The sequence below is a fragment of the Mesoplodon densirostris genome, chromosome X (genome assembly GCF_025265405.1).
Source record: "Mesoplodon densirostris isolate mMesDen1 chromosome X, mMesDen1 primary haplotype, whole genome shotgun sequence".
Taxonomy (NCBI): Eukaryota; Metazoa; Chordata; class Mammalia; order Artiodactyla; family Ziphiidae; genus Mesoplodon; species Mesoplodon densirostris.
In genome coordinates, this window is record NC_082681.1 from 6817263 (window position 1) to 7970695 (window position 1153433).

Genomic DNA, 1153433 nt, shown 5'->3' on the forward strand with positions numbered 1-1153433 from the left:
TAGTGAGGAGGTTCTCCTACCATCACCACAAACAAAAACAATGGAGCTCTGTGGAAGGCAGAATAATGGACCCCAAAGTTATCTATGTCCTAAATCCAGAACCTGTGAATATGTTACCTTACATGGCTAAAGGGAATTTGCAAATATGATTAAGGTTAAAGACCTTGAGATGGGAAGATGATCCCAGACTGACTTGACTCAAATCACGAGTCTTTAAAAGCAGGGAACCTTTCCTGACTGTAGTCAGAAAGAGATGTCACAATGGAAGAAGGGTCAGAGAGATGCAATGTTGTTGGCTTTGAAGATGGAGGAATGGGCCATAAGCCAAGGAATGCAGACAGTCTCTAGAAGCTAAAAAGAGCAAGGAAACAGATTCTCCCCTAGAGCCTCTGGAGAGGAGCACAGCCTTGCTAACACCTTGATCTCAGCCCAAAGAGACCCAAGTCAGACTTCTGACCTCCAGAACTGGAGGATAATAAATTTCTGTTGGTTTAAGCCACTATGCTTGTGCTAATTTATTATAGCAGCCATATAAACCAGTACAAGCTCAGATATTGATCAACAAGGACCTGGTCAGGAAGGTTATTTTCCCTACTAGAGGACAACAACTGCAGCATCAAGGGGTATAGTTGGTATAACCAACTATAACCAGTAGAAATCAATTCTGGATTGAGTAAAGTGGAGTTCAGTCCAACCACCAGGATTTTGTGGTTGGGATAATGCCAAAGAAGGGCTCTGAATAAACAGGCGCACATCCAGTTGGTTGCTTGGGCATTGGACCATCAGAGCCTGCACAACTTTCCAAGGCTCACTGGTACCTTGCCCAGGCAGTTTCTGAGGCAGATATACTTCCAAGAAAAGGAAAGGAAGGCTCACACAGAGCAGGAGAGGGTGCTTCCAAATGTCTTTGGCTCAATTCAGACTATCTGAGCTTGAAAACCCCTTTAAACATACATTTTGAGTTTTAATGGCTTCATCTTAAAGAATAGTCTCATAATATACATCATTTATGCTCCTTGAGCATGTTTTCTAATGTCTTCATTTCAAACTACTGCCCAAAGTGGTTGATGTGTATACACATGTACACACACACACACACACAATCACACACACACATGCTGACATGTCAGATTGGGTAAAAGTGATCTTGAGCTTCATTCTGTGAAGAACAGAATACAAATGAAAGAAGTCACCTAGAGCGTGGGCTTAATGGACTCTGTCATTTTCTCCAGTTTTGCCCAAATGAGGTTTCCCTTTTAAAAAAATCACATTAGAAGCTCTTTCTTAAGATGTTTGTATGTGTGGTTGGACTATTCATTCTCTATTCACAGAGCCATGCTAATCTAATATGTAACAAGAGTCTAAAAGCTAATCAATAATGAAACACAGCTCTGCCTATGGAAGTACCCAGGGCTCCTCGGAGAGGAAGCGACACCAGAGAGCAAGCCTCCAAGGGCAGTTCCAACTTTATGTTTATTTTATGATGACTCAACTCCATGTGTAATTCTTTGTATTGTCACTTCCAATTATTTTTGGAACAAAAGTGCCAGGGAAATGAGTTACTCATTTCAAAAAGCACATTCATATTTGATAACTAGCTTACAGATTAGAGAGAAGATGTTTACTGAAAGCAGGATTCAAAGCTCTTTCCTGGGGATCAGGCTAACTTGCTAGATGAAGGATGACAAAGCTGCATTGCCCAGATCGTCTGAAGCTAATAGTGCAGGGCTGGGCTGACTTGCCCGTGAAGGCTCTTCCCTGGGAAATAGCATTAAAGATGAGGCTTTCAAGGGAGTTCTGGCCAGAGGCGAGATCCTGGGAGGCCTGCAGCCATCTCCCAACTTCATGTTCAATAGCTCTGGCGACAGACAGAGGGGTCAAGACCTCTTCTGGCTTGAGAGGTGAGAGCGAACTTCCACCCCACTGTCCCATCATGAGTGGCTGGCTGCCCCAAGCATCGTTCTCCTCTGTTCCTGAGTCCTCAGTTACTCTCCCATTTCCATTTCAGGCCACAGCAGAGGTTTGGGAACCAAAAGAATTATTTCTCTGTGCCCTGGGCTCTGGGCCCTAAAAAGCAGAAATGAAAAGTCTCTTCTTACTTATGTGCTTCTATTTGTTTATTTTGCTATTGGATTGTCTTAGTCCATTCAGGCTGCTATAGCCAAATACCACAGACTGAGTGCTTTATAAACAGCAGAACTTTATTACTCAAGGTTCCAGAGACTGGAAGTCCGAGATCAGTGTGCCATGTGGTCACGTTCTGGTGAGAGCCTGCTTCTGAATTACAGACATCCGATTTGCTATTCCTCATGTGATGGAAGGGGTGAGGGATCTCTGTGCAGCCTCTTTTTATAAGGGTACTAATCTCATTCATGAGGGCTCCACCCTCATGACCTAATCGCTTCCCAAGGGCCCCACCTCTTAATACCATTACATTGGGGGTTAGGATTTCAACATATGAATTTTGGGAAGACACAAACATTTGGACCATTGCATGAATTATTTAACATAAATCTTTGCTGAAAAAAATTAGTATGCTTCATTCATTCACTTATTCACCTAGCCCACATATACTTTCTGTGTTATATTCTATGCTGGGAGATACACAAGGTGCTGGGGCTCCACATCATTTCCATAACTCATTGAAAAAATAATGCTTCTCCTGATTCTTTTTTTGTACTTTAACCTCAGCTGACCTCAGTTCACAAGCAGAAGGCAGTTTGTCTGGACTGGGAAGATGACTTAGCAGCATCTCCTGCATCAGGGTTATTTGGCTGTTTGAGGAACTAAGCAGCTACAGGAAACTTATTCCAGCTGAGGTTCAGGAAAGGTAGCTGGAAGACTTGACCCCTTTGAGCATCTACTTCATAGGGTTGTTTGTGAGCATTAAGTGAGTTCTAAGCACATTAAGTGCTTAGAACTATGCCCGAATTGGGATAAATGCTTTGGGCATGAAAGATACCATTGGGTTGGCCAAAAAGTTCCTTCGGGTTTTTCTGTAACATCTTACAGAAAAACCCGAAGGAACTTTTTGACCTACCCAATATCTAAAATTATGAGAAATTGGGACTTCCCTGGCGGTCCAGTGGTTAAGCCTCCACGCTTCCACTTCAAGGGCCCCGGGTTCAATCCCTGGTGGGGGGAACTAAGATCCTGTAAGCCGCATGGCCAAAAAAATTATGAGAAATAATTAAGACCTGGTTTATTCCAGGTGCAGCCTGGAGCCAAACAACTGCCCAACTGGCCTGGGGAAGCCTTAGTAATTCTTTGAGGAGGGATTAAGCTCTAGCTGGTAAGGAAGGCATTCCCTCTTCGGTGGTCCGACCATTCAAGGCTGATCTAGAAACACTTGCATTGGCTCTAGGAGAGAGACTTTGGCTTTTGGTCCTTTCTACTGCTGACTCCAAGCCCAGAAGCTTGGCAAATGCTGTGGTGGTGGTGAGGAGGTGCCGTGGTCGAGGCCTCAACTGATGGGGTGGAAATCTCTGGACTAAGCCCTGGCAGTGCTTGCTCAGCCACATTTATTGAGGCCCTAAGTTCAGAGCAGCATGGCTGATGGGAAGACCAAGGGGTAGATTCAGCAGAGTTCCTGGAAATACTGGACTATAGCCCCTTGAGGCCCGGGATCTACTTGTTGACTGACTTAACCATGTCCAAGCATAACAATTAATGAAGACACCTTTTTCCCTTCCAGGAAGTCTAAGCTACAAAAATACTTCAGGAAGGTCGTTGAGTAATCCCTTTTTTGAGCACCATATTAAAATGACAACAACAATAACAGTAGCAAAAATGTATTAAGGCTGTAATGGTACTATGCTAAGTGCTTCACGTGTATTATCCCATCAATCTCCACAGCAATTCTATGAGCCCAGTTCTGTTATTCTTCATATTTTACTGATGAGGAGATTGAAACACAGAGGAAAATGATTTTTCTAATAGCACGCTACCACTAGGTGGAAGGGCTGAAATTTGAATCCAAGGTTTTTGGACTCCAGAAGCCATACCATCACCGTCTTTCCCAACGGGACTACACCCATGCTCCGTTAATCCCCAAGATCTGTTTTTTTAAAAAATATTTATTTATTTGGCTGCACCGGATCTTAGTTGGGGCATGCGGGATCTTTAGTTGCAGCATGTGGGATCTAGTTCCCTGACCAGGGATCGAACCCGGGCCCCCTGCATTGGGGGCACGGACCCTTAGCCACTGGACCACCAGGGAAGTCCCCCGCCAAGACCTCTTCACTGGACGCTGGTAGTGATAGAGGTTTGCTGGAGCCAAGCACTGGGGTGTCCCGGTCTTCACTCCATGGGGCCATTATTTGCCTTTTTAAGGGCTTTGATTGTTTAACATGCAGCACAGATTGTAGATTCCTCTTTTCAATTGAAACGGGAAGACAATCGCTTCCATGTTTGAGGTCTGTTACAAGACTCTGGTGATCTTTATCTTGAGCAGAATAAATACTGTTAGGGTTATTGAACCCATCAATCATTATGCTGTGGCTGAGTCTTCCTGACTGAGCAGGTGGCATGTTATGTTGCTAATAATGTGTTAATATGGGAAAAAAAGCTTTTAGAAACAAAAAAAGGGGCAAAGAGGGAGTCATTAGTGGATTCTAGGTGCATCTGGCTGCCATTTCATGTTAAGCTTAGAAATCAAGGTAGCATCAGTATGAACAAAGGTCCATTAGGAATCAGCAATACTGTGGACATCACTTCAAAATTATGGCTTTGTATTCGATCAAGATTACAGCACAGCTGCCATGGTTTATATGTGTACTTTTAAAAAAATGTGGTAAGAAACACACTAGCATAGACTTTACTATCTTAACTATTTCAAAGTATACAGTTCAGTAGTGCTAAGCATATTCACATTATCCATAAGCAATCTCCAGAACTTTTGCATCTTGCAAAGCTGAAACTCTATTCCCATAATGCAGCCACTCCCCATTTCCCCTCCCCCAGACCCTGGCAACCACCGTGCTACTTTCCATCTTCGTGAATTTGACTGAGTACCTCAAGTAAGTGGAATCATACAATATTCATCTGTGACTGGATTAATTCACTTAGCATAGTGTCCTCAAGGTTCACCCATGTTGTACCACGTGACAGAATTTCCTCCTTTTTTAAGGCTGAATCATAGTACATTGTACACATATACCACATTTTGTGTATCCATTCATCCACTGATGCACACTTGTGTTGCTTCCACCTCTTGGGTATTGTAAATAATTCTCCCATGAACACAGATGGGCAAATACCTCTTTGAGATCTTGCTTTCAGTTCTTTTGGATATATACCTAGATGTGTATTTCTGGATTATAGGGGAATTCTATGTTTAATTTTTTGAGGAACTGCCACACCGTTTTCCATAGTGGCTGCACTATTTTACATTCCCACCCACAGGGGTTTCATTTTCTCCACATCCTCACCAACATGTGTTATTTTCTGTTTTTTCATAGTGGCCATCCTAATGGGTATGAAGATATTTATATATTTTAAAATTCTGTTTTTGCTCTGCAATAATTTCTTAACATATCAAATGTGACCTACTTTACAGAATTTCACCAAAATAATGAGGGACAATATACTCTCTGTATGCATGGCAGCAGTGTGCTCTGGGAGACTTGGTCTGCTTACTCTGGACGAAGGCCCTAGTAGTTGTTTCTTTTAAGCTTTACATCTAATGCAAAAGCCTCTTCTTCTTTTTTTAAAAAAATATTTATTTATGTATTTTTTTATTTATTTATTGGAGTCTAGTTGATTTACAATGTTGTGTTAGTTTCTGCTGCACAGCGAAGTGAATCAATTATACATATATCTGTATCCATTCTTTTCCAGATTCTTTTCCATTATGATTTATTACAGCATATTGAATATAGTTCCCTGTGCTGTACAATAGGACCTTGTTGTTTATCTATTTTGTATATATTGCTTGTATCTGTTCATCCCAAACTCCTAATGTATCCCCCACCCCTTTCCCATTTGGTAACCATCAGTTTGTTTTCTGTCTGTGGGTCTGTTTTATAAATAAGTGCATTTGTGTCATATTTTAGATTCCACATATAAGCAATATCACATAATACTTGTCATTGTCTGACTTACCTCACTTAAATGATAATCTCTAGGTCCATCCATGTTGCTGCAAATGACATTATTTCATTCTTTGTAATGGCTGAGTAATATTCCATTGTATATATGCACCATATCTTCTTTATCCATTCATCTGTTGATGGACATAAAAGTCTACTCTTCCTTGATGCTTTCTCTAAACCCTCCAGGGGGCAACAGTAACTGGCCCTTGGGCTGCATGGTATTATATTGTTGTCAGTTGTCTACATGTCTGTCTCTCTCCTCTAGCCTCTGAGCAGTGTGAGGCAAGGTGGCCATTTTTCTAGCACCTACTAGCTCTGAGCCCAGTGCTCTAACTCACTCAGGGCCTGCTTAGCTCTGCGCTGTTTCTGGGTGTGTGTCTGCGCAGTGTAGCAGTTATACGTGTGGGCTCTGGAGCCAGACTGCCTGGGCTTGAATGCCAGCTCTGTTACGATCTGCTTTGTGACCTTGGGCAAGCTACTTCCACTCTCTGGACCTCAATTTTCTCAGCTGTTAAATGAGGATAATAGTAGCAACCTCATAGGCTTATTGTGAGAAGTACATTAGCTGACATGTGTAACATGCTTAGAACAGTGCCAGGACATCATAGGCACTCACATTTGTCAGCTCTTAGTGTAGCTGTAAGGGTTGCCCTTACTATGTTCCATTCCAATCCAGTTGTCAGGGTGGTTCCTGGTAGCTGTGCTCTACCCTGATTTCCTGGGTCTATCCCTAGAAAAGGTGGATTCTTAGACAATTATAACTAGGTAGGTCGCCTTGAGGAGGACAGGAGAGGGGAAGAGGGACCTGAGTTCTCTTTAAACTGACATTTTTGAGTCTGCTTCTTAGGGAGTCAGCTCTCTGAGCTAGTACTCCTGGGTGCTTGCCAGGATTGCTTTTGGGAGATTGTAGGTGGGCCGGGAGTTAGGAAGGGACAGGGTTGAGACACTCTCCAGAGAAATAAAATTGTGTTGTTTAAGCCCACCCAGGGTATGATATTTTTGTTAAAGCAGCCTCATACCAGAGGGAGACCCTTCAAGTGAGAACATTGACCTGAAACCAAAAAGCCCCATTCATCATCTGACCTCCTCACTGATTCCTGACGTGGCTCATACACTGGCCTTGCTGGAAGCTGGATATCCAAGATCAGGGTGCCATTATGGTTGGGTTCTGGTGCAGGCCTTCTTCTTGGTTTATAGATGGCTGTTTTCTTGTTGTATCTTCACAGGGAAAAAAGAGGGATTATGTCTTTAGTGTCTCTCCTTGTAAGGGCACTAATCTAATCATGAGGGCTCCACCCTCATGACCTAATTGCCTTCCAAAGGCCCCACCTCCAAATACCATTATGTTGGGGATTAGGGCTTCAAATTATGAATTTGGGAGGGATACAAACACTCAGTTCATAACAGGAATTGCCAGCCTTGAAGGATGTACATTTTATTTTGTTAAAGAAGGTAGTAATTTCCTTAAAGTAGTCAGAGCCGTCAATACAAGTTTATGGATAAAATTTCATTTAGAACTATTTAATCTTATGGTGGAAGGACTGATAATACTGCCTGGGCTGCCTCCTCATTTTTTAGCCAGAGAAACCAAGGTTCAGAGAAGAGAAGCCTTCCTCCCAGGCCCAAAGCTAGAGACTTGTAGAGCTAGGATGAGGACTCAGGCCTCTTACTTGCTTTCTTTTCTACACAGATTTGTCCCAGGCTCCCCAAAGAAGCTACAGCAGGAAAGTCAACTGACATCATCTTGGTCAGCTATTCCCAACTGGGGAGACATGCACCTCAGTGGCTGTGGTTCCCAGAATTTTCGTGAAGACACTGTCACTTCTCGTTGACATTTATGTTTGAGTGTAGATTAAATAATAAAGACAATTAAATTGTTTAGTTAAAAATCCTGGTTTTTAATTAAAATATCCTTTTTTTTGCGCTGATTCTGTTCCCCTGCAGGCAGCCTATTTCCCCACCTCCAGATTCACTAATTTGAGTAGTGATTTTTGCATTAGGGGAAGAGGCATAGGCAGCCTACATTTGCATGAAATACCTCACATAATATCCAGGACAGCATAATAATGAACATGATAACATTTCTTGAGGCTTTCTGATGTGGCAGGCACATAGGATTTTACATGGATTCACTCATTTAATTCTCCTGACAACTCCATGTGGGAGGTGAGCCCTGTTTCCCCATTTTGCAGATGGAGAAACTGAGGCACAAAGAGCTTAAGTAACGCCCTAAATTCACACAGCTGCTAAGTGACATCGCACATGATAAATTCTTAATAACACGTAGTATTCTTTTATGGCTGTTATGAATATTATTGTCGCTGAAAGTTTTGAAGTAAGATGTTGAATCTGAAGGATTCCTTAGACCCTGCATCCAAGCCCTCACTTTCCTGATGGAGAAACAGACCCAGAAAAAGGAATGACTGGGGCAAGGACATGAAAGCAGGGCTCCTGACTCTCAGGTGGTACTGTGAGCTTTCCCACCCATGACTGCCTTGGGTGAAAGGACAGAATTCAACATGAAGCATTTCAAAGTCACTTTACCTACCTTCTCTCTTGCTTGTCAGGGGCAGTGTCATCTTAGGACTGAGGCTGGATCACAATGCGCTTTTCAAAATTCTTCCACGAGACTGCTGTGATGACTGGGTCAGGAAATTCTTGGAAATGAGAGTGGAAAAGATGTTTTTGTTCACTCTTCCATGAGTCAGAGATACGGTGACCATAATTCAGGTCGTACCAGGAAGACTTAGTACCACATTCATTTTCAAAAGGCTTTACATTTTAAAAATCTCCTTAATTTCAGGACTTTCCCCCCACTGACCCCTGCCCATCAGCTCTGTGATTTGAATGAAGCCACTCTGAGGCCTGGCACCCTCAGGCAAGAGCAGTTTCCTCTTCGAAAATGTGGATCATCACACAGAATGCAAAGCTGGCGAGAGATTAAGAAAGTTCAACGGGAGTCTGGGAGCTTTCCGAACTTTTGAGGGTTTATCCAGCATGCACCTTTACCCTTTTTTCAGTTCATCCTCAGCTAATAAAAAGAAATCAATTGTAGTGGTAATCCTGATGAGTCCTCCAAGAAGGAAACTGTCACAGAGGACAAATCTTGAGATGTGTCTGTCCTTGGAAAACTGGATCTAAATAGAGGAAAACACTCATTCTCTTTTGAAAATACCTTTCTGGCAAGCTGCCCTCCCTCCCTTGATGCATGCAAACACACTGCATTTGCAGGTCGGAGAAATTTCTCTCTTTTAGAGATGAGGAAACAGCAATGCTACATGTGTTTTGAAGGACAGTGTGAAGGTTGGATTCTAAACTCTCGGTCAGCCTCAGAGACAGGATACATTTCAGCTCAGGACACACTTCCCTAGGCCACACCAGGACGGGAAGAGTCCTGTGCTTTCTCCAAACAGCCCACGGGAGCAAGGTGCTGCCGCTTGAGTAGTAAAGGCCTGGATTCCCATTTCAGACCTATCACTTTCTGACTGCATCACTTAACTTTAGGAGTCCCAGTTTTATATAAAAAGAAGATTCTTACACTACTAATAAGATGATCACTATTAATAAAAGCCCAATAGTGAATATTAGTTGAGTTCTTATTCTGAGTTGGGCATTTTTCTCAGTACTTTCCCTGTGCTGTATCATTGAATCCTCCCTGCACTCCAATGAGGAAGGTAACATTAAGTTGAATCATACAGAGTTACCATTATATGACCATTTCTGACCTACAAAAGTGCAATTTCATATAGTTAATCTAATACGGCCTATTTTACAGGTGAGAAAACTGAGGCATATATTGATAAAAGCTAAGAAACTTGGACCCCAAACTCATGCATCATAGAGCTAGTAAGAAGTGATATCTACCTCCTAAGGCTGTCTGAAGGATTAGATGAGATGATGCCTAGCCAGAGTAATTGCTCAATAAACAATAGCTACTATTACTGATAAATCTTTGCTGAGGACAGGGCCAGCTACATAACTTGCAAGACCCAGAGCAAAATTAAAACATGAGACCCCTTGTTCAAAAGTCAGGGTAAAGGTGCCATTAAAGTTACAAAAATATAAAAGTTGTTTCCTTTCTCCCACCACCTCTTTCTGGACCTATCCTGGTGATTTTTATTTGCTATTTAATATCACATTCACTTGATACTTGTGAGGCAAGTATAGACCCTCAAAGGTGCCCAGAGGGTCCCACGAGGCCCACAAGCTGCCAGATTCCTCCTCCCACCAGCTGCCAGATGGCCACACAGGGTCCCGGCTGAGGGCTTGAGGGCAGGGAAGTCAAGCTGGGCATTTGTCTTTGCCACCAGTCCACCACCCCAACCCATGGCGTACAGGAGACTCCCACTCCAGGACAGACGTGATACCTGGATCAGGGCAGATAGAGGCTCACCTCTGCCTAATTTCTGAATGCATGGTGATGCTGCCACATACCCAACTCTGCCTCTCCTCATGCTGGGGACAGGGGGCAGCAGTGGTCTCTGGGAGGGCATGGAGGGAGAGGCCAGGTGGTGCTCAGGGGTACCAGGGCCCGGGGAGCAGGTAGCCGAGAGACTGTCCCAGGGAGGTGAGTGGGAGGGGAGGCGAGCTGAGGCTCCCGGGATTACTATCCCACCAGACTTCACTTGTCAAACATAAAGTCAAAGCTAAACTGATTTAGAATTTCAAGCCAGTGGCCGGAGAGCCTTAAACCAAGCCCGGAGGCCTTCTGTGCTCAGAGGCCCAGGCAGCAACCCTGACGACTCGCCCACAAAGCTGAACACCTCCTCAGTCCCAGGCTGCGTGCCAGTTGCTGAAGAGACCACAGAGGGGAATCAGCCCTCCCAGAGCAGAGATGGCACATTTGGGCTGTGATGCTCACGGTGTAGGCCTCTGGCCAGGAAGGGATCCACTGCTGAAAGGGGGCAGAGAGGCACGCACATCAGAGGCAAGAGCAGGGCATCCATCCCCGCCCCCCCCCACCCCGGCCGGGCTCCAGGGCATGAGGCTGGATTCCAGGCCAAACTCCCTCCCCCAATGCCTCTACCTGGCTGCTCCAGGCTTCTCACATCTCCTCACACTCTTCTCAGGAACATACAAAAAAGATGCTGTGAATTCTGGTGTGAGGTAAACTCTTCTTTCTTCTATCATTCCTGTGACAAATAATAAAATTCTCTACCTTGGATTTCCAAACCATAGGAAAGGGCGCCATTCCCCTCTCTGGGAATGACTCCCGGGCCCCTCGGCAGGCCTCATCGCGGCTCCTTATTCAAAAGATGGGCGAGACAGAGGCTCACAAAAGACACTGTGGAGTTTCACTGGTTAAAATAGTTAAAGCACTTTGAAGATCTAATGTGCTACATTAATTCTACATTCCATTATTACTAATAAATGCTCAACCTTCGAGCATCGGAATATCCGGAAAGGGACATTTGATTCATGATGAGTCAAGAGTGATTTAAAATGTTGACCCTAGCTCTAAGCATAGCCAGAGTTTTATGTGCATCATATAATGCAATAATTGCTATGGTAACTGCTCATTTATATTAATTAGAGGAGTAAATAGAGTTCCGTAATATATATTCCAGACTAATGCCGAGAGCATAAGTAAGATCTCCCCATTGAAAGGTTTAATTGATGCACTTGCCTTGTAGGAAAATTTGCTTTTTTTTTTCTTCATAGGTATATTTAGCCCATTTAAAGCAATTTTCTTTTATTCTCCATCTCCCTTTTGCCTTGCACTGCCTCTGGGATTCCGAGGCAATTAGCCATTTGTGTGGAGGAAAAGGAGGCCTTAATGTGCAGCAATCCTGAGAATCTTTTTTTTCTTTTTTTTGCTCTGTGAGTACTGGAGACATTTCACGAGTAAATCATAGGAACAGATCCTTCTGAAGCGCTGGCCATTGGAGTAAATCTTCTAAGCACGAAGTGTTTAAAAGTTTATGGCGAAGTCATCAGGTGATCTTAAGCCTGAAGTTTGAAAGATGTTAGGAGAGGCCTATTCTCTGCTCCAGTTCGTTTGGTTCTCAAATTTATCAGGAGGAAAATGAGAAACCCGAACCAGAACAGGACATCACCTGCGTGGATATCTCAGGAGGATCTCTGGATGGCTGTGATGAGCAGAGTTCCCCAGTCTGAGTGGTGTAACATAACAAAGGTGTGCGTTTTGCTCCTGCTATGTGTTTGACAGGCGTCAGCAGAGTCCCTCTGCTGGTCTCAGCCCTTCTGAGACTCAGAATGATGGAGGTCCCACCTCAGCACGTGATCTCGTCGTTACCTCAGTAAGAGGAAGACAACTCAGTGAATCACATCCAGAAGTGACAAGGTAACTTGCCCTCATATTTCATGGGCCAATCAAGTCACATAAGCAAACGTAACTTCAAAGGATAGGGAAGTTGGGGAAGGGTAAGAAGGGACCATACCGTTTTCAACAGCTCTATCCCTTAGGTCTCTGGAAAGATAAAGGTGGTTTTTTAAATTGACTGTTCTCTCAGTTTTGAAGAGATATCTTTTTTTTATTATTACCAAAAAATAGCATTACTGTCGAAAATTATGAAAATACATAAAAAGAAAGAAAATAAAAATCACCAATAATCACATGATCCAGAGATAAGCATTTGTAGGCATTTGGAAGTCTCTCTTTATTCTCTTGTCTTGTCTTGTTTTGTCCTGTTTTTCTTTTCCTAAGTCTAAAACTACATGATCTGGACTGAGCATTCTCACTTCCCTACTTTTTGGTCTTAGTTTTGTTTCTCCTCTGGACTCTCCATAGCCCTCTCTCACTCAGATCATGTTGATATTTTCCTGTTCTCCTCTTGATGGAGCTATGAGGGAAAGCCCATAGTGAAATATCTATAAGCAAAACTTTCTCTGGCTGATATTTACCAACGTTTATGGAATAATTCCAGTGAGATTTTATATCAACAGCCTCCAACTCTTTCTTATGACTTCCCGAAGGCACCTTCCAGGAAGGGAATGAAGAAGGGAGAAGCTCTGCCCTGCATAGTGGTGGACACCTCTCATTTCTTATATGAAAAAAAAACACGTTTTATCTTACCTTTAGTCTTGAATGCTATACCAGTTTATCTTGATATAAAACTCTAGATATACTGAATGGTTTTGCTTACTCCCAAGCTATGATCATTAAGAAAATATATTAACTTCTCATTGACTTTTGAAGAAACATCTCTTTTATTATACCGTGTTTAGCTTGGAATAAAATTCTAGATTGGCAGCTATTTTTCTTTGGACATTTTGGAAGATATTCCCCCATTATCTTTTAGAATCCATTATTGCTGATGAAAAATCTGCCAATCTAATTTTTGTTTCTTTATCAGTAATCTGCCAGTGGTAGGCTACTTCTAAAATGAATGGTGCTTCATGATCTCAGCCTACTGGTATGTGTCCCCTGTGTAGCCCCCTGCCCTTTAGTGTGGGCTGCGCCTAGTGACTTTCTTCTAATGAATAGAATATGAGTGACGACATGTCACTTCCAAGATTAGGTTACAGAAAAACTGGTTTCCATCTTGGATGGCCTCTATTCCTCTCCTACTTGGTTGTTCAAATGAAGTCAGCCACCATGCTGTGAACTTCCCTATGGAGAGGCATACGTGGCAAGGAACTGAGGAAGACCTCCAGCCAACAGCTAGAAAAGAACTGAGGCTCAGTCCAATAACCAGTGAGAAACTGAATCCTGTTAAGCTCACAAGTGAGCTCATGTTGAGCCTTTGATGACACTGCTGTCCCAGCTGACACCTTGATGGGAGCCTTGTGAAAGACACTGAGGCAGAGTCAGCCAGCTAAGCTGCACCCAAATTCCAGATCCAATGAAACTGAGATAATAAATGTTTGTTGTTTTAAGCCACTAAACTTTGGGTAATTTGTTATGCAGCAATAGCTAACTACTACACTGCCTTTATGGTAGTATTTAAGATTTTCTCTTTTTCCTCCATATCAGAATATGAGACTTATTATGATGTGTATAGGTATGGAGGGTGAGGACTTAGTTTTATTTATTCTGTGTGGCATTTTAAATGCACTTTTATTTATTTACTTATTTTTATTGAATTATAGTTAATTTACGATGTTGTGTTAGTTTTAGGTGTACAGCAAAGTGATTCAGTTATACATATACATATATCTATTCTTTTTCAGATTCTTTTCCATTATAGGTGATTATAAGATATTCAGTATAGTTCCCTGTGCTATACAGCAGGTCCTTGTTGTTTATCTATTTTATACATAGCGGTGTGTATACGTTAATCCCAAACTCCTAATTTATCCCTCCTCCCACCTTTGCTATCTCCTGTGGTAACCATAAGTTTGTTTTCTATGTCTGTGAATCTGTTTCTGTTTTGTAAACCAGTTCATCTGTATCGTTTTCTTAAGATTCCACATGTAAGTGATATCATATGATATTTGTCTGTGTCTGGTTTACTTCACTTAGTATGATAAACTCTAGGTCCATCCATGTTACTGCAAATGGCATTATTTCATTCTTTTTTATGGCTGAGTAATATTTCGTTTTGCCCATGCGTGTGCACGTGTGCGTGTGTGTGTATACACCACATCTTCTTTATCCATTCATCTGTCAATGGACATTTAGGTTGCTTCCACGTCTTGACTATTGTGAATAGCACTGCGATGAACATTGGGGTGCATGTATCCTTTCAAACCATTTTTTTTTTCCTCCAGATATATGCCCAGGAGTGGGATTGCAGGATCATATGGTAGCTCTATTTTTAGCTTTTTAAGGAACCTCCATACTGCTCTCGGTACCGGCTGCACCAATTTACATTCTCACCAACAGTGTAGAAGGGTACCCTTTTGTCCACACCCTCTCCAGCATTTATTTGTAGACTTTTTAATGATAGCCATTCTGACTGCTGTGAGGTGAGACCTCATTGTAGTTTTGATTTTTTAAGTGCACTTTTAAAAACTTTTATTACAGAATATTTCACACCTAAAATAATTCCTTAATACCATCAAATATTGTCGTGTTTCACATTTATTTTCAGATTGTCTTATAATATTTTACACTTGGTTTATTCAAATCAGGATCCACATACATTATAAATTTATACTATTATTTCCAATTCAAAATCAGGATTGTAGATTTTATAGTTTATTTATCTCTTGTGCAGAAAATCCTAATTGCTAATGACATCTACATAATTCTTTACTTGCTTTATATGTCTATGGATTGATTGATAGGTCGATTGATAGATATATAGATTCAGGATAATAATACCAAATTTAAATTACCAATATGATTACTGAAGACAGTGTAAGAGGGTTTTTTTTTGCTTGTTTGTTTTGTTTTGTTGTTCTGGGGTTTGGGGTTTGGTTGTGTTTTTGTTTGTTTGTTTGTTTGTTTGTTTTTGCAGTACATGGGCCTCTTACTGTTGTGACCTCTCCCGTTGCGGAGCACAGGCTCCGGACGCACAGGCTCAACGGCCATGGCTCATGGGCCCAGCCGTTCCGCAGCATGTGGGATCTTCCCAGCCCGGGGCACAAACCCGTATCCCCTGCATCGGCAGGTGGACTCTCAACCACTGTGCCACCAGGGAAGCCCTGTGGTTTTTTAATTGTTCTTGTTTGTTTGGCTTTTTTTTCTCCTAGGGTATATCCCACTAGGGATGAACAGTCAAATTACCGCCACTTGGAGTAATTCCTTTCTGTTTGGTTCTGCCATCAACTCAATAACACAGTTCATTTCATTTATTAAATTTCATTTTCACTTTGTAGGAATGGCTTTTGTTTTCAGTTTCATTTAATTTTGCATTATAATTATGCAAAACATTTATATCATTCCAAAGTCCAATATACAATCCAAATATACTCCAAGATGTATGGCTTTTATCCCTTTACTCTCATCCCGTGTCTCCTCTTTCCCTATAAGTGGCCATTTGAAAAATGCTATGGCTATTGTTTTTTTTAAATTAAGGTATAGTTGATGTACAATATTATATAAGTTACAGGTATACAACATAGTGATTCACAGTTTTTAAATGTTATACATCATTTATAGTTATTATAAACCATTGGCTGTGTTGTACAAATATATCCTTATAGGTTATGTATTTTATACACAGTAGTTTATACCTCTTAATCCCCTACCCCTATCTTGCCCCTCCCCCATTCCCTCTCCCCATGGGTAACCACTAGTTTGTTCTCTATATCTGTGAGTCTGTTTTTTTGTTGTATTCACTAGTTTGTTTTAGTTTTTAGATTCCACATATAAGTGACATCATACAATATTTATCTTTCTGCCTCACTTATTTCACTTAGCATAATACCCTCCAAATCCATCCATGTTGTTGCAAATGACAAATTTTCACTCTTTTTTATGGCTGAGTAGTATTCCATTGTATATATGTACCACATCTTCTTTATCCATTCATCTGTTGATGGACACTTAGGTTGCTTCCATATCTTGGTAATTGTAAATAGTGCTGCAATGAACATTGTGGTGCATGTATCTTTTCAATTAGTGTTTTTGATTTTTTTCAGATATACCCAGGAGAGGAACTGCTGGGTCATATGGTAATTATATTTTTAGTTTTTTGAGAAACCACCATGCTGTTTTCCTCAATGGCTACACCAATTTACATTCCCACCAACAGTGTACTAGGGTTCCCTCTTCTCCACATCCTCACCAACATTTGTTATCTGTGGTCTTTTTTTATGATATGGCTATCCTTTTGGGGGGCACGGGGAGGAGAGTATAGCAAAGACACACAGAGTTGTGTGTGTGTGTGTGTGTGTGTATTCATATCTTTCCCTTTTTTAGATAAATGAGAACATAAAAACTCTTTTTCCAACCTTGTTTTTTTCCCCATATCAGTATAGCTTGAGATTTTAGATATCTTTTGTCCATTGCAAATTTTTATATGCAGAAACATGCACAAATCTTAAGGGTATGGTTTGAAGAATTCTCACAAAGTGAATACATCCGTGTGAACCCCATCTAGATCAAGAAAGACAGCATGCATGATCAGCACTCAGAAGCCCTTCTCTTGCATCCTCCCACTTTCCATACCCTCTTCCTCAAGGTAACCATGAGTCTCTAACTTTTACTACCCTAGACTCATTTGCCTGTTTTTCGACGTTTCTATACATGGAATCACACATTATCTACTGATTCTTGTGTAGACAGATGCTTCTGTTCACCATTGTTTGTGAGATTCATCCATGTTGCTGCATGTGGAAGCAGACCATGTATTCTTATTGCTGGATAGTGTTCTATTATATAAATAGAGCATGATTCATTGATATGTACTGTTGATGGACATTTGGGCTTTTTTCAGTTTGAGGCTTTAAAAATAGTGCTGCTATGAACATTCTGGTTTGTGTCTTTTGGTGCACCATATATCATTTTCTGGTGGTTTTACCTAAGAGTATAATTGTTGGGTCATAAAGTCTGCATATATTCAGCTTTAGTAGATCTTGAAGATTTTCCAATATAGCTGGACCAATTTTTATTCCTCCCACTGGTGTTTGAGAGTTCTGGTTGTTTCACATGCTCACCAACACGTGATATTGTTGTCAATCTTCCTTTCATTAACCAGTTTGCCAGGGGTGTGGTAATATCTAACTGTGGTTTAATATCTTTTCCCTGATGACAAATGAGGATGAACACCTTTTATGTTTGTTGGCCATTTGGATAACTTCTCTTAGGAAGTGTATGCTCAAGTCCTTTTCCCATTTTTCTGAAAATATCTTTTTCTTATTGAATTGCAGGAATTCTTGAAGTATTATAGATAGGTTTTTTATCACTTACACTTATCACAATATATTTTCTACTTCATCTCTTGCTTTTCTGATTTCTTAATAGTGTCATTGGATGAACAGAAGTTTTTAATTTTAATGTAGTCCAAATTGCAATCTTTCCCTTTAGGGTTACTGAGTTTTTCTTTGGTTTAAGTCATCTTTGCCTACTCCAAGGTCATGGAGATTCTCTCTTATGTTATCCTACTATTTTATTTATTTTACTTTATTTTTTTAAAGAATTTATAAGCTTTTTTTTTTTTTTGGCTGCATTGGGTCTTCATTGCTGTGTGTGGGCTTTCTGTAGTTGCAGCGAAGGGGGTTACTCTTCACTGCGGTGCACGGGCTTCTCACTGTGGTGGCTTCTCTTGTTGCGGAGCATGGGCTTCAGTAGTTGTGGCTCACAGGCTCTAGAGCGCAGGCTCAGTAGTTGTGGGGCACGGGCTTAGTTGTGGCACACTGGCTTAGTTGCTCAGCGGCATATGGGATCTTCCCGGACAAGGGCTCGAACCCGTGTCCCCTGCATTGGCAGGCAGATTCCCAACCTCTGTGCCACCAGGGAAGCCCTATTCTACTATTTTATTTTCTACAACTTCTATCGTTTTTCCTTTAACATTTAAATCAGAAATCCATGTGAAGTTGATTTGGTGTACTTTCATATTCTTCTTTAGTTCTGGAAAACTCTCAGCCATTAACTCTTCAAATATTCCTTCAAATATGCCATTTCTTTACTTCTGTAACTCTTAAGACATGTATGTTGGCATTTCCCAATCTATCCTTTATGTCTCTTTTTTCCTTACTTTTTTCATATACTTTCATGTACTTTTTAATATCTCCATCTCTCTGTGCTGACTTTTAGATGAGTTCTTCAGTATTATCCTCCAGTTTACTAATTTGCTCTTTGATCCTTGACTCTTTCCCATCTATTGAGTTTTATCTCAATCTCTGTGTACGTGTTTCTCTGTCTCTTTCTGTGTTTCTTTGTCTCTCTGCCTCTGTATCTCTCTGACTCTCTCTTTCTATATGTATTTTCCTATATATATTTATATATAATTTCCACTCATTCAAATTTATAATGATTTTATTTCTCCATATATCTTTTTCATAATTTATTGTTCATCTTATCAGTTACTCTTCCCTTTCTCTCTTGGAGGATTATAAACATTCTTATTTGTAAGTCTCTATCTCACAATTTTGCACTTGCCTTCATCCAGCCTCCCAGGCCCAACGTCCAGCATAGGGCTCCCCTGTCCTCAGTGATACTGGGACTATCACAGGTCCAACCATAAGACCATCAGCAGCTTGGCCCAAGGCTTAGATGAGCAGCTTGCTCTGCTTCCCGCATGTGCCTGGATGTTCAGTGGAACTTTATATAAGCCGTAGCCCCAGGTACAGTGAGTCACAGCTGGTTTCAGCCTCCTTTCTCAGTGGGGGAGCCCTGTTCTTCACCATCATTCCAAGCAGAAGGCCTTGCCTCTGTTTCCATATTGTGTGGTGTATTCCTATATCCATTACCCTTCAAGTAGTGAACTTTTAGACACTTCTGGTTATTTTAAAAACCTGTGCCCTGCAGACCCTTCTGGACATTTCTTCCCTGTTCGCTACTTTTTCTATACCATTTTAAGTCCAGAGATATTATTTTGTTTTGGAGTGTGGCTATATTTTCTTTTTAATTTTCTCTCTACGTGTCATTTCACATTGGTGTGTGTGTGGAGAATGGGAAGGGAAGGGGTTATGTGGCAGGACAAGACTCACAGTATGAACCTACAATGCCCTCTGGAGTAGAAGTCTCCAATTTTTTCTTCGCAAAAATATTCTTGCATTATTATTTTTTGTATAACAGTGAATCATTGCTATCTATTCTTTTTTATAATCTGCTATATCTTGAATATTTCCACATGCCACTAAATATTATTCTACAACAGCACTCTTCTATTCATGCCGCTCGAACTAGATTGTGGTTATTTACATGCATGTCCCCTGTTAGACTGTGACACTGGAGGCTTAGAGTAGGCTTCGTTCATCTCTTTCTCTAACCCCAGGGCCTAGCACAGAGCAGGCTTCAGGGAATATGTATTGAATGAATGAATGAGTCGATGAATAAGTGACCTTCGCTTCCTACTATGTGCACATCATTGAGTTAGACTTACTGTGTGATTGTTTGAAGGAATGTACAATGATGGGTGGCTGACAATATCCCAGGTCCAAGGGACTAGTGATATCTTTAGAAGCTGACGACCCAGTTGATGATAAAGATGTTGCTTTTCATGCTATCTCTAGCTCTCTGTCTCGCTCATATAACTGCATCATTTAGCTCTGCAGTGTTTCTTGAGCTCTGATAGCTGGATAACCACAAAAGAAGCAATCACATTTGCTGGAAACTCCCAGGGTTGGAGTAAAGCCAAGACATTTCTTATTGGGATGAGTTCCTGTATTAAAACAGCCAACAATGAATTTGTCCTTTCTTTTGTTTTCTAAGGCATGATTGCTGTGACTGGAAATCCTAGCGTTCATACCTGGGGCCCTCTTGACAGCTACTTTCTGACTAAAACTTTACAGTTCTTAAAGATTCCCAATTTAATTTAGGATTCTTAATGATTTTCGTTGTCTTTTTTCCTATTACAAGCTTGCATCCTTGTCAATCTGGAAGCCGCTCAGCATGGGTGCTGTCAACCACTAGAAATGTCAATATGTTTCAAATAAGTACTGTTGCATCTCATAAAAATCTGTTCCTCATGAAAATCCCCCATTAACTCAATATCATCCATTATTAGTGTTCTATATGCTATATTTTACAGAAAAATGGAGACTATGAAGGGCCAGGAAATCATGTCATCAATCAAAGCTTTGCCTAAGAAAATCAGGGAATGCAAATCAAGCTCAGTACCTCTCTCCATCTGTTTCTTTGGCCCCAGAGTTAACCACCGTTGTCCTAGATCCCTTATCTCTAAAACGGTTCCCTAACTTTGGGGGAATTTTGTGGAGAACTCAGACTCAGCTGTCTGAACCTAGAAGAGCAGAGTCAGCTTTGCAAAGTACAACTACAGATGCAAACATTCTAAAAAGACAGACCTACCCCTCTTGCTAATCCTTCTTCCCTGAGCTGTGACCTCTAGGGATTTGGTATCTTCACCCACTGCAGTCCTGTTGAAGCTCAAGCTGTGTCAGCCTTAACGAGGTCGCTGGTAATCAAGATGCTAGAAGACACCTTTAGAGGGCTTTAACACTGTATCGTGCCCATTTTAAAGGCAAGCTCGTGTAAACTTGGGCTGTACATTTTGGATAACGCTTGGTTCTCTAACAAATAAACCTCCCCAAATGTCAACAGTTTAACCCAGTAGACGTTTGTTTCTCAGTCCAGTAGCAGTGCACCATGGACATTGCTGGCTGACAGCCTTTCCTCCACCCAGGGACCCAGAGTCTTTCCATCTTGTGGCTAGGCTACGGCTAAGACCTCAGAGAACTCTGCTTCCAGCTGGCAGAACTGGAAATAAAAGCCACAAAAGTCATACCTGCTCTTTAGCTAGCTTGGTCTGGAAGCAGCCAACTCCCTTTCTACTCATTCCATTGCTGGGAACTGGTTTCCTAACTCCACCTAGATGTAAGGAGAGCTTGGGAATCCAGTCTCGCACTGTACTACCTCCCTCAGACATGAACAAGCACGTCATCTGTGCCAATGCCCATCCTTCAGGAGGTCATCTCATTTGGAATGCTTTCCAATAATTTCAAAGATGCCCCTCTGGTGCCTGAGACCAGCCAAGGCCAGAAGTGCCCCCCAGGCCTAGGAGAGGTCCTGGGAGGGTTCTGATCAGTACAGAGGACTTCCTTGAAAATGTCTAAGTCCTCTTCCATGACAGGGACTGGCAAAACTGGCAGTGTGATTTGAACAGGGCACCCTGAGCCTGGACACAGACCCACGTTAGTCCCAGTCCCCATTTCTTCTCTCCAGGTACCCTTCAACTATTTTGCTGTTGTGCCCTCACTCCTGATCATGGAGTCAACCAGATGCCCCAAGAAGCTCCTGGACTCATATCTATGGGTTGTTCCAGCGAGTTGTGTGGCATTTCTTTCATGATATTGTGCAAGATTGGGTTGTGAGAACAGTGTGACATGCTGACTTGATGTGACTCTCATTCGTGACTGACACGAGTCCAGGGCTCTGGGCTCCTATCGGTTCACCACCAACCCCTGGACTTGAGTTGAATGTGTGAGTCCATGCATGGGCCCTTGCTCACCTCCAGTCTACATACAGCACATGAGGTGGTGTAGTGGCAGGAGTCCTTTACATGGTGTGTCCCCCTGTCACCAGCACCCAGGATACCATCCCTTCTGTGGGTCTGTGCCATTTGTCAAGAAGTCATATGGGGGTGACTGATGCCTCATTTCTCCATGGACTCTTCTGATAAATGTCCTCTTTTGTTTTCAGTCATGTGGGGAAGTCATGTTCATTCCTTACGTGAATGGCACCACTCTTCTTGCTCTAAAGATGGCACCCTCACCTATCTTCCCTTCTGGTGGCCGTGGTGGTGTGTGGAATGCAGAGTGTCATCAACATGGAAAAAGGTCCCATTCTAGGAAAGCAGTGATTACATCCTAGGGAGCTCAAGAGAGGACATGGTTGGAAGATGTGCTGTTCTTCACCTACACTGCAAAATGTGAAGAGCGAATTGAACGTGACCAGAAAATGACTTATCATTCACACTTCACTGCATACTCTGGGGAAGGCTTGCATTTGAGATCATCATCCACGAATCACAGTCACCATGTCTGAGAAGCTCAGAGCCAGTGTCCACAGGTGGCCCAATGGATCATGGCAGCATCATGAGTAATGGTGTAGCCAGTGTTGAGCTAATGACATCAGGGACCTGCAGAGCCAAGAAGATCTAGATTGTTCCAATACAAGCAGGTTCTGAAGAGCCATGGCATGTGAGTAACAACAGCAATACTTCCTTTTCTTCTCGGTGAGAGATGTTTAATTATCCATGCTCCATGCACCAGATCATAAGGAACAGGAAGAGATGGTTCCTGGACGTGAACAGGAAGACATGGAACCCGAATCCTACATGGATCCCCCCCCCACATGTATTGATGGGACAAAGAAGCAGACAGGGAGCTCCCTCTTCTTTCCCTATTGTCCTAAATCTTAGGCACTGAATCACTATAGCTTGAACAGTGATTCAAGGGCCCATGACTTCTGTGGTACATGTTTTCATTAAGCTGTTTGTGTAGACAGGGGTCCAGCATTGGCCAGGCATGTGCCAGGCTGTAGTGGATGGGAGAGAAGGTCTCCTACACCAGCAGATGGGACCCGTGCATTCCCCAACAGCCGTGATGGCTGCAAACGCTTCCATGCAGCTCAGAACAGGAGGAAACCCCCTTGTGGGTCACCATCTCTCCTGCTCACGGCTCCTGCTTCTTCTGTGATCTCTGTGATCTCCCTTTGAGATGTGGGATTTGTTCTCATGTGCGGCTCTTCTGTCTGAGACTCTGGAGAGTGGCTCGTTGTTGTTCCCTCCAACCCGCCCTTTAGGCACGGCCTTCTCTGCCCGAGGAGACCGCCCCCACCTTGCCTTCTCCTCTGTCAATCAGACCTCATTGGGCTGGCGTCATCAGTATGTGCACACGAGAAATGAAATGACTTTTGCAAGAGAAAAGAGTGGACTTTTCATTTTCCCCGCCAAGTTCCCATTTAGCAAGTGATTTTAGGACAGCTGCAAACATCTCCTGCAGAGGGGGCCTGGGAGCCTGCAGACATATAGCCCCCTGTGGACAAAGCCTCGGTTCATCTCAGGCAGAATGCGTCACTCCTCCATGTGCACAAAGCACACCAGGGGAGAAACAGCTGGAGAGCAGAGTGGCTGCCCCTTGGTGAACCTTTCATAGTGCCCTGTATTCAGCCCTGCTCCAGGCAACTCACTCATTCATTCATTCATTAATCCCTTCATTTAGCAAATAGTACACAGGTAGCAGACCCTGTGCCAGGGGATAGGGAGACGGAGCAGAACCCCATCCTCACAAAATTTGCAGACACAGTGACACTGGTCCCAGAGGCTGGGAGGCCTAGTTACCCATTTTCAAGGGAGAGGCATGAAAATGAAGCCAAACAGGGATTTTTGAAACGTGCTCCATGCACCCACTGGAGCCCTGAGACCCTTTGGGGGGGATCCTGTGAGGTCAAACATACCTGCATTATTATTTGTCCTTTTCACCGATAGTGCAAAAGCAACAGTGAGTCCAAGCGAGTGGCCCCAAAACATACTAGGAGTTTTTGTATTCTTTGCTGCCATGCGCTTGCAGTTAGTTAGGAAAAAAAAAAAGGCAGTTTCACTTAAGAATATCCTTGATAAAGTAGAAAAACAATGACTAATCTTATGAAAGCTCAACCCTTGAGTCCGTGTCTGTTCACTGTTCTGTGTGATGAGGCTGGAACTCTGTAAAGCCATCGTTAAACAGCGTGGTACCATGGTTGACTCAAAGACAAGTACTTGTGCAGTTGAGCTGTGAACCGAACAGGCTGGCTTTTTTTCATAGAACTCCATTATTTTCCTTCACAAACAGAGGGACAAACCATGGTTATGTAGAGTTGGGCATTTAGTAGACATTTTCCTGGAAATGAACAAAGTGAGCCTGTCACTTCAAGGAAAACAACTGGCACCCACTTTTTTCCAATGATAATATCTGAGCTTTCCAGCAAAAGTTAGAAGTTTGGAAAACTTGGATCCACCACTGTGAGCTTGACGGCTTCCCAGTACTTAGACTCTCCCCATCAGATCGGTGGTGCTATTAACTAAGGTGACTTGTAGGTATTGCGTGGCAGAAGGTGTCATCATCTGGAAGACTGGCTTAAGTTGGGGCACCAGTGTTTTCCACAATGCTTAGTGCATGACATTACAACATCAAGATGGCTCAAATGATCCATTCAAAGTGAAAGAGAGACCAGTGGGTTTTAACATTGCAGAGTGCAAATTTTGCATTGCTATGGTTTCAGATCTTTCTTGTTACTAACCTTTCCAAAAAACTTCCTCTTGTTGAGATTTTCATGTCATAGCAGAGAAGAATATCCACAATTATCTGAAAGTCTATGAAAACAGCCTTAGCTTTTCCGAATGCATATCTATGTGTATTGTCCTCATAGATCTCAACTAAAACAACATATTGCAACAGATTCAGTGCACAAGCAGATGTGAGGATCGATCTTTCATTAAGATCATATTAAAAGTTTGCAAGAATGTAAAACAAACTCTTCTCTTGTCACTAAATTGTTTCTATTTTGGAAAATATATATTTAGTTAGTTTTCTTAAAAATATGTTATTTATGTTACCAGGTACAAGGTTTCTTTTATTTTAAAATGAATTAACACATTCATATTTTTTAATTAAAATTTTAAATTAATTTTTAATTTAATTAGTTTTCATTTCTAAGATGATAGATGATTCTTGACATAATGTACATAAATACAAGCTCTTTGGGGGTCCTCAATAATTTTGAAGAATAGAAAGAGTTCCCATGACCAAAAAAGCTTGCGATCTACTGATGGAGAGAAAGGAGTGAGGCGTTAAAACCCACAGATTGCTTAGCACAGGCTGTGTGGGAACTTCTTGTCTGCCTCCGCTTGAGGAGGGGAGCCTGTCGCATTCATTTTTGTATCCTCTACACTTGGCATGGTGCCTGGCACATAGCGGGCATCCAGTGACTATAGAGGTCATGGAGAAATGAGTGGATAAGACACTGGAGAGCTTCAGAGAAGATGGGGACTGGGAAGTCAGGCAGAGCATTTCAATTCAGCATGAAAGGGGCTGGGTGGTACTCGCCAAAGAGCATGTACCTGAAGCCCCAGTCCAGCTCCTTGACAAGTGCAACTTATGCCCCTGGCTTCTCTCAGGCTGATTCAGTTGGCCAGCCTGAGTCCTGGGTCCCCTGGGGAAGGACTGTTACAGGACGAAGAAACCTCAACTGATGTGTTTTGCTTGGCTCCGTAGCAATGACCCAATTCCAAGGGAAATGAGCATCGTCCTGTCTGCTGCCACCATACTAACCTGGCTCACATAGAATCCGCGTGGACACACACCTCTGAGTGGAACCCACTTGGCGACAGACAGGGCTTGACACCGTGCCAATATGGCCTACTTCATCCCATCTCGCCTGAATTTACGTGAGTCACGCACGCTCTGTAATGGCCACTGTCATATGCAACTGGCCAAATATGTTGGTCAAGGTCCCGCATAGACAAGCCAAGGAAACTGGCCATGCCTGCCACGCAGGTGGAGATAGGCCACCACCATGGAAAGGTCCTTCGTGGTTCAGCCGGGCCAGAGCCTGGCACACCAGATGATGGGAATTTTCTAATTAGAGAGACATGAACATCTCAGTGGACTTTAAAATGTTAATGCAGAGCCATAAATGCTTTGGTGCATTTGGAATTCAGGCTGTTGTTTGATGGGGCAGCAGCTGAAGTCTGTCCGACGCCCATAGGAATTTGATCAATTGAGAAATACGCTCCCAGATTTCTAGGCCAGAGAGCGGCTGCCAGATCTGCCCCATTCCTGCACATTCTTCCAGTTGACTGCTTCCAAATTAGCCCAAGTGTGTGCTTTTTAATATCCTCCCCACCATGAACTTCCTGCTTTACAATCTTAATGTCTTCCATATGAGGGCGACCTTCATTTTTCCACCCCTTACCTTGGATTAACTGGGTCCTAACAAGTTCCCAGAAATCCTCCTGGGGATCAACTTTCTGTCTGGCCCTTCTGTGGTCCCCAAACCCCTCTCTTGGCCTGAGCTAGCCCCTTATGGCCATTGTCTTATATGCCTCGGGAAGGACCTTGATTGCTTTCACATGCCCCTTTGTAGTAACCCAGGCCTGAGCAGAAAGAACCAGAGATTCGGATGTGCCGGTCTTGGCTGGGCCCTCGCTCTCGGGACTTGTCGGGGAGAGGGGGCAGAGCAACTCTGAGCGTCCCGTGCCTCATACAGACCCTCTTCCCAGGGAGATTTGGGGCCCTGCATGGCTGGGGCCTTAAGATACCATTTGGTGTTGGCCTGGGCGACCTTCTGGGGAAGCTTAGGTTTCTCCTTTTGAAAAATAGGGTAAGTAGTGTGGCTCTGGGAAGGGAAGCATTGACTCGACAAAGGAAACGGTAGGAGATTTCCCGTTAACAGTCCATTTCAGAGCATCAGCTCTGGGCAAGGCCTTGTGCTAACCACCAGGAAGGAGGAGAAGGGGGACACAAAAGTGAACCTGATTTTGCCAGGCAGAGATGGAGGGCCGGGCATTTCAGGTCAGGACAATGGCAAAGAAGGTCACAGGGTATTTTCTTTGGAAGTTGGAAAGTGGTTGGGTGTGGCTGGAGTGGAATGCATGTCGGAGGGGCGGATGGGGGCAGTGGGTGGTGAGAGCCGAGATCAATGGGAGACTTAGCTGGAATGCTGGAACTATGCTGTGTGGGCCCATGTACACTGCCTTCCCTTCTGGTACAATGGCTGGGCCATCAGCGCTCCCATCCAGAACACAGCCCCTGCTTTTCTGGTCCATGCCCTCCCCCCGTCATCCTCATGCCCTGCTTTAGCAGCAAAGAAGCTCCATGAGCTTCACTTTGTCTTTTTGTTTGCAGTGATGTATTCTCAGCACCTTGACAACTCACAGGGCAAAGAAAGCACTCAATTAATAGCTGCTGAATGAAGTTAATAGTCGTTAAACAAAAGCCATTGTCAAATACCTCTGAGAACTTGAGGGTTAACCATAAACAGCTTTCCTTTTCCAGAGATTTCGAAGAGCACTTAATATGCTAACATGTAAGTGAGAGATGATGGTGGCTTGGACCGGGGTGGAGACAGTGGATGTGGAGAGAAGGAGATGGCTTATGGCTCTGCATTGGAGGTAGGTTTGATAGGACTTCTTGATGAAATGGACATCAATGTTTATGGAAAGGGAAAAATGAAAGATAACCTGTGTGTGTGTGTGTGTGTGTGTGTGTGTGTGTGTGTCTGAGAGTACCTGAGTTGATCGCTGCCCCATTCACCAAAGCTCTAAAGGAGTTGGTAACTGGTTGGACAAAAGGGGAGAAAACAGTTGGAGAGCCAAGCAGGGACCAGGTCCTCTGGGCCTTGTCAAGTCACACTAAGGCTTCTGGACCTGATCCTGGGGTGATGGGGAGTCTGTGAAGGATTTGAAAGGGGGAATGGCATAATCAGATTTGCATGTTAGAAAGATGGCTCTGTTGTAATTCTGCAAATCACAGCCTCTGCACTGTGCCAAGCCCACTCCATTGGGAGAGAAAACGTAGCCATGACACAGCAGACGGCGTGAGTCTGGACCACTGGGGAGTGTGGGTATTGAACTTACGGGGTTGAATGGTTCAGGGAGATGGGGGTTCAGCCTTACTAATGGCCGGGTGGTGGGGGTGAGGCTGGCCAGATGTGCACACGTCTTCCAGCTGCAGACTGTCCGAGCTGGGTGAGCACTTAAGGTGCATCTACTCCAACCCCCTTCATCTGTCGACAGAGAAACTGAAGTACAGAGAGGGGCGAGGGGTTGCCGGGAACCACGCGTAGTTGGACTGTATGACCAAGTGAGGGGAAGGGGCAGCCCGGGAAGCAGGAAGATGGGAAAGTCGGCCCCGAGCGTCTGGAGATCTGCTTTTAAACCTCTCTCTGCTCTGAACTCCCTGGGCCTCAGTTTCCCCATCTGAGCAATGAGACACTCAGGCTGGAATTCAAACACAGCATGTGGTCCTTCGCTCCTCATCCAGATTCATCTGAGAAGCCTGCGGGCACCTCCCCCAATCCCTACTTGCCACCCCGTCCACGATGATGGGCAAGGGTGAGGTTTCCAAGACAACAGTTTCAGACCCGCTCCTGTGGGGTCCTGGGGGCCACCAAGAGCATCTGAGGAAACCATCCAGACCCAGGCCCTGGGAATTCAACGAGGTGAAAAGAAACCAAAACCCCTACCTGCTCCAAAATTTACACCTGAGCAAAAGGAAAATTTTATCCAAACAGCAAATCTGCTAGACTGCAAGTTTAATAAGCTATTAAACGGCACCATGTGAAACCTGCAATCAAAGCAAAAACACTGTAAAATAAATCAAGAGAGATAAGAAAAGATTTCACATTGTTAAAAGTTTATGCTATTTCTGACTTCCCGAAATGTTACCATTAACCTGGGAGTTAATCAGAGTTTTTCATTTACCCGTTGTTCAGACATAATGAGCACTTTAACAGGGTAAATAAAAAGATCTAAAGAAGCAATAAACGCGAATGTCACAAGTGGCAATCATCTACCTTGCGAGGCTCGTGTGGTACAAAGCGACGCACAGCTGGAAACAAATGGTTCCTCAGAACACTGTAAATAACCTCCAAGCCCACTCCTAATTAAAGTGAAGCCCCGCTTTCTCATGGGTATTGAATCTATGAACCAATTAAGGAAATATCATTTCTTTCCTGAAACGGCTGTGTTTCTCTCCCTCCCTCCCCCGCCACCCCGCCTGGTCTCTCCCTCTTTCTCTCCTCTCTGTCACTTGCTCTTTCTGTCTCTAAAGACTTTCCACCAAAGAGCTGGCCACCCTGCCCCTGCCGATGTTCCCGAGCTGCCATAATGAGACATCCGTGCTTTAAGCAAATTTTGCACCTGTAACCTGCAGAAATATAGCCGTAGCATTTGAAAAATTACCTCCGTGCTGCACAATGCCATGAAAATTTATCTTTGAGATGATTTTATTGCATGGTTACCCTAGGCAATTAAATCAATAAATCTTAACTGTCAGGAAGGTTGGCCCCATGCCAGAAATAAATGAAATGCGTGAAATCAGTAAATAAAAGGTTCCTGACAACTCATTCCAGAAATTATTTAGCAGTTGGGGTGGTGGGAACGGTTTCTGTTTCACTCCCCAGCCTTTATTGACGGGCTTTCTGAGAAATGATTATGCTAACATACAGCAATGGCTCCACTACAAAGAAGTCAGAGTCTACCGGGCGGTACATTACAGGCCTTGAAAGACAGGAGGGAGATATAGCCACACGACCAGAGGTGGTAGCCCAGGCCCAGTCTGGGCTGGGGAAAGGTCTAGGGAGCAGCTGGCTCCCTGATGCCCCAGGGAGGGCCCCGGCCCTGTCTCTTCCCCTTGGCCACTATATCCTCCTCCCTGTGGCCTTTGACCTGATGGGAGGTACCTTCTCCTCAGGGGACTGACTTGCTTGGCCTGCCTTGTCACCCTGCACCACCTGTGGTCTGTTATCAATCTATCAATCTAAGGAAGTTTATTCCTGTGGGTAAGGTCTGTCTGCCATTCTCCATTTCTAGAACCAACACCAATGCCAGCTGGGAGTGTGTGTGGGGTAGGATTGCTCTGTTAATAATAACCGTACTTATGAGTGACTATTTATCCTGTGCTATACCCTTTAAATGGGTTTGATACTGGGAGGTATTTTTTTGATGCCCCTTTTACAGATGAGAAAATTGAGACTCGGAAAGCTTAAATGACGTGTCTGAGATGACTTGGCAAGCAGATGAGTGGCGATTCAGGTCAATGCTGACCTCACAGCTCCGCCTCACGACACCTCTGCTGTCTATAAAGGCAGGTCTTGTGGACCCAAGTTACTAAGAACAGAAGCCAGTGTTTGGACATGTCCATTCTTGCCTTAGCTGGCTTTTTTCTCATCTGAATTTCCCTCCCCTGGCGATAGGTACACCCAAAGAAGGTCCTTTGAGGGTGCCTTCACAGATGTGACGAGGGCTAAATGGCACTGTTGCGTGGGCTGTGAAGCTGATGTGCATGTTTGAGGGCCATCTGAGAGCCTGAGCAGGGCCCATGGCAAGTCCTACCACAGGGCCTTTGCACCTGCTGCTCCCTAGGCCTGAACTGCTCTTTCCTCTCTGCCTTGTCTACTTTCATATTTCAGCTCAGTTGGCACCTTCTCGGTGAAGCCTTCCTTGACTTGTCACATGCCCCTTTACAGGCTCTTAGAGCTCTGGGCAATTCTTCCTGACAGTATTCACCTTTGTTGTAATTTCACATTTATTTGTGTGATTAACCGCTAAATGGCTCTCTGTCCCACTGGCCCATGATCTCCATGAGGGCAAGGGAGGGCCTGGTTTTGCTCCCCCATGAGGTCCCAGAACCTTATCCTGTGCATATAGTGACTATTTACCGAATAAACGGACGAGGACAGGTATACTCATTGGCTCGGGCAGCCATAACAAAGTCCCACAGTCTGGGGGGCTGAAACAGCAGAAATGCATTGTCCCCCAGTTCTGGAGGCTGGAAGTCTGAGACCAGGGTGTGGGCAGAATTGGTTCCTTCTGAGAGCAGAGAGGGAAGGATCTGTTCTGGGTCTCTCTCCTTGGCATGTAGATGCTGTCTTCATGTTCACATAGCATTCTCCCTGTGTGCAAGTCTGCTTCCAAATTTCCCTTTCTGTAGGGACACCAGTCAGATTGGATTGGGATCCACCCTGATGACCCCATTTTAATTTGTTTAAAGACTCTGTCTCCAAATAAGTTCACATTCTGAGGTACTGGGGGTTAGGACTCCCACATGGGAATTTTGGGGGGGGGTGAGGAACACAATTCAATCCATAACTAGAGGCCACTGACCCAGGGGCAGAAATTCCTTAGATGCCTCAACGGCAAACACTTTAGAATTGTTCTCCAGGTCAGAGCTAAGGAGAATAAGAGGTCTCCCCAGCTTGCTCCTGCCACCCTGCGCATTTAAGTCCAGTCACCCGTCCCTGGTGGGACTGCAACTGAGCCTCACAGCCATGTTGCCAGGGCTGCACAGGGCTCTCCTGCAGCTAAGTGGAGGGCGGGACTAACCCAAGGGTATGGACCCAGACAAGAGGCCTCAGGCTTGGGTGTCTTTTGGTCAAGGCCTGTTTTCTTTTCGCTCTCCACCCGCCCCCCCACCGGGTCCTCTGTCCTGCAGTTGACAATTAGCTCCTACTGTGATCTAGGGAGGCAGGAGCTGGGCCCTGGGGAGCACTCTTGAGGAGGAGAATGGACTCAGGAGGATTATGTTGGGCTGGAAATGAGGTGGGCGCTTCCCGAACGGAGGAGGGCTGAGCCCACAGAAGAGAAATCCCATACGACCCACATGGGAGGCAGTGCTGCAAGGAAACAGCTCAGGAGGGGATGCACAGCCCAAGGGAAAGGGATGGAAGTGTGCAGGGACTCAAGAGGGAGGCTCGGAGGAATACAGCTTGGCCCCTTGGTGAATCTAATGCTCTCTGGGGAGCAGAGCTTGGCTCTTCTGGGAGGGCCTGGGAAGTGGAGGCCCGGAAGGGAAGCTGTCCCTGGTGAGTTCCCGGGGCAGGAAACTCCAAATTATCTTAGGGAGGCTTCAGCTGTAGTCAAAAGGAAAGAGCCCTTGGGCTGCACTCCACCCATCAAGACACCGGGGGCCCCTCCAGGTGGTGGGAGACCCTGGAAGGGAAGGGAGGCATCTGATGGGGATATTTTCCTCCTGCTTTCGGGTTGGTTCTCCTCTTTGAGCTTCAGCTAATGCAAATCTCTTTTTTTTTTCTTGCTGGCAAGTTCCCAGGGCAGATAATTCCCCATCAGCACATCATGAGCACCAAGGTGGTTATTTTCAAATTAATGGTTTGAGGCAAAATACGAGCATTGTTTTTGAACTGGGGGCTGAGAGATGGCAAAGGCACAGTGTTTAATAACTAAGGGCAAACTTTGCAATGACAGCCACCGGATTTCAAAATAATAATAATTTGCATTTGATAGCACCTTTCTTCCAACTAACAAGCTTAACACAATTAATTCATTAATGTGTTATGCTCCTCTAAGTAGCACAGAAGTAAGGTTTGCTTGTATAGTTTTCTGCTTGGAGAAACTAAGGCAGAGAGAAAAATGGATGGATGGCAGGGGTCACAGTTCCAGAAGCTCTAGGTCCACGGCTCCAGGTGTTGTGGAGAGGGCGAAGAGTCCACTGGACAGGAGGTGAAGTCTTCTGGGGCCGAAGAGGCTTGTGGAGGGTGGAAGTGTAAGATGGCCCCCAAGACCCCCTTCTCCAGTGGATGCATGTACACTACATGCCCTGTGTAAGCTCCCTTGAGGGTGGGCCCAAATCGATCATCAGAATTTCTGGGGGTGGGCTCCAGGAATTGGTGAGCTGTCCAGCTCAGCCAAGGATGAGGCGCCCCGGCTCAGAGGGCAAGAGATGAGCTACGCCCCAAGTCCAGAGCCAGCGCAGAGGCCAAGGAAACAGCCAGTAGGGAAGGAGCTGGGCCTGAGTGCCAAGGGGCCCTGGGGGTATCTGGGCCACCCCTCGGGGGATCGGCTGTTTCCCAGTGAGGGCTGTGCTTCAGGATGTGCTTGGTGGCTGGCACAGGACATGTTCAGTGAGTCGAGGCCAAGACTTGGCTGGTTTAGGGGGTGTCTGGGGCGCTTGGGGGGTGCCAGAGGGGACCCCACATGGAGCCTGCCACCACTCCCTGTCACTTGACCCTTCAGGGCTCTTTTTGACACCTGGGTATAGTGAGTTCCAGGGGTTGATGGAGGGATGGGGGTGGGGTGTGAACGAGGAGAAAGACATGACCACAAGGTGTCAGTAGCTTGCAGCAGGCTTCATTTGGGGGACACTATGGCAGGTTTGCATGGGGGTGGGGATGTCCCTCACAGGATGAGACCTTCCAGAGGCCTCCACCCAGGAGAGGAAGAGAGAAGGGAATTCCCAGGAGGGGGTCAGAGCGTGGGGGAAGTGTCTAGGTGATGTGTTCAGTGCCTTGGGGTCTTTATAGCCCCAGGGTTTCCCTTATCTATGGTGAACAGATGTCGGGCAAAGTTTCTGGGTTCTGTAAAGCAAGCAGCCTCTAGATGGGTAAAAATCTGCTTCTTTGGGCTCTGTTTGAAACCAATGAATGTGTAAAATTTTTGAGCTTTTTGCCAGCGGGCTTTTGAGCTAACCAGTTTCAGCCGACTGTGAAGAAGTCATTGGCGCAGAGGCCACCCTTACCTCATTCAGTACCTGGAGACTCTTGGGAAGCTCTGCCCTTTCTGCTTAGTCTGGAGTTTTCTGTCCTGCAAATGCTTCAGCCCAACTAAAGTTTGCGGTGGGGTTGGGGGCTGGGGTGGGGAGGATGCTTTTCTAAGTGAACCTCTGTGATGGAAGCTCCCTTCCTGCTCCCTGGGTTATGCTGTGTCCTCAGAGTTGGGAATTCTGGGAGAATCTCAGCTCGCCACCATCATCATCTGCCCAGGTCCAGCCCTGCCCAAGGTAATGTTTCCACAGAGGTGCAGCCGCGCCCCTCTTGGGGGTTAACCTCACATCTCTGGGCCACTGCAGGGCCTGTCTTATTTGGGAAATGAGAATATGTTCAAGTGAACTGTGGTTGGAACCACCTGGGCAATTTCTGGAGAGTTACAAAAGCGCGAGAGGAAATCTCTTCCTTGGAGAAGAGTACTCTGAGCTTGGATTCCTGAGGGGTGTTTTCTCTAGATCACTAGAAGCACCGTTATCTCCTGTTCTCTCTCCACTCTCAAAATCTTTCCCCTACCCCCCTCAAGAAGGGGGGTAGGATGAAGCGTGGAGAGTCACCGGGCTAGAAAGACAGGGCTTGAGGGTCAATTCCTGCCTCCGACTTGCCTCCTGAACTCACACGCTAGGTCCTGTGACTGTCGGGCCCAGTAGACCCCCAGCTCATGATCCACCCATCACCATTGCCGAGGCCCTGGAGAACGCATGTCAAATTCCAAAGACCGTACATGAAACTTATGAGCAAGATCCCCCTTAACAAATAACCTAGATCTCGCTTCTATTACAGCTAAATGTCTTAGATTTTATTTCCTTTACTAAAAAAAAGGGGGAAAGGGGACAAAATTGCCTAGCTAGCCCGAAAAGTGTTTCCTGGAGAAACTCACAAAGCTCAACATATTCTTTGTCCAAAGCATGAGGCTCAGTGTGCTCCCAGCCTCCCCTCCGCCCGGCCCATGTGGTACTTTCTGCCACAGCCTACCCACTTGTGGCCCAGCCCCTGCCAGCAAGGCGACCGTGTGCAGTTACCTCACTAACACCCTCAGAGGGTGAACACTGCTGACCTTGATAATGGCGGCGTGTTGGGGGAAACTCTTTGGGGCAACACGTTCCTCAGAGTTGCCAAGAGGGGCTGTAGAATGAGAAAGACCTGTCTCTATGATACCTTGCTCATCTCTGGGAAGCTGGCAGAAGGCTGATATCATCAACTCCGTTTTGTAGAGGAAGGAAGTGGGGCATGGAAAGGTTGTTTCCTTTAAGCCAGGCAGCAAGAGCCTGAGCTCAAGTCCTACTTCAAAGCCCGGGGCACTTGCTCCCCGGTGATGCTCTGCCTCCTTTCTGCACTGGTGCCCACGTGTCATCAACAAGGAGTTAAGCCACACCAAGCCTGTCTTTGAAGTGGACTGATTTAAAGCTCAGCCAGTCCAAGGCCTGACCTTGACCTCAGCCAGAGTGTCTGGCCTGCTGAGAAGGTGGTGCTTTCTCTTCTCTTTGCTACTTCCAAGCATAAGGGGTCCCATCTCACCACATCTTTCCTGAGTTGCTGACTCCAGTCAGGTCCTGATCTCAGTCTTCATGGAAGGAGGCGTTTCTGGAAGGCTAGCCCAAGGCCTTTCCTTTAGAGTCCGCTGGAAGGACCAAGAGGACATCCCCCCACCCCGAGGGCTCATGGCCCTTCTTTACTTTTGTTTCTAGAATGAAATGATGCTCTAGCAGCAATAGTATTCTGCATGACAGTGAGAAGTGGCAATGTAGGTGGCAATGGTTAAGATCAACAGCTTTGGGGCCACACTGTCCAAATTCTGGCTGTGTGACCTTAGGCAAGCTGCTTAATCTCTCTGTGCCTCTGTCTTGTCATCTATAGAACAGGAATATAATGGTACCTATCTCATAGGGTCATTAGGAAGATTATATAAGTTAATATATAAGAAAGTGCTAGAACAGTGCCTGGCACACAGTAACTGCTGCATAAACTGATCAGTTAGCATATCCCAGCCCTCCAATTTTGAAAAATGTCATTCTGCGTTTTTCCTCCCAGCTCTTTTCTGCACGCAGGCTCACGTTTACCTAGGCATGATTATAATTTATGACATCTGTTTTTTTTTTTTTTTGAGTGAAGGAGAAAACTTGTTTGCTTGAGAACAAATTTATAATCTGTTTAGCTCTATTTACTCAGATTAAATATTTCTTTATTATCTCCTAAGAAAAATGTTCATATTTACCCATACCGTAGGCTTCAGATTTTGGAAAGGATTTGGAATTCTTGGTGATAGTGTCACAATCTTCAGTTTCAGCCACAGTTAGCTACATCAGTGTTCATACCTGGCCTATGATCACAGCAGCGTCAGAATATCCGGCCACACCAAGTGCCGTTTGCTTGTTCATAGGAAATTCAGCTCAGCTGATTGTTAATGTCATGTTCACGTACAAGTGCTTTGTGCCATGTAGTGTCTTAGTATTGCAATTTCTCACTTTGCATGCCCAGGAAAGAGACTCAGTATAAATGAAATTTCTAGGTAACTGAAACTCCCTTGGCGCCGCCTGGAAAATGTTAAACATTTTGAAGGAAATAGTTCTAAAATATATGGCTCTTCTGCCTTAGTATATCCTTTTTACTATATAACTGAAGATAACAACCTTTTCCTGATGACGTCATTATTGTGACCTAAAATGATTGCTTACGCTTCTCTCCCACGCCAGTGGCTGCATGCCCCTGCCAGAAATGGCCATAGTTAAAAACTTTTAAGTTTTTAGTCTAGTTTTACAATTCAACGGCCACTGCAGTTGCAATTTCATACTTTGCAAGCCTTTTTGTGCTGTGTACTAGGAACCCAGATAACTAAACATTCGATCATTTTCTCTTCAGTGGGCTTTGAATGCTAGTCCAAGGGTCTCTCATCAAATCAATTGGCTTCGTGAGAGTATTTTCTTCCTGGCCCTCAGCTGTAAAGCCGTTGAGGTAAGTGGGAGGGTTGACTATACCTTAGAAGGAAAAAGGGGTGGTAACTTGGTACTTATGGCTGGAGAGTCTGTAAGCAGAATCATCTACCTGTCTGAAATGAGATTTTCATAAAAATTTTATTTTGCATTTTTCAATAATTCAATGCACTGGCAGTATAGTTAATGCCTCTATGAGAGAGACCCACGCACCAGCTCATCCAATATCATTTTTACAGAGACACCATGTTGGAAAACAACAAAACTACATGAAAACGTTTGTATACAGAGTTACCATACTGAGAACAAAGCACCAACAAAACGCTTGTGTGCCACACATTTGAAATGCAAAGCAACACAGGCAGATACAGTTTTCTTCGCATAAAGCACACGAAACCAATTTTTAGGAACCAGGTACCATTTCATTCATTCCTTGATGTTTGAACAGTTACCTTGGTCGATACAGAGCATTGGAACTTAGTGAAATTTTGACAAGACAAGCATGCTTGTTAAGAACAGTGACAAGCAATGGTGAATCTGCAATGAGTGTGAATATTGGAAATCTGCACCCAAGAAAAAGTGGTTCAAAAGCTGAATTGGGTTATGGTAAAACAAAGGGGGCGCTTTATGAATGACCACCGCATTTTCATGGCCACCTAGGGTGCCCTTGGTGTGAAAAGGGTCTTCCACTAGGGGCAAGGCCTCTCGGGAACCAGGCCAGGCTGTTTCTCACGGTTCTGCTCATCTACCGACATGGAGGGAGCCCAAGCCAGGACACTGGCCCCAGGGATCTGAGCTGTGGCTCAGGGGCAAGTTCACTCCAACCCTAAGGGCTCAACTGAGCTCAAATGCTGCGGTTGAAGTGGCCTCTATCTTTTCCCCCTCCCTGTGCATTTCAGCCTATGGTTTTCTCTTGGAAACTCAGTTGGATTTGAACAGAGCCTCTTCCCTCACAAAATCCAGTGGAATTCATGTAGCTGAACCATAACACATGATAATGGCTTCCAAGGGAAGAGGAGTTTCCATTTCAAATCACTGCTTTCATATAGCAATGTAGCCATGGCCTTCCTGGAACCGTACAAGAATGTTTTTCAAGAAGGAAAAGCTAAAATCCCATGAAGGACAGCAAGCCAGACATGTTGCACACATGCACACACACACACACAGATGACATGTTCTACGTGGGCAGTGACATGGTGTTGGCAAGCACCCCCTACACAAAGCACATGATGACAATTAAATTCCCATTTGTATCCTGGTTACTCAATAAATATTTCCTTGACACTTAAATATACAAACTTTCTGTTTAAAATATGCATGAAAATGTCTTTTATTTTCAAGAATGAGAGAAAGGTTTATAGAGTCACATCTTCATTTACAACATGTTGCGGTGATCTTTCTGGTTCTTATATACAGGCTAATGCGAATGTGAGCGCACAAGACAGGAATATGCCTCTTAGATACAAAGCAAACACACACGCTGCAGACCAGGCAGAAGACACCCCTGGCAAGTCTCAGGGGTATTTTTCAAGTCTCAGTCAAATGACTTTACTGGAAAAACATGTGGAGTCATTTGTTAAACTGCATTAGGTCTCAGACGATGTTAGAAAAGTGCCCTTCTGTCCTTCGTACCATTCGTCAGTGTGGGGCGTGGAAGGGCCCAGTGAACAGGGAGTGTTCCTCTTTGAAAACCCATCAGTGTTTGCTTAGATTTAGACTTCATTCCTGGCCTGATCTAATGCAGACTTGCCAAAGACTCCAGATTTCAATATTTTAACGAGGGAGGGAGGGGGAGAGAGGAGAAATACACATTTTGCAATCGATCAAAATATTTCTTCAGTCAATAATAAGAAACCCCTTCAAAATAAAAAAAGGAAAAAGAGAAAAAGAAAGAAAAAGAAAAAGATGAACCTAAAAATAACCACCTTGACTGAAGTGTTATGGGAAATTTCTGGAACAGAAATTTTTGCTTCACATCTATCATGGTACAGCAACATCTGAAGATGTGTGCCATTGCCAGGCCTCCAACTAAAGTTCGTTGAAAAATCCTGATGTAAACTGTCTCATCTGCCTGCAACCACTGCACTTACTCCAAAATGAAGTCATGAAGGTCAAAACACTGCTCCACAAAGTTCTACAATTGGACAAGTGAATTCAACAGATGAGTATTTACACTGCCACATGATAATGCAGTTGTTATAATATCATGGTTTCATAATATGGCATGCCTCTCCAGGTGGCATGTTTGAAATCAGAACACACCTATTTTTATTAATCTGTTAGGCCTGAAAAGCATGAACAAGTTACGATTCAGAAGCTCACATTGAATCCAACTATTCTTTTGTTTAGAGACAGAAAGAGCCCGAGCAGGAAAGCGAAAGCCAGAGCCAGACAGAAAGAGAGAGAGAGACAAGGAACAGACCCAGCCACCACGATCACCATCACAGAACAGAACAGAAACCAGTCTCTTCTTGGAGGAGCCTAAGGATATGGCAGTCAACTCACCAAGTGAGCCAAGGCGAAGAATCTCAGGGATCTTTTGATCCCCAGGGGCATTCTGAGCACGGTAGCTCTACCGGCCTCACGTTTAAAGGATTCATTTTATCCGAAGACAACACTACACCAAACCATCTTCAAAAGTGCTATTCCGAGGAAAATAGGAATAAAAACAACCATTTGTGGAATTCAATAAATGTGAGGGATTTCATCTCAAACGTTTCGCTTTCTAAAATACCCAGGGAGTAGAGTCATCCAGGAAGAAATCTACTTGACAAATTGTCTTGAGACAGAATCAATCTCATTTGTAATATCTGTGGGTGAATATGATTGATTCATGAGGATGGTTTTGAAACAGAAAATCACCGGATGATGATGAACACATTTCTAGCTCTCTGTATCCATGCAAACCTGTCCATTGCCTTGGGGGACACCAAGTCCCCATGTGACTGTGATGGCAATTAAACCAGACCCAGATGGGACCATACCCAGTCAGGATGAATGTTGCAGGAAAACCACGAGGGGCTGGAAGACCACCCCCCCCGCCCCTTGCACCAACCATGTTACTGTGCTGGTCATAGAAAGAACCTCGGAGGCAAAAGAGAGAGAGGCTGGAAGGAAAGAGTAAAGGACACAGGTGTCCTTCATGGCTAACACTTGACTGTGGACACAGCCTCGGACAGAATGTGGAAATGTTTAAAGAAAAACAGGACTTTAGGGAAAGTTCTTCAACCTTTCCAGATACAAACCTCATATTAACTGTAGAAGATGCATGGGACCAGGAGAACGGGTCCTTTGAGACTTCCTGTTCTACTCTCAGGATAATTTATGATGAGGAGGTCTAATAAAAAAACATTGTGTGTGTGTGTTTAACGAAAACCTCATTCTCTTAGAAAAATATACTGAACTTTATGCCTACTTGTTAGTGACCTTGGTTTTCTTTATATTGGGTGGAACAGGGAATTGTTTTGCTTTGTATGATAATTTCTGAATATTAATCATGGAATTGATCCAGGAGACATTCTGGTTTGAATTCAGAACAAGGACAGTAAGTAGGTACTTTCAACTAAAAACACATGTTAAATAACTTCCATCCCTAATAGCGAAAGTGAAAACCTTCTGAACAGCAACGGGGAGATGGGAGAATTACTGTTTCCATATTATGAGAAAACAACACACTGCATTTTGGATTGTGCTGTTCTCCATAGAGGCCCTAATGCTTCCTAACTAGGCAAAGGCTGCCATTAGTAGGAAAATAGTAAATCAGTTATCCAAGTTACATTTACAAGTTTGAAGTACTACTTGGATGTTTTAATAATAAAAAACCAATACTCACCTATCCTTATTTTTAACCAACGAGGGTTTTTTAAACACTTATGTCACTTCCATTTTACCTTGGAGATATGGAGATGACCCACTCACCCCCGCTGATGCATCTATGCTTTGGGCTCAAGAGGGCCTCATCCCTTCCAGCTTAAAACCCACACCTCCAGGGCCTCATCATAAACTATCTACATTTCCCAGAGGATTGACTCATATTTGAAAATGATGTAATAGTTTGTCATTAAAGTGTGTGTGTGTGTGTGTGTGTGTGTCCACAGAACATAAATGTGAAATCCGAGCCCTCTTTGACTGGCTGCAATCAGTACTGTGTACTCCCAACTTTGCGTACATCTCTTCCCAACTCTGTGTTCAGTGACATCCTAGTAGCTGGAAATTAGCCATGGTGGAAGCAGTTACACCATGGAGACTGGCAAATGCGACAAATCAAGTGCTTTCTGTTCTCAGAGAGCTTGTTAAACGTTTTAGCAATAGACCAGCAGTAGCATGCCGGGCAGATCAAAGGAGAAGCTAGCTCTGTATCTGAGCAACATGGCACCAACTCAGTCTCTTTGGGGGTTTCCCCAAGGCTGCTTCCTGCCCTGGGACTCCTCTTCCACTGATGTCACAAGTACCGCAGAACCACAGAAGGGCATGTGCTTCTGGGGTGCATTTGGCTAGCCTTCCGCGCCCTGCTGGGTTCTAGGCTCTGAGATGTTTCCCCTATTTGGTAGCTACGAGAGCGATGCAGGCCAGAACCAAACAGGTAAAGTGCCTGCAATTCCGATTAAGGTCCTCATCTGGCAGCTGGCTTCATGCTGCAGAGGCTGGAGAATAATGATTCCCTCGGTAGGAACAGGCTACCTGCAGCTGCAAGCATCCATGGGGGCATTCTTTCTTCAGGAGGGTTCCCAGCCAGTCTGCATGCAGCAGCTCACCAGCAAGTGCTGGTGGGCCCTGGGGGTGCTCCCCACAGCATCCTGCCAGGGGCCTGGTAGCAGGCTTCCTGGGTCTCCCCCTTCCCTCCGCAGAGTCTGGTATGAATCAAAGAGCCAACAAAATTGAGGTCACTGGCAAAAGAGTTTGAAATTTTGAATGATTTTTATTAAACACCATTAGTCTACACTGCACAGTTAATGAAACAGCAAAGCTCCAATCTCTTAGAAGAACGATGATTGATCATGGATCGGAACAGCAGTTCCGTGTCCCCTAAACCCATTGTGAGCCTGATGAAGGAGTTATTACCATCTCAGGTCAGAAGCAGAAAGGCGCGAGAACTGCAGCCTGGACTGGAAGGGCTTCCCTACCCGCTACCCCCGGCCCCACCTGCCTCGGCCCTCCCCACAATGCAATTTGCTTTGAGTTGATGGATTACAGAGGGAAACGTGATGCTCTTGGGAAAGGGGGTTTCTAGACTTGTGAGGAGGAGAACGGAAAGGGAATTCATACTTTTTCTTTCCCCGAAAATATTAGATGGTAGGATTAATGTCTGAGACCAGCCTATCCGATTAGCCTCCTGCCAGGGTCAATGCTGATCATCAATACACAGATGCCAGTTCTGTCGCTGGAGTTTGCAAACACTGAAGAGCAAATGAATCAGAGTTCCATTATGAGAATAAGGCTGTGCAAGTGGGAATGAGAACAACAACAACGACAACGACAACGACAACCAGGAAGAATTTAGTCCGCCAGTCGCATAATAGAGCAAGCGACAACGGGCGCCATATTTGTTCCCCAGAGAACTGAATTTGGGGGCACGGAATCGACCCATCCATTCAATGTTGTGTAGCTCTAGTGTCTCGCCACACATTTTCTCCATGGGGAGAGTGATGCCTCTCTAAGCAAGCAGTTCATTGCCTTACTGAGTAGTCCTACCCAGTGATCCAGTTTGCTGTCTCCCACCTGCCACTCACGCAGGTGAAATTTTATCACGTCTGTTGAGAAGTACGTGAGGGCTCCTCCCTCACAGCTAGATCAGTTCTGCCCTCAGAAATGCTTTCCAACTTCATTTTCCAACTTCAACCTCCGGGATGCGAATTTGAATAAAACACAATCCAAATTAGATAGCTTTGGGAAAGATACCGAGAGGACAAGTATCTTCCCACTGAATACCCAATCGAATGCATCTAGCAAGGTGATGTCCAAAGGAAAACCCACCATTTGGAAACTCAACAAAACACATTTTAGCCAATGGTTTTGAATCAAGCAACTTGGTTATTGATTGGAGATTTGAATCGTTTGATGTCATTACGTGGAAAAAAGGCATCCCAATCTCAAGTCTTTGAAAAGTTATCAGCAGCTAATCTGCTTTTCCAATTCTGTCATCCAAATAGAAAACTACTAGTATTCTCCCAATGACATTATTAAGTCATTAACAGTCTACAGGCTGGCTAACAACATGCTGACGGCTAAATTCTACCCCGAGGACCACACTAGTATACTCTTTTCAAATTAATCCTACCTACCAAACTCAGACAGTAATATGACAAAACCACTAAAAAACTCAAGGTTAATTAAAATACAAAGCCAAGCCAACATCGTAACACAAACTTGTCAAACTCTCTGTGGTTGGAGCTTGGGTGACAAGTGAAGGCATAGTGGTGGCCCTACGGGGGTCCCGTTTGCAGGGCTGAGATCCTTCTGTGTACTTGCTCACTCAGGTGGAGCTGCCCGTTTCTCTGCCCATTACCCTAACTCCATGTGCTTATTGTGAGATGCGTCTCACCAAGCCTCCATCAAAGTCTCGAGGCAGGATCTCTCACCGCCATCCACATGTCTTGTATCCCTCCCACAAACTGGTACACCCAAGAGATTTACTTGACAAAATCCCTCAACCCCTCAAATAGCTGCACACCTACGACACACATCACCATTTACAATGTGATGAATAGAGTGCCTAGAAAACAGCAACAATCCTTAATCAGGAAACCGAAAGACGTCTCACCTCCAGGGAGAGGAAGGCAATTCATCCTCCATGTTTAATTGGTTTCTAAGCTGCTTTACAAACGGGTCTGCTAAATCATCAGGTGGTGATCCTGAGCTCGCCTGTCAGATTTGATCTTTGTGCCACTGAGTCGGCACACACTTTACGTTTAGCCACCAGAGGTGACACATCAGGCAGCAAGCAGGATGCTCTGCTGCTTCCATGCTGTGTGCCATGTAGATATGACGACTCACTGAAACTAGAGCTACGAGTCTTTCATTCATGAGGCAATATGCTAGCTTCCCCGGGAAACTGCCCCTAGCATTCTAATGTCTACTTTCCAGAGGTTGAATTTCAAGAAGAATCTACTCCTAAATCCATGATGGTCTAGGATCGTGGTCTAGGTTGAACTTGCAAGGCAAGCCAGTGGGCTTCATCACATAGTCACAGTCAGGCACTCTACCTGATAAGCCGTGGAAGACACACAGAGACCTTGAGTCACTGCAGAGCCATCAGCTTCATTTGTATAGGTGGCACCCACCTTGGGTGTCTGGAGTCGTTCATAGGATCATTTTCCTCATTTAAGAGGCTCAGAAAAGATTCTCTCGGGTTTCATTGGTCTGTGTGTGTGTCTGCGTGTGTGAGGGTTGATGCTGAGACTGCCAACATCCAGCTCTACCACACCGGGAGCATGAAAAGTGCTGGTTCAGCTGCTGGGACACTCCCAGCTGTCAACTTTTCACAACGTGGCCTCAGCCATTGGAGGACAACTTCCACAGCCCTTATGATACAACAAAGGGCCTTCAACTCAAAGATGACCAGAGCGGAGCTCAAGTCTGGCTCTTTTGCAACTGGGGATACAGCTAACCTTGACAATGAGAGTGTGGAGTGATCCCTTGCCATTCTTATCACAGACTTGTGTGACTTGCTTTCAAAATCATACAAGTTTGCATCTTTCATGTGTGTGTATATCTATTATTTATCTGGTCATAACTCAGTGAAGAGAATCCAATAACTCAGCAGATGAAGGGCTATGTGGAATTAGATACCGGCAGGTAATTACAAGGAACTAACGTATGGATAGTTTTTACAACGTGTGGGGAATTCTTCTAGTGAGCTGGAATACCAAAGATGATATTTACATTGTGATGTTTAGGGACATAAAATGAACACAGAGGATCATAAAGGGGTGGGGATAGTCACAACTGATGCAGAAATATCTCCAAATCAAGGGAACTGTTCCCAATGTTCAGGGGTCTTTCAAAACCACCCTAGGGTGAAGCATTACCCCGAGACTCATTTTTTTGTTAAAAAATTAGCTACTACTTAGAGAGTTTGAAGTTTTCTTCGGGATTTTCATGGAAATGATTCAAGCTAATATAGACTTGAATAAAACCAGTGATTGTATTTCCGTCAAAAGCTAATGAGCCCCCCCCAAAAAAAAGAAAAGAAAAAGGAAAAGAAAGGTAGAAGAAAACAGAAAGAAGTGAAAAAGAAATCCTGTAAAATAGAAAATGGGGATAATAATTGGGGAAGTCCAGATTTTAAAGCCACTAGGAAGCAAACTGTATATGATTACTTCTAGGTAGTGATAACTTGACTTTTGTTTCCAGAGGTTTGAGCAAAACACAATAAAAAAAAAAAAACTCCTGCCAGTTGTGGATCCCGCCAACCAACTGCAAAAGAGGCAGAGGTGTGCATTCCCTGGACGGTTTCCAGACCCCTCCCGTCTCTCATCTCTAAAACTGGAGTGTAGCGTTTTGGCTACTAGGGCGTGCACTGAATGAACTGCCCTCCAAAGGAGAGCTTTACACAAAGAGAATGCTGGGTGAGGATTTACACTTCAAATCATGGAGTTCAAAAATATTTATGCCAGCTGATGCCTTAAAGTTGTCGACATCAATGTTGCCACTCCTTCTCATCCTTGAAGTTTTTCAAATAGGGAATCAGGAAAGGGATACTAACTAAAAAGTCCTCTGGCTGCATTTCAGAGTGGCATTGCCGTGCTCATTAATTTTCTTAAATTTGACTTTCTGATGTTGCTACATCTAACCAGTGGGTTTCGACAATGAAAATTCTCATCTGAAAACTGAGTCTGTGGGAACCACAAAAGTTTAACAAAGGATTCTGAAATATGTTCTTGTCTGGACAGAACAGTGCAGTTTGGGGAATGGCTATTGCTGAAAATTTGAATCTTTGCAGGTCCTCTGTGTCTGCGTTCATATATAGACACACACACACATACATATATATGTCTATATATGACATTCCATTTCACTTCTCAGGAACCTGTTCTCACAATTGCTTTCCATTCTTTGTTGTGGGTAGTGTGGACTTAAAACAATACTGTAGGGACTGTGTCATTCCATCAAGCACAAAAGGATGGTGGGATCTGTGAAATGCATATAAACTACTGAAAAATGACTAAGTGATAAAAGATACACTGCTCAAGGTGTAGTGTCCACTTACAATGACTTCTGTTTTTCACAGATATCAAAAGAAGCATAAAAACAAACATAATCAAAGAGAATTTTCCCAAATGAGTGGAGTTCCACCAGTGCTGGAGATGGGGGCACACCCCACTACAACAAATGGGCGTCGATGCGCAGCCAGCACAGTCCCTGGCGAACGTAGCGGACGAGATTGGTCATGCTGCTGTGCTGGGTCAGGGGCCCCATCAACGTGTCCAGATCGCCAAAGAATTCTGAAAATCAGAGCAGACCTCAGTCAGGCCTTTGAACGATAGCAGGACCACAACCACACGGGCGTTGGACAAGTTATCCGTTGTTCATTCATTCATTCATTCGACACAAATGTCCAGAGTACCTACTAGGTGACCCAAACTCCATATGGATAACAAGCTCCATTATTTAAATCATTTGTTAGCGCCCCAAGCTCCACAGCATAAATCAAGTCTGTATTACTGTGGTTAAGAAAAGAGAAATTCATTCAAATCTGTTAATTCATAGTAAGTTTTTTCAAATCACCATATATTTTCTCAGATGACAGATTCTAAAAGTACATTACAATCCTGTGGAGGTTTGTGAGACACATACACACACATATCACAGTATGCATATATTACCTATAAAATATATTTGTCTATATATTTATATATGTTTATAGAAACATATATTTATGTATTGAAAATATACACATAAAATTACATATCTAAAATAAAATGTATCTAAATATATTTTATATAAAATATGGAATTTATATTTTTATATATTATAAATTTATAGTTAGAAAGGGGTCTTTATACACAAAATGGTAGGGAGCCATGGTCTATATGATACCAAGCTGTTTTTCATTCTATGCGTTATGGAATTGAAAATATTCTCTTTTCCTTTTGTCTAAATGAACTGAGTATCGATGTTTCTTTTTTTTTTTTTTTTTTTTTTTGCGGTATGCGGGCCTCTCACTGTTGTGGCCTCCCCCGCTGCGGAGCACAGGCTCCGGACGCGCAGGCTCAGCAGCCATGGCTCACGGGCCCAGCCGCTCCGCGGCACATGGGATCCTCCCAGACCGGGGCACGAACCCGTATCCCCTGCATCGGCAGGCGGACTCTCAACCACTTGCGCCACCAGGGAGGCCCTCGATGTTTCTTGGCTTGACGTAGATACAGCTGGTGAGCTTAGATAGCCATTAGCGCCATCGGCCTCTAAGGCCAGATAAATGTCTAGGAGGCATCTGATTTGTTAAGTCTTATTCCTTTAGGGAAGGAAAATGACCTGTAAGGATCTGTCACATAGCACTTCCCCCTGCCCCCCGGCACACGGATGGTAAGACTGCCTGGCCGATTCCCTTCCAGCTGACTCGAGGAAGGAATGGTACTGAGGCCCTACTACTAAGCAGTGGGACCAGAGTCTTAGACTGTCTGCTTTGGGGCGGGGTGGGAGGTCTGTGGGAAAAACTCCATGATGTCTAGAAACCAGCTAGGCTTCCCCCTTGTACGTCTGTCTGGCACTGCGTTGATCTCGGTGAGGAGGAAGCTCTTGGGCGTCCTCTTCCCTCAGCCACGAGGAAATCACTCCTGTGCTGGCTTTGTGGGAGGAATCGTGCTGGGGGGAGGGGCAGGCACTGGAGACTACCTTCAAGTGGTTGGGATGCTCTCCTGCCTTCTTGGAAAGCAATTGCCATGCGTGGGTTATGTGTGCTTGATTGCCCAGCAGATGGCATTTCACTAAACAATGCATTGATTCTTCACGTTATGTAGAACATATGGGCTCCTTCTCCGCCTATCAGCTTCATTTGATTATATGATACTTTTTAACCTGTGCTATGCAATAAAAGTAATTTCTGCTGATAAAGGAGTAAATTACTTTGGGCATTGAAAACACTTTCTTCCGTAATACAATATTAAGGGAGATGTTAAAGGACCCAGTTGTTGTCGAGTGAATGTGAGTGGGATGTCCCCTGGATATTCTGTACAAAGTCTGCGGTGGCATTCTTTTTTTTTTTTTTTTTTTTTGTGGTACGCGGGCCTCTCACTGTTGTGGCCTCTCCCGTTGAGGAGCACAGGCTTCGGACGCGCAGGCTCAGCGGCCATGGCTCACAGGCCCAGCCGCTGCGCGGCATGTGGGATCTTCCCAGACCGGGGCATGAACCCGTGTCCCCTGCATCGGCAGGCGGACTCTCAACCACTGTGCCACCAGGGAAGCCCCTGCAGTGGCACTCTTCATTGGGTACCCAAGTCACCATTTTAATAAGTGTTTCAAGTCAGCAGCTGGGAAGGTAAGGAACTGGGCTTCTAGAACAAAGGCCAGAGGGCAGAATCAGCCCTATTGGCCCATTAGAGCACCAGAATCTTCTGCAATGAGCCATCTGCAGCTATACAGGTGGGCAGACATGGGGCAGGGGTGGAGACTTTCCACTGGGACAGCCAACCTCCGCCACCTCCATTGCATGATTGGGTGGAAAAAGATGCAGGTACATGGTGGTCTCCAGTGGGAGGCAGAGTACCCATCAAAAAGGAAGTGCCTCAGTTTCCCCATGTCTATGTAGACAAGATGGATGTGGGAAGAATCCCCCACTTTAAGCAGCTCAGAAATGACAAAGTGTGTGAAACTCAGGGCAGTAAACAGAAGATTCCAAACTAGGTCCTCTCCCCGGCCCCTGGTACAGCCCTAGGACCACACCAGTGGGATGCAGCATCTTTCTGCTGGTAGAGTGACAGAGTCATTTTGATTCAATATTTGTCAGGGAATTGAACAACTCCTTGACACACTGTGCTAAGGCCAAGATGAGCACCATCTGAGCCAAACATCAGCCCAGCCACTACATTGCTCCTGGAAAGTTCTGTGGTTAATTTAGAAGGAATTACTTTAACAGATTTTGAAAATGGATGCAATTATGAAGGAAATCCATAAATATTGAACAGCTGTCCAGTTACCAGTACAAAATAAGACAGAGGAGAGTGGAGGCTGACAAGCTAGGCAAGACTTAAGATGCTTATGCCTTCATGAGCAATCTAGAACCCTTGGATTGGCCTGGTTGTCTGGGTTAGTTGTCTTTGGATTTCCAGAAGCCTAGGGAAGTGGACAAGTTAAGAACTGCCCATTACTCAGATAACTGAGGACAGGAGCTCACTGAAGGTTTCCAAGGACCCGTTGTTAATCTTGCCCTCTAGATGGGCAGTGCATCCTCTAGGATAAAAGTTCACACTCTGAAACCAGACATTTCTCGATTCAATTTCTGCTTCCAATATGATGAGCTGTGATATCATGGGTGAATTTCTGCATCTCACTGAGCCTCCGTTTCTACAGCTAGGAAATGGGGCTAAATGATGCAACAAATGATAAAACAAATAGTACAGCGCCTGGCGTATAGAAATTACTGCATGAACACACAGAACCAACACATGCAAATAGCCCTAGGAGTCAGTGCAAATTTAGAGCTGGGTCAAGGTGTCAGAGTCCCAAATTATGGAATATGCTTTGATAGCCACAGAATCTTTCAATTATATAGATATATCATCATATGGAGTAAGGAAAGAGAAAGAAATATTTGTAGGATTTCTACCTTGCACCTGATATTTTATGCTAGGTGATTTACACATCTTATTTTATTCCACCCATGTCTACCATCCTTCTGGGTAGTTTCATCATCATCCTATTATATCCATTCTAGAGATGGAAGCTAGGGAGTAGCTCACAGATTTCAGTAACTTGCCTGAGGTCACCCAGCCAGTGCCTGACAGGATTCAAGCTTAAATGATTAGGCTTCAAAATCTGCACCCTCCCTAGTTCCGTGGGACAGTTTCCCCGCCTGCTTAGCGATGCTGCAATAGAGATGCAGCCAGGAGGAGGGGCCGGTAACCCACGGGAACTCCCCTCTGCATCTAGGTAGCCTGCAGCCCCAGCCTGATTCCAAAAAAGTCCTGTCACTGTCTGGGACCCAAGCCCACTCCATGCAACTTACCATACCATGTCTCAGCAGGAGCCACCGGCCCATGCGAGATGCTAATTCTTGCCTGTACCTAGCCAGATGTTTCTACAGCTCTAAACCACAGATCACCTCTTTGCAGTCTGATTCAGAAAGACCCACATCTGTCCTCACTTAGACTAGAGTGGGTCTGCCGCTGACTGCTGGGCCAGAATCACTGAAGTCAACTGAACGGCCAGGGCAAAAGTATGGTTTCTTTGAACTTCCCATCTTCATTAGGATAGGAGGCTTTGGGGTGAACCTGTGTGACAGTTAGGGTCACAGATGGCAGCATGAGTGGCTGAGGACCACTGACTCACCCTCTGGTGAAGCAGGGTCCTCCTCACATTTGTTTTGTAGCCAACCTCATGTGTTGCCATGAATAGGGCTCTGATCCTTCATCCCAGGTGTCAGTGGGTGAAAAACACTAGCTGAGCCTTGGCCCTGGATTCTGATTGAAAGCCACACTGTTATGTACTCACTGGAGGTGACGATTATAACGAAGGTAAAAGGCCTTGGTTCAACCTCACCTCTCCAAAAAAAAAAAAAAAAAAAAAAAAGCCAAGTGCCTTAATCCCAATTAACTTGCAAATCATTCTTTTCTCCTTTGCTCTGTTTCTCTGTATTGATCCTTACCATTGAGTGAAAATGTGAAACAGACATTTGCCAACACATCATAGTTCAAGTTAGTTTAAACTTTAAAGGAGAACTCAATCCTAGGCCTTTTTCACTCTCTCAGCAAAAACTGGTCACCACGTCAGCCCTGAGCTAATGCCCTCTTCCCTCATGTAGCCCTAGAAATCAGACAGAAAGAGAAGGCCACTATGGAAAACTCAAGCCATTGAAAGCAAGTTGACTCCACCATGGCCCGTGAGCAATGGGTCGAGCAGAGCAGCATACCTTTATTCTCTCTTGTCAGTTTGTCGGCTATGTCCCAGTGTTCGTAGCCCCGTAACACGTTGCTAGTGATGTTGACGTGGCTGGCGGCCATGTGGTGAATGCGCTGGGGGATGGTGACTGGGCCGTTGTTACAGTTCCCCATTGCGTTGATCGGAGACACATTGTTGAGAGACACTGGGGATGGAGTGTTTCTGGGGGATGGGAAGAGACAGGCTTTGTTAGGCTGCTCGGGAAGAGTGACAGCGGCGTTCTAGGGCTCCCTCATCACACTGGGACCTCATGAGGACGTGATTTACCACAGTGAGTCTTAGCATGGTGAACATATATGAAGCTTGCCCTTGCATCCCACCGACTCCTCTCAGAGGACATCCTATAGCTTTTGCCAGCACAGTAGCTTTCTCTAGAGGCCCCAGCCTAGAGAGAACTTATTATCACCCTGTTCCTGCCTCATTAGACCAACCCACACAGGGCCACAGGGCCAGGCTGTAGAATGAGCCATCCTTCTCCTTTTCTAACTTTAAACACTGAAGTCTGACTGCCTTTGGCAACCATTGATGACTCCATGCACATCGCTACTTTGTTTTAAAATACCACAGAGAGAGCTGGGTGAATCTTTCTCTGGCATTAATTCTACCCACAAATGTAGCGCTTACTTTGAATACATCTAACAAGTCTTCTGATGTTCCAGAGAAAGCATCAGCTCAGAGCTATGATGATTTCTCTACCTGCTGCCAGAATGGATATTGGCACTTAGAAAAGACTTGATGTGCAATACTGGTCTCTTATCAAAGTGTTTTGTGGAAACCATGGTGACAGTTTGCTCCAAATACAGTCGCTACAATAAGCAAAGTGCAATCCTGAAAAGCCCCCCAAGGAGCAATACTAAGGAAGCTGGAAAAAGTAAGATTATGAATATCTCTTTAGGATTCTTTAAGAAGTGGCTACCTGATGGCTGTTAATGGCTTGACAGTTTACCTGCACACGGGGTTATAAAGAGAAGTTTTGCGAGTTCCTACTTTGGGCAGTACCAATGTTCGGAGGTAGATTTTTGTTTAATTCTTTAATACCAGCAACAAGAAGTCGCCGGCTGGCTGCACATCGCATGGAGGGTCAGGGACAGTCCCAAAGGCTGGGTGGCTGCCTGTGCCCAGGAGCAAGACCTATACACACCCCCAGCCTCCGTGTCCTCATTCAGCCAGCCTTCGAACGACTGCCCATCATGAGGCGCCCTTGTCTCCCTCCCTCCCCTGTACCAGCCACCTGTTGGCAACTACCTTTCCAGGGTGGCTGTATTTCTCAGAGCCAATCCCTGCTCCCAGAACAGACGCGCACCCTGACAGGCTGCATACACAGAGGATTTGGGGGAATGGCAGTCACCACGTACCAAAATGCCAAAGCGGGGCTGACTCGGTCTGGGAGCAACTCAACTGATGCACTCGCATGAGACTCACGCAGGCTGTGCCTACAGCCACGGGAGGGCATTGGTCCATTTCCGCAAACAGAGTATGTCTTCTGGTATGTTCTGGTATGTTCTGGTATGAGGGGGAAAGTGGATCCTCTGCGCAAGTGCTCTGCACTCGTGTGATGGAAGAGGGTGTGAAGGTTTTCCTGCTCTGTGTATAATTTCTGAGATGTTTGATACTTCTTGATGGAAAGATTTACTTTCAAGGCGGGCTGTGGTCAGGGCAATGGTTAAACTCAGGGACCTGGGCACAGAAGTATTAGCAAAAAAGCAGTGAATGATGGAGTTTTTTGTCATGGCAGGTTGCAAATGCCATTTTCTAGTCTCTTCCCCCCAAGTGGTGGTCATTAACCCGTAAATGTCAATTTACGGCCAGAAAGGAAGAAGTCCTCATTTGTAACCTCTAGAGAAGATTGCAAAGGTGTCAGTGTCACGAATGTTGAGAGGGGGACCGTGTGGTGCTGGGAAAGTTCTGGAATCCCAGGGACTGGGACTCTAGCCTGGCCCTGCCTTACGTACAATTGCCGTGTGCTCCCGAGCCCCCTCCCCTCGCTGGACCTTCCCTGGACTGCAAGAAAAGGCTGGATTTAGTGATTTCCAATCATGTCCAGAAGTCATAAGGGGAAACAAATCACCTCTGTTTATCTCCTACATCCTGAAAAGGCCTTTTCAGTTTATAATGCTGAAGAGCCATTGAGGGGCTTTCTTTCCCTTCCACTCGGCGCTTTCTTTTAAATAATCAGCAGTGGAGGCGAGGAGAGCGAGGGCATGCGCTTGGTTTTGGTCACGACTGACCTGACACGAGGCTCTGTGAGCTGACCTTGCGTGGAGCACGGCTGCATACCCTGCGCACAGCATCAGATGCGTGAAATCCACAAATCCAAACCTGCCTAAGACACTGTGCCTCTGGCTAAAAGAGGGCTGTTGCCGCGCTCATCTTGGTGTGCCTCCAACTCCAGCTTGGCTCTCCCCACAGCTTGGGCTTCGTCGTTCAGTTCTCCCTCTGTGCATCTGCTTCAGATCTGGTGCTTTTCTTCACACGTCCATGGCACGTGGCCATGAGCGTGTACACACCAGCACAGGCTTCGGACCACTCACAGCATAAGCGCGCTGGGCCTCCACCATGTTCCCTTGCCTCCTAACCACACTCACCCCCTGCTGTTCCTGGTAATCACTAGTCATGTCCCCATTGGAGGTGGTGGCGGTGCCTGCGCGTGGAATGCACTTCCCCAGGGATCTGCATGGCTCGCTCTCCCATCATCCTTCCCTAATGTCCCTATTCAGGATCTTCCTCCCCCATGCCAAGCAGCCCTTTCTATCCCCCCTCCTTGTTTCGCCTTCCTCTATGATGTTTATTATCTAGCATATGCACTCTTTTTGTACTGTCTTTCTCTTCCAAAAGAATGTGACCTTGAGGAGGGCAGGAATCCTTGTCTATTTCATCCAGCGTCATTCCCAGCATCTACAACAGTGCCTGGTGCACATACTATGTACTTAATACCAGTTAGATAAATGAATGGATTACCTTCCAGCCATCCCTCTGTTATTATGTAGTATCCACTACATATGAGGTGCTCTGGGGAGGGAAGAAGAACAACGTACAGCAGCACATGGAGGGGGTATACGTTTGTAAAGTGCCTGGCAGAGTGTCTCATACACAGTAGGCATGCAATAAATATCTGGTGAATAAAAGAATGAACAGCCCCTTATTGAAACGGGCAAATAGTCTAATGGGGAGGAAAATCCATTGAATTCTGGCAATCTAGGCTAAGTGCCAAAAGTGAAGTGTAGACCAAGAGCTGTAGGAGTTCTGGGGGCGAGATCACTTACGTTTTCCAACTCAAAAAGGTAACAATGACAACAAAACATGGCAGTGGCAGTAGCCACTATTTGTTAAAGTTGCTGTGCACCAAGCACAGTGCTCTGGGCTTCCCCAATATTATCTCTAAGCCTTGTGACAACTCTGTGGGTGAGTTTCTGCCACCACTGTTTCACAGATGGCAAAAGGGCTCAGAGAAATTCAGCTCCTTTTTGAGGGTCATATAGCAAATCGGCCGAAGGGCCAGGATTTGAAAGCAGGTCTGTTTTCCTCCAAAGTCCACTCTCCTTCCATTCCATCAAGTTACCTCAAAGTCCTACAGTCCCTCTACTAAAGGATTCACCTGACTTGGGTGTCCATCTTGACCCTCACCCTTGAGTCCACATTGGCTTGTTTCTACCACTCTCCCCAAGCTCGTGCCGTGTTCACGCAGGCACAGCCCTCCCTAATCTTGGGGAGAAGTTTTGCTTGATGGGAATGTTCCCTGCAGTGACCACCAAACTCCTCACATCTTTTTATTGGCCAATGTCCCAAACATGTGGAGATATCTCTTCTCTTCCAACTCTTTCAATATGGTACCCACAGCCACCTGTCTACTGAAAGAGTTCTTCTAAAGGCCTCAGATGGCCTCGTTCTTTCCTCCTTCCATAGCCTTCCCAGCCTTCTTTCTTTTTATTCTCTCTGGGTGACATCTGAGACTGCTGCCCTGCCCTTTTAGACTCTCCATAACATGGTTTCCATGACTCTCTGTGGAGGTCAAAAAAGCTGGTGCACCACCTGTTTATGGCCTGTGAGCTATGAATGGTGTGAAAAGATGGACATTTGCAATCAATTGGATGAGCGAGAATGCTACCTTTGAACCCCAGTGACGCAAAATGTTATTTTTTTCAAAATTCCATTCCTCTCCTGAACAGACTTGTATTATAAAACTTGTGCTTAACTGCTATTATATTCTGAATTTCATCAGTAAGATGTTTGTGGAAACTTGTTTTCTCTTATATTCTCTTTACATGACACCCTCGGTTTTGCCTCTGGGCTGGCAAAGCCCCAAATATGTACTATCTGGCCCTTTGTAGAAAAGGTTTGCCGACCCCTGCTCTATATCAAGCGGATTTTTCTTCTCCTTCTTCCAACTGCTTCTTCACGGTCAGGGTCAGAGAAGGTTGCTTCTGGAAGGCATCGTGAGAGGTCTGGTGCGGGGCCGGCTGTCATCATTCGCTGGGGGAAGCAGGCTATAGTGTTGCTGGCAGACAAAGAAGCCCTCCCTGACCACCCACGGAGGCCCGCACTCTCTTTTTCTTGGGTGTCTGCAGAACTTTGTTCATACCTGTCACCCCCCTCCACTGGACTGCGTGCTTCTCGAGTGCAGGGAGCCCTTGGAAGTCCGCTGCATCCCAGGTCTCTTGTAGGGAAATGTACCCAAAGTATTTGCTGAATGAATGGGCTGTAACCCCTGGGTGGCGGTTTTGAGTTGCCTCATTCAAAAGCTCTCTGGACTACCAAAGGGAGTGTGCTTTCTTCAGACAGAAGCTGCTTTAAAAATCATTTCGGGAGGCTTTTAATGTGACTTCACAAGCTTAGAATGTGTTTGAGTTCTTTCGTTGCAGAATTTAAAAAAATTTTTTCCCAATGATCCTTTAATGGCTGCTTACCTGAATTTGCCCTTGCTTTACTCCGTGCTCAGTGAAAATAGCTTTCTCTGGGCCTTTCAACAGTTATTTTTATTTTCTGAGCTTCCAGAGAGAAGCGTTCTTTCACTTTTGTCCGTCAGTATAAGAGTGAGACCTAATTCAACAGTTTGAACGGTACTTCCTTTCAATACAGTAATTGAGTTAACATGTAGTTTTTAATGGATCTGTTCCCTCACTCTGAATGTTTTTATGATCTTAGAGTTCACAGTCCCACTGCTTCGGGAGTGTGCTTTAAACTATAAAGTGGCAAAGGAGACTATTTCACTGTTCAAGAAAGTGTTTTGATCAGAGACGTAAGAATTTTGAAATGATGAAAAATGGGGAAAACCCCCCAGCTCTTTGTTAAGGTATACATCCACTGTTGGGAAGTGGGCTTGGGGTGGTGAGGGAGGTATTGGAATCACAGGAGAAACGGATGCTCAAGCAGTTAAGTGTGGGCATGTAGTCAGTTCAGGGCTGAGACAGAACTAGGATTCCAAGTCGCCCCCTGAAAAGGAACCTGTCTTCAGATGAGCCTCCGATGTCACTGGGTCCGGCCCTTTCATTGTAGAGAGAGGAAGGGGCTCTCTTAGTTTACCCTGGGAGCTAAGGGCAGCTTCTGGCCCACGTCAGCTGGTTTCCCAGCTCCTGCCCTACTGCTGGAGGGCTGAGTTGCCCCGAGCAGATAGGGCTCTAAGGACGGCCGCAGAGTGGGTGAGTTCACTGAGCCTCAGACCAGCAGTAGAGTAGCTGCTTTTACATTTTAGGTCAGGGTATTTTAGTATTAATATAAAAATCATCATGAAGGCTCAGATAATTGGCTGACGAAGTGCCTTCACATTTTCAGCGCTATTATGCCTCTGGTTTTATTAAAGCACTTACCATATATCAATGAATATTTCATTGGTCTTTCATTACTGAGTGAATCATTGAAAAATCACTGCAGTGGAGGTAACTTTACCCTCCCCGAGATGGCATGGTGCTTGCCATCTCATTAACTGATATTTTTATGGCCGTCATTTGGCTTAAAGATCAAATAGTGAAAGAAATTTGGAATCACATCATGTTAAACTTTTCTGTCCTGCTATTAGCTGAAACCTGACTAGAATTCTGTGTGCACCAAAATTACTGTAGATTCAGAACTGACCTTTCCACCTGGGGTTGTCAATACCCAATATTTGGGGTCTATTCAATCGCTGATTTTCATGAAAAAATAATTTTCTGAAGATACTTACTTTCCATTGCCTACCCATGGAGATGGTATCTGAGCGACTTTTGAAGCATTTTGCTAAAAGAGAGAAAGAGAGAGGGAAATGAGGACATCTATCTTGTGTTTTATTAATTCAGAAACAGATGGAAGTGTGATTTCGAGTACATTAATATTGATTGCAGCATTTCGGGATGCCTCCTGTTTCCTTACCAGAGCTGGAATGTATGTGTACGTCAGCACACCACGATGCGCACTCGATGAAAATAGCTGGTTGGGATAATTAGTGGGCTCCAATCAGGACCATGAAAGTCACTTGATGAAAGATCTTATATACTAAAAGGCCCAGTGAAATCAGACTCAGTTCTCCAAGAAGTGGTTTAATTATCCTCATCTGAAATTTATTCTGCAAAACAAGCTCTTCAGAGTACAGACAAGCTTTTCACCTTTAGCTCCAGTTACAAACTTTTTCCCTGGGATGCAAGGTAGGATGTCATTTCTGAAATCCCAGGAACTCTCCAGGACCAAGCAGCATTTGTGTGTGTGTGTGTGTGTGTGTGTGTGTGTCTGTGTGTGTGTGGTGGTGGTTTTCCTTGTTTAGCAGTGCAACTGGCCCAGGGCTGCAGTGCAGTGGAGCACTAAACAATCTTTTCCCTCTGATGGGCTGGTTTAAAGAATGGGCCTCCTCAAAAAGGGAACCCCCCTACACTGTTGGTGGGAATGTAAATTGGTGCAGCCACTATGGAAGACAGTATGGAGGTTCCTCAAAAAACTAAAAATAGAACTACCATATGATCCAGCAATCCAACTCCTGGGCGTATATTTGGAGAAAACCATACTTTGAAAAGATACATGCATCCCAATGTTCATCACAACACTATTTACAATATCGAAGATATGGAAGCAACCTATGTCCATAAACAGATGAGTAGATAAAGAAGATGTGCTCTATATATACAATGGAATATTATTCAGCCATAAAAAAGAATGAAATAATGCCATTTGCAGCAACATGGATGGACCTAGAGATGATCATACTAAGTGAAGTAAGTCAGAAAGAGAAAGACAAATACCAAATGATATCACTTATATATGGAATCTAAAATATGACACAAATGAACTTATCTATGAAACAGAAACGGACTCACAGACATAGAGAGCAGACTTGTGGTTGCCAAGGGGGAGGGGTGTGTTGGGAGTTTGGGGTCAGCAGATGCAAACTAGTATGTATAGGATGGATAAACAACAAGGTCCTACTGTAGAGCACAGGGAACTCTATTTGATATGCTGGGATAAACCACAATGGAAAAGAATATGAAAAAGAATGTATATATGTATATAACTGAATCCCTTTGCTGTACAGCAGAAGTTAACACAACATTGTAAATCAGCTATACTTCAATCAAATACATTTAAAAAAAAGAATGGGTCTCCTCTGTTTTAGTGGTGGTACACTTGTGGAGCACAGGAAAACCTGATACTCAGCACCACCCCATGTGGACAGTGATGCACTCGTTATAATGGCCTCACCAGGTGGGAGCCTCCAGTTTTGAACCTCAAAGAAGCTCAACGCACTGCCAGAGGAGTGAGTTACTTAACGTCTGTTTGGTGTCTTGCAATGCCTTGAAAGCTACACAGGACAGGCCGCAGAGGACAGATGCTGGGGCTGGGGCTCAAAGCGCGACCACAGGATCAGCATCCGCATCAGCATTGCCTGGGAACTTGTTAGAAATGCCCATTCTTAGGACCTGCCCCAGAACTACAGCATCAAGACGCCTTTCCAGAGCCCAGGCTGACACTGTAGACATACGGTCGTGGGCAGCTGCTGCATTTGACCATGTTCACCTCCACAAGCACTGGCTTTATTATGGCCACACCACATGAGAGCTGGGGAACGTGCTCCTTTTCCCGAGTCGGTGTCCTCACACAGCTGTGCACCCTCTCTCACCGGGTTCTGATGTTTGAGGTAAGGTCAGGATTTGATTCATTTCAAACAATTGCCTTGGTGCAACTGAGCCAAGTGGTCTGATGAACTTGGCAAAAAAATACTACTGTTAAATAAATCAATAAAATTGTCCTTTTCCTTTCAAGACCTACCCAACAGGAGCCTTGAGCCCCTCAACTCTAAAACATGACCAGTGTTATGGGGGTAGAAGCCACAGAAGCTCCAAGGACCCTCAAGCCAGTGATACCCGGCACAGTGGCCAGGCCTAGCTCCAGGCTTGGAGTTTTCATTCGGGCTCATTCCCGCATTTCGGCATTGCATCTCATGGTTGAAATATCATGTTTTGCTTGCAGATTAAAAACTTCAGGGCTTCCCTGGTGGCGCAGTGGTTGAGAGTCCACCTGCCCATGCAGGGGATGCGGGTTCGTGCCCCGGTCCGGGAGGATCCCACATGCCGCGGAGCGGCTGGGCCTGTGAGCCATGGCTGCTGAGCCTGCGCGTCCAGAGCTTGTGCTCCACAACGGGAGAGGCCACAACAGTGAGAGGCCCGTGTACCGCAAAAAAAAAAGAAAAAAAAAGAGAAAAAAAAAAAAAAACTTCAGCTCCCTAGACGATGCATTTGTTTATTTATTGTTTGTTTATTTTGGCAGCCAAAGCAATCAGCTGTCTTCAAGTTCAACCACTGTCCTCCAAGACTCCCCATGGTCAAAGGGGGTGTGGCTATCCCCGCAGAGCCCAGGGTGGCTACAGTGACTTCTCTCACTGCCGAGAAATTTCTAGGCTGGCATCTCATGTAACACGAGACCGGCCATAGCCATGGCCACAGCTCCAGCCGCCTCCTCTGGCGGGTCCGCTGTGCAGGGTGGGCAGAAGGCATAGCCCCCCCGACTGCAGCTGGGAAGCTGCCCAGGGCCATTTGTTCAGTCCAGAGAATCATCAGGGGATTGAACTATTGTACCTTCTCTCTCTGGAATCAAATCAAACCTAAGCTCTCTGCTGAGCCCCAAAGGAGAGGTGGGAGGAGCCAGGACGAGGAAGGTTAAGCCTTTGGCAGAAGCAACCTTGACATTTAATAACATGCCTGCCATGTCTCATTAGTGATTTAATCACCCGGGGCCTATAAATTATACCAAATAAGGATTACCTTAAAATATTCCATCAGTGATCTGGAGTACTTCATGGCGTGGTCCTTCTTCAGTTTGAACATCCTCAGGTAGAGAAGTGATAAGCATCGGTAGCTGTGGTGATGAGGAAAGGACCATGTTAATGCCAATGCTTAATCAAACCTATAAAACTAAAAAATGATTCCTATTTTGCAGTTACTCTCCTACGGTTACTGAGGAATATAAGTGAAAAAAGAAAAAAAAATTAAAAAGAAGGAGTAAGCATAGCACAGGGAACTATACTCAACATCCAGTGATAAAGCATAATGGAAACCAATATGAAAAAGAATATACATAGATGTATAACTGAGTCACTGTGCTGCACAGCGGAAATTAACACAACATCGTAAATCAATTACACTTCAATAAAATTTTAAAAAAAGAAAAAAAGAGTTCACAATAGATGGAAGAAGGAGGCCGAATGTCAAAGTCGGGGAGCTATTTTAAGAAGCTACTCTGATGACTTTGAGGATGGACGAAGGGGCCATGAGCCAAGGAGTGCAGGTGGCTTCTAAAAGCTGGAAAAGCCCAGGAAGTTGATTCTCCCCTAGAGCCTCTGGAAGGAATGCAGCCTCACTGACACTCTGATTATAAGCTCGTGAAACACATTTCAGACTTCTGACCTTCAGAACTGTAAGATAATAAATTTGTGTCGTTTTTAAAAAAACAGAAGGGGGGGCTTCCCTGGTGGCACAGTGGTTGAGAGTCCACCTGCCGATGCAGGGGATACGGGTTCGTGCCCCAGTCCAGGAGGATCCTGCATGCCATGGGGCGGCTGGGCCCGTGAGCTATGGCCGCTGGGCCTGCGCGTCTGGAGCCTGTGCTCCGCAACGGGAGAGGCCACAACAATGAGAGGCCCATGTACGGCAAAAAAAAAAAATAAATCAAAAAAAATAATAAAAAAATAAAAAATAAAAAAAGAAGGGGTAAGCATTAAAATCCCATCTTGCTAAGGGTATAAATTCGGAGAGTAAATGTTTAGTCAGCGACTGAAGAAATCCACCAGTTAGCCTTCCAGAGTTTAATGGGAAACAAGAAAAATGATCTGGGGGTAAGCAGCTTAAGTTGACTTTTCAAATCCTTCTGCAACATTTCAGCTGTTTCCTGGTGGTTCTCCAGGAGGCTTACCATAGTACGGCCAGCTTTTTGTCCCCATCCGAAGCCAGGGGGCTTGCAAAGTTCTTCAGCCTCATTGCATACCTTTGAAGAGAAAGGACAAGCTCAAGTCTGACCCTTCAGAAAGTCCCAAAGTCATTGGTGTTCTCGTCACCTAAATGCGCTAGCCCCACATTTGCTCTGGGCGTTAGGACTGAGAAGGGCATGTGGGCAAAAGTGTGCTTTCCTGAAAACATATACAAGATGATGACCACAGGAGTGTCACAATGGCACTGCTGTGACAGTGGAAGCTAGCTCTGGAGAAGCCAGCTATATCTGGAGCCCACGTTCCAGAACAGTGCTGTGGAACTACTGTGGGTCTGGCGTGTGTATAAATGCTGGCAAAATACTGTTTCTAAGAACATTCTACTTAAACAATATTATTGGCTTTCAATGAGACGTGGACACAAAAGTCAGTTTCAGTTGAGTTTTTGACAGATGAGGTAAATAATAACACAGCTGTGTCTGACCTGAGTGTACGGAGGCCTCCATCACACAGTTACAATAGCTGTGTGTTTCTAATGGCTCAGGTATGAAACATATTCCTCTAGGAAGTGTTTTTTTTGTTGTTTTTTAAGGAAGGTACATTTCATAGCAGGTAAAGGTCTGAGCGCCCCTAATTTATGGTGCTTGTATATTTTGTCTTTCTATTCTCTTTACTCGTTACTGTTCCACACCGGGGAGATCAAAGGTTGAGTAGTTCCCATTATTCTTCTTCGAGCTGAGCAGATTCCATTCTGGGCACTTAGACTCTTGAAAATCAATTCATTGCATAAAATCATTGTCTGAAAATCAATTCATTGCATAAAATCATTGTCTGAGCTTTAATGCAATTTCACAGGCACTCGTGGTGGGATAAGTAACAGAGTTCACTGTTGCAGAGGGAAGTTGAAGATGTGCAGGCAGCCCCGACTAGCTCTCGATTACGAGAAGGCAAGGGCGAGCCCGCACCTTCAGCAGGCTCCCCAGAACACCGGTGCCCCCATCGCTCTGCTCTCCCCAGTTACTGCCCCAGTTGTGTCCAGTGAACATTTTCCAGCAAAAGGACCCACGCAGTTGATGTGGGTCCCTCCTGTTGTTGCAATATTAAGCAAAAAGGCTTCTTATGATGTCATAAATCTGTCTTTGACAGATGGATCACTGAAATGTCAAGTCATTGTGATGCCCCACTTGTCTTCCCAAGTATATGTCTATTGCAGATTCCCAAGGCTCAGAGCAACCATAATTACTTGAATGAAAAAAATGAGGTCCTCCCTCTGCAGCCAGCATACCGTCAGGGAGAGGGTAATAAAAATCTCTTCAACATAAAATTACGCTACTAAAAACCATGTTCCTATTACAGTTACCCTCTAATTGCAGCCACAGTTGAAGTGCCTTGATAGTGGAGTTCCAATGGCTTACATGGGCCAGAAGACTTAGTTGCTTTAGCCCATTTTATTCCCAACTGAAATTTCTCTCCAAAAAAAAATTATACACACACATATACTAGAAAATGTAAAGTTCTACATATATAGAGGACATACAAAGTAGTGCGTGTAGAACTGGTAAAATCTGGGAGAAAAAAGACCTGATGACATTTGAGTAAGGCAGGTGGACTGTAGCAATGTCCTTGTCCTGGCTGTGATCTTGGACTAGACCTACGTTAGATGGGGGGAAACGGGGGGTGGGGGAGAGGTACACAGGAACTTTCTGTGTCATTTCTTATAACTGCATGTGAATATCCAATTACCTCAAAATAAAGGTTCAAAATAGTGACTTAAAAGTGAATGGCTATAAATTCTCCATTGACTTTCACCAGGTTCCACTGAAAATATACTCCTATGGGGAGTAAACTATCACATCATGTAAAAAAGCAACTGTGCTTAGACAAAAAGAAAAATATTGTAAATAATAAAGGAAAAAGAAGTGTTTTCTAATGGAAATAAATATCACTCAGCGATTCACATGGCATTTTTACCAAAAGTGAAATTTGATGTTTTGCTTTTCTATTTAGAGAGCATGTGTTTTCCTAAAAGAAAAAAATATATATAGAGAGAGTGAAAACACCCATAATTTCACCCCCAATTACAGATATGACCTTATTTCCCTTCCAGATTGGTCCACATGCAGAAACATGCTTTTCGTGGTCAGAAATGAAATGTGTCTATAATTCTGTGGCTTGCTTTTACTTTAACATCATATTATAAACATTTTCGTGCAGCTACATAGTCTCCATCATTGTTGCATTTCAATGGCTGCAAATCATTCTGTTGAGTGTACTGCGATGTAATCAATTACCCTTCTACTGTTGATGATTTGGTTTGCTTCTAATTGGGTGCTATAATATAGGCCAAACTGAACACTGTACAGATAACTCGTTCTCCTCTTACAAGTCTTTTCTTCAGTACAGAAAATTCAAATTTCTGGAAGTTGAATTACTGGCTCAAAAGATATGAATGCTCACTTGTATAGGTTTTCCTACACAATACCAAATTGCCCTCAATTTACAAGGATCAATTTCCATTCCCATCAACAGCATGGAGGCCCAGTTCACCATTATTTTGCGTATGTGCTAACACTAGGTATTAACATTTTTACATTTTCTTGTCAATTTAAAAAGTGCCTTGTTTTAATTTGCATTTGGGGATGAATAGAAGGCATGGCTTTTCTGCAGGTTTGTTCATTAAAGTTTCCCCTCCATTTTGAATCCTTATCGTTTCTGCCAGGATTTTCATCTTGTGCATCTTTGAAAACTGCAGGCAGCCTCGTATAGACACTGAGAAATCAATTTCCCCTTGAAAGCTACAAATGGCAGTGGTGGCTTTCACAGAGCATAAAGTAAGTCTGAGAAATACTTTATATACTTCTCAGAGCAGCGAAAAGCCAAAGATGGCTGCCTGGCCTGTCAAGGTAAGGCTGGAACTTTCCTCATAATCTCCCTACTTTGGTGGCTTTAACTAAATCTTCTGATTCTATATAACCATAGTTTTTTTTTTCTTCTTCTTCTTCTTTATAATGGCTCCCATTCTTCTGATCTTTTCAAATGCTTTCTTGGGAAAATATGCATGCTAAATCTGTCCTATGTCTGTCTGAAGGTTTAGGTACAAGAGTCCTCAGATTTGTAACACTTTATTGCAGATGCAAGAACACAATAAAAAGCAGGCCTGGCATTATCGATTAATCAAGCCAGAGGTGGCTGGGATACAAGGACCTATCAGGTGAAGAACTGCTCACTCAATCAAAAGCCATGATGTAGTCCATCCTGCAAATGAGAGTGCTTATCCACTATTCAGAGGTAGAGGAAATTCTTGTACAAATACCTGCAGATTACTGGAAAGCACTAGAATGAATATCATTTCTTCTCTTTCCCCTTCTTACAAAAAATTTTTGATTAGCCACAAACTCCACTGCACCAAGAGCAACAGGCCAGAAAATTTCATTCAAAATGCAAATGAAACCAATAATCTGTGCCGTTAATACACTCTTCTCTATTATCAACCTCATCTCTCCCCTCCCCCTGCTACCACCTTGACTGTCCCTCAAATTCCAGATGCATGGAACGTCTACTCCACAGCTGCGGCCTCCAAAGCTGGCTTTGTGTTGGAACAGTGCCCCTCCATTTTTAATAACTGAGGCAGAAATTTTTAGAAAACATGGTTTATAACAGAAATCCCAATAGCACCGCTTTTTGTGAATTATAGAACTGCGCTTTGAAAAGACAAGTGTCCACGCCAAGCAGTGAAATGATGATACTTTACTCACATCCACTACCTTTCCATTTTAATTTTATGAATATTGCAGATTGTAACACTCACGTTATAACCTCTGAAGGGAATAATTGATACAAGAAGTGTCCATCAGTTATAAATTTTCCATGACATGAATAAAATGGCAAGAACGAATTATAATGACTGCTAAGAAGAAGATGCCTTGGATGAGTCATTATTATGTGGAAGTGATAGTTCTCAAACATAGCAAGCAGCTTCTAATTATGACTGGAAAGAGCTAAGGAAGAAGGTAGCAGAAAGGCACGAACCTGAGAAGCTCCACTGTCTCAGAGTACATGGTGTACGGAGACTTGGCTTCCAGAGGGTTGCGCTCCATCGCGTTGCCACATTCGGTGAAGGACAGGGCTGCATCGGCATAATTCACGGCTTTGCCAAATTTATCAAACTGAAACAGGAAGAAGACTTGTCAACATGACGGTTCCTCTTCTCTCCTTCATCTAAAGCAGTGGTGTTCAACCCGGGGCAACTTTGCACTCCTCCCCCAGGGAACATTTGGCAATGTCTGGACACCTTTTTGGTTGTCACCACTAGGGATGGGGGGCATCTAGTGGACACAGGCTGGAGATGCTGTTCAACACCCCTCAATGCACAGGACAGCTCCCACAGTGGAGAACTGCCCAGCCCAACAGTGCCAAGGTTGACCTACGGAGGGGAACAATTAGGAATTTGTCTAGACAAGGATGTAACTGATTTCAGGTTCTATTGCCATGACATGGGGGCTGGTTGAGAAGAGAAAACTGCAGCCAAGGTATCATGTCTTTGTGGTATTCCTGTTGTTGTTATCTTTTTGGTGGACCGGGATCCAAATCACTGCCTCGACTAGTTTCTCTTGACTACATTTACTAGACTGGTCATCATAATGTCCTCTAGACAGAGCCGGCAATGAAACCTTGCTTTTTACAAGCCTCCTGGACAACTAACTCATTTAGTCTTTGCTTGGAACTCTAGATAAGCACATCATCCCCACCCCCGGGAGAAGAGTAACAAATGGATGCTATTGCCATGAAAAAGGGGAAGTTGCAGTGTGACTGTTGACGATAATCACATCACTTTCACTGTAAATGATGGTCTGAAATAGTGTGTCAAAAAGCCCCCAAATATAGCACTACTAAATATTTTAGTTTAGTAAAATTTTATTGCAAAAGGTTTTAGCCCCGATAATGGTCACGATTAAACTGACTTAGACATACTGATTTCTTTTTTATGTGTAATGAATATTATATATGACACTTTTATAGTGAGTATTTTCTAACAGTATTTAACATTTTCAATTTTTGATAGCTGGATAGGAGAATTCCACTAATACAGAATTTTATGTGAAAGAACCAATAGAATGCAGATTGAGCTATTTTAATTTTCTTGTATACCTTTTATCAAAATATTTTCTATGCAACCGTGAAGGTTTCAATTCTCAAAACGGCAGAGTAGCTGTCTCTAGCAAAGGATTAAGTACATCTATAAAATGATGAGTTACAGGTCCTGCAGAATCTCTTGCTGTAAATGACTCTCTTTGCAATAAATGTTCTCCAGCTTTTATGTACTGCAGGAATTCTGTGGTTTCCTTTCTGTAAGCTGTTGTGGAAAAAGATCGGTTTCTGCCCCATTCAAAGCGATTTTATGAAAGCGTCCTTCTTCTCTTGCCTTACAAGATAATTTCCTTAGGTCATCTGACTCTGATTGGCTCTCCCCTGTGGAAATTAAGCTTTACATCCTGATTTTTGAAACTGACTTTTCATTTGCAAGCCCACAGCTGGAAGGATCCTTAAAGATCACCTGGCCCAAATCTCTCTTTTTGCAAAAGGAATAACTGAAGTCCAGAGAGAAGACTACATGGGCCACAGGGCCAGTTAGGGGCTTGAACTCCAAAGGAGTGCCTAGCTCTGGTGTAGAAGTAAGCCAAGCAAAGACATCTTCCTCTAAATGAGTATTTCTCAACCTTTTCTTTTTTTCTTATCATTCCTTCCCACCCCCACCCCCCACCGAGGGAGATTTTTTAGATTTTTTTTTCACACACCCCATGGAAATTTTAATACTAAAGACATACCGATTATCTCCTTATGTACCGTGGCCCTTTGGAGGGCAGTGGATGGTGGCCACGTGCAAGTCACAGCACAGAGACCGTCGTGGTCCTCCATTATAGCCCACCCAGTGGCAAACAGCACAGGGCAGCTAAGTCCTGACTGGACACAATGTGATGATGGAGGGTGTGATTTTTTTTTTAACCCAGCGGAGTTGAACTGACACCTCTAATTATGCTGGGCTTTAGTCAAAGGTGAGGACCCTGAATTGAGGGCAGTGGTTCTCAACCTCGGCTGCACTTGGGAATCACCCAGGGGGAGCTTAAACACCCATTCCTGGGTCCCAGTGTCGGAAATTCTGATTCCATTTCTCTGGGGTGCAGCTTGGGCATCAGGGCTAGTTTAAAGCTCCCCAAGTGATCGTACCACACGATTGAGACCCCCTGTTAGGTGGCTCAGTCAATCAGACGACTCCCCATGCTCTCACAACCCTTGGAGGCAGTGAGGCCAAGTGTTGGGGGAAATCCAGAGAACAGAACTTCCTTTCTGTGTGCGGGGACCTAGGCTGGCTGTGGGCCTCACTCTGGAAACATGTCATCAAATGCAGCGAGGAGCTGAGATTTTTCTACAGACCTGAGTTTCCCAGAGCCAATGACTGAGGCCACTTAACTGGCTCTCAGCAGCCCTCTCCCTGCCCACACCAGTTCGGGTTTACTGGAACCTATGGGAGCTCCCACCTTCCCCAGGGCAGTTTCAAAGGTCATTTCAAAATCACTTGAAAGACAGTACAAGCCATTGAGCTTCTGAAGTTGGACCAAGGGGAAGAAGAATGGGAAAACCAAGAATGGGAAAACCAAGAATGGCAGGGCAACATGGCACCAAGACCTTGGGGAACCCCACTGCTAAGGAATTAACCAGCTCCAATCTCTCTATGTCACAGCAGCAATGAAAAGGTTTGACTCGTTTGTAAAGTGCCTTGTTTGTTTTCCTTCAAAGCCTAATACCTGAATGGGAGGAGAGCAATGGGAGAAAGGAAACCTACCAGTGCATCAGCTTTGTGCTTCAGCTTCTTCGCCTCTTGCATGTAATAATCAGCGTTGTGAACCCTAAACAAACAAAACGAGCACGTTCAGAAAGCAATGTTTCATCGTTTCATTAAAAGACCGAATAGTCACAATTTTGGGGGGCTATAAATCCATTCCTATACAATGCCTTGAACAGGGAGGATGAATGCTTGTCATGCATCTAATAACCAAGCTTGAAATAGTCCAGTGAATGAAATCGGAAGTGCATAATGGCCCATTAGGATAAATACCCACATCCTCCAACCCCAACCATTCCAGCTGCCCAAACAGATCCAAGAGAACCTAGCTATAATTCTCTTTGCTGGCACACAGTTCTATCTGAGGACATGGGTAAGCAAGGAGGACCAAGCAAGCTGGGATTCAGCACCTGCCTTCGGAAACAGTAACAGAGCTCCACAATTAAAATGGGCCAGCGATGTTTCTCGATTGGGATAGAGGTGTGTGTGAGGAGGGGAGGAATCTACTTTCAAGGCTATAGGAGCTGCACTGCTGCCTCTGAGGCCTTATTTCGGGTGACACATGCACGGTGCTCAAAAAGCCATACTGCCCCCACCCCCGTTCACCACTCCAGAGAATCTGGGGACAACATACGAGTCATCAAAAGTGAGCTTGGGTCTCCGGACACTGGTAGTGCTGCTGGAAAGAACGGGCAGGGCCGCCCAGGATGTCATCTCCAGGTGACTGCTGTCCATGAGGCCAGTAGTGATGGTGGAGGTGATGGTGGAAATGGTAGTGGTAGTGGTGGTGGTAGTGGCAGTGGCCGTGGCAGTGGCCATGGCAGTGGCAGTGACAATGGCAGTAGCACTGACAGTGGCAATAGCAGTGTTGGTGACAGTGGCGGTGGCAGAGGGTGCCTTTTTTGGAGTGTCTCCCTCCTGGGAAAAAGGAGGACAAAGAATTTCCATTAGGTCCAGATTTTTAGAGCATCTTTTCATAAATGCTTTGCATGTCAAGCACACTAGAAAACGAGACGAGAGAAAAGAAAACAATGTACACAGCTGGGGGATACACAGGTGACCCTGCTGTATGTCATGAACTCTGGGAATCACCAGCTTTTGTTCTATGATGACACCAAACCCCAAGCTAGTCACGTGATGTGACTACATAGCTCCATCATCCCAGTGAGACAGTCATTGGTGAAGGTCTAAATCCAGTCGGGGATGTGAGGGGGGAGGGGAAGAATGGGAAAGGGAGGGAAGGCTAGAGAGAGGGAGAGAGAGAGAGATTATCATCACCCTGACGTGTATATTTTTGATAAGGGAACCAGCCCAGAAACTTTCTCTAGGGTAAGAAAAGTAGTTACTCTGCAAAATGCCAGATCCAGGGCAGCAAAATGCCAGCACACCAGGCATCGCACTGCAACAGTCAGTACCCTGGGACCGAGGCTGAGGCTGCCTTTCCGTTCACGCGAGGGCTTGACTGCTTTCCTGCTAGGGGATGCCACAGGAGCACCTCTTCATTCCCAGGCCTTAGGAGAGTGAAAGCTCATCTGTACCAGGTCAAAAATCAAAGGAGTCAGAGACTGCTGAGTTCCACCCTGAACTGTCATTGCCATAGAAAGAATGGGATCCAGATGAATGAAGTAGGTGGGAAGATTTGCAACGATGTGACACTCTGTGTCACGAGACCACCTGCCGTGTTCACACTGCTGACTCTGCCCCCATGCCCCACCCTGGCAACCGCGGGACGATCCTGACTGTTCTACCTCTGATGGTACTTGCCGTGGTGCCTCTTCCTCCTTCTCCTCTTCTGAGCTGGGATCCCTCTAAGGCTGACATCCCCCAACGTTCATTCCTCAGCCCTTCTCTCTTGACCTTGACAGGATTTGCCAGTCTTGTGTGCACTGGCACAGATCTGACAATAAGCAGATAACTCCCCAAGGGAAACCTCCACCTGACCCTCTCTCTGATGCTCCTGCAGTGATCATTTCTGGAAAGTTCCACCAAGATGGCCCATCAGCACCTCAGACTGCTCTGAAACCAAACTTTCATCCAAACCAGTCCCCTTTTTCTGTGAATGGCAGGATGGTCTCCCCTGTCACCAAGGCTGGATTTCTCCAGGCTGGTAAGGGCATGGTGGTCACCCCTGGGCTAGGAGCATCAGAACCGGTGTCCTCCCTGCCTTGCCTTCCATCTGAGCTGCTCTGCTTTAACCAGTTTTAGATATTGAAGTTCTGGAAATTATTTCATTTCAAAACATGATCATGCTCCTGAAACTCTTTTTGAAAACCACTGCTCTACTTCATCCCTTATTTCTCCTTCTCCATCCCCCCCATCCGCTCCATTATAAAGTCCTGTTTGCTCCCTCCCCGCAGTGTCTCACAACCTGTCCCTTCCTCCTCTGAAGCCTCAAAGTGCAGGCTCTCGTGGCTTCAGCCAGAGTCGATCACACAGCCTCCTGGCCGAATGGCCGACCTCTGAGATAGCTTTTCCAATCACCCTCCATCTGCTGCCTGCCAGCCTGAGCTTCCTGAACGGAGCTCCCTGCATGTCACTGCCTTGCGGCTGAGTGCAAACCCCAGGCTGAGCTCCTCTGCTGGTGTGTAAGGCCCTTCCTGACCTGGCTTCACCCTTCCCGACTTCCTCCAACGAACCTGCCACCAAACTGAACTCATCAGGCTTTCTCCACTTTCCAGCTTTGGGTCCTTTGCAGTCTTAGGGTTGAAGAAGCCTCCTCTTCGTTACTTTTTTCACCTTGAGATAATGTACTGTATTTTTTTAGTTTTTAAATTGAGGTAAAATACACATGACATCCAATTTACCATCTCAACCATGTTTAAATGTCCAGTGCGCTAGTGTTAAGCACATTTACATCATCGTGCAACCAATCTCCAGGGCTCTTCGATCTTGCAAAGCTGAAACTCTGTGCCCATTAGACCATAACTCTCCATCCCCTTACTACCCCCAGCCCCTGGAAATCACCCTTCTAGTTTCTGTCTTTGCAAATCTGACTCCTCGAGGCACCATGTGTAAGTGGAATCATACACTCTTCGTCTGTTTAGGCCTGGCTGATCTCATTTAGCATAATGTCCTCAAGGCTCACCCAAGTTGTAGCACATGTCAGAATTTCCTTCCTGGACAACGTGGAAGAAATGGACAAATTCTTAGAAATGCACAACCTGCCAAGACTGACTCAGGAAGAAATAGAAAATATGAATAGACCAATCACAAGCACTGAAATTGAAACTGTGATTAAAAATCTTCCAACAGGGGCTTCCCTGGTGGCGCAGTGGTTGAGAGTCCACCTGCCAATGCAGGGGACATAGGTTTGAGCCCTGGTCTGGGAAGATCCCACACGCTGTGGAGCAACTAAGCGTGTGCGCCACAACTACTGAGCCTGAGCTTTAGAAGCCTGTGTGCCTAGGGGCCATGCTCCGCAACAAGAGAAGCCACCGCAATGAGAAGCCTGTGCACCGCAATGAAGAGCAGCCCCCGTTCGCTGCAACTAGAGAAAACCCATGTGCAACAATGAAGAACCAACACAGCCAACAAACAAACAAACAAAAATCTTCCAACAAACAAAAGCCCAGGACCAGATGGCTTCACAGGCGAATTCTATCAAACATTTAGAGAAGAGCTAACACCTATCCTTCTCAAACTCTTCCAAAATATAGCAGAGGGAGGAACACTCCCAAACTCATTCTATGAGGCCACTATCACCTTGATACCAAAACCAGACAAGGATGTCACAAAGAAAGAAAACTACAGGCCTATATCTCTTATGAACATAGACGCAAAAATCCTCAACAAAATACTAGCAAACAGAATCCAACAGCACATTAAAAGGATCATACACCATGATCCAGTGGGGTTTATTCCAGGAATGCAAGGATTCTTCAATATATGCAAATCAATCAATGTGATACACCATATTAACAAATTGAAGGAGACAAACCATGTGATCATCTCAATAGATGCAGAGAAAGCTTTTGACAAAATTCAACACCCATTTATGATAAAAACTCTGCAGAAAGTAGGCATAGAGGGAACTTTCCGCAGCATAATAAAGGCCATATATGACAAACCCACAGCCAACATCGTCCACAATGGTGAAAAACTGAAACCATTTCCACTAAGATCAGGAACAAGACAAGGCTGCCCACTCTCACCACTCTTATTCAACATAGTTTTGGAAGTTTTAGCCACAGCAATCAGAGAAGAAAAGGAAATAAAAGGAATCCAAATCGGAAAAGAAGAAGTAAAGCTGTCACTGTTTGCAGATGACATGATACTATACATAGAGAATCCTAAAGATTCTACCAGAAAACTACTAGAGCTAATCAATGAATTTGGTAAAGTAGCAGGATACAAAATTAATGCACAGAAATCTCTGGCATTCCTATACACTAATGATGAAAAATCTGAAAGTGAAATCAAGAAAACACTCCCATTTACCACTGCAACAAAAAGAATAAAATACCTAGGAATAAACCTACCTAAGGAGACAAAAGACCTGTATGCAGAAAATTATAAGACACTGATGAAAGAAATTAAAGATGATACAAATAGATGGAGAGATGTACCATGCTCCTGGATTGGAAGAATCAACATTGTGAAAATGACTCTACTACCCAAAGCAATCTACAGATTCAATGCAATCCCTATCAAACTACCACTGGCATTTTTCACAGAACTAGAACAAAAAATCTCAAAATTTGTTTGGAAAAACAAAAGACCCCGAATAGCCAAAGCAATCTTGAGAACGAAAAACGGAGCTGGAGGAATCAGGCTCCCTGACTTCAGACTATACTACAAAGGTACAGTAATCAAGACAGTGTGGTACTGGCACAAAAACAGAAAGATAGATCAATGGAACAGGATAGAAAGCCCAGAGATAAACCCATGCACATATGGTCAGCTTATCTTTGATAAAGGAGGCAGGAATGTACAGTGGAGAAAGGACAGTCTCTTCAATAAGTGGTGCTGGGAAAACTGGACAGGGACATGTAAAAGTATGAGATTAGATCATTCCCTAACACCATACACAAAAATAAGCTCAAAATGGATTAAAGACCTAAATGTAAGGCCAGAAACTATCAAACTCTTAGAGGAAAATATAGGCAGAACACTCTATGACATAAATCACAGCAAGATCCTTTTGCACCCACCTCCTAGAGAAATGGAAATAAAAACAAAGATAAACAAATGGGACCTAATGAAACTTCAAAGCTTTTGCACAGCAAAGGAAACCATAAAGAAAACCAAAAGACAACCCTCAGAATGGGAGAAAATATTTGCATATGAAGCAACTGACAAAGGATTAATCTCCAAAATTTACCAGCAGCACATGCAGCTCAATATCAAAAAAACAAACAACCCAATCCAAAAATGGGCAGAAGACCTAAATAGACACTTCTCCAAAGAAGATATACAGACTGCCAACAAACACATGAAAGAATGCTCAACATCATTAATCATTAGAGAAATGCAAATCAAAACTACAATGAGATATCATCTCACACCAGTCAGAATGGCCATCATCAAAAAATCTAGAAACAATAAATGCTGGAGAGGGTGTGGAGAAAAGGGAACACTCTTGCACTGCTGGTGGGAATGTGAATTGGTACAGCCACTATGGAGAACAGTATGGAGGCTCCTTAAAAAACTAAAAATAGAACTACCATATGACCCAGCAATCCCACTACTGGGCATATACCCTGAGAAAACCATAATTCAAAAAGAGACATGTACCAAAATATTCATTGCAGCTCTATTCACAATAGCCTGGAGCTGGAAACAACCTAAGTGTCCATCATCGGATGAATGGATAAAGAAGATGTGGCACATATATACAATGGAATATTACTCAGCCATAAAAAGAAATGAAACTGAGCTATTTGTAATGAGGTGGATAAACCTGGAGTCTGTCATACAGAGTGAAGTAAGTCTGAAAGAGAAAGACAAATACCGTATGCTAACACATATATATGGAATTTAAGGGAAAAAAAATGTCATGAAGAACCTAGGGGTAAAACGGGAATAAAGACACAGACCTACTAGAGAATGGAGTTGAGGATATGGGGAGGGGGAAGGGTAAGCTTTGACAAAGCGAGAGAGAGGCATGGACATATATACACTACCAAACGTAAGGTAGATAGATAGTGGGAAGCAGCCGCATAGCACAGGGAGATCAGCTCAGTGCTTTGTGACCGCCTGGAGGGGTGGGATAGGGAGGGTGTGAGGGAGGGAGATGCAAGAGGGAAGGGATGTGGGAACAGATGTATATGTATGACTGATTCACTTTGTTATAAAGCAGAAACTAATAAAATTAAAAAAAAAGAATTTCCTTCCTTTTGAAGACTGAATAATATTCCACTGTGTGTAGAGACCACACTCTTGTTTAATCATTTACCCTCATTACTAAACCCTACTTGGCACTCTCAGCTCAACCCAGCTCAACAAATGCCTTCCCAGGAAAACTGCCTCATGTATAGGGCCAGAAGTGCTTTAAACCTTTTCGGTCCCTTTAGAGATGGGAAGGGTGTGTCTCAAGCCCTCCCCTAAAACACCAATCAGCAGCTATTTCGTATCCGAGTTTATCGAGCACATGTCTCATTGCTCACCTTAGACTGGGAGCCCTTTAGGTGCCGGGGCCGTCTCTGTTTTATGACACTCCCACCCCAGCCCCGGCCCACTACCCCACCACCCAGTGCACTCAGTGATTTGCTGAACGCAGGCCTGCCTGCCTTAATCAAAAGGGTCACTTTACAGTGAAAAGTCAAACGTGAACATTTCTTATATCCATGAAAGTCTTATCTTTTCCACTTCATCCTGGACCTTCCGATTATCAAAAATTCTTACCATCAAGAGCTCATTGCGATAACTGTGCTGAGAGACTGCACATCTAAAAAAAAATCCGCCATAAGGTGGATACGGAGAAAAGCATTTAAAGTTCATCACAGATTTTATTCAACCCAAACACATAAATAACTCAGAGGCTTCTGATCTCCTAAGCCAGCTCCACGCTTCTACCACTAAAGCCAGATGACCCAGACCAAACAGCTGAGTCAGCCCGAGAGAGAGCCACGTGTCTCTATGGCCAAGATAGGTAACAAGAACCCTGAAACACCACGTCCACCACGCACATGGAGGTGATGTCGGTCCTGGCACATCTGACTGGAAACGGCTGCGTTCAGCCATGATCACGTAAGTCATATAAACACGTCCCCTGTTGACCCTCACTCATCCATTGAGTCAATAAACAGGACTTCGTGCATACATGGGACAGAGAAGACTCTGAGAGCAGAAAATGGAAAGCGCTTTTGGAGCTGGAAGAACCTGTATAGATCATCTGGTCAAATTTACTCATTTCATGGACTCAAAGAGGTTTCATAATTTGCCCAAGGTCACAGAACAGATTTGTTGCAGTGTCAGCACTATGTGTCAAGTAAGTCTCTTAACTTCCACAAAGTCTCTCAGATTTCAAGGCATTAATAGAAAAAACTAATGGACAAAGAAGAGGCAACAGGTACTCAATCCATCATGCGGACCCCGGGGATTTCCTTAAGAAGAATGATCCATTTCTAGGTGAAAATGTAATCATGTTTCCTCAGTAGTTTTCAGCTCTTGTGGAAACGCCTTTGCAGGATCCTCTTGTTATCATTGTCATAATAACATCTCTATTAAGCATCTAATTATTTGTGACCACGTACTAGGCGCTTTATGAAGAGAATTGCCTAGATATGGCGCATGCCCTCCAAAAGCTTGCAGTAGAAGAAAGCCTCCGTTGGAGTTTATAACATTAATTACATTCAGTATGAAAAATAGGATTGATAGTGTAATTACTGTTTAGAATAGACAGTTTCATTCCTAGCATTATAAGTCAGCATCTTTAAACGTGAATGCAAATATAATGTGGGCACACACACATACAAATTTCATTTGGAAAATGAGAACTTTGTAATAGAGCAATTTCTTTCTGTCACCAATAAAATTTACCTAGATATGTATGTCATCTAGTCATCTAAGATGATGGAGGACTTTAAATTGTGGTCCTTAAAGCTCAGAGGCCTCGTGGCTTTTCATGAAGTGTTAAATGGGCGCTTTTGGTTCAGGGGCCACCAGGTTGGCGCTAGACATTTGAAAACCCATTGATTTTCATGCATTTGCTTTTTATACTACACTTAAAGGAGATCAGATGCATATGGATGCTGTATCTCCACATATGTGCATTTACCCAAAAAGGCAGGTACATGTGCCATTAACATTCACTAGCGACACTATCGCTCATGGTTTTCACGGTTCAGGTACCTATACCTGGGGCAGATAAAAAGATGTGTATAGATGAGAAAAGTGAAACAACTTCTCAATTATTTATGCTAATCGAGCAGCAGTGCAGAAAATCGAAAGGATGGGATAATCCTTTAGTTTGGCTTAGAGAACCACAATTGTGTGATTTTAGCAACAGATTCACCTTTTAAACTCCATCCTTTTGAGTCACTATTTTAAAACACAATTCACACCTGCTAAGCTGGGTGGTGGAAAGATGTAACTTGGAGTCCCGGCCCCAGTTCCATGACCTTGGGCAATTCCGTCCATTTGTTCTCTCCCTTTCAGTAAATGATCAGTGCCTCCCATGTGCCAGATGCTGTGCTCAGTATTGTGGAAGTGTCCCCCACCCACAAGATCTGAAGGGATTGGACCAAAGGACGTCCAAGGCCCTGAATGCCTGCATAATAATCTGTTTGGAGAAGTAAGACTGGAATGAAAAATGCATCCTGAGTTCAGTTAGATAAGCTGGGTCAACTTGTTTCCACCTGAAAATGATAAGATTTCTTCTAAGATGCTTACATTTACAGATATCCCTTTGAAAGTCGGACAGAATTTGCCTTCACTCCTCTTAGGTTTGGTCGAGGTGATCTGTCCAATCATAGGGACGGTCTTGTCTTGACTGAAGGGACCATTATTGCCGCTGATGTTCCTGCAGCGTGGAGGATCCTCTGGCAGTGGGGAAAGTGGAGGGGGAAACAGCTTTTCTTCTTTTCTTCTGTTTGCTCTCCTGGATGAATTATTTCTGTGTAAACAAAAAGTATAGGGTGTCAGAAAATTTTGTCTCTCTTTATTCTGATCTTTCCCATGATGCTGACACTTTCAGCTAAAGTAATATGTTGGTTGATGGTCCTTTACTTGTGGTGAAGAGTATACATTAAAACGCATAGAGACATAGATATCTATAGAGAGGGAGCCCTCCCTATAGACTGAGTTATAGATAAATGCAACCATATGTATCTAAGAATAAACACGGGTCTTTGAAACAGAACTCCCATGATAAATGGAAACGTCTAATGGAGTGTTGCCCCAGTGTGATATTTGTAACCTTTTAAGATTACTGTTAAGTAGATTTTTATGGAAAATCCAATGCAGACTTTAATCCCATCATTTTTTAGGATGGTTCCTACTTATTCTGCCCTACGACTTAACTGCATAGTCACACAATAAACAGTACAATAAACAATTAGTGGAAGGATACTTTCTTAAGAAATACTACGTGCATACATTACACAGAAATAAATAGTGCACTAAATACTTTTGGGTTACATTGCAAATTGTATGTTCCAACTGTTCTACCCAGGCATAATGAGTCCCTGATCTTAAGTTGTTACACTAATGTACTCTGGTTTACAACAGTCCATTTGAAAAATATTTTGTCATCTTTCCATAAGACATCTGCAGTCCTAGAAGTGCTCCTGTGCTTTCAAACTGATTTATCTGCCCACTAAGTGGGCATCATCCAATAGACTGAGACTTCAAATAAAACAGAACAACTAAAACCTTATGCTAGCTGCTTAACATGGTAATTGGGCCATGGATTTTTATTTTAGTTACTGTCTCCGACTAATCAATGAAGATTACTTGAATTTTAATCTTTTCATAGACAACTAATACTGTACTGTGCAGCCATTTACTTTTCATGATTATTGACTACAATTTTCAACAGCAAATTAAGTCAACAAGAATTTATGTTTTCCTCTTGATCAATTTCAGTCAGTGTCTAGAAATATAGATTTACAATATCTCAAAGCAACAAATCAAAGATGAACAAGCACTCAAGTAGTTTGATTTCCTGAAATGGTAGAAGTCAATGCAGTCCCATCATTCCACTTCTGCTGCCCAGATTTGCCACTTGTAATAATATTTGTCATCTTCTGTTTCATAAATGCAGTCCTATGTCAATTTTTGTCAGGCAGCCAAATTTTCAGAAAATTCACTGTTTCTGCCATTACCTTAATGGATTTAAATTAATTACAAAATATTTGCCAGTGGATTTTTAAAATTGCTTGGGCATGAAGAATCATTTTAAGAGAGTGGTGATGCCTGATGAAAATAATGGTGAAAATCTGGATTAGGATGCACGTCCACGAGGAGGCTCCACCAACATCAGCCCACACTGAGTATAATCATTACAGAGGAATCGGACTTTGGAGAATTTACATAGAAAGGAGTCAAGCATTGCTGTGGCATCTATAGGAGTGAATGGTTTCCTTACCTATGACCACTCCTGCACTACCTGAGCTGCTGGAGAAGAGGGTGGGCTGCAAGGGGAAGAGCTGTTCCCTAGAGGCCGTCCATTTGCCATTGGCAACTATCATTGTGCTAGGCCTCCCCATCTGCCATTGTACACAGTACATCGTTCCCAGTACAGTACATTCAGTGCAATGGGCACAGTCATCTGGCTCCCTTTCCATCTGTATGATAGTGACCTGGAACCCTGTGGCCTTTAGTGACTTCCTGGGTGAAGACACCCAGGGAGCACTTTCTAGAGACCACTCTGTCACCATTATGGCTTCTTACTATAAGGACACCGCTTGTATAGGCTCTGGCTCTTGTATAGGAGGACAGCAGGTAAGAGAGTCCCCCATTTAATGCCTCAGAGGCCCTTCTGATGGTTCAAGCTCCAAAGAAGGGGCAAGGAACTCATCAGGGCCCTTCTGGTGGACGATGGGAAACTCCAGCTGTCATAGTCTGCTGTGGCATCCTTTGCTAGGTTTAGAATATTCATTGAGAAAAGTGAATGTTGTCTTATAGAAATTTCCAAGGATTTAGTCTGAAGAGTCAACAAAGCACAAAGGAGCAGACAAAGCTTGAGGAGAGGGCTTCCAGAAGAAGACCTCCGAGAGATCTGTCTTGCTTTCTTCTCCCTCAACTCCTGAGACTTTCCCGCAGACATGGATTTGCTGGCCAAGTGTTAAGAACCCGATCCAGGGACTTACTTCCGGGGAAGATGGCGGAAGAGTAAGACACGAAGATCACTTTCCTCCCCACAGATACACCAGAAATACAGCTACACATGGAACAACTCCTACAGAACACCTACTGAACGCTGGCAGAAGACCTCAGACCTCCCAAAAGGCAAGATACTCCCCACGTACCTGGGTAGGACAAAGCGGAGAGATTCCCGCATAGAGGATCAGTGCCAACCGGCACTCACCAGCCCGAGAGGCTTGTCTGCTCGCCCGCCGGGGTGGGCGGCGCTGGGAGCTGAGGCTCGGGCTTCAGTCAGAGCGCAGGGAGAGGACTGGGGCTGGCGGCGTGAACACAGACTGAAGGGGCTAATGCACCACAGCTAGCCAGTAGGGAGTCCGGGAAAAAGTCTGGACCTGCCGAAGAGGCAAGAGACTTCTTCTTCCCTCTTTGTTTCCTGGTGCGCGAGGAGAGGGGATTAAGAGCGCTGCTTAAAGGAGCTCCAGAGACGGGCGCGAGCCATGGCTGAAAGCGCGGATGCCAGAGACGGGCGTGGGACGCTGGGGCTGCTGCCTCCGCCATGAGGCCTGTGTGCGAGCGCAGGTCACTGTCCACGCCCCCTTCTGGGGAGAACGCACGGCGCGCCCTGGGCTGGTGCAACGTCATGCCGGGCTCTGCCACTGCAGGCTCAACCCGCACTCCGTGCCCCTCCCTCCCCCCCAGCCTGAGTGAGCCAGAGTACCCGAAGCGGCTGCTCCTTTAACCCTGTCCTGTCTGAGCGAAGAACAGACACCCTCCAGTGACCTACATGGAGAGGCGGGGCCAAATCCAAAGCTGAGAACCGGGAGCTGTGAGAACAAAGAAGAGAAAGGGAAATCTCTCCCAGCAGCCTCAGAAGCAGTGGATTAAAGCTCCACAATCAACTTGATGTACCCTGCATCTGTGGAATACATGAATAGACAATGAATCATCCCAAATTGAGGAGCCAGGAGTCAGTGCTGTGCCTCTGAGGTGGGAGAGCCAACTTCAGGACACTGGTCCACAAGACACCTCCCAGCTCCACATAATATCAAATGGCGAAAATCTTCCAGAGATCTCCATCTCAACACCAGCACCCAGCTTCAGTCAACGACTAGCAAGCTACAGTGCTGGACACCCTATGCCAAACAACTAGCAAGACAGGAACACAACACCACCCATTAGCAGAGAGGCTGCCTAAAATCATAAAAAGTCCGCAGACACCCCAAAACACACCACCAGACGTGGACCTGCCCACCAGAAAGACAAGATCCAGCCTCATCCACCAGAACACAGGCACTAGTCCCCTCCACCAGGAAGCCTACACAACCCACTGAACCAACCTTAGCCACTGGGGACAGGCACCAAAAACAACGGAAACTACAAACCTGCAGCCGGCAAAAAGGAGACCCCAAACACAGTAACATAAGCAAAATGAGAAGACAGAAAAACACACAGCAGGAGAAGGAGCAAGATAAAAACCCACCAGACCTAACAAATGAAGAGGAAATAGGCAGTCTACCTGAAAAAGAATTCAGAATAATGATAGTAAAGATGATCCAAAATCTTGGAAATAGAATAGACAAAATGCAAGAAACAGTTAACAAGGACCTAGAATAAATAAAGATGAATCAAGCAATGATTAAAAACACAATAAATGAAATGAAAAATATTCTACATGGGATCAATAGCAGAATAACTGAGGCAGAAGAACGGATAAGTGAGGTGGAAGATAAAATAGTGGAAATAACTACTGCAGAGCAGAAGAAAGAAAAAAGAATGAAAACAACTGAGGACAGTCTCAGAGACCTCTGGGACAACATTAAACGCACCAACATTCTCGAATTATAGGGATCCCAGAAGAAGAAGAGAAAAAGAAAGGGACTGAGAAAATATTTGAAGAGATTATAGTTGAAAACTTCCCAAATATGGGAAAGGAAATAGTTAATCAAGTCCAGGAAGCACAGAGAGTCACATACAGGATAAATCTAAGGAGAAATACGCCAAGACACATATTAATCAAACTGTCAAAAATTAAATACAAAGAAAACATATTAAAAGCAGCAAGGGGAAAACAACAAATAACACACAAGGGAATCCCCATCAGGTTAACAGCTGATCTCTCAGCAGAAACTCTACAAGCCAGAAGGGAGTGGCAGGACATATTTAAAGTGATGAAGGAGAAAACCCTGCAACCAAGATTACTCTACCCAGCAGGATCTCATTCAGATTTGATGGAGAAATTAAAACCTTTACAGACAAGCAAAAGCTGAGAGAGTTCAGCACCACCAAACCAGCTTTACAACAAATGCTAAAGGAAATTCTCTAGGCAAGAAACACAACAGAAGGAAAAGACCTACAATAACGAACCCAAAACAATTAAGAAAATGGGAATAGGAATATACATATCAATAATTACCTTAAATGTAAATGGACTAAATGCTCCCACCAAAAGACACAGATTGGCTGAATGGATACAAAAACAAGACACATATATATCCTGTCTACAAGAGACCCACTTCAGACCTAGAGACACATAAAGACTGAAAGTAAGGGGATGGAAAAAGATATTCCATGCAAATGGAAACCAAAAGAAAGCTGCAGTAGCAATTCTCATATCAGACAAAATAGACTTTAAAATAAAGACTACTAGAGGAGACAAAGAAGGACACTACATAATGATCAAGGGATTGATCCAAGAAGAAGATATAACAACTGTAAATATTTATGCACCCAACAGAGGAGCACCTCAATACATAAGGCAAATAGTAACAGCCATAAAAGGGGAAATTGACAGTAACACATTCATAGTAGGGGACTTTAACACCCCACTTTCACCAATGGACATATCATCCAAAATGAAAATAAATAAGGAAACACAAACTTTAAATGATACATTAAAAAAGATGGACTTAATTGATATTTATAGGACATTCCATCCAAAAACAACAGAATACACATTTTTCTCAAGTGCTCATGGAACATTCTCCAGGATAGATCATATCTTGGGTCACAAATCAAGCCTTGGTAAATTTAAGAAAATTGAAATTGTATCAAGTATCTTTTCTGACCACAATGCTGTGAGACTAGATATCAATTACAGGAAAAGATCTGTAAAAAATACAAACACATGGAGGCTAAACAATACACTACTTAATAACGAAGTGATCACTGAAGAAATCAAAGAGGAAATTAAAAAATACCTAGAAACAAATGACAATGGAGACACGACGACCCAAAACCTATGGGACGCAGCAAAAGCAGTTCTTAGGGGGAAGTTTATAGCAATACAATCCCACCTTAAGAAACAGGAAATATCTTGAATAAACAACCTAACCTTGAACCTAAAGCAATTAGAGAAAGAAGAACAAAAACACCCCAAAGTTAGCAGAAGGAAAGAAATTATAAAAATCAGATCAGAAATAAATGAAAAAGAAATGAAGGAAACGATAGCAAAGATCAATAAAACTAAAAGCTGGTTCTTTGAGAAGATAAACAAAATTGATAAACCATTAGTCAGACTCATCAAGAAAAAAAGGCAGAAGACTCAAATCAATAGAATTAGAAATGAAAAAGGAGAAGTAACAACTGACACTGCAGAAATACAAAAGATCATGAGAGACTACTACAAGCAACTCTATGCCAATAAAATGGACAACCTGGAAGAAATGGACAAATTCTTAGAAATCCACAACCTGCCAAGACTGAATCAGGAAGAAATAGAAAATATGAATAGACCAATCACAAGCACTGAAATTGAAACTGTGATTAAAAATCTTCCAACAAACAAAAGCCCAGGACCAGATGGCTTCACAGGCGAATTCTATCAAACATTTAGAGAAGAGCTAACACCTATCCTTCTCAAACTCTTCCAAAATATAGCAGAGGGAGGAACACTCCCAAACTCATTCTACGGGGCCACCATCACCCTGACACCAAAACCAGACAAGGATGTCACAAAGAAAGAAAACTACAGGCCAATATCACTGATGAACATAGATGCAAACATCCTCCACAAAATACTAGCAAACAGTATCCAACAGCACATTAAAAGGATCATACACCATGATCCAGTGGGGTTTATTCCAGGAATGCAAGGATTCTTCAATATATGCAAATCAATCAACGTGATACACCATATTAACAAATTGAAGGAGACAAACCATGTGATCATCTCAATAGATGCAGACAAAGCTTTTGACAAAATTCAACACCCATTTATGATAAAAACCCTGCAGAAAGTAGGCATAGAGGGAACTTTCCTCAACATCATAAAGGCCATATATGACAACCCCACAGCCAACATCGTCCTCAATGGTGAAAAACTGAAACCATTTCCACTAAGATCAGGAACAAGACAAGGCTGCCCACTCTCACCACTCTTATTCAACATAGTTTTGGAAGTTTTAGCCACAGCAATCAGAGAAGAAAAGGAAACAAAAGGAATCCAAATCAGAAAAGAAGAAGTAAAGCTGTCACTGTTTGCAGATGACATGATACTATACATAGAGAATCCTAATGATGCTACCAGAAAACTACTAGAGCTAATCAATGAATTTGGTAAAGTAGCAGGATACAAAATTAATGCACAGAAATCTCTTGCATTCCTATACACTAATGATGAAAAATCTGAAAGTGAAATCAAGAAAACACTCCATTTTACCATTGCAACAAAAAGAATAAAATACCTAGGAATAAACCTACCTAAGGAGACAAAAGACCTGTATGCAGAAAATTATAAGACACTGATGAAAGAAATTAAAGATGATACAAATAGATGGAGAGATATACCATGCTCCTGGATTGGAAGAATCAACATTGTGAAAATGACTCTACTACCCAAAGCAATCTACAGATTCAATGTAATCCCTATCAAACTACCACTGGCATTTTTCACAGAACTAGAACAAAAAATTTCACAATTGTATGGAAGCACAAAAGACCCCGAATAGCCAAAGCAATCTTGAGAACGAAAAACGGAGCTGGAGGAATCAGGCTCCCTGACTTCAGACTATACTACAAAGGTATAGTAATCAAGACAGTATGGTATACGCACAAAAACAGAAAGATCAATGGAACAGGATAGAAAGCCCAGAGATAAACCCACGCACATATGGTCAACTTATCTTTGATAAAGGAGGCAGGAATGTACAGTGGAGAAAGGACAGTCTCTTCAATAAGTGGTGCTGGGAAAACTGGACAGGGAAATGTAAAAGTATGAGATTAGATCACTCCCTAACACCATACACAAAAATAAGCTCAAAATGGATTAAAGACCTAAATGTAAGGCCAGAAACTATCAAACTCTTAGAGGAAAACATAGGCAGAACACTCTATGACATAAATCACAGCAAGATCCTTTTTGACCCACCTCCTAGAGAAATGGGAATAAAAAAAAGATAAACAAATGGGACCTAATGAAACTTAAAAGCTTTTGCACAGCAAAGGAAACCATAAAGAAAACCAAAAGACAACCCTCAGAATGGGAGAAAATATTTGCATATGAAGCAACTGATAAAGGATTAATCTCCAAAATTTACCAGCAGCTCATGCAGCTCAATATCAAAAAAACAAACAACCCAATCCAAAAATGGGCAGAAGACCTAAATAGACACTTCTCCAAAGAAGATATACAGACTGCCAACAAACACATGAAAGAATGCTCAACATCATTAATCATTAGAGAAATGCAAATCAAAACTACAATGAGATATCATCTCACACCAGTCAGAATGGCCATCATCAAGAAATCTAGAAACAATAAATGCTGGAGAGGGTGTGGAGAAAAGGGAACACTCTTGCACTGCTGGTGGGAATGTGAATTGGTACAGCCACTATGGAGAACAGTATGGAGGTTCCTTAAAAAACTAAAAATAGAACTACCATATGACCCAGCAATCCCACTACTAGGCATATACCCTGAGAAAACCATAATTCAAAAAGAGACATGTACCAAAATGTTCATTGCAGCTCTATTCACAATAGCCCGGAGCTGGAAACAACCTAAGTGTCCATCATCGGATGAATGGATAAAGAAGATGTGGTACATATATACAATGGAATATTACTCAGCCATAAAAAGAAACGAAACTGAGCTATTTGTAATGAGGTGGATAGACCTAGAGTCTGTCATACAGAGTGAAGTAAGTCAGAAAGAGAAAGACAAATACCATATGCTAACACATATATATGGAATATAAGAAAAAAAAATGTCATGAAGAACCTAGGGGTAAAACGGGAATAAAGACACAGACCTACTTGAGAATGGAGTTGAGGATATGGGGAGGGGGAAGGGTAAGCTGTGACAAAGCGAAAGAGAGGCATGGACATATATACACTACCAAACGTAGGGTAGATAGATAGTGGGAAGCAGCCGCAGAGCACAGGGAGATCAGCTGGGTGCTTTGTGACTGCCTGGAGGGGAGGGATGGGGAGGGTGGGAGGGAGGGAGATGCATGAGGGAGGGGATGTGGGAACAGATATATATGTATGACTGATTCACTTTGTTATAAAGCAGAAAGTAATAAAAAAAAATAGAAAAAAAAAAAACTAGGGAACAGTAAACTAAAAAAAAAAAAAAAAAAAAAAAAAGAAGTGTTTCCATCGGCCTGGATTGTCATGAAAATCGTATTGCAAATGACATGCGTATCAAATGCAGGGTCCATGTTTTATTTAGGTGTATTTTGTTGCTAAGCTATATTTATTCCACTTCAGTTAGGTGCAATGTTCCCAAAAGAAGAGGACTGTCCTCTGCTTTGGCCTACACCTACTATAACGTCAGAGCCACACAGGCACAAAAACACCCTTCTTCCAGAAACAATGTGCATCCAAAGTAATTTCCTTTTTTTTAAGCAGTGATTTCAATCTTGTTTTTGCACCTTTAAATACAAGTGAATTTCACCCACAGCCTTTCCAATTTTTTTTAAGTTTTATTTCTTAAAGTGAATGATAGGTACATGTGTCACTTTCCATATCCGTCTGTATTGTAAACATTGCATAATACAATTTTAATCTGAAGTACACTTAATTAAAATATAAATTGCTAAAGCATAAAAAAAAAAAAAAAAAACAACCCAATCCAAATATGGGCAGAAGACCTAAATAGACACTTCTCCAAAGAAGATATACAGACTGCCAACAAACACATGAAAGAATGCTCAACATCATTAATCATTAGAGAAATGCAAATCAAAACTACAATGAGATATCATCTCACACCAGTCAGAATGGCCATCATCAAAAAATCTAGAAACAATAAATGCTGGAGAGGGTGTGGAGAAAAGGGAACACTCTTGCACTGCTGGTGGGAATGTGAATTGGTACAGCCACTATGGAGAACAGTATGGAGGCTCCTTAAAAAACTACAAATAGAACTACCATATGACCCAGCAATCCCACTACTGGGCATATACCCTGAGAAAACCATAATTCAAAAAGCGTCATGTACCAAAATGTTCATAGCAGCCCTATTTACAATAGCCCGGAGATAGAAACAACCTAAGTGTCCATCATCGGATGAATGGATAAAGAAGATGTGGCACATATATACAATGGAATATTACTCAGCCATAAAAAGAAACGAAACTGAGCTATTTGTAATGAGGTGGATGGACCTAGAGTCTGTCATACAGAGTGAAGTAAGTCAGAAAGAGAAAGACAAATACTGTATGCTGACACATATATATGGAATTTAAGAAAAAATAAATGTCATGAAGAACATAGGGGTAAGACAGGAATAAAGACACAGACCTACTAGAGAATGGACTTGAGGATATGGGGAGGGGGAAGGGTAAGCTGTGACAAAGCAGAAGAGAGGCATGGACATATATACACTACCGAACGTAAGGTAGATAGCTAGTGGGAAGCAGCCACATAGCACAGGGAGATCAGCTCAGTGCTTTGTGACCACCTGGAGGGGTGGGATAGGGCGGGTGGGAGGGAGACGCAAGAGGGAGGGGATATGGAAACATATGTATATGTATAACTGATTCATTTTGTTATAAAGCAGAAACTAACACACCATTGTTAAGCAATTATACTCCAATAAAGATGTAAAAAAAAAAAAAAGACCTAATGACATGATATATGGGGTGAGTTGAGGGCTAGGGCCATGCACCTCTTCCAGGGCATCTAAAAAAAAAAGAACCCGATCCAGGCCCTTCCTGAATGATAAGTGCTACTAGGTAAACACTGCTCTCCGAACTACGACAAGAGCAGGAATATCGTAAGGACCATGAGGTAAAACACCATTTTATGAGAACGAATTCGAATTATTAGACATTGATTTAATATTTGATCATCTCTCTTCCACGAAATGGGGACCAGTGACAGATCACTGGGTCGCTGAAGGAGGCTCGCAATGGGGACTGATGGTGTCGCAATGCCCCACAGTTCCCTGGGTCTTCCTCGTGCCCTCAGGTGGCCCGGCCCGAATAGATTGAATCTGGGACCTGGGGCAGTACCGCCACTACAGGGACACCACTTTAGCCCCTCCTCCTTGGAAAGTAGGAGGGCCCTGGAATGACAGTGTTTGACCACTGGGAAAGAAGTCTGTTTCCCCACATTCCTGGCCCACCCTGGGGTAAAAAGGGCTGGTTTGCTCCACTGGAAGAGTTACTAATTCTGAGAACTCCAAGTATGTGAAGGGATATTTCCAATCAAATTATGCCAGGGAACACAGATGCCTGTCACAAAAAGCTTTGGGTGCACAGGGAGATGGGCAGCCTAGGGCCAAGTCTCCTTATTATACTGAGCGGATCTAGCAGTCATTGGTCTTTTCCTACCTTTCATCTCTAAACAACAAGGATCCAAACAAATGTAAGCTGATAACTTATTTCCGACATCTTATCTGTGGCAGATTGATGCCCTATCACTGATGTTAAACAGTAATCTGTGAAATCAATTGTGAGCAGCAGTTAGCCATATTGCCTCTCTGCTCTGGGCTGCTAATAGGCTCCAAAACTGGTCTTTGATGGAAGTAATCTCTAATTTTGAATGAATTTATGGCAATAATTATCCAGATGGAATGGTTCCAGTAGCTGACACGATTGTTGGGGAAATGATATGTATAAGACAGAAGGACTCCATCACAATGTTTGGTAGGGAAGGCTGGGGTCGTGTGAGTGAGGACGGGACAAGGAGGCCTCCTGCCCGACTCCGGCACCTTCTGCAAAGAGGGAGATGGGAGAAGAGGTGCCAGCCGATCGGCATTAACGCGTCCATCCCTAGCCGGCTTTTCCCAGCACAGAACTGCCTGGGGCTGGGGGGCACTCCCAGACAGCTCATCTCTCTGGCCTTCCCTTGGCCTCTGAGAAGTTCAGCATGGAGCTGCTAGCCCTCAAGCTTCATATTAGCGTTGAGAAATGACACCAAAGAGGAAGCGGCTGCTGAGTCATCCTGTTGAGGCCAAGGGGTTGCTTTCCAGGGAAATCTTTTTAGTTATCACCATCAGAACTGGAAGTTGCCCAGAAGGAGGTGATTTGGCTCAAGGGATAGGTGTCCCTTGATGCTGCCCCTTTTAAATTCATTTACTTCCTCTTACCCTTCACTCAGTGCTAAAAGTTCACTTTTGCCGATTTTGGTCATCAATCTAAGTTGGAATAAAGAAACGTTGCTAAAAAGCTCAAGGAGTCACCCCAAATCTGAGCACCACCCTTTATCCCACCCTTGTTAGACTGGTGGTCAGAGACTGCTGTCAGGACAGGACTGAGAGACTCCTGTTTCTTACCTAACATTCCTCTGGGACAGGACCCCCTGCCCCCGGCCAAGGGTTCATTTGGGATTTCTTAAGAGTCTGAACAAAGCAAAGTATCATACAGCCCAGGGCAAACTCACTCTTTAGTGCTGGGAGGTTTCTGGTGGGGAGCTGGTGAGATGCAAGGTGGTAGCAGGCAGATGGTGGCCGCCTCCTCCAGGCGTTGCTTCTTCTCAGGGATTTTCTCCACAACTTCTGTTGGCTTTAACAGGAAGAAAAAATACACAGAGTTTGAAATCCATGGCACATGCAGACATTTAAAAACAACGAGCAAGGGAGACAGCTGGCTTCTATTTTAAGTCCTAGACTAGGTAGGGGAGTTAAAAGTGCACCTCTGATCAGACAGAAGAGCGATCAGTCTTGCCTCGCCTACTCCAACCAAGAAGCTGGCATCTGAGAGGGTGAAGCTGTGATGTGAGCCTCTGATCGGTGGCACAGGGATATCATACCAAAAGTAAAGAGCATCTATAATTTTCAGACACTTCTCCCAGCAACAACGCCTCCACAAATGAGTAGTTTAGAAACTAACACTGCAATTCTAACACGGCATAAATCCTGTCCAAGCACCCTGGGGGTTTACGGTAACATATAAAGGTCACTTCTACAACCAAAAATATGCAAGGAAATTAACCATATGCAAGGCACACCTTTGGCCCTTCAGGTACTGGTTCTGAAGGTCCACTTTTACTGCTGGTTGTACTGCTGTCATCACTAAGAGCATGGAAACAGTGATAGGGCAATGTCCCTTGCCCTATCAGACTTTTTGGTCCTCCTATTTGGACCAGACTTTTGTCCCTATTTTGGAATCCTCTCATTGAATAAGTTGGTGCACAGCTCAGAGATAAAACCGTCTGTGAATTCTCTAAAGCTGAATGATGACTTAAATCACCCTTGCAGGATTCCCCATGACAGCCATTCAAAATAATAGTACTCAAATATCACCATGAGATGATGTTACACTGAAAGACTACTGTGAGATCCAGAGATGCAACACAACGCTTACTGGACACAAACTCACTTCCCCAGATGTACGTGAAATGGAAGAGGCCATTCTGGGTTTCACCTTATGATTATATCTGTAGCCCTGGAATCCAACCCTAATGTCTTGCAGGTGAGATTTTCACGAGTCAGGCCGACCACACAGGTCAGGGGGCCAAGCAGGCTGGACAGAACGCATGTCTAGTAGGAGCCAGGATAATTAAAATATAACTGGGTTGCAGGGATCCTGATGTTTGGATGGAGAAATTAACAAGACCTCGAGGATGCATGTTGACCTTAGGAATCCTTGGTGCCCTGCTGCTGCTGCTGTGGTGGGGGACTATAGAATAATGACCCACGAATCTGGGAAGCAGCTAAAGGAGCCAACCTGGGGGGCTGGCTGCCTTGGGAAGGAGCCTCTTCATATTCTTCATTGCTACACATCACGTGCCATATTGGATACTCTTGACATTGGTTGTCAAACCTCGATTACCCCTAACACTTCCTCCCTGGTCATGTCAAATACTGCATGTCCCACGGAAAGCATCATTGCCTTCCCCAAAGATTGCAATCCACTGCCACCAGCCTGCTGTAAAAGGAGACTCGAGACCAAAGTAGCTCCCAGACAGCCGCTGCTCCCGATCATGTGGCAGGCCACACCTGACGGCTTACCTTGTGCTTACGCTTGCCCTTGGGGGCGGCTTTATCCACAGCCGTGGCAGCTGCCTGCCGCCTGGGCTTTGAGGCTGTGTCCTTGTGGTCTGGCTTGGCCGGCGCCGCCTGCAGTGAGTTGTGGCCAGGCACTCGAGACAGTAGGTCGAGGTCAAGCTTCACCCAGAGATTTTTCAGATTCTCGTGATCTCGGAGAGGAAACAGAAGCTCGGTTTGCATGACAGGGATGGGTGAAAAAGCAGCCTCCTCATTGGGGACGGGCGGGTTGCTGCTGCTGCTACTGCTAAAGGTGCTGAGGGTCAGGCTGGCCCCGCAGGTGTCCTTGGACTTGGCAGTGTTGCCCCCAGGAGCCATGCAAGGAGGCAGGGCTTTGATCTGCAGGGTCTCTTCCTGATCTGTGTTGGAATCAGACGTAGACGAATCGCTTTCAATGAATTCCCGGGACTTCGGCACGATCTTGCCAGGCCCTCGGTACTTCTTCTTCTCGGCAGCCAAGGGGATGCTGGGCCTCGGTTCTTTCCTAGGGACCGGCTTGTGGGCAGTGGCTTTGTTGCGGCCTCTCGGGGGGTCAGGAAGCTCCATGCTTTCCTTTTCTTTGGGAGTGCTGCTGGTGATATTTGGTTTGGGCCAGGTAAATTCCTCAATGCTGGGGTTCTTCTCGACCCTTTTGGGCTGTTTTTTCCCAATTGTCCTTTGAGATGCTGTCTCGAGAGTTGTCGACAATTTATGCTTCAGAGCCTTTGTTTCTGGAATTTTGGGGGTGGGCCGTGGACGGGCTTTCTCCCTGATAAGACTGAGGACAGGCCTCTCTTTGGGTTCAGCCAGGACCTGGCTGGGGTTTGCCTTCACCTTGACCTGGACTTCCATTGGCTGTATGATTGGAGGAGGTACAGAAATCGTCTCCATGGGTGTTTCATTTTGGCCGCAAATAAACGACTTGTTCTGAGATGTCACTTTGTTAAGCCATTTGTCCAGCTGCCACTTGTTGGTGGAGGGCGGCTCAGGCTGCAGATTGAGAAACAGCAGCAAGAATGAATTTCACCTTTGGGAAGAAGTCAGGAGGACCCTCAGTGCACTGACTGTTGGGTGATAAAAGCTTGGGCTGTTAAGTGACCATTCACACATTTAGAAACATACATGGAATTCACATTCATCACGTTCCCTAGATAGCCAAATACTCCACAAACCAGCTCCAATCTACTTATTTAAACTAAGTTCCACTGCTCTTCTGAAACTATCCCCTACTTTGGCCAGCAAGGAAGGAATTATTCACAGAGAGTTTTTCCAGAGAGTGGGCAGGGAGGCCTGGGACTGAATCTGGTTCCCAAAGTCCTTTGGTGAGACTCATTACTCAGCCTCTTACCAGGAGGCCGGGGTAGTGATCTCTGGTCCTGAAAAGAAATGTAAGCGTGCCTCAAGTGTAATTCAAAAGGAAAGGCTTTCTCTCTGCCAAACTGCCAGGGCCTCCTATACAATGCTGTAATTCACTGCAAAAAGAGGCCTTTTGTATTTTCACTGAAGGATGAAAAGATTTGACTTCCAAAAAACCACTGCACTTTCCTCGGTGTATGGGCAATGACCAATTTATGGGGACACGCATGCGGACATTAGCGTCCGCCATTAAGCCATGGAAATGATGCGTACAATTCGGGTGCTTGATTCCCAAGTCTGAATTCTGCCTGTTGAGCTAAAAGAGCCATCATTTTTATTAGAACTCCTCTTTTTTGAAAGGCATCATCTGAGGCTTATGGCACCAGCCAATAGAGGGTGACAGAATTCAAAAGACTCTGAGTAGCCGTGATTCCAACCGGCACAGAGCAATGGCAGGTAAGGGTCAAGGCAATTGGTGTGGCTGCTACTGTCGGCGGCAGAACGCGAGGTTAAGGGCCCCAGCTCTGGTAGCACACGGACCCTGGTTTCAGTCCTGCCCGTGAGATCTTGGGAAAGTTCTTTCTTATCCTCTCAGAACCTTATTTTCTCACCTGTAAAATGGGATAATAATAGCAAGGACCCCATAGAGCTGTTATGAGGATGAAAGGAGAAAATCCAAGTCATGAGCTTCTCATGGTGCCCGGCGTGTGATCTACATTCAAGAAGTGTGAGCTACTATGATTAGCGGTAGTGTTACTATGGCATCTTCTTCTGTTATTCTTTTCTGATTATTGACAAACAAGCATGTCCAGAGCCATGGAGGGATCTGCTTGCTGTACAAGGTGCAGGCTCAGGGGAACTGGGAGGCTGGCACTCAGAGAGGATGAGAGGGGAAGGACAGGGTTTTTAACTCCAAATGATAATTCTGGTATTTTGTGGGGCTGTGTGAAATGTTTTCATGAATTACCATCAAGTACACTTGAAGAATATTAATTGAAATTTTAAAAAAATACCTGTGACCTTTCAACCATCACGCTTCTTGGGTCTTACTTGCCGAGGGACTTTCATCACTTCAACCTAGAGGAAGGGGTGGCATCCCCAGAGCTAGAAGTGGGTCTGGACTGGCTTTGCTGATTCTCTGGAAAGTGAAGTTGCGAGCCCAGTGATTACTAGTCCAGTGTAATAGTGATGGGGAGGCTCAAGGCTCAGAGTAGCTGAGTGAGTCACACAGCGAATCAGTCACACGGCAAAGAAACGTCTGTTACAGACCACGCGAGTGCATGTGTTAGAAGAAAAAAATGCTATCGAACACCTGAGTACTTTTCTGATGTGTATACTGTGCTGAAGCCCTCATCGCGCTGGAATACTGTGATTGTTGTATTGTTGTGTGTGTGCAGGTTGGAGGTGCTGCCTCAGGGCAGGTAAGCTGTGGCTGGGGCCCCGGCCCGTCACCCACCTCTGGCGTGGCCACACGCGGCGCCTCATTGGCTTCACTGTCAGTGGTGCTGCTTTCAGTGTCTGAGTCTGACTCTGAGCTGCTCTCAGAGTCACTGGAGCTGCCGGATCCCCCGCTGGCTGGCGCTGCAGGTGTGGGCTGAGGCATGGCCAAGAGCGGGCTGAAAGGAAAACGACACCACTCGGTCTCAGACCAGCTGGAAAAGAGCCCAGGTCAGCATAAAGGCTGATGATTTGTGAGGGGCAGGTGAGTGGAGCTTGCCATCCCATTTCACAGGTGGGCAACGTGAGGCTCAGGAGGCCCCGTGAGTGACCGACAGGTCTGTCAAGGGGCTCTGATCTTAGCTATATGCACAGTACTGTCCTCTCAGCAAGAAGTGAGACTGGGACCGTGGCCTCTCAGGTCCCTCAGAGGGCAGTGCTGTGTAAAGATATTCACGGCCAGGTGTCCAGCACCCGGCCCCAAGGTGAACAGAGCTGACCATGTGAATTAGGGGATGATAGGATGCACTTCTCGGCCTCCTCCAGCAGAATTTCTGTAAACCCTTCTTAAAACTCTTACCAGGAGGTATGATCATAAAGGACCAACCATCTCTAATGACTGACCAAGCAAAGCACTGGGAAACTGACACCACTTGCCACTGTCTCTATTGATAATCCATACTCTTCCTTACTAATCGTTTGCCCTCTGTGCCCCGTAACAAATCAACCTCAGCTGCCTCTTGGCACTCTGGGGTATGTCATAGCCTTTCTGTCCTTTTGCTCATCATCTCTTTGGACTAGTTTTGCTCTGCTTTCACTCCAAAATGGGGCTCTAAATTCGAGGGAGGGGGAGGGGTCTTGTCTGTCTCTGTCTCATCAGCCCAGGCCCCTCTTTGGAGAGAAGTTTAATCACGGACAGGGATGGGCTGGGGGCCACAGCGTATTCGCTGCTGTGCTGGGCTGGTCCTCCTATCTGCCTGGCTGGCCATCCAAACCTCACTGCCTCTCAGACTCCCAGCTCCTTGCCCAGCTCTCCCTGGAAAACCCAGTCCTGGCCCTGGAGGGCACCTTGTCCTGTGGCTCCACCTTCAAACTGGACAGAGAGGGACTCTAAGCCCCCCCTCTGCCTGAGACCATTATTCCTCGCCTGCCCCAACCCCGCACCCTCACTGGAGCCTAGTTTTCAACATTACAGCTCTTGCCCGCTGAGCTGGAGCCATGCTCGACTGCTGCCTGGGAAGGCATAGGATCTCTTTCAAACCAGCATGGGTGTCTCATCCGTCACCATCCAATGCGTAGAGCCTTTGCATTATGTGTGCCTCGTGTCCCTGAAGATGGCCCCTTTAATTTCCCAGGTAGCTCTTTTCTTTCATATAGCCGAAGCTCATTTTAAAATGCTATCTGCTAAGTAAATGCTATCTGCAAGTACATTCGTCTGCCAAATACACCAAGAGATTAGGGGAAGCAGAAGAAATAGGGGACTCTATCCCCTGGGAAAGTGTGTGTGTGTGTGTGTGTGTGTGTGTGAGAGAGAGAGAGAGAGAGAGAGAGAGAGAGAGAGAGAGAGAGAGAGAGAGAGAGAGAGGAGCCAGGGATCTACATACAGCTCAGTGTGCCTCTTTCCCTGCATTCCTTTTTAGTATTTATGCATAAAGTACCCTTGCATATTTATGCAAAGTACCCTCTAAATCTAATCAATTGTTTTTGTCTTTGGTTACTAAATAAACACTGAGGGAACAGCTTTAAGTGCAACTAATCCAGAGGCTATGCTTGCTTGGCCTCAATTCCCCCCCAAGCAAAGTTTCAGATACAGCACAGAGCAGCAGCAATACTCAGACCATTGCCTGGTGGACTGAGAGTTAAGATCTAACTTGTACTCCCATGTTTACGATTTTCAGGCGAAAAGGCTGTTTCCTGCTTTTCTTTCCTATCTATACATTAACTTCTGGTTTGTGTGTGTATGTGTTTGTATACAGGTGTTCCTTATCCAAAGCCTTTGGAAGGGAGATGAATTTTTATATTCACATTTTTTTAAATTAAAAAAGTAATATGGTAGCTATACCATATCTGTAATACCCCCTAGTGGGATCTGGGAAGCGCCCTTTAATAAAACTCATTACTATTACTGCAGTTAACAGTCACAATGAGAAAAATAAAGACTTGAAATTAATACGTGTGCATCAGTTTAGGTCAGGTTTTGTCATCAAATGAGTCTGTCTGAAAATAACAGTTCTCAAAACTTTTTGAATTTCAGAATTGTGATGAAGAGATTGTAGATGTGGACAGAAACCACATATGAAAAATTGACTGTAAATATATGTATAGACGCAGATACAAAATAAAGATGATTTGAAACCTAAGAGTAACCTTGACTGAGATCCAGTGAAATGAGAACTGAAGTTACTTTCCCTAAATCTTCCTACAGCTAAACCTATTGCTGTGTTCTCAGGAAGGATCTCACAGCCAGGCAACGTTGACAATGACCACTTAGGGGAAACAAGTATAGAAAGAACAGGGAGAGGTACATCAACTTTTCATGCTCACACTGATGGACAGAAATACTTGGGGATGAGCGGGACGGTGGACTTGAATTCAAAGAGGACACCATGAGAACTCAGACGGGGGGGTGAAGGACTTCAACATCTTTATGAGAAAGAATTGCTTTCTCAGAGCAGTTGCACAGTTGGAAACAGAGAAGAGCCAGCATTGGTGGGAGGGAAACCCGTTAGCTGTTCAGCTAGTTAAATTCCCACTTCTGCTACATTTATTTTCATATGTCGCTAGTTTATTTTTCAAATGTATATTAAAGTGGCTATGAGGGATGCTAGCCCACGCAATACTTGATTCCGCCTAGGAGATGAAGGACGAATGTGCAATTTCCACATTCTTCATTCCCCAGCTGCATCAGAATTATTTCCCATGCACCATTTACTTTCATATTTTAATAAATTGCTTTTAAAAAGAATGCTAGTGGTTACAACAAAGATAATAGGTGATACTAAAAATCATTAACATTTAATATATTAAACCACCTACTCCACAGTCTGTAAATATTAAAAGTGTACTCTGTGACTTCACCCCGCATGTAATAAAAGTTCTCAAAGGACCTACGTTTGTGAACAACTTCAAAGTGAACTGCTCAACCTTTTCAAAGATCAGATTTTGCCACTGTGTTCATCGGGGTGAGCAGTCTCTACTGAGTGGAGTGAAGCCTCATTTTAATCCTAATCCCATTTAGTAGGTCTTCATGGTCACGGGCCAGACTGAGGGCAAAGAAGCTGCCTTAGCAAGTCAATGACCCTAGTGGGGAAATCCAGGGCTAGAGAAGGGGATCAAAGAGCAGGCCAGTGGGTGAGAAGTTTGGGGGGTCTTTAAGATGCCTTCTGCAGACAGCACTGGCCCTAGTGTGGAAGCTTGAGAGTACTACGGGGAAAAGATGGGGTTTTTTTGCGTGTTTTTTTATGGTAAAATTTAAGTTCTTAAATGTTCCATTGCCATATACATAAACCAAAATTAAAATTAATTGCTTAATTATATTTACATAATATGCACAAAAGTATTCTTATGATGGTTTTGACTGTCAAACTTTTCTGTATTTAATTTCAAATATTCCCATTTTTGAAAGATGTTTTCTACCTGTGAAATAATTATGTGATTCCACACAGTTTGTGGAGTTCCCTCCCCATGTAAATTCTGCAGTTGTCTTCTTGGCTTGGTTAAGGTTGCATAAACTCCAGTGCTTTTAGCTGGGACAGAGATTGGATTCTTGTTGGAAGTATAGGTCAGTTCCACGGAATCCTATTTCTGTCTGTGATTCTATTACTTCAAGAATGGGAGTAATCACGTAAAAGATGGGTTTTAAGAGGTAGTTCAGGCACCTTAATCTCTAGACATGACAGTCTCTCTATGCTTATACTGACCAGGCCTCTTGTGCAGTCAAGGGCTCAATATGTATGTGACACCATTAGATAGACAGTCCAGAAGCCATATGAAAGAACTGGGACTACTTTGCCTAGAGGAGATTCTGGGGCAGGGAGGAGGGCAGTTCATGTGATGACAGTACTCAAAAACCGGAAGGTTTGTCCTATGGGAAAGGGAGTGGGCTAGTTCTGAGAGTCTTCCAAGGTAAAATTAGGACCAATGAATTAGAGATCTAGCCAGGAAAGATCTCACTTCAACATCAGAAAAGACTTAAAAATCTACAGCTGGCCACACAAAGAAGCCACTGCTTTGTAGGCCAGGGAGCTTGATACCCTTAGGTGACCAGATAGCCGGCAATAAAGGTTCCTATTATTGATCCACAGAGGGGTTGGATGATCTTTAAGGTGTCTTCCAGCTCAAAGATTATGATCCTCATGAAATGAAAGTGCATAGGGGATTTTAAGGGAGATGGTTTGGACCTTAGAGAAAATGTGTGAGGAGACCTTTGCCCAATCCAATCTGCTGCTTAAGGCAGGTCTGAAATGACCTACTCTTGGCAGCACAGTCACAGAGCTCTTGTATGAACCTCAGAGGATTACAGCTGCCTTTCTGTACAGCTACTTCATAAATCAGAGTTTTCACTAATTCAGATTAACGGTCTCCGGAAAACCAAACATCTGCATCAGTGCTATCTGACTCGAATCCTAATTTAACTGTAAATTCCTCTCTCAGGAGATAAACAGGGATGATGAATTGGCCATTCTGCCCAATCAAGCTGTGTGGGCATCAGAAAGGAAAGGCTCCAGAAGAGGTAATGACTTTGTAGTGGGAAACATATATGGGAAGGATTTGACAAGCAAGCCCACAGGGTATTGATCTTGGCAGCATATTTCACAAGGCCCAGACCTTGCCAGAGACATAGTATGAGATGCTTGATGGGGGAGTCTATCAAGGATGTTGTTAAACCCTCGTCTTTAGTTGAGACTTATACGAATTTCATCAATATGACCCTCTTCCGGTTTTATAGAGATCAAATGTCTGTCTACCAGATAATTTGAAATGCTTCTATACTTGATTCCATCATCAAGTTGTAAAGGGATGGCCCTGGGGCAAAGGAATCAACATTTATAGCTGATCTTTCCTCTCTTCCTCCTTTTCCTCTCTGAACTCTGGGTTCCAAAACTGGAACAATCTATGTGCCTCACCATACTAGGCCCCTAGAGGCAGACACTCTGAGCCCTGAGCCTATTCCAGCCCGGGGATGGGAGGAATCCATTTTTGTCTGAGTCAGTAGTTTTGAAATCTACCCCAACCCTCCCCCAGGAAATCCATTTAGCCAAACTGTCCAATAGAAAGTGTAGGCAGAAGCATAATACATAAGACAGATAAAAACACAGTTGCTCTGGTGGAAACAAGGGATTGGGCAGAATGTAGGGGAGGAAGTCCCCAGCAAATTTTCCTCCGCCCTGGGATGGCCCCTGAGCACAGTTTGAAAATAAAAGACTGCATATCCCAATATTATCACAAGCAACTCAGAATCAAGTATGTTCTGTGTTAATGCACTGGTGCCACTGACAAGCAGATAGCGAATAGCCATCCACTTGTAATTCGGGCTACACCCTGGCATGGCTCTGAGGAGATAATCTTTGTCTAATGTGTGTGTACACTGGAATTTTGTCCTTTTGTCTGATTCTGGTGTTTGAAATGGAGTCTGCTCAATTTATTTGCAAAGCATAAGAAGGAGATGCACACCTATTCACTCACATTCATTTTCATGGGCAAGTTACCATATATGACATAGTTTAATGGGCAAGTTACCATATATGACATAGCTTAAAGCCCTGACTGACTGAAGAGATATGTGGTTGGTGAAATAATGACTCCCCCAATAATGTCCAAATAGTAATCCCTGGAACCTGTGAATATGGTACCTCATGTGGATAAACGGGTTTTGCAGGTATGAATAAATTCAGGATCTTGAGATGGGGAGATGGTTCTGGATCATCTAGGTGGGCCCTGTGTCATCCCAGGGTCTCTGGGAGCCAGAGCTTGGTGTCAGGAAGGCTCTAGTAGATTACTGCCACAGCAATGGGCAATCAAAGAGGTTATATCTTCCCAAGAAGCTGCAAGTTGACCATTTGGGACTTTCATGAAAACTTGAAATGAACGGCTCCTCACATTTTTGGGTCACCAGCAGTTAGTTCTATTTATCCTAACTTATGTGGCATCTTACTTCTTTTCTGAGGCCATAATGTTGAGTGATTTTGGCAATGGCTTTTCAGAGTTACATTTGACTCACAGTCCATCACAGCTTGGCTACCCTTTTGGTGGACTGACCAGACCCAGGCCCTTGTCATCTTTTCCTGCCTGTGCCCATTCTCCCATTTTCAGTCTATTTCACATAGCTAAACAGCTACATTTCCCCTACTGATTTTAAAGAGGTAGTTTTAGTACAGTGAGAGGAGCATGCTTGGATACTTTATTTTTGTGTGACCTTAGGCTAAGCACTTAACGGAAGGTTTTCAGTTTCCTCATCTGTAAAATGGGGTAATACATCACATAGGCTTTAAGGGGACTGATTTAAGAAATTGAGGCAAGAGAACTCTGCTAACCAGTACTTCTCAACTTTATCGTGCTTACGAATCACCTGGAGATCTTTGGAACATGCAGATTCTAATTAGGTAGGCCTGGAATGGGTCCTGAGTTCTGCATTCCCAGGCGCTACAGATGCTCCTGGTCAGTGAACCACACTGAGAGGACCAAGGCTACAGAGGCTATTCAGATACAAACTGCTGGGGAAAAAAATAAGTTGGTGAACTGGAAACTAATGCCTAAAACATAGTTTTGAGATCAACTGTGGATTTTATTTTTCCATAATTATTCTGTATTCCTTTAGCAACAAAGAAAGTTGACTGCCTTATGTCATTTTGAATCTAACCTGGTCAAGTTGAAGCTTTCTTTGGGCAATTATTCCTGAAGAGGTTTTATCCGGTTCCTTCTGATAAGCACCAGCTTCAGCTTACAACTTTCCTGAGGCTACCTGCCTGCAGTGGTAGTTGACTAAATGCATAATTCTTTCCTCCAAATGTGCCCCATGGATCACCACGAGGGTCTAAGGCAGCCTGCCACTATCACCGCCAAGGGACAGGGTAGTATTAGACTGCATCCATGGTCATGGCTGGGACCCTGAGCATGATTCATAATGGCTAACTAGAGATGGAGCACGCGAGGTGCGCCAGGAACCAGGTTCAGCACCTTCCCTGAATCTTCTCTTTTAATCCTCACAATAGTCCCGTAAGTCAGACACTCTTAATACTCCCATTTTACAGCTGAGAATACCGAGACTTAGCACCAAACAATATCAAGTTGAAAAATAGTTTTAAGGATACTATGGGGCAAAGTTCAACATGCAGTTTCAAAGGAATGGAAAAAAACAAGGCATCTGGATCCCGCCTCACTGCAGTATGAAGTGAGGTGGCGCTACAGAGGGTGCCAGCGTGTTGCCAGCAAGCCTGGTCAATGGTGGCTAATGGGCCACTTATGTCTTGAGAACATCACAGTTTGCATTAGGGAGAATAAACCGGTATTCAAATTTTTTCTGGAAATAATTAAAAGCCACAGTGACTTTTCTGCTATTGGTCAGAACTGTTTCAACAAGCAGGTAAACAGGTGAGAAAAACTGTATACAGCCAAGTATTTTTGTCCGTTTTGCCTTTAAAGTTTACTTTTTAAAATGGGGGCAAGGGAGAGAATGAAGGTAAGCAAGTGGACAGAACTCCGACTCCCGTGACCCCGTCTCTAGCAAAGCAGAGAATGAATGGTTGGCAGCTCACATTCATAAGGAACCCAGAGAGGGCCGGATGTCAGGAATCCATAACAAGGTCAAAGCGTTCCCATAAAGAATTCCATCAGTCACAAATCCTAGGGGAAGCAGTGGATGACTTTGACTGGGTGATTTAAACCCAGAGGCTGCTCCCCTGCAGGAATCTTGCCATTGTGTCTATAGGACTGGTCTGGAGATGGGGCCCAACTCCCCGTCAGGAGAGCCCCAGCCATGGGCAGCCTGAGTTCCCTAGGAGAGTACAAAACAGGCTGCTGATAGGCTCAGAGCCGTCAGCACAAGCCTCTGCCTTTTCCCTTACTTGAGGAATTCTTTCTGTCACCCATCATGCTCAGAGCTGCCTCTCGACTGGAAAAGTGGGCATCCCTCTTCCAATCTCTGCCTAGACTACATTTCTTCTTTGCTGTCTCCCAACGCCAATCTCCTTATCAGTAATGTCTGCTCCCCTTCATGTTTGATTTATTACCTGATGTATTAGAGACACTTGATTTGGAGGGTGAGCTTTTAAGGCCAGAGGCTTTATCAACCACACACACACGCTGTACAATGTTTGGTACGCTTAAGACACCCTAGAGTAAAGCCATATAGAGGTCTTCTCTGTAAGATCTCTAGGAGAATTGTCCCTGGGTGCACCCACTGCCTATGGTTTCAATAGGAGATCGTCATCATTGGAGCAACACGACCAAATACTTTTTAAGTGCAGAGCACTTGATAATGTTCCAGTATTTTCACTCCCATGACCTCACGTGATTGCTACAAGAACACTGGGTGGGGGGCGGGGGAGAGATGGAACGGGTATCCTCCCACTTTACCCATGATGCTCCAGGACCTCTTAGCCATGAAATGCAGCTGGGCTCTGAGGCAGAGTGAGTGGTGGTGGGTTTCACCAGGCTACTGGGACGCTTTCTTAAACTGCAAGTCTAGCTTGAGGAAAGGAAAAGAATCCAGGATCCACTACAAAATCCACCCTGTAATCATACCAAAAAGCAACAGGAACACAGAATTAATCCCAAATGTTTTCTTCAAGTGACCTAATGAGATGGATTGCAAGAATTCAGTGTTCAAAACACTGAAGGCAATCTGCCCCTTAGGCTAAGAAAAGCCTGTTGCATTTGACTCCTGCAAAGGACAAAACTCACGGAGGCTAGAAGAAAAGATTTCCAGTTTACAGCTGATAACGCTTTCCACACAGAGTAGAAGTTTGTAAAGATGAAATAGGGGAAATTTAAATGTCCTTTATGTTTCATGTCATTGTGTTTCTTCAAATATTGTATTTGTCTTTAAACAGGTAATAAACATGGTACTGAATTCAAAAGCTACAGTAAGGGATACAATGAAAAGTACATCTTCTGCCCCTCTACTGTCACGTCACCCAATTTTCCAAAGTTTTCCACTATTATCAGTTTCTTATGGTTCCTCCAATGGTACTTCATATATTTATGAATATTGATAGGTGTGCTTTTCAATGAAAAGCTTTTAAGTTATAAAAGTAATACCTACAAAATAAAATTCCTGTATATGGGATGACAGGGCATCCAATGAATGGCATTCCAAGTCATATAGACAATTTCTAAACTAAAACCCATATAGTTTCCTTAGTGAATGTGCCCTCATAATTATGCCTGAAATATAAATAAAAGCATTAGAATACCTAAGTGAATGGCAAAAATTGCACCTTGCAAAACTGCAGTGTCTAACCCTAACACGAGGAAGAGGCAGTAACGTTAACAGAGCCACGAGGGGCAGAAGCTGCCCAGACAGCCCTTCTGGGTGAGACCAGGCTGCAGGTTCCCCATCGAGAAACAGTGGCTGACTGTCCTCCACCATGACACTTCTTTTTTTTTTTTTTCGGTACGTGGGCCTCTCACCACTGTGGCCTCTCCCGTTGCGGAGCACAGGCTCCGAACGCACAGGCTCAGTGGCCATGGCTCACGGGCCCAGCCGCTCCACGGCATGTGGGATCTTCCCGGACCGGGACACAAACCCGTGTCTCCTGCATCGGCAGGCGGACTCTCAACCACTGCGCCACCAGGGAAGCCCTGTGACACTTCTTAAAAGATGTGCTCAACACAGGATGGTTTCACTTCCTCACCACTACAAACTGCTACAGGCCCAGTAATCAGGCTTTGTAACTCTTTGGCCTACTGAAACTGCTTTATTTTGTTGTGTGTGGTGTATGTTTGTGTGTGTGTGTGTGTGTGTGTGTGTGTGTGTGTCTTGCAGGTACTTTGTATAATGGAAAGTTTAATGTCAGGAGGTACGTGGTGCAAGAAGAAAAACCAAGAACAGAAGTCATCGTACATTCAGGCCTCCAGGAACTGGGGTTGCGTGCAAACCAGACCTGGGACCAACGGCAGCCAGACAGACCACTCTCGTGCTCCAGAAATGTGACTCGGCTATTCTGACGTCACCAACACACTTATTCTTTCTATTATTTTTTCTCTACCTTATAGTTTCTCTTCCCTCATAGTACCGGCTTCCTTCTGACTTTGACCTCATACAGTCCCAACCCCAACTTATTCTTTTCCACCGTTAATCCTTTCTAATTCAGTTTTTTTATTATGATTTATTTTTCTTATTAGTCATCCATTTTATCCCCATCAGTGTACACACGTCAATCCCAATCTCCCAATTCATCACAGCACCACCGCCCCACCGCTTTCCCCCCTTGGTGTCCATACATTTGTGCTCTACATCTGTGTCTCTATTTCTGCCCTGCAAACCGGTTCATGTGTACCATTTTTCTAGGTTCCACATATATGCGTTAATATACGGTCTTTGTTTCTCTCTCTCTGACTTCCTTCACTCTGTATGACAGTCTCAAGATCCATCCACGTCTCTACAAATGACCCAATTTCATGAAACTGCTTTCTTAATTGCTACCAACAGCCCCTGTCCTGCCCACTCCATGTTGCAAATCAGATGTTCTTACTTTCCTCGGCCTCACTCCGTATTAGACTAGAAGCCTTGAGTTATTTTGTACTTGGCCCCAGTGACCATATACGGCACGAGATCTCTTGGTTTCAGAATTTACCATGACTTCCTCACGGAGAGATGCAGTTTTTTTCTACAGGATGTTCAGAGATCTTTTTCCATTACCCCTCTATTTTAGGGCCAGTCTTTATTTCCCTCTCTTCCCATGCCTTTGCTTACCCTGTTTTTTCGGTCTAGAATGACACTTTTTCCTTCTCTTCTGCTTCCTTAAATCTTTATCTTTTAAGCTCAAATTCCAATAACCTGAGGTCTTCTCCATGACTTTAATTCTCCCAGATACTATTTCCCTGTTCTGATTTCTTTTCACTAACTTCATCACAGTTTATCACTTCATTATTCTCAAATTATGACAGTGTGCTAACCTTTCGCCTGCTCACCTACATTGTAAATTCCTTGATGGCAGGGGCCAGACTGTACCGTCACTTTCTATATCGCTGGCACGATAACTTGTATATAATCTTCTTGTTATGAAAACACACTCCAAATGGCCTCACAATGAACAGAAAATCAGCACAAACAAGGCCACCTGGTAAAGATCAAAACTTAACTATGAAATGTCTATGTATTGCTGACTCTCAACAGAAGTCATACTTGGGCCAGCCTACCCAACCCCAAAACATCCTGAGTCAGGCGTTCATTTGATAATTAAGCAAATAGGTTGTCTGATGATGGATTTGTAACCTTTCAACTGGTTGGATGGCTGTTGGCCCGTCACAGTGCCTGACTTTTTCTTCAGCTTCAGTTCTACTGACAAAACGTAACCTATTTGGATGGACAGTTTTAATGTAATTGGTATTTTGAGCAACAGCTGTCCATGGGTCACAGGGTGCAATGTACATGCATGAACATAAGAAATAAATGGTGTGGCTCTTACTGAAAATGAATGCCATCTATACACAGACTTCCCCATTTTTAATTAAAATGATGATTCCATTATTTCGATTTGTGTGAAACATGAGCTACCCTCGTCATATCATTTTGATACATTAACCAGCCCAGTCTACACTGTGCCTGATATTAACTCCCTTTCTAGCTGATGATTTTTCTAGTGGCATAATTAATTTCCTCATGGAAGAGAAAGTATTCAATCAATTTGGGATTAAATTTGAGGTTGAAGGACTTTCACAAAAGACAGAACTAAATCTCCTAGCCCACATGCATTGCTAATTATGACACACTCACATTAAGAACAAGAAGGTGTTCCCTTACCATGATAAATGGGCCTGAAAATCCTCCCCAGCATTTATAATAAATCACAAAGACCATTAATAAACAGGCAAGGCAAGAAAAGACAGATTCTACAAGAATTCACTCCCATTCTTTGCCTAAGACTATCAATGTCATATTTAAAGCTGACATCTTAAGTCTTCTATACAGAAGCCCTCTAAGTCAAAAGCCCAGCTATTTTAAACAGAATTTCCTACGCCTGTTATTTTGAATGACAGCAAAGGAAATACTGGATCTTTAATCCTGTAATGCTATCTGCCTGAAAATCTTGCCTTCCAGCTAACAGTCTCCCTTCTCATCAAGGCTAAATGAAAGGAGGTCAAGTGTAAATGAGAGAAGAAGAGGGGACCACACTTTCCTCATACTTGGGGAGCCCCTTTGATCTTGAGCCCAACACACTTTTGACGTCAAGAGGAAAAGTCTGATCATGGCCACCGGTAATAAGATAGCTAAGTACAGCCAGCCTCATTCAACATTGACTCCTGTATGTGGAACAGCAGGGCTTACACTCAAATCTAGATCAGTAGCAACAAGAATGGCAATCCCGTATTACAAACGAACACAGAGCTGCTTAAAAGCTGATCCAGAAAGAAATGGAAACAAACTTAGGCATTTCTCCAAGAACTTGCAGGATCTGTAATAATGACAAACAGGCTAGTAATAACAAGGTCAAGGTGTTTGGTTTTGTCATTAAGAGGAATTTGTCATGTGGAGGAATTTGTCATGCAGAGGAATTTGGGACATTTAGAAATTCCAAAGAAGGCAGAATTTAGAATAAAAAAGGATTAAACAGACAATGAAAAAGACCTTCCGAAGTTAAGCAAATTACATCTGTGGTCATCTGAAAATCTGGGAATCGGCCTATCCTGAGAGTATGTCAATAGCAAGTCACAATTATACAGGGTGCCCATCAGCTAAGCCCAAACAAATGTACACCTTAGGAGTTATGGTGAAGAAAGGCATTCACAACTTGCGGGTGGGGCGGGGATTTTAAATGTCCCAAACGAGAAAAATACGCTCACTTGCAAAACACATGAGACGTGTACTGTTAGTGAGATGTATTTTCTAGCCTGATGTTATCAATGTCACAAATTCCCATGCACTTTCCACCAGCCTACACTACTCTAGCTTCATAATGACAAGACCGAGGTACATTACTCTGCCGGTTGGAAACTTGGGCAAAAAATTGGTGGGGAAGTATTTTCCAGAAAGGTTACACGCTAAAAATGTTCCCTTTGAGTACAACTATATTTCACTACGTATTTCAGACAACTATGCCTAAGTTCAAGGTATTTGAATGATAGAGAATGCGTGGGTCCATGTGTGAGTGCGTGCACATGCCTGTCAGTGTATGTGTGTGCATGTGCATGTGACTGAGTGGATGCATCTATTGGTTAAAATCCAAGATGGCTAATACCAAGAGAAGTAAAATAATTTCAGCATTAATTAAGATGGTTGCCTAAGAAGTAAAACACTATTGAGAGAAGTACCATCCCTCAAATGAGGTGCACAATATTGATTTTAAATTTTAAAAATAATGTTGCTACTAGCTGGCTAAGAACAGAAATGTTGACTTCAGTGGTACACATTGGACATTAAGTCATTGAATAAAGAAGATATTGTTGTTGGTCAATGTTTACATTAACGCTCATTTGGTTTCTAGCCGTGCTTTGACAGCACACACATATGTACATTTACATGTATGAGAGTCAAATGTTACTCAAGTTCTCATCATATACGTGAAAGTTAGTTGCAGAAATAAGAATGTATAAGGCAAAAAGTCTAAAAGAACTGAAATGGTGGTTATTTTTCTATCTGTTGAACATGACTCATTAAATATTCAAGGTAAATGTCAACTCTCTTTCAGCTGGCCATGAAACTCATGAAAATTGATATGCTTCCAGTATATGGAAACAACTGAAGTGGTCATTGACAGATGAATGGTTAAAGAAAATGCGGTATCTGTCTATCTACCTATCTATCTGTCTATCTATCTATCTATCAATCGATCGATCTATCTATAGGAAATAAATATTATGCAGCCTTAAAAAAGAAGGAAATCCTGCCACTTCCAATAACATGGATGAACCTGGAGGATATTATCCAAGTGAAATAAACCAGACACAAACAAAAATACTACATATTCTCACTTATACGTGGAATCTAAAGAAAAAAGTCCGATTCATAGTAACAGAGCATAGAATGGTAGTTTCCAGGGGCTGGGAGGTGGGGGGAAAATTGGTCAAAAGGTACAAACCTTCAGTTATAAGATGAATAAGTTCTGGAGACCTAATGTGTAGCATGGTGACTCTAGTTCATAATACTGTATTGTATACTTGGAATTTGCCAAGAGAGTAGATCGCAAGCGTTTTCACAGCAAAAAAGGGGTAATTACATGAGGTGACAGATGTGTTTGTTAGCTTGATTGTGCTAATCACTTCACAATGTACGTGTATATTCAAACAACACACTGTGCACCTTAAACATGTACAATTTTTATTTGTCCATCATAGCTCAGTGAAGCTGGGGAAAAAACTGATAGGCTTCCAGTTGGTCACAGAACAATGATAAATTCCTGGTTTGGAGCCATGGTTTATGTAGAACCAACCTACTCTTCTAGCAGTATAAATGAACCAGTACAGATCTAGTACTGATGACATCTTTGATATTTTCAGTAATTAAAAAAAATCTTGTCAGGAAAAATAACAAAGCATAGCATTACTTTTTTTCCTCTTTCTTCTTTCCCCTCCTCCTCTCTTTCTGGCATCTTACCTGTAAAAGACTCAGTATTCATAATACTGCCCATTTTTAATGGTCCTTTATTTCTGAATTGTATTACAAAGGGACTTGACCAAGTTCACTTATAGAAATGTTTCCAGTATATGTTTTTTAATTATTTGAGTCATTAGAATGGGAGCATTTTTCCCCAATCCCCTCTAAATATCTTGTCTGCCTATAACAGGATACTGATATGCAAAAGAACAAGTCAAATATTTAAAAGTTCTTAAGATTTAGATTTCAAATAGTTCTCAGTTAACTCCAATCTAGAATGAGCAGGCAGAAAGAACCCAACCTCCTGTAATTTGCATGTTATAAATGCCGTTAGAGAAGGGCAAGAAAGGACACCGGCGTCAACTGAAACATGAAGAGATTTTAATCAATGCTTCCTCTGCTGTGCTTTTTCTTTAAAGATTGCATCTTTGGGAGCCCATCCTGTGCTAATCGTGTTTCCAAATTATATACAGATCTGCAAGAGGAGACCAAAGCCACTTTTGCTCTGTGATTTTCCTTTCCTTTAATATGATGGTTTATACAGTGTGGTTTATTCATTTATTGCCCTGATGGTTTTTATGAGTTGTGCTTCAACATAGGTTCTTTACGAGTATCATGTTTTATAAAGATATGGAGAATGTAATATAAGTCTGATACAATTATGGTTATGTGCCACGCAAGATAATACTGTAAATATGAGGAGAGTCTGAAAAGCTGCTTAGCAAAATGATCTTAATATACAAGGCAGTGTGAAAATGTACGAGGAATCTATAATGACAACGAAGATTAGCCATTTGCTCTCTAACCTTATTTACAGAAGCAATCAGAGGTATTCAGGTCGAGTTAATGACCCTGTCTCCAATTAATTCAATTGTCTACAAACAGCACTGGTGCAGTGGCTGTCTTCAAGTCTGCCGCAGAGTCTCAGAGGGAATACATAAGACTCCATTAAAAGTGACAATAATAATGCATTTATTACTGAAACACTATTGTATTATAAATAAATTCCTCATGTTAAATTATGCTCCACGCTTTAACAGAAATTCAATTACTGAAATAATAAAAAGATGGTGTATTTGCCAAGTGCTTGGACTATAATTTGGCTGCTTTAGTTACGAGCGGTTGGCTGTTTTGCAATTTTTCCTTCATAGACTATTTCCTTTGAATAAATGCCAGACTTTTTCATACACATTTTATGAACAAGTTGCAAAATGAAATTTTGAGCTTTTGAATCCAATTATGAAAGACATAACTAAATCTATTATTGAAAAAAAATTCTAGTAAGCCCTTTCTGCCGTTGTTCAGAACTGTCTGGTAATTGAGGTAAGCACAGGTGGTGCTCATTATGGACCATTGTGCACCATCTGAATTCTGGGAACTGTGGAATTCAGATGGTTTCAACTCTGTTTGTGTGAATAACAAACAGGCCTGATTCTGCACTTGTTTGTACAAGCTTGTACACAGCTCATTTGGGACTTCGAAGACACCTGCTTACCCTTTTGAAGCCAAAACAGTATCATTTATGTTCTGGCTATCCTTTCGATGACAATTTTGCAAAAGCAACAGATTTTGTGCGCTCCCTTCCTTCTCACCATCCCCTCCATCGTGCAGTAACTTCAACACATCCTTGTCTTCAGTGATAGGAAAATGAGTTGAGTAAAGCTATGGTAATTATCCAATGACAAGAGAAGACACAGAACTGTACAACACAGACAGAGAGAAACGAAGAACCATCTCTTCTCGTGGAAGAGCTTTGACAAATCAATTATCTCAGGTGGACAGGGGATATGGTTTGTTTGCGCTTAGAACCAGGAGATCTTTTTCCCTTTCTTTCCTTTCTTTTGCCCTTCTTCTGGGTTCTCACATTTGTCTTTCGAATGTCCAGTCTTCTTGTCTTTTTTTTCAGCTTTATTGAGATATAAGTGACATATAATAACACTGTGTAAGTTTGAGGTGTATAACATGGTGATTTGGTGTATGTATATATTGTGAAGTGATGACCACACTAAGGTTAGTTAACACCTCCATCACTCCATCACCTGAGAGAATTACAATGTATGTGTGTCTGTGTCTCTGTGTGTGTTTGTGTGTGTGTTTGTGTGTGTGTGTGTGTGTGTGCTGAGAACATTTAAGATCTACTCTCCTCATTGTCTTCAGATGAGTCATCTGAAAGCAGAGAACCTTATAATCACAGAGACTTGTTTCCTGCTTTCAGAATGCAAAGGGAAAACGAGTTTTACCTTCGGTCTCCTCTCCTGCCCCACAGGGCCACAGGCCAGCAGCCATCAGTTGAGTTGGCTCGCCTGAGGACGATGGAGCCTGCACTGCGGTCCTGAGCTCCTGAGTGACATCACACGCCAACCTGAATATTCCAGCCCTACAGTAGCTTCTTGGTGCTATGACTAACTTTAATTATTTAATGACTTGGCATTTTCTCGTTTCACTGAGGTCTTACCTGACGTAAAGATAACTCCATAGTAACAAAGCGGTAGTACAGCAGAAAACAAATCTAGATTACCCTTATCTCCAACTGGCACTCCACCCACAGTGACTACCCATAAAAGGTGACATTCTAAGATCCCATGTTGGAATGTCCCAAATTGGGTGAAAGACATAAACTTAAAGATCTCAGGAAACCCTAAATAGGGCCTACTCATCCAGACTGTTGCAGGCCTGCAGGGGAATGAACAGAAAGTTCCAGAATGGTTCTTGTTCCCCCAGGCTCGTCATCAGCATCCTGTACATGGCCCCTTTTCCATGGCTGCCTTAGAAAGGGGAGGGAATGGAGAAGTAGGGGGTGGGGGAGACCAGCACAGCAGAAGAACAAATTCAACAGTCTTAATTCATTGTAGACTCTTTTCTCATTTCTGTTGTAATTCCAGTGTTGTGAACATTAATAAATACATATTTGCTCAAAAAATCTCATTTTCGCGAGTCCTCATGCTGGGGGTTTGATTTCACATACATGCAGGAAATAGTTGAAGATGGAGGGAATGAAAAATAAAATCAAGAGAAGAAATTATAGATGCAATGTTTTAAGTTCGAAAGCTCTACTAGGAGACGTCCCAATTCACCCACAGTGTTTATAGAATCTGCAAGATAATTCTTCCACTTTAGCAAACACACTCCAAGGTCCTAGAGAAGCCAAATGGTGAAGCAGAGTAGGCAACCCGTGTCCATTTGCAAAGCCATGACTTCTATTTACCTTGTCCATCAGGCGAAGTTTCAGTCATGACCATGCTTAATAAAGCCAATCAAGGTAGCGATCAGCCAAAGTAAGTTCCTGCATGTCAGATATGAAATATGCCTAACGTGGTTTGACAGTGGGTCACAGAAGGACTTTGGAACTTTACCTTTTCCCTTATCATTATCACAGAAAGTGCAACAGAAAGCTCTGCAGGAATATAAATAATTTGGAAACCCTCATAGACAATATTCTACTGTGTGTCTCATTTGCACTTCAAGAAAGCTGCCCTCCAGACCTTATGTACTTTTAAGATTTATCTGAAAGATACATGAAGAAGACTTCCAGCCCAAAAAAATGTACATATTTAATAGAATTAGATCTCTAGGCAAGAAAATGTCAAAAGAAAAGGCAAAATATTAAAGCGAATGCGAGGTGCTCCTCTCCACAGCTTTCCCGCTTTGATAAATATCTTCTGGGATGTCATTTACTAGAAAGTCATGATTTTACAAAACGGGAAAAAAAAAACCTGGAGTATAAAATATACTCTCTTTATTGCTGAAGTAAGTTGCTATTTTCACATTTCTCTCTGAAATCTGCTTTTGTCAGCCAGAGGCCTTGATATTTGCCTTTATATCCGCCTTTTTTACCATTCGTATTGAAAACATGGCAATTATAGTGAAATACTCAAACTGCAGGCAAGCTTCTGATTACATGGCAGGGACATGGGACGCTGTGCTTACTCCAAGTCCTCCTCTCCTTTCCAGCCTCAAGGGGGAGGCGAATTGGCCTGCGACTGAAGATCAGAGTTGGGGGGTGTCTGCTGAGTGAGCTGCGGAAAGGTCCGGGATGAGGTGACCCTTAATTTGTCCCTGAGAACAGAGATCACCAATGGCGTCACCCCTGAAAATGGGCTTAGAACTGTATAAAAACACACAGATTCCTAATATACATATAATTTCAAATGAGAAAAAAATGAAGCTCATTGTTAGCCTATCAACAATCTGCAGCTTATGAAGAGAAAGCCTCAAATAAATCTAGTTTCTGAATAGGTGACGTTCCTCTCTCCTCCGAGTTTGGTGCCTGAGTGCAAGACCTACACATGTTGTTAGGATCTGATGCATGCACATTTTCTTTTGTCCAACATTCTTTTACTACCAAAATCTCCTTTTGCCACTATTACCACCCACATTATGTGTAATTATGATAATACTCATAATATTTCACTTTATCCAGTTCTTAATATGTGCCATGACTTGTCTGAGGTCTCACAGCCAGTAAGTGGCTAGAAGGCAACAATCCCACTTTTTCGCTGTTTTTCTGTTTGTTTGGCCGAAACACAGTTTGAAAAGTTTTGCTCTATTTTAGCCAATCTCCCATCCATATGTGTACTTTCAGACAGATCTATTGGAGAACAAGCACTAAATTCTTTAAATATATGCTTTCATAAAATTATCTGCAGCCTTCTCTAATGACAATTGAAAAGGCATAATGTTTACGAGTAGCAATGATGAAGATGATGATGGTGGTGGTGATGATGACTATTTATTAAAGCACATACTGTGTTCCAGGTCCCCTGCCAAGCACTTTTCATGAAATCTCACTTAATCCTCACAATAGCTCTATGGTGTATACACTGTTTTTATCTTCATTTTACAGGTGAGAAAAGTGAGGCTTAGAGAGGTGAAGCAGCTTGCTCCAAGATTTGAATGAGGGTCCTTCTGATTCTAAAGGCTGTGATCTTTGCTACTACACTACATTGAATTAACTTGGGGTTAATTCCAACATGCAATTTAAGTAAAATGTCCACCACCATCATTTAGATTTCTGGTTTTGTAAATACCCATTTTTAAGAGGCAAATGGCCTTCTAAAATAACAATTTCAAAATAGCAGAGCAGAAACATAGTATCACAGAATCATATAGCTGTAGAGGATCTTGGGAATTCGAATCCACCTCTCTCTGAATTGTCAGAAGAGGAACTGAGGCCAATCAGCAGTATGTATGTTCAGTGAGCTAAAGGTCACATGAGTGAGTCAAACAACGTCCCAAGGCCCCATCTTGATAGGATCAGCTGAGGCCATTTTGCTTTGGTGGTAGACAGGAGCTGATGGCTACAGACAACCCAGAGAGGGGAAAATATTTTATTTAAAATAACCAGCTATCGTATTTTGAAAGCTGGTTAGTGATCAGCCACAAACCAGGCATTTGACTGACTCAGTGGTATAAAAACATACAAGTGACAACATGGTGTGTGTAGCTGTATATGCGTGTATGTGCTTAAATCAGAGAATCTGATTCCATAGATTTCTTAACAAGCTTCAAAGGTAATTCTGATGTACATCCAAATTGGAGAGCCTCTGGCTTAGGAGAAACGTCCTTATTTCTTTTGGACATTTCCCCTTTAATGTTGGCATTAGAAAGATGATAAGCAACTAACATTCTCCCAGTCCATGTGTTAGAAAAATTATTCAGATATTTCCATATGGTCCATTGTTATCATGCTGTTGCTAATGATTATACTGAATTATAAAGTTAATAGCAATAGCATTTTTTGTAAGTGCTCAGGCTAAAAATATTGGAATCATTCTTGACTTGTATATTTTTTTCATAGCTCTATTCAATCAACCCATCAGCAAATCTTATCTGTTCTGCCTTCAAAATATATCTCCAAATCCATCCACTCTTCACCACCCTCACCACTACTACCCTGGTCCAAGCCACCACCATTCTCACCTAGGTTATGGCAATAGTCTCCTTACAGAAAGTTCCCTCTGCTTCCATCCCTGACTTCCATAGTCACTTCTCAATAGCCACAGTGATCCTGTTATGACATAAATCAGATCAAGTCTCTCCTCAACTCAAAATCCTCCAGTGGCTCCCAAGTCAGACTCAAAGCCAAGGTCTTTCCGGCTCTTGTACAATGATTCCCAGTGAACACTCTGACCTCCTCTTCTACCATTCTCTTTCTCATTTACCCTGCTTCAAATGAACTATCTTCTTTACTGTTTCTAGCCACACCAGATACCCCCCTGCCTCAGGGCCTTTGCATGTGCCATTCCTCTTTTCCCCAAATCTCTGTGGGGCGCATTTTCTTGTTTCCTTTAGATCTTTGTTCAGATGTCAGCTCTCACTGAGGCATTCCCTGACCACTCTGTTTAAACCTGCAACTCTACTCCATCCCTCTTGAGAGCACTCTCCCCTGATTTCTCTTTATAGCACTTATCACCTTCCAACATATTTTATCATGGTAGATTGATGTTATTTCTTGTCTGTCTCCACCCAATAGAATATAAACTCCACTAGGGCAGAGCTTTGGATTGTTTTGTTTTCTGCTATATCTCTAGCAGGAAACAAAACAGAAGGTAGTTCCATACATATTTGATGCACGAATGTATGAATGAATGTGAATCAATGTAAGTGTGTGTTTTGTGAATTAGGTAAGGCTGGTGGATTCAATGACTGACAAAGGAAAACACTAACAACAGATCATAGGAATAAGAGTGCCTGCTTATTGAGCAACTACTCTGTGCCAGGGGCTGAGTACTTGACACGGTTACCGTAATCCTCACAGTAATTCTCTGAACAGATGGGACCCAGTTGAACCCAACTGGAGGGAGGGAATGTATGAGTTTGATGTCGCACAGTGGGTGTGGAAGGTTCCTCAGAGGGTATGCAGATGGATCCAGCTTCCAAGACACTGAAGCTCAGGTAACTTGAGTAAGCTTGCCTAAGATCACGCAGCTGGAAAATTCTCAGGAGATGAAGTGGCCCCAGGCCATACCCAATCTCGAACTACGCTACCTTCAGTCCCATGGCATTCTTCCTCAGAAGAAAATCCAAACTCATAGCATGCACATGGAAGTTTCGAGAGTTGCACTTGGAGAATGTGTCATCCGTTCCTCTGGCTTGACAGCAGAATAAACTGGGGACCAGAGAGGGGAAGGGTGGGGGGCAGATTCGGTGGGAGACTGCTAGTCTCTTGGTTTCCAGTGGTGTCTATTACATACTTGCCATACTGAGGCTGACACTGGCCCGAGTCGTGTTTGCTGACATCAGCCATAGCAGCAACAGCAGCAAAGAAGACAGAAATAAAGCCCCACTTGCACATAAATAGCAAATGAGTGACATGAATGATTGGCTTTAAGGGTGAACACACTGTGATCGCCTCTCCTTTCCTTTTGAAGTGGATCCTTCCCATAATGGTGTTCTGAGCTAGTCCTCAGACGCTCAGCCAGTGCAAAGACTCGACTCTCTAATGCACTTTCAGAAAGAGAACCCCACCTCCACTCTGAGGATGATATAGTACTGGGAGCAGGATAAAAAGATGCATTTCAGCCTTCTTCTTAACGAGCACAAGGGAAAATAAGATAATTTACCTTCGTCTTTCTGAGTCATGTTAACAAATTTATTTCAACAAAATCGGTCATTTATAGATGATAAAAGTGGTGTGAGACATGGAAATTAGAAGATGCTAGCATGGTGTGATTTGTGTTTCTCTAATGACTAAGGCCACCAATTAATTGGAGAAGTACTATTTATAACTGTACCACTCTGATAAATGGGTTATAATGGCAATTAAAACCTTCACATTTTTTTTTCCTTTTTACTCTAAGAAGCAGAGATTATTGTTTAAAACATCAATGCACTGCAATAGGCATGGACCGTGAAATAACTCGGTGTTGAGAATGCAAATCACAACCATGGTTTGCTTATGAATTTTCAAATTCTCATATTAGCACAACCACTTGGAAAATGCATGTAGTCTTTGAGGAAATGAATGAAACCCATTACTCAGAGGCATTTGCAGTTTGCAAAAATTTCACTCAATCCCTAGAGTTCCCACGTGAAGTCAGCCGGCAGCAGCTGCCGAAATAGCGCTGCCCTAGTGGCCAGGGAACTGGAAGCACTGGGTTATTTAAAGCCCCACCAGTCGCAGGTAAGTGATTCATGAGATGCCAAGCATTTCTCCAGTTCCACTAGCCAGAGGCCTCAAAGGGTCCTTGCTTTATCTGTGACGTATGTATGTGGGTTGGGACCAATGCAATTGAAATTTGCAGGTTACAACGCCAGGGGCGAATGGGGATGGAGGACAGATCGCGTGACTGGCAGGCATGGTACAGATTGGCCCTGGCTACTTGAGGCGAACCAGTTCCCAGCTGCGGAAGGAATGTCAGGACAGTGGACTCCACACAGGTCACAATGGTCCAGGCTGGCTCATGGGCACAGAGCTCTCCCCCTAGCCCCTGAGAAGCTCCTTTCCGGCACAGAAATGGCAAGTGCCCTGCATGACCCCCATCTCCACCAGGACCTCCACTTTTGCTTTTGTTCCCCCATTGCTGAGAGTTGCTGGTGTGGTTCAAGGTGAGAGGTTTCCAGAAGATTCAGAGAACCCTCTCTAATGTCTCTTGGAGGCCAGGACACGTTGAGGCATGATGTTTTATCCACCCCTCTGGCCAATGTATGATGAGAATAATCTCATGTTAGTTTATAGCTTCTTAGAGTTTACACATCATTTGGACAAAGAATATTATCTCTTGCTCCTTGAAGTAACCTTGTGAGGGAACCAGTGCAGAGATTATTACCCCCTTTGACCAATGAAGAAACTGATGGCCTTGAAGGAAACTAGACTAGTTCAAGGCCACAGAGCTAGTACGCAGAAGTGTGAGGATGGCTGGGTCTGTCTGACACCTGGCTTCTCGTGGCAGAGCTCTGATGGAGGCTGTGATGCTGGGTGGCACACCCAGGCAACATGTGCTGGCTTTGTGCCTTTCAGTGGTCCAGGTAGTGGATGCCTACCCACTTCACGCACTTGGGCTTGACCCATTTGGTAGGGCCTGTCAGAAACTGGCTGTGAGCCCCGGCTGGGAACTCCCAGAATGCTTCCCGACTACCTAAGAATCTGGGTCTCTTTTCATCTTTGGTTTTGTAGGCGAGGAAAGGGGATAACACCCACTGGGCCCTGGATCTGGGACTGGCCTTCAGTCAAGTGCAGACTAGCGAGCTGTCTGCAGAGAGCACCCTTCAGTCATGGGATCAGGATGACAGGGGACTCTACAAAACACAGAAACAGACATTTCCGTCTGGTCTCAGAAAGGCTACTTTAGATAGAGACAGATGACAAGGGTGCCCGGGGAATCTGTTTCTCCATTTGAATAAAGTACTTCAGTGAATCACAAGTGGTACAAAAGTACTAGGACTCTTGCCTTGGCCACACTATAACCTAAAGATAATTATAGGATGTCAGTTTTTTAAAATGATATTAAAAAATGCAGCATCGCTTTATATTTGTTTGAAGAAATCTGGCTGAGCACAGCAAGATGCAATTTCATTTCATGTATCTTCCTTACGGAGTGCTGCTCTTTAAAGAGAAGGGATACCAGAAACTACTTTTATTGCTCAGATGAAAATAAAGACCCGGGTAAACTGGTGATGCATTAGCTTATACTTGACAGTGAATCATAAAGATTCATGCTAAAAGACATGCAATTGTAATCTAATTAGTTTTCTTTATTGTTTGGAGACATTAATTTAGAGCCAGCCCAAGAAATGCAGAATAGTACATAACCAGGAGATCTGTCGGCTCCTGTCTCCAGTCCAGGAGGACTTGAAGATTAAATCTCAGTGTGGCAATATCAAGAGTGACCCAAGTAGAAAGATGTGTAAAGTGTGTGGCACTGGCCATCAAGGGGGGAGGAGCCTGGCGTCCTGGCAAGATTCCAAGTGGGGAACCCAAGCAAGTCTGGGTTGGATTCTCAACTACTATTAATTACCCTTCTAAACCTCAGTTTCCTCATCTGTAGGAAGAGGACAAGGCCTTGCAGAGTTGCTGAACTAATGAGAGATGATGCATATAGAATGTGCCATGCACAACAGGTGCTGAGCATAGACAGCAATTATTGCTGCGACTGCTTTCAGAAGGCAAGCTGGGTCTGCAGAGCTCGACACAATGGACAAGGCCGGCCGTCTGACAGTAGGAAATACCCAGCACGGCCTGCCTCTGCACGCCATCTTGCAATCTCGGAGTCTCTACGGGCTCCCAAAGGCAGGCCCACACTTTCATCTACTCTATTTCACAACTACTCATCCATCATTTGCAAAACTGTTTTTGAAAAATGTAAATGAAACCTCCTGGGATGAGTCCCAAATTTGTTCCTAACAAATGATCTTGGGTGGCAACTTCCCATTCTGGGGCTAAATGAACCCAAGGAGCACTAATTGCTTTGAAGTTAATAAAGACTTTATTGGCTTCAAATAAGTGGTGTTTGTTTGGCTGCTATGATTATAGTCACACACTCTCTCTCCATAATGTAAGCTGGCAGAAGTTTCTACCTTTTACAAGTTTTAAATCCCAATAGAATTGACAGAAAAGGCTATAACCACAAATTGGTTTGCAATTTTCCTCTTTCTTCCCAGCAAGTCCTGTACGGTGATATTATGATCCTTGCTTCACACAAACTGCTTGTGACTTTTATGGCCCTTTTGTGATCTAAATGGCTATCTCATAAGATATTCCATTGCCGCTTCTTTTTCAATTGCTTTCACTGTGAAATGCCCTTGTGGAGAGTGCTGGGGACCATTTCATACTCTTATGGTATTGATTTGCTAAACCTGATGATAGGTTTACATTTAAGATACAGTATTGTATATGAACAGAGTGGGAAGCTTATGAAAAACAGACCCAAAGTTTCCATGGAGGAGACGTTGGATACCATTTGTATGTTCTGGAATACAAGGAAAATCCCTAATCATCTTGGCATTCATCTCATAAACTCAGCACGTGGCAATACCGCCAGAAACATGACAATTTGGTCTACTTAGTCCTTCTTTCTCCAATACTTTTACATTCAAATGAGGTGCAATTTAACTGAGAATACATAAAAACATTATAACATCATTTGTTCAGTCTACTCAAGTAGAGACTTTGGCAGTGCTTTTGTTATAAACATTTCTCATGACCCTCCACAAAAGAAGCCAACATCTGGCTGGGATGTTGAATGCGAGGTTGACTGAATGGCTGTTTAGTGCTCAAAATAATAACCAAATGCAAGAAACTAGTTGGAAGCCCCTCACCTCTAGTCCAGCCTTCAGTTATCTTTGCCTTTGTGCTATAGACAGTGTGATGAGAATGAGGCCGAGTTTCAGTCCTGGAGGAAAAGGAAAGGAAAAGAGAAGAGGAGATTCTGAGGAAATGGATAAGAGCAGGAAGGCAGGCATAGAGGAAAAAGAAAGAGAAAACATAATACAAGAGAGAAAGGGGAGAGAAGAAAGTAGAAAGGGAAGAATGATTTGTGGTAATAGAGTCCTTCATTTAAATAGGAAAATAAAAAAAACCCCTCAACATTACTCAAAGTGGCACTGAAAGGTAAACCGATGACTAGAATTCATTAAAAAAAATCAAACACAATCACTAGAAAAAAATGAAACCTTAGGTGTCTCAGGGTTGGAGAATCTTAAATTATCTGGGAAGAAACAGAACTGTGAGGAGGGCACCAGCTGAATGCTTTGTACACTTTTCAAGTAGAGCAGCAGGGGAGGACACACAAGCTGCATTTTCCTTTTTCTTAAAAATTAATTTATTAATTTATTTAATTTTGGCTGCACTGGGTCTTTGTTCCTGCACTTGGGCTTTCTCTAGTTGCGGTGAGCGGGGGCTACTCTTCGTTGTGATGCACGGGCTTCTCATTGCAGTGGCTTCTCTTGTTGCAGAGCACGGGCTCTAGGCACGCAGGCTTCAGTAGTTGTGGTGCGCGGGCTCAGTAGTTGTGGCTCGCGGGCTCTAGAGTGCAGGCTCAGTAGTTGTGGTGCATGGGCTTAGTTGCTCCACGGCATGTGGGATCGTCCTGGACCAGGGCTCGAACCCGTGTCCCCTGCATTGGCAGGCGGACTCCCAACCACTGAGCCACCAGGGAAGTCCCAAGCTGCACTTTCCATGTGACATCAAGGCTTTTATTCTAAGAGGTCAGCCCAACAGATCCACCAATAAGCTTCCATTTGAGCAACAAAAATCAATGAATATGGATTGAAGTGGTATGCAAGATTCAATCACTGGGAAAATGGTGAGGAGGTCATGGCAATTTGGCAAAGCTTTGATGTGGACTGCTGCAAACACCAGCAAGATGGACTCTACCCCGTATTGTCTATAATTATGAGCTATAAATTCCACTCTGTGTTCTCCATATGCTACATCTTCATTTAGAAACCACGGCATTCACAGCTACTTCCATCTCAGCTCTGCAATGAAATTGATTTCCCCATAGATCCTCAAGAAGAGTGACTCATATGAACTTGAATGACTTAACTTTCTGCTTTGCATAGGAAAGGTGATGTGACTTGAAGGGGTGTCTCTTTCCTGAATTATACCATTATTTGGCTGGTGCCAGTAGTGGGGACCTCATGCAACCAGTGTGAAGCAGAGTGGGAGAATTTCTACTCACCCTTTTCATCTCAGAAGAGACCAAATAAATAGACTTGTCAGGCTTTGATGTGGCGAGGCTGCTTTTGGCAAAGGACATCAACACATACTTTGTTATTTTCTTTTATGACATAGAAAGTTTAGAACTAAAACAGAACTTCCAGTCCAGCCTTGATGCTTCCCCAGCCATGGACTTACTCTTTACGTAAAGGCACAGTACATGGGAAGCAGGAGAGCTGCAAGACAAGGCAAGGAAAATACTAGAAATATCTGATCCGCTGAATTGTGGCTTCTTTTGTGGCAAGTGCACTAAGAACCCACATCCAGCAGATTCAGCAGATGTTTAGCCAGCACTTACCATATGCCAGGGATTTTTATCCACATGATAAGAGGCCTTATCTCATTTTAGAAATAAGGAAACGAAGGCTGAGAAAAGTTAAGAAAATTGCTCAAGGCCAAGTAAGGAGCTCTTGCCACTGAACCCAGATGGTAGGCTTTCCAATACAGGGACGAACATCATAGCAAACCCTTGCATAGCTACACTATTCCATGTATGCATATCAACTCACTTAAGCTGCATCACAGCCTATGAAGCAGGTGATATCATTATCCACTTTTTACAGATGCAGAAAGGGAGGCAAAGAGAGGTGAAGCAAATTTGCTCAAAACTACCCAGTTTTGAAGCAGCAGAGCTAAGATTTGAACCCAGACTCTTCATTTCTCCAGACTATGCCTTGGGTTCTTCAAAAGCCTTGCAGACAGCCTGGACTCCCGAGGCCAGTGCCAGCGGCCAGCATTTTGCCATGGAGGTGACCTAGTAGCATCCCTTGGGACAAGTGTGTGCGTGTGTGTTTGTGTGTGTGTGTGTGTGTCCTAAAGGCTGAGATTAACTTCACTATTTCTTTCATCCATTCATCTAAACAAACATTAAATGCCTACTGTGCACTAGGCACTTACTCTTCATAAATTGGTTAAAAAGCTCAAATTATTTTTCCAATTTTTCTAATTTTCTCTAAAATGTAGAGATGATGACATTGTGTCCTTAGGATGGTATCTTTAAAATTTGGGATGAAACAACTGGATATCCTCAAGTATATCCCTATGGCTGTCCACTGACAGGAAGCTATACATTAGCAGAAAGGATCCATAGATTAGACAGGGTGAGAGCCGCCTGGAGCCTTAGAGCCCAGCAGGCCCCTCTTTCATTGGATTCAGGAGAAAATGGAGGCAAACCAGACAGCTACTCTTAAAAGCCAATTGTTAAAATAATTCCATCTAATAGCACGTGGATCTACTCTTTATCACTGTCTGTGGAATGGTTAGATCTGGATGTGTGTGCAAGTGTCTTGTTATATGCATCTCTTATTCAATAGACCTTGCTGGGTTGTTTGTTGATATTCAGCCTATGAATAACTTTCTGGTAAAATCTGAGAGGGGTGAAGAGCACAGAAATTAGAACTCAACAGAAGCAACGGAACCCCATGTTACCCAAAGGTTGTTGGAACCAGCAGGATTTGTGGGGGAGGTTTGGTTTCATTCTAACATAAAAAAAAATTATTCTGATGAATGGATAAAGAAGATGTGACACATATATACAATGGAATATTACTCAGCCATAAAAAGGAATGAAATTGAGTTGTTTGTAGTGAGGTGGATGGACCTAGAGTCTGTCATACAGAGTGAAGTAAGTCAGAGAGAGAAAAACAAATATCGTATGCTAACACATATATATGGAATCTAAAAAAAAAAAAGGTCATGAAGAACCTAGGGGCAAGACGGGAATGGAGACACAGACCTGCTAGAGAATGGACTTGAGGATGTGGAGAGGGGGAAGGGTAGGCTGTGACAAAGTGGGAGAGTGGCATGGACATATATACACTACCAAACGTAAAATAGATAGCTAGTGGGAAGCAGCCACATAGCACAGGGAGATCAGCTCTGTGCTTTGTGACCACCTAGAGGGGTGGGATAGGGAGGGTGGGAGGGAGGGAGATGCAAGAGGGAAGAGATATGGGGACATATGTATATGTATAGCTGATTCACTTTGTTATACAGCAGAAACTAACACACCATTGTAAAGCAATTATACTCCAATAAAGATGTTAAAAAAAAGAGAAGGATCAAAAAAATATTTATTCTGTATCACACTTGGGTTGACCTCTATCCAGAAGCGGAAGCTTCTGTGTATCTGAACTCTCCTCCTCCACTCCCACAACTGAACTCCACTGCCCCTGTGGGCAGAGGTTGGTGGCCTCATTTTGGAATCCCCTTAGCATCTAGGAGAGCAGAGTTGCAACACATTTCCATTCAAGTCCAAGAATCATGCAGAATGCTTTCCCTGGGAGAGGTACTATTTGTCCAAGTTATCTCCATTTTCATAATCCCACAAAAATCAAGCATTGTTTATCTAGATGGAATTCATCAGATGCAGGTAAGAACCCCGAAGCTAAACAGCTTTGCCTTCAGTGACAGAAAATTGATGTTTGCTAAAAGTATGTACACATACATACACACACATACACACATGATGGATTCTTTTTACCAGCCCCACTAGTCTCTTTTCACTAGCTGGAAGGTTTAATCACTATCTTTGTTCATTAATTATGTCCCTGAGACAAATCAAAGTGCAGACAGTAAAAGAGTGTCACATTTTGAGTTTCCATAGTTGCCCTGCCACCCTACCAAGAGGATTTGAGACTCATCCATCTATATAAAGGTGAGATTCAATTCACTTTTTATAGAAAAATCTAAAATCTGGTGGTCATGTCTAATGTTATTATCTCTGTCAATAGAACTGAAGTCTTAAATATAATTAGGCCCTATGTATCTGCTGGCAACTGCCCAAGTCTCAGCTGTGGCTCCATTTTGACATACTCTACTTTTTCACGAAAGAAAAACAGCCCTGGAGAATCGCCCCTAACTTCCTTCTCTGTAACAAACACTACACACAAACTGTCCTCTTCCTTCTAAGGTCTAGATACTCACCAGCCTCATAAACACGTATAATCAGATAAGCTTTTGGTTGGATTTAGAACATGATTTGGGACGCTGTGAGAGTTGGTACACTGTGGATTTCCCGGCAGAGAAGAAAACCCTTCTAGGCAAAGGGTATGCGTGTCCTTCAAAGCAAACTATCATGCATTTTCTTAGGAGTTGAAAGATTTTTTGATTCCCTAGGCTCTGTCTGTGGGACCCTGTTCAACTCTGCTAATGCACACTGCGATTTTTAACACATGCCCATATTTTATCTATCACACATGCTTTGTTTTTACTTACTAGTGAGTTAGATATGGTTTGCTATGTTTCAGATTCCAAATTTTAGTGCACAGTAGTAGAGTTTACTATTCATGCACTTAGATCTCACATCGTAAAGCTGACCCTAAAGGGAATACTGAAGAATGGCATCTTTAGGGAAATCACCTTTTAACAAGGTGCTTTTGGTAATTCAGGGACAAAACCCCTCGTGCCAAGCATATGAGGTACAAAAGTAAACCCTTTTAATCCCCAAATCGACAAAGTCTGATGAAAGCAAACTCTAATTGCATCAAACTAGAATTTAGTCAATTACATATGGGCCATCATGGTATAGACTTGGTTTTGAGGCATCAACTCCCTATAGGTGCTGGTATGTGAAAGGTATTACTTGTTTTATTATCTGAAAAATGTCTGTGTACTTTATAAGGGGCTCCTGTGTAACAATGAGCATGGTGAAGGCCAAAGGACATTCATGCATGGGGAGTGCCAGCCAATTTCTTGCTCTGGCTTCAGAATCTGCCAGTGAAATCTGGCAGAGCCATGTGCTTTCCATAATAAACTTGTCCTTCTGCCAGTGGCTGCTGGATCCCCGCAAGCCAATGAGCTGTTTCGAGTCTGAAGCAAGAGAATATACCTTGGCAAAGAGGAAGCATCGCAATGAATAATGAATGACCTCTCCCCCTTGCTGGTGTGGAGGGAGGGGGATGGGAGGGGTTCCTTGTAGATGACCGACTTTGAGTGGCAGGCAGAAGGTTGGAGAACAGGAATGGTAAGTGGGAAATGATTTAGACCCAAGTGCTGGTGTTTTGCTGAGAACATCCTAATCACTGGGAAGAGAGCAGGGATGTCTGAGTGCCCATTAATAAGTACCAGCAAGGTATCTAAACCCCCTGGGCAAAGTCATTCCAGTATATGAAAAGACAAAGGGAGGAAAAAGAGGGTCTGTAGATATGAACTACTTTCTACTTTTTCTTCTTTTTCCAGAAAATATAAGAAAGATGAAACGGATTCATTGAATTCCCCCAAACTGAAACTATATTCCAGGAGTACCAAATGGTGTGGCATTTGAATTATTCTTTAGCCACAAATTAGCACCTCTTAAGAGCTTCATGCTTTTCAGCCATTGATTTTTGATAAATCCTGATTGGCAAATGTGAGAACAGATGTAGGTGTGCCAGATGGTTTTCCCAGACTTACTCAGGTCTAACTGCCAGACTTTGGGCCAACGAAAGCTTAGAAAATTAAAGAAATAATTTATTCTCTTTTTCCTGACTCTGGGGACGGTTCTCTCTGTGCCCACTAGTTTATGCACTGCATGCAATGCCATTCATTTGGAAGAGCTCACTTATGCAACTTCCAGGCCAAAAGAAATATACCAAGGGACGGAAAACAGAAAATAGTTTCAAAAAATTAAAATATGCTGGAAAACAGGGAAAATGCCAATTATCAGCTCTCCAAGATTTTATGAGAAAATGCTTGATTCCTTTGAGCCAAACAGTGTTTACAGTTGCAGCAATGAAAATTCTAATTTTGTGCTCTAATGAACACAAAACGATCCACACTCAACCTTGGCAAAACTTATAATGACTGTGTAATTGAAGTGACTTTGTCATATTAAAATATTTCATAAAATTATAGAAAAATGCCAAGAAGTAAGAACATGGATTGGGAAGCCTTGGATATGTGATACAATAGCCATACCCTCCCACCCCCCATTTTATAAGTAGAATGAATAGTTTACAGAATTGAAGAACACCATTCATACTTAACACCAGTTTACCAATCCATAAGATGTTAGATGCTTCTGAGAAAGAGCCACATAATTTTATTCTAAGCATTAAACATATCAAGTAATAATTTTCTTTTGTTGTGAAATCTCTCAATACACTTAAAATGCTATTAATTCCTCCTCACTATACATTTGGAATGTAGAAAAGGGAAGACTTTTTAAAATTTTCTGTTGACATTCCCTAGTTAGAGTCAGCTAGTGGTTCTCGTCCACAATGGAGGCTATGGGGACTCTCAGTCTCCAGCATAGTTGTAAGAGAAATCCAGACCACAGTGATTCATGAGTGTAAACACACAGATTTGGAGAGGACGTTGATTACACCCTAGTTCACAGACTATTGAATAGATTTGAGGCCTGATTCCCAATCCCATTCTCTTGGGGCTCTTGGATTCAGAATTGGAAATACCCACTTCTGTATTGCTAAGGCTTTTGTCTTTGTGTCACATATGCAAAGTCTAAATACCTACTCTTTGGTTTAGCCTTCTAAACCAAAAGACAGTGTCTATACAAGTAAAATGGGGTTAAACAATGTGTAATTGGGACCCAGAATAGCCAAAAAAAAAAAAAAAAAAACCCAAAACTTGAAAAAGAACAAATTGGGAGGAATCACACTTCCCCATTTCAAAACCTATTACAAGGCTATAGTAATCAAAGCCATTTCAAAACCTACTACAAAGCTATAGTAATCAAGACAATCAAGACAGTGTGGTACTGGAATAAGGATAGATATATAGATCAATGGACCAGAAGTAAGCATGCAGAAATAAACTCTCACATTTATGTCTTTTCAACAAATAGGGCTGGGACAATTGGATTTCTAAATGCAAAAGAATGAAGTTGGACCTCTACCTCACACCATATATAAAAATCAAGTCAAAATGGATCAAAGACATAAAAATAAGACCTAAGACCTAAAACCGTTAGAAGAAATCATAGGTGCAAACCTTCATGACCTGGGGTTAGACAATGGGTTCTCAGATATGACACCAAAAGCACAATCAACAGAAGAGAAAAAATAGATAAGTTGGATTTCTTCAAAATTAGAAACTTTTGTGCTTTAAAGGACATCATCACAGGGAGATCAGCTTGGTGCTTTGTGATCGCCTGGAGGGGTGGGATAGGGAGGGTGGGAGGGAGGGAGACGCAAGAGGGAAGGGATATGGGAACAGATGTATTTGTATAACTGACTCACTTTGTTATAAAGCAGAAACTAACACACCATTGTGAAGCAATTATACTCCAATAAAGTTGTAAAAAAAAAAGTTAAAAGACAACGCACAGAATAGAAGAAAACTTTTGCAAATCATATATGATAAGGGACTTGTATTGAGAATATATAAAGAATTATTACAACTCAATAATAAAAAGACACAGGATCTGAATAGGTATTTCTCCAAAGAAAATATAGAATTGGCCAATAAGCACATGAAAAAATGCTTAACACCATTAGCCATCAGGTGAATGCAAATCCAAACCGTAATGAGATTTCACTTCACACCCGCTAAGATGACATTAACAAAAAGACGGATAATAACAAATGTTGGTGATAGTGCCAAGAAAGTGAAAGCCTCATACGCTTCTGGTGAGAATGTAAATGAGGCAGTCACTGTAGAAAATAATCTGGCAGGTTCTCAAAAGGCTAAACATAGAATTACCATATGATCCAGCATTTCCACTACTAGGTATATACCTAAAAGAATGACTACACAAAAACTTGTGCATCAATGTTCATAGCAGCACTATTCATAACAGTCAAAAAGGTGACAACAACCCAAATGTCCCTTGTTGATTAATGGATAAACATGATGTGGTCTATCCTTAAAATGGAATATTATACAGCCATAAAAAGGAATGAAGTACTGATTCATGCTACAGTATCGATGAACCTTGAAAACATCATGCTAAGTGAAGGAAGCCAGACACATAAGACCACATGTTGTATTATTCCACTTATATGAAATGTCCAGAATAGACAAATCCATAGATACAGAAAGCAGATTAGTGGTATGGGCTGGGAGGAGGGAAGAATGGCGAGTGGCTGCTTAATGGGCACAGGGTTTCATTTTGGGATGGTGGAAATGTCCTAAAATTGATTGTGGTGACTGTTGTACAAATCTGTGAATATACTATGTGAATTATATCTTAAAATAGCTATTTTAAAAATTGTGTCATCATCTCGAAAACACCAATGTATATGTCTAAAATAGACAGTTTTAAGAGAGGGATAGACATTACAGGAGATGCTGATCTGGACAGTATGGGTATTCATATTTATGTAATTCATCAGATCATTACTCCAATTTTCCAGTTCACTTTATCTGCTTACAATGGGGCTGTGGCTTGAAGACTGCATAGGACCACTGTCTAGTTGATTCAGACTAGTGGCCCCCTTAGTGGCCCCCTTGGTAAGCTGGTGAACCTTCCAGGTTGTGCCCCAGTGGCTCCATATATCAACAGTAGGTTGGCTAAAGAAACTTGTTTCTGGCTCACTGAGGTATCCTCAAATGAGAATGACTTTGCTTAACTTACTGAGCTGACATCATTAATGCAACCCAGCTTTACTGATCCCAGCATGTCTCTAAGTAGATTTTGATATTCCATAGACAAAAGGCTTCTAGGTCAAACATGCTAGGAAACCACTGCAATAACCTATATTCCCCCTCTGAGAGATGCACAATGTCCATTAGAACGCTAAGGGCTCAAAATTCATCTTAGAAGAAAACTTTTAAACCCAGCATTTCCTGTATTTATTTGACCACTTTGTACCAAACACACACACCCACACATGCACCTGTTTGTTTCCTGCATAACACCTATTAACATCCTTCAAAACACGATCCACGGACCACACTTTGGGAAACGTTAACTTAGCCCATCAACAATTGGTGGAAGGAAGAGAGAACTATGACCTTGAAGCTTTCACTATCTGAGGACGGTATCTTGCCTTGAAAAACGTTAATATGATAAAAAATGAATATGGATGCATAATGCTCAGATCCCTAGAACAGTGTTTTCTAACCTTTTCCACATGTTGGTCCATGTAGGAAAGGACTGGAATAGTATGGTTTGTAGTCAAGAGACTCCAGGGCTCCTGGGTCCTGCCACCCTAAGTGTCACAAGGACCAGTAGACCTGCATTTCTGCAATCTATGCCACTAAAAAACTGTGGGGAAGTTCTGTTCGCAATAATCCATCACCAAACCACCCTAATTCAACTATTTTCATGTCGGAGAATTAGTAGACAAGCTGTCTAGGTGATACTTGACTTACCTGGACGTTGGAGAATTTGTGCGGACACTAGATTAATGTTTTTCACATCACTGTGAGATGGACTATAGCTCTGTCGAGGCGATAGGAAGCGGGTGGAGCATAGGGGTGATTTAACACCAAACTGCCAAATCCAGGAGCAGAACTGGATTCTCTGAGGAGTGAGACTGAGCATAGTTGCATCTACCCACCTAGCTCTTTTTTTCCCCATCTTTAGCGAGATATAATTGACATATAACATTGTGTAAGTTTAAGGTGTATAATGTGATGATCTGATATACTGTATTGCAAAACAAGTACCACAATCAGGTTAGGTAACACACCCATCACCTCAATTGGTTACATTTTTTTTTGTCTGTGTGGTGAGAACTTTTAAGATCAACTCTCTTAGCAACTTTCAAGTAGACGATACAGTATTGTTAACGATAGTCACCAGAACTTACTCATCTTAAAACTGGAAGTTTGTACCCTCTGACCACCTTCACCCATGTCCCCCCACCTCTGGCAACTACTAATCTACTCTCTTTCTATGAGTTTGGTTTTCTTTTTAGATTCCACATATCAGTGAGATCATACAGTATTTGACTTTCTCTGTCTTATTTCACTTAGCATAATGACCTCAAGGTTCACCCATACTGTCACAAATGACAGGATTTCCTTCCTTTTTGTGTGGCTGAGTAAGATTCCATCAGATATAAAGTTGACCCTTGAACAACATGGGTTTGAACTGCATGGGGCCACTTATACGTGGATTTTTTTTCACTAAATATGTACTATGGTACTACATGATCCAGTTTGTTGAATCTGACTGTGGAGTTATACCTGGATTTTTGAGTACGTGCAGGAGTTGGTGCCCCTAACCCCTGTGTTGTTCAGGGTCAACTGTACATACAGCACATCTTCTTTATCCATTCATCTGTCGATGGACACTTAGGTTGCTTCCATGTCCTGGCTATTGTGAATAGTACTGCTATGCGCACTGGGATGCATGTGTCTTTTCAAATTAGAGTTTTCATCTTTTCTGGGTATATGCCCAGTAGTGGGATGGCTGGATCATATGGTACCTCTATTTTTAGTTTTTTAAGGAACCTCCATACTGTTTTCCATAGTGGCTGCACCAATTTACATTCCTACCAACAGTAAACACCGAGAACTTTTGAGCAACCATGATTCCTGTGCAAATGGCACGATGAGAATTGTTCATTGTGATAATCTTGGATGGTCTTCCTAAATCATTGACGAAGGATTAGATTATGTGTGGGATGGTCTCTGGATCAGACACTCTTGTAACTCCTTCAAAATCATTCTCTCTACACGTGGTAGTTCCATTAACCAAATTATTTTGATGAACCAGAGCACTTCTTTCCCCAGGCCTCTCAAATAGCAAAAGAAGAAATATAACTTTTTTTTTCAAACATAGCAATTTTGTTTTTATTATTCATTTGCTTCCTTATTCTTGTTTTGGGGAATTTGAGGTATACTAAAGGTTTTTGTAGCAGTAAAAATTCTTTCAAGGATCAGATTTCAGAAGGCTTCACCATGTGCTTTCACTTGAAAGACAAATCCAATTCGACATGAAGTTTCATTATGAAGAAACTGTTACATGTGATGACACTGGTTATTGAAAATTGAAATGAAGTGAGAGGAAGCTAACACCGACGTGTATGAGATTCTGCTTTCTTTGAATGACACAAAGAACTCAATATATCTAATCAGCTCCGTTATGCCCACTGGGAACTGAGCTCCGGTGCTATTGCACAGGGCTGCTTCTTGATTGCTGGAAACCCAAGTATTAAGGCTTATGTCAGGTACATCAGTAGTTAAAGAGCTTTGTGGGGCTGCTGGATCCTGGGAATTGTTTTACTTTCCCTCTCTCAGTTAAAGTAATGATAGTAATAATCTGGGCACAAAATTCATAAAAGAAGGGTCCCAACAAGTCAGCACAGACCGACATTTTGGCTTTTACACTTAACGTCTGAATTATTTTAAACCTAGAGGTAGGCATCGAGCCCATCACCTCTGATCAAGTTTTCTTGTGCTCTGATGAGCGGCCATAAGCAGAGAGACTTTTAACAGCAACACAACAGGGGAATCTTCTCTCTCCTTCCTAGTGTAGGTTTTGCCTAAGAAGTTCAAGGGCTAAGATGCAGTATATACTTTGATGAGGGTCCACTCTGCTCCGTCTCCCACTCTTGTTCATAAAACTATCCTTTCTGTCTTTCCGTCCCCGCCAACTCTCCCATAACCATGAATCAAATAAGCTTTTGAGTACCTTTTCTTCAGTCTCCAGAATCAATGTCACCCCAAGGTTACCAGAGCCCCCCGATGTGTGGCTTCTACATCAGTTTTCTCCTTCCCTTCCTCTGTCCTGGAGGCTCAATGTATTCTGTCTACAATATTCTCAGTTTGCACTTGATGGAGTTTGGGAGCTGGGGTACATTTCTGAATTGGGGTCTCCTGTTTAGCTGTGCTGTCAAGATAACTCTGGATTCTTTTCATAATTAAAAAAGTCAACAAGCAGGCAATGACTGATGGATGAGCTATGCCTGCAAAGGTAGTATGAGGGCTTCACTACTCAGTGTCACCACTCTCCCTCCATAATTCTGCCCTGTCATCCATCCAAGAGCTTCAACGTCCCAGATTTTTGTGCCAAATTGTTTTATTTTTTAAATTTTTTTATTAGTTTCTGCTTTATAACAAAGTGAATCAGTCATACATATACATCTGTTCCCACATCCCTTCCCTCCTGTGTCTCCAAATGTTTTATGATCAGCACTTGAAGTACAAACTACAGGGAGTCCTGCCATGACGAGTAAAATATTTAATGCGTATGTTAAAAGCTAGAATTTGATTACTGACCTGTTAGTCAATAAGTCCCCCAAACAATTCAAAGTAAATCTCCCTAATCTGTCTTGTTCTTTCACCCTGCCTGAAGGATCGCTAATGAACGTGCTGGCTGAATGAACAGAAAGATTGGGAACACACACAGCATCGGCCTGGATCACATGCCATGGGCACCAGAAACCTGTTCGTCCCATGCAAAGGTTCCTCTGGAGTACGTTCCTCATCCAGAGATGATTTTCCAATAAAATCAGCCTCGATTTTTGCAAGCCTAAGAGCAATCCCCGAGGGAGGAGATCAGGCAATTCAATTCTAGGAAGTGCTGTATGAGGCAAAATGAACCTTGAAGCAGTGTTATTTCCTGAAACACGGTCTTGTTTTTTAGTTTCTTTCAGACACATCGATATCCAGTGAGAAATTTGTTTTTTAAACTCCGTCTACTGAGATGTGACCAAAGGATTTAATTACTTACATATTCATGAAAATAACATGAGATGAAAGAAGGTTTGTTTCATTTTACTGCTGCTCAGGGTTACTGCCTGAACCCTTGTGGCTTAAAGACCAGCTCCCTTAAAGAGAGAGCCGGGCTACTGGTCAATGCGGACACTGACCAAAGGCTTCTTCATGCTGTGACGGTGAAGTATTGGGGGAGGAGGAACCGGCGATCAGGAGCTTCTCAGACTCCCCAGCACTGAGGAAGAGGGCAAGTGTGCATGTTTCGGCATTGGCTGCTGTGTGTTCTATCCTGCTAGTTTCTGAGCATCAAGATGGCCTTTCCACAAAATAGGAACTATCACGTGTTGTCACCTGTTAACTGAATGCTCTGTTTCCTTGTCCTAGAGTGACAAAAATGTGCGTTCTGTCATTCTTGAGAATGCTTAATCACATCAAATGCAACTGCCCACGCCAAAGCCCTACCCACAGGGATGCTGACATCTTCCCCCCTGCCCCACCCCCCGCACCTTCCCTTCAAAATCAAGAGCAGGACTATATCCTGGGTAGGAAGGTGGCTATAGACCGGAGGCATCAACTGAGACCGAAAATTCTAGCTCTATATAGACAGGACAGGTCACTTTAAAATGCCTCAGAGTTAAGCCCATATGGAATATTGACTCCTTTAAAGGAAAGCTTGGTTCCTTTCTAGGAAAAGTTATAACTCAGACGAGGGCTAACAAGGAGAGTGCAAAATCAGGCTTCCTCTAAGATTAAACTCATAGTCATGCTGAACTATGACAGTGGAACTTCAAAGTCATATCCTTAGACACCTGCACTCATTCATTCAACAAATACTGAGCTCCTACTGTATGCCAGGGACTGTTTGAGGTACTAAGGTTATAGCAGTGAATAACAAGGTTCTCCCTCATATGGACCTGACATTCTCATGGAAGGTGATGCTTCAAACCTTAGATAGATAATAGCTAAATAGATCGATCTGACAGAGAGACAGACAGATGGATAGATACGGTATGCTAACAATTGCTAAAGAGGAAAAATAAAGTAGGGTAAAGGGGATGGGGAGTGTATATGCGGGACAGGTTGCTATTTTGCATGGGGTGGTTGTCCAATGCTGTTGCTCTTGTTTTACAAAGCCTTTGTAAATTTCCTCCTCAGGTCATTCACTATCCACAGAGAAACTCACTAATATTTTGAAACAATGTTACATTGATTGTCTTGATTACCCACTTTTTCAACATCCCTGACTCTAAATAACTGTCCTGGACTAGTTAGTTTTCAAAAGTTAAACCCCAATTCAAAGGTCTACCACCCATCACTAAGGACCAGCAGAAGAACCTCACACATGCGTGATGGAACTTCCCAAGAGGATCTCCCAAAAGCCTCGGCACCACCATGACGTCCCTGCAGATGGGGCCAGCAATGCTCAGCTCCGTTATTGCAGGGCAGCCCTCATTTGGGTAGATTTAAAAACACACAGCATTTTCTAGTTGCATCATATGTGAAAACAGATGTTTCTGTAGTGCTAGGAAATAGTAGGGTCTCCTGTTTCTTTTAAACATCCTCCTCTACAGTCTTGTTTCAATCACATCAAATCTATTTTTGGAAGTAGGTGGGGTTTAAATTATATATGAATGCATATACTTGTGTAGAGAGAGTAAATACACGTCTAAGCAGATCTTCAAAGCAAGTTTACCAGCTTGTCGAATTTGCTTAGTAAACCCTGGTATCATGATTTGAGGCCAGTTAACCTTTCACTTAGCCGATGTGGGTAGTAATACACATCTCCAGCTGGTGGTAGAGAAATGAATAAGGTGTGCTTCTCCATGGAGATGCTATTATTAGCAGATTCCTGGCCACTCCCACATATAGGGTTTGATAATGCGGTGTGGATGAGCCTCTTGGCTGCCCTGGGCTTGCCCTGACAGTAACTCACAGGGCTGCCATGGAGGTAGACAGCCATTCATTCCCTAAAGCTGCTAACAAAATAAGCAAAAATCCAGACTTTTCTGAAATATTTTTCCTAAGTATGTGGACCCCGCTTGTGGGAACATGGGGGTTAAGAGAAGAAGGAAAGCAGTCAAAATAGTAGGATGTGGCGAGGACAGGGAAATGGACACTGAGGAAAAGATCTGCAACGTCATCAGCAACAATTCTATCTTGGATTTAAATTACCTCGGAGCATGAGGGTAGATGGATGCACAGAGTATACAAATGTGTGTGCATGTAAAAACTGGATTATAACGAAACATGATCTACCGCCATGCTACAAATTCTACAAATGGAAACATTTTCCTGTGGAAGAATGATTTACCCTTTTTTTTTTTGTCTTTTTTTAAATGTTGACTCTCCAGATAACTGCTGTTGGTTTAGGCAAAAGCTTTAATAAAGCAGAAACTATTTGTTTCCTATTTCAGTCCCTGGCCAAAGTAAGTCATTCCTCCTGTTCTCAGTCTCTCTAAACTAGTGGTGAACAAAATAACTTATGGCCCCAGGTTTCTGACTTTGAACATCTTCTGTGGTAGCTGGAGGATGGATTTAGCATTTTGGAGCCCTGCACATAGTTACCAGGGGGGCCGCGCATCATTTCTCTAGAAATAAAAATAGCCCTATTGTGCTTACATTTGTGGATGATAAAAATACATTCAGAAAGAATTTGTATGTCTGTGGAACGAATTCAGGAAACGAAGCTAGAATAATAGTGTTATGTGTCATGCCTACCGAAAATAGTATGTCTTAGTGTAGCCTAGATATTTGAATAACGTGAAAGGTACTGTATGAAAATTAAATTTTTTCAAATGTAAGAAACAATCAAGGGTTGGTAAAGCCACAAGGGAACAGCTGGAGGCTCGGAGGCGCCCTGCAGGAGCGAGTTACATAAAAGTCCACAGAGGTGGATTAGCCAGATGTAATCAGAAAGGATTTGATGTCTATTTCCCCACAAACCTTTTTTAAAGGGTGCCTTATAATCCATCCCTACATCACACCTTTAACATTCTGGAACAAAAGAATCCTGTTTAGCGTTTTCTTAGTTGTGTCTACACTGTACTACTCTCCTCTTCATGCTAAAAGTGGGGCCCGAGTCTTTGGCGGTGTTGCTTCCAGTAGGCTTGGTATTTCCTGCTCCTGTGAAAAACGCCTCTTCTCCTGAGCTGCCCCGACCTCCCAGATATTGCTCACAACACGCATGTGCTTTCCTCGCGTCGTGCCTTTTGAAAGTGTTGTTCTCTTTTGAATGGCTTCATCCCCACTGTTCACCGGGGCCCCTGCTGAGCTAAGGAGAACCCCCTCCAAGCAGTTGCTCGATCCCTCATCCCAGCCACGGAAGATGCTGCATACGCTTCAATCGCAGAGCCTGTAGGGCATGATGTGTCCGTTTCCTCCCAGAGTGTGCCAACTTTCGGGGCAGAAGCTTTCCCTAACTCCTCTCCCTTTCAATGGAGCCTTGCACACAGTAGGTGCACAAATCATGTTGGTTAAAGGAACACATGACATGACTTCTTGGAATTTCGAGCAGATCAGCCATGTGATTCTGAGTTTTCAACAGTTTTCTGAAAGATCGCTGAATGGTAATGTTAAAATAAAGTTCTAGGTGTAACTCATGTATCAAAAACTGAGTTGACTTGTGTGCATGGATTAAACAAAATCGTCCATTTTTGTTTAAGCAGCAAATGCTAATACGAAGAACAGAGTTAGAAAGTAACATGCTACTTAATGAAGTCCAGGATAAAAAGAAGTGTTTTCAAAATGTTGCTTAAAAAGTGGCTGAATTCCCTTTAAAATGGTTTAACTGCACCTTTGCTGGCTTGCTTGAGGCTGCTCTGCTGCATCAATAACTGGGTGCTTTCTATTTCCATTTTACCATCATGGTCCTTAGTGTTAATTGACCACCTAAAGAAGAAAGGTTCTCATCAAGCTTTTAGAAAGATGAGTGGTGATAATGAGACCAACCAACATGCTTGAAGCTTTGAAGAAACTCTTCCTTAAAAAGTTAACATAATCGAAGTTGGCATAATTGTTAAAGTGCCTGCAAATGTGTGGATTCATTAATGTCTGAAGCATTTGTTGTCATATTCTCAGAAACCAAACTGTTACCAAGGTTAGGTAATAAGACTTTTAAAGCCAACAACAAATTTATAGGCACTGAAAGTGACCATGTGTGTCCTAAGAGGTGATGAGAACAAGGCAGCAGGTTCAAAGTGGAAAAAGAGTTGCTGGAATCTCGGGGTTCTGGGCAGTCCACTCTCCAGGTCTCAGTTGTCTCCTCTGAGATTCCCTAGATGATGCTACTCCAATTACCAAGGAAAAGGAGGGTGTCCAGAAATGTGTGCAAGTTTCATTAGCTATGAAGATGACTGCTAGGACCTTCTGCCTCCAATTATAGCTATCTGGACGACATAGAGAGCACATTTTATTTTATGTAGCTGTTTAAAAAGAGGTTTTATTGTTATCTTTCCTTTAACTACCTTTAGAATGGCCAGAGCCGATTAGAGGTCCCCTCCCCTCATTGAGAACTGCTCCACAGGACACCCACAACTGATAAAAATCATTGACAGTGTGACACAGTAAAAGACACAGGAGAGAGTCTATCATTTCAGACCTGGGGGATTTCTTTCCTTCCCGTGGTGGACTTTTTCAATCATCTGCTCACCACCTCGAATACTCTTGTTCGAGGCTGGACACCAATGAATAGGTCCTAGGTTTCTCAAACCACCTATGGAGGCCAGGCCTCCATGTGGTCCTTTTATTTTGCATAGACCGGAGCATCCGATTCTGTATCCCATGAACCACTGTGCTGGATAAAGGTGCCCTCTGGTCCGACACATTTGGGAAACTTTGGGTAAGACAAAGATAAGTTGGTCTCTTTCTACAGGACCTCTCTGAGCCTGCATTATTCACAGGGTGCCCCAGGAAAGGGCTGGCACAGTGTCTGCCAAAGCTCCGTGGTGCTGGAGCCTTTTGTTCCAAAAGGAGACAGTCCCACAAGACTCGGCAGAACACAGTACAGAATCCACGGCCTTATCATTCTGAGAGGACCTGGAGATTGCACGGATGTGCTGCGTGTCTGTGACGCACATGTGTCCAACCACAAATCACCTTTGGTCACAGGGGTCATCTAAAAGGCTCAACCCAACATCCTTGGAGCCATGCTAATCTATCTAACATATTCCTTTAAAACTTTAGTGATGTGGCTTGTCCCTCATTTCATGAATGCATGAGGCAGAAATGACGGGAAAAGGCATTGGGTGTGTGTGTGTGCCCATGTGCATGTGTGTGTATAAACGTATATATCATATATGCAATGTTTATAATGTATGGGCTGGTACGCATCTACATCAAACTTTAACATCAAGTATTTCCTCAAATAAGCATCACTATAAAACAAAATTTGAAGCTTTGGTTTACGTTTAGGAGGTGGAAGAACCATATACATAATCTAGCCGAGGTGTGTAGCAAGGAAGGAACATATCCGATTTCACACCACAAGCTAGTGTTAGATACAGGACTAGACCCCAGGTCCATGGGCTCTTTGTTTATGTTTAATAACTAGTGGACTCACTGATGATTCACAGTAACAAGGTAGAGGTCTTCAATGTTATCCAACTCTGCCAAGCTCATTTCTTTTATGTGGATAAGCTCCGAGGGCCCTAGGCAATCATTTCTTCGAAGCCTCAGTTTCCAGCCGGTCCTTTCACTGTCTGCCACCTCAGCACCAGTGTCTCAAGCCAGCTGTCTCTGAAGTCCTGGTCCTAACATCTCTTCCTCCGCTCCCCCTCCCCCATCTTCTCCTATAGTGGTAACTAGAAGCACTTTCCATCCCGAGAGCTTCCCTTGTACCTTATCTGTCCCCACTCAACAAACGTATGTCTCTCTATCTTGTATTTAGTTCTTTACAAACTGATTTGATCTCTCCTCCTGGACTCTAAACTCCTCGAGGGTAAGACCTGTGTCAGATTTATTTTTAATTCCCTCAACATCTATCACAGTTCCTGGAATGCTGGAGATCCTCAATAAATATTCATTGGATGAATAAATGAATAATGCACAAACATCGTGGTCAGGAAAATCTTTGTGGCTATTTGTCATTTTCAATAATGAAACCACCATATCTATAAAAGGGATCAGCGCCTAAATCAAGCGGTAATTTCCTAAGCAGAGGGGATTCAGATCCCGATTTGTGAAAGACAACCACCACGTTGCTTAACGTTGTTAATGTGTAAACGCAGGAAGAATTTTATGCTTGATAACTGCTTGCTGCCCACCCTTTTGGTAACAGATGTCAACCTCGGTTAGATTCAACTCAACTTATTAGTGCATGGCTTTTAGCCAAAAGCAATTCACATTTGCAGAAGTGTACTATCACATATGTCTTAATAACAGAAATGTGTTTTTTTTTTTTAAATGTATGTGATAAGTCACATATGGTAAAAGAAATCTGTACATCTCTCAGGCCTTGTTGCCACAATGAAACTTGCAGATAATTGCTGCAGAACGTTCATATACAAGCGAAAGTCTCTCTGACACATTAAAGAGGCACGGTTTGAACATACTAATCAAGCTTTGATACGGGCATGGTTCCAACTGACTGCTAGGTACACCAGTGTCTCTTGTCCTGATCACTGATCTTAAGAACGTACAATTTTGATTCTTATCCGCAGAGGTAATATTGAATGTTTCAAGGTAAAGTCCTTAGTGTATCCAGGTACATTATGTGCTTACATTCACTAAGCATATATTTAATTTCTCCTTTGTATGGAGTGTAATTAATGTGTGCCACCGTCTCCCTACGGTGATGAAAGAAGCTTACAACCATGAAGGTATTAAAAATAAATTAAACAAGTGGTTGAGAAATAGGGAGGGGGGAGGCGAACCTTTAGAGAAGAAAATAAAGTAAATAACATTGTGAATCATTTAACCTCACTTGAATTGAAAGCTTAATTAGCCTTAGTTAGATCTTGGGAAGTAATAGAATTTTAGAAAATGTATATGCCATTTGCAATATAGCCATCTACACACAACTTGGAAGACTACCAACATGCTCTAGTTATGTGTTTACGGGTTTCTGAGGCATCACTGTCCCGTCAATGGACCTCATATCCATAACGATTTTCAATGATCCTGAATTCGGAATGGTCTCTGTGCGCCGAATAAGGATTAGGTGATACCTCAGCCCCAGAAAGTCCTGAACACAAGATATAGGGCTCAGTAAATACCTACTCAGTGTTTTAGAGGACAAAACGAGAAAGGGTTGATAGTTTAACCTTCACTGTCATGGAAAAGTTTACATCTGCACCTTTTCCTACCTGACCAACCAGAGCAGGGTTCAGCAAACTTTTTCTGTAAGGGGCCAGATAGTAAATATTTTTGGTTTGGTGGTTGGTACAGTCTCAACTCTGCCACTGTAGCACAGAAGGAGCCACAGGCGATACTGAAACAAATGAGTGTAGCTGTATGCCAATAAAACTTCTTTTATGGACACTGAAATTTGAATTTCATATAATTTTCACATGTCATGTAATAGTCTTCTTTTGATTTTTTTCCCCAACCATTTGCCAAACTCTGCACCAGAGGATGACATCCAATCACACAGAATGATCATCTTCACCAATCTGTGTTCATACTTGAGTTGTAAATGATGCCTCCAGACCTCTACTTTTCCAGCAAGGCTGTACACACTTTTCATTGTACGCCCAAACAATCACATGGTAATTCTCATATACAAGATCAAGCCAATAACTGGTCAGAAGCAAAGCAGTTAGTATGAACCAGGGCAACGTAGGAACATTTTACACGTGGCATGAATCAGAAGAAGAGAATGGACGCCTTGGTCAGTTACAACACACGAACCCTTTGGCCCTGACACTCTACTAGGGTAGGTACCAGTCTTATTAAGTCTCCAGGCCAGGTTCCTGAAAGGACTGTTTTCTGGGATGTGTCCAATTTGTTTACTTGTTCACTCATTCAGAAAACATGTAACAAACGCTGACTCTACTTGGGATCGCAGTGCACTGTGTGTAACTGAAATTCTCTGGCAGACATCAGAAACGGAAAGAGGACCACTATACACAAATCTTTTAAAAACTTCACTTCTGCTCTGCTGTCAGGCAGTTTAATTGAGCCATGCTCTGAAATTCCTGTCCCTGAGCTGAGATCTTGAAGAAGGCTGTCTTCTCAAAGTACCCAGATGGCTGTGGCTGGGCAACTGAGTTAGGTATCAGGCATTAGGTACCAAATGCAACAGGACACTCAAACTCACGCTGACAGCGGTATCTTATTTAATTAGAAGACAATTCTAAACACCTACCAGTTGGTTGTGACTTAGGTTTGTTACTGGGCAGATCTTCAAATATATTTAAGAGTAAAACATTGTTCCACATTCTATTAGTAACCCTTTGGCTCTTCTAGTTTTTCTGTTTTCTCATTACAACATTCCTTAAAGTGCTAGACATTCGATACAGTCTGTACTGTGAATTAGCCAAAGCTCATAAAAAATATAATTATCTGTAGGGTCGAATTCTCATAAGGAGCAGACAGAAAACTGGTCCCACTTCCAGGCCATCAGTACGATTTAACGAAGCCCCGCACACTGCCAATAGGCTGTCTTGTGCATGCAAAGATGGAGCTTGGGACTCACTTCCTATCGGGAGGGCTTGAACTTGGAGATGTCTGTCCCACTGAGGGCCAGATTTACACTCCGCCAGCCTCTGCCCCATCCCTTGTGACCCGGGGCATGCATCTGCCCGCGGGTGGACTGGAGGGAGGGGCGCAGTCGAATTATGGGAAAGAAGATCACTAATGGCCCACCCAGGGACTCAAGGCCTGGCCTTGGCCTCATTAGCACCATCCTCTAATCCATGGAGCTTGCCTGCCACGGGCTCGCAGTAGAGAAGCCTTCTGGGCAAAGACAGAAAAGAAATCAGGCTGCAGAGAAGATTTCAACCCCAACCAAACAACCAGACCAAAATTCAGCTACTAAAAATGCTCCCATAGGACGACGATAGCATAATACATCTCCAGACCACAGATAGCCCTCCAGAGGCTACAGAAGGCTGATAAGGAATATTCCATGGCCTAAGAAAATTAAATTTAGAAACAAAGTACACAAAACCTTTTGGAAAAATGAATTGGAGCTTGCATTTAATGGTGTGCTAAACACTACCCTGGTGACTTGGAAAAGTTAATTATTTTATAAAACACAAGCAGCCTTCTTGTCACTGGCATTAGCTGAACCATTCTCCCAGAAACTATTAAAAATCAATGCAGTCCCAACTAGATAACTGTATAATTAACTATATATATCCAACTCTATCAATAATAACATTAAAAGTGAATGGATTTAACAATCCAGTCAAAAGGCAGAGACTGTAAGACTGGGGGGAAAAAAACAAGATTTGACTATATGCCATCTACAGGAGACACACTTTATATTAAAAGATACAGATTAAAAAACAAATCAATGCACTCCCCATTTCTGAATTTGTTATCCACTCTAATGGAAGTCGGCTGACATAAGTTAACACATAGTTCCTAGAGATGTGATATTACCAGACCTGTAGTAACCCGGCAAATAGAGCAGATCTTCCCCAGGCCACATGGCTGGTGGAACTGGTATGCATCACAACACTGCAATCACATGTCACAAACCCAAATGACAAGACAGCCATCTTTAATTTGAAAGTCTCCCTTCTGGAAGAGACAGGCTGTCTAAGATGTACTATATTTAAAAGAGTGCTGTGCGGCTTGTTTATAATTTAAGAGTGTCTCATAAAATGCCTTGGAAATAGCTCTCTGTTAGCTAGAAAAACCTTCAGTTAAATATATTTGGATGAGCTTTTCATTAACAGAGTAGCGAGGCCTTGATGCTGAGGTGCCAAACCTCCCCACGTGGCTGGAAATCACTTGGCACATTTTCAGCCATTTATGTCTCTGTCATAGGTCCAAGGTTTGCAATTAAAAATGTAATCTTTTTAGCATGTGCAAAACCCAAAGGCTTGAAGTACTCTGCATTGAATATGATTATAATAGTATTTGGCAGCTATTCATGGACGGCACATATTAATTTATGTAAACTGGGCATAACTTGGAGCACTTCCTCATCAGGACCACAGGAAAAATCAAAAAGCTGGTCCCTGCTCATTGGAGGTTTTTTTTTTCTGCTTGTTTTGTTTTTGTTTTTGTTTTTAAATTGTCACGAATAGAGATGAACTCAAAATCAAGGTCTCTTTTATGACCTTCTTTTTTCACATGCCTGGAGTACATTCAAATGAACATTTCCAACTAATAAAAAAATAACTTACTTTACAGGATTATTCTTAGATTTTGCCTTTTCAACATCCTGTGAACAGAAGAAAAAAATGCAATTAGACAACATTAGCAGGCATAATCTTTGCAACTAGTTACCAAAACAATAAGCAATATAAAATGCTCTTCAGAAACATGAGGAGCTAACCAAGGCAGGCTGCTGGAGATAAGCAGACCGGAGACCCAGAAAGCAATTTTCCTCTCCCAGGGAGCATGGTTACAGGTCCAAGCGCAGCTTTCAGACACAGGCGGGCACTGCCAGGGCTGCCTGGGAAATTCAGCAGTGCCTGTGAGAGTGGGCCCTTAGGTTCATAACTCCATCCGCCTCTCTCCACTTTTCCTCCAATTTTTTTTTTTAACCTGAGCCCTGTGCTTGTGGAAAACAGCGATCCTTAAGAACTCCCCCACTCCCACTCCATCCTTTCACGTTCTGGAAAATGGCTAATTTCAAAGGACCACACTGCCATCCACATTCTGAGATAAGACTCAACTCCGTCCTTCCTCATGACTCCCCTAAGTTTCCTGGATGGCTCTCCTTTCTATTTGGGCTGACCATCTGTTGATCACTAGAAAGGGACTGATGATTTATTGAGACCTTGTCTCTGTTGGGTGAAAGAGGACAGAGAATCTGGTTTACTGTTCTTTTTTGTGAGTGTATTTTGAGCTCAAATAAATTGAGAATGTATACCCACTGAGAAGAGACCAGGTCTTTAAAATGGACGTGTGAACTTTGTATATGCTTGACTTATGTCTGAAATTTTAGAATTAAAACTATAAGCTCTCTGTATCTGTCTGTATGTTTATATGTCTGTGATTCAGAAAAGTCTTTCCCTCTAATTATGTGAATATGTAATATTTTCCTACCTCCAGATAATACCAACCAACTAGATTTTAAATCCCTTACACTAAAGGAGCTCATTGTGATTGGCTTAGAGATAAGTAAGTATTCATATAATTGGACATTCAATATTTCAGAAATATCTCATCTCCCTCCTCCGTGTGCACCTGCTTGGCTTATGACAGGGTGTGGAGGCAGACACAGAGGGAATGGTCATGGGCACATCTGGGGAATTTTAGATCTCTGGTGGGAGACCGTTTACCCTGCATTGCTCTGGCCCCCTGGCTGCACCTGCCCAGTGATAGAAAGGCCAAAGTATCCATTTCTAAAATCATTTTTATTAGCAGATACCACAAAAGGGCAAGGGCTGACCGATGGCTTGGATCAATTTCCTCCCGTGGAACCCTTAAGAAAACACACACCAAATCATCGAGATGAGGAAGTCTCTGGGCCTCTCGGCCTGTGTGCCTTAGATATGGAGCCTGGTCCCAGTTTATTGCTGAGCCCATTGATCTGTGTACAGTCCATTTATCATTCATGAAAAGAGCTAGTGATCTTCACAGTATATTAGAAGAAACAACTCAGATCATCTGTCAACAGCCCTCTTATTTCTGTTTCCCTCTCCACAGGGACTGCATCTCCTTCGATTCTTCTGGAATTAAAATGTTGCTAAGCAACACAGCTGGGGGCGCTGATGGCAGAATGGCTACAGTCTATCAAACTGTTTAAGCACCTGGAGGGTTATAGTGATGATTTTTTTCATACTTCTGTAGCATAATTATGTAATCAGAACCAAACTTGTACCCTGCCAAACTCTTTCAGGCTGTAGAAATAACATTCAGTTTGGGGAGCATTGAAGCAGCGGTTTGCCAACCTCAGGGCTCTTCAGACTCTTTTAAAAGGTATCCATTTGGAGAGCTTTTTATCTGTGAATCCTGGAGGTGGGTGAGGGCTAAGAGATGAAGAGAATACTGCTATAAATCAGAAGGCAGAGGCAACCACTTGTAACAGAGACTATTTATAATCTAACATTGGACTTGACATTCTGAATGACCAAGGCATAAGCATACTGAACCTTTCTATGCATAACAACAACTCAGTGCACTTCGAAGCAATTTGTTTTAAATCAATGAAATACTTCCCCAGTTTAGACATTAGTGTTGGAAATCCAAGTCCTTCTCTTCTATTAAGTCTCAGGTTCTGTTTCTAGATAAATACCCATTAATATTTGGGCACTTTCTTTGGCTCGGTAGGCAAAAATCATTTTCTCACCATCTGTGCCTGAGGTTGAATTTTGGCAAGTATAGTGAGAAAGAGAGGGAATGAGGTAACAGGTGAAAATGAGAAAACAAGGACTATGCATCTGGCTGGCCCAGTCATCTCTCACAGGTGTTCAGGGTATGAATGCCTGTCTCTGAGCAGTCCCTTAAAGGATGCTGAAAGGAAGAGCCAGATGCTGGCAACGAGTGGGGGAGTGACCTTGACCTTCACTACAGAAGCGCAGCCAGTCTGAACGCCCACGCTGGCCTTTTCTACCACCTTTTCTCCCCCAGTCCTGGCGGGTGGAATAGGATATGGCACCGGGCTGAAGACAGGCCATTGTGGAAATCACGTGAATACACTTTTCCCAATCCCTTAAAATCCAAACAAATCTGTTCTTAAAGGAGACATAGATTATCACAAAGTAATGGACATGGTGTTCCAGTGGTTTCCTTTTAAAGCTAGATGTGATGGGCTGAGCATGCCACTGGCAGAAGACGGGGAGGAGAGAAATCAAAGTGACATTGCTTAACCTAGCTTTGATTCAGCGACATGTTTTCTGAAAAGTCTTCTCTGTGTGTCGGGACTGTCACTTAGACCCGGTTATTTTTCTCTAATCAGGAGGCATATAATCATGTTCAAGGCCAGTTTCTTTGAAACACATGTCTTTTTAATACAGTCATTATAGGAAAATAACTTCATTCAAATTAATTTTTTCCGGGTTGCTTGGATAGTGATGGAAAATAGGCTGAGAGGTTTTCTTTGGAGATTAACCCAAGATCATTCCAGAGTCCTCAGAGCTCTAGTGAGATGCTCTCATGTCACCCTCCTGTGCACTCATCTCCAAATGAAATGGTTGCAGGGGGTGTCCGCCAGGCATGAGAAACGGCTCACCATTTGTGATCTCCACTTCCACTGTAATTTGACTTTTTTTTTTTGCGGTACGCGGGCCTCTCACTGTTGTAGCCTCTCCCATTGCGGAGCACAGGCTCCGGATGTGCAGGCTCAGGGGCCATGGCTCACGGGCCCAGCCGCTCCGCGGCACGTGGGATCTTCCCGGACCAGGGCACGAACCCGTGTCCCCTGCATCGGCAGGCGGACTCTCAACCACTGCACCACCAGGGAAGCCCTGACTTTGTTTTAAGCACGCTATAAGGAATTATTAAGAGACTTTGAAGAAAAGTTAAGTGAATTATTTGCATGCAAAATATATATGGCTTTAAGGTAAAAGAACTAGTCTAGAAAATATACAAGGAGAAAATTCCTCTTTTCCTTTTATACAAGTTCCAGATACATGTTCAAGAATGTGATATACCCTGCAAAAGGAGGGAAATCAAAATGAAATGATACAGTGTGATTCACCAAGCATTAAGAGGGTTACATATTGGGATTACAGCTAATTTTGAGTTTAAAACATACATTAAAGTAATTTAAACTGATTGGAAAATGGAGGCTAGATAGTTAACACTTATGCTGCTTTAATTTGTAATGTCTATATGCTTTTTAAAACCTATATTCTACTTATTTCGTGCCACGTTTCCCTGACATGATACTTATCTTGCCATCAAGGAAGTTCCAACATAAGATAGGAGGATAAAGGGACTTCCCTGGTGGCACAGTGGTTAAGAATCCACCTGCCAATGCAGGGGACACGGGTTCGAGCCCTGGTCCGGGAAGATCCCACATGCCGTGGAGCAGCTAAGCCCGTGTGCCACAACTACTGAGCCTGCGCTCTAGAGCCGGCGAGCCACAACTACTGAGCCCGCGTGCCTAGAGCCGGTGCTCTGCAACAAGAGAAGCCACTGTGATGAGAAGCCCACGCACTGCAACGAAGATGCAACACAGCCAAAAATAAATAAATAAATAAATATTTAAAAAGATAAGATGATAAAATAAATTAAGATGTTAAAAAACATACTCCAATATGGTGCAACAAGATGCAATGGGCTATAAGTGGAAAGAGTGCTGTGCTAGAAATCCACAGACCTGGGTTCTGCTACCAGCTTTGCCATTTCCTATCATCATGATGTTAGCGATGCGGCTAACACCTGTGAGCCTCAGTTTCCTCATTTTAAAAATGAAGACCATCATTCCTGCCTTGTCTACATCAAGGGTGGTTGTGAGTAGCCAACATCGATGACAGTGCTCTAGAAACCACAGCATGCTAAGCAAAAAAGTGCATCTTGATTGCGACCGCATTCCACATAGGCGTCAGTGCATACATTTTTATTTTTACTGGACTGCAGTTGATTTAGAATGTTGTGTTAGTTTCAGGTGTACAGCAAGGTGATTCAGATACATATCATTTTCAAATTTTTCCATTATAGTTTATTATGGGATATTGAATATACTTCCCTGTGCTATACAGTAGGTCCTTGTTGGTTATCTGTTTTATACATAGTAGTGTGTATCTGTTAATCCTGAACTCCTAATTTATCCCTCCCCCAGCCCTTTTCCCCTTTGGTAACTAGAACTTATGGTGCATACATTTTTATAGCCAGAGAGTTGATGGGCTTTCTGACCAGTGACCAGGTTGTAGTATCAATCTGTAGTATCAAATCTATGCAACGAGGATTACAGAAGCCATTCAGTTTCTCTCTCCATATCAGAAGCAGTTCTGGGGTGAACAGAATGCTCCTGTCTGTAAAGTCCTACTCGATGAAGACTCTGATGTGTTTAGATCCTGCCAGGCCTAGCCCGGCAGGAGAGAGGGCCCTCTACCCTCACACAGGCCTCTGCCCTGAACCTTCTTGGGATTGGTGTTGGTGGTAGAGATGTCAGGACACCCGAGACTGTGGAGGCGCAAGTGCACATGCTATTGCCCCTCACACTCTCTCCTCCTGCAAGGAAGCCTAGGAAGCATCGTTCTTTTCGCAGTGACTTCTTCATCAGCCATCCCTCCTCTCACACCCACTCCAGCAGGGCTCTTTGCTTTTTCATTAACATTTGACCCGGAAGTTGGGAAGCCCTGAGGATGCTACCCTCAGTGAACCTCCTCCATGATATGGCAGCTTGAGAAATTATATTCCCAGGGAGAAGACACTCAACTCGTTCCAAGGGGTATTTATGAGCCAATTCTTGTCTCATTACCAGCATTGTATTCTTCTTGGTATCCTGCTAAGCGGCAAATTTACTTCCTCAGGAGGGATGATGTGGCTAAGGACGTGCTTAGAGTTGCTCACTCATTAAATCTAGCTTCCTAAAAAGAAGAAGGACCTTGTCTTTCTGTTACATGGAGAATCCTTTTGCTGCACCAAAGCTGAAGTGACTCGAGGGCCACAGTGAATTACATGAACCATCAAATGTAGTTATCGTGAAAGAATAGAAAGAAGGAAGGGAGGAAGGAAGGAAGGAAAGTGGCTCTCTATTGAGCCCCATCCTCCAGGGCAGACAGAACATCATATTTCTTTAGGGAGAAAATACTACGTATAAAGCACTTAGGAAACTTGCTAGTCATCTTCTATATACTGACTGAACTTTTACAAAATTCTTCGGTAAGTAATTCTGCCCCAGTGATTACATGTCATGAACTGTTACTTTAGTCCAATAGACAAGTATGCTATATTCATAAAAATATTTGGAGAATATTTTTGGGCTTTTAAGAAGCATTCCCTGAACATTTATATCCAGACTTATTACGTTACACCCCCTGAGACTGACAGAAAACAAACTCAGTGTAATATGTTTCCTGTCTGTTGAGACCATCAAAGTGAGCACTTAGGAGGCCTAGAGAGATTGGTGCTATGGACTCATTTTACAAGGCTACGTAGTCAGGGACTGCTTTCCTCCGTAATCAATAATCATACCGTTGGTCAAGCATAAAATGTGATTCTATTACCATTGTTTTGCACGCCTGTTACATTTCCTGTTTATATGTTTTTTCCTGGCATTCTACTAGCAGACACACCCAAACTGCATCTATACAATACATTTCTTGATAAAAAGTGAAAAGTCCATCATTCAGATAGTTTCAAATAACTGGATACTGTGCATTATGGAAAGAAGACAGAAGAGCAATTGATTGCACTGGTTTTGTATTTCTATGTTTTACATTTAATTTTTCATGGGGCAACTCTGTGAGACACAGCCATACCTTCATTTAGTGGCATGTACTGGTAAACTGCATTGATTGCTAAGTTCAGAAGAGAAGCTCCTCTATTAACAAATGAACTCATCATTAGGGTATTCAGATGGTCGAAAATCAATACCTACCGAATTGGTTAAATCAATTAAAGAGACATATCCTGAGAGAACTTGCACAAATATAAAAATGAATTGCTTAATTGCAGCATTTAAAAAGATTTCACCGGGATGAGTAAAACATCAAGAGGCTTATATTATATCCTATGGGCTGAGGTATCAGCTGGCAGCACGCACACACACCCAGGATTGCAGCTTAACAGGAGAAAATGTCACTCAGCATTTTGCAACACCTGGATGCCTGCCTGGATTTCCGACTTTACAGCCAGGGATGACAATCTCTAGGAAGACACTCCCCACTATATTTAATCCTCTGGATGAGTGCCCAGGAGGGAACATGGAAACATCCTGTATTTGAATCTTGAACCTGAAAGAAGCAAAAACATCTTCCCTAGCTTTAGAGCATTGGGCTTCTCCGATTTTAATTTAATTCATTGTTTTTCAATGCATACACGATGTAGGCCTGTGCTAGACACCATGGGGGCAGGATTAAAATTTTGACAGGCAGAGATTGGAGGAAATCTGTTCCAGGTGTCCGGCACCTGATAGTCACTTCATAAACATGGGCTGGGTAAAAGAATCGGGGCTGATTGTGGAGTCTGAGAGGCCTGAGCACTGCTCCGGGCATGAGAGAGTGCCGGTGGGTCCCCAGCTCTGTGAAGAGAAGAGAAGAGGCCTCTGGAGGAAGAGCTAGGCTCCAGGACCGTGTGCATCTGGATCCATCCTGCAACTGCCCACGAGGCTCGAATTCATGCCCCAACGAGGAGGGAGTACAGAGCGGTCCAGACAGGGTACATTTCCATAGTGCTTTCCGGCAGAAGCTTGTGCCCTCCTCACTTTTCCTGCAGCTATGGTCCTGCTGGAGACTTACTACTTGTCACTGGGACCACAGCCACTGCCTCTCCTTTGGGCCGCTGGTCTCTCCAGTGTTACCCCCCATTTTATGCTCCCTTTGATCATGAATCCTCCATAGCTTCCCCAGGGTCATCGAATTCCTGATCAACTTCACCCAACCTGCCACTCAAGACCCTGCCAAGGCCAGTTGAACACAGGCCTCGTAGCGGGTCCTACTTGTCCCTGCATGTGTAGGAGTTCTCTGAGGGTCTGGCCCCAAGATGATGGGATAACAGGATTCAGAAGTGCCTGCATTCCAGTAAGGCTTGCTCCCTCTAGGCTGACTCTTTTGCTGGATACAAAACCCTTTAGCAAGATGCATTTGTCAACTGGTGATTTTGTTTATAACTAAGGTTTTGATGTATTGTAACTTAATGAAAATGAACTGTCTTTGGTGAAGAAGCACGTTTCACTCCTAAGACTCATCTGTCGACACTAATCATTCTCTAAGTGGAGTGAATATGGAGACACGAGGCAGAGCAGCTCAGCATTGGCTTATTTATTCTGCCCATTAGAAGGGCCAAGGTAAGTGGCACTCAGTTATTCTGTTGCCCTGGGGTTTGTGGATTTGAAAATTCAATTTTCTTTCCCCCAGCCAATCCGAGCCCTCTTGCCCCTGATACTAGGGAGGCACCCCTCACAGAATGACATGTGTCCTTTGCTGGGAGATGATAAATACCTAATAGAGGCTCTCTCTCTACTATGTGTGACCAGGAGAATGAGAAGCGTATTCTTAGTGCATAGTAGGTACCCGATAATATAAGTATGCCAAAACCTACATGGGAGCGAGTACTGATGATATACCTTCAGTACTAGCATACTAGTGTGTTCAGGCTTTCTGTCCCTTTAGAGCATATTATACTCTGGCCAAGGATGCTACAACCATTTTTATCATCAATCTGTATTAGAAAACCCAGTAATCCTTCCACCCTCGTTTCTCCTTTATTCTCACACTACGACTACACTCACAACACTCCCCTCGTTTCTCCTTTATTCTCACACTATGACTACACTCACAACACTCTGACACCAGATGTGTGTGGGGTTTTCCCACACCAGGCAAAGTTCTGCAACGCCAGCTAGGTGTCCCGCTATTTAACTCAATTCTGACACTGTCTACCTGGAGAGAGCATCACATCCCACTGGTTAAGGGCTCCGTCCCACAGGACTGCCTCTGCCCACTTCAGATGCCAGTCTCAAGCCCAAGTTGTCACCTATGCTTCTGATTAATCGGCTTATACATCAGAGGTTCCAATAACCCCCCCCCGGAAGCTCCACGAACCCCATACATTCTCCGTAAAGAATGGGAGGGTGGGCTTGGGAATGCCAAGCTTCCACTCATGGCTTGGTCTTTCTGGTGGCCAGCTGGCCCACATCCAGGAGCCTACCAAGAGTCACCTCATTAGAACAAAAGACACTCCTATCACCCAGGAAATTCCAGGGGATGTAGGACCCTGGGTCAGGAACCAGGGTCAGAGACCAAATACTAGAACAAAAGATGCTCCTAATGCTCTTATGACTTAGGAAATTATGGAGGATTTAGGAGCTCTGTGCTGGGAACCAGGGGCAGAGACCAATGTGTATATTCTCTGTTATTTCACAATACAACTGACTTCTCTGTGCCTCGGTGTCCTTGTTGGCAAAATTAGGCAGCTGGAGTAAAGACTCTCTGTGGTCATTTTAAGGTCTGGTAGTCTATGTTTTAATACACACACAAGTATTTCAGCATATATATATATATATATATATATATATATACACACACACACACACATAATATATATACATATACGATTCATGGATAAATATGGAACCTCCATTGTGGAGTCAAGCTCCATTAGCAAGAAATAAGATCTATGAGCAAGTTTATAAATGTTTATATCTAATGTTCCAAAGACTCCTATGAGATACTTCATGATACGTGCGTTATGCCATGCCATATGCTTTGGAAAGGTCTGCTGCTTTTATCTGCCCACCCACTTGAATTTTGAATCTTTAACCTAGGATTGCTAGCTAATCTCAAATTTGGATACCTGTTCTGTGTGCTTACAATGCTTCTGCTCTTTGCTCTTGCTAAATAAATAGAAATAAATAAATACATCTGCTTAAGAAGAAGACAGATTCTGCTTTCCATTCATGACAAGATTCCTGGGTGTCTGTAGCCTACCTGATAGATTTTCCAGCAGATGGCAGATATTTGGGGAACAGAATAAAGCATTCCTAGGCCCTAAACCAAAGCCCCAGAACATTTTTCCAAGCCAGCATCTAAATTTCAAAATCTTACATTTTCAGTTTGGCAAAGAGTTTTTATTACTGGAGACATTCGTACTGCTCTAACAGATGCTAGAACCCTGATTGAACTCAAAACGTGGACACCTCCAATAAACTTAGGTACACGTGGTACACTGCCTGGGGGTTGTTAGCTGATGACTAAGCCAGAACCCTCCAGGCTGCAGCCATGGATTTGGGACCGAAACTGGGGCAATGAAGGGGCTTAAGGAAAAGAGCAAGCTTGGACCAAAGAAAGAGTGGGGATGAGAGGGGCGAGAGGAACGATGCTGGCCAGCCATTTCCTGCAGCCCAGAGGTAGTGACAAGGGTAACATGGTGACACCTGTTCTTTCCAGCACTTTGATTCCAATTGACTTAATGATTCCCTGCTTCCCAGAGGTGGCTGCTACTCCCCCTACCACCCTCTGTACAGCGCCAGATATGTGCCGTGTGCTCTCTGTAGACAAAAGGCTGTGGTCATCCCTGTCCTACTGGAGAGTTATCGTTTCTGAAAGAACAAATTGTACACATTTTTGTGTCCACTTGGACCTTGGGGCAAGCAGCACATCCTCGCCAATGTGTGATTTAAGGCCATGATGAGAAAGTGTTACGCTAAGCAAAACAGCCATTGGGTTTGCGATGGAAATGCTCATAGATGGACACTTCCTAAGTGGTAGTGGATGTTAGTATCTGGTCATCAGCAGTGACGGACATGACACGTGTGCAGACGTTGTGCTCCTCTGCATCTGTGTGCTCAAAGCATTTTATGAAGATTACAATAAAAAGGCAATCTATGGAGATTACGAGTCAAAATATTTGGCACTAAAAGAAGACCTAATTACAATGAAAAAATTCAGCAAGCAGGTTTCTAAACAGTCATAGACTTGCCTGGAGCATATTAAAAATCACATCATACAAGCCCTAAGCAATTTCTTATAATCTAGTCTCTATGCTAATACAGCCAAATGGAAAACACAATCTTGGGAATATGAAGGCCAATGTTATCCTATTAACCTTATATGTTATCCTATTTACTTTCCTGTCTTTAATGAATAAATTAAAATATCCGTACAGATTTTATTCTGCTACCTTCTGCAGCCTTCACAGCCCAAACGCCATCATTTTGTGGGGCATTTCAATGAAAGGCAATGACAGATAAACTGTTTACATTAAAAGACTCTATCAAAGTTATTTTGCACCCGGTTTCATCCTAATCCACCCGCTTTTTTTATAGCCCTGACGGGCTGACCTCTCTTGCTGTGGGTGCTATTTTGATATCATTATGGAAGAGGCCTTCCCCAGCCTTTCTGCTGATAACAAAGTAAATGGAAATGTAGAGAAACCTTGGGGAGGCGACAACTTGTTCAGCGTGATGAGAGAAGAACTGTGGCCAAAAAATACGAAGCATTACAGCAGGGAAAAGTATCTGTTGTCACAACGAATGAATTCACTGCAGTGCATCAGGGGCCAGCTGAGAGCAGCAGTAAAATGTATTGCCCCCCTTTTCATTAGCAAACTTTAAACAGAAAAGTGGGCTTGAATTTCACTTAGCCACTAGGTTTGGAAAGTTCAGTATGCATCCCAGGTACAAGGAACACATCCCAAAGCTGCCAGAATGTTCAGATTTTCTGCTACCGTGTAATTCACTTCCTATGCAATGATCAGATAACAACCTAGCCAGTGAGCTTGTCCCACAATAAGAACAAAAACAAATAAACAAAAATGAATCAAGTATAAAAACCAAATCAAGAACCTGGATTAAAAGCAAGCTGTTTCATGTGTGAGGTAATTAGTGATCTTCAGACAAAAAGTAAAATTATGAAGTGGAGGAAAAGAGCTCGAAGACAATATTTTTCTGTAAATGTTCACAGGCTTGAGGTGCAGCTCTGCTACTAGCGTCTAGTTGAAAAGTCCACACGTACCCAGTAACATGCTTTGAATTAAGTACCACATTGCTAAGGGCAATCCCTTGGCAGAAAAAGAAAGAAGACTGGGTTAAATAAAATTGGGTACATCGGAGCTACTTACGATAATGTGTCCAGACACAACTCATTAGAATGTCTTTGTGCTCAAAGCAAATTGAAATTGTTCAGCTCTGTTTTTAAAGCACCATCACACAACTCCAAGCTTTATCTATAGAGTCCTTTAGCTGAGCCTGGTCACTAATTGAACATTTCCAGCCATAGTGCCCGTTTTCGGAATTTCTAACTGGGCTAAATGAAGTCACCTAAGGTTTCAGTTTCATTCACATTAATCATAAGATGGTATTAATATTAGAATTCCCTAAAGGTCATTTCTAACAATACCTATTTCTTTTATGGCCTTTATAATGCTAAAGTCTGACGCTGCTAAAGCCAGGCCGAGATGATTAGGGCATGGGAGGGCCGTGCCCAGATCTAACCCAGCTTCAAAACCCAGGCATCACAGACCATCCTGCTGCCAGAGCATAACAGACATTACATGCTTCAAGCTGCGTAAATCAAACATCAGGATAACATGCAAGGAAACATCAAGAAGATGTTTACCTGGCTCTATGAATATGTACTGGAGGGGGCTCTGGAGTTGGGCCACCACACATTCTAGAAGCCTTTGGAATAGGTCAAATTGTGGATAGGTTAAAACTTCAAAAATGGCAATTTTAATAAACCTGTCAATACAATTTCTTTGTTAAAAAAACATTTGTGACTGACTAGGCTACTCATATTGAAAGAGAAGCACCAGGTCTATATCTTTAGATCTTTCACTGAACTGCAAACACAGCATCAATAACTGCTTCTCAGTTGTAAATGAGAATTGATTCCAGGTTTAACCCCTCATTTTCAGGAGTTCTTTTAATCCCGAGAAACATAAGAAGAAAAATGGACCAAAAGGAAAACTGAAGGTTCAGTGGTATGAGGGGAGAGGGTGTGCAGAGAACCCCACACCGATGCACATGCAGGAAGCCTGTCCTACTGGATCGTGCTGTGCTCAAGCCAAACCCCAGGGGACTCATCACAGCATCACTGCCTGCTGTGCATGACTGGCTTGAAAATGGCAATTCAGTAACTGTTGTATGGAGAAGGCCAGGGTTGGGTTTCATATTTATGATGCCAAGAGTGGCAGCTGAGAAGGAAAATGCAGTCAGCTGGCTAATGGACATCATGGAGCCCCCCATATCCCAACCATGTTATTGTTTTAAATTTTTATTGAAATATAGTTCATTTACAAAAAAGAATGTGTGTGTGTGTGTGTGTGTGTGTGTATAACTGAATCACTTTGCTCTACATCCAACCCTGTTATTGATAGCTGACTTCAAAAACAAAACAGAACATACTGCAACTCGTATGTTCATGCAGACTAAGTTCAAAACACTGCATCCAATTCAAACACTGTTCTGGAACATTCCAATGTCCGATGTCAACTTTAAGTAATTATTTATTTTCCATTCAGGGGAAGTTCCTGAGAGAAAACCAAGGTGAGAGTAGAGTGTCACAGCAGACCCTTATAGCCTTTCTCCAGGGCCCAGTGAGAACTCAGAAAGAGAAATAAGAACTGTGATCTGAAGGTATGACTCAGCTCTCCACCCATGTCAGTCCTTTGAAGAAAAACTCTTTTTCAGAGACACATAATTTTCCTGGAGGACTTGGTGCAGTGTCATTGGCAACCTGGCCTTTCTTCCTGGGATGTCTAGGTTAAAACTTGTCAGAGCTCAGAGGGGAGGAACGTCATTCATACCCAATGGATGTCTTTTGGGTGCAGTTAGGACATTCAACCCAGTTCCTAGCAGATCCCTCTGGGCACCAAGGCCAAAATGAAGGGCAAGATCTATTTACCAATGGACCCCAAAGAGGGGGCTTCCAGTTAATGTTTAAAAGGGCCATAAGGAAGAACAACCTCCGATCTGCGTAGCGTTTGTGGTTTTCAAAGCATTTTCTTATACACGATCTTCGTCTCGTCCTCATAATACTCCAATGAGTTAGGCGACAGTGGTTTATTCTAGTGTACTGGTGAGAGATCTGAGACTTTTGAGATGTTAGGTGACTTGCCCGATGTCATGCAGCTATTACGTGACAGAGCTGGGATTGAAGTCCAGGCTTTTCTAGTCCAAAAACCATGCTCTTTTTAAACCATTTTAAAAATCTGAAGTATAGTTCATTTACAGTTTGTATTAGTTTCAGGTGTACAGCAAAGTGATTCAATTATACTTACATATATTGTTTTCTAGATTCTTTTCCATGATAGGTTATTACAAGATATTGAGTAGAGTTACAGTAGGTCCTTGTTGTTTATCTATTTTATACATAGTAGCGTGTATCTGTTAATCCCAAACTCCTAATTTATCCCTCCCCATCCCCTTTGGTAACCATAAGTTTGCAAAAGCCATATGCACTCAATGACTACACTTAGAGTTCCTCATGCCTAGGTGCACACAGCTAATACATGTTAGGACAAGACAGAATCTTTTCATTCAAGTTTGCCACATACTGGCTGTTTACCAGGTAGTTAATTTAGCAGCTCTCTTTAACATCCCATACCTTACAAGAAAAGGGAAAGTAATGGATCTAGTCTCTCAAATATGAGGCATTTTAGATTGTTCCTAGTAGTAGTAACGATGATGATGATGATCTTGATGATGGTGATGATGTAAAGTAGTGAGTACTTACTATGTGCTAACCATAGTGTCAAATGATTTGGCCTGTATTCATTCACTTAATCACTGAATCCTCACTATGACCCAATGAAGTAGGTGCTATTGCTACCTCTGTTACCCCCGTTTTACAGATACTTAGGTCTTCAGCCCAAGGTCAACCAACAAGTGACAGAGCCAGGATTCAAACCCATTCGACTACACACCTATGCTCTCTCGCTCACTCTCCTCCATGGCGCCAGTACTGCCACACTACTGATGTCCAAACCACATGGACACAGCTGCTTCCCAAATAGTCCCAACCGAGGGAGCAAAACGCAATGGGGAATGCGGAGAGAGCACGCAAACTTTTAACAAATATTTTCAGGGTAAAATCACCATGGCTTTTCCACTGAAACTATGTGCATATGTGATTGTGCATCTCTGACATTAAAGAGTCACCAGAAGGTAAAATATCTGGTTAAAAATATACTTTACATCCCCGACTCTCTATGGCCGACCGTTTGGCATCTTTAGTTTGTATATTACGCTTCTCCCCTTCAGGCTTCCTCCTGTATTTTCCCATTTGCAGGAATAATACTTAGCATTTAAACACATCCTAATTGTTCTATTTGTGTCTGTGCACAGGACCGGCTCAGTATGGCCAATACTGCCGTCGGGGGTGCTCGTGGTGGGGCAGGGAGAGGGGAGGGTGTTCTGATTGCAAGAGACTTGGGACTGAAATGTCAAATTAGAAACTGACACATCTCGACCCCGTGTTTCATTTTCATAGTTGCATTTGCAATGCATTCTCTTGGGATTCTTTATGTTGTAAACCATAGCATTAGGTCTTAAGAGCTTTGGGGGAAAGATTGGTGTGTACTCACCAAATCTGGGCAATTTGGGTTCAACGATTATGCATGAGATGATCTGAGGATGTCTCCAGAAAGCTAATGGCTTTTTTATTGAACCACATGTGCCTGAATGTAGCTACCAGGTTCTGAGAACATTTCTAAGTATAATGACGGCTCAAACCAATGGTGTGATCTGGTCCCTTGGACACATCATTTATTGTACCAATGCATTTGTTCGGACGCTTTTCCCTCCAATCATCCTGCCACAAATAGATGTGGCTGGAGATATGATGGTCCCAATTACAAGATGAGAGAATAGTACCATATGACCTATGTGGCACCATGTTATCTCACCTGAAAAGAAAAGGATTTTGGTGGTTCCTCAGTAAGTTAAACATAAATTACCATAGGACTCAACCATTCCACTTCTAGGGGGAAGAATCAAAAGAACTGGAAAAAATTAAAAGATTCAATGCAAAAGAACTGAAAACAGGTGTTCAACAAAAATATATACTGTATACACAAAGGCTCATAGGAACTCTATTTGCAAAGCCAAAAGGTGGACCCAAATGTCCATCAACTGATGAATGGATGAACAAAAGGCAGTATATATCCATGTGACAGAATAGTATTTAGCCATAAAAAAGGAATGCAGTACTGATCCAGGCTACAAGATGGATGCACCTAAAAAACATGATGCTAAGTGAAAGAAGCCAGACACAAAAGGTCACAATATTGTATGATTTCATTCAAACGAAAAAGGCAAATCCATAGAGACAGAAAGTAGATTAGTGGTTGTCAAGGGCTGGGGAGTAACTGCTTAATGTACGATTTCCTTTTGGGGTGATGAAAATATTCTGGAACTGGTGTTGGATCCGCAACCTTGTGAATGGACTAAATGCCACTGAATTGTAGACTTTAAAATGGTGAATTTTATGTTATGTGGATTTTACCACCACAACAACAAAAAAAGGAAAATGATGTCAATCCACACGTATTTGAAAAAGAATACTGGGCCTCAGAAAGCCAGAACTCACCAAAACTTGCTGTCACTGTGGCTTGTGCTACTGCAAAAGCATTCTCTCCTGGCCTTTAGCCTTTGGGCTTTGTAACTAGTCCTCGAACTCGAGGGCTCATTTGCGAATGTTTATAACCTTGCTCCCTGGACCCAGCTAGGGGGGAGTAAGCTGTCATTTTGCCTTACCTCAGATATCCCAGTTCAACCTCCCCTTCAAATGAGAAGCTCTGTGGGGAAGGCATGGCAGGCTAAGGGCAGCGGGCCACAGAGAGCTTCCCACTCACCGACCGGGATTACCTGAGGGCCTCGGCATTGACACGGTCACCGCATACATCCTAAAACCCCAGATGATTCAGGCCAGTGACCTGATGCCACTTTTTCAGGTAAATACAGAAATTAACAACTCGAGAAGCCAAAAAAGGAGACTGCACTTGTGTAATCACATAGAGAAGACGTCAACATGCAAACTCTACCTTCACTTACTGTTGATGACTTGCTTGAAGCATTTTCATTAAAATGTCATCTTGCATCTGTCAAAATCAATGACCTAGGACTGGGGGGGAGGGGTTATTTACCATTATAATGTCCTTTTTTTTTTTTTTTTTTTTGCGGTACGCGGGCCTCTCACTGTTGTGGCCTCTCCCGTTGCAGAGCACAGTCTCCGGACGCGCAGGCTCAGCGGCCATGGCTGACGGGCCCAGCCGCTCCGTGGTATGTGGGATCCTCCCGGACAGGGGCACGAATCCGTGTCCCCTGCATCGGCAGGTGGACTCTCAACCACTGCGCCACAAGGGAAGCCCCATTATAATGTTTTTGTCACTGGCATATTAAATGCAGAAAACAGGAATGGCAGACACGTGAATTTAAGTGTGCATTTTACATTTGCTCTGGAGTCCATGACCCAGGTAGGAAAGGGATTGCTTGCATTCAGTAAACGTACCACAAGCACCCTGGGAGGTGACTGTGTTTGTTCTTGATAAAGTACCAAAGTTGCAAAGATGCAATTTTTACATATTATCCAAAACGCAAGCAGAATAAAGCAGAGAAAGTAAGGGAGAGGGAAGTTTTGGCTACATAACATTGAAGAAGTACTCAATTTTAAAGTTACGCGGAATGGTAGGAGTTCTCGTGCGGTCAACAACTGTAGATGAAAATGGAGTAGATAAGCCTTGAAGAGTTTTCCCTAAGATTTTTTCTTTGCAGGCTCCTCAGAAAATATTTAGTGAATAAGGAATTCTGTATTTGTTAACTATCTTGAAACACTAGTGCATGAGCATTCCTTGAAACACCCTGGTTTCAGTTTTATAACTTAGATTTCATGGTAGAAAGAACATGGTCCGGTATTGGCTTTAAAAAAAAGATGATGTGGCACATATATACAATGGAATAATACTCAGCCATAAAAAGAAACGAAATTGAGCTATTTGTAATGAGGTGGATGGACCTAGAGTCTGTCATACAGAGTGAAGTAAGTCAGAAAGAGAAAGACAAATACCGTATGCTAACACATATATATGGAATTTAAGAAAAAAATGTCATGAAGAACCTAGGGGTAAGACAGGAATAAAGACACAGACCTACTAGAGAATGGACTTGAGAATACAGGGAGGGGGAAGGGTAAGCTGTGACAAAGTGAGAGAGTGGCATGGACATATACACACTACCAAACGTAAAATAGATAGCTAGTGGGAAGCAGCCACATGGCACAGGGAGATCAGCTCGGTGCTTTGTGACAGCCTGGAGGGGTGGGATAGGGAGGGTGGGAGGGAGGGAGATGCAAGAGGGAGGAGATATGGGGATGTATGTATATGTATGTCTGATTCACTTTGTTATAGAGCAGAAACTAACACACCATTGTAAAGCAATTATACTCCAATAAAGATGTAAAAAAAATAAAAATAAAAAAATTTAAAAAGGCGATCCTTCTGTGTTCCTTATTTGAGGCTCTCAGCACACCCAGGAGGACCCCACATGTGAGACAGTTTTCTGTCCCAAAGAAGACACATCAGCATCACTGATATCACACCCTACACTGCCATTCTCATGATTCATACATGATACCTGGCTTTTTCAAATCAAGATGTGCAGGCTCATTGGAAATGCTAAAAACACACATTCCTGCCACCTAATTTGGTGGTAAGTACTGTAAATACTTGTGATGCAGAATGGAAGGAAACAGGGCAGCAGCAAGTTTTTGCCAAATGCCTTTTGCCTGAAGGTTCACGTGAGCCACAAGCTGCTGGGCACTGATTGTCAGCTGTGTCCTGAAGTGTCACCCCTGGGAAAGGTGAACGGAGCAGTCATGTTTATACCCTAAGGAATGAATGAATGAGTGGGGGGGCTAGGCCTCATGGTGGAGTCACTACAGGAAAGTTACACCGCACTCAAGACCATACTTAGTCCAGGAGAGGGAAAGACGTGAAAGTGTGAGCTAATTCGACCTGTTCCAGAGCACTATGCCTGCCCTTGCTCCTTTCCCTCTCTCCAAAGTTCACAGATGAAGCGGGTAGGCTTCTGGATGGCAAAACCATTCCAGTTCCTTTAGCTCCGTCCCCGTGGGTCCCAAACCGAGCCCTAAACTGTTCCTACCTGGTAGAGCTCAGTGGCAGTGCACTGAGTGGTCAAGGTCTTCACGGGCTCAAGGTCGTCTTCATCACTGCTCAGCTTCAGGTCGTCTTCAAGTGTCCTACAAAAAAAGCCGAGTGGCATTGACGTTAAAAAGCGTCTTTTCTAAATCATCCTCAGATACATCTTGGGACGAGGATAAAGTATTGGAGCTCCAATCTGACAGCTGCAATTCTGTCAAAGGTGCAGAGGGAACCAAGATTCTTTCAGCTAATTAGATATTTGAGCTCTTATATTTCTGTCAGACTCGGCACACATCCTGCCTCTCTACCTTCCCCTAAATCAAGGGGGGAAAAAGCACTATTTCAGCATCTCCAGAGATGACTGGAGTCTATATATTTTTACTACTGAAAGTGTAATAAATGTACAGATCAATCACTGTGGAGGTGGAACGTGCCGCTGGATCTCTACAGGAAAAGATGCTCCAAGTCTCCCATGAAAGAATAGGGTCACGACGGCAGCCCCTAGCTCTAGAGGCTGACGTCAAGGCCTGCGGGGGCTCTCCGGATGGCAGAAGCAAAAGCCCCAGTGAATCTCCACTGCCTTTCCATGCCTTCTAAACAGTGGCAGCTCGGTGGCCACAAAATAGCTGGGCGAGAAATGGCTAGTCATTAACCTTTTGATATATGACCCATCTCTTCCCGTAAAATTTGATCCCAGAGACATAAGCCCATGATGTGGATAAGAAATCTTTCTCTCCTAAGGCAAGGTACCTGAAAAATACGAGTGGTCTGAATTTGGGTGATGAACTAGCACTTTCAAAATTGTTTACCGAGCACACAGAGCTTTCTGTTTCTATAGGGATATTAATTCCAGTGCCACCCGCTCTCCAGCTCCAAATCTGAGCTACAGCAGGAAGAGTGACTTATTTCCTTAAAATTCCAGTTACACTCCTTTCAAAGACCAACTGGTGTCAATATTTTTTATTTCTTAAACGCAGGTTTAGACCTCATCCCCAGCCTCTCTGGACTGATTACTAGTTTCTGAGCATGCTTTGCTCTTTCTTGCTTCCAGACTCTGTGTCAGGCTCAGCTCCAAGGCTAGAAGTCCTTTCTTCAAATCTGGAAGTCCTATTTTTTCCTCCATGGCTCAGTCAGATCCCACCTCCGCCACAAAAGCTTTTGAGGAAGAATCCCTCTTCCCTCTCCCCACCCCAGCTCCGGCTGATGCCAGCTCCGGCTGGCCCCCGAGCACCGCCCCCAGCCCCCAGTTCCCACGTGCACAGGCGCGGTAACTTATCTACCTCTGCCTTCCACATAGCGTCTTCCCAGAAACGATACAGTCCACCAGCCTAATTTTGCAGACAAGCAAAGAAAGGTTCCGAGAGGCCAAGTGCTTTGCTCAAGGTCACACAGCTAGAGCACGTCCTAAAACTCCCACCTCCTGATTCCCACCTATGTGTTATTTCCAGAAGGGAAGCTGGAAAGTGAAAGGCAGCTTCTAATTTGATAAATAGGGGAGCGTGTTATGTCAGAGGTTATGTCCAAATGTTAGAAAGAGCTTCAGGTCAGAGTGGGTTCCAGAAACCCTCCAAAGAAAGCCCAGCTCCTCCACTTTCATGCTCAGCCACATAAGACCAGGATGTGTTCACTAAGGTCTGAAACCCGAAGACGGATATAAAGGATGATTGGTGGGAAGGACAGTTGTTAGAGTTGGTTTCAGATAAACGAAATTTGCAGGATTTATGACTGTCCTTCAAGAGACTAATGGATGTTTAGAAGATCTTAGAGGAGACAAAATGTATCTTGGCATTGCTTTTGCAGCTGCAGGCTTATAACTCTGAACAAATAATTCTTTACAGCACATTGTGCTACATGAAGACAGTATCATTCTCACAAGCTTAGAACTCAAACATTTAAAAACAACCTATGCTGGACTTCATTTTCTGTGTGTGTACGTGTATGTGTGTGTGTGAACACAGTGTTAATTTACACCTAAGTGTTCAGCAAAATAAATGATAAATGATTCTTACCCTTTAGAGGATCCATTTCTGTGTCAGGGAAGGTGCTAAGTATTTGACCAGCAGCATGTAATTCGTGATTTGGACCTTATGAAGGAAGTTCCCATAGTAATAATAATGATTAGTCCCATTTTCCAGATGGAAACACTGAGGCCTAGGGAGGTTAGGGAACTTGTTCATGGTCACACAGCTTGGAAATCATGGTGGCAAACATGGAACCCAGACCATCTCCAGCCAGAACTTGAGAGTATATAATGTATTCCTAGAGGATGTAACTTACAAAGGACAGAATATGAAATAAAATCAACAGCAACAACAAAACCCCCACAAAACAAAACATATTGACATGGGATCAAGATGTTTGGGTTCAATTGTGGGCTAATCATAAACTCTGATATCTTGGGTAAGTCATTTGCTGTCTCTGCGCCTCATCTGTGTCCCCCATCCGTTAAATGGGATAATAATTAAACTTTTTCATATGGTGGTGGTGGTGAGCATAACATGAATTAATGCATGTGAAATGCTTTATAAAAACGCAAAATAATGCAGGGTATCTTTTATTAGTTTAGAAACATCACCACAGTCAGAAATAATGTACAGCATTAATACTGTTAGCAAGTAATCACAAGCCAACTCTTAGTGACATTTTGTTCCTCTCATTATAGTTTGCCAAGCAACCTGAAGGTAAGCTGTGGTGACTCGGGAAATGTGTCAGTGTCTCAAAGCTGGATCCACAAATGGGCTCAGGGTCTTCAGCCTACCCTCCTTCAGTTAGAACCAGAGCGCGGAGACAGGAACTCAGCACTTATTTGACTCTCCGATCAACTCTGTATGATCTTAATATGGAAATGAAAGACCCTCCAATGTACAGTTCTGGAAATAGGCAGCCAATCTGTACAGTGATTGCATTAAACATCTCCCATGCAAGAAGCTTGGTATGGATCTGGTTGTTAATAAAGGACAATCTGATGCATAGATTCAAGTCCCGGCAAACACAAGTCAAGGAAGTCACTGGGAAGGCAAACTAATGCATTCTCTCTGGAGGTGTTAAGCATTCATTTCATTCCACCCCTTCCCTGACCTGTTAAGCTTTATTATTGAATCTACATGGACTTGTTTGCGTTTCCATTCATAGCTAATGCTGAACATTACTCTAGGGAAAGTGGAGGATTATGAAAGATTTGGGATTTAATTATTATAGCAGCACCATTCATGCCCATTGAAGTTGAGGTGGTCTCAGCAGAAAAATGGTAATCTCTTTTCATGAGGTTATAATTCCATAGATTCAGCACACACTGGACAGCCCCAAATGTGAACAGACCACGCTGACGTGAATGTCTGCCTACGCGTGTGGTCGTCAACAACAACAATGACTGCTGTTCTTCCACTTTTCAATTAGATGAAAACAGAACAAAGCAGCCCTCCTTAGTGACTTCAGATGTCTGTTCCGGATCTAGTGGTTCACGAGGTCTGCCTTTGTGTGAAAACTCTGTTTTTATTTTTACTATGACTTATCATTTCTTGAGTATTAAGAAGTAAAATAGTCCATAAAAACTGTGTCAACCAAACAAAGTCCTGGTCCTAGAAAAGCTCAAATACCGAAAGTTGGGGCAGATGAGATGGAATGAACAAAAAGAAGACTGGGGAGGGCTTGGAGGAGAAGGGAGAGCCATGTTCAGGGGCTTCTCTGCTCCTAAGGCTCTGGGCCTCGAGCTGATCCTGGTGGCCTCAGAGGGCTCTTGGCACTGGGACATCCTAGGACACTACAGTGTGACAGGCCCCATATTACTTATAACTGTAACATCTGCTCTCCAGAAACCTTGCTACTTCACAGAGTGGAAAGCTCGGGTGATTTTGAAGAGGAAAAAATAGAGAGCTAGAAACATTATTCCAGAAGGTTCTATGGAAATGAAGACTTTAGTTGTGGCAGCATGAACCTCAGAGCAAGGGCTTGAGAGCCAGACAGACCTGAGTTCAAATACGGGATTTTCTAATGAGTTTGCTCTCTTGAACTAGTTAATAAAACTCTTTGAATCTCAATTTTCTCACATGTTAAAATCAGTAACAATAATACCTACTTTGGAGAATTTTTGGAAGGATTAGAAAAAGAAAGTTTATACAAATTGCCTAGGAGTCAATACAGGTAGCTATTGCTTTCATCTTGGTTATTATTGCTATTGTTGTTATTATTACCTGAGCAATGGTGCTGTAGAGTTTGGAACAATTTTTTTAAAAAGCTCTGGTGGTGACCCAAAGACTGGCAGAGGCACCAGCTAGCAGGCATCATTGGAAGCCCCTGACCAGATGAGGAGAGGTTCAGAGATCCTTAAGGAGTTTGGAAAGTTTCTGGGCTTGGATTTATTCTCTAGAATGTTCTAAACACATGATGGCTGTTTGGGGTTTCCTGAGACCCTCCCAGAGTGCCTAAGATCCCCTGTATATCTGAAGGCCAGTTGCAAGAGGAAACACCCAGTTTCAAGCGAGTTTAAAAAAAAAAAAGAGTGGCTCTGACGTCCTGCTCCTTATAGCTGTGGAGCGACCTGCAGATTCAGAGAAAGGGGCCAAGGAGGGCCCCCACTGGATGCTGTGCTCACCTTGGGCACTGTCTTTGGGCCTGCCACCCTCAGGAGGCTGTTCCAAGACACACGTGACTTTAACCTTTGTATGTAAGACTGGGCTTCGTAGGCTGTTAGTTGATATGGAATCCTTGCTCAGAAGCAACCTTCCAAACCCTGAGTGGTTCTCCGGGCTTGCAAGCCTACACAGTGCCTCTCTGTGAATTTCAAAATGGTGCCCTCTGGGCAGACAGCCCATCAAGTGCATTACTTATTATGGGCTGGATTCCAGCTTCCAGGTGTCAGTGGAAGTAGCTGCCATGTTGGCGGCTGATGCGCAGATGGACTACGGCTCTTACCGTTGGAAGTGCCTAGAGTGCTACTTGTCTCACCCGTCACCAGGTGCAGATACCTACTACACCCCCAAAGTACGGCCACAGCCTTTGTCTGATGCTTTTAGGCATTTGTTTCTACTGTTCAGTAGCTTTAATCGTTTTGAGTTCTGCCAGTTAGGAGTTGCCCTGTGCTGTCTTGTAGCTTCCATCTCGTGGCCTGAGCCCTGTTCTCAACAAGCCACACTGGGAGACTGGACGTGGAATGGGGATGGGAGGTAGAGCCAGTGCTGCTATTTCCATCGTGCAGGGGAGGGAAGGAGGCTGTTCCAGTCAGGTTCTAGGCTCTCAAAACTTGAGAACCATAGCTTTTGTCCCAACTATTTTGGGGCTTTCAGAGGACAAGCTTAAATTACCATTGTCCTCATAAGTATTCAGAGCTGATAGCAATCAAGTGTTTTGTTGTTGCTTTTGGCTCCAAATGAATAACACAGCTGAGGTGGGCTGGACATCCCAGAGAGTCTGGGGAATGCCTGAAGACCTGAGCCTTCTTGTCAGGCAGCCTCTTACCGTGGGCCCTTTTCTAGAATAGTATCTTAGTCCTATTGACTCCTTAAAGGACACTTCCTCTTCATAAAGTAGGCTGGGAGGAATGAAACAGGACCTGATTAGAATTACTCACGGAATTCTATATTTCCCTACCTAGTGCTTTGTAGTCTCTGCAGCACTGAATCATTTGTGGGTAGTAAGGCAGGTGATGAGGAAGAGGCTGTGATATTTTTCAAAGTATTCATTCTGTTTCCCTGAGGTAAAGGTGTTCAGGCTCTTTTCTTGGGAGAAGCTGCATTTAATTTTCTCAAGGCTTTAACTTAAAAGTCAGATTCCATGACCACCCCACTGGGGATCCTGGAAATTCCGAGTCTGAGGGCTGAGGCAGTGACAAATAGTTTGAAGATTCAGACTATATTCTATGGAGATAAATCTCCAAGATCTATCAGGTGGGACCTCTAGCCTGGTGTCACCCAGTGGGCCCACAGCCTGGGTCCAAACTAGATCATGCACCCTGCCATGGGCATACAGACCAGAGAAGGAGTATCTTCTGTAGCTGATGGCGTTCTCAGGGTTTCAGAAAGTGGGCATCTCATATGCTTACTGTGGTTCCTGAACAAGAGAACTGAGAGTTCCCTTAGGGACCATCTAGTCCAGGTTTTGGCAAACTGAGGCCTTCAGTCCAAACTAGCCTTCCCTCTGTTCTTGTACTGCCTGTGAGTTAAGATTGGTTTTCACATTTTTAAATGGTTGAGAAAAAATCAAAAGAAGAAGAATATTTCATGAGATATGAAAATTATATGGCATTCAAATTTCCTTATCCGTTAACAAAGTCAAATTGGAACATACCACACCCATTCATGTACATATTGCCTGTGCTCTTGTGCTGCGATGGCCGAGTTCTGTAGCCATAACAGAGAACATAGGGCCCCAAAAGCCTGAAATATTTGCTATCTGAGCCTTTACGTAAAAACGTTTGCCGACCCCTGCTGTAAACCAATGGTTTTCAAACTTTCCTACACACACGAATCCTCCCCTGCCAGGTGAAATCTTATAAGAAACCCATGCTTAAAGATTAAAGCCATGGTGCTTTGCTCACAGCCAGGTTGGGCGACCTCTGGGGTACCCCAGGGATTAGATGAACGTAGTGCGAAAACAATCATCTGGTCAAGTCTTATTTGTTGGAGGTAATTATGGCTCCATGGATATTGCCCAGGATTTAGTTAGAGAACGTGAGTTACTTAACCTCTCTGAACCTCAGTTTATTCCTCTGTGCAATAGGAATAAAGAGAATATCTATCTCAGAGATTCAGGGAATGCCGAATAGTCTGTTTGGCTCGAGTCCTGAGTACAGACAAGGCAACAGTAGGAAATAAAAGAGTAAATATCCTGTTTCTAGCTGCACATGTGGTAAATATGGATTTATATCTATATCGCATACATAAGCCAAAGTTAATAGTGTGAGCCTTGATGTATATGACTATTGACTTGTATCAGACTGTCACCTCTTCATCCTTGGACTTCCTTAGAATTGATCACATAAATTCAGCACAATACCAATTTTCTGCTCCATGGGCATTATCTTGAATTTGATTTTCATTTTCTTGGTATATTTCTCTGGGTTATGTAATTTTCTCTGAATGTGGGAACTCAAGTTATCATGCAAATGACAAACTGCCTAATAGAATTCAGTTGGCTTTCAAGAATGTTACACACACCAAAACACTATTGTATCATTTTTTAGGGGTGTGTGTAAAAACATCTAAGAGTGGATTTCCCTGGAGAAGATCATAAACCAGTGAACCAACCTAGACCTGAAAACAGCTGCTGGGATAATTCCAAAGGGGAAAAGACAATCTTTTGTTTTAAAAACTATCCCAAGGATGCATCTTGATAGTAGATGGTGCAACTCTTCAGTAGGACTGTATGCATCATCTTGAATGAATTTCCTTTTAGTCATATTAGGTGATATGGAAAGTCATCCATGCGGAGTAATAAGGATTCATTCAAGACCATTTCCTGGGCCTGGTATTTGTGGGTGAGACAATGTTGCAGTTTTTGGAGTTGGGCTGTGCTGAATTTAAGCCCCAGCTCTAAAACATACTGAGTATGGAGTGGGGCAAGTTACCTACCATAGCTTCAGTTTCCTAATCTGTACCATGGAAACAATAATAGTACCTATTTCAGAAGGCTGGTATGAGGATTAGATGAGATTATGTAGGTAAGGTGGTTGGTAAACACTCAGTTACTTGCCATGACTGTGCTTGGCCCTGGGGTGGCAATTATGTGGATGACATGGTCCTTTCCCCTAATAAACTCGAACTTTAAGAAGGACAAAGACTTGATAAACAAACAATAACAATGTAATGTTGTACGTTCAATGTCAGAGGCATGTAAGAAGGGACTCAAAGAAGGAATGTCGAAGTCTACCCAGAGAGTCTGGCGAAGGCTACCCAGAAGCAGTGGCCTTCGAGCAATGCCTCCAAGGCAGAATGAGCTGCCAGGGAAGGAAGAAGGAAAGAGCAGCCTAAGGAGAACAAGCAGAGGTACCAAGAGACCTGAGGTTTGGGGAAGAGTGGGGTGCTTGGTCTGGCTGGAATATACCACATGTTGGCACTAGTGAACAGGGCTGAGTCTAAGGAGGTAGCTGGGGTGAGACCGGACCTTGCCTTGCTCTAAAGAATTACGGGGAGGGGAAAGAACCACAGTTTTTAAGCAGAGGAGGGACATGGAGAGCCAGAGGTAGAGATCTCTGAGAGCAAAGAACCTAGATCGACTGGAAGAAGGAGGTAGCCCGGACACCTGTTGGACCACCATTGTCATTGTCCAGGGAACAGAGGGCGGTGGCCTGGGCCAGGGCACTGACAGTCAGGTTGGGGGAGAGAAGGGTCCAGATTCTACAGACATGTTGGCATTAGAATCAATGGAATTGGGACACTGACGATCCTCTCGTCCAATGTCTTCCCAGCCACTCTGAGGGCACTGAACGTATGTCATGAACTCTGCCCATCTCCAAAGCACACACACACTCCCTCACACTGGGCTGTCCCTCTCTCTTGATGAGTGTCCCCTCCTTGTCCCACGGCTTGGCTACCTACACTAGGACCTTGGCTACCAGGGCAGAAGGAGTGTCTCTCATACTCAACCTTTCTTTCTGGAGACACATCTCGCAAGTGCCATTCCCAACTGATGAAGCAAGGCAGATTCGTTCCATGAAGGCTTCTTAGAGCAACCATAGCTGATTAGAGAGTATAAACCCCTGTGGTTCCTTCCAAAGTACCTCCCAATCACACAGGGTACTTCATTACTTGTCTCTCTACATCAGCTCCTAATTGTTAAAGGATTAAGTAAAGAACTCCTTTATCAAGCTGGTCCATTAATCTCCATCTAAGGAAACTCTTCAAAACAACTGAAATATTAAGTTGCTATTAAGCACCCTACAACCCGTGCCTGCTGACAGCCCCTGTGTCTTTCATTAAACTCGATGGGATCTGGGACCAATTCTTAGTTATATCTGAGGAACTGCAAATCCTCAGCCGCTGATAACACAACACTTTAGCTTGGAGTGCATTAAACTGTTTCTCAAACCCCTTTCTAGAGAAAGGTTGTCGAGAAGGGATGTTTACCTGAATTGACACAGCAGATGGGATTTCCTGGAGGCTGATGCATAAAGAATTCACATTTTCTTTCACATTGTTTAAGCACAATAGTCAAACCTGACAATTTAGGCCCATCTAAAATCTTGACAGCAATGTTGACCAGTTGTTTATGAAAATCCCAACTGGTTTATATGCTCAGCTCTTTCTGTTTCATCTAAAGGACACCCCTCTCCCAACACTCACACACACACACACACACACACACACACACACACACACTTTTGTTTAGAGTAAAAGGAGGCAGACTCTCTTATAACCCATACTGACAGTGTTTCAACCCTATAAAATCCTACAGCTGGACTTTCTTGGGGCATGTGGAGCCCAGGGCCCCCGTGAGCATCCCATCAGGTGAGCATAGGTGAGCACCTGTCATATACACACATACAAGACAGGGTGAGGCCTGAGTGATTTGACTGCTAAAGATCCAGCCAGTCACTCTTCGAGTCAGGCAGTTGCGTACTTACATAACAAAAGTAAGGAAGGTGTGCCAGCTCCCGTGGTCCTTGTCCCACACACCAAAAAGGACACCACTAAAACCAATGGGACCCGATGACGGCAGAGTAAGCTGTACGATGTTCTGTCATTGAGGAGCCAATTCTAGACTTCCATTAAGAGATTTTATAGGCTGCTATTCTCTTCTGTGAGGGAGTGGGACAGAATGCTCCATACCTCATCAAAACCTGGGAGGCATTGGGAAATTTCGATATCACAGGCTCCCAGAGGAGATGGGGGGTGAGTGGGAGATGGTCTTGGAGTACATCCTCAAGATCTTCTTGTGCCCTCCTGTCCTGGGATGATCGCTAGGTGTTCTGCCAACACTCAGATTATCTGTGGCTCAAGCCTCGTCCTATGTGGCCTATTGGAATACCTGCGGGGTGTCCACAGCGTGACAGCAGAGCACTGCCAGACTTAGGGGACCTGCTTTTCAGATCTGGGACCATGATGAACATGCTCATTTACTAAGGTTTCATGTCAAACGTGCTGCCCACATTGAAGTTCTAACAAATGCTAGGAAGGAGCATCATTACCAGAAGCAGAACAATAGCTACTGGACTTGTTTCTCTGCTAGGAGTGATGAATGTGGGCTGAGCTAGCCATAGCTCCAGTCCAAGGACACACATCTTCAAGAACTAGCCAGTGTTCAGAATCCTTGGAGACCAGTGACTTGCCTCTTTGCACAGCCAGCTGAGTTGCATGTGGCTTCTCAGCACAGGGCAGGGCTCGTTGTAGAGCCTGAGCCTGCTCTGTAGTCAGAGAGGCCCAGGTTCAAACCCCCACTAGCTGTGTCACCTTGGATCAAATCCGTTGAACTTCCATGAGTCCCTTGGTGAAAGAGGGATCCTAACAGCACCACCATATAGGATTGTTCTAACTATTAAATGAGATAACCCTAACACATCGGAATCACCCCCCCAACACATAGGAATCACCCCCCCAACACATCGGAATCACCCCCATCTTTATCATTTATTGTGATTCTTGGACCAAGATAGTTCAGCCTGGATTATCCTGAACACATCAGATGTCACTTTTATTCGGAAACAAGTAAAATTAGAGAAGTGTTCTCACATTAAAGCAAAAGTTGCAGGAAGGAAAAGAACTGTACCTCAGCCACAAATAGCTTTTGCATGTCAGAGGTAGAAGTAGATCAATTTTTTGAGTACAAAGAGAGTCTATTAATATTATTATATACACTTTTTCAAATCTGTAAAATTCAAATCTACATAAAATACAACTGAACTGCATATCATAAAATATTAATCTACCAGATTCCAGGAGTGCATAAACAGTTTGATATCAAGATGTCTATTTGTATGCTACATCACGTCATCAACAAATAAAATGATAAAAAACATATAATCATCTCAATAGATGCCAAACACACACCAGATGAAATTTCATACCTATTCCTGATTCAGAGCTTTAAAAACTAGGTAGAGAAGGATACATCCTTTCTGGATAAGGACTATGTAATGGAAACTGTCAATCTAAAGGTATGTTTTAGTAGGTAAAAAGGTTTAATCAATTTTTAAACATGTATTTTAAAACAAAAATGGGATTGCAGATGACTGGTTCAAGTGTTTCTAAAAATCTGTATTAATGTTGATTCATTGGGTAGGCAGAAGGAACACAAACAGACTAATATCATCCAATGACACCATTTGTTCTGATAATTAGTCCAATTTAAACAGTTTTGAGGCATCACATATGGCTTCCACGAGGAATTCTTTCCATGTAGGTAAAGACAAAAATAGAACGTCACATGAAAACCCTCAGTTTCCACTTCCACATTTCGTAAAGTATTAATCGTTTAAAAACACATCCCCAATTTATTGACATTTGTATCTGCCTACAAGCTTCATAAATGCAGAGAAGCTGGGTAACACGATTGAAAATTTGATCCTATTGTTTTAACAAAATGAGAATTGTTTTAGAAGGGGCTCCACAATGTCTGGGCATATATTTCTCTAAGTAACAGTATGAGGCAAGCATTTCCCCCAGGAATTCAACATTTATGTTGATGCACTTGGCTGCAGAGCCAATCCTGCACTGGCTTTAATACAGAGGAATTTTCTGAACATTTTGAGTAATGGGACTGAAATAATTTAACGGCTCCTTCTGTGCATGTTAAATTAGTTGCATGATATATTTAGCTTTTGCAGAAAACTTGTTTACACTATAAATTACAGCACATGGCATAATCACACTGATGCGGAAAGCCAGCCATGTTGAATCATTTTGGCCATCTCTCTCCAAACTTCAACTTGGTGCAAATGAATTCTCTGTGGCTCACCAACACAGTGTGGGTGTTTCTTAACACTGGGACCCTGATGAATCCATGTAAGGCCATCATCTTAGCACTGCCACTGTCTCCATAAGAAGAGCTGAATTTCTGAGATGGGAAGATTTTCAAGATAAGTGAGTAGCATACAGATCTAAATCATTATGTACTACCACTTATCAATGGATTAGGAGAGACTGTCTTTCTGATTCTGAAACCCAGAAATAACCCAGGTGCCTAATGATTAAGAACACTAGTAAATCTAATCTCCTAAGAGGGTGACACTATATAAAGGCAAGAGTAAAGATTTGGGAGTTGCATGGACTAGGGGTCCAGACTGGGCTCTTGCATTGACTAGCTGTGCAAAGGTAGGCAAACTGATTGACCTCTCTGAGCCTCCATAGTTTGGTCTCGAAAACAAGGCCCCTGATATCTACTTTGCATGGATTTTGTGAAGAGTAATGTGAAAAGGTTGTGAGTGCTTAATAAACGTTACCACTTCTATTATTCCCAGCATTAGGACAAATTGGATCCTGGTTCTTATACCAATGCATTCAGAAGCAGCATTAAAAGAATTCCTGCAGACGAAATCACCAGCTCTCTTGCTGAAGAAAGCAGTTTCGGCCGCAACAGAGAGCCATCAGTAGGTTTTACATATAGTAGGTAAACATCTTAAAGAACTGGAGATCTATTCCTTCATGATGTGGCTTTAGGTAAGAAAGTGCCAATTCTGAATACTTGCCTCAACACTAGGCTATTTCTATCCTGTTATTCACAGACTCACATTCGCGATAGATGGGTAACTAGCTGTTTAGATAGAGAGACAAACAGAGAGGTATAAATGTAGATATATGGAGAGTGGCAGATCCTAATACCGGCCGGGAGTTATCAGCTAATTTCTAAAACTTTAAAGTGTATTCAGAACAAAAGTATAATCAACCGAAATAAAACAGCTCCAATCATTCAAGGAATAACATGTTAGTCAATTCAAAGCTCTTTGAATGTCACCCAGTTTACACCCATCAGATGTAAACTGATGCCTCCAGGGCTCCCACCTTGCCTCTGTTTCACGATGAATCTAAGTTGGCCAACTGTAGCTGATGATCACAAGACTTATTCAGGTAAGCTCAGAGTGTGCCAGACATTCACTTTGCCACATGTGCCCATGGATCACTTCGCCACGTGTGCCCATGGATCACTTCATTGACTCTTTCCAAGAAATCTGGGAGGCTGCACTTGTATTTTCCGTTTTTAGGCAAGGAAACTCAGAAAAGTTAAGTCTCCACAGGATGGGAGAATATAGTTGTGGGTCATATATCTGATAAGAGTCTAGTATCCAGGGCTTCCCTGGTGGCGCAGTGGTTGAGAGTCCACCTGCCGATGCAGGGGACACGGGTTCGTGCCCTGGTCCGGGAAGATCCCATATGCCACGGAGCGGCTGGGCCCGTGAGCCATGGCCGCTGAGCCTGCGCGTCCGGAGCCTGTGCTCCGCAACGGGAGCGGCCACAACAGTGAGAGGCCCGCTTACCGCAAAAAAAAAAAAAAAAAAAAAAGAGTCTAGTATCCAGAATATATAAAGAAGCCAGGAAACTAAATCATAAAATGATAGATAACACAATTAAAGAATGGGCAAAGGATCTGAATGGACGTTTCTCCAAGGAAGACATACAAATGGTCAACATACAGATGAAAAGATGCTCAACATCATTAGCCATCAGGAAATAGACATAAAGTGAAAACAACCAAAATGCCCATAAAGTGATGAATGGACAAACAGGATGTGGTCTAGCCAGAGAATGGAATACTATTCAGCCATAAAAAGGAAGAAAGTACTGGTACATGCTACGACATGGAGGAACCTTGAAAACACTATGCTGAGTGAAAGAAGCCAGACACAAAAGACCGCATATTGAATGATTCCATTTATATGAAATGTACATAATAGGCAAATCCATAGAGATAGAAAGTAGATTACTAGTTGCCAAGGGCTAGGGGGAGGGGGAGTGAGGAATGTGCTCATGGCACAAGGATTCTTTTTGGGGTGATGGACACGCCCTGGAATTAGAGAGTGGTGATGGTTGCACAGCTCTGTGACTACCACAAACCACTGAACTGTACACTAAAATGTGAATTTTACGGGACCTGAATCTCAATAAAGCTATTATTTTTAAAAAGTCACACGGCTGGGCAAGTGGGGGGATGGAGAGCTGGGATGACAGCCGCCCCGCACCTGCCTGATGCCAAAGCCCACGTCCCTAACCACTCCACTCACTGCCCTGCTTGATGGAGATTGATGGGAGGTCTTAGATGCATTTCTACTCGCATCTATGGAGAAACCGCCATGAGAAAAAGGGCTATTTTTCCCCCACATAATCCCTTTCTCCTTCCATTTTTCCTGTGTTAAAACTGCAATTGAAACAGCCAGCAGAAGGTTCACCAGGGGAAAAGGGCTTTCTGTTTTCCAGGAGAGACAAAGCATTACATTAAAGAGACAGCTGTCTGGATGGGGCGGGGACCAAGCCCAGAAACCTTTAGCAAAGATGCTCTATCCCTCTTTGACTTCAGAATTTTCAAACCTGAGGCTAGTAAAGAAAGGAATCCATCTGCACAGAGGTCCCTCTCAACAGGACAAATCACCTGTCCCCCCTCAATAAACCCATGGGCAGGCATGTGTATCATGTGGCCTGACAATCTGGATGAGTTGATCTAATCGGACATCAGGACCGATGTCTGGTCTGCTACACACTTTCCGTAGCAAAGTAACTGTGTAACGAGGCCATCGGTCCTCAACTAATCATTGTATACAGCAATTCATTAAGTACAGGGAAAATGGGGCTGTGAAACTCCTTTTCCGTATTTCGAGGTGGGGAAAAGGTGTTAGTTCTCGCTGGGCTGATGTGCAGTCTGCCCAGGACTGCGGCGGTTTCTCCTCTGTTGAGGCCTCTCCAGGTCCGGGGCTCTGCTACCTAATGGGTTTTCCAGATGCTCACATGTGGGATTAGGTAGCCGGGTTCCTAACAGGGCCCAGCGCTGGTGGTGTGGCTCCTACACTCATGCAAATGTTAGATCACAAAGCCAATTTAACCCGGGGCTCCCTTGAGCTGAGAGATAATTTGCCTTTAATCCTCTTCTGCTTGTCTATGGTCTAACTTCCCCATCTGAGATATGACACTGTAAAATATGTCCACGCGGCTCCTGTTCACGCAGAGGGAGTCCCCGGCACACACACACACACACACCCCACCAGTAACACTCTGTTTCCAATCATCGACTTTCAGAACTTGACCCAGACCTTGAACCCGACCCAGACCTTGCTGCCATCTCCGCCATCCTCTTGCATCTCCCCCAACTCTTGCATCCCCGGACATGGCCAAGGAAAACATCCAGGGCTGCTTCGGGGAAGATGCCCCGCCCCCTCATCCGCCACCCTAAGCGGGGGCTCTATCTATATGTGGAGTCTTTGGCTGCCCCCTCGGTTTGGGGACCACAAGGTATTAGGGCTTCTCCCCTCTCATTCTTCTTGCCTTTTGCCTTTTTAATCACCCACCTATCAGGGCCAAATTGCCTTGTCACTGGCTGCAGAGCTTGCCTCTGATAGAAATAGCTGCTACTGTTAATAGGCGCCTTCACTCGGGCCCATTTCACTTGCCTCACTCTGACAGCCTCACAATAGCCACCTTCCCTGGAAAGAAAACTGTGATTTAGTGGAGATAGAATGTGGGACAACAGCTTGATCTGCCTCTGGGTCTCCAGTGGGTTTTCTTGACAGACTCCCGCTGCAGAGCCAAAGATGGAACAGCCACAGGGAAACAGGCCAGTCAGGAGCTGGGTTTGGTTCAGGACGCCGGCAAAACCAGTGGTCCAGAGCCCTGGCTAAGAAGGTGAGGGCTGCTTCCTCTGAAGGCTCTGTCTCCACAGGAAAAAGTAAATCTGTTTGTTTTTTCCATTACTTTCTATATTGCCCAAGTAGCGGGCTGAGCAGCCTTTTCTTAACTTGGTAATTGCAGTAACAATGTTATCTGGAAATTACTGCTTGCAGATGCGGCCTGAGTCAGCTCCCTAAACCCGTGTCATTCTGAGAGGGTGGAGGAGAAGGGAGCCCAGAGGTGGCTTTCCTGCGGGGGGGGGGCAGATTTCACACTCCCGGGGGTTCCCATTGGCTGGGATGGGATAGAACCCAGCAGCCCATCACTACGTCCTGCCATCTGAAGGAGCCCGTTTAACAAAGGTCACGAGAACTGCTGCCATTCACAAAAGGCAAATTCAGGAAACAGGCTGGTTATGCGTTGAACTGGGTTCCCCCCACCCCAAGTTCATATGTTGAAGTCCTAACCACCAGTACCTCTGAATGTGACCTTGTTTGGAGATAGGGTCTTTACAGAAGTAATCAAATTAAAGTGAGGTCATGAAGGTGGACCCTCATCCGACATGACTGGTGTCCTTACAAGAAGAGGAAATCTGGACACAGAGATAACTATAGGTGGAAGGTGATGTGAAGAGATATAAGGATGAGATGGCCGTCTACAAGCCCAGGAGAGAGGCCCAGAACGTATCCTGCCCTCACAGCCTTCAAAAGGAACCAACTCTACCCACACATTGATCTGGGGCTTCTAGCCTCCAGAACCGGGCGACGATGCATTTCTGTGGTTTCAGACCCCCAGTCTGTGTGACTTTGTTACGGCAGCCCCAGCAAACGAATACAGGATTATACCCCAGTTCCCAGGGCCCCCAAATATGTGCATTGGGGGCAATGCATTCATACCCCAAATAGCTGTCTCTTCATGTACTCACCTCACCACCTAATGACATGGGGAAAGAAGCAGCTGGGCGGGCGTGACACAAACATGTTTGCTAAGAGAAAGTAGCAACCAAGGTGAGCAGGGAAGGGAGGGAAATCCCAGGGACCAATTTTCTCAAGTGGAAAATAAGTGAAACTTGGGTCATCTGAGCCTCTTGAGTTGACAGAGCATCTCCAAAGCTAAAATTTAACCAAACTCCAGGTAACTCTCCACCTTGTTTAGGAGGTTGTCTTCTCCTGAAGTAAGAGTATTCATTGTTATTTTGCTTGGTAAGGCTCACTGATTTCGCTTCTATTCTTGCCAGTTGTAAGGCTGAATTTTGCTTTCAGTGACTTCTGACAGTGCCACCTGAGGGCAGATTCATACTCTTTAAATGAGTAGTAGTTTAGAACTGAAAGCATTCCTACGCCATGATTTTTGTCCCCTAGAGAGCTTAAAATGTCATCCTTTTGGCACACACTTGGCAGAAGACCTCAGAGTAAGAGGTGAATCACACAGCACAAGAGGTCAAATGCCAGAGGGTATGACATAAATGAAAAGCCCAGAACAGAATGCAAGATAATCACTGATGCCGGAGGCACAACCAGCAATGGGGCTTATTGTTTCCCAGCCAGGAGTAAGCGAGCACGGGGCTGCAGACACGGGGCTGCAGACAGGGCTCTGAGCTCCCCTGCTTGGGCTGCTCCGAGCCGGCCATCCCGCCTGCCTTCCCCTCCTGTGCCCGCCCCCCTGCAGTGGCACTCTTCCTCCTGAGCTGCCTGCTTTTCTGCTCTTCCCGGGGAACGTCATCCACTGCCCTGTATCTCACATTTCCATCTTCAGCCCAGACATTTTCCTGAGCTCTGGACTCACAAATCCAGCTCACTGCTGGACAGTTCTACCAGCATGGCCTGCAAACGCCTTGAGTCCAAGAAAGCTGAAACTGAACCCATCATCTCTAGCCTGCTCCTCCCCCTGGTTTGTTTCATTTAAGTATTCATTCATTCATTCATTCATTCAGTGTGTTTCATCTACCTGCCTTCCCATCTACTATTGTGGTAAAATACACACAACATAAAATTTACCCTTTTAAAATGTACTATTCAGTGCATTTTAGTACATTCACGATGTTGTGAGGCCACTGCCATTATCTTGTTCCAGGATATTTTGAACACTCCAAAAGGAAATCCCGTACCCTTTTCTTATCACCCCCATTCCCCCACTCGCCAGCCCCTCCATCCCTCCCTCCAGGTTGCCTCTCGGCAACCTCTAACCTGCGCTCTGCCGCTACAGATTTGCCTAGTCTGGACAATACGTATAAATGGGATCACACAGTAGGTGGACTTTTGTGTCTGGTCTCTTTCACTGAGCACGAAGTTTCCGAGGTTCACCCGTGTTGTCGCATGGATCAACACTTCATTCTCATGCTTCGTTTTTGCCTTTCTCCTTAAGTGTCACCATCCACTCACATTTCCAAGCAAGAAAGCTGGCAGTCACTTAAGAATGTCTACTCTATCCCTCAGCTCACATACCTTATCAATCACTCGCTCCTCCTGATGGGACCCCAGACCATCCTTTTCTGGTGTGTCTGCTCTTCCCGATCGCTACCTTGTTGCAAGCCTTCAGCATCTCTCGTCTGGGCCACAGCGATCTTTCTACAGCATGACTCTGGCCATGTCACTCTCCTGATTGAGATCCTTTGAGGGCAACGGAGACCACAGTCTCGGGAAATCAGTGCTGGGATGTCTGGAATCTGTAAGGTGGTGTGGCCTTGAGGGAAGTGGGGCCTGGGGCCTCTGGAGGAGGTTGTTTTAAAGGGTCTGGCAGGGGCTGGTGGTCGGTGGTGCTGGCACCCGGACATATCGAATGAGGTCTGGGGTCAGCATCACAGCATGCTGACTAGGAAGGGCTGCCCGGTGTGCTTCGTGAGAAAGTGAGAGGAACCTCGGAGCATCGCTTGGGCCTGATGGCACCTACTTCTCCACTCCGGATAGGTGTTTGGTGAGAAAGGAGATGCCTTGAGGGGCACAGGGCTTGGGAGGAGTTGAGGTCCTTGGCTCTAGGGCTTTGCCTGGGGAACAAGGGGTAATTATACAGCATCTGGAGTGCCTTCCAGCTGGGATGGTCAGCTGTTCGTGTGCCACCCTGAGGGATGAATACGAGACAAGGACTCGTAGAGACAAGGTGTGCCACACGAGGCACAGGCCAGGATGAAAGAGCAGAGTTTGTCTGCAGAACTGCCAGTTCCTCCGTTTCTATAGCATGTGAACACATCAGAACCCCACATAACCTCTCGGTCGCCATCTGGTACTTAAAACAGGACTGTTCACATGAAAGAAAATACTGTTGGGCTCATCTATGCGCAGACTTGGCTGATCATGAAAGGCTATTTTAATTGTGTTAGTCGGGGATGGACTTCGTTCTGCTGATACAATCTGGCTCTTCTGAAAGTTGCTCAGTAACCAAAAGGCCCTGCTTGGGGAGAAAGCTACCTGGCTCTACCAGCCTGAGGCCCCGAGCCTGCCCACATTCCTGTCACCAGGCTGGTGCCTCTTGCCGCTGTGGGTCTTCCCCAGATGGGCTCTTCCCCAGAGAACTGCCCTTGGCAGACACAGCCACCTGGGTCTGGGATAGGAATCCCCCATCCAATGACTAAGGGACGAAGAACTCCCCGTGGGTTCGGGCTGAAGCCAGGCTCCATGCTCGGCTGTCTTGCCCCGCTCATCTTCACTTTCTTCAAGGTTCCTCCCTCACCACACGTTCTCAGGAAAGGCCATCATGCTACAAGCATACGAAAAATCTGTCATGTTACTAAAAACGGCTTTAATCCATTCTTTGAGTTCCTTATTAGCACTAAATTGAGTACATGCAAAAATACCTACTTTTGCATCATTCCCAAGCTTGCAATTATACAGCGAGGAGCATTTGCAGAAACGTAAAGCATCTTTCCACAGAGCTTCGCTTAAGATTTATTAGAGCACAGTCACAGGCTCCTTCATCCCACACTGACTCTCCGCCATCACTCGTTCTCGCGATACTTCAGCCGTCTTACAAGGCTGGCGGTCCCTCCCATTTTACAGATGCAAGTGATTAGAAACAGAGCATTGAAAAGATGTCTCACACAGCACATCACAGAGGTCTGTGCCAGTACAAAACATCTTCTATGTTCTACACTACTGTGAACATCTAGAATGTGCTCAGATTTTTTTTCTCATCCTTAATACAGCCTCTTTTTTTTTCTTTTTGCTTCTGCTCCTTTAAGCAGGGACAAACAAACCAACAAAAAAGTGCCTGTCACTCTATCGTATTGTTTTTCTACTAATTACACTTTATTTAATTAAAAATAAAAGCGAATGTATATCCTAGGCAAAGAATCTTACTAAGTTGACAGCTTAGAAATGTGAAGCCTCTCTTTGTTTAGGGGCACAAATACTCCTTGAAGGCTAAGAACATAAGTTTACCTACATTGCCCTCCCCTTGTCCTGGAAAGAACAGCTCTGGGAGTCGGCGGGGGGTGGCATAGAAATAACCTTGTCAATCCCTCCCTGCCAAGAAGGGTGCTAATTAGTGCCAATTAAGAGCCTCATTTTTTTGTCTGTGGAACATCTGTCCATAGGCATTGAACTCAAAGCCCCAACTCGTTTTATCAAGCCCCAAAATATCAGACAGCAATTCATTTTGGTCCCTGCTAACGCAGCTTGATTTTAAACTCATAAGAAGTTCCAAATCCTGTTCTTCTTAGTCAGGATCAGCTACTATATTCCTGTACACTCGCACTGTCATTCATATTTACCTTATTTTGACAAAGATGAGTCTTCGTGAGGTGTGAGATGCCCTGGTCAAGAAGAGAAGTGGCAAAGATAAAACCATGGGAGACCCACGTTTCTGGCTTACCCTATAGTCTGCCTCATTTTTTTTTTTTTGCCTCATTTTTTTTAAAGCAATGTATTGTTACCTAGATAAATGGTCTTTGTTTTGTCGTTTTTTTTTTTAATCCCGGTGGGGTAAAGGCCAGTGTAAAATAGCTTCTTTTTAATTGAACCTATTCTGTGTACACAGTGTGTCCATAAAGGCGCCTCCATCATTAGCGTTTGGTCATGCAAATGAAGGTGCCCCGCTGTTTCTTTCTCCCTTTATAAAGTGCCCTTTCAATCAATGTTTGGGACAGGACAGGACCCTTGTGACTTGCAGCTTGTTTTATTCTGTGTGGCCACGAGAGGACTTTCATTCATTGCAGGGTAGCTTTATAATGACACGTTATCACGGACAGTACCTAAGCTATTTCTTCCTACTGCAAAGAACATGGTATATTTTCTGAATTCACCGCAGACTAGGAAAGCTGTTCATTTCATCTGGCAAAGATTCCTTTAATTCTGGTGTTTTTCTGGATTCTATTATGAAGCCTTTGTCCTTTCACTTCAAAGTAAACAAACACACTCATTGATCTTTAGAGGACTATCAAATTTTACTGTAAAACGCATTATTGCCATATCATTTTCTTCAGTTCTCTAATAATGTTATTTCACATTATTCAATTTGTGACCCGCCTCGTGCAGTGAAATGTCATGAGTCTTCTCAGAGTGAGTTAGAGTCTCACAAGAAGTAGAAAAATAAATGTATTTAAAACAAGATGGAGTTCTGGCTGCTAACACATTATAAATTGCTCTATTTTAAATGTCTGAACCGGGCACACTTAAAATACAAGGGCATATTTCATTAGCGTTTATGCAATTTTTCAGGCGACTCTTCCCAATGTTACACTCATCATCAGATGAGAGAGCTTGTCAGGAAAAATTACAGTTAATGGTAGTTAATGGTGGCAAAATTCAATGGACTTGTTTCTATTTTGTTTTACTCTTGCTGGAAATAATGAAAGTATTACATGAACAACCCTTATGTTGCTTGCAAAACGTGTCCAGTTCCAACGGTAGGTAACATAAAGCTTTATTTGATTTATAAAACAATCTATGTAAACCTATTTTTATGTCTTATTTGATTCTCGCCATTAGCCTGAGCTAGGAAGTAATTCTGAAATATATCTCCCAGCAGCAATTTGCTGCACTATTCCAAATTAATCTGCATCAATCTATACCTGTTTCTAGGACACTGGAATGCACGTTCGTGAAAAAGAAATACATTCAGACTGCTGTATTGGTGGAATTTGGGGGAAAGTCAAACCACTGGGCTTCACCTCAAATAGCAATGCTTACATCCCCAGAGGCAGCACCCGCTGTCTCTACACCCCATCAGTGAGATGCCTAGTTCTCCATTGCTAAATCAGAAGTTACAGACTCACGTCGCTGAGTTGGATCCCCAACCAGTTGGAGTTGGACATCCTTTTGAAAAACCATATTGGTTACCCATCTGAAGCCAATCCACTCGGGTCTTTCAAGGTAGGCCAACTGGCAGAGTGACATTCGATCAGTATTCTGCCTGCTCCTCTCTGAGTTAAATGTCCCTCATCGCCATGCACCAAATGATGAAGATGTGGTCGGAGGGCACTGGACCTTAACGAAGGACACACAGTGCAGCATCAGCGAACCTCTGAGCCCTGGTTTGATACTTTTCAATTTGCTTCTGCCTTGGCTTTCATCGGAACTCAGTTTCAGTGAAAGAAAAGCAAAATAAGGATCTTCTACCCCAAGGCCAGATCCACCCTGGGCTTGATTTGCTGGCAGAATTTTATCTTATGGCAAACATAAGAATCTTCTGACTTCGAAGAACTGAATTTCTACTGCTCTTTGTAATTGAAAATATGCATTCCTTCTCACATGGCCACCTGGATTTCCAGCATCATTCCCACCCTATCCCCTTTCTCCCTGTAGACAAAGCAAATACAAGCATAGCATGAGAAGGCTCAACTCGTAGTAAGGAGCATCCCTACAAAATGATAACTTTACAACTTGACAAGATAAGCTGGGCATCTGCATCTACGCTTGGTATTTCCTCAAAGAATAACCGTGAATCTAGATTGGAAGTTTACTGGTGTGCCTTTGAATGCCCTTGAAAAAGGAACGTGTTACTCAGATGATGTTTCAATCTGAGATCACGACCTCAGTGGATAAGCCATCAGTCCACAGATTTTTGTAAACACTAAAGGCAGTTAGATGGCCACTTCCTAGTCCAGTAACCAAGATAATACAAAGAAGAGCTCTGATGTTTGGACAGTGAGTTTAACGAGATTAGGTGTGTGATTGTCATCATCTTCCCCCAGCCACTTCCAACCTCAAGGAGGGCACAGTCTTACAAACAGTACTACTGCACCATCGTCTCGCAACATTTTATATTTTCATCCTTGTTATTTTGAGTGTGTGAGTGTGTGTGTGTGTGTGTCTCATTCTTCCATTGCTGAATTTCTTAATTTAACCCTGCTAGTTTGCTGAGAAACATGATATTTACAAAAATGCGTCTGACACACGTGCATAAAATCAGTAGTAATAAGGACGCATGAGAAAATCTAAAGGCAGAGAGTTAATCCCAGAAATAAAAATGTCAATATTTGAGTTCCTCCATATTATAAAGTAGGTGTTATAATATATGCCAAAATACTATCACTGATCCATGTCTCTCTACAAATTGTACAAGCTGCATATTACTAATATTGAGCATCCATCAGGAATAAATACAAAGAACAATATATAATTGGTGAAGGCAGAAAGAGCCGACTAATCAGAGCTCATCTCTGCTACCCATCAGTATTTTGGGTGCTTTCATATCCAATCAACTAATTATCTACCATCAAGCCTCACACAATGTGAATGAGATGACATAATGAAAATTATAAATTGCTTCTATGTTATATTCATTATTGTAAAATGTGTTCAAAACTAATGTTTATGTCAATAAAGTAATTAAAAATGATAATTAAATGGAGTACTGTGTACACAGAAACATCTTGTTTTAAGTGGGTAGCTCAGAAGACCAGAAATACCAGTGTAGGGGGTTATGATCCCAGTTTAACTACATGGTAAATGTTCCTCATCATAAGAGATCTGTTATCAAGGAAGTACTTAAGGACACATTCTTGGCCTCACTGAAAATATGATTTGACTGTTTGGGAGGGAATACATCAGCTCTAGATTACTCGTGCTTTTAGAGCCAAGTAGCACACAGAAAACCAGGGCAAAATGGGAAATTCTTTCCCTTAGACTCTGGCTTGATGTGATGCAACCTCCCTCCCCAAATTGAAAAATAAATTATCTTATAATTGTGTTTTTTCTCAACCTAAGGTTATGCAAGTTTGCATTCCAAAAACGCATTCCCACAGAGGGTGGAGGGAAGACAGCCCAGAGAAGACAGCCAGCTGGGGAAGACAGTTTGAAGTGGACAATCCACACTCTTAGATTTGAGAGGTGACTTCATTACTGCATTTTCATATTGAAAATATCAGCATTCAGAATGGTCTCAAAAGTCACCAGGATAATAGGACTATTATCTTTCTCGGCAATATCTAATAAAAAGCTCTTAAGCACATCCCAGTCCCTGGTTTTATAAAACATGGCAATAAATTATCTCCTAAGAATGCTCAGTGAGTCTGCAGCGTTTCTTTCTCTATTCAGACAGCTTTTCTCCCCACAGTGAGGGAAGATGATGGGGATCACTGGAGTCAACCACCCAGGAGACAACTTCTAGCTGCAGGTGGTCTGGAGAGAAAGAAAAGAAACCTGAGCAAAGGCTCTCACAAAAGAAACCTTCCAGAAGCCAGTTGGTGAGATTTCAGAACACCCTCCATATCATGAATTCAAAAATAAAGCCTCCATGATTTCTGAATACAAATTGTAATTTCACTAAGCTGCCTAAAAAGGACATTTGATTTAAAACATACTCTCTGATCTGATGGCACAACTAGAGGAAAAGGGGTGTGAGGGTGGTAAGATAGAAAAGAATGAGCATCTCCACTCCAGGTAGATACTGAAGCTGTGTCTATATATATATATATATATATATATATATATATATATATATATATATATATATATATATACACACACACACACACACACACACACACACACAAAGACAATTCGGTAATGATGTCGTTATCTAGATGGGCACAAGCCCGAATTATTCTGGGAAAAATATTCTGTGGCCAAGTCAGTTTGGGAAACACTTCCTATTCTACACCCCTCCAGTAGAAACGCAGGGAACATTAGCATATTAAAAGCTCAAAGAATTCCTACAATGAAAAGACTTGTTAGGCTTTTTTTAACCCACTGTTTCCCAAATATATTGGATCATAAAAGTCCCTTTTTTTCTGAATAACAACTAATATTCCATGGTAACCCTTTCATACTAATATTTTACGCTAAAGCACTTAGGAAAGGTGAAATCTAGACATTTCATATCTAAAATAATTTTGCCTTACACGTCCACATAATTTACAGAAAAGTGAGGTTATTTTCTTTCCCTCTGAATTGATTTGCCTCAAATATTCACATCATTTGCATGGCATAAATAAGGCCATACAGCCAAAGCTTCCAAGGGAAGTTGTTTGACACTAATAAGATTTTTCTAAAAGCCACAGTAATAATCCCGATTTTCAATTAGGAGATGAGAGTCAATATACTAAAATTCTCAAAATAATCACCCAGCATTACATTCATGACTCTCCCGCGGACCTGCCTGGCGGTCACAATTGAACGCAGAAATGGATCTTTTTTTTTTAAAGTGGAAAAGTTCAATGAGTTCTTTGAAATTATCTGAGACAACTGCATCTGAAAATAAGTCTGAAATTAGTGCTCTACAAATCAAAGACCCAGGATTAATCCTGTATAATCAGCTCAGAAAAACCTTTGGTAAAACTGTTCAAGCTGAATTCCATACGGAAGTTCAAAACTGTTTGGTCAAGTGATTGGGTGACGGCTTCAAAGGCTTGCATTTGTTTCAGAGGCTGCTTAGTTTCATGCAGAGGGAGATAAGTTTCCCAGAGAAATCACCTCAGAGGACTAGTGAATCCACAGTACGTCAATCTCTGTATTGCTGTAAATGTTCCTGCATGGTTTGACCCTCTCTCCAACAGAGACTAAACACCTTTGTTTTAAAAAGCCAAGCTGTCAGCACCTTATTGAAAGCACTCCAGTGAAAGCACGGAGCTCTGTCTTCTTCATCTGAGATGCACTTAGAGTTCCTGGGTGCAGATATCTCAAACGATGATGCACAGCTCAGCCCCGGCCGGCTCTCCTTTTGGGGCATTTTGCTCTATTCGAAATGATGATTCCAGGTAATATTTCCACATTGGCTGCTAGGGTACTTTATTTTTTATATCTTTATGTATTTTTAACATCTTTATTGTAGTATAATTGCTTTACAATGGTGTGTTAGTTTCTGCTGTATAACAAAGTGAATCAGCTATACATATACAGATGTTTCCATATTCCCTCCCTCTTGCATCTCCCTCCCACCCTCCCTATCCCACCCATCTAGATGATCACAAAGCACCGAGCTGATCTCCCTGTGCTAGGCTGCTGCTTCCCACTAGCTATCAGTTTTACATTTAGTAGTGTATATATGTCCATGACACTCTCTCATTTTGTCCCAACTTACCCTTCCCCCTCCCCATATCCTCAAATCCATTCTCTACGTCTGCATCTTTATTCCTGTCCTGCCCCTAGGTTCCTCAGAACCATTTTTTTAGATTCCATATTTACGTGTTAGCATACGGTATTTATTTTTCTCTTTCTGACTTACTTCACTCTGTATGACAGACTCTAGGTCCACCCACCTCACTACAAATAACTCAATTTCGTTTCTTTTTATGGCTGAGTAATATTCCATTGTATATATGTGCCACATCTTCTTTATCCATTCATCTGTCGATGGACACTTAGGTTGCTTCCATGTCCTGGCTATTGTAAATAGAGCTGCAATGAACATTGTGGTACATGACTCTTCTCGAATTAGGGTTTTCTCAGGGTATACAGTCAGTAGTGGGATTGCTGGGTCGTATGGTAGCTCTATTTTTACTTTTTTAAGGAACCTCCATACTGTTCTCCATGGTGGCTCTATCAATTTACATTCCCACCAACAATGTAGGAGGATTCCCTTTTCTCCACACCCTCTCCAGCATTTACTGTTTGTAGATTTTTTGATGATAGCCATTCTGACCGGTGTGAGGTGATACCTCATTGTAGCTTTGATTTGCACTTCTCTAATGATTAGTGATGTTGAGCATCCTTTCATGTGTTTGTTGGCAATCTGTATATCTTCTTTGGAGGAATGTCTATTTAGGTATTCTGCCCACTTTTGGATTGGGTTCTTTGTTTTTTTGATATTGAGTTGCATGAGCTGCTTGTAAATTGTGGAGATTAATCCTCTGTCAGTTGCTTCATTTGCAAATATTTTCTCCTATTCTGAGGGTTGTCTTTTTGTCTTGTTTATGGATTCCTTTGCTGTGCAAAAGCTTTTAAGTTTCATTAGGTCCATTTGTTTATTTTTGTTTTTATTTCCATTTCTCTAGGTAGTGGGTCAAAAAAGATCTTACTGTGATTTATGTCAGAGTGTTCTGCCTATGTTTTCCTCTAAGAGTTTGATAGTGTCTGGCCTTACATTTAGGTCTTTAATCCATTTTGAGTTTATTTTTGTGTATGGTGTTACGGAGGGTTCTAATTTCATTCTTTTACATGTAGATGTCCAGTGTTCCCAGCACCACTTATTGAAGAGGCTGTCTTTTCTCCGTTGTATATTCTTGCCTCCTTTATCAAAGATAAGGTGACCATATGTGCGTGGGTTTATCTCTGGGCTTTCTATCCTGTTCCATTGATCTATATTTCTGTTTTTGTGCCAGTACCATACTGTCTTGATTACTCTAGCTTTGTAGTATAGTCTGAAGGCCAGGAGCCTGAGTCCTCCAGCTCCGTTTTTCTTTCTCAAGATTGCTTTGGCTATTTGGGGTCTTTTGTATTTCCGTACAAATTGTGAATTTTTTTGTTCTAGTTCTGTGAAAAATGCCATTGGTAGTTTGATAGGGATTGCATTGAATCTGTAGGTTGTTTTGGGTAGTACAGACATTTTCAAAATGTTGATTCTTCCAATCCAACAACATGGTATATCTCTCCATCTATTTGTATCATCTTTAATTTCTTTCATCAGTGTCTTATGGTTTTCTGCATACAGGTCTTTTGTCTCCTTAGGTAGGTTTATTCCTAGGTATTTTATTCTTTTTGTTGCAATGGTAAATGGGAGAGTTTCCTTAATTTCTCTTTCAGATTTTTCATCATTAGTGTATAGGAATGCAAGAGATTTCTGTGCATTCATTTTTTATCCTGCTACTTTACCAAAGTCATTGATTAGCTCTAGTAGTTTTCTGGTGGCATCTTTAGGATTCTCCCTGTATAGTATCATGTCATCTGCAAACAGTGACAGCTTTACTTCTTCTTTTCTGATTTGGATTCCTTTTATTTCTTTTTCTTCTCTGATTGCTGTGGCTAAAACTTCCAAAACTATGTTGAATACTAGTGGTGAGAGTAGACAGCCTTGTCTTGTTCCTGATCTTAGAGGAAATGCTTTCAGTTATTCACCACTGAGAATGATGTTGGCTGTGGGTTTGTCATATATGGCCTTTATTATGTTGAGGTAAGTTCCCTCTATGCCTACTTTCTGGAGGGTTCTTATCATAAATGGGTGTTGAATTTTGTCGAAAGCTTTCTCTGCATCTGTTGAGATGATCATATGGTTTTCCTCCTTCAATTTGTTAATATGGTGTATCACATTGATTGATTTGCATATGTTGAAGAATTCTTGCATTCCTGGGATAAATCCCACTTGATTATGGTGTATGATCCTTTTAATGTGCTGCTGGATTCTGTTTGCTAGTATTTTGTTGAGGATTTTTGCATCTATGTTTATCAGTGATATTGTCCTATAGTTTTCTTTCTTTGTGACATCTTTGTCTGGTTTTGGTATCAGGGTGATGGTGGCCTCATAGAATGAGTTTGGGAGTGTTCCTCCCTCTACTATGTTTTGGAAGAGTTTCAGAAGGATAGGTGTTAGCTCTTCTCTAAATGTTTGATAGAATTCTCCTGTGAAGCCAGCTGGTCCTGGGCTTTTGTTTGTTGGAAGATTTTTAATCACAGTCTCAATTTTAGTGCTTGTGATTGGTCTGTTTATAGTTTCTATTTCTTCCTGGTTCAGTCTCAGAAGGTTGTGCTTTTCTAAGAATTTGTCCATTTCTTCCAGGTTGTCCATTTTATTGGCATATAGTTGTTTGTAGTAATCTCTCATGATCCTTTGCATTTCTGCTGTGTCAGTTGTTACTTCTTTTTCATTCCTAATTCTATTGATTTGAGTCTTCTCCCTTTTTTCCTTGATGAGTCTGGCTAATGGTTTATCAATGTTGTTTATCTTCTCAAAGAACCAGCTTTTAGTTTTATTGATCTTTGCTATCATTTCCTTCATTTCTTTTTCATTTATTTCTGATCTGATCTTTATGATTTCTTTCCTTCTGCTAACTTTGGGGTTTCTTTTGTTCTTCTTTCTCTAATTGCTTTAGGTGTAAGGTTAGGTTGTTTATTTGAGATGTTTCTTGTTTCTTGAGGTAGGATTGTATTGCTATAAACTTCCCTCTTTGAACTGATTTTGCTGCATCCCTAGGTTTTGGGTCATCGTGTTTTCACTGTCATTTGTTTCTAGTTATTTTGTGATTTCCCATTTGATTTCTTCAGTGATCTCTTGGTTATTAAGTAGTGTATTGTTTAGCCTCCGTGTGTTCGTATTTTTTACAGCCTTTTTTCCTGTAATTTATATCTAGTCTCATAGTATTGTGGTTGGAAAAGATACTTGATATGATTTCAATTTTCTTCAATTTACCAGGCTTGATTTGTGACCCAAGATATGATCTATCCTGGAGAATGTTCCATGGGCGCTTGAGAAGAAAGTGTATTCTGCTGTTTTTGGATGGAATGTCCTATAAATAACAATTAAGTCCATCTTTATTGATGTATCATTTAAAGCTTGTGTTTCCTTATTTATTTTCATCTTGGATGATCTGTCCATTGGTGAAAGTGGGGTGTTAAAGTCCCCTACTATGACTGTGTTACTGTCGATTTCCCCTTTTATGGCTGTGAGCATTTGCTTCATGTATTGAGGTGCTCCTATGTTGGGTGCATAAATATTTACAATTGTCATATCTTCTTCTTGGATCGATCCCATGATCATTATGTAGTGTCCTACTTTGTCTCTTGTAATAGTCTTTATTTTAAGGTCTATTTTGTGTGATATGAGAATTGCTACTCCAGCTTTCTTTTGATTTCCATTTGCATGGAATATTTTTTTCCATCCCCTCACTTTCAGTCTATAGGTGTCCCTAGGTCTGAAGTGGGTCTCTTGTAGACAGCATATATATTGGTTTTGTTTTTGTATCCATTCAGCCAGTTCTATGTCTTTTGGTGGGAGCATTTAATCCATTTACATTTAAGGTAATTATCAATATGTATGTTCCTATTACCATTTTCTTAACTGTTTTGGGTTTGTTATTGTAGGTCTTTTCCTTCTCTTGTGTTTCCTTCCTAGAGAAGTTTCTTTAGTATTTGTTGTAAAGCTGGTTTGGTGGTGCTGAATTCTCTTAGCTTTTGCTTGTCTGTAAAGGTTTTAATTTGTCCATCAAATCTGAATGAGATCCTTGCTGGGTAGAGTAATTTTGGTTGTAGGTTTTTCCCTTTCATCACTTTCAATATATCTTGCCACTCCTTTGTGGCTTGCAGAGTTTCTGCTGAAAGATCAGCTGTTAACCTTATGGGGATTCCCTTGTACGTTATTTGTTGTTTTGCCCTTTCTGCTCTTAATATTTTTTCTTTGTATTTAATTTTTGTCTGTTTGATTAACATGTGTCTTGGTGTGTTTCTCCTTGGATTTATCCTGTATGGGGCTCTCTGCACTTCCTGGACTTGATTGACTATTTCGTTTCCCATGTTAGGGAAGTTTTCAATGATAATCTCTTCAAATATTTTCTCAGTCCCTTTCTTCTTCTCTTCTTCTTCTGGGACCCCTATAATTCAAATGCTAGTGCATTTAATGTTGTCCCGGAGGTCTCTGAGACTGTCCTCAATTCTTTTCATTCTTTTTTCTTTATTCTGCTCTCCAGTAGTTATTTCCACTATTTTATCTTCCAGGTCACTTATCCGTCCTTCTGTCTCAGTTATTCTGCTATTGATTCCTTCTTAGAGAATTTTTAGTTTCGTTTATTGTGTTGTTCATCATTGTTTTGTTTGCTCTTTCGTTCTTCTAGGTCCTTGTTAAACGTTTCTTGTATTTTCTCCATTCTGTTTCCAAGATCTTGGATCATCTTTACTATCAATACTCTGAATTCTTTTTCAGGTAGACTGCCTACTTCCTCATTTGTTTGGTCTGGTGGGCTTTTACCTTGCTCCTTCATCTGCTGTGTGTTTCTCTGTCTTCCCATTTTGCTTATCTTACTGTGTTTGGGATCTCCTTTTTGTAGGCTGCAGGTTCTTAGTTCCCATTGTTTTTTGGTGTCTGCCCCCAGTGGGTGAGTTTGGCTCAGTGTGTTGTGTAGGTTTCCTGGTGGAGGGGACTAGTGCCTGTATTCTGGTGGATGAGGCTGGATCTTGTCTTTCTGATGGGCAGGACCGCATCTGGTGTGTGTTTTGGGGTGTCTGTGGACTTATTATGATTTTAGGCAGGCTCTCTGCTAATGGGTGGGGCTGTGTTCCTGTCTTGCTAGTTTTTTGGCATAGGGTGTCCAGCACTGTAGCTTGCTGGTCATGAGTGGAGCTGGGTCTTAGCGCTGAGATGGAGATCTCTGGGAGAGCTTTCACCATTTAATATTACATGGAGCCAGTAGGTTTCTGGTGGGCCATGTCCTGAACTCGGCTCTCCCACCTCAGAGGCACAGGCCTGACACCCGTCTGGAGCACCAAGACCCTGGCAACCACACGGCTCTAAACTCCAGGACTACACACTCCGGAGGCACTCCTCTGGACGTGCTGTCTCTCCCCTTCTGTCCAGGGTTCTTTAGAGAATTCATGTTCCGAGCGACACTACGGCACGTCTCTAGTTACCGATCTGTCCATTTCACTTTGGCTGTGAATATTCTGCACTCCAAGGATTACATTCCGTTTCCAATGTTAGTTGTGAAAATGGCTCTAATTTTCTCCCTAATTTATTGTTAGATTTTCAGCTCATGTAATGTGTCTGTGAATCAGGCAAACTGAAGGGGGAAGAAGGGACTGATGGATTAGGCTCCCATGAGAACAAGAACAAGGCCGTGTTTGATTGACTGCTGCCGAAATATGGCATTTTGCTAATTATGAATGATCATTATGGAACCACCTCTGAGGCAGCCTGTGGCATCTCCATCTCTGCTTGTGCTAGCAAAAGCTGCTGGACTATACATAATTAATATTAATGATGAACACACTCTATAAACCATGGACGCCAATTTTTAAAACATATTTTTACCTTTTTATGCTATACAAGTAAGCATCACTTTGCACAATAGATTTGTTTCTGGATAGTGCATGTAAATTGATGTTTTGAAAATCAAATCATATTGTGAATGCATGGCGTGAGCTTACTATTTAGAGGAAATCTGCGGTGAATCATTTTCAAAGTGAAGGATTCTTTTTTAAGGGTGAAAAATTACCTTTTTATCTGTTTGGAAATATATGAGAGAATTTTTGTGACAGGTTTGTTTCAAGTGGAAAAACATCTCTATATGGCTTTTCTTCTTCTCTCCCACATAAAATTGTGAGTTCCAATCATTCAGTGATAGCCATCATGTGGCCAAACTACACTGGGAAGGAGTGGGCATGTGGATGTGCATTTTCTCAGTGTTTTCATTATGAGAGACCATCATGATTAGTCTGCTTTGTCCCTTCCTTTTTTTTGCAAAGGAGGAGCTATTTAAATGCTATTTATGAGAAACACTGCTTTGAAACCTTTGTACACGTGCACCATTCACATTATTGGAATTAAACTAAGAAAATAGTTTTATACCATAGGTTCAAATGGGGGAAATTATCTGATGACTTTAAACTGGACATGGTTTGACATGCTCTGGTGTGCATAACGAACTGTCTCATCATAGCTCATCAAACTTCTTCTTACATGGAATTAAAGACAACAGATCTAAACTGAACCATGACTTTAAAAGACAAGTTAGTTTAGTTTAGATCTAAAAGTTTTAGCAAGAGTAATAGAGGGATATATTCTAAGGAATAACTCCTAATATTGTATAATTTTGGAACAGGGCTTCTAGGAATTTAACATAAAACTTTATGCAAAAGAATGGTCTTCGGAAGCCCTGTTCTTCCACAGAGGTGGTCTCTTAACCAGGATAATTCAGGCTATCCAGAGAAAAGATCACTTTCCAGAACATGGAAATTCATTTACTTGTACTGATATATTTATTTTACCTACAGTTTCATGTTCTTATAATAATAGTGGTGCCAGTAGAAAATACAAGTGGTGTCAGATTCTAAATTAGGTGACAGATTGGAAAGATTTCATTGAACCTCCTTTGACCGTATTTTATACTTAATTTATGTCACATTGAGAATCAATTTGCTAAAGACAGTTTTTTGCTCAGAGTTGTTATCTTCTAAAACTGTTTTAGACCTTCACTTAATATACGACTTAACTAAATCCCTGATAGTATACTTTTCCTAGCAAGGCAAGAAGAAAGATTAGTCTGTTGGGCCTGAAAGAGATATTTTTAAAAAACACACACACACAAATATTTTTACACAGTGCATGTCTACTTTATGGAGATACTTTCTTAACCCAGTGCTAAGGAGTGAGGGAAATAGCACCTCAGTGGATTATTTTTCATACTTCAGTCAGCAATGTGTTTACTAAGTCACTGTTACAACTACGTGCTGATATATTTTGATATACAGTATGTTCTACAATAGTGTGTCTTCTGAGATTTCATTCTTATTTTTAAAACCTATTTAAATGTTATTTTACCATCCCTCCCAGCAAAAACAAGCTTATTTCTCAAGGGATTCAGAGTCAAACCTGATCATAATTAAAGGCAGAGTCTGAAATGTCTTTTTAGACCAAGGAAACAGAAGCAGGTTTGCAGCATCAGGAATGATTTGCCCAGGCAAGGGAACAGAGTGTTTGTTTCACAGAATGGCAGGGTCTAGTCCATGAAATTTTATTCACGTTTTTTTGTTATTCAGACACATCCCCTTATGCATGCAAAAAATGGGAATTTAGAAAAGGATTCTGTGCTACTTGATTAGAAAACTGCCAACGTGCTTGTTATAATATTTCAGAAATAGTTATTCATACAGATGTGAACCAAGCAATCCACAATTATGACTCCACAATTATGAAATTACCCCAGTGATGATTTTACCAAAGGTGAGAGGCTATCCAGGGAATCAGGGGCAGAGAACGTCTTTGGTCAAGTTCTGGTCCTCTGTTATCTCTGAGGAGGTATTGCCATTTCCCAAGACAATGGAGTCCGGGTGGATTCCAGGACTGGCCATTTCACGGGTAGGCAGGAAGGCTGCGGTTCAGGGCTCTCTGACCAGAGCCAGCCCGACACAGAGCCCACCATTACTGGCTGCAAGAACTTAGTTTCCATTCATGAACCTCAGTTTCTTTTGTGTAAAATGTGTAAGAGTGGTGCCAGCATCTAATTGGGTTGTGAATATTCAATTAGCTAGTGGACATAAAACACTCAGCATAGTACCTGGACTTCATAAGTTCTAGCTTTGATTTTTAAAAGTAATCACAGAATTAAAAGCACAAGTGTGGCTGTGATAAGATGCTGTGATGAGCTCCCAAGAAGAAGAAAGTGCCTAGTACTCAAAGTGCATGCATTTAAGACATATCTGCCATTCTTCATTTTTATCCTCGGGTCCTGGGGTAGCTGGGTCAACAGAGGAAAGACTCAAGGTAGTCCAGGTTTGCTCATTCTGGAGACATCTTCCTCCAACTGGGAGCCTCTGGGATAAGTCAGGGAAGGGAGGGAAAGGTTCCCCAAGTGACTGAAGATTGGAATGTAGTGCAAATGTCACTGATTCAGAGCACTGAGTGACAACGACAGTACTACCCCTAAGCATAATGAAGAACAACAGTTAACGTGTATTGAGAGCTTCCTAGATATCAAGCACTGCGAGAGGCACTTCAATCATTTAGTCCTACCATGCAGGTGCTATTACCATCCCCATTTTACAGATGAGGAAACTGAGTGACAGAGAGGTTAACTAACTTGGCCAAGGTCACATGACTCAAAGATGGAGAAGGTGGAATTTGAACCCAGGCAACATGGCTCTGGAGCCTGTCCACTTCAATCTCTACATTCCATGGCTTTCCATGACTAAACTACTCACACATGCACGTGCACACACTCAAGCATTTTTATTTCTTCTTATGATACTACCTTTTCAATATGGATTGAGGAATCTAAGAATAAAAGATCTCAAAAATGTTATTATTGGGCCTCCCTGGTGGCGCAGTGGTTGAGAGTCCGCCTGCCGATGCAGGGGACACGGGTTCGTGCCCCGATCCCGGAGGATCCCACATGCCGCGGAGCGGCTGGGCCCGCGAGCCATGGCCGCGGGGCCTGTGTGTCCGGAGCCTGTGCTCCGCAACGGGAGAGGCCACAGCAGTGAGAGGCCCGCGTACAGCAAAAAAAAAAAAAAAAAAAAAAAAAAAAAAAAAAAAAAAAAAAATGTTATTATTGGGCTTCCCTGGTGGTGCAGTGGTTGAGAGTCTGCTTGCCGATGCAGGGGACACGGGTTCGTGCCCCGGTCTGGGAAGATCCCATATGCCGCGGAGCGGCTGGGCCCGTGAGCCATGGCCAATGGGCCTGCGTGTCCGGAGCCTGAGCTCTGCAATGGGAGAGGCCACAACAGTGAGAGGCCCACATACCACACAAAAAAAAATGTTATTATTTGGCTTCCCTGGTGGCGCAGTGGTTAAGAATCTGCTTGCCAATGCCAGGGACATGGGTTCGAACCCTGGTCCGGGAAGATCCCACATGCTGCGGAGCGGCTAGGCCCATGAGCCATGGCCGCTGAGCCTGAGCATCCGGAGCCTGTGCTCCACAACGAGAGAGGCCACAACAGTGAGAGGCCCACATACCGATATACATATACATGGTGAAATAATTACCATAGCCAAGCTAGTAAGAGGGCTTCCTTGCTGGCACAGTGGTTAATAATCCACCTGCCAATGCAGGGGACACGGGTTCGAGCACTGGTCCGGGAAGATCCCACATGCCGCAGAGCCACTAAGCTCATCTGCCACAACTACTGAGCCTGTGCTCTAGAGCCTGTGAGCCACAACTACTGAAGCCCATGTTCCGCAAGAAGAGAAGCCACCATCATGAGAAGCCTGCGCACCACAATGAAGAGTAGCCCCTGCTCACCGTAACCAGAGAAAAGCTTGCGCACAGCAACAAAGACCCAATGCAGCCAAAATAAATAAACAAAATAAACATTTTAAAAAATGCTATTATTATTAATTCAGAATAACCGACACCTTCTGGATCCTTATTTTACTACGTATCATTCACTCGATAACGATTTCTGGTTATCTACTGTGTAGCAGGTCCTGTACTAGTTGCTAAGGAAACACAGGCGAATCCATACCACACTTCTCCCTAAGGAGCTCTCAGATTTGTGAACCTATTATGTCAGTAGAGCCAAAGGTGCTACCTGAGGTTCTAGAACCCTCTGGAGTATAATACTGGTGGTATTTGTTGGGCTTTCCCAAGCATTCCTTGGGTTTGGAGGAATATCGCAATTTGGTCATCACTGTCCCAGTCTCCTCGGCACACAGACTGACCAAAGCAGACTGAAGAGACCCTCAAGTGACACGAGAGGCAAGCTCCCCTCAGGTCCTCAGGCAGAGCTGCCCCTCTGTGCAGGCTGAGCGTTCCTGTTGCTCCGCATCCCTCCCTCCTATAAGTACCTGATATTGTCCAACTGGTTTAATATTTGCTCTCTGTTGCATGGGAAAGAGTCTGCCAGCTTTCTCAGAGTGAGATCATCACTTCTGGTGTGAAACTGCTCCTTTCAGAGAGTTACAGAGGTATTTTTTAATGTGCTGCCTAAGAAACACACATTCCAATCCTGTTGCAGCATGTCAAAAAACAAAACAAAAAAAAGCCCAATCAAATTTTTAAAAATCCTGGAACCACAGGCATAGCTCACAACTAATTATAAAGCCAGACTCACCATGAACTGCTGTCTTGAGAGAGAAATACAAAAGGAAGGAAGGATGGAGAATCCCTGGAATTTCAAATGCCTCAATCCCTCATCTTTTTCAGAGGTGAGATGCCCTCTATTGCTTGGTTCCTATTGCCCCGGCTTTAGGAGCATGAATATGACTTCCAGCTCTTTATGCCACTGGGCAAATCAGTGGCTGCCTGCCCTCTCGATCTGCAAGCCTGACGTGTGCCTGCTCTGCATTTCCCTCCTGAGCAGAACCTGGGCCCAGCAATCTGTGGTTTCAAAGTGGCTGCCATTTGGACCATGGGTCACTGAGGTTTGTCTGGGAAGGACCCCCAGAAGTATCTTCTCTGAGTGTCTTTACATCTTTTCTGTCTCTTGGCTTCCTGCCACCCTGAATATCACAGCTCTCTCTGAATACTATAAATTGAGCTGAAGTTGATTTAAATTTCATGCAGAAAACCACTTTGCTTCAAACCACAACCATTTTTTTATGTTTAAAAAATCCATCAAGATATAATCTTTTAGCACCGCCCCCCAAAACACACACACACACACACACATACAAACTCTTTCTAGCAGACAGAAAGGCGGATTATTTTAATCAAGAGGCTGTCACTGAAATTGTAAGCAACGTATCTTCAAAGTTCATGGCAGCGGTGAACTTTTAGATTTCTCAGTGAGTGTCAGGATCTAATTTTCAAGGTGTGCTTACCACAGTAGCAACCTGGAATTTTAATCCCGTTGTAAAGGTCAAGACAGGTCACTGGCTTCAGGTCCTCTTCAACCTCAGAGTAAGAGAGACAGCTCCCCCCCCAAAAGCATGAAGATAAAGGGTGGACCTAACCCCCAAATTCCATTCTCTAAGACAGTGAGATTGTAAAACATATTTGATTTTTTTTAACTGTTCAAATTCTTCTGCAAATGCTCAAACTATCACTGAATCAAATAGTGATCCCTTGTGGGTGGGTAGATGGGTAGGAGAATGGACTCACTCTTCTCAACACGGTGGAACATCCAGAAGCATGCTGGGGATGTCTAATCTAAGCAGGAGAGGAGTGGCCCCCATAGCAACTGGCTTTCATTCCACTGATCTCGGCATTGGGAGTTGATCCTTTGATTCAAACCACATCGACACAACACTTGTGAGAAGTAATGGCAGATACTAGCAAAAAGAGCACTTAACTGGGAGTCAAGAAGTGGAACTGAGCCTTGCAACAGTGAGTTGTGTGAGCCTGGGGCCCACGCTTAAGCCACCTGAGCACGACTTTCCTCACTGCTAACATGGGGAGAGAACAATGCAAATGATGGATGTCCAAGCCCATTCAGGAGCCCATCCGATGGCGGCACATTTCACAACAGAGTCTGAGCGATAGCGCTTCTCCATGTTATATCTGTTGAAACAAAGGCTCAGAAAACGCCAGGTGACTTCATCAAGTCACACAGCAGGAAGTGAGGGAGCTGGGATTGGAGCCACCTGGCAGCTGAGGTCCCTCCCCTCTCCTGGCTCCCAGAACTGAGTCAAGCCTGAATGTAATGAAGATAACGCTCACTGTGGAAATGGAAAACGTCATAGAACTAGAAGAGGATTATCTGTCTCTGTACTTAATTCATAATTGTTCAGTTGAAACTTTATAGGGGTGTGGCAGATAAGGTATCAGAAAGAAAAGTTCAAGTTTTGTAATCCAAGAATCCTAGAGTGAAAGTCCGTCTCCTTCCATAACTGGCTGTGTAATCCTGAGCCACTCATTGAAAGGCTCTGAGATGCCATTTCCTTCTCCATAAGACCAGTTTCATCCTACAGAGGGGTTGTGAGGATGGCAGGTGAGGAAATGAGTGAAGCAGAGCAAAGGCACAGTGCAGAGAACTCCAGGCAGGCCCGGTTCCTGCATCATCAGTGGCATTGGCTGTCCGGCCATGGGTGTTTGGGGTATTTGCTAGGTGCCCTCTCTGAGCCTTTCAGAGGACAATCCTGGGACTGGTGATGATGAGGACATCCCGCCTCAGAGATGCTACGAGGATGAAACAGCTAATGCTTGTGAAATGTTTGCCCCTGTGCCTGGCCCCCAGACGGTCCCTGTAAGTGGTGACTGTAATGACCCAGGCACATAGCTCACATGCAGTTAGTCTGCTACCCTTCTGTCTCTACTACATGATATATGAAAATGACTTTGGAGAGATATAGAATGACCCTCTCAATTTCTAGATATACTAGACAATTTCTAGATACTATAAGCATTAGGTACTTTTTTGGATTTTTCTCTTGAAAATCTAGAAATATCCCACAGAGTTATAACATTGAGCTATCTATCTGGGAGTTTTAAAAAGTGGGCAACTTATGCAGAAATGAGGTCACTCCTGAAATTAGGCAGTGGTGGTGGCAGAATTGTAAGTTGGTGGCTCGGTAAATCATGACCTTCTATGCCCTCTTCCCCCTCATCGCTCTCTCGGGCACCCTGGAAACTTTGCCAAGGACCAAGTAGTGTATTACAGGTTGTACTTGGATGCCAAGATCTCACAGGGTAGCAAAGAAAAACAGTTTTGTTCCTTTGGGTTTTAGAAGGCATACTCCAACCCCACCCTGCTCCATCCCAATATAGGCAGCATATTTGAAGATGTCAACCAAATAGCTTTGAGACCTTTTCCTTTCCTGGTCCTCATATTACAGTGGACAGATGAACCACAAAGAAAGGCATCTGTCAAATTTTTCAACTGACTTTACTACTGTAATCGTGCAAGCATCTGCCATGTTCTACCAACACTGCTCCCCACTCATCAGCAAAATGGAAGGGCTTTTCGCAGCTCTGAGAAGGTATCAAGAGCAGACCATTTAAACACAACGTTCCCAATAACGTAACTGGGGCAAAGTATCTGGCTATTTGTGAAATGCTTGATAGGATGGAAAAGCAGAATGAATAGCTCAGAAGCTAAGTGGTGAATATTCCTTCTCATCTATTCCAGGTTCAGTTGGGTGGGTTTTTTTGGGGGGAGGTGTTTGTTTCTTTTTAATTTCTAGGAATGATCCATGGGGCTTTCTGCACTGCTGCTATATTTTCTTCATCTGGGCCTGGAAGACTTGTCAGGGCTCTGATTGATGAGTTCTGGCCCTGCAGCCATCTAGGGAACATGGGGACAAGGCAGCACGTTCTGATGGAAGTGCAGAGTCCTCGCTTCCAGGCCCAGCTCCGCCACTCCCTAGCTGGGGGACTTTGGTAAATATCTTCCCCCCCCACAAGCCTGGCTTCTTTGCACCTGGCTATCTAACAGGATTGCTGCGACACTCACATGAGGCTAATACATTGTGTGAAAGTGCTATAAGATTATAAGTTGCTGGGCACATGAAAAGTAGCCCTGGTCATAGCATTATAGAATCTAGTGACTGAAAAAAGAGTGTGCATCTCATTAGATCAGATGCGTTAGAGGGGTCTGATATTCTGGGAGACAGAGGATGTGCACGCATGTGTGTGTCTGATCAAAACATTATGCTCAATTATACAGCTGGAATTATTTTTACTTTGGTCTCTTGCTTATTAACTTCAGCAACTTCCACCAGCATTATTTGCTTCAGTACCATTTACTGTTCAAAATCTCGAGGAGAACTTAGAAATAAGGCCACTGGTTGATAACGTTGGGAATAATTTTTAAAAATTATTCTGCCATGAGGATATATCAATAAAATAAAGCAACTTTCCAATAATATAAAGCAATTTCCACATTGGTAAGCATGAAAAGTAATGGACAAACCTGTCCTAAAAACAGACCCAAATACCAGTTCTCTTCTTTTTACTTTAATATGGCAAAATGGAGATTTCTGGATGCTGCTCCCATCACAGGCCACCAAACTCACCCTCAAGGGGATTTTGAGGGGTGGTAAAGTCCCTTACAGGCTTGGATCTTTGCACCTCACCAAAGGAAGCATCTTACAGGCATGGTTACACCATCTGGCTGCAGGCCCTGAGCTGAGGCTGGATCAGTGGCTGCCTACAGAGTACCTATCAGTGCCCATCAGCGCGTGCTGTGTACGAGAGGCCTGACTCAAGACAGTGTTCAGATCCAATCCTTTCCCTGATCAAAACCAAAATGACAGGGACCGTTTGGGCCTCCCCTGGGGTCAGTCTACTTTGGTCTGATACCAGGGCAAGATCACACCTGAATTCAAATTGGGAAGGCCCTCTCCAAACGGCCCATGGGATGGCTTTAAGGCGGGTTAAGAGCATGTGCTCTGGAGTCTATCCGGCTGTGGTTTTGTTACTGTGGCCCTTTGGGTGACTCACTCAGTATCTCTGAGTTTTGGTTTCTGCTGCTGTAGAATATAATACGGCTGACTCCTTTGGGCCTGTAAAGAAAGAAAGCGCCTGGCACGCCATAGGCACTCAGTAGTTATGAGTTAGTTGAGGTATTGGCGTTATCCGTGCAAGTCTAATCCTCAGTAACCTGTGAGTTCCCTGAGGGGAGGATGTGCAGTGTTCCACCCTGAGGTACCACCCTGCCTCGCTCAGAGATATATACACAGTAGGGGCTCAACCCCTTTCTGCTGAAAGGAATGAAATCGTGAATGAATGAATATAAACATGGATGCAAATCAGGTAGAAAAGAGGAGATACTTGACTTTTCCCTGAGAGAAAGGGAGAGAGATGTTTGTTTCTAATTACAGACGTGTCTCATAATCCACCTGAAACATACAAATCTTGGGCACATGAACAAAGACACAAAAATCAAACCTTATCTTTCAAGATTTATGCTCCCTGAGCACAAACGCTATGTTTGCAGCTTTTGTAATGAAAGCGAAAATCCAAAGCTCCCGTCAAAGGAGGCCCAGTTTTCAGTCTTGGTGCCCGTCAAGCACCAGCAGCTTCAGTGCTTCTTGACACGAACATTCTAAATGCCAATATTGCTTGTTGTCACATTAGCCAATATACAGTCCTCAAAATAAAATCCTCTTGATGTCTGATTACTCTTCTTAAGGACCTCATGCTGATTCATTTCAAACTGTGAATTACCTTTAATTCACAGCTTGAACAGGCTGCCAAATTTTGTTTTCTCTGCTCCCAGGTGGCTGTCCCTGATGCAGTGGAGAACTTCCAAAAATATATTAAGTCCTTAGGAAAAGTTGGCAAGCTCTATGATGCAGGGCATACAAGACAGGTTAAAAGCAAGAGTTGGCATACGTCTCAGTTTGAAAGCCGGAATGGCTGCAACCAGTGACAGTCACCAAGATTCTCAGTTTATTGGGAGAGTTTAGTTTGGCTTTTGTAAGCCTCAAACTGATTAGTAGTATTTCTGAGTTCCAAGTACCAAATCATGTATTCTGATTAAGAATTAATCTGATTATGAAAATAACAGTCATTTTTTCCCCTGCCTCATTACACAGTTACTTTGCTACGGAAAGTGTGTAGCAGACCAGACATCTACTTAGGAAAGAATATATGAAATTGCTAGAGGTGGGAGTTCTTTCTCAAATCTCAAATCAGATTCTCAAAGCAAATATTTTCAATGATGAAAATTTTGGTAGAAAGATAGTCAGGATTTTCATGAATGTGTTTTTCGTTTCTTGGGGTTTTTTGGTAAAAAAAATTGTTTCAAAATTCGTCTAAGAAATGATGTAACGCTTGTTACTCGTCATAGCAAACCAGAAAACATTCTCATACTCTTTCTATTCCCTGTGGTAATGAAATCTTCATATCACATCAATACAAGTTTAGAGATAATGATCTTTCAGTTAAATCAAGCAATTTTGACCAGGTTTTGAATCATCTAAAACAGAGAGGTATAATTTCTTGTGGGACTGCTTCCCATCAACTTCAGTTCTTCAAGTCTATTTGAAGGCTGTGCCCCGAACCCATCAGATACCGTGAGAAGGGACAGCCCGGTGGGAAAAGAGAGGGCTTTGTGCATTCAAGCTTTCCCATGAAGAGCAGTGTAACTGACTCGGCCCTTCTGTGTACTCATAGCCAACATGTCCATTCGAGATAAACAGTCAATTTGTCCTCCCACTGGACTGTGTATACTTCATAAGGAGGGACAATATTCTAGCTCTGCTTTTCTCATCTGTAAAATGGGAATAATTTTGAGCCCCTCCAGGGTGGCTGCTAAGTATAATGGGGTGATGTATATGAGTACCTGGCACGGGACCTGGCACCTAGCCTTGCGCACGACCCAACAGCACAATGATTATTGTCACAGGTGTCTGCCATTACTGTGAGAGTATAATGTCCTTTCCTCCTAACTAGTGCTACATTCAAGCATTTGTCCGTGTGGCATGACTACCTGTCGCCCACAGGTAAACTGGCCACAACTAGACTGTCTTTGTCAGGCCTTTTGTCAACTCTCTGGGTCCACGGCTGTGATGGTTTCAGACCCGCACCTAATACCGTAGGTGGAGGAACGGGTATTATGGCAAGGAAAGAACAGCCTATAGCTACATCTGCCTTTATGTTGAGCTTTTATGGAAATTATCCAGGAATTTTCAACAGCATGCCCTAAAACACAGGAGCTACTTGATTAAAAGGGGGTCTGGATGATTTCTAGCCGGACAGAGTCTAAATGCAAACAGCCGAGGATGACAAAGGAACTGCATATCTGGAACTGCCATTTTCTCAATTGTCCTCACAAAACTAGCTAGGACTAGCTAGCAAGGACTGACTCGATGGAAACCCTTGAGCTCATGGTTGCTGTCTGAAAATGCTTCTCAGGAAGCATCTGATCTGTCCCTATTCAGGAAAGCTCATAAAAGACCAACAGAGTCATGTATTTTGGTAAAGCCACTGTATTGACAAGTAATGGACAAGATGTCATAACCAGCTAGATGAAGCCATCCGACCCAATGAGGAAAATCCAAGTTCTTTGGATTTAGTTTCTGTTTTCTCCTCCATTGTTCCTTAATGATTTCATGAAGAAACTAGAAGGTAACCCAATGTCTGGGGTGTCCATTCAATCCCTGAATCTTCCAATTGAAATAAATGGGTGCTTTAGAGGCAGAACGAACATGATATTACTGTACAAATACACAACTGCACAGCATGAGAAATACAACTTGACCTTCGACAGCCCATGCCCCACTCTCTTTTTGGGGAGAGAGACCTTTTTTTTTTTTTTTTTTTTTGCGGTACGCAGGCCTCTCACTGTTGTGGCCTCTCCCGCTGCGGAGCACAGGCTCCGGACACGCAGGCTCAGCAGCCATGGCTCACGGGCCCAGCCGCTGCGCGGCATGTGGGATCTTCCCGGACCGGGGCATGAACCCGTGTCCCCTGCATCGGCAGGCGGACCCTCAACCACTGCGCCACCAGGGAAGCCCAGAGAGAGACCTTTTTTGAAGGAGGCTTGAAACTCCATTGCATTTAGAAGACCTGGGTAAGGCCTGTTCCAAGACTATAATACAACTCAGACTCATGCAGGCTGAGGGAAACAACATGTGCCAGGTCTTCTTTCCTCCAGAAATTATTAAGGGTTAAAGTCAAATGCACTTTGACCTTGAGTTTAATTACTAAAGAGTATAGCTATTTACATTTTAATTGTGACAAGTGTTTGCATATATACCTGTATGCGTATACAATCTGCTCATTACTTTGCTTCATTTCCCTCAAGGGACTCTATCTCTATACTCTGAAATAAAAATAAATTCCCCCATGATTTAAACTCACACCCTCTGAATCCTAGGTCAGTGCTTTCCCCCAATACCATCACTGTCATGGAGCAGAGGCTCAAGCCCAGATCTTGAAATTCCCGCAGTCCCATGCTCTGGCCTCCCGGGCAGTCAGCTGGAGCAGGTAGGATGTCACCATTTAGATGGACACCCCATAAAAAGCACTGTGTGTCAATGGAGTATATGCTGAGCGAGAAAAGCTCCCATTCTCCAAAGGTCAGTGATCCTGCTGAGCCAGGAGCACAGAGCCTGGCTGGTTCCCAGCTTGCACTCAGGGACTCCTGCACCAGTGTTTTTCAGACCTGGTGCCTGGGCGTGCAGTTCTTATAAACAATCCAGGCCCAAATGGAAGATCTGCATTTTGTTATCCAGGGAAACGAGGCCAAGATGAGGCAAACAAATAAAGTGGCCCAGTAATTAAGGGATTCTGATTTACAAGACTCCCGTCTCTCTCTACTGCAGTGAGGGTTAGGAGCTTGCCCAGGACATTCAAAAGCATTGGAAGGGTGTCTCTCCTGCAGCAGGGCTGACTTGGGGCTGCTTCCCACCAAGCTCTAGCCACCAGCAGTCTGTCTACACTCAGGATGTTCTTAGTTGCCTAGAGGATTGCCCTGCCAGATGGAAAATCCTAGAAGCTGACTTAAAAAGCACACCATAGTGAAATATGCGAGAATGACTGGAATGGCTAAGCTGATAATAATTTGGAAGCTAAAAGTAAAAATAATTATTATAACTCTGACCTGCCCTGTGTTAAACCTATACCCTACCACAAGAAGGGAATTTATTCCAGCTGAAGTCTGATGAACAATGCCTGGACTTTGGATCAGGCAGCTAAAAAGAGAGCAGTTCACTCATAAAACAGACTCAGTATCTTCCAGGTTTACGGATGCCTCCTATAGAGAACCTCAGTCCTACTGAATGCACTATATACCCTGTGCTATGAAGTGCTGTTCTCTAGAAATGCAGCCTCTAGCTATAAACCACAATTGACAAGTTTATTTCTGTTAGTTACAAACTATTGAAATATTGCATTTTACGGTCTATATGGAAATCAGCATATTTCACAGCAGGAGCCTGATACTCTTGCTTTAGGAGATCATTTTGCAATGGAAAAATATTTTTATGTGTTTTCATATTTGGAAACCTGCACTGATTTCCTGAATGCTCAACTGTGTGTGTGTATGTGTGTGAAGTTTACTGGCTTAGTAATAAGAGTGGGGCAAGTTAGGAGTGGAGGTAAGGAGAATAAGGTCTATTGTTACTAGGGTAACAAGGCGGAGGGCAATTCAAAATGATTCCTGGAAAAGGTGAAATGAACAATATCAAAGATGATTTTGCTTTCCACGTTTCCATATAATTTGGTCCTTAAATCAAGGTTATAGTTTTATTTTCCTCTTGTCTCTTTTTTTTTTCCTCGATTCTTTAAATGGAGGATTCTTGGCTGTTGAAATGGAACCTTGAATTAGAAGGCACAGATTAGGCCAGAAAACCAAATAAAAGGTCTGGTGATGGGGTCAGGGCTTTGGGGGCTTTGCCACTAAACAGAACCAAGAATGTGGAAATACCATTGACTTTCCCAGAGCCTCGGTCTCTTTGGGAGTCATTCCCAGTTGTTTTATGCAATTATTCGTGATCTTCCAAAAGGTGAGCAATTCACTTCAAGTGTGCCATGAGGCCACTCGAATGTCATAAATTATTTCATTTTGAAAAATTTCAAGTATGTGACTATTACTCACACAGAAAAGTCAGCTTCCATTTTCTATTATTAAGAATGAAAGAAGTTGTGAGAGAACTACTCCCTTGATACTCTCTTGGACAAATGGCTATTACAAAATCTACAACGGTTAATCTGAGGAAATTGGTTTCTCCATACCCCTCCTTCAGTGAACATTAATAAAAAAGGAAGAGAGTGAGGAGTGAATTGCAGGGCCCTGGCTTCTGAACTTCAACCTAGTGTCACGTAATCACTTATTCCACCTCTTTCTGGGTGCTCTTATCTTTAATATACAGTCAACAAATGACCTGCAAACAGCAAGGTCCCGGGCTGACTGGCCAGAGCAATCCATCCAACCTCTCATGTCCGAGCACGGCTGCTTAGGCGGGTCCTTTCTCCATACTAATTGGTGGTGGCTGAATATTACATATAACGATGTCTGTGGCTGAAGTTACACAATGCTCCAACAACTACTCAAGAATCACAGTTGTTTTGGTGTCCCAGGTATTGACCCAGCCTGTATCTTCTACACCATTAGAGAGCCTAGTGGTGATTCACTCATTTTGACTGTAACTTGCCTATCGTGGGAAATCTCATTCTCCCCTCTAACCACACCCCATGTTATCATGAGGCAAGATTCCTGTTTTCAAGGAGCAGGAGAGAGAACAAGATTCGCTCAGCACTGAAGCACCTTTTCCTTGCGAAATGCCCCCAAAGAAGTGTGTTTCAGAAACCTGAGTACTTACGACTTGAACGGTACTCACTTTGTAGAAGCTCTGCTGGTCGGGTCGCTCCACTCTGAAAAGAAAATGCACAGACATTTACCATCCATGTTTTCTACTGTCAAATGATCTTTCTGAATGAAACGGGTCTTGAACATGCAGCCCTTCCAGTTATACTCGTTCACAGAATCCTGCCATGAATAACAGATGGGAGAAAAAAGAAACCAATTGGATGCATCACAATGTGACTTTTTATTATTGTTGTTATTCTGTTTTCATGACATTAGGTAGGAAGGAGAAGGAAGTGGGGGAGGAGAGGAGATGCTTGGATCAAGAAGGATTTTTTCAGGGCCTCCCTGGTGGCGCAGTGGTTGAGAGTCCGCCTGCCGATGCAGGGGATACGGGTTCGTGCCCCGATCTGGGAGGATCCCATATGCCGTGGAGCGGCTGGGCCCGTGAGCCATGGCCGCTGGGCCTGCGCATCCGGAGCCTGTGCTCCGCAACGGGAGAGGCCACGACAGTGAGAGGCCCGCATACCGCAAAAAAAAAAAAAAAAAAAAAAAAAGAAGGATTTTTTCAAAACACCTACTTTGTAAGGCGAATCCTGGGGTCAGATGCTGGGATTCCTATAAGGAAGAACACATACAATACAAACATTAGTTAAATGATACAAGAGAAACAAAAGATCTATTTGTTATTGCTGAAGATATAACTTGACTAGTGTTGGCCAATGGGAAACCACTGTTAAGAATTCCATTAATTAGGCTACTGTCTGCAGCTCTGTTTGAAGGATAAACATTTGCCAGCCAAACCAGCTACAACACGGCCATAATTGCCATTTTATCAGAATTACACGTAAGACTGGTACCTATCTGGAAATGTGTGCAACATGGGAACAAATGACCCATATGTGAGAGATTCAAGTGTATAATTTGTCACTTAGCTAGGCAATGACACCCCTGTGGAAGTAAAGGGGACTCGGTTCAAACAAACAAGCAACTGTGATTTTTGTAGAAGTGTAAATAACACGGTAATTAATAGATTTGCTCAGTTCTATTTTATAGAAACAACTCCAATTTTCTACCTTGATGGTGACACATATGCAATAGATGTATCTTATTTTCACAAGAGACATGCTCTTAAAACTTCATCACAAATTTGGTGAAGTACAGGAAGCAATTTGAACTATGCAAGTGGAACAAATTATCTAAAGGGATTTAAATTTTATTTGAAAGTCACCCTCAAGACAATTCATTCAGTGTTTTGAGAAATCCGGATTTGAACACATCAGGCTCTCTGGGAGTGTGGACACCTGTGTGGATCCTGACACAACTTGCAGGCAGAAGCTCTGCCTTGATGTACAGGGCATGCACAGCTCCTCGCAGATGGAGGAGAAAACTTCAATGGCAAAGCAAGTGTTCCAAAACTGGAGACAATGAATTCAAGTAAATACAAGAATTCATTATATCAAGAACATATATATATATATATATATATATATATATATATATACACACACACACACACACACACACACACACATACACACACACATACACACACACATGTATGTATAACTGAATCACTTTGCTATACACCTGAAACTAACACAACATTGTAAATCAACTACAGTTCAATAAAAAAAATTTGAAAAAGAAGAATTAGTTATATCAATCTGCTGCAAGTAATCTACTCTTTAAGGCTAATCTTGCCACCGTATGGAATAAAAATAACATCACAGCATAATTTATCTTTAAGAGAAGTTAAGCAAGAACAATGATGCTGTGTTTGAATCAAAAGTGAACTTTCCAATCGATTTAGCATGATTCTGTTGCCCAAGAGACTTATCTTCTGTCATGATTACTACTCCAGAAGACGACCATAAACTCCACAAGAGATGGAAAAGGCCTCTCAACTAAAGGGCTGTCACCAAGCCCACGCAGTTTGCTGCTCAAAGCCTTCTTCCCCTCGCTGCTAGACAACTGACTTTTGACATTAGACCCTAACAAGCTTGGCCATTTGATTCCCACCCGTTAGCAAATCACAGATGGTGAGAAAGTGGAAACACTTCTAGAGGCACAGCCACTAGGAAAATTGAGACGTGAAAACCGACAGCACAGGGTGCCAAAGAAAATGACACAGCAAAGTCAGAACTTAAAAAGCACAAGAGTCTATGGCCATTCAATAGAGAGGCAAGCATTCCTAGCCATCTCAATAGCTCCCGAGGACACAATTACAGCATGGTATAATATTACAGCACTCTACAATAACTGATACTCACAATAATGTCTAAGTGATCAAGAAAGGCTAAAGCATGTTCAGGATAATTTTTATAGGAAGTCAGGAAAATATTAATTATATTTCAAAATGATTCCTATTACATGATTCCTATGGCAGGATAACCTTTGGCTATCCAAGAATTTCAATTATCCAGATCACCTCATTTTCCCAAGTGCCAAATAAATGAGGAGTTAACCATTTGCAGGTCCTTAATGATATACCAATATTTCTACTTGTTATTATTTTAAAGAGATTGCATTACAATTGTATAGGGCAAGTTTGGGCTTGTATACCTGGGGTGCTGGCCCTCTCCGCCATGCAAGCTCTCTCGTGAATGGAAGAAACGGATGCTTTCTGAGAGGGTGGTGTCACCTAGTCCTGGTGCAAGCACTGAGGAAAGGGCCAGCACCCCAGGTACATGTATTCGCTGGAGACACCCACATTTTGGAAGATGGAATTTGAACTGGAGCATCTGCAAATCGGTGTGACAAAACATCACCAGAACACCTGGATCTGAAGACTGGTTCACTCGTTTATTAGCTGAGTGATTCTGAGCATATTACTTGACTCTGCACCTTAGTTTCCTCCTCTGTAAGTTAGGGATAGTCAAATTACCGACCTCTTGGAGTGGTAGTGAGGATTCAATTATTTACTATGTATTAAGTGCTTAGAACCTGGCGAGGCACATGGAAGCATTATATGCATTGTTAATATTATTGTTATTTAAAATGTACTTTTCTTTCAAACCAACATTTTGGCAGGAATCAAGCAAAACAAAAGAGTGGGTGGGTAGCCATCCTGGTTTCACCATTTTATCCCACTTGCTTCTACCTTTATCATGTGGCTGATGGTAGCACAGATAATTGGCAGAAAATGCAAATCAGGCCTGATTCCAAATTGTGCACTTACTACAAAAGCCGATTTCAACAACCAGTTCTATTGTAAACACTTGCAAATATCAAAATTGCGACTTGCACGAATTGTCTCCGAAATTGGAGAACACAGCTAAAAGCACTGCAATCGCTGTACAAGTGCTGGATTCAGTGCCCAAAACAGATGAATTGATCCCTTGGCTGAGATGCCAGGGAGAAGGATACCAAGCCCAGGGATGTCTGACAAGGGAGAGTGGGGCTCCAGGAAGGAAGGACACAGCCCATGACAGGGACAGAGGGGGTGGCTGCTCATAGTTCTGACCCCTTTCAAAGGTGGGAAGGGATAATTAAACACAGTTTAGGCCAGTGTTACTCTCAAAACGATGACTCTGAAAACTAAAGGATGTGATTGGGTTTCTCTTACAAATAAAGTCCAAACTCCTTGGCTGGCATTCAAGGCCGTTCCCAGAGATGCACTTATTTGCCTGGGGTTTGTGTCTCTCTGCTCCCCATCACACAAACCAGGATCCAGCCACTCGAGACCGTAATAGTCTACATCCCTCATATCCATCTGGGTGCCTTTGCCACCCTGTTCTGCATGGAGTGTTCTTCTCTGGTGCCCTTCTCCACCTGTCAAAGTTGTAAGCAGCCTCCAGATGCTGCCACCTCTGAGCACTTCGTCAATGCCCCCAGGGAGTGTTAGATCCTTCTTGGGCCTTTTATTCTCTATGAAGACATGTGCTACATTGTTCTGTCGTTTTGTGTTTTTCTTCATCCCTAATTTTAAGACTATCATATGTCCTCAGTAAGTAGTTTTTGAATAAATGGACGAATGGGTGGACGGATGGATGGATGGGTGGATGGATGGGTGGATGGATGGGTGGATGGATGGGTGGATGGATGGGTGAGTGGATGGATGGGTGGATAGATGGATGGATGGATGGATGGATGGATGGATGGGTGGATGGATGGGTGGATGGATGGATGGATGAATGGATGGATGGATGGGTAGATGGATGGATGGATGGATGGATGGATGGATGGATGGATGAGTAGGTGGGTGGATGAATGGATGGATGGGTGGATGAATGGATGGATGGGTGGATGAATGGGTGGATGGATGGATGGATGGATGGGTGGATGGATGGATGGATGGATGGATGGATGGGTGGATGGATGGATGGATGGATGAATGGATGGATGGATGGGTGGATGGATGGATGGATGGATGGATGGATGGATGGATGAGTAGATGGGTGGATGAATGGATGGATGGGTGGATGAATGGGTGGATGGATGGATGGATGGATGGGTGGATGGATAGGTGGATGGATGGGTGGATGGGTGGATGGATGGTTAATTGGATGGAAGGAAGGAAGAAAAGAAGGAAGACATTATTTTTTTCTTTTAAAGTGTGTTATTAGAATATCCATGTTTACTCAGGCATTTTAAAAAACTGATGGTGAGAAACAATTCTTACTGAGAGCAAGTGAGGAAAAAAATTATATGAAACAGTTGATTAGAACTGTAAGAGAAAAAGTTCTGTCAATATGGCGTGTTGGAGTGTGAAGATCTGCCTGCTTGTGAACGAGGACTACAAGTGATACACAAAAGGGAAAACTGATTCATTAGACTGAAGAGTACAGGGTTTTTTAATTAAAAACAATCTTGGATGTTGTTCCACCATCTACTGGATCTTTCTTAAGGGATGAGTTCACTTCTCTCTCCAGTCCACGAGCTCTGGGCACAGTAGCTTGGCCAGTGGCGGTGCTCTAGGCATTAGGATTCGCATGCCAGAGTCTGGTGGACATTCTCTTAAAGATTCTCTTTCAATAAAATGCTATTTGTATTAACATCCCGAGGGACATGAGAGAGTCTACATTTTATGGTGCTTAGAACACCAAGGCCATTCCTATTTTTAAGAATCCAACGGGAAGATTGGTATAACAGACATCAGATCAAGGAAAATGGAGCAAGGAAGATAACTGACCTGTCCTGGGATGGAAAATGTGCTCTGCTCAGAGTTTCCAGAAGTCTGCATGGCAGTGAGAGGAGTAGGCCAGGGATGGGTCATCTCCTGGTGAGGAAAAACAAAGCAACTTTATTTGCGGGCACTTTGAAAAATGAAACACCTTCTTGGCACTAAACATGGTAGGCCCTTTCTAAATACTTACTGACTTAATTGGCCTACTCTTTTTCAGGGGAACATTCAGTCCATTCCCCTGCTCCACACTGGTGCTTGAAGCCTATCTGCGAGACAAAGGGCCATCCCACATCCAATTGCACATTGCCGGTGGCAGTGAGCTCACTACCGCTCAAAGCAGCCTGTCCCATGTTGAGACAGCCTGATCACACTATTCTTCCTGGCTGTGAGCTAAAAGCCTCTCTCCCGGGAGTTTCTATCTCTGGATCGTATTTTGAAGCTGCACAGAACTCATCACCTCTTCTTTCGCCTGAGAAGCTGTTGGGAGACAGCAGCCATATCCCCTGGTGCTGTCTTTTCACCAGGAGGACACATTGGTGGCTTGTTCACTCATTGATCAAGAACCTTCTACTTTTCTTCTAATGCTTGAGTTCTGCGTTCTGTCAACTATCTCAGGTGATCCCAGGAGGGACTCCACATTGCCTGGGGCTCCTCTAACTCGTGGTATCCTGTTTCAGGTGTGATCTGCCAGCTCAGGGGATGGCAGCACCATCACCACCCCCGTTCTGGATGCTCTGATAGTCATTTCTCTTGATGTAGCCTAACAGTTAGTGACAAGACTGCAGCCGCGCTGTTGACACAGTGTGTTTGTGAGTTCAAGTCTTAACGTTGGAAAAGCCCCTCTGGCGCCCACTCTCTGCTATCAGCGGGGGCACCTTCTCAGGTCTTTCAAACGCTCCTTTTGAAAAGAGGTGCTGTTCAAATCTTGCTTGAGTCTTAGGGCTCGTGGCCAATGTGCTTTACCTGAAGAGTGAGGATAATTAAATCACATGCTCAACATCCCAGCCTCAGAGAGATGACAAAGTTTGTGAAGCAGGAGGGTGCCAGCCTGTGCTGGATTCATCAAACATTTTGGTATATAAATATTAAACCTAAAAATCAGTGTAATGATGGAAATGAAGGAGAGCTTGGAGGGTGGGGTGGGGGGGATCAAAGTTTATGAAAGGCCTTTTTAATGAGCCAGTTACATAATACTTTTTCCCAGTCTTTATGGGTAACATAATTAGTCATTTCAAAGGTAATATTAATAACTCTCAGGTAGCACTGAAACATGTTTTTTTTTCCCCTTCTATAATTATCCAGTTCAGAAAGAGTCTTTGATGTATGCAGAGCTGTAATGCAACGAGATACTTCACAGATTCATTCACAGTGGCACTGCTGCAGCAGAATTTGTAAGTACGGTTCAGAGGAGCCCTGACACAGATTATTCTACTTGGCGCTATTTAAAAAGAGGCTGTAAGTACATTAAAAATGCATACAAGATTTAGAGGGGATGCTTAACCTACTTAAGAGATAGACTATTTCCAAGTGTTTTCGAGTTGTGCATTTGTACGCAGTTGATAACGTTTGTGACAAATGCTACTTATGTCTTCATCAAAACTGGCCCAAAGTAACTCTATGCAACAACAGTTTAAAGCTGAATTTCCAGATACTCTGTGTCTTTAAAATACTCAATGATTTCTTTTAAATTTCATATAGTTTTTCCTGAGTAAGGCTGGTCTTCTCCAATATTAGTCCCATCATTTAAAACCGCGGTCTCCAACCCCTGGCCCGCAGACTGGTACTTGTCCGTGGCCTGTTAGGAACCGGGCCGCCCAGCAGGAGGGGAGCGGCAGGTGAGTGAGCAAAGCTTCACCTGCCGCTCCCCATCGCTCGCAGTATCACCTGAACCATCCCCCACATCCCATCCGTGGAAAAATTGTCTTCCAGGAAACCGGTCCCTGGTGCCAAAAAGTTGGGGACCACTGACTTAAAAGACACGGGTCCTATTGAGCCAGAGTCAACCAAAGGGCAGTAAGCCCCAGCCTGGGATAGGCGTACTGTCTCTTCAGCAACCAAGGAGCATGCCTCGATCAATGAGAGGCTTCATTATCCATCCCTTTCCATCACTGGCTTTTAGAGGTGTGCCTCTGGGTTTACTCAAAGGTGTTTCAGACACCTGGATGGATGAATCGCTTCTCGAAAGTGTACCTTCTCCCCCAGGCCTGCTGTATTTATTGGGCGGCAGAATGGGATGATCTTGAGTTACTGTCGGAGTGCGCTGCCCCGCTGGCCAATCCACAGGAAGCTATTGATTCGTACACTGTCACATTTTCAATGACAGCTGAGTCTCTGTATTTGAGAACGTGAGATTTCATGAAGCAGCAAGCTGGCTCCGCGGCACCACCAATGCATTTGATTAAGATAGGGAGGGGGCAGCTGAAAGGAAGATAATTTCCTGCAAGACTGTCTTCAGCAAAGAACCTGGGTGCAAGCTCTTCCACTTCTCAAAATGAGTTAGACCTGGAACGTGCACAAAGCTCACAGCGGGTTTTTGACTGTTATTCTTTTCACTCACACTTGAAAGATATTAATATGTTTTTATGTTCTTTCTACTCCCAAGATAAGAACATGCACACACCCTGATCCACCTGTACTAATCCTCTTCCTGTTCATCAGGTGGGGATGAGCACCTGCTCCAAAATGTTGCCAAGACTTTGGCAACAGGCTCCAGGGCTGAACACCTGTACTCAACACAAGCATCACTGCTCTGCTAACCCCCAAAATTACACACACACACACACACACACACACACACACACACACACGATATTGGTCTGAAACTCCTTCATCTCTGGGCTCCTTTGATCCTCCCCAAGAGAGACAAAGCAGGGATTCATCTCCCCACTGGGCAGTCGACGTAGTGGAGGCTGCAAGAGGTAGGGCCTCACACTGGCCGTAAGCGATCACTGGGGATCGGGTCCACGGTGCACACTCATTCCACGACACTAGATGTGTCCCCCCTTCGTGAGGCTGACTAATGTGTTTTGTGGAGAAAGGACCAAGTTAGCAATGCTGTTTTATTTTGCAGTATTTCACAAGCAATAGAGCATTCGACACAATTTCTGACAATGGGGCAGATGCTTACACTCCTGTGATCTGAAGACTCCCTAAGTCAAACCCAGAAAAATCAGAAAAGGCCCTTTTCCACCAGCGATTATTTTCCAAGCATATCCTCCAGGACTAGGACTTGAGCAAAGCCAAAAGAACCTGTGGGCAGCCCTGCTTTGCCCAACTGAGAAACAGAAATGGGGTGCCCCACATGCTGAGGGGCAGAACACAGTCTGAATTCCAGATTCTGCTGATCTCAAATGCATCCCATACTCATCGAACACAGAGCTGGCTGTTATTTCAAGTATCTAGTATGTTGTCCCAAGCCTTGTCTTATTCACCTGTCTCCAGTGCCTAGTCCGTCATAACTGGCTAATATGAGATATTATCATTAGTTTCTGAAGTTTCTATGTGTGAATTATCATATTATGAATAAGAATAATATCAAGATTTACCAACTGATTACAGTCTGTCAGGAACTTAGTCAGGCACTCTTGGACTTTCTGTACCACAAACTAAAGAGGCAGGGATTAGCATCATACTTGTTGGACAGATGAGGAAACAGGTACAAAGAGGTGAAGTCCCTTTGATGGATTCCCTGCATTTTGTTCTACTAACTTGTACTATTATGTACCAGTCACCAGGATCCAGAAAGCATAAAAAGTCAAGTTCCTTCCAGTGAAGAGCTCGCTCTGCTTGACACACTAAGGTGTCAGGGAGGAGTTCTCTGTGTGAGGCGTTGGGAAAGGCTTCATGGTGAAGGCAAGGGGAGCAGTGTCTGTGCATGTACGTGTGTGTCTGTGTGTGTCTGTGTGTGAATAATAATAATAATAATGGCTCACGTTTTATTGAGCCCCCTGGTTGAAACAAATGCTTTCAGAAACATGTCATTCAATCAATAACTTAAGAACAAACATATAGAATGTCTGCATATCAAAATTGCAGGTGACACTAAACTGTGAGCATTCAAAACTCAGAAAGATCTTGCAAAACTGGCCTGAAGCCAATAAGATGAATTTTAACAGAGGTAAATGAAAACTGCAATTATATTCTACAAACCAAGTGTGAAATTGCAAAATGAGAAAGACCACCTGACTTAGCTGTAATTCATGGGCTACAAACCCAAAGATTTTAGTTGACCCCTAAGTAAATTTGAGGGATTTGGCAGCCAAAAGAACCAATGTCAGCTCAGGTGATATTTAGGTAAGCATGATGCCCAGAATGTGGAAGGCAACAGTTGGCTGTACAATAACAGTACATTGAATGAGACAGACCACATCTGAGACAGAGTGTGCCACCTGGATGCCCCATTTCAGCAGGGGCACTGGAATCTCTTAAAAGGGACGGTTACCACAACATTTATAAATGCCCTTTAAGAGAACGGGGAAAGTTTAGTCTATGGAAAAGGGAGGCTCAGGGAAGGTCTGAGAGGTGCATTCAGATACCCGAAGGGTTGTCACACGGAAGAGATTTGGGACCTGCTTTGTAGACCAAGAGGTTAGGACTAGCCCTATGGGTAGATGCTATTAGGGAACCAATTTTAGCTCAAACTAAGAAAGAATTTCCAGTTGTGTGAGCTTTCTAACCACAGAGCCTACTGCTTTAGAAGGCAGTGAGTGGCCCATATCTAAAAGGCGAGATAGCCCCTGGCTAGGGTACTGGGAAAGGTATTCCTAGAAAGGCAGGGGTAGGGGTGGGGTAGTGGACCAAATGCACTGCCTTACACAATCATGTGATTATATTCTTTATCTCTGTAAAGTCAGTGATATTGATGAGAAGATGCAAAACTGAAAATGGAGCAGTGGGTTTTTTTACGTGACATATAAACATGGCTGACCAAACTGGTTAAGGAAATTGATCCTGTTCTCAGGGACGGTGGGGAAGTGCTGGGCACGAGGGGAGCCTGCTGTCTCACAGTGAGGTGGCTAACAGCCCAATTTGTCTGATTGTTTGCTCAGCTCTTGGGAAGTCCAACAACAGAGGAACCATAGACTTTCCTGGGTTTGATCACTAACACTCCTCCCAAACCTCTCTAGCGGTCTCAAAACCCTGTATCATTTAATTGAATGAATATTCTTCTGTTTGGAATGCTCTTAAGACAGTCTCCCGAGCTTGTATCTCTGATTTCTATGAAAGTGCTGATAGGGAAGAAGAATAAAATCAACTGTTACATTAGACAAGACTTCCCAACAATGAGCCAACACAAAATGCAATCCACCAGGAAAACAAACAAACAAAAAAGTCTAAATATTTTAAAAGTTTCTAACAGCAAGTTATGATTTCACTGACGTGGTGTAAAACCCTGGCATTATTCCTTCAAATAAATAAATGACTGCTTTATTCAAAACTCTTTAGTGTTGGCAGTTGTTTCAGGGAATCTGGAAATTTTCTCCATTGGCCCCTGGACTGTACACACAAAAAGTCCAGCTCACACTGGCTGCCTTTTTCCTGGCAGCCCCCCAAACCAGGGTTCCACTAAAAAAGAGCCTAATTCTAATTTAGAATCGGGGAGCACAGAGATCAGTGACCCCGCAGCTTCAGCATGTGCTCATTCAATCTATTCATCTTCTTGCCATGGCCAGATGCAATCAATTCCACTTCATCCACTGAATGTAATGGGATGTGGATGGCCATATGCAGGACCTAGCCATGCAACTTCTTCTGGACTAGTTACTCCAAAGGCTGCGAAAGGGGGACAGACCACCACACTGATATACTGGGCAGAATTCAACCAGATCCATCGAGTTCTGCAAATTTCGGCAACAGCAACCTGAGGCCACAGCCCATGCAACTAATGGAATTTGACTCCCCAACAGATGATTGCCTTATAAATATCGATCCTTATCAGGGCATTTGTCTCAATTAGTTGAACCAATCAGAACAGAAAACTGGCCATCCCACTAGAAAATGCTGTTAGACTGAAATTGCCTTCTTTGGTAAAGGCAATATTCATACCAGTTCAAGGGTAAGAAATGTAAGAACTTGTCATCGAGAAATGTTTTGCAAAGATCAGGGGCAGAAAGGAAACCTAGGTGGAGGGCTTCTGCTCAAGAGTCCAGATCAGGCATCAGAGGAATCTGAGGTTTCTCAAAGGCCATTTCTTACCTTTTTCAACTTTCTAGCTCTTCTGTTTCAAACTAGTTTACCATTAAGTACATCCAAATGACCATCATTTAAAATATACTGGCTTGATTGTGTGTGTGTGTGTGTGTGTGTGTGTGTGTGTGAATATATATATATATATATATATCATCCATGTTGCTGCAAATGGCATTATTTCATTCTTTTTATGGCTGAATACTATTCCATTATATATAATTCCATTAAATATAATACTATTCCTATATACACACACACACACACACACACACACACACACACACACACACCCCACATCTTCTTTATCCATTCATCTGTTGATGGACATTTAGGTTGCTTCCATGTCTTGGTTATTGTAAACAGTGCTGCAATGAACATTGGGGTGCATGTTTTCTCCAGGTATATGCCCAGTAGTTGGATTGCTGGATCAAATGTTAGCTATATTTCTGGTTTTTTAAGGAACCTCCATACTGTTCTCCATAGTGGCTGCACCAATTTTCAGTACATTCCCACCAACAGTGCAGGAGGGTTCCCTTTTCTGAACACCCCCTCCAGCATTTATTGTTTGTAGATTTTTTCAAGATGGCCATTCTGACTGGTGTGAGGTGATACCTCACTGTAGTTTTGATTTGCATTTCTCTAATAATTAGCAATGCTGAGCATCTTTTCATGTGCCTGTTGGCCATCTGTATGTCTTCTTTGGAGAAATGTCTATTTAGATCTTCTGCCCATTTTTTGATTGGGTTATTTGTTTTTTTGATATTGAGCTGTGTGAGCAGCTGTTTGTATACTTTAGAGATTAATCCACTGTCGGTTGCATCATTTGCAAATATTTTCTCCCATTCAGTAGGTTGTCTTTTTGTTTTGTTTATGGAATACTACTCAGCCATAAAAAAGAATGAAATAGGGGCTTCCCTGGTGGCGCAGTGGTTGGGGGTCTGCCTGCCGATGCAGGGGACACAGGTTCGTGCCCCGGTCCGGGAGGATCCCGCATGCAGCGGAGCCGCTGGGCCCGTGAGCCATGGCTGCTGGGCCTGCACATCTGGAGCCTGTGCTCCGCAACGGGAGAGGCCACAGCAGTGAGAGGCCCGTGTACCGAAAAAAAAAAAAAAATGAATGAAATAATGCCATTTGCAGCAACATGGATGGACCTAGAAATTATCATGCTAAGTGAAGTAAGTCAGACAGAGAAAGACAAATATCATATGATATTAACTTACATGTGGAGTCTAAAAAAATGATACAAATGAACTTATTTACAAAACAGAAACAGACTCACAGACATAGAAAACAAACTGACAGTTACCAAAGGGCAAAGGTGGGGGGAGGGATAAATTAGGAATTTGGGAATAACATATACACACTATTATATATATAAAATAGATAACGAACAAGGACCTACTGTATAGCACAGGGAACTATACTCAATAGTTTGTAATAACCTATATGGGGAAAGAATCTGAAAAAGAATATATACATATATATATACACACACACACAAACACATATATATGAATATATATATTCAGTTTTATATATGTATAACTGAATCATTTTGCTGTACACCTGAAAATAATACAGCATTGTAAATCAACTATGATTCAATAAAGACAAATAAATAAATAAAAATAAAATATACTGGCTTGAAACAATTCTCCTGGCTTTCATAATGTTACAGCCATGTTTTTTTTGTTTGTTTGTTTGTTTTTGTCTTTTCTTTTTCAGAGCCATTTTACTGGATGGAATGACATGCTATATCCTCCTAGCATGAGATATTGCTTTATGGTTAACCTCCAGTTTGCTGCTTCAGCTCCAGGTCAGCTAAACCAACGTGATAAAACTTACACACCTTCACTGGCTTCTCCCCCCAGCAACATCTTGAATGATCTACTTTTAATTTCATTCATTCTAAAAACATTTATTGAGCATCTACTCTCTGCAAGGCATCTAAGAGGTGGGCCGTTAGACCAGGTCCAGGCTCAGGGTGTGGCCGGATTCTAGGTAGCTAGAGTCTTCATAATAAGAATGAGTGTATGATAATGACACTTATTAGTTATTATTCAAAAGTAGGACTAAAATAAACTTGGCAGAGTTGGCTTTTTTTTAAGAATAACATGCAATTCGTTATCATTTTCCCAGAATCACCAGAGATCTGTTGATCTCTCACTGCTGGACAGATACACAGTGTATATGCAGCAACACAGCAGTCATTTAGAAAGCCAGCTTATACTATAAGTGAAAGGCACTGGAGAATGACAACTTCAGGCAAAGGGAGACAGAAGGATAAATTTCTCTCAATCCCAGTCTAAGCCTTTTCAAAGACTTACACAAGATGTTAGTATTCCATTTCTAAGGGCTGCTGTAGCTTTTCAAACATGATAGTTTTCTTTTTTTTTAATTTATTTATTTAATTAATTTATTTTTGTCTGCGTTGGGTCTTCGTTGCTGCGCACGGGCTTTCTCTAGCTGCAGTGAGCGGGGGCTACTCTTCATTCCAGGGTGCGGGCTTCTCACTGCGGTGGCTTCTCTTGCAGACCGCAGGCTCTAGGCGCACGGGCTTCAGTAGTTGTGGTGCACAGGCTTAGTTGCTCCACGGCACGTGGGATCTTCCTGGACCAGGCCTCGAACCCGTGTCCCCTGCATTGGCAGGTGGATTCTTAACCCCTGCACCACCAGGGAAGTCCCCAGGTTCTGGGTTTTGAGAGTACTGTTATGGGGGGAGGGCCCTTCCAGAGCCTCCTGTGCCCTTTCCTCCCCAGAGCCTGAGGATGAAGGCATAATCACGCTCACTGAACTTGCCGGAGGTACTGCCCACAGAGCCAGGTGTATATGCCTTAAATTTTCTCATCTCTCTTTTGCAGGAACATACACCTTATCTCTTTCTACCTACTTAGACTGATTTTTGGTTCTTTTTTATGTAGTAAGGGCACTGCTCAGAACCAGAATCTCATTTGACCAATATATTCTACAGAAGCCTCAGGATGGAAATAAGTTATTCAGATATACTCTAAACATGGTCAAGGGTACTAGTCGAAAACGTAAAACTATACTTGGTTTTATTTAATGATAAGACTCAGAATGAAGACCTAGAGCAGATCTTAACAGATAATCTATGTGGCTGCTTCCTACTAGCTATCTATTTTATGTTTGGTAGTGTATATATGTCCATGCCACTCTCTCACTTCGTCCCAGCTTACCCTTCCCCCTCCCCATGTCCTCAAGTCCATTCTCTACGTCCGCATCTTTATTCCTGTCCTGCCCCTAGTTTCTTCAGAACCATTTTTTTTTAGATTCCATATATACGTGTCGGCATATGGTATTTGTTTTTCTCTTTCTGACCTACTTCTCTCTGTATGACAGACTCTAGGTCCACCCACCTCAATACAAATAACTCAATTTGGTTTCTTTTTGTTTTTAATTTAATTTAATTTATTTTTTATACAGCAGGTTCTTATTAGTCAGCCATTTTATACACATAAGTGTATACATGTCAAACCCAGTCTCCCAATTCATCACACCACCACCACCACCCCCTGCCGCTTTCCCCACCTTGGTGCCCATACGTTTGTGCTCTACGTCTGTGTCTCTATTTCTGCCCTGCAAACTGGCTCATCTGTACAATTTTTCTAGGTTCCACATATATGCGTTAATATGTGATATTTGTTTTTCTCTTTCTGACTTACTTCACTCTGTATGACAGTCTCTAGATCCATCCACGTCTCTACAAATGACCCAATTTCATTACTTTTTACGGCTGAGCAATATTCCATTGTATATATGTAACAACATCTTCTTTATCCATTTGTCTGTCGATGGGCATTCAGGTTGCTTCCATGACCCAGCTACTGAAAATAGTGCAGCAATGAACACTGGGGTGCATGTGTCTTTTTGAATTATGGTTTTCTCTGGGTATATGCCCAGTAGTGGGATTGCTGGGTCATATGGTAATTCTATTTTTAGTTTTTTAAGGAACCTCCATTCTGTTCTCCATAGTGGCTATATCAATTTACATTCCCACTGACAGTGCAAGAGGGTTCCCTTTTCTCCACACCCTCTCCAGCATTTGTTGTTTATAGATTTTCTGATGATGCCCATTCTAACTGGTGTGAGAGGCCCGCGTACCGAAGTACGCAAATGCAAATGCAAATGTACCTCACTGTACTTCTGATTTGCATTTCTCTAATAATAAGTAATGTTGGGCAGCTTTTCATGTGCTTCTTGGCCATCTGTAGGTCTTCTTTGGAGAAGTGTCTATTTAGGTCTTCTGCCCATTTTTTGGATAGCGTTGTTTGTTTTTTTAATATTGAACTGCATGATCTGTTTATATATTTTGGAGATTAATCCTTTGTCTGTTGATTCGCTGGTAAATATTTTTTTCCCATTCTGAGGGGTGTCTTTCCATCTTCTTTGTAGTTTCCTTTGCTTTGCAAAAGCTTTTAAGTTTCATTAGGTCCCATTTGTGTATTTTTGTTTTTATTTCTGTTAATCAAGGAGGTGGATCAAAAAAGATCTTGCTGTGATTTATGTCAAAGAGTGTTCTTCCTATGTTTTCCTCTAAGAGTTTTATAGTTTTATAGTGTCCGGTCTTACATTTAGGTCTCTAACCCATTTTGAGTTTATTTTTGTGTATGGTGCTAGGGAGTGTTCTAATTTCATTCTTTTACGTGTAGCTGACCAGTTTTCCCAGCACCACTTATTGAACAGACTCTCTTTCCTCCATTGTATATCCTTGCCTCCTTTGTCACATAGATTTGTTGAACACAGGTGCGTGGGTTTATCTCTGGGCTTTCTATCCTGTTCCATTGATCTATATTTCTGTTTTTGTGCCAGTACCATATTGTCTTGATTACTGTAGCTCTGTAGTATAGTCTGAAGTCAGCGAGTCTGATTCCTTCGGCTCTGGTTTTTACCCTCAAGACTGCTTTGGCTATTCGGTGTCTTTTGTGTCTCCATACAAATTTTAAGATTTTTTGTTCTAGTTCCATAAAAAATGCCATTGGTAGTTTGATAGGGATTGCATTGAATCTGTAGGTTGATTTGGGTAGTACAGTCATTTTCACAATATTGATTCTTCCAATCCGAGAACATGGTATATCTCTCCATCTGTTGGTATCATCTTTAATTTCTTTCAACAGTGTCTTACAGTTTTCTGCATACAGGTCTTTTGTCTCCCTAGGTAGGTTTATTCCTAGGTATTTTATTCTTTTTCTTGCAATGGTAAATGGGAGTGTTTCCTTAATTTCTCTTTCAGATTTTTCATCATTAGTGTATAGGAATGCAAGAGATTTCTGTGCATTAATTTTGTATCCTGCTACATTACCAAAGTCATTGATTACCTCTAGTAGTCTTCTGGTGACATCTTTAGGATTCTCCCTGTATAGTATCATGTCATCTGCAAACACTGACAGTTTTAATTCTTCTTTTCTGATTTGGATTCCTTTTATTTCTTTTTCTTCTCTGATTGTTGTGGCTGGGACTTCCAAAACTATGTTGAATAATAGTGGTGAGAGTGGACATCCTTGTCTTGTTCCTGATCTTAGAGGAAATGCTTTCAGTTTTTCACCATTGAGAATGATGTTTGCTGTGGGTTTGTCATATGTGGCCTTTATTATGTTGAGGTAGGTTCCCTCTATGCCCACTTTCTGGAGAGTTTTTATCATAAATGGGTGTTGAATTTTGTCAAAAGCTTTTTCTGCATCTATTGAGATGATCATATGGTTTTTATTCTTCAATTTGTTAATATGGTGTATCACATTGTTTGACTTGCATATACTGAAGAATCCTTGCATCCCTGGGATAAATCCCACTTGATCATGGTGTATGATCCTTTCAATGTGTTGTTGGATTCTGTTTGCTAGTATTTTGTTGAGGAGTTTTGCATCTATATTCATCAATGATATTGGTCGGTAATTTTCTTTGTTTGTAGTATCTTTGTCTGGTTTTGATATCAGGGTGATGGTGGCCTCATAGAATGAGTTTGGGAGTGCTCCTTCCTCTGCAATTTTTTGGGAAGAGTTTGAGAAGGATGGTGTTAGCTCTTCTCTAAATATTTGATAGAATTCACCTGTGAAGCCATCTGGTCCTGGACTTTGGTTTGTTGGAAGATTTTTCATCACAGTTTCAATTTCATTACTTGTGACTGGTCTGTTCATATTTTGTATTTCTTCCTGGTTCAGTCTTGGAAGGTTATACCTTTCTAAGAATTTGTCCATTTCTTCCAGGTTGTCCATTTTATTGGCATAGAGTTGCTTGTAGTAGTCTCTTAGGATGCTCTGTATTTCTGTGGTGTCTGTTGTAACTTCTCCTTTTTCATTTCTAACTTTATTGATCTGAGTCCTTTCCCTCTTTTTCGTGATGAGTCTGGCTAATGGTTTATCAATGTTGTTTATCTTCTCAAAGAACCACCTTTTAGTTTTACTGATCTTTGCTACTGTTTTCTTTGTTTCCATTTCATTTATTTCTGCTCTGATCTTTATGATTTCTTTCCTTCTGCTAACTTTAGGTTTTGTTTGTTCTTCTTTCTTTAGTTCCTTTAGGTGTAAGGTTAGGTTGTTTATTTGAGGTTTTTCTTGTTTCTTCAGGTGGGCTTGTACAGCTATAAACTTCCCTCTTTGAACTGCTTTCGCTACATCCCATAGGTTTTGGATCATCATGTTTTCATTGTCATTTGTCTCTAGGTACTTTTTGATTTCCTCTTTGATTTCTTCAGTGATCTCTTCTCAGTTATTTAGTAATGTATTGTTTAGCCTCCATGTGTTTGTGGTTTTTACTTTTTATTCCCTGTAATTAATTTCTAATCTCATAGCACTGTGGTAAGAAAAGATGCTTGATATGATTTCAATTTTCTTAAATTTACTGAGGCTTGAGTTGTGACCCAAGATGTGATCTATCCTGGAGAATGTTCCGGGCGTACTTGAGAAGAAAGTGTAATCTGCTGTTTTTGGATGGAATATCCTATAAATATAAATTAAATCTATCTGGTCTATTGTGTCATTTAAAGCTTGTGTTTCCTTGTTAATTTTCTGTTTGGATGATCTTTCCATTGGTGTAAGTGAGGTGTTAAGGTCCCCCACTACTATTGTGTTACTGTCGATTTCCTCTTTTATAGCTGTTAGCAGTTGCCTTATGTACTGAGGTACTCCTATGTTGGGTGCCTATATGTTTATAATTGTTATATCTTCTTCTTGGATTGATCCCTTGATCATTCTGTAGTGTCCTTCCTTGTCTCTTGTAACATTCTTTATTTTAAAGTCTATTTTATGTGATATGAGTATTGCTACTCCAGCATTCTTTTGATTTCCATTTACATGGAATATCTTTTTCCATCCCCTCAAATTCAGTCTGTATGTGTCCCTAGGTCTGAAGTGGGTCTCTTGTAAACAGCATATATATGGGCCTTGTTTTTGTATCCATTCCGCGAGCCTGTGTCTTTTGGTTGGAGCATTTAATCCATTCACGTTTAAGGTAATTATCAATATGTATGTTCCTGTTACCATTTTCTTAATTGTTATGGGTTTGTTTTTGTAGGTCCTTTCCTTCTCTTGTGTTTCCCACTTAGAGAAGTTCCTTTAGCATTTGTAGTAGGGCTGGTTTGGTGGTGGTGAATTCTCTTGGCTTTTGCTTGTCTATAAAGCTTTTGATTTCTCCATTGAATGTGAATGAGATCCTTGCCGGATAGAGTAACCTTGGTTGTAGGTTCTTCCCTTTCATCACTTTAAGTATATTATGCCACGCTCTTCTGGCTTGTAGAGGTTCTGCTGAGAAATCAGCTGTTAACCTTATGGGAGTTCCCTTGCATGTTATTTGTCGTTTTTCCCTTGCTGCTTTCAATAATTTTTCTTTATCTTTAATTTTTGCCAATTTGATTACTATGTGACTCGGCATGTTTCTCCTTGGGTTTATCCTGCCTGGGACTCTCTGCGCTTCCTTGACTTGGGTGGCTATTTCCTTTCCCATGTTAGGGAAGTTTTCGACTATAATCCCTCCAAATATTTTCTCAGGTATTTTCTCTCTCTCGTCTCCTTCTGGGACTCCTATAATGCGAATGTTGTTGCATTTAATGTTGTCCCAGAGGTCTGTTAGGCTGCCTTCATTTCTTTTCACTCTTTTTTCTTTATTCTGTTCTGCAGCAGTGAATTCCACCATTCTGTCTTCCAGGTCACTTATCTGTTATCCAGTCTCAGTTATTCTGCTACTGATTCCTTCTAGTGTATTTTTCATTTCATTTATTGTGTTGTTCATCTCTGTTTGTTCTTTAGATCTTCTAGATCTTTGTTACACATTTCTTGCATCTTCTCGATCTTTGCCTCCATTCTTTGTCCGAGGTCCTGGATAATCTTCACTATCTTTATTCTGAATTCTTTTCCTGGAAGGTTGCCTATCTCCACTTCATTTAGTTGTTTTTCTGGGGTTTTATCTTGTTCCTTCATCTGGTACATAGCCCTCTGCCTTTTCATCTTGTCTATCTTTCTGTGAATGTGGTTTTTGTTCCACAGGCTGCAGGATTGTAGTTCTTCCTGCTTCTGCTGTCTGCCCTCTGGTGGATGAGTCTATCTAAGAGGCTTGTGCAAGTTTCCTGATGGGAGGGATTGGTGGTGGGTAGAGCTGGCTGTTGCTTTGGTGGGCAGAACTCAGTAAATCTTTAATCTGCTTGTCTGCTGATGGGTGGGGCTGGGTTCCATCCCTGTTGGTTGTTTGGCCTGAGGCGACCCAACACTGGAGCCTACCCAGGCTCTTTGTTGGGGCTAATGGCAGACTCTGGGAGGGCTCACGCCAAGGAGTACTTCCCAGAACTTCTGCTGCCAGTGTCCTTGTCCCCACGGTGACAGACAACCAACCCCCGCCTCTGCAGGAGACCTCCAACACTAGCAGGTAGGTCTGGTTCAGTCTCCTTTGGGGTCACTGCTCCTTTCTCTGGGTCTCGATGAGCACACTACTTTGGGTGTGCCCTCCATGAGTGGAGTCTCTGTTTCCCCCAGTCCTGTCAAAGTCCTGCAATCAAATCCCACTAGCCTTCAAAGTCTGATTCTCTAGGAATTCCTCCTCCCGTTGCCGGACCCCCAGATTGGGAAGCCTGACATGGGGCTCAGAACTTTCACTCCAGTGGGTGGAATTCTGTGGTATAAGTGTTCTCCAGTTTGTGAGTCACCCACCCAGCAGCTATTGGATTTGATTTTATTGTGATTGTGCCCCTCCTACCGTCTCATTGTGGCTTCTCCTTTGTCTCTGGATGTGGGGTATCTTTTTTGGTGAGTTCCAGTGTCTTCCTGTCTATGACTGTTCAGCAGTTAGTTGTGATTCTGGTGTTCTTGCAAGAGGGAGTGAGAGCACGTCCTTCTACTCTGCCATCTTGAACCAATCTTCTCTCTCTCTTTTTTTTTATTGGAGTATAATTTCTCTACAATGGTGTGTTAGTTTCTGCTTTCTAAGAATGTGAATCAGCTATACACATACATATATCTCCAAATCTCCTCCCGCTTGCATCTCACTCCTCCCCTTCCTATCCCACCCCTCTAGGCGGTCACAAAGCACCAAGCTGGTCTCCCTGTGCTATGTGGCTGCTTCCCACTAGCTATCTATTTTACATTTGGTAGTGTATATAAATCCATGCCACTCTCTCACTTCGTCCCAGCTTACCCTTCCCCCTCCCCATGTCCTCAAGTCCATTCTCTATGTCTGCATCTTTATTGCTGTCCTGCCACTAGGTTCATTGGAACAGGTAAAAAAGGGAGAGAGAGAGAGAGAGAGAATCTAGAGTTAGAAAAAAAGAGATAATGTAGGGGCAACTCTGTTCACTAGAACTTTCTGTAATTATGCAAATGTTGTATTTTATACTGTCCAATAATAGCCACTGGCCACATGTGGCTACTGAGCACTTGCAATGTGCCTAATGGACAGAGAAAGCAAGCTTATATTAAACTGTAATTAAGTTTAAACAAGCAGCTATATTGAGCACCTCGGAACAGTCAACACTTCAACTTTACAGATGGAAATTGCAAAGTACATAATGCTTAAGTGACTTGCTGAGCGTCATAAAATAAGGTAGTGGAAGGTTGAAGACTAGCTTTAAGGTCCCTCGATGCCCAGTCCAGTGTCATTGCCACATTGCTTTCTTCTTAATCCCAGTTGTCCCAAAGGCTGGCGCTGGGTGGGCTTTACTCTGTAACACAGACCAGACTCTGACAGAATCAGGGTAGATCCTCCGTAGCACACCACTATTCACTTTTGTATCATAAGTGCTGGGTGTGTGAGGCTGTGATGGGGACCTTGCATCAAAGAGCAGGAAAGAAACTGCAGAGTGTGAGGTAGACAAGGTTCTCAGGTTTCCTCCAGTGACAACAGGTCCTGAGAAGTTGAGAGCAAACTGAACAAAAATGATCGGAGGCCCAGACAGCCATGATGTTTTCATCTGCCTTAGTTTTAGATGGGCCTTCTTTCTTTATTTTGTGATTCGGCCATTGCTTTTTCTTTTTCTTTTTCTTTTTTTTTTTAAACCAGGTCAAGAAGCTCCTTTCTTTATTTCTCCCCCTTTTCTTTTTTTTCCTTCAATATTTTGTTCTCTGCTCATCCTTGATTTCTACACAACTAGTGTCATTTTCTTTCTACCTTTCTTCCTCTGCCCACTTCTAACCTTTCCAATCATGCAGGGCTCTGTGAGCAAGAGAACCCTCAGAAGTTAGGACAGGTAGGAGCAGGGCTGCCATGGCTTCAGGAATCCTCATGAACATACAGGAGGAGGTGACCTGCCCCATTTGCTTGGAGCTTCTGACAGAACCCCTGAGCCTTTACTGTGACCCCAGCTTCTGCCAAGCCTGATCACTGGAAATAACAAGGAGTCCATGATTGGCCAAAAGGAGGATAACAGCTGCCCTGTGTGCCGTGATTCGGCCATTTCTAATTAACCTAGTGCCAGGGGAGAGCTGGGTGAGTCTGTTGATATTAGCATGTTCATCCCAGGGATGAAGGACCTTGGGGGTGTGCTGTGTTTTGACACCACTTTTGCTGTGAGGCTGAGAGCGTTTGACGGCAGCAACATACAGGCTTCCAGCAACAAAAGGTCTGGGAAAATCACTCTGGAGGAAACAACACATCTCATGGAAGCTTCTTTCTTGTGAGCACAATAATAATAAGCATAGTGAATGGTACCATCTCTCCTCTCTCCGGTTATAGGCGCATATGGGTGTCCCACCTTGTCTTTTCATCAATGCTTTGTTTAAAGTGATAATGCCAACATTATTGTACTTTGAGGACCAATAGTAAAAATAGGCTCCAGCACGGAGCTCTGAGCTCTTCCAGGGTCTCTCCACTCAGAAAGGAAATTCAAGGGCAACAGCTGAGTGCTGGGTCACGGGCACTGCCCCTGGGGTGTCATTGCAGCTCCAGCAGTGGGGGACAGGCCTCGGTTTATGGATGCTGTGTTCCAGGTTCAGAGATACATGATGCAGTGTAAAAAGTGTACTGTATAGCTACGGGGGTTAGTTTAACATGTTTTGTATATACGACTTTTATAAATCTATTAAAATTTGCCGTAAATTACAAAAAAAAAAATAGGCTCCAGCAATGGTATTAAATAATAATTGGCAATGGAAAAACTTAGCACAAAAAACAGCGCTAAATATATTATTCAGAGAAATAAGTAATGGAGTCATTATAATGCCTAATATTTGTATGAATATTCTACTCACTAAACACTATTATCTGCTTATTAACTTACAATATCTTCATGGCAAATCAAATAATAATTTTACTGTCGGTGGGTGGAAATAACACTATGAGGTGGTTTTCTCTAACCATTCCTCTACAAAGTTAAGTCATTCAACAAACACAGTGTACCTGTTTTATGCACTTTTTATACACCTACACTTGTTACCTTTGTGTGCATACGTGTGTGTGTGTAGGAGGAGATGCTGGGCTAGGGCAAAGGGACAGAGAGATGAGTTTGACACCGACCTCTAGGCACTGGGGAAGCACAACACCTCTGCTTGAATACCTTTGGTGACAGAGATCTCACCTCCCTTTAGTCCTTAGATCCACCAGTTGGATCAGAGAGAGAGGGAGGAGGTAACATTGGGTGTTCCAAGCACTATTCTACAGGCTTCACATACATCACCTCATTCAACCCTCCCACTAATCCTGAAAATTAGGCAGTAGTATCTCAATTTTGTAAAGGAGATCCAAAATGGTTAAGTTACCCAAGAATGTTTAGCCGGTGAGAAGAGCCAAGCACTACTTTCTTAACCATGATGTCTCCCTAGAACATTTTTCCTTTTATTGCTCAAATACTATCCCCCTGTAACTGCCCCTCAGGGATTCCACCATTTGAGGCTTCCTAGCCTAAATCCGGCCTCTGAGTCTCACTTCCACATGATAATTCCCTCAGGCAGCTTCGGCCTGCTCCCTCTTCTAGTTCAATTTTCTTCTGGTTAGCTTATCCCTTCAGCCATTCTGATTGTGAATCCACTCACTATCCTGCTTACTCTTTGCTAAATGTATTTCAGTTTAGCAGCATCCCTCTTAAAACACTTTTTATGAAAGTAATGTAGATTATAGAAATTGAGAAAATTTAGAAAACAAAACACTCACCCATAATCCTATCACTCTAACACAATAAGGACTATTATTTCAGAGTATTTTCCTTTAGCTTCTTTTATTCATATTTTTACATAGCTACAAAATTTAAGCACATAAAATGTTATATTCTGGTTATTTCATTTAACATTATATTATAAGTTTTCTTCCCATGTCGCTATATCATCCTCAAAGCCACCTTTTTATGGTCAAATATTTTTTTGAGTGTATAACTCAGAATTTGCTTAACTATTCCCCTATTGTTGGATATATAGTAGCATTTTTATTTCGGCTATTACAAATAATGTTGTAATGATGTTCATATAGGTTTTTAGGGATTTGGATTTTCCCCAAGCATACATTCCCCAAAATAGAATGATAGATTATCTATGTCCCTCTAAAAACAGGGTGGCCAACCTAAATAAATGGGGAAGAATACCATATTCGTGAATTAAAAGATACAACAAGGTAGAGATGTCAATTCTTCCCAAATTGATCTATAGATGTAATGCAGTGCTAACAGGCATTCAAGCAGGATTCTTTGTAAATGTAGACAACATCTCTCTAAAATTCATATGGAAAGGAAAGGGAACTAGAATAGCCAAACCATTTTAGAAAAAGAGCAAAGTTGGAGGATTCACACTATCCTATTTTAAGACTTACTATAAAGCTACAACATTCAAAACATTATGTTATTGGTGAAAGGCCAGGGACATGGGCCAATGGAAGAGACTACAGAGTCCAGAAATAGACCCATATAAATAAGGTCAATCTACTTTTTACAAAAATGCAAAATCAATTCAATAGTGAACGATAGTCTTTTCAACAAATAGTGCTTCAACACAATGAACAAAACAAGCTTCAACCTACACCTCACAGCACAGCACATACCAACGTTAATTCAAAACAGATGAAAGACATAAATGTAAAAAATTAAACTATAAAATTCTTAGAACAAAACATGGAAGAAAAATTTTATGACTTTGTGTTAAACAACAAATTTATCATCTTGACACCAAAAATCACAATCCATTAAAGAAAAAAATGATAAATTTGGCTTCATCAAATTAAGAAATTTTGCTCTTAGAAAGGCCTCATCAAGGGAATGAAAAGACAAGCCACAGACTGGGAGACAATATTTTCAAATAACATATTTGACCAAAAATTTATATCCAGAATACAAAAAGAACTCCCCAAATTCAACAATAAGATAAAAAACAACCTGATTTTTTAAATGAGCAAAAAAGAGAAGAGGAAAAGGATGGAAAGTGTACAGGCAAATGAAGATAAGATGCTATCAGCAGAAAAAGGACTATTCCGTTTATCAGATGTTTTATACAAACCTCATGGTAACCACAAAACATAAATGTACAGCAGAGACATGAAGCAAAAAAAAAGAGGAAACTGAGAAAAACGTCATAGAAAACCACCAAACCAAAATGGCAGACAGAAACACAAGGAAAAAGAAAAAATGGACATATAGAACAACCAGAAAACATAAGATAAAATGGCAGTACTAAGTCCTTATCTATCATTCATCACCATAAATGTAAATGAATTGAATTAACCAATCAAAAGACACAGCGTGGCTGAATGGATTAAAATACAAAACCCACATGTTATATGCTGCTTCCAGGAGACTCACCTCAGTTGTAAAGGCTGTTTGTGAAGGGATGGAAGATGATATTCCAAGCAAATTGCAGCCAAAAGAAAGTGGGTGTAACCATACTCATATCAGACAAAACAGACTTCAAGCCAAAAAAAAAGTAGCAAGAGATGAAGATGGACATTATATAATGCTAAAGTGAACAATTCATCAAGAAGACATAACAGTTATTAATATATATGCACCCAAGATAGGAATACCAAAATATATAAAGCAATTATTAACAGACCTAAAGGAAGAAATTGACAGCAACACAGTATTAGTAGGGAATGTTAACACCCACTGACATCAATGTATAGATCACCCAGATAGAAAGTCAACAAGGAAAATGGAGGCCACAAATGAAAACATCAGACCACATGGATTTGAAAGATTTGTACAGGACATTCCATCCAAATGCAGCAGAATACACATTCTTCTCAAGTGCACATGGAAGTTTCTCAAGGACAGACCGTATGTTGGGACGCAAAACACATCTCAATACATTTAAGAAGACTGAAATCATATCAAGCGTATTTTCTGATCACAGTGGTATGATACTAGAAGCCAACTACAAGAAGAAAGATGGAAAAATCACAGATATGTTGAGATTGAAAAACACACTACTAAGAAACTACTGGATCAATGAAGAAATCAGAGGAGAAACTTAAAAATACCTGAAGGCAAATGAAAATGAAAATATGACATACCACAATCTATAGGATGCAGCAAAAGGAGTAGTAAGAGGGTAGTTTATAGCAATACAGGCCTACCTCAATAAACAAAGAAAATCTCAAATAAACAATCTAACCTAGAGGAATTAAACAAATAACAAATGAGCTCACTGTCAGTAGGAAGGAAATAATAAAGATCAGGGCAGAAGTAAATGAAATAAAGACTGAAAAGATAATAGAAAAGATCAATGAAACTAAGAGCTGGTTCTTTGAAAAGATAAACTAAATTGGCAAGCTTTTAGCCAGACTCATTAAGAAAAAAGAGAAAAGGCTCTGATAAATAAAATCAGAAATGAAAGAGGAGAAATAACAATGGATACCCTAGAAATACAAAGGATTATAAGAGAATATTATGAGCTGCTATACACCAACAAATTGCACAACCTAGAAGAAATGGACAAATTGTTAGAATCATACAACCTTCCAAGACTGAATCATGAAGAAATAGAAAACGTGAATATAGACTAATTGTTAGAAAAGAGATTGAAACAGTAATCAAAAACTTCTCACAAAAACAAAAGTCCAGGACCAGACAGTTTGGTAGAATTTGGCCAATTCTACCAAACATTCAAAAAAGTTTTAATACCTATCCTTTTCAAACTCTTACAAAATACTGAAGAGAAGGGAATGCTTCCTAACTGATCTTATGGGGTCCACATTACCTTGATGCCAAAACCAGACAAATACAACACAAAAAAGAAAACTACAGGCCAATATCTCTGATGAGCATAGATGCAAAAATCCTCAACAAAATATTAGCAAACAGAATCCAACAATACATTGAAAAGGATCATACACCATGATCAAGTGGGATTTATTCCAGGGGTGCAAGGATGCTTCAACATCCATAAATCAATCCATATGATACTCACATTAAAAAAAAATGAAGGATAAAAATCATATGATCATCTCAATAGATCTAGAAGAAGCATTTAACCAGATTCAACACATATTTGTGACAAAAAAAAAACCTCTCAATAAAACGAGTATAGAATGAATGTGCCTCAACATAATAAAAGCCATATATGACAAACCCACAGCTAACATCATACTCAGTGGTGGAAAACTGAAAGCTATCCCTCTAAAATCAGGAAGAAGTCAAGGATGCCCACTCTGGCCACTGTTATTGAAAGTCCTAGCCAGAGCAATTAGTCAAGAAAAAGAAATAAAGGGCATTCAAATTGGAAAGGAAGAAGTAAAACTCATTATTTGCAAGTGGCAAGTTTTTACATATAGAAAACCCTAAATACTCCATCAGAAACCTATTAGAAATAGTAAATGAATACAGTAAAGTTGGAGAGTATAAAATCAACATACAAAAATCTGTTGCCTTTCTATATGTTAACAATGAGATAGCAGAAAGAGAAATTAAGAAAACCATTCCATTTACAATCACAGCGAAAAGAATAAAATACCCAGGAATAAATTTAACCAAGGAGGTGAAAAACCTGTACACTGAAAATTTTAAGAAATGTTGAAAGCAAATGAAGACACAAAGAAATGGAAAGATATTCCATGCTCAAGCATTGAAAGAATTAACATGGTTAAAATTTTCATATTACCTAAAGCAATCTATAGATTCAGTGCAATCCCTATCAAAATCCCAAGGACATTTTTCACAGAAACAGAAGAAAAAAATCTAAAATTTATATGGAACCATAAAAGACACCAAATAGCCAAAGCAATGTTTTTTTAAAAAAAGAACAAAGCTGGAGGTATCACCCCCTGGTTTCAAACTATATTACAAAGCTACAGTAATCAAAACAGCATGGTTCTAGCAGAAAAACAGATACATAGATCAATGGAACAGAATTGAGAGCCCAGAAATAAACCCTACATATATGGACAATTAATTTACAACAAAAGAGCAAAGAACACACAATGGGAAAAGGATAGTCTCTTCAATAAATCATGTTGGGAAAACTGGACAGCAACATGCAAAAAAAGTAACTAGACCACTGTCTCACACCACATACAAAAATCAACTCAAAATGGATTAAAGACTTGAATGTAAGACCTGAAATCATAAAAATCCAAGAAGAAAACATAGGCAATACACTCTTTGATATTGGTCTTAGCAATATCTTTCTGGATATGTCTCCTCAGGCAAGGGAAACAAAAGCAAAAATAAACAAATGGGACTATATCATAACAAAAAGCTTCTGCCCAGCAAAAGAAACCATCAACAAAATGAAAAGACAACCTATTGAATGGGAAAAGATATTTGCAACTCACATATCTGATAAGGGGTTAGTATACGAAATACATAAAGAACTCACGCAACTCAACAACAAAAAACCAAACAACCGATTAAAATGGGTAGAGGAGTCGAATAGGTGTTTTTCCAAAGACATACAGATGGCCAACAGGCACTTGAAAAAAGTTCAACATCACTAATTATTAGGGAAATGCAAATCAAAACCACAATGAGATATCACCTCATGCCTGTTAGAATGGCTACTATCAAAAAGGCAAGAAATAACAAGTGTCGGCAAGGATGTGGAGAAGAGGGAACACTTATGTGCTGTTGGTGGGAATGTAAATTAGTGTAGCCACTACGGAAAACAGCATGGAGATTCCTCAAAAAATGAAGACTAGAACTACCATATGATCCAGAATCCCACTTCTGGATGTTTATCCAAAGAATATGAAAACACTAATTTGAAAAGATATATGCACCCCTATGTTCACTCCCACATTATTATATAGCCAATACATGGAAGCAACCTAAGTGTCCATCAACAGAGGAATAGATAAAGATGTGGAACATATATACAATGGAATATGACTCAGCCATGAGATGAAATCTCATCATTTGTGAAAACATGGATGGACCTTGAAGGTATTATGCTCAGTGAAATAAGTCAGATGGAGAAAGACGAATACCATATGATTTCACTCATGTGGAATATTAAAAAATCAACAACAAAATGAATTTTAAAAACCAAACCAAACAAAAACAAATATATAGATACAGAGAACAGAGTAGTGGTTACCAGAGGGGAAGGGGCGGGGCACGGGGATGGCAAAATGGGTAAAGGGAATTGACTGTATGGTGATGGATGGAAATGAAATATTTAGTGGTGAGCATGCTGTCATGTATACAGAAGTAGAAATATAATATGGTACACATGAAACTTATATAGTGTTATAAACCAGTGTTTCCACAACAAAAATAAATTTTAAAAAATGGGCAAAAGATCTGAATGGCCACTTCATCAAAGAAGATATACAAAAATGAAAAAAGATGCTCAACATCATTTGTCATTTGTGAAATGCAATGTAAAGCCACAATGATATACCACTATACACCTATTAGAAAGGTTAAGATTAAAAAATAACAATAAGATCAAGGGCTAGCAAGGATGTGAACAACTGAGTCTCATATATCCAGCCACTCTGGAAATGGTACAGCCACACTGGAAAACAATTCAGCACTTTTTTATAAGTTTAAACATACACTTGACCCAGCAGTCCCACTCCTAGGTGTATACCCAAGATAAATGAAAACGTATGTCCAGTGCTTCCCTGGTGGCACAGTGGTTGAGAGTCTGCCTGCCAATGCAGGGGGCACGGGTTCGTGCCCCGGTCCGGGAAGATCCCACATGCCGTGGAGCGGCTGGGCCCGTGAGCCATGGCCGCTAAGCCTGCGCGTCCAGAGCCTGTGCTCCACAATGGGAGAGGCCGCAACAGTGAGAGGCCTGCATACCGCAAAAAAAAAAAAAAAAGAAAAAGAAAAAAAAAGAAAACATACGTCCACACAAAATTCTGTACTTGATTATTGATAGCAACATTATTAATAATCATAAAAAACCTAGAAACAACCCAAATATTCTTCAATAGGTGAATGGATAAACAAACTGTGGTCTATCTATGTAAAGGATTGTTACTCAGAAAGTAATGAACTATTGCTGCATGCAACCACCTGAATGAATTTCAAAGTCATATGCTGAGTGAAAGACTCACTATGGAAAGTTTACATTACTGTATGATTCTGTTTATATGACACTCTGGCAAGGGCAACACTATAGGGACAGAGAAGAGGTCAGTGGTTGCTAGAGTTTGGGGGCGGGGAGAAGAGTCTGACTGCCTAAGGGTAATGTGAAGGAATTCTTTGGGATATTGGAATTGTTCTGTATTCTGTTAAAGGTAGTGATTACAGGAATCTGTGCATATGTTAAAACTCAAAGGATGGTAACTAAAAAATAAAAGCTAAATTTTACTGAATGTAAGTTTTTTATTAATGTGCTGGCCAGAAATCAATACCACATGCCAAGTGTGGTCTAAGTAGAATGAAGCAGAGGGGATCTATCCCCCTCTTATTTCTAGGTGTTCTAGATTAGGGGTCAGCCAACTACCTCTCACAGGCCAAATCTGGCCCACTGACTGTTTTTGTCGATAAAGTTTTATTGCAACACAGTCACCAGCATTCTTTTCCATATTGTCTATGGATGTTTTCATGCTAAAACAACAGAGTTGAGTAGTTGAGACTGAGAACATATGCTCTAAAAAGCCAAATATATTTATAATCTGGCTCTTTGCAGGAAAAGTTTTCCTTTACAGGAAAAGCTCTGCTCTGGATACTTGTCTTTAATTAATACAGTTTTAGGCAGCAATATATGTCTACTCTAAACACTGGTGGACTCAAGTGAATTACCATATACTTATACTCCTATGAAACTTCATTTTATCAGATTTAGTCCATCTGGTAAGCTGTTTTCCTGATTCTGACCCATGGCATTATTAGCAATCTCACCTAGCTTTATTGTTATCCAGTGAGTCAGGGTCTGAGTTCTGTAATAATCACTTAAAACCTACTCTTTCATCCCTGTATCCTCATGGTGAAAAGCAGAATGCGTAACGGTTAACAGCATGGATTCTGAAGCCAGACTGCCTGGGTTGAGATCTTGGCTGTGCCACTGGTTAGCTGTTGAACTTGGAAAGTCACTTAAGCCCAAAGTCCTTCCATTTCATTATCTGTATCAGGGGGGTGATAATAGTATTTGTTCCCTGGCATTGGTATGATGATTATATGAGTTACTATATGTGAAATCCTTAGAACAGTGCCAGGTACAAAAAACTGCTATGTAATTGTTTGATATTATTATCAGTGTGTACATTCAGTTCAGGCCAACCTGAGTTCCAATCCTGTTTCATCTGCTTAGTAGCTGTGTGATTATGTGACTTGAAGGAATTTATTCAACCTCTCTGAGCCCTCCAGGTTGCCCTTGACCCATTAATCAGTGGTCTCTGTATAATGAGCTAAGCACTGCTGAAGAAAATCACACAATCTACAGACTGGAACCTATGCAAACTTCAGGTCTTCAGGATCACCCGATCCTTGACATCACTTCATAATCTTACTGTATCCCTTAGATTGCTCCCTCTCTCCCTTTCAATGACTATTTCAAACCTTCTCCAATCTCCTCAAACGTCTGAACTTTCCCCTGACTGCCTCCTACCCCTGCCAGCTTATCAGGAGACAGGCAGGAAATGAAAAATGTAGAAATTCTCCCATATTTACTTCTAATCTTTTATGAGTTTGTTTTTAATCTTTCATACATCTGGAACTAATATTGTTGTGTGGTGTGAGGTAAAGATTCAAGATTAACTTAGGGAGAATAGAAATGTTTGAAATATAATTTTCCTATCTCAGAATGGTATGACTTTACATTTGTTTAAATATGCTTTGGTATCTCTTGTAGTGACTTAGTGTGTTCATATAGCTCTGGCACATTTCTTGTAAATGAACACATAAGATATAAATGGAGTCTTTTTGCCCATTATATCTTTTAGTTGATTGCTTTACATATAAAGCCAATTTCTATATATTTATCTTGCATACTGAAACTTTGCAGAATTGTATTGTTCATAATAATCATTTTGGTTATTTCTCTTGGGGTTTTCAGGAAAACAATATATATAATCTCAAATAATAATCATTTTACACAATCTCTCCCATTTTAATACCTCTTATTTCTTTAGTTTGTTTAATCACCTTGGCCAGCCTCCAGAACAATATTAAATAATAAGGATGATAAAGAATATCCAATCTTTTTTCTCGACTGTAATGGAAATGTCTCTAGAGTTTCTCTGTGAAATGTGACACTAGCTTTTGGGTTGAGATGGATATACTTTATCACATTAAGGATGTTTCCATCTTCTTTTGTCTTATCAAGAGTAAGTGTTGAGTTTTGTCAAGTATATTTTAGCATTTACAAAGACGATCATGTAGTTTTTTTCTTTCTTATTCTATTCATAAAAGACATTACATTAATGAACCAGCTTTACATCCCTGGAACAAAACCCACTAAGTCATGCTGCATATCCTTTAAAATACTATCTGATTCTCTTTGTTAGTATTTCATTAAGGAAATTTGCATCAATATTCACAAGTGATATTATTCTGTAATCTTCTTTTTTATATACTGTTTTTGTAAGATTTTGGTATCAATATTAGGTACTAGTTTAGCTTTTCTAAAAAAATACTTTGCAAATGTTTCTTGTTCTATGTTCTGGAACAGCTGAGCTATATTATACCTTAATGGTTTGGTTTAATTTTCCTATGAAACCCCTTCTGGGAGTGATGACTTCAGTAATGGGTGGGACCAGTCTCCATTTCATTGATGGTGATAAATCTGTTTAGATTTTCTCTCTTCTGGAGTCAGTCTCAGTCAAATTATATTTCACTAGAAAAATTGTCCACCTCATCTAGATGCTTATATTTATTTGTACAGAGGTGAGTAAATTGCCACTTGTGATTATTTTATTTTCTCTGTATCTGAGAGGTTATTTCTCTTTATCATTCCTTGTTTTATGTATTTGTGTTTTTGCCCTTTTTTTCTTGATGAGGATAACTAACAAATTATTTATTGCTGTTACTCCTTCATTTAGGAAAAAAACAGATCCTAAATGTGCTAATTCTGATGATTTTCTGTTCATAATCTATTACTTTGCAGTTCTTTATTTATGTACTTTTTAAATAGCATCTTTAAGTTCTTGTATCACTGCTTTGGCTCTTGTTTTTTAGATAAAACTGCTTTTTTAAATTTTTGTCTGCATTGGGTCTTCGTTGTTGCACACAAGCTTTTCTCTAGTTGTGGTGAGCAGGGGCTGCTCTTTGTTGCAGTGCACAGGCTTCTCATTGCGGTGCCTTCTCTTGTTGCAGAGCACGGGCTCTAGGCACGTGGGCTTCAGTAGTTGTGGCTTGTGGGCTCTAGAGTGCAGGCTCAGTAGTTGTGGCTCACGGGCTTAGTTGTTCCGCAGCATGTGTGATCTTCCCAGACCGGGGCACGAACCCGTGTCCCCTGCATTGGCAGGCGGACTCTCAACCACTGCACCACCAGGGAAGCCCTCATTTTTAAACAATTCATGCCACTACGTTGGTCATAGCTTTAACTTGTTCCCTAGCAACATTTCTTCTGCTACATTTTTTCATATGCTATTTTTTAAAAGTTTTGCATAGCTCTCATAGTGATTCCTTTTTTGATTATTACTAATTTTTTAGGGACAGGCATTCTTCCTGGATCAGTTATTTCCAGGATATGTTTGTGGCAGTGGTGGCCATGGCTTAATATTACCAGACTAGCAGGAATTCTCTTCTGAACACCAGGGTGTGCCACCCAGTGTTTCGGCCTTTACTTCTGCCTTATCAAGAGACATCAGCTCTGCAAGCTGCTCTCAAAGCAGCCTCTGGCTCTTCCACCTTGCCTCAGCAACAACGTGCTTTCCACAAATGTGGATTAGTTATGTAATTTCTCATCCAGTTCTGCCTTTCCTACTTCTCAGAATACGCATGTCTCAGAGCTGGTCCACGGAAGCTCCCATCACAAACCTTCACACCCATGCCCATTATTGCAATATCTTTTTTGCCTTTTGTGGTGTGCCTCTTATCCTGAAAATCAGTGCTTCATCATCTATGCCCCAGGTCCATGACCATGGGAATCATCTCTTGGATTCTTCCCTGTTTGATCTTTACAAAATAGTGATGTAGGCTTACGGATGTCTTCTGGTTAGAGCAATTACGGAGTTTACATTTCTTTTTCTCATTCTCCATAATGCTTTTGGTGAGTAACAAGAGAATGGGGCAAGCCTTGCTTTGTGCTTTCATCTCAAAACTGGAAGATGCCTACCAAATTGATTCTGAGAGGCTACTTTGTCCATGCATTTTCCAGAGACACTGGTTTTACCTTTACACAGATGCACATAGAGTGGTTAACCTCCTTGCATTAGACATTTTTTTCCCAACCCAATCCAACTAGCACAGCTAGGACAAAAAAAACTGGTTCTTAAACAACAGGTGGAAGCCATTACTTCTTCCAGATATGCGTAGACTGCTTTTTGGCAAACTAATACATTGTTTCATTACCCTCCCTGTACATCCAAGATACAGAAAGCAGGTGTAAGTTCTACACGTGGCTTAAATTCTCACGTGCTTTCATTCAACTCAGTAGAAAATAATAAATCACCATATTCGCAAAAAGAAACAAGTTGACAGAAAACAGGCTTATTTTTATAGCACACCCAAGATATATAGGGACTCATATATTTACTCAGCTATTTTAAAGGGCTTACTCTTGCTTGCTCCCTGGACAGCTAAATGCTGAGTTGCTAAGTTACTGGTATTTGACATCATCTCTTCCCTGACATGTCACAGGTTTGACAGGTTCCCATGATTCACTGGGCCAGTCACCTCATTACCCACGTTACTCATTGACCCAATGACGTCTGGATAATCATTTAAAATTCACATCATACACTAGCTGCAAACCCCCAGATTCCACATGAAAATATTTAAACTGCTTTACAGGCTCTAAGTGCATTTGGAAGCCCACTGGATGGCTTACCTACATTGTTCACATAATAGTTGTTATAATTAAATTTAGCATCTTTCTTCTGGGTTGGTTTGTGTGTGAGAAAAGAGGAAGTGATTACTGGGAGGCGAATAATGGGTAATATCTCTTATGGGCTAATTTGGTTCCATGAATAGCTCACCTCACACATGCATGCTATGTATTAAGTCCATTAGTGCTTTGAGTTAGCTTCAGAAAAGGTAATACTCCACATAATTTACCCAGTCAAGGGCATTTTCACCTGCTGGCAAATTTACATATTTCCCAGTGTCATTAGGTAGGAACTAGTCATCAGAATAGCAGAGGGTGCAATCATTAGTTAGTCCGTTTATTTGACTCCATCAGTGTTAATGTTAATTATAGTCTAAATTATATTTAGCAGTTGTTGTCTTTCTTGGATGGAACACTATATTACTATTTCAAGAAACTATAATTTTCAAAGTCCACACCAGAATAGGATAGATGCTTTCTGAATCATCCTGGGAGGATTAGTATTTAAGACGGCTATGTAGAAAATCGTTTGCATGATTCCAATTTGAACATTATTTATACATTAATTTGACAGGATATAAAATCAATTGCCTAATTATTGGTTAAATTTATCAAAGAAATTCTACTGAAAGGTGCTTGATTATGCTGCATAGTTATGATAATATAATCAAAATTCCTTTCAGACGTAATTGTCTGATCAATTTTGCTCCCCAATCCTTTTTTTTTATTCTTTTTTTTTTTTTTTTTGCAGTATGCGGGCCTCTCACTGTTGTGGCCTCTCCCATTGCAGAGCGCAGGCTCAGCGGCCATGGCTCACGGGCCCAGCCACTCCGCAGCATGTGGGATCTTCCCGGACCGGGGCACGAATCCGTGTCCCCTGCATCGGCAGGTGGACTCTTAACCACTGTGCCACCAGGGAAGCCCCCCAATCAATTTTTTTTCTCACCCTTAAGATGGGCTTTTTCATTCATTTCCCCTTTAAAAGTAAAAACTAGCAAGTACTGTACCTGGTCATCCTCTAATTATTTGGTAAGTTCTTTCCACACTAAAACTGTGCACTTAAACATAGACCTAATAAGCAGAATTGCCATAATTTAGAATGCTGTAAACACAGATCACGCTGCAATCAAAAGAGGTGCCCATGCCGGTGTTTACAAACCTGATCCATATGGCAGGGAGAAATCTGTAAGACGATAGGTTATCAAATCAAGTTCCCTAAATCCTAGCTAGCAAATTCAGCATCCCTCATAAACAGTGAATTACCCATACAGATGTTTGCTTATGAAATTATCAACTACGGAAGGTACTTAGCTAGGAAACACAATCTGTTCAGCGTCAAATCTAAGAGAAGTGCTGTATCTGCATTTGTGACTCTAGAAAGGATTTAATTGATAGTTTGTTGATATTTTTAAGTCAATTCTTGCTAAGAACAAATAAATCAAACCACTGCAGAAGAAATAATCATTGAACATCCATCCTCAGCTAGTAGCATTTAGTGCAGACTGCTCTCCTTGGCTTAACTCTTCCAGAAATGATTACTCTAGGACCCATAAAACCCTGCAGAGCTAGAAAAGAAGCCGCCACTGCGGCCCAGATTATTACATATGAGCAGCTTAGGAATCCTCATATGACAGATGAATTGTAACTGCAGAACGCCATCACTAGGGCCAGAGTTATTATTATTTTTCATTTCTGTTTGTACTCGAGGGTAGCTTGAGTCTAAAGAGAAAATGGCATGCTGATGGAAACAGGTACGCAGGCTGGGCTGCGCTGCACAGATTGCTGCCTTTAAGTTTCTGATCTGTAAAATTTATAATAAGCAAGAATATACTTGACAAGGAGCAATGCCATCTGAATTTCCACAGCTTGTTTTGTGCAAGAAGGGCAGGTGCCAGGAAAGGTGTCGTGGGCTGATGAATTCTGGTTTGTTGGAAAAACTATGTGGAATTATTTTGGCATAACTGAGTGTGTACGAATTAAGGAAACAACAGAAGCTGAAGTGAACTGTTGGTTGATGCCACTGTAATGTTAATCATAAAAGAGACCAGAGCTTGTGAAATAAGGATGGATTCAGGTAAGCCAACAGGAGCAGAGAACAGAAGGAGGGCGCAGCATGAGGATCGTTAGAGCCAGTTGTTTGCCCTGAGGGCGAATTACTCAACCTCTCTGGGTTTCCGTAACTAGTAACTAATAATAAAATCTTTTAGTTCTGTTGTGAAAATTAATTAACATAATGTACTTAAGTACTCTGCCTGCATAAAGTGGCACGTTACTACTATTATTTTTTAGTAGTAGCAGTAATTTGTTATTGTTATTATTTTATTCTTTGAAATGAGATTTGAAAATATTCAAGATGTCCGGAAGAAAGAATTAATTCCTAACTAAGACCGGCTCAAATTGTGTTGGTTTGCTGGTATTCCCAGTTAGGGTTGCTAGAAGTAAGTCTGCCAAGCCTCTGAGGCAATTTTTTTTGAATCCAGAGATTTTCACTGTAGGTTTGTGACAGGGTGGTTGACAGGTGTAGTGCAAAGCGAAGACCAGACTCTCCTTGTGCCTCTGCCATATACAAGCCTCACCCAGGGTGGCAGGTCATGTATAACCTCTCTGGGCCCCGATTTCCTGAAACACTGAGTTGGCCAAAAAGCTCATCTTCCGGAAAACCCGAACGAACTTTTTGGCCAAGCCCATAACAAGGGATTCCCATGGTTCCTATGATCCAAAGAAGATAATGAGGTTCAAGTACGCTGAAAGGCAGTCACGTGCTAGAGGAACATACGTTCGTCATATCAGGTCAAGTCAGCCCCGGAAGACCAGACAAGGTGGGCTCCCGGGTAGAATGAGAACCAGGAGCGTGTGGAAAGAGAAGTGGGTCTGAAGGGGAAAAATGGTGAGAGGAACTTTCGAAGGAAGCCAACTGGTTTGAACTTGACCAGCGTTTTGAAAAGGGGGCCCAAATCCAGTGCGTTAGGCCAAAGTACTTCCACCGCCTGGGGACTGAGGGGCTGAGAGCGGGGAGAGGCCAGTCGTGTCCTACTTCGTCTGTACCAATGTGCGATGAAGTGGCTTTGCCTGCTGGGCTGTAGAGGAAAAAAAGGGGGACTCGGGGAGGTGGGAAAGTTGGGCGAGCCGACAGACGGAGCTGTCTCCCCGTTACACATGCCAGCGGTGTGTACACATTACAGGCTCGTTCATGGCGGAGGAGGGAGATGCAAGGGTGCAGAATGACCCCCTGTTCTCCAGACGAGGAAATGGAAAAGCCACACAGCTAGGAAGTGATGGAACATCAGGACCAACTGGCGGCCAGCTTTTCCCACCCCTGGGCCAGAGCACCTTCCTCTGCAGAGTCCCCTCCAGTGAGGGAGAGAAGATGACCTTGCTCTGGGCTCTGCTTAGTTGGAAAAGCACTGAGGGGGTCAGAGAGAGGAGGAGAGAAAGAGGAAAGGTATCTCCCCCCTCCGCCCCCTCAAGAAGGAGGCAGATGGGGAGCAAGGTGATCCACAGACTTACTGTGGGATCGTCTGCAGGGCTCCAAGGCCCTCAAACAAACGGGAACGGGAACGGGCCATAACACAAATGTCCAGCAAGCACTCTGATATGCCGTGTAATGCGGTCTATCAAATTTTAAGAAGTAGTCATAAAATCTGAGGCATAGACTTCAGAAAGCTGATTTTTATGCCAAGCATGGAGACTGAAACATGTCACTCTTCAATAAAGGAAAGCCCACTCATTAATGGTATTGTCGAGAAAACAAAACAAAACAAAAAACCCAGAATTCTATACAATGTATAGCCCTTCAAAAGAGAAAAAAAAAAAGCCCATTCCCCTAGATTCTCTTTCAAGAACAACAGAAAGACTTTTGTTACTTTCTCAAAGGGAGCTACCTTTTACGAGCTTATTAAGGCAACTACTTCTTTTCTTTCCGTGTTTAAGTGACATTCTGTTGTTTCTCTAAGTGGCTTCTCCAGCAGCCTGGAGTCGCCAGCCTCTGCCAGGTGTCCAGCCAGCTCCCCTCGCTCGGTCACTGTGTGGGCCACCTAGGCTCCAGGGCCAGGCTGCTCTGAAGTGGAGAATTCCAACTGTCACAAATGAGGTGGTGATTCTGAAACAGGTCTGGCATTCCTTTGGGGTTCAGAAAAGACCACTGACTTCATTTGGAAAAGCCAGACTACTGTGGGGACTAGAGGAAGAGGTTTCTTTCAGCATCGCCTTTCTTTCAAAGGCAGGTGGCCAAGACCCTCACAGTATTTGGTGTATTTGGTGCATCTGCACCGTCTCCACCCGATGCAAGATGCAGGGAGCAAGCGGCTGGGTTCCGAGGGTGCATCACGTTGTGGATTTCATGGCGGCCACCAACACTCCCCACCCCCCACCCCCGGCCCTTGGATCCCAGGGAGAGATGATGGAGGGGTTCCTGGACTCTTACCAAAGTAACCAGTACTCCCCTAACTCAGATCTCTTTAACAGTCAGTAACAATGTTCTTGGGCTGGAAAAGGTGCACGAATATCCACAGTGGGGGAAATCACGTGCCCGGTCAGCTCGATGGTAAACAGGTTTCTACTCCTTTTTATTCCTTTGGCTGCATTTTCACAGGGTTTGCTTCCAACACTTACCAGGGAGAGTGTCGGGGAAGTTGAGGTGACTTGGGGAGGTGAGGAAAGGGGATGAAGAACCTTCCCTGGCACAGAGATGGATTTCTTTCCCCAGTGGAAAGCCAGCATGTTTTTCTCCTGGCCCCACTGATCATTTCTCATAGTAAATAGCATTTATATACCACTCGGCAGCTTATAAGGGAATTAGGACGGGCATTATTGTCCTCTTTTACAGACAAGGAAGGGAGATTCAGAAAGATGAAGTTATCTGTCCAAATTACAGAAGTGACAAATGGTGGAGAGAGAACTCACTCCCATGACTCCTATTCTTCATATACCGCAACACCTTAGGATGCCAACAGGCGGAGATGGGAGATACATTTCTCTGCCTTGGCTTTGGTTTCTCCTTTTGGTTTAATCGTATACTTTGGGAGAGGTCATTGCCACCTTTTGCAGCTCTGTGCCGTCTCCGTGCCATTCTCATGCACCAGTTCACCCCCATTAGTACCATCTCCCACAACTTGCCATCATTCTCAAGCCTCTCCTCATCTCCTCCCCTCCACCCTGCCACTTCTCATCCCCTTGTTTTAGGCCACAATCTCCATGACCATGTCCCATCAGCAACGTAGCAGGAGGCAGCAATGAGGCTGACCTGAGATCCCAGAGAACAGAAAGGCAAAGATTGCAGGTAGGATGCTTGAACAGGAAATGTTTCCTAAAGGAGGTGGTGAGTCTCTGTTCAGCCCTGGAAAGAAAGACTCAGAAGGATGCGAGAAGGCGACAGAAGCTTGGTGAGATCAGGAGACTAGCTTGATTAGTGAGGAAGAAGACGAGGTAAGAAATGAGACTCCCGGAAACAGAAGAGGAATGACTTTAAACAGCTTAAGCAGATTGACTGCTTCATGATTAAAAGGCAGAGAGATAAAGGTTTAAACTCACCCGCAAGATTTCTTCAACACAGCTTGGGTCACTGGGAAGGCTCACCTAAAACAAAATAAACAAAAAAAGAAAATTAACCATCATCTAGTTATTCTCAGAAAAGCATATTGTATAATAATTTACCCTGTAGGAAAAATTGTAAAGGAAGTAAGTATAGCTATACATGTGGGTTTTTTCCCCTATTAAATACAAAGCAGTAAATATCTGCAAATGGCCAATTTTGTTTTCTTTTACTGAAGCAGTAAGACCACAGTACAAGATGCAGAGAGGCCCTGGCTCTGTCACTGATTTGCTCTGGGACACAGAGCCATCCTCCCCTGTCCCCCGAGCTTCACTTTGCTCATCCATCCAAAGAAGGGGCTCGCCTTCCTGATCTTTGAGGCCTCTTCCACTCACTGACGTACTTTACCATGTTATTCATAATCACAGATTTGTAAAAGAGGACCCCTATATGAAACACTTCTGTGATTAATTGAAGTCCCCTTTTAACTCAGGAGTCTGATCAGATGCCTACAGAGAGAATCTCACAAATATACAAGGTGAATGCCCTGAGCTTTTTTCCTCAGTGTGACACCTTCCTAATCAATCACAATTCAAGCAACTAGCAGAACTGTACTGAGTACTGACTGCATCTGGCACATGCCCTTTTCTTCAGGAGCTCCATAGTCAGTGAAAGCAAGAAGCCAAATGCCAAAGTGAAACACCAGCTCTAAAGCTGTGCTTCATGAGGGACCTGAGGGTGGGACCACCAGCTGGAGGAAGGTCTACCAGGTGTGATGTCACCTGTGCAGGTACGGGCATCCCCCAAACCTTCCAAACTCTCTCCTTCACACCTTCACCTGCTCCACAGTAGCAATTTGATCACCTCCATTTCCCTCCAGTTCCAGTAGGGAGACCATTTGGTCTCTTTCACTCACTGCCTTGGGAGGTAAAAGGCCCGTTCTGTAAAGAAAGTACTGCTACAGAGGCTATAGGTTCCAGGCCTCTTGCAAGGGCAATTAAGTCCTAATCCCCTAGTTACTCTGATAGATTAAGGTATAAACACAGCTATATTTGAGGAAATGGGGAAGAGAATATGGCCCCAGTTTCCCTCAATCTTAAAAAATACATGTTACAATCATCAGTAAATCTTAAATGAGCATAACAGTCACTACTGTACATACATTAATTTCAGACAATATTTATTGACTACCTTGACTACCTACTCCATGTAAAAGTCCCTGCTCCAAGCAGCATAAAAACCCTAGTGGGGATTAGAGAGTCAACAACAATGAGGGGGCCATCCAGCCTGGGTTATCCAGTGTGGTTCCAGTGTACACATGTTATTCTGCTGTCATTATGACAGTGTCCCTTTTCACCCTCAAAAATGTCCTGATTCGGACGACAAATTATACAGACACCCTTCCAAGAACACGAATAGTCTAATACTGAGCGGAAAGAACAGTAGAAGGAAAGGCTGACAAACTGCCTGGGCAGACGTGGTAAAGAACCTTAAATACAGGCTCCTGACAGGGAACCACACGTGGTTTGGTCTAGCAGAGATCATTCATCATTCATTCAACAAATATTCTTTGAGGGCCAGGGACTGTGCCACCAGGCTTGTGGTCGGCAAAGACACAACGGAAAGAAGCAAAAGGAGACACAGTTTCCTCCCTCATGGAGTTGGTAGACTCAGGAAGAAGGCGGGTGTGAAGAATCACATAGGTAATGGACGACTGTTACCATGGTAAATACTGTAAAGCAGAACATCCCATGGACACCAGTCCTGCAAAATGAAAGGTCCCGTGTCCAAAAAAGTATGGGAAATGCTGCCATCCATCCTCCTCTTGGCAACCCATGATGCAACTTAAAGGCTCTGAGACACCTATGTAATTGGTTTAAAGCAGCATGTTCCCAACTTTCTTGACTATTGATTGTTGGGTTTTTAGTTTTCATGTGTTTTTTTTTTTTTTTTCCAATGAACAATGATCACCATTCTATAGAATGGGTGTTTGCAGAATATACACTAGGAGAGGCTGGTCTAACATATTACAAGATTACAGAACTCAACTGATTATTCTTAACAGCAAATAAAGTCTCATTCCAAGGACTTCCCTGGTGCTGCAGTGGTTAAGAATCTGCCTGCCAATGCAGGGGACATGGGTTCGAGCCCTGATCCAGAAAGATCCCACATGCCACAGAGCAACTAACTCTGCAAGCCACAACTACTGAGCTCCTGTGCCACAACTACTGAAGCCTGCGTGCCTAGAGCCCGTGCTCCGCAACAAGAGAAGCCACCACAATGAAGAGCAGCCCCCACTCGCTGCAACTAGAGAAAGCCCGCACGCAGCAACGAAGACCCAACGCAGCCAAAACTAACTAACTAAATAAAATTTTTTAAAAATCTCATTCCATTGCTCAAGGCTCTAGCAACCGTATTTTCCAAGACAGTTGTTGGACTTCTAACATATACCTTCCCCAAACACAAAGGTCAAAATGATTACAGCCAAGACTTAAATCTTCAGTGTGCTTGTCGCATTGTATCTGTTGGGCTGCCCAACTCTCACGAAAAGGTCTTTGTTTTCCCTTTGCCACACAAACACACAAATGTTAATTTTGAAATAAAAGTGGGAAAAAAGTATCAGCCACATGCAGACACAGCGAGAACATCTGCCTATGAGTCTCAAGAGTTGGGTGGGAGGCTGATCCTACCCCTTGGAAAAAGGACTTCACAACCTTACCCCTCTGAGTTCCAGTTTGCCCAACTATAAAATAAAATCGAGTAAAATAAAAGGACGATAATAGTAATACCCGCTCCTTTCAAAGCTCACAAGGGTTTCTGCGAGCAGCAAATGAAATAAGGTATGTGAACACACTTTGTAACCCGCAAAGCCCCTCATGGTGTGTTGGGTTATTAGCCCCTGCCCTGCTGGTCTCCTCACTGCTTTATTACGAAGCCCAGTCTTCTCGTCTGCACAAGGTAAGATCTGACTCACTCTTGCCAACCGCAAATATCATCTCTACACCTGGTATTATAAATATCCGTTTCCTTATGGGGAAATGCTGTCAAAATAGAAAGAGTTGTGGACTCTGGGGAAGAACTCTGCTGACACGGACAGTCAAATAAATATGCATCCATACCGAGCGTTCAGATTTTTTTTTTCTTTTTTAGAAAATACTGGAATCCAGCATTGACATGGAGTCACCAGTCCCGCAAAGTCATCTAGCCCTGCCCCGCTGCTCTTTTCACCGCAAGACAACTCATTTGAGCCGCAAGTGGTTTCCCACCCCCCCCGCAAGTGCTTTTGAATTAACCAGCGAGCATCTCCTCTGTGCCTAGAACAGTGCTGGGCGAGGGGGGTCGGTGACACAAAGAACCATCAGACTTGGCCTCTTTTCTCTCGGAGTTAAATGTCTAGATGGGACGGGAAAACAAACAATTGAGACCCACTGGGACATACATTGTAAGGTGGTGACAAGGGTAATAGGATCGCATTCATTCGCCCGTCCGCCTATTCATCAGTTCTCCCATTTACTTCTTTAGACAACAAATCCTGATTGAGCTCACACTGTGCTCAGGATGGTGCCAAGGGGAGGATTTAAAGACACCGAAGACAACATAATTTCTGCCTTCGAGACTCCACGCAAATTGGGGAAGACAAACATTTACAGGGGAAACAGACAATACGGAACAGGAGGTCTGACTTGGGTGTCGGGGGTACCTACCGGGTTCACGGACAGAGCCATGTCCGACAGGAGGTCCCAGCCGCCGAGGTCCCCATCGCAGTCCTCGCCCCATAAGGGGGTGAGAGGCCAAGGATCTGACATGGCCGAGCAGTGCCAGGGCCACCTGAGGCCACTTCAGGCTCAGAGCCCCCTGAGGAACGGCACCCAGGTCACTCACTCTGTGCTCTGGACAGAAGCCGGGCTCAGGCTGGGGCTCAGCCCCCGCTGCCTGGTTGCTCTGTCTGTCTGTCTGTCAGTCTGTCAGTCTGTCTCTCACAGCCACGTCCTCTCCCAGGAACTGTGGAGGAGTCACTCGGACAGGTGTGACAGGAGACAGGAGGAGAACTAGTGGTGACACTGGGATTAGAACTGCCGCCTGACGAGTTGCCAAGCTGCTGCTTAATTCCGGAGCCACCTTCGCCTCCCTTTTAATGCACTCTTGAGTATTCAGAGAGTCCACAAAGCGCAAGTTAGCCACTCAGAGCCGGCGATCTCGTGCATCCCCCTCTCCACCCCCTCCTCCGGGAGCAGAAAGCGAGCTGCACGCCGCCTGGGGAGGCTGTGCTCTCACTCCTGGCCCCAGACAACCCTCTCGGGCTGGGCACAGACGGGGTCCTCTAAGGGCCAGGGAAGGCAGGCGCCCAACGGGCAGGTGCTGAGTTGACTGAGAGCCCTCCCAAGTGCCTACCCTCTCGGCGTGTGACAGTGCAGGCTGCCACCCCATGTAGCCACACGGGGACCACGCACAGATCATCTGCCTGGTGATATAGACATATCTTAGGAAATAATCAGGGTACCTTTAAATCATCAAATATTCAATTAACTGCAGCAACAATAAATGAATTGCATAGGATGTTTTAATCATTCTGGAATTAATCAGTTTGGAGCATACTTCTTGGCGATTAGGGTAATAATACAGGATATCAAAAATATCCTGATTGTGGCATTGAGAGACAATGATAGAAAACACAAAGATTCATGTAAAACATTAAAAGAATCATGATCATCACATGGTTAACCCAGTACAGCGAGATGCGTGTCTCTGAGTACATTTTTATTAAGTGATTGCGAGGGAAAAGAGGTCATTTTTTTTTCTAAAATCACCCTGAAGTTTTCCCACAAAACCTGGCCATCTAAGTCCACTATTCTAGGCATGTTTCACCTTGACAAAGACTTCGCCCAGTAAAATTCACAAATTGCAAGTTTAATTGCCAGTGAACGCTTGGATTCTCCTAACAAGTGCAAGTGACACTGAGTGACACATCACTAACACCAAAATCCATGATACTGGCCCAGTGAAACAATATCCACGACTGACACTGCTGGCAGCTTCCGAACTAATTCCATTTGTATTTTCATTAACAAATTGCCCCATTCATCCCCATGACTGACTGACGAGACAGAGATCCCCTGACACGGCATTACTAACAAAATGAAAACTCAGGTTATGATATTCTAGTAGCAAATGAGTTTTCTGGCTTTTTAAAATGTTTAGTTCCCATCATCGGTCATTTGTCCAAACAAGGGGCAGCAGCCTCTGAAGTTCCTATTTGCACTCGCTTTGAGATCTCTTTATTGCCCCTCCCCATGCAGGGAGTCCCAAGTTCAGGTTAAGATCTTTCTGTCCCTTGCTTCCTGCCTCACCTTAACCTGTCCCTATTCTAGTTTGTATTTGTGAGTCTACGGTTAAATGGGAACAGTTAACAAACTGCAGACAGAAATCCTCAGGTGATAAAACTTTAATCAAAACAAAGAAGATTTCACAACAGTTACATGGTACAGCCAAGCAGCTCAACTTCCCATTTCATTTTAATACAGCAAAAGTCCTGGGTGTCCAAGGAGTTGGTATTTAAAATACTGCTTACGGCTAACTTTTAAGGGTGTCACATGGTCAAAATTCCCCACGTAAAACAAGCTAATATTCACCATTCACTCTAAGAAAAGAAGCAATAAAAAGTAGAGCATGATAGTCCCCGCTCACTGCAACTAGAGAAAGCCTGTGCGCAGCAACGGAGACCCAACACAGCCAAAAATAAATAAATAAAATAAATAATTTTTTTAAAAGTAGAGCATGAAGATCAAAGGAATATACCACTTGCCATTTTAAGCCAGGTACAGAAAGTGACCCTGTGTCTAGAAGCTTACGTGGAACTAAAACTAAAAAGGAAGACTCAGCGATCACATTTTATTTATTTGAGCAAATCAGTGAGATAATTTACTGTGTTTTCTGGGGGCATAAAGGGGTAGGGGAAAGAGCATGGGCTTTGAAGCTGGAGAGACTTGGATTTTAATCCCAGCTCTGATACTTAACTTGCTTTGTGAACTTGGGCAAGACACTTGAACTTCTCTGAGCCTCTGTTTCTCTATCTGTATAAGGGGAATAAAATTCCACTTCGAGGATTGTCGTGAGGTCGAGACGAAGTGAGTCATATAAAAGTACCTTAGCCTGGCAGTGGGTGCATCTGAAGTCTCCATCATCACCTTTTATTCTAAATTCCCTCTAAGCCTCTTGGAAAGTTGTCAGCACCCTGAACCTTGGAAGCACTGAGTACGTAGTTTAGTCGCCTTGGAAATTGGCCCCCATGACATCTTGTGAATGTTGCTAATTATGAAATCCTATTCAGGGGCCCAGTGCATAAGGAGTCTCAGGCTGCGGCTCCATCTGGTAGCTCTCACTGAAGGTGACAAAGGAGGCTGGAGATGGGACTTGAGGGGGTAAGACAACAGAGAGCGAAGGGGGGCTGAAGGGGAAGGGTGGGCGATGTGCTTCATTATGGGGACAGCTCTCTGCTGATTACATTAGGTATGGGCAACGGCGGAATGCATATGCAGAAAGGCCCATCATCAGCGGAGAGGACCTAATGGCAGATGGAATTTGAAGTGAAGAGTACTTAATTCAGTGGGCTCTGAATAGCCATTAGCTCACTGTTCATTTATTTGGTCTAATAACTAGTTTCTATAGAAGAGTGAGCTATAAACGGGGGGGGGAGGGTGAAAGTCTTAAAGAAAAGTAAGGTACACATCTAGAAAGATTACCCTAAGAAACCAAGAGCCCTTCTGGAAGAGGCTGGCTGCCTGACCCACATTCCCCCAGGACGCCCTGCCTCTGGTCACCCAAGCTGCGCCTCCTCTGCCGGCGAGGCTCCCCAGGGCCAGAGCCCCTCCTCCCACATTCTCCAGGCTTCTCGCCCAGATGCCTTAATCCCACTGCTTTCATTCAAGCTGCATCCTCCTCCTTCACTTTGCCGGCCTCACAGACTCCAACCCTACTTGCTTGCCCCTTCCTGCCTGTGCTCTTCTCAGCCTCCTGTCTGCTCTCCGTGTCTGCCCTACAACCCAGAGACCTTCCAGCCACGGTCCCTGACTTTTGAAATTCCTAGGCATGCCTACGACTCCTCAGGGCCCACGGGATACCCACTTCTGTCCCATCCAAGTCCTAGCACAGAAACCAAGGACCATTTAAGATTAAAGTCTTCATTCCACGAAATCCCTACTTACTGCACTCCCATTAACATTAATGGCTATCTTGTGTGCAGGTCCATATGTAGTATCCACATCTCAACTTCAATTCTCTACCTCCTATACATGGACCATTTTCTCACTGATGCTAACTGTCAAATCCCGGGTACATTTCCTCTTCTTCTGCTGATGGTTTTGAAATACATGGGAAACGCAAACTGATTTTTGTACTAACTAATACAAACATGAGGAAAAGAGTTATTTCATGGAGAACTATATTCAATATCCTATGATAAACCATAATGGAAAAGAATATATATTAAGAAAGAATGTATTGATATGTATGACCAAATCACTTTGCTGTACAGCAGAAATTAACACAACATTGTAAATCAACTAGGCTTCAATAGAAAGAAAACATGAGGAAGCAGGCAACTCATATACAACATGTAGCAGACATGTACTATAGGCCTCAGCTATAAAACTAATTTCACACCTTAGTCATCCTAAAATGAAACTGAACCAAAACACCATTTACAGTTTCTTCTGTGAGGAGTCCACATTCCAGATAGCATGGTATATGATGTATCACACATCAGGTATTCTAAAGCCACCCCTGAATCCTTAGGAGTGGCTAGGGGGACAGGAGGAAAATCAGGCATGCATGGTGTCCCAGAAACCCAGAGAAGAAAGTGTTTCAAGGAGAAAGCAGCCATTCAGTAAGATAAGGATGCAGAATCGGTTGGGTTCGGCTTGATCCTAGGCCATCTGGGCCATTGGCCACCTTGGACAGAGCTGTCTCAGCGGCATGCTGTGGATGCGAACCTCACCTCACCGGAGTGTGCTGAGGAGACAGTGGGAGGGGCGGATGCAGGAGGAAATAAACAATTCCCGCTGTGACAGGGAGCAGAGAGTTGGGGTGCTAGGATGTGGGGATGCGGTGTCGAGGTTTTTCTTTGTATTTTAAGAGGGATGGTACTAAGGCATATTTATATACCAATGGGTATAACTCAGTGGAGAGGGGAAAAAACGTATCGCAAAAGAAAAAATGGATGATTGTAAAAGCAAAGTCCTTGAGCAGGAGCGAACAGATTAGGACACAATTGGAGAGGCTGGCCTGAAAGAGGAGCATGGACCCTTCTGGACACTTCTTCCATTGTAACGGGAGGGAAGGCAGAGTGCCTGAGGTACATAAGCAATTGGGTTGGAGAAATTAAAGACGAGAAGATGAGGGGGTACTTGTCTGACTGTATCTATTTTTCTCTATGAAGTATGTGGCAAGGTCATCCGTGGAGAATGGGGCTGGTTATTGAAAACATGCAGAGAAAGGAAAGGTGGAAAAGGTTCTGTTGGAGAACAGGAACAGGGGCAGGCTAGGAAAGTATAATAGAACTCTCTGGCAATATTTAAGGGCGAGAAAGAGCGAGCTACCATGTGAAACACTGAAGGAGATGCTGTCTACGCCCGCAGTGTGGAGATAAAGGAAGGAAGAGGTAGGGGAAAGGAGACAATCGGAGGCCAAGTAGCCTCTGGCGATTTAGAAGGAGGTGGCACTCTGCCCCCCACTATTAGCTACTGCACTTTCCAACACTGATTAGCTAATTAACCACAGCTCACAGTTCTCCAACTGCTCTAATCTATAAGGGACTTCATTCTGAATGGAACAAGCAGAGCGCCCAGGAGCACAAGTAATGATTTGCTGGGATCCCACAGTGGTGAATCTACTCACATTACCCACAAGTCCGGATGAAGTGAAGCGCGGGGCCTGAGGACGCCTCTCTGGGGGCTAAATGAATTCAACTTTGTCCCTCGGGAAGTAGAGAGCTCCATTAACCCATATCCTCCTGAGAGAGATCATTCCTACAGAGCACTGGAAGGAGTTTCCAAATTGTTTAAAGAAGAGCTGTTTTTAATCACTTAACTATTTTGTCCTTAAGAAAAGTTTTACACATCTACTATGGTAGCAGGAGACATTTTAAAATACGATTATCTTTTATAATACATCTTGGATTGACAACTTCTTCTAAGCATTTATGGTTTCTAAAGATACAAGACTTCCTCACCAGGGGGACAAAAATGAAGTGGGAGTTCAGATTTTTCCGGTAGCTTCTGAAGACACTACCACAGGCATATGATGGGGTCTTACATTACGTGCTGTAACCCCATTTAGAAAAGAACCTTTTAAATATGTATCTTTGGCTCCTATGTTCTGAAAATCTTTCAGAAAGGAAAGGTCTTCCCTTGACATTCGCAATCCCTCACCCCAAAGAAACTCCTTCCGTCTTCTTCTAAATACATAGCTAATGATTTAAATGTCTGCTTTAAAACAAGAAACCCAGATTTCAGTTTGATTTTGCTCTATAGCTACATTTTCCCTAAAGCAACGTCAGTGGAATAGACTTTACAAATTGTACCCATACATGTCCTCAATAAAAAAGTGACAACAGAATACACTTGATAGAAAGTGTCTCCTCTTCAGACTAACCTCTAATGAACTTGGCGCCTTCTTGACTCTCTAAATCCTGCACTTAGGATTGTCTTAATTGCCAGTGGTTGACACTGCGATGCCACAGAAAGAGACCTACAGTTGCTCTTCTCTGACGGTGATGATCTGAGAGAACAAGCCCTGTGCACGGGAAGTGAATCCTCGCCAGCTCCCCTATTATTTATAACTCTAATTAAAACACTTTTATCTATTAATGCCAAGTGACACTACTAAATATATTCAGGGAAGTTCACATTTTTTCTAGACTTCTGGAATCTCTCAGATCTGCGCCCACTTACATGTGGTTTAACTGCTCACTAAAATGAAACGATAGCTAAGAATAACTCCCTTCCATTAGATTTATAAATCTCATTAATTAATTCTACATCTCCAATGGTGGAGAGACCAAACTCAACTGCAAGATCTAATTAAAGAGAAGTAAAAAAAAAATGTTAAGAAACAACACTGAGATTGAAACAGAGAAGTAACTGTTTAGCCTCAAATTAATGAGGCGCTATGCTAAGCAAGCATGTCCATTAATCCCTAATGAGGATTTTAAACACATTAAAACTTCCTAATACAAAATGTTTGCCTTCCTTTTATCCAATAACAAATAAGCCAATAATTTTCTGGCTCTAAATGACACTGTTAACTGTCACGGCATGTTTTATTTGACAAACCCTCCATTCAAATACTGTAAAACCAATTAATTTGCCTGCTGTGAAATGTGTTTCTTGCTAGCTTTTATGTGATTTTTTTTCTTCTCAAAGGAATGTAAATAGGAGGTCAATGTAGGTGCCTGGTTTTGCTTAAAAAATATGCCACAGTAACTATAGGTTGTCTCTTCTGTTTGCAATTCAAATGAGTTGAAAGACAACCTTCATTTTCAGGTCACAATCACAGACTGGTTTCCTGATAAGGAAACCGTGTCAGAGTAATAGTTTGATTACCATGAAGAGGATGTCATATGTGAGAATGGAGAGTTGGCAAAATTACCACTTTGTTCGATTATAAATAATGCTTCACAACCCTGGCCCTTACCGACCTAGCACGGTTACCTATCTCCTGCTTCATTCAGCCCTCCCCCAAATGCACCTGCGTGTGTGCCCAGGAAATCGCTCTCTAAAATTGGAGTGTATTCCTGATGCTTTTATTTGAAAACACCACAATTTGTTACACTTTTTTGTTGGCAGAAAAATCAATAGAACAAACACAAGAAGTTCCTGTTTCTTAAACTTCCCCTGGGCCTTACTTACTATCTCCAGTTAGCTTGAGAGATGGCCCGAGGACCCTTTCTGCCCAGCATTTATGGAACACTCTGAAACATTTGGCTCATAGAAGGGTATGGCACTTTTCCAGAAAATCACTCCACAAACACAGACCCTTGACATCGTGTCATAAAGAAAGGGTCTGTGACATTATGTGTGGGCCCGTTCTGTGGAGCGTCTCGAGCCCACTGCCTCATACACTGAAGACCAGAGAGGGAAGGATACATGGTGTCCCATGGTTTATGGAACCTAACAGTTTATGCCAATTAACATGAAGAGCGTATGCAGGACACCAACGATCCTAGCTTGTCTCTCATCCACATGAAAACCAGGGACTGATTATTTCTTAGCTTTGAAAGTAAGCAAGATAAACAGACACCTGGCAGGTGCTTATAATTCCAGGTACAATGACAACACCTTACTGATACAAATAAAATACATCCAGGGAAATAACCACACTTACTCCTGACCGGGATCAATGTCTTGGGGTATTTCCAAACTTGGTGCTTGGAAAATCTGTTCACGTTAAGAAACTTGTCCCAAATGGAAAATATACATTGCACCCCTATGCACAGTACAGTGCACTAGGCATTATGGGAAATTCAGTAGATGATAAACAATAAATGTGCACAAGGGACATCTACTTAAGAGTAGACAGGACCTATATACCAAAAATGAGTAATGACAGTACAAGTTAGCACATATTTTCTGATCCCTGAATCAGGCACATGGACAGAAGGAGGATTTTACTTTGGGGACGACATGACTTAAATGGCCAAATATGGGAATGTCCAGACTATCTAATATGGGGAGAATGAAAGTGATTATTTCAAATCAGCACTCTCCTAGAAATCCCAGACTGTGTAGTGACACTACTTTTAAGAGACAGATGAATGGCTTTCACAATAACTGTAATAGGAAGTCACAGATGAAAAAAACTGTCCATGGCTCTGGAGTGATCATGCAAGGAAGTGGGACTTGACCTTAATTTTGAATAAGAGAAAAGATTCATATAGGTAGTGACTATGGCACTGTATGACTTTGGGCAAATCACAGTTTCTCTAGCTATAAAACCAACAGGTTGTCCTAGGATCTAGTCTCTAAAGCAACTCCAGTCTGTTAAAATGAGTTTATCAATCTGTGGTCCAAAGCAAATTAATTTCAAAACTTGAACTTGTGTTCACCAGCTGATCTCTAATGAAAAGAAGTCTCCAATCAAAAATGAAAAGCTATAAATTTCACAGGTACAGAGCCTGCATGATCTACAGAAGTAAAAATGTCAAGCCATCCTGGCAAATATTTTCAAAATGGCAGCAGGCAACATGCTTTAGGACTTCAGTGGAAACATTAAAATGTGCACAGTTCCATTTTTCATATTAGGGAGACCACTATGACAATTAGATGTCATTCTCAAAAATAACAAGTTGGCCACAAAGACAGAGTGCCTCAATCATGTGAGGGCTTCTCGTTAAGTTAGAAGTTCTCGCTAAATGGTAGTGAAAATATAATCGGTACTTGGCTAAAAGTCCATACGCTTGAAGCCAAAGCATGTAGGAATGGCTCTGTTTGAAAAGATTTTGAAAAAACCCATAATAGCTCCTACATCTTCCATTTTTAATCAAGATTTGGGAATGTACTGAGACCACCAGACATCAAGTGTGCTTGCGACCTTTTCAACTGTCAGACCAGATAGATTTTTATCTTATGTGAATCAACCCAAATCCTCAAAGGTGCAGTGCCAGAGCATGAATCCATTTCACTAGACAGTCATTGAAAGTATAATTCAAAGTTCAACTTACTTTCGCATTTTCTACCACAATACTTTTGGCAGCCCAGGGCAGAAAGTCAAAACCTGGTTTCCAATGGAGACCACTTCCAGTGGTTTCTAAATGTTGGCAGCAAGAATTCCTTCTTGTCAAAGAGATCAGCAGTCACTGGCTTTCGTTAATTTAGTTTCAATGACTGCTGCTCGCTCTCAGGAAGCCTTTCTTTACCTAAGGATGTTGACCTGCTGTTGGACCCCATCAGAAACAGACACAAAGAGACACTGATATATTAGGAGATTGGGAGATTCCCTCCAGTGGCCTTCATAGACTCCACAGCTTCCATTTATTCTCACAGAGGCCATGAGCACAAAAATCAAGATTTGTGGCGAAGACATAGAGCTGGAATCTATAAAAGCTCCCAACACAAGATGAATAAACCCAGCGATATATATTACACTATAAAGTGTTATCTGAAGATCTTTAGAATCAGTCTGAAGGTCTTTCTTCATTCAAATGAATTATCATAAAGAAGAGGGACTTTTATATTTATAGGACATTCCATCCAAAAACAACAGAATACACATTTTTCTCAAGTGCTCATGGAACATTCTCCAGGATAGATCATATCTTGGGTCACAAATCAAGCCTTGGTAAATTTAAGAAAATTGAAATTGTATCAAGTATCTTTTCCGACCACAATGCTATGAGACTAGATATCAATTACAGGAAAAGAGCTGTAAAAAATACAAACACATGGAGGCTAAACAATACACTACTTAATAACGAAGTGATCACTGAAGAAATCAAAGAGGAAATTAAAAAATACCTAGAAACAAATGACAATGGAGACACGACGACCCAAAACCTATGAGATGCAGCAAAAGCAGTTAAAAGAGGGAAGTTTATAGCAATACAATCCCACATTAAGAAACAGGAAACATCTCGAATAAACAACCTTACCTTGCACCTAAAGCAATTAGAGAAAGAAGAACAAAAACATCCCAAAGTTAGCAGAAGGAAAGAAATCATAAAAATCAGATCAGAAATAAATGAAAAAGAAATGAAGGAAACGATAGCAAAGATCAATAAAACTAAAAGCTGGTTCTTTGAGAAGATAAACAAAATTGATAAACCATTAGCCAGACTCATCAAGAAAAAAAGGGAGAAGACTCAAATCAATAGAATTAGAAATGAAAAAGGAGAAGTAACAACTGACACTGCAGAAATACAAAAGATCATGAGAGATTACTATAAGCGACTCTATGCCAATAAAATGGACAACCTGGAAGAAATGGACAAATTCTTAGAAATGCACAACCTGCCAAGACTGAATCAGGAAGAAATAGAAAATATGAACAGACCAATCACAAGCACTGAAATTGAAACTGTGATAAAAAATCTTCCAACAAACAAAAGCCCAGGACCAGATGGCTTCACAGGCGAATTCTATCAAGCATTTAGAGAAGAGCTAACACCTATCCTTCTGAAACTCTTCCAAAATATAGCAGAGGGAGGAAGACTCCCAAACTCATTCTATGAGGCCACCATCACCTTGATACCAAAACCAGACAAAGATGTCACAAAGAAAGAAAACTACAGGCCAATATCACTGATGAACATAGATGCAAACATCCTCAACAAAATACTAGCAAACAGAATCCAACAGCACATTAAAAGGATCATACACCATGATCAAGTGGGGTTTATTCCAGGAATGCAAGGATTCTTCAGTATACGCAAATCAATCAACGTGATACACCATATTAACAAATTGAAGGAGAAAAACCATATGATCATCTCAATAGATGCAGAGAAAGCTTTCGACAAAATTCAACACCCATTTATGATAAAAACCCTGCAGAAAGTAGGCATAGAGGGAACTTTCCTCAACATAATAAAGGCCATGTATGACAAACCCACAGCCAGCATCATCCTCAATGGTGAAAAACTGAAACCATTTCCACTAAGATCAGGAACAAGACAAGGTTGCCCACTCTCAGCACTCTTATTCAACCTAGTTTTGGAAGTTTTAGCCACAGCAATCAGAGAAGAAAAGGAAATAAAAGGAATCCAAATCGGAAAAGAAGAAGTAAAGCTGTCACTGTTTGCAGATGACATGATACTATACATACAGAATCCTAAAGATGCTACCAGAAAACTACTAGAGTTAATCAATGAATTTGGTAAAGTTGCAGGATACAAAATTAATGCACAGAAATCTCTGGCATTCCTATATACTAATGATGAAAAATCTGAAAGTGAAATCAAGGAAACACTCCCATTTACCATTGCAACAAAAAGAATAAAATATCTAGGAATAAACCTACCTAAGGAGACAAAAGACCTGTATGCAGAAAATTATAAGACACTGATGAAAGAAATTAAAGATGATACAAATAGATGGAGAGATGTACCATGTTCTTGGATTGGAAGAATCAACATTGTGAAAATGACTCTACTACCCAAAGCAATCTACAGATTCAATGCAATCCCTATCAAACTACCACTGGCATTTTTCAAAGAACTAGAACAAAAAATTTCACAATTTGTATGGAAACACAAAAGACCCCAAATAGCCAAAGCAATCTTGAGAACGAAAAATGGAGCTGGAGGAATCAGGCTCCCTGACTTCAGACTATACTACAAAGCTACAGTAATCAAGACAGTATGGTACTGGCACAAAAACAGAAAGATTGATCAATGGAACAGGATAGAAAGCCCAGAGTTAAACCCACGGACATATGGTCACCTTATCTTTGATAAAGGAGGCAGGAATGTACAGTGGAGAAAGGACAGTCTCTTCAATAATTGGTGCTGGGAAAACTGGATAGGGACATGTAAAAGTATGAGATTAGATCACTCCCTAACACCATACACAAAAATAAGCTCAAAATGGATTAAAGACCTAAATGTAAGGCCAGAAACTATCAAACTCTTAGAGAAAAACATAGGCAGAACACTCTATGACATAAATCAGAGCAAGATCCTTTTTGACCCACCTCCTAGAGAAATGGAAATAAAGACAAAAATAAACACATGGGACCTAATGAAACTTAAAAGCTTTTGCACAGCAAAGGAAACCATAAACAAGACCAAAAGACAACCCTCAGAATGGGAGAAAATATTTGCAAATGAAGCAACTGACAAAGGATTAATCTCCAAAATTTATAAGCAGCTCATGCAGCTCAATAACAAAAAAACAAACAACCCAATCCAAAAATGGGCAGAAGACCTAAATAGACATTTCTCCACAGAAGATATACAGACTGCCAACAAACACATGAAAGGATGCTCAACATCTTTACTCATTAGAGAAATGCAAATCAAAACTACAATGAGATATCATCTCACACCAGTCAGAATGGCCATCATCAAAAAATCTACAAACAATAAATGCTGGAGAGGGTGTGGAAAAAAGGGAACACTCTTGCACTGCTGGTGGGAATATGAATTGGTACAGCCGCTATGGAGAACGGTATGGAGGTCCCTTAAAAAACTACAAATAGAACTACCATATGACCCAGCAGTCCCACTACTGGGCATATACCCTGAGAAAACCATAATTCAAAAAGAGACATGTACCAAAATGTTCATAGCAGCCCTATTTACAATAGCCCGGAGATGGAAACAACCTAAGTGTCCATCATCGGATGAATGGATAAAGAAGATGTGGCACATATATACAATGGAATATTACTCAGCCATAAAAAGAAATGAAATTGAGCTATTTGTAATGAGGTGGATAGACCTAGAGTCTGTCATACAGAGTGAAGTAAGTCAGAAAGAGAAAGACAAATACTGTATGCTAACACATATATATGGAATTTAAGAAAAAAAAATGTCATGAAGAACATAGGGGTAAGACAGGAATAAAGACACAGACCTCCTCGAGAATGGACTTGAGGATATGGGGAGGGGGAAGGGTAAGCTGTGACAAAGTGAAAGAGCGGCATGGACATATATACACTACCAAACGTAAGGTAGATAGCTAGTGGGAAGCAGCCGCATAGCACAGGGAGATCAGCTCGGTGCTTTGTGACCGCCTGGAGGGGTGGGATAGGGAGGGTGGGAGGGAGACGCAAAAGGGAGGGGATATGGAAACATATGTATATGTATAACTGATTAAATTTGTTATAAAAAAAAAGAAGAGGGACTTTTTACATCTAAAATGATATACCAATTTAAATGATGTGATTACACATACTTAGTGTGCCTTTAGTTGGGTACCCAAAAGGCTCTGGGCTGAGGGCTGGCTGTAAATAAACATTTATTATGATCACACTGATCTTGAAATTATCTAGCTGAGCACTTAGGTATACTCCTAAAATGCATTTCATTAATTTCTAAATGTTTTGTCTTTGTTTTACAATATGTGCTCAAAAGGAAAGCAAGACACCTTATCAGGGTGCTACAAGGCTTTTAGGCAGCATCTAACATCTATTTTGTCAAGATAAGCTTTGCAATTAGCATTTTCAAGATTCTCAGTTTCTCATCTCTATAAATGATAATCTAACCCCCAGGGACATCTCCTTAATCCTTAATGTGAAGATATTAACCCCTTAATTCAAAACTCTAAGAACAGCACCCTGGTGGCATATGAAAACAAAAGGGGATGAGGCCATTTATATGAGGGCAATATTAAGAATATGGTCTCCTGTTATCGCTACTAAGACCAAGGCTCAGATACATAAATCCTCAGAAGTTTCGTCCTTGCTGGGCTACAAAGTGCTTTCAAATCCTCTCTGCTCCCCACCTGCCACCCTGTATCATTTGTTCCTCATGACTGCCCTGTAAAGTAGGCAAAGAAGATACAATAAGCTTCATTATAAAGATGAAAAAAATCTGGGCCTTCAACAGGTTACATGACTTGTCTGAGGTTTTATGGCCACTTAGCGGTGAAGACTAGCCCCTAGGTTTTCGGCTACCCAATCCAGTGTGTCTTTTGCTATTTCATGCTCCTGGTCTATAAACATGGACTTAAGAGTGCCCACTAAGGCCTGAGGAATTCAGAAGCCAAGTTCATGAACTGCAGTGAAGGTTCCCCCCTAAGATGAGAGGATACTTATCTCTGTTATAGGGCAAATAATGTTATCCCCAATTCCAAACTGACTACCAACCGACAAGGCCAAAAAACCCTGATGGCCTATAATGAGACCTATAAAATCGCACACTGAAAAGTTAAGGGAAGAAGAAGAGCATCTTGAAGGAACGTCACCTGTAGCATCATGACTCAGAGTCTGGGCACTGAAGACCACCTGCTATGTCACTGGTAGACCAGCTCCTTCCTCCGGCCAGGCCTCCACAGATGCTAAGCACTGAGAACTCAGGTTCAACACCGAGGTCAGCACCTTGCTACTCAGATATTTGACTGTCCTTTAGCTTTAGTTCTTGGCCATTTTAAAGCCAACTGAAGGAACTTCCTACAGGTTCGTTGGCTGTCCAAATATGCCATGAAAACTGGCCTCCCACGAACACCTGAAGTAAGTGTTGATTTGAGGAGTCATGAATCGGTGGGGAAATGACCTACCAGCGCCAGCCTCTCCAGTTGTGTCCTAATCTGTTCGCTCCTGCTCAAGGACTTTGCTTTTACAATCATCCATTTTTTCTTTTGTGATACGTATTTTTTTTCCCTCCCCACTGAGTTATACCCATTGGTATATGGATATGCCTTAGTACCATCCCTCTTAAAATACAAAGAAAAGCCTCGACAACACATCACTACATCTTATCACCCCATCTCTCTGCTCCGTCACAGCGGGAATTGTTTATTCCCTCCTGCATCCGCCTCTCCCACTGTCTCCTCAGCACACTCCGGTGAAGTGAGGTTCACATCCATGGCATGCCGCTGAAACAGCTCTGTCCAAGGTGGCCGATGGCCCAGATGGCCTAGGATCAAGCCGAACCCAACCGATTCTGCATCATTATCTTACTGAATGGCTGCTTTCTCCTTGAAGCCCAACATACTCTTCCCCTTTTATTGTTCCATTCAAGGAATGGGGAAACAGCCAAATCGAGCTGGCAAGGGCAACCCTTCCATCCTGAGAAATCTGGTTACTGAGAGTAAGATGGGCACTCTGAAAAAGGACTGCCCCTGACAGCCATTACAGGTAGATAGAAACCTTTGGCCCAGAGCATTAAAGCTCTGACCGTGATCTATTAAAATTGCTGAAGGGCAGAGAGGAGAGGGACCAGGTAAGAAATGAAATAACTCTATGATAAATGTGTCATCTGTTCCATGCAAAGCTAATGCTACTGGTTCCTTCTCAATGGAACACTTTTCAGTTGCTTGTCCAGTAATGGATACATTCATCTCCTGATAGACTCTTGACAGAGAAAGGGCCCTAGAGGCTATATACTCCAACTTCTAACGTGCAGCCCATTTTAAAGGAAGAGGACAAAAGAAGTGCAGAGAGGTGAAATGATTTGCCCAAGGTCACAAAGCCATGTGAATGGAGGGCCGGACGAAACTCTGGTCCATCGGGCTGAAAAAGCCAAGTTTTTGCAGCCTTGGCTTTACCACTGCTTACATAGCTCCTATGACAGGGGACTCATTATTTCCTGATTCCATTTCATTTAAATCAATTTATTTCAATTTAATGAAGCAACTCAAGAAACTCTGAGTTCCTTCTACTGGAAGATCAAATAGATCTATCCACACGGTACCCTCTATATTCTGTTGGGCAGTGAGGACAGGGCAATTGGGCCTTACCTTACCTCTGAAAACAGTATCCAAGTGGAGCAGCTCTTCAAAGAAGTTTAAATAGTGTGAAGACATGGTGATTATTAAGACTGTGATGAAAATATTATATGTCCAAGAAAGCAGTGGGCAACAAGAAGAGAAGACACAGGGCTTCCCTGGTGGCGCAGTGGTTGAGAGTCTGCCTGCCGATGCAGGGGACACGGGTTCGTGCCTCAGTCCGGGAAGATCCCACATGCCGCGGAGCAGCTGGGCCCGTGAGCCATGGCCGCTGAGCCTGTGTGTCCGGACCCTGTGCTCCACAACAGGAGAGGCCACAGCAGTGAGAGGCCCACATACCACAAAAAAAAAAAAAGGAAGAGAAGACACAGAAAAGGGAAGTGAAGTCTGGCACTTTTTGATATGCTTGCTCTGCAGGCATCCAGCAGTGCAGACCCCACCCTCCCCTACCATCATCACCAAAGGCTGGATCATCAGAAAGTCAGAATCCATCTTTGCCTTGAGCCAGTTATGGTAGGCAATAGACTGGATGGAGCTCCTACTTAGATCCTTTGGTTGTAGAGCACAGTGAGGTTCCCTGGGGTTATGGGTCATGGTCATTGCCTTGGCTGCCATAGCACCATGTTCAGTCTAAACAACTGAGCCAGTCAAAGCAAGGAGACAAGGAAATACAAAACTAGCAAATAGGAAGCATTGAGAAGACAAGGTTGGATGAACAAACCCGTTTTGTAAATTATTATTTAAGTGCAGAAAATAACAGTAATTGTTCATTTCTGGAGAGACATGCATTGGAGCAGCTGCAAGTGCCCCCACTATCGTAAATGATCCATCCCTGACTCCTCTCTAAGGATGTTTATTTCAAAAGTGAAATTTGCCACACTGAGTGGTATTTCTGGAAGGTTAGTCAGTCTCTTGTCTCCTTCCTTCCTTTTCCTTGTCTACCCACTTTCACTAATGCAGTCCTGACACCCAGCCCTTAAATGGAAGAGCCACCCCAAAGGGGAAATGATCGGTTTTAATGGGGCTCCCTAATTATGTATTGTGGTATATGCCATCATCCAAACCCTGACCTAATAGCAACCTCCAGGCCTAGTCCATCTAGATTCTAGAATGAACACTTGGTGGCAGCTGCCCCCAAGGCACACTGACTACCACCAGCAGACCATTGGCGTTTTACGTAATTCTTTTCACAATGCTTACTATACTAAGTTCAAGGTAAGGTGCAAAAATGAAAACTATGTGTCAACAAAGCCTTTTGTTGTTATAGCTTTAGTGTTAAAATGGTCATATAAATGGCTATTGTTCACAGAAATGTTAGTTGAGCACTTAACAATGGGCCACTTAATCTCCATGACAACACTATGATGTAGGAATTATTATCCCCATTTTATAAATGATGAAAGTGAGGTTCAGAGAGGTTAAGCAATTTGCCAAAGGTCACACAGTTCAGATGTGATGAAGCCAAGGTAGAAAACCCTGTCTTTCTGACTTCAGACCACTGTATAAGAAGATTGACTCCCAATTGTATTATCAAAAAGTAAGGGATGTAGTACCCCCTGTTAAAAATATGTGTTATGCTATATTATTTTCACTTTGCAAAAGTCTTTTGTTGTGCCAATGTAACATAATGTAGTGAACATGAAAATACAAGTTGGAATTCAGTGAGCCTAACTTTCCCATTGTTCTGATGAGCATAAGGTTATATATACCTGACTCTGTAGGATAAACAAGCTATCGTGATTATTTCTTTACACTCACAACTACTATGGCCAATACAATCACTTCAAATTAATCTATACAAAGTACAGTGTGTAGCTCAATGAGCTATTTCATAAGCTCTCAAAGAGAAACTGATTAAAATGGCCATGAGAGAATTTGGTGCCATTTTTCTTTCTATATAACAAATTAAATCAAACCAGAAGGTAAGATTCTGTTGAGACTGTTGAATAAAGACAAGTAATTCAGGAGGGAAAGTTTAAAAAAAGATTTAATTGACTTGCTGTGGGTTTCTGTATTTGAAACTTTGGTGTGTGTAAATGTGAAATATGTATGTAACAGTGTATCTAGAATAAATATATATCAGCCCACAAATGGTATCTAACTTTTCAAAGCCTGCCTTTCTCACACGTTCCCTCTAATGGGTTCACTACTAGTTTGTTTAATCTATTTGACTCTAATCAGAGAAAACCTACTCTTTTCAGTATTATCATCACTCATAGCTTTCAAAGTGAAGATATCTTGTAGTCCAATCATGTTTGAAATGCTTCTTTGACCTTGATCGTGGCCAAGCTGACCCTCTGACAACCAGTTCCACTCTTTGGTCAATTCAAAATACCAATAGACTTGTATTTCCATCTCTGTTTCTGGAGCTCTAGGTTGGACAATAAATATGTCTCATAATGGTCCTGTCTAATTCTATCCATAAGAGGGGATTTTTTTTAATGTATGGTTTACCGTGGGAAGAGAGGGGTGGCCAACGGGAAAGAACCCTGCAGCTGAGGTCAGAGGGACCTGGTCCTATTTTTCTCTCTAGATCTCTCTCAAGTTCTCCACTTATGAAATGAACAGACTGGAAGAGCAGGTATCCCCGATTTTGCAGAGCTTCCCAAAGTAAGATTGCTGATCAAATAGATTGATGATACTGATAATCAGTAAGACTGCAAGTCATTTCATAATAATTTACAAGTAATGATTCCTTTTAGGAGGGTATGTTATGCTTTCATCCAGAACAGTCCATAAAGGCTAGACTATTAGGCCTTCATTTTGTCAAGGCAACTTTTGAGAGCCTCAAGATACATCATTTGAACCATCCCTCACTATTTTTATTCTGGTAGTTGGAGGCCATTTTTCACACATCTGGCTGTGTGTCTTGGGTGAATCACCTCTGTTCTCTGGGCCAAAGTCTCCTCACTATGAAATAAAGGGGTCTGATTCTCTCTGTGGTCTATTCTGGCTCCTATATTATATAGGAGCCTATATAACTAGGATTCTTAAGGACTCATGAAGTTTTATGGTGAAATCATCACCTTTGGCCATAACCAGTATTTCTGTCCTAATTCAGGGGACACAGATCCTGTTAGAATGGTGGTATGATCAGCCAGTGGGAAAACAAATGGGGCCACAGAAAAGTTAAACCCACCATCCTTTTACTTCATCGAGTTCCTACTCCTTTTCTGGGGTCTAGATAAGGCCTGCAGGAGTAGATTCGTAATTGTCTGAGATAAGGCACATGTACATATTTTATGAAGTTGACATACTGCATCTCTGTAGAGGCAACATGTTCTTAGGATACACTTCAAAGCAATTTAAAAGCAAATAACAATCATTTCAAGAGAAGACAGAAAATCATATTCTTCGGTAGTTCTGCTGGGAAATATACCATCACAGCTCCTAAATTCATCAAGAAATTAATGCCTTCCAGGAGTGTCATTTCCCTCTCTAGAACATATTCAAGTGGGTGTCACTGAGTTCAGCCTCTTTTGTAAATATGCAGGAAGTTGTATACATGGGCACAATAATCTGGGCAAACACACACATGCCACACAGGCAAGGCTCGCAATGCTCATAAATTGTTTTAATACGTTGAAAAAAGAAACAGAATAAACATTGCAGCTTAAAACCTGAAATAGATGTAAATCAGTTTTTAAAAACCAACTGAGTAATAGGTGAGTTGTTTACTCTGAGAGGCCCTCCAGGGCTGTGCCGTCACATCCCCAGCCCCCAGACTGCAGGAGCTGATGGGGGACACAGAGCAGAGCAGCCGCTGAAACAAAGAGGGCCTCATTACCATGCCAAGCACAACATCCTTCAGATGTGATGAGAAACGTGACTGAATGACAAACTGGGCCTGGGGAAATTTCAAAATATGACCACCCAAGCATACAGAAGAGGCGGGTGAGGACAGGGGCAGGACAGTGGGAAGGTGAGCCGACTCTGTACAAAGAATGCCGGTTTAGGCCCCAAATAGAAATAGCGAGATGGCCCCTGGGACCTGCCATCACGCAGATTTTATATGAACAGGAATCCACACAGACACAGTTCTTGAGATGTGGCTTTGTGGAATTACTGAAAACAGAAAACCTAATGGGAGGACGGTGTTCATGCTTCATTTTTATTGCATTAGGCCATTTAAGTATGCAGTTTTACACACCATTCAATACTGCTTTCGAGTGAGAATAAAAGCAATTGCCACCTGTGGATAATTCTAACAAAAGAGAAACAATCACTGAAGTCTCCCTCCCACCCCACCCCTCCCAAAATGATTTTTCTGTTATGTCTAAGCCAGGTAGAATGTGCTGCCAGAGTTACCTGAGCTGTGCTTAGTAGGGAGAGATAGATCCACTTTTAGATAACACAGTTGATGATTTAGCCATCCACTAAGAAGCCTCACATTAGGACTGAGAAGCTGAAAATGAACAAAGTCCCCTTAACTGAAATGTGGACTTTCTTCTTCCACCAAATGTGCTACTATACCTTTAAAGGTGTCTGCTTCAGTTGCAGAAGGACAAGATAACTGAGAAGGAGAGTTTGCAAATTCCTCTGCTCAGATCAATAAGACTCCCCAGCTCTGGAGTCTCTTTATTGATGACAACCTTTTTCATTGTAGTGATTAGAGACTCAGCAGCTTTTAATCACCTTCAACATGACAACTACACATAGCTATATCTCTGTGATTTACAGCAATTGACAAAGTGTTAAAATCAGTGATTATGAGGTTGGCTTTTTGGTGTTAGTGATTTTCTGATCTATTTCAACCAAACAGCAAATAAGACACATGAAGCCACTATTGCAATGTTGAGACAATGCTAATGAATTGAGACTATAAATGAAGAACAATGTCAAGTGTGAACTTTCAACTTTCCTAGTCTCAAAACAAGTGCCTATTTTCTGCTTCATCACTATTGGATGTTGTGGCCAATCGATGCTACATTATTGTTATTGGAAGTTTTTTTGTTACAAAATGACACAAATTTACGAAATTTAGTAGACATATTTCAGTTTGCAGTGATAAGGAAACTGGCTTTTCCTGTCTACAAATTAAGTATCACATCTCAAGGAGGCCACAGTGTTGACTGTTGTTCAAAAAATCAGTTCAGAAAGCTGACTAACTTTTCACACCATTCTAAACCACTGCCCAAATTCCTTGCCGTTACACAAGTACTGGGCACAAAACCAAGAAATGTGATGAAAAAGAGACCACCTTAACCAAGAAGTTAAAAACCTAATTCTGGCCCACAGTTGTGACTAGACACCTAGGTTTTAGTCATCCATACATTTTTTCCATTCATTTATTCAGTAAACTTTTGTGAGTAATAGCTACCCTTTACTGAGCATATATTATTGAGCATCTATTATGTGGAGGTACTTGGTATATATGTGTGTGTGCATGTGCGTGTCTGTGTGTGTGTGTGCGTGTCTGTGTGTGTGTGCTATGACGCTCATAATGCCTATGATATAGGAATTTAGAGAGAGAATTAGACTCGGACCGGCTAACTGGCCCATGAATAGAAAGACATGAGATTAGAACCCAGGCTTGTTGGTCTCCACTACATCAGGCCCATTGCTTCCCCTACTGCTTCTCCTACTGTCCAAGCGTGGCACTAGACAATGCTGTAGGACCTTCAAAGACATATAAAACACAGGCCATATCATTAATGGTCATTGTTATGGGTTGAATTGACCACCCCCAAATTCATGTTGAAGTTTTAACCCCCAGGACCTCAGAATGTGACCTTATTTGGTGATAGGGCCTTTTCAGATATAATCAAGTTACAATCGGGTCAAGTACAGTGGGCTCTGATCCAATATGACTGGCATCCTTATAAAAGGAATATTTGGACAAAGACACCCACAGAGGGAAGACCATGTAAGATGCAGGGAGAAGACAGCCATCCACATACCAAAGAGAGAGGCAAGCAACAGATCCCGCCCTCATGGCCCCCAGAAAGAACCAACCCTGCCCACACCTTGATCTCAGACTTCCAGCCTCCAGAATTGGGAGACGAACATTTCTGTTGTTTAAGCCGCCCAGTCTGTGGGACTGTTACAGCAGCCTGAGCAAATTAATTCAGTCATACAGCCTAGTTGGTGGGATGAGACCAAGTATGTGAATGCCTGAGCTACAAGGCAGTCCACAGAAAATGACAAAAGGAAGGTATGAACAGTATTTAATGGGGGGGGGGGCGGGGGGATGAAGTTAACGGATGGGGGAGGCGGAAGGGAGCAACTGCACTGCCGGGTTAATTTCCCATATTTACAGACTAAAACAACAATAGAAATAAAAACAGCAATAACAATAATGATAATAATGATACAAATTGTAGCCACATTTACTAAGTCCTTAATATGTGCTAGGCGCTGTGCTAAATGCCCCACGAGGATTATCTCATTTAATCCTCACAGCAACCTGTGACGTGAGTTCTAGCATTATCCCTACATGCCACTGGGCACCTGTGGAGCCAGAAACCTGGGTATGAGGGGGGCCGATCCTGTTCCCCACACAGCAGTGATGCACAGAGCATCTCTTCTTCCAGATCAAGCCCACACTCAGGGGATTCCCTTGCCCCTAACCTCTATGTCCCCTAAAAAGTTTCTGCTGTACTGCTCACAGACTGATTTGTCTTGTGTAGTCCATGTTCCTTTTGGCATTGGGCTCACAAAGCAGTGTTAATCAATTTTTTACAGCTGACCTGCCTTCGTTATAGCAGGGAGGGTATGTAAAGGTTCTCCTAAGAGAGCCAATTCCTTAGAGCTAGGCTTACAGACAACAAAGTCCAAACAACAAATAGATGTTGATTGCTAGACGGGCCTGAAGTACAGTGGGCATGTGGCACGTGCAGCCCGGGAGTCCACGTTCTGTGTACAAGTGGGTCTCTGGTTACACAAGTCCATGAACGTCTCCCCTGCAACACCTCCCCACACAACTCATCCTCTCCCTGCCCCCCTTCCAAGCACACGAACTACAGATCATCAAATGCGTACTTGGCTGTGAATACTCGTTTTTAAATTTACCAACTGTGTTATGATACTAACAGATGGTCGTGACAATAACAGAAACCTATAGCTATGCTGACCATATCTTTCCAAACAAAAAAGTAGAAATTATCATCTCAAAGTTTTGTTGTGTGTCTGTGTGTGTGTGTGTCTGTGTGTGTGTATCTGTGAGAGAGTGGGGGGCAGGAAGAGAGGGAGAGAGAGAGAGGTGGGGTTGGAAGGAGGGAGTTGAGTATATTTGCTTTGTAATTCTTACCCACTTCATTCACTTATCATATACCTAAAATCGGAGTTCCTTCATGTATTTCATTCAATCAAAGCTCTTCTATAAACGGGGCACTTTGCTAGGTGCTAAAACTTGGAGTGTTTGTGGAATGGGTTTGTAACCTGGGATCCATGAATGGGCTTAAGGGGGTCTGAAATCGTATGCAAAATTATATACGTGCATGTGTGTGTGCATTTTCTGGCAAGAGGCTCTGTCTGATCACTTTCAAAATATACTGTAATTCATCAAAAGTTAAACACTTCTGGTTTATGGGGACTACTGGGCAGAATATCTGAAATTAGGTCAGTTTTGAAAAATCGAGGGCATATCTATTGTATAACTTCCACAGCGTGAGACACGCGCTTGGTTCCTGACTACAGACACAGACGACTTCAGCATTTATCAGTCCTGTCTTGTGGCCAGGGAGGCTCTTACCAGTGCCTTGCACCCAGGACACAAGTGAAATGAGGCTGAACCAGGTGGAGACAGGAGCGAAAAGGTGGAGCACGGATGTGACAGGAGTTCCTCTTTTAGTCCTATTGACATAAACCATCAGAATGTCCCAGAAATCACCTACATTTCACCTCCCAGGCCGCATCTTACCCTAGAAGTGGCATAAATATTCGGGTATTGACTTCAGATAAATAAGATTCCTGAAACCATATGGGTGACTATAAACCCCTGACTAAAAGCTAATCTCACCAGGCAGGGGAACCATCAGTGAAAAGATGAGTAGGGCCAGCGCCACAAACTAGTTTGTGTGTGACTGTGCGTGTGCTTCTGTCTGCTGCAGTGCCGGGCCCAAGAGAAGCCAGAGCATAAACAGCTGAATTCAGTCAAAGACCTGATTGTTTCTCAAATATATATGTTGAGGCTCCCCAGCGAAAGCCACACCAGATCGACCTCTGCTGATGGCCTGTGGCTTTGTGTGTCACCCACTTCTGCCTGTCTAGGAGCAGGGCGGCCCAGGCCTGGAGACAGTGGGCTGCTCGGAGCGCTTCTGTATGTGTAATTAGTCACGGTGCACCTGTACCTAACTGCATTAACAATTAACACAATTACACACACAATTGTGGAATTGCCCCCACTATTTGAATAATTAGTGAGCCAACAACATGATTTGCAGGTGCAATTGAGCAATTATGTACGGTTCCAAAGTGGAATATGCATATTTAGAGGCCTGGATGAGGCCCATTACTAAATCTTCTTCCAAATGGTCAGATTAATTTTATTACTAGAAGGAACGGTACTCCTCGAGGGCTATCTAATCCTTAGCACTCTGAGGTACCTGGGAAGGGGGCACCTCCTCAAGGTATTCAGCTGGGGGGTTCAGCAAACACAGGCGGCCCTGCTGGCCTGCACACTATCCCCCAACCCCTGCCTTCCTCAGCGGGGGATGCCTTTCCCAACTTGGCTTATTTTTTTATGTTTAATGTTACTTAAAATAGTAACCTTTATTTCATCTTAGCATATCATAAGCTTTTTTTTACAACTTTATTGGAATATAATTGCTTCACAATGGTGTATTAGTTTCTGCTTTATAACAAAGTGAATCAGCTATACATATACATATGTCCCCATATCTCTTCCCTCTTGCATCTCCCTCTCTCCCACTCTCCCTATCCCACCCCTCTAGGTGGTCACAAAGCACGGAGCTGATCTCCCTGTGCTATGCGGCTGCTTCCCACTAGCTATGTATTTTACGTTTGGTAGTGTATATATGTCCATGCCACTCTCTTACTTTGTCCCAGCTTACCCTTCCCCCTCCCCATATCCTCAAGTCCATTCTCTAGTAGGTCTGTGTCTTTATTCCTGTTTTACCCCTAGGCTCTTCATGATATTTTTTTTCTTAAATTCCATATATATGTGTTAGCATACGGTATTTGTTTTTCTCTTTCTGACATACTTCACTCTGTATGACACACTCTAGGTCTATCCACCTCATTACAAATAGCTCAATTTCGTTTCTTTTTATGGCTGAGTAATATTCCACTGTATATATGCACCACACCTTCTTTATCCATTCATCTGATGATGGACACTTAGGTTGTTTCCAGCTCCGAGCTATTGTGAATAGAGCTGCAATGAACATTTTGGTACATGTCTCTTTTTGAATTATGGTTTTCTCAGGGTATATGCCCAGTAGTGGGATTGCTGGGTCATATGGTAGTTCTATTTGTAGTTTTTTAATTAACTCTCCTTTAAAATGGTGCTACCAATTCACTTGCTCCCGGGGGCTTTTCTTAATGGAGCTCTCTCTCTCTTGAGTCTTAGCTTGGGGGATCCAAGAGCCCAGCACTAGAGGCCAAACAGAAGCATCACTCCAGCTGCCTCCTGCCAGGCAAAGACCCGGAAATGCCATGCAAGTGCCCAGGTGAGCAGGGCGAAGCCAGGAGTGACAGCGCTGTCAGATGCTGACAGTCAGGGCTGGGACACCTTCCTAGTTCTCCGGCATTAGGTAAAATTTCCTCTGTCTATTCTGCTCTCTGGTCACTCCCAGGCTGGGGGTCCCTCTAGCCACTGAAAAGGACATTCACTAAAGGCGCGGGTTTCAGATGTGGACCACAGCAAAACAATTGGGCCCATTACTGTGGACCACTCAGGAAGAGAGGCAGAAGCTAGACTGTGCTGGAAACCCATGCAGAGACCGGGGTGGCTGCAGCCACTGCCACCACTTCGTGGTGTCCCCTCTGTTCACAAGTGGCCCAGTGCTTGATTCTCCTGTGACCTCACAGATTGCTTTGGGAGAAGCTACAAATCCCTGTCAAATCTGTATATAGTTCATCAACTCTGCTCAGTGTTTTGCTATCTTCAAAGAAACAGAAGGAAAAGCCATCTATGGGGTCTAATTTGAATTATCGGAGATCCTCCGCAAACCAAGGCAATTCTTCCTTCTAGAGACAGTTAGTTAAAAAGTCACATCTGGAGATGGTTATTATGTTCTAGAATGAGCTTTAGTCATCTATGGGAGATGTGTGGTACGTGCTATAAGTGGCAGAGGTCAGAGGAAACCAGAGGCACAGGCCTGCTTTTCATCCTCTGTTTAACCACCAAGAGGATGGGGGTCATGTTTTGGTTTTGTGTTTATGTTTTCTGAATGCCAAGTGTTGTTTTTAATACCACTGAGGGGGAAATGTCAGTAACTTCATACTTCTGTCATCTAGCCAATAAGATTCAAATAGAAAGACATTCAGATCAAAGATGGGAAGAACTTTTTTTTCCTCCCCCCAATGTTCTTTGCTCCTTAGCATGGCGAATCAGAAATGAAGGCTGGAACAAGGATCATGTGTAAAGATTCTGGTATGCTTAAAAGCGTCACTCCACTTTTCCTCATTTGTGCTTTGGCTAATTTTTACAGACTGGGAAAATGAGTGGAGATGGAAGATAAGCTCTGTGTGCTAAGCTCTTTCCAACAAGACTCCAGGAAAATGATTATTTGGGAATATTGCATTTTTCAGCCACATCAATGCCATTTTTTAAACTGTTCAGCTGCATGAAAAATTACCTAACTGGTTGGAATAGATCTCTTGACCCACGTATAGCTACATTAAATGGTATAATTTAATGCAATCTAACTAAATTAGCACCAATTAGACAGGCTAAATTAAAGGGCATGTCACTAATAAATTTTATGCTAAACATATTACTGATGATAAGCTCACTAAAATGCATAAGGAAATAAAATATTCTTTTTAGCCTAGTTTAGTCCCAATAATATCCAAAAGTCTTTAGTATGAAATATATCAAGCAAAACCCTTACTTCCTTATAGAGGAATGGGAAAATAAAGTTCTGCTGTATTAACTGTGGCTCTGATTTGTTTTTATGTTTGTTACTATGACTTTAAAACAATATTTCCAAAACATTTCTCCTCAGGCGGACTCAGTGTCCTAACTTCTAAAAGTCGGTAACGTTGATTGATCTCCAATTTTATTCTAGGACAGAGATAAGGTGTTGTTTCAGACAGTATTAGAAAAAACACAGGCTTTGGTATTAAGATACTAGATTCTAGCTTGGCTCAGTTCTGCCGTTTATCAGTTGGATCTGCTTCATGGTAGACTCAAAACTGGTCTCCAAAAGGTATGTCCCTGTCCAGCCCCTGGTATCTGTGAACATTACCTTCTATGGCAAAAGATGTGATTAGGCTAAGGATCCTGACAGGAGGAGCTTATCCTAGATTATCTGGGTGGGCCCTAAACACAACCACACGTATCCTTACAAGAGAGAGGTGGAAGGATTTGGGGGACAGACACAGACAGAAGAGTAGAAGACACACAGACACAGAGGAGAAGTTGTTATGAAGAGATTGGAGTGATGGGGCCATAAGCCAAGGGCTGCAGGCAGCCACCAGAAGCTGCAAGAGGCCAGGGATGGATTCTCCCCTGGAGCCTCCAGAAGGTCCTGCAGACACCTTCCGGTTGTGCTCCTAGCCTCTAGAACTATCCAAGAATAAATTTCTGTTGTTTTAAGCCACTCAGTTTGGGGTAACTTGTTACAGCAGCCATCGGAAACGAATACAACGTTGGACCTCAGTTTGCTCAGCTAGAAAATGGGGCTAACCTCACAGATTCAATGTGATAAGCTTCCAAATAAGTAAAAATAACAAAGGCTAGTACTTACATAGCACTTAGCATGTGCTATTGAGGAAAGCAACATGCATGCTAGCACAGGGGTCACTATTATTCCAGTGTGTCAGTTGCAGTAGTTCTAATTTTATAAGCTATTTTCAGATACCACAATAGAAAAGCATCTCATATAGAAGTTCTAGGTATAACTTGCAGGAACTTGTGAACCAAAAGAAATGGACAGCTCTTTCCTGGCCACCTAATCAACTTTTGTAACAAATGTCCTCCTTGACATCAACTGTATCTAAATGAACAAAGAAGCCTCCACTAGGCTGTAGAGCTTTTCACTAAAGGCAGATTCATTTGCATGAATAATCATTCAAAATAAGGATGTGTTGATTGTGCATAATTACAATGAATCAAGCAAAAGAGCTGAACTACCCAATCAATAAAATTTACTCTGCAGGTTCTAGTCCAATAAAGTCCAACTCACTCTTTCTGATAGCTCAAAAGGCCCCCAAAGTTTGTTATAGGATGAAACAGTTACTGATTTGTATTTTTTCTGCCATTTGGCTTAAGAACAAGGAACAGCACTGGGCAATGCTCTGCAGAGAGCAGCCTGTCCAGTTAGTTATAAACTGTACTCCCAACCCCCTGGTCTGAGGCCAAAGAAATGAAATTTCCCCCTAAGCAAAAGCAGTATGTTCCCATAAACATGACGGAGAAGGAGAGAGGAATTCCAGAATTGTACAGGTTGCTCTTTGACTGTCTGGTTGTTCTTTTTCTAGCAGTGGCCATGAGTATTCCGATAGCAGTTGCCAACTATATAGTATACCTGTATTTGCATAGATGTAAATCTGATGGGAAACACAAGAAAGGTTAATGAATAAGGGAGGATATGAAGTCAGCAGAGTGGGAAGGAAGAGGGAGAATTGGAGGAAGAGATAAGACCATTAAAGGGTTTGTCATTAAGTGCAGGAAAACTGTATGGGTCAACAGGGCATTAGACACAAACTGCTCCAGACTCTTTTATTTTCTTCCATATCAGCCTGTGCTCATACAAGGAGGATATAACGTCTATCTCATGTGAAAAAGACAATAATTAGAGCTCAAATAAGTGCTCAGTCCTGGCTGGTGATTATATGTGAGGTTCCTGGTATGTCTCTTCCTCCTTCTAAATAATTTTTATAACTTTTTAATCATTATTTGAATTGTCTTTGCTAATATTCATCTTAAGTTTTTTGACTGCCTTGATTCATTTTTGGAGAAAGTTGGGACATAAACCACTAACGGTAAGTGAGTTAAAAAATGATAGGATATAGGCAGTCATCCTGACTCACCATTTCTGACCAGTATATGCTGCTAGTTGTATCTGCAACAACTCAAGATGAGTCCAGCATCTTCATTTGAAGAGCAATCTCTCTGAAATGGAAGCTTTCCCCTAAAAGCTCAACACTGTGTATGTGAAAGAACTTACTGAAGCATGATGGTCACTCATCTCCCGCGTTCTAACCTTTTGCAAGATGAATGGCTTCTAACTCTTATTTCCTGAGAGAAGCCTAGTTTCCTGTGAATTTGGGGGCCTCCTTCTTCCTGTTTTCTATATATTTCTAATATGGAGGAACTCTGGAGACCCAACATCCTTCCCTAGATGGTTTCCACCCCGCACAAAGAGAAAAACTACCTTCTGTCCTATTTTCCACCAGAAAATCTCCCTGCGCCTGAAATGTGAGGTAATTTCACTAACCCTTTGACAACGCTCATTTTTCAACAGCAGCTTTACACCTCTATAGCATACTCGTCATTTGCATTTGTCATTCTGATTAATTCTCTCCCCAATTTTGCATATTTCCAGGATGAATCTCATTTACTACTCAGGACGCTACCCTCTTCATAAATGCTTGTGAAATTGCCCTGGTCCTCAATTTGGTTATAAGAGGCTGCTTAGTAAGAGCTGGAAATGGCCTTCATCGGAGGGTCACTTTCTCCTCATAAAGATTTGAAAAAAAAAATGTAACCACAACCAATGTACAGTTACTATTACTTTTATAGTTTCCCACACTAATTACTTCTTTTCTTTAAAAGATACATAATCTTATTTTATCTCATGACAAAAAAGGGCATGGTATTTATATAAAATTTAGGAAATGCAGGTAATGAAAAAGGAGACTCTATAGCCCCCCACCTAGAAATGACTAGAGTTAACATCTCAGCATATGGTCTTCTAGTGCTTCTTTTTTTTAAACATACATATTTTTTTAAACAAAAATAATTATACCACACATAACCAACTGCTCCTTGATCAATGGATGGATGATTAGTTATTATACTTTGTCTCCTTATGTTGGTTTGGAATCCATGGTACTTTTAACTCTGTGACAAACGAATGTAAACTAAAATGTATAAGGCATCTGTTTTCTCAATCCCAATTCTAAGCTTAAATATCTCCTATTTCTTCATTGCCTTCAACTATTTGGAAATTCCTAATAATGAAATCGTCACACAGCTGTTATTAGAGGATAAAAAGATTACATCCAAAACAGACTTTTGGAACGGTGTCTGATGAAAATTTTAAAGTAACCAAATATTATACCTGAAATTCTTTGGGTGCTCAGGTGAAAAAAAAAAACACACCTTGAAAATGAAAACCACTCTTCTATAATAATCACATGGTATTTTAAACAGCCAACGTTAAACTCATCAAAAACAACAGTTTGCCATTCTTTCCTCTTGGATTCTACATTTCAAACATCCAAGCTGCTTTCAGATGCCTCTATAATCCTTTCTTCATGGCTACACACTGTGATGCATAAAGGAGGAGAAATCAAAGTTGTCACCATTTGAGAATTTTTAATGTATCAAGCATCGCCTTCTAAATACATTTGTATTTCATTTCAAAAACAAAACATGAGTGATTTAGTCTAAAAAAGTTAGTCTGCTTCATTAACCTATAACTGTACCAAAGCGAGTCAATTACATTGCCACATCAGATGTGTGTTGAGATAATTACCCTGAAAAGAAGATGTAAGGATGCCCATAAAAGCAGTGAAATGTGACCTATTAAATCAGGCTGTAACTTATTATGGGTCAAAAAACACATTTGTAGGGCCAGCAGTCCCCTGCCTACATCCAGTCTTGCATGAATTCTGCAGGTGTCTTCTGCAAGTAAACTTTCGATCTGTCCTTTCATTTCAATTGGGGTCGTCTTCCTACCTTCAGGACTCCCGGATATCTAGGATGCATGTACACACCTCAGAGAACTAATTGCCTACTTAAAACTACATCCCTTGAAATCTACTGGCAAAACCCAGCACAACAACAGGCCAAGATCCTGCTGTATTAAATAAGCAGGGAGTCGTTTGGGTTCACTTTCCTGTAAGTTCTCCCCTTGTTAATATTTTGTAACATTGATTTCCACCTCCAAATGCAACATCTGTTAGAGCTAGAGAGCAAATGAGTTAGCAATCAGATTGACTGAGGATCACGTGGTGTGAGAGGAGAAAAAATATTTACTACTGTCTTTACTTGGGTCACTGCCAGTCGTAACACAGAGAAGATGGTAATGGGGCTCAAAGGGGGCTTCTATTCTGGGAATACAATGGACTGGAGGAACGTTCATTAGAAGGCAGTACAATATGGAAATCAGGAGTCATCTTCTTGCAATTACAGATGGAAAAGAGGAGAAAGTGGTTATAAGGAAGAAATGCAGGTCTTGGTCCTGTTTGTGGCAAATCATCAGGTCCTTCTATAACCTGATACATTGTATTTGAGAACTGATATTTTCTTCTCTTAGATGACACAAAGAAGCCAATTAGTCCCAGTCACACTGTAATCCTGTTCTGCGGTGCCCATAAAATCACCCACACTGTCGGAGAACTCAGCATATAGTTGTAGTTCACAGCTAAGGTTTCTGACAGTATAATAAGGAGAGAAGACACAGGTGACCTCTGGAGAAATCCATGTGCAGGCCTCCTTATATGCTGTCCCTTCTGCGAAGGGCCATACAGAGCAAGTTCTGCCCCAACTGTGAAAATGTGGTCACATGCCCATGATGCCTCTGCAGCCAGTTGGAGACTTGGCATTCATGGTTTGGGGACTGGCCACGTGGGCCCTCTCTGCCTAAATTCCAGACTCCCAGAAAGAAAGCAGGTGTTCAGCATAAATCACATTGTTTGTAGGAACAGCCTAGGCCCAATGAGCCAACTTTTTCAGTTAGGGAATGTCTTCAAAGCCAAGTTCCCAGAGGCCAGCCAAGGGCCAACCTTGCAGGCAGGCCCTTCTAAAGATTCTGGTTTCAATACTTCAATGTTAAGTCTTTTCTGCACGAATACACTTGCAATGAAATGCATTTATACTGTATGAACTGCAAATAATTGCAGTATGTACCCAAAAAGTCATGACAAGCAGCTCAAAGGAGTCTCTGTGTTAAAATATGTTTTATGGGCTTCCCTGGTGGCGCAGTGGTTGAGAGTCCGCCTGCTGATGCAGGGGACACGGGTTCGTGCCCCGGTCCGGGAAGATCCTACATGCCGTGGAGCGGCTGGGCCCGTGAGCCATGGCCGCTGAGCCTGTGCGTCCGGAGCCTGTGCTCCACAATGGGAGAGGCCACAACAGTGAGAGGCCTGCATACCGCAAAATAAATAAATAAATGAATAAAATAAAATAAAATATGTTTTATGATCGATCCTCATGAAGGAGTGAGAGATCTGCCCCATTCAGGCTCCTCAAATGTTCTATCCAAGGCTTCCGCGAGGCCTTTCCAGACTACAGGAGCCGTGGTCATCCCTTCTACTTCTCACTGGATCACGGACGACCTTACCATATCACTTATGATGCAGTTGAAATTTGCATGAGATTCCACCCATTCATCCTTGTCTCCTGCCCTTGAAACCACATACTTCCCTCCAACTGCACAATTACAAACGCCACTGATATTTCAAAGTTCAGATCAAATATCATTTCCTGCTTCTGAGGCCTTCCCCAAAAACCCTGGCTGGTGCTAATCTGCACCTCTCATAGCAGTTTCTATCTTGAATTATAGTTATTTGTGTGCATATCTTGCCACGGACAATCGTGATAAGTTTCTGTTCTCTCCAGGCTTTCCCCCAACACACACCGCTCATGTCTAACCCAGTACTTGCACGTAGTAGGCACTGCCCAAGTGTATGTCAGATGGATGGATGGCTGAATAGTCTGGAAAGGCTCTGAACTGGCCCAGATGAATTTCGATGATAACTGGACTCAAAGAGAAGGCACACATTCGCAGGGAACGCGCTGCCTTCAGCAGCAGAAATGACAACGTTGTATAACCGTTTTTACTGGAATGCAAACTGTACTTCTTTGAAATGAACTTCCCATTTGGAGAGCTGAAAGTCTGGGGATCTTTCCTGGGAATCGGCCCAAAATTGCATAACAGGGCAATGACAAGGGGCCTGGGTTTGGAAGGTGTTCAATCAATTTCGAGTCCTGAGTCGGGGGAGCGTCGTTTTCCACAAGATTCCAACAAGCCTGGCGCGCTCCCCAAACGGTCAGAGCGTCTGTTCTGGATTCCTACTGAAACAACAGCCCCAGAGGGGAATGGGAGCCACGTCCAGGGTGCAAGGGCAGGACCAAAGTCTTTGTCGCCTGTGTACTAAGAAATGGCTCTATGTTTCTGACTGAGCTACCCAGGGACACACTTGGACATAAAGTACCAGGCATTTAAAATGTTTAAAGTTTATCGATAGGGAACAAGAATACATCACTGTCAGCACTGCCTGCCACCCTGTCACCTTAGTCTCTTCTGCTACAGGTTTGTGTTCTGGCCATTCGTGAAAACCAGCCACCATCGCTGCCTTTTCCTCCCCACGTATTCAAAAGAGCCCCTGCGTAAGGATGGCGCATCTTGCTTTCCACAAAGGAAGTCAGCATTGTCAAGGTTTTTATGGCATGCCTTTTTATGATAAAAAAAACCTAATTTATCTGTTTTGGCATATGATTTTTCATCCATCAAGTTTCCCTCCAGCAGGGTCCCCGCTGCACTTTGTTGGGAGAGATGAGAGGCAGCCAGCGTGCCCAGTCACGTACACGTGCCCAGCAATGTACACTCTGGCTGCACGCACGCCCAGCTTCCTCAGCCTCTCGGAATCTTAACCTTCTCATCTGTAAGTGGGAGAGCACAGCACCCCCTTCAAAGGGCCGTAGAGGGGAATTCAAGAAGAAACGTTGGAATAAAAAAGAAGTCAGATGGTGGCAAGATCTGATTCCTAAGTCCGTGGTGTCTGGGAGGAACCACACTCCACGGAAAGGATCGGTTGTACGACAACCAAAAAGAAACCAAAACACATCCTCATGACTTTCTGCCAAGGCAAAAAAAAACACATTTTGGTCAGCGTACCCAGAATGCTGTGCTTTTGTTTTCTCCAAATCTCTACCTGAGGCAGCAACTTTTCTTTTGAATGTATTCTCCATGTGATGTCTATGGGAAAGCCTTATCTGTAGCCTAAGCCATTAGTCCTCTGAAAATGAAAGCTCCTACAGACCACAGTGACTTAGAAATTGTGTGCACGTGCATGCACACGCGAGCACATACACATTTTTGTTCCATTTGAAATGAGAACCCCCTAACCCCAACCAAGACACTATAAAATTGTCAGGGCAGCAGGGTGGGACCAGCAGGCTTGCACCACTGAGGACCTGGGAGTGCGGTTCTGGAGGTATGAACTGCATTTAATGAAGGCCTCTTAATCTCAGCTCTGAGTTCTTGAGGAGGAGGGACAGTTGCCGGTACCTGGGACACATGTCCCAGATGCAGGGGCCACAGGGGTTCATATGTTTATTCTGGGCAACCTAGGTGACGAGATCGCTGTAGTCTGCATGATGGATGCTATAACCTTCATAGGAATAGAGGGAGGCAGGGCCAGGGAAGGCTGGGAAGGAAGCAGAGCAAACTGCAGGAGGGAGACCAGGAGAAGGCTCTTGTGGGGTGAATAAGAGTTCACCAGGCAGGGAAATTGGGGCCAGTCCAAGCCCCATGCTCCAAGCAAGAAGGAACAACCCAAAGGAGGCGTGTGGCCTGAGTTAGGCACCAGCCAGTGCATTTATAGCCAGCTTCCCAGGGACCCTGGCCGTTAGGAGATAAGCATTCAGATTACATTGTCAAGTCTCATTATATCGGAGCCACACTTTACAATCATTCTTTCTATACAATGGGCATGGTTATCATGACCTAATTCACAGAAGCCTTAGAAAGAAAATGAAATACAATTGCCTTCCATGATGTCTGCAAATGTAAAAGGCTATCTAGCTGCGTGGTATTGCTCATTAAAAAAGCGTTCAATATCCTTCATCAATATTACAAGCCAAGTTGTGAAAATAAAGCTGTCTTATTTCATTAAGAATAAGCAACTGAGTCGGTAATGCCAATAATCACCCTCTATCAAGATGGTTGTAATTTGTTTGTCAGCCTTTTTAAGTTCTTAGCAAATTCGCTTGTTCAGTGTGTAGTTGCACGGGTATTAGGAAATCACAGTCTTTGGAATGCCTTTCTCCCTTAAGACAGGCAGGGCTTTAGGATGCTGGAGGCCTTTGTTGGTGAGCCTTGCCATCAATCGGCCTGTATGTCTAAATCTCTCAATTGAAAACTCTGTTCTGAGTCCAGCATTGGAGGTGTTTTTTTGTTTGTTTGTTTCTTCACAGTAGAAATCTTTCTGGGATGGTCACATTGATGCCATTTGTTACATCACAGTCATGCTTTCTTCCATGATGTTGTTTTCTCAAATAAAGTCCTTTTACTTAAGAAGTTATTAATGCTTAGTTTGTACAACTACCTCTTAACCTACTGTGATCATTTAACCTACATCATCTAACTATGTGAATAATACAACTTGGACCCTATGATAAATCATCATTTTTTTATTTTGGCCTTGAAAATCCTGTCTCCCTTCCAATTGCCTTTTTTAAACACCGTGTACAATGAGGAATCACTTCTATAATTCATGTTGGCAAAAACTGTATCACCTGTATAACAGTCATCTGAGAAGTTATATTCAGTTGGCATTTTGGGTTTCTATTGTTGTGGTCCTTAAAATCAGAACTAGTTACTTTCTCTTCTGCTCTTTGCCCTTTGGCCAAAACCAACCAAATAAACAAAAACGCAACCTAAACAAAAATGTGATGGCCAAGGAAAGATAATGCTACCCATAATCAAGGGAGAAACCACCCTTCAGTACTTCTTCTGGCATTTCTGAGCACTGGAAAATTCTGAGAGAACACTAAGCCAAGAAGAAAGCTGACAAGGATCAGGATCATAGAATTAGAGAAACCTCAGGCAGCATCACCCTCAATAAGTAACCCTTGACAGATCAGAATCCTCCTTGCTTCTTAGGAAGGAAATCTACAACCTCATATAGCAACCCTCTACAACGCTGTAAAGGGCCCTAGATAGTAAGGCATTCAATGTTACCCTAAACAGAAATCCTGTATGCTATGCAAAAAGGGGTTCTGTAAACCCTGATCCATCTACTTTCAGAAAGCAACTAAGGTACACTTTGTTTAGGCAGAGGTAAAACTCTTTACCACAATCAGGAAGTAAGGGGCTTTGAAAAAAATTTCCTTTGGTGTGTCCGGGTTCACCTCTCTTGCCAGGAACTGATACATTTCCAACAAAGATAGAATCAGGAGTTTCACAATTCACAGTAATGTGTATCATGATATGATAGAGTGAATCTAATGGAAAAGAATGAAATTACCCCCAAAGGGCCCGGGAGATTTAGCTAGGCAGCTAAGCCCACAGTTTCTACTGAACAGACCAGAAGCTTCATCTTGGAAGAAGGAAAAGGTAAGAAGAAAAAAGAAAATAAGAGAAACAGGACAAGAGATCAAGAAAAGCAAAGAATACCGAGTAGTAAAGCAATACCATAGAGTAAAGACACCTGGGGCCCCATTAGAAACCCCAGAACTCTGGCCAGCACCTCACCCTGCTTCTCCCAACTGCCAGGACCACTGGAGATGTCACTCAGTCAAAGAGATTGATTCTAGTGAGGAATTCAGGAACAAATATTTCAAAAGGATCTGTCAATGGGAAGCAAATTTTCCCTTTGAGTACAATCATTCAGAAATAGCAAATTTGAACTTCAAGATGAAATAACGGGACTGTATCACAAGGTCTTTTGACATCTGCATTTCTGAAACTGTCACAAACACTTTTTGTACATGCCAAGTGAATGACTGGATCCTCTGTTTTTATAAGGCATGTGTGTATGTAGGTACACATACAAAAAGAGACTTTGCAAAAGGAGATGAAAGGCAGATTTTAACAATAAAAGCAGAGTCTCAAAAAAAAAAGAAACAAAACAAAGCCAACACAATTATAATATGCCATTGACAGAAAAAAAGGAACATAATTCTTATCACTGCTACTATTAAGGTTGTATTCCTGAACTCACTTCCTGTTCTGATCTTGAACAGGCAAATAAATTTGCATGTCCAGAGTTCAACTATTTCAACAACTTATTTTATGGCAAAACCCAGAATTCATCCAAACTGGCATCCTCTAATGGTAATTCTAATTAGAACAAGCATTGCATTTTGTATGCTTTCCAATTATGCATGAGAAAAGTCAGCATAAGTGTCTTCTCTTATCATAATTATCTGTTTCTAATTTCAATTTTGGCTATGACTTTGCAGTCAATGATGTAAATGTAACTGTTCCTGTCAGATGAAGATTAATTTGATTTAAGTCCTCTTTGTTCTAATTATATACTCTATTTCTGCTCACTATGCAACTTTTTTTCTAAGCCACATCTGTATTTTATCACAACAATGGGGAATTTCTTTGGTATTTAAAAGGCGACCATAAGATTTCTTTTTGGCACCGTTATGACAATTTTCATTAAGCTTGTGCCAAAGGATTTAATATTTCAGCTGACTAATCTACAGATTAATGTAATAATTATTTGAATATTAAAGCATGAACTTTTCTGAAATGAAGTCTCTAAAAGTTATTGCTTTAATTACTCCCTCTGCTCCCAGGAAAACCTTATGGTTGTTAGTTTATTCCCTGAGCAAATTCCTTTATTGGGTGATACCTTACATGCCACGCTTCCAACCGGCTCCACTAGAGAGGGGGGTGGTAAAAATAAAAAGTTAATCACTTGTGTATCAAAGCTATGTATCCGGAGGTCCAGAACCTGACATCCTTGTATTCGTCCTCAATTTCTCTTACTAATTTCCTACCTTGGTCTCTCATAAACACAATCAGGTGAAAAGAAGTAGAAAATAGCAAATTAGACCTGTCCTAAGGTCTTCTCATTTGTTCTATGAAGAAAATGTTTGGGGTGTGGCATCATAAAAGAAATACTGGTTCTAGGATCCAGTGCCAAACTTGAAGTTTAACCCTCCACAAACATGTTCTACACTTATCTCAGAGATCAGGATTTCAGGTTTTGGTTTTTACTCCCCTAGAAAAGCCCAGGAGGTAAAATATGCAGTACAATTCAATTCAGCAAATATTTTTTTGACTGTCTAGCACACTCACTACCAAGTACCAGAAAAGTTTTTACCAGGAGAATATGGGCAAATCTAGATGCCTTGAGCCTATAAAATGCTTTGAGATTCTCAATACTCAAAAAGATTTTTGAAAATCAATATCTGTCGTTTTGAGAATGGCCATGGTACAGTCATTTGAAGATATAAAGTAATTCAGCAAAGCACAGCCAGAGTTCAAGAAGTAAGTTATGCAGAAAAAGCTTCACCAGCTTGGCCAGTGAAGGTCAGTGACTTCATGCCGCCTGCACTTTTATGTTATATTTTACAAGTTCAATCCTGTTCTGTCACAAAATGTGAGGCTGCTTATGGAGATAAACATAATACAATGATATAAAAAATGGAAGGAATAAAGACAGTGGGATCGGGTCAAGATTAAGTAGCCCAAATGTTTTCTACAAAAGCCCGGATACTTACTCCAGGTGGGTCAAAAAGGAGGAGGTGTTTCCTGGCGGCCAGAGTAAAGAGGTGCTCCCAAGAGGCTGGGAGATTCAGAAGGTGCCTGACATGAGAACCAACCAATTAGATGCTAAGGAAGAGCCCTTTTTCTCGCACAGAGATCAGAGGAAACTTGTTCTTCTGACTCTCCCTGATGAGATGTTGAATGACACTACGGCTCATGCCTAAGTAGCACCATGAGATTCGTAATTGGAGACAAAGGTGCCGGGAGCTAACAAGGTCTAAACTTGCTGACCACTGTATCACTCACTTTCTCAGTCATATACTAATTCATTCAGTGATTTGTCATCTATTCACCAAACATCACTAAGTCCTCCTGTGCAGTAGACACTCTGCTGGGCATTGGGGCAAACACAATGGAAGACACAGGCTTTGTTCCCAGTCCATGAGGACAGTGACAGCATCGGCTGTGTTCACTGCAACACTCCTGGCACCTGGCACAGAGCCTGGCATAGAATTAGGGCTCCATAAACATGTGTGGAATAAATCAATGAATGAGTCTAAAGACCTAGTGAATCACAGGGAGTTGACCTAACATCAGGGCTTGAACGGAACAGGAAATAGCAGGAGATTGGCTAGCGAATGCTTTCCATTGAGGAAATAATGGAAGAGGCTTTGGGACTTGATTTTGACACACAGTTGAGTGGTGCCGTCACAATCATTCACTTTCTTTATAACTCTGTGTCCCCACTCCCACCCAATATAGACACAGCAGACAAAGCTGTAAGTACAGTGACTTTTTCCTCAACCTGCAAAATACCAAAAAATAGTTTAAAATAATTTTTAAAATACTACAATCTCTAAAAGTTTCCAAATAGCTAAATATTTCAACTGTAGTTGGAGCTTCTTTCTTACTAAAAATTTATTTATTTCTGTGACTTAAAAAATAATAATCAAAGCTAATTTATTTGAAAGTACAGGAGCAATAAAACATTTTTCAAATTTCTTATGGTCACCTGCAACGGGCTTGATCCTGAGGATACAAGAGGGAACACAGCAGATACCACCCATGCTTTTGTCCATAACATCGTTCTTGATTGTCACCATGAAGCCGAATCCGGCCTGAGCTTTCGGTGTCAATGGCAAATCCATGAAGTGGTAGGGAGCTATAAAGCTATCTTCAGATCATGGAACTGAGGCCAGAACACATAGAGACAATGTTATTCAAATGTAAGACTATGCTTTACATTTTCCTTCTAAGGCTGCACGGATGGATGAAGTAACATGGAAAGAGCCGGAAGCAGAAGAGTTACACTGAAATCCTCTATTGGCAAATACAGGTGCTTAGGTTCCATAACTGTAGGCTTGGCACCGAGTATCAGTTTAATATAGCCATATTGAAAAATCCTGAATATTTATATTTGGAAGAAATGATTTCAAGCTTTTTTTTAACATCTTTATTGGAGTATAATTGCTTTACAATGGTTACTTTCTGCTTTATAACAAAGTGAATCAGCTCTACATACACATATGTTCCCATATCTCCTCCCTCTTGCGTCTCCCTCCCTCCCACCCTCCCTATCCCACCCCTCAGGGTGGACACAAAGCACCGAGCTGATCTCCCTGTGGGATGCAGCTGCTTCCCACTAGCTATCTATTTTATGTTTGGTAGTGTACATATGTCCATGCCACTCTCTTACTTCGTCCCAGCTTACCCTTCCCCCTCCCCGTGTCCTCAAGTCCATTCTCTACGTCTGCATCTTTATTCCTGTCCTGCTCCTAGGTTCTTCAGAACCATTTTTTTAGATTACATATATATGTGTTAGCATAAGAGCTGCATATGCTATTTACTGTATTGACAAACTCGCAGACAATGCCGTGCTTAAGGCACTTTGAAAATGCTTTAAGTGTTCAAGTCGATGAAGGATATGAACTCTCAGTGTGCACCCTACACATCAGAGTATTTCACTCTTTGACACACAGAAAATTTCCAATTTCTTTTCAGTGATTTTGCTTCTTCTCGACAATACTAACAGCCAGCCCTTCCACTGAGCGGTAATTCACTGAGTCCATCCAGTCGTGAGTATGCAGTTGGCACTTAAAGTCTCTCTCCCTGTAGACACGTGACAATGACTGAAGGCCATCTTTCTTCCTGAGGAGACACTGAGAGACACTGTTGAATGCTGGGGGAAATGTGTGTGAATTCTGTCAGAAAAGAAGGAAGAAAGGTAGCATCTCTGATTCGCTCTTTATGCTGCTTTCTGTAATCAGGTAGTAGAGGCAGGAGTTAGAATCCTTTGAAAGGAGGCCCATCAAAACTCCACTTTGGCTTTTCAAGCAGCTCTATTCAATGCCGCTTCAAAGTCTTCAAGAGGTGTGTCACTGTTTTCATTCTAAATCCTGGTTTGGGGAGGTCCTGGTTTGCTTATTAAACCTGGCATATTAGGTCTCAGCTTGGGAGTGACTTATTTTTCCAATCAGGTGAAAATTCCAACTATGGCACACTGGAACGAAGAAAATCACAAATGGCCTAGTTTCCATGTTTTGTTTTTAACTGAAAAATGCTATTTATTATTAAGAAAAGGGTAAAATTGGTTTTTGGGCAGATCAGTTTGTTAGAAAAACGAATAAGCTCTTTCTGGTGAATTTTCCACTCTCTGTGCTCTCTACCTGTGGCTCAAAGCAAAAGGCATCAAGAAATCCTCTTTCATCAATATGGGGGAGCTCTGCAACTTTCATCAGTCAGCTGCTTCATGGGTTCTTTCACGAGGCACCGCAGAATTGATGAAATTACTGGATTCACCTGGTGGGACAATGATTTCTCATCCCAGATGGAGTGTGGCTTGGGTTTCTCATAATCACAGGACATAGGGGAAGTGAAGTGAAACACAGGATCAATGTCCCTGAAGTGATTTGAATCTATTTATGATGGATATATGGAGGATCGGAGGCATTTCCATTAACAAAACTATCCCTAGGATAACATAATGCTCCTTCCAGCCTCAAAGTATAATGAAAAATATCTCCACCCTCAATTTCCCCTACTGTGATTTGGAATCAACACTGCACACACTGCATTCTGTGATTATAATAATGTCAGTTGAGAACGATGTCAGAAAATGTCACTTTCAGAACCACTTTGCTTCTCTGAATACATTGTGCCCTCATTGTCACGCTGCATTCATTCCTCCTTATCTCAGTAACAATCCTTGAACTCCGTCCACATATTTCTTGAGGAGCAAAATTGTTCATTCTTTCTGGTTTGGGTTTAAAAGTGGCTTTAGGTCATAGTTCAAAAGAGATAAAATAGGCCCCAGAACCCATAAAGTCATGCAAATAATGAAGTCCAGTACGAAAACTTTTCAAAGCTCCCAAAGGAGAATGGTTTATAATTTTGTAAATATCTTCAAGGATCATGTGAACCGAAGGAAAGACTCTTTTTTTTTTTTGCGGTATGCGGGCCTCTCACTGTTGTGGCCTCCCCCGTTGCGGAGCACAGGCTCCGGACGCGCAGGCCCAGCGGCCATGGCTCACGGGCCCAGCCGCTCCGCGGCATATGGGATCCTCCCAGACCGGGGCACGAACCCGTATCCCCTGCATCGGCAGGCAGACTCTCAACCACTTGCGCCACCAGGGAGGCCCAAGGAAAGACTCTTGCATAGAAATGTAGCTTTCTGAAAGGTCTCCCTCACATGAGAAACCCGCTCTCTGACATTTCCAGGATTTAAGACCAGCGACCCGGTGACACCGAGCAAAACAAAGCAAACGACTGTCCTCGTTTGTCCAGGACTGCGTAGATTAGCACTGAAAATGTGGGACTGCTGGTCTTCCTACCCAGGACATACCCACCTTCCCTGGCAGCAGGGGCTGAATCACTACCTGGGCCTGGGCTCAGGGGGTAAAAATAAAAAGTGATAGTGTGTTCCTATTTTTGACAGACACCTTTTCCACAAAGCTTCCTGAGTGGCAAAGACTCAGCCTTAGACATTGGATCATCTACAAATGCATCAGTAATAACTAACAGAGAGGTAAGGGAAAATATTTTGGAATAAACATTTAGAAACTTTTGATATGCTTAAACTTTCAAAATAACAAAACTTTCCAAGTGATGCTAAAAGTCTACAAATAACAAATGCTGGAGGGGGTGTGGAGAAAAGGGAACCCTCTTATACTGTTGGTGGGAATGTAAATTGGTTCAGCCACTATGGAGAACAGTATGGAGGTTCTTTAAAAAACTAAAAATAGAGCTACCATATGATCCTGCAATCCCACTCCTAGGCATATATCCGGAGAAAAACATGGTCCAAAAGGATACATGCACCCCTATGTTCATAGCAGCACTATTTACAATAACCAAGACATGGAAACAACCTAAATGTCCGTCAACGGATGAATGGATAAAGAACATGTGGAACATATATACAGTGGAATACTACTCAGCCATGAAAATGAATAAAAGAAGGCCATTTGCAGCAACATGGATGGACCTAGAGATTATCATACTAAGTGAAGTAGGTCAGAAAGAGAAAGACAAATACCATAGGATATCACTTATATGTGGAATCTAAAATATGACACAAATGAACTTTTATGAAACAGAAAGAGACTCTCACAGACAGAGAGAACAGACTTGTGGTTGCCAAGGAGGAGAGGAGTGGGGGAGGGAAGGATTGGGAGTTTGGGATTAGCAGATGCAAACTATTATATATAGGATGGATAAACAACAAGGTCCTATTGTAGAGCACAGGGAACTATATTCAATATCCTGTGATAAACCACAATGGAAAAGAATATGAAAAAGAATATATATATATATATATATATATATATATATATATATATATATATATATATATATATATATAATATACATATAAAACTGCATCACTTTGCTGTACCACAAAAATCAACACAACACTGTAAATCAACTACACTTCAATAATTTTTTTTAAAAAAAGGAAGAGTAGGGGATAATGGCATTTTCTCATCCCGCCGGAGGATGTTTGACAAGTATCAACGGCCTTAAAAATGTTCATACCCCCCGATCCAATAATTCCACTTCTAGAATTTTATCCTAAGGGAAAAAAAGCCAGACATGCATAATGCTGTTTACTGAAGTTTTCTATTTACAGTGCTGAATAATGGAAACAGTCTTAAATATTCAACAAAGGGGGTGGTTAAATCAAATATGATGTAATCATGTTCCATAATATTATATAATGAAGCCTTAAAATAAAGTTTTAAAAATTAATGATATGTGAGAATGCTCAAAAAAGCATGACAGAAAACTGTAACACAGTACAATTCTGTTTGGGGGAGACTAATAATCAGATGGAGAAAGCCATCTCACTGAGATATCTACAGTGGTCATTGCTGGTTGGTAAGATTACGGGTAATTTTTATTCTATTCTTTCCGTTTTTCTGCAGTTTCCCAATTTTCCACAGTCAACTTCTATCACTTTTATTAAACCAAGTCATTGGAAATGTCTGCCAAAGAATCACCCCAAAAAACAAACAAGCAAAACCACAAAATCAGCTGTCAAATATTTGAGGAATATCTCTATGTCTTAGAATCTACTAATAACTCTCATTTTGGGGGCACCTAATAGGAGCCAAATACCATGTTAGAAGCACAGCATAGTAATCTATATTGTTTTCTAATTAATATTGTATGTATGGTGCTCTGAAATTTAAATATTTATATATGTATATATTACACGCATATTATATATACACATATATGTATACATGCATATACACATAAACATGTATGTGTGTCTATACACACACACACACACACACACACACACACACACATATACAAATCAGCAAACCACTCCTGTAAATGACCAAATAGTATATACTTTCAGCTTTTCAGGCCCTATGGTCTCTGTCACAACTACTTAACACTACCCTTGTAGAACAAAAGCAAACACAGACAATAAATAAATGAATGGGCAGGGTTGTGTGCTAATACATCTTTATTTACAAAACCAGGTGCCTGTAGTTGCAGGTGTCTGCTCTATACCAAATGAAATTGAATAGAGTTCACACCAATGAACTATATTATATGAATTATATGAAATGTAGGTATTTGTTTAAAATTTAAACAGGATGCAAAAATTGTTTTTAGAGGGGGCAGGAGGAAACTGGGAAGTGATGGATATGTTTATGGCATAGATTGTTGTCATGGTTCCATGGGTGTATACTTATCCCTAAACTCATCAAGTTGTATACATTAAATATGTACAGCTTTTAATATGCCAATAATACCTCAATAAAATGGTTTAAAATTAAAAAAAAAAAAGAAATCACATATAGTACTGGCCACAGCCAGAAAGTTGTATTCTGAGGCAAGATTTTATAGAATAAAATTCCCTACGCACATCAGAATGGAATTGGATGGGACAGACTTCTACAGTTTGATCTCCTCATATTATTTTCCCCTTTGGAGGACAAGAATTCAGGTCTTCTGACCCTTTCGTTGGACACTATGTACTCTTGTCATGTGATGGCTCCCCGACATTTCTGAACATTCACTGCGACCAGGGTCACTGGGTCAAAAGTAATGACGAGACATCAAGAGTTCATTTCTTACATTTACACGTCTCAGTTTCATATATGCTACTTGCTTTCCAAAACTATAACTTCCAAGAACAGACATTGTGCAAAGCTGTCACATGAGCCCTCAAAATATTCATTCTCAACCATCTAGATGTAATCAGCCAGAGAGGGGGGAAGCTTTCACTGCAAAATATTTGCTTCATGGATTTTATTTTTAAAATTCAAAATTATGCTTTTGGTCATCATGCCCAGGCAGGTTTCAATACTATTCAGACATGGTGAGTAAATACCCAGATTCACTAATAGGGAAAGAAATCCAAGAAAGAGGGAATATATGTATACATGTGGCTGATTCACTTTGTTGTATAGCAGAAACTAACACAACATTGTAGAGCAAATATACCCCAATAAAAAAATAAAAGATAAAAAAGATAACATAAGGAAATAAGTCAATTTTTGATTTGTCTTTTTTTTTTTTTTTTTTTTGCAGTACACGGGCCTCTCACTGTTGTGGCCTCTCCCGTTGCGGAGCACAGGCTCCGGATGTGCAGGCTCAGCAGCCATGGCTCACGGGCCCAGCCGCTCCACGGCATGTGGGATCCTCCCAGACCGGGGCACAAACCTGTGTCCCCTGCATCGGCAGGCAGACTCTCAACCACTGAGCCACCAGGGAAGCCCCAGGCCCACTCTCTTTAAATATTTTGTTGGTCAAGCCCAGTCCATCAAACTTGTAAATAATCACTAATCATAAACATTAAAACTAGCCAATGTTCCAACTTAAGCTGTTCTGCTTCACTAATTTTCCTTGAAGGGGCAAAGGGCTCAGATGACCAATGGCATGTTTGTTGCAGGGAAGGTATTCGGGAGTTCCAAGCAAAATTTAGGAAACATCACATAAGATGGCTTGGTAGACAGAAGCGGAGAAATGGATACACACACACACACACACACACACACACACAAACTGTGTGTATAATATTATATATTATTATATAATACATACACAATCTGTGTGTATATTATATATTATTATATATCATATATTATTAATTATATATAAAACATTAATCATGTAATATACTGTAATATATGGTTAATTAATATTTTATATTATATAATAATATATGATATATATATTTTATATATACATATACCCATGAGTATAAACATATACATGGATATTTTACTATATGATAGTTTTGACAATGTTTAGATATTTGGATTTTGTTGTTAGAACACTCTAAATACTTCCTTTACCTAATGAATAAGATGCTGTCACCGTGGTGCTGTGACCTCATTTCAGACTATCTGCACATGTGCAATGACCTCCTCTGTCTTTTTTGTTTTCTGTCGAGAAATTTGGCCCAGAGAGGCAAAAATCAAGCAACAGGAGGTTTCAGCTAACTGCAGAACCTATCACCCCCCACCATCAGTTTGTGATTTAGTGTAACTTGAACAGGAACCCCTCTGCTATTTTGTTGAGGAACAAATACACTGTGATCCAGAGCTAGGAGGTCAGACCCGAGGCTCTGATTAAGGTAGATTGGGAAAAATGAAAACGTTTTTCTGTAACTAAATATCATAATTAAGCACAGACAAAGCCTTGAACTGCCTCAGCATCACAGTGATTTGAAAACAGAAGTGACAAAAGCAGTTTCAGTCATGATCAAGACAGAGGTAAATCTATAACATGGAAAGAATTGATTGAACATGGGAGTTTCTGGTGTGAGCGCAGGTAAAACGAGAACCTGATGCCAAGATGGAAAGGGATCAGGAAGTTTCAAGTATTTCAAGCTATTCCCTTAACTCCTCAACTTGTTTTGACAATTGCAAAAATGTAATCATCACTACAAGGAACATGAAAAACCCCATCTACCAGCGTGAACCCCATCAGCATGTCCATGTGTTCATCAGATTTAGCCACAGCCCACAAAGATGCTATGGGAACAGCCCTGTTATTTATTTCATTGTAATTCTTTGTATATTTCTCTTGGCCCTCTTCTAATAGATCATGAGCTTCTGGGGTGGGGGCAAGGGTTACATATTATTCCTCTTGTATTCCTTAATGGTACATTTAAATTGAACAGTCTCTCATTGGAAAGAAAAGTGCCTCTACTCATGAGAAGTTACCACTTTTCAGCACTTTACACACCCGCTTCAACAATGGCTAATTGTTCCTTCAACAATGTGTAATCAATACACTAAGGCTGAATAGATTCTCTAACAGGGCTCAATCCTGCGGGTGCTGGGAAAGGAAATGGGGGAGGGGCAGAGCAGAAAGAAGGGTCAAAGATGATTCATTGCATTAGTTGGCATTAAGAAAGGGCAGATGTTTGGATCCATACAAGGAGCCCATAAACAGCCCTGGGATCCCCAAGGCAAACAAGTAAATCTTCTTCCCCGTTTTCTTACCTTTTTCCACCACCACAAGCATTGACATTTTGTGATTTCTGGTCACTTCAGAGATAAATCTGAATTTTTTAGGGAGTTTTTTTGAGGGGGAAGAAAGGTTCAAAACCCAGAAAATAAGAAGACCAAGAGTATTCTGGTCCGGGGGCTTCCCTGGCGATCCAGTGGTTAAGGCTTTGCCTTCCAATGCAAGGGATGTGGGTTCGATCCCTGGTCTGGGAGCTAAGATCCCACATGCCTCAAGGCCAAAAAAACACAACACAAAACGGAAGCACTATTGTAACGAACTCAACAAAGACTTTAAAAAAATGGCTCACATCAAAAAAAAAGTCTTAAAATAAAAGAGTATTCTGGTCCCCAGACTGTTATCATGAAACTCCTTCTGAGGCCTCCAGGGGGTTTGATATTACAATGGCTAGTTCTGAAGAATGGGTACACATATGAGGGCAATTCTAAGGTCAAGTGCATGATCCTGATGGTCTTTGCTACAGGGAAATTTATTAAGAGGAAAAAAAACTATTTTCAGCTAATATTTCCCAGAAAAAAAATACTTTTTAGCGATGTGGAAAACCAAGTCAATCCCCCGAAGTTCCTTAGGATTCAAAGATGCCAACCACAATTATTGGTAATTAAATGTTGAATTAAAGCTTATTAGAGTTAGCTTATTAGATTAGTAAAGATAAAAAGTCAACGGTATGGTTGCTCGTGTGTGTTGCATATTATATGTAGCAAAATGCGGTCTCATATAATCAATGTGCATTGTACATTAGTGCCCTTTTAACAGAATTTGGAACATCATTTTACTAGGTTCAGTGATTTTGGAAGCTTATAGTTGTGTTTTCTGCTTTCCTGGTCTACTCTTTTTTTTTTTTTTGCGGTATGCGGGCCTCACTTTTGTGGCCTCTCCCGTTGCGGAGCACAGGCTCCAGATGCGCAGGCTCAGTGGCCATGACTCACGGGCCCAGCCGCTCCGCGGCATGTGTGATCCTCCCAGACCGGGGCACGAATCCGTGTCCCCTGCATCAGCAGGCGGACTCTCAACCACTGCCCCACCAGGGAAGCCCTCCTGGTCTACTCTTGATCAGAGCCCTGACTGAATGAATGGGAAGATCTTGATCAGAAACAAAAGGCCCACTATCACATTGTTCCTTCATGAGCAAAACCAGATTTTGCTTAAATATAGGGAAATTTTTGAGTTTGCACTATGTACATCTCAGCTAGAAACAGCTAGGAAGATTGGGAACCAATGATTTTTTCAGAAAGAGTGGGAGAGATGTTTGGAAGTCTAAGTCGCAGACCAGGTAGGAATGGCTTCCGTGGAATTTAGAACAAAACATCGACATTGCGTCAGTGATCTAGGAAAAAATTTCAGTCCAGGGAATTGGATAGACTCTCAGAGTCCACAAGTTATCCCAGCCATAATCAACCATGACAAGAGGCCCTTCTGCCACTCAGTAAAATGCAGAATAAACATCAGAGCTCCAGGAGACCAAAACAGAGACAGCACTATCTTCCCTCAAAAGACACAATGTTGATGTTTTGCCAAGCAAAGAAATCAGAAAAGCTATCACAGGGAAAAAACATGTCAGACTAAGTTTAATGAGATAAATGAAGATCTGCCAAAGCATATAAGACCAGATGCATGTGTGACAAAATCAGCTGGGCCCTGTGACTGGGAGGTGGCCTCCTAACTCCATTTGCGCTATTGCCTCAAAAGATTCCTCCAGCGATATATAATTGTGCATACAATTTACGCCACAGTGTATAATTTTCTAAGCAAACACACAAACTTAAAAATAGCCTCAGAACAATCAGAGCACTTACAATTCACGGATTCTCTTGAAGAATATAAACTAGCATTATCAACACCCAGGGGCAGCTATTTTTGTAAAACAAGAAATAAAGAACATCTTTCATGACTTCCAGAAAAAAAAGTAGATTATGCATACTATAAAACTGTGGGCTTGAATGATTCTGGTATGGCTTCATCTCATTTCATCCTATTTCCTCCCCCACAGACACAGCTATGGCACCACATCACCCCCCAGGTCTGAGCACTGCAAAAGGAGAAGTGAGCCTTACAAATGGCTGCTCAAGCTCTCCTGATTCTGGCCTTTGCATCTGGGCACAGGCGGTGAGGTGTCCGGGGAAAACGAGGAGCATCAGCTGTAACGTGACTGAGAGGAAAGAGGGGATTTGAATGTTGTTAAAATGCACAGTTGTTTTTTTTTAACATCTTTATTGGAGTATAATTGCTTTACAGTGGTGTGTTAGTTTCTGCTTTATAACAAAGTGAATCAGCTATACATATACGTATATCCCCCATCCCCTCCCTCTTGCGTTTCCCTCCCACCCTCCCTATCCCACCCCTCTAGGTGGTCACAAAGCACCGAGCTGATCTCCCTGTGCTATGCGCCGGCTTCCCACTAGCTATCTGTTTTACATTTGGTAGTGTATATATGTCCATGCCACTCTCTCACTTCATCCCATCTTACCCTTCCCCCTCCCCGTGTCCTCAAGTCCATTCTCTACATCTGCGTCTTTATTCCTGTCCTGCACCTACGTTCTTCAGAACCTTAAAATGTACAGTTTTTAAGAAACGGAGTCGATGTCTACAAATCCTCTTCTCAATGGAGAAATCATTGAGAAGTTCTTGGCAGGATGTCAAATCCTGCATTTAAGAAGACAATTAAAACAGTTTAATGCAAAAGCTATAATTAGAAACATATCTGTGCAACTAACATACTATTTTTCTTCTCTGCCATTAAAAGAAAAAGAGGATTTTTTGCCAACGTTCATTAGGGTCTTCACCAGATAATGTTGCCTTATTGAGGAGATGGCTTCAGCTGCCACAAAGGTTAAATTAAAAAACAGCAAATGCCCAAAAAGAGGTACGTTCTTACATCACTGCTTAGCTTTTCACATAACATAATTAAATCAGGGGCGTGCTGTGGCTCGTTCAATACTAATGTGACCATGACATTCTCTTACTTGAAATCCAATTTTTTTTAATTGGAATGCTATTCAGGAATAAAACTAGATGTGCAAACTCCATAGGTGGATTATTAACGAGTTGTTTGACTCCCCAGTGGTTTGACTAAATTGCCCCCTTTAGCCTCCCTCCCTCCCATCCCCACTCTCTCCCTTCCATCTGTAAACATTACGAGAGCTCATCCTTGGTTCAAGGCAGCGTGCTGAATACTGGACATACAGAGCCGGTGGACAGTCTAGCAGTAGATAAAGGCGAGGAGTCACAAAGTTCGTATAATAACTTGTTGGCTCTGTTGTATATGGAAGGTGGCTATGAATTAGCAGAGAAGAAGGAGTGGGAGAAGCGCACGCAAGGGCTTGGAGAATGAACAAACAGGTCATGGCAGAATCCAAGAGGCCTAGTTAAGAAGGCGAGGGCTGTCTATACCACAATTATTTAGGCACGTGGCCACCCAACACAAGATGGATTCTGTACTGAGAAGCTTCTATATCCACTGGTACCCACACACATACAATGATGCTCAGGCCACATGCCCTGTTCTCACAGCCTGCTCCGCACCTTCTCGTGCTCTAATGTGCTTTCTCCTACAGGAAAGCCGAGCCAGCCACACGCTGTCCTCCACGGTCAGGAGGGCACCTCAGAGCTGTGCATAAATGCATCACGAATCTAGGAATCCCAGTACCACACCCCGACACTCTCAAGGCAATTCTCTCACTTGGCGAACACTACAGATAGCATAGAGGGAAGGATCTCACTTTCACGTACAGCAGAATGCAGCTAATGAATTAGCTGAATAGCCCTTTTGGTCCTTTCCCCTTGTCCATAGCAGTTCAAATCCAGCATTGTAAACTGGCCCCATGTGAACAAACCAAGTTGGTAACCTCATCCAAAATGTTGGTGAGACTAACAGTTCTGTACAGAAACTGGTTCTTTCCTTGAAATATTAGACAATATTGCTAGCACAGAATTTTAAACGTATCTGTGTTGTAAACATGATATCTTTACGTAGTGTCAATTATAATCCGTAAACACTGGAGAATTGGGAAGTAAGCATGAATTGTTCTATTCGGCTCATAGAATGAAAACGCACTCTGGTAAATGCTTGCCGCCAAAAGAGGAGTCAAGGGTATGCCGTTTTATGGAGGCAGACTGATAGACTGATATCTCTAGTTCAAGTTGCTCATGGTCTCTCAGGGAGACGAGACATGGACATTAAGAATCTAAAAAAGAATATATATAGGTATGTATGCGTGTGTATACATATATATAGCATAACTGAATTACTTTGTTGTACACCTGAAACTAACATAACATTGTCAATCAACTAGACTTCAAATCAATCAATCAATCAATAAATAAGTGACAATGCAAGACAGGTTGTGACTTGTGACCTAACAGTGAGTGCTAATAACAGAAACAGCAGCTACCATTTGCTAAGTGCTTATTATGTGCCAGGCACTGTGCTCAGTCCTCTACCTCCATTATCTCATTTTTAATACTTGCAAAACCTCTACGAGGCACTATCATTATTCCCAGTTTGCAACTGAGGAAAGTAAGACTTAGAAATATTCATTGCCTTTCCCAAGGTTACACAGTAAGTACTTTGCACAATCCAGATTTAAATCCTAATCTGGTGCAAGCAGAGGACAGCTAGAGGTGCACGAAGGGAGTCTGGGAGAGATGGCACAGGTAGAAATAATGGGTTAAGAGAATCGACACACTGGGAATAAATAAATCTGATGACTGAGTTTGCTCGAGGTCAGAACACTGAAATGATACCCCAGGCTGGGGCATGGAAGGGAAAGACATCCAATGATAGATGGGGAGGTGCGATGAGAACCAGAAGCATACAATGTCATGGAAAGAGTTTTCGAAAGAAGGCTGGGGAACACTGGCAAATGCTTTCCCCCAAAAAAACAAAATCAAGAAAGATGAGGTCTGAGAAGGCATCACTCTGAATGAATATTAGGGGTGCAGGCATCCAGCGTTGTGGTGGAGAAAGTGCTCGCTGTGAAACAAGGGGAGGAGATGGGAGTGAAGGGAGGAAATGGAAAGACCTTGGTTCAAATTCCACATCAGCGTCTTAGTTGCTACGCCATTAATGACTTAACCTTCCCGAGCCTTGGTTTCCTCATCTGTAAAATGGGCTTCATGCCAGCTACCTTGCAGGCGGAGATGAGGGAAGAAAGTGTGCTGCATGGTGGTGCAGCGCATTGGGTCTGGGCTCAGTGCAAGTGGGGTCGCAGTGCCAGCTTGGTCACTTCTAGCCATGTAGCCTTGGGCCATTCCTCAGGCGCTCCAGATTTTATAAAGTGACTAGCCTGCCCAAAGGAGGTGCTCAAGGAACGTGGAGCAGATGTCAGTATTATCATTAATGAAATTAAAATCTGGCAATTAAACTGAAGTCTACTCTCAAAAAAGGTCAACAAAATACGCAATAAAAACAGACTATCTAGTCAGGCAACATAAATTTCACTACCTTGAACAATTCTCAAGCAGCAAAATGATTACTTTGTGCGTAATCTCAAACATGGAAGGCCAATACAGATGCAATTCTATTTAGGGCAACAGGAAAACTAAGACGTATTTGTGGTTGAGCTCTGGGCTAGGGTTTCCCTTTTTAAAATCCTATGAAGCACAGCTTTTACAGTTCCTCTGAAAATTAGAACAAAAATGGGAGAAACTTTTCCCAAGCCTAAAGGATATTGTTCTTGGCAATAAAGAACCATGAAATTAATGAGCTGTCTACTAAAGATCTACCATTAAAAATGTATATGAAAAAACTGGTCTATGCACACTCCATTCCCTCTGCGTGTAAACGCTATCCTGGGAGTTAACTCAGCACTTAACGAAAGTTCCATTAACTCTTGCAAACCACCGCGATCTCAGTCAGCTGTGAAAGAGGCATTTTGTTCTACCCTCCCCCCACCAATGGCCTCCAATGGGAAACGCGCTTTTCCAGAAACGTCCACGGCTGTCCCCAGACAGGGCCCCGAGTGCTCCCGTTTGCTGACCGGGATGCTGTCCGAACCCCCCTGCGTTGACAGCCCCTCCCTCTACAGATCACAGCACCCATCCTTGGCAAAGGATGGATGAGGGCCCATATTATTAGGCCACACTCACTGCTTATATTGGAAAATGAGGCAATGCTAATGAAATTGCTCTTATGGGCTGACATTCATGGATGGCAGAAAGGGACGTTCCAGAAGGAGTCCAGGATTTGCTCTTCGGGAGTATTTCAGCTCCCGGCCAAAGCTCGGTAGCCAAGTGCACACGTGGGCACACCCATGCCCGCACGCAGTCTGTAAAGGTCACTGAGCACTTGTTAACCTTGAAGGGGAAAGAGAAACCTCAGGATTTTCGCCCAGCAACACTCCAAGCCTCTTGTATATCATATTCATATTCATATACTTAAGCATTAATTTACATACTTAATTTCTGACAGGCTGACAACTGCAGCCCTTCTCCCCCTCAGTGTAAAGTGAGAAGTGAATTGTTATTCAGTGTATCCGTTACAGTGGTAGTGGCACTAACTGTATTTTATATAATGTGCTATCTGCAGAAAGGCAGATAAGAATTTGATTTAACATCCAATTAAAAGCCGTCATTGAAAAATTACTTCAAATAAGCCCTTTATTTTCTTTAATCAGTCTTCAATTCAAGCCTTCCTTGGACCTACTGAACCAAGCATCAGGACTCATGAATTTTGATTAAAAAATTTGAGCCCATTTCTAACTTAAGCAGATTTTTTTTTGTTGCACTGTTTGATAGAAATTTAATAAATCTATGAATCCTAGCCAGCATCATTTATCATCTTTTTTTCCACAAGACTGGCCTATTATACCTAGGCAGTAAATTATGAGGGAACCAGCAAACCAAAACTTTTCAGCCCGTTACTGAAGAAGAGATATAATCACTTGCATTGAACCATATAATTATAGTAGAATATGAAGCTCTGAAACATTAGGTCCTGTTTTGAATATGTAATGCCCATGCTTTGAGAGCCTAAAAGATTTCTAGCTGATCTGATATAGCTCAGTTTAGCATCATATTAAAGTATTGGCTGTTGATGAAAATAACAGCAAGAAAAAAAAAGAAACCTACAAACAACAAAATATTCCCAGGCAGAAATATTTGGGAAGCGACCCTGGGCTATAAAAGGCAAGTGGAAAACCAAAACCCTTCAACCTGGCGCTTTACAGTTCATGTCTTGTGATAAAGGTTCAAACTGTGTCCATTGGCTCTCTTAAGGTAAAAGATTTGGTTTTTTGCATATATGTTCAAGGCTGTACCTATATCCTTCATAGAGTTTTAGTGGACTTAATGTATATTCAAAAATTACTAAAAAAATTGTTTTTAAAATTATTTACTAAGCTCCTTCTGGGGACCAGGCACTATGTTGGGCCTTGAGATACAGCAGTGAGCAAGACAGGCAATTCAAAAAAGTGACACCCATAACGTGTGATAAGTGCTTTGTGAGGATACCAGCAGTCAGGGATCAAGGGAGAGTTCCTTGCAAAAGTGTGATTTCAGCTAGGTTTTGAAGGGTGTGTAGGAGTCCGTGAGGAATAGTCTACTTTACTGACAACAATAAGTTTTTTTGATACCTCTGTCTCTGCATGTGTGAGTCAGGAAGGCTTCACGTAGCATCAAAGGGTAACAGTGAAAAATGTACTTGAAAGAGATTTGTATTTTTCTAAGAGAATTAATCAAATGTCTAAAGCTTCTCGTGTGTCCAGGAAGCCCGCCCCACACTGTCTGCCTCTCTGCCACCATGCAAATGACTAACACAGGCTGAATTTCTTTCTTTCCAAACTCAGCCAGACCCTTTCACATTTCTGTGCTTTGCTACAATCTGCTTCTGCCTCCTGGGAGGCAACCAAAATCTACCAGTGAATTGGCCCTCAGACTTCAAGAAACAAATCCACTCTGAGAAGCCATTCCTGATGGCAGTGAATCCCTCCTTGCTCGAGTTCCCACAGCGTCCTGGCCATTTCTCTGTTAGAGGGGATGGTATGGCCATGGCTCATTTACTTGTCTCTCTTCTATATGAGACAGAAGGTAGCAGGGAATGCAGAATGAATGAAGGAAGGAAGGAAGGAAGGAAGGAATGAAGTAATAAATCGATAAAATGCCTTTAACCTCTTACTACGCTGATTTGTATGGCTGTTGTAATTCCTTTGTAGAAGAGAAAACACTAGCCTAAATCCTTTAGACAGGGGTTTAATGTGTGCTCCAACAGATAAATGGCATTGATCCTTTTAGCAAAACCAACACTTGGATTGATACAATGAAAGTAAGAGAAGGGATTCTGCCTGGCTTTGCAACCTGTGTTCTCTTATTTGTCTTCCAAAACACTCTGAGTATAAAGGAAGGCGAAGGATGCTATGAAATATTCATTTTTTTAAAGGCTTGAGAGAGAAAAGGTTAGTCCATAGCTGAGCGAAAACTAAGTGGCATCTTATAAACAAGGGCCGGAATCCAAAGGAGGAGAAGAGAATTTTCAGCTAAAAGCCTATCAGGGATTCAAGATGAATCAAGAACACACGTAGGTAGAAGACTATAGCTCCTTGTCTGCCTATAGCACCATCACACACTACTAACAAAGTACCCATTTCTACTGATATTTCTTCATTTTTAGCTTTGGCTATTAATGTTTTAAATTGACAAGCTACACGGTGCATGCTTTTTTCCCTTCCAATAATACAGTCTGACTGTCAGCTTATACCTACTGGTTCTTAGTGCACATATAATTGTCACAGACACTGCAGGCCTCAGGATTTAAAGAATTGGCAACAATAATCATCACATTCATATAAAGGCACAGGCGCAGGAAATCTGGGTTAAGTTTCAAAATACTTTTAAAAACATTTGCCAAAGTCTCTGTTTGTTTCATTTTTAAATCAATGGACATTTCAAGTAAAATAAAGTCCATATGTTGCTGATCCATTTTAAATTAACTCATCAAAACGTTGTTTTGCAAGAAGCCAAGAAGCACTTGACTTCTAAAAGAAATCCGGGGTTGCGGGGTGGCACATGGGGGAAGTGGTGAATGGAAATTAGAAAATGTCTTCCACCTCCGCATCCCTGCCTATGGAGCATCAGAGAGCTCACATGTGGTCAGCCATTCACTGTCCGGAATATGATAGATGTATAACAATTTTAGAACTTGTAGGCGTGGGGAGATCAGTTAGTCCAATCTTTAGACAGTCCAACATTTTACAGAGGAAGCCACAGGGAGCAAATGATTGGTTCAAGGTTATACAGCAATTAGAAACACGACAACATGCAAACCTAGGAGTGCTGATCATTAGTTGATGTACAAAAGGACATTGATAAAGGGATATTTATAAGAGCGACAATCTGCCAACAGTCCATCTAAGGAAAGCAGGTAGCCAGGCACAAAGGTCACCCCCTGCCATGCCATATAGAGACAGCTTGGGAGATCCAAGCCTATCCTTTATTTCCTTAGCCAAAGTCCTACATGTTAAAGGATCCTGAATCTTCACTGAATCCTCCCTTCACCAGTGAGGGGCACTCCTACTTTATAGATAAGAAATCAGAAGGTGATCATGACAAGTCTAGGGGTAAAAAGGGAAGCCCAGTCAGCTTAAAACCTGACAGCTGCAGAGGCTTCTCTCTCCATGCCTTCCTTCTTTGGACCTGATGCAGAAACAAAACAAAAAAGGAACAAAAACAAAACATTAAGGTGACTCTTCCACACAACAATACCATTGTAAATATTCAAAGGCACTTAGAACATCAGCAAACGCCATGTTTCCATTGGGGCACTGTAACCCTGAAAAGGGGCATCACATGCCAGGAGAAAGGCACTAAGAGTTTAAAATTATAATTCTGAAGACAATCAAATGACATGGGAAAATGCTCATGATATTACTTTAAGAGGAGTAAAACAAGGTGCAAAACCGATTGCAATGGAAATCTCAATTCTTATTTCCCATATGCACATACATGCACAAATAAGCCACCTGGTCAATATTTCTGGGTGGTGATATTATGCTTTAACTTTGTTTTCGTCTGTATACTTTTATATACATGCAAAGTTCTTAACATTCTACAAGAATAAAATTTTATCAGAAAAAACAGAAAACACCCTTGGTTATGAGCTGGATTCAAGCCCTAGTCCCACCTCTTACAAGGATTTCTTAGGCTGTTTCTATACAGAAATACCCGTAAAGTGAAAAGAATATAATAGAAGCACACATTTACCCATTTCTTCCTATACATGTCTTATGAACACATTTATTTATGCTTCTATCCCCTCTTTTAAAAGCCTTTCGAACAAATCCATTCTATAGTTAGCAGTTTTTTTTCCCATTATTTGCCGGGATGCCACACCCCTAATCACTTAGGAATCTATTTGTGATAGAAGCTATTAAGGACTCCATTTTTAATCATATAACTAGTATGCCCTCCCCTGATGTCCAAAGTCCTTTTTATAGATCACATTAGAGCTTTTGCCTTTTCTACCCAAGTACATCCTCAGTCAATGTTCTTTGTTGTTGGGTGAGTAGACACGTTCAAGAGAAGAAAGAATTCAGGGCCCTCCAGTAAAATGCAAAGAGCAGAAAGAGGAAGAAAATAGGAAATTCATCACGTGCACCCCCGCCACCGTTATATACACATATACACACACTTACAAACACACCCATCCTTCACCCACAGTTCAAAGGTTCATTACTGAATGTTAGTTTTTATTGTTTAACAAGACATGAAGAGCAAAATATCCATACACAGGAAAATACTGCCAGGTATTCATTTGTATTTTAACCTATTAAAGACTTATCACAGACGTCTTGAATTTAATAGATTGAAACATACAGAGCTACAATCCTGATTTTAACTCATGTGCACTAAGAGAAATGTATCTGTGCTGCTCACTTATTTTTCCAATAAAAATGTCTCTGATGAATTGCATTCATTTCTTTAAATAAGCAGGAAAAAGGTGGAGATACTGGAAAAACAAATTGTAATATTCTAATATGATTCAACCCTTTGACCTGTTTCAAAATTATAAACTACATGATAGAGCCATTATATGATTCAGCCGTGTTCTACACCCCCAGCATAGTCTTAATGTGACTTAACAAAATGCAAAACAGAATGAAATAAAAAACACAGACTGTGTTTAAATTCCTAACAGCTAAATGTAGGACTGAAAGACAGAATAACTAAGGAAAGGGTGGGTATGTACATAAATATCCACAGAACCTCAAATAGAATTGGGCATCAGAGAATCTTAGATAATATTTTTGTACTCATTCTTGGATGAATAATTATTTTTACCAGGTCTTTGGTTTTTCTACCATCAAAGATAACATGCTGTCTCTTGCTTTAATGCCTAAGATGTATGTGATTCCCACACAAGTCACTTGCTCCTGTCACTACAAACTCAACAGTCTATTCTTATCTGAACCTCCGCCTAAAGAGTTTGGGTGATCTAATTTATAGCTGTAGGCACACACTGACATTTTCTTCAGAGTCAGGTCCTAATGCCGCCACTTGCTTGCTGTGTGACTTTGGAAGAAATAACAGTTTCCTTCTCTGGATCCAAGTTGACTCACCTATCAGACACACTAGGTGATCTCAGAGGGTCTTCCAGTTCTCACACCTGTTTCTCTGTACATATTCAAACCGGTTGAAGGCATACAAAAAATATGAAGGCGCAAAACTTACAGAAAACCAAGTTTACAATGGACTATTTTGGTAGACAGGTTTCATGACCTCCATTATTCGGTGGAAGTAGTGGGGAAGGGGGCCTCCTCTCATTGGTAAATACTGAGCTGGACTTTTAAAATCGTCTCAATTCTTAAAATGGTTTTGGTGAACATCTTCAGCATTGACACTGGTCAGCCTAAGCCAACCAAGAGGATGGCCTGTCTTCAGTAGTTATCATCTATGTCATTTGTGGATTCAAGAGGGAAAGATGCCGTGGGAGCCAGTTTTGATGGAGTAAAAAGATCACAAGGTGGGGGGTCCACATGGACTTGGGTTTGAATTCTGGATCCATGCTTACTTAATGCTTTGGGAAGACTGGCCGATCACGCAGTGGAGATATAATACTTGCTCTTACTTCCTAGGGTGTTGGGAGGTTCAAATGAGATGATGTGCATGAAGGCCTAGCAGAGTGCCAAGCACATAGTTGATGCTCAGTAACTTACTTCCTTCTCTTTTCCATTTTTTTGTGTTTTTTTTTTTTATGCGGTACGCGGGCCTCTCACTGTTGTGGCCTCCCATTGCAGAGCACAGGCTCCGGACGCACAGGCTCAGCGGCCATGGCTCACGGGCCCAGCCACTCTGCGGCAAGTGGGATCTTCCTGGACCATGGCACGAACCCACGTCCCCTGCATCGGCAGGCGGACTCTCAACCACTGCGCCATCAGGGAAGCCCCCCTTTTCCATTTTTGATGGCCAGTCTCAAAGTACCACCATCCCCACCGTCCGTCCTCCAAACCTGGGTGGAACTTCTGAGCTGAGAAGAGATAAGACCTCAAGGCCAAGAGCCAAAGAAGGGCCTATTACAGGAAAGGAATCCATAGACAACATCTGAAGGCAGAGAGAGTGCAGAGCAAATGCTTGCTTCTCCACCACCCTCCCTGTGTGAGCCTCATGTGGCCTGGGAGGTCCCTGCAGGGGAGATAGATGGCCAGGGTACACAGTTCTACCCCCAGGCTTCTGGTCCCACACCATTATATTTATATAAGCTGATGCCATGCAAGGATATTTAATAGTCTTACTGAGAATGGCACTGTTGTTGGAACTGAGACCACCATATGGAAATAGCTGGGTAGGTGTTGGTCTCCTTCCGTTGAGATTACAGACTATACTCACATAGCTACGTAACAGGCTACTTTTGTCTCCCTGAACAAATTAGCATTTGGTCAGGCCCACTGTCAAATTAAGACATTTTCCTGTGCTTGGTGAGACTGAAAGCCACAATTTCCAAGCATTAATTATATCCACTGGTGGGTTGTGTATCTATTGATACGTTAACGCAATGACAGCACTCCAAAGGGGAAAAAAAACAACCTACAGGCGGAAAAACACAAATCATGGTGTTTCAGGAAGTGTGACTTCTGCTTTAATCAAATTGTATTTTTGCTCATCAGTAGTGTTTTAATTTTTTCATTTTCAGAAAAGTCACTTTATGGGGGTTTCCCTGGTGGCGCAGTGGTTGAGAGTCCACCTGCTGATGCAGGGGACACAGGTTCGTGCCCCGGTCCAGAAAGATCCCACATGCCGCGGAGCCATGGCCGCTGAGCCTGCACGTCCGGAGCCTGTGCTCTGCGACGGGAGAGGCCACGGCAGTGGGAGGCCCACATATGGCAAAAAAAAACGACTAAAAAATACAACTTAGCATTCAACATTCATTAGCTGTGTTAACTTTCAGTCTGTAAATAACATTAGCATGCTTTTCAATGATATTAATTAAACACCCCTTCCAAGCACTTTACAGTTAACAGTGTTCAGGAAAGTGATAAAAAGTAAATATTAAGTGTATTCTATAGATACACATATACTGTGGCCCGCGTACCGCAAAAGAAAAGTCACTTTATGGACTCTACCGTGTCAGAGACCATAGATAAACCTACTGAACGCCCACCTGCAGAGCACTAGCCCAGTTCCTTAGATGGAATAAATGTTCGTTTGAATGTTTATGCAAAAAGAAACAAAAGTATAGTAGGCTTCAGAAACATAACATTTTATGGCAGAAAAATCCTACAGTATGTAGTACATAAGGTGACAGTGCTGGAGACACGAGTGTTGTGTCACAAATAACCTATTGACTAAATGCATGACCATTTCACCCATCCATCATCAAATGTCCTTAACAGATAACATAAAGCATATGGGCAGTATGTTGCATGAGTGCTGAAAATAAGCTAATATTTGATTATTTTCTTCTTGCCAGTTCATTGATGGGGAAAAATAGTGAACCCCACCTCCAGACAAAACCTTGCCGGGAAAGAATAATTATTATAATTGTTTGAGGTCGACCACTGTCACTGATGGAAAGTTAACTGCATCTCTAAATCAGAGTCAGTGATAACCTCTTGACCAAAGATCAAATCATTTCTAAGCTGGTGCTATTTATACACAAGGAGAAAGGAAGCCACAAATATGTCATTCAGTACTGTTTGAATACAAGAGTGGTCTGCTGGGTTATTGGTTTATTCCTGCCTCTAGTGACAGGTAATTAACCTGCACAATCACGCGCTCTTTGCTCCAAGTACATTCCTCATCTCAAACAGAAACTTCCAAGTAAATAAGCCTTAATAGTTTTCAAAAAATGAGTACAGGGGGCATCTTCTTTAGCCCTCCAACTAATGCTAAGAGGCCAGTGGAGCAGGTACTAGACATTCCCATTTCACATTGAGTCCGAAGATCAGAATGCTGAAGTGATGTACCCCAAATCACAGTAATAAAAAAAAAGAAAAACGGCAGAATTTCCCCTTGTACTCTGGGCCTTTTGAATCTGTATCCAAACTGCTTTCTAAACTCTTCCTCTCTAAAATGAAACAGGGCTTTCTGTCCTGTTCAGAAGTGAGTGCTATGTCCCAAATGTTTCCTTTCTTCTGTTACTTCGAAGAAAAGGTGGAGGTTGCACTCTTCAGGAAAATTCTACTTCTTAGATGCTTGGGGGTGGGGTATAAAAAGTAAACCTGGGACTTCCCTGGCGGTCCAGTGGTTAAGACTCCACGCTCCCAATGCAGGGGGCATGGGTTCGATCCCAGGTTGGGGAACTAAGATCCCGCATGCCGTGGCCCCCCAAAAAAAGTGAACCAGTCGTCCGATATCAAGTCAAGGCCAGGCCCACACTCTCACAGACTAAATCTTCCCATTCCTATTAAAGCAACCCATTTAGATGGATTCAAATGTCACCACCTTGGTTTAGGTTCTTTGGAACTGGTCCTTCACCAAAAACCAGCTGGGAAGGCATATATGCAACTTGGCTTAGCGCTGCCGAGTCCTGACGTGTGCACACATGCAGAGGAATGTTTCTCTCGAAGTTGGCCTAAGGCACCTGGAGAAGCACAGAGACAAATCCTTTGGGGTCTTTTCGGGGTAGAGGAGCATCAGGGAAATTTGGGCCACTCAGGGAACTGGATGCCACACCTGGAGGTGACTGTTTGGCTGAAATGACTTGTCCGGAAGAGCTGATCTCAGAGAGTGGCCTCTGGGATCTTGCCCATATGTACACAGAGAAGCCTCTCGGCTCCTAAACTCCTCATCCTGGACTCAGGTGATTCAACATCATCTGGGTTGCCAGTGGCTCAAATGGAGTTTCCATAGCTTGCCGTCCTGAGGCCACACCACCATCAGAAAGTCACATTTTTTGGCAGTGCGGAGCTCAGCTCTCACTTGACTGAATTTCCTGGTCAACTGTTTTTTTTTTTTGCTTTTTTTTTTTCTATAGTTTTTTTTTTTTGGAAGTATAGTTGATTTACAATGTTGTGCTAGCTTAAGGTGTACAGCGAAGTGATTCAGTTACACACACACACACACACATATGTATCTCTTCTTTTTCAGATTCTTTTCCCTTATAGACTATTACAAAATACTGAGTACAGTTCCCTGTGCTATACAGTAGGACCTTGTTGGTTATCTGTTTTACATATAGTAGTGTATATCTGTTAATCCCAAACTCCTAAAACCTGAACTGGTTTTAAGTCTCAAGAATAGTTTCACTTGTTTGTTTGCTGGTGGTAAAACTGACATGCATCATTGGCTTTAGATGTTTTTTTCTTTCAGCCCTAATACTGGCCAACCAAACCCAGATGTTTTGAAAAACGCAATTCTGACGTCAACATACCACAACACATGTGCATCTCATGAATGTGCACTTTTGCCTTTTGCAGGGAGGGCACGGGGGAGTAGGCTGGCTTCCTGAAAGAAAATGTAATCTAAATCTTCCCTTAATTCGGCCTATTTATTTCCCTAACCAACTATCATAGCCTGAGGTCAGTTAACAGAGGCATTTTGTTCTTAAAGTTGCCATCAACATTTCAAAAAATAGCAAAGCATCTTTCAGTCACTCGGTCCTTGGGCCACAGGCAAAGGTGTCTGCCAAACTCTGAGATACTCCTGCACTTCAACTGAGACCCGCAGACAAACAGGGAAGCTCACCACCCAGCAGTCTAAGGGGTTTGGAGCATCCTGTGAGCTGGTGGTAGGCAGCCTCCAATCTGTTGCAAACACCCTAGAGAGGTTCTCAAGACAACTTTGGAGGTTGCATTTGTTTTATAAAATGAAGTTCTGTGAATTAAATGAAAATGGATCCGAGAGGATTTGCAAATGAAAGGGAAACCATCAGGGATTATTGCTTAACAGAATGGTGTCACCCTTTTATTACTTCCGAATGTTTCCTCATATTTAAAATATTCAGTACTGGGGGCGGGGGGGGGGGGGTGTTGACTTTTCTGAAGATCTCGAAGCCCGTTAGCAGAAGTATTAGCCATGTTATTAACGATGATTTCATGCCAAGAATATGCTAGCACTCACACAAATGCGTAGAGCATTCCTACAAGGCAATTACCATTGGTGGCAAGAATTATTATCCCTATTTTACAGCTGGTGAAAAGGAAACCTAGAGATACCAAGTAATTTGTCCAACCATACAATGGAGGGTTGAGATGATTATGCGGCCAAGTCAAGCCAATAAAAACAAGTGATTGAGAGGAAACCGTCTCCCTCCCCGCCATCACCCTGGAATTAGCCAGATCACTCTCTGCGTAGATTAAATTCACTGGATAATTGTTCTAATTCCCCCTTCCAGCCCTCATCACTCCTCCCCTGAACCAGTGCAATAGCATGCTGGTCTGTCTCCCCATCTCCAGGCCCCTCCAGTCCATGCTCCACCCTCCACCAGAATCCAAACAAGCCTGAGCACCCTGGTCCCCTTCTCACAAACCTCTATAGAAAAGACTATAAGCTCTGGAGGGGACATTTAGACCTTCACCATCCGCTCCATCCTGCCTCATCTCCTTTCACATGGTCCCGTGGACACCATGCCCGTCCACTCCTTCGTGCTTTGTTTTTGTTCCTTCAATAAGAAATGGCCTTTCTCCATATTCTACTCATCAGCAGGAATCACATCCTTCAAGGCCTCGCTCCAATGGTCTTCCTTGCTGCCTTCAGTCAGAAAGGCTCTGTTTCCCCAGACTCTGCTGGCCCAAGTTTTCCCTTCAACCTCTATTTTACACACACATCATCCTGGCTTGTTTACATTTCTGGTCTCACCCCTCTTCGGATCCACCCCACGGAGCCACAAAGACAATGTCTAATTCATCTCCGTGTTTCAGTGGTTAGTTCAGAGCCTAGAACACGGGAAACGCACAATAACCCTGTGTGTGGACACAGCCAAAGATACAGAGGTGTCCCCAGTAATGAAACACAAAACCAGGTATACTCAGAATAACCCAAACCTTCCCAAGTCATTAGATCCTGATTCCTTCTAAAAGCTTAAAACTTTTAAGCTCAATGAACAAAATCTACATTTATTTTGTCTGTCTTAGCTCCTAAAGAAAAAACATTGTAAGTTGTGTATTGAATTTTACAATCTTTTCCCAATCCCCAAATATTTGATTTACTCAATGAGTGGATATTTTTCCCATTTATCAGATTTCTTGAGCTGCATGGAACTAGGCTTAGAGGCACCTTGCAATAAAGTGCTTATAAGTTACTGTCCAAAAGGATTTCACAATTGGATCTGCAATTGTAAGCACACTATTAAAATATGCTTTAACGTGACCAGAACATTTTCAAACAGCTGGCATATTCATCTAAAAACATAATTACTTTTCAGGAAAAGTTGCTTTTTATTACTCAGGGGCCAAGGGGAATGAAACGCAAACACCCGAATTCGTGCCAAGTCCTAGACGCGCTGCACCAAAGCAAAGTGGGTAAGTGCCCACCTGGGTGTAATGTTACAGAAACTTGCCCATCGCCCTCCCCAGCTCCCCAGCCAAGTGTCCACTTGGGGCCTCTGGCCTGTGGACTGTGCTAGTTTTATCCCCTCTCTTCTTGAGCCAGGAAATGGGTTCAGAAGACGGCAGAGATTCCTTTAACAAGAAGCCAGGTCTGGGGAGGGCTAAAGTCTGCAGATCTGTTGTTCAATAGCCTAAAACAAAGGAAAATGGCCGGTCAACCTGGTGATGTGGTGAGGGCAGAGGATTTTACTAGTGAGGCAAACAGACCCAAGAGCCTTATAGGTGAGCATCTCTGTGGGCAGAGATGACATCCAGAGGTCTGTTTTCATAAACACCTAGTTCTGCTCCCTGGACAGTATTTGGTAAGTCTTCCCTGTTCCAACAGCTCTTCTATAGCACTCGTCTTCCCAAAACATCGACACCATCAACTACCAAAAACACACAAAACACAACCTCTTCCTATAGGAACTCTGTTGATCCTCGAATTGAAAAAGTGAGGAATGTCTGCAACAGAAACTTCAGCCTTGAGACACTAGGGGACTATAAACAGTGCTAGCAAAGAGCCACCTAGGTTTTCTCTAATGGAAGCTATTCCCATGCTGAAGCAAGGTGAGGGGCTGAGGGTGCAAAAGCTGGCCTTGTGGGCAGAGTGAAAAGAGTACATAGAGTTGGAAATTAAAATATTTGTGTTTGGATCTGGACTTCGTTACTTGTTTCTTCGGAGTGATTTTCAGTATGTACCAAGCTCCATTTTTTTTTTTGACCTATAAAGAGGGAACGAAGATGCCAACCTCAGGGGACAGTTGTGAGAATCCATGGGACGACGTTTTGTAAACTATAAAGCGCTGTGTCATTATTGACCCATTTTTCACTCTGTCCATTCAACTTCATCTCCAAATGTTCTAATGCCAAAGCCAATTTCCCATTTAAGAGACTGCAATTTAGCATTCATTGTCATTTGGAGCAGAAACCACCAATTCTTCAAAACGTTATGGTTGCAAACGTAATGCGCGCAACTGGCAAACAAAGGCTTATCTGGAACCTCTGACCTGATTCCCAGATGTTGAGAGGGTCCTTTTTTTTTTTTTAACGTTACGTGGGCCTCTCACTGTTGTGGCCTCTCCCGTTGCGGAGCAAAGGCTCCAGACGCGCAGGCTCAGTGGCCATGGCTCACGGGCCCAGCCGCCCCGTGGCACGTGGGATCCTCCCGGACCGGGGCGCGAACCTGTGTCCCCTACATCGGCAGGCGGACTCCCAACCACTGCACCACCAGGGAAGCCCTGAGAGGGTCATTTTTATAGGGCCATTTGTTTACTGATATATTTCTATTGTTAAATGGATCTTAAAATTTGCTAAATATGCGTCTTTGAAGTGTTGGGCAAAATAGCTCAATTCCTATCGGTCAGATTTAATAAACTGAGAACAAAATGCTTCCTTCTCTGCCTCAGTTTACAAACGCTTAGCAGTCAGGTAATTCCAGACAGATAATTCCAAGGAGAAAGGAGCAGATTTCCATTTTATTATGCTTAAGTAGGGTTCATGACCTAGTGGTCATTATAAATTTAAAATAAATTATAGATTAACAAACATCTAAATCTGACTGTAAAGCCCGACTCCTACTATTTAGGCCTGCCACTTCCTCTTCCAGTGGGAGGCCACACTGGGAGCTCCGCTAACATGTACCACCTGGGGGGACCTCATACTTGTCAACTCTGTTTGCAGGGGGACCACGTGCGCCCTCAGATACTGTACTTCCTGTGTGTCCCCGATCACGACACCACCTCAGCCGTGGATGGTGTTCAGGTCAGCTCAAACGTCTGGCCAGAGTTGTGCTGTACCTGAAGCAATGCCCCAGGCCAGGTCAAAAAGGTTCCTGGAGAAACTTAAGGAAGCCAGCCAGCTTTCTAAGGTAGGCCGTTATGATTCCCTACGCTGATAGGAAACTTTTGCTGTTTTGCCTGCTTGGGGTACTGAACACCCTCAGATTCTGGGAATCTGAAAATTTGGTAGAGTTGCTAAGTAGAATGGGCCTACGAGACCAGACCCCAGGAAAAACCTTGGGCACTCAGTCTCAAAAGGGCTCCCCTGGGCACATCTCACATGTGTTGTTGCATTTTTGCCGCTAGGGATAGAGCATTTTGTGTACCCCTCATGGGAGGAACACAGCATAGGAAGCCTGCATATGGATTCCTCCAGAGTCCTCCTGGTACCTTTTCCCTTACAAACCTGCCTGTATATCCTGGCTGTGTCTCTAGAATAAACCTGGGCCATGAGTATGACTATATGTTAAGTCCCAAGAGCCCTTCAAGCAAGTCAGTGGCCCCTGGGTGATCTCGAAAACCCCTGAAACCCACGTGGACGTCACTGAGGACAACTGGCCTGCTGCCCTTCAGGCACTGGATTATTTTTATTTAAAATTCCTCAAAAACATATTTGCTGCTAGTTCTTCAACACAGTCTAGAGGATACCCTTGGCCATCTTGAAAAGCCAGGAAGACAAATTAAAGTAACCCAGTTTTCTTTCCACAAAGGTTTCAATATGACAAATAAAATAACTTGGGAGTTGCTTAAATTCTTATAACTAATTACCTTTTGGGGGAAAATAATCATTTAGAAATTACAGATGTCTAGACTAATTCTATTAACTATCAGAAAGAGAAAGAAATCATTCAGTAAGTGATCATTTATGTTGAATAAGAAAAAACATAGAAAAGAAAAAAGTATGGACATATACACACTACTATATATAAAATAGATAACTAATAAGGACCTAGTGTATAGCAGAGGGAGCTCTACTCAATACTCTGTAATGACCTGTATGGGAAAAGACTCTAAAAAATGAGCTGATATAGGTATATGTATAACGGATTCACTTTGCTGTACAGCAGAAACCAACACAACATTGTAAATCAACTATACTCCAATAAAAATTTTTTTAAAAAAGAAGAAAGTAGGAAAAGGGAGAAATATGTTGAAAGTTTATCAAAGATGAACATTATATCAGAAAAGTGAAAATGTCCTAAAGATACCAACCCTTTTTTTTTTTAACATCTTTATTGGAGTATAATTGCTTTACAATGGTGTGTTAGTTTCTGCTGTATGACAAAGTGAATCAGTTATACGTATACATACATCCCCATATCTCCCCCCTCTTGTGTCTCCCTCCCTCCCACCCTCCCTATCCCACCCCTCTAGATGGTCACAAAGCACAGAGCTGATCTCCCTGTGCTATGCGGCTGCTTCCCACTAGCTATCTATTTTACATTTGGTAGTGTATATATCTCAATGCCACTCTCTCACTTCGTCTGTCATACAGAGTGAAGTCAGAAAGAGAAAAACAAATACCGTATGCTAACACATATATATGGAATCTAAAAAAAAAAAATGCTTCTGAAGAACCTAGGGGCAGGACAGGAATAAAGACGCAGACATAGAGCATGGACCAACCCTTGCTTAGTGAGCCAAGTTTTCTTAGGCCTCAAGCTCCATCTTTGCTTGCCCACAAAGGGGGAGAGAACACCCTTTAAAACGCTGTGTTACGTTTCTGAGGCTTTCCCAGAGGTCATCGAAAGCTCTCAATCAATGAGAGTGACTACAAGTAATGTTCTTGATGTTATTATTTTTGGAAATTTTTATTATTGTTCCACTTATGATGAAGCAATCTATGCCAAGATATCACCCTTGGTCACTGCCTCCATAGTATGAATGCAAAGAACTCTCTCAGAGGCGGGGAAAACTCGTGGGCCTTTGGGTGCTAGACCCCAAATCTGCTGCACCGCAGGCTCATCTGTTACCATGATCTAAACATGGGAAGAGCATAGCTCTGAAATCTGCCATACGACAGAAGCACAGCGGTCCTTCCAACAAGGGCACCCTAATCAAACAATGCACTAGACGATGCTGGTGTGTATAAAGTCCCATGGAAAGCTCGAGGATGTGGGATATTTTCATTTGCCTTTGTCCGTATTCCAGGATGATTTACAGTTAGTCTTTTGTTTCCTGGGAATGGGGTAGGAAGAAGCAGCTGACCTTGACCTTGGTAGTGACTTGCCCCACCCTTCTCAGGCATTTGCTTGGCAATTAACATGGCTGTGTAGTTAACACGAGGCAATGGGCCCCTTTCCTCCTGCCCCACCATCACCAAAAAAAAAAAGTGTTCACACCTGAATACAATTTTGGTTACAGAACAATAAAGGACAGGTGACAGGCCCAGCTGGAAGGCCTCTTTTTCATTTTCCTGTGGCCACAAATCAGACATCTCGGGCTCACAGCAGGACAGGCTCCACCGGCAGTAATTGGCACCATCTGTAGCTGTCAGAGCACTGGCTGGCATTCCAGCATTCCATCTTTCCAGTCAAGGCATTCATCACTCGTCCAAAACTCAGCCAGCTGACACTGAAAGATTAACTTGCATTGATTTGCTTGGCTAAACTCGCCTGAGCTTCAGTTGGTACTGAGCGTTCCTGTTTAATAGCCATCCCCATCACAAGATGTTTACAAGGTGATTGTCTACTGAAGGTTTTTTTTTTTTTCACTCCGCATCTTCTGCCTAATGTGCTCTCAATAATTAGACTTTGGAAAATGGTGAATTAAAACCGAGAAAAGTGAGCACCGCATACAATCCCTGCCAAGTGCCAGGGCCCCTGGACTGTATAATTAGAAAGATTCTCCCCTTTATCTCTCAGTTGCATTAAATTCCTCCCTTGTCCCAGTGTTTGTAGGTGGTGTAGAAGATGTTTCTACCTGCAATTCTGCCAGAGGACATGAAGGGATCAGTCCTCTCAGGGGTAACTCATGGGCCGTGAGGTTGGCCTGCCTCTGCCTTCCCACTCCCCAGCCCGTGGACATTTCCTGGCTGCCTTCCCTGGGCTGTGCCCAGCACTAGGCGTGGGGACTACAGATAGGCATGAACCTTGGGCCCTTCTCAAGCTTGGAGTGGAAACCCAAGTCAATCAGTGCTGCGGCACACTGTGCTGTGTGACATGGCAGGGAAGTGACAAGAGCTCTCTAGTCCTGAAGTTTGAGAAGAAGGCACACTTATCTCAGACCAGAAAGGGGGCCAGAGAATGCTACCTGGATGTGAGACTTGAGTGCTGAAGGTTGAGAGAAGGAATTAACAAGACCATGAAACTCAACAAAGGAAGGGGAGTTCCTCAGAGGGACAGGGTGTAAGAAGGCATTGAACATGACACAGTATGGGGGCTTTGAAGCTCCACAGGACGTAGCTCAGCACCATGGGAATGAAGGGTGCTTCTGGGGAAATGGTGCCCGGTAGTGAAAGGGCGGGCATGTGTGGCCTTTGTGTTAAATCAAAGAGTCTGAACTGTATCATATCAAGTGTTGGAGAATCTCTGAAGGGATTTTCAACGGGGGACAGGGTGCAGGGTCAACAAGGGAGAATAGGCTGGAGGCGGAGGACCAAGTGAGAAAGAAGTAGCCATGTTCCAGGCGGGAAGGGTGCGAGGAGATGAAGGTCAGCTTGACAGCCTGTAATGACTGACCCTTTAAAGAGGAGCAAGTGGAGGTGGGAAGACGTAGGAGGCTCTAGAACCTCTTGCAGGTTTTGGGGGGGGGGGGTTAAGGTTTTTTTTTTTATGTGGGCTCTTTTTAAGGTCTTTATTGTTACAATATTGCTTCTGTTTTATGTTTTGCTTTTTTGGCCACGAGGCACGTGGGATCTTAGCTCCCCGACCAGGAATCGAACCTGCACCCCCTGCATTGGAAGGTGAAGTCTTAGCCACTGGACCGCCAGGGAAGTCCCCCTCTTGCAGGTTTTGTTCTTGCGAGCCTGAATGGAGGCAAGGCCCGTCTGCCAGGTGGGGAGTAAGGTGCAAGGTGTCAGCCAGTGGAGCCCCATCATCACAAGGCCTGGCTGTGACTGTGACTCTGCCATCATCTTGATTTTGGACATCCAGCCTCCAGAACTGTGAGATGATACATTTTTGGTTTTGATGCCACTTGGTTTGTGGTACATTTTTACAGCAGCCCTAGCAAATGAATAAACTTGTGAACTGATACAATCAAATAGAATCACGCCTGCTCCATGAAGCTTAACTTGTCTCTTCAAGCCTGAAATCACCCATTCTTTTTTTTTTTTAATTTATTTTTGGCTGCATTGGGTCTTCGTTGCTGCGCACGGGTTTTCTCTAGTTGCGGCGAGCAGGGGCTACTCTTTGTTGTGATGCATGGGCTTCTCACTGCGGTGGCTTCTCTTGTTGCGGAGCACAGGCTCTAGGTGTGCGGGCTTCAGTAGTTGTGGCATGCGGGCTCAGTAGTTGAAGCTAGCGGGCTCTAGAGTGCAGGCTCAGTAGTTGTGGTGCACGGACTTAGTTGCTCCGTGGCATGTGGGATCTTCCCGGACCAGGGCTCGAACCCGTGTCCCCTGCACTGGCAGGCAGATTCTTAGCCACTGCACCACCAGGGAAGTCCATCCATTCTTAAAAGTTAGAAAACAATCATCAGTCCACAGTCCTTCCTTGCTCTCCATTGCTAGGTGGGTGGTACCATCCCCATAGGGGGCTGACATAGACAACCTATCTCCTAGGACAGTAATAATAATGGCTCTCAAATATTAGTGGGTTTCCTGTGATAACCCTGTGATGAATAGTCTCTTGTGTGATCCTCACAAGTGATTTTAAATGCATTCGTCTTATTCAAACCAAACGATGACACCATGAGGCAGTGTCCATTATCCCCATTTTACAGGTGAACAAACAGTGGCCCAGAGAAGGGCTTTCCCCAATGCCACGTAGCAAATAAGTGGTAGAGCTAGTTATATCCCACTCCACAGCCTGAGCTCTTCACTGCCATGTTCAAGTTTCCATTTGTCCATATGTAATTATTTTTCGCCTTGCTCAATTTTGTTCAGTTTCGTGCTATTTCCTGTGTGTGAAATATTCCTTCACATTGTGGAACATCTTGCTTTGACTGTAAAATATACACTCAAAAGAAAGTGAGATGAACTCTCTGTGCATACGTTTTAAGCCTATAATGTCAAGAGGCAATTCGACGTGTTGTAAGCCTGGCGATTGGAACCAACTCAGCTTCCTGAAGCAGGGAAAGTACCCCAGGGTCCTGAGAGAGGTTATATAGATATGGATATAAATATAAATATATCAATATAGATATCTTTTGTTTTCCCTTCTGAGCATCCCAGAAAACATACATTTCAAAAGAATAATCCTAGATCCATTTCAGGAAAAAAAAAAAAAAAAACACCCCACAATTCCCAGGACCTTCCTTGGAAAGCAAAGCAAGTGATAAATTGCAAGTCTCACTTAAATTTGCCACCCTCTTACTTGACAATGTAAATAAAGTGTTCTGTGAATGAAAATATAGGAGTCAGAATAGCATGACAAATATCTGTTTATATAGTTATTATCAAAATATTGCTAACAAATATGCTGCCGCCATCTTTTGGGGAATAATTGATGGCAACATGAATGTTTAATTTGGTACATCAGATAAAAAGCAATGAGGAATAGTGCATGTGTTGCTCTTTCTACCTCTATTATCACAGTTACTCGTAATAAACATTTATGGAGCATTGACCATAGATACTTACTAAGCTCAAAGGGGAAAAAAACAAAGAACTGACAAGATTTACAGGCAAAAGATTAAATATATGTGTACGTAGGTTTATGGATAGATGACTGATGAAAAGAAAGGAGGAAAGAAGCAAGGAGATGGTGCCCACAGTTATGGGTTTGAGGCCTCTCTAGAAATTCCCAGGAACGAGAGCTACGTTTCCATGAGCTGTCCAGCAACAATCTCTCCCCACCAAAAAGAAATAAATACATTTCCTTCAAAACACAACTCAGCAGCCACTTGGGGCAGGAGGATTATTGTGGTTGGGGTATATGGTGTCCATCACTGTCACTGGGGAAACAAGCCAAAGATGGCATGGGGAGAGAAAGTGGAGTTGAAGGGAAGGATTAGAGAAGAAGACTCCAGAGAAGATGGCAAGTGCAGGAGGGAAACAGGATGAGAAGAGAAGAGGCAGGGAGAGCACACGGAGGCAATGGTCTAAGTCATCTAACTGGGCAAAATGAGCGTTCTGTAGCATTCCAGGTGGTCACTGCCATGCATCACTCCTTGCAGCTCGTCTGTATTTCTTAACCAATGAGCATCTACTATGTGCCAGGAACTCAGCTAGGTGCTCTCATAGGCTGTTTTGTTGCTATTGTGATTGTTGGTATTGAGAAAATAACAAATCCAGGCGATAATAAAGAAGCTAATTATGATCTCAACCCCAACCCCGTGATGTTGGCTGGCGCCATCACTCTCAGACGCACGGGTGCTTAAAAAGCAGATAAATGGGTGGTTTGGTTTGGGTCCCCACAACCACTTGGGGGGCAAGGATTCTGCAGGATCATGTCTCAGGATGATAGTCACTTTGTTTCTTCTGTCCACTGTTAACAACTTGAGGATCTCAGATGCAATCCATTAAGCCCTGGTTTTCTTTAGTTCCATAAGGGACAGCCAGCCAGGTCTCACCATCCCCACTCCTTTAGTGCTTGTCTGAGTTTCCCTGCTTAGTGAGCAGAGGATCCACAAAATTTTACCTACAAGGAACTGAACTTAAGCCAGTGTTTAGGATACTCTTAAGCCAAAGGAATCATCTCACTATGACCAACGACTCATGATTTTAAATGTAAAGAGGGAAGAAAGCTCATTGTCAAGGCATCGGCTGATGACAGACCTTCTACTGCCTACTCATACTTCCCACCTTCCTCTTAAAGAAGGGTTGGAATGAATGGAGCCACCTTCAGAACTTCAGGGACCAACCGAGAGAGGTGAAGCCACTCTTCCATTTGGGACACACAGATGTGACACTGTGACTTTCCCCTGGGTCAACCACAACCAAAACTCACGTATACTGCTCCAAGCAGCCTAGGTTTACTGGCCCCAAGAACTGCTGTGGACTCACCCATGTTCTTCATTTTTGGTGATAATAAAGAAGCCAATCATGACATCACCTCAACCTCAACTCTGGATTGTCAACATGCCCCATCCATTCTTGGACATGTGAGTGCCAAATTTCTCAATCAGACAGGGACCCTGGTCAATCCTAGGACCCTGTATGCAATTACTTGATTAGTGTAACTGAAAATACAGTTAGTTTATTCATCCATTTACTCAACGGAGCCTAACTGCACCCCTACTGTGCTCACTCCCTTTGCTAGGTGCCCGGGGAACAGAGATGAATAAGACATGTTTCTCTGTTCTCAAGGGGTCAGAGTCTCCACACATGTGCTGTCACAAAATAAAAAATTCTTTTCAACATGTAAACACCAGTAGATGTTCTATAGACAAAGGATATAGGATTTTAAGTTTTCTGAATAACAGCTTTTATATTTGATGACTAATAATAATACTTTTCATTTATGTAAGCAAATTATACTTTTCAATGCATTTTCACATCTTTGATTCATATGAGCTTTGCCATGACCCCATGAGCTAGGGAGGGATGGTATCTTCACCTCTAGATGAAGATGCAGAATGTGTAGCTCTGAGGTTAAGTGCCTTGTCCAAGGCTGTCCAGCTGACAGACACAAGGGCTGGGTCTCAAACCCATACTTCTCTTCTTCAATCTCCTGCTCTTCACAGGTCACCTGATTGCCTCACTTAAGTTTAATCACCCTGAAAAGAAACCCTGTAGCTTTTAAGCAATCATTCCACATTTTCCCTACTCCCAGCCTCTGGCAACCACTAATCTGTTTTCTGTCTCCATGGATCTGTCTATTCTGGACAATTCATATAAATGACATCATACAATATGTGACCTTTTGTGTCTGGCTCCTTTCACCTAGCATAATGTTGTCAAGTTTCATCCACGTTATAGCAGGTATCAGTACTCTGTTCCTTTTCATGGCTGAATAATAGTCCGTTGTATGGATAAAGCACATTTTCTTTATCCATTCATTCATTGATGACATCTGGGTTGCTTCCAGTGTTTGGCTATCGTGAATAATGCTGTTATGAACATTTACATACAAGTTTCTGTGTGGACATATGTTTTCAGTTCTCTTGGATACATACCTAGGAATGGAATTTGTGGGTCAAATGGTAAGTTTATGTTTAACTCTTTGCAAAACTGCCAGACTGTTTCCCCCACTCCATTTTTTTCTTGCCTAGTACTTAGTATGTTCCAACATATTATATACTTTTCTTATTAATTATATGGTAACAAAGTGTTTCATCTTGTAATCAAAGGATGCATGCTGCAAAAGACTTTCACAGTTCGGGCAACATCTAAAGTATATGTAGACCGTCTAAGATGAAAGCCTTCCACAGACAACTTCAGTGGTGAGACCTGGGCAGTCAAGGGGAATCTATCCAGAAGATGAGCCCTTGAAGAGGTGATGTAGCCACATTTTGAATCTTGATTCATGGGAAGCTGATTCAACAATTTCACGCCTAGGCTATCAACCAGTGAATTCATCTATCTAGATTCCAAAGTCTATATGTGGATAGCTACTGACCACAACTGAAATCTCACAGATTCTCTTTGGACATAAGTGTTTACATGATCCCTGTCATCTTCAAACACATACATACAGACTGTGTTGGGAGATGTGCAAGAACCTTCCCTGTGGTCTGCTCTCCATCATTAGAAGAAGAGGCCAAGTCTGGCAGCATCAGGGAAAAGCTGTACTTAAAAGCAGCTAGTGTGTGTGTGTGCATGTGTGCGCTCATACACATGCATAAGCCTGCAGGGGTTGGGGAGATGCACATATACATGCTGACCTTAGGCTTTCTTGGTGGAATGCCTACTGAGCTTGTTCCCCTTTGTTTGTATGTCTAACCAAAAGCTGAATTCAATGATATGAAAGGTACTAGAAGAACATGCTAATTGAAATCCATTTTTACACATCGCCTGATAAGTAACCCAGATTCCCCTGCTGCTTGGCAAACATAACATGTCCTTTCCCATCTCAGCACTTCTATCAGTGCCACTCTCCTAGCACAGACTGGCCTTCTCCACCCTCTACTGCTCAAGGTGACTGAGAAGTCTCCTGAAGGCCACCACCACGGTGAAGGCATTCCTGGTTTCTGCTGGCAGACTTCTTCATTCATTACCCTTGTGCTCATGCTACTCTTCCCTTATCTTCCTCTGATTCCTATCTTCATCTTCAGCCTCCTTCCTCACTCCACCAAGACTCTGAACTACTTGAAGGCAGGAACTCTGACTTACCTCAGAGCCCAGCCTGCAGCTATTCAGTAATATTCGCTCTTGCATGTATTCATTCTTTCAAGCACTTACTGTGCGTCAAGCATTGGGATGGTTAATTTTATGTGTCAACTTGGCTGGGGACATGGTGGTGAACAAGACACAGGAGGCTCTTGAATATATATGTCCGAAGAAGATCTATGGGGTTTCAATCGGGGTCAGTGGCTGTCCACGTATAGACTTTGTTTTTGTTTTTGTTTCACATATAGACTTTGGACCTAGAAGGTGACATTCTAAGAGGGAAGGAGACTGTAAACCGATCATTGCCATAAAATTTGGGTTCTCAGTAACCTTCTTATATTAGGGCCATGGTATATACCGGTTCATTTCGAAGAGTCTGCATGAAGCTGTGCCATGAACACCAAATTGCACATAGTAGGCACTCCAGTCACTGAATCCATCCGACAGAACCGAACTGAACTAGCATTATTTTAAAATCAAACCCAACTATGTCAAAGCAATAAAAATCAACATGATGACCATACTCTAGTTCAAACTTGAGTTTCAGAGTTTTCTATCTTAAAAAAAATGCACCATAACTAAAGCCACAAAATAGAGATGCAGATATTAGTCTGAGAAGGAAGACACAGTCTAAGGGAGCATGTTTTAAATAATTAGGGAGCAATTATATATAGACATATATATTATAGCAATTATATAAAGACACATACCCTGAATCTTCCTTTAAAAAACAGTGTTCTATATATTTTATCTGCCTAGTACCACAGCAATTAATCAAAAGTTTACATATTTCTTCAATCCAGATACAACATGTCAACAACTGCCGTTAAATGCATCACAGAAATGGAATGTTCCTGCAGAAGGTTTCATTAAGTCTAACATGATTTACAGGACTTAAGACACATTGCTGGGACATTTTCTATCACTGCAGCAATACTCCCGGGATAGCTTGACCCACCTGAAATTGTTTTAGCTCCACTATTACCTGGGTCACAACTGATAGCAGCATATATCAATTACATTGTAGTCATTTAAAACATGCTTCCGTGCATCTGGTCACCCAAGGAGTCACTTCTTTGCATTTTCATACCCCGAAAGTGCCATTATAACAGAACTTCTTGAGCAGGCTAAGATTAACTCATTTACCGAAATAAGGCTCCTATAAGACAGGCTACTAGGAAATATGTCCCCCAAAGACTGCAAATATCTTCTTCCTGCATTTCTGTAGAGGCAAATTTTTCAATCTTCTTCCTGCTTTCTTCTCAGCCCCTTCTATTTGAGAACTGACTATCTCACATTGATTTCTGGACTAGCATCAATAACTGGGCCGCCTTTTCAAGTTTATTTCTGCAGATGGATAGAAGGGATTGCTTAGATGTCTATAATTAATTAGGCTGACTGCTAGTGGTTTGGGGAATGTAATTTCTTGGCAGAAATTTTGCATAACCAGTGGAATAGGAAGCACTGGAAATTCTATACTGGAGGCATTTCCTGTGAAATCTACTGCTAATTATTTAAGATCATTGCAAACTGTGCATCCTTCACTGCAAGGCTGACCTCCTCCGCCACTGACGGTGCTGGTTCTAGGACACATGGGTTTTAGAAAATTCTCTTACCAAGAAAAAGGAATAACTTGATGCATTTCTTTTTTTTTTTTTTTTTTTTTTGCGGTACGCAGGCCTCTCACTGTTGTGGCCTCTCCCATTGCGGAGCGCAGGCTCCGGACGCACAGGCCCAGCGGCCACGGCTCACGGGCCCAGCCGCTCCGCGGTACGTGGGATCTTCCCGGACCAGGGCTCAAACCCGTGTCCCCTGCATCGGCAGGCGGACTCTCAACCACTGCGCCACCAGGGAAGCCCTCTTTTTTTTCTTTTAATTTTATTTATTTATTTATTTTTATTTTTTTTGCGGTACACGGGCCTCTCACTGTTGTGGCCTCTCCCGTTGTGGAGCACAGGTTCCAGATGCGCAGGCTCAGCGGCCACGGCTCACGGGCCCAGCCGCTCCGCGGCATGTGGGATCCTCCCGGACCGGGGCACGAACCTGCGTCCCCTGCATCCGCAGGCGGACTCTCAACCACTGCACCACCAGGGAAGCTCTAATTTTTATTTATTTATTTTTATTTGGGTATAGGAAACAAAGGGCGGAAAGGGGAGTGGGGTGAATGGGGAGATTGGGATTGACATATATACACTAATATGCATTTCTTTATTCACGAAAATGCTACGCCTAGCTCACATCACTCAGAACTCTCCATGCTACTTAGAGTAAAATCCAGGGCCCTTACAAATGGCCGGCAAGATGCTCCAGGACCTGCTGTCAACCCACCCCAAACACAACCTCCACCTTACTGCTTCACCTCCTGCCACGCGCCCCTTTGTGTGCTCTGCTCCAGCCCCAGTGGACTGCTTCATATTTCTTGGACATAGCTTTGCACTTGCTGTTCCCCTTGTCTGGAAGGCTCTTCCCACACAGAGTCCCATGTGCTCAAGTGTCATCTTCCTAATGGGGCCTCTACTAACCACTCTTAAACATTAGGCTCTGGAGCCACACCCCAATCCCCTCCCTGCTTTCCTGTTTTCCATTGCATCCCAAATAGTCTACATTTTACATACTTAGATTATTTTCTTCTCCCACCCACACCCCTTTGTAGAATGTAAGGTGGATGGAGGCAGGAACTTGGCTGGTTTTATTCATTATCACATTTCTAGTGCCTAGAAAAGTAACGGGCCCATAGTAGGTCCACAATAAACACTGCTGAATGAATGAATAGATGAATAAGAATGCACAACAGCTCCTCTCTTCAAATGAGACCAATCATTATCTATTAAATTTCTGATTATATTTATTAAAAACTACATTTAACAGCTGATTTTACTTTTTTTTTTAATTGAGAGGGGGGCTGCCCATTCCATTCTGACCACTGTTCATCTTGCAGGGAAGGATTCCAAACCAAAGAGGCTGTCTAGACAGAGAAACACGTGATCTTTCAAGTTTTGCGTTGGTTGTCCTTGTCCCTAGGGATAAGGGACCTCCTTCACTGTCTTGAGGAGGAGTGAACTCCAGATTTTTTTAAATACGGAATTCTACTTAAAACCTTTTCATATGCAATATAATGGTGTGCTTTCAAAATCAGAGTTATTTTTGTGAACTTAATCTTTAGATGTAACTCCATGGGTTTGGCATACAGCAACATTCCCAAGTCACAAGGATTCTTGGTCTTAATGATAAACACAGACTCTATTCTTCCAAATCCTATGATTACCTCTTACAACTGTGAGTTGAAAAAAAAATGTCATGAAGAACCTAGGGGTAAGACAGGAATAAAGACACAGACCTACTAGAGAATGGACTTGAGGATATGGGGAGGGGGACGGATAAGCTGGGACAAAGTGAGAGAGTGGCATGGCCATATATACACTACCAAATGTAAAATAGATAGCTAGTGGGAAGCAGCCGCATAGCACAAGGAGATCAGCTCAGCGCTTTTGTGAGCACCTAGAGGGGTGGGATAGGGAGGGTGGGAGGGAGGGAGACGCAAGAGGGAAGAGATATGGGGACATATGTATATGTATAACTGATTCACTTTGTTATAAAGGTGAAACTAACACACCATTGTAAAGCAATTACACTCCAATAAAGATGCAAAAAAAAAGACTAGAATAAAATCCCTGGTGAAGTAATCTGAGCCCACTCTTCTAGGTGAGAATGAGACAGGTGTAACCAAGTGCTTGAAAACCATTACACTTATTCATGTCCGTTTACTGTATGTGGATCACAGCAGGGAGATGCTTCTTAGTAACGCCCACGGACTCTAGTTCAGTGGACAGCTGAGTATCTGCCACCACAAAAATCTAGAAGTGTAGATGGGGCAGGGAGGGGGTGAGGGGAGAAGGACGGGTATGAGACCGAATGGCAAAGAGCTCTTGAACTAGTACCACACAAGGCATTCAGAAGGCAATGTAGAGAGTATCTCTCTAGCAAGAGGCATGTGTTAAATGACACAAAATGGGCCTAGCGCACACTACTCTCTTAGCAGTGGCAGTGGCTCAATCCAAGTGATGAAGTGCTTCCATCTGAAGTTATTAATTGCCATAATGGCTTGAACTCAGTAAAAGGGATATACTGGATAAAAAGGAAAGCCCGACAATACTGTCTTCATTAGCATAAAATCTTCCAGGTTCCCCACTACACTTTCCAAGGGGAATGGAGAGACGCCTCAAATTTAACCAAATTTTTATGATTTTACAGCAGCCGTGGTTATGCATGAATTTCAGAATACATTTACTTGAAAATTCATTATATGAAACATTTATCCCATGAATAAATTAGAGACTCTGAAATACAGTGCAATAAAACTTTTGCTGCTAGAAGAATTTTTATGGGTGAAATAATGTGAAAATTAGTAATATCAAATATGATTCCCCTTAACCCAGACTAGTCCCACACACAATTATTTTGACATGGTCTGTCATACATAATAACGTAGATTTTCAAATAATGCTACAGAAAGACTTGTAACAATTCTTATCAGAATTTAGAAATACATGATGAATCACCGGGTAAGGAAAACGGCAGTTTATCCATTTTACAGAAAGATTTTTTTTCCCCAGAGCCAAATTGGATTGAAGACTTTTTGTTCTCTTTTAGAGATTTTGTTAACTATGATACATTCAAGCAAGGGTAAAACTATTCTACCTAGAGCCAACGTCTTCATTCCTTGTTTACTCAGTTGCTCTTGACTTTGCTGTCTAAACTCAGCATATTAAGCATTTTAACGATTATATTTGACTATGGTTGGCACATTTAAACACACGTTAATGCTTGTAACTTCACCAGGTTTAATTCGTTACTGAAAAAGGAGGTTTCTAAATAATTAAGCAACATATAAAAACAGCAATCAGTACGAAGAATACTAAAATGAGCCCTGTCATTATTTTCAAGGTAGATAATAATTATAGGTCAGCCAGCCAATTGACCTAAAACCAGTGGCTCTTCCCACCCTATGGAACTGTGAAGATTTCACAGATGTAAAAACGTGAAAATTCCCTCTGAGGAATATGGCATATGCCTAGAAGATAAAACCGATTGTTTAAATAGAATTTAGCAGGGGGAAAAAACACATAAAATAAACCCACTGTGCAAATTAGCTATGTGGAGATAATGCACTATCCCAACACAGTTTTCTAAAAATCAGGATGTATTTTATTTCCCAAAATACTATATTGCAGCATTTCTGCTGGATAATGAAAGTTTTGGAAATGATAGCAGTGCTGGTTACATAACACTGCAAATGTACTTAATGCCATGGAACTATGTATCAAAAAATGGTTAAAACGGTAAACTTGATGTTATATACATACATATAGCCACAATGAAAAAGTTTTAAATGCTATGTGATTTACAAAATCGTAAGAATTTAAATGTTTCCATTCATCTAAGCAGGAAGATAGAACAGAACCCTGGAAAAATGATAAATGTTGCTCTCAGATCTATATTGCCTGTATGATGGATGGAAAGTTCTATCGAGGGAGGCAGAGAGGAAGGGTACAGGGAATCATCCATTTTCAAAGAGATCCATTTTATCACTGCATATGTTTTAAGAGCCTTATTTGTCTTCAGTTCTGTTGTGCCATTTTTTTCATCCAAGTCACTGATGCAACGAGAATAACTCGATCAAGCTCATCACCAGGTGAATGCCTGATTTCTAACCTAGAATCTCCCCTTTAGAAATTGTGAACTGGCCTTGGAGAATTTATTTAACTGGGTCTCCATTTCCAAATCTGTTGTTTGAGGAATGCTTTCAGTTCAAATAATCTATGACTGTTCTAGAGTCTCTGATCATCACCACAATGACATATTTTAGATTAAGTATTTATAGATCATCAATCCAGTCTCGCATCAGGCTTTCACAATTTATATTAAGCTTATCATTGACTCATGGCCATTAAGTATCTTAGAAAAGCCCTCTAGAGAGGGTCTGTCTTAAAAGCTTGCCTTCAAGCAGTTCAAGTATTGTAATTCCCACTTTGCAGGAAAGGCAATTGAAGCGATATAGGTAATGATGCTTTCTGAGGTCAGGGAACATGCAAACTGTGGAATGGGTATCAGAATCCAGTTCTTCAGGCCACTAGTATGTTACCCTTTCATTATAAGAAGCTGTTACTCTACTATATACTTTATACTTCAATATTTATTGAGTGATTACAATATGCTATATACTATCCAAGCGACTTTACATGATGATACAATTTTAGCCTTACACCAAATCTATGAGATAGCTACGGTATAGTTTTGCAGAGGTGGTACATAACATATTGTGTTTTTCCCTGGGTAGGTGCTCAACGTTGAAAGCACTAATGCATACAGTCAGAAAATAGACATTTATTGAGTGCCAGCCACTGTTCTAGGTGCCAAGGATATATGAAGGCATGTTTGAAAATAGTCGTTGTACTCATTCGAATCCTATCTTTTCACATTCAGGTTAACAGTTGTCAGTTAAATGACTCCAGCACATTTGGCTAAAGGCCCACTTGACCCAAAATTTGATTAACCAAAAAAGCTGACTCATAAAATCTTGGTCTGAAGTGGTCTGGTTTGCATCATATTTCTAGACCTCTCTTTCAAGCCAAAGTAGCTGTAATATATTCATTTAGATTAGAAGAAAGGCAAAGAGTTAACCTGCTGGAGAGTTCTTTATTGCTTGTGCATCTCCAACTGAGTTTACTTGATCAAAGAATATAAGTAGAAAGTGATTACTTGTAAAACTCACTTTTCACCTGGACTATAATGGTGCATGTGAGTAGCTGTCTCTAATAGAGTGATGTGAGGCAACATAAATCTTCAATTTAATTCATTTTTATTCCATGGTATGACTTTATAGGATTCTGTAAATATCTCCAGGCTAAAATACACAGTTCAGGGCTTCCCTGGTGGCACAGTGGTTGGGAGTCCACCTGCCGATACAGGGGACGCAGGTTCGCATCCCGGTCCGGGAGGATCCCACATGCCACAGAGCGGCTGGGCCCGTGAGCCATGGCCGCTGAGCCTGCACATCCAGAGCCTGTGCTCCGCAACGGGAGAGGCCACAACAGTGAGAGGCCCGCATACCACAAAAAAAAAAAGAAAAAAAAAAAAAAACACAGTTCAGGCTCTAATCCATGCAAATTTACAGACAAGCTCATCTATAATACAGGAGTCCCCCCCTTATCCATGATTTTGCTTTCTGGGGTTTCACTTACCCTCAGTCAACCATGGCCCGAAAATATTAAACAGAAAATTCCAGAAATAAATTCATTCGTTTTAAATTGTGCACCATTCTGAGTAGCGTGATGAAATCTCGCGCCATGCTGCTCCATCCTGCCCAGGACGGGAAGCATTCCTTTGGCCAGTGTCTGCCTGCAGTTAGTCCCTTAGTAGCCAGCTTGGGTATCAGATTGACTGTCATGGTATTGCAGTGCTTGTGTTCAAGTAACCCTTATTTTGCTTAATTATGGCCCCAAAGAGCAAGAAGAGTGATGCTGGCAATTCGGATATTCTGTCACTGTGCCTCATCCATAAACTAAACTTTGTCATAGGTACATATGCAGAGGAACAGTACTATCTACAATTTTCAGGCATTCAATGTGGGTCTTGGATTGTATCCCCCTGTAGATAAGGGAGGGGGCTACTGTATTCTGAGGATTTTGAAAAGCTCTAATTATACTAGAACATTTTGCAATGAGTAGGCATGCACAAAAAACAAAAACCGAAATATTGGAGTGGCAACAATGATAAGCCAACACATGCAGCTATAAGTTAATACGGCTTAAAGGATCTGGGGTGCTGCACAGTAATTCTGACAGCAATTTTTTTTTTTTTTTTTTTGCGGTACATGGGCCTCTCACTGTTGTGGCCTCTCCCGTTGCGGAGCACAGGCTCCGGACGCGCAGGCTCAGCGGCCATGGCTCACGGGCCCAGCCGCTCCACGGCATGCGGGATCTCCCCAGACTGAGGCACGAACCTGTGTCCCCTGCATGGGCAGGTGGACTCTCAACCGCTGCGCCACCAGGGAAGCCCCAATTGTTATTATTTTTAAAGTTTATTTCATGTTCCTAATCATTTGAAATCCCAGCCCCTGACACTGTCACCACTAAAATTTTAGAGACCATCCTTTCTGCATCTCTTTTTATCTTAGCTATTCTTGGAATAAATGACAGGCATTGCAAAGTCCTAATGGTGACATTGGATCAAAACTGAAACACAGTGAAAACACCATGCCATAGGCCAGTTGGGTTCAATGGATATATTGCAGTATATGAAAGAAACATTCATATTGAACCTGGATAGATTTGGGTTCAAATCCTTTATTCTGTGACCTCAGGCCAAATAACTTAATCCCTTGCAGCCTTGGTTTCGACATTAATAAAATTAGGATGCAGATAGCGCCTGCTTCAAAGAATCACAAAAATTAAATGAAATGATGCATGCAAGAACCTACCACACCTTTTGGCACATACGACATACTCAGTAAATGTAATTCACCTTCCTTTCCACAAATGACAAAGAAAAAGAAAAAATGTCTATTATTTAAAATTCTGTAATGGTATACTCCTTATAAAGTGATAAATATGCCCAATTATGTGATAGAATTTCCAAACACAAAAGTGCTAAAGAGATTCTACTTTGGAGAACTAAAACAGATTAATATGTTAATGATTACAATACACAGATTCTAGTCTCTACAATGAATAGATAAAACTTTAATAAAAGATATCTTTGTACAAATACGGAAAGCAGAGACACTTTAACTCCTCAAATAGATGTACTGAGAGGAATGTCAGAGGTCACCTTATTATCGTCCCTAGAAATAAGAAGTAGATTGTCTCTCTGTATATTTGTAATGCATGTTGAGATTCTTCTAACAGTCTAGGTTCTTCCAATTTGCAAATCAGACCTATTGGTATGAAACTAAAGCTGAATTAAAAGCTAGAAGCTAGATCAAAACTTTCCAAATTCAATTAAAACAATTCACTCCAGCCAACAACTCCAAAGCCCTCACTGTGGGTACAAGTGACTCTCACAGGCTCTGTGGACACAAGGAGAGACAAGACATAATCTCTGCCCTCAAGGAGGTGACAGACTACTGAGAGAGGCAGCTTGGCTCTAAAACCAGACAGACGAAAGAATGTTATCTATCCTAAAATAAGAATCTTCTGTCTACGCGTAAATCAGACATCATATTTGTAGACAGTTACTGTTTAAATTGGCTGATGATTTTTCCCCACTACACTCAAAAGTGAGTTTCACTCATGGACTATGGAAGAGCCTTGCAAACGGGCAGTGAAGCAGAAATAGAAATGCAGAAAGCCATATTCTTTTCAAATGAGCTCTCCCATTTTATTCTTTCTATGTATAAAGAAAAGGCATCCTTGGGTTGCAGGCTAGATCCGACATCAACACACCCCATGGTCCTAACCTGAACATCCTCATTCTGGAAAATGAAACACACAGGTATGTAAACGTATCTGGGGCAACTCAGTTCAAGTGCAGGCATTACAGTCCTGGGAGTTCTCATCTCATGGGCACCATTAATGCGTGACGGCGTGCAGGTTTTCTCAAAGTTTTCAATAGCTGAGCTTACTGTGATAGGGAGTTTTTATGCTAAGAGGAATGCCGGTGGACCCGAAAGTGGGAGATCCTTTACAGAAACCATAAACAGTTCCTTCTCACCTATGATTCTATCACTCCATGTGCCAAGGTTAAGCACTTGTTTCCTTGTTGGATGGACAGGGTCCAAAACAATATCCTGTCCATATGGTTTCCGAGGAAGAACTATAGCTCCGATAGCCACAAGGAGCGCTCACCTCTGAAACTGCAACTGTGGTGCAAGGCTCAGAGAAACAAGGTCTCCGAGTTCTCTGGAGGGCGCAGGTGCTTCTTACACTGACGTTAAAAGAGTGACATCAGAGGCTAGATACTTTATAAACCAAATGAACCAATTAAGGAGTTGGAGAAACCCAGTTGCTTGATGGAGGATTAAAATGTACACTGACAACTTGAGTCCATAAATATTGTATGAGTTGATAAGGAGGGCCCCTCCAAAACATAGGGAGCCATGGGATCACAGGGCCGGAAGGACCTTTTAATTGTGGTCATCTAGCTGAAATCCTCATCCGATACTTAACTCTTCTGAGCAGCCTCTCTCATCAAAGGGTTCTCTAGCGAATCTTCACGTTCCTTCTGTGATAGGGAACTCAGGCTTCCTATGCCTCAGGATGAGGCATACATTATCGAACACTCAGCCAAAATTGGCCTCCCTGAAGCTTTCCTCAGATGATTCCGATTCCATCCCTTAGAGCCACCCAGAACAAGCTTAATTCCTCTTTCCTTCCATTTGACAGGCTGTCAGCTATCCGAGGAAAGCTCTTGTGTTCCCCTCAATTCTCCGACTCTGCTTCACATGACAAAGCTTGGAGCCCTCCCCTCTCCTTCCTTCTCATTCCAGTTTCTGGTCCCTTTAAATGTGGGGCACCCAGGCCTCAATGAAACTCTCATGTCACAGTTCGAAAAGTACAGAGTCAATTGCAATCATCACTGCCCTTCTGCGAGATACTATGCTTCCTACTCGCCAACTAAGACACTGCTGTTTTGATCACAATAAAACATGATATCCCGTAAAAACAACTAAGCAGCTTACTGCCTCTGCCAGGAAGTCATGCCTGTTACACCTTGACCTTCTGCTAGTTCCCTGGATCTCATGTAATTCTAGTAGATTTAATTTACAAACATTTATGAAGCACCTACTGTGCGAAGGAAGGATATTGTTAGGGATTGGGGATACCTTGATGAATACGACAAAGGACCTACTCAGGAAACCCGCACTCTAGATAGAGGTGTTACCATAAAAAAATTAAGGTGTGATATATGTTATGAGTAACATATTCAAGAAGGTCTAAAGAATAAGGCATCAGGGCTTCCCTGGAGGCGCAGTGGTTGAAAGTCCGCCTGCCGATGCAGGGGACACGGGTTCTTGCCCCAGTCTGGGAAGATCCCACATGCTGCAGAGCGGCTAGGCCCGTGAGCCATGGCCGCTGAGCCTGCGCGTCCAGAGCCTGTGCTCCGCAACGGGAGAGGCCACAACAGTGAGAGGCCCGCGTACCGCAAAAAAAAAAAAAAAAAAAAAAAAGAAGAAGAAGGCATCATCAATTCTGCTTAGGAGATACGGGGACACTAAAAATGCCCCAGAAAAAGGAGGAACTTTGTAGATGACTTTAAAAGGTGAATAGGATTTTGATAGGAAGTTATTCCAATGAAAGCAAATTCGTGCCAAAGCACAGAGATGTGAAAGCATTTTGTGCACCCAAGGACACTGCAGGTGGGAGCAAAGGTTCATGGGTCGATGGAGCTAAGGAGGGGTGGTGGGTAATGGGCTGATGGTGGAGGGTTTGGATGAGTTTGGACTTCATTCTGCTGGCAATGCCATTCCATCCAGGTTTTTGAGCAGAGAAATAAACGATGAGACATGTTTTTGAAAAAAATCAATTAAAGAATATGGAAAATGACTCAGATGGAAGAGAAAGTAGAAAATTGTTAGCAGGACCACCGGTTAGACAGGCTGTTGAAGTCATTCAGAGAAGAGACGAGGAGGCCTGAGGTGAAGAACGGAGGTGAGGGTGGCTGGAGGTGGAGCCATGGGGGTAAAATAACAGGCATGAAATGACTGGGTGTTGGGGGCAGGGTTTGAGCCTGGAAGCCTGTGGAGATGGTGGTCCTCCAGCAGACAGAAATGGGAAAAATGACATTATAAGAGAAGATGGAGCCATATTTTTTCCAACTTATATAAGGTTCATTAAAAATTATAACTCATTTCCAAAGTGTAACTCTTAAGAATAGAATAGTTGGTTTTTTTGAGATAGTTACAAATACAGAAAACAAACTTACAGTTACCAGGGGATAAGGGGGGGAGGGATAAATGGGGAGATTGGGATTGACATATACACACGACTGTATATAAAGTAGATAACTAATAAGGACCTACTGTATAGCCCAGGGAACTCTACTCAATACTCTGTAATGGCCTATATGGGAAAAGAATCTAAAAAAGAGTGGATATATGTATATGTATAACTGATTCACTTTGCTGTATACCTGAAACTAATACAACATTGTACATCAACTATGCTCCAATAAAACTTAAAAATAAGTAAATAAATAAAATAGCTGGGTTTTTTAGTATGTGCAAAGCATCCAGGTGAAAATATAACATGCAGTTGGAAAGTTGAGTGTGGACAGGAGATCTGAGTGGAGCATCAGCAGCATGGGTGGCAGGGAGAGGACCATACAGTTCACCCTGTTGAATTCTATCACCTGAGACTCCCCACTGACACCCCGCCTGTCCCCCTGTATCAGTTATGACAAAGCAAGGGATTCACCCTCAAACAGCTATGAAACAAAAACTAAATGTCAAAATCCACGACTCACCTAGAATAAACCTACGGTTTCACCTTCCAGGTTGAATGTACCTCGAAGGCTGCATACAAGTCATGAGAATCATTTTCCCTGGGACCCGCACCCAGCCATAATATCGGAAACAGGTATCATTTTAAAGGAACCATTTTGCATGGCACATGTTCTCTGTTTAAGAATGGGAGGAGCCGTTCCTGTTTAGTGATGACTGCAGGGCAAAAAAGCAAATCATTCCCTAAAATAGCTTGGTCGAGGCTTGGCATTACTTTGTCTTCACAGTCCTGTGATACGAAAAGAACTCTGGTATATCATTTGCTCCTGAACTAGGAGATTACAGTAGATATTAGAGTAGAAAAATAGCACATTGTTAAAGGCAACAAGAAATGCTGACAGCAGGATAGAGAGGTCTCAACGCCTTGACACCACACCTTGATTAAATACTTTTATATGTACTTTTGTTTGTTCTGGTTCTCAAAGTCTCTATCTCCCCCTGACTGGTTTTACCATAAGATAAAGCAACCGAATCAAATACAATATATAAATATTGGCAGCTCTCAGCCTCACTTTTCATCCTGAGCCTAATAGGCAGACAGTTTCAGTGAGTTTGCTGGGTTTTCCGAGTGAGTCTAGAGGGGCTTGTTTACCTAAGATCGAATCTTGGGCAAACAGTTCACTACAGCTCGACAAACAAGCTAAAATTATGACCTTATGCCATCGTGTCTCACAATCCAAGGCTTTGATGCAGGCTGTCTGCCCTTTCCGGTATAATTGGATATGAAGCCACTTTTGTTTAAAATGAGTTGAGAAGATTCGTCATTCATTGTGTGGGTTTGGATAATTCTGCTGTTTAGGTTTCACTGTGTCCAAGTGACTCAGAAGAATCCTCTGCAAGGGAATGGCAAATCAGCCTGATTTAGAGACTCCAGGAAGGGCTTTCATGGGACACTCCTGACAGAGCTAAGTATTCCTTCATCAGGTGAAATGAACCACCTGTACCCCTACTGAAGCACTGAAGTGACAGAGCATTAAGATAGGGGGGAAAAAGAACAAATGAGGGATTGGTACTGCAGCATTGAAAGGAAAAAATATTGATTATGGAGAAACATGCTTGGAAATGGTGCTTCTTTCTTTTCTCCCCCCACCAATGCTTCTTTAACACCATTTCTACGTTTACACCACATTGTGCCCAGTTTTCAACAATGCGCACCATTCTAATGGAGCTACTGTGGCTCAATAGTTCTGACAAGGATCAAGTAAAATTTCCTATTCCCGAGCAACATAGTTCAACAGCTTTAAGTATGAGAAAATTTAGTTAGGAGGTTTGGCTTTTTAAAAATGAACTATAGTTATGATAGAGTCCATTAACCAATTCTAAATTAAAGTGGAATTGAAATAAAATTATAGTAGAACATGTATAAAAGAACATGTGACATCCACATGGATACCAAGTGAATCCATTATACTAAGTACTTTTCCAGTAATAGCAAATGAATTCATAATGATGGCACACTTAAGATCAAATGAAACCTAAAAATATAAATGTCAAAATATCTATACATGGTTCGTTCTCATAATTTACCTTTTCACTGCACACCAAATACAAAGTCAAAATGCTTCCATGTTGAGGAGTTTAGTCTAACACTTTTCACTTGTGAATTGGGTTTGATGATTGTAAATGGAGTTTTATGTAAATCAGAAAGACAGATGATAAATTTCATGGGTTGGTCATGGCAAAGATGGCAAATTTCACAGTAAGTCACAGGCTAATGTACAGACACACAACCACAAATAAAATCAATTTAACTGCTAAGCAAATTACTCTTCGGGGTTAAAAATGAGTGCATGAGTGTGCCACAAGGTAATTCCACACGGTGCGCTGGAAACTACATTCTAAAGCAACGAGTGTAGAAAAATTCTTCTTTGGGAAAATAGCGCTCTCCTCTGGGTAAGTATACCGATCATTTCAAAATATTGTTGCTATTTTTGAAAATCCAAAATCATGGATAATTATTGCAAATGATCAGTGTGCTACATTTTCAATGCAGAGTCCCTTTGGATTAGCTTTCATCATTTGGGCTTTATATGTATTCCCTTGAAGCTCTGTCATTTATCACGGCAATAAATAATAGACCAATGGACATATTTTTCTTTTCCTTGAAGGAGTGGATGTCATAACAGATGGAGGGACCTACACACTTTTTAAAGTCTCATGCAGAAAAGAGCATGTGAAATGCTAAAGCTGGCCAGTGTGCACCCAGACATTGAGAGACAGGTCAAACATTTTCCACATGTAAGCTCAGGCTCATCAAAATGCCTACTAGCCCATCACTTAAAACACAATTTTGTCTGCCCATTCAAACACCACTTTTTTCTAAACCTACGAGGTCCATTTCAATATTATGGACATGGTATAATTGTTCCTGCCAGCATTACAGATTTTTGCACAGCTGAGTGGAATCCACAGAGGCAATTTACCATAATGCTGTGGGCACACGAGCACAAAACACACACACACACACACACACACACACACACACACACACTCCCTCTCTATCATCATATCTGCAAAAGAAAGGTTTTCACAGAATACAAAGGACAAAGGTCCTGAACGACAAGCTGAAATTTTATTAGGGGAATTCTAGTTAATTTTGAGCCTTCTAATCTCTAAGAGCTAGAAAGATTTCCAGCCACAGAAAATATTTTTGACAAGACATTTGCTTGCCAATTAAATCCTCAGGAGTACAGTAACAGAGTAGGGCTAAATACAGATAATATAATTTGGCCTGTTGTTTGCACAGCAGTAAATTAGAATCTTGAAAAATAATTGAGTCCACAGATGTTCTTTCTAAACAACAACAGAAAAAAGTTCCAATGCTTTACTGCACTTATATTCCAAAACGCCCCTTGTGAGCGTCTGCCTGGCAGCATCGGCAAAAGGCCAAGGTCAGAATAGCTTAGGGGAAGAATGGATCAGGGGAGGGGAGTTTGTGGAGGCTGAGGGGGCTTAAGTGGCAAGACAGGGGCTGGTTGAGGAACATGGCGGGCCCTAAGAATGGCACCTCTCCACTTCCACAGCACACCCCTCTTTGGATCAATATGGGGCTCAAATACTCCCTTGGGGAACTCCATCACTTCAGGTGCCTGGTACATTTAATTAAGCTAAGTAGAACGAGCGCCTACCCGGGAAGTCGGCCTGCTAGCCTGGCCCCGCTGCAGAGAAGGCTGCTTTGAACAGAGCATCAGGAAGTAGAGATTTGGCAATTTTGCAGTTCATCTGTTCAATCAAAGTGGCCAAGGTAGATTATTTTTTTGTCTAAATTATCAAGTTTGGCTGTCTCTGTTGATGAAATGACCCAGATAATTGCCAAATCTCCACTTCACCAGTCTCCACGACCCAAATATGTCACCGATCTTTTGAGGATCACATCACTTACCCTGACAGTTCCCCCATTTGTTAAATAAGATGAACAGCACCTGACATCACATCTCATTTAGAAAGCAATATGTAACCTTCAGGTGAAATGCATAGATTACTGTGTGTTTAAGCTTTAACAGAAAATACAATGACAAAGACCAATACAAATAAAATTTGATATTAAAATCTTGAGATGCAATTGGATATATCTAGTCTTTATTTTGCCCTTCCTTAGAAATACTGTCTGATTTTGAAGCACTCTTGGTGTGTATGTTGCTTTCCAAAGGAAACATATGGCAAGCGAAAATGCAAAGGCAGGGACCCACCAGCTTCCTAGCAGTAGTGTCTATTCTGGCAGCTTGTCTAAGGACAAATGTGGCTTTCACTGAGTTAAATTTCTAAAACTGATTCTTCCCCTGAAAGACCTAAACACAGACCCAGTGTGAAAGTTCATCATAATCTACCAAGAGTCGTGACTTCCCCTATCACTTGGACTTGGTTCTGACTTTGTTGTGATAGCACTTGGCCTCCAGATACTGCCTTCCAAACTCTTCCAAGTATCAGCGCCACCCAGATGGCATTATAGATGCCTTTTTCAAATCCCGCTCCTACATTTTCCTTGACTGCTCTACACACGATTAGTCATTATTGTAGCAGCTTACTCTAAGCCAAAGGATATAAAAGTGTCTAGAATCTGACTGGCAGGGGTGTCATAAAACAGTGCAGACTGAGTGTGTGTGTGTGTGTGTGTGTGTGTGCTTGTGCATGCACTCACACATATGCATGTGTGCACACACACTGCATATACACAAATGCATTAGCTCGCTTTCTACCTCTCCCTAGGGAGAAGCAGAAATATATTTTTCTCATGATAAAAAGCTAGGATTGATTCCCATCAATCAATCAAGCCCTGTCTTCCCCTATCCATCTCTGCCCACAGCACCAGTCAGCAAACTCCTGAAATGTTTCCTCGAATTATGGCCTAGCTACTCCATCAGAAGTCGTAGCATTATATCGATTCGAATAGTGGCATATCAAAAGTCGAGGCCCATATAACATTATGCGTTCCAAAACCACCTGGGAAAAAGATTTTCTCACTCTCATCAATTGCTGTCAATTGATCTCTCATTGCAAAATAAACTGCAAGACTCCATAAGATACATATCTGCTTACCTTGGTATTAAAGGAATTCAGTCTTATATCAAGTATACAATCTAGGCTAACATACTAGGTAGAGGAAATACTGGAATTCAAAGGGCATCCACTGCTTCAGCTAAACATTTCATTTTATTTATATCCTAAGAGGGAGGCACACATCTGTAAACATTTTCAAAGTTTCAAGCACAGTGAAGAGGCACTGCCTGCATTATCATCTATGCAGAGCATGCAGTTTAACATTTGTTTATGCAAAAACCATATAATTGGAAACTCTGTCCATTTTCTGCTTGTGCTAAGTATTCTGTGTATAAATACTTTTTCATAGTAGATAAATAAGGTTTTTATTTAGGCCTTATCACCTTCATATTACATATTCATTGAGTTCTAAACTGCCTTAAACAGCTCTGAGGCTGGGAAACATTATGAATTCAGCTTTGGCACCTTGGTATTAAATTTGCATAGCAGGTCACGCGTCGCTTGACATACATGCAAAATTGCACTGCGGCTATTTTATTACAAGCCACAAAAGATATTCAGAAACTGCATACAGCATCAAAAATAAATTAAAATGGATCAAAGACCCAATAGGAAGCCCATTTTTTTCATTGTTTTGTGATGTCTAAAGCCATTTAGATGTTCTAGTCAGTAAACAAAAGTTAGACTAACAATTTTTAGTCTTCCTGGTTTTATATTCTAATTACCAAAGGTTAACACATTTTTTTTAAATCACATCAGGACCGACTTTAGCTGTAGTTAAGAGTTAACTATTAAATCCCCTGTACTATGATGCCTGCAATTACTTGTCTACTCTAGACACACACGTGTGTGTTTGTTGCCATAATAAAATTATGTTTTGTTGCAACAAATTCAGCATTTGCACTTCTGAGGAGATTTGACACTTATTAAAAGTGTATCAACATCCCTCTGCAAATTACCTGTCCTGGTATTTTATGTTCAAATACACTAGCAAAACATTTTTCTAGGCTAAAGCTCTGATACGTGTTACAAACCAGCTGCAGCTGTATCATTCCTAGATGCTCACAGACACAACACGCCCACTGGGTCCTTGCAGACCCAATGATCTCAGCTACTCAGGTATGAAGACTATTCATCAAATTCCCAAAGTTCATAATTGTAAATATACTTAAATTGACTCCTTTTTAAAGGGAACTATAGATAAGATAAATGTCTCCTGTTGGAGAGGGAGGAGAGAGACCGAAAAAATGGGGAGAGAAGAGGGCTTTGCAAGCGAGGGAAAGTGGTACGGACAATGGCAGAGAGAAAGAAATGTGCCTGAGGAGTTTGGGGGCTGGTGAACGCCCGATCTGGCAGCTGCAGAAAATGTAGTGGCCAGACATAAAGACAAGGGCCATAATTCCCAACTTTGTTTATTCATCTGGGACAGTAGCTCGCAGTCTAGAATGATGACACTCTATGGTTAGACACGCTCTTTCAGCTGAACTTGATTACAACCCTTAGTTGGCCATTGAATCAAAGGATTTCATTCAAATGGGGTATCACAAATTTCGGTACATCAAAATCTATGTTATAATTTCACCCATAAAATTGTTCATTCATTCACAAATCTTTTAATCTAAGGCCAAGACCTTTGAGCACAGATTGTGGACTGGATTTCCACCACTTACTTTTCACCTAAGCCACACCTATAATGCATCCTCAAGGATTGCTCCTTTGAGATTCTTAAGAGTGGAGTAGGAACTTAAAGACACATAAAAAGCAATCTGAGTGCAGAATCTTTTAGATTTTTATCATTTTTCCTGACTCTTTAATGGTTGTCTCATCAACACCTATTTTGATTGCATTTTTTAAATCAACGGAACTTGACTGATGTGACAGGTTGAGACTGGTGGGTATGCTGGGATGGAGGGAATGTATTTTGCATGTGGGATGGATGTGAATCTTTGGGGGCCAGAGATTGGACTGTGGTAAAGAATATAATGCTCCCCAAAAGATGTCTACCTCGATCCCCAGAACCTTTGAATATGGTACCCTACATGGCCAAAGGGACTTTGCAGATGTGATTAACGATCTTGAAATGGGGAGACTGTCCTGGAGTATCCCAGGCCAATATAATCACAGGTCCTCCAAAGTGGAAGAGGGAGGTAGAAGACTCAGTGCCAGAGAAGAAGGCAATGTGACAACAAGAGCAGAGGCAGAATGGGGTATGAAAGGATGGAAGCAGAGGTCAGCCTCTAGAAGCCAAGAAAGGCAAGAACCAAAATTTCCCCTAAAGCCTCCAGAAGGAACACAGCCCTGCTGGCATGTTTATTTTAGCCCAATGATTCCCATCTCAGATTTCTGATCTCTAAAATGTCAGAGAATAAATTTGTTGTTCTAAGCCACTAAGTTTGTGGTCATTTGTGACACCAGCAATAAGAAACTAATAGAACTGAGTTTTTCCAGAACATTCAACTTCATTTCACATTCATTTTTCTTTGGTTTATGCAATACCAAATTAAATGACAGAATTACAATACTAAGTACAGCTGGCATTAACAGCACTGGGGACAACAAACACAGCTAACCCCCGCTCACCATAGGATTCAACTGGTGGGAGATGAAGCAGCAGGTGTACCCCAAGGTTGCCTCAGGCCATTAGTGCAGACGTCAGGCGCTGCAGCCAGTAGACTTCCCACAGGGCTTAGGGAATACTGGCTAATCATGCAAGTTCTCAACTGGGTGGAGGTAAGTGAAGGGAGCTGCTTCACCGGTATTTAGTATTAGAGCAAAGGTTCTCACCACTCCCACACCTTGCCCTGTTCTTAAAAGCACAGCATTGCCGTATGACACAAATACCTTTTGAGTAGTAAAGTGAACTTGTAAAACTATGTTTAAATTTTGAATTTAGAATGAGAAATTCTGATGGATTCTCTAGCCTGCTTGTAGATCACTTTGAGAATGGTGCACCTTTGGAGTTATCTGGAGCTGTGCCTATGAAGATATACAGAGAGACACATTCAAAGCTCATCTGAAAGTCTTCACAAATCCTAGTCCCTGGCCCTGGGACAGAAACAGAGGTCAGCATGATTGCATCATTCCAAAATAATGTGGATGTTTCCTGGAGTTTATTCTCATGAGATGTGGTTGAAGATTTGGCATTATAAGACTGCTAAGCCACAACAGAGGCGTCTGGTCAAGAAAGTACCGCTTCTTCTTCTAAACATCCATCAACAGATGAATGGATAAAGAAGATGTGGTGCATATATACAATGGAATATTACTCAGTCATTAGAAAGAATGAAATAATGCCATTTGCATTAACATGGATGGATCTGGAGATTATCATACTAAGTGAAGTAAGTCAGAGAAAGACAAATATCATTTGATATCGCCTACATGAGGAATCTAAAAAAAATGATACAAATGAACCTATTTAGAAAACAGAAACAGACTCACTGACTTAGAGAATGAATTTATGGTTACCAGGGGGGAAGGGATAGATTGGAAGTTTGGGATTGCCATGTTCACACTGCTTATTTAAAATGGATAACCAACAAGGACCTACAGTATAACAGCAGGGAACTCTGCTCAATATTCTGTAATAACCTAAATGGGAAGAGAACTTGAACAAGAATAGATACATGTATATGTATAACCGAATCACTTTGCTGTACATTTGAAACTAACACAACATTGTTAGTCAACTATACTCCAATATAAAATAAAAATTTAAAAAAAGAAGTGAGATAAAAAGAGAGAGATTTGTTTCTTTGTCTTGTAAAATGAGTCTCTTTCTAAGTCTCATTAAGGTGCTTACCTTAGGAACCTACTGTGTGGTCAAATAATGCCAGGATGTTAGACTTGGCTTTTGTTTTACATCAGAAGGCTCTACTTTTAGGTAAATTCTGCTGGCTGATGGGATGGCTTACCTCTGGCCTTGCCTTGGCTTTCTGAGAGATCACCCAAGATAATAATACCTAACCAGAAGCACTTTCTCTGGAGTACACTTTTTTAAAAAGGAACAAATTAGTTCAAAGCATTATTACAGACCACCGTGTGAAATTCCCACATTCTTAGCAGTCTGAAAAATGTTTAATTTATGTTTATGTATTCTTATTCAAAATGTTAGTTAACAGCCTGTAGGGACCCAGTAATAGGACCTTTTTTCTTTTTTATGTTTATTAGCTACATTAATGACTGTTTCTGCAATTCCACTGCAAAGACTTTTGTTAATGAACACCAATTAATTCTGAAATGATTTTAAACAAAGGGTGATGAGAATAACCAATCAACCATGACAGTGTAAAGAGCAAGCAAGCTGCTGTGGCCTAAATTTCCTGCGTTGATTACTTGCTGTCAGATGGTACTGTTATTCATCAGGCCTGTCTTCCGACTCTATATACGTGTGTTATACTAGAGGATCATGATCTCAGACAGAGTTGGAGCCCTGTCTCCAATGGCACAGGTTCCATCATGACCAGGTGTCAGTACCATCCAAATGCCAAGCTTCACCACCTGTTACCAAATGGGGTATTATTGTACGAATACTGCTTTCTACTTAGTAGGCACTCAAGAGGTATCTGTGAACTTGAAATGAGGCTAGAAGTAAAACCTAGTCCACATAAACAGCAATTGAGTGGACACGCTGCACGGTCATTACTAATGTGCCTATGATGCTCCATTCATAGTTCGAAATATTCTCTTTTCAAATGTAAAAACTAAACAGAAATTCTCAAAACCCTTACTAGAAATGGTTAATCAAGTAATTTTCCTAAACCCATTCATTATAATTACATGACAATTGCAGTATAAATGCAAAATGCTTATGTGCATGTATCTCTCCTCCGGTGTTAGAGCATCAAAACATTCAAACAAACCCCAGGTGATCCGAGCCAGCAAAGCCAATATTTTCTTTCAAGATTGAATATACCCAAACATTTTGCTCAAGCGTAGCTTTGGAACTTTAAGAACTTCAGTCCCACCCCTGCTCACTCCTCCTTCCTTTACCTGACAAGGTTGATGGACACTAGACTATATGCAATGATCCCTTCAAATTTAAAAAGAGTAGGGCCCTAGAGCACTGACCTTGAGTTAAGGGTCTTCGCCAGCTAACAGAGACTTCCTCATAAGGCACTGTCAATAGGCTGGTCTTAGCCAATTGGATAGCTCTCTGTCCTTGGATATTTCATTTTTAAATGGGACTCTGATTTTACTTTCATTTTGAAGGGGTGGCACGAGGAAAGGGACATGAATTCAATGTAAGTTGACACAAAATGACAATTTATCGCCAGGCGAGGCCAGAAACACTCATTCAGTTGAAAGAACGGATTCTTTCTGGGAAATCCAACAGTTTCGTCTCCTTTGAAAGGCACAACCAATGGGCTTTGGTTCTCACATGTGTACAAATGAAAGAATTATGTCAATATATAGCAAATGATGGCCTTTCCTCAAGTGGCTTGGTCCAGGAGGCCAGAAAACAATATCAGTTTGAGTCAATTGAAGAAGACATAAGGAAAAGATACTTCAGGCTACTCCAGAAAGGAATGGTGGAAGAACTAAAAATAGGCATGAAAAGTCACAAGCGAAATATCTATTAAATGTACCACCATCAGTGTAAAGACCACTCTCCATGAGATGCAAGGGATATGCATATTTGTGTAGGTGCATGTGTCCATGTAGTACCCCCAGTGTCCCAGATCCCTGCCCCTATTGCAGACAGAAGCACTCACCAGCAGCTGGGAGAGTTGGCTGCTGACTGCTCTTAACTGAGTCATCTTTCTGGGAATGGCTCTTACTCTAAGAAAGCACCTCACCCAAAGACGCGCCCACTCCCTGGGGACAGCCAACATCCAGTAACTGGTTGATGCAGGGGTTTAACGGCCTGGCACCTGACCTCAATTCAGGACAGCTCTGAAGGGCTATTTCACTTTCTTGTACTCTTTCCTAAGTATTGATCCTAAAAACACTCCTCAAAAAACTTCCCATGTACAAATCTCCATCTCAGAGTTGACTTCCTGGGGAAACTGACCTGTGATAGCATCACTGTAGGTTAACAGCATCCTTTGTCTCTGCATACATATATAGCGTAACTTAAGAATGTAAATAGAATATGCAACTATATCTTAGGTTTTATATGTTTACATATAATATATGCATAGCACCAAAATAAATGTGACTTTATGTTGCTAGAAATTAATAGTACATGATTTTTAAAAATTACACAAAACTCAGCAAAACCAAAAGTGGTCATTTAATGTACCTTAATAAAAACGTCTTCTTTTCTGAGCAAAAACATGAGTATTGAAGCAGCACATAGAAAAACAGGCCAAATTTTCCAAAATATCATGTGCAGCCCATGGGCCTTTTGAAACAAATTGGCAACACTGACCAATATACTGTGTTCTAAATGCTTACCTTATTACAATAGAGGGTAATCACAGGGACTTTGTTTTGTTTGATTTTGTGAGGAAAATCATTTATCCCTTAGACTAAAAGCAAAAATACTAAGATGAATCATTCTTTGAAACTTTACAATGCTGAGTTTTAGGCCAAATTCCCATGGCCACAAGATCATGATGTTATCTGAACATTTCATTGAACTTTAAGAACCTTATAGGGCTTCCCTGGTGGCGCGGTGGTTGAGAGTCCGCCTGCCGATGCAGGGGACGCGGGTTTGTGCCCTGGTCCGGGAAGATCCCATGTGCCGTGGAGTGGCTGGGCCCGTGAACCATGGCCGCTGAGCCTGCGCATCCGGAGCCTGTGCTCCGCAATGGGAGAGGCCACAACAGTAAGAGGCCCGTGTACCACACACAAAAAAGAACCTTATAAATTCAGATGAACATGTGGGGACAGTTTTATCTTTACTTTTTCTTAGGAAACCCCTGTAAACAAAATTGCTATATCTGATCTAATTCCAGTTCTTCTGAGGAACACTTGTATTACATCTACAAATAAGGCAAGGAAGAACATTTTGGAAAGTAAAAAATTATCCAGACTATGATTCCCAAGACTAATTGTTTTTAGGTAAAGCAAATGTTTCTGACTTAACTTTACTCATTAACAATTGCCATTGACTACAGCTCGGATAGACGGCACCTCCAGTTGATTAGTAATGGCTGTGTTGCCATGGGCTCTAAGGCCTCATTCAGGCTCCCAGGGATTCAATGCTCCTATCAGTCACATCGGTCATCACCGCCAGCCAACTCCTACAGGATATGTCTACCCTCCTGAGGACGACACAAAATGTTCAGTCTCATTGCACTCCATTTTGCCCAGCACATCTGATGATCCAGCCATAGCAAACTACAGTGGCTCCACTCACTGACATGCTTTTTCTGATTCCCTAGCCTTTATGCATACGGTGCCCCTCATTTCTCCTCCTCACTGGGCTTCCTGGCCAATTCCCACGCATAGTTCATGATTTAGCTCTTCACTCACATCCTCTGGGAATCTGGCTCTTTTAGGCCGAATTACTTCTTCTCAGTTAGTGGTTCCCTGCTCACATCTCTTTCATTTCACTCACTTCTATTGCAAGCAGGTGTCTCCCCTCTATGAGTTTCTGGAGGAGATGGCACCCGCCACAATATAAGATACACAGACATAGAAGAAACATTTGTTGAATGAATGAATTAAAATAGGACAATGTATTTACATTTTAAGTTTGCTTTTCATATGTTTCCTCCACCAGGGTCCTAGGCCCAAAATATATTTCCAGTGCTAGTCAACTAATCAAGAAGGAAGGTTTTATTAAATAATAGCCCACGGGACCAGAAGCACAAACAGAATGACAATTCCTTCCTTTGTTAATTATTTTTACCTTTCTGGGACATTATCTAGGATTGTCTCTTTAAATATACATACTATGTTTCCAACTCTCAGAACCCTCTGTATGAAAGTTCCAATTATACTGATCCATTTGGAACGGTCTTATTTAACAAAGGGCTTTAGATCCTGTTTTTGTCAGTTTCTGAATTAAAGATCCATTGGAAGTGAGGAATGTACTATTGCTGTGTCTATAGAGTCAATAGCAAAACAGCTTCAAAACTATTCTGAACCTAACTTTCCAGAATATTAGCTAAGGGTTGTGAGGGCTTACCACACACTAGGTGCTGTTCTAAGCATACTACATTGAACCAACTCATTTAATCCCCATACCTTTTGGGGGTAGAATCTATTATCATTCCAGTTTTGTAGATAAGATAACCAAGGCTGGGCTTCCCTGGTGGCGCAGTGGTTGAGAGTCCACCTGCCGATGCAGGGGACACGGGTTCATGCCCCGGTTTGGGAGGATCCCACATGCCGTGGAGCGGCTGGGTCCGTGCGCCATGGCCGCTGAGCCTGCGCATCCGGAGCCTGTGCTCCGCAACGGGAGAGGCCACAGCAGTGAGAAGCCCGCGTACCACAAAAAAAAAAAAAAAAAAAAAAGATAACCAAGGCCTAGAGTCACAGGCCGTAGGCCTAGTTCTAGTCATCTATGAGCTAGAAAGAGAGACTCACTGCCCAGCACTGGTCTTGGAGAGCACACACACTTAAAACCTGGGGCCTTGAGACTTCCCTGGTGGTCCAGTGGTTAAGAACCCGTCTTACAATGAAGGGGACGCCAGTTCAATACCTGGTCAGGGAACTAAGATCTCACATGCCACGGGGCAACTAAGCCTGCGTGTCGCAACTAGAGAGCCCGAATGCCACAACTACAGAGCCCACCCGCTCTGGAACCCGCATGCCACAACTAGAGAGAGAAAACCCACATGCCACAACTAGAGAGAAGCCTACACACTGCAATAAAGGGCAACTAAGACCTGAAGCAGCCAATAAATAAATAAATATTTTTTAAAAAACCTGGGGCCTCCCCAACACCCCAGGAGCCCACTGTGAGAATCCCGCTCCCCAAATGACTTTGCGTACGTATGAAGATAGGCCTTAGGCTGAATTGTGTCCCCCAAAATTCATATGTTGACATCCTAACCTCCAGTATCTCAAAATGTGACTATATTTGGAAACAAGGTCTTTAAAGAAGTAATTAAGGTAAGGTAAGGTCATTGGGATGGGCCTTAACCCAATATGAGTGGTGTCTTTATAAGAAGAGGAGATTAGGACACAGACATGCAGAGAGGGAGGACCATGTGAAAACCCCAGAACAAAACCGCCATCTACAAGCCAAGGAGCCTTCAGAAGAAACCAAGTCTGCCAACACCTTGATCTTGGACTTTTAGCCTCCAGAACTGTAAGGAAATAAATTACTGCTGTTTAAGCCACCCAGTCTATAGCCCTAGCAAACCAATGCAGACATGAAGTACCTTGTCAAAGGTCACAGCGCTAGTATGAGATTCAAACCCAGGCAGTTTGGTTCTTGAGTGAATGCTCTTAACCACCAAGCTCTACTGCCTCTCAGCTGAGATGGTCAGCCACACCCCCTCTAGTGAGGGGCCTGGCAGGGGTCTAATCACTCTGATATGATGAAGAAAGATGGCTGGACTGAGGGTCACAAGACCTAAATCCAGGTCCCCGCCCCGTCACTGGCACAACATATTGCCCCAAGTAAGTCCCTGCTGTCCTTTGGGCCTCATTTTCCCCAAATGTCTAAATGAGAGGTTTGGACTAGATGGTTCCTTCCTTTATTCTATGTGGTTCAGTGAGTCTACGGTCCACATCGCCAGAGAGCTGGCTGTAAGGATAGGTCCAGTGGGAAACCCAAAGCTTTTACCCAGGGTACTGAGTTATCCTTGATTTACCATCAAATGATGATATATTCTGACAGTTTGAGGCATCCTCTTTCCCAAATATTTGATTACTACTGCTGAATTGACCAGGTTCCCTCTTGCCAACAACCCCTCACTGCAAAGTGCAGTCAGTGCAGGCAAGCAGCTCCTTTCCTCTGGAAGATCTATGATCCTAGATACTTCCTCGCCTCCCATCTGGGTCACATGACATCAGGGGCCCATGGATTCAAACCGGCTTTCCATTAGACAAGATGTCAGGTCTGGCTGAGAAAGCCTGAGTCTTTCAGTAACATTTTAATTTCATATTTCATCTGCACATGGGTCTGGAATTTTATGCACACAAAGAATACTTTAGAGACTGCAAACAATGCCGGTCAATCGAACACGCCAGAGAGAGAACAGGTTACTGATAATTTATATGTTTCACAATGAGCAAATATAACCAATAGATTCCATTCACCTATAATGTGACCAATTTTCCAAGGCCAGCCAACTTCTTTCTGAGCATCCAAGTGTGCTTTACAGCAGCAAGTCAATTCAGAGAAGCTAAGGATAAAGTTTTCCAAATATGCTTGCAAAAAATGAATGAGAAGATATGATCATGTAATTATGGCATTCTGAGAATGGACATGGATGAAATAGTTAAAATAGCTTTGGGTACTGAGGGTAAGGGCAAAGCCCTCCAGATCTGGCAGTTTTGCCGACATCACCAAAGGACATCCGTGGTTCACCTCTGGTCTCGCCAACAGCCTAGCGGCATTGCTGCTCAAGCCAACTCAGCTGAATCTATGAACTAGGAAAAGAGAGACTCACTGCTCAGCAGTGGTCTCGGAGAGCACATACACTTAAGACCTGGGGCCTCCCCAACACCCCAGGAGCCCACTGTGAGAATTCCACTCCCCAAATGTCTCTCCATACATACGAAGATAGGCCTTAGGCAGGACAATTGTCTGCTAGACTGTCCGTATCTGAGAGGCAAGTGTTAATTGACTGAACTGTGTCCACTCAAAATTCCTACGTTGAAGCCCTAACCCCCAGTACCACAGAATGTCACTGTATTTGGAGATGGGGTCTTTAAGGAGATCATTAAGTTAAATAAGGTCAACAAGGCAGGACCTAATCCACTGTAAGCGGTGTCCTTATAGGAAGAGGAGATTAGGACACAAAGACACATGGTGGGAGACCCTGTGAAGACACAGTGAGAAGGTGGCCATCTCCACGCCAAGGAGAGAAGACCCAGAAGAAATCAACCCTGCCTACTCCTTGATCTTGGATCTCTAGCCTTGAGAATTGCAAGAAAATAAAGGTCAGTTGTTTAAGCCCCCCAGTCAACAGTACTTTGTCATGGCAGCCCAAGCAGACTAATACAGCAAGAACACTACGGCCAGCATTGACTGGGCCCCTACTAAGTGCTACGCACTGTGCTAGGTGCTGGGGATACAATGATCAATAAGCTTACCTATACTCCCTGCCCTCAGGAGTTTACAGGATATTGGAAAAGAAACGTATATAAAAAGGCAATCAGAATGTGAACACATACACTACCAAATGTAAAATAGATAGCTAGTGGGAAGCAGCTGCATAGCACAGGGAGATCAGCTCGGTGCTTTGTGCCCACCTAGAGGGGTGGGATAGGGAGGGTGGGAGGGAGACGCAAGAGGGAGGGGATATGGGGATATATGTATATGTATAGCTGATTCACTTCGTTATACAGCAGAAACCAACACACCATTGTAAAGCAATTATACTCCAATAAAGATGTTAAAAAAAATAGAATGTGAGATGCAATTCCACTGGAGTGAGGACAGGGTGCCCCAGCGATGGAGAAGAGGGGCACCTGGCTTGGGAAGTCTTCATAGAGCGTGTGAAGTGTAAAGTGAGGGCAGAAGGCAGTGTGTGAGGACGTGCCAAGAGAAGAAGCTAGCCGGTGCAGAAGGGCCAGGTAAAGGAATTTCCAGACGTTTCATCTATATCTTTAGGTAGTGGGAGGCACTAAAAGCTCAGCCTGGCCGCAAGGTGGAGAAGGCACAGTGGGGAGGGGCAGGACAAGAGGCAAGGAAACCAGGCACAGAAATCAGGTGAGACATGATGTTCATCTGGCGTAAAGTGATGGCCAAAGGGTTGGAGCTGCAGTTCTAAATTAAACGAGGGAGGGAGGACTTGACGGTTGGTAGGTGAGCAAGCAGGAGGGAGTGGGAGTGATGCTGTCAGGTTTCCGGGATCCACCAATTGTTCAGTGCTGGTTGTGCTGCATTTGGGGTGCCCATGGGAAAATCCAAGTCCAGGTGTCTAGATAGAAGCTGCATATGCATATCTGATGTCTAGTGCATAGCAGGTATTCAGTACAGAGGAAAGGGAAGGAGACAGGGGAGAGGAGGAGAAAGGCAGGTGGTCATGAGATGTATCCTACGTAAGTCCGAAATCATCACCCAGCTGGTTTTCTTCAACAACTTTCAATGTTTCAACATCAGTGTCTATTAAACCTATTGGCATACCTCCCTACATCCTGGGCTGTACCACAAAGAGAAAACCTTGAATAGGAAGAGCCCAGAAAGTTAGAGACACAAGCCTCTGGTTTCACAGCAGGATCAAGTGGAAGGAAAATCAGTCTCCAGATAATGAGCTCTTACCTGAGTACCAATAAGGAGCAAACTAAATATGTAGAAAACTCTAAATCTCATCAACTAAATGACATTTGAAGACATGCTTTTCAACATTTTTTTCTAGTATGAAAGGCATGACTAAATTTTCTGTGGCTCCCAAATCAACACATTGATGTGCACCTAATTGACTTTAATTAAAAATAAAGAAACAAGGCTACCACCATGAGAAAACTTTCGATTTTTGTAATCTCCATTATTTTTAAACATCTAAAAAAATTCAAATGCATCCAAAAATGGACAAAATTACAGGCTTTAAAACAAGCTCTTGGGGGCCTCCCTGGTGGCGCAGTGGTTGAGAGTCCGCCTGCCGATGCAGGGGATACGGGTTCGTGCCCCGGTCTGGGAGGATCCCATATGCCGCGGAGCGGCTGGGCCCGTGAGCCATGGCCGCTGGGCCTGCGCGTCCGGAGCCTGTGCTCCGCAACGGGAGAGGCCACAACAGTGAGAGGCCCACATACCGCAAAAAGGAAAAAAAAATAAAAATAAAAAAAAACAAGCTCTTGGCAAGATTTTTTTTTAAAGAGTTGCAACTGAAACCTGATCATTTGTTCTGTCTTTAAGAAATGGCAACCCTGTGATATAGAGACGGTTACTTACTTACGCCCTCCCTGTTCTGATGAAAATGCCAATACATGTTTTATGAAAACAAAACTGATGATTCCTACATCTGAATGAAGTCAGGAAAATTCCCCTAGTCATAAGTCACTGCTTGAGCATTAGACTAAAGTGTCTTTAGAGACCACATCAGCTCTTAAGTTCCCCAGGTTCTTGTGTATTCCTTCGGTGCAGGCATGCTTTATTTTACCTGCCTATGTAGCTATACCTATCTTGTTTTTCAAATATTTTTGCTCATTAAAGGAAGGTGTTCAATCAGTAGCTATCTAATGAATTAATTAACTAATGGTTTTATAGGAAACACAAAGATAAATAAGGCACAGGCCCAGCTCTCCCACGAATTATGATCCAAACAGCATTAGAAGACACATATGAACCCTAAGTACCCCAACAGAAGGAGCATTTGGTAAATGTCATTAAGCACTGGACAAAAATGTACAGGATTCCAGGGGTGGGAATTCTTCCAGGGAAGAGGATGAAATGAACTCTTTTAGGAGGCCATACCGTGCACCACACACTGTTAGGCACGATTCACATACCAGGTGTTATTCTCATCCCCAGTTGGAGAAACTGAGGTTCGGAGAGGCTAAGTCACTTGCCTAAATGTCCCTCAGCTGAGGTCAAATGCCTGTTGCACTGGTTCATGTCCCCTTTTGCTTTAAAGAGTGTCCCACTGAGAACAATAACTCATATGGTCCTATGAGCCATATGCTCTCAATATTTAGCACAGAGTAGGTGCTCAGTCCTGCTGGATTCACTGATTCCAAAGAGAGAGCAAAGAGAAGGGCCTGCTGCTGCTGTAAACTGTGCTACATCTCTCTGCCTGGGCCTATTATGCATTATATGGAAAATGAGATCGATGATTTCGCCTCATTCCTCAATTTTGGCATGGCTTCAAATATATATGAAATTGTCAGGAGTTTGTCAGGATGGAAACCATCACAGAAACCTACCATTTCATTATCATTTTTATTAGTTATCACAGAATCATTTAGACGTTTGCCAAAAATTATAGACTTGAAAACTTCCACCACTAATAGTCTACTGAGTTCCACGTCAGCAATTTCTGAAACTGAAAAAATGCACAGGCCTTTGGGCTTCAAAGAAAAAAATAGAAGTACATATCTGTGTGTGAGTGTGTGTGAGTGTGTGTGAGTGCAAGTGTGGGGGGCAGGGGGAAGAGAGGAATGGAGGGTGAGAATCATAGATTTTCTTACCTGGACACATTGTATATTAAAGTTCTAAAAGTTTACAAAAGAGTTAAATAGAACTGTAATTTTCAAGTGAAAGATAGTCATATTTTGGTAGGGGTCTGGGAGTGAGCTATGAAGTAAACAGGAGATATCTGGGAATTTTGAGCATTAAATTCCAAAACCATACACATGAACATGAGGTCAGAAATGGCTCACACTTACAATGGTATTTCACCAGAATTGCTGTTATTCATTATAAAAAAGAATAGCTATTTGTCCAATGGGATTTTATTCTCCCATCCTAGAGCTTGGGCCTTTTACTTAGGTATTCAGAATTCTGAACACCTTATCCAATACTAAAAAAAATTCAAACTCATAGGAAAACAGTCACCACTTGTAGTAATTTGTGCTAATCAGGAATGAAACCTTACAGCTCTAGGAAAATGCTTTAGGTGACCCTTCAACATCCTCTGATAATTCCTGCCACGGGACAGGCATAACTCACTGGGTTGAGAACGTTCCTAGTTTTGTTTAAATAATGCAAGAAGTAACTAGTGTGAGAGGGTAATTATTAAATTCCTTTTGGCCACTGGTCACGACTCTTGCACCTCTCCTCCCCTCCCTCCCGGAGTCAACGCTGGGACCTGAGCTCACCGTGACCTAGCAGATCCCTCCTCACTGCCCACGACTGTGGCTCAGAGTCAATTGGCTCACATCGGATTTGACTCTAATTTGGGTTTTAACACGTTTAATTTGAACTTAAGCACCTCCAGAAGTGCCTTTAGTTGGAAATGTCTAACCTGGAATCCTGTTCTACGTTATGCTACTTAAATCAGAAAAGCTTTTTTTTTTTTTTTTCAAGTACACATTTACCTCCACTTAGCCGTGGGCGCCTAAGAACTGCTTTGGTTTCGAAACATGTATAATATAGATAATGCCCGCAGAAAAACAGGTTCTAACAAACCCGAGGTTAAAAGAGGGCAATGTTAGTCAAAATGAAGACATTTCCCTTTTGAGTTTATTGTAGGACAATGTGCAGCTGCAGTGAGCTGATTTCTATGTCACCAAATAATTACAATTGCATTTCTCAATTTAGCTACTGGGGTGTTCACTCTGGAAATTGATACTTTCTTACTGAGGTACACTTTCAAACTCAGGAGCTCTGCTCTGACATTTAGAAAACCAAATAGGTGTGTAGGTGGCCAGGTATATATTTGTTCTAAATGCCTAAGTGCTATTCTGAGCAGTTATAGGAATTTGTGCTCTGAATAGAGGGCCCAGGTTAGGAAATTGGACTCTGCCTCTTTAACAATGTACTTGCAGGTGATCCCTTTATCAATCAGACTTGCTATATCACCTTCTAAAAATGTTTTGCAGAAATGTATTACATTTCTCAGAAAAGGCTGTTTGGACTCCCATGTAACATGGCAGGAATATGCTGCATTTGAAGCTAAACATACAAATCTAAAGGCCAACCAAAAGCTTCCTTCAAAATCAAAACTATTGGACATGGCTGAATTCAAAGAAACCATAATTCTAAGGGCCGACTCTTACCAATTCAAAAAGCCTTCTGATTAGTAAGGGTCAGTTATATTCATGAATTATTTTAGAACAATAATGATTCTAAAATAGCCTCCATCACTTCCTTTCCAATGATGATGCTTTTACAGTTTTTAATGCTTTTCAGATCTAGATTGTACATCAGCCTATCTTCATTTAAAATGTTTGCATAGGCTTATACACAGGGTAACTTCTGGGCAATTAGGTATGGGTGAAATTAATGTATGTCAGGCACAAATTCATTTTAATGATGAAAAGTCAACAGAAAGCAAGTTTCTCTTGGGCAATGTTGCCTCATAAGGAGATACGCTCTAAATAGTTCCCCAAGTCTCAGCAGCCAACAAAAGTCAGTGATGCCGGAAAAGTCTTTTACCCCTCGGAAGAGCTCAAGTCTAAACCTTGACCAGGAATAGGCAAAGCATCTGGTGCTGGTGTTTTGTCAAGACAAAGGTTGAGTGGAATAAAGGACAGCCAGGTTTGGAAAGTTTCCAGACAAGAATTGCAGTTACAACTTATCAATGCAGAGGGGAGAAATAGGCCCTCAATATAAACTCTATGCTTAAAAAGACATATCTCCCAAATTAACACAGCAGTAATCCAGTGCCACTCCAGACACCCCCCCATCCACAAAGAAGTAAAGTGGAAAAGAATAATTCTACATGGGAAACTCTTGAAGTTCATATACATCCAATGTTAGAGCTCAATACATGATATTTTAACCTCAAACGTCAACCCATTCAGTTATGGGGTATTTGGTAGACTGATACGCTCCTGCTTACAACCACAGTGATCGAGTACACATATGTCACTCCGCTTGGACAGATAAAAGGATCTGGGAAGCTCTCACCATGCATGCACAATGCACTTTACAGTTTACACAGAACTTGAACATCCATAACCTCAGTATGTTTTCATACAGCCTTTTAAGGAAAGTAAATCAGGGCTTACTCTTCCCTCTGATAGGGCTGAGAATGTTCGGCTCAGAGAAGAGATATGACTTGCTCAATGTATGTATGGCCAATACAAGAAGACCCCCAACCACAACTTAGATCAGCTGGATGATGGATGGTCAAGTTCTCTTCTGATCTCTCCACTCATTTCACCTCAGGCAAGGGTTTGGTGTGGCAAAACGCATATCCACTGTCATTCTTGATCCTCCAGAACTACTGTCCTTCTAATAATAATAACAAAAATGGAAATAATAATATCTGAGGTTTAGGAATTACTACCTATCCAAATCATCAACTTTTTGGAGTTTCTCAGTACAAGAAAACGCGCCGAAATAATACAGGTTAGGATCATTTAATATAAATTTTTGATTTAAAAACACAGTGTTAACTATTGTAAAGCAAATCACAAGAATTTTGTTTTGAAAAAGAGTTTCCTTTTTCATGGAAGTGAATAAGCATGCCCTGATCTATTATGAAGATTCGAATCTTGCTATATCACTAGGCTTGCTTGAAACACGCACCATCCATCCATCCATCCATCCACACCCATCCAGCCATCCATTTACCCACCCACCCACCTGTCCACCCATCCACCCAGTCACCAACACACAGGTATGAAATACCTATTCAGTGTCTAGTCTCGGACAAGACCTCATCGCTCTTCTCTAGTGCTTGCATTTTGCATCTTTCCCAGGAGAAGGCTGGTCCGGCAGTCTTTTCTTGCTCATGTAACCTGTGAGACTCAGATTCACATGACACTTGGCTGTGGCCCATGGTGGCAGGGGGCCTTTGGCACTTCCATTCAAAGGATTGTAGATGTCAGGAACAAGCGTAGCCCACATGGTGCGTGTGCTAAAAGTACTTTCAAATAATTATTCATTTTACTTTGGACAAAATAACTGCAAAGCAATGAAAAGCTGAATGGAAGGGCTTTTGTTTGTGTAATGAGTATTTATTCCACCAGTTTTCTTAAAATTAGGATTACATATGTTTAAGCCCTGCAATCAAAACGTTCACTGTACACAAAGGCAACGTGAGTCACCTGTATGATGACCAGCTGAGTAACTTTTGATTTTAAACCCAACCACCCATTGCCACCCTCCTTTTATTCCTTCAGTAAATATCATGTTTGTAAAGCTACAGAATGTTTGTACAACAACTACTGTATGTATTTGTCACCTGCTGCTTTTGTTCTGTTGTTGTACAGGCTTTTGTGTGTATGTGTGTATACATTTGTCTTTGTGGGTGTGATTGTATCTGTGCGTGAGCATGCATGCTCCTACCCAAATCTTGAGGCATCCCTCAGAACATGAAAACAAACCATGCGAAACACATGATGATGGTTACAGGTGTCCCTGAGAAGTACAAAAGCACAAAGCCCTCAGGAGAGGGGGAGACAGAGAGACCATGAAACCCCATTTTAACATTCTGTTGTTCACACACATACGTACATACACAAACACACATACACGCCCCTTTTAGTGCATGATGATCAACATCCAAATAGAACATAAGGCTCATTTTTGAATTTGCTTATTATCCTAGGAATCCAGTGTGGGATTATATTTCTCAGTTAATTTTGCCCCATAGGCTCATTCGCTTTTACATACTGGGGATTACTTTAAAGCACAAATAGTTTGTTGATTGGTGGGACTAGAAAGAAGAGAGACAGCACTCGATAAAATTACCTAGCTGAGCACCAAGCCCCCTGCTCTCAGGGGGACACACACACCCGCATGGTGAAAAGTACTACGTGCCTGGCACCTGGCCATGTAATCATGTGACTTCAATTAACTCATCTGATGCCTCAATACTATGAAGTAGGGGTTACTGTCCTTGTTTTATAGATGAGGAAACTGACACTCTGAGGGCTTGAGAAACTCACCCCAGTCACATAGCTAGAGGCGATGGAGCTGCAGTTCAAATATGGCTCTACCCTCTACCCCTTTCCAAAGCCAATTTTCCCCCCACTATACCAAAGTTCTCAATTGTGGGTACATGGATTCCCCGGAGGGTCCAGAGATTGCTTTCAGGAAGTCTAAGCAACTGTACACAAAATTGTTTGGGTGTATCCACTAGCAGATTTTTCTGGGGGGAGGAGCTAGAGATTTCATCAGCACCTCAAAAAAGTCTAAGGCCACACAAGACAGCGCACTACCACGATTTCATCCTAGTGCTTTATAGGACCTGGTGCAGATGGCAATACTTCCCCAGACCCATCCTAGATCTGCCCGCCAGCATGCACCTTGGCCTACTGTGGCCTCGCATAGCACTCTGGCAACCCTGACATTTTACCTTGCTTTGTTGTTATTCGAATACATATCTCAATTGCCCTGCTAGAAGTAAGTTTCTTGAATGCAGGGCACAAGCTTGTCCAACTCTGTCTCCCTCAAAGCCCCAGCACAGTCCTCTGCACGTAAGAGTTACTTGTCAAAGGTCAAATGAGGTTCATTTAGTGACTGGTTTGTTACTTGTCAAAACTGTTCTTACTTCTCTTCTTGGTCTTTGGTCATCCAATTCCCCTCACCCCCAAGCCTCACCTCCCTAAATCCTAGCCTGCTTTGCTGGCCAGTCTCAGGGCCTTCATCTTCAAGAAAGGCCTACACTTAAAATACACTTATATCTGTACTTCGTTATCACACAACTGAATATACTTGTTCTTGTGACTACTGTCTAATTGCCTCAAATATGCTATGGCCTCTTCTGTTCTTCAGAGGCTTCATTAACTTATTCAGCACATGTTTAATGACCACCTACTCTTTGCCGAGAACTCTGACTGGAATTGGCAAAAATCCAGTCATCTCTTCTTCTAATATCTTCAGGTCCCTGATAAAGATTGAAACTACATTATGCGTGTAGATGTGCCTGATACATAATAAATGAATGAATAAGTATCAACCTTACCCTGAGATTGCCTTTGTTCTTCATAATAGCTCAGAACAGGCTCGCTTTATTCCTTCCATCTTTAGAAACACTGATTTGCTCCGAAACTGGTATGCTTATTCAGAATTATAGGGTTTATTAAGCTTAAAAATACATTCTAATTAATTTATATAGTTAAAAAAGTAATCACCTTCATATTTATATTTGAAATCCAGAGCCACATAAATGGCACTGAGAATCTTCAAATAAGCTGCAGTCATTGCCTCCATGCCTTGGGAATGGAGGTGTCAAAGCTGATAATTCAGTGACCTACAACCTTGGGATTTTACATACCCAGGAAGGGAGGAGAGCAGGGGTAATGATGGAAACTTATTTTAAGGAGAATCAGAACGAGAAAAAGCGGCGTGGGCTGTTCTAACGGAAATGTGTTTAGATTGGCAAGGTGAAGGGGTAGTGGAGCTTCCACTCGGCAATTACTAACGTCTTAGCTGTCCAGGATGTTACCCAACCAACTGAAAAACCAAAGCCGTTCATCTGGGACATATTCTGTCTGTGGCCTTCTGTTTCTCAAGATTCTTCTTTTTCAAATACTACACAAATGAATAATTAAAGAGCCAACTGAAAATAAATATTAAGAGTTTTCCTAAAGCATGTTCTCAAGGCATTTTTATCCCATTTAAATTTTAAAGGTAATTATATTGCCTACTGCCAAGAAAGTTAACACTAATTATTGGAATAAATAATGCTGTACAGATTAAACAGAAATGCAAAGACAAAAATGCCTAATGGCTTATTCAAAACAGGAAGCACAACACTGTTCTTTCTAGCTTGAAGTGCTATATCCTCTTGATTTAGGAAGATGCAATTTTTTAAAAACGTCTCTTAGTGAAGCCTCTTTTTCCCTATGCCATGTGACTTTACTATAAGATTGCCATTAAAAAAATTAACAGTCATCTTTTCTCAGCAGTGATTAAGTACAATTTTTGCTTGTTTTATTATATGGCCTTTATGTGTATATTGTCAATATGGTTTGGAGAGAAATATATTTATGTCTACCTATGTAAATCACATAAGGAATGATGTTGCAATTAAAATCCACAAACTAAATCTAATATTAATTTCGTTCGCAATTTATCCCCAACCCAATATGTATTTTAACATGCTAAAGCACTGCTATGTCACACATGGTGATTTTTAACAACGATTTGGACTAATTCTATGTTAAGAGTTGAAACAGTGAGGAAACAAACGTATAAGGTGCCTTTTTTGGTTCTGCCTGTGTAGAAAACATTGGCATTCAATCTTTCAATCTTCCAAACTCTAAAGGTGAATTTCAGGACGATTCAATAACACACTGCAGCTGCAATTTCATTTCTTTTCTTCCCAGAAGGTGAAATGAACATATTTATGTGTTAGGGATGCCTTTTCCTTCATAAGTCAAAATTTAGAAGAAGCTAGATGCTGTTTTTTCCCTATGGCTAATATATTTGCTGGAGTGCCCCAACTAAGGAACTTTTATCTGTAACTTTGAGTTGTGAAAAGTGGCCAAGTGCCACGCTGCACTTGATTATTTTTGATGCAAGCGCTCTCACATGGTTTCAGCTGTGGCTTTTAAGGACTTTCCCATTCCTGGGTGAAAAATGTGCAGCCTAATAGCCGACTAATGCATTTCTATTAAGCCAGCTGGACTTATTGGTTTTGCAGAGTCCTTCCATCAGGAACCTCTAATTCTATAACTTGTACAGCTGTTCTTTAGGATGCTGATTGCTTTGTTCTTTTAACTTAATGTACTGAGTTACCAGTCTAGAGTTCAAGGCTCAGCTCTATAACTAGTCATGGTGAGGCCTTTGGTGAGACCTCCTGGCATCTGGTTTCCATGTTCTTCACTGCAAACAGTGAGGCTCTCAGCTCCCAACCTCTCTGTGTTCAGAATAATTTCAAAGTAAGAAAGTATAGAGAAGTTACAGAGATAATTTCAAACAGTTGAGAACAGGAGTGGATAAGTAAAATAAGGTAAATATATTATTATGATTAATTCTCCTATCATTGAAAAACGCCATTTTAATCCTAGAAACTATGGAGTGCAAATTCTAGTTTGCACTAGTTTCAATTAGTTTAGTTTGCACTAGTTTCCATTAGTTTCAATTCTAGTCCTTTCTTCTGCCTCCACACCAGAAATTCATGACCTTAACTGAATGGCAATCAACATGTCCACCAAACAAAGGCAAGGAAGTAGAGCTGAACAGTTTTCGAGGTAACAATTTATATAGATGGTCAGTCATCATAACCCTACACCAAGTCTACCAAAAACAAAAGATGTGCTTTCTCACTAAAGATTGTATCTTGAGGAGATGGGGGAGGAGGATGGTGTGGAATGGAAAGTTAACCACAGCTCTCCATTGTAAGCAGGTGCCCTGTGTAGACAGCTTGAGTCTAAAGGAAAAAAAAAAATCGGGGAAGATCATAGCAAAGTCCACAGCTATCACTACAAGAGAAATGTAACTGGTAATGTGCGCATTTGACTTCCAAAAATTACAAAATACAAAACATGATTTAATATTTAATGTACTCCATAACTTATAGGAAATTCCATTTCCACTTCTATGATTTCTAAGAAAGTATTCAGCATATTTTCCCATGTTCTCTAAAGTACTAATAAAATCTTTCTGAGTTAACATATTAATTTTAAGTGGTGAATCAAAAAAGGCCATTTATAGGAAATAAATCCTTCATTGGAGCATAAGAAAATAATCATGATTTTTCATACAAAGCTTTGCGAGAAGCACTGTGCGAACATTAATCAAATATCATGACATTCAAAGCCTATAATATCATGACAGCATGACAATAAAAGAGATAAAAGAAAGAAACTTATCTGCTTTGTGAAGACTTGGGTGTCCAAGAAAAGAATCTTGGGTAATGGTGTCACCAGCCAGAAACCTCAGAGTCGTTTTAGATCCTCTCCGCGGGCTTCCTCTCAATGGCCCATCTAATTAATCACCAAATCTCATCTAATCAACCTAAACATCTATCTCAAAATCGGCCCTAATTCAAACTGCTAGCACTTCTGACCTGGAATATTTCAACAGCCCGCTCAGTACTCTTTCTGCCTCAAACCTTACCAGCCCTATGACGACATCAACTCCCTTTCCCCTACTCTCCTGCCAATCCCCCACCCCCCCGCCAACGTGACTTTTCTAAAACATTATCTGCTGTACTTACAGCATTAAAAGTCTCCCCCCTCGGGGCCTTCCCCGGGTTTCCCCGGTGGCGCAGTGGTTAAGAATCCGCCTGCCAATGCAGCGGACGCGGGCTTGAGCCCTGGTCTGGGAAGATCCCAGATCCCACATGCCGCGGAGCAATTCAGCTCCTGTGCACAACTACTGAGCCTGCGCTCTAGAGCCCACGTGCCACGAGTACTAAAGCCCACGCGCCTAGAGCCCGTGCTCCGCAACAAGAGAAACCACCGCAATGAGAAGCCCGCCCGCGCCGCTACGGAAGAGTAGCCCCCACTCACCGCAACTAGAGGGAGCCCGCGCGCAGCAACGAAGACCCAGCACAGCCAAAAATAAAGAGATTAATTTTAAAAAGTCTCCTCCTAACTCCCCAAACACATCTGATTCTTTTGTGTCTCATGAATCCCAGGAGTCAACGGGCTCAGTTACAACTTGATGTGGGCTTACATGGTAGAATGCCTATACGGCCACTTCTTCACCAAGAAAACTTCTAATCACACTTCAAGAGCTAGCACTCAAGTTACTACTTCCTTCAAGAAGCTTTCCTGAACATTTCAGACACCCTTAGTCATTCTCTCGGTTCCCACAGAATACTGAACAACCATCTATTATATTTCACTGTGATTTTTCTGCTTTTGTGTCCATATGCCCTGACTTAAGCTACTTAAGATCAGGCAACATGTCTTCATTATCTCAGTCTTCCAGATCCTAGCACAATGGTTGCTCAATAAAGTTTGTTGAATGAATAAATAAGGTCAATCAATAAAAGAAGATATGAGATCTTATACGCATTCTCTTCTAATGGATCTTCCCAACAATGCACATGATAATATTTTCAGATTTAAATCATTCCAATTCATAATATCAGACTCAATGTGAACAACTCAGAATGTTACACTGTTGTTTATACGTTTGGCCTTGGGCCAGATGTTGCACTCAAATATCCAACAGAACTATTTTCTTTGAGATTTATTTTAGGTGGATTGTGGATTCAGACTTAACTCTCTGATGTGGGTCCTTTTTACCCATCAGTCTTGCCTGGGAAGGGATGTTAGATCTTCCCATCTCCCCAGTGATCTGAAGGCCACATTTGTTCAAGTAAACAGAGTAGAGCTGCAGAGAGATAGTTTGGGTGCCTCAGTACAAAGGAGAGACCAAGTGGTGAGACTCCACTCAGGGTGAGCATCTTGATCTCCATTTCCAGCAGGTGCCTGGGAGGGCATTTCTGGATGTCCCTTGGGAAGCTGGCTTCCCTGGTAAGTTTACATGAAGACCTGGATGAACAGGAGATGCTGAGAGGCAGAGGAAGGTCAAAGAACAGGTTTGCTCTAAAACCAGGGTCATCTCCTTAACCAGCTTCAGGGGTCATCAGTCCCATTGTAGTCTATGTGAATGGTGACCCCTGAAACTGCAAGATGGCAGCTACTTCTCCCATCACCAACATATTTAATGAAATTGCAGCATAGTTGTAGCATTCTTCAATGGTACATACTTGAAGGAGTGAGCTATCACTGCTTATATCATAAAAAGCACAGCCCTTGAAACTCCAACCAACTGCCAAGGCTTTACACAGTCCATTTCATTTTGACATCCTTTTTTCCATCAACCCACGGCATTTCAACTTGAATCTTCAGCTCAACCTCATCTCACCTATAAAACCTCAACAAAATAGATCCTTTCTCCTATCACTCTTTCATTCTAAGTCACCTCAGAACCTAGTACTACCCTGGAGGCTGGGCAAAAACTTCATGGAGTACCAAGAAAGCCATCATTCTCTAGCCTTCTCCTCCCAGAATTCCACTGCTTTCACAGGTTCCCCCAGAGAGACACACGGACAACAGCACAGGCATACGTACACATGCGTACACAAACACCCCACACGCCGGCTATGAAGAGCCTATAGGGGTTTCCACAGACCATCAGCCCTTTCACCCCACTTAACCCAAAGTCACAGTCTATGCCAGAGGACATGCTATTCCTAGAATCTTAGAAATCCCTTCCACCCCACACCCAAGTCAAATACACACTTTAGTCCTCCCAGTCCATAAGGGATTCCAGAATCCTAATTGGGTTTAGACTAGGTTCTTCTCCCTCAATAAAATGATAGGACCAGAAACTAACACAACATTGTAAAGCAACTATAGTCCAATTAAAAAAAAATGTCCCTACAGGGACTCCCACAAAAAAAAAAAAAAAAGATAGGACCAGCTTCCTTTTACTGGTTATCTCTGAGATCATCTCTTTGCATCTGTGATTCTGAGCCCAGACTGGGCACGAAGATGGTCCCCTGTCCTAGGAGCTTAGGCACTCCAATTCTAAGAAAGCAAAAGAGAAAATGACCTTCACCCCATGAGTCACTAAGGAAAGAGAACCCTCTTGAGCAGAGATGTGATTTGTGGTGTGAAGACTATTTCTAATCCTGGGTACTAAGCCTTCTTATCTATCTGCCTGCAGGCCTGGAGGAGCCTCTCCCCCACTGGCCAGCTCTACCTTCACTACCAGCACCTTTCCTGATCCAGGATTCTGCTCTCTGCAGGTTTCAGAGCTGACCTTCCTCCCCTCTCTTCTCAAAGCCATCTTCCTATTGATGACAGGTAGAGCAAGCCGATGTTTTTTGCTGTCTGAAGCTTTGTCTAGATCTAGCCCAGGGGTCAGCACACTGTTTTGCAAGTCAAATGCAGCCAACGGCCTGTTTTGGTACAGCTCACAGGCTGAGAATGGTTTCTACACTGTCAGATGGTTGAAAGAAATCAAAAGAATATTTGGTGAAACATGGAAATAGGGGATATTTGAGTTTTGGTATTCACATATAAAATTTTATTGGCATACAGCCATGCCCCTTCACTTACGTATTGTCTATGGCTGTTCCCATGCTACAGTGACAGAGTTGAGGATTTGCCAGACTGCGTGTCCCACAAAGCTGAAAATATTTACTTCATGGAAAAAATTGCCCACCTAAGCTCTAGTTCATAATCAAGTCAACTGTGTTAACAAATTCTTTTTTCTCTATTACTTAATTAGGAAGAAACTTTATAGCTACTATCTAAAGGATTTTTAAAAATCACTTCTCCACAACTGTATTTAACAGTTTATCCACAGTCAAATTGAAGAGCTTAAAGAGAAGTTGGCTCAGAACCTTTGCGGGCTAAACCTGAATTCAGTTCTGAGATGCAGAAGCCCACCTCCCTCTTGTAGACTGGCTTGGGTTTTTCATAATGAACACTACTGGCCTCCGTCCATTCCCAGTCTGGGATGTGTGAAGAAGTGACACTTCTCATAGTGGGTTGACTCGTGTCCCCCCAAAACTCCTATCTACCTAGAACCTCAGAATGTAACTATTTGGAAATATGGTCTTTGCAGATGTAACTAGTTAAGGATCTAGAAATGAAATCATCTTGGATATAGAGTGAGCCCTAAATCCAATTACTGATGTCCTTATAAGAAGAGGAGAGGATACAGAGAGACATACAGAGGAGAAGGCCACGTGAAGACGAATGCAGAGAGTGGAGTGATGTGTCTACAAGCCAAGTAATGTCTGGGGCCACAAGAAGCTAGAAGAAGCCAGGAAGGATCCTGTTCTAGAGCCTTTGGAGGGAGCTCAACCCTGCCAATACCTTTTTGGATTTCTAGCCTCCATAACTGTGAGAGAATAAATTTCTGGTGTTTTAAGCCACCCAGTTTATGATACTTTGTTATGGCCATCTATGGAAAACTAATATACCTCCCATTTCCAGACCCTGGTAAATTTTTCAAAGAACTTTCACAGCTAGTTAGTCCACGGATTCTCACAGTGATTTTCTGAGTAGGCAGTCCATGGATTCCCTGCTTTCTTTTGCTAAGGTACAGGGAGGCTCACCCATTCAGCATCTACGGATAAAAGCCAGGGATCCTTCCTGCTCCTTGCTAAGTACTCTTGAAATTTGATGATCTGTAAGTTTTTTCTATTACTATACTTGGGGGGCTCAAACATTTGAGAGACATCTTACTCCTTCTATAACAATTATTTACATGCAAACTTTTAATTGACCCCACATTCACACCTAAGGTTTATCTAAAGGATGGTTGTGTTTCAGCCACAGAAATCCAGATTTTAGCTCTGTTGTCTGAGCATTCTGCTAAAGTCATCCTACCAAATAGACAAAAACTCAGAAACTTCATGAACAAAGAAGAGGTCCTCTAACAAGTTGTGTCATATGTTACTCATTTAGGAATATTGCAAAAACACTACTTCTCACCATATTTGTAAATGAAAAACACATGAGTGTAACCTGTAATACCATAGGAAAAATTGCTCTTTTGGTAGGTTTGGCCCTTGACTTTTGAAATATGAACCCATCAGGAGAATTTCAACTTACGCTGGATTCAGCTCATTATTCTCTTGCCCCTTACATGCCAGTAGAGAAACTAATTTTAGACAACTGAATTTCCATGGCATCATGGAAATGCCACTGATGACCTGGGTTCTAGTCCCAGCATTGCCATTTGCTGGCTGTGTGACTTTAGGCAAGTAACCCTTGGTCTCTCCCAGACTACATTTCTGCATCTGTGGAAAGAGAATGATAATAATCCCAGGCCCCGTGAGAATCAAATCAAAATAAGATGGCTGGCGATTTGGGGGAAATGGGGAGATATTGGTCAAGGGGTACAAAGTTTCAGTTATGCAGGATGAATAAGTTCTGGGGGCCTAATATACAGCATGGTGGCTATAGTTAATAATACCATACTATACACTTGAAATTTGCTAAGAGGGTAGATTTTGTGTTCTCACCACATACACAATCATTAGCATGATTGTGGAGGTTATTTCCCAATGTTTATGTATATCAAAACATCAAGGTGTACAACATCAAGCTGTACACCTTGAACATACACAATTGTTATTTGTCAATTACACCTCAAAGCTGGAAAAAAATAAGATAATGTATATGAAAGCAATTGTAAACCATAAGTATAAAGGTAATAGGTTTTTGTTACTGTCACCTATATTATAAACTCTATTCGGTAACCAAAGCACAGCACTTTTTTTTTTTTTTTCTTTTTGCGGTATGCGGGCCTCTCACTGTTGTGGCCTCTCCCGCTGCGGAGCACAGGCTCCGGACGCGCAGGCCCAGCGGCCATGGCTCACGGGCCCAGCCGCTCCGCGGCATATGGGATCCTCCCAGATCGGGGCACGAACCCGTATCCCCTGCATCGGCAGGCGGACTCTCAACCACTGCGCCACCAGGGAGGCCCTAGCACAGCACTTTTTAAAAAGATAGTCAATTAAAGATCGCTTGCTTTCACGTCAATTAAAAAAATACTTAAGAGACTTACAACAGCCATAAAGAGTTTTATAATTCCTTTCTAAAGCCCTTCGCATTCACTATTTGGCTTGAATCAATATGGTTATCTATCTGTCAATTTTTCTTATTCTTTAGCACAGAATGTGAACAGTCTGTTTTTTATGACTGGCTCAGAATGTACTAAGCTAATCGATATATCCAGTGATAACAGGATGATTTGGAACACACATAACAAAAGCTTTATGCTTTACTGCATACTGAATCTGTCAAAATATTTTCCTAGAAGTAATGTGAAAATAGAAGTTCTCCATCTTTCATTATGTTAGTGGGTGGTGACAAAAGGATTAGGAGGCTATTTCCTGAGTTCACAGCTTGGTGTTTTTCAGTGAAATGCAGCCTATAGCTGTTTATCTTTCTTTAAAAAATGAGTTGAAATATAATAATACTCCACGCTGAATTGGTATCCAATCCCAAAAGAAGATCCAATTCTAGTTTGCCCATATTGGCCGAGTCTTCAAAATTCCCCAACTGTTCTGAAGGTTGGGACCGAGAGGTGGGCAGACAAGGCTCACACACTCCAGGCTGTCGAGGCCCACACTCTTGGAGGGAGGCAACAGCTGAAGGATCTTTACAAACAAGGTAGGTTTGGGCTTAACCACAAAGGAGAAGCATGCCCAGAGAGATTTACGGCTGGAAGAAACCTCACTGATGAGCTAATCTAAACTCTCCATCTAACGAGAGGCCTAGAGAGGTAAAATCACTCTCTCAAGTTCACGGAGCAAGTCCAGGCCAAAAGTGAAACCCACATCTCAGTAGACCTTGTTCAAACTGTACTTTGTAATATACCACACATCCCCTCACAAAGAATTACTAAAGTGATGAATAAATAGCAATGTTTTAAAATGTATCATTATTAATGATGATTTTAATTGGCATAGTGTAAAAATTAAAGGTTTTCTTTCAGAATAAGAATAAATCAATCTTTCCAACCAGAAAAAAAAAAAGTGTTAAAAGTGACAAGGGATTTAAAAGCACAGAGCACCAAGACTGTTGCACTGAAACCAAACAGTCTAATTAATTTTTAAAATGGAGTGTTGAAATAGCTGACATGGTTCCAGGATGCTGATGGCTGAATCACTTACATGCAGCCTTAGAAAAGAGATATATATGCTAGAGAAGAGGACTTGAGGAGATGAGAGAGGGAAAAAGAAAAGACCCAGGCATTTGCACAATCTTTACTAGGCCAAAGTTGAGCTCTCTTCCCGAGTTTGACTAGAGAAAATGGAGGGAGAGGGGCTAAGGAAGGACAGGGGAGGAGAGCATCGTTTGCAACAACCATCCCATCATTCATATCCGTTCCGTTCAACTTTTCGAAGAGGCTCCTAATTTCGAGGCAACTGGAACCTTAGTCTTAGGTCACAGCCAAGAGCACCTTGGAAAGGAAATGACCCTTTATGGTGATGACACTCCACACATTCGTACTGTACTTATGAAAGCTTATTGGAATGAAAGCTTATTGGATGGAAACGCTGAATACATGATGTGAATGATGGGATTTGGCTTTAGCTTATTTTAGTGGCTAGCTTTGTCAACCAGCTGAAAAGTTATTGCTCACATTTGTGACTGTGCCTGCCTTGTTTTATACCCTATGCAGGGAACACTGTGGGTGTAATTAGCTTTATTTATTATACGTGGATAGGAAGCTCGGGTCCCTTGTGTGAGAACTGTAGAGAACGGTGGGAACTTAACATTCGTGAGCTGGATGCACCCGGGCAGCTACACAGAAACCGTAGAGGCAGATTTTTTTTATCCTAATGAAAAAATAAGCAAAAACATCTGTAAGGAAATCATGTATAAAGCTACATTTATTAACAAATTTGTTTCCTAATGAAACACCATCTGCAAGCAACCCTGTTTCCACTTGATATAAATAGGTCTTTTACTGTTTTCAGATGCAGTTCACAGAAATGTCTTCTAAGTGCAACTGCAGAACACATCAGTCTTTTGTTTGTTTGTTTGTTTGTTTGCTGGAAAAATAGTGAATTAAGCTTTTAAACAAATCATTTGTTTAAAAAGCGTGCTCCCATTGAAAAGCTGACCTTTGGCAATAAAGCTGGATTTTATTAGTATCCTTTTTAGTTAGTATTTATTAGTAGCCTTATTATCGGTACAGAAATTCTAAGAAGCAAGGAAAGTTTCAAGGATGGGAAGTAATTAAAATGTCTCCACTATGTGCACAAGTGTAGGCACAGAAACAAATATGGGAGCCCACACACATGCACATTTCATTCCAATAATAAATAGTTTATGATCTCTCAACTCACTAATATCTTCATATCTGCTTATTCGTGTATCTTAGAATGTGTCTTTTTCCTGGTCATTCAACGCCCCACTCCGCCCAAATGCACTTCATGAACACACATCAGTCTCCTGTCACTTGAGTCAGGGAAAGAGCTGGGAAAACTCAAAGAAATCCTATGACTGCTCTATGGACGAGCCTTTTCAGTAATAACTCAAAATAATGCTACCACTCATTGTAGATGTTTACTTTGACCAGGGACCCAGAACCCCAGGCCTGGAACTCTTGGCGCCAGGGACTGGGGCTGAATTCTAATGCTAAGTGCTTTTGAAAAGTACATCAAGATTTAATAGGGTGAATTTCCAGACTCGTCAGAGTTTCAGCCACATGAATTCCATTAGGTTCAAAGTTCCATAAGGCCCCACCCTGTCTATATTTCTGCTCACGTTGTAATCTATACCCTTCTAAGTTCTCTCTTAGGCTGGCTAACTTCTCATTCCCTTTCCACTTATTTCTGGTTTTCACATTGCCCTTGAAACCTGTATATTCTCCTGACCTTAGGGCCCTAAGCTTCTCTCTACCCCTCTCTCAAATCCTTCCTTGAGACCTATAGTTTAAAATAAGTACTTTCTTCACTGATCTCTTATCATGACTTCATTGCACCTGACCCATTTTTCAGACAAGGCTCTACCAAAGTCTATTTGTACCATCACTAAAGGCTGCGTACACATAGGCTGCTCCTTGGAGCATCATAACCAGAGCTGATGACAGCTCAGACTCTCTTTGGAAATGTACCTCTCATTGCTGTGCCCGAGCATTGAGTGAAAGCATGGAGTCGTTTCTGAATCTGGGTCAGCCATGTTGAGAATGTATAAGAGAGAGGATTACAGTGAAGTGGATCTCAGTGGGTCTGTGACCTGTCACTCTGCCAATGAGGTGTTGATACAGGAAAACAGCCTTCTCGATGGGCCAATGCTATTTCCAGACCAGTCCTGAGTTAACAGCACTGCTGTGTAAAGAAAGAAGAGCAGAAGAGACCAGAGCAAGAGAAGGGGCAAGAATGATGTCCCACCTCCCACTAGGCTCCCCCTCTTTCAAAGTAGGTTGCTTTCTGGTTTTTAAGTATCACACTCCTGTATTAAGTCATCAGGTGGAAATTAGGATTAGGATTTCCAAATGACCATGCAGGACAAGAATAGAGTAAGACACAGGCAGACAGAGTACAATTAAGGAACTATAACTGAGGATGGATCTTCTAGCAATTGTTTACCTTTGTTCGTGTTACTTGATTAACATTATAGCTTAGAAAATGTAATCAAGTAACCATTTTTGAAGTTCATTCATTCAACAAACATTTATTGAGTATCTACTATGTGCCAGGCGATTGCTAGGCACTTGGGATACAGAGAAGAACGAGACAGTCCTTGCTCTCAGGGAGCTCACAGTCTAATAGAGGAGACAGACACATAAACGAGTAACTACCATACAATGACGTCAGTGCCAGCCAAGGTGTATATAAGGCGCTCGGCAAGCCCAGAGAAAGGATTTTGTCATTAAGCCTCATGGAATCAGGGAAGCTTTCATGGAGAAAAGTGACAACCGAGTAGACTTGAAGGAGAAACAGGACTTCACCAGGAAGACAAGGGAGGGTAGGGAGAGACATTCTAGGCTGAGGAGACAGCAGGCACAAAAGCAAGGAAGCGTGACAAGGCAGGACATGATGGGGAACCACAGGTAGCTCTGTGTAGCTGAGATCTCATCTGCCTGTGAAGAAGTCGTGAAGTATGAGATTGGGAAGGGAGTATGAAATCAGAGAGTGAAGAGCTTTGTATGTGGGACTAAGAAATTTGGACTGTTTCCTGGAAGCAATGAGAAGGCATTGAAGAATCCAAAGCAGAGAATGACATGGTCAGATCTGCCCACTGGATCAGCCTGGATGGAAGATGGTTTGAAAGAGAGGTGAGCCTAGAGGGAGGGACACCAGACAGGAGGCGGCCCAGGCAAGAGATGCTCACGGGCACTTCGAAGGCGGTGAGGGTGAAGAGGTGACAGACTGGAGAGATACTTGGGAGGAAGCTTGCCAAGACCCGATGAATGATGATGATACAAACAGCAAAACCACCTGAGAAATGAAACAATACTCGAAACATGCATTCAGAAAATCCAAACCAAGGGCCGCCGTCCTCCCTTCCTTTGTGTTCCCATCGTCCTCTGAAATCAGCGCATCTGTTGAGTGTGAATAAAAGAAGAAGAGCCAGAGGGCACATATGGTCAGACTTCTCTAATTCAGACACCACTAACATGGACTCTGAAATAGTTCAGACAGACTGTCTGTGAGTTCTATTGAGTAAGAATTTCAACCTACGTTCTTCCTCCGAGTCTTTTCAAGCTTTTAGTCACCAGTAAAAGCAGTGGTTTCTTCTGCAATCAAGCGCTGGAGGTGCAGTAGACAGCCGCTGACATGGTGGCATCTGAGAGGCACCCAATATATGCCCCCCACCCAGGGGCCACAAGGCCTGAGATCCAATCATTAGCGATTCATTCCTTTGGGAGAGGCTTTGGTCCCTGGGAATTCTCTTTTATAAGGCAATGCTTCCTGAGATAGTTAAAACATTTAGTCATTCTAAACCCAGTGGGATTTTGGTTGAGCATAATGCTTTTGGCTTTGACAGAAGGGATCAAGGTAGTACAAGAGGGTTAGGTAGGCATCTGTAGAAGAAGGTGATGCAGAAGGGAAGATTGAGGGATACGGAAGGGAATGTTACGATCTTGCCAAGGAACAGCCCTGCAAGCACTCAAGAAACTACGATTCTTAAAGAATGCCTTCCACTTCCGGTTCCAGCAAATCACACTGTACATCCTTTTACCTTAAGGAACTTCTGTGTTTTATGTTTATGATACACTATCAGTTAATGAAGGCCTAGGATGACTCACAGTCTTTTCATGTACCTCATCCTGCTTAGGACCAATGAAAATCTCCAATGTGATTGATTTGTACAGAATATTACTACAAATGCATTCTCTGAAACTATTTTATAACTCCAACTTTTCATTCACTCAGACTGACCTTGTCTTTTGTCATTCCAAATTATGGAGATTTAACTGTATCTGCAGAGTGTTAATCAGTCAAGTCACAAGTGACAGAAGATCAAGACTCAGACTCTGACCTTGAAGAGTCTCATCTACAGCTCAAGAAGGTAAATAAGAGCTGCTTGGGAATACCTGATTATAGAGATTAGAGCAGTGAACTTAAAAAAAAAAGGAAACAAAACAAAACTTTAAAAATTACTTACTTCACTTGTTTGGAGAATCGTGAACTTTGGCAGTTTAGTCTTTGAACTGGGTGCACTGGGTTTGCCATCCAAGAGTGATCCAAATGACAGATTCCCAAAGCTGTTCTCGAATTCAATTGAAGGTTTCAGCGTGGGAGAGACGTCTGGGGCTTGGTCCTGACCATCCATGGGTCTGACATATGCGGTTGGTTTTTGCTGCCCCATGCTTGTTTTGCAGTAAACCCCTGGTGGGAAGTTTTGAACCACAAGGCCACTGCTGGGAGCTAATAAAGAGGAGGCAACTAGGGGAGACCCAGGCGCCTGCAGTGTAAATTCAGATTCTTCTGGTGAGTTGGACTGAAATATTTCTTTGAAAGTATCCCCTCCACTGGACTTGAGATTATTGTCTTCCTTTGCAGATGGGTTTGACTCTTCAACTGCTCCAACTTGAGGCTGTTCAGCTGGGTAGACAAAGAAGTCTTCCAGTCTGGCAGGGGGCTGGTCCTGTGTTGATGGCTGCATCTTGTTGGGCTGACTACCAGCCTGGCTGGCCGGTACCATGCTAGTGTTCTGACTATCTCGTGGCCAGTCAGGTTTTGACTTCCGGTTGCTGTGTATTAGAGTTGAATTCAGTATCACAACAGAAGGTGGAGGCATTGGTGCCGAGGAGTGAGTGCTATCCTGATGAGATTGGATCATTCGGTTCTTTTGTTCTGGAAAAAAGCTTGGTTCAGTTTTGTTGATGGGAGTCTGGGGCACGGAACTCTTTGGGATTCCCACTAGATGATTCTGATTAGAATGGTTAGTTAGCAAATCCTTCATTTCGTCATAGTTTCCCAGCGTGTTCTGGACTCGGTTGGCAAGTGCATCACCTTTGTTTGTCTAAAATAACAAAAAGATGGGGGCGGGAGGAGAGAGAATGAATAGGTTTGTGTTTCCTAATGTTAATGTTTCATACAGATGTCCTAAGTAGACTAGCATATAGGGTTCTTTAAAATTCTATGCTGCCATATAATTTCATACATTTCATGCGCCATGTAAGAGAAAAAAAATCAATAACACTATTGAAAGAGCCTCTTGGAATGAGCTGTGTGATGAACGTCTGTATACTCCCTGGCCTGTTCTTAAACACGCTCATTGGGAGAAAGTTTTAAATTACGTTGCTTACGAATTTTATTAGTAAAATAACTTATTTTAGGTCCGGTGAGTTGAACTGTACATTCTACACTGTGATAAACAACTTCTGCTTACTGATCATTGGAATTATAATAGAATGTTCGACTTATATTTGTTCTTGACATGTCAGCCCTTTGTGCTATATTATATCATGAAAAAGCCTTAGCCCCTTGGATAAGGAAGTCAGTTACACTGTGCTGTCATGACTACATTCAGTTTAGAAAAGGCAATGGGCTTAAACAACATTGAATTGAGCTAACTTATGACTAAAGTGAATCCAATTCCTTTTAATCAAAGACTGCATAAATTACTGGTGTCTGCCTACATATTCTGGGGGCAACTGTGTTTGCATATTGATGATTCATACTCGTTTACTTTGAAATGGTGCAAACTGTTCATCAACAGTGACTCAAGCTCTCCTCTGTCTTTTCAAGGGTTTAGAAAAATGTATTCAAGAATTTAAACTGTTGGTTAAGTGAATCAAAACAAAGTCCGATTTTCAAAGTTGGCAACTACATCATTCTATGGAGAATCAACACAAGGACTTTTTAGTATTCTCTTTACCTGCTAAAGGTGTTATCAAAACCAGCTGCTGAATTCAGAAGGGCAAAGGGCTGCTTTGTGTCTAGGCTGTGCTATCCTGGCCCAAGATGTTGCAATGAAAGAAGGCTACCAGCATCCATGGAGCCATCTGGCAGCAGAGCCAGCACCTGGGGAAGACAGCCACCCTGTGTAGCCTCCATGTCCCACGAGTCATAGGCAAGCTCTCCATGCACAGGAGGGGGTGACCACCTCCCCACTGGTACAACCTCCACTGAAGACAGATGTTTAACATCTAAGGTTGCTCACACGCCCTTAACACCTGGTGTGGAGCCCAGGCTCCTGGGGTACACAGGGTGTGTGCCTATTCAAGCCTGGCATCTCAGGCTAAACCTAGGATGTATGGCTGCGTGCTGCTCTCTGTATGTCAAGATGGGAGAGTGTGTGGATGAATGGAGGGTGAAGTGCTGGAAATGGATGAAATCACCCAGGGAAAGGAAATGAAGGATGAGAAGATCAGGCTCAGGAGAGAGCCCTGTGGAACATCAACCTTTAAGGGACTAGGAGAAGAGGAGGACCCAGCAAAGGATACAGAGAAGGAGCAACCAGAGGGAATCGAGCTGGGAACCTTGGCCTTGTCATTACCATAATCCCCACATACTGTGTATAGCATTCAACTCGGGTCACGGGGCAAATCATATTCAAAGGCTAAGGAAAAGCATGCTAATGATATGCTAAGAGGGCTCCATGGGGGATGGGGAGTTTTAGAAATCAAATAAATATATGTCAGTTTTAGTTTTCTTATCCTCAGGAACATCTTATATTGCATCACATGCAACCTTGGTGCTGAAGGAGTGATTAAACAATTACAGTTCCATATAATCCTTAGCTGAATAATCACTCCATTTTCAGAGGTACATTTGAAAGGCATAATTGAATAGGTAGAGAAGGGTAGAAATCACTTTTATTCCCTGAAAGTCCCTAGGTTTGTCAGTTTTCATGGCAGAAATTACTTTTCAGCTAAGGCAAGAATAAACTCTTTGAATAAAGCAGTCTCCTTCAACGGAGGTGCCCAAGGAACCGTTTGGGCAGCAGCCAAAACCGGCCTCTCTTCAATCCCTAAATTAAAAAACAAAGAGATTTCATTGTGGTCAGGGCCCAGTAGAATTTGATGCAAGTTGTAAATACTTGCAGGGTTGTTCTGGTCCCTCAAATAGTTTACCTCTTGGACCACATGATGGCCTGATAAAAACTAATACCTGCTATCTTCAGGATCTGACCCAACAAGGGGAAACAACACCATTTCATTTCCTATTTTTAAATGCCTCAATTTATATTGTCCCCTTTAATGAATTAAGACATGCTTCCTTCCATTAGACAAAGAGAATTCTATAACCTTTCCCTTTTTGCCTTAGCTACCAGGAAGCTCAAAGTTATTGACCTTTCATTGACAGTTCATTGATCTTTACCGAAAATTCTTTGAACTTTCATTGAAAGACAGTTCTAGAGAATCAGAAGTTTGCCCCCAGATGTCACAGAGAACACCACAATACCTCAAAGTTCTGAGAAGTCATTCACTCTCTCTGGGCCAACATCATCAGGACCCAAGAACCTCAAGGCGCATTTGTTTTCAAGCAAGCTAGTCACATCCCTGTTCATATTTCAGCAGTAAATAAAAGGGACATGTTCATCTTATCTTCAGTGGAGAGACCCTGCTTAGGTTTTAACGTCTCTTCATTTCGGTTTACTGTTTTAATGATCTAGGTTTCTGATGCATGCTTAGAATTTTTTTCCACCTCTAGGTTTTAAAATATGCTTGAAATTAGGAGAATTTCTAAGCTGGCCAATGTCTAAAACTGTTGTCTACATGACTAAAATTAGACGAAAATTGAAAGCTCTCCAAATAAGTCTAGAAAATCCACCTCCTACTACATAGGGTCTACTACAGTTATGATTTCTTTTCCAGCACAAAACTATGAGCTTTTCTTCAAGGTCAGAGACTACCTTTTATTCATCTTCATGTCCTCAACACTTAGTGCCATGTCTGATGCATCCCAGGTACTCAGCAAATTGTTGCTGAATTGAACAGAATCAAATTATAATTCATACCCTGTCTATATCAATAAAGGATTTTCAGTGGCTTGGAGTAAAGGGTACATAACCAGAAAAGCAAAGGTTAAGCTAACTTGGTTACTGTGACTGAACGTCAAATTGAACTTTGAGCTTCTTGGTAGCTAAAGGCCAAAAGAAAAAGCTCATAGCTTATAGAATTCTCTTGTCTGATGGCAGGAAGCACATCCTAATTCATTAGATGAGATAAACGTTTGCCGGATACTGAAATGTGAAAAGGAATTCTTCTCATTGGTTCGGTTACCAGGTTACAAGAACCTCTGAACAGTAAAACAAGTCGTTTTTTCAGCACCAATTTTACAGAAGATGCAAAGACGTTCTTCACGTGGCTTTTCCTTATGATGACTAAAAAGCAGGAGCACTGTGTTAAAGTCTAACTCGGTGAAGGCACGTCTGCACGTGGAGTTAGGGGCCAAGTTAATAGGTGCAACCGTAGGGCCTTCCTGTATGCTAATGGCATATGGGGTGGAGCTGGGATAACCTGGGGGGATGAAGGGAGGTCAATTCCCTTCAACTGGCTTCCTCACACAGCAATTGTCAAAGAGGGACTTGTGACCAGAATGACATAGCAGATAGTTCAAGGCTCAGTTCACTGGTGACACTTTCTGAGTGCTGATTGAAGGAAGATCCGTAACAGACGTGCTGTGGCTACAAGTAGCAATTACCATGGTCATTCTAAAACACACACTGGTAAATTCAAAACACTCATGAGGCTGGGTTAGGCACAGAGGACACACAGACACACAGCCTCAAGAAGCCCACCACTCAACAATCTCAAAATAATTAACAGGGCTTCCCGGGTGGCGCAGTGGTTGAGAGTCCGCCTGCCAATGCAGGGGACACAGGTTTGTGCCCCGGTCCGGGAGGATCCCACATGCCGCGCAGTGGCTGGGCCCGTGAGCCATGGCTGCTGAGCCTGCACGTCCAGAGCCTGTGCTCCGCAACGGGAGAGGCCACAACAGTGAGAGGCCCGCATACCGCAAAAAAAACAAACAAACAAAATTAATAATACAGACCAGGTCGTCAGAGTCAACTCTCTGCCTTCCCAAAACTGGAGGTGGGTAACTGTCAACCAGTTTTTAAATTTCTCAAGATGTCGATATAAGATCCACTGGCTAGAAAACCCAACAGGGCCTTAAATACATTTATGTACACCTACATGCTGGATGCTCATCATACACCATAGCAACTTCTGGTTCACACTAGATCATCTTCTTCATCCTCCCGAGTCTTAAAAACCTTTTTAAGGAGCAAGGGATTCTTAGCAGTCCTGATTGCACATTATAAACATGGCAAAAATGGAAATTTAGCCATTTCAATCAACGATAGGCTTCTTTCAATTTGGCCAATTCTTTACTTCCCGTTCTTGATAATTGGTTGATTCCTTAAAGGTAACCTCACAGCCATTATTTTCCAAGTAATCACAATTTCTCCATCATCAAGGACATGCATTTTCCAACTATTTTCAGGCATAAATTACATGTCTGGTTTGTGGCTTATGACTAACGGCACTCCTTCACTTAAGCTTTTGGCCTCTTATTACTTCGGGAAATGCAGAGCTGCCTCAGTTTGCTTCTCATGTTATCTACAAATCAGTAATATAATTTCATTGCAAGACCATTGTGCTAGGAGACTATTGTACCATGGTACTTCTTTTTAATAAAAGTAGCAAAATAATTTAAGTTTTGAGGTTCATTTTTTTCTTTTATTTCATTGTGGCTAATATATGTGATTTAGTAATTCCTTTTTTTTATTTCGAATATTTTTACAGTTAATCTCGCTAAGCTGTAAGTTGTTATTTCTTTCTCTAATTATAATAATGCTAATACCTTGAATTTGTATAGCACATTATGGATTTTAAAGCAAGGTTTCCGCGGATTGTTTGACTTGACCCTCACAATCACCGTGTGAGTCAGCACAGCCGTTCTGGTCTCCTCTGGCTTCTACCGGCCCTGACCCAAATGACCTTGGATAAGCAACTTAATGTCTCTGCGCCTTGGTTTCCTCATTCTTGTTGAGCTGTGAAGAGCTATAAAATGTCAGTTGCTGTTGTTGTTATTATCAGTTATTTTTTCTATCAGCTACTATTATTCACTTCAGAGAAAAGGAAACTCTAGGTCAGAGAAATAAAGTTTCTTCCCCAAAGTCACACAGGAGGTAAGCTTATCGGGTCTTTTGACTTCTTGCCGAGGATAAACAGCTTCCTGTTACAGATACGGAATCACACTTATGAGGATATGAAGCTGCAGAGAAGCTCACCTCAAATTCCTCATGGGAAACACCGGGAAAATGCATACCCATTTGCTGTAAGGACTAAACAAGAACATGAAGAAAGCTCTAGCACGGCTCCTGGCACACAGGAGGCACTTGGCACATGCCAGTTCCTCATCCCTCCCCATCTTTCCACACTAATCTAGACATGTCCAATGGCTTCACATTTTTCATGCACTTCTGAACACATCCTTTTCAGCAGCACAGCACAAACTCAGATTTCAAAGCGACAAAAGCAGCCACAAAGGGATGTTACCCACCAGCACCCCAATCTAGGGGTGGTCAACATTCTTTCCATTCTGGGAGTGGTAGATATGAAGCCAAGAAGGAAAAGAAATCAGCCAGGACCATGAGAGATCACCATTTCTTCTCTCTGCCAAGAAAGGGCAGTGGGTCCTAGGGACTCATGCTCATTGGCTAGTTTCTGAACTACCAAAGCCATCGGATAGGCGATCAGGCCTTGTTTTAGGATTTGGAGCGGCAAGAAGTTTCCTTAAAGTCCTGATCAACCACCAGCAATTTTGATTTCTAATTTGGTAGGCATTCCTACCACAACCCTCAGGAAGAGCTGTGGTAGGAATGTCCTCATTTCTACCGGTGGACCACAGGCCAGCTCTAGAATTCCCATTGCCACTGGCATGTCCAGATACGCCAAGGGTGTCCACACCAGTCCAGGTCTAGGGAGCTTTTAGAGGTGTCCATCTGTTCTAGTATCATGCTATGGGGGAAAGGAGAAGCATACTGCCCAGTGATCTCCCAGGAAACCCTGAACATGTACACAGCACAAGATGGCAGTCAGTCATCAAAGCAGCAGTGAAAGAAAATTACCAGGTCATCAACTGTTAGCATTATTCCTTTCCTTCATAGTCTTGACTCCAAAACAAAGCCTCTTCCCCATCAAGTAGCATAAAGGCACCAGGCTACTAACCACACACAGACCTGGCCCTGCCCTAGACTAATGCTCCCGTCTGTGTCTGTACCTGATGTACTCTTGTCCTATCAAGACAGATGACTTTTGAAAATGACAATGTTGATAACAGGTTCTTTAACTGCCTACTCAAAACTACACTACTCACATCTAAAAATAGATACACATCTATATTACAGGCTTGTTAACGAGAAATGGCATTTACCTTAAAGGTACAAGACCATTCATTCAATAAGACTTAAAATTATAAAGGGGGAAATAAGCCAAGGGTTCTACACCTCATTATAGTGTTAAGCATGGAGTAGATATTGGATTTTCAGAATGAGCCCTTTGAGTAAAGCTCATTTTTCTAACCCCTCCGAAGATAAGAGGTAAAACTCATCTGCTCATTCCTCTTTCTCAAGAAGGGATGAGGCATCTATCATCCTTTGACCTCTCTTCCACTTTCTAGAAAATATGGAGGCCACAGCTTCTTATCGTGCCCCCAATCTTCCTTCCACTCTCCTGCTTTCTCCTCATCCTAACATTCCATTCCCATCTTCCTCCCCAAGGCTCATCACTCTTCACGTGTTCTCAGTTTTGTATTTTCTCATCTCCTCTGGGACCCTGCTCTGCTCACCATCACCTCTCCCTCCTGTGTTTCACCCTCGCCTTCCCCACTGACACTGGTTCCTTCCCATCAATCTCTAAACATGTTCACGTTTCTCTCCCCTTAAAAAAAGCTTCCTTCCAAATAATTGTTCCCCTTTCGTTCTAATGTATCTTCCTCCCTCCATACAAAGACTCCCTGCAAGATCAAGTCTACATTCACTGCCTCTCTTTCTTTATTTCACCTTTTCCCATTTACTCCCCAACCCACAATGACTACCACCATCACCAAAGAAAACGACTCTCCCTTTCACCCCTTAAATGTTGCTGCTCCTCAAGGTTCTCTCTTTGTTCTTCTCACCCAGCCATCTGGCTTAGTGATAATACCCATTCTCACAGCTTCCACTGCCACCTACATACTAACACCTAACTCTCTCTCCTGACCACTCTCTTTAGCTCCAGATCCACACACCCCAAGCCTACTGGATATCTCTCCCTTGACATCCACTGGCATCTTAAACCCATCATGCTCAAAGCAGAATTCATTACCTTTTCTCTATAAGCACCAACCGTGTTGTCCTCCTGAACAACCTGTTATAACACCAGGCTCCTCAAGTCTAAAAGATCGGAATCGTTCATTCCTATCGCACACACCCCACCTCCAGGCAGACACCTGTCCTATCACTTCAACTTCCTGGCTCTACTCTAAATCCAGCCTGCCATGAACCCCCCTCAGCCAACGACAATAGCTTCTTTATCTGCCTCTAGTTTCCTTTCCCTCCAACCCACCACTCTCCACACTTCCAACATCATCTTTACAATTCTTCATCTGTCCCAACCGCGTCCTAACTTTAAAACTTGCGATGACCTCTCTTCGTGTACAGACTCATGTCCAAACTCCTTGGTACGAGGTAGGAAGTCTTCGGGCATCTTTCCCCTGCCTACCTCTTCAGCAGTTACCATGAGGTCATGCCCTCACTCATTCGTGATGATCTCTGCCACTGGACAAGGAATTCCTTGAAGGCAGGGACTATGTCTTATTTCCCTTTGGACACTAGTCTAAGACGTGGCTGGCACATAGTGGGCCTTCAATAAATGCTTGTCAAGCTAACCATATCTCTACATGCACACATTCAAAGGCAGTATAGAAATTAAATCAATTGAGATAGGAAAAATGAATTATTAAGGATTATACTATTATTGACAACTTGAAAACTAATAGTCTCTTTGTCAGACTTACCAAATTTGGAAGGCACCTGAGTGTCTCAATCAAGAGCTGCTTGCTTAGTCTGAACAAGGCACCAGGACTCTGGTCTCACTAGTCACCAATCCAGACAGCGTACTGTCTACCCCAGTCACTGTCTCCTAAACGGTGCTCTTCTAAGATCACAACTCTTGAACATTTCCTCTATTGTTGTTTTACCTCTTACATCATTTGTGTTTCATTACAGAAAATTATACTGCTAGTAAATTTCAATAAAAACCAACCAGCTGCCAGCAATTCACCAAGATTCTTCTCGCAACCCCACCCAAAATAGAAAGTTCAGAGGCAGTCACTGTGAAATCAATACTTGTAGACATAGAAGTATGATCATTATTGGAGCTACACACTAGCCAGAATACCACTAGAAAATCAACCTAGCTACACTACCTCTTCTGGCTGAGGCAATCTGCTAACCCGTGATTATTAATCACCGGGAAAAAATGACTGGCTATTCCCTTTCTCCTAGAACAGTGATTTTCAAAGAGCACTCAAACCACTGAACAGCTGCTAACAACCTAAAATGGAAACAGAAAGCAGTGGCCTTGCCATGGATGGCACTGACTGGGAGGAAAACAGACATATCCGTTGACATTCTGATGAAGGCTTCAGGGGCTGCCACGCTGATAATCAAAGTGAGACCAAGTGTCAGGGGGCACTCCTTGCTGTAGGTAGTGCTGGACAGGAAAGAATTCTTTGGAGACAGGAAGTCTCATAAGTCCCTTGCAAATCCTACTGTGTTCCCCCAAGAAGGTGGACTTTGTCTCTGAAGACTTCCTCAGAAACTTGTCATTGCCCCCAATACAACATTATGTATATATTTCATTTGTAAGATATATTCTCCTGGAGATGATTTGGGTGTTTTGAAAATAGATTAAATGTTGATTAGTGCATTCAAAAATATAACAAGCAACCATTTTCCAGAAAGATAAATTACATACATATTCAGCTACCTTGTAGGGCTCCCCAAAAAGATCAAAGCCTGAAGAAAAGAGATCGTCTTCTTGCTGGACTTCTTGATTCCTCCGCTCCCATTCCCTTTTCTTAAGGGCACTACGGTCTTGTTCATAGTGACTGACATGCAAAGAAAAAGACAAAAGGAGACAAAGATGAATTAGTCATGTAAGTTATTTAGATCTCCCTTGTTATCAATAAGGAGAAAAAACATAAAACAAGCCGAGGCTACCCAAACTGATACTGCATAGAGAGCAGGCCTCCTTTTCTTTATTCTCAATGGGTTTACGACCCTGACCAGTTCTTCAGAATACAGAAGAAAACAGAAACTTGCTTATTAGAAACTGTACTCATGACCACTTAAGTATGACATAATCCTCTTCCCTTGTCCTTGCTTGATTACTACAGGCAATTACTGCAGAGTCCCACAAAGTCAGTCCACTGCGCAAAAAAGTACTGAATTCAGGTTGCACTGTGTTGCCAACTGCCTAGGGCTCAGAATTCACAGTTGTCACGAAGTCCTAAGGGAAAGGAATTATCAAATATGTTATTGTGGATAAACTGGAATTCTGTCCTGGGCCCACAGCCAGTGTTAGCCTGTGGTGATGAAATCAAAGGAGAGGGAATTCCCTGGCGGTCCACTGGTTAGGACTCCGAGCTTTCACTGCAGGGGTCCTGGGTTTGATCCCTGGTCTGGGAACTAAGAATCCCGCATGCCATGTGGGGCGACCAAAAAAAAAAAAAAGAAAAGAAAAATCAAAGGAGAGTTTAAGAACATCTTCAGAAGTCTACAAAAATCCAAGTCACCCAATCAATCACACTCTTTTTTGTTTTGTGGGAAACTGTTCACAAAGAAAGGGGTCTGGCTTGACCAACAAACTATGAACAATGAAAAGAGGTGTAAAAACCTTTGAAGGACCTTAGGGCACAAATGTTTTATAAACACTGTGTAACCCTGACTCTCATGACATTTCAGGCTTTCCCATTGGAGGATCAGTACAAAAGCTTCCAGGCTATATCTAAGATATATTCTGGGTCCTTGGATTTTATAGAATGGAATGCTTCCTTATTAAGAAAACAATTATTTTCTTCATCATGCAAGACTATGCATACTAAACCATAATCTATAAGTCTACAGTAGTGGATTTTATTTTGTTCATTGGGTTCCCCCCTGCTTTTGATTGTAATTCCACTCAAAGTGAGTACATATATACTGGGAAAATTTCAAATATAAATGTACATAAAACGCCTAGCAGGTGCTGTATACATGTTGCTTTCCTTCCCCATGTTAATACAGGTATCCCCTGCTTTCCAAATGTTTGCAGTAAGCCACTTTTACGAGAGACCTGTGTTAGTACCTTTTTTCGCTAACGACAAAAAGAATCCAAAGAGGATTTTCTCTTTTACAAAAAACGTCATTCCCTTACTAACACAGGCCTTTCTTAAAAGCAAAGTGGCATAATGAGAACTTTCAGAAATTGGGGGGATACTCTTCACTTTTACACCATTTTGCTTATGAAAGTTTTCACAGGAACGCTCTACTTTCGGCTAGCAGATGAAACCTGTAATGTCATGTGAAGACTTAATTAGGTAATTGACATGCAAACGAACATAATAGCTAAAGGAACTATAAGAGATATACTGATATAATATATAAGCACAGTTGACAGGTTTTGAATACATTCCAAACCTTAATACCTATCATTGGTAGCCTAGTTTGCTCATGAGTCTCATAATGTTAATTTACAAAATAAGAGCCCAGAGCATGCGATATCCATGGCAGCTTAACTTGATATTGATATAGATGGAGTGTAACAGGTCAATACACCTAACCATCCACCTTTTTCCACAGGAATACGTGAACTGACAAATTCTAAGTGACCTTGATAGCCTTACCTCCTGGATAAACAGCACTTCATTTCCCCATCTAAAAATCGTGGCAACATTTATAGGATGTTTACATGGCCATTATCCTTTCATAATGCAAACCATGCCAGATACAGAAGAGCTCACCGGATCACTCATAGGTATGCCCAGCAGATGTTAGCACCGTCTGGGAAAATCAAAGACACGCCAGAGCTCCACCCAAAGCCCAGGCCTCACATCTGGGCCCCGCCTGGTCAACAAAGATGCCGAGTCCAGGTGCTACTGAAAGCCAGCCCATCATTCATAGTCCCAGATGCCATCCACAGGTGTTACGTTTGTTGGCATCATCTGTCATTCCCATTCACGAGTTGAGATCAGAACCCCAAACAGCTGCTACGTGACTCAATGTCTCTGTGTTGGAGGCTGATGTGGAGTCAACAGTAACATCTGGGGTCCATGAAGCGTGGAGCACAAGACTCACCCTCAGCATCATACACCGGCCCTGTGTAACCTGAGCCCATCGTCAGTTTGCTGAAATGTAAGAACGATGGGGTGTCAGGAGTGGGAAGAGGGGACAAGCTAAAGCAATATTTAGTGGGGGTGGGAAGCTGGGAAGCGGGTTTGCTGCAGCCATGATGCGCCATACAAACATGAGAGCAGAAGCCTCATGCTTGCAAGGAATGCGAGCAAGATGTCAGTTTTCCAGCTCTCTGTTCATGCCTTGTACCTGACACCCCAGAAGGACAGTCCCGGGGATCCCATTTCATTGTCCCATGAGGAGAACCAAAGGACTTTGGTCTCCTGGCTTTGCAAACTACCTTCCTCCTCCTCTGAGGGCAAGATAATTAAAACCCGAAAGGAAAGAAAGGAAGAGAAGAAAGGAAACGTGCTTCAACACACATGAGAACCCTTCAAGCAGCCGGCAGTCAGGGCGCTTGGGGCTTTCGACCCAGGTTGGATTTGTGAGAAGGCTCTTGGCTGCGTTTTGCATCAGTTCATTAAGCTACCAAATTCCAGACGAAAAATCGGAAGAGCAGATTGAGCGTGCACATGGGTGTTATCTGCTGCGTTTTTTAACACATATAACAAAGAACAGTTAATTCTCGTATCTCTGGTGAGAATGAACTTAATCTCCATAGAGTTTCACTGCTCTTGGAAGGCAACCAAATCTCTCCCGTTTTTTCCTTTTTCGCTCAGCAGGGCGTTGCACTGAAAGCTTCACTGGGCGAAGTATAATGAGGAACGAACTACAGGGTGATGAGGTTTTCACAGTGCAGCACGTCACTGATTTCTGACTGAAACCAAAATGACTAATTTGGAGCACCAGCTAATTAAAACCCCAGCTAGGTATTTAGCCTCTTGTTATACCTACTGCTGTTTATAATTATGAGGACCTCTTTACCTACTCAATTAAAGTTCTTTGGTTTCAGGGAGGTTGTGTTTGAACCTGCGAGCCCTGCAGAGGCCACAGGAAAGCCTCTGTCTGTCCCCTGATGATCTGATGCCCCTTTACACTCCCGGGCTGGTTTTCCAACGAAAAAAAAAAGGGGTCCATGGCCCACGAGGAAATGCTCAAGCCAGAAATCGGAATTCATCACCATATTACTGGTCTGAACAATTCAAGTTTCTTCACACTGATGAGGACACTAGCCCTCTTGGTGTGAAAACTCACTCATATTAGGAAGTTGAGCCCCAAAGTGCAACTCGAGGACTCTGCACTCTTAGCAAGTGATAATGTTCTTCCAACTGTTTCCTATAGGATAGAAGGAAATTTGGCATGTTATGGTGACACTGAACACTCAAAACCCAGGGGGAGGGGCAAATCAGGGATATGGGACTAAGAGGTACAAACTACTACGTATAAAATAGATAAGCTGCAAGGATATATTATAGAGCACAGGGACTAGAGCCAATATTTTATAATAACTATAAATGGAGTATAATCTATTAAATATTTTTCGCCTCCGTTGGGTCTTCGTTGCTGTGCGCGGGCTTTCTCTAGTTGCAGCAAGAAGGGGCTGCTCTTTATTGTGGCGTGCAGGCTTCTCATTGCGGTGGCTTCTCTTGCCACAGAGCATGGGCTCTAGGAGCATGGGCTTCAGTAGTTGTGGCTCGCAGGCTCTAGGCACGCAGGTTTCAGTAGTTGTGGCTCACGGGCTTAGTTGCTCCGCAGCATGTGGGATCTTCCCGGACCAGGGATCGAACCCGTGTCCCCTGCATTGGCAGGCGGATTCTTAACCACTGCGCCACCAGGGAAGCCCTCTATTAAAATTTTGAGTCACTATGTTTTACACCTGAAAGTAATATAATATTGTAAATCAACTATATCTCAATTAAAAAATGCATTTACCCTTCAACCTAAAAAAAAAAACACCTCAATTTACGCTTCATTGACCAAAGGCCTTTGTTTTCTGTCTGTACAGCCTATCTTTTGGGGTTTTAAAAAATATTTATTTATTTATTTGTTTGTTTATTTATTTTTGGCTGCACCGGGTCTTAGTTGCGGCATGCAGGCTTCTTAACTGCAGCATGCATGCGGGATCTAGTTCCCCGACTAGGGACTGAACCCGGGCTCACTGCATTGGGAGTGCAGAGCCTTACCCACTGGACCACCAGGGAAGTCCCTCAGCCTATCTTTTTGGAATCCCTGCTTCACTGACATCTCCACTAGCTGATAGAAAAAGGACAGAAAGAAGAACAAGTTCCATTTAACTATACATTTAACTCACCAAGGCCTTGAGTCACGTTTGGTTTGAGGTACGTGGGTCCACTTACACGTGGATTTTTTCAATAGTAAATAGTACAGTGCCACGCAATCCACAGGTAGTTGAAACCGAGGTTGGTTGAATCCACGGGTGCAGAATCACAGATACTGAGGAACCCGTGGGTACAAAGGGCTGGCACCCCTAAGCCCACGTTATTCAAGGGCCAACTATACCCTGTTACTCCAATGCAAGGCAGTGACGGTGAGAAGCTACTCTCTAGAATGGGTCTTTTATATTAGCTCTGATTTCACCCACCCATCGGTCTCCCTGGCCTCCAATAACAGAGAGCCTGCCCTCTTAACACAGGAGGAATCTACGGCCCTCTGGGGATGAAGGGAGCCATCCCAAGGCCTCATCAAGGTAGTGGCAAAGGAAGATGCCAACCTGTGTCTCTTCCATCTTCAAGTTCAAGTGATTTCTTCTCCTCCTCTTCTCTTTCTCTCAGATATTCTCCCACCCTCATCCTTAAACTTGATCTTAGACTCAAGCAACTCCCATTTTCATCATTAGAAGCCACAGGTACATTCATGGGGAGATAAAAACCCAGGACACATGTAGCTTCACTGAGATTGAGGAAGCTGAATTATGCCGTCTTCATTAGCTCACAGCGGCAGGACACCAGGCTGATCATGCTGGCTAGTCTTTTAGAAGAGACACTGTCGCCATCATCTAGTTCTGGTCCCTTCATTTTCCAGATGAGGAAATTGAGCTCAGAAAGGCAATGGGCCTCGCAGCAGGTTTGTGGCAGAACTAGGAGATGGGAACTCGGGTATTCTGCTTCCCGAACTAGTTCTCTTCCTAATACCCCATGGTTTGTCCCTTCTGACTCTCATGCTTCCATCACACTCAAGAATAAATATTAGTCTCATTTGCACTCCGTTGGTCAACTTTCCTTAGGATTGTATTTTATTAGAAATTGTCAGTAGGGAAAAACTTTAGGAACTTCATTTGGTTGCGAGTATAGAAAAACCATTAGTTTCCTTACACCAAAATGTACAGACCCTAAAGGGATTGTAAAAATTAACTACATATGTGGGAAGAAGCTGAGCAAATGAGAGTAAAAACCAGTCTAAGTCCATTTGGTTTGTATATTTCATGAAGTATAATCATCATTGCTTACCTAATTTGGTTATTGTACAAAGCTAGTTGGGGGCACACTAAAAAAAAAACACTGATATTTTAAAATGACACATTTGTTTAAAAATACTGCTAACTAATACAGGATTTACGGTAGTAACAACGTAAATGAAAGTAAATAACTCAGTCTCACTTGTTTTCTAATCCAACTGGCACTAAAACACCTTTATTTTGGCTACTATCTCTGTAAAAGCATAAAAATACATATTTAATTCACCCAAGGGACAAACATAAGCTATAACTCACTCCTTCTGGTTCTCCTGAATGAATTTTTGCCTTCTATAAAATGTGTAGATATTTATACTTACTACATGTTCCAGAATTCCAAGTGGTACTTTTTTTTTAAATATCTAGCCCTGTTTTGAATTTCACACTGACCTAATGTCTGTATAGCTTCTGTTCGTTAAAAAAAAGAAAACCTCTGCTATTCAATACCTTCAAAATCCCCCCCAAGTTAAATCCTTATTTTATCTGCTAATAGCCATGAGCACTGCAGTGTAAAGTGCTAACTCCCAAACTATTCTAAGAAGCTAAAACCAGGCCATACTTATTTTGCACATATAGGGAAGACACACGAGAACCTTGGATCTGGGGATGTGAGTATGGCCTTGGAAAGGAGTTTCTGTACATCAGTAGAACCTCTACTGATACATACAACCATACATACAACTCTGCATACAACCACTGTCTTCAACAAATGAATTCTCTCCCCACAGACACTGGCTCTCGTTAAAAAGAAAAAAATCAAGATAGGAATGAAAGCACAGAAAACACACAAGACATTTACTTTCCACATCTGTCAGCTGTCCAGCCAGTCATGCCAATTTCTTTAGGTCTTAGGGAAATGGGCCAGTGCTCATTCTGAGAGCTCCCTTAAATCTGTGCTTTTGAAAACTATGTATTACCAACAGGGGAATATTAAACCTGTTTCCCTCCAGGGCACCTTGGGGATATCCCATTCCCTCTACTTCTGAAAATGGAAGCAGATTCAGCTCATCCAGGAGGCTTGTCAAATCATCCTCCAGTGGGGTCAGGCAGACATTCCAAGAACCACTCCTCTTGTTTTGTTTTTGTCTCACCTCCTCTCCTTCTCTTCTGCTCCCCACCCTGTTTTAAAAATTATTATAACACCTCTATTGAGATATAATTCACAAACCATTCAATTCACCCATTTCAAGTATACAGTCAGTGGTTTTCAGTATATTCACAGAGTTTTGCAACTATCACCATGATATAATTTTAGAATATTTTCATAACCCCCAAAAGCAGCCCTGTACCTTTTAGGAATTACCCCTGCCCTGAATCCTCCCTTCCAGCCCAGCCCTAAGCAACGGCCACTAATCTATTTTCTCTCTGAATGAATTTGCTTATCCTGGATATCTTATACACATGAAATGATACAATATGTGGTCCTTTGCGTCTGACTTCTTTCACTTATCAAAATGTTTTCAAGGTTCATCCACGTTGTAGCAATGGATCAATACTTCACTCCTTTTTTTAGTATCTGAATAATATTCCACTGTATGGATATTCCTGGTCCTAAGTTACACCATGCTCATTAAAAGGGTTCAATCTCGTGAGTTGATAATGATTTAACTGGGGTTCTCTATGTCTCCCATTAGACTTTTTACTCCTTAAGGGAAAGGTCCATGGCTCCTAAGTCACTGACAGCACGCTACAGGTGATCACAGCAAACCTTCTTGTATATAAATAAGCAATGTCAAATACAGATATTGAGAGGAAGACACTTTTAAAAAGTGTTTGACTGAAGTTTAGGGCAAAACTATTTTGGCTAGCCTACCAAATTCCCCAAATGATGCAATACCTCTAAGAAATACCAAATACTCAAGCTGCAAAGATAATTGAATATATCTAGGAATGGTAAAACAAAAACAAAAACCTAGTGAAAACCAAACCTGACACCAACCAAAGAAACAGGTTCTGTTATTTCTAAAGAATTTCATAGTGTGTCCAGAAATGATAGTAGCCAGATTCTTTGTAACTCTTTCACTTACAAGTCTCTTGATCATTAATAACTCATTTTATATTTCTAAGCCTCAGTTTTGTCATGTGTAAAATGGGAGTTCCTCTTCATGTGGTTGATACCAAGGTTAAGTGTGATAGTGAACAAGGAAGGCTTCCGTAAGCTGGTAATGGCTGCTCACATGAGATCGTTGACACCATGGTCAGGGTCAACATGATCAGGATCTACTTTCATCCCACAAAGCTCCACTCTGCACATTAACTCGTGTGCTCCTCAGACACCCCTGATAAATTAGCAAGACAGGTATTAGTATTCCATCTAAAGATGGAAAACTGACGCTCAGAAAATTGTTCCAGCCTATGAGAACTGCATCCAGGACACCGCTCACCTGATTTCCCAACCCAGAGCTCTTTCAAAAAGTCTAAGATGGGCTTCCCTGGTGGCGCAATGGTTGAGAGTCTGCCTGCCGATGCAGGGGACACGGGTTCGTGCCCCAGTCCGGGAAGATCCCACATGCCGCGGAGTGGCTGGGCCCGTGAGCCATGGCCGCTGGGCCTGCATGTCCGGAGCCTGTGCTCCACAATGGGAGAGGCCACAACAGTGAGAGGCCCACGTACCACACACACAAAAAAAGAAAAAGTCTGAGATACAAGACCTGCATATGCCAAAGATATTTATGTGTAGCTTTCATGAGTTCTCTTCATTCCACAAAAACTAGAGCAAAATTTCCTAATTTTTGAGGTCTAATGTCTTTCTAGTAACAGACCAGGACGAAGTATATCTCATTAGATAGCCTTTACAATTTTTTCTCTATAGGCTCAAAAATGATCATTGAGATAGCGACAGGAAATTGATCAATATATGGAATTAATACACAAATTGATATTGACATGAGGTTTAAAATAATAATTTTTTTAGGGCTTCCCTGGTGGTGCAGTGGTTGAGAGTCCGCCTGCCGATGCAGGGCACACGGGTTTGAGCCCCGGTCCAGGAGGATCCCACGTGCCGTGGAGCAGCTGGGCCCGTGAGCCATGGCCACTAAGCCTGCACGTCCGGCGCCTGTGCTCCGCAACGGGAGGGGCCACAGCAGTGACAGGCCCGCGTACCGCAAAAAAAAAAAAAAAAAAAAAAAATAATAATTTTTTTAAATTTAAAACATTTCTAAATATTACCGATCTTCTATAATCTGCTTCTCAATTTTGGCTGCACATGGGAATCACCCAGTGAAGATCTTATAAATCCCTGGGCCCAAGTCACACGCCAGACCAACTGCATGCGAATCTCCTGGTGCGGGGAACAGGGCGGGGCGGGGTTCCCAGGCATCCAATATAAAACAACTTCTAGTCTTTGCACATGATAGGATCCTTCGCATATAAACGTCTTTATTAAACCCATTTGGGCGTGCCTAAATCGGATGGACTTCACATGGAGGTAAATCAAGAACCAGGGCTCGTTACGGAACAGATGTATTCTACGAAGCAGAACCCTGCCTTGTTGGTCTGTGCTGGCAGAAATGCCTCAAGGTAAAGAGCAGTTATTACAAGAGTGGGCTGTCATGCAGAACAATCACAATAACACTAATAGGCACTCTTTGTTCATTCCTTGCCCAATGCCAGGAACAAGTGTAGCCATTTTCGGAGGACTATCTTATTTAATCCTCACAAAAACTCTGATGAGGCAGCGTCATCCTCACTTTGTAGATGAGGTGACAGGCGCATGGGACCCAGAGAGGTTGACATGCCCAAAAAATGACACAATGAGTAAGTAAAACGAGCGGAAGAGGGGCTGAGGCTGCCCTATCCAGAGGCCACCCTCTTAGCCTTTTTTTTTTATTCACACATTTTTCATTTTCTAATTTATACATAATATACAAAGAAGTGAAGATAACATTATTTCATATGAACCAATAAGAGCCAGGACTTAAGACAAACTGGTCCAGAAACAATCCATATCAAGACACCCAAGAGTAAAGCCTAAGTGGTTCTGCCCAATTAAGTTTATTCTGAAATGTCATTTTCAGATTATACCAAAACTCCATGCCAATTTATTAAAAGGTGGAATTAGAGAGGTGGGCACCAAAAATAGCAGACCACAAAATTTCTAGAAAATAAAATAAACCCTAAAATACTGGGAAGGTTGGTTGTCAACACTGGGATACATGGGAACATCAGGAACCCAAGACAATTGTTCAGTTTCCCAATGTGCCATTCTCTAGGACTTTCTAAATTTGCAGAAATAATTTGCCTGTGTGAACAGAAAATAAGGATAAAGGAAAACCAGGAATTCAACTGTGCAAATCCAGGAAAGTCACCACCACCAAAAAGAAGATGCTAGTAGATAGGAAAGAAGGCCCCTGCCAGAGAGGCACATCCACACATTTGAGCTCTGCTCACAGGACAGCACAGCACAGTGGATCCAGGGGGGACATCAAAAATCTGAACTCCCTGCTTCAGATTATCTAAGCAGAATATCTCAGCTTAGAGGGGGCTCGTGCAGCATGGTATAGATTCTTCTCCAAACAGCATGCACACGTAGACACTCAGACGGATAATGACTGGCAACAATGTTGTAAGAGCACACGAAAATTCCATTTTTTAGAGGATTCCCTTTTAGTGGAAATGCCACGCTTTTATAGAACGACCAAGACTCTGGCCACCTAAAGGTATGCCTACAGTAGTACTCGACTCAACTTTCTAGAAGCCTGTTAAAATGTACTTTAAAAACAATTGTTCCAGTGAAATTAAATTCTTTTGTCCTTGGACAATGTGACTGTTGGCTAAAAGACGTGGTCCAATATCCCTGTCTGCTTGAGAGATGACTGTCTCCCCAACAAGTGTTCCTTCCCTCCTTTCCCAGCAGCCCAGATTGCACCTCCATCTCCTTTAATCTTCCTTCAAGCATCCCCTCCTCCTCCATACTCAGGTACCCCGCTACAAGAAGATTCCATTGTGCCATAGATATCTAAGCACGCGGAAGTTTCTTTTCTGCTTCTGTAATATTTTCTTAGGTTAGGTGTCTGATTTCCATTTTTATAGAAAATCATTTAAAAATAACTCGAGTTCTGACCCATTCATCAGAAATGAGACTTCTCCGTCACTCCTTCTGGCTCACTGACCCACTGGTAACACAAACCGATGCCTTACAAGCATCTCACATTCGATGTTGGCCACACAGAGAGAGCTGCAAACAATTGCATGACTCAGAAGTTTTCAAAGACACTTCCTGAAGACGAGTAGGGGCCTGGAATGGATAACACAAGCCAAGAAATACACACTCTGAGAGTGAATACAGTTAAGTGTATTTATTTATACGTTCAGGTTTGAATCGGTGAAACTATTGAAAAATCGAAATGATAGAAAACATCCTCGCTTGCCCTCTTGTCAGCATCTTCCCTGTTCTCCACTGACAATCAGAAGTAACAATTTTTATTATTTTCCTGTTTATTCTTTCAGTGCTTCTTCATGTACTTTTTAGTGTCACCTTGAAATTACCCCATTTCTAATTCTCTCTTTAAACGAATCAGAGTCAACGCTAATGCTGAGTTTTAAAGAGCTGCTAGATCTAAATTTTGATCCGCTTCCAGGAAGGACATGCGAGGATGCTTCTCATAGTCAGAAACGGAGCCACGCAAGAGGAGGTGGTGTCCAGCTTTGATTATTCTTTGTGGTTGGTTTGAATTCTGCCTCACGGCAGGCAGGGTGCCTGGCTTGGCCCTCTGCTCCTGAGGACACCTGGTCCAGCCCCCGTGGATCCTGGCCCCATCCCGCGGGCCCCATCCCACGGGCCACATCCCCCACTCCATACCTGTTGCTTCTGCCGCCAACCTACACAGAACAACTCTGTTTTTCAAGTTAGGAAAAAGCTGCCTGAAGTATTTCCTCCCCATGCCCACTAAATATCAGGAATATTTTGCCAAGTCAAAGTTTTAATATAAACCTGGCTTCTCATAAATGACACTTTTCAAAGGTGTTTTATTTTCAGTTAGCTATGAGCAAGAAAATTTCAATAACTACTTAATTTAAAACAATATTTTCTCAGAAATCACATTCTTAATTACTTTTAAACTAAGGAAATGAATGCCCTTAACAAGCAGTTTATAATTGACAGTCTTAAAGCAGACTCTATTTTCAAGTCTCACCAAACCCTTTGAGCCACATATACTCATTAAACTTTGCCTGGGTAAATTCTACCCCCTTAAGGCTTCCTCTTCAGGCCCCTGCCCCTCCATGGCACATGCACCCCACAGGGCTCCGGCCTGAACACACAGCCGGGGCATGAGATCAGGCCCACGGCAAACAGCCACTGGGCACTGCTTGCTTCTGCCCTCTGCATCGTCACAGAGATCGGGGTGATGCTTCTACAAGCCAAGGAACACTCAAGATGGCCAGTAAATCACCAGAAGCTGGGAAACAGGCCTGGAACACATGCTCCCTCGTGGCCCTTAGAAGGAACAAACCCTGCTCATACCTTGATCTCAGACTTCGAGCTTCCAGAACCAGGGGACAATAAATCTGTTGTTTAAGCCTCCCAGTTTGTGGGACTTGGTTATGGCAGCACTGGCAGACCCCTGCACCCCCGGATGGCATTTCTGAGTCAGTTCACAGTGAAAACTTTGGGCCTCATCACAGTCAGTGTGGATAATCGAGACCTTAGGAATGATCTTTTTTACTCCAGTGACATGATATCCACCCTTCTTGCTTCTATCCCAGCTGAACTCTCCTTAGGCTTTCCTACTTGGTCTCCTTCCCCCTTTCCTGCTCTGAGAGAACCGTGGGTGCTAAATGAAACTGTCCACCAGAAAGGAATCACGCATTTCTGCTTCCCATTTATCTGGAAAAGTGCCAACCTCAGTGTTCCACTCTCAATAAATATTTTTTGACTGAATGAACGAACAAATGACAGGTAAACGTTTTTTCTGCCCAAGTTCGGTGACAAATATTGACCAAGATATTAAGATATTAATTAGTTTGTCTACTTAATCAACAAACATTTACTGGGTGCCTAGGTCACACAAGGGACCATGTTTGGTGCTCAGAAAAAAATAAGAAACAGTATGAGTCTTTGAGAAATTCACAGCTCAGGAGGGGAGGTAAATCCACTTTAAAATCATCACCCTGCAGGGTAACATACACTATGGCCATAGGAACAAAGTGCCCTGGGAACATTCTCAGGTTGGCGTGGGGTGGGAAGCAAAACCAGGGAGCTGTGTTCCAGCTGGGTCTTGAATGGAAGTGTTCCCAGTCTGCACATCAGCTCGTTCAAGTACACACTAACCAAGTGGCACTAAAGATGGTCCCGTGGGACAAACACGGGTGAGTGAACAAGAGATGAAAGACGCGGCCAAGCTCAGGCCCTCGGACTGTCCATGTCCGGCAAAATTGGTCTACAACAGTGGTGGGAAAACAGCAAGATTTCCTGCTCTTCGGGGAAGCCGGACAATGAGAGTTTGGTCTTTGCAAATGCTTGGATTCAGGGGTCAAACCCGAACTGCACTTGTGATACCGAGTGAGAGGAAGAGCCTCAGAGAAATGGATGACTGAGATAAGCACGTGAATGGTGCGCTCATAAAGAATGGATGAGATTTCAAAGGGAAGCATTTATTGTTTCCTGTATTCGAGCACATTGTCTCTCAATACGATGAGTTATCAGTCTCAGTTATCCAAAACCGGTATGAAATAAAGCGTTTACGCAGTTATGCTTCATTGATGTCAGCTAGGGGAGCATGAAAATCTCCATGAAGGTGGGTAATTGATGCGTAAATCAGAGCTCAATCACTCTGTAATAGCAATGGCCCCACTGAAAATATGCTTGTTGAACACAATCACCGAGAAGCCAGAGGGAGGGAGAGGAGGGCGGGAGAAGATAGAAGGCTTATTTATTAAAAATGATAATAACTGGCAATTTGTGCAATTTTCTCTTCAACGGAGGGCTGCTGTCAGAAACGCTTGCAAGCAACTTGTGACCAATGCATCCAGGTAGTTTCCTTCTGTTCTAATGAACTGTTGCTGTTTTATTGAACTGCTCAGAGACCCTGTTGTGGATGCTTCCTCTTTTGAAACATGACACATGTTAATGACATCTGTGATAATAATTTGGCTAACAATGCTCATTCTAGGTATGCTTGCTATTGTTATTAAAATCCTTCCGTCACTTTGCATTTGCTCTCCGAAGAGCAGTGAATACAAATGGACAATGCCTTGCAATTTAATATTTTAATATCTCACACTGAGACAAAAACGACGTCTTACTGTTGATCAAATAGCAGCTCCCATTTCTATCATTCTGACCATCATTATCATTATTATCACTTACGCTGCCATGATAGCAGCTAGTGGCAGATTTTTCTTCCCCTCTACTGTCCTCACTGAATAAAGAGAAAATTCTCCACAGGAAATACTGCCACAGTAGGTTTAACAGCCAACATTCCTGCCAATTAATATGAGAAAGAAAGCGCCGGCTTTTCGGTTTTTTTTCCAGCTTTTATGAAAAATGCTTGAGTCAATAGGAGAGGCAGGTTTGTCCTCGGCATCACGTGTGGATCCAGGGGATTTACCCACCGGTGCATAATGCATTCTTGAGTCTCAGCACAGCGCATGCGCAAACCCCCCTCCCGTACAGAGTAAGCAGGGTCCATGCGGCAGCACAGAGCCGCAGCATCGGTACAGATGTGCCCTGCTGTGGAGGTGAGGGCCCTCCGCTCGCCTGAGGTCACCAGCTCAGGCCAGTTCAAAAGCACGCGTGTGCTGATGGCCTGTCTCCTATCTAGTGCTGGGCCTTCATCCAAATGTCCGCGCCTTGACAAAATGCCTGTGTAAAGATGGACTGGCCGCGGGTGCTCAGGGGTAGGAGGAGAGAGTGGGGTCTGACTGAGGAAGACTTAGCCTTATCGGGAGTGTGGTGTAATTTTTTGTAGGTGAGTGGATTCATATATTATCAACGTCCTTACAAAATAATGAAATGCATGCATCTGGTGCATAGCAGGATTTTCAAATTTTGCTTCTCTTTTGAAAAGCAACACTCTCACATTTGCATGGTACTTGTCACTTCCAAAAGCACTTCCACAAGTCTGATCTGGTATGAGACTCCCAACAACCCTGGAAAATAGGCCAGATGGGCACTCTGACCTCCCATTTCAGAGATGAAGACACTGAGACCCAGAAGGGCTAACTGCCCAATGTTCACATTGTCGCTCGGCTAATGAAGGGCAGGAACAGATACGAAGGCAAGCTGTCTGCAACCAGGAGCAGTTGTTTGGTTTGTTTTTTTCGTTTTTTTTTTCCTACTATAGGACTCTGTGCTCTAATTGTAAAATGCTTGCTAATCCTATTCTTCCAGAACACGGGAAAAGTAGCTAAGTGGTAGAGCAAAGGGCCATTATTTTAAGGTTTTTAGAAAATGGCTTTTGATGGGCTATCATTATTAATGGACTAATAATCCATAAGTGTGTCTTTGTAGAAAAACAATGAAATGGGGAGACACATAGCAGGTGGACTTTTGGAAGGAGGAGAGCATCTAGTGGAAAGACCTCAGAGAGTGATGTTGCCACTTCAAGCTTGAGTGACCTTGAGCCAGTCACTGGGCTGCTCACAGCCTTCCAAGACCCTCTGATCCAGAAGAGCAAACAGTATACGAGGAGGAGATAAACTATAATGGCAAATGGAAAACTGCTGTAACACGGTAACCGCTAGCCAAGCCGAGCATGGGCAACGTGGCTAGTCTGAACTGAGGTGTGCTATAAGTATGAAATACACACCAGATTTCAGACTTGGTATGAAAATAGTATTAAATATAGAATTAATAATTTTTAACAGATTGCATGGTGAAATGGTATTTGGCGTACACTGAGTTCAATCAAGTGTCAAGAAAAGCAATTTCACCTGTTTCTTCTCACTTTTTTAAAAATGTGGCTACTAGAAAATTGAAACTAAACAAAGTAGAATTGTGTTTGTGGCTCCACTTATATTTCTATTGGGCAGCACTGGCCTAAAAAGAGAGATTTTCTAGGTCTACTTAATAATGCTTAATAACAGAAGACTCTGTGCCTTTGGGTTCGTTGTAATGATCTAACCTATGCGGTCCTGTTCTGTTATCCCCCTTTCTCTATTCTCATTTGTTCCCTCCATCTCATTTTCATTTAGACCTTGGGCACATATGCCAGTGTTTATTTTCATGACTGCTGTATTGTCTAATTGGCGCATTGTTGATCAATAATATGTGAGGTGTTGAGCTCTGTTTGTGTAATATGTTTAATATGCTTCTACCCAATGCGCCATATGGAGGCACTGCACTGTATATTACGAGCGTATTAATGCTAAGACTCAATTGAGTATCACTGGTGCATAGTAAACAAGTAAAACAAAATTATGCTAAAGTAGTTACTGAACATCGTGGTCCTTAATATCTGTAACGAGCATCACAAGCACTGTGCTAGTGTGTGGGTGCCAGCGCCCGCCCTTCTCTGAAACCTCAAATGAGCCTAAGCACTATTCCAGGCTCAATGTAAATGTCATTTTACAAGGTGAAGGCATTTTTTTCAGGTAGAGAAACTAGAGAGAATAAATAATAGAGTGGAACTTAATCTACCAATAACTGTGCCTTTAAATCGAAACTCTGTGCGGTCGTGAAGCCGTTTATGCTTGTTTTCTTTCCCAGGTGCCTGGAGGAGCTGGGAAGAATTTTGATTAGCAGAAGCCACCAGCAGTTTCTTTCTACCTGTTTCACATACATTTCTCACATTACTTTCAGGACTCCTCAGTTTACTGATATTTTCTTGGGGAACTGCCAACCAATCTGTAGCAAAATTAAACTGTGCCTTTTAATATAAAACAATCATTGATTAGCACATACTGTTCAAGCCAGATGAATCAGCAGCCTGCAAGGATGAAGCGTTTTATCACAGTAACACGCCATTCGAACACACTGATAGATACATTCATTTTGCTGCTGGGCACCACAACAGGCAGGAGCACAGGCCCACACTCTGTGGCACTTCACACTCCTGTTCCCCAGCACACAGTGTGCTTGACAACAAGAATGTCTTCAGATGAACAATTTACTATGATTAGTTGAGTTTCATTTGTTAATTACAGATTCAACAAGAACAGAATGCCGAAGCTTTTCAAGTCTCAGATACCCATTGATCTGTAGCCCCCTACATGCTCAAGTAATACTGGAAGTCTAATATAATTTATTGTTACTTAGAGCACTGATTGGCTAGAGGAATTATACTCCAATAAATGATGGCACTGCCATTGAATCCATCTATAATTGCTTCCATTCATCGCAATGCACGCTCGAATGCAAACTGGAAAGAAAGGAGATGATCAACTTCAAGCTTCAGCTGTTTCGAATTCCACAGTGTGTCCGTAAGTTAATGGATGTTGAATATTATGCTGATCTATATGCTATGTTGCACTAGATGGATCTTAAGAGACTTACATATACGCACACTCATATATATTGCACGTCCGTAGATTTCACACAGATCTATAATTGATGACCACCCGGTGGGCTTGCTTGCCTCCGAGAAAGCGGATACAATGACTCTGGCAAGACGGGGCCAGGGTACAGATTCTTCAGGAACGCTGGGTCCTCTACTGCTCTGTCCCCCACCCCTCAGGACAAGTGGAATCCTCAGGCTACTCATTTCCCTCTAGAGTGGCTCTACCTGGGGCACAGTGACACACAGAAAAATTGTGCCCAGACGTTTGGGACTCATCTTCCTTGTTGCCTCCTTGAGCAATCCTTGCCTGACACCGCACCTTCCATCCAGGCTGAGTACAGAGCCCCTCGGCTCCACTGCCAGCACTCCGAGGCTCCTCCACCTCAGGGAACTGTTTACTGCCAAACAGAAGGGGAGTTCCTGTCTCAAGGACAATTCGCCACAAACGTGACGGCTTCAAACAACACAAATGTATCCTCTTTCAGTTCTGGGGGTCAGAAGTCGGCAGGGCTGTGTTCCTTCTAAGGGTTCTGAGGGAGAATCTGTTTTCTTGCCTTTTCCAGCATCTAAGGGTTGCCTTCATTCCTTGGCTTGTGGCCCCTTCCTGCACCTGCAAGTCCAACAGCAGACCATCTTCAGATCTCTTCTCTAACCTCTGCTTCCGGCGTCACGTCTCCTCCGACTCTGACCCTCCCTCCTGCCTCCCCCTCTTATGCAGACCCTTTTGATTACATTTACGGCCCAAGCATACGATGCAGAATCATCTCCCCAGCTCAAGACCCTTCACTTAATCACACCTGCCAAGTCCCTCTTTTCAGCCACATATTCACAGGCGTGGGGGGTTAGGACGTGGACCTCTTTGGGGGCGCATTATTCTGCCTACCACGGGTAAACACTTTAATCACTCTCGTCTTCCCAGTGCCTAAGGCCATTACATGACAGACAGTAGGGCTGCGATATCCTTAGCAGAGGTGAATGAATGCATAAGAATGATTCATTAGAGCTTTCAAATGTCTCTTCTGAAAAGTATCTCATACATGAAGAGAGCCCAATGGGCGAGGCCCCTGTTCATCCACACCTGCTCTGTCATTTACTGCCACTTCGGCTCTCCAAGGCTTGACTTTTCTCACCAGTAAGTGTCTCTGGGAATTGCTGTGACCCTCAAATAAGAGAATGTCCGTGAAAACGCCTGTAAAGGTAAATGGCTTTCTCCATGTTATTTAGCATCATCCTTGCATCGCTAAGAGAAGAGACACTAGACCCTGGAGAGAGGGAGATAAGGGGGAAAAGGTCTCACTTGTACAGAGATGTAAGGTATTATTACACAGTAAAACTAAATAGAAATAACCATCTGAACGTGACCTGAAACTATGTTTCTTATTCATATGCAAGTAGCTTATGAGACTGACACAAGACATTTAAATTAATTCAAATAACTAGATGCTCAATTGCTCAAGGTAAGTGGGACCACACTTGCCCTCTTACGTGGTAGTTGAGCACAACAGTCCAAGATGGATTCGTCATGTTTACATAGTCCAGCAGGACGAAATCTGTGCTTATGCATTTATAAAACCCTACACATTAACCCATCAATTTTATTGATTAATAAGAGGGTTCCGTGACATTACAACAACAGACATGACAATACATCTTCCCACAGGAGCAAAATGATCCTGAAAGGCACCACACACCTGCAAAACACTTCACTGTGTTTCAACCAGGAACGTGAAAACAGGAGAAAATTGAGCATGAAAACAACCTTCAATCAAAGGGTCTTTCGGAGGGGATGGAGACCAAAGCTGTCATTTTCCATTATGGGGAAGATCAATTACAAAGAGGGCAAGCGGGTCAGTCAATGTCATCCACCTGGTCAGAGCCTGGACTTGGACGGGAGCCCCAGTCTCCTGACTCTTCATTGAGGGCCCTCTTCTCTGGACCACCCTTCGGGTTTCCTGACCCCTATGCAGTGCTCTCAGCTCGCTGCTTTGGAAGAGAAAGGGAAGGCAGAAGAGGAAGCGAAAGGAACATTCCCCTTCTCCTGTGATTTCTAAAGAGGAGGTTGAATAGATCAAATGACCTTGGGAAGTTTCCTTTAAAATGTTCACAAATCACTACACACTAAACAGGATTCGATGTCTGCAAGCAACCCACTCCATGTGAAAAGGCTGTCATATTCCAGACTGTGTGGGACTCCTTCCGGAGAGAAGGAACTTGGAAGCTCTCCAGGAAAGCCCATGGTTTGACACAAGGCAGACAGAGTTAGTAAAGAAAGGAGGTGCGGACTCTCCGGCCAAGCAAGGGACCGAGTGCTGCCTTTCAGACTGGTTGTCTCAAAGTCATGTTGTAGGCACAGCCTGAGGCTAGGAGGCCGCTGACCTGGCTGAACATTGGGCTGCATCTCTCCGATACCCGGCCTGAGTGTGTGTGCACACATGCATCCACATCCGAGAGATGAGGCCGATTTATATGAGAGCCTCTCAGAACAGAAGAGTCCACAGAAGTCAATTCCCAAAATCCCCCTCTGCCAAGAGGTAAGTTCATTTTCACGGTGCTCAGGAACCTCACAGGTTGACCCAGTGATCCATGTGTACGTGCTTGTGACTGGGTGAGAAAGGGCGTTGTGTTGAACCCTCCCCTCTGGACCTCACACCCGAGGGTATGAAACTACACCACTGAGCCTTTGCTGCTATTGTTTCAGCACTCCTGGAACCCTGACTTTTTTTTAACACCTTTATTGGAGTATAATTGCTTTACAATGGTGTGTTAGTTTCTGCTGTATAACAAAGTGAATCAGCTATACATATATATATATCCCCATATCCCCTCCCTCTTGCGTCTCCCTCCCACGCTCCCTAACCCACCCCTCTAGGTAGTCACAAAGCACTGAGCTGATCTCCCTGTGCTATGCAGCTGCTTCCCACTAGCTGTCTGTTTTACATTTGGTAGTGCATATATGTCCATGCCACTCTCTCCCTTTGTCCCAGCTTACCCTTCCCCCTCCCCGTGTCCTCAAGTCCATTCTCTATGTCTGTGTCTTGATTCCTGCTGGAACCCTGACTTTGAGGGTTTTGAAAGGAATAGATGTAACAGCCGGGTGCACTCCACCCCGGCCAACTGACTCTGGAATGCCCTTTACAGCATCGTTGCCAAGGAATCTAGGGATGTCTGCCCCAGTTATTTATTTATACGGCTGCAAATTGATAAACCTCTGGGAAGTGCGTGTGGGCTTCTATCTGTACTGGAGTCTGGAGACCTGGGTTTCCATCTCAGACCTATCACAAAGTAGCATGGTGACCTCAAGCAAATTATTTAACCCTTTGGGGCCTCAGTGTCCTCACATGTAAAACACAGCATTTGTACTGGATAATTTCCAGGGTCCTTCTCTGACTGCATTCACCTTTTGGTAACTTCCCCTACCTTCTCCAATTGTAAGCTCATCCCTTTTGTATCACCCCTGAGCTAGCCCAGCTCCTGGCAGGCTCAGGACAGGCAACCAAGGGCTTCACTCACTCCATTACCACCCAAGCTAGTGGATGGTGTTGTGTATGTGCCTAAGTATCGCAGTAAGAGTGAGAGCAGACATATAGATGGCCAAGAGGCACGTGAGAAGATGCTCGACATCGCTCATCGTTAGAGAAATGCAAATCAAAACTGCAATGAGTTATCAACTCACAACGGTCAGAATGGCCATCATCAAAAAATCTACAAACAGTAAATGCTGGAGAGGGTGTGGAGAAAAGGGAACCCTCCTACACTGTTGGTGGGAATGTAAATTGGTGCAGCCACTATGGAGAACAGCATGGAAGTTCCTTAAAAAACTAAGAATAGAACTACCTTATGACCCAGCAATCCCACTCCTGGGCATATATCCGGAGAAAACCATAAATCAAAAAGATACACGCATCCCAATGTTCATAGCAGCACTATTTACAATGACCAAGACATGGAAGCAACCTAAATGTCCATCAGCAGAGGAATGGATAAAGAAGATGTGGTATATATACACAATGGAATATTACTCAGCCATGAAAAAGAATGAAATAATGCCATTTTTAGTAACATGGATGGACCTAGAGATTACCATACTAAGTGAAATAAGCCAGAAAGAGAAAGACAAACATCATATGATACCACTTATATGTGGAATCTAAAATATGATACAAATGAATTTTTTAAAAAACAGAAACAGGGCTTCCCTGGTGGCACAGTGGTTGGGAGTCCGCCTGCCAATGCAGGGGACACGGGTTCGAGCACTGGTCTGGAAGGATCCCACATGCCGCGTAGCGGCTGGGCCCGTGAGCCACAACTACTGAGCCTGCGCATCCGGAGCCTGTGCTCCACAACAAGAGAGGCCGTGATAGTGAGAGGCCCGTGCACCGCAATGAAGAGTGGCCCCCGCTTACCACAACTGGAGAAAGCCCTTGCACAGAAACGAAGATCCAACATAGCCATAGATAAATAAATAAATAAATAAATAAAGCAAACTGTCAACAAGTAAAAATGAATAAACACTATTTAAAAAAAAAAACAGAAACAGACTCACAGACTTTGAAAACAAACTTATGGTTACCACAGGGGAAAGGGATGGGGGAGGGATAAATTAGGAGCTTTGGATTAACAGATACAGACCACTATACATAAAATAGATAACCAACAAGGACCCACTGTATAGCACAGGGAACTCTATTCAATATCTTGTAACAACCTATAAGGGAGAAGACCCTGAAAAAGAATACATACATACATATGTATAGCTGAATCACCTTGCTGTACACCTGAAACTAACACTACATTGTAAATCAACTATACTTCAATTTTAAAAAAAAAGAGTGAAATCAGTGATCAGCCAGTATACAAAGCACAAATGACCATACAACCCAACGCATGAGTACGAGCTAGAACTGCCTACTTTAGCAGTGTTTATATATCACGTTCCTTTGCTCGAGCTGCCCCAGTCTCGGTACTAGATAACCCCCAATTCCCTTGGTGTAATGACTACCATACTGCAATTCCAAGTCAAAGTGTATCCTATTTTGAATTCTACACTCCCAATCTGTTGCCTAGTATAAATATTATACTATGTAATGTGTAAATATTAAAATTTAACTTTAACAAGTTGAGTCACAGTCACTGGAATTCGGCCAAGACTCTAACACTTTTTCATTATTTCCAAAGAAAGACCAATTTAAGAAATGCAAGCCAGTTCCAATTCAGTTCAAAATTTGGCTTAACGTCAAAGAAATTTTAATGAAATTCTGCTTAAGCATTAAACGTGAAGGTAGTTATATGATTATTAAGTTAGCATTTAAGTTACATAGAAATTAGTTTGGGGTTTGTCATGACTGGGCTCCTAGGGCAGTGATACCCAAAATGATAGGTGCGTTTCAACACAACTCCGCATCTCACAGAGACAAGCTTTTAAACAGACACTAAGACATAACATAATTATCAGTGCCTTATCGGCTCCTTCACTGCTGTAGGGACACGGCTCTGCCATGGCACGCTGGCAACCTTGCATGTAAGCAAGAGCTTGACCCACAGCTGATATGAGCCTTGGAGGAAGCCTTTGGGATCCTCCCTGAATCTGAGAGGGCGTGAGGCCTGTGAGAAGTCAGCTTCTCGTCAACTCTTGGGTCCTGGCCAATCCCCTCCCACTCCCCACCCTGCTTCAAATGGAGCTGTAGAGCAAAAAACCCCTTAGCTGCATCTAGAACGAACTCTTCAGCCAAGAGGTATCTGACGACAGCTCACTGTGTTCCCCTTTTTAGAGCCCCTTTGGGTCTTCCTCCTTCCTGCTGTCTATGGATGGACTAAACTGGCTCAGTCCAAACGGGTCTTGCTGTATCTTTTCCAGTCAGATCACTCAGGCTTTTGCCTTGTCCTTGTCGTGTGTGTGTGTGTGTGTGTGTGTGTGTGTGTGTGTGTGTGTGTGTGTGTGTGTGTGTGTGTGTGTGTGCTTGACAACCACATCTATTTTATTCCTCTCTGAAAACTTCCTTCAAGCAACCTTATGCAAAGCAGGAATTTCCTTTCTCTTTCCTTCATGGGTAAAAGCAGAAACAGTTTATCAATATAATCTCACTATATATTCTTTGACTGAGAAGGGCTTTATTCATTCAGGATGGAGCTTTTATGGTGGTCAGCCTTCAGGCAAATTGAATCTTCTAGAAGCCTGAACCCTAACAAAAGGGGAAACCAAAACCCAGCACTCGTCCAGGGGAGGGTCAGTTGGAGAAAGTGGCAGGATCCTTCTCCTGAGGTAGAAAGTGAGAAGGCAGCCCAGGGGCCAGAGCTGCTTGGCAGCAGGGCGAGGCACTGTGGTGGGTGGAGGCGAAGAAAGATTAGGAAACCCCTGCTAAATGGCCAAACGGCTTTGATCTCCTGAGAGCAAGAGAAGATGAGTTCATGGTAAGGGCTGCAGCGAGAGCGCGAAGGGCCTTGGTTCTCGGGCAGAGGAAAGCTCTGGAATGGCAGCTGTGAAGACGACCTCAGGCTGAACCAGAGACTTGCCAAGCAGCAGCCAGAAGAGTTAGCGAGGATGAATCTACCCGGACTCTGCCAGCACGTTTTCTTGTCTTTCTGCCCAGAAACCTGAGTGAAAAAAAAAAGCGGGGCAGGCTGTCTGGGGACAAGAAGGTTCCAGAAGGGGCAGGAGAGGTCACTGTCTGCAAGTCCCACCCCAGACTCCGGTAGGAATGGGGGCCGCTGAAGTAAAGGCAGGTGCCCAAGGGAAACTTTCTACACCTTGACCTAGACCGGGGTGGGGAGAGGAAAGGAATGGCTGGGGGGCAGCTGTCCCCCATTTTGGCCACATCCATCATGAGAGCTGGCACCCAGGTGGCCACCGGTGTTTCCCACCTGCAAGAATGAGGGAGGGACGCCCTTGAGGACAACAAAGAGAAATATTTACCCCACTCCCCTATAATTACACTGAAAAGGAAGTGCAAATGTGAGTTGTATCTCTCCAACCACTGCTCCCCTCATTTACTCAGAAAATCAAGACCAAAGCAAGCCCCAGGTCTCCAGTGCATCTCGAAGCCCAGTGAGGGACAACCACCTCCCGGGAAATGCTTACCTATGGGTGCTTCGCAGGAAATCTGTCCCCTCTTCGGGGAGCTGCACAGGTCTGCATGCAGGCCCCTAGGAAAGTAAGTCTAATGTGTCACCCCGACTGGCCCCAGGGAGCATTTCTGTGGGGGAACTAGCACATTCTCGGGATGTGCTCAGCCCCCAGGGAGAGGCGCAGCTCACAACGCTGGCCTGTGGACATTGGTTGAAATAGCTGGAGATGTTTTGCCCTAAGAAAGACAAGACTTGGGGCACAGATGGGCTCTTCGTTTCCATCTCTGAAGGGCGGGGAGAGGGGACAGAGGCGACAGCTGGGCTCCTCCAGAGGTTGCAGGACTGCTAGTCTGGGAGGGGTTGACAAACAACAGGACAAGAGCCTGAGAGTCCTGGGAAGGCTCCTGGCTTCTGAAATTTTAATTTTCAGATTCTCTGAGGACAGCGTGAGCCATACTCCCTGGTCAGTGTCAGGTGGAACTCATATTCATTAAAAAGCCAGCTTTGTCACAATTCTAGGAGTTGCTTGGCCCAGCTCCACCTCTGCAAAGAACCTGGGAAGGGATCATCATTCTGGCACCTGAGCTGATTCCTCAGCATTTGCTATGCTTCACTCATCAAACTATACATCAATGTGCCTTTGGTCTTAAGAAAATACATAATGGGATTTTAATTAAATTACAAATTTACACATTACCAACTGGAAATTAACTTAATAAACAATTTATTTCAATCGACTTACAGGAACAGATTAATGGTGCAATTAATCAAATATTTGACTTTTTAAAGTTTTGATTCATTAAACTAAAGTAACAATTTGCCACTTCAAAGCCCATAAAGCTTTATCTCAAACTCTGAGGCATATCTGTGGCTGTTCTAGTCGCGATATCAGGAGCACACCATATTTACAGTTGAAAGTACCGTCAGAGGTCAACTAGTCCTGTCCCCTCATTTACGGATGAGAACAAACTGAGACCCAGAAAGGTTTTCACCACTTATTCCTCCAATCCGCCCCCATGCCACACACTCCCACACACTCTTGCCATACACTTGTAAACCACATGAGGGCAATTAATATTCTTTACGAGGTTTCTATTGGCCTTGGATAATTGTTTTAAAACAGGATATATTTTGTGAAACGCATATTTTATTTCAATGTATCTAATAGGACTATGATAATAACTTTAAAAGTACATTTATGTATGGTGCGAATGCTCGTTCCTATGGGCGATGCCAAGCAACACATCAAAAAGAAGTTCAAGTACAACTGGCATCTTAACACACCAAGAGGTGCTTGCTGGAGGTCACCACAGTTCATCTGCCAAGGCAGAATTGAGTTTTCCATTACAGTGCAGCTGTTACATCAATCCAGAGAAGGTGGCGAATTCTTGAAGAAACTGTCACTCTATCTTTACAGCAATTAGCATCTCATTATCTATAAGCCATGTGGCTTTGCTCTGAAGGCCTATCTCCCAACTACCTTCTCTTGCTCTGAAGTTTAAACACGGACGTGACCACTTTGGCTCTAAGGAGGCTGGGCATTCACAGCCCTGGGAATTTTCGTATAACTCCAAGCAAGATATGCAACAGAGGAGGCAACCCGTTATGCAAATAAGTTTCCCAAACGGCCAAAGAAAGCAGGCCAAGTGGGGGCAACTAAACAACCCTTCTAATCTTGGTTCTCTCAGGCAAATATTGTAAAGGTACTTTGGTTCCTCTTCCCAATTCTCATTCCCTTAGACTCATCCACAGTATGTGACATTGCTGAGCAGTTCCACTTTGGGGGGAAGGGGGGTATAGTACATGATTAATTTTTTCTAATTGTGGAGATGATTGACAGATAGATGATAGATAGATACATAGATAGAACTTAAATAGAAATTTTACCATTTTAGCCATTTTCAAGTGTACAATTCACTGGCCTCAAGTACACTTATAAGGTCGAGCAGCCATCACCACTGTCTGTTTCCAGAACTGTCCTCCCCCACTTTCTTGACACCCTCTTGCCTGCTTCAGGAAAGTAGAGCTCAGCAGCTCTGCCTCCTGCTGCCTTGCCCTCTCTGTCACTGTCTCCTTTCCTGACACCTCCCACCCCTCCCGCCCCCCAAGTGACAAAGCCCCCACGGCTCTCTCTCCAGCCCCGTACACTTTCCCACCTCGGCCAATCTCAGGGCTCGGAAGAGGATTCCACATAAAAGACCCCCAAATCTCCAGGCCATGACACCCTCCTGAACTGAAGCCCCCAAATCTCACCGGGTTGAGGGTCCTATCTGCCTGGCCTTCCAATGTCTCAAAGTTTCTATTATCCACCTTTCCGCCATGCTTGGTCCTCTTCCTGTGCTGCTCATTTCTTTCATTGATTTCACCAAACTCCCAGTCACCCAGGCCTCATCTCTGCCTCCTCCCCCTCATTTGCTCTTGCCCAGGCCACCCCCTCCTCCCTCTGGGACATGTGTGTGTTTCCAGGCCATTTCACCTTCAGAAGCCAAGTCTCCCCATCAGTTCTTACTGCTACTGCCCTCACTCAAGTTTCTGCTACCTTTCTCTTCCAAGTACTTGCACAGTCTCCTGTCTGATTTGACAGTGTTCAGTCTTTCCCAGGCCAGTGGTTATGACATGGGTCCAGTCTGTCTTCCTCAACTTGTCCTTCACCTCTGTTCTCTCTATCCTGTGCCCAGAAAACCGGAGCCCCATCCAGTCCTTCTCAGCCCCAACCCTGCCCCAGTCCCTCCACTGTCCTGTCTCTGTACTCACACACTCCCGCCTGGAAAGACCCTTCTTCTGCATGCCTGAACAGAAGGCTACCTCTTCCATTAAGTCTTCTCTGATGTCCATGCCTAGAGTTTGCTCCTTGTAGTATGTTGAATGGCAACCTCCAAAAGATCTGGCCCCTCAGAACCTGTGAACGGGACCTTATTTGGAAATAAGGTCTTTTCAGTATAGATGTAATCAGTTAAGGATCTCCGGACGAAATCATCCTGCATTTAGGGTGGGCCCTAAATCCAAGTACATGTGAATGCTCTTGATGCCAGTGAATTCTACACTTGAAAACGGTTAAAATGGTGTCCTTATCAGAGGGAGATTGGAGACACAGAGGAGAAGGCCATGTGAAAACAGAGGCAGAGATTAGGGTCATGTGGCCACAAGTCAAGGAACACCTGGGGCCACCAGAAGCAGGAAGAGGCAGGGAAGGCTTCTCTCCTAGGGCCTTCACCGGATGTGTGGCCATGCCAATCCCTTCCTGGCCTCCATAACTGTGAAAGAAAAACATATCTGTTGTTTAAGACACCAAGTTTGTGGCCATTTGTTATGGCAGTCCTCGGAAACTAATAAACCCCTCCATCTCAGAAATCCTAGCCCCTAACTTCCTTTTCCTAACTTCCTTTTCCTTTATATCAGTTATGCAATTTTATCATCTGCCCTGTTCCACAGACCACAGCATCTGGCACATAGTAGATGCTCACTTAATATCGCTGACCAAAAGTGAGAAGGCAGGAAGGAGGGAAGAAGAGGCCTCAACCCACCGCAGTAGGGGGAAGAGACTTGTGTGTAGGCTGGAAAGCAGAAGGCTCGTCTGGATTAACACTCCTCAGCCCTACTCTTAACCCAAATAAGCCACCAAAAGTAAACGGTACAGAGATGATGTTCTAGAGCAACACAAGCTGAAGTCTCTGTGGTCCACGATGTCTGGGATTAGGTACTGAACAGAGAATAGGAAAGGGAGTGGCCAAACTTTTCGGCTTGTCTCGGGACCACCAAATTTTCCAGAGGAGTATTTCCTGCCAAATTAAAAAGGGAAACTCACAGTTTTAAATCCATTTACTTTTGTCTTGAGCTAACATTATAAAAGACAATGATCGAGGCTTATTTATATAATTCATGAACCTCTGGGTTGTTTATTTTTTCAGGTTATAACAGCAATAATTACCTCTGAATGGGTTTTCCCCAGGAATTAAATGACTGATGGGGGTTAATGGCCCTTTGGTTTTGCCGTGGGTCATCGGCTCCCCTGAGTCTGTCATTAATCCCCACGATCTGCCCTGCTGAAACAGGTCATCGCTGATAACGGGCTTTCGGGCTTAAATTGAACTAATGCATTTTACCTTCTCCTTCTAAGTCAGAATGGCTGAAGGATCCTCTATCTTTAGGAACAAAGACATTTTTCCAACGGTGGAAAGAAAGTGTGATTTTTTTTCTGCAGCACATTAATAAGACTAGAGAAATGAAAGAATCTGAAGTCTTTGATGTCCAGTCCAGAGGAAGAAGGGACACATAGCACTAGATCACTAAATAAAGTGTACTCCGATTAGCACAAGGCAAGATGTAACTGAGAATGAAGCTGACCACACTCCTGTGCTTTGAAGTTTCCTTTTGCTCCTTTGACCTTTTTCGGGGCGGGAGGGGGTCAAAAGTCACCACCACTAAGCGTATCTGTCACTGACAAAATAACAATTCCACAAGTCACGTCAGTTTCAGGAGTGGCACGCGCGTTCAACCGGTGACGGACACATCCATCTTGCAGATCAATGCCTAGAGGTCCGAATTCACAGCTAATGACCAGACCCGGCTGCTGGGCTGAGAGCCTCAAGAGAGACCTCCCTTCTTTGGAGTAGCTCATCCCTGTGGACAAGCAAAGACTGCACAGGAAGCAAATTGGTAGGACAAAGTCAGTGAAGAGTGGCAGGTCCCTCCTAGTCTCAAGGAAATTGCTCAGAAGCCTTGCAGAGATGGATACCCCACAAGGGGACGTCATCTGATTAGCATGGGAAGGGTGAGCACAGTTGAGAAAATGGAGCTCCTAATCAGAGATTCAAAGTGTTGGGAGTGGTTTCCTTCGGTTCACTTGTATTGTGCTATCAGCCGAGTACAAACGAAATTTAAGACATCCTTGGGCAGTTTTTATAACTCTGTTCTTAGGCGCCTCAATGTTTCTGAATACGATTTTAAGATGCCGATAATTTCCAAATATAAAAAGGACTGTCATCGGATGGGGGAAATTAGACACGTGACAGAAAGTTTAGTTCCCCTCTGGATTTTGGGTGCCCTAGTGTCTGCTTTCAGCAGCAGTCATTGTTCTCATATTGAAAGTGACTGTTAATATTATTTTGGCATTATAAATTCTACTGATAGGTAAGCAAAGCGAAATGTAAAGAAAAATGAAGATTAAGTACATTTATTTTGAACCATCTAGTCTTATTTCCTTCTGGTCATTATTGTTCTATAAAAAGTAGACCTATACATAAAGGCAAAAATGTAAAAATCAGCTAAAACATCCTCTTATGGTCCGCAAATGAAATATGATCAGAACAGGCAATGTGAGAGGTGTATTGATGCAGGTATAGAAAGTAAAATAATGCTGATAATATGGCTACATTACCTTTAAAAGGTGGAAGCAACTTCAGTGCTGTTGCATCCAGAGAAAGCCTTTTTTTAAAAAAATCGTGTTGGAACCAAAAACAGAGCTAGGTCACTATAGTTTGTGTGCACAAGATTTGCCGGGGGGAAGTACGTGGTAAAGGAGAGAAATCCAAAAGAAAGAGTAGCTGGTGACAAGTTTAGAGGTGGTGATGGGGGAAGGACTGCGGACTTCAAAATTGCCCAATAAAACACAAATTTTAAAGACTTGGCCCTTAAAAAAAAAGCCTATGCTATGTCTAGAGCTACTGGTTTAGAAACAACTTCAGAACTAAATTAAATGTGTGGCATTTATCAAATTGTACTTACAAAATCACAATCTGAATATAAAACTGCCAGCTTGTGGCAGACCTTCCACCGACGCTGGATGCTCTAAAGGGCACACGTGTTGGTCAAATTATGAAACCTCGTGTTAAAAAAGGCAGGGTTTCCAAAGGAGCTGGGAGAGGAGATGCTTACACCACAGACTGTGGATCTGGTGTGGCCTTTCCTGCTTGAGGCAGTTTGAAAAGCTGCAGCTTCTTTTATGCTCATGACTAACCCCTACATAGGTCTTCCCTACAAAGAGGTTATCTGTTTTATTATTTTACTTACCTTTATAGTCATAACTTTCCTTGATCCTCAAATTATTTGAGGTGGTTTAAAACATGTGATCATTCATTTTAGACCAAGTGGAAAAGGACATCTTTATTCAAATGTTTGAGCAGGAGATATATACATACACTACCTAATGGAAGTGATAATACACTCATAAAACATTAGGACTAAAGGATAGCTTTAGTCCTAATGTTTCTAGGCTCTTCCTTCAGTTGGTTTCTGCAAACATTAACATCTGCCTCCCCTGTGCCAGGAACTAAGGTAGGCATAATGGAATGGGGGCGATGCAAAGACAGCATTTCACCTTTTCAAGGAACACCCATTCCTACAGATCTTAAGCAAAACAATTTCTTTCTCTAAGCCTCTGAAATGTTTAGAAAAACAAGTTTTTGTGATTCTTTTAATATTAAATAAGACCATTCATGGTCTTCAGCATGGAAGTCAACTCAAATCACTGGCAGTTAGAGCTAAGAGAACACTTCATCTGGCCCCTTCATTTTACATGTGAGAAAACTAAGGGCCAGAGAGGGGCACTGATTTGCCCAGAAAGAGTGCAGATCGCCTGAGACCCACTGTTCTTTATAGAATATGGGGCTATCATAAGCCTTTAGGGCTAACTTGAAAGCTTTTTATTATTATTTTTTTAATCTCCAGGCAATTCCTACTAGAATCAGTGGTTACACAATGCATCTCATTATTACCACCAAGCCCGTATTTCATCCATCCGCTTACCAGGATGCCAACTCACAATGTCCTTGAGGCGCTTAGAGTGTAGTTGGAAGGAAAGGTTAGTGACGACGGAGCTGAAACACTGCACTGAGCGTGGCTGCCAAACAGTGTGCTGCGTGCAAGGATCAAGAAATGAGGATGAGACCTGGAGAGGAGGAGGAGGTCAGGAGCAGGCAAACCCAGGCCAGGTCACAGCTGGCTGGGGACCGCATCAGCACAGGTCACGGGTAATGGACTCCCTTCTACACGGAAGGGTTCTGGTACTCGAGGCAGAGAGCCCCGACTTACAAGACCTCAAACCCTTGAGGGCAGACACTGAGCCTGTCTTCTGTGTGCTCCCAGCACTGAGCACTGCACCTTCAGGGAGAAGGTGCAAATTTTGTGTGTCCATTTGGCTACACTATGGCGCCCAGTTGTTTGGTCAAAGGCCAGTCTAGATGTTGCCGTGAAGGTATTTTGTAGATGTGATTACCATTTACAACCAATGGACTTTAAGTAAAGGAGATCACCCTCCATAAAGTGGGTGAGCCTCAGCCAATCTGCTGATGGCCTGAAGAGCAAAGACAGAGATTTCCAGAGTAGAAGGAATTCTGCCTCTGGACTGCAATACACGAAGTCTAAGTTTGCAACCTTCGGACCCAAGACTGTAACATCAAGTCTCATCTAAATTTCCAGCCTGCTGGCCTGCCATACAAATTTCAGACTTACCAGCCCTCACAATTCTGTGAGCCAATTCCTTCAATCTCTCTCTCTCCCTGTCTCTCACTATTTATATATATAATATCTCCTGTTGGTTGTTTCTCTGGATGACCCTGACTAATACACTGCTCAGCCTGTGTGCGCTGAAAGAACAGAAACCACTGACAGAGCTCTCAGAAGGGCCCACCTCATCTTGACTTTTTCAGGTGTGAGAATACATAATTTTTAAGTCACCCAGGAGCTAGATTTCAAGTAAACAACTGACGATATTAAAGTAACTAAAGGCAAGTTAGTGGTCCAGTCCATTGCTCTCAATGTTTGAACATCATAAAATAGTAATTAAAAGGCATGCAACATGGACCCAAGTAAATAAGATAAATCTCTGTATCTATATTGACTTGTTTATTTTCTGTCTCTCCCACTAGAATGTAAGCTCCTGGCGGATGGGCGTTTCTATTTCATTCATGAATATGTTCCCAGCACCTAGCAGAGTACCTGCCACAGAGTAGGTGCTCAATAAATAGGATGAATAAACCAATAGATTATCTTAACTCATTTTATTCAAAAAATGTTCAACACCCAGAGCTAAGGGGCTCCTCCACTAGTTGAGTTGAATGCTTACCACGGGGAAGTTCTGTTTGTTCTCCAGCTTGTTTATGCCAGTTGTAGTTGTCAGCATGATTACATAACTAAACAAATAGTAGGTAAACTGATTTAAAAGGAGTGGAAAAACGCACTTACTGTTAAAAACTGAGCTTAATGTTTGGACAAACTTGATTAAAATGCATCACTAACAAACGGCTGTCAAATTAGTTGTGGGGCTTCCCTGGTGGCGCAGTGGTTGGGAGTCCACCTGCCGATGCAGGGGACACGGGTTTGTGCCCCAGTCTGGGAAGATCCCACATGACATGGAGCGGCAAGGCCCGTGAGCCATGGCCGCTGAGCCTGCGCGTCCGGAGCCTGTGCTCCGCAATGGGAGAGGCCACAACAGTGAGAGGCCCGCGTATCGCAAAAAAAAAAAAAAAAAAAGTTGTGAATTAGACAACTGTCAAGGATTGCTTAAAAAGAAAAAAAAAAGGTAAAAAAATCCATAAGACTTCAGAAGACTTCAGGGATGAGATGGCTTGTTAAGGGCATTAAAGCTCTTGTTCCCCTTCAAAGAAATAAACTGGGAATGGATTATGGCTGTGGTTTATACAAGAGAGTCAACATGGAATGCTAATTAGCCACCAATACTTCAAAAAAGACCATCAAAAATTAGTAAATAAATGCATATGTTAGATACGTTAAGTTAAAATAAAATGTTTTATATATTATCATTGTTCAATAATGCCCTGCTCTAACTGACTTTCTGATTAGTCAACCAACTACTGGTCCCAAACTCATCCAATAGGAGGGCGTCTGCTCTAATATAGGATAGGGACCATAATACAGAAAAGAGAACGTCTTCACCTCTGGTGTCACTTCTACTGTAGCAGCCAGACCAGGCTAGCTTCTGCGATCGCCTCTTCTGAACTCATAAGCCTGTTTGGTTCATGAGTTTTTACTGCCTTGGACAGCTCTCTTGAAAGTGCTTTCTATTATTATTTCACATGAGTGTTGCTAGGTGTGCGAATATGCATTGAAATCACCAACAGAGGGCAGACCAGCAAAGAGGAGAGTTGAAAAAGACCCATCCATCCTTTCTGGTATGAGTTGGCAGCTATGATAAAGGGTTTTCATGAAACGAGTGGTTATCACAGTTGGTGCTAAAATTTGGACGCTAAATAGGCACTGCTTTTACTTTAGGAACAATGAGGTCCTGAAATCTCCTAGAGAAAAACAAAGCGCCCCAGCAGGAGCAGAGAAGACCAGGTAGAGACGTAAACTGACTTGCTCAAAATCACAAAGCATGATCAGAATCTTAGCAAGACTAGAATCCAGCTCTTCCAATCTGGACATCTTTTCCAAAGTAAGGCCACTCTAACTTACAACCCCAAAGTCACCATAAAAAAAGAGGATCTGGCCACATTCTGTACTGAGCCCAGGGCCATGGTGAGTGACCCAGAAATTAATCAGGTGAGAAAAAATGCAGCAATTTATAATTTCAGTGTTTCCTAAATGAATGGATTAACATAGATGTTTTTGGAGGATCCTAACCTTATATTTGGGGAGAGTTTTAAGGTAGAGCTATGAAGAAGAATGCTATGAGAGATAAGAGTTCTTGGAAAAATGAAAACAATCTTTATTACAAATCCAAGTCTCCTGCCATCTGTCTCATTCCCTTCACATTTGCCAGCCACAAACCACCAAGTATGGATTTCCTAAGAAAATCACTTACTAGCCCAGTGAGTAGGAATGAGAGACAAGTCTTACTTTAGACAACCAATGGCCCGAGGCACTATTTCCCAGGAGAAACTAATGCCTTTGACTCCTGTCTTGGTGACAGCTCTACCCAGACCAAATCCCAAGGTTTGACAAGGCTAACCACCTCTGCACACTCACGTTAGTGGCACACTAAGGACTCAGTCCTCCCAAGCTAAGCACAAAAGGGCCTGCGTTGAGGTGGTAATTACTGTCACTCTCCCAGATGAAGAACTTCTAATCACATTGAGGAAAATGCTTTGTCAGGACAATAATCACAATTAAGAATTTCTTGGCAAAATTGCTGGAGCCAACAAAAAAATGTGCTGGTAGATAACACAGAACTCAGAAAACCGCATAGCCAAGTGTGAAATAGCAGTCACCAAGACTGCCCCTTGGAAAGTCACCCATAGAGGCAAGATGCCAAAAACTGATGCCGTGTATTTAGGTATGTACCTTCTCTTTGATTACTCTATGTAGCTTGTGGAGCTGGGAGCTCAGATACACAGAATACGATACATCTTCCCCAAGTGGTTGTTTACAGAATGTACATGTGGGATATGCTGGTATAATCAACACAGAGAAGTCTTTGATTAATGTAGCTTTTCCTCTTCCACCCATCTGTCATCTTCCAGCCATCCTACCACCTTTTAGAAGATTAGGAGCGGGAATAAAAGATGAAACTCATTTTTCTCTCAATCTCTCTGTTAACAGCTCTGCTAAAGAGATTGTACCGCAAAGACATTGGAGCTATCTGGGAAAATCAGTTGAAGCGGGACAGTTGGGGAGTTTCACGTGTATCATGCAACCTCAGGGCTCAGCCATACATTTGGTCGAAAGTCCCTGCTCCAGTTCTGCTTCAACAACAAGGCTGTTCTCCCACACTTAGCACCCGCTATGCCCAGCTCTGTCTTGCTGACATTGGCACCTGAGCCATTTGCAAGAAAGTCTGTAGTCCTAGGACAAGAGAGGTCAGAAGGGACCCCTGCAGGACAAGTTATCGGGTCTTTCTGAAAGCCAGAAGGGATTGTATGTAGGGCTACTTGTGGATTCCTCCAAAACTCCCAGCTTGAGGGATTTCGAAGAGGAATAATAGGCCTTGGTGAAGGAAAAGAGAATATGAGACACCAAGAAAGAAAGAAAGAGGAAGAAAACACTCATCATCTCAATGCCCCCAGAATCCTTGGGTACTGTATTCCCACTGAACAGTTTTTGGGCCTCTGAACAGTTGGGCCATAACCTCACTCTGTAGCATGGGTAGTTCTTTTATCCTGACAGGTTGTCTGGCAGGGAGTGGGTCTATGGTCAGAAGCAACACACAAGGGGCAACAAACTGCTTCAGTTCTAAAAGTCTTGGTCAATAGGCATCGATTTGGGGTACAAATATCTTCCTGTGTAGGACTTGCCCAAATCCACTTGTTTGGTCCATTTGTTTTCTTCATAAATAAAATTATAACCAAGCCTAAATAAGCCCTCCCCAGCTAAAATGAGGCCCTCTTGTAGAATCTACCTGGTACCAATTTCTGCTGATATCATCAGACAGGGAAAGATTCATAAAGGAATGAAAAGGTACATTTTTAAAAAAAATTAGATTCATTCAGGGGCTTCCCTGGTGGCACAGTGGTTGAGAGTCCGCCTGCCGATGCAGGGGACACGGGTTCGTGCCCCAGTCCCGGAAGATCCCACATGCCGCGCGGAGTGGCTGGGCCCGTGAGCCATGGCCGCTGAGCCTGTGCGTCCGGAGCCTGTGCTCCGCAACGGGAGAGGCCACAACAGTGAGAGGCCTGTGTACCGCAAAAAAAAAAAAAAAAAAAAAAAAAATTAGATTCATTCAATCTCAAAGGTTATAAGCTTCAGTTGTCCCCTAGTAAGAAAATGAGTTATGTTTAATGGCTCAAACAGATATTTATAATTCTATAAGAGTTAGTTACAGGAGAAATAGAATTCAGGTTATAACTAACTTTCAGCTTTTTCTAATAAATATAAACTGTATGTATATACACACACATATATGTACATACATATATATATATATATATATATATAGAGAGAGAGAGAGAGAGAGAGAGAGAGACAGAGAGAGAGAGAGAGAGAGAGAGAGAGAGAGAGAGAGGTGTTCATTGTATATACTCAACATACTCTCACTAAATGTCACTTCTCTTTAAACGTTTATCATGTTCCCCCTGCCGTAAGATACCTTTCAGTGGAAAGCAACATTTTGAAATTCAAAGTTTTATATCATAATTCAGAGGAACTTTGTTGAATCTCTTCTGGCAGCTAATCTTTCTAGTAACCAAATATTATGGCATCTTGGGGATACATATTTTGCATGAGGTTCTTACACGCGGAGTTTATCAAAAAGGTATACATAAGACAGATTTTACAAGGAGTAAATGTAAGACGACTGTGGATTGCATCAACATAAAAAAATGGAAGTATCTTTAAAAATGTCCTTTCGTTTTAAAATTTTGAAACACGTGCTCTCAGTTAATGTATCCCCCAGCAACCTACCCACAAGATGCCAAAACAACCTCGAAGCAGGCTAAGGGATACCAAAAGGCACAGTGGCACAGTCATTTTCATTAACAGTTAATTTTCATAGACAGGGTAGAGTAAAGGGGATTCACAGAACTTTGGGTTGCAATGGGGTGTTGGCGATTATAAGGTCCCAACTCTTTCCTGGGCTCCTACATTGTCAATAGTTGAAGAAGCCAGATCCCTAGAGAAGTTAAATGAGTTTCCAAAGGTGGCACAGCTAGTAAGTGGTGGGAGGAGGGTTAGAGCCCAGTACGGTTTGTCTAATGAATCAGCATAACCAGTTGGACACCTTGGAAAGTGATGAGCCTGCCCCCTCATTGGCGGCAGGGGGCGGGGTGAGGCAGACGCAGATGAGGGAGGGCAGGACAGGCAGGACTGTCACTTTCTGTTTGTGCACTTGGGTAACCATGAATGAGTTAACACATGCAGAGAGTAGACGCTTAGTCTACAACGCCAGACATCTGGATGAAAATTGAAATTTTTAGTCAAAACCCCAGATATTTACAAATACGTGTTTTCATCTAAATATTGGATTGTGCATAGACAGAGCCTTAATGTAGGTAAGTGGAAAAGAGAAAATCACAAATCTTCATGATTGGGTGAATTATTGCCTTCCGTTGGTGGGGGGCCGGGGTGGTATGCTCAGTATGCATGAAGCATTTTGAGATGTTTGCTGCAATGGATATTTTTAAACTCTTTCTAGCCATACATAGAATGCAGAAATTAACACAAGAATGTCTTAATTGGGCCTATTTTATACACAAAAGAATAATGGGCTAAATGGGTTGGAATGAATGCCATATTTATCCTTCAAGGGAGGAAAGACATGATGATTCACAGGCTGTGAAGCCAGGAGCATCCAGCCTTCTCATGAGTAGAATAAATATATCTCCTTTCATAATATTCTGCCTTCTAGTCCTTAAAGGCCCCCTAAAGGCACAAATAGAAAAGAGATGGGAAAATCGGAAACAATTCATTTTAATTTCACATACAGTAATTTTCTTTCAGGGATTATGATGTAGAGCCACGATGATGGGTTGACCACTCTGTCTAAACTTGAAAATGCCCAGAACGACACTGTCAAAGTTCCACTGTAGCTCTTCCCAGCCTCCTATGTGCAAGGCAGCCAGTGACAAAGAGACTCAGCAATGGTGCATGAACTCAGGAGAGTTTGTCCTTGGATTCTGAGAGCATTCCTGCATTTCATGAGTCTGTTTACTGTGTATTTACTCTCTTAACCAAAAACCGACTTGAATTCCCTCAGCAGGGAAATGACAGGAGGAAGAGGCAGGCACGAATTTTACTGGGTGGCAAAGGCCATATAAACTTGCTGCAGACACTCTAGAATTGATGACAAAATTTTTTGAGCTGGGTAAAAAAGGACTCTAGGTAATAGAAATGAAGTTTCATTGGGGGAATGAAAAAAGAAAGCAAGTGTGGGAAAATGACATACAGGATCTCTTCAACAGAATCATTCATTCAAGAAAACGTATTAGTCCTTTAGCTTTGCCTGGAAAGAAGGGTAAGTGGGAACTTTGATAAGCGTTCACGCTACCAAGCAGGGATCATTCCTCAGAGGGGGTTGCAGACCGGACTACTGTATCTCATGTGTTTAATCTGGCCCCCAGCATCAGACCCACGCACGAAATTAACAGACACTATTCTCCGTCCAAAGGACAATTCAGATTTTCATCTAATTCTACAATGCCTTGGATTTCAGAAAGGCATAGCAGGCTAAAAACAAGCAAAACACAGCTTGTCGGTGTCACAGGTGTGTGTGATGCTGTGCTCTTGCAAAGCTGCGTGTAAATTAACCTATCGTCAATTTCCACTTTCTCATTGGCTATCATTTAAAAAATGGTTTGTCTTCATTTCCAGTTGATCACCAATTCCTAGTTTACCCTGATAATTCAGCTCCGTGTCTCGGATGGCTCCCAGCCTTTCCATTAAGTCGTTAATCAGCTGCCAACTCTTTAAATATGTTATTTAAAGAAATGTGCTCAGATTTTCTTATGCCAATTTTTTCCTAAGCTGGATATATGGTTGTTGTTATTAATTTAATGAATTGGTGCCAAAGCACCAGGCTAGGTTCTATAGGAATATATAAATGAATGAAACACAAATCGCTCTAATTCAGGCCTGAGTACAAAAAAAAAAAAAAAAAAAAAAGAGGTGCAAAGTGTACAGGGACGTGGCAGATGATTTTCACTTTGGTTAGAAGGATCTGGAAAACTTTCTCAGAAGAGATGAGGATTTGAGGTGGATTCTGACAGATTAGTTAAGGTGTATAATGCAGGGAAAAGCATGTCTGAGAGCGGGAACAGCCTGGGGGAAAACAGGAGACTAGAGCACAGGGTTCCTGAGGGTGTGTGATGGGAGACAAAGCAGGGAGCCGAATTGTGCTGGGGTTTAAATTCCAAGCCCAAACATCTGGCCTTGATTTTGAATGGGATAGAGAGGGGTGGAAGGTTGCACCCTTACTGAGCTCTCATAGGCAGGTGGCAGAGCTGGAGTACACCTCTAAATGTCTCCATTGTAAAGGGCTTAGGGTGAATGGTCTCTTTTGCTTAGTCAAATAAGGTCAACCCTCAGACAAGCCATTTCATGTTCATTTTCACGCGCTTCAGCAATTCTTTCCTGAGACAGCATCTGGATCCATTTAATTTTCTTTACACCCATCCCCTCACAAATCCTGCATCCCAGGGCATAACGAGAGATCCATTTCTTAAGACGATTCCCACCACGACCTCCCGACGGATGCCTTCAAGATTTTGCACCTGCAATTGGCTAATTGCCAGCACAATAGGCCACTTGAGCCTTCAAAATTAAGGATTTAATGATAAGTGGGGAACTGCAATGATAAATGAAAGGCTGAATTCACACTTCGGATTTCTATGGCCTCGTATGTTAGGGGGTGTAAAATGGAGGCAGGCCATAATGACGTCTAAAAGCGATCCTTATGGCCACCATTGAGTGTCCCAGAAAGAGCCTCTCCAATTTAGAGAGGGGAGTGAAAGACTGTCTTAAAATCGGCGATGTGATCATTATTATAGCCTCAAAAGGCAGCTTTGACACAAATACAGCAATTATTTTGTAACTTCTGTGGAAGAGCCAACACCTCCCCTTCCCCCCTTCTCCTTTTCAAGGGCCAAATTTTTTTTTTAAAAGCATATCACGAAGGCCTTGGGGATTTTCACCCCCAGGCTCATAAATATGTACACGTTAGTTATGTCTTTTACTAAACAGAAAATTGCCTTGTACCAAATGTCCGGGCTGCCACAAGGAGAATAACCAAGTCACACATCCAGCTCTTAAAGAGGCCACAAACCTAGGACAGGTCTGACCACGCAGCGTCTGTCTTTAAAAGTCTCCCTGATTAATGACATCGTGGATGACAGATCTTAAAACAAATAAAAATCATGAAACCACATTTGTTCACTTGCACTGAGTAGATTAAATTGAACATTTGGTGAGGAATTAACGTCTTGATCATTATACCAAACTCTGTACATTCAGTTGCAATGCAGTTTCATTTCTGTAAAGCATTTAAATGTGCTGTCACATAATAAGTTCTCAATAAATTTACTGTCTAGGTGGCCATCTCCTCTGATATATGGTAAGCCCTTGGGGGTAAATACTATACCTTATGGACTTTCTTGCACATAGTAGATGTTTAATAAATATTGAATAAATGGAGAAAAACTAAAAATAAAAGTCTCCCCGATGGCTAATATGGCTGCACAGACTTTTCAGTTTGGCAACAACAGCTAGAGAGTTCACGCCCTCATACTGGGGGCATCCTTGGAGGAAATGACAAAGACTCTGCCTTATAGAAGCAGTGCTCAAGAAGAGGGAGCTTTGTTAACAGGGGTTTCAGACGTATTCAGCAGGGGAGAAAAATCTCCATAGATTCGAAATCTGTTTAGATGGGCCTGGTCAGATATATGGACTGAAGCTTAGGTGAAGTCTCTATTGCCAGAACTCTAAGAGGTGTCTGTCTAGCTTAGCACAGAACTTATGTGAGCTTTCATAGAGTTGTGCAGTCCTAAACATAAGCCAGGACATCAATTTCTATAGGAGACAGAGGGGGGCTCTATGTGCAAGGTAAGAAATTAAATGTCAATATATTTAAATGGCATAAAGTGCCTGATTAATAGCACAGGAAAATAAATCCCAGAACAAAAGGCCTGCAAAGCTAATCCCTATTCACACACACTGCTATCCAGGAATATGTATTTAAGGCTTACTGGGTGCTAAATGCTGAGTGGAGAGCTCGCCAATGTGGAAAGTCTGGCCCCTGATCTCAAGATTATAATTATTTGAAGAAATAAGACCTATTGACACGTAAAGATGATTAACCAAATTAGACACCCCCTCACAACTGCCAAATGAGTGGTATAGATAACTCCCAGGGGGCTCAGGGAAGGGGAAATCCTTGAAGGCTGGAGTGGGCAAGCAAGGCTTCACAGAGGAATAGGAGATGGGGAGGATGCTGGAGGAGGCCTGGGGGATGGAGACGATGTGAGAGCCGGGGCCAGGACGGAACCCAGACCACTCAGGGGATGCCGAGTGCCCGAGCCTATCTGAATAAACAGCGAATTTAGGGCAGCAGAGAAAGACAAGTTTGGGTAAGTAGGGGTTTTTTCAGGGTGGGGAGTGCATCATGGAAGGTACGGGATGCAGGCTGAAGAGTTCAGATGGCTTAGGGAAGAAGTGATCTGTGCCAGCAGTGCTTTGAGCTGAGCTGGGAATCCCATGTCAACTGGATTAAAGGGGAAGAGACTACAAACAGGAAAAAACTGCAGTATCACGTTGCAGGTGGGAGACAGTGGTGGGAGGTATCAAATAACAAATGAAAGGTCAGGTAAGAAAACAAGGTGAAACAAGAAACTTCTGGATTACCCATGTTTCAGATGTCAACTGGCATATCATTGTTAAGATATTTAAATGGTTCTGGGATTTATTTTCCTGTACTGTTAATCAGGCACTTTGTGCCATTTAAATATATTCACATAGAAACGATCCGCCAATGTGCTTATAGCACTTTTGGGAAAAAATCTTTCACTAAACCTCAAGGGAATGGGAAGATGGATGGGCGTTTGAGCCAGTCCTTTACAAAAGAAGAAAATGGGGCACAAGAAGGTTAATCGTATGTGTGGCAGGCTGGAAAAAATGTCCCCCCAAAGATGTCTACACCCTAATCCCTGGACACTGTCATTACGTTGCCTTAAGTGGCAAAAGGACTTTGCAGAGGTGATTAAGTTATGGATCTTGATGTGGGGAAATGGTCCTGGATTATCTTGGTGGCCCAATGTCATCACAGGGGTCCTCCTAAGAGGGAGGCAGAGGAGGCAGAGTCAGGAAGGAGAAAGGAGTGAGGAGAAGGGAAGCAGAAATCAGAGGGATGCAGGGCCAAGAGCCAGAAAACGCAGGCAGCCTCAAGGAACTGGAAAAGAAAGGCAAGAAAAGGGATTCTCCCCTAGAGCCTCAGAAGGAACGTGGCCCTGCTGAACCATTTCAGACTTCTGCCCTCCAGAACCGTAAGATAATAAATGTATATTGTTTTAAGCCACTAACGGTGTGATGTTATAGCAGCCATCTAAAACTGCCTATGTATATACAAATATAGTTCTTCTTTTCACAGACGTATTATGCTAACCACTACACCACAGTACCTGATTTTTTCTTTTATTTCAACAAATTGCAGACAAGACAGCAAGACATTGAGAACCATCCAGAAGCGGCAGGCAACGAGCCAGGTTCTCCCAAGAGAGCACCTTCCAAAATTCACACACCTTCCTGGAAGTGCCACCTTCCAAAGGATAACGTTCTCACAATCACAACACCCTTAGAGCATCAGCTGCTGTCAATCTGAATGAATTAGAAAGCTGCATCTCAAGAATGCACCATGCCAGAGTCTTCCCTACCTGCCAGCACACTTGACCTTGAATGTCCAAGCTTCGGTCTCTGTCTAATCAAAGTCACATTATAAAGTTCCTAAACGGGCCTGTTTCCTGTTTCCCACTGGGAACACTAAGAAGACAGAAAAATATTTGAAAAACACTGGGCTGAGTAATAAGAATTACAAAACATTATTTTAATAAGTCACTGCTTTTAGGGTTCACTACTACCGTTTATTTAAAGTGTTTTTAGTTCCTTAGCTTTATTTCCCATTTAACAAGCTCCCTGAATCATCTTTTAAGGGGAATGTATTGTTTATATGGAGACTAAAATATATGAAAAATATATTTTATTCTAACTCTTAACACAGAGGACTTTGCAAAGGCTGATATGACCAGTTGAGGCCAGTGTAACTCTCTGTGGAGATAACCTGATGTCATTTTCCAAATGCCAGGTTGTAGCAGCACCCGGTGTGTCGGCCACATCAACACCCAAGCCTCTCCAGGCATGTTATCCACCAGAAACCCAGTTGGAAAAGCAGAAATTCACTTGGGGGAATCAACTCCCAGCTGACTGCATAAATCACTAATCTTGCAGACTATAAAAGAAGCAACTCCATATCTTTTATGGCTCCCTCAAAATAAAAGCGGAAAAGCAGAAAAGAGAAGCACAATTTGCACAGCCCTCATTAAATGTTAATTATTGCCAAGGACTGTTGTTTCTGTTTTGGTTTTTATTGTTTGGAGAGGAAATACATAAAAACAGAGCCATCATCTGCCATGGAATACTGAGAAGGCAGAGAGCATCATGATCAAGTAGAATAAATCCTGAACTAGGACTCAGGCATCCTAGATTCTCTTATTGGATTGGCCATTAACACAAGTCACCAAGTCATCAACACACAGACCATCTGCACCACCCGTGACTCAATACCGAGTCATTTCCAATTAGGAAATGAACAGCAGTGATGATAATAATGCACCCATCCTATGGACCAGGCTCTCGCTCTATCTATGTGTGCAATCCCTTATTCTTTAAACAATCCATCCTAGTTTACAGATAAGGGATGCAAGATTCAGCGAAGTCCAGATTACTCAGCGGCTGAGTTGGGAATGTGTGGGGAGGAAGGGAAGAGTCACCAAGGGAAGTCCTCTGGCAGTGCTGCTTCGGCAAGAACCACAAAGTGCAGAAAAGAAGGAATGCTGCCATCAAGTTCCCAAGATTTCGACTTGGTTTTGGATGAAAAGCTAAGAAAATAGTGAGAACCCCTTATAATCCAGCCAATCATTACATACACAGACTCAGATGGAACACAGATCAAAAGAGTATCCCAGAAACATACCCATGTACCTTCAGAGCTTTAATATAACCCAACTAGCATATAAGGCAGGTGTTAATACTATTCCCCAAATCACATTTCCACGGTATTTCAAATATTTATAGCTTGTTATAAATTATAGCAAGGTCACATATCAAAGAATGAAAATCACCCATATTAAATTAATCAGAGATTTTAGAAAATTATACATTGCACATGGCTGAGTATAATCCATTTAATGTTTCAATGTCATGGAACATTTGCTTTATAAATAAAATATGAAAGTGATTAAGATCCCACAGACCCTCAGGAATATTACAAATCTACATGAGACCCCCCTAAGCTCTGGATTTGTATCTCTGGATTTAGGTTAGTGGAGAAAAAATTAAAAAATCATGCAACTGAACTAGATCTCACTAGTTTGTGATGCTCCAGAGGAAAGTCAATGTCAGCATGGGGAAAAGTGAAAGTCAATATCCCAGCTCCTAATACTCTGATTTCCTACAGCAGAATTCAAATTTTACCCTCAGCTCTGCAAGCTCAGTTGCCGCTCTCCTTTAATGGAAACTTAAGTGCACACTGAAGGCAGGATTTGGCTCAAAGACCTTCTACACTGCACTGAACATTCCTGTTGTTAAAAGCACCTTTACACATATATGCCGTTATGAACTAAGACTGAATTTCCGGACAAGATGTAAAATGCAGACTTTGGAGATGAGTGCAGAACAGTTTAAAGTATTTCACCAACTCCTCTACCAAAAACAAACAAATAAATGAAAGCTTTGCCTCTTCCAGAGTCAGGCAACTTCCCCAGAGTCACCAGGCAGCCAGAATTTCCCAGAGATTCTGAAGATACAATTCTCTGTTTCTCAGATTTCATGACACCCTCCCCATTCCTTTAGAGAGGTACTTCATGGTTTGTGTTTCTTTCTTTAAAAACTCATTAAAATTAACTTTGCTTTGAGAACCTTTGGATAAGTTTATCACACCATGTGGGCAAATCCACTGATGCACTGGGGCATGCCCAAACCAGGGCTGAGAATTCCAGAGTAAGCCTTGCCAGACTGTATAATCCAATAACCGACCATGGCTCTGTTGTTAACCTTTCTAATCAAATACCAGATGGAGAGAGACGTCCGTGCTGACGGAGGACCCTGGTCTCATAGATCATATTGTCCCCTCTCCTAGGTCTGATCAGACAGCAAAGGCCTACGGGCACACTACCAGTATAGAACTTATCAAAGAGAAAAGAAACCACACAGATTTTTAGAACCATTTCAAAGAGACTTGTTCCCTTATAATGAAACACAAAATAAAGTTTCCAAGTCATAAACTCATTGATACGAATCTTCAGATGATGAAAGAAACGATTTGCAGTAGGTCATATATCCGTGACGTACAGGGCACTCCTCAAGAATTTGGAGAGAGTGGTGTGTGCTGCTTTGCTGTTGCCCTGTAGTCTGGATGGGCCAAGTCCTCAAATGATCTTGTACCCCATTCTAGAGACAACCTGGGATAGTGCAAAGAACCTGGGTTTTGGAATCTGGAACGTTTGGGTGAAAGATCTATTCACTAACTATATACTAGCTGAGTGAGCACAGGGGCCAGTTACTCTACCTGAGATTCTGTTCTCTCCTCTTGGAATACTCAGCTCATCATAAGACCTCAGTGTTCTTCTCTCCATCTTGATGCTTGTAACCCTAAAAAGGTGCTTGGCACATGAAGCCAAATTCTTATCGTGCCCTTAGAGCAACAGAGGTGTGTCATGCCCAGAAATGAGGTCAAGTGCCCTCAGAATGAACACTTTGAAAAAAAGAGAGCAAGTTATTTATTTCACTCTCATTAACACGGGCCTAAATCAGGAAAAATCTCATTTATGTGGCATTGTGTCAACCAGAAATCTCTGTTAATTGGCACCGCTGTGTGCATCTCTTCTGCTGTACGATGATAATTGGATGTTCATAATCATGACCTTGGAGGTACTGCAAAATCTGGAAGTGTCACCTGAATCAGCAAAGATTCAGTTATATCCAATCTAGTTTTAGCATTAAGTGATTGAAAATGGGTAATCTTTGTATGGTACAGAAACTGAAAAATCTGCTGTAGACCCTTCATATGTGTCTTCGTCAGCTTGGGCCACTATGCCAAAAATACCATTGACTGGGGTCTTAAACAACAGACATTTATTTCCCACAGTTCTGGAGGCTGGAAGTCCATGATCAGGATACCAGCATGGTCAAGTTCTGGTGAGGGCCCTCTTCGGGCCTGCAGACGGCCGCCTGCTTATTGTGTCCTCACATGGAGGAGAGCAGAGAGGGGGGCAAGCTCTCTCATGACCCTTATAAGGGCGCTAATCCCATTCATGAGGCTCCACTCCCATGACCTCATCTAATCCTAATCACCTCCCAAAGGCTTCACCTCTAAATACCATCACACTGGGAGGTAGGGTTTCAACATACACATTTTAGGGGGATATAAACATTCTGTTCATAACAATATGCTATGGCATTTACAAGGCTTGGGAACACAGTGTAAAATATGAAGGCTGCTAGAAAGTGGGCTGGCTTTAGAAAGTGTAATAAACCTATCTGCGAAGCTGACTTAATTTCTTTATTATTTTGAAAGAACGTTAGACTTTATAGAAAAGTTGCAGACATAGTACAGAGAATTCATGTACATCTCTGCCCAGCTTTTCATAACGTTAACAACTTACATAGCTGTACTACAATTATCAAAAGAACAAGGAATCAACATTATTAAAACACAATTAACTAGATTTCATCAGGTTTTCCCCTAGTGTCCGTTTTTCTGTTACAGGATCCCATTCAGGATTCCGAGTTGCATTTAGTTGTGTCTATTTGGCCTCTTCCAATCTGCGACAATTCTACATCTTTCCTTGTCTTTCATGACTTTGGCACTTTTGATGAATACTGGTCAATTATTTTGCAAAAGGTCTCTCAGTTTGGTTTTGTCAGGTATTTTATCATGATTATATGGAGGTTATGCATCTGGGCAAGAATACCACAGCCGTGATGCTGAAGTTATCCTAACTTTTCTCAGTGCATCACCACAGGGAGTCGTGATGTCAATACATCATATTACTGGTGATGTGAACCTCCATCACTTAGTTAAGGAGATGTCTGCTAGGTTGCTAAAGTTACTATTTTTTTTTCCTTTGTAACTGATCAAAATTTGGAGGAGATACTTTGAGATTACTCTAACATCTTGTTTCTCCTCAAACATTCATCCAAAGATTTTAGAATCCATTGGTGAATAATGCCTACCACTATTATACCACGGTCTTTCTCAAATCATGACTTTGTTATTTCATTCATCATTCATTCACTCAATTCATAGCAGTATGAACTCATGGATATTTATTTTGTTCTATGAGTTATACCCCGTTACTATCATTGTTTATTTTATTGTTTATATTGTCTGGGATTTGATCATTTTGTGCTCTTTCATGTTGGCTCCTGTGACCTTTTGACATGCTTTGATCATTTTTTAGACTTCCTTACTTCTAGCTCCATAAGATATTCCAGACTCATTTTATACTTTTCTTGCCCCAGCTGAAATCAATCACTTTTCCAAGTGTTCCTGGTTCCACTTATTAGAGTATGGTATTTAGAGACCAAGATCTGAGTGCTAGGTATGCTCACTGCTATGAGCATGTCATTTACTTTTACGCTCTCACAGCAGATCAAGCTAGAAAATATGATATGTATGCACACATATATCCATTTATCTATCCATCTATCGATCTATCTATCTAAAATATATGAGTTCATATTGATACCTCCAACTGCAAGCTTCATTCTAGCTTTCTCTCTTTGTTTCTTTGTAACTCCCTTTTCCAACAGTGACAAAACTACACTCATTATCTACAATACATTCACATGTTTGATCAACCCTAATATACACAGTTTCAAAACTACAAAACTGTCTGAGCCTGGTGCTTTTTTGTGAGGTAGTTCATTAATAACGTTCTCTATCCCTTTTATGTATATTGATCTATTTAAGCTTTCTAAATAAAACAATCTAAATTTTGGCAATCCATACTTTTCTAGGAAATTATCAATTTTATCTAAGTTTTAGAGTTTGCATAGGGACTTACCTGGCAGACCAGTGGTTAAGACTCTGTGCTTCCACTGCAAGGGGTGCAGGTTCGTTCCCAGGTCACGGAACTAAGATCCTGCATGCCCCACAGTGCAGCCAAAAATGTTTTTAATTAAAAAATAAAATAAAGTTTGCATAGATGTCAGAAAAGTATTCTCTTGTGATTTTTCAAATGGATATTTCTTCCTTCTCATCTTTCATTTCATAGTTTTGCTTCTCCTTTAATAAGTTCGCTAGTGGTTTCTCTATTTGCATAGTTTTTTTAAAATACAGGATTTTGATTTATTGATTAGATCTCTTTTTTTCTGTTCTGTATCTCATTATATTCCATTTTAACCTTTATTACTTCCTTCCTTGTGCTTTCTTTTTTTTTTTTTTAAATTAGCAATTTTTTTTTTAAGAAGATGTTGGGGGTAGGAGTTTATTAATTAATTTATTTTTGCTGTGTTGGGTCTTTGTTTCTGCACGAGGGCTTTCTCTAGTTGTGGCAAGTGGAAGCAACTCTTCATCGTGGTGCGCGGGGCTCCCACTATCTCAGCCTCTCTTGTTGCGGAGCACAGGCTCCAGACGCGCAGGCTCAGTAGATGTGGCTCACGGGCCCAGTTGCTCCGCGGCATGTGGGATCCTCCCAGACCAGGGCTCGAACCCGTGTCCCCTGCACTAGCAGGCAGATTCTCAACCACTGCGCCACCAGGGAAGCCCCCTTGTGCTTTCTTTTGATTTACTTTGTTCTTTTTCTAGTTTTTTGATCTGGGTATTTTCTCATTTATTTCCATTCTTTCATTTTTATTGGTAAAAGTGTTCACTTCAATTAATTTTCCTCTGATCACTGTTTTAAATGCATCCCATAGATAGATTTTGTAAATTTATTTATTTATCTATCTATCTATTTATTTATTTATTTTTGGCTGCATTGGGTCTTTGTTGCTGCACACGGGCTTTCTCTAGTTGCAGCGACCGGGGGCTACTCTTCGTTGCAGTGCAGGGGCTTCTCATTGTGGTGGCTTCTCTTGTTGTGGAGCATGGGCTCTAGGTGCACGGGCTTCAGTAGTTGTGGCATGGGGGCTCAGCAGTTGTAGTGCTCGGGCTTAGATGCTCCACGGCATGTGGGATCTTCCCAGACCAGGGCTCAAACCCATGTCCCGTGTATTGGCAGGCAGATTCCCAACCACTGAGCCATCGGGCAAGTCCCATAGATAGGTTTTTATGTGTAGTTTTTTTATTTCCAAGATAGGTTTTTATGTGTAGTTTTTGACTTCCATTTTTTAATCTATAATCTCAGATTGTATTTCCTCTTCCATGCAGAGTTGTTTAATTGGAGCTTTTAAAATATCTGGATAAAAGTGGCATTCTACTTTTTATTTTGTTAGTGATTTCTAGTTTTATTATACTGTGATTGGAGAGTGTTGTTTGTACCATTTCTACTTTATGAAAATGATGGATGTTTGCTTTGTGACCAAAACATGGTGAATTTTTGTGAATGTGTCATTACACAGGAAGTGAAATTTTGTACTTATCAATTGAGGAAATTCCCCTTCCAAGAAACAGTTATAAAGCACAAGAAAACTGTAAGCCAACACTGTAAAAGAATTAAATATACTCTAAAAGAATATTCTCCGAAAGGCATCTGAAGATATGAAAAACCACCATGAGTCAGAAATTCAGAAACTAAAATTTTAAATGTACAAGAAAAAGAGAAAAGAATGAAAAGTAAGTTGATGAAATACAGGAAAGAAATGGAAAAGACAAAATTATCTGAAAAATAAACGTGCAGAGAGGAGAATAAATTCAAATAAAAAGTTAATAAGAGATATTGAAGAAAGGTAGGAAAACAACCAAGAGAATTACAAAGACACAGAAAAAAAAGTAAAAGGGTTAGAGAGAAAGTAGTGAAAATGGAAGGAAGGCAAAGAATAAATAATATTCATATTACTAGAGTCCTTCGAAAAGAAAAACAAAATGCTGGAACAGATAACGTTTAAAATTGTAATGCAAGAAAATGTTCCTACAATAGAAAGAGACCTAAAATAATTTCACTGACTGGGCTCACTGCATACCTGGGAAAATTATCCATAATGATCAGCTTAAAGATATATGGCAGTAAAATTATTAGATTTGAAAAATAAAGACAAATTCTCAAGGCCTCTAGACAAAAACCATCAAATAACTTACAAAGGCAAGAGAATGAGACCACCATCAGAGTTTACAAAACCAAGGCAACAGTGGAGCAGCATTAAAAAAACACAAAATTCAATGAAATAAAGTCGCTAGATTTTGTATCTAGCCAGTCTGTTATATCAAGGCTACAGGGAAAAAAAAAAAAGTCTCAACATACCCGAACTTAGGGAATTCTGCATTCGTCAGCTCTTTTTGACGTTTTTCTCAGTCTCCCTTTGATCACTGAAAAGCCTTGTATCAGAGCAGGGGTGGGGCAGAAGCATGAGATCATGCACTGTGATTTGGCAACTTTTACCTTTTTACTCACAGTTATTTCACACCTTTGGCATTGTTTGTCTTCAAATGATGCTGAGCGTCTGGTTTAGTGTACAATTTACTTTTCTTCTGTTGTTATTTCTCATGGTTTGTGGGGAAAATATTCCAAGACAGCCAGTTATGCTTCTGACATTTGCCCTCGGCTAACTGCAATTACCGACTCGACTTTTAAATATGTCAAAACAGAAATTTCACATGGGTGGGGGGAGGTTCCCCATCAGTTAGTTAACGAAACTCACACAAAGATCCAAAGTTGTCTGTCTCCTAACACTTGGCTGTTAACTGTCCTCTGAGCATTTATTAATGATGCACTGTGCGAAGCATTTTACCAGCATTAGTTCTTACAGATGCCATTTTTAAAATCTATGGAATAGCTACCATTATCCACCTTTTACAGATGAGGAAAGTGAGGCATAGAGAAGCGAAGTAACTTGCCCAAGGATCAAAAACAATACCACTCCATTCAAAAGCTGGAGCTCCTAGCTGTGACTCTACACTGCCTACCTCCTTCCACCTCTACTCACCATATGGCTTCAACGGCCACACTCAAGTCATCCTTGATTCCTCATGTTCACTCAACCCCATGAGCAAGTTTCATCTGTTTCTCTCCCCCAACTGTATTCCTTTTCCCTCCATTTGTAATTCCATGACTCTGGTCCAAGCCAGAATCAACTCTCACCTGGACAACTACCATAATAACCTCCCTGCTTCCACCATCACCCCCTCCAATCCATTCTCCATACTCAAGCCGGAGCAAATTTTTATTAATAAAACATAAATCAAATCTTGTCACTGCCTGACTTAAATTCTCCAATAGCTTCCCATGGCGCTCAGGATGAAAGCTATCTGTCCCTGCCTACTTCTTTCCTTTCGAACTTCGGTCTCACGCCATGTTCCAACTTAATTACTCTCTTCATGTCAATACTGGCCTCCTTTCTCTTCCTCAAAATTGCCAAGCTCATTCACACTTTAGAGCCTTTGCCTTTGCTATACAATTAGCATGTGATACTCTTCTCCTGGCTCTTCCTTCAGGTCTCTGCTCAAATATCCCCTCCTCTGAAAGACCTTTCCTGAGCACCCTATCAAAGGTAGTGCCTGCACTCCACCCTTTCACCCAATCCCTCCCTATCACATTAGCCAATGCTTTTTCATCCATGGCAGGCATCATCTTTTGCTTTGTCTTGCCATTTACTGCAAGTAATGAGAACATGTAGCACACAGTAACCACTAGATATAAATTTATTGAATGAGGAATGAATAATCAATACATTGGCCATATTTTGTAAATCAATAATGGGGACATAGTACATGCACATGTCATTTACACTGAGTGCCAAGTGAGGGCCACGGAAGTTAAATGCCAAAGGAGTTTAAAAGAGCTCGGAAATCCTAAAGGAAGACGAATGGAAAATTGATCTTGAAGGATGGGAAAGGGTTAGAAAGCTTTTTTTATTGGATTTGTGTTTCTTCAAGGGTTAAACCCACTGAAGAGTTACATATATGCCAGATTCTGCTAAAGCATAAACTCTCCTCTGACTGTGTTAGGAAACTTCAGAAAGGCTTTGGCCTTACTGGGGTACAATTTCAAAACGTGAAGCAGATAGCTTGCTAAATAGTACCCCTAGTGGTTTCAAAGAGTTCTTTCAGCTTCTTTAAGATGCCTCATTCCCCAAGCCAGGAGCAGACTCACAGTTCTGAGAACATGATTCCTTAACAATATACGCGCTACATCTATAATTATAATTAGTACTTAAGTAGCAAGATCTTCCCACGGAGCATAACAATGGCCAAAAAAAGGGATAAAATATTGCCAAAGATTTTTTTTTTAATTGTGCAGTCACAAGCTGTTTGGGGGAGGTTCACCCTAGTAACTCTTGCGGGTGAGCAAGGGAGTTTGCGGGTGGCGGACTTGTGGAGAGGGAAGGAGGTGAATTCCCAGGAATGGTCGCTGAGGAACACGTAAGGGTCTGTTCCACCACATCGGGGGAAAAGGTGAATTGTCAACAAACATTTCCTACACCTGATATCTTTTGTATGGCGAGCTGCACATTTAATAAAGAAGCAGCTGCCACTTCTGAACGATTAATCAATACTGGTAAGCTGACATCCTAAGAACTGCTGAACTGAAGCTTTTCTTTCCCTCCCGCATTTACAAATAAAGTGCTCACTATTTGACTAAAGCCTGTCGACCTGACCGGAAAATATCAGAGTCCTATTTAAATGACATTTGCAGAGAATGAGATTTTCTTCTGGCCACTGCCCCTTATCGCTAATAATAACATCAGATTAGTGGATTTAGGCCAGTGGAAGAGCAGTGCCTTTTCTGATCCCTTCTTAAAGTAGCCCTTTCCATCTGGCTCATCAAGCCACCCTCCCCCCTCCCCCTCCCCCGTCCCACCCCCCACCCCCCCCCACCCCGCCTCCACTTGTTTGGGCCAATGAGCAATTGCTAAATGGCACTTCATTGATACCAGGTGGGCTATCTACCTAAAGACCTATTGTGCTTCTCAATTCCGCACAAGACTTTTTCTCAGGTCTGCTTAGTTAGCCTAGAAAGATCAAAACACCTGAGATGATTACAGGTGCAAAGATTCCTCTAGATAATCTCCACCAAAGGTTGATGTGTAGCAAGAATTAAAACCAAAAACTTAACTAATTCCAACGGATAGAGCTTCGTAAATGACCTTCATTCGGCTAAGTTTCGTCTGGCGTCATTTCAACTCATCAGATACAACGATGTTTCTCATTTTAGAGAAGGCTGAAGTTCTGACGGTTGATTGCTTCGGGGGAGAAAAACCCATGGCCCAACGCACACTTGCACACTTAGATGACTATAGGGGAAGCTGCCTTTACTATTATTTTTACATGAATCAGGCCACTTTGAAGAACGCACACAATTTAAAATTGAAAATGCCAGGTCTCCCAAGAACAAATCGAAGTATTTCTAAAGCTCTATCATAAATAACTACATTTAATTTCCTTTTTCAACTTTTGGCACTTTAAAAGCCCTCTTACAATTCGCACCTATGCTACTTAAGTTAATAACTGACATTTCCTTTTTGTAATGCATATGTAAGTCTGAGGACCCCTGTGAGCCTGAGATAAGCCTGGAGACCAGGGGACTCAGTATGAAGCCAATGTTTCAAGATCATACTGATCACCGATCTTCTTCTTGTGCCTATTTTGGTTTTTCAATAACGTCTTGCTCATTCTTAACCCTGGCCAAAGAGTACTTCTACGTGGTAGAGAACCCCATGCCAAGCAGAGCCACATGGAGCCAAATGGTTTGACTTCATCAAGCTGTACGGCCTGAATTAAATGTTAGCAAGGTTAAAGTGAGACTGTTCTTTTCAAAACAGCACTAACCGACACTTAAAGGGAAAACCCTGGGTCTAGTGTCCAACTGTTTTACCTACATATTTTTCAATGCATTACACTGTTAACAAAGTTACACTAAAAACAGAACATAAGCAATCTGAAGGAGGCTTTTACAGAAGAGATGCACTCAACTGGCCATTTCTGCATGTCGCATGTCATAAAGTCAGTAATGTATCCTGCATATGACAAATGTATCTTCATCTGACAGGGTCACAGTAAGTACATGGCTACATTTCCCTCAGGACGCCCACAGATGCTAAACCAGGCAGCATCCTCATTTTGAAACAAGCCCGGGCCGATTTGGATGAACATCTTTGAGAAGCAACAACTAAGTAAGTTCTGCGTTATTTTCCTAGAGTTAAAATGAAAACACACACTTTTAAGAAAGCCCTAATGATTTTAGTGAAGAGGGAGGAGGGATATGAAATGAAATAAATCTGATCATTTTAGGTACAACTCAAATACAGTGATTTTTTAATAATAAAAAGGGAAGTTTAGTTGGTCAAAATAAAGTTTATTACAAGGTTTATAAAAAGGTTACTACGAAGTTTATATCTTTACAGTCAACAAGAATGAAATTCTCCTGGACATGAAATGCAAACACTGCACCGCCAGGCACCCCTTTAGCTGTTAGCCTCTCTTCTTTGTTGTTTAGAAGCTGCTGGTAAGAGTAGTAGGGGTTTTGTTTGTTTGTTTTGCTTTTCTTTTGTGTGACCCCTGCTCTAACCCCGCTATGGTTCCTAAAGGAAGAAATAACTAGGCCTGGTGGTTGGGGAAACTAATGCCAAGGGAGCAGGACCTTCTACGCTACCAGTTGGCACTGGCATGGGAAGGATATTGGTCATTTTGCTTTGTTTTGGTTTGTGTGGGTTTGATTTTTTTTTTCATTCCTTTTTCCTCTGGAAGAACAGGAAAGGAAGCATGTCCTAGAAAGAGCCAGAATATTCTCCCCTGCTTAAAGGGCCATGTGTTGCCATTGTCACCTCCGGAGCTGGCTGTACAGTGCAGCAAAAGTTTCAGAGATGGAAGCAACCTGAGAGATCATGGCTGAAGTCTAGCAGATGCATTTTTTTTCTCTTTCTAGACTTTATAAGTTACCCTACTATTCTTTTCTGATTTCGTTCCAAAAAAGTTTAGTACCCTCAATGCAAGAACTTTCCAATTGGATGAAAAATTAATTATTAGACATCTGAGCATCTGAAGATTACATTTCACACACCCAAACCACTAAATGTATGCACTCTCCAAGGTGTAAACAATAAACTGAAAGTAGCCCCCAGTAGCCACAGATGATGTGAGAACAGTACAATGGATTATTTCACCTTCTAAAGCACGTATTAGCGTTGTCACTATTAATAGATGAAACCTTCATACTGTAGTGAACCATTTCCTATGATCAAAGTCGTTTTTCCTTAATTTATTTCTGCATAAAACGGAAAGTGTTTCCAATTAGCAACAAGGCACCGGAGGGGTGTATGGTTATCCGGAGGTAATCACAGACCTGTGGCAGCAGAGGTACTCAACTGCACCTTTCGCTTTGTGACTCCTCAGGGGGGTGATTATGTCCTGATAATCATACCCCCCACCCCATTGTGCCTTATTGCTTAATTAGCTACTGCATGAAATGGAGTTCTGTTTGCACCAACTTTATGTCTACTATAATTGCCCTGAGTTGCAGTTCCAAGATGAAAAAAGTGGCTCAAATAACTACCTATATTTTGATTGATTAATCGTGAAAAAATCATTAAGGGATTAAAGTGAAACCATTCCACTCCTGCTGACCATATCCAGCAATTTGAAATTATTTTATGATCCTGATCAATGTAATTAATAAGAATGGCTGTTAATTAGTTACACTAGTGGGTGGGCCATGAAAATTGTATTCACTTAATAATATACCAGAGAACAACATGAGATCAAGGGTTCCTGTGTGGGTTTTACCTGGTGCACAGACAGAAAGTCCCTGGTCAGCTCCTGTGCTCCTTGAGATGACCACACTGCCTTCTTTGCCCACCTCTGCTTCCCCATCCCCTTCTAGGGCCTTTCCTAGGGCGACACACCAAAACAGCAGGGCTGGAGATTTTAAATGCTATTAAGCATATTTTCAGCTTCAAAGTTCTCCTCTATGTTGCAAGGCCCTGCCAGCAGAGGTCCCTGGTAAACTCCACCGAGGCTCTCTCCATTTCAAACAAACTGATTGGAGCTTCTCCCTAGAAAATATGGCAGCTCAGACACCCTCATCCTTATCTGCCCCATCTGATGTCGCTAACTAATCCTTTCTCTAGAGGCCAGCTGCAGTAACCCCTTGGTGGCCGCCTGGGGACATGCAGGAAATGCTGACACAGCATTGTCACAGAGTCGTTCATTACTAACGCTGAGAGTTTATCAGGGAGTGTTCACTGTCGCAAGATATATCACAATCCCTGCGGAGCTAGTCAATATATACAGCCATTGCCATGGTGGTTTTTATTGTGCAGCAATATAGAAGGAAATGAAAAAAGTAACAAATATTTCCAACGTTCTCCCGGTTAAACTACAGAGTCCATCAATGATGTAAATGTCTACAAATACCTGTTAGTATAATTTGCCTGTGCGTTGAGCCCTTGGATTTCATGAAACCCTGCTAACTGGCGGTTAGGATCTGCCCCACTGTTCAGCATATCACCGTTTGGCCAAATTGAGAGAGCTGAAATGCTGAAGAGCCATGCTCATGCGAAAGTCAGGGCAAATCCCGATTCCTAGACAGGGGAGGTGGGAACATGGCCGTCCCACTTCATGCTCTTTTCAGAGACAACCTCTCAAGTGCCCATTGTATTTGGGTTGGTTCCATTGGATTTGCAAGCAATTAAAGGAGAGACCTGGTTAGATGAAGGGCTCTTTGTGCAGCTTCCCTAGCCCCTCGGCTATGCAGTCAAACCAAAGCGGCCCTGAAGTGATGGGGCCAGGCTCCCACTCCTCGGATGCACTGTCGCCCATTTCCTTGGGGTTAGATGGTGTCTCCTTCAGAATTAACGTTTGAGGAAGGCTTTGCTTCTCTGCTGGTGGGCTTTCTCTCTCTCTCTCTCTCTCTCTCTCTCTCTCTCTGTCCCTTCCTCCCTTCCTCCCTTCCTGGCCGTTACCTGCTTAGTAGGAGTTTCTGTTATTACTTGGTTAATTTTCTATCTCAGGGTGTTTTCCACTGTTGTGTTTGCAGAATGGAGCAGCGGATCCTTGGGATTTTATCAAATTTCTGTCCGTACGTGAAGACAAAGAGTTAAGGTCCTCCAAAAGATTTAATATGCACTGCAGTCTCCAACTCTGCACTTCACCCCCGTCTCATTCTCCCTTCTCAAGAGGCAACTGCTTGCAACTTTTCTTTAGGTCATTCTTTGGGCACTTGCACCCTTTCTCTAAATAACACAATTGTATTGCTATTTGTCGATTTTCCAGTTTCCGGTATTTTCTCCTTGACACCCCTATACGGAAGAGGAGCATTTAGCCTTTCTTCCTTTCCCCTACCACACAGTGAAGTCCTTCCCATCCCTCCATCTTTCCAACATTTATAGCAAAAGTCCAGTTACCTGAACATTTATTTTTACATTCTTATGATTATATGTGCTCTTCTCCACTAAGCCTGGTTTTTTTGGGGGTTTTTTGGGGGGTTTTTTTTGTTTTTTTTGTTTGTTTGTTTTTGCGGTACGCGGGCCTCTCACTGCTGTGGCCTCTCCTGTTGCGGAGCACAGGCTCCAGATGCACAGGCTCAGCGGCCATGGCTCACGGGCCCAGCCGCTCCGCGGCATGTGGGATCTTCCCGGACCGGGGCACGAACCCATGTCCCCTGCATCGGCAGGCGGACTCTCAACCACTGAGCCACCAGGGAAGCCCTCCACTAAGCCTGTTTTATCCTCCCCACCCCCAAGAATAAACCTCCCATTTTCTGCAGGGGTCGCGGAATGGAAGGGTGGGGGATTAGGGATTTAAGGTCTTCTGACGCAGCTTTCAACCAACCCTGTATATTTGAGACCCTATTCCCTCCCATTTGCAGGGCTTTTGAGGGTTCTGTGATGTGAATCGATTCTCAACTTTCTCCACTGCCCGCTTAGGACTTGGATTCCTCAATCTGCTAAATCAGTTACTATTCGTCCAATGTTTTCAAACTTCCCAAATTTTGTTATTTCCTCTCCCATTTCCCCAGTCCTTTGGGGTTTATCCCTTTTAAAAGTCCCTTCATTATAGTTTTAGTGTGGTTTTGAGAAAGGAGTGAAATTAGATGCGTGTGATCAATGCACCATTGAAAAAAGTCAAAGCAGTTAATTCACATATGACAATCACGAGCCTCTCTCCCTCCCTCCCTCCCTCTCTCTTAAACATCAATTCTGTGCCTGATGTTACACAGTTAGCTCTGTACACTGATAAAGGAGGTCCTGAAGAGGGTGTCCCAGATGCATTTCTGAATTGATTCCAGACCTTATTTAAGCCTGCCTGGCTCAGCAATTTGAAGCAAGGCACAGAGTCCGTGGACGTTGAGCGCATCCGGCTCACACTCGTGCGTGCGTGTCCGCAGCTCCTCAGCTGAGGCTGACATCTCATCAACTGAAATCCGCAGCCTAGTCTTCTTCCTACTATGACTGCTGCTAACAAACCACTTCATGTGCACATCCACGTACAGTTTACAGAGTACTGAAACACATATAGACTCATTTAATTCTTACCCCTGCAAAGAAACTGTCATGACGGTGATCATCCTTACTTTCTAGAATGATGGTTAAGAGCTTCGACTCTGGACTCAGTGTCACCTGGGTTAGACTCTGGCTTCCACACTCACTACTTGTATGACCCTGGACAAATTAGCCAAACTCTCTGAGCCTCCTTTATAATGAAGATCACTATCATAGTCAAACGTTCTGAGGGTCTGGGAAAGATTAAAGATCATACTTGTGATGCAGTCGGCATGTGGCTGCTTACATAGGGAGCCCTTGATAAACAGTAGCTATTAACTTGATTCCCATTCTACAAATGAAGACCCTGAGATTCAGAGAGGTGAAATGATTTATTCAAGTTCACAGTGCCAATGACGGACAGAGACGAGGCTAAGAACTCCCATCTTTGACTCAGAACTCACACTTCTTCTACCACACATGTGGCTCTCATCGCTGGCTGCACACTCAAATCTCCCGGGGAGGTGGGATAACATCCCCATGCCAAGGTACCACCCACAGAGGTTCGGACTTAAGTGCTCCGGATGGTTTCTGGACACAGGCATGTTTCCCAAGCTCCCTAGGCGAGCTGATCCTGAGTCCGGGCTGCAAACCTATGCTCTTTACCAAACTTTCTCTTTAGTTCCCCGGTGGCCTTGAAGTGTGTATTTCATCTGCCATCAGACCCTTATTCACACCTGTGCTCTAGACCCCTGGTCAGTACACAGAAATGCAATCCTGATACACTATTTAGAAAAAGTGTTAAACAAACCTAAAAGTGGCTGCCCCCGCCCACTGTTTGACCACCGCAGGAACTCGCTGGTTTAGACAATTCATAGCTGGTCAGAAATAACTAGAAATGAGCATGTCAAGTTCCAGCTACAGTCTGGCCAAGTTTTCCTGACTACACGGGGGAGGTCGTTCTGTGTGGTCAGCCTGGGCCCCCCTACAGGGTCTGCAGAATGATCTATTGCAAAGACTGCTAGGGCAACCCGAGGGTCTGAACTAAATTATCTAAAACAGGCTTCTGGTCTTCCAAGCCAGAAAGGACACAAAGGGAGGCTTTGTGGGGGGCAAAGGGGAAAATGCCACATGGGCACTTTGGGGGAATATGAAGCCAGAGGAGGAAAAGCAGTGGGCCGCCTCCACATCATAGCTGTCAGGGACAGGGGTAAGCTGGGAGTCCTAAGAAAGCCCAGGGCCCATCGCATGCAGTCAGGCTGGCCAGGAGCAGGCCCAGGATCACAGAACCTCACAGATCATTTTTATCTTCAGCAACAAAGGAAAGCTGTCATCACACATTCAGGGAAACTTTGTGAAGGTCCAGCTAGAATTTGATATGTTCTATAAACAAATGTTCCCCTTCCTTTTAAAAAAGTGCATTTAGAAAAAAAAAATAGATTGCCTATTAACGGGCCTTGGGCTTAACAAGCTTTCTTCCCATGGTCCCAAGAATAATGACCTTGTCCAGCACATGAAATCAAAATGAAAGGACCAAAGAATCTTCTACGGGGTGAAGAGGGAAATGGCTGAAAGGAACCAGATCAATCCTCCAAGGAACTTCTTCCATAATAAACCAAAATTAAGCTGCAGGGCCCTCACCTAGTTTCTCCGGCCTTGGGTGATTCTCACCTGCCCGTCTTGGAACAAAATCTGCTGTTCACAGAACTGCAAGCCCTAGGCAGCGTCTACTGGCCTCTTCAGATAAAAGACAATTGGCGTCGTCAGGCTCCTGAGCACATTTTCATAATCAGCCTGATCATGGGTGCACGGCAGCTGCTCGATTGATGGTGTTAGACAGGGAATAAAGAGAGATGCCAGGAGTGCCCTCAGATCTGACATAACGAGGCAAACATCACTCATTTGGCTAAAAGGCTCATAAAGGCTCCATCAGCTGTGACACAGGCGTCTGTCTTAGGCAAAGCTAATGAGGAAATGTGGCGAGAAGCATTTTCCTTAGACAGGAACAAGTTGTGAGTGAGCCGCATTTTTAACGGCAAAGAAAAAAAAAAGTCCCGTTGAAAACGCTGCGTTGTCTTGCTCTGATCAGAAATGATAGGTCTGTGTTTTGAAACAATTGTCTGAATGGAAAGATGTTTGTTCAAAACTGTTCCACTTCATCGGCCAAATGCTCAAGAGCACGTAAAATTAGTACTTGAAAGTGGGCACTTCTGGGCAAGGTCACGTGACACAGAACGTAATTTTGGCTCCCTCAGAAAAGGAAACTTCTTTGCTAATGATGCAATAAATCCAGTCCATGCCTCGAAGGAGCTGATCATGGCTGGAAGCCGTTAAATAAGGGATTTAGAGAATAATATACAAGCCACAAGAATAACCAGCATATGCATGACACTTTTTTTGGTATTTAAAGCACTTGTAACTGTATTTTGTCTGATCCTTAGTGACAAAAGCAGGGTAGAAGTGACTATCAGCCTGATTCCAGACAGAAAGAAACTGAGGCTCTTGTAGGTGAATTAACTTAGCTAAAGACCCAGAGCTGTCAGGACTGTGGCTGGGCCTGGAACCCAGGCCTCCAGCCTCCAGAGCTCTGGGACTCTTTGCCCTACCATTGAGCCAGGGGGACAGACTTGTAGACAAGCTTCCAGACACAGTCAAGTGTCCTCCCAATTCAAGCTCTGCCTATGAAGCTTGACGTCAGCTAACTATGATGACCTATGTCCCCCGTACTCCTGGTGGCTCATGTCTGGGGATGGACCTTAGATCCAATATTATCTTTTGATGGCACTACCAGTGACAGCTGCACAGGAAGAATACTAAGTTCAGGGGGAAGGAAGATTAGACTGCACACTTTCGGACAAGGATTGTTAATGTTTCAATGAACGTACAGGTTCATTTACACTGATATGTCTGTAATACCCACGCGGCAGCAAGAGTAATTCAAAGAGAAACAAAAACAACCATCTCCTGCATCTCAGAGAATTGGAAACAGGAGTTTCCCACTGAGGTGCCACACACAAGGACTCTCAGAAGGTAAAATCACAAGAGTAGATGTATGGCTTCCGGGGCAATGCTCCAGTCACTCTGCACACATGACCCCTCCCCTGCCTGTGTTTACCCCTCTCTCAAATCATAATGAAAAGTACCCATTTTACTGGGCCTTGGGGGTAGGAAACATTTCCTAAAGAAAAGAAAAAATACATGTGAAAATTCCTTACTTTGGGTACTAGTAACCTTTGGCCTCCATTCTGCCTCGCCCTCACGGCTCTCTGTGCTTCTGAAAGGGTATGTGAGTACTTCTTTGGAGTCACTAGGATGCTGCTGACAGCAATCCCACACTCTGTGCCAGCCCGGGGCCTTGAGTGAGGCAATGTTAGGGTTTGCGCCCACTTCCTAGCAGAGGGTCTGGGGAGGAGATGAGGCATTCATGGAGAGTCACCAACGTCTCCAGGGCTCCAGAGATAAGACAGAAAGAAAAGAGGGAGGGGGAAGAGAGAGAAGAGGGGGAGAGAGACAGAGAGAGTGAAACAGAGAGAGAGGAGGGAGAATATGAGAGAAACAGAGAATATGAGAGAGAGAGAGAGAGAGAGAGAGGGAAAGGGGTGGAGAGAGAGAGGGAGAACATGAGAGAGAGGCGGGGGCGGGGGGGGGAGCGCCTAAAAGCATGCAGAGAGCTTGGCCACACAGAGCGTGTGGTGCAGCACCAGAAGCCAGGCCTGGGCAGGTGTCCTCTCACCAGGACGGGAGAGGCTTAGGGAGACACAGAGATAGAAAAACAGCAGTGTCTTGTCTAGGCCCCCTGAGCAATCTGATCTTTAGACAAAAGGGAAGGGCTAATTACATATTGATGGATTTGCTTCTTTCTTTTTTGCGAATAGCCAATGGCTGTCTTTGCTCCTCAGACAGTCAGCAAATCCAAGAACAGCTCTGTGTTCACACTGCCAGCTCTGCTCTCTGTGGAAGGTAGTATATTTTAATGTCTACCCAACTGTGTGTTTTGTGCTAATGATTAGCAGATGCCTTTACTAAGGGAGAACTACACTTGTGTTCTGGAACCGTCTTGATGTGGAGAGCTGCTCTGTGACCGGCCTCAGTGCCTAATCCACTGAACAATGGGGCTCTGGTTTTGCTGAAAGGTAAATGCTGCAGCGTTTTACTGTTTTACCTACTTTAGGTGGGTTTCCTCCATAATGTGGCCTTTTGAGGTTACAATAAAATAATTTAAGCATCTGCCTTACAGCTGCACTATTTATATTGGTATTTTTTTTCACAGCTGACTTTCTATGATGTATCTGAGTTCACAAGATTGCTATTTAGTATAATACATTAGGCTGGTGGAAGAGAGCCTAGTTTGTAAGGAGCTGGTGAAATTTTCCTGAGAAGGAAATGCATACCCTAGAGCCACTGGGTGATATACTAAACGTCAAACAATTCCAGGGCTTCTGCAAACCTACCTGTTAGCAGCTGTATGGATTACCCAGCTTCCTCCAGACCCCGGATGCAGTGGCGTCTACATGGAACGCAGTACAAACCATATTTCAAATCTCATAACATGCCACCATGCAAATAAATAAATTCTCCTTTCCAAATGTCACCAGCTGGGTGGTTTCCAGGCAGGCGCTGCAGTATTTTCCCGAAAGGGTAGAAGAAGCAGTCACCCTCCTCTGAATCTGAGCTCCCTGGCTTCTTGCAGCGCCCCTGCAAGTTCCGGATTCATATTTGGAACGCTGCATGGAGTAGCCCTTTGGGGATGGGTATTAATGAAGAAATGTGCTCATGCCAGAGCCTACTCTTTCTCCGAGACCGAAGGGTACAGTCTGTTCACAGTGGCTTTTTAATTTCTCATAATTAACCCTGCCAGAATTAACATCAGTGGCATCAGTGACAGCAAATTGAAAAATCACATCAGCACAGTGCAATGCCTCTCACTGCCTCTGTGTTTCCCCCTTCTGTTGAAAGAGGAAAGTTCTCGAAGCCTGCCACGCTGCTTGTCTTGTCACTGCACTGAGACCTGCTGGGCTAGGCAGGACCAGGGCACTTTTCCAACTCCCCTACTGCGATTCCAACCTGGTTCAGCTCTTAACTGGCCACGTGCCATGTACATCCATGGATGGTCGGGGTTCCCTCTCTTTTAGTCAGTGACATACAGCGGCCCATCTGATCTCCGTGGCAGGTGTGGAGAGCCAAACTCCAAGTGCATCACTGCATTACTACAAGTCCTAGCGCTGACTCTCCATTGAAAGACAGACCAGGGGTTCTGGGACTCACTTCAATCTAGCCTCATGCCAGCTGTCTCGAACATTCCAGGGCAGATTTTTAGAAAAAAGAAGACAGGGGCGTGCGGGTGACCAAGCAAACACAACATTGCCCTGGTAAGCTAGTGTCAATTGTCTCATGCTTTGATATTTCTGCCTTTACTTTACAGCACAACTTTTCACAGTGAAAGGAAAGCCTACTCATGCGTTGACACTTAGGTTTTGATTTTTTCTTTAATGTGGACAGGAAATGATTGGTCTGGGGGAAGAAAGTTCACGTGAGAATTTCTGAAACTTGAATCACTGAACAATTGCACGGCCTCACTGTATTCTTTATTGGAATCCAGAAGTCATAGGTCCGTCTCTCCTCTGGCCTACAGAATGTTCCTCCTGGTTTGATCTCTTGGTGCAAAGTGGCAAACTCAAAAGTCGGAAGGGGTAACAAAGGGGAAGCCTGATGAGGGGACAGCTGTGGGACTTGTACTGCCTGCTGCACACCCAGGCCTCTGCCAGGGTCATGACTGAAACCTTTAAAGTGTCAGCATTTACCAGCACTCCATCGTTTCAAAGAGTGACTGTGGCCGACTCCCGTAACTTCATTAGACATGTCTACATTTGACACATATGAACCAATATTGCCACTTCTGTATTAACACTGACATTTCATGAACTTGGAAACCCGCTCTATGTATATGCCCACGCGAGGACATGCACTGCCTAAGAGCCCGTGCTGGAATGAGTAACAGAGCAGGCTATTTTCCTGCTGTTAAAAGTCCGCTGACGGCATCCAAAGAACCAGTCTCAGGACTACTGAAGTCACCACAGCTTACACGTACTGCTGCTCCCCGAAGAGGACCTCGGCGGACTGCCCTTGGGGGAAAGCAGAAACCCATGAAAAATCGACGTAATCAACAAGCCTGCCTGGGATGCCTGCTACCGGCCAAGTGCATGCAGGGTAATCGGTAGACTGTGGGACGTGAACACAGAGACTTGGACTAACACCTAAGAAAACACTGAGTGGATCTTTAAGCATGCATGAAAAACAAATATATCTCTAAACCAATACATCTGCTTTTTCAGCAGGAGTGCACAGAACTCTGGATTCTATCTGTCCCATCTGCAAAGGTGTTTTGGGTGAGCCAGGTGATGCAATCGAGTTCAGGCACTTTCCACCATACAGCCTCTTTCCCTCAGCAAAGAGCTAAAAGTAACTTCAGAGTGATGTTTCCTTCTAAGGACTCAACTCAAACTTTCGCGACAGGCCTTCTTCAAGATCTAGCGCTGTAATGCTCCAGCAGTTATGCACTGGTGTGTTCTTTCTAGGAGTTACTAGCCCCCTTAAAGCCATCCTTTTGTAATCACCTTTCTTGTTTCAATTCTGAAATTTAGTCTATATTTCATGCTGCTTATTACAAAAATTCAGAAGCTACTCACAGGCACTTTGCTCAATAAAATATTCATACACTAAAATGCACGCTTTTTCATCATGAGTAATATGTTTAGAAGTAATTTCCCATTGGTCATCCACTCTTGGAGTGGTCGGTCTTTCTGGCTTTGAAAACACTGTTAGGATCGAGCTACAACTAATAGCTCCTGCCTCTACCTACCTATCCCTTAAAATATGCAAAATGCTGGCTGCGTAATGTTACAAGTGTTTTTGTTTAATACAGAAGTGATCTCTCCCTCTAGATTGTCTTAGTCAGTGAATCGCTAACAGAGTGATAGATGAATGTGTGAGCACCAGTCTAGAAGATAGGCAGGAAGAGTCTCCAGCTGGAGTTGTGAGAGCAGAGGGCACTGCCACCTCATTTACTGCTGGGTCCCCAGTACCCAGAAGAGCATCTGCCCCGTAGAAGGTGCCCAGTACATAAACGTTTGTTGGAAGAAACTCAGGAAGCAGGGAAGGAGAAGGGAGGGAGGGAGCAGAGGAAGAGGAAAGGCTGAACTTGATGTGTGACCTTGGGCAAGTCATTGACCCTCTAAGCCTCACCCCTCAATGGGTCAAATGAAGAGGGTGAACCAGATAATTTCTAATCCTGCCAGCTCTAAAAGTCTATGATTCTGAGATTTAAATTGTCCACTGATGTCAATAGCAGTACTGATAATAAAAAAGTCCTTTGCTCACCAGTGAAACATGTAAAAGTATGCAGAAGAGCACCCCTTATTAGTCCAGTTTCTGTCCCATTCTCTAAACACTGGAGAATTCTTCGTTTGACATATTTAAACTGCACTGGAAAGATGAACTGGGCATATATTTGCTTAACTGTAGACTGACAGAGCGCAGATTCATAAGTGTTTCCATAGGTTTACTAAAACACTTATCACCACTCTAGTTCAACAATTTGAGTATCATCCTCTTGAAATAATGTATACTTATAAGAAGAAAGAAAGCTAATGTCACCTAAAATGAACACATGTGGAATATTAATCTCTTGAAATTCTAAAAACTTAAAAAGTATTTCCATCATGGTGTTGGCTGAGATTATCTTCTGCTAATTAAAGCACTGCCACCACTAATTCCCCCACTTCCAAAATGAACATCTCCCAGAAGTGAGGTAATTCAAGTTTCTCCAAGTCTCCCAAAACCCCGATAAGTCAAGGCTAGTTAACACTGTGTGCTTGCTGACCTAGCACTTATATTACAACATGCATATTTTCTCAAGTTTGAAAAATATTCTAAGATCATACACTTCATCTGAATGCACACCTACCAAAACTAAGTTCTTGGTGTGCTCACAGTTGTAACTGTATCCCAGTGAGCTACTTTCTCCATTACGCACCACTATACACGCTAAAGGAGGTGACCATGTGACCAATGAATGTCATTATTCATTCATCTGCTTTGCCCTGGAGCCACTGATCAATTGATATCTCTTTACCTCCCTCTCATTTTCTCTCATTCTCTCTCTCTCTCTCTCTTTCTCTCCCCTTCTCTCTTCTTCTCTCTCTTTTCATGTAATAGCAGAGGCTGGTCGAGCAATTATTTAACTCAAGGCAGTTCATGTAAATAACCCCCCTCACACCTATACATTAATTAAAAGCCACCAACAGCTCTCCGTTACCTACGGAATAAATTCAAACTCCTTCATCTGATACCTAGGATCCTCCACAGAGAAGCTGTGTGACCTTGTGCAAATCACTTAACGTCTCTGTGGCTCAATTTGCCCTCAGTTGTAAAGTGGGAAAACTAGTGATACTTACCTCACAGCGTTGGTGAGAGGGAGTAAGTGGATTGATATATGTAAACCACATAGAACAGTGCCCAGCACACAGTCCCATATAAATACCGTGCTGCTCCCTCCACAGTGGAGTCTCGACATATATTTTGGGTTCTATGCCCCACTGCTCCCATCTTGAACGTTCTGGTTTATTCACTTTTCTTAAGGTATACCCCGTGCTTTCCTACCTTTGTGCTTTTGCACAATAAGTAGCAAATATTATGGAGAGCATATTATGTGCCAGGCATTGTGCTACATGTGGCATGGATTACCTCGTTTAAGCTTCACAAGATCTCTATGTGAAAGACACCATTAGCCTTCCCGTTTACAGATGAAGGTAACTGACACCTGGCAGGGTAACTGACTTGACCATAATAGCAGCGCTAATAGACAGCAGAAGCAATGGTGAAATTCACGCAGTCTGGCTCCAGCGCTCTCTCCTCAAAACCACTGGGATGTACTGCCTCTGTCCCTACCTACTCTCTGTCCCGCCTCCTGCAATGGCTTCCCCTGCCCCTCACCTACCCGTGTGCTCTCCAAAAACACCTCAAATCTCATCCTTTGGACATCCCCTTCCCAGGCCAGTCCTCGGAGCTCTTCAGCTCTGAACTCTCATTGCAGTCGCCACTGCCTTGGAAGCTGGGACAATCCATTTGTCGTATAATTATCTAATATCCTGGAACAGCGCCTCTATTTTCTTGAATTCTGAAAGATCTGACTTGCTTTTTGTTCATGTTTGGCTTCTTTCTCCAATTAGATCTGATGCTCTTTAAGTTCAGGGTCTGCATCTCATGTTTCTTTTATGTCCTAAAGAGCACTTGGCACAAAGTAGAAACTCAGTAAAAAAAAAAAAAAAGTGATGATTTGATTTAACCCCAGGGACACATAACTAGGTCAAGCTGACCTTGGCGCCTCACTTTTGCAGCTGGTAAGCAGACATAATAAAATTCAGGTTTTCAATCCCTTCCTTGATTATTCAATTATTACATCAGCCATTTTCCTAGTTTTCTCTCTTGGATTCTATTGTTTTCAATGTATTATCTGTCATCATTTTAAACAGTGTCTCAGATACTGGCATTTGAGAATAAGTTTCAAAATAAAAAAAAAACAAAGTGACTTATTTAGGTAAAGAAGCAATAAATTCTTTTACTAGAGCTTTCTTTAATTAAAATAAGCTTTAAACTGAGGACGAGCTCTATGAGCTGATGTGGAGTAAGATCCAGGATTATATTTTTAAGTGAAAAAGTTCTGACACTTGGAACCATGTTAATGTTTCACAATGATTTCAAAAGAAGAAAAATAAATTCAAAAACTCCAAAAGAAACAAATGAACTGAACTGTATTTCAAATAAATAACATAACTGCACTGGGCAAGGGGTGGGGTGGGGGGAAGGCAATTTTTGAATACAGTCTTTCAAGAATATACCTTTAGGCTAAACACAAAAAGAAATCTAAGCAAATACTGTATGTTAGTAGGGTTCTTTTCATAGTGCCATGGATTAGCAATTCTGGAACTGCTTTCTGTGTATTCTAGAACTGAGCAAATAAGTTAATATACAGTAAGTAATGGGATCAAGTTTTCCTTAAATCAGAAAAGGGAGTTATAAATATGGAAAGGGAAAAGGATAGAATGAACTGTGTGGTATCAGATGGGAATTAGAGGAATGAGTGCAAACTCATGGTTTTTAACGTGTGTGTGCCTGTGTGTGTATAATATATACATATATATTGAAGTCTATATGAATATGTATTGAAGTCTATATGAAAGATAGATAAATATAGAAATACATGATAGATGTATGAATATATGCATGTATGTACGTATGTATATATCTGTACACATGTGTGTTTTAGCTCTATCTCCTAAGAGGGCTTAGAATCAATTGCATCCCAGCAGAAATATGCACAGGGAATGCCCAGATCTTGTTTTTTAAATGTCATTTTCCACTAAAAGTCTTCTTTGGAAAATAGCTGATTCCTGGGCTGGAACAGAGAAAGTACAAGATGAACCAGGGTATTCTATGCATAAAGTAAAGAAAGACTTAAAGAATGATGGGGGCATGTCAAAAGGACACAGGAACCACCTTAGTGGGGCTCTCACGGGTCAAACAGGGAAAATTCAAGCATCAAAACACGTAATAATAAAGGATTACAATCCATTGAGAAACGTGAGAATCCACACTGAAAAACAGGAGAAAAAGAAAAGGAAGGAAGGAAGGGAGGGTGGGAGGGAAGGAGGGAGGGAGGAAAGGGAAGAGAAGAAAATTTGTCTCCACTGTAGAAAGCCAACAGAAATATCAAAGGAATTATGGAATTTTAAAAATCACCATTTGGCATCCACCGTAATGACTGATTCCATGGAATCATCAATGAATCATCAACAAATGCTAAGTCTGTGGATTTTAATGTATTCACAAGATTGTGCAACCATCACCACCAATTGCAGCACATGTTTTATTACTCCAAGGAAAACCCTGTACCCATTAAGCAGTTGCTCCCCATTCCCCCTCCCTCAGCTCCTGACAACCACAAATGTAATTTCTCTCTCTATGGACTTGTGTATTCTGGACATTTCATATAAATGGAATCATACAATATGTTGTTGTTTATGACTGGCTTCTCTCACTTAGCATGATGTTTTCAAGGTTCATCCATGTTGTAGCATGTATTAGAATTCCATTTCTTTTTAAGTCTGAATCATATTCCATTTTATAGATAGAGCATATTTTGTTTATCCATTCATGAATTGATGGACATTTAGCTTGTTTCCACTTTTTGGCTATTATGAGTGATGCTTGTGTACAACTGTTTGTGTGGACGTATGTTTTCAATTCTCTTGGATATATTCCTAGGAGTACAATTTCTGGATCATATGGTAATTCTGCATTTAACTTTTTGAGGGACCACCAAACTTTTTTCCACAGCGGCTACAGCACTTTATATTTTCACAAGCAATGTATGAGGATTCCAGTTTCTCTACTTCCTCATCAACACATTGTATGTCTTTTGGGTTATAGTCATCCCAGTGGGTGTAAAGTGGGATCTCACTGTGGTTTTGATTTGCATTGCCCTGATGACTAATGATGTTGAGTACCTTTTCATGTATTTATTGGCCATTTATATATCTTCTTTGATGAAATGTTTATTCACACGCTCTGACCATTTTTAAATTGGGTAGTGGGTGAAGCTTTGATGAGGAGCAAGATAATTCACATAGACTGAAAATATCTCCCCACAAGATACTGATTAATTACAAAGGGGAAAGTACTCACTTTACACGGCAGGCACCACCTTGATCTGGTGCTCAAAGTTAACATCACCAGTAATGGGACAAATCAACAGTATGTGCCTCCTGATACGATGCACTGAGAAGAACGAAACCTCACTTCTCTGATATAACTGCCAATAGTACATAATCTGAATCTAATCACAGGAAAACAGACAAACCCAACATGAAGGACACGCTGAAAACTCACCAACCTGTAATCTTCAAAAATATGAAGGTCATGAAATAACAAAGACAGGCTAAGAAATGCTTCCAGATTAAAGAAGACTAAAGATTGCATGCAACACATGATCCTGAAATTTCTATTACAATAAAAGGACATTATTGGGAAAACTGATAAAACCTGACTATCTCTAGATTAGAGAATAGTATTGTACCAATGTTAACCTCCTGATTGTAACGGCCTGTGCTTATGTAAGAGAATAGGGCTTTATTTTCAGGAAATATACATTCAACTATTTAGGGGTGAAGAGTACCATGTCTATAACTCACTCCCAATTCAGAAAAAAAGAGTGCATAGTAGAGAGACGACAGAGACAAAGACAGAGAGGGAAGGAGAAAGCAAATGTGGAAAATGATAACACTGGGGGAAGCTGGGTGACAGGTATGTGGGAATTCTTTGCACAATTCCTGCAACTTTTCTGTATGTCTGAAAGCATATAAAAATAAAAAGTTAAAAGAAAAAAATGAACTTTAGTAGTAGTGTAAAGTTGCTTGTTCTTGTTACTTACATTAAGAATTAAAATTGTTTAATTTTAACCCATTGATCTTAGTTGTTCTTTTTTAAAAATATATATATAGCTGTTAAAAGCTTATTCCTTCAACAAAGCGACTAACTTCAAATAATTTCCTTAAAAAAATTGTTTTGGCCTTTCCACAACTCAGTTAAAGCATGATTTTAAAGAACAAGAAAATTACATTTTCATTTTATTTGAACAATTTTTACCTTAAAAGAAATATCCAATGACCTGGATTTTTTTCTTTGGGGATTCTTTCACAAAAAGTGGATGGGCTTGTTCCAAGGATAAGTCCCCCCAGAAGCTGAGACTCCTAGGAGCTGAGTTCAGTGTGATAAACACAGGCCTCACTGACTCGTAACCATTAGCAGCCATCTGGCAATTAGGAGGCATGGGGAACAAAGACACTGGGTATAAATGGGCAAGTTCACCCAGGCCAACCTGGCCCTTTTTGGAGAAGTAACATAAGTGTTGGTTCCATAGCAGTACCTTGGTTATAAGCAGCAAAGCATGTCTGACTCAGATTGCAGTCTCTGAGCAAACAACTACTTGGCAGGCGAGGAGATAGCCGTGACCCAGCTTAGCACTGGAAAATTTTAAAAGCCACATGTTATCCCTAAAATACATGCTAGAGATGAAGGGCCCAAAGGAAAGTAGCTTAATGTAACTGCAAAAGAAATGCTGCCCATCTTCTCCTTGTCACTCCCGGCGGACTAAGAACCCCACGCCGAATCCTGTCCCTCCTGCTTGTCATTCATAGATAGCATCTCACAATATTTACTCGAAAGAAATATTCATATCTTATCATGGTTATTCGACTAACTTGCAGACTGAATGCAATAAAGCCCAGCTGGTAGTTTCATGACAAGCTTTCCAGGCACGGTCACAAAACATAAAACTATCTTTAACTTGGCTTCCACACGCTGCATGCCGTGATTGCTCTTTAATTTTATTTAGTCCAGTTTTCATGTAGGTCTCTGTGCATCGAAAGATTCTTGCTATACTATTATATTGAAAAAAACAAACATGAAACAGCATTTATATTGGGGGCATAAATGACTAACAGCATCATTTAAATATGTCACTACAGACAACTCTCTTTTTACAATGGCAAATGACAACAATCACTTTATTTTTCCAAACACGTGTGGCTGTGATATACATGTTGCTGATAAAAGCCTGCTATTACCTGAACTAAATTGTGCTTGGCCTTGCACTGAACTCAGAGAAAATTGTGCACATGCATCTCAGGTAAATTTAGCTCCATATAGATTTGTGTACGACTCCAATGTTATTTACAGACAAAATATATTGGAGACAATCTGGTAACAAATACGGAGGCTATATCCAGCCATTTCAGCCATCAATAACAGACAAACTTGGGTTTTCACTTCAGCATATGGAGACTAACAGTGGTGCTTAATTGTCACAACAAAAACATTTTTATTTCAAATTACTCTTTGTGTCTGCAGCTGCATTCCTGATCAGAGACACATTTTCCATAAGTTTACAAGGGCCCTGGTGTCTGATGCTTCAAAACAGCTCAGCTACCGCTCTGGCAAGGCATGGCTCCAGCCTAGAAACAAAGTCTGCAGCTCTGAAAGCGCTCAAGCACAGCCTCTGGGAAAAGGTGTCCTTTCGGGGGAGCCCCTGGAGCCCCTCTCCAGGGGAGATCTTTTCATTTGTAATTAATTAAGGTGACAGTGGCCATTTTTGTGGGAGAGGGGTACCTTTCTAAAACACTTGCCTAAGAAGTCAGATTCTAATAACATTTATGTCACCAGATACCTTTTATTCCCTTCAATGAACATGCATACTAAAGTGAGAAATTTCAAAATCGCTCCATTTTAAAAAACAGTATGTTTCACAGTCTGTATTCAGATATCTTTGTCTTACAGAGTGCTACCTAGGTGACGAATATGGTATCCCACGATGTGGTTTTCTTTTCCCCAAACAGACACATCTAGAGGTCACAAAAATTATCCAAGGTCATAAAACAAAGCAGCTTGACAATCTTTACAGCGTTCGAAATGGAACCAACAGTGCTAGAATATTTATGGGGCACCTCCTCTGTGCTGGGCACTGTCCAAAGGGCCAGGGATAGAAAAAGAAAGGAGATAAGATCCTTGTCCTTAAGAACCTTGCAGTTTCAGGGTGGTGAGGGCAAGCATGAAAGCAGATGTGCAGAACACACCTACCGGTGCTGGACACGGTCTGCTCAAGGGCATCTGGTTGTGTCTGGGAGGGGTGGGTACCACAAAAGGGAATAGATGACCCTTCTGATGCCCAGATCAGTAGGAAGAAGCTAGAAAAAGTGATGGGGGAGAGGGAGGATGCTGGGAAGCCATTGTAAATGACAGCTGGGTCTTTAAGAAACAACGAAGGAGGAGAAGGACAGGCCGGGGGATGGAAAGGGATGGCCTTAGGGATACGGCAGAGGTACATGGGAATGTCAACAAGCTCTTGCAAGCAGGTAAACTTCATAAACACAACTGCAAATTTCCAAACTCGAAAACCAAGAGCAAAATGAGACAAGAAAGGGCACTTGGAATTAGAGGTATTTAGAATTTTCTGACTGGATCAGTTCACAGAAAAAAATTAAAGGCCAAGAGCTACAGTAAGTGCAACACATGACTAAGTAAAAACAGTCAGATAATGCACCGACTGAGGGACCAGAGAAAGGACTGGGGGTTTTTGCTGTAGCCTCCACACAGCGTTTGTCTGATAATTCCAAAAAGAATCACAGAGGAGCTACAACTTATCAACAGATGGATGGAAGCTGGGCCAGCAATGCAGTCGGAATCCTAATTAAAGCCCAGGCACAGCCTGAGAGGTGCAAAGTAGGTGGGACCTAATACAAGTGAAACACTGTGGCATTGCTGTCGGGACATTTGGAGGAAAGGCAACATGGCTGGGCATATTCACCCGAGAGAAAGGATCACCGGAAGACCAGAGGAGAATCAGGGACTCCGAAGAGGACCCCACTCAGGGGTACTTGGCATGCAGGAGCACAGAACCAAATAGTCCGCACGTGTGGGCTTCCATGCGGTGGCACATTTCTGGGAGAAAGTCCATTTTAAATAGCAAGCAGAAAACTAGAAGTAGCAACAAAAATAGGTCTTTGCTTTCCTTAATCCTTTTTAATCTCCTAGTCTTGGTTAATGGTCTTGCTAATCACTTCCTTCATCAGTCGAGGAAAGCAGAGGCTTGGGAGTCTTAGACACTGAAGCTGTTTGTGGAATAAACCTGAGCAAACAGCAGCATAACATGGCTTATGAAACCAGAGGGTTTACACTCTATAAATAACTTCCATTTATTCTTATTCTTTACACGTACACTATTACTGAAAACTGGATGATAGCTTTTTGCTCTTGCCTGGTTGACTTCTTACACACACACACACACACACACACACACACACATACACACAACTCAAGGTAATGACGATATTGATTCTGAAGAGACACTTTTTGAGACAAATAAAAGAGCCGTACAACTGATCTGACAGAACAGGTCTAGAAACTTCATGGGAAAACCGTAGTCTTTTTAGTGAATAGCAATTGTCTAATACTTGAAATTCCTACATCCTAATATCATCAGAGGTTTGGGGCAGCGTTAGAAAGTATGTGATGTCTTAGATATACTCAACACAGTGACTGGTCTATGCTATTTTCTTGTAAATTAAGTTCTACATTTTCTCTTCAATAAAAAAGTAATAACCTGTGATCATGAACAGCACTAGAGAAAGTATGAAAACAGAAGCTCGCATGTGAAAACATCTCAACTAAACAGAGAATCCAAATATAGAGGGAGGGAAACCAATTAAGCAATTCAAACACAAAGATATAAAAATAATGTATTATGAAGCATGGATTAGTTTCACACGCTTCAAACCAAATAAATAAATAGACCCATATTCATTTCATTGTGCTGGGGGAATTGGGGGAAATGCTTTTGTCTTTGGGGGTTAGCCACCTCTTTTGGTTAAACGTTATACTCAAAATGTGCCTAATTCTTATAATCCAAATATGTGACACTGCTTGGGTTTCCATGACTACTGCTCTGAAAACCATATTAATTATTCAAGAGGTCCATGCCATTCTCCCTGCATGCCCTAAGGAATGCTGGGAACCGCAACATGCCATTAGAAAGGGAATAGCTGTTAAACAGACTGCATGACCAAATCTAAATAGGAAAGTTATTCCCTTGAAGTCCTGACATCGTCCTGATAGCATTAAGCAGTATTATTTAAACTCCTTGGAACAAAATGAAATGAGCAAATGAAAGAGTTTTGTTTCACATTTAATATCTCAACAATCTCTGTAAGACCTTAAAATTGTAGCCTCTGCTCATTCGTCTGATAGCATCTTATTTTCAACTAAGTTGGTTGCCTTGCATAGAACAGCGATAATTTCTATGAAACTTTCCCCCCAAAGACTGCCATTTCGACACTGCAGGGCTCAGAGGAAATCAGATAATCAAGTTAATAAGACAAATTGCGACTAGGCATCTGGGTGCCATATCCGCCGATGCCTGAATACCACAATAACCATAATTTGTGCAGCCTGTGATCTTGCCTTCCTCATAAATAACACTATCAAAGCAGAGGCAGGGAGGTCTGAGTGTATTCAAGCAACACGCACACCGCTACTGATTTCCTGTCAAAGCTAAACTCACAGTGCCAATCCTGTAGCAGGGCAATGAGGGGTGTTATCAGCCCAATTACTCAAAGATGGGGGGCGGGGGGAGAAGCTAGCAGCCATCTCTATATGCTCTTGAGCTCCTTCAGGGGTCACAGATGCTTAGACACAACATTTGCATTTATTTTCACTTGCATTTATTATAGTATCGTTGTATATTACATTACATTATAGCACTGTGTAATGCTTATATGACATTGTATTATATATATCATTTTATATTACTATATATTATATTATTCTTTGTCTTTATTAGCAAAAGAGACTGATTTTCAAAGAGATGGCTATTGCAATGGGACACAAGACGAAGTTCCCAAGTTCAAGTTCCAAGGTCTACGATTTGGAGAGATTTATACAATTATTCAGCTTCATTAATACTGAATTCTTTTCTATCATGCACATACAGGGAGGAAAAAAGAAGTGCAAATTTTCCAGAAGCAAAGAACATGAGAGAAATCATGGTGATTTGAATACACTGAATTCTGTACTGCATAATCTTGCAATCAAATTTCAAAATAATGTGATAAAAAATTATACCCTGTGGAAATGTAATCACCTGTCACCAGTGATAAAGGAATAAAATCAAATGATATGTAACAATTATCTAAAACATAATGAACAGTCTATTTGCTAATTAAAGGGAAAACATATCATGTATTGTAATTACCATTCAATATTTAGTAATATAATTTCTCTATAGTTAACTTATGAGCCTTTTCGTGAATTAAATGCTGATGGAAAGGAGTGAAAACTGTGATAAATGCTTTTACCCCACAAATAAACAGCCTTTATTATTAATTATTATTTCCATCAACCAATTACCACTCCAATTGTCAGAAAGCTAATTACAGAAGGAAAGCCAACTTGCAAAATCTATTTAGTGAGATTTTAATTCAATTCAACTACTATCTATTGAACCTGTTAGGCAAAATACTCAGAGCTGTTCAAGACAAAAGAAGTATGGCTCTCATTTACTGAGGGTCCTCGTGTCCTTCTCGTGTCCCAGGCACGGTGCTCAGCTACCAGGCACGCATGCACACACACACACACACACACACACACACACACACCAGTCCATCAGCACTATGCACGTATTCATTAATCCGCACAATATTCCAACAGAGGCAGGTAATGGTACTATCCATAAGGACTTCTGAGACCCTGTTTCATCATCTCTAAGATGGAAATAATAATGTGTACTTCTTAGCTTTTTGCTGAGGCTTAAATAACAAGGTAAATAAAAAGCGTGGTCCAGTACCAGTAAATCATAGTTATTATTAGATATTAACAGGTGAGTAAAGGCTAAGGCCAAAGCCACCTAGCGCTGAATTGTTCAGTCAACTTCACGAAGCACGGGGGCAGGGAAAAGCACCACCAATTCAGCCCACTATCCCCTGCCCAAGATGCAACATCCTCAGTCACATCCCCTTCCATGAACAGTTTGACCCAAACAAGAATAAACAAGTTGCCGGGCTACAGAACGAATCCCTGCGCTCCTATTATTAAGAGCGATTTCCAGGTCACTGACTAGGATCAAAGCGACCAAACCCAGAGCTGTGGTCTTGGCTCAGTCTGTTGTGCCGCTGCCTAACTTTGGCTTTGTCAACACCAACACTTCTAGGGCTATTCAGTCAGCTCCATTCACAAAGCCCTAACACTCCCCTTTGTCACCAGGGTGGGAGGGCCGGAAGTAATCTACATATCAGAAAATCAGGTTCATGTATGGTGAGAATTAAAGATATACTGTGGAGAATGAACAAGCTGTTTCAGATCACTGAATATTTTCATGAGCCATCAGGACACTATAGACATAGGTTACCCATTTTCAGGACTCAGACAATGATAAAATCCAGTTGTTGCTAAATCCTTACTGAACACAATTTATCCTTTCTTTGGATGATTCAGGTCATCATAAATCCCGATGCTGCTGTGGGAAATATAGATTGGGCTACATCTCCTCTATCCTTCTGATATAACCTCTATATTTATTCTCTTAAAAGACTGTTGGCTTATCCTTTGTCTCCTCCTTATCAAGGCAGAGTACGTGATGCCAAGAGGGAAAAATCCAGCTCTAAGCTTTTCAGTTTGGATTCTATGAAATGAAAATTTGCCAAATATTTTTAGTTTCAATTGTCAGGTCAAAATGTGACAGCTAATACTGATTTTCTTGTTAAATTATAACTTTTATTTCCCCTCAAATACACAAAATATTCCAATGTTTGGCACCTTTTAGTTTCACTTTCCAGAGGATAAAATTGCAAATCTCGACATTATTGAATCTGAACTTGTTTCCAGGACTGCAAAAAACACTAACAGTCCCCATGTTTGGAAATAAGAGAGATGGAAACCTTCCTCCCCACATGCTTTTTTTTGTAATGTAACTCATAATAACCCTGATGTTTAATTCAAACAGATTCTGATTTCCACGTCATTCTTGGGGACAAAAATTTTGTCTTTATCACCATTTTAAAGAGCACAAGGCTGCTATCAGCTTGCATTTCACAGACACATGCATGAGAAGCTATAGGCTAGCCTAGAATTTCAAGTTCCTTTCCATTCCACAGTCTTTCCCCCAGGCTCTTAACTCACTGCACTCACTGCAAGCCTCCTTTATCTCGCTTGCTCCCCCTCTAGTGGAGGTGCTGGGGATCAGGGTCCCAGAGGCCTGTAGGAGGCTAAATGGCTGATCATCCAACTGGAAAGCCAGCAAACCACTGAGTGTTGACTGTCACTACTCACTGACACAACACTGAAACCCTTCTGTGTATCTTTCTTCCGGAAGCTCTGTGACTCTTACCTAACTAGACTGATTAATGTGTTCCATTGTGATTTCCCTAACAAATTTTTCAGTCTGTCTGCTATTTATTATCAGCGTGCAACAGCAATTCTAAATGCCAGTGATAAAATACTCCTCCCTGGAAAAAAAATTGTGTTGGGCTAAGTTGTAAACAATGGATCTAGCTACTGTTTCAATGAAACACCAATGAATGGTAAAGCTAGCAAGTGAAACTTTTTTTGGTAACAGCTTTACTAAGATATAGTTCGTAAAAATACAATTCACCATTTTAAAGTATGGACTTCAGTGGTTCTTGTATAGTCACAGAGATGTGCAATCAACACCACTATCTAGTTCTAGAACATTCCATTACCCCCCCCAAAAGAAATCCTGTACCTATTAGCAGTCACTCTCCATTCTGCCCTTCCCCCAACTCCTGGTAACCACTCTACGGATTTGCCTATTCTGGTTATTTTATACAAATGAAACTGTATAATTTATGACCCTTTGGGTCTGCCTTCTTTAGCATAACGTTTTCAAGGTTCATACATGGTGTAGTATGTATCAATACTTCATTCACTTTTGTGGCTGGATAATATCCCATTGTATGGATAAAACAATATTTTGTATATCCTTTCATCAGTTGATGGACATCTGGGTTGTTTCCAGTTTGGGGCTATTGTGAATAATGCTGCTATGAACATTTGCGTGCAAAGTTTTGCACACACATGGGTTATCAATTCTCTTTGATATATACCTAGCAGTGGAATTACTGGGTCATATGGTAACTCTATGTTTAACTTTTTGAGGAACTGCCTAACTTTTCCACAGTAGCTGCACCATTTACACTCCTATCAGCAATGTATGCGGATTCCAATATCTCCGCGGATTCCAATATCTCCGCGGATTCCAATATCTCCGCATCCTCACCAACACTTTTTAGTGTCTATCTTTTACAGTATAGCCATCCTAGAGTGTGTGAAGTGGTATCTCATTGTGACTTTGATTTGCATTTCCCTGATGGCTAAGGATGTTGAACATCTTTTCATGTGTTTATTGGTCCTTTGTGTATCTTTTTTTGGAAAAACATCTATTCAGAGGTTTTGCTCATTTTTAATTGGGTCTTTTTTCTTTTGATTATTGAGTTGTATCTGTTCTTTATATATTCTGGATACTAGTACCTTATCAGATACGTGATTGTAAATATTTTCTCCCACTCTGCAAGATCTTTTCACTTTCTTGATGATGTTGTTTGAAGCCCCCTATCAATTTTTTAATTAAAATGATCGCTAATGCCTCAGGCTGAATAATATTTTTTCATAGTTTCTAAAAGTGCTTCCTATATGTAGATGGACCTAGAGATATTACTCCTACTACCACTGACCCTCTGACCCTGTGCCGATCCTTAGTTAGACTGGACCGTAAATACTTTATCAGGTGTCCATCTGTCCTTAGGACAATGGACCTCCTCAAACTTCCCAGAAATCTTTTTAGTAGCTTTAAAATGATCATGCTGGGCCTCCCTGGTGGCGCAAGTGGTTAAGAGTCCGCCTGCCGATGCAGGGGATACGGGTTCGTGCCCCGGTCTGGGAGGATCCCATATGCCGCGGAGCGGCTGGGCCCGTGAGCCATGGCCGCTGGGCCTGCGCGTCCGGAGCCTGTGCTCCGCAACGGGAGAGGCCACAACAGTGGGAGGCCCACATACCGCAAAAGGAAAAAAAAAAAAAATGATCATGCTGCATTGTGAATGCCTGCTTTCGAGCAAGTAAACTCAGTGCTTTTAAAAAAAATGGTATTATTTGGCCAGGAGGATTTGGGTTAGCAGCTTTTCCCATGGGAATGCAGTATAGCTGTAAGACTTTTAGAAATCCTCTCTTTAATCAATACTACCTTTTACTTTACACTCCAAGACAGCTTTGCCATCTGGTTTCCCATTTAAATTAAATTTGTCCGAAAGTTTAAATTTTCTTGATATCATTCAGATCTAGTTAAGCTTACCAACCTAGACTAACTGCAGTGGGGGGCAGGGTGGAGGGCAATCCAGGCTGAATTCGTGACAAATCTGAGTTCTAGCATATTTGGAATGCAATGCTGCAGTAGCTACTCAGGCATGGTAATCATGTCCATTTTTAAAGATCCACAGAAGCAAGGCCTCAGGTCAAGTGACCTAACAGTAGGGCCTAGGCAACAATGAAGTAGCCCACAGGCTTGGAGTTGCTTTTTTGATCTAAGGCTTCATCTGGACCACAAGTATCAGAGGCACAGCTGCAAATAAACTTTTGGGATGAAAGCTTATTATGGGTTGAATTGTGTCTCCCCACCCCCCGAAAAAAAAAAAAAAAAAGATATGTCCGACTCCTAACTTCCAGTACTTCAGAATCTGACCATATCTGGAAACAGGATCTTTACAGAGGTGATCAAGTTAAGATGAGTTCATTAGGGTGGACGCTAATCCAATATGACTAGTGTCCTTAAAAAATGGGAATTTGAACAGAGACAGGCATGCACAGGGGGAAATCCATGTGATGACACAGGAAGAAGATAGTTATGTGAAAGACAGAGGATTGGCGTGATGCATCTGCAAGCCAGGGAACATCTGAGGCTACCAGAAGCTCTTACCCTCGAGCCTTCAGAGGAAGCGTGGCTATACCAACACCTTGATTTCAAACTTCTAGCCTCCAGAACCAGGAGACAAAACATTTCTGTTGTTCTAAGCCACAAATACAGCTTGTGGTGTTTTGTCACGGCAGCCTTAGGAAACTAATACACAACTCTAGGCACCGTGCAAAAGGAGAACTTTTGGTATCTCAGGTGGGAGGGATGTCATGTCCTACAGTGGCCATCCAAGTCCCCTCGGCATCAGCAGAGTCAGTAGTAACATCTTTGAAATGAAAAGGAACAAATACATAGTATACATCCCACATTTCTTCTCTGAAGATGTGCATTTCTGCTTTACTAAATGTTATGAGACTTCAGGTCTCATTCTGGCTGCATGTATGGTATGTAATAAAGGAAGAGTAATGGTTGTCTGGGTCAAATTGATGAGCTTGCGAACTAAATAAGTCAAGAAATCAGCGAAGAAATCATAACCGCCTCCTCACCCTAACTCATTCTTCATAAATAATGAGGATGTCTTATTGGGTGATATGAAATTTCATCATGAGCTTATTGAAGGACTATAACCATGTAGATATTGTGATGCTGTGTAACTAGTGGGGTTCAAAATAGGCTAAATGATGGTGATAATGAGTGTCTGGAGATTATAAATCGCCACAAATGTATGCGAGGCACTTCAGGTTGGTAGAAATTGTAAACAGTCTGCATCCTGATCCAGTCAAATTTAAGTCAAATACAATCAATCAAGTCGGTATTGGTATAAACTAATGAGGCCAGTTAAATAGAGGCAAGGATTCTTTCCACTTTACCTACAGTTATCCCTTTTTCATACATTGCCTGTGGGCTGATATTACACACAATAGTGTGGGAGAAAAAAATCACTGAAACAAATTTATTGAGACTTGTTTGGTAAGCATTACATTTTAAACTTTATTTCATGATATTGTCATTTATTCATTAGACAAACATTTATTGAGCCCTTATTATGTGTGCTAGGCAACCAAGACCCATGCATGAATAAGAAGAGCTTCTGAATACTGGTGTCAGCCCCACAGGTCAAACACACACACACAGGTCTCCAGAAAAGCTTTGGGTCTGTCATAGCAAATCTAAGGATTTTAAATCTTAAATTCATAAAAGGACTTGAGAGATTTTGCACCCTCACTTTACTCCCAGGGGAAAAGAAGCTGAAAGAAAATGTGTCTAGAAAATACAGGGTATTTCTCATTCCATGTATATCTCCCATTTAGGAAAGTTCGTTTACTTTTCTGCCAAAGTATATTTTAGCAAAACCTGAGTTCTCATTTAACAGCAGAAAGATGATGGCTGAAAGCTTGGTAAGAAAGAAATGCTCAGTACTAATCTGGTTACTTTTGGGGAAGGGGGAAAGGAACATGACACATATTGTGTACCTCCTCTGTGCAGAGTTTTCTAGAATTCTCTTAAACCTTACAGAACCCTACAAGGGAGACACCCTCCCCCTCCCCCTCCTCCCCCTCTTACTCCTCCCCCTCATCATCATCACCATCACCATCATTTGTATTATTACCATTTCATAGGTAAGGAAACTGAAGTTCAGAGAGGGGAAGTGACTTACCTGAGGTCACACAGCCAGTAAGAGGCCACTTCATACCCTTCCACATTGCAAAATGCTGCTTCCAAAGTACAGCTTCAAGGAAGTTATCCAGCTTTCAACACCTGCTCACTAAATGTAGTCTTGTACATCTGTCCCAGTATTTTATTAGTGACCATCTATTATGTTTATGACCTATAGACTCCTAAATACGTTCCTTTTATTTCAAAATCCACTCCCCGCTATGTCTTGTGTTTTCCAGTGATATATTTTAGATCTGAGGAAGTTTATATTTCAAAATGATTCATTCTGTTCTGCCAACTGCAAGGCAAGACTGCAATAAATGTTCTCTTGTTGATCAAGAGTGTGTATTTGTGAGCAGAAAGAAATACTATCTGAATTCACATCATGTTTTGGACCACCACCAACTAATACATTGACATGCCAATATACTGAATTGTTTACATACAAAGTAAATGTCAAACAAAGGGAAAACCCTTTTGTCAGTTACTAGATATTCCTCTTAGCTTCTGGGACATGTCAGATTGAAGCAAAATGCGCCTGCTTCAACCTGTCATTACATTTGACCTAAACTTCATTTAAAAGACTGGAGAAATCATTTTAAAGCTGTAGTATTGATTAGGCTTTAGAAAAGTATTTGCCCTAGAATTTGATTTAAGTCTTGCTCAACATTCACTTGTCAAGAAGGTAACAGCTTTACAAATGAAACCAAAAAGGAGGCATTTCATTCTAATTTCATTTGAAAAAAAAAAAGATTTTATAGAAGTAGACAAATTGGAAGGGCAACAAATTATCCTACCACCCACAGCTCAAATGCCTGCTTTGGCCAGTTTATCAGTAATCTGGTCAGGACACGATCAGGACATTTACTGCTCGATGGCAAGGAGCACACTGAAAGGCGTGTTGACAGCTGATATTAGAGCTTTCCTTATGTTTACCTTTTTCTTCCTCTTTCAACAAGAGATTCCTGTTCAGAGCCTTTCTGGCTCTACGGTGCTGAGCGACTGTGGAACCGCAGCCCTACTCAGCCATGGGGAAGCCGGGATTTCCAGCAAGATGTCCCCCACTGCCAGTGAGATCAAAGGGACATAGACAGAGGCTCCCCCGCTGATAGTGGGTCTTTAACTAGCCCTCCAGTGTGTGCCGGGGACTGCTGAGCTGGCCTTACTACCATGTACACATGAAAGAACACCTCACTCCTCATCGCTACTGGTTTCTATAGAAACAAGAAAGAATCTGTTCTTTTGCTAAAATTTTCCCCTAAAGCTTTTTCTAGCACTGTATAAAACATTTATTTTTTGCTATCACAGTCCTCCATTTATAGCATCATTTAACCGATCAAAGAACAATGGGCTGAGTGAAGATGAGCGCGTGTGCTCCGTGTTCAGAAACCAAATCTTAACGCACAATAAGCAGCCGTGGTCAGTTCTCTCCTGGGTCACATTAGGACTCAAGTATTTTAGAGTAACTACTTGAAACAATGGTGAATCGGAGAGTGAAAAGGGGTCAACAAGGTATTTACTCCACCATGCGCTGACTTTTCCACTTCAGAATACTTCAGCAGTTACAGTATTTAAATGAACTCTGTCTCATCTGTGTCACCATAAATTATCCTTGAAAACTCCAGGGCTCCTGACCACAGGAACGTGAGTCACGGCCTTGACGCCTGTGTGGCTTTGCTTCGAGATAACGGCTGGGTTTCCCTGCTTCATTATCATGTGCCCTTCTCCAGGGACCACATTTGCTCAGGAGTTGCTAAGGCTAGTAAATATTGTATCTGTCCTCTTGTAATCACCAAGCAAACAGACTTGCCCTCCGTCACATAAAACCCCCAGAGCTGTTAGGTCATGAAAGAGGTATTGAACTAGGGCTGTGCTTAAAAACTAAGAATGGGAATCTCTGTGTCATAAATCAAGACTAAATCCGCTACATGGTTGCATGTGCCTAGTCTTCTGTCAGATTCCATTCATTTATTCCTGCCTCAATAAATATTGAGCGTCAACTATTTGCCAGTCATGGGGTTTCAAGCACTGCAGGTAAGGTGCAGCACTGAGCAACAGACACCGTCCCTGTCCACCCAGAGTTCATAGTCTAGCATGGCAGATAGGCATTAAACAAATAATCACACAATGAACTATACGATTGTAAGGAGTCCTATGAAGCAGAAGTACCAAGTGCCTAAGAAGGATTCTAATGTGGTCTAAGGGGTCACAGAGACACGTGGGTGTTTTGCTAGCACCTTGCTTATAAAACAACTACAAAGTAGGGCTCCATTTCAGGTGAAATTTACTCAAAATTTGTGCGTGTTTTGCAAAATCGTGGAACTGTCAGCGATCTTGAGAGGTGAATGGCTTCAGGTGAAATTAACTTGAAACCTATGCATGTTTTGCAAAATCACAGGACTGTCAAAAATCTTAAGAGGTAAATGGCTCAGCTCTTCAGAACAAATAGATGGTTTTCTCAATCTGGAGATTCTTAAGAATGAAGCCTCACAGACATCCTTGGTGGCTCATCTGGTGTTTGAACATATTATAACTCTGGGAGTTCCTTCTTAGCTACCAAGATATCCAAAGGACCACACCATGAAGTAATTCACCCATAAGGTGGTCTTCAGCTGGGGAGGTGGGGAGGGGGGCATGCAACTGCACTGAAATGCTGTATTTCATGCTCTGAATCCAATACAGGCTGAGCACCAGAGTCTGAGGACTAACTCTCTACTCCTAAAGCACATGTACAATAAAATAAATCCTTGGTATTCATGATGATCCAGTATTGCCATTCACACAACCATTACCATTTTCACACTCTTCATTCTTTTTTCTTTTTTTTTTTTTTCTTTTTGCGGTATGCGGGCCTCTCACTGTTGTGGCCCCTCCCGTTGCGGAGCACAGGCTCCGGATGCGCAGGCCCAGCGGCCATGGCTCACAGGCCCAGCCGCTCCGCGGCATATGGGATCCTCCCAGACCGGGGCACGAACCTGTATCCCCTGCATCGGCAGGCGGACTCCCAACCACTGCGCCACCAGGGAGGCCCTCTTTTTTCTTTTATTCTGAACTTCTGGGACAATGTTGGTCTCTGGTTAAAAAAGAGACACTTACACATGTATATTGATAAAGAACATGAGCTTTAAAGTCACACACATTGGGTCTGAACCCTAACTGTACCACCTATTAGTGTATAAACTTGGGCAAATCATGTAACATTTTTAAGTCTTGGTTTTTCCTCTGTGAAATGGGGATGGTAGTAATTCACGAGGTTGTTGCAACACACCTGAAAATGCACTTTTAACTGACAGGTACTTTTATACATATTTTATAAATATGTATGTGTGTATACCTTCCTACATTATTGCTACTGTGAAAAGAAATAAAGGAAACCTCATTTAAAATGGAGTCAGAAAGCTCTGAAGGGGGAGCTCTCATGCACTACCACTCTGCCACTGGCATACCTCAGTAGGAGAAAGTGTACCCTGCATTCCCCAAGAGGAAGAAGCTTACTTTACACACCCCTGCAGGGGAAAGAAATATTTTCTCTTTGCCTAGCAACAGCCCAGCCAATGAGAAACCACCACACTCAGCCAGTGAGAATCCACCACCACCCTGAACTCCAGCTCTACTCCAAAGAACTTTCATTTAAAACAGCCCTTCCCAACTTCCTCCTTTCCTCTATAAAAGAACGGTCCTCTTTGTTCTCCAGGCTTGCCTATGGCTTGACACAGTTTGCTTGTCCTGATTGCAATTCCTCTGCTATTCTCAAGTAAACTAATTTTGCTGGTAAGATAACTAGTTATTTTATTTTTTTAAATAGGATTTGTTTTTTTAAATAAATTTATTTATTTATTTATTTGGCTGTGTTGGGTCTTCATTGCTGCATGCAGGCTTTCTCTAGTTGCGGCGAGCGGGGGCTACTCTTCGTTGCGGTGCATGAGCTTCTCATTGCAGTGGCTTGTCTTGTTGCAGAGCATGGACTCTAGGCACACGGGCTTCAGTAGTTGTGGCTCACGGGCTCTAGAGCGCAGGCTCAGTAGTTATGGTGCATGGGCTTAGTCGCTCCACGGCATGTGGGATCTTCCCGGACCAGGGCTCGAACCCATGTCCCCCACATTGGCAGGCAGATTCTTTTTTTTTTTTTTTTGCTGTACGCTGGCCTCTCACTGTTGTGGCCTCTCCCGTTGCGGAGCACAGGCTCCAGAAGCGCAAGCTCAGCGGCCATGGCTCACAGGCCCAGCTGCTCTGCGGCATGTGGGATCTTCACGGACCGGGGCACAAACCCGTGTCCCCTGCATCGGCAGGCGGACTCTCAACCACTGTGCCACCAGGGAAGCCCGGCAGGCAGATTCTTAACCACTGTGCCACCGGGGAAGTCCTGCTATTTTACTTTTAAGGTTGACATTTCATGGTGTCATTAGTGGGATACGAAGGTGCCAAACACCACCCCCCAACAACAAACTAATGACTCCCAGAACTGTGTGAGGTACACACTTGAACCGCTTGCACTCTCTCCTTCTGTGAGTTATCTTTTTCTTTTGAGTTCAGTAAGCCTTCCCTTGGATCCAAACTCCCTTCCTTTGGTCAAGCTCTCTGACTTTATTTGGGAACTGTTTTTGTTTTTATGAAGGCATTGCCCCTTTCTGGTGAGTATTCTTCTGTTTTCTAAACTTCTGAGTTTTGAGCAGTTGGATCCAACTCGGCTAAATTATCTCGGGAGTGTCCCGCTTTCGGGACCTTGGCTGGTTTTATGTTTAAAAACTATGGTCCCTCCTTATGTACATTTTAACTAAATGGATCAATTTGACCAAAAACAATTTAGAACTCCAGTGGCATGTATGGGGAACTTTTGACCTCCCCAAACTTGTTTTTCTCAGAACTAAATTAGAAGACCATAGCTCTAAAATTAAACAGACTGAATGGGATGCCTATTTTAATTGGTTCCTGGAGGCTTCCAAATTCATTCAAGACTCTAAAATCGCCTGTTTACAAAATACCATTTCTAAATTAACTGAGGCAAATAAACAATTGGAAAAAAACAAAAAGCTTCTGAGGTCTCTTTTTTCCCTCTCCCATCCTCTATGTCTCCAGGTACACAGCAGCCATCTTGTGCCAAGGCCCCACCTGGTGTCAGCTTCCTCTTTCCCTTCTGCACTGTCCCCATCTCCTCCTTTTAATCCTTTTGGTGAACTTCCCTTTTTCTCTGAACTTCTCCCCACTTTCTCCTCCCCTGAACCTATTAAAACCTGCCTCTTTAAATCAGGCCCTCTGAGGATCCAAATGCTAAACCCCTAATTTCTTATGTTCCCCGGACTAAAGCTGAACTTCAAGCTATAGTCAGATTTTCCCAAAGTAACTGAGGATCCCCACAAATTTGCTGAGGAATTTAATATGGACATTCAAACTTATCAGCCTGGTTTCTCTGACTTATATCAGCTAGTTCGCATGCTTGTCAGTGAAGGTCAAGCCAAACACTGGATAAAAACTGCTAATTTGGAAAATCCAGAAGAGTCCCTAGAAGTACAACCAGGAGACCAACCCTATGCTTTAATGTATGATCAAACTCAGGGAATCGCCAGGCAACTCCAGTTGGCAACTTCTAGGGCTTTCCCAAAACCTATTGATTAGAATAAGATTCAGACTTGCACTCAGAAACCCAAATGAACCTCTGCACAATTATTACAGTCAACTCCAAACTATTTTTAAGGACAATTCTGGTCTCTGGATGTTGAATCCACTCAGGTAGCCTTTAACTCTATATTCATTAACGGGCTGAACCCGGATCTTTCTCTTCTAGTTAAAAGAGGATGGAATGGGGAACTACATCCATCCAAATTTAGTTAATTTAGCAAACCAGCTCACCTGCACCCTGTATGATTCAACTAAAAGGAAGACCACTAAAATCCTCAATTTTAAACTCCAACAAATGGAGGTCTCTAAAGAAACAAAAACAAACCCTCCCGGTTTCTGCCATTATTGGAAAAAGCCAGGACACTGGAAAGAAGACTGTTACAAGCTTAATGCTCCAGACACCTTCAGCCCTCTAACCGGCCTTTCCAATGCCCTCCTAACCCCCAATGATGGGGCTCTGAGGAACTACAGGGGCTCTTCCAAAGCCTCCCTCTTAATCGGCTTGAAAAAACCACTCTCCAGATTGGGAATGAATCTCTCTATGACCTTATTGACACCAGAGCTACACTCTCAGTGCTCAACCCCACTGTTATTAAACAGCCCCTACCTCAGAGTACTAAGAGGGTTCAAATGGTGGGGATCCCAAATAAAGCTCATCAGGTTCCTGTTTCTAAACCTATCCCCTTTGATTTAGGCCCTCTAAGAGATACCCATCCTTTGCTCCTTAGTTCCTCCATCCCTATTCATTTACTGGGTTGAGATTTCTTAGAAAAATATCATGCTGGAATTTCTTTCTCCCAAAAAGGGAGAATAATTCTAGAATTTGAGAGCAGCAACCAAAATAGCCACCTACTGAACGAATCAAATGACCCTTCAACATCTTTTATTTGCTCCATCTCTGATGGCAATGGAGCTAATTCTAAGGAAACTAATCATTTGTCCCTATAAGATCAGCTGCCACCCTCCTTATGGGCAAAATCCTCAACTGATATTGGCAGAATCCTCCTATTAAGATGCAAATAGATCCCTCAAAGCCTCTCCCTGGAATTAACCAACACCCCATAAATAAAGAGGCCCTCCAGGGCACTAAGCCAATAATAGATGATTATAAGACTCAGGGCCTCATTATCTGGTGCACTAGTCCCTGCAACATCCCTATTTTATCTGAAAAGAAACCCAATGACCAAGGATGGAGATTTGTCCAAGACCACCAAGCCATAAACTATACTGTCATCCCTTGTCACCCTATTGTTCCCAATTCCCATACTTTTTTAGCTTCATGCCCACCAGAAGCAAATTTCTCACCGTGAGTGATTTACATAGCACCTTCTTTAGCATCACTACAGATAATGCTAATCAATATCTATTTGCCTTTATTTGGGAAGGACAACAATATACCTGGACAGTAATGACCCAAGATCTTACCAAAAGTCCTTCTTACATCTCACAAATCTTAAAAGCTGATGTAGATGATATGAAATGTTCTGGAGGCTCTACTTTATGACAATATGTAGATAGCTTGCTCCTCTGCTCCCCTTCCCAGGTCGTTTTTCAGGAAGACAGCACCCACCTATTGAAGCTTTTAGCCTCAAAGGGACATACAGTTTCTACGGAGAAACGGCTGTTTGTTCAAACCCAAGCTCATTATTGTGGGCACCTGATCATGGAAAAAGGGCTGGGCGCCTAGACCCGGATAAGCTTCATAGCATCCTGAACTTCCCAAAGCCCAAAACCAAAGTCAATTATGAGGTTTTCTTGGGTTGGCTAGTGATTGTTAGAGCTGGATTCTGAACTTTTCTCTCATGGCCCAGCCTCTATATGCCTTACTAAAGAACAGCAAACCTGACCCTTAGTACTTGGGAAGATCTGGATGACCCAGCTTTTAATACTTTAAAGGAAAGCTTGATAAATCCTCATGCCCTTGGACATCCTAATTATCAACTTCCCCTTTTCCTCTTTACATTGGAGAAGGAGACAAGTACTCTCGGAGTAGTCACCCAAAAACATGGGGATCACCATCGCCCCATAAGGTACTACAGTCAGCAGATAGAGACTATGGTATGAGGATACCCCTCCTTACCTCAGAGCCATTTCTGCCACTTTCCTTTTACTTAAGGCCACCAAAGAGATAGTCATGGGATCCCCTCTCACCAATTTTGTACCCCATGCAGTAGAGCCCTCCTGAATTCTCATCACACTCAACACACTTCAGCCAGTCATCTCACTTCCTATGAAATCCTCATGGCAATCACTCCTCATATAACTCTTTCTCACTGTGATAACCTTAACCCTGCCACCTTCTTCCCTTCTCTAGGGACAACACTCCTCATGACTGACTCTGACAGATCACCTTTTGCCTCCTCACGATGATTTACAGGAAACTCCTGTCACCAGTGCTGAGTTTTCATGGCTTACCAATGGTTCTTAAAGAAAGAAAATGGTAAATGTTGTGCTGGATATTCAGTTGCAACTCCTTTTAAAGTCATCAAGGTGGCACCTTTACCTTTGGCCACCTCGGCCCAACAGGCTGAATTATATGATCTTACTTGGACCTGCATTTCAGCAAAGGGCAAAACTGCAGACAATAGATATGCCTCTGGAGTAGCTCATGACTTAATGCTATGGAAACAGCAAGGTCTCTTTATTTCTAATGGGACTAAAATTTAAAATGGCTCTTATGTCCAGGATTTATTAGATGCCACACTCTTGCCAGCAACTTTAGCTATTATTAAGGTCCTTGGGCATTCCAAACTTGACTCCCTGGAAGCTAAAGGAAACCACATTGCTGACATTTCTGCCAAGAATATTGCCCTCAAAGGAACGAAAAATCAAACCTCTGTCATGTCCAAAGGGATGTTGCCCCAAATAATAACCTAGAGAAATTGGTTAGAGAAGCCCAAGAATTGGCTCCAGAAAAGGAAACACAAGATTGGAAATCTAGTAATTTGATAAAAGGGAGAACTCTGGTTTGGGCCAAATAACAATCCAGCCTAGCCAGGGACTCTAAAATTCCCATTACTGACTACTGTATATGCATTAAACCATTGGTCTGCAGATAAAATGATAATGCTTATGAATCAATACTGGTGAGGAGATATCAATAAGGCCACAAAAAGCGCCTACTCTGCTTGCCCCACCTGCCCAAAATATAATTCAGGAAAACCTGTTTGCAGTGCTCCGGAACACTTTAAATTGCCCAATGGACCACTGTAGGTTTGGGAGATGGATTTTATTCAATTTCCCCCTTCTCATGGATATAAATATGTTTTAGTCATGGTTTGTATGTTTTCCCACTGGGTCTAAGCCTTTCTGTGTAGACAAGCTACTGCCTCTTCTGTGGCTAAAATTATTTTAGGAAAGATTATCCTTACCCTCAGGAACCCCTCTTGAGCTCCATAGCAACCAGGGAACCCAATTTACTGGTCAAATATTACAGCAAGTCTGTGTTGTTTGGCCAGTCCTAATGCATTTTCACTGTGCTTCCCACCCTCAATCCTCAGGGCTGGTCCAATGCACTAACAGCAACATTAAGACTCAATTTGTACTTTTTCGCAACGGGTTTGCCACCAGGACACAGGTGTCATGAAAACCACCGCTAAACCTAAGCAAAAATGGGAAAGAAGACCCACATCAACATCATTGTCATTGGACATGTAGATTCGGGGAAGTCTACCACTACTGGCCATCTGATCTACAAATGTGGTGGGATCAACAAGAGAACCACTGGAAAGTTCGAGAAGGAGGCTGCCGAGATGGGAAAGGGCTCCTTCAAGTATGCCTGGGTCCTGGACAAACTGAAAGCTGAACGTGAGCATGGTATCACCATTGATATCTCCCTCTGGAAATTCGAGACCAGCAAGTACTATGTGACCATCATTGATGCCCCAGGACACAGAGACTTCATCAAAAACATGATTACAGGCACATCCCAGGCTGATTGTGCTGTCCTGATTGTTGCTGCTGGTGCTGGTGAATTTGAAGCAGGTATGTCCAAGAATGGGCAGACCCGTGAGCATGCCCCTGTGGCCTACACTCTGGGTGTGAAACAACTAATTGTTGGAGTTAACAAAATGGATTCCACTGAGCCACCCTACAGCCGGAAGAGACACAAGGAAACTGTTAAGGAAGTCAGCACCTACATTAAGAAAACTGGCTACAACCCGACACAGCAGCATTTGTGCCAATTTCTGGCTGGAATGGTGAAAACATGCTGGAGCCAAGTGCTAACATGCTGTGGTTCAAGGGATGGAAAGTCACCCGTAAAGATGGCAATGCCAGTGGAACCACACTGCTTGAAGCTCTGGATTGCATCCTGCCACCAACTCGCCCAACTAACAAGCCCTTGCGTTTGCCCCTCCAGGACGTCTACAAAATTGGTGGTATTGGCACTGTCCCTGTGGGTCGAGTGGAGACTGGTGTTCTCAAACCTGGCATGGTGGTCACCTTTGCTCCAGTCAACGTGACAACTGAAGTGAAGTCTGCTGAAATGCACCATGAAGCTTTGAGTGAAGCCCTTCCTGGGGACAATGTGGGCTTCAATGTCAAGAACGTGTCTGTCAAAGATGTTTGTCGTGGCAATGTGGCTGATGACAGCAAAAATGACCCACCGATGGAAGAAGCTGGCTTCACAGCTCAGGTGATTATCTTGAACCATCCAGGCCAAAGCTGTGCTGGATTGTCACAGCTCACATTGCTTGCAAGTTTGTTGAGCTGAAGGAGAAGATTGATCGTCGTTCTGGGAAAAAGCTGGAAGATGGCCCCAAATTCTTGAAATCTGGTGATGCTGCCATCATTGATACGGTTCCTGGCAAACCCATGTGTGTTGAGAGCTCCTCTGACTATCCTCCTCTGGGCCGTTTTGCTGCTCGTGACATGAGACAGACGGTTGCTGTGGGTGTCATCAAAGCAGTGGACAAGAAGGCAGCTGGAGCTGGCAAGGTCACCAAGTCTGCCCAGAAAGCTCAGAAGGCTAAATGAATATTATCCCCAATACTTGCCACCCCAGTCTTAATCAGTGGTGGAAGAACGGTCTCAGAACTGTTTGTCTCAACTGGCCATTTAAGTTTAATAGCAAAAGACTGGTTAATCATAACAATGCATCGTAAAACCTTCAGAAGGAAAGGAGAATGTTTCGTGGACCATTTGTTTTGTGTGTGGCAGTTTTAAGTTATTAGTTTTTAAACTCAGTACTTTGTAATGGAAACAACTTGACCAAAAATCAGTCACAGAATTTGAGACCCATTAAAAAAGTTTAATGAAAAAAAAAAAGACTCAATTTGCAAAATTTGTAGAAACCCTTCCATTTGTAGTATCCTGGCCAAAGGCACTGTCATTAGTCCTTCTAAATCTCATGTCTAGACCCTTTTAGAACCAATAAACTCTCACTCTGAGATAATCACAGCATGCCCAATACACCTGGCACCTGCTTCTTTTGATCCACAACTGACAAAAGGAGATCCTCCTTCAAAATTATAAAGGCTTAATTGCTTCTGTTGAAAATAACCATGCTCTAGTAGAGCAATCTTTTCTCAGTGTCTCCCATCTTCTCTGGAGATGGAGACTTTAAACATCATTCCTTACCACCTGGAGATTTCACCTGTTGGACAAGACACCTCCGGAAAGAGTCCCTTCAAGCTCATTGGAAAGGCCCCTGTCAGGTACCATTAACCAAGCCTTGTGTTGCCAAACTCCAAGGAATAGACTCTTGGATTCATGTGTCACATCTAAAGAAAACACCAAACCCTGGCTGGACCTGCACACAAACTGGTGACCTGAAAATAAAGATTTTCAGGAACTCAAGTGGACACAGCCTCTGAAGGAGACAGCTTTCCCAACATAACCAGACCAGGCCTGTATACCTTTTCTCGCTGTTGCTTCTTACCCTATTTTCTTCTTCTCTTTATTGGAAAGACAATACTCTAATCTGCATTTCCAAATCTGACTGTTGGATCTGTCACCAGAAACTCTGATCTGTTCATGGTGTTGGAGATCCCTTGGTTTTTACCTGTAACCAATTTCTCTTTAGTTCCAAATGCCACTGTCAGTTATACTCACAAGCCTACGGGTGTTAACTATCTGGTTAGGCTATTACAGCCAGGTGTTCCCATACCTTGTTTCAAACGTTCTCCAACCATAACCATACTAGTGCAGCTGAGCACCTCAACCTTGGCGCTCTTTTTCTTATTTAAATACGATCCATTGCCCTGCACCCAAGGGAAATGCAAACAAGCTAACTCCTCTTTTCAAGGCTTTTAGAAAAGACTTCTCTAGGCTGGGATGGTACCTTACAGAATGTCACCCCAATTCCTCTGACCCCGGGCTTGAAAATGTCAATCAGGAAATTCCAGCCAACAAAGCTGGAATCCTCTGTGCTACACCTGGCTTTTATTTTTGCCTGTGGTGGTTGGCATTTCTCATGGGCATATGAATGTTTAGATAGCTGGTGAACTGGAGATCAATGCTTATTGGGATATTTAACTGTCCCAGTCACCATTCATAACAAATCAAAAGCCTCTCATTGGCCCTCCGCATTAAAGCTCCATGGCCACTTTAAGTGGGAACTTCTAGGAGGCACACATGACTCCACGTTTGCCCCATAGGGAAAGCCCTTCTCCCATGGGTCCAAGTAAATGCCAGTGAATGCAGGATCAGAAATCTCTCCCTAACATTAGGTTAGCTAGCCAACGCCACCACCAAGGCAGTAGCAGCCCCCAAATGATCACTTGACTCGTTGGCTAAAGTAGTTTTGGACAATTGTACAGCCCTTTGATTATCTACTTGCTGAACAGGAGGTGTCTGTGTAATAGCAAATACCACCAGTTGCTCATGGATAAATGCTTCTGGCAAGGTAGATATTCAACCACACAAGATCAGGGAACAAGCACACTGATTACAAAAAAATTTCACCTAACTCTCCATGGTCCTTTGATTTGTTCAGTTGGCTACCTTCAGGCCTAGGTAAATGGTTTAGAACAATCATACAACTTGGATTTGTCATGTTAATTTTCATTCTGTTTTGCATAATTATTTTTTAACTTTATACCTTTTGCCTGTCAAATCTCTGCAAAAGTGATGCACCAAATAGAGTGATGTTAGCTCAGTGCTTCAAAATGACCTCCAACACTTATGACTTTGATAAGATATAGACTTTAAGTGAGAGGTGCCTGAGAGTTCTCCCTCCTACCCTTTCTTGTTACTCAAATGTAGCCTCAGTGGTTTCCATTCTGTGTACTTTCTGTCAGATGTGGGACATGACAACCAGAAAAGGTCCTTCCTGGAACCAAGGGGCAAACCCACCAAAACCTGACTGATCAGCAATGCTTTATAGGAAAGACTTTGATCAAAAGGGGAAACGTAAAAATAAATAAAGGAAACCTCATTCTGGGATCGACATGTACACAGTGCTATATTTAAAATGGATAACCAACAAGGGCCTACTGTATAGCACAGGGAACTCTGCTCAATGTTATGTGGCAGCCTGGATGGGAGGGGAGTTTGGGGGAGAATGGATACATGCATATGTATGGCTGAGTCCCTTTGCTGTGCACCTGGAACTATCACAACATTGTTAATTGGCTATACTCCAATAACAAATAAAAAGTTTAAAAAAATGCAGTTATAGGAGTAGAGCATGTAGCAGGCAGGGAGCCTAGTATATAGTAATAATAATAACTAATTAAAGTGAAAAAAAAAATGGAGTCAAGAAGTCCCAAAGGGGGAGCTCTCATGCACCACCACTCTCTGCCACTTGCAGACCCCAGCAAGGCGTGTACCTTGCATTCCCCAACTGGAAGAAGCTTACTTTACACACCCCAGCAGGAGGAAGAAAGATTTTCTGCTTGCCTAGCAATAGCCCAGCCAATGAGAAACCACCACAGTCAGCCAATAAGAAGCTGCCACCACCCTGAACTCCTACTCTCCTCCAATGAATTTTGTTCAGAACAGCCCCTCCCAACTGCCTCTTTTCCTCTATAAAGAAGGCTCCTTTCCTTAGTTCTCTGGACTTGCTTATAGCTTGCCACAGTTTGCTTGTCCCAAATTGAAATTCCTCCGTGATTCCTGAATAAATTCATTTTGCTGGTAAAATAGCTGGCTATTTTATTTTTAAGGTTGACACTACATACATACAACCTACCTTACTGATGTATAAACACATCTATCTATATCTATATATCTATATATCTATATCTATATCTGTATCTATATCTATATCTATATCTATATACACTTCTGACAGCCTTGCTGCTCTTTTTATCCCCAGGGTTGAGCTCTGAACCCAAAACATAGTTGTTATGCAACAAATGGTTATTGGGAGAAGGGAGAATAGAAATAAAAGTACATTTTAGAGTTAAAAAATATGGAGGTTCTGTGTTAAAATGCTATTTTCAAAGACATGTTAACTGGGTAGACAAGGGTTTCTAATTGTACTTTTCTAATAAGTTTGAACCCAATTCTTCTGTTGACTCTGAGCAACATCAATGAAATAGAAAGAATTGTAATCAAATGCTCTCAGGGTCATAAACCTAGTTGCAAGCATATGGATCACTTCATTATACTTGCACCCCTAAGGTTTGTTAAACACCTTAGAATGGAAAAAGTTAACAAAACAAATGTGAGATTTATTTTTATCATTATTAAAATAAAATGGAAGAAGCTAAAGATAGCAAGAGAACCTAAAACCTAAAGCTTACATATTCAAACAACTATGTATTTTAAATTATTACGGCTAATGACCTTAAAATTTTTCTAGCTCCATTTCCTAGGAATAAAACCCAAATCATCTCTAATAAAAATATGTTCATAAATTTTTGCTGCTGATGCCTTTACGGAAATATTGAGTAAAGTGTTTGAAACAGTCTGTTTCTTAAAAATAAAATACAGGGGATACAGCATGTGTTTTTATCATATATATGATGAACTACATAATGCTCCTTCAAGCAGAGAAATATTCAACTATATACTATGGCAAAATCTTAGGCTGTAGTCACAAAGTCAAGCACTGACAGTTTCCTGGGTTGAGAATAACTGGCCAGTCGTTGACATAATTCTGAACATAACATAAACCAGAGGAAACATAGAGGAACGTATAAATTCACCCTGGAGAAATCCAAGAAGGCTGCTTAGAGAAGGTTGCACTTGAGCTGAACTTGAAGGATAGTTAGGGTACCAGTGATGGAGAAGGTGAAGGAGATCTCTTCCTGACCACTGGAAGAGCAAGAGTAAAGGCACAGGTGAGGAAGGAAAGAATGAAGAATAAGTAATTACAAATGTTAAATGGTATAAAATGGCAGAGCAGAAGATGTGGTGAGAAAAGGCAGGTAAGGCCACATCAAGATGCCTCCAAAATAGTACGCTGAGTAATCTTGATGTTTTTTTCTCTAATCAAGAAGGAACTACCAAATGCTTTGGAGGAAAACACCTTTCTTCCAGACAGTTCACTGCCTCTCTTGTATCAAATGAATGAGGCAGGTCCTCTATAGTTACATAGACATTTGGGACTTCACTTTCTTAATAATTTCTTTATTAGTTACTGAATACAGTCTAATGATAGTATATCTGTCATCCAAAGTGTCTTAGACATGAACAAAATATATATTTAAAACGTATCTGGGATTGAATTCAAATGATCAAATAGAGTCGAAATTTAGTCCTAAACACTGTGATGTTGCCAGACAGGAAAGGGCCACTATAGATTTGTTAAATCTTTCCACAGTGAGGGAAATGTTATTTACAGCATGTTTGTTGTTTGTTGTTCTATCGTATTTTTCCTTTCTGGGTATACTGAGGTTTCCTTCTCACACTGCAAAGATTCCCTTACTTTATTTCCTTTTTTGTACCCCCTTCATTTTTTTTTTTTTTTTTTTTTTTTTTTTTTTTGCTGTACGCGGGCCTCTCACTGCTGTGGCCTCTCCCGTCGCGGAGCACAGGCTCCGGACACACAGGCTCCGCGGCCATGGCTCGCGGGCCCAGCCGCTCCGCGGCATGTGGGATCCTCCGGGATCGGGGCACGAACCCGTGTCCCCTGCATCGGCAGGCGGACTCTCAACCACTGCGCCACCAGGGAAGCCCTGTACCCACTTCATTTTCAGGTTAACTTTTGAAAATAAAGGGTAGACAAGTTCTAAAGAGGTTACGTTGTCTTTCCTTCCTTCCTTTCTCCAAGTATTTGCCAAACACCTGTCATGTGCCAGACACTGACTTTGACACTAGATGCACCAGAAGGAATAAGACAGAGTGCCCTGTCTACCTTCAAGGAGTTCACGGTCCCGCTGGGGAGACAGCCCAGGTTGAAATTCAGTCCCAAGACGTTTGCAAGCTTACAAATGAGTATATGGAATGGGGAGTAAACGGTTCCCAATGGCATGCTGCAAACAGTTTTATTTTGCTCTTGTCTCACCAAAGATAAAACTTCAATCATTCTTTGGCAAAGACTAGTCCTTTGTTTTAGAAAAACCATTTCAAGAGACTCTAGTTACATAGACATAAAGCGCCACGATCTGCCTGGCCACTCAAGACAAAAATTGAGAGGACACGCTCAATTCCTCCCTTTCACTCACCCTCTCCCCGCCACATACACACTTGGGCTCCATCAGCAGCTATTTTTGACTCCACCTCCAACATATCTCGTGCATCCACTCACTTCTCTCCATCCATGCACATCATCACTCGCCTGCCCCACTGCAACGGCCTCAAGGGCTGGCCTCCCTCGCCTCCTTCTTCACCTCCCTACGGTTTGTTCTCCGAAGGTGCCACTGTAACATGTAAATCAGATCATGATTTGCCCCACTTCAGCTCCTCCAATGGCTTCCCACTGCAAGTGGAATAAAATTCAACTTGCTCCTCTCAGCCTCTGAAGTACCCGCTGATCTGGTCCTTGCCTACCTCCATGACCTCAGCCTCTGTAAGGTTATCCTCCTTAACAAGGCTCATTTTGTTCCTTGAACAAGCCAAGCATGCCCCTGCCTCAGGGCCTTTTGTATTCCGCTCCTATCTCCTTGAATAGCTTCCCCAAGATCCTCGCTTCACCAGCTTCTTCTCGTCATTCCGGTCTCAGCTCAACCAGGGCCTTCTCAGACCACCCAGGCTAAACTCGGCCTCTTCCACTTCTGCAACTGCATCACATCACCCGATGTGACTTCCTTCAAATCACTTACTGCAGTCAAAAATGAGACTGTCTGCTGATTTTTTCACATCTGCCCACTCCAATTAGAATGTAAGCTCTGTGAAAACTGGCACCGAGTTCCCTACTGGCCCCTCAGCACCTAACTCAGGGCCTAGTGTTTAGTGGATCCCTTGCAAGAAGTGGGGAAGGAAGGGAAAGGAGAGAGGGCGGGAAGGGGATGGGCGAGAGGAGGAAAGGGAGGGAGGAAGTGTGGTATCTACTATTCTTGGGAATAGCAATGAAATCACCTTCGACCTGAGTGCAGTTGTTTTCAGGTTCGTTTTTCTTGAATGATTGAGTTGGCCTGTCTGTAGCTTTGGTTGCCTATATAGGGCTTGTTCTTTTGACTCAAGTGAGAGGACAGGACTCCAGCCCATTCATTGGTGGCTTGTTACCTGTGAGGATGAGTGAGGCTTGGGCTCTTTCTCAGAGTTGCTTGCATGAGTCAAAGAGCCAAGGGGAGATACCGATGGTGCTGCTTTCCTTAAGGACTTGGCAAGACTCTAATCAGCTGACTCTCCGTTGTGTCCATGGGTTTGTATTCTAGTGTTGCATGACTTTTACTCACCATTCAGCCAAGACTTCTGAACACTTAATCAATACACAGCCCCCAGGACAGCACTGGCTGTGTCTACATGATGCCAAAGCAACCTGCCAATTGATTAGATGCGGTTAAAAAAGAAATCAGTCAGGTAGACAGATTCAACATCATGTAGACAGAGCCACGCTGTCATGTGCTGGCACGACTGTGTTGTCTTAAATTGCTAAAAAATTAACAGTACTGGAGGCTGGGGAACGCACCACTTTCATTAACATTTTCCCATAAGTAAGTTCAATAATTTCCCAGGGTCTACAACTAGGATTAGAACTCATGGACCCTCAATTTTAATCACATGAGCTCCACGTGCAAGGGGCCATTTCAATCCTGACTTTTGCGTCTCTGATTTGGAGTGATCATGCATATTGTATAGTTTGCTCCACCTTTTTTTTTTCTTTTAGTGGGTGCCCTAGGGTGAACCAGTTCAGTTAAGGGCCACTCGCCATTGAGCCACTGTCATAAAAATATGTTAAAGAATGTGGCTCTCTAAAAAAGTAAAGCAGCCCCCCAAAGCTTGGCCACACAGAACCCTCAGGCAAGATTCCCACGCGTTCTGGAGTATTCCATGGCCCTTGAGGATCAGGGCATCACCCCCTGGAGGTTCTGGTTCAGTGGGGCGAGCCGGGGCACAGGCAGTGCCTGGCACATTGGGGAAGTGCCCCCCCACCCCAGGGTCCCGAGGCAGAGGCGAGGCAGGGCCCAGGCCCCGGAGAAAGCCAGGAGGGCTTCTGGAAGTGCACGCTGAACGCTGACCTTCGGCAAACCATCCTCTGCCCCGAGGCTTTGCTGAGCTGGGACTGAATCCTTCTGGGGTTCTGCACAGGCCATGAAGCAGAATGGGTGCGGGGACGGGGTCACCGAGGGCACGTCATCACCCACTTGGCGAACCTGACTCCCTGCGTGCCCTCAGGAGGGAGCGTCTCTAGAAGCAGTTCTCTCTGTGGGACTTGTGTTTCCCAACCAGGTCCCCTACGGACCCAGGGGTGTGGTTAGGAACAACTGGAAAATGTCAACCCACGGATCAAGTTCTAAAAGACTCAGAGGTTAATGCCACTTATTCATTGAACTCCTTTATTCACTCGGTTGTTGTTTTTAACAACCAGCAAATATTTCTGAGTACCTACTGGCTGGCATAGTGGATACAGAGAGCCTAAGATGTGGTCTTGACCCTCAAGGAAGCCATAGTCCTCTGAAAGAGGCAGATACTGCAAACAAATAATGACAGTCAAGCATGGCAAGCACTGTCAGAAGAGCTGCAGAAAGCACTGGGGAAGCCCAGAGGTAAAAATACATTCTGACTAAGAAGGCTGTGGATGGGGGAGGGGGCGGGGAGAGAGAGAGAGAGAGAGAGAGAGAGAGAGAGAATTAGAGTTGGGCTTTCAGGGTGAGCAGGAGGTGCCCCAAAATCCCAGTCATCAGGTGAATTGGAATTTTAAGGCAATTTTTTTAAATCAACATTAATGCGACATTTTTTCCTTTTGCATCAGGCTCCAGTGTCCCTGAGAACAGTACCGTTACTGATCCTGTCTGCATTTAAAAATTAGATTTTTTTTAATTGTGGATTTTTTTAAATTTTGATTTTTTACAAAGACCCCAATTAAAATATTATTTGTCTCGATGACTGAATTTTTGGTGGCACTTGAAATGATGGGCTGGGGTGTCTGACCTGCCTCACCCTAGTCGTAGCCCTTCCCCTAAGCCAAGCAATCTGTGTGATGAGGGGGTAGACAATCAGTCCATTTTTCCACCCAGTCAACTAGAACAGACCAACTCGAGCTGCCAAACTAACTTCCCCGGCATAACCTAAAAACTTCAGAGTCATACCTGTTTCCTTCAAGTGGAAACCTCGCTGGTCACTCCCATTTTCCCTCTATTATCTAGCACACGGAAGGCACCAAGAACTGAGCACACAGAATTCGACAGGCAGCTCCCTGGCCTACCAGCTCCCGGGATTTCCGGTGTCTGTCAATGGCTTTCCTCTAAGTGAAGTCAGTACCTCAGAAAAAATGGCCATCCCCACTCATCAGAGTGCTGAATGGCATCCATTGCTATTTGCCTCCCTTTTACTAAAGTAATGCATTTGGCACTGGTAAATAAGTTCCCTTTAGCTGAGTAAAGCTAAAGAGCTGGTGCCAGTCTCTCCGAGAAGGCGGGTGGGGGGACGGAGCCATTTCCAAGAATCCCAGGCTATAATTTTTACATTACAGTGTTATTACCAAGAGGTGGTTTTGTTTAGCACATCCTTTTCCGTTTCTTTTCTTACATGTCTGGAGACAGACATGAGAGCATACGTGCTCTCTATTATTTCTTCTAAATATTCCTCTTGTTTAAAAGGGAAAGGTGGGCATTGGGAACCCAGCTCGGTGACAGAGCCGCTATATATATACAGGTCTCTAAATGAGCCTCTGGCTTCTGGCTTCAAAGATACAGCATGGTGAGCAGGGAAAACACTGAGGCCCACAAAACTGCCTCTCACTCTTAGAGCTCATAACCTCACTGACTCCAGTCCAGATTTATGGCATCATTTGTTCCTGCTAAGAACTACTCACCTGCACAACTCTACCAGGAAAAGGTAAAACATAACCTAGCAGGGCAAATAGAAAGGGAAAGGAAAAATCAAACCAACTGAGGGCTTCACAAAATCACTGCTCTTGCACGGATTCTTTTGTTCATTTACCACAACTTGCTCTGTAAAACTTGCTTGAACAGCCCCGATTTTTGCCTTCATCCTCCAAGAGAACAGCTAGAATGCTGGGGACCAGTGATCTACTACTCTACCCAAGACCCATGTGTTTATCAAAGGCAGTGAAGCATCGGATGGGGTGAAATCTCAGATCAGCCTGAGTTCAAATCTCACCTCATCCCTTTACGAGCTATGTACCTTGGGCAAGTTACTTAATCTCGGCACCTTTTGAAAAGATGGGTGCCTAAGGTTCTCAAAAAATCATGGGTGAATGAGTGAAAGCATAGCAAACACACTGCCTGACTCATGGTAAATATTCAACAAAATGATAGCTATGACTATCAACAGATATTTTTGAGAATATTTACATTCATTTATATTAAGATACATTTTAGGGACTGTTCTTAACATATACAACAGGTCAGAATGATTTTTAGTGTCCATTACAGTCAATAGCTTAGAATTTTTAAGAAACCTCATTTTACTTAAATGGAGTAGAACCATAAAATAATGAGACTCTTCAGATAACAAACTAGCAGACATTTGACATTCAAATGAATGCTGGCACCTTGGAAGCAGCGTCATGAGGAAACTGTACCCTGTTTTCAAGGAGACAGACATTGCTCAGCCGAGTTTGGAATTCCTCTGAGGGAATTACCTTCAGCTATAGTTATGAACCAGGCATGAAAATGAGGCTCATTATTTTCCAGGCACAGCTATTTCATCCTTCAGTAAAATGTGTATTCAACCTTATCAGCCTCCCTACTCACCAAATCTGGCTCCAAATGACTTTTGGTTGTTTCAGGAAAAAAAAAAAAAAAACACCATTGCTCTCAAGAGATAAAAACCTGAGGCCTAGAATGATATTCAATTTTAGTATATGTGCTGCCGAAGCGAGCACTAGAATGATATTCAAAAAGAATGACTCACAGATTCCAAAAGCCACTCACAAAGACAAAATTGCCAACTCTTACCCACATGGAGGATATCAGTTTGGATGGAGCCAAACTCAGGTTGGATGGGTACTGCTGTTTTGGACATGGCTGTTAAATAGCAGCCACTTTCTGGTCAACGGTAGAAAGCCTACAGCCATTTATAGCAAGTCTATTTCCTAATGAAACACTGTGACCATTTCCACTTTTTGAAAATTATTCTCTGCCTATTTTGAGCGTTTATACAAAAACAGCAATCTTAGCAATAATAATCCCTCTGAAATCATATCTTTTTAAAGTTACCCTAAAAGTGGAAAGGCCATTCAATTTTGATCTAGCCAGCTATAGAACGCAAATATTTTTAAGAGGAAACACCACGCAGCCAGAGGAGAAACTTCTTCCACACAGGGTTAATAACGAAAATGCTGATACGACCTTAAGTATGGTGGCGCCCAGAACCAGCGCTATAATTAATCTAAATGTACTGTAATTACACTAAATGTTACTTCTGTAGAATAGTTCCAAATCATGTGGGTTTTTTATGCTTAGATAACATGCAGTTTATTTCCAATCATGGATGTAGGCATGATTTGCTAAAGGAACATTAGGTCTGGAAGCAATATCTTAATCAAATCAGAATTTCTTCTAGAAAACAAATCTTTGGCTTTTGAAGAATTAGCAGCATCTAATGCCTTAGGGCAGAGATGTGAAACTGAGCTGAAATCCCCACCCCCTGGATCTCTCCCTCTGCCCTCTGGCTTCCAGTCACTCACGGGTACATCCGTGTAGCCTCCTACACTTTGTATGCTCATAAACCACCACAGCTATGTCTAAATTACACCCTGGAAACTCCACGTAGAAAATCAGTTGTAGGAAAGTTCACCTTGTGTGGTTTATTCATTTTTTCAGAACAGAAGCTGGTTCCTTTTGGAAGGAACTCATTTAAACAAAACCTAACAGCAAGCATCCATAAATTAGAAGGTTATTGGTATGTGCATAATTTGATGCATAAAAACTGAATGAATATTCCAGGGATGAAAATGCAGCCTCTTACATATGCAGAAAGATTTTTATTTTTATTTTGGTGATGTTACTTTTGTATGGGAGGACTGACTGGGATGGGACACCAAAGTCATTGGCTGCTGTCATCTTTATGTTTGGTGGTTCTTTTTCCATGCTCATCTCCCCATTGCTGGGGGATTAAACAGTCACTGTCCCCCAAAAGAAATGCCAATCTTGCTGAAGGGCATATCTCGACAAATCCAAGTCTGGTGCTCCAATCAGGAAGCAGAACATGTTATAGATGGAAAAGGTGGTCGAAACTGCCTTATCAGGGCAGAACGTAGACTCAGTCTAGGTCTAGGACAATATGAATATGTATTTTTAAATACAGGTCAGATGAGGATTAATTCTTCCTCTTCATCATGCACAGCGATGATCAAGTACTCAGTGGGTGGATGATGAGAAGACAAAGAACCAAACACAGGTTCCAAAAGAGACTGGAATCCTCTTGCTGCCCTTTCACTACCTTTTGTAGCAACAATGGAATCAGACATCTCCACCAAGACTCTTGTTAATGTGCCCTGTTTTGTTTTGTTTTTTTTTTGTTTTTATGTGCCCTGTTTTTAACTGGTGTCAGTTCAGTTCCCCAAACTGCAGGGTAGTGAGCAGCTCACACAATGTGTGGTGGACAGAGGCTGGAACAGTGAAAGAAATGAACCCTAGAAGCCAGGTGATCACGGAATGTGAAACAAGATCCCAGAGGTCACGGAGGCAAACCCATTATTTTGCAGGTTGGGCAACAGGCACAGAGGCGTTAAGTGACCTGCCCAAGGTCACAAAGCAAATGAAGGGCAGAAAAAGGGCTAGAATCCAGATATCTTAACTTCTGGGCTGAGGCTCCTTTCGTTGGGCAGCAAGATGCCTCGCCTCTGCAGGGGTTGACTCAGGGGAACGCCCTGGAAGAGCTGCACTGATTCTGCTGATGCTCACAGGCACCAGTCCACCCATGTGCCCATCTAGCCACTCAACACACATCTGTGGAGCAAAAATCGTGTGCCAGGCCTGGTGCCAGGGGTTACACATTCAGTGAAGTCAATAAAAAACTGAAGCCTGAGCAGAACTGCAAAAGGACTCAGTACAGAAATGGGGTGAAAGACTGAGATACGGCATGGCCCCTAATCCCACAGAGTCTGAAATCAGGATGGTAAAATGTGGTAAATGCAAATTCAAACCAACAAGTGACCAGTCTATTCTGGTTTTATTTAAATACTTGAATAATCCCAAATATTGGTAAATACTGAAGAAGATTTTCAAAATGTTTTCAGTAGGAGTGAGACTGAGAGGGGGTCCCCATTCTACCCCTCCAATCTTATCTCCCTCCACTCATCCCCAGCCCACACACACACTAGGCACATGTAAACTTGACTTACACCTCTCACTCTTCCCCAACAGCCCATGGCATTTCTCAGGTCTGCCTCTCCTAAGAAAACAGCTACTGCTCATTAAACCCCTCATACAGATATCAAGCTTTGGGAGCCTGCAGACCATGCTGCAGTATCCCTAGCAACTAGCCTAGCACCTGGCACAGGGTGGGTGTTTTAAAGTATCTGCTGAACAAACGAACGAATGAATGAGCCATCACTGCAATACACATTTTTTGACACCTCTGGTAGGTAAGTATCATTATCACTGTTTTATAGATGATGGAAAAGAGGCCCAGAGATGTGAAGCAATTGGCCCAAGGCAACACAGCCGGTAAATGGTGGAGCTGGCCATCAGCCTGACTATTAACTCGTGCTTTATTCATTCTTAGTCCCTGTTCTTCCTGCTGGTCCCTTTGCCTCCTCAACTTCTAACCATGCTTTAAAGGTTAGGCCTCATCTCCCAGAAGTTTCCTCTAACCCAAGGGCTGTGTCATATTTCTCTGAAATGGTGCTTGGAAGTATCCTCTTCCACTGGGTTATGAGCTGCTCCAGGGCCAGGACAATGTCATTGTTTTTCTCTTGCCAATTTTCTGTAGATGCCCTGCACTTACGAAGCACTCAGGAATATCAGTGGAAGGAAAGTGAGGGGTGAGGACGGGGAGGAAATGAACGGACAACAACAGCTTGAAGCTCAGGTACAGTTTGGGTCTTCAGATCATGTCACAGAAGGGACCCGTCTGCCTCTTGTCCACAGGATTCCAAATTCAGTGTCACTGGAAAATGGAAATCCAGGGAGAGCATTCTGTTTGAGCAGCCCCTATTCACTCAGTTCCAGCACTTGATTACACCCCTTTCAGAGAAGGTCACAACAAATTTTATGTTATGTGTATTTTAGTACAATTTTTTAATAATTAGCATCCTAATTGAGATGTGTTATAAGCATAAACTATATATCAAGTTTCAAAGACTTGTTATCAAAAAAGTATAAAATTTCTGGGGCTTCCCTGGTGGCGCAGTGGTTGAGAATCTGCCTGCCAATGCAGGGGACACGGGTTCGAGCCCTGGTCCAGGAAGATCCCACATGCTGCAGAGCAACTGGCCCCGTGAGCCACAACTACTGAGCCTGCGCGTCTGGAGCCTGTGCTCCTTAACAAGAGAGGCCGCGACAGTGAGAGGCCCGTGCACTGCAATGAAGAGTGGCCCCCGCTTGCCACAACTAGAGAAAGCGCTCGCACAGAAACAAAGACCCAACACAGCCAAAAATAAATAAATAAGTAAATAAATTTATAAAATTTCTTATTATAATTTCTACATTAATTTTCTGTTGGAATAATAATGTTTTAAATACACTGGATTAAAAATAGAGTATCAAAATTAATTCATCTATTTCTTACTTTTTCTCATATGGCTACTAGAAAATTCTAAATGACACATGTGGCTTGCTTTGATTGCGGTTGGGCAGAGCCGGTCTATATCTTGTTTGGGGTGGTAGTCACATGGGTGCATGCAATTGTCAAAAATTGAACTGAACACCTAAGATCTGTGCATTTGATTGTGCTATAGTTCAATTTAAAAAATCACACACACACACACACACACACACAGGAAAGAGAAAGAAGCCTACAGAAGAGTCTTCATCCTTTTTCATCCTCAAAGACTATTCTGACATAAAGGGGAAAAGCACCCTGCACACGTTTTAATTCCTACTAGATGTCAGGTGTTCGGTGCAATCCCCTGCCTCACCACCAAGATCAAACTATTGCAGGAAAACCCTCTCATTTCCTATTGTTTTGCTTTACCTGCCACAAAGCAACAAATACTCAGAATGGAGCCAAGACCCTGACTGACTTAGCAGTTGTCCCTACAAAGGTCATGAGTAAGGGATGTCCTGATTTCCACATCTAGAGGTAAACAGGCTTTGAACAAAACATATTAGAGAAAAATCGAAAACCAGAAAGTCTTCCATTCTCCCACATATGACTTCTTCATTCATGCAAAAGCATCTGCGCTGTGAAGCCGGGACCCGCTTTGTAGTATTATACTCAGCCCGTCCACTCAAAGACAAAACAGCCAAGTGAGCAGAGCCAACGAGTGTAGCGGGTCGTTCAGGAACACCGCCCAGAACACACTGAGAACCAAAGGCAGTCAGAGGCCCCTTTTGCTCTGCTTGCCTGGCAAAGGCTATCTTGCCAATGCGCCCTCGTGTCTGACTCCACGGGAAAGAAAGGGGCACTGGCCAGGAGCCCGCTCCAATCCAGGGCATGGGTTCCACCTTTCCTCTGGCCTGGGAAGAGCCTGACTCCAAAAGGGCCAAATGGCCAGTTCCAGCCGGCCAGCGAATCAGAGCTGGCACACATTGGGCAAGGCCACAGATTTGGGGTCTTCATACCACAATTCAACTCTAACCTTCCCCCTGACTGTCTATGAGTTAGAGGACATGTGGCTGGATGAGAGGTCCCCGAGACCAGCCTCAGGTACAATGATTCATTCACTAGAATGTACTCATTTATTATATGAGCATGTAAAGAAGTAACACACAGTTGTTGTCAAGTAACACTGGAAATTTCAAAAAAGTCCAAAGAAGAAAAATTAATGCCCAGTATGTGGATGTACCAAATTTGATGCATTTCTTCTCTTGCTGCTGAAACTTTGGACTGTTTCCCATTTTAGGTCTGTTTTATGACTTAACCTGTTTAAACATAGCCATGGAAATCAATTCCTTACCTCCGCAAGGAGACTTGGGCATTTAAATAATTATCTTCTACAAATGTACACCACAAAGGTCCTGATTCCTGATATAACTTCTTTTCACAACATTCACATGAAATGTCCTGGGTTAATATCCCATTTGTTCTCAATCTTTAACATTTTACCGACCCTGACAGACTTCACTTGGCTAAATCTGAATTCTGTCAACTCTCATTGTAACAAAAATCCAGTCTTGGAGAGAAGAAGCAATCCACTGGGGGCTAAACAATAACGAATCAATATTTTCAAGCTGAAGGACCATTTTGGAGCCACAGAATTATATGGGAGAGGAAAAATCTTCCTCCAGTCCTCAGAGGAAGCTATTTGAAGATGCTTAATAAACTATTAAGCATATTGGTTTCAATAACCAAGAGGGAAATGCTGTAGCCTCCTTTTCTGATGCTGTCTAATCACGATCCTGAGTTCTAGAAATAGCAACTGGAGGAAGGAAGAGCCAAGAGTGGTCAAACCAGATTTAAAAAAAAAACTCATCACAAAACCTCCATTGTCTTACTGTTTTCTTCATCCACTAATGAAGGCTGATTGTCATCATCCAGGTTTAGATACAAAATGCTTGCTAATCCTCTGTAAATCTCACTTTGGCATATCCAGGCCTGGGATCCACAACGGAGAGACATTACAATGCACCCGGGGATCAGACAGCCCCAGAAACTCTTACAGGCCTGGAAAGATGAGCCTGTGAGGAAAGGGAAATGAGGCTGTGATTATTCAGCCACAAGGAGAGTAGACAGAGAAAAGAATTCGTAACTTCCTTCACACACAGAGGGGATGGTGAGCAGTTGAGGGAACTCACACTCTGCAAACGGAATAAGAAACGTATTTTATCTGCAACACGAGGAAATTGCCTTAGCTATAGTGGCAAATGTCCTAGTGGCTTTCTGTCCATTCTTTCATCTGGGCATCCACTCCACAAACATGTGCTCGGAACTTACTTGCTAGCCAATTCAATGTGGTTCCTTCCAATAAAGGCTCATTCATGTATTTGACGAGTGTCCCTTGAGCCTCTGCTATTTTCAGCTAAAGAAGGAAATACAGAGGTAATTGACACCGCCCCACCCTCAAGGTTGTGAAAACTAATTCTCAGGACACCTTTGGAAGCAAAGACACCTCCATTTGCCTAGAATGGTTAATCCCTATATCGTGAGGACAAATCAGATAACCTCTAAAAGTTTCTTTCAGCTGTATGATCCTTACTTTTTAACAAAGTAAAACCAAAAAAATCATAAAAACCAAATATTTTATACCAATCAGTTTTTAATGACAGATTATATTTGAAGTCTTTTTTAAAAAATGGTAAAAGATCTATCTAGCCAGTGTATATGAAGGCACACATAAGTAAAAAGATTACATTTCGAGCCTTCTCTTGAGTCTGTGAGCTAATTGGTCAGAATCCATTCCATTAAAGTTATCCCCACCTTATGGTGACGCTGAACGGAACACTAGACCATGTTTTAAAGGAAATGGGAAACGGCTGCTTTATATGGTCACCTCCTTAGACGTGGATGAACACTGCAGATGCAGACAGAGCCAAAATGCAAATGATGAGAACTCTGTGTGTGGCCAATCATTGGGAAATAGCGGCTGGAAATCAAACATTTTCTCCCATCGCCCCAGCACAGTCTGCGGGTGAAACCCACTGGGCAGAGGGCACGGTTCGATGGCCATGGGCAGTGGGAGCACAGGAGTTGATCTCGGCCCTCCCACTGAGGAGTGTCCAACAGCATGACAACGGGGACAGCGCCAAGCTTGCTGAGCTATTTCAGGCAACCACAATGGACTTGCAGTGGCGAGATGGCTGAGTCATACTGGCCATACAGCACTACCATGACTTGCTTAGTTAGCACGTGGCCTCTGTTGAATCGTGAGTAAATGTCCAGGGACAAGAGCTCGGCGGTCAGAGCAGAGTGATAGATGGAGGATGAAAAGGAGATGGGACTCTTTTCTCAGGACATGCCTAGCCAGACGGGTAGCACCAAAGAGAAGGCGATACCTCCGGCTAAAACCCTTGTCTCCAAGGACGGGCTCTTTCCTTGTTTGAATATGATTAAACCTGGACACTTGGAAAGTCAGCACTTCTGTCTTGACAGCTTCTGACTTAATAGAGGAGCCTGGGGACCAGACACAAATCATGGAAACTCAGTTTCCTGGGTCATTCATTGCCTAATTCTCCCACATCCTTCTTGGAAGCATGTTGGAAGCTCTGCTCCTGAAAAGTATTCATAGGCCTTCCTGAAAGGTGAGAATAAAAGAATTCCCTTCCTCAGAGCCACTGTGGGGCTGAAATGAGAGAAGGTACAGAAGACGCCTACCGCAGTCAGGGGCCCATAGCAGGGGCTCTGGTCCCTTCCACGTGTCCTGGTCTCTCCGGCCTCTGTGGTAGGCAGGTCACTGATGGGCAGAGACACCTGCCTTTTTACCTTCAAAGCGGCCAGTCACGGTATTTCTCAAAGTGCCAGGGCCTGCGCAGCTGCATCAGAATGACCCTGAGCACTCAGCAGATGTGCAGATTCCTGGGCCACATCCCAGACCTACAGAATCTAAAATTCTACTGAGGGTTCAAGGGCAATCCTTAGGCCCACTAGGGTTTGATACCCATTCGATCAGGATGGATCCTAAGCACACACACATTTCCCTGTTCTGGATTATTTATCATACATTTTCAGACAATGATATTCAAATGAAAATATCCCTTGAAGAGAAATGGCTCATTCCAAAATGACAAGGAGGGTCCAAATGCCTGTGTTGGTTGCTAAAACCATCATCTTCTGTTTTCCAACTGGTCACCAAACTGGACTTCCTGGCCCCAATCCCTCTGGCCCAGGACACCAACGAAACTGCCCTAGCTCTAACACCCACTCCCTGCTCACTTGCACTGGCTCCCAGAGTCCGCATTCCCTGCCCAAATAGCCAAGGCTGCCAGCAGTGTGGCCATAACACAGTGTGCCACCCTTACCTTCCGCTACAGCCTGCCCTGCAGCCAGCCAAATGAATATGCAAACGGTTCCCTGGACATACTTTTTTGTTTTTGCCTTTTCTCCCTGTATCCTCCACTTAGACTGTCCTTCCTTATCTCCTCATGGACAAAGCCAGTCTCAAGGCCACTCTCACCGTGGGAAGGGAGCAGCCCTGCCTTTGCATTCCCAGCAGGCTCCCTCTCACAGCTCTTAACCCTGTCTACTTTTTATGTGCTTGTGGGCTGTATTATATCCCCAACCAGACTGTAAATTCCTTGAGGGCAAAGTCAGTGTCTTAGTCACGAGTTTATTTTTCACAGCCCCTCGTGCTTACTAGCTGCTCAATAAATATACGTCTGGTAACGCACAAACAACTAGTGAGACACAATCAGCGCTAAAGTGTTAACATCTTCTGGCAAACAAAACAGTGTCATACATCTCAAGGATGCTCCCACCAAGACTCTAAGCACACCTGGCCTGCAGAGAAGGAAAACAAGGGCACATAGCCTCAGGCTTTGTCATGTGACCGATGAACTGATTAGAACTATCCCATCCAAGGGATTCTCCCCCTCAGAGGCAAAGAGGAAGACCTTTTATGTTTAGAATGCTGTTGAAGCAGTCAAACATGGAGGAAATGTCAGGGAAACAACAACATGGAAACACAGCACGATACAACAGACACTGGATGTCAGAATCAGTTCTGGCATTATTTTCTTCCTGTACATTCTTCTCCTACAGGGGGAGCAATGCAGACCACATATGGCAGCCACCTAAAAGCTGGAGATGCCATTGTAGAACACTGGCTTCTATCAAGAAAAAGCAAAATGGAAGATCGCTCCTAAGTGTGTGGTCATTATCATAGTTGGTGGTGTGTGTGCACACACATCCATCTTTTGTGTCTCCTTTACATGAAGAAACAGGGCACGAGATCAGTTTATGCCTTTAGCAAACCAAATAGAACAGCCATTTCCCTGGGCCATCTAGGAGGGCAGGTGCCAACTGTGACCCCAAAGCCACTGCTATAAATGGGGGTAGGCTGACTCTTCTAAGTGGTTCTGTTTCCCTTTAAATAAAAACTATAGAGCAAAGCAAACTTGAAAATCTGCAGGGGAGAAAAAGGTTTAGCAAGATTTACAAGCTATATTCAAATCAAAGGTTGCTGCATCTGACACCATTTAGGACTTTTAAAAATTTTTATTTTATTATTTCTTTTATACGGCAGGTTCTTATTAGTTATCTATTTTATACATATTAGTGTACATATGTCAAACCCAATCTCTCAATTCATCACACCACCACCACCCACACCCCTGCTTTGCCCCCTTGGTGTCCCTACGTTTGTTCTCTATGTCTGTGTCTCTATTTCTGCTTTGTAAATAAGATCTTCAATACCAATTTTTTTCAGATTCCACATATATGCATTAATATACGATATTTGTTTTTCTCTTTCTGACTTACTTCACTACGTATGACAGTCTCTAGGTCCGTCCACGTCTCTACAAATGACCCAATTTCGTTCCTTTTTATGGCTGAGTAACATTCCACTGCATATATGTACCACATCTTCTTTATCCATTCGTCTGTCGATGGGCATTTAGGCTGCTTCCATGACCTGGCTATTGTAAATAGTGCTGCAGTGAACATTGGGGTGCATGTGTCTTTTTGAATTATGGTTTTCTCTGGGTATATGCCCAGCATTTAGCACTATTAATGGTATTTGATAATACTGATGTCACTTGTTATGTACAGTAATATAATTAGCAGTGCTGTTACTACTATCTTGTCTGTGCCACTAATTACATCTCTATAAACATAATTTACTAGATAGGAAAAGTGAAGAATTTTTTTAAATAAATCTATCCCATGGCATCACGCCAAGGTAGAAAAGATTACATTCTAGTAACAAACATTAATAATACCTACAAGTGAAAAGTTTCATGATGTTAATCAACATATTAATCACACAGTATGTCCCGAGCTCTGGAGGTGATGAGTCCCAACATTTCTGTTTGCATCTTACCCGTAAAAATAGGCCCAGTGCAGAGAGAATCTGTTGGTAATTGTGGTTCAACATGACATGGATGGAGCCCATGCCAAACACTCAGACCTGAAAAAGTGGGGCAATATCCCTAACCCCACGCAAGAGCCTAGATACCCAACAACTATGCCGTTGGCTTGAATTCTTATCGTTGCATCTACAAACCAGGTGATATGAAGATAAACCATGTTCACTGACAGATTCCAAAACAAACATAAACTCTGTTGAGAATAAAGTCTGAAGGTTAGACTCTTCCTGGCAAGTGCACACGACTAGAGTGACTGGCCTGTGGAATACTCTTCCTGATGATATGATGAAAAACAAACACCCCCTTCACTATATACAAGCTATGAAGCCCCAAGGAAACTTAATTTTACTACAGTGTTTGAAGGATAGGTTGTTCTAAGTGCACTCTCTGGTTAAGTGAAGGGTTCGTTGAAATTTTTTTTATTTCATCTGTTATTGCTAAAATTCCTTTGAAAATGTGTCATGTCGCTTCCATTTTCTGGCCTTAATAAGTACAGTAATAAGGTACTTACCATTCTGTATATGGAGATGGGTAGCAGAATGGAAGGAATCTAGCCTCATTTCATGACATAACTGAGAAATTTAATCCAATTCAACCTAGCAAGTATCTATGTATTTATTTATTGTGCTTAGAACAGAGATGACTACTGTATGGCCATGCTGGGGGTAGGGAGACACTGACAGCAATTGTTTCCTTATCTCTTGAATTTAAAGAAAAGAGTAGAAAAATGCTGATGTAGATTCTTTGTTGGTTGGTGTCCAATTAACTGAATCTTTACTATGCTTGTAGAATGGACTAGAAAAAAAAAAACGATTTAATAAAGTACGAAAACCTTAATACCACCTTGCCCTCAGAGTCCAGGCACAGAGGCCCCAGATCTACGTCAGGTGCCTCTGGTGTCCACTCACAGGGCACCTTGTACTTGCCCTTGTCACTGTTCACCTGCCTAACTGCCTGTCTGCTCCCCTCCAACCAGGACAGTTCCCGTTGCATAGCGGGCACCCTTCATCCCTCCATTCGTCCATTGCCCTGTGAGTGTTTGTCCAACGCTTAGGGCAATCGTTCTTCCAAGTGGAGTCCCCAAAAGGCAGCACTGGCATCACCTCAGAGCTTGTTATAAGTGCCCATTCCCAGGCCCCACCCCAAACTTAATGAAAGAGAGTCTGAGGGGGTGGGGCCCAGCAGTCTGTGGTTTAACAAGCCCTCCAGGTGATCCTGATGAGGAGCAAAAGATTGAAAACCCGGGGCACGAGGGTGGCCATATAACTGATCATCCCAATCTGCATACTTCCTAGGGGGAAAGGGGACACCCTTGACAATTACACCTGGAAAACAGGTACAAACCAGGACAATCCCAGGCCAACCAGGATGCATGGTCACCTTACCTATGCTGCCTTATTATGGGGTATCCACTTTAAAGGAATACAAGGTACATCCGTCTTATTTTCAATTCCACTCTACAGTGTCTCATGCTAGTGAAGTCCTGCGTATTTGACAAAGACTTTTAAACACAGTAGGGACACCAAAAGCCCTCCTGTATCCAACTATGAAGTACAATCAAGACTGCGTTATTAGTGTACATCATCCGATGAATGGATAAAGAAGATGTGGCACATATATACAATGGAATATTACTCAGCCATAAAAAGAAATGAAATTGAATTATTTGTAATGAGGTGGATAGACCTAGCGTCTGTCATACAGAGTGAAGTAAGTCAGAAAGAGAAAAACAAATACTGTATGCTAACACATATATATGGAATTTAAGGGAAAAAAAGTCATGAAGAACCTAGGGGTAAGAGGGGAATAAAGACACAAACCTACTAGAGAATGGACTTGAGGATATGGGGAGGGGGAAGGGTAAGCTGCAACAAAGTGAAAGAGAGGCATGGACACATATACACTACCAAACGTAAGGTAGATAGCGAGTGAGAAGCAGCCGCATAGCACAGGGAGATCAGCTCGGTGCTTTGTGACCGCCTGGAGGGGTGGGATAGGGAGGGTGGGGGGAGGGAGACGCAAGAGGGAAGAGATATGGGGACAGATGTATATGTATAACTGATTCACTTTGTTATAAAGCAGAAACTAACACACCATTGTAAAGCAATTATACTCCAATAAAGTTGTCAAAAAAAAGATAAACAAAAAGCACAGCAGGGTGAGAGAATGCACCTAGATACTTTTCACAGTGCTTCACACAGTGGCACAATATAACAGAGAGGCCTGAACCGGGAGTTCAAGGAGATGGTGTCCTTATGCCGGCGCTGGCCCCAAAGTCACGGCATGATCTGGGGCAGGGCATCCCCCTCTCCAGCCTATTTCCTGGGCTAAAATGAACAGGCTGCAATGACTAAAGCTGGATCGATTTGAGCAACAAAATAAATAAAAACTGTATTAGATGATAGCCATTGAATACAATAAACACCCACAAGTTCCTACTGATATAAATAAAAACGACTGAACAAATCAAGGGGAAGAAAGGATAACCCTTATTTACAAAAGAATTCCAATTACTAAAGGTAGAAGGAAGGAGGGAAATAGAAATTCTTCATTAGAACACCACAGTAATATTTTCTGCAGGTAACATCCACCAAGGAGTGCTGAAATTAGTGGGTGCACCTTTAAGGAGCAATGGGGTATTTCCATAGTGTCAAAGCATCTCCTCCATAATTTACTCTTGACTGTGTAGATTGTCCCATGGGACCATCCACTCTGCCAATGGCCATACGAACTGAGCTCAGTGGACTCGCAGTGTCACGTGTTTCTCACTAAAGCCTTTGTGAGAAGAAGCCTTCTTAGAAACTCCTACGCCTGAAGGCATGGCAGTTGGCAAAGCCTCAAAGTACGAAAGAAAAAAACCTTAGCTGGTTCATACAGAATTGCCCTGCATCGTGCAGGAGAAAATACTAAGCTCATGAGCGATAAACATGTAGGGAAACTTGGCCACTACAATCTTCTCTGAAGCAGTCCCAAAGCCTAAAACAGAGATGAACCAAGATGTAGACACGCACACACAGGCACCCACACACAGACGCACCCATCGTGAGATTCTCACTCGGTCCCAGAGGAAGAAACCCTCCCCCCAAAAAAAGAGAGGATAGAAACCCACCTATTTTCTTAGGGCATCAAGTCATTTCCCACCTGAGATGCTTTTAAGAAATAGTCAGGGGCCTCCCTGGTGGCGCAAGTGGTTGAGAGTCCGCCTGCCGATGCAGGGGATACGGGTTCGTGCCCCGGTCTGGGAGGATCCCATATGCCGCGGAGCGGCTGGGCCCGTGAGCCATGGCCGCTGAGCCTGCGCGTCCGGAGCCTGCGTGTCCGGAGCCTGTGCTCCGCAACGGGGGAGGCCACAGCAGTGAGAGGCCCGCATACCGCAAAAAAAAAAAAAAAAAAAAAAGAAATAGTCAGAAGTATAAGAAAGAAGTCATGTGGGTAATGCAAACACGGAATCCCAAAATTATTTGAACTTGGAAAGGGTTAGTTTATGTTTAAACCAATAAGTATTTTGTTCAGGAAAAATGTAACCATAGAATGAGTTTGGCAGGTAGGACATGAAATAAAACACAATGCCTGATGCAGAGGGTGGCCCTGGGAGGCTCCCTGCTTAGTGACCATTCACTCCAATTTCGAAAGTGACAACCTCACCTCAGACTGTGGCAAATCATCAGCTTAAACAGATTTGACCTTTTCGATTTCTTCTGTCTTTTCAGTTCCCTCCCATGGTAGGTAATTAGATGTTGGGGCTTAAAAGACTTCTACCTTCTTGGAACATGGAGGGACAAAAACAAATAAGTGATAGAGATGGTGGCAGCAAAGGGTTTGATCACCTACTTTAACTTTGTTACTTTAACCCTGTTCATAAACACTGGAAAGTAAGACAAGCAGATAACTGAGCACTCAGCCAAAGCATCTAACCTTAAAACACCCTTAGAGCCCAATGTGATTTTTCACAGTAGCACCAACCAACAATACTTGCATGTTTATCAGCAAATCTGAAAGCTGCTATGAAAAATATCACTCTAATCATTAGGGCTAGTAAATAACAATAATGACATCATTCCTCCAGAGATGTCCCCTGAAGAACTGGGTGATTCCATCTTTTCCAGATCACCTCTCTCTGCCCCCTCCTATGGCGTGCTGTCCTGGGAAGGCTTTGGAACCTTATCTCACCAAACTGGGTTCAAACCCCAGCTTTGCCAGTTCCCCTGGGACCATGGGCATGCTGCTTTGTGCCTCGGTTCCCTGTCTATAAAATGAGAAAGGCACTGCTTATCCTTCAGGGTAGTTGGAAGGTTGGCAAGCACATCTCTAACACACCAAGCATGTTCGGGTACCAGGGCTCAATCAAGATCAGCTCCCACAAGCTAAATGTCCAACGACAGATGAATGGATAAAGAAGGTGTGGTACATATATACAATGGAATATTACTCAGCCATGAAAAAGAATAAAATAATGCCATTTGCAGCAACATGGATGGACCTAGAGATTCTCATACTATGTGAAGTAAGTCCAACAGAGAAAGACAAATATCATATGATATCACTTATATGTGGAATCTAAAAAAAAATGATACAAATGAACTTATTTACCAAACAGAAACAGACTCACAGACATAGAAAACAAACTTATGGTTGTCAAAGTGGAAATGTGGGGGAAAGGGATAAATTAGGAGTTTGGGATTAACATGTACATGCTGCTATATACCAAATAGACAACCAACAAGGTCCTACTGTATAGCACAGGGAACGATATTCAATATTCTGTAATAACCTATATTGGAAAAGAATGGATATATGTAGATACATGTATAAGTGAATCACTTTCTTGTACACTTGAAACTAACACATTGTTAATCAACTATGCTCCAATATAAAATACATTTTTTAATGGATATATGTATAACAATCACTTTGCTGTACACCTGAAACTAACACAACATTGTAAATCAACTATACTCTAATACAACATAAAATTTTTTAAAAGATCAGCTCCCTTTCTCTTCTTTTGCAAAAAGTAAAGCAAAAGGACATAATCTTTGCTCATTTGATACAAGATTTATGTTTCAATGGACTTCAAGCTTTATCACCAATGTGCACTAAAGCACTGAGCATCTGCATCACCTGTGGATCTCGTGCACTGCCGGCAGCTCAAGGGGTCTGGCCGGGATCCATGTTGGGCATCTCTTAACAAGCTACACCGAGCGAGGCTGGTGCCGCTGGTCCACAGACCTCGCTTTGAATAACCAGGGTCTAGAATTCAGGAAGCCCGCATTCCAGCCCCGGCTCTGCCATGCATAGTATGAAGGCTTGTCAGGAAGGTGTCAGGAAAGCATTTGCTAACTCATACAGAAATGCCAAGGCCAGGTGGCCGGGTTCACACCTGAGAGGAATGGGAGATTTCATTACAGCTCTACCCCGCGTGATCCACCTTGTGATGTGGGGACCAAGCTCCATTTCCATGTGTGGACTCACTGGTGAAAGAAGATGGGAATGGCCCCCAAGACCACCGACAGCTGAATGAACTCTCACCAGTGTCCCTTTCCTTTTCAGGCATTCCTTTAACAAATACGTACCAAGTTTCTACTCAGGGCTAGGCTCTCGCCTCCCCGCCCCCTCCCACCCAGGGAAACTCATAAAAATAAGATGAGAAATATTCTGAGTTTCAGTTCCCATCCCACTTCCTTCCGTCCTATGAGGCCCTTCAGCCCGCAGGCACGTGTGTGCACGGACGGATGCCAACCAAAGGGGGGCGCTGCAGATCTGCCTCCCTTTCAGGAGATCTAAAGAACAATGTCCCAGGGTAGAGGAGCTTAAGTCATACCTTGAAGTGTGTAATCAGTATATGTGCAACACACCTTCACTAATGGGCTTGAAGATGCATCCATCTGAGGGCATTCTATGATCAGTGACCTGAGACCCAGGTTCTGGGGGGCAAATGGCCTTAGTACGTCAAGGACTGAGCATGGAATTGACTGCACCATCCCTCTAAAGGAGAAAGTGTTCTAAATGTGGCTTGGGAAATGGTGATTTACTAAGGGCTTAGGACCCAGGCCTGTGTCTTTAAGGACACTCTGCTTTGCCAAGAAGTAGACTTCACTCAACTTGACTGAGCAAAAAAAAAAAAAAAAACAAAAAAAGAAAAAAAAAAACGTTTTTGGAGGCAACTGAAAACAACCCACAGGCCATGCTTCCTGGTGCTGCATATATGACTCGCACACACAGCAATGCCTCTTCTCAAAATAAACGCAGAAGTAGCAGACTGTGCCCCACAGAGCCAGAACTAGCACGCGACCATTGTTTAACAAAATATGCCAAGCCCTGGTTAGCTCCAGCTACAGAGAGATCTAAAGATTGGTGGCATACACTTAGCACAGAATACAACACAAGTCATTCATTTTCCAAAGAGCTGTACTCACTAGAGGTTAGTTTCACTTTTCCGGTAAAGACTATACATGGGGAAAGCCCAAGTCATAAGGCAGAAGTTTCAGGACAATGGATGTGTGAAACCCACTTCCGCCCAGCTGGCCACCACTCCTCAGGTGATTCAGGCACACACAACCTCGGTTCACTTGTCTGTAAAAGAGGGGTCCACAGCGCCTGTCCTGTGTACCTACTGAGCATGAAACAGCTCTGTGAAACCCTCTACAAATGGCAGCTCTTTCTGTTACCCACGGAACTGAACGACATCTGCTGTACTGCGGTTTGTTTAAAATTAACCTGATGTGGTCCAGCAATGAACACAGACACTGGCATAATGGTAATATGATCTGCCGGACTGCTTAAAATGTTAACTCTGCCATCCACCCCCATCTACTTGGAAAGTTAATGAATTAATGAATCTTTAAAGGACAGTCAGGAAGGCCTTAAAAAGAAGATGCCTTTTTCAGTAAGGAGAGAAAGTGGTGGATTACAACTTAATGGCTTCAGAATAATGGTAATTTCCCTATTTTCTTCACTTCCCTTAGCTCAGCTAATGGCTTCATTAACAGCCACGCTCCCCAGCGAATAACAGAGGCCCTTGTCACATCCATCATAGTCACGTCACAATAAAACCAGTTAAATACAGTCCAGCTTCCTGTCTCATGCCAGTCAGTGCGAGGAATCAGAATCAGGAGAACCACCCATACGAAAGCTTGTATGTTAAATTCCTTTTAACAATAAGCACGCAACAGGCTACTGGTAATGCCACGTTAACTGTATTGTACATGCCATGTTGAAGAGATAACTATGGCAACAATCAAAAAGCTGTGAGGATGAGCTGCTCTTTATTACAAGTTGAACCACAATGTCTTTTTATTTCCTTCCTTCTACTCTGATCAAAGTAGCATATTTTCTCACAATTAGCACAATCATGTCAAATCTGCAATGTCATATCATAATCTGAAATGTCACTTCATAAAATCAGGCTGTTTGAATGACTGAGTTCTTTCTTTTCAAAAGCATCTGGTGTAGCTGAAAGATCTTAAATTTTCAGACCTTTTTTTTTCATATTTAACATATAGTATATTTCACATTTTGCGGTTTTTCAAAGTAACATTCTTTGCAAATATTTCCTCATTTTATCTGTCTCTAATTTCAGTTACATAGAAGGACCTAAATTTTATGTAGTCAAATCCCCAGGCTTTTTCTTTGGGTGTTCCCCCCCGCTTTTTTTCCTGCACATCTTGGCTACAGAGAGGGAAACTAGTAGTGAGAAGGCAGTTTGGCTTTTGTCAGGGATGTCAGTGATTCTTACTAACCAACATACCAAGTATGGCTGCTTCACAGCTCTACATGGCAAGTAACAAGATTCTGGAAGTTTCCAAAGCATCTCTTGGCATGCGCTTGGCACGGCTTAGGATGAAGCCGATTTTCCTGGTGCACAAGCTACTCCTGGAAGTTAGGATGTTTTAGAAGCTGCATTCATTCACCAGGGCACCCCTAAGTGTCCTGAAGCAATAACTAACTGAATGGGACCCTAGTGGCCTGAGACCAACGGGGAAAGCAGCTACCCAAAATGCTTCCTTAAACTCCCAGGAAGCGGTGTCTACTCTGGGATAGGGGCTTGGTTGATGTGAATTATACCCAAGGACGATCTCTGTTGTGGGGAGTATAAACTTAGCATCTGTGACTGGAGTGGCTTTTCTTTGTTATATTTTGGTCCTATTTTATAATGCAATTTAATGGGATTCATTTTTTTAATTCAGAGAAAATGAAAAAAAGAGTCAATCTTCAGCTGGTCAGTGACGGTCTTTGTTCCTGCTGATGTTGTTAGCGTTTCCCCCTCTGGCACGCAGCTCGTGGCAGATAACGATTTGTCCCTTTAATTTTAAGAATTCAGAAGGTGTTGTGCGTTTGCAGTGCTTCCCTAATCCCCCCTTCTGGCAATGTAAATATGAACCAGCTGGACCTGGTAAGGTTTTAGGTATTTCATTTTCGTCCTCATCTTGAAATACTGTTTATATTTAACATTTCTCTTTATTAGCAAATGTAATATATAAACCCCTTTGCCATTCTCTTGAGTAACCCCAGATTAACGAAAGTGCACATATTTTTGGCAGATGCCTTACAGTTATTTCTAATTGAAACAAGCTGGTGTGGAGGGCTATGAGAGAAGGAAAGAAACGATGTCTTATATCTAGCGACTCAGATCCTGTCCTTCTAAACCAGGAGTACAGACAGAATCTAACACTGAAACTTTCAAAGTGACATGTGGCATTTGCCCTTCATTAATGGGAAGCAAATGGTACTCTTTGAAATTGTGAGGGCAAGAGTGAAAGCTACTAACCTGAAGACACATATGTCCAAACTGTAGGCTAGGTAGGGTATATTTCAATCTTAGAGAATCTTGGGTGGGGGAAGGAGTGGGGGCTGTGGTGGAGAATTTCTGTGGCTCTATTTTGCTTCCAGTCCACATTGAGTCTCATCAAAATAATAAAAAACAATACGTAGCTACCAGTATTGACCACCTCATGAATGCCAGGTATTATGGTTTGCCTGTGTAATGACTCTTATTCTACCCATTTCACAGATGAGGAAACTGAGAGGCAGTAGGACATAATGGAATGAGCACGGCCTTGGAATCCCACAGAGCTGGCTTCCGATCGCACCTCAGTCTCTCTCTAGCTGTATGATGCTGAGCGGGTCAGTAACGTCTCTAGTTGTCATTTGTAAAATGGGGAGGATAATTCCTACCCTCGGGGTGGTAAAGAGAGTTATAAAAGAAAACAGATAGGAAAGCACAAGGTACATAATAAGGCTTAATAAATGATACTGTTTTGTCTGCCCATAACTTTCCTAAGACAAACTAAATTTAAAGATAGCCCAGAGTTTAAGAAAAATTACAGCTCTATAATCCACCACATGCTTATTGGAGGATTAAAAAAAAATCTAGTTGGCAGAGGCTGTCTGTTTATCTGTGTGGAGCTATAAAGATTCTGCTTAGCAGAGAACATGTCAAAGAAGGACCAGAAAGGGACATGACTGACAGAGGGCAGATAGTTTGAATATCAAATGAATGTCTTCAGAGTGGATCCTGAGTAGCTATTAAAGGAAACAGTATGGTATCAAAGAGCCGTCACGGGACTTCACAATCAGCCACACCTGGGTTCGGATCTGGAGCCAACAATTTCCTTAGCTATGTGACCTGAGTGATCGCTCTGAGGCTCAGTTGTTTCATCTGTAAAATGGGGATTGTCTTCATCTTATAAGTTCTTGTCAGGACTAAATGGGATAAGACATGCAGGGCAGTTAGCACAAGACCTTGCCCATGTAAGGATTCATGAGTGGTAGCGATCTGGGGATCGGGGGTTGGTTTTCTTTTTCAATGCTATTCTTGACGGATCAGATTGTTCTAGTGAGCACATCAGTAGCCTTTGCTTAAACAGTTCTCAGGATCTACTGAGTCACAATCTGCATTTTTTTAACACAAAGTTTGAGAAGCACATCGGTGCTACTCAGGGGCTCCTCAGCCTTGCTACTCCAAGTGCATCCAGGGACAAGCAGCATGGGCTTCACCTAGAAGCTTGTTAGAAATGCAGCTTCTAGGGTCCCAGCCCAGACCCAGCGAATCAAGAGAGTCTGGGGCTGGGCCCGGCAATCTGCATGTTTCTAGCTGTCCGGGGACTGGGTGAGGTCCAGTGCCTTCCACGCCGTAAGCATTCAATACATGCTCCATAACATCTGCTTGCTTTCAATCCTTGTTAAACAGGTCCTATATTAGAAAGGGTAGATTTTTCTTGGGTTGAGTCAAATGTCCATCACTGTCTCTGTCTAAGAGACTCTGAGAGTAGGTGGAAGGTTGGTCTAATCACACTGCAGGCCACCTTTTTGGGGAGGAGAAAGATGGCCCACGTCTGCGTCTATTTCTTAACTTACTTCATTACAAACCACCTACACCCCGACAAGTCCTGTGAGGCACCACAAGGACGCAGCTATCAGAGCTTGCCTTGCTGAAAATGTCTCATTTCCTACCATTAGATGAGAGAATTGTTTAATCTCAATGCTACTGATGGGGCCATTTCTGCTCCTCACTAAGCCGCTGCCTTTTTCCCCTCTGCTCTCAGCGCTTCATTTCAGGAGGACAGGACAAAGGGGCAACCTCGTTATCGCCACGTCTCCAAATGAGCCGAGCTCTCTACGCAGCTGTGGGCTAAGCAGCGGGGAGGTGAAGCAAGGCCCCCGCCAGTGGATGGTCGGTGATCGGACCTCAGTAAAAGCTCCTGGAAATAAACAAGAACCGCCGCTGCGTGTTATTTTCCCTGGAGCGCGAGGCAGGATCCAAGGGGTTCCAATTATGTAAGCACTCGCTAGAAAGAACACGTTGGACAAATCAGAATTGAGAAATCTCCTTCTCCTCCTTTCCCTTCGAATCCCACAGCTACCATCACAGGCCAGGCTCTCAGCGGCTTACGGCTGGACGGTGTAAATCATCTCGGAAAGCCTTATCTTTGATCTCTTGTAACCTAGGGTCCAGGTGCTCGGAAAACGTTTGTGCCTGTTTATATGTACCTCTCTCCTAAGCACTGTCCATCCCCAGTTCACCAAACCTCTTCTTTGACATCTGTTGCCATTTCTACTGAATGTGCTTGCAGGATATTCACAAGACTTTTCAGTTCCATGACTACCTTTAGAAACAAAATCAACTTCTCCCTAATGTTTGAATAATTCACTGTTTTTGTACTTTACGTTAAATTTGCTCAGACATCTTACCAAAATATTTTTTTAAGTGGTAGCGCACCTTACCCATGCTTGTGTATGCATGGTTCTCCAGACACGTGATATCCTTTGAGCATCATAAAAGCTCTGTGGGGTGGACAGGGCAAAGGTTATCATTTGCATTTCACAGCTGGGGATACTGAGGTCCAGAGAGATGCGAGCTCTGCCATCGTTATTCTAAGGCCTGTCCAAGGTCACACAGCTTTTCAGGGGCAGAACCTTGGCCTGAATGTAGCCTTCTCACTCTTAGAGGTCCTGGGCTACTTCCACACCTCCAGGTCACACTGAGTAATTGCTGATGAGGTGCTATAGTAACAGGCTAGTTAGCAAAAACATTTAATTTCAGGACTATTAAATTTATTTCTCATGGTCAAGGTGGACGTAAATGTATTAAAATATTTCTATTAAGACAGCTTCCCTTTTCACTATGTGAAAAACCTCCCACACACAAAGGATATTTTGATTTGTCATTTCCATGTCTGTCTTTCTAAAACATCTCAGCCCCCAGCCAGTCTGCAGCCCTTCAGGGGCCAGCCTCCCTCGGCTGAGGGTCCCCAAAGGCGGAGATGTTTTCACCCAAGTTAGCAAGACAGACACATATGCCATTTTACTATTTAAATGGCACCAAACAGAGAATTCCCGAAGTATTCGTTGTCTCTGAAGAGGTGCCTTAGCATGCAAGGGCGCTAGTTGCCCAAACTCGTCTTTTCTGAGCAAAGTTTCGAGCTTAATTAAATTTTTCTTTCATTAAAATGCAACTATTCCAAGACTTTAACAATAAATTGTTTACACCAGACTAACGGCCCTCAAAGGCTTTGGGGAAAAATATAGTTTCAACTGCAAGCTATAGATTCAGATTTCACTGCGCAGTAAGGTGGGTAAAGATCCTTTCTTTTTTTATTGGCTTAGTCTGTTTTAAACAAAAGTGCAGATATCATAGTGGGTATCTAGGAGTCACATACAGAGACTACAATCCCCAAAGTTCACAGAAAGGAAGCAAATAATTAGGCCAGGTCAATGTCTTCTCTTCTGGTTTCGAAACAGCTTTTATAGGACCTGGGGTAACAAGGTAAAATGAAAAACCAAAGCCTGATATGACTTAATGGTGTCTATGAAGACATTTATTGTTCTCTTTATAATAAAGTTAATACAGGTTGTTAAAAATTCTTTTAGTTTGAGATAAAAGGATTAGTAAACATCTGCAGTAGTTTCTTCATGAAAAAATACTGAGAGAAGTTATACCGAGTTTCTGTCTCTAGTAGCTTCTTGGTGGGTTGGGGCCTCTACACACATGGTTGAATCCTCAGTGATGCCAACAGCAGTGTGCTACAGGCATCCACTGGGGGAAGGGACAGTGGATCCCAGTTGGCACCCTTGGACCTCCAGGCTTCCCCAAATTACGGGGGAAGTAGCCCATGGAAGGCAGGTGGTGATGAGGGTCTCTGGGAGATGATTTAGGGTCTTCAGGGATGGAAAAAAAACGTGGGAATGGGAATGAGGGGGACCCTCCAGGCAGAAGGAACAGCTGGCAGCAGGGGCCTAGCAATTCTCTGCCACCCTGCTGCACGTGGGCATCACACAGGGGAGCTTTTCTGACATGCCCATGCTGGTCACACCACCAGAAAAGCGGATGCGCTGGCGGTAGGGGGGCGGGGAGCGCAGAGAGGGTTCCAGGGCTGCGGGACAGGGCAGTGAGCAGGCTGGAGGCTGAGGCTGGCAGCCAGGGAAACTGGATGGGGGCCTCTGATCTTCTATAGACTGCACTTTCGAGAAGCAAGAATAAAGAAATGTTCATCGAGAGAAATAAAGGAAAAGAATAAAAAATATTTCTGCCACAATGGTGCAATGGGGGGCCTGAGAAGCTCCTTAAGTAGAGACTGGGGAGGTGGGGAAGCTCTGCCTTCCCACAGGTCCTTCCACCCCTGGACGGAGGTGAGGAAGTGGGGGAAGGGCACGCGTATGAGTCAGGGAGCCAGATTTGGCAAATGAAAGTACAGCATGCCAGATTCAACTTGAATTTCAGATGAACAATAAATTATTATTTAGCAGTATAAGTATGTTCCATGCAATACTTGGGACATAATTATACTTAAAAATGTCAATGTATAGAGAAAGAAAGGATGGAGCTAGACCATATTATGAAGGGCTTTTAAATGCCAGTCTCCAGAGTATGGATGTCATTCTTAATCAAAATAGCATTACCTTTAGAAGAAAAACCAGTGATGACGGTAGCAGCGACCATGATAAAGTCAGTATTATGGCAAGTCCCTGTGTCAATTACCTCACAATCAAGAGCCCCATGACTTGGGTACCATGAGTTACCTCCATTCTATGAATGAGGAAACTGAGGCTCGAAGAAATGAAGCAACTTTTCCAAGGCCACCTGGCCAGCAAGTGGAAGAGTAGGCATCTGCATCCATGTCTCTTTGACCACAAAGCCATGCTTTTTATCATTTCTTTACACAACCTCTCAGGATGTCACTGGTGGGGCCATCCTATTCCACTGAGTGAGCAGGTCATGAGATGGGATCCCTGATTTAGAAACAAAACAGAACTACACTGGCCAATCTAGGATAGCCTAGAGAATTCGATAAAGTTGTGAGGATCTAAACTTCTGGTAAGTAGACAATGAATACAAAAGAAATAAAACTTTATCAGACATCTAGCACCTACCAAACGAGAAGTATTTTTATTCCATCATCATTAATACCATGTGTCCCAGTAGTAACAGCAAACCTCTCTTAAGTGCCTTTTACATGCCAGACAACAATCGGTTCAATCCTTACAACAATCTTATGAGGTGGATACTCTGTTATTTCACAGATGCGGAAAGTGAGGCCAAAAGAACTGACACATCGGGCTTCCCTGGTGGCGCAGTGGTTGGGAGTCCACCGGCCGGCACAGTGGACACAGGTTCGAGCCCTGGTCCGGGAGGATCCCACATGCCACGGAGCAACTAGGCCCGTGCGCCACAACTGCTGAGCCTGTGCTCTACAGCCCATGAGCCACAACTACGGAGCCCACGTGCCACAGCTGTTGAGGCCTGCGTGCCTGGAGCCCATGTTCCACAGCAAGAGAAGCCCCTGCTTGCTGCAACTAGAGAAGGCCCACACGCAGCAACGAAGACCCAAGGCAGCCAAAAATAAATAAATTAAATAAATAAATTTTAAAAAAAAGAACTGACACATCCATGGCTGCGCATCTCAACGGGGGGAGTGCCGACTGGCACTAGAGTTTGACCTTGAACCAACACGTGATGCCAGTTTTTCAATACCTTGCTCTGTTAACAAAGTCATAATTTGTGCCATTTACACAGCCTTTTCAGGTTTCCAAAGAGCTTTCCCATATGCGTATCACATGATCGTCATGGTAGCCACAGATGAGGATACGCAGGCACAGAGAGTTTGAACAACTTGCCTAAACCCAGGAAGCTGGTCCTGGACAGAGGTCTTTGGTCTCTTGCCTCAGGGCTGGCCCACCATTGCACCCAGCCATCCTATCTGAGGGATGCAACAAAGCTCTGACCCATATCCCGATTTGCTCCTCTTTCACTGGAGGTAAAATTCTTTTCGAATCCTTTGGCTCATCATGATCTAGTTAATTAGTGTGAATGAAATTTTCAAAGTCCAGACCTACCTTGCTCTAAAACCTCATTTTCCCCCAATGGATTTAGCCGGGACAAAGGAAAATCTGGCAAAAGCAACAACAGGGATTACAATTAAGTGTGGTTTGTAAAAGAAAACCAAAGGACTTACTGAGCTGTATGTCAAACCGCAAAAATTTAACTGAAGGAGTCCTTAGGAGATTTATCATTCATTATTAAGATATTAAGTAACAAATACTGAAGGTAATGATTTACTCTTCAAATTTTTCAGAGTGCTGATATATTTTAAGCCAAGGCAAATGAAAATCGGTTTGGAGATTCTGGAAAATAAATTTATGAAGGCAGTAAAACTAATCAACTTGTAGATTTGTCTTACTAAAGTTCTTATTAGAATAATGGCATAAATATGACCTTAGTGGAAAATCCATAACTTATTCTCTTTATTTTGGTTAAACTCTCAGGAAGATCACTTGCTGTAAATCTAGATTCCCCAAATTCATTGCCAATTAGAGAAACTAAAATGAAATACATTACCAAAGGCTGACATGATCTACTCATCACCACAATGCCACCTTTCAACATTACAGCCATTACCACACTTGCAAATCATAATTTACACACTCCTTCACGCGATAATTTTTGGCAAAAGGATTTATTTTCCTCTCATAATTATCGTGCCAACGTGTTTAACCTTTGCATCTGAAAAACACAATCTGAATTTCGCAGACAGAAAGATGGCTGGCCTTGAGTTCTGTTCAGCAGTAATAGAACATGACTGCAGATTCCTGTTTTCCAGAGAAATGGGTTGAGATGAGGTTTTCCAGAGTAAGCCTTCTGGGAACCACCACTGAAAATTGGCTAAGCTGCTCCCAAGACACCAACACTTAATTTAACTCATGTTTGATAGAGTACGATGATGGTGTGCCATTCACTGCTAAACACACACACACACACACACACACACGAGCACGTCCAGGCACGCTATCTGGTTAAATTATTTCTAAGTGATTTGGGAAAAACCATTGTGTACCACAGCAAAAGCACACACAACTGGTTTGACCAAATCAGGGCTGAATTTCTCATCCACATACCTAGGAGGCATCCAAAATTACAATTACCTCCTAATATTCTACTCGAAAGACTGAATGAGATGCCTTGACCTCTTGCTACATTCTACTTCTCTCAAATATTCTTAACGACATCTCTCTAAGTACTCTCCATTTATCTTTATTTGTTTTCATCATTGTAAAATAACTTTCATAAAGAATGCCTCTGTTAATTGACAGAAGCTCTATTTTTTTCTGAATGAACTGCCATAAATCCATGCCTTGACCGTTCTTCCTGTATGTGTTTTGGTTGTGGTGCATATGGTTAAACAAATCTTACTGAAATGCACAATAGTGTCATCTATAGCCAATTACCATCAGCAATTGCTTTGTAAACACTCAACAATAAAACAATTTATTTTAGTGAACAGAGTCTATGTCAGTCCAACATTAAGTTAAAAAATAGCATGGAATCCACCTCAACCACAGTAGTGCTTAATTGCTACTCCATTTGCATAATTTATACAAATTAATGTAGACTCAATAATTAGCATTTTCATATGGTTTATTGGAATCTAAAAGGCATAACAGTATGGTCTGTTAGCAATCTGAACATGTTTAAACAATATGTTTTTTGTGAGTCACTGGCATCTTAAGTTAGCTTTGTATACAATGGGAATTAAAAAAACGTACAAATGTCAATTTGTATGTCCTGCCTTGCAGTGTTACTAAATCTAGATTTCAATGATGTACTTTTTGGTGATGATGATGATGAACTGATTAAAAACCACCATCAGAGAGTGTTGACAACACTTGAACAAATAAGACAGGCAGACGCCAGTCCAATATTTTATGTTTTTTAAAAGGGCAATTCGTGATCTCTTGTAAATACTTATTCTTCCCACATGGGTACACAGGCATTATAAAAAATAAATAAAACTAAAAGTTGAGGAAATCTAGCTGAGTTGTATAGCTCTTAAAGCAACCAAATGCCTGATCCCTGGTAATAAAAATACAAAATGTTTCCAACTTATACAGATGGACAGATGCTGTATGGCCATAATATTTCCAAATATAAAACCAATACTTGGAAAAGCACTAGCCCTTAACCAGCCCTCTATATTTGTGTGTTACTTCAGAGTCTACAGGTGCTCTTTCCACCTACACTCCTAGGGCCTTCAGAACAACCCCATCACAGAGATGAAAAGATCCAGGCTCCATGAGGTCCCACGCTCGTCCCTCTATGTCATGCTTTCCCTACAGAAAGTGGTCATGCACAAATGAATGCATATTTACATTCCTCTTGGCCCAGTGGAATTCATGGGAGCGTTCCTGGTGATGCTGATGAATACTATATTTTCTATTTAAGGTACAAGGTAACGGACAGGTTAGAAAAATTAGACGTATATCACTGCTACGTGGAAGATACAGTAGGAAAATATTCAGATCGTTCATTTTATTTGGTCATTTTATTTCTGCTTTCTTTTGTGAAGTTGAATATTCAGTCCTCCTAGAAAAATCAGTGCTTTGTGAAGAGTGTTTCAGATGGGGGATGGGAGGACATTGTGGCATCTGGGTTCACTGCCACCTCATCATCCCATGGTCCATTTGAACGTTATGTTCACACTTTTACTATCTATCTTTGCTTTAATCTTTCTGATACACCTTTAATAAAGAAAGTCTGTTTTAATAGACATAAGTTCTATTTTTCTGAATGAACTACCATGAAAACCATCTTTCTTGTGTGTGTATCTATAGCAAAGGAAAAAGCCGGGGTGAAGTTAACGTCTATTTTCTACTTTTCCTTATCATCGGTCCCCAGAGGACTCAGCTGAGCACCTTGCAGACAGTAGGCACTCAAACATCTGCTAAGTGATCAAACAAACAAGAGCAGGAGACTTTAAGCTTTAAATACTTTCACAAAAATAGGCAGGGTACCACACCTACAGGCATTCCTTGTCGTGGGCCAATTCATTTTACACAAGTTCCATCATCGGCTAAGTATGGCAGTCATTTGTTTCCCTGAATTTCCAAGCTTCTAATCTTAAAAATGTTGAGGCTGAAAGCCGAGTGTTAGTCGTCAGCCCCTGCTGGCGACATAGGGAAATGCAGCTAGACGTTGCAAGCAGGCTAAAAGGGGAGCTAATTTCCAAGAAGGGCAACCAGAGCCAGGAGATCTCAATGCAGACAGTGAATTCTCATGAAAAGAGGAAGACGTGGGAAGGGAATAAATATACTGGCGACACTTGCCTGGTCATCTACGTTGGAAAATGTTTTCAGCCCAACCAATGGGAGATTCCTTGCTGTTTCCATAGTGCAGTAACAACTTTAATGGTAATGATGCTAATATGTATTGAAGACTTATTAGGTGCTAAGCATAAGATTATAGAATAATTATAGCTACCATTTATCGAGCATCTACTCTTCCGTTGAAACGAGCAGCAAACCTGCCCACAGATGACCTGAGAACAGTCACAGTATGACTCAGGAACTGTTCTAGATACTTTACATGTATGAACTCATCGAATGTTCCCCAAAGCCCTGTGAGGAAGGCCTGGCTACTGGCACCTGCTGGGCACGTTTCTTGGCACTTTTACATATCAACCTGTCCAACAGCCACATGCACCCCATGAGCCAGGAATGAAAGTGTTGGAGAAGCAGCAAGCTGTTCCAAGCGAGCCACTTACGTCGCTTCGTTTCTCACAACGCAGGTGAAGGAAAACGTTCCAATTTTGTTTTAACAATCTCTGAGACCACCTGGTAATGCTTAGGAAAATCTGGGTGGGTTTCCAAGATGCTTCATTCTTCGGTTTGGAAACCTGGTCGTGAGGATGCCCAAAACTTCAAAGCACGTTGCCATGTGGTGGGACCCCTCCTACTCGGGGCATAATTCATTTCCTCCTCGCACCCCATAGGAGGATCTGTGCGCATCAAAAGGTGGATGTTCAAAAATCAGTTCGCATCAAAGACAATGGAATAAACGCGCACCTGATTTATCACTTTCTCAAGCTCCGTTTTGACATGTTAACAACCAACAGTTAAACAAATGATTAGGTTTGAAAACAGAAATGTCAACACAGCCACAATCTACTCATTTCCTCATCAGCCAGTTACCATGGCTGTGTTTATCTGTACCTTGTGTTTGTGTATAAAGGCCCCATTTCACAGAAACAGAAAAGGTGCCTGAGAAATTCTCTGATCCTCCACGAGAAGCTGAGGCCCAGGGCGGGCGGGTGGCAGAGTTTCATCACTACGATCCATCAAAGCCTCATGACTCCTAGTCGACACGGCCACCTGTCATCGGTGAAGGATGAGGGAGACTGAAGGAAAGCTTCGGTGAAGTGGCGAGAGTCTGGGGGCTGGCCATGGCCCTCACTCTCCCAGCCCTGGGCTAGCAAGGATTTTCTGACACCCTTGGAGCCGGTCTTCTGCTTTTCAGTGGCTTGTGTGGAAATCTTGACATTGAGTGGGATTTCAGATGTGGAATCTCGGACAAAATTTGTATCCATATAACTTGAGGTTATGAATTTCTACTTTACGAGCAGAGAAAGAAAACTGAAGAAGCTGCAGAAGGAAAGTCTTTAAAAGAATTTATCAGCATGTGGTATTTTCCATTTCAATCATTTGAATGGAATCTGTATGGATGTGCTAGATATCTACCCAAAAGACAATGCTTTTTTAAAAAAAATCAGGGCCACTTGCATTCAATGTGCTGAAGCTGAAGCAAATTTCCTAGCCAGCTGTGTAATTTTCTGAATGAAAATAACATCCATGTGGCTTTTTAAATACACTGCTTTAAGTGAGTTGAGGACCAATGGTTTCTTTTCTAAATATTCATTATTTTAAACAATTATAGCTACTTAGAAAAAAAACAATGAACTGAAAGGAATCCAAAATGTTATGGGAAGGCTCTGCCCTCCCCCCACCGCCCAGTTCTAGAAGCTTTCCTGACCCAGATGATTCCCATAACATCATGCCCAGCATCAATTTCTCCACTCTACATTTCAAGACCTGTGACCAGGAGTTTGTCTAAGGTCTCGGGCTGGACACCAAGAACTCCATGAGGATTTCTTTTGTCAAAAGTAGGAAGGGATGACTAATTTTACAAAAGTATTTATCTCAGTTCCACTTTAAATGGGAAGCCCAACACAATAACTTAAAAATAGTATGCAATTTACTAATGTGCTAAAGATTTCCCAAAGTTGAGAGAATACATAAAGTGAGATATACCTGTGAGGGTAAATACCTAATAAACAAATTAACAAATCTCTCCCGTTTTTATTGGCCCTCTTGTTCTTCCTTTCCTAGAGGTGAACTTAAGAAGCAAAGTGAATTACCATGGTCTTTGCTCTCTCGCCTGGCAAAACTGTTACTTGCATATTGAGGAAGGTGAAATCTGCAATTACAGGACTACCTATGGTTTGCAGCATCATCACTTTTGGGCCAGCTAGAGGCAAATGGTCACTGAAGAGCTGGTAAAGAGAGGTAGGCAAAGGGTCGATGTGTACACTGTCCCTCAATTGTTTTTCTGCAGTCAGGAGAGGCATGAAATCAACAAGAGAAATGGGATCTAGAGGCCAACTCGTCTGAGCCAAAACTAGAGTTAAGGCAAGCAGTCAAGATGGCCTCAGATAGGTTTAGAAAGGACCCTACTAATGTTCCAGAAAACAACAGAGGCAAATGTGTAGACCAGGATAGAGGGAGAACAACACTTCTCATCTCTTTTGTAAAACATTTTTATTCTGAAAAAAATTCAAGCTTCCAGAAAAGTTGCAAGAATATTCAACAAAAGCCCATACATACGCATCCTTCACCCAGTAGAAGTTGCAGACATGATGGCCCTCTACCTCTAAATGCTTCAGTGTCTATTTCCAGAAAATGTGAACATTCTCTTACATGACCACAATACAATTATCAAATAATCAGGAAGTAGACATTGATACCCTGTTAGATCGAATCTACTAACTTTATTAAAATTTTGCCAATTGGCTCAACAATATCCTTTATAGGAAAGAAAAAAAAAGATCCAGGAGCCCATATAGGTTTATGCCTTACATTTAGTTGTCATATCTCTTGAGTCTCCTTCAACCTGGGCCAGTTCTTCTGTTCTCCGTTTTTCATGACCATGACATTTTTTAAGAATGTAGGTCACTTATTTTGTAGAATGCTCTTCAATTTGGGTTTGCTGTCTGAGGTTTCTTCAGGATTAGATTCCAGTTACACGCGGTTAGCAGAAGTGATGTTGTGTCCTTTTCAATACCTCACGTCAGGAGGCACATGAAGTCAACTTGTCTTAATACAAGGCACGGTCCGTTTGATCATTTGGGTAAGGTGGTTGTCTCCCAGGTTTCTGTACTGTCAGACTACCATTTCTTTCTCTTGCAATTAATCAACGTTTTATGGGGAAGTACTTAGAAATGATGTAAATATCTAATTATTCCTCATACTTTCATCCACTGTCTTTAGACTCCATCAATGACTCTTGCCTGAGTCCATTTTTCACAGTGGTCTTGGTTAGCACATATGGACTGAACAAATAAGTAAGTGTGTTGTGGATAATGAGAGCTAAGTTTCTCACCTTCAGAGAAGGGAGCTACCAGTAAGAAAAGGGGGAAGACTGCAATGAGGTGGTGTTTGATTGAAATAGGTGGTATCCCTATGACCTCATGGCATTTTAATATATATACAGATGGACATATATAGAAAGAGATATAGATGTGTGAGTATGTATGTATGTGTGTGGATATTCATACATAAATATCTCCTAGCTCTGTTTGCAGAGTGCCTTAGAAATAATGACACTCTGGTAGTAAAAAGCACACCTGGCCCCCCCATCTTGTTCTGTAAATACCATTTTCCAATAAAAGGAATCAGGGGTTCTAAGAGAAATAGCTGATTCCAGGGCTGTAGCCGAGAAGCACACGAGGAGCCTGAAGCTATTTTGTTATGCCAGAAATTAAGTGCTCAAAGATCAAAAGGACACAGGAGCCAACTTGAAGGCGCCCCCATGGGTGAAGTCTGAGACAATTTACACATCAAACTAAAACATGAGGTTGTGACATTCTACTATAGTTTTGTAAGATACTATTGGGTTGGCCAAAAGGTTCGTTCGGGTTTTTCTGTAACTTCTCACATCTTCTGTAAGATGTTACGGAAAAACCCGAACAAACTTTTTGGCCAACCCAATATTACCATGTGGAAAGCTGGATAAGGGTACACAGAATCTCTGTGTATTATTTCTTGCAACTGCATATGAATCTACAATTATCTCAAATTTTAAATTAAATAAATATAACTCATGAGAGTAATGTATTATAACTCACTGAAAAAAATAAGAATCCGAGCTTCCCTGGTGGCACAGTGGTTGAGAGTCCACCTGCCGATGCGGGCGACACGGGTTTGTGACCTGGTCTGGGAGGATCCCACGTGCTGCAGAGCGGCTGAGCCCGTGAGCCATGGCTGCTGAGCCTGCGCGTCCGGAGCCTGCGCTCCGCAGTGGGAGAGGCCACAACAGTGAGAGACCCACGTACAGCAAACAAAAAAATAAGAAGAAGAATCCATTTCTGCCAACGTTTTCTTGCTCACTGAAGATCATTTCATTTAATCAAAATGATTACTGTGATTGCTCTCAGCAACATCTGCAGATGTCCCTAGATCTAAGGGTTTGTCTCTGTGAGTTGTGACTGGTGTGTCTTGGCAGTTTCAGAGTCATGGAAATCCTGAACTTGGCAACCAAGATCTGGTGCTCTGCGGAGGTTCTGAGCGTTCAGAGCACTCAGAACTTCCAGATCCTCATGTCATTTTAGCCCACTAATTCTGGGTCCTCATACACGCATATGGAATGAAGTGTTGTTGCTTCCTTAATTCACCTCCAAACTGGATGAATTGTTCACAGTGGTCTTCCTGTCTTTGGCTGTGGATTTCACAATTCACTTGTTTTTGTAACATTTAAAATCTTTACAATTATGGCTCGGATGTGATCCCTTTCACTGATACTAAAAAACATTTGTTAACTTACTACATCCATCTCTTTATAGTTATATATCTATAGGTATATGGTGTTGAAATCTATAGCCAAAAACCTAACGTATATTTATGAAGTCTTCCATTTTGATTACTTAAATATAAACTATTTATATATAATATAGATAAGGTAAATGCCCCAATCTGACTAATGTCACTGCTATCTCTGAAAGTCAGCTCATTCACTGAGCTGAGATTATCACCCACATACTTGTATAGTGGTAGTTTAGTGATAAGTGTCACAATTTTGTTTGTTCTTTATAAGCTTTAACATTAGCCAGACCTTTTTGATTAAAGTCAATATTAACTCTACAATATTGACATTGGCTGTAGTTTAGATTTTAAATGTTATGTCAAGGCTCTTTTAATGTCTTATGTTTGGTTATAGAAAGAAAGAAAAAGAAACCAGTGACGCTAACCTGTCTCTCTCTCCCTCCCTCCCTCTCTCTCTCTCTCTCTCTTTTCTCCGTCTGTCTCTCTCTCACACACACAAATGACATTTTTGTACTCACTTGCCTTTATACAGTTAGCATGGCCAATACAGCAGGAAAACATTACCCAAACGATTTCTTCCTAACAGAATTCTGACATCTCTGTTTTTCACTTTTAACAAGCTACAATTACAACTGCAGTTGAAGCTTTCTGTACGGGTAATTTGCATTCCAAAAATACTAGAAAATTCGACTGACCTAATTTCTCAAAACTCGTTACTTTAGAACAACACTTAAAAGGGAGAGGTGCCCACAACAGTTGTCAACAAGTAGACTGAGTACTTCATAAGTCGTGGCTCCAAATGGTGATGTGGCAGCCACAGCCTGGAGTCAAGAAGACACACACGCTGCCTGCTGCCTGGGTAGAAAATGTCTCTGAGTTTCCGTATGAAAACAGCCCTGAGGATGAGAAAGTGCTCTGTACGCCTGGCTTCTTATGTAGTCGTAGGTTTATCAGTTCAGACTTTGTCTCTACATTCCCTTTACGGTGGAAATATTCTGGAAAAGTCTACATGACTAAATGTGCATGGAAATCAACTATCCGGGGATCCTTTTTTAGTCCCTCTGTATCTTTATTTATGAAAATGTTTTAAATTGGGGAGGGGGGTTGTGCTAGGAAAAGAACTCAATTCTACAGCCAAATTCATGAGTGAGACTGACACTTTAAAAATAATTTCCTTTGGGAATTCCATATGGTACATTTGGAAAGGCAAATTTTAATACTAAGTTCCTGGGGAAGTACTTATCTGAAAGGCAATGAAGGAATGAGAAGTAAACTGAACCATTAGCCTCCAAAAATAGAATATTTCTGGAAAGTATAAAGTCATGCAAACCCTTCTGGAACAATATTTATAAAATGGGCAAATTAAAAATGGAAAGGCAAAAATACATGACGCCTCCTCTCTGGGGGGCATTTATGTACTTTTTTACCCTCCTCCCCACCTTGAATTGAAAGGCTAGGTTAGAGTCTACAGGAGGGAGACAGACAATTCTCAAAGCATCACCACCACCAAGACCTCTCTCTCTCTCTCTCTCTCTCTCTCACACACACACACACACACTCTCACACACACACACACACACACACACACACACAGACTTTAAGTCAAGTTGTAGATCAGTACTGAAATGCTAACAGTGAGTTTAAGTGGCAAGAGAGAAGGGTTTTCTTCTGTGGTGTCCCATGCTTTGACTGAGAATCACACTGCCTGACAGCTAAGAGCCACTTTGAAAATCTGAAGCTTTCCGTACACAGAGGAGAATTCTCACCCCTCTCCCACCCTCCTCATCCCTGCCCAGATGATGACCCTGAGAAGTATGTCATTTCTTTCTCAATCTGGAGGAACTGGATCCAAGGATTTTTCTGAAGCAGGGACAGGGCTGAAATATCTGCTATGAACTACACGAAAGAAAAGCAAAGCAGTTATAATTCACTTTCAAACTTGCACAATTTTAAAGCCGCCAAGGAACAGAGATTAATATTGGGGGATTATTTTAGAAACAGGCGATCCAATTTTTTTTTCTTTGCATGAAATCAAACCAAGTAGGCTTCAACTTTGATCCGAATTTCAGAACCTTTCTTATAAATGGTTGCTAACATCTCTATCTGTGCTGCAAGAGAGCTATTTTCACTTGAACTACATGGTATATAATTGAAGTCAGAGTTGTAAATCACTGGGCCATCTGTCCTTACGCTGTCACAAATCATACATGGAGGAGCATATGTATAATGAAAATAGACTGACAAACTTTTCGAGTTTACATGCTTCTGAGTTAATTAATCCTCTGTCCCACACGTTTCTGAGATTCTCCAACAATATGTTTGATGAATTGGTTTAATTACATGAATGGGGTACGTGTGCACGTGTATGTTTTACAATGTCACTATCACAAATCCAAAGGAATCCATGCAGTTGACTTAACATTTTCACTTAAAATGAATATAAATCATTTTAATCACATACAGAATCTAGATCTATTGGCCTCATTTTGCTCATTTGGTTATTAATGTTGAAAATATATATTAACATTAACAGAATAATATCTCACTTCCATCTTAATGAAGATTTATATGCATATACATCACCCTTGCATTCCACAAAGATGCTACCGGGAGCGAGTGTTTTGCTGACTGGAGTTGAATTTCAATTTCAGGGATGTTTTCTCAGTGCTCTCACTGACACAAAATTTGATCTCAGGAAAGTTCCATGATTTCTCTGTGCCTCAGTTTCTCTTTTCATTAGGGGGTGTGCGTCTGTGTGTGTGTGTGTGTGTGTGTGTGAGATCATATAGCCCGGTTCTTTACACTAAGGTATTGGAATGGTTTATAAATGAGTGTGTGCCAGAAGGCTTAATTTGCAATAAATGAAAATATAAACATGATCATATCAACAAGATAGGAATATCTTAATAAAATAGGATTGCTGAGGGTTTTTTACAAAAACTGGGGCAGAGCTAGTGATGCCACTCCAGCCTAGGCTGAGTCACTCGAAATACACATGAATCGTAAGAAACTGTGCAATTTTATAATGTAAAGGAACTGCACCAGCCACTGTACATTAAAAGTCTTTTGAAAGACCTGATGTGCACTTAAAATTGAACCCCCCTCGCTGTAGCCCTAAAACAAATAGTAAAACAGTGAATACGAAACTGACAAGGTCCCTGCAGCATGATCCCCCAGCAGTAAGGAACTGAAATTTTCCCTCAAAGCCTTTTTTTTCTGTCCTTTGTAGATAGGATGTACGCCTGTTTCCATAAACAAGAGAGTGCATGCCCACCTCCTCATACAAAATGCCCAAGAAAACACACAGAATGTGAAACTGTCCCCATCAGCAGATGGGCCGGAGACGAGCTGGTCGTCCCGCCCCACACAAATGCGAGCACTGCCTTGTCAAGTGCCCCTGTGACAGCCCACAAGGTTAAAGATAGCGCACCGTGCACCTGCAACTTTTGGAGGAGAAGTGAAGACTTGAGGTCCAGCGGGGGTAACCCGATTTCCTCCTGTCATCAGGACGCAGGTGGCCAGCAAACAGCAGCCACAGTTTGACTCTTTTGCATTAGATTTTTTTCGGGGCACACCTAGGAAAAGAACAGCGGGGGGAGGCTTTGGGCGCCCAAAGGAAGCCAGCTGCGCGGCCTGGGCAGCCCTCAGCACCGAGGGCAAGGTGCCCTGGCAGAAGCTGCATGGGATGCTCCCTGCCCCTGTTTACTGCCCTGACCTGGCAATGACATGAACTCTGCAGAAAACGGATGCAACGGGGGAGAGAGGAGTGCGGTCATAGAGGCAGCGAGGCCTGGTCCAGGGACGCCATTCTCAAGCTCTGTGCAAGGGAGGCCTGGACACAACTCATTTCACTGCTCTCTTCCTTCTTTACACTGAATCCACACGCTTGAAAGTAGAAAAATGAGAATTTACGATCAGGTCCAACCTGATCTGAAATATTCACGTGCAATTCCACGTGGCCCCAACTGAGAACCTCGGTGGTCATGCAGCCCTTGCTTTCACATCAGGACAAATCCAAGGATGGGCATTAGCAGGGGTGGAAATCCCTGAAGATCACTCACTCACACACACACACACACACACACACACACACACAGAGGAATACATAATTTGGTTCTAAGAACTTCTTAATGTTTATGATAGAGAGTTAACACATCTTAATAACAAAAACGATCTCATATGAAATATGGTTCAGTGTTAATTCCTGAAAGCAGACATGATCTTTTTTTTTTTTTTTTTTTTTTTTTTTTTTTGCGGTACGCGGGCCTCTCACTGTTGTGGCCTCTCCCGTTGCAGAGCACAGACTCCAGCCGCACAGGCTCAGCGGCCATGGCTCATGGGCCCAGCCTCTCCGCGGCATGTGGGATCTTCCCAGACCGGGGCACGAACCCGTGTGCCCTGCATTGGCAGGCGGACTCTCAACCACTGCGCCACCAGGGAAGCCCAGACATGCTCCTTTTTAAGGGAACTTTTTAGCAAGAGGAAGGCAAAAGTGTTCCCTCCCCACTGCCCCCGGGCTGCAGAACTTTAGTGAGTTACACCTGAATGTACCTTAAGTTGGAGTGATTGCTAGAGGCTGCGCTGGGTTTGCAATTAGGCGTCCTGTGCGTTGTAAGAGGGGGCAGGGATGGTGACAGTGGCACCATCGGAGGGCCCCCTGGGATGGTACCTTGTCTGGTGATCTGCCTCCACGCTCCTAGGCCTGCTTCTCTCAAATCACGGCCTGTGAGGAGGAAGCAGGTTAGGGCCGCGTCTATTCCAAGTTCATTTCCAGTGCGTAGTAGGCCACACACAGATAAATGACTGCAGTGGCCTTAGCCATGGATGATGCCTTTATGCTCCACTCAGCTGTTTGACTTCCAGACAAAAACTTCTTCTCAGGGGCACTGTTTGGGTCATTACAGAATGGGCTTGTCAGAGGGCTTTGTAATTGTAACCATAAACAAATTACTTTAGGAAAAAGGCCAGAGCCACCGGCAGCAATCAAAGAGATTTGTCAAGACTGTTTCCGATTATTTTATATCAGATTCCTTATTAAATAGAAAAAAAAAACAAGTGACTGCAGGTGAAGCGATAATCATTTTTGCAAAAGCTGTAATGTCTAAAGTAACAGACATACTATAACTGAGGCATGGAAGTTATTTCCACTTTAAGACATTTAATTTCAGATGACGAATTAGGATAAATGCCTTCCCTCTGTGAAGAGTTGAATGGAAGTTCTGGTTAAGGGGAGTCAATTCCCTGCTCAGCTTAAATTTACTCAGAAAGTCATTTTATCGCATCCAAAACAGAGGCAGCTGAGCCAGTGTAAAGAAGAACCGAAAGAGTCCTGTGACCTGGCAAGTCCAGTCAACCCAGCACAGAAACATGGCAGGCCAGCGCCTGCCACCTGGAGGCCCCTGGCACACTAAGGAATTCAGAACTGAACTCGACCTGGTCGGACCTTTATGCCTCATATTTTACCCCTCGGCCAAATATGCCTTTCTCGTGGCAAGTGGGAGTGAGGCTGCTGGGAGGGTTCTAAAAAGCTTACTTTTTAAAATGCACAGACGCTGCTAGAACATCAAATGGCTCTTACAAACAACGTTTTGATGAGTTAAGTGTAAATGAATCAGAAACATATGGATTACATTTCCCTCCAAACACACAGGGGTCTCAAAATTAAAGAGGGAAAAAGGGCTAAATCCAAAAGCGTTTGAAAATAGTTCTAGACAGGCAGCAGGCCCAGAATGCATCCTGGACGTTAATGGATTTTATAAGTTTGAAAAATGTTGGAGAGTTAAAGTTCCCTCTTTGAAGCATCTCAGATGTAAGCTTGTTTTATATGATTTTTTTTTCCTTTCAATGCACAAGTGTTCAGGGCATCTGGCATTGATTATTTTCTTCTTTAAAAAAAGGAGTGTTTAAAATAAAATAATGGCATAATTTGTTTAGACAAAACAGCCCTCAACCAGACAAAAAGGGGAACAGAGGGTGGTGGGATAGGGTATCAGGAGCATACATCTTAAGAGTTCAAGTTTCACGAAAGCCTAGAATCTACAGCTAGCTTATGTACGCTTGCGTGTATGTGGTGTACCTATATGTGTATCTACACGTGTGGATATAAGTACCTACATATATACCCACACAGGTAAACATTATCATTAACTTATTTCCTCAGGTCTTGAATGGCCCATTTTACTGCCACACGTGGAGTATGTGCCCATGGACATGAGGAACGGTTCAAATTCCTCTTTGAATTTTCAGGTTCTCTTTTTCCCATTTTTAAAAAATTTGTAGTTTCTTCCACTTTGTATTATTCCATCTACATGAGTGGAGGACAGACATTCACTACTAGCCAAACTGAACCAGAAATTGCTATGAGTGATTTCACCTAAAGATGTGTTTAAAGACTGCAGTATTTAGTCCATGATGTTACGAACAAAGATGAAAAAGATGCTTAGGTTTTATTTCAAAAACACACAAAAAGTGAGTGGAGAAGAGGGAGGTAAATATCCATTCTCCATTGTGAGAGATGTTGACGCCTCACTCCTGACCTGGAGAATAGTCAACCACGTTCTGTAACAAGCCCGTCAATAGCCAAAGGGAGTCAGGTCCCTGCACGAAGACACTGGCTGCACAGCCTCTATTTAGATAAGGTTCTGTTAAAATGCCAATAGGCTCCATGTGTCGAGCTCACAAATTGGCCAAGAAAAATTTTAAAAGCCTATATACGTCAGTGATTCCCAATCCTTTTAATTAAAACAATTTTTTTTTTAAAATTTGGACTGTTGATGCTGTTTTCATTGTTTTTGCATTTTATGTGGCAGTAATTTTCCTGTTCTCCCCCTCACACCCCACGCCCCAAAAGTCAGGCAAAATATTGTGAGCTCTATACTTTTAAAATTTAAAGTGAATTTAATGTGATTTGACTTGAGCGTTATTTTCCAACAATTGCAAGCTTGAGATTCACAGCCAATGCCCTCTACTGCAGGTTTTTTCCTGAGGAATTTTAAAGTGTCATAAAAACTCAGCAGTTGAAACAACCTCAAAGGTCATCTAGTTCAACCTTTATCTAATGCTGGAATCCCCTCTACAACATTCCTGATAAGGGTCATCCAGTCTTAGCTTAAACGCCAGACATACATACTCCTCTACCTAAAACTCCACGAGGTAACGTCCACTCAAGTGGAAAGTGACCCAACACCACAGGCCACCCCTTCCCCTCCCCATCAAAGCTCAGTCATATGTGGGGTCATTGCTCAGGGCAGTCATGTATTAACTTCTCTTGTAGGATGGACAGGCCACGCCGACGAAGCACTGCAAATACAACAGACCACTGCCCAATTACGTACAATCAACTTCTTAAAGCAAAGGCTGTCATCTGTCACCCATGCTGATACTCAAGGTGGCTCTCTGGAAGATCACAGCTGGCTCTGTTTGGTCTTATTAGCAAAATCCATACTCCAGGGCCAAGAGTCGCCCAGAACAAAATGGAATCTAAAGTCTCTTTAATAGACTATTTGCCCAAGTCAAGATGAGTCTCTAGTCTGGAATCTAAACTAAATATTTCTAAAAAGCGTTTGGTAGCAAGAAACTATTCATCTTAGGATGCCTATGAAGAGCTACGGGCATGCCCTATGACAAAGATGTGTGAAAAAATTCTTTTCCAATTTAGAGTCCCTTTAGCAAAAAGACTTCATACTGTACAGCTGAATTCAGGGGTTTACAATAACTCATCAATAGTGCAGTACAGGAAGTGGTTTGCTGAATACTGACGGAAAGGTTGCAGTAATCAACAATGCGGTGCAATGTCATAGGGGCTATATTTTGACTTAAGATCCCTCTCACACAGCAGGTGGAAATAATGAGTACTAGACACTGAAGAAATTATTCAAGGCAGTGCTGGGTCAGTCTAGCTTCCTGGCAGCCACAAAGAAAGCCAGATGCCCTGTGCCATGCGTTTCACCTATGATTGATGACTCAAGCCCTTTCAGAATAGTGTCTTTGGAAATGGTTTGCTGTGGCTCCGGCCAAACCTCTTTGGCATGTCGATCTCCTTCCCATAAATCTCCCACAGGAATCAACCAGGGCAGTGGTCCTCAAGGGTGGGCAAGGAGTATCTGTTTTTGTCATCTTAAAGAGGGCCAAAATCCCTGCAACTGGAAGGACCTCTGCCCAACTCTCATCCTACTTTAAGCATTTAATGATCCAGCTCCAGGGGCCATGTATGCAATGGCCACCATGAGATCCCCAGTGCCTGGCCCATGTAGACACCTACCACATATGTGATGAATGAAGGAATGGATGAATGCCCATTCTCCTCTTCAGGAGACAGATACAACACTTAGAATTTCACCCATCGCAAAGATGGCTTTCGTACACATTGGAAGCAGAGTGGGACCGCTCAAGGATATAGTGTCAGAGTGAAATGCTATTCGGATCGAATCTCCATCTTGCAAGATGAAGCCATGGTCACAGCCAGAGGAAGAGGGGCTTTTCACGCCATCCAAGTAGTAGTTTGTGCAGAGGTGGCCAGTGTGGAGCGACAACTCAAGCCTTGCCTCTGAGGAGCTGTATTACAGGTAAGTGCTATGGTGCCAGGGTTTGAACCCCAGCTCTGCTGCTACCTACGCTACCTACCTGTGTGATCTTGAGCAAGTGACTTAACCTCTCTTAGGCCTTAATTCCCCCATCATAAAAATGGCAATCATGAACACGACTGCTACCTCACAGGGTTACGGAAGGTTGAAGGGTTTACATGTGGAAAGCGTTCGGAGGATTGCCTGATGTGCAGCGGCCACTCCATACACGGGATCCATGGTCATCTCCCAAGTGCAGGCCAACATGGCCACAGGGAGAGAGATGCAGTTTCCCAGGAAGCACCGGAGTTCAACATTAGTTATCTGATTCCTTCTGGAAAAGCTCCTGTTAGCCTTTCGATCCTCTGGGGTTCCCATACTGTGGCAATTAAAAGGAAAGATACCCAGAGGGAGGTTTCCCTGGGCAAAGGCTGGTAAGGATCTGCTCTTGCACCGAACTTCTGAAAAAGTGTGTGTGGACCAGGCGGTGAGGCCTCGCTTGGTTCCATCTACCCTAAAAATAGAGCTTGAGCCTTCCAGGCCCGGCCACCTCCCACACGCGTATCTAGACAGGGTCTCCGTGAGTCTCTGCAGGCCATTATCCCAGTGCTGGGACGTCCTGCCCTGAGAAATGAGAACACAGTGAACACGGCAGGGCTGCCCTCAGACCTGGGGAGGGCTGACGAGTGCAGGAGACATTATACTTCCTCTGTGTGGCCTTCAGGGCAGAACTACAAGCAAGGGCTGGGAGCTCAGAGAGGCCCTTTCTCACAGATGATGGAATGTGTAGCAGAACTGCCCAGATAGGAAGGAACTGGCTGCCTTGAGAGGGAGTTTTATTCTCTTCCCATTTTGGTTTTGGTTTTGTTTTGTTTTTGTTTTTTTTTTGGACCAGCAGAAGCTGGGTAAGCACTGCTAGGGAGAGTGACGGAAGGCAGTGACCAAGGAGCTGGCGTAGCTCCGATCGCCGTTAAGGTCTCTGAAGCTCTAAGGCGCTCCACAAGCGCCAGGACGTGGATCTGGGAGGAGGCGCTCCAGAGAAGCAGACAGCACCTCTCCTCTCCCCTCCACCATCATGAGAACTACTCTAAGTAGTTCACACTGATTCATGAATATTGCTCCTATTTCTCTTTATATTTTTATAGCTTTTCTGATTCTTACAGTTCAGGGTTTAAATGGGAAATTATCGTTATGGGGAAAAAAAAAACTGTAGCTCACAGAGAGCCTTAATTCTCCTCTTAATAGTTCCAGAGGGATACAGAGTATCCGTACTGACTCTAGGAAGGCCTCATCACCCATTGTCTATTTATGAAAATTCAGCCTTATTATTAAACGCCGGCCACGTAAACGAGTACGGCTTAATTTGCCAAAGCAAAACGGCTAGAATTTCCAATGTCTTTCCATTTTGTTGAACGTGAAGGTCTAATAACTTGACAGTTTAAATTCAAGATGCCACAACAGTTTGGGACCGGAAACTTGGAATTCAATGAAACAGCTTGCAAGATATTAAAGGCTTCTGTCCCCAGAATATGTTTTCTTTTTTTCCAGTGTAGGCTGCTTCATTCACTACAACCTTTTAAACATTGCTCTCATAAAATGCACAAACAGTCTTTAGGAGACATTCGTTAAACGGCTCCCAGAAAGCAGTGCTGTTTTTCCCCTTTCGAAACACTGCCGTAAGTATCCCAGCTCACTAATAAAGGGTAAACAAGTCTGAAAATTTATCACATGTAACAGGTATGATTAAAAGGAAGACAGTGAAGACGCCAGTGATGCTCATGCGAGGGGCAGTCCTGTTCTCAATGCATTAGATCTACCCAAGGAAGTGCATAAAACTGCAACTACTATGCCGTTTATAGGAATAAATGTCAGGAATCCAAAAGACAGAGATGGGAGGGGGGGTGACAGAGCACGGAGCGCTGCGGAGTTGGAAGTAGCGTCAGGCTTCTTCCTCATGGCTGCTGAGGTCTGGCTGGGCTCCGGGCACACTGACAACGGAGGCCGAAGTCACAGGAGAGGCGAAGTGAGTTAAAGGATCCACATTACACAAGCCCTGAATGGGGTTGTCCTGTCCCCAGTCACCACCGCTAAAATAGCTGGAACTCCTTTTGAGAAAAAAGTAACATCAGAGCCTCATTCAGAAAATCCAGGTGCTGGCACACGTTTGAACAAACACGAATTCACAAATCCCCATTTCATGACCTAGCAGCCATACCACCCCGCACAGCCCACAAGGTGAGGTCCAAGTTCACAAGTGAGACCGTGATGGATTCCAAACTTTCCCAGCCTGTGGGGAATAAAAGGAAAGAGAAGGAAAGAGGAGACACAAGAAAACTGCAAAAGTAGCCCTAACGCTGGCATTGCACCTTTTGCTTCTGTTTTTGGCTCTGTAGGTTCAACTTTTCCGTACCAGTATTTACACCTCTGCGGTTTTCTGCTTATTGTCGTTGTTGCTGTTAAATGAATGTGTGTCACATGAACCCAAGAACCTGGACCATTTCTGTGCAGTCATATAGGCACATTCATTCAGTTACTTTCCCCCTTTCTAATTCCTATGAACGACAGCCAAAAAATAATTAATTAATTAAAGCTCAAAGAAGATTTATGAGGGGACTCGTTTCCCAACTTCTGCCCCTGTAGCTGGGTGAGGCAGCTTAACTAAAACATCTCTGAGAAATGCCATGAGCCATGAAGTTTCTGACTCGCATATCATTTATGATACCCCTGGGGAGCAGGCCTGCCTAAGAAAACGGAGGCCCAGCACCCCATAAGGTTCTCATTACAAACAGGAATGTGCCAGGCCAGATGCACTGGGGGTTGTCAAGCCCTGCAAACTCTCCCCACCAAAAAACTCATAAATTTTGCAGAATATATTGCTTTTCCTTGAATTTTTATGATTATGTTCAATTTCAGGAAACTTACCCCATACTTCATCATTTGCCTTCGTTTTTAAGAGTTATCTGACGTCCATGAAGCTCTATGGACTCTCTACTAATCATGTTTTTTAAATCTTAAAAATATAAGCCTACATATTTCCAGCCAGCCATGAATTTAAAATCTCCCCCCTTCTTCCAATTTTGGTATGCAGTTGCAGGCCGAACAGATTTCGAAGGTTCTCTGCTGGACAAACTCACCTTTCCATCTCCCATTGAGGCAAGGAACCCAAAGAAAGATGGCAATAGTGGTGATCAGAGTGTACAAGGTAGTCACGACTTGGCACTGAAACTGGATAGGTGACACTGTAAGACTCAGAGGCACGTACTTCCCTGGAGCAGCCACGGTAGCATTCACAGCCCAAGGAAAAGACTCCCCAACCCCAGGGTCAAGGGCACTGGAAATGGTGGACTACAGTTGGGCACCTAGGCAAAGTTTGGTGTCCTCCCACATTTTAACTTGGTAGAGTGAATTTTAGTGATTTCAGTGCTATTTTGCTAAATTTACTTTTCATAACACATATTTCAGGCTTGACTACTTAACCAGTCTCAAATTCGTTACCAGCCCCAAATGCAATCTTTCAGCTAATCGTGTATTAAGAGGGGCAATGTCTATAAACCATTTTGCTGCCTAGCTGTAGCTATGGCAGTTCTTAATGCTACACCCAAACCAGAAGGCATTCTTTACACACCCCAGAAACCCAGAGGCAGGGCAAGGCCTATATGATCCAGTCTCCTCTGATGAGGTACGAAACAGGCGACGTAAAGTTCCCACTCTACTACAAACGTTTAGGATAGGAAGAAACTAAGAAGCCAGATGTAATCCTGTGCTAAATCAGATTAGGTGAAGCAGACAAAATCACAACTTTATTCAATGTGTCATTTATCCCGGGTGACTAATGCATTATTTGTATGAAGTTAAAATTGAGCTTTGAGAAACTATGAAATAAATCAAATGCCCTACTTTATGTAATTTTAACAGACAGATCCCATTAGGATTCTACTATGCATAGCTGTTGGTTAAAATCATTGACCAGTATCCTTATAAATTAATCAACTGAGGTAATACTGGCTCTGCTGTCATCATTTGCTACTAATCTACAGTTAGAATTCACTTTAACTTTTCAAGACTCTTGAAATAGGTTCATCAAATTTCCATTTTTTTTTGTTCAAAATATATGAGTAACTGTGATTATTTACAAAAGCCTGTGGTAGAAGTCTGCCGCTGGTGTCATTTTTCAGTGGCATTAGAGTGTGCATTGGCATTTCATTGTAATTTCAGGGTAAAATGCTAATCAGAATCCGACCATAATCGTCTTCATCATTCTTGATAGGAACTTTTATCACTCGCAGTCTGAATACATGTGAACTGTTTAAAGTTTAAACTGTTACAGAACTGCAAAAAACTAATTGGCCAAAATGTCTAATTATAGCAAAAGGGATATAATTAATATTTAGTAGTTAACTTTTTAAAAAAGACCATCATGGCTCTTGCATTCCTCCTGGATCTTTAATACTTGGACATGTTTCATTTCTGATTATGAGACCTAATTTATTAAAAACCCATAAGTATCTAGTTTCTCCTCCAAATATGTACCTTAATGCCTGGTTAATTTAGCTAACTGGGTGCTTTACCTCCACTAAAATGTCCTAGATTTCTTCAACACCTTTTATCTTTCTGTCTTCCTTGACCTGCATCTCACGACCTTTAAGTGTGTACTGTAAAGACAAAAAAATAATATTTAGAGAGTTTTTTCCCAAGGTTAATTTTAATTAATCTTGAAGTTTTAAGTTACCCATCAACTCTGATACAGCTGATGTCTAACTCTGTGAAGGCAGTGGGGAAAAACACCTATCTTCTGGGGTGCTTGTTCAATATGGTGGTGTGTGTAAAGCATGGAACATAGTGCTTGGCAAATACGAGTTCTCTTACGCTGGCTCTCAAACCATCTTACAGAGTGCTGCAAAATGAACACATAGGGAAACTTTTCTGCACATCCTTGAGATGAAACTGCAATCTGAATCCTCCAGAGGCATAAATAGAAAATGTGTTCGGTCTAAAAATACGTTAGGAAAACCCAAATCCTAGGTTAGCCTCCAAAGCAGGAACTATTTTTAAAACAAAGAAAGAAGGAAGGAAGGAGGGAGGGAGGTAGAGAGGGAAGGACAAACAAAAAACACGAACAAGGCAGCAGGCTCAGAGGAAAAAAATGCTATAAAAGTATGGAGACAAATATTCAGCAAATGTTGAAGGCATGCTCTCCCCTCCACCTTTGTACTACATGAAAGCCTCATTCTGATGACAGTAACAATTTAAGACACCTTTTTAAAAAAATGTCTGCAAAATTATCCTTACAGCATTGTTATAGATACTAAATGTAGGTGCACCTCGCAAAAAGAAACTGCTATGCGTAACAATCTAAAATCACAAATTTGGTAAGTTTAGGGTTGCTTAGCAGAGATTACGCTCATCAACACAGAATTCCCCACAGGATTCCTAGCAAGCAGATGCACATAGAGAGATTTACTTTATAAAACTTTAATAAGCGTGCTATTTCAGGAGCCTATCTGTTGAACACGTCTACCTGTACCTACCTGTCTGACCATCGTGATTTTAGATCTTCTCTTAGACCTCATTCTTGCACCTCTGAACTATCTCTTCACAAATTTGATCACACAAAGCATTAAGCAGGTTACTGTATATCAACCCATTGATTTATTCAACAAAAAGTAACGGAGCACCTACTGTGTGCCACTGTTCTAAGCACTGCAGATGCAGTGGTAAACAATACCGCCCCCAAAAAAACTCCACCCTCATTGAGCCCACGTTCAATGCATCTTCCTCCCAAGCACCGAATCTTGTGCTTACACCAAAGAGGAGCAGAATCGAGCATCTCTTGTTGGAGTAGATATCAGGTCAGTTACACCTCATATATGGTTATGGACTTCAACCCAATGCTGGCTTGTAAATACTAAAGATGAGTGACAAAGTCCTCATCAGCCCAATCCGCTGCCAAGCCCCAAAGCACACAGGGCTTGCCACTATTCTAGCATCTCTCCCAGGGTATCATCATGGGCTATCAGCGCAGCTAAGGATTCACAGCTTGTGCGTTAATTGCAACTCTGCGGCATACTATCCGTGTGACCTTGGGCAAGTCGCTGAACCCCTCTGTCCCAGATTCCCTGCCCTGTAAAATAGGGAACTCAGATAACACAACTCAGAGCCGTCACATAGGAAATGTAAGCTCTAATTATTATTTTCACTCATTATTATTAATATGATTCATTATGGCTTCCCACCTAGAGGTAATATTTTGAAGACCTAGCACGGCGCCTGAATGAATCGGAGAAGCCAACGATGCTGCACTCTGAATTGGCTGCATTAGGCTATTACTCTGGGCCAGACGCTAGGATTACACCAATAAAAGACATGTTCTCATCCCTCAAAACAACTCAGGTGCATTGGAAGTCTGTTCAGGGCAGTATGGCAGCTCAGAGGAAGGGTGTCTAACCCGACGGGGCAAGAGTATGTGAGTTTGGGGACGCAGGAGGTATAGGAGGATTGTAGCTAGTGGCTTCCCAGAGACAGAGCTGAGATTCGAAGGATGAGACAGCCAGACAAAGAATTATTTGGTGGCCGAAACAATTCATTGTAAACACAGATGTAAACACCAATCAGATGGTACCAAGGCATCAACTTACGCTTTAGGAAAAAGAAAGACTAAAGGAAAAACATCAATACACACCTTCCACAAAAATGAGCTAATAATTTTTTTTAAAAAGGAGAAAGAACAAAAGAACAGATATATCTGGGTACATCTCAAGAGCCACGATATATGCTTCTTTCGAAAATAGCTACTTTGCCAGCAATTGTGCCAATTTACAAACATTTGCTTCAACTGATTCAGGAAAACAAACTCTCATTTGGTATTTCTTTGAAGAATGCTTGCATCGATATTTACATAATTCAGACATTCAAATAATTGTCCAGAATTCTGTGGTTAACCTACAGCCAATGGTGGTCAGTGGTAATGAGAACACTCCACGCACACAGCAAAACATAACTTCAGCAACTATGTGATGAACATGAGCTACTATTCAAGCAGTAAACTCCGGGTCCAAAGGCAACTGTTTAATAGCAAGTGTTGGCTGTTCCTGGTCTTCTAAACAGCCCCCATTTCTGGCTTTCCATTTCACTCTGGGCATTGAGGAGGACTGCTTCTCCTCCTCTAGCTCACGTTCTCTCTCTCTCCCTGAATTCCTATTTTACTTACATCCATGCCACACTATTTCCCCCAATCCAGGTCTACATTCCACTGTCAAGTCAGTGGGGCCAGAGGTCATCATCTACATTCCTTTATCTCCCCCTAAAAGGGACTGCCTAGCAAAGCGTTGGGCACAGAGCAGGTACACAGTGCAGACAGTTCTGGAGAGGGTGACAAATACTGAACCAGGACACGAGAGCTCCAGACCTGACCTAGCGTTGTCACATATGGACTGTACGTCCTTGGGCAAGCTATTTTCCCATCCTGGGCCTCGGTCTCCACATCTGTATGAAGAGGAGGCTGGACCAGATGATGGTGAAGGGCCCTCCAGTCTTGAAACACTGGGTTTGAGGAATTGATGAATATCTACACACCTGAGCCAAGGCTTTTGCCAGCAAATAAATAATGGCTAATTGATGAGACCTCTCCAGGATTCCATGGCACTTCATCAGAAACATCCATCACTCTGGAATTTAATTTAGTTACTGTGGCTGTGCCGACCTGGCGTGGAACCACCAGTCCCTTTGGAATATTAATTTATTAAAAAAAATTAGTTGACTGACATCCTGGAGGGAGAAATAAAGCCTCTGTGATTGCATTTCTCGTTGTTCACCAGACAGTTAGGTCGTCATGTACATATTGCCACAGTCAGAAGGTTCAAGTGTCCTCATAACACGCTCCTTCTGGTGGGTTGGTTTGATCAAATCACACTAGAGACCCAAAGACCAAGGAGACATCAGACTCCTAAGAAACTTCTCCCAGTGACTGTTAAAGCCCAGGTTACAATGCAGCACCACTGCAAGATGAGTAGGGTTTTATTTTTTATTTATATAAAAAGAAACCATTTCAATGCTATTGCCAGGAGATATGTGGCCTACAAAACACAAAATTTGGACTCCAGGAATATGGTTTAATCAAGGCCACCAGTGTCTGCTACTGAGACCTGGTTTTCACTGAAGCCGGTCGATGATGCAAAGAACTATTATTTGGAAATCTAAGCAAAAAAAACCCATTCTTTATAGGATGGAAGTGATGGGTTTCTTCTTTTCCTTTTCTCCAGCAAAATGAACGTTGAAAAAATAAACAGATGAGTGATTTTAAGTTTGTAATGAAAACACAACCTGTTTCCTTAGCTTATTTCCCAATGTGTGGCCTTTATACCTTCTTAGACCAGCACAGGCCTATTGAACAACCAAATCAAAGATTACTTTCAATCACTGGCTGATTTTCTTTTCAAAATGAAGCAAAATGCACAGGTATATGAAAAATAGCATTCCATAAACTAAGCAATCCATAATCAAAATCAGATTCTAGCTGGAGGGCTATTGTCAGCCCTGCTTAAATCATGCCATTTTATTTAAGCACTCAGATCATTTTTCTCAGCTCAGTAAGTAGGTGGATGTTAGCAGCTAAGGTCATCGAAAAGATTTACTTTAAAATAAATTCAACAATTCCGAGCACCGCCCTCTCCATGGTATAAAGCGTGCCTCGCTTTGAACATGCATATAAAATTTCATTAAAGTGCAACATAAAAGTTTTACATTAGGGGAACCCAGTGCTGGACCTTTGTTTAACAGTCATGATAATTTATGGCGTGGATCTGCTACAGTTAAGTAGAAAAACAGGCTTCTCACGATGAAATACAAGTCATAAAGGCTGAAACTCAAGGAAAGCTGGAGGAATCCCAACCCTCCGACCACTCAATTCTTCTTCAGATTTTTGTCACACATTCTTCTTCAACATTCTCCGCACAGATTGAGACACAATACCAGTCCTGTACCCCTCTACCTTCAAAGCTGGTTTTTTTCAGTTCTAAGCATATCTTAGAATTCATAGAAATCTATTTTTTTAAGCACACTGATAAATAACAGGGGTTCGAATTTTGCCTTTTCCTATTAAGCTTTCCTTGTTTACTATCCTTCTTTCTCGTTACTTTCTGTGCAAGAGACCAGACTGGCTAGGAGACCTTCAAAAAGTTACAATTAAAACACTATCAAGCAGGCAGAGGGGCGGTATTACCACCAGGATCTAAGCAACTGTCTTTGGAAGACAGAAGCATTTGCATAGCGCACTCTTGGAGCTGATGGGGCTCTCATATCAATCAACACATGTTTCTTGAGCACCTGTAATGAGAAAGGCACTGTGCTGAATGATGCGAGGGCGTACACCATTCCCTAGGAAGCAGCGTGGATATTTAAACACAAACGACTTAATGCAACAGTAGTGACTCAGTGAAAAGAGTAATAAACACAAATCCTGAGACCATCCACACACTGTGAAAACTTAGGCAAGTCACTTAACCTCTCTGAACTTCAGTTTTCGTGTCTACAAAATGGAGCCAGTAAGACCAGTCCTGACAAACCCACATGGTTATTGTGAGGATCAAATCAAATGATAGATGTGGTAAGTTATCAAGCTTTGGAAAGAATGTTATCAACCTCCTATGCCCAGCTTTGAGGCTTCCAATTAACTAGACAATATACCATGGTCTTCTTTAAGTTCAGGTACCAGATCTTCAAAATTAGGGCATTCGAATTTAAATGGAGAGTTCTCAAGGACTTGAGTTTTGCCATATATATATATATATATATATATATATATATATATATATATATATATAATACATACAATATATATGAATGGCAAATTACAATACACATATATATTATAATTTGCCATTCATACGTTTTCATTAAAGGGGCATCCATAAAAGAAGTGCTAAGAGATTGTACCATTACATAAATTGTTCCTTATTCAACTAAAAGAAAAAAGCAGAGTTCCATGGCTAGTCGATTACATGGTAATTCCACAGATTTTTTTTTTTTACACAAGCATCATATACACAGTCTAATCCGTTTGTTTCAGTGAGAGCTAAATGCTCGAACCCACACAGTAACAATAAATAATAGGCAATGAGGTTTTGCAGGAAGGCACTTGGGCTGGAAATTGGGAGATGTGGATTCCTGACCCAGCCCTACTACTAACCAGGCTGTGTGAACTTAGGTGAGTCCATCAACCTCTCCAGGGCTGTTTGCTCATCTGTAAAATGGGAATAACACGTGTACGTTCTGATTCACAATGACCAAATGAGATGATGTATGGAGAAGGATCCCACCTGTTGGAAAGGCTCAGACAATATGTCAGTTGTTGCTGGCACAGGCTCTGGGATCAGCTCCATCTAGGCTGGAACCTGAATTGCATCACTGAGTAGCTACTGCCTCCATTTCTTCATCCAAAAATGGAAATCATAATAGGTCCCATCTCATAAAGTTGTCTGAAGGATTCAGTGAGACTGAGTATTTAAAGCACTAGCTACTCCGTCATGTTTGGGGCACAGAGTAAACACCCAAATAACAGTAGCAACAACGATGATGCGTCCTACTACAGACACAGGTCACACACACACACACACACACACACACACACACTCCTCAAAAAGGTTTCTCCAGGTTGTGGTCTTGAGTTCTTAAATCAGCAACACATTTCTTTCCATTATCAGTAAACAAGTTTTTAAAATCTCTTTCTTTATCCCACAGCAATCAGAAAAAGACAAAATTAAAAGTGAAAAATGTAGTCACTGTACCAGTTGTTTTGTCTACATGACAAGCTAATCAAGTATGTGGTAGCTTCCCTTTCTGAGGTATGAGCTATAAGCTCATAGGACTACAGCTTCTAGATTGTTCCAGAGATGGCCATTTTATTCGGCCTTTACGATTCTGAAATTGTTAAATATGTGCAGATTTTTCATGCAAGAAATAGTCTCAGCTAAGAATAATGGGCATGAAATAAAGGTTCAGCACATTAAAACCATTGCTATTCAACAATAATTAGCATGTTTAAATACAATGTAATTTTTATCCATCTACAAAACACTTAAATGTTTGGAATCTTGTTTATATCTATAATGACAGATTCATATTTGAGGCAGTCATTTTCAATCTTGATTTGTATATTTTAAAGTTGTTAAATGCTTGACTGAATCATTAGCAAAACAATTCATGTACCATTAAACTGATTTCTAACATGAGATAATTTTCTTCCTTGTCCAATAGACGTGCCTTTTAAGATTTACGGGGACAGCATTTATCTTTGGGGGTTTCAGTGGGTGTGGAGGAGACCTCATCACTGGCTAATTTCACCACCTTGAGTCTCGCCCTCCCATATACTCCCTTAAGAAACTCAAGCCCAAGTGGTTTGCTGAATGAATGCTCAAACAAGCCGGAGAATGCATATTGTACCAGCAAAAAAGAAAGACCACTGACTGTCTCCCTTGCAGTGGAAAACAAACAGAGGGGGAGGGGGAAAGATAAATGGCTGGAGGTAGAGAAAGAGAAATCCTGGCAACCCGGAGGCGCCGCCCCGCCCCCTCCACATTCCTGTCACCCCCAGGTAGACCAAGGTTGCGTTCCCTGTCTCTCCCCAACCTTCCCATCCATAAACAGGCCTCTTCCACTCTTCCGGAGGATTGCAGCGCAGGAGGCCTCCAAGATCTGTGCTCGCAGAGCAGGGAGAAGCAGCCGGGCTGCTGCAGTGCATGGGCCATGCCCAGCTGGAGCTGAAACAGTTCACTTTTGTCTGGAGAGCAGGGTCCCCGCCCCCCATGGCTGAGGGAAACTGGGGAAAGCGGGGCCGCTGGGGCAGCCCCAGGGGAGGAGAAGCCTGGCCCGCACATGGCCCCTTCCCAGCCTGGACGGCCCCACACAGACCTTTGAACTTTCTATTTATATAACAGTTTAGTGAGTTTAAGTCTCTTCCTGTATAACTGCCCGTTTGCAAGCTCGCCTCTAATTAGGCTACTTGTGAGACACCACATAAAAACTACAAACCATGGATGCCGGCCTTCGTCCTTCGCAGTGAGAAGTCGGCCACTGTCACAATGGCTTAACTACAATTTTCCCCAGGCTTTTGAACATTGTGATTTTGCTATCACAGTGGTTTCCTTTTCCTTTTTTATTTTTTAGAATGAGCCCTTTGCTGTATCAATCTTCCCTTCTTTCCTTCTTTCTTTTTCAATAATAAAAAGAAGATAAGCATTCCTACGAAGAACCTCGGCCTGTCACGAAGCAACACCTAATCAATACGGGAGGGGTGCTTGCAGGGCGGAAAGGCTGTGCACTTGGTAGGCCCTCGGATTTTGCTGGTAAGCAAGTCCAAATCTAGCCACGTGATCTCCAGACACCTCAAGAATTCATTTACTGGGTTACCACAGACAAGTCTACGGAGTGATTTCAACGATAAAATTTGATTTTTTTTCCCTTTATCTTTTTTTCTTTTTTTTAAGAGCAAGTGGTGTCTTTGGTGCACACAGCCATCTGCGCCTTCCTCTTCTTTCACAGAATGGTTCATATTAAACTCAGACACAGGTGAACATTGCTCATTCACCCAGGAATCTTGAAGAACGAGAGCTTTGGCCCTTTAATCGACTCCAGAGCATGACCCATTAAGAGATTCTTGCGGTGTGTGAAGTCCAGGGCTCTGTTCCGTTAGGCACATCCACCCTGCAGTCACCCATGCCCCATCCTTTCCATTTGCATTCCTCCTGACAAATGTGTATGTCTTTAAGTGGGCACGCACTTTTTGCTTACTGTAGTCTAGTGTTTGCAAATGACACATATGCCTGTGTCTGTAAAGTCTTTCTTCATTAAGTCTTGGAAGATAAGTTTGTTTTTTAGCTGGCCTGATCCAGTTATTGTCAGACATCTAGGGTTGCGGTAGAGATGGCTCAGAGCTCTCTGTCCCACAAGTGACTGCTGAGAAGACATCCAATGGAAATGATATCCTTAACTTGGCTGGCGCCTTTTCCTTCCTAGGACCTCCTGGGGAGCGAGGGGTGGGGAGCAATGGATGCCATCAGTCTAAGCAACTACTTGCTCCCCAGGAGGGGAAGTAAACATATAATGAACATGTAATTGGCATGCTCTGGATGTCCAAAGAGAGTTTGGAAAGGTACACACTTCCATTCAAGGCAATAGCAAGCTTTTTAGTTCATCCACTATTCACACTGATGTTCCTTTTCTCTGTCGGGGTGTACAACACACAGGCGCACAACTGCATTACAAATGTTTACAAACACAGATGCATAAGGAAGCTTGCCCCTCACGATCAAACAGTAAGAGGAGAAATTTTCCTGGAACGTGTGCACAGAGGGAAAAGGCCAGCTTATTTATGCAGACGTGTTATACTAATGCAGCGGTATTTCACATAATATCCACGGAGGGTCCAAGTCTGCATGTTTCTTAACTGATGTGCCATAGTTAGGGATAGTTTCCAAAAAGGGACAAAAAGAAATCACAACTAAAAGAGCCCACCCCCTTTAAATATCCAACTGCATGTGCCTAAGATTAAACTGAAATTAAAACAATATAATAAACATGTTTTTAAAAACCTAATACCTTGTATATATGTTTAACATTTGAACTACACCCACAAAATCACTTATAACGTCTGTTACATTAATGATGTTACCCACACCATATATGAGGCAAATTGTATGCAAATAGTAATACTGTGGTTATCAGTGGTGTGCAAAATAAACTAGCGAAGCAGGGTAAAGGCTGTACACAGGAGCGTAATATTTAACTGAGCAGTAATTTTACCGTGATCTTTACTTTTAAATAACAACAGCATGGTTGTTAAAAACTGTAACCTGTTTTTCTGCAGAGCTGATAAAACCCTGCATGGTATCAAAAATGCCTTACAGATTAATACTGATACAGTGTAATTTGTGGCTTCAAGGATTTACCCGGAATCGCTGTAAAATAAAATGTATTTAAGTTCTGATTATCTTGGATTTGCAACTAAAGGAGTCATGATTGGCATGATGAAGCTATTGGCTAAGAGTATGACCCTTTTCTAAAGAAGGAAATTGCCTAAAATATCACATCAGCAAGGGAAATCCTTGTAAAAATACACAGCATTCATCGTCAACGGCTGCCAGTAGTTTAACATTGCAAAAGATTTCGCACTGTCGGTCGCTACTATAGATTATTCCAACTACATTTGAAAAGGCAATAGCCAAGAGTGCAATTCGAAGTCGCTGCCGCCGCGCCTTCCCCCCGTCTAATTCCATAGGCTGTGGGGGGAAATCGATACGTTAGAATGTTATGACAAATTAACAGTGATAACGTTGGTGCAGGAGGTGAAGCTTCTGTAAAAGTTAATAGGTACGCATATCACTATTTATGCACACGCGCGCGCACACCACGCAGACTAACAACTTTCCGGCTCCCCAGTCACCTCTGCACCATCTTTCACAAACCTCTCGGGGACAAGCTGACGGTATTTGGGGAAGAGCCGACTAAACCTGTGAATCCGAGCTGGGTGCCCATTAAACCCACAAACCTGCGGCTGCCTCCCAGTGGGGGGCGGACGGGGGCCCGGCCGCTAATTAAATGTGCGTTGACGTCGGAGCGGCCAACTTTAGGGGCCAACTTCAAAAACCCTCAGTCTGGAAAGCCAGACGCTGCGGTCGGCCCGGACCCGGTGTCCCCCGCGCGGTGGCCCCCGAAGCCGCCGCTCGGCGCCCGAGTGCGGGGAACTTGGGCCGAGCGGGTGGCAGGGAAGGTGTGCGCGCCGCGCCGTGCGGGGACCGGGGTGGCGGCGGGGGCGGTGGCCGCCGAGGAAGCGGAGGGCCGCCGGTGGCACCTCGCCGCTGCCTGCCCCCCGCGGCCGGCCACCGGCGTCGCGCACCTGGAAAGTTGGGGGCATTTCGGGCGGGCAGCATCCGGTGCGCTGGGAAGGCCACCCGGCCAGCCGTTTGGGGAGAAAATCCCGGCGGAGGTCGCGCGCCTCAGCCCCCGGGCAGCACCGGATCCGATTTGGGCCAGACGCAACTCTCTGGACTTGGAGTGCCAAGCGACGCCCTCGGGACCTGCATCCCTCCCTCGGTCCGCACCTCCCCCCACCCGGGCACCCGACCGAGGAGTCGCGGCGGCCGGGGCCAGAGGTGGCCAAGAGCAATTGGGAAGGCGTCCCGGGCGCCCCACCAAACCCCGGCTCCTCTTAACAAAGGCGAAAAGCCCAGCCCCGGCCCAGGGACCCGCGCAGCCAAGGAGAAGGCAAAAATCAACACCTACCACTGCTGCTCCAAGTCCCAGTCCCTGAAAAAGTCGAATAGATCCATAGCGGCCGGGCGGCTGCGGCGGCCGGGCGTCCGTCCCTGCTGGCGGCGGGTCTGCGCGGCTCTCGGCGCGGCTCGCTCGCTGCTCTCCGGCCCTCCGGCCCGGCTAAAAGTGCCCGGGCCGCATCCGCGGCGGCGGCGGGCGCCGGAGGTGCCGGGTCCTGCGCTCTGGGGCGGCGGCGGCGGCGGCACCGGGCGGGCAAGTGCCTGGCCGCCCGCTCGGGTCCGCTCGGTCCGCGGCTGCCCGCGCGCCCAGCGCCCCGACGCTGCGGCGGCAGCCGCTGCGGGCTCGAGCCGGCGAGGCCGCCCGCCTGGCGGGCTGCGGGCCGGCGGCGGCGGCGGGGGCGGCCGGGACAGCGGCAGCGGCGCGGCGCGGCGCGGCAGCCGGGGCGGCAGCGGCGGCGGCGGCGGCGGCGGCGGCGGCGGCGGCGGCTGCACAGGCGGCGGCGGCGGCCGCGGCAGCATCACACACTTACACACTCACAGGGGGCGGAGCCTGGACAGCCCGAAGCCGCGACATGGAGCCGGCACATTATCATCCCCGGATCTGGCAGGGGCTCGCTCCGCCCGCGCGCGCCGCCCGGGACCCCCCTCTGTCAAAATCAGCTGGTGGGAGCGGCCGCAGAACTGGGGAGCCGGGCCCGGGTCCCGCCCGGAGGGGCAGCTGCAGGGATGCGGGAGGGTGGCCGGCGGGGCCAGGAGGCAGGCTTCGGGAAGGAGACCCTCTCTCGGAACCCCTACCTCCTCCCACAACTGGGAGTTACGCTTCGGAACCAGAAAAGAGCGCACAAACTGCCGCGGGGATGGGGGTCGACCCCCGCTGCGGCGCGCGCAGTCCCTGCCCGGGGACACTCCTCGGGCCCCCGAGCACTGGAGCAAACTTTAGTGGGCCCGAGCATCCCTCGGCCCCGCAGCGCAGAGCACTCGGGGCCAGGAAGGAGAAGGCGGTCACCTTCACCGTCCCCGCGGCGCCGCGCGTCCGCACCCGGGCCGGCCAGGCATGCCGCAGTGCCTTGCCGGGCTGCAGGGCGCGTTGCGCACCTAGTAGGCCCGCAAGCTCTGGGCCCTGGATTCTGTAGGCTGCAAGGGTAGGCACGAGGACCACCCTGTGTGGTCCTTGGGTTCCGGATTAGGACGCTGGGCAACTGGGTTGCACTACCACCTTCTCTGCACAACCACCGCGTGCGTTGGGCAAAGGGCTTCTGCACTTTCCTTCTCTGGGAAATGGGAAATCCGCTGAGTGTGTCCCACTATCCCACCCTCTGGCTGCCTGTCTCCCTTCTGGCCGGAGAATCTGTCTCTCTCCACGTGCAGCCTCCTCCCTCCCTTCAGCCTCCACTGGTGGTCCAGGATCGGGTGGATCCCTTTAGCCAATGCCCTTGGGGAAAGGCTTCCTGGCCTCTGACGCCAGAAAGCGATGTTGGAAGGGGCGAGGCCGGGGTCTGACACTTCAGGAACAGGAGCACCCTGGAGTCCCGGACCTCTTCTTTGCCTTCTTCATGTCATCGTGCAAGCAAAATAGTATTGGTGCATTGTTGAGAGCCTAAGGTGAGGACCCTCTTAGAAAGAGCAGTAGACTGAGCACTGACAGAGCTGGGTTCTGACTGTCAGATACTGTCATTGGTTCTCTGTGTGACTGAGCAAGTAAGTCTCTTCTCTGAGGCTCATTTTGTAAAAGACAGGCTTGATCACGGTGCCATTTGTCTCTTGCTGCTCTGGTGTTCTCCTTTCTGTTTGAATATGCTTCTCTAATATTATCTCATATTCTCAAAATCACCCAAATAGATTTTCTTTACTTTGTTTTTCCAGAAGAAAGTGAGGCACTGAGACCAGGTAATTTGCCCAGGAGCTGACATTTCTTCTAACGGGGAAACTGACATTGGAACTGAGAATCTGGGAAGCCCATTTAGGTAGAGCTGAACCCAGTAGAAGGTGCTGCAGCTCCAAGAGGTGGAGGACTTCAGAATCTGAGCTTGAAGGGGCCCCGAGTTTGGTCTCTTTCATATTCTTTATATGGGAAAAAAGCATGTCACTAACATACAGATACAAGACACTAAGATACTGCAACTTTGGCATCCGATGAGGCTTTGCTTTGTTTATTTATTTTGCAGAGGGCCAAGTTCTTAACAAATACTAGCTAACTGACTGCAGATCAACCAATGGGCAGACAAGGGAAGACTACATTTCAAATTGCCTTGTCTATTTGGCTACTTGTAAACTCCTCTGGTCAAAGACTCCAGGGCAAAAGAGCTATTGGCAAAAATGGTGCCAGGGATCTTCAAATTATCTCTGTGCCTTCTTTACTCGTGGAGTTCCAGTCTTCAGCCCTAGACTCTGAGCCCTTGAGGTGGCAGGGACTGCCCTGTTCAAATCTGTGGCCCCCAACCTTAATTTCCCGCAGTAAATGATCCTCAAATTGGCTTTGATTGCTAATAATGATTGTTGCCTGGGCTAGTGCTCGACCTGCTTGAAAACCTTTAGAGGAAAACCAGAACATCGACAATTAACATTTAAATGGTGATTATGGTCACTTTCTATCGGATTCACCTTTCTCCCCAGATTACATTGATTGGAGGAAGACAGGAAAAAAATCTGTGCTAGGTAAATAAATTTCTAATAGAAAGAAAGCTGTTCCTTTAAGAGTTCCAGACCCCCCATCACCCCACTGGTGCACTTTCTTCCCAATCAGCAGGAGGACCAAGCCGAAGCAGAAGGAGCCAGCAAGAGGCAGCATTCTGAACAGAAATGCCTGCGGGAAGGAGAGAAGAGACGAGTGGTGCCGGCTGCTGCTTCAAAAGAGGGGCTGGGGCTTTCCCTTCCGGAGATCAAAACCGAGAGGGGAGGCTGGGCTGGGTGGAAGGAGCTCCTACTCTCAGCCACCCTCCTGGAACAGGGCTGAAGCTGAGAGAGGCCGCACTGAAGGGACCACGGTGGTCCCAAAGGCCAGCCGGCCAGCCCAGGCCCAGCACTTGCTCTATCTGAGCATCTGCTCCTGGGCAGGGTACAGGGTTCACCTTTTCCCTGCCTCCTCCTCCTGCCCATCCCCAGCTCTGGCCTCTTTAGTGAACCCCCAGATAGGCATCCAAGCCACGCATCCTCCACCACACTGGCAGGGAAGGGAAGGCAGGTTGCAGGGAGAGCAATGGCAATGGGAAGTAAAAAGGCGATAGTATGGTCCTGGCACAGAAACAGAAATATAGATCAGTGGAACAGGATAGAAAGCCCAGAGATAAACCCACGTACATATGGTCACCTCATCTTTGATAAAGGAGGCAAGCATATACAATGGAGAAATAATCTCTTCAATAATTGGTGCTGGAAAAACTGGACAGCTACATGGAAAAGAATGAAATTAGAACACTCCCTAACACCATACACAAAAATAAACTCAAAATGAATTAAAGACCTAAATGTAAGGCCAGACACTATAAAAGTCTTAGAGGAAAACATAGGCAGAACACTCTATGACATAACTCACAGCAAGATCCTTTTTGACCCACCTCCCAGAGAATTGGAAATAAAAACAAAAATAAACAAATGGGACCTAATGAAACTTCAAAGCTTTTGCACAGCAAAGGAAACCATAAATAAGACCAAAAGACAACCCTCAGAATGGGAGAAAATATTTGCAAATGAAGCAACTGACAAAGGATTAATCTCCAAAATTTACAAGCAGCTCATGCAGCTCAATAACAAAAAAACAAACAACCCAATCCAAAAATGGGCAGAAGACCTAAATAGACATTTCTCCAAAGAAGGTATACAGATTGCCAACAAACACATGAAAGAATGCTCAACATCATTAATCATTAGAGAAATGCAAATCAAAACTACAATGAGATATCATCTCACACCAGTTAGAATGGCCATCATCAAAAAATCTACAAACAATAAATGCTGGAGAGGATGTGGAGAAAAGGGAACACTCTTGCACTGCTGGTGGGAATGTGAATTGGTACAGCCACTATGGAGAACAGTATGGAGGTTCCTTAAAAAACTAAAAATAGAACTACCATATGACCCAGCAATCCCACTACTGGGCATATACCCTGAGAAAACCATAATTCAAAAAGAGTCATGTACCAAAATGTTCATTGCAGCTCTATTTACAATAGCCCGGAGATGGAAACAACCTAAGTGTCCATCATCGGATGAATGGATAAAGATGTGGCACGTATATACAGTGGAATATTACTCAGCCATAAAAAGAAACAAAATTGAGTTATTTATAGTGAGGTGGATGGACCTAGAGTCTGTCATACAGAGTGAAGTAAGTCAGAAAGAGAAAGACAAATACCGTATGCTAACACATAGATATGGAATCTCAGAAAAAAAAAATGTCATGAAGAACCTAGGGGTAAGACGGGAATAAGGACACAGACCTACTAGAGAATGGACTTGAGGATATGGGGAGGGGGAAGGGTAAGCTGGGACAAAGTGAGAGCGTGGCATGGACATATATACACTGCCAAACGTAAAATACATAGCTAGTGGGAAGCAGCCGCATAGCACAGGGAGATCAGCTGGGTGCTTTGTGACCACCTAGAGGGGTGGGATAGGGAGAGTGGGAGAGAGGGAGACGCAAGAAGGAAGAGATATGGGGACATATGTATATGTATAGCTGATTCACTTTGTTATGAAGCAGAAACTAACACACCATTGTAAAGCAATTGTACTCCAATAAAGATGAAAAAATAAAATAAAAATAGAAAAATAAAAAAATAAAAATAAAATATTACCATGGTAAAAAAAAAAAAAAAGGCAATCTGGAATCAAAGGCAACTGCCGCTGTCAGACTGGCGGCTCCGCCATCTAGTCCCTGAGGGTCAGGTTGCTTCGCTCCCATTCCACCTCCTGGGGCACCTTAGCAAAGGTGGAAGATTCCTGTCGGCCAGCCTGCTGTCCTGGCTTTGCCTGGAAAAGCCCTTCTCTGATCTAACAGCACAAGCCTCAGCTCAACCCAGTATTTCAGAAGTTGGAATCTCTCCCCTTTGACCTTCCTCCCTCTGTTGGCTTCTCACATGCTCTCTGTTGGGGCCCCCTTCACATCTCACCAATCTCCCCCATTCAGAAGCCTACTGGAGGGGCACTGGGCCAAGAGCTGCCATCTTTTCAGAGAGGACACAATCAAAACTAAGACTTCATGGCCTAATCTCTTAAAGTGTGAAACCAGAAATCATTCTAAAAGGCTTGACTGTAGAGAAATGCTGATTCTCAGACTTTCTAAAGTGGGATTTTTGACTTGAATTACTTTTAAAGGAGTTTAATTTGGAGTCTCCAGGTACTGACCTTTGTTTCAAAGAACTGGAAATCCTCCATTCTTATAGTTGGAGTAAAAGCACTGTCAGGCAGGGTCTGGTAGATAGTATCTAAAAATTAAGATTAATTTAAGAAAGTTTCACTGTGAATGTCAGTTCCACGAAATGAACAAACTGACAGCATGTGATACATGTGTCATCCTGTCATACCTCAGATTTCGACTTAAAACATTAAGTATTTGTTTCTGACCTGATGTGCAGTCAGTCTGAGTTACTTTCTAGGAGGAAACTGTCGTGATCAAGGTTACAGCTCATCTGAGGAAGATTGTTTGAAAGAATTCCATGGGCTCCCTTGAGAAGCATCAACTTCCATTACTGTGGATCTTCCTCTGGCAGAGCAGCCTGGTACTGTCGTGAGTTTGGAGTGAACCAACGTGACTCTGAACTTGGGGCGGTTTCCACACATGGTCCACAATATCCAGAACGATCCTTGTGGAAGGAGGATTTCAATCTTTTCTAACTTCAGAGAATGTCTGTACTTACTTGTTTCATGTCAATGCTCCCAGAACCTGTAAGCCTCATGAGGGTAGGGCCTGAGTCTTTGTAATCATAGCCTCGTGCAAGATCTGACACGTAGCAGGCCCTTTCAGGGTCTATCCAACCAGCCTCCATGAAGGTGGCAATCCCAGAAGTTGATTTCAAATTGAATCAGGACAATTCTCTGAACTGAGGAATGAATCTCATGAATAGCCACATGTAATTTTTTTTCACAACTTCTGGTTCTACCACTTTGTCCTTTGGATCTCAATCATGTATCACAACTGAAAGTCTCTACTCTTGAGTTTTCTGATTATTGCCTGGAAAAGCCCCTCTCTGATCTAACAACACAAGCCTCAGCTCAACCCAGTATTTCAGAAGTTGGAACCTCTCCCCTTTGACCTTCCTCTCTCTGTTGGCTTCTCCCATGTTCTCTGTTGGGGCCCCCCTCACATCTCACCAATCTCCCTTGGTGAGAGATCCAAAATAATCAGATCTCCATTTCAGAGATCTTCCAAAGTTCCTGGGTTCCTATTGGGTCCTAAATATCAAACGCCATATAATCTAGATAATTTTTTTTATTGAAGTATAGTTGATTTACAATGTTGTGTTAGTTCCTGGGGTACAGCGAAGTGATTCAGAATATATATATTCTTTTTCATATTCTTTCCATGACAGTTTATTATAGGATATTGAATATAGTTCCCTGTGCCATACAGTAGGACCTTGTTGTTAATCTATTTTATACATAGTATTGATAGTTTGTATCTGCTAATCCCAAACTCCCAATTTATCTCTCCCCCTCCCCCTTTCTCCTTTGGTAACCATAAATTCATTTTCTATGTCTGTGAGTCTGTTTCTGTTTTGTAAATAAGTTCATTTGTATGATTTCTTTAGAGTCTACATATAAGTGATATCATATGTTTGTCTTTCTCTGTCTGACTTACTTCACTTGGTATGATAATCTCTAGGTCCATCCACGTTGCTGCAAATGGCATTATTTCATTCTTTTTATGGCTGAGTAGTATTCCATTGTTTATATGTACCACATCTTCTTTATCCATTCATCTGTCGGTGGACATTTAGGTTGCTTCCATGTCTTGGTTATTGTAAATAGTGCTGCTGTGAACATTGGGGTGCATGTGTCTTTTTGTATTATGTTTTTCTCTGGGTATATGCCCAGGAGTGGGATTGCTGGGTCATATGCTAGTTCTGTTTTTAGATTCTTGAGGAACATCCATACTATTCTACATAGTGGCTTCCCCAGTTTACAGTGTAGGAAGGTTTCCTTTTCTCCACACTCTCTCCAGCATTTATTTGTAGACTTTTTGATGATGGTTATTCTGATTGATGTGAGGTGATACCTCACTGCAGTTTTGATTTGCATTTCTCTAATAATTAGTGATGTTGAGCATCTTTTCATGTGCCTGTTGGCCATCTGCATGTCTTCTTTGGAGAAATGCCTATTTAGGTCTTCTGCCCATTTTTTGATTGGCTTGTTTGGTTTGGTTTGTTTGTTTGTTTTTTGTCATTGAGCTGTATGAGCTGTTTGTATATTTTGGAAATTAATCCCTTGTCGGTTGCATCGTTTGCAAATATTTTCTTCCAGTCAGTAGGCTATCTTTTCGTTTTGTTTATGGTTTCCTTTGCTGTGCAGAAGCTTGTAAGTTTGATTAGGTCCCATTTGTTTATTTTTGCTTTTATTTCTATTGCCTTGGGAGACTGACCTAAGAAAACACTGGTAAGATCTATGTCAGAGAATGTTTTGCCTATGGTTCTCTTCTAGGAGTTTTATGGTGTTATGTCTTATATTTAAGTCTTTAAGCCATTTTGAGTTTATCTTGTGTATGGTGTGAGGGAGAAAGACCATATAATTTTATGTCAGTCACTGCTTAACTACCTTTACAGTACTTGAAGATGATGCTATTCTGATTTTAAATGGTGCATTGCTATGATTCCTTGTACATATTTAGCATAACAATAAACAGAGACAACATTGACTGAGTCTTTTTACTTGTCAGACAGGGTGCTCAGCATTTTACAAACATTATGTCACACCTCACCATGATTCTCTGAGGTAGGTACTAGTATTATACCTATTTTGCAACTGGAAACTGAGGCTCTAAGAGGCTGAGCACTTGCCCAGAGTCACAGAGCTCACCAGTGCCATAGCCAGGTGTTGCCCCCAAGTTTGTTTGCTGCCAAAGCGCATGTACTAATCCGAGCTGCCCCAGAGCCTCCATTCTGTCTTCACAAATGGTTTCAACTCACTGTAGCCCAGGGAAAGTAAGCAAGGAAGGGATCATTATCTCAGTTTGACAGTTGAGGAAACAGGTTAAGTGACTTTGCCAAGATCACAAGGTCACAGAGCTGAGTAGCTGAGGTCGGGCCACGGTCATCTAGACACCAAGCCCAGGGCTTGTTCTGCGTATAAACCACGTTACTGTTTATACTCCTGAGGCCACTCCAGTGAACTATAACACCCTGGGAGTCTGGGACTGCAGTGGCATCAGTTTACTGTTGGATTAAAAAAAAAAAAACTGTCATGGTGCAATTTCCCTGATCTCAACTGTGGCTGAATTGGGGGAAGGCAGTTTGGCTGACCCTTGCCCTCACGTTAAAGAAAGTCAGTCAGATAGGCAACAGGAAGCAAGAAGATGGTGGAGTAATTCTTGCTTCATCGTTTAAGGAGACTCAGATGGGTCTTTTTCCTGGAGATTAGAAATCTAGGGCTGAGATACCTCCTTAGTCGACCTTGTGGGTGTGCATGGTGGTGGGCTGGGAGGCGTCGATGGGGAATTCTCTCCTGCGCAAGACTGTGCAGCTGGGGGACTGCGAATCTGTGGCTCTCTCCTAACTTCTCAAGGGCTCCGTTCCCTTGTCTATAAACTCAGGGGGTTGGAAACACTCCAGCTCTGACATTGCGTGGCTCCTTGATTTGAAGTCCCTTTACACAACCCCGCAGTCCACGACCAAATGCAGACTATGCATTGATAATGATGAGGGAGGTAAAGTGAAGAGTCCCCACGACTACCCAGATCCATCATCTCCATCCCTGATCCAGTGACTGACAAATCTGCTTCCTGGAGCTCAGAGCCCTGTCCGTGGGCTGCCCTCATAAACCCATTCCGCAGCATGGCTGAAAAGAGTCTCTTCCCGGAGCCCACTCTGCAGGTTCGAAGGGCTGGATTCCAGAGGGAAGTCAAGCATTTTCCCAGCAGCCAGAGAGGGAACCTAATGCGTATGAAAGTGCTTTGTAAATGGTAAAAAGCCCTATATAAGTGCGCGCTCTCATCATCCCTAGGGCTGCTGTCTCAGAGCCTTCTCCATCAGCTGAGATCAGCAGTGCTAAGTGCACTGGCTGTGCTTGTAGGGTTTTCCTTCCTTTTCAGTTTTTTTGTTTTTGTTTGTCTGGCAAATGGGCACACATGCCATGGGTCCCAGAGGCTGGTTAATAAATTGCAAGTTTTGATGCTGTCAGAATAATATTAAGAAGTTTAAACTGGGAGTTCCCTGGCGGTCCAGTGGTTAGGACTCCGCACTTTCACTGCTGAGGGCGTGGGTTCAATCCCTGGTCGGGGAACTAAGATCCCACAAGACACACCACACAGCCAAAAAAAAAAAAAAAACAGAACAAAACAAACAAAAAAAACTTTAAACTTCTTTTTATGCAGTAATCATTTTTTTGGAGGGGGTTCAGATCACTGATTTTCATACTGAAACTTTTAGAAGCGTTTTAAGTCAGTGTCTTTGTTTAAAGCTTCCTGGTTCTTAGTATGATGTGAACCTGTATTTTTCTATAAAGTTGCTAACAATCAAATCATGAGCAATGGTGTTAGAAGAAATGAAAAGACTGCCTAAGGTAAACTTCTGGCTGCTTCTGCCTTTCTATTTTCAGAAAGTAAAATGCACTGATAAGCCCCTCAAGCTTTGAATTATTCTTTTTTGCAGCTTTATTGAGGTGTAATTGACAAAATTTGTATATATTCAAGGTGTGATGGTCTGATATGCATATGTATCATGAAATGATTACCACAATCAAGCTAATTAGCACAGCCATAACCTCCCATAGTTGCCATTTTGTGCGTGTGTGTGTGTGTGTGTGTGTGTGTGTGTGTGTGGTGAGAACACTTAAGATCTACTTTCTTAGCAAATTTCAAGTATACAATATGATATTATTAACTATGGTTACCATTAGATCTGCATATTAGATACTATACATTCCCTGTACACTAGATCCCCAGAATGTATTCATCTTATAACTGAAAGTTTCAGGGATGGACATGAGAGGTACAGGTAGGCCAGTTGTTCCACAGGGGAAGAGACAGCAGAGGCCTTGACCTGGGAAACTTTTGCCTAATCACCTGACCTCCTGGGGATTGCTGCTCCAAAGAGGCCATGCTGATCCCCCTCCTGGGCATATACTCAGAGAAAACCATAATTCAAAAAGACACATGCACCCCAATGTTCATTGCAGCACTATTTACAATAGCTAGGTCATGGAAACAACCTGAATGCCCATAGACAGACGAATGGATAAAGAAGATGTGGTGTATATATACAATGGAATATTACTCTGTCTCATTTTTATTCATTAAAGTGTATAATGCAGTGAATTATTCTCTGATCACTACTTTGAATGCATTCCATAGATTCTGATATGTAGTGTTTTCAATGTAGTTATTTTTTAATTTTAGTTCTGTAATGTCAGCTTATATTGTCTATTTCACTCGAGTTGTTTAATAGGAGGTTTTCTTTTTTTTCTTTTCTTTTTTTTTTTTTTTTGCGGTGCACGGGTCTCTCACTGCTGTGGCCTCTCCCGCTGCGGAGCACAGGCTCCGGATGCGCAGGCTCAGCAGCCATGGCTCACAGGCCCAGCAGCTCCACGGCATGCGGGATCTTCCCGGACCGGGGCACGAACCCGTGTCCCCTGCATCGGCAGGCGGACTCTCAACCACTGCACCACCAGGGAAGCCCCAATAGGAGGTTTTCTTAATTTCAGATCGAAAAGCATTTTCTATTTTTTGTTTTGTTAACAATGTCTACTTTAATTACATTATGATTAGAGAGTGTTGCTTGTAATATTTTTATTTTATAGAAGCTACTGATATTTTCTTTATTTTCCAGTATTGATCAATATAGTGCCTGTGCCATGGTTTATTGAGAGAATGTGTATTTGCTATTATAATGGAATTCAATGTAAAATCCACCCAATTGATTATGTTATTTAGATCTTCTTTCTACCTACTTATTTTTTTCCACTTCATCTTTTTCTGTACTGGGAGTGGTTTATCAATCTCTCCCATTATTAGTGTCATCTCCTGTAGTTTTTGCTTCACGAAGGTGGTTGATGTGTTACTTGGTGCATAAATATTCATAAATGACATATCTTTATTGTGAATTATGACTTTTAGCATTAATATGTACCCTTATGTCTACAAGAAACCCACTTTAAATATAAATAAATGAATAGGTTAAAATATGGAGAAAGATATAATATGAAAGTACTAACTAAAAGGAAGCTATATTAATTTCAGACAAAGTAGACTTCAGAATATTATAAAAAGAGACATTACATAATGATAAAAAGTCAACTCTTGGGCTTCCCTGGTGGTGCAGTGGTTCAGAGTCCGCCTGCCAATGCAGGGGACACAGGTTTGTGCCCCGGTCTGGGAAGATCCCACATGCCGTGGAGCGGCTGGGCCCGTGAGCCATGGCCGCTGAGCCTGCGCGTCCGGAGCCTGTGCTCCACAACGGGAGAGGCCACAACAGTGAGAGGCCCGTGTACCACAGGAAAAAAAAAAAAAGTCAACTCTTCAAGAAGACATAACGATATTAAATGTTTATGCACCTAAAAACAGAACTTCAAAATACATGAGGCAAATATACTAATCAATTTGAAAGGATAAGTAGACAAACCCATACTTAGAGTTGGGGACTTCAATATTCCTCTCTCAGTAATGGATAAACAAGTAGGCAGACAAACAGAAAGTATATAGCTACCCTGAACAACACTATCAACCAACTTTGCCTAATTGATACTAATTGAATGCTCCACCCAGCAGCAGCAGAATATGCATTCTTTTTAAGTGCACATGGACTATTCATCATGATGGACCATATTCTGAGCCATAAGACAAAACAACATATTTAAAGGAGTAGAAATAATGAAAGTATGTTCTTAGACTATAACAGTTTTTATATAGAAATCAGTAACAAAAAAATATCTGGAAAATACCCAATATTTGGAAATAAAACAACACATTTCTAAATATCCCATAGGTCAAGGATACATTCTCAGGGAAAAATAAAAAGGTATTTTGAACTGAATAAAAATAAGAATACAGCATATCAAAATCTGTGGGGCACAGTTAATGCAGTGCCAGAGGGAAATTTATAACATTAAATAAATAAAGTAGAAAAAAAGATCTAAAAGTGGTAGCCTGAGATTTCACCTTCAATAACTAGATAAAGAAGAGCAAATGAGACCCAAAGCAAAGGAAGTAAATAATAAAGATTAGAACAGAGATCAGTTACATTGAAAACAGAAACACAGTAGAGAAAATCAATGAAACCAAAAGATGGTTCTTTGAAAAGAGTAGTAAAATTGATAAAACTCTAGCCAGTAAAAAACTAACAAGAGGGCTTCCCTGGTGGTGCAGTGGTTGCGCGTCCGCCTGCCGATGCAGGGGACACGGGTTCGTGCCCTGGTCTGGGAAGATCCCACATGCCGCGGAGCAGCTAGGCCCGTGAACCATGGCCGCTGAGCCTGCGCGTCCGGAGCCTGTGCTCCGCAATGGGAGAGGCCACAACAGTGAGAGGCCCGCGTACCGCAAAAAAAAAAAAAAAACTAACAATAAAAGTTTTGGACTTCCCTGGTGGTGCAGAGGTTAAGAATCTGCCTGCCAATGCAGGGAACACGGGTTAGAGCCCTTGTCCTGGAAGATCCCACATGCCACGGAGCTACTAAGCCCGTGCGCCACAACTACTGAGCCTGCACTCTAGAGCCTGTGAGCCACAACTACTGAAGCCCGCACGCCTAGAGCCCATGCCCTGCAACAAGAGAAGCCACCGCGATGAGAAGCCCGTGCACTGCAACGAAGAGTAGCCCCTGCTCGCCGCAACTAGAGAAAGCCCACGCACAGCAACGAAGACCCAATGCAGCCAAAAATAAAATAAATAAATTTATTAAAAAAAGAATAAAAGTTTTCTACTACTTTACATTTAATGCTTTGTGGCCTAAAATCTACTTTGTCTGATAATCAGTATGACTATCTCTTTTTTTTTTTTTTTTTTTTTTTTGCGGTACACGGGCCTCTCACTGTTGTGGCCTCTCTCGTTGCAGAGCACAGGCTCTGGACACACAGGCTCACTGGCAATGGCTCACGGGCCCAGCTGCTCCGCGGCATGTGGGATCTTCCTGGACCAGGGCATGAACCCATGTCCCCTGCATTGGTAGGCGGACTCTCAACTACTGTGCCACCAGGGAAGCCCTGACTATCTATTTTGATTTCCATTTGTCTGCAATTCTTTTATCTATCCTTTTATTTTTAGCCTTTCCAAATAGGGTTGTTTTCGGTCTAGCTTTGTATATGGCTTATACTCGGATCTTCTGTTGTGAGCCAATTAAAGTGTTAATTAAGTAAGAATTAATTGGGGAATTCCCTGGTGGTCCAGTGGTTAGGACACGGCGCTTTCACTGCTGGAACCTGGGTTCAGTCCCTGCTCAGGGAACAAAGATCCTGCAAGCCGCATGCCATGGGCAAAAAAAAAAAAAAAAAAAAAAAAAAAGAATTAATTGAGTTACTTATTTTCATTTATTAATATTATTGATGTTTTTTCTCAAATCTGCTTTAATATTGTATCATTATTTATTTTGCTATATTTTCTGTGTCTTTCTCTGCAAGACGTAAATTCTTTTCTTTTTTTATAATTTTCTTCTATTACGTAAGAAGGTTTGTATTTTTATTCTAGTATATATCATTGTTGTTACACTTCTTTTAAAAAAATTCATACCTGAATTTCTTATTTAACCTTTTACTATTTGGTTTACCTGTTTGTTTGTTAGTTTGTTTTCCAATTCCTTTAACACATACCTAGTGCCTATATAGCACTGACTTTTCCTATTTTCTTTTTCATTCACCTTCCTCCTCCCAATGTTAGTTGCATTATTTCTACTTTGTCACAGCACATAATCTTGTGCATTAATAGTCTACGATCATTCTTCCTTTTTTGTCTTAGATATATTTTAATATGCTCACCATTAGTCATTTTGCAGAAGTTTCCCAGTCATAACTTACTGGATGAAGTTCATCTCCTAGTATATTCCTCAAAGTAAGCTGATGAATTCAGAATTCCCTGAGTTCTTGTATATTGAAAACTGTTTGTCTACAGTCTTGAAATTTAAAGGACAGCCTGGTTGGATATATCTTCCTTGGTTCATGCTTTCTTTCATCTTTTTTTTCTAAATGCTGCTCCATTGTTGCCCTGCTTTGCATGTTGGTTTTGAAAAGTCTATGTCAGTCTAATTGTTTTATAAGTTAATTGATCTTTTTGCCTGGAGGCCTTGAAGATTTTATTTTTGTTTTCAAAACCTAATAGTTTTATCGGATCATGTTGTGGAGCTGATCATTCTCTGTTAATTTCTCTAGGTACCCATAGGTTGATTCAGGTCTTTTTCTATTTCTGGTAAGTCTTCTTGTTTTATAGTTTTAAATCTTAAGCTCTGGATCAGTTTTGCTTTTTCTTTGCCAGGGACTCCAATAATACAAATATTATTCCTTCTTTGCCTCTTTTCCCATTCCACTGTCTTCTCTCTGACCATTTTTACTTATTTCTTTGTGGCATTTTTATCTTCTTGGTTCCCCACCCCCCCTGCATTTTTTAATGCCTCTTTGAAAATTTTCATTTCAACCTATTCTCCTATCCTTGGACCCCTTGTAATTCATTTTCCTTTTATGAGATAATTCTGGGTTTTTTCCTTTCATTTATTTCCAAAGTCCATTCAAGTCTTTTTATTTCTCCTTGTTTTCAGTCCAGTGCTACTTTTAGTTTTTGAATTTCTGATTCAACGTAGTTTTTTAAAGCCTTAAGAGCTTGTTAGAGTATATTTAGTTATGGCTGATGGTTGACATACAGTTGTTTTTGTGCTTCATGTTTTCTCTTGTTTTGTTTGGAGGGGAATATTATCCTCAGTTCATGTATATGATATTTTATTTCCTGATATTCTGCCATAGCTTTCTTTATTTCTTTGTTCATTTTTATGGTATTAGGGTGTTTTACAAGACTTCTAATTTAATGGTGCTGCTATGGACTAAATTATTTATAATTCAAAATTTATGTGTTGAAGCCCTAACCCCCAGTGTAACTGTATTTGAAGGTAGGGCCTTTAAAGAGGTGATTAGGTTAGTTGAAGTCATGGGTAGAGCCCTAATCCTTTAGGATTGGTGGCCTTACAAAAAGAGGAAGATCTATCTCTCTCTCTCTCTCTCTCTCTCTCTCTCTCTCCATGCATGCACAGAGGAATGGCCACGTGAGGACACAGTGAGAAGGCAGCTGTCTGCAAGCCAGGAAGAGAGCCCTCACAAGAAGCTGAATCCTGCCAGACTTTGATCTCGGACTTTCCAGCCTCTAGTACTGTGAGAAAATAAATGCCTGTTGTTTAGAAGCCACTCGGTCTATGGTATTTGTTATGGTAGACCAATCTGACTTAATACAGGCACCTTCTTCTGTCAGTATAGCAAAGTCCAGGTAATTCTGTAGTAGTGGTGGGGTTTGGAAGTTTTTACATTTTGTCATTCTCTTTTGTCTCACAGGACCCTAAATTTCCCTGCTTTTCCTTTGTATTCCTTTTGACTACCCAATTTCAAAATGATTCTTTTCCCTTCCTTCTTGTGTTTTTTCTTTCCCCCAAAGCTATGTGTTTTGAAAGCTGTTTCTTCATATCATGCCTGTCTTTTTACTTCATGCCTGCTTCTTTAAATAGGGCTTGAAAATTTTAAACCATGTGTACCCCTTGAAATCATGTATAATTTGAAGTTCCCTCCTTGTAGTTCAAGCTCTGATCTTCCTAGAAACTTTTTCTTCTAGTATTTTCAGACTTAGTGTGGACTTTGGCAGTAGATTTACAATAAACATAGGACCTTTTGCTAACTTCTCTGTTCTGTCTCCCTTTAAGTTTTTCTTGGTCTGTCTTTCTTTGCCATAGAGCCTTACAGTAGGCCACGCATGGGCCAGAACTGTGAGAGATCACACTTTAAGAACTGGTGAATTTTCTTTTTTCACTTACAGTTATTTGAAGTTTGGGCACATTCTCTGTCTTCAAGTTATGCTAAGGGCATGGTTTTCATGTAGATTCCCTTTTAGCCTTCTGGGTTTTTTTTGTTTTTTGTTTTTTTTTTCTTTTTTTTGCAGTATGCGGGCCTCTCACTGTTGTGGCCTCTCCCGTTGCGGAGCACAGGCTCCGGACGCGCAGGCTCAGTGGCCATGGCTCACGGGCCCAGCCGCTCCGCGGCATGTGGGATCTTTCCAGAGCGGGTCACGAACCCATGTCCCCTGCATCGGCAGGCAGACTCTCAACCACTGAGCCACTAGGGAAGCCCTAGCCTTCTGTTTTTTTAAGAAATCATTTTGGTACCATATATTAGGAGGCAGGTGTTTATGCTGTAACCATTGTTGTCATCTACCTGATGTCTGTTTGTGCTTACTTTTCAAAAAACAATTTAAGGATGCTTTTTATTCCAACTTGGAGAAAAAGAACTTTGCTCCCTTTTGTGGATGGGAGTAATAAGAACAGCAATGTTGCTACAATTTAACAGAGAATAAAGAGAATAAAGTATAAGGATTTAAAATTGGGGTGGGCGGATTTCCCGTTAGCATTGAACAATTTAAATTTTAGATATAAAAATGATGTCTGGAGTTCCCTGGTGGCACGGTGGTTAAGAATCACCTGCTAATGCAGGGGACACGGGTTCTATCCCTCATGCGGGAAGATCCCACGTGCCACGGAGCAACGAAGCCCGTGCACCACAACTATAGGGCCTGTGCTCTAGAGCCTGTGAGCCACAACTACTGAAGCCTGCGCACCTAGAGTGCATGTTCTGCAACAAGAGAAGCCACAGCAATGAGAAGCCCGCACACCACAATGAAGAGTAGCCCCCGCTCATTGCAACTAGAGAAAGCCTGTGTGCAGCAAAAAAGACCCAATGCAGCCAAAAGTAAATAAATAAAAAATAAATACATTTATAAAAAAATGATGTTTAATGAAAAAATTTGTCAGACTCATCCTTAAAGTATAATTTGTATAGCTTCTTTGGCAAACCAAGGGAGAGAAGTCATGGATATTTATAAGCAAAAGTGTCTCCACCTTTCTGAAGCTGTCATGCAGGCTTGTGTTATATACTCATCAGGAATGCTTTTAGCTGAAAGTAACAAATACCTGATGAATATTAGCTGAAACCACAAGGATATTTACTGTTAATTTAAAAGAAGGTATGAAGTAAGGCAGCCTCATAATTGGGCAGATAGCTCAACAATGTCCTCATGGACTTAGGCTCTTTCCATCTCTCTGCTACACTCAAAGTTTTGACATGTGTGTGTGTGTGTTTGTATGCACATGTGCGTGTGGTGGTGATGAGGTCTTATCACCTCATGGTCACAAGAAGGCTGCTGTAGCTTCAGACATTTTAGCAGGAAGAATGAAAAGGGGAAGTCATATGTATGCTGCTATCAGGAAACTACAAGCATTCCTCACGTTCTACAACAGATTTCCTCTATGTCTCATTGTCCAGAACTGAATCACGTGGCCAAACCTAGCTTTCCAGTATCTACAGGCAGCAATGGAAAAGGGAGTTGAAACTGGCTGCTGAATTTGCCAACAATGTCTGCTAATGATTCCAGAATAGTTGCCACTAGCAGTTCTAGAAAATACATCCAAGAATATCTTCAATTCAGGTGCTTCCAAAATAACCGCAATTGTCACTAACCCTTTAAGACTACTTACTATAACCAAGACATGGAGTTTCAAAGTTTTTCTCATTCTGACCGGTCTGTTGTATTTAGGCCTAAAGTGAATTAAGGAAAGGGTACAAAGCCACACCCAGATATATGGGTGTTTGGAAAGATGACATGGGGTGTTCAGTGGAAGTATGGAGAGTTTACATGCAAGGCACAGTGTGTAGAGACAGTGACATTGTCCAACTTGAGTGATTAAGAGGCTGAGAATGTCACGGTGACATTGTGTCACTGAAAAAAAAAAGATGAGTACAAAAATGACTTGGTTCCTTCTTGAGTATTACCAATTGATAATACCTAGAATTTGCACTGAATTGTAAAGGCTGTTAATGGCTTATAGGCTTTCCAAACAAGGGAACTTGGATTGGGGAACAACAGTGCATCCAAATAAAATTTAGAAGGTCAAAGGAACCAAATCACTTTTCATAAATTATTAACTAAACAATTGGGTATGGAAACTTATTTAGGCATAACTATTAACACTTAAGAATCCTGCTACTCTTCCTTCTAGTAAGATCCATCTCCTTACTTATCTGTTTTGACTTCAGTGTAAACTCCACCAGCTGGCATCCTAGTGGAATATAAACATTCTATAGTTATTAAACAACAAGTCATGTATTACATATGACATAAAAATAAACAATGAACAGTTTCTTTGTTCTCTTAGGAGAATAGCAATACCCTTTCTCAATAATAAGAATCCAGTACAAGTCTCTGGTATTTTCTGGTTTTCAAAACTCTTTCATTTTATCCTCACAAGAAAACAGGAGGTGTATCATTGTTCCTACTTTGCAGATGAGAAACGTGAGCTCAGACAGGGGAAGTGACTTCTCCAAAGTCCCCTGGCTTCTTAGTGAAAGCAACAGGGCTTGGCCTCAGGTTTCCTGAGTCCTCATCCACTGCTCTTTCCACCCTTTCAGGCTGTTTCCTGGACCACCTCATGGGTCAGGCGTTTGAAATGATGTGCTTCTGACTTGTTTACTTCCTCTCTTGTGCTAAAAAAACTTCAAGTCTCAACCCTGTGGTCTACTTGAGACCAATATTTCAAAGGAATTAATCCAACATCAAATGTTTTGGGTCACTGTTCCTGTCAGTAAAGAAAACATCTTGTCATTATTGTGCTAGCTCTCATTCTTCTCCAGCTGCACATAAACTAGGCAGTTTAGCATGATCAAAAGCAAGAGCTGATTGCCAACAGCACAATCCTAATACTATTTACCTATAAAAGCAAGGTCAACAGATAATGCAAAAAAAAAGACAACCCTGATATTTCTGTCATAACCATGTAAGGTCGGATGAAACCAAGATAGATAGAAAAAACAGACCCCACTGTTAGACGTTCTTCTTTATTCTCCTTAATAATAGCAAGGTGAAACCAAAAGCATCAAGAAAACCCATGAAATTAGTATTAGGCAATGAAATCGTTCAACTGAGATACTGCTTAAAGGTATTGACTAAGAATGTTCTTTATGAACTTCTAAAACAGATCCAGAGTAAAGAAGTAAGAATGAATATAACCAAAGTTTACAAGCAACACCAGTTTCCAAGTTCCTCTTGAATGAACATGACCTTATTTTAAGCCTGTATAATTTTTTCCAAACATGACGACTAGTCTCCAGAAAAAATCCTATTAAAAGGCTTAACAAGTTACTTGGACAATACATAACATCTCCCTAGGTATTTTTCTCAAATACGCAAATTCACTTTTCTATTTAAAAAAGACTCTGAGGAAAGGCCTTTGAACTTTTCACAGATATCTGAAGAATGGTTTGCTAAGTTAATCATGGCACAAACACGTGTGCTTAGTTCGCCATGACCAACTATTTAGAGAGATGCCAACATGTGTACACGTGCTGAAATGCTCTGTCTTGCTTTGCCCTCTAGAATGCAACTGTTTTTTGAAGTATAGTTGATTTACAATATTGTATTAGTTTCGGATGTACAGCATAGTGATTGATTTTTTCTTTGCAGATTATATTCCGTTATAGGTTATTACAAGATATGGCGTATAATTCCCAGTGTTTGTTGCTTATCCTTGTTGCTTATCTATTTTATGTGTAGTAGTTTGTATCTGTTAATTCCATACTTCTAATTTGTCCTTCCCCCACCTCCCTGTCCCCTTTGGTAACCACTACTTTGTTTTCTATGTCTGTGAGTCTGTTTCTGTTTTGTGTATGGATTCATTTGTATTATTTTTTAGACTCCACATGCAAGTGATATCATATAATATCTGTCTTTCTCTGTCTGACATTTCTTTTTTTCTGACTTTTTTTTTTACTTATTTCACTAAGCATAATATTCTCTAGGTCCATCCATGTTGCTGCAAATGGCAATATTTCATTCTTTTTTTGTGGCTGAGGAGCTAGAATGCAACTTTTAACGAACTTCACCCAAATATCTATATCCAACAAGCATTTTTATTTCAAAAATAGGACAAAAATGAGTAACATAGGAAAAATAAGGAAATGGAGGTTAACTTTTCTATCCTCTGGTCTTTTAACTTTACATTACTTCTACCATTCCAGCAGGACTGGCCTCTTACTTTCACTGTTTCAACATCAGCTAGGTAATTTTTGTAACAGCTCCATATGGAAGTTGTACATGCTGCTTGGCTTAAGTCTGCTCGTATGTGCATGATTCAACACCAAATGGCAATTCCAGCCAATGCTCGATAACCCATAAAGGGGAAAGGAATGATAGTACAGATAACTCAAGATGTCTGAAGAGCCCAAAGTCATTTCTATTTGGCTTTGGAAGTGTACTATCTTAGCTTAGAACATTTTGTCTTTTAATTTATCCTACTTTCCTAATTCTGCTTTACTTTGTTAACTTTAGTAGGTATCCCCACTAAATGAGAATGTAAATAATTCCAGTCAATGGGGAGAGATGGTCTGGGAGAAGAGTGAATGGAGTTGTGGGAAGCTGATATAGGCATTAAAAAATTAATGCGGGGAGGTGAGGCAGAGTCAAGATGGCGGTGTGGGAAGACACCGAGTTAGCATTGCCCCACAACTAGGGCACCTGCCAGCCGCTGGTGGGGGGCCCTGACACCCAAGGAGATGGGAGGAACCCAGAAGTGAACCGGTAGGACGTGTGGGGACTGAGGGGGGAGGAGAAGTGGAGGCCAGACAGGATCAGCACCCCCTGAGGCCAAGGAGGTCAGGAGAGGCAGGCGGGAGGGACCCTCCATGAAAACAGGGGAGGAACAGATGGCAATCGCGTGGCCCACTCGGGCCCCGGAGCCTGCTGAGCTCCCATGCCAGGCCCCTGCCCTCTAATGTCCACCCCTCCTCCTGGCCACATTGGTCCTGGGGGCATAGGGGGGAGGCCAGGAGATCAGGAGAGGCAGGTGGGAGGGGTCCCCTGGGAGGCATGGGAGAGGAGCAGACAGTGATTGCCCCACCCACTTGGGCCCAGGAAGCCTGCTGGGCTCCCAAGTGAGGTCCCCTGCCCTCTGAGACCAGGGGTGGGGGGCACACCTGGGCCCCTTCTGTTCCTTGAGCCTAAGCCCCACCCCCCACAGCCCCCAGGGCCTTTTCCAGCCCTGTGGGTCCTGAGCATAGGCCCCACCCACTGCCCAAACCCTGCCCTTGCTTAGGTCCTGCCCTCCACAGCCAAGGCCTTTCCCCCATGCTTTCTTTTTCTTTTTCTTTTTCTTTTCCCCTCCTCCACTTTTTTACTACTGTGGTACTACTGTGCCTTCTGGTTGTTGATGCATTTATATTCTTATTTTTATATTCTTTCTAACATATCTATTAGTTTCCTAGTCTAATTTTATTTTTTACTTTGTTATTGTTCTCTCTCTTTTTTCTTTCTTTGTCACCCCATGTGGCTTGCAGGATCTTGGTTCATGAGCTGGGGGTTGGGCCAAAGCTCCTGTGGTGGGAGCTCTGAGTCCGAACCACTGGACTAACAGAGAACCTCAGACCCCAGGGAATATTCACTGGCGTGAGGTCTCACAGAGGTCCTCATCTGAGCACCAAGACCCAGCTCTACCCAACAGCCTACAAACTCTAGTGTTGGAAGCCTCAGGCCAAGCAACCAGTGAAACAGGAACACAATCCCACTCATTAAAAAAAAAAAAGAGAGAGATGGCAAAAAAATATGTCACAGTTGAAGGAGCAAGGTAAAAACCTACAAAACCAAATAACTGAAGAGGAAATACACAATCCTCCTGAAAAAGAATTCAGAGTAATGATAGTAAAGATGATCCAGAATCTTGGAAATAGAATGGAGGCACGGATTGAGAAAATACAAGAAATGTTTAACAAAGATCTAGAAGAACTAAAGAACAAGCAAACAGAGATGAACAACACAATGACTAAAATGAAAAATTCACTAGAAGGAATCAATAACAGGCTAACTGAGGCAGAAGAATGAGTAAGTGAGCTGGAAGACAAAACGGTGGAAATAACTGCCGAGGAGCAGAATAAAGATAAAAGAATGAAAAGAATTGAAGACAATCTCAGAGACCTGTGGGACAACACTAAACGCACCAACATTTGAATTATAGAGGCCCCAGAAGAAGAAGAGAAAAAGAAAGGGTCTAAAAAATATTTGAAGAGATTATAGTCGAAAACTTCCCTAACATGGGAAAGGAAATAGACACCCGAGTCCAGGAAGCACAGAGTCCCATACAGGATAAACCCTAGGAAAAATCACACTAAGACACACATAAATCAAACTAACGAAAATTAAATTCAAAGAAAAAATATTAAAAGCAGGAAGAGAAAAACAAAAAATAACATACAAAGGAATCCCCATAAGGTTATCAGCTGATTTTTCAGCAGAAACTCTGTAGGCCAGAAGGGAGTGGTTGGATATACTTAAAGTGATGAAAGAGAAAAACCTACAACCAAGATTAGTCTACCCAGCAAGGATCTTATTCAGCTTTGATGGAGAAATCAAAAGCTTTTCAGACAAGCAAAAGCTAAGAGAATTCAGCACCACAAAACCAGCTCTACAACAAATGCTAAAGAAACTTCTCTAGGCAGGAAACACAAGAGAAGAAAAAGAACCAAAACAACAAACCCAAAACAATTAAGAAAATGGTAATAGGAACATACATATTGATGATAACCTTGAATGCAAATGCATTAAATGCCCCAACCAAAAGGCACGGACTGGCTGAATGGATACAAAAACAAGACCCATATATATGCTGTCTATGGGAGACCCACTTCAGACCTAGGGACACATACAGACTGAAAGTGAAGGGATGGAAAAAGATATTCCACACAAATGGAAATCAAAAGAAAGCTGGAGTAGCAAAACTTGTATCAGATAAAATAGACATTAAAATAAAGACTGCTAAATGAGATAAGGAGGGACACTACATAATGATCAAGGGATCAATCCAAGGAGAAGATATAACAATTATAAATGTTTATGCTCCCAACATAGGAGCACCTCAATACATAAGGCAAATGCTAACAACCATGAAAGGAGAAATCGACAGTAACACAATAATAGTAGGGGACTTTAACACCCCACTTACACCAATGGACAGATCATCCAAACAGAAAATAAATAAGGAAACCCAAGCTTTAAATGACATAATAGACCAGATAGATTTAACTGATATTTATAGAACATTCCACCCAAAAGTGGCAGAATACACTTTCTTCTCAAGTGCACACAGAACATTCTCTAGGATAGAGCACATCTTGGGTCACAAATCAAGCCTTGGAAAATTTAAGAAAATTGAAATCGTATCAAATATCTTTTATGACCACAACGCTATGAGATTGGAAATCAATTACAGAAAAAAAACTGTAAAATACATAAATACATGGAGGCTAAACAGTGTGCTACTAAATAACCAAGAGATCACTGAAGAAATCAAAGAAGAAATAAGAAATATATAGAGAAAATGACAACAAAAACACGACGACCCAAAACCTATGGGACACAGCAAAAGCAGTTCTGAGAGGGAAGGTGATAGCAATTCAATCTCACCTCAAGAAACAAGAAAAATCTCAAATAAACAATCTAACCCTACATTTAAAACAACTAGAGAAAGAAGAACAAAGAAAACCCAAAGTCAGGGGAAGGAAAGAAATCATAAACATCAGAACAGAAAGAAATGAATAAATAAATAAATAAAGGAAATAGAAATGAAGAAAACAATAGCAAAGATCAATAAAACTAAAAGCTGATTCTTTGAGAAAGTAAACAAAATTGGTAAACCCTTAGCCAGATTCATGAAGGAGAGGATGCAAATCAATAAAATTAGAAATGAAAAGGAGAAATCACAACTGACACTGCAGAAAAACAAAGGATTATAAGAGACTACTTCAAACAACTTTATGCCAATAAAATGGACAACCACAAACAAACAGACAAATTCTTGGAAAGGTACAATACTACAGAGCTACAGTAATCAAGACAGTATGGTACTGGCACAAAAACACAAATATAGATCAATGGTACAGGATAGAATGCCCAGAGATAAACCCATGCACATATAGTCACCTAATTTACAACAAAGGAGGCAAGAACATACGATGGAGAAAAGACAGCCTCTTCAATAAGTGGTGCTGGGAAAACTGGACAGTTACATGTAAAAGAATGAAATTAGAACACTCCCTAACACCATACACAAAAATAAACTCCAAATGGATTAAAGACCTAAATGTAAGACGAGATACTATAAAACTCTTAGAGGAAAACATAGGAAAAACATTCTTTGACATAAACTACAGCAAGATCTTTTTTAACCCACCTCCTAGAGTAATGGAAATAAAAAGAAAAATAAACAAATGGGACTTAATTAAACTTAAAAGCTTTTGCACAACAAAGGAAACCATAAACAAGAGAAAAAAAAAACAACCCTCAGAATGGGAGAAAATATTTGCAAATGAAACAACAGACAAAGGATTAATCTCCAAAATATACAGCTTATGGAGCTCAGTATGAAAAAAACAATGTAATTAAAAATGGGCGGAAGACCTAAATAGACATTTCACCAAGGAAGACATACAGATGGCCAAGAGGCACATGAAAAGATGCTCAACATCACTAATCATTAGAGAAATGCAAATCAAAACTACAATGAGATATCATCTCATGCCAGTCAGAATGGCCATTATCAAAATATCTAGAAACAATAAATGCTGGAAAGGGTGTGGTGAAAAGGGAACCCTCCTGCACTGTTGGCGGGAATGTAAATTGATGCAACCACTATGGAGAACAGTATGGAGGTTCCTTAAAAAACTAAAAATAGAACTACCATAGGACCCAGCAATCCCACTACTGGGCATATACCCTGAGAAAACCATAATTCAAAAAGAGACATGTACCACAATGTTCATTGCAGCATTATTTACAATAGCCAGGAGATGGAAGCAACCTAAGTGTCCATCATCGGATGAATGGATAAAGAAGATGTTCCACGTGTATACAATGGAATATTACTGAGCCATAAAAAGAAACGAAATTGAGTTATTTGTAGTGAGGTGGATGGACCTAGAGTCTGTGGTACAGAGTGAAGTAAGTCATAAAGAGAAAAACAAATACCATATGCTAACACACATATATGGAACCAAAAAAAAAAAAGGTACTGATCAACCTAGTGGCAGGGCAGGAATAAAGATGTACACACAGAGAATGGACTTAAGGGCATGGGGTAGGAGCGGGAAGCTGGGGAGAGGTGAGAGTAGCATCAACATATATACACTACCAAATGTAAAATAGATAGCTAGTGGGAAACAGCAGCATAGCACAGGGAGATCAGCTCGGTGCTTTGTGATGACCTAGAGGGGTGGGACAGGGGAGGGTGGGAGGGAGATGCAAGGGGGAGGGGATATGGGGATATATGTATGCATATGGCTGATTCACTTTGATGTACAACAGAAACTAACACAGTATTGTGAAGCAATTATACTCCAATAAAGATCTATTTTTAAAAAATTAATGCAAACAATTCACACAAGGGATAAGGTCCATGTGGATTGCCAGGAGTTGACTCTATTTTATATTCCATAAAATGTTATGGAATACCTGAACGAACTTTTTGGCCAGCCCAATACTATATGCAGAAGGCAAGAGTTATGCCTGGTCACTCCTGTGCCTTCATGTCTGTGGGGAGAGTCTTACCATCTACAGCAAGCACAAAATATTTCTCTGTGTATCTAAATCCCTCATTGCATTATTTTGCCTATATTCATTTACACCTAAAAATGACATATCCTACTAAGAAGCAAAGTGAAACTAAAAACATAAAGAAAAATTGTACTATTAGGCTGGAAACACTGCTTTGGGAAAGATCCTTGGTGTCCTCCTTACTTGTTGCAACTAATAAATCCTGCCTTCTCCCCCCTCTCCACCACCCCCACCGAAAAAAACCTGTACTATTAGCGTTAGGCAAGGAAAGCATTCAAATGAGATTCTGCTTAAAGGTAAGTCAGTGAAGATTTAAATAAGCTCAGCCAGAATTCCAAACATAGAAGGGAAATAAGATTCAATATTGTTTGCATATGTAGGGGAGATTTTTACAAATAAAAGCACGTCGTGTATTATGTGTGCTTCTACAAAGCGTTTAAATTCTGCAGCTTAGATAGCTGTGTAAAGCTTGATAGAATAAGGTAAACTTGACTCAGGTAATGACTGTCTACCAGGGGCCTTTTCAATGACAGACAACCAAAGCCCAGTGCAGTCATGCCTTCCAATGCGTGCACTGCGTCTCTTGGGTTCTGTTCTAGAATGGTCTTGAATTATCAGGGTGGATGCTGGAACTGGGATTTCCTTTGTTACCAGATCATTGTGTTAGCTTGAAATGTCTCCTGTCCAGTTTTCAATGTCTTTTAATCAAGGTTTTGAGCTATGATTCATATGTACTTCAATATGTAAAATTATCAGAAGCCATATTCAAGAAGGCACAACATTAAAGGTAAGACAGAGGCATGGTAAAATCGCCTACAGAGATATAAAACAATTCTGTTTGAATCAGAAGGCGGCACAGAGCTCAGCGGCCAAAACAATTCCAGGCTTAAGGGTTTAAGGTATCTTTGTTCCAATGACACACCGATCTTTGGATTAAGCCTTTTTTCAAAAACTGTATCCAAGATGTTCTTGGAGATTTCTTGTCACTGAGGGTCTGATGCCTGACATATTTATTCCATAAAGTAAGAAATAACGCCATGTGAAAATGGCTGGAATGAGTGTCATCTAGCTCCTTTCCCAGCAGTGAAATGACCCTGCCTTGTTTTGTTCTGGGAAACCTGCCAGGTGAGCTTTGAAAGGCAAGCAGGGCTGAGGTGACTGCCCTGGCTGGGAGGTTCATTCTGACACATAAAGTGGATCTGCTCCTGGGCGGAGAAGGAAGCCCAGCAGAAGGCACACTGTGTGCTTCCCATCATTTGGTGGAGACCAACTTAGTCCTACTTTATTGAGATCTGGACTTGCACAGTCCCTCTAGGCCTTCAGATGCAGAGACCTGGCTGGAATTCTAGCTCCGTCACTTGCTAGCCTTGTGACCTTGGGTAAATGCCTACACCTTCCTCAGCTTCACATTCCTCATCTATGAAGTGAGGATAATAATAACTAGTGCCTAGCATGGTTGTGATTATTAAAAGAACTAAACGTGTCTCAGGTGTGAATCTCAGACCTTAAACACAGGTGTGCAAGATTCATGACTTCCTTTTCTATAAATCAAATTAATTCATTTTTCTGAACCCCATTTTGCTCTGTGGCAGACACATTGTCTCAGTTTAGGGGCTCTATCTCCTCACTTAGTGCTGGGGTTCCAGGGTGAAATGCATCCAGTCATCAGCAGGCACCGTCCTCCCCTGCTGGCACCCACACAAGCTGCCACTGCTCCAGCCCTCATGCCCCACTGTGGGCCCTCTCCACACCCTGGCTCTTCCTCAGCTCCGAACTCTGCCTCAACTGCTTTGTCATGCCATTCTTTAGCTGAGGGAGACTGTGAGGCTGCCTCCATGTCTTCAGCCTAGGGACCTCCCCTCCCCTGACCTCCCGCCCAGGGGTTTCTAATCTTTTTCTCCTGAGCCATGCTGGGCTTGGAGGGAAATCACCCTGAGGCTTGCTATTGCCCAGTGCACCATCTGCAAAGTGCAGCACAAGTCACATCTCTTCTTGGAATCCCAGAACCTGCCCTCAGTTCCCAGAATCCTATCCTCTCCGCATCCCCAACCTCAGAGCAGACCCTCTTGCTTCCCGTCACCCCCTCTCCTTTCCCCCCACCTAAGAACAACCAGCATTTATACAATGATGGCTATTACTATACACCAAGTACTGTTTTAAATACTTTATAAACTGAATCCTCAAAATAACCCAGTGAGGTAGATACTACTGCTATCACCATTTTGCCGACAGGGAAATTGAGGCACAGAGAGGTTAAGGGCCTTGCCCAACCTCATGCAGCTAGTATGTGGTGGAGTTGGGATTCGAACTCATGCAGCCTGTTTCCAACAGTCATGCTCCACCTCTCAGAGAATATGTATCCAGGGAGTGGGTGATGGAGAACTGATTTGGAAATTCTGAAGCTAAGAATTTGGTTCTCATTTCCTTTTCATTTCTGTGGTAGCATCCTTTCACTGTGGCAATGAAGAGAACGGGATATGAGTGCAGTATAATATACGTATATATGTATGCCTTGGGGATGGGGTAGGTAGATAATACTTCACAGTGAGTACTCTGTCATACTCTTCAAGCACGGATACAGAGCTCTTTAAATGTTAGTTCCCATCTCCTCTTTCAAATGCTCTATCATGGAGTTTATCCTCAGAACAGAACCTCACCCCACACAAAACTAACTCAATTCTACACAAAATGTCTTAACATTAATATTCAGTATTTTAATGACAAGATTCTGTTTGCCTGATATATTTATTTCAATTAAAGAAAACATTGAGCTCATGCCCCCATCACCCCTCCTTATCATTTTATCCGAAGCTTAGAAAATTCTCAAGAAAAGAGGGCAGGTTATAACAAAGGCCACTGTGTTGTCTTATCTGAGTCCAGTCAGTTGGGGAGATCACCACAGATACAAACATGGCACCCAGCACATAGCAGGCCCTCAAAAGTAGTCATTAACTGATTGTGAGAAACCAAAAAGGAGGGAAGATGTCAAATGACGAAATCCTACATGCCACATGCTTGAGTGGACGGTCACACGTGGCCAAGCACATTTCCTGTGCCCTCTGTCAGAGTGCTCCACTGGCCCTGGGGCATGTGTGATCTCCAAGGGCTCAGGGCCCATGTCCTCCTCTTGAAAAGTTTGGGTTTTATGCCCTGGTCTTCCTAGAATCACCCCAGAATGGCAATTAGGTTTTTAGCAAATGTTTTTTGATGGAGACAGTGTCGGTTTATGTTACACATAACAGCTGAGTGGTCAATACGCTGCAGCCCCAAATTTTCCAGCTCTCTGTTTTGGTTATTTTGTTAGAATGCCAGAGATGGCTGAATAGCATGTTCTCAGGTCCTGGATGAATTGATGATAGTAAAATATTGCCATCTTGGAGAGTCCAGCCATCTTCTCACAGTGATGACTTTTCGAGCTTCAAAGAGGAACAGAATGCTACCACCAGCTCGAAATGCAGATACACACCTCTGCCAACTCCCCATTACAAGTCTCTGTCTCCCAAATGGAGATTAAATGCAGTGCCAAAATGCGTCATCTGGCGTTGTGTTTTCGTAATGTGGACAAATGTCGACAAAATTCGTGTGGAGGCTCAAAAATCTAACTATTTATGAATTAAAATTAAATTTCAGTTTTACCAGGGGTAGAAGCCTTAATTGCTAAAGCTGGATTCACTGTGCCATTATCAAAACGGTAGCACTTCCTTCCTGCAACCAGCAATTAAAAGGGAGAAAGAAGAAAGTGCCCTCCTAAAGAATCCGCTGTGCATACCAAGCCCGAGCTAGGTGCCTTCTGCACGCCAGCTTGGTGGGTGCTGCACATCAAAGCTGATAACAGCAGAATGGGATGATTTCAGACGGTCTACACTAGAGGAAATTGCTACATTTCAATCAATCTTACAAATCCAGTCCCAATTTTGGCAGGCACACACAACTTATATTCTGTTTGCAAAATGTGTGTGTGTGCCTCGCCATGTCAGCTGGGATCAGCCTCTACCCATTCGGATCCACATAACTTCCCCCTCAGGACTTTCAGACCCTTAGCCAGGAAGCAGAGGAAACCAAAATCTGCCTGTATTCAGTCTTCTCCAAATTGGACTGTTATCACTACACTGGGTAGTATGCCAATAACCATTATATATTCCAAATTCCTGCTGATGGGCTATCTGATTCTCATGATTTACATTCACATTTTCACACGAAAGTGTACCCCATATGCATGTGTATACAGTCGTTTCAAAAAAATTTAGTCAATTAGGTACAATAGGTACAGTATTTAATTTATTTCACTGACCCCTCTCCAATGGGTCAGTTATACAGATAACACTGCCTCTCCATGGGGAGAATTTGGCTAGATGGGTGAAATAACCACTCTTGGAAAGTTGTTTACAGAAAACAGGCTCACAGTAACATGACAAGATTATAGCTTAGAGCAGGTATGTCCAGAATTTTGTCCCAAGAATTTAGCCCTGCAATTGGCCATGTCAGGTATATGTGGTCAGTCCCTTGGGGAGCACTTGACATGGAGAAATATCGCAAACTCAAATGCACCAGACCTTTCATCATTAGTATTAAATCAAATGTTGACTTCAAATCTTCATTCCATCTCTGTGGACTCCCTGGGTTCACAACAGCCAATTCCAACATTTTCTCAAGCTGCCAATTCTATACACCCTCCTCAGTTGACAACTTCACACTCTAATTGACTGACATGAACTTCTTAACCTTCTTCCTATTCATCCTAGAATTCTTCTCTGCCTTATCCATCTTTTCCAGCATCTTTCTCTCTCTCTTTTTAAATCCTTCTTTCCAACTCCATTCCCTCATTACTTACTCCTTACCTCTCTTAGTAGGGTTTTATGTTCTCAACATGTTACTGAAATTTCTTTTGCCCATCAACCTTGAGTTGACCTGATCCAATGTGCTGTTCCTTACTGCCCATGATAATGTTGACATACCCTATTCCCTTCTAGAAACTCTTCTTTTCTCTTGGCTCCAGCAATCCTATACTGAAGTATTTAGATTCTCCTCTTACTCTTTGAGGGCTCCTTGTTTTTCTTTACTGCTTCCTCTTCCAAGGCTTTGTACTTCCACCTCTCTTCTTTTCCTCTTTAGGAGCAAGAGTTTCCAAACTTAGAAATAAATGGACAAGCTTCAGAGAGTTCCAGGAAACCTTGGTGCGTTTACGCCAGATTGTGTTTGCATGTGCACCTGTGCATTCACGGGGCGAAAGGGTCCATAACTTTCATCAGATTTCAAAAGAGTCCATGATCCTGCAGAGAATATTAAGAACTCCTGATCTCAACTTCCTTCTTGAGCAATTTCATCATCCTACAAGGCTGAAATGATTGCCTTCCAAATCTTAACCTTCCACCTGCCCTTCCTCCTAATCTTCAGTCGTTTATGTCGAGCTGACTCAATGTTTCCTCCTGGTATGTGGTAGTACTAAGCATTTTAGCAAATATACCCAAACCAACCAGCATCACTTGACTAGCCTTCCTTGCCAGGTGCACATTGGCAGTTCTGTACAAGATAGAAAAAGCGCCCCCTTCAAGCAGGCCCAGCACTGTGGGTACATGGCTTAGTAATCAGATGGTACTTCTGTGAAGTTTTGTTGACTTTTCGATGAGTACTCTCATCATGCCAAGCCTGCATGCAAGCTGATATCCAAGCATCTTAGTCTGACTATCAAGACTGTCCATGATCTGGTCTAACCTTATGCTTTTAGCATTATAACCCACTAATCCCCTCCACTATGCCTCCACTGCAGCCACACTGGTCTGCTTGTTGTTGCCTGGATACGTATTATGCTTTCCTTCCTCTGTACACTTGTTCACCATATTTTACCGACCTAGAATCTCTGCCTCCTCAAACATGTTTGACTGAGTCCTCTACTCTATCACACCCTCGTTCTAGCTCTACTTCTCTGAAACATTCTTTAACCACTTCAGAGTTCATTAACTTCACCTTCTTATACAATCCGATAGCCCCTATTGTCTATCTCATACCATTGACCATTAGGGCACCCTGGTCTCTGACTCCTGGTGCAGTGCCCTAGGACTCTGCTACTCAAAATGTGGTCCATGGGTATCACTTGGGAGCTGCTTAGAAATGCAGATTCATATACTGCACTCTGGACCTACCAAAAAGGAATCTGCATAAACTGTTAAAACATAAAAAAGTTAAAAACAAGATCCTTAGATGATTCTTACAAATGATAGAGTTTGAAAGGCACTGCCCTCCACTATGTGTTTATAGTTGTTAAAATATCTTAGTTTCAGTCCCTGAATGTTCCTTATCTTTCACAACTTTTTGCTTTCTGGTCATGCCTTCTCTATTACTGCATCTCAGAATCCAAGATACTCTATGAAGGTTCTCTTATTTCTCCCCCTCCCCCCAAAAGTAAGATATCTTTGAATTACATTGGTGCTTTACTGTTATTAGTCATTTTCTACATGTCTCTTGGACTAAAGGGTGTTTTGTGTGAGAGGCATTAAGTCTCCTGCTAGATAATAAGCTCTTTGAGGACAACAAAGGATTTTGTTCATCTCTGTGTCCTTGACAGTTTCTGGCACAGTTCCTAACACCTAGTAATTCATAATAAATGCTTGTCGAATGAATGAATGAATGACTAATTTCATCATAACTCCATTTGAATTGTGGAGTTCACTTGCAAAAATGTGACAGATAATTGACCATGGGTCATGCTGCTCATAACTGCAATGTTTTTATTTTTCAAGCCAAATATTAATTATCTAAGCTAGTCATGCTGTTTCTTAATGACTTTTAAACCTGTACCACCACAAATACAAGACTGCATGAATTTTTAACAATCTCCAAGTAGTTCATAATTAAACACCAAGTGATTCAACTCACTGAGTCAATCAATGCCTTTGTTTACAGCTTGATTTTCAGCGCTGAAGAGCCAACCAAGAAATTTTAAAAAGCTAACCAAACCACAGCAAACAAAGTCTCAGGATAAAAAATACAAAATAGTATCTCACCACCAATTCTGGGTCTGGATGACTAGTAATGAAAGGGAAAAGTTCAATAGCCACTCAAGTTAATCAATACACTGACTCATCTATTCAACAAATTCTAGATGAATCAGAGGCCTTTTAAGTTTCAAAGTTTATGACTCATGTCTCTTGATCTCTGTGGACCTAATGACAGAAACTAAACGTAGAGGGGGAACTAAATGATCCAAACGCAATCTTTTAGCAGTGAAAGAGAGTTTTTGAATTAGAAGAAGTCACCTTCTTTCAGAGGCCTAGCAATTTAAAATTTCTTTCTCCAGTCACAAATGACCAAAACCATCTGCAGAAGAGAGGTCAGTTTGTCACCAGTTTCTGCTTCTGTCATAAACCACACTGCAGTTTCTTTTTGACATCAAAATGATGTTGCCTTAAATTAGAAAGTGATTCTAGTCATAAAAGGTATTTTGAAAGTATTTTGTTTGCTGACTATCACCATTTTGGAAGAAGATGTATCTATAAGACTGACTTTTGAGAAGAAAAGTAGAATACTTGGTTACGAAAACATGAAAGTCCTCTATAACCCGTAAGTCTACTGCTCCAGATTCTGCAGTGCTAATCCTCACAGATTCCACTAATTCGGCTAGTAAAGAGAAAAGCCAAAGAAGCAGAAAGTATCTTTGGTAAGAACTGGATTTTATGAACTATGGGAGGGGGGAGGGCAGTAGAGCATAGTGACCAAAAACCTGGTGTTGAAATTAGACTGATATGGATGCAAATCCTGATGTGCTCTCTTACTGTTTGGGTGACACTGGCTAAGTTCCTGGTCTGTGAAGTGAGGCTACGAATAGTGCCTTTAGGATTAAGTGATGAAATGTATAAAGTGCTAAGCCAAGTACCGAGCACTGAGTGAGTTCTCCAAATAGGGGCTCTCCTAATTTTTAGAGTAGCTATTTGTAAGGTTACACCTCTGACCCTGCCTTTCCCATGCTCACTGCCTCTTCCATAGATTCTTCCACCAACAGAGTCTTTTGGAGGATCATTTGACTGGTCATCACCTGTACCTTTCTCTAGGCTGCTGCCCTCCTCTCCCTCTTCATGTTCACACTGTGCTTTTACCGACAGCTTGTCTTGGCCTTGCTCCTTTAGATATTCCCCCTGGCCACCACCCTCCCCAGCTTGAGGTGATCTTGCTGGTAAGTGATCTTCAGTCTAACCCTATTCTCCCTCTAGACCTCCACCTAACTTCCCTAACCGCATCTCTAACCAAAGCCCTTAACCCCAGGAAGATGAAGCAAGGTACATAAAGACTAGCATAGGGCGTGTAGGGCAATGCATCCCAAAGTATGTTCTGCAGAAGCTAATCCTGCAAGTTTTTATGCAAGAAAACATAGGTTTTTCTGGTCAAGTAATTTTGGAAAGTTTTGTATACTATTTACCTCTTAGAAATTCACAGAGCATCTTTATGTTTAGAGAATTAGACAAACCAAGTTAAGCAGAACACTGTTTAACTCTGTTAACTAGAAGACACTTTTGTCTTCTGGAAACACCAGTGTAGTGGAAAGTGGGATGGGTAAGGAGACTTGTATTATGGTCCAGTTTATATTTATTACTAAGTGTAGCAGTCAAGATGCCTACAATAACTTATAACCTCTAAATCCCAATAGCTCATGCTATTATTAGGAGCCACTGTTGCAAACATTGCCAGTCACTGTGGCAAAGGGAAAAGAGAGTTCTAGAGGGTATGACGTTGAAACTAAGTGCTCAGCCCAGAAATGGTATGTGTCACTTCCACTAACTACTTATTGGTGAGTACCAGTCCTCTAGCTTCACACAACCATAAAGAAGCCAGGAAGTGCCATTGTGAGGGGGAGAAGGGGAAACATTTGGTGAACAGTATTAATGACTACCACACTGAACTTCAATGTTGACCTCTGTAAAATGGGGAGGAAAAGAACCTCTTGTGAAGATCAAATGAAATAAAAATTTAAAGTCTTTGTAAAGTGGAAAGTACTCTACACCTCTAAAGGATCATTATCAAGGTGGCTCATGGGGTCTTTGCTTTGAGTCAAGATGAGAACATGAGGGCTTCCCTGGTGGCTCAGTGGTTGAGAATCTGCCTGCCAATGCAGGGGACACGGGTTCGAGCCCTGGTCTGGGAAGATCCCACATGCCGTGGAGCAACTGGGCCCGTGAGCCACAACTACTGAGCCTGCGCGTCTGGAGCCTGTGCTCCGCAACAAGAGAGGCCGCGATAGTGAGAGGCCCACGCACCGCAATGAAGAGTGGCTCCTGCTTGCCCCAACTAGAGAAAGCCCTCGCACAGCAACGAAGACCCAACACAGCCAAAAATAAATAAATTAATTAATTAATTTAAAAAAAAAAGAATGCAACACAATTAAAAAAAAAAAAAAAAGATGAGAACATGAGCCACAAATGAACTGTGTGGAAGGTTAGGTAGCTAGAATGCTGACAAACAGAACAGGATTAATAAGAAAGGGGGCCTAATAAGATAAAGTTATGGATAATGACCAAACAAATGGCAGTGACAAGGATTATCTAAAAAATCATGAAGAAGAAATTTGCCAGACAAAAATAAGCTTCAGTCCACTGTGTCCAAAAGACCACATTTTGAAAATGAGTATACCTGAATTAATAATGTTTTACCATAATTGCTCATTGAATTAAACCACAAAGGAAATCCTATTTTTATTCAGAAATATAATCTTCATAGACAATTCTTCCTCAGGCAGACATTAGATGCTGTTTCCATTTACAAAAAGTATTAACTGTCATCTACCCTTCTTTTTTTCCCCACACAGAAATTATACAACAAAAGCCTTTCAAGAGGGAATACATTTGTGACATCTATTGTTTTTACATGTTAGAGCAGATTTCAATAGTCTGGATTCGGAAATGTGATGGTTCCATTCCATTTGTCATCATTCATTCCTCCCCTAACAAACATGATCTGCATCTGCTTGAAAATGACGTATATTTAAGGTACAAACCTTACTAAAGTACTGATTATGATAGATGCATCAGAAACAGGCAGAGTAGATTTTCTTTAGAAATTTGGAAAATCCTGCTTATAATCATGTTCTTTGTATAAACATATCCATGTCTAGGGTTTTTTTTCTTTTTTTTCAGTGATGCCTTAAACGTTGCAACTAAAAAAGGATACTCCTGATGTTCTTGGGCCATTCAGGGACTACTGAATGCCCACATGCATAGCGTCACAGTTTGAATCTGGACAGGCCCTTTAGCCCTGTTCATTAACACTCACAGGCCAAGACTACAAACAGCTGCATGGACCATGAGGGGATAAATGCATACGGAAGAGGCAAAGGTGGAAAGGACATGAACAGACCAGTGCCAACACCAGTATAAAATCCCCACAAGATGTGAAAAGTAATAAAGGAGCACTTTAAGTAAGAATTTTAATTCAAAGGAGAACTTGACAAGATAATTCGTAGACAGTCGTCTCTGTCAAAGCACCAAACTCCACAGTAATACTAGTTATCTAGTGGAAAAGGTTAAGGGTACCATGGAGAAGCCTACAGATTTAGTTCCCCCACCAAAAGCTGGAATGCGGTCAGTACAAAGCTCAAGAATATCTATAGGAAAACAAAAATATACAGCACCTTACAAAGTAAAAGAATTATGAAGTCTGACATCCCATTAAAAATGATCAGGGCTTCCCTGGTGGCGCAGTGGTTGAGAGTCCGCCTGCCGATGCGGGGGACACGGGTTCGTGCCCCGGTCCGGGAAGATCCCATATGCCGTGGAGCGGCTGGGCCCATGAGCCATAGCTGCTGAGCCTGCGTGTCCAGAGCCTGTGCTCCACAACGGGAGAGGCCACAACAGTGAGAGGCCCACGTACCGCAAAAAAAAAAAAAAAAGAAAAGAAAAAAAAATGATCAGACATGCAAAGAAGGAGAAAAATACTACCGATAATGAGGAGGAAAGTTAACCAATTGACACTGACCCAGAATTAACACAGATGACAGAATTAGTAGATCAGGACCTTAAAACTGTACTCCATATGCTCAAGAAGCCAGAGGAAAGACTGAACATGTTAAACAGAGACATGGAATATTTAAAAAAGATCTAAATTGAACTTCTAGAGATGAAAATAATGATGTCTGAAGTGAAATATACCTTGGATTAGGATTAACAGCAGATTAGACATTGAATGAGAAAAGACTAACAAACTTGTTAGACATAGAAACAAGAATCATCCAAGATGAAACAGAGAGAAGGAAGCACCCTCAAAGTAAGCAGAGCATTGATGAGCTGTGAGACAACTTTAAGCTTCCTAGTATCTGTGTAATTGGAGTCCCCAAAGGAGAAGAGAGAGAGGGCAGAAGAAATTTTGATGAATTAATCATCAAAAAATTTCCAATTTTGATGAAAAGTATAAACCCACATATCCAAGAAAGGGGCTATTGAGTAATCCAGGTGCGAGTTGAATGTAGTTTAGAGTAGTAGCAGTACAGGTGGTTAGAACTGGTTAGATTCTGGACACACGTTTTGAGGGTAACGCCAATAGGATTCCTTGAGGCTTTGGATTTGGATTGTGTGAATGGATTCAAGGATCACTCCAAAATTTCTGGCCAGAGGAACTGGAAGGTTGAAATACGGCAAATGACTTTCATTCAAAAGGGACCCAGTTGGAATAGGAACCATCAGTGCAGACTTGAGCCGACGATTTCTCAACATTCTGATGTAGAAATCTATTTCTGTGTTAATTTTTACTGTTAGCCTTTGCTACCCAAAGCAACAATACATAGGTAAGATGAAAATTACTCACAAGGTCTTTCCAGAGACATGCCAAGCTCAAACTTCCAAAATAGTTCTTAAATGAGAATCACTAGAACCTTTTCATCTAACCAGACCCCCAGCCCATGGGCAGACAAAATGGATTCTCATCAAAGATAAAGTTATCTAAGCATCCAAATATTGTGGTTCGCCATTTCATAATTATAACTCATTTCTTAGAAACAGAGAAGACAGTGGAATGCTGTGTACATTTCAGCTTCCAGCAGCCTATCAGAATGCAGTGTCCAGGGCTTCTTTTGCTGTGGAGGAATGATTTCTCAACATCAGTTACAGCCCTGGAACATTCTATGCTTCCCGGTCCCTCCTGGATGTGTCCAGGAACTCATGCATCACCTGCCAGAATAGCAGGCACAGAGGAATAGCAGGGGCCATTTCTTTTTTCTAGAAAATTGACTTTATATATAGGATTCAGATATGACAAAAGAATAGAAAAATTAAGCATCACGATATTTCATTGGCAATATATTTATAAATGGACATGACTGTCATATTTCTCATCTTTACAAGAAAGTAAGAAAAATAGTAACTCGATTTTTTAAACTAATTGAATGAAAAGAAAATTTTAAAGGTAAAAGGCATCATTTTGCTATTTGGAAGCTTCCCTACTGTGTTGGACTCAGGGCCTGTGCTCTGAAAAGTCTTCCTGGAAGTTCACTATTAACCCACAGGAAGAATGAGGTCCCAGACAGCTTTCTACTCTATAAGCAAATGCAAGTGCGTCTGTGGTATGGGGCGAGCGTACTAACATGCATATGAGCTATTTTGGTTCAATAAATTTGCTGAAGACCTGTAAGGCACTGTGCCAGAAGCGGGGGGCTAGGGGGTGCGAGTGGAGTGGGTGTGGTGAAGGGAGATCGGAAGAGAAGAAAACCTAAGGCTGATCAGAATCATTGCCTTACAGAGGCTCACATACTAGTGGGGAAAATAGGCACACAAATAACCATATTGTGAGATAAAGACTGACTGGTGCCTGCGGTTCCTTTTAGGATATAGTCAAGAAGGGGACAGTCAGAAAACAGACATGGATCTGTTGGCTTAAATGAAGGAAATTGTGCAGATTCCCACCCAAACCAAAATACAGACTGAAGTGAAACTTTTCTCGGGTCTGAAAAAGTTTCATAACCATCCTCAGGATGTATTTCATTTTCATGCCCTGTTTGCATGCTTCACAGCTTCCTAGTTCTACTAAAAGCAGAAGTGCCAAAATATTTTAATGAAGTTTCTTCTTATGGCACTGAAAGCCAGGTGTTAAGAGTCAACAACGTGGCAGGAAGAGGATGCAGACATTCCTAAGAGACTGGAACCTTCCATCGAGTCACAGCCACATGATTTGGCCATGACCTTCATGTTTACCTTTTTCTACACTGCGCTTTGATTTTATGAGGGAGATCCCTTTGGAATCCTGAAGCACTCTTTAAGTAAGGAGAGATCGATTTTCCATATGTAAGTTAAGAAAATTGAAATGCAGAGATCCGCTCTGTCCATAGCAGAGCCCCAGCGGACAATGCTGTTGGTCCATTATTGATTCCAAAAATAGGGAAGCTTCTCTTTGAAGACAGGTCATTATTACTTACCTCACCTTGTGCAGAGACTGTTGTGTTCACTCATCAAACTATCGCATATTCATCTGAAATTAATTTGAGAATAGGGTTGGTAACTCAGGAGCTACAAGTGACTAGAGTTCTGTTAAGACATTGAAATTCTCTTTCACTTGTTAATGACATCATCATTAATAAACAAGTCCATCCTCCCACCCCAAGACTGAAAGCTGAGGATGTAGGACAGGATGTAAGGAAGTCTTTGGCACGTTTATCCCAAAGTAGGGAAATTCAGCTTTTAGCTTATATTCACCAGCAGTGGCCAATGGACACAGGAGTGAGGGGTGGCATTTCCAGGAGAGAAAGAGTCTGGCACATCCAAGGAACCACAACTCTGACTGGAACACATGGGGAGCGCTGAAGCAGAAGCTATACACCAGATCCAAATCACGAAGGGCCTTAGAGCCCACATGAGGAGTCTGGACTTTTCCCAAGAACAGTGAGGGCAGCAGCTGAAAGGTTTTAAATAGGGAGAGTTACCTGGTTGTGTTTTCTTTTTGTTTTTGTTTTTTATGAGGGATGGATTGAAGGCAGCATTGCTAGAGGCAGGAAGGCCAGGTTAAAAAGTCTAGGTGAACCACGATAGAACCCTGAGCTAGGGCAGTGAGGATGGTGATGTACTCATTCATCTCACAGATGTGATTGCTTGTCTGCTGTCCACTTAGTACTGGTCTTGATCGTGGGCAACACTAGTCCACAAGTGGGGAACCAGCACTCTCTGCCTGGAGCTTGAACTGTGGTGTGATAGGAGAAAAGGTGCACCACCTTATTTTTATGACTACTTAACCCCAATAACAATGTAGAATTACTGTCATGCAGCCGGCTGCCTCATAGCCGCCTTTGTCTTTATCTGATAGAGCTGTGGCTGTCTCCTCACTGCCTGTCTCTGTTTCAATAGTGTACAATCTGGTTGTTATGTGAGTTTTATTTTTTAAGCACCAAAACCCAGCTTTTAGCCCATAGGTTTCTTTATTACTATCTAAGGAGTCCTGGCAGACTGGAGCCATTTTTCCCTTCGACAGACCTTTAAATGATTCTTCATGCTTTTGTCACATAATTAAAATTAAAAAAAGAAAAAAAGAATAAAAAGAAAAAAAGGTTGAGTTCTGTGCACAGTACAACCTCTCCCACTGGATTAGGAGCAACTTGAGAGCAAGAGAAATGCCTTATTTATCTTGGCACCTCTGATACTAGCAAGAATACCCGTATGGACACAGTATGTGCTCAGTAAGTGTCAGCTGAGAGATTGCTTATCGTGCTATTATGAGAATTAATGAAATCATCTTCGTGACAGGCCAGAAAACAGATTCATGGTATAACGGGCACCAGGCCAACCCAAGTCATTTTTGGATTGTTCCCCCATTCCAGCCTTGAAGAGTTCAACAACAATGGGAAAAGACCCATTCTAAACTTCTGTGACCCTTCCTCTGTTATAAGTGCTTAAAGCAGCATGCTCCTGCCAATTGCTTCTCACTATTCTAATCTGACAATCATTTGTGTTTATTTGAATAATATCTCCTTTTTCCTCTAAGGCTTTGAGCTCCTTGAGAGCAGGGACAATTTCTGTTTCTGCTCACCACTGCATTCCCAGCAGCTAGCACAGAGGCTGGCACAGAGTAGATGCTCAATAAATATTTTATAAATAAATATTTACAAAATGAATAATAAATGAACAGATGGATGAAAGACCAATTTAATCCCAACTGGACAAGCTTTGCAAAAACTTCCTGGGCATTTGAGCTGGGCCTTGAAGAAGAGAGTGTTCTTCCAAAGTGCGGGAGTAGGTGCAGGGACATTCTTGTAAGAAAGACCAGAACAGCCGAAGGCCCCCAAGGGCAAAACCTGCACAGGAGATTCAGGGAACAGTGAGTGGTTGGCTGTGGTTGGCACACAGGATGTGTGCAGGCCGGTGGTGGGCAATGAAACTGGAGAAGTGGAGACCACACAGTGGAGGGACATGAAAGCAACAAGAGCAACTTCCATTTATGGACAGCAGAGCAGAGAGGCTCTTGACATGCATCATTTCTCCTACTCAGAATAACCTGGAAGAGTGGTTCAGCAAGTGTGATCCTGGGACCGGCAGCATCAGCACACCTGGGAACTTATTAGAAATGCAGATTCTTAAGTCCATCCCAGACCTACGGAATCGGTAGCTCTGGGGGTGGGTCCCAGCCCTCTTCTAACAAGCCCTCCAGGGGATTCTAATGCACTCTACAAGTGTGAGAAACACTGCCTTCTAAGTTAAGAACTCTTATCCCATATTTTACAGGTATAAAAAGTAAATTCAGGGCTTCCCTGGTGGCACAGTGGTTGAGAGTCCGCCTGCCAATGCAGGGGACACGGGTTCGTGCCCCGGTCTGGGAAGATCCCACATGCCACGGAGCGGCTGGGCCCGTGAGCCATGGCCGCTGAGCCTGCGCGTCCAGAGCCTGTGCTCCGCAACGGGAGAGGCCACAACAGTGAGAGGCCCACGTACCGCAAAAAAAAAAAAAAAAAAAAAGTAAATTCACAGAGGTGCACTAATTTGCATAAGGTCATACAGCCAGTTAATGGTCAAGTTGATTTGTCTAACCCCCAAGCCCCTGGTCTTCTGATATCATGACGCCTTGCTCCTGGCCGGGGATGTTTTTCTTGAAGACACTGGTGAGTGACACAACACTTTTACAGAGGGGAATGACTTGATCACATTTGTATTTTTAGAGCTTTCATTCTGGCAACATCAAGGGTGGATTGGAGGAGAATTCTGAGGCAAGGGAATCAATTAAGAGGCTGTTGGTAGAGTCCAGGCAAGAGATTAGGAGGGCCAAATGATCGTCATCTCGTACCTGAGAAAACTGTGGCACAAACATTTTTGTAGCCCCATTTACTCTTAAAATGTTGAAGGATAGTATCTCCTGAGACAAATCGGAAATGGTCATTCTGACTTACGTATCATTTATCTGCAGAGTTAAAACATAAAAACCTTGGCGGGGTGGGGATGGTTGGAGTTCCATAAAAACAGGAAGGGAGAAATCCCTGACCCCCAGCAGGGAACCAAAACGTGACTGCTTCATACATGTATTCTTAGGGCCTGGTGGACATGACACCTACCTGGTGAACTCGTGTATTCACCTCTTCTAACTTCTAAATGCTGGTTCTCTTCAGTCCGGAACTTGATTTTCTCATCTTTTCTCTCCTTTTGATTTCAACCTGTGGAGCATCCGGTTTTATCAGTCCTCAGATCATGGCCCATTATCATTGGCCTGCACAAGGCCCTTCCCTTGTTCCATTTATGTATTTACTCCCGTTCATCACCATCTCCCACTCTCATTTCCCTTTGGCCTCATGGGTAACCATTCTAATATACTCAATGTGTATCCTTTTGTTTGTATGTGTTCTTATAAAATACAGAGTCATCTTGTATGCATATATTTTAACTTATGTAAATGGTATTGCATCATATGTGCCATGCTGTTTTGCACTTATTTTTATTCAACACAAGTTAGATTCATCTGGCCTGTTACTTATTGTTGCACAGTATTCCACATCCTGCCTGTCCACTCCCCCAGAGGTAGACACCACCATTGTGATTGTCAGTGCTGCCCTGAACGTCCTTGCTTGTGTCTCCCATTGACCTTTTGAACTGCACACCCAGGAACTGAACTGATAAGTCAGGGAGCATGTGTTTAATTTGACCATGTACTACCAGAGTGCCATCCAGAATGGCTGATCTGGTCTCCACTCCTGCCAGTAGTACATGAGGGCTCCTGGATCCTACATCTTCATCAGCATTTGGCATTTTCCACTTTTCAAAGTTTACCTTTCCCTCTGGGTGATCTCGCTGTTGTCATTAGTGAGTTTGAGCATCTCTTCAAATACTTTCTAGCTTCCTGTTTCCTCTCTATCTTCTGTCTCCACATTCTCTACCCAGGAAAATTAGTCTATCTCTAAACTGATGGCTCCCAACTTTATATTTCCAGCCCTGGTTCTTTCCTGAATTCCATGCCTGCATATCGAAATACAGTAAGTCCCCTACATATGAATGAGTTCCATTCCGAGAGTGTGTTCGTAAGTCCAACAAAGTTAGCCTAGGTACCTAACATAGTCAGCTATACAGTTCTGTACTATAATAGGTTTGTAATACTTTTCACACAAATAATACATTAAAAACAAACAAACACAAAAAATAAAGAAAACATTTTAAATGTTACAGTACAGTAGCTTGAAAAGTACACTAGTACAGTACAGTAGCTAGCATACATGGTCTGGTAGCAGTACCAGCTACATCACTGCTGCTTTTACGTTTGCTTCCAGACATCCTGGGCTTGAAATAAAGATATTGTCCTCTATAAAGTATTGTACAGTAAAGTACACAAAAGCACAACCACTTGTGGAGGATGCACACACGTGACAATATACACCAGACACGCGAACTAACATACGTGATTGGACACGCAAACACATGTTCACATCTTTGAATGTTCACAACTTGAAGGTTCGTATGTAGGTGATGTACTGTATACTCTTGCCTTTCTCATGGAACATCTCAACTCTAACATCTAATTTAGAGCTTTTCTTCCCCAGTTCCTCTTTCACCAAAATATTACATGCCTTGTCTTTTTCATACCAGTAAATGTCACCACCATCCACTCAGTTTCTCAAGACAGAAGTCTAAGAAACAGCTTTGTTACTTTTTCATCTTTCATTCCCCCACATCCAATCCATCGGAGCAAGTCTAGATGGTGCCGCTTCCAAAATATATCTTGAATCCATCCACTTCTCTTCATCTCTGCTCCAGCCCCTAGAATATACCATGTCACTGTTTGCATGGTGTATGCATTTCACAATATGTAATTATTTCAGTTCGTTTATCTATTTATTACCGGTGTCCCAAATTATAGTGTCAGTTCCAAGAGGGCAACAACCATGTCTGTCCTTGTTACCCCTGTGTCCCCAGGACCCAGCACAGTGCCTGGTGCTCATTAAATATTTACTGAATAAATGGTTTCTTTCCTTTGAACTCAACTCTCTAGGAAACTGAGCAGCCGAACACCAATCAGAATGTGAAGATACCAACCACATGTAAGAATTGCTCCTTAATCCTTCTTTAAAGCGCCATATTGCCTAGCATAGTATCTAGCACATAAAGCATGCATGATAAATCGTACTGAAATTAATGCACATATGCAGTATTCTGAATATGTTGAAAATGGCTTCTTTGTGAGTATATGGCTTTGAACATACACAGAACTTCCTCTTTCCTTGCTGGGACTGTTGCCTACATCATGACTAATGTTCATTTAAAAAGTATTAGAGGACTTCCCTGGTGGCGCAGTGGTTAAGAATCCGCCTGCCAATGCAGGGGACACGGGTTCGAGCCGTGGTCCGGGAAGATCCCACATGCCACGGAGCAGCTAAGCCCGTGTGTCACAACTACTGAGCCTGCGCTCTAGAGCCCACGAGCTACAACTACTGAGCCCACGTGCTGCAACTACAGAAGCCCACGCGCCTAGAGCCCGTGCTCCTCAACAAGAGAAGCCACCGCAATGAGAAGCCCACGCACTGCATCGAGGAGTACCTCCTGCTCGCCGCAGGTAGAGAAAGCCCACACGAAGCAATGAAGACCCAACACAGCCAAAAAAATGAAAATGAATAAAGAAAGAAAGAAAGAAAGAAAGAAAGAAAGAAAGAAAGATAAAAAGTACTAGAGTATAGCCCAAATTATGAAAGCTTCTGGAAGACCATACCCCCGAAGAGAGCTGAGTTCTGAAATGAGTGGAACATAGCCAAAGAAATGAGCAGGAGAGGTGGCTATGTCAACAAAGGGTTTGGTTGGCCACCGAGCTCAGTCCTTGTTTGGCAGATCTGCTGTGCATCTAAGCAAGAGCTAATTTCACAGACAAGAGGGAGCCATTCAGAAAGAGGAGGCAGTCTGCTCTCTGGGTGAAGGAAGAGGAGGTAAAGCAGGGACAGTGAGAGTCGAGCTAGAACTCACCACAGTGGTCACAGAGCTACTAAAGTTAGGGCTCTCAAATATTGCTGTGCTGTAGAGTCACTTGGGGTAAACATATGAAGATGCAGATCCCCAGGCCCCATCACAGGCATGATTGATATTTTGAAGGTCTAGGAGTGGGCTTAAGAATCTGCATTTTATCAAGCACACTAAGGGATTGGACCACGTTTTGAGAGAACTCATAATAGAGAGACTGACCCAAACAACAGTCTAGAGCAAAGAATAAAGATGCATTTTGTAATGGATAGGCTGGCTTTAACAATGAACAGAGACTCAGCTTTGGACAAATAGAAAAGGACAGAGAATGGTCCAGTGACAAGGATAGGTTTCCTGAAGCCAAGAACCATAGAGTCTTCTAGATCCAGGGGCAAAGGGAGTGACTACAAAGTCAGTGAAGGTCATGAAGCTTAGGTGCTTAGGTCTCTGAGGCTCTCTTCTTCTAAATCTGATCAGAAGCTTCTCCTTCCAAAAGCAGTTAGTCTGTTCATTAATTTTATAAGTACCTGATACATTGTTTTGCATGAAACAGGCACTGCACAATGCTTTGAATTACTGAATTGAGCACGGGACTTTATTAACTAAATAAAAGGTCCTTATATAGCCATTTCCTTGAGAAGATGGTAATCTACTCTGAGAGATAAAATGTGTAAATGAAACTCCAGAATATTTTCAAAATGATAGATAATGAATCCTGGTAATAGGGAACAAGCTTAACATCTAAAGTTCCAAAGAGGCAGACATTAAGTTATCAGATAGGGAGCAGAGTGGGCAAGATTTCTTAGAAAACATCAATCTTGAGCTGGGTCTTAACAGAAGCAGTGGTAACTTCAGAATCTTATACAACACAAATGTAATAGAAGAGATGTAATAGGACATAAATGACAAAGAGAAGGAAGGAAAGAGAAGAGCAAAAGCAAATCATAAGACCAAGGATGAGACCTTCATTCCCATTTATGTTCAGAGATGGACACAGGTATGGGTAGGAGTACAAGAAAGATTTTTTTGGTCATATCTTTTTAATATTCTCTTTAAACCATCTTAATTCCACTTCTGAGAGCCTATGCTCCTGGAATAGTAGGCTATCCAAACTCAGTCATCCATGGGCAGTCTACCACTTGGGATTAAACAAAAAATCCCAGGGACTTAACACCAAAGTTCTGAGTGGGATTCTAGGTTATGCCACTAGCATTTCCTGGGACAAAAATTATCCCAGTCCCCATGGGCTCTACAGTGAGATGGCTGTTACTTGGAACCCTACTCTTTAGCAAGGCAGCCTCATATTCCGCTCTTTCACATGATCCTGCAGCCATTCTTCTCTGAGTTCTTCCCACACCCCAGCCCTGCCAGCAAGGTGGTCCAGTGCATACGTAAGAATTCCTGAGTCAAGGAATAGCCAAGCCAGACAACACTGGGGAGGTAGGAGGAAATTTAGAGAAGAAGCCAAAATTATGTGTATAGTTATATCTATATGCATACACACACATAAATACATATATTCTTGCTTCTTTCATAATTAAAGCAATGAAATTTCTGGTCATGGAATTTAGCTGGGCCCTCCAAATATTGGCCAAAAGCTCTTTAAATGCTTTGGGAGGCAAATTGCATTTATAAAATAAAATGTTGACCACATTCATTCACTCCTATTTTATATTTATATGGTGAATTTTGTACTAGATATTCAAATGTGCTTCATTATGCTTTATGACTGTAATTTGCATACTGAAATAATATTTGAACTGAGGCACTTGGGAGTGATTCATAATGTTTTCAACAGTTCCTGTGCTTTAGAATGAAGGCGATATAGAGCTATACAATTGGAGAACTTTAACTGGAGTGTTTTGTCTCACTTAAACTCAACCTAAACCTTTCGTTAAAAATGATGAGTTGCTAATAATACAAAGGCCACAGCAGCCTGGTCATTATTCTGACTGGAGTGAGGTCGAGCCTCCCCAGCTATAACTTGCTGCAGTTGTGATGGGCACCTTCTTACTCTCTTGGTTTAAGGCCCGCCTATTTTCCTGTTGCCTTGGTCTCCAGGCTTCCAGCTGGAGCCTGTAAATCCTGAGCTAGAGATTCAGCCACCCTCTCTGAGCTGAAATCAAGCCTGTTGCTAGACATGGGAAATGTGGAGTGTCTGAGCTGTTTTATAGACTCAGATGTCTTTTCTATAACGTGAGGTGCTAGAATTTGGTCAGGGGATCTTCCAGGGACAGTACTCACAGGGGGTCCATATGGCCATCCACCTCAGCTACCAACAGTGTTCCCCTGTTTGCATGCTTGCTATCGTAGGCTTCTATGGGAGAATTATTTTGAGAAAAGACTCAGTCTCTAAAAAGAAAATAAAAGAGTTTGAAAACCAATGGACTACATGATATACAAATTTCTCTCTACCCTGGCATGTCCTGTCCTTGGTGGCAATTCTGATCTTGGTATCCTAATTCTCTAGGAGTTGGGTTTCAGCCCTATTATGGACTGAATTGTGTCTTCCCAAATTTCATATGTTGAAGCTCTAACCCCCAGTGTGACTATATTTGGAGATAGGGCCTTTAAAGAGGTAATTAATTAAGGTTAAGTGAGGTCATAAGGGTGGAGCCCTAATCCAATAGGACAGGTATCCTTATAAGAAGAGGAAGAGACACCAGGAGTGTATCACAAACAGAGGAAAGGCCATGTGAGGACACAGTGAGAAGGTGGCCACCTGCAAGCCAAGGAGAGAGGCCTCAGGAGGAGTCAAAACCCAGGACACCTGGATCTTGGGCTTCCAGCCTCCAGAACTGTGAGAAAATAGGTTTCTCTTGTTTAAGACACTTAGTCTGTGGCATTTCGTTAAGACAGTGTTAACAGACTAATAAAAGCCCCAGTAATTCAACATTTAACTATTATTTATTGAGCACCTCCTATGTGCACTGTTTGAGCCCTGGAGATACAACAGTAAAGGAAATAGACACATATCCTTATTTTTAGGTCACCTAACAAGAGGTAGACTCAGGAGCCCAATTGCCCAGGCTCTGCTACTCACTAGCAGTGTGATCTTGGGCTAGCTACTTAACCTCTCCATACCTCAGTTTTCCACATCTACAAAGTGAGTATGGTAACAGTAATAATTAATGTTGGAGTTGTTGTCAAGATTAAAAAATTTATTATATGCAAAGCATATATAGTAACTGGAAGGTAGTAAGTGTTAGCTATTATTATTTTTACATTGTTGTCTACACAGACAAAAAATAAACATATTACCTAATTCCAGGCAGTGATAAATTCTAGGAAGGACAATAAAACAGGTAGGAGACTGAGAGCAATGGGGTTTTTTAAGCATAATCCTGAATATTTATTAGCCTTAAGTTAACTGAATTCAAATGAATAAACTAAATATCATACTGAATAACTTGAGTGTGCAAGTCATGCAAAGAACATTCCAGGCAGAGGGAATATCAAGTGCAAAGGCCCTGGGGTTGGAAGATGTTTGGGATGTTATAGAAATCATGAAGAGACCAGTGTAGTAAAGCAATATGAGTGGTACAGAGAATGGATAAATTTAGGTCAGGGACATCAGGAGGAGCCAGCTAATAGAGAATTTGATTAGGTCAGAACTCCCCTAACGTCCCTGATATATATGGCCATCACCGTGGGCCCATGTTAAATAAACCAGTTACCAGGGCTTTTCCTCTGGAAATTCAAATTCAATAGTCTCAACACCTACTACATGGGAGGTACCATTTGGGGCACCAAGAATACATCAACTTAAAAAAAAACCACAAAGACAAAAAATTCTGTCTCAATGACGCATATTCTAATAGGGAAGACAGAAAACAAACATCCTTAAAATCATATTGTACACTAGATATTGGTACATTCAAAGGTACAAACAAAACCAAATCTACTGGGCTTCCCTGGTGGCGCAGTGGTTGAGAGTCCGCCTGCCGATGCAGGGGACACGGGTTCGTGCCCCGGTCCGGGAAGATCCCACATGCCGCAGAGCGGCTAGGCCCGTGAGCCATGGCCACTGAGCCTGCACGTCCAGAGCCTGTGCTCCGCAATGGGAGAGGCCACAACAGTGAGGGGCCCATGTACCGCAAAAACAAAACAAAACAAAAAACAAACAAACAAAAACCCCAAATCTACTAAGGTGAAATGGTAGTGCTGGGGCTATAGGTGGGTTGCACTTGTATATAAGATGCTCAAGTCTGGGTTGGAGATATAAATTGAGGAGTTGTCAGCATGTAGATGGTATTTAAAGCTGTGAGACTGGCTGATATCACCAAGGCAATGAGCATAGATAGAGAAGAAGTCCCAGGACTGACTCTGGGTCACTCCAGTGTTTGAAGATTGGGGAGGTGAGGTGGAGTCAGCAAAAGAGATTGAGGACAAGCAGCCAGCCAGCGGGCGAGGAGGAAAACCAAGAGCCTGGTATCCTGACTGTTAAGTGAAGAAGGCGTTTCCAGGCGGAGGGAATACTCAGCTGTGTTGACAAGGTGTTGCTAGGTCAGGCAAAATGAGAACTAAGAATTGACCTTTAGATTTAGCACAAAGAGCTTATCAGTTTAACAGGAGGAAAGACAAGCAGGTGGATGGGGTGCAAGTCTGTGGAAACTTCTGATTGTTCCATTTTCTCAGGGAAGAGGAAGCATGGTTATCAGCTGAAAGTGAAGATGGAAAGGAAGAGATGGAAGCTTGGGGAGTGAGGAGAAGGTATGAAATAGCCATCTTGGACAATGGGAGAATATAAGGACCTAACAAATAGTGTATGAATGCTGAGCAACGTTAAGGATCCACTTGAGGGTCATGGCTGTGAACCTAAAGTAAGACCAGCCAGAATCTTGGTGGGGTTTTTCCTAGTCACTTACAGTTGCACAGTAGGTTGTGGTCTTGCTAAGCAAAGTGAGAGGGAAGCAAGGCTACAGAGGATATATACACAAAGCAATTATAACGCTTGACCATGGAATTCAGGAGGAAAGACGTTATCAGGCGGGTGAGAGACAGTGAAAAGTTTGTAGGATCAATGGGTCGTAGGGTCTGCTATGGTTGAAGGGATGGGTGGAGATCACGCATTGGAGGGAATGAGTCACAAAGATAGAAAGTGGTGGAAAGAGAATAGGATGCAAGAAACTGAAGTTGTAGGGATTGCAGTTATTTGCAATGACAAGAGTGAGGGTGTGGCCATGGAACCGGGTCAGTGGAGGAGGGAAGAGGTCAAGGAACTGAGAGGCCAGGGTTTTGGAAGGACCATCCATGTCAGTATTGAAATCACCAATAATTAAAAAAAGAGTAGTATTAGACAGAGTGACAGTGGGCTAGGAGCTAAAATCATCAAAAAAGAAAAAGGAAACCAGGGTAAGTCACGCAAGGACTGGTAGAAGAAAACAACAGTGTGGTATGGAGGAGATATTGCCTTCTGGCATGAGATTTAAAACTTTTAACAAAACCTATGGGCGATTCTTATCTTCAGGATAGTTTCTGAAATACTGCCCGGGCCATGTTGAGGACTTCAGATGTTATTCTGAGTGTGATGGAAGACACTGGAGGAGTTTGAGCATGAGAGTGACATGAGCCATGATGAGTAACCCAGTTTATCCCAGCAGCTGCATTTTTGCCCCTATTCTGACTTTAATGCCTAGATGTCTCTTCACCAATCAGCAGCTGGGTTGCTCCTTAATCAAACTCATTCCCCAAATCTGGGCCTCTGGACCAAACTGCCTATCCTTTGATGTCACAAATTAATCTCCAGATCTTGTTTGTCCTTTTGGACTCATATCCCAATGTGACTGGGTCCCTAAAATACCCCAATCTCTAATCATTTTTCCATGCTCCCCTGCCCATGCAGATTACCTGGACTCAAGGTTCCAATCTGGAGAAGCCTTGCTGTGATTCAAATATACATTTGTGCTGGGCTGTGTATTATGTTAGATTAATAAATTGTCTATGCCAAGTACAATCAGAAATGGAGATCATATAGGTTTGGTTTAGTTAAAAAGTAGAAAAGCTTTCCTTGTTAAATGGAGGAGCCATTAAATGTGTAGCAAACCAAGTCACTGCTGTGTGGGAACTAGTTATGGTGGAGGAATTGAATGGAAATGTGGCAAACTTGTCGTTTCCTTGACAGATAATTGTAGACGTCATTAACATGGTCATGCATTCATTCATAAAATAATTAATATCTACCTTCTGTGTACAGCCATTCTTATAGGCATTAGGGATATAACAGGGAAGAACCCAGACAGAGGCGCTGATCTGATGGGACTCCACAGTCTAGTAAGAGAGACTGAAAATAAACAAGTGAATACATATATAAGGTGATTTCAGAAACTGACAAGTTCCTTAAAGGTAATAAAATAGAAATCTAGTGGACTTATTCTATGCCAAGCATTGTTCTAAGTGGCTTTATCTATTTAGCCTACTTAATACTTACAATAATCTTAAAAATTTGGCACTATTATTATCACATGTTACAGATGAGGAAACTGAGGCTCAGGAAGAATAAATAATTTACATACAGAGCAAGTTACTTAACTTGTTTGTGCTTCCATTTCTTCCCCTGTAAAATGGGAATAATAACAATAATTACAACTATGGCATAGAGTTGTTTTTATAATTTAGGGAATTCATATATGTAAATGATTCAGAACAATCCCCAGCACATACTGAGTGATAGCTATCATTCCATTTTACAGATGAAGAAACCAAGTTTCTGAAAGCTTAAGTATCGTACACATGTTCACACAGTGAACGAGTGAAAAATGGCAGCTGCTCAACAAATATTTGTTACCTGAAGGGCAGGACTGGGGTTCTTACACAGCTTCTGCTCCCTCCAAAGCCCATGTCCTTTGCAGCACCGCATCTCTGTGCATGGGCAATCAGGAGTTAACTGTGGGCTAAAAATACATTTTATTTCAGCTCTATTCTCCACGCCTAGAGATACTCAGCAAACTGTACTGCAGAATTAGGACATGTGCAGTGTTAAACTGTGGCACAAAATCACAAGGAAACAACTAGAGGAGGGAAGGGCATTCAGTAACACGAGAAAAAAGTGAGAAATAAGCAATATGTCTCTGTTTTTCTCATCAGATTACTTGCAATAGCTCATGACTGTATTACCATTTCTCCAGATTTTAGTCTAAGGAGGAAAATAATAAAGTATATGCAAGCAGTGCTTGATGAACCTAAACCAGACTTAAAGGACCTATTTAACAGTCTCAATTCCAGGAAGAAGACATTACAGGGTTTGTCCAGGTCTAATTTTCCCAATTCTGTACAATCAAGGATTCCACTAGATAAAATCTGAACAAATATTAATCAATCTGAACTCTAAGTCACCCTAAAGGTAAGCCCTCAAACGTTGCCTACTGCCTGGCCCCGACTTCTCAGTGCTGGCTGGTGTGACACAATAGCCGTGTGTGAATTACCAATCCGCAGCACTGTTATATCCTGCAAGAGAGATTCTGGGCCTTAATTCTAGCTTGTCACATTGAACAGTCCACAGCCCAAGTATTTAGTAGTCAGAGAGATGCCTTGTTATTCAATGATTTTTAGTAGGCACATTTCTATCCTGAAAATATTCATTTCACAACCATCCAAGAACCTAGGAGTCATCAGAAAACTAGAAAGGGTCTTTCTTTTTAAAAGCATTTCCTCCAATGAAGAAAACAGGTGTCCTTACTTCATGGTATTCTGGGAATCAGGACAGTCTTTCCCTTAAAAAATCAAATAAAGAGGAGAGACCTTCAAGATGGCTGAGGAGTAAGATGTGGAGATCACCTTCCTCCCCACAAATATGTCAGAAATACGTCTACATGTGGAACAACTCCTACAGAACACCTACTGAACGCTGGCAGAAGACATCAGACTTCCCAAAAGATATATATTTTTTTCCTTTTTCTCTTTTTGTGAGTGTATATGTGTATGCTTCTTTGTGTGATTTTGTCTGTATAGCTTTGCTTTTACCATTTCTTCTAGGGCTCTGTCTCTCCGTTTGTTTTTTTTTTCTTAGTATAGCTTTTAGCACTTGTTATCATTAGTGGATTTGTTTTTTGGTTTGGTCGCTCTCTTCTTTCTTTCTTTTTTTCTTTTGTGATTACTTTTTAATATTTTTAAGCTTTTAATATATATTTTTTATTTTAATAACTTTATTTTATTGTTTTTTTTCTTTCTTTTTTTTCTCCCTTTTCTTCTGAGCTGTGTGGCTGATAGGATCTTGGTGCTTCGGCCGGGTGTCAGGCCTGTGCCTCTGAAGTGGGAGAGCCAACTTCAGGACACGGGTCCACAAGAGACCTGCCAGCTCCACATAATATCAAGCGGCAAAAATCTTCCAGAGATCTCCATCTCAACGCTAAGACCCAGCTCCACTCAACGACCAGCAAGCTACAGTGCTGGACACCCTATGCCAAACAACTAGCAAGACAGGAACACCACCCCACCCATTAGCAAAGAGGCTGCCTAAAATCATAATAAGTTCACAGATGCCCCAAAACACCCCACCAGCTGCGGTCCTGCCCACCAGAAAGACAAGATCCAGCCTCATCCACGAGAACACAGGCACCAATCCCCTCCACCAGGAAGCCTACATAACCCACTGAACCAAACTTACCCACTGGGGCAGACACCAAAAACAACAGGAACTGCGAACCTGCAGCCTGAGAAAAGGAGACCCCAAACACAGTAAATTAAGCAAAATGAGAAGACAGAGAAACACACAGCTGATGAAGGAGCAAGGTAAAAACCCACCAGACCAAACAAATGAAGAGGAAATAGGCAGTCTATCTGAAAAAGAATTCAGAGTAATGACAGTAAAGATGATCCAAAATCTTGGAAACAGAATGGAGAAAATACAAGAAACGTTTAACAAGGACCTAGAAGCACTAAAGAGCAAACAAACAATGATGAACAACATAATAAACAAAATTTAAAATTCTCTAAGAAGGAATCAATTGCAGAATAACTGAGGCAGAAGAACGGATAAGTGACCTGGAAGATAAAATAGTGGAAATAACTACCACAGAGCAGAATAAAGAAAAAAGAATGAAAAGAATTGAGAACAGTCTCAGAGACCTCCGGGACACATTAAATGCACCAACATTCGAATTATAGGTGTCCCAGAAGAAGAAGAGAAGAAGAAAGGGACTGAGAAAATATCTGAAGAGATTATAGTTGAAAACTTCCCTAATATGGGAAAGGAAATAGTCAATCAACTACAGGAAATGCAGAGAGTCCCATACAGGATAAATCCAAGGAGAAACATGCCAAGACACATATTAATCAAACTATCTAAAATTAAATACAAAGAAAAAATATTAAAAGCAGCAAGGGAAAAACAACAAATAACATACAAGGGAATACCCATAAGGTTAACAGCTGATCTTTCAGCAGAAACTCTGCAAACCTGAAGGGAGCGGCAGGACTTATTTAAAGAGATGAAAGGGAAAAACCTACAAGCAAGATTACTCTACCCAGCAAGGATCTCATTCAGATTCGTCGGAGAAATTAAAACCTTTACAAACAAGCAAAAGCTAGGAAAATTCAGCACCACCAAACCAGCTTTACAACAAATGTTAAAGGAATTTCTCTAGGCAGGAAACACAAGAGAAGGAAAAGACCTACAAAAACAAACTGAAAATAATTAAGAAAATGATAATAGGAGCATACATATTGATAATAACCTTAAATGTAAAAGGATTAAATGCTCCAACCAAAAGACATAGACTGGCTGAATGGATACAAAAACAAGACCCATATATATGCTGTCTACAAGAGACCCACTTCAGGCCTAGGGACACAAACAGACTGAAAGGGAGAGGATGGAAAAAGATTCCATGCAAATGTAAATCAAAAGAATGCTGGAGTAGCAATTCTCATATCAGACAAAATAGATTTTAAGTAAAGACTATTACAAGAAACAAAGAAGGACACTACATAATGATCAAGGGATCAATCCAAGAAGAAGATATAACAATTGTAAATATTATGCACCCAACATAGGAGCACCTCAATACAGAAGGCAAATGTTAACAGCCATAAAAGGGGAAATAGACAGTAACACAATCATAGTAGGAGACGTCACTTTCACCAATGGACAGATCATCCAAAATGAAAATAAATAAGGAAACACAAGCTTTAAATGATACATTAAACAAGATGGACTTAATTGATATTTAAAGGGCATTCTATCCAAAAACAACAGAATACACTCTTTTCTCAAGTGCTCATGGAACATTCTCCAGGATACACCATATCTTGGGTCACAAATCAAGCCTTGGTAAATTTAAGAAAATTGAAATCATATCAAGTATCTTTTCCGACCACAATGCTATGAGACTAGATATCAATTACAGGAAAAAATCGGTAAAACCTACAAATACATGGAGGCTAAACAATACACTACTAAATAACCAAGAGATCACTGAGGAAATCAAAAAATACCTAGGAACAAATGACAATGAAAACACGACAACCCAAAACCTATGGGATACAGCAAAAGCAGTTCTAAGAGGGAAGTTTATAGCAATACAATCCTACTTCAAGAAACAAGAAACATCTCAAATAAACAACCTAACCTTACACCTAAAGCAATTAGAGAAAGAACAATAAAAAAAACCCAAACTTAGCAGAAGGAAAGAAATGATAAAGATCAGATCAGAAATAAATGAAAAAGAAATGAAGGAAACAATAGCAAAGATCAATAAAACTAAAAGCTGGTTCTTTGAGAAGATAAACAAAATTGATAAACCATTAGCCAGACTCATCAAGAAAAAAAGGGAGAAGACTCAAATCAATAGAATTAGAAATGAAAAAGGAGAAGTAACTGACACTGCAGAAATACAAAGGATCATGAGAGATTACTACAAGGAACTCTATGCCAATAAAATGGACAACCTGGAAGAAATGGACAACTTCTTAGAAATGTACAACCTTCCGACACTGGACCAGGAAGAAATAGAAAATATGAACAGACCAATCACAAGCACTGAAATTGCAAATGTCATTAAAAATCTTCCAACAGGGCCTCCCTGGTGGCGCAGTGGTTGAGAGTCCGCCTGCCGATGCAGGGGATACGGGTTTGTGCCCCGGACTGGGAGGATCCCATATGCCGCGGAGCGGCTGGGCCCGTGAGCCATGGCCGCTGGGCCTGCGCATCCGGAGCCTGTGCTCCGCAACGGGAGAGGCCACAACAGTGAGAGGCCCACATACCGCAAAAAGAAAAAACAAAAAAAAACCAAAATCTTCCAACAAACAAAAGCCCAGGACCAGATCGCTTCACAGGAGCATTTTATCAAACATTTAGAGAAGAGCTAACACCTATCCTTCTCAAACACTTCCAAAATATAGCAGAGGGAGGAACACTCCCAAACTCATTCTACGAGGCCACCATCACCCTGATACCAAAACCAGACAAAGATGTCACAAAGAAAGAAAACTACAGGCCAATATCACTGATGAACATAGATGCAAAACTCCTCAACAAAATACTAGCAAACAGAATCCAGCAGCACATTAAAAGGATCACACACCATGATCAAGTGGGGTTTATACCAGGAATACAAGGATTCTTCAATATATGCATATAAATCAATGTGATACACCATATTAACAAACTGAAGGAGAAAAACCATATGATCATCTCAATAGATGCAGAAAAAGCTTCTGACAAAATTCAACACCCATTTACGATAAAAACCCTCCAGAAAGTAGGCATAGAAGGAAATTACCTCAACAAAATAAAGGCCATATATGACAAACGCACAGCCAACATCGTTCTCAACGGTGAAAAACTGAAAACATTTCCTCTAAGATCAGGAACAAGACAAGGTTGTCTACTCTCACCACTAGTATTCAACATAGTTTTGGAAGTTTTAGCCACAGCAATCAGAGAAGAAATAGCAATAAAAGGAATCCAAATTGGAAAAGAGGAAGTAAAACTGTCACTGTTTGCAGATGACATGATACTGTACATAGAGAATCCTAAAGATGCTACCAGAAAACTACTAGAGCTAATCCATGAATTTGGTAAAGTAGCAGGATACAAAATTAATGCACAGAAATCTCTTACATTCCTATACACTAATGATGAAAAATCTGAAAGGGAAGTTAAGGAAACACTCCCATTTACCATAGCAACAAAAAGAATAAAATACCTAGGAATAAACCTACCTAAGGAGACAAAAGACCTGTATGCAGAAAACTACAAGACACGGATGAAAGAAATTAAAGATGATGCAAACAGATGGAGAGACATACCATGTTCTTAGACTGGAAGAATCAACATTGTGAAAATGACTATACTACCCAAAGCAATCTACAGATTCCATGCAATCCCTATCAACCTAACAATGGCATTTTTCACAGACCTAGAACAAAAAATTTCACAATTTGTATGGAAACACAAAAGACCCCGAATAGCCAAAGCAATCTTGAGAAAGAAAAACGGTGCTGGAGGAATCAGGCTCCCAAACTTCAGACTATACTACAAAGCTACAGTAATCAAGACAGTGTGGTACTGGCACAAAAACAGAAATATAGATCAATGGAACAGGATAGAAAGCCCAAAGATAAACCCACGCACATAAGGTCACCTTATTTTTGATAAAGGAGGTGATAATATACAGTGGAGAAAAGACAGCCTCTTCAATAAGTGGTGCTGGGAAAACTGGACAGCTTCATGTAAAAGAATGAAATTAGAACACTCCCTAACACCATGCACAAAAATAAACTCAAAATGGATTAAAGACCTAAATGTAAGGCCAGATACTATAAAACTCTTAGAGGCAAACATAGGCAGAACACTCTATGACATAAATCATAGCAAGATCCTTTTTGACCCACCTCCCAGAGAAATGGAAATAAAAACAAAAATAAACTAATGGGACCTAATGAAACTTAAAAGATTTTGCACAGCAAAGGAAACGATAAAGAAGATGAGAAGACAACCCTCAGAATGGGAGAAAATATTTGCAAGTGAAGCAACTGACAAAGGATTAATCTCCAAAATTTACAAGTAGCTCATGCAGCTCAATATCAAAAAACCAAACAACCCAATCTAAAAATGGGCAGAATACCTAAATAGACATTTCTCCACAGAAGATATACAGATTGCCAACAAACACATGAAAGGATGTTCAACATCACTAATCATTAGAGAAGTGCAAATCAAAACTACAATGAGGTATCACCTCACACCAGTCAGAATGGCCATCATCAAAAAATCTACAAACAATAAATGCTGGAGAGGGTGTGGAGAAAAGGGAACCCTCCTACACTATTGGTGGGAATGTAAATTGATACAGCCACTATGGAGAACAGTATGGAAGTTCCTTAAAAAACTAAAAATAGAACTACCATATGACCCAGCAATCCCACTACTAGGCATATACCCTGAGAAAACCATAATTCAAAAAGAGTCATGTACCACAATGTTCATTGCAGCACTATTTACAATAGCGAGGACATGGAAGCAACCTAAGTGTCCATCGACAAATGAATGGATAAAGAAGATGTGGCACATATATACAATGGAATAATACTCAGCCATAAAAAGAAGCAAAATTGAGTTATTTTTAGTGAGGTGGGTGGACCTAGAGTCTGTCATGCAGAGTGAAGTAAGTCAGAAAGAGAAAAACAAATACCATATGCTAACACATATATATATGGAATATATTTTTTAAAAGTGGTTCTGAAGAACCTATGGGCAGGACAGGAATAAAGACACAGACATAGAGAATGGACTTGAGGACACGGGGAGGGGGAAGGGTAAGCTTAGATGAAGTGAGAGGGTGGTATGGACATATACACACTACCAAATGTAAAACAGATAGCTAGTGGGAAGCAGCTGCATCGCACAGGGAGATCAGCTCAGTGCTTTGTGTCCACCTAGAAGGATGGGATAAGGGAGAGTGAGAGGGAGACACAAGAGGCAGGAGATATGGGGATGCATGTATACGTATAGCTGATTCACTTTGTTATAAAGCAGAGACTAACACACCATTGTAAAGCAATTATACTCCAGTAAAGATGTTAAAAAAAATAAAATAAAGACTCCCCTGCTCCTTAAACAAAACAAACTTTCCATTATCCTCCACTGACTGCATTTAGTTTGAAATATTTAATAAATCTCACACAAACAATACTTCCTAGGATGTTTGCTGCAACTAACTGGCAAAAGAGCAGAGCAAAAAGGAAAAAAGATGGACCAGGAGTCCCCAGTGGAAACCAGCAAGTCAGTTTCCTTTGTATCTTACATTCCTGGGAAGGCTCATGCAAACGCATAAAGGTCCAGGCTCCTCTCCACATGGCTGTTAAGCAGGGATCATTTTGCCTGGTATTCATTTGTCTGCTGTCTGTATCCCTCCACAGACAGCAGAGCTCCCTGTGGGCAAGGACCAAGGCTAACTCATCTCTGGTTCCTTGCTCCCTAGATCAGGGACCGAAAGAAAAAGGAAGAAGGAAAGGGGAACAGAGGGAGAAGAGGGGAGGTGAGAGAAATAAGGGTGGGTCCCTGCACAGCCAGCCAGATGCTGGAAGTCCCTAGATGGGGTTTCCTGCTCCAGTTTGACCTGCCTAGTTCTGTCAAGAGGCAGGGGGGATTGGACCTGAAGACCTTCATGAGCCCCCCAGCATTTTAGTTAAAGAAAGGATGGTCTTCAATAGCTCTATCCAAAGCAGGAATATTTTTGCAGGATAAGTGAATGGTTTGGTTGCATCATTCTCTCCTCCTCCTGTAACCTCACTCCTCTAACTATGTAGAGCCCCTGTGAAGACCGCTGGAGCTCCTGAGATGCAGAGAAGATGGGCACCAGAATTAGCCAGGAATTCTGAAACTCTGTGAACTCTTTGGGTGGCCCCCTCCCTATTGTAAGCCTTCTGCTTTATTTTCTTTTTCCTCAATTCAATTGTAAACATTTACTTAGTGCATATTCTTGATTGAGTATATATGTTTGCATTTGAAACCCTCAGCATCATCTCAGGCAATGTGTCTCCAAACCTTAAGTATTAATAGCAGGGCACCCTTTCTGAAATTTCCATCTCACCATTGTGTAATGGTTTCATTTCTTTCTCAAGGCCAACCTCAGAATTTTCAAGGCTTTGTGACAGCAACTGAGTGTGTGAGAAGCAGTTCCTTCCAAGCGCCAAGAGAGGCATCTGCTATGAGACCCCCTCCCACTAGGCAGTTGGGAAGGCTTTCCCCCAATCCTCCAATGTATTCAGCCTTCTGTGTGGCCAGGGACTAGAGCTGCCTCAGAAATCATGTCTCAGTGTGGAGTCTTCCATATTAAGACCAGCGAGACCCTCAGTTATTAATTTAACCAAAGCGATTGTGAAAGCCAGCCATGGCCTTGGCAGGGCTAGACCCACCAAGGAGGGTAATTTGGTTGAAAGTCACATTGTGATATCCTGCATCTTTTTTTTTCACCTATAAAAGATTTCATTAAGTAGATGTGCTGGGCTCTTTCTTTATAGTAGTTTGGTTTGTTGTTTGATAGAACATGAGTTAAAATATAAAAGACATTTAGAACATCCCGTGTTCTCAAAGAACTAGATGTAAGTTCCGCTAGGAAGAACACTGTGGACACCACCCACCTCTACCTCCTGGGCAGGGCGTGGGGGGGTGGGATGGGTGTCTGGTGCACTAATTCAAGTTCATAGTTCATGGCACATGGTAACCAAATGAGTCATTCGAATAGCAAAGAAGTCAAGTAGTAGAGACCTGGAAGAAGCCTCAGGAAAAAGTCATTACTACAGTGCTTTACAAACTTATCTGGTAACTAGAGTTACCTGGCCATTTGTTAAAAATATAGCCTATCCAGTACCACTCCTGACTTTCTCATCACCAGATCTATAAGGGAGGGGACCAGAATCTCTATTTTCAACAAGTTACTCTGGTGATTCTTTTATTTTCAAGAATGCAGTGGTTCTTAGTATAGTCACAAAGTTGTGCAACCATCACCAGCAACCAATTCCAGAACCTTTTCAATTTCCCCCAAAGGAAACCTCGTACTCAATTAAGCAGTTGTTCCCCATTCCCCTTCCTCCAGTTCTGTCTCTATGAATTTGCCTCTCCTGGACATTTCATGTAAATGGAATCATATAATGTGTGGCCTCTTGCGTCTGTCTTCTTTCAATTTGCATGAGGTATTCAAACTTCATCCATGTTGTCACATGTATCAGTACTCCATTCCTCTTTTTGGCTGAATAATATTCCGTTGTGTGGACATACTGTGTTTTGTTTATCCATTTGTCAGTTGATGGATATTTGGGTTGGTTCCATTTTTGGACTATTATGAATAATGCAGCTATGAGCATTCGTTGTGTGGGCCTGTTTTCAATTCTCTCACAGTGTGTAGCGATGGCTGGCAAAGATCAGTGTCCTGGAGTTGGAGAAACAGAGACAGGATTTGGGGAAGGGCCATGACCAAGCCCACACATGGAGTCAGTGGCAGAGCTGGATCCACAGCCCAGAGCTCTTGACTTCCCAGCCAGGACATGGTCCCTTCCCCACAGCGGCCATCTCAGTCAGAAATCTGTGTGAACATTTAAAAAATATTTCTTCCCAGGGGTTTGAAGGAGTACAGAGGGTGAGCTGCCATATCTGAACAATCCATAATTGGTGAGGACTTGTCAGCCACTGGGTTGAGTAACTGCTTCTACCAAACAGTTACAATCCATTGGCAAAAAAATAGATAGCTTCTTGGGGACCCTCACTCATTTAGCATGGGTTGAAGAGTGGATATTATAACCATTGACTCATCTACCTGGAGGAAGTTAAAGTCACTTCCATCTCTCTTTCGGATACCCTGGAGTGGCACTGAGTGCCCTTTTTCTTGGAAACACTCTCCATCTGGCCTACTGCTATCGTTGTTGAACTTGAACATTTGAAGGAGAAACAGTCGGCGAACAGGCACCAATTTTCAGTGCAGCATGACTTGTTGGGGCAAATGTCCATTGGGGACTTATTTTCTAGGCACCAAATACTGATTGAAGGTGTAGTTAACTATGTATGAAAATTTAGCTCCCTCAGTTAATTGGGGGCACTAAATAACGGCTGCTCCAAAGAGCAGAAAAGACTTTATGAAAATTGAACCCGTTAAAGGGAATTCTCCCAGGTTAGGAGCAATAAACTACAGCAGCCTGCAGTAATGATGACCTTTAGCAAGAACAGCTAAATTCCCTGTCGGGGAACAGGTATCAGAGGGCTACATTTGAGGTTGTGCAAAAAGAGCTGGCAAAAGGCCAATCCAGTTAGGCTAGACCAACTATTAGTCCTAAAATAAAATTGGACTGAGTTTGGTTGCTTAATCAGCATTCACAATATTAACTACGTTCCTCTTTCATTTTTTTTAAGATATCTGACAATAAATATATTTTCTGTGCTGGTCAGCAGCTTCTCCTTCTGAAACCAATTAATCTGTAGATTAAGCAACATCTAGTAGAGAATAAGTACTCAACATATGCTTTGAATGAATGAACTGATGATGAGGTTTACTGGGGAAATAGACCCTGTCCTTGAAAGCTTGCAATGAGCATAAATGAAATTCTAGAAAGTTTACAAAGTGACAGTAATTGAGGTCATAGTAATGGGAACCCTCCACCACCACCCTGAAAAAAGAATACAATTAGAAGTTCCAAGGATACACATGAAAACATCAGAATGCGGTCAGGGTCAGAAAGGCTTCTTAGAACACATTGGCCTTGAGCTAGACTTAAGAGAAGTAACGGTAAGTCAGAATCTTATATAAATGAACATAAAAAGGTATTCATACATTACCCAGTTAGTAATAAGGAATAAAGGGACCATGCCCAGGAGGTCAGAAAAATTCAGGTGCCCTTTTTAAAAAAATAAATTTATTTATTTGTTTGTTTGTTTTTGGCCGTGTTGGGTCTTTGCTGCTGTGCACGGGTTTTCTCTAGTTGCAGCGAGCGGGGGCTACTCTTCGTTGCGGTGTGTGGGCGTCTTATTGCGGTGGCTTCTCTTGTTGTGGAGCACGGGCTGTAGAGAGCACAGGCTTCTACTTGCAGCACGCAGGCTCAGTAGTTGTGGCTTGCAGGCTCTAGAGCGCAAGCTCAGTAGTTGTGGCGCACGGGCTTAGTTGCTCCGCAGCGTGTGGGATCTTCCTGGACCAGGGCTTGAACCCGTGTCCCCTGCATTGGCAGGTGGATTCTCAACCACTGCGCCACTAGGGAAGTCCCCTGGTGCCCTCTTTAATCCCATCATCCTCTGCTGTCAGGAACTGCCTGGCTCCCTGCCCTCAGTTTGTAAACTTACCCACAGCCAAGCCAGTTTCCACTTGGGTGCTCCAACCTGCCGACACTTGTTGCCTACTACTGGCCTTAGACAGGATGCACAGCCTCTGTCTCACAACGATACTAACTCAAGTGTTGCTGCTGGCTCTGGGCCTGCTGCTCAGACCCCATGCTTCTGTGCTTAGGATTCATATCCTAGGTATGTGAATTGGTGATTTCTGTTGATGAGTTCATCTGGGCCTGTGGATCAGCTTCCCACCATCTGCTCTGATCACCAGAAGTATCCAGCTCCATGTTCTCCAGGACTGTTTCCCCATTGGGGTGATTGCTTGGGCCTCTGGAACTCACACGTTTTCCCCTGCATTTGTCTGTTCCCTGGGAAAGTTGCCACTTCATGGTGCTGAGATTCTGTCTGCATTCCAGCCCTGGGCTTCTAGACTTGACCTCCCCACCTGGACCAATAGTAACTGGCAAGACAAATCCTATACACATTCACCTCCTAGCTCCAGCTCTTTATTGCCTGGTCCTTAACACTTAGTGAACTCGGCTGGTCTCCTATCTGCTCACTTTGTGCCCTCCATCACCAACCCTGTCACTTCAGCTCTCCGAATTCCTTCATCACTTATAAGTATGATCACCTACTCACACTTCTGGAGATTCATTTATTGACTAAATATTCATTAAGCACTTACTATGTGCCAGGCACTAGGATATGGGGACAAACACAGAATATCTTGTCTGAGGCAAACGTAGATGTTAAATCATCACTCAAATCACTTTATAGGTTCTCGCATCAGCATCTCCATCCGAGGCAGTTACATAAGCTACAAGACACTGGCTTCTCACTTTGGAGCCTCCTGGGCTCACTGAGATCACAGCTGAGCAACCTGTGCAGCCAATGCCCCACCCTCAAAAAGGCAAGACAAAGGAAATACTTCTCATTTTAAAGCTTCTGCCAGGTGTTTGTGTAGCTAAGTGGCCACCATTAAGAGGTAAGTAGCCCGGTAATGGCTTCCATTTCTTATGCACCTACAGCCCCGCCCCCCGCCCCATGCAAAGTCCTGAAAGCACTAAAAGGGGGACTGACCCAGCTCTGCATAATAGAGTAAATGCTACCTCCACAGCCACCCTGGGTCAGCTGGGCTGATCACTGTGGAGTCAGGAAACGTTTCTCTTCCTTTAATAAGGATTTAGACAACCCTGTCTGGAGAATCTGTATGTGTCCTTTGGGGATGTGCATATGTCTGTAAGGAGGCTTGTGTCTCTTTCCAATAAGTACCCACTGGATCACCTGGAAGGTGGAGGCATGTGCCTGAGCCCTTCACTCCAGCGGGGAGCTGTCAAAGGGCCTAGGAGGGGAGAGCTGAAGCCTGTCTGGAGGTCCTGCTGAAGCCCCCAACCTACGCCCCATGATTTATTCTCAACTAGACCCGAGTTTGGGAATGTGAGCTGTGGGCAAACACTGTAGCCCCCTGGGTAGGGGTGACCCTCTCTCAAGCTGTGTGGTGACCCACAGAGGATGTCTGAAAGTCGGGGTGCTCTCTGTGGAGATGGGGGCTGTTCAGGGCTCCAGCCTGAGGACAATAAAACATTCCTAAGTACTGGAGTGAACCCATAAGTGGATTTCCTGTGAGAGCCTGTGTGTGTGTGTGTGTCCTGTTGAAATAAAATTTATTTTTTATGGCAAGACAAGAGAAATTTAAACATAAAATTTTGCCCTGCCCATGTGGGCCTCCTGTCTCCCCTTTAGTGTGTACTGTGGATTAACCAGATCTCCTTAGGAGACACCATTACTTCTTCGTCTTTTAAAGAGTCAGGATGACCCACAACTTGATAACTTTCCTTCTCAGTCTTCAAAGGGATCATGATGACCCACTACTCACTTTGTACGTGTAGATCTGGATTGTGTCAACTGTCAACAATATCATTTGACATATAACCCTTTGTCTCAAAAACTTATATAACTGTGCTTTGACCTCTAACAGGTAGAACAGTCCTCAGAGCTTTCTGAAAGGCTGTCTCCCAGGTTATAATCCTCAGGCTGGCTCGAATAAAATTTTCTATTTCTTTCTTAAATCGATTATTGATTTTTTGGTTGACATATGCGTGGTGTAGTTGACAGGATATCAGAGACCCCCGCCAGAGGACACCTGGAGTCCACCCCGAGCCGGTGCTCAGTACAAGCATGGGCCCATTGAACCCCACCAGCTTCTTGGTTCTCCTCAGGTGTTCTGGTAAGTTCTCCTAATACCCGGATCTCATTGTTTTTAAGTGATGATCCTTCAAATTTTATCTGAGCTGTTTTTACTTAAGACTTGGTGTCTTAAGGGGCACCAGTGCATTTCCTAGGCAAGGACCTAAGGGGATCTGGACAGGAGGCCCGGGGAAACATACGTGGCTGGGTTTTTGTTAAATTTGGCTCAGATTGAAAAAAACAACTTGATATATGGTCTGAACAAAACTTTTGCTAGTGAAATGAGAGGCAGAATTATTCAGCTGCGATGAACAAGGGCCATTGCTTCTTCTGGCCACAAGCTGTTCTCAGGTGACTGAGAACCTAGCAGAAGTGTCTGAGGATCAATCCATGTGACGTGTAGTGGTCCTACAGGGGAACCTCACTACAACCATTAAGTAAATACTGTCCTTCCGGGGACACATGATATAAAGACTGATCATCTTGTGCTCTGCGCACCCACCATGGTTTTAGACTGTTGGAGGGAGAAACTGAGACAAGTGAAAGAGTCAACATGACCCAAGGGTAACTCCCTGGGGAGCTAGGCTCAGAAGCAGCACACATCAGATCCACCACGCTGTCCTCTGAAAGTTGTTCAAATATCTCATATCTGAAGTAGACTACCAAATTGATAATGGGAAACTGTGCCTCAAAGGCCAAACAGCTCCAGGGCAGCCAGCCACCTGTGCTTATACCAGCTGGGTTTATGTGTGCCTGCAAGTGCTTACTTAATCGGGTATTAAAGAAAATTCTGCCCTGAAACGGCGAAGATGGGGCTCTTTTCTGGCATTCTAAAACTGACTTTTGTGCACACAGTTAGAGAAAGCCGGCAGAAGGTAAGTTCTCACCCTGTCAGTCTGTCTCCTGGAACCCTGCCTGCAGTGTCTACTGGAAACCAGAGTGGTAAGAGTTTTCCTCTTTTCTAAAATTAGATTAGCAGGAGAAAATATTTGTAGGGCTAGCTCCTTGGATCCTGTGAACTGGAAAGACTTCTAAATTGTGAAAATTTTAGAGAATTCACATTTTAAACTATTGTACCTATTTTAATTGGTATGTTGAAGTTCCAAAAGTCTTCAAGTCCTCTTTGAAAGCTTTGTTGTAGAAGACTAATGAAAGATTAATGAAATAAAAGGTACCTAGGGACTTCCCTGGTGGCCCGGTAGATAAGACTCCACGCTCCAAATGCAGGGGGGCGGGTTCAATCCCTGCTCAAGGAACTAAATCCCATATGCATGCCACAATTGAGTCCGCATGCCACAACAAAGATCCCGTGTGCCGCAACTAAGACCCGGGGCAGCCAAAATAAATAAATATTAAAAGGTACCTAAAACAAACGAACAAAAATGCCTTTAAGACTGAAATAACTACTGCTTCCCTCTGTCCTCCTTTATTTGCATACTCATTCTAATAATCCTCTGTCTGAATTGCCTTTCCACTCTGAAGAGACTATTAATGCTTACCTTTAGAAATGGGACCACCTGAGGATCTAGGTGATCCTCTTCAGGTCAAGGTCAAACTGAGGGCCATAGTTAAAGAATTTCTTAAACCCAGGGAGGATCCTCAAAGGTTTCTGTAAATGGATTATCAAGATGGGAGGCCACCAGTCTGACTAAACTGACCACAGCTGATATTCAGAGCCTGATAGGACTTTTGAGGAGGCCTTCTCCCCTAAGCTAAATGAGAGAAAGAAAAACATTCCAACATAGGTGAATGGGTATGTCAGTCCTTTGTATCATTTACGTAGTCACCCAATTTTTTTAGGAATTAAAACGGCTGTCCTTGTTTTACAACTCTAGTCTTACAAGACCGTAGGTGTGGCTCCAGAAACAATCCAAAACCCGCCAATCCTTTTACCACTCCCTAAACCTCCCCTATTTACATTAAGAGGCTTGCAAGTAGAAAAATTCTGGTCTTAAGGGAACAAAAGTGCTCCTAGGAGGAAATTGCATTTCTCCTCCTAAGCCTTTAAGATGCAAATGTTATACTGTAGTCTTCTCCAGGAACTCTTATCTAGGCCATCATTTTTTTTTTTCTTTTCAGTTGAAGTATAGTTAATTTACAATGTTGTATTAGTTTCAAGTGTACAACAAAGTGATTCAGTTTTATATATATATATATATATATATATATATATATATTCTTTTTCAGATTCTTTTCCGTTATATGTTATTATAAGATATTGCATATAGTTCCCTGTGCTATACAGTAGCTTCTTGTTTGTCTATTTTATATACAGTAGTGTGTATCCCTTAATCATATACTCCTAATTTATCCCTCCCTCTCCTCACTTTCCCCTTTGGTAACCATAAGTTTGTTTTCTACGTCTGTGAGTCTACTTCTGTTTTGTAAATAAGTTCATTTGTATCATTTTTTTTAGATTCCACATATAAGTGATATCATATGACATTTGTCTTTCTCTGCAAAACTCATTTTTCAAAATAGCTTCCTTAATTCCCTCCTTTAACTTGTAAGACCATTTCTCTTAAAATTAGCTGTTGGCTCTTTTCTGGCTGCATGCAAAGTGCCATCTTTTTAAAATGCAAATTTCTGGAAGGTTTTACCCCCTCCAAAGAAAACAAAGGGGATAGGTGATTTGGAACTTGACTTGTCAAGAACAAATATGAATCTTAAGGGTCTTCTCTAAATATTAATAAAAAGGGTTTAGCCATCTAAACAGGTGACCTTGATTTGTTCCATCTGCCAGAAACCCAATTTGAGGGGACTTCCCTGGTGGTCCAGTGGCTAAGACTGTGCTCCCAATGCAGGGGGCCCAGGTTCAATCCCTGTTTGGGGAACTAGATCCTACGTGCCACAACTAAGAGTTCACATGCCACAACTAAAAGACCCTGCACAACCGCACCGAAGATCCCACATGCCGCAACTAAGACCCGGCACAGCCAAATAAATAAATTAAATAAATAAATATTGAGGAAAAAAAGAAACCCAGTTTGAAACCAACCTCTTCTGTAACTGGTGGATTTTGTATTATTGTACCTGATTCATGGCTGAAATTTCAGAATGGGAACAATGGGTTCTCTGTGGCTGTTTGTGTTTTGTATGTATCTCTATATGTGTGTTATAGATGTGTGGTATTGCCAAAATTAATTTGTAAAAGACCTCTATTTAATTGGCTAAAAGAAAATTAAGCACTTATAAATACTCAGAAAAAGAAATGAACCCAAATGAATTTCAGGATCATGTGATATAGGATTAACTTTTAATGAATGAAAACAAGTTTAAGTTTGTTGGTTTAATTAATACAGACATGTCTTTCAAGTCATCAACATTAAGTATACTTTTACTGTACCCAGGGTTACTAGAGTCAGATAAGATCTTATTACTCCTGTTATAAAATTTGTCAGCAAGAAAATAACTTGAAATGATAAAACTTTCAAGTAAATTAAATGTAAATGAGATAAAAGTTTTTAGGTGAACTCTTTAGGAATAATTATGTTTCAGGACTGTCTACTTCAAGTAGTTTCTCCAGATTTTTGGTCACTTGAAATTATTAAATTAAGTTAAATGGTGGGAATTCATTGAATATCAGATCATTTCCAAATAAGATACTGGAACATCAATTGCTTAACAAGTCTAAGTTTATCTACTTTTGTCTTTTTTTTAAAAAGATTATTTATTTATTTATTTATTTATGGCTGCGTTGGGTCTTCGTTGCAGCACACAGGATCTTCGTTGAGGCGTGCAGGATCTTCATTGTGGCGTGCAGGCTTCTCTCTAGTGGTGTGCAGGTTTTCTCTTCTCTAGTTGTGGCGCACAAGCTCCAGGGAACATAGGCTCTGTAGTTCTGGCACACATGTTCCAGAGCACGTGGGCTCTGTAGTTTGTGGTACGCGGGTTCTGGTTGAGGCACGTGAGCTCTGGTTGGGGCGCGTGAGCTCAGTAGTTGTGGCACACAGGCTTAGTTGCCCCACAGCATGTGGGATCTTAGTTCCCTGACCAGGAATCGAACCCGTGTCCCCTGCATTGTAAGGCAGATTCTTTACCACTGGACCACCAGAGAAGTCCTACCTACTTTTGTCTTATTAGAGAAAAACTGGATATTTGGGTCCATTGGCCATGTCTTATACCCCCTTGAGTAAACAAATTAGATTATAGAATATGTTCATAAGTTTGCCAATCAGGAAATGCTGGTATGACAAGCAGTTCATAATTACTTGCTTCTTAGTTTTTGCTACAAACTAAGGGTTTTTTAAGGTTAAGAATTCTAGTTAAAATATATAATTAAAACTACTAAAAAGCAATAAGGAAAACATCGTTGTTTGCAAGGAAAAAAGAAGGTAAATACAATGAATGGAAATGTATTTTGCTACGGGAAAAGAAAGTAATTTTGTCCTAAAGCTGGTTATTTCTAAATAGGAAAGAAGATAAGGAACAAATTAATATGGATATATAAAGTTGTAAAAGGTTTGTGAGAAAAAAAAAGAATCTTTAGAAAGGAATTCTATGTGTGGTCAGGACTAAGATTAGAATAAATTTAATTGAGTAAATGAATTTTATTATTAAAGGCATAGTGGTAGAAAACCTGAATTTGGTTTTATCTCTGTTAAGGGGACAAAGTTTTCTTAGAATATTAATCTGCTTTTGATAATAGACTGTAAAGTTTCTTTACCTTTTAAGTAGTCTGTTATAACTTTCTGAATTTGCTTTTGAAATCTTTTATTGTCACTTTGGTTAAGTGAATAAATATTGTTCCACAGTGACCTATGGTCCTATTTGAACAAGTGTTTTGAAATCTTTGTGATATTTTTTCACAAACTTCCCAAAGATAAATTCTAGTTGAAGTTCATTTGAACTCTAGCTAACTTTGAGGTTTTCCAAAAGGCCCCTGGAACACCTCAAGAGAATTATTTTCTCTCCTTATCAAAGAGATATATCAAACTAATTAGGTTTATTTGGTGTGTTAAAATACATGGGAAGCATTGTCAAATGAGTGGTAATAAACCTTAGGTAATATTGTATGGGTAAATGTCATTAATATAAACGTTCTAGAAATTATAAAAAATTCTAAAAGTTGAATATGTCCTGGTAAAATGTTATCAGTCATAATTCTAGTTCTTATCTTAAAATGTTGTATGCCACCACAATAACCAAGTTTTTTTGTCAATTGCATTGTAATCAGATCGTTAACCTTGCCTTTTTAAGTCTTTTGTCATTTATAGACAGTTATTGTATTATGATGCTTTTGCGAAAACTGCCTCATCTTCAAGAAGATTCACAGAAAAGACTTTTTGATAAGTACAAGTTTCTGATAACTTTCAAATCATACTGCTGAACTGGGTAAGAAATTAAAGAATTCTAATGGAAAACATGATGGCTTCATGAAACTGTTAACAGAAGATTCAGATCAAGGTTTTAGTCACATAGGACTGAGTGAACTGATGAATATGGTTATATATATATATTTTGTCTGAAATATTACTGGTATTTAATCTGTGTTTTCCAGATATAAGGAAACCCTTTCCCTCAAGTGCATTATGACTTAACAGCAATTTGGTAAACTATACATTTGTAAGTAGAATTGAAACATTTCTCTTTTCTCTCTACCTGATCCCTCCAGAAATTGGAAACTCTTAGGTTCCCAGCAGCCTTATCAGGTAAATAAGGTAAATAAGAAATGCTGCCTCCTGGCAGGTACAGGAATCTGGAGATATTTGGAGGACCACAAGAAGAAAGGAATCCACTAAAATCTATACATATCACAGGCAGAATCTGATGGCAAACCCTTGGTGTGGCTTTCCAGGCTTTAAGAGGCCTTTCAAAAGTTTAATTTGATATTCTTCATAAAAGTTCCAGTACAGCCAACTTAAAAGTGTCTGTACTATCAATTACATTTATGTAAATAATCAGGCCAAGTTTATTGAAACTAGACTTATTTTGCAAATAAATTATTCATAATTTGATGATATTTCACAGACATTAAGGTAATTTTAGAGAGAAAAAATTATACTTCAGTGGACATTAAGTTCTGATGTTGTTGTCTTTGAGGTTTTTTGTATTTACTGCCTAAGAGTCACTTCTCAGATGGTTCCATGTTGCTATGTTACATTATTCTAAAGTTTGTTTCTGAAGCTTATCACAATAATCTGACCTTGGATGAAGATCAGATGCCCCATGACCTGCAACGAGGATATTACGCATATTGGAAAAGACATCAGGTGAAGAACTCTTTATAGCTCCTCATATCAGGTGTCCTCTCCTGAATGGAATACAACTCCTATTTCTGACACCCAACTTCAAGTACCAGACCAGCACTACCAGACCAGGACAAGAAGAAGACAGGTGATCTAAGATGCTGGACCAGGCCTGTATACCAATTTGACAATTGCTCATGCATTTGCTTATGAACCAAATGTATTTCTTCCTTGGGTTCATTCATTTACAAGTTTCAAAAATCAATCCAGGGCTTCCCTGGTGGCACAGTGGTTAAGAATCTGCCTGCCAACGCAGGGGACATGGGTTCAATCCCTGGTCCAGGAAGATCCCACATGCCATGGAGCAACTAAGCCCGTGTGCCACGGCTACTGAGCCTGCACTTTAGAGCCCGTGAGCCACAACTACTGAAGCCCATGTGCCTAAAGACCATGCTCCGCAACAAAAGAAGCCACCACAGTGAGAGGCCCACGCACCACAACAAAGAGTAGCCCCCACTCGCCACAACTAGAGAAAAGCCCCTGCACAGCAACGAAGACCCAATGCAGCCAAAAATAAATTAATTAAATAAATAAATTAAAAAAAAATCAATCCAATTGCTGGGTTTGTGGCCAATTACCTATGTCCAGTACTCCTAGGTTACCTTGGTGGATTTCTCCTCTCTAAGGCTCTAATTCAACGGCCCTTAGAAATTTTAATTTAGAAGACTGTGCAAGCTACCCTTACTGCCAATATCAGTAAGTGGGACCCTCTTACCTAGCCAATTAATGACACCTGTTCTAAACCCGGCCATAAATACTTCTCTTCACTAGATGTTAAATACTGTTTAGTTCCTGACAGGACCCAAGGGATTAATGGAACGAGTTTACAGCCTTGGCTTTACCCAGGTTGGTTAGGAAGATGCACAGGTGGTTTCCCTTGGGCTCAAGGTCACCTATGGTAGCCTGTCAATCTGCCTTTAATGCAAGCATGCTGGGTTTTGAACAGTTTTCCAATGGTATGACCATTTGGCTATGATATTTGTTCCTTCACTTGGAATAGAAGATATCATTAATCACATAGAGGCTTTAACAAAGTTTACTCAGCGAGCTTTGAATGATAGTAGTTAAGCCAATAGCTCGCCAAACTTGGAAGTCTCCATGATGAGAAAAGTAGTCCTACAAAATTTCATGGCCCTTGATATTCTGACTGCTTCCCAAGGGGGAATTTGTTCTATAATACATACTGAATGTTGAGACTTTATACCTGATATGTATATTTTGCTGTAACTCATTTGATGACACATACGAAGAATCAAATTTCTGCTCTGAATGATCCTCCTCCCAGTTTAGGGGAAATACTAGGAAAAATGGCTTGGTTTAGGAGGATCTTGGCTTAAACCTTTACTAATGACATTGTTATTCCTATTGGAAATTTTGATTACAGTTTGTGTAACTTATAAAGTGATAGTTTCTTGCCTTTCATGCTGTGTGTCACCTACTCCTACTAAGATAATGATGTCTAAACAACTTGAAACTATTGATCACATCTATAGTTCTCTATAAATTAATGCACATGCACAATGCACATGCAAGGTAAAATTGGCATAAGTCCTACTGGACAATTTGGAATTGACTGTTAGTCCTTTCCAGACATCTCACTAGTACAACTCCCTGAAAAGAAAGAAAGAACCAGGCTATTAAGACTGAACATCAAGGGCCACAATTGACCTAGGGCAGGTAAGCAACCACCCTGGCATCAAGGGACCAAATATTTCATCACTTAATGCTTTCTATAGAAAGATTAATGATCAAAAGGGGGGAAATTAATAAAATAAAATTCATTTTTTATGGCAAGAAAAGAAAAATTAAAACAAAAATTTTCTCGCTTTGACTATGGAAACAGTCCTATGGGAATTGCAGGCTGTGGAAGAAGGTGGGAATGGGAGCAGCAAGAAGGCACAAGTAAGACAAAGAAGCAGCGGCCTCAGGAATAGACTTCGACCCACTCCTTCCTTCCCAAATATTCCCACCCAAGACGCTCTCTTCAAGAGAACTATATGCATGTGTTACTGAATATAGTGCAATCTCTGTGAGATGCTGTGTTTGGCAGTGTGTGATACAGGCACTACTGTCTTTAATGACATATACTGAAATGGTGTTTAACACAGCCAGGTGTATGAATGAATCCCTACAGCTGTACATGTGTGAAACTCTGTTTAGCAACACCACACTACAGTATACTTCTTTAGGGACACAAAATGAAACTGTTTTTCACAGAGCTAGGTACCTGAATGATTCACTGTGGTAATATGTCTGTGACACCCTGTGTTTAATAGGGTATTACTTTTTTTACATGCACTATTTTATTTAAAGATGAGAGTGTTGAAAGTCTGTTAACAGAGCTGGGTGCACTTATTAGTGAGTATGATGATATCTCTGTGAGAGTGAGTGGTGTGTGGTATGTGTATTACTTTGTTTCATGATATATGTTGAAATGCTGTATTTAACTGCCAGAGGCATGGGACTTCCCTGGTGGTCCAGTGGGTAAAGACTCCACACTCCCAATGCAGGGGTCCCGGGTTTGATCCCTGGTCGGGGAACTAGATCCTGCATGCATGCCATAACTAAGAAGCCCACATGCAACTATGACCCGACACAGCCAATATAAATAAATAAATAAATAAATAAATAAATAAATAATAATAACTGTCAGAGGCAGATGACCTGGGAAGGGAGGAACCCTAATTTCAGGGTCACACAAAATTGCCATTGTGGTCGGGTGAAGACACATAAAGCAGACCATGTTCACATCTACCATGGAAGCTACTCAGACCTGGGGGACTCCCCTGAGGACTGGACACTAAAACTGGACCAGGAAGAATGAATAAGAAGGAGGATGTGTCTACTGGGCACTTGCTCTGTGCAGGGTATTATTTGAAGGGCTTTACATGATCAAACCCATTTAATCCTCACAGAAGCCATTAATTTTCATTGCACAAATGGAGAAACTGAGGCATAGAAAATTTAGGTAGTTCTCCTAGATTCTGCAGCTGCAGAGCCTGCCCTTGTCACCAGGATGCTATATTGTCTATTGAAATTAAATTGCACAGAGGTGGAAAAAGAGTATTTGTGGAACAACAAACAAGTCCAGAGGAGAGAGTCTGAGGTGTGTTCAAGGAACTGAAGGAAGGCTGGTGTGAGTGACAGGAGCAGAGTGCACCAGGGAAGAACCATGTGATATGAGCTAAAGCTTGAGAAGACTGCAGTGCATTGGTCCCTCAAAGCCTTGTGGATCATGGCAGAAGGTTTGGATTTATCTTGGAGTAATGATGAGCAGGGGGATGGCAGGTCCATTTCTGTGAGAAGAGGTGTGATTCAAGGAATATTTTGGCTTTGAAGTAAAATGAAAGTTGGTGATTGACTGGATATTTTCCTCCAGGGAGGAGACAGAGGTTGGGGAGGGGAGTGTGAGAATATTGTGAGAAATAAACCACTGTTGTGTGTTCAGTCCCTGAGATTTCAGGACTAATTTGTGACCATAGCACAACACAACCCATACTAACTAATGCAGATGATAATTAAAGTCACAGGAGGGTCTAGGACAGAGCTTTGAGAACTGAAGATTTGGTAGAGGAAGACTGGGCAACAAAACTTGTGCAGAATCTGTGAAAATGGTAGGAAAAGAACCAAGATCATGGGGGACCCTGAAACCAAGGGTTGTAAGGCACTAAAGCATGAGGGCATGTTCAAAAGCAATGGAAGTTCTGCTGAAAGGTTAAATAAGATGAGGGCAGAAGAGTGTCTGTTGGATCCTGCAACATTCTAGTCATTGGTGACCTTGACAAGACTGGAAGGATTTGAAGAATGAATTGGAGGAGAGGAATCAAGTACAACATGCACAGACGATTCATTCATTTGTTATATTACAACAAATAAATGAGGCAATAGTTGGAGAAACATGTGGGGCCTACAAGGGCTTTTATTTTTTTGAGATGGGAGACACTTGAGAATACTTAAATTCTGATAGAAAGACTCAAGAAGTAATGAATAATATACATACTGGCCACTGGCTAAGTACTTTTCATGGATGATCTCATTGAAGGCTCACAGCAATCCAGTAAGGTGGTGCTTATTCACAGTCGATAACAGTTCACAGTTGAGCACATGATGGCACTGAGAGGTTAAGAGACTTGTCCAGGATCCCACAGCTAGTGACAGAGCCAGTGTGTGAACCCAGGCAGTAAGAGCCCTTGCATTTACTCCCTTAGAGACAAAGAGGTTAAAGATAAAGGTGATGGGTTGACCACAAGTTTCCTAAAGATCCAGAGTAGGCAGGAAGTAGTACTCTCTAGGGTACTAGTTTTTGGTATAGCATACCTCTCCATGGTAACAGCAGGTGTTGGGGAGAGGATGGGTCAGATGCTGTCAAACACATGGACTGCATGGTGAACTGTTGAGGGAGACTGTTTTCTGATGGTATCTATTTTGCCTGCAATGCAAGAGGCTAGGTCACATGCCAAGAATGAAAGGGCTAAGTGGGGCAAGGCCCTTGAGGAAGGTAGAAAAGATCTGAAACAGTAGGTACAGCGAGTGAAGGAGTAAGCTGTGTTAAGGGCCCACTTGAGGTTGGTAATGATGCATTTAAAGCGGAACCAACTTGCCTTGTTGCATGAATTCTTCCAGCAGTGAGCAGCTGTGGAATGAATAATAGCAGCTAACTTAACTGCATACTTAGCATGTGTCAGGCATTATGCTAACCACTTCACACGTGTTACCTCATTAAATATACTCAATAACTATGAAATAGGTTCAAGTGCTGGTTTGAAGAAGTCTGCTAACTCATATTATTTCAGGTGCAGCTAGACTTTTTCTTTCTCCCTCATATCCCTACATCATCAGCCATCAAGTGCTGTTGATTCTTTCCTCACCATTTCTTGGTCATGTATCCTCTCCTCTTCATTACCAATGGCACTCCTCTGGCCAGGCACTCTGACCTCAAGCCTGAATGACCACTGGCCTCCTTATTGGCCTTTCCCTTTCCAGCCTTGGCCTGCCTCTGCACATCTTTCACATGGCTACAAGAATAATCTTTCTTAAGGAGGATTTTGATTTGGTTCCTCCTAGGCTCAAGAAGCCATAATGTTTTCCCACTACATCTTGAATCAATTCTCAATTCTTCAGATTAAGATTTAAGACCCTTCATCAACTGGCCTCAGTATTTTTCACCAGTGTTATTCAGCACTCCACACTATTTTCTGCATAAAAGTTTCTAAAAGCAAAGATCATTCATGACTGTGAATCTTATGGGCTCCATGCTTTTATCATATTTTATGTCTGCAATATACACTTGTGTGTGGAAAATAGCCACTAATTTGAAGAATTCAGTCTAGATCTCTCTCCTGAGTTTTGGTCTTGTATATCTCAGGGTGTTTAGTCAGCTACAACTCAAAATGCCCAAATCTGACCTCATCCTCTCCTGCAACCCCTGTGCAGGCCCCAGCCCAGTACAATTATACTCCTCAACTCAGCCAATGTCACGACCATCCACTCAGTTGCTCAAATTAGAAATATGAAAGTCATCCTTGACTCCTATTTCATTATTTCTGAAGAATTATATACATACAGTAAAGGGAAAACAATTTAGATATAAAGTTCAATGAATTTTTACAAATAAATTTATTTATTTATTTTTGGCTGCATTGGGTCTTCGTTGCTGCACAGGGGCTTTTCTCTAGTTGCGGCGAGCAGGGGCTACTCTTCGTTGCACTGCATGGGCTTCTCATTGGGGTAGCTTATCTTGTTGCGGAGCATGGGCTCTAGGTGCACGGGCTTCAGTAGTTGTGACACGTGGGCTCAGTAGTTGTGGCTCGCAGGCTCTAGAGCTCAGGCTCAGTAGTTGTGGTGCACAGGCTTAGTTGCTCCATGGCATGTGGCATCTTCCCAGACCAGGGCTCGAACCTGTGTCCCCTGTATTGGCAGGCAGATTCTTAACCACTGCACCACCACAGAAGCCTCAAGTTCAGTGAATATTTATGTATGTATACACCCATGTAACCACCACCTATATCAAGATATGGACAATTTTTCATACCTAGAATGGTCCCTAGTGCCCCTTCCCATGTGTACCAGCATCAAAGGTAACCACTATTCTGACTTATATCACCCTTGATTAGTTTTGCCTGCTCACATAATCGGGTTCATATTGTAGGTACTCTTTTGTCTTTCACAAACATTGTATCTGTGAGAACCATTCATGTCACTGCTTGTATCAATAGTTTGTTTTTCTTATTGCTCGGTAGTATTCCATTGTATAAGTATACCCAAGTTCATTTATCAATTCCACTCTTGATGGACATTTGGATTGTTTGTGGACAGTTGGTGCTTTTGTGAGTAACAATGACATGGACATTTTTGTACAGGTTTTTGGTAAGCATAGCCATTCACTTATCTCAAGTATACACCCAGAAGTGGAACTGTTGAGTAACAAGATAGGTATATTTAACTTTAGTAGATGCTGTCAAACAATTTTCCAAAGTGCTTGTACCAATTTACATTCCTACCAGTAGCATATGAGAGGGGTAATTGTTTCACATCCTTGTTAACACTTGATATTGTCAGGCTTTTTAATTTTAGCCATTCTGGTGGGTGTGTAGTGTTATCTCATTGTGCTTTTAATATGAATTTGCCTAATAATTAATAATGTTTTTTATTTAAGGTTTTTTTGATCACCTTTTCATATGCTTATTGGCCATTTGAAAGTCTTCATGTAAAGTGACTATTCAAGTCTTTTATCCAAACTTTAAATTGGGTTGCCTTCTTGATGTGTAGAATTTCTTTAAATATTCTAGACATGAGTTATCCAACAGATATATGTAAGTGAATATCTTCTCTTAGTCTGTTGCTTGCCTTTTCACTCTCTGAATGGCATCTTTGGATGAATAGAAGTTCTAAATATTAATGAAGTCAATATATCAATCTTTCATTTTATTTATTTTTTAAAAAATATTTATTTATTTTGGCTGTGCCAGGTCTTAGTTGCGGCACAAGGGATCTTTTAGTTGCAGCATGCATGCGGGATCTAGTTCCCCAAGCAGTGATTGAACCCAAGCCCTCTGCATTGAGAGCACAGAGTCTTACCCGCTGGACCATCAGGGAAGTCCCAGTCTTTCATTTTATTTTTTTTTATTTTTATTTATTTATTTTTTGCGGTACACGGGCCTCTCCCTGTTGTGGCCTCTCCCGTTGTGGAGCACAGGCTCCGGACGCGCAGGCTCAGCGGCCATGGCTCACGGGCCCAGCCGCTCCGTGGCATGTGGGATCTTCCCACACCGGGGCACGAACCTGCGTCCCCTGCAACGGCAGGTGGACCCTCAACCACTGCGCCACCAGGGAAGCCCCCCAGTCTTTCATTTTATAGTTTTCTGTGTGTATCCTGTTTAAGATATCCTTGCCTACCTGCATCCTTGTTTTGACTTTTCCCTTTCCTTCAACTCTTCAACAACTAATTAGTACCAATTCCTATAAACCATGCCTCCAAAGTATATTCCAAATATATTCAATGTTTTCCACATCCACTGCTAACACCGCAGGTCAAGTCACCATTATCTCTCATCTAAGCTACTGCACCAACTTCCTAACTAGTCTTCCTACTCTGAGAATCCTCTCCAATCCATTTTCTACACTGAAGCCACAGTGACATTTCTGAAATGCCAATCTGACCATATCTCTTCCTTGTTGAAAACCCATGAATGCCTATCCATTTCTCTTGGAGTCTTCCATGCTATGGTTCTTTCTTACCTCTTTTGTTTCATCTAATGCCGCTCTACCAACGCTATTCCCCCAGCTCTTTAATTGACCACAATGATTTTGTTAGTTCCTTGAATGTTCCATGTAGTTTCTTGCTTTTAGACCTTTGTTCATGCTGTTTTCTCTTCCTGGAATATCGTCCATCAATACTCTACCAAAACTGAACTAATCTGTACTCATCCTTGATTGATTACCATAGGATTCACCTTCTGTGAACACTCCTTGAATCACCAGGAATGGACTTGATGCCCCTTCTAAGGGCTCTCATAAAACTGAATGCATACCTCCATCACACCGCATTGTGAACAACAGTTTATGTGTCTCTCTCCTTGACTAGACAGTGAGCACTGTGAGGGCAAGGACTGTGTCATTCTTTTCTGTATCCCTAGCTCTGACCATAGTGTCTGACAGATCAAAAATGAGAAAGAAAAGAAGGAAGGAAAGGTGGAAGGAAGGAAGGAAGGAAGGAAGGAAGGAAGGAAGGGAGGGAGAGAGGGAGGGAGGGAGGGAGGGAGGAAGGAAGGAAGACATATAGGTCCATAGCTAGGTGGTATTCTCCAGTTTGTAGAATGGTCCTATGCCTTGCTAATCCTCTAATAGGACTGGGCTGCTGTCACTAGCACTAGTACTACAGACCCCAGTTGTTGTCTCCAATAACTTTTTCTTAAAGCTGAGAGGAAACAAATGTGGCCTTAACCTCCAAAACTCCAGGAAACTACTAAAGGCCTTTTTAGAAAGCAACTATTGACTTAGAAAATTAAGGATGAATATGGCCAAAGATGGAGAGTGGGTTGTTGGAGAATATTTCTGAAAGTGCTGAGGATACTAGATAACTCCAGAAAGGAGCCAACTCAGGGAATAAAGAGACGAGGGCAAACACAGACGATGTTCTGTTTGGAGAAATGTCAGAACATGGGACAGATGGGATGTGAGGAACAAAGCATACTTAAGAGCCAAAAGTTACTCTCCAAAGAAAATTTGTTGCTTTTCCCCACCAAGTATTCTAGTTTCTTTAACTGTTAGATAGCCCTAATTTAGTTCTCATATGAGACAAAACAGTGCAGCTTTAGGGCTTGCATGTTCAGTCCCCACACTGGCCTTGTTGACAGGATGAGTGGAACAGAGAAATGTCTGCAATGACAGTGCCTCAGCAGAGCAATCTCAAAATACCAGGAGAATATCTTTAGTGACATGGGCTCTTTGCTATGAAGGTCCATAGCTTGGACTGTAAAACATAATGAAAGTGAAGATTCATTGCCAGCCTCACTCACTGTTAAGGCCGCACTCCACTCATTCATCCGATTCCACAAATATTTATTGAGTATCTACTATGAGCTGAGCACTGATTTAAGTTATGTAGATACCACATCAAACAAGATAAAGTCTTGTGTAACTTACATTTAGGTATACCAAAATAAAACCAAAAAAACCCAAGTAAACTCAAAAAGATAATTTTAGGGAAAAATAAATGCTTAGAGGAAAATAAACAGAGTGAATCAGGATGTTTTCAGCTATATCTAGTAGAAACTCCATTCCACTAAGATCAGGAACAAGACAAGGCTGCCCACTCTCACCACTCTTATTCAACATAGTTTTGGAAGTTTTAGCCACAGCAATCAGAGAAGAAAAGGAAATAAAAGGAATCCAAATTGGAAAAGAAGAAGTAAAGCTGTCACTGTTTGCAGATGACATGATACTATACATAGAGAATCCTAAAGATGCTACCAGAAAACTACTAGAGCTAATCAATGAATTTGGTAAAGTAGCAGGATACAAAATTAATGCACAGAAATCTCTGGCATTCCTATACACTAATGATGAAAAATCTGAAAATGAAATCAAGAAAACACTCCCATTTACCATTGCAACAAAAAGAATAAAATATCTAGGAATAAACCTACCTAAGGAGACAAAAGACCTGTATGCAGAAAATTATAAGACACTGATGAAAGAAATTAAAGATGATACAAATAGATGGAGAGATCATACAAATAGATGATACAAAGATACAAAGATCATACAAATAGATGATACAAATAAATATACCATGCTCCTGGATTGGAAGAATCAATATTGTGAAAATGACTCTACTACCCAAAGCAATCTACAGATTCAATGCAATCCCTATCAAACTACCACTGGCATTTTTCACAGAACTAGAACAAAAAATTTCAAAATTTGTTTGGAAAAACAAAAGACCCCGAATAGCCAAAGCAATCTTGAGAACAAAAAAACGGAGCTGGAGGAATCAGGCTCCCTGACTTCAGGCTATACTACAAAGCTACAGTAATCAAGACAGTGTGGTACTGGCACAAAAACAGAAAGATAGATCAATGGAACAGGATAGAAAGCCCAGAGATAAACCCACGCACATATGGTCAACTTATCTTTGATAAAGGAGGCAGGAATGTACAGTGGAGAAAGGACAGCCTCTTCAATAAGTGGTGCTGGGAAAACTGGACAGGGACATGTAAAAGTATGAGATTAGATCATTCCCTAACACCATACACAAAAATAAGCTCAAAATGGATTAAAGACCTAAATGTAAGGCCAGAAACTATCAAACTCTTAGAGGAAAACATAGGCAGAACACTCTATGACATAAATCACAGCAAGATCCTTTTGGACCCACCTCCTAGAGAAATGGAAATAAAAACAAAGAGAAACAAATGGGACCTAATGAAACTTCAAAGCTTTTGCACAGCAAAGGAAACCATAAACAAGACCAAAAGACAACCCTCAGAATGGGAGAAAATATTTGCAAATGAAGCAACTGACAAAGGATTAATCTCCAAAATTTATAAACAGCTCATGCAGCTCAATAGCAAAAAAAACAAACAACCCAATCCAAAAATGGGCAGAAGACTTAAATAGGCATTTCTCCAAAGAAGATATACAGACTGCTAACAAACACATGAAAGAATGCTCAACATCATTAATAATTAGAGAAATGCAAATCAAAACTACAATGCGATATCATCTCACACCAGTCAGAATGGCCATCATCAAGAAATCTACAAACAATAAATGCTGGAGAGGGTGTGGAGAAAAGGGAACACTCTTGCACTGCTGGTGGGAATGTGAATTGGTACAGCCACTATGGAGAACAGTATGGAGGTTCCTTAAAAAACTAAAAATAGAACTACCATATGACCCAGCAACCCCACTACTAGGCATATACCCTGAGAAAACCATAATTCAAAAAGAGTCATGTACCAAAATGTTCATTGCAGCTCTATTCACAATAGCCCAGAGCTGGAAACAACCTAAGTGTCCATCATCAGATGAATGGATAAAGAAGATGTGGCACATATATACAATGGAATATTACTCAGCCATAAAAAGAAATGAAACTGAGCTATTTGTAATGAGGTGGATAGACCTAGAGTCTGTCATACAGAGTGAAGTAAGTCAGAAAGAGAAAGACAAATACCGTATGCTAACACATATATATGGAATTAAAAAAAATGTCATGAAGAACCTAGGGGTAAAACGGGAATAAAGACACAGACCTACTTGAAAATGGACTTGAGGATATGGGGAGGGGGAAGGGTAAGCTGTGACAAAGCGAAAGAGAGGCATGGACATATATACACTACCAAACGTAAGGTAGATAGATAGTGGGAAGCAGCCGCAGAGCACAGGGAGATCAGCTCGGTGCTTTGTGACCGCCTGGAGGGGTGGGATGCGGAGGGTGGGAGGGAGGGAGATGCATGAGGGAAGGGATGTGGGAACAGATGTATATGTATGACTGATTCACTTTGTTATAAAGCAGAAACTAATAAAAAAATACTATTGCAAAAAAGAAAAAGAAACTCCAACTCAAAATGATTTAAAGAGTAATTTATTATCTCATGTAACAGGAAGTGCAGAGGTAAGATAGGCTCCAGGGTTGGTTCATAAGTGGCTCAACCATACCACCAAGGATCTAAGTAGTCTCCATCTCTGCTCTATCATCTTAAGATTGGCTTCATCCTCGGACTGGGAGCAAGATGCTGCCCCAATTCCAAGTATCACCAAAAGATGGGACCATGTCCAGAAGAGCAAGAGAGACATCCTTCCCCTCGGCTTTATTGTGCTGCTAATGAAGTTCAATTAAGCTTCAGGGTCCTTCACAGGCATCAACTCCTTCCAAAGCTCTAGGAAGGGCCTAGCAATGTGTTCACATGGTCATAGGTTTTTGTAAAATTTTAAAGATAAGATATTTTAACCACTTTAAGTTAAGGCCTCTGTCTCCTTCCAATCTGGCATCTCTTCGGTCACACTTCCCCGTATGGCAGGTGGCATGGGAATGGCCATGGGAACTTTAGGGATCAAGCTAAGGGAGAGTTGAGTTGTTGATACATTTAGTATGGATTTACTGATATGTTTTTACATGTTCTCAGCTACTTCTGCACATACTTAATTTATCCTTAGCCATTCCAGAGTAGGAATGGCTTCTGGGAATATTCCCACTGCCCATTGCAGTGACTTACCTTGTATCATGAAATGAAGGTGCTGGACAGAAATCCATAGTATTTTGTGTCCTACCATGCCCAGCCCCAGAAACACTGGATATTGAAGAAGAAACAAGGTTTCAAACATTCAGAGCCAGAAACTAGTCTGTGGAAAACTCGTCCAACCACCAAACATGCAAAATAATAAGGGAAAATTTGGTTTTCACTCGAAAGAAACTATCAAAATGGAAGTTCTCACTCATCAGCATGATCATTAATTATAAACATCCAATGAAAAGCCTTGGATTTCTTTTTTTTTTTTGCGGTATGCGGGCCTCTCACTGTTGTGGCCTCTCCCATTGCGGAGCACAGGCTCCGGACGCGCAGGCTCAGCGGCCATGGCTCACGGGCCCAGCTGCTCCAGGGCACGTGGGATCCTCCCGGACCGGGGCACGAACCCGTGTCCCCTGCATCGGCAGGCAGACTCTCAACCACTGCGCCACCAGGGAAGCCCTGGATTTCTTGATATTCCACTTAATGAAGAGGAGTGAATGACATAAACATACTGGAAAATATTTAAATTAAAATTTCTTTCTGATTTGCCATGAAGTGATGACACTGGCAAAGAAAATATAAAACTCGATTTGCCACTACTAGGACATTCCACAAACTGGTTCATGAATGTGATCAATTCAGAGTGATCTCTGCACAAGAAAACCTGAAAAGCCTTTCTTTCATCATATATTAAAGAAACTTGATAGAGGTTTTCTCCAAATTTGACAACTCTAAAAATCTATTTGATATTACTAACATCTAGCTGTGACACCTCTTCCTTCTATTTCTCCTTCACATCACTGGTGCATTTACAGTTCTTGACACACAGCAAGTTGCCAGTATTCTTTTTTAACATCTTTATTGGAGCATAATTGCTTTACAATGGTGTGTTAGTTTCTGCTTTATAACAAAGTGAATCAGTTATACATGTACACATTTTTTAATTCGAACAACTAGCATTGTTGTAGATGTAATTAGTTAAGGTGAGGTCATACTAGATCAGGGTAGGCCCGCATTCAATATCATTGATGTCATTATGAAAAGAGAGGAAGTTGGACACACACACAGAGACACACGGGGAGAAGGTCATGTGACAATGGAGGCAGAGAGTGGAATGATGCAGTTATACGCCAAGGAATGCCAAGGGTTTCCAGGAACCACCAAAAGCTCAGAAGAAGAAAGGAAGTATTCACCCTTCAGAGGAAGCTTAGCCCTGCTGCACCCTTGATTTGGGACTTCTAGATTCCAGAACTATGAGAGAATACATTTGTGTGTAAGCCATCAAGTTTGTGACACTTTGTTACAGCAGCTACAGATAACTAATACAGTTCTTCTCACGATTTTAAAGGAGTAGAAAGGAAACAAAGAATGACCAAGTAGTAGGGTGGTAGTGCATTTGGAAGAGCACTGGGTTAGGCCATCAGATGACCTGGGATTGAGTCTGACTCTTGCTAATGTGTGATCTTGAACTGTGTAAAATTCAGTTTCCTCATCTGTAAAATGGAAAGATAATACTGCTTGGCCAGCTTATCTTACAAGACTCTTATTATCTATCTGTGATCTATCGTGAGGATCAAATGAAATAACAGACGGGAGTCATTTGAAATTGGTAAAATCAATCCAAATGTGATGTGTTTAGTCTTTTATTTGATTTAAATAAATTTAAATTTGATTTAAATAAATCCAGTGAACTTGGTTTGTTAAAAATAGCATTTAAAAAACTCAAAATTGGGGAATATAGATCCACTATGGAAGAGAGGAGCCCTGGTGTTCTGATTAAGATGAAGGAAAAATATTTAATTGGTCCCAGGTGCATGCACATGTCTGCCTACTGAAATATTTCTTGTTATTGTTCTTTTGTTAACAATTCAGGATGTGAAAAATTAAGCCCATCTGTTTTTTTAAGTATCTGAAATAATTCTTTCACTCCTTTGGCACTAGCAGAAGAGAGTGAATTACTACTACCTATAAAAGAGTTTCTTTTTCTATAAAAGATATCTTTTTCCAATTTTAAGTGACACTCTCACAAAGATCATTGATTTTTAGTGAGTTTTAGTCACTTCCACCATTAAGAAAACATACAGAGGGCTTCCCTGGTGGTGCAGTGGTTGAGAATCCACCTGCCAATGCAAGGGACACAGGTTCGGGCCCTGGTCCGGGAAGATCCCATATGCCACGGAGCAACTAAGCCCATGCGCCACAACTACTGAGCCTGCGCTCTAGAGCTCACGAACCACAACTACAGAGCCCGCGTGCCTAGAGCCCGTGCTCTGCAACAAGAGAAGCCACCGCAGTGAGAAGCCCGCGCACCTCAACAAAGAGTAGTCCCTGCTCCCACAACTAGAGAAAGCCCGTGCACAGCAACGAAGACCCAACGCAGCCAAAAATAAATAAGTAAATAAATAAAAATAAAAAAAGAAAACATATAGAAAAGATCCCATTTGTATAGGTTTTCAAGTCTAAGAATAGAACACAAAACAGAAAATGAGTCATAATTGGCTAAAGGTGACCCTTAAATACTCCCCAAATGTAAAGTTGCATCATTTTCTTAAATGACAAAGAGGGAAGAGATCCAGCCCATTTCCATCCTCAAGCTCAGTTCCTTCACCAACCCCACTCATCACAGATGCATACAAAAGAGAGGGGAAGAAAAACTTTTAATGTGGGCACTAAAAATAGATAGCCACTGCTTCAGGACCTGCAGATGTTACCTGTTCGCTGTGATGCTGGGAGGATTCATGTTTTTGAGGACAAAGACTTCTAGGTACTTCCTATATATAGTATGTCATCTTGACAGGTAATGATAAGATATAACAAGCCAAACCACTGTATAGCTTTCATTTCCATAACTCAAGACTATTCAACATTTAATTAGTAACTGGGATAACAAACAGAAGATACATGTTTGAATAGAATAAGCATCAAATAAATGTTTGTTGCTGTTCCTGACACCAAAACTGGAAAAGCAAAGATGTTTAGTGTATATTCCAAAAATCGTAATCTCCCTGCTTGGGTCACCTTTCATAAAACAATGATGATGATGACGAAGATGGTGATAACAATAATAGCTAACAATTGCTGAGGGCCTATTATGTTTCAGAAAGTGCACTAGAGATTTCCTGTGTAATTCACATCGACTTGAATTCAATTTAAGAAGATTAACACTCAGGACACCACTGAGGCTCTGAAATGCTATGTGATTGCCTCAGTGTCACACAGCCAGGACTCCGACCAAGGTCTGTTTGTGTCCCAAATCCACTGTGCTTTCAACCAGACAACTTCTGTGACAGTTTTCCTTTTTAAAAATTTTTGTTATAACAAGATGAAAAAAAAATTCATATTTTTTGGTAGGTTTGTTTGCTCATGTTCATGCTCATGAAATGGAGTCATTTTCATTCTACAGATGAAGGAACTGAAGCTCAGAAAGATGAAATAACCAGGCCTACACCACAGACCTAAAAAGTCATAAAGCTGGAGCTATACCTAGGTGTGTCTCCAACATTTATATTTTTACTGGCTGATCTCTTTAAAAAAAGGAAAAAACAGTGAATTGTTGGTTCTTGCTTCTTCGTCCCTTACACACATCTCTCTCTCTCTCTCTCTCTCTCTCTCTCTCTCTCTCTCTCTATATATATATATATATATATATATATATATATATATATATATATATATCCCTCTCTCTCCTTCCCTTACCAGAGCAGAGATTTAAGCTACAGAAACAAAAGGAAAACCATTAGCCAGGAAATGGTCAACACCCCAATCCAGGCCTGCCCTGGTTCTAGACATCACAGCATCAGGGTATACATTCCATAGGAATTAAGATCCCAGCCAAACCCTCAGAAAGGCCGTCCCCAGAAGATACATGGAGCAAAAGGTGCATCAATGAGAGCCCTAGACCATAAGAGAAGCTAGCGGAGCTCTCTCCCCACCCTCACAGCATAGCAGCTGCCAAATGACTAAAGCCAAACAGATTCTTCCAGGAGAAAGTGTTACAAAGTAACTAGGGCGGTTCAGTTACTGGCCTTGGAAAAAAGGTTCTCAGATAGAGGGCTGGGCTGGGGGGGAAATCTCACTCTTAGGCAGGGCTTGGGGTCCATTTCCTATACTTGACTCAGAAGGCATCCTTAGATAGTTTCAGGCCTCTGGCTTATTCAAAGAAGCCTGAAAAGCTAGTGAAGTAACAGTTTTGTCACTCCAACCTTGGGCATCTGTGGTAGCTGCCTATCTGACCTCTCACCCGTGACTCACCACCATTGACTCCATTTTTACCTTCGTCTCTTAGGCCAACTTGGTCAACATCACACGCAGCTCCCAGTAGAAACCTTAAACATTCACTCTGTAGCTTTTACTGCCTTAACTGAAACTCAGATCTCTTTTAAAATGTCATTGTCTAGCAATACTCTTTAGTGGAGGCTGCTCATTTTCCCATAGCCCTCAGACCTTAGGGTCAAATGATAAGTTATACCTCTCCCTGCTCCCCAGTGTAACTTCCCTAAACCTTACTTAGTAGCTCCTCTGCCCTCCGAAGCCCACACCATCTGGTTGTCTACCCTCTTCTCATCTTCTGCACTGTTACTTTGAAAAGATACCGAGCATCTACTATGTGCCTGGCACTGGGCTATGTACTTCAAATACATTGTCCTGAGTAATCCTCACAATTGCTCTGTGGAGTGTTTATTTTATTTGTTTTTAATTAATTTTTATTGGAGTAGAGTTGCTTTACAATGTTGTGTTCGTTTCTGCTGTGCAGCAAAGTGAAGCACCTATACGTATGCATCTATCCCCTCTTTTTTGGATTTCCCTCGCATTTAGGTCACCACAGAGCATTGAGTAGAGTTCCCTGTGCTCTACAGTAGGTTCTCATTAGTTATCTATTTTATACATAGTAGTGTATCTCTGTCAATCCCAATCTCCCAGTTCATCCCACCCCCCCTTCCCCCCTTGGTATCCATACATTTGTTCTCTACATCTGTGACTCTATTTCTGCTTTGCAAATAAGTTCATCTGTACCCTTTTGTCTAGATTCTGTGGAGTGTTTATTATTATCCAAATGGGGTAATGTGCGCTTCCCAAGGTTCCACAAATAGCAAGAGGTTGCAGCAGGTAAGAACCCAGTTCTACCTGGTTCTAAAGTCCATCTTCACCACTAAGCCGTGTGGAGAAACAATGAGAGTCCTCCATGGTAATTGCAATAATGGAGGTAGAAACAGTGCAGTGTGAAGACAGAAAACAAGACACGGAGCATCCACCTGGGACAGTCAATGAAGGCTTCAGAGAGGAGCTGAGTAGCCAGAACACAAAGGGCAGTTCCCCAGGCAGAAGTGGAGGAAGGAGGGAAAGCACTCGTAGGGTGCAGTACCTGCTAAGGCATGAGTGCTCACACTGCATTATGAGAAATGTGAATGGCTGGTCCAGCTAGAGGGTTGCATCCATGTGGGTGAGTAGCAAGAGACACTACTGGAAAGGTCGGTGGACCAGGGCAGGCCTGGAGGAGACGGATACCTTGTGAGGATACCTTGCAATGGGGCATAAATGTCTCCTGAAGGCAGTGGGGATGGATCCACCTAAGGGTTTAAAGCAAAGGACATGAGATTTGTACTTTGGAAAATTCACCGTGGCAACAGCATGGATTTTAGGGGGGCAAGCTAGGAGGCAAGGAGGCCAGTTAGATTACTGCTTGGTCTTCCAGGTGAGAGAGGATGCTGGTCTTGTGATGGAGAGGAGGGAACAGATTGAAAGATTCTCAGAGAAAATTCAGTAAAATGGATAACTACAAAAGTAATGTACCAAAGCTTTTCCATATACAAATAATAACCATTTAGATCATATAAGGGAAGAAAAAAAGTCCTATCACATTAGCAACACACAAGTTAAAAAAACACAAAGGATAACCTTAAGTAAATCCTTGGAATTATCATTTTGAATAATCCTATGAATAAATCTATAAAGCTCTATAGAGGAGGTAAAAGAATATTTGAATTAATGGAGAAATGTTGCTTGCTTTCAGACAGGAAGGCTCAATCATGTGAAGATATTAATTCCCCATGTACTAGTCCATACATCTAATGCCACCCCCAATTAAAATCCCACTAGGAATGTTTTTGAGGAACTTGTTTCTAAAAGGTATCTGGAAGAATAAGAATGTGAGACAATATAGTGCAGCGGTTAAGATCACGGGCTTTTGAGTCAGAAAGACCATGTTTCAGTCCTAATAAACCACCCCGCACATGCCTACCAACCAGCTCCGTGAACTATAGCAAGTTACTCAACTTCCCTGTCCCTCAGTTTCCTGTCTGTGCAATGGAGATGAAAGCACATACCTCCTAGAGTAGCTGTAAGAATTAAACAAGGTAATGCATGTAAGTAAAGTACAGTGCCTTGCACGTGTTAAGTACTAAATAAATATCGGTTATTATGACTGATGGAATGACTACATTAGGCTGAACCATACGAAACTGCCATTTCTGTAGGTCAAACGCGATCAAATGTTGGCAGTTTCATATGATTCAACCTAATAGAAGTTAATATATATGGGCTGGCCAAAAAGTTCATTCGGGCTTTGCCATCACATCTTACAGAACAACCCGAACGAACTTTTGGGCCAGCCCCAATCTATAACAAAGACCTCATATTCTTCATCTATAAAGAGTTCTACCATCTTGGGGGGAAAAAAATCCCAGTAAGGAAATTAGCAAATAATACAACTGGGCAGTACCCATTTTAAATGGCTAATAAATGTATGAAAGCTATTCCATCTTACTAACAATAAAAATATATACATTCAAGCAATTATGAGCTATTATTTTGTACTTACATCCGCAATAATTTTTGACAATATATTAAGTATATTCAAGGCTGCAGGGTTACAGGCTCTGCCACATACTACTGGCTGCCTAGTACAGCGGTTAAAAAGCATGGATTTCAAAAGTCAAAGCGCCTGGATCCCAATCCCAATTTTAACACAAAGCTATCTGTGTGAATTTGGGCTGGTAATCGTACGTTTCTTTGCCTCACTTTCTTCATGTTATAAAGTGAGGATGATAACAGGCTCTATCTCATAAAGGTTGCTGTGAAGATTAAAGAAGTTAATTTATGTAGAGCACTTAGAATAGGGTCTGGTTCATAGTAAGTACCATGTAGGGTTTTTAAAAAAATTATCATTATTGTTATTATTGGTGGAATTAAGCCATTGACACAGTTCCCAAGGCGTCAAACCTGAAAGTCACTCCAGATGTGTCTTTATCACCCTTGCATCCAAATGATTAATTTATCCCTCTCAGTGTAAAAATACTGAAAAAAAAAACTACATTCTTGTCTTTATTTCCATCATGACTGCCATTCAGGCTCTCAAAAAAATCTCATCATCATCCCATAATTTCATAATTACATTCAATTTTTACCTGTGGCTCCCCTGCCCACTAATCCATTTTTCCATACTACTACTTAGGTTTTCTTTGAAACCCTACACAGACCACATCCATCTCCTGCTCAAAAACCTGCAATGTCTCCCTAGTGTCTACAGAATGAAGCATGGAATTCAAGATAGTCTAGATCTTCATATGCACATTCAGGCCTCTTTCCACATTCATGTGATTTTCCTCATGCTGGGGTTTTTTTCAGCCCAGGATGCTGTTTCTTCTATTCTCCATCTCTTGCAATCATACCCTTCATTAAGTCACCATTCCAGAGCCACTTCCTCTATAAAACCTTCTTTAACCCCTTGATCATCAATTCCAATCCTCACCCCTTGCCAAGTCACATTTACTTTATTCTATACTCTAGGCTTCCAAAGCCCATTCATTGTTCATATTTTCATGTATTACTTACTCCATCCTGTGTGAACTTATGAATAGGAACCTCCCTTTATGTGTTCATCTTTCTTCTTCTCCATACTTAAGCACAGAGCTTGCCTTCTATGAGATCAGTGCATGTTTTTGGAGTCAGACTTACTAGGGCCATTTGAAACCATAGATCCTGTTAGTCCCCACCAAGTAATAAAAAGGAGCGACTTGTCTGTTTTCTGCTTCAGAGAAGATGGAATTCCCTTACAAAAACCCAGCCAAAATCCATCTAGGTATTTCTCTAGCTGTATCTGCATCCCCAGGGCTCTGTCACAGGTGTGAATGATATGCTACACATCAGCCATAGTCTCTATCTCAGACTTTTGTGTGAAAAGCAGAGGTTGCAATAAGTGGGAAGCAGCTTTTGGTTGGCTTTGCAGGGGAGGAATTCTTTGGGGGATGTACTGGGTTCTGAGTAAGCTGAAGCCCTAAATATAGGCAAATGTTTGTAAATATGAACTTGTATTCAGGAGATTATTTACTTTCTCTATTGCCCCTACCTAAAGAGGTTATTCTCCCACAAAATTACAGCATATTCTGTTCTACCTTGGAAGTCAGCAAATGAAGGGAATGGTTGGCCATTTAGAAAAAGAAAAATCTATACAAACAACTGAATCAACTATTGGGACTGTCACATCAATCAATAAGATCTAGAAGAACGATTTAGCACCGTCGTATAAACAGAGTAAGCAAATGTAGATGTGTGATCGTGAAAAGAAGGTGGAGTTCAAGATCAAAGAGATATGAGTTTAATTTCTAACTAACTCCACGACTTCCAGCTGTATGACCTTGGATCGGTCACTTATGTTCTTGAGCCCTGGTCATTTCCTCATCTGTAAAATGGAGAAAAACAAATACCCACCTTTCAGGCTTGGAATGATGAGCAAATGAGATGGGGTATATAGAAGTGGTTTATAAAGTCTTCTACAAACCTTAGCTATCATTATTTTTGAAGCAGGAAGGCATTTAGAGATGATTTAGTGCCATATCCTCTTTTTGCCAGTGAAGAGACTTCGGCTTAAAGCAGGGCTCACACAGCTAGTAGGTGGTACATCTGGGTCTAGAACCCATTTCTCTTGTCCCCTGTGCTCTTGCAGAACTCTGGACAAAATGGATAATATGCTTTGGGGCACTGAGTCAGCCACTCCTCCTGAAGAAAACAACAGTTTTCTTAGTACACACTCTTCTTCCTTAAGATCACTTCTCTAGACTTCCCAGAGAACATATTCAGTCTCCTGAGTCACTCTTGTCTTGCAGCTCAGTGAGTCAGAATCTTATCTATCCCCATCAGAAGTTCAATTTGTTGTCAGGAATAAGATGAAATGAAAAAGAGACACAGATGCACGGAGAGGCCATCACTTGCTTATCCTTGGGGCATAAAGCGATTTGAATAGAGAAGCACTAAAGAGGAACACAATCATTAATTTTGCTGCAGTGTTGGTGCCTGCTGTAGAAATAAAATGGTAGAACAAATGTAGAGAGTACAGAGTATCATCTGGGATGCACAGTGGCCAAGCACCGGCATTTGTGAGATGTATACAGAGGGAGGGTATGGGTATCTGATATGAAGATAGATGATCTAGGTTCTAGTATCCATCCTACTAAGCAATATGACCTTAGACATGTCCTTTAACCTCAAGGAACCTGTGGTCTTATCTGTAAGGTGAAGAATGACACTAGCTCTGCCAGCCTTCTAGGACTGAGTAAGGTTCACATGCGACACAGGTATGATGTGGAGATTCAATGAGATAAGAAATCAAAATCTCCCACTCAGTGTCAGAGTCAGTTGAGCTCAATAAATACTAACAACTGCTGTTATTACTGTTGTAATTAATTTTGTCATGTTTAGCACTTGTTTCTCATAGGACTCCTTCTCCATAGTGACTAGCAATAAAAGCTTTTGTACAAAAGAAGACCACAGGTTAGTAAGAGGCAGAAAGCAAACGCAAGGTTCAGAGGCCACAGAGCATCGTGGCAAAGAGCGTGGGCTCCGGGTCACATGCTCCTACGTGCATCATCAGGCACAAGGCACTTAGCCAAGCCACACCTCAGTCTGCTCATTTATAAGCTGAGATCACAGGCCCTACTGCTTGGGGCTAAATGAGGGCTAAATGAGATAGAGGACAGAGTGCCTCAAATGCCTGGCACAGAGAAACTGTTGGGTAATTTGTTAAAGTGAGACGATATACATCGAAGCACGTTGTAAACTCTAAAGTGATATAAACATGTAAGAAATTATTATAACAAGGACAAAATTCTATGCAAAACACCAATGCTTAGTTAATTGCTTAAGTGTTATGGGAAAATTCATTATACTGTCCAAATGTAAAACATGCTCATTTACAGCAGTTTCCCCTACAGCTGTGCCAGTGATGAGGTGGGGAATATTTGAAGGTTTCTTTTTCAACACAGCTGCTTTATGTATTATTGTCAATTTTCTCCATTCTTTTCAATTTGATCCTTTGGACTCCATCTTTTATACTTCTAAAATAGTCAGAATAGCAGACATTTGGTGAAGGTAAGTTGCAAATGCAGAAGTGAGCACTCCAAAGTGAGTGAGAGTACACATGAGCTCCTTTACTCCAAAAGCTTGTCCCAGATAAATGCTTTGAAATCATTAGCCTTAATATATGGAATATTCCAGAAAAGAAAGTTAATTTGCCTTCAGAACTTATTCTAGGGATATATTTTTAGAAATAGCTACTTTCATAAGGAAAGAGAGCAAATAAATTTTATGATAAGGAATATTTTGGAGAAAATAGAGGGATCTAGATGACCAAAGATCTTAATAGTTGTAATATCATACTACTGAGATCTCGGTGAAATACACACACACACACGCACACACATGCACACACACAGATTGTTAAATTTGAATGATTTCAATACCTGGTTCAAGTTTATTGTAAATCTTGGAAATAAAGAATTAAAAATTAAATGCAGCCAGAAGATCACATTAGTCTAAACTCTGATCCAAACTGCAAACTCCCTCTAGAGACTCCAAGCAGATGCTATCTCCTGTGTACAGCACCTTCCAGTGACAAAGCAGCCTGTTCCAGCTCCATTTTTACAAGTGGTGCCAGCATTTCTACAGAGCAGACTAGTTGGGAAGAGGGGTTGGGAGACTTGTCTTGAAATTGCGTTTGCCAAGCAAGCTCGTTGTTTTTACCTGGACTGTGTGTTTACTGGACGTGGCTTGGGAGTGGGGCAAAGCTATGGACCTTAAAGTTGACTAAAAGTCCTGTTCCAACCACCCATCAGTACCTCCACTGCTCCCAGAAATGTCCATCTTCCCAGTTCTGCCTTTGGCAGCATGCCACACATACGTGTGACACTGCTGGTTTGTAGAGTCACAGTCAAATGCCTAATACCAGGGGTTTTGAATACGTTAAAACTAGATTATACAAATACACCATTTAGGACTTCCCTGGTGGCGCAGTGGTTAAGAATCCGCCTGCCAACGCAGGGGACACAGGGTCGAGCCCTGGTCCGGGAAGATCCCACATGCCACGGAGCAAGTAAACCTGAGCACCACAACTACTGAGCCTGTGCTCTAGAGCCCACAAGTCACAACAACTGAGCCCGCATGCCACAACTATTGAAGTCTGCACGCCTAGAGCCCGTGCTCTGCAACAAGAGAAGCCACCGCAGTGAGAAGCCCGTGCACCGCAACCAAGAGCCGCCGCAGCTAGAGAAAGCCCACACGCAGCAACGAAGACCCAATGCAGCAAAAAAAAATACACCGTTCACTAAATCATCATGATTTCAATAGATCAGTTCTGCTGAGGAGATTTCAAAATGGGGGAGGGTGGATCCAAGCAGCAAGAGATGTTGTCAATCAAAGTTAATTAAGAGGGCTTCCCTGGTGGTGCAGTGGTTGAGAGTCTGCCTGCCGATGCAGGGAACACAGGTTCGTGCCCCGGTCCGGGAAGATCCCATGTGCTGCGGAGCAACTAAGCCCGTGCGCCACAACTACTGAGCCTGCGTGCCACAACTACTGAAGCCCGTGTGCCTAGAGCCCGTGCTCCGCAACAAGGGAAGCCACCCCAATGAGAAGCCCACACACTACAACAAAGAGTAGCCCCCACTTGCCGCAACTAGAGAAAGCCCACGCACAGCAACAAAGACCCAACGCAGCCAATAAATAAATAAATAAAATAAATTTTAAAAAATATTTTTAAAAATAAAAAAAATTTAAAAAAATATATATATATATATCACATACCATGTAATTCATTCTTTCAAAGTGTGAGCCATGGCCGCTGAGCCTGCGCGTCCGGAGCCTGTGCCACAAGAGTGAGAGGCCTGCGTACCGCAAAAAAAAAAAAAATTAATTAAGAAATTATATATCAATCAATAATCTTCTAAAAAGTCTTTTAATGACCTCCGCTACTCTATTTAAGCATAAATAAGATAATCAAACATGTTACCTATCTGGAGATTAGATCTTTTCCAATTAACTTGACTTAATTAACTCTCTAAGGTACTGAACTTTAGATGCCTGAGACACTGTACTTTAAGATTATTACAGTTGGAGTACTCACGGAACTTATTGTTATTTTTATCATTACAATTATATTTACTCATTAGACAAATGGAATTCAGACTTTAAATTCATGTGTGTGGGGGTGTAAGGAGTTATAAGATCAAAAAATATGAGCCCAATAAGACAACTGAAATAAACCCAAATGAAACACTCTGGAGACCAGTCTTTGTTCCCTCATCAAGGATTATAGGAAAGGACGTCGGTTAGCTTCTGGGAACCACGTGGAGCTATGTCAAGTGGCCAACTTTAATCATTCTTCTTCGTATTGCCCTTGCTTCCCATCTCACAGAGACTATGCCAGTAGATGGGGATATCCTCAACTTCCTCTCCACATCCCCATCTGCCTTGGCACCCGTTCTTCCTGCCCCCCATGTGAGGGGAGGCATAGTCCTGCCTTCTGTTTAAGGCTCATTCCTTTGCCTTTGCTCTGGCTCCCATCCCCAACTCCTCCACATGCAGCCAATGTCTCTCTGTATCCTCAACCCCTCTCTCTCTCCACTGGCACCTTCTCTGCATTTAATACAAAGGTTCAGGTCTCCCCATCTTACAGTCAAGAAACAACACCCTCCATTAACCCTCCAACTCTAATGCTATCTTCCTACTTCTTGAAAGATTTCTCTGTACTCCTTGCATCCCCATTCTGCACACCCAGTCATGGCTCAGCTGCCTGGAGCCTGGCTTCTGCTCCCACCGCCTCACTGATGCTGCTCTCACAGAAGTCTTAATGACTTCTTAATCCGATGACCACATCTCAGTCCTCATCTTATTATTATTTTTTTTTTGCGGTACACGGGCCTCTCACTCTTGTGGCCTCTCCCGTTGCGGAGCACAGGCTCCGGACGCGCAGGCTCAGTGGCCATGGCTCACGGGCCCAGCCGCTCCGTGGCATGTGGGATCTTCCCGCACCGAGGCACGAACTCACGTCCCCTGCATCGGCAGGCAGACTCTCAACCACTGTGCCACCAGGGAAGCCCCTATTTTCTTTTTTCTGAGGTGAAATTCACAAGATAAAATTAACCGTTTTAAAGGGTACAGTTCAGTGGCATTTAGTGCATTCACATTTTCTAGCACCGTGAAAAGAGGCCCTGTGCCCATGCAGCAGTCACTCCTTATACCCCCTTTCCCCCAGCTCCTGGCAACCACTAATCTGCTTTCTGTCTGTATGGATTTGCCTGTTCTAGACATTGCATATAAATGGGGTCATACAATATGTGGTCTTTTGTGACTTAGCATAACATTTTTGAGGTTCATCCACGTTGTAGCATGAACCAGTACTTCATTTGTTTTGAAGACGGAACAGTATTCCATTGTAGGGATATACCACCTGTTTCTTATCTATTCATCAGTTGATTGGTATTTAGGTTTCTTCTCCCTTTGGCTAGTCCTCAACTTATTTGACCTTTCAGAGGCATGTGACACTGTTCACCTCCATCATCAATCCTTTGTTCCTTTGCCTAGTGAAATGGACCACTCTTCCACTTCCTCTGACTTCTCTCCTCGTGCTCTCTCTCTTATCGGCCCCTTCAATGTCAGAGTTCCCAAGAGCCCAGCCTTGGTCCTCTTCTTTCTTCAGTCCCTGCACTCTGCTTAGATGGGCATCCCTATTCTACAGTACCAACTACCAAGGGCCCCTGTGACATTTGTCTGCTTCTAGTACAGATCAAGGTGTACTATTCCCAGGATGTAAAGAAAAGTGAAACAGGAGTATTTGGGACCTCAGTATGCAAACCATGTACAAGATAGCTGCAGATCACTTTGTGTTGACTCCCAATCTCCCACCACCCAGGAAAAGACAGACAGTGGAAAACAGAGAAGGATCTGGAACCAAATGCCTCTCATAATACCCTCCCCTCCACTGGCCCGTTTTCCGACCTTCAAACCACATATACACAATATAAGTTCAGTGGGGGAAAGAAGTCAAAGAATATGTGTCACGTGGACAGAACAATTGGTTGACTCAGTTTTTCATTTTTCAGTCTATGGCTTTGTTGTCGGACACAGCTTCAGCGCAAAGTTTTAGCAGCGGGGGCCGGAGGTGGGGCAGGGAAGGTTGCATTTCAGCAATTCATGCTTTTGTTATTTTCTCTTTTCTCTTCCTCAAACTAACTCACCTTTGGCTAAAAGAAATATACAAGCAGCAAATATTGACTCAAGGACTATGTGATTTACATCTTAATGCAGAGTAACATGGCTCATTTGCAATTCTCTCGGGAACTACTTAACCTGGCACATTTTTGTCTTTTGCTTTCAGTTTAACTCTAGTTATCCTTTGTGATTTTAACAAGTAACAAAGATCAATGCTTTAGGTTTTGTGGTAAAGAGCTGGACAGGGTTATATCAACAAGGTCTGTTTAGCTTCCTGCCCTTCCCCAGGGGCTGAAAAGGACAAAAGTCACTAGGTGGGAGTAGGTGCTTCAAGAGAAGTATTTCTGTTGGTATTAATAAAACTAACCGGAAATCATTTCATTCAACATTTAACAAGCATTTATTGAATGTCTACCATGTCCCATAGCCCTCTTGGCACGCATCCCTAGTATTGCAATTAACATACTGAATAGAAATTCTGTTCACTTTTTCTATTTTTCCTCTTTACACTGTGAGCTTCTTGGGGCAAGGGCTATGTCTTGCTGATTACTGTATCTCCTGTGCCTGGCTAAGTATAAGTGCTCAGTCATTCATTCAAGCAATCGATAACTAGTTACTGAGTGCCTACCATGTGCCCGGCATTGTTCTATGCACTGGGGATTCAGCAATGAATAAAACAGATAAAAATACCTGACTCTCCTCGTGTTTACCTTCTCAGTGTGTGTTTGGGGGTGGGGAAGGGAGTGGACAATAAACAAGAAAGTAAACTATGCAGTATGTTAAATGATGGCAAGGGCTATGGATAAAAATGAAACAGGGAAGGGGGTAGGAAGTGTGGTGGATAGGAAAAGTACTAGGGGCAGAAGGGACAAGTGTAAGGGCTCTTAGAGGTGACTGAAGGAACTTAACCTTTACTGTAAATGAGACAGGAAGTCATGGGAGGGCTCTGACCAGGGGCATGAGAGGATCTGACTTATATTCTAACACAGCCGGTCTGGCTATGAAGAGAATAGAGTGTAGAGGGCAGAGTAAAGGCAGGTGGGTCATTTATGAGGCTATTTTATTAATAATAATTCAGGGCTTCCCTGGTGGCACAGTGGTTGAGAGTCCGCCTGCTGATGCGGTGGGACGCGGGTTCGTGCCCCGGTCCGGGAAGATCCCACATGCCGTGGAGCGGCTGGGCCCGTGAGCCATGGCCGCTGAGCCTGTGCGTCCAGAGCCTGTGCTCCGCGGCGGGAGAGGCCACAGCAGTGAGAGGCCCGCGTGCCACAAAAAAAAAAAAAAAAAGACAGCGGTATGTAAGGGCTTCCCTGGTGGCTCAGTGGTTGAGAGTCTGCCTGCCGATGCAGGGGACACGGGTTCGTGCCCCGGTCCGGGAGGATCCCACATGCCGTGGAGCGGCTGGGCCCGTGCGCCCTGGCTGCTGAGCCTGCGTGTCCGGAGCCTGTGCTCCGCAACGGGAGAGGCCACAGCAGTGAGAGGCCCGCGTAGCGCAAAATAATAATAATAATAATAATAATAATAATAATAATAATAATTCAGGCAAGAGATGAGGCTGACTTGGACCAATATGGGAGCGGTAGAGGTCAGGAGAATGGTCAGGTTTTAGATATACTCTGAAAGGAACGTTGAAAGGATTTGCCAGGAGATCAGACACGGGCAAGGGAAAGAGAACTGAAGCAGGACTTGAGGTTTTTTGACTGGGAAAATGGGAGGACAGAATTGCCATTTATAGAGATGGAGGACACTCCAGAAGGAGCATATCTGGGGAGTGAAGGATTAGGAGGTCAGTAGGGGTTCTGTGATGCTGAAGACGTCTACTAGACACCAAAGGAGGGATGGTACGCCTTCAGGTGGAAGTCTGTGCCGAGTTTGGGGGAGAGGTCTGGGCTAGAGAGAGGCATTGGGGAGTGATTGGCACGTAGATGATATTCAGGGCCATGAGATTTGATGAGAGCAGCACGGGGGTGAGTGTAGATGGAGTAAAGATAAAGGATGGGGAGAAGAGGATGAACCGGCAAAGGAGCCGGAGAGGAATGGCTAGTGAGGGAAGAGAAAGCTCGGGAGAGTGTGGTGTCCTCAGTGTGTTTCAGAGAGAAGAAACCGATCAGCTGAGTCAAATGCTTCTGACGGGTCAATCAAAATAAGGACTTGGAGTGGGTTTAACACAGTAAAAGGTCATAAGGGACCTGAGAAAAGCCACTTGTATGGAGGGGAACGGCTGATATAACTGGGTTCCACGGAGAATGAGAGGAGAGAACGTGACCACTCAGGAGGAGAGAAGTGAAACCCAATCCTCTACTTAAACTGGTATTTTCAAACAATAGGAGGCTTTTTTTTTTTTACAGTTTACTATCTGGTTTCTACATGGAAGACTAAACTCATGCTTATAGCTACATGTGGTCTTTGCCAACTAAATTTAAGATGCAGCATTTTAGAAATTTATATATCAATGTTTCTACAGTATTGTTTGCTAATTTTTAAATAAAGTCCTGATCAGTGTGCATTTGTGATTATATATGTACTGATTCTTACCAAAGCCGACAAGATCTCTTCCAAGTGGTGCATCGAAAGGAGCACGTACAAAGCCGGCCTGCAGACATTGAGGCCTGGGGGTATGTTTGCTCTTCCTGTTTGTGCCAATGTATCGATGTAGAGTTGCTCTGTTTTCTTCCACTGTATTTATTGCTGCATTTCTCAGCATAAACTTATCCCATTGTATTTTTTATAAATAAATATTTTTTTGAACATTAAAAAAATGGAGACTGAGCATAGGCAACTTCTTTTGGGAGGTTTTACTGTTTTTACTGTATAGAGGGACAAAGAAACAGTGGCAACTAGAGAGGAATGTGAGGTCGAGAGTGTTTCCTTAATTGGGAGAAATTGTGACATGTGGGTGTTGATGAAAGCGATCCAGTAGTGAAAAGAAAATTGATGATGCAGGAGGGAGACAGAATGATGATGACAAGTTCCTCAACTAGCAGGTGGGAAGGGAGGAGTGTAGTGAATGAATGAACAACTCGGGGAATCCCCTGGTGGTCCAGTGGTTAGGACTCGGCTCTTTCACCGCCGGGGCCCACATTTGATCCCTGGTCCGGGAACTAAGGTCCCACAAGCTGCGCAGCGCGGTCAAAAAAAGAAAAAAAAAAGAGAGAATAAAAAAGAATGAACAACTCTCACTGAGAGCCTCCAATGAGAACTTCTGATACCAGTTGTTTGTATCTCTAAAATGCGACTCTCTAAAATGTAAGCTCCACAAGGGCAGAAGTATTTGTGTGGTTGGTTCTTTGCTGTTTTCCCGGTGCCTAGAACGGTGCCTGGCACACGTGGTAAGAGCTTAAAGATATTTGTTGAATGACTGACCAACTTGCTTCTAATTATGTGATAATGAAAGGCCTCCGTGCTTCAAGATGGGCAGAACAGTGCTATAGAGTTTTGACAATTAAATGGAATGGATTGTAACATCAAGATTTGGATCTTCAGAAACCCACTATGTATTCTCAATACATGTTTTTACTTTTATACATAATCTAAAAGAGCCAGGCAAGTGGATGTTTGGGAGACCCATAGGCAGCATCACTGACAGTCATAAATATGCCTTAAATTTATATTCAGTACCTAGGAAATTATGGTTTAGGAGACCACGGACATTGCTGGGGAACTGTTAACAACGTGTTCCGTACACATTTGTTAAATCAAAGCTGTAGCTTAAAGCTGTCGGGAGAAGGTGGATGGATGTTTCATTCTTTGAGCAAAGTGGAAAATCACCTCCTTCTACTTAAAGACAACTAATGATGGAGCGTTTTCCATTCCTAACACAGGATGTGTTATAATGGCTTTTCTCTTTAATTAATTCTAAGAGCCAGTGGCTGAAATAGGAGAGGATTATCAGCACCTGAGATCGCTCTAGGATGGTTCTGAAAACAAGCTCCTTGGAGGAGGAAGCTTCAAAACATGAAAGAGGCAAAATGTATACACAATTCAACAAATAATTTGTTCCCAAGTGATCCTTTTACATTTTCATGTCTCGGACCAGGTATGATGATACATAATGAACAATACGCAGGTCTCTGCTTTGAAGGAGTTCATGGTCTAATAGTGGAGGCAGTCCAGGAAACAGGTAATTAGGAGAGCATCGGGGACGATGTCATAGTGCTGTTAAGGAGTATCTGGGAAGGACACCCAATCAGATTGGGGAGGGAGTTCAAGGACGATTTGTTCATTTTTATGGAAAATTTCAAATACACCCCAAAATAAAGAGAAATGTATATTAAACCTGGGTACTGATATCCCACACTCGACAGTTATCAACATCTTAGGAGTCTGGGATTAACATACACACATTACTATATATAATATATATATATATATATATATATATATATACTATATACTATACTATACTATATACTATATACTATATATAAAATAGATAACCAACAAGGACCTCCCGTATAGCACAGGGAACTCTATTCAATATTCTGTAATAACCTATAAGGGAAAAGAATCTGAAAGAGAGTAGATATAGGTACATGTATAGCTGAATCACTTTGCTGTACACCTGAAACTATCACAACATTATAAATCAACTAGATTTCAATTTAAGAAAAGAACAGATGACAAAAAGTAAATAAAAAAAAAGTTATCAACATCTTGAAACCTTCTTTTACCCATTCCCTTCCCCTCATTTTTTCCCTGAAGTATTTCAAAGCAAATCACAGACATTATGTCATTTCACCTATAAATAAAACTGTATTATGCTTCTTTAACTATAAGGACTTTTCTTCTAACATAACTGCTATCAAGCTTTACCCAATTAACAATAAGGAAGACTTCTTAAGGATGGCGGCATCTGAATGCACGCCTAGAGAACACGGAGGCGTGAGCCAGGAGAAAGTGACGGGCAGAGCAGTTTGCGTCCCTGGCTGAGCGAAGGGGACTATAAGACCTTTAGAGGGACAAGAGAGAGCCTCGATTTTGTGGAAAAACACAAGTAGTTAAGTGATGGGAACACGGGGCCACCACTGTGCTCCTACAGCTCTGAGCCAAGGCCCTCATTCATACTATCTTGCTTATCTTCACAACAATGGTACTACAAGACATACATATCATTACCTACAGACAAGGGGAGGAGGCTTTAAGATGTTAAGTAAATGGCCCACCTTTGGCCCTGCAGCTAAATAAGTGGAAGGGTCCAATTGTGAAGGCAGGCCTTTCTGATTCCCCGGATGCGTGGGAATATTTCAGGGTGTGGGCAGAGGTTGGTTGGGTCTAAAGCAGTAGAAATTCACAGCAAGACTCTTGCTGATAACATATGAATCTTTCGTAGATCAAGCAACATGCATTTAACTGAGTCATCGACTGTCGCCAGACAATAGCATACCCTAATTGCAAGAAAAGCATCTAGAAGGAAAAATCAGTCTCCTGAGTGCTGACCTCGCAAAGCTACAGTGGCAAAGCCATGGTAAGCGCTGCAGACGTAAGACCCCCTTTCTTTCCCTTCTTGAGAGATTCCCGTATTTGCTGACGCAGATACACTAAGGTAAGAAAAGGCTAATCATTATGTTTTTATGAGAACTGAATTTTGCATTTAATTAACAGATTAAGTTATTCTCTGTTGCTAACAGTCTGTGTTCTCAATGAAACCAAATATTATGACAATTGCCAAGTTTATTTGATAGTTTATTGTATGAATGCTAAAAGTCTATTTTACTGAGTCTTTTTTAACCCTGTATTAGTTTCTGCCTCAAGCACAGGGTTTAGGTATCATGATGTCCCTGCCAGTTTCGTTTGGCAGTTCTGTGACTCTCCTGGTATGCATTTAGTTTGGGGTTTCTCCTTTACAGAGTGATGCTCCAGAGCCCAGCAGTCTACAACTTTTGGCTGTACTGGGTGGATTTTCCCCACACTTCACTTATCATAGCAACAGAATCACAAGAAAGATGGCAGGGCATGGTGAGGCCCTTCCTCTCTCCACCATGCCCCAGCAGGACGTGGTAGCTGAGGACATGGTCTCTGGCCCCAAACAGACACGTGTTCTTATTCCAGTCCCACCACTGGCCACTTGTGGAACTATGGGAAAGCGAAAGTGAGACTGGTATGATGGTGTTTTGACCTTGCTACCTGGGCTTGACACCCAGTTCAGCTTGTGGCTCAGCTGTATGTGCTTTGTCACACTGCATAACTTCTCCATGCCTCAACTTCCTCTGCTGCAGAATAGGGCTGATAATCAGAGCATCTACTACTGCATGGAGTTGTGATGTGCTTGGAAAATGCATGTTAGCTATTATTCATGTCCCAATGTCCCGGATCAGAGGGGAGAGGGTGTTTTTGATTGCTGGAAACCTAAAAGTCAACAAAAATCTGCTGTGCAAATGATGAAACAAATCAGAATTCTATTTGCTTGGCGATTGAGAGAGAGAGAGAGAGAGAGAGAGAACAGCAAGCTGTCCACAGTAGTGGCACCACCAAGGCTGCAAGGGCCAGCTTGTAGGGACACCCACCGTGACTCTGTCTAAGTGCCTCCTGAGGTGGACAGGCCCCTGGAGCTTCCAGGCCAAGCAACATTTGCACTCTTGGTTTCAGAGAAGAATCCCATACAGTCGCCCTGTCTCTCCAGGCCTGGGAAATTCCCTGAGTTGGGCTGAGGGTGGGCAATGAGGTTGGGGAGACTGGTGACTGGAGATATAATGTCTGCGGCCTTGTGAAAGGGTCCCTGAGTGCTACATTGAGAACTGGGCTACGGCAGTAGCTTTCTGGTGGTATTCGGAGCATCCTGAATATATCTGAACTTTTTATTTAAAATTAAAAGTCTGCACTGTCCAGAGACCAGAGGTCAATAGCCTCGTTAGAGCAAAATGCCACCTGAACATTAAACAGAGCCTGAAGGGAACTGACGTGTTCCAAATTTAGGGTGAGGGGTAAGGGAAGAAGAGTGGTCAGGAAAACCAAGAGAAACAGCAAAATGCTGAGAAAGGGAAGGAGCAAAGGAGGGGAGGAAATAGAAATGTGTGCTGAAGAAGTGTGGGACAGAGCCTGGCCCCAGAAATGGATGTAAGAAGCCACACGGGGACACCAGCTGCACCTCAAGTTTAGAGCAAGAAAGATCCTACTTCATTTAGTCAAACCTGTTCTTGTTGTAGGTGGGAAACGGACGCCTGCCCGCTCGTGGTCACACAGGGCGCTGCCGAGACAGCTGGGTGGGGAAGCCTGGTCACCTGCCTCCCTACCCGGGTCTCTGGAAATTGTTGCCCGGCCCCCATCCAGGGGCAAGTTTTGTTTGGAAATGAGGACTATTGCCCTCCTACAATATCTACTGCGGGTACATAGAGGTCAAGCCTTCATTGCACTTTGTGCTTTAAAAATAGGGTTCCTGGCTAAAGGTTGGGCTCTTTGGGAGGCCAGGAGGTGGCGAAGGGCTCCACCAAAGCCCTGGAAATAATAGTCAAGGACCCTGACTGACGTGAGAGAAGTGAAGAAAGCCCTGAATCGTCTGCGACTTTATCAGAACACATTAAAAATGAAAATTGTAATTCCTTCTGAGAAAATATTGGTGCCTTCTTATTTTATTAAAGGGCAGCTTCCTCTTTTCTGATACACACACTGGTGCCATGGAGTGATGATTCGTCCCATTAATCCTCAGTGACCTGGGAGAAGAATGAGATAAAACTCCTTTCAGAGTGGCTTGGAAGCATTCCCTTGAGATGCAGATGGAGACCAGTGATTTTCAAAATTGTTCAGAATAATTTCACAATGTAGACAAAAGCAAATATACTCTGCTGCTGACTATAAATTCTCAACCATAAATACATTTTTCCAATGAGTCTACTGACCACCCATCTTGTCTCTGAATTCCCATCTTACACTAATGAACAGCCCAGACCCACAGAACACCCCCTACATCTGGTCTGAGCCTCTGCCTCTGCAGCTTTAGTTTATCTTTATGAATTTAGTACTATCTTGCAGTAAAAACAAGATCACTATCAATTTGTTTGATATCCCCTGCAAGCAGCTATAGGACATTATTAATTCTCTCCCAAGACCTTTCCCCTCTCACACTAAGGGATATAAACAGAGTTATTCTAAACCATTTGCTGTGTTTTGACATTCTTTTCAGAATAATTACCCTAACGCATCCACAAGAGCAAAGGAGGACATAAAAGATAAGACTGCCAGGGTTTAAGCCAAAGATCAGTTAGAATATCCAGCACTTGTCAAAAATAATACTTAGAAAAAAGAACTCCCAGAAAATATTTTTATGCTGATTTCCACAAGACTGTAAAGGTCAGTGGGCCGGACCCCACGCTGAACAGTAGGTTTAGAATGGAGAGTTAGACATCCAGTCATATATGAATAAAAGAATGTAATGCATCAAGTGGTGTATTTTTCTTTTGATAAAAACATAAAAAATAAAGTATCCCAAAGATAACAGGGTTGTGGCAGTGAGTTTGATACCAAAGGATGGAAGTCACTAAACAACTTCATTTATAAGAAACTCAACTAAAAAAATTGTGCCAGCCTCTCCAATTTGCCTGGTACTTGGTACTGAAGGGTACAGCCAGTTAGCAGGTAGGGGGGAGCTGAAATCTGAACTTAAATAATTAGACTCTAGAGCCAGTGCTCTTAACCAGGGATGCTGTGAGAAATGGGATCAGATGAAGCTCAGGGATGGGATGTGTGGTCGCTCAGAAGATATTACCCACTCTCTCCACCAAGTTCTTGGCTTTGCCCTTTGTTAATTTCTTCTTCAAGTTTCTGAAGTCTGTCCTGCGGATATCCCATCGTTGAAGTGCAGTTCGTTGGCATCTCTTTAATAAAGAGGTTTTCAAAAATATAGTGCTTTTATAGGACACTGTTGTAGACTGAATTGTATCTCCTGAAAAGGTATGTTGAAGTCCTAACCCCCAGGATCTCTGAATGTGACCTTATTTGGAAATGGGGTCTTTGCAGATGTAATCAGGTTAAGAAGAGGTCATAGTGGAATAGTGTGGGCCCTAAATCCAATGACTGGTATCGTTATAAGAGTGGAAATGCAGGCACAGAAACACAGACACACAGAGGAAAAGGCCATGTGATGACAGAGGCAGAGATCAGAGTGATGCATCTCCAAGCCAAGGAATACCAAGGATTGCTGGCAACACCAACAGCTGGAAGAGGAAGGAAGGATCCTCCCCCTAAAGGCTTCAGAGGAGCGTGGCCCTGCCGACACCTTGATTTCAGACTTCTAGTTCTAGTACTGTGAGACAATAAATCTCTATTGTTTTAAGCCACCAAGTTTGCAGCAATTTGTTATGGCAACCCTAGGAAATTAATACAGATGCTTTGGGTTGCCTTCTGGAACAAAGTTAGTGTCCGATTGATCAAAAATTATTTTGGCTCTTCTGTTTAAGAAAAGAGTTCTAATACTAATCTATTCTGGATGGATACCCAAAATGGGTATAACCACATCATTTTTCAAAAACACTAGGGTGAAGCTTTAATTATGTTATAGTGTTTATTCATAATAAACTATCTAGAGATATCCACTGTGCAGACTGGACCTCCAAGCTAAAGTATTTGTTGTTTGCTAAATTAATTCCACCTACTCCTCTTGATTTATCATTTATACATTGCTCTGCTTCTTTAGAATCCTAGTTTCTACATTCCCCCCTTTGCTCACTTTGGAATAACATGAAAACCATTCCTGGAAAAGAGTTCTCCACATGGAGTCAATTGCAAAAATAAACTTTACCCTTCTGAGACAGATCTTTGGTGAGAAAGAGTCCCCAACACCTATTCTCTCCTTTAAAGAGTTCATTAACACCACATACTTCTTATTGCTATTCCAATAGATTTGCATTATGTATTGCTGTTGATAAAAGTATGTACTTTATCTATTTCACACATTACAACTGAAAATTGGAAAGCAATATTTAGTATATCACTTTACAGCCAATATACCCTAGAATTTCGTGATAGTAATCTGGTTATCATGGTATCTGAAATGTATTTAAACACACACACACACACAGCATCTTATCTTTTATACTGTAACCAACAAGCTAGCATTATTATTCAGTATATTTTTTTCTGTTAGGAAACCAAAGAACCTGATTGACCTGGTTAAGTGGCTTGATCAGTGGCTTTACCACAGATGAAAATATTGCCCAAACTCTGCACATAAAGCATATGGTCTTATGCAAAGTGGATGTGATATACAAATTCTTAACTGATGACCTTCATCAGGCATCTATAGATTTAGCTCTACGAAGAGCTACAATCAATGAAGGCTCCCAAGGTCATAGCTGATGCAGCATATCTCCTCCACCTGCTTGCTGGGGAGTTTCCCTCACCTAAACCCGCAGCAATTTAGTCATTGTTCAAGGTTAGATATCTAACACAGAGGCATGAATCCAGAAGTCTCCCATTAAATAACATGTTACCAGAGAGGGGAAGGAAGATCCTGAGTCATATGTGCTCTAGCCCTCTCTTATTCACATATCAGGATGAATTTGTTTATCCTATGATATATTTCACATTTTGGAATCCAGAAAGAACTTTTCTGTGAAGGATGAAATCCAGTAATGGGGGGTGGGAGTGGAAATGATGCCCTAGCAGGTCCTGGATAATGATACTGAGGGTGAAAATAGAAAAAGAATTAATAATGAACTGGGAATTCCCTGGCGGTCCAGTGGTTAGGACTCCATGCCTTCACTGCGAGGGCCTGGGTTCAATCCCTGGTCAGGAACTAAGATCCCACAAGCCGCATGGCACAGCCAAAAAAAAAAAAAGTTAATAGTGAACTAACACCAGCTCTGCTACTTACCCACCAGAACTCTCTACCCTCACCACAGACCTGCATGATGAGCTTTAAGCCTAATATTACAACTATAGCTCTGTATTCATAGACTGCTACGGAATATGTAAAGATCAAAAGCTTGAGCTTCTGCGGTAAGACAGATTCAGGTTTGAATCCTCTGTCTGCTATTGACTGGCTGTGTGACCCAGGGCAAGTCCCTTGACCTCTCTGAATATTCAGTTTTTCATCTGTAAAATGTGGATGATGAAATTTCCCTAATAAAGTTGTTATGAGAATTAAATGACCTAATGCTTAACACGTTATCTTGTACATACTAAGCAATAAATAATTATTAGCTATTATTAATGAACCCAAACCAAGCAAATTAGCATTTGTTCCTCCTGATGGTCAGTCACTGAACAGCAGATCAAATGGTTGATGAATTGATCCAGGTTCAGCCCCTGAGAAGTCTATGGTAACTTTACCCTATTTGTGGGCCAGTTATATCACCTTACTAATCAAATGGGACGTTTACTTGCCCTATTCACTACTATCAAATATAACAGCTAGCAGTTAGTCAGCTACAGTATGGCAAGGTTTCAGAAAATTCAAGCAAATACATTTGGCCGATTAGACTTGAGGAGGCAGGCTGCTTAGGGGTACCCAAAGACCTTATTGTATTTGCATTTTTTGGTTTCCTGTCCACACTTGAAGAGTATCCTGCATGATTCTGAGCTAGGTTAGCTTCCAGATGATTGGGCTCCCTCCCCTTGTAGCCCTCACAGACCTAGAAACATTGTGGAGATTTTTTTCTCATTAAGGTAAATGGACTTCCGAAACAGAAACCTCAGGAAGCTCCAGGAAAGGTCCACTGAGAAAGGTTTGGTATTCAAAGTCAAGGATATCACGATACATGTAAGTCAAATCACTATGCTGTACACCTGAAACTTAGACAGTGCTGTGTCAATTACATTTCAATAAAACCAAAACAAAAAAAAACCCCTCAAATCGAGGATATCAATAGTGAGGAAGAAACTTTGTGTACACATCCAGAAAAAGGCAACCAGCTTGGGGAAAGGTCTCAAGGGCAGCGACAGTGGGCTTCAAGTATTTGAAGAGTTCTCGAGTGGAAGATGGAGTAGACCAGCTCTGATTTATTCCAGTGGGACCAGTAGGTAGAAGGGCTGGTGAGACAGATTTGATAAAACTGGATTGTGCCAATATGTGTGAGCTTCCCAATGATGAAGGTGTATGAACAGAGGATTGATGACCAATTCTTAGGGAAGCTGGGGAAAGAATTTGTTCCTTTGGAAAATATGGGTCTAGACAACAGTTAAGTGTCCTTCTAAGATGATATTACCCAATGACTCTATAATAAGCTAGAGAATCCATATTTATTATTTTTTTATTTCAGGAGGCTTCCATTAGGTTTTAAGTCACCTTATGGATAATTCCATGCCAAAAAAATGATGAACTAATCAAAGTAATAACTGCAACATATTTTATATCCATTAAGTCACAGTTATTCATTCCAGTCTAAATTACTTTTTTTTTTTTTTTTTTTTTTTTTTTTTGCGGTACGCGGGCCTCTCACTGTTGTGGCCTCTCCCATTGCGGAGCACAGGCTCCGGACACGCAGGCTCAGCGGCCATGGCTCACAGGCCCAGCCGCTCTGCGGCATGTGGGATCTTCCCGGACTGGGTCACGAACCCGAGTCCCCCGCATCGGCAGGCGGACTCTCAACCACTGCGCCACCAGGGAAGCCCTAAATTACTTTTTAAAAGAAGTAAATAGTCTATAACTAGTACTAGGATTATACAAAGAGTATGTGCTATTTGCAGATATGTGCAGTAGGAGGAAGAAAAATGTGTCTTAATAAAATTACAGCTCATAAGTTTCAACATTAAAAACCCTGATTCAATTTTATAATCCATCCTTATGCAGTCACTGAAGATTTGTAAGCCTTTGCCTAATGAGGATCTACGGTATAATGGTCATAGTACTCTGAGGATGGAGGGGCAATGTACCTCGAAAAACATTTGAAAATCCATTTAATTATATCAGGCCCCATGACAAGCATTTATTAATGCACACATCAAAAACCAGAGGTGTGATTTGGGATCAGATATCATCGGCTGAATAGCAGAAACAAAGCTAAGTAAAATTCTGCTTCTCTTTTCCAATTAACAGGATTGCCTCAGTTTAATTCAAGTTTTGCTTTTCTTAAGGAATAAACCAATGGCATAGTACTACTCTGGCCAAATCAGTTGCCTAATTTCTCATACTGAGTCCTTATAATTTCGCGAAGCTGGTAGACATGCCACACATATTTTTGTGGACACCCATTGCAGACAATAGAGACTCTGCTGTTAATCCAAGCAAAAAGGCTGGGTCCGACAGCATGCTAGGCTTCCCACACGCTGCTGTTTGCACCTTAGGTGTGATAAACTGAATACTAATTAGGTCTTAACACTTGTAATTAGATGGTTTATTCATGCTGTTGTAACGTATTTTCCCTCCCCAAATTTGGTTTCACAGTTGTCACTTACCAGATCATTGCCTGAGTTTTGGTGGCAATATTGATAACTTCTTACAGGCTCCACCATCAGTCAATGCTTATTTGTTGAATGAACAAACTCTTCAGAGTCTAACCACTTCTGGTTTAGTGCAGTAGCCTCCTAAACTAGCCTTGCTTCTTCCATTCTTGGTCACTTACAGTCCATTCTCAACAGAGCTGCCAGAGGGCTTCTCTTAAAATCAAAGTCAGATCATGGCCCTCCTCTCCTCCAGGAGCTCACGTTTCACTCGGGATAAAAGCCAAAGTCTTGACACAAGAGGGAAGAGATGTGGGGATATATGTATACGTATAGCTGATTCACTTTGTTATAAAGCAGAAACTAACACACCATTGTAAAGCAATTATACTCCAATAAAGATGTTTAAAAAGAAAAGCCAAAGTCTTACATGAGGCTGGAACTAGAAGGTCCTGTGCATCCCTACCCTCCCATTCTCTCTGTGACTGCCCCTCGCGCTCCTCTCTTTCATTCGTCCTATCCCGCTCACCGAGCCTCCTTGGTATCCTCAAGGCTAGAATGCTGCTGCCTCAGAGGTTTTGCACTGGTAAGCTTTTGCACTACCGGGCATGATCTTCTCCCAGATATTGGCATGACTAACTCCCTCATGTGTTTCAAGTCTGTTCTCAAATATCACCTTGACTACCCTACCTGAAATTGTAACACTGTTACCCTACTCTTTTTTATACTTAGGTATAAATCCAATTAAAAAATGCACAGAATCTATATTTTGAAAACTAAACAATGATGATGAAAGAAATCAAAAAAACCTAAATAAGGGAGAGACACACTATGTTCATGAATTGGAAGACTCTACATAGTAAAGATGTCAATGGTCCCCAAATTCATATACAGGTTTAACACAATTCATATCAAAATCCAAGCATGCTCATTTTGTAGATACAGAAAAGAGGATTTTAAAATATATATGGAAAGGTAAAGGAACTTGAATAGTCAAAGCAATTCTGAAAAAGAAGAATAAAGTGGAGGAATCATTCCACCTGATTTTAAGACTTACTGTATAGCTACAGTACTCAAGACAGCATGGTAATGGCAGACGGATAAACACATAGACCAATGGAACAGAATAGAGAACCCAGAGGTAGACCCCCACAAGTATGACCAACTGACTTTTAACAAAGGAACACAAGCATTCAATGGAAGAAGGATAGTCTTTTCAACAAATGGTGCTGGAGCAACTGGACATCCATAGGCAAAAACCAAACAAACAAAAAAACAAAAACACCCCACATAACTCTCAATCTAAATCTCATATCTTATGTAAGCTTAGCTCAAAATGGATAATAAATTTAAATGTATAACGTAAGAACACAGAACTTTTCATAGATAACTTAGGAGAAAATCTGCATGACATGGGGTTAGGAGACGAGTTCTCAAACATGGCAAAAATGATAAACTGGACTTTGTCAAAATGAAAAACTTTTGCTGTGTCAAAAACACTGTCAGTAAAATAAAAAGACAAACCACAGATTGGGAGAAAATATCTGTAAACCACATATTAAACAAATGACTTGAATCCAGAATATGTAAACAACTCTCAAAACTCTACAGTAGGAAAACAACTATCCAACTAAAAAGTAGGCAAAATGCTTGGACTGAAACTTTACCAAAGAGGATATAAGCAAATAAACACATGAAAAGATGTGCATCAGCCATTAGGCAGATACAAATTAAAACCTTGGTGAGAATCATTACACACCTATTTAGAATTGCTAAAATTAAAAAAAAAAAGACAACAATTGATGTGGAAGGGATGTGGAGTAACAATTCTCATTCATTGCTGTTGGGAAAGTAAAATGTTACAGTCACTCTGCAAGACGGTTTGTTAGTTTTTTATAAATTTAAAAATACACTTGCCATACAACCAACAATGTCACTCTTACATATTTACTCAAGTGAATTGAAAACTTTCATATACGCCAAAACCTGTATGTGGATTTTTTTTTTCCTTTTTCTTTGATGCTATTTTTTAACATCTTTATTGGAGAGTATGTGGATGTTTATAGCAACTTTATTCATAATTGACAAAAGCTGGAAGTAAAAAAAAAAGATATCACTCGATAGGTGAATGTATAAACAGACTGTGGTCTATCCATCCAATGCAGTATTATTCAGTGACAAAAATGAATCAGCTATTAATCCACACAACATGGATGAATCATAAATGTACTTTGCAAAGTGAAAAAAAGTCAGATAGATTACATGTTGTATGATTCCATTTATATGATATTCTAGAAAAGGCAAAAATTTAGATATGGAAAACATATCAGTGATTGTCAAGGGATGGGGTAGGAGGAGTGACTGAGTACAGATGGAGCTGTACAAGGGAATTTTTAGGGCGATGGGATGTTCTCTATGGTACAATGGTGGTGGATACATGAGTGCATCTTTCAAAATCCATAGAACTGTATACCACAAAGAGTGTATGCCAATTAAAAATATCGAAAAGGATTTCAGGAGAAACTAGGGTGGAAAGCAGATCATCGCAGATGAATCTAACTATATTACACAAGTATAACATAACCTTGCTGAAAGGAGTGGGGGGAAAAGTAGCTGACCTAAGTAACTTGGGAAAACAACATTTTGAACAGATGCTGTAAGGCTAAAGACAAACAAAACTGTATATAAACTATGTACTCCAGTCGATAAATTTGTTTCTCACAGGGATACAGGTTAGCAATTCTGAAACTACACTAGGATGGAACAAATAAGTAAATGGATGGTGGATGGATGATGAGAGTCAGGTTTCTCACAGTCAGAGAAAGAACTTACAAATAAGCAACGTGGGAAGTTAGAGGAATAAACCTTAAGGTGCTAGACTGGAGTCAGAGACACCAGTGTGAACTCATTTATATATGTATAAATGTATATATATACACACGTATATACATACAGATGGATACAGAAGTAAGTACATATATGGGTTAATATACACACATATACATATATATGAATATTAATAAATATGTGTATCTCCTATCCTAACTCCATCTAATGAGGGGGCCTGGAAGCAGTGGAACTCCAACAGCAATGAGCACACCCCAACCCACATTATAGTTTATAAATATCAAATCAAAAGAGCCAGTGCTTCCTGGGGAAATGACAGTTCTAGGGCTAGGGCAGGGAAAATGCGAGAAAAAGGATGAGGACATGTCAAAAGGACATAGGAGCCAACTTGAAAGTGTTCTCAATTGCCAAAGTGAGAATAATGTGAGCAACAAAGTAAATAACTATATAATAATAGTATTGGAGTATAGCCCAAATAATGAACTAATTAGCCATGGGTCCACACTGATCTAAATAAATGATTGAATGAATGAATAAATAAATAAATAAATAAATAAGGAAGAAGGGAGAGATCTTCCTTATAGGAGAATTATCAATAATAAATGTAGAAGGAATGAGGGAAATAGAAAATTATCATTAGAACACAACAGCAATAACTGCTGCAGGTTAGATCCACTGATGAATGCTAAAATTAGTGGGCAAAATTTTAAGCAGAAACAGAATAGTTACATAGCTTTCCCAGGGTATCTCCTCCCAAATGTTTATTAATTACTGTAATGGCCTTAACATATAGCCACAAATTTTTTGATACTCCTGCATCCAGAAGGTGGAGCTTAAGCCCTCTCTTCTTGAGTGTGAGCTGGCTGAATGCTGGCTTCTAAGGGAAACACAGTAATTTTACAAAGGAGGAATCTGGCAGATACCACCTGCAACAAGTGATCAAGTTTAATATGATGAGGAATAAGTCATGTTGACATCATGTACCCCCTAATATGATGTGATGAGAAATCTATAACAGCAGTCTCATTATGAGAAAACATAAGGCAAACTCACACTGAAAGACATTCTACCAAATAACTGACTAGCATTCTTCAAAACTGTCAAGATCACATAAAATGTGGAAAGACTGAGGAACTGTCCAGATTATAGGAGAATAAGAAGACATGACCAACTAAATGCAATGTGGTGTCCTGGATTGGATCCTGAAACAGAAAAAGAACATTAGTGGGAAAATTGGTGAAGTCCAAACAAAAGTCAGTAGTCAAGAGTATCACATTGCTGTTAATGTCTTAACTTTGATAAATGTATCATGGTTTGTGAGATGTTAACATTAGGAGAAGCTGGGGGAAGGATACATGAAAAATTTCTGCACTATTTTTGCAACTCTTTTATTAGTCCCAAATTATTTCAAAATAAAATGTTTTTCAAAAGCATATTGAAAATTCCAAGTGCTGACAAGGATGCAGAACAATTGGATCACACTGGTGGGAATTTAAAATGTTACAGCCGGGCTTCCCTGGTGGCGCAGTGGTTGAGAGTCTGCCTGCTGATGCAGGGGACATGGGTTTGTGCCCCGGTCCGGGAAGATCCCACGTGCCGCGGAGCAGCTGGGCCCGTGAGCCATGGCCGCTGAGCCTGTGCATGCGGAGACTGTGCTCCGCAATGGGAGAGGCCACGACAGTGAGAGGCCTGTGTACCACAAAAAATAAAAAAATAAAAAAAATTGAAAAAAATAAAATGTTACAGCCACTCTAGAAATCAGTTTGACAGTTTCTCATGAAATTAAACATACATAAGACATACAACCCAGTAATTAAACAGCTAATTGTATTATTCATGGGCATTTAGCTCAGAGAAATGAAAATGTATACCAAATAAAAACTTGTATATGAATGTTTAGAGTCACTCTATTAATAACAGCCCAAAATTGAAACAAAACCCAGATGTCTTTCAATGAGCAAATACTTTTTAAAAACTGTGATACATCCATAAAATGGAACACCACTCAGCAATGCAAAAGAATCAACTATCGATATACACAACAATTTAGATGGATCTGGAGGGATTTATGCTGAATGAAAAAAGCCAGTCTCCAAAGGTTATGCCATGTATTATTTTTATGATATTTTAATGACAGTCTTGAAAAGACAAAACTAAAACTAATAATGGAGAAGGGATCAGTGATTGCCAGGGATTAGAGGTAGGGTGATAGAACAATTCCGTATTTTGATTGTGGTGGTAGTTATATGAATTTATAAATGGTATAAAATTGATAGAACTATACACCCAAAGAATCAATTTTACTGTATGCTAATTCTAAAAATAAAAAATAAAAGCCATACACCAAAGATGATTGTACTTTATACATTATTATATCCATGTTGTAACTCAATGGAAAATGAAGAAATTCCAAAAGAATGTAAAAATTGTGCCATATTTTCATGTCTACGTTTTAAAGTTAAGTGATGAAAAAATATATAAGCCATACATATGGGGCTGTGTTAGTTGTATTTTTCCTATTAATTTTTAAAAAACATTTATTTATTTATTTATTTAGGCTGCACCGTGTCTTCATTGTGGCACGCGGGATCTTCCGTTGCGGCACGCAGACTTCTTAGCTGTGGCACGCGTGAGGGATCGAGTTCCCCGACCAGGGATCGAATCTGGGCCCCCTGCATTGGGAGCGAAGTCTTACCCACTGGACCACCAGAGAAATCCCTCCTGTTGATTTCTACTTACTGCCTTGAGCTGATTGCAATACTTGGAAATATGTTTAGACTTGCTTTGGGCCCAAGGTGTTGTCAAAGTGTTTAAATGTTCCATATATGCATGAAAAGAATATACATTCTATAGTTGTGGATATTAATATTTCATATGTAATCTATTAGGTCAAATTTGTTTAAGGTGTTGTTCAAATATTTCTCTATCTTTCTTTAAACTAAGATAGGAATGTACAACTTGTTGTGATAAAAGAATCACTTGTAGGAAATTTTTAGGCTGAAGATGAAGGTAGTTTCTTCCAGAGGGATTTGTGTACATTTCTGCCAAGTGCTTGGAGGCGTTACCAGTCCAAGACCACCTTCGATCAAGTTCAGAGCTTGATATTTCTTGGACAACCCAGGCAATGCAAATTCAGGCTACAATTCTATGTGAGGACAGGCCCATGGCCATAATCCTAATGTACAAGTTTTTCTTCTTTTACTTCCACTGCTCTTGTTAACCCTGGAGAAGAGTACCTTTGGTTCCCACTTTCCATCAGAGTACAATCCTTTGGGGTCCAAATTTAACATGGGGGAGAGTCTTTCATTAGTCTCCCCACTCTCCGACCCTGGATTATGGCCCTTCTGTCTACTTTGACTCTTGACACCTTCCTGTCCCCTTACCCTGTGCTTAGACTACCTAGATTTTTTACCTCCTGACCCTTCTCTGGTGCCCCATGCCTGACCTCTGTTTGAAAATCCCAGCTCTTCTGTCACCCGAGGGGCAGCCTCACTCATTGAGTCACTGAGGTAAAAGGATATACAAATATGAAACTAATATGATTATCTGCCTCAAGTGAGGTGATCAAGGCATCAATGACTGGGCTTATATATTAGTCTCCTGGGGCCGCCATAACAAAGTACCACAGACTGGGTGGCTTAAACAACAGAAATTTATTATTTCCTCACAGTTCTGGAGGCTGGAAGTCCCAGATCACAGTGTCAGCAGGGTTGATTTCTTCTGAGGCCTCTCTCCTTGGCTTGTAGATGGCCATCTTCTCCCTGTGTCTTCACGTGATCTTCCCTGTGTGTGTGTCTGTGTCCTAATCTCTTATTATAAGGACACCAACCATATTGGACTGGGGCCCATCCCAATGACCTCATTTTAACTCAGTCACCTCTTAAAGACCCTGTCTCCAAATACAGCTATATTCTGAAGAACTGGGGATTAGGATTTCAACACGTGAATTTAAGGGGAACACAATTCAGGCATACCCACTTATATCAAAACCAAGGAATTCTGTGACCTGCCCATGTTACCACACCAATCTCACCAACACAAATGAGTTTGCCTCTGTACCACCTAGGTTTTGGCAGTAAGCAACTTCACCTTGCACAAGCATGATGTGCCGTCTGCTTCCCAAGGCAAGTCTTGTCTGTTATGAGAGAATTGGCAAGCTTCAGTGCAAAAGTTTGAGTTCCAGATATTAAATATTAATTTGTTCTTTGAAATGCTTACCAAAGTTATCAGTATGTTCATTAGAAGCCTCATAATTATATTTAATATTCAGTAATGAAATCAACAGGGTAGGATTCTACCCTCAGTTCTTTGGTGCTGAAAGTAGAACCTCTTATTTTGTTCTTGTCATTATTTCTCTTTTCCTCCAAGTAGTTCAGTGAACCATACAAGACTGTAAATATTAAATCCTGTGACGTGCTTAATTGACAATATATGGAAAAAATGTTTGTGCCAGTAGCTATAAATGACATCATACACTCTGGAGGAAAGGTGTTTCAGTGGGAAATAATGTAGCAATAATAAAACGCACCAGTTACATTGAAGACTGGAAGGCATTTGGCAGAGAGAGAAAAGAATTGTTTCCCAGCACGGAAGTTTTGATGGAGAAATTGACTTTAAGTAGGCTTAACATAGACAGTGCATGTGTCAGCACTAACAATCGGCATTTCTGTATTTTTATCTAACATTATTCATGGCTTCAAAATAAATATTTTCTGTTTCATCTTGTATCATAGAAAATAAGTAGTATAACTTCCCAGGCTCCCCAAGGAAATACTGGCTAACACTTATTGAGCACACCTCTGCCAAGTACTGCCTGCAATGGCTCTTTTCACCTGCAACCCAATCCTAGGAGGCAGGTACCATTCTTTTCCCCAGTTTATCAGTGAGAAAACTGAGGATGCAGTTTGGGTGATTCTCCCACGGTCATACAACTAGGAAAATAGAGGAGCTGGGGCTTGAAACCCACTCTGATTCCAAATCCCATGTATTTAACCTCTTGTTGACCCCACATTTCCTCAAGTGTATAATGCATAAGATACAAATGAACACCTTGGCGATACTGAGGAAATACTATTCCTGGAAATATTAGCAAAAAAGAAAGCTCTGTGCAAATAGGCATAGATGTCGAGAAGCCAATTAGGGGGAAAGGGAACTCTCACTGCCTGCCATGTGCAGGCACTAAGAGCTTTTGTTGTTTGAGTTCTTCATAGACTGGCAGAGCTGGAAGAAAAGGCTTTATTGTTTGGTAACTTCGATGGCCTAATTCACCAAGTATTAGTTAAAAGGTACTACACAGTGGTTGGGTCTAAAAATTATTAGTAAAGGAAAGGTTCAGCAAAGTTACCTTACAATCAATACCACTTGCTTGTTCTCTTAAAACACTGAAGAGTAGTTTCAACTATTTAAATATCACCTTAAGTAATAACAAGTGGACCAAAGAGAAATGAACAAGATACTGCTTACAGCCTAATTTTCAAACTATTTCATGGGAACACAGAGGTGTAGAGGACCTTTTCCTTTATTTCTTCTGAAGGAAAGAGGCCCAATAATTGGCTGTGAATTGAAGATTTGCAAAAATAAATCATATGTAAGGAAATTCTTGCCTCAGGTTCCCTTGCCAATATCAGGGTGTGTCAAGGAAAATAGCTGCAATGCACAGGAGTGTATTGAAGTAGACATTTCGGATTCCAAATATGGGAAAACTCACTGGGCAGGACAGTCAGGAGACATGGGTTCTAATGCAGGGACTATTTACACCTGAGGGACTTCACCCAACCATTTCTCAGGCCTCAGTTTCCTTATTGGAAACATGAAACACTGGACAAAATCATCCCTCCAGGCCATTCCAGCTCAAGAGCGCTGGTCCTCTGGGCCTCTCTCTGCAACCTCTTTCTAGGGGCTGAGCTTTCTGGGACTAGTTGGAGAGCTTCTTCCCTGTGCCCAGATGTGAGAGAAATGCAAAAGGAAGTGCTATCGTTTGGAGACTGGCACTGAGGAGAGCTCCTTGTCAGGAAGGAGTGTATTATTTGACTGTTTAATGGTGTCACAAACACATGCTTTGACAAAGCAAGAGCTCTCTCTCACCCAATGAAAACAATCCCTATTGCTGAGAGAGATGGCACATTATCAACATCAGCAGCTTATTCTGGTATCAGCACTAGCCACTCAAGCTGAGCTCAACCGTCTCTCCTTGCAATTCCCTATCTCGTCTGATTTTCACTTTCTGGTTTGCTATCCTCCCATTGTTCTTTTGCACAGCGTGGGAGCTGCTTCTTATTCTGTTTGTTGCCATAGGAATCAAGTTTCATACAGATATGCAAGTGCCACCGACTCACCTGCTGCTCCTCCAAAGGCACCAGGCTTAGGATATGATCTCTGGGGAAATTATGGCTTGGAGCTCCAGGCGGCCACTCCCCAGTGTAAGGAAAGTAAGCACCTAAGATTTGCATGGTAATTCCACTTTTCAACATGCAGGCCATCTGTGTTTTCTCCATCCTCCTGGAAACATATATTCCAGAGAGTGATTCTCATTTTAATTTGCAAACAGGGTAACTAAGGCACAAAGGCTTTACATAACTTGACCAAAATCCCACAGAAAGTTAATGGTACTACTGGGGTTCGAGCCCAAACTCTTCGGTTCAGTTCTCTTTCCTTCCATTAGATCACTGTCTCTGATTCTAGAGTGCTTAATTCTGAGACCAGAACAACTTGTTGCTGCAGGCAATTAGGGAAGTGTCATAGCCTAGCTCAGGGGTCAGCAAACTACAGCCAAAGCTGGCCCACCACCATCTCTTTAAATAAAGTTTTATTGGAACATAATGATGCTTATCAGTTTATGTATTGTCTCTGGCTGTTTTTGCTCTGTGACAGCAGAGTTGAGTAGCTGTGACAGAGACCATGTGGTCTGTGAGTCTAAAAATATTTACTATCTGGCCCTTTACAGGAAAGCTTGCTCTCCCCTGGCCTAGTGTGTAAACAGTTGGACTCAGGGGGCTTCCTTGGTGGCGCAGTGGTTGGGAATTCGCCTGCCAATGCAGGGGACACGGGTTCGAGCCCTGGTCCGGGAAGATCCCACATGCCGCGGAGCGACTAAGCCCGTGCGCCACAACTACTGAGCCTGCGCTCTAGAGCCCGCAAGCCACAACTACTGAAGTCTGCACGCCACAACTACTGAAGCCCACACGCCTAGAGCCCGTGCTCCGCAACAAGAGAAGCCACCGCACTGAGAAGCCCGCGCACCGCAACAAAGAGTAGCCCCCGCTCGCCGCAACTAGAGAAAGCCTGCACTCAGCAAAAAAAGATCCAATGCAGCCAAAAATAAATAAATTTATTTAAAAAAAGAGTTGTACTCAGAATTCACACATACCACGATTAAAATTCTAATCCTGCTACTTTGAAGTTGTGTCACCTCAGAAGTTACTTAACCTTCGTAAGCCTCAGTTTCCCTATATGTAAAATGGATTATAATAACTGTGTCTGCCACTTAGGGTTGTTGTTTATCCCTTAATAAAATTAAACGAGATAATGTATGCTTATGCTTAGAATCGTATCTGGCATAAATTATCACTCAATGGCAATTATTGTTACTTCTGAGGAAAATCAGGCCCCCCTGCCAGCGGTTTCTCTTGGCTAGCTGAGGTGCATTCAACTGGCCGCCAAGAAGCACAAGATTTTCATAGGTTTGGTACAAAACCCTAAAAGCCAGGGCCTGCCTGCCCCTCCTTGCCATTCCTACCCCTCGCTGCCCCCATACCCCCCAGCAATGCCTGCTCTAACTGAACCCACTTCTGATTCGGCTTCTGAGCTTGATTATTGCTACTCAGGCCTCTCCTCTGTTAGTTAAGGACATTTGACTGCTGCTTCTGCTTGGACACTGTTGCTATGCTTGGGATTTCCACCCCCAATGGATCTGAGCTTTCAAGCAAAGTGTAGCCTGCAACAGTTAAGTAGAATAGGAGGGAGGTGAGAGCGGTACATTTTAGTGTAGGAATGGGGCCCAAGCCACAGATTTATTGTACAGGTGTGTCCCTTCTGTGCATATTTCTGGACTTTTGAGTCATCGTAGTGCTACAGGGTGACTGATTTCTTACGTTTTGAGCTTGTCCATCAGAAATAGGTCATTCCAATGTCTCAGGCAGCTCAGAGACTCCATGGGATGAGTTGTGAGCGGGTGTGATCACTGCTCTCCTTGAGGTGGCCCCCAAGGAGCGGGGTTTACTTTACACTTCCTGGACCTCTCTACTAGCCACGGTAAGCCTATCACTCATGACACGATCTAGGCCAGGAAACAGCTCCATCTCCTCGTCGTTGCCTTTGTTTAGGATTTCCCCATCGGGAGCTAGACATTTTAAAATATTTCACCATATCAAACTCAACTAATTATTTGAATAACTTTCTTTACTAACTGCAACTGAAATCATAATTAAAGTTTCCCTTTTAAATGAATGAATTATAAAAGGATCAGAGAACTCCCAATCAGTTTCTTGTCAGTGTGAGATGGTCTCAAGTTTCTCATCTGTAAAATGGAAGTGATGATAGTCTCTCAGGGTTGATGTGAAAATTCAGTGAGGTCGAACAGTGGCTGGCATCCGGTGAGAGCTCAGGACGGGTTAGCTAGGATGGTTGTGAAGATGAGGCTAAATTACCAGTCCAAAGTTCGAATTGATGGACTTGACGAAACCTCACCCCAAGGTCAAAGCACTTGTGGCTTTGGCTGCCTGCACAGTCCTAGGGGGATTATACATAAATTCTCTGTCAGGCTGGGAGCATTTTTGTTTGTTTTGCTTTGAGAAGAGCCATCCCCCCATTTCTACCCTCCAGGTGTCTAGGGACCTGATCCAGACCCTTCTCAAGCCAATATTTTCAGGCTCTACAACTTGAGGTTAAAAAAACAAGTAGTATTTTTGTTCCCCATGACACAAAGATGGCCCCCTTCAATTTGTCCTCAGGCACCTCCTTTCAGTTTCAGGGTATGTACAAGGAGTTCCAGGAAGGAAGTTGCTCTTTCGTTTTAGCATCCCGGGACTTAATGAGTACATTCAGGATGATCTATTTATATCCTTTAAGGGGGGAGGATGGCAAGTAGGGTAATTAGGGGCATAAGCTTTGAGTCATGCAAATCCGGCTTCTGCCCCTGGTCCTTTCACTCTCTGAGCCTGTTTCCTCACCTAAAATATGTAGATCTTGATAGGCCCCACCTCGTATGCTGGAGGGGAAGAGGAAATGAGACAGAGCACATAGTACAACAGCTAGAGCAGCCCTAGTACAGGGGACACGGGTAGGAGGGACAGACAGGGTGTCAGGAGGCATCTCTTGTTTCCTTCCTCTTTGTCTGCATACCCGGATCATTTCCCCTCTCAGCCTTTGTCTTCTCAGGCTGACAAGTCCAGACCTCACACTGTGCCTAGTCAAGAGACAACCGATGGGATGGTGTCTTGGTTAACCTCCAGCCCATTTCTTCAGGGAAAAAGCAGGTATCCTAGGAACAGATGAAAGCAAGCTAACTACAACTGAACACCGTTCTTGTGTGTGATCAAACTCACGCAGTTTTTGGGGCATCAGTTAAGATGATGCCGTTTCATGATCCTGTAGCCCTCTTTAAGGGTACTAGAGGGTAACATCTATCACTTCGATCATCAGGTATCCCCACATAAGCTTCTCTGAGTCTTTGCAAGCTGGCTTCATGTAGGTCCTGGTCCAGCTTCATACTGGATGCACATGATGCTCAAATCACTCTGGAGAAGCTGAAGCCAAGGGTAGAAAACTCACAGCCTGTAAGGCCTCGGGGAGTGTCACATTTTCTAATAAGTTTCCCCTTGAAGCTTTCTTCAAGGAGCAGGTGAGCACAACACCTGGGCCAAGCCAGCCCAAACAGCCTATTCTCTACCAGGTGGGCATGGCCCCCTTCCTGTTGGACCCCCTCCATTGCTTCAACATTCTGCTTACACACTAGTCCGCTAGGGCTTCGTAACAAAGTCCCACAGACTGGGTGGCTTAAACGACGGAAATGTACTGTCTCCAAGCTCTGGAAGCTGGAGGTCTGAGATCAAAGTTTGGCAGGGTTGGTTTCTTCTGAGGCCTCTCTGCTTGGCTTGTATACTTCTCCCTGTGTCTTCACGTGGCCTTCCCTCTGTGTTTGTGTCCTAATAGCCTCTTCTTCTAAAGACACCAATCAGATTAGGCCCACCCTAATGATGTCGTTTTAACTTAATTACCCCTTTAAAGACCCTGTATCCAGATACAGTCACATTCTGAGGTACTTGGCCTTAGGACTTCCTCATATAAATTTGAGGGGGCACGATTCGGTGCATAACAGCTTGTGTGCCCACACACAGTGAGCCCAGGGCCCCAGCCCCCCCCCCACCCCCGTCTAAGTGCGGATCCTCCCATGGCACTGCCTGCCCTTGGAAATACTAGTTTCTTTTTCCTCCTCTCCCCCTCTCCCCCCTGACAAATGGAGACCTTGTTCTTTTGTTCCTGAAGCTTCCGTTATGAGACTCCCTCACTCTCCCAGCTGCAAAAGATACACAACCAAATGGCTCTGGGGTCACCCAGTCATGACCTCCTTCTGAACTTTTCACTGTGAAGAACAGGCCCTCTCCGCCTTGCTTTAGGATCTTGCAGACTTGAGCCCCGCTTAAAGTCTCCTGGTACTTAGTTAAAAAGTGCATGCCCATTGGGCACAGTGACTGCCAAGGGATATTTGAACTTTTCCACCACAGCCCAGAGTTTGAAAAAAATCCAATCTCCTTGTCAGAGCACGTTTCCAATTAGGCTTCTCAGTTTGGGATTTGGGAAATGTGGTCACTTGCAGGTAGGAGCCTACCTCTTTAGAGGCATATGCATAATTATGTGTAATAATGTACCTCCCTAAGATGCATAATGAATGATAATTAAGATATTTACATTATGCACATGTGCTTTCAGCCCCAGGACTCCAATTCCAAATGCCAATTGTCCCTTAACATAAAATGAGATTCATGACAAATCTTCCTAGAACTTCATCTCAAATGTTTTCTTTCAGCCCTAGGAAGTACAAAGAGAGAGACTGGAATCAGAGCGCTGGTATATCACCCATCCAGAATTTTCCAGGCAGTCCAAGTTTCAAAGTAGGTGTCCCAGTTTGGGGTTTGAAAAAATACAATCTTCACAATTTCAAAAATAATTCAATAGTGAGATTTGGTTAATTCACTTTTTAAATAGTCAATCCACATTTTTGAAGAACCCACTGGGTACACCATATGATGACGATCACTGCCTTTTAAAAAAAAAAAAAGATTTATTTATTATTTATTTTTGGCTGCATCGGGTCTTAGTTGTGGCATGCAGGTTTTCTCTTCTCTAGCTGTGGCGCGTGGGTTCCAGAGTGTTTGGGCTCTGTAGTTTGCAGCACGTGGGCTCTAGTTGAGGAGGCATGCGGGCTCAGTAGTTGTAGTGCATGGGCTTAGTTGCCCGCCGCCCCCGGCAGGTGGGATCTTAGTTCCCTGACCAGGGATCAAACCCACAACCACTGCCTTGGAAGGCGGATTCTTTGCCACTGGACCACCAGAGAGCTGCTGATCACTGCCTTTTTCAATTTCCTTTCAACTGTTTTCCCCTTGCCCTTTCCTTCTCACTCATCTCCAAAAAGGAAAATCTCAGGTCACCTTTGGCTACTTAGGTGTATAATAACGGGTATGTGAAGGTCTGTCATTATCTTTCCTATTTCCTGTATGATTCAACATATTTAAGGACCTGTAACCATGCATCACTCTAATAACCTTATTGTCACTTCTTTAGATGATGGGAGAGAAATGCCTAATATTCACTTCAGAAGTGCAAAGAACATTCTAGAATATATAACTTACAATGCAATTAAATAGATCTGGGGAGTTCCTATTCTATGTGTTTGATGATGTCTGAGGCAGGGAGACATGGTCGTGGAATAGGAGTAAAGAGGCATTTCTTTATCTTTTCCCTCCAACATTAGAAAAATTTCAAGTCTATAGCAAACTTGAAAGACTTTTACAATGAACAGTATTCAAGTGTTTTGGAACGAAAAAAACAGCAATCTCCTTCTGGTTTTCCCTAGTACACTATGACCAGCCGAGCTTGGGCAGAGGCATTTTGTTCTCTGTCCTTCTGAACAGTATGTACCTAATTGGGACAGCCATTTGTAATCTGAACTAATTGCATCTACTTCCTCAGCATATGAATGTTAATACAGTATATTTCTTAAAATGTCCAAAGTTCTTTGCTGTTTAAGGACCACTTGGTCACCACTCCCTTGCCCTGCCCCATGACTGCCCCCACTGTCTGCCCCAATTCCACCCCATCAACTTGTGTATCCATCCTCTCCTTCCAACTCTACGTCAGTCATTTGGGAATGTGAAAATCTAGACTACAGGGAATGTTTAGTTGCTACCTAACAAAGACAGTTTAATGAAGCTGGAAGAATATTTTTCAAGCAAACGTCACAGAGAACATAAGCAGTCTGAGGTAAACTTGTTAGACAGAGAAATATCTGTCTTCCCTTTTATTTGGCTCCTGATTTCTGTCAAGCTTGAATAAATCATAACACAAGGTTATTTCAGTTCTTCCTGCCACAAATGCAAGGCAGATTACGAAAATTACAAAATATGGGTGGTAAATGTACTTGGGTGAGACCAGAGTCCGTATCAATTGGTGCTCACACAAATGAGTCAGAACTCTGGAGGATATAGAGGCTACTCCCCAAAATACTCATTTTAAAGGGTTTATTCATTTTTTAACAAGTCCCGGCTCTGCATCTGAGGAAAATATGTGTGTGTATTAATTATAACATTTATAATACAGAAGGTAATCATAGCTTGCAAATTCTAGACTCTTTAATTCAAAGACTTCAAGGAACTTTATAAACATCAATTACTTCTTTCAACTCCCCTGTGAAACAGATACGTCCCAGTATATCCATTTATATTTATTAACAAGTACTCTACAAACTCCCTTTTATTTTGGTCTTAAAATTTATCTTGGATATAAAGTATCTAGCGTGTATATATGATAGTACTTTGCATATATATAACACCCTTTTTCTAAGAGCTCAGCGTACTTAAGAGTTATCTTCACAAAAGCCTTTGAGGTCGATAAGAGGAAGCACTATTGCTCTGGATTTCTAGATGGGAAAACAGAACTTAGTGAAAGACCAAGATCTACTTTCTTATTCCAGAGAGCAGATTGGGCAAAAACCAATTTCTGGCCAGGAACTCAGTTTAAGAACCACATTCTCTGTCAGCAAAACTCTGAACCTGAAGAATAGTCATTACTTTTCTGATTGTAGCCAGACCTTACCTGGGAAAAATCTAATTTTCTCATTCTAAAAAATAGTGCTTAAAAAGAAATAAATTCCGGGCCTCCCTGGTGGCGCAAGTGGTTGAGAGTCCGCCTGCCGATGCAGGGGATACGGGTTCGTGCCCCGGTCTGGGAGGATCCCATATGCCGCGGAGCGGCTGGGCCCGTGAGCCATGGCCGCTGAGCCTGAGCGTCCGGAGCCTGCGCGTCCGGAGCCTGTGCTCCGCAACGGGGGAGGCCACAACAGTGAGAGGCCCGCATACCGCAAAAAAAAAAAAAAAAAAAAAAAAAAAAAAAAAAAAAAGAAATAAATTCCTATGCAACTACTGGACGAAATACCAAGATGAATTGTATATGGTTTTTTCTCTCCAGGAGCTTCTCAAATATCCCCCGAAAGAAGGAAACCCTGTTGATTGGATATAATTTATGTCATTACGTGAAGGTGAAGGTGAAGGTGATGTGGCCCAGGTCCCCCACGGGCTTCCTCCAGAGCCCTGTCACTTCAAGTAAAGAAAATCAGCCAAACACGACTCTTCTTCAGGCCCTACATTACAAAGCACTAGACGAGTCACAATTTCCTTGTTTCAGTTTCCACAGCATCTTAAAAGGAAGTAACAATCTCCTAGGGCAATTTGTGAAGATAGATTCACAATTAGCGAACACTTTGAAGGTTATAAGTGTTGTAGAGTATCATGTACACTTAGTCACAAATTCTGCAAGAACTAAGTCCCTACATATGTCTTATCCTTTATACATTGAATCCCTTTAGGGTGATTTGAAATGAAATGTTTATTTGCCTCTCATCCAATTCTAGTCATAGTGGGTATTCCTCATTAAGATCCAAGATAATATGTAAATATTTCCATTAAGTATTTCTTTATCTATATGCTAAATTTAAAAATCTTTTGTTGTATTGAGTCAGAACCATAAAACCGAATGACACTTTAGAGATCAATTCCAACCCTTCTCATTTTACAAATGAGGAAATTGAGGCCTGGAGAGGCGAAAGGATTTGTCAAGGGTCAAATAGTAGGACAATAGCAGTTTTGTTGATTCTTTCTAAGTTCCATGCTTTTTCCAAAACACTACTTAACCATGTTCCTTGAAGGACAATAAAATACAATTTTATCAGAAGGTGCAAATTTTTGATGTTTTGCATATACACTGACATACATACACATGCCCTAAATTCATTCCTCCCCTTCTTCTATTCTCGATCCTATGCCTTCATAGGCCTTGCTTCCTTTTTCACAAAATTAGAGGCCAGCAGTGAGAATGTTCTCACGCTCCATCCAACACATCTGAGTAAACACCTATTCTTACCTGTCATACCTCCACGCTTTCCTGCCCATGGGTAGCAATCCCTCTGGGCTCATCCCCGGAACACCTTGCCCCATCACTGATATGTTCCCTCAAGCCTATAAAAATATTCAAGTCTCACTCATCTAATACTTTTGAAAAAACATTCTTTAATCCTAATCCGCACCCCACCTCCCATTCCAGCTTCAACCTTGAATATTCAGCTACCTGCTGGTCCACATGTAAATGTCCCATGGACACCACACATTCAACTCATCCAAGATTTAACTCATCTTCTCCATACTCAAACTTTCTTGGTCCCCAATCTGCCCTTCCCAGTAAGCGACACTGCAGAGCTACTCAAGTTAGAAACGTAGAATCATCCTTGATTCCTTCCTCCCCCTTAAGCTCCTCATCCAAGCATTCAGCTTTAATGAGATCATGCCCTTCTATTTTCCAGGTGGCATACGGCACTTGCTACTTAGGCATCACTTGGGAGCTTGTTTTTGTGTGTTTTTTTGTTTTTTAACATCTTTATTGTTTGAAATGCAAATCACAGGCCCCATCCAAGATCTGTTGAACCAGAATCCACATTTTATTTATTTATTTATTTATTTATTTATTTATTTTTTCCGGTATGCGGGCCTCTCACTGTTGTGGCCTCCCCCGTTGCGGAGCACAGGCTCCGGACGCGCAGGCTCCGGACGCGCAGGCTCAGCGGCCATGGCTCACGGGCCCAGCCGCTCCGCGGAATATGGGATCCTCCCAGACCGGGGCACGAACCCGTATCCCCTGCATCGGCAGGCGGACTCTCAACCACTTGCGCCACCAGGGAGGCCCCAGAATCCACATTTTAAAGTGTGGCTCTTAGACAATGAAGTTTTGGAAGCATTGCTTTAGGCAGTGTTTGTGAAATACACAACCGCCTCCATCTTTGACCAGGTTTCCATCAGGTCCTCTGATTCCCCACGCTCCCTTCCCTCACAAGTCTCCTACCAGGTGCTGTTCTGGTGGCCTGGAACCCTCTTCCCCCTGTTTTGCCTAGATAATTCATATTCGCCTTTTTGACCTCAACTCAAATATCATCTGTTCCTTGATCTCCAAGCCCAGAGGTCAACAGATTTTCTTATAAAGGGACAGAGAGTAAATACTGTCAGGTTTGCAGGCTGTGTAGTCCCTGCTGCAACAGTTTAACTCTGCCACTGTAGGGCAAAAGTAGTCTTAGATGATACAAACAAATGAGACTGGCTGAATTCCAATAAAATTTTATTGGCAAAAACAGGTCCCAGGCTGAAAAATGGCCTTCAACTCAAAGCTTGCAGCCCCCTGTTCTAGACTGGGACAAGAACCCCTGGAATATGATCTTGCAGCACTGTGCACCTTTTCTTCAGAGCACTGATCACAGTTTGTGGTTATACATTCATTAGAGTAACTTTGGAGTCATCAGCATATTCAAACTATTTTAAGCCATCAGGCCTGATGAGATCACCCAGGAGGTGGACATAACTAGAAAAGAGGAGAGGGCCAAGGACTAATCCCAAGGGTGCGCCAATGTTTAGGGGTCAGGAAGAGGAGGAGGAACCAGCAACAAAGACTGAGAAGTTAGTGGCCGGTGAGTTAAGACTAAAACCCAAAGAGTGTGGTGTCCCGAAAGCCAAGCAAAAAAGGAGACAGCGACCAAAGGTGCCAAATGCTGTTGCTGGATGAAGACTGAGCCATGATCATTGTATTTGACACCAAGGGAGTCATTGGTAGTCCTGACAAGAGTAGTTTTGGGGGAGGAAAGCCTGATTGTAGTGGGTTCAAAGGAGAATGAGAAGAGTCAAAGTAGGCTCTTTAATAAGTACAGACAACTCTCTGCATAAGTTTCTCTGTAAAGGGGAGCAGAGCCACGGGGCAGTAGTTGCAGGATGATACAGGGTCAGGGAGTGTTTTTAATGATGAGAGGTATTATAGCATGTTCCCATGCTATGGGAAAGATCCAGTAGTGTGAGAAAAATTGATGCGACAGGAGAGCAAGGAAACAACAGTAGGAGAGAAGCCCCTGAGTAGGCAAGGGGCATGGGATCTAGGGCACCATTGGAAGGGCTGGCCTGGGCAAAAGCACAACTGCTTAACCCACTGTGACAGTTCATTTTATGTGGAACTTGGCTGGGCCGTGGTATCCAGATATTTGGTCAAACATTATTCTGGATATTTCTGTGAGGGTGTTTTGAGTGAGATTAACATTTCAGTCAGTAGACTGTGAGTAAAGCAGATTAGGTTCCATAATGTGGATGGGCCGCATCCAATCAGTTGAATGCCTTAAGAAAAAGACTGACCTTTTTTTTTTTTTTTTTTTTTAAGCTATCAGTTGTTTCCATCCCCATTTAGATACGCTGTCCTGGAGGTTCAGTTAAACTCAAAAGATTCCAAACCGAACTCATTATAGTATCCAAAACTTCCTGTTTCCCCTATTTCTGTTCATACAACCATTTTTCATTTGGCTACCCAAATCTAAAGTCTGGCAAGTCTAAAGTCACTCTTGGCTTCTGGTCTCTTGCTTCTCACAAGTGATCAGTCAAGTTTAGTGGGTAGTGTCCCCTCAGGGTCCACACATCATAGTATTCTCCTCTTTTATGGGCAGGACTAATAACGACTGACCTCTCCCTCTCTCTCTCTGTGTATATATATTATATGCTGCCTGAAGGCAGTCCAATCGCAACATCAATTCCTTCCTGGGTCTCTAGCTCGCCAGCCTGGCCTGCACATTTCGGACTTGTGAGCCCCCTAATCATGTGAGCCAATTACTTAAAATAAATCTCTGTCTCAATATCTCTCTCTCCCTCTCCCTCCCTCTCTCTCTTTATATATATATATTATGTATATATGTATATACATAATATATATAATATGTATATTATATATAATATATATGCACACATATATAGTATATAAATGTATATGATATATATTTATACACATATATACACACAAATATACACATATATAATAAAATAAATATTAAAAATATATTTACAGGGCTTCCCTGGTGGCTCAGTGGTTAAGAATCTGCCTGCCAATGCAGGGGACACGGGTTCGATCCCTGGTCCGGGAAGATCCCACATGCCGTGGAGCAACTAAGCCCGTACGCCACAACTACTGAGCCCATGTGCCACAACTACTGAAGCCCGCGCACCTAGAGCCCATGCTCTGCAACAAGAGAAGGCACCACAATGGGAAGCCCACGCACCACAACAAAGAGTAGCCCCCGCTCGCCGCAACTAGAGAAAGCCCACGCGCAGCAACAAAGACCCAATGCAGCCAAAAATAAATAAAACTTAAAAATATATATATATATTTACATATAAATATATATAATCATATATATAATACACACACACACACACACACACACACACACACACACACACATTGGTTCTGCTTCTCTGGAGAACTCTGACTAACCCATCCAGTATAACAGGAGAGATGGTGGCTACCTGCTTCAGGTGCAGTTAGTTGCAGGGACGTGGTTGCAGAAGCTTACAAAAGTCTTCTTTGGATTGCTTTCAGTGAAGTAAAAAGTAGAGTCATCAGCTGAGAGTGAGAATGGGGCAAGAGGTGTTGAATGACTATGGAAAGAGAACGTGGGAAACTGTCACCTGGGAAAGTGGAGGTGAATGAAGCAAGAAAGTGTCACTGGATCAGCTGAACCTCTTGTATCCACTTAGCACTGTCCACCCAGACCCTCACTGGTGTGTATGTCTCTTGACACCTTCTAGACTGTAAACTTCTCTGCTGGAGTACCATGTCTGCTGCATCTCCCATGCCTAGTTCTGTGCTTTATCCTAGTAGGTGCTCAGTACTAAGTTTTGAACAAATAGAGGAGGGGCAGTGAACAGTGTTAGTAGCCCCTGAAGCCCACCCACTATAGACCCAGTTCTCTCTCCATACCAGGGGGAGGGGGTAAAAGTGACCATTACTTGGGCCTCTTCTCTTGACTAGCCCTTTGTAGCCTGAGCTTCTCAGTCCTTCCTCTAAGCCAGTGGTTCTCAAAGTGGTTCCCCTGACCAGCAGCAAGGGCATCACCTGAGAACTTGTTAGAAATGCAAATTCTTGAGTACAACCCTAGGCCTTATGGAATGAGGAGCTCTGGGAGTGGGGCTCAGCAAGCTTTCCTGGGGATCCTGACTCATGCTCAGGTTGAGGAAGCACTGGTCCACGGTCAGTGTGACTCTGGTTTGCTCTCACGGGGTGAGGTCTGACACAATAAATCTCTGCATCAGGAGCTCCTTGAAAGCTGGGCCATTGGAATGACCAGCTGAAGGAAGGAAAGGCTTCAGTCATGGATATAGGGGCCCTAGAAGAGGCCACCAGTCAGTTTTGTTTAACACTCTCTTCAACAATCTCTGTCCCCACAAATGTTTCACTGGCCTGCAGGAGTCACACTAATTATAGTCATTTACAGAAACCACTTAATATCTTGACGCAATTACCACACAAATCATTAGACAACTCTTATTTTAACTTTGTTGTCAGTTTCGATTATGATACTAATTTTTTCTTGTGTGCTCAATTTTCATAGTTTATTATTCATATAACAGTGCTATCTGCTCCCAACTCAAAAGAACTGGACACCCGATGAAAATATTGACCCAATCAGCTTGAACACATGAAGACAGCAATTACTAGTTCCCTAGGCTCACATACAACTAGGTTTCAGTTTAAGCAAACTCAATACACAAAAACCTTATAAAATCAGTGGAAAGATTCACACCAAAAAGACATTTCACTTCACAAAAACTTTTTCTGTAATAGTGACCATATTACATCAACTCAAAGCTTCATTATATATATGTATCTGTTTGTAATTTACTCAACGTGTATAATTTTCTCAATGATTTTCGGGAGCACAGCTATGACATAAACGGGGGCATACTGGAAGCAGCCTCTAGCTCTTGGTGGGAATGAACTGGGAAGCTCGAGAGCACCATTTGGATTCCAGATTATTCTGAGGCAGTCCTGTCACAGATCCAGTCTTTTCCTGGAGATTTCCCCACTGATGCCAAGGACAGCTTCTTTTATGAGAGCTAGAAACCCTGGCAAGGTGTGAATGACAGCACATTAAGGCATGCCTTGTAGCTGGTTCTTGGGGGTGCTGAAGCCCAAGTGTCATCCACACAACTAGGTGAGAATCAGTAGCAGTTCGGTGAGGGAAGAAACACTGAAACATTCTGTGTTCAATTCCAAAATGTTACTTTAAGGAAATATTTATATTGTTAATGAAGACAGGGGCTATATAAATCTTGTGTGCTGAATTATCATGTAATGAAGCCATTGCTCAGAATTCTGATTAACCCACCAGGTCAGTCAATTCCTCCTGCCCGATTTATAATGATAAATTGCCCGTGAAGTGCTCCATCTGGCAATGGCCTTCCTCATTTACAGTGTCTTACACAATCCAAGGGGAAACCCCTCGTCTTGAGTGTGAACTCAACACTCAGTTACATGGTCAGCCCCAGTCCTCCTGTCCATGCCTCTCTGCCCAAGAGGTCTTCTTCCTGCGTGCCAGTTCAGGACTCAAGCGCTAAGCAGACCCGCTAGACCTCACTTCCAAAGAGGCCTCTTCTGGGAAGTCTTCTTGGATTAATCCCCTCAGAATCCCCCCCTTGAGCTCTCCCTTCTCAGCTCTCATATACTGAGATTGGACTGCATCATTCTGCACTTAGCACACTGCTTCGTCAAGTAAAAAGAGAGAGAGATGGAAAAGAGACTGGGACATAGGAAGGAACCCAAATCACTGTCATTGCCAGAAGCTCAAAGCTTAGTGAACAGTTCTTCCACCTCAGTGGTTCTTAACCTTCAGGGATCAAGGACCCTCTCTAAGACTCTAAGACTCTGATGAAAGTGGGAGCTCCTCTCCTTAGAAATACGTTCATATGCACACACGTGCAAAATGTTGCCTCTGATTTCAGAGAGTTTATGAACCTCACACGTGCATCCATAGGACCCAGGTCAAAAGTCACCAAGAATCACCCTTCATCGTGAAATCCAATCACACCATCTGTGATTCATGTGACACTGACATGAGAATCGTTTCATTAAAACATCTGACATATTGTTGGTTGATTGCCTAGGTTCTGCCTGCACCTTCGCCTGCCCCCACTCCCTTCAGGGGGGCTCACTCACTCCCTAGGCTCCCACTGCCCTCTCTATCGGTGGCTAACCATTCTCTGCCCACTTTGTGAAACCTACCAAAGGTACAAAGGCTGTAATGCAGAAACACGCACTTAAGTGCATAACTCCTCAATGGGGCCCCTGATCCTCAGCACACTCACAGGCCAGCAGAAGTCCATCCACAGACCCAAGATGAAGAAGCTCTGGCTTAGAGAGAACCACATCTCCTTGTACTAAGTGGATTCAGGCATTTCATATTTTAACTTGGGGTATAATTCTAGTCCAGTGATTCAAAGAAACAAACTTTGAACTTTCAAACAGCTATATAATCCAGGCTCCAATCTTCCTGGCTTCTTATGTCATTACAGAAATCCTGATCAAGCTCCCAATGCCGAAAATGCAAGTGACTCACACACAGCTTTGCAGAGCCGAGTCTGGTGCCCCAGGCCCTGCCACAGCTCTCTCGGGTACTGTGAGTGAACAGTCCGGCAGGCCTTGGCCCACTGTGCTCAGCTGGGGACTAAATCAACTTGTTTCATTACCCTATTAAACCCAAGTCTGTAATTTTGATGCTATTTACAAGATAATAAGATCCAGCAAAGCCTAGTCATGAAGAAGATCTATTGCCTGTAATGAATCCTAATTTTGCAAGCAGTTCCATCTCATATCAATAGCTAAACATATTTGCCTTTACCTTGTTTGTCTGTAAATTTGATGCATTTCTACTCTTAACAATAAATATTCATAATCTAAGCTAAATGGGTTTCAGAAATGCAGCCCCTTCATGTGTGAAGTAGGATGCTAAAATTGAAAGAATATGAACTTCAGAGTCAAGAGGAAAAGTGCGTAAGTCACTGCACTGCCATGACCTAGCTGTGTCTTGCATTAAATCATTGAAGCTTTCTGAGCCTCAGTTTAATGATCTGTACAATGGGGTTAATAAGGCCCTCTTTCAAGATTGTTTTGAGGATTCAAATGAAATGATAGCTTCTGAAAGGACTTTATAGATCTGAAGTGCTATAAATCTGTAATGACTGTTTCCTGTTTAGTATATAAATGATTTTTGAAAGAACAAATGACAAAGGTGGATGGAAAAGATTAATGATCTTGAGCACAACTCTATACAAGTATTAGAGGGAACTCATGCAGATTCTTTCCTTATTATTGGTATTAACCTTCAAGGATAAAAACATGGCATTTCATAGATTTTGTAGAGACTAGGTAACGTCCACTTCTGCCATCCCCATACTATCTTTAAAGTCAATATGGATTAGACAAAGAGAAAAAGCTACAGGCTAAGAGGTGGGGCTTTAACTTGTAATCTCAGCTGTGGTAGTGATGTGCCAGGTCACTTAACTGCTTCTTGGTTCTGTTTCGTCATCTGCCAGTGGAGCTAATACCACCTGCTCAATTTATCCAATGGGTTTAAATTGACTTTAGAAATCAGAGGGTGGACTTCCCTGGTGGCGCAGTGGTTGAGAGTCCACCTGCCGATGCAGGGGACACGGGTTCGAGCCCTGGTACAAGAAGATCCCACATGCCATGGAGCAACTAAGCCCCTGCGCCACAACTGCTGAAGCCCGTGAGCCACAACTACTGAGCCCGTGAGCCACAACTACTGAAGCCTGCCTGCCTAGAGCCCGTGCTCTGCAACAAGAGAAGCCACCGCAGTGAGAAGCCTGCACATCGCAACAAAGAGTAGCCCCCGCTCGCCGCAACTAGAGAAAGCCCGCGCACAGCAACGAAGACCCAACGCAGCCAAAAATAAATAAATAAATAAATTTATTTTTTAAAAAATCAGAGGGAAAAGAAAAAATCTGGAGAATGGCAGCAGGGTGGAGGGAGGAGAATGTAAAGAACCTGGAGCAAGAAGAAGGAAGTAACAAGAAAGCAGCTAATGCTGGCAGCGTCTCTTGTTTGCCCTCCACAAGAGCTGCAGGCAGAGAGGAAGACAGAAAAAGAGAGAAGATCTGAAAGCCTTGGCACAGCGGCAAAGGGGGGAGGTGGTGAGTGGGGATAGTCCTCCAAGGGAAGATTTGGTGTGCGGATCTGCTTCAAAAGCTGCACCAAGATCCTGTGCTGGGGACCCTGATTACTAATACAATTGGCAGGAACCCTAGGGACATATTTGTCGTAATTAAATTCTCAGGAAGTAAAGGCGTTTGACATAAGCTTCAGATCAGCAGAAACACTGGATTTATTTTGGAGAGTGCACTAGGAGAAAAGGCAGCAGGATGGTTTAAGAAGGATTCTGTGTGCGAGGGTCAGGTAACGTCTTTGCTTTCTTGAGGAGTCAAATCATAGATGCAGGAGAGGTTTCAACCTGAAGAAGAAAAGGCTGTGACATAGGAAGAGAGTTCAGATTCGGGTTTGCAGTCTGGACTGTCGAATCTAATGCGGGGGAGGGGGGAGAGTTATACTCAGGTCAGTTCAAGGGCATTTTTGCCTTGAGCACTTCCCGTGCCCCAGGCCTTGGACCAGACGTCAGTGATGCAACTTTTCAGCTACTTGACAAACATTCACTGCGCATCCACTCGATGCCAAGGGTACGGTCTGGATCCTCGTCCCTGCGTGACCCACGCCCAGCACCGTGCTCTTCCGGGCACCAGGCTCAACACCTCCCGCTGCGGCCACGGACATGTCACACGTGTAGAAAAGAAGGAAGAAGCTGGATTTCAGCTTGCAGTCAAGCAAAGAATAAAAACAGAGAAAGAAGCTAGGGAGAAAGAGGAGAGGTACGGACGGGCGGGGAAGGCTCAACTTTGCTTCCTTTGGAAGAGGGAGTTTGTCAGATTCCGTACAGGAGGCAGCAGGGCAGAGGGGCGGCAGGTCGGGGCCTCCAAGAAACCAGTGGGGAGCAAGTCAAAGGAGACAGGAGACGAGCCAATGGAGACAGAAAGGCAGAAGGAAGAGTAGCAGGTAAGGGGAGGCAGTAGAGGAGGAAAGAAAGATGAGGGAGCTCAAAAGAAACCTGGAAGGACTAATTAAAATAATACCAAGGCGGGGCAGTAAGCGCATCTCAGAACAGGTAAAACAAATAATATAAGAACACAGGAAGCTCAAGGCAGAGCCTGTGGGGCTCTGAGAGCAAAGAAACAGGATATAATTTTAGCGTAAGAAACAGGCCTGAATACAAAGAAGGCCATGTATTATGCATGAAAGGACATGGCTTCCAGGCTCTTCACAGGGGTCAAGAGGGGGAGGGAGTCATACAGGAGAGGAAGTTTGCCCGGTTCACATCATGTAGAATATCTGAGGCCTGGGCTGGACATGTATGTAGAGAGAGGGGTGAAAAACTTCTCCTCCACCTCCAGATGTGTTTACAGTGCATAACAGTCTTTATTGCTATAATGAAATGGTTCTTGACTGGGAGCTACTGGCATCTAGTGAGTAGAGTCCGTGGATGCTGCTCAATATCTTACAATGCCCAGGACAAGCTGCACAACAAAGGTTTGTCCAACCAAAAGCGGCAGTGGCCAAGGACAAGAAACCTTGGTAAGCGCTCTCATCTCCATCTGAAGTCCCTATTCCCATGGACGGAGGTGGTGAGGGGTATCTTAAAATCTCCTAATTAATGGAAACTCAGTTCTCTGTCCATCAAACAGAGTCTCTTCTGGGTTAACTTAGTAGCTTTGGGTAAATGCTTAGTGTTCCAGGCTTTCACAGCCCACTCCTATTTCAGTCTCCCCAGGATGCGATGGAGGTTGATATGGGGGTCCCTGTGTGGCTCCTTACTGGCCTCTACAGTAATGTCCCCAGATACCGCCACCCCATCACTGAGCACCTTCCTGACATCCAGCGATGAGGTCCAAGGCTTGCAAAATGTAGAGTCGGTTCTCTCAGGCCAGTCCAGGCCCAACGCCCTGTTCCACCTTGCTGACTTGGCCCTGCCTCAGCCTATGACTACCCTTCAGGTCTTCTGAGTCTCAGCACATCCTCCACTCCGCCCCTGGATTAAGTTGTCCACCTGCAGCCTCTGCCGTGGGGCCACCTTTCCCCTCACCACAGTGGCCGCCTGGCAGGCCCGTTGGCTCTCAACATTCAGTGACCTTCCATGTCCTCCACTGGGAGTGTGTGGAAACGTCTGGATCCCTCTGTGCCAGGTAGGTGCTGGAGGAGAAGTGGCCTTCCCTCTTGCATGGATTTCTCCTCTATTATGATTGCTCCTTGCTGATGAGGAGCTCTCTGAACGGTGGGCTCCCAGAGCCCTAGAGAGCAAAGATGGCTTCAATCCAGTCTGTTGTCAGTTCCTCCTTAAACCTTGTCGGAACACTTTGGTCAAACCTCCCCCCCAACCCCCCAGCCCAGGCTGCACTCTTTTTAATATGGAGTGGGAGGGAGAGGTGGAACACTGGTACCTGGCTTCTTAGTCATACTTCTGTCTTTTATTGTTCCCTTGGCCACCTCGCAGTGTGCTCCACTTTGGTTCCTTTGCTTGCATCACAGATCATATTCTGGGTTTTCCCAATTGATGCCTTAGAGTAAAGCTCTAGAGTCCCAGTTAACTAGGCTTACCCCTTCCTTCCTTTCCTCCCTCTTCCCCTCCGTCCATCCCTCCCTTCCTTCCTTCCTTCACAGCTTTATTGAGATATGATTCACTTACTATAAAATTCACCCTTTTAAGGTATACAATTCAGTGCTTTTTAGTATATTCACAGAGTTATACAACCATCACCACTATCTGATTTTAGAACAATTTCATAAGCCCCAAAGAAATCCCACATCCATTAGCAGTCCTTATTACCCTCTCCCTACAACCCTTGGCAACCATTATTCTACTTTCTGTCTTTGTGGATTTTCCTACTCTGGACATTTCATGTAAATGGAATCACACAATACATGGCCTTTAGTGACTGGCTTCTTTCACTTAGCACAATGCTTTCAAGGATCATCCCTGTTGTAGCCTATACCGAATTCCATTCTTTTTTATGGCTGAATAATATTCCACTATGGACAGATCACATATTGCTAATCCATTCATCAGTTGATAGGCACGTGGATTGTTTCCACATTTTGGCTGGTATAAATAATGCTTCTATGAACATTCATATCCAGGCTTTTGTTTGGACATAGGTTTTCCTTTCTCTTGGGTATATATCAAGGAGTTGAACTGCTGGGTCACAGAAAACTCTAATTTTTGAGGATCTGTAACACTGTTTTTCAAAGTAGCTGCAACATTTTACACTCCCAACAGCAATGCAGTTGTAGCCCTGCATCCACATCAGCACTTGGATTATCAGTTTTTTACTATAGCCATCCAAGTGAACATAACAGTTTTTCCTTTTGATATATAAAAGGAATTTTGGAAATTTAGAGATTCCTGACTCCAAAGGCCACTGGCTCCGTGAAGACTTAAACACATCTAACTTGATGATTAAAGCCTAGTAATGACTGTTTTTAAAAAGTATTGCCCTTCCTTGATGCACTGAACTCCACTGATTTAATGGCAGAGGGTGATGGAGGATGTGACAGGGCATTATGATTTAAGAATGAAAGATATATTGCTTGGGTACCTGACACACATACACACAGTTATGAGAGTGGAGAAGATCAACGTTGGGAATGGATATGACCATATGACCCCTAAAATATATGGGAAAGAGAAAATGTATCTCAGGTTATTTGATTGAGGGGTGATGGTGTGAGGTAATATCAATTGTATCAATGAAAAAAGGACAATGTTGAAAGCAGCAAAAACATGCCGAAGATTTAGATTGGCATAGAAGAATCGGGAATGAAGGCTACTTACCAGTATCCTCTGGGAAAAAAGCTACAAAAAATAAGTAGGTTAGCAGAATTGCTAGGAACTAAGTGCTAGAATAGGAGCTGTGTAATCAAAAGGGAAAGGTACTGACTTTTCTGATTATACTCTGGTAGTAACTGAAATGAATTTATCAAAAGACAGAACACCTGACACGGATATAGGGAGGATGTGTATATTCCTATTAGAACAGAGCAAGATTTAAATTATGGTGACAGAAAAGATCAAGGAACGTGAAGCCTCTCTGCTTTCTAAGATGCTAGGGAGTGGTAGGACCTGCTATGAGAAGACAAAGTTGTCAAGGTCTCAAGATATGTGCCTTCAAGAGCAAGTCCCAGGGATGAATCTATGAAACTCTAGCGTGGGGCAACTGGCCCATCTCCAGAGAGCTGCAGCCCGGTGTGGTGAAAAGAGAAAAGGCTTTTTGACTCAAGCACAGGTTTCCACCCTGGCTTTATAAACTGAGGCAAGGAGTTCACCCTCCCGGGGCCCCAGAATGCTCATCTGTAAAGTGAGGTTAATAATAATATTTATCTCAAAGGTTAATTGGTTGGTTAATTGTTGGGTGACTAAGTGATACAGCATCTGTAAAGTATCTGGCACATGGTAGGCACTCGTTTTATGATAGCTCTTGGTATTACTATTGGGTATAACAACGGCTTTTAAAAGAGAGATGAGGGATGTTAGAAACCGGATACCACTGGCATTACTGAATGTGAACTACATGAAATTAGCAGCAAACTTATACCCAAGACAGGCAAGGCTATCAGTGGGACTTATCCAGAGATAACTGGTAGACTTGGACTGGAGACATGGCAGAAAATGTCCATAGAGGGAAGTTAGAAAGGATATTTATTATGGGTGAATGAAGGAAAATCCATTCGATCCTCAACAAATCTTGGCTTTCTCTTCAAGCTGTGGTGAGGTGACCACCCTGTTTAAAGTGACCCCCAGCACTCCTTACCGCCCATTTCCACTTGTGTCACTCCCCACAGCACTTTGCACTATCTCATAGTCTAATGTCAGCTTCACAAGGGCAGGGTTTTTACCTCTATTGTTCACTGCTCCAGACTCAGTGCCCAGAACCATACCTGGCACATAGTGGGCACTTAAAATATTTCAAGAGAGACTAAATGATTTATTCAATGAATAAATAAATGATTTAGTCAGTGTCAATGAAATTACATGTCCAGGATCAACCAACAGAAAAGTTAGAATAAAGGGGGTGGGAAGAGAAATGAATGTGAAGTGAGGAGTGAAGCAGAGCCTCCCACAGAGCCCCTTCCCCTATGTGCTGCCTGTGGACCCGCTGATACGGCCTATAGACCAGTGGAAATAAAAGAAAAAAGAACATTTGAACAGTTGCATGAGACCAAACCATGAAGTCTGGTCCAGGTCCAAGGTCACTCTTTGGTTTAATCTCAAAGGATGCATGGCCGGACTTGGCTGTTCAGGTCACCCTTGCGTCTCTCAGAGGCCTGCCTCAAGTTCTGCAGTGTTGGAAGCTCACTTCCAAGAGATCAAGATATCTAACAGGGCAGAGGTGTTGGGAACTTTTGGTTTGCTGTCTTTAACACCCTTAGTGTCACAGACTGAATGTTTGTGTCCCCTTAAAATTCACACGTTGAAGCCTTAACCCGCAGTGTGATGGTATTTAGAGATGGGGTCTTTGGGAGGTGATTAGGGTTAGATGAGGTCATGAGGGTGGCACCCTCATGATGCGATTAGTGCCAGACACCAGAGAGCTCGCTCTCCCTCTCTCTGTGCAGTCAAAGGAAAGGCCATGTGTGCACACAAGAAGGTGGCCATCTGCAAGTCAGAAAGCGAGTCCTCGCTAGAACCCAACCTTGCTGGCACCCTGATTTCAGACTTCCAGCCTCCAGAACTGTGAGAAAATATCTTTCTGTCATTTAAGCCACCCAGTCTGTTGTATTTTGTTATGGCAGCCTGAACTGACTAAGACATTTTGTATTCAGTACCGAGGGGCAACTTACACTATACACAGTGCATATCTGGGCCCAATGTCTGGTTTTTTTAAAACTTGAAATGCTGGCTTTGCTGAATCTTGTGCTTTTTGGCACTTGTACTACGAGTTTTCCATTTTGGTCCACGTTGGTGCCTTCTTTGGCCAACCACACCAATCAAAGCTGACCCAGATGATGTGTTACATCATTTGGGCAAGAGCAGCAGAAGAAAGGCAACGTGGGTTCAAAATATCTAGAATAGGCTTAAAAAGAAGGAGCCCAAATTGGTGAAACATAGCATAGAGTTATAAACATGGGACTCAAATGGAAATGTGTCAAGGAATAACAGGCACAAGTAGAAGGGCTCATCAAAATCCTTCACAATTATCAGTACAGAGCTACTTGAGAGCTTCATGTTTTAGCACTGCAAGGTTAAGAAGGCAGAAGAAAGGAACTGGGGACTAGCGTCTACCCACCAGTCCATCTAGTGACATAGGCTCAGAATGTGCCATACAAGAAAGCCTTTAAGCCAAGATTCTGTGAGAAGAAAATGAAGAAACAAGTTAATGGCCATACAAAGAGTTTATACGATCCTATTCAAACAGAGTAAAGGGATGAGAATTAAGAACAAAGAATTATAGGATGAAAAAATGATGAGCACCTGAATGGCTGACTCATATTCTGGAAATCATCTAGTGGATGAAGTAGGAAAACAGTGAGTACTGGAGAGTACTGACTTAATAAGGAATTACTGAATACTATCTACAGGCCTATTACTAAATTTACATATGGAAAATACTGAAGTGTAAATATGTTTAATATGCAGATATGTTTTATAATAATAAAGGATAAAAATTATAAGGATGAAATAATATATACAAAACTGAGGATGTTTCCAAAGATTCACAAATGCAAGGTTGTGGGAAAGTTATACTAGTAATATCTCAATTATGTGGTGAATTTATTGAATAAATGAATAAATGTTCATGAGGTTATTCTATCGATATATAAGTGAGGGCTCCAAGTAAAGAAAGGACGAGAAGTATCTTAAATTTTAAAATGTTAAAACTTAAAAAAAATCCTTTCCACAATATATTCTATTATCTTCTACCTTGATATAGTACCCTGAATTAAAGACTATTTTCCTGATGAGTCAGTTAGCATCGATTATTGTTCAGTGCCCACAGAGAGCAGGGAGGTGTGCACAGCTGCCTGCCTTTACACCAAATGACTCCATATCACTGCACTATTCTAGTGTGTTTTTCTTGGTTTAATAGAACAAATGCCCATCTAAGATTAGAAAGAGTTAGGTTTCAGTCCTGACCCTATCACCTATTTCACCTACTATAGTGCAACTTGGGGCAAATCATTTAACGTCTTAGAACTACAGTGTACTCATCTGTAAAATGGGGAAGACAAATATCTGTCCAATCTATCTCCTAAGATCGTATGAGGAACAACAACAAAAAATCATGAAAATACTTTATGTTTACAAAACATTTTTGTCACTAGTACCGTTGTTCCCTCATGGTCATCTCTATTGCAGGGTGCTCAAAGTGTGGGCTGGGGATCATTTGCATCTGGGTGGGACCATGTGGAAATTCAGATTCCAGCCCCAGCGTAGGCTTGCTGAACTGAATTATGGTGGTGGGACCAGAAGTCTGTGTTTTTAATAAAGACCCAAGTCATGCTGATGAGCATAAGGGTTTGGGAGTGCTGATCTGTTGTCTATTGAGTCTGAACTGCCACTTCTTCTCTGTATTTCTGTAGCTCTACCATCTCTGCTACCTTCTCTCCATTATTCTTTCTTTTATTCTTTCTTGTCATCTTTCCTGACCATTTATTTGGCTTTACTCCTGTGGAGTTTCTACAGTCATCATCAGTGAATGAGAAAGCTCTTGTCTCCTACTGAAGTAACAGGAGGCAGAGAAATAGTAAGACATTAATAGTCATCTGAGATGGGAAGGATTTTTAGTTGGCAATTTGGTAATTCAGTCTTGTCATCTAAATTTCAGGCTGTGAAACATGAAACACACAACCCTATTAGAAAAACTCTTTTTATGGAGTTATTTATTTATTACATATTCTATTCCTTGGGAAAGGACAAGTATTAAATTCTTACAGACTCCTGGTATGGCCTTATCCAAGGCTTCCTATGTGCCAGGCACTGTTCTAGGAATTTTGGATATAGTTGTAGAAATAGAACAGAGAAATTTCATATCTTCATGAGGCTCAAAGTCTGGTAGGGGAGTCAGATCATTAATAAGTAAAAAACTTAAGAGAATTTCAAATGGTAATAAGTGTTAAAGACAATAGAACTGAGTGATGAGAGGGACATGGGCAGCAGAGAAGAAAAGGAGGGCTGCTTTAGACATCTGGGCCAGAGGACCTGGCCCCTCAGATTGAGTTCATATGCAGAAACCAGCTCCAAATCAAACTGTTAGACAGAATGTACAAAGTACAGAGAAATTGTTAATCAGCAATTAAAAATAATGAAGATAATTTAAAAAAATAACACTGTGTTCAACAGAAACAGCATAATGTGGGGAGAGTACAATACATGGGCCTGGGAATCCAAGCCAGTTCTATTCTGAAGTGTGTCACTGCCATGGGCAGTAGAGAATCAACACACAATGCCCTCCTTAAACCTAATGGCCATGACAAGATCAATATAAGGGAAAATCTGCATTTCCCACAGAATCCAGGGGAGGGAAGAGACCATGCAAGTGACAAAGACTTTGCTTGATTCCTGCACCAGTATCCTAGAATCCTACTTGCTGCCTAGTGATACTATGGATGAAGTATCCCTCTTCCCACTTTATCAGGAATTTTACAGCATTGACTATCCCCTCCTTTCCTTTATTTTCAACTTTCCCTGGTGTGCTGGCTCTCGCATTCACTTATTTTTTTCTTAATTTAACTGTAGTTGATTTACAATATTATATTATTTTCAGGTGTGAAGCATAGAGATTCAGTGTTTTTTACAGATTACATTCTTTTAAAAGTTATTACAAGATAATGGCTATAATTCCTTGTGCTATACAATATATCCTTGCAGTTTATCTATTTTATACACAGTAGTTTGTATCTCTTAATCTCATACAGCTAATTTGCCCCTTCCGTGTCCCCACTGGTAACCACTAGTTTGTTTTCTATATCTGTGAGTCTGTTTCTTTTTTGTTGTTATCACTAATTTGTTTTATTTTTTAGACTCCACATATAACTGATGTCATACAGTATTTGTCTTTCTCTGTCTTATTTCACCTAATATGATATTCTCTAGGTCCATTCACATTGTTGTAAATTGAAGAATTTTGTTCTTTTTTATGGCTAATTAATATTCCATTTTATATATATATATATATATATACACACACACACACACACCCTTAATATTCCATTTTATACACACACACACACACACATCTGTTGATGGGCACTTGGATTGCTTTCATATCTTGGCTATTGTAAATAGTGCTGCTATGAACATTGGGGTGCATGTATCATTTCATATAGTGTTTTTGTTTTTTCCAGATATATACTCAGGAGTGGAATTGCTGGATCATGATAAAAACTCTCATCAAAGTGGTTACAGAAGGAACATATCTCAACATAATAAAGGCCATTTATGACAAACCCACAGCTAACATCATACTCAATGGTGAAAACCTGAAAGCATTTCCCCTAAATTCAAAAACAAGACAAAGATGTCCACTCTCATTGCTTCTATTTAACATAGTACTGGAAGTCCTAGCCACAGCAATCATAAAAGTTAAAGAAATAAAAGGCATCCAAATTGGAAGGAAAGAAATAAAACTCTCACTATCTGCAGATGACATGATACTTTATATAGAAAACCCTGAAGTCTCCACCCCAAAACTAGAACTAATAAATGATTTCAGCAAAGTTTCAGTATACAAGATTAATATACAGAAATCTGTCATATTTCTATACACTAATAATGTAATGTCAGAAAGAGAAAGTCTTTTTTTAAATCCCATATAAACTCACATCAAAAAATAAAATAAAATACCCAGGGATAAACTTTACCAAGGAGGTGAAAGACCTATACTCTGAAAAGTATAAAACACTGATGAAGGAAACTGAACATGACACAATGAAATGGAAAGATATCCCATGCTCTTGGATTGGAAGAATTAATATTGTTAAAATGGCCATACTACCCAAAGCAATCTACAGATGTAATGCAATCCCTATCAAAATACCCATGACATTTTTCACAGAACTAGAACAAATAATCCTAAAATTCATATGGAACCACAAAACACCCCGGATAGCCAAAACAATCTTGAAAAAGAAGAACAAAGTTGGAGGTATCACCCTACCTGTCTTCAGACTATACTACAAACCTACAATAATCAAAACAACATGCTACTGGCATAAAAACAGACACATGGAACAATGGCTCTTTCATTTATTTAAATGTACTCCAGTCTCTCCCATTATAATGAACTCTGCCAGGACCCTGCATGCTTCTTCTGTATCACTGGAATTCTCAGCTTGAGAAAAAAGAGATACAGAAGTAAGATGAATAGAGTTAACTGAAAATATTGTAGCTGAATGTAAGGATGCAAAGTTCTTATTCTCCAAACTCAAGAGGGCAAAAGACTGCCTTTCCCTTCATCATAATTCAAGCAATGAACATGAACCACTGGTAATAGTTTTCATCTACTGATCCCAATGAAAACAGTGTCCAAGTTAGGAGGTGGAGCAGGATATATTACTATTTTCCTTGGTTTCCTCTGTATTTTCCCGAGTCAGTGATGCTAAAAGTGCAGCCTTCCTAAGTAAGTCTCCAAGTTCCCGTATGTAAAAGAGATCTTGATATAATGCTGAACTCCCACACAGAACATGGAGGTAAATAACTTAGTAATTATCACAAAGTTCTTTGTTTCCCCCAGCTGTATTGAGATATAATGACATACTGTATAAGTTTAAAGTGTACAATGTGATGAGATATATGTATGTATATATATATATATATATATATATATATATATATATATATATATATATATATATTGTGAAATGACTACCACAATAAGGTTAGTTAAGAAATCCATCACCTCATAGTTAACTTTTTTTGTGTGTGGGGGGGTGATAACTTTTAAGATCTATTCTCTTAGCAACTTTCAAGTATACATTTCAGCATTGTTAACTATAAACAATGTACCTTAGATTCCCCAGAACTTGTTCATCTTATAACTGTAAGTTTGTACCCTTTGACCATCTACACCCATTTCCCCCACTCCCCATCCCTGGTAACTACCAATCTACACTGTCTCTACGAGTTTGGTTTTTTTTAGATTTCACATGTAAGTGAGATCACACAGTCTTTGTCTTTCTCTGTCTAATTTCACTTAGCATAATGTCCTCAAGGTCCATCCACGTTGTCAAAAAGGGCTGGATTTCCTTCCTTTTTATGGCTGAATAGCATTCTCTTGTGTTTATATAACACATTCTTTTTTATAACTTTATTGAGGTATAATTTGGAATAACTGACAAATATAATTGTATATATTTAAAGTCTAGAACATGATTTCATATACATATATATTGTGGAAAGATGACTAAGATCAAGATAATTAGCACATCCAAGAGTTCACATAGTTAATTCTTTTTGTGTGTGTTCTCAGCCACTTTCAAGTATACACCATGTTATTAACTATAGCCACATGTTGCACATTAGATCTGTAGAACTTATTTTTCTTATAAATGAAAATTTATACCCTTTGACCTACATGACCTACATCACCCCATTTCCCCCTCCTCCCAGCCCCTGGCAATCATCATTCTATTCTGTTTCTATGAAACTGACTTTTTTAAAGATTACACATAAAAGTGATATCATACACTATTTATCTCTCTCTTTCTGGCTTATTTCACTTAGCATAACACCCTCTAATTTTCTTCCATATTGTTGCAAATGGCAGAAGCAGGATTTCCTTCTTTTTATGGCTGAATATATTATATATATGTGTATATATATATACATATATATATATACATATATATATATATATATATATATATATAAAATCTCTTTATCCATTCATCTGTTGATGGACACTTAGGTTGTTTCCATGTCTTGGCTACTGTAAACAATGCTGCAACAAACACGGTAGTATAGATATCTCTTCTAGGTATCTTTTAGATAGTGACTTCACTTCCTTCAGATAAATACCCAAAAGTGGGATTGCTGAGTCATATGGTAGTCCTATTTTTAATTTTTTGAGGAAACTCCATACTGTCTTCCATAGTGGCTGCACCGATTTACAATCCCATCAGCAGTCCAGGAGGGTTCCCTTTCCTCCATACGGTCACCAGCACTTACAATCTCTTTTTGGTGATTGCCATTTCCAACAGATGTGAGGCAATAACTCATTGTGGTTTTCATGTGCATTTCCCTGATGATTAGTTATGATGAACACCTTTTCATGTACCTGTTGGCCATTTGTATGTCTTCTTTGGAAAATTGTCTATTCAGGTCCTCTGGACATTTTTCAATCAAATTATTATATTTTTTTCCATTAAGTTGTATGAGTTCCTTGTATATTTTGAATACTAGCCCTTATAAGATATATGATTTGCAAATATTTTCTCCCATTCCATATGTTGCCTTTCATTTTGTGGATCATTTCTTTTGCTGTGCAGGTTTTTAGTTTGATGTAGCCGCACTTGATAATTTTTGGTTTTATTGTCATATCCAAATAATCATTGCCAAGACCAAGGTCAAGGAGCTTTTCCCCTATGTTTTCTTCTAGGAGTTTTACGGTTTCAAGTCTTACATTTAAGTCTTTAATCCATTTTATGTTAATTTTTTTGAGTGGCATAAGACTGAGTTTCAATTTCATTCTTTGGCATGTGGATATCCAGTTTTCCCAACATCATTTATTGAACAGATTATCTTTTCCCCACTGAATATTGTTGACTCCCCTGTCAAATATTAGTTGACTGTATATGTGTGGGTTTATTTCTGGACTTTCAATTCTGTTCCATTAGTCTATGTGTCTGTTTTTTTTCACAAAGTTCTTTGTACTCAAAGTGTTCAAGAAAACAGTCTCATATAGATGTCAAATGATTTGGGGTATTGGGCAACAACCCATGTTTTAAAGACTACATGTGCCCCAGCTCATTCATGTTTTCTATTTTCTATTATACTCAAGTCCAATCATTGATCTTCTATTCATTTATTCTTGGACTAATTTTTGAGATTTGTATTAATAGTTGCTTAATTGGCTCTGTTCAGAGGTTATTTTCCTACCTTGGGCACCAGTTGAGAAGGTGAAAGATGTACTGAAAGAAGGGAAACAACTAAGAGAGAGAGAGAGAGAGAGAGAGAGGGAGAAAGAGAAAGAAAAAGATTGATTGATTAGTGACCATAGGACACAACAGACTGTGTTTTGGGGGTAGTAATTAGGATACTGGAGTTCACAACAGGAGAATGATGTGAAAAACCTGGAACTTTACTGTGTCTTAGATAAAGGCAGGGGTACTAAAGGTGAAGAATCACCCCATACCCCAAGGAATCAATTGTTCTCTCATTTATTCAAGGACATTTTGAAAACTCCCAAAGTACATGGTATCCAAACTGTAACCACAATACTAAAAGGAACATAGGGCTTCCCTGGTGGTGCAGTGGTTGAGAGTCCGCCTGCCGATGCAGGGGACACGGGTTCATGCCCCGGTCCGGGAAGATCCCACATGCCGCGGAGTGGCTGGGCCCGTGAGCCATGGCCGCTGAGCCTGCGCGTCCAGAGCCTGTGCTCCGCAGCAGGAGAGGCCACAACAGTGAGAGGTCCGCGTACCGCAAAAAAAAAAAAAAAAAAAAAAAAAAAAAAGGAACAAAAATATTGTGACAAGATTAGGCTAAGTATTAAACTGTATCCATTTTACTCAAATAAAAGGCCTGTAAATAACTATAATTTGCTCGCTAGCCTTTATATTAAGCTCAACATCCCCTCCTAAAATTTAAAGTCTCCTTTGTTTTTTTTTTCAAAGCAAATATTTCGTATATTGCCAGGAATATAACCTCCTGTAAGGAACATAATCTACTCTAATATGTGTAACATTTTCCCTCTGTGGGCCCCAAACCTTAATTTATTAATATATCAAGTCATTAAGAACATGACTGATTGGCTTAAACAATTAAGAAAATACAGGAGGGAACAATTTTGCATTGATAGAGAATGGACTATAAAATTCGATAAGTCATTTCCATTTCCACATCAATGATACATTTACAAGTGACATTACTAACATTTGTAGTAATACATAAACTATGACTAAATTAATTATGAATAGTTAAACCTTTATTTATAGTTGTTGTCAACTCCACATTTCTTAGGAAAATCCTTAATCACCCACATTACAAATTGTCAACCCATCTGATTTCTGCACAGAAAGCCATTGTTCACTGGTGAAAATGTGAAAGAGAAAATGCCAAGCAATCAAATCAGAACACCTTCCTCCTCAAAGCAAACAAATCCTTTACCTTCCACACCCACAAATCAGCTTCCCATTGGATGCTAAAGCTATTAGATACTCTTTCAAACCCCAAAGAAATGCTGCAAATTGGACCAGGACGAAGACTTTTCTTCTGTGTCCCCAGGGCCCAGCACAGGGCCTGGCACAGAGCAGACACTGTGTAATTGGCTGTTGGATGATGCCAGATGATGTCACCGACTCTCCCCAACATCCATACGATGACTACCTCTGCATCAGAAACTACACAAAACAGAAACACGTTCTGCCAAGTTAGTAAAACATTGTCCATAGGTCCAGTACCTTGGAATGCAAAACCGTAGCAAGTTCTGGGAACCACTACCCAAGGATGTTGTTCAACTCTTTCATTGTTTTTGTCTCTTAACGTAAGGCACAGGACACCCCCTATGTCAGAATCACCTGATCCAGTCACTTAATTATACTGAAACATAGATAGCCACAAAGACAGAGACTGTATCACAAAACTTAGGTTGCATCATATAGGACCTATAGTTCACCACTGTCTATATATCCTTCTTTGAACAATACCTCCTCTGTGCTAGAAGCTAGTTTCAAAGATGAAGCAAATGAGGTTCCTGCTCTTGAAGGGCAACTCCTAACCCTATTTCTAATTATTACCCTAACCTTGACTCACAGAGATATGCAAGCCCATAAGTTGCAATGAGATTAAAAAACAGCACGTAGAATAATATATTGGATGTGGGTGACATTATAAATAGGGTGACTAGGGGGGACCTCACTGAGATGGTGAGACATGAGCAAATAGTTGAAAGAGCTGAGGGAGGTAGGCATGATGACACTAGGTGAAGGGTGTTAAGTGCTCCAGCTAAGTAAGGCAAAGGCCCTGATGTAGAGGCATGCCTGGTGGGTTCCAGGGACGGCTAGATGGGCAGTGTGCATTGAGTGGCAAGACTAGTGAAGGGGGAGTAATAGGAGGGCAGGTCTGCCAGGTAAGAGGGTGGCTGGATCATATTAGGCCTCAGCAGCCACCACGGTGACTTGTACTCTGAGTGAATTGGGGGACCATGGGAGGAATAAAGTATAGAGGGGGAGAGGGCAGAAGAGTAGGAGGTTATTACACAATGTAGGTGAGAGATGATGGTGGTTCAGACCAGGCTGGTAGAAGTGGAAGGTGGAGAAATGGTTAGACCGAAGTTTATGTTTTGAAGGTACAGCCAAATAGGACTTGCTGATGGCCTGGATGTGGGATGTGAGAGTTGAGGTGACAAAGGAGACTCCAGGGATTTTGGCCCACTGAGGGCAGGGGCTGGGGAAGATCAGGGTTATAGTTTGGGACCTGATAAATTTGAAATGTCTCCTAGCAATCCCAGTGGAGATGCCTAGTAGGTAGGCAGTTGGATAGATGAATCTGGAGTTCTAGAAGAGTCCACACTGGAGGGGCCATCGGTACATAGATGGCATTTAAAGCCATGAAATCATGAAGGACTAAATGTAGACAGAGAAGATGTTCAGCTCCAATCATTTCTCCCACACACTTTATGAAGGGAAGGTAGCCACATTCCTATTTCAAATGTATGGACAGAGCTAGCAATAAGGTAGGGATCCAAGTAAAAAACACTTAGTTTATGGTAAAGAAAGCTGGTCTATTGTGTCCAAGAGCAAATCCTTTCAACCCTCTGGGTCTCAGTTTATTTATCTGTAAAAATGGGCCTAGTAACACATGGCCCGCCTATGTCACACACTGCTGGAAGGCTTAGACGAGATCATGGATGGTAAAAGGTTTGATAAAGTGAAAAGCACTGCACAAAAGTACAGAATACCCTTACTTATGATGCCCAGGCTACACAGTAAGCACCCACCTTGGCCCATGGGGCTCTGCCCTCAGGCCACTTGAGACAGCACACCCTCCTCCAAAGGCTGGTCTCAGTGTCTCTGCAAGGTCGCAGGAGACCTGTGTTCTAACCAAGGGGCTTGGTGTGTGCCCAAGGATTCTTGCAGAGTCGGGGAGCACCAGGTCTTTGTTCTCGCCTGCCACTTCCTCCCTTCCTATTATCTGCAGACTGCACTCAAGATAAGGCAGAGTGGGAAACTGACCACCAAACCAGAAGACCTCCACTGGAGCAAACAAGGGCCAGCACAAGTAGAAATGAGGGAAGTGCCATTTCCCTCATTTACCAATGAGGACAGTGTGGCTCAGAGAGCTGAAGTGACATGCTTGTGGTCACAAGGCAGTTAAGTGACAAAGCCTTAAGGTTTGCTTGCCATCTTATAGATAAAGAAAGGGCTTGCAGTTTTTGCCCAGAGGGAACACCTTATGCCCTTGAATTTGGGCAACAGCTGGCCATGTATCTCTGAGCATTCGCCGGAAAAATGCACGCTAATTCTCAGGATGCTTTTTCACTGGCAATAAATAGTAAGGATTTTCAGTCTTAGAAAAAATAGGTGTACACAGTCTAGAGTTTCATTCTTCATTTTGGGTTGTTGGGCGGGGAGCAGATTGGGGCGGGGTGAAGGGGAGCATGGCTGCTCAACCCACAGAGTGAAGCTTCGAGATGGGACGTTGCCTATCTCCCAACCAGAGACCAACAGAAATAACTGCCTTCAGGGCTGAGATGTCATACCGAGATTTCAGATGAAAGCACAGGTCAGGAAGTGGCTTCTGAAGCAATAGAAAGACTATAAAGACAGCTTGCAGCCTTTCCTGTGTATGTGTGTGTGTGTGTGTGCGTGCACGTACACACACGTGCACAAGTGTGCACACATGCTCGGGAGAGCAGGGAAGGATTGAAATAAGTGGGTCTATTAGTAGATTTATTCTCCCTAGAAGTAAAAGATCTTTTCCCTGTTTAAGTTACCACAGCTTTTCCCAATTGGATGTGATCTTAAACATTACAGCAGCAACTTTTTCTTCTGACTACTAAGTTAAATTTCCAAGATGCAGTGGGTGCACTGTAGAGTTCTTAAAAAGTTGCAGCAAATTTCATGAGCGTATGATCCAGTGTGGATACTATTCTAATAGCAGGCGTGAAAAGCAGTATAAACTTTGCTTTGCTTTTGTCTTCTTTAAATGTCATTTCAGAGAGGTGAGACACCCTACACAGCCAAGAAGATGAGATGGCCTCCAGCATAAACCAATCAGCAACGTCTAGAGGGGGGACTGGCCTGTTACTTTTAATATAAGTAGGTGATGAAATTACCTGAATCAGAGGAAGGAAACACACAAATGTGTTGGTCCTGAAAGGCCTGGAAAAGCTGATCAGTCAGCTAAGAACAGAATCTTTCTCTTCTTTGACAGGAGAAGCACCTGATGAAACTGGATCTAATTCCCAGTCTAGGACCTTGCACTCATAATACTATTTTGCAGCACGCTAAGTTAAAAGCTAGTCACAAAGTAATGGAATAGTAGACATTTTTTTAAAGTATTAAAGACAGATAATAAAGATAAATTGCAGAGTTGAGAGTGGTTTGAATCTGTCTTCAACTGCAATCCCTATGATTAGGGGAAGAAGGGTAGCATTGGAGAACTGGAGACCTATGCTTGACTCCTGAGTCTGCCCTTTCTTTGCTGTGTGACCTTGAACAAGTGGCTTAACCTTTCTGAACTTTAGTTTACGTCTCCGAAAGGGGCAGTGGCCTACTTGATAAGGTTGTAGTGAGGATTCCATGAGACCACACCATGTGAAGCCATAATCCATGTGCCTGGAACACAGTAGGTCCACAGTTAGCAGTAGCTGTTATTAACATCCTTACTGTTGATTCTTTAGACAGAGTTCATCCCAGTAACCCTGTCAGTTTTTAAATGCTTAACTTATGTCATGAAATATTGTAACGCAAATATTTCCAACCTCCTGACTGGTGTCTCTATTCCATTCCTACCAGACAAGACAAGCTCTCCCTCCCATTATTCTTAATACAGAGGCCAGAGTGATCTTGTAGAAAGTTGCCTGTTCAAAATCCTGCCATGGTTCTCATATCAGGAAAATGAAAGTCCAAATCCTCACAAGGCTCTCTAAGGTCCTTCCCCAGCCTGACCCCCCACCCATGACTTCGGCTACTCTCCTCCCTCTCACTTCCACAATCTCTTCCAGGCTATTCTCCAAATAGGCTAGCAGACTCCTGCCCCAGGGCCTTTGCATTTGCTGCTCCTTCTGCCTAGAATACTCTTTGCCCAAACAGCCACTTGCTGTGCTCTCTTAGCTCCCTGAGGGTCCTGCTTAAACACCACATTAGCTGTGTGGCCTTCCCTACCATCTACAGGAAAGAGCATCTCCTGCCCCAGCCTTCTCTCCCCTCCTGCCTGGATTTACTTATCTCCATTGTGATTTCTCATCCAACACACTATCCAGTGTTCTTGCTTATCTGTTTCTTGCCTTCACTGACAACAGAATGTAAACTCCCTAAAGATAGGCACTTCTGTCTCTGTTCATTATCTGGAACAATGCCTGGCCCATAGTAGGGACATAATATGTATTTGTCGAATCAATGATTAGGAAAAGAACCAAAGAAGTTACCTACATTACCTTTCAGAAAAGTAAAAAGGTAATAATTAACAATGTGAAACTATCATTGCAGAAATGAATCTGATAAGTACTGAAAGCAGTTGACTGACAAAGCAGGGATAACTTGGTGAGTGTTAATGTATTGCTGATTCAAACGGCATGTCTGAAAATGAAGACAAGCTACAGGATCAGCTAAATTGAATCCTGTGAGACCCATATCTAGGCGCAGAAACCCTGACAGCCAATGTTCTAAACTCAATGAGAAGAGAGTTGGGAAATTCAGCTAGAGGTTCTTAAAGAGTCTACTCAGCGTGAAGACCTAGGTCTCCAATAGAGCCTCAGCATCACCTGGTACCCCTTAGAAGTGCAGAATCTCAGGCCCCTCCCCAGACCTGAAGACCCAAAGATCTGTATTTTAACAGGCCGCCCAGGTGATATATCTGCACACGGAAGGTGGAAAAGGCCTGGAGTAGAGGGCAGTGTCACTTAGGATCAGAATCACCGTTCCTCTAACATACTCGCCGTGAGACTTTGGACAAGTCATGCACACCACCTGAACCTCAGTTTCAACATCTGTAAAATGGGGATAATAAAAGCACCCAAGTCATAGGCAAACAAAAATAATAAAAATAACTACAACAACAAAGATGACAATGGCTAACATGCATTGTGTATGTGCCAAGCAATGTTCTCAGCACTTTTAGAAGTAGTTTATTTATTTAACCCTCACCATTAACCTGTGAGGCCTGTGCCATTATTACTCCCATTTTATAGATGAAGAAAGGGAGGCTCAGATAGGCTAAGTGACTGAGCTGAGGCCACTCTGCTATGAAAGCACAAGGCCGAGATTTGCTTAACTAAGGTAATGCAGGTAATGCAGGAACACACTTGACCCAGTACCCAGCTTACAGGAAGTGATCACCAATGGTGGCTGCCATTAAGGTCTTTTTGCTCTTGTTTAGATCAACGACACAATCTCTTCCATTTGCTTGTTCTTGCTTTCCCACCTTTTATGGGGATGGAAAGCCATCTAAGACAATCTGAGACAAGTGAAAGAAAGCAAGTATAAAACTCTTTGCATTGGATGCTCCCCTTTTTGTAATATCAATAAACTATATTTCTATATGTGTATACGCAGAGAACAAGGTCTACAGGAAAGAGACACTAAATGGTTAACAGAGATAGCTACCTTAAACGGTGTGGGATTATAGGGGACATGTCTTATGTTGTATGTTACTACAGTCTTCATGATATTTTTAAAGACCAAACACGTGTGTAAACAGAAAATCAATACAGCTATTTAAAATAGTATGCATGTGTTTTGAAAACTGTAAATCCTTCTGTGAGGGCTATTATTATAATTATTATTACAGACTTTGAAGAAAACCAGTGTCCTGTGGATATAATCCATTTCAGGCTCACTTGATGCTAAGCTTTGTGAGGACAGGAACTACATGTCACTTCCCTGTACCCTTGTATCCTCAACACACACACAGAGTACAAAGTAGGTAGCCCAGAAATGTGCACACAGTGTGGACTACTGGTGCATAAAGGATCTCTAGATTAGCACCGAGCAGTGGGATTTATTTTCAGAAACAGCATGAAGGTCCTGGCTTCATACACAAAGGCCAGGTAATAAGCCCCATGTCATTGGGTGTTTATTAGAAATGTCAAATTATATTACAAAGGTGCTTGCTGTTGGCCAAATTATATTTGTGTCATATCTTATTTACAAATAACCTTTCAGCAAGTTGACATGAAAAAATATATATGATCTAGATCTAGGTTGTTTAGGATAGAAATATAGAAGAGAGAGAAATGTGTCATTTATTTCTAAGCCAAGTGTGCTTATTCACTTTCACCAACCCACCTGGGATGACAGACCCTCCCCCAGGCCCCTCAGTGGCTCGTTTTGAAAACTGACCCATAATTTGAAGTCCTTCAACCCAGGGGGAACCTTTCATTTCCACTTTCTGCATCTTTTCCTCAGGCAAGAGGACATATTCAGAGCAGCAATACCATGCACCAAGCATGCTTCCATAGGAGACACCTGGATGGTTTTCCCAGCACATCATGCATTAGGCTCAGTAGATAGAGCACTTGACTTGGAGTCAAGAGACCAAAATTTTAGTTCTGTCTCTGAAACTTGGCTGTGTCAGGCTGAGCAAGTTATAGCCTCGCATTAGCTTATAATATCATAACCATTCGCTAGCTGCGTGTCCTTAGGGATGTAGGATCCTGGAAAAATTATCTAGCTTTCCTGTGCCTCAGTTTTCCCATCTATAAAATGGGGTAACAGTAGCCCTTTCCTCATAGGGCTGTTGTGCAGTTTGAATGTGCTTTCTGGCACTCAGCGAGTTCTCCCAGAATGCTAGCCACTACTATCATATGCTTTATTTTTCTGTAGGGCCTTTCAGTTCACAGAGAGTTTTGGTAATCATGATCTCATTTATTCTCACATTCCTCTGGGAGGTAGTGGTGGCACTAGTATCACCGTCTCCTTACAATGCTGAGAATGGTTCATGGACCGACCTGAGGCTACATGGCAAACCTACAGGCCCAGAGCCTAAAACCTGAACTTCTTCCTAATATCTTCTCTGCTCTGGGGATTCAATCCAGAGATATTTCCTGGGTCCTTGCCCTTCATTGGGGATAGGGAATCGGGCCCAGTCCTGGTCCTAGAGGAGATGACAGCTAGGTCATAGGTCGAGAATGCTGTCGTGCTGTAGATTCAACTAATTACCACACGGTGAGATAAGTAATGTCAGAAGGTGTGCTCGAGAGCCCAGGGGAAGCCTGAATGGGGAGCAGAATGGGCAGAGCCCACCTCAAAGGCCTCACCCATATAGGCCAGTGGTAGATGCTGTGAAATGGAAATGTTTATAGAATTTAATGTATCTTTTCAGAAATATCTCTAGAGAGAAGAAAAAAGATAAAAAGACAATTTAGCTTCTGGAAAATATTCCTTGCTCCTCCATATGTGGGCTGTACTACGTTGCCATCACCCTATTCCTCTGAAGAAAGAAAATCACATTGGTGGGTTTATAACACAGGTCCTAAATGCACTAGAAGGTCACAAGGCAAAGGCTGAATAAGTGCTAAAAGACAGCTGTCCTAGGAGTTTCCAAAAGTAGGAGACTCGATGTTATGGAGGAAAGAAAGGGCACTGTGAGCCTGGAGACCTCAGCTTCAGTTCTGGCTCTGCCACCAGCTCATCACACAACCACACGTGGTTTATTTCCCTCTGCTGGGCATCAGTGGCTCTATTGGTTGGTCTCAAAAGGCTTTTCCAGCATTAATGTTATAGGATATGATGATATTCAAGAATATCTCAAATATCTGCTATTTAATAATGGATGTTTTATTGGGAAACAGCATTGCTGGCTTGCATCTTGAGGATATCCTTGGGAATATAAAAGAATTAGAACAGGAATCATTAGGCAATAGGATATTTCTCATATTCTGTTTACAGGGATCTTCACCCTTCGGCTTCCCATTTGTATCTCAGATTAAATTAAGGATATTAGGGGGCTTCCCTGGTGGCGCAGTGGTTGAGAGTCCACCTGCCGATGCAGGGGACATGGGTTCGTGCCCCGGTCCAGGAAGATCCCACATGCCGCGGAGCGGCTGGGCCCGTGAGCCATGGCCGCTGAGCCTGCGCATCCGGAGCCTGTGCTCCGCAGCAGGAGAGGCCACAACAGTGAGAGGCCCACGTAACGCAAAGAAATAATGATAATTAATTAATTAATTAATTAATTAAGGATATTAGTTCTTTTTGTCCCAAAACAATGCCACACACAATAAATAAAGCTTCATCTTTGCGAGTGGCTGTGGAGAAACACCTACAGCGTAAAACTCACACTGTGCTGTGTATACAGCTCAACTGAGTATACAGTTGTGTAAGCATTCACATAGAGGCACCAATCCCTCCTCTTCTTTTCTCTGTCCCCTCCTCCCTTCCATCTTCCCCACTCCCCCACTTCATGCCCATCACCATTTAAGAAGTGATCTGGCCTTCTAGTGAGATGTCACCAACACTCTCAAGCAACATATGTTACGATTAATAAAATAATAATGAGCCAAATCCATGACCTCCCAGCTCAGGGGTTGGCTTATCAGACACTTTTCCACCTCTTTCCATGAACCCCGCTCGCCTCCCTTTGTGGCTGCTCTCAGAGAATCACTCAGCTGCACTCTGACCTACACAATCCCAAAGAAGCATGTCTTGTGAGTAGAATTCCGGCTCCACAGCTTCCCATGGCCACCAGGCCATATCCCTCCAATACAGTGGTTCTCAGGCGAGCTTCTCTCCCCATCCTGGGTCTAAGGCCCAGCTGGGTGGGCAGGAGGGTAGATGTGTGAAGAACAACTATCCATGTATTTTGCTTGCTTCTCTTTTCCTCTCCTCAGCCTCTGGAGGTTTCCCAGCATGGTCCGAATACCTGGGCCAACAATGACACAGCCATTTTCCATACTCTTCCCATCAGAAGAGGGGGTCTTAGAACTCCCTACCGCAAGCAACTCCCTTTTCCTGGTTTCCTCTCTCTGTTCACCTTTCATTCTTCTTTGGATCGTTCTTCGTTTTCATTTCCCTATGGTTTTGACAGTCTGAACTTTTCAAGACAGTCTTGTTTCCAATTTTTCTCTGAATGCCCAATTCCTGTCACCATCATCAGTACCAGAGTTCACACTTGTTGAGCACTTTCATGAACTTGCGTATTGCCCCCCAAACCCCTGTGAGGAAAGGTACTATTAGTAGCCCTGTTCTACAGATGAATCAACTGAGACAGAGTTTACAGAGAGTTTACATATTTTGCCCAAGGTTACATAGCTAATAAGTGACAGAATGAGGATTCAGAACCATATCTGTCTACACGCTAAGGCCCAGGCATTTAACCACTATACTATATGGCCTCAATTACTGTCAAACCACGTGGCCTAGAAAATATGGGCCTCAATATCCTGGTTTAGATTTATCAGTGGGCTGTGTGGGCATTCTCAGTCATACTGGAGAAGTTTGCTGAACGAAGTTCAAAATGCCTAGGAGTAACTTTAATTAGAACCATGTGAGACCAATAAAAAGAGAACTATAAAACTTCACTGACAAAATATAAAAAAGACTTGAATAAGTAAGGAGACATACCACTTTCCTGAATTGGAAGGCTGAATGTGGTAAAGAGAAATCAATTTGCTCTTAAATTATTTACAATTTTAGTTGAATTCCAATCAAAACACCAACAGGATTCTTTGGGGACTTGATTACAAAATAATCCAAAGATTTTGTAGGAAAAACAAATGGAAGAAAATTGCTCAGAAAACTTTTGAAAAAGAAGAGTAATGAAGAGGAATTAGCCCTATCAGATATTAAATTTTTTATTTATAGTCTACTGCATTAAAAATACATGTTATAAATCTACAATTATTAAAGCACTAGGATACCGGAACAATTTTAGATATACAAATCAATGAAATTATATATAGCCCCATGCCGATCCAACTATGTATATGAAACTAATATATGATAAAGAAGGCATTTCAAATAAAAGGGAAGAAAAAGGTTAGTAATAAATGGTATTAGGACAAGTGGTTTACTATCTAGGGAAAAATAAATAAAATTATTAGTATATACCATAAAGTAATTTCTAGAAAAATTATTGAGTTAAATGTTCAAAAATTCAAACCATAGAACTAGAAGAAAACAGAAATAAATATTTATCAAGTCACTAATAGGAATAGGAATTTCTAAATTTATAAATAATGGAAGAACTAATTTAGAACATTAATAAATTTGACTTTACACATATTAAAACTTCTCTAAAAAACCAAACCATTCAGTCATCCATAATCAAACTTAAAAGGCAGTTTAAAACTGATAAAAAATATTCATAATAAATAAAACAAAGAATTACTATTTTTAACATAAAATTCACTCACTCATAAAAACTCTATAAGGAAAATACTAATACTCAAATAACTGGACAAAATACTGAACAAATATTCATTGGATACAGACTATATTTCAAGACATGTGCTAGACACTAGAGAATGTAAAGTTTATAAGAACTAAGTTTCCTCTTGAAGTGCCTGAAATCTACAGGGAGACAAACATTAAAAAAGGTGGCACAAGCAAATATCATAGTTGCTATGATAGAAGCCTGAATGAAGTAGAAGTATACAAAAGAAAGGTAGTGGTCAATTTTACCAGGTTTGGGGGAATCAAGTTCCATGGAAGAAGTAACTCTTGGCCTAGTTTTGAAAGATGAGTAGAGGTTCCACAGTTGTACAAGAGATGCTGTATAAGGATATTTCAGAAAGAGAGAACAACTTTAAGTAGACCCAGAGACACGATGTGTGATGTTGAATGGGGGTGAGACTTCTGGCTGGAGCCATTGAAGCTATACTTACAGGCCAAAACATGGCAGACCTTTCTGTTTGTTTTCTAGGCAATGGAGACTCCAAGAGTTTTAAGTAGGCAAAACTGTGAACAAATACGCATTTTAGAAAAAACAATTCTGGCTTTGGGAGAAAGGATACAGTGGAGGGCAGCAAGATCGGAGGTCCTGAGACCAATATGGAGGTTGTGAAAGCAACTCAGGTTAGAAATGGTAAGAACCTGGTTTAAGACAATAGCACTGGGGAAGGAGAAGGACGTAATTCAAAAGGTGTTGAGGACAATCCATAAAAGAAATCCAAGTGGCTAATATGGAAAAGATGTAAAACTATCAGTAATCAAAGAAATACAAATTAAAAATTTTAAAGATACCACTTTTCAAGCTATCACATAAATCAAAATGTTTTAAACCTGACGGTATGCCATACTAACAATGTTGAGGTTAAATCTACTTTTCTTTTTTTCCTTTTTTCTTTTATTTATTTTTGGCTGTGTTGGGTCTTCATCGCTGTGCACAGGTTTTCTCTAGTTGCAGTGAGTGGGGGCCACTCTTTATTGTGGTGAGTGGGCTTCTCATTGCGATGGCTATCTATCTATCTATTTACTTATTTATTTATTTATGGCTGTATTGGGTCCTGGTTGCTGCAGGCGGGTTTTCTTTAGCTGTGGTGAGCAGGGGCTAATCTTTGTTGTGGTGCGTGGGCTTCTCATTGCGGTGGCTTCTCTTGTTGCAGAGCACAGGCTCTAGGTGCCTGGGCTTCAGTAGTTGTAACACGTGGGATCAGTAGTTGTGGCTCGCAGGCTCTAGAGCGCAGGCTCAGTTGTTGGGGCGCACAGGCTTAGTTGCTCCGCGGCATGTGGGATCTTCCTGGACCAGGGCTCAAACCCGTGTCCCCTGCATTGGCAGGTGGATTCTTAACCACTGCACCACCAGGGAAGTCCTGCGGTGGCTTCTCTTGTTGCGGAGCATGAGCTTTAGGCGTGCAAGCCTCAGTGGCTGTGGCATGTGGGCTTAGTGGTTGTGGTTCGTGGCTCCAAAGTACAGGCTCAGTAGTTGTGGTGCATGGGCTTAGTTGCTCCGCAGCATGTGGGATCCTCCCGGACCAGGGCTCGAACCCATGTCCTCTGCATTGGCAGGCGGATTCTTAGCCACTGCACCACCAGGGAAGCCCTAACCCTACTTTTATACATTGTTTCAATAACCACCTAAGTGTCAATAAATATGAAAATTGTTATGTTAACTGTGCTATTGATATAAACACTGGACAGAATATTATGCAACTATTACAAGGACACTTCTGAAAACCTTTTAATGACATGGGTAAATGCTCACAACATAAGCATCTACAATTATGCATTCAGTCAACAAACACTTATTGATCATTTACTATGCACCAGGCACTGGACTGAGGCTGAAAATTATATAAATGGTTCCAATCTTCATGAAGTTTAGTCTCTAGTGGGTGAACAACAAAATAAATAATTTATTTAAGCAAACAATAAACAATGGTGAGGAGTGCTAAGGAGGAAGAGACCATGGTACCATGATTGAGAATAAAAGGTAAGGTGGGGTAAACATACTGAGATAAAGCAGCCAGCAAAGATATCTCTGAGATGGCATTTTAACAGAGATTTACAGATGAAAAGGAGACACCCATGTAAAGACCAGTTGAAAGGGCGGTCAAGGCAAAGGAAAAATACAACACAAAAGCACTGAGAAGAAAAAACACAGAGTGAGTTTGATTAGTTGAAAGAAGATCATTTGGACTTGTGAGTAGTAAAAGAGTGACAGGAATGGTAGGAGGCGAGAGTGGAGAGGTGAGCAGAGGCTTGAGCAGGCAGGGTTTTGTAGCCCAAGGCAGGGAATATTAGTTCACTTCTAAGTGCAATGGGAAGATATTTCTGTTTTTATTTTTTGATAGGGAATATATCTATATGGTTCAAAAATCCAAACAATATAAAAAAGGTTTCCTGTGATGAGTCTTGCTCTTACCTCTGTACCAGGCCACTGGATAGTTTTCCTAACTCATCCACAAGTTTGTAACTATTTTCATTAGTTTCTTATGAATCCTTTCAGAGTTCTGATGCAGATACAAATATGTATTGTTGATTTGTCTCTGGGTCATATGCTAAAAGTTACATACCATATATACTACTCTAGACATTGATTTTTTTTCACTTGATAATATATCCTAGAGCTCTTTCCATTTCATTGCATGGCTGCCTTCTTTATTAATTTTTATAGTTGTATAGTATTCCATCATATAGTTGTACCGAAATGCAGTTAACCAGTCAACAGTTAGCTATTTAAGGATTTTTATCACATAATATGATTTATCTTTTAGAAAGATGATTATGAATGCTGTGTAGGGAATCAGTTGGAGCGGACAAAAGTTAGAGATATTGTCAAGCCCAAGGGGTAGCAATGGAGACAGAAAGGAGTCAGTCAATTCAAGATATAATGTAGGGTAAAATAGGCGGGAGTTGGTGATGGATTGGATGTGAGACATGAGGGAAACAGAGGCATGAAGGATGACTCCTTAGTTTTTGGATGAGTCACTGGTGGAGAGTGGTACCATTTGCTGAGATGGACAAGACTGAGGAGGCAAGTGCAGAAAGGGGAAGTCAAGAGCTCTCTGCAGCTGCAGACCTGTTGGGTTTGAGATGCCTAGGAAATATTCAGGTCAAGATGTCAAGTAGGCAGCTGGATTTGTGAGCCTGGATCTTAAAGAAGAAGCTTTTGCTAGAGATAGAAATGTGGAAAATATCTGCATGTCAATCATATTTAAAGTCATGGCGATGGGTAAAATCACCGAAAACATGAATGCAAAGTAAGAAGAGAAGAAGGAGAAGACACTAGCTCTGCAGAATCCCAACATTTGACGGTCAGATAAAGGAAGCTATGTTGACAAAGGACACTAAGAACAAGTGGGAAGTAAATCAGAGGAAAACTAGGAGAAGTCAAGGGAAGTGAGTGTTTCAAGGAGGAAGTGGTTGACTCTGTGGTTGATGCTGATAGGTCAAAACAGATAAGAACAAAGAACGGTAATTAAAATAAAAATTAGAGCACGAAATTGGAACCACCCTTAATTATACATATTTGTGTGTTTATAAACTATATGGACACACACATATACATATATACATGAAGGCAAATCTATACCCACATGTACACATATGCATATATATTTCTCCTTTTTTCTCATTTTTCTATATTTTCCCCATTTTCTATAATGAATATTTATTACTTTTATAAAGGAAAACTACACAAAAAATAAGAGATTTCTTAGCTGATCTTGATGTGGCCCTGACTTGGGAATAGATAGTATGTGTAGACTAAGGATCTAATAGTAGTATTACTAAGAATCTTCTAGAAGACTGAAAAACACTTCTGTTTGGGAAATGAAACTTGTACCTTCAGAAACTTGTCCCTGTGGCTCCCAGACTTGTCTTTGTGTTCCTCCTGGACAATGGCCCAAGGCAACTCACCTGAGACCTCATCTAATGTCAACAGCCCTGGAGGCTCATCCTGATGGTGACAATTCCTGAGGCCACTGCCCCTGCACACGTGGACACAGCACAGATATTAAAATTAGCTCGGGAGTGGGCTCCACTATGATGTCAAAACCTCTTTCTCAAAGTTCCATTTCCATTGGGCTCTATTGCCACGGCACTTAGGTCACCTCCTGGGGTCCCTGACCCAGAAGAGTGACAGAAACACCCCATGGGAAGATCTATGTCCCCGGCTCGGTGGACACAGCTGCTTTCAGCACTGACTGCTCTCCTCCATGTCAACAGGGATGTGGCCCTGTACAAACCATGGGCCTCTCCTCCCGAGTCTCCCCATCTTCCAAATGGTGCTCATTCTGGCATCAACTTCCTAGGGAAGGCATTAGGCGGATAGGCCTAAAAGCACCTACAATACCTATCAAATCTGTAGGCTGGTATCACAGGGAGGGCTGGTATCACATGGTGCACAGGTGGACACTGAACCAAGGAAGGATTTCCTCAGGGCCTGGCTCAGGTCACCTGTGGTTCTCAGGCCAGGGTCTCTGTCAGTTCCTGACTCAGGGCCTAAATTAGGGACAGTGTCAGTGCCTGAGTTAAGAGTAGTGTCAGGGCTTTAGTTACAGATAGTGTTATTTCCTGTGTTGGGAGTAGTGTCAGGGCCTTAGTTAGGGACAGTGTCATTGCTTTTGTTAGGAGTAGTGTCAGGGCCTTAGTTAGGGACAGTGTCATTGCTTTAGTTAAGATTAGTGTCAAGGCCTTAGTTAGGGATAGTGTCAGTGCCCGAGTTAAGAGGACTGTCAGGGCCTTAGTTAGGGACAGTGTCAGTGCCTGAATTAGGGGTACAGTCAGGGCCTTAGTTAGGGAGAGTGTCAGTGCCTGAGTTGGGAGTAGTGTCAGGGCCTTTGTTAGGATCTGTGACAGATCTTAAGTTAAGACAAGTGTCAATGCCTTAGTTAGGGATGGTGTCAGGGGCTGAGGTAAGGGTAGTGAAAAGGCCTTAGTTAGGGACAGTGTCAGGGCTTGAGTTAGGAGTAGTTTTAGGGCCTGAGTTAGGAGTAGTCTGAGGGCCTTAGTTAGGGACACTGTCTGTGCCTGACTTAGGGATAGACTCAGGGCCTTATTTAGGGACACTGCCAGTGCCTGAGTTAGGAGTAACATCAGGGCTTCAGATAGGCTTCTCCAACAGGTGCATGCTATGTGGATGGAGTGGGGGAGGGCAGGAGAGGACAGGGGTAATGTGGGTGAGGGAACCTGGCCCTTCTTCGAGCTCTTAAGCCTTCTATTTCTTCCCTGGCCCTAACTGGATCAAGAGTCACACTGCTGTGGTTCTTATCTTGAAATTAAAGCAAACTAGGACCAATTCTCTTCAATGCAAGCAAGATAAGCTTCGAGAGTTCAATTTGAGCTGCTGCCTATTAGAAGCTTCCTCTAAAATTCGCATCACACTAATCCCCTTGTCCACTGTGGCCCTCAGTAACCTGGTGAAACATCTAGTCCCGAGGATGTCATTCTGAAGGCAACAGTTCTGATCTACTCACAAATTTTAATCTTGCCCCTTTCAGACACCATGGCGGTCGCTGCCTTGACCAATCCAAAAAAATATTCCCCTGAGCACATATGGAACCCCCACTGCTAGGCATCTCTCCAGATGGCCATGATGCTGCATTTGCCTAGCATCCTGTCAAGGTGGAGCATTTCTAAGCAAGCCCCTGCTTTAATTTCCCAGAGCAGCATTGCCAAACTCGATCCATGCCTAGTCTTTTTTGGCAAGACAAACGATCCTACAGACCTCCACCCAAAGCTAAGCCAACATCCCAAACAGCTATAAGACTCAACAGGGGGACAAGTGCCGCCAGGAAGCGGGTGCGGTGGCCTGGCTCCTGCCGCTCTCCTCCCACATCCCCCTCTCACTGTCCTACAAAGTATCTCACTCATTTCAGTACCTGTGGTCGGCTGAATAATGCCTCCCAGCCGAGATGTCCCTAATCCCTGGAACCAGTGAATGTGTTACTTTATAAGTCAAATAAGGGCACTACTGTTCATCATGGATTTCTTGGCAGTAATTTTGATTTTTTAAAAAATATTACATTAAAATGTTGTTTACCATCAAGGGAAACAACTCAATGATCAATAGTGAGTTTTGAAGCTTCCTTCAATTGTGTGCCCTAGGCAAGCACCTCACGTGCCTAAGCCTCGCCCTAACCTTGCAGCGACGGATAGAACTAATCACACTATTCTTTAATTTAGTCATTTCTAGATCTGTCTACTCCCTAGACTGTGATCCCCTTAAAAGTTTAGACCACCGCAGATTCACCTCTGTATGCTTAGCATATAGCAAAGGGTCCAGAATGGAGGAGGTGCCCAGTAAATTTTAGATGAATGCATGAGAACCAGTGAGAGGTATTATCTGAGTTTTCATCTACTCAATATTCTGTAATAACCTATATGGGAAAAGAATCTAAAAAAGAATGGAGGGCCTCCCTGGTGGCGCAAGTGGTTGAGAGTCCGCCTGCCGATGCAGGGGATACGGGTTCGTGCCCCGGTCTGGGAGGATCCCATATGCCGCGGAGCGGCTGGGCCCGTGAGCCATGGCCGCTGAGCCTGCGCGTCCGGAGCCTGCGCGTCCGGAGCCTGTGCTCCGCAGCGGGGGGGGGGCCACAACAGTGAGAGGCCCGCATACCGCAAAAAAAAAAAAAAAAAAAAAAAAAAAAGAATGGATATATGTATATGTATAACTGATTGACTTTGTTGTACACCTGAAACTAACACAACATTGTAAGTCAACTATACTCCAATAAAAAATTTAAAAAATATATAAGTGAGCTATCTTGCTGAAAAGTAAAGAATACATAACACACACGTACATGCATGTATGATTATACACACACACACAAATACACATACACATTATATATAAAAATATACTTCTGGAACCATCAATAAAGCCATAGAGGAAACTATAGACCAGCTAGCACTGGCCATGGAGCAGCAGTTGTCTACAGGGTTTCTTCAGAGTATTGCAACCGTAGAGAAGGTGCCCAGGGTTGTAGGCCCTGAAATCCCTGCCTCATATTCTAGCCAACCTGAGTGAATCAGAACCTTCCACTAGGATCCTCTTGTCTAGCTGTGCAGATCACAGATCAACCCTCCTTGGGTGAGGATGGAACTAACCTAAGTTTGGAGGGTACCCCCTGGGCCACATAGATCATATGTTGGGGAGGGGCATGGCAAGCCCGCAAGGGCCAGGCCCAGATGGAAAGGCAATTATGGATCTTGAGGATGAAGCTGGACTCAGGCTTTGATGGGCTAGGCTTATCCAAAGGCAGTTTTAGGGGTCCAGATTGGTTACCAGGGTTCCAGATGCCCAAGCCAGCAGGAGAATAGAAGGCGGGCTTGCATCTGACTAAACTGGCAGGAGGTATGAGTCAAGATGGGCACAGGTTGCCCAGACTGAAAATTTCCCATGCTAGCTATGCTAGGTTGAATAATGCCCCCTCGCCCGCCGCAAGGTATCCACTTCCTAATCAATTCCTGTAACCTGTGCATATTACCTTATATGGTGAAAAAGGACTCTGTAGGTTCGATTAAATTAAGAATTTTGAGATGGAGAAATTACACTGGATTATCTAGGTGAGCCCTAAACACAATCACATGTAGCCTTATAAAAAGAGGCAGAGGCAAGAAGAGGAGAAGGCAACATGTCCACAGGAGCAGAAATTAGAGTGATGTGGCCACAATCCAAGGACTGCCAGCAGCCACCAGAAGTTGGAAGAGGCAAGGAATGAATTCTCCCCTAGAGCCTCCGGAGTGGGTGGGGTCCTGCTGGCACCTTGATTTCAGCCCAGTGATACTTACTTAAAACTTCTGGCTTCCAGAACTGTGAGAGAATATATTTCCGTTAATCGAAGCCACCAAATTTGTGTTAATTTGTTACAGCGGTTACAGTAAACTAATACTAGCTTATCAGTTGTGGGATGGGGACTGGGCTGTACTCCAAACTTCAGTCAGAAGATCTGAGTTCAAATCCTTGTTCTGTTAATTGGGCTAATCACTTACCTCCCCAGCCTTGCTTTCTCAATCTGTAAATTTCAAATAATCACGTCTAACTTACAGGGATTTTTGGATCATTAACAATGAAAGCTAATGTTTGCTGGGGCTTAGTCCATGCCAGGGACAGCACCAGACACTTGGCATGCATTCCCTCCTTTACTCCTCACAACCATCCTTGCAGGTAGGTATTGTGATCCCCTTTCAACAAGCAAAGAAATAGGGCTCAGCCAGATTCTGTGATTCTCCCAGGGGTACCCAGCTATGAGACAGACAACAGTCACGCCCAGGGCCAGTTGACCCCAGAGCCTGCTGAGTGGCATTAAATGAACGTATGAGAGGTTAAAGGACTTTGCAAACTGTAAAGCACGGTAAAACATAGGATTGTTTAAATGAGTATTTGGAGTGCTCGTTTCATTTCTAAATGTGGACACAGGAACATAGAAATGAGCACCTTTAAGAACTGGCCTCCTTCGAACTGGAATTAATGTAAAGGAAAATGGTTGACCCTCATCTTTACCTTCTGAACTCTCCTACGTGATCCATCGCAAGGGAAACAGCAGAGAAGAAAGTCATGCTTCCACAGACACAAACTTGAGCTATCTCAATTAGGGGGTCAGTTTTATTTTGTACTTTCAGGCCACACACACTTCAGTGAACACTTTCCCCAATCTAATGCTGATTTTGATTTCTTTACATTGGCTTTAGCTCTTTTTTCTATTTCATAATTATCTAATCTGTAATTTTCTAGGCTTGTCTAAAATCCCTGCTATGGTATGTTCATTCACAGGAATCCAATATCTCTAGGAGCCAGTAATACCTGTACTATGTTGTACTTATATAAACATAATTTCTTCATTTCTCTTGTCCCTTCCTAGACTACCTGCAATGCACTCCAGGACAGGAGATAGGTAGTTTGTTGAATTCACAAATACCCTTAATTAAATTAGAAGATAACTTCAAGGTAGTTCAAAGGCTGGAGTTGAACACTAAGTCCTAACTTGTAAATTCTAAATCTTTGCTGCTTTGACACCATTTTCTAATAACTGCAGGACAGGCCAGAACTGAACAGCATCTACCGTTGGCTTAATGAAGTTTAGGGAAATAGGCTCATTGATACGGCTTCGGAAGGAACTTCCATTTTCTACATCACAAGACATGATTCTTACCATCTTTCAGCAATAACATGAAAATCTTTTAGATTCTACCAAGGTACCAAGTCACAGAGTGTGTGGAAATCCATAGGTTCCTCTAATGGCTTATAAAATGCAATTGCCATCTTCACCGTTCTCAGTATGGGACTGCAAACAGCATCTGCCTAACTGTGACTGGCAGCTGGGCACTGGCTTTCCCTCTGTTTGGGGTTTTAAGTAAATGGTCATTAAGAAAAGAAAGAAGAGGCAGAAAGTTGAATGAAGGCTCCCTAATAGGTTGCATTCTTTCTGCCTAGAGTGACATTTACGGCATACGTTTGCCACCTCATTGTTTTCTGTATGACTTAGAGCAAAAAAAGAGTCAAATTAGTGTAAATCTTTAGTGATTCAAAGAATTGAACAGACTTGCTTAAAATGTCAATCCAACCAGGCCGTCATTATTGGGAACAAATGATAATAGCGACACAGCCAGATTTTACATTTATATCATACTCAAGCTCTTTTGAAAACACTTCTGTATTTCTTTCTCACTGAAAGTGATAAAAGGCAAATGAGCAATCCCGAGGATATTTCTTGCCCTTGTTTCAAATTCTAAGAAAACATTTTGACAGGATCTGCCCCTGCACTTGTGTGCCTCATCTCGCTCACCTCCCCCCAATCCCAGCCCTGTCAGATCCTGTCTTTATTTAACTTTGTAGTACTTTGGTTCATCGTGGAATTTTTTACATTCATTTTGATTTTTAAAATTTACTGCACTTAGATGGTAATCATCTTGATTATTGAGGGGTTTTTTTTTTGCACTTCTTTAATTTTGTGCCCAGGGTGGAGTGCCTCACTCACCTCATCGTAGCTTTGGCCTTGATTCTGAGTGGTGTATGGCAAGTAGCATGAACTGAATAAGTATTTATAAGGCGATCCAACACATAGGCAAGGACATCACACCTGAGCTCTGCAGTCCCCAATAACATGGGCAAATTCACTGAAGGAGCGGAAAGTGGGGGTCAGAAAGTGAGCCACAGAGGCCCATAAGCACCCTCAGCAGCACGCAAATGTCATCTTTCCAGTAGCTAGGAGTGACTGCTGCAGTTAAGTGTAAAGTTTGCCCTGTGTTCTCTGGGTCCTTGCATGTGGAACTGGGGTGGTCTGGTAGCAGTCAGTGGAGAAGAGGCTGCAAAATGAAGAGAAGGAGTGATTAGCAGGGTCATTCCTGCTATAGGTGGTCTGCTTTCTTAAGTCATACAACACACTTCTCTTGATCTGTTCAGATCTTTGTTTATTGGGTACAGCCAAAGCTCCACAACTGAGCAAATGTCCACAGAATTTCGCTGGTTATGGTTGGACAGGAACCGTCAATGTCTTTTAAGATAGCCACTCTCCTAGTCTATAAAAGCTGTCTATTTCGGGCTTCCCTGGTGGCGCAGTGGTTGAGAGTCTGCCTGCCGATGCAGGGGACGCGGGTTCATGCCCCGGTCCGGGAAGATCCCATGTGCTGCGGAGCGGCTGGGCCCGTGAGCCACGGCCGCTGAGCCTGTGCGTCCGGAGCCTGTGCTCTACAACGGGAGAGGCCACAACAGTGAGAGGCCTGCGTAGAAGATGTCTATTTGGAGAAAAGGAGTCACTGACTGAAATGCAAACTCAGACAATGCACGACCAAAAGTACTAACACAACCATCCCCTTTGGTAGAATTTTATTGACTATTAATTCAACTTATGAGAGAAATACAGGGCACAGAGTATCAGACACCCCACTGAGAAAAATTTCATAAAATTTGAAAAGCAATTTTCATAGATGTTTCATAGATGAAGGAAAAAGATGGTAAAATACTAAGAAACCTAGATAATCACCAATTAAAATTTACAACTAACAATGCTTTTCACACACACCAAGCTCATGCTCTAATTTTTATTTTGATTGCCTACAAAGATTACAGTTAAGTTGGCCAGTGTTCTTTCCTATGATGGAGGACAACGGCAAAGAGGTGGGGAAGGAGTGGGATGTAATGGAAAGCGCACAGAAGTGAAGTAAAATAGACTTGGATTCCAGGCCCAGATGGGCCACTGACAGTAAATAAACTCTGTCCTGCAGGACAGAGAAGTAAACACATGTGCTCAGGCAGCCATCTGGAACCAGGAGTCCTGAGACAATTTTCCAACTTTAACTGTGGTATTTTCCCGACTTTCCAGCTTATTTAATAATATGTTTACTGTATCAAACCACTATCAATGATATACTCTTTAAGATTCTGTCCTTAACCTCTAGCTATGGATACCACCACATGCTTACCTTTGCTTCCTTTAGCTGGGGAATGAACATGGATGCCAGGGCTGGGGAGACAAGTACTGGTCTGTGCGCTACATAGGGTATTTCATTTAAGATCCTTAGCAGCTTTATGAGGTGAATAATATCCCCATTTTAAGGATGAAGAAGCAGAGTCTCAGAGAACATAGGAACTAACCTGATGCCATATTGGGAAGCAGCACAGTGTATTGGTTAAGACCAAAGTCCCTGGTGTCAGCCAAAATATATATGGAAGACTTAAGGGAGGTGGGAGACACTTTCTTTGGCAAAGCCCCTGAGAGGCTCTGAATTCAGAGTCAGCAGATGCTAGGAGCAAAAGTGGGCTGTGGGGCAGCAATTAGGGTGGCCACCTTAGAGGACTGTCAATGGGTAACAGAGCCAGTTGTCCTCTGCTCCCCCTCATGTATACTAAGTAGTTAACTGTAATACTTGTTCCTAGCTCGACTGCCAGGAATTGTTTCCTAATCAGACTAGAATATCCGTCTGGAGAGGACCAATAGTACAGCTGCTGCAGGTAAGTAAAGAGGCAGGGTACAGAGAAGCTGCCAATTGACAGGTCCAGCCCAGTTCCACAGAATCTACGTTCAGCACTGCCAGTCCAGAGAGTAACCTGTTGGCGAACTGGACACACAGAGCTATAAAAGAAACGCATGCGGGCCTCCCTGGTGGCGCAAGTGGTTGAGAGTCCGCCTGCCGATGCAGGGGATACGGGTTCGTGCCCCGGTCTGGGAGGATCCCATATGCCGCGGAGCGGCTGGGCCCGTGAGCCATGGCCGCTGAGCCTGCGCGTCCGGAGCCTGCGCGTCCGGAGCCTGTGCTCCGCAACGGGGGAGGCCACAACAGTGAGAGGCCCGCATACCGCAAAAAAAAAAAAAAAAAAAAAAAAAAAAGAAACGCATGCCAGCTACTGTTCTAACCAATGTACTTCTTCATTCATAAATATAAATGGTCCATCATAGATAACCAGCTGTTTGAGGAAATCCAACAGCATGCAAGAGAAGGACCAACATGGATAAACAAGACAAATGACCCCAGAGGAAATATCAATAGATTATGCCAGGAACAGAAGTCAAGAATGAGCTCCTATGAGAAAGGCAGCAATGACAGTAAGCAAGTTTTTGGAAATAAGAAAAAAGACTACAGAGTGTTTTAAGTCGAAGGGCTAAATAATAAAAATTTTACAGCTTAAGACAACACGATGGAAAATATGAGCAAAAAGGTAAGAAATACTGAACATAGATTCAGAAGGTTCAACATTTATCTAATGGGAGTTCTAAAATGAAAGAAACATTAGAGGGCAGGCTATAATAGAGGGCCCTCAAAATGCTAAACAGGATTTAAAATATGACCCACATCTACTCATGTTGAAATTTTAGATTATGAAGGATAAATAGAAAATCACTTGGCTTCCAGAACGCCTCATTCACAGTGGATTCCCTCGTAGGTCACTAGCCATTCCTTCCTAGTCTCATCTGCTGATTCCCCATCTCCACAAACTCTAAAACAGTGAAGTGACCCAGGATTTAGTTCCTGTCCCTCTTCCCTTTTCTGTCTATTCTGAATTTCTAGGTAGGATCATCCATGAATTTATCATGAATTTAAGTACAATTTATAGGCTGAGGCCTATCTTTATATCTCCAGCCTGGATTTCCCTCCTGAATCCAGATTTATATATCCAAGTTCTTACCTGATATCTCAAAATTGATATCCAAAACTGGGCTTCTGACACCCTATTCACCTCACCCTTGAGAAAACATCCTCCTGTAGTTTTCCTCACACATATAGAATTAGTACTTCCATGTTCTCGATTTGTCAGCTAAAAATCCTACAATTCATCTTTTACTCCACTCTTTCTCCCATACCTCATATCCAGAAACTAGTGTTGCCTCTATCTCAAAATATATCCTGTCACTACCTGTACTGCCACCACCCCAATCCAAGCTATCATCATCTCTTTCCTGGATTATCGAAGCAGCCTCCTCACCAGTCTCCCTGCTTCTGCTCTTGCCCACGTTTAATCTATTCCCAATCCAGCAGCCAAGGGGAGCCTTTGCTCAAAACCCTACAGTGGTTTCATATCTCATTCAGAGTTAAAATCAAAGTCTTCATTCCAACCTATATCATCCTCCATGACATATCTGTGACCTCATCTCCTACTAACTCTTTCATTCACTCCACTCTGGTCAAACTAGCCTCCTCCCTGTTTCTGAAACCCACCAGTCAGGCACACATATCCCAGAATGACAGCATATAAATGAACAGGAAATTGAAGAGATGCTCAAAAATATATTCAAGAATTTAAAAAATTCTATCCCACAAAGTGTATGTGTAATAACTTTAACATTCTTACTGATGAAACAAAGGTAAATTGTCTCTTCTTTCAGAAAAGAAAAGGGGTGAGAGGGAGAAGGAAGAAAGGGAGGGAAGGAGGGAGGAAGAGAGAAAGAGAGAGAGACGGGGGCATAAAAAAAAAACTATGGCTTAAAAAAAGCTGTACAAAACAAAGAGCTATGATCCAAATATGAAGCAAAACAAAAGGTAGCCCTTTTTGAATGAGCAACAGAGTGTAAGAAATGATAATCCATTTGATCTTGATGCTTCTCAATGACCTAGGATGACATACATGTCCTTCTCTATGAAGTATATTCTTTAAGAAATTTACTGAGCACCTATGATATGCTGGACAGTGTCCTACATGCTCAGGGAATATACAACTGTGAACAGAAACAGAAAAAAAAAATTTCTACCCTCATGGAGTTAACGTTCAAACAGTGGAAGAGAGAACACAAAAAAATAAACAAGAAAATTTCACTTTTAAGCATTCTGAAGAAAATAAAATTGGGTAAGTGGTGGGACGGTATATACTATGTAAGAATGGGTGGTCAGGAAGGAGGAGATATTTGACCTGATACTTGAATGACAGAAAACAGCCAACCATGGAAAGATCTGGAAGCAGAGTAGTGCAGGCAGATAAAACAGCACATTGTAAGGTGTAAAGACAGGAACCATCGTGGTACGGGACAGAAACAGCATAAGGCCACAGGGGCTGGAAGACAGCGAGTGAGGGGCATTAGTGATGGGAAATGTGATCGGAGAGGTTTGTTGGGGCCAGAATTCTGCAAAGTTTGCAAGGGGGGCGGTTTAAGCAAGGGAAGGAAATGATCTTATATCTTCTTTAAGATCACTGTAGAGGGACTGCAGGGAAGAGAACAAGAATAGAAACAGGGAGACCAATTAGGTGACTGTTGCTGGAGTGTGATACGAGAGACGACAGTGTGTCGAATGAGGATGTTGTATTAGAAGGATTGAGAATTCACCAATTCAGGTTATATTTTAGAGGAGGAGTCAATAGATTTATATGAGTGGAGTAGGGGGCGAAAGGTAGGAATCTCAGATGATTCGGATCCCAAAGTTTGGGATTTGATGGGTAGTGATGCCATTTACTGGCAAGAGATGGACAGATGGTTTTGCCGGCTGGAAATGAAGAGTTGTTTTGGACAGGTTAAGTTTCAGATGGCAGGTGGACATACAGAGGTATCAGGTAGGTAGTTAGATATGAGCCTGTACTTCAGGGGAGAGGTTGGGCATGAGGATTTATATTTGGGAGTCATTAAATGGCATTTAAAATCACAAGTCCAATGACACTACTTACATACGTGTATCTATTATTATGAATGTTTACTGGTTTTCAATTTTTAGAATCAAGCTATAGAGAAGCACAGAAAATATATTAGATTGAACCACAGGAACTTGCTGATATTTGGCTATTTTGATATACAAAAATGACAATTTCATATGGTTCCACTCAGTAGTTACAGAATAGATTGTAAATGTTATAAACCTTGACAACATAAAAGTAATGACATAGGAGATGACAGTCAGGAGGCAGAGGGGGAAAAGGAGCAGTGGAGGTAAGTGTGTACATGCTAGCTTTCTCTGCTTACAAGGTAGGGAGCAAATACCTAGTGTCAACATTTGATGAAACAAGAAATAGAACTGGATATACATTGTTCAAAGTTTGCAAATGAAAACACTGGAGGAAATTTTTTAAATAGTATAATCAACAAAAGCCAAGAAGAGGGACTTCCCTGGCGGTTCAGTGGTTAGGACTCGGTGCTTCCACTGCAGGGGGTGCAGGTTTGATCCCTGGCCGGGGAACTAAGATCCTGCGTGCCTCATGGCGTGGCCAAAAAAAAAAAAAAACTGTCTGCAATATACCTGATAGAAAAATAGATAATTAAAAGAAAAAGAAGTTGAAAGAAGGAGAGATGTAGAAAACAGTGTCGTTGGCTAAATTCCTCATCTGTCATACCAGTAGAAAATACAGCCAATATGTAATATCAAAGGTTGACAAATCAAGAAAGAGTGCTGTATGATTTAGCATTTTGGTGGTATCTTCCAGAATCTTTAATAAAACAGTTAAAAGTAGCTTCTCTAGGAAATGGAACTGGAGGAGGGTGAGAGTTGGGGAGACTTTACTTTTTATTTTATAAGATTTATTAGAATTTTTGTTATGTGTATTATTTGACAACAACGATGATGATGATGATGATGATAAAGACAACGATAACAGCTTCCAGTGGCTATTTTCACCTTCCTTTCACCAAACAGTGGATCTCTGGCTGTGGCCTCTTTGACTGGCTACACTAATAATCAACCAATCCCACACAGCAGTTTCTTATTTTGTCCATTCAGGTGCAGAAAATCACCAAATGTGATTTCTAATATGGATGCTATTATTTAAAGATCTGGATCCAAGGTCAGGATGTCTCTTGCACCAAGAACAATAGATAAAAATCTGAAGTTCCCTATGAGACATATCGGTCCCCACCTCAAAACAGATGGTTGCAGTGTTGGAAGAGCTGTAGTAAAAGGTGAAATTGGTTAAAACCCAAAGGAAGTTTGTCCTCATGATTTCTAAACATACTTATTACAAGTCTGAATGTTGCCAACCCTTTAAACCAAATTTAACGGAAGACTTAGTTCAGTTTCCCAATATTGGTTTCGTGACACCTCAGAGTGACTCCAATTACCTTTAAGCAATGCGAAATTCTATTCTCCCACCCTAACAATAATGCATGTGCATTGTAATCTGCAACTTCACAAAAGACACACCATTCACTACTTTGATTCAGAGGAAAGGAGCTGGCATGGAAGGGTACTGAATACTGCATCTCAACAATAGAAGGATTGGGGAATCCCCAGTTCACAATCTGGATTGGATTTATATGAACAAATCAGTGTCCTGACCATCCAGGAAACCATTTATTTGTGCTACCAGTTGCTCTCTACTATTAAGATTCTCACTGGACTTACCTTCATTTCTTTTGTTCAGGAGCTACTTTACTAAATTATATAAGTTCCCAAATATATAGATGGCTTTCCTTTCATACTGAACCTTTCTACCCTTGGCTGTAGACTAAACAGAAGCGTCCGTCCAGAGGCTCTTTGAGAGGTGTTCAGTTTTTTATATACTCTATCTCACAGAAGGAAATGAAAACTGGACTTCCTCCTTTCTCTGGAGAGTGAATGAGGATCACCCATCCCTCTTGCCAACAATGGTATCTGCCTTGATGCCTCCTGTCTATCCTTAAACAAGAGAGAAAAATCCCATGGTAAAGTGCGAAGTCTGGTTACAATCAACATCTCACCCTAAGGGTAACTCTTTCTAAGGAGAATCAGTCTTTGAAGGATCAGAGAGAAATTAGCAACTTCCAGCTCTCCCTTCTGGGTTTGCAGGACCAACCTCTCAGTAGTAATATTAGCAGCTCACTTGTTGTCTGGATGAGACAATTTCTCTATTACCCTAGTGTCTGGATGTTTTCAGGTGAAGCAAAATCACAGTGAAGGAAGCAGTAGTTAATTTGCCTGGTTCCAAGACGGTACCACTGTTTCCCCCAACTCCTTATTTTTTCAATCCTGCAATATTCTGAAACTCATTTTAATAGAGTTCCAAGGCTGTCAATTCCAGCTCCCAGAATGCTATAGGATAGGAAAGATTGGATAGAAACCAAAGGAACCCGATTTGCTCCCCCTGTTCCTTCTTGGTTTCACGTGAAGGTCTGGTTGGTACATTAGTGCTTCCAGTTCTACAGGGAACAGTTCTGATAACTCATCTCTGTGGTTTTCAAAAGCAAGTCTTAAATCTGCACACTGTGATAACCAAATCCATCCACAGCACCCGAGTCGGGGGTAACCCATCTGAGGTCTTAATCACTAAAACAAGGCTCCTCTGGGTCAGTCAGGTTTTAGACCCAATGAGCCTGAGGTGGGAACAGGCTTTTAACCAATACCTCCTCTTAGAAAGGGAACCAGGCCAGTGAGTGAGCTGTGAGGGCCAGGCCCCCGGTGAGACTCTATGAGCTCTGAAGACACAGTGTCACTGTGTAAATGGCTTTTAAAATACGTGCTTGGAAAAGCACCAAAATGTTTTAGTCACTTGATTATAGTAAGACTAAGCCATTTTATAGCCTTAATAGAGGAAGGAAGCAGCCAAGACACAAGCAAAAATCCACTCAGGACCTAGAAGCAAGCAGAAAGCAAACAGCACTGTTAGATGCTGAGAGTGGACTCTCACAGGACGCCAACCATTAGACCCTAGTCTTTTACAACCAAGAGCATTTCACCCAGTGTTTCGAGCCCTGGACTATTTTCTCCAAGTCTATTCCCCCAATTAAATGCTTATGCCACTCACCATTTTTCCTGTTAAAGAGAGTTCTTCAGTATCCACACTAGGGATGACCAACCAACTGTCAAGAGCTTTAGAGAGATGTGTAGATACAAAAGTACATTTTACAGTGTACCCTCAGGGCTGAGAATGGGAGAAGGGATAGAAGAGAATCATGCAACTCGATTGCGTTCCTTCCAAAGACAGAATTTTAGTACACTGTATATTCTCTAACTACAACTTTCAACAAGGACAAACTATCTTTGGAGTAAAATAACATTCTGGGTGTTTTGCTAGCCCAGGGTTTAGTAACATACAATTGCAGCAGTCAGTAGCAAGAAAAATCAATCTCCTGAAATTTGAAAACACACACACACACACACACACACACACACACACACACACACACACTGCAATGGAGCCCTCTCCATTATAGGAGCTCAAACATTTCAATCTAGGTTAAATCCAATTAGAAGTAATCATAGTGGATCATATTAAACTAATTCTCGGACAGGAAAGATTATAATTTTAAATGGCTCCATAAAGCACTAATGAAAAAAATCTTTATTTCAATTAAGTAGGCCTATAACCAATACCTAAAGGTCAGTGGAAAACTGCCAAGGTGGCTATTTCTCTCCTCTGCCTGAACCCCTGTTGAGCCATAAGAGCCCGGGGTTCTGAAGCAAGATCCGTCTGTGATGGGATTGAGCTCGAAGCCATCTATCATGCCAGATTGAGTGATCACAGAGCTTAGTAATGACAGGAGTGATTACCTCTCAGGATGGATGTAATGCGACATTTCAGGACTTAGGTGCATAACTTCTTTTCTATTATTACATCTGCCATTTGTACTTGATGTATTCTAGCCAATGGTTCTGTAATTTCCCAAGCAACTTCAGCTTCTGTAAGAAGCCTTTCTAATGACTGTGCCTAACCTCTTCCTTTCCTCCATCGAATTGAGAGCTACCATGCACTAGTCTAAAGCTGTTTTGCCTTTTACTCCTAAAGCAGCTATTTAAGGGGACAGAAATGAATGCATCTTTCCCCCATTATTTCTAAAAGTTGCCAGCTTGAGAGGCTGAAGAGCTAAGCCACCTTTTCACCATCCAGCAGGTGGCTGTTAACATCTTAGCTCTAGCCAAACTTAGAAGACCTGGCTTCTAACTGCTACCCCAGCCTTGTTGGTTGTATGACCTGGGCATAGTCATTTCACTACTCCGAGACTTAGTTTGATCATGTATGAAATTGGTGTTTTCTATTCACACCTGCTATTTTAGGGCTCCTCTAAGATGCTGCAGAGTTGGAGTGACAGCTGGTGGATACAGCTCTCTTCCCCATTTTTCCCGAAGCATCTCTGTTTTCATCCATACATATAATGGGCTTTCACACAAGATCTTGTTTTACAAAGAATTCTGCTGCTAAAACTTTTAAACCACTGGCCTTTAAGGTCTAACAACTCATGATTCAATGAATCTGTAATTTTGATTCCAATAAAAGAATCAAACAAGATAAATCTGCCGGAGAAAATATCAACTTACAAATGAGGAGAGGTCTCCATATTCTGCAGGGGAAACTTAATATCTGGACAATAACAGTCTGTTTTTTCCTCCACTTACTATGATTAAGTGATTTTTAATTGATTCAAGTACACAATAAAGATATTTTTCACTGAAAAAGCTGAAGCTGTCTGCCTCAGCAACATCTTCAACCCTTCATCAATCAGTCCACTATTCTCATCTCTTGTTCACATTCTCCTTTTTCTGAAGAGGCCAGATGGATGCTCTATTTCGTAATGGGCCAATCCCTTTTTTCTCTGTCTGGTTTACAAGCCAGAAAAGGTAGATGTTTGAGGGTAACAGAGACAATTGTCATCCATATTGGTGCTGAGAAAGAGCCTGAATGAGAAAGCTTCCATTTGACCAAGAGATTCCCTATGGGTCATTTAACTGCTTGGAGATTCCCTCCATTAAATCTGAGGGCAAATGGAAGTAAGTTCACCTTTAAAAAATCTACTCTGATACTATCTTACGTTCTAAATGAAACAGGGGTATTCACAAAGGCTCTGTTATTTTATTCATCTCTCTGAATTCACACACAGATATTCAGAGGTGTACCTGTGCTTCCTACTTTGGCATATTATTCCTTTAAATTACCTAATACATAATAGCTCCTGTACAAAAAAAAATTGATTAAGGGGTTTCATTTTCAGCATAACTGTTAAATCAGCAGCTCATCCAATGATCTGATGCAGAATGTAACAAGTTCCTGATAGAGTTGTGTTCCCTTTGAGAACAAGTGTTTTTTCATCACCCTCTCAGTCACCTAATTTGACTGAAATCTAAGATCTTAATGCATCAGTCTTGTTAATTCTCTTGCCAGTATGTAGGAAATTGAAGCAATAAACCACAACTTGTTTGTAGTGGTGTTAACATTATTAAGTACTCAGCTAGCTGACAAGAGCCCCATTTTTCCATTAAACTTCAATAGCAGCTTCATGCATATTTAGGTCTTTGGCACTTTTCTTATTTTCCCCCTGATGACTTGTTTAAAAAATTGACCTCAAATTCACTACACTCCACTTCACTTTTTATGTAATCAAAGTTATGACACATTGCTTTAGCAAATGGCTATTGCCTTTTTATTACTATTTTTTAAACATTATTCAACTGCTAATTCTCCATAAGGACATACATAGCATTTTTTCCTCATTATGGAATTGGACCTTGAAATTGCGGTACTGCATTTCAAAAGACAGTATATCAGTGGTTAGGTATTCAAAATATCCTGTGTGATTTTTATTATTGTTATTGTTATTATTATTTTTATTACTGAGTTTCTGTGGGAGTCACTTCCACTTTCATCTAATTAGATTAGTCTGCTTCACAGTTAAAAAGCTTCAACCTTGGAAGGAACATTGGCCTTTGTGCCTACCATCACGTCTGTGGAAAATGCTATGGCCTTGGCATCGAGCCACACCTATAACTGATGCCTCAGACATAAGCACTATGTGATGTGAGAACAGACAAACAATTTACTTGTAACCTCCATGACTAGTTTATTGGAGGTTAGTTGAAAATTTCTGGACTCACGTCTGACACTATGTCTTTTGCGTTTTTAAACCCAAACGCAAAATGCTCATAATCTTTCTCCCAAAATTAGCTTCCTCACTAGGCTCCACATATCTGCCAATACCTCTTTTCTGTTACCCTCTCAAAACTTTGGGATAAGCCTTGTTTCCTCCATTTCCCTTGCCCACTAACCTATCCAGTCATAAAGTACTATCCATTTCCTCTTTGCAATAATTTCCTTATTCTATTTCCAATAATCCCACTGAAGTCCAGGTCTTCATTACTTTACTCAAAGGCAGCCAAAGTGGTTTTCCTGGTTCTAGTCTGTCACTCAATACATGCTATTAACAACAGCCAGGCTTGTCTTCCTAAGACACAATTTTGTATACAGGCAGTTGCTCAGCAAGTACTTATTGAGTACATACTATGTGCTAAGTACTACACTGGGCTCTGAGCTGACAGTGATAAGCAAGGGAGGCACGGTTTCTTGATTCGTTGAGCTTGTATAATAGCAGGGAAGCTAGTCATTCATACTCATCCCCTCTCAAAAAACTTCAATGGCCCCCACTGGCTAATACACTGAATAAAGTATAAGAACTCTAACTGTAACATTCAAGGCTCTCCACAGTGTGGCCCTAAACTACCTCCTCAACTTTATTTCCTACTATTACCCTACAAGAGTCCTGTATACTAGCTCTATTCATTATTCCTTAAACATGAAAATCCTCCTTCTCGCCAACTTGATCTTAAGCAACTTGAGGTCATATACCCCTTGGATACTGAGAACCTCACGTGGAATTCTCCTTATTATAGAAACTGAGCCAATGGTTGTCATTGATAAGAATGCATTTTACATTCTAGTCTATCATTCTGAGATGTCCCTACTATGTGCTCCCCTGGCACCATGGAGCCATCTTTGTCTTTGTATTTACCATACTGTGCTGTAATTATCTGTAGGCTCCACTAGAGTATTATTAGCTTATAGAAAACAAAGCCCCTTCTCCCCCTTTCTGTTTACCCAGAAGCAACTACAGTGCCTGGCACATAATAGGTTCTCATTAAATTAATGGATGACTGAAGGAATGAATGAGCACAGAAGCAACCTTCCCACGGTGAATTTCACTCTCTCTGGAAATGATGGACAATCAATCAGGTAGCTAAAGGTATATATTTACATTAAAAATGGAAATAAAATCAGAATGGCTTCATCAGTCACTTGGTTGGTGCTAAGATACCATGTAGCTGGTCAAAGGTAAGTTTCTATTTTTCTTGAAAATATACATTATTTATATATATAGTCACATTTACATTCACATCTGTACCTGCATACATACACATTTATGCCTGAAAGGACTTATTAATTGCCCAACTAATTGCTGCCCCAAATAATGGTCTTTTTGAGAAGAACATGGAAGCTATGCTTTTAAAATAAAGGAATATGAACAAAAACGATAAGCTTTACGGAGTCCCAAAGGGAGTTCCAAGGTTTGAGCCAGATGCTATTACCAGCCACTATATATCATTCAAATACAGCTTTTAAGGAGGAAACCATAACCCATAGGGATCAAGTGGAGGAATTTGCAATTCATCATCTGTATTTTGGAGTCGAGAACTCCAGTCTGTCCAACCCCATTAAATGCTCCCTCTATCATAAACATGCAGGCATCCCAGCTAGTTAGAAACATGCACAGCATCTGAGTTTAAAATGGATAGTTGAACTACATACTTCTTGAGCATTACATAATTGTGTTTTCTAAGTATTTAGCAGTTTCTGAGAGTTATCAGACAAAAGATTTTCCTACTTATTCTAGGGGTCCAAACATTATCTTAAGAATTTCATAAAATGAATAAAAACAGCACTACCTACCTACCTACTTCTTTCCTAGGCATCATAATTTACTTCCATTAATACCTCCCCAGAAGTCAAATTATCATCTATATTATATCATTTATCCCTTCTATGAACTTCTTTTTAGAACAAGTTACCTGCTTCTGTATTGTTTGTTTTTATAGGATGAGTGTGCATTAATTTTGTAAGCATAAAAACAATGAAGTCATTTTCAATTTGAAAAAAAAGTTAAATAAATGATCAAAATTTCATGTAGTATTTTAATTGAGCTATTAGCAGAATTCATTATGGTGCTAAATTCATTAAGAAATAAGGAAAACAGACATGGAAAGGATAAGAAAAAAATAAGAACATGGAGAAGAAAAATGAGTTGTAGCTGTGTATGTTCTGTCCAAAGACAATAACCAACATAAAATACTATAACTTACAGGGAAGAACTAGCAATATAGTTACAGAAAATGGGAGCCCTATCCAGGTTATGGCTAATGCAGCAAATACATGTCAGTGTTTTTAATATGTGCTAAAACAATTCCCAGAACTCAGCATTTATATTGTGTTTAAATGTCTTCCAGGAAGACAGAGACATGAGTGAGGTCACCCGAAAATCCCTCCCCCAGATCACCTTTAATACAGCTATGAAACCGTCAGGAAAAAAAATGAGGCTTCTCTGCAACCAAAGTGAAAATGAAAAACAAGTATATTCCATATTCATTTAGAAATTTATACAGTTTTCCATACCAGGTTCCTGAGATGCAACTGAACAAAAAAGTGTAACAGTCAAGATGAAAGAATGAATCAGAAGGAGTGAATAGACTTGACACCACAGAAATCTGAATTACCGAAGTAAAGAAATGAATGGAAGGATGTACTCTGTAGAGATTAGAGAAAAAAATAACCATTGTGGAAGGTAGGTTACACAGTCTACCTACCAGTACCAGGTGTCTCTGAGGTAGTAAATGGAGTAAGTGGGTTAGAAACGATAATCAAAGTTATAATAGAAGAAAACTTTCTCATTTAGAAAAATTACTGAGATTGGATATTGGAGAATCTCACCATGTTACACGTTACAGACAAAATTACCAAACAGAGATAAATATATACCCAGATATGTCCTGGAAAATTGTTATTGAAAAGATTCCTGTTAGCATTCAAGTAACAAACAAAAACTCAAATCAAACTATCCAGGCTTTGCTCTTCTCAACAAAAAATACCAAAAGACAAAGGAGCAATATCTACAGGGTTTTGAGGGATAGTACTGGTGACCTAAGAATTTAGCCCCAGCAAAGCTGTCTTAAACATATAAAGGTAACAGAATGATAGCCTGAGATTTGCAAGGTCTTAGATAATGCAGCAGCCCAATAAAGAGGTGGCCCAGATTACTAAGAATGAAAATAAGGAGATGGGGCAAGAGATGATACCAGAAATGTGATGCTGACTTTATCTTTTGGGTAATGGGAGGCTTTGAAGGATCTTAAATGGTAGAGAACAAAATAGTGGGCAGGGAGACCAGTCATAATAATCCAGAGGAGGCAGAGTACAGGACAGAAACAAGGATACTGAAGTGGTAATTTCTTTTTTTGTTGTTGTTTTGTAAAAATTCATTCAGATACATGTGCAATGAATCAGGTGGGGAATCAGGACAGAAAAGATTTGGCAAGAAAAAGTAAGTATTAGATGAAGTGGTTTTCTTATGAGGACCACAACTGTCTGAAGGCAGTGTCATGAGGCTATTCAGAAAAGTGGGAAGACAGAGGCCAGGCCTTGTTCTCTACTCTGTCTTTAGGACCTATCAAAGTGTCTGACACAAAACAGGCACTTAATAAATACTTATGGAATAAATGGATGAAGAGAAGAGCTCCAAAATGGTTTGACCAATTGCAACATCATTGGAATAAGTGTGTTTTTATCAAGGAGACTAGTCTGAAGGATAATACTCATTTAGAGTTAGAAAAATTCTGGTGCATTTGTTTAGGAAAAGGAGAGGAGAGGGGAGGGGAGGGGAGGGGAGGAGAGGAGATGGAAGGAAAGGAAATAAAAACAGCGCTTTCATTTTGTAGTAAAAATTTGGAGTTGATAATTTTATAACAAATATACCAAGTGTCAAATATTAGCCACAGTAGGAAAAAAAAGATCAAATTAATTTGTTGTGTTTAATTAGTTCACTGTGTTTGAGAATATATGCCTAGTCCAAAAGCTAACCATTGTTTAATTAGGTCCTCCTGCCTTATGAAATGTCATAAACCAAAGAAAAATGGGATGAACCTACCTATATTATGAATGCTTGACTTGTGATTATCAAACTTACCTCGGAAATGAAGCAGCTTTCATTGACTAGGAGGCTGTCCTCAGCACATACTCTCACTTGTACAGGAAGGAAATTTGTTATGTTGCTACTTAATAACTGTCCTCCTTAATTCTGTCTTTAGCCAGGATGCAAATTCTTCTAAAACTTCTTAAATGTTCAAATTATATATAACTTATATAACAAACATATATAATATATAACATATATAGCAAACACCAAATTTCATTGTATGATAGTCCCATTTGTTTTACAAAGATTTATTGAGAGCTCCCATATATACCACCCCTGCTGAGGAACACACATTATGGTGGGCTATTTCGCAGATGGAAAGGCCCTATTGGGTCAGGCAAATCATTCCTCCAGTCTGGTATGTGGGGCTTCCTGTAGTAATTTCTTAAAACAGATGATATTTCTTTGAAAATCTGTACTAGGTTCAGCCTTTGATTTCAGCTGTGGGGTACATCAGAAAATGTTCTTTCAAAAAAACTTGGCAGAACTGACAAAGAATAATCAAGTCTAAATTATGAAAGCCCAGCAAAGAAGGTCTCGGCTCAGCTCTTTATCAAAGAACAGCATTTACTGTGAAGTAATGAGATAACTAGGGACTCCTTTTGCTCCTCGGCAACTTGAATCCCGTGAGAGCTCAGAAGGCCAACATGTTTTCCATAGCATAGGGTGGATATTGTCCCACAGGCTGAGTTCATATAGGTATGCACTGCTCAACCTGTACAACTGACTTCTCCCTATTTTGTATCTTCTCATACCCAGTGCCACACATTTTATAGAAAGGCACAGTCTGCACTGTCATCTTCAAGTCCTTTTCTATAATTCCCTTCTCCCATTACAAATTAGGTTTGGATTTTGTAAAGGGACTTCCCCCTGCTAGAATTTAGTGCCTGGTGCATAGTACCTGCATAGGTCATTATTATATTATAGGCACAGAGTGAATTCAAAAGAGCAATATGACATTGTCCCTTCTTTAGAAGAGGTAAGAAACTAGATTCAAAGGTCCCAGAAACATCTAATTCAGGGGCATTGACCTTGATCTTAAAGCCAAAACATTTTAGGTCTTCTTTTAGGCTCTGCCCCTGAACATGAAAACTAAATGTAGAAGGAAAAAACTGCAGAAAACTATCCTGGGAACACTGAGAATAAACACTGGGATCAAATATTTCCCACAGATAATTAGCAAGTTGCAAAATCAAGTGTGGTATGCATGCGAGACTTCAGAAGAAGGGGGGAGGGGAAATGCAAGCGTGCATTTTCATTATGTAGATGTGGAAGAGGAATTGCTACCAGCATTGAAAAAGTTAAAAAGATTCTGGGCAAATTAATGAAGTGAAAATGAAATTAGTTAATGAAGTAAGCACCACAAAATTAATGAAGCAGGGACTGGTAGAGCTCATTTTCAAAGAGTAACTCTGTACATGCAAATTTGGAGCCTGGCCTCCGTATATTTTGAGAACCTGGCTACTATTACCCAAGCCAGAACTGGAAAATATATTGCCAGCAACACTTCCTTTCAAATAATATAAATAAGCAACATATCTTCAGATCTCTGAGCCATGGCTTTATTTTCATCCTACTGGAAAGATTGGCATCGGATCGAATGAGACCAAAAGATTAAAGAATAATAAAAGAGGGAACAGATGAGAGAAATACTGATTGAGACAATGACAGTGCCACTTTAAGGGGCTTGCTTACTGGCTCACCCACCTGGGAGCGCCTAAACACAGGTGGCCTTCCAGGAAGGAAGAACTTGGAGAGAAACTAAACGTGTGGCTTGGCCAACAGCGCAGCCTCAGATTCTCAACTCCATTGCCATTTCCTGGCTTCATACACTCTTCCAGGGAGGTGCTGCCGGTAGGCCCTCTTCCCTACTTTGACCCCGTTCTAGGGTGATCCTCAGGCACCCCGCGAGCCCCTGCCTCCCCACTGGGGAGCAGACACACACATGACGTGTACCCAAACCTGCCACTCACTGAGTGCTTTCTAACGTAGCCATGTGTATTATTAATACATATACTGTCCCATTTGCCTCATGACCTTTCCCACTATAACTCTATCAGGCCAAATTTCTTCTAATTCCATTTTATGAACGAGGAAACGGAGGCCCAGTGAGATGGGATACATTGTCCATGGATATACACATACCTATAAACAGCTCTGTATGTAACCATCTGTATATATATTAAGCTAAACTGAGTTCTTATTGATGTCTCCAACTTCAATTCAGTACTATGTGGATCATTCTAGCTTCCTCCCTTTGCTCATCTAAACTCCTCTCACTCCAACAGTGAGAATCCTGGTGCCCATTATCTGCCATCCACTCACTTAGTTGGTCTTCTGCAGTATACATGTATACTCGTATCAGAATTGTTAATCCATGCCTCTGTGGGAAACAACTTATTAACTAGAATTTAATGCTTATGTGCATATTCTTAAAACCTCCACTCATTTCCAAAGTTACTCATATCAGTACCTTTCCCTCCACCCCCTTTAGTGAGGTGGCTTCATATACTTGTAAATGCAGTTAGATTCTCCTGTGATGGTCTGCATTCCACCCTGGGATTCTCCCACTTGCAAAAAGATTTTTTAAAATTTGGGTACATTAGGCTTACTCTTTGGGCCGTAAAGTTCTGTGGGTCTCGACAAATGCATAGCGTCAAATACACCACTATAATATTGTACACAGTAGTTCCACCACCATCAAGAATATCCTCTGTGCTTCATCTATTAACCCTCATCACTGCCCAAACCCCTGGAAACCCCTGATCTGTTTCCTGTTTTTGTAGTTTTGCCTTTCCCAGAATATCACATAAATGGAATCATGGCTTTTCTAACTGGTTTCTTTCACTTAGCAATATTCATTTAAGATTCATTCAGGTTGTTGAGTGTATCAATAGTTAATTCCTTTTTATCGCTGAAGAGTATATCATTGTCTGGATGTACCACAGTTTGTTTATCCATTCACCTACTGAGAAACATCTTGGTCACTTCCAGTTTTTGGTGGTTATGAATGAAACAACAGTCAAGAGCTGTGGATATAAGTTTTCAATTCACTTGAATAAGTATCTAGGAGTGTGATTGCTAGGTCATATGTTCAACCTTATAATAGACTGCCAAACTGTCTTCCATAATGGCTTCACCATTTTGCATTTCCACCAACAATGAATGAGAGTTCCTGTTGCTCCGCATCCCCATAGCATTTCGTGTTGTCACAGCGTTTCGGATTTTAGCCATTCTAATAGGTGTGTACTAGTATCTCCTTGTTTTAATCTGCATGTGCTTATTGGCCACCTGTATATCTATTTTGTTGAGGTGTCTGCTCAGATATTTTGCCCTTTTAAAAATTGCTTGGTGTCTTTTCTTGCTGTTGGGTTTCTTTACATGTTCTTGGCACAAGTCTTTTTTCAGATATGTGACTTGAAAATATTTTCTCTTAGTCTTGGCTTGTCTTTCCATTCCTTAACAGTGTCTTTTACAGAGCAACTTGAAAAAAATTTTACAAAGCCTCTGTTTTTCACCAGTTTTCTATATCTCTTCATTTTAACTGTCTGTCACCATTGAATTCCAGAGTCCTCCATCTCTCATGCACTCAGGGCCTCAGATGGTGCCAATGACAACAATGAAAAATGCCTTTGGTCAAAGGATTTCCCTGCCTTGCAGCACTCCCATCTCCATGGATAGTGCCCAGGGACCACATCACATTGGCCTCCTTATTGTTCCTCAAACAGGCCAGGAAAGCTTCTGTCTCAGGGCCTTTGCACTTATTGTTCTTTCTTCTTGGGACTTTCTTCCACAGATACCCTCTTGGGTCATGTCTTTACTTCCTATTCATGTTTCTCAAATGTTACCTTCTCATTGAGGCCTACTTTCCAGAAATCTGGAGACCATTACTGCCCTAGCAGCAGCCAATCAGGAACCATTTCAGAGTATATCCAGCACTCATTCTTGTGTACCCGGAAGTGATGAGCAACTCAGGACCTGTAGGAAAATGGTGGGCCTGTGTTGACACTATGTCCTGTTCTCCCATCTCAGGAGGAAATATTAGAAGGTGGTTGCCCAGTGAGCTATTTCTCAAATGTGTCCAGACACTAACTCACTTCAGTGACTAAGAAGCAGTACTACACAGCACGGCTCAGGCTGTTGCAATGTCACGCGAGCCTCTGCCACCGCAGGCTCTCCCCACTTTCCAATTATAACTACCGTACCCTTCCCTCCCCTGGGCCTGAATGAGCCAGAGCCCCATAATCAGCCACTGCTTTAACCCCGACCTGTCTGAATGAAGAACAGATGCCCTCAGGTGACCTGCACGCAAAGGCTGGGCCAAAACCAAAGCTGAACCCCAGGAGCTGTGAGAACACAGAAGAGAAAGGGAAACCTCTCTCAGCAGCCTCAGGAGCAGTGGATTAAATCCCCACAATCAATTTCATGTACCCTGCATCTGTGGAATACCTGAATAGACAATGAATCATCCCAAATTGAGGAGGTAGACTTTGGGAGCAATTGTAGACTTGGGGTTTGCTGTCTGGGACTGATTTGTTTCTTATTTTTACGTTTATTTTAGTATAGTTTTTAGCACTTGTTATCATTGTTGGATTGTTTATTGGCTTGGCTGCCAGCTTCTTTTTTATTTTAATAAATTTTTTACTTTAATAATTTTTATTTATTATTATTATTATTTTTTTTTGTGTGTGTGTGTGGTACGTGGGCCTCTCACTGTTGTGGCCTCCCCCGTTGCAGAGCACAGGCTCCGGAAGCGCAGGCTCAGCGGCCATGGCTCACGGGCCCCGCCGCTCCGCAGCATGTGGGATCTTCCCAGACCGGGGCACGAACCCATTTCCCCTGCATCGGCAGGCGGACTCTCAACCACTGCGCCACCAGGGAAGCCCTTTATTTATTATTATTAAAATTTTTTTTTCTTTTTTTCTCCCTTTTCTTCTGAGCCATGTGGCTGACAGGGTCCTGGTGCTCCAGCCTGGTGTCAGACGTGAGCCTCCGAGGTGGGAGAGCTGAGCTCAGGACACTGGACCACCAGAGACCTCCTGGCCCAACATAATATCAATCAGAGAGAGCTCTCCCAGAGATCTCCATCTCAACGCTAAGACCCAGCTCTGCCCAAGAGCCAGCAACCTCCATTGCTGGACACCCCATGCCAAACAACTAGCAAAACAGGAACACTACCCCACTCATTAGCAGAGAGGCTGCCTAAAATCATACTAAGTTCACAGATGCCCCAAAACACACCACCGGACACAGCCCTACTCACCAGGAAGACAAGATCCAGCCCCACCCACCAGAACACAGGCACCACTCCCCTCCACCAGGAAGCCTACACAAGCCACTGAACCAACCTCACCCACTGGGGGCAGATACCAAAAACAACAGGAACAACAAACGTGCAGCCTGCGAAAAGGAGACCCCAACCACAGTAAGTCAAACAAAATGAGAAGACAGAGAAATAGGCAGCAGATGAACGAGCAAGGTAAAAATACAGCAGACCAAACAAATGAAGAGGAAATATGCAGTCTACCTGAAAAACAGTTCAGCATAATGATAGTAAATATGATCCAAAATCTTGGAAATAGAATGGAGAAAACACAAGAAACGTTTAACAAGGACCTGGAAGAACTAAAGAGCAAACAAACAATGATAAACAACACAATAAATGAAATTAAAAATTCTCCAGAAGGAATCAATAGCAGAACAACTGAGGCAGGAGAATGGATAAGTGACCTGGAAGATACAATAGTGTAAATAACTACTGGAGAGCAGAATAAAGAAAAAAGAATGAAAAGAATTGAGGACAGTCTCAGAGACCTCTGGGACAACATTAAACGCACCAACATTCGAATTATAGGGGTTCCAGAAGAAGAAGAGAAAAAGAAAGGGACTGAGAAAATATTTGAAGAGATTATAGTTGAAAACTTCCCTAACGAACATGGCAAAGGAAATAGTCAATCAAGTGCAGGCAGTGCAGAGTCCCATACAGGATAAATCCAAGGGGATACACGCCAACACACGTATGAATCAAACTATCAAAAATTAAATACAGGACTTCCTTGGTGGTGCAGTGGTTGAGAGTCCGCCTGCCGATGCAGGGGACACGGGTTCGTGCCCCAGTCCGGGAAGATCCCACATGCCATGGAGCGGCTGGACCCGTGAGCCATGGCCACTGAGCCTGCGCGTCCGGAGCCTGTGCTCCGCAACAGGAGAGGCCACAACAGTGAGAGGCCCACGAACCGCAAAAAAAAAAAAAAAAAATTAAATACAGAGAAAAAATATTAAAAGCAGCAAGGGAAAAGCAACAAATAACATACAAGGGAATCCCCATAAGGTAAACAGCTGATCTTTCAGCAGAACTCTGCAAGCCAGAAGGGAGTGGCAAGACATATTGAAAGTGATGAAAGGGAAAAACCTACAACCAAGTTTACTCTACCCAACAAGGATCTCATTCAGGTAGGACGGAGAAATTAAAACCTTTACAGACAAGCAAAAGCTAAGAGAATTCAGCACGACCAAACCAGCTTTACAACAAATGCTAAAGGAACTTCTCTAGGCAAGAAACACAAGAGAAGGAAAAGACCTACAAAAACAAACACAAAACATTTAAGAAAATGGGAATAGAAACATACATACCGATAATTACCTTAAATGTAAATGGATTAAATGCTCCCACCAAAAGACACAGACTGGCTGAATGGATACAAAACCAAGGCCCATATATATGCTGTCTGCAAGAGACCCACTTCAGACCTAAGGACACAAACACACTGAAAGGGAGGGGATTGAAAAAGATATTCCATACTAATGGAAAATCAAAAGAAAGCTGGAGGAGCAATTCTCATATCAGACAAAATAGACTTTAAAATAAAGACTATTACAAGAGACAAAGAAAGACACTACATAATGATCAAGGGATCAATCCAAGAAGATATAACAATTGTAAATATTTATGCACCAAACATAGAAGCACCTCAATACATAAGGCAGACACTAACAGCCATAAAAGGAGAAATTGACAGTAACACAATCATAGTAGGGGACTTTAACACCCCACTTTCACCAATGGACAGATCATCCAAAATGAAAATAAATAAGGAAACACAAGCTTTAAATGATAAACGAAACAAGATGGACTTAATTGATATTCATAGGACATTCCATCCAAAAACAACAGAATACACTCTCTTCTCAAGTGCTCATGGAACATTCTCCAGGATAGATCATATCCTGCATCACAAATCAAGTCTTGGTAAATTTAAGGAAATTGAAATGGTATCAAGTATCTTTTCTGACCACAACGCTATGACACTAAATATCAGTTACAGGAAAAAATCTGTGAAAAATACAAACATATGGAGGCTAAACAATACATTACTAAATAACCAAGAGAACACTGAAGAAATCAAAGAGGAAATCAAAAAACACCTAGAAACAAATGACAATGAGAACACGATGACCCAAAACCTATGGGATGCAGCAAAAACAGTTCTAAGAGGGAAGTTTATAGCCATACAAGCCTACCTCAGGAAATAAGAAAAATCTCAAATAAACAACCTAACCTTACACCTGAAGCAATTAGAGAAAGAAGAACAAAAAACCCCCAAAGTTAGCAGAAAGAAACAAATCATATAGATCAGATCAGAAATAAATGAAAAAGAAATGAAGGAAACAATAGCTAAGATCAATAAAACTAAAAGCTGGTTCTTCGAGAAGATAAACAAAATTGATAAACCATTAGCCAGACTCATCAAGAAAAAAAGGGAGGGGGATTGGTTCAAGATGGCAGAGTAGAAGAACGTGCTCTCACTCCCTCTTGTGAGAGCACCGGAATCACAACTAACTGCTGAACAATCATCGACAGGAAGACACTGGAACTCACCAAAAAAGATACCCCATATCCAAAGACAAAGGAGAAGCCACAATGAGACGGTAGGAGGGGTGCAATCACAATAAAATCAAATCCAATAGCTGCTGGGTGGGTGACTCACAAACTGGAGAACACTTATACCACAGAAGTCCACCACTGGAGTAAAGGTTCTCAGCCCCACATCAGGCTTCCCAACCTGGGAGTCCGGCAACGGGAGGAGGAATTCCTAGAGAATCAGACTTTGAAGGCTAGCAGGATTTGATTGCAGGACTTCGACAGGACTGGGAAAAACAGAGACTCCACCCTTGGAGGGCACACACAAAGTAATGTGTGCATCAGGACCCAGGGGAAGGAGCAGTGACCCCATAGGAGACAGAACCAAACCTCCCTGCTAGTGTTGGAGGGTCTCCTGCAGAGGCGGGGGGAGGCGTGTCTGTGGCTCACCGTGGGGACAAGGACACTGGCTGCAGAAGTTCTGGGAAGTACTCCTTGGCATGAGCCCTCCCAGAGTCCCCCCTTAGCCCCACCAAAAAGCCAGGTAGGCTCCAGTGTTGGGTCACCTCAGGCCAAACAACCAACAGGGAGGGAACTCAGCCCCACCCATCAGCAGACAAGCGGATTAAAGTTTTACTGAGCTCTGCCCATTAGAGCAACACCCAGCTCTACCCACCACAAGTCCCTCCAATCAGGAAACTTGCACAAGCCTCTCAGATAGCCTCATCCACCAGAGGGCAGACAGCAGAAGCAAGAAGAATTACAATCCTGCACCTTTGGAACAAAAATCACATTCACAGAAAGATAGACAAGAGGAAAAGGCAGAGGGCTATGTACCAGATGAAGGAACAAGATAAAACCCCAGAAAAACAACTAAATGAAGTGGAGATAGGCAACCTTCCAGAAAAAGAATTCAGAATAATGATAGTGAAGATGATCCAGGACCTCGGAAAAAGAATGGAGGCAAAGATTGAGAAGATGCAAGAAATGTTTAACAAAGACCTAGAAGAATTAAAGAACAAACAGAGATGAACAATACAATAACTGAGGGCTTCCCTGGTGGCGCGGTGGTTGAGAGTCTGCCTGCCGATGCAGGGGACACGGGTTCGTGCCCCGGTCTGGGAGGATCCCACGTGCCGCGGAGCGGCTGGGCCCATGAGCCATGGCCATTAAGCCTGCGCATCCAGAGCCTGTGCTCCGCAAGGGGACAGGCCACAACGGTGAGAGGCCCGCATACCGCAAAAAAAAAAAAAAAAAAAAAAAAACAATGACTGAAATGAAAAATACACTAGAAGGAATCAATAGCAGAATAACTGAGGCAGAAGAATGGATAAGTGACCTGGAAGACAGAATGGTGGAATTCACTGCCATGGAACAGAATAAAGAAAAAAGAATGAAAAGAAATGAAGACAGCCTAAGAAACTTCTGGGACAACATTAAATGCAACAACATTCACATTATAGGGGTCCCAGAAGGAGAAGAGAGAGAGAAAAGACCTGAGAAAATATTTGAAGAGATTATAGTTGAAAACTTCCCTAACATGGGAAAGGAAATTGCCACCCAAGTCCAGGAAGAGCAGAGAGTCCCAGGCAGGATAAACCCAAGGAGAAACATGCTGAGAAACATAGTAATCAAACAGACAAAAATTAAAGACAAAGAAAAATTATTGAAGGCAACAAGGGTAAAGTGACAAATAACGTACAAGGGAACTCCCATAAGGTTAACAGCTGATTTCTCAGCAGAAACTCTGCAAGCCAGAAGGGAGTGGCATGACATATTTAAAGTGATGAAAGGGAAGAATCTACAACCAAGATTACTCTACCTGTCAAGGATCTCATTCAGATTCAATGGAGAAATCAAAAGCTTTACAGACAAGCAAAAGCTAAGAGAATTCAGCACCACAAAACCAGCTCTACAACAAATGCTAAAGGAACTTCTCTAGTGGGAAACACAAGAGAAGAAAAGGACCTACAAAAACAAACCCAAAACAATTAAGAAAATGGTAATAGGAACATACATATCGATAATTACCTTAAACGTGAATGGATTAAATGCTCCAACCAAAAGACACAGGCTCGCTGAATGGACACAAAAACAAGACCCATATATATGCTGTCTATAAGAGACCCACTTCAGACCTAGGGACACATACAGACTGAAAGTGAGGGGATGGAAAAAGATATTCCATGCAAATGGAAATCAAAAGAAAGCTAGTGCTTCCCAGGTGGCGCAGTGGTTGAGAGTCCGCCTGCCGATGCAGGGGACACGGGTTCGTGCCCCGGTTTGGGGGGATCCCACGTGCCGCGGAGCAGCTGGGTCCGTGCGCCATGGCCGCTGAGCCTGCACGTCCGGAGCCTGTGCTCCGCAACAGGAGAGGCCACAGCAGTGAGAGGCCCGCGTACCACAATAAAAAAAAAAAAAAAAATAAGTAAAAAAAAAAAAAAAAGAAAGCTAGAGGAGCAATACTCATATCAGGTAAAATAGACTTTAAAATAAAGACTGTTACAAGAGACAAGGAAGGACACTACAGAATGATCAAGGGATCAATCCAAGAAGAAGATATAACAATTATAAACATATATGCACCCAACATAGGAGCACCTCAATACATATGGCAACTGCTAACAGCTATGAAAGAGGAAATCAACAGTAACACAATAATAGTGGGGGACTTTAACACCTCATTTACACCAATGGACAGATCATCCAAACAGAAAATTAATAAGGAAACACAAGTATTAAATGACACAATAGACCAAATAGATTTAATTGATATTTATAGGACATTCCATCCAAAAACAGCAGATTACACTTTCTTCTCAACTGTGCACAGAACATTCTCCAGGATAGATCACATCTTGGATCACAAATCAAGCCTCAGTAAATTTAAGAAAATTGAAATCATATCAAGCATCTTTTCTGACCACAACGGTATGAGATTAGAAATCAGTTACAGGGGAAAAAAATGTAAAAAACACAAACACATGGAGGCTAAACAATACATAACTAAATAACCAAGAAATCACTGAAGAAATCAAAGAGGAAATCAAAACTTACCTAGAGACAAATGATAATGAAAACACAACGATACAAAACCTATGGGATGCAGCAAAAGCAGTGCTAAGAGGGAAGTTTATAGCAAGACAAGCCTACCTCAAGAAACAAGAAAAATCTCAAATAAACAATCTAACCTCACATCTAAAGGAACTAGAGAAAGAAAAACAAACAAAACCCAAAGTTAGCAGAAGGAAAGAAATCATAAAGATCAGGGCAGAAATAAGTGAAATAGAAACAAAGAAAACAATAGCAAAGATCAATAAAACTAAAAGCTGGCTCTTTGAGAAGATAAAGAAAATTGATAAACCATTAGCCAGACTCATCAAGAAAAAGAGGGAGAGGACTCAAATCAATAAAATTAGAAATGAAAAAGAGAAGTTACAACAAACACCACAGAAATGCAAAGTATCCTAAGAGACTACTGCAAGCAAATCTATGCCAATAAAATGAACAACCTGGAAGAAGTGGACAATTTCTTACAAAGGTGTAAGCTTCCCAGACTGAACCAGGAAGAAATAGAAAATATGAACAGACCAATCACAAGCACTGAAATGGAAACTGTGATTAAAAATCTTCCAACAAACAAAAGTCCAGGACCAGATGGCTTCACAGGTGAATTCTATCAAACATTTAAGAGAAGAGGAAACTCCCATCCTTCTCAAGCTCTTCCAAAAATTTGCAGAGGAAGGAACACTCCCAAACTCATTCTATGAGGCCACCATCACCCTGATACCAAAACCAGACAAAGATACTACAAAAAAAGAAAATTACAGACCAATATCACTCATGAATATAGATGCAAAAATCCTCAACAAAATACTAGCAAACAGAATCCAACAACACATTAAAAGGATCATACACCATGATCAAGTGGGATTTATCCGAGGGATGCAAGGATTCTTCAATATACACAAATCAAACAGTGTGATATACCATATTAACAAATTGAAGAATAAAAACCATATGATCATCTCAATAGATGCAGAAAAAGCTTTTGACAAAATTCAACACCCATTTATGATAAAAACTCTCCAGAAAGTGGGCATAGAGGGAACCTACCTCAACATAATAAAGGCCACATACGACAAACCCACAGCAAACATCATTCTCAATGGTGAAAAGCTGAAAGCATTTCCTCTAAGACCAGGAACAAGACAAGGATGTCCACTCTCACCACTATTATTCAACATAGTTTTGGAAGTCCCAGCCATGGCAATCAGAGAAGAAAAAGAAATAAAAGGAATCCAAATTGGAAAAGAAGAAGTAAAACTGTCACTGTTTGCAGATCACATGATACTATACATAGACAAGCCTAAAGATGCCAGCAGAAAACTACTACAGTTTATCAATGAATTTGGTAAAGTTGCAGGATACAAAATTAATGCACAGAAATCTCTTGCAGGGCCTCCCTGGTGGCGCAGTGGTTAAGAGTCCGCCTGCCGATGCAGGGGATACGGGTTCGTGCCCCGGTCTGGGAGGATCCCATATGCCGCGGAGCGGCTGGGCCCGTGAGCCATGGCCACTGGGCCTGCGCATCCGGAGCCTGTGCTCCGCAACGGGAGAGGCCACAACAGTGAGAGGCCCGCATACCGCAAAAAGAAAAAAAAAAAAAAAAAAAAGAAATCTCTTGCATTCCTATACACTAATGATGAAAAATCTGAAAGAGAAATTAAGGAAACACTACCATTTACCATTGCAAGGAAAAGAATAAAATACCTAGGAATAACCGTATCTAGGGGGACAAGAGACCTGTGTGCAGAAAACTATAAGACACCGATGAAAGAAATTAAAGATGATACAAGCAGATGGAGAGATATAGCATGTTCTTGGGTTGGAAGAATCAATATTGTGAAAATGACTATACTACCCAAAGCAATCTACAGATTCAATGCAATCCCTATCAAATTACCAATGGCATTTTTTAGAGAACTAGAACAAAAAAATCTTAAAATTTGTATGGATACACAAAAGACCCCGAATAGCCAAAGCAGTGTTGAGGGAAAAAAACAGAGCTGGAGGAATCAGACTCCCTGACTTCAGACTGTACTACAAAGCTATTGACAAAGGATTAATCTCCAAAATATAGAAACAGCTCATCAGCTCAATATCAAAACAAAACAAAACAAAAAAAAGGTCATGAAGAACCTAGGGGTAAGACGGGAATAAAGACACAGACCTACTAGAGAATGGACTTGAGGAGGGGGAAGGGTAAGCTGGGACAAAGTGAGAGAGTGGCATGGACATATATACACTACCAAACGTAAAATAGATAGTTAGTAGGAAGCAGCCGCATAGCACAGGGAGATCAGCTCCGTGCTTTGTGACCACCTAGAGGGGTGGGATAGGGAGGGTGGGAGGGAGGCGCAAGAGGCAGGGGATATGGAGATATATGTGTATATATAGCTGATTCACTTTGTTATACAGCAGAAACTAACACACCACTGTAAAGCAATTATACTCCAATAAAGATGTTAAAAAAAAAAAGCAGTACTGATTTTCTCAAAGATGTTCTTTGATAAAGTTGTAAGCATTTGCCTTTTTTACCATGAACTCCATACAGCGGTTTTCATTTTGAATAGGGAAACGTGAGGCCAATGGATATTTCTATTTTCTAAAATTATTTCCCACGAGCAAAAGTGTGCTCACCACTGGAGGAAGGCATGTGCTTCCCAAGTCCAGGATAGAGTTGATCAGGGTCAGTGATTACGGTTGGAAATGTGATTGGTTCTCCCAGGCACCTGGCAAGGAAAGCAAATAAAAAGCCAGATGCAAGTCACAGCTCCCTACGCCTAGCACACAAGAGTTTTCCCAGGCCCACCCACTCACTTACCTCTCAACCCATGGCCTCTGACCCCTTCTCCCCAGCTCTCTTCTTCCCTGTCTCCACAGTATCTCCTCAACCTTTCTCTTCTTATAATGAATGGTTTATTCCCTTCTTTGGCATTCTGACCTCAGCCATACCCACCTCGCTCAGGATGCCCCCCTTCTTGATCTTCCTGGCCCCAGATGTTCTGGGCAAGACACGCTTCCCCCACAAACCTCAGCCTTGCAGCGTCCCCACAGCTGCAGCCAGGCCACGCTCTCTCCTCCCTGCCAGGACACACGCACACTCTAAAAGAAGATTTACTATTCACAGCAATAAGGCATTTGGCTTAGGGATATACAAGACTGGGGCTAAGAGGAAACAGTGAGGAGAGATTTTGTGGCAAATAGATCCGAACAGTTTGCTTTAGCAAGGATTTGGACTTTTGTTTCCCTGACCCTCCATATCCTCATAGCTATCCAGCAGTTTCCAGTTTAGTGCACACTTTCTCTTTCATGAAGGACATTTATTTCTCTAGTGAAGAATGGCAGAATACTAACTATGGTAATCCCTAAAATTAACAGCCAAAAGGCCAGGGATGCTTGCAAATATGTTGACTGGGAAGCTAAAATTCAAGCTGCTCTCAGAATAAGTGATGTCATTTGTCAGTCTCCTCATATCAAGAATGAGATCTTCAAACGGTTACGGTCCTGGGCGTCTTAATTGCTTTGACAATGTCATCTGAAAGGTGATAAAAGATGAAAAACATAAAGGATCATAATTAAGGTTATTAAGAAATTTGCGGCTGTAAGTTCACATCATAGGCTGCCTGAGCTTGATGGTATTCTGTGCTTTCATTCCTCTGAAAATGAACACACCCCTGCCATCAATATCATGGCTTTCTGTAAGGGTCACCACAATAATAACCACCAGTAAAGGAATAAGGCAAAAGAAAATCATATTCCTGAGAGACACAGTTATACTCAAACAAATGGGACAAATATATTTATAGAAACCTAAAAGGGAATTCAAGGCCAACAACAAGAATAATCTTGTTTGCTGAGCAGCAAAGAGCTGAGTGCTAGAAATCAGGGTTCCTAAACTTCTCATAGTCAAGGCTTAGTGGCTTTAGGAGATATGAAATTAGTTTCCCTTACTGAAAAACTGTGCAGTCAGAAAACAGCCTACATATCCCATTTTGGAGTCGGCTTCTTCAAATGGTCCTCAAGGAAATCCCCAGTTTATGGGACAGCCTTTGGGAAGTACACAAGTCTCCAGTGATGCTGCAGCACTGCTGTGGCCACAGCCCACTTATGTGGAGCCTGCCAGGTGGCCCAGCCTGCCTCAGCATCTCTCAGGACAGCAGTGGCCATCATGTGAACTGGAACTTCTACATGTGGGGTGAGGGATTGCTTTGGCCAAAAAAGCCAGGGCACGATTTACTTTTGGAGAGGCCAATGGTACGTGAGTCAAGCAACCAATGACAAGCTCCCAACACAGTGATTTGGGGAAAGACAAAATCGGGAGGTGTAAGGAACATCCTTGGGAGAGGTGTCCTAGTATTTTTAATGTTTACCCAAAGATGATAGCACTTTGTCTTTAAGCTGCTCTCTGAAAGGCACCCCAGATAGAAAGAATCAACTGTTCACTTTATCTCCCTTGGAAGAATAAAGGACTCTGTTGACACAGCTCATCTTAAAACCTGTGGTTTATGGGCCTGGATATACCTAAACCAGTCCCTCCAGCAAAGGGGTAAGGGATCACTGTGAATGGAGAAACAAACTATTCCCCAAAGTAAATTCGAGTTCTTTCACCTAATATTTCAGGTTTTACTGTGTTAGGAAATATAAAATGGGGTGATGGGCCATTAAGCCAAAATAAATGCTGGCGTGCTGGGACAATGAAGAAGCAACCACTAAAGAGTCACCAAACAAAACAGCTGCACATGGGTGGCCAAAGCATAAGGCAGAGAACAGTAGCAAAGAGTTAGACATTCCCCATCTTCTCTGGATAGGTGATCTTAAGAATCGACAATGCAAGGTTTACAATGGGAACAAAGGAAAACAACTATAGAAGATATAGTTCACAAATTATTTCCTCCTCTGAAATCTCCACTAATATCTCTTGCTGCCAAGCTCCCCGTTCCCTCTTCTCACTGCTCCTCTGGTATCGCTATTGGAATAACATAAGCCAATCCAAGGCCTGGCTTCAGGATGAAATAAAGGTTGCTAGGTAACTGCCTCCACTGCCCAACACAACGCTGGAAAAGACGAACTTTTATACAGTAGTTATCCATCCAGGGACAGGAGATGAGAAGCTTCCTCACCCCAACGTGAGAATCATGCTCAAATACAGTGGAGGATCAAAGCTGGCTTGGCGGGACTTCCCTGGCGGGACTTCCCTGGCGGGACTTCCCTGGTGGTCCAGTGGCTAGAACTTGGCCCTTCCACTGCAGGGGGCCTGGGTTCGATCCCTGGTCAGGGAACTAAGATCCCGCAAGATGGGCGCAGCCAAAAATAAAACCAGAAAACAAAACAAAACAAAACAACAAAGGGCTTCCCTGGTGGTGCAGTGGTTGAGAGTCTGCCTGCCGATGCAGGGGACACGGGTTCGTGCCCCGGTCCGGGAAGATCCCACATGCCGCGGAGCGGCTGGGCCCGTGAGCCGTGGCCGCTGAGTCTGCGCGTCCGGAGCCTGTGCTCTACAACAGGAGAGGCTACAAAAGTGAGAGGCCCGCATACCGCAGAAAAAGAAAAAGGAAAAAAAAAGAAAAAAAAAAGCTGGCTTGGTGTTGGCTTACTTTACATTGAGTTTGGTTATAATGGAGTCCAAGACACAGGCCAGGTGCTTCTGTTGTCCTGGAATGTCAAGATGGGGTCATACTGACTGCTTCTCAGACTAAGTGCACCACTGACTAGGCTCGGGGATTCTGTCACAGAGAGATTTCTACTGGAATGGCAGTTTTATTCTGGAATTGGAGTGTGAAACCTGCACCTTGAATTACAAACAGTGATGGCAGGCACAAACCTTTTTTTCAGGGTAAGAGAACTGGGTTACCCTGTCTCTGGGTTACCTTTGAAAGCACAGGACAAAGGAGTTTTCTTGAACCCCTAAAGCCCTCTGTCTTAGTCCATTCGGGCTGCTGTAACAAAGTACCACAGACTGAGTGGCTTCTGAATAACAAATGTATTTCACACAGTTCTGGAGGCTGAGTTCAAGATCAGGGTGCCACCGTGGCCGGGTTCTGGAAAGGATGTTCTTTCATGTTGCAGACTGCCAGCTTCACAGTGCATCTTCACAAGGTGGAAAAATGCAACAGAGCTCTCTGGCCTCTCCTTTATTTTTTTGGCCACACCGTGAGGCATGCGGGATCCTAGTTCCCCAACCAGGCAGTGAACCCATGCTCCCTGCATTGGGAGCACGGAGCCTTAACCACTGGACTGCCAGGGAAGTCCCTGGCCTCTTCTTCTAAGAATCCTAATTCCATTAATGAGGGCACCACCTTCATGACCCTGTCATCTCCCAACGGCCCCACCTCCAAATACCATCCTCTTGGGGATTAGGATTTTGATGTGTGAATTTGGGCAGGAGGGACACAAACATTCAGCCCGCTGCATTCCTCCTCCAATCTCTTTCCCAGACTAACCTTCTAAAAACAACCCACTATCTAAGCAAAACTATGGCCAGGATGCCAGGTCTCAGAACTCAAGTTTCAAAGGGACCACCAGCATAGCAGGTCACCCTTATATCCTTTCCCCAGCATTCCCTTCATGGCATTGCCCACAAGCAATAAAGCAAATAACCAACTGCCCTCTGGGCAGTAGCCATGCCCACTCAGTGCCTTTCAAGACACCTCAGCCCATCAACACCACTTCATCGGATCCATCCTCCCCCAGGCCCTCTCCTGCTCTACCTCTGCAATATCCACTCCAATCCTCCCCCACAGCCTCTTCCAGACACCACCTGGTATCCTTGTTCCCACCCACCCCCCACCTCCAACTCATGCGATGGATCGCCACAAACTCTTCTCACTCAGCATGAAGGTAAATTCCACATACAAATCTCTTTGGCAAGTTTAAGCACAATCATCTTAAATTGGTGCCAGCAGCAGTCTTATCTCTCTTATATTTCAAGATGGAGGCATATGGGGAGCTGCCTTTGCTAAGAACTCTCAGAAGTAAGGCATTAAACTTGGTGTTCTTGAGGGACCTAATGTGCCAACTGCATGTGTGCTGAAGTCTGACCATGAACTTGTCAAATCACTACCTTGGAGAACTTTCAGGCACCTTTTGACACAAATGAGACTCCTGAGTTTTAAATAAAGAAGAAGAAAGGTGGGGGGGAAGGAGAAGAGATAGATTGGACACACAAATCCTCCTGGGAATGAAATTCTTGACACTTGATTTAATTCTCCTTCTCAGGGTATGGTGAGGACACCCCAAACACCTCTCATGGAATCCCATGGCTCCACAGCCAGATTTCATGGATATTGCTAAAGAAAAAAGAATATTGATTTAATTTTCAGAGAAAAATAAATGGGGTGGGGAGAGGGGGAGGAGAGAAAGAGACAGAGGGGGAGAGAGAGAGAGAGAGAGATGGGTTTTTCCAGGTCCCACTTTAACCTTTTACCATACTAATTTTCTAAAGGTCAAGCTGTGGAACCATGGCCATGGGAGCTGCCTATTACATTGACTCCTAGAATTAGTTTAGCCAAACAAAACATTTTAAATCTTATTATTCATCCTCCTGAATGCACCTTAAAGATATTAGGTGCATCTCCTTTCAGGAATTAGAAATAAAAAGTGATTAGTGAAGCACTCATCCATAGTTCCCATTAAAAGCATGCATTTTATCTTCTGATATACTTTTTTTTTAATCACACGGCCAAGAGACCAGATAATAGTAGAAGCTTATACAAATGCTGGCATCAGAAGACAGATGATCACAAGCCAAGACTTGTGAAATCTACATTGAAATGTCTCTTGCATCCGGTACCTCTAGTCACGTCCTTATTAATTGCACAGCACTGAAGCAATGACTTCCTAACTAGGCAAGGACCGCCCACTTCTGGCCCCAGTGCATATACCTTGTATAATAATCTTCCAGAAGTACAACTCTCAAGACGTTATGCTTCTGCTCATAAATCTGCTATGATTCCTCATTTCCCACTGACTTTTGTACAAGCTCCTCACTGTGACTTTTAAACCCGCCACAATTAGGCTTCAACCGGCTTTCCCATCCTTATCTTCACTACCACCTTACACTGGCCTTGTATGTCAGCCAAATACATTCCTAGCTTTTCCCCAAGTATGTCCAATGCTTTCTGCCTGCCATGACCTTACTCATTATTCCCTCTGTCAAGGATACCAGACCTCTCAATCTCTGCCTGATAAAATCTGACCCATCCTTCAAGGTCTTTCTCAAGTATCATCACCTCCCTGAAGCATTTTCCCTAATTCTAACAGACAACTCGCTCTGAATTTCTACAGTGGCACTTACTGCTTACCGAGGCATTTCTCTACCTCCTTCACCACCCAGCCCAGCGGTACACTTGTAGATATTTAACACCAGACTCTGAAAAAAAGCCCTTATTTACAGTGTTTGCCAGTTTCCATGGTGTAAATATTCCCATCAGGGTCAATTTCAAGCTATCAATCTGATGTCATTCACTGAACACAGAGTTGTGAAGAGAAAGATGTTCTGTAGTAAACAATTATATAGTATTTCAACCATACAGATACAATAGAGGTAAACAGTCTCAAGAGCATAGACAATAATAAAATAGAGTAAAACAATTAGAAATGAATGAATTAACTTGGTTTTTAATAAAATTTATTTATTATAAACTTACACAATTTAATTCCCAATAATGGTTGTGTTTAACAACCTGCTCTCAAAATTCCTAAAAATATAATGATGAGCTCTTATGAGCTGGCTCAAACTAGTTCCAGCACACCTCTGCTACTTCTTTCCACATAGCTATATAAGCTCTTGGCAGAAAGATGCCATGTCTTTAGTCATCTCTGTGCACCCAGCTCAGTACCCTGTACAAGGCAGGTTAAATAAAATGCTAGAATACTGAAAGTCATATACATGGAACCTAACCCCGATATGGACAGCTGAATCCATATCCTTGAGGGAAGATCTAAAACAAGCTATCCATAAAGACCAAGAACGCTTAGGTCCTGTTTTTGGCAGAATGGAGGAAAGGGGCTGCATTGCTGGGCAGAGACTCACAGTAAATTCAGTGCCAGAACAGAGTGCAACTTGGTCTTGGAGGCCTGGTTTTATCGCCGCAGGAATTCTTTGAGTTATTTTTGTTTCATTTATTGGAATGTCCCCAGGTCTAAATCAAGGAACAGGGAAAGCAATGGATGAGGTAAGACTGTATAAGGAAACTTCCACTTGCTGTTTCAAAGGTACCAATTCCGGCAGTAGGGGTGGGTCAAAGGGACAGAGGATGGTGTTGTAGCAGATCACTGCTCCCATGCAATCAGAAACTGTTTGGACTCCAACATTCCCACCTCTCCCTACAGCAGTAAAATGAGGCTGCAAAATAAAGAAACATCACCTTTCTTTGGAAGCTTTATAAACAGAACCTGATAAAATTAAGGTTACTTTCATACAGTAGGAACAGTCATTTCCTACTCATGTGTATTTTTCTTCTCCAGTAAGGAGGACAGGCTAAACATCCAGATTGAGATTCCAAGTATTTGAATCTTTACCCAAGTTGGGCTGGGATTCAAATATCAGAGAGTTCAGCTTTGTTGTTTTGTATTTTAATGCAACGAACTTGCTACTTTCCCCTATAGGATAGTAAGAGGATTATTGGAAAAATGTAAATGCATTAACCTCCTTATATAAAACACATTAGGGATGATTAAAAGCCACGAGGAATGTCTAAGTCTAGAGACAGTACAGACTACATGAGAGGTAGAGTCTAGGGTTCTTATTTATAAAACCTCGTGCAGATAATTCAGATGCCTAGAAAGATCTTCATAGCCCACGGGCATAAGGCTTTACGTGGGAACGGGTATGTAAACTCACTGTTCTAGGGGATGGACAAGAACGATGACTAGGAAGCAAGGAAGAACTGCCAGGCCCCAGGTGAAGCCAGGGGTGGGGGGTGCTAACTGGACCACAGGTCAAGTGGAGATCAAATAAGCAGGAATGGGTTCACATATCCAAGCTGTCCCAAACATATACTTAAAAGTTTTCCAATAATGGAAGCAATTATAATTTTTTAAATTTAATTTAATTTAAATAAAAAAATAGTTTCTCGGGTGCACTAGCCAGCCACATTTCAAACCAGATCAAGTACTTCCAATGAAAACTTAGCATCAAATTGAGATATGCTATAAGTATAAAATACACTCTGAATTTTGAGGATTTTTGCATAAAAGAAAGGAAGTAAAATCTCTCATAATGCTTTTGTAAATTGATTACAGGTGGAAATGATAATATTTTGGATATACTTGGTTCAATGTTATTAAAGTTTTCATTTTTTTAAAGCAGGAATACCGGACTTCCCTGGTGGCACAGTGTTAAGAATCCACCTGCCAATGCAGGGGATACGGGTTTGAGACCTGGTCCAGGAAGTTCCCACATGCCGCGGAGCAAGTAAGCCTGTGCGCCACAACTGCTGAGCCTGCGCTCTAGAGCCTGCAAGCCACAACTACTGAGCCCGCGAGCCACAGCTACTGAGCCCGTGTGCCACAACTACTGAAGCCCACATGCCCAGAGCCCATGCTCCGCAACAAGAGAAGCCACTGCTCACCACAGCTAGAGAAAGCCCACACGCAGCAACAAAGACCCAACGCAGCCAAAAATAAATTTAAAATAATAAAATAAATTAATTAAGAAAATAAAAAAAGCAGGAATAGAGAGGCAAGGATGTGAGAAAGCCAGATGGAAGAGTGGAGTGGCCAGAGAATGAAACTGGAAACTCTGTAAGGGGCCAGAGAGCTGTGAGACCAGCTTGGCATGCAGGCTGTTGGCATGAAGACTGAAGCCAGCCAGGACATGGCCGGCCTTAGAATGGAGAGCAAGCCCTGGAGGAGGAGCTGTGAGGATGTGACCAAGCACCACAGATGACTGCAGGGAGTGGGCAGCTCAGCACCAAAGGGATGGCATCCTCCACAAAGGATAGGTCACAAGTGGCACAAGAGACTGTACTGGCTCCCAGACATCTATGTGCAAACTAATCCCTGGAGTTTGCGAATGCTGCTTTATTTGTAAAAAGGGATACCACTGATATGATTAAATTACAGATTTTGAGATGAGGAGATTATCCTGGAATATCTGGGCAGGCCCTAAATGCCATCGCAAGTGTCCTAATAAGAGAGAGGAAGAGGGAGACACCCCCAGACACACAAGAGGAGAAGCCAACGTGCTCACAGAGGCAGAAACTGGAGTGATGGGGCCATAAGCCAAGGACTGCCGGCAGCCACCAGAAGCTGGAAGAGGCCAGGAATGGATTCTCCCCTACAGCCTCCACAGGGAGTGCAGACCTGCTGACATCTTGACCTCAGCCCAGTGAGACTTACTTCACACTTCTGGCCTCGAAAACTGTGAGAGAATACATTTCTCTTGTTCTAAGCCCCGAAGTCGGTGGCACTTGGTTAGAGCAGCCAGAGGCAGCAAGTGCCCATGGGTAGCTGAAGAAATGACTCCTAACCCAGTGGAGAATGGACAGCTTGCACTGGAGCCAGGTTTCAGGTGAGGCAGGAGGGGTCGGAGAATGTTCCATGAAGAGGTGATTTCCATAAGGAAAGCAGTTAAGCTCAGGACAAAGCCACTAACAGGCCCAGCAAAAAGTGCCAGGAAGGAAGGTCAGGTGGCCATGGGAGGAGAAGTGGGAGAAGGAAATACGGCAGGGATGTGGTGACAAGAGGGCACAGAGCAGCGGGCTGGAGAGGCCTGCAGGTTGGGCGCTGGCAGGGATGGCAAGGCTGCAGGGGGAGCAGCTGGCCCTGGGTTCTCACCTGGCACTCTGGCTACCCCTCTGCCTCGCTGGGGAAAGTCTGTCCTAGGCCTCTCTCCTAGCTCTGGTGCTTGCCAGAAATCCTTGGCATTCCATGGTTTATAGATGTGTCACTCCAATTTCTTCCTCCATCTCCACGTGGCCTTCTTTTCTGTGTCTCTGCATCCTCTCCCCTTCTTACAAGAACGCCAGCCACTGGATGCAGGGCCCACACAAAAGCCAGGATGATTTCATCTCGAGATCCTTAGCTAGCTACGTCGGCAAAGACCCTATTTCCAAATAAGGTCACATTCTGAGGTTCTGGCTGGACATGAGTTTTGGGGGGACACTATGCAATGAACTACAAATAGCACTTATATAGCACTTACATTATGTCAAGTATGTTTCTAAGCATTTTATTTGTATTAAATCATTTTATCCTCACAACTTTCTTATGAGGTAGATACTATTATGATTATCCCCATTTTACAGATGAGGAAACTGAGGTAGAGTGAGGTTAAGTAACTTGCCTGCGGTCACACACAGAGAAAATATGAGCACTGAATTCAAACCCAGACAGTCTGGCTCCAAAGGTCATGTTCTAAACCAATGCAACAATCTGCTATGAATAACTATCAAAAGCAAACTTGGAATCTAAAAAATGATACAAATGAACTTATTTACAAAACAGAAACAGATTCACAGACTTAGAAAACAAACTTATGGTTACCAAAGGGGAAAGGGGAGGGGGGGATAAATTAAGAGGCTGGGATTAACAGATACACACTACTATATATAAAATAGATAATCAACAAGGACCTACTGCATAGCACATGAAACTCTACCCAATACTCTGTAATAACCTGTATGGGAAAAGAATCTGAAAAAGAATCGATACATGCATATGTATAACTAAGTCACTTTGCTATACACCTGAAAGTAACACAACACTGTAAATCAACTATAATCCAATATAAAATAAAAAAAAAATTTTAAAAAGTAAACTTGATTTCTATTTCTCATGCCTTAACACTTCTTAGCAGAAAACCTGACTCAGCCATTGCTACTTACACTCATATTTCTGATCAGGCAGAACCTAATCCTTAAACTATTAGTTTATTTGCTGGAGTACAAACAGAAATGTGCATCGTGAATTTGCTAATTGTTCTTCCTTATTGCAGATGCCAACTATGTGATCACGGGCAGGTCAATCATTCTCTGTGGATCAGCCTGCCAATTAATGTTTATTGAGCACCTACTATGTACCAGGCAATGGATTAGGTACTGAGGATATAGTGAAGCACAAGGTAGGCCCCTGACCTGCTAGAGTTTAAATGCTAACGAGAGAAACAATGTAACCAAGGAATCACCCAGGTACTTTAAGAATTATGCAAAGAACTGGGAATGAACATGTAGTATGGGCTTTCTGGAAGCAGACAGAAGGAAAGCCTAGACCCACCTGACAGCAATGAGGCTGCTGCTCAGGATCACAAAGGCGGCAGCCCTCCCTCCAAAGGGCACTCTCAGTTGCCTCATCTACAAAGCCGGAGCCAATCACGGTGATCACAAACAGTTGTTAGGAAGATTCATTAAACTAGCAGAGATGAAAACACCTAGCAGGGTGCCAGACACAGAGAAGGTACTCATGAAATATTACCTGGGGCTTCCCTGGTGGCTCAGTGGTTGTGAGTCCGCCTGCCGATGCAGGGGACACGGGTTCATGCCCCGGTCCGGGAAGATCCCACATGCCGCGGAGCGGCTGGGCCCGTGAGCCGTGGTCACTGAGCCTGCTCGTCTGGAGCCTGTGCTCCACGACGGGAGAGGCCACAACAGTGAGAGGCCCGCGTACCACAAAAAAAAAAAAAAAAAAATAGAAAGAAAGAAATATTACCTGAATCTCAACTCATTGAGAATCTCTCTTGAACCCTCACCTAAGAAAATATGATAACCTTAAATCCTCAACTGTCTTCTTCTTGAGGGCTTGGTGAAGCTCACTTTTAGGACTGAATGCACTAAAATTGCCAAACAGGTGATGTGAATTGTCATTTTTCCATGTTATCAGACAAGGTCGTCTTAATGAAACAAAGAAACCTGCACATACCTGATTTTCAACAGCACTTGGCCTTGAGTCATTCACAAGCATAATGTTTTCAAAAGACCTCACTACATGTGACATCAGTCGTATTAAAATCATTGATGCCTCTCAACAATGATTGTGTAATCACTGTAATTACTGTATTAAGGGCAGACAATCTCAAGATAGAAAAAGTGAGCCTACTCCACAATAGATTTTTCGGGGGGCGGTAGCATACTAAATTTAAATTACACCATAGGCACTTTTTAGCATAACATGTACTGTATATTTTTGCATTTCAATAAACCCATTTTCCCCCTACACATAACACTTGGTAATTCAGAGAAATGTATCTTAGCAGCTCCCAGCTGCTGCTTCCTCAAATTGGCTCATGGGTTTCTCTTTTCTTTTCTTTTTCTTTCTTTCTTTTTGAGTTAAGTGAAAACTACGAGTTCTCTGGGAGCAAGAATAAACCTGACTGTCTTTGAGAAAAAGGAATTCCTTTTGTTTCCCTCCCCTTCTCTCAAAATCATATCACATGCAATGGAACTGTCAGCTGAATTTATCTGTAATAAAGTGACCACGGGAGGAAATCAAGAGAATAATTTCAGTGAAAACTGTCATATGTAGTTATCATTATACCATACCAACGAGAGATCTTTCTACACATCCTATTTTTCCCCAGAGCAAGAAGAAAGGCTCATTACAAATACAAGCTCTGCTGAAAGACAGATGTGTGTTCAAATCCTGGCTTTATGACCTACAAGCTCCATGGCAAGGTGATGCTGCGTGACTTCCAAGGCTAAGTCATAAAGGCCTGTGCATTGGAGCATTCACATTTGGAGCCTTAAGCCTCCATGTAAGAGCATCTGCGCTGTGAGGAAGCCCAGGCCATGTGGGGAGGCAAGGTGAAAGTGCTCTGGTGGCAGTCCTGATCTGAGCCATCCCCGTCCAGCCACCAGAGAGGGAAGTAACGGCATCACAGATCCTCCAGACCCGTCCATACCCCAGCTCAATGCCACTGAGGGACATTAACTGATGCCATAAGGAACAAAAGAATCACCTTAATTCTTGGCCCACAGAATCTGTGAGCTTAATAAAATGGTTGTTATTTTAAGCCACTAAGTTTTGGGGTCAGTTGTTATGCAGTAATGGTAACAGAAACAAGAAGCAACCTGCGTACACATCATCTCACTGGGCCAACAAGCCTTTGGAAAGACGCTTGGCTACAATTCAACAGCACGGGAATAGTAACAGGAACCGTAGTGACAGCAGGCCAGTATAGAGGACTTAATCCGTGCTATGCAGTGCTTTTAGTGATTTACGTCTACAAACTCATTTAATCCACACAACAGGCCTGTGAAGTAGGCAGTATAATTATTCCCACTTCACCATGAGGAAATTGAGACACAGAGAGGTTAAGTGACTTGCCCAACCTCCCACAACAAGTAAGTGAGAGAGCGGGATTTGGATGCATGTAGTCTGGTGCCAGAGTCCCTGCTTTTAGTCATCCCGCTATGCAGTCACTCGTGTCAATTATGTACATCAAGCATGTATGAGAAACCTCGCCAAGGTGCCTGGACTTCCTGAAAACACTGATTCACTGGAAGGAAAGGCTTTACAATGGCTACAGGGCTGGCCTCCTGGTCCTGCTCACCAAGTCCATCTGGCTCAATCATGGGCTCTCCTGCCTCTGGGGCATTCTTCATGCTTAGAGGGGGCTTCCTCAAGTTCCTGCAATTCATAAAGACCATTTTCCTTTGAAAGACTCCAACTCTGTCTTGGCACTCAGTGACAACATTGATAACGTTGAAACTAGGCTTTATTGGTGCCATCCTAGGTGCTGCAGAGAGGCTAAAATGGTCATATCTAAAACCTACTCAGCACTGGGTGCCAGGTAAGTCTTATGCTCAGCCTTTCACATGTCGTATTTCTTTTAATCCTCACAGAAACAGTGGCCCATGATGTAGCAATGTTGTTTTCACTGCAATTCTACAGAAAGGCAACCAAGGCTCATGGAGATTAACTGACTTGCCCAAGGTCACACGGTAATTAAGTGGGACAGCCAGGATTTGAACTCACATACAGGTAACTCTAAAGCCAGTATGCTCAACTAGATCAGTGACACTCAATGCATTGCCTTTCTGATGAAAAAGAGACGTATAACCTAGTGGTTCAAAGCCAGCACAGGCTCCCGCGCCAGCATCCTGGGTTGAATCCCAGTTCCATGTCTTTTGCTCTCAACTGTTCACTTCCCTCACCTGTAAAATAAGGATAATGAAAATACTGCCTCTTCCACTCCTCGGTCTATACCCAAGAGAAATAAAAACCTTTACTTACACAAAAACTTGGACAGGAATGTTTATGGCAGCATTACTGACAATGGCCAAAAACTGGAAACAACCCAAATGTCCTTCAGTAGGTGGACGGATAAACAAATTGAGGTCTAGCCATATAATGGAATATTATTCAGCCATACAAAGGAATGAAGTATGGTACATGCTACAACGTGGGTGAACCTCAAACACATTATCCCAAGTGAAAGAAGCCAGGTACAAAAGGTAACGTATTATATGACTGCAGTTACATGAAATGTCCAGAGTAGGGAAATCTATGGAGAAAGAAAATAGATTAGTGTTTTCTAGGGCCTGAGGGGAGGGGGAATAAGGAGTGACTGCTAAGGAGTATGGGTTTCTTTCGGGGCTGATGAGTTGTTCTAAAATTGCTTGTGGTGATTGTTGCACAGATCTGTAAATATACTAAAAACCAGTGAATGGTATACTTTAATGGATGAATCAGATGGTATATGAATTATACCTCAATAAATCTGTTTAAAAAAAAAAGACTGCCACACCACATAAGGTTGTTGTTTGGCATAAGTGAATTAAGTGCCCAGAACTGTGCCTGGCACATGTTCAGCTCTGAATACAAGTTAGCTATTTTTATGCATTAAAAGGTTAGAAAGAATGTACCAGAACAGACTTAGGATATTGGTTCTTGTTTGAGCACCACAAGATATCACATTTAATTTTCACTCCCGATTTTACTGCATTTTCCTGAAAGTCGTTCAGTCCCCTTCATCCTCTCACCTGAAACACACAGCTAGAAGTGCCAAACTGCACAGGAGAAATAAGAGGAAAACAAAAGCAAAATAAAACCAATATTTTGGTGGGAAATACCAACTGTGGTGGGAAAATACCTCATCCTGTTTGTGTTTCAGGAATTGATTAATCATCAGGGAGATGCTCTGCCCGTGTCTTGCCCATGCTGCCCCTCCTCTATGCCCTGCCCTCCCTCTCTCTCTCCTCCAAAAAGTTTAGTTACTTCCTCAACCAAATAAAACTTATGTTGAAAACTGCAAAGTGGAAGTCTACATATAGGATAGTAGCAACCTACTGCAGCAGCTTTCCTAGTGCCTGGTCCAAGGTGAAGCATTGAAGAATCCTCCAGAAGCAGCTGCTGATTGGCTGAGGGACGGCTGTAGCTGTGGGATAAAGAAGGATAGCTTTGTGCTGCTCCTCTCTGCACACCACTGAGCTTCTACCCTAATCCTAGCAGCAAAAGCCAACAGGAAATGTAGAAGCACTCCAAGGAGCTGGGGAATGAAACTGCACTTCCAACCTTCCCAAATTTCTTTTTTTTTTTTTAATTTATTTATTTTTCGCTGCATTGGGTATTCGCGCGGGCTTTCTCCAGTTGTGGCGAGCGGGGGATACTCTTTGCTGCAGTGCACGGGCTTCTTATTGCAGTGGCTTCTCTTGCTGCAGAGCACGGGCTCTAGGCGCGTGGGCTCAGTAGTTGTGGCATGCAGGCTTCAGTACTTGTGGCTCGTGGGCTCCAGAGCACAGGCTCAGTAGTTGTGGTGCACGGGCTTAGTTGCGCCGCGGCATGTGGGATCTTCCCAGACCAGGGCTCGAACCCGTGTCCCCTGCATTGGCAGGCAGATTCTTAACCACTGTGCCACCAGAGAAGTCCCCCAAATTTCTTATTTTTCTTTTTTGTATTGGAGTGTAGTTGATTTACGATGTTGTGTTAGTTTCTGCTGTACAACACAGTGAATCAGTTATACGGATACATATATCCACTCTTTTTTAGATTCTTTTCCCATATAGGTTATTACAGAGTATTGAGTAGAGTTCCCTGTGCTATACAGTAGGCCCTTATTAGTTATCTATTTTATATGTAGTAGTGTGTCTATGTCAATCCCACCCAATTTATCCCTCCCACCCTTTCCCCCCTGGTAACTGTAAGACTTTTTTCTACATCTGTAACTCTATTTCTGTTTTGTAAATTTAGATTCCACATATAAGCAATATCATATGATATTTGTCCTCCAAGTTTCTCATTTAACTTTAATTATGGAAATTAGATTGTGTTGCTTGCAGCTGTTCGCAAGTTAGGTTTCCTTGTCCTTAACCTTGTATCTTAGTAGGAGCTTTCTTCAACACCAGCACATCACAGAGGGCAGGGACTAGACAATTTCTGTTCCTTGGATTTTGTAGGTGGAGAGGCTAATTTAGAGAATGGCTCTGTTCCAAAATTCCATTGGTCAGTCAGTCCCTTACATGGTGAGCTTACCAGTCCAGCTCAAAAATGGTTAATTGATCCACAGGTAGCTTAAGTATGGATATTTCCAATAGCAGGGTCATGATTCTTCACCTAAAATTCTTGGAGCCTAATGTTTCAGAAATCAGAATTATTTGGATTTCAGAAATGGAACTCAATGTATATACTGTTTATGATGTAATGCCCCCATTGGGGTAACATCCTATAATCAAGACAACGAAAAACATTTCTGAGGTGAAGCAGATGAATTCTCAGGTGAAATAGGATAAATAGATTGTAAATAGACTCGTAGTCAGTTCAGATCAACTTGTGCCACGAAACCCATTTGCTGGAAACTTGCAAAACATATTCAGTTTCCCATCCGTATTGGATATCAGAATTGCGGATAAGGGACTGTGTATACCTTCATGTACACGTTACCACTTGTGTACTCCTGGGCAATTTCCTCACCTGATTGAGCCTCATTTTCCTCATCTGTAAAATGAGATAATAAAAGAGCCAATGCACAGAAAACTTTGAGCAGTGCCTGACACGTGGTAAGAGCTCAAGAAATGTTATCTCATCTAAGTATCTATTGACAATTAACCATTCATCTAATGGTTAAAGAAGTTGTGGCATATATATATATATATGTATATCTGTGTGTGTGTCTGTCTATATATATATATAGAGAGAGACAGACACACACACACACACACACACAATGGAATATTATTCAGCCATAAAAATGAGGAAATCCTGCCATTTGCAACAACATGGATGGAACCCTGAGGGCATTATGCTAAGTGAAATAAGCCAGATGGACAAAGACGGATACTATATGCTCTCACTTATATGTGGGATCTTAAAAAACAACAACTCATAGAAAGAGATCAGATTTGTGGTTATGGTGGGGGGGGAGGAGTGGGGGAATTGGATGAAGGTGGTCAAAATGTACAAACTTCCAGTTATAAGATAGATAAGTACCAGGGACGTAATGCATAACATGCTGACTACGGTTAACACTGCTGTATGCTTTATATGAAAGTTAAGAGAGTCGATCCTAAGAGTTCTCATTACAAGGAGAAAAAAATTTTTCCCATTTCTTTTCATTCTATCGATATGAAATGATGGATGTTAACTAAGCTTACTGTGGTAATCATTTCACAATGTATGTAGTAAGTCAAAACCTTTATGCTGTACACCTGAAACTCACACAGTGCTGTGTAAGAGTTATACCTCAATCAAACTGAAAAAATAAAAAAAGAAAGAAATGCTAAGTCCATGGTTGCTGCTGTTGAGTTCATCATTAGCATCACTTCTGCCCTCCACAACAGTAGGAACTGGAAGGGACCTAGATACGAGGATTTTTTAATTTTCCATATCTGCACAAAAAAGTCATGTCATTAGGTTCATCACTTTTCAGATGTTCTCAATCAGCAACCAAAGAACAGCTGCCACGTTGAGATGGGAGGGGCAGGTACTATTAAGTATTACCCACCATTCATTTATATGTGTGAGGTGCCTGGGAGTCAAGGGTTTATATCTCATGCTGTTGCTATAGCAAGAGGTGCCCTTTGTTGAGCCCCAAAATGTGCCCAGCACTGCACTGGATACTTAACAGGTGTTATCTTGGAGATCATGGCCACAGCCCTATAAGGGCAGTATTACTGCCATGACTTAGAGGGGTTAAGCAGTGTGCCTGAGATCATGGGGCAACAAAGAGATGGCAGCCCCAGGGTTCACTCCAGTTCCCTCTGACCTCCGGCCCTGTCTCTTTCCTCTACACTACTTCTGGGCAGAGGTCTGAGATTTGACCACTTGGTCAACACAAAATGAGGGTGCATCTAACAGGGATAAATAGAATCACCACCCATGGTGCTCAGAACATACACCTCACAAGGAAGAACAATTACCTACACCGATTCTCCTGGTTTTCAGAAATATTAAACATAGTGGGGTGTGTGTGGTCTTTAGGGCTGGGGGTAGGGAAGCTGATTATTCTTACAAAGTTTCATTATGGTTTAATTATTTTTTTCATGAGATAAGCCCAGAAGGCCTTTGTTTCAAATATTATTTCTAATTATTCATGGCTTATGAATGCAATCACAAATAAGGGTGAGAAGGTAGGTTTATTATTTAATCAACTGCATAAAAATGATGTACTATTCAAAGTTAAAAGGAAAGAAAGTCATCTTATAATTAAAGCCCTAGTCAGATAATGAGGTCTCTTTGCCTATATGTATATTCCAAGTTGCTAAAACTTTTGAAGAATAAAGTAACTATGAGAGTCACAGCCTGACATGGTTACAGCAGACGCTGGGGTCCACTCGGGGGTTTCCATGAGCCCCGCCCCTCAGGAGGGAGCTTAGAGGTCACACAAGTCCAAAGCCTTGTGCTTTGCAATGAACTGTTCTGAAACCCAGCCAGCGGACCATACTTTGAGTGATGAGGAGTTTACCTCATGGGGTAGCTCGTTCCTCTGTGGGACGGCCCAATGGGTCAGAAAACATCAACTTGTGCATGTACATGGCATGATTTCTAGACCGTTTGTCACCCCTCCATACACCCACTTCTAGAAGCTCTCTATAATGCAGTGTTTCTCATACTTGGCCACATAATAAAAGTCACTCAGCTCTTTTACAAATCATGATGCCCGGGTCAAACTCCATACCAGTTGGAGATGGGCCCTAGGCATCAGTATTTTAAATCTTTCTAGGCGATTTAAATGGGTAGTCAAATTTAAGAACCAGGGCTCTAAACCCTCGCTACACAAGAATGGTCTACAGGGACTTCCCTGGTGGCACAGTGGTTAAGAATCCACTAGCCAATGCAAGGGACACAGGTTTGAGCCCTCATCCGGGAAGATCCCACATGCTGCAGAGCAACTAAGGCCATGTGCCACAACTACTGAGCCTGCACTCTAGAGCCCGCGAGCCACAACTACTGAGCCCACGTGCCACAACTACTGAAGCCCATGCACCTAGAGCCTGTGCTCTGCAACAAGAGAAGCCACTGCAATGAGAAGCCCGTGCACTGCAACGAAGAGTAGCCCCTGTTCACCGCCACTAGAGAAAGCCTGTGCACAGCAACAAAGACCCAATGCAGCCAAAAATAAAATAAATTTATTTTAAAAAGAAAAAAAAGAATGGTCTACAGACCAGCAGCACCAACATGACCTGGGAACTCAAGAATGTAGGATCTCAGGCCCTGCCCCAGTCTTACAGAACAAGAATCAGCATCTTGCAAGATGGGGAGACTTCTGTACACATCACAGTGTGAAAAGCCAAGCTGTAAGGTACATTCTATCTCGGTCTTATTTAAATGCATTGTTTTCTTAGATCTTAAGCCTAGTTATCTCATCCTCAAATAAGGCAAGGTCTCTTCTGACTCAAGGTTTGCCACAAAATGTTGGGACTTCCTCTAGCCCACTCCCTATCCATTTCAGGGTTGACTAAATCTTTTCAGCCCTAGAGCTAGACCCTGGTCATCCAACTTTGCTGGGTCTAGCAAGGCTTATCTAGTGCACTGTTTCCTAAACTGAAGTCCACTGTCATATTCTTAGGGTTCTGTAGTTCCATAATAATGTCTTAAAGTGAGAGTTTTAATTTCAATCAGAATATCTAAAAATTATATCAGCTATAAGCATTTTAGAAGCTATCTGGATGACCACCTATAGCTTGGCACTGCCTTCTGGTTTCAGCTCCCATGCTGGCTTTTGTGTTTACAATCACACCTTGTATCAATTAAAAATATTTTAAGTGTCTCAGGCTAAAGATAAAATAACAGAGACCAGCCTAGGATGCAGAGCTGGGTTTTAAAATCCAGATCTGCGACTCTACAGCCTATGGGTTTTTTGTTTGTTTGTTTGTTTGTTTTTTGGAAGCCTGTACTCTTAAAGCACAGTGTCACCCCAGACACCATGCTGAATGACCTACCAGCCACCTTTCTACCTTCTCCACATTCTCCCCTGAGATCAAGCCTGGACATCAGAATGGGGCATGCTTCAACCATGTTGCCTTTGCTCCATCAAAGTCACTCTCAGTGAGCTCATAATGTCATGAGAAAGAACTATGTGACACTCAGCCTTGTTTTTGCTGTGCCCACCATGGAGAACCACAGGAGAAACTTAAAATTCCTCACCATGAAATACTTTATTTCCCTTGAAGAGGTTAGTAGTGTTTTTCATTAGAACTATGATTTCTGTAACTAGATGATTCTGAAACTGAGATCAGATGACAAAATCTCCAGGTTCCTGAAGTTTTATAAGAATTTTTTAGTTGTGTATTTTCATTAGTTATTATAATCTAAAAGAATCACTTTCATCTGGTGGCCACCTCATAGCTAAGTGCTAGAATATATGCTCAGAACTCACACCTGCATTTTTGTACAAGTGCTTTGGTACCAAGTGAAGCCCAAATGCCATGAGGGAAGACCAAGGGAAAAGAGGGTAATTCAAAGAGGGGCAGGAGCTGAGAGGATGGAGACGCCATGGGGCCTCGGCCCTACATGTTCAGCAAGCACCCAAGAACCTGCGGCAGAGGAGGTACTACACTCTCACATCGCAAAAAGATGTACCTGCCAAGTTGTTAAATTAATGGTACTTTAAATATATAAAGATAAATTTCTCTTTAAATGATATTTTTCCTATTTTAATGTTGTATTTAGGGATATTAAATTTACTGTTTCCTCAAAGGAATCAATAATTACCCCAAATCTAGTTCTCTGTTAAAAAGTAATAATAAATGATTGGGACCCAAATGATGGTCTGCTATGCTGGGAAGGAAGGAGGGAAGGAAGGAAGGCAGGCAGGAAGGAAGGGGGGAGGGAGGGAGGGAGGGAGGAAGGAGGGAAAGAAGGCAGGAAGGGGGGAGGAAGGGAAGGAAATGAAAGGAAGCAAGGAAGGAATTGGAATATAAGACTAGTAAAGTATACTACTACTAAATTCAACAATAAATATTGAACTTTAGCAAAAATCATCTACCACATCGTAATTGAGATCATCAGCCCTTGATACACTTTCTTTCTTAAAATTCCTATAAAGACACTCAAGAAAGGATGGAACACTAGGCTGTTGGCAGGTCTACTGCCAAAATCCTGGGGGAATTCCTACCAAGTACAACTGCAAAGTCATTGACACTGGACTGGACAATACATTCCATGGCCCAGACTGTGCTACACAACTGGATACAGAATTCACCTTCCTGCTGTCCCCGCTGGTTCAGCTATGCTAGGTTTCCCTAACGAGAAAACTGGTCATTGTCCCTCTACTCCATGGGGGAAATTTCTATATAGCCGAAATGCTGTTTTCCCCTCAGTCCATTCATCAGCTCCTCTTTATTTGGTTACTGAATGCAATTCCCAGGAAATACCTGGACAGGAGGTGTGTGTTCATGGGTCAGGTGACAAATGCAAGCGGTGCCTTGCATCCTGGGAAGATTAGGCTCCACTAGCACATTGCTCTAGGCCAGTATTTTTCAAATTGTGGGCTGGGACCCATTAGTGTGATGTGGAATTCATTTGGTTGTCATGTCCTCTTTAAAAAAAAATAAAATTAGAAAAGAAGATATCAGAGTACATCTCACATAGTAAAAGAAAGTACTGTTACATAGAACTTGTGTTTGGGAGATTATGTGTGTATGTTTTGTGTTCTAGATGACAACGTAGAAGTGTCTTTCACATGAGCCCTGCTTTTGTCAACTAACATATTATCACTTAGCCTAGCACTGTTTTATCTGGAAATTTGGTGAACATATCTGTGTTCTATACTGAGAGTATGGTATGGTGATTGGTATGGACTCTGGAACCTGGCCACCATCTTGCTAGCCTTGTGACCTGGGAACTTTATTTTGCCTTTCAGTGCTTCTGCTGCCTCACCAGTTAAGTGATGGTAACAATAGTGCTTACTCACAAAGCTGTTGTAAGAATTTAATGTGTGGATACACGTAAAGCAATTGGAACTGTGCTTGGCTTGCACTAGGTTCTATTTAAGTATTAGCTATTAGTAACATAACCATGATTATTTAACCTAAGTCAAAGGAAAGCATCACGTATGATGGTGGGCCAAGTGCAGAGCTCCAGGGAACGCCACTTAAAGATCTCCCTCCACTTCTACACTGACCCAGTAATCATCACTTTTGTTGTAGTGGCTCCACTAGCCAGAAACTTACTGAACTGTACTTCCATCCATATTCATTTCTCCATCTTCAAGATGCCATAAGAGACCCTAGCCTCCCGTTCCACTCACAGTAAACTTCAAGGCCCTCACCATGACTGAACACCATTACGTGCACCCTACTTCCCATTCTCTGGCATCACTGTCCTCCTCTCCCTTCACTCTCTTCCTGGCTTATTCAGCTCCAGGCATGCTGGATTCCTTGCCAGTTTTGAAACACCCACCTTTGGGACTTCCCTGGTGGCGCAGTGGTTAAGAATACGCCTGCCAATGTAGGGGACACGGGTTCGAGCCCTGGTCCAGGAAGATCCCACATGCCGTGGAGCAACTAAGCCCATGCACCACAACTAGTGAGCCCACGTGCCACAACTACTGAAGCCCGTGCGCCACAACTACTGAAGCCTGCACGCCTAGAGCTCATGCTCCACAACAAAAGAAGCCACCACAATAAGGAGCCCACGCAGCACAACAAAGAGTAGCCCCCGCTTGCCGCAACTAGAGAAAGCCCACGCGCAGCATTGAAGACCCAATGCAGCCAAAAAATAAAATTAATTAATTAATTAATTTTAAAAAAAAGAAACACCTACCTTTATACTTCAAGACCTCTGCACTTGCTGTTCCCTCTGCCCTGGATGCTCTACCCAGGCAAACACAAGGCTTGTTCTCTCCCTTCCTTCAGATCTCAGCTCACAGTCACCTTAATAGAGGGGCCTGAGAAGACCCAAATAGACATTTCTCCAAAGAAGACATACAGAAGGCCAAGAGGCACATGAAAAGATGTTCAACATTGCTAATTAGTAGAGAAATGCAAATCAAAACTACAATGAGATATCACCTCATAGCAGTCGGAATGGCCATCATCAAAAAGTCTACAAACAATAAATGCTGGAGAGGGTGTGGAGAAAAGGGAACCCTCTTGCACTGTTGGTGGGAATGAAAATTGATACAGCTACTATGGAGAACAGTATGGAGGTTCCTTAAAAAACTAAAAATAGGGGCTTCCCTGGTGGCGCAGTGGTTGAGAGTCCGCCTGCTGATGCAGGGGACACGGGTTCGTGCCCCAGTCCGGGAAGATCCCATATGCTGCGGAGCGGCTGGGCCCGTAAGCCATGGCCGCTGGGCCAGCGCGTCCGGAGCCTGTGCTCCGCAACGGGAGAGGCCACAACAGTGAGAGTCCCGCATACCGCAAAAAAATAAATAAATAACCTAAAAATAGAACTACCATATGATCCTGCAATCCCATTCCTGGGCATATATCTGTAGAAAAACGTGGTCCAAAAATATACATGCACCCCAATATTCATTGCAGCTCTGTTTACAGTCGCCAAGACAAGGAAGCAACCTACATTTCCATCAACAGAGAAATGGATAAAGAAGTTGTGGTACATATACACAATGGAATATTACTCAGCCATTAAAAAGAATGAAATAATACCATTTGCAGCAATATGGATGGACCTAGAGATTCTCATACTGAGTGAAGTAAGTCAGACAGAGAAAGAGAAATATCGTATGATATCACTTATATGTGGAATCTAAAAATAAACGATACAAATGAACTTATTTACAAAACAGAAACGGACTCACAGACTCAGAGAACGACTTATGGTTACTGGGGGGAAGAGTTGGGGGGACGGATAGTTAGGGAGTTTGGGATTACCAAAAAAAAATTGTATATCACTATATTGTACACCTGTAACATATAAAATATTGTATGTCAACTCTACATCAATAAAAAAATAGATTGACTATAAAAAAATAGAGGGGCCTGCCCCAGTCATCCTATATTAAATAATATCCCCTGCTCCATCCCCAGGCCCCTGTGGTCCCTGTAGCCCCCAGCACTTAACATCAGCAGACATAAGATTCAGTTGTTCAGTTGATTGTTTTCTCTCTTTCCCGCTGGAATGTCAGCTCCAAGAAACATGGATTTTGCACTGCTTTGTCCACTGCTGTACCCCTAGCACCTAGAACAGTACGTGGCACAGAGCGGCAGATAGTAATCATTTAATAAATATTTGCTGAATGAAGAAATATCAAACACTGTGCAGAAAACCTGATGTTTTACATCTATAGCATTCCCCTGACCTAAGACTCTAGTAATAGCCTTTTAAACTCTTTTTAAATAGACGTTTAAGACATTAAGTTTAGTTTAGCATGACTTGCTGTCAGTGCCCATAGAATTTTATACATAATAAAACAATTCTTTGTCTTTTTGTGCAACAAAGTACATGAAGCCCTATTAAACACGACTCTGCTGCATTTGAAGATTTCGCTGCAGCCTTTGGCTCTGTCACCAGAAATCAACTCCAGCCCTGCAGCCTTGCCCCATCATTGATGGGCATCTCTTACTTCTGCTTCAGCAGGTTCTCACTGGCACCCTTGATAAAATAAAGGCAGGAATTTCCAGTTCTTTGACCAAGGGGTGAAGCAAGGGCATATCTTAGTTCCGCTTCTATTCAACCTTCACCTTAATGACCTACTTAATCTTGAAATCAGATTACAGGGTATTTGATTACCTCCATACAATTTCTAAATCGCTGTTGTATGTAAGCAATAAACTTTAAAGTTTTAGGCCTGAGTTTATTATTCAGTTTATTTACTGCAGTGGCTGTTCCTGGTGACTTTTCTCCTGCCTATTTCTATTTTCTTAAAAAGTGAGGTAGTCCCGGGTCCTGGGCTGTCCTGCCAATGTAGCACTGGAGAGTGTTGCAACTTGTTGCTTGGACATGGGATCCTAGAAATACCCCGAGTGGATAGTGCTAATGATCCTTGTTTACAATTTTAATCTGTAAATCAAAAAGATACAGACTAATCAGTCGTGAAACTTTTTCGTTTTTAATAAATATTTTATAAAATAGACAGCATACATTTATTCTATAAGATCCAGGATAACCATCTAATGCCAAATTGTCAAAAGCTCTCTTGCTCGGTGTTTTTCCTGACTCAGCTCTATCTAGAACCTCTATCCCTGTGTTTGCCAATATTTTGTAACAGCTTGTAACCTTTATAATCCTCAAATTTTTCCCTAATTTTTATGTAATTTTCTGTCCTCTTATAAGTTGCCTCAAGTCCTCTGTAAAATGAGGAGTGGTATAAATATATCTAAAAACATTCACTTAGCCTCAATATACATGTGTGTGTGTGTGTGTGTGTGTGTGTATGTATCTCTAGATGGTATGACTCACTTAAAGAATCATCATTAAATATTAATTATCCAAAAAGAAAATTGATGTTTGGGAGAGGGCAAACCAGCAATTTGATGGGCTCTATATTATCAGTCAATTGATTGGTACTGGGTACTTAAATAGCTAGGTATTTATTTTAACTAAGCACTTTCTGGAAATGACATACTAAGACATTAAAGGCCACAGTCACTAAAGCTGTAGGAGCCAGAGAGAAACTCTCTTGCACCAAAGGGGGCCACTTAATCGATCTTCCTCTAAAACTCTTCCACAGTGTAATTTAGTGACCCAAATTCTATCTGAACAAAGGAATGGGATTGGGACAATAAACAGAGTGCAAACCTGGAAACATTACAAAAAAGTCTCTGAAAAACACCTGTATTTACCAATACCAACACCTCTCAGTACCTCGGAGGCACTAATTCAGTCATTCTGGATTTGCATCAGACTCTGTATTCATGGGACCATAATAAAATACTTAAAGAAACTGCCATTTTCCCTCAAGAACTAGGTCTCAAATTTATGTTGTCTTCAGCTTCACAATGGGAAGCACAAATTTTATAAATAATTTGTGTTGTGTCAATTCTATTCTATTTTCTTTGATTTACAGGGTCAAAGTAGGCACTAGCCTACTTGAATGAATTTATTGAATCTCTACAGTGCACAACACAGTAACCCAGGCAGTGGGGATACAAAGTGAATACAACACGGTCCCTGTCCTCAAAGAGATCACAACCAGTTGGGGTGGAGAGAGGTGAGGAAACAAACACATAAGCTATTTTAATTAGTCTTCAATATGATCATTACTAAAAGAAAGGTTGAGCAGAGAAGGATGAAAAGGCACTCGGGGAGAGGGAACAGCAGGAACAAACTCAGAGGTATGTGAGCCCATGGAGTACAGTGCGAAAAGGAAATGGTAAGGGATGGGACACAAAAGTTGGCTGGGACCAGATCTCCAAGGACCATCAGTGCCTTGCAAAGGAGTGGGGACTTTACCACAGAGGTCATGAGGAGTCACTGAAGAGCTTAAATGGCAATTTGCTAAGATTGTATCAGAAGGTAACAGAATATACGTGTCTGGAGGCAGGGAGGCTGTTAAGAGAAGTTTACAAGACTCAGAGATCCTCAACCCTGGCCACATATTAGAAAGTAGGGAGTTTTCAAAAACGCGCCTATTTGCCAACCCATCTCAGAGCATTTGAAACTAGTATCTGGAGGTGATCTCAGTCAATACGATGGTTACAAAGTTCCCCCAGACGGTTCTAATAAACAGCCAGAGATGTGATCTCCAGGGACTCCACCAACAAGGGAGGAGAGGTGCCTATATTAAAGCAGTGACAACGGTGACAGAGGAAAAAAAAAGAAGAAAGAAGGGAGGAGACAGGCTACAGAGACATTTCTAATGTGGAATTTAAAAGGATCTGGCTGAATGGATGTGAGAGTTGAGAGGAGTTAGATGTTGATTGAATGGTGGTGTCTTTCACTGCCAATGGAGAACCGAGAAAAAGAAAGAGGTTTTGAGGAGAACGTTGACGAGTTGGGGCTCAAGCATATGGAATGTGAGGTCCTCATAGGACATGTAAGGGGGTGTCCATTGGACAACTGCACGTATAGAAATGGAGTTGAGGTGAGAAGTGGAAGCAAAGAGAATCTATACAAAGAGATCTTTGATCAGATACTCCGTTTGATGACCTTGCTCTTTTAGAGGTATAATTCTTCTAGATTCAGATTCAGATGGAACACACATTGACTCAGTACTTATTATGTGCCCAGAACTATTACCACGCCATGTACCATTTCCCAGGTGGTTGTGGAATAATGAAAAGGAATCACTTGGGAAAACTTACCTTTCAGAGACGAAGCTTCATAGTATTGATACAAATCTTAACGTTAGCTGTTCAGATGCCCAGGCCACACGCCAGGCCGATGAAGTCAGAATCGCAGGTAGTGGGACCCAGGCAACAATATTTTCTAAAGCTCCCCAGGGGGTTCAGATGAGCAGTCAAGGTGGAGGACCACTGCTTTATAGAACTCTATTTCCAAAGCCCACTAACTTCCATGATTGAAGACAGTGCCGGCCAGAATCTCCTAGCCTGGAAACAGGCACATGGGGATGAAGCCCCTGGTTGTGCACAAAATGATCTGTTTCTGGAAATAACCCAAAAGTTTGGGGGATAATTTTAACCACTCACTATATTTTGCAGGCATATATTTCAAGTGCCTATTTGTATCGAATTCTTCACTTACCAAAGCATAAGCTATTGTAGACCCTAGTTAAAACAGCGGAGGGTACTGATTCCTTTTCTGAAAACAATGCTAAAATGTGGCCAGCTCTTACGCTCAGAGATTCACTGTAACTTAATTCTGTTTTGATCTTTATAATTTCTTTTTAAAAATCACATTGTATCTACCCTTTGCTCTATGAGTCTTGCAATGGCCTTTGGCCAAAAGCAATAAAATTCGGACCTGAAGATATATAATAAGGAATGCTCTGTTGTTCTTTCCCCAGCACCCTAATAAAAACCATAACACTGTGAGCAAAACTTTTTATACTCTTTTTATGACACCAAATCAGTAGCATTTCCCCAGGTTGATGGCAATGGTTTTTAAAACCTGGAAAAACAAGCAGTGACACAATTTCCCTCTCTGTGCATTTCCCCTTAGAACTGGACTGTGCCTAGGTCCTGCTGAAGGAAGGTATCCCTGAGCCCCTCTGTAATGAGTCTTCCCCAAGGCATTCACCCAATCCATGGCCAGTAAGCCAGGAATGCGGGATCCCAAGGGCATGTAACACAAGCTACAATTAATACCAGCTAAGCCTTCTTGTAAGAGGGTTAGAGCTGAAATGGCCTTTGGAGATCAATCTAACCCTGTCCTTATACACATGTCCAAATGAGGTCCAGAGAGGGGGGGCAAGGCCTTGCCCAAAGTTACACAGGATTAGAACCCAGTCCTCCTGAGGCCTCACCCCTCTTCTTTCTATTTGACTCTAGGTGAATCCCAGACATCCAGAAAGATAGTGGGGCTTAGCTCGAGAAATGAATTCATCCTCAAAATCTGAAATCTCTTCTGTCCCAATGATGATGATCATGATGATGATGGCCACTGCTAAATAGGTAGCAGAGAGTCCTGGGAAGGACATCAAGCTTCTAGTCATAATTCTACTACTCTCCCTTTAAAGCGACAGTCACCTCAACTCCATTGGACAAAACTCAGGTCTCAACCTGCGAACTGACCTACTTCCCAAGTGGCCGAAAGCTGATGCTCAGGCCCACTCTGCTAGTCTCATGACCTAATGACCTGGAGACACCAGCAGAGCTGAAGGAGCTGGGGACTCTGCCACACACGAGTGGTGTGCACTTGGTGAGTCACCACCTCTTAGCACTTCAGCTTCCCCATCTGGAAAATGCGGAGAAAAACAGCACTTGCTACAAAGGACTGGAGGACCCTACTAGAGCAGTGGTTCTCCACTGGGGACAAATTTGCTCCCCCCACTAGGGGGCAATGTCTGGAGACATTTTTGGTTGTCATACTGGGCAGGGGGTGCTACAGGCATCTAGTGGATGGAGGTCAAGGATGCCGCTCAATAGCCTACAAGGCACATGACACCTCCTCACAACAATGTGTCATCCAGCCCCAGACGTCAACAGGGCCGAAGCTAAGAAGCCCTTCACTTGGCAGCTATGTGCACAGCACTGAGCTCAGCTACTGAACATGTAAGTGTTCAGTAAAGGATAGTCCCTTTCCCTTGGTGCCGACAGACAAGCTCTTGGTGTTTGGAGGACTTGCTTACAGAAACCAAACTCCCGGTTTGGTCTGCAGAAATTCTGTTTCTCGACCTGCACAGGCGAATGTTCAACTGAGTTTCCCAAACAAGGATTGTAGACTGCACTGATCAAATATATGTCCTAAAAAGCCATTTTGCCCCAAACAGAACACAATTTCTGCACAAATAAGCACCTCTACTAGTTTGCAACTGCGCAATTTCCTTGCTTTGTCACCCAATTTCTCTGTAAGACACATGGCCACGGCTGAAAACCCGGCTCTGAAAAAAAACAGGACCCGGAAACTGGTAGGAGATCAGCTGGGGAAATCCTTCTCCAGATAAAACACACCTGAAGACAGACTCCATCGAGTTTCTCCATGGGAAGTTTTGACTCCACGGCCTCGGATTAAACACTGTGGTATTTGAAGCTAGAACTTCTGCTCGACTTGCCTTGAGCCACTGCTATCAATTTTTTATTCATGTCTTCAAGGTGTGTGTGTGTGTGTGTGTGCGCGCGCGTGTTTGCCAAAAGCACCACAGGTCTTAACACATTTAGTATGAAGCCTATTGTTTAGGACTGGCTCGTCTTCGCTTTCCACAAGAGCAGGGAATTTTTCCAGGCATGTGAAAGGCAGGCAGCTTGGAGCCATTATAATGCTTGTTCCCGGCATGATCTCCTTCATTAAATAATCTTTTAATGCAACATTAATAGTAATTACAAGATTACAGTTCAAAATATTTGATAACAGCCCACTGTGGAGCTGAAATGTTACTGTTCTTTTCTCTAAAGAAGTCAGTGGGAAGCAGGCCTCCTGCACAGCGCCGCCAATACAGTACCCAGATGCAGAGTGATGCAAAGCCTTTGCTATTAATCCTGAACAAACAGATTGCTTCAGCTCTAGGAAGAATAATATATGAATGGGGCAATAGCCGAACCAGTGTAGCTGTTTTAAGAACAGACACACACACACACACACACACACACACAGACACATAGATATAAGGAATTCTCCTTTCCCTACCTTCATGCCTACCCTCCCTAACTTAAACCTTTTCGTGTAAAAAATAAATCAATCCATTGCACTTAAAATGTATTAAAGGAAGCTCTTTCTTACCATCACACTGTCTCAACAGGACCATTTTCTCTTTCAAGGCACTATTTTTGAGGAATTAACAGAACTCAGGGTGTATCTACTGTGCCCCAGTGGTGTGTGCAAATGTGAGAAAAATCACATTTAGCAGTTGATTATTTAACTTTGCTGAAAACGAACCGGAAGGGAGAAGAACCTCACAACACAACCTGATGCTTGATTTATCCTCCCCTTGCTCTGTTGTACTAAAGGCCCTGGGCTGCACCCATGGCTTTGCCACCCCATGTTGTTGCCAGCGGCTGGTGTAGCCACTGCCAAACCTCACCCTCCACAATGGAATCCTTCTACCTCATCTTCATGTCCATTTCTGGAAGGACAACAATACAACCTTTTGTTTCCTTCTAGGCAGTGCTTGCCCAGAGACATTTTCTTAGCCCAGGGCTCACTGGGAGGGCTGAATCATCACTTGAGGAGTCTGTAGATGAATCTCTCCTCAGGTATCAGAGGGATGGGGACTCAGTGATCTTGTCCACACTAAGCGAGGTGTCAGGGAGGCACAGAATGTGGCACCCAACAAGGGTGCGACCCTGCTGAAAAGTGACAGGGAGGTTGCTATTCAGGAATGATTGGCTCTGGCAGAGCTGGGAAGGAAAACCAAACACTGTGCCAACCTTCATTTTGCCAGAATCTAACAAAACTCCATCAGCGCCTATATTTTTGGAGAAATCCAAGTCTGCCGAGGGACGCCCAAGTGAACAGTCTCTTGAACTCTACCCGTGATCTATTCTGGTTTCCCTGTCAGAGGGCAAAGCCTTCATTTCACACTGTCAACACGAGCCACGTGACTGCTGAAGGATGCCTGAACTCTGTCACTGGGTACTGTTTCCCAGATGCATTGCCATGAACAAATCTGAACTCCATCCAAGTGTAATTAATCAACTGGGCCATTTTAATGCTCTCTCCATATCTTAAGGTTTCTTACAAATGAAGATACAATTTCCCAAATGGGGGCACATTATACTGAGCAGTCCAAACCTCACAAACAAAAGCCATCGATACTGGGCTTTATTCATTTTATTGAACTGTGTTCAAAGAAACAGGATGTTTATGGGGCTCTTTAATCTATTTCATTCTCCTTGATGTTCACAGGTTGATCTCTATTTAACATCAGGTTATAGTAAAGAGGTATCCTAGACATGAACACTCTGAATCCAAGAAGGATGGCAACCCCCTAAATGACTCGGGATATAAATTCCAAGATAATGTTAATATTGTGTCTGAAGTGTGTGTGTGTGTGTATTACTAATTTACCCCCACTAGACTCAGATGTACAAAAAAGTGCCATATTTCTCTGGAGTCTATAAAAACTTCCCCATGATTCTAACCACCCCACATTCTTGGATATTCCAACAAGTTTCCTGCAGTTGAGTAAACTCAGTCTGATCCAGTCTCCTCTGATGTTAATGGTCTCTTTTTAACTCAGTCTCTCTTGGGTCTTCTAGATTCTCTCCTCCTCTCCTTCTCTTAAAGATGGTGTGTAAGGGGGCTGAGGATTATGTGATACTAACGCATATTTGTTTTCTATACTGTGTAACAAAATGCCACAACCTCAGTGGCTTAAAACAACACATATCCATTATTTCACTGTTTCTGTGGGTCAGAGGTCTGGGTACAGCTTAACTGGGTCTTTTGCTCAGGATCTCACAAGACTGCAATTAAGGTGTTCCTTAAGGCTACAACTAAGGTTTCTCCTCTTCTGGAGGCTCGACTGGGGAAGGCTCCACTTCCAAGATCATTCAGGCTGTTGTCAGAATTTACTTATTTGGGGCAGTACAATTGATGACAGCTTGCTTCTTCCAAGTCAGCAACAGAGAATAAGAGACTAGAGACAGTCTGCAAGATGAAGTCTTATGTAATATAGCATTATCATAGCAGTGGCATCACTTCATCTTTGACATTATCATGGGAGCAGCATCCCCATTCTATCAAGTTGGATAGAAGCAAATCACAGGTCCCACCCACACTCAAGTGGAGGGTATTATACAAGGTTGTGAACACCAGCAGCTGGGGATCATGGGGGACCATCTTAGAGCCTTTCTGCCATACTCATGATAGCAGTAGCAAAGAAAGAGTCTGGGGGTCCATACAGTGTCCCCTAGATCCTAGCTGGTAACTATAGCAGAGCACTCTGCTCTGCTCCTTGGACTGGTGACATCCACTAAGGTAGAATGAGTTTCATCTGACATTTTAGGCCAACCAGCTCACAGCCAGCAGCAGAGTCCATCGTTGTTCTCCTTCAGACTTGAGTCCTCATTCACAGAGTCAATTTTGTTCTAGCTCCAGGCATTCTCAACCTGTCCTCACTCCCTCACTCAGGTATAGGAAACTTGCAGCTTCCGCAGTCAGTCCATGGGGATCCTTGTACAGCTGCCTTCCTTTGCTAGTGCTGCACTGTTACTCCGACAAGAGGTCTGAGGCCTCTCAAAACTATGACAAGAATACCTTGTCCCTCTGCCTCCTGATGTTTTCAGGCTCCTTCATACCAATCTGGAAAGATCTAAGTAACCTCCTTACTCTAACCTGCACCCCCAAAGAGAGGGAAAACAAAGACCCCAGCATCTGAATTCCTTCCTCTCCTTCCCTCTCCTTCTTTCCCCTACCCACCAGGACCAGACTGAACAGAGTTTCTACTTCTTTTCTCATATCCTGAGTTCTATTTTAAGAATATAGTAAACATCCATGATCTAGTCAGCTGTGACCAGTTTGTCATATGTTAAATGAGAGCTAAAGGGATTTAGGAAATCATTTTCTCTCTCAACAGAGCGGGGCTTTCAAAACAATGGTCTTTCTATGGTCTCAAAATAATCAATTTTGAGACTTAAAGCTGATCAACAACCTCTTTGTTTTGGGCAGGTTTTTCCCTCTCCTTCCTTGGGGCAATAAACCTCATGACTGACAGTCTTGGAAGTACAAATTTGAAAGAGGAATGATTTAAGGGAAAAATAAAAACATACTCACAGAAATACACACACACACACACACACACACACACACACACACACACACACAGGCCAGAAGGTTAAATTACTTGGTAGAGTAATCCCTTCAAAATCGATTTCAAAATGAACTGGTAGAACCCCATTTTGTTGAAATGCTCTAGAACAGAGCTCATCCAATTAGTGGTTACAGTGCCTTGTTTTGATCCCTTCAGTCTTCACAGTGGTTGGGGGAGACCTGGGCCAGCCAGAGCCCCTAGGCCTGTCTTTTCCAATCATGTACAGCCTCTTCTGGTTACCCAAGGAGAATGAACAGACATTATTACAGTCTAGTTGTTCCATGGCATGAAAAAGTATAGGAAGCACTGTTCTAGAATGCCATTGTTAGGACAGAACTGTAAAATAGCAGAATATTAAATCTGGTAAAGTCCATGTGTTCTTTTACAATTATTTGTGAGAACAGTCTTTAATCATATATAACCTGCTTCAGGTTTGATTTGCAGCTGTTAGTAGTAAGCTGCAGTCTGCCATGCGCACTTAGTCTTGGTTTTCTTAGTTGATTAGTGGCAGTACCAGCGTGTGGAAATGATTTTTCCTTTATACAAAGCCAAGTGGACCATATGATAACATCACCCAAGCCGCCGGCCTCATCACTAGTGGGTTCTTACCAAACACATTAATTTGTCCCAATAAGAAGACTTGAAGATCCAGGCTGGCGAGAATGGTCTGAAAATGGCGCCATTGGGGTTACGGCTGGCACTACTAGTGTCTTGTTGCCTCCCATGGGACCTTTTGCTCTATGTTTTCTGTCTCCTTTTTCCTGTGCCCCTGACTACTTCCAGCCTTACTATGGGGCTGCTGAGTCCCTTGGTCTAGCCAAGCAGGCCTATGGGGAAGTAATACCATTATCTCAGCAGCTGCAATGAACACATCAGTTGTGCTTAGGAGAATGACTCTTGGTTGTGATGATAGAGCCTTATGAGTCTAGTCTTTGACATAATGCAGTACACACTGGAAACACTCCCATGTGTGCATTTTTAGTCTGGATCCGGGATGTTCAGCAAAGAGCAGCATTTAAGGGGAAATCCAATTACGGACTCTGTGTTACAATCATGCACACACATATGTGCATGCACACACACACACATATGAGAGGATTTAGGGCAGAAATATGAACTAGTTGCGCTCATTTTAAAGCAAGTTATACCAAAAAGTATACAAATGGCCCGGAGCATGGCAAGTCCCATAACTTGACTCATTTCTGATATCCATACCCCCTTCCCCATATTCATCAGGGCACGGCGCTTAATGCTATCTAGAAATCACTTCATGATCTCACACCCCCGAAATATAATGAAAAACAAGATATGGTTTTCATGAAAGGAGAAAAAATCCAAATCAGAGAAATCCAGCTGCCCAGATCCCAGGGAGCTTATACTGAGTCATTCCTACAGGAAGCAGTAGACAGAAATTTTTTTTAAATGATAATTTATTTTGTATATACATACCATTGAGGATGAGGGATTCTTTCTGCATGAAAACCTAGCAAGTGGCACCTCATTAAACAGGACCTAGACTTAATCTAACTTAGAATACATAAAAAGAAAGGATTCATATGAAGCTCTCCAGCCTGGGGGCTTAATCTCAGAGCTTCAGAATATAATGAATGAATTAAGTAGGGCAAGTGATTAACAACAAAGAAGTGATCGCTTATTATTTTTTAAGCTGAAATATTATTGAATTTAGAGTAACATATTCATTGTTTACAGACAGAGTCAGGCTGTGATTTTTTTGACAGAAAAAAAGGAGAGAGAGAGGATCGTGGATGGAAGCTGACTCTAAAAAGATAACATGAGTAATTTCCAATCTTTTAGAGTACAGCACCTTATCTTGTTGTTATTTTATTTGATGCCCTACGTATCTCCTCTCTCAAAAAATGTCGTGTGGTTATTTAAGAAACACAGCCATTGAAAATGAGTTCTGTGGTATGAAAAATGGTAAAAAAAAAAAAAGTCACAACCTTCCACAAGTTAATTGGAGACACTTGGGGATATCAGGCAATGAAAGATGGAAGTGTCTCTGCTAATACTGAGATAGAGCCATGACATTGAGAAAAACAGTTAAGTGAGACATTTTAAAAAGTAACAATAAAGACAGCAACCCAATGAAGGTTATCTTGGTGACCATATGAGGCCAATCATCTCAACAGGAGAAAAAGATCAGTCATTTTATACATCAAACTTTAGTTGTTTGCACATCAAATAACTAGTTCGCTTATTTTTTCACCATTCTTACTGGTCATATTTATAACAAAAAGCATATATCTGATATTCAAAACTTGCTTGTTCTCATTTGGAGCCCCAGTAATTGGGTGCTTGATACATTTTTGTTGACTACATGTTTGGGTAGATAGAGGAACGGGTAAGTGAATGAAGGAAGGAATATGACTTCTACAGGCATAATCTCCAAGTGGTTGTTTCAGTCTGTCTTAAATTTTCCCATTAAAGTGCCCCAGCTGCAGAAGGGCCTAAGTGTATTTTCCTGTGATTACACCAAGCAACAAGCATGAACTGTTTTGAAGTACCTACTTTGACTTAAATTTCCACACAAATATTCTTTCATCTATAAAAATATTTATGCCTCGTATATGGATGCATTCAGAATGCCTATGTATAAGTGTTATTCTTTCTACAGACTTAAGTTCTAAAAATTTCCATTTCTATTTTCCTCACATATGAGTCACATAGATGTTAATGTTGTAAACTGTCTCAAACCCGTTGCAGAATGAAGTGTTTTAAATGTAAGTGTTTAAATAAATGCTTTAAAAATAATTACTGATTAAATGAACATTTTCTCTCTGTCAGTGAAAGCCAGGAATGGACTATGTACATAGATTGTACCATCAAGTGTGGAACAAGAAAATGTCTGACAGATAATCCTATTCATTGACTTGATGTGCACAAATTCAGGGCAGTCCCTTACACTGAGGTGACTAACGGTACCAGGCAATACTCCTGATCAATATCTCCCTCCTAGGATTCTGAATAAGAAGTCAAACTGTTCAAGAGGAGAGGTGCCCAAAACTCCAGGAGGAGAGAAAGAAACACTCCTAGTTGTGTTGCAGCCTCCACAGGTAGTGGGGGGCTTTGCATATTTTGGCAGAATTGTTCTGTAACCAGGCTATTATCTAGTCACCCCAAACTCAGATTATCCTCCCAGCGAGCCTGTCTCGTCTGCTGAGTTAGATTACAAATTCTTCCAGAGAAGTGTTCCTGCTTTCTGATATCTCCCCAGTGCACCTAATCCTGTGTTCTGACTCAGTCTTGACTCAGTGAGTCCTATTGTTTATTGCAAAAAAGATGCAGGAAGCAATTTGAAGAGCTGCATCCCTGAGGGAGGTGGAAGAAGCACTAATCTATTCTGCTGTACTGTCTATTCCGGGTAATTCAAGTCAGCAAATATTTACCACGTACTCACTATGTGCCAAACTGTTCTAGGCACTATAGAGCTCCTTCTCAAGCTTTAATGTACATAAGAATCACCCATAGATTCTCTAAAGGCACATTCTGATTCAGTACTTCTGGGGTGGGATCCGGGATTTTACATCCCTAATAATCGCCCAGGTGACACAGTCAATGCTGCTGGGCCTTGGACCACACTGAGTAGCAAGGCCATAGGATACAAAAAGATAAATACAAACATTCCTTACCTTCAAGGCATGTATATTGTAACAAATTCAAAAAACCAAAACATAGAACAGAAGCAATATTGTAACAAATTCAATAAAGACTTTTAAAATGGTCCACATCAAAAAAAAAGAAAGAAATGTGGAAAACAGCCATGGGATTCAGATATTTGGGAGTCATGAATAATCCTCAAGATAGCATTTTAGCAACAAGATTAAGCTGAACCAGTAGTGAGGAAGTATAAGCAGCGAGGGTTGACCACTCCCTGTGAGTTTGTTACTTCTTGGGGATGCCTTTTCTGACCCCCAGAATAGATCACATCTCTCTATTATATCATTTCCTGGTACCCTGTATATCTCCTCTGTTTAACTGCTCACCACGAGCTCCATGAGAGTGAGGGTCATGTTTCACCTTTTCTTCCTGTTGTATCATAACCCCTAGAAGATTACCTGGTATACAGTAGGTATTCATTAAATATTTGCTTCTGAAGTTAATATATCAATACATCTGACCATTCTTAAGTCATGAAATGAGCTGTAGTAGAAAGATTCTAGACCTCAGAGTTGGACAAACCTGAGTTCCAATTCTGGAAGGGACCTTAACTGTCTTATTTGACAACATCTAAAACACAGTGTAGTTCCTGGTACATAACAAATTTATAATAATATTTACTGATTAATTAGTTAAATAAATGGGAGATAACAGTAGTTTGAGAGGTAACAGGGCTGCGGGAAGATTATCTTGGGAGGGAGGAGACCCAAGGGTATTTGAATACAGAAGGGAAGAAAGGTTGAAGGAGAAATAGACTGCGAGAGACATAATAAAACCAGGTTTCAGAGGAGGTAGGCAGAGACAAGGTCAAGAATGGGAGAAGAGGTGTTAACTTGCGAGAAAAAAGGCACTATAATTTGAGAGTTGCAAATTAAGAGAAAGGTAGACTTCTGCTCTTGCAATATTGTGAATAAGATATTCTAAATAGCCTTCCTACTTCAAAACTCCTAAATGCTGGACGAATTATAACAATATGTTTTTAAATGCGCTGCTGAGCTCACAGGAAAGTAAGGGAAACCCAAGCGGGTGGAGTAGGGGGAGGACAGGGGGAGGAGGAAGGGGGGAGGTAGGGGATGAAGAGAGGCAGGGGAGGGCAGGAGGAGGGGGAGGTAGAAGAAGGAGCAATCTGAAACCAGAGCAGAGTGGTAAGAAAAGGGCAAGAGGGCTCAGGGTGACAATAAGCCAGCAACCTAGAGTCTTGGGAGCTGGAAATGAACTTGAATCCTTGGACTTAGGCAAATGGAGAAAATGCACCTGAGGTCCTTACTTAAATCTGGCCCTCCTGAAGGTGGTACATCATCAGTGAAAGACAGTCCCAAAACAAAACCTGGTAGCCATCAGAGCAAGCCCACAAGGAAACCATTCCTCACCACAGTAGCAGATGAACAGAAATCAATAGTAACAATAATAGTAATATCAGTAACAGTAATAGTCTCTACCACACCCCTACCTCAAGAATTTGTTTCTAGAGATCTCCTTTAGAAGGAATTGATATTTGAATGTATTCAACTATCATGACTGGAAAGCACCAAGCCTAGAAGATATTTCAGTATAGTAGCACCTCGGTTAACCAGCAAAAGCACATAAATCATCTATGAATAAAGCATCCTCAACCCAGACCTACAGGAGTCACACAGACTAACAAGTACAGTCTAATAGTAACACAATAATAATAACCAAACACACAAAAGAACAAGTTACCACGAACGAGACTCAGAAGAAACAAGAAAGAACAAAGTTAAACCTTTAAGGATTATAGGTATTACTGATAAGAGAGAACATACAATATGAATCTTCAAAAAAAAGATAGAAGCAAAAGAATGAACAGAAAATAAGACTATCAACGAGCACAATGATCTGAGAATTAAAAACAGAACTAAAAATAGATACAGCCACTGATACTGTCTCAATGCGTGGTTTAAACTACAGATTAAATATAGCTGAAGACAGAAATGGTGCACTAAAATATTGATTGGAAAAATTACCTAGACTGGAGCACAGAGAAAATATGAAATTGAAGCTAAGAGATCTGGAATGCAGTGTGTAAAGATTTGGCATAAGTTTACTCAGAGGGAAAAACTAGAGAGAATGGAGGGGAGGCAATATTTGAAAAAATAATGGCAGAGAATTTCCCGTAACTAAAAACCTTAATCCATAGATTCTAGAAGCACAACGACTCCTAAGTGGGAAAAATTAGAAATCTATGCCCAGACAATCACAGGACAAGGAGAAACCCTTTAAAGAAGCCAGAGAAATACCAACAATGGAAGCTGGAGGAGAGTGTAATAAAAACTTCAACATGCTAAAATAATGCCATACCCAGAAAACTATATTACAAGAATGAAGGGGAAATAAAGACATTTAAAAATAAGCCAAAACAGAATTTACCACCAGCAGAGCCTCACTAAAGGAAATTCTACAACATATACTTCGAGCAGAAAGGACAGTGATCACAGATGGAAGGTCTGAGCTGCAAGAAGTATTAAAAAAAGAAATAGTAAATGTGTGGGCAAATGTAATGAGCACTGATTGTATTAAACTAGTCATGACATCCGGTGGGCTTAAAAAACAAGATAGAAATAAAATATTTGATGGTAGTATAAGCTGGGAGGAGGATGAATGGAGTAAAAATGTTTGAAGTTCTTTGCGTTCCCCAGGGGAAAGGTAAAATTATTCATTGTCATTAGGCTTTAATAAAGGTAGATATGCATATGATAACCTAAAATAATAGAAGTAAAATACATAATTAAAATAATAAACATAGGATGTATAACTTCTAAACAAGTAGATGTGGGGGGATGGAAGTACTCTGAAAGGTAGCAATTAATGCAAGGAAAATTAAATAGAACAGGCAAGACTAATTGAAAGTATAAAAACAATAGGTTTTTTTAAAACTCAAGTATGTCATTAATTGCATTAAATGTAAATGAACTAAATGTTTCAGTTAAAAGATAAAGATTATTGTCTGAATTTTTAAAAAACTATCGGCTAGTTACAAGAGATATCTAAAACATAGGGTGACAGAGAGGGAAAAGCTACATTGTGTTGCTGTGACCTCAAAGAAAGCTGGAATCACTCATTAATATCAGATAAAATCAACTTTAAGGCAAAAAGTGTTACTAAAGATAAAGACAGTCACTTCAAACAAGCCAGCAGAAAAGCAGGCAAAAGACATTAACAGGCATTTCACCAAATAATAAACATGAACAGCCAGTAAACATGGAAAACTCCCACCCTCTTTAGCAATAAGGGAAACGCAAATTAGAACCACAAATGAGGTATAGTTTTACAGCAGCAGATTTGCAAAACTTTTAAAGTCTGACAATACTAAGATCTGGTGAGGATGTGGAGCTGAGAGAAGTTTGTGTGATGCTGGTGGATGTATTAATCGATGTTGCTTTTTTTAACAATTTTTAAAATTTTTCTTGAAAAGTTGCCTAAAACTCAGCAGTTTCTCTCCTAGGTATATACCTAAATAAACTTTTGCACATGAATATGAAGAGATATGTTTAAGAGTGTTCACTAGCAGCCAGAAAAACAGGTAACAGTCCAAATGGCCATCAAAGGAAGAATGGATAAACGAGCATGTTACATTTATTTTATGAAACACTATGTCAATGAGAATGGATGAACCGGAACTACATGCATCAACATGGATGAATTGCACAAACATAATGTTGAGTGAGAAAAGCAACTTGCAGAAGGAAAAACAGGCCGTATGACACCATGCATATAATGCTCAAAAGCACTGACAAGCATTCACACATATGTGATAAAATTATAACGGGAAGCAATAGAAATGATAAAAAGAACACTCAGAGTAGTGTAGTGTTGGCCACAGTGGAGACAGAGGGGACAAAGTGAGGGTGGGGTGGCATACAGGAAGCTTCAGTAGTGTTTGTAATGTTTGTTTCTTAAGCTTCAGGGTGGGTACATGGGTGTTCATCACAATTTTCTTTATACCCAACATAAAACTTATTATATCTGTATATATACACACATATACATACATACATTCATTTGTGTATTAAATATAGCACAAAAAAGAGAAAGGGTAATGACGCAGAAAAGGAGGATGGTCAGCTGTGCATGGTGAGGGGCGTCACGCTGGGATTAGAGGCTGGGGGAGAAAGACGAGCACGTAGGACAGCCACTGCGGGTGTGGTGAATGTGGTGGGAAATCAACACCAGCTCTCCAAAATAAGGCTGAGGAAGGGCCCAGTGGGCCCTCTTAGGCTCTATGCTGACAAAATAAAATCATTCCTTTGCCACCCCTTCCTTTCCTTGACTCTACACCCTAAAAATAATAACCCTAATACTAATAACTACCATTTGTTGAGTGCCAACCATGTGCCAGGTACCTTATATATGTATTATTATCTTTATTTTACAGATGAGAAAACTGAGGACCAGAGAGTTTCAATGGTTGGCCCAAGGTCATTTAGCTGGTAGTAGCAGCTAGTAGCCTTAATAAAAGCATTCATAATTAATAAAGCTGGGATTCAAACCCAGGTCTCTGTGACTCCAAAGCCTGGTGTGCTTACCATTCTGCTCTCTTTCTCTTCCTCCGCCACCATCCACATCCCTTCAGGCTGTTTCTATGCTAATTCTGATTTCTGCTTATGGTAGTGCTACCAAGGGAAAAATGGAAAGAGAAGAAAAACTTGCCATGGCAAGATAGCAACCACAAAAATCAGGAATATATTCCCAAATCTGTAGCTTCTTTTCCATGAAAGCTATGATATTATTAACTTTTCATGAATTTATCTGTAATCTGGGTGCACAGACATTTGGAGGAGAGGAAAGTGGCTGACGTAACCTTTAAAATTCCACCCCATAATTAAAGGACAGGCTCTTTCTTACTACCACGGTCTCTATTATACAGCAATAAAGGCCTCCCACCCCAGCCCTGCCTCTGCTCCTAAATCTCCAAAATGTTTATTTCAAGCTTTCTGTCTTTCTATATGGCATAGATAGCTGTATTTCCCTCATGCCTCATGTACCTAACCTGCAATGTAGTCTGAAACACACAAAGGTGTAATAACACTATCCTGGACTCGAGCCATGCACTGCAGCCCAGACCTGAACAAGAACACTGGATAATGAATGACTCATTATGGTCTGTCTCATTCTTGGTTGAAAATAATCCTTCAATAACGAAATAACAGATAACACATAAGACACAGGCTTAACTGGAATCACAGTCTCTAGTTCCAGCAGATAAATTCTTTGAATGTTGCTGATAATCTGAGACTGAGTTGGTTGGTTGTTTCCTAAATGTTATCTTTAATAAGCTAACGTCATGTGTCTCCTAGTATTCACATAATTTAGAATAAAGTTTGGGACTGCGGAAGACAGACATCAGGGGAAGACATGGGAAACACTGATTGTTTTGCTGGTCGAGGACAAATTTTGCCCCTGATTTTCTGTATTCCCAGTCCAGAGTCGGAATGAATAAAGAAACAGAAAAAGAAAGCCTTAATTGACAATGTAATGCCCACAAGCATCAACAGATGTGATCCCTTGTAATGAAGCATGTGGGTCTAATTTGGCATCACTAACCACTTGGAGGATCTCCTTGCTGAGTTCTTGCAGGCTATCCTTCTAAACCTATGTTTGGCTGGCACCTGTGCCCTGTTGAAACTGGCATACCACCCTATGGGTGGGCACGGTGCCACCCTAACAGATGGCCATGAAGAGTCATCATGCCAGAGAACTACTATTGTTTCTAGCAAGTTTAACTTAACAGCAATTGGAATCTCACTGAAGAATGGCAAAATGGTGGTCTACCTTTCTGTGGAAGATAAACCATGACATGTCTACAACTGGTATTTCGGAGGCATTTCCCATACTAAATTAAGACCTACAGGGGAAGAAGTGGAATGCAACAATAGCATACCTGTCCCAAGGTGCTAGCAAAAAAAGGGAGCAACACATTTCAAGGTTCCACAATAAATTCAACATTCTAATTGCTTAGAGCCAATAAATAATTCAAACCCAGTACCATTAAAAGTAATATTTTTAAGACATTATCACTAGAATCAACGTTCTGCTTGGTCACCTACCTAGTTCTGCTCCTACTGATAAAACACACTTGTTCTCTTAACAATGTCTGTGTGATTTGGGAACATTTGTTTTTTTTCTGAGAGAGAAGATTTAATTTTAAAACTCACGTATTTATAAATAATAATTGGAAATATTAGATGTGAAGCCCAATAAATGTTTGAGTTTTGTCAAAAATTGTCAGGATGGATAGCAGAATCAACCTGAAAAGATTATAAACAAATGCCCCAAACTGGGGAAGGAAACCCTGAAGATAGGAGGGAATGTGGGCAGATTAGTCGCAGCTGAAGGAAAAGGCTATAGTTACGGTGCAAAAATATGGAAATCAAAACATATTGTGTAGGTCATATATTCAGATTTCCTTCCAAATTCATCTCCTTTTCTCAAATAATGAACTCAATGAGTAACCCCAATCAACACTAAAGTTTTGTGTAGGGCTATTTAGATCCATCAGAAGGGAAAAGAAAAGGGAGCTTATCTTTCATGAGCACCTACTATACGTCAAGCACTATGATATATACTTTAGAGGCAGTCCTCATTTCACACAATTCTGATATGCACAAATTTCAGTCACCTCAGTTTAGTTAAGGAACAGTCCCCCAAAACACACGTTCAAATTTCAGTTGTCACAGTATAGGAATTGTGAATAATTGCATAAAGTACAAGCTTCACCATTACCTCTTCACCCCATAAATCACCACAGAAATAACAGATGTGCATCATGACTACTGATCAATTACATCACTTCTTTAAAAGTCTCTGATTGGTCACTGAGTGTCTGTTATTCAGTTCAAGTACACACAGCAAAGTGTGTCATGGTTGTGTTGCCTCCTTGTGGGTCATTGATAAACCATGTGACATTTTACAAAAATGGATAATTGAAAGAGGGAATCAGCCAACAAAGATGAAAGTGAAGCAAAGAAACAAAATGTGGTAACACTGGAAGTAAAAACTGAATCAAACATAAATGGAGTTATAGAAGAAATTGTTTACCAGGGGACTGTTGACACTGCTGCAACTCAAGAGACCCTAGATATGCAGTCAGAGGACCCCAGTAAAGGTGAGTTAATCAGCAAATATGAAAACAATAGCTGTGAGAAAAAGATGATGAAGTCCCAGAGGAAGTGACAATGGCAAAATTTTTCACATCGAAGAGACTCTTGGAGATATTTCACCATATTGAAAGTACAAAGGTTAAAATATTGAAAACTGACACAAACTTGAAAAAAGAGTATGACCACTCACCAAGGCATAGAAAAGATGGTTACTCCATATTGTAAGTTACACAACAAGAAAGCAAATACTGTTCAAACTACTCTCGATACCTTTTTTTTCCTTTCTTTCTTTCTTTTTTTTTTTTGCGGTATGCGGGCCTCTCACTGTTGTGGCCTCTCCCGTTGCGGAGCACAGGCTCCAGATGCGCAGGCCCAGCGGCCATGGCTCACGGGCCCAGCCGCTCCGCGGTATGTGGGATCTTCCTGGGCCAGGGCACGAACCCATGTCCCCTGCATAGGCAGGCGGACTCTCAACCACTGTGCCACCAGAGAAGCCCTGATACCTTTTTTTAATAAAGAAAAATTTAATAAACACTTTAATTTTCAATGTTTCTACTGTTTTAAATTATAGTACACTAAATAAATATTCATTTTATAACTTTATTTCATTCCCCTATATATTTTTAACTGACAGTAAAAGAGTTTGTAATGTTTTGACAAAATTTTTAAAGGTCATGGAACAATCATAATTTTTCCCATTAATCAGTGGGAACACTTGGCATGGTTTCAGCTTACATCATCACTTTTATGGTGCTGCACTATTGTGCAAAGCAAGGACTGCCTTACATTTTTTCATTTGAGACTCACAAAAACCCTAGGGTGTAGGTATATGATCCAAATGTCACAGGTGAAGATCAGAGAAGTTAAGGTCAAACAGCTTAGAGATCATAGAACTGTATATAAGATACCTGCAAATAGTAGGCACTGAAAAATGTTCCTTTCAAAATGATCTAAACATGCCTAGGTATGACTGGCGTCAAAGTTACACTCTTTCTAATAAGTGACACAGCCTCCAAAAGTAAACACAAGTATTACATTAAATACATCATAGAAATAAAACGTATTATATATGGTAATTTTATCATTACATTCTAGAAATAAAACCTATTATATATGGTAATTTTATCATATGTGCCTAAATGATAAATCATTTAGGAAAATAATTATTATTTAATAAATGGTATTTGGTTAACTGGATAACAAATGGGAGAAAAATCAAGATAAAAAAAAAATCAACCCCAACTAACACTAAAGTTTGTGTATGAGATAAAATCAAAAGCTACATTATTAGTTGAAACTCTGCCAGACTCTTTATATCAAATTCAGTTCAAATGGATCAAAAATATAACAACAAAAAGCAACACCATAAAGGATATAAAAGATCATTTGCTTAAGGTGAGAAACATCTAACATGTCACAAGAACCAGAAGCCATAACTTAAAAGTCTGGAAAATTTGAACACACAGAAACTAAAAATTAAAAATTTACATATAGGGGCTTCCCTGGTGGCACAGTGGTTGAGAGTCCGCCTGCCGATGCAGGGGACACGGGTTCGTGCCCCGGTCCAGGAGGATCCCACGTGCCGTGGAGTGACTGGGCCCATGAGCCATGGCCGCTGAGCCTGCATGTCCAGAGCCTGTGCTCCGCAACAGGAGAGGCCACAACAGTGAGAGGCCCGCATACCGAAAAAAAAAAAAAAAAATTTACATATAGTAAAACAACATCTCAAAATTTAAAGAAAAATGACAAACTGGGGGAAATATTTTCAAGCACATGATAATATAAAAGAACATATTCCCAATATACAATGAGCTCTCACAAACTGAAAATTTAAGAAGGAAAAAAAATTAAAACAAAAAAATGGCAAAAGGTATCTTTTAAAATAAGAATAGCAAAGCAAGTGGAAAGCATATGAAAGTATATTCAACTTCAAAAATCATCTAAACAGCATAAATAAAAACTACAATTAGATATCGTTGCTCACTTACTTCCCACGTAAGCAACGTTGAACAAGGTCAGCCTGAAGCAGATAATCACAAAATACAAAAAGCCAGTATTCATAACAATGTTTATTGTAGCACTTTTTGGAATAGTGAAAAACTGGAAGAAATCCAAATGTACCTCAACAGGAGTCAGGTTAAATAAATTAACACACGGCTGCACACTGGACTAGCATGCAGCCGATACAAAAGGTGATTTTTTTTTTTTGGACATGGAAGTATGTCTGCAACCATTTCCTGCCACCATCTTTTTTTTTTCCTCGAGTTTTTTGAAGGATGAAAGTAGGTTACAGAATTACATATATAGTGTGCTACCATTTATGTAAAATATGTGCACACTCTGGTTCTCCATTGATTTGCACATAGTGTACAGATCTATGTGACTTGGCATTCTGAAGCACAAAACTACAGATTTGCATGATATATATGTTATTATTTGTTAGAACCACTTAATATCTTTGTGCCAAACCTAACAAACCGCAATTTCTTTCAATGGACACTAATAAAAAATATTATTAAGAACAGGAGTTAACATAGTGAAATGTAGAAAAGCCATACTTGGTGCAAAGAAGAGATCTGATCTACCCAAAGTCAGCAGCATGCAAATGAGTCATCTGAATATTAGTCTAAAACGGTGATCTAAATAATGGAAACTCTTCTAATACTGGCCACAAGTCACTATTAAGGCACAGGGATTATAAGGAATGGTGACATGGAACAAGGCTAGCTGTGACCTCTTACTTGTAAACAGTCCAGGATTGCCTCAACAGACCCCTGGAAATGAGACTCATCCAAACTTAGCACATAACTTTGGGATCTGCTACCCATTCTTTTGTTTTTGTTTTTATTTCAGCTTTATTGAGGTGTAATTGACAGAACTGTAGGGTGTTTAAAGTGTGCATCGTGATAATTTGATATACACATACATTGTGAAAAGATTCCACACTCTTAGCAAATTATACGATACAGTGTTATCAACTATAGTCACAATTTTTACATTAGATCCTCAGACCTTGTTCATCTTATAGCTGAAAGTTTGCACCCTTTTACCAAGCTCTCCCAATTTCCCCCTGGCACCCACTTTTCTACTCTGTGTTTCTATGACTTTGACTTTTTTTTTAGACTCTACATATACGTGATACCACACAGTATTTGTCTTTCTCTGTATGGCTGATTTCACTTAGCATAAGGCCCTCAAGGTCTACCCATGTTATTGCAAATAGCAGGATTTCCTTCTTTCTCACGGCTGAAAAATATTCCATTGTATACATATACCACATTTTCTTTATCCATTCACCCACTGATGGACACTTAAGTTGTTTCCGTATCTTGGCTATTGTGAATAATGCTGCAATGAACTTGGGGGTACAGATATCTCTTCAATATTGCTACCCATTTTTATGTTAAACTTCCCTCACAGCGCTCCCAGGGGAATCTTACCCTTTCTAAAGTTATGTTTCTTTGAGGGAAGAACAAATAGATTCTGCCAAGTCACTTATTTGTAAACTTTGTTAGTCTCACTGAGCTTATTTTTGGGGTGTGAATATGCCTATTTTGACCAAAAAAGGATTCAAATAATTTCTTTCCATCTTGAATTTAATTTACTATTTCTTTGTCTGTTTTTCAAACCAATCCTGGTCTTACAAAAGCAATACTGCAGGGTCTGAGGTTAGCATTATGTACGGGATTAAGTTATCAGAAGATGAAATGAGGCTGCTCCTCTTTTCCTGGGTCATCCATGTGCCTATGCCATTTGTTTATCCAATAAGAAACAGTGCCCAAGCGTTGGCCCTGAGACAGTACAGTCTGCCCTCTTCGTACCTTGCAGGCAGTTTCTTTCACAAACTGTCCTTTGATTTCTTATTTTTAATTAGCACATTTTACTTAATAAGTGGCATAATGGCAAAAAGTCATTCTAAAGGTAAGTTCCTGAGCGCAGTAATTGTCCACATGGACATAGAATCGTCACCCTGGTTGCTAGTTGCATACTCACATCTGGGCAGATAAAACAGAAAAACAATTTACTTTCTATCTTGGGTTTAAATAATTAAGAGTAAAAGTAGGAAAAGGCAAATGATGCCTATTTGATCATAACGTGAAAAGTCATTTAGGAGAAAGTGGTCTTTCAATTGGTTGCATCTTTTTTTGATCAGAATGGGTCTAAAAGTGGCCTAACTCTTCCCTCCCTGCCTCTGCTGTGAGCCCAGTGGTCAGAGCTGGATTTTGAGGTGCCAGTCAGATGGAGTGCACCTTCCAGGTAGCTCAGAGCAAAGACAGCCCATAGCATGGCCCCAAGCTTTGAAGGAGGGGCAGAGCCAGGCGGCCAAAGGGCAAACAAATACAATCCAAAATGCGAAAGGAGAAATCTAAAGGAGAGGCGCAGTCAAAAACAGGTTCTGGGCCCAAATCTATGACGTAGCTTACTTTAGAACCTTAAACAGGTTACTTAACTTCCCTGAGCCTCAATTTTTTTCATCTATACCAAGGGGCAACTTGACCTGCTCTGTTGATATCATATGAATATATTTTGAAAGAGTTATTCAAATGTAGAATCTTGTCTGTTATCAAGAACAAATATTTTGTCACTAAAATTCTCCTTTTTTTGAAATATTAGGATAGCGGGATGGCCTATGGAAATCAAACGTGTATTTTTCTTTTTTTCCTATGGGAGAGGTGCAAGAAAAATCACCTTGAAACCTTTGAATTTTGACAACTTTCAAAAGCGCCCCTGCATGACCACAGCAAGAGTGAACTTAGATTCCAGTTTTCCCTTTATTCAGATGGAAAAGACAGGATGATGCCCATCGTCTCTGAAATGTGGGAACCCCCAGAGCTATTAGACATGTGGTGGGAGTGGAAAGAGAGGTATCAAGAGGGAGATACTGCATTTCCTGCTAAGGAGCAAGTGGGAGCTTGAGCAATGAACTGGAGAAAAGGAGAGGTATAGCTATATTTGCACCTGGAACTTGTAGAAGAGTTCACACGAGGATACCTATTTGGGAATTTCAAGAATTTCAGTGCCAGAATATGAGTGTCATGTCTCACAGGGGCAATTAAAGGAGGAAACAGAGGGTGGGGAATTTACTCAGAGGCTAGGGCATGTGCCCGGGGCGGGGTGGTGTGGAGTACCTGGAAGTCTTGGTGTGACTTGGGTTTTGAGGATTGGAGCGTAGGGTGTGAAGTATGGGAGAGGGATGGGGAGGGATGGTGGGCAGATGTGAAAGACGTTGAATGCCATACAAAGAAGTGTCTCCTCTAGGCCAAGTTTCTCCTCTGGGCCTTTGAATTATTATAAGCAAGCAAGTCATCTGATCAGAGCCAGGGGGAGGAGAAGGAAATTCTCTGTGGTGTGACAGTTAAAACTACACCAAACTTTTCTGCAATGCAATGTAAACATTTTCAAAAAACAAATTTAAATAATTTTAAAGCCCCGGAAGCCTAATGCCTTGGATATGCCGTTCATAACATTAGAAGTATTTGATAATTATTTAGATTAGATTCAGTGTTTTAAAAAAACACAAAATTCAAGCCTCTTTAAAAACCAAAAAAAAAATCATTTAATAAAAGAGCTTTGAGAAAGCAGGCAATGTAAGGACAACAGACAAGCGGGAGACTGCCTTTAAGTAGATGAGAGTAAAATTGAATGGGTTATTTTTCTTCTTTCAGCTTAGACATGTTTATTTAATTACACGCCTATCTATTTTAACACTCTGGTGTGTTACTATATCATAACATTTCCAATTCAAACTGAGACTTGCCAGGGGTATGGCTTAGCACTCCACAAAACAACTGCAGATCAACCCATTCAGGCAAACCCATGATCATGCTACTGCTTTCATCGTAACCCAAAGACTCCAACACCACAAAATGCTAGGAAACAGAACAATCCAAGTTAAGACCTCAAAGGGAAGCAAAAAGAGGAGTGCCAGAAACGAAAACATACGTTTTCCAAGAGCCATTGAGGTATAGGGAGACAGGAACACTTGTCCGTGGATATAGTTCACTTACAAGAGATGGCACAGGAATGGTCCTCACAGCCCCTGTAATAGGAAATAATCTGGTATGTAATTGGACTATCTTCCAATCTGTAAACGCGATGCTATAACATTTTGACTACTACATGTAACCTTTTATTAACATTCAGCAACCTTTGAAAATAATTGCCTTCTCCCAATAAGGAATCTGTTATAAAGCGATCAGGTTATATCTCTGTTTCCCATCCCACCGAAACCCAGAATAATCGTCCTTCATATAATGCACATGTTGTGAGCAAGGGACTTTCCTACACAGTCATGTTAACACTGCCTTATGCAGCATCCAGGCCAGAAAGGCGTGATGTACACTTAAAACACATTCGTCACCATATGTAAAGACCTTAAATCATCTGGATCTGAAACAATTGCTTTCTTGAGGCAATATCAACTATTAATCTAACGACAGATGAAAGACAGTCAGCAAATCATCTTGCTCCGGTTTCTCTTCTAATCAGGGATCCTTTAAAAAGGCTTTTAAAAAAATTACCCTCAGTAATAAAAAACAAAAGTCTGAATGGATGAAAACGAGGGCGCTGAATAGGTTAAGGTGCATCGTCCCATGGTCCATACTGAAAACATAATATTAGATAATGAACATTAACGCGGGTTTCTCATTCTCTATTTCAAATTAACATGATGTTCTTTCATTAGGCGAGAAAGCGCCAAAGTAAATCAAGCAAGAATAGACTCTTTCCCTAAATAAAATAAGTGAAGAAACATGATAGAGTAGGAAAGTACCAAATTAGCTACAAATTTTCCATCTCATTGTTTTCTGTAAAATAAAATTTTATAACGAACACGCTCCATACAAGCTGTGCCGGTAGGTCTCGCTTCCAAAAACACTCACAGAGCAGTAATAAAAACCAAGCATGAACTCTAGGACATCTGCTATGGCATTGTTATCAAATGCAGTCATTTTGGTCACAAATCTATACTCGCTTCAACTTTTTGTTGAAATGTTACTTTGTCTGCAGCATCTCCAATCTGGCACGCAAGGACTGACAGATGCTCTGTTTTTACCTCAGCTTCATCTAACACGGCTTCTCATTATACTAGCTATAGCTCGGCAAACTATTCCTCTGTTCTGGAAGAAGGACAAAATGCCATCTGTCTCCGCACGGTTATCAAAACGAATACTGCAGTGTGAAGAAACTCAGCTCCAAATAGAAGAATGAGGGCGAGTTGCACCTTAGCCATATCCTGTTACAAATTATATATATATATATATATATGTGTGTGTGTATGTATATAGATATGTATATTTACATGTACACATTATGTATACATGTTTATATTATATATATAATAGCATGGGCTCACCACTCAAGCTTTCCAATTATTCCACGATGTGAACATTTCCAAGCAAAAAGCATGTCTCACCTTTCCTAGCTCTATTTGTAACCCGTGCAGTTTACATCCCCTGACACTAATTACTAGCTAGAAGGCAAGAGAGCTGTGCTCCCGCAGCAAAAGATTCCAAGGTCATTCTGCAACCAAAAGCAGGTGGGAGCCTTAATGTAAAAATTGGGCTGGACTTAAGAGACAATGTAGAGAAGGAAGGACAAGTGAATTTCAATAGTCTACACCCCTGCAAGCCGGGGAGGAGGAGGAGGGTGTTGGCAGAGGAGGAGGAGGGCAGGGATAGGGATGACACCACAGAAAACCTGAATGCTGATGGCCTTGTGTGTTGTTAGCCCTGGTAATAGGAGTATGGCTGCGAAGGCACCAGAGGTAACGAGGTAACCGCGAAGCAGACTCCTTATCAGCAGCTAAAGGAGGAACTTGAACTTGCTGTGCGACAGCATGTTTGACTTTGATTCCTATGCTTCATAGATTTGAAGCACAGAAATGGAAAAGAACTTTCAACCTGGAGAGGAATTTCATACTTCAAGAAATTCAAGGAGCTCTTTAAAGCCAGCATTTTCTTCCGCAGAGGCGCTGCAGATCAAGACCAACCGTATTGAGGATCTTGAGATCTGGAGACTCTGACTTAGGGGATAGTCAACCCTTTCCTCCTGAACCTCTTGACATTTAAAGTTGCCTGCTCAGGGCCAACAGTATATTCTCACTAGCTAGCAATCGATAGGTACCCAAGTCCTCTCGGAGACCATATGAGGGCCCTGTGGTTTTCAAACTAAGTCTTCATGTGAACCCCTAACCCCAGACATCTGTCTAAAAAATTGATGAGGATTAGAAATGAGAATGAATGCTGTTTTTTACTCCAAAGTCAATTCGTTTGGATCTGTTTACATAACCTTTTAATTCTATAGTTTATGTGAAATGAGATTCTGAAAGCCTTATATGAAAGCTATCAGTCCAATTCCCACATGGGTCAGTTAACTTCAGTCTGTCACATGTCACAGCCTCATGCTGTCCCCTCACCCAACTGAACCATCTGGCAAATGGTGCAGTTGGTCACCACGGGAGCTAAGGGGAAAATGTGGCCAGATCAGTACAGCCCATCCTCGTGGCTGTGGGGAAGTCAAGAGGGCCATCTCGATACACACAGGACAGCCCGTTTCATTTTGCTGAATTTTCCTCTCCCACACTGAACTCCATTCACAGGCATAATTACTACCAAAGCTGTCTGTGGTTCCTGTGCTCACCTGTAATTAACCTGTAATTTACAATGATGCTAGTCTGTTTTATTGTGATCAAGACAAGAGAAACCCTTTCAAGAGAAAGGTTTGCCTCGACACAGAGGAACATCTGAAGGAAAAGCAAGCTCCTGCACAGGGCCCGAAGTCTAGCTCTGCACTGAAGGTGCCTCAGGACAAAAGCTGCCATGGAGACAGGAAGCCCACTCAGGTCAGCCAGGCCATCTGTAAAAGTCCTCGGCTGCACCCTGCCACCTTCCCCACACTGGTCTCCGGACACCCGACTGCTTCCCGCTCTTCTGAACTCTGCTTCTTTCCTGGACTTTACATTTCTGACTCTCCTCTAGCTCTTCGTGGCTCCTAGCCTTCGTTTTTTATCAGCCCCCTTGGAGCATCCCTGATACTCAGCTTGCCTCTGGCCAATCGCATTGTGCTAGGCACAAAAGCAGGATAAAGCTGGAAGGGCTTTGGGTGGAAAGTCCTAAGATCTGAGCTCCAGCCCCACCTGAAATACTAAGAGCAGCGTGACATGAAGCAAATCCACTAGCTTCTTGGTACACATGCTTTCTCCTTTTTCAGATGGAGATAATTACACTGATCCTGCCTTTTTTGCAGGGATAAAACAGTGTCTGGCACAGAACAGGCACTCGATCCATATTTATTCACATATTGAAAGATTAGAAAGTGAGAGTGCTGTCTAAGCATAAGGTGATATTAGAGCATTATCGCCATAGCAAAAGATTTTAAATGTCTCATGCTTCTCAATATTTGCATCAAATCTAAGATGGTAGCAACTGCCAATTGATAAAGTCTTGTACATAAATATGGGTGCAACAACAATAGCTGATATTTATTGAGTGCATACTAGGTATCAGGCAATAGTCCAACCACATTACATGGATTAATTCATCTATTCCTCACCACAACTGCACAATATAAAAACTGTTACCTTGATTTTACTTATGTGAAAATAGAGGCTCCAAGAGGTTATGAAACATGCCTCAAGTCATCCGCACAGCGGATAAATGAGAGCACTGGGATTTTTTTTTAACATCTTTATTGGAGTATAATTGCTTTACAGTGGTGTGTTAGTCTCTGCTTCATAACGAAGTGAATCAGCTATACGTATACATGCATCCCCATATCTCCTCCTTCAAGCACTGGGATTTGAGTCCAGCACTGTCACAGGTTCCTGAACCTGTGTGTTTCCATGATGCCATTCTACAGCTGAAGATCAAAGTAAAATATGCAGCAGAAAATATAAATTAGCTGATCACAAAGCAGACTTATGTTGATGTCATAGAATCCAATAACTACACGGAAAGCAGAAACCAATTGCACTTGAACCTCTCCAACACAAGAACTACAAAACTAGAGTCGTGATCCACAATAACCTTGATGACAAACATCCCTTTATAAAGCAATCCCTCTTTTTGGCTCTCAGTCCACGCTCGAGTATACTTAGGGCACCATTTGCTTTGTGTTATGTACAGTTTGCTGTATGTCTGCTGCATTGTTCCTTCATTCTGTAAGGCAGCAGTGGGAAGGTAGAAGGATCAGTCAACTTGGAGTCAGAAGAGCAGGGTTACGGTCCTGACTGGCACCAGCTACCTTTTGTTTCTCATTGGTTAATTAAGGATGTTGGAACAGATTCCATATTCAGCTTCTGCAAGGGCTACAATTATATGGTCTTAGAATGTTGACGTTAATATTTATCCCCTGAGCCTAAATGGGCTGAGGGCAGAGTACGGGGAAGACTCAGTGTGCTGCAACATCAAAGAAGGCATTGGAAAACCCATAGCACTCAATCCAAAATAGTCTGTAGTGTCAACCCCAACTGCTTTAAATTTCTCATGGCAATAATGGGATTTTGATGATGATGATGATCTATCGCCACCATTTACTGAGTACCTACAATAAGCCTAGTATTTTACATACATTGTTTCCTTTTATCTCATAAGAACACTGCAGTGCAGGTATTATGATACTTACTTTCCACAGGTGCAAACTAAAGCTCAGAGAGATGAAATGGTTTTCCAAGGTAACAGAGCTAAGTGGCAGAGCTGGTATCCTACTCACTGGGCTTCAAACTCGAATAGAGGTGATCATGTAACCTTATTCACCATTGTGCATCCAGTACCCAGCCCAATACCTAGCACTAACTGAAAGCCTAATTCAACCAGTGCCTATTGAATGAAGAACTAATTCCAAATTTTGTGTTGTCACCGCTGTCCATGCTGTCTTTGTCTAAGACCCATCTCTAACTCTAGCTCCAGATATTATGTTAGGCACCTTATATATGATAGCTCACATAATTCATTTAGTGAAACTTCGAGACAAATATAATTATTCCCATTTTAGAATTGAGGAAACTGGAATTTGCTAAAGGTGAGTGACTTACCCAAATCTACAAATAAAAATAGCTAGGAAGTGGGAGAATCTGGAGAGTTCCAAATCCTGCCCTTATTACAAGATATTCATGTTATCTGTCAATTATGAATTACTATTTAAGAAAACGAAGAAACTTCCCTGGTGGTCCAGTGGTTAGGACTCCACCCTTCCACTGCAGGGGGCGCAGCTTCCATCCCTGGTTGGGGAACTAAGACCCCACATGCCTCGCGGCGCAGCCACCAAAAAAAAAAAAAAAAAAGTAATCCTTGTGGAACATGACTTTAAGTGATGGAGTGGTGTCTTTTGAGTTCATTTTCAACTTTGCTGCCATCCACTCCCACCCCTGTAAATGCAGACACACATGCCAAGGCTATTGGCCTCTTGAGTTTCAGGTTTAGCATCATTTGAAACCCACACTGCAAACACCCAACCTGGTATCACTCACTCATAGCACTGCCATGAGAATCACCCAGTGAGAATTGAGGCATACAAGGGACTTGCGTGCTCTTTCAGTTCCTTCCATCAATTTCATGTATTTCACATTAATATAAAAGCAGGCACATTCATGCTGAAAGACATTTAATATTATAAATTCAAATGGATCACTTTTTTGGTCTTCACTGGGTAAGAAATGAATAAAAGTAAAATGTATCTTTTATTTCCCATATACTCCAATTTTATAAAACTGTCAATGTTGGTTATTTAGGATTGAGCGAATACATAATTTCCATTGAAATGGCACGAAAAGCAAAAGCAGCATTAGGGGTTTCTCAGGTTGTCACTGATTAGCTTTATAGAAGAAAGTCCCAGACATCACACACCCTCCACAGGGGGTCCTTTGCCATCTCTAGCACCATGCTACTTACATCAGCAAATAGTGCTTATAAGAAGCATACAATGGCAGACCGTGTCACATCATCATTGAGTCTGATCGGGGTGCCTACTTCTGAATGAGGTCACTCATAACACAATCCAGGGCCACTCCCACAGTGTAAAATCTCTTCTCACACTGTGGCTTGCACCGGTGCCAAAAATACCGTCTAGCTCTCTCACCTCAGCCCTGCTGTCCCCCATACTCACCCGGTTCTCAGCTTGACAGCAGAAGTGCTTGCTCTCCACCCCCATTCCCATGTCTGAGCTCACACACATCTTTACACCACTCAGCTGACACGTCTATTTCTCCCACTCAGCTGAAAGCTCCTCAAGCTAGGCACCCTCTTCTGTGCATCACTGGGCCTCTGTGTCTAGGCTCTGTAGGTCTGGCACCTCCTAGTCACTCTCTAGCACATCATCCTATTTTAATCATATGTTCTTGTTCATTCATATATTAAGCTGTTTACTATCACTAGTGCTTGAATTCTATAAGAGCAGACACCTTGTCTGGCTTATTCATTTATGAAAGCCCAGCAACTAGAACAATGGCTGGCACTGAGTGGGATTCAGCAAATATTTTCTATTAATACTTTAACTTTAAGTGATAGCTGGAGTGTATAAGTACTTAACATATACTAAGTATGTTAACATACTTAACATATTAACATATTCATTCATTACTTCTCACAGGGGCCCTGTAAGGTGGTGTGATGAATTGGGAGATTGGGATTGACACATATATGGAGACACTGAATGAATACATGTGGACTCTCTAGACACAGCTCATCCCTTTTTTCCAGTCTTCAAAGCAGAAAATTCAAAAAGGCATTTCAAAAGCATGTCTTTACTGCAGCTGCCTGGTTAAATCTGCTCACTTCCCATAGAGGCCATCTTTTTGCTCCAGTAAGGCACACATCTGACAACATGAGTTTACCTTTAAAGTGGAGTGTCTCCATTCCGAATGACAAAATGAGATGGGCAGGAGGAGTGAAGAACTGCAAGGCAAACTGTGATCCAAAATGAGAGGTGAGGGTCATGCTCTTCGATTCGATCTTACGCAATGCTCCATTTAGTTCTTGTGATTTGCATTGTATTTTTAAGCACAACAGTTTGGGGAATCTCTTCTCAAACCATTCATTCATTTGGGAGCTATTCCTTCTCATTTTTATTTATGCAATTATAATATCTTAAAATTCCAAAGGATCTTGATCCCTATCTTCTACCCAGATTAGAGTAGAAAGAGCATGATCTTTGGCACCATGTGACCCACACCCTGTATAATCTCCTCCTCTTGACTATGAGTAGGACCTGTAACCTATTTCTAACCAACAGAATATGGCAGAGGTGAGAGAATTTTGCCTATGTAACCAAGGTTGCTAATTAGTTGACTTTTAGTTAGTTGGAAGGGAGATAATCCTAGGTGGACCTGACCTGATCAGGTGAGCCCTTTAAAACAGGATCTAGACTCTCCTGGAAATCAGAGACTTGAAGGAGCAGAGAATCTGTTTCTCTCCATTGCTGGCTTAGAAGAAGCAGCTGGCATGAATTCTGCCAACAATTAGAGCTTGAGAGTGGGTCCTTCCCTAACTGAGCTTCCAGATGAGAACGCAGCACAGATGTTACCTTGATTATAGATAGCCTTGTGAAACCTTGAGCAGAGAACCTAGCAAAGCTGTGCCTGGATATCTGACCTACAAAAACTGTGAGATAATAAATGAGTGTAATTTCAAGTTGCTAAGTTTGTGGTAATTTGTTACACAGCAACAGAAAACTAACATAGCATCATATACACCTGGGGTCCAACACTAGCACCACCTCTTTCTATGTATGTATATCACTGTGGACCTTAGTTTCCTAATCTATGTAATGGAGATTATGTCATTTATCTTAATTTTTTTTGAATTTTATTTTACTTATTTTTTTATACAGCAGGTTCTTATTAGTTATCCATTTTATACATATTAGTGTATATATGTCAATTCCAATCTCCCAATTCATCACACCACCACCCCCACCAGACAAGGTGTCTGCTCTTATAGAATTCAAGCACTAGTGATAGTAAACAGCTTAATATATGAATGAACAAGAACATATGATGAAAATAGGATGATGTGGTAGAGAGTGACTAGGAGACACATCCAACTGAGTGGCTGGAAAACTCTCCAAAGAGGTGACATCTGACCTGAAATCTGAATGACAAGAAGGAATCCGTTGTGTGAAGATCAGAGGGCAGGGTATTTCAGAAAGAAGAAAGAGCAGATGCAAAGCTTTCAAGTAGGAAAGAGTTTGGTGTTTTTGTGGAACAGCAAGAAGGCCATGGAGGCTGAAGCAAAGTTAGCAGAGTGGAGAGACGGCTGAGATGAGGTGGAGAGGTAGGCAGGGGCCAGATCATAGAGTTTCATAGACCACGGTCAAGAATGTGCTATTATCCCATTTTCCATTGGAGGGTTTTGACTCAGGTGAGTGGCATTATCTGATTTATAGTGTTACAAAATCACTCTACTGCTGTATGGTGCTTGGATTGTAGGATTGAAGCAGGGAAGACAGTAGTATTGCAGATGGTCATTCAGTTCAACAAATTATTTTATCAATAATTACATACATAGATTTAGGCCCCACACAAAGTGAAATGCCATATTTTTCCTTGTTTTCGCCCCCTACCCCTCTTATTTTCTCACACTAGTAATCCAGGGGATGTGTATGCCCAGCATCTGGTTCAAGCAACAAGGCTAGAGCAGGAAGTTTCTTTTATAAGGCAACAAAAAGAGTACAGTCAAGAGAACCCACAAAAGCTAAAACATTGTGTGAAAACCACAATACATGAGGGTGAGAGGAGGATCCAGAAGGAAGGATGTCAAAGCCCAAGGTGACCAGAGAAAGGAAAGGAGGCAGGGTATGGAATGAAGGAGAAAAGAGTCAAGGTCAAGATCAAATGGGGAATGGGCAGGGAGATAGCCTAGGTGATCACTGGAATATCTAGAATCTTCAAAGCTTTTCCACAATTTCAAGAGAGGCGTATGTGTGTACATATACATATATAAGCATGTATGTAAGTGCATGTTAAAAACCCTAAGAAAACATGTATATTCATCATTCACCTTGGACTTTTAAAATTTAAGTAAATAGTATTAAGGGCCAAATACAAATTGACAAACATGAAGCCTAGAAGTAGAATCAGTTTACCTGGGAAAATCTCTAAAAGAGTTTTAGCAAGCTGAGGAGTATCATTAAATACAGTTTTCTTTGTGTCAGAAGTGTTTCTGGGACTTCCCTGGTGGCGCAGTGGTTAAGAATCCGCCTGCCAACGCAGGGGACATGGGTTCAATCCCTGGTCCAGGAAGATCCCACATGCCATGGAGCAACTAAGCCTGTGCGCCACAACTACTGAGCCTGCGCTCTAGAGCCCGCGAGCCACAACTACTGAGCCCGTGTGCCACAACTAATGAAGCCCACACGCCTAGAGCCCGTGCTCCACAGCAAGAGAAGCCACCGCAACGAGAAGCCCGCGCACCACAACAAAGAGTAGCTCCTGCTCGCCGCACCTAGAGAAAGCCCGTGCTCAGCAACGAAGACCCAACACAGCCAAAATATATATATATATACCAAAAAAAAGTGTTTCTGTTTGCCAAGGCGCTCCATTAATTAAAGATATTGTTGTGATCTTATACCCAGTTAGTAATTCCACCTTTAACATTAATCAAGAGCCAAAAATGGAAAGAAACCAATGAATTGTGACTTAAAAACATCTCAGGAATATATCTGACATATCCAGCAGGTGAACAAAGAAAGGGCTTTGACAGCATGGAGTGCTAAACAAATGCACAGTAACAGAGATAACCATCTCCCCCAGAGGGCCAGGAGCCCAAATGACAGCCTCACTGTTTTTAAAGAAAAAGCAGGGCAACACCCAAGAACACTACCTATTGTCGTTTCCAGTAACAAAGGCCTCAAAACACTCCACGCTTCTTGCTATTTTTACTTTACAATAAACTTTAAATCACTTAGAATACAGATACTGCTCAACTGACAGATGTATCTTAAGTGTATGGTCCATGGGGGCAATTTTCTTAGGCCTAAAAAAGGTTTCATTAAGCTTCGCTATAAGTGCTAGGAAAGAAAACACTTGAACGCAGCAGTGATTTCAGTTTCACTCTCGGACTTCATCAGCCTGTATGTATCTGTTTGTAATTCTTTCTCATGAAGTCACTGCATTTGGGTCTGATCTTTTCTTATTTCCCCAATCTACCCTCCTCCCATCCAAAACGAATCCAATACCATATTGATTTGTTTTTCATCGTTACAGATAAGCAGAATCATAGGTTACAAAGAAAATCCCGCTAAATCAGTACAAAATCCACAGCCATCTACTAGTGCATAAGAAATAATCACTCTCCTATGTTGATTCCTCATTGCAAAAGGTTTATTGACTATTGACGAGGAATTGGTGGGTCTCATCCAAGTTTAGAAACATGAATTAAATTATCACAGGCCACTTAAGTGAATTTCCACTTATAGTTTGTTTTAGCTCAGAAGTTACAAGTTGTTTCTAGCTAGTAGTTTTTGATTTGATGGAAACATTTAATCAATTATCAAGAAATCAGATTACTGACCACTCTGTTAAAGCTTAAAGATATGTACAGAGTGGGGCCTCCCTGGTGGCGCAAGTGGTTGAGAGTCCGCCTGCCGATGCAGGGGATGCGGGTTCGTGCCCCGGTCTGGGAGGATCCCATGTGCCGCGGAGCGGCTGGGCCCGTGAGCCATGGCCGCTGAGCCTGCGCGTCCGGAGCCTGCGCGTCCGGAGCCTGTGCTCCGCAACGGGGGAGGCCACAACAGTGAGAGGCCCGCATACCGCAAAAAAAAAAAAATAAATAAATAAAAAATAAAAAAATAAAAGATATGTACAGAGTGGCATTTCTAAGTGTGAATCCAGGGGGGTATACTTGTGTAAGATATAAAATTGCTTACTTCTCTGTCTCTTCTTTTAGGCTCTGAACCCCATGAGGGCAGGAACTGTCTTTCATCTCAGTGGCCCTCAGGGCAGAGTGGGTGACACATACTAGGTTCAAAAGTACTGCTGTTCAACTAAGACCTGTAAGTTCAGGGTCTGTGTTGTGAAGTCCCTGTAATCTAATAGTGGAAATTGGGCACACATGCAAATTGCAGTAATCAAGGCAGTTGATAAAAAGTATCTTATGCATAGAACAAATTAAATGCAATAAAAATACACGAGACGAGGAATCGTTTTAGGATGGGGTCATATGCAAAGAGAGTCACAAAGAAAACAGAATTGGGCCAGGTTCCTAATGATGGATGAATATGGCTGGAAGACACATTCTGAACACTGGGGATACTAGGAGCAAAAGCAGGTAGGAAAATCCAGTGCATATTCATGAGATGACAAATATTCCAGATCCAATTAGATGTCAGGCATGTGGAAAAGAAAAGACTAGAAAGGTGTCTTGAAGGCAGATTATAGAGGTCCCACATACCAGGTTAAGGAATTTGGACACTCCTGTATTAAGTAGTCAATTTGGTAGAATTTTACCCAGGAGCCACTAAAGATTTGTGAGTAGAAGACTGACGTTAACTAACTCAATAAACGACTTGTGAGAGAGATCAACAGAATCGAAAGTTATATCCAAAAGTTAGGGGGAAAAAATACAGGAAACCTCAGATGAATCTACATAGGGAACCACACAAGTTACATACACGGAGTGATTAAAAATGGAGATCATTGGGCTTCCCTGGTGGCGCAGGGGTTGAGAGTCTGCCTGCCGATGCAGGGGACACGGGTTCGTGCCCCCGGTCCGGGAAGATCCCACATGCCGCGGAGCGGCTGGGCCCGTGAGCCGTGGCCGCTGAGCCTGTGCGTCCGGAGACTGTGCTCCGCAATGGGAGAGGCCACAACAGTGAGAGGCCCGCGTACCAAAAAAAAAAAAAAAAAAAAAAAAATGGAGATCATTAATCCAAATAGAAGGAAAACTCAGATACAATCAAAACACACCTGCACATCAGAGCGGGGGACAGTCAGATTGTAATAAATAAGAATGAGCATCCTCTAAATATGCTAATGTGAGTAACCACAAGAGATCAAACAAAAACCACTATGGGACATTCAATATTTTGTCAGACACATGAAGGCAGGTCAAGTCTAACTTTTATGTCCAAAATGAAATCAGGCATGCGGGCATAGCAAGTTGAGATACACATGGAAAGAAGATGAGAGTGATGCCAGGTGAACTCAGATGTGAACCCCGCCTCCACCACTTATTAGCTCTGTGACCTGAGGCAATTCACTTAGTTTCTCTGAGCCTCAGTTTTCTTATTGGCAAAATGGTGATTACAATAATAGCCACCTACAGAGTTGGTGTATTAAATGAGAAAATGCAGGCGAAAAGAACCCTGTGAGGGCCTCCCTGGTGGCGCAAGTGGTTGAGAGTCCGCCTGCCGATGCAGGGGATACGGGTTCGTGCCCCGGTCTGGGAGGATCCCATATGCCGCGGAGCGGCTGGGCCCGTGAGCCATGGCCGCTGAGCCTGCGCGTCCGGAGCCTGTGCTCCGCAACGGGGGAGGCCACAACAGTGAGAGGCCCGCATACCGCAAAAAAAAAAAAAAAAAAAAAAAAAAAAAAGAACCCTGTGAACTGAAAAGGCCAAGCTTAGCTCTTCTCAGATGTTGGTATGTCTCTGGAAATCACCAGGGGGCTTGTTTAAATGCACATTGCCAGTACCATTGTCCCAGAGATTTGGGTTAGCAGGCTGGCAATAGGGTTCTGGGGTCTTCTTTTTTAAAAAAAATTTTAATTGTGGTTTTAAAAACACAGCATAAAATTTCCCATCTTCACTGATTTTTTTAGTGCACAGCTCAGTAGTACTAAGTATACCAGGCCCTGACAACCTCCACTCTACTTGCTCTTTTTATGAATTTGAACTCCTTTCAATACCTTATACAAGTGTAATCATACGGCGTTTGTCTTTTTGTGACTGGCTTATTTCACTTAGCATAACATCCTTAAAGTCCATCCAGGTTATAGGATGTGTCAGAATTTCCTTCGTTTTTAAGGCTGAATAATATTTCATTGTATATATATCACATTTTTATTTATCCATTCATTGGTTGATGGACACTTGGGTTGCTTCCACCTCTTGAACACTGTGAATAATGCTTCTATGAACATAGACATGTAATATTTCTTCATGATCCTGCCTTTAATTATTTTGAATATATACACAGAAGTAGGATTGCCAGATTATGTGATAGGTTTTTTTTTTAATTTTTTGAGGAACCACCATACTGATTTCTATAGCAGCCGTGCCATTTTACATTCCCACCAGCAGTGCACAAAGGTCCCATTTTCTCCGTATCCTTGCCAAGACTTGTTGTTTTATGACTTTTTAAAAAAATAGCAGGTATCCTAATGGGTGTGAGTGTAGTGGTTTTATTTGCATTTCTCTAATTCTCTAAACGGACCTGCATTTTTAACATGCTTGCCGGTGGTTCCAATGCCAAATCACACTTTGAGAAAAACTGCTCTACGTCAACAGTGGTTGCTGTTTTTCAGTAAGTACGAGGAGAGTGAAGGTGGCCATTGCCTTTTCGGTACAGATAGTACAAGAAAACCCAAGACTATCCTTCCTACCACATTACCATTGCACTAAGAACTTTTATTTCCTATACTTGGTCTAGCAATGGATGTTGACTTTTTGCAATTACTTTCTTGTTACAAAGCCCTTGGCATGGTGTAAGTGCAAGTTCAAATCACCCATGAGTGACAGTCACCACTGCCCATTCATTACATGGTAAGCTCAGGTATGTATGTAAAGAGCATTTTGAAGGACATGATTCTTATTCATGAAATGCTATTTATACGACCAGTACTTTCCAACAGAGAGAATATTTCTCCACTCACTTCTTTTCTTTTGGCCATCATCATTATTTTGAACTCACCAGCACCCTGGCTCACACCTAATTTTAATTGTACATAATCTGTATGTGTACTCTAATTTTATCATTGGAGCGGGAGTGCCAATCCAGTCCATATACACTGTATACCAAATGCATTCAGAGACTTTCTCCCTTTGGGTATAAGATCATTTGATCTTTCCACAAAGATTGATGGGATAACAATAAAATGGGGAGAGGGTTATCTTGGAAGTTGAAGAGCAGCAATAAGAATATTCACTAAAAGTTGCATTTGGAAAATATTTATCAAGCACTTATTATGTGCCAATAACTTTTAGTTTTAGACTCAAAGATCAGCATATTTTAGTCACCACTTCCTGTAAAAAGAAACCTTTTGATCTAAAGTACTTTCAATACTGAAGTTGAAGTCACAGTCAGGGCTACAAATAAATTGAAAGACTGACTCATTCATTATTTCTTTGAATATTTACTGAGCCCCTATTATGTTCCAGGCACTGTGGTAGATGCTGGATATAGAATAATGTTTCAGCACTAAAGAATGGTGTTTCATCGTTGAAGAATCACGCTTGACCTAGTAGGGGGACATCTATCTTCCAGTCTAAGTGTTTCCAGGTCAAGCTTATTTAGCTTAACTCAAACAACAGACTGCATTCTTGCCTTCTTAATCTTGGCCCACCTATATGCGTCTCTTTGTTCTGTAGTGCTCACACAGACCGCCCTATTTGCCTTTAGTGGTAATATCCCTATGTTTACATACTGATCCTCAATTAGTATTTTTTTTTCTTTCTATAGGATTGAAGCCTATTCCATAAAAAATAGCTCATGATATACTAAGGTAGTCCACCACATCTAAGTATAAATAGTACAAGGAGTGCTTGACTTCAGGGACAGAAATATGAAAACCAATAAAAACCACATTATGAAGTCAACAAGATTGGGGTGAGAGCCAAAGGAAGTGAATATGGAGAAAGTTTCTGAACAAACACCCTTCATCTAGGGTCCCAGGTACAGTCCCCTGCCACCACACAAGAAAAGACAGTCCCAAATTTCAAATCAGTGAGAAAGACCATATATTAAGAAAGATTTGGCTGTTACTCAAATGGATATTTTCCCAGACAGGTGATCTTAAATTACATTATCTTGCCTTAAAATGTTCTGGCAGCATAGAATGAAATATGTGTTTCTCTTGGAGAAGTATGAGGATGGTCCTTTGGGGGTCAAAGTTCCTAGGAGTAGGGTAGGGAAAAAGTTCAGGCTGCTGGTAACCATGCTGTGAAGAGAATTCTAGTCCTCGGTGTTGTCAAAAGCTCCTCCATAAATCAGTAACTAACCCAATGTTAAAAGGCAAGAAATCACTCTGAAATAGGGAGAACTCTTTTTTCCATCTGAAAGGAATACTTCATCACCAGCCCTCAGCAATTCCCTCCCTGGCATCCCAGCTCTCTGAAAAACCCACCATGGTGGATAAGAATGAAGGTCTAGGAACTGTTTTTGTTGGTGACATCTTTGTTAATAGAGTAAACTCAGAGCATGCCAGTTATTGCTATTTCTCCTTAGTTAATACTTAGCACCCTGAAGTTTCAATGAGAAATCAAGAAGCATTATCATTTTGTAGCAGAAATTAAAAAATTGAGAAGCTAAGAAATGTGTTCAAATTTCACATTAATTCACTGCTGAGGCTGGAAAAGCTCTTGACTAATGACTCTGTGTTTTCAGTTAAAGTGCTCTGATATAATCTCATTCATAATTGAAACAGAAACCCACATAGCTACCAGTAGGTCTGGTAGTCTGTGCACTTTTAGGCCCAGAGAGAAGCTGGGGTGTCTGAGTGGAAACAAGGAGGCACCTGGGCCTAGCATCTGCAGAAAGACTTGGTAATCAGGGATAGAGAACGCAGCCTATAATGGTTTTAAACAAGACATGGCTAGGTGAACCTAGTCATTTGTGGATTAGAGTGTGCTCGCCTTTGCTCTTTTGCCCACACTCTTACTCCTGCATGGAATCCCCACCCCCCAAAAACCCATGGGATTCACAGATCCAAGGCTTACTCTTCTTTCAAACAGAGTCTCTTCCACAAACTATCCTTTAATTGCTCACCCTTAAGGGCCACGTCATCCTCTAAAGTCTTTTAGATTTGATTTGCTGTCTGCATATCTGACATTCAGTATAACATCTTGTTGATATTTATCATCTTTCCATGTCTTCTTTCCCAACTGGACAGCAAGTCACTTAAATAAAGTTATCCCCTTTACAACATCCTTAAAAAGTAGCTGCCCTTCTCTGATTAAGCACCTCAAGTGACACAGAATTTACTACCACCTCACAGAACAATCTTAAAGGGGCAGCTATAATCGTTAACCCCACTGCCACCACCATGCACACACTCTTCCTTACATCCAGCACCTTCCAACCTGCAACCGAAGATCCAAAAATTGGCTAAGCATATCTCTCCATGTGTGGTGCCCAGAACCAAGCTTGACGTTCCAATTCATTTGTTCATATATTCATAAATGTATTCATTCAACCAATATTTACTTAGTGGTAACTCTGTCTGGCGTTGGAATATGCATGGAGGATACAGCAGTGAGAGAGAGAGACATGGTTCCTTCCCACAAGGGACTTGTAAAATGTGAGATAAACATTTGACTGCAATTATGCAAATAGTTATTCAATAGCAGTATTAGTTTTCTATGCTGTGTAACAAATTACCACAAACTTAGAGGCTTCAAACAACACACACTTATCTCACAGTTTCTGTGGGTCAGGAGTATGGGCACAGCTTCCTTGGGCCCTCTGCTCAGGGTCTCTTACAAGGTCGCAACCAGTGTGCTGACCAGGGCTGGGATCTCATATAAAGACTCCACTGAGGAGGCATCCACTTTCCAGGTCCCTCAGGTTGCTGACAAAATTAATTTCTTTGCATCTGGCCATAGGATTCATGGTAGCTTGGTTCTTCAAAGCCAGCAACAGAGAGACCCCAGTAAGACCAGGCTAGATTATGTAAGCATGGACATGTAATCACAGACATCTCTCCTGTGCTACTATATTCTTTTGGTTAGAAGCAAGTCATAAGCCATGCCCATGTTCAAGGAGAGAAGGTTATTTAAAAGTCTGATCAGGGCTTCCCTGGTGGTGCAGTGGTTGAGAGTCCACCTGCTGATGCAGGGGACACGGGTTTGTGCCCCGGTCTGGGAAGATCCCACATGCCGTGGAGCGGCTGGGCCCATGAGCCATGGCCGCTGAGCCTGCGCGTCCAGAGCCTGTGCTCCGCAATGGGAGAGGCCACAGCAGTGAGAGGCCTGCATAATGCCAAAAAAAAAAAGTCTGATCACCAGGAGGTGGGATCATGGGGACCACCTTAGAATTCTGCTTACCATAGTAGCAAACTGAAATCCTGTTATGAATGGAAAGCTCAAAGTGCTATGAAAGTAAATAACCTATCTTAGTGGGTAGGGGAGTCATTAATTTTTGAGTGTGTTGTCTGTCTCATTTTAACCAGATCACAAAGCTAACACGAGCAGCGCACAAGGTAGGGCCTATGTCTTATACATTTGTTTCTACTTCAAGGTACCTAGCACAGAACTACACACGGGTGTTTGATAAACAGTCACTGATTTAACTTGATACGAAATGGATCAAATGTTCTTCAACATGTCATCCAGATTAAAATCATGCAGCAGACCCTCAAAGACTGTTGGCATTCATAGATTTAACATTGGGTTTCAGTGACCCAAGAATCTTTCAGAAGTATGCATGAATAGCACAATCTACAGAAAAGCACGTCCCTTTGCCCAGCCCAGCATCTGCCTTTGGAGGAAGCTTTGCTGCTCTCTGTTCCTCAACATGTGAAGTGATAATGCAAGTAAAGGCATAATCACCCTCTCTGACAAGGCCTCCCAAGGAGATCCAGCAAGGCCTGACATAATCCCTCGGGTTAAGAAAGGCAGCTTTGAGGAGGTGACATTTAAGTTGGAACTGTGAAGGAGCCAGGCAAATGACATTGTCAAGTAACAGAAAAGGAAAGCACTTCAAAAACTAGGAAATAGGAAACCAACAGGTATGAAGGCCTATGATGGGAAGATCCCAAGTGCAGAAAGTGAGGAGAGAAGTGCCTTGAGAGGTAGATTGGCACCAAAGTAGGGATCCACGGCCAAGTTTGGGGCGGCCACATCTTTATTTCCACCATACCCTCAGCAACGACAAGGCTTACTCAAGTTATCTCCTCATGGTGACACAGAAAATTGAAAGTTGTGTAAATTAACAAAGGACCAGAAGGAAAATCTTCTGGGGTATTAAATTGCCCACCAAGCAGCCTAGCACATGGAAATCAATTCTAACCCTTCTTTCTGGGAGCGCTGAGGCATGGCACAAGTCAGTAAATATATTAGAAGGTGCCAAGGGAACTAATGGAATAGAAAGTCCCTGGAGCATCATTAGAAAACTGTGCACAAAATGCATCTCACAGGAGTCAATGTTGGCAGGATGGCATCATTATGCAGCCTTTCTGGTGCTTCTGAGAACTCAAACTCCTTGCATATCTGAATGTAAGATAAGACGACTCTTGCAAACTCAAGCTCACAATGCTGATGCCTGGCGTTACTACCAATTACCACGACACTGCAAGTAACTAGGAAGGTTGTCCTCTTTGGCTGAGCCCAGAGCACTGAGGGAGGAAGAGGACAGCCTCTTAGTCTGCTAGAGCAGCTGAATCAACTCTGGTGATAGATGTCACAACCCTCACATCTGAGGCTCTGTGAGTAGAATACTAGCTGGTATTTTGTTAGCTCAAAGAAATTAGCAAAGCAAGAATCTCATTTAATTTCTAGTGCAACACAACAAGATTTTATAGGAGTCTCCACTCAACTGCCCAGACATTGGAATATGCTATCAAATGTTCTTATAGAATTGTATACCCTCTGAGAGCAATCATCTATCATGGAGAATTTAGGAAGAGGCCTTAAAAGCAGAATCTCGGTTCAGTGATCTCATGAAGTTGCCTCTAGTTCTAAGATCATACAAAAATCAGTATATTTCAAGGTGGCTGTACATTCAGGAGAGCCAATGTTACCACAAGGTTTCCCTGCCATTATACCAGAATTTTTTAAAGGTTTTTTTGTTTGTTTTAATTTTATTTCTTTATTTATTTTTGGCTGTGTTGGGTCTTCGTTTCTGTGTGAGGGGTTTCTCTAGTTGTGGCGAGCGGGGGCCACTCTTCATTGCGGTGCACGGGCCTCTCACTGTCGCAGCCTCTCTTGTTGCGGAGCACAAGCTCCAGACACGCAGGCTCAGTAGTTGTGGCTCACGGGCCCAGTTGCTCCGCGGCACGTGGGATCTTCCCAGACCAGGGCTCGAACCCGTGTCCCCTGCATTGGCAGGCAGATTCTCAACCACTGCACAACCAGGGAAGCCCAGAATTTTTTAAAAAGACTTTGAAAAGAGGATGAAGCAATGACCAAATAATATGAAGTCTTTAAAAATGATTGATCCCTTCAATTGTTTTAAACAAACCTTTCTTACTTGAAATAATCCCAGAGTCAGCTTCAGAACCAAAGTTGACAAACTTCAGACCAAAAGGTAGAAAGGAACAGATATTGGCTAGCGGCCAAATTAAGAAACCAAGGGCAATGGTATTCACTTAATGAGAGGTCACTTAATCCAATCTCCTAAACAGAGTTAGTATGAGCAGAGAAGAGCCCAGGGAGATCATAAAACATGTTAACACTGGAATAAATAATTGGAAAATTCCTAGGACTCTCTAGGGTCCAACTTCAAGGTTATGTCCAAGGAGAATCAGCACTTTACATCTGCATTCTGTACTTCCTCAAACAGAGATAAGCAGAGAGTAAAAGGCAACTGAATCCCAAGTTAGGACAGAAAAGAGTAGAAACAAGGCCCATTACTGGCTGCAGATAAAAGTATTGCAGTATGTTAAGACAAAGGGGCAAAGGAGGGCTTTGTGATAGACTCACCAGGAAAATGAGAATCTTTCAGTTTATAATTCATTCTGATTATATCCACTCAGCCCAACACAGAAAAGTACATTGGGGTTAATTATAAGGTTGTTCTGTTTGTAATAACATAAGGAATTTTTAAAAAACTGAATGAATCTGGTTATGGTCAGAGGTAAATGGCCATCATTTCCAACCACTGCTTGCATTAAAATGTTAATGAGATAGCGTGTCTATAGTACTGAAAGAAAGGCTGACTAGTTCTCTAAGAGGAGTTTTCAGAATGGAACAAGTTCACATGTAACCTAGCCTCTCAATCCACTCAGGACTGCCCACTTTGTGGCAGGGGGATGGGGAGTGGGCAGTAGTTCCTTACTGGGGACAATGGTTCACCAATGAGGAACTTTTTCCTCTCTTTGCCTTGCATGGTTTCCTAATACAACTTGTTTCTTCTATTGCTTCCTCACAACAACAGCAATGTCCTGAGTGCCTATATAGGACCAAGAAAACTGACCTTGCCAAAGGCACACAGCTTGTTAGTATCAAGATGGGCACTAAAAGCCATCTCCAGAGTCAATGTTTCCACAACTAAACACAATCCCCTGAAATGAGTAGAAGCATATGAACACATGAACATGCAGGCATGCAGGCATGCATGCATGCACATGCACGCACACACACACACACACACACACACACAATCTCACACTGGGTTCCCTCAAGACAAAGTGAGGCTCACTGGTTAGCAAAAAAGAAAGTAAATGAATGTCAGTAGGTCATTTTAAGATGTTCAAGAAGAATAATGTAGAAAGAATGACATTCAAGAACAAAAGTAAGCCATATGTAAACAATGTCTGAAACAGCCAATGGATCATCAGGAACTTGTAGGTGAAGCCTTGTTTCTTTTTCTCTGAATTTCAAAGTACTTTAGGACAGGGGCTCCCCAAGTGGTATCCACAGGGGTTCTCCACAGACCCAAAGTTAGTCCAAAATGTACATGACATAAAGGTAGAAAGCAACATGTCACATGTCACCCATTACATCAAGAGCCATGATGGGATGTGGAGCCCCATGTCTTAGAGATCAGTGATCTTCCCATTGACTAGACTATGAAAACTCAAGAAGAGTCAGAACAAGAACATGAGTGACAGAAAAAGCTTCAAGGGAAAGTACACAGCCTCGTAAGAAAAAGGAACAGTAAGAACAGTGTTTTCCTGAGCATGGGAAAGATGAGTGCACGAAAAAGGACGAGCAGAAGGGGAGGTGGACCTCTGGGGAAAGAAGGCTGTGAGTGCCATCTCTGACATGATCTGACTCTCTGGGGTCAAGGGCTGGGAGGGTGAAGGGAAGAGACCATCTGCTCCACCCTCAAAACATCTGTTATAAAATAAGACTGATGGCATGTGTCATGTCAGGAGGATCTTGTGAAAGAAACTGCTGAGCCGTACATGATCTGAGCTAATGGAGAAGTCCCCAAGGTTTGGAGACCTAGATTCTAATCCCTATTCAACTGCCAATTTACTGTGGAACACTGGGAAACTGCTTAACCCTATTCTGTCTCAAGTTCTCCATTGGCAATGGGGTAGTAAAATGAACACTCCCAGGGGTACTGCCAAATCACATTCTTGTGTTTTTGACAGGTCCAACATAACCACGAAGTCCTAAGACTGTTCCTCCCTTTTCAGTTCAAAGTGGTCCCCCCACTTTAGCTCAAAGAAGAGAAACATAAATTCTTTCATTCTCTGTCAACTCTCACAGAAAAATACAAAAGATCAGTCTTCCATCCAAAGAAAGAGTTCTAAGGAACTAAGAGAAATTCACATACATGATTAGATTACACACTTATCCTACATTGGGAGGAATGATATCCATTTTGTCATATCTATGATCACATATTCCCTAATAAAATATGGAGACAGAGTCCATGCTGTAGGTTATAGTTTAAACAGTTGTCCAGTTCTTCCAGCCATAAGTCACCTTGGAAAGAGTAAAGAATGGACCCTGAATTCTTCATGCTAACAGGTTGTACTCCACTGAGATTAGATGTATTTTTTTAGAAATGAGCTCATAATAAAGTCAAGTCAAATGAATTGACTGAATACTTATTTGGTATTTTTAGCTCCAGGCATTCAACCCTAGAGGAGCTGGCAGTCTTATGAAAGGAAAACAAAGAAAGAAATTAAAGCACATTAATTTATTTCACATCTTGCCTCTGATTGGGCATAAACAGCCCACTTATCAGTATGAAAAAGATAAATTTATCTACAGCAAAGGATCATTTATCTACCAATGGCTACTTACCCATGGGGCAGGAGGTGGGACAGGAAAAGAATCTTGAGGAAGACCTGGGATTTTGTTTGTTTTCATTATAACTAGGAAACTGGTCAGGAAGGTCCCCTCTGCAGAATATCTCTCAAATTTAGAGGTCACAACATGGCAATAAATTTTAAAATGCAAATATCCCTGTAAGGAACAACACATTCAACTAAGATCATTTTAGTGTGAATTACTCTACTGGATGGTTTTGTCACCGAAGTGGAGCCTGGGGGAGCTTGATTTGAGCACACTGGACTTACAAGTGAGCCTGGGCATGGACTGAAAGGGAAAGGATACGTTCAGAGAGCTGGCTCTGAGAAAGCCCCAGACCTAGCTTCACTTCTTTGTCATTTTGCTTGAAGTCAGCCTTGAGAAGCTTGGTAAGGTGATGGTACCCTTGGAAGTTATGATGGAAGAAGCTGGAATTCCACAGGGGAGTTTTACTCCAGATATACTTGCATTAAATATTAGGATTAGATGACCCTAGTGTTCTTCTAGAGCAGTACTGTCCAGTAGAAACTCAATGTGAGTCACGGAAGTAATTTTAAATATTCTAATAGCCAGATTTTTAAAAAGTAAACGGAAAGAGGAGAAATTAATTTTGTTTTTTCTCTAACTCAATATATCCAAAATATTATCATTTCACATGTAATTTATATAAAAATTATTTGAGGAGACCATTTCCATTCTTTTTTCACACTAAGTCTCTGAAACCTGGAGTCTATTTTTACAACACACCCCAATTCAGATGCTAAATGGTCGTCAGAAATATTTGATCTATATTTAGATTTCATAACATTTACCATTGACCGTTGACAAAGGAGATTCACGTACCCAAGTTGTTCTAAATATACAATATAGTTGTTCTAAATATAAAAGTTTTCCACTAACTGAATCAAATACCAGTTTTAAAACTTAAACTAATCACAATTACTTACATGGAAATGAGAACAGGATACTGAACAGATATCTGCACTACCATGTTCATTGCAGCCTTATTCACAACAGCCAAGATATGGAAACAACCTAAGTATCTGTCAGGGAATGAATGGATAGAGATGATGTGATTTATATATAATGGAATATTATTCTGCCCCGAGAAAGAGGGAAACCCTGCCATTTGTGGCAACATGGATGGACCCTGAGGGCATTGTGCTAAGTGAAAGAAGCCAGAGAGAGAAAGACAAATACTGCATGGTATCACTTATATGTAGAGTTAAATAAAAGTCAAACTCATAGAAACACAGAGTAGAAAAGTGGTTGCCAGGGGCTGAGGGGTAGGGGAAATGGAGAGAGGTTGGTAAAAGGGTACAAACTTTCAGCTATAAGATGAATATGGTTGAGGATCTAATGTAAAATATGGTGACTATAGTTGATAACACTGTATGGTATAGTTAAAATTTTTTTAATTAGTTATCATTCAAAATTCAATTCCTCATTTGCACTAGCCACATCTCAGGTGCTCAAAGGCCACATAGGTTACTGCATTGGATAGTGCCAGTCTAGGGTGTGAGAAATGGGGGTCAAAGTGTTGCTGTATCAGTCACAGGTTCACAGTACTGCTGAGTTCATTTTGCTGTTTCCAGGGGCACAGACTGTATTTGTACACCTGGCTAGTCATTGAACACGGGTTCTCCACACATCACAAGGCAGCCCTATCAGAGGATAGCATGGATACCCATAACACCAGCCCTCCTGCTTGTAGAAACAAGTCTAACACAAGCTCTTTGAGGTCGGGATCCAGCACAAATTCAACCAGCAGTGTGTCGCCCAGTGACTGGCACAAAGTAAGCATTCGGCCAATTCTTATTCAATGACTGACTGCTCTCCTGACAGTTAACCAAAACTCCTTTCTGTGCTTTGTGGTGTGAGCCTTGTTCACACTGGGCATCACTCATTTATCCAGTCAACAGACTATGAGCTCATGACCAGTGTATATGACAGTCACTCATAGCAAGCCCACTGTCTACTCCCTGACGCCTAAAAAACGTGCCTACTGACTGACACTGGAATGTCTAGTGAGTGAGGTGCTGTACAAGTCTGTTGAAGTATGCCAGACCTTGACCAAGGCAGACACTAAGCACCTGAAAAAAGAAGGGAAGAGGCACCAATGAAGGTGGATAAAGGAAGGACACAGAATATGGATGTAGAGGCATGATAGCCAAACAATGCCACCTTCACCATTTGCCCTCAGCCAGTACTGATGGTATATACAGTCATCCCTTGGTATCCACGGGGGCGATTGGTTTCAGGACCCCCGAGGATAACAAAATGCGAGATGCTCAAGTCCCTTCTATAAAATGCTGTAGTATTTGCATATAACCTACGCACATCCTCTCGTATACTTTAAATCATCTCTAGATTGCTTATAGTATCTAATACAATGCAAATGCTATGTAAATACTTGTAAATACAATGTAAATGCTATGTAAGTCGTTGCCAGAGCACAGTAAAATCAAGTTTTGCTTTTGGGAAGTTTCTGGAACTTTTTAAAAATATTTTTGATCCACACTTGGTTTAATCCGAGGATTTAGAACCTGCAGATACAGAGGGCCAACTGTACTACCTCGTGTGTGCCTTGTACAATACTACACACTTCCAATGTGCATGTATGGGAAAACATTTAGTTTAAGAAAGAATTACATGCACTAGGATGGCTACAATTTTTTAAAAATAGAAAATAATAAGTGTGGATAAGGATGTGGAGGATTTGGAACCTTCATACGTTGCTGGTGGGAATGTAAAATGATTCAGCTGCTGTAGAAAACACTATGGTAGTTCCTCAATAAGCTTTTAATAGAGTTACCATTTGACCCCAGCAATTCCACTCCTATACATATATCTGTGTGTGTATATATATCTGAAATTTCCCATGTTATCTAATCCCAGCCACAAAATTTCCCATAATATATGATTCCGCTTATATCAAATATTCACAGTAGGCAAATCCATAGAGACAGAAAGCAGATTAGTGGTTACTAGGGACTGAGAAGGAAAAATGGGAAGTGACTGCTTCATGGGTATGGGTTTCCTTCTGGGGTAATAAAAATGTTCTGGAACTAGATAGTGGTGATTGTTGCACAACATTGTGAATTTACTAAATACTGCTGAGTTGTACACTTTAAAATGGTTAAAATGGTAAATTCTATGTTATGTGTATTTTATCACATTTTTAAATATCAAAAAAGGGACAATATTTTTGTGTAAAATGAGGTGGAATTTTAATCATAAGAGGTCAAAACAATTTTTCTTTCCTTTCTTCCTCTTCTTGGATTTTCTTCCTTTTCATCTTTTTTTCTCTACAGTATCTGTATCCCCACAATTCCTTTGTTTGCATTACAGCTTCTAGATGCCATAATCAGGAACCTTTTATGTTTTTTTCATTTTACTTAATGCAAGTGAACCTACCAGTAGAAGTCACATTATTTTCGACAAATTTTCATTCTAACAGGGCCTGCCTACCTTTTGTCAAGATTTGTGCCAGGCACATCATAAACATCTTCTCAGTTAATATAGGAGGTGGATAATTTTAAATTAGAAACAGCAATAATATTGCTTAAGACTGATCTTTCAAAGGAGAAAAGTAATTTAGAGGTACAAAAGGTGAAAGACCAACAAAATGCATCTAGCTTGGAAATTCTTGTTTTCATCTCGACAGATGCCTTCATTAATTACTAAAATGAAAATTTATTGATTACCTACTATATGGCCCTGCCTATAATGGCAGAATGATGCAACAGATTCTTCCTGAAGTCGACTTTGAGGGAACATTAAGAGTCATAGGGTCATTGAAACAAACATAAATACTAGTCTACAAATGTGAATGACTAAACAAAAGAATGTGTTTAAACCCCATGGAGGATGGGGTGAGAAGTAAGAAGGAGATAGACAAGATCATTCCCTACATTCCCATATATATTTTTTTCCGTCTTTCCTTCTATATAATACACTAAAGTTCCACTGTTATACCATCCTTAAGCTCAGAGCCATGGAACTGCTTAGTAGTGGCAAGTTCATGATTCACCAAATTGTTTCTAGCACTGCCAGTAACTGACCACCATTGGACCTTGTCCAAGGTGTGTAATGCCAAATTCCATGCTATGTACTGTATAGAGAGGATCACATGATATTTGGAGACCCGTATGTCGTATTCTGATTCCAAATCTTCTACTTTCATATTATTGTGTAATGTAAGGTCTTCCAGACAAGAAAAAAGTTGAGCTGTCTCAAGGCGCATCCACTGCTCCTGATGCCCAGGACTTTGAGCTGTATGTTAGAGGATAAGTCACAAGAAGCCCCACACGTGTATTGCTGGAACCTGAACTAAGAAATTACTTAGAAAAACAGCAACCACAAGTTCTTGGGGGAACCAGGCTGGCCAGCAAAAAGAGCAAAAATTACATAAAAGAAACAAGTGAACCACACCCCAAATCTGCGAGCTTCTGCTCAGTGATGGAAGCTTCTGATAAGTTTCTCTGCTCATGCTTTTTATTTATCATTTATAAGCTCACTATGAAAACAAGACAATAAGTCAAATATAAAGCAAAAATAGTAAGCAATTATTGAATGACTTGAACAAGAGGAAAAGTGAATTCAAAAGGACTGGAGGGCTTCCCTGGTGGCGCAGTGGTGGAAAGTCTGCCGGCCAATGCAGGGGACACAGGTTCGTGCCCCGGTCCGGGAAGATCCCACGTGCCACGGAGCGGCTGGGCCCGTGAGCCATGGCCACTGAGCCTGCGCATCTGGAGCCTGTGCTCTGCAACGGAAGAGGCCGCAAAGGTGAGAGGCCCGTGTACAGCAAAAAAAAAAAGAAAAAAAAAGGACTGGAAAGAGCAGGGGTTTTGAACCTTACAAAAAGCCTTGCAATACCTTCCGGATTTCATTACCCTCTTTCTTCACACAGGCTGAATGGATGTGCCTAGCATTTACCATATTGGCTTATCAGTTAACCTCTGATCACACCTTCACTTCAGAGATACTCATTTATACATAAAATTGTCAGCCCCAAATAATAAATTCAAAATATATAAGGATCGAAAAATCATTGTAAAAAAGACTATCTTGTTGTGGTGGCACTCTATATACAGGGCATTTGTAGCCATTATCTCACTGGATATTTAACACAAATAATTTGAAACTTTTCATATACATTCTTCTGATATGTGGATATTCACACCAGCATTTTCTAGATAAATGTATTCTGTATTTCATAGATGCTATCTATTACTGTCAGTAAATTAACTTTCACAGTAGCCTTAAAACGCCAGTCCTTACAGGAAAGGCAAAATTAAGAACAACCACTACCCCCAACTGAAAGCCCTGTTGGAGGCCATAAAAATCTTTGTTAATGGACTTGGTACTCAATAGCAACAATGGGCACAGTGGCTCAGTATACTGCGGTAAGTGTGGGTAGAGCCTCTTTGGGAAAATAAAACAACAGAACCTATGTTTGGGGGACCCGATTTTTGTGCCAGCAGCTAGTTTCTCTGCACTTTTTAAAATGCAAAATCCTCACTTCCATGTGCAGTACACCTGGCTAGCTAGCTAACTAACTTCTGACTGTGACAGTAAGTCCACCTAATGGCACTTGTATAAACAGAAACCTGGCTGTGATTGTTTTCTGAATGGGGCTCATCCAACATGCAATATTACTCCAGACGTGCCCCTTGCAAGTCACTTAGGGCTCAGAGGAGACAGCATTCGCAGGGTCTTTTTGCACGGCGGCGGCCAGGGGGTCATTCTTTTACTGCTATGATAGAGGAGGGGGTAAAGGGAGAGAGCATTTTTCAATAAATATACTGTTTATAAGAAAACCTGAGCACTGAAACAAAATTGAAGAGGAAGGCAAATTTATCACGGGGGAAAAGATTTATTCAAACATTAAAGCTCTCAGGTTACCTCTGTTTTCGTTTGAGATATTCATATTTTAATACCTCTGCATTCCGGCTTCTCCTCTTACTGGATGTGAGGCTAAGTCTCTACCCCGTGCTCATGATTATGCTGTCAGCTAACTGATCAATCATGCTATCGCCAATTTCACATTTGGACTTCATGGCAGGGTGAAACCAGAGACCAAAATGGCTGTGGGGGAAGAATTTGTTTAAATACAGCTAGTTTGGGGAACTGGCAAAATGATAAAAAAAAAAAAAAGATGGAAAACATATGAAGTGTAAATGCATCTATCTTTAAGGCAGATCCATTTCAAAGCTTTCTGCAGCACAAAAGTCATTGTGTGATGCATCTGAGTGTGTAGTAAAATACTGTAATAGGGTTGCAACTAAATGTCAATATTTCAGTCCATCAACTGTGGGCACTGATTTGTATTTACTGCATGTCTCTAAACTCTATGAATACAATGAATGAATACACTGAAGGCTACTTATGAAATGAATCTTCATTTTGTATTTACAAGCAGAACAATGTTTTAAGAAAACCCAACAGTCGCAAATCCCAAGCAAGAGAAATAAAGGCAATCGGAATGAAGCCCTGTAATATTTTCAACCAACCGATGTTAGAGCCTATTGTGTGTGTGTGAAGTCCCATATGCAACCCAGGAGCTGGGAGAGAGAAGGAGCTCTATGCTATGAACACTCCAACAGTGGTTTGGAAGCAAGATATTCAGGAGAAAGCAGGCGAGCCTGGGTTCTGATTCGGAATTGAACCTCTTCAATTTAACTTCAGCAAGCAAGCAATGCTTATTTCTTTTAATGTTGATATTACATTTAAATTTATTTATTTTGTTTTTTATTTATTTTATTTTTGGCTGCGTTGGGTCTTCGTTGCTGCGCGTGGGCTTTTCTCTGGTTGCAGAGCACGGGGGCTACTTTTGGTTGTGGTGCACAGGCTTCTCATTGCAGTGGCTTCTCTTGTTGCCGAGCACGGGCTCTAGGTGCACGGGCTTCAGCAGTTGTGGCGCGAGGGCTCAGTAGTTGTGGCTCGCAGGCTCTAGAGCTCAGGCTCGGTAGTTGTGGTGCACGGGCTTAGTTGCTCTGCGGCATGTGGGATCTTCCAGACCAGGGCTCGAACCCACGTCCCCTGCATTGGCAGGCAGATTCTTAACCACTGTGCCACCAGGGAAGCCCTGATTTTACATTTAAGTGCAAGTTTTGAATGACTGCTCTCTAAAGGCTCAACTGATGGAAATGATCTACCATTACAAGGGCAGATCATGCTTGCTTAAAATCAATCATTTTAAATCTACCTTTGTAATACATTCATGATACAAACAATCCTTTCTTCGTGCAAGGGTTGCCATTAATTCTAATCTTATAGTGCTCCCTTCTGGTGATAAATTACGTGAAACCTCATTAGATATCGAAAGGCCTAATTAACTTCTCATCTTATGCTCACATTACCATTTAAGTCCAGCGTGGCACCACCCAATTCACTTCACTGGGCAATCAGAACCAGGGGGCACCAAGAATCTCCTTCATGTTAAGGGGAGAAAGGCGCACCTCCCTGTGAACCATAGTATCAAAGGCACCCAGGGAAAAAAAGGTCCACCACTTTGGAATGGGAATATATAGGCAGGTTAGCTGTAAGACAAATAGGGTAAAAAACGTTGAATGAGGAATCAAGAATTGAATTGGAATCCTGGCTTTGGGCCACAATAGCCATGTGACTCTGAGTAAGTAATTTTAACTTTTTGGGCTTTAATTTTCTCATCACTAAAATAGGAATGATAATTCCTACCCTACCTATTTTATCGGGCTGTTGTAACAGATGAAATCATAGGTAAGATCATACTTTGTAAAAATAATATTATTATTATCATCATTATCATTACAGTAAAAGACATTATTTTGTTTAGATCAGTGAGCCTTAAGCCATTTTAGTTTTTTAACAGTGGGATTTTTTTTAAGCAGAATCTTGCATGGAACTTTAATATATCAAACTGATTTTATTAGTATAGGTGTATTGTACAAGTTCAAAGCTGTAACTATTTCTTTATTATTAAGTCAGTTAATGACAAGAATGAAACTGTCTGGATATACATGAAGTTTTGAAATCTGGGGTCATGGTTGTCAACTGAACTGACATTTGCCTCAATATCTAATTTGTTTCTGGACTTCCTTTGGTTGCCTAGTATCAGGAAAGTATAATTCATATAGATAAATGAAATGTAAATGTAAATCTGTAGATGACATAGCTTTCTTTAAAAGTCACCTCGAAATGTCAGCATTATACTTCAACTAAAATGATCCAGAAGCTTGAACAGTGAGTGATAATAATAGCTACTGTTCAAACTATTCCCTATGTACCAGGTGTTTTTCTAAGGACTTCGTGTATATTAACTCACTGAATTCTGCTAATAACCCAATGAGGTAGATGTTCCTAAAGTCGCCATTTTTCAAAGATAAGGAAACAGACAAAGGAGATTAAGAAATATACGCAAGGTGACACAGCTAGTCTGGCGCTAGAATCTGTGCTCTTAACCACTTTAGTACATTGCCGTCTATGGAGGAAATGCTTCTTTGGAAGTTGAATCACCAACAAGATTTAACAACTGCTAGAAACCCTGAACTGAAAAATGACAAATATGGAATTAAACAATGAATGGAACTCAGAACCAGCTTAAATCTTCACTATTTGGCAAAATTAGTTTCCTAATATATCTTGTTCTGACAGCATCCTTTTAAAAATATATGAGACTTACTTCACTCTGTATGACAGACTCTAGGTCCATCCACCTCACTACAAATATCTCAATTTTGTTTCTTTTTACCGTATGCTAACACATATATATGGAATCTAAGAAAAAAAAAGGTCATGAAGAACCTAGGGGTAAGACGGGAATAAAGACACAGACCTACTAGAGAATGGACTTGAGGATATGGGGAGGGGGAATAGTAAGCTGTTACAAAGTGAGAGAGTGGCATGGCCATATATACACTACCAAACGTAAAATAGATAGCTAGTGGGAAGCAGCCACATAGCACAGGGAGATCAGCTCGGTGCTTTGTGACCACCTAGAGGGGTGGGATAGGGAGGGTGGGAGGGAGGGAGATGCAAGAAGGAAGAGATATGGGGACATCTGTATATGTATAACTGATTCACTTTGTTATAAAGCAGAAACTAACACACCATTGTAAAGCAATTATACTCCAATAAAGGTGTTAAATATATATATATGAGATATTTCAGCGCCTATCTATCAGGTAGTCCCCGGAAATTTCAAAACATCCAAATTTATTTTGTTTTCCATAATAAATCCAACTTTAGGTTTTCATTTCATTGTTAAAATTACAACCATAAGTCTTGTAAGAATATAAGCACAGATTGCCTAACCAGGTTCCTTCTGTTTATTAAAATTCAGACGAGAGTATCCCAAATGGGCCTCAGCACTAACTGGTAAAATGTTATTTTATCACCATGGGATGTACTACCACCTTCTTGTTCTTATTATACAACTTCCCCTCCCCTCGCACCTGGAGGAGAGCATGTACCTGAGCCTCCCCTGACATTTAATTGAGCCCAACACGCATGTACTAGAGTAGTGACCTCACATGTACAATTCCATGCTCACGGATATGTCTCAGCTTGACATTTTAGCCACACTTATTCTTAATTTTAGCTCCTCTTAGTTAACAACACATACAAATAGTTTAAATAAGTAAATATATACACACAGAGAGCAGGAGTTTTATGGCAAAGTGCACAAAAATTGTTCTGCCGAGATGGCCAAAAGGCACATGAAAAGATACTCAACATCGCTAACCATCAGGGAAATGAAAATCAAAACCACAATGAGTTATCACCTCACACCTGTCAGAAAGACTATCACCAAAAAGACCACAAATAACAAATGTTGGCATGGATGTGGAGAAAAGGGAACCTTCACACTGTTGGTGGGAATGTATGTAAATTGGTGCAGCCATTGTGGAAAAGAGTATGGGGGTTTCTCAAAAAACTAAAAATAGAAATAACTTATGGGGGAGCGGCGGGAGCAGCTGCTGCAGCTGGCAGGTGGGGTGGGGGCCGGCCGAACTGACCAAGCACAGACCCGGCGCGGCGGCACTGCGGCCCCAGGGCAGCCGGCGCGGGGACATGCGCTGATTCGATCCCTCCGGAGAAGTTCATGGAAGAAAATTCCTATACACAAGTATTGAAATACTTCAAGTCTCTGGATCACACATTTCATCATTTCAAAAATATTACAGAGACTCCGTGCCCCTCCCTCCCGCCCGGCCTGAGTGAGCCAGAGTCCCCGAAGAGGCTGCTCCTTTAACCCTGTCCTGTCTGAGCGAAGAACAGACGCCCTCCGGCGACCTACACGCAGAGGCGGGGCCAAATCCAAAGCTGAGACCCAGGAGCTGTGAGAACAGAGAAAGGGAAACCTCTCCCAGCAGCCTCAGAAGCAGCGGATTAAAGCTCCACAATCAACTTCATGTACCCTGCATCTGTGGAATACATGAATAGACAACAAATCATCCCAAATTGAGGAGCCAGGAGTCAGTGCTGTGCCTCTGAGGTGGGAGAGCCAACTTCAGGACACTGGTCCACAAGAGACCTCCCAGCTCCACATAATATCAAACGGCGAAAATCTTCCAGAGATCTCCATCTCAACACCAGCACCCAGCTTCACTCAACGACCAGCAAGCTACAGTGCTGGACACCCTATGCCAAACAACTAGTAAGACAGGAACACAACGCCACCCATTAGCAGAGAGGCTGCCTCAAATCATAAAAAGTCCGCAAACACCCCAAAACACACCACCAGACGTGGACCTGCCCACCAGAAAGACAAGATCCAGCCTCATCCACCAGAACACAGGCAGTAGTCCCCTCCACCAAGAAGCCTACACAACCCACTAAACCAACCTTAGCCACTGGGGACAGACACCAAAAACAACGGGAACTACGAACCTGCAGCCTGCAAAAAGGAGACCCCAAACACAGTAACATAAGCAAAATGAGAAGACAGAAAAACACACAGCAGGAGAAGGAGCAAGATAAAAACCCACCAGACCTAACAAATGAAGAGGTAATAGGCAGTCTATCTGAAAAAGAATTCAGAATAATGATGGTAAAGATGATCCAAAATCTTGGAAATAGAATAGACAAAATGCAAGAAACAGTTAACAAGGACCTAGAAGAACTAAAGACGAATCAAGCATCGATTAAAAACACAATAAATGAAATAAAAAATACTCTAGATGGGATCAATAGCAGAATAACTGAGGCAGAAGAACGGATAAGTGAGGTGGAAGATAAAATAGTGGAAATAACTGCTGCACAGCAAAATAAAGAAAAAAGAATGAAAAGAACAGAGGACAGTCTCAGAGACCTCTGGGACAACATTAAACACACCAACATTCGAATTATAGGGGTTCCAGAAGAAGAAGAGAAAAAGAAAGGGACTGAGAAAATATTTGAAGAGATTATAGTTGAAAACTTCCCTAATATGGGAAAGGAAATAGTTAATCAAGTCCAGGAGGCACAGAGAGTCCCATACAGAATAAATCCAAGGAGAAATACACCAAGACACATATTAATCAAACTGTCAAAAATTAAACACAAAGCAATCATATTAAAAGCAGCAAGGCAAAAACAACAAATAACACACAAGGGAATCCCCATCAGGATAACAGCTGATCTCTCAGCAGAAACTCTACAAGCCAGAAGGGAGTGGCAGGACATACTTAAAGTGATGAAGGAGAAAAACCTGCAACCAAGATTACTCTACCCAGCAAGGATCTCATTCAGATTTGATGGAGAAATTAAAACCTTTACAGACAAGCAAAAGCTGAGAGAGTTCAGCACCACCAAACCAGCTTTACAACAAATGCTAAAGGAACTTCTCTAGGCAAGAAACACAACAGAAGGAAAAGAACTACAATAACGAACCCAAAACAATTAAGAAAATGGGAATAGGAACATACATATCAATAATTACCTTAAATGTAAATGGACTAAATGCTCCCACCAAAAGACACAGACTGGCTGAATGGATACAAAAACAAGACCCATATATATGCTGTCTACAAGAGACCCACTTCAGACCTAGAGATACATACAGACTGAAAGTAAGGGGATGGAAAAAGATATTCCATGCAAATGGAAACCAAAAGAAAGCTGGAGTAGCAATTCTCATATCAGACAAAATAGACTTTAAAATAAAGACTACTAGAAGAGACAAAGAAGGACACTACATAATGATCAAGGGATCAATCCAAGAAGAAGATATAACAATTGTAAATATTTATGCACCAAATATAGGAGCACCTCAATACATAAGGGAAATATTAACAGCCATAAAAGGAGAAATCGACAGTAACACAATCATAGTAGGGGACTTTAACACCCCACTTTCACCAATGGACAGGTCATCCAAAATGAAAATAAACAAGGAAACACAAGCTTTAAATGATACATTAAACAAGATGGACTTAATTGATATTTATAGGACATTCCATCCAAAAACAACAGAATACACATTTTTCTCAAGTGCTCATGGAACATTCTCCAGGATAGATCATATCTTGGGTCACAAATCAAGCCTTGGTAAATTTAAGAAAATTGAAATTGTATCAAGTATCTTTTCCGACCACAATGCTATGAGACTAGATATCAATTACAGGAAAAGAGCTGTAAAACATACAAACACATGGAGGCTAAACAATACACTACTTAATAACGAAGTGATCACTGAAGAAATCAAAGAGGAAATTAAAAAATACCTAGAAACAAATGACAATGGAGACACGACGACCCAAAACCTATGGGATGCAGCAAAAGCAGTTCTAAGAGGGAAGTTTATGGCAATACAATCCCACCTTAAGAAACAGGAAACATCTCGAATAAACAACCTAACCTTGCACCTAAAGCAATTAGAGAAAGAAGAACAAAAACATCCCAAAGTTAGCAGAAGGAAAGAAATCATAAAAATCAGATCAGAAATAAATGAAAAAGAAATGAAGGAAACGATAGCAAAGATCAATAAAACTAAAAGCTGGTTCTTTGAGAAGATAAACAAAATTGATAAACCATTAGCCAGACTCATCAAGAAAAAAAGGGAGAAGACTCAAATCAATAGAATTAGAAATGAAAAAGGAGAAGTAACATCTGACACTGCAGAAATACAAAAGATCATGAGAGATTACTATAAGCAACTCTATGCCAATAAAATGGACAACCTGGAAGAAATGGACAAATTCTTAGAAATGCACAACCTGCCAAGACTGACTCAGGAAGAAATAGAAAATATGAATAGACCAATCACAAGCACTGAAATTGAAACTGTGATTAAAAATCTTCCAACAAACAAAAGCCCAGGACCAGATGGCTTCACAGGCGAATTCTATCAAGCATTTAGAGAAGAGCTAACACCTATCCTTCTCAAACTCTTCCAAAATATAGCAGAGGGAGGAACACTCCCAAACTCATTCTACGAGGCCACCATCACCTTGATACCAAAACCAGACAAGGATGTCACAAAGAAAGAAAACTACAGGCCAATATCACTGATGAACATAGATGCAAAAATCCTCAACAAAATACTAGCAAACAGAATCCAACAGCACATTAAAAGGATCATACACCATGATCAAGTGGGGTTTATTCCAGGAATGCAAGGATTCTTCAATATATGCAAATCAATCAATGTGATACACCATATTAACAAGTTGAAGGAGAAAAACCATATGATCATCTCAATAGATGCAGAGAAAGCTTTTGACAAAATTCAACACCCATTTATGATAAAAACCCTGCAGAAAGTAGGCATAGAGGGAACTTTCCTCAACATAATAAAGGCCATATATGACAAACCCACAGCCAGCATCGTCCTCAATGGTGAAAAACTGAAACCATTTCCACTAAGATCAGGAACAAGACAAGGTTGCCCACTCTCACCACTCTTATTCAACCTAGTTTTGGAAGTTTTAGCCACAGCAATCAGAGAAGAAAAGGAAATAAAAGGAATCCAAATGGGAAAAGAAGAAGTAAAGCTGTCACTGTTTGCAGATGACATGATACTATACATAGAGAATCCTAAAGATGCTACCAGAAAACTACTAGAGCTAATCAATGAATTTGGTAAAGTTGCAGGATACAAAATTAATGCACAGAAATCTCTGGCATTCCTATATACTAATGATGAAAAATCTGAAAGTGAAATCAAGGAAACACTCCCATTTACCATTGCAACAAAAAGAATAAAATATCTAGGAATAAACCTACCTAAGGAGACAAAAGACCTGTATGCAGAAAATTATAAGACACTGATGAAAGAAATTAAAGATGATACAAACAGATGGAGAGATGTACCATGTTCTTGGATTGGAAGAATCAACATTGTGAAAATGACTCTACTACCCAAAGCAATCTACAGATTCAATGCAATACCTATCAAACTACCAATGGCATTTTTCACAGAACTAGAACAAAAAATTTCACAATTTGTATGGAAACACAAAAGACCCCGAATAGCCAAAGCAATCTTGAGAACGAAAAATGGAGCTGGAGGAATCAGGCTCCCTGACTTCAGACTATACTACAAAGCTACAGTAATCAAGACAGTATGGTACTGGCACAAAAACAGAAAGATAGATCAATGGAACAGGATAGAAAGCCCAGAGATAAACCCACGGACATATGGTCACCTTATCTTTGATAAAGGAGGCAGGAATGTACAGTGGAGAAAGGACAGTCTCTTCAATAAGTGGTGCTGGGAAAACTGGACAGGGACATGTAAAAGTATGAGATTAGATCACTCCCTAACACCATACACAAAAATTAGCTCAAAATGGATTAAAGACCTAAATGTAAGGCCAGAAACTATCAAACTCTTAGAGGAAAACATAGGTAGAACACTCTATGACATAAATCACAGCAAGATCCTTTTTGACCCATCTCCTAGAGAAATGGAAATAAAGACAAAAATAAACACATGGGACCTAATGAAACTTCAAAGCTTTTGCACAGCAAAGGAAACCATAAACAAGACCAAAAGACAACCCTCAGAATGGGAGAAAATATTTGCAAATGAAGCAACTGACAAAGGATTAATCTCCAAAATTTATAAGCAGCTCATGCAGCTCAATAGCAAAAAAACAAACAACCCAATCCAAAAATGGGCAGAAGACCTAAATAGACATTTCTCCACAGAAGATATACAGACAGCCAACAAACACATGAAAGGATGCTCAACATCTTTACTCATTAGAGAAATGCAAATCAAAACTACAATGAGATATCATCTCACACCAGTCAGAATGGCCATCATCAAAAAATCTAGAAACAATAAATGCTGGAGAGGGTGTGGAAAAAAGGGAACACTCTTGCACTGCTGGTGGGAATGTGAATTGGTACAGCCACTATGGAGAACAGTATGGAGGTTCCTTAAAAAACTACAAATAGAACTACCATATGACCCAGCAATCCCACTACTGGGCATATACCCTGAGAAAACCATAATTCAAAAAGAGACATGTACCAAAATGTTCATAGCAGCCCTATTTACAATAGCCCGGAGATGGAAACAACCTAAGTGTCCATCATCGGATGAATGGATAAAGAAGATGTGGCACATATATACAATGGAATATTACTCAGCCATAAAAAGAAATGAAATTGAGCTATTTGTAATGAGGTGGATGGACCTAGAGTCTGTCATACAGAGTGAAGTAAGTCAGAAAGAGAAAGACAAATACTGTATGCTGACACATATATATGGAATTTAAGAAAAAAGTGTCATGAAGAACATAGGGGTAAGACAGGAATAAAGACACAGACCTACTAGAGCATGGACTTGAGGATATGGGGAGGGGGAAGGGTAAGCTGTGACAAAGTGAAAGAGCAGCATGGACATATATACACTACCAAATGTAAGGTAGAGAGCTAGTGGGAAGCAGCCGCATAGCACAGGGAGATCAGCTCGGTTCTTTGTGACCGCCTGGAGGGGTGGGATAGGGAGGGTGGGAGGGAGACGCAAAAGGGAGGGGATATGGGAACATATGTATATGTATAACTGATTAAATTTGTAAAATAAAAAAATAAAAAAATATAGTGGAAAAAAAAAAAACAAACAAACAAACAAAAAAAAAGAAATAACTTATGGCCCAGCAATTCCACTCCTGGGTATATATCCAAAACAAACAAACAAACAAACAAAAAAACACTAATTCGAACATACACCCCAATGTTCTTAGCAGCATTATTTACAATTGCCAAGATATGGAAGCAACCTAAGTGTCCCATCAATAGATAAATGAAAAGAAGGTGTTCTATATATATACAGTGGAAAACTATTCAACCAAAAAAAGAATGGAATTTTGCCATTTGCAACAACGTGGATGGACTTGGAGGGCATCATGCTAAGTGAAATAAGTCAGAGAAAGACAAATACTGTATGATCTCACTTATATGTGGTATCTAGAAAATACCACAAACTAGTGAATATAACAAAAAAGAAGCAGACTCACAGATATAGAGAACAAACTAGTGGTTATCAGTGGGGAGAGGCAAGGGGGAAGGGGCACGATAGGGGTGGGGGAGAGTGGGAGGTACAAACTATTAGGTGTAAGACAGGCTCAAGGGTGTATTGTACAACACAGGGAATATAGCCAATATTTTGTAAAAACTGTAAATGGAAAGTAACCTTTAAAAATTGTATCTTTTTTAAATTAAAATAAAATATACCAAAAAAAATTGTTCTGCAGAAAGCACAAGTTAACTGTGCTGCTGGGCTCCAGAGTTGCCTTGTTACTTTTCCTGCTTGATCAGCCCCTCCCATGCCTAAGGAGACCCCGAAGAAGCAAATCTGGTAGCTCTGGAACACCCCCACTTCTTCTGGGTATTTAGAAAATCTATGTCCCACTGTAAGATTTTAACAATAATTGGCAACAAGTGATTAATCTGGGGAAAATGGAAATACAAGTAATATTTTAGTATTGATTACAGATTTTAAAAGTACTTTCTTTGTTTAGCAATGTTACGAGGTTTTATTTATAATCTGGCATGCCCATAAAATTACCACATTTGGTATATTTACAGACATGAAAACCCTGAAAAATAGAGAAATGATGGGGAAATGTATTATCTGATAATAAAATAAGTCATCATAATTAAGCCCTTACTCCTTCATCTTTTTAAAACCCTGCCCCCCGGGTCTGTACATTTCTGAAGAACGCCAACTTAGAAATTCTTTAAATTCTAAATTTTGGTTTATATAAAACCAATGTTTCCTACTTGTTCTATTTGATTAATTACAAATATGTGAAAGATTTAATTAAAATATATACCTCACTTTTGCATACTTACGACAACTATTGCTTGTGAGCATTGCAATAAAGTTTGTAACATATAAAAATGGAGGAATTGATATGAAATTATATTCTTAATCACTAAATCAGAGCCAGAACTAGGATAGTAGACATTAGACTAGTGATTAGTTGTTTTAAAAAAAGAATTATATGTGACTAGGTTATATATTACTAAAACACACTAAGATTAGTGGTTATTAAATACTTTTATTCGTTTTGACATTTCCAAGTATTCTAACCCCAAAATCCCCTTTTTTGTCAAAGTATGAACTCTCAGATGTCGATTGCCATCAAACAGAAAGTCTCAGGTGAATGGCACGCTAAGATTTCTTCAACCTGTTCAAGTAAGGAGGCAAAAGAAGACTGTAGTACGTTCAACCAGGGCAAGGGGGCACTGATCCAACTGCAGGGTGTTTATTACAGCAATGTCTTAAGTTTAAAGGAGCTCTTAAATGCATGGCTTGGTAAAGGAAAGTGTCAATACCTAGGTATAAGAACCCAGCCAAGTGGGCAACTATTCAAAATGAACCTAGTCCCAGTGGGGAACTGGAAACTGAAACATGAACTCAGGCAGAGAGACTAGACTAACATGGTGGAAACGGGAAGGATGTGATTTGGACGAGGGAACAAGGAATACCACCAAGCACACTAGATGTTCAGGGTCAACAAAAATAAGGCTAATTCTAGCATCCAGAAACCACACGGATCTTTTGGCTCGGCTCACATTGGAGGCGCTCAGAAACTAGATGGGACTTAGCCTTCAAAACCCCATATACATCTGAAAAAAATATTTCTCTCCAAAAGATGACATCATCAGGACATCATGAGATACACACATTTGTAAATACAGACATCATGAGTGTGCATATGATTTGGAAACCTCCCAAATCATTTTATGCTTTCATTCTCACTATTCAAACTGACTCCATGAATCACAGACACTCAGTACACCTTTCTCAGAAACATACACCCCCACTCTTGTTCCCATCTAGCTCAACCACTCTGTTGATATTGTTGTAGTTGCTCCCTTATCCTCCTAGTGGCCCTGAAGAACCCTAAATTTGGGCGTGCTCTTTTTAGGTGGATATTGTTAGCACCTAGAGAATGATTCCTATTAAAAATGGGTGACCCTTGGACTTCCCCGGTGGCACAGTGGTTAAGAATCCACCTGCCAATGCAGGGGACATGGGTTCGAGCCCTGGTCCAGGAAGATGCCACATGCTGTGGAGCAAGCTCGTGCGCCACAACTACTGAGCCCGCGTGTCACAACTACTGAAGCCTGCAAGCCTAGAGCCCGTGCTCTGCAGCAAGAGAAGCCACCACAATGAGAAGCTTGCACACTGCAACGAAGAGTAGCCCCGGCTCGCTGCAACTAGAGGAAGCCCGAAGGCAGCAACGAAGACCCAATGCAGCCAAAAATAAAATAAATAATTTTTTTTAAAAAAAATGGGTGACCCAAACCTAAATGGGCCATATGGGGAGAGAGCAAGCACATAGTTCTTTTGCTGTCCTTGGCTCTTGGATTGGTAGGTTGCCCTTGTTTGGAAAAGCCTGAAATTCTGCCAATAGCTTTGGCACATCCCTGGCTGACAACTTTAAAGCAGGCACTTAGCAGGATTTTCATTTCACTTTACTTCTCAGCCATACATCCACTTGGCCTAGACTTAAGCTCAAAAAGCCTCAAAATTTTTTTTTCTCTTTAAAATCCAAACTTATGTTCTGAAGTTACATGGGGCAATGAGGAGACTAAACTGATACAGGGAGACGTGGTAACTTCCAATTCCAGCCAATCCAGTCATTTGGCATCAAAATGTGCACCAGCTGTGAGTGTTTGGATCTTGATAAGTCAGAGGATGCTGGAAAGCTGACAAGACACTGCTATGAAACTGTTTTCAACCCCTTAATGTCTGCTTTACCCCCTTATTTTCATATTTTGTTCCGCATGTAAGTGTATAATATATTTTAAAATGAATGCAAAATCCCATGAGTCTGTAGGCAAGTTAGCACTGTGCCTTTGCAAGGCCTTTGAGATATCCTCAACTAACTTCACCATTAGACACGGTCATCCTTTATCATCTGCCAGCCTATTTTCTCTTAAATGGTTCTAGCAGTAATAACAAGTGATCATCATATATATGTACCATAAAAAGAGGAGAGGGGAGTGAACGAATTTACGAGCAGAAGTTTCTCCAGGACTTGATCTTCTCCTCCAGAAGTTGGTGAATTCCCCATGGACTTCAACAGGAAATTGGCCTGCTAAGGGGTTATGGGTGATAGGCATTAAGCTGGACTTATGAGCTATAGTTCCTAGTCCAGGACCACTTTGCCCTTGTTCATTAGTGCTTATGAGGAAATAAAATACTTCTTTTAATTTTGCTTTTATTGCATTTTTGTGAAAGGAAAAATATTTAAGTTTGTTGGGGATAAACATGTGTTTTCCTTATTATTTATTCATATGCATATTAAATTTCATAAACTCAAATTGCCAAATTTAAACTGCTGATGAGAGTGAATCTCCATGCTTTCCATATGTTCAACTGAGTCAACAAGATGCTCAGGCCTTAGACTGTGTTTCACAATCAAAAGCCAGTGGGGCTACACATAACCATTACCTATGATACTTCCTTTTCTTCACACACAACAGGAGAAGAGAGAGAGGGTAAAGCTTCAGGCACAAGCAAGTACTGTCAGTACCAAAATTCTTCTCCCCCACTCCAACAGACCTTGATATGGATCAGAATAGAGCCTTTTATCTAAACAAGAAATGAATTGCTGGTTTTTCATTTCCAACTGCCCTTAATGTGATTTTATAGGAATTCCATGTTGGAAATGAAAGTTGGTAAAGACAAAGGTATTTTCTCAAGCAAAGTTTTCATAGGACTTGAGCTTCTCATCCAGGGCAGATTAACTAATTTATAGTCAGCGCAATGCTGGTAATACTAACAGAAAATATAAAGAGAGGAACTTGCGTTATGTCTGGGACTCAGGCAATTTGCATCAGGTAAAAGAAAATCATTTCCAGAATTGTCTGTCAGCCAAAGCACAGTTTTTAAATCATGAAACCAAGCCACAGATGCAAAGGTCACCCAACAAAAAATTATGAACATAACTAGGGGAAAAAAGCCCTTTATGTGTCAAGAACAGGAAACGATTTTGTGTTTCTCTACAAAAATTTACAGTCAGCAGCTGAAGGCAGAAAAAGCAATAAATTATAACAATTAAATCCAAAGTAACTTGCCGCTTTCATTCAAGGTCGCAGAGCTTGATACAAAAGTCATGGCAAAATATAAGGCAGCAAATAATATAACGGGTAAATTATACATATACTTTTGATTTTTCACATTTATTTCTTGTGTACAGGTCCTATTAATGTCACTTATGAGACAAGAAGGAAGGATTGAGAAAACATCCATTGCTCCCCATGTGCTATCCACTGGCAAAGGTGAGTGGGCCTATAAATAAGCCCACACTCATCAGTAGGTGTTAGAGAATAGACTCATTTCACGCACCCTCCATTTCTGGTATCTCTCCTGCTGGTGCTGCTACAATTCACTTAATAGAAACTCCCGTTTATTGATCTCCTACTATGTTCTGGGCACTGTTTGAAGTGCTTTTCATACGCTATCTCAAACCATCTTCACAAAAGCCTTGCAAGGTAGATATGCATACCTTTGTTTTATAGATTAGACACACATACACATGGAGCAGGTGGCCCTAGTTGCTATGTGCACTCAAGTTTGTTTGCGCTCAGGCTCTTACACCCAAGACTGTTGGTCTTGAACACAGTAGCAGTGGGTCCTTTTCCTGGGTCCTAACTGATAGCTGAGAACCACCGAGTTTGTAATTTACAGTTGGAATTATTTCTCCCCTACATGATTTATAATGTTGATTATACAAATTCTTTGATTTCTCTTCCAAAGAACAAGGGGGACAAGGGTAACCCAGTTATCTCTGTATTATTCCAATTAGGTTATAAACTCTTTGAAGGCAAGCACTGGATTTTAGGAAGAACTCTCCTTTTCCTTTCCTCCAAGTTCCTGTCTCAGTCAGCACATTTCTGTTGTCTCAGGAGCCTATGAGAAACTTTCTATCCTTTTCTCCAGCCCTTCCCTTGATCCTACCCAAGGAAAGAGGAAGAGCATCAGGATGCTAGTATGTGACAGAAGTCACTGTGCAGACAAGAAGATTCTCTTTTTTTTAATTTTTATTTTATACTGGAGTATAGTTGATTAACAGTGTTGTGTTAAGAAGATTCTCTTACTGTCTCTCTGGCAAGCAGGCAAAGCAAGGCTCTCCTTGTTGACTGTTAGGAAAAGGCAGAAGCTTGCTCTTCTTCAGCTGCTCTACCCACAATAGATATTGTGATGGTAAATATTATGTGTCAACTTAGCCAGGCCATGGTTCCCAGATATTTGGCCAAACATTATTCTAGGTGTTTCTGTGAAGGTATTTTTAAAATGAGATTAACATTGAAATCAGTAGACTGTGAGTAAAGTAGAATACCATCCATAACATGGCTGGGCCTCATCCAATCAGTTGAAGGCCTTAAGAGAAAAAGAGCAACCTCCCCCAAAAGAATAAGAAACTCTGCCAGCAGACTGCCTTTGAGCTTGAATTGCAACTCTTCCATGTATCTACAGCCTGATGGCCTACCCTGCAGATTTTGGACTTGCCAAGCCTCTATGATTGCATGAGCCAATTCCTTAAAATAAACCTCCTGATAGATAGAAGATAGATAGATAGATAGATAGATAGACAGACAGATACAGATATATAGAGAAAAATAAATTAAAATATTAATCTAAATTTATCTAGATATATATTTATATCTAAATCTCTATGTTCATATCTCAGTCCGGTTGGTTCTGTTTCTCTGGATAACCCTGACTAATAGAGATAGGGTAGGCTGCATCTAGCAAAAAGCTAGGTATCCTCATGTTGGCTCCAATTCTGGGAAAAAAAGCATGTATAAGATATTAAATGACTATAAAACCCCCAATCATACCCTGAATGATTTTACATATCACTGAGCACTTTGTACTGATACATAGTAGACCTCCAATAAATATTTCTTCAGTGAATGAGTTTCTGTTATAAACATGGCTGACTTCTATTTTCAATGTCTCATGCCACAAGAAATCCTAGACAGTGAAGTTTACCTATCTCTTAAATAAGGGAGCTGAGATGATTGAATTTAAGTAAAATCTGGCCTTACGGTTTCATGCCATAGAGAGAGGACTGCAGAGCTGACTGGAAGTTGGCAGTCAATCAATCCTCTCCCTGATACATGAACAAGCTACATTAGTTTTCTATTGCTGTGTAACAAATTACCACAAACGTGGTGGCTTAAAACAATACCCATTTATTACGTCACTGTTATGTAATTCAAAAGTCTAGGCAGGCTCATCTGGGTTCTCTGCTTAGGGTCTCCCAAGGTCAAAATCAAGGTATCAACAATTGGAAAACCAAGGTGAGCTGGGCTAGGTGCTTATCTGGAGGCTCTGGCAGAAGAATCTACCTCCAAGTTCATTCAAGTTGTCGGCAGAATTCAGTTCCTTGCAGCTATAGGACTGAAGTCCCATTTTCTTACTGGCTACTGGCCATGGACCACTCTCAGCTCAGAGAGGCCACTCTCAGATCCTATCTACACAGCTCCTCCATATTCACATCGGCAGTAGAACATTGAATCCTTTCTCATTCTTTGAATCTGTATGACCTCCTCTTCTGCTACCATATGGAAAAAACTCTCTGCTTTTAAAGGACTCACATGATCAGGTTAGGCCAGCCTCCACAATTTCCTTATCTTAAGGTCAACTGGTTAGTAACCTTCCTTAATTACACCTGCAAAATTCCTTTTGCCATGTGACAATATAACCATGGTAGTAACACCCAGGGGGTGGGAGGTGAAGGTCATGGAGGCTAATCTTAGAATTCTGCCTACTGGAAAGACTCATGCAGACTGTCAAAGAGAAATTATTCTGGCACTTGTTAAAATAGTAATGAAGACTTTATTCAAGATTATTGCAGTAGGGGAGAGACTATTACAATGAGGAAGAGAAACTGGACTCAGTTCCCAATACAACAAAGACAGTTGGGAATTTATAGCCAATGAGAAGAGTGAAGAGGTCAGTGGATGGAAAATTACTAAGTAACTTAACTAGATATCAAGGGTAGGGAGATTCTTACTAAACTGACTTAATAGAATTCTTGCTAAAGGCAGGCCAAAAACTTAGATATAGAGGGTGGAGGATGAGGAGCTTGATCATACATAAGGGATGTGAGAGAAGAGCTTGATTAGATATCAGAGATGAGGGTGTTCTCGATAAATTGGCTTAGCAAGATTCTTTGCTAAAACTGGGCTAAGCAGGCCAAGGTCAAGGCCTAATGGAGAAGAGAGCTCAGAGGAACCTGATCAAAGTCTGGTTAAGGAGGGAATCTTTTTCAAGACATCTGACTATCTTGTAAGCAGGTCAGCCTCTCCAAGGCTCAACATGTAAGTAGGTAGAATAAGTAGTTGTCCATGTAATGATATTCAAGTGATTCCAATGAATTCCTTACCAAAAATATCTCTTATCTCCAGATGATTACATGGTACTATCCAAGGGAAGTGAAAAGGAACATGACAACAATATAGAAAGGGGAAGTTAGAAGGTATCACAGGTAAATTTCCTCTTGGTCAATATGCCTGAAGATAAGCCTGGTCATCTGCTATGGTGAATCAACTTCACTGACATAACAGCTCTCTATTCTATGGTCTTGAGTTCTTTCTTATTTCTAATCATCATGCAGCTAAGAGGTCTCCTGCAAATCAGCACAATGCCATACACACCAGGGACACTTGAATATATTTTCATTACAACCCATTCTTTAAACCAGAAAAAGTAAACAAAACATAGAGAAAAAAGTTGGCAATACACACTCCTTAGCATTTTTATAAAAGTTAAGAATTACCAAAGAGTTCAAACTAATATCTTAGGGCTGTGACACAGAGACAGAAATCAAGAACAGATTCAAACGTCTAGTGATACATTTCAGCTTGAAATATACCTTCCTTCCTTTAAGGTTTAAGTGTTTCTATGCAATTGTCCACCTTTCATACATAAACTTGTATGAAAATGGCAGGGCTGGAAGAGCCCTTCGAGTTGATCTAGCTACTCAAACCCCTCAATATTCAGATGAAGACACTTGGCTTAGTAGGAGTCTAAATACTTCCATGTGGGAAATGAGAATTTTTCAAGCCTGATTAGATTATTCTAGAGAAATCCAGCTATAGAACAGCTGTGGTGTGAGCTCACATGAACCTATTTAGGCACATGGAAGATGACACTTACAGGACATGACTTTCTCACACCCATGTTATCCGCAATCCTCACTGTTCTCTAAACCATGGGCTTTGATGCCTCCATGATCTTGCTCATGCAGTCACCTAGGTTTTAAAAGGCTTATCTCACCATTCAGACTCATTCTTCAAAGCAAAGTTGAAATGTCATCTCCTTTCTGTGTTTTACCTGAACCTGTCCCCTTCTACCTCACCACTATTTCCAGGCAGAAAACACGGTTTCCTCTATTTTACCATTTATCATATAATATTATGATGATTTCTTCAAATGTCTATCTCCTCCTCAAGAGCAGGGATCTTAAGAGCTTAAGAATTTGTCTTGTGGGATTCAATTGATTTGGCTGGTTGGTTGGTTGATTGGTATTCAGGTAAATTGGCTGGATAACTGGTAGATTGGCTCATTGGTTGACTGGTAGGTTTTCCTAGATGTAAGTAGATAATTCTTCAGTTCTTTTCAGGAGGTTTAACCAAATAAGGTCATTCATTCCTTGTTCATGACTCTCTTACAGAAAACATGATTGTGAGGTCTCAAGTAAGTTGGATCTGGATTCAAATACTGATCTCATCCTCCAAAGTATTCTTAAGAAACTGCAGCCTTGGCTGAGCAGCTGGAGGTCACAGACTTAGCAATACTATCTACAAACTTTATAATTTTATTGAGGATCCTAAGTCCAGCTATTATCTGTAGATACCATCTAGGAACTGACTCAATATAACAATTGACTTATACATATAAATCATGTTTCATGGTATTCTTTGGTTCTGGGAAGCCCTTCAAAATAGTGTCATATTTGGAAGCACAGCTCCATTCCCAGTGCTAGGGGAATTCCAAATTCCTTGAATTTTTTACTGCCAGTACCACTTTTTAACTAAAATATACATTTAACCACATTCAGAAACCAAACCGTGTAGCCGGTATTTTCATTCATTCCCGTGACGAGAAAGCCACACAGATCCCGTTTATCAACAGTCTACTGAATAAAAACAAAAGATTTCATGTTGGTGCCTTTTACTATAAGACAAAATCCCTATATATTCTGAAAACAACTTTAGAATACTTTAAACTATGAAGCCATCACTGTTAACTTGGGTTACAAAAGGGAGATTCAGGTTTTCAATTACAGCAATGCTCCAGGGTCCCACGCCATCACACAATTGTTTAGTCTTAACACCTATCCTATCAGAATGATTCTTTACCAACTTCACTTAACTCCCCCCAGCAGTTCCTCACCTACCCCAAGTTTGAAGCCAATTTAGCAATTCTTCTCAGTACTTTTCAGCTATGAACAAAACTGTCACAACCAAGTAACTGTCACGTCCACAAAGCCTTGCCAATAGATGTTTGTGGAGAATGAAGGTAATGATGATCTTTGTATATCCTATTTACAAAATGTAGAGTACTGTAAATAGAAAGGCCTAGCCATTGCTTGGTTTTTCTTTCACTGCCAGGACCAGAAAAAGAGACAGCATAGGCTTCCATGATCTTTCCAAGATTGGTCTCCACAATCACCACTCAAGAGGTTCATTTCCATCCCCCCCACCACAAAACGGGATTTTCTCCTAGAGGAAACACAAACATGAGAGACCTTAAATAAGTCTTCTACCCCAGTACTTCTCAAAGTTTAATGTGAAAACAAATCATCTGCCGAGCTTGTTAAAATGCAGATGCCTGATTCAGTAGGTCTAGGATGGGGCCTGATATTCTGCATTGTAACAAGCTCCCAGGTAATGGGAGCTAGTCTGCAGATCACACTTTGGGTAGGAAGGAGTCTGCCCTCTCCCCAAAATACCATTCTTTCCTGCAAAGGAGCCCATGTTCATCCCCACAGATGGATGTGACCTTTGCCACTTTATTTGTTCTTTTTCCCCTATTGGCTTCTTTTCCTTCCTTCCTTCCTTCCTTCTTTCCTTCTCTTTCTTTCTTCTTTCTTTCTTTCTTTCTTCCTTTCTTCCTTCCTTCCTTCTATGCATTGTCAGATTATTTATTTATTGTATACTATTCCACATATCTATTTATCTATTATTACTTCTTATTAATGTTGTCTGTGCTTTTTTATGATATTATTTTTATTGGAGGACAACAAACACCTGTATCCCAAAGAAAAAATTTTCCCCTTTGAGTCTGTAGAATCATGTCCAGTCCCAAAATGCAGCTACCCACAATCCAAAACTCTGCTCAAGAGAACAGTATCGCTGGTCTTCGAGGCACTCCAAGAACTACAGCAAGAGCTTTCCTATCTTGTCTCTAGACCACACAATTCCTAGAGGAAAAATTCAAAATCCTTCTCATCCTCTCTAAGCCTCCCAAATAGTGCATAGTGAACAGATTTCCCAGTGCAGTTCCAAGTTCAAGGGTTTTCTGTCTCATTAATCCATCAAAAATATCTCCGTAAATTTCAATATTTTGTCACCCAACAGTACTGCCTCTTATAACTAGATGCATCACAACACTTTTTGTCATGTGTTCTGAGGTTTGTTTCAGGATATTTTCAGGACTTAGTAAGTGAAAATTCTCAGCCAGGGAGCTTCCTCTACAGTTTCATTCTCTTAAAAAGCCAGGGTTTCCGCAGACATAGAGAATGGACTTGAGTACACAGGGAGGGGGAAGGGTAAGCTGGGACGAAGTGAGAGAGTGGCATGGACTTATATATACTACTAAATGTAAAACAGATAGCTAGTGGGAAGCAGCTGCATAGCACAGGGAGATCAGCTTGGTGCTTTGTGACCACCTAGAGGGGTGGGATAGGGAGGGTGGGAGGGAGATGCAAGAGGGAGAGGCTATGGGGATATATGTATAGGTATAGCTGATTCACTTTGTTATACAGCAGAAACTAACACACCATTGTAAAGCAATTATACCCTAATAAAGATCTTTAAAAATTTTTTAATAAAAAAAAGGCCAGAGTTTCATGCACATTTCTGTAAGCACCCCTTTGAACGAGGCATGATAGAGGTTTCTGCCTTAAGTTACTGGATTCACACTTAGGGGGACCTGTCTCCAGAATATATTGAATGAAACTTCTCCCACTTTCATCAAGACAGGGCTTCAAACAATGTCATCTTTCCCAATTCCTTTATCTCATCATGAAAGAGTCTACAAGTCAGTGACAGTTATACTCCCATAATTACTCTCCATATTATTGAAAGAAAAGCCAATAACCTATTTTGACAAGCAAAGCCCACAGACTTTTAGATCAGTGAAAACCTGGGCTCCTATCGTGGTGGTGTCACCTCATTAATTGTTGTGAGAATTAAGTGCATGTGCAGGAATCACTGAGCTCAGCACCTGGCAGAGGGTCAGTGGTCAATAAGGTTAGCTAGTATCTTCTCTGAATCTCTGTTTCTGTACCTGAAAACAAGGATGGTAGGTAGTTCTGCTGAATAAGATAGGGGGCCCCTACCTCCATAGGGTTATGGAGACTAAATGCCTTGATTTATGTATGTCAACATAATGTACTCTGAACATTGCATGATACATACTAAGTACTATATAAATGTTAATCATTTATTATTCCATTTTAAATACTGTTAATAATGATGATAATAATCACAGAGCCTTTGAGAACACAGGACTGTAATGGCTGACTAATTAAGCTCCAGCTTCCCGTGGAGGAGTCTCTTTTCACTATTTGAACCCAGTAGTTCTGGATGGTTCTGTCTATAGGGAAGCATATACCCTAGTGCAGTGACTCTCAACCCTTCTATTGGGTTGGCCAAAAAGTGCATTCGGGTTTTTTGTGACATCTTATGGAAAAACCCAAATGCACTTTTTGGCCAACCCAATACTTCAGAATCACCTGTAAGGTTCTGAAAAATGCTGCTGTCGGAGCCCCCCAACAGACCTCCTGAATCAGAATTTTCAGAGTCGATCCAAAGCATCCTTATCTGTATTGAGAGACACAGGCGATTCTGACACACACCACATTTTGAGGAGCACTGCCTTACACAATCTCTCATGGGCCTTTTATAAGCTTTGAAAGGCCATTATTCCATTATAAAAGCCATCCAGAGTCATACTCACTCAATGGGAAAAACAGTTTCTGAGAATGAGTTAGAGGCACAAGAAAGAGATGATTAAGGTATAGGAAAATACGTGCTACAATGAAAAATGAAAAGATCTGCAATTATTTAAATTTGAAGCAAGGAAGCCTAGGAGGGAACTTGAAGAAGTATATGAAGGAGGACTACATAGAAATGAGAATGACCATCTCTTCTGGATAGAACAAGACAAACAAACCAAAATAGTTGGTTTAGACATGCTATAAAAGTCAACCAGAAGACACTTAAATGAGTTAGGGGATCTGCAAAATCTTTATATATATAAGCTCATACTTACACAGCACTTAACATGTGCCAGACACTGTTCTAAGCACCTCAAATACTGACTGTTTAATTTTCTTAGCAATCCAATGATGCAGGCTTCATCATTATCACCATCTTCCCTATTGTTACAGATGAGGAAACTAAAGCACACAGAAATCGTTACTTGTCAAATATCACACAACTAAGAAATGTTGGAACCAAAATCTGAACCCAGATGGTGTCATGCTCAAGGCCATGCTCTCAACCACTATTTCATACTGCATCTCATCCTAGTAGATTTTTGCAAAAGAAATGAAAAATAAAATGTCTCCAGGTTTCCTCCAAGCCTTTACAACCATCGTCTGGGTTTACATTTCTATCACATCAATACCACTCAGAAGTTAGCTTAGCAACAGGAATGTAAAGTTATATGCTACTTATTTATAGGATGCTGACAAACTTTTTTCTGTGCCTGGATTTCTACACTTATAAAACGGGGTCAATATCTTTTAGGATGCTAAATATTCATGAGGTAATGATGTGTAAGGCTGAATGGCATGTATAACCCAAAAGATACAGGGAAAATTCCTTATGAGCTAGATACATGAATATACTTCAAATCCTTATTTCTCCCTAGAATGGTGCGTTTCCACATCATAATGAAGCTGTTTTGCTGCCTTCACTTCTTGCATTAACTGTGGCAAATGTTACTACATGCACTATCTGTTTGATGTATACGGATTGCAAACTGATTGTAAATTAATCATGGAAGTTCTTCTGGCGTTATCACAAGCTGTCACAATGGAGATTAAGTGGTTTGTAATGATGATTGCTCAGTAAATGGATTGATAGCAAGGGAACTCATCAACCTGGTCTATTATTAATATAGCAACACTTTATAAAATCCGGATTGCTGATAAAAGAACAACAAAAACCACTTTGGTGACAGAAGATTGCATTGAAAGTACTTAGACTGATAACTGTATCATGTTCTTGCCTTGCTCTTTCAGAATTTGAAAGCATTTAGACAGAAATTGGTAGGATGGGGAAAATAACGCTATTAGGTGAGGATTTTTTCCCTAAGAAATCTGTCAAAAAGTTATTGGTGTTATAATGTCATCCAGTGTGCTCCAGGGAAAACAAGAGGGGAGATGCTAAAGTGCCTGTATCAAACTGGGGTAAGCGTTCTCAGGATGAGCTTGTACGTGTTGAAAGGGTGGGGGGACAGGTCCCAGTGGAGACTGTGATTCCCTCTCTTCTTACCTGTGTTATTTGTGGTGAAACAGGAAGATTGTGGTTGTCAAAGTGCAGTCTTTAATTCTGCTGTCCTGGATCTATGCACTGAAGTGTACTTTAATTAATCAGAATAGTCAGAAAATATTATTTCCAGTTAAGTGAACACTTGGGAATGCTAAGTATATTCTGTTGCCAAGGATGTGAACTGTTTTATACATACCCCAGATGATTCTGAAAGGCAATATGATTTGTGAACCACCACTGTATGCCATATACCAATGGATCCTCAATTTTTGAAAAGTGAAAATAAAATATATATTACTGAAACATCACTGAATATAAATTCATTTTAACTTGATGATCTGTAGAATAAAACAAAATCTTGCCTTATCTCTGGCAGACCATTGTCTTTTCCTTATCCAGTGCTATGGTTAGAAAAGTGGGAAGAGGAAATGAACCCCCAATACTGATCCCAGGAAAATCCCACAAAGTTGCTGGCTTACAAAGACCTTTGGTAGCTGCACTGCCAATATCTGGCTGAACATATTCTACCTGGACATCCTAGCAGAACCTCCCACCAGTACCTCCCACGTCAAAATCTTCTGCTCCTCCTACTGTGTTCCCTCTCTGGGTTAATGAAAGGGAGGTAGTCTAACTGGACAGAACTCGAAGAGGGACCGTTGAATAAAAGAGGTGTAATGATGGTCTGGAAACAGCCACTGAAAGCCAACAGAATGGAAGCTGTTCCTTGAGATCCATTATAGGCTGGGGCATGGGAGCCTGGGCTCCACTTGAGAGGGTTGCAAAAAAAAGGGGTGGGGGTTACCCTCAGAAATCCAACCTTCAATCAAGGCAGGGAGATGCTAGAGGTGGTTAAAGAAAGTCCAAGATTATAAGGAAGCTCCTTCACAATGAAAAGGGAGCTCCCAAAAGCAAAGAGGAAGGGCTGAGAAGAGGGAAAGGAAGGAAAAGGTAGGCCAGGGTGGGACCACTGAAGAGAAGAGCTGACAGAAGAGGTTTGGGCTCCAGAAGGGGATTGTGACTCCTAGACTGTGAGGTCTGCAAGAGCAAGATTGTGTCTTATCTCCCAGAGTGCACACAATACCCACTGGGAGGCACCCAGTAGTGAACTGCTATATGTTGATCAACTGACTCCCAAAGAGAAAATAAAGCCCTGATATATAGTGTTTGCTGATTTCATGGTGTAAATATTCCCACCATGGGTGACTCAAGTTACCAACATCATGTCACTGAAGGCAGAGTTGGGAAGAGATCTGCTGGCATTCTTGAAATATTTCTTCCATTCACAGAATGGCTTTTAAGTCTGGAATTGGAAGACAGGCAAGAGGAATGCATTTTCCTCTAATTAATGACTGTTCATTTGTAGGGTTTATCATGTTCATCAACAAAAGCTGATCCTGGCTCTGGATATGGTTCATGATAACTGAACTGAGAATAAGTATGATCATTGTCCCCCATCTATTTGCTTGCCTTTCTCACACATTTTTTCTTCTTTCAAGTAGAGAATGGCAGGGACCCTACAAGATGCAGTGCCTTGTTCACGTACCCTCTGTGTTTTTATCCCTGGTCATGGATGGATGAGGCAGAGATGCCATCCTCAACTTTTACCATCATACAGATTGGAACTTAATCTTTCAGTTTTTCCCAGCCTAAGATGTCTAGTGTTAAAATCACCATTTTAGGGCCTCCCTGGTGGCGCAAGTGGTTGAGAGTCCGCCTGCCGATGCAGGGGATACGGGTTCGTGCCCCGGTCTGGGAGGATCCCATATGCCGCGGAGCGGCTGGGCCCATGAGCCATGGCCGCTGAGCCTGCGCATCCGGAGCCTGCGCGTCCGGAGCCTGTGCTCCGCAACGGGGGAGGCCACAACAGTGAGAGGCCCGCATACCGCAAAAAAAAAAAAAATCACCATTTTACTAGTCTGTGCGGCTATATGTTACAACGGTTTTGGTGATTCTAGTTCAGCTTAGCAGACATTGCAGATCAGGTGTGTTAGAAGCCAAGACCAGAAGAGTAAGCAAAGGAAGGAGACTGGCATTGGGCCAGTGCCAGCCATCAGGGAGAGACTGGGAACCCAGGCCTCTGGAGGCATTAAGCCAAGCAGAAGTCTTATACACCAAGAGATCGAAAAACATCGAGCAGAAAGAATGGAACTGGACGAGAAGTTGAAGGCCGTCTGAGGTAGGGAGACTTTATATTTAATACTTCCTGCCCAAGAGAGGAATCTCAAAGCAGAGTGGGCTCTGCAACCAAGGCAGATGAGGCCAGATCAGAGCAATACCACTAAGGTGACGAGGAATATTTGCACGTCTGCTTACAGACACTACAAAAGAGCTATCAGTTGAGCATCTCTCCACGCTCCACTTGCAGCTTCTTGTCTATTCTTCTCAGTAAACTGTGTAAAAATTTTGCTCTGTTTTTAAAGAGCAAAGATTCTGTTAGGAGGATAAAACCCAAAATTACAAACTGGGGAAAATATCTGCAAATGCCATATCTGAAAAAGTTAGCCACTTGAGTATCAGAGCCTCAGAACCATTAACCCAGTCTCCACCAGTGGCGACATATTCTATAACTCTACTACAATATTAAAATCAGGAAACTGACATCAGTACAACACTGTGAACTAGACTACAGACCTTAAACAGAGTATATAAATACTATTAACATTCAACAGTAGAAAGAAAAGAATCCAATGAGAAATTATACAAAAGAAATGAACAGATAATTCACCAAAGAGAAGCTATGGGTGACAAACAAACACATGGAAAAGTATGCAAGGTTGGTCAGTAGAGAAATGTACATTAAGGTATTACTACCTACCTATCAGAATGGCTAAAATCAAAAACAGTGACAACACCAAAAGTGGTGAGGATGTGGAGAAACTGGATCACTCATACATTGCTGGTGAGAATGTAAAATGGAATAGCCACTTTAGAAGGGAGTATGGCAGTGTCTTATAAAACTGTATATCCATTTACCATTCAACACACCAATTGCACTCTTGGGCATTTATCTCAGAGAAATGAAAACTTATGTCCACTCAAAAACCTATACATGAATGTTCATGAAGCTTTATTCATAGTAGTTGAAAAGTGGAAGCAACCAAAATATCCCTGGTACAAACTCTGTTACATACCCATAATGGAATACTACTCAGCAATAAAAAGCAATGAAATATTGATACATGCATTAACTTGAATGGATCTCAAGTGCATCATTCTGAGTGAAAAAAAGCCAATTTCAAAAGGTTATATACTGTATGCTTGCATTTATATAACACCCTTGAAATGACAAAACCATAAAGATGAAGATGAGGTTAATGGTTGCCAGGGGACAGGGACTGAAGCAGGAGATGAGCGTGACTTTAAAGGGGCCGTACAAGGAAGTTCCTTTGCAGTGAGAGAACAGTTCCATATCCTGACAATGGTGGTGATTACACAACTCTATATACGAATCAAATGGCCTAGAGCTACACACACACACGCGCACACACACACACAAGTGCACATAAAAACTGGTGAGAATCTGAATAAGATCTGTAGTCTAATTAACAGTACTGTACCAGTGGATGTCAATTTCTTGGCTTTGATACTGCACTATGGTTATGTAAGTTGTCACCATTGGGAGGCTGGGTGAAGGGCTCAAGGGACTCTAGTACTACTTTTCCAACTTCCTATGAATCTATAATCATTTCAAAATCAAGAACTTAAAAAAAATAAATACTGGCCAGAAGAGATACCACAGCAGGCATATTTGTTCACTGCCATGAAGGGTAAATCGTTGCACCCATTAGTCTATATATATCAAGATTCCTACAATCATTCCTACTCTTTAATCCTGTACGACTCTATCTTTAGGAGTTAAGCAGATATTTATTCAAAATGCATGTACAAGAATGTTCACAGCACAATACCAAAGAGATAGAAACAACTTGACTGTTTAACAATGGAGTTATGGCTGAGAAAATGAAGCCTTATCCATAGGATGGATCATCAGGCAGCCACTAAAAACCATTATTTCAAAGAATATTTGGTACATGTGGTAATGCCAGGTAATTATCTGGATGCACAGCCTTATGTACACTGAAATGCCAAACTAAAAAATAATGAATAAAATTCTAGAGAAAAATACAATATTCACAGGAGCTAACTCTAGGTGGTTCGATTCTATGTAATTTTTATTTTACACTTAACTAGGATTTCCAAATATTATACAATGATATGCATTACTTCGCAAAAAAAAGTGTGTGTAAGTATATGTGTGTCTTTATAGATATTAAAGTGTGGTCTAGCTTAGTGTTCCTCAGACTTTTATGTGCTCTTGCTAAAATGCAGATTCTGATTCAACAGGTGTGGAGCAGGGCCTGAGATTCTGCATTTCTACCCAGCTCCAACACTATGCTGATATTGCAGGTCCATTTTGGGGAGCAGGGTTCTAGCTTAGCCAAACCCCAAATGATTACCAAACAGTTCTTCTGAGTAGAAAATGTGTTGTGCCATTTACAATTATTTTTACTGAGATAATGTTGCAAAAAACTTCCATCATGAAGACCTTGTCACAAATCTATACCCACACCAGATTCTGATGCATCAGCTCTCAGAAACATCGAAGCAAAGTTTACAAAACATCTCAGATTCTCAGAAATGACAAAAAAGCTAGGGGATATTTCAACCAAAAAAAGATACCCATTCAATAAATTGTGCAGTGATTCAGGTGGGAGAGCTACACCACCACTCCAAAACAAATTCCAAATGGATTAAAGAGACAAAGGAAAAAATAGTTAACAGTTAAAAAAATATATATATATATGATAAAAATATCGATGGGTATTCTCCAGCAGAATGAAAAAGAATTCCTACGGGTAAATTCAGTAGAGGAATAATAGCTAACATTGAACACATCATGTGCCAGGTACTGTGCTAACTTTTTTTTTCAATTCCCGTTTACTTTTGGCTCTTGGGGCAATGTCACCTTTTCAATATGAAAAAAAGTAGCAAGTTCAACAAAATAGAAATCTGAAGTATAGAATAGGACAAAACCAAGGGTAGGGGGGAAGGCAATAGCAAAAGTAAGAGATGAGATGTTGCCAAAAGATGGAGGGTGTCCTGTCCCCTCTCTGGGGAATGACATTTAGGTGTCAGCACATAGCTTTCCGTATAAGTACAGAAGGGCTGATATTCATTTTTTTTTCTGTAGGAAAAGATAGGGCTGGGGAGGGGCTTTCTGGAGGCTTAGAGACCAAGGCTAGTCTCTCTCTTGCTCCTCTTGACCCCCTTTTCTGACCAGGGGAAAGGAAGGAATCCAACATTATGAAGGAGGTAAAGTGGAAGAGGGAAGAATCCCCCTTGACAGGGTGGTGGCCAGAACCTTGCAAAGGAAATAGCTCAGGCCAGTCCTTGGAGGAAGACTGAAAATGGAGATAATACTGTTAATACCTCCCCAGAAGCTGAGAGAGGAGCAGGGAGATATCTGGAAACTAGGACTTCAATAGCCTGGATGACCCTCTCCAAAACCCTACCTCTTCCCTGTAGGGACTTCTACCTGCTGCTTGGTTTCCTTTCCCCTGGGCTACCACATGGGCCTAGGATGGTGGTCATCTATTTGGGTTACCAGCACATGGTTCTAAATGGGATTTGATGAGACCCAGCTTCTTGAAAGGTTATCTCGAAAACAGAGAGGGAAATGTTAACTGGACAGATGAGCGGAGTGGGCACCAGAAGGAAATACAGGGTTACCCAGAATGGCAGAAATCTAGGTTCCCCAGAGTGGAAAGAGAGGAGACATTCAACAAACAACAGATATTTATTGAGCGCCTATTATGTGCCAGACACTGTTCTAGAACCACCCCACCAAAAAAAGAAAAAACAAGACAGAGGCAGAAAACGCAAATTCTGAGGGAGAGGAAAGGGGCAGTTGAGGAAGAAGGCGGAGGGGACTGAGAAGCCTGAGGTGATGGGGACTCGGCCTTAGGCCTCCTCTTCAGCCTCCTCACCTAAATCCTCCTCCTCTTCTGTGGTGGCACCCTGGTACTGCTGGTACTCGGAGACGAGGTGGTTCAGGTCCCCGTAGGTTGATGTGGTCAGCTTGAGGGTGTGGAAGCGGATGTTGTAAAGGGCCTCGTTGTCAATGCAGGAGGTCTCATAGTGTTCTCCACCAGGTGATGGACGGAGAGGGTGGCGTCCTAGGGCTCCACCATGGTGTCGGACACTTTGGGTGAGGGCACCACACTGAAGGTGTTCATGCTGCAGTCAGGATACTCTTCACTGATCTTGCTGATGAGCAAGGTGCCCATTCCAGAGCCCGTGCCCCCGCCCAGCAAGTGGGTCAGCGGGAAGCCCTGCAGTCAGTCACAGCTCTTGGCCTCCTTCCAAGCCACATCCAGGACTGAGTCGACCAGCTTGGCCCCCTCTGTATAGTAGCCCCTGGCCCAGCTGTTGCCTGTCCCAGACTGATCAAGAACAAAGTTGTCTGGTCTGAAGATCTGACCAAAAGGACCTGAGCTAACAGAGTCCATGGTCCCGGGTTCTAGATCCACCAAGATAGCACGAGGAATATATTTGCCACCTATGGCTTCACTGTAGTACACGGAGATGTGGTCCAGCTGCAGGTCGCTATCCCCATGATAGGTGCCAGTGGGTTCAATGACATGTTCATCACTGATCACCTCCCAGAACTTGGCACTGATCTGACTGCCACACTGAATGGCCAGGATATGCACAATTTCCCTCATTTTAAAATTTATTGTAATCTTTTTGCTCACCTCAAAGTATGTATGGGGCAAGAAGATTATATGTAATTAGTTTTTCTCTGCTGCTGGTCACAGGCTGGAAGGATGGGACGGGGCCTGGAGGCTGGAGCACGAGGTCCGAACATGGAGGCAGGAAGGTTCTGAGAGCTGTGCTAACTTTTTGTATGCATTATCTCATTGAATCTCTCACATCAAGGCTATCAAGTAGAGACTGTATATTTCCCATGTTATTGATGAGGACATTATTTCTAGCCCTGACAAACTATAATTTAGGTATCATTATCCATATTTTACAGGTAATGAAACTGAGTCTTAGAAATATAAGGTAATTTAGTTGCCCAGGGTCACCCAGCTAACAATTGGCAGTCCAATTTCCAACTCAAAGCTACACTCTCTGATGCACTGCCTCTTTAAGAAAAACAGCCATACATTGCCTGAACGCAAATCTTACACTCCTGAATGCCCACAATCATAAACAAAATTAAAATGCAAATAATAAACTAAGAAAATGATTAATAACAGATGTAGCAAAAAGTAGTTATCCTTAATATATAAAGAGCTAATACAAATTGAAAAGAAAAACACTCTGACCCCAATGGAAAGAGAGATGGAGGTCAGGTACAGCAGTTCACAAAAGAGAAAACATGTGTGTACAGGTGTGTGTACATGTGTACGCATGTATGCAATATACATATGTAAGACTGGATGGAAAAAGCCAAAGCATTAACAAGTAATTCTCAGTGGTGAAATTATTAAATCATTTATTTATGACTTTATACTTTTTGTGTTTTTCACATTGTCTACAATGAGTATATTTTAGTTTTATGATCTGAGAAAAATGAAAGCTAGTCATGTTGGCGCCGAATAAACTTGGTCTCATTGTAACTGCTAATCTTGTGCTCCACTGTCCTCTGGAAGTTCGCATTTGCATTTGAAATATTTCTCTGGGACAACATTCATTCATCAATTCGTTCTTTCATTCATTCATTCATCCAGCTACTATATTTATTGAGCATCTACTAGTGTGTAGCCAGGCAATAAATAAGTAAAATATGCAGACATGGGCTTTGCATACAAAAAGCTACATAAGATAGACCTTAAGCAAATAAATTACATGATTAATTAATCATTAATGGTGCCTAAGATCTCCTAAACTATTACAGATGGTTACCTACACTCTACTTATTCCTTTCATCTCTGTTTAGGCTAGGTCAAATGATCCCAATCCACTGAAAAAATCTATCTACCGGGTTTTTATTAATAGTAAGAGGGTGATATCTTATGGAACAAATGATCAAGGCATTTAATACAGATACTGTCTCCAATTAAATTTTTAATTGAAAATTTTATTGAGATAATTGTAGATTCACATGCAGTTGTAATAAATAATACAGAAAGATACCATGCATTTTGCCCAGTGCCCCGATGGTAATGTTTTGCAGAACTATAGTACAATATCACAACCAGAATACTGATATTGATACAGTATACCTATCTTATTCAAATTTCTCCAGTTTCACTTGTACTCATTTGTGTGTACACGCATGTGTGTGTGTGTATGAGTATTCAGTTCTGTGTAATTTTATCAATTTGTAGGTTCTTGTGACAATCACTACAGTCAAGACACAGACTAGTTCCATCACTGTAAGGATCTCTTGTGTTGGTCATTTACAACCATACCCACCTTCCTCCTCCACCCACCCCACCCCATCCCTAACCCCTGGCAGCCACTAATCTGTTCTCCAGTATATACAAATGGGCAAAAGATATGAAGAGACATTTCAGGGAAGAGGATATAAAGATGACAAATAAGCACATAAAAATATGTTTGACATCTTTAACCATCAGGGAAATACAAATTAAAACCATACTGAGATGTCACTAAACACCTATCAGAATAGCTAAAATTTTAAAAAGTGACAACACCAAATGGTGGCAAGGATGTGGAGAAATTGGATCACTCATCCATTGATGATATGAATGTAATATGATACAGCCACGCTGGAATAAAGTATTGGCAGTTTCTTATAAAACTAAACATGCCTACACATGAAACATATAACGTTATAAACCAATGTTACCTCAATTTAAATTTTTTTTCAAAAATATTAAAATTAAACTCTACAAATCTAACCACTCAAAAAAAAAAACAAAAACAAGAACAACTAACCATGCAGTTACCATACAGCCCAGCAATTGCATCTGTGGATATTTACCCCCAAATAAGTGAAAATTTAAGTTCACACAAAAACGTGTACACAAATGTTCATAGCAGCTTTATTTGTAAAATCCCAAACTGAAAACCCAAATACCCTCTCCACCAAATGAATAGACAAACAAACTGTGGTACATCCATACCATGGAATACTATTCAGCAATACATACAACGTCTTGGATGAATCTCCAGGGCATTATGCTTAGTCAAAAAAGCCAGTCCCCAAAGGTTATATGTTGTCTTATTATTCCACATATATAACATTTTTGAAATGCAATACCTTGTAATTACATTGTTTTTTTGTTTGATTCTCCTTCTCAAGCTCTTTGACAAAACCATCTTTATAAATCAATAGTTCAAATGATTTTGGCAGTTTCCATTATAAGGAGTGTATCATATTTGGTTATCAAATCCATCTTGCTGTGATCCACACCCAGTACAATTATATCATAGATTTTCAAGGGGCAGAGAGAATTCTAACTGCCAACCATAACTATCTCCAACATATGGATGAAAAAACTAAGGTTCAGAGAGGGTAAATGTTTTGCCCAAGGTTGCACAGCAAGCTCCTAGTATCAGGACCACAGAGATATCCTCAGTCTCAGCAAGAACTCTCCGCTGCTTCACTCCAACACTTCTACTTGGGTGCAGTGCCACTGTTTTCACGGTTTTCCTTCTATTGCCCAAGGCACTTCCTTACCTTGTGAAGAAGCCTCTGCTGCTGTCAGTCAGGACCCTTGCTGGAGATGCCAAGTGAAAAAATGTACATTCAGTACAGCCTTGCTCAGTTTGTGCTTGGTTGGCAATGATGATGATGATGGTGGCAACAATGACAATGACAACCGCATTTATAGGGGGCTTACTGTGTGCCAGGCACTGTTCTATTGGGTTGGCCCAAAAGTTCGTTCAGTTTTAAAGTAAAAATATCACACATTTTTCATTTTCACCAGGAAATTTATTGAACAACATATTCACCCTTTTGTTTCACTATCTTCTGCCATTTTTCAGGCAACTTCATAATTCCATCTTCCCAAAACTTTTTATCTTTTTGAGCAAAGAACTGTTCCAGGTGCCTTTTACAGTCTTCCATGGAATTGAAATTTTTTCCATTAAGAGAATTTTGTAAAGACCGAAATAAATGGAAATCCAAAGGTGCAATGTCTGGTGAATACGGCGGATGAATCAGAACTTCACAGCCAAGCTGTAACCGTTTTTGTCTGGTCATCAAAGAAACATGCGGTCTTGCATTATCCTGATGGAAGATTATGCATTTTCTGTTGACTAATTCCAGACGCTTTTCATCGAGTGCTGCTTTCAGTTGGTCTAATTGGGAGCAGTACTTCTTGGAATTAATTGTTTGGTTTTCCGGAAGGAGCTCATAATAGAGGACTCCCTTCCAATCCCACTGTATACACAACATCACCTTCTTTGGATGAAGACCAGCCTTTGGTGTGGTTGGTGGTGGTTCATTTCACTTGCCCCACATCTCTTCCATTCCACGTTATTGTACCGTATCCACATTTCATTGCCTGTCACAATTTGTTTTAAAAACTGGAACGTTTTTGTTACATTTAAGTAAAGAATCGCATGTGGAAATACGGTCAAGAAGGTTTTTTTCACTTAACTTATGTGGAACCCAAACATCAAAGCGATTCACATAACCAAGCTGGTGTAAATGATTTTCAACGCTTGATCTGGATATTTTGAGTATGTCGGCCATCTCCTGCATGGTATAACATTGATTGTTCTCAATTAATGTCTCGATTTGATCGCTATCAACTTCAACTGGTCTACCCAACCGTGGAGCATTGTCCAGAGAGAAATCTCCAGCGCAAAACTTCACAAACCACTTTTGACACGTTTGATCAGTCAAAGCACCTTCTTCATACACTACACAAATCTTTTTTTTTGCATTTCAGTTGCGTTTTTACCTTTCTTGAAATTATTAATAAAGCATAATATGCCAAAAATGTTGCTTTTTTTCTTCCATCTTCAATATTAAAATGGCTACACAAAAATTCACCAATTTTGATAAGCTTTTTTTTTTTTGATGAACGCCGATATGACAGCTGTCACAATATAACTACCAAAATTGTTTCGAATGAAGTTAAAGACAACTAAGGGCTACTAGAGTCATCTTAGGGAAAAAAATGAACGAACTTTTTGGCTAACCCAATAAATTTTTTTATTAACTCATTTAATCCTCATGACAACTCTACAAAGTGGGTGCACAGGGCTCTTGATTGATATTACTTCTTCAACCATTTTCTTTTTCTGTGCGCCATGTGGCACCAGTGTCCTCTGCTGTGTAGGGAAAGCCTGTCTTGGGGATGAGTCCAGAAATCATGGTGATTTAGCCTGGTATTTGCTCCCCCATCCTCTGACATTATCCCACAAGACCCCTGTGATTTCAGAAGTAAATAGAAGTTCAACTGTGACAATCATAGCCATACTCTTGGATTGCTGATGCCCTAGAAACCTGTACAAGGTAAATCCATGAGGTGATTCCAGCTACTGCTGTTCCTTCTTCGTGGGAGAACTGTCTGTGTGTAAGGCAGGAGCCCAACACAGTGGCTGAGAATCTCAGCTCCACCACTTCTTAGTGCAGGCCGTGAGGCAAGGTACTTTTTCTTTCTGAGCCTCACAGTTTCTCCATCTGTATAACAGAGATAATAACATTCACCTTGGAGGACTGCCGAAGGGATTAGAAATAATGTATATAAAGAGCCTGACACATCAAAGTCTGTCAAGCGTGGCTAGTGTTGGGATGACACGTGTGCAGCCACTCATTTGTCAATACAATCTGTTCCCTCTCTTCCTCAGTTTAAGACTTCTTACTTGAGAACGTTCTTCTTTAAGATCACCAAACCTGGAACTCCAGATCATTGTTAAAGACCTATATGACCATCCAGTGATGGTACTTGAAACACACAAAGTTTACTGGGAGAGGGAATGGATGTTGGGTATTTCTTTTTGCTTTAGCTGAATCATCTCCTTTTTGTGTTCTCTCTGGTCTGCTTTAGGCTGCTATTGTCATTCCTGGTTTTCAGCTGTTCTAGAAGATGCTACAATTCCACAACATCCATCTGAAGGCTTTGCTATTGCTGTTTCTAAGCTAGTTTATCTCTCAGCATCTTGGTCCATTTTCTCTTCACACCGCTTCCTCAAATCCCCTTTCTTCATTGAAGCTGATTCACCCATGCTGCTAATTCATTAGCCAGATACTATTCCTAGCAGTAAGGATACAGGGATGAACCCGATGCACAAAAGCCCTGCCCTTATGGGGCTTGTGGTCTAGTCAGAATATCTACCTAATTTCTATTATTAGTTTGGCCAAATTTAGAGCAATTTTTACATTATGTATTATTTTGGAAATTTTTAACATTTGAGGGAAATGTTCTAATTTATAGGGCAATGCCAAAACTATATCGGAGTCCTCAGTTTCCACAGTCCTGCTGCGTGCCTTTAACTTGTGCCATAACACCTGGAGCCAGGACCTTAAGAGACAAAAAGGGAGGAGCCATTCCTCACTTGCCTCTCCTGTCCCTACCTGGCCCACTTCTTGATCTGTTCTCTGACTCATACATCATCAGTTAGGTTCCAGGCTCACCCCTTGCTCTTATTTGTTAAGCTTTGTGAATTCAGCCCTTGTAGTCCTCCCTCCACAGGCTGACTTGTCCCAGTTTGAAAACTGTATGACCCAGCAGCTCTTCAGTTTGGTGCGTAGAGAGCTCATTCTTGTCCCTGCTTCCTGGCTCTCAACCCATAACCTTAAATCCTCGGTACTACTCTCGTGGCAAACAGATCCCTACCTCCTTCTTAGGGATCATCTTTTTGATAAAGATCAGTCCTCTGTGTAGACTCCTCCCAGCTACTAAACCTCCCTCTTGGTTCAGGAGTGTTCACCATGGAAACCTCTCAGGGCCATGTTGGACTACTGCCCCAAACTCAATGCCAGCAGGCCTATGTGAGTAATAACTATGGTATCATCAACTTCTTCCTCCCTACATCCTTCTCCAGCTAGTGAAATGACATTCTTTTTCTCCCTCTTTTTTTTTTCTCAACCCCCCTTTCTTTCCACTTGAAATTAATCTTCCTAAATGTATAGCCCACATTTACTTTCTTGCCATACTCACTTCTTATATTAAACAGCATTCTCCAGAGAAACAGAACCAATATATAGATAGATAGATAGATAGATAGATAGATAGATAGATAGATAGGAGATTATGGGAATTAGCTCATATGACTATGTATGCAGGTAAGTTCTACAATCTGCCATCTGGAATACAGAGAACCAGGAGAGTGGGTGGTATAATTCAATCAGAGTCCAAAGGTCTGAGAATCTGGGAGGAGGGGAGGGAAGGCACTGGTGAAAGCCCCAGAGTCTGAAAGCCCGAGAGCCAGGAGCTCCAGTGACTGACAGCAGGAGAATATAGATGTCCCAGCTCAAGAACGGAGAGCAAATTAGCCCTTGCTCCACCTTTTTGTTCTATTTGGGTCCTCAGTGCGTTGCATGATTCCCACCCACATGGGTGAGGGTGGATCTCTTTACTTAGCCTACTGAGTCCAATGTAAATATCTCCCATAAACACCCTCACAGACACACCCAGAAATAAGGTTTTACCAGCTTTATAGGTATCCCTTAGCCCAGCCAAGTTGACACATAAAATTAACTATCATGCATCCCAATCACCGGTTCAAAGTTAACTTAGATTCTACAGGTCAGTCCTCCTCCGAAAATGGTCTCACCCAGACCTCTAAGCACCTCCTTGCTGCCAAATCATTTGCATGTCTGGCAGTCTGGAAACTCTCCTCACTTCATTCCCATGACACCACACTCCTCTTTTCTTTCTTCCTATCTCTCTGACAAATCTTTCTAATTCTTCTTTGTAGGCTTATCTTCCTCTACCTTGCCCTTAAATTCTGGAGTTCTTGTTCCTGTCCTCAGCCCATTTCTCTTCCATTCTACTCATCCCCCCGTGTAGTCACATACATTTCCATGGCTTCAGTTACACCTATATATCAGTGATTCCCAATCTCCATATGTAGCCCAGATATCATTCCTGAGCTTTAGACATGCAGCTTTGTATTAGTCAGGATGGAATAGGTTACAAATTTGTTTTAAACAATTCAAAAACCTCAGTGGTTTAACAAAAGTTGATTTCTTACATATGCTGTACGGGAAATACAGATTCAGTAACATTCCAAAGCACTGTCCTCCAGCATTCAGGCTGATGGAAATGCCATTATCCTGTACCTACACATGATGGGATACTCAGCCAGCTTGGTCAATGCAACAGGGGAAGACAGACTGGAGAATTATACTGCTAAATAAATACTTTGTCCCAGAAGCAACTCACATTATTACCACTCACAGCCCATTGGTTAGAAGTAGTCACAAGATCCCATCTAACTTCAAGTGGAATCCTCCAGTGTGCTGATAAGAATAGGAGAACCAGATATGGGTGAGCACTACAAGCCTTTATCAAAATATCCAACAGAGGGCTTCCCTGGTGGCACAGTGGTTGAGAGTCCGCCTGCCGATGCAGGGGACACGGGTTCGTGCCCCGGTCCGGGAAGATCCCACATGCCACGGAGCGGCTGGGCCCGTGAGCCGTGGCCGCTGAGCCTGCGCGTCCGGAGCCTGTGCTCCGCAACGGGAGAGGCCACAACAGTGAGAGATGCCCACGTACCGCAAAAAAAAAAAAAAAAAAAAAAAAAATCCAACAGAGTACTAGATATCTCCATGTTACTGTTACATAGGCACATAAAACTGAATATGTCCAAAACAGAACTCTTGCCTATAGCACTGCCCTAGATTCATAATTATTCTCTCTGCCTCCAGTCTTGCCCTTTTCCTATGAAATCAATATACTCTCCATTTTACATTCATAAAGATCTTTCTTCTTTTTTTTTTGTGGTATGCGGGTCTCTCACTGTTGTGGCCTCTCTCGTTGCAGAGCACAGGCTCTGGATGTGCAGGCTCAGCGGCCATGGCTCACGGGCCCAGCTGCTCCACGGCATGTGGGATCTTCCCGGACCGGGGCACGAGCCCGCGTCCCCTGCATCGGCAGGTGGACTCTCAACCACTGCGCCACCAGGGAAGCCCCCATAAAGATCTTTCTTAAACACAAATGTGATTGTGTCATTCTCATGGTTAAAACACTATTCAGTGGCTCCATGTTGCTCAAGATGTGGCATCAAGGCCACGATCTGGCCTTTACCGCCTCTCCAGTCTCGCCTCTGTCCCCTTTCCTCTTGGGCACCATCCCAAGTTCCTTGCAATTCCTTGAGCACACCATATTGTCCCATATGCCCCACACCTTTGCACATGCTGGTATGCCCTTCCTTGCCACTCCTTCCACCATCCTTTCTACCAGCCTGACTCCTTCTTACTTCTTACTTTTTAAAACTCAGCTCAGCCATCCCCTCCTGATGAAGTTTTCCCTGAAATCCTGTGCTTACTCCATTTACATAAGAAATAGGTCCAGAGTCCAGGAAGTAAGTTAGATCAGTGAACTAAGCAAAATATCTGCATAATAATAAAAAAATTTATTCATTGATGATTTAGCTCTGTATCTACAGCTGCACTATCTGATATGGTGGCCAGTAGCTACATGTGGCTATTTAAATTTATATTTATATTTTAAATTCACATTAAAATAAGAAATTTAGTTCCTTAGGCATGCTAGCCACATTTCAAGTGCTTAATACCATATGTGGCCAATTACTACTATACTGGACTGTGCAAATATAGAACATTTCCATCGATGTAGAAAGTTCCATTGGACAGTGCTGCTCTAGACCATGCTAGGCACTTTACATATATTATCTCATTCAATTATCAAGGCAGCCACATGAAGAAGGTGCCCTTTGTTTCAAAGGAGCCCCATTTTACAGATGAGGACGCTGAGATTCAGTCTGAGAATGGCAGAAATGAGAGTTCAGCTCAGGTCCATCCAATGCCAGAGTCCATGCTTTTTTCCACCACTCCACAGCACTCCTCAGTAAAGGTTCAGGAAGCCAAACCAGAGGCGGGGCATAAACAGTCCAAAGGCAGGCAAAGTAGAAGAACCAAAATGTCACTAACTCCTCTATGGAAGGTCTTTTCAGACAAGGACACCACATGCATGTCTTTCTGCAGCTGTAACTCCAGACTTCAGAGTATAGATTTGCCCGAGCTCACAAGGTAAGAAAACCAGGCACACTGAGCTGCAGTACGGGAGTTACTGACATTGTTACTGTTCATGTGTTTCAATTAAATATATTTTTGGGGACTTCCCTGATGGTCCAGTAGTAAAGAATCTGCCTTCCAATGCAGGGAACTCAGGTTCGATCCCTGGTTGGTGAACTAAGATCCCACATGCCACGGGGCAACTAAGCCTGCGCGCCACAACTACTGAGCCCAGATGCCTCAACGAGAGAGCCTGCCTGCTGCAAACTACAGAGCCCACGCACCCTGGAGCCCATGCGCCACAACTAGAGAGAAGCCCGTGGGCCACAACAAAGAGCCGTGCCGCAACAAAAGATCCCGCGTGCCTCAACGAAGACCCCGCATGCTGCAAGTAAGACCTGACGCAGTGCTTGCCTTGGCAGCACATATACTAAAATTGGAACAATACAGAGATTAGCATGGCCCCTGCACAAAGATGACACGCAAATTCGTGGAGCATTCCATATTTTTTGTGACCACCTAGAGGGGTGGGATAAGGAGGGAGGGAGGGAGACGCAAGAGGGAGGGGATATGGGGATATATGTATATGTATAGCTGATTCACTTTTATAAAGCAGAAACTAACACGCCATTGTAAAGGAATTATACTCCAATAAAGATGTTAAAAAAAAAGGGACTTCCCTGGTGGCGCAGTGGTTAAGAATCCACCTGCCAATGCAGGGGACACGGGTTGGAGCCCTGGTCCAGGAAGATCCCACATGCCGTGGAACAACTAAGCCAGTGCACCACAACTACTGAGCCTGTGCTCTAGAGCCCACGAGACACAACTACTGAGCCTGCGTGCTGCAGCTCCTGAAGCCCACCTGCCTAGAGCCCGTGCTCTGCAACAAGAGAAGTCACCGCGATAAGAAGCCTGCACACTGCCTTGAAGAGTAGCCCCTGCTCGCCACAACTAGAGAAAGCCCACGCACAGCAATGAAGACCCAGCACAGCCAAAAATAAATAAATAAATTTATTTTAAAAAACAAAGGCCTGACGCAGCCAAAAAAATAAAGAAAATAGGGCTTCCCTGGTGGCGCAGTGGTTGAGAGTCCACCTGCCGATGCAGGGGACACGGGTTTGTGCCCCGGTCCGGGAGGATCCCACATGCCGCGGAGCGGCTAGGCCCGTGAGCCATGGCTGCTGAGCCTGTGCGTCCGGAGCCTGTGCTCCACAATGGGAGAGGCCACAACAGTGAGAGGCCCACATACCGCAAAAAAAAAAAAAAAAAAAAAAAAAAAAAAGAAAATAAATAAATAAATAAATAAATATTTTTGGGAAGTGATAGCATTTTTTAAAAATGTATTTTCCTTGTCAAGGACAAGACAGTCTAAGTTCAGACCCCTGCTCTGTAACACACTCGCTATGGGACTTTGGGCAAGTTAATTAATCCCTGCAAAATCTGTAAAATAATAATAATAATATTGTGTCCCTCAGAGGGTTATTGTGAGGATTAAGTGAGATGAGTGCAGAGTGCCTACCATTCCTATATAATAGCTATTATTGTTCCAAAGCAACATATTCCCACTTTGGCACATGATTCCCATGGAATCAATTTCTAGAAATTATACCTGGATTTGAACTAACTGTTGAAAAATTCACATCATTAGAAGCCAGGACTTGGAGGTTAAGATCTCTCCCTGTCTACACAGTACCTCCTTATTATCAAGAGCACTTTTATCCATTCCTCTGCTGATGGACATCTAGGTTGTTTCCACATCTTGGCTACTGTGAACAGTCAGTGCTACAATGAACATGGGAGTGATAATATTGCCTCGAGATTTTCAATTCTTTTGGATAAATGCCTAGAAGTGGGAATGCTGGATCATATGGTAGTTCTGTTTTTAATTTTTTGAGAAACCTCCACACTGTTTTCCACAGCAGCTGCACCGTTTTGCATTCCCTCCCAACAGTGCAAGTATTCCAGTTTCTCCACATCCGTACCAAAACTTATTAGCTTTGATTTTTTCTGACAATGGAACATTATTCATCCTTGAAAAAGAAGGAAATTCTGCAATATGAAACAACATGGATGAACCTTGAGGACTTCATGCTAAGTGAAATAAGCCAGTCACAGAAAGACAAATATGGCATGATTTTCCTTTTATGAGGTATCAAAATAGTCAAATTCATAGAATCAAAGCATAGAATAGTAGGACTTCCCTGGTGGCACAGTGGTTAAGAATCCTCCTGCCAGTGCAGGGGACACGGGTTCGAGCACTGGTCCAGGAAGATCCCACATGCTGCGGAGCAACTAAGCCCATGCACCACAACTACTGAGGCTGTGCTCTAGAGCCCGTGAGCCACAACTACTGAAGCCCGCGCACCTAGAGCCCATGCTCTGCAACAAGAGAAGCCTGTGCACCGCAATGAAGAGTAGCCCCGCTCGATGCAACTAGAGAAGCCACTGCAGTGAGAAGCCTGCGTACCACAACGAAGAGTAGCCCCCACTCAAGGCAGCTAGAGAAAGCCCATGTGCAGCAACGAAGACCCAACGCAACCAAAAATTAAAAAAAAAAAAAAAAGCATAGAATGGTAGTTGCCAAGGAAGGGGGAAGTTACTAATCAGTGGGCATAAAGTCTCAATCAAGGAAAATGAATTAGTTATAAATAAAATTTTAAACATGATTTAATTTAATTTTGAAGTATAATAAATCACTTTTATTGAAGGCACCTCACACCCTCCTAGATATTCTCTCAAATGATCAGTTGATAATGTATCTGCTGTCTGAGATAATGGGCTATTGAGAGAGTCATGGATAAGTCACAGTAGTCCCCAAACAAATTTTGCCAAGAAAATAACATCTAGGGACTTCCCTGGTGGCATAGTGTATAAGACTCTCCGCGCTCCCAATGAAGGGGGCCCAGGTTCGATCCCTGGTCAGGGAACTAGATCCCACATGCTGCAACTAAGAGGTCACATGCCGCAACTGAGATTTCTCATGCCACAACTAAGAAGCCTGCCTGCCACAACTAAGAAGCCCGCCTGCCACAACTAAGGAGCCCACATGCTGCAAGTAAGCAGCTGGCGAGCCGCAACTAAGGAGGCTGCCTGCCACAACTAAGACCCGGTGCAACCAAATAAATAAATAAATAAATATTTTTAGAAAGAAAGAAAATGACATCTAGTGAGTCCAAAGACCCAGGATCCACCACATAAAACAGACTTTCACTGCTCCCTCTCACCTTCCCCAGGGTTACTCTACACTCAGTCATCCTGACCCACCTTTCAGTGTTCTCTCTTGCCACTGGGTCTTCTCACATACACACACACAAACACATACATACAGAGAGAGAGGGGACCAGCATATAATAGTCATTAAGAAAATACCTCCTCAGTGAATACATGAAGGAAGTGGAGTTGTTCTGATTCTATTGGGATAGAGGGTGTCCCCAGAGTCTCCCCTGTGATGGTTCTGAGAAGTCTCCCAAGAGCACAATTGGATAACCACCAGATTAGAAGTTCCCTATGATCCTTCCCTTATCTACCAGACTGTGATCCTGCAATGGAGTTTTTAAAGGGAAGATGAAAAAGCAAAGTACTAATACTGGATATCAGCAAAGAAATCAGTGTATTTTGTCTCAGAGTCATTTTCATCCATTTACATTTCCCCAGGAGAGAAAGAGAATATGACTGGCCATGACAGGGGTGTGATGGATGCATGTTGACCCCAGGACCCATCCTCTTCTCAGTTTGATCATTCACATTCCATTAGTGGCTTGCACTGTGTGAAGTGAGAGGATATTCCAATGCTATGGCCCCTGCTTGGTCTCCCACCTTACATCTACCCATGGCCATGCCTCTGCCCATGCCCTGTTACTCGCCATCACATATCTAATCAGTGCTTATTTGAAGATCAAGGGGAAAAACTTATGGATGTGCAGAAGATTTTCAAGGGATCAGACTTGAGAGCATGAAATCCTTACCAGTTTAACCCCAGCCAAGAGATAATTCTCTCTCTGGACATTCAAAGAAGAATGAAATTGTGCTCAAAAGACACCTAGAGCCAACCAGATTGGTTACTAAGTGGATGCAGCCTGGCAAGAGGTTTGCATGGTGGAAAAAAATGTGTTTTCATTTGTGTTTCAGTCTCCAGGACTGCTTTAGTAGCTGAAGATCAGAAACTGAAAGTGGACAGGCAGGCATTATCTGCAGTTGAACTTTTTACAACTGTGAATGCTGGAAAGGGCAAAATCACATAGTGCAAGCCGGGGTCTTAAAGATAATGCCTTTACATCCAGACATCTCTCCCCTGAGAATTCCTTAGGGCCAGTGCTGAAAAATGCTCATGCTTTTTATAGTAATCTTCCTGGCTGCCCTCAAGAGCATTTTATAAAGTGTTTTATATGTACTAGAAATCAGAAGAGTTACAAGTGGGATTCTGAGTGCAATGGTTAGATACATTAAAAGCAATGATCTCTCCATTAGAAGGCCTCACTCATGAGTATGCCTGTCTACCCGGCCATCTAGGTTAGGTTCCAAAAGCAGGAGTGTTCTCAGCTATATATGGCTTTACTCTTTCGGGCACCTGGTATATTCCAGCTAAGAGAATATATCATCTCTTGCTCTGATCCTCTTTTGAGACAGATGTTAATGTAATACTGGGTTTCCCTCATTACATAACATTTATTCATCAGCTACTATTTTTCCTTTTCTCCACTTGTACCCAAACTTTTCCACCTTTGGAAGAGACATTAGGTTTGGCCACTGTGCTGGCAACAACAGTAGTCTAGCAAGTAATAGCAATAACAAGCAATAGTAGGCAGCAATACTAGTCTAGAAAGTTCCTCCCTGCCCAGTCCACTCCTGTTCACATAAAGTAATGTTACATAGGTTACATAGGTGCAACTAGCAGGCTATTTTTACCACCAGGCAATATAGCTGAATTCACTGTCAGCCCCAATTTGGCATTTGGGGTGAAGGCACATCCTGCCCCATCAGGCCCTTAGGAATTGTGACATAAAGGTTAAAAACAGATACATTGCTGAGACCACTCCTGCTTTTGGAACCTGACCAGAGCAAATAGAAACCTACAAACCTGAGTGGCCTCGCCCTGGGAGACATTTTCATAAGATGTGATGATGGATTGGATAGTCATTAATGACTGAATGAGAGTCTAGTAATGTGTCAGTATCTTTTGACTTCTATGATTGTCTTGCGGTAAGGTATCCTAAATTTTTTGCTGAGGAATCATCCCTGCTTCCAGACCTTGTAGTTGCAGCCCTGGTTCTATGACCACTGCACCAAGCAGGGAAAAAAGAAAAAGTTGGGGTGATACAGGAAAGAAAGTACACCAGGACCTTCCTCACCCACCCCCTTCCCCAGATCCACCAGAAAAACAGAATGTATCCAGCTGGGACAGTCCTGTAGCCCCACTCATACTCACGTTGAGTGTGAGCACATACTCGTGAAAGCGTACTACCCAACCCTTCATGCCTTTATTTCTCCCCCACTTCAGACAACCAATATTTCAACCACCCGTTCCAATTCTCACCAAACTATTACTCTGAGGAGATCTCTCTGCCCATTGCTGGAAATTATCAGCTGTAATAATACAGCCGATATTATTTCTGTATTCAGACCAGATCGGCTGGTCTGAAGAAATGACACTCAACTGTCCCAAATGGGCTCAATATCTTCTGTTCTGGTTCTTTTTGGCACTCACAGCATCTGCATCTACCACCAGGTAAGCAAAGCCCAGTCTAGGGTCAGTGTCTATTCCTGTCAGGACCACTTGCAGCCCACAGGGCTACCAGCATCAGTCTGACCTGCCAGCTATGCTCGGGGCCTTCCCCACCAGGGAATCTGCCATAGAGTCATCTACATTCTCTGTCTCTTTTGCTGGCAGATAGAACAGCTCTTTTGTGCCTCAAAGGGTGCAAGAGGAATATGTCTAGATTCAGTCCATCTCTGCATTGCTGCAGACCCCCGATGGCCACTCGTTTCATGGACCCAAGTAGCTACCTTAAGTGAGCACACAGGGATATCTGCCTGTCAATTCCAATCACCTTCCTAACCTGGAAGGGGGTTCTTCTGATGGGCATCAACATGCCCTACTTTGATGCAACCCTCAAATTTCCATAGGGCTGTGCCCCACATGGGCATCCCTTTAATAGGCCAGGTTTCCACTGCCCTCCTGCTTGACCACATGGACAGACCTCTGGCCACTGCCCATGAATCAGTAAAGAGCCAAACATGAAAGTGGGCTTTTATCACGTTCAATTCTTCCATCACTGCTGGGGAAACAGCAGGCAATTCAGCCCACTGAGCTGATCGGTATCTTTTTACCTTCTACTGGAGTGGAGGCCTCCCAAACAGGGAGGTCCATTCACCTGGGAACTGCAGTCTACAAACCAAGCAACTCTTTGTCAATAGCTTGGCAGCTCCTTCTGCAGTTCCAGAGACAGTCTACAAACCAAGCAACTCTTTGTCAATAGCTTGGCAGCTCCTTCTGCAGTTCCAGAGTCAGTCCTGAGGGAAAAGAGGCTCCGTGCTAGAGTGAGTATCTCCTCCTTTCATTCCCCAGGCAGCATGATCCTGTATAAACAATCTCCATTTTATTATGGAACTCTTCTGGACACTGCCATCCCCATTAGAGTGTTTCTCTAACATCACCCAAGACATTGTATTTCTGGTTTTACGATCATTTTATGTCCTTCCGTCATGGGGGTAGCTTTAATTAATAACGTCCAACAGCGAGGTAGTAAATGCCACTCCAATGGGAATTCTCTAGTCCAAAGTCCCAGTAGCTGTCACTCAGAGGCACTCACAGGTTTTTGCCATAAGCTCCAGTCCGTACTCCACATAGGGCTAGCGCACAGAGAATTTGTTCCCATCAGCACTCCAGCTTCCATGCTACACTGTGTGGGTTCTGGCAATCTTACTGGTTCCCATTTAGCATGTCCAATTAATACTGCTTGGAAGGGTGGACTCACATGCCTTCTGCTTTGCAATATTAGGTAAGGGAAGTGTTCCCCAGTCAGATACAATGTCCATCCCGATAATACAGTCAGGTAAAAGAGACACAACCACTTCACATAAAGGCTGTTCAAACATTCCAATTCTCCTACAAACGTTTACTTTAATTCCATCAACCATTACGTTCCTAACTGTAGCCTCTGTTAGGACTTCCTCAACAGGTTTGGGTTTTACAATACCGGGTAGGGGAACTGTTCCCCAGCCAGACGTGACATCTATTCCTATAAAATATTCAGGTAAAGTTGACACAACTTCTGTACATAATACCTGCTTGAACATTCCAACTTTCATAATCCTATTTACTCTTACACTTTTACATTCTCTCAATCAAATTGTAGCCTGAGTCAGGGCTTCATCAATGGGTTTTGGTACTACAGTTGTTGGAAGCTTCTCTTCTCCACCCTGACCATTATTTGACCTGCCCTTGTGCAAAAGGCTTTGGGTCTCCAGGGAGGGTGTTACAGCAAGGTCTCCCTGCCTGATGCACACAGAAGCCAATACTATGCCATGGGCTTTTGAGAAAAGAAAAAGCTTGATTGCAAGGTCCACTGGTAAGGAGGCAGAAGGCAGGGCTCAAAGCCGTCTCCCTTATCTGGAGTTCGGTTAGGTGAGGATGGGTTGGTATGCAGAAGCGCTGGTGGGGCAAGTTTTGATTGGAGGGCTTTGGAACTTGGCCATTAATGGTAAGGGATGGTTAAAGGGGGCTTCAGCATCGGATCTTCCTGGACAAGGGACACTTTGCTTCTGAAAGGGTTTGAAAGGGTTCCGACGTTCAGGTTCTGGTCATGTCCTGGTCCTTTGGTTCGTGGGTTGGGAGCTGGGGGGTCCTTTGGTTCCGGATGTGACTTGAGGTCAAAATTTTCTCCTCTGTGCATGCTCTGGCTGCATGACTCGCGGTTCTGTTCTGTTGTCTCTAAAAAACAACTCAGTATCTTGCTAGAAACAGGATAGGGCCAATTTGGGCTAGTTCTGCGGCTATAAGGGGTCGGTCGAGACAAAGGACCCAGGCCCTTTTGTCGTTCTTCAGCCAAACCGCTGCCCCAAGCAACTGCTGGTCAGGTTTCTTCTTGTAACTTTTGCCTTCCAGCTTTCAAAATTTCTCCAAACATGGGTAAATAGAGCGAGCTTGTTGGAGCCCTTTAATGTTGGGGGACCAGCAGGGTTTCCCTTTGCCCAACGTTTGTTTTAACCCCATCAATGTTCATTGTTTTCATCCCATTTCCTAATAACCATCTAAAAATTTCCATCCTGCTGGGACAAATCCTGTGATTCTCCCCTTTCTGATTCCTCTTTGTTCCGCCCCTTTCACTATTTGTTTTTTCCACCTTATTTCTAAACAATCTTTTAAAAGTTTCCACCTGGTTGGGAAGAGTCCCTTGACTGTCCACAGGCCTCTTCCCATTCTCTTGTTAATTCAACTAATGTTTTTATTAGCATCTGTAAGACCCATAAGGGGAAGCTGAGATGGCAAATTTGATAAATCCTCCAGAACTGTTTTTCGATTTTGCAGCAATAAGGTTATACGGGGTGCCCATGTGAAGGGGGCCCCGAGAGACACAACATTTACCATGACCTGGGTAAAGGGCATATTCAGTGGGTGAATATCCTGGTCATCAAAAAACCAGTCCTACATGGCTTGTATACGAAGCATATCAGCTGCTTCATTTGGGGAATTCCACTTGGCATTCATAGAGGGTGACCGTCCCCCTTCTCAGGGTGAACAGACCTTAGAGTGGCTTTTATCCAGTCCACCAGGCTGGCTGTTCCCCTGGGAATAACCCACTTTGTGTCTGGATCATGTATAGTGTCAAAACCCAAAGTCTGCATACTAAATCAAACAAAGCAGAAAGATGAGTTTCTTGCAAGGCTTTTGACCTGCAAGCCAGAAAACTCAAGGCTACAAGAGCAATGAGTTCTGAGTTGCTCACAGACTAAGGGATTTTTATGGGGTAAATGCTGAAGTTATTTGGCTTTTTCAGCTGATTGGTTGCCTAGTGATCTTCTTCTGTATTTGGATCAGGATAGCTGAGTCAGAGGAACAAGGAAGTCCAGAGATGACAGGAACAGAATTGGCTTTGGGGGATAGGCTGGTGTCCTATGCTCTTCTGAGAAGAGCTGTCAATTCCTGCAAGGTTAGGTTAAGTTTCCTTTATGTGCCTGCATTGACTGTCTCCATTTTGTCCTTGACATAAGTGACTCCATTTTGGTTTGGTTCTGCAGTAGCCATCTGTGACTGTTCCATAGTGACCTGTGACCTCCTGTGTCAACCCAAATTTGCTCTTCTACTCTGTAGCATTCAAAACCAAAGCCACAGCTCCTAAATTACTTACTCTCATGATCCATTTTAGTAAAGTTTCCTCAGGAAGCTGATGATACCAATCTGCAAAGTGAAACAACTCCTTCACATTATCCCCCCCTTGTTTCAATAGTTTCTTGGTTTTGCTCTCCCCCACATGACGGCTTTCTTTGTGACCAGAGGTCGTAGAGATACTTTGTTGCCCCTACATAATTTTTCCCTTTCTAGGTGGCTCTGAGGCTAGTGGCCCAAGCTCAGACTGAGCCAAATCCGAGCTTGGTTTAGCATCAAGGCTGGACCCAGCATTTTCTTTTACTTTTAGTTTAGCTATTACAGATAACAATAGCCAAGAGACTGAATATTTTGCCGTTGTCTTATTAGTATGTATTTCCTTATGCATCCAGTGAACTAACTTCCCAGGAGTTGGATCCACCTCTATATTCTATTGGTAACTTCTACCCTTAGCACTTGATTGCAGCACAGCTGCTGCTGCATACCACGCGTGACCATGTAGCCACCAAGGAATCAAAGGTTCCTCATCCCCCACCCCTTCATCCTTTTTCTTCCCAAACCACATGTTTACATGAGCCAGGACCTTTTTATAGCAAACCTCAGTTCTGATACCAACTAGAAGTGTCCAGATGCCAATCACAAATTGTGGGGAGAAGGTGTTTTCCCACTACCACCAGGCAATTCTCCAGACACCAACTGAGTGTCCTACAATGCAACTCAATTCTGATACTAGCTACCCAGGGATAGGATCAGGTTCCACAGGTTAAGGGCTCAGTCCTACAAGAATGCCTCCTTGGGCTTCCCTGGTGGCGCAGTGGTTGAGAGTCCGCCTGCCGATGCAGGGGACGCGGGTTCGTGCCCCGGTTCGGGAGGATCCCATGTGCCGTGGAGCGGCTGGGCCCGTGAGCCGTGGCTGCTGGGCCTGCGCGTCCGGAGCCTGTGCTCCGCAACGGGAGAGGCCACAGCAGTGAGAGGCCAGCGTACCGCAAAAAAAAAAAAAAAAAAGAAAGAAAGAAAAAAAAAGAAAAAAGAATGCCTTTTCACCACTTCAGATGCCAGTTTCAAGCCCAAGTTATCACCTGTGCTTTTGACCGATCAGCTACAGACTGCAGGTTCCAATGACCCACCTCCTCAGGTTCAATTAATTTGCTACAGCAGCTCACAGAACTCAGAGAAAACATTTTACTTACTAGATCCGCAGTTGATCATAAAATGATATAACTCAGGAACAGCCAGATGAAAGGGATGCATAGGGCAAGGCACGGGACATGGGAGCAGAGTTCCCATGCCTTCTCCAGGTGCACCACTCTCCCAGCTCCTTGGCGTGTTCACCGACCCAGAACCTGTCCTTTCAGGTTTTTACGGAGGCTTCATTACATAGGCATGATGGACTAAATTATTGGCCATTGGCAGCTGAACGCAATCTACAGCCCTTCTCCCCTTCTTAGAGGTGGGGGAGGAGGGACTGAAAGTTCTAACCTTCTAATCACTGGTTGATTCTCCTGGCAACCAACCTCCTACCCTTAGGTTACCTAAGGGCTTTCCAAACGACGCCTCATGAACATAACAGAAGATACCTTTATGGCTCTTATCACAGGAAATTCCAAGGGTTTTAGGAGCTGAGAGCCAGGAACCATGGACAAAGAAGACTAAATATATATGCGAAATACATTTTGGTCATCTGAATGCCCAAATATATATTTCTTATAAATCACACTATCACATCAACCAAATAAGAGATCATTTCCAGTACCCAGAAGCCCCTATGTATCCCCTCCAGATCACCACTGCCCCTTGAAGGATGTCACTATGCCAAATTGTACAGTAACTATTTCCTTGCTTTTCTATATGGTTTAATCACATATGTATGCAGTTCCAAATCTTTCAGTATAGTTTTCCATAGTTTTGAATTTTCTATAAATAGAATCACTATATGTTTCTTTTGGTCTTGCTTTATTTCACTCAGCATAATAGTTGTAAGATTCATCTACGTTGTGCTTTGCTGTAGTTAATTCAGTTTTTATTGTTGTATAATATTCCACAATTTACTTATACAATCTATTGATGGGCATTTGGATTGTTTCCAGTTTTTCGCAATTTGGAATAATGTTACTGAAACCGTGCAACTCATATTGGGACTTGAACCCACATTCTTTTAACTGAGATCACACACCTGGTCTCAGGACTTAATGAAGCGCAGGTTCTTGATGTCTCATCACAGAAAGAATTTAGTGAGAGACAAAGTAACGGTAAGAAGTCGATTTATTTAGAGAGAAACACACTCCATAGATCTGTGCACCATCTCAGAAGGAGAGAGTGGCTCCAGGGTATGGGGATGTCAGTTTTTATAGGGGTGGGTAATTTCATAGGCTAATGAGTGGGAGGAGTATTCCAGCTATTTTGGGGAAGGGGTGGGGATTTCCAGAAATTGGACCACCGCCTACTTTTTAACCTTGATGGTCGGCCTTGGAACTGTCATGGCGCCTGTGGGTGTGTCATTTAGCATGTTGATGTGTTACAATGAGTGTATAATGAGCCTCAAGGTCTAGTGGAAGTCAACTCATCCGCCATCTTGGACCTATTTGTTTCTAATCAGTTTATGTCGTGTCCTTGGGCTATGTCATTCTCTTAAAGGTTGTGCCCTGTCCCCTTCCCTCCTGTTTCATTACCAGGGCAATGAGAATGTATTGATTAGGGAATATATATATAGGAGTAGCCTTTCTGAGTCATAGTTGTACTTCATTTTCTACTCATTAGAAAATGTCAAATTATTTTCCAAAGTAGTCATATCAGTGTTTTGTTTTTTCTTTCATAATTGAATTTTTATTGGTTGTTTTGAGGATCAGTACACAGACATTTCAATTTGTACACAATTCTTAACATATGTACCAAAAATCTAAAAAATCATGTAGTTGTGATTCTTTTCTGAACAGTTATCCTAGTGATTTCCAGCTTAAAATGTGGAGGCAGATTTTCCTTAACAAGATATCAAGTACCAATATCTTCCAATATTGATATGCTGTTACATCGTAAGTCTCACTAATTCACAATTTAATATCACATACACTACATACTCAAACTGTCAATCATTCACAGCACATTAACGAAGTTACTAGAAGAACTGGACTACCACGACCAAAGATGTTACAGAGTGCACAAAATTCTGACCAGGAGAGCCAAGATCAAGGAGTGAGTGGTTTGCCTTAGGAAACAATTCTACCAAAAACAACATGGGAAGAGAAGTAATTTAAAGTGTTCAAGACATTTAAATGCACAACTGACTCCAAACTGCCATTTAGTATGCTTTGTATTATAGGATATAAAAGCTACCGCCCATCTATGGAATGTTAAGCTGACACCCAAGACAACCAAAGCCTCCTGTATTCAATATCCCACTGTTTTCTAGTTGTACCAAACAACACCCAGCAAATGATTTCACCTCTTAAAAAAGAAGCATTTACACTTAAAAAATGGGATGAGATGGGATTCCCTCCTTTTTAAAAATGTTTCTAGAGGGCTTCCCTGGTGGCGCAGTGGTTGAGAGTCCGCCTGCCGATGCAGGGGACACGGGTTCATGCCCCGGTCTGGGAAAATCCCACATGCCGCGGAGCGGCTGGGCCCGTGAGCCATGGCCGCTGAGCCTGCGCGTCCGGAGCCTGTGCTGCGCAACGGGAGAGGCCACAGCGGTGAGAGGCCCGCGTACCGCAAAAAAAAAAAAAAAAAAAAAAAAAAGTTTCTAGAGCTACTAAAAAACTTTCACTTACAAAACAGCTGATAGGACCGGGTGTGATATATTAATCAGACTTGGCTTCTTTCTCTCCTGCTTCATCAGAAGCTGGGCTCTCCTCCATTTTATGCAGGTAACTTTCCTTCAGTCCCCTGGTTAGCCACTTCGGCCTGTTTTCCCTTTGCTCCCCTTTTCCCTTTTGTTTGCACTCTTTTGTCTGAAGATTTACCTTTTCCTGCCGCCTTTTTGGGCTTCGTTTCCACTTTTGCGGGAGCCGGTTTCGCTGACAACCTCGCCAGTCTCCTCTCGGGCTCCTCCTTCGCCGCCCCCTCGGCGGAACTGACCTTCCCCTTGGGCAGCGTGGCTGCCGGGGCGGGCTCGTGCCCGGGGCCTCTGGGCCCCGGCGGCGCGCCGAGGGCTTCGCGAAGCTGGCTCCCTGGCCGCTGCGGCTCCTCCCGCGGCCCGAGCTGCTCAGTCATGTCAGTTTTTATTCTCACTAAAAGTGATATCTCATCCTCTTTGGTTTGAAGTCAGGATTTCTTACAGCTTACCACATCTGCCTGGCCTCTTAGGTATTTTCTTGTATTCCTAGCTTGCTAGGAATTTTTATCACAAAAGAATGTTGACTTTTATCACCTGATTCATCTGCATCTTCAGAGATGATCATTTTTCCTCTTTAATTTGTTGATGTAGTGAATTACATTGGCTTTCTAATGGTAATCTTGTATTCCTGGGATACATCCTACTTTGTCATGATGATTTATCCTATTTATATATTGCTGAATTATATTAGCTAATATTTGGTTAGAGTTTTTATATGTATCACAATGAATGAGATCGCCCTCCATTTTTTCTTTTTTTTAATGTTTTCGTCCATCAGAATTAAGTTGGCCTCATGAAACAAGTCAGGGAATGTTCACACATTTTCTGTTCTCTGGAAGGTTTTGTGCAAAACTGGAATTTTTTATTGCTTGAGTATTTCATAGGACTTGCCAGTGAAACCATCTGGGCCTGGAGTTTTCTTTGTGGGAAGGCTCCTGATTAGTGATTCAATTCTTTGGTTTCTAACTCTTGTCAAATGAGTTTTGGTATGTTATATTTTCTAGGAATTCATCCATTTTATCTATATTTTCTAAATTGTCAACATAAAATTCCTCATAATAATTTCTTATTTTTTTTAAATATATGAGGCATCTTTAGTGACATCTTTTTCATAGCCAATCATATTTATTTTACAGGACAGGTATAAGAAGATATATGATTTCCATTTGTAAAAAACTTTTATTCTGATAACTGAATTGTTTCTAAATACATCTTACTTTTACTTATTTATTTATTTATTTTTACAATACATCTTACTTTTAAAATTCTTGATACCTGTTCCAATTCTAAGGGTAAATGTTTTTGGAGTTACTAAAATCCAGTGATTCTTCCCAAATAAGATATCAGATGGAAAACTGTAAGTAATTTCTCACTAGTTTCATAAGATTTCTTGAAAACATATTTTTGAATTCATATTTTGCCAATCATTGTTTTTCATGCAGTTCCCCAGTCTTCTTTCCAACCTTCCATTCCCCTCTACAAACCCTACATTCTAGCCATATTTCTCTGGTCACCAACCCAGGAACACATTCCACTTTTTTTTTTTTTTTTTTTTTTTTTTTGCGGTACGCGGGCCTACAACTGTTGTGGCCTCTCCCGTTGCGGAGCACAGGCTCCGGACGTGCAGGCTCAGCGGCCATGGCTCACGGGCCCAGCCACTCCACGGCATGTGGGATCTTCCCGGACCGGGGCACGAACCCGTGTCCCTTGCATCGGCAGGCGGACTCTCAACCTCTGTGCCACCAGGGAAGCCCCATTCCACTCTTTTTCACCTCTGGTCTCTGCTTTTGCCATTCCCTCTACCTGTACGGCTCTCCCTCACCTATCTCCATCTGTCAGAGTCCTAACCACCCTCATGTAGGCAACTACTCCTGAGATGAAGGAATTTCACTCTCCTTCCTCCAGTCCCGTTGTCCTGCCTCAAAGGAACAGCTGATGTACTATGCTCTCTGACACGACTTCAGGGAGGCAGAGCTACACAGGGAGACAGAATGGGAGGATCAAAATGAACAGGAGGAACATGGAGATTTGGGAGATGCTCCCAGTCTGTAATAGAACTATAGAAAAATTCCATCTTCCCTACTTTTTGTTCCTATGTGTTCTGCTGTGGGTATCTCAAGGCAATCTCCCTTTGGGAGAGCAATGTCTCCCTGTGACACTGACATAGGGATAAGAAGGTACCAGTTATTTGTTCTCATATTACCTGAACATCTTGCTGTTTCAGAAAGTTCTGATGCACAACCAATATCAACATCTGTTTCAAGGGTCTCTGCTGGAATTGCAGCTTCACACAGCCAAATTGCCTATGCTTCCATCAAGGAAATGGCTATTTATTTTATGCAGCCATCTGGGCTATAACCAGGATGTTTCGTCATTTGTGGTCTTGTTTTCTGGCTTTTTCTTTTAAGGATAAAAATTTGATGACTTCATAAGCAATTTCATATATATATATGAAATCAAACTTATAAGTAAATGTTGCCTAAGTTCTTTACAGTGTCACTGTGGTGATAGGTATTTTGGTCTAGCATCCTCTCTTCCTTTCCCCTCCCCCAACTGCTGTTATTTGGATCTACAACATTTACTCTTAGGTGAAAAACAAGTTAATAAACTCCACAGGGCCCATAAGCAGTTGCCTGAAGACTTTTCATGGGACTCACTTCCTTTGAAAAGAGGCAGGCTGTTTGGAGACTCAGTATGCTACCAAATGGGATTCTCCCTTACCTTCCTACATCCCAACGTCTATCAAGGAAATGGTTTGTCTTATCACTTTAACAAGCACTCTTTTTTTTTAAATTGGAGTATAGTTGTTTTACAATGTTGTGTTAGTTTCTACTGTACAGCGAAGTGGAGTTCCCTGTGCTACACAGCAGGTTCTCATTAGTTATCTATTAACAAGCACTCTTCATCATCTCAAACATTAAAAACTTTCCTTCATCTTTTATGGTGGCTTCTCAAGAGGAATATCAGAAATGACTTGTGGTCTAGAGTGTAATTTCAGTGACTACCACGTAGAGGACATTGGAGGGTAGGGGTAGGGAGAGAGTGATCTGAAAGCAACCGATTTATCTTTTAAAATGCTATTTCCCCCCTTTTATTGAACTCAGTTTACTCAGAATTATGACTTTTTTAAAGATTTTCAAGTATTCTTATTTGAAAAAAAATACATGGTACTCCCACTGACAACACATTACTTCTTATATTCCTGGCAATCTCACTTACTTGGAATGGAGCCATAAAATAGGAAGAACTTTGAGAGACCTGTAAGCAGCCCAAATAAATGTTGCAGAGTTCACACCCCAAAGCTTATAGACTTTATTCATAGAAGAATACTTCACTCACACTCTGTTTACTCTTACATTACACACAATTATAGCTGGTTTTCCAGCCCACTGCAGATTAGGATCAGCCAATTAGAATGGAGAGAGGAGCTGCAAAGGGAGAGATAGAAATGTGATCAATAGAAGACACAGAACTAAAAATTCACAGCAGTTCTAGGGCATTCTGAATTGGGCACAAAGCTCTTCACACCTCCATCCCCATGAGAGCACACTGTGTTACAACTCAGTGCGATCATCGATATTCAGAACGATAACCTGGAGTCATCGAAAGAATGCATTATGTTCAGCAGAGAGTGTGAAATATATTTTAGGAAGATTGCCGTCCAAAATGATTAACATTTTAAAAGGTAAATCTGAGCAATATAGAATGGATTTTTTTTTTCGATATGCGGGCCACTGTTGTGGCCTCTCCCGTTGCGGAGCACAGGCTCCGGACGTGCAGGCTCAGCGGCCATGGCTCACGGGCCCAGCCGCTCCGCGGCATGTGGGATCTTCCCGGACCGGGGCACGAACCCGTGTCCCCTGCATCGGCAGGCGGACTCTCAACCACTGTGCCACCAGGGAAGCCCTAGAATGGATTATTGACGTCACCTCCTGCCCAGTCTTCTGCCTCCAATCTCTCCTCCCAGCCCCCCAACTACCCACCTCCATCAGGTCATCCTTTAGGGTACTATAAGATTCATCCTCCTAAGCAATAGCTCTAGTCAAATTACTTCCACATTCAGGAATCTCCAATGGTTCCCCTATACCAATAAAATCAATAAAACACGATGCTCAGCTTATCATTTAAACACCTTCCACAGTGCAACCCCAATCTAGCTTTATCTACCATCATTCCTTTCAAGTGTACTGCTCTCCGGCTCAGTAGTTCTCAAAGTGTAGCCTCTGGACAAGCAGCACCGCAGAACTACTGAATCAAAAACTCTAGGGGCGGAGCACAGCAATCTGTGTTTTAAGAAGCCTTCCAGGTGATCCTGATGCACCTGAAGTTTGCAAACCACTAATCTAACCACTGTGAACTGGCCATTACATAATTATACTTTACCTCTCCTGCCTCAGTGGTTTCCATGTTTCCTGTGTCTGGAATTCCTCTTGCCTTTTTCCCCTTATAAAGTGCTACATATTCTTGAAAAATATCTCTAATGATATATCCTTTAGGGCAGGGGTCCCAAACCCCCGGGCCTCGGACTGGTACTGGTCCACGGCCTGTTGGTAACTGGGCCCCCCAGCAGGGGGTGAGCGGCGCGGCGGGCGAGCAAGCAGAGCTTCATCTGCCACTGCCCATCGCTCCTCATCACTCAAATTACCGCCTGCACCATCCCCACCCCACCACCCTGTCCGTGGAAAAACTGTCTTCCACAAAACCAGTCCCTGGTGCCAAAAAGGTTGGGGACCACTGCTTTAGGGAATATCCTATATTCCATTCACTCAGATGCAAATTCTTTCTTCTACAAATCCTCACAAAAATTTACTTGCAGTCCATTCAATTCACTTATTCATTTTTCCATTCAACTAATATTCACTGAAGTTGGCTGTGTGTTAGGCACAGGGCACTGGGGATACAAATGGACAAGTAAACAGAAAATTGCACCACAGTATTCCACGCAGGCAACTGTGAGAACATAAGAAGGGGACATCTCTCCCAGACATGGAGGTTTGATAACACTTCTTACAAAAAGTGTCATCTGAGCTGAGTACAGGAAAGATGAGTAGAGATAATCAGCAAGGAGAATTTTTTTAAAAAGAATAAGCAACAGGTAAACAAGACTGGTACTGGAGGAATAAGTAGAAATTCATACATGATATAAACATACAGAGTCAAATGAGTGGTGTGAGCATATACCCTTACCAGAATGTCAAGGTCTCTTCGGGGGAGCCTTTTCTTCCATCCAACAGCTATATTTAATACAAAGATATAGCCAATGCAATTATCTCCAAAGTGCTCCAGTCATATTGCTGGCATCTTGGAGAGACCCCTTTCCTGAAATCTCTGAAGACTAACTCACGTGTGGTCTCTTTCTAAATTCCGCAGCCAGCATCCCTGCCTCAGGCCAGCATAAACTATTGCTAGAACCACCATATTTTATTGCTGTTTTGACCACCTAAGACCCCAACTAGGTCTTCAGCAACCTCTCTATCAAATGTCAAATTTCTTATTAAAAGTGTCAAGGCCACCACAGAAATTTACCCTTGTTCTAATGTTACACCAGACAACTGACCTTCATCTATAGAGTCCCACAAACTTAAAAGGATCTCCTCTTGTCAATCAGGCAAACTGTCTTGGATTACTCCAAGTTCATATGAACCCCCAGGCAGTCAAGGGTCTGAGACCTTTGAGAGCTGGTGTTTGAAGTGACTCCTGGGAGAAAGTTTCCCAGTTCACTGGAGGCTCCCTTCAGAGCGGGCTGAAAGTCATGAAGATGGGATCTCAAACTGCCTAATCTGTTCAGAGATGCTGAGCTCATCCCCACTGAGGTGGCTGTAGACTAGCTCCAACTGACATGATAATCCACAGACAGGAGTCTGACATCAGATCCAAATGCTAGCCTCTAACCAAACACCCTTGTGTCAAAGAGTTATGGATGGAAGATAACTTGCTGTAAAAGCAAGGAGACTACATGGTGCTGGGAAAAAAACACTAAACTTGTAACCAAGTCCCCCTAAAACCGAGTTCCTCTGCTGACTTTAAGATTAAGCTCTCTATTTAAAACGCTATTCCCTTTCTTGTCCTAACCTATTCCCCTCAAGATGGAGGAATATCAAAGAAAAGGGGTGACTGAAAGCATATACAAGCCCCCATGTCCCTGTGCTTTGGAGTAAAAGGCTTTGGCTTAAGTCTCCCAGGCCTCCCCTGAGTCTCAAAAGGCTGGCTCAAGAGTTAATGATTAGGAAATGTGAAGATGGAGAGACAAAGAATGTTTGTTGGGCTGGGAAACTGGGAACAACTTAGACTATAAACCAGCCACATAGAGTCGCCAAACTCCCAGTTCCCTGAAAGATACAGATGAAGGCCTGACACATCTTCCTAAAAGTTGTTTTTAGAGGAAGCCGACCCCCACCAGATGAAAACTGCTGACCGCAAGCATGGAGACTCCAGACCGGTTGAAATAAGAAGATTGGTGATGCTTGAAAGTTCACCTAAAGAACCTACTGTACAGCACAGGGAACTCTACTCAATACTCTGTAATGACCTATAGGGGTAAAGAATCTTAAAAAGAGTGGATATATGTATATGTATAACTGAACCACTTTGATGTACATCAGAAACTAACACAACATTGTAAATCAACCAGACTCCAATAAAAATTAGTTAAAAATAAAACAACAAAAAAGAAAGTTCATCTTGATGCCAACCAATTCGAGAACTGTGAACAAATTGTGCACTCTGCAGCCCCCTCCCTCATACTGCCTTTAAACCCCTTCCTTGAAAGCCGTTGGGGAGGTTGGGTCTTTTGAGCATGAGCTCAGCATTTATTGCAATAAATGCTGTACTTTCCTTCACCACACCTCTGTGTCAGTATATTGGCTTTACTGCACATGAGCGAGTGGACCCAAGTCCAAGTTCAATATACTCAGAGTGAGAAAAAACAGACTATTGCTCCTTCTCTGTTAGCCATCAGCCCTGTGACTTCTCTGAGCCTCATCCTCCCCAGCACAACTTGAGGAAATCAGATGTAGCTATACAGCTGTGTCAGAGACTTCTAGGTGTCTAACCCAATATCCATTCTTCCATTTAGCCCTGGTTATAGAACCCCAAGGGTGAAGTATAAAACTACCTGCAATTAAGCACAGCTGGAAAAAAAAGATCACCATAAATAAATAAGTAAATAAATAAATAAAGTGCAGCTGACCAGCTTGGAGCCATGTCCAGTATTCAAAGGGCAGCCGGTTGCATGAGCCCCCCCCCTTTAATAGTCCAGAAAGCATAGGCGTCACTGGCTTAGATTAGTCCATCATGATATATGCTATCATTGTCTGATATTTTACTTCTGTACTGTTTTTTACTTCACAAATTAGATATTGTTTTTACTAACTTATACCATCAGTGTTTCTTTAGATTTACACACGTATTAACCAACATCTTTACTCATATTCCTTATTATCTTTCAGGTTTTCTCTCTGGGATCATTTTCCTCCTGTCTGAAGGATAGCCTTAAAATTTTCCACTAGTTAGGGTTTTTTGATAATAAACACCCAGTTTTTGTTTTTCTGAAAATATCTTTAATTGCCTGATTTTTGACAAATATTTTTGTTGAGTGTACAACCTACTGATTATTTTTTGATGATTATTTTTTCTCAGCCTACTGAAGATATGATCCCACTGTCTTCTCACTTCAATTGCTGCTATTCAAATATCATTCACCATTGCTATGCCTGTTTTGGTGATCTGTCTTTTCTCTCCGCCTGCTTCTAAGGTATCTTCTTTTTCTTAGATGTTCTGTGGGTTTGCTGCAATATCTCTAGATGAGGATTTTTTTCTTTCTGCTTTGAATTCATTTTGGTTTGCTGGATCTGAGGATTGATTTCTCTCAGCAATTTTTAAGCCTCTTAGTCAATCCTCCATGTCTTTGGTATTGCTTTCATATTTCCCATCTCTGTCTTTCTGAACTATATTCTGGAGAACTGCTGCAGGTCTATCTTCCAGTTCGTGAATTTGTTTTCCAACTACGTCTAATCTTCAGACTAATGCAGTCATTGAATTTTGAATTCCAATTATTTTAAGGTGATTTTCTAACTTTATTTTGTACTTTTTTGTATTCCTTAAATTATTTATAATTAGGAATTGTCCTTTATAACAAAATGATTTTAATTGTTTAAAAAATTTAAATGATGGATGAAGAAGTTACTTTGCGGACTATCTAGTATAATTATTTCATTTTACATATAAGAAAATGAGACCCAGGTCAGATAAGACACCTTTTCAAGGTCACACAGTGAGTTAGGGCAAAGCCAGACTTGAATCCAACTCTTCTGACCCCCAATTCCAGGTTCACTCCACTACACTCCAATTCTGAAACAATGCTCATTACACAGAGAAATGGTACTGCCACCTCCCCAAATCTGCACGTTTTTCTTTTTCTTTTTCTTTTATTTTCTTTTCTATTTTATAATAGTCTGTTGAGCTACATCATCTCTTTTAATCCCTGAATTCAAAGGCTCTCTTAACTGATTTCCCTTTTACATTCAAACTATCATTTCCAAGATAACATGAAATGTACCTCAGAAAAGAGATCAGTTAAAATATCCTACATGGGGCTTCCCTGGTGGCACAGTGGTTGGGAATCCACCTGCCAATGCAGGGGACACGGGTTTGAGCCCTGGTCTGGGAAGATCCTACATGCCACGGAGCGGCTAAACCCGTGCACCACAGCTACTGAACCTGCACTGTAGAGCCCGTGAGCCACAGCTACTGAGCCCACATACCACAACTACTGAAGCCCACTTGCCTGCAGCCCGTGCTCCGCAACAGGAGAAGCCACTGCAATGAGAAGCCTGTGCACTGTGGCGGGGAGTGGCCCCCACTTGCTGCAACTAGACTGTTTGCAGCAACAAAGACCCAACGCAGCCAAAAATATAATTAATTAATTAATTAATTTAAATATATATATATATATATATATATATAGTTATTACTAAAAAAAATCCTACATGTAATCACTTAGACTAGGAACTTCTATGTAACACAGCAAATTAGGCATTCTAAAGTTTGTTCCACTCTTGTAGCCATACTGCACTTCGTTGTTTACAAAGCATTCTCACATTCATTACCTCTGGGATCCTCACCAATCCTGAGGTAGATACCCAGAGGTTGTTATTACCCTAGGGGTGGATTATCTGGGAACCAGTGAATCAAATATCCCCCTCTTATGCCTCATTTTGGTTTTGTGATTTTTTAAATCACTTTTCCTCAAGAGGGGCCTCCAAACAGTATAAGCCTGAGCCCTGCAAAACCTGGATCTGATCTTGATAACCCCCAGGCAGCAACTGAGGCTAAGTGAAATTAAGTGACTTCACCAAGATATAATGGCCATTAAATTATGTGTATACAACATGACCAATTAATTATTCTGAAGTCAGTATTTTTTCATATGCTGTCATGGCAAAACTTCCCGAACTCTTAACATATTTCCACCTAGTTGATAACTGAATTAAGATGACTTGGTGGTAGAATATTCTGAAATATATTCACTGGTGTTTTCCCACACCAACATATCCTTGCACCACACAAGCCCAAACAGCTAGAACATTCCACACACACTGCCTTCAGGTTAGAACTGTCACTGCAGAGATGTAGAAGAGAGAAACATGAAAGTGTTCCCCTCTTGAATTTCAGCTTTTGAAGCCCATGACGGAAATGATGACTGTAAGGGCACAGCCTGGCAGGAGTTCCCTGTACCACCACAGCATGGGAACAGTACACATTACTGCTAGAACAGTACAGATTACACAGGGGCAACATTAGACCCTGTGATAACCACAAATGGTGTGGGAGTGAGAGAGAGAGAGAGCAGGAAGATGTCCCCTTATTCCTGAGAGAATGTATGAGCTGGTGGGCCCAAAAGCATTATGTGGTTGTGAAGAGGGAACAATGCTGGATAAAGTGGCATGGACCATATGGTGGGAGGCAGATGGGGACACAACTGTCTCGGAGGATGCTCCATGGAGGTGATAGTGCACAAGAACCATAGCAGCGGTTGGCATGACCCATGCCATAAAGTTTTATAAAGCCCCTATAAGCTAGAAGGCAGTTGAGGGAAAAGAATGGGAAGAAGGATCCTGGTGTGAGCTAACACCTAAAAGTAACTGACATTACACTTTGCATCATCTAGTAGATTTAGATTCAGGACTTAAGAAAGAAGCCAAATCCACTTACAGAAATAGTGAACCAACTTGTGAAACTGAGTTGTGTGGGCTCTGAAATTTGTATCCATTATATGATTATTTTTCAACCAAACATTACTCATACTGGCAGGAGAAGGAATGATTTAGTAGAAGAGACTTCTGCTTAGAATCAGAACCTGTATCTTCAAGTCCCAGCTCTAGCAATTACTAGCTTTGTGATGTTGAGCAGGTAACTTAACCTTTCCGAAACTCAGTTTTCTCATCCATGAGACAGGATCCCTATCCTGCCTTCCTCTCAGTGCCATTATGAAAATGAAATGAAATCATACGAGAGAAAGAGTTTTGCAAAGCGTAAAGCTCTCTACAAACATTAGGTGTTAACATCAATCACACACTTATTTTCATTCACCTTGTACTCTCTCTTTTCATATTTTGGGATACTAACGTCAGTGTCTGAAGACGTCTGCTTTGTAAATATGTTTTGTTCTTTTTCATAGACTATACCCAGAGACGTGGGAGTGAAATAGGGCAGGTCCTCATTCTAGCCCCAGTCTCAGAGAGCAGCTGGATGTTGGACACTGGTTGTTGGCCAGAGGCCAGGCTGTGAAGTTTCCACTGTATTCATCACTTACGGCTGCTGTAACAAACTATCACAAACTCTACAGTTTAAAGTGATACAAATTTGGGCTTACCTGGTGGTGTGTCCCCCAACGCAGGGGACACAGGTTCAAGCCCTGGACCAGGAAGATCCCACATGCTGTGGAGCAACTAAGCCCGTGTGCCACAACTACTGAGCCTGAGCTCTAGAGCCCATGAGCCACAACTACCGACCCTGCGCTCTAGAGCCCGTGATCCGCAACAAGAGAAGCCACCGCAATGAAAAGCCTGCACACCACAACAAAGAGTAGCCCCTGCTCTCAGCAACTAGAGAAAGCCCGCATGCAGCAACGAAGACTCAGTGCAGTCAAAAATTTAATTAATTAATTAATTAATTAACTAATAATTTTTAAAAAAGTAATACAAATTTATTATCTTATGGTCCCGGAGGTCTGAAGTCCAAAATGGGTCTCAGTAAGCTTGAATCAAGTTGTCTTCAGGCCTGTGGTCCTTCCAGAGGCTCTAGGGGAGAATCAACTTCCTGGCCTTTTCCAGCTTCTAGAGGCGCCCACATTCCTTGGCTCACGGCCCCTTCATCCATCTTCAAAGCCAGTGACAGAGCAGCTTCACACTCTCTGCTTTTGACCCTCCTGCCTCCTTCCTACTAGGACCCTTGTGATCACACTGGGCCCATCCTGATACACCAGAATAACCTGCCCATCTCAAAGTTTGTGACCTTAATCACATCAGCAAAGTCCCTCTTGCTGTGCATGTTAGTTTTGGGGGGGCTGCCAAAAACTGGGTGGCTTAAAACAATCGACATTTCTTCTCTCACAGTGCTGGAAGCCAGAAGACTGAAATCAAGGTGTCAGCAGGACACAATCCTTCCGTAGGCTCTAGAGGAGGATCCTTCCTTGCCTTTTCCAGTTTCTGGCAATCACAGGTGTTCCTGGGCTTGCAGCTGCAGCACTTCCATCTCTTCAGTCTCATTGCCTCCATTGCCACGTGGCATTCTCCTCTATGTCCCTGTGTCCAGATTCCCCCCTTTTTGTAAGGATGCCAGTCATATTGGGTTAAGGGGATACCTTGCTCCAATATGATTTCATCCTAACTTAACTAACTACATCTGCAATGACCCCATTCCCAACTGAGGTCACATTCTGAGGTATCTGGGATTAGGGCATCAACATATCTTATTGGGGGCACAATTTACCCCCTAACACCATGTAAGGTAACATATTCACAGATTTTGGACATCTTTGCAGGGGTGGGGCATTCTACCTACTGCATCCCGGTTCTCCAGACAGCTTCTCTCACCCACAATGTGGGTGCCTTGCAGGAAGGGCAAGGGCTAGCTGCCCAGGACCAGTGTGGTGACATGAAAGGGTTTGGCCTTTGCCTTTGGCAAGGTCTGGATTCAAATTGGTCTCTGCTCCTTGTAGCGGTGCATACTTAGAGTAAAACACTTTTACCTCTCTGAGGCTCAGTTACATCATCTGAAAACTGTTCTAACGATCTCCATCTCCCAAGGGTAGTTGTCGTAATTCCATGAGGCAAGTCTGTGAAGCACCTGGCACATCAAAAGCACATATGAAATGGGAGTTGTTATCATGTGTCCCCACACCCCAATTTTTGAGAAGAAAAGTAAAGTTTTGTTCCACATAATTGCTCCCACTGCTACTTCTATTCCACATTGAAACAGTAAATTTGTCTGTGTGCCCAGCTGGCCCTGCCAAGGCAGAGTAAGAGTTAAATTAAGAGGCCACATGCCTCTCACCTCAGGTTCTCCCTTTGCTCCATCCACCTTCCCTGGACTTGGAACTGCTACGAAGACCTCTAACCCCTGGGGAGACCCTGAAGCCAAGAGCTAGGGGAGTTCTGAACGTGCCAAACTCCCTAGATCTAAAATTTAAAAAAAAGAAAATCTAAACTGTCAACGACCTCCCTTCATCCCCTTCAAGTCATCTCCTTGTGTCTCTTAAGCAAGCACAGCCTCACTTGAAGCCAGTTTTTGCACTGAGCCGCATTTTTCAGGAAGGAAAGCTGAAAGAAAGAAGAGGTGCCATGAGCTCAAGATCCTAACTAACTTGCCACTTTTTGACCATAAGTACAGAAGCCTGGATGGATTTGAGTTTCTTGTAGACTAACACAGGTTATCAGGGAAGAAAGAAAGATGCTTACTCTAGTGCCTGGTAGTTTGGCTTCTGAGTGAAATAATCAGAGAGGAAGATTCAGGAGAGGGATGAAGGATAGGGATGGACACTCCATGGGGTGTGGTTCTGCATGCTGTTTGTCTTTCATCCGAGGCTCTTGAAAGCAGCCCCCAACCCCATTTTGGGCACAAGTTACCAACACAGGACGCCATGCGAAAACTGATACTTGCCAGGGGAGAGGTAGCAGGACTCTGACAGACTGCTCCAAATCCCTGCCTGAAAACTTCTTCCCTGAAATGTGACTTTTTGTTAACAGACCAACTTTAGCAGGGAGATTGCATTTGTTTGCTAGAGCTGTAATCAAAAAAGCTACCACAGGGCTTTCCTGGTGGTGCAGTGGTTGAGAGTCCGCCTGCCGATGCAGGGGACACGGGCTCGTGCCCCGGTCCGGGAAGATCACAGATGCCGCGGAGCGGCTGGGCCCGTGAGCCGTGGCTGCTGGGCCTGCGCGTCCGGAGCCTGTGCTCTGCAACGGGAGAGGCCACAACAGTGAGATGCCCGTGTACCGCAAAAAAAAAAAAAAAAAAGCTACCACAAAACGGACAGCTTGAACAAGAGAAATTTATTGTCTCACAGGTCTGGAGGCTAGAAGTCCGAGTGCAAGGTGTCAGCAGGGCACTTGCTCTTGGCTTCTAGTGTTGCTGGCAGTCCTTGTGTTCACTCCAACCTCTGCCTCCATCTTCACACGGCTTTCTCCATCTGTGGGTTTCTGTCTTCACATAGCCATCTTCTTATAAGGACATCAGTCATGGATTAGGGCCCACCCTACACCACTATGACCTCATCTTAACTACGTATATCTGCAGCAACCTTATTTCCAAATAAAGTCACATACTGGGGTACTAAGGGTTAGGACTTCAACATCTTTTGGGGAAGACTCAATTCATAACAGAGGTGAATTAGGCCACATTTGGTACACAAAAATCCAAACTGCAGCCTGATGAAAAGGCCTTAATGTGCCACACCAGTGGTTCTCAACCAGGGGTGATTCTGATCCCTGGGAGACACTTGGCAGTGTCTGGAGACAGTTCTGTTCTCCCATTTGGTGGAGCAAGAGGGAAGGTGCTACCGGCATTTAGTGGGGAAGGGCCAGGGATGCGGCTAAATTATCCTATAGCACACAGGACAGCCCCACACAGCAAAGAAGTATCTCGCCCATGGTACCCAAGTTGAGACCTCTACGCTCTCCCCATCAGAACAGTGTTCCTCTCCACCCAACCTGCTCCCCAAGAACGCTCTCTCTCTCTCTCTCTCTCTCTCTCTCTCTCTCAGGAGCCATTGCTGGCCCTTTGACTTCAAGTCCTGTTTATTCCCCTCCCCTCCAGACTTGCCAATTTGAGGCAGGGTCTTCAAATTGATGATTTCAAAGGTTTTTTCCCTCTGCCATGCTGCTTGGCTCCTGCCTGCCTGCCGAGACAACAGATGAAGTTGTGAGGGCTGCTGGCCTCCCTGCATCTAATCCTGAGCCTCAGCAGCAGCAGGGAAGGTGGCAAATGTTCAATAGCAGTTGTTGGCAAAGAAGCACAGCAGTGGCCAGACCCAATAATGCCACTGCATGCGCAAAAACCGCTTGAGCAAATTTCTCCTATGTGGTCAGATTTGCAACCAGGACAAAGGCCTCTGCTGTGTGTGGGTTCTAGGGACAGGGAAACACAGAGCTCCTTTTTAGTTCTTTGCTGGTTAATTAGTTTGGATGACTGGCTGAGATCTCTTTAAATTTCACTGCTGTTATTAATATTGGTAGATTAATCTGATCTGTGAAATGCAATGGGGGGTGGATTTATGTGGCAGTAAAATATAAAGCAGAAAATTTTCACATGAGTGTGGTATTATCTAAAGTAAAATGGCTTCTGCATTGGTTAGGCTCTGGTCAGCAAACCATAATAAACTACTTGCCAGTTTGCTAGGTCACATTAACTAATTAATGATTGGGTAATACTTGCAAACTATGAAGTGCTGATTAATTAGATAATCTTATGATTAGGCACAAATGTGACTTTTGTTACCTCTTTATAGAGTCTTTGGGTTTCTGTTCTTGTCTTTTACCATTATTATGTTTGTTAATCAAATAACTATGTGCCAGAATTCATCAATTCGTCCTTTCAAATCCTAGCCAGTAACATCAAATAGTGACACTGCCTTGTATTTAATTAGGGAGGAAAATGTCTTCTCAAGATTTGGCACTTGGGCCCTAGCTACTGTTTTGAACTGGTGTGGATTTGGGATTGAGGAGGTGGCAGAGGTTCCTATTGCCCTTCTATTTTCGGACCAGCTGTACAATTGCGAGCGAGCATTCACCCTTGCTCAAATAGCAAGTGGCCTTAGAAAGGTAGTTAGACAGGGCTATCGGACAGTGCTTGTTTCTGTTTCCAGGATGAAATATCCTTCTCCAGCACCCTCTTCTAGTTCCCTTTGCCAATAGCTCCCTCGTGTGATTTGCACTATAACTGTCAAGAAACTAACAATGAAAAATATCTACCTCTTCTAGCTTTAGAAATGCCATGCCTCCATTTTAAACTGCTCACCTCATAAGATCTGAGTGGATCCTCATCTCCATCAGAGAGCATGAAATATGATTGAATAGGGATTTGTTTAGGAAGTATGTGTACCTTTTTTTTTTTTTTTTGATATACTTTGCTTTGGTTTGAACAAGCATGTCCCCTGTTTCTTGGGAGTCTGGCACGTGAGGAAGTAACTCTGATCTGGGCTAAAGAGAAAGAGAATTTTATTCTCTTCAACTTTTATCTGAGTGTGAACTAGGAGTCAACACTGGGGCTGGTGTCCTGAATCCTTTCAATTTATCTTTTTAGTTATATAACTTAATATTTTTCATTATCTTTATGAAATATTTATCTCATACAGAAAGTAACATCACCCATGTACTCACCACTCAGGTTTAACAGAAGGTAACATTTTGCCATATATGCTTCTGAACTATCTCCGTTTTTTAAGAAATAAGATGTTATAGCTCAAGCTCCAAACCCCTCCCATATCTACCTTCCTTTTCCCTCCTCAGAGTAACCACTCCCCCAAAGTTAGTGTGTATATTTCCCATGAATGTTCTTATCCTGGTGTATATTTCCCATGAATGTTCTTATCCTGGTGTATATTTCCCATGAATGCTCTTATCCTGGTCTCTATATGTATGTATTTATAGGTAATATATTGTTCTGAGTGATTTTTACTTTCCATGGCTAGCATCAAACTGACCACTTCTAGGTTTCTATCCTAGGAAAACTTTCCTGCATGTGCACAAGGAGACATGTACATTACAATATATTCATTGTAGTACTGTTTGCAATAGCAAAAAAGAAAGTGAATACAACCTAATCATCCCTCAGTACAGGAAGGGATAAATAAAACTGTGCTTTATTCATACACTGGAATATTATACTGCAGTTAAAATAAATGGACTAGATCTATATGTATCAACACAAATAAATCTCAAAAACAGTGTTGAGTGAATAGAGCAAGCTGCAAAAAGATAAGCGTACAGGATGATACCATCTACTTATCCAGTTAACTCATATGTAACTCTAATTTTTCTGATGCCTGTTTCATCACATTTAAAACACAGATGGCAAAATAGTATTTCACAGTTATTTCATTTAAATATCTTTTCCAGGGACTTCCCTGGTGGTACAGTGGTTAAGAATCCGCCTGCCAACACAGGGGACACAGGTTCGAGCCCTGGTCCGGGAAGATCCCACATGCCGTGGAGCAACTAAGCCCATGCACCACAACTACTGAGCCTGCGCTCTAGAGCCCATGAGCCACAATTACTGAGCCCGCGAGCCACAACTACTGAGCCCGCGAGCCACAACTACTGAGGATGTGCACCACAACTACTGAAACCCACACACCTAGAGCCTGTGCTTTGCAACAAGAGAAGCCACCCCAGTGAGAAGCCCGCGCACCGCAACGAAGAGTAGCCCCCGCTCCCTGCAACTAGAGGAAGCCCACGCGCAGCAACGAAGACCCAACGCAGCCAAAAATAAATAAATAAATAAACAAACAAACAAATAAATAAATAAATAAAACTATTACCAAAAAAAGAAAAGCAAATAAATAAATATCTTTTCCAGTTTGCAGAACACTTCCATATATACAGTCTCATTAATAAAGGCAAAACGGAACATAAAGTTATTAATGTTAAAAAGTGTTTCTTCAGCTTTTGGAATCCTGAGAATTTTTAGTAAGATTTGGTTAGCTTGAGCAAGCTACTTGGGTGGGTTGCATTCTTATCCATAGGACCATCCTGCCTAATATGTGAAACCCATTAATTAACATAAGCCTCTGATCTTGGTCAAGCCTCCTAATCAGCCACCCCTTGAAGCAAATAAGAAGAGTAGGAAGTCAGTCCCAGGAAGGGCCTCTCATGGTGCTGTCTCTGCAGCTATCTCGCTCTATAAAATAACCTGAATGTTTCTACAAGACTCCTCAGAGGAAAGCACAACATAAGTTGCTTGTTTAAACTTCCAAAATTCTTCTAGAATATAAAGTGATTCAGCTTTCATCACGTAGTAGGCCCTTAGGAAGATAGTCCTAATATACAGTTCTTCCCAACTCTCTTTTCTCATCATGGAGAAGCCAAATAACTTGAAGGCAGGAATTATAACTCTATCTTTGCATCCTGCATGGCATGGATTTTGTACTTGAAAGCTGCTCAACAAATGTGGAAGGCAGTACAGAGCAGGAGAATTCATGCAACCTGAAGTCACGCTAAACAGACCTGCTTCAAGTCACATATCTACCACTTATTCGGTCATGGATCTGCCAACTGACCTTAGGTTCAGGTTACTTGATTATTTGTCAGATTCAGCAAATAAAAATCCAGGATACCCAGTTAAATTTGGCGGACATACTTATATAAAAATTTATTCATTGTTTATCTGAAATTAACATTTAGCTGGGCATCCTGTATTTTAATCTGGTGATCTTACTTTGAGCAAATTAATTGTCTGTGTTTCAGGCAGTTTTCCCTGGAGAAACGGCACACAGGGAAGCAGCATTCCCTATTCAGAGTCACACCATGGATGAGGCCAGAGCCCTGGCTTCTCCAGGGGATGGGTTCAGAGCTACTTGACACTTAGTGCCCTAAAGTCTACTTAGGACAGCCTTTCCCAGTGAAGAACAGTCTCTCCCAAAGTACTAATGGTGTCTTATTTGAGAAACACTGTACCAGATGTCTGTGGGATAAGGGTAACTGTGCTTATTTTGGTGTTGAGTTGGGTATTTTATACTGGATGGAAATTGTTCTCTTCCCCTTCACTTTGACCATGTATGGTCCTGTGCCACACACGAGACTGGAATGGTGAAATTATGAGATAACAAGTTAAAGAATGAGTATAAATCACTCCAATTCTGTTGACATCACTCCAATGACAGGCAACAAATTCCCATCAGTCAGAACTCAAGGTTTTCTGAGAGAAACTACCTTTTAAACTAGGAATTTGTTTAGATAAAACAGTGGACAAATGCAGGTTATTTCTCTTCCTTCTTCTTCTTATTTTTTTCCAATTTATTTCCCTATCTAGACCCCGAGCATCATAGGAATACACAGAATGTACTATAGTCTCACCCCACAATAAGGGAAGATAAGGAGTATCTTGTGTTATGTCTGCACTGAAGCAGTTGATTATTTAATAACCAGAATAATAACCAGACAGACTTTTGGTCTTGCAGCCTTGTCTGGGCATCTCAGCTTATACCAAAAATGTCCCTTCCCCTCCTAAACGTGCTATTACTCTCAATATTGCTGTTCCTGAGTCTAGTCATCCATTTGGCAAAAATAGAGGGACTAAAGGGATAATAAGAGTAAAATAGAAAAGAGGTCTCAGTTCCACAAGTAATTTTCTGAGGTTCTCTTCACTGTCATGTAAGGTAGTGGAAGCTTTAGCATCAGATAAATGGTTTGAATTTTGGCTCTACCACTTACTAGCTCTGTCACCTTGGAAAATTATTTAGCCTTTTTGTGCCTGTTTCCTCATCTGTAAAACAGGGTAGTAACACAGACCTCAAAGTGTTATCTTAAGTATTAGAAAAATAAATATATGTAAAGCACTTAGCACAATGTTAGGCAGAGAACAAGTGCTCAATACACAGCTATTATTACTGTGATGCTTTCAGAAAAGCATCACCTCTGACTCCAAGCAAACAAGCAAACGCAAGCACAGGCAGGCTGGAGTTGGCCATGAATAACCCATGTCTAGACAACCAGGAGAATGGCCAGCCTATCTCCTAGCTCAGGAAAGCCTTCTAGGAAGCGTCCTCACGTGCTGCGCGTGTGCACACACACACACACACACACACACTCGTGCACCAAGCAAAATGATGGGATAGCAGTTCACATAACTCAGAATCAGTCCCACACATACTTAAAGAAAAGATTTTTCATAAGCAACTTATTATTTGTGAAACATGTGATTCACAAATTCTTAATTGAAGGCATTCGGCTCAGACGCTAGCGCCAATAACAAATGCCATTTTGGGAACAGAGCCAGCTACAGAATGTCTTCTATAAAAGGGAAAAATTAATTTCCATTTTAGCCTGTCTGGAAAGAGTATCTCATTCAGCGTTACAAGCAGATGGCAATATCTCCATGTTTTGTGAATCTTAGGGCTTTCCCTAGCCAGTTAAATCCAGCTGCTTAGCATTTTTGGTTCGTGATTTTACTTGACAGTATCCTCTGACACTCAATATCCATTCCTACCCTCTTCCATGTACCTGCCCGTATACCACAGGGATAGAAAAACTAAAAACTCTATTTCCCTGGCTCTCTTTCAGCTAGGATCCTGGATGTGAATTCTATTTTACCAATGAGATGCTCTTGCACAAGTCTTGGAAGGCGGGAGTGAGGCAAAGTCCATCTTCCTGCTGCTATTGTCACTGTTGGTCAAGTGTCACTGGTAAGCCCTGAGCTGTGTGTGGAGGTAGTGGAGGCAGCAGCAGTGGTAACAGGGACTGGAGCAGCAGCTTCCTAGCCTCTGGGTCCCTTCCTACCCTCTGGAGATCACAGAGCTGCCTCCTGATCTCCAATCTTCTAATCCTTCCAAGGATTTTATAACGGAACGCTGACACAATTCCCTTAGTGCTTTAAAAACCTTTCCCTCAAAATACTTTAATAGGGGCCCCCCTGGTGGCACAGTGGTTAAGAATCCACCCGCCAATGCAGGGGACATGGGTTCGAGCCCTGGTCCGGGAAGATCCCACATGCTACAGAGCAACTAAGCCCATGCGCCACAACTACTGAGACTGTGCTCTAGAGCCCACGAGCCACAACTCCAGAGCCCATGTGCCACAACTACTGAGCTCGTGTGCCACAACTACTGACTCCACCAGCCACAACTACTGAGGCCACGTGCCACAACTACTGAGCCCGCATGCCACAACTACTGAAGCCCACGTGCCTAGAGCCCGTGCTCTGCAACGAGAGAAGCCACCGCAATGAGAAGCCCGCACACCACAACAAAGAGTAGTCCCCGCTCACCACAACTTAAGAAAGCCCGCGTGCAGCAACGAATACCCAACGCAGCCAAAAATAAATAAATAAATAAATAAATAACTTTAACGGTAGTGAGGCATGAACTCTACCTCCTCGGGGTCTGGGAAATAGCCCCAAATGAGCCCTTGCATGTATTAAATGTCTAAGGCTCATATTTTATTTCAGAAATTAATGCAAATTCGAATTATGCTTCATAATTCATCTGTTTTAATAGGAAAAACGTTACTTATCTTCGAATAAAACATATGCTAGAGGAAAATGTGCTATGTTTACTGTGTACCATAGATCAGTGCTTCTCAAACCTGGATTTGTACCAGAATATGCACAGAGCACCAGTAATTACAGGTTCTCAAGCCCAATGCCAGATCTTCAGAATGAGAATCTGAAGATGCATGGTAGACCATGGAACCTGAACTTCTAAAAGCCTTCCCCCAGTTGATTCTGATATGCAGCCAGATTTGAAAATGATTTGTTTGGATCATCAGGAAAATATGTATCTGGACTATATTCCCTCAGTTTCCCCAAAGAGATTTTTTCAGTGATTTGAGTTATGATCTGACATTTTGGCTACATTTTTAAGAGGGCATGTGAAGAAAATATTCAGTCAGAAGTTTCTGTGTCTTTGGTAAACATATAATAAAAAACATTGTCTAATATGTCACTCAGTGTTGCTTATATAAGACACCATACAATATATTTCTTTTAACATTCTTCCTTCAGTATAAACACAGACAATAGAGCCAACCTAGTTACCTTTTTTTGCTTGGGAACCAGAAACCTCAGAGCTAAACTCTGTGCTTTGTTTAGTAGAAACGCCATTCCATATTCCTGTTACAGTTATCTCATTCCTTCTAAATGGTTATCTCATTTCTTCTAAACAATTTGCCTTTTTAAGTTTATACATTTATTTTTATTGTTCCACTTCAGGTCTTTTAATATTGTAAACAGCTTCAAGTGTAGAAAGGATATAATTTATAAGTTGACTAATTGGTTTTCTTTGGCTTTGGTCTGTTCAAGATGAGTGACAATTGATTATACTGAGCAACAATTATATTCAGCATTATGAAAGTCTCAGAGGATTGTGCCAACATACGCTCCCTCCACATCATTATTTATTCAGATTACTTTCTCATAAAAAAATCCAGGCAATAGAAAAATATGTAAAGTAGAAAATATAAGTCCCCTTGCACTGCAATACTACTCTCTCCCTCACAACATAAACCACTTTAAGCAAATTAGTGAATGATCTCCTAGATCTTATTTTCTGAACATATAAAAGCAAATATATATTTCATACTGGGATCATACTTTACATAGTGTTCTGCAACTTGCTCTGTTTCTCTTACAATTCAGTTTGGACAACTTCCCATGTCAATATCTATGAATCTATGTCATAATTTTGAACAGCTACATACAGTCCATCATATGGATGTGTCATGATTTATTTCACCTGTTCTTTACCTAAGATAAGCTCTTCTACCCAACAACATGGCTTGACACAGTGTTTCCATTGGGAATACAAGAAGGGAGAAGTTAAAAGTTCCTTTCTAAAGACATGACCATTTTGCTATTTCGTCTCTCACTTGCAGTCACATTGCTAACTACTGATAGCTCATAGTCCCTCAATAAGGAATTCTCCAAGACTAACAAGCTGAGAGAGTGAAAAATGGTAAGAACTCAGTAAATGATACTTTAAGCCAACTACACACTGCCAATGCATCTTAAATGAGCATTTTATTTTCCCTTGGTAGATTCTAACACATGACCCTTTTAAAAAAATCCATGCCACCCAGATAGCCAGATCAAGGTGCTTAGCAGGGATTTTCTTTTATAATCAAGTCAATATACAAGTTCTTAAGACACCTATCTACCAGGTTGTTTTCGATTGCACAGAAAACAAAGCCTGCTCTTCGGTTAGTGAATCAAAAAGGGAAGAGTGTTGTATGGCTTGGCTCTCACATTGCAAGCTGCTGACACTGAAATTTGTAGAAACCTAGTCCTTATCCAAACCAGGAACTCTTGGAGGAAAACAAGAGGCACAGGTGACTCTCACAGGAGACTAGAAGCTTTCCGTAATCACAAGAATCTAAAAAAATGAACTCTTTTGATATATGTTTATAGAGAAAGTTTTATATGGCTAGCATCTCCATTGACCAATAAACTACCTTTCTCTGGGGAGTAAAAAGATAAGCAGAGGCAAATGACTGATTCTGTTTGGTAAGGAATTGCTTTATGTGACCCCAAATATTTCGCAAAATACTTTTTATCTTGGCGAGTGGGTTGGGGACTGATAACTGACTACTCTGAGACACGGTGAAAGTTGTGGATATGCTCATCAGAAAAATGCTTATTTACACAACATTTTAGATACATTTCAGAAGATTTGTGGATCAAATTTAACAAAATGGTATTTATTTCAACAAAAGCAATCCATAGACTGATACAGCCAAATGGCATTTTGTCGTGTTCATACTTTTGTATAACTTTTCATATAAATGTATTATTCACAGAGGAAAAGCAATCCTTTGTTGGATCCTCACATCCTGCTTTTCAGATCAGAAAATAAGGTCACCTTATAAAAGGCTGCAAAGAAGCACATTCTAAGAGCGTTCCTCTACTGCCATCTTGTGGGTTTTTGTTGAGTAACAGGAAAAGGCTACAAGGGTTTTTCCTCCCTCCTTCTAATTTTCAACACCCATATACTCCTCACCTATGTTCACCAACCGTTACAATCTTGCTACACCCACTCCATCTGTCTATACACCCACACATCCATTTTTCCAATTCATAGAAAAGTAGGCTACTTTCATCATGACACTTCACCATGAAATATTTCAGTATGCGTTTCCCAAGAGTAAGATCTCCCTATTTAACTACAACATTAGCACACTTAAAAAAAATTCACCATAAATTCAATATCAAGCATACAGTAGATACGAAAATTTCTTCTACTGTCCCCAGAATGTCCTTCATGGATTCCATTTTTCCAATCCAGGATCCACTCAAGATTCACTCAGAGCATTTGGCTGTTGTGTCTCCTTAGTCTCCTGCAATCCAGAACCATCCCCCTGACTCCCCCTCTTCTTCATGACATCAAGTCCTTTGAAGAATCCAGGTCAATTGTCCTTCATCATGCTGCACATTGTAGAATTGTCTATTTCCTTGTAATGAGATTCGGGTCAAACATTTCCAGTAAGAACGTCACATAAATGACATTGTGTACCTACCACTGAGTCATACTAAAAGCATACAGTGTCACATCAAACCACTACTGGCACTGCCAAGCTTGACCACTTGGTTACATTGGTGACCACTGGACTTTTCCATTGTAAGAGCATATTTTTCCCTTTATTAAAAGTAATCTATGGAGTGATCATTTCAGACTTGTTCCCAATAACATTTTACCCAGTCATATTTGCGTCAACTGATCATTCTTACCCAAACCATTTATTATTTTGGGGGTTATAAAACAGCACTTTTCTAATTATATTATTCTTTCTACATTTAGTAGCTGGCATTCTTCTGTAAAAATAAAAACAAAAACAGAGTTTTCCTCTTTTTTTCTCCTCTCCTCTCCTTTTCTTTTTTAAATATCACCAAGGATTTATGAATTTTTCTTAACTCAGTGTCTTACACACCATTACCATTGTTATTATTTTTGAGGTTCAAATTATTCCAGACTTAGCCATTGGGTGCCCCTTTGAGTTGGCTCCTGTGTCCTTATGACATGTTCCCATCATTCTTTGGTCATTTTCTTACTTTCTGGTACAGCAAGATACCCAGGCTTATCTTGTACTTGTACTTTACTTGAAATCAGCCATTTCTTCAAGGAAGTCTGATTCATCTTAGTGAGAAATGATGTATAGAAACAAAGATCTGAATGCTAGATGCGTTCACTGTTATTGGACAGTTATTGCTCCTATATCGTTTTGAGAAATGTAAAGAGATAAAGGGAAACACACACACACATTATAATCATGAGTTCAGAAGACTTATTCTAACTACGATGGAGTAGCTTTGTAGCAGACCAATAATCTAACAAGAAAAACTAGTAAATTCATGTGCTCAAAAATACTGTTTGTGAAGGAATTAGAGGGCTACTGAGGCAGCCAGGACTTGAGAGACAAGATCCAGAAAGAAGGGACACTCATTAAGGTGAGCCTTACTTTCTGCACACTACTTTTCCCTCAGGATATTTTTGACATGGAGCATGAGACAGAGAAGCCAGCAGATTAGCTTTAGGTCACCTCATGGGGTGAGGAGACTAAAAATGAAGTTTGGAGCTGCCAAGGCAGCTGAATGTTGACAGACCAAGACCCTAGAGAACTAGGAGGACACAGAATAGAATACAACACTTGGAACCAGTTTTCTTTTAGAGGTATTAACAGATTAAGTTGTGCAGAGAATGAGGCTAAGAAGTCAGGTAGAAAGCATCAGCAAAGCAGAGCAAGTCTGTGACAAGCTCACAGTGCTGGGGAGAGCAAAACTGTAGTTTATGACCTACCAGGTAGGAGGAACCCTAGCAACCAATCTTGATTCTTAGTTGGAACTCCTAGAGGGCTACACCCTACAAGCGGGGGTTAACCAGAGCTAAACGTGGACATATAAAGATTGCAAACTAGCTTTGAGACAGCAAAGTCCCTAGTTGAATTAAGGTGATCTAATCCTCTGCTTCCTGCCAGAGGAAAAGGGTAGTCCTCTCTGGAGGAAGATAACATGATCAGGAGCCTCTACAATTTCTCATACATAATGTTGAGCATTCAATCAAAATTTACTGGCATACAAATACACAAGACAAGAGAAAAAGAGGCAGGATAGAAACAGAAACATAGGTGATATTGGAGTTAACACACACAGACTTTGAAATAACTGTGATGAATAGGTTCAAGAAAATATATGGCAACAGAGAGACTTTCACCATGTAAGTGGAAAATATAATAAAAAGTCAAAGGTAAAGTCTGGAACAGAAAATGAAATGGTTAAAATTAAGAACTCAGCATATGGGTTTAACAGCAGATTAGGCAAAACTGAAAACATGGTTAGTGCACTAGAAGATACGTCGGTAGATAATAGCTAGAAAAAAGAATGGAGAGCAAAAAGGATGGGAATTCCTGAAAAAATGTAAGAGACATTTGAGATATGGTAGGAAAGTCTAATGCAAGTGTAGTTGGCAGACCCAGAAAGAAAAAAGTGAGAGAATGGGTCAGAATCAGCTCTAGAGGAAGTGGACAAATTCCTTGAGAAACACAACTCAATAAATCTGACAGAAGAAGAAAGAGTTCTATATCTATGAAAGACATAAAACCTGTTATTAAGAACCTCCCAACAAAGTAAGACTCTAGGCCTAAATGGCTTCACTGATAAAGCATTTCAAAAACTTGAAGAAGAAATAACATTGATCTTACACAAATACTTCCAGAGATCAGGAAACAAAAAGGGAATACTCGCCATCTTATTTTATGAAGCCATCATAACCACAACTTGAAAAAAACATTCTAAGAAATGAAAATTACATAACATGGTAAAAGGGGCAGGAAGAAACTTTGGAAGGTGATGGATATGTCTATGGTATTGATGGTGGTGATGGTTTCTGGGTACATATTTATCCCCAAATTCATCAAGTTTTATACACTATATATGTACAGCTTTTTACATGTCAATCATTACTCAATAAAATGGTTTAAAAAAAGAAATAAAAATTGTGTGTGTAAATGAAAAGTGTGTGTGTAAATCTAATCCAGTGATATTTAACAATGATAATACATCTCAACCAAGTGGAATTTATGGGAAAATCAATCAGTATAATTTACTATATTAGCAGGAAGAGAAGGTAGAAAATTATATGATCACTTCAATAGATGCAGGAAAGGCATTTGATAACACTGAACTCCTACTTGTGGTTAAAAAAAAAACCTCTTAGCAAACTTGGAAGAAAATGGAAATTCCCTAATCTGAATAAATAGTAACTACCCAAAAAATCACATTGTTAAATTATTTTTAAAATTTCCCCTGAGATCAGGAAAAAGGCAAGGATGTCTGCTGACAACACTTCCATTTAACACTGTACTAGAGGTCCTAGACAGTGTAATCAAGCAAGAAAAAGATATACAAGGCATAAGGATTAGAAATGAAGGAATAAAAACTATCATTTGCAGATGACATGATCGCATACATAAGAAATCCAAAAGAATCTACAATGTGAATTAATAAGTGTATTTAACAATGTTGATATAAGATCAAAATATAAAAATCAACTTAATTTATAGATCAGGACAAGTTAAGTAGAAAATAGATATTTTTAAAATTTACATTACCAACTAAAAGCCATAAAATACCTAGAAATAAGTCTCACAAAATATGTGTAAGATCATTACACTGAAAACTAGAAAACACTGTTGAGAGCAATTAAAGAAAACCTAAGTATGCAAACATAGGAAAATACTACGTTCATAGGTTAGAGTCTCAATATCGTTAATATGTCAATTGATTTATGGAGTCAATGAAATCCCAACAAAAACTGCAGCAGGTTTGTGATGAAAACCGACAAGCTGATACGGAAATTTATATGGAAATGCAAAAGACCAAGAATAGCTAAAGCAACCTTAAAGAACAAAGCTGGAGGGCCTAAACAACCAGATATCGAGACCTACTATATAGCTATAAAGACAGTGTCGTATGAGGGGAAGGATAAACAGATCAATGGAGCAAAACAAAAAGTATAGGAACAGGGCTTCCCTGGTGGTGCAGAGGTTGAGACTCCGCCTGCCGATGCAGGGGACACGGGTTCGTGCCCCGGTCCGGGAAGATCCCACATGCCGTGGAGCGGCTGGGCCCATGAGCCATGGCCGCTGAGCCTGCACGTCTGGAGCCTGTGCTCCACAACGGGAGAGGCCACAACGGTGAGAGGCCCGTGTACCGCAAAAAAAAGGAAGTATAGGAACAAACCACAATTACATATGATCACCTGATTTTTATATACTTAGGATATATCCTTCTGAAATTGTTCGGAGTCAAATTTATTTGACTTAATTTTGTCCTCTGTGATTATTGTTATCATTCTAAATCATTTGTTTTTGTATGTATTCAACTTAAGGTTTTTCTTAAATCCCTTTTGACTTTACCTTTTGGATCTGTAAAATATTTACAGAGTTCAAAAGTCAAAACTATATTAAAAGAGTGGAAATAAAATAGCACACTCCTTAATAACCATAGGATCAAAGAAGAAATCACAAACAAAATTATAAAATACTTTGAGATGAATGAAAATGTAAATACAACTTAACAAAACTCACAGGATATAGCTAAAACCCAGTGTTTAGATGGAAATGTATAGTTGTGAAGACCTATATTAAAAGAAAAAAGATTTCAAATCAATAACCTAATCTTCCACCTTAAGAAACAAGAAAAGGAAGTGCAAATTAAACCCAAAGCAGTCAAAAGGAAGGAAATACATATTAGAGCACAAATGAATAAAATAGAAAGTTGAAAAATAGAGATCAACGACACCATAAAAGTTGGTTCTTCAAACAGATCAACAAAATTGACAAATTTTTAACTACATTGACCAAGCAAAAAAGAGAGAACTCAAACGATTACGAAATGAAAGAGAGAACATTACTACCAATCTTACAGAAATAAAAAAGGATACAGAAATAAAAACAATACTATGAACAGTTATATGCCAATAACTTAGACAACTTAGATGAAAGGGTTAAATTCCAAGAGAGGAACAAATTAGTGAAACTCAAGAAGAAATAACAAAATCTAAACAGACCTTTTAAAAGTAGAGATTCGATCAGTAGTTTTAAAACTATCCCCAAAGAAAAGCCCAGGTCCAGATGGCTTCACTGGGTTTTACAATCTCCTTCAAATGACATAAGAAGAGGGAACACTTTCCAACTCATTCTGAGGCCATTTTACTCTGGTACCAAAATCAGACACAGACATTACAATAAAGAAAACTAAGCCAATATCCATTATGAATATAGACACAAAAATCTTCAACAAAATACCAAACCCAGCATCACCAAGTGGGACTTACCTCAAGAATGAAAGGTTGGTTCAGCTTATGAAAATCAATCGATGTAATACACTATATCAGTAAAGTCAAGGAAAAAACCACATGATCATCTCAATAAACACAGAAAAAGCGTTTGACAAAATCTATCTAACAACACCCTGTCAACAACAACAAACTAGGATTGAAAGGAATCTTCCTCAACCTGACAAAGGGCATCTAGGAAAACTATGAAGCTAATATCATACTTAAAGATGAAAGACTGGATACTTCTCCTAAAGGTCAGGAACACACGTTTTCATATCTCTTGAGTATATACCTAGTATATACCTGGAATTGCTGGGTCATATGGTGCTACTATGTTTAACATGTTGAAGAACTACCAAACTAGCAATGTATGAAGGTTCCAACTTCTCCAAATCCTCACAAACATCTGTTATTTTCTTTCCTTTTGACTGTAGCCATACTAGTGGTTGTGAAGCTATATTACATTCTGGTTTTGAGTTGCATTATCCCTAATGGTTGCTGAGGTTGACCATCTTCTTATGTGTTTAGGTCAATTCTATATCCATTAGATACATTATGTCTTAATTCAACACAATCTGCATTAACTGTGCATTTGTCAATGAACTTCAAATGGGAAAAAAATGATCTCTTTTTTTCCAATTATTAAATACATTACCTTAAAAAATACTTTTCTTGATCTCAGTAAACCCCCTCCACCTACCAACTACTGCTTGATTTCTTTGTTCTTTGAAGCAAAATCTCTCAAAAGAGTTGCCTATATCTGCTGTCTCTAATTCCTCTACTTAGTCTTTTTTAAACTCATTCCAAGTAGGCTTTCACTCCTTCCACTCCATCACACCGCTCTCATCAAGGTCTACCATGATCTCCACATTGATAACCCTTCAAGTCTAAGCTCTCATCTTACTGACCTATCAGCAGAATTTGACCATGGATCACACCTTTCTTCTTTCCTCCCCTGACTTCCTGAAGGCCAAACACTTTGGGTTTCCCTCCTCACTTGACACTCCCAGTCTTCTTTGTTGGTTCTCCTCTTTTTCCCTACATCAGTTTTGGCATAGCCCAGGGATTTGTCTTTGGTCCTCTTCTTTAACTATCTTATTCATTCTATCCATGGCTTTAAATACATGGCTTTAAATTCCCAAATTTTTATCTCCAGCTCTGAATTCCTGACTCATATGTCCAGCAACCTATTCGACATCTCCACCTGAATATCTAATAATCATGTCAAATTCAACATGGTTAATTCCTGATCATCCGCTCTAACTTGCTCCTCCTACAGCCTTCCCTATATCAGTATTGATAGCAACTCCATCCTTCCAGTTTTTCCTGGATTACTCTTTCTCTTACACCTCACATCCAATCTGTCAGGAAATCTTATCAACACTTCCTTCAAAGTATCCCCAGAATCAGACCTTCTTAACACCACTTCTCACCTTGCTTCCACACTGATTTGAGCTACCTACATTGCTGCAACAGGTTCATAACTGGTGTCCCTGCTTCTCCTCTTGCCATTTTACAGTCTATTATCAACACAACAACCTAAGCTATTCTATTAAAACACAAGCTAGATCCCATCCCTCCTCTGCTCAAAACCTCACACCAGCTCCCATCTCATGCAGAATGAGAGCCCAAGTCCTCACCATGGCCTACTAGGCCCTATCTGTCTTCTGGCCCTGACCACCACTCTCATCTCCTCACCTTATACCCTTCCCTTTGCTCTCTGAATCAGCCACACAGTCCTCTTTGCTGTTCTGCAAACATGCCAGGTGCATTCCTGCCCTGGGCTCTTTGCTCTACCTGTTCCCTCTGCTGGAATGCACTTCCCTTAGATATCAGCTCAGCCAATTCCTTTACCTCCTTCATATCTCTCCTCAAATCTTCCCTGCTCAATGAATTCTACCCTGACTATTCAGTAGTGCAACCTGTGCCTCCCCTCGACGCCACTCTGAACTCCTCTCCTTCTACTCTTTTACTCTTTTTCCACAGTATTTATGACATTCTAACATGCCATGTAATTTACTTATTTATTATGCCTACTGTTTCTTCTGTCTTACCCCCCTCCTCACCAGAATGTAAGCTTCTTGATGGCAGGGCTCTTTATTGTGTCCCATAATGTATCCCAAGCACCCAGAACAGTGCCTGGAATATAGTAGGTGCTCAATAAATATATACTGAGCGAATGAACAAATCTGCTCTAGTTCTTCCAGAAAAAGTCACTGACACTGCTGTTCTTGTCCTTGAGAAAATTCTACGCTCAGGATGCTGTCTTCCAGTGCTCTCAACCTGGAGCTTCCATTCAGTCCTCATTGCACTTAATGCTATGTTCCAAGGAGAAATAAAGATGCTCTTCTCTCCACAGGACTCCATCCTAGTCTATGGGGCCAGTTAGAGGAACACAGGCACTCTGTTCACTCATTCATCACCAAGATTCTGCCTCCAGGGGTCAGACATAAACCAAAATCCCCCAGGAGCTAGACACAAACCAAACTAGGCCCCATGGCCTAGGTAACAAACCTATGAAAACGGATGTCTAGATATGTCAGAATCTTAGTTTTTACTCAGATATAAACGTCTGCCACATATAAAATGAGGTGATTGGATGAGAATGTTTGGTCTTTTCTAGTTCTCAATGTTCTTATTGTATTTAAACTTAAACAGTTAAGGTCAATTTTCTAATGTACTAATTATTTTAACTCTCATTTCAAATATGATCCTCTACTTTAAAAAACTGTGAGTCAAATTGCCTAAAAACTGTTCTGTGAGCTATTTTATCACGGACATGCATCCCCTATCTGTCTATACTAGGTGAAGGACTTGACATTCTGACTGATTCAATTCATTAGGTGATTTTTTCACCCTCCAGTGAATCAACTGGTCATTTGACTGAACTGTCTAAATAAAGCCACTGTAGAAGAATGTTTTAGAAGGCCATTTTTCTAACTGAAGCAAGACACTGCAGCCTATATAAAAGTGAAAATGAATAAGGCTCCTAAGGCTATATTTAGCTTTCTATCGTCTAACGCATAATTTGGCAAGGCACACAGATGTCAGTCAGCCCAAACCTCTTCTCCCAGCCTTGGTACTCAACTAAGACAAAGTAGACAGGATATCTGGGGGTCGTGTTGGCTTTTCCTGGGAGATGCTAGCCTACATGACCTATTTTTTGTTGTTGCTGTTTCTCTATGTTTTTATAATTCTGAATTTCTGGGGAGTTGCAAAGAGAACAAAGGGGGGCCTACATATCCTTCACCCAGGTTTCCCCAATGGTTACATCTCACATAGCTATAGTATAATACCTGAAACTAACATAATATGGAAATCAACTATACTTCAATAAAAACAAACCCAGGAAATTGACATTGGTACAATGTGTGTGTATAGTGCAATGTCATTTTATCACATATACGGGTTCATTGTTACCATCACTGCCATCCGGATGTGGAACTATTCCATCACCACAAAGATCTCCCTAGTGCTACTCCTTTATAGTTACACCCACCCTCCTCCTCTCTACATAACCTATTTTTAAGGAATATACTTCCTCAGGCAGGATTTCCCTATTTTGACGCACGTTTATACCTAAAAATTCCAAGAACTGACCTCCATCATTTTCATGACCAAGAAATCCCTGACAGCTCATCAAAGCTCTGTTTTGAGCCTGGGCTCACAGATATCACAGATATCTCTCAACCACAGATATCAGTTTGCTTAATTAACGTAAAAAATCTGAGATATATCAGAGCCTTTCTAGGGATATTTAACATTCAAATACATTTTAGTTAACTTATTCTATTCTTGCCCTGGTTAAAGCATCATGGATTTTTAAAAATCCCCTTGGTAAGTGATTGTTTAAAATGCCTGCTACAATGATCTAGTTACATGCTCAACAAGACAATGTAATCTGGATCCAGGGGTCTGAGGAATAACATTTGATCACTTTCTCTCTCCAATGAGAGGAGTCACACAATGTAAAAAAAGAAAAAGAGCTATGGGTTACAAGTGTTTAAAATACAAACCGTCTCACTACAATGGAAGCATTCTCCCTGTGTTACCTCTCCCAATCTTCACCATTTTTCTTCTTCTACCCTACCATCCTTCCCCCTTTCCAGCTGCTCATCCTATAAGATTTCTTTTCCCTCCATTCAGAGTAATCTCCTCTGAGATTGAAGTCAATTCTATCTGCAGAAGTTCTGCTAGCTATCTCAAAAATTTTCAAAGATACAAATACATGACATATTTTTACAGTAAAAATAGTACCCAACTATAGAGTTGTGTAGTCTGCTTTTTTCACTCTGCACATGAACATTATCTCATGTCATTAAACATTTCATTATTCTTAAAGGCTTAATAAGGAAAATTCTGGCAAAAGTACACATTGAGCTGATGTGGATCCATACCTTATGCTAAAGTTATCTAGAAATGCTGGATAAACTGTAATACTCAAACAAATTTAAATACATGAGGGAAATACATGAAGGGTCATGAGGGAAGAAAGAAATCAGAGCCAGAACTACGGTGCCTATCTCAGGTTTAGCATGGAAAGTCCTGCATCCAGGGAAATCTCTCAGTCCTGGGCAACCTGGACAGTGGCCATCCTTGCCCAGAGCAATAAGTAAGAGGAAGCTGACATACAATGGATCTGTAGGCATATCAGGCCTGATAAGGACTCTAGGGGATAGATCCAGTACTCCTAAGACTCTCTTATTAGTCCCAATTATTTGTAGATTTTCTTGAATTGTCTATGTAAATGATAATATTTGTATGCAAATAATGGTGGTTGCCTTTTAGTCATTACAACTAATTTGTTTCTATTATATGATTCTTTGGCTAGGCCCTCTAGTATTATGTTAAATAGCAGCTGTGATATCAGGCATCATTGTCCTGTTCTTGACCTCAAAGGGAATGCCTCTAAACTTTCTCCACTAAGTATGTTTTAGTTTACTTTCATAAGGTTAGGGGAGTTCCCTTCTATTCCTAGTTTGCTAAGATTTTTTAAAATCATAAATGGGTGTTGATATATATCAACTGCTTTCTTCACCTTTTCAGAAAATCGTAACATTTTTCTCCTTCAGCCCATTAATGTAATTCTATTCCTCTGCATTCCAGCACTGAAACATCCTTGCACTCTTGGAACAAAGCCTACTTAATACATTGTTGGATTCGGTACACACACACACACACTTGTGGGATTTTTGTATCCATGTCCTGAAGTTAAATTGGCCTCTAATATTCTTAACTTGCACTATCTTCTTCTGGCTGTGTTATCTACAACACACTAGCTTCATAAAAGTGATAGACAGCTTTTTCTGTTATTCTTTTTTAAAAATTATTTATTTATTTATTTTTTGGCTGCGTTGTATCTTCGTTGCTATGCACGGGCTTTCTTTAGTTGCGGCAAGCAGGGGCTACTCTTTGTTGCAGTGTGCAGGCTTCTCATTGCAGTGGCTTCTCTTGTTGCGGAGGACGGGTTCCAGGTGCGCGGGCTTCAGTAGTTGTGGTGCACAGGCTGTTGCTCCGCAGCATGTGGGATCTTCCCGGACCAGGGCTTGAACTCATGTCCCCTGCATTGGCAGGTGGATGTTTAACCAGTGTGCCACCAGGGGAGCCCCTGTTATTCTACTTTCTGAAACAATTTGTGTACGATTGGAGCTATCTGCTCTTAAAATTTTAGTAATATTCACCTAAAAAATTGGGGTCTGACCTGGGAGGCAATGAAGGAAATGTTAAGAGTGCAACTAGAAGCCTTTAGCCTAACCACTCTGGCCTCTGCAGGCCCTGGGCATCTCCCACATTTCCCTTCATATACTGATTCTGCCCAAAGGCCTTTGAAAGGTTTTCAGTTACGTTTGACACTGAGTTCTATTAACTTCCCTATCACTTTTTTGGCATTGACAGGGGTGAAGGTGGGGGAAGGATCCATATACGATAACTTGGTTTGCCATATGTCACAACTATTCCCCAAGTTGTACCTGGGTGTGCAACCTATGCAGTCACACAAGGCCCAACTCCTAGAACAGCCTTGTGCTTGGCTTAATGCTCTGTCACCGCCATATTGAAATTCTTAGTAATTTTGAACATGGAGCCCTGCATTTGCATTTTGCACTAGGCCCCACACATGCTATAGCCAGTCCTGCTATTCCTGGATACCTTTTGAGTTTCACCTCCCTCTGCTTGGTCTCCTACCCTGAAATTATAACCCATGTACAGCTATGTTTTCTTAGCAAGTCTCTGAGATCTGGGGCAGGCAGCAGTTAACTTGGATGGTCCACATATTACAGCTAATATGTAAGGCTCTAAATTCAGCCTGGCAATTCCACAGTAGGTATTATGAGTTTCCCAGTCCTCCTAAGGGAAAGTTGTGCATCATTTAGACCATAGACAAGAAATAGTCACAAAATGCCATAATGAATAAAATGTGCCTTTATTACACTAAAGAGAAGCCCTTATTTTATGGGGAGCTTCCATTGTCTGTGACGGTGACATTCAAGAGAGATCTGGTCCTCATTTTCCAAGTGACTGAACTTTACATCTATACAGATTCTTTTTTATTTTTTGGTTGTGCTGCACAGCATGCAGGATCTTAGTTCCCCGACCAGGGATCGAACCTGTGCCCCCTGCAGTGGAAGTGCAGAGTCAACCACTGGAACGACAGGGAAGTCCCTCTAACCAGATTCTTTACCAACGTTTGGTTGGCCAGGGATTCAGGTGTAAGATCTTTTACCGTTTGGTGATTTTTGGTTTAAACTCTCAATGCCCATGGAGTTTGGGAGAATGTCTATCACCTCGGGTTTTAAAGCAGTCACACGAATCAGTTTCAGTTCAGGCTCTGCATCAGAGGTACTTCTCACTTAACTAGCATCTTTTCATTTGGAACAAATATGGTAATGGCTCGAGGGAAATGACTCTGTGACTGTTAAGGTTTGCATGCTAGTGACATGCTTATGATCCATCTCTTTGTAGGGCTTGATCATCTGTGTCAGACACGACTTAGTAGTGCATTAGGTACTGGGGTTGGAGACAGCACTATGAACCTTATTTCCTTCCCACTCTTGTGAGGGTCCCTTTGGCTTTTAATGTTTAATAATAACAACCCTCAACTGCTTCAACTTTTCATCTCTGCTCCAGCATTTATCTTTAATTGTTCGGCTGCCACTCTATGCTCACATTCTTTCCCCTCCCATTACCCGCTTAGTGGTAATCTCTGTCAGTGTACCCTGCAACTCAGCTTCTAATTTGTTAAACAGAGAACAGTTGCAGATGTTCCTCTCTACTGCTTTCGGAGTACTGTTTGTTTCAGACTATGCTTATCTTCTGCATAGACTGCAGCAGCTTTTGCTAAAATCTCAATCTTATATTCTAAAATATTTGTTTCCTTATGGAGTTGTCTTATTACTTATTTCTACCCAGAGAATTTTTTTGGCTGTTCTTTTTCATTTAGTTTTCCCTGAAGGCAGTTCTTAAATTTTAGAGAAGCAGTATTAGATTCTTGGGGAATAGCCTTAAAAACAACCACTTGTTTTACTGAACTCTGGTGATCATTCGTTGTACGGTTTGACTTTTTTTTTCTAAGATTTTGGTTCATCTTGGAAGTACCTGTTCATCATAGCAAAAATGAAGAACACCACAAAAACATCTGTTTCTAATCCAATCATCCAAGAGGTATTTTATTTGTTGCACACTTACTATGTGCCAGACACTGTCCTAGACACTTGGGATGCATCACTGAACAAAACACATAAAAATCCCTGCCCTCAGAGAGTTTATATTCTGGCAGGAGAAGGCAAATAATAAACAATAAGCATAATAAATGACTAAATTATATAGCATATTCACAGGTGATAAATGCTATGGAAAAAACAGAGCAGGGCAATGTGGAGATCAGGAGGGCAAGTTGAAACTTCCTTACCTCCCCAGTCTTTATACTCAATGTTCCATCTACTCTCCTATCTTGAAAAAAATTACTCTCCCCATTCTGTACTACCAATGAATCACTGTACCATTGTTTCTGATTCCTTTCACAGTCAAATTTCTTCAACAAGTTGTCTACACTCTTTGCTTTCACTTTCTCACTTCCCAGTTATCTGCAACTCAGTTATCTAGCTTCTGCTCCTACTTCTTCACTGAAACTATTGCCAAAGTCACCATTCATTTCCATGTTACCAAATCCAGTGGAAATGAATCCAAATTTTGATACTTTTGAGCACTCCTTCCTCCTTGAAAAGTGTCACCCTGTTGGATTTCATTATATTGCTCTCTTCTGCTTACCCTCCCACTTCTCAGTCTCCACTGACAGCTACACTACTTCCGACCATCCTTTAAATGCTTGTGATGTTTGTGTTCCTCTGGATTCTATTCCAGTCCCTTCTTTTTTTTCTTATTCTTTCTGGTTGGAATCAATCATTCACTGTGATTTCAATTACCATCTATATACTGATGACTCTAAACTTTTATATCCAACCAGGCCTTTCTCCTGAGCTCCAGAACCATGTATCTAACTGCCTACTAGTCATATCTACCTGGATGGTCCATAGGCACTTAAAACAGCCCATCCAAAAATGACTCATCTCCCCCTGCCAAACCTGCCCTTCTTCTCACTGTTCCAGCTCAGCACCATCTTTCCAGTTGACCCATCATTTAGAAACCTGAAATTAATACTCTCTTTTCAGCACCCTAATTTCTTCCCCCACACACATTGATCACCAAGTCCTATTGATGCTACATGCTAAACAGCTCTCAAATCTACTTCTATCCACAAGTGCCACTACTCTAGCCGAGGATACCATATTTTCTCATCTACATTAATACAACGGTCTCATAACTGGTTCCCTTGACCCCAGTGTTGCTCACTCCCAACTTCTCCACACAGTAGTCAAAGTGACCTCTAAGGATTAGATCTAACCATACCATTCCTTTGCTTGAAACCCTTCATTGGTTCCCGCCAACCACAGGATAAAACCCAACCCTTTAGTGTGTGTTATAAGTTCTTCTGATTTAACATCTAAGTCAAAGTTGCTGCCATCCTGAACTATCTGCAGTGCTCCAAATACTCCATGCATTTGGGCCTTCATACCTGAAACACTCCTTCCACCACACAGTGATTCCATGGTGAACGCTTGTTCATCCCTTGTACCTTTCATTTTATGTCGCTTCCTGAAGTCTGGGCTACTGTGCCTGCCATCTGCTCCCATAGAACTTGGTACTCCTCCCATCACAGCCCTGTCATTACTTCTTTACCTGACTTCTTCCCCAGCTGGATGGTGAGCTCCGTGACGGAAAGGCTAAGTCTATCTTGCTCATGATTATATCCCCAGTACATAGCCTAGCAGGGGCTAAATCAATGTTTGTTGAATGAATGAGCAATAAGCCCAGGTAAACTTGAGCACTACACATTTCAAAGAGGAACGTAAATCATAAAAAAAGATACAAATTTTTTTAAAAATCAATTTTACGTATGTCACAGAACACAACTGTTTTCTTCAAAAAGTAAATATAAGATAATAACAGTGTTCAGCTCTGGGTAGTGGATTATGGTTGAGGTTTTTTCCTTTCTTCCACAAAGCCTTTTTACCAAATTGTCTATAATGAGTGTGTCTTACTTTTATGGTGGAAAAAATAATGTTATAAATTATCAACTACAAAGAACCCTAATATAAAATATTTTTACCTCTTTCCTCAAAACAAAGAGTGCAATATACAGTGAAATATGATCACTGGGTTTTTTCTACCACTTTGCTTGAAGGTGAATAACAACATGAAATCTCTGCTTTATTTAACACCAACAGAAGTATATATGTTGGTAACATAACCCAAGTTGCAAAAATCACATCACTATCTAGGACCTGATATGCAAGCAGTGCTTTTCATATGGTTTTTAAAATTCTGTAGAAGCTATTTTTAATAAGAATTCGGATTCTGGTTGGATGCACAAAAACTGAATTATATCTTTATTTTACGTTTAGAAATAAACACAACAAAAAGAAGAACTTTTATCCTTCTAAAACACTCCATCAGGTTTGGATCACTGGGACAGTCTCCTCTGCTCTGAAAGACGTGTCCTTCTCAACGGGAAAATGCTACAGGAGAAAAGTAAAGTAGAGTTAAACAACTTGAAAACTAGTATACACACATCACACTTTGCTATAGAAGGAACTGACTGCGACAAAGTTCTCAAATTCTATATATTGAATGCTATGATTAACTTAGTTATTTTCAGTTTGCCAATGTATCATCTTATTACAGTGAGGCATACAGACTAAATACACTATAGCAGATACCATTACAATGACAATTTCTGAATAGCAAAGTTAACTTCCATGCCTCAGAGAATGACCCACAGAAATCAAGTTTTGTTAGTCTAGTTATAATGTCATATGTGTGCATACACGCATGTGTGTGCATATATTGGGTTGGCCAAAAGTTTCGTTCATTTTTTTCCATAAGATGGCTCTAGTAGCGCTTAGTTGTCTTTAACTTCATTCGAAACCATTTTGTTAGATTGTATTGTGACAGATGTCATATCAGCATGCATTTTAAAAAAACTTAACAAAAGTGGTGAATTTTTGTGTAGCCATTTTAATATTGAAGATGGAAGAAAAAAAGCAACATTTTCTGCATATTATGCTTTATTATTTCAAGAAAGGTAAAAAAAGCAACTGAAACGCAAAAAAAAAAACAAAAAACGATTTGTGCAGTGTATGGAGAAGGTACTGTGACTGATAGAACGTGTCAAAAGTGGTCTGCGAAGTTTCGTGCTGGAGATTTCTCGCTGGACGATGTTCCACGGTAGGGTAGACCAGTTGAAGTTGATAGCGATCAAATCGAGACATTGAGAACAATCAACATTATACCACGCAGGAGATGGCCGACATACTCAACATATCCAAATCAAGTGTTGAAAATCATTTGTACCGGCTTGGTTATGTGAATCGCTTTGATGTTTGGGTTCCACATAAGTTAAGCGAAAAAAACCTTCTTGACCATATTTCCACATGTGATTCTCTACTTAAACATAACAAAACGTTCCAGTTTTTAAAACAAATTGTGACAGGTGATGAAATGTGGATACTGTACAATAATGTGGAACAGAAGAGGTCGTGGGGCAAGTGAAATGAACCACCATCAACCACACCAAAGGCCGGTTTTCATCCAAAGAAGGTGATGTTCTGTATATGGTGGGATTGGAAGGGAGTCCTCTATTATGAGCTCCTTCTGGAAAACCAAACGATTAATTCCAGCAAGTACTGCTCCCAATTAGACCAACTGAAAGCAGCACTCGACAAAAAGGGTCTGGAATTAGTCAACAGAAAACACATAATCTTCCACCAGGATAATGCCAAGACCGCATGTTTCTTTGATGACGAGGCAAAAACTTAAAAAACTGTTCCCTGGCTGGGAAGTTCTGATTCATCCACCATATTCACCAGACATTGCACCTTTGGATTTCCATTCATTTCGGTCTTTACAAAATTCTCTTAATGGAAAAAATTTCAATTCTATGGAGGACTGTAAAAGGCACCTAGTTACCTATGAGCTTCAGGAGCTAATAGCGTGCTACAGTGACACTCCAACTGTCAGAATGAGAGTAGCCGAGTAGCAGAATTTTGAGTGTCAGGTTATACTTGGGCGGGGCGGGCTGAGGGGTACAACTGACCAAGAAAAGAGTCGTCTTGAAAATACACTGGTGGGGGAGATACTCGTAGAGGGGTACACTGAGCTAATCCTCCCAGCTCTTTAGGCGTGCTGGAATGTGTTTTAAAAGGTGGAAAGAAAGAGTCCTAATTTTAGGAAGTAGTCCACAGATTCATGCTGTCATATTATAGATAAAGCTGCATAAGTTTACAAGTCCACATAGATATACCTACCAAAAAAACAAGAAAAGCAGCTATTCTGAGACCTTTTCTGAGGATCACTCAGAGGTTTTAGGTTAAAAAAGAAGCATGTTCAGGATGTTTTAAGCTGTGTAACACACCTGAAGTTGTCACCAGGGTAGGGACAGGGTGCTACTGTTAACTTTTCTGCAAACTTACTGGTTTATTATTTCTTAGTGGAAACTTTTTTTCCTTAAAATAAAAATAACTTTTCTTTGCTCAAAAAGATAAAATGTTTTGGGAAGATGGAATTATGAAGTTGCCTGAAAAATGGCAGAAGGTAGTGGAAGAAAAGGGTGAATACGTTGTTCAATAAAGTTCTTGGTGAAAATGAAAAATTTGTCTTTTACTTAAAAACCGAAGGCACTTTTTGGCCAACCCCCAATATATGTGCATGTGTGTACTGCACTAAAGTTATACAAAGTAATATACAGGTATGTGTAATAATATACATGTATTATTATTATATATACTTATGTATTACCTTGTATAAATAATACATCAATTACATACATATATATAATACCTTGTATAAGGATTTTCTTTTGTTTCCTCTGAGATAAGTCACTTTTCCTATTCATCTAGTCCAAATCTCCATTTTTCAGCTTCATGAACTGAGCCCAGGAAAGTTAAGGGACTTGCCCAAACTCCCACCGTAAATAACAGGAGAACTGGGACTAAAGCCAGAGTCTCCTGACGCTCAGTTTAATGGTCTGTTATTCTACTCCTCTCCTTCTCCATAACTGAGGCTAGAAATCAACCTTAAATTTGCGTAATGCACTGCAATTTTCAAAGCATTTTCACATATGCTTAAGCTACACACATACACACACACACCCCCACAGCTGATGGTATCAAGGCTAAGTTACTTGCCCATGGAAATGCCACTACTTAATGGCCTGAGTCTCCTGACTCCCAATCTAGTACCCTATTCCTTGAAGTATACTTCTTTTCTCACAAACCATTTTATTCTTACTGGGCCCTTGGTAATTACTTTGGGAGGAGACCCAGGCCAAGGCTAGGGGATCTGTAAGTCTGCGCAAGTGAAATGAGGCCCAGGTAGTCCCCTGGTGTGTGATTCTGGGATCCCCTCTCTGAACCTCTTCTAACACTGGACTGTGTACGTTTGGGGAGCAGGTAGCTGACACTACACCTAGGATCCAGGATTTGATCTCAGATTTGTCAGACTCCTGAGGCTATGCTTCTTCCCCTGGATATGCCATGTGGTCAACACACATGGAGGATCATGGTCATTATTATTTAGCAAGGGTGTCTATCATGGAGCTTCGAGTCAGGGCAGGCAGATTCCATTTCTTTGTTTTCCTGAAGGGCTGAACTATGTATACCAAATAATATGGCACCCAAACCACCTAGCACATTTCTTGTCCACCTTCCTCCCATCCAAATATCCCTAGTGATAATATTTGTTTCAGAAGCTGATACTCCTGTGGTCCAAACATTTGTGGGATAAAAAAAATAGGCATCAATTGAACCAAGATGTTGATAACAAGAATCAAATATTAAATACTTCAACTTTATATCCTATTGTCATTACCTTTGGTCTCCTGTTCCTTTTCATCACCTAACCCTTCCTCATCTGTTGCTTTCCCTAACATTTCACCATCCCTCTTTAGTTTACTTCTTCGGTTCTTCAAAGCCTTTAAAATTCTGTTGACTTTCCTTCGTAAAGGATTGGCGCATGTGGTGCAATATTAAAAGTTCAAAGTGAAACCTTACTTCTCAACAGTGACAGAACAATAACAATGGTGGGTTATAAGGAAAAGGCTATTTGCTCACATAACTCTTTACACATTCCCACCTAACTGTTTAATTCCAGATTTAATAACTCTGATAGAAAGTATTATACTTGGCTCGCTCATATTTATCATTGTAACCATAATTATTATTCTATATAGCATTATTTTCATCATTGGATCCTCTGCAACAGGAATGCCATCCTACTTCCCTCTGCTGACATCAATGTTACCCACCCTTCAAGATCCAGCTTATATATTATTTGTCTAGATAGCCTTCTCTTTCACTCTTAGCCTATAGGGATCCCTCTCTCTTATGAACTTCAAAACTAAATAGTAATAGTTCACATTACATGATCATCTACAATTTTACAATTTCACACTCACACTCACTATTGCTATCATTGGGTATTCAATCCTGTTCTTCCTTGCATTTGTGTGGACAGTGGATGGAGGTGGGTACTTGAGAGCCTCTCACAGGCCAAGAACTTGGCCAGGTGCTTTACATATTTTATCTTATTTAATCCTCACGACAGCCCTATAAGGTGCAAATGATTAAACTGGGGCTTAAAGAGGTAAGATAATTCATCCAAGGTCATACATAGCTGGTAAATAGAGGTGTTACTAGTATTTGAACCTATGCCTGTCTGACTCAAGTACAGACGTTTTCTATTAGACAACACTGCAGCATTAGCAAATAATGACAAATAACAGCAGGTATGATAGAATTCCTGCATGCCAAGGCCTGTGTATAAGTACTTCATGTGCATGATCTTATTTAGTTGATGAGGCAGGTACTATTTCTGTCATTTCCATTTTTCATACAGGGAAATTGAGGCACTGAGAAGGAAGGTAATTTGTCCAAGGTCACCAGACTACTCAGTACTAGAGGCAGGATTCAAATCCAGACCTGCTTAAATCTAAAGCACAATCTCTTACCCACTACGCTACTGTAGCCTATTTTGTCTACTGTTGTCTTATTTTTCCCCTCAGAGCTTGGAAATAACTTCAGGCTAGAGCTTTACCATGTAACTTCATATATCCCACAGAGCCTGGTAACCCAGTGAGGACTCAGGAAATGTTAGTTGATATTTATGTTTACAGAGCTTTCACTTTCTGAATACCTAAAAACAATCCAAGGAAAAGAAACAAGAATGCCCAAAGCAGAGGTAAGGATGGAAACCCAAAAGAGAAAGAAAGAAAGATTTGCATATAAGATTATGAAGAGGTAATGATAGATACATATTCCTACCCTCAGCTCAATGCTAGATAGCGTACAGAAGAGGATACCTGGCCCCGACAGTGCTACTTAGCTATACAGGTTCTGTGCATGTGGGGCCCAAAGATAGAAAATCCTGATTTTGACATGATGACTCTGAAGGTAATACTCACTTTTCTCCCCTAAAACTACATTACTGGGTTGTCATTGAGCTCCACTAGCTAAGGCAGATATGGAGCAAATAAACACCTTTTTCTCAATTAATCATAAAAAGTCTCCAGGCATAAATGAAACAGTGGGTGAAGGCCAAAAATACATTTATATGATTTACCTATGGTCTATTTACATTGCAGTGCTGTTAACTGCAGTCTCAAAAAAAAAAAAAAAACCCTGAAAAAATTACATAGTTCTCAGTCCCCTGGGGCTATATGTGTTTCAGAATGCAGAATATTTTGGATTTTAGAAAGGTAATATGACATGATATACTGCATATTACATGACACTCTCATGGGGTCTAGGGCAGCATCTCATGATCAAACAGTAATATTTCTACAACAAAATATATGAATATTCACTCTAAGCATTAAATAATGACTAGAAAGTGTCTCAGGTCAGGTCAGATCAGGTTTTGCTGCCAAGTGAGTTAGGAAAGAAGTTTGAGGTTTACAGAACTTCTTGAATTTCAAAATTTTAGATAAGAAATTAGGGACTTATACTTTTTACCAATGCTGTGACTTCAATACATCTTACTTCACATAATTAAAATGACTATGTTTTCTTTACCCACAGATTTTATTTTAAATTTAATGGTGTACATTTCCCCTTAATTAACAAAGAAAAATGCAACACACAGCCTTATTATTTTAAAACTCACTGCACTGGTTTAGGTTGCAGAGGACTTGGTATTAGGTTTAACCTTCTAACATTACTGAGATCCAAAGTTACATTTTCTACCCAATATCTAATGAGAATGCTCAAGGGGGAAAGTAGGGGTGAAATTATTTGTTCAGTGTCCTAGACGTGATTTTCTTCTTTTCATATAAAATGTCATATATTGTCACCAGCATACTCACACTTGAAGTATACAGATCAACTTATCCAATACTCATTCACTCACTGACACATCTGCTCATTTATGAAATTAACGCTATTCTAAATAGCGAGACATAAAGATGAGTAAGACATGGGACCTGCCCTCAAAGGAGCTTAAAACTTAGAAGGGAAGGCAGATATATAGGCTGATAATTATATCACATTGAGATAATCCAAGAAGAGGTAAGCAGAGGTTGGTAGAAGACAAACAGGAAGAAGCCTGACCCGATCTGGGCAGTAGGTTTGGGGTAAGCTTCCTAGAGGAGGTGACATCTAATATGAGGCCTGCATTCTGGGTGGAGTGAGCCAGATAAAGAAGAGTGGAGATGGGGAGATATATGACAGCATTTCTACCAGTGGGTAGGTACACTGTGTGAAAAGCTCAGAGTGGCAAGGCAGCAAGTTGTTTGTAAGCATCAAGTAGAATAGTGTGGCTGGAAACACTAAGTAGGCCCACTGGGAATTTCTAGTGATACATATCTATACAGTTGTGAGACTCTATTTCCTCTAGGAATTCCCAAAAGCTTAGATGTAGAAGCAGAGAAGTGGTGTGGATTCAATTTCAATGAAGCAAAGGAGCTGGAAAGACTGTATTAATGTAACAGGCAATAGGATCCAGGGTAGATAAAGAAATCAGATGATGTTAAAAAGGTAGAAGACCAGGGGAAAAGAGAGCGTTAAAGAGTCTGGAGGTCTCAATGGAAACAGGGGTAGCAAAAGTAAAGAGAGGAAAAACCTAGAAAACAAGGCACCCCCCCTCCATGGTCAAAGAGTAGGATTTTGAAGTGTAAGATTTCAGAGACTCATAGGTTCAATTTTTGACGAATGATAAGGTTCAGGATATGGACACAAAAATGGGTGGCCAATGCAGAGTGCAGGCAAGAGTCCTCAGAACTGAGTACATCAGGGAAGTCTAAGGCTATAGGCTTAGGTGGCTCATAGCATGGACAGTGAGGCTATCCAGGAAAATGATCAGATGGAGAATACAACACCTATCAAGTGCCTAAACCAAATAGGAGCTCAATAAAGATATGCAGAAAGAATGAATGAATAAACGGTTCAACTAGAGAATCTAGTGCAATTCCAAATGGGCTGTGTGCCAGATTCATTTGGGGTGCTTTAAAAATATAAATTTCAGGGCCTCCCTGGTGGCGCAGTGGTTAAGAGTCCGCCTGCCGATGCAGGGGATACGGGTTCGTGCCCCGGTCTGGGAGGATCCCATATGCCGCGGAGCGGCTGGGCCCATGAGCCATGGCCGCTGGGCCTGCGCATCCGGAGCCTGTGCTCCGCAACGGGAGAGGCCACAACAGTGAGAGGCCCGCATACCGCAAAAAAGAAAAAAAAATAAAAAAAATAAAAATATATAAATTTCAGGACCAAACCTCAGACTTACAAAATCGGAATCTCTTGGGTAAAGCCCGGCAATCTGTGTTACTAAATATTCCTAAGGTTACTTCCACAGAAGCCATCTACAGTCCACAGTTTGAGAAACACTGATCTAGTGGGTTGATTTTTCCATGTTTCTTAATAAACTATAATTCATTAATATAAATATAAATTATTTAAGATAGTTAAAGAACACAACATCAGTTTTCTAGCTAGGAAAGCTTGTAAGTTTAACTTATTATTTGCAACGTCACAAAACAGTCATAAAATCCACAGAAATGACTAACTAGATTATTCCAATAATTATTTACTGATTTGCTTACCACATGGTCTAGAGATCAGTGGTTCTCAAACCGGAGTGTACATGAGAATCACTTGTTGGGCTTGTTAAAACACAAATTGCTGGACTTTAAACCCAGAGTTTCTGATTCAGTAGGTCTGGGGTGGGGCCTGAGAACATGCGTTTCCTTACATGTTCCAAAGGGATGATGATGATACCCGTGCAGAAACCCCATTTGGGTATCCCCAGTTCTAGACTCAAAGAAGTATGAAGCTTGGCCCCAGTGTCCTCACAGAGGTTACAATTTAGCTAGAGAAAGAAAACAAACAATAGGAAACAAAGGATAATTACATGTTAGATTATGTGGATAAGAATACCAGCACAGAAAGAGGTTTTAAGACAAGACAAAACACTGGAATCTGGAGCAGTTGCAGAACACTTCATGGAAGAGTTGGGGCAGCTGCAAATTTGAAGGTAAGAAAGAATTCAAACAAATGAAGAGGATGAAGAAGAACAATCCCAAGATCTAGGAAGAACACGGACAAAAGAAGAGAGGCAAGAATAAAGCCTGGGGTATGCCAAGAAAAGTAAAGAGAGTTCCCTGGCTGGAGCAAAAGATACATGGAGTATTATAAGAAATATTACTGGAGTTACAGAATGAGTCCAATACAGATGAAAGCCACAGCCCTTTGAGTGGACTTGAAGCAACAAGATGCTGCTGTTTTTATCTAACTTTCTTCCTATTTCCTATAGTAAAAAGAGAAAGAAATCGGAAGACAGATTGGAATCCTTGCTCTATCACTACGTAATCTTGAGCAAGAAGCCAAACCTCCCTGCACCTCTCTGTCTTGAAGGTCACACAAGACAATGTATGTGAAAACTTCACATAAACTGGAAAAGGCCAAACGTGCTCATTGTTTTTATCTGTGCCTTTTGAGTGTGACTTTGTATCGTGGATACTTGTATATACCCTTTATTAGACTATGTGTCCCTTGAAAGCACAGAGCATGATCTGATTCACCTCTTTGCCCTTCACAGCACCTAACAGAAGGCCTGGAATCCAGATATTCTTGAATGCATTAGAAGTTCTTGAATGATATAATGAAATGAAATAATGCTATTTTAGGAAGATAAGCCTGGCAGGATATAACAGAATGGATTAGAAGGAGAGTAGACTAGGGGTCCACGTATATGTCCAAATTAGCTTGGCAAGCATCCTTACTCACTCCCTCCTTCCTAACGGCACAGCCACATATTCCTATTGAAGGGCCAGGAAACTTCTCCAGGACCTAAAGCCTAACCATCTTCCAAAAACCACCTGCAGCCCCATCCCAGTTATTGTGTCTCTTGTATAAATTCTTTGCATTGGACATATCATCTCAATGCTCTCCTCAGTTCTCAATTCTGCCTTTGCATTTGGATGCTAGCTAGTCATGTGTTATGGACTGAATGTTTGTGTCCCTAAAATTCGTCTTGAAGCCCTAGCTCCCAGTATGGTTGCATTGAAGATGGTACCTCTAGGGAGTAATTAAGGTTAAATGAGGTCATATGGGTGGGGCCTTGATCAGTAAAATTAATGTCATTATAAAAACTAATTTTAAAATTCTTTTTAGTAAAAACCAGAGAGCTTGCTCTTTCTCTCTCTACCCCCTCTCACAGGCATCATGGAAAGGCCATGTGAGCACACAGAGAGAAGGTGGCCATCTGCAAGCCAGGAGGAGAGCCCTTACCAGAAACCAAATCAGCTGGTATGTTGATCATAGACTTCTAGCCAGCAGAACTGTGAGAAAATAAATGTTTACTGTTTAAGCCAACTGGACTGTGGTATTTTGTTATGGCAGCCCTGGCAGACTAATATATTTTGCTCCCCTTTTGCTCCTCTCTTGAAACCACTTACTTGGGACAGCAGTTGACAACATAAAAGGCCTGGACTAAGCTGCGACTATAAAGTATGAGAAGAGGTAAATCCCAGACTCATCCCAAAGGAAACCAAAAAAATGACAGGGAGCCTAAAAGAATAGAATTACATATTAAGGATAAAGGAAAGTAAATAGTCACAGATGATTCCAAGGTTTCTAGCCCGGGAGACTAAAGAAATCACTGACAGAAATGAACAGGTGTCAAGGGGAGATGATTTGGGAGGAAAAGAAGTTCAGTTTTGCAATGCTGCAGTAAGTGCATTTTGCACTCACAGAACACCTAATTCATGAAGGCAGTTGGAAATATAAAACAGATAGAGGTGAGGATTTCAGGATATATGTTTAAGAGTCATTTATCCAGAGAAGCCCAGAACATTATGTTCAGAAAGGACTTCAGAAATTCTCTAACTCAATTCTCTACTCTAACTTTATGAGAAAATCAATACCAAAAAAGTTAAGCTCACTATAAAACTGATAGTGAAGGCAGAAGTAGAACACAGATCTTTTAAAATATTCTTTCTACTACATACTTGTAATATTCTCTGATAGATGAGAATAAGGCTTTGGGAGACAACCACAGTTGGGAAAACAAAGAGAAGCAAATTGAGATGGATCAGAATGGTAAGGAGAATAATGAAATCCAAGGAAGGAAAGTTTCAAAAAGGGAGCAGTCAACAGTGTACTTGTGACAAAAAGGTCAAGTTGGATGGAAACTGAGAAAGGGCCACTGCATTTTGCAATGAGGTTATTAGTTACTTGGCAACAAACTCTTCTTTTTAATAGTACCTAATATCCCAGAATTCTCTAAAATGCTGCCCTTGGAGTCCCTGCAATAGGAATACCTCAGACATATAATCCACATATAATGAGGTTCTCTTATTATTTCAATAACTAAATTACCCTGAACAGGGTCCAAGAAGAACTGGCTTTATGTGAATTTCAAATCTATAGTGACTCATGTTAGAGAAGGGTTCCAGTTTGCTCACATTCTCATCTGATCATATTTTGTCAAAGTTCTTACAGCCCAGCCATACTTTTAAAATTTATAGACTTTATTTCCTTTCTTTGAATTCATATGTATATAATCCTAAGAACTTCAAACCTTTCAGCAGTTGGCTAATTACTGCATAATCCTTTTCAAAATAACATTACTAATTATATTGTACAGTATAATGAGACACACAAACATAGGGATTTGAAAATGTAAATGCCTATTTTTAAAATTCAATGGGTGATGATTTTTAGGCAATTTTTGACACATTTATTCCCAATTCTTTACCTCCCATTCTATGAGAGTGAGTGGTATTAAGATTATCTACATAATGAAAACCACATTATAATACAGAGAATCACTCAGCAGGATTTGTCTAAATGTAGAAATTTTCAGTAACAGCCATCTGGCAAGCAGCAACATTGAAAGTATATGGGGGATGTGCTATTTACATCATCTGTGTATCAGATGATCTACAATCTTAAAAAAACATGGCTTTTTTATTAGTTGAAAGAAAATGTAGTCTTGTCATTTTCAGACTGAGTTCTGAATTTTTTTTTTTTTTTTTTTTTGCAGTACGCGGGCCTCTCACCATCGCGGAGCACAGGCTCAGTGGCCATGGCTCACGGGCCCAGCCGCTCCGCGGCACGTGGGATCCTCCCGGACCAGGGCAGGAACCCATGCCCCCTGCATCGGCAGGCGGACTCCCAACCACTGCGCCACCAGGGAAGCCCCCTGAATTTTTCTTAATTCGAACTTACAAATTCAATCTGACAGGAAGAAAAAGAACATTGAAAATACACTTTATCTGATTTTAATAGGCATGGTAGTACAATGTTTGAATCTTCCACCTTACTAAAGCTATGTACACACTCAAGTATCATATCACTATATAATACACAGGATGTTTAACTGGCATATACATACAGATTAAACTATATAAAAACAGATAAAGAGGGCCTCCCTGGTGGCGCAGTGGTTTGAGAGTTCGCCTGCCGATGCAGGGGATACGGGTTCGTGCCCCGGTCTGGGAGGATCCCATATGCCGCGGAGCGGCTGGGCCCGTGAGCCATGGCCGCTGGGCCTGCGCATCCGGAGCCTGTGCTCCGCAACGGGAGAGGCCACAACAGTGAGAGGCCCGCATACCGCAAAAAGGAAAAAAAAAAAAAAAAAAAACAGATAAAGATTAGAAGCTGAATTCTGCACTTGAAACTACTGTTATTGGCACTGTATTACTGTAACAGGAAAAATTCAGCCACCTCCCTTCTCCTCTCTCGCCCTAGAGCCCCCTCCCCTGCTTCCTTTTGTCCCAATCCACCTGTTTGTTCCTTCATCTCTATGTAAGTCTTAAGCCCACCAGTGACACTTAAACCTAATGAGGCTTCTGATCCCTATTAATGAGAATAAAAATAGATCTTACATAACCTTGAGGACATAATGAATTTCAAAATACATCTTATATGCGAGTTTAATAAGGCTATTAGTAGCAAATTCTTAGAAAGCTTTTCACTAATGCTCTCTGCTCCCTTTTGTGTACGTGAACCAGTTCAAGCTGGCTTGAGTTTTCTGTTTACCTGGTTCATACCACACTTGAATTCAAGTCAAGTAGAAGTAAACTACAGATTCAGTTACAGATTATTAAAGGGGCAAAGTTCAGCCACTCCTGCTTAGAAATGATAAGCATTTAAGGGATCTATAGTAAGGAGACTCCATCTGGATGTAATGAATTCTGTGGGAGGGCCCCCTCCCCACCTAACCCAAATCTTGTCCTCCCTTCAAAAACTCAGCTCAAACAGCACTTCCACCATGGAGCCCACTCTGTCATCTCCCACTCAGCCTTATCCTCAATGGCTCAGAACTTTTATAAGTTACTGCTACCACTCATTTTAGTCCTTAATTATATTCCATCTTATATTGTTCTTAATATGTCATGCTTGGGATTTATTTTAAGGTAGATTCAAGCTCCTTAAAACTAGAGCCTAGGGCCTCCCTGGTGGCGCAAGTGGTTGAGAGTCCGCCTGCCGATGCAGGGGATACGGGTTCGTGCCCCGGTCTGGGAGGATCCCATATGCCGCGGAGCGGCTGGGCCCGTGGGCCATGGCCGCTGAGCCTGCGCGTCCGGAGCCTGCGCGTCCGGAGCCTGTGCTCCGCAGCGGGGGAGGCCACAGCGGTGAGAGGCCCGCATACCGCAAAAAAAAAAAAAAAAAAAAAAAAACAAAAAAAACTAGAGCCTATCTCTTAGACATTTCTGCATCCTCCACAATACCTAGCACAAGCAAACAGTGACTGAATATGGTCAACTGTAGAAAGCGTGAATCAGGCATTAAAAAATGAAATGCATTTGTCTCTGGAAAGTGATTATCCTCTTTAGGTAAAGTGCTTTCCTTCCTCCCCTCTACTCATATTACTTCTCATTTTTCATCCCTCCAACTCTTGCCAGTTGTTAGCTCCTTAGGTTACCTGTAAATAAAAGGCACTGTCCAAACTATAGGAGTTGAGGAATGTCAAAACATCATTTGTTTGACTTATGACTGAAGGCCAAAATAGAAGAGCTACAACAGCTTTTTCCTGAAGGAATGTATATTCAACGTATAGGAAAGGATCCAGCAAGAGGAGCTTAAGGTATCTTCCAGGGACTTCCCTGGTGGTGCAGTGGTTGAGAGTCTGCCTGCCAATGCAGGGGACACGGGTTTGATCCCTGGTCCGGGAAGATCCCACATGCCACGGAGCAACTAAGCCCGTGCACCACAACTACTGAGCCCGCGAGCCGCAACTACTGAAGCCCGCACACCTAGAGCCCGTGCTCCACACAAGAGAAGCCACCGTAGTGAGAAGCCCACGCACTGCAATGAAGAGTAGCCCCCGCTCACTGCAACAAGAGAAACCCCGCGCACAGAAACTAAGACCCAACACAGCCAAAAATTAATAAATAATAAATAAATAATTTTTTAAAAAAAAGAGTATCTTCCAATGCCTCAAAGGTTCTTCAACAACGAGGCCCAGATCATGTTACTATAGATATGCATTTTGCTGTGGGCCCCTCTGATTCAGTCAAACAACTGTGTCTGGCTTCTTTATTTTCTTTTTCTAAACCACTACACATTGATTTTACTGCTGCATCTATTTCCCTTTTATGGGATCATTTATTTTACCTACTGTAATTTACAACTGTAACAGTTTATTTAGCTCTTTATTCTTTGAGATGGAGAACAGAAAGTTAGTTAAGGGGATAGCTCTAAAGAGATACCTTGCCCCCAAAAAGGAGGGTTTAGCAGGCTTTGGCCTCCATTTAAACTCCTTGTTTGGTATCAAGGATAGGATCTTTCTAACACAATTATTCTCCTTGCTTCTAAAACCAGCTTACCAGGAAAAGCTGACAGTGCCCCATCCACCCTCAACCATCCACTGTTCCTGGAAATTCAGCTAAGCAGCAAGCCGAAACTGATACCTGCTCTGAGGTTGCAACAAACAGCTCAGGATGACTGAAGGTACATACCACTCTTTCACAAAATAGTAAAGTAAGTAAGTAAATAAATAAATAAATAAACCATAGTAAACCAAAATTTATGGCATTCTATATATATACCATTCACATTGTTCAAGTCTCTCGAGCAGTTTGTATTATGTAAAAAGAAGAAAATGTTCTTATCAAAGGATAATCCTCTGGAACTCATCTTAGAGAAAACTCCAGTGTACCTTAGCATCCCCATAAAACTTCTTGGCAGAGGCATAACAAAGGGACCGTAATGAAATTATTATACCAGGCCTATTATAACAGATACTCTAAATTGCATGGCATAATCCTAAGCTACCTATTTCTAGCAAATAATGTTTCATTTTTATTCATGGGTTATTTTTATATGAAATCAAGCTTTGGAAGGAAGACAGCAGGGTCAAAAATTCCACTCCTATTCCCATTCATCTGTGAAAAGAAAGAAAAGAAAGAAGCTTAGGAATAGAGATAACTCACTCATTATAGGAAACTAAGTGAAAACTGAGAAAAGAATTGACAGTCATGCAAACTGGAAAAGTTGAAAGGCTGTGACCCAACAGTGTCTTCAAAATGGTCTGAGAAAGTGATGAAAGCAATGAGAAAGTTTAAATCACTATATGACTGCCTTCCAGGCTAGTCAACTCCATCCACTGTGTTTCTTTATTCATTTAACTATTCATTTATTCAACAAAAATATATTAAGCATCCACTATATGTGAGGCATTCTGCTATGAACTGAAACTACAATGATGAGTATGACAAATTCATCAGACTCAAGGAAAAGATACAAAAAAGAAAAAAAAAGACTTAATGATCTTTATGGAAAATAAGGTAACATGTATAGTCTAAATCTTCTGGTGAAATATAAACAATTTCTTGGTAACTCAAATATCACCTTCTTAATAACTCGAATGAAAACATCAAAGATGCTTAATCTTCAACAGGCACCTTTTCTTTACCAAAAAGTTTAAGGAGGAACTTGCTCTCAGGGTTGTGCTAGTGTCGACCCTGCACTTACACAAACCTGAGAGTGAGTGCCTCACTCACCCCACCCTAGCCCTGGCCCTGCTCTCTACCTCCACACCCACTCTGTCCCAGTAGGTGGGGAGCTATTTAGAAAAACTTACAAGCATCATGCCAACAGCCCACTGGGACTTTGTATAAGATGCTAATAAGAAATCTGATACAAACTGGCTTGAAGGAAGATCAAGGCTTTAAGACCCAATGGTAGATGACCATCTACTAGATGGAAACTAACACTTCTGGGAATCCTTCTGATTTGCAGTTAATAACCACGTCCACTCCACATACCCTCAGCTCACTGATTTATTTTTCCTTCCAATTGGGATTTTTTTTTGATGAGGGAATGTACAGACTATGCAAGAGGATGTCTTAAATTTATGGAAAAATAAAATAACATGCATTGAAGAAATATTATGGTAACTCAACTTTTAGGTTTTTCCCAAGCTACCTCCTTTTAAACAAAAGGGACCCAAACATAATCACTGTGCTTTTGGAGCTATGAATAAATGTGTCTACACAGAAATATTCAAGTATACTCAGCAATCAGCAAATAAAAGTTTATGTTTGCCTACCTCCTCTGGCAAAGCAAGTAGTAATAAATGGGCAGATATCCCAGGATGAACATGCTGATCGCACCAAGCCCAAACATCCGGAACATCTGCGTAGGCTCTGGTGGTTTAATTATATCCTGTTATTTTTATGACTTAAGCAAGAGAAGCAAATCTGAGCTCTTTCATAGCCTTTATAAAAAAAGTATCAGTTAATAAAGTAAAATAAGGAGGTATTCTTATATGACAGGTAAATATCATTGGTACTCTATAAGTAGCAGGAGTTCAAGAAATGTTCTTGAAATACAACTAAAGGTTACACTTTGAGTATGTTCCCCCCAATGGGAGCCTTAACCAAATGATCCTACTGTTTTTGTTTACAGATTATTACGATTCAGACTATATACATTTCTTCCTATGACCCAAGCATGTTTTTTCCTTGGCCATATGTTATATATCCTGGAATACTCAGGAAGTGAATTCATCTATGAATACTTAACTTGACAAAGGAATTGTTTCTTAAATGTTTACTTCTAAACTATGAAACATTATATTAAATGAGAAATCAAGAATCTGCAGGTGAATAAGTATATTTTATTCTTATATTCATTTGGAAATGCATTCTAATATGATTGGGGAATTGTAAGTCACGGTTCAATTTTTCCCTCTACAAGAACCAAATGTCTCTTCACACATAATATAAAGACTAAACTGATGAATGAATTACAAACACCATGTGACAGTATTAAAATTGTAATACTATGTTCATGATCAGGTTTCAGTTCCCATTATTAATACTAGATATTCAACAAAGACCTGTAAATTGAATAGGGACTATATTAACCTAAGACACTGTTTTGCATGTGTCCTTTTTGTACCATTTGTTAGTAGTTAATCATATCAAATATGTCCATGAAGGGACCAACTGGTAATATGTCCCCACTGTCCAAATGAAGGAGCAAAAACAGATGGTCTAGTGTTCAAAACATTGTAAAGAAAAAAAATCTTAAGAGAAGAACCTAATTCAAAAACAAAAGAACAAAGAGAGAAACTGACAAACAGACTTAACAGGAAACATTCAAGTTACTGTTACATACTGAGATGCTGAAGAAAAGATAAATGAGAAGAATTCTACTCAGGAAGAAAAGATGGGAAGAGAAAGTAAGCTAAGGCATGCCTGACTGGTATCTTCTCCCAGGCATTGAGGGTTACATCTCACAAAGCCTGGAATCTATGGGACAAGACAGTGACTAAAGCAAAAGAAAAGATGAAACTAATTTCAAACTGCCATAGTCACACCTAAGGACTAAGCAGAAATGGCTCATGAATCGAGGCCTGACCACCTCAGGACTTTCTACAGGTGGTATTGCTCTAGGGCTGGGAGCCTCCTTTCAATGTTAAGCTGAGAGACCCAAATTTAAACTTATGCCATTGTGACCTGTTTATTCAATTTTTAAAAACAGGAATATAATAAATGTAAAAGGATTAACTTACTGTCTTTTAGCGGGATAAAACAGTTGGAGTTATTGATCTTAGATGACGAATAACAGCATTTGTATCTCAAACATTCACTTTTGCTAAGATCTCGCAGGTAACTGCAAGGCTCTACCACCTGATTCTCCTGTGGAATGCATGCTTTTAGAAACAAAATGCAAGAAAGAGAATTCAGCATGGTTATTAAGTACTTTCCCTAATTAAATAATTACTGCAAGACAAAAGAAAAGAAAAACAAACACTTAAGCTTGTACATTTAAAGAAAATGACATATACAAGTAGTAATAAATGCTGAAAAAATAAGAGTTAAACTAAAAGTTACCACAAAGTTACTTAACATCACACCTTTTCAATTCTAGATAAACTGCAGAAAAATATAAATTGTTAACAGATCATTGGTTAGGTAGTTTTTGTTTTTTGGGGTTTTTAAATTTTATATATTTTATTTTTGGCTGCGTTGGGTCTTCGTTGCTGCACACGGGCTTTCTCTAGTTGTGGTGAGCTGGGGCTCCTCTTCCTTGCAGTGCGCGGGCTTCTCATTGCAGTGGCTTCTCTTGTTGCGGAGCACGGGCTCTAGGCGCGCAGGCTTCAGTAGCTGTGGCTCACGGGCTCTAGAGCGCAGGCTCAGTAGTTGTGGCTTACGGGCTTAGTTGCTCCGCGGCATGTGGGATCTTCCCGTACCAGGGCTCGAACCCGTGTCCCGTGCATTGGCAGGCGGATTCTTAACCACTGCGCCACCAGGGAAGCCCGGTAAGGTACTTTTAAAATGACTATAAACATAAGCTGAGTAGTATTGATACAAACATAACACAGAAAGGGTTAAATAACTAGAACAGGCCAAATGCCCTTAAAACTAACACCTTGTTAAAAGAATACCACAGATGCCCTCTCACTCAATTTTACTAAGCTGCAGAAATGCACTGAATCCATCAATGAGACTGCATGTAAGTAAAATTCACACAGTTTACTGCTAGAGAGTAAAATAAGTAATACTATTGGCATTGACCTACTTTCTGTGAACACTTAATCATACTGGCACTGCAGTATGTTTTAAGAGTCTTCCTTTTGGCCTTAAGTTACAACTCTATAATTTTGAATAGGCAATGATTTATGGCATGAATACCAAGATTCATGCAACTGTAAGATTCACAAGCTGAAACAGCTGATTTTTTAAACATCCTGCTTTATATGAAAGACAAGTGACAACTAAAAAGGCAGATATCAGATTTTTATTTGAAAAGAAAACCTCTACAGTATGGCTTAAGGCCAGCATAGATTCAGTTCAATCTCCAACACTATCAACAACTACAGACTTAGAAAAGTAATAAATGATGTTTTACGATCACTGTGAAGCACTTCAACATCAGCAAAAAATAATATAATGGTTATAAGTATATTATTGCCTCTTGGTATATTTTATTATATTCCTCTTCTTTAAAGACTGGCAATTCCTGAAGCTCAGGTAAGAGTAATAACAGCTACCATGCATTAGTCACCTATTTGGGCCAGGTATCTTGCTTTACACACATTATTTCCAATCTTCACAACAAACTCTCAAAATTAGTTTTACAACCTCCATTTTTAAAATGAAGAAATAAAGGATCAAAGTAACTTGTGCAAGGTCACAAATTTAATGCGTTACCAGTTGGCCTGGATATTCATTTCCCAAACATTTTAGACATGTGAGAGCTTAGCCTACTTTGTTGTTATACTCTAAGCAATCTGTTCTTCAATTCTGCCAGGCCCAGAGTGACGCTCCTTCCCAGGATGGACTGCATCTAGAATACCGTGTTCAGTCCCGGACATCACACACTCAGGGAAGGGTGACAGTTGTCAGGCCCTGGTCAGAGATCGGATGGACTTCCTGTGTGCTGAGTTCCTCACTATAGATATTGTTCAAAGACCACTTTCCAGGAATGAAAACCATACAAGAAGAGATTTTAAATCATAGAAGAGACTGGACTAGATGATCTCTAAGGTCCCTTCTAATGCTGGGCTTCTGTTATTTTATACCTAAATTGCATCTGATGGACTTTATGTCAGATACTAAAATTAGCTTTTAGACTCAAATTACTAATTTTGAAGAATAAAAAGGGTAGAACAATTTTTATCAGGTTTAAGTGTATGATTTTATCCAAAGGGAGAAGGATTGTGTGACCTCTCAAGCTTCCCTGCCAGTCTATCTCAAGGTTATCATTTTAATCTGCACGAGATGAATCTATTACTAACAACTGTCTAATGATGAGAAGACGGTCTTTTTGTTAGTGCTTAAGTGGGAAGAATATTCATTTTTAATTATATAGGGGAGGAAATAAATTGGTTAAAAGTACTTCACATTTTATGAACTTGTAGCTATTCTTTTTCAAGAATACAATATATAATATTTTATAAATATTTAATCACTGTTGAAAGAGTTGAATCAACCTAGGTATGATATTTCTCTTAAAAGGGAACGGTCTGATTTTTTGGGGCAAAAACGTCATCTCATAAATTGATTTTGACTCAACGTACTGCACCAGGTTGGAGGAGTATTTCAGAAATGCAGATCTTTTTTTTTTTCTGGCGGTACGCGGGCCTCTCACTGCTGTGGCCTCTCCTGTTGCAGAGCACAGGCTCCAGATGCACAGGCCCAGCGGCCACAGCTCACGGGCCCAGCCGCTCCGCGGCATGTGGGATCTTCCCAGACCAGGGCACGAACCCGTGTCCCCTGCATCGGCAGGTAGACTCTCAACCACTGCGCCACCAGGGAAGCCCAGAAATGCAGATATCTTATTCAGACTATTTTTAAAGGTGGCTTCAGTGTTTGTATAATGTACTTATTATAGGTAGCTATGGGACAGTTTACATCTGCTATCTTCTCAAGCTCTAAAGCTTAAATCATCATTTGTTGTTTATGACGAACTCCAGCGCTCACTATTCTTTTAGCTTCACAACATACCACCTTATCAGACTTCTCTTTCTCCAATCGATTTGACCATGGCAGTATTTTTACATAAATTATTTAAGGAGTTCGTTTATTTTGCTATTCTCATTGGTAGTAGATGTCATAATGCTTGTTTTGAACTGGAAACCTCTTAGAGAAACATGAAGAGATTTATGCAAAATCACAGAAGAATTCAGTGGTAGAGTCAGAATTAAACAATGGATACAATTTTGTGCTTATATATGTACATCAAATTTTATTAGAATTCTGCATGATTTTTAATAAAAGCTTCATCTTTATAATTCACATATGTCAATTGATTTGAACCTTCTCCTTGAAAGGGCACCACATGCTGTACAAAATGAAATGTGTTTATTTGTGGTTAATCTCAGGGGCCATCATGTGCTTGATAAACACATTATATACAGAATCACAAAAAGACAGAGATGATGTGACTTGAAACCTGAACTTTTTATCATTGAAACAGATGGGAAAACATCTGGTATATTCCATAACATTAGAGCTACACAGTACCCTGATTAATGCCACAGAAGATACTGATTTCACAATACTGGATCAGTGACTAAATTTCAAGCAATGCCATTAAGGTAAATTTTGAAAGGTTTAGATATTTGTAAAGGAAAAGTATTCTGTAAAGAGTAACAAATATTTATGGAATGACTTAAAATACTGTCTCAGTTCATCTTCGCAATTCTTTCCGGTAAATATTTTCATTTTAAAGATGAAGACATTGAGGTTCAGAGGTTATCTTGCCTAAGGCAAAGGGCAGAGTCAGGATTAAAACTCAGGTTTGTCTCACTCCAATGCCAATAGACCACACTGCCTCCTAAACATTTAACTACTGTTTTCAAAACAAGGACATTGGGAGGAATAAAATAAAACAGGAACTTACTTATTGGAAAGAAAAAACTGAGCAGAGTTTCCCAGGCAGCAGTTCCTCCCAGAGGTTGTCCATTAATATCTTCATTGCTCCACAGAATATATTCACCTGGAGATGTAGAATTCAAGAACCCTTAAGAAAAGTGAAATGATTAATCCCAACATATAAAGTATTTATCACTTTCTTTGACCCTTTAAAAGTAATTACCTGTGCTTAAATTAAATATGGAAAGTCTAAGAGCTAACAGACATTGCATTTAAAACTCATAACAGCTTAGGTACAATTAATAATCAGAATATGTTTTTGCTGTGAAACTGAAAAATTGAGTATTAAGTTTAAATAAATTAATTAAAAAATAACTAAATTTCAAACTGCTTCAGCTGTAGGCCGACACATCCCATTGTTGCACTGTAAACTAATTTACAATAGTGAACTTGCCTCTGACAGCCTTGACATTCGGAGGCCCAATCAATTAACAACTTGGAAACAGTATGTATTCCAACTAAGTCAGGCCCCATCACAGAAACTCTTGGCAAATATGCTGGCTTCTTTATTTACGAATAAAAATCAAGGCCTTAGACACTGTAAACCTTCCTTATCCTTCCTCACTACTTCAACACAACTTGCTTTTAGTTTTATTTGCATGATTCCCTCCTATATAAGAGGAGAGGATATCCATCCTCATTCCCATGACATGGATTTGTCCATATCATTAAATATTTTCCAACACTATCTTTCATAACCTTACAGTATTACATTTTATGGCTCTATTATAAATGAGTTAATAATTTCCACCATACAAAGACATTTAAGTTTTTTTACAATTTATTGATATTATGAAGAACACTGCCTAGAAGAACACTCATAGATACAGAGAACAGACTGGTGGCTACCAGAGGCGTGGGGTGGGGGTAGGGGTGGGAGAAACGGGTTAAGTGGGTCAAAAGGTACAAACTTTCAGTTATCAATTAAATAAGTCCTGTGATAATGTAATGCATATTAAAAAGTTGCTAAGAAAGTAAATCTTTTAAAAATATTTATTTATTTATTTATTTATTTATTTATCTATTTATCTGTATGTGGGATCTTCGTTGCAGCATGTGGGATCTTTTAGTTGCGGCATGCAGGATCTAGTTCCCTGACCAGGGATCAAACCCGGGCTCCCTGCATTAACCACTGGGCCACCAGGGAAGTCCCGAGAGAGTAAATCTTAAAAAGTTCTTATCACCAGAAAAAAAAAATTTTGTAACTGTGTATGGTGACAGATGTTAACTAGACTTATTGTGGTGATTTCACAATATACACAAATATCAAATCATTATGTTGTACACCTGAAACTAATATAATGTTAGATGTCAATTATACCTCAATTAAAAAAAAGAAAAAGAAAAAATAAAGAACTCTGCAATGCAATGATTTTTCACTGTAGCTATATATTTGCAGATATTCATGAAAAATTCCTTAGGATAAATTCTTAAGGAATGGCTCTTGACCTTGGTCACACTACCCTCTAGTAAGGCTGCCCCAAGGTATACATCTACCAGCAGTGAAGGCAAGTGCCAATATTCTTGGACCCTCACCTTTTTTGTTGTTTGTCAGTTTGATGGCCAAACTAATGTTACCCTTGTTTTAATTTGCACCTTTAGTCATCAGTGAACTGATCTCTTTCATATATTTGTTGTGTAATAGAGAACTTAACCCTTAATCTGCCAGATATATTGTAAATATTTTTCAAGGTAGTCAGCTACGTTTGTATTTTTTATGGTGTTTTAAGAAATTCAAAAGTTTAAAATGTTTTATGTAATCAAATGTATCAATCTCTTCCTTTACTATTTCTGCCTTTCAGGTCATGTTTTAAATGGCATTGTGGACCTTTTAAAGAATGTCACCTGCCATTACAGTAAACAAAGGATGTAGCCGGCCACATCCACCAAGCCATAAGTCACTGAGCCGCCACAGATGGTGCACCCTGAGCGGATTCAAGATGGAGAAAAGCAGGATACTGGCCCTAGATAGTTAAGATGCACATCAAGGGAATGATTTCAATAAGCCCAGAGACTCTTGCATCTTCCCATACACAGAAAAGCGCTAAATTCATTAACTTGAGATGTCTGGGTTTTTTTTAATTAGCAGTAATCTTTTGATCTTTGACTATCTGGGTGTTTTTTTTGTTTTTGTTTTGTTTTTGCCAAAACTCCTATACCCTGGCTCCTCCCTTACCTCTTTGGAACAGTCCCTCAGAGCTATCTGAGAGGCTGTTTCCTGGGCTTAAGTCCTCAGAAAGTCTGCCGAATAAAACATAATTCTCAAATTTTAGGTTGTGCATATTTTCAGTCGACAGCATTCTACACTCTAATATTTCCTTCTAACACTTTTATAGTTTCACTTTTTATATTTAAATCTTTAATCCACCTCGAAAATATTTTGGAGTATGTTATGAAGTACGGACACATGTTTTCCAGTTTTCCTAATACCATTTATTAAATCCATCCTTTCCTACTTATGACATCACCATCATATTCTAAGTCCTTAGTCATAAATTTGTTTCTTGACTCTCTGTTCTGTTCCACTAATCTATCTGTTCATGCTGCAATACCACTGTTATAATTTACCTTGTATTATCATATGTTTTAATAACTGGATCTGGCAATCTTTTCATTAGTCCTCATTATCAAAATTTTATTCTCAACTCTGAAGAAATTTTTAGATGAAACTTAGAATCATTTTGTCAAATCAAAAAATGGTAATAATATTTTTATGGTAATTATGTTCCTTATTTAACAGTCATTCAAAAAACATTTATTGTGTGCCTCATGTACTAGGCATGAATTTACTTAAATATAGACTCATCTGGAGATAACTGATAACAATACAAAATTATCTCACCCAAGAATCTCACTCATTCAAGTCTCTTTTTATCTCCCTGAGTATATATAGATTTATAGTTGCATTCATATAGGTCCTGTACTGTTCTTATCACACTCATTTCCATATGTCAAATATATTTTGTTGTTATGTTATGAATATGCTGTCATAAGAATATTCACTTATCATTTTTTAATCTCCTTTATATCAATGATAATATTCTCTTTCTTATTTTAATGAAACCAACTTCCATACATATACACTTGAATGTATATTCTCAGCCTGTAGGGTACTTTATTATAATATGAACTTTATTATATGCATATGAACTTTATTATACATGTTAAATCAAGCTAACTTGTATTATTCAAATGGTCAGTATCTTTATTTTTTCTGTCAAGGACTAAAATATATGTATCATAGTCACCCACTACGATTGTAGATTTGTCCATTTCTACTTGAAGTTCTAAAACCATTTTTTTATATATTTCAACACTATGCATAAGTGTTCATTCATTACAGTTTTATCTTCATTGTGTAGTACATATCTTGACAATATTAAAAATAACCCATTTTTTCCTGTTTGTTTTCTCCTAACCCCTACTCGTTCAATAACTATGTATTTAATGCCTACTATATTCGAGGTTTTGGGGATACATCAGTGAACAAATCAGGTAAGATCCCTACCCTCATAAAGCTTACAATATAGTGGAGAAAACAAACAAAAAAGTAAACTAACAAATTAACAAATTATAAATTGTAATGCATGCTATGAGGAAAGTGGATACCAATACAATATAAGGTAGGGGACCTACTTTAAATAGGGACTGGCCTCTCTGAGATGATATTTCAGCTTAAAAAAAGAAAAAAAGATTAGAAGAAACTGGCCATACAAAGGGCTTGGAAGAGTGCCTCCAGCACAGGGAACAAGAAGGGAGACTAATATTGCCAGCCATACTTTGCCAGGTTAGAAGGCTCACTGCCCTACAGTATACAGGAAAGGAGCTACAGTTGGAAGCAGCCTTGACAGGACCTGTGTTCTGTACTGCCATTTGTTCACTCAGTGCCCCCCTTGCACAACTGACTGTGCTTGTCAACATGCCATCTGAAGGAAGTATTTGCTGGCAGTAGCACACAGCGACCTGAGTCTCCATACTAGGTTATCTTCTGCAGGGGGTATGCTCTCTGGAGTCCCTCTAGGATGGAGATTCATCTCCAACTCAAAGCACCCTAGCCTCTAGACCCTGCCAGACAGGCTTGGCTTTAGCTGAAGTGAAACACGGGTTGCTGCAACTTCTCTCATTAGTGTCCGGCCTGGCCTTCTTTCTGTCTTTCAGAAATCCCTCCAAATTTCTAGCATGTCAATAAAGATAGCACCTGGGACTTCCCTGGTGGTCCAGTGGTTAAGACTCCATGCTCCCAATGCGGGGAGGCCCAGGTTCGATCACTGGTCAGGGAACTAGATCCCACATGTGGCAACTAAGAGCCCACATGCAACAACTAAAAGGATCCTGCACGCCGCAACAAAGATCCCGCGTGTCGCAACTAAGACTCGGCTCAGCCAAAATAAATAATTTTAAAAATTAACAAAAACAGAATCAAACTACACATTAACTAAAAAAGTGTTTTTAAAAATAAAATAAAGATAGCACCCTTCTTGGTTCTCTGGGTTTTGAACTATTACAGATCTTCTGGTCACTTCAATGGGTACAAAAGGAGGAGGCAATTAAACATTTACTCAGAAAAGCACCAACAGCAGCAGCCTGAACCCAAAGCCTCCAGCATGTTTAACCTGCTCTCTACCACTGGTTTCTTCCCTACTCTGAAAGACAATTATTTATAAATTAACTTGAGCACTATTTCCCAAAGTGTGGCATAAGTACCATCAGCATTACATGCGTCAATTTTAGGTGGAACACAGTTGAACATTTATGGATGTATTTAATTTTCACTATTTAGGTATTTATTATGAAAAGTGTAGAAAAAATATACATGACTAGTATATCAAAACTACCACGACACCAAACATCATTTACCATATGGCAAACCTTTATAAAATCCCCTTTGACATTCCTGTTCTTTCACTACTGGAAGCAACTGTCCTTTCCTCTCTCCAAAATCTTCCATCAGCCAGTGCCCAGGTCTTTTCACAGCTTCCTCTTCACCTTATTAAGCTCCAGCCTCTTTCCCCTCCCCCACTGTTAATCATATGCAGAATAATTCCATCCCCTATGCTTCTAATTTGCATCTGTACACTCATTAAACTCAGCAAATAAAAGACTAGGAGGCAGCATCCCTAAATGGCAGCAAGAAATGGTAAAGAATCAATTATGTTTCCCTGTCACAAAGAATTTTTATTTTTTAATTTCCCTGTTACCAAAAAAAGACTGAAAACCTAACTACGTTTCAAAGGGAAAAAAAAGGCAGACTCAAAGCTGTGGGCTTCATGGGCATGTGACCTATGCAATGTACAGAATGTGGCTCTTAGAACGGTTCCACACTTGGTTTAATGTTCTGCTATCATCTTGAAATTCATAATACATTTTGAACAAGGGACCCTCATATTTTCATTTTGCAAATCATGTTGCCAGTCCTGCTCTGCAGTGAGGTCTCTCAGATGAGAAACTGAATTAAAGGGCGAAGAGACAGAATGCGAACAGTAGCTAACGGTATCAGCTTGAAGAGGATTCTGCTAAGACTTAAGTTGAGGGTCTACCTATGCCGCAGTCTTTTCTGGGCCTTGTCCTCAAATAGACCTGAATTTGCATCTTGGCTCTGCCACATACTGGCTGGTGAACCTGGGCAAATCAGTAAACTTCTCTTTGCCTCAGTTTACTCATCTGCAAAATGGGAATGATATTTATTTTGAAGAATTGTGAGTATTAAATGAAGTCATACACTAAGTGCTTAGTACAATGTAAAATGAGTGAATATTTTATCATATATCTTTCATTTTTAATTGTTTCTAATTTTAAATTTAATAACATTACTTTGTTTTCACGATACTTATTTTTATAAATAATTCTCTTAATTGCAAATATGACCAGTTTCCCATTTATAATGGTGCTATAGTTTCCTTTTAAAATAAATATTATTTAAAAAGTGAGGCAATTTAAAGAAAAATATGAATAACTGGTAGCATTAAGATAACAAAGAATTGTGAAGGTGTTATACAAACGACTGAGGCAGGAGAAACACCTGTCTAGTGAAATCTCCTCAATTTTTAGACAAGATAACTGAAGCCTAAAGAGGCAAAATGTCTCACCAAAAGTCACACAGCAAGTCAGTGGCAGAATCATGACAACTCAGGTCTCCTAACTCCTAGATCAGGGCTCTTCCAACTACACCACATACACAGATGGTTAAAGTAAGACCAAACTTGGTGCCTGGTGTGGTACAAGGCAGTCAATCAGACCTACCTAGGTACACTGCCTCATTCACTCCCCAAAATAACAGATAAATGAAGTATTAATATAATAATATAGAAACCAGTCACGTGGTTTTTTCCTATGAAGCTAAAGCATTCTGAAAATATTACCTATTAGTCAATCTTTATTTCTCTCTCTCTTTTTTAATCTCCCCAAAAAGGATGTGCAATAAGGACGGACCCAACAGGTTACAGAGAATTGGTGGAGGAGGTGGGATCAAATTCCTAGTCCTAATCTACTAGTCTCTTCATCCTGTATGCTACTAGTCTATATGCCTTATGCATAAAAGTAACCTTAAAAACAAGGTCTAAAAGACTATACAACCTGGAGCTCTCCCAGAGTTAATTCAGATCCCTCAACCTCAATTCTCCTTGGTGGCATTAAGTCTAAGAGAACTCAGAAGGGTCTATCTAGAAAGAAGGGAAATTTTAGCTCTGGGACCAGATGCCCTGCTTTCACTGCAATACTCCAGGGGCATGGCCAAATTATTTTACCCCTCAGTGTGTATTAGTTTGCTAGGGTCACTGTAAGAAAGCACCATAAACTGGGTGGCTTAAAACAACAGAAATTTATCGCCTCAACAATTCCGGAGGCCAGAAGCCCAAAATCAAGTCCAAAATCAAGATCAACCAATAGGGTTGGCTCCTTCTGAGAACTGTCAGGGAAAGCCTCTCTCCTTGGCTTGTAGATGGCTGTTTTCTCCCTGTGTCTATTCATATAGTCTTTCTACTAACAATGTCTATCTCTGTGTCCAAATTTCCCCTTTTTATAAGGACACCATTCACACTGGGCTAGGGCCCACCTCACTTTAACTTGATTATCTCTATAAAGACCTCATCTCCAAATAAGGTCACATTCTGAAGTGCTAGGGGGGTTAAACATCCAACATTTTTTGTTGTGGGGGGGACACAATTCAATCCATAACACAGTGAATTTAGTTACATTAATTAAGTTAAATCATTTTAAATACAAAATAATATTTAATCCATCCAGTCACATATTACCTCCTGAGAATCTGGGACATCTGACAACATTAAGAATGAATCATGGATTATTTTAGGAGAAAACATGTTAAACCTATATTGGAAAAAGTCCACATGGAAATAAAGAAATCACACTGAATAACAGTATTCTCTTTTTATAACAGTTCTACTCAAAATAGGAGTAGAAAATGAAGAACTCACGGACTAAGAAAATAACATGTACAATTTATAGTTTTGTTTCTTAAATTACATTTTCAGAGAATGAAAAAGCTCTCAGTTTGTAAGGTTCTAGTTTTATTTGTAACTAACATTCACAAATACAGTAAAACTAATTCAGAAATACATTGTATTCTGGATGAATAGTAGGAAAAATAAATATGGATAATTCGAAGTAATATGATTTGTGGATGATCATTTAAAAGGCATCTTAAAATGTTTTTCAAAGAGTAGGAATAATATTTTTCTAACTTATTTAAAATAGTTGATAAAAGAATGCATAACATATACTTTATTTAACACTGAACTTCATCCCCAAGCAGCTGTGACACAGGATACAGTGGTCTCTGTTCATTTTACTTAACAATGCCTCTGCCCAATTTTTGCTTCCTTCTTTGACTGTGGGAGGACCTTGGCTGAGGAGATAGAAGGCCTCTGGGTATGGCAGGGAGAGAGAAGTCATTGAGATTAGAGGTGCGGATGATGGAAGGTCTTTGGGCTTGAAGCTGGAGCTTGAGGGAGGGAGGGAGGGAGGAATATTATGGGAAAGCCAAGTCCTTTATGCAGAGGAGGAGATAGAATACCATTGTGAGGGGACTGGGAGGGAGGGCAGGCCAAGGGAGGTAAGGTAGAGAAGGCCCTTTTTTGAGAAGGCTATCTTGGATCTAAGGAGAGAAGGCTGCGGGGAAAGAAAAAGTATTTGAGTGGGGGGCAAGAAAGATCTGGAGGAGGAGGTGGGAAAGACTTTGAGTGAGGAAAGTGAGGCAGCAAGAGCACTGAGTAGAAGGAGGAAAAGAAGACTTTTTTTTTTTTTTTTTGCGGTACGCGGGCCTCTCACTGTTGTGGCCTCTCCCGTTGCGGAGCACAGGCTCCGGATGCGCAGGCTCAGTGGCCATGGCTCACGGGCCTAGCCTCTCCGCAGCATGTGGGATCTTCCCAGACCGGGGCAAGAACCCGTGTCCCCTGCATCGGCAGGCGGACTCTCAACCACTGTGCCACCAGGGAAGCCCAAAAGAAGACTTTTGAGGAAGGAGAGAGTTAGCTTTGGGTGGTGAGGGAAGAGAAACCTGTTAGTGGGGAGAATGGGGGGGCCCTCCAGGCATCTGAGAGGGGGGTGAGCAAAGGTCTCAAGGAGGGTAAATAAAAAGGGAAGGGAAGGGAAGGATTCTGACTGAGGAAGAGAAGGCCTCTGTGAAGGTAGGTTAGAGAGAGGACAATGTGACGTAAGAGAATGAAAGCATTTTAAAAGGGACGTGAGGGGGACTTCCCTGGTTGTGCAGTGGTTAAGACTCCACGTTCCCAATGCAGGGGGCCCAGGTTCGGTCCCTGGTCCTGGAACTAGATCCCACATGCATGCCACAACTAAGAGTTCACATGCCACAACTAAGGAGCCAGCAAGCCACAACTAAGGAGCCCGCCTGCCTCAACTAAGACCCGACACAACCAAATAAATGAATAAATAAATAAATAAAAGGGAGGTGAGGGATTGAAGACCTTGAGTGAGGGGAGTAAAGGGCTTTGTGAAATAAAGAAGAAAGGCTTTTGAGTGACGGGAGAGAAGGCCTGTAAGGTGAGCAAAGGAAAGTCATTGTGGGGACGTGAGGAATGAAAGGACCTTGACTGAAAGTTAAGAAGAACTTTTGGAGTGGCAATGAAGAAGGGAAAGCATTTCTGAGAGTAAGAGAGGAAAGGGATTTGTGAAGTGAGGTGACAGACGGAAGGTCTTTGTGAGCACAGGTAAAGGAGGAAAGTTCTTAGAGTAAGGAGGTGAGGGAGTTTAGTACTATGTGAGGAGAGGGACTTTCCTACTTTGTGAAAGGACTGGAAGGAAGGAGGTCTTTCAGGGGAACAAGTGAAGAAGGGAAGTCATTTGTGAGGGTAGAGGAAGCAGGGAAGGCAACCATGAAAGAAGGGAAGGCCTCTGTGAGAGGAATTGAGCAAGGAAAGTCCTTGAGAAGGGAGGTGATGGGGAAACAAATTTGAGAGGTGACGTAAGGAGGGTTAGTAAGGTGAGGTTAGAGGTGGAAGAGCTTTAAGAGAGGAGGTGATGGAGGTCAGCACTTTGGTGTGGTGAGGGAGATTAGTACTATGTGATGGGAGACAATGAAAAAGCCTTAGGAGAAATGAGGGATGGAAGTCATTCATGCGGGAAAGAAGGGCATTTGTGTAAGTTGGTGAGGGGATTTAGTAGTTTGTGAAAGGAGGCTAGGGAAGGAAGACCTTTCAGAGAAGACTTGTATAAGTAAAGAAACTGAAACACTAATCAAAACCTCCCTAAAAAGAAAAGTCAGGGAGCAGATGGCTTCATTGGTGATTTCTACCAAATATTTAAAGAAGAATGAATACCAATGCTTCTTAAACTCTTCCAAAAAATAGAAGAGGGAACACTTCTTAACTCATTCTACGATGTCAGCATTAATCTAATACCAAAGCCAGACAAAGATACTGCAAGAAAACTACAAACCAATATCACATATGAATACACATACAAAATACTGGCAAACCAAATGCAACAGCATATTAAAAAGAATATACAAAATGATCAAGTGGGGTTTATCCCAGGAATCCAAGGATGGTTCAACCTAAGAAAATCAATGGAACACACCACATTAATAGAATGAAGGGAAAAAACTCACATGATCATCTCAATTGGTGCAGAGAAAGTATTTGGCAAAATCCAACACCTTTTATGATAAAATCACTCATTCAACTACGAAGAGAAGGAATTTTCCTCAGTAGATAAGAAGCATTTATGAAAAATCAACAACTAATATCATAATTAATAGTGAAAGGCTTCAAGCTTTCCTTCTAAGATCAGGAGCAAGATAAGGATGCCCACTTTTACCACTTTTATTCAACACTGTATTGGAAGTTCTAGCCAGAGCAATTAGAACATAAAATGAAATAAAAGGCATCCAAAATGTAAAGGAAAAATACAACTATCTATTCACAGATCAAATAATTATATATGCAGAATATTTTTTTACAGTTCACAACAAAACCTACTAGAGCTAATACAGCAAAGTTGTAGGGTACAAGAGCAACACGCAAAAAGCAGTTGTGTGGGCTTCCCTGGTGGCGCAGTGGTTGAGAGTCCGCCTGCCAATGCAAGGGACACGGGTTTGTGCCCCAGTCCAGGAAGATCCCACCTGCCGCGGAGTGGCTGGGCCCGTGAGCCGTGGCCGCTGAGCCTGCGCGTCCGGAGCCTGTGCTCCTCAACGGGAGAGGCCACAACACTGAGAGGCCCACACACCGCAAAAAAAAAAAAAGGAAAAAACCTGTTGTGCTTCTATATACCAGCAATAAACATTCCAAAAAGGAAATTAAGAAAACAATGCCATTTACAATAGCATCCAAAAGAATAAAATTTCTAGTAATAAATTTAACCAAGGAGGTTAAAGACTTGTACAATGAATACTACAAAACATTGCTGAAATAAATTAAAGAAGATATAAATAAATGGGAAGAGATGCCATGTTCATGGATTGAAAGACTTAACATTGTTAAGATGGCAGTACTGCCCAACATGATCTACAGATTCAATACAATCTCTATAGGGACTTCCCTGGTGGCCCAGTGGCTAAGACACCGCGCTCCCGATGCAGGGGGCCCGGGTTCAATCCCTGGTCAGGGAACTAGATCCCACACGCCACAACTAAGAGTTTGCATGCCGCAACTAAAAAAATTAAAAAGACCCCTCATGCTGAAACTGAAGATCCCACACGTAGCAACGAAGACCCGGCACAAACAAACAAACAAACAAACAAATAAATAAATAGAAAAGTGCTTTAAAAAAATACAGTCTATCGAAACTCCAGGGGCCTTTTTGCATAAATGGAAAAGCTAGTCCTCAAATTTATATGGAATTGCAAGAGGCCTTGAATATTCAAAACAATATGAGTAAGGAACAAAACTGGAGGAATCGCATGTCCCAATTTCTCAACTTTCTACAAAGCTATAGTAATCAAAAGAGTATGGTACTGGCATAGGGATGGTCACACAGACCAACGGAACAGAACTTAGAGTCCATCAATAAACCCATAGGTCTATGGTCAACTGATTTTCAACAAGGGTGCCAAGACTATTAAATGGGGAATGAATAGTCTTTTCAACAAATGGCACTGAAATAACTGGATATTCACATGCAAAAGAATGATGTTAGACCCCTAACGTAAGCCATAAACAAAAATTAATACAAAATGGGTCAACGACCTAAATATAAGGACTAAAATCATAAAACCCTTAAAAGAAAACCTAGGCATAAATCTTCATGACTTTGGATTTGGCAATGGATTCTTAGATATGACATGAAAAGCACAAGTGTCAAAATTAAAAAAAAAAAAACAGATAAAATTGGACTTTCTCAAAATTGAAAACTTTTGTGCATCAAAAAGCTATCAAGAAAGTGAAAAGAAAACCTACAGAATGAGAGAAAGTATTTACAAATCACATATCCAGAGTATATGAAGAACTCTTACAACTCAATAACAAAACCACAAACAATCCAGTTTAAAATGGTCAAATGATTTGAATAGGTATTTCTGCAAAGAACATATACAAATATCCAGAAGCACATGAAAAGATGCTCAACATCATTAGTCACTACAGAAATACTAATGAAAACCACAATAAGATACCACTTCACTCACACTAGGATGGTGATAATCAAAAAGAGGGGGTGGTAACAAACACTGGTGAAATGGAGACCCTCATACACTGTCCGTGGGAATATAAAATGGCTCAACCACTCTGGAAAAGTTTGGGACTTCCTCAAACAGTTCAACATGGAATCCCCATACGTCCTGGCAATTCCACTCCTAGGTATATGCCCAAGAGAACTGAAAACATACTGACACAAAAACCTGTACGTGAACATTCATAACAATATTATAGCCAACAACTGGAAACAGCCCAAATGCCCATCAATCTGATCAATGCATAAACAAAATGCTGTATATTCATACCACAGAATAGTATTCGGCGGTAAAAACGAATGAAGTACCGATACATATACAACATGCCCAACTCTCGAAACCATTATACCAAGTAGAATAAGCCAGACACAAGGAAGGACAAATATTCTATGCTCCCATTTATAGGAAATGTCCAGAACAAACCCACAGAGACAGAAGTAGACTGGTGGGGGCCAGGGGCTGGGAAATGAGGAGTAACTACATTCTCAGTGGGTGTGGGTTTGAATTTGGGGTGATGAATGAGATAGAGGTGGCGGCTGCTCAACGTTTAAATATCTAAATGCCACCGAATTGTTCACGACCAAATAGTTAATTTTAGGTTCCGAAAATTTCACCTCCGTTTTTTAAAATAAGGCGGGAGGTGAGGGGGTAGGGTTTTGTGAGGACAAGTAGGGAGGGAAGGGAGGGAAGGTGCTTCTGAAGGGAGATAAGGAGGGAAGCTGTTTGTCATCGGACGGATGGGAGGGCAGACGCAGTGGGAGAGACGGATGGCCTTCGCGCTACCGCGCAGAGCTCCACCCTGCGGCGCCCTCCCCTCACCCTCCCATCCCCCACGAGGGGCCCTCGCCCGGTGTACCCCGGGCGGCACTCACTGGTACTCAGGTAGTAGTAGAACAGCAGCAGCAGCAGGACCCAGACGCCAAACAAGAGCAGCCTGGGGTGTTTGCAGGCCCACGCCTTCACCACAGAGTAGAACATCTTGGCCTGGATGCCGCGCCGAGACGCCTGTGGGCCCGGCTTAGCCTTCGTCGCCATGATGGGCTGGCCCTTGAGGGAACTGGTGCTGGAGGACGACGAAACCGTCTCCTTGTTCTTCTCTTGGTCCCCCTCCCGACTCCTGCTCAGCTTGCAGTGCAACCCTCGCAATGCCCGGGTCTTCCACCGGCCCCTCCGCAGCATCAACTGCCCTTTGGAAGGCATGCTTCAGAGGGCCCGGTAAACGGACGCGCTGCCGCTCCGTCGGCCGCCCACTACCCAGAAACCCCGGCGTGGTGACGCTTACGTAATAATCCCACAGCACGTGCGGCCGACGTGCGGGGCCCAGGCCTCGCCCCTTCGTAATGGCCGGCTTTAGTGGCTTGTGCGCATGCGTCACTCAAGGCCTGCCCCTTCTAGGGTTTGTCGAACGTTGTCGAATGAATGAACGGAGCCCCCAAGGCCTGAGCCAGTAGCGGGACCGCTTGTCACCCATCAACTAAATGGCCTCGCTGGAATCATACTCCAGCCATGACTGTTAATTCCTCCTCAAATTCAGTCCTCTGACACCACTATAGCCTCTACGGTCACCACAGGCAATCACTGCAGCACCGCCAGATAAATGTGGCTTTTTAAATGTAAATTTTCGTTATTTAACATTAAATGGAATTAAGAAATCGCTTTTTCCTCAGTCCCAGTAACCCCAGAGACCTTAAGGTTGAGTCACAAATGAAACAATAGGACAATATGAGGACAAAGAGTGTGTGAGGAACACAAAAAAGTGACTCAGAACACTTCGATTTGATTCCCATCCTTTGTCACCAGTGAACTGGGTGGCCCTAAGTGCCTTCCTTCTGCTGTGCCTTAGTGCAACACGTGCAAAATAAGACAGCGTTGTCTCAGAGTCCCCTTTTGACTCCAAAATCTGACCCTTGGGCAAAATCCCATTAACTCGCTTTGTGTGGGCACATCTGCAAAAGCACTCTGTAGATGATGCTGGAACACTTGTTCATCTACCTCCGTCTAGTTTTCAAGGGATGTGAAACGACCCCCTTCAACTGCATTTCCATCTTTCTTACTACATTTTACTCTGGCTTTCCAAATGGTTTTCTACTAATCAAATTCTATTGTTCCTATTGTTCTTTCCAATGTTAATAAGCATTCCATAGAGGGAAGGAGGAAGGAAGTTTTCCTATGTAAATAATTCTTGAAATTTAGCGCACTCCACTCTATCGCCACATCTAAGAGCAATTCATAATGCTCTTTAGTTTATTAAAGGAGCTGGCAGGAAAAGAAGCTGCTTTCCTTTCCTTTTATCTTTTCTTAATCTTTTTTTTGGGGAGGGAGGGCCTCAGCTTTTCCAAAATTAATTTGGCCAGAGGACGCCTGTATTAACAGCTTTTGAAATTACTGCCTTCGGCTGTGAGGAACAGGAAAGTGCCTGAGATTTTACTGTTCTTCTGAGTAACAAGGCAGCCTGCCACAGTTTTGTAAATGCTGGCAGAAGATGCAAGACTACTGGGTCAGAGACAAAGGACAAAAGCTCCCCTAGACATTCAGACACTCGAGAGACCCATGAACAATTACCTCCCAACAGCAAACTTGTTCATGTCATAGAACCCGTGGAAAATGATCATATGACCAGGTACCACGCAGCTGCCCTGAGGGCTCAGGGATTAAGCTAGAGCGCACGGGTTGGAAACTCAGCTCTCTACCACCTCATGGGTTGTGCTCTCTGAGCCTTAGTTTTCCCTTCTGCAAATTATGGGCTGTGGACATACTGATTGTGAAGATTCTTTCCAGCTCTGGCTTCCTGTGACTCGCACTTGACTGTAGCATTTGGGGTTGCTGTCAACAGGCAAGGCATGGCAGTTTATGGCAACAATGCAATACTCGTGAGCAATCCACATTATGCCGCTAGAAATACACATTACTAACAAAAACTCAGGGGGACAAAATCTCTAAGATTAAGACCGAGCACTTCCTGGTTTACAAAACACTAATTCGAGATTGGGGGGCAGGGCACAAAAAGCCATCCACTTTGTAGATTATCAGATGTAGATTTAAATCCTGTCCTGGATTTCCTCTTTCATCCTATATTTTCAAGGGAACTAAATTTGATACTAGTCAACCTAGAGCTAATTAGGAAGGAAAATCTGTTGCATGAGCATGAATACAAGGGACTGCTTCACAAGATGGTACATACCACTGCTCAGAATGTAACTACCATTCTTGTGGAAAATTGAGAATTGACACTTTTTTAAATATCACTATAGGCAGACATGAAAAGGTGTTCAACATCAGGTAATCAGGGGAATGCAAATTAATCAACAATGAGATAATTTATGCTCATCGGATTGGCAAAAATTAATAAATATTCACAAGAATGTACAGAAATGGGAACTCAATCATTGCTGGTGGAGGTACAAATGGATACAACCACTTAAGACAGCAATTTGACCACAACTTGAAAGGTTAATTATTCACATATTCTGTGTCACACAAATTCCACTTTTAGGTATCTATCCTCTCACCCATGTGTACAAAACAACATGTACAAGGGCATTCATTGTTATAATGAAAGCAACATAAAGGATGTCTCAGTAGGGAAATGGAAACAAATTTTTGTTCATTCCTATAAGGTATTAATGTATAGTACTTAATGATGGTTAGAATCAATCACCTTAGCCGACATAGTAATTCTTTTTTTTTGGCGGACCTGCCTAGTGGCATAAGGTGGCAGTTTCAGCTTCTAATTCAGTGGAACCATTGTTGTGTTCCCTGAAAGAGATATTTCTCTCTTGAATAAATAATAAGTTTCTAAAATAGCAGAGGGCTTCCCTGGTGGTGCAGTGGTTGAGAGTCCGCCTGCCGATGCAGGGGACACGGGTTCGTGCCCCGGTCTAGGAAGATCCCACATGCCGCGGAGCGGCTGGGCCCGTGAGCCATGGCTGCTGAGCCTGCGCGTCCGGAGCCTGTGCTTCGCAACGGGAGAGGCCACAACAATGAGAGGCCCACATACCGCAAAAAAAATAAAAAAATAAAAAATAAAAAATAAAATAGCAGAAATCAGAGAATGAGAAGCAAAGTGCAAACATCTGTATAAGCATGTCATTAGGCATCATTCTCACCATCACTCCCTTAGTCCTTAGCCCCATGTATTCTGGTTCTGGGACAAACAGTGCCTTATGTCGATTACTGGTCCTGGTTCAGAGTGCACAACACATCCTGCAAGACAGCACCACAAACTTATAGGGTGTTTTCTCCTAGGTGGTGCCATAACTAGGTTTTTAATAGGTGATTTCATTGTTCTAGTAAGCCAACTTCTTTTTTTTCCCAGCTTTTTTGTGGTATAATTGACAAATAAAATTGTAAGATATTTAAAGTGTACACGTGGTGATTTGATATATACATACATTGTGAAAAGATTCGCACCATCTAGTTAATTAAGACATCTATTACCTCACAGCTCTCTCTTTTTTTTGGTGAGAACATTTAAGTTCTACTCTTAGCAAATTTCAATTATACAATACAGTGTTATCAACTATAGTCACCATGTTATACATTAGAACCTCAGACCTTATTCATCTTACAACTGAAAGTTTACCAACCTCTCCCTGTTTCCCCTACCCACCAACCACTTTTCTACCCTCTGTTTCTGTTTCTGACTTTCACTTTTTTTTTAAGATTCCACATATAAGTGATACCACAGAGTATTTGTCTTATTTCACTTAGCATAATGCCCTCAAGTTCCATCCATGTTGTCACAAATGGCAGATTTCCTTTTTTCTTATGGCTGAATAATACTCGTGTGTGTGTGTGTGTGTGTGTGTGTGTGTGTGTATGTGTATCTCACATCATCTTTGTCTGTACTTCTTCAGGAGAACTTTCCTGACCCTCAGACCAGGTTAGAGCCCCTTCTTATACTTTCCTGTGAGGTTTGTGTGCTCCAAGGACAAAGAACAAGATAAACTCAAAGGGCCAATATTGCCAGAACAAAGGGCTACAGGACTCCTATCACTCTGTCACAATGTGACCATTGCAATGTCCCAGAGCCCTCCCAAGCAGCATGCCCTGTCCCTTTACTATCCCATATAGGGAAAGACATTTGCACCGTTTTTCTCCCGCTCAGCACGCTGCAAGTATACATACTCTGCCCAGTCAGCAGATGACTTGCAGGTTCCCTGCCTATAAAAACAGACAAGCAACCCATGCTCAATGTCGACTTCCCCTGGCTACCAGCAAGTCGGCCCACTCTTCTTGCAGCCACCCTTCCCTTTAATAAGCTCTACCTTCCTTACATTCTGCCTTGTGTCTGGAAATGCTTTTCCAACCCATGCTCGGACCATGACAGTTAGGTTATAACATCATTAATCCTCTGGTGCTTGAATGGGAAAAATAGAAGTCACAGTTGATTCAGAGAAAGAGCTGATCTATGTTTACTGCCTCCTCCACTCACTCTTGCAGGACAGGATGGACTGAAGTAGCCAGACATCTTTCTGGTGGCTTTTCTTTGTTTAAATTGAGTTAAATTTCATCTGTTATGCAAACATGCTTCCAAACCTCTCATCCAATTTTACCATCCCATCAACAAGGCGGGAGAGTGGAGAATTTGTTGTCCCCTATCTGGAATTGGCATGGGACACCAAAGTGTCTAGAAAAGTCCCCAATCCTTCGGGGTTTCTGAGGGTGGCTAAAGAGAATAAAATGCCAATCTTGGTGCCTTCAAACAACAAAGGTTTATCGCTTGTTTACACTACCTGCCCGCCACAGGTTGGCAGGGGCAATCTGCTCATTGTCATCACTGAGACCTGGCCTGACAGAGGTGCCACTGCCTTGTCATGCCACCATCTCCACTTGAGCTTCCAAATTGCCGTGGCACGAAAGCGAGCACCGAGAATCACAGTGCCCTGGTCTTCAATGTTTTGGCCCAGAAGTGACACATAGCCTTTCTCTTTCCACCTCAATGGCCAAAGGAAGTTTCAGGGCCATGCAGCACTCGAGAGAAGCACGTGCCCGGAAGGAAGCGAGAACCAGGAAATTTGGTGACCCCTAGAAACGTCTAACAGCAGCATCATTACAAACAGCTGTCCTTTACTGAGGATGAGCCATGTGCTGGGCATCCTGCTAAATGCATTACATGCATCCTCCTTACAGGCCTGAGGTAAGTGTCAATATCTCCATTTTTAGGGGAAACTGAGGTTCAGAGAGATTGTGTGACCTTTTTGAGGCTACAGGTGATATTTAAGCTGGGGTCTGAACCTATATGTCCATTGACTGGCAGTCCAGTGCTGCCCCTCTTCCCACACACACCTGGCAGGTGAGTCTGGCCCTTCTGCAAACCACTACTGCATTGACTATACTACACTGTAGTACCCAATGTCCTTTCCAGAACCCTGTGCTTTGGCACTTCTGATGCCCCTGTCCTGGCAAAAGTGGGAAAAGAGTATTTTGGCAAACTCCTGTTCACCCTTTGTGATCCAATTCTAACCACATCTCTCCATGAAACTTCTCCTGACTTCCTCCTGCAGAATTCATTGCCCCAGGCTCAGCTGCACTCAGCTCACATACCTAGCAGGACACTCATCACAAGGCTTTATTATTATTATCTGTTAACCTTCTTATTTCTTCCATTAGACTGTGGCTCCTTGAACAAGGGAACCATGTCCCATTTCTCTCTGTATTCCCAGGACAGGAGCATAATAGCTTAAATACAGCCAACATTGGTTATACATACATGCCAGACACGGGTCTAAGTGCTTTACATACACTCACTAATTTCACCCTCATACCATTTCTATAAGGTAGGTACTATTATTAACATCATCTGTTTTTTATGGATGAGGAAATTTAATGTATAGAGTTTAAAAACTTGCTCAAAGGCTCATAAGTAGTAAAGAGCTGTGCTGAGATTAGGACTCAGGAAGTGTAAGCCCAGAGCCTAAACCTGCTTAGCAACTATGCTACTACTCAAAGCTTCTTCCAGCTCATATCTCAGCCCTTTGCTCCTGAACACTTCATGTGATTTTTGGTGTTTTATTTTTTTTTAAAAGAACATTCTCTTGGGCTTCCCTGGTGGTGCAGTGGTTAAGAATCCGCCTGCCAATGCAGGGAACATGGGTTCAAGCCCTGGTCCAGGAAGATCCCACATGCCGTGGAGCAACTAAACCCGTGCGCCACAACTACTGAGCCTGCGCTCTAGAGCCCGCGAGCCACAACTACTGAGCCCACGTGACACAACTACTGAAGGCTGCACACCTAGAGCCCGTGCTCTGCAACAAGAGAAGCCACCGCAATGAGAAGCCCGCGCACCACAACGAAGAGTAGCCCCCGCTCGCTGTTAAGTAGACAAAACCCATGCACAGCAACGAAGACCCAACGCAGCCAAAAATAAATAAATAAAATAAATTTATTTTCAAAAAAGTTCTTAAAAAAAAGAACATTTTCTTATGTAATCATAGTACAATTCTCAAAACTGGGAAATTAGCATTGTCCTACTATGTAATCTACTTTATTCATAGCCAAATTTCCCAATAATATCCCTTATAACAAAAGACAACAAGATTTTCTGGTTCAAGGGCCAATCCCTGATCACATATTGCATTTAACTATCATGTCTTCTTAGTGTCATTTGATTGCAAACAGTTCCTCAGTATTTGTCTTTCATGACCTTGATAGTTGTGATGAGCACAAGCCATTTATTCTGTAAAATGTCCATTTTGTAAGCTTGTCTGATGTTTCCACATGATTAGATTCAGGTTATTAACTTTTTTAGCTGGAACACTATTGAAGTGTGTTGTGCCCTTGTGCATCATATGAGGAAGCACATATCTATCTGTCCCTGTAATTATCTTTCATGCTAATTTTTCTGTCTGCCAATGTCTTTTTCTTGTATATCTCCAGCATCAAATGCCAAAGTCTGCCTGACTCATGGTATATGTTTAATAAGCATTAGTTGAATGAATAAATCTCCCTTCCTCTAAAAGAAAGCTCTAGGGGTTTCCCTGGTGGCACAGTGGTTAAGAATCCGCCTGCCAATGCAGGGGACACAGGTTCGAGCCTTGGTCTGGGAAGATCCCATGTGCCGCGGAGCAACTAAGCCCATGCGCCACAACTACTGAGCCTGCACTCTAGAGCCCAGGAGCCACAACTACTGAGCCCACATGCCACAACTACTGAAGCCCACGCGCCTACAGCCCGTGCTCCGCAACAAGACAAGCCACTGCAATGAGAAGCCCACGCACCGCAATGAAGAGTAGGCCCCGCTCTCCGCAACTAGAGAAAGCCCGTGTGCAGCAACAAAGGCCCAATGCATCCAATATTAAATAAATAAAATAGATAATAAAAAAAGAAAGCTATAACTCAAGCCAAAAATCTGTGAATCATAATGCTAGTTTCTTCACTCTCCTTTTCCCCCACAAGTAATAATCACTAAGTCCCACTGATTCTATGTCCTAAATATCGTAGCAATCCCACCTTTCTCCATTCTCACTGCCATTGCACTGGCTCATTATTCCAACATCCTAGCCTCCCTTCCTCCAGTCCTGCCCCCTTTAATCTATCTTTGGAAGGTGAGTTAAAGAAAACACCACTATATCTTGGAGAATGGGCACAATAATAGGTTTAATTGGGATAACTTACAAGCCCAAGTGTAAGTAAGATGAGGTAGGTGGTTTCACGTTCTGTCAGTATCCCACAGTGAGACCTTTGGGGACGGAAATTGATTGGCTTTTTCAGTGGGGTTTCTGAAGTTGGTGAGGATGGCAGAGAAGACGTGAAACAAGGAGTGTCCTAAATAAGAGTACAAAGTTCATCATGAAACTAGAGTTTTCTGAAACCTCTAGTCATGGACTCCAGACCAAGCCATGAGAAAACGATCCCAGGGCTTAGATGGGGAGTGGTTTAGAGCCCTGTGGCCAGCTCCTACAGCTTGCAGTGAGGTATTCAGCCAGAAGTTGGCCACAGTACACACTGTCTAGTCAGTAAATAACCCAAAGCTATGCAGATATCTGACACAATCAGAGGTAAGGAGGCAAGAGTATCTTTGGTAGTGAAACTCCCAGCTATCTCTTTGGTAATCTCCCAGGTGAGCCTTAGCCTTAGCCTTTCCCTCTTGATGGGGGAAAATGCATGTAAAATGGTGATGAACTGTGTCCATAATGCCCCCAAGGACAGCCTACTGATTGCACCAGAGGCTGGGCATATACAGACTGTGCCCACTGGATCTTTGATTACCGAAGAGTTGTGTCACTACCCGCACGAAGAGGGTCACCCTGTGTCCAAGTGGGAGGCAGTGGAGGCAAGGGAGGCTGTCTTAGCACACAGAAAATCTAGTCCTGGAAGTGGGTGGGAAGCATATTATGTTGCTTTGAGTTGGGTCCAAGGTGATCCTCTGCATTCATTTAGCATTGACATCACAGGATACGGACACATGAGTGTAGAAGGCAAAGGCAAACAGTGGCCGAGGCCACTGCCTGGTCGAAGTGGTACCTGAAGCATTGTTCGATAGTGGGATGCTGATAAGATCCCTCACAGACAATTGAAGTTGGGGGTGACATATCTAGCTTTGTGACGGTTGGCACTATGGTCACTGCCCCAGACAGGTACAGTCTGTCCATATCTGGATTAGGAAAACGGAGAAGTTATCCACTCCCCAGTGTTCTCCTTGCTTCACAGGTTTGGATCTGTCCGTGCCTCACCCGTTAGGGCCCGTGAGCTACCCTCAGGAATGAACCAGACCTGATTTTGTATCCTGGAATGAAAAGCTGCACAGAGACCTGGGCTAACAATTCCTTTACCCAAGGCAGTCTGTTCAGATTAAGGAAGATGGCTTCGGGACAAAGGCGACTTTGTTCATCAGCATAAAAATCACAGAAGTATCCCCCAACTTTCAGAGGAGTTGTGTGGCAAGCCCAACGTCAGAGTTGTCTGCCCAGTGGCAAAGGACACCAGATGCCATTCCAAATTTGTGTTTATCCACATTTCTGTGATCCATGCAGTAAAATCTTCTTAGATACTCAGCATGGTCAGTGCAGGTCCAAAAAAGGAGGGAAATTATCATTCTGTAGTATGGCAGCCAGGCAAGTGTGCCACTCCAATCCGTTGTGGAGAGCACGATTGCCTGACAGCCCCATGGTGATGCCCTGCAGGATCCACCACTGTGTTTGTGCCAAGGCCATATTTCCTATAGACTACTTGCAGTCAGTAATTGAGCACGGTGGAGGTACTAATGCAGATTCGGCTCAAGAACTCCCCATCTGCCTGCGATACTTGGAACTGCATTATAGTCTAAGATCATTCTTATCCAATTCTCCTTACTTCCTTTTCCTTCATAGATGTCATATCTGCATCATGGTCTGAAGTCTCTGTTGACCTTCTCTGGCATGTGGCAAAGGTAGTCCGTCAGAGCCCTCACTTTATGTGTGCTATGTGATTGGAGGAGGTGGGCGGCAACCCTATACCTAGAGAGTGTGTCCAGACTATGGAGGGGCAGGGCGGCTGTGAAGTATATCTGCCAGTGTGAGCCAGTCCTGTCTTTTGCGGTATGACCAAGCTAACCCTGAATTACATGCTTGTGTAGCTGCCACCAAATGCAGTCTCTGGGGGTGCCAGTAGCTTCTTTGTATGTCAAATGACAACCCTTCATGGTGGTTTTGTTACTGTGGTGGGTCTGGATATGGATCCCGTAGGTCAATATGGCTATGATGGCTCACAGGCCTGGATGAGTTTCTCATTGCAGATGCTTTGCTTTTCTCAGGATGTGCTCTTTTCTAGGAGACAAGTGCATATGTGACTTATTAACTGAGCTTGTGGGTGAGTTGTATTTGTTTCTATAGGGTGTGACTTTAATAGTGCTGCGTGGCTTAGTGACCTGACTAAAGAGTGAGGCCATTAGCAGCAGCCCCTGAGTCTGTGTAAAGGGATATTTCATTCATTGAGGAGTGGAATGCTTTATTACCAAAAAAGCACTGCACTTCCACCCAATGTGCAGAGTAGCCAGTGCCAGGGTTGTCAGCATTTATCATCACATAACAAATGGCTTAGCAGTGTTCCACTGAACTTGCTCACCCATCAGTGAAACAGGCTTCCTTGTCTGGTACCAAGTCTCAAAGTTGAGGCCCACTCGAGCCAGTAGCTCAGGCAAAGCAGGCAATAGGGCCATCTCAGTACCTACTGGCTGGGCAGCCACGTGTTCTTGCAGTTGGCTTGACCCCCAGTTGGACGTACCATTTCCATTTCGCATTTTTTTCGGCTTGTTGCACTTTGTCAATTATTAAGCTATTGTATCTCAGTTCCAAACTATCCTTCTACACTCTACTCTGTGAGGCTGGGGCTGGGATTCTGCACACCACATTTCTCCTTTGCCAGTGCTGCCTATTAGGGTCTGTCAATAAGAGGCTCTAGAAGGAGACTGGAAGACCACGGTTCTTCACTCTGGCAGGAAGAGTTTGCTCCAGTAGCAGCTGCTGGATCGAATTTCCAGATTCTGACCCCCACCACCCCTCTCAGAACCAGCATTATCATGTCTCCTCAGTGCTCTAAGCCCAGCCACATGGGGGTCTGCCTGCATGCTATCAAGGTACCTGTACCGACCGATAGTGCCCCTTTGCTTGAGATCTGGGTTTTAACTCTGTGGCCCTCATTTTTGAGCCTTTGGGTTCTCACCATCCCAGCCTCCTCCCTTTGTTCCCCCAGGCCTCAGGATGGTAAATGCTTCCTGCAGAACCCACCTCTGTGGAAACTTAATGCTCCTGTTTTGCATTTTCAGTCCTTTAAGATCTGTTTAACCAATCCCTGTATTAAATTCTCTGTTAAAATCACTGGTGTGATTTCTGTTTTCCCAACTGGACCATCACTGAGACATCTGTCTGATGGAATTGATTTCAGTAACAACCCCACTAGCAGGTTGGGAATGTTGGATCTGAAAGTCACTTTTCCCTTCAGTGAGATAATCTGTCCCCAACAGGGCCAATAATTGTCATTCAAAACGCATGTACCATCCAGTAGTGGTGAGATGACCCACCTCCAATATTGGCAGAGTCTTCTTGTCAAGAGACATCAGATGCGAGACTGGTCACAGATAATTAAAACTTCAAGGGATCAGAATGAGTTGGGGGCGGGGTGGAGCTGGTATTGTTTCATTGCTTCTGTGGCTGCTTACTGCTGGGGTCCCCAATCGAATTTGGCTACCAGTCTGGTGACTTACAGATTCTTGAGTAACATTCCTATGCAGGATGTGCTGCCTCTAATACCCGAAGAGGCCAAACAGGCGATAAGGGCTCCTTCTGTGTAGTTAGTGTTTGAAAGGTCAGCAGTTTTTCCTTATTAGGTTGTGGAATATCTCTTTGGGCTGCTGCTCAGATAGCCCCCAACTTATGCACTCCAGTGGCCTGGCTCTGATTTCTATCTTCATTCAAGGCCCTGCCACTTGTGCTTAGAGAGCATGCATTATGGTGAAAAGTTTCCTCTGGGTGCCACTATGGAAACTGTCATCAATGGAATGGAATGGGCTTTCCCAACGTATCATAGATATATTGCAGTATTGCTGGGGAAGTTCAACATGCCTGAGGTAGGACAGTAAAAGTGAGCTTCCTGCTCTGCCAAGTGAAAACAAAATAATTTTTTTTCTTCCTGGAGAAATCTAGAGCAAGGAACATGAGCAATGTCTAGGGCAATTCTGTGCAAGAGTAGTATAATGTGAGCCACACGTGTAATTTTAAATTTCCTAGTAGTCACTATATTTAAAAAAAGGTAAAAAGAGACAGGTATAACTAATTTTACTAACATGGCTCAGTTTACCCAATAGATCCAAAATATTAACATTTCAGCACTTAAATATAAAAAATAGGTATTTTTCATTCTTTTTCTCAAACTAAGTCTTCAAAATCCGTTGTGCATTCTAAATACACTGAGAATTGCACATCTCAATTCAGACTAGCCTTTGATCGCTCAGCAGCTACATGTGGCTAGTGGCTGAAGGCCCGGACAGTGCAGCTGCCGGCCACATACTGAGTGCCAGTAACGGATGCAGTCAGTTCAGTCACCTATTGGTATATCAAGTGCTTTGAGTGACATGGTGGCCACTATTAAAGCCACAATGATCTGCAATCAGTGGCCACAGACACTGGATTTACTCACTGGCTACACAGGCTGGGAGTTGGAAGGTAGTATGCACTACCCCTCCCTCCTGGCAACGGAATAAGCCTTGTGGGTTGTCTTTCTCACCTACTGGTACTTGATACTGTTTCAGCTGCACAATCCTGGCAGGCTTTGAAAATACAAGAGGCTCTGTAGTCACCAGGAGGGATGGCGATGCCCACACCCACCCAGATGAGGGTACTATGCTGGGTTGAGGGAACCCAGCATGTCTGTACCAATCCTGCAGTCTGACAAAGGGACCATGAGCACGGTCCCATCAAAGGGGCCAATGGCATCTGCAGCAATTGTGCCAAGTCTCTGGGTGTAAGTAAAACCAGTCTCAAATCCTGCCAGAGAAACTTACTGTGGACCCATCGGGTCCAAGAACGACAGCTCCTTGGGCCCCAGTGGCTGGCAGGTCTGCAGAATCCTTCCCGCACCTATGTTCCGGAAGACGTGGACTAGGGCACAAACTCAGCAATCCCTATGAAGAGGGCAGAGGACTGGCCCACAGGCCGAGTTTGCTTTTGAAGGGACTCAAATCTGGATTGAAGGGCCCTCTAGCAGTCAGGCTAGAACATCAGTCTCCTGGGTAGCACAGAGGCCTGTGGGGCTGGGGAGTCTCATTCTGGCTGCGTTAATATGTGCTTAACTGCTTCGCTTCCTCCCCTGCACCCTTCTCCAAGGACACAGGAGGAGGCTTTGGAGATTTGCTGTCCAGGTAGTGGGGAAAACTAACGGCCTTCATCAGCCAGGGTCTCCTTGCGTCAGCTCTCCATAGGGGTCTCCTTGATGCCCGCTCAAAAATCAGTCATTTTTGTTTCCTGCACCCCTATCTTCTCTCTGCAACCTCTTTAGAGTGAGTCGGGTTGTTTATCAGCTGACCACCCTCTTGGTTTTTCCCATCTCCCTCCTTCCTTAGCAATCCCTTTGTTCAAGGCCCAGAGCCATAACAGTGCTGCCTGAGGGAGCCTCAGAAGGAAGCTTGGAGTGTTCCCCTCTGGCCTTTTCATTTTTGCTGGGTCCTGGGGCAACTTACAGGGCCCCTTATCTCCTCTTCCTCTTTTGGGTGGGGCCTAAATCAGCACCGAAGGATTATCCCATCCCTCACTCCCTGGTAGAAGGAGCAAAGTTAGGGACGTCCAGCTCATGTAAGATCCCATTGGCTTCTCCAGAGTTCTCTGAATTAAGGCCATTTGCTCGCAAGTTATCCCTGACGCCCAGGATTTTCATACCATCGGTCTATAGTGCCACCACGCCTCAGAGCAGCTGCGACCTCAGTAGGGAAGTCTCCTCTTTGTGGCTACGTGAATCTGATTTCCCCGAGCATCCGATGCAAGCCCAGGGCAGGCACATGTGCTCTCTCCCCATTGGCTGGACTAGCCAATTCATTCAGCAAAAGGAAATATGGTGGTAAACCTCAAATGCTGGCCATTCAGTGCCACTTACCTCATGGGTGTAGCTTCTTCATCATGTAAGCGTCATGGGACTGCTGTGACTATTGTTGGGAGTCCAGTTCCCTGCGTTTTGAAGCCCCTAGGTCTGGACCTCAATCCCTCACCCTCTGCCTAATAAGCCCCTGGGCGGTACACTGTACAGTGCCAGGTTTCATGTCTGAGGTTAGGTTGCATCTACTGTTCCAATGGCACTTGAGACCAAGGGCTCTTTTCTGTCAACTTCTTTTCCCTTAGGGCTCACAGGACTGACTGACTTGTAGGGAGTGCCAAGGGATGGAACAGTCTCTATCTGCCTCACATGGAGGACTTTCCAGAGCCTCTGCGGCACATGGTATGGCCCTAGACCAAGGCCGAAACAACATGTTCACCAGTGATTTCAGCTCAGCTAGGCCTCCCACCACTAGCCCTAGGAGGGGTGTTGTGCAGCCCTCGTATGGCTTAGTTGATCCCTTTTGCTTTCCCAAAGGCCAGAGCTGGAATAAGTGGAGTCTGCCTCATGTGGGGCACGATCTGTGTGACTCGGTGGGTGAAGGCAAACAGCACACCAGCATGCAAGAGGGAAAGGTTTTGTTTTTTTTTTTTGCATCACGTGGGCTTCTCACTGCTGTGGCCTCTCCTGTTGCGGAGCACAGGCTCCGGACACGCAGGCCCAGCAGCCATGGCTCACGGGCCTAGCCGCTCCGCGGCATGTGGGATCTTCCCGGACCGGGGCACGAACCCGCGTCCCCTGCATCGGCAGGCGGACTCTCAACCACTGCGCCACCAGGGAAGCCCCTGGGGGAAAGGCTTTAATGAGGGAAAATTACCAGTAAGGGTCAGGAAGAAGAGGCACGGGGACACCCATTCTCTCCCACAGAGACACATGCAAAGGCCGGGGCCCTGCGGGCTGCATCCCTGGGGCTGGGCTCCAGGGGAAGGTGTATCTTTCCTGGGAGTCTACCTTTCCACAGGGCAACGCTGATGATGGTGGCCTTGCAGGCAGAGGATCAAACCAGGGCTTAAATGCCAGCTGTCAGGGGAGCTGTCTGGGAACACAGCCTGCTAGCACCTGTGACCTTTGGGAAGCTGGATTTGGACTGGGGGGCAGAGGAACATCCAGGAAGTTGGATGTGGGCCCAGTCCCTCCTGCTAGGTGGCTACCAGGCGACTTGACAGAGGCTCCTGGAGTGGTGGGCAATCCTGCCTGTCCCTTCACACTCTTCAAGTGTAAATCTATCTCGTTTAAAACCCTTCAAAGGCACCCGAAAGCCAAACCTCTAACATGGCACGGTAGGCCTTCCTTGGCCGTATCTCTCATCTCACCTCTCTCACTCTCTACCTCAAATTCTGTGGCCTAGCCACACCAAAGCATCGGAAAGCTTCCCAAACTGACTTTTTCATGCTTAGATCAATGGCCCCAGCCCTTTTTCTCCTGGCTAACCTCTCCAACCTGTCCTCCGTCTTAGGTAAAATTTCACTTTACCGGAGCAGCCCTTTACTGACCCCACGCCACCCCGATTTGGGTTGTTTCTATGTGCCCCCACCTCACCCTGTGCGTCTCAGTACTTACTGTACCATGTGCTGGAACTGCCCACTGACTCACTGAGCTCTCCCACTCGACACTGAGCTTCTTGAAGGCCTGAAATATTATCTCTGTATCTCCAAGAAGCCTGTGAAGTGCCTGCTATATAGTGAATGTTCACTAAATATTTAATGAGAACCAGATGAAATCAGGTGGGTGCTTCATTAACAATTATTCTGTAGTTTTCTCCATATAAAACATGGATACCCTCTTAATGCATATACGACTTTGGAGTTAGGATACCTTAGCAACCACTTATTTAACCCATGAAGAAATCGGAACCTGGAGAGGTGACATGAGTCTTCCAGCAACCACCGAGCTAGTCTACGGCCCAGTCAAGTGTGGGATCTACCTCCTGATTCCTCCCTCTTCACAGAATAATTCCTTAGGTTCCTTTTTATCACATAGTATCCATGCTGCACTTGCAACTTTTAATGATATATATTCCTTGAGCACTAGTACTCTGTTCTTTGATGTAATACCTTACAGGTTTTGATCTCCAAGGAAATCTGACAGAGATGCCTTAGTATTTACCAAAAATAACACTTGAATTTTTTCTCCTCTTACCATAAGCCATCTATGTTCTGTATGATACTGAATAATGATGATATACCCCAGTTCTCAGGATTGCATGTAACCATCTTCTGTTGACACTTACATCTTCCTTTCACTTTTGGACCTACTCCTGTAATCAAGCGTATGGTATATAGAAATTGGTGGGAAGACCTTTAGGCACTTAGTTTTGAAGCCTATCTTTAATCATTTAGCAAGTGCAATTTGCAAAGACTTTTAATGCCTCTCCCATTAACATAAAACTCATCAGCATAAAATACAGATTTCCCCGTTTCTTCATGGAAAGTTCTGAGAGAAATGGAAAGAAAATCTCTAAATAGCCCCAAATAAAAATTTTAAACAGCCCTAGATAAACACACAGAGGGAAAGATGATCAAAATTTAAATACTGGTACACATTAAGCCTTCTGAGCAATCAAGACTAGCATATGGTAATGGCTATTTCAGAATAACTGCTTATCAGAGGCATCAGAGGGTCATGAGGGAAAGATGCTATTTATGGCCATGAACCAAACTGGCTCAAAAGTGATCAAATCAGTATATTGACTCTAAAAGGCACTATATTCCTAACCACCAGGAATGGGAAGATCATGGTCAGATGGGAGAAATGTCTCTGAGTGAGCCAAGTTGAGTCTCAAGCCTGCTGCTGCCAATAGGTTGTTCACGTGTAGCAAGCACCAAAATGCAAAACCAGGAAAACCCAACAAAGTTACTTGAGGATGGCTGCTACTTTCCACCTCTAATGGACTCTGCAAGAGCCCAGAACTAGGCAGAACGGGTAACAGAAATCCAGAAAAGTACCAGAATGAAACACTAGAAAAGCAGAAAACAAAGATGGATTTTCCTCAAAAAAACCACTTATGTAGAGAGACTGTCCTGCATCACTGGATCACCTCTCCATTTTCTAGGCTGTGCCAGAGTTCCGTGAAGTTGATCACAATAGCCAATTCAGACACAGTCTACCTACAAACCTGTCATGTATTTTATTACTGAGATACTGACATTGAAAAACATTTTTTAAAATAGACATATTTAATATTTTCCAAATGGCAAGGTAAGTTTATGTGTGCTCAGACAGGAGTATGTGTTTAACACGGTTTAGTAGCATCCTATGTAATTAATGTGTTCAAATTCTCTAACTGGGAACATGTAGAATTATTTTCAAATATCTACATTTCTGCTTCTTAAGGGCACATAAAAGATTATTTGCAAGGCATAATGTATGCTTTGCATGATTAATACCTCCCCCATCGTTAATTTTTGTTATATTTAGAAATTTAAGACCAGGAGCAAACATCTGTCAGACTAATTTTTTGCTTTTTCATAAGTGCAACTTTTTAATAAAAATTTACATCTAGATAAACAATCTTCAGATTTTTGAAACTTTAATAAGATTTTAAAAACATCATGACTGAACTGAAAAACATACACGTTTAGCACACAAATATTGTAATATGAATAAACTCCAACTCCGTTTGAAAACATGTGACTCAAATTACAGTTTTAGAAGTTAGTAATTCACATTTAAGCAAGTTAGCGCCTTGCTGAATTCAGCCTTTGTAAAAAAGAGACTTAGTGCATATTGTAATGGCACAATGTGCTTTTGTACCATTTTGTTGACTTTTTTCACCTTATTAAACAAGATCAAGTTCTTGAAAGTTGGTAGATAACAGCTAACTTCCTATGACATGTGAAATTTCCAATGGTAATACAGTTACATTTTGTAACAGAACGCTTTATAGATTTCTTTTCCTATCTTAAAATTTTAAAAGCAATCATTTGTAAGGATTGCATCAACGTCAATTTAGCAGAGGAAGATCAAACTTTATTGAAACTGCTTGCATACAAAATATATTGCACTATAACCAAACAAATGTCAACATAAAATCCAATCTGTTGTTGCTAATATGTACAGAGAATATTGCCCAAGAGCAGTTACATTACAAGGTCATTCTACCTTGGTTAATTATCTACAGTATTTTAAACCAAACAGCTTACAGATGATGTGTGCAAGGTACCAATTTCTGTTTTCAAATACTATACATTCCCAGAATAAATAACTAGAAATCAACATTAATGTTTGGCAATACTTTTAAAAGACTTTTTAATATTCTTGAAATCATGTGCAGTTTGTTGCCATTTTTATATGCTTATTTGTATGCAAGGAAAAGTAACTGTAAAATGAAAATTCAAAGAAACAAACTCACAAAATACATCAGAGGCAGAACTTCGGTTTGTACGGCTCTGTACAGATTCAGTGGTACCCCTACTTGGAGTTATTTTTTAAGAAAAATATAACATCTTAGAGTGAAGGTCCTTCACATATTTTTCTTCTGTAAATCTCATACATAACAACAAAAAAAATAGACTCAAACCCAAAATCCAACACGTCAAAAAACTAAAGAAAAAAAATATCATTTGTTAACCAATCCTAGTCTGCTTTCCAATTCTGCTTATACATTTGGACCTAATATTTCAAAGTTTACAAAACATTTAACCTGCTTCCATTGTTTCTTAGACAAAGTATCTGTATTTCATAGGATTATTATGCACACATGGAAATGACCTTCCTATCTCCCCCAAATAAGCTTGAAATTAAAATATGAAAAACTTCACAAAACTTGGGGAGGACAAAATAAAAACAGCTCTAATTTAAAACTGGTCATCAGGCCAAAGAGCAGGCATATCCTACTAACTTTTGACCAGGAAGATATACTCCTAGCTGAAAATGCTTAGCCTCTCTCAAATGAAAAGACAGTTATTTCTCCTCCTGTCTATATAGAAAAATTACACATCCCTCTCAATAACACTATTTGTCAAACTTCAGTGCAACAAAACAAAAACAAAAACAAGTCCTATTCTTTATACTGCCTAACCTGATGTTTATGTAAGAAAAAAAAATATGGAAAGCATGCATTCTTCTATAAAGTACTAATGTTTGACAGGGTTTGCTACATCTTTTAACATTTAGTGTTTCCAACTTATCTTCCCTGAACTCTGCATCCAAATATAATATTCCTACCTGCCAAGATATAAAAAAGGCACAGATCATACAACTTTTTTTTTGCTAATGAAAATGACAAACGTCACATCACACACATCTCAAGGTCCACTAAAATACTGGAAAAGTGGACCAAAACATAAACTGACACAGGACATGAAATGTCATTGGCCTTCCGTATGAAACTGAAAACAGAAGTGTAATATGATTACCATAAATGCTATTTATTCAGAAAAACTGAAATGTACCAGTGAGTTATCACCCAATGCAGGGTAACGGTCCAAATTAAGAAAGAATACCACTGCTTGGTATTTAAAAAATAAACCAAACGAAAATCCTGTCCTGAAGTGCTAAGTATACTTAATTACTTAAAAGTAATGTTTCAAGGACTTCCCTGGTGGCGCAGTGGTTGAGAGTCCACCTGCCGATGCAGGGGACATGGGTTTGTGCCCCGGTCCGGGAAGATTCCACATGCCTCGGAGCGGCTGGGCCCGTGAGCCATGGCCGCTGAGCCTGTGCGTCCGGAGCCTGTGCTCGGCAACGGGAGAGGACACAACAGTGAGAGGCCCGCGTACCGCCAAAAAAAAAAAAAAAAAAAAAAAAGTTTCAAAATTTTAAGATCTCTTTGTGCAAATCTGAAAACTGTTGCTTATGGCCAATATGACAAAAAATAAAATTCTTAACAGAATTGGTGTTCATTTCATGCCCTGTGCCACCTTGCCTACTATTTGTCTTTGGCCTAACAAAGTTTCTAATATGGAATAAGAATTACGGAAATGGTATATGGAATATAACTCCAGAATTATGCCGTTTAGGGTACTCCATTCACAAGTGGTTGCTGACCATCCACGCTGTCTGGCTTTTCCTTCTTCTGGTTACGATCTTTACCCGTACGCAGCCGGTTACCTTCACTGGAGGTATTCTGTAATGTTTTAGTGTGGACACTCCTTTCATTATTGCAGTCAACTCTGATCTAAAACAAGTTACAGTTGTTATATACACAGACCATATCCTACTGTAATCTGTAATTGGCCTGACGAGAAATTTAAGCCCGAAGGGTAAATTCCACATCTTAAAAGGGGGATATGGGGGTGAGAATAGAAGTGCAAGAAATTATGGTCAGGTAGGATCTTTATTTGGTTTCTGATTTAAAAACACTCTTCTTTAACTGGAACACACTGGTCATCTCTGTGTCCAAAGTTAGATAAAAGCTCACAATCCTACCGTGTCTTCTTCTAAGTAGAACAAAACAGTGAGAAACAAATAGTTAAAATGAATTACTATTACTGATTGCAAAATATACATGTCTATAATACTAGAGTTCAAAAAAATGGGTTATTCTTCAAAGACTCTGAAACCCAGGAGAGACACAAATTACTGTCTTCCTATTCTGATGTTACCAGAGTAACAACTTAACTAACTCACTTCTTAACTAGCCTTTAGTTGACATCTTTATGTCTATCACAAGTATAATTAAGTTTCCTTACACTGAGGGCTCCCACTGTCTTACAATAAAAAAAATACAAGCGTTGGTTTCTAGTAGCTTCAGTAAGGCTACTTACTTGCCTTCAGTAAGGCAAGTCAGATGATCATACAACTTGAACTCTGAAGAATAAGAATGGTACAGGGAAATGTGAAGACACTAATGTGTGGAAGAACTGGAATCCCAGGAAGAGTGTAGAGATGAATACAATTTAAAAAATAATATTCTGAGATTTATGTAATATTTTACGTGCCAACACTGAACACTTAAACACTGCTAACAGACTTCTAGATGCTGTACAAAAGGAAGATAATATTGACAAATGGGCCTAAAACAATTACAAATATTGATCTGCTTCAAGTACAAATGTGACATATAATCCCAAAATGGTTTGCTGTAATTTCAAAGTGCGTTTAAGTGTTGGTCCTGGGTGACTGTTTTAACTGTTGGGTTGTGAAGAGCGGAATTATAAAACTGGTACATAAATGCCTTACATCTCTGTAAGGCACATGTGTGTGCATTATTTCATCGATCTCTATCTACGTCTAAGGTCCTTTCTATGCTGGTCCTTAAGAACCAGCCAACAGTTAACACCTACTTACAACCGATATGAATTCTAAGAAATAATCCATCATGGAGTTTCTGCTCTTAAAAATCATCTCTCACTAATCTTGGGTATTGGTCCCAAACCAATCCATAGTCATGAAGGAACCCTAACTACTTGGATTAAGTCTTCAGAATTAAAGAAGCAGAGCAGAAGAGAACATGGGTTCTGGGAATCAGATACCAGTATTCAAATATCACTCTACCGTATGCCATCTATGTGATTCAATCTTTCTAAACATCAGTTTACCCACCTATAAAACAGAAAAATAAAACTTTTTACACTTCAGGGGGCTGCTGAAAGATTAATTAAGATAAAACACACACAAAGCACTCAGCAAAGGTGTCTGTCTGGACACGCTCAGGGGTAATTTTAAAATTACTTAACAATGGGTTTGGCACAGGTGATTACCACTTGAGATGGGCTTCTCAGAATGGAGGCTGGCTGTAAATAAGCAGCTGACTGATTCAGCATGTCCCAGCTGAGTGTCATCAGCCCTGTGTATCAAGATTATTACCCTTGAGCCAGACACCTTTTTCCCCTTACTTTCCACTCAAAGAGGATACTCTATCCATGCAACTCAGGGGAGGAGGGACCCACAGGGCTGACCCAAGTCTCTCTTGGTACATTCCTGGATGTTTCTTTTCTTGGGCAGTTGGTGGGGGTGGGGTGGGGTAGGGGGTTGGACCACCAATGTGGTATTGAAGTCACACTGTGGCTGCAACATCTTCAGAAATACTAAGACTGCATATTCTCTAGAGAAATCTTCTTTGTATACTTGTCACAAAGGACTAAGGCTCCCCACAAATGTAATGTTGAAAGGAAAATATTTCAATATACCAAATTCACAACCTTTGAACATGCTTAAAAATCAAGTAAAATAAACTCATACATCTCAAACTACTGTAACTCAAACAATTTAGATGAAAAGAGGCACACAGGTTTACCTGGAGGGATCCATCTGCTGTTCTTCCTTTAGCCTCTCTTGGATTACGTGGACGATTATCTGTTCGGGAGTGATCATCGTTTCCTATAGGGGCGTTTTTAAAAGGTTCGATGGTCACTGATTCTGACATGCTTATTGGAAGTTCTTTGTTCCCACATCCTCAATTTATTTAGATCCACCACAGAATCTAACATAGAATCAACAACCTAGTGATTCCAGTTACATACTGGCTAATAATCTAGCATGCTACCAAGGAACAGAAAATATTTCTAAGGCATCACAATTCTGCATCAACTGTTACAGGTCAACCTGAGCTAATGATCAGATTGTGATGTTTAGAATACCCAAACAGGTGAAACTAGTTATCAGTGTTTATTAATATATTTATTCTATGTGAACCAGAGGGAAGGCTGTCTAATATTGCCAATTGCATGAGCCTTTCCCACAGTGACCAGTACAAAACCAGAGAAATGGGGGTCTTGGTAATACATCATTGAATCAGCAAGGTTCTTCATAGAACTTCAGACAGCTGTTACAATTGACCTTCATTTCTTAACAAATGAAAACCTCTGTACCTTTGAAACCACCTCCGCGTCCTCTTCCTCCCTGTCCTCTTCCTCCACCTCCACGCCGTCGCCCGTCTCCTCTGCGCAGGAAGTTCTCCCTCTCTTCCTCTGTTGGAGCTAATGACCAATCACTGAGTTCATCTCTGTGGTCAGATTCTGTTTCAGAAGCATTTGATGCTTCAGAATTAGTTCCTATCGAGAGTTAAAAGTTATATACCGTTGTCCGACTTAAAAAAAAAAGTTAACAGAAGCTTCCAGAGACGTTTCAGGGGTAATCTATTACTCTTCCCAATTTCTAAGCCCACCAGAGAGTATTATCACCTTCCATTTTGTAAAACAAATTATCTTAAATTCAAAATGAAGGTTTCCACAATATTTGAGGTAATTTTTGTTTTAAACATTTTTGGTTCTCATTAAAAAAATAAAAGATTTTTTATTAGCCATCTAAGTTCAAACCTGAGTATGCCACATCATTAAACAGCTGTGCTCCTTTAAACATCTGTGCTCTCTGGAGGAAAAGTTGTCTACAACAGTTAAATGCAATACCTTGATCAACAAAACCTCTATAAAGATGGTTCCTTTTGACAAGCTTTGGCCCAGGGACAGAGGGGAATGCATACATTTTGGTCACCTCAGAGAGGGTGGCAAAGGTGGCCACCATGGCTACTATCTCAGGGAAGGGTCTCTTGTGTGATCAGGGATTGGACCTAGCTGAATGGGGATATGCTTGCCTGATGCTTGGTCCACAACCTTCCCTCCCACTCCCACTGGAATAACTGATCATTATAAAGGATTTATTGTAATAAACTTGTTATGCCTGAGGGGCTGGGTTAATGACATAAGGAATGGGAGTGGGGAAAAGAGGTCCACGGTGACGGGGGACTTCAACAGCATAAGGAACAGACTGCTGGGAGAGGGATTAGGGGTTAGGTTCAAGGTTGGCCTTAGGAGTAGGTGTCTCTCTCCCCCACTCCAGAATATCAGCTCTACTACCTCTCTCTCTTCCTCTGTTGGAGCTAATGACCAATTATAGCTTCACCATTATAGCTTCATTCCTGTGGATCTTGAAGGCTTTTCCATCTTAAAGAGTTCCTTTTTGAAATGCAAATATTTGTGAGATGGATTATACCTTATACCATCATTAGCAAGTTACATAGTAGATACACAGTTGAGCAAGAAAGACAGTAGGCACTGGCAGTGGGACAGCGTTCAATGAAAGGTACTGGGAGAGAAGAAAGAAGCACTGAAAGAAGAGCTGAGAAGGCAAAGAGAAACTTCGCCTACTTCTTGACTGTGCCTAGGGCTGACTTTGGCCATGCCACTCAAAATCACCTTACGAGCCACAGGATGCAGACCCCTGATTTACACAGTCCATCCAGCAAGTATGACCAGCACATGCCTGACAAAAAATGAGCCACAGTACACAAATGAAAAAAGTTTTGGCTATACAGTAATAAAATCAGGAAAGGCCTTAGGAAAGTCATCAACATACAAGGGCTTAAGCAGATTTATCCCCAGTCAGAACGTGGACAGAACTCGCACCTGCCCTGTGAACTCTATGTGTTGTTATCAGGTTTTTACTCTGTCTCTTGCAACACAAGTTGACCCGCCGTGAATTGGAAACCATGTAGTGAGAAACTGTTATAATGGGGTTCTAATGAGTATTAGAGATTAGCAGCTATTAAGTCTAGGAACAGATAAAGTTACTGAGTAAAATGCTTAGTTTGTACCTGAAGTATATCCAGGACCGCGTCTGCCGTGCCCCCTATTTCTGTAAGGTCTACTACCTCGACCCATTCCTTGACCATCATCAGTCACATAGCCTTTTTCCTTATCTGTACGATTTGGTGGTGGTCTAGAACTAGCTCCAATCTGTCGCAATTGCTCATCAATTTGTAATCTCTCCAAACGCAACTGGTCTACTTCCTATTTAAAATATACAAGATAACAGTAAAAATAGTTTGACATTTTACTTAAAAATACCTTTCTCCTTTTCATCAGATAAAAAGTATACTGGAAATATTTCAATTTCAGTTCTAAATTTATAGTAAACACTGTTACACAGAATTATCAGGAAATTGAATGGTCTCCATAAAAATAAAATTACTATAGATAACATATTATTGATGTCCAGAATTAGAGATATAACAAAAATACTAAGCATTAAAATTATACTGATAGAATTTAAAGTTATTTAATTTGGCACTATTATCCGATAGATCTGCTAAGGCACAAATATGCTAGTTTTGGGACTTCTTGATAATAGGATATTGAATAAAACAACTCTAAAACGTATGAATACAGATAAATGACATTTAAGGTTTAACCAGCTAACCTTAAAAATCACACATTGTAAATAATCTTAATTGAAATAGATTTTCCAGTTAATATCTTAATTAACAAAACATTGAGTCTGGGCCATCTTCTGCTTTCAAAGAACATATACTATGGCGGGTCTTTGGACGTGACTATACAATTAAGAAACAATTATCTTCGATGAACTGAAAATGTTTATATTCCTTATATAGGGGAACTATTTAATAATTGACAAAAACAAGTTGGATATCTTATATCATGCCTTGAAAACCTCTTAAAGACTACAACTCTGCTAGAACAAGTATGACGAACAGTATAGTCAGTTGATCAAAATATACACCTGGGGTCCACTAACAGACCCTCACACACAATGCTTCCAATATGTTGGGTTCTGTCAAATCCAGATGAAGTCTCAATTCTAACCCTTCTTCTTCCAATCTACCCATAAGCATCTATTTACTAGCTATAGGGAACTGGATCCACAACTAGAGTAGCACTGGGTGTCTCAGTCACGCAGAGGCCATCATAGGGATTGTCCACATGAACAGTCACTGGGGAAGCCTCCGTAAAGCTAGGTTCCTAAAATCTTGGTTATGGCAGCCTCAGGAAAAGGGCAGGTAAGAATCTAGATGAGCTTCATCTGTGCTCTGAACCAGAATTGGTTTTACAGAGGACTTGAACAAAGAAGAGACTGCAGCTGAGTGAGTGGCTTACTCCAAAAGTACAGTTAGAGCTCATGGAATGGGTGTATCTTGCAAAACAGAATGGTAGTCCAGGTTATCCCACTGGGGCAAAGCAGTCACCTTTTGGTGAGAGATGCCAAGCCCACTCGAGGGAAGATCTGGTGATGGAAAGAATGGCAACAACAGGACAGCTGCTGATAACCAAAAAAGATACTCAATTGTGAAGAATAAATCAAAAGATCTAAGGAAGAACATTAGTCAAAAGAACAAGGGACTGATACAATGCAACCCTAACTCTCCAGGTCTTCAAAATTATTTAAGCTAAGAATATGAAGAAAAACACATACAACAGATTACACATAAAACACACTTTAAAACAAAAGTGAATAAGCAAATCAATGGGGTATCCTATCCATGCAAACCTTGCTGGATGAAACCTCCCCACTTGCAATTATTAACTGACCACCATAAGAATGATAAGAAGTGCCTAGCTATTGTATTTTTCTTCCTTGTTTACATATAACTATAAATTATTTAATTTTATTTCTTTAAGAAATCAGCAAAAAATTCTTATTAAGATAGCATCATAAATAAAATAGAAACTTGGATTACTTTAAACATACTATTTAGTACCAGTTACAATATATTTTTGATACATATGGATACAAAGAAGAAATTATAAAAGTGACATGGGTGAAATTCTATTTTATCGAATTACAGAACATTTGGCCAAAAGAAATTTTAAAAAGCACCTAGTCTAGGGAGGTGATTTGCCTATAGACACAGAGCTAGTTCATGGCAGAAGAGAGACCGCAAGCAAATCACTGGATTGCCAATCCAGTGCTCTTTCTGCTACGCCTTGCAGCCTCCTGGTTCCTGCTTTCCAGTTTGTAAGCTAGAGGAGGCATAACCGTATAAATACTAACTAAAATGTGCATTTATAAGAAGACACAAATTGCTTCTATTTTGTAATAACAGAGTATAGAGAAAATTATGAAGGGTAAACATTTAAACAGAGGACTTCATGAAACTCTGGGATTTCCTTGATAAATGACATAAAAGGGACAACAAAGGCAAGTGTTACAGACACGAAATTTGTCCTGGAAAAAACTCACAAGGGCTAGAAAGGATCAATGGGATGAAATGTATTTTTGACAGGATTGTCTAAAGTGAGTATAAGGGTTTAACAGCAGAATAATGGGAAATAGGGGAGTTTCTTTCTTGAGAACTGGGATACTGGTCCTTAAATTTATAATGATGGAAAACTGACTTGTGTTTTCAGAAGGAATATAATAAGCTAAACGAAATGAAAAATTTTTTTTCTATTATCTTTTACAGGTCTTTCATTATCATGTACAGGCTAGAATGAAACTTAATTGCTTTAAGATTTACTATGGAGTTTTTATATTTTAGTGCAAAAATGTTTCGACGTCAAAGTTCTTCCTGTTCTCACCTTTAAATAGTTCAGGTGATAATCCAGAAGAACAGTGGCATTAGCGATGCTGTCTTTTGTTCCCACAAAAACAAATGGTACCATACCCTGAAAAAGAAATGGCAACAATAATCCTATAAAATTAATGATGAATTAATCTGAAAAATGCAAATAATGACTAAATCCCTAGCACAGGGTCTGACAGTAGGTACATGAAAGTTTGTTGAAAATATAAACCAATACCTAAAAACAAAAGTAGTTGGTATATTTTACACATATTTTACACTGTGTATAAGGACAGATCAGTATAGCAACCCTTAAATGCATCAGGTTACTATGATATAAACACTACTATTAAATGTTGGCAAACTCATAAATTATGTAACTCAAAATTATATAAGCTTTAACATGAGAAGCGTAAACAAAACGAATACTTTAAAATACTCTAATTCATTTACTACAGATTTTATCTAGATCAAATTCTTTAAAAAATAATTCAAAATTAGATATCAGGGTACAAAAGTAGAAACTAAATCAACTTTGCTAGCCGAGCCAACAGAGTACAAATAAAACACAAACAAGAAGGATAAGAAATTAAAATGCAGTTAGTAATTATTCTGTGAGGGAAAAAAAAACTAGGCACATCCATGAGCATAAAATTTAGCATTTCAATATACTTCCATAATGCGCTCTGAACATAGTAAAGGACTGAATCATCAGGAAAGTTTGATCTCCCTATGGTACTACTTTAATATAAGGACAGATTTTAAAAAAGGAGTAGACTAAAAATGTATACTTCTAGCCCATCAGTACAAATGAGAAAAAAACTATTTCTTGTCACTATTATAGGGAAGCCTAGGCCAGTTGTGCAAACTAATAGCTGGCAATTATGACATTCAAAGTTGAGAAAAATTCAATATTCTGCTACTGATGAAATTCACAATGGTTACTGATATTCACAAGTGACTAAAGAAAAGCACACAGTAGCTTTGATGCAGATACATCAGAATTCTCTAGGTGAAGTTTCTAGGTGTGAGAAGCCAAGAAGCTTACAAGTATCACTCTTGTTTTTTTTAAAGTTGGTGGTTCTATAGCGTATTCTGTATTGAGTTGAGCATTATTATTATTATTTTATTATCTTTTTTTTAGATGTTGGGGGTAGGAGTTTATTAATTAATTAATTAATTTTTGCTGTGTTGGGTCTTCGTTTCTGTGCAAGGGCTATCTCTAGTTGTGGCAAGCGGGGGCCACTCTTCATCGTGATGCACGGGCCTCTCACTATCACCGCCTCTCGTTGTGGAGCACAGGCTCCAGACGCGCAGGCTCAGTAGTTGTGGCTCACGGGCCTAGTTGCTCTGCGGCATGTGGGATCCTCCCAGACCAGGGCTCGAACCCATGTCCCCTGCATCAGCAGGCAGATTCTCAACCACCGCGCCACCAGGGAAGCCCAGTATCACTCTTTTAAAAAGAGCATTCAAGGCTTCCCTGGTGGCGCGGTGGTTGAGAGTCCGCCTGCCGATGTGGGGGACGCAGGTTTGTGCCCTGGTCCGTGAGGGTCCCACATGCCACGGAGCGGCTGGGCCCGTGAGCCACAACTACTGAGCCTGCGCGTCTGGAGCCTGTGCTCTGCGACGGGAGAGGCCGCGGCAGTGAGAGGCCCACGCACTGCATTAAAAAAAAAAAAACCAAAAAACAAAAATAAGAGCATTCATTTGATAGGTGTGGGTACTGCTGGGCTGCTTTTGTTTGCTTGCACTCAGTACACAGAGTCTTACATGCATGTGGGGTTGGAATAGGTTTTTTCTTTTCCTTCCACATTGAACATGGCTGTCGATAGGGTATAAAACTAAACAATTAGGAAATACTGCTTGCAGACTGACATCCATCTGGTAAGCAAGGCACTGCTTCCTAGTAACAACCACCACCTAAAGAATCAGGTGCCATTGAAAACCCATGGGCTTCATATGGATTTTTGTTTGATTGAATAATATATGAACTATGGAAACAATCAGGCCTATGACTCAGATCTCTTTTTCTCAAAAACATTTCTGACAGCTGAGTTTTTTCCCCAACTTTGTTACAAAGCAGTTAACCATATTATTTTCCGAAATGCCCTATGATGAAAGGCTACGCTCTTCCCCACTGGATCACATATGACCAAAATAAGCTTGAAAACCCTATGTCACAGACTTAGTTGATCAACTGTGGAGCAAATAATGAAAAAAAATTCTCTTTCAACATTTCCAAACTGTTGATGTACCCAAGTGCCACTCTAATTTAAGCACATTACTAGTGGACCAGAATGGTTAAATTACGACAAAGAAAGGCAAGAGCAGACACCAGGAAAAAGTGAGTTCCTGTTCTGGGATGAGAACTGGCCTGCCCAGCAGAGAGGAATATCCAATCCACTTGCGGTTATATTTCTCTTTACAAAATGGCATTTTTGCTTTTAATCTCTTGTGAGTCATAATATTCTCCCTGTAAACAGTTCTCACAGGCCAGGTTGAGGGTGGGTGTCTGCCCTCAAGGAACTAACAATGTGACTAGATAACTAGTAAATATGTATGTAGTAAGTGCTACGATAGGGGCGAACACATTGGAGCATGAAAGGGGGAAAGGCTCTTGAGCCCGTCAGGGGGAGGGGACCTATGGAACGTATACAAGGAAAGCTGCACAAGGAGTAAGGTCAAAGCAAGGTGGCAGGTTGGAGGAAAAAGAGTGCTCCAGGCAGAGGAAACATGTGCATACGTCTAGAAGCAACAGAGAGCAGAGTAGTGTTTCAAGAACTCTAGGTACTTCAGGTATGGCTCAAGCCTCTCTCAAGTACAAGGGAGAGGAGTGGTAAGAGATGATATTGGTCAGGGGACTGTGAAAGAAAGGCCTTATAAGCAACAGGAAGGAATATGAGCTTTTTCCCAGGGCAATGGGTCCATGAACCCACAGACACTCCTCCACATCCCCCAACTCTGACGATCATTTGTAGTCTAACCAGGGGAATAAACATTAAAATATAAAATTAAAATGTATTTTTCAAGGAATGTTTTCCTACCTGCCAAGCCTTGAGTTCAGGTTTCTGGGATTCCCCTGCTACAATTGATGAAACCACTAACACCTAAAGCAGTATAAGGAATGCAAGTGATGTCATTAACTATAACAAACGATACACAGAAGCCTGAACGCAGGACTTTCACTGTAGGACTTCTAAATCCATTTCTAAACAATTAGGTTAGTTCAAATATTGAAAGTCAGTTTTAAAAATATGGTTTTAAGTAGTAACTTATGCATCTAACAGAGGGTACATTTTGAGCTATTACAACCTGTAAAATTTCAAGAGCTACAGCATGAAAAAATAAAAGTCTACCCTCAAAAGAAAAATGTGACCACTGAACGCAACCCTGTATTTTATGTTTACAGCATAAGATTTGTCACTGTGAATAAACTGAAAAGTAGTTATCACTTTGGTTTGTAATATCTCATAAGCTGGCAATCAGATTTGAAACAAATATAGCATGAGTAGCCTTATGAGCCTAACCACAGAAAATACCCAAAACACCAACTGTAACATTTGGGTTGAAGAAATTACTTTCAGTATAATTCAAAGTGACAATTATTTCTTACCCTCTGGACTTTTGTGCTGTTAGGCTGAGAAAAATGAGTGCTGTTTTCCTTTACATCTATATGCTTTTTTTCTTCTGAAGGAGTAGGTCCAACCCTTGAGTTACTGGAAGGTAGGGAATTTGGTGGCATAATTTCCTTGGTGAAAAACACAAAACACACAAGAGAAAAAAAAGGACCAATTTTTAAGACTTTTTTTAGCTCCATTATTGTATCAATGATCATATTTTTAAGAACAGAAACTATTATAAACAGTCTTGGTAAACAAACTTAAAGAATGCAAACATTATGCAGTAAAAACGCACAAAGATTTAACTTCAGCTAAAAGAACCTAGACAAAAGACTATGAAATATATGAAAATTATGGCAATTTGAAAGGATTTTATTTCAAACAGTACCACTGTACAGAAGAGCACGCCCTTACCCCCCACCCCAAATACTTTAAAAAATGTAAAGCACACAAAATAAGCAGACACACAAAGTAAAAAAGCCAAAGGATGAAAGCCAGAAAACCTAACTAGTGGCCCAATTTTGTCTCTGTCAGGAACATTAAATAACATGTGAAGAGTGCTTCAGACTTTTTTTTTTTTACATTTGTGATTACTCACTTTGAAGATCAAGAAATAAGGCTTAAAGGGGTTAAAGTGACTAATCCGCAATCACAGCATTAGAGAATAAACAGAGGCCGTTATCTACAACTGCAATTAACTGGCATGCCTGATAGAATTTTTACATTCACATTATGTGCATATTGGAGGCCTCTAAGTTACTATGTCAAATAAGACAATAAAAGACTTTTACTTTTATTAGAGAAACCAGAAACATACGCACTAGAAACATACCTCTTCTTGTGGAACATTTTTCTCATTTTCAGCTTCAATTCTCACCCTCACAACTCCTGACTTGTCCACAATCTCCTGAATCAGTTTTCCATTTTTTCCTATTACTTTGCCTAAGGTAAGAAATGAATAATTCATGTTTGGTTTTAAAAACACATACCTCAAAACAGTAAGCACACCCCACCATAAACTATCACATTTTATATATACGTATAAAATTTCATATAATTTCAATTCTTTCTTTCTTTCTTCCTCTGTATCTGTCTGTCTACCTATCTCAAAAGCAAAACAGAGACTCTTTTCAAAAAGACAGAGTCAAACTGGCTTTCCATTTTATGAGGTCATCATTGTTCAAACTCCTTTCGTCAGGAGTTAGAGTTGATTAATACTTGTGAACTGATAATACCTGTGAACTGATACGGGTAGTTTTGAATTTTTAAGGCAGTTCAAAGATAGGCTCTTATTTGGCATAAAAGGGCATATTTTAAATGTTCAGGTATAGTGGCGTGTATCATTCTTTCTGCAAAGTTCTATAAAAGGAATTAAGGAAAAGGACAGATAATAGAAAACACATTCGCTTCTTTCTTTGACAATTTCAATTCTATCTGTACCTGATTTAAATCTGCTTCTTTGCCCATGGTAAATATTTTTAGAATTTTATATGGCATATTTATAAAAGGTACTCTAAGTTTAAAAGTGGCTTAAGCAGCTATGCATACATCTAAAAGTACACATTCTTCAGGCCAGTGTGTTAGTGGATTACTACTCTTGTGCATTACTCACAAATTATATTAGTATGTTAGAAGGTAAAGGGATTAGTCAGGGTAAAAGATTAAGAAATCACACTTCTAACTTAAAACCACAATGAAAAAGCTTAAAACCAGTTCAAGATTAAGTTTTATCAGTATCATCTGTTAAAACTCCAAAGACTTCAAATACCAGTAATGAATGGGCACTCGATTCTCTCTCATTTTATAAAATTTAATCATATACTTAACTGGGAAATGACTGCTTTCACAGCCATCATCATGCATTAGTGTAAAGCAAGACATTACAAATATTAAGAACTGATTCTAGAAATCTATGTGTGAATTACATCTGATTCCAAGGGCTCTCCCAAGGTTCTTAAAGCACCCAGCACTGGCCACGCCCATCATGTGCTTGCCCCACCATTTCACCTGAGGTAGGGATGGGGAAAAAACTGGAATCGAAAATTTGCTGAGCCAGTCCTAAATAAGAATGCAGGAAAAGCCCTGTCAAAGCATGACCTTGTGGTTCTTCTAATCAGCATAGCCTTGGCACTCTTGCTGTATGTGCTAGCCTCACTCACCCCCATAACCTCTTTTGACTGGTCAGTGGTCAGGGAAAATAACTGACACCACTAAATCAGGACTCTGGATTTGGGTCTTTTTGTCAATTATTTCAGCTCTCCTTCCCTTCAAATGAAAAGGGGTGGAGGGAGGAGAGAGTCTTCCCAAGGTTTTTTTCTTTATGTCTATAACACTTATTAGACCAATTCACTGTCAAAGTGGGTGAAGAACAAGCAAATTTTTAGAAAAGAAAGATAAATCAGTGTACGTACCAAAGAGAGTTTGTGGGAAATAAGAGAGATCATAAGTCATATTGTGGGACTTGAAAACTCATACAATACCGATTAGACATCTCCCTATAGATCTGCCTTGCCAAATTTTATACAAAAACGCTTTCTGAAAACTCCTAACATTCCCAGTGCTGGAGGAGACAGCCTCTAAAACAGAACTGTCTTATTTTACTAGGTAGGAACAAAATGAAAATCAGGCTTTCTGGTGAAAGGTCACTGCTGGGATCCTCTTCTGTTCAGGTAAAACCACAGGTAGAATCTACTTTTAATAGCAAATAATCAAATTCTACATTACATAGTTATTTCCAATTCCCAACCGACAGGTTACTATAATTCTGCTCTACCGAACTGGAATTGTTTTGAATAGGGGAAGGGAAGAGAACTAACATTTAAAGAGTCCCCTACTATATCCAGAGCTTATGTAATTATACCTTTATCTATAACTATCTATCTATATCTTCCTATTTAATTATCACAATCCTATACGGTAGACACTATGATCACATTTGTTTTAGAGGTGAGGAAAGTAGACTCAAGGAGGCCAAGTCAGTTGCCCAAGGCCAAATAGCGACCAAAAAGTGAAGTAGAGCTGAAATCTGGATCCAACACCTACACCCAACACCTTTCCCTATCATCAAGCCATCTCCAAAATGAACTTTCGTGACTCTGACACATAAGTTTTTATTCAGTAATTTTTGAAAAAACTGTCTAATGGTTATATTTTCTAAGAATTTCTAAATTTAAAATAACTTTTCTAACTATAAAATGTATGCAATTGCTTGACAAACTGTAAATAAAAGGAAAATAAATATCATTCACAACCCCACTTATCCTGAGGTAACCAGGATGGTGCTAATCACACATTTCCCATACACACAACTGGTGTGCAAGTTACCTCAATAACATTACATAGTCATGCTCTTCAGTTGTCTGTAGTATATAGTTGAGAAAATAATTCTGCATTATTTCACTAGTGTTTTATACTTCATCTTCAAACTAATTGTCTTTGGGAGAAAAATACTATTCCAAGTGTTTTTTAATGGCATAGGAAGATGTTTATAATTCTATGCTGACAAAAAGAGCAGGCTAAGTAGAACTGAAAGTATGTGAAAAAAATGCATAGGAAGTCCTTATCTTCTCCTTTAAACATTCCAAAGGGCATGCATTACTTTTTATAATCAGTCAAGATATCAAGTTAAAATTTTATTTTAAATGTATAGGCAGTGTGTCCCAATTTTATTTATAAATTTAAAACATACGTAGTATTTTTGATAAAACTGCACTTTGTTGATATGTTCTACTAAAGATAACTGCACCTTTTAAGAGCGCTGGTGAAGAGTTCCTATGTATTTGCTGGTACTCATGATTGGTGATGATCATGAAACAACTCAAGTCAAAATGAAGAATTACAGTTGATGTTGCAGAAAGCCCTAGAGACATTCGGAATTACTTCTAGCTTTGGAACTTATTAGATTTAAGTAACCTATATTCAGATCTTCAACTCTGAGATAATGAAGAGTGCTATCATTTTATAGCCCCATTAGAGAGATCAAATACCAGTCTACTCCAAATTATAAAAAGCCCCCAAATGTCATAAATTTTGAAAAAAACATATTTAAGATATCAATACATATAGTGAAGAGGCTGTGCAAAATTTATCCTTCCAGGAACCAGTAGGTTTGAACTAGCAAAGCAGTATCTTTTGCACACCTTCTGAAAATGTAATCTTTGAGTGCATTTACCAAATATTTTTTGTACACTGTAGCAATAGACTATTTCAAAGACTAAGCTTCAGCTAAATGACTCCCCGAGTGAAAATGGAATTCTATCGGTATAAATAAACTGTTTACCTAACTTTTGTTTTTGTAGTGTGTGTCAAAAGCAATTGCCGACTCACCTACTAAGTTCCTTGGAACTTGTATGACATCTTCAGCAAATTCCAGAAAGCTTCGAGCCTTTTTCACTGCATCCTGGTCCTAATAAAAATGGGGAAAATATTTAAATCACCAAAAGATGAGCCAGCTGAAATACTATTTTTTATTTTAGAAAAACACTATTTAGTAAAATATTTACCTCCCCATAAATATGAAATGTGCAGGTATCTTCATCTAGATCAATAGCAGTGACCCCAGGTACCTTTCTAGCTTGCTGAATATTAGCACCATGAGTACCAATAGCTAGACCCATCAGATCTTCTCGTACAATAAACTGTTCGTGAAACCTTGAGGCAAGTTGCCTTGAACTCTGAAGAGAAACACACATCTGATTAGTATGCTTTATCGACTATTAAGACAACTGTATTTAGGTCAGCCATGTAAATTATCTTGCCCCTGTATATCAGGGACCTATAAATCAGTTTCACTCGGAAACTAACAGGTTTAAGAAAATATTTCGCACAGCGTAAGTACTTTTTAGGTCACTAAAGGTCTATGCCATTTGATATATTTTTGTTAACAGGAAAGGGCTTGTTGACAATTTTCCCAGGTAACTTTTGCAAACCTATTTGCAAGGCTGCCTTAGTTAACCAATGACATCAATGTAATACTTAAGAAGCAGATCAAATGTTCCCAAATAAAAACCAGCTCACTGGGTCTGACAGACTCAATATTAATTAAGTAAAAAAAAAAATTTAAATACCATCTTTACAGAAAATTGTATTCATTTCATTTTTAAAATTCATTTTCATTGGAGTATGGTTGTTTTATAATGTTGTATTTCACTTCCTTTTATTAAAGGATATTGGTGTGTGTGTGTGTGCATACATTTTTTCTTCTAGAAACAGTGCCATTTACATAACTTATTACTAGATACTGTGGGCCTAGATAGTCCTCTGATGAAGTGATGACATTATAAGGACACCCTCCCACCCCCACCCCCAACCTGAGTAAAGGAATCATAAAAATTTTGGTATAGTAATTAAATTGAATGATCACAGAGTATCAAAGATTTACAGCTTATCTTACATATGTGCCTGCAACCTAAAATGAGATCAGAGTCTGTAAGACCTTGTGATCTGGATCCACAAGTAAGATGAATTCTTTCAAATATTCAGTGATGACTGAACTAGGTTATACTGACGCCTCAAACTTGTGGATAATCACTCTCTTTAGATAGTATTATCAAAATTTAATGTTTAGTTCTAGCATGCCATTAATGAAAACCAAACATATTAGTGGCTCATGTTGAAAAATGGAAATTTCGTATCTGAATATGTGGATCTCTTTAATATTAGTAGTGAGAAAAGATAGGCATGCACGCTAGTTTCTCATTATTCAACATACCTGATAATTTGAATGAATGAGTGTAACTACTATAAACAATTTTAAAAGTATAAAATCCTTTTTTGTAGATTAGAGCAACAAAATGTATCAAATATTCCTAGGACTTTTCAAGAGGTCATGTTTTTTGAGTCCTGGTTCATTCACCTGGTTCATTCTTTTCAATTGATAATTCACTGATAAATAATAAGCCAAAGGAATGATAACAGACCATATAAGAAGAATTAGATGTTTAAGAAGAGGTAAATGAGTATATTTCCACAATACTCACAATGAAAGTAAGGAGGCTGTTCTGGCCTAAAAGCTATGAGAGAATCACTAAAGAAACCACAAACTTGTGAACACAGGGACATCAAGAAAGAATGAGAGTAAAACCCAATTAAATAGACCTCCATATGGCCGTAAGGAAAACAAAGTAGCAAAAGGAGATATGAATGTCTCCTCTCCTGCTAAGAGTTCAGCGATCACATATTAAGTTGGAAGGTGGCACGTTTCACAGGGTTTTACAAGAATACAGCCTTTAGTAGTAGTCACCTTTTCTCTTAAAATGCAGTTTGGAACTCCTTTTTTTCTTTACTATTTCAACTGCATGGTGTTTTCCCTCTAACGAAATGAATAATGATGAGGAACTCTGGAATCTGACAATAATATACTTCAGTTGGCACATTAAACTAAAATCCATTTAGTTTCTATGGTAATGGATGGAAGTACTAAATAGTTATCAATGAAAATAAATGTATGGTGATGGAAATTATTGGAGGATTAATAAAAGTAGATAAAATGCACCTTAAGAGACGAAATAGTAAGTTAGGGAAATAGCCTCTGGCAGGAATCTGAAGACAGGAGTTTTAAAGAGTGACAACCAATTAGAATGAAGAAGTTCTATACCCTTTTAAACAGAGATAAACATACATAATGAAAGGAATATGATTAGATATTTAAATACTCTCTAGTACTTTAATGATAACATGTTATATGGAAGAAGCATTGCTTCATTTTATTAGCAGCTTTGATGAACTTCTAGTAAAAAGTGAGTTGGCCAGAAGTTCCTTAGCATACATAAACTGCTGCTTAATTCTGAAACCTCAGGCATAAAAATTTTAGTATGATTATGCATTGTACAATTTAATTTTTCAAAATATAGAATATAAGGAATTGCTGAGAAACAATAAATAAAAGACAAGCTGCCCATATTCAAGTTTTGTAAACACACAGTTATTTCTAGATAATCTTACAACCATCCCTAGAGAAAGCCACATACCTCTAGCTGCTTACTGGCTTCTTCATTTCTCAGTATCAGAGACAGCTTAGTGCGCAGACTCCGAAAGTGCATGTCAATCAGCATGTGTGCACGCTTTGAGGTGACTTCATTGATAGACTAAAGGATATAAATCAACATCATTATTATCAAAGCAAATGCCCTAAATGAAATACACCAAAATAGACAACTCAAACACACTCACCAAAATGACAAGCTGATAGTTTTCTGCATCATAAGTTACAGAAAAGGCACCAACTGCCTTTTTAAAGTCCTTATGTGCCGATTCTTTGGCACACCTAGAAATAAAAACAATATCCACTGTGACGTTCAGATGACTGATTACCAACTACTGGTACAAATATATGCAGAGACATTTGCACTTAGTAGAATTGTAGATTCATATTAAACTTGATTTATGCAAAATATGCTATATCCATTTAACAGTTTAGTTCCTTTGCTGTACATTTCTGATATACTCAGGCCAATCAAGCATATGAGATTACAGAGAAAGGAAAAAACCAGTTATGTTCTTAGGGGATTACTGGTGGTCGTAGATGACCAGAGGTGACATCTTTAGGGGAACCACTCTCCCCTGCAGGCTTCCTGATTTCAGTTACATATGGTAGGTCACTAATTTTCTTGAGTCAACTGTTGAACACTTTTGGGGATAGCTACAGGATACCCAATTTTGTTTTGCTGTTTCTTTTCTAAAGAAAAAGTGCTGACCAATTTAAGGGAGAGAAGGAAATGTATAAGAATCAGAAGGCACAAACATACATATGCAATCTCTATAATCAAGAAGCAGGATTTCTATGTATTGTGAAATAAAAGTTACTGTTTATCTAAAGTGTGACATGTCCAAATCAAACTTAATATACGCCTTGATGAAATCTTTAAAAAGGAATTTCTTCTCTAAAAGGTCTTTAAGCATTACTTCAGATCAAGGTTTATAAGAGAGATGACCTTCTGAAGCTTCTTTAAGCTCTACTTGTTACATATTTATCTGAAAATACTAGCTAAAAGGGAAAAACCTGGACAAATCTCCATTGCCTAGAAATTGATTTGTGACTTAGGACAGAGTATCTGTATTAACCAGTTTCAAAATCTTAAAATTCTATGAACAATGTGTATTTTAGAAAACAAATGTACATCAGCCATGTATGTAACCAAGTAAGTTTAAACAAGTGGAATGTTGGCTTGATTATATAACTGGAAAAAGCTAAATATGTTTTTTTCACTACTTTTGCAAACCATTTTTGCCAAAGTTCACTGAATTTAAAAATTGATTTCTATTATTTGAAAACTTATATTCTTTTAAATTAATTGCATAGCACATCTAAGTTCTCAGTCTTTCTTGCATACCAACTTACATTTGTCGTAAGTCTTCTGGAACGTCCAGTTTGATTTTATGGAAAGTATCTTTTGTGGCAGGTTTGTTGGGATTAACTGAACGTAAACGTTCAATTGTGACAATTTCATTGTATGTAGCATCACATGCTGCATATTCTATCACATAAAACTGTGAGAAATAAATGAAAGTCATTCCTGGTCACAGTGTTTAAAGTAAGAACAAGAAGCTATACCTATTCAGTTGTTTTTCAATTCTCTAGAGGAAAAAAAACTATTTGATCAACTAACAAACACATGAAATATACTGAGCATGTAAACATTTAAATAAAATGCTCAAGTTAGATATTACTTTCAAATAGAAATCCAGACTGAAATGTAGTATACCTGGCTTTAGAAAAGGGAAATCGCATAAGAAAAAAAATTTAAATAGGCATTTTCCTACCTCACCCTTTATCATCCTCACTTTAGCTAACCACCAACAGCAAGGCTCTTTTTCATTTGCTCTGGAATAAACCTACACAAAAATTACAACATAGAATATTTCATGATTAACATCATTCAGAAATCTATAAATTATCAGACATCAAGGAAAATTTCTTAAAATGACCTTAGGTGTCTTTCAAGCCCATAAGCTGTAGACTTTAAGCCAGATTGCACCCCTACTTCTAGACATACACACTCAGAAACTACCTGATTACCTGGGAGAGTCCTGTAAAAAGTGCTTTCCTATTTCCCTATGCTGCCTCAGTAATAATCAGTAATCTGAATATGAATGCTCAAGAAAAGTTGACCATTCATAAACCTGGGCATACTTTCCTTGGGTACTTTGTGAGCTATGAAAATGTATCTAAAAAATGTAAAGACAGATTTGTTTTTGTTTTACTCTAATAAGCAAATAACAAATTGGAAGTTACTGACCCTGGCCTACTTCCTGGCTGCATGGTCACTAAATGGGTAAGGCCACTGACTACTCAGCCCACTAAGGATACCACCTGGCATTCATGTATCCTGGGAACTAAATGGACAGATCCTTGGTCACTCTCTGGTCTCCTGTCCCCTCTCCACTAAAATGGACAACTCCACGCTGGCAATCCTCTGGATACCACGTTCCTGCTCTCACACACTGTGGATCAGTTCTTCTAAACTGATCTCTCTGGCGACCACTTCACAGTTCACTTATGATGTGCAGCATGGAACCTTTTGTGAAGACACTAGCAAATCAAGGTTAATAGGAAAAGAGACACATGGAGAGAGAGACAGAAATACTCAGAAGTAGAAACACAGGGAGGACAAGGAGGATGGGGAGGAGAGGATAGGAGAGAAGAGAAGACCAGCAACTCAAGGCTCCGACTCTCGTCTCCCTTTTACTACTGAAGCTAATAGTTACACAACACAGAGATGAAATACAACTTAACGCAACCTCCTTTCCCTCTTGCCCCCAACACTTCCTATCACCTCTGCTCTAGCCAGAGAAATAACCTCAGTTATTTGTTAATTGTCATGTAACACAATGAGGTCATCCTGTCAACTGTGGTCCATTGGTTCCCATCTGTTGTGTGACTAAGTTGGGAAAAAAGTCCCCTCTATTCATCACTATTATGAGCGTTCATGGTACAGACAGACCAAAAGACCTAAGTTAATGGTTATACAATACAGTGACTCGGTACAACTTGATTTAACCTACATTTCTCTCTTGCGACCATCAGTTCCTTTCAGCTCTGCTCTAGCAAGAGCAACAACCTCAGTGAGGTCACTGTAGCAACAGCATCTCACTGGTTACCACCTGTCATGTGACTCAGTTGAGAGGGAAAAAAAGAAAAAACAGTCCCCTTTATCCATCCAAACACTATTATGAGGCCTTCTGATACAGACAGACCAAAAGTCCTGGTCCTTGACTTCAGGAAGCTCGTAGTCTCCTGGGGAAGTGAACAGCTAAAGGTCCTCAAGTACAGACACTGTTTGTGCTCCCTACTGGGATCCGTCACAAAACCAAGCCCAGTTCCTTTCACCTAGTAAGTACTGAGTACATTTTTGGTAAATAAATAGCACTTTATTCTATTTCCACTATAAAGCTGTAGAGAAAAGAACACAGGCCTGGACATCCAGAGACCTTCTCTGAGCACTCTCTAAAATAGCACTCCTGCCCCTACATCACCTTTCATCCTCTTTTTTTCTTCCTAGGACTTACAACTTCCATAGTATTAGCTATCCTCACTAGAATGTGACCTTGTCAAGGCTGGGTTTCATGGTTTCACTGACCATCTGTACCTAGTACAGGAAATAAGAATTCAAGGACCTAGTACACCTTACCTGACCTGTACAAATGGATTCTTAGCTGCTTCCATCATACCACAAATGTTCATGAAATTGCAACTGTTAACAAGGCATCGTGGAGAAGAGAACAAGCTTAAAATGGAGTACATGAATGGGGAGGAAGAAAAGGATACTATATAGACCAACTACAACATAAAGCAGACTCCAAGTGCCTTTTAAGTGTCACAACGATTTTCAGTGGCTAGAGAAATCACAAATATAATATTTTTGTCAATGTGCTACATCTCCATAGCACTTTTTGGTCAGACATCAATGGCACATAAGCAGTTGGTTCATAGCAGCTCCTGTGAAAAGATGTTTTACCTGTATGTGTATATACTAAAACTCACAGATGAGTTTTTACAAATACCCCAGGAGGATTTTCTGCTACTTAAAGAAAGCCTAGGATGCTGCTCTATCGTTAAGGAATGATTTTTTCCTAACCCATTTTACTTAAAATGGGGACACAGTTGTAAACTAACAATATATTATTCAAACAAAAGATTCAGAGAATGAGGGAAGGGGGAAAAGAAATACTAGTGGGCAAAGGAAATCAGTGGTGACTTTCAAAGCTGCACCCTGAGTACTGCTCAGGCAGCCACACTTAAGCATCAATAATGTATTATTTCCAATCATTATTAAGATGGAGCAGTCAAAAGCACATATGCATCAGAGCTGTAATTCTCAATGCAGATTGAAAAGTGTTAAAGACAAGGGATACAAAAGGCACAGGCAAATTAAATGCTCCCCCTTCTTCAGTGCTTAATAACTTGATGGCAGGGGAAACTTACCTCAACTTCATCGCTTTCATTTATATCTTTATTATAACCTACAGGTGGTGGGAATCTCACATCATGGAATGGAATCTGCCTCTCTGGCTGCCAGCTGCAAATAAGCAAATGCAATTATTTAACATGCTTTTTGGTTTAATGGAAACAATGACCATGCTGCCATCAACTTTTGGTTAAGTGTGACCGTTTGGTTTTCTAGTTTAAAGAAGCAAATGCTTTAAAACTGTCAGTGTTTTGCTGAGTGGGGCATAATGGCAATATAGACACATTTCAACAAACTCTGCATGCAGCACAGCAGCCTCGTAGTTCTATTTGGAATATTTCTCTAAACACAACAGATCAACATTACAATTTTCCAAACAAGTCTTTCTTCCGATAATTTCCACCTTTAAGAGTTCTAAACTCAGGGCCACAACAGCAATTTCCTTTGATGCTAAAATACGTTAATATCAGTAAGTGTTAGTAATGTCATCACCATACTTCCACTTGCAAACGAATTGTAACCACATTCCGATGACCACAGAAACTGGTCCTAAATGCCCTCTAATTCCCAAGCAAAATGGGGCACTCAGCACATTAGCAATTCACAACTCACTTTTCCCCCTTTAAATTTTAGATCCCACGAGGTGGTCAGTTCCTGCCATGGATAGCTGACTGCTGATCAGCATGACGTACCAGCATGCACTGGCCTGGTGGGGTCTCCTACACCACAGAAACAGGATGGAGACAGCCTAGAGGAGTTCAGTAAGTTGCCTATGTTTTTTAATTTAAAGTTCAGTAAGTTGTCTATGTTTTTAAATTTAAAGTTATGTGGAACAATTTTGAAAAACACCAAATTATTCTTTTATATCTACAATTATATAGAATATTAAAAGATAAACTTTGCAGAAACACTGGAGGATTCAACTGCTAGAGCAGTCATTTCTGGGTTTTCTGCTAAAGGGCTCTCTAAGTAAAATCCTATTGAGAAAAGTGCTTTTTTTTTTTTAAAAAAAAAAAAAAAAGAAGAGCTATTATATAAGATAGCAGGGTAGGTAAGTCAGAATTTGTGTAAATATGATTAGGGCCTATATTACACTGAACCCCTTTTCTGTATTATTATACACCCTTGAAAACTCTGAAACTTAAAAAAAAAATGTCTTTAGGGAATTCCCTGGTGGTCCAGTGGTTAGGACTCGGTGCTCTCACTGCCAGGGCCCTGGGTTCAATCCCTGGTCAGGGAACTAAGATCCCGCAAGCTGTGCAACGTGGCCAAACAAACAAAAGTCTTCACTTCAGAAAAACTTTTTAATATACTTACTGAATTCAGTGACTTAACATGTTAAAGATTCATTGCTAAATTTGATTTGTAAAGCATATAATAATAAAGTTTCTTCATTCCAAAGAATTATTTTGTCTTAAGTATAGAGATGAAAGTCAAATTTTTTATTCAAAAAATACAAAATATGGAAGGCAAAAAGAAAGCATCTAAAATAATGTGGTATTATAGGAGTTTCTTTATGATTGAAAGGAAAGAGAGGGTAAATATAGTCTGAAGTTTTACAAAACATCAGGTTTGTCTTTTGTTTGTTTTAAAAAACCAGAAAAACAAAAAGGAAATGCAAGGAAAGTACTACTTTGGTAGGGACCTATCAAGTCCTGGTGACATGCTCAAACCCAGTGTTGAATCTCATACATACTACACAAACACAAGGAAAAAGTTGATCTATTTCAAATTCCCAGGATGACAGCTAGAAGAGAAACTTGTACACAGCTACCGTAAGCAGACAATTAGGAGATCCATAGAAAGAATAATTTTAAGTTTATAGTAGAAATCTGGTTGAAAACAAATGAGAACTGATCACTGTATAAACAAATAGATACATTCTTGAATGCATAGAGGAAATAAGTGTTTGCTTAATACCTTAGATTAAGGACTCTAGGAGAAACCTAAAGAGTAGCAAATAAAGATAACTCTCCCTTTATGGGAAACAGTGTTTACCTAGTGATGGAAGCCAGCAGATAAGAGTATAAGTACAAGAAAAAATTTACTCTCCAAGTTATCAAAGATTCCTCTGTTAGAGGTGTGATGCTGTTATCTAGTGTATAATGCATGGATAATCATGCAGAGGCAGATTCTGGAACTTTTGGCTCTATGTATTCAGAGAAAGGTATTCTATTATCCAAACTTGTATTTGGGACCAAGACTATTTGTCTAGAGCTGAGAATTGGGCTGGATACTCTAAATCCTTTTATCTGTCTCCCTAAATGCGTTTTAGGCATCCGAGAAAACTACAGTTGACCCTTGAATAACTCGGAGGTTAGGGATGCTGACCCTCTGTGCAGTCAAAAATGCACGGATAGAGATTGAGAGTCCGCCTGTCGATGCAGGGGACATGGGTTCTTGCCCCGGTCCGGGAAGATCCCACATGCCGCGGAGCGGCTGGGCCCGTGAGCCATGGCCGCTGAGCCTGCGCGCCCGGAGCCTGTGCTCTGCAACGGGAGAGGCCACAACAGTGAGAGGCCCGCGTACTGCAAAAAAAAAAAAAAATGCACGGATAACTTATAGTCAGCTCTCCGTAGCCACAGTTCCTCCATATCTGTGGTTTGTATCACGGATTTAACCAACCCTGGATTGTGCACTACTGTAGTATTTACTACTGAAAAAAATCCACATATAAGTGGTCCTACGCAGTTCAAACTCATGTTGTTCAAGGGTCAACTGTACTTTGCCCTGTTGGCAGCTAAAAGATTCTGCTAACATTCTAATTATAGCATGTTTGGGTCAGATACTGTATTTTAACAGATTTATTGAGATATAATTCACGTAACCATATAAGCATCCACTGAAGTGTATGTACAAGTCAATGGGTTTAAGTATATTCACAGATATGTGCAACCATTACCAGTCAATTTTAGAAAATTTTCATCACTTCAAAAAGAAATCCCATACTCTTTAGCTATGGCTCTCCATCCCCCACCAGCCACTAAGCAACCACTAATTTATTTCTTCTCTCTGTAGATTTGCAATCTGCTTTTGATACACTATTAATTTCTCTTGGTAAATAAAAGCCAAACATTATAATTGTTGACCAGACTTCAGAGTTCAGTAAAATCCTAAGATCATGACCACATCTATACTCTGGTTAAGGAGTTTATATGTAGTGTAGAATCTTGAATGGCTACTCTGAAAATAGCCGTTATCAGCATTAAAAAAATTTAGTCAAGAGACCTGTCTCCCCTAATAAAATGTTAACATCTATACTATTGATGCCTTTGTATAGCTAATGTTCCTAGTCCTCTAAGTATTTTTATTTACTCATCTAGCAGAAGAAAGCAGAAAAGATCAGTTACTGCTATTAATGATTATAAATATATGAAACAGATAAAAATGTTAATACGCAAACACAATTATTTCCAATAAAATATACCAGATGACTAAAACCATCAATTTTAGATTTAACATTACAAAACTCACATCGACTTTCTCAGTACCCATGAATCCATTCATTTTCATCTTTTAACATTTACAAATATTCCTATTCAAACCCTCAGTTACTAATACAGAAGAATCTGGTTTCTTTCTTCACATTCAAGGGGACTGAGTTGTAAGGATCAAGATTATACAAAAGGGATCTCTGAGGTCATTAGCAGGAACAGTCATTCCATTGGTTTACTATTGAGTTGTTCACAAACTTCCTCGTCAGTAACATGAAGATCCATTCCTGAAAAACACTCAGACTACACTTGAATTTTTTTAAATGAGGAGTAAAAGGAAAAATTGGCATAAAATATTAAAGAACCTAAATATTAAAATTATATCAAGACACTTACTTGTTTTCAAATGCCACTGTTATTGAATCTTCATGAACATCTTTTACAAATGCCTATAAGAAAAAAAAAACACCACAGTTAAACTAACTTCTAAGCTTAAACATCATTTTTGTTTTCAGTTACACTTTACAGAGATACCAAACATTTTATGTTTAACAACACAATGAAGCTTCAAGTGAAAGTTTGTCAGTTTGTGAGGATCACTCATTCATGAATCACATCTATATTTAGATACCTACTATGTGCTAGGCCCTAGGAATACTCATTAGTTAAAATAAAACACAAAGAACTGCTCCAGAGTTCAGCATCTCATAGGACAAAGACAGACAAGTAAATTGAAAATTACAATGCAAAGCTGAAGGTATACTTCAGGCTAGAAGTACTGGGAACTAAGAAACTTGTTCCAGAGCTATATACCAGTCAGTGTAGATCTGTTGTAACCTATCTTTTTCTCCTTAATACAGTTTTAGGAGAATACAATAGTAAATAACTAAATATAATCTCAAATCTATATATGCACAAGTACACTATGTTCTCTTTAAAAACAATGTGCTGCTAATACCACTAAAAAGTCCAATTACCAGAGTTTAATTAAATTCTCAATCTTGCAGGCACTTGGCAAAAAAAAAAGTAATATAAAGTACAGAGGTTTAAATCTTTTAAATCTGATGACGCAATTGCTAATAATCTGCAGAAGGACATAACAAAAGTAATAGTTAACTAATTATCAAGAATTCTTTAATCAGCATGCTGTCCGTAATTCTATAAAAATAAGTTTTTAATAGGTGCAGGAAAGGAGGTTTTGTTTTTGTTTTGACAATTAGAGGAGTAGGATAAAGCATAAAGAAACCCAAGGGGCTTTATACCTTAATTCATTTTAAAATGGCTTTAGAGATTTAAGCTTCTTACTCCAATGTGTTCTGTACATGTTTCTGTCCTTTCGTGGTTTCTCCCTGTCCACAGGATTATGGTCAAACTCCTCTGCCTGAAAAAGGCCCTTTGTGACCTGGCCCCACTGCTCACCTCTCCAAGCTTCATCTTTCACATCCTTGTAGGCTGTGATCCAGCAGTGCTAAACTACTTGGGCCTCTCTGTACATGCTGCTGGTCCTTCTTTCCTATTGTCCTTCCCCTCTTCACCTAGCTATCTCCTACTGGTCTTTTACATTTCAGTTCAGATGTCAGCTGCTATGGGAAAACCCAGAAGACTAAGTTAAATTCCATCCTCTACATTCTTATAGCATCTTATGAGTATCCTCACTATGAACTCATCCCACTATAGTCTTTTGCCCATTTTCCTACCAACAGTAAGCTTCCTGAGGGTGGGCGATTTAGGCTTTTTATTTACTGTTGAACTTCAGAGTACCTATTAAGGGTTCAATGAATAGTTATTATCATGGATCATTGCCTAAGGGGTTCCTATCCTAGCCTCGGAGGAAAGGTATGTGTGTGGTGCAGTGGCAGTATGTTGGCCAGGAAAGACAAACAGAAGAGGATGAGGTTCCTGTCCAACTTAGGGAGTGGAGGATGGGGAGGCACAGCAGGCCTAATGGGCAGCAGGAACAAAGGCTTAGACCTGGAGCAACAGCTAAACAGAGACAACAAACTTCTGCATTTTGCTTAAAAGAATAAAGGCAAAGCTATGCTAGAAGACAGTTTCCTTGTAAGATCAAGGTGGACTATAATGGAATCTAGGTGTTCTGTGATACTCAAAATGGCTAAATTATTATTTCTAAATTAAGCATGTACGTGTATCTTTATAGTTGCTGGTTTAAAGTGGGGGGGGAAATCCACATTTTCTTCCTATCATTTTGATCTTGCTTATTTTTCCTTAGCCATATTTAAATCACACCCATTCTCTACAGAGTATTTCAAGAACTCTAGCTTAATACTGACCATGATATCTTAGAATATACTAGGTTTTATAAGGGCGCATGCCCCCAGTGCTCTCAGGGGTTTGCCTATTACTTCAGCAACAGAAAGGCTTGATTTTGAGTTAAAGTTGGAGGAATTCGACGTTTAGTTTTATAAAGTAAGTCCCACAAATTACAGAGAAAGGAAAAACAGACCCCCCCACCCCAACTTCTCCCTTGTGTTTACATGATGGCGAATACCAAATTAACAATCTGCTTTTTGAGGGTGGGACTCCTATTAGGAGCTAATCCCTTATTTACCGAAAAATGTCTTTGCTCTGTCTTCATCCTTGTCTAAAATTTTATGTTTGCATGTCTTGGCAGTAACTAGCATTAGTTCTTTACTGTATATTATATGCTGAAAATGTTAAGTCCTTTAGTCAGCTAAGAGAACCTTGTTACAGCTGGGTGAAGAACTGTTCTCACTAAATCAGGTACCTTTCCAATACTATTGCCCTTGTCTAAAACCGTGCTGTTGCTCACCATAGAAGCTGCTGGTCATATGTACATATTTCTATTTAATTAAGTACAATTAAATAAAATTAAAAATCAGTCTCTGAGTCATACTTGCCACATTTCAAGTGCTCAAAAGCCACACAGGGCTCAGTACCTACCGTAGAGGACAGCGCAGGTGAGACCACTTCCATCATCACAGAAAGTTCCATTGGATAGCACTGATTTAAAACATTTACAAATGTTGGGGACTGTTTTCAAATCCAACTTGAAAGCACTCTAAAAGTTAGTCTCGGGCCTCCCTGGTGGCGCAAGTGGTTGAGAGTCCGCCTGCCGATGCAGGGGATACGGGTTCGTGCCCCGGTCTGGGAGGATCCCATATGCCGCGGAGCGGCTGGGCCCGTGAGCCATGGCCGCTGAGCCTGCGCGTCCGGAGCCTGCGCGTCCGGAGCCTGTGCTCCGCAACGGGGGAGGCCACAACAGTGAGAGGCCCGCATACAGCAAAAAAAAAAAAAAAAAAAAAAAAAAAAAAAAAAAAAAAAAGTTAGTCTCATTACTTCATTGCTCTATTTTTTTTTCTATTTGCCAAAAAGTTATTGTACAGTTTAATCACACTTATTTACCACATTTGCGTATTTCTTAAAATTAAACATCCCTTCAAAGGAGGAAGATCTGGGCCTCCCTGGTGGCGCAGTGGTTAAGAGTCTGCCTGCCGATGCAGGGGATACGGGTTCGTGCCCCGGTCTGGGAGGATCCCATATGCCGCGGAGCGGCTGGGCCCGTGAGCCATGGCCGCTGGGCCTGCGCGTCCGGAGCCTGTGCTCCGCAAGGGGAGAGGCCACAACAGTGAGAGGCCCGCATACCGCAAAAAGAAAAAAAAAAAAAAAAAAAAAAAAAAGGAGGAAGATCTGCAACTGTTGTGACTATTAAAACCCAAAAAACCAAAAAACAAAACAAAAAAAAGCTTCCAAGCTTTCAAAGACACTAAAAGCAATTCCGGATGTAGAGTGTCAAAAATGGTTTGAATAATCATCACAGCTTACTGCGGCCACCGCCTCGAATTAATGAGGCTTACCTGTATATGGATGTTGGCATGACTGTTCCCAAACCAGTCATTTTTAGCCACTGTTTGCATGTTATGTGAATACAGAAGGCATGGAATACCTTCTTGTTGCTGCTGTAATAAGGGGAATAAAAGAAACTCAGAGGTTGCCTCTGGCTTGCACTCTCGCCAAGGACAAAGGTCTCCTCTGACTCCTGAGGCCTTTTGCTAAAATTCCAACAAAGGTCCCATCTTTCTGCTTCTCATCATACTTTCTCCAATAACCCTCCTTTTCGGCCCTGCCCCTGCCTTACCCCAACACTCATACCCTGGCCACCCCAGAGCTCTATCACCCCACCCACCAACAACTGGGAAAACTATGTTTTGTTGTGCTCTCTACCTATCTACATCAAGCAAAGTTGATGAGAAGATAGGTTCAGGGGATTCCTGAGGGGTTGGTTACCAAAGAAGGCAACTGAATGGGTTTGAATGAATACAAGAAGGGAGCTGCATGGGACTGGATGAGAGCTAGGGCTCTTACAAGGGTCAGTAAACTTAGTGGTTAAGAGTTTTGCTGTGAATGAGAGGTAGGTTCAAAATCTTGGATCTAAGACATAACAGCTGTGGGACTCTCCAAGAAACGGTCTCTGGGCCTCAGATGCCTTGTCTGTGTAAGTGAGGAATGGACACAGGGGACCTGGACTTGCCTCCTAAAGCTGTTGTGAATAATGAAATCACACATGTCTAGTGCCTAGCACGATGGCTGGCACATAGTTGGCACTAAATAAATGAGAGGTTAAGCAGAGAGGGGCATATTTTATAAAAGATGCAGAACCATAAACACTCTTGCATCTGAGAAAGTTACACCTCAACAAAAGCACACTTAAAAAAAGATTTAAAAATCAGGATAGAAAGAGAAAAGGTTGTTTTCTCAAAGATACTAAATACTAAAATGTTATTTAGACTTTCAGAAGAAAAAAAAAGTGATGAAAATCTTTGGGGTTTGAGAAAGGTGCTCAAAGTGCAGTTAAAGACAGACACAGTGGGACTTCCCTGGTGGGGCAGTGGTTAAGAATCCGCCTGCCAATGCAGGGGACACAGGTTCGATCCCTGGTCCGGGAAGATCCCACATGCCGTGGAGCAACTAAGCCCGTGCACCACAACTACTGAGCCTGCACTCTAGAGCCCACGAACCACAACTGCTGAGCCCATGCACCACAACTACTGAAGCCTACACGCCTAGAGCCCGTGCTCCCCAACAAGAGAAGCCACCACAATGAGAAGCCCACACACAGCAATGAAGAGTAGAGAAAGCCCGTGTGCAGCAACAAAGAACCAACACACCAAAAATAAATAAAGAAAGAAAGAAAGAAAGAAAAAAAAAAGACAGACACAGGCTCCTTATCAGGGAGAATAAACAGAAAATCAAAAAAATCATTATGGGATCCCCCACCTGGCAACTGGGCCAAAGAGGCAATCATAAAATCATACTAACCAAAGTGTGTTACGACTAGAGATATCTAAGTCAAACATTACATCACCGGGATTGCTGAAACGAAAAGAAAGTCCGTCCCTATTTGGGTGAAGTCTTACTCTCCCACTACACCTCACACCTTAGATTGTACAGAGAAATTTCAATGTAAGCCCCTGACCACCAATGAACACAACTACTACATTATCACTGAAGACAGCACATGTAGTGCAATGATAATTCTCATTAGAGAAAACTTAAAAGCATTGCAAAATATCCCTCCTAAAGAAAATCTGTAGGAGATAGACAATAAGGACACATGAAATGTGATAAAATACGATTCAAACCCAAGGCTTCACATATAAAGCGAGTTATTGCTTTGCCGCCCTTTGAATGTGGGAACTAACAATGTATGAGAATGAACAATGGTAAGGGAAAAGTACAATAAACCTCATCAACAATTCTTCCAACCACAGTGCATGACTAGGAATACTCGCCTTCACTTGGGCATTTACCACAAATTCTGAGAAAAATGCATCCTTTCTGGTTCACCTTGATGCAAAGACAACACATAGATATAGAGAGAATACTATTAAGTGAGTTATTAATTTTCTTGTGTGTATGTATTCTAACTTTTGAATGCTTCAGTTCTTATGTGTTCCCAATGTAACAAGAGTAAACTTCATAGGAGCATTAAAGATTTCTAACTTTATCTTTCATTAATAGGCATTCATATGAAGAATTACAGTGTAATGTGTCAAGGTGCAAGAGCTAATAAAAAGGAAGCTAATACATAAGTTGAATATTTTGTGATGTCTTTGTATCAATGGTAAAAAAATGGTAACATCCTTGCAACTGTACTTACAAAATAAGGCTAAGGCATTCTTACAGTAACAAATACAAAGTTACAATGAAATTTACAAAAATGGCCGGGAAATCAAATCCAATTCATTTCTTTAAGCTAAATTTCAGCATTTCAGGAAGTCAGATTACCTGATCTCAAAGCCCAGATCTGACCCTTACTAGCTCTGACACTAGTAATAACTTACTCACCTCATCTCTCTGTACATCTATGTCCTCATCTATAAAATGGGAATAACAATGGTAACTCAGGGTTGTGGGAGGTGATTAAACAAATTAAGAGAGGTAAAGCACCTAGAACCCTGCCTGGCACCTCAAGAGCTCTCAGCACCTGTTAACAGTTAAAATCATGATTGTAGTCATCTCAGGAAGCACATTCCCATAGTGAGCAGGAATCAGAAAGCCAATTATTATACCACTGAATTTTACATTTAGTTAATAATTTGGAGGTTTTCAGAGTGTGTGAGTATGAAGTTGGAAAGTGCTCAACTCAAAAGGGGAGTACTGATGCTTCCATAAAGATACTAAACACTAAAAAGGTTATTTAGACTGGGAAGAAAAAAACATGTGGTTGACCTGAACAATTTACTTCCTTTAAGTACAGAAGACTTCAGAGTAAATGTGAAGAAAATTTTCATTACATGACTTTTTCTAAGTCAAAGAAATACCTAAGCACAAAAGTAGTGGCTCTGACAGTTACTAAATCCAACTTTCGAGTTTTTAAGAATAAACACCAGAGGGAAAAATAGAAATGAGCTGTTACAACCTTAGGGTTTAGGTTTCATGGTTCTGGTAATTCTGAATCCTAAGTTTGAGTTAATTTTTTAGAGGGAAAAACCCAACTGTTCCCAGCATATACTCTACCCAGTTTATACTGCAAATTTGGACCATGTGCTCAGAAGATGGAGAACTGTACCTTACAATATGGTGGTTCTGTTAGGCAAATCAAAGTCTGAATTCAATTATACTGAAGCTGTTTGAGTTGTTTAGTTCTTTAAGCCTTTTCAATCAATCTGATGAACCCAGGTTCCCAATTTTTTCATAAATGTAACATTTCTCCATAATAGTTCATTTTTTATTCATCTTTATTTCCCATCTTTTCTGCCCATCCCACTGGACAAGTAACTCAGTTTACTTCTGCTTTACTTTTATAACTCACATCAATATTGAGCCTTATAAGAATTTAAACCTTTTTCATTATAGAAACTGTTTTTTCTACCAATACGGACCATTTGAGGTTTTCTTAAAAACAAAACCTTAACTAAATAAACATAACAGCAATTTCTCTGCACACGTCTGTTCATGTTTAATATTTCCCCTCAAGGAACTAAGGGACAACCCATTCCTTTTATTCACCTTCAAATTAAGCAACCTCGTTAAAAAACAAAAATGGGGGGGATTAAGAGCAGAGATAGAGGGCCTTTCTTATATTCCAATCAGTCTGCAAGCAAAATCACAGAAGCAAATCACAGGTTGCTCAAACAGAACAATACATCCTTCAAGACCACGATGTACTGCTTGCCCTCTGTAGCAAGCAAACTCCACTAAAAGACAGTAAGAGTGGCATCTAATCTAAGCTAATATCACAGATCTATTAGAATACCGCTCAACCATTAGCCCCTGCTCATATTTATTACAGTTAGTGCCCCAAATCTAGTGAGCAAAACTACCAATCTGGGAAGCAGAACGATTCTAAACAAACTAACCAGCAGAATTATGGATCACTGAAAAATATGAAACCAGAATTTTGACTGCATCATTTTACTAAAAGTATGGAACAGTTTACATACTTTACTCACTCATTAAATATATTGATCTCCAAAATCTCCATAAAATTGGTAAACACATATATAGTTAAGTCAATGTTTATTTTCCTATATACCTCGTTTGAAACGTTTATGTAATCCTATATAGATTTAAGAATTGCATTTGGACAATGGCAATATTTAATTTCCATGCTTCCTTCTATATGCACCTTCTGTTGCCAAGATACTGCAGTAAGGTGGGACATTACTCACAGAAGTTATATAGAGACATTCAAGAGGAAATGAGAACTTATAGACTGCTAGATCTACAGCAAGTATGGACCAAGAGACGCACTACCGACATATGAAAATATTTTTAAGCCTCCTTTTGAAAATGTAAGATATTAGTAAGATCTGCAATGGTGTAACTTAAAAAAAAAGCCCGCAGCAAAACCATGCATGCCTATTTAAAACCTCAACAATACAGTTCACTGCAACATTACACAGAGGAGATAGTCAAGCCCTTGGAGCACAGAACAATTATTTCCACTCACTTAAAAAAATTCCCCAATAATGATACACTTAGTTAATTTCCTGAAGTTTCATGGCATGTATCCAGGCCTTTGGAGGGTTAATTTTTTTTTCTTAAGTAGCAGAGTTGCCAATGTTTTTAGACGCTGAAGCATCTGTATTCCTGAATTTGCCCACATTTATAACAAGGGAGGAGGGGCCACGAATATTCAAGATTACCAACTTCTTTAAACCATTACTTGGATATGTCTGGGTCTTCCTGAAACTTTTGAATCTAAGATTTTTTCTGAAATCCACAAAGAAAGGTCACTAATAATCAGTTGCCATTGTGATTTGGTACCGACTACAGCTTCTTACTACTCTTTCTTCACACCGCTCTCCCAGAACAGTGGAGCTCTCCGAAGTCCCAATGCTGGACAGGAAAAGAGAAGCCAAAGGAGATGGCAAACCCTCTTTGCAAGGCAGGAGGCGGCTTGACGGAAGCGCCCCCCGCTCCTCAGCAACTACCCACACGTCAGGCCCGGATCCCACTGGGAGAGGATATTTAAGAAAACAGAAATAAACCGTCACCGTCACTTCGCGCGGATACCGGCCCTTCCCGCCCGGATCTCCTACCTGCCGTCGGCCCTCGCCCATCCCCAGCTCTCCCTGCCGGGGCTCGGCCCCCGAAAGGGCACCCTCTTTTCCTTGCCCGCTTCTCATTCCGACAGGCGCCGGGGCCTCATACAGGAGAGGCAGCGGGGCTCAAGGGGCTTCCTACAGGCCCGAAGTCCGGTCCTTCCCTCCCTCCCAAACAACATCCCGCCGAGCGCGCCCTGGCCCCGGGCGCGGCGTTCGGGAAGAGGGCCCCAGGCCTGCCTCCGGCCGAGGCTAAGAAGAAAAGGGAGGGAAAGAAGGGCGAAGATGGGGCCTGCCCTGGAGTCAAGTACCTTGTAGAAAGCGCCATTGGAGCCCCGCACTTCCACCACCAGCTCCTCCATCTTCTCGTCCGCCCTGCTCGCTCCGGGAGCCCGCCCCTGAGAGGTGGGCTGCGGGCGATCGAGGCCCAGCCGCCGCTGCCGCCGCGCTGCTGCACGCCCCCCGGCAGCGGCGCCGCAGTCACCGCCGCCGCCTGCGCTCGCTGTCGGCTCTACGCCCGCTCTGAGGCGGCCCCTCACCGGAAGTGAAACCGAAACGGAGCGGAGCGCCTGACTGAGGCCGAACGCTCCGGCCGCTCCGCGTGTAAACAGTGAAACCGCGTCACGTGACCGACGCCGCCTCTTCCCCCACAGGTTCGGCCCCTCGGCCCCGCCCTCCTTCCCCTCGCGGGCCCAGGAGCGCGCGCCTGCGCGCTGCTGGGAACGGACCGGGGGGCCGGGCCCGACGTAAGGCGCGCGGGCTCGGCGTGCGCGGGCTCGGCGGCGGGCGGGAAGGCGGGAAGGGCGGAGACGGGTCTCACCGCTTCGCTTCGCCTGGCGAGGACTAGAGCGCCCATTCCTTTAGCGGGGGCGAGCCGAGGCGTGGGAAAGGGCCTCCGGTAGCAAACTAGTGTGTTCACTTATCCAGGTCCGGGCTGGCTTGGGTTGGAGGTGTTTTGTTTTTTGTTTTTTTTAAAGTGGGGCAGAGCCTAATTGAGCTGGAGGTGGAGTGGGGGACAAGAATGAAGGTGAAGAATTAGATTGAAGAAGACTTTGAACTAGTGACAGTGGCAACCGCGGTGACTCAGCCTTGTGTGACCCTTAGAGGCTGAAGGTGAGAGTAACGCCCTCCCTTCCCCAAGAGATTTTGGGCCGTCCTGTGGATGCATTCTGTGTCCTCGGAGTGGCAGTGGAGTGTGTCAGGACCTCTGGAAGTGGTAGTCTTTCCACAGACCCAGCACTGACCCACATACTTCCCTTCCCTCGATTCAGTTTCATACTTTTACTTGACATACGTAAAAAAGAAAATGTGTTAAACACTTGTTAATTTCTTTACAGTTTATTTTCCTACTACTTCACGCCTACTGTATGCCCACTGTGCACCAGAGGCGACCTGTCTACAAGGGCCTGTGCACCTGTTTTCTTGCAGCTCTTTCCCTTTACCCTCCATAGTACAGCAAACCCCAGTTCTTTCTCATTCCTGCTTCTGCATCCTGCTTGTATCCACCTTGACCTAGGTTTCCTTTGGAAGGCTTGTATTCAACTGAGAAGTTTATTGAGCCCCTACCATATGCCAGACACCGTGCTGAGTGCTAGTGAGACATTGGTCAGAGCTGGGAAATGACTCCAGCTGGAATGTGACCAGTGAGAGTTAACTGGCAGCACTGAGTCGGTGGAGGCAGGTTGAACCGCCCCAGGCAGGTGCCCCAGAATGCGAGGCATGCTTGGGCCTCCAGTTCCCTTCCCACCCCACTCCTAGCCAGAGCAGCAGCATTGCTGCTGGTGGAACTCCAGCATGAAAGCCTCAGATCAAGGGCCACATTCCTTGAGGCCATGGTAAACAGGGATGATCTATTGAACTAGGGTTTCTGGAGTAGTCACAAGATGCAAAGATTCCAATGAGGCTGAAGGAGAATCTCACCAGTTGGCTGCATGGAAGCAGAGCAGAGCATGAGCTTTAACCCCAATGTAGTAAAGAGGGACAGATTGATTAGAATGGTTATACCTTCCATGTGTAGGGTGTTGTTCAAATATTCAAATATTACCAGCTCTTCATAACCACTACAAGCTGCACTAAACCTGGTGGTGTTCCCTGAACCGCTGATGCACTTTCATGCCTTCATGTCTCCCCATGCTTCTCGGCCCCCTGAAATATTCTTCTCGTTAGGGTTACTGGCTGGATTCCCATTAGCTTGTTATTTGTATCTCAGGTGCAGAGAGTTAACTTTGCTTCTCAATTCTCAGCACATTGTCATCCTCTGTCCCTGCAAGGCCCCTCTCTTATTTATATTATTTTACATTGTTTAAATTATTTGTCCTCGTCTTTCTCAATACCCGCTCTCATTCTTCTTCTAGACACAAGCTGCAATATGTTTGATATAGATCCTTGATCATTTAAGACATGGGGTGTTTTGTGTATGCCTTTTACATTTACAAAGACGGTACTGGACTGTAAATCTCTATTTCCCACTGTTTTCACTCAACACTGCGTTCTTGAGCTATATCCACATCGCTGTGATTTCCCTAGTGATGGGCGTCTAGTTTACTGCCAACTCCCTGATGTCACACTGTGGTGAAAATCCTTGTGAATGTCTTTACAAACCTTTGCAAGAATTTCTTTTGTGCTCTTAAAGAACTTTGTACACACCTCCTGCTTCCTCACCATGCTGCTTGGCATATAGCAGGGACTCGGTAAATGTTGAATACCTCACCCATGATGCTTAATGTACTAGCATCACTTATTTATATTTCTGTTTTCCTCGTTGGACTGTTAGTTCCTTACGGGCAGGAAAGACGTCTTATTTATCTTTGTGTCCCTGGCACATTCAAAGTGGTTGATTTTAGGAAATGTTGGTTGAATGAATGCATGCCTATCCTCACTACCTGTATGTACTATGATTTAGTCTTGCCCACTTAACTCTGAGTCTCAGCTCAGCTGAATTCAGACACAGGCCCAGCCCTGCTCATGAGCTTGTTCCTCCCACATTCTTCTCTCTCTCTCTCACTGGCAGCCCCTTCTTCAGGGTGGTTGCTCAGGCCTAAAACTGGGTCATTTTGACCTTCTCTTTCTCTCACACGTTGAATCCATCAACAAATCCTTTCAGAGTCCACAATCTGTTTCTCACCACTTGTGCTGCTGAAACCATGGTCCAAGTCCCTATCCTCTTTTACCTGGATTATTGTAACAATTTCACTGGTTTCCCTGCAGCCACTCTTATCCTCTGTCTATTCTCAACACAGAGACAGACCCTATTCAGGTGTCAATCAAGTCACTCTGCTATTCAAAACCTTCCAATTGTACCCTAAATGCCTCAGGGTAAAGGCCAAAGTCCTTATTAATTCTGGCCTCAGTGCCCTTCACCCACTGGCCTCTGTTATCTCCTTGATCTCACCTTCTACCTCCTCCCTTCACTCCTTTCCAACCATACTGGCTTCTTTGCTATTTCTTGAAAACATCAGGTAAGTTCTGTCTGTCTCATCACTAGAATATAAGCTCAGTGAGAACAGAGATTTTTGTTTCTTTTATCCACTGCTTGTCCCCAGTGCCTACCACAGTGTTTGGAACATAGCAGGTGCCTACTGATTTATGAAATGAATGAATAAATGAATGAATATGTGTTGAGGATGCAGCTTGGGTCAAATCTGTTCCCGTGCTTGTGTTTATCCAATTGGAATGATGCTTCAGCACCTCTAGACTTGCCTTGGCCCCTAGCTTCCATTAAATTGTTGCCTGTTGTCTTTGCATTGATTTATTCTGTGTTATTTCCTGCTCCTTCGAAATTTGAGCCCTTTGAATCTTTTTCATGCCTCAATCCCAACTAAAATGCCCTTTGCCCTTTCCAACTCTAGAAATCCTATGGACCCACTTGGAGCCAGCTAAAGCCTCACTTCTTTCATGACACATTCTCTGACAATCTCACTTCACTTTGACGTCTCCTTTGAACTAGATATTAGAAAAATAATTAAATAATAGTCTTTACGTTTTAGAACAGTTTTAGATTTACAGGAATATCAAGCAGATAGTAGAGAGTTCGCATATCAGTTCCCTGGTATCTCCCTCCCAGTTTCCTCTATTGTTCACATCTTGCATTACTGTGGTTTATTTGCTATCACTGATGAGCCAAATTGATATATTTTATTAGCCAAAGTCCGTACATTAGTTTACATTAAGGTTCACTCTTTGTGTTGTATAGTGTATGGGTTTTGACAAATGCATAATGTCATGCACCCCCCATTATAGTATCATATAGACTAGTTCCACCACCCTAAAAATTCCCTGGGCTCCACCTATTTATTCATCAGCTCGACCCCCTAACCCTAGGCAACCACTGATCTTTTTACTGCCTCCATAGATTTGCCTTTTCCAGAATGTCATAGAGTTGGAATCATCCAGTATGGGGCCTTTTCACATTGGTTTCTTTCACTTAGCGATAGCATTTAAGGTTCCTCCATGTCTTTTCATGGTTTGATAGCTCATTTCTCATTAGGGAAGAATAATATTCTATTGTCTGGATGTATCCCAGCTTATTTATCCATTCGCCTACGGAAAGACATCTTGATTGCTTCCAAGTTTTGGCGATTATGAATAGAGCTGCTATAAGCATCCATGTGCAGGTTTTTGTATGGACGTAAGTGTTCACCTCATATGGGTAAATACCTAGGAGTGTGATTGCTGGATCCCATGGTAAGAGTATGTTTAGTTTTCTAAGAAACTGCCAAACTGTCTTCCACAGTGGCTGGACCATTTTGCACTCCCACCAGCGATGAATGAGAGTTCCTGTTGCTCCACAGCCTCGCCCAACCCAACTTTTGGTGCTGTCAGTGTTCTGGATGTTGGCCATCCTAACAGGTGTGCAGTGGCATCTCATTGTTGTTTTAGTTCACAATTCCCTAATGACTTAAGATGCTGAGCATCTTTTCATATGCTTATTGCCATCTGTATATTCTTTGAGAAGGTCTCTGTTCAGATCTTTTGCCCATTTTAAAATTGGGTTGTTTCCTTATTGGTGAGTATTAATAGTCCTTTGTATATTTTGGATACCAGCTCTTTATCAGATTGTGTTTTGCAAATATTTTCTCCCAGTCTGTGGCTTGTCTTTTCATTCGCCTAACAGTCTTTCACAGAGTAGAGGTTTTTAATTAAAAAGTCCGACTTAATCAGTTTTTTTCTTTCATGGATCATGCTTTTGGTATTGTACCCCAAAAGTCATCACCAAACCTAAGTTCACCTAGATCTTCTCCCTTGTCGCCTTCTAGAAGTTTATAGTTTTGTGTTTTACATTTACGTCTGTGATCCATTTTGAGTTAATTTTTGTGAAATGTATAAGGTCTGTGTCTAGACTTATTTATTTTATTTTTTATATGCATAAAATAAAATGCATATGGATGTCTAATCATTCTTAGATCTTCTTTGATTTCTGTCTTCAAGGTTTTGTAGTGTTCCTCATATAGATACTGTACATATTTTGTAAGATTTATGCCTAAGTATCTCATTTTTTTGGTGCTCCTGTAAGTGGTGTTGTATTTTTAATTTCAAATTCCAATTGTTCATTGCTGGTATATAAATCTCTCTCTAACCACTGCTTTTGCTGTATCCCATAAATTTTGATAAATTGTATTCTTTTAATTTAGTTCAAAATATTTCAAAATTTCTCTTGAAACTTCTCCTTTTACCCATGTGTTAGTTAGAGGTGTGTTGTTTAATCTCCAAATATTTGGGGATTTCACAATTATCTTTCTGTTGTTGATTTCTAGTTTAGTTCCATTGTGGTCTGAGAGAAGACATTGTATGATTTCTACTATTTCAAATTTGTTATGGTATGTTTTATGGACCATTCTTGGTGAATGTTCCATGTGAACTTGAGAAGAATGTGTATCCTACTGTTGGCTGAAATAGTCTATAGCTGTCAAGTACATCAAGTAGATTGATGGATCTGTTCAGTTCAACTATATCCTTACTGATTTTCTGCCTGCTCGATCTATCAGTTACTGACAGAAGGGTGTTGAAATCTCCAAATATAACAATGGATCTATTTCTCCTTGTAGATCTGTCAGCTTTTGCCTCACATATGTTGACACTCTTGTTGGCTGCATATACATTAAGAAATTTTATGTCTTCTTGGAGAATTGACTTCTTTATCATTATGTAATGCTCTTCTTTATCTCTGATAATGTTCCATGCTCTGAAGCCTGCTTTATCTGAAATTAACATAGATAATCCAGCTTTCCTTTGATTCATGTTAGCATGGTATATATCTCTTCACCCCTTTACTTTTAATCTAGTTGTGTCTTTTATTTATTTATTTATTTATTTATGGCTGTGTTGGGTGTTAGTTGCAGCACACGGGATCTTTTCGTTGTGGTGCATGGGCTCTTTGTTGCGATGCACGGGCTTCTCTCTAGTTGTGGTGTGTGGGCTCCAGAGCGCATGGGCTCAGTACTTGTGGCTCATGGGCTCTCTAGTTGTGGCATGCAGGCTCAGTAGTTGTGGCACATGGGCTTAGTTGCCCCGTGGCATGTGGGATCTTAGTTCTCCTACCAGGGCTCGAACCCTTGTCCCCTGCATTGGAAGGCAGATTCTTAACCACTGGACCACCAGGCAAGTCCCCTTAGCTGTGTCATTATATTTAAAGTGAGGTTTTTTTAAACAATGTATAGTTGTATCTTCATTTTAAATCCACTTTGTCATTCTCCATCTTTTAATTCACGTATTTAGAGCATTCACATTTAAAGTGATTATTCATATAGTTGTATTAATATACCATTTTGTAACTCTTCTATTCATTGCACTTGTTCTTTTTTAATCTTCCTCTCTTTTTCTGTCTTCTCTGACTTTGAGCAATTTATATGATTGTATGTTTTCTCCTCTCTTAGGATATCAGTTTACTTCTTTAAAAAAATTTTAGTGGTTTCCCTAGAATTTGCAATATATATTTACAGCTAATTTAAGTTTATTTTCAAATAACACTATACTGCTTTATGTGTAGTGCAGGTACCTTATTAAAGAGTGTTCCCGTTCACTTCTGTCTCTCCTACCATTTAATTTCGCTTATCCATGTACCATAATCACCAATGCATTGTTGCTATTAGTGATTTGAAAAGATAGGTCTATTAGATCAATTAAGATTAAGAGAAAATAAAAGTTTATTTTATCTTCATTTATCGCTTCCCAAAACCCTTCCTTTTCTTAATGGAGATTTGAGTTTCTGACCTGTGTCATTTTCCTTCTGTCTGAAGAACTTTTAACTACTTTTTAAAACATTTCTCTCAGTCTTAGGCTGAAAAGGTCTTTATTTCTTCATCACCTTTGAAGGATAATTTCACTGGATACAGGATACTAGTTTTTCCCCCCTCTTTCAACACTTTAAATATTTTGCTTCATTCTTCTTGCTTGCGTGGTTTCTCATGAGTCCCTGGGCTATGATCTTCAGAAGAACTTCTTAGCTTTTTTTTTTTTCTCCCTTTAGGTGACACAGAAAGGTTAGAGGGGACTACACTGGCTCATAGCTCCTCCCCCAGGTTAGGAAGGGCTCTGGTAAGGTAATTTCCCTTGGAGAGCAGGCCTTTGTTATGGAGAACACTGGGTGTATTTCAAAATGGTTATGCTTTCCATCCTCCTGCACACAACAGGGAATTTTTCTCTGAACTTCACTCAGAGAACCTGGAGGGGGGGTGGTACCTGGAGGCAAAACCCATGAAAATGTAGGCCTTCCCCCAAGATTCGTCCCCCAGGAGTTTTCAACTCTTCAGCTAGTCCACACTCAGCCTCAAGCAATTCATCAAAACCAGCATTTAAGTATTCCCACCAATAATTGGCTCCAGTGGCTTCTGCCTCAGGTAATTAGATCTCTTTTGTGATTATCTATATTCACCTCTCTCCACATTTGGGGCTGGCAGTTTGCCCTGTGACCTCCATTCTCTGGGTCTAAGAAAAGTCATTGCTTTTCTGTTGGCTTAATGTTTTTCTGGTTGTAAGGTTGGGAGTGATAACTTCTAAGCTCTCTACACTTCAGAGCTTGATGTTAAACGTTTGGGTTGGAATTTCTCTTGTAGCTTGGGGTTCAGTGTCAGGACTCGTGTTCATAGCTGAAACATCACCAATAAGCCTGCACAAGTGGAAGTACTAATGCTCAAGGTCAGTTCAAGTATCTACTTCATTATGAGATAATCACATTATTTTCTCTTTATCCTTTAAGAACAATAAGCATGCGATCTGTGGCAGACACTGGGCTGGTTAACTCTACCTCCATTCCCAGCCTCATTCTCCCCTGCCTGCCTTTACCCTAGAGGCTGGAAAACCTAAATATGCACGTTTCCAGCCCCCCTGCAGCTAGAGTGGCCACATGACATATTTCTTTGCAAATAAGATGTAAACATACGTTTTTGGGAAGTTCCTGGGGAAACTTTTGCTTTTTTGAGAAAGGGGGACAAATTTGGCTGATGTTGCCTCCTCCTCTGTAATGCCTGCCTTGATTGTGGATGTGATGCCTAGGGAAACCTAGGGAAACCATGGGGGGCTAGCCAAGAGAATCACAGTAGTGTCAGTGAACCACTGCCAGCAGCCACCTACCACCAGACTTCTTGTGTGAGAAAAAGAAACCTCTATTTGATTAAGCTTTCCTAAGGTGGCTTTTCTATCACCTGCAGCCATATGCACTTCTAACTGATGGAGCACCTAACCTATATGGAATCTGAGGTACAAAACCAAGAAATCAGTCTAATAGGTAACCGCTAGGAAAAGCAGGAGTAAGTTTGGCTTCAGTGAAAGAGTGATGCTGACACCTACTCTGTTCAAAGAATGAAAGGAAGGATTGGTCTTAATGTTGAAATACTGAGGACTAGAGCTTTTCTGGTTGCCATTTGTCATATACATACGTTACATGAGATGTGGGGGGAAGGTTGATTCTGTGTGAGTTCAGTGCCAGTGACTAGTAGCAGGAGAAGAAGGCAATCTTCATGGAGGGGGGGCATTGTAGCAGTGTCCCAGTGCTGCACACAGGGAACCAATCAAAGGACAGATTGCTCAAGTTTTCTGAATTCCAAAGAAGAGGCTCTTTGTTAGCCAGTCTTCTTGGGCAAGTTACTTGATCTCTGTTCAGGTTCCTTTTGTAAAATGGGAATAATAAGTAGAATGCAGCTCATTGGGGCATTGTGAGCATCAAATGAGATAATCTGTGTAAAGAGCTTAACCAGTGTCGACAGACAATGTGTTGTATCAACGATGTTAAGACTGGATGGTGGGTCTCTGCGTGCTTTTGCCATCGCCAGCCACAGACTCACAAACTCCGCCTCGCTCTGCAGGGCAGCATACATGACTGGCTTATCCTCCTGACATCAACAGAGCACTCCAAGAAGGGCTTTTAATACCAGGGCAGAGAAATGTTTCTAAGCTACAGTGGACCTTGGTTTGATCATTCATTTGGGCTCGATGAGCTGCCAAAGTCAAGTGAACTTTCACCTGAAAGGCAGTAAGCAAAGTCCTTCAGAAGTGTGAATTTGCTTAGTAAGAGTCGTGTTTAGAGTCCTGCCGGGAACTGACTAAGTTTGGAGGTTCGTATGTCCTTTTTGAGATGTGGAAGATTGTCTATCTCAAATCTCCTGGCATTTTTCTCATTCTCTTGATTTCTCAGAGATGATTTAAAGTGGTGACTGAGGGTCACTGTCTACTGCAGTACTGGGTCAGTGCGTGTTGCAAGCGTGGCTTTATCAGTATGATTACATTAGATTACATATCACCTAAACCTGACAAATATTGACCTAATTAAAAGGTTTTATTTTTAGTTTATTTATTATCACGTGTAATAAAAAGTCTGGACACAGGCCGTGTGGAACTGATACAGAAGCTCTTTCTGCTTCCCCCTTTACTGTCCTTGATGTCCCCATGCTTGCAAGTTGACTGCACCTCCTCCAGGCCTTGAGATCACATTTTATGCAGGGAAAAGAGAGAAGAATAGAGGGCATGAGGCATATGCCAGCTGCTCGTTTTTTTCCTTTTTTTTTTAAATAAGAAAAATAATAGCTTTCTCAGAAGCCCCATCTAGTATACTTCTGCTTACATCTCATTGGCCAGCATGATGTTGCCTGGCCACACAGAGCTGCAAGGAAGCCTGAAGCTTGCCATTTTTTAGCCAGACACATTGCTGCGGTAAACAAAGCTGGGTTTCTTTTGGAAGAGGAAGATGTGAGTGGTGTTGGGTATGTAGCTAGCAGTGAGTGCCGCACTTGGCGTCCACAGTGTTGATGGTGGAACAGTAATAGCTGGGGAAACCCTGGCTCACAGTTGCAAACTAGTCAACCAAGCAGAGGGTGTGTGTAAAGTGTAGAGATTTTTGTTCCTGGCCTCCATGAAAAGGTTGCCTGTTTTGAAGGAGTAGAGGAAAGCCCAACCTCAGAAATATAATCTGTGATTTGTTATATTATAAAGCAACACTCTAGAGCTTTCTTGCTCCTTTCTGTTTGACAAACCTGCCTTTTCAGAATTAATGGGAAGAAATATTTTCCATAACCTTTAGTATCTAGGCAGAGCAGGGCTCAGACTCTTCGTAGAACTGACATGAAAATATTTCAACCATTTAAAAATTAAAGGGACAAGGAAAGACTGAGGGATGTTAACAGACAAAAGGAGATTAAAAAGACAAGATAACAAAATGCCATGTGGTATTCTGGATTGGCTCCTGGGAGAGAAAAAGGGAGGTAGAGTGGGAAAACTAGTGGAATCTGAATAAAGTTTGTAGTTTAGTTAATAGTAACGTGCAGAAGTTGGTTTGTTACTTGTGGCAAATGTAACAAGGTACTGTGACACCCTAGGGGAACTTGGCACCCTAGGGTATATGAGAACTCTGTATTAGCTTGGTAACTCTTCTGTGAATTGAAAATTATCCCCACATTAAAAACTCATTGAAAAATTAAGGGAATGTTGGAGGAAAAAATTGTTACATGGCAAACAAAGTATTTACATTTCATTAGTTGCAGCAGTAATTATTCAATGAGTGGGATCCAGATGCACTAGTATGAGTCTAAGGTATTTTCACAGCTGGAATTGAGGCATGTCCAGAAAACTGATGGGAGGAAGGCCCACCGTTAGTCTGTTTTTCCTGAGAGATGCGAAGCCTATTAGGAAAAACTTAAGAGTTGGAGTAGAGAGATCAAGCAAATGTGGTCCAAGGACTGAGGCCACCATGGGACAGGACTGATTCTTAGTGCGGTATTAGTAATTCAGATTGTTTCCTGGCTCTAGCACCCTGGGCATCATGCCAGAATTCTAGATATAGGAGAAGCAGTAAAAGAGCTCATAAAGCTGGGCTACTGAGGATGAAAGCTGTCAACTGCATTGACTCCAAGATTTTTTCAAGCGATGGACAGAACACTGGCTGTTTTAGCAGTGATGGGAGTCACATCTTCAGTTCGCTTGTCACAGGACCTTTAGCAATGGGCCCGAGCATCACTGGCCTAATGGGAGGGCAGAGATATTAGCAGTAATGTTTCCAGTTGGCAGTGGTAGCATAGTTTTAGTGATAGGAGATATAAGTACAGGAGAAGGAAATACAGAATGCCTCAGGAGCCAAGAAGGCTAGTTCTAAGAGAACACAGGAGGCACAGCCAGGGTACTCACCGGAAGTATTTTTGAGAAGCTGAAGAGGCCACCATTTTCTCATAATTGTACAGGAGCATGGTCAGAGAAACGCTAATATGCAACTGCCATTGTGATTCTCTTTTTACACCTAGGTTGGTGTGACCTGAGAATCACAGTTTATACAAGAATGCATTTTGTAAGGCCTTACTGTAGAACTGATTGCTATTTGTTGGGTTCTTTTAGTACATGAAATCTGATTTATGGATGCTGACCAAAATACAATATGATAAAAAAGGAAATGAAAATCAGTTTGGCTTGAAAGATGTGTATTTGAAAATGCTACTTTCTTCAAGTAAATGGTGATCTGTCTTGTAAGAAAGAAAATAACAAGCTACATTTTAAGCACACTATTATTATTCGTGGAAACTGACCAATTAATTATTCAGGAGAAATTAATTCTTCAGCACTAGGGTTTGGGGCTGGTGTAAATCTGATCACTGACCGGACTTGTGATAAAACTATGTGAAGAGCACCAAAAATGTTACAAATCTTGTAGTTTTTAAAATCAGAGGCTTCTTTACCATAATGAATTTCTGAATATGTTTGCACTAAACCTAGCAGAAAATTGGGCAGAGTTTTCCAATTGAAAGTCAATTTATAGCTTGAAATAACACATTCCCTAATATTAGTGGAGTTACAAAGTCCTGGGAGTGGAGAGGGAGACTTTGGAATATAGGTCCCAATTCCAACCTCTCTACTTCTCTCTTTTTTCTTTTAATTTAATTTTTATTTTATATTGGAGTATAGTTGATTTACAATGTTATGTTAGTTTCAGGTGTACAGCAAAGTGATTCAGTTATACATATACATATATCCATTCTTTTTCAGTTTCTTTCCCCATGTAGGTTATTACAGTGTTTTTAGAGCTCCCTGTGCTATGTAGTAGGTCCTTGTTAATTATCTATTTTATGTATTGTAGTGTGTATCTGCTAATCCCAAACTCCTAATTTATCCCTCCCCCCACCTTTCCCTTTTGGTAATCATAAGTTTGTCTTCTAAGTCTGTGCGTCTGTTTCTGTTTTGTAAATAAGTTCATTTGTATCATTTTTTTAGACTCCACATATAAGTGATATCATATGATATTTGTCTTTGCCTGACTTACTTCACTTAAAATGATAATCCCTAGGTCCACTCATGTTGCTGCAAATGGCATTATTTCATTCTTTTTAATGGCTGAGTAATATTCCATTGTATATGTGTACCCCATCTTCTTTATCCATTCCTCTTCCATGGACATTTAGGTTGCTTCCATGTCTTGCCTATTGTAAATAGTGCTGCAGTGAACATTGGGGTGCATGCATCTTTTCGAATTATGGTTTTCTCCAGATATATGCCCAGGAGTGAGATTGCTGGATCATATGTCTCTCTACTTCTCTTGAGGTAAACATATGCTGAGACCACCAGCTCTTGGGTGCAAGTGAAGATTTCGGCTCTGTGGGAGCTCCAGTGGAGAGAACTGGTATAGGACTTTCTCCTCCATGGGCTGCAGAAATGCCTAGAGACCAGCGTCCAGGAGCCGTGGGCTGAGGGGGAGGATGCTGTGCATCCTGGGAGAAGCTTGGTGGTCAGAACCAAAGGCAGGAATCTCCAGTGGCTGCTTGCAGGGCACTGGCAATCTATCTGCTTCCGAATTCTTGACCTGGGAGGCTGCGTCTTTCTCACCTGCCTCCACCCGGAGGACTGCTTCAATTTAAGGCTCTCTAGAATCTAGAACTGAGCCCTAGAGAGGGGACAACAACAATAAAATAACTACCAGCCCAGGGGCGTAGCAGCCAGAGAGGAAGATCCATCAGGACACATTCCAGTAAAAGACCTGCTGGAGGAAACAGGACAACTTGAATAGAAAATAGCAAGAGCATTTGAGGAGATTCAAGAGCAGAACATAGGAGAAGTCTGAAGCTATACAAGTTGATTTCCCAACTAAACAGTACAGTCAGTGAATTAAAGGAGAGAACAGTCCCTGTTGAGATCCAAATCTGTGGCCTGGAACATCAACTCAAAACACACAAAAATAGAGAGAGATGGAAATCGTGAGAGAAAAGAAAGACACATTTGGAGGACAGATACAGGAGTTTAATTTAATTAATTAATTAATTTATTTATTTATGTTTGGCTGTGTTGGGTCTTCGTTGCTGCGCAAGGGCTTTCTCTAGTTGCGGTGAGTGGGGGCTTCTCATTGTGGTGGCTTCTCTTGTTGCAGAGCACGGCCTCTAGAGCGCAGGCTCAATAGTTGTGGCGCACGGGCTTAGTTGCTCCGTGGCATGTGGGATCTTCCCGGACCAGGGCTCAAACCTGTGTCCCCTGCATTGGCAGGTGGATTCTTTTTTTTTTTTTTTTTTTTTTTTGCGGTATGCGGGCCTCTCACTGCTGTGGCCTCCCCCGCTGCGGAGCACAGGCTCCGGACGCGCAGGCTCCGGATGCGCAGGCTCAGTGGCCATGGCTCACGGGCCCAGCCGCTCCGCGGCATATGGGATCCTCCCAGACCGGGGCACGAACCCGCATCCCCTGCATCGGCAGGCGGACTCTCAACCACTTGCGCCACCAGGGAGGCCCTGGCAGGTGGATTCTTAACCACTGTGCCACCAGGGAAGCCCGATACAGGAGATACAATGTGCAAATTATTAGAAGTTCTAGGAGGAGAAAAAGGAACAGGTGGAGGAGAGTCCACAGTAAAGAAATGAGAGAGTGACCAGAATCCATAGATTGAAGGAGGTCACCAAGCTTCCAACTGGGTGATTGGAAGCGTCACCAAGGGGAGATTGTCTTTCCAGGACACCAGAAAGTTGGGGGATGAAGTATTGCCTAGGGACACCGGGGCACTGACTGTGCTCCTGACAGGTGGCAAGTTCCAGTCAAGAACCACGAGAGCTCATCGTTTGTAAACATTGCCTTAAAGGAAAGCACCAGATTATACAAATTGTCCAGAAGGCGATGTGAGCTTGAGAATAGAAGGGCAGTGGTGTAGCAGCTTTACAGCTACTTTCCCTGATCTGGGGGACCCTACCTGCAGGGAAAGTGCCACCAGCAGCTGCACCCGCTTCTGGAACTTAGAAGCAAGGGAAGAGCCATGGCAATTTAGGCTGCATCTGCTCCCATGCTGCAGTAGCCATTAGTGCTGTTTACCATATATTTCTAGTTCTTTCCTGTTCTGGGAACATAGTAGTAAACGACGCTTCTGCCCTCTTTTTTTGGGTTTTAGTCGATTTTCTTTCTTATTTCTCTTTTTTAACAGCAAAAGAGAGTTGGAACCCTGAAGGAAAGGAAAGCCTTGATATTCAGGCAGAGGCCTGAATAGGTGTCTCAACTGGATATGCCAAGTTCTGATAGGGAATTAGGGAATGTCTTGAGGACCACCTTGAGACCCTAACAAATGAACAGTTGCTGACTTTTCAGGCAGGGATTTGATAGCAACCAGGGCTTTTAGAAGTGGGAAGTGGTGACAGCAGAAAAGAAAAAGGTTTAACTTTCATGGAGCTAACTCTCCATGTAGAATGCTGTGAAATACAGAGATTACAAAACAAGGGGATTTCAATCAATATCTGAAGTTTTAAATGCAGGATGGGATAATAGTAATATCAGTAGAGTTTTTTGTTTAACATCTTTTTTTTAAACATCTTTATTGGAGTATAATTGCTTTACAATGGTGTGTTAGTTTCTGCTGTATAACAAAGTGAATCAGCTATACATATACATACATCCCCGTATCTCCTTCCTATTGCGTCTCCCTCCCACCGTCCCTATCCCACCCCTCTAGTTGGACACTGAATAGAGTTTAAACATTTTTGTTTTTATTAACTTTCCCTGCAAAAGTGGCTAAGGAGGAAATGGACTTCAAGTTAAAAATTTTTTTGTTAGAAGTAATTCTTTTAAAGAATGCTTTAAAGGCAGTTGGAATCTTTGAGCTCTGTGATTTATGTAAGTGAATTCTTTTGTTTTTAAGTGATGGTCAGAGGACAAGAATTCAGAAATGATTTTCTTCATGGAATGTGACCCTCCACCCGAAAAAACGTACATGTAAATAAGGCATAAAACTTCCATTGGTTAATAGTACAAAAGACAATCTGTGGCATTTTCCTTCAAAGACAAATGAGTGTATGCCTTAGTCTTGGGCGGGAAGGTCAATGTTTGGGCTTTTAATAGGTGTGAGCAATTGATCTCTGTTTCAGCATTTCCGTGATGATCTGTGCTGTCCAAGTATACTGAACAGAAATGGCCTTGAGATGATTTACCTAAAGGATTAAAATAAGTATAACTTTTTAAAATGAAGCACTTTCTTTCTTTTACTTCAGACATGACTTTATTTAAGGGAGAAGATTATCCTGCTTTAGTGGCATGCAACCGAGACTGGGGTGTCTTGGGAAAGGAATAGTTTGTTTGCTTTTCTTTCGCTTTCTTCCTCTTAGAATGTTTTAAAATCTTGGCTTGAGGCTGAGGTATCTGAGCTGGTGAGTAGAGAATTTGGACTATCCCTTTAATAGAAGGTGGGGAAGTGAAGCTTGGAAAAGATCGGAGGGGTATTAAATGGACAGTATAGGACGGGATGGGAGTCTGTTGTGTTCATGGTGCAATAGTAGTTCTAGCACTGGGCACACGGGAGAGGAGGGCAGGGGGAGGATATCCAGCAAGATATCTGAGACCCCCCACCTTCCCATCCTGCCACGAGGTGAAAGGTGTCATGAGTCAGAAAGGCAAAGGAGTCAGATAAGACCCGATGGAAGGGAAGCTGCTCCTCAGCTCCAGAGCTCGGAGGAGAGTCTGAGCATGGGCCCAGGGAAGATGTAGAATTAGGAAAAACAAAACTGTTCTGAAAACTGAACTCTGGGGAGACAAGCTTGACTGAGCCCTGCCCCCAAGTCAGATTGCTGCTGACAGCAGGTGCTGATTGGACATGCAAAATGAGAACTGCTGGTATTACTGGCCACTAGAAAAGGGTTAATCTCAAGCAGTTAAATTCCTGAAGAATGCATTACTGGCCCTGGTCCCACCCAAGTTTGAGTAGGAATTTCAGTCCCTAGTTGGCTTGTTATGGTTCTGGCAGAACCACATCCCATACTTGAGTCTCTTATGGGTTGTATTCATTAGATTACTTAGATGGAATGAACTTTGTGCTTTATCACTGTGTTCATTATGAATTAACCACGGAGTGCAAAATTGGGTTATTTTGTTTCTTTGGGTTTTTATTACTGAATTTACTTTACATAAAAGGTACACGGGCCTCTCACTGCTGTGGCCTCTCCCATTGTGGAGCACAGGCTCCCGACGCGCAGGCTCAGCGGCCATGGCTCACGGGCCCAGCCGCTCCGCAGCATGTGGGATCTTCCCAGACTGGGGCACGAACCCGTGTCCCCTGCATCTGCAGGTGGGCTCTCAACCACTGCGCCACCAGGGAAGCCCCAATTTACTCTTTTTAATGTATGGTTCTTTCTATGAGTTTTGACAGATGGTTACAGTCCTGTAACTATAATCTCTGCCTCTCACACCCAGCCTCTGGCAAGCACTCTGACATGTTTTCTTTCCCTATAGTTTTACCCTTTCCAGAATGTCATATTAATGGAATCATACAATATGTATGCAGCCTTTTGAGTCTGAATTTTTGCACTTAGCAAAATGCATTTGATATTGTATGTATTAGTACTAGTTCCTTACCTTGTGTTGATGAGTAGTATTACATTATGTGCATATGCACATGTACCACAGTTTGTTTACCCATTCGCTATTTGGAGGCCATTTAGATTTCCATTTACATCGTTTCCTGTTTGGGGAGATTATGAGTAAACATGGTATAAACATTTGCATGAAGCTATTAGTATGAATATAGTTTTTTATTTCTCTCCAGTAAATACTCAGGAGTGGGATTGCTGGGTCATATGGTAAGTGTGTACTTAACTTTATAAGAAATTGCCAACCTATTTTCAAAAATGGCTGTACTATTTTGCATTTCTATCAGCAATGCCTATTGCTCAGCATTTTTGCCAGCACTTGGTATTGTTATTTAAAAAAATAGCCATTCTAATAGGTGTGTAGTGATATCACGTTTGGGTTTTAATTTGTATTTCTCTGATAAGCAGTTACATTGAGTTCACGTGTTTATTATCCACTTGTGTATCTTTTTGGTAAAATGCTCCAAAATCTTTTCCCCATCTTAAAAATATGTTGCTTATTTCTCTTATTATTCTGGATACATGTTCTTTGCTAGATATGTGTTTTGGAAATATTTTCTCCCAGTCTGTAGCTTATCTTTTCACTATTTTAATGTGTCTTTTGAAGAGCAGTGGTTTTTAATTTTGATGAAGTCCAATTTATTTATTTATTTGTACTTTATAGATTGTGCTTTGTGTTTCCTACCGAAAAAGTCTTTGCTTACACCAAGGTGGCAAAACCTTTTTTCCTGTATTATCTTCTAGAACTTTTATATTTTTAGCTTTTAGGTTTACCTCTATCATCCACTTCAATTTAACTATTGTATAAGGTAGGAGATATGGGTTGAACTTCAATTTTTCTTTAAATGTATATATTGAATCGTTCCAGCATAAAATGTAGGGGTTAGGTTGAAAGATATGAGATGAGACGAAATGAAGGCCTTTCAGAGGATAGGCAGAAGAGGGTAGAGTAGAGTGAAAGTATTCTCACTGTTTCATCTTACTGGGATGGGGAAAAATGGGGGAGGAAATGGAGCATTTTGATAGAGACAACATTTGATGTCTTATTTTAAATAGATAGTAAAGAAATATGTGTATTAGAAGAAAGGAAAAATACCAAGCAGCAATACAAAATAAATAGTAAATATAAAGCTACATGCAAAACACAGAATCAAGCACATCAGACTTAATGTTATATTTGAATGGACTGACATCCCATTAAAATATAGAGACTGTCCAGTAGATTAAAAATACACTTAGGGGGCTTCCCTGGTGGCGCAGTGGTTGAGAGTCCGTCGGCCGATGCAGGGGACGCGGGTTCGTGCCCCGGTCCGGGAGGATCCCACATGCCGCGTGGAGCAGCTGGGCCCATGAGCCATGGCCGCTGAGCCTGCGCGTCCGGAGCCTGTGCTCCGCAACGGGGGAGGCCACGGCAGTGAGAGGCCCACATACCAAAAAAAAAAAAAAATACACTTAAAATGATAAAGATTGAAATTAAGGATATGAGCAAAAAAAAATCATGCAAATACAAATAAAAAGAATGCAAGAGGAATTTAAAATTAGAAGAACCAAAGAGGACAAAATGGACATTATGTAATTATAAGGGGCAAGGCTATAATAAACGTAAACACAAACCTATATGCAGTAAACAGTATAGCAGCTAAATACATAAAGTAGGGGTGGTCACTGACCTATAAACAGAAATCACTGGGTGGGGGTTCTAGGAAAGCTCTTTAAAGAAGGCTGACTTAACTATAAGATCTTTTTTGACCCTTCCCTCCCTCCTTCTTCTACCTGGAATATTGGATGTTATGGTTGAAACTGTAACAGCCACCTTTGGCCATGAAGCAACTTTGAGGATGGATGGTGGCACTAAAAATTGCAAAGCAGAAAGATAAAAGGAACCCAGAGCATTAATAAATGCATAGAGATGCCATATCAGTCCTGGGCTATCTCGTCAAATTTGCTGTGTGTGTGTGTGTGTGTGTGTGTGTGTGAGTGAGTGTGAGAGAGAGAGAGAGAGAGAGAGGGAGACAGAGACAGAGACAGAGAGAGAGACAGAGAGGGAGAGAGAGAGAAGATAAAACATTAGCTTGTTGAAGCTACTGTTGTATTGACTCTCTAGCAGCTGAACGTTATTCCTGTCTGATACATAGAGGACTTGAATAACATAATAAATAAACAAGTTAATAGCTATATGTGTATTGGTAAGTATACTATTTCGTGAGGGTAAAGACAGGGGAGTAAGGAAACATTTACACTGTCAATCATGAGTTAGTCCAAAAAGAAATTCGAAGCAGAATTTTAAAAGTAGTTCCTTTATTGATTATACTCATTGATAAAACTTAAATAAAATTTGAAATGAATAATATAAAGGTGACTCATCTGCTTTGATATCAAATAAACCCCACATTTCTAAGTAAACTTTGGATCAAAGAAAAAAAGAAAATTGAAAACTTAGAAAGCAAGGTGTAGTTCATACAAAAATATATATTCTCAGAGGAAAATTCATGGCCTTAAATGTCTTCATTTTAAAAAAGACCATGAAAAATAAAGAAACTAAGTACTTATCTAAAAATATTAGAAAAAGACAATGGAAGAAAGAAGAACTAGGAAAAAGCAGTTAAGAAAAATAAAAGCTAACATTAATAAATTGGGAAACAAAAACGGTGGTAGATAGGGTAAAAATCCAAAAGCTTATTGTTTGAAAATAATTATAAATTAGATAAACCCTTTACTAGACTAAAGGAAAAAAAGTAGAAAACAACAAAAATTGGTAAAATTCATAAGCAGAAATGAGACAAACTTGTGTGTAACATATAGTGAAAAAATTATAAGTCAATACATACATGTGTTTGGCAGCAGATCTGAAAACATAGAGGATCACTGATTTCTTTTTAGTATATGATGACCCAAATTGACCAAAGTAGAAATGGAAAACTGGAGAAGATCAATTTCAGAGAACAGATTGGAAAAGTGATTTAACATGTACCATGGCAAAATCCCCCAGAGAATGTTGGATAACCTCTCACAGACATCCTATCCAAAGCATATCTGAGCTCAAAAGAAAGTAAGGGCAATTCCCAGTGAATAAACCAAGTGGAGCTGCAAACCAGAGGGCTAAGCTGGAGCTGAAGTTGAACCTATACTGTCATCTCAGTAACAAAGGGTTTAGAAAGATTGACTGTGGCAGGACAGGAGATAAGCCCATGGGACTGCATAACATGGAGAGTAGAACTGAGATCCTCAGATAAAGCTGAGGCACTCTAAATGGAAAATGAACTGGAAACATTTCATCTTCCAGTAAATGGGGAGAACAAGGAAAGTTGTCTGTTTTAGCCAGGGCTCTGTGTGGTCCATCCACCTGTGTGCTCCTTCCCTCTCCCATCCTCAAGCTTTCCGTAGCTATTATTCTGAATTTTGTGTTTGTGTTTACACAAATACCTGCTTGTTTTTGAGCTTTATGAAAATGAAATACTGAAGTAGTCTTGGGACTTTTAAAAATGCAACATTGTATTTATGAGATTTATTCATGTTGCATGTAGTTATAGTGAATTTATTTTCTCTGCTACGTAATATTTCATTGTCTAGATTTACTACCATTTGTCTTTATTCACCTGTTGCTGGATGTTTTTTTTCCATTTTTATTTTTTTCTGTTATGAACTGTGTAGATATAGTCATGGTGCACATATGCAAGAATATACATGCATATATATATGTAGGCTGTATTCCTAGGAGTAGAAATGCTGCTTTAAAGAATATGTGGATGTTAAACTTTATAACATACTGCAAATTGTTCTTCAAAATGTTTATACCTGTCTGTACTTCCACCAGATGTTCCTAGTGATCTGCATCCTGAGAAATATTTGGTGTTACCAGACTTCTTAATTTTTGGCAACCTAGTGGATATTAAATGGTATCTAATTGTGGCATAATTTGTATTTCTCTGATTATTAATGAGGTTGAACATCTTTTTACATGGCTATGTGCCATTCATTTTTCTTTTCTATAAAATGTCAGTTCAAGTCCTTTGCCCAGTTTTCTTTCTTCTTTTTTTCAAATTAATTAATTTATGGCTGTGTTGGGTCTTTGTTGCTGCTCATGGGCTTTCTCTAGTTGCAGAGGGTGGGGACTACTCTTCATTGCAGTGCGCGGGTTTCTCATTGCAGTGGCTTCTCTTGTTGCAGAGCACGGGCTCTAGGCATGCAAGCTTCAGTAGTTGTGGCCCACGGGCTCTAGAGCGCAGGCTCAGTATGTGGTGCATGGGCTTAGTTGCTCTGCGGCATGTGGGATCTTCCCACACCAGGGCTCGAACCCGTGTCCCCTGCACTGGCAGGCGGATTCTCAACCACTGCACCACCAGGGAAGTCCCTGCCCAGTTTTCTATTTGGTCATTTGTCCTTTCTTTTTTTTTTATAAATTTATTTATTTATTTTGGCTGTGTTGGGTCTTTGTTGCTGTGTGTGGGCTTTCTCTAGTTGTGGCAAGCGGGAGCTACTCTTCATTGCAGTGCGCGGGCTTCTCATTGTGGTGGCTCCTCTTGTTGTGGAGCATGGGCTCTAGGCACACGGGCTTCAGTAGTTGTGGCATGTGGGTTCAGTAGTTGTGGTGCACGGGCTTAGTTGCTCTGTCGCACGTGGGATCTTCTTGGACCAGGGCTCGAACCCATGTCCCCTTTATTGGCAGGCAGATTCTTAACCACTGTGCCACCAGGGAAGTCCCTGTCCTTTCTTACTGATTTGTAAGAATTCTTTATGTATTCTAGATATTAATATTTTGTTAGGCATATTTGTTGCAAATATCTTCTCCCAGTTTATCACTTTTTACTTTCTTTTTTGATGAACAAAAGTTAATAATTTACATGGAGTCAAATTTATCAATATTTTCTTTAATTGTCATTGTTTTATGTGTCTTATTTAAGAAATGCTTCCTTACTTTGAGTTTATAAAAACATCCTCCTATACTGTATTAAATTTTTTAAAGTTTTGTTTTTTCATATTAAATTTTTAATCCACCAGCAACTGATTTTCAAGTGTGGCATATGGTAGGACATCCAACTGTTGCAGCACCATTTGTTGAATAATCTATCTTATCTCTGTAATACCATTCCTGGCATATATCATTTTTATATATTCATGGACCTATTTCTCCATACCCTATTCTGTTTCATTTTCAGTTCTTTAGCCCTATACAAATATCACATTAATGTTGCTTTATAATAACTTTTGATATCTGATATAGCAAAGGCAAACCTTGGATATTCTTAAGCATATACATTTTAGAATGCACCCATTGAGCTCCTTTAAAAAGATCTGTTGGGGGCTTCCCTGGTGGCACAGTGGTTGAGGGTCTGCCTGCCAATGCAGGGGACACGGGTTCGAGCCCTGGTCTGGGAAGGTCCCACATGCCGCGGAGCAACTGGGCCCGTGAGCCACAACTACTGAGCCTGCGCGTCTGGAGCTTGTGCTCCGCAACAAGAGAGGCCGCGACAGTGAGAGGCCCGCGCACCGCGATGAGGGGTGGCCCCCGCTCGCCGCAACTAGAGAAGGCCCACGCACAGAAACGAAGACCCAACACAGCCAAAAATAAATAAATAAATAAAATTTAAAAAAATTTGTTGGGATTTTAGTTGGAATTACATTGAATTATGTATCACTTGACCATGAACAAGGCATCTTTTTCCTTTTTTTTTTTTTTTTTTTTTTTTTTGCGGTATGCGGGCCTCTCACTGTTGTGGCCTCCCCCGTTGCGGAGCACAGGCTCCGGACGCGCAGGCTCCGGACGCGCAGGCTCAGCGGCCATGGCTCACGGGCCCAGCCGCTCCGCGGCATATGGGATCCTCCCAGACCGGGGCACGAACCCGTATCCCCTGCATCGGCAGGCGGACTCTCAACCACTTGCGCCACCAGGGAGGCCCTCTTTTTCCATTTTTAAGATTTTCTTTCATATCTTAAGAATTTCAAGACAATGACAGCAGGGTAGTTGACAGCAGAGTAGTAAACCATGTACTTAGCGCTTCTTGGTGTGAGGCTCTGTGTGATTGCATAGGTCGCATGCCAAGGAGGCTGGCCCTGTCCACATTCCACCTCCCATATTGTCAATATTGCTTATATTTGCATTCTGTCCAAGAGATACTATCAAAAGTTGATAGAACTACAAATAGAGCTTTAAGTACAATATTTAAAGTTACCAAGGTAACCAGAGAGAACTAAAAATAACAAAGATCAACAGTCAGGAAGATGAGAGAGGGCCAGAAGGATGTTGTAAATTAAGTGCTTCTTTCATATCAGGGCTATCAGGGCGTCAACAGATACAAATCAAGAAATAGTTGTCTAAGCATATCATTCATACTTCCAGAGAGCTAAAGAGAGAAACGGCAAAGATTGATTGCTTTTGAGAAGTGGGTTTACTGTTGGGGAAGGGTGAGATGGGAGAGAGTCTGCAGCCTTTTGTCTGCGGAATTTTTGTTGGCTTGTTACCATTTGCATTCATTGCTTTTATAAAATAAAAATAAAGACAGGGAAAGATGCTTTTTGTTATGTGTTGTGATAAGCTAATATGCATGAATTACCATAATTCACTCTTAGCTGATTTTGGACAGAGTAAATTTGATTGCTTTTTGAATATGAAAATACGAAGTTTATAATGATTAATTAGACTCAGATGTTTTCTTATTCTCATGAATTGGATATTTATAACAATGAAATTTCTTTGTATTTTATATTCTTAATAATGGTTTAATCTGAATAGATGTTTACCGAATAGAAAGAGATTTTATTAGGCGGCTGGCATTTCCAACTTTTATATTGTGTGGTTTTCTGTCAGACAGGACGAACTAAGATTTTTTTTTTCAGAATGATTAGTTACTTCCAGGGGGCATTTTAAAACTAGTTCTAGTTGTAGGCACTAGAGAGAGGTGGTTAAGATTGTGGGACTGTAGTGCTGCAGGTTCAGATCCTGATTCTTCTACTTACTAGCTGTCAGGCCTCTGGAAAGTTACTTAATAACTCTCTGCCTCTGTTTCCTCCTTTCTAAAATGCAAACAATAATAGTACTCACCAGGCAGGATTTTGTGACAATTAAGTGTGATAAAATATGTAAAGTACTTAAGCAGTGTCTGAGACAAAACAACTGTCCAGTTTCTATAAGAGCCATAGGAAAAGTGGGCTTTAAAATACCTTTCTTTTTATCTAAGAAATGGTGCAGAAGCCAATAATTTCGTGTATTTTAACTTTTTTGAAAGTCAATTCCAAAGAATCAATTTCAAAGTGATTAGAATATTGTTTAGTTTTCTACTCCCCTAAAAATCCTAGTTGACTCTGTATCCTCCATGGTGAGTAACATAGATAAACAAAGTCAAAAATCTGGATCAAGTGTCTTTTTTTTTGCGGTACGCGGGCCTCTCACTGTTGTGGCCTCTCCCATTGCGGAGCACAGGCTCCGGACGCGCAGGCTCAGCGGCCATGGCTCACGGGCCCAGCCGCTCCGCGGCACATGGGATCTTCCTGGACCGGGGCACGAACCCGTGTCCCCTGCATCGACAGGCAGACTCTCAACCACTGCACCACCAGGGAAGCCCCTGGATCAAGTGTTTTGATGGCTCCAATTCCATTTAAACTAACCAGAGATATGTCTAGTAATAGACGGTTTATTTGATTCTTCGTTCTGGAAACAGTATGACATTAAACTGCAAAGTTAAAGCTAACTGATTTTGAAAACTTTCTTTCCTTCTGAGGTACTGTGGTGGGGAAATACATACTCCTGAGTTACTATTTGTTTATACCAAGCTTAGAACACATCAGTTTGGGAACCTGGCATGATAGACTTATAATTATGCAAAAATCTTCTATCTTGTATTTTTGTACCTGAAAATTAGAAATTACACTTATAATTAACAAATAATTCAATTCCTACCTATTCTTTCTTTGCTTTTCCTTTCTCTCTCTCCCTCCCTCCCATCCTTTTTCCTTCCCCCTTTCTGGAAAGGAAAATGCATACATTCAATTTCCAAAAGAAAAACACCAGATTAGAACCTCACACTAATCGGAGCCCCACTTACGCTCATTGTTTACAACAGTGTTTAAATACATTTTTCTCTTTAAATTCTGAAAATATACCTTGAGGAGAATACATATATACAGACTATGAATAGGAAATTATAGCAATTATAAAATAATGTTTGGAAAATTTAAGAGATTCCAAAGGATTTGTGAAACTTAGCAGAACAGAATTATAAACGTTTGTCATGTCTTCAGCTGTACCATATATCTTAGAGCTCACATTTGAGATATATGTCATTTCTGAAAATAACACCACCTTTTTAAAATTAAGTTTTTACACATACATCACTAATGATGAATTACAGGTACAAAATTACTTGATAGACAAATAGGAACTCTTTCTCTATTTCCTTAAAATATCTCATTGAAATGTAAGTAAATCCTGCAAAAACTTTTATAGTTGTTACTTGAATTTTTTGAGTGTCCTAGGAATGCTTGCTACTGTTGCAATCTACCCTTGGGAAACTGACAAAGTTAGCATATTCTGGTGATTACTGTCTCATATGGTTATTCTTCTCTGAAATACCAATGCAAAGAATTGTTGAATGAGTCAATACTTTTGGTTTTAAGTGACAGAAACTTAACTCAAATGAGCTTAAGCAAAAAAGGGGATTGGTTGGCTTACATAACCTTGGATAGCCAAGGGTAGAGCTAGTTCCAGGCATTCAAACAATATCATTTCAATTCTCTCCTTCTCTTTCCATCTCTTGGCTTTATTTCCCTTACTGTTGGCTTCATTCTCAAGTGGGCCTCTCACACTTGGCTGCAAAGACAGCTCCTGGCAACTCCAGGCTTACATTGTCCCTGGTGCTTACGATCTCAGAAGAGGCCCTTTCATAACCAACATCTATATCAGTCCCTGAAAAAGAGCTAGGCTTGGCTTTATTTGTTAAATGTGTCCATCCCTGAAACAGCCTGGTACATTGATTGACGTGGGGCAAGCACACTCTCCTGAGGTAGGGGAAGCAGTGTTGAGTGATGATGGATTGTCTCCCCAGAGCGGCAGTGGAAGGTTCCAAAAAGAAAAGATGCAGTCCGAAAACTAACAGAAGCTTGTAGGATCTTCTCTTTGACCTCAATGTTTTGAAATTCCTCCGTGAGATGACTTAGCATGGTTCTATTTTCATTCATTAGATTGGGCATAATCTTTTATGTCCCTTTTAAGTTGGAAACTCATATCCTTCAGTTCTGGAAAAATTTCTTACATTTTGATATTTCTTTGAAGTTTTTCTTCTATGGAAGATTGCATTTTCCAAAGATGACTATGCCAATATATGTCCCATCCCATATACTCTTCTTACAATGTGACCTTGACATTCCTCCAAGGAGTGGTAGAGTCTGTATTCTCTACTTTTGAACATGGGTGGACCTTTGTAACTGCCTCAACCAATAGAATATGGGAGAAGTAACACTGTTCATCTTCCAAGGATAGGTTATAAAAGGAAATATGATTTGTGCCTGGATCTCTCTTTCCCTCTATCTCTCTCAACACTTATTATTGGGATCCAGCTACTACATTGTGAGAAAGCCCAGGCCATATGCGTATACCAGTTGACAGCCAGCACCAACCACTAGACATATGAATGAGCCTTCAGATGATTCCAGACTCTAGCCTTGGAGCCTTCCAGCGGAGGCCCAGACATTGCGGAGCACAGATAAACAGTCCCCACTGTACCCCGTCTGAATTCCTGTCCCACAGAAATCACAGGAGATAGTAACTGATTATTGTTGTTTAAGCCACTAAATATTTGAGGAACCTGTTATGCAGAAATAGATAACTGATACACTTCCCTGTTTCCTCTCTGTTCTCTCTATTGCACTGCCATTATTTGCAGGCTGTATCTCTTACACAGGTCCTCTAATTTTCTTACCTTTTTTCCCCCTATTATTTTGTTTCTTCATCTTTTTGTTCTACTTTCTGGAAGATTTTCTCAATTTTATATTCCAATCCTTCTATTGAATTAAATCCTTTTTACCATAATATAATTTAATTTCTAAGAGCTCGTTTTTAAAAAAAATTTTCCTTATTTATAGCATTCTGTTTGTATTTAGTATATATGTAGATATATACTATCTTTTCATATATCTCTGAGGATATTATTATATAATTTTGATAGCAGATTACTGAGACATAATTCACATACAATACAATTTACCCTTTCAAAGTCTAAAATTCCATGTTTTTTAGTATATTCACAGAGTTGTGTAACCATTATTGTTATCATCTAATTTCAGAACATCTTCATCCCTCCCTGCTAAAACCCTGTACCCATTAGCAGTTTCGCCCTGTTCCCTCCCCCTCCTGTCCCCTGGCAACCACTAATCTACTTTCTGTCTCTATGAATTTGCCCATTCTGGACATTTCATATAAATGTATCCCTGTACTATGTGGCCTTTGTGTCTGGCTCCTTTCACTTGGCATAGTATTTTCAAAGCTCATCCATGTTGTAGCATGGATCAGTACTCCAGAAGCATTTTCTTTTTCCTTCATGAATAGTCCCTGCTTTCTCTGAATCTTTTTTTTTAATTTCCTATTTGTTTGCTTTCGATTCTATCTTTCATGTTGGAAGCGCTCCACGGATGTCTGATAATCCTTGGATGTATGCTAAAATGCTTAAGAGTGGGGGACCAAAAGTCATTTGGAAGCAGTCATTTGGAGGGTGTGAGTGGGCCTTGTCAGTGTAGTTTCACTGCAGGGTGATATAGCGGGGCCATTTTGGGGGGAATTCTGGTATAGTACTGTACTTGTTTGCTAGGGCTGCTGTAACAAGGTACCACAGACTGGGTGCCTTAAACACCAGAAATTTATTGTCCTCAAATTCCAAAGACTAGAAGTTCAAGACAAACTGTCAGCAGGGTGGGTTTCTTCTGAGGCTTCTCTCCTTGGCTTATAGATTGCCATTTTCTCCCTGTGTCTTCACATAATCTTCCCTCTGTATGTGTCTGTTTCCAAATTTACTCTTCTTATAAGAATGTCAATCATATTAGTTTAGGGCCCACCCTAATGACCTCATTTTAACTTATTTACCTCTTTAAGACCCTGTCGTGAGCTACATGTGCATTCGTATGTAAGATGTGAACATACAAATTTTGGGGGGACACAATTCAGCCCATAACAAGTACCTTTAGGTCTCTCTTCTTGTGATGATCAGATTTCTTCCAAACTTGTGCGTGGAAGGTATAAACCTGGCCACCACAGTTCTGAGAACTGAGTAGGGGAAGAGAGCCAGAGATTTCAGCATTAACTCAATCTGTCTTCTTTCAGTTATAGAACCCTCAGCCCACCACTGTGTCTGATGCCCTCTTGTCTAGAGACCGTCTGTTTTACCCTCTCCAGAAAATAAACCTTCAGATCCAGCTGTCTTAGGGAAGGGATCTGGAGTTCCAACTACATCCTAAGTAAACTTTCAGGTGACCTTTTCCTTCATCCTTCCAGGGGTACCTGCTTCCACTAATTAAGTCATCATCAGGGGTGGGGGCTCTGCATTGTAAACTGGGTTATTTCTCAGCGTTCCTTACTATTAGTTCAGGATTTGGCTTTCTTGGTTCCCTGTCACCACTCAAATGCTTTCTAGCTTTCAAAGTTGTGTTGCTGTTTTCTCTTCTCCCATTATTTTTCTCCTTGTCAGTTTGTACCTTTAAAAAATCTTTTTATTGTTGTTTTAGTGGAGTTTCAGGAAGAAGTAAAAGCAAATGTGGGTGTTAAATCCATCATCTTTACTCAGAATTCCCACACATTTATATTTTTAAATGAGCTCATGCTATACAGACTGTTCTATAATCTGCTTTTATCATCAAACAAATTCTAGTGAATATTTATGTTGTTTCCATGTCAATAAATAGAAATCTCCATCAGTGGTTCTTCAGCTTGGCTGCACATTGGAATCACTGGCTGGTGGGGGTGGAGGGAGCTTTCAAAAGTACTGATGTCTGGGTCCCACCTCCAGGAGTGGAGGACTCCAGGAGTCCTGACTGAATGGATATGAGGTATTGCAAACTGGGAATGATAAAATCTCGCCAGACGATTCAAATATACAGCAAAGTTTAAGAGCCCTTGACTTACACCATTGTTCATCATGCCAGTACCGTGTTCCATGGAAGGGGTAGATAGCAATGCATTTAAACAGCCCCCTTTCTGGACACATGGGTTGTTTCAGATTGTTTGATATTATAAACAATGATGTTATGAACATCATTGGATGTAAAACATTCTCTATATTTCTGATTATTTGAGTGGCTGTATTCCTAGAAGTAGGATCACTGTACCAAAAATCTGAATATTTATAAGATTTTGGGGTATAGTTTACCATAGTAATTCAGACTCCCACCAGTAGCATATGAGAATCCTTGTTTTCCCACACTCAGAAACACTGTGTACCATAATTAACAAAATTAAAAAAAAATTTAAATGTAGTCAGTTTTGAAAATTGAAAACTAGTATTGTGTTGCTATTTAATTTTTTTCTGATTTTTATTGTATTTTTATTGTGGTAAAATATATACGACATACAATTTACCATTTTAATAATTTTTCAGTGTATAGTTCAGACGCCTTAAGTACATTCACATTGTTGTGCAACCATCACCAACGTCCACCTCCAGAACTTTTTCATCTTATCCATCTACAACTCTGTCCCTTAAACGCTAATTCCCCATTTTCCCCTCCCTCTTGTCCCAGCCCCTGGCAACCACCATTCTACTTTCTGTCTCCATGAATTTGAGGATCCTAGGTATCTCATGTAAATGGAATCATAAGGTAAGAGTCCTCTTGTGGCTGGCTTATTTCACTTAGCGTAATAGCATTGCTATTTTTAATGTATTTTATTATCTGCAAGGTGAAGCAATGTTTATGCTTATTGTCTATCTGTATCTTACTTTTTGTGTATTGCTTAATCATATGAGGAACATCTGTGAGGAATGTTTTTGGCTCAAAGTATCTGAAACCCTCATTAACAGTGGCTTAAACTAATAAGGGTTCATGTTTTCTTCACACAAACAGGAGTCTGGAAGTAACCAGCTGCTGGTGGTATTGGTTCAGCAGCTCAGTGGAATCACATCTGCAAGATGAGTGCCTCAGCTTCAGCCATCCCATCCTTTCCCAAGGCAGGAAAAATGAGGTAAGGAATTTGTGTGACCTCATTACTTTAATTAAGAAAACATAATTTTTCCCAGAAATGCCCCTCTCCTCCAGCAGATTCTGGCTTGCAGGATTGTATTACATTACTACCCCTAGGTGCCTGTGATGCAGGCAAAGGAGAAGGGGGTGGAGAATGCTTGCTGAGTTGGACAATCAACAGTACAGTGGTCCTTTGCCTATTTATCTCTTAGAATGTTTGTCTTTTTGTTACTGATTTGTAACATTTTTTTGTATAGTAACAATATTAACCATTTTTTTGTGCGTGTCATATTTGTTTGGCAAATATGGTTTTCCAGCTTCTTGCTTACAGTTTAGTTTTGTTTCAGCACACAGAAGATTGATTTTTTTAAATTCTTAGGTCCATACATCTTTTATTTTATGGTTTCTTCTTTGTTCTTGTGCTTACAAAAGCCTGGTGCATTCTGAGAAGGGATGAATATTCTTTCATATTTTCTTCTTGATCTTTCATGGTTTCACTTTAATTTTTAAAAGCTGGAATGGGTACCCTGTTTGACTTCTTATCTGAGACTGGGAGAGGAGTGATTCAGGGATGTGGGTGCAAAGGAACAGAGGAAACAAATTTAGTCTATTACCACTCACTGTGGGAAAAACAACCCAGTCCTGCCAACTCTGCAAAAAACTATCCCATGTTAAAATGTTTAGTGGTGGGCAGTGGTGGTAGCTGGATAAGGTAGACCCTTGAAGGCCTGTTTAATGACAAGAAATGTTTTATGGCAAACAAACGTCAAATGCTGACTGGACAGAATATGCACCAAATAAAGACACTGGTTCAATTTCAGAAATAAGAGGTGAGAATGAATACACAAATGGAAAGACAGCACAGAGATCAATTTTGCAAGCAGTTGTGCCATGGAAAATCCTGTAAGCCTGAGATAGAGTCCAACATTTGCTGAGAAAGAGGCACCATAAAAGTATAGATGGAACTGCCCTTAACACAGCGGTCAAAAGTAGTTTTTATGAAGGGTAGAGAAAAAAAAAAACAGTCTGCTTAGTATAGCTGTTTCCTATATTCTGCATTAACCTAGGGCTCGACAGTCTCTATGTCCCAGATGAAATTACTTTAAAGTGACAGCCAAGTGACAACCCAGCCCTGTATAATAATGAGAAAATATACAAATATACAAGACATTTTAGGCTTAGAAAAAATATCTTCCCATATGTTTGCATCTAATCCCATCTGTCTTTGATATAGAAAGATGACAAGCTGAAATTGACAATGAACTTCCGAAATTATTTTTCTTTGCTCCAAATAGAAGCTACAGAATGGCCCAAAGAATAATATTTAAACTCCCATTCTCTGGCATTAAAAACAGTGACATCATGGTGTTTTCCAGTTATCTTGAAGCTGCAAGACTAAATTTGAGAAAAAAATATTGTATGACAATGCAGTATTTCTCCATGCTTGTCTTTTCTGTGTTGGATAGATTATTGGGTGCTCAAGACTCATGCCTGCTTTGATAGAAATTACTCAATATGATGAGTATTAGCCTTGGAAGGGAACTTTGAGTTCAATCACTTGTTTACTGACCTCTGGTCATCATTTGTTGTACATCATGCCTGTTGTTTAAGACTTCACAGGTGCTTGTTCATCAAGATGAACATCCATTTAAGTAATTATTCCTCTCCAGCTGGTCTTTCATGACACTCAGTATTTTCTCAAGAGTTGAGTGGTGCTTCTTCTCATGTTTTAACCAAGTATTTTTCTGTCTACTGGACTGGCTACTTCAACTTCAGGTCATTTCGGGAAATGGCATGAATTAAGAGCTTTGTTCAGAACTTTCAACCTTTGGATTTTCAGGTACACACATTTTCACTTTGCTTTACTTAGTACAGTAGTCCTTGAAAAGATGGGTTAATTTGACATCATACTATGTACCCATCTTATTACATTTGGCTTTCCCACAGGGCACTATTAGTGACTAATGTTATAGGCTTTGCATAATATTTCTTTCCGCTTTTGTCCTAATAGTTCTTTTGATCACAGCTAGATCCAAACAACAACTGGCTTAAGGTGATTTATCCCTTCTTTAAAAACATGTTATTTGCATCTGTATAAAAGAGAGGCTAAGGTACTTTAATCATGAGCACATAGTAGAGAAAATTGGGATTTATGATTCACAAGGGTATTAGCAACAGGTCTCTTTTTGTGTGCTGTCTAGCAAACACCTCAGCAACTTCTTCAGGTGCTGCCTTGTTAAATCTTGCAGTGCTTATGTGGATCTTACCTTCACAAAGCATTTTCAATTGTGGGGCTTTGGGCTTTTATGGATCTAATTGCACTTCCTCCGACACAGCACATATGCACCGTAAGTGTACATTTCCCACACAGTGTCTTTATGAGCCTTGTATCTGCAAGCGCTTGACCTATCTGTCTTTTGCTGGCTGGGGACTTTGGAATAGATGGAGCTTCTGTTTCCCCATGCTTTAAGCAGGCTCCACACAGCTTATAGATGGACTTTGTATCACAGGCTTTTAAAATACAGTGTTCGGCCTGGAATGATCCTACACTGCTAACGAGCATGCCCTAACAATGGAGAAGCGGCCTTCTGTTTTCTGGAGGACTGGTCACTCTTTGTGGTGTTCTTCTCACAGTATTAAAGAGGTCATCTACTGAGGAGATGGCAACAGCATAGCAGATCTCCTGTGAGAGGGTAAGGGGGTCAAATACTTGATTAGAAGAGAGGTGAGTCTCCTTAGAGTCTCCATTTGTATTCATGACCTCCTTTGCAAAGATGAAATTGAACTGTTGCTGTGGTATTGATTCATTCTATGTAAGCCTAGGAGAGACAGCAGCCAGCTGCATGATGATAGATGGGCACTTAAGGATGATGGGCACTTCCAGCCTTCTTTGGTAGCTTTACTTCTTGTGTCCTTGTTTTCTTCAGGCTTGGTTGGTGGTGGTGTCCTGCTCCAGGAAAGGGAAGGTAAGGGGGGAGGGAGGAGGAAGCCTGAGAGACAGATTAGTGCTCTGGTCCAAATTTCACTAGGTTTGTTCCTCAAAGCTCTCATGAAAGCAGACAGTAGATAAATGCTGAAGTATACCATGTGATCACAATTGTGTGAAAAAAACATGCATTGCAAAACAAGGGGAAAAAATAAACCTAAATGTTAACAGTTGCTATCTCGTGGGTGGGAATAGAGTTGACTGGCTTTTTTTTTCATCTCTTCTGCATTTTTCCATATTTTCTATGCTGATTATGCATTATTTTATAATAGGGCAATAATTTTATAGATTAAAAATATAAAGGAAAAACTTCTGCATGCCAAGATAGATTTGCCTCTATGTCTTAGTATAAATGTAGTATGCCATGAAATATAATTACTAAATATTTTATGCTGTTACTGGGAGTAAACAACAACATGAAATCTTGGCTATATTCAGCATCTTTGGAAGAGCGCACACTTAAAACAAAGAAGCAAAAGTATATCCTTGACTATTACTCCAGAAAAACATTGTTTCATAAGTAGCTTAAAAAATTCAGTAGCAAATAAACCCAGTGTTAAGGATCCTTCAGATATACTGGATGAGGCAAGAATCATGTCTTCAAGTATATATCAGTTTTATCGAGATATAATTTACACATCATAAAATCTACCCATTTAAAGTTTACAATTCAGGTGTTTCTAGGGTATTCACGGAATTGCAAAACCATTACCACAGTCAGTTTTAGAACATTTTCATCACCCCTAAAAGAAACGGTGTACCACTTAGCTATCACTCCTCATTTTGCCCCACCCAACTCCCCCAGTCCCTGGTAACCACTAATCTACTTTCTGTTTCTCCAAATTTGCCTACTGACATATCTTATAAATGGAGTCATGCAAAATGTGGTCTTTTGTGACTGGCTACTTTTACTTACATGATATTTTTGAGGTTCGTCCATGTTGTAGCATGTATCAGTACTTCATTCCTTTTTATGGCCAAATAATACTACATTGTATGGATATACCACGTATTGTTTATCCATTTATCAGTTGGTGGACTTTTGGAATGTTTTCGTTTTTTGGCCACTGTGAATAATGCTGCTGTGAACATTTGTGTACAAGTTTTTATGTGGATATTTGTTATCATTCCTCTCAAGTTTATACCTAGGAGTGGAATTATCGATGGTGATTCTATGTTTAACTTTTTGTAGAACTACTAGACTGTTCTACAAAGCAGTTGTGCCATTTAACATTCCCACTAGCAGTGTATGGAGGTTTGAATTCCCCTACCTCCTCATCAACACTTGTCATTATCCATCTTTTTGATTAGAGCCATCCTAGTGGGTGTAAAGTGGTATCTCACTGTGGTTTTTGATTTGTATTCCTCTGATGGCTATTGATGTTGAGCAACTTTTCACACGTCCCTTGGTCATTTCCGTATTTCCTTTGGAGAAATGTCTGTTCAAATCCTTTGACCATTTTAATCAGGTATTCTTTTTATTGTTGAGTTGTTGAATAATGGAAAGGATTTGGAACCCGGCAGCCCTGGATTTGAACCTGAGCTCAGGCACTGAGTGAAGGTACTCAGTAAGCTAGACCCATTCTTACTGTTTATCACAGAGCATTATAAGGTATGGGGCGTTCTCTGTGAAGGAATGGGGTGTTCTCTGTGACTGCATTTTTTAGCATTTTTCACATAACTGAAACTTATCCCTTTGTTTGCCAAAAGTTGAAAAATTTCTAAACTGCCTTATGTATTTTCTGTCCTTTATTCAACCTGATTTAACCCTTTCTTGATGACTCCTTGGAACATCCTGGATTGTATTGTGTTTGTGGCCCTTTCAAGGCACTCAGGGGCTACTGAGGTGTGGAGGGTTGTTTGCTGAGGCTCTTATGGCTCTTCTAGTGACTTCTTTCCTCTGTTTGGGGTTCATTTTTCAGTGAACCCATTTCTCACAGTGTTCTTCCTCCACCCCCTCATTGTTTCTAATTTGACTGTAATTTTAGAAAGAATGGAAGGTTACCAGGGGAAACCAAATAAGGAAATATCACACATAATTCACAATTAGTTTCTAGTTCAAAAGCCTTGTGTACTACATAATAAAGTGCATACCCTTTGGTACAGCTGTTTTAGTAAAGGTTCAGGTACATTTTCACTTACTTTCAAGGTCCAGTTTGAGCTTCAGTTGGTTAAAGTTGTTGGAAATGATACTACTGGGCAAGTGGAACATGGTCCTCATTTCATATTTAATAAGGGTTTTGCTTCATTGTCAATATTCTTTCAGGTAGATATGTGAAATTTAAAAATTCAAAACCACCTAGGATCAAATTTTAAGTAGCATTTAATGAAAAAAATCAACCTAAAGTGGTCCCCAAACCTTTCATTAAATGGGAGAGTTTTTTTAAATCAGACTCTTATATTCAACTTTTAATTATCCAAAGGTAAAATATCTGTATTGGGGCCTACCACAGGGAAATACTACCTTCACAGTACTCCATTTAGGCACTTGGGTCAACCAGCGATACTCTGTTGGAAATTAACGCGTATTCCAGATAACCTTATTTATGTATTCTTTTTTGCATGTAACCTGCACCCTACTGGAAAAGATTTAAAAACGTTACTCTAGTTCCAAGGGTGGGTTGGGACCCTGATTGGCATCATGAAAGGGTTAAGTGCACCGGTTGGGGCCCACTAACTAGACTGATCTGCTCTGGGGAGGCTTGTGCTTTGGAGAAGGCTGGCCTGCAGGTGCCTGGCTGTGTCAGATATTACACTGCACTGTTTATCTGTTCAAAATATTTTTTGAGGATTATAGGATTATGTTTTTGGTCATGAGAAACCAGCTTGAAAATTTTCTGACAGTTTTAGTAGATGTGGGGCTTAATAAATAAGCCAATGGAATGCAAGGGAACTCAGCCCGGGATCTTGCTAAAACTGCATGAACCAGGTGTCACATCCCTTGGGTTAATTGCTGGCACCAGCTTGCCTGGGGTGAGTTCAGGCAGAAGGTGACTGAAATGGCCACTGCAGCTGAAACCCCGACCAGAGCCAGCCGGGGTGGGGCTGTTTTGGAGGAGCAGTGTCTGCTGGGAGGCCTTCTCGCTGGCAAGGTCGTTTGGGAAACTGTTTTGAAAAGAAGTCCCTGTCCCGCCACTGCAGGCACACTTCACTTAGGTCCTGGTTCTGTCCACCCTACCTCATTCCACTGGACATTGGGCTTCATTCTTTCATGCTCTGCCACATCAGGAAACATTAAGAGGGTAGCCTAGGTCTCAGTGCTGGTGGGTTTTTCTTTTTGTCTTCTTTTTTCCTCTTGGCGTCACGTGTATCCCTATTTTGGACGGCTCATTAGTGCTTGCTAGTGGACATCTGGGGCTCCCAGATTCCCCCTGCATTTCCCAGCGTCTATGATTTTGATGCAAAATCATATGCTTTATCTGCCAGTTCTCTGCTGCCGCTGTTACCGCTGCTCTTGTGGCAGTTGCCGTTTTTGCACTGCGGTCTCTTGGCCTCTGCACATCGAGCCTTGTGCTGTCTTTTGGGTTCAGGTTTCCTTGTGTTCCCATCTTTTGTCTGTTAACATCTCTCAGTGCTGCTCCGTCCCCACAAAAGGTGGGCCGTAGGTCTTGTGACCCTCCTGAGAAACCCCACCACGGGTGGCCTGAGCACTGGGTCACACCCTCACTGTGAACACTGCTTTCTGGCCTGAGTGACAGCCCTGACTTCAGTGCTGCCCTGCCCAGGTGCCACTGACTGAGCAGCGTAGCCTCCCGACCTGTCTTGCTCTCACACCGGACATCCTAGCTTTGCAAACTGCTGACTTCCATGAAGCTCTGTTTCCCACCACAATTCAGCTCTGTTTCTTGGATTCCGCTTTTCATCTCCTCTGTGGCTTTAGCCAGGAAGGAATAGCAGCTTCTGGGCAGCATGCCACGAGAAAGACCATTCCCTCAGGAGCAGCACTTTTTCTGCTTCTCATTTTCAAATGTTCCTGCTTTAAATCGTCCTTCTCTTCCCCACCATGGCATGCAGGTTCCTCTAAGTCTCCTTTTCAGTATACAAACTCTAACAGAAACTAGGTAGTGCATATATACCACAAAAGGGAACATTTCTAAGAGACAGCAAGATAATCATGACTGCTGCGTTGGAGAAACAGAAACAAAACTGAGAAATTAATAAGGAACAGAGAGGAATTTCCAAGAGTTTCTGATAACCCTGATCTAGGCGTTATACTGGAATGTACTCATGGGAAGCATCACCCAGAAACTCATGTGCAACTGTGAAATAAAATGCAGTGCTCCTAACACGAGAGGACCAGATATTCAATAAAACTAACTTTAGATTTCCTCTGCAGTGTGAACTTTCTGTAGTGTGTTTACTGGAAAGCTTCCAGTGAGAAGATTTTACTTTTTACTTCTCCAAACTGAGTTTTCAGTCCAAATAAATGTTGAAATTAATGCTGTTTAAATAGCAGCTTCAAATTGGTAAGCGTTAAATACAGAGGAACGTCACTTTACAAAACATGTGTGTTCCTGAAAAGCTTTGTGTAGATACCATTTTGGAAAATCCAGTCACATCTTAAGGGCACTGAGGGAGCAGGCTATTTAAAGGAACTCTGCATTCAGTGAACTGCTTTTTGCAACATGAATAATCTTCTCCTTATATATCTGTTTTGTGAGTTTTGGTTTTCTTAAGGCGTGGGGCCCCTACATTTTTCTTTTACCCCAATAATTTTATAGGAGAACATTAAAAGAATGGAACTTCCAGATTTGATTATTTGCTGATTGATCCACAAGCAAACATACATAAGAATGCCTTAACAGACCCGTACACAGCCTGAAGGAACAGCCATTTAATTGAATCCATCAACAGCAGAGTTTGACATGCAGCTTTCTCTTTAGGGTTTAGACTACTTAGTCAACTTTCTTAAGAGCCTCAAGTCACTTTTGACTGCTTCCAAAAATCTGTTCCCTTGGTATCTGACCTTGAAGTTTTGCTGCAGAAAATTCTTTACTGAAAGCTTTTAAATGACCACAACAGTCTTTTTCTTGACTAAAAAGAATCTAGACAGGAATGCAACATGTCTTTTGAAATACACACACGGGCACATGTACATGCACACACATGCACCCACACATCTGTAGCAAAAATTTCAGCACTTTCTCTGGATGAAGAAGTGGGTCTCTAACAAATGGGGGCTGGGATAATTTGATTTTTCATTTGTTAATTTATTCAACAGATATTTGCTAAATACCTACTAAGAGCCAGGCACTGTAGTTAGGTCACATTTCCCAACATTTGTAGGGAGAACGACAGAATATAGGCAGTAGAACTCCAAGCTGGGAGAAGAGGGGAAAAAGGGGGGACAGGTTAGCTTTATGCTCCTTCCCACCATGTTAGGTCAGTGGCCAGGGCTGATTTCTCACTATCACAGCTCATGAAATGTTAAGGTTGAAAAGAACTTTTGAAATTCCCATCCGAAAGCTTCCATTGTACAGAGGAGAAAAATGGAGCACAGAACAGAGAAATGACTTGGACAGTGTCACACGGTGAGAAAATAATAGAGCCAGAGCAAAAATTTGTAATAGCAGTATCCATCTCATAGGGCTATTGAGAGGATTAAATGAGTTAATATTCAGAAAGTGCTTAGGATAGGGCTTGGTACTTCGCACGATATTAATATCTGTTAAATAATAATACTAACAGCAGCAACAGTAATGTACCTTGCTGCATCTCAAGTGGATCTAATCTTAAATACTTTATTCTTTCTGACGCCTTCAGAGCCTTACAGGGGACTTCAGAAACTCTGAAGCTCTGTGAAGGAGCTCACCTCATTTTGGTGGAGTCAAACTTGTCTTATGGGAGGGGATAGGATAAATGGTATTAGAGTTAGAATCTGGACGTTTCAATGGCTGCAGGTAAGAGAATCACATCCACACATTCTGGATTATGCAGCTCATTCTCGATTTCACCTTCTTTTTTTTTGCTTTTTATTTTTTTTAATTAGTTTCTGCTTTATAACAAAGTGAATCAGTCATACATATACATCTGTTCCCACATCCCTTTCCTCATGCATCTCCCTCCCTCCCACCCTCCCTATCCCACCCCTCCAGGCGGTCACAAAGCACCGAGCTGATCTCCCTGTGCTCTGCGGCTGCTTCCCACTATCTATCTACCTTACGTTTGGTAGTGTATATATGTCCATGCCTCTCTTTCGCTTTGTCACAGCTTACCCTTCCCCCTCCCCATATCCTCAAGTCCATTCTCAGGTAGGTCTGTGTCTTTATTCCTGTTTTACCCCTAGGTTCTTCATGACATTTTTAAAAAAAAATTCCATATATATGTGTTAGCATACGGTATTTGTCTTCCTCTTTCTGACTTACTTCACTCTGTATGACAGACTCTAGGTCTATCCACCTCATTACAAATAGCTCAGTTTCGTTTCTTTTTATGGCTGAGTAATATTCCATTGTATATGTGTGCCACATCTTCTTTATCCATTCATCCGATGATGGACACTTAGGTTGTTTCCATCTCCGGGCTATTGTGAATAGAGCTGCAATGAACATTTTGGTACATGTCTCTTTTTGAATTATGGTTTTCTCAGGGTATATGCCTAGTAGTGGGATTGCTGGGTCATATGGTAGTTCTATTTTTAGTTTTTTAAGGAACCTCCATACTGTTCTCCATAGTGGCTGTACCAATTCACATTCCCACCAGCAGTGCAAGAGCGTTCCCTTTTCTCCACACCCTCTCCAGCATTTATTGTTTCTAGATTTCTTGATGATGGCCATTCTGACTGGTGTGAGATCGATTTCACCTTCTTTAGAGTTGTAACCACATTTGCCCTTTTCAAACCACACGTAATGTTTAATCGTCTCTATTCAAGTGATGCTCAGTGTGATGGATGCTTCACAGTCCTTATTTTATTTGACCTTGGGGCAGCATTTGATTGTTTTGATTATCCCCTCCTGCTTGAAGAGTCGTTTCTGTGACTCTACATTCTTTAACTTTTCCTCCCATCCCTCTCCTCCCATCACTCTGGCCAGCATCCCCACGCCACTCTCTCTCTCTCTCTCTTCCCCCCTCCGCCTCCCTCTCCCTCCTCCTCCTCTTCTCCCTCTTCCTCTTTCTCCCCTCCCCACCCATGGAAAATTTCAAATGTACACAAAACCAGAATAGTATAGTTACTGTCTCTGAAGTTACGCCACCAACTCAGTATAGAGTTAGGTTCACTTGCTTTGTTTCGCTTCTGATTTTTATGGGTTGGTTTTAAAATTTTAATTTTGTCTTATATTTATGTAATAATTTTCTGTAGTTCCCAAATCAGATCTACCACACAAGGCCTATTTATAGAAGTGTAGCTTGTATCCTTGTCCCTTCCACCTTGTTCCTCTTTCTCTCTAGAGGTAGCCATTTAACTTGTAGTTTTTTGGTTCATCCTTCCATTTAAAAAACATGTTACGTATTATTCAGGTTTTACCCTCATCTTGACACCTGTGTTTACATCTATTTCTCTGCCCTCCTCACACACATATACTGCAATCAAGTCATATTGAATTATTTGAATTTGCTCTCTATGTGTATATGTGTGTATATATATACCTCTCCTGCCTAATTTCTTGCCTTTAACCCCATCTTTATACCTGTGTTTATATCTTCCTCCTTGTCCCCCCCATACTATGCTTCAACCATATTGAGTTATTTGACAGGCTTCAATATAATGTGCTTCCTGTTGCCTCTGAGCCTTCGTAAATGCTGTTCTTTCATGCAAAATCCTGACTGGAAAGACTTCAAGGGAGAATGAGAGGAAAGGCTGGAAGGAAACAGACACTGTCAGACATTGCTAGTGGGATGCATATAGGACGTCCTCTGTAAGGGGCCCTCCTCCCAGATTTCAGTAGTATTCTGTTCATCACTTACACCCTCCATATATCAAAAGTTATATACGGGGCTTCCCTGGTGGCGCAGTGGTTGAGAGTCCGCCTGCCGATGCAGGGGACACAGGTTCGTGCCCCGGTCCGGGAAGATCCCACATGCCGCGGAGCGGCTGGGCCCGTGAGCCATGGCCGCTGAGCCTGCGCGTCCGGAGCCTGTGCTCCGCAATGGGAGAGGCCGCAACAGTGAGAGGCCCACGTACCGCAAAAAAAAAAAAAGTTATATACATATGTATGTATATACATCCCTCTGCCTCTACTTCCCCATTGGCATTGTTTGTAATACTAGAAGAGCCCAAGCGTTCTGCCATTGTAGGCTATCTAAATAAACTATGGAACATCTGCAAGATAGAATAGGATGCAGCTGAAAAAAATAATTAGGTTGATCTCTATGCAGTGATGTTGGAAGATCTCTAGGATATGTTGCTAAGTGTATAAAACCGTGTATACAGAACAGTACATGCTACCTCACATGTAGGAAAAAGTGGGGAGGATAAGACTCTCCATTCATAAAATGCTTCCTTTTTATAAAGAAACGCTGGAAGGATAAGAAAGAAAATAATACACATAAGTACCTATGGGGAGTCAGAGGAGGTATAAGAAAAGGGTGGATGGGGTAGATCAAGTTAATAAAATAAACTTATTAAAGAAGTAAGAGGGACTTCTCTGGTGGTGCAATGGTTAAGAATCCGCCTGCCAGGGGCCTCCCTGGTGGCGCAAGTGGTTGAGAGTCCGCCTGCCGATGCAGGGGATACGGGTTCGTGCCCCGGTCTGGGAGGATCCCATATGCCGCGGAGCGGCTGGGCCCGTGAGCCATGGCCGCTGAGCCTGCGCGTCCGGAGCCTGCGAGTCCGGAGCCTGTGCTCCGCGGCGGGGGAGGCCACAGCAGTGAGAGGCCCGCATACCGCAAAAAAAAAAAAAAAAAAAAAAAAAGAATCCGCCTGCCAGTTCAGGGGTCACAGGTTCGAGCCCTGGTCCGGGAAGATCCCACATGCTGTGGAGCAACTAAGCCCATGCGCCACAACTACTGAGCCTGCGCTCTAGAGCCCGTGAGCCACGACTACTGAGCCCTCGCGCCACAACTACTGAAGCCTGCCTGCCTAGAGCCTGCGCTCCGCAACAAGAGAAGCCACCGCAGTGAGAAGCCCGTGCACCACAACAAAGAGTAGCCCCTGCTCACTGCAACTAGAGAAAGCCCGCGCACAGCAATGAAGACCCAACACAGCCAAAAATAAATAAATAAATACATTTATTAAAAATAAATAAATAAAAATAAAGAAGGAAGAGGAATTAGTATCGAAAGGAGAGGAATTGGAGAGAGTATTGGCAACTCTTGAGAATTTTGCTGCAAAGCAGATAGAAAACTGTATTCACAAAAGGAAGCCTAAAATTCTCATTGTTTTCATCAAATTCAGTGTTTAATTTCTTCCATAATGCTTGGTATTTTATTTCCCTTAATATATTTTTCATAATTGTATAATATAAAGAAAATATAGGTTTTTTTTAAACAAGTCCCTCTTAGATGCCCCTGATGCCCTCCACTTTACCCCACTGTACTATGCAGGTATCGCTTCCTATGTGTGCCCTAGTATGAAAAAGGTAGGAAGTACTCCCTTACAGAATGGTCCTCGAGCAGTACTATTTATGTACAGGTAAGATAACTCACTGCAGGTTCTTTGGAAGGTCAGGATAAGTACAGAAGGTCATTTTCATAAAGATCCCTGGAGCTCCTAGAAAGAACTCTAGAGGGGACTACAGAGGCCAAATTTAGGTCCCCGAGGTATTCTGACCCTCAAGGCAAATAGGGGAGATAAGGGCAGCACAACCTTTAAAAAAATTGTGCCCCCAAGAAAGACAGAGAACTTTCCATTATGACTTGGGGGTTGTGGGAAGACTCAAAGGTAGGTCTTGAGATTCTATAAAAGGGTCATATACAAATAGGTTACAGTTCAGCATTTTTCCATGAGAATATCATGTTTCAGCCAAATTGGTAGTTTTTCCTAATCCAGGTTAAGCAAGTCCTAACCTAATGAGATTTGGTCCCATTCTCTATGAATGAGCGATTTGGCAGGGGTGGGGGTGGGGAATATAGGAGAAATGAAGTAAACATCCTAAATTATGTTTTAAATATTAAAATATAAATTATTAAACTGATCAATGGAAGAAATTAATACCGTCAAACAATATATAGGGCTCAGTCCTCTTGTTTGTAAGATGAGTAGACGGTACAATATGTTACTAGAGGAAATTTCCTGTTCAGAAACGCATTTGCAAATAGAGGTGGCCAACAGTCCTTGTGCCTACCTCAACCTCTGGCACCGTGAGGGCAAGGTATTTTTTTTTCTTTTGTTTACTGATTTAGTCCATGCATTAGAACAGCTCTGGGCACAGAGTAGGTACTCCATTAATTGGTTTGTTAAACAAATTTGTTAAGGGAAGGAGGAAATAAAGATTTTACACTTGAAAGGCTCCTTGCAATTCCTGATCAGCATCAAATTCTTGATAGTCACCATTGATGAGAAACTTCGTTCAAAATGTAAAATCATTGTTTACAATTCAAAATGTACAATAGTTGAAACTATATAAAAATTCAACAGCTCTTTTATTTCATTGACAAGTGTAATACAGAATTTTTGGTACTTAAATGTACTTTTGTATCCAATTGAGTATTTTCTTTCTTTTTTAATAAGTTTAAAAAAATATTTATTTATTTGGCTGCACCAGGTCTTACTTGCGGCACACGGGATCTTTTAGTTGCAAACATGCGGGCTCTAGTTCCCTGACCAGGGATGGAACCCAGGCCCCCTGCATTGGGAGCGCAGAGTTTTAACCACTGGACCGCCGAGTAAGTCCCCAATTGAGTATTTTCATATCAAGCTATTCAAAGTAATGTAGAATACCTGTGCGTTCTTAGAGCAGTCAACATGCAGCTAGCTTGGACACCACTAAAAGGTGTTGTCAGCCACAAATGGACAGTAATGTCCTACCTACGTGGACATAGATTGGGGCTAATGCCTGGCGATGTACCAGCCAGAAGCCTCTCTGGATGCTGCTCTGCTCCCAGCCCCTGCTGCTCTGAGTGCAGGAATGGGAGTGGTAATCCATGTCATTGCATGCTGTGTTGCATTCCTGCATACCAGTTGCGACGGGGAGCTGTAAGAGATTCTGCTTGGGCTATAATGAAGATTAGGCCTGACTGTGACCCTTACTACAGGTATAATATCCCAGGTATAGATTATCTCTACAAAACAGGGTGTCTGCTGGAACTCTACCATGTGAACATTCTAGAGCAGCACTGTCCAATAGAAATATAACATGAGCTACATATATAATTTTGAATGATCTAGTCACATCAACAAAGTACAAAGAAACAAGTGAAATCAATTTTAATATCATATTTTATTTAAAGTAATATATTTGAAATGTATTAACATGTACTTAAAAAATTATTCATGGAACATTTGACATTCTTTTACTTTTTCATTTTAAGTGTTTGAAATCTGGTATACATTTTACACGTAAAGCACATCTCAATTCAGTGGTTAAAGTGAAATGTGGTCCTATCAAAATAATGAAAATTTAATATAAAAATATTTTACACTGCTTCAGTTTTTAAATTTAAATCAATTAAAATCAAATACAGCGAAATAAAACAAAAAAATTCAGTTTTTCAGTTGCATTAGCTATATTTCAAGTGCTCAGTAGCCACATGTGGCCAATGACTACCATAGTGGACAGCACAAAACTAGAACATTTCCATCATGTTGGACAGTGCAGCTCTAGTGTTGTACCTATAACCAAAAATCAGGTATAAATGTCATCTGGAAGAAAAATACATTATGAAATATTTTTTTAGCTATTAACATAGTTACTTAAAAAGTGAATTAGACACGGGGAGGGGGAATGGTAAGCTGGGATGAAGTGAGAGAGTGGCATGGACTTATATACACTACCGGATGTAAAATAGATGGCTAGTGGGAAGCAGCCGCATAGCACAGGGAGATCAGCTCCGTGCTTTGTGACCACCTAGAGGAGTGGGATAGGGAGGGTGGGAGGGAGACACAAGAGGGAGGGGATATGGGGATATATGTATGCATGTAGCTGATTCACTTTGTTATAAAGCAGAAACTAACCTACCATTGTAAAGCAATTATACTCCAATAAAGATGTAAAAATCAAATAGCCCAAGAAATAAAATTACTCTTTAAAAAAAACAGTACTCTTCTCAAAAATATATTTCTCAGACTAAAGTTTCCAGGCCTTTAAATGCTGACTTTTATCTTTTGCAGTTCACTTTTGGAAAATCTCCAAAATTATAAGATATCTAAAAGATCCAAACTGTAGTAGTTGAGTTGTGCCACAAGAGGACCTGCAAAGACAAGTTGAGCTCAAATTTCAGCCATGCTTATCTTGTTAAACTGAAGTGTAATTAGGAAAACATCTCGCTGTCAACATTAACATTTTCACATCTGCCTTCATTAAAATCTAAAAAGGTAATCCATTTTGATCTAAGTTAAAAATAGTACATGGTATGGGCGCTGTAAGTAGTAACTTGAGGACACCAAAAGTACCATTTCGGCAGGAATGAGGAAACAGTATATGGTGGTTAAGAATGTGGAGTGTGAAGATGTACAGACCAGGGTCAAGTCCTGGTTTGACCCCACACCAGCTTTATGACCTCAGGCAAGTCTCTTTATCCTAAAATAGAGCTAATTATAGTACCTACATCCTAGAATTTTTTTGAGGATTAAACAAGCTAACACATATAAAGTGCTTATCACAGCATAGATAATAAGTACCCGAAAATGCTAGTTTTTCTTATGATTATTACTTTTTACTAGCCCTTAATCCTCTCAGGATTTAGAACATTTCTTTGGTAAAGGAGGAACATTGCCTTAAGCCTGCCATACTTTGTAATCTTACTTCTGTGTAGGTAGTGACAGGAAGACTTAAATACAGTAGTATATCGAGTCAAGAAGTGACTATATTATGTGCCTAAGGGGTCCAGCCCTGCCTGGCTCCAGCCCACACTTGCTCTCCCCAGACTTAGATTGGAATCAAGTTCTTTGACTTCTTCCAAGTACCTGTTTCTGTCCTAGGACCAACTTCCCTGGCTACTAACTTTACAGTTCATGTTCTCATTTCCATCAGAGCCACTCCTTTTTGAAGTTTGGTGCTTGATGCCATTTTCCTGCTGTGACCTTGACCTTAATCCTTGGCTTTTTCCCCTTAGCCTGCTTCAGATAACATCTTTCCCAGTTTGATCTGCCATCTTCCTACTGAATCTTATCTCATTCAGCAATGCTCCCTCTCCTCATCTATGAGCAAGAATTTGCTGTGAGAGGCCAAAAGAGCTCTGACTACAGAATGCCCATTAAGTCACTTTAACTCATTTACAAAGATATTTGTTTAACTGAATAATAGCATGTGTCTTCAAAATTGGTCATGTGTGCATTTAGGATTTCCAACATCCTGTTAAATATTTAATTTAATGTAAATATGCACATCTTTATAATGTGAAAGCAGTTACTACCAAACATTTAATAAACTTAAAAAAATCACATGCTCATTATTATCTCCTCTATAGTAATATCTCATATTTGTAATTGTAGTTATAGGGAAGACAGCTGTTATTATCCTCTGTGAGTTTAAGTAACTCCTCCCATTGCTGCAAAGCTATCATGTGGAGGGCCAAGGCTGGAATCTGAGCTTTATGACTTCAAGTCTTGTACTTATTCCCTTAAACCAGAATGCTTTCATCATCCTCCTGTCCCTCATGTCAAAAAAATGACATGGGTAAACTGGATAACTCCTAATGTCTTCTTTACGTTTTGAGCCTCTAGGTCTAGACGTCAGGGACTAGGTCTTGTTTCCTGGGGAGCAGTGGTAAAAATCAAATTGTCCCTGGTTTTGATCTTTATGTAAATCGAATCATTCTGTCTACATATATTCTTCTGAGATTGCCTTATTTCATATAATATCACGTTTTGAGATTCATTCATGTTGATGCATATGACTAATTTATTCATTTTTATAATTGCAAAGTAGTCTATGGTGTGAAAATACCACAATATTGTCATCTATTTAATTTTTGCTGGGCATTACAAAAAATGCCACTGAAAACACTTTTGTACATGTCTTTTAGTACCTACCTATGTGCAAGAGTTTCTCTCAGGTGTATTAACACTGATAGTAGGTCTACACTAGTATTGGGTGCAGGCTGACATCCATTCCGAATGGTTAATGTCCATGACTCATTGGTTGTTAAACAGTTTGTTACCTCTAAATATATCTAGGGGTAGAATTGTTGGCTCATAGAGTATGTACATATTTAATTAGGCAACACCAAATTGTTTTCTAAAGTGATTGTAGCAATTTTTATTACTATTGGGAGTGTATGAGAATTCCATTGGTTTTACCTAGTCATCATCTCAGCATCAGCAAACACTTTAATTTTGGCCATTCTGATAGGGGAGAAATGGTATATCATTGCAACTTTAATTTGCATTGCTCTGGTTACTAATATGGGTGAGTATCTTCTGTTGGCCATTCTATTTTCTACTTCTGTGAAATGTCTGTGTATGTCTTTTTTGTTTGTTTGTTTGTTTTTGCGGTACGCGGGCCTCTCACTGTTGTGGCCTCTCCCATTGCGGAACATAGGCTCTGGACGCGTGGGCTCAGTGGCCATGGCTCACAGGCCTAGCCGCTCTGCAGCATGTGGGATCTTCCCGGACCGGGGCACGAACCCGTGTCCCCTGCATCGGCAGGCGGACTCTCAACCACTGCACCACCAGGGAAGCCCCTGTGTTTGTCTTTTGCCAGTTTTTCTGCCTTTTTCTTATAGATTTGTACAAGTTTCTTATATTTATGGATACTAATCCTTTGTCAGTTATATATATTGGGAATATCTTCTCCCACTTTGTGAATTGTTTTATCAATCACTTCACAGTATCTTTTTGCTTTTGGCCAGATATTTTAAATTTTAAAACTGTCAAATTTATCAATCTTTTCTTTTATAGTTTGAGCTTTTAAAAATCTTGTTTAATAAATCTTTGCTCACCCCAAACTTATAAATATATTTCTATTCTATATCCAAGAGTTTTAAGTTAGTCCTTTTACATTTAAGTTCTTGAAACATTTGAAATTGATTTTTGTATGGTGTGAGGTAGAGGTCCAATTTCACTTTCTTTCCATATTGGTAACAAATTATACTAGCAAGACTTATGGAATCATCTGCTTTATCTCTACCATCATGCAATGTCAGTTCTGTCATATATCAAGTTTCGACATATGTATAGGCCTGTTTCTGGGCTCTTTATAGAATTCTATTGGCCTACTTGTCTGTATGTGTGTTAATACCTCACTATCTTAATTGGCCATGATTTTACGCTAAATCTTGATATCTGGGAGGGCGAATCCTATTATCTATGAACCAGACACTTTGGACAGTCGTTTCTGTTGGGTGCTGTTTGCCACTGAAAACGTATGAATGGGAAGAATGATGCTGAATTTGATAAGATGCCAAAGTCATGTCATTTTAACTTACTAAATGTCTTTGTTGAAACATTCATTCTTGCCAGAAACAGAAGTATCAATCTTTTTAGCAATGTTTGTTCTTACAAATAACCTAGGCAACCATTTTTAAGAGCCAGTATAATTTAATAGTTTTTTTTTTTGTTTGTTTGTTTTTTTTGCATTACGTGGGCTTCTCACTGCTGTGGCCTCTCCCGTTGTGGAGCACAGGCTCTGGACATGCAGGCCCAGCAGCCATGGCTCATGGGCCTAGCCGCTCCGCGGCATGTGGGATCTTCCCAGACCGGGGCACGAACCCGTGTCCCCTGCATCGGCAGGCGGACTCTCAACCACTGCGCCACCAGGGAAGCCCTAATAGTTTGTTTTATGCATTCATTCATCTATTACTTTCTTCTGTCTTTCATTCTGTAAGTATTTATTGAGTTCATCCTATGTACAGAGTACTATGCTCTATTTAAATACAGATATTAAAATGATATCCATATACTATCTATATAACATTGACAACCATGTAATGATATAGATAACATCTATATGATACAAATATCATTTTGTACATATGTAGTGATTTTCATTTTTTATATTTTTCTGTTCTCCTATAGTAATTATGAGAGAATAGAATGAGGTGAATTCAGAACAGATCCATTTTACAGAAAAGAAAACTTTAGGTTAAAGTCATTTAGTAATTTGAATAAGTTTAGTTAGTCAGTGGATGATTTTCAACAATAGAACTCATTTTTAATCTGCAAACCTAAACATATTCCAGTACTAGAAAATGTCATAATTCTATGAATAAAAAGAGTAAGGCATGATAGGATTAATTGACATGGGTGACAGAAGGTTTCAGTGGATAGTTTCTAGGCTCACTGACATCAGTTTTGCTGTTTTGTCCATATATGTTAGGTCTAGCCACTTTTTGAGCTGGAAAATTCTAGTTTAAAAATGTATGCCTTAATTCTTTGCTTCATTTAATAAATAATTACAGAATACTATTATATACATAGCACTATTTGTTTATTGTTTTTGGTTATATGAAAATATGATCCTGGTCCTTAAGAAACTTTGGGGATCAATTTATTTGGGGAGGTAAAACACACACATGAAATGCTACATAATTTGAAAGTAAATTATAGTGTTGTGCTGGTAAAGCAGCTCTCCAAAAGAAAAAATAGGTCCTGATTTGTAGCTTTTGGCAATTCCATGGGGTAAATATTCCCAGCACAGCTGATTACAAGCTACCAATGGTTTAACAATGAGCTTGCAAAATTCCTGAATATTTAGCAATCAGCTCATAGAAGTAATGAGAACTGGCTGCAGCACACCAATGGTTATATAACAACATGGCATAATAATATAAGTGGTCATAAGCTGATCTATAATTGTTAAATGAGGTGCATGGAGAATGAGACTAATATATCCTGAAAATGAAATCACAGTAGAAGGTTAGGTCAAAGTAGGGCAACTGAGCACAAATATCAACCTCTCCTTCTGTTCTAAATTCCATGAAGTGATTGAAATAGTGATATAAAAGGAAATCCACACAGTCCTTCTTCTGTTCCTCTAGTGCAGTGTACCAGGCACATTTCCCCCTTGGGTTCTCTGTTCTCTCTGTCTAGATTTCCTCCATTAACTATCTACATTGCTCCCTCCATCATTCCTTCACTTCCTTCAATCTGTGTTTAAATGTCACTGCCGGGTCTTCCCTGGACACCCTGTTTAATATTGCAACACAGCCCCATCCCATGATCCAAATAGGCACTCTTTCCCGCATTCCTTGCTAAATTTGCTCCCATAGCATTTATCGTCATCTGATAAACTGGACATTTAAATGATGTATTTGTTGTCTGTCACCCTCCACTAGAAGGTAAAGTTTCATGAGAACTGGGAATTTTGTCTCTTTTGTTCACTGTTATATCCCTGGTACCTAGAACAGTGACTGGTATGCTGTAGAAGTTCTATAAGTACTTACTGAATGACTAACAATGCTGATAAACGAGAGTGTACCACCAATGGACCAGAGATTATGAGGGATTCCTAGAAGGTAGAAAGCAGATAGGATCAGATAGACAAGAATAGAATAAACCACATCTCAGAACGCATATAGGAGAAAACTACTGATGTAAAAACAAACCCAAAGCAACTCCAAATTCAGAGTCAATAAATGTGGGGTTGTGGATGGGAGCAGAAGGGGTCCTGGGGCAACTGCCAGTGAAATGAAAGAACTGCATTAGAATCATAGGGCTAGTTGCCCTTTTCCCCCAACCGCTTCCCGGAACACCCCTCCACTCTTACTAAGCTGAAGTCTGCCACGCATTTAACCACAGGGTGGAAAACAATAATGAAACTGCACTTTTGAAAAGTGAAAACTAGCCACCTAGGAACTGCTCTTAGTATGGGTATAGGAGTCTGAGACATGAGTAGAGCAGAACTTCAGTTAGCTTTGGACTTCATGACAGACTCAGGAGGGTGAGATGGGAAGGAAGGAGTTCTACTCAGGAGAGAAATAAATCCTTCAATATGTTGGCAACTGCAGCAAAAAATGGTCTACTTTAGTTTGACATACCTTTAAGCAAAAGTGTCCAAAGGCATGCTTCATGCCCTGTCCACTTACATAGAGCTGAGCTCACAGAAGTTACCTCTCATTCACCAGAGCAGCCTGTTGGGGAAACATACCTATCCAACTGCAGAGAAAAACCTTACCACCTACCTATATTTGGAACCTAGTCCTTCATTCATGAAAATGAACCAACAGCCAAGTACCAATAGAAAGAGAAAGACTACTACAGAGAGAACAACTGATTCAAGAGGAAGTAGGAATAATGCAGGCAGCAGACAAAGAATTAAACAATAACAATAAAACTTCTTCAAAGAAATTTGCAAAGATATTGCATCCATAAAACAAAATAAGCTTCACTGCAGAAGAAAAGGTCAAAGAACAAGAAAGAGCTCTTTGCTTTTTATAAAAAATATTTATTTATTTATTTGGCTGTGCTGGGTCTTAGTTGTGGCATGCAGGATCTTTAGTTGCAGCATGTGGGATCTAGTTCCCTGACCAGGGATTGAAGCCGGGCCCCCTGCATTGGGAATGAGGAGTCCTAACCGCTGGACCACCAGGGAAGTCCTGAAAGAGCTCTTTGAAATAACATTTTTACCAAAATAAGGAAAATGCAATAAAAGTGTTAAAAGATAGGATGTACATGACTTAAGACCAAATTAGCCCTCCTGACAATAAACTCAAGGATTAAAAAAAATGAAACAAACCAAAAATCCCGGCAAACCAAAGAGATACAAAATTGAGAGAAAAGAGGTATGGTCAATCTAGGAAGTTCACTTTCCATTTAATAAGAGGTAACATAGATAGTGAGGGGGAAAATCAATAAAATAATAAAACAGAAAAATTATTCTTGAGCTGAGAAAACACAGGAGTCTTCAGAATAAAGGGTCTTATCCAGTGCTGAGCAGGAAGAATAATAATAGACCCACAGCTCCAAAGATATAAGAAAACTCCAAAGGCTTCCATGGAGACAGAAGGAAAAAGAAAGTTTTATCCAAAGGAGCAAAAATTTGTGTAAGAAAACAGTGGAGCAATATCCTCAAAGTTCTCAGGAAAGTAACTTTTAACTTATAATTCTGTATTTAGTCAAGCCAGGACTCTAGTGAGGCAAAATACCTTCTCAGACATGCAAGAGAGTCGGAAAGTTATCACCTAGAGAATTCACTGAAAAAACTACTCAAGGATGTACTGTAGCAAAATGAGAAATGAATCCAGGGCAGAAAGTTAAGATATAAGAAACAAAAGTATGTAAAGAGGCCAATAATGCTTATATTTTGGTTTAAATAACAGCTGACATATACTTTTAAAATATCCAGGACTAAAATCTCAGATCACTACAATATGTGAGATGGACAAGGAAGGGGGAAAGGAAGATAGAGTGCTAGGAATCTTATATTTTTCAGGGGAAGTGTGTGGATTAGTGTACGGATTAGTTCTATATGATGAAAGAAAAATGTAATTTTAAATCTTTTTTAACATTTTAAGGGTAACCACTTAAAGAATAGAAATAAGACATATAACAAATTGCTGTACGGAAAATAACAAGAAAACCTCAATCAAGTTAACAAAGGGCAGTAAAGTTAGAAAGAAGAGAGAGAGGGAAGGAAGGAAGGGGGGAGAAAAAGGAAGAACATGGTAAATAGAAAATATGAAATAGAATATCAAAATCATATAAATATGTATGGGTTATATTCCCCCATTCAGAGAAAAGACAGGCATTTAAATTGGGTTAAAAACAACCCCTTCTGGGACTTCCCTGGTGGCGCAGTGGTTAAGAATCCACCTGCCAGTGCAGGGGAAACAGATTCGAGCCCTGGTCTGGGAAGATCCCCCCACATGCTGTGGAGCAACTAAGCCCGTGTGCCACAACTACTGAGCCTGTGCTCTAGAGCCCAGGGGCCACAAAACCCGTGCACTGCAACTACTGAAGCCTGTGTGCTCTAGGGCCCATGTGCCACAACTACTGAGCCCACGTGCTGCAACTACTGAGGCCCACATGCCTAGAGCCCATGCTCGCTCTGCAATAAGAGAAGCCTCCACAATGAGAAGCCCGTGCACTGCAACGAAGAGTAGTCCCCGCTCACCACAACTAGAGAAAGCCCGCCCGCAGCAATGGAGACCCAACACAGCCAAAAAATAAAAGAATGATTCTCATGTTATTAAAAAAAAAACAACTGCTTCTGACAAAATCTACTTATACATCATGAAGAGGTACACTAGAAAAAGGCCAAAGTAATAAAATGACATAGAGAAGTTGAAAATATAATGATACAGAAGTAGAAATAAATACCAGGCAAACATTTTTTTTAACATCTTTATTGGAGTATAATTGCTTTACAATGGTGTGTTAGTTTCTGCTTTATAACAAAGTGAGTCAGTTATACATATACATATGTTCCCATATTTCTTCCCTCTTGTGTCTCCCTCCCTCCCACCCTCCCTATCCCACCCCTCTAGGTGGTCACAAAGCACCAAGCTGATCTTCCTGTGCTATGCGGCTGCTTCCCACTAGCTATCTATTTTACGTTTGGTAGTGTATATATGTCCATGCCACTCTCTCACCTTGGCAAACGCTTTTTTAAAAAAAAGAAAAAGTAGGGCTTCCCTGGCGGCGCAGTGGTTGGGAGTCCGCCTGCCAATGCAGGGGACATGGGTTCGTGCCCCGGTCTGGGAAGATCCCACATGCCGCGGAGTGGCTGGGCCCGTGAGCCGTGGCCGCTGGGCCTGTGCGTCCGGAGCCTGTGCTCTGCAGCGGGAGAGACCGCAGCAGTGAGAGGCCCGTGTACCGCAAAAAAAAAAAAGAAAAAGCAAGTATGGATATATTAATACCAAATATAATTTAATGCCAAATGTGAGATATAAGAAACAATAAAATGAGATGTAGAGATCCATCTTATATTGATACAAGCTACTATCCTCCAGGAAGATTTACCATAATAAACCATTCTGCATCTACCAGTATCATTCTGAAATATGTAGAGCAAATACTCTTAGATATTTAGTAAATTTTAACATATCTTTCTCAGAAACTAAGAGAGCAAGTAGATAAAACATAATTAAGAATAAAGACTGACCAGAGTTAAGAAGTATATATATATATATATATATATATATATACACATACACACATACATATATTTTAATAAATATATATGTTATATACATATATATATATCTCAAAGAAAGACTCCACTTTTTTTTCAAGCAAGTATAAAGCATTTACAAAGATTGATGATGAAGTTGGCTACAAAGGAAAGAATAAATTCTCCAAAGCAGGGGCTTCCCTGGTGACGCAGTGGTTGAGAGTCCGCCTGCCGATGCAGGGGACACGGGTTCGTGCCCCGGTCTGGGAAGATCCCACATGCCGTGGAGCGGCTGGGCCCGTAAGCCATGACTGCTGAGCCTGCGTGTCCGGAGCCTGTGCTCCACAATGGGAGAGGCCACAACAGTGAGAGGCCCGCGTACCACAAAAAAAAAAAAAAAAAAAATTCTCCAAAGCAGAAGTTAAGCAAGTTATTTTCTCTTAACACAGTATAATAACATAAAGAATTTAATAAAAAGAGGTCAAAATCCAAGAAAAGATATTATAGGGCTAAAGCGAAGGTGTGAGTAGAGCTCCATTCCTTCCAGAAGCTCTAGGGGAGAATCCTTACCTTGCCTTTTCCAGCTTCTAAATGTTGCCTGAATCACTCCTCCCTCTGCTTTTGTCACCGCATCTTCTTCTCTGACTGTTGTGCCTCCCTCTTTCATCTTTTAAGGACCCTTGTGGTTACAGTGGACCTTCTCATCTTCCTATCTAACTTAATCACACCTGCAAAGTCCCATTTGCCAAATAAGGCAACAGATTCTGAGGATTAAGACATGGGCATCTTTAGGGGTGGGGCGTGATTCTGTCTACCCCAATCTGGACATGAAAAGACAACCTTGGGTTAAAATAAAATCAAAACCGAAATTGCAATTTATTTACAAATGAAAAAGTGTTATATATTGTGCTATATACCCAAACCTATGGGATGCTCAAAAGTTGTACTCAGAGGGCAAGATGTAGCCTTGAACATATCCATTAGAAAACAAAGAGTATTGGAAGAAAGGAAGTAAGTGCCCAAATCAACAAGTTTGAAAATTAATAGAAAAATAAGCCCAAAGAAATCAGAAAGAATTGATACAGATAACACAATAGAAAACATTGAAACGAGTCAACAATACACTAAATGAAATCTATGAAAGGGAAATCTGATTTTGGAAAGAACAAGGAAAAAAAACTTTGACAAGTGTAATTATGAAAAAAAGAACAAACACAAACAATGATAAGAATGAGAAAAGTGGACAGAGGATATTTAAAACTTTATAAGAGGAATTCTATATACAATTTTACAGCCTACATTTAAACAGTAGAAAATGGATGGTTATCAACATTAACTCAAGAAGTAGTCGAAAATTTGAATAAAAAATAGCAATATAAGAATCTGAAAAGTTATTCAAAAATTTTACCCTCACAATGAACTTGATTCAGATGATTTTACAGTTGAGTTCTATCAAACCTTCAGTAGACATATAATTACAGTGCTATGCAAATTGTGCCAGTCATATAACAAAAATGAAAAGCTTTCAAATTCATTCTATGCAACTACTGCGTGCACTCCCCACACAAGCATGCTTCCTGTTTCTCCTTTTCTCTGTCCTCCCTATACGTTATTTACACCAATATTCAGTGTTCACATTATTATAACCCTGGGGATATTAATGTCCATGGGTTTTTCTTGTGTTTTGCCTTCTCCCTGCATCTTGTCTGTTTCCTTCAGGTTTTTCCTCTCTGTTTTCCTCTCTGCTTGTTCTGGTCTCTCTTTCTTGTTAGTTTCCTCAGATATCTGTGGTCTTTGGATGTCCATTCATATTTACAAGTAAGGCACCAAGATTACTAGAGATGGCTAAACATGTGGGCAGGGCTATTTGGCTGCCAGTGGTGTGCCTGGGCTGTTTCACCAGGGAACCCCTGGTTGTATCTTTAGACCCAGTATCGTTATTATTTATTTATTTAACATCTTTATTGGAGTATAATTGCTTTACAATGGTGTGTTAGTTTCTGCTGTATAACAAAGTGAATCAGCTAGACATATACATATATCCCCATATCTCCTCCCTCTTGCATCTCCCTCCCACCCTCCCTATCCCACCCCTCTAGGTGGTCACAAACCACTGAGCTGATCTCCCTGTGCTATGTGGCTGCTTCCCACTAGCTAGCTATTTTATGTTTGGTAGTGTATATATGTCCATGCCACTCTCTCACTTTGTCACAGCTTACCCTTCCCCCTCCCCACATCCTCAAGTCCATTCTCTAGTAGGTCTGTGTCTTTATTCCCATTTTGCCCCTAGGTTCTTCTGACCATTTTTTTTTTTAGATTCCATATATATATGTTAGCATGCGGTATTTGTTTTTCTCTTTCTGACTTACTTCACTCTGTATGACAGACTCTAGGTCCATCCACCTCACTACAGATAACTCAATTTTGTTTCTTTTTATGGCTGAGTAATATTCCATTGTATATGTGTGCCACATCTTCTTTATCCATTCATCTGTTGATGGACACTTAGGTTGCTTCCATGTCCTGGCTATTGTAAATAGAGCTGCAATGAACATTTTGGTACATGACTCTTTTTGAATTATGGTTTTCTCAGGGTATATGCCCAGTAGTGGGATTGCTGGGTCATATGGTAGTTTTATTTTTAGCCTTTTAAGGAACCTCCATACTGTTCTCCATAGTGGCTGTATCAATTTACATTCCCACCAACAGTGCAAGAGGGTTCCCTTTTCTCCACACGCTCTCCAGCATTTATTGTTTGTAGATTTTTTGATGATGACCCAGTATCTTTAGATCTTTCCTGTTGGGGTAGATGTATTCTGCAAAGAGAAATCCTCCTATCTCCTGCCTGGAGTGTACAAACTGGCTGCTGGTGTTCTGGGAACCCAGTTGATGGAGAAGGCTGTAGGTCTCAATATTCAGTGCTCAGAGACTTTTACTTAATCCTGGTATCTCCACCGTCATCTGTGCCTAGTGTCCTCCAGTCCAGACACCATCTGTTTTACCCTCTCCACAGACTATACCCTGGTTTTCTGATGAGTTTGGAGAATGGTATTCAGTCACACAACCATGGGACACAGAGCATGAAGTTGCAGATCTGGGGTCTAGTGGCTTCATAGACAGACTTTCCAGCACTTCTCATGTTTTTAACCTCTCCTCCGCCCCTTTTTTCAAAGGTACCTGGTACAGTTCAACTCTTGGGATTTAGGGACACCCTTTAGTACAATTCAGGCTGTTTCTTTGCTTCCCCTACAATCTGCTTAAGGTTCAGTTTTCTTGTGTTTGCTTAGTCAGTTACCACCTGTATTTTTGTCTTTCTGAGTTCTAAAATGTTGATTCTATTGTGTCTTCCTTCTGCATATGTGTTTTCAACTCTGTCGTTTTCATAGTGTTTCATGAGATACTGGAGGCATATCATATCTTCAGTCCACCATCTTTCTCAAGCCCCACAGTCTTAACCGCTGTGTAATACTGTCTTGCAAAGCAGGCTAAAAAGTTAGTTGAGAGCACTGGAAAGTCATGATGAAATTGCTGTTTTAGCAAAATTGTTCCAGCAACTATGTATAGGATGGATGGAAAGGGGGGGATAAGAGAAGCAGGTTATCATTTCCATACTTCCTTTTCCGTAGTATCCTTCTTCTTCCTTCTTAGAAGGTTTTCTAAACCCATAGACCTTCAAGGCTTGTCACATAATTGGTAGTCTTCACAAAAATACTCCTGACTTCCTTGGCCTCCCTCCCCAGAATTCCTTTTGCCCTCTACTTGTGTTTTGCTTGATTGTTAATATATGATTAATTCTTTGCTCTGTTAAGTACCTTTTACAGTACATGTCTTATCTTTTAGGTGAGATCATGAGCCCCTGTTTTATGACTGAACACCTCCTGAATGAATAGGTCTGTCCAAAACAGAATTGCTACTAAGGATAAGGGGCATGGACCTTCAATAAGAGGCCAGATAATGATGGCAGGGTAATATTTTTGAGATATTAAGCTGTGTTTTTCCTCCCCTCTGGGTATTTACCTCTTTCTCATTTCTCTTTTCAAGCATGCAGCTGTCTTTATGCTCATTAGTGAGGAATATCATCAAGGGAGGGATATGACAGGACAGAAAGCAGAAAAAGTTTGCAAGTCCTCTTGCTAGTGTGTGCTTCAAAAGGCTAAGCCCTTAGGGTTACATAGAAGATTTGGGAGGGAGGGCAAAGGGTACGAGAAGGAAAGAAATGGGGGCTTTCCCCCACTGGACCAGAAAGAGGTTTCTACAGGTTGGAGGGAAGAAATAATAAAAGGAATTTAATTAGAGCAAAAATGTTGGTGGGCCCTGGAGAGAGGGGCCCTGCACCCTGTTTCTTATTTTCAGGTACAGCTCCAGCAGCAAGGGGATGACTGTGGGAGGTGTCTGCACAGATGGGTCCATACATGGTCTCATTGAGTTTCTTGTCCTAGTACAGAAGCTGTAGAAAGGCTTGAGATCTTAAGGTAACAAAATATCCTTGCAGGGAATGCATGCTTGCTCCAGGGCCAGATTACATACCCCTCTTTTGACTTGGCATTTTAGAAGGTCCTTGGAATATAGATACAACCCTAGGGAAATAGGGAGACAGCGAATTGACTGAGATTATGTTTTTGCCATTCAGTGAAACAGAGCTCAAAATAGAAATTAGTTTGCATTGTAGAAAAACAAAGAAAGTCATATTTCTTATATATTTGACATTTTGGACTGAGATTCATACCTGGCATATAATCATGAATAAGGTCAGTTGTCAATTAATATTAACAGTCTACTTGTGCAGGTGAGACAATTGAACACATCTTTCTTATGAGGAAAAAAACCTGACACAGGTGTGTACATATAATATAAATCTTTTAAGAAAAGGTAGAATAATACTTTAGGTGCTTAAAGTGATCATATGCAAATTCAATTGCTTTTTTTGAGTTTTTTTAAATTCAGATTTTTTAACATCTTTTTTTAAACTTTATTTCACTATCATATATTTATTTAGCTTTTACACTCAATCAGGTACTGTTTTTCGTATTTTACTAATAGTAACTCAGTGACCCATCATTATCATTTTATGGGTGGTAGGCACTCCTTCTATTTACAGATGATGAAACTAAGGCACAGAGAGGTTAAGTAACTTTCCCAAGGACACACAACAGGTGAATAGGAGAGCTTGGGTTTGGATCCAGGCTCCCAAGCCTATGATCTTTTTTTTTTAATTTGTTTTAGTTTTTTTAACATCTTTATTGGAGTATAATTGCTTTACAATGGTGTGTTAGTTTTTGCTTTATAACAAAGTGAATCAGTTATACATATGCATATGTTCCCATATCTCTTCCCTCTTGCGTCTCCCTCCCTCCCATCCTCCCTATCCCACCCCTCTAGGTGGTCACAAAGCACCGAGCTGATCTCCCTGTGCCATGCAGCTGCTTCCCACTAGCCAGCTATTTTACGTTTGATAGTGTATATATGTCCATGCCACTCTCTCACTTTGTCCCAGCTTACCCTCCCCCCTCCCATATCCTCAAGTCCATTCTCTAGTAGGTCTGTGCCTTTATTCACGTCTTGCCCCTAGGTTCTTCGTGACCTTGTTTTTTTTTTCCTTAGATTCCACATATATGTGTTAGCATATGGTATTTGTTTTTCTCTTTCTGACTTACTTCACTCTGTATGACAGACTCTAGGTCCATCCACCTCACTACAAATAACTCAATTTCATTTCTTTTTATGGCTGGGTAATATTCCATTGTATATATGTGCCACATCTTCTTTATCCATTCAGCTGTCGATGGACACTTAGGTTGCTTCCATGTCCTGGCTATTGTAAATAGAGCTGCAGTGAACATTGTGGTACATGACTCTTTTTGAATTATGGTTTTCTCAGGGTATATGCCCAGTAGTGGAATTGCTGGTCGTATGGTAGTTCTATTTTTAGTTTTTTAAGGAACCTCCATACTGTTCTCCATAGTGGCTGTATCAATTTACATCTCCACCAACAGTGCAAGAGGGTTTCCTTTTCTCCACACCCTTTCCAACATTTATTGTTTTCAGATTTTTTTTTTTTGTGGTATGCGGGCCTCTCACTGTTGTGGCCTCTCCCATTGCGGAGCACAGGCTCCGGACGCGCAGGCTCAGCGGCCATGGCTCACGACCCCAGCCACTCCGTGGCATGTGGGATCTTCCCGGACCGGGGCACGAATCCGTATCCCCTGCATCGGCAGGCGGACTCTCAACCACTGCACCACCAGGGAAGCCCTGTTTTCAGATTTTTTGATGATGGCCATTCTGACCGGTGTGAGGTGATAACCTCATTGTAGTTTTGATTTGCATTTCTCTATTATTAGTGATGTTGAGCATTCTTTCATGTTTTTTTTTTTTTTTTTTTTTTTTTTTGTCTTGGACCACTTTGGAAAATATATTTTGGAGGACAAACATTTTCATGCTTCAGTGTTACACAGATCTCTAGAGAAGTAGCAAGTTAGGAAAGGCAGTATATTGAACTTCAGCAAGAAAGTTGATGACAACTCTGAACTCAAAGTCTGGTTTTTGAACAGTTGTAAAAAACAATATTGAAAAAGTCTCTCACATATTCATATAAAAGCCCAGAAACTCAAATATGCCTGCTCTAAAATAGTCTGGAATGACATGTGGAATAACAAACCAAGTCTTGTCGTGATGATGGTGAGACGGTCTCATCAAGGCAGGACAGCAATAATCCTTTTAGCTTCAGCTGGTTTGGGGTGTTAAGAAGTTCCTTATGTAAAATTAGGGCTTCCCTGGTGGCGCAGTGGTTGTGGGTCCGCCTGCTGATGCAGGGGACATGGGCTCGTGCCCCGGTCCGGGAAGATCCCACGTGCCACGGAGCGGCTGGGCCCATGAGCCATGGCCGCTGAGCCTGCGCGTCCGGAACCTGTGCTCCACAGCGGGAGAGGCCACAGCAGTGAGAGGCCCACGTACCCTATATTCTTGATGACATTTTTTTCTTAAATTCCATATATATGTGTCAGCATACAGTATTTGTCTTTCTCTTTCTGACTTACTTCACTCTGTATGACAGACTCTAGGTCCATCCACCTCATTACAAATAGCTCAATTTCATTTCTTTTTATGGCTGAGTAATATTCCATTGTATATATGTGCCACATCTTCTTTATCCATTCATCCGATGATGGACACTTAGGTTGTTTCCATCTCCGGCTATTGTAAATAGGGCTGCTATGAACATTTTGGTACATGTCTCTTTTTGAATTATGGTTTTCTCAGGGTATATGCCCAGTAGTGGGATTGCTGGGTCATATGGTAGTTCTATTTGTAGTTTTTTAAGGAACCTCCATACTGTTCTCCATAGTGGCTGTACCAATTCACATTCCCACCAGCAGTGCAAGAGTGTTCCCTTTTTTCCACACGCTCTCCAGCATTTATTGTTTCTAGATTTTTTGATGATGGCCATTCTGACTGGTGTGAGATGATATCTCATTGTAGTTTTGATTTGCATTTCTCTAATGAGTAAAGATGTTGAGCATCCTTTCATGTGTTTGTTGGCTGTCTGTATATCTTATGTGGAGAAATGTCTATTTAGGTCTTCTGCCCATTTTTGGATTGGGTTTTTTGTTTTTTTGCTATTGAGCTGCATGAGCTGCTTATAAATTTTGGAGATTAATCCTTTGTCAGTTGCTTCATTTGCAAATATTTTCTCCCATTCTGAGGGTTGTCTTTTCGTCTTGTTTATGGTTTCCTTTGCTGTGAAAAAGCTTTGAAGTTTCATTAGGTCCCATGTGTTTATTTTTGTCTTTATTTCCATTTCTCTAGGAGGTGGGTCAAAAAGGATCTTGCTGTGATTTATGTCATAGAGTGTTCTGCCTATGTTTTCCTCTAGGAGTTTGATAGTGTCTGGCCTTACATTTAGGTCTTTAATCCATTTTGAGCTAATTTTTGTGTATGGTGTTAGGGAGTGATCTAATCTCATACTTTTACATGTCCCTGTCCAGTTTTCCCAGCACCACTTATTGAAGAGACTGTCCTTTCTCCACTGTACATTCCTGCCTCCTTTATCAAAGATAAGGTGACCATATGTCCGTGGGTTTATCTCTGGGCTTTCTATCCTGTTCCATTGATCTATCTTTCTGTTTTTGTGCCAGTACCATACTGTCTTGATTACTGTAGCTTTGTAGTATAGTCTGAAGTCAGGGAGCCTGATTCCTCCAGCTCCGTTTTTCGTTCTCAAGATTGCTTTGGCTATTCGGGGTCTTTTGTGTTTCCATACAAATTGTGAAATTTTTTGTTCTAGTTCTGTGAAAAATGCCATTGGTAGTTTGATAGGTATTGCATTGAATCTGTAGATTGCTTTGGGTAGTAGAGTCATTTTCACAATGTTGATTCTTCCAATCCAAGAACATGGTACATCTCTCCATCTATTTGTATCATCTTTAATTTCTTTCATCAGTGTCTTATAATTTTCTGCATACAGGTCTTTTGTCTCCTTAGGTAGGTTTATTCCTAGATATTTTATTCTTTTTGTTGCAATGGTAAATGGGAGTGTTTCCTTGATTTCACTTTCAGATTTTTCATCATTAGTATATAGGAATGCCAGAGATTTCTGTGCATTAATTTTGTATCCTGCAACTTTACCAAATTCATTGATTAGCTCTAGTAGTTTTCTGGTAGCATCTTTAGGATTCTCTATGTATAGTATCATGTCATCTGCAAACAGTGACAGCTTTACTTCTTCTTTTCCCATTTGGATTCCTTTTATTTCCTTTTCTTCTCTGATTGCTGTGGCTAAAACTTCCAAAACTATGTTGAATAAGAGTGGTGAGAGTGGGCAACCTTGTCTTGTTCCTGATCTTAGTGGAAATGGTTTCAGTTTTTCACCATTGAGGACGATGCTGGCTGTGGGTTTGTCATATATGGCCTTTATTATGTTGAGGAAAGTTCCCTCTATGCCTACTTTCTGCAGGGTTTTTATCATAAATGGGTGTTGAATTTTGTCAAAAGCTTTCTCTACATCTATTGAGATGGTCATATGGTTTTTCTCCTTCAGTTTGTTAATATGGTGTATCACATTGATTGATTTGCGTATATTGAAGAATCCTTGCATTCCTGGAATAAACCCCACTTGATCATGGTGTATGATCCTTTTAATGTGCTGTTGGATTCTGTTTGCTAGTATTTTGTTGAGGATTTTTGCATCTATGTTCATCAGTGATATTGGCCTGTAGTTTTCTTTCTTTGTGACATCCTTGTCTGGTTTTGGTATCAAGGTGATGGTGGCCTCGTAGAATGAGTTTGGGAGTGTTCCTCCCTCTGCTATATTTTGGAAGAGTTTGAGAAGGATAGGTGTTAGCTCTTCTCTAAATGCTTGATAGAATTCGCCTGTGAAGCCATCTGGTCCTGGGCTTTTGTTTGTTGGAAGATTTTTAATCACAGTTTCAATTTCAGTGCTTGTGATTGGTCTGTTCATATTTTCTATTTCTTCCTGATTCAGTCTTGGCAGGTTGTGCATTTCTAAGAATTTGTCCATTTCTTCCAGGTTGTCCATTTTATTGGCATAGAGTTGCTTATAGTAATCTCTCATGATCTTTTGTATTTCTGCAGTGTCAGTTGTTACTTCTCCTTTTTCATTTCTAATTCTATTGATTTGAGTCTTCTCCCTTTTTTTCTTGATGAGTCTGGCTAATGGTTTATCAATTTTGTTTATCTTCTCAAAGAACCAGCTTTTAGTTTTATTGATCTTTGCTATCGTTTCCTTCATTTCTTTTTCATTTATTTCTGATCTGATTTTTATGATTTCTTTCCTTCTGCTAACTTTGGGATGTTTTTGTTCTTCTTTCTCTAATTGCTTTAGGTGCAAGGTTAGGTTGTTTATTCAAGATATTTCCTGTTTCTTAAGGTGGGATTGTATTGCCATAAACTTCCCTCTTAGAACTGCTTTTGCTGCATCCCATAGGTTTTGGGTCGTCATGTCTCCATTGTCATTTGTTTCTAGGTATTTTTTAATTTCCTCTTTGATTTCTTCAGTTATCACTTCGTTATTAAGTAGTGTATTGTTTAGCCTCCATGTGTTTGTATGTTTTACAGCTCTTTTCCTGTAATTGATATCTAGTCTCATAGCATTGTGGTCGGAAAAGATACTTGATACAATTTCAATTTTCTTAAATTTACCAAGGCTTGATTTGTGACCCAAGATATGATCTATCCTGGAGAATGTTCCATGAGCACTTGAGAAAAATGTGTATTCTGTTGTTTTTGGATGGAATGTCCTATAAATATCAATTAAGTCCATCTTGTTTAATGTATCATTTAAAGCTTGTGTTTCCTTATTTATTTTCATTTTGGATGACCTGTCCATTGGTGAAAGTGGGGTGTTAAAGTCCCCTACTATGATTGTGTTACTGTCGATTTCTCCTTTTATGGCTGTTAGTATTTGCCTTATGTATTGAGGTGCTCCTATGTTTGGTGCATAAATATTTACAATTGTTATATCTTCTTCTTGGATTGATCCCTTGATCATTATGTAGTGTCCTTCTTTGTCTCTTCTAGTAGTCTTTATTTTAAAGTCTATTTTGTCTGATATGAGAATTGCTACTCGAGGTTTCTTTTGGTTTCCATTTGCATGGAATATCTTTTTCCATCCCCTTACTTTCAGTCTGTATGTGTCTCTAGGTCTGAAGTGGGTCTCTTGTAGACAGCATATATATGGGTCTTGTTTTTGTATCCATTCAGCCAGTCTGTGTCTTTTGGTGGGAGCATTTAGTCCATTTACATTTAAGGTAATTATTGATATGTATGTTCCTATTCCCATTTTCTTAATTGTTTTGGGTTCGTTATTGTAGTTCTTTTCCTTCTGTTGTGTTTCTTGCCTAGAGAAGTTCCTTTAGCATTTGTTGTAAAGCTGGTTTGGTGGTGCTGAACTCTCTCAGCTTTTGCTTGTCTGTAAAGGTTTTAATTTCTCCATCAAATCTGAATGAGATCCTTGCTGGGCAGAGTAATCTTGGTTGCAGGTTTTTCTCCTTCATCACTTTAAGTATGTCCTGCCACTCCCTTCTGGCTTGTAGAGTTTCTGCTGAGAGATCAGCTGTTATCCTGATGGGGATTCCCTTGTGTGTTATTTGTTGTTTTTGCCTTGCTGATTTTAATATGATTTCTTTGTGTTTAATTTTTGACAGTTTGATTAATATGTGTCTTGGTGTATTTCTCCTTTATTTATTCTGTATGGGACTCTCTGTGCCTCCTGGACTTGATTAACTGTTTCCTTTCCCATATTAGGGAAGTTTTCAACTATAATCTCTTCAAATATTTTCTCAGTCCCTTTCTTTTTCTCTTCTTCTTCTGGAACCCCTATAATTCGAATGTTGGTGCCTTTAATGTTGTCCCAGAGGTCTCTGAGACTGTCCTCTGTTCTTTTCATTCTTTTTTCTTTATTTTGCTGTGCAGCAGTTATTTCCACTATTTTATCTTCCACCTCACTTATCCGTTCTTCTGCCTCAGTTATTCTGCTATTGATCCCATCTAGAGTATTTTTTATTTCATTTATTGTGTTTTTAATCGATGCTTGATTCATCTTTAGTTCTTCTAGGTCCTTGTTAACTGTTTCTTGCATTTTGTCTATTCTATTTCCAAGATTTTGGATCATCTTTACCATCATTATTCTGAATTCTTTTTCAGATAGACTGCCTATTACCTCTTCATTTGTTGGGTCTGGTGGGTTTTTATCTTGCTCCTTCTCCTGCTGTGTGTTTTTCTGTCTTCTCATTTTGCTTATGTTACTGTGTTTGGGGTCTCCTTTTTGCAGGCTGCAGGTTCGTAGTTCCCGTTGTTTTTGGTCTGTCCCCAGTGGCTAAGGTTGGTTTAGTGGGTTGTGTAGGCTTCTTGGTGGAGGGGACTACTGCCTGTGTTCTGGTGGATGAGGCTGGATCTTGTCTTTCTGGTGGGCAGGTCCACGTCTGGTGGTGTGTTTTGGGGTGTTTGCGGACTTTTTATGATTTGAGGCAGCCTCTCTGCTAATGGGTGGGGTTGTGTTCCTGTCTTGCTAGTTGTTTGGCATAGGGTGTCCAGCACTGTAGCTTGCTGGTCGTTGAGTGAAGCTGGGTGCTGGTGTTGAGATGGAGATCTCTGGAAGATTTTCGCCGTTTGATATTATGTGGAGCTGGGAGGTCTCTTGTGGACCAGTGTCCTGAAGTTGGCTCTCCCACCTCAGAGGCACAGCACTGACTCCTGGCTACTCAATTTGGGATGATTTGTTGTTTATTCATGTATTCCACAGATGCAGGGTACATGAAGTTGATTGTGGAGCTTTAATCCGCTGCTTCTGAGGCTGCTGGGAGAGGTTTCCCTTTCTCTTCTTTGTTCTCACAGCTACTGGGTCTCAGCTTTGGATTTGGCCCCGCCTCTGCGTGTAGGTCGCCGGAGGGCGTCCGTTCTTCGCTCAGACAGGACAGGGTTAAAGGAGCAGCCTCTTCGGGGACTCTGGCTCACTCAGGCCGGGCGGGAGGGAGGGGCACGGAGTGCGGGGCGAGCCTGCAGCGGCAGAGGTCGGCGTGACGTTGCACCAGCCCGAGGCGCGCCGTGCGTTCTCCCAGGGAAGCCGCCCCTGGATTCCGGGACCCCGGCAGTGGCAGGCTGCACAGGCTCCCGGAAGGGCGGTGTGGACAGTGACCTGCGCTCGCACACAGGCTTCTTGGCGGCAGCAGCAGCAGCCCCAGCGTCCCACGCCCGTCTCTGGGCTCCGTGCTTTCAGCCGCGACTCGCGCCCGTCTCTCTCTTTCATGTGTTTGTTGGCCATCTGTATAACTGCTTTGAGGAATGTCTATTTAGGTCTTCTGCCCATTTTTGGATTGGGCTGTTTGTTTTTTTGATACTGAGCTGCATGAGCTGCTTGTAAATTTTGGAGATTAATCCTTTTTCAGTTGCTTCATTTGCAAATATTTTCTCCCATTCTGAGGGTTGTCTTTTCGTGTTGCTTATGGTTTCCTTTGCTGTGCAAAAGCTTTTAAGTTTCATTAGGTCCCATTTGTTTATTTTTGTTTTTATTTCCATTTCTCTAGGAGGTGGGTCAAAAAGGACCTTCTGTGATTTATGTCATAGAGTGTTCTGCCTATGTTTTCCTTTAAGAGTTTGATAGTGTCTGGCCTTACATTTAGGTCTTTAATCTATTTTGAGTTTATTTATTTATTTATGTATTTGTTTTTTTATTTTTGCGGTACGCGGGCCTCTCACTGTTGTGGCCTCTCCCATTGCGGAGCACAGGCTCCGGACGCGCAGGCCCAGTGGCCATCGCCCACGGGCCCAGCTGCTCCGTGGCATGTGGGATCCTACTGGACTGGGGCACAAACCCATGTCCCCTGCATCGGCAGGCGGTCTCTGAACCACTGCCCTACCAGCGAAGCCCACTGAGTTTATTTCTGTGTATGGTGTTAGGGAGTGTTCTAATTTCATTCTTTTACATGTAGCTGTCCAGTTTTCCCAGCACCACTTATTGAAGAGGCTGTCTTTTGTCCATTGTATATTCTTGCCTTGAACTATAGTCTGGAATCACTCACTTGAGTTGATTGGGACCAGACTTCTTTGAATTAATGAAGCAAGAGAATTTTAGACAGTTTTCCAGTACCTGCAGTAACTTGGGGTTGGTTGTAAAGACCATCAGTTACAAAGAGTGTGACCTTTAATAGATTATTTCCTCAGCTGTGGAGTTGATGTGATCCCTATATTACATGGTTGTTGTGAGGATTAAATGAGGGAATGCTAATAGAAGTACCCAGCAAGAAGCAATCACTCAATAAACTGTAGTTCCTTTCTCACCTTTTCCTGAATGTGAAATTGATGGAAATTCACTGGTTTCTCTGAAAGCCTAAACTAACCCTCAGAGCACAATTGTGACATAAGTTCTATGAGTAAGGGCTCCATACTACAAGTGGGAAATTGGAAACGAAGGTCATGTCTTTTGAGTTCTGAGCCCATCAGTTAGCTTGCTGGTGTTTTTCTGATATATCTGATTTTTTTCATTCTATATCTAAGCCTTTTATTTTTTATCTTTTGGCTGTGCCGCATGGCAAGAGAGATCTTGGTTCCCCGACCAGAGATCGAACCCGCACCCCCTGCATTGGAAGCGCAGAGTCTTTACCATTGGACCATCAGGGAAGTCCCTACATCTCAGCCTTTTTAACCAATTTGGAGAAATTGATGTATATTTTAAGTAAAAAATGCATAATTAAAAAAAACTTAAATGATATGGCGAAAAACAACCAAATAGCTTCAACTCTGTTTGTAAAGGTTTCACCCAAGAGGTTAAAAGTCAGGGTTTTGATTTCTTTTGCCTTGACCTAATCACATTTGCTGAGTGTAACATTTCACAACTCACTTAGAAAAAATCTTACTGTAAAGAGAACAGGCACACAGGGGACTGTTTGACAGTCTGTGACGAGTGTGGTTTATATCCACAAGCTCTAAACAACCTAGAAATAAAACGTGTTTTACAAAAGAAAAAACAAAGCTTGATGGCAAAGTCTGTGAAGCTTATGTTTTGTAAAGAGAATTAGGCTTCAAAAAGTGCAGGGCTATTAGAAAGGTCGAAGCTCCAACTTCTCAGTGTATGGGTGATACAGTCAGGACCAGTCAATAATAATAGCGACTATGTAGTGAAAGTCTACTAGGTGCCTGGTGCTACAGTAGCTCCTTTACGTACGTAATTGGAGGAGTGTGTTTGGTCAGGAGGACCGTAAATCCTTGTTTACTTCCTTTCATCTTAGAGAAAACAGCTTGGTGACATCTAGGAATGTGATACCTAGGTAGAGGAAAGAGGTCATTTCAGAGCTCGTGCAGGTTGTTTGTGGAGCCAGTGCTAGGTGCATAATAGCTCTGTAATTGTTTTCCTTGCCCCTTGTTCTGGGTCTCACACTGCCTTTTCCTGTTGAGTTCTATGCAGATCAAGTTTAATTTAGGGCAATTTTCTTCTTACTCAGATTGAATCTAGATTGTATACTGTATATAATGTATGAAGATATGTATAGATATGTACATTATATATATAAAATATATGTACATAATTTTGTACATGTGGGGATATAACTGATAAATAACATCCCAGAATCAGCTGAAATTTGGTAGGAGAGCCCTTTACAGAGGACGTCCTATATGAATCCCACTAGCAATGTCTGACAGTGTCTGTTTCCTTCCAGCCTTTCCTCTCATTCTCCCTTGAAGTGTTTCCAGTCAGGATTTTGCATGAAAGAACAGCATTTACGAAGGCTCAGAGGCAACAGGAAGCATAGTGTATTGAAGCCTGTCAAATAATTCATGATTGAAGCATAGTATGGTGGGGGGGACAGGGAGGAAGATATAAACACAGGTATAAAGGGGCTTCCCTGGTGGTCCGGTGGTTAAGACTCCACGTTTCCACTGGTGGGGGGCACGGGTTCAATCCCTGGTCATGGAACTAAGATCCCACAGGCTGCGCAGCGTGGCCAAAAAGAACAAAACAAAACAAAAACAACACAGGTATAAAGATGGGGTTAAAAGCAAGAAATTAGTCAGCAGAGGTGTGTGTATGTATCTGAGTGTGTGTATACATACACACACACACACACATATACGTATACATACACATATAGAGCAAGTTAAAGGAATTCACTGTAACTTGTTTGCAGTATGTAGGGGAGCTTTTCAGGAGGGAGGAGAGCGGTGTATATTTGGTGTTCGATTGCACTCTGGGTGGGCAGAATGACCCCTCGTTCTGCTCTTTCCATTGGCAGGAAGATCTTGGAGGGGGGGTGGACCCGGTTTATTGGACAAAAGGCCACTCAGACTGCTGTGCTGAGAGTCCAGGAGGATGGACTTGTGGAATTGAGCAAAAAGGCTCAGATCTGGGAATATCCAAAATGGGAACTCTGTGAAGAGTTTACCTTTTGGGGGTGCTTTTCTCCTGGGCCATGGGAACAGATAGATATATGAAGAGTACAGTTCTAAATCTTTTCCCTTCTGTGTTGCAGTCCCTTTACTCTCAGCTCCTCAGTAAAGGCTCACCTTGCCACTGCCTTCAGTGGTGGAGGCGTGAGGAGTCAAGGGACGGGGCTGCACCCGGAAGTGTGAATTGCCCCATATTGGCCCCACCGCTGATGCCCATGTGCAGGGAGCAGCGTGCTGTATAGTGGGCGACTGTGCTCAAGCCTGTCTGGAGGCGACCAGCATCCAAGAAAGAGGTGGCTCATGGCCGAGCTGAGAATAGCAAGGAGCAGCTGCGAGGTGGGAGATTAGGGCGCAGATGTGAACAGTGTATCTTAGAAGAAGGTGCTCCTTGCAAAGGAGAAGGCTGACTTGGGATTCACACAGATCGTCTTTTATTTTCCCAGGAAACCTGTGTGATAGGTACTATTCTCCCCACTGTATGTATTAGAAAATAATAATAATTTTCTTATGCTGTAAAAAATGATAATAGTAATAGTTATCATTTATTGTGCACCTACTATGTGCGAGGCCCTCTGCAGTTTCCTTTACAGGCATTATTATTATGGAAAGATTGTGGCAGGGAAATAATTGTTTTCTCAGTTTTACCGATGAAAAACTGGAGACTCAGAGAGTAAATAATATACTGACGTGCATGGAGGTAACAATTGACTGAACTGGGACTAGAATCCAGGACTGTGGAGTTCAGAGCCATGCTGATCCCCTTCATACATCCGAGAGACAAGAGATGACAGAAGGAGTCAGGGATGAGCTTCCCCAACTCCCCTCTCTTACCTTTTTTGGACTGACTTGTACTGTTCCCTTCTTCTGATTTCTGCACATTGTTCTCTCTAGGATATCCAAATATCATTTGAATTCCGTATCTTCCTGCCCCCTTGGGACCTTTTTCCAACAATTATCTCTCTGCTGTTCTTACAACTATGAGCACTAAAACAAAACAAAACAAAACAAAACTCCTTCACTCAATAATTTCTCTCGTTCAAGCTAGTCTTGTTCAAAGAGAAGTTTTTATTCACTCTATCCATTTGTCAGTTCAATGAAGCTCTTAGTAAGGTTATCGTGGACCCCCTGATTGCCAAATCCTAGCTTTAGTCTCCATTCCTGTGAACCTTTCTGCAGTTTTTGACACTTATCCTATTGACACTCTCATAGTTCTTGAAATTCTTACCTCCCTCAGTACCCATGACGCTAGTCTCTTGTTCTCCTGCTACCGTTCTCAGCATTCCTCCTCAGTCTCATTCAGTGGCTCTTTCTTCTTTCCTGCCTACCCCTTACACATGGATTTTCATCCTCTGTGCTAATAGTTTCTTCTCTCTGGAGATGAATTTATTCCATCCTATGACTCTAACTTCCAAACCTGAGTCAGATTTTCTTCCTGAGCTTCAGAACTGTATTGGCTATTGAAATTGTTCTAATGCCTAGTTTAAAAAGCAACTTCATCTGTAAAAGCTTCTGACTCTCCCCAGAATGAGAACATGCACCCAGCTGACACTCATCACATCACACTTTGTCTGGTAGCTGTTTCTGTGCTTGTCTTATTCCTTCTAGTAGGTTGTAAGCTCTTTGAGGGACAGAACTTTGCCTTTTCTTATCACTGCATTTTCTTTAGAATTGAATATAGTGCCATTTCCATGATAGGGGATCAGTAGGTTTTGAACTTAATCTATCTTCACAGTTAGATGAGCTCTGATTCCATCTTCTCGAATTTCTCCAAGTTAAGACCCTGTTGAGCCGTGCACCATTACTGGGCAGTGTCAGGGCCAACCTCTTCACCAAGCTGCTGCAGTTGGATCACAGTTGGATCACAGTTGAAACACGCATCCTTCCTCAGTGTGGAGAGAGCGGATCCACACACTCCCTGACACTACTTCGACACTTACACTGAAGGAGGCCAGCCTCATTCAGGCAGCTCAGCTTTCCACATGGTGGACGCTGAGTTCTAAGCCACAGATGTAGGCCTGGAGGGATTCTACACTCTTCACAGGGAAGCCGCCAACAGCATCTCCTTTGCCTGTTGTTTGCCTACCTGCCTGAGCCAGGCTAACCCGCTCACATGTCCCCTGCTGCCCTCCCAGGCGCCTGACCAATGGCCTGGTGGCCCGAATATTGGCCTGTCCGCTCAGTGTGAATGAAGCTCTCGTCGCTCCTGAAAAGAAAAAAGATATAGGTTGGTGGTTACTTGTCCTACAATATAAAAGCCTTATAATTCTTGCTTTCCTTGTCACTACTCTTTACTCACCATGAACATAATAAAAATATTTAATTTCAATATTTTATTTGCTTAATGCCCACTCTCAATATGTGTGGCTTGACCTAGATTGGTTATATTATGCTGTAAATTTCTTGAGGACAAGGGTGAGTGTGCTCAGCTCAATTTGATGAATTCTTATCTTAGCCTCATTTGAAATGTGCACTTAATAAGCAAAAATGCCTTTGATGATGAATTTACACCATCTACTGGTCTTTGATCCAAATACATCACATCAGTCTTTAAAATCTGTGGGGATTTATAAGTAGTGCGACTATGGCGCGTGTTCTCGTGATCTCAACCAAATTGGTATGACTTTGAGACGATGACTGTTAGCCATCTTTTATCATACTGAAAACTGAGTTACATGGAGTGAAACATAAATAACGTGTGCCTTCACGATGGCAGTGACAGCGGAGGCAGGGCTGCATGAAGGAGTTTAGATGTGATGCAATCAGATTTGTGTTTAGATGAGATTTTCTTGGCTGAAGTGTGGGAGGTGAATCAGGAGAAGCCTGGAATTAAAATAGGGATCCTAATGAGAAAGAAGAAATAAAAGAGCAACCACTGATATGTGGAAGCTGGCCTGACACTCACAGGCAAAGGCCTTCTGAGACCATGATAAAGTGAAGGAAAACAAGGCCACTTCAGAATTTTGTCAAATTTTGTCTAAGCACAGACAAAAACAAGGTTGCTGTGCCACCCATAAAATCCCAAACGCCCTCCTCTTTCTGCTAACATGGTTGACTGACACTTCTTTACCAATTCCAGCTTTATTTCTGCTCTAGTCTGTTCTCCATATACATAAGATTTACTGAGATAACCAATCATAAAATTGTCCCTATTTATTTTCTGACAGCATTCAATCCAGAGTAAAGCCCCACTTCCTTAGACCAACTAGACTACTAACTCCTATAATTAGTTCAACACCCTCGTACTGAGATAACCCTTGTTCCCCTTGGTATGTGTTGTGTCTCACTGCAGTGAGTAATGAACCCAACTTGTTCCACTACAGGCGTGCAGCTGGTGGTCTTTGGCTAGAGGACATTGACACTAGCAAGAGGGCAGTTACAGCAGTATATGCAAGTGGAGGTGAGGCCATGAAATAAACAGTCGTACCAGGGAGGAGAAGAGTGTGCAGATTCTAGAAACATTTAAAAGATAAAATCAGTAGTACTTGATTGATTCAATTTGGAGGATGAGAGAGTGGGAAGGTTGAGGACAAAGTCTAAGTCTCTAGCTTGGGTAACTGGTGGATAATGGTGCTATTCATGGGTATGGAGAAAACAGAGAGAGGGGACCTTTTCCCAAAAAGTATGGAAGATTTTGGATATTTATGATAGAAATACCTGTGAGACATCCAGGTGGACAGGTTCATTAGGCAGTTGGGTGTATGGGTTGGAAGCTAGGAAAGGTCTGACATAGTAGTTCAACTCCAAAGAGGAAATGAAATCACCCTGGAAATGTGTGTAAAGTGAGAAAAGCATTCGGCTGAGAATTAAACCCTTGGAGTTGTCAACATTTAAAGAGTAGGCAGTGGAAAGGAGGGAAAAACAGAGAGCCAGGAGAGACGAGTGTCACGGAAGCAAGGCAATTGAGGGCTTTAAACAGTTGGGGAGCCATGAACAGCATCAGATGCAGGTGAGAGATCGAGTCTGGTAGGTCGGGAAATTATGAAATCATGGGGACCAGAGGGAGGGCAGTGGAAGTGGAATAGGGGGCATGTGTGCACACAGCAGCAAGAGGGAGAGTGAGTGGAAAGGGAGGAAGGGTGAACACCTCTTGGAACAGTTTAGATGACAAGAAAGTAGAGGGTCTGGGTGGAAGCTCGGTAGAGATGTGGGGTCAACAAGGAAAAAGGATAAGATAAAAATACCACTAGAAAGTCTGTTTTGTTCACTGATGCATCATCAGCGACTCCAGCAGTGTTTGGCACATATATAGACATTAAATAAATATGTGTTGAATGAATGATGGGGATAAATGGTAGAGAACTTTCCAGAAGATGTAGAAGGGGTTGGAGTCAAGGGAGCAAATGATAAGGTTGTTGTTAACCCGAGAAGTTACAAGTCTTCCTCTGTAGTGAGTCCAGAGATGCCATCCCATTTAAGCCTAGGGTCTTTCCCTAGATGCATTTGACCTTTTTTGTTATCCCATCATTGCATAGTTTCATGTAGCTCAAAACTCTGAGTAATATTATCACCATAGATTTCTTTTGGTAATACAAAGAAACATCATCATTTAGAGAAAGTTTATGAATTGATGTATTTCAAATATTAATAACTATCTTTAACATTCTACTTGTGTAACAGTTCCTATTTATGAAGCTGCTGTGATTTTGTAATTTTGTGAAGAATTTTATGACAATTCTAATTGGCCACTGACAGATGGGTTTACCCCAGAATACACTGATTTCCTCATCCCTGGACGGGTGTTCATGCAGAGGCTAGTGGACCCCTTCCTCGGGATAAAGTAGTTGGAATCCAGGCATCACGTAAGAGTTGAAGTAGATAATTTCTAAAGGTACATATTGTGACTCAGAGCTTCTGAGATTCTGCTACTGTATGTTCAAGGATTACCATTTCCCATTTTAAAAGCAATTGTGTTTCCAATGTTGTCATCTCATATTTTAGGCTGTTTGCACTAAAGCTTTTGATATTAGAGAACAAATGTAAGTCTTTGACAACCATGTCATGTGCAAAGGCATTATGAAAAATAATCTAAGTAGTCTTTCCTAAGAATGTCTTTGTGGGGGAGGGAGGAGGGGAAGGAGGGAGGGAGGGGGTAGAAAGGAGTGGAGGAGGGGAGGGAGAGAAAAAGATTGATTGACGGAATGAAAATGAACTACTGAATTCCATTTGCTTTCTACTAACAAGTTAGGAGGCCGTCTCTCCATCTGTACCCAGAAGAACTAGACTGATTAGGGATTTGTTTTTGTTTGTTTGTTTACAAAGAAAGAGTTATTGTCATCTATGTATATTCTTCCAGTGGAGCATAAAACTGTGGCTGTTTTCTTGAGGTCCCTGAGAGATTTATTGTTTCAGGAGCCTGCTTTGTCACTTCCACTGGATAGTTTTACCAATGCAAACTGACTGGCCTTCCAGAAAAGCCTGTTGTCTGCTGAAGGCCAGGTGTCTGATGATGAAAACAGTATGAGGCTGGCATGGCAGAAAAAATAAAGTGCACACATGACAGGAAAGGTGGTGAAAAGGGCTATACTATAGAGACCGTCCCTCCCTCAAATCTGGCAGTCTCCATCTAGCCCTAGTTCAGAATGCAATCTTTTTCAAAAGCCAACATCTTGGCCCCTGGATAAAATATAGAGGAAGGCCTTGATGGAAAATCAGGAATCTTGTGATGTGATCTGTGTTTCAAATATGGAGTTAGCGTGATGGGGCTTCACCAACCCAGTGCTCTCCTTAGCACTGGCATTGTCTTCCTCTTGGATCCTTCAAAACTGCTTGATAAGTCCACACTCTATAATGACTGAACTCCTAACACCTTTTCCTCTTTGGTGATCTGAGACTTTGTGACTCTTGCTACAGCACACAGTCATGTAGGGTAAGTACTGTTTATTGAGTGCCTATATACAGCACGCACTCTACAGACTGTGCTCATACTAACTGGGCAAAGCTGATATAATTGTTGCCATTTTACAGATGAGTAAACTGATGCTTACGTTAACTGACTTGCCCAAGGCCACATAGATGTTAAGTAGAAGATCTAAGATTTTAATCCTAGTCTGTTTGGCTCCAAAGCCAGTCTTTTTACTACATCATTTGTTCATGAATTAACTAATGATGGTCCTAACTAATGTGTTTTTAAATTTAAGCCACCATGTTTGATTTTTTTTTCATTGGTTAAATTGACTAAAAAATTGTCCAACATGGTATAAGTCTACCAAATATGAGATTATACACACACACACACACACACACACACACACACACACACACGCCCACACACATACACTTAGTTGAAAGATACAGTTTCACAGTGAAGATGTTTTTTCAAACTCTCTTTTTGCCACTGGTTATTAAGTTTTAAGCTTGTGATAAGATGTAATTAACATTAGTGTTGGCTGGCTGGTCCCAGGTTGTTAGGCTCTCAGCAGCTCAGAACTTCTGAAGTTGAGCTTGTGCACATATTTTCCTCTCCCTGTCACTCTGTCTGCTCCAGGGCCACCTCATATGGGTTCCAGGTTGGACGCTGAACAAGTCCAGGGAGGCCCATTCACATCACAGTCTATGTGAATGGCACCTGCCCTCCTGTGTTCTCCATTTCTATCTCCAAACACACTTGTTTAGGGTGTGTGTGTGTGTACACATGCGCACGCACATGTTTGTGCAAGACAAGAGGATCATCTGACAGGGAATTTAATTAAGGGACAAGTGGTGAAATTACAGCATTAATTAAGAATTGTACTGTCAAATAATGCAGGAAGAATGGCGCCTGAAAGTTTAACCTCTGACACTAAATCTACCTCGGAACTAGAAAACACCGAAGTGGCGAAACAAATTATGAATTCTCTTGGATATTCGGTTCCTGAAAACTCAGACACAGATACATCCAGTCAGGTCAGCAGCTTGTTTCTGGTGATGAGTAACGTGTTTTGAAATTTTAACTGTGCCAGAAGAGAGGGAAGGATAATAAAAAGCTGACAAAAGGGTTCCCCTTGACCTAAATTGCAAAAAGATTCCCAGTAATAAATGGCTTCCTGATCTGAAGAGCTGCAAGCCTTCCTTCTGGGAAGCATTTTAGATTAGGTCAATAGGACAGAATCTAGAAGTTGATCAACCATACACCCAACTAGTTGCCACCACTGGAGTCTTTGCAGGGAAGTAATTGGAGGCCCTAAAGGTATACTGATGCCTGTCCCAAACAGGGAGGGTGATGGCAGTGGTACAGGCCAAGAGGAGGGAGCTGGATGCAGAGCAAATAGCATGACTAGAAATTTCAGATAATGTAAAGGAAGGAAATTATGCTGTGTTTGGATGAGGCAGGTTTTCTCCATGTGGGAGATTTTGAATGTCTTCCTTTAAGAGCCTGTATTAATTTGTTAGGGCTGCCATAACAAAGTACCCCAAACACTCAGCCCTTGTAGAGTTCTTAGGTGCAAAGATGTATTTCAAATGCGAAAGAGATGGAAGAAAAGAAACACTATATCTACAACTAAAATCATATTTAGATATTATTTTTGGCAAGTCACCTATAGTCAGCATATGAGGGCAGGCCGACTCCTAACATTTGCAGATCCTGGGACAATAGTACAAATGGAGGCTCACATATCATTTTATCTCAATATTTAAGTTATAAATCATACTTACAGGTGATTACATGAAATATGTTCTATCCTTCTGCCTTGACAAATCTACCTTAATAATACTCTTGAAGGGATGATCCAATTTAGAATTCTAAGACTGCTCAGAGCTCTGTGCATGAAGGTGATGGTGCATTTCTCTTCCCAACGCAGCTTAGCCCCAGGTATCAGGAGGGATCTCCTGCAGAAGCATGTGGACACCCCAGACCATATATTCCAGCCCTCTCTAAATGGCCGTGCCGTGGCAACCCCTCATATCTAGGGATGCACACTCCTGGGTGTAGTTGACCCTAGGAGGACAGATGTCATAGAGACTCCTGAGCAGGCCTTGGAAGCACGCTGAGGTCATTTGGGAAGTGAATTCTTGGGTCCTGGGTGCCCACACTGGTAACCAAAAGGGCTGAGCATGGGCTGCAGGTAGGCGCATCCTCCAGCTCTGTGGACTCTTCTCACATGGTGGGGGGGCGGTGCAGCCAGAGGAAGGAGGCAACAGAATTTGTTGTGTAAACCAGGTTGGTGTAATTGCCCTGTGAAAAACAGGCCAGGGTTCTGCTACTATTCAACTGTAAGCCCTGGGGCTGCCATCTTTGGGCCCTCTAAGATGCGTTAAGGACAGTCCAGTTAAGGGGCATGCGATGCCCAAACTAGGTAGGGAGCAGGGACATTTGCATCACTCCCTGCTGAGGAAAGCAAACAAGATCCAGCAAGAAGAGATGAGTCGTGAGAGGGTCTGCTAGCAGTAATCCACCCTGAGAGAGGCCCGGGCGGGGTTTCCTTCAATGAGACTAGAGCAGTCCTTGACTTCAGCCAGAGAGACCCGTTGGAACGCCTGCTCCCAGGTGGTGTTGTGTTGTCATAACAGAAGGGTGGGGCCCCAATGCAGCTGGAAAGCGCCCTAAAGAGCAGGAATTTGGCAGGGGCTCCAGGGGAATGGAGGGGAGGTGATGACTTCTCCAGCCCTTATCCCAGCCTGGAGACAGTGGCCCAGCAGTTTGGCCAGTCCCTTGGCTCTCACTCCATACTGGAAAAGTAACCTTCGGAAACGTGGGTTTCCCAGCTACCTCGTTCCTAGTGTGCGGTGCAGGCCAGTCACAGAGCAGAGAGCTATTTCCTCCACACAACAGGGATCTGTCGGTTTCTGCTTTGTCAGTGAACTTCGTTGGCCTCAATCAGGTCCTCAAGAGGATGATTGACTTTGAGAAAATGAAGTGCCCGAGTGAGCTAAGCTGAGGTGCTGACCATGTGAAGTTCAGTCTCTGGCTTTTCCCTCTCTCTCCCTCCTCTTTCTCTTGCCTTTTCTCATCTCTTTCTTTATCTTGTTCTCTTCTCTCCTACCCTCACCCTTCTCTCCCCCTCCTCTCTCCCCACCCCTTCACTTTCCTCTCAATCTCTCTTTTCCCTTTCCCCCTTCCCTCTTCTCTTGTTCTCTAACTCCCTTTAGAAATCATTGCTAACATCAATGGATCGCCTACATTTTAAAATGTTTGAGTCTGTAGTTTATATATTTCACCAGAAGTCAATTTTCTTTTCAACCAGAGAATTTCATGTAGAAAAGAGAATGGGATGTTTCCAAAGAAGCATTAGATCAGATCCCTCACCCCTCTATCCACCCTGAACTCACACCCATCCCGAGCTTCAAGGGACGCACTCACGGTGATATCTTAGACCAAAAATTCTGCTTCTATCTTTATTCTGTTTGTTTCTCTCAGTTCTGGATGAGGCCTCATGGGGGAGCTGCTATCTCACTGTAGATAAGAGTAGACTGTTGTTTCCAACAAAGACTGTGACCTTTACAGATTGAAATGAAGCATGATTTTTGCTACAGAGAAAAAGGTTCTCGATTGTTATTTTCCTGCAGGTGTCTTTATTTTGTTCCCCACCAGAGCCCACAAACACGTTCTAATCAAGTTTAGAGCTCCATCTTGCCTTAGTAAAATGAAAGATAAGACATTGTGGAAACATTTTACTTGTTCAACATTCAAATCAAAGACAATTTCAAGTATTTCTTTTCATATGCAGAGGGATTTTGCACATAACATCCTCAGAGAAAGAGTTCATTATATGTTAACTGTGATATTATAGCTATATCAGATATGCAAATCTTAAAAAATATTCAGGATAAGAAAATGAAAATGAACTTTGTGAGTGTAACAATTAAATTAATTTACAAATACAAATCCTGTCAATTTCTTTTTTAAAAATAAATTTCCAGGATAAAGTAAATAGAGGTTTGTTGCTGAAAAAGCTGATTTATCTGACGTTCAATCAATTGGAAAGTCTTACAAATCCACATTTTGGTGCAGCTCCAGGATGTGAGGATTGATGTTCCTATTGATGACCCAGAGGTACTGCAGATCCTCAGTGTCTCCTGAATCATCAGAAAAGAAACAGTTTTGCCTAGCAGAGCTTTAGTGCTAAGCAGATTTTTTTTCTGGGTCTATATTTTTTTTTTAAAAAATTGATTAACCAGAACATTTGACAAGATTTCAGATTATGTAGTTCATGCTCCTCATTTTGCAGTCCAGGAAACTGAAGTCCAGGCACAGAAAAGGAGCTTCCCAGGGTTACCCAGGTATGGTCCTTTTCTACTTGTGCTCCACTGAGTCCTAGGGAGTCTTGGACATACTTTTGGGTCAGCAGTGAGAGAGGGGTATTGAATGGCCATCCCCTGGGCCCATTCTCCTGTTTTGACCAGAGCATCTTTGCTTTTATCTGTGTGATAGACATAATATTTTGCCAATGTAATTGGAGCCAGTGTACTTCCTTCCTTGCTAAGCTGCAGTTCCTAGTCCTCCCAAGGCTTGTGAATCAAAAGCCATTCCTTGCCAACACGGATCATGGGGTCTCTTCTATTATGTGTATATGTTATTCTTCCACCATTAAGGCTTAGTTATTGGCCTTAGTGGCCCAGAGAAAGGAGTTGACTATGACATGAGGGAAGTCTCTACCACAAAAGAAAAGAAAGGGAAAGAAACCTACCCCCTCTGTCTAAGTAGATCCTGGGAAGAGAAAGAAGGCTGATGGAGAGGAAGGTACTTTGAAACACGTGAGTCCTGACCACCCTCTGTAAGCTCAGGTCCTGGAAGTGGGAGGCTATTACACATGGAAATCTAAAAGCAAAAAACTTCTTCCTCACTCCCTGTTTAGAACTTTGGGGTACTGGGAAAGTGATATGATAGCCCAGCAGTGATGGAGGAAGGTGGATAGATACAAGAATTTGGCTCTTCATGGCCTGGGCACGGTATGCAGCGGATCCAGAAATTTACAGATGTCCCACACATGAGAAGATCAATACAAGTCTGGGGTCAGGTCAGAGAGGTGATTGTAGGTAAGAACTTTAAGACTGTGACCAATGGGCTCCAGGGGTGAATAGTATGTAAACCCAAAAGGCCAGACAGGACCAGTTACATCTTAGTGGTCACTAGTTCAAGGATCCCACCAGTGCAGCCATTCCCCTGAATGGCTGACCAGAAAAGAGTCAGAAGATCCCAGGGGATCTGAGGTCCCACTGCTCTCCTTCCACTGTGACATGACATAAGCCACCCCTTCTCAACAGGAAGAGGATCAAAGGGACAAGGAAGCAATATGAAAGAAGAAACGTTTACCTGAAGGAGATTGTCATCCAAAAAAGACTGCTTAAGCCAGCCCTGTTTCAGGGGTTAAAAAAAGTTCCAGGGCTTGCAGGCCCTCACTGTTACCTCTTTTTAAAAAAAATTTTTGGGGGTATACTTCTTTTTAAAATTTTTATTGGGGTATAGTTGGTTTACAGTGTTGTGTTAGTTTCTGCTGTACAGCAAAGAGAATCAGTTATACATATACATATATCCACTCTTTTTTTAGATTCTTTTGAGTGAAGTAAGTTAGACACAGAAAGACAAATATCAAATGATATTGCTTATATGTGGAATCTACAAAAGGGGTATAAATGAACTTAGTTACTATTACTTCTTCCTTTGCTCTGTCTCAAAAATGTTCAGGGTTAGGTGAACAAAAATGTTAGTGAACAAAAATGTTCACTCAGAGCTACCCAGACACAGGAGGCAGCGTGGTGAGGTGGAAAGCACATTGGAAAGCCAGGAAAACTGAGTTTGTGTACCGGCTGCAAATTGTCTATCTATGAAATAGAATGACTAGTCCTGTAAGATCCCTTCTAGCATTTGCATTCAGTATTATAGAAATGCCAATGTTTACTTTGGTGGAAACCCAGGGTCCCCTGCTAAATTCCTCCTCTGGCATTTAAGAATAAAGTTCAAGAGAGAGTCAACCTCACAGGGTGGCATTCCTTGGTAGGGTCACTAGAGTTCCAGGTCTGGTTCCCAGCCTTACCACTTAGGGACTTGAATGGGGTCAATGAACACAGAGGGAGTTAAGCTGCAGGAACTGACTCAGTTAACCAAATTCACAAGAGACTGATGGAGTTCTCAGTCTTTTCAATCATCTTGACTCTTGGGGTCTAGAGGAAGCCTAAAAGAAAACAAATACCTGGTTTTCCAGCCTCTCCAGAAGCTCTATGGATGTCATGGTACCTCTAGCACCATTGGGATTTGGGTGTTAACGTTTTCTACCTAACTCCAAAATGACACTCGCATTTAATAATTAAAAGATATTTGTTCAGGGTGCTTTGGCATCTTGTGATGCTCTGCCTATGAGGAACTAGGGAATGGGGTTTTCTCAGTCTCCTTTATGATTGATGGGGGCCCATTCCCCTCTATTCAGCATCAATAAACTCCCAGAATTTTAGAACTGCATATCAAATAGATGGAAGGGAAAGTATTTTAGAACAAATCACAAATAGTCACCATTGGGCAATTGATTAGATAAAGAAATGCAAGAGTTCAGGAGAGTAACAGGGAATAAATAGTAATTAGGCTGACTTTGAGTCATCATCCTCAAGAATTAAATGTGGAGCCGGGCTTCCCTGGTGGCGCAGTGGTTGAGAGTCTGCCTGCCAATGCAGGGGATACGGGTTTGTGCCCCGGTCCAGGAAGATCCCACATGCCGCGGAGCGGCTGGGCCTGTGAGCCATGGCCGCTGAGCCTGCGCGTCCGGAGCCTGTGCTTCGCAACGGGAGAGGCCAAAGAATTAAATGTGGAGTCGGAACCAGAAATCTAATTCTTGCTGAAGAGACCCTTTAAATCACAATGCAACAATGTAATTTCAACTGAGAAATAAGCCTATTCTCTGCCCTTTAGGAAAGTATAGAAAAGGAAGTAAAGCTTCTGTCAGGAGATGTCTTGTTTTGCATGGACTGAGGGTAGAGGAAACCTGCTGGCCTCCATGGTCAGTGTCATTAGCTGTCCCACAGTGATGATACTAGGATGAGATGAGAATTATTTTTTTCAATGACCAGAGCCACTGGGCTTGGGTAATGCTGCAGACCTTGGGACTGAGTCCAACTCTTTGGCTCCTTTGGCTTGACTCCAAGCACTCCTCACCCAGCTGTTGCCAAGGTTGCTTCAGATAGTCCAGTCACCATGCAATTGAGTAAACTATATCTTCACATTAGTTACATTCTCTTCCCCAGGAGATAATCTGGGCTTTTGATGGATGCTTCAGAAATTCCCAAAGCGGTAAGCAAGGTGTTTCTTATCCTTGTGTCTTATCTCCTCTAACATATGTTGATTTGTACCAGCTTCAACCTCAGCAGGTGGGGCTTTTTGCCCTGTGGCTCCCCATGCAAAACAACTGTAGCTACCACTGCCTTTCTGCCTACTAGCAACAGCTACCCACCAGGTTCCCTTTGTTTACTGCATTCTGGAAGAGCACTTCTTGTCAGGGTGGTGGCATGTGTTTGAGGTAGAAAATAGTCCAGGGAATCCACTTAGCTCTACTGGAAATGTGAATAAGTATAAGATCTGACTATAGAGGGTACCTCCTTGATATAAGACCCTTTAGATACCCTCTTATTTTAGCCTCATACCAGGCCTGTCAGATAGAGTAGTATTCTCATTTTATAAGTAGGAAACCAAGGTTCAGAGAGGTTAGGTAGCCATCTAAGGCTACTTTCGACCACTGACTGTCTGGGATAGTTATTTTCTTTGAGCCATTGGTAGAGCTTCTGGAGGGATGCAAATGGGGTGGGAAAGGAGGAAGGTGATGTTTGGCCTGTCAGATCTGACTCCTTTATCCTGGCAGCCAGTGGAGTGAAGGAAAGGATAGCCAGCTCCGTCTCAAGCTTTAAGACTGTACACTAGTAAGTGGCAGAATGGCGACTGGAACCCACGTCAGCCTGACTCTGAAGCCCAAGCTCTCCGTACCATCCCACACTGCTAACTACATGCATTCTTAGGTCTAATCATTCACAGCTTTTCTATAGAGGCCTCCATTTGTTCTTGTGAGGATCCTTACCAACTGGCAACCAGGTGACTAGGTCTTCACTTTGCTGTAGAGGAATCCACTTATAGTATTGGCTTTTATCTTTCTCCACTCCATTTGGATCCCAGTGGAAATTGCATCCATAGGTCATTGAAGACATTTATTCCAGATCCAGGGAGACCATTCATCAGTGAAGGCCAGGGCAGCAGGCACTTCCTCCTTAGGAGCCATACCTGTGATACAGTCACAGCCTCCAAGGGGAACCCTGAGCAAACTTCTCTCTGGTACTGGTCTAATGCTTCCACATGGCATCATTAATCTTTTGTCCTCTGAATCTCCATTTGTGAGATAGAGGTTTTGGATATGGTTGAAAGCTTGAATTTCCTCTTCAATCTTTCTATCCCTTCACGTTGTTTTTGAGGAACTATACTTGTAAGTGGGATGGGAGAAGTCAGCTGGTTAAGGAAGTTGAAGTACAGTGAGAGTCTCCTGGACACCATTAGCAGTCTTGTGTGGTCCAAGGAGTTTCCAGGACTCAGCCGCAGGGAGAAACTTCCTCACTGATCATTCATAAAGAATAACCAGACCACAGACTAGTTGAAACCTTCCCTGACTGCCCTGTGTCTGAACATGGGAAATAGAGCTTCCCCATTCTTTGTACCAGAAAGAAAAAAGGGGGGAGCGAGTGGCTAACTATATCAGTTACCAATTCAGGCATCGTCAGAAGATGAGCACTCCCACAAAAGTGTGGAATTGCATTGGGGGTTTGGGAGGGAAAGGTCAGAATGCAGACAGCAGACTGAGCAGACAACTAGAGTGTGGCCTCTCGGGGTTTTTAGCCACCTTGACACCTTCTCCCGAGCCAACTAGTGGATCTCAGTGATATGTTGAAAGTAGAGGAGCCATACAAGCCCTGTCACCAAACTGGACGGGGAGACTCATGGTGCCTTATCCAGGCAAGGTGACTAAGAATCTAGGTGGAGAACCAGCACACAAATCTATTTCTGCCTTTTCTCTGTATGTGGGCATGTATTTTCTCTAAAAATTAGTAACAAACATCTTTCTGGTACTTACATGTAACCGATAAATTATAGAAATGTTAATCATGGTTCCTAAGAAAGTGATAAGACATTGGCAACTGTTGGGATAGAAGGAAGGCAATGAGATTTCAAACCTCCCTTCCTTCTGGTTCACCTAGAATCTCCCCCATCACATGGACCCCAGCAGGACATGTGGAACATCATGTATCTGCCAATTCCTTAGAGAAAATGTTTCTTGCATTTAGTCCTTTAAAATGGAAAGCACTTATAGCAACTGAAAACATGATTTGCAATAGCCTTGTATCTATGACTATTCAGAGGGAAGCACCAGGCAATAAAAATAGATAAAAAAATATGGGGAGGGCTTCCCTGGTGGCACAGTGGTTGAGAGTCCGCCTGCCGATGCAGGGGACATGGGTTTGTGCCCTGGTCCGGGAGGATCCCACGTGCCATGGAGCGGCTGGGCCCGTGAGCCATGGCCGCTGAGCCTGCACGTCCGGAGCCTGTGCTCCACAACAGGAGAGGCCACAACAGTGAGAGGCCCGCATACCGCAAAAAAAAAAAAAAATATATATATATATATATGGGGAGTGCTATAACAGATTTGAACCCTAATATGTATCCACCTCAACATTTTGCGAGAGTATCTCTTCAGTTGGTGTTGTGTTTCTTAAAAATGTGAAGTTGAAGGACAAATTCAGCAACTTGTTCAAGGCCTCAGATTGAGCTGGTGAACAATCATGAACAGTTTTCTCTGTTATCTCATAATAACCTTTTGCCTTTAGCGATATTAGGCACAATGTAAATTTTCTACAGCAAAATCTGTATGCAAATTCCAGGGATTGTGGGAAATAGTAACAGTTTAGTAACAGTAACAGCAATTTTGAAAGTCAGTAAAATGTTATTTTAAAAAATCCCATCTTGGGGCTTCCCTGGTGACGCAGTAATTGGGGGTCCACCTGCTGATGCAGGGGACGCGGGTTCGTGCCCCGGTCCGGGAAGATCCCGCATGCCGCGGAGCAGCTGGGCCCATGAGCCATGGCCACTGAGCCTGCACGTCCAGAGCCTGTGCTCCGCAACGGGAGAGACCACAGCAGTGAGAGGCCCGCGTACCGCAAGGAAAGAAAAAAAATCCCATCCTGTTTCTTTTTCAAAAACTATAATTGCTGTGTATGAGGGGTTACCGAATTGGTGTTGGAATTATGTTGTTGCAGCAGAATAAGCACACTCTGTTCTTCCTAGGCACTGATGGCTGTCCTGGTTACAGCCCAGGTTGATGAACTGACTCTTCAGGCCGCAAGAGTACAGTTTGGGGTGAGGGTTTCTGGAGTTGTGAGTGTGGACCGTTGGGGGGGTCCCTTTTTCTGTTGGTGAGGCTGCCCATCTGGCACTCACAGACTTAAGGCTCCTGGGAGACTGAATACACGCAGAAAACATTTGAGCTCAGCGTATTTTCATTCCTGAACCATGTTTTATTTTTTCCCCTGAAACCCCATTTTCTTTTCTTCGGTGAGCTGGGATGGGCAGCCCAGGGGGGAAACTCATGTTTCTCTTCGCTCTCTATCTTCTTTTGAGCCCATAGTCAGTCTTGGGAATCCCACTCCCTACCAACTGCTCTCTGGGCTCTACGTTGTTCTCCTTTAGCTCTTCAAGGTCAAAGGTACCTCTAAGAAGATGCCCCACCCCTGCAAAAAAAGCTCAGAAATTGAAGAGGGAAGAGGACCTTTCACATCTTCCTTTTAACTTTTTTAAAAAATAATTCTTTACTTTAGTCTTCCCTGGGAAGGTTCCATCTAATCACTCAACTCTATGATGCCCTCCACTGGGAGGGAGGGGAGACCATGGCAAAGTCCTTCACTCTACCTAGGGTGGGGCTACCCTACCTCCTTCCAAGCTTTATCATTCCTTAGTTGTAGGTCTTTGATGGCTACCATAGTGCCCTCTCCCAAAAGAAGCTGGAATGGGATTTGGCAAGAGCTCTTCTAACTATTCCTGGTAATTTTTGCTTTACCATCCCCTGTACAGAGTTTCTGAACTTCCAGATGGAGAGAAGATTACCAAGTCTGGGGATGTTAATGTGAGAGTTGATTCTTACCCTATCTCTGGAAATGAAGAGCAGCTTCTCCTCATGCATTTCTTGAAGGGAGTGAAATAAATACTTTGAAAGCTTTCATCTTTTGATTGTTTTCCCTGTAATTCTGTTTACCATTAGAAAACAGGGAGTGCCAGTTAAAGCATTTAATAAAGATAAATTCTCCAGAGATATAAATGAAAGCATCCAGCTGAGAAACCACCATAATGCAGAAAAAAAGTCTGTATTAGCATAATCTACTGCCTTGAATAGGTTGAAGCAAAACTAATACTATTGGCTCTGTAAATCAGTTTCAGTCAGTGATGGCCAAGGCCTGCTCAAGACACATAGTAATGTTTGCCTGTGAAAGCACATTACTATACACAAAATTTCCTTATCACTGTAGTATGGTGTCAAGTTAAGACTTGGATGGAAGACTAAACTGGTGGCAGGTCAACAGAATGCCATTGTCACGAGTAGTGTTGCTGGGTCATAGCCTTGAGAGTTTTTAAGGTATAGCAGCAGACTTTAGGGTACGTTTTTGCCAAATAGCCTATGAAGCTTAGCTTATTTTAGTGTGTGAATACTTGATAAAGGTCTCATGGATTTCCTGCCCTAATTTCTAGACCAGGCCGTTCTATTCTTCCTCCCTAAAGGTTATGCTTGGAGTAGTAATTGGAAAAAATTGGATCAGAGAAACCTCCAGGTAGCAGTGCTGTTTTGTTGCCAGACAGTCCTGCATTCTCTCCCAGAGTTTGTTCGTAATGGTTTTGGCTCTAGGCCTCATATCTAAGTTCTTTCCACTTTTTTTTTACCCTGAGAAAGAAAGTCTTGCTGATGTTCTCCTGGGTTTTATATAATTTGAATCAATTTAACAGACACCATATTTTCTTTGTTGTGCCATTTAGATTAGTTTATTTTAAGAGAATTGTGTCCACTCTGGTATTTGTTATGCAGACCTGAAAGCAGTCACTGAAATGCTTAAAATAAAAATTATTTTGTGTTCTACAGTGTTGTCCCAAGGGATATATCTTTCTTTGGGGCACAAGTGATTATTAGAATCAAACTAATATTTGATATTGATATTTAACTTTCCCTTGAGAATGAGATGCTAAGAACTATGGCAGTTCTTCCTAATTTGATAAAGAGATAAACACCCAGAGAGTCCAGTGCTAAGAGTAACTTGGTGAACTTGACCTCTCGAGGACTTCTAGTGTGTGCCAAATGTGGATTTGCTTTCCAAATACATAGATTATACTGAGCTGGAAATCTTTTTGAATTAGTGTATCTTTTTTTTTTTTTTTTTTTTTTTTTTGTGGTACACGGGCCTCTCACTGTTGTGGCCTCTCCCATTGCGGAGCACAGGCTCCGGATGTGCAGGCGTAGCGGCCATGGCTCACGGGCTCAGCCACTCCGCAGCATGTGGGATCTTCCCGGACCGGGGCACGAACCCATGTCCCCTGTATCGGCAGGCGGACTCTCAACCACTGCACCACAAGGGAAGCCCTGAATTAGTGTATCTTGAATGGATCTGCTATTCAGTGACTAATACTAGAGTTTCACACTGAGTTTGTTACTGAGTTTGTTAGCTTCTGGCAGGCCTGTGGAGGTAAATCTGCTGTTGTTTACAGGTAAAAATTATGAAAATTCATGAGGTAAAGTTATACATGAAAGTATATAAAGAATAATTCATTGCCTTTTATTTTTATAATTCACAATCATCTTTGCATATTTTCTATACATTTGTGGTATTCCTAGAATAAGGAACAATATATGCATATGTGGAAGAAAGCACATTGGAAAAATAAGCAGGTAGAAAATAGGAATTCACAACACAGAAAAGATTGTACAGCCATTACATCTCACCCGAAGGCAAACATCTCCCCTTTGCCCATTACTTTTCATAGGCTCCATGTAGTCATTGGTGAAGTTAGTGCTGGGTATGGCACTTTCTTATTTCCATTTGTTTACAAATCGTCTGTGGCTCTGCTTTCATGTTACAACAACACAGTTGAGTAGTAGCAACAGAGGCCATAAGGCCCACAGAGCCAAAAATATTTGCTCTCTGGCTCTTGACAGAAAAATTTTGCGGACACTTAGTCTCAGCAATGAGGAGTTGAAACCATTTGAGCAAAGGAATGGCAAGATCAAAGTGGTAACTCAAGGCAATTATTCTAAAAGTCATGGGTGGGAGATTGAAACTGAAAGATTGATTAGGAGGCCTTTGGAGTATAATCTGGATCTTAAAAACTAAGGTGGTGGTGGTAGTGATAGAATGGAAGAGCCAGATGTGAGAAACATTGAGCAGGTAGAATCAACTCTAATTGACAACAGTTGCAAAGTAAGAGATGAAATAAGTAGAGTTCGATGACTGGGGTTTTGTTCCTGAGCCACTAGGTGATGTTAGTATCGTGAACCGAGATCAGTATCATGGTGAGACCATCAGATTTCAGAGGTAAAGCTAAGACAAGTATGGATTTGGACATGTTGAGTTTGATACGTCAGTGTGTTATTCAGGTGGAAATCTCTAATAGGTATGAGTTTAGAGTTCAAAAAAGAGATCTGGCCTGGAGATTAGGAATTATAAATGTTTATCTACATGGAAGGGATTTGTAAAGCCCCGGAGAAATTGAGTGTGCTAAGAGAGTGTTCGAGTACAGCCACATTTGCACTTAGAGGGAAAGAGGAAACACTGAAAATACAGGGAAGTGGCCCTGGGAGGTGAAAAGAAAAGCAAAAGTGTAGACTGTTCCAGGAGCTAAAAGAAGAGATTCAAGAAAGAGAGTGTTGTCAGCAGTGTCAGAGCTGCACAAGTGTCTGGGTTGTTGAGGAATAGGAAAATAACTTCGGGTTTTGCATTCAGGAGTTCATTGGTAGACTTCGAAGACAAGTCTTGGAAACAAGGTAGGGGCAGAAGCCAGGCTTCTAGAAGTTTAGAAATTAGTGGAGGTAGAAAGAATGGAGCGTTTTTTGGTTTTTTTTTTTTTAAATAAATGTATTTATTTATTTATGGCTGCGTTGGGTCTTCGTTGCTGTGCGCGGGCTTTCTCTGGTTGTGGCGAGCGGGGGCTACTGTTCATTGTGGTGGCTTCTCTTGTTGCGGAGCACAGGCTCTAGGTGCACGGGCTTCAGTAGTTGTGGCACGTGGGCTCAGTAGTTGTGGCCTGCAGGCTCTAGAGCACAGGCTCAGTAGTTATGGCGCACGGGCTTAGTTGCTCCACGGCATGTGGGATCTTCCTGGACCAGGGCTCGAAGCTCTAACCCGTGTCCCCTGCATTGGCAGGCAGAGACCTAACCACTGCGCCACCAGGGAAGTCCCAAGAATGGAGTGTTCTTTTGGGAAGTGTGGCTAAAGAGGAAGGGGAAGCATTGGAAAACTGAGAGGGTAAAATATCTTACCTCCATATCGCCTTTCCTTGATCCTTTTGGCCTCTCAAGCCCTTGTATTCTGAGAAAGGAGATGGGGTGAGGCTGGAGGGAGGACAGGAGTTGGGCCTAGTGGATGCTTACTGGAGATTCTGTAGGTAAAAATCCTGCATTGGGTGGGAGGTTCAAGTGGACATTGCCTTCCTTGTTCCATTCCACTTACAGGTTCTGGATTCTGTGGCCAAGCTGAGGTAACGAGTTTGCCTTGAATGCCAGTAAGGCACATTTAGAGCACGATGGCAGAGCTCTAAAGCTCCATACGTGTATCTGTCTTGAGGCAGAAACCTCAGCTTGATAAGGTACCTTAAGAGGCTTTTTCTACACAGATCAAGTGCAAAAGGCAGTGGAAAATGAGCTTGTACAAAAGAGAACCAGTCCCTGCAAGCATCCCTGTATTTCCCGAGTAACTCCTGCATTTTGGGGACCTAGAGCTTTGTTCACTTTGCAGTTTTGGAAGGTGTTCCTCGGGGGCTCCACACATGTATTGTACCTGCTGGAAAGAACTGATTTTCCAGCCTGCCTTGCTCACAGGCCAACCGAGTCAGATTGCATTACACGGGTCACTGGAGACCGAGAAAGCATCAGCTGGGCCATAGAAAAGCAGACAGCATAAACTGCCATTATGCAGCATAAATTAAAGTTGCAGGAACTATGAGGAAATGAGCACATGAGAGGCATAAGACAGCTAAATTTATATCCCAAACTCAGATATTTTCCTGGCTTTCAAATTGGAATGTCTGAAGAATGTCTGAATATGTCTCCAGAGAGTCAAACCTGGACTGATGGGGAGGGAATTAGAGGGAAGCAGAATCTCAGCTCAACATTTGCAAGAGCTTTTAGACTCCTAGGACGCACTATTCCAGGAACTGTTGTTTAAGCATACGATTGGAATCTAGTGGTGACTCGCCTTGTGGCGTGCACGTGGAGGATAAGCGTAGACAGGGCACTGTGCCGGGTATGAGGCCTTATTAACCGTGCAGGGCGATCTGCCCTGCTCTAGGCCTGTTGCCCTGTTTGTAAATTGAAGATGGACTAAATGACCCTGGAGGGCCTTCCTGCTCTAATATTCCTAGATTCAAGTTTCTTGGTAAGATACAGTGGTACAATGACTTTTTTTGGCGAGGAGGTGGGGGAGGAATCTGATATTTTGATCATTATTCTTTTCAAGTATAGCCTTCATGAGGTAGATCTTGTTGTAACCCTCTCTTTTCCCATTAAAGTTTCAAAAAAACCCAGGATCTGAGATACTGTAATGTAATTCAAACTTCTTTTTTTATGTCTCTGTGAAAAACAAAGATTGACTAAAACTGTATCAGGTGGTTAAGAGCACAGACTCTGGAGTAGAGCTGGGTTAGAATCTTGACTGTCACTCCTAATAGCTATGTATCCTTGGGCAATCTCCTTGCTATTCATAAGCTCACTTTACTTATCTGAAAAATTGGGGTGATAATAGCACGTGTATCTCCAGAGTGATGTTGGCAGCATTTTTAGCAGGGCTGTGGAGTCTGGGAAAACCCACAAAACTACCTTTGTTTGAAGTACAGTTAGGTGAAGTTCCTGATTCATTTGTAGATTCCTTGGGATTTTGTATATAGACTGTCATATCATTTGCAAATAGGGAAAGTTTTAAAGTTTTATTTCATCCTTTAAGATCTATAGGCCTATTATTTCCTTTTCTTTCCTTATTACACTGGCTAGAACTTCCAGGATTATGCTGAATCACAGTCCTTTTATATCTGGGGGTTATGCCACCATTCCCAAAGAACTGACTTAAACAGTCGACACACTAAATTTGCCCATTTCAAGGAAGGTTTAGAGTCATCTGGCCTTTCCAGGTCCTCAGGCCAGCACCAGGTAACAACTTTTCAAACCTGGCTTAAAACACAGAATTGGCTCTCAGGGGTTCCTGAGCAGTTTCTCTGCCTGTAGCTCTCTGGCATTTAGGGAAGCCCATTTCACCATAGGAAAATGTGTGTAAATCACTTATCAGAGAACCCAGCAGCAATAAGCACTAAATAAATGTTAGTTGCTATCATTCTTATCATTCTTATTTATTAGACCAGGGCTTCTCAGACTTTAATATGCATAGAAATCACCAAGGGATCTTGATAAAATGCATTTCTAACAAGCTCCCAGGTGATACCGAGGCTGCTGGCCTGCGGACCAGACCAGGAGTAGTGAGGGCGTAGAGGGTATCTATTATGCATTCTTCTTAGCACCCTCCTTCTTGGGGGAAGCTACCTATCACTTGGCGATTATGATTCAGATCTCTGACAGGGCCCACGCTCCTCCTACTTCTCACTGGTGCATGTCACCTGAGATAGTTAAGCAAGAAACAGGCGTCTATTTCTCACTGGCATATTTATGCCTAAGACTTGCTCAGAGAAGTGGACATCTAACTGTTGTTAGCTCAGCCACTTTATCTTGCACAGAGAGACTGACTTAAGTAATATGAAGAAGCCAAGCTTTGGTGGCCAGACCTTAACGACCAGGACATTTTAAACCAACGTATGGTTCATATGACTTGTTTTCCCCATTATCAGGGTGAAATAAACACAAATGTAATTTGAAGAAGTGTCTCATGTATAACATTACTGAAATGAGAACAAGATGATAAATTGGCTACTGTAATTTCTCATTTTCCAAGGTTACCCTTAGTTCTACACACCTGTGCGATGCACAAATCCACAGCAACTCATGAGGGAGGCGTTATGTCTGGGCCCACTTGCCTCCTTTAAGCCCCACCATCTGTACTAATGCTCACACTAACCACTGAGCATGAGGACCGTTTCAGAGCACACTCACCCTCCCAGGCTTAGTTCTGAACCACTTCCTCAACTCACCGGATTTTATCCTGCCCCTGAGCTTCTTGGGCTGTTGACTTTGCAATTTGCTTTTCCATTTCGGCCTTTGTTTTGCCCTTGGACTTGTGGGTTGAAACGCCCTGCAAAGCAGGCGCTTCGGGGGAGTAGGTGATCAGGCAGTATGTGTTGAATCAGTGAGTGCCAGGCAGCATTACTGGGAGGCAGGGTTCAGCCCCCGGACATCGTATCACAGTGAGAGGCTTCCAAGAAGTAAATGGCAGGGGCGTGTGGAGGGGAGCATTAGTGAGGTCATCTTCCTTCTAATAACCTTGAGAATAATTGAAGGCACGTGTTCTCTTCATCCTTTGGCTCTGGATGGACATAACTCTCCAAATAGTAGGTTTGAAAAGGAGCGAACTGTGAGTGTGGAGTTCTGGGCTGGCGTCCCAGCTCTCGTGACTAGCTCAAGGGCCTTGAGTAGACCATTTTCCTTTCTCTGGATCTCATTCCCCCATCTCTGACATGAGGTGAGGTGGTTCGTGGACTCCATGTCTGTGGCTCGTTCAGTGATGACAGTCTAGGATTTTATGTGCTAATCAGCCACAGAGACTAAACCCAGTTAGCTCTGTACTCGAACTGCTAATCTGTTAGTTTTTTTTTTTCTTTTTAATCACATTTCCTTAGGTGACTTGACTTTTTGGTGAGTAATGGTGCCTGGGTGTACCCCAGGTCTATTAGCTTTGGTAATCTGCCAGTGTTCCTACCAGGCAATAGATTGATTGATTTTTCTTTCTGAACTTTTGTGAAGAATGTTTTAAAGGCAAGCACTCTGTTGCTCTCTGTATCATCACTTACCAACTATTTTCTTGTTGAAACTTGTTAAATTCAAAAACTATTTCTACAGCCATTTAATTTCTCCCATTAATTCAAGTATTGATTTTGCTTTTCCTAGAGACAAGAAATAGATGACACATTTTTATCTGAGAGATTTAGAATGCTTTACATTTTCTCAATTAGAGCCCTCTGTATTAATTAAAAAGTAGTTACACTGGGCTTCCCTAGTGGCGCAGTGGTTGAGAGTCCGCCTGCCGATGCGGGGGACACGGGTTCGTGCCCCGGTCCGGGAGGATTCCCACATGCCGCGGAGCGGCTGGGCACGTGAGTCATGGCCGCTGAGCCTGCGCATCCGGAGCCTGTGGTCCGCAATGGGAGGGGCCACAGCAGTGAGAGGCCTGCGTACCGCAAAAAAAAAAACAAAAAAAACAAAAGTAGTTACGCTAACGTTGGTTGGATTTATGGAGCTAAACTCCTTCTTTCCTTTCTTCCTTTCTTCTTTCTGAGTGTAGAGAACAGATATATTGACCATCTACTATGGGTCAGGCCTTGTGCTAGATGCTTTCACACGTGTTTACTCATCTCAAAATATTAGTTTTAGGTAGAGCTTATTATCACTGTTTTACACATGCTAAAATTGAGGAAACCTGAGCTAAACCTATTCATTCAAGGTTGTATGACTAGTGGGTCTCCCCTACCCAAACCAGCCTCACCTCAAGACGATTTCATTGGATTCCCCACTCCAATTCATTAAGTAGAAACAACTTCTACTATTTGTATTGTAATTTATAAGAACATGTTATTTTTTTCCCTCTAGCTTTCTGTAGAACTCTGTGAAGTATAGATGAGCATAATGAAGGAAAACATTATAATCCTATCATGCGGGAGAAGTTTCTGCTATTATAGTGAAAGCCCTTCCAGTGTAAAACACATTCCCAAATATCACCTGTGCTCCTCAGTGACCCCCATATGGCTTCATCTCCACTAAACACCAGAGGAAGCTGATGCTCAGGCAGATGAAGAACTTACCCAAAGTGTACGGCTGGAATGTGGTAGAGCCCAGACTTACCACAAAGGTTGGCTCTAGTCCAGGGTTGATTTTACCACATAAGCAATTTATGTTAAGGGCAAAGAAAGGAGAACTTTTCAGGAATCGCTTGTCCTCATCATTTGAGCAGATGTCAGTATTTGGTCAAATGCAGACCCTGTCAGAGCCCCACTAGTGATTATTTGCCAAACACTCAAATGAAGCCAATACTCTCCTAGAAGGAGATCAGAGGATGGCCTCCAAAATTGGTGCTTCATTAGTGGTTTCCAGTGGACAGGAGTCACTTTGATGCCTTGTTTGTTCTGTAGCCTTTGGCCATACCCCAGCTTACCACGAACTTGAAAGATGTCTGGCCTGTTAGGAGTTTTGTAAACCCACTGGAGATCTGGCTACAAGTTGTGGTTTCCTCTAGGCAGATGTAACTACTCATTTGAATACTTAGGAGAGGCAGGTACTTGAAGGCCTGCCTTCACAAGCCACAGTCTGATGGCTCGTGAACAGAGGCCCTTTGAAAACGGGCACTTTGACGTCAGAGACCACCATTAAGTGTGCTTCTTTAGCTGCTTTATAAACACATGCGTCTCCTATATCTAGCTGAGGACTTTGCCCTTTGCAGAAAGTGTCTGAGGGCAGGTACTCTCTGAATTTGCTCAAATAGAATTCAGGATTTAGATTCCAGGCTATTTTTAAAGAACTTTATTTTTAAAAATAGCACAAAAAATGTGTCTAGTTTGAAAAACTCAAAACCAGGTAGAAGCATATAAAATTATATGAAAGTCCCTTTCATTCCACCCCCTCCCCAGTCTAACTCCACAAGAGTAACTAACCTCTGTTGACAGTTTGAGAGTATACTTACAAACTTTTATATATATAAAGAAAAGTACACAAGTATTAAGTATATTGTTTTTTAAAAACATTCATATACACCTGTGTAACCACTAGCTAGATCAAGATAGAAATCATTTGTATAGTTTTTAAAAAACTGAAATAGGATAGTAGCACACATGTACCTTTGCAATTTTACTCCATCACTTATTTTATCATGTCGGTGGTATATACAAAACTCCACCTCAGTGAACACAGCATTCCATATTGTGGATACATCATAATTTATTTAATCATTCCCCTGTTGACAGACACTCAGGTTGTATCCACATATTTTGCTATGATTAACAATGCCTCAGTGACTATTGTTATACATACATTTTTGTGCACACGGTTCCAGACTTCTGTATAAAAGTATTTGAAGCAATGAAAGTAATAATCCCTAACATATGCGCAGCATCTTCCAGGTTCCAAGAGTGACATCAGTTATTATCTTCTTGGGTGCTATTAACAACTCTGAGAGAGAGGCAGGAGGGCTTCTGAATGTTTATGTTCCCTTCGTGGACTTGGAGAGGTTACAAGTCTTTGACACCTATAGGTCACATGGCCTTTGGTTGGGGGCAGTAGCAGAAGCCAAGCACAGATGTGTGACCCAGATTACATGGCCCCTTCCACTGCTTCTCAAGTGCCTTCCAATAGAGCTCCCATCTGTGTCTGGACCCAGCCCCCAGACTGTGTCACCAAGTCGCCTCTCTGACCACGACAGTACATTTGGTCCAGTACAGAGGATAAGAGAGAGGGCTCTGGTGCCAGGCTAACTGGGTTCAAATCCTAGCTCCACTGCTGATTAGCTGCAGCTTTCTTAACTGTAAAATGGGCTGAAACATGGCACCTTCTCATAAAGTTATAGTCAGACTTAAATGAAATAATGCATGTCAATAATTTAGCAAAGTTCCTGGCTCATAAGAAGAGTTCAATAAGATATTTTAAAGAATAGTTTTATTTGAGATATAATTCACAGACCACAGAATTCACCCCTTTAAAGCGTACGTTTCACTGGTTTTTAGTATATTCACAGAGCTGTAAACCATCACTGTGATATAATTTTAGAATATTTTCATTACCCCAAACAACTGTCACCCTCCAATTCTCCCAGCAGCTCCAGCCCTAGGCAGACAGTAATCTATTGATACTTTCAGAGTCTATAGATTTGCTTATTGTGGGTATTTTATACAAATGGAATCATACAATACTTCTATTTTTGTGTCAGACTTATTTCCCTTAGCATAATGTTTTCAAGGTTCACCCATGTTGTAGTATGTGTCAATACTTCATCCCTTTTTATTGCAGAATCACATTTCATTATATGGCTATACTACCTTTGTTTATACATCCATCACTTGATAGACATTTGGGTTGTTTCTACTTTTTGGCTATCATGAATAATGCTGCTATGAACATTCATGTACAAATTTTTGTTTGAATGCCTCTTTTCAATTCTTTTCGGTATATAAACCTAGGAGTGTATATACTGCATTATTCCATATACTCCACTAAATGAACTTGAAAAAATTCCTGGAATTGCTAGGTCATATGGTAACTTGATGTTTAATCTTTTGAGGAACTGGTAAACCGTATTCCAAAGTGGCTGCATCATTTTACAATTCCACCAGCAATGTTTGAAGATTACTGTTTCTCTACATTCTTGCTAACACTTGTTATTTTCCATTTTTTGAAATTAGAGCCATATTGATGGGTGTTAAGTGGTATCTCATTGTCATTTTGATTTGCATTTCTCTAATGGCTAATGATGTTGAACATCTTTTCACATGTTCTCAGTAAGAATCTAACAATTATTATTTATTCAGAAGGTATCTACTAATTCCTGCTTTGGGCAAGTCATTCTTATCCTTTTATATGGCTTAGAATTCCCCAACCAGGGCTTCCCTGGTGGTGCAGTGGTTAAGAATCTGCCTGCCAATTCAGGGGACATGGGTTTGAGCCCTGATCCGGGAAGATCCCACATGCGTGGAGCAACTAAGCCAGTGCGGCAAAACTACTGAGCCTGCACTCTAGAGGACACGTGCCACAACTACTGAAGCCCATGCGCCTAGAGCCTGTGCTCTGCAACAAGAGAAGCCACCACAGTGAGAAGCCTGTACACCGCAATGAACAGCAGCCCCTGCTTGCTGCAACTAGCGAAAGCCTGCGCACAGCAATGAAGATGCAACGCGGACAAAAATAAATAAATAAATATATAAAATTTATTAAAAAAAAAAAGAATTCCCCAACTAGACCATGAGCTTTTTGAGAACAAAGGCAATTAGAAGCATTGCTGTACTTCCAATGGCCTTGCTCAGTGATGGCCATATCAAAATACCTAATGTTGAATAAATAAATGAATAAATCATCACTGGAAATGGGAATTCATTGGTGAGGTTGTAAGCAAGCACTTTTTTTTTTTTTTTTTTTTTTTAGCAAGCACTTCTGAAGCACCTACTTTAGGTGTGCCTGTTGTCTGTGCTTGGGCTTTAGTGATAGGCAGATTCAACTCCAAAAGTGATTTGTCATCATTCTGCCCTACATTACAACATTTAACTCTGACAAGGCTCTGTCCATACCTGGATCCAGATAAGTGTGGGTACTACATTCAAGCATATGGTAAGAGGAACAACAAACTGTGCTCCTGCCAGGAAGTTATTGTGCCCGTTTCTGGGAAGCAGCATGGGGCCTGGGTTACCCCTGATGACTGGGGGCGGTTTGGGCCTGGTGGATCGAAACGCTCTGCTACCCCCTAGTGATAGTGGATCTCACAGTGTTTTGTGTTTCAGGAGATTTCAATTCTGCCAGGAAAAAGCATACTCAGTCTTGGATGAAATAGCGAAACGATTCCGGCAATTTTCATCTCTATTTATTGTGAAAAGTATATGTATATTTAATATACACTCTCACTGTTCCTTCGGAATATGCAGTGAAACAACATTGATCTATTTGCAACTTTGACTGTTTTGAGTACTTTATTCCAAAGGTATAAATCATGTTGAAAATTGGAAACAGACTTTATTTACTAAATGCATTTCTGCTTTAAGACATTTTCCTCCTCTGTTTTCTCATTTATTATATACTCCAACAAATTAAACATACTAGAAAGGCAGGGTGGACTCATGGGAAAAGCTTGGGCCTTAACGCCAAATAGACCTGGTTCGCATCGACCTCTGTCACTTGCTAAATATGTGATCTGGGGTAATCTAGTTGCAGAATAATGCCCCCGCCAAGGTGCCCACATCCTAGTCTGTGAATCTGTTACCTTGCATGGTGAAGTTGACTTTGCAAATGTGATTAAGGTTATGGACTTTTAGATGAGAGCATGTCCAGGCTGTGCAGGTGGGCCCAATCTAATCACAAGAGCCCTTAAAAGCACAAAACTTTTTCCAGCTGAAGTCTGAGAGATGTAGGGAAATGGGAGGCAAGAGAGACTTGGCAGAAGGGGAAGTCTGAGAGATTCAAAGAGTGAGAGGGACTGGACTCTGGTTTGCTGGTTTGAAGATGGAGGCACAATGCAATGAGGAATGCAGGGGCCTTAAGGAGCTGAGAGAGGTTCCTGACTAACAGTCAGCAAGGAAATAGGAATCTCAGACCTACAACTGCAAGGAACTGAATCCTGCCAACAACCTGAAGGAGCTTGGAAGCCGATTCCCCCCAGAGCCTCCAGAAAAGAGGCCAGCCCTGCCCACATGGTGACTTCAACCTGTGAGACCCTAAGTAGAGGACCCAGTTCAGCCATACCACAGCTGGATTCTGATCTGCAGGACTGTGAGATAATAAATGGATGTTGTTCTAAGCTGTTCAGTTTGTGGTGATTTGTTACAGCAGCAGTAGGAAGCTTATACGGTACATTACTGTCTGTGAATTGGGAATAACAACTGCCTACCTTGAAGGGTTGTTGTAAAGATTAGAAATCACATACGTAAATTGCCTGGCATACAATTGGTAGTTAATACATGATAACTTCATATGTGGAAGCACCTGAGTGAGAAATGGAAAGGGGAGAGATGTTGTTAGAAAGAAAAAGGGTCTTTGTTCACATGAAGCTATTTTTGCATAAGGTCAAATTTAGCTGACTTGTATTACACTAATTGGCCACTGGTTGTTGGTAACAGCTTGAGAACATCTGCTCACCTGCTTCTACTGCTAAGTATTTTTTTAAAATATAGCATGTTCTAGTGATAATGATGCAAGGAAGTGTTGTGAGGTAATAAATATTTAAATGAACTTTAATAAATCACTGGAGATATTATGCTGCATAACTGCATCATTTTCCCACTACTGCTAAAGCAACTCTGCTCCGATTTTCCATAATTGCAGTGAAGATAGTAGTAGGAGGAGAAAAAAAATTCATTCTTGTAGAGCTCTACTGGCATGAATTTTCCCATCTAGGAGGCCCACGGAACAGGGAATGACCCCTGAGGAATGAATACTAGATCCCCCAGAGACATGGTAAAGACCCATGGGTTCTGGGAGAGCAATGAAAGGTCTTATGCCTTTCCATGATACAAGGGCATAGAATCTTCCTAAGTGGATCCTGGGATGTGAGGAAAAAGGATTGTAACATACTCATCTCCCACGTCCCCTCTTCTGCCCTCCCACCTTGCCTCTGGACACAGCCTAGGTATACCTTGTGTGTTAGTCAGCTCTGTTGTGGTAATAAACAGCCCCAAACTCTTGGTGGCTTACAGCAATGATTTATTTCTTGCTCATCTTACATGCTGGTGGGTCTGTGTCTGCTCCTGGCTATGAGTTGTCTTCATGCTTTTTCTCATTCTAGGACCCAGGCTGAAGGAGCACTCCCTGTTGGTGATGTGCTACATTCATGGCCAAGGGAAAAGAACAAGCATCAGTTTAGTTTAAGACTTCTTCTCAGATGTGATATATGCCATGTCCACGTACATGCCATTGGACAAGTACAATATCAATGGGGTGAGAAAGCATGCACCTCCCACATAAGGCACTGCAAGTCACTTGGCTCTATGGGTGGGGTGTATAATCCTTTTAAGGGGGAGAGAAGGGCAAGTCCTTGGGAATCAGTTATCCAGTCTACCACACCTTGTCCTCAGTCCTCCTGAACCAAGACTTTCTCCCTGACTTCCTGCCTTTGTTCCATTAGACTTACCTTAACTGCTCTTCCTAGGAATATAGTTCCCAGAGCTCCTGTCCCGACGGCAGTGGACGTGACCTTGTCCTGGTGGTTTGGAGTTTCTCTCCTTAGGTGGGATCCACGCTATTCCTACTGCCATGCAGAAAGGAATGCAAATTATTCTAAGGGTATAGGCACTTATTGAGGAATAAGAGGAAAAAAATTTATCTTACTTTTGGGTGGGGTGAATTTGGCTGGGCAAATCCTCAGGGCTGTAGATAGCTCAGGGAACCTGGGCACTGACCCAACTTGTTCTGGACACAAGTCAGCCTCACAGATACTACTTCACCCAGATGCTTTGCACTCAAACCTATTTTGACTCAGATTGAAAGTCAGAGGATCAAAGGAGCCATGGATTTTGCTTTGAATTAGAAAGCACTTTGCACTGGAAAGAACCTTGTCACAATGAGCATTTGTATTTGATGGAGGAGAGACAGGTTCATCTCACCAAATGGGCACTCAGGAAAGGAGCAGGACAGTTCTTTACTGCAGTGCTTACCTAGGCATGATCAAAATGGAATTCTGGCTTTCACCACAGCTGGTCCTAACCAGAAGAAAAAAGCTTGCTGATTAAAGACCGTGAACCTAGAATTACCCCTGTTTGCCAAACCCAGTTTGTACTGGATCTATACATGAAGGCTCTTTCCTCACCCATGAAAATGAGACTTATTTTAAGTCCCATACACAGACGTATAGACTCATCAAAGAGCAACTCTTCACTCCTATGTTAGCATAACCATCATGAGCCTCTTTCTCCTACTTAGTCTCCTGATTTTTACACCTCAGGGAACTCCTTATGAAATTTCTTCAATGGTGTGTAAAGTAAAAAAAAACTCAGTTTGTTTTGTTTTTTAAAAAAAATCTCTGGGAGAAGGTCTTCTTTTAAATCTTTGCAAGGTAGCTCTATATAGGCAAAATTTTCCTTTCTAAATCTATAGTTCCTACATCTTTTTATTCCCCCTCAATGGTTCATTAAATGTAATCCCAGTGCATTTAAAAATTATCATATATGAAACAAACACACCTGAAATTATACAGATTCCTAAGAACTTGAGAAATTCCATGCTGAATCTGACCTAACACTTTGGTCAAGGGTGGTGAATAGTGGTATCATTACTGCAGCTCGAGCTGATGCCCAATCATAGAAGTCACCAGTAATCAATCACCACACTCCTACTAAGCCTGGAAAGGACCTGCAAATTAAGGGAATCTCTTTTGGAACAGAGTTATGCCATCAACTGGGATTTAAAAAAAAAACCCACAACTCAGCATTGTCACTCTCTGCTGGATATACTACTTACTACTTGCTAAACAGAGGAAACTCTGTGTTTTCTAAAATTACCACTTGAAAGTTTTAGGATGGAGTGAGGGTAGGGAGAGTAGTGTTGTCCTGTAATTCTGATATTCTGTGATTTTGTTAACCAGTGTAGGCTTACTCTGTCCATATTACAGTTTTATAGATTTTGGACCTACCCCTTCTCAATCTTCTTCCTTTTATACAAAGAATCTGAACGTATTTGAATCTCTTCTCATAAGTCAACCCTCCTCTAAGATTCTTTTGATCATTTAAATTACCCTTTTGTGGGGCTTCCCTGGTGGTGCAGTGGTTGAGAGTCCGCCTGCCGATGCAGTGCACACGGGTTCGTGCCCCGGTCTGGGAAGATCCCACATGCCGCGGAGCGGCTGGGCCCATGAGCCATGGCCACTGACCCTGCGTGTCTGGAGCCTGTGCTCCGCAATGGGAGAGGCTACAGCAGTGAGAGGCCCGCGTACTGCAAAAAAAAAAAAAAAAAAAAAAATTTACCCTTTTGTGTAGCAAAGCCAAGTATAGGATATCTTCATTAGGGAGGTAAGCACTGCCCATGATGTGCCAGGTGGGAGAATGGAATTGAAGGGGCCATGGAATAAAGGGTTCTACCCTCTAGAAAAGTAAGACACCCAGAACAATCATAGAGCCCTGACCTCCCCTGTCTGTGGCTCCCAGATAAGTGCACTTTGCCTTTTCTTTCCTATTTTGTCCTTAGATTATCATGACCCTGAACCCCTACCCACACAAACACTCAAGCAGTCTGATCTTTCTACACCCTTTCCCGGGACTTGTCCCATTGCAAGTCCCAAGGTTCCCAGGGGTTCTCAGTTTAAAGGGCTAGTCCTGAATGTCCTTATTTGTTGCTGAAGATTAAACAAACAAACTGTGCAAAGAAACGTTCTGATTGCCGCTGCCCTTCTACACTGAAGGTGTAGGATCTCTACAGAAACTCAGCCCTGATTCCCACCGCCGGCACTGCTGTTGCCTCTACCACACCATTGGAACCTTGGAATAAAAGACACTGTGCTCCTGCTCCTGGTCTTCTTAAGACAGAGAACCCCTGGGCGTTCTGTGTCTTGATTGGCATGGGCCTTGAGAGATAGAACTTGTGGAAGTCTCTCATGGGCACATACACGCACCCCTCAGCTGTTTTTCCTAATGTACAACTCTAACACTAATAAAGATAAGCCAGCAAATGCTGATACATCAACCACCACCCAACCAGAACTAGCTTGGCTTCCAGTGTCACACTTGGGTCATTAGTCCAGATTTTCTTCTCTTTCCCGGGAATCTCTTTTGTCTTCTGCCATCTGGCCTCAGTTGGGGCCACCTCAGCCATCAATTGGCTTTACTATTTTTGAACTACAAGGTGGTAGGAGGTAGAAATTCTCCTCCACCTTCTGCCATAATGATCCTTGGTTCCTACATAAACTTATGGGTGCAAATCAGTATGCATGGGGATAAGAGGGGCAGTATCTACTATTGCTCAATAAGACTATTGAAACCCTAAGCCATTGTCAAGTCCATCTCCCCTACTCTATGGCAATATCCAATCGCATCCTTATCTAAGAACAATGATGGAGTGCTTGTTTTACATTTGCATAATTTAAAGGGGATATTGCAAGAATTTTTTTCTCCCTGAAAAAGGAAATCTGTTTTAAAGGTGAATTGCTCTCTAACTCTGGATAAAGGAAAATAATTGCTGTGAATTTTTAAACAATAGTTCTCCATCTTACAAAAGTGAAATGCTTTTTCTGCCGGGTGCTCTCTGACATTTGTAAAAGAGAAGGATGATATTTTCAGGCCTTTTTGATGAAGGTCATTATGTCACAGCCTCATGGGCCATTGTCTTTGGGAAAAGTCTATATAGCCCTTGATCTCTTTCCAGGTTGGAATCTGCGCTATAAGTTTAGCTTGTTTTGGCCCAAATTTGTGCACATCTAGCTTTTTAGGACTATAATGATGAGGTGACATTAATGTACCCCACCTGATCCTCTAATCAATAAGATTGCTATGTTAAATGAAATGAACCTGACTAGTTATATAGAGCATCTCTCTACAAGGTTTGCCTACAAGGTGATGTCAAACTTCAGTCTTCATATTCTTTCATTGATTTTCAATTTTCACTTGGGAACCATATGTAATTCTGCTTATCCTGTTACCCACAATGAGCTCATTGATGAATACCTAAAAGAACACAAGCAGTTGTCTATTTTTCAGTTTTATTTCTTTTCAAAAGGAAAATGAAAACATTATTTTAAATCTATTTGCATGGTGATTTAGTTTCTTATTACCAATTGGAATAAATAAAATCTCACATTAAAAAATCGAAGAGAATAACACATTTGAATAAAAATGTTATTAAGCACCCCGGAGGTCTAGTTTTCATAGCCCCAGCTAGAGTTGCAGATTTTGCAAATAAAAACACAGAATGCCCAGTTAGATTTGAATTTTAAATAAATAAGGTTTTAGTATAAGTATGTTCCATGCATTATTTGTGACATACATACATACGCTAAAAAAATGTTTTTCTGAAATTCAGATTTAACTAGGCATCCCATATTTATCTGGCAAATCTACCCCTAGTTCTACTGGTCTCTTGTGTAAGTCTTAGCAGCAAGCAGTTACCAGGAGGTTGGCCTCAGGCTGGACCAGAAGCAGGCAGGCATTTTGACATTAGGCAGAGCATGTCAGGTGGAAAGTATGACAGGAAGCATGAGGTAGGTGTTCAGACAGGCAGACAGACAGGCATGATTATGGTGCTTCAGTAGTCAGGATACTGCCCCAAGGTCTGAAGACCTTACACCAAAACAAGACCCCAGTGGGAAAGAAATTGGGGTAAACATCATTGGATTAAGATGGCCCACTGGAGTTATGCAGAATTGGACAGATCTCAGTTGCTAAAATGGGAGTATAAGGTCTCAGCTACTACAACCAGGGTACAAGATTAAAACAGGATCAAAGGCAGAGTTATTCATATCCAGTTACTGGCATATAGCTCTTTACATTTCCTGATCAGCATAAATTGTCAATTACATGGTCCCAAAGCCTTGGTTGAGACTGAGCTTATGTTTAGGGTTAAATAACTACAGGTGAAAGAACAATTGGGGTGTTAGGGGAGTGGGCTACAGAAAGTCACAAGAGTCATTTACTGACATTCAGTTCAATTTTTTTTTTTTTTTTTTTTTTTTTTTTGCGGTACGCAGGCCTCTCACTGTTGTGGTCTCTCCCATTGCGGAGCACAAGCTCCAGACGCGCAGGCTCAGCGGCCATGGCTCACGGGCCCAGCCGCTCCGCGGCATGTGGGATCTTCCCAGACCGGGGCACGAACTCGTGTCCCCTGCATCGGCAGGTGGACTCTCAACCACTGTGCCACCAGGGAAGCCCTATTCTTTGTTGAATGATTGCAGTGTAGTAGGGACGTTCCAGAGTGAAGTGTATGTTGTTTAATATTTATAACCCATTTGCGAGGTAGGCACTATTATTACCTATTTTACAGATGAGTGGACTGAGTTTTAAAGAGGTTAAAACCATTTGCCCAGGGGCTGCCCTGGTGGCGCAGTGGTTAAGAATCCGCCCGCCAATGCAGGGAACATGGGTTCGAGCCCTGGCCCGGGAGGATCCCACATGCCAGAGAGCAGCTAAGCCCGTGTGCCACAACTACTGAGCCTGTGCTCTAGAGCCCGCGAGCCACAACTACTGAAGCCCCCGTGCCTAGAGCCCATGCTCCGCAACAAGAGAAGCCACCGCACCACAACGAAGAGTAGACCCTGCTCGCCGCAACTAGAGAAAGCCCACACGCAGCAAGGAAGACCCAAAGATGCAGCCAAAGATAAATTTTAAAAAAATTATGAATAAAGTAACAAAAAAACCTGTAGTTTTAAAAAAAACAAAATAAAAAACCATTTGTCCAAGTTCACCTAGTAAGTGCTGAATCTTAGACTTGAGCCAGGACTCTTGCCAGCAAAGCCAATGCCTTCAATTATTGCCTGTCAATACAATTGGCTATTTCTCCCCTAAAAGTTAGATTAGACATGACTCCCAAATACCCATGTACAATGGGGGGAATTTTGTTTCCTTCAAGAAAAGTTCTGATGTTTATTAATTTTTACATGATTACAATCAAATTGAATATAGACCTCAAAGGTAAAATTACTCTTTCCCCCAAATTAGATTGGATTTAGACAAGTCAACTTTGTATATCAAAAGGTCCTGCTTTCTGAAGGAAGAGAGACTGTTTAGGTACCTAGTGTGCTAGAGATCACGATTGATTTGACCACTAATATTTAGGCTTGTGGTACATTTTTAGGAGTAGAGTTTCGTGCTGACCTCATACTATAATAGGTCTTGATTAAATGGTGTAGAAATTATAGCTACTTATGGGAAACATGCTTGTTCAAAGAGCCTCAACTGAACATAGAAGTACTACAAAAGGCAAACTTCACCATCTGTGTTTATTCAAGTTGCCTATATTGTGTGTATTCAGTGAATTCAAGCTGTTTCTAATACTATGACTAATTTAAAGTAAAAGAGTAAACCTATGACATTCTCACTGATAATGCTAGTAAGTCTTAAGCTTAAACCCTGTGTAGGCCCGTTAGCACTTTTCAATGTCACAGACTTCACAGGTGCTCCAGTGCTACTGGTTATGAGAGATAACCTAAGAAAGCATGGATCATTCTGTGCAACCCAAAGTACCTGTCTTCTTATGATTCATTTATTCTTTCAAACCATTACGATCACCTAAAATGTGTCAGGTACTATGCTAGGTACTGGAGTATCTTGGTGAACAAGACACACACAGTTTCTGTGTTCATGGAGCTTAGTTAAGTAGACAGACAATAAAGAAGTAAAGAAATAAAGAAGAAAATATCAGGTGGTGATAAAGTGTTACGTTGAGAATAGAAGAGGATGATCTGATTGAAAATGACTGAGTTCTAATGTGAGAAAGTTGGTAAGGGAAGGCTCCACTGAAGGAGCAGAAACCTGAAATGACAAGAAGGAACCAGCCTGAGAAGGTGTAGGAGAAGAATTCCAGGCAGAGGGAACAGTTAGTGCAAAGGTCCTGAGGCAGAAATAAACTTGGTACTGTCAAGTGTTGGAAAGTTGATTGGTTAAGTGTCATTTTTTGGTAGAATAAGGTACATTGATCTAAAGGCCCTGCTGTTGTCAACTAGAGGGAAGCCTTACAATGATTCAAATTATCCTCTGAACTTTATACATCTTAGCAGTGGCAATTCTAGAGGTGGTAGGATTAGGGGTTATTTTTATTTTTGCTTCTCTGTATTTTCAATTTTCTTGCTTAACAATGAACAATTTTTTTTTTTTTTTGCCAAACAAGACCAAAAAAATCCCATGGAAGGCATAGAAATGCACTTAAGGACATTAGGAAAGGTATATTTGGGGATGACAATAAAACAAAGTTCATCGCAAAAAAAATGTACTGGAAAACATAAATATGGTTTGGGTAGAATTGAGGAAGGAAGGGCTCAAGAGAGGGGTGAGACAACTTGTCAGGAGCAAGGGAGTTAGAAATGAGTAAATGTAAGTATCCTGTCACCTAAACTGGAATGAAATCTCAGCCTTTCCTAAGAAAGAGGGTGACAATATCCTGGATCTATGTGCTCAGGCACCAGTAACCCTGATTATCTTGGTCACTGGGTTCAGACAGGTGAGCTGGGCTCTACTAGTTATTAGTGGTTTGTTTAGACTGGGGCCAGCCTCCCAGTTTGTCCTTAGGATGGATCTGCAGCAGTCCCCAGAGCCTCAGTGGGCCAGTGACCAAGCCCCAGAGAAACTCTGACTTGAGACATAAGTTGGAGTAGGTAGGGTAGAAGAGCAGGTCTTGGACACTCTAATGCTGTTGATTTTCTGCCACGTGCTAGGTCATGCCTGGGCAAGCTACTCTCTATCTTGGAGTCTCATATTTTCTCATCCCCAAAGTGAAGGGATTGGGCTAGAACCTCTTTAAGATGATTTCTAGCTCTAAATTTCTATCTCTGCTCCAAACCTCTTACTATGAAAATTCTTGTGGCTATATTTTGCTCTGAGAGGAGCATAGCATTGACTGATAAGCAAAATTTGGGCCAGTGAAGCATCCAAGCATTTACAGACCACAGAGAGGAAAATAGATGATATGCTAATTTTTACTTTCCCCTTCCTTAGCCGTTTATACAGAAGTGTTAATAGTGGTGACATTTTTAGGGAGAAGGAGCTGGCCAGTAGGCCTTGGATTCTAGCTCATACCTGCATTTGGGGAGTGGGACCTTTCCAGAATGTTCCTACTCTCCCCTAAAATGAGTACTGTCACATCCTGTTCTACACTGATGGGAGGAAGGTTTAGAACAGGAATTATGGGGTACCTAAAGAGCCTAAAGAGGAGGAAGGTTATCACTGAATGGTGACGGAGAGACTTGCCAATGTCATCACACTTCTGCTGAGGGCTGATCATGTGTGCTTTCTTTTGTTTGGAAAGAGATGGAAGCTGTAGGAGGAAACAGCTCCTATGTGTGGAGACACACAGCAATGCAACATTGTAGGAACATTGCCAGTGAGTTGCACAATTCATACCAATACGATATTTGGTTGTTGTTATTGTATTAATATTAACAATATCATAAAGAGAGATTTTTTCTTTGTTATTGTATTAATATTAATAATAACATAAAGAGAGCTTTATTCCAGTAGGGCTTATTAATTGACTGTGGTGGGGTAAGGAACTGAAAACCTCTTCTTCCCTTTTTCTATCAGAGGGTTGTTTTAGAATAAAAAAAGAATCTAAAATGAGCTGATGCCACTCCATGCTGTGAGCTACCAAGTTATTGACAATAGCAGTGAACACTGCTCCAGGTATAAGAGATATTAAAAACGTTAACAAATGGAAGAAATTACTTCACTGATTCTCTGTACCTTGTTTTGCTCATTTCTAAAATGGGAATAAATTTTGTAAATTGTGAAACCTTTAGACACATGTATTAATAATAATAATTAGTTTAACATTAATAATTATGACATGGAAACTTAGTGGAATGAAAGGGTTAAGGCAGTTACTCAAATAATGAATTCCCTCCTGGGGGCTCATTTATTTAGCATGAGATTCTCACTGGTTATTTGATTAATGCCAACCATACCACACATATCTGTTAGGTTCAGGATGTTTGGATATCAACAAGCATATATACAGGTTTATACTGAAAACAGTCACAACAACAGGGTGCATCAGTACATAGGAAACTCAGAGCTCTCAGGTGAATTTTGGACACATGCATTGAATTTCTCTTGAGTACTGTCAAGTGTTTGGGAAGTTGCTGGTGCTAATCAACTTAAAGGAAAACTAAGGAAGTATTTCTCCAATTTATTGTCATTAAAATAAACACTCAATTGGATATAAGTTTTCATGTAAATTGGCGTCATGTAAAAACCTAGAGGATAGCATTTCATTAACTGTTAGTTGTAGTTTTGTATCATATAATGAAATTGCTCAGTTTGGGAAGCGGGTAAAGAGTTAAAATGTATGAATGGCAAAATGAGGTCTCTTCATATGCGAGGGGAGCTTGGTGACCATTTGAGGATGAACTGAGGATGGAGGCAAAAGATGCTCGCAGCAGTTTGTCCTTGCCTTGTCTGAATTAATGGTTAAGATGCGAGTCACAAGGGAAGTAAGACTGTCCCCAGATGAGGGAGCTGAGGGGGCTCCCAGGGAAGGGGAATGTGGAAGGCATTATGAAACAAGATATTCTTAATCTTTTCATAAAATTCATCAGAACAATTGGACAGTCCATTAAAAGTTGGCACGTTACCAGCCTCATCTAGACATCCAGAGAGCCTGCTGCCATCGGTCACAAAGGGCATTCTGTCCTAGACACCCTAAGCCAACACCATGTAGTAGTAATGGTTGTGTTAGAGGCTGAGAATGTGTCAGTGGGATGATGGCACAAATTCTGCCCAATGCTAGTCATGAGAGATGCTGTGCACAACAGCCTAGGTGTTATTAGAACCGTAACAGGGACACTTAGAGGTCATTGGATTGAATCTCCTCATTTTATTGAAGAGGATACTGGCAAGCTCACTCACCCAAAGACGCACAACGAATCTCCTGTTTCTTAGCCTAATGATTTTCCTACCATAAGAAATGGTTTACCTTAACTCTTGCATGTATTCCTTAAACATACCACATAAGTTATTTGCACTGTATGTTAATCTATATAAGGAAAATCAGTATGCAAGGAAAATAACTGCAACCACTGTGGCCATATACTGTATTGGCCAAAAAGTTTGTTCAGGTTTTTCTGTGAGAGGTTACAAAAACCCGAACAAACTTTTTGGCCACTCCAATAATAGCACTTTCCTGAGGCTGCTGTGTTGGTCATAACCAAAAGAATAGTAGTTTTATGAATGAGACCAATTGTTGTGGCTCCTTATGTGCCAATACTCTTGTACCAAATGCATTCTTTTCTGTTTATGTCACACCACCCAAGAGGTTTTGAATTATAACTCCAGCAAAAGAGGAATGCCAAGGTCTCTTACCAGTCACTTCTAATCTGGGTCATATCAAAAGTCACATAATATCGCCTACATGTTCAGCACACTCCCACTGGGAAAGAATGATAAGCACTGTCTGAGGACATTTTGTTTCTTGAACACATTCCTTCTACGCCAATAGCCGTGGTGGTCTGGTGGGCTCCAGGGCTGAAGGCAAAGACCCACAATGATTTCTTCTTGACAGAGAAGCTGCTACTACTTTTCCTGTGTGTGCCCTTTCCATTCCCAAATGGTCTCCCTCTTGGGCCTCTCATGATTGCCCCCATCTCCTTCCCTCTCCCCCCTGTACCCCCATTAGCCTTTAAAGGTGTCTGTTGTATTACACAAGCCCACAGTGATACAGCAATCTGGGTCTAGTTCCCAGACAGCTGCTTTGATTCAGGAAATACTTGTCAGAACACAGACTCGGCTTATAGCTGTATGGGATGAATGAATTACAGGAATAAGCCTTCTGTTCATTTGCCAAGTTCACAGTCCATAGGCTCAGAATACTTCCAAGCGTGTGTTTACTCTTTGGAGATGTATGTTAGTTATATGTTGTCATTCATGGAGGCTTCCTTCGTTCCTCCAACACCTCATTTGTCAAACTTTGGTTGGAGATGAGCTATTACACATATGTCAGTTATTCAGGTAGCTGGATGCTACCCTTTATTTACCAAAGCTTGGTTTATTTTAGCCTGTCTTATGGATAGATTACTTAAATGAATTGTATGTTTCTCTGCCTTTTACATTGAACAGAATAAACCATATTGGTCTTTTCTTTAAAGCGTAAGGGTGAATATGAGCATCAATGATTTCCTTGTGTCCTGACACAGTGCTGTCCTCAGGAACTATTAAGGCGTATGGGACAACTCACACCTATCGTCAATGGCCCCATCGTGTCATGCTATATGAATTGTGGTACCTACTTTGGGAAGTTCTTTCTCTATCTTGTTTTTCATTACTCAGAGCTACCAGTTGCAATCATCTCTTCCTTCCTTCATCTTCTCTTTGCCTGCATAATCCCCCTGCACTCCACATCTGCCCAACCCCACAAGGCCCATTTCTTAGCTTCCTACAGCTGGTATTCTGTGCACTGGGAAACTACAACCAAGCATGTTAGAGTTGAGCACAGATAGGAGGGAAGCGTGGGAACAGAGCATCTGAATGTTGACACATCTCATTTGAACCCTCAGGAATTCTTTTTTGTTTCCCTCCCAATTCTAGGCTATGTTCTAGATCAGTGTTGTTCACACTGTTTATTATTGCAGGGTCCTAGGAAGAGATGCCAGAGGTGGCCAAGAGGTGTGTGTAGGTGTAGTGTTAGTTATCCTGTCCTAGAACATGCTTTATAACCTAGTGTCATCATGGATTGGGAAGGCATTTGACATTTTCTATGTATTTGGAAACCATCTAGTCCAAAGAGTTTAACTCACTATTAGGGATAAATAGCACAACATTTTAAAATCACAAGTACCATTTTACATAAATTGTACTTTTCTTTTTCCTATCTGAGTTGAACTATAGAGCGTGCTTTAAAACAGTGAAGTCCAATAGAAATATAATGTGAATTATATATGGAATTAAAAATGTTCTAGTAGCTACATTAAAAAAGTAAAAAAAAAATAGGCGAAATAATTTTAATCTTTTATTTAACCCAGTATATCCAAAATATTTTCATTTTAATATATTATCAATATAAAAATTATACTGTGTTGGCTTTTAAATTTAAACTGCTTAAAATGATGTAAAATTAAAATTTCAATTTTCCATTCACACTAGCTACATTTCAAGTGCTCTGCCACTTGTGTCTAGTGACTATTATATTAAATAGTATGATTTTAGAACATTTTTGATACACTGAAAATGTTGAGCACAGATTGGCTGGCCCTTTCATGAGAAGAGCTTAAAGCAAAAGCTCATTAATTTGAGCTCCACTAGTTTGGAATTTATAATTTTATCAGAGTTCAACTGAAGTTTACAATCTGATCTCTCTGTGGAGAAAGGTTTTACTTGGCACATTCACCGTATAAATCAGATCACAGGAGGCATGTTTAATCCACTTAAGAGTATTAAGTATTTTGTGGGACTTTAGCACAACATTTATGAATGCAAAAATATTCTGCTGTGCACAGCAGAGTGTCCTATATTCATTAAAGGGCATCTAACAGGGTGTCCTCTCCTTTTGGACACTTGGTTAGCAGTTAGTTATTATTACACTACTTTTGAAAGGTTTATGTAAGTCACATTTCCTCTAGAATTGTCTAAAAATTTGTTAGTATATCAGATAATCATTATCTAAATTAAATAAACTTCACAGATATAGTCTATGTCAAACTTAAATATAAAAATAACATGGAGCTTTGCTTCAAGGTGATAATATCTTTCTCACAAGGTGGTGAACTTAAAATGAGATAATGTACTTCATAAACTGCAAAATGTTTCATGCATGTCATTCATTCATTCATTATTTCTTTACTGGCTTTTATAAGCCAAGCTTTGTGCTAGATGGTAGGGATATAGTTGTGAACCAGATGGGCAGATGTGATCCCAGCCCTCATGGAACTTACAGGCTGGTGGGGAGAGACAGGCAAATAAACAGGGGGCAGTAAGGGATATGATAGGGGAAGCACCAGTTGCTAAGAAAACATATGGGAGAGGCACGTAACCTAGACTAGTTGAAGGGGTTGGTCAGGGAAGCCTTCCTGGAAGAAGTGGCGTCTAGGCTGAAACCTGCAAGTTGATTTGGAATTAGCCAGGTGAAGGAATGGACCGAGTGGGAAGAGTGCACCTGCAATCAAAATGTGCACGATCCAAGAGGTGAAAGGGAGAGCATGAGGCAGTCCTGGAACTGAAAGTAGTTCTGTGCGACTGCAGTGGGGAGTCCAAATGAAAGAGGGAGCCATGGTGAAGGTAGGGAGACCAGTAGGAACCATATCACAAAGGACCTAAGGAAGTTGGACTTTATTTTGTCCCAAGGACAAGGGGTGACCGTTGAAAGGTATTATGCAGGGGATAATCTGATCTGGTAATGTTATGGAATGACATTATTCATATGTTACGTTCCATATGTTTCATATCAAAGTGATCATATGGAATGATCACTTTGGCTGCGGCGTGGAGAAAGGGCTGTGGGAAGGTGAGAAGGGAAGCCATGAGATCAGTGAGGCCTTGGCTGGAGACACTGGGAACCTGAACCAAGGGAGTGGGGGAGGGGGGCACAGTTTGATAGATATTTAGGAGCCAAAACAATAAGCCTTAGTGATTGATGGGATGTGGGAGGTGAGGGGTAAAGAAGAGTGTCGTGGGCTCCTGGGTAAATGGTGGTACCTGCCATTCACTAAAATACAAAAAGCTGCAGGTGGAGCAGGTTGTGTGCGTGTATGGCGGGGTGCATGGGATGACAGGTCAGCTGTGGCCATGCTGAAGCTGATGTCCCATGGGCAGTCTCTAAGTAAGGATGTCCTATAGTCAGTTAGATTTGTGTCTAACCAGAGTCTGCTGAGATATACTGGCCTCTGAAATTTAAATGGAAATGATTCAACACCCCCATCTCCATCCCACATGCAGTGGGAGCTCTACATCCTTCCCAAAGTCTCTACAGATTCTTGAGGGGGTGATTAATGTTTTTCCTCTTTGCCTCTAGACCTCAACTCTGGTCTCTGCTGAATTAGTTCAGTCGATGGATCATCTCCCTGTGCTGGTTCTGTGCCACACTTTCCCAGCTGTTGAACTAAGCTACTTCCCTTAATTTTCACAAAACCCAAACCAAAAACCCAGTCACACAAGGCCATTGTGTATGCAGCAGGTTGGACTCACGATTTGTGGAGATGACAGGGGTTTGGGGGGCAGCAGTGCAGTACAATTTAAAAATGAATAACCACCATCCTTGTTCTTAAGAAGCCCTTGGCCAGCCTGCCAACCTGGCCTGCAACCTCCTCCTGAATTTCTTTGCTCTACTTTCCCTTTCTCAGCGCATCCTAGCAACAGAAACAAACTAACCAAAACAAAACAAAACCAAGCCTCCCATTATATTATGCAACATTTCTTTATAGTTCCTTTCTTCAAGACGTTCTTTGCATATTCAGAGATTCATAATGTGCTCTGCTAACAGTGGTGTATATCTTCTGGGTTCTCCCCAACCCGCCACATCATTGTGTGGAGAAGGAGGGATATGACTTAATATTTCACCACTGATATGAATGGCATGAATGATACCCCCTAAGAGGAAAATGACTGCAATTAGTTTTGATTTTAAGTATCCATTTGTTTCCCTTCATTATATGAGTCTGGCTCTTGAGAGTAGGCTGAAGGTAGAGGTTTGACAGTCAACAATAGACAGCTTTTGCTTGAAGCAGTTAGGAGTGCATGTGATCACCCAAAGACAACGTGTGAAGTGAGAAGAGAAGGTGGCCTAGGATGGAAACCTGGCATTCAGCTTACGGGATTTTAGGTCCAGACCAGGGATCGAACCCGCACCCCCTGCTGAAGTGTGGAGTCTTCACCACTGGACGGCCAGGGAAGTCCCTAAGCCTTCAATCTTAAGGGAGCTACAGAAGAAAAGGGGCCCTGAAAGGGGACTGAGGAGGGTAAAGAGGCAGGGGAAAAAACAACAGAGTGTGTTGTCATGAAAACCAAGTTAAGAGGGTGCTATTTCTTGTTAGAAAGGAGGCGAAATCTGGATTGTGTGTCTTTATAACCCAGTGTCTGTCAGAGTGCCTGCGGTATACTCAGTGAATACTTGTTGAACTGGAATGGGCTACCTTGCTAAGCTGACTTCTACTCTTGTGGTCAGCACAGCAGCTGTTACAATTCTTTTCCATGTATTTCAAGTCTCAAATGTACTCCTCCCTTCTCCATCCTCATCACACGCCTTAGCTAGAGGTCCTCTGGCAAGTGTTCCCTCAAGTTCTTTCTTCTCATGTGTCTCTACAAGCACCCTCTCTACCTCAGCATGTCTTTGTCCCTCTCTTCCTTCCCTTGTGTGTCTTGGAGATAAAGATGGCCCTTCTCTTTTGGCAAGGCTCACTGCACTGTCTGCTAGCTCTTTCCCTTCAAGGGAGCTCTGATCTGTGCTTATGAGATGTTCTAATGGTCAACTAGCCTAGATTAAGAAAAATTATGAATCTAATTATCATTAAATAACATTTGATAAACTGTAACTTTCGAAACATTGCCTCCAAGATAGTGGTACTGGTGAGGGAAGACAAAAATGAAAAAGGCTCAGGATGATGAAAAAAATGGGAACTTTTGGTCCATTTACCCTCTTTACTTCCTTTCAACTTGAAACTTCTGGAAAGAGGACTATACTTGCAGTTCCAATTCTTCATAACTCACTTGTATTTAAACCCTTGTAATCTGACTTCCTCTGTTGTCAGAACGGCTCTCCTAAGGATTCGGCTTCCCAAGTCAGTGGGTTTTTCCTCAGATCTGATCCACTTCATCCTATTGGCAGTCTTTGATACTGTTAGCCACTTCTTTCCTTCCTTTGATTCACTGATATTCCATTTGGTATCTTCTCATCTCTTTTCTCCTATTTCTTATGGAACCTTATCATTCTCTAATGTCCTTTCTAACTATAGACTGCCTTTTTAAAAAATTAATTTATTTATTTTTGGCTGCGTTGGGTCTTTGTTGCTGTGCGTGGCCTTTCTCTAGTTGCGGTGAGCGCGGGCTACTCTTCGTTGCAGTGTGCGGGCTTCTCATTGCGGTGGCTTCTCTTGTTGCAGAGCATGGGCTCTAGGCGCAAGGTCTTTGGTAGTTGAGGCTCGCGGGCTCAGTAGTTGTGGCTCGCAGGCTCAGTAGCTGTGGCTCTTGGGCTCTAGAGTGCAGGCTCAGTAGTTGTGGTGCACGGGCTTAGTTGCTCTGCGGCATGTGGGCTCTTCCTGGACCAGAGCTCTAACCCATGTCCCCTGCATCAGCAGGCGGATTCTTAACCACTGTGCCACTAGGGAAGCCCGTGGGTTATAATATTTTTCATTGAGAAAAGTCAGTGTCCATAAGTCCCGAGGTATCCGGTAAATTCAGAGTAAATTCTGCTAAATGGAAGATAATCTCAATACTTATTTTTTCATATTTAATTTTGTAAATATTTTAATCCAAAATTTTCACAGATACTGACTTTTTGTCTCCAATCAGAGATGCTGTCTTCAACAAATATTTTATAAGACAAAACATGTCAAGTAGATTGTCTGGATTTGTGATTTTAAAAAATTCTTTGCTAAATTTAAATGGTGCAAAATCATAGGCCTTCTCGATTTCATTCCATTATGGTACAGAATGTATATTTATCCAATTATAAAAGGAATTCCTTGAAAGCCTCTTTTTGCAAGTAGGAATAATCCAAAGCACAATTATAGAATTTAAAAATCAAAATTTGCACACCATGTGCTCTGTCATTGTTTGATTTTAGTCCGTTACTTGCTTTTGTAGAAATATATTTTAGTGTCTTTTGCAAACTTCATTTTCAATTAATAGAAATTGCTGAGAGCTTCAATAGGTAAAGTTTTTTATCAGCCTACTTATTAAAGACCCAATTAAGATTATTAAATGATTTGGAATAAAATGCAACCAAAATTTAGGTAACTAATTTACAAGTTCAATTTTATAGAATACATAGGTTGATTTAAAATGTAGTTCTTCAAAGGCTCTAAAATGTCTAAAATCTAATAGATGATGGTCATCAAAGTGAGAAGGCACATACCAATATACTAGGGTAAGTTTGGGGATTCAAATTAGCTTCCTTTTTAAAAAAAATGTATTGGAGTATAGCTGAATTACAATGTTGTATTGGTTTCAGGTGTACAGCAAAGTGATTCAGTCATACATATACATATATTCATTCTTTTTCAGATTCTTTTCCCATATAGGTTCAAATTAGCTTCTTGATGAAAATGTTGTAGTTACCTTATATACCTGTGTATATGTAAAAATATGTGTACATTCTGACAACTACATCTTCTATTTCAACTGGGAGACATCTGACTTCTTTGAGTATAGATAGGAATTATGTGTGCAACACAAAGTACATTGCTGCCCCATAGGTTTCTTCTTAAATTAGTAAAAACAATGTTTTTACAGTTACACTATGCCTCACCTATGTTTTGTATTTGTATTGCCACTGAAAAACAAGTATTTTTTCTTCATTGTTGAAACTTTTAATTGAATTTCCAATCAAATTCACAATAAAGTCAGATGTTTCACCAGAATTAACTTCCATAGCTTTATTCTGATTCCATGAATTCGAAGAAAGAAATCAGATAATTATTATATATTCTATTTGAAGCATCTGATGGCCCAGATGCAACTAACATCTTATAACTCTTTGGGAAATTCTCCTGATAATGGAACTAATATATTAACAGTTGTAGTTTTACTTTTCCTCTAATTATTAGGAAATTTGGAATGGAAAATGGGTTAAATTAATTAAGAGAAGTCATTTGATGTAAATGAAAATCACATTTCACAGAGTGATATGTAAGTGTGCCCTCTACAGCTGCATGTTTTCTTTGCACAGATTCTTCTTAAAATAACCACTAACTTTTGAAGGAGATACTGATGCTTCTTCAGCATATTTGTGTCTTCTGGTTGTCATGTGGGCACAGTGACATCACTTTGGCTCCCATGGTGGAGAGTAAATGCTGGCAGGCATTTTGTGTGGGTTTCCCATTCATTGTCAGTTTTCTTCAGAAATGGAAATTTGGTACTTAATTTTTCATTAAATATGCACTTAAATATTTTGGGTTTATTATTGCCCCAAAGGGTCCTTGTAAAATAAAAAAGCAATGCCTAACAATAAAATAAATAGTTGTACATTTATGCTGTACAGTAAATAACAGAGCCACTGTAGCAAGAACAATCAGACTACTCTCCATACACTCTGTGACAAGGCTGCTGTCTCTGTTCCCTGTTTATGTGCACCTAACATATCCTGCTTTGAGCAACTTGCAGGTCAAGGCCTGGGCCACAGCACAGTTGGCTGGTACATCAAGTGTCAGAATATGTGGGGGAAGAAGATTGAAAAGGCAAAGTAGGATGCAAGTTTAAAGGAGTGACAGGTTATCTGTGAATGTGTGGGTTTTTTCCCTATGAACCAGGGAAACTTTAGAAAGGGATGGGAGTGATGCTAGGTGATAACAAATAATCCAGCCCACCTAACAGATAGGCTTCTTGACCCCTAATTACAGATGGGGAAACTGAGTAAATTTCAAAGGTCACACACCTAGGAAGTAATAAATCTAAGATCAGGCTATTCTACCCGAAGCCAGAAGGAGGTAGCTATTGCTACTTCCTCATAGTAGAGAGCACTTCATTTCAGCAGTGATTGTGCTTCAGTATGTCCTTGAAAGGAAAGTGTTTGTCATGGATCATCTTTTTATTTCGTTATCTTTTCGATTTAACCGTGTGTTAAAGTAAGCACTCTGTGCCCTACACATGTCTCTCACACTCTTCTACAGGAAACCATGGCAGAAGTTGGATCCACAAAGTACAGGGTACCAAACACACCCCAGCTTATTTCAATGAAACCATTAATATTGATTCATTAAAAAAATCACCAGAACAAATGCCAAACTAAATGGGATTCTGGGACAAGAGGTATGTACCAGGACTGTCCTCGGCATCTGGAACCCTATGTTTGGCTCACTTTAGGAAAACCCACGCATTCACAGATAATCTGTCACTCCTTTAAACTTGTATCCTACTCTGCCTTTGCAATCTTCTTCCCCCACGTATTCTAACATCCTTGAGAGCATGAACTAAAATTTGTTTCTGTTTGGGGTCCCCGTAGCCTCTCACATTCAGTTCTTTCTTAGCAAACATGATTCATTGACTAGTCTTCTCTTTGGAAAAGGCAGCTTGACAAAGTAGGAATAGCCTGGTCTTAGCTTTATTACTTCCTAGGTGTGTGACCTTTGAAATTTACTCAGTTTCCCCATCTGTAATTAGGGGTCAAGAAGCCTATCTGTTAGGCGGGCTGGATTATTTGTTATCAACTAGCATCATTCCCATCCCTTTCTAAAGTTTCCCTGGTTTGCAGGGTTTAAACTTGGAGCAGTATTTCATAGAATCCCTTTCCAGCATGAGTCTGGATTATGAACATTCAGTGGGAGGGACTTGTGTGAGTTTTAAAAGCAAAAGAGAAGGAGAAGCTGGATCATGAACTGCTTCCCTTGGCTTTTGGGGTCCTCCTGAGACTCCCCCACTAAAGTGCTGTAGCAGCTGAGATCATCAAGGCAACCTCCTTAAGATCTCTGTACTTTTGGATTTCTGGAAAGTGGCCTTCCTCACTTCTCATTCTCCTAACCCAAAGGTTGCAAAGCTTCTAATTCCCTCTATTCAACCTTTTCATTTAAAACGCAGAGTAGCTCTGTTTTCCTGATAAGCTCTGATACCTGTAGTGGCTGTAAGGAAGAAATTACGTACTATATGTAAAGCATTCACCATGGAACCCCACAGGCACCAAATAGATGCTCAATAGACAGTAGCTGTCCTCGGACTTCCCTGGCAGTCCAGTCGTTAAGCCTCGGGGCTTCCACTGCAGGGAGTGAGGGTTTGATCCCTGGTCAGGGAACTAAGATCCTGTGTGCGGTGCAGTGTGGCAAAAAAAAAAAAAAAAAGCTGTCCTTATTGTTATTACCATCAGTAGAATGCCTTAATTTATTCTGTTGCTCATCCTATCCCAGGACAAAATCTTGTGCTCTATCTTTGTATCTTTGAATCCATTCTCTGCTCAGAAGCCTTTGAAGTGTGGCCATTGGTGGGAAGACTGTTTCTGCTGTCCATGGCTCCAACCTGCTCCATCCCTGACCATTGTTGGCTCATGGTTCTCTTTCTTGATTGCTGAACCAGGCATAGTAGGTCCATGTATAGAAGCTTCATAAGGATGAGGTCTGAACTTAAATTTAGAGGAGGAAAGCAGTGGGATAAGGAGAGGAAAGCCTAGGGTCTTCTGCTCAGTGAGCAACTGATGTAGATAGACAGCCAGCTAGGGAAGGGATGACTCTACCTCATCCCAGTGCTAAAATCCACCTAATTCTCAAATACTGTTCCAGACTGATTCGTGATGACACTGTCCCTCCTTGTTGCATTTACACAATTTATGATTTTTTAAATATTCTGATTCACCTGCACCAATATAGATGTTGATAGGATAAAGAGAGAGAAGAATAGTATTTTTTTTAAGCATTGACTAATTTAATCCTCACAGCCACGGTGGCATTGGTACTTTTGTTTTTAATTAATTAATTTATTTTTGCTGTGTTGGGCCTTCGTTTCGGTGCGAGGGCTTTCTCTAGTTGTGGCAAGTGGGGGCCACTCTTCATCGCGGTTCACGGGCCTCTCACTATCGCGGCCTCTCTTGTTGCGGAGCACAGGCTCCAGACGCGCAGGCTCTGTAGTTGTGGCTTATGGGCCTAGTTGCTCCGTGGCATGTGGAATCCTCCCAGACCAGGGCTCGAATCTGTGTCCCCTGCATTAGCAGGCAGATTCTCAACCACTGAGCCACCAGGGAAGCCCCCAAAGAATAGTATTTGATCCAAACTCTGACCTTACCCCTCCTCCCTTCTCCATCCCTGAAGCACCACTGGTAACTATAACTTTACTCTCCACCATTTGAGTATATTAAGGGAACTGTGGGGATTAAGAGAGTTGGCCACTTTGGGCCTGCTTTTTTGTTTGTCAAATGATGCAACACAAATTTCTCTGGCAAGAAACCCCAGGTATGTGCAGTATCTGGAGTGTGGTAGCATAGTATAGTGGAAATATCATTGGTATGGGAAATAGGGGATCTGACTTCTCAACCTAGCTGTGATACCTCAGGCAATTCATCTCTCTTTTCTGGAACAGATTTCTTCATGTGTAAAATAGGGAGTTATACAGATCTGTAACCCCTTAGCCAAAACTCTTGAGTCCAGATATGAGTGAGAATTCAAAATTTTTCAGAATGATAGAAAAGTCATGTATCTTCTGTAAGACTTTCATCAGGATATAATCAAATACATTAATATTTCTGCAGCAAAATGTATGAACATTCACAATGAGTGGGATAGATACTATAAATAGCCTAATGTCAGATTGAAATTGAAACTGTGCAACCCAGATTGGAACTTGAGCCCACGGTCTTTTTTTTTTTTTTTGCCGTACGCGGGCCTCTCACTGTTGTGGCCTCTCCCATTGCGGAGCACAGGCTCCGGACGCACAGGCTGAGCGGCCATGGCTCATGGGCCCAGCCGCTCTGCAGCATGTGGGATCTTCCCGGACTGGGGCACGAGCCCGTGTCCCCTGCATCGGCAGGCGGACTCCCAACCACTACACCACCAGGGAAGCCCCGAACCCACGGTCTTTTAACTGAAATCACACACCTGGTCTCAGGACTTAATGAAGCTCACGTTCTTGATGTCTCATGGCAGAAATAATTCAGTGAGAGACAAAGTGATAGGGAAGAAGTGGATTTATTTACAGAGAAACACACTCCACAGAGTGTGGGCCATCTCGGAAGGCGAGAGGCCCTGATATATGGGATGGTTAGTTTTTATGGGCTGGGTAATTTCATAGGCTAATGAGCAGGAGGATTATTCCAACTATTTTGGGGAAGGGGTGGAGATTTCCAGGAATTGGGCCACCGCCTACTTTTTGACCTTTTATGGTTGGCCTCAGAACTATCACAGGTGCTGGTGGGTGTGTCATTTAGCATGCTAATGTATTACAACGAGCCTATAATGAGGCTCAAGGTCCAATGGAAGTCACATCTTCCGCCATCTTGGACCTAGTTGATTCTAACCAGTTTATGTCATGTCCTTGGGCTATGTCCTTCTTTTAAAGGTTGTGCCCTGCCCCCTTCCCTCCTGTTTCAAGGTCAGGTCAGATTTTTGCCTTTTGGAGGAAGGAACATTTTTGCTGACAAAATGGATGACAAGATGGATCCGGCCATGTAAATATCAGGGGGAAGAGCATTCCAGACAGAGGGGAAAGTTAGGGCAAAAGTTGTGACGTGGGAATGAGCTTGGCACTTGTGGAACAAGGCGAAGGCCAACATGGCTGAAGGTGATCAGACGAGGAAGACAGTGGTATCAGAGAGCTGGGGAGGGAGGTAGGGCTCCATCACAGAGGGCTCTGCTGGCCTAGGTAAGGAGATAGGACTGTATTCTAAGGGTAGTAGAAAGATTTTTGAGGACCTCGAGCAGGGGGGTAACATAATCTAAATTAACTTTGAGCCAAGTTCTCGCTGACTGGCATGTGACAAATGTAGATGAGCAAGGGAGATGGTGGAGGAGAGGCCAGGGAGGTTGGAGGGAAACCAGGAGCTCCACTTGAAGAAGTCACAAAAACAGGGTCAAAAAGAAGCATGTGGCTAACTGTGTTGACAGTTGATGAGGGGGTGATGCCGAAATCTTAGCCTCTCTGTATACCAGTGCTGAATTGAATCTTGGGGGCAGAGTTTTGGGTGAAGTAGAAAAGAATAGCTTTATTGCTTTGCCAGGCAAAGGGGGCCTCAGAGGGCTCCTGCCTCGAAAAACTATGTGTCCCAACCTGGGTCGGGGCGGGGGCGGGATTTGATGAAGAGTTTTATAGCAATGGCTCAAGGGTGGGGTCGCTGATAAGGATGTGCCCAGGGCCTGCACTCCCTTCATCTCTCCTCTGACGGCTAGTCTCCTAATCTTGATGAGCTTCTCTGGTACCTTTAATCTTGCCTCTTGGTTTCCTGGCTGCTCCTCCCTTGATAAGCGGCTGTTCAAGTCTGCCCTTTGGAACTCAGGGAAGGTCATGGAGGCTGGAATCTTGCCTACAAGAAACGGGGGACAAAAGGGCCTCCATGCCTGAGAGCCACACAGGGCCTCACTTGGTTTCAAAACTGGCATTGGACTTTGCAATATGGAAGAAATCATTGCCCCAGAAATGGTCTCAGTGGAGAGGTGGGGGCAGAAGGCTGATTGGAGTGGGTGGAGGAGAAAAGGCTCTGCTGTTAAGGGGAGCAGAGAAACGGGGCTGTGGTTGAAGAGAGATGTGGCCTGAGGGACAGAGGGTACCACAATCTGAATGTTGGGCTAGGGTGAGGGGTGGGACAAACGTTAGGGACTTAGAGTGAGGATAGGGTGGGGGAAGTCACACAGATGGGAGCCAGTATCACAAAATGTGAGCAGCCATAGCTGATGGACTCTGGCCGCGGCTGATGCCGCCAGGATTGCCAGTAATAATTGCTGTCAGCTCAGGAAGTCTGCTTTAGGCTTTCTCTTGCAAATGTACTGGGAATAATGATAATTAAAAGCATTTGGGAAAATGTCAGTGCCTGAATACAAAAGATTCTAAGCTCATCATTCCCACAAGATTACCTCTTCCTTGGCCAGTTTTTATCTGAGGTAACTTATCTGTTACTTAAGAATTCCCAAGCTTATCTTAAACCTGGCTGTTTTTCTGCTTTGCTCATGGTTGAAATGCTCATTCTTATGAAACTGGAATAATCTGGCATTTCTCAAAGTGAAAGGCAGCTCACTAGAAGCCTCCGCAATCCTTTCTCTGGGAAAAAGGAAGTATGGAAGGCAATCTGGTCTGCTTGGGTACAGTTAAAACAGGGCGGTTCCATTTCTTACCCAACTGTCTTGTCTAGCAGGGCATTCTGTAAACATTTGCCAAGTGTGTGCCCTCTGCAAGACTCCAGAGAGCATAGCAGTGAAGCAGACAGCACGGTATCTCCTTTCCAGGATTTTTTAGTTTACTTGGACAGAGAAGACTACTCATAATTATTGTGCCAGATATTCTGCCAAATACTTCACCCTCGTGACCTCACTGGATCCTTACCTGTGAGGTACATTATCCAGGCATCCCACTTCACAGATAAGGAAACTGAGGCTCAGAGAGCTAAAATAATTTGCCCAAAGACAAACAGTTAGGTAGTGGCAGGGCTGGGATTTGAAACTCAAAAAGAACTTTCTGCAGTGATGGAAATGTTGTCTCTGCACTGTCCCTTATGGTAGCCATTAGGCACATGTGACTCTTGAACAGTAGAAATGTTGCTGGTGCAACTGAGGAACTGTGTTTTAATTTTAATTCAATGTATTTAAATGTAAATAGCTCCACCAGGCTAGTGGCTACCCTAATGAACAGCACAGCTCTGAGTCTGTGTGCTTTCTGCTCGAGCATGCTCGAGCATGTGTGAATGATGTAATGAGAATGGCCATTCCTTTGTCCCCCCGGCTTTGGGTGCACCAGCGTTCTCCAGTCCATCCCAGGAGCGTTGAATGTAAGCCCCGGCCCCCAGCACACATAGCAACTAAGGAAACCAGTGAACATCACCACCTGAGTACAGAAAAGGGGAGGTGAGATGTGACTTAGGTAGTGACTGGGGTGGTGAGCTAGCCTCATATCCCACAGTAGTCATGAAGTTGAGAGTCATGAAAATGGTGGACACCTAGGTGGGCTGTAACCCTGCATTCTTTCATCAGAATCCTATTATATCTTCTTAAAAGAACTCCAGGGACTCACATTTTCAACCTGTTTGGGTGGGGGACGAAGGGCAGGGCACATTCTCTATCTTTGCCCATCCCTCCTTTGTTTGCTTAAACATGATTGCCCTTTGAGATATGACCCAGGTGACTTCCTGGTACCCTTCTCACTAAAGCAGAGATGGAAAATCTTTTTACATTCATCCCCCTTCTTAGTTTGTCTTTAGCGAACGGAATGGAAAACATTTTCCCAAGGTCTTTCTAGCTCTGTTTTTCATCCAGATCCTTAGGATGAAAATTCCCACAGACAAAAGTGTTCTGGTGTGTGGGTGGTATTTTCCCCAGGCTTCCCAAGTGCTGTGCAGCTGAGCCTGGGTGCTAGATAATTTTCTTGCTTCCCTTTGCCACTTAGGGCCAGAAGTTTAATTTAAATGATTCTTAACTTACCTCTCGACCCGTCCTGTAATTTAAAAGGCAGTCTTCTCGCCCTCATCTCCTTGCTCTGACTCACTAGTTTCGCTCCTTTTCCCCACATACGCTCAAGTTCTGCTTGGCAAACTGCACCCAGAGTCTTCCCTCATTGACCCTGATTCATCATATACGGGGGCGATTTCCCCTACTAGTTCTCCTTGGGGCAAGAAATAATATCTGTGGCTGGCCTTCACCTTTCTTGCTCACTCTTTACTATTGAGCACAGGAAGTGTCCTGAGTCTTCCTACCATGAGATAGATGTGTTCCTTCAGAAGTTGGCCAGCATGCTTCCTATAATTAGCGTCTAAGGTTCTGTGCTTACCAAAAGTGGTTCCCAGAAGTCTCTCCATCCTCACTCCAAAGAAACTGTTACCAAAAACTGGGTTCGCCTCTTGGTGGGCAGCAAGCCAAAAGGTACAACCAAGCCAAAGATTGGGAGAAGGAAGGATTTATTACTTGCAGCAACTAAGGAAAACACCGGGGGTCTTTCCCAAAGCAGTGCCTCCTCAAACAGCAAAATTGGGGAAGTCTTAAGTTATGGGTACATGCATATTCCTGAAGGGGCTTGGGCAGTAGGCAGAGTCCAAGCTTTAGTTGACTGCAGTTACCAGGGTCAGAAAAGGTCACCAGCATCATCCCTTAGATTCCACTTGATCTGGTGGTTGAGCACCCGAGGGGGTATTTAAATTCTGCAAAACAGCTCGAGACATTGCTTTAGGCTGGTCTTTACTGCTGAAATAGAACTGGGCATCTTTACAAGTGATTAATTATCTTTGCTGTTGTTACTTCTCTTGCCTGCTAAGTTAGTCCTTTTGTTCTCTTAAGTTCATTATTTCTGAGACCTGTTCAAGGACAAGCATTGTGGCCAGGCTAAGATCACAAAATAGTTTAGGCCCAAAATGGCTTCTCTTATGTCAGGAAAGCCATGCCTGGTTCTCTTTCTCTGAGGACTCCCCCTACCCTATCTGCTTACAAAATCAATCAGCAGCTACAGATACAAGAAGATACATCAAGCTCCTATCAAGGAGAAATAAGAGGTAAATACTGTGGTATCATTCCTGGTGGTATCATAGTCATGTACTCAGAATGTCATATTGGTTTCTTCTTGCTCAGTCTGAAATTGTGCCTACCAAATTTATTTTGTAGGTTATAAAAAAAACTGTGCTTTGGAGATTTTGTGGGTGTGGTAAATAGTTATCTTGAATTTCTGTACCCCAGCTAGCTGAAGTAAGCTGGCTGAAATACACTGAATTTCTCACAGTGAATGACTTTCAATGTCTTTCCCTTTATCTTAGTAGCTGAGCAACTGTTGGGCTGCACCCCACAGGCCTACAAGCCCTGTACTTGCCAAGCCTAGAGACCAAAGAGAAAGAGAGAGCCAGGAGTCAGCGACAGAGACATCAATGGTTTCATGGATAGGGGGCATCTTACTTGCCTGAAGCAAGGCCCTAGAATGACACCCCCCATGTGCAGCAGAGGCAGGCAGGACATGGCGGCAGTCTTCGCTCCCAGGTAGGGTAGGGAGGGAGGTTACCAGTTACAGGAGGAATTGACTTTAGGTTGATGCTTATCGGTTGCCAGGGAAACCAGTAGAGGGGTGCACCCCTTACCGCCCCTTTGATAAATTATCATAGTGGAGGTAGTTCTGATATAAAGATTAGAATACTAGCCGGGGCCAGAGGCAGATACATAGGCATTTACTGATTAGGTCCTCTGATGAAGAGGGAAGGTCAGTCATGTGAGTGGGGTGTAGGTGAAGCAGGGACTGGTCGAGCACGGGATGTACAGAGAGCAAAAGAACAGCCATCTTGGGTGGCCTGACCATACAGCAACCCATCTAGACTTGCAAATTTGGTATCTGTGTGTATAATAGAGGACTTAGTAGAGACATTAAATGCTAGAACATAAGCCTGTATACAGCATCCTATAACTAGCTTAACATCTGATCACAGACCTCTCTCCTGCCCTGAAGAAGTTGGAGAGAGGCTGAGGTGGCTGAGAATCATGCTGCTGTGGGGACTTCTTTCTTTATTGATTTACTGGTCTTGACCTGATAACTTTGAGTTAGGTCTAGTCAGGAAAACCCATCTACTCTAAGTGTTCAAATAGCAGGTATTTAATACAGGGAACTGATAACAGATGCTGGAGCTTCCAAAGAAGCAGGGTTCTAGAGCCAAGGCTGATTTCCTTTGCTGCAGCCATGCTAGTGGTGACCGCACATGTTAACGAGGTCTGTTCTCCCCTCTGCCTGCCTTCTAGTCTCCTGCTAGTTCCCACCCTGCAGCAAAACCTTCAGGGAGCCTGGAGTCTGGAAATGTCATGTGCAGAGTCCCAACCCCAGAATCAGAGCAGAGTATAGAAAGGTTGTCTTGGAGACGAGAGAAAATCAGGAAATAACCAGCATAGACATGAAATGGCTTGCCAAGTCTGGGTGAATTTTTCATAATTATTCTTTAGAATCCATTGAATCCAGGAAGGCTTTAGTTCTCTATAGCTGGGCGGATAAGACCAGTAACATTTTGAGGTCTGTACTTGCCATATGCTGGGACGCTGTGTGCCCAACACATTTTTCTGAGGTCTTTGGAACTAACATTTATCAAGGGACAGCTTCAGACATGCCTTCCCCAGGTAGTCTAGTATCTTAAAGGTATATTCCTTCAAGGTCCACTAAAAGGCCATGTCACTTAAATAACCTAATACTTCAAGGTACTTTTTGTCCCCATTCACTCTTTTAAACACTTAAAAGTAGCAGAAGCCACTGAAATAACTTGAGGCATCATTTTAACTGAAAAACCTCTCAGAGCATATGAAGGCAGCTTTTTCTTTGTCATCTGTTGCTGTAAACATTTGAGAGGAAGCAGTGTAAGACATTGAACTCAGGATGCAGTGTATATTTTGGCATGCCTATTCAGAGTACGATATTCTATATATATCTGTACTTTGTATGATATGGGCTATATATGGGCCACAGGATTCTTTAATGTGTTCTCAAAGAATGGAAAGGGGGATTGAAAAGGAAAACCGAAGCTAGGAATAACATTTTCTCTTTCCATGAATTGGGCCTGAGTTGGGCTTACAGTGAAAAGCTTAAAATACATCTGCAAGATCCTTAACCCTTTAGAGAAAGGCTAGAAAACTAGACAATAGAACTTAATCACCCCCAAGAAAGCCTAGACCTATGAAAAATAATAGAATTAGTGATTTGTTCTTTCAAATGTGAGAGTTTTCTGGTACCTTTTCCACTAGGAAAGGTAGAGATAAGAGAGAACTATGCACCAGGCACTGTGTGAGGTTCTAAATAAACACTGTATATAATCAACAACTGTGCAAGAGAAATGTATTGCTCTACTGTAAAGATGGGGAAAATATCTTTTAGGACCTTCCTCAGACACAGAAGAGCACTCAGTGAATAAACCCAGCAATTCAGAATTCTAGACCCTCGCTACCCAAGGGGTGGTCCCTGGACCAGCAGCATTGGCATCACCTGAGAGCGTATCAGAAAGACACAATCTCTAGTCCCACCCCAGACTCACTGAATCAGAATCTGCATTTCAGCGAGATCGCCAGGTCATTCACAGGCACATGAAAGGTTGAGAAGCGTGGCACTGGAGCCAGGGTCAACAGCCTTTTTCTGTAAGAGGCCACACAGTGGATATTTGAGGCTTTGCAGGCTATTACGTCTCTGTTGCCGCTATTCAGCTCTGCCATTGCAGCACAAAGGCAGTCACAGACAATACAGAAATGAATGGGTGCAGCTGTGTCAATAAAAACTTCTTACAAAAACAGGCAGTGTTGGTCCATATATTGCTTGTAGCTGTAGTTTGCCGAGCTCTATCCTAGATGGTCTGTAGTTTATTTTTTCCTACCATACTAGATTGTAAGCTCCTCGAGGGCCATGAGTATTGCTTTCTCCAGAAGGGTCTTTGACACATAGCAGTGCTCTATACATTCTTGCTGGTAGGTTGCTTTGCTGTGTGGATAAGATGGCTTATTCATGAAAAAATTCAAATGAGAGGAAAAATATATGTGCTGGAGTCAAGACTGTTGCTCTAACGCAGGAGGTCTCACAGTGTTTGGCTTCAGTCCAGTGCCATCTGTCAATCTTGCAAGCACAGGAGCATGCTTGGTTAGCCCACTGAGAGCAGATTTAGTTCTCAGCGTTGGAGTCATAGTGGTCAAGTTCATAAGACTGCTGTATAAACGCAGAATGAGCAGTTATTAATGTACACTGAGAAATAGTTTTCACAGGGGTGATAATATGCACTGGCATGGCCAACATTTTCTTTTCCTTTAGGTCAGCACTTCTTTTTTTTTTTTTTTTTTTTGCGGTATGCGGACCTCTCACTGTTGGGGCCTCTCCTGTTGCGGAGCACAAGCTCCGGATGCGCAGGCCCAGCGGCCGTGGCTCAAGGGCCCAGCCGCTCCGCGGCATGTGGGATCCTCCTGAACCGGGGCACAAACCCGTGTCCCCTGCATCGGCAGGCGGACTCACAACCACTGCGCCACCAGGGAAGCCCCTAGGTCAGCACTTCTTAATCTGGGGTCTTGGGGTTCACATGACCCTGGGACACCTGAAAATTATATGCAAAATATGTCTATTGCATTTTTCTTGGAGGAAGGTCTATAGTTGTAATAGATTCCTAAAGAGGCCCATGAATGATGCAGAGAAGGCTAAGAATCACTGTAGGTACACTGACATGAAAATACAAATTGTAATTTAAATCCCAATTTTCTACTTTAAAATAAGAATTGTGGACGTCCCTTGTGGTGCAGTGGTTAAGAATCTGCCTGCCAATGCAGAGGACACAGGTTTGAGCCCTGGTCCGGGAAGAACCGACATGCGGTGGAGCAGCTAAGCCCGTGCACCACAACTACTGAGCCTGCGCTCTAGAGCCAGCGAGCCACAACTACTGAGCCCACGTGCTCTAGGGCCCATGTGCTGCAACTACTGAGCCCGTGCACCATAACTACTGAAGCCCGCGTGCCTAGAGCCCATGCTCCGCAACAAGAGAAGCCACCGCAATGAGAAGCCTGTGCACCACAATGAAGAGTAGCCCCCGCTCGCCGCAACTAGAGAAAGCCCACGCGCGGCAACGAAGACCCAATGCAGCCAAAGATAAATATACTTAAAAAAAAGGACAAAGAAAGTAGAAAAATGAAATAAGAGCTGTTAATGTTACAGCAAGATAATATTTTTGGAAAATTAACCTCTGCTTATTTTCAACAACCCCTGCTACAGCTGGTCTGCTACAGGTTGGTCTGCTACAGCTGTGTCATTCTTTGCCTGTGGGGAAAGGTGACAAATTAGATTGGAGAAGTCAGTTCTTGGATGTTGAGTTTCAAAAGCCTGGCTCTGGGAGTGGTGGTGGGTGGGAACTAAGAACCAGAGCAGTAACAGTGAACGCTAGATTTGCCTGTGATGAGAGCATAAATTCTCTGCTCCAGCTAAGGATTCTTTAGACTGAGGGAAAAGAAGTCAATGGGAAATCAAAGACAGCTTTGATTTTGGTGGGGTCTTGGAGTAAGTGGCCTCCTGCCTGCCTCTTTACGTTGAGTCCCAGAGAGCTACACAGACATGACACAGAGAAATGGTAAACCCGAAGAAGCCTTGTGGTCAGGACTTGGCAGGAGGATGTGGCAGTGATATTTGTGGACAGATGGCCAAAGACCAGATGAAAATGAAGACAGCTCAGTGACTGTGAGGCAAAACGAGACCAAGGACAGACTCTGAACTGATCACGCCAATGTCTTCTCACCAGTTTAGCAACTCAGGCGAAAGGGAGAAGGGCAAAATTAAATTTCCCCCACCTGGAACTCAAAATAGCAATTAATTATAGATATGGAAAAAATAAAGGCAATTATTTTTACCAAACTCCTGAGTTTGTGGATAGGAATACATACCTGCCACTTTGATAGGACCTAGAGTCCCCTAAGTCTGAGAATATGAACCACATATTCTCTTCCAGTAAGTCAGTGATTCACACCCTAGTTGCATATTACAGTCACCTGAGGAGCTTTTAAAATCCTTATGCCCAGGCCATTTTGCAGATCAATTAAATTAGAGTCTCTGAGGTAGGACTCAGGCATCTGCATATTTTTAAATTTCCCTAGGTGATTCCAATGTGCAACCAAGTTTGACAGTGGTGCCTTATGATCTCCGTGAAAAGCAAAGCCATAATAAGAAGGTTACATGATGGGAATGGAACCAAACCCTAGTGAATGAGTTATATTAATTGAATGTATTATCTTAATATATATTATATTTATATTATAATAAATAACATTAATATATATTATATTATAATTTCAGGCATTCACCTTCACTACAAGGATGGGGTTAGAAACTCTTAGCTTATGGCAGAGTTTGGATGATTCTGCCAGCGTTTGCCTCAGCTGCTCCTTATGTCTTCTGTAGGTAACCAAGCCCTTTTCTGATGGTCACATTCTTTCTTTAGTCATATCAGTGGGCTCAATCTGGTTATTGTCTAGTTCTGCAGGCTTGGGAGACTTTCTGTGTCTTAAACGTGATTGCATATCCCTGCTCTGATTCATTACATATTGATTTTAAAGTTGAATTCTCAGAGGATAAGCTTATTTTCCCCATTTCCAAGTTCTTAGGGATGTATTACTGTACTCCCACCCCATCCCAGTCCTGACTGGTCACATCACAAACCACATATCTCTTCAGAAAGGCTGTTAATATGTAATATGGCCCAAAGCACATCTGTCACTGATTTAAAAGGAGATTCCCATCAACAACTTCTTTTAAAACATTCAAAGGTCATGGCAAACATTTTTTGGCTGTGTCAGATAACAAAGATGGAATAGTTTGCAAGCATGGCCATGTAATCTTATGTCAAATCATATGGAGCAATACTCTGAAATACCAAGCAAATGAATGTGCTAGCAAGCATTTATTGAACATCTATTATCTGTCAAAGACTGTACCAGTGAAAACAAAAATAAGAAATCTGGTCCCTGGCTGAAAAATGACTTGATCTAGTCTACAACCTATCTGGGCACTATGTTTATTTCAATGTGTGCATTGTAATCACTTATAAATCTGGTAAAATGCCTGTGTTTTGAAAGAGCTAATGATGACTCTTGATGATACCATAAGCTTTATCACATGTGTATGTACAGACACACACACACACACACACACACATACACACTGCCATTATTTGTGGCCAAGTTTGGCTTATGACAAAACAAATTAAGCCTTAGGTGTTGCTTCTTTCCTTAGCAGGTAACTTAAGTAAGGCCACTTTTGCTTGTTAACCATTAACAGGAGGATAGAAATGTACATTTCCCCCCTTTCATAGTATTAGTCCTCAAGTAAACTGTGCTTTTCCTTGCCTTCAATCCAAACAGTAGCCAGAGTGATTTTAAAATCATTATGTACCACCGCTATTGGAAAATTTCAATGCCTTTCCATTGCCCTTAGGATAAAGTCTAAATTTAAAAGCATGTCTTATAACTCCCCTTCCCAACCCTTGCAGGAAGCTTTCCTTAATTTCCTACCCCACTCCTATCCTCACTGGATTAGATATTCTTTCTGGGTTCTCCAGTCATAGCAAATACCATCACATTGGGGTTAGGTTTCAACCTATGACTTTTGGGGGGAGACAAACATTCAGTCTATAGTAGCCTCCATGTCATCTCCTATTTACTGTTTGTCTTCTCTACTAGACTGTAAATTCCTGGAGGGCAAGAGCTGTGTCTTTTTCATCTTTGGGTCCTCACAGTGTCTAGAACAATCTAGGAGCTCGTTATCTGCTAAATAAGTGAATAAATGCTATTCCCTCTTCATAGAATGCCTTTCTGTTCCCAGGGTCCTCCTCTCCTCTGTCTAGAGAAAGCCACCTCCTCAAGACCCTACCCAGTTATTACCTCTGCTGTGTGGCTTTCCCTGACACTCTAGGCAGAGCCAGCTCAGTTGTCATCACTCCCTCCCAGCCAAGGTGTGCAACCTTTGCAGTCACACAGGGCCCCACGCTGAGGGGAGTCTCTCACTTGGTTTAATGCTCTGCTGTCACTGTCTTAAAACTCATAATGATTTTTGAACGAGAGGCCCTGTATTTTCATTTTGCCTTGGGCTCTGCAAATTAGAGCAGAGTCCTGGTCCCAGTGCAGTGCATAGCACCTAGCCTGGGGTTCACTAAATGATTTTGAATTTGAATGTTGAATGGTCCAGTTTTTCCTGTCCAGAAAAGGAACCATAAACATCTCTCTGTGAGATTCCTTTACATTATTTCAGCACATTTATCAAAGTCTTACTACTCTCATAGATCTTTCTTGATTCACACTTGGCATTGCATTCACTGAAACCACAAAGGAAATGTTCTCATCCTTGAAGAACAAATCCTACTCCAGTTCTTCATTCCTTCAAATGGTCATATAGAAAACAGAGTACTTCATGGTTTTTCATCAAGAGGAGTGGCTTTGATTTTGTGAGGCGCTCCTGGGAGAAGGGCAGGGTGAGGGATCTATTAGCGTACCTGGGACGTGTACTTCGCCACTCTCCTTCCTCACACTCGCAGTAGAAGTGCAGGGCTTGGCTTCTAGGAAAAGCAGAAGAGCCTTTACTTTGATAACACCTCTAAGAGAGGGCTATTAAAAAAGTGCCTTTTTAGTTGAAATAGGAAAACATATTGTGAAACAAATGAATGTCATCTCAACCTGGTTTGATGTAGAGATATGATTTAATAGTTCTGCTTGATAATTCTATTCACTTGTTGTGGCTTGTACAGAACATTTTTCCTAGGAGAGTATGGAACTCATCAAGGTCAGTTGTGATCAGAAACAGCTTGAGTGGTATATAGCACTGTATTTCCATTGATTTTTTTCAAAGCAGTATTGGTTCAATGGTCGTATTGTTTTACTTGTTCTCAAAGCCTTAATTAGGGGGTGATGAACATTACAGAAAGGAAAGCTGAGGTTTTGCAATCAGCCACCGTCATTTATTTGATCCATAGCATTGATATCAGGACCACATTGCCAACAACGACATCATCATCATAATCATCATCATCATCATCATCATCATCACCATCACCACCACCACCATCACCCTATACGTTAGTGTAGGGCTTAGTTTCCGAAGTGCTTTCTAACCCACTACCTGTCTCTGTTATTGCTGGGGGAGGGTGCATTTCTAGGGAAGGTGTGTTTGTCATTATCTTTTCACATCGACTTACTGGAGATGTTTCTTGGAGAAATTAAAAGGAAAACTGGAAAAGGCAGAAAAAATTTGGAAACTCAGAACATAAATACTATAAGAAATACAATTGGTTTAGGAGGAAAAAGTCTAAAATAATAGGAAAACATTCCAAACAGGAAAGGAAGTGATTTGAGCTCTGTGCCTGAGGAGGGCAAACAGAGGGTTGCCATAGTGTCTTCCAAGAAGGTGCCCAACCAGCCACAGGCACTGATGGTTGGCTTTCACAGGGTCTAGCTCTCTCCGGGCTCTGTGGAGGCATGGGCTAACCCAATTAACTGCTCTTTATGCAGGCTCCCCTGGAAAATGATAAAGAGGAGTGGGGAGGGGGTGAAAGTCTCGCTAATTGCTGCTTGCAAACAAATACATTGTGAGGATGAAAGTAGTCACTCGATAAAAGGGTTCCTCATTACAGAAAGGAAGACAGGTCCTTTCAAATAGGGATCCTTCCATTGTTTGTTTATAGGTTATTAATTACTCAACCAAGAAACTAAAAGCCCCTGCTGAAGAAATGTCAATCAGAAATTAAGACAAAGCATATCTAAAATCATACTGGTAGATAGACTTTAGACGTCAAGTTTTACATTTTTCATTTTACTGGAGAGCAAGCTAAAATACCAGAGTATGGTTCAATACCAGACCACTGGCAACCCTTGAGAACAAGCAAGTGAAAAAGATCAGAGCCTTTCGATAAAACCTATAGTTAAACTGCAATTAATATTGATAAGGACGCATATTTTCTATCCCTGTTAGATTTCAAGTTCTGCGAGGGCAGGGACTTTGTCTTGTTCATCTTGCAGCACAGGGCCTGGCATACAATAGAGATGCAGGAAATGCTTCCTGACTGAGTATAAAATTTAGAGGGATCCTGGAGTGATGCGGGCAGCATAGTTGGTGTAGAGTCAGGGAGTAGTAAGGTCTTGACCGGAGTTTGACAATTTGAGACACCTAAAAAATTTGCTTGGCATCCCAGTGTGATGGCTTTTACCCTGAGAAACACAGTCTGTGTTTGGAAGCATGTGTTTGGCTCTTTGAGAAGGGGCACTGCTGAGGCATCGTATTCCCTTCTGCAACACAGATCAGAGCATAAAATTTGATGGACGTGACTAGACTGAGGGACTCCTGGACAGGCCCCTCTCTTCACTCCAGTGCCTTGCAAAAAGAGGAGAAGGGGGGCTTCCCTGGTGGCACAGTGGTTGAGAATCTGCCTGCTAATGCAGAGGACATGGGTTCGAACCCTGGTCTGGGAGGATCCCACATGCCGCAGAGCAACTAGGCCCGTGAGCCACAACTACTGAGCCTGTGCGTCTGGAGCCTGTGCTCCGCAACAAGAAAGGCCGCAATAGTGAGAGGCCCGCGCACCGCGATGAAGAGTGGCCCCTGCTCGCCGCAACTAGAGAAAGCCCACGCACAGAAACGAAGACCCAATACAGCATAAATAAATAAATAAATAAAATTAAAAAAAAAAAAAAGAGGAGAAGGGTTTTTTTCTGCCTTCTCTACTCACCACCCTCTACATTTGGAAAGAAGCATTAAGCCTAGATTTGTGAGGAAGGTCTGTTGCTACTTCTTTCGATACCATGTGGTGCTGATTCAAGGGTAGATCCTAATGTTCAATGCTGTAATGTTCAAGAGATTCAACTGAATAGATATTTCTTGAATGCCTCCTATTTGTAAGGCTGAAAGCATGTGGACTGAAGCTACTAGTTGATAAGTTTGAGAAGGTATTCTCCTCTGTAGCATCAGTTGAGTGGATATTGGCTTGTCAATTCTTGTTCATTCCTTGATCCATTCAATTTGTCTTTCATAGCATCCTATTGGCTCCCTTCATGGCATTTACTACAGTTTCTCATTCTGTATTGTGATTGATGTGATGTCTAACTGCCCCACTGAGATATAAGCTCCATGATGGCAGACATCATGCATGTTCTTGCTCACTACTGTAGCCTTAGAGCCTAGTAAAATGTTTGGCACATAGTGTGTACTCAGGAAATGTAACCAATGATTCTCTGCCCAGTGTGAAGTACAAATAATGTCCCCCTAAATCCTGCATGCTACGTACAATCAAGTCAGTGTGTACATTCAATAGACCATTTCTTTTATTTCTCGTGAGCTCTTATTAAATCAGTAGTACATTTCAATCATTGGTGCTTTTGCATAAAGGACATATGGCATGCAAAGTCACCTTAAAGTAATGCAGTGATTCATGGGTTGGCAGGACTTGAATGTAGCCTGATAGTAACACATCAACAAAAGAACGTGTTCTTATAAGGGCTATTTGGGTTGTTAATGTTAGAAGCTTAGCAGAAGATATTCTATCGATAAACATATGAGTCATTATAAATTAACACCCTGGCCTCTGGTTTTATAAGTATCTGTGAATTTGCTTAACATGACTTTGCCCTTGAGAGATGAATCCATTCCATTTCAACTGGGCTGATAAAAGATAAAATCAGATTTCGGAGTCTACAAAATTGAAGTCCAGACACTTGACCCCTACCTTGGCAATTCATCAAGATAATGTTACTCTGTTAGGCCTCTTCACATAGGATTCATCCTGGTACGTGGGATTTCAATACATGGAATATGTCAATCCTTGAACTTGAACTGAGGTTGCTGCTGTTTCAAATTTATGCCAAACATGCAGTACAAAGAAATGCTAAACAGATTTGGAAGAGTTTCAAGGGAAAATTCCTTCAAAATTGACCACAATTACTGGAAATTATTCCACATTGCAGTGAAATGTATATATTATATAGAAATGTATATATTATACTCAGTTCATATTATTATAAATCAGGCCACTCTAAGATAAATAAAATATACTATTCCTCTTTCACTCTCCTGTTTTGAACTACATTCTATGCCATTAAATTCCTTTGGTCTTGACTTGTTAGGTAGTTCTTTTTGTCTATGGTTTTCTTTTTTGCACTTCTTCCTCATGAGATTTGCTTGGCAACTCATGAGCTCTCTCTCTCTCCTTTCCTTCTCCCTTTTTCTTCCTTCTTCTCCTATTTTCTCTTTCCTTTTTCTTCCCTGCCACTTTTATCCTTAGTTGAGCTTACAAGTAAGAAGTCTAAATAGCCACTTATGAAGTAGTATTAGAACAATGTCAGCAAGTCCCTCTGCTCCCAAAGGAAGTTGCCTGACCCTCCAAAGAAGAACATTGTGATACAGCCACTTGGATGCTGTGGACATTTTGGTGCCTTGTTGGTATTGCAGTTTTATTCTTTTTTAAAAAAAGTTTTTTCTTTCCCTCCTGAGAAAATACAGGTTTCTGATCTTTGTCAGAAAAAACCTTTAAAGTAATGGATGGTCATTTGTTTGGAAACTGTAGCCAGGATGGCTAGCTGTGTGTTTCAGTTATCTATAGCTGCCCACAAACTTAGCAACTTCATACAACAACCATCTTAATATTTCTCATGATTCTGTAGATTGATTGGCTCAGTCTGGTGATTCTTCTGCTAGACTTTCTTGGGATCTCTCACATATCTGTAGTCAGATGTTGGTTGGGGCTAAAACATACAAGATGTCTTCACTTACATAGTCTGGCACCTTGAGGGGGATGGCTGCAGGCTGGGCTTGGCTGGGATGATGGGACAGCTGCGTCATTCCTTCTTCATGTAGCCTTTTCATGTGGTCTCATCATCAGGATTGCTGGACTTCTTACCTGGTGGCTCAGTACATCAATGGGAACAAAAGCAGAAGTTGAAAGGCCTTCTTAAGGTTTTGTTCCCAAAAAGGCACCGGGTCACTTCTGCTGTATTCTGTTGATTAAAGCAAGACACAGGACAACCCAGGTTCAGTGTGGGAGGGGGCTACTTAGAGATATGAATAGTGTGAGGCATGGTTCATTTGGAGCTATCTCTTGAGGTTAACTACCACTCTGGGCAACACAATTCATGTCGCCTCAGGTGTTGCTGGACAATGGCTGACCAGCCCAAGACTATATTTTCCAAACTCCATTGCCTCTAGTTGTGGCCATTGACTAATTCTTGCAATGGAATGGGAGTGAAAATGATGTATATCATTTTGGGGTCAAGGCTTTATGAAATGAATGTGCCATTTCTTTCCTCTTTCCCTTTTTCTTTGGCTGGATGCAAGTAGTAAGATCCTAGAGGATGATAGAGTCACAAATTAGAAGGAGCCTGGGTCCTTGCATGATTACATGGAGGAAAGCTGCCAGTAGAACAGATACACCAACTTTGCACTATTATATGAACAAAAAATAAACTTATGTTGTGTTAAGCTCCTGAAATTTTGCTACCACAGCCTCTTACTACCCTAATATAGAAATGTGGTACTTGATGAAGGCCAATTGGTATTTACTGTCACGCTAAGTGTAAGGATACCAAATACCAAAGTTTTATGCCTACTTTATGGTGACACTAAAATGCAGATCATGAAAGTTTCAACAATTTAACTCGAAGAGGGAATGTAGCAGATGCCATTGTTGATAAAGAATTTTCCCATTAATTCATGGTCATAACTAATTAATTTTTCCTTTTATTTGTAGTCAATATTTGTGCTAAATTGCTGCTAATACACTGTGAATTGATATGAAGACCACTGAAGAATTGCATAAATGATGTCAGACACTGTAGGTGTACTAAAAGATAAAGCTCTATGTTAGTGTAAAACTACTGTCACAAACACCAAAATTTGTGGGAAGTTAACCACTATCAAAATCAGGGCATAACAGTTTCATCACTTAAAATTTATTTTTGCATGGATGAAAAGTTGAGGAGAAATTATAATGGATATGTGAAAATGGCAATAGAAAAAGTACAGTGGCATTCAAAATAGTGTCAAAACAGCCATGACAGGACAGAAGACTCAAATTCATCATATACTTGCCATAATAGCTGATATTCCTGGTATCAAAGTCTCACAAGGTTGGAAAGGGCCAAAAAAGTCATGTAGTTAACATTAGTTCTGTAGTCAAAACCATAACAGATTGGATTCTTATTTATTTATTTTACAAATTGGATTCTGATAAATGCAATTCACGATCCTGCAGAGTGGAAAAGAAGCAGGCCCGCGTATCATACCTGGGACTAAAGTTTCTGCAGGTGTGTTAAGCTCCCTTGAATTTGAGAAACAAAGAAGCACTCAAGATACCTTAAGTAATTCGAGTTAGTGGTAAGAATATAGACTAGGGGTAACCTCCTTGGACTAACAGGTAGCTGTCACTCAGTATCTAAGAAAGCTGCTCCAGTGATTGGGTTTTCTTGTCACACAGCCTTAGCTGAAACGATCCATGGATCTGCAATTCAGAACTCTTATTAACTGGGCTCTGCTGCTTTCTCAGTCTTGCCTCTCTTTTTTCTTAGTACCAGAAGAGACTATCTGATGACCTCCCCTCCCCCAACCTCTGTATCTCTGCCCATACACTCAGCCTTCTCCTGGTACTATGGATGGCCCATACAATCTCCTAACTAAAGCCATACCCTCCATTTGTGCAGTCACTTTCACCCCTTCTCAGCTATTCAAAGACAACACTCCAGCCATTTTCCCTTTCTTCCTTTCATCATCAACTTTCCCCCTCTCAACTGGATCATTCCTGTGAGCATAAGAACAGCTTGTTATTTCTCCATCCTTAAAAAAACAAAACAAACCTTGGCCCATATCCATTTCCATCCACTGTCCCACTTTCTTGCTCTTTTATAGTAAAACTCCTTGCAAAAAGTTGCCTGTGTTCACTGTCTTCCTTTCTTCTCTTTGTGTTCCCTTTTGAACTTATTCTAATCAGGGTTTCATCCTCACCACTCTATTAATACAGCTATTGTCAAGGTCCAAAACCTTCTCATTGTTGAATTCAGTGGTCAATTATCATTCCTCATCTTACGCGACCTATGTGTAGTATTTGATAACAGTTAATCTTTTTTTCTTCCTTGAAATACTTTTTTTATAGACTTTATTTATTTATTTATTTATTTATTTATTTATTGGCTGCATTGAGTCTTCCATTGCTGTGCGCAGGCTTTCTCTAGTTGTGGCCGGCTGGGGCTACTCTTTGTTGCGGTGTGAGGGCTCCCCATTGTGGTGGCTTCTCTTGTTGCAGAGCACAGGCTCTAGGTGCAGGCTTCAGTAGTTGTGGTACACTGGCTTCAGTAGTTGTGGCCTGCGGGCTCTAGGGCACAGGCTCAGTAGTTGTGGCACACGGGCTCAGTTGCTCTGCAGCATGTGGGATCCTCCCAGACCAGGGCTCGAACCCGTGGTCCTCTGCATCGGCAGGTGGACTCCTAACCACCGTGCCACCAGGGAAGCCCCCTTTGAAATACTTTAACCTGGATTTCAGGACGCATGCTTTCCTGGTTTTCCTTCTACCTTACTGGCCATGCCTCCATTTACTCTGCTGATTCCTCCACATCTCCTATCCTTAAGTATTGGGCTGCCCTGGACTCAGTCTTCAAATCTCTATCTATATTTATTTCTTATTGACTTATCCAGTTCCATGGCTTGGAATACCATTGTTGTTTTTTTTTAACCATTGTATGTTAATGATTCCCAAATTTCTATCTCCAAGCCTAGAACCTCTTCCCTAATTACTAGACTCATATATCCAACAGCTTTCTTGACATCTTGACACATGAATAGCTAATACACATCTTAAACTTAATATCTCTGTTATGGACTGGATATTTGTGTCTCCTCCAAATCCATATGTTGAAACCTAATCCCCAATTTGATGGTATTAGAAAGTGAGGACTTTGGGAGATGATTGTGTCATGATGGTGGAGCCCTCATGAGTGGGATTTGTGCCCTTATAAAAGAGGCCCCAGGGAGCTCCCTCGCCCTTCTGCCATGTGAGGATACACTAAGAAGATGGCCATCTGTGAACCAGGAAGCATGCTCTCACCAGACACCAAATCTGCTGTCACCTTGATCTTGGACCTCCCAGCCTGCAGAACTGTGAGAAACAAATTTCTGTTGTTATAAGCCATCCAGTCTCTGATATTCTGTTATAGCAGCCTGAACTAAGACAACATCTAAAACAGAACTCCTGATGTTCTCACCAAATTTGACCAATCTCTACATTTTTTAAAGTCAGGAAATGGCAAGTCCATTATTCTAGTTGCATAGGCCAGAATAGTATTGGAGTTATTCTCGACTCTTTTTTTTTTTTCCTCTCTCACATCCACATCCAATATGTCAGCAAATCCTGTGGCTCTATTACCAATTAAAACCAAAATTCAACCACTTCTTCCCCCCTCGACCCCTTTGGTCTAGGCTTCCACCATCTTCCTTCTGGATGATGGTAATAGTCTGCTAACTTGTCTCCCTTATTTGACAGTGATCTTTTAAAACTTTAAATCAGATCGTATCAATCTCCTGCTCCAAAGCCTCCAGTAGTTTACCATCGTAATGAGGGTATAATGGCCTACAAGACATCTGTTACCTCTCCTAAAAATAAATTTTTCATCCATCACCTACTACTTCCACCTTATTCCACTCCAGCTTTCTTGATATCTCTCCCTTTATCTATTTCCTTTGACTAACTTCTCTCCATAGCTTTTATCTTTATCTGTGATGCTATTTTACCCAATACTTTTTTTTCTTCTTACTACTAGACAATGAGCTCTGCAAAGTCAAAGATCTTTGTTTTTTAGTTCACTAGTATATCCCTAGTGCCTAGAACAGTGCCTGGCAAACAACAGTTGATTTATTTTTTTTAAAGATTTTTTTGATGTGGACCATTTTTTTTTTAAATTATGTAATTTATTTATTTATTTTATTTATTTTTTTTCTATTTTTTTTATTAGTTTCTGCTTTATAACAAAGTGAATCAGTCATACATATACATCTGTTCCCACATCCCCTCCCTCATGCATCTCCCTCCCTCCCACCCTCCCCATCCCTCCCCTCCAGGCAGTCACAAAGCACCGAGCTGATCTCCCTGTGCTCTGCGGCTGCTTCCCACTATCTGTCTACCCTACGTTTGGTAGTGTATATATGTCCATGCCTCTCTTTCGCTTTGTCACAGCTTACCCTTCCCCCTCCCCATATCCTCAAGTCCATTCTCAAGTAGGTCTGTGTCTTTTAAAGTCTTTATTGAATTTGTTGCAATATTGCTTCTGTTTTATGTTTTGTTTTTTTGGCCGTGAGGCATGTGGGATCTTAGCTCCCCGACCAGGGATTAAACCTGCACCCCCTGCATTGGAAGGCGAAGTCTTAACCACTGGACCACCAGGGAAGTCCCAACAGCTGATTTATAAATATACATATTTATTGAATAATTGTATAAACTATCAACTAGCTGTACATGTATTTTTTCAATTCCCTAATCTGGAGGTGAGGATCTGGTTGGTCTAGTGAATTATCATTGCAACTTTATACATTACTGGTGAGTTGGCTGCTTCTGAGTCAGGGCCTACTTTTGGTCTAATCAGTGAGT

The 1153433-nt window shown here is 41.9% G+C and overlaps 4 protein-coding genes, 1 non-coding gene and 2 pseudogenes across 17 annotated transcripts; 2 read left to right on the forward strand and 5 right to left on the reverse strand.

Moving 5' to 3' along the window:
- Window positions 1-46076: 46076 nt before the first annotated feature.
- On the reverse strand, window positions 46077-550137 carry AFF2 (ALF transcription elongation factor 2). The gene is made up of 21 exons (XM_060086669.1): window positions 550069-550137; window positions 389562-389682; window positions 379736-380596; window positions 248829-248873; window positions 213328-213414; window positions 208775-208811; window positions 208228-208261; window positions 161310-161406; window positions 142777-142814; window positions 93541-93700; window positions 90714-91718; window positions 89144-89265; window positions 76901-77123; window positions 68703-68986; window positions 68069-68132; window positions 65257-65393; window positions 61215-61286; window positions 60068-60161; window positions 57007-57059; window positions 50821-51011; window positions 46077-46198 (listed from the first exon to the last, which is right to left on the reverse strand). The coding sequence occupies exons 1-21, from the start codon at window positions 550113-550115 to the stop codon at window positions 46077-46079; spliced, it is 3894 nt and encodes a 1297-aa protein (XP_059942652.1). The 5' UTR covers window positions 550116-550137.
- Window positions 481394-482959, forward strand: LOC132481693 (elongation factor 1-alpha 1-like). The gene is given in 3 exon segments (XM_060086519.1): window positions 481394-481943; window positions 481946-482458; window positions 482461-482959. Coding segments are annotated over 3 exon segments (1362 nt in total). The 3' UTR covers window positions 482760-482959.
- Window positions 550138-859309: 309172 nt separating the features above from the next.
- Window positions 859310-860073, reverse strand: LOC132481474 (tubulin beta chain-like; annotated as a pseudogene).
- Window positions 860074-869889: 9816 nt separating this feature from the next.
- LOC132482843 (U6 spliceosomal RNA) lies at window positions 869890-869993 on the forward strand. The gene has a single exon (XR_009531004.1). It is a non-coding gene; the product is annotated as a U6 spliceosomal RNA (small nuclear RNA).
- A 12609-nt stretch (window positions 869994-882602) lies between these two features.
- On the reverse strand, window positions 882603-883014 carry LOC132481475 (non-histone chromosomal protein HMG-14-like; annotated as a pseudogene).
- Window positions 883015-887091: 4077 nt separating this feature from the next.
- Window positions 887092-955288, reverse strand: FMR1NB (FMR1 neighbor). Its single transcript, XM_060086381.1, has 6 exons — window positions 955126-955288; window positions 942080-942199; window positions 938244-938384; window positions 936774-936870; window positions 924600-924724; window positions 887092-887309 (listed from the first exon to the last, which is right to left on the reverse strand). The coding sequence occupies exons 1-6, from the start codon at window positions 955286-955288 to the stop codon at window positions 887092-887094; spliced, it is 864 nt and encodes a 287-aa protein (XP_059942364.1).
- A 17079-nt stretch (window positions 955289-972367) lies between these two features.
- FMR1 (fragile X messenger ribonucleoprotein 1) lies at window positions 972368-1010070 on the reverse strand. 13 transcript variants are annotated; one of them, XM_060086682.1, is made up of 17 exons: window positions 1009792-1010070; window positions 1000848-1000900; window positions 997035-997128; window positions 994373-994444; window positions 993951-994099; window positions 992783-992876; window positions 992581-992697; window positions 990115-990285; window positions 989939-990017; window positions 986445-986554; window positions 985606-985740; window positions 985037-985099; window positions 982009-982095; window positions 979287-979482; window positions 977566-977748; window positions 976992-977074; window positions 972368-974930 (listed from the first exon to the last, which is right to left on the reverse strand). In XM_060086682.1, exons 1-17 carry the CDS (start codon window positions 1009840-1009842, stop codon window positions 974769-974771), a joined length of 1899 nt encoding a protein of 632 aa, XP_059942665.1. In that variant the 5' UTR covers window positions 1009843-1010070; the 3' UTR covers window positions 972368-974768. The 13 variants fall into 13 exon arrangements, with proteins under 13 accessions (XP_059942665.1, XP_059942660.1, XP_059942657.1 ...); XM_060086677.1 differs by having other exon boundaries at window positions 972368-974879; window positions 977566-977673; window positions 1009792-1009929; XM_060086674.1 differs by having other exon boundaries at window positions 977566-977673; window positions 1009792-1009929.
- Between the last annotated feature and the right edge of the window lie 143363 nt (window positions 1010071-1153433).

Bases quoted from the DNA above. Each gene is read 5' to 3' on its own strand.
- FMR1NB (XM_060086381.1), bottom strand. From the start codon at position 955,288: ATGGCGACGAAGGCTAAGCCGGGCCCACAGGCGTCTCGGCGCGGCATC. The intron at 938,385-942,079 runs GTAAGTTCCTGT...TGTTTCTAAAAG, and splicing joins CAGTTTTTTCTTTCCAATAA to CATGCATTCCACAGGAGAAT. The intron at 887,310-924,599 runs GTAATGACAATA...TTCCACGGACAG, and splicing joins AAAGGAACAGGAGACCAAAG to GGTGGTGGGGTGGGGATGGT.
- AFF2 (XM_060086669.1), bottom strand. From the start codon at position 550,115: ATGGATCTATTCGACTTTTTCAGGGACTGGGACTTGGAGCAGCAGTG. The intron at 60,162-61,214 runs GTAAGCCTCCTG...TCATCACCACAG, and splicing joins AAAAAGCTGGCCGTACTATG to CTACCGATGCTTATCACTTC. The intron at 51,012-57,006 runs GTAAGTATCTTC...CCCATCCCCCAG, and splicing joins CCATGGGTAGGCAATGGAAA to AAACACTCCATCCCCAGTGT.
- FMR1 (XM_060086682.1), bottom strand. From the start codon at position 1,009,842: ATGGAGGAGCTGGTGGTGGAAGTGCGGGGCTCCAATGGCGCTTTCTAC. The intron at 979,483-982,008 runs GTGAGAACAGGA...TATTTTAAATAG, and splicing joins ATCACCTGAACTATTTAAAG to GAAGTAGACCAGTTGCGTTT. The intron at 977,749-979,286 runs GTACAAACTAAG...AACTCTCGATAG, and splicing joins CGGTCCTGGATATACTTCAG to GAACTAATTCTGAAGCATCA.